This window comes from Antechinus flavipes, chromosome 1 (assembly GCF_016432865.1).
Source record: "Antechinus flavipes isolate AdamAnt ecotype Samford, QLD, Australia chromosome 1, AdamAnt_v2, whole genome shotgun sequence".
Classification (NCBI taxonomy): Eukaryota; Metazoa; Chordata; class Mammalia; order Dasyuromorphia; family Dasyuridae; genus Antechinus; species Antechinus flavipes.
Window position 1 is genome coordinate 252,408,110 of NC_067398.1, and position 907,920 is coordinate 253,316,029.

The 907,920-nt window shown below is 35.9% G+C and overlaps 1 protein-coding gene and 1 long non-coding RNA gene across 3 annotated transcripts; one reads left to right on the plus strand and one right to left on the minus strand.

The window, feature by feature from the left end:
• Positions 1 to 20,172: 20,172 nt before the first annotated feature.
• MAD1L1 (mitotic arrest deficient 1 like 1) lies at positions 20,173 to 892,984 on the plus strand. Of its 2 annotated transcripts, none has more exons than XM_052000199.1 (18): positions 20,173 to 20,268; positions 27,298 to 27,437; positions 35,368 to 35,508; positions 37,454 to 37,633; positions 38,531 to 38,655; positions 48,109 to 48,190; positions 48,871 to 49,001; positions 52,171 to 52,285; positions 54,086 to 54,147; positions 149,117 to 149,203; positions 320,527 to 320,671; positions 409,756 to 409,890; positions 476,812 to 476,868; positions 512,743 to 512,831; positions 531,575 to 531,665; positions 600,397 to 600,604; positions 672,366 to 672,556; positions 891,880 to 892,984. In XM_052000199.1, exons 2-18 carry the CDS (start codon positions 27,312 to 27,314, stop codon positions 892,036 to 892,038), a joined length of 2,124 nt encoding a protein of 707 aa, XP_051856159.1. In that variant the 5' UTR covers positions 20,173 to 20,268; positions 27,298 to 27,311; the 3' UTR covers positions 892,039 to 892,984. The 2 variants fall into 2 exon arrangements, with proteins under 2 accessions (XP_051856159.1, XP_051856167.1); XM_052000207.1 differs by having other exon boundaries at positions 20,192 to 20,281.
• On the minus strand, positions 618,606 to 622,679 carry LOC127564031 (uncharacterized). The gene is made up of 4 exons (XR_007954172.1): positions 622,132 to 622,679; positions 621,354 to 621,543; positions 619,653 to 619,912; positions 618,606 to 619,570 (listed from the first exon to the last, which is right to left on the minus strand). It is a non-coding gene; the product is annotated as an uncharacterized LOC127564031 (long non-coding RNA).
• Positions 892,985 to 907,920: the final 14,936 nt, after the last annotated feature.

Here is a 907,920-nt window from a genome sequence, read left to right on the forward strand (position 1 = left end):
GAATAAAACAGTCACTTCTCTTTAGGAGCCTTCAATCCAATGGAGAAACAATGAGTTTATGTATAAATATATTCAGAATAAATATAAGCAATCTGTCCAGTAGTTGGTGTCATTTAGGACTTGAACTCTGGTCTTCCTAATTCTATGTCACTCTAGCTACTTCTACCATGTTACAGAAAGAGTAGTGAATTTGTAGTCAGACAGTATAGATTCAAAACCCACCCATGGCACTTACTATCTATATGAACCTGGTAACACAGCTCCACTGGTTTTTGATACTGCATATGTAAAATGAGAGAATTTATCTGATCCCCAAAATTCTTCCTAGCCTCAAATATATAATCTTAGGATTCTTTGTATAAAGTTAAGTTAGGGCAGAGGTTCATAGAAATGAGGTCATTTGAAGAATAAAAGTAACAACTTGGGGATCAGGAAGGTTTTTTTTTTTTTCTGGTTACACATGTATGTTAACTTTTTTAATAACACATTTTTAAAAAGTTTTTATTTTCAAAACATACATAGTTTTTTTCCCCTAATAATATTTATATCCTATAACAATATTTTTTTTTGTTAAACATGGTAGAAATATATGTAAATCCAATATAGGCATACATATTTAGACAATTATCTTGCACAAGAAAAATCAGATCAAAAAGGAAAAAAATGAGAAAGAAAATAAAATTCAAGGAAACAACAACAACCATAGAGTGAAAATGCTATTTTCACTCCGCACTCAGTTCCCACAGTCCTCTCTCTGAGTATAAATAGTTCTTGTCATCACAAGACCATTGGAACTGGCTTGAATCATCTCACTGTTGAGAAGAGCCATATCCATCAGAACTGATCATCACATAATCTTGCTGTTGGCGTGTACAATGATCTCCTGGATCTGCTCATTTTAGTCAGCCTCTCAGTAAGTCCAGGCCTCTCAGAAATTGTTTCTTATAGAATAATAATATTCCATATATTTATATACCATAACTTAGTCATTCTCCAACTAATGGGCATCCATTCAGTTTCCAATTTCTTGCCACTACAAAGAGGACTGCCACAAACTTTTTGCACATGTGGGTTGTTCTCCCTTTTTTATGATCTCTGGGATGCAGACTCAGTATGAACTCTCATGGTTCAAAGGATATGCACAGTTTGATAGTCTTTTGAGCATAGTTCCAAATATCTCTCCAGAATGGTTGGATCAGTTCACAGTTATAACAACAATGTGTCAGTGTCCCAGTTTTCTTATATCCCTTCCAACATTCATCATTATCTTTTGTCTTCTTAGCCAATCTGAGAGGTGTGTAGTAGTATCTCAGAGTTGTCTTAATTTACAGTTCTCTGATCAATAGTGGTTTGGAGCACCTTTTCATATGATTAGAGATGGTTTTAATTTCTTCATCTGAAAATTGTTTGTTCAAATTCTTTGAACATTTAGTTTTTTTTTTTCCATTGTCACTTTTTTTTTATTATAACTTTTTACTTATAAAACATATGCATGGGTAATTTTTCAGCATTGATAATTGCAAAACCTTCTGTTCCAACTTTTCCTCTCCTTCCCCCACCCCCTCCCGTAGATGTCAGGTAGACCAAACATAACTCTATCTCCCATCTCTGTCTTTGCATTAGCTGTTCTTCCACTCCAGCAATGTTTCCTCTCCCAGTCTTCCAGTTTCAGGCTTTCATTGTCAAGTCAAATTATGAGTTGAGGAATAAAGCTTTTTTAATTTAGATAACTGAGTAAGAAACATGCCATCCTGGTGACTGCCCCCCCTACATACTCACAATAAGAGGTTCTTATACCTTTACAAGAAAAAGGGAGGAAATTATATGAGGTATCAAGGACTGGTCATGAGAGCCTAGCTGCCGTTGGCAATCCAGGCCAGGAAAACCACTTCTTTCTTATGGTTTTGTCCTTCATGCCATGAATCCCATTGGAAGAGGACAAGGACTTAAGGAGCTGAGACTCAGCTTACACTAGGTTTCTTTATAGTGTAAAATCCCAGGGTGGAGATGAAGAGGGAACCCCAAAACTCTGAAAATCCTTAAAGGAGAAACCCATGGGTTTTAGGATTGAGCCAACCCCACTCAGATAACAAAGATGAAACTGTTTGTGCTTGGGGGTGGAGTCCCCTCACTGAGGCAGAGTTGAAGGAGATTTTCTCTTTTAAGGATTTTCAGAGTTTTGGGGTTCCCTCTTCAGGGGGACTTAGAGTATGGTTCAGCTCAACCTAATGAAGAATGAATATCTTAAGAGTAGGACTATAAAGACATTACTGAAATTCTGACATTACTGGAATCTTTTAAGGGAGTAATAAGTAACATTTGCTATTAATAATTTTCTGTCATTACCTTAATTTTCTTGTCATTTCCCACTTTAATTCTGGGAGGGTAGAGTTTTCTCATGAACCATTAACTAGTATGACAAATGTTTCATCAAAAGTTTTTAATTATGGGACTTATAATGGGAAAAATGAGGGGTAGTAAGAGAAAGAGTAACCAAACACATTGATATAACCCATTGCCCCATTGGAGGCAATCTTCTTTGGCAAGCAGACCTTACAGAAAAGAGGCACATAATGAAGAAATAAGTAGTAAAAGATAAAATTGTCCATTTCATCAGTCCATCATATGTTAAGGCACAGAGATTTTAACTCATATTTCTGAAAATGTCTCCTGAAGCAGTCCTCTCTTCCTCTAAAGATCTCTCTTTTTTAGGCATTCTGAAATGGATGCGGCTTCAGTGTAACTTCTAGTGGATTTCCTTCTGTGTTAAAATCTCTTGTAAAGATACACTTTAGCAGAATTTTTTTTAGCTGAGGCAATTGGGGTTAAGTGACTTGCCCAGGGTCACACAGCTAGGAAGTGTTAAGTGTCTGAGGTCACAATTGAACTCAGGTCCTTCTGAATTGAGGGCTTGGTACTCTATTCATTGCTGCACCTAGCTGCCCCTAAAAATACACTTTAATACAGTTTTAAGTTTACTGAGTCAATAACCAGGTTAAGTAGTGAGAACTAGCTCAAACCTAATAAAAACACCAAATTAAAAATTTCTAAACCAGACAATTTAAATTTTTCCACACTCCTTTTGTTGAGGTCTAGCTTTGGGGGAGCTAAATGAAATTAGGGTTAAGGTCTAGTGGCAGGTTGGGGTACAGATTTGGCGCAAGGGGATCTAGTAGTGGCGTGAGATCCCAATAAAAGCATTTATTGGCCCGGAGAGCTAGATTGATAAAAGAGGTTTATTATTGGATAAGCAAAGTTAAAGTATAGGCAAAGGTAGAGATAAGGAAGGCACTGGACAGAGGGTCCAGTGGACAGAGAGTCCTCACATGGTAGCCATGTTTGGAATCTCTGCAAAGAGGGGTTCCCAGCATGGCCTTTTTATAATAGGAGACTTAGCTTGAGGGGCTTTTAGGTGTAGCCCCAAAGTTGGTTCAGATCCGGGTGGGGCAGGGAACAGATCAGATCTTCTATTGGAATTCAAAGGCACCAGGATTTGTGAGTTAAAGGACAATTTACATTATTAACTAGGAGAGGGTGGGAATCTAGAAAGGAATCTTTCCCGCATCACTTTCTGCTCCATCTTATCTAAAGCAAATATTTGGACTTTGCCAACCATACACTGAAGGAAGAATCTTAAAAAAAAAAAAAAAATCCTATGACGATATGTCTTGTACAACAATTTCTTTTACTTATGAAATTAGTATTTTTAAATATAATTATATAGGCTGACTAAAAGGTATCTCTTAAATTAACAGATTCCACAATCATTTAACTTATATTGTTTATCTATTTTATTCTTCATCTCAGATTCAGGATCAAGAAAGGGAAGAAACTTTAGTTTGCCTATATTTGCCTTGTAATGTAGGTTAGCATATTGTTAAGTTGCTTTATTTAGGAAACTCAAGTATAGACTGAAAAATTAGAAAATTCTGAGCCTAATTCTTATATTTGACGTATGTAATTATCAGATCTTGTTATTTTTTTGAAAACAAAACTTCCATCAAATAAAACAAAATTTTATTTATTTTAGTTATTTACTTTTAGCTTCTCATTCTCTGCCTTCTCCCTTCTTCCTCCTCTTCCCAGGAGGATGAGAAACTAATAATACATTTTTTTATAAGAAGACAATTCATTTAAAAGTTGCCAAACTAATTGTACCAATTGTAACAAAAGATTCTGGGATGGGATATTGTGGCTTGTCTTCCTGCAGTGGGAGAGCTTGACTTTTTAAGTCTGTCCTAGGTCACAGTTTGTTGAGGCAAAAACCATTCAGTGATTAAGACTTAGTAAGAAATGAGGACTCACCTCCCACCCACCCAAAAAAAAGAGCTCTTTTATTGATTTACAAATTTTAGGAGGGAAAGACCCTCCGGGTTTCTGGCATGAACAAAAAAATTGCTATTTACCCTCTGAGCCAACAAAACCCAAATAATGTTGGACTGAGATCCATTAGTGGTCAATGTGTGACATCTATAGTGATTTGGGTTTAAGGAATAGTCAAGTAGTCCATTTAAAGTCAAATGGGCTTTATCAAATCCCGGTTTAACAAACCTTTATTTTGAGAAATTTACATTCTTTTCCAAAGAGCACTCTTATGCAGAAGTGAAGAAGGAAGGAAGGAGAAAAAGGGAGGGAAAAGAGAAAGAAGGAAAGGAAGGGAAGGAGGGAGGAAAAAAGAAAGGAAAGAAGGAAAGCAAGGAGGGAGGAAAGGAGCAAAGAAGGAAGAGAGGGAGGAAAGCAAGGAAGAAAGGAGCGAGGAAGGGAGAAAAAGAAAGATGGAGAGAGGTTGGGAAGAATGGAGAGAAGAAGGAAAGGAAGGGGCAGTATTGCCTAACTGGAACTGTCCAGTTGTGTCCTCAGTAGGGCTGCTGCTATTGTTGTTTATCCTTAGTTCTCAAAGAGCATCAATGACATCAGGAAGATGATAGCTTGACATTCAAGTGAACTGGAGTAAAGTAGGAGTGTCCAAAGTCACCAGCTATCTTTGGTGCTATCTAGCTCCTCCAAAGCTATCTAGCTACAGTGACAAGACATAGATCAATTTGATTGGAGATGGCCCTGGGATGTGATTTTTAAATACACTGAATAATCAATTTCAGAACAATGCATAGTAAATAAATTGTTTATAGTAAAACATGTTTGTAATTCAAGACATGCTCAATTATCCAGGTAGTAATTCTAAATTAAATAGTAAACCTGAAATAGCCCAGGCAATAAAATTCAAGACAGCCGCAATGAGAAAGATTTAGAATTTATTTGGTACCGAGCTTGGGATGGAATGGTCAAAATTCCGTGCCTTACAGAACACAGAACTAACTAAAACCATCCTTATAAACATTTTTTGTTCCGCTTGTTGCATTGTAATCTGTGATTAGCATTTTACAAGGGGGGGGGAGCAGATATTCTAACATAGATAGATAGTACCACCCGAGTACCACCCACCTGGAACAGATAACCTTAAGGGCATTGTTGAGCCGGTCTTTTGAAATAGAAAAGAAATCCCCAATCTAACTAAGCAAACTTTCTTTTGCTGGCCCGAGGCGGGAAGGAGGGATTTGTCCATTTCAAAACCCAAATAAAATTGACTTTTCCCATTCAGGTAATGATGAGGTATGGATATGGGGGTATCTAAATGAAATTAGGGTTCAATTGAGGTCTAGTGGCAGGTTCGGTACAGGGAGTCAAATGGAGCTCCCCTGCAACCCCATTGGATTTGGCGCAAGGATATGGCGGTAAGTGAAGTCTAGTATTTATTGGCCCAAAAAGCTAGATTGATAAAAGAGGTTTATTATTGAGTTTGGGAGCAGGATTAAAGCATAGTTATCCTGACATGCCAAGTGTAAGGCTAGCATGTTTTGGACTTCTGCAAAGAGGGAGTCCTAGCGTGGCCCTTTTATAATGGGAGATTTAGCTAGAGGGGCCTTTGGGTGTAGCCCCAAGTTGGCTCAGATCAGGACGGGGGCTGGGACAGGTCCAGATCTTTGATTGGAATTCAAAGGGACCAGGATTTGTGAATCAAAAGGTAATTTACATTAACTAGGAGGGGTGGGAATCAGAAAGGAATCTTAAAGGGACCTCATCCACGTCAGTAACAATTTATTTCATAAATTAGTCTTTTCTAAGGAAATTGATTGCACCAAAATTCTTTTTGTCAAAACATAACTGAAAAGGTTTCTGATTTAGTCTTAATAATTCATAGAATACAGTTTGCTATATGCTACTGCTGCATCATACTCAATTATTCCTACATTTTTTTGGAAAGATTTGATGATTTTATTTCACAAATACATACATACATACTATATATATGTATATGTATATGTATACATTTAGGAACAGATAGATATCAGGCCAAATACTCTTCTACTTAGATGTTTAGAATGTAGAAAAAATTAAAATTCTAGGCTAAATAACTCAAATCTTATACCTGCATCTTATTTTAATAACTCAGATGTGCTCCAGTATTAACCTATAAAGATTTCATACTGTGTTCATATTGATCATCTGCCATGATTATAGAAATTTGCCATAAAAGGAAAATTAGGGGCATAGTTATAGTAAGGGAATAATGCTTCTCTAATTTCATGTCATCTCAGACTGTTATTGTTGCTTATTCTTTATTTTCCCAGAGAACTATGTCATCAGGGAGGTGATATCACAAATTGCAAGTGTATTTAAGTAAGGGAGGGCTGTGCAATGTTACCAGCCTTATTTTCTCCTCAGGAACTATCTGGATTCAGTGGCCAAATATAGATCAGGATAACTGAAGATAGTCCTGGATGCAGAAAGAGATTTTGGCCTTTTTAAGTTAACTTTAACAGATGTCATTTTGACTGAAGCAATACCCAATCAAATGATTAAAACTGGGGTAAGAAATGAGGCAGAGAAAGGCTTCTTTTACCTAGTCAAAATAAATCAATTTGAGAGGGAAAGACCATCAGGGTTTCTGGCCCAACCAACAAAAATTACTATTTACGTTCTTTCTGAGCCAATCAGGGCCGAAACAATGACCAAGTAGAGCTTGGCCTGGGATCTATTATTGATTTTCTAGTGAGAATCAGAGTAATTTGGGTTTAAGCTTTGGGTGGATTTGATTATTAAGGATCATATATCCTATATCGATATCATATATTGACTTGTTTTAGTTTGAAAACAGTAAAAGATTCATCATTTTTTAAAATCACAACTTTCTTGACTTGGTTAGAAATATTTGCTGTTAGAGGAAAAAGCAAGGGCATGAATATCATACTTTAACACTGGTCTTAAAGGTCTATGGCCAAGGCTCAGAGTGACTATAAAAAGCCAAATATATGAAACCACATAGTATAAGAAAATGAATCAAAAGAAACCAAGAGAGCCTTCCAAACATTGTCCTCCTAACCTTATTACCAAAGACCTATCCACAGGCCTTAGATCTCAAATGTCACTCTCAATGAATTGTTGGTGTTTTTTTTTTTTGTTTGTTTGTTTTGTGTATTTGTTTATTTTTCTGAGGTGCTCATTGAGGTTTGCTTGGGAGATGACTATGAACCACTACATAGAATTCCCAATCCCTCTATTTCTCTCTGCCTGCATTTTCTATTTCCTTCACAGGTTAACTGTACACTATTTCAAAGTCTGATTCTTTTTGTACAGCAAAATAACTGTATGGACATGTATACATATATTGTATTTAACTTATACTTTAACATATTTAACATGTATTGATCAACCTGCCATCTGGGGGAAGGGGTCGGGGAAAGGAGAGGAAAAGTTGGAACAAAAGATTTTGCAATTGTTAATGCTGAAAAATTACCCATGTATATATCTTGTAAATAAAAAGCTATAATAAAAAAAAAGTTTCAGCCCTCTGCATCTCCCGCTTTCTTTTATTTTAGAACATAGGTGGTCATGCCCTCCTAACTTCTCAGGGATGTGAGAACCCCCAAAAGGAGGTGATCACATCTTCCCTGACTTATCAGGAAGAGGGGCGAAAACACCAAAAAGGAGATGATCACGTCTGCTTTGACTTCTCAGGAAGAGAGATGAAAAACACCAAAGGGAAGTGGGGAATCAAACCAGATATTGTTAGCAAGTTTCCTCTGGGCTGAAGGGTCTTACTTGAAATAGGCACACATAAACTCATCAGCATGGGGGGGTATTACAGAAGCACATAGCAATAAAGCACAGGCTAGCAGTGATGACTCTCCCCATAGCCAGTACAGGCTCAATGTGGTGTAACAAACATGAATTGTACAGGCAAGTAGTGATATAACAAACAATATGAATTAACATGGTGTTGTAAAAGATTTCCAGAAGTTCCAGAAGGAAAGTATATAAATAACAATCACACATATGCCGCCTTCAGCAGCCAAAAGATAGTCCAAAACCAATCTATTGTCCATTACTTCATGTGTAGGGAATCCAATGATTCCTGCAAGTTTTTGAAGTCCTGCAACAGTCTTATTATGTGTTAGGGAATCCAATGATTCCTATATATTTTGAAGTCTTGCAATACTTAATTGTCTTATACTAGAAATTCCTAATTATCATAAATAAGTTCCTAATCACCACTCCACTCTAGTCCAAATATAAATGTATTGCTATTCAGTTTTCTAAATTAAGCAATGCAAAAAAAAAAAAAAAGTCCAATTAAATTGTTCTTATCATAATAACCCTTAATAACAACTAATAATCTTATAATTTTCTTAATTGATAGCTAAATAAATTTAAATGAAATTTTCTCTTTACACTACGCAAGAATTTAAGAATAAACAGTTTTCCAATTTTTTTTTTTCCATTTAGTAGTTAAGCTTATAGTGCAATATACAGATTAGAAAGAAATTGTAATGCTTGCCATCTGGAGGAGGGGGTGAAGGGAAGTAGGGGAAAAGTTGGAACAGAAGTGAGTGCAAGGGATAATGTTGTAAAAAATTACCCAGACATGGGCTCTGTCAATAAAAAGTTATAATAAAAAAAAAAAAAAAAGAAAGAAGTTGTAATCCTAATCCTATATCTGGGCAGTATCATAAACAATATCATAGATTTGAAACATAAACCAAAATCCATTCCTAGTCAAATTATCCCAATTCAGTTGAATGCCTCTCTAAATTGCTTTAAACAGAAAATCATTCTGAACAAATTTCAGTGGAACTTACATAAAACTGATCTATAAATCTTCTCATTCTAATTAGATGTAGTAGGTACCTCTGTTGCTTTTAAGTTTAAGCTTTATTGAATTTATACCACATTACCACCAGAATTGAAACAAATTTATAAACATGTCAAAACATCTTATTAGAGAAAAACAACACATTTTTTCATTATTATAATAATTATAATTATTATAAAATGCTTTTTTTCTTTTTCTTTTTTTTTAATAAAATGCTTTTTATACTGAAAGTATAACATAATATAAAAATTACAAGAGAATCTATTTTTCTAACAATGTTGATGTTACCATATTGAATATATAAAGTTTTAGCATTTAAATCTGTGATCTGTGATCACTAGAATCTATGTTTAAACTGTACTGGGCTAAAATATTTCAACATTCTAGTTGGAGGTTCTTGGCTTAGGCGAAAAAAAAGACCTAAGGAGTTTGAGCTGATGTTGGCAGGATATGTTCTAATTTCCCCAGGCAGAAACATATTGAGAGTCTTCACAGAAGAGTTAATGAAATAATTGTCAACTTGAACAATATAAGGAAACATTTATGGTCCAATATAATTGCTACAGTTCACAATAACCAATTTTTTCACCATAACCAAAATTTATATGGTGTTTAGTCTATAATATAAGCTTCCTACAAATTATCCTGAAAGACAGGTGGACATGACTGTCAGATGCTTATTTAACCTTACTTGTAGGAGACAAAAAGCTACAAAAATTTTTTAGGACAAAGCGATCCAGTGGTTAGAAACTGAATAATAATAATCATCACCATGATTATTATTATTAAATCACAATCTTGAATAAGAATCTTTTCCTTTGTAATTTTTAGATTTTAGTTAAAATCAAGTCATTTTTAAAAAGTTTATTTATTTTTAATACACATTGTTTTATGAATTATGTTGGGAGAGAAAAATCAGAGCAAACAGGAAAAACCATTGGAGAGATAAAAAAAAAAAGTGAACATAGCATGTGTTGATTTACATTTGGTTTCTTAGCTCTTTCTCTAGTTGCAGATAGCATTTTCTGTCCAAAGTCTATTGGGATTCCTTTGTATCATTGAATTATTGAGAAGAACCAAGCCTTTCATAGTTAATCATCACACATTCTTGTTGTTATTGTATACAATAAATTTCTGGTTCTGCTTGTTTTGCTAAGCATCACTTCATGTAAATCTTTCCAGGTCTTTCTATTATCAGCTTGTTCCATCATTTTTTTATAGAACAATAATATTCCATTATTCATGTACCACAACTTTTTCAGCCATTCCCCAGTTGATGGGCATCTATTCCTTTTCTCATTCTTTGCTACCACAAAAAGAGATGCTACAAACATTTTTGCACATGTGGGCCCTTTTCCTTCCAAGTCATTTTACTTTAACATGAGCATGAGGTCATATCTTGAAGTCTTTTTTTTTTTTAATTTTAATTTAAAATTTCCTCAAGTTACATGCAAAAAAAAGCTTTTTTTTTTTTTTTACATATTTCCTTATGAATCATGTTGGAAGAGAAAAATCAGAATTTCCCTTTCTGGGAAATATGACAAAGGAGGAAAAAAAAAGTGAACATTGCATATGTTGATTTACATTGTCTCCATTGTTCTCCCTCTGGATGTAGATAGTGTTTACATCCAAAGTTTATTGGGATTGCCTTGGATCACTGAACTACTGAGAAGAACCAAGTCTGTCATAGTTGATCAACACACAATCTTTCTGTTGTTATGTTTTCCTTGTTCTGCTTATTTTGCTCAGCACCAGTTCATGTAAATCTTTCCAGGCCTTTCTAAAATCAGCCTGCTCATCTTTTTTTTTTTTTTTTTGTGGAACAATAATATTCCATTATGTTCACTTACATAATTTATTTAACCATTCCCCAATTGATGAGCTCATTTTCCATTTTTTTGCCACCATAGAAAAAGCTGCTACAAACATTCTTGTACATGTGTATCCTTTCCCCTCTTTTATGATTTCTTTGGGATACAGACCCAAACAGCATAATTCTAGATTGCTTTCCAGATGGGTTGGATCATTTCACAGCCCCACCAACAATGCATTAGTATACCAAGTTTCTTACACCCCTTCCAACATTTATTATCATTATCTTTTCTGTTATCTTAGCCCATCTGAGAGGCATGAGGTAGTAGCTCAAAGTCCTTGTATTTTGCATTTCTCTAATCAATAGTGATTTAGAGCATTTTTTCGTATGGCTAGAAATAGCTTTACTTTCTTCATCTGAAAATTGTTCACATGCTTTGACCATATTTATCATTTGGGGAATGAGTTGTATCCTTATAAATTTGACTCAGTTTCTTATATATTTTAGAAATGAGGTCTTTAGCAGAAATGCTGGCTATAAAATCCCCCCTTCCCCCATCTGCCTTCAGCTTTCTACTTCCCTTCTAATCTTGCCTACACTGGTTTTGTTTGTGCAAAAACTTTTTAATTAAATCAAAGCTGTCAATTTTGCATTTCATAATGTTCTCTGGTTCTTCTTTGGCCATAAATTTTTCTCCTCTTCAAATATTTGATAGGTAAACTATCCCTTGCTTTCCTAATTTGCGTATCGTATCACCTCTTCTATCTAAATCATATATCCATTTTGGCTTTCTTTTGATATGATGTGTGAAATGTAAGTCTATGTAGAGTTTCTGACATTATTTTAAAATTTTTCCTGTATCTTTGTGAAATAGTGAGTTCTTATCCCACAAACTGGGATTTTGGGGGTTTAATCAGACACTAGAGTACTACAATCATTGATTATTGTGTCATTCATATGTATCTAATCTAGTCCACTGACCTATGACTCTATTTCTTAGCCAGTACTATATGTTTTTTTAAACAGCTTTTTATTTTTCAAAATATAACACTTACTCTTGCAAAACTGTGCTCCAAATTTTTCCTCTTCCCTTTTCCCCTTCTCCCTCCATTCCTAGATAATAATGCTAGACCACTGTCCTTTACGTTTTTTAAAATATTCAATTCCCTTGATATTCTTGACCTATTGTTTTTCCAAATGAATTTTGTTATCATTTTTTCTTGCTCGATGACATAATTTTTTGGCAGTTTGAGTTGGCACTGAACAAATAGATTAATTTAGGATAAAATTGTTATTTTTATCATATTAGTTTCACTGTACCATGAGCAATGTACCCAATTGATTAGGAAAAAAAAATATGAGTATCAAAAATGAAAAGGATAAATTTACCATCAATGAAGAATAAATTAAAACAATAATCTGGAAATATTTTGTCAAATTGTATGCCAACAAATTGTAGTCTAATTGCAGGAGATGAATATTTACGAAAATATAAATTGTCTACATTAACAGAGGAGGAAATAAATTACTTAATCACATTTTAGAAAAAGAGATTGAACAAATCAGTGATGAACTATCTAAGAAATAACCTCTAAGGTCAGATGGAATTTATAAGTGAATTTTATCAAACATTTAAAGAATGATTGATTCTAATACTATATAAACTATTTGGGAAAATGGTCAAAGAAGTAGTCCTGCCAAATTCCTTCTCTGACACAAATATGGTGCTTATACCTAAATCAGAAAGAGTCAAAACAGAGAAAGAAAATTACAGATCAATGAATATTAAAGCAAAAATTTTAAATTAACAGAGATTTTAACAACTTATCATCAAAATGATACAATAATAAGTGAGATTTATATCTGGAATGCAGGGCTGATTCAATATCAGGAATATCAATATCAGTATAATTGGTCATATCAATAACTAAACTTAAAGAAATCATGTGATAATCTCAATAGATGCAGAAAAAGCTTTTGACAAAAAACACTGGAAAGCATAGAAATAAATGGACTTTGCCTTAAAATGATAAGCAGCATCTATCTAAACCTACCAGCAAGCATTATTTGTAATGGAGAGAAGCTAGACACAATTCCCAATAATATCAAAAGTGCCCATTATCACGATGGTTATTCAATATTGTACTAGAAATATTGGCATTAGCAATAAGAAAAGAAAAAATGTTAAAGGAATTAGAGTAGGCAATGAAGAGATAAAACTAATACTCTTTGTAGATGGTATGATGGTATATTTAGAGAATCATCCAAAACCTATTTGAAATAATTAACAGCTTTAGCAAATTTACAATATATAAAATAAGCCCACACAAATTAGCAGCATTTCTATGTTTCTAACAAAGTCCAGCAGCAAGAGATAAAAAGAGAAATTCCATTTAAAATAAACTATGGCCAAAATAAAATATTTGGATGTCTACCTGCCAAGACAAACCTAGAAACTATACTGTGTTTCCCCAATAATAAGACACTGTCTTATTAATTTTTTTGGACAGAAAAAAAAACCACCAGAGGCCTTATTTTCAGGGGAGGGCTTATTTTAATGAACATTGACAGCAATTTTAATAAACAGGTAAATGTGAACAAAAAAAAGTACCTTTATTCAATAATGATCATGTCATCTTCTTCAACAACATTGTCATAAGTGTCCATACCCTGAATTCCGTCCTGGATGTCTTGCACCTCTGTTTCCTTCAGAAGAAGTGGACCAAATCTGTCATGTCCAGCAATATAGTTCTCTTTAAATGAACATGTCTTGTCCAGGTAACCTGCTCGTAGTGCCTTGGCGACACAGCTGTCAGTAATTTTATCCCATGACTTCTTCGCCCAAGTCACGACTTCTTGCAGACAGGGCTTCACAAAGTTTCCACGCTGATTTCTTTCCATTCTATTTTCAATGTAGTCATTGACTTCCATGTGCAAATGGTCCTTGACTGGCTTGTTTATTGCAATATCAAGGGTCTGGAGATAGGCAGTCATTCCTGCAGGAATCATTACTTGATCTATTCTTCTCTCTGCAAGGAAGTTCTTCATTTCTTTAGCGCGGTGAGTGCTGGCTGAGTTCTTTTATCCTCCATGATGCCCCTTGAGTTCTTCTTTTATCCTTCATCATGCCCCCTCACTCCCGCTTACATATCGGGTTTTTATGTTGTCCTGCCTCAGCTCTCCTCCCCGGCACTGCTCTCAATGGCGCCAGCAAGCAAATCACTGGGGAAGAACCGGATGACGTGCTCACTGCTGCAGCTCTGATTGGATGCAGCTTGGAGCGCGGTGTGCATTTCACCAGGGCGGGGGGAGAGGGAAGAGGGGGAACGGTGCATACAGCAGGTACCATAATGTAGTATGTAGCGCAGGGGATCACTTTCACTACAGTAGCAATCTCAATAGGGCTTATTTTCGGGGGAGGGCTTATTATCGGGGAAACACGGTATTAACATAATTATAAAAACCACTTTTCACATAAAGTAAAATCTGAACAACTGGAAAAATATTAATTGCTCATGGGAAGGCTTAACTAATATAATAAAAATGACAGTTCTACCTAAATTAGATCTAAAATTCTTAAGATATTGACATTTTACTCATTTATCAATCTGCTAGTATTCAACTTTAAATCATTATCAGGTCTACTAAGATTTTATAACTCTGCCTGTCACAGATGAGGACATTTTAAAGTGTTTCTTGCTATGCCAACTTCACAGAAAAGTATTATTATTGTCTCCTATATTTTTAAAGAATTCTTTTATAACATATTTACATTAGTAAATTAAATTAAATCCATGAACTAAAAAAGTGAAGAAGAGTTTTCTTTTTTAATATTCCTAATATAATGAATTATGAAATTAATGTTAGTCATTATCTTTATACAAATAACAAATCAAATAACTGAGATTAATTGTTATCTCAAGTAACTAAGACAACAGCTTAAACTACACAATTAATACATTTTCTGGCCCATATAATAAAATAAAATTTGACTAATCAAAAGCATCTTATTGGAAGAAACACATTTAGACCATAATAAATTTAATTACACCTGGATCTATTTTCCAAATGGTATCATATAGAATCTCAATATGTAATTTCAATTATTTAATTTTTTAATACAAAATCAATTCCAAGCATTTTATATTATAAATTCATTATTTCCACCTAATCCAGTGCTAAAGATTTTTAAAGTGACTGTAATTTATTCCAATTCTTACACTTAGAAACATCTTGCTTATCAAATTTCTCTTAATCCTAGGTAACTTTGTCTATTGACTATCAAATCAAGTTATGAAATGTTCATTCTCAATCTTTCTACTTAAACAGAATCTAACTTCTTTATGCTCTCTCAGCATGTCTGAAGCCAGAAAAAAGGGCATGCAGGGTAACTGGTCAGAGACAGGAGGGGATTGGAGTGGGCTTGCTGTTGCCTGACTACTGTATACATGGTGTGTCCCACATTTGTCCCTAAACCTTATCTACCTTCCATGTTTTCTGTTCAGTCTTTATTTTTCTATTCAAATCTTCCAGACCTATCACTCAGATTACCCAACTTTCTTTTACATTTCAGCCATATCATCCATGTCACATCTATTAGGTTGGCTAAGATGACAGGAAAAAATAATGATAAATGTTGGAAGGAATGTGGGAAAACTGGGACACTAATGCATTGTTGGTAAAGTTGTGAATTGATTCAACCATTCTGGAGAGCAATTTCAGCAATTATACTGAAAGGGCAAACTGTGTATACCTTTTGTTTAGTTCTCTTTGTAGTGATAAGGAATTAGAAATTAAGTGAATGCCCATTAAATGAGGAGTGGCTAAGTTATGGTATATGAATGTGATGGAATATTGTTGTTTTATAAGAAATGATGAGCAGGCTGATTTCAGAAAAGCCTGGAAAAATTACATAAACTGATGCTGAAAGAAGTGAACAGAATCAGGAGAACATTGTACATAGTAATAGCAAGATTATGTGATCAGGAATTCCAATAGATATGGGATGGAAAATGTCATCTGCATCCAGAGAAAGAACTATGGAGATTAAATGTGGATTGAGGCACATTATTTTCAACTCTTTTTGCTTTTTTTTTTTTCTCGTGGTTTTTTCCCTTTTGGTTTGATTTTTCTTGTACAACATGACAAATATGGAAACATGTTTAAAAGTGTATATCCTATATCATATTGCTCACTGTCTTGGGGAAGGGAGAGGTAAGAGAGGGATAGAGAAAAAATTTGGAATGCAAAATCTTGTGGAATTGAATGTTGAAAACTATCTTTAAATGTTATTTGGAAAAATAAAATGCTACTGAAAAAAAAAATTTCAATCATATCTCAGACTGTACATATCATTGTTAAACCAATGTCTTTCTACAACTCTACTCTCCAAGCTGTGGAGTTAATTCAATTGAGGGGATTCTTTTCAATAGTTTGTTTATCACAGATGTGGCTCTCTTCAGCAATGAGATGATGCAAAACAGCTCCATTTGTTCAGTAATGAAGAGAATCAGCTACACCCAGAGAAATAACTATGGGTAATGAGTGTGGACCACAACATAGCATCTACTCTTTCTGTTGTTGTTTGCTTGCATTTTCACAATTATAATCTGTTGTTTGATTAGCTATAATAATTCAGGTGTTCTTTAGGAGATCAAAAGAGCTCGACCATATTGCCTAATCTTCATAGTTAATAATAATATTCTTAGTTTATTTAATAAAAATAGTCTCAAAAATAGTTTGTCAAACAGCTCCTTTTTAAAAGAGAAAACCATTAGTTTTTAGTGATTGCAATCTTTTAGAAAGTATGCAGTGGCTCATGTTCTTATTGAAATACAAGAGTGGGGTTGTGGCTAGTCATAAACCTTTTAACAGATTACAAAAGGATTGACCTTCCAAATGAAAATAGAGTTCTTTTACTTACAGGGATCAACTCAAAGCAGTTTTCCAAATTAAGTCATAGTCTCTTCTGAATTCTGTTTTCTTACGGTTCACTTTTCAGAATCTTGAAAGAATTAATACTTTGTAACTTATAAATTGAGAGCTGCAATTTTTAACTCTTATTAAAATTCACATACAAAGAGCTTTTGTAATATTCATTTTAAACATAAATTGCTGAAATTCTAAAGTGATTGCACTTAAGAACACATTAGAGAAACCTACAGGACAAAAATGTATTTTGTACTTTAAACATTTTGGTCTAAGTGGAGTGTGTAATTTGTAAGGAAAAAAATACCATCAGAGAGCAGGGAATTCCAAAATCTGACTTGGAGATCTTGTCATAATAATAATTATTAAATTAAGTGGGTTTTAAAAATGGTGGATTTTAAAGATAACATGGAAGCAGGTAGTAAACTTACCCAATAGCTTGTATGCTTATGAGTTACAACAAAATTAATTTCCAGATCCAGCTTCAGTTATTGTTATTAGTTAAATTTCTTTTGATTAACTTATCAATAGAAAGTTACATTTTCTTCCACAATAGAAACATTTTTAAAATGTTTTCATATCTCAGGCAGGGATTAACAAAATGGGTACAAATGATCCCAGCATTTCTAAGTTAGCATTTTTGCCTAGTCTATTGTAAAAATTGAGGAGGATTCTCACCCTCCTTTTGTACTGTCTCCTGAAACCTATTCTAGTTTTTTTTTGGAAACTGCACAAATATCTATACCCTCAAGTAAAAATCATCTATTCTTCTGCAAACTGCTGTAATTATCAGGATTATTGGGGTGTCATTGTGGATCTTGTAAAGGACAATTGGCGATTTACCCCTTCTGTTGAGGCTAACCTATTGGCTTGCTCTATAACTTTCTGTCTTTCACTTGAGGAGAGCAAGGTTAAAATTAAATCATTTACATATTTTTTATTTAGTAATAATCTATCACTGTATCTGTATTCTCCTGTGGCTTAGGGGCATTATTTCTCCATAGAGACACAGAGAAAGGTTTGTGTTATCTAATAAAAATTTACATTAGGCTGGTTAGACAAAGAAGTTTTAAATAAATCTTTCAATTTAAATTTAGCCAAAATTCCCTCCCAAGGGACCACATAGTTTAGGGCAGGTGGGAATCTATAGATTAATCTCATTTGAGATTTAAATTAAAAGTATGGACACAAGGTGGGGGAGTGGGATTCAACTGGAGGTCTCCTTTCTTCCTAGTTATGAAATAATAAATCTACTTACAAAAAATAGTAGGAGTCTACTAATATAATTTACAGCAAAAATTTTAAATTCCAAATACAAACTATTTCAAAAGTTACACCTAAATCAATAGCTACTTCACTTTAATTTGAAAAACTAAACAATTAAAATTTCTGACCTTTCCTTACAAGTTTATTTTTCTCTTATCAATCCAATCCTTAACTTTTATAACTCGACCAGATCATTTTCAAAGTTCAGAGCTTCTAGAGTGGTTAACAAGTATATGCACAATTAATTGACACTCTAAGAGCCAAATAGAAACAAACAAACAGGGTAAGTTAATGGACAAACAGAAAATATTCATAGATAGGTGACAGTGGCTTCAGGAAAAGGCTAGTTTGATTTTAAACAGATATGACAAAAAGAACAGAGAAGTGCTTGAGTTTAAACCTTCATTTACCTCTGTGCCAAGATGAGGTACCACAACACGACTCTGAATCATTCAGCTACATCTCAACAAGAATCAGATGAAATAAGATAACTTATATTTGTAGTAGACTCAGCTGGGAAGGCTCTGCGACTTCCTTCACTTGCATTCAGCAACACTAGGAAAAAAAAAAAAAAAAAAAAGAAGGAAGACAGCGAAAGCTGAGGCTTGGAATGTCAACATTATGACACGTCTCTTTTATTGCCCTGACTCAGTTTCTCTAGGTGTTCTGCCTCAGTTTATAATTATCCTGCAAAACCTCCCCTTTCCTCTTTATCAGAATATTTGATAAGGATAAAAGATCTTATGTTTTAGAATATCAGAACCTCTCCCCATCCCAAGCTACCCATATATCAGATACCGTCTTATCAAGATGTCTCCCTCCCCCATCTCTGGTGGCTCCCCCCACCTTGTCAGAGTCCCCTTCCGACTCCCAGCACCCTGACTCCGCCCCGCCTCAGTCTACCCCCTGTGTCTGAGCCACGTGTATATATGTCATTGAGAACTCTGATTGTTTGCTGGATTCTTGGAGACGATAGTCTCATTCAGCCCTGGGACCAAATCATGGATCCTTTTGGTCCCAGTAAATCTCTCCCTTTTAAATACTCTCTAATCTCTATCTTGCCTCAGTTTCTCCGGCAGTACCGGAAAGCAACATTATAAGGAACGTAGCTGTTAGTGACTGATTTGCTTGTGAGGGTTTTTTTTTGTTTGCTTTTGTTTTAGTTTTTAGTTTTTGTTTTTGGCTGTTATTGTTGTTTTGTTTTCACACCTTCCTTTGCATGCCCAGTTTTCTGAAAAGTTCGTAGCACAGAGTAGGTATTTAAGAAATTCTCTTTGACAGCATGACGACTATGGAAATATGTTTAGAAGAACTGCACTTGTTTAACCTACCTCAGATTGCTTGCAGTCTAAGGGAGGGAGAAGGGGGAAAGAGGGAGGAAAATCTGAGACACAAGGTTTTGCAAAGGTGAATGTTGAAAACTATCTTTGTATACATTTTGAAAACTATAAAGCTACTTTTAAAAAAGGGAAAAGTTCTCTTTGGGTATGAGCCTTCTCCGTATTATTTTGTTCTGTGTAATAAGCTTGATCGGTGTTCCAAGCATCTGAAGGCAAGAAATCATCTGGTGTTTCTTAAGCACCTACTAAGCGTCGGACTAGTAACGCTTGGAATTTAAAAGACAAAAGAAAATCCCTTAAAATACAGCCTGATCGCAAATTTGCGTGGAAGTCTTTGCCGGCTTCTAGAAACAAGTGGAATTCAAAAATTCCTGTGGCTGAGGAGGGAAACAAAACAAAAAGTCCTTACTGATTAACATTTTTTTCACAATCAACAAAAAGCAGACAAAATTGAGCTGAGCCCTTTGTCAGGTAGAGGCCTGAAAAGTGAACGATTCAAATTCTTCTTAGCCTACATCATCAATTTGTTCAAGTTCCCCGCCACTGAGGGAGGAGTTTCTCAGTCCACGTGAAGAACACGCCTTTTTCTAGACAAGTTTGGCCCTCGGAAGACGCCGTAGCACTGCATGTGTTGAAGGAAAGGGCAGTAATTGGCACCTAGATCCCATAAAGCCGAGGCTCCTCTCGCGATAGGTGGACTCGGGAGGAGAGGAGGGAGATCTGAGCGGCGTAGCAGCAGCGGCTGGCGGCAGTGGGCTCCGGTAGTGTGGGTGAGCGCCTTAGGTACAGCACAACAGGCAGGGCTTGTGAGACATTTCCACTCTGGGCTGGGCCGGGGGTTCGTGAGCTAGTTGAGGGATTATGTAGATGTGGAGGAAACAGTATCGTGCCTCTCTTCTCCTCCTTCCCGGCTTTTCAGGGATCCCGCCTCCGCTGAACCTGAACGGAGGCTTGGTCCTCCCGGGACCATGGGTTCCTTGGACGCCCTTGTACCCCCAAACCTGGGCAGGGGCTTGATTTTCCAGGCGGTCCTTATATCCCCAAGCCTGGGTAGGGGTTCGATCTTCTTGGCACAGTGGGTCCCTACATTCTCAACTCCGGACAGGGGCTCGGTCCTTCTAATTGAGGGATTCCCGTACCCCCAAATCTGGGCAGTCTTCCACCGCTGATTCCTCCGGGGATCCCCGCACCCCCAAGCCTGGGCAAGAGCTCCAACCTCCCGGAAGTCCCTGCATTCCCAAGCCTGAGTAGAGATTTGCTCTTATTGGTATCGGGGGTCTTTGCATCTCCAAGTCTGGGCAGAGTTCGGTCCCCCAGACACCTAGGGGGTCCCCGAACTCTGGGCCAAAGAGTCAGTCCTTCTGGCACCTCGGATTCCTTCAGGGGTTCCTGCCCTCTTGTCTAGGTCGTGGTCCCCGAATCTTGGTCGCGTTGAACCCTTCCTGCCTGAGCTCCTGGTCGAGATCTCGGGCTCGGTGTCAGACTATCCTATGATCTAAAGATCTGATCCCTTGACCCCAGGTAGTAGTATTTAATGGTATGGATTATATACTATCTGTTCTTTAGGCACCATGATGTAAATGGTTGTAGCCACCTGTTTTGGAGCCGGAAAGATCACAGGGTTTGAGTCTCTCAGAGACTCTGGAGCTAATTGTGACCGAGAACCCCACTTAATGTCCCTGAGTTTCAGTTTCCACATCTGTAAAACGGAGATAATAGTAGCATCTATCTCACAGAATTTTGAGTTAGCAAAAGAGTAACTCCAGCTGATGATTGGTAAATAACTTTTTACTTGCTTGTTTAGCCACTGACAAGCAGATCTTGGAGGCCATTGTATATGTGAATTATTGTTAACAAGCAAATAATCGTTCCCAGGCTGTTCAAACATTTTGCCTTTCCTTCTTCCTCCACCTCAGACTTTTCTTGTATAAAGAAATTAGCAGTTGCCTGCTCTCTTGCTTTCATTTCATTGAGTTCCTGGGCTCAAACTCAACCCTCTTTCCTTATGTTACTATCTGACTTTTGGAAAGTCTCTTCTCCACGACTTTTAATATCAAGGTTCTTAACCTTTTCCTGTGTAAGGCAGCCTTTTAACATTGTGGTACTATGAACCTCTTAGAATAATGCTTTTAAATACATACATTTAAATATATGCTTCATAAGATTAGTGTATTTCATTAATTAGATTAATTGGAAGTAGAATTACAAAGGAAACTAATTATATTGATAATGATTATGTGTGTTACACACACACAATTTTCATGGACCTCAGTTTAAGAACCTCTGACCTAATTGTTTTCTGGGCTTCTAACTCCCATACTGCCCCCTCTGTTTTGGTCAGTTTCATTATGGGAAATTTCCTTTGGATTCCTATGGTAAAATTGATCAAAAGAAAGCTACTAAAACTGCTACTCCTTTTGTTTGATAGTACAAATCTGAAATTATATCTGATTTCCTAAGGTTTACAAAAGTGTTTCCTGACAAAAATCTTGAGAAGTATCTAGTTTAATTATTGCCATATTTTACAGATCACAATAAAGCAAGTGGAAAGGACCTTTGATCGTTGTTTTCCTGATTAAAAACTTTGAGAAGTATCTAGTTTAAGTATTGTTAGCTATTATTTTATATATCATAATAAAGAATTAGACCTTTGAGATCATCATGTTCAATCATTCCTGACCAAGAATTGTTTCTTAATTGGAAGGTACTCATTCTGCCTCTGTGGATAAACCCCTACATGATGAGATAATCCAGTATTATTTATTGTGAGGTTTTTCCTTTCTGCAACTAGTAACATCTCTAGCCTGAAGTTCCAGCTTCTGGGACCAAGCAGTGAAATCAACATTTTTTTTTCCTATATGACAGTCCTTCAGATGTTGATAAACATCTGAAATGTTCTTAAATTCTCTTTTCCAATCAGTTCCTTTAACTAGTACTTACATGACTATTTCTTCAGTCCTTCTACCATTCTGCTTATTCTCTTCTAAGTCTATTTTAATTTCTCTAAGTCTTTCCTAAAAATTGGTATTCAGAATTGAAAATTGTATTCTAGGTATGATTTGATTGGGGCATCGTACACAGTGGAACTATTACCTCTTTTATTCTTTCTTTTCCTTTTCTTGGCAAGACAATTGAGGTTAAGTGGATTTATCCAAGGTCACACAGCTAGTGAGTATTAAGTCTCTGAGGCTGAATTTGAACTTAGGTCCTCCTGAATCCAGGGCTAACCCTCGATCCAATGTACCATCTAGCTGCCCTGTTTCTTATTCTTATTCTTTTCTTTTCTTTTTTTTTTTTTAAAGCTTTTCATTTTCAAAACCTTGTATTCCAATTTTTTATTCTCCCTCCCTTCCCCCTGCTCCCTCCCTTCCATCTTTTATTCTTAATGTAACCTAGGATGCCATGTCATACAGCTGACTTACTGAATTTTCAATCCACTGAAGTCTTTAGATGCTTTTTGTGGTCACTTTTGTCTAGCTATAGCTCCCTTAAATTTTTGAAGTTGATTTTTTAGCCTAAGTATAAAATTAACTATTTATTCTTATTTAATCTTATTCAGTTTAGCCCATTATTTAAGCCTGAAAAGATCTTTTTGTATCTTGATTCTTTCATATGGTCTATTAACTTTCTTTCCCAGTTCTATATCATCTGTAAATTTGACTGGCTTGCTTGAAATACAGTGGTGTAGTAGGAAGAGTGCTGGGACTTTTAAAGTCAGTGACAGCATCTTTAAACTTTACAATTTTGTAGTTCTGTGATTCTTGACAAGTCATTTGGGTATTAATTAGGATGAGAAGAATTTCTGGGCCACTGTATTGGAGATCTGCCTGCAACTTAATACCAAACAGTTCACAATTGCTTTTTTAGTTCTAATTTTTCTAGCGGTTCTTAATTCACCTCCTTGTATTCCACTCTCCATTGTGTACTCATATCTACATTTCCTCCATGTAGTGTGAGAGAAAACTGTTAAATACTTGGTTGCAAAATAAAACTGCTATATCTGTAGCATTTTCCTTATCATTATTCCTGTTGAAAAAAAATGAAGATATATTGTCTTGTTATGCTTGTTTTTTTAGTATTAACTGCTTCCCTTTTTAAATGCTTATAAAGCATTCCTTTGTTATGGTCTAGAATATTCCCAGGATTAGGGATTAAGCTTATTGATGTTTAATTTATAGACTATAATCTTTATACTTTTGCCTCATTTTGATAATTGTAAGCCAGACATTGTGCTATACACTGAACATCTAAAGGCAAAAATGGAATATTTCTTGCCCTTTAGGAACTTAAATTTCATCAGGAAAACAACATGTACATATGTAGGTATAGATATTATGTATAAAATATGTTAATTTAATTTCCTAGTTCTAATCTTCTAAATCCAATTAAGTAAACAGGCTTAGAGACATAACCTTGATTTCTTTTAGGCCATCTCTTATAAACTATCCTTTCATTTGTTTTTCTCACTCCTCTATCTTTTGTTTGTCCTGATTATAATCTCTGCTTATTTTCTTTTCTATAGTAGACTTGGTCTCTGGTTAACCAAGTTCAAGTGCATATTGTTTTGTTGTCTCTTGCCTTGTTTTCTTACCTTGCTGTAGAACTTTGCTTTTGTTGCTGAATGCTGGTGGAGGAAGTCACACAGCATTGCCAACCAAGGTTACTACAGATTTATGTTATCTAATCTCAACTGGTTCTTGCTAAGACATTGCTGACTGGTTCACAAAGCCCTATTGTGGTACCTCATCTTAGTTCACACTCTAGAAGTATGGAGAGACTAATTTTCAGTAGGCTGGCCACTTGTATTTTGTTTTGTACTTAATAGTATTTTCTCCCCAATTACATGTAAAATTAGTTTTCAACATTCATTTTTGTAAGATTTTGAGTTCTATATTTTTCTCCCTTCCTCCCTTACTTCTTCCCTCACTCCTAGAGAGCAAGCAATCCATTATAGGCTATACATATAAAATCATGTTAAACATATTTCCAGAAGAACCAGGACAAAAGGAAAAAACAACAAAGAAAAAACAAAAAATAAATTAAAAAGATGAAAATAGTATGCTTCAATCTGCATTCAGACTTCATAGTTCTTTCTCTGGGTATGAATGGCATTTATCATCACAAATTTTTTGGGATTATCTTAGATCACTCTTGTTGAGGAGACTATCCTAGTTGATCATCATATAGTGTTGCTGTTACTACATACAATATTCTCCTGGTTCTCATTTCCCTCAGCATTAGTTCAAGTAAGTCTTTCCAGGTTTTTCTGAAATCGATCTACTCATCATTTCTTGTAGAACAGTAGTATTAAACTTGTTCAGCTGAATGGCCCCTTGATGGCCACTTATTGATGAATTTTATGGCAACCAATAAAACTGAAAAATGAAAAAAAATTTGCAGGAATATGCAAAATGAAGCAGGCAGAAGAATGAGGAATGGGATAAATTATGTGAAGAATCATAGTTTTTGGATAATTTAGAAACATTAATTTAGCTATTAGCAGTCTAAATATAAGATCCTTGTCCAGGACCTGGGCATAGATTTACAGATTCACTCTTTTATAGTTGGAAGAAGAACCTTAGATGTTACTTTGTTTGGTCTCATTTTACAGATGAGAAAACAACATGTAAATTCTCTGAACACAGGCTTCTTCACCTCAGATCTGATGGTGTTTTCCTTTTACCACTTTACCCATCATAGTACTTGTATTTTGTCTAGAAGACAAATGGAGAGATGGCTTACAAGAGTGGTAACAAAAGGAATTAGCAAAGTTGGTTTTAATTTTTGGCCAACAGGAATAAGAAATTTAATTTTAGAGCATATTTTGTTTTATAGTATTTTTGGTAAACATTTGTAAAAATGCTGTCAGCCTGTTAGCAAACATTTAATAATTCATGTGCCAAGCAGTGTGCTAGGCATTGAGGATACAAAGACGAATGTAAAAATAGTTATTACTTTCAAGAATTTGTTCTTCTCCTTCACTCTATGGTCTTGTCAAATTAATATCTTCATTTTCACATGTCCTGAAACTCATCTCTGAATGAACATTATATTTATACTTAGCACAATGTGTGGCATGTAGTAGACAACAAATAATAAGTAGTAATTGATTGAGAAAACAATTAGGAGGAACTAGACATAGTGAGCACCAAACAACATTAAAAAAAAATGAAATTGGCTATATTTTAAAAGATATCAACAGACTACAAATATGGGAGTCCATTTTAAAATTTCGCAGTGCATTGTCCTTTTTTCTGCAATGGGGATTTTATATAATTACATGTGGGTGCTCAGTTCAAAGGTACATAATTTTTGTTCACTTACATTTTGGAAGATACTTTGGATTAAAAAATTAGGTTAAAAAAATTATCTGTCTATACCTTTAAACCCAAACCACTAAAACTTTCATTGAATTACCAATAATAGATCCCAGTCCAAGCCTTTCCTGCTTATTGTTTGGGTTTTGATAACTCAGAGTAAGTGTAAGTAACAAATTATTTTCTGTTCTTGGCCAGAAACTCTGAGGGTCTTCCTCTCCCAAACTGATTATTTTTGCTATGACAAACTAGGCCATTTTTTATTTCAATTCTTACTTAAGTAACAATACTTACTTTAATCATTGAATGGGCATTACCTTAGACTGAGACTTGGAAAAGACCAAGGCCTTTAATTGTTTCCCAGCTTTTTGCTTTCTTTCTAATTTTGGTTGCGTTAGTTTTGTTTATGCTAAAGCTTAAAATTTAATATAATCAAAATTATCCATTTTGCATTTTATAACATTATGTTCTCTATCTTGTTGGGCATAAATTCTTCTTTTCTCCATAGATCTGTCATATTTAATTTTGAATAGATCCCTTTTTACTTCCTTTACTCAGAAGTTCTTCCTTTAAAACAAAAATTTTAAAAAGGAAAAAAAAAGTTTAGCAAAACTGTTCTAAATATTGACATAGCTGCCCTGTTTTATATCCTTAGTCCTTCACATCTTCAATGAAGGAATAGAGCTATGTTTCTTACAGCTCTTAATCCTTAGAGTTACGTAAATTTTATTTGTAAAATTTTAGGTAACAGAGAAGAAGGTATAATTCTCTTTTTGAATAAACAGGCAAGTAGTTGGTATAGTTTCTGAGAAAAGAAGAGTTGAAAAATTTGTAGTTAATTACATAGCTTTTTTATATTATAGCACATATATATGTATGTGTGTATATATATATGTATGTATGTATGTATGTAGATATGTATCATTGAGAGGGAAGCTGAGAAATAGTATATTCAAACACAGCCAGTAACTTTTTTCAAAAACAAAATTTGAATAGAGGTGGTGAAAAGGGAGATTAATAATTTCATTATCATTTACTAATTTTATTTATTAATGTTTCTCATTTAATCCAGGTTAACCTGTTAATAACTGTTGAGAAACAGCAATTTAAAAAGGAGAAAATAAAGGATTTGCATAAATTGTCAGACAGAAAGCATGAAATCACATTAGGGTAATTAGGGTAATTTAATTGTGCTCTAAACTAAATCACTCTTTCATGTGCTCCCAAGAGACATGCATACAACCATGACGTGATGTGGAATTCCATTGCTTTCTATCATTGGGCTTCTTTCTTTAATCAGTTTCCTTCTTATTAAAGTGTCTGGATCACAGGTATATTGTGAAGAATACTGGAGTAATTTATGTAAGGAATATTGGAATATTTTGAGGCCCCCCCCAAAGGCAATGAATATTTATTCCATTTCTTATAGATCTTATGATATTTATAAAGGATGTTCTTTATTTTCCTTTTATCTTTTTATAGGCGAGACGGTGACCATGGAAAATCTTGAGGAGGAAAGTACTGCTGTCCTTTCTTGCCTGAAGACTTTGGAAAACTTTCTTTCAAAACCAGATGTGGAGGAAGGATCTAACCTGAATGTACAGTACCAGCAGAGCATGCAAGTGAGTACATGTGGGAATTGTGGTTCAATGTAGTTGAAGAATTTAACACTGCTTCAGAGTCAGCCTTTCCAAAGGCCAGTAAGAGCCAAGGCTCTTGTGTCTTGAAGTCCATAAAGTCAAGAGAGTTGGAAGAAACCTCTTGTGTCAACCTTACAGAGACCTTGTTTTAACTCTGTGGCAATACTAATTGGAAGGTATGGAGGCTGTATTCAGAAAGGGAAGAAAGCAATGCTAATACATAGTCTAGTCCTTATTGCTTCATGTATTTTAGTTTTACTTTTCTTCAATTAAAAAAATATGCTTTTTTCTCCCTCCTCTTTCCTTTCTAAAAGTTGAAAACAAAACAAAACAAAAAATCCAGCAACAAATAGGAATAGGCAAGGAAAATATAATACCTTGCCTTGGCTTTGTCTAAAAAAATGCCTTTAAAAATTTGCACCTTAGGGTTTATCATCTCTGATAGGAGAATGGATAGCATACTTTATCACCAATCCTCTGGAATCATAATAGGTCATTGCTTGCTCAAAATCTTTTAGAGTAGTTTATCTTACAGTGTTGTTGTTAACATATAAATTGTTCTGACTGCAGTTTTCTGAAACCATCCCTTGCATTATTTCTTAGAATAATAGTATATTTTAAAATACTAATAGATTTTTAATTTTCAAAATATGTGCATAGGTAGTTGTCAACATTTACTCTTGAAAAATCTTCTGTTCCAAATTTTCCTCCTTCCCTTTCCATCTCTCCCCTCCCTACATGGCAAGTAATCCAATATAGGTTATATATGAGCGATTCTAATATATTTCTAATTTACCATGCTATACAAAAAAAATCAGATCAAAAGGGGAAAAAAAGAGAAAGAAAAAAAAAAAGCAAGCAAACAGCAACAATAAAGTGTAAATACTATGTTGTGATCCACATTCAGTTCCCATAATTTTCTCTCTGGATATAGATGTTTTTCTCTATCACAAGTCTATTGGAATTGGCCTGAATTATCTCATTATTGAAAAGAGCCAACTCTATCACAATTGATCATCACATGATCTTGTTGTTGCAATAAGTACAACATGTACTTGTACAGTGTTCTACTTATTCTACTCTCTTCACCTAGCATGAATTCATTTAAGTCTCTCCAGGCCTTTCTGAAATTATCTGTATTTCTGATAATTTCTTATAGGACAATAATATTTCATTACATTCATATATCATAACTTATTCAGCCATTCCCAAACTGATGGGCATCCATTCAGTTTGCAAGAACAATAGTATTTTATTACAGTTACATACTATAATTTGGTCAGCCATTACCCATTTCATGGAACCTCCTTAGTTTTCAGTTCTTTGACACCATAAAAAGAGTTACTATAAATAGTTCTGTAGTTATGGGTCTTTTTGCTTTTTCCTTGATTTCTTTGGAATATAGGCCAGGTAATGGCATTACTAGGTCAAAGAGTATTGCTTTCAGAGTGACTTGATCAATTCATAGCTCTGCAACACACTTCATTGATAGCCTGTTTTCCTGAAATTTTCCTTTTTTTGTCAGCTTTGCCAATCTGATTGGCATGAAATAGAACTCCAGAGTTACTTAGTGATTTGGGCAATTTTTTCCTATGGCTATTTATAGTTTTGATTTCTTTCCTTAAAACTTGCTTATTTCTATTTATTGGTCATTTATCATTTGAGCAATGATTATTTTTCTTATACATTTCAAATTAGTTCCTTCTATACCTTTGAAAGAGAAACCTGGGAATTAGGAATTTGATGCAAAGATTTTTTTCCCCTCCAGTTAGCTACTTGCATTTTAATTTTAGCCTCATTGATTTTGTTAATGTGAAATCTTTTAAATTTTATATAATCAGAATTGTGTCTGTTATCTTATGTGCTTGTCTTTATCTTGTTTGTTCATGAACCATTTCCCTATTTATAAAAAGCTTATTCCTTACTGTAACAGCCTTCTAAGTGTCTGGCACTGTACTAAGTGCAGAGACACAAAGAAAGACACAAGGAAGTCCCTACTTTCAAGGACCTCACAGTCTACTTGGAGAGACATAATCCAAATAACTGTACAAAAAAGTTATAAGCCATCTAATTAAGAAATAATCAACAGAAGGAAGACACTAGAATTAAGGGGTCCTGGGAAGGGCCTTGTCTGGAAGCTGAGATTTTATCTGGGACTTAAAAGAAGCCATGGAAGCTGGGAGGTGAAGAGGAAAAGGGGCAACATTTCAGACATGGATGACAGTGAGAAGAAATACCCGGAATTGGGAGATGGAGTGTCTTATGCTGTCCTGTACGCCACTTTCAGATTGAAAATAAAGCAAAACAAAACACCAGCATTCTTTCATCATGTCACAGGAACTTCTGTCTAGAAATCCTAGTACCTATTGTTATGGGCCAGAACTCTGAACTTGAAACGGAAGGATTCTTACAAGGTACTAAGTCAGTGGAATTGATAAGAGACAATAGTTACCTAATTTAGCATGGTTCAGTATGATTGATTTAATCCTACAAGGGGATGTTATGGGCCAGAACTTGAAACAAGGTACTAAATGGAATTGAGAAGACAATGGTTAAATCTAGTTTAGCATTGATTTAATTCTACAACAAATAATGGTTTCCTAGTGATATAATGATTGGTTTGTACTCAATATGGAGCATATAAGCTAGAAGTCTCAGCCAGGGAGATTTAGAGATTCACAGACAAGTGGACAGAAGGCTGGAGCACCAACCCAAGCTCTTGGACTCAGACAGATTCATCCCATCTCACTCCAAGACACCAGAAGGCCCCCAGAAAACTAGCCGAGCCCCAAGTGAAGGAGACAAAACTTTGAAAGAGATAATAAAGGATTTGGATTTTAATACCTGGCTACACTTGTGATTACTGAATTGAAACGAAGGTTGCCTCCAAAGACCCTAAGAAAACCTCAACAGAGAACATTTTATTTTATTTTATTTTATTTATTTATTTATTTTTAATAACCTTTTTGTTGACAGAACCCATGCCAGGGTAATTTTTTACAGCATTATCCCTTGCATTCACTTCTGTTCCAATTTTTCCCTTCCCTCCCTCCACCCCCTCCCCCAGATGGCAAGCAGTCCTTTACATATTGAATAGGTTACAGTATATCCTAGATACAATATATGTGTGCAGAACCGAACAATTTTCTTGTTGCACAGGGAGAATTGAATTCAGAAGGTATAAATAGCCCGGGAAGAAAAACAAAAATGCAAGCAGTTTATATTCATTTCCCAGTGCTCTTTCTTTGGGTGTAGCTGCTTCTGTCCATCTTTGATCAATTGAAACTGTATTAGCTCTCTTTATTGAAGAGATCTACTTCCATCAGACTACATCCTCAAACAGTATCATTGTGGGGTATATAATGATCTCCTGGTTCTGCTCATTTTTCACTTAGCATCAATTCATGTAAGTCTCTCCAGGCCTCTCTGTATTCATCCTGCTGGTCATTCCTTACAGAACAATAATATTCCATAACATTCATATACCACAATTTACTCAACCATTCTCCAATTGATGGGCATCCATTCATTTTCCAGCTTCTAGCCACTACAAACAGGGCTGCCACAAACATTTTGGCACATACAGGTCCCTTTCCCTTCTTTAGTATCTCTTTGGGGTATAAGCCCAGTACAAACACTGCTGGATCAAAGGGTATGCACAGTGTGATAACTTTTTGAGCATAGTTCCAAATTGCTCTCCAGAATGGCTGGATGTGTTCACAATTCCACCAACAATGTATCAGTGTCCCTGTTTTCCCACATCCCCTCCAACATTCCACAATATCTTTCCCTGTCACTCTAGCTAATCTGACAGGTGTGTAGTGGTATCTCAGAGTTGTCTTAATTGCATTTCTCTGATTAATAATGATTTGGAGCATATTTTTATATGTCTACAAATAGTTTCAATTTCTTCGTCTGAGAATTGTCGAACATTATATTGTAGAGAAAACGCTACACCTACAGAAGCCTGTTCTTTAGGATTTTTTGTTGTCTGGCCTCCATCTTGCTTAAGCAGGTATCATTTTCTAACATGGACCTTTTCCTTTCACTAGTATAATGGTCTCACAGTCTCTAGAACATATTATGCAGGATAAATTTCCTTCAGTTGCATTAATTACCTTTCTTAGATTTCTGACCAACAGCTACTTGAGTCCTTCAATGATGATGAGGTCACCGACTTAGAAGTCAGGATGCTTTGTTGTCATCTAGCCCTGTTATTAAAAAGCTTGGCATCCCTGTAGCTCTTACCCTTTGGTCCTAGTTCCACCTTTCAGAGTGACATAAAATAAATCACATTTCCTCTTCTGCATGACAGCACTTTAGATATTGATGGTAGCTATCACACATATCTCCTTTTCTTTCTTGCCTTCTACCTTTTCTCTAGTCTGACCACTTTTAGTCTTTCATCTCTTCCACTATCTGACATGAAATGATTTTAAATCCCCTCATCTTCCTAGTCATCTTTTTCTGGCAAAATCTAAAAACCCCTGCAGATTGAATCCCTTTGAAATAGTTGAAAACATTTATTATATGGCCACTAATTCTTCTTTTTGCCAGGTTAAATATGCCTATTATTTTGTCTAGTTCTACAACTTTTTGAAAAATTTTCTCTGTCATTCTCTGAAAGATAGCATAGTGTACATCTGTAGAATTGGGGGGTATCCTTAAAGGTATTTGATCCAGCCCAGTATTTACATGTAAAGAAATAAATTCAGAAAGATGAAGTGTCTTTCTAAAGTCACACAGGTGTAATTGGCAGTGCTAGGATTCAAAACCAGACCCTTCAGCACTAAGTAAAAGTGCTTTATCCACTACTCCATGCTGTCTTTTCTGAAAGGTTTTATTCCTTTCTCTTGTGTAGAACAGAAATGGCTGAACTCTACCACCTTAATCTGCTTTGATTTAACCCTAATGAGAAGAGAGGCGATATTAGGGGATGAACAATGCCTTTTTCATAAATGAAGTGGGTTATTCTCCTTCCGCCATGGGTATCTTCTACTTTCAAGGTCTGTATAGTGAGCTTCATTGTAGTCTTTTTACTTTTGGTTATAGGAAGCACTGCTGGATTAAATGATGGGTCTGGTGAAGTGTTTCTGTTCAGGAAGACTTAAATTCAAATCCTGCCTGGGATACTTACTACTTGTGTGACTTCGGACAAGTCACTTCTGTCAGTCTCAGTTTATTCTCCTCTAAGATGGAAATAATAATAGTAACTTACCCTCCCTCTCCCCCCACCCCCACCCCCCCGAATTCCTGTGAAGATAGAATGAAATATATATATATGGCACTTTGCCTTAAACTTAAAGTACTATTATAAGGAAAATAGCTCTGGGAATATATCACCTCTCCAAGGAGAAAACTGAGAGCTGTTCTTTTATTTAGCTACAACTTCTTTTTCTTTAGTTTTCATTGTTTTACTTTGTTTTTGCTTTGTTTTAATAGTATTTTCCTCCCAATTATATGTAAACACAATTTTAAACATTCATTTTTATAAGATTTTGAGTTTGAAATTTTGCTTCCAATTCCTCCTCATTTTCCCTCTTTCTAAGATAGTGAGAAATTTGGTATGTGTGATGCCCGCGTATTTAAAATCAGCCAGAGTCAGGAATTCAGGTTAAGGGAAAAATCTTCAGTCTTTATTGAAGTGAAGAGGTGAAAAAGGATTGCGATAGCAATATGGGGCAAGAAGGATTGCAATAGCAATATGGGCAGCTGTGACAGGAAGCCAACTAGCAGAGGGGGATTGGAGATGAAAGACTGGCGCAATGGCAATGCGAGCAGCTGTGTCAAGACGCTAGCCAGCAGTCTCTCCTTCCACTTCCCTTTTCACTCCCTTGTCTCCACCCACCAAAAACATCATTTCCTATACAACACATCAGGATTTGCACAAAGAGTGGGCAGGGGCCATTCTTTCTCCAAGCATATATATTAATAGAGTATGATCCAATTACTATTTAGCCTTATGTGCTTGGGACCTCAGTGCATCAACTCAAGCCTCAGTCCATTACAGGTATGGGTTATATATATGCAATCATTTAAAACATTTCCACATAAGTTACTGTTGTGAAAAAAGAAACAGACCAAGAGGAAAAAAAACCCCAAAATTAAGGAATTGAAAAAGACTATACTTCATTCTGCATTTTCCATCCATTCTTTATCTGGATGTTGTTAGAGTTCAAATGTTGGAGTTAGTTCTTCTCAAAGGCACAGCCGGTTTAGAGGCTTGGAGCCCTTCGGATGTCTCCAAATCCAAAGGTTCTGTCCTTCAGCCTCTGCCTCTGCTTTCTTCTGCCTCCAACCAAGACAGAGATGGAAGATCTCTCTTATCTCCTTCTGGGGAGCCCAGCCACCAACTTGCCGCGGAGAGAGGGCTTCTGGCGTAGCTCCACTGAAGTCCGTCAAAAGTGTTCTCTGCACCAGAGTCGTTCCTCTCGAGTCCAGCGCGATCAGCCAGCCAAGAGGAAAAAAGTGTATTCTGGAATGGCTGTCTCGCCTTATATGTGAACCTTCTGAGAGAATGGGATTATGGGTTTTCTCCCATAGTTCTCTCTGGCCCAAAGAGCTTTAAGGTGTGGACTCTCTTGAAGTTAGAAAGTGTACTTTGTGAAGCTAGCATACTTATGGACTCCAATGAGTAAAGGTGGGAACACAAGCCTTGTCTTGATTAGTTCTACTTAGTACCTTGTTTCAGGTTCTGGCCAAAACAACTTCTTGTAAGATTAGATCAACTCTAATTACTTAGCAGTTAGTAAGGATTCCAACAGGATGTGTCTAGCATTTTCCATTGTGCGTCTTTTGTAGTTGTCTTGGATCATTGTGTTGCTGAAAAAAACTAAGTTATTCATAGTTGATTGCCACACCGTGTTGCTGTTACTTTGTATAGTGTTTTCCTGGTTCTGCTGATATTGCTTTGCAGCAGTTCAATACAAGTCTTTCCAGGTTTTCTGAAATGTGCTTTCCCATCACTTTCTTATTGCACAGTAGAATAATATCTCATTGCATTCACATAACAAAACTTGTTCAGCCATTCCCCAATTGATTCTATTTCCAATTTTTTGCCACCATGAAAAGAGCTGCTATAAACATTTTTGCACATGTAAATTTTTTTCTTTAGTAACTTTTTTTAATAATAGCTTTTTATTTTTTAAAATACATGTGAGGATATTTTTCATCATTCACCTCTAAAAACCTTATGTTCCAACTTTTTCTTTCTCTCCTCTCTTCTTCTGTCCCTTAGGCAGCTAGTAATGTAATAAGATTAAATAGCACATCTAAGTTTTAAGGGGCTGGAAGCTCATTTTGATTCAACATCAGCCTTTTCTGTTGTCCATAAAGCTAATGTCATCTTAGTCTTCATTAAGGGAGGCTGGCTCCTAGGAATAAGTGAGGTGATAGTCTCATTGTACTTTGCCCAGGTTATATGTCATCTGGAGTACTGTGTGTGATTGTTAGCATTACAGTTTAAGATAGATATTGATAAACTGAAAAGTGTTTTGAGGGGCCTAATCAAGATGGGGAAGGACTGTGAGTCCATGTGATATGAGGATTGATTGAGGGAAGTAGGGATCTTTGACCTGCAGTTGATAAAGCTTTGGAGGTTGAGGACTCTTTTCAAGAAACATAGGAATGGATGTTGAACCTTTCTAAACATCCTCTAGAGGGCAGAAACAATTGTGAAAGATGGAAGAGTTCGAGTCAAATTTAGGCTTGGTGTCAAAAAAACTTTGTAACACTTAGAGCTATCCAAAAGTGGAGTAGGAGGCCCAAAGGAGTTCCCTGCTCCTTGTATGTCTTTTGTCGGACAGGTTTGGTATAGTAAGGTTTCCTTTCATCTATGGATTGGACTAGATGGCCTCTGAGATCCCTTCCAACATTCACTTTGTGCCATTCTGTATTTCTGTGATGTCCACAGTTGGAGGAAAGAGCTGAGCAGATCCGTTCGAAATCTCACCTGATCCAGGTAGAACGGGAGAAGATACAGATGGAGTTGAGCCACAAAAGGGCTCGAGTTGAACTTGAGAAGGCAGCAACAACCAATGCCAGGAATTATGAGGTGGGTATGAGCTAACTATTTCTAGACAAGCCTCTTGAGAGAATTGGGATCTTGTATGATACCTGCCAAATAAATAAGTGCCCAGTCAGCTGAAAAATCCCATAGTGACATGACAGCATGCAGCCAGAGGAGCTTTGGGTCTGGAACACTTAGGCATTCTTCCTCAGGGCCAATTATTTAAATGGCTTAGGTAATTGGAAATGCTTCGGATCCTTGACAGTGATGAGTTGGAATGGTGACAACTCCAGCACCCACATGAGAGGAAATGAAGCCTAAATGATGACTTTGAAAGTTTTCGACTTGAATGTCCTTATGGGTTTACTGAGCTATCTTGCTTAAGTAGGCAGCTGTGTCTAGGATTTGACCTTCTGGCATTCTTCTATCCTCTGGGAAAATAACAGGAGTATTGGCAGACATAGCATGTGTAATAGAAAAGGTGGATGCCTGTAGAAGAATCCCCTCGTTCCATCCATGAACAAATGGCACAGACTAGGGTCTTGCATTCTGCCTGATTGGTGTCAGAGCCCTTCAGAAGAACCGACTGGGCTGTGATTCCTTAGCGCCTTTGAGGTGATGGGCCATAATCCTCTTTTACTATGTAAATCCCTGACTTGATTTGCTTTGATTAGCAAAGCAATTTGCTATGAGTTTTTCAATAAGTGCTAATCAATTTTAGCAGAAATGCAGCCAGGGTTGAAAGCTGAGAATTGGATTACAAAGTCTTGGGCTCTTCTGCCTCCCAATCACTTTTTTCTTTGAGGAAGTTTTTGCTGTCCTCTTTATAAGTGAATAGTCACACTTTTTCTTGCTTAGTCACTATGAAAACAGTGGAAATAATAGCAGTGTGATATTAATTTGATTTTTTTTTTTTTTAAGAACCCAGATGATGTGACTCCCTGGTAATGATTTATTATCAAGGCCCTAGCTTTCAGTTAGCTTGAATTGGCATAAACTGTGAAACCTAGACCAGGAAGTATTATGCCTTTGTATCATTCCCCTGGCTATGCCTTATTCTCTTCAAAGTTTGTGTGTTAGTGGATTTTTCTGGCACTTTGGTTCAGCTTTAGCAGTTCAGTTTCCTAGTAGAGTGGCTGCTGGGAGTACTCCTTTTTAGAGTATGGAAAATGGATTGAAGAGTTTGATAAATTTTCCTTGCAGTCTTTTTCCCATGGGGAGGAATAGAAAAGGAAATGGACTGGAAATTAAAGTGAGGTTTTTGTCTTTTTTCTCTTAACTTACTAGTTATGTGATATTTTTGAAATCATCTAATCTTATATTCTGTTTCCTCTTCTAAAAGAATGCCAGATTTTTCTATAGATAAATTTTTATTGACAAATTTTTTTATATTACCAAAATTTCTTTTCTCTTTCCTACAGAATCTTCCTATATAACAAATATTTTTTTTTTTTAAAGAAAATAAAAGTAAGGGAAAAGGAAAAATCAGCAAAACTAATAAATTCATTAAAAAAGATTGGAAATATGTGTAATAAAATGTCATATGGACATCCTACCTCTGTGAAAGGGTAGAGTGGAAATGTTTTCTCTTTTTTCTTTGAAACCATGCTTGTTCTTTGTGGTTTTTCATTATTCACTTTTGATTTTTACATTATTGTGGTGATTACATGTATTGTTTTCTTAGTTCTTACTTCTTTGCATCAGTTCATATAGATCTTTCCATGTTTCTCTCTATTCATCAAACCTGTCATTTCTTTCAGCATAACAGTATTCCATTACATTTATGCACCATAGTTTATTTGACTATTCCCTGATGGGTAGCTTCTATATTTCCACTCTTTGCCATCACAAAAAGTGCTACTGTAGTGACTTGTTTTCCTCTTTGTTGTATGGGGCATTCTGAATTGACTGTAACATAGACTTAGAAACTATTTCTCCCCTGGATTCTTTTCTATAGAATTGAATGGAAGTTATTTTTCCTCATTTATAGAGGGAGGCTGACCGTAACCAGGAACTCTTGACCCGTATCAAACAGCTCCAGGAGAGAGAGGTGGAAGCTGAGAATAAATTGAAGGAACAGAATGAAATCAATAGGTCATGTAAACAGGATCTGGACACAGTAAACAAGAAGCTCCAGGAGAAAGAGAACAAGTTAGCTGAAGCTAATCAGGTGAGTCTTTGAAAACACTGTCGATCATATTTCCAGATCATGGGAGTTAAAATTGGAAGAAAATTTAGGGATCATATAATTCATTTGACAGAAAGTTCAAACTCTCTTCCAGGAGAGGTAAATTCACTTTTTAACACAGGAGTGAGGGAGTGGAGGCTTCTATTTCCTTTTTAGCATGTGATAACTTCAGAGCACCAAGGATCCTGAAATTAGAATAGATACCATGTTGATATTTAAGTGGCTCATCAAAGACTTTGCCATTTTACAAGATTTGTTGGTTCTGAAGGGAAATGAAGGGAAAAAAAAATCAAGGAAGGGAAAAGATGATGGCAAACCATCTGTATTCCTTCTGGCTCTTTTCTTGATGGCCATTTGGATGCTGCCTAAAGGTTATTTTAGTCTTGGCATGGAAAGGAGAATATACTTAGCATTCATTTTTCAGAATGAATGCTGATGTAAGAAGAGCAAGATTGGAGCTGGGATGGGATGTTTTTTTTGTTGACTTGCTGTGAATTAATGCATACCAACTCTGCTTCTGTATTGTTACTTTCTAGATGATTCTTGCTTGTAATGTAAGTAGGCGCTCCTCTAAAACAGAACTCCTCACAATGGGAGCCAGTTCATTCTTCCACTGCATATTCTTATTGAGGAGAATGTTTTTGATCTTGCCAGTGAGAAAGAAATATGAAAACTCAAGTGATAGATTGAAAGTGATGGGTTTTCTTTGTGGCCTCCTTTTTGGGGGGGTTTCCCTATCTGCCTGGCTTTTTTGATAAGTGACTTTATCTTTGTTTATCAGTGTTTCATAACAGCACATTCTGCCTTAATAATTAGTTAATGTGATGGTCTTGGCATTTTGTTTCTTTTTTTTTTTTCCTTCTTTTCTTTTGGATCCAGACCATCAGTGAATTAAAGGGAAAAATTTCTGAGTTGCAGTGGAATATAATGAACCAGGAAATGCAAGTGAAGAACTTGGAATCCCAGAAACAGGAGCTGATTGAGCAGTTAGATGTACAGCACAAGTGAGTATAGCATAATAAGAACCCTTTTAGGAAAAAACAAACAAACAAATAACTTGTTGCCTCTTTGTAGATGCTTTGAAGGGGAATTTCTTTCATGGATTTTGCTTTCTATTGGTTAACGAAAGGCTTTTCTTTTTTCTAATTGTGTGATAAAATTCTGTAAAATTTTGGATCCTACCATTATATAGAAATAGAATTGTTTTTTATTATAACTCATACATGTACACTTGGTTCCTTCCCTATCTGTTATGAATGAGTAAAGCCCACATGATTTACTAGAATTAGGTTATGAAAATCTTATAGTACATTCATAGAAAAAGCTTAAACCTAAATTATTTTTATTTATTGTGTTAATGATAACTATCTTAAACTTAATCCTTTTGTCTTGATTATTAACTAGTTCCATAGGCTAAGATCCAATTTAATTTTATGGTATATTTAAATTGTAAAAAATTATTATTATTGTTGTTATTTTTTTGGTGAGGCAATTGAGGTTAAGTGATTTGCCCAGGGTCTTTCAGGTAGTAAATATTATGTGTCTGAGACTGGATTTGAACTCAGGTCCTCTTGACTTCAAGGCTGGTGCTCTATCCACTATGCCATCTAGCTGTTCCTCTTTTTTTCATTATTAAGATTTTACAAGTATGAGAAGTCAATAGAATTATATAATGCCAGTAAGTCATTCAAGAAGCGTTTATTAAATACTTACTATGTGTCAGGCTTAATACTAAGTGTTGAGAATGTAAAGGTAAAAAAACAAAAGTCTCTACTCTCAAGCAATGTATATTCTTTCCTTCTCCGCTTTTGTTTTTCTTTAATATTTTTTTCTCAGCTACTTGTAAATCGAATTTTTACATTTGTTTTTAAAACTTTAAGTTCCAGATTCTCTCCCTTCCTCCCTCCTTACTGCTACATTTCAGTAGAAGTCATGTTTCAAAAGAAAATATGTATCCTGCCACCCCCAAAACAACTTCCTTCTTAAAGAGTAGTTTATTTCAGTTTATATAAACAGCAGTAGAAGTACAACCAAATTAGTTTACATAGGTACAATCACCAAATAGTGATTGTAACTTCTCTTTTTATCAATGATTTTGATTAAACAACCTTTAAAATTCAGGTGCTTTGCATTATTTTATTAAGTGGAAAATTGATTTGACATCTGATTTTATGCTGTTGATAATTAAATTTAATTTAAAATTCAGTTTGTTGGAGCCCCTTTTACATTACTGTTTTTAAAAAAATTGGACAGCATCAATAAAGGGTATACTTTTGGATTACCTGGCATAGGTAGATTTGCTGCTGATTCTGCATAGTTACCAATGCTAAACAGAATTTTAACATGCCATGATCTTAGGTATGTTTGTAATCCTTTATAATTCCATCCATTCCAGAATTCAGAAGCCATTGTGGTTTTTGCAGATTTTTGCATTTGTGAATGCATTGCTTTAACATCATGTTAGAGGACCAGAGTATCAGAGTGAGTGACCTTTAAGAGATGGCTGTAATTTACTCATTAACATTTTCTTGTGGATGGTAGAACCTGAAAGGAATTGAAAAGCTTTTTTATTAGTCTGCAAAATTTAAGAACTACCTCATTTAAAGAAGATGCATTCCTATTTATTTACTTCATTAAAAAATCTGTGGTACTATGTTACAAATTTTATGGAAAAACATTTTGTTGTACTTTATTTGTCTTTACTCACCATAACTAGAATAAAAAATGTCATTAAAGAAGTGTTTGATCAATAAAGAGGGACTTGACAGATGAAGAGAACGATGGATAACCTATGTGCTTCACTGATCCTTGAGATGTGAAGAGAATAAGGAAGGCCCTGAGCACATCGTATGAATCCTCCTTGACAAGCTTATGAGAGGATAGGTATAAAAGTTGTACAGAATGGACAGGGAGAAAAAGTAGGGCTTCATTGCTGGAAGGAATATATATATATGTTACTGGGATTGCAAATTATTATATTATTTGAATATTAGTATAGTGTCATAACTTCAGACTCATGTATTTTTATTGGCAATCTCAAGCCAAAGAGAATTTCTTGTTACTTTAGATTGATTGATAAATATCATAGATAAAAGTTTTTGTCTCTTTGTTACAGTAATAGATTTCTTTTTTTGGGGGGAGGGAATACAACAGTACATTATTTTATATGTTTAAGAGCTTGCAAAGAAAACAAAATTATGATTTGGTTTGCAATGCATCATCCAACTAGGCTTTGCTAAATTTACAGTGAACATTATTTGTAAAGATCACTAACCTGTAGAACAAGAATTCTTAGCCTGGGGTCCATGAACTCATTAAAGAGTTTATCATTTTTTGATAATTGTATTTCAGTCTAAGTGGTTTCCTTTATAATCCTATGTATTTTATTTTATGTACTTAAGAACATCATTCTGAGATGAGATCTATAGATTTTACCAGATAGTAGAGGAATCCTTGATTCATTCATCATCCTGCCTTACTTTGAAATTTTGCAATAGGCACAGAGCCTATTGTGGTCAGAGCCATGTTGTATTAATAATAATAATATGATTTAATCGTTAATATTTTGTTAAGAAAATCTTTTAAACTTACTAGAATATTTTTGTCATTTAGTGAAATACCTATGGGTAGCTGGTTAAGTCCTTGTTTTTGGCTATTGGATATGTATAAAAGGGGTAACTAAAGGGAGTAGTGGATTGGCCCTGAAATCTGGAGGACTTGAGTTCAAATTCATCCTCAGACACTTAACACTTACTAGCTGTGTGACCTTGAGCAAGTCAATTGTCTTCGAAAAAAAACAAAACAATTCTTTTGATGTATGGAAGATTTCTGTATTTCAGAGTTGTATAAATTAAGAGTATAATACTTTTCAAATTTTTGGTAACTTTTGCATCTGTAATTACCCAATTCTTCATTTTTGTAGTTATAGGCCCATTGGTGGGCCTCTTCCAGTTCTTAAGTATAGCTCTAGACAGTTATTATTTTACTTTACTTTACTTCATTTATTTATTTATTTATTTTTTGCTGAGACAATTAGGGTTAAGTGACTTGCCCAGGGTCACACAGCTAGGAAGTGTTAAGTGTCTGAGACAAGATTTGAACTCAACTCCTCCTGACTTCAGGGCTGGTGCTCTATCCACTGCACCACCTAGCTGCCCCTTTATTTTACTTTAAATCCAATAAAAGATTCCATATATGAAAGAGAGAAAGTAATTAATCTAACTCTGCCTTGCCTACTTTGGAAGTTTGTGTGTGTGTGTGTGTGTGTGTGTGTGTGTGTGTGTGACAACAAAGCATCCCATTTTAGAACCTTTCCCTTTTAGCTCCTGTAGTTTGTATCCAGAAGAACCAGTCTTTATTTGATAGTTAGAAATAAATATTTTGATTTGTGGCTGTTCTTATTTTATTGTTAGTAATGGTCAATAACAGGTTGTAGATATCATATTATTTCCTTTCTTAATTACTTTATATCCATTGATGGTGCTTGAAAATAAAGGGAAAAAATAAATATCAACACAATTGGAATTGAAAACCATCAATCGCTTTCTTCTTTAATAATGGCACTGTACTTTATTGATTCCCAGATGTAGTCTATACTTATTATACTCCACTGAACATAACAATTCTCTTTTGCCACTAGAATGTAGATTACAACAGAGGATAAATTACAGAAGCATTTGGATTGCCTCATTCAGTGGTATGGTAGGAATGCATATGTTTTATCTTGGCTAGTATGTTTTCTTCAAAGAAGAAGGTAAGGATGCTTTTCTCAGGATTTGCTAATTCTGGAGAATTAAGATATATAAAAAAATTTTGCCAATGGGGAATGAGAGTATCTGAGATATGGTGTAGTTCCCTTTCTCCTGCTGAATGTGGAGACATAAGGTATCAGTATCTATTTGTAGTGTTTATATCCTTTTAAATCCTTTCTACCTAGTCATTTTTACTTTTTATGGTCCTTGTGTATTTCATTTCTTTCTAGTCCCAAGGCTTTATCATTAGACTGGCCTTAGTTTATGTTATTGTTTAAAATTGCTGGCATTTGACAAACAAATTAAGCTCTAGATAAAGTCATTTCTTTCTTTTTTTTTTTTTAAGCCTTTTATTTTCAAAACATATGGATGGATAATTTGACAGCATTGGCCCTTGCATTGCCTTGTGTTTCAGATTTTCTCCCTCTCCCCACCCCTTCCCCTAGATGGCAAGCAATCCAATATATGTTAAACATATTTATACAATTCTCTTGCTGCACAAGAAAAATCAGATCAAAAAAAAAAAAAAGAAAGTAAATGAGTAAGAAAACAATGCAAGTCAACAACAACAAAAAGAGTGAGAATGTTATGTTATGATCCACATTAATTTCCCACAGTCCTCTCCTTATCAGAATTGATCATCATATAATATTGATGTTGCCATGTTGGTTTAATAAGAGCCAGAGGGAATCTTGTCTAAACAGCCTTTACAAACATCAGTTTATTAAGGGTTAGTGGGAACTAATGCAGAACTTCCCTGGGCTCTAGAATTCCATTGGCTTGAGGTGCTCATTGTTGACTGATTCTTGCAAGCCTGCTAAATCATTTAGAGGCAATTGTGCTTTGTCTGTTGGTGCCTAAAATCTGAAAGATTTTAGTTCTCCTGTTTAAGTATATAGAAATGAATTGCCTCTGTAATTCCTTAATAATCAACAAGAAAGAGGTTGACTGATGGAAGTGGATCTCTTCGATAAAGAGAGCTAATTCAGTTTCAATTGATCAAAGATGGGCAGAAGCAGCTACACCCAAAGAAAGAACACTGGGAGACGAATATAAACTGCTTGCATTTTTGTTTTTCTTCCCAGATTATTTATACCTTCTGAATTCAAGTCTCCCTGTGCAGCAAGAAAACTGTTCGGTTCTGCACACGTATATTGTATCCAGGATATACTGTAACCTATTCAACATGTAAAGGTCTTGCCATCTGGGGGAGGGGGTGGAGGGAGGGAGGGGAAAAATCGGAACAGAAGTGAATGCAAGGTATAATGTTGTAAAAAATTACCCTGGCATGAGTTCTATCAATAAAAAATTATTAAAAAAAAAAAAAAAGAAAGAGGTTGAAATTCCTAAAAGAAATTAATTTGGTGAACTGCATCCATGTTGTTTCCAACATCCTTTTCCCTCCTCTTTATTAAAGTACATCTTTTCAGAAGCATTTATTTTTTCTTCCTTCCTACCTTCCCATCTGCAGAGGAAAAACCCTGCAAAACTTATGAAATATATACATCAAGCAAAACATCCTCACATTAGCCATGCCCCAAAAGGTGTATCTTGTTCTCTACTTTTAGTCCATCATCTTTGTCAAGATGAGATGTGGCATTTATAATAAGTCTTCTGGAATCATAGTTGTTCAATGCATTGATTTCATATTTCTTAGATTTTTTCAAAATTGTTTATTTTTGCAGTAATGATTAAATTCTTTTCTTAGGTCTGCTTACTTCACTCTGTATCAGTTCATGCAGATTTTCTGAAACTATCTATCATTTCTTATACTATAGTAATGTTTTGTTTTACTTTATACCATAATTTGTTCAGCTTTCACCAGTTAATGGACATCTCCTAAGTTTCCAATTTTTGGCCATTATAAAAAGAGCTACTACAAGCATTTTTGTACACATAGGTTCTTAGTAAAATCATTAGATCAAGGGATAGATACAGTTTAGTAACAGATGAAAAGATGTTCAAACAATAGATACTTGGAATGATTGGAGGAGATGCTTTGCCCATAGCCATATTACATAAATTGTAGGTGATACCTCCTTTCTAAGGCTTGGCTTTGGATTTGGCTTTTGAAGTAATAAGTTGAAAAGATGTTTGATAATTAGCCTTTGGAATTTGGCAACTTTTTAAATGGTATCCTGATATCTGATGTTAAGGCAGTAAATATCTTTCTGCCCCATTGAAACTTAGGACTTTCTGCAAAGTGACTCTCCTAGTTAGTTGGGCAAGCCAGCTGAGGTCCCCCTGAAACTCAGGCTGCTCTAACTGCAAGACCACTTGGGGATTGAGAGAGGGTATGTGCTCGAATTAAGTTGATTTAGCAAGGAAAGGAGGCACTGGATATTTAAGAGACTATGGAAAAAGGCAGTCAGTTTACTATCATACTGAGAGACTTTGAGTGAGTCCAGTTTTCAGCAATTGTTTCATCAGAAGACTACTTAGGGAAGGGGCATCTGCCGAGTTGGCAGTAGGATACCTGAGTCACAATTGGTGCTAACCAAGATATTGTTGGATAAATATTTTTACTACTTGAGAGTAACTATATGAGTGTTTATGGCTACTTCTGTTTTGGTAGAAACCTTTGGAAATCTTTGAAGTCATCTGAACCATCTACTTGTATTTAATCTTAAACAGTTTTGGGTGCCTAGGGGGAGGAATGTGAAACATAAGTTCTCTTGGTGATGTAGATGAAGGAAACTGGAATGCTTTGTCATACCAGGTCCCCTTAAAATAACTAGTTAGTGGCTAGTGAAGAAGGCAGATCTTACCTTTGTAATAGATTACAGGAAGGTGAATAAAGTTGCTCTATCAATTAATCACTGTGAATATGTTTCTGATAGTATAAACATGGACCAGTCACTAGTGGCTACTAAAACTGCTTCTGTTCATGATGCTAGTAATTGCCTTTCAAATATCAGTGGGTTATGATTATGCTTTGTTCTTGACCTGCCTTCAATTAACACGTTGATGATATTATCCATTTTCCTCTGTCTCAAGATAGGAGACTTTCTTTTACTCATGTAGTTGATATTTATTAAAGATATTGTCTCATGTTGCATACCAGTGAACTGTGCCAGAATCCAAGTTCTTCCAGAACATATAATTCTTTCTTATAGACCTCCTACAATGTACCTTCTGATCAGGGCACCCATTTTCTTTAGAAACCTATCAAAGATTGGACATGCTGCTAATACATTTGCTAAGTCTTCTATCTCTGGTGTCATCTTCAGGCATTTAGTATTTATTGAACACTGGGATGAAGCACTAAAGTAGTGGAAGGTGGAGTGTGGTGAAGGTATTCCCTTAGTAGAGGCTTCCAAAGGAATAGGGATTTGTTATAATTCCTCTGATCTCTGGTCTCTCAGGAAGGATGTGTTTTTCCTTGGAGGGTGGCTGATGGTACTCTATAATGAATCTCCATATCAATTTAGATCCTGGGACAGCTTGCCTCCAAGTGGCTTAGGACCTCTCTCTGCTTCATTGTTATAGATAATGTAGACCTAGGGTGCTGATTAGTGACTGTATTGGGAGTTCTTATCATTATTGCTCTAATCCTGATGTTCTCTGTGCACCTTTTTATTGTTGCTTCCTTTTCAAATGTCCCAGATAATACTTTTACTGCATGGGCTGTGGTGTTGATTTTTTTTTTTTTTTAAAGAGGATTTTGATATTGTTGCATGTTTTTTATCTTTTGTTAAAATAAAAAAAGCATTTATTAAGTGTTTACTGTGTGCAAAGCACTCTAAATGCAGGGAAAACAAAACATATAGCTCTCTCCTTTCAAATAACTCACATTTTAAGGGAGAAAATAACATAGAACGTTTCAACTCTAAGTCAGATGGAAAGGTCCCGTGGTTCTTACGGTACAGCAGTAAGCAGATGGTAGTACCTCTTCTTTAATGTCATTTACACTGATAAAATTATGTCACTTTCTGATGCTGAACTGTTTGACAATGCCAAGGACTTTGGTAGCAAAAATTTTCTGTCTACAGGGATTGAGGTTATAATACCTCCGGGAGTGATTGCTATGCTGCTTTTCTCTGGAGTTGCTTCCCAGAATGATGGTTGAGGGCACTGGACTGGAAGCATTGTTATTCCCAAGGCTCTTGGGCTCAGGGTCCTGAGCTGTCTCCATCAGGATCTGAGGGATGATGCTTGTCTACTGTGTGCCAGGAACTATAAGGGCTGGGGATTTAAAAAAAAAAAAAGAAAAGTTTTTGCTCTCAAGTTCACATTGTAATAAAATGTGATGGTGGTTGGAGTTGTCTTAATGCTTGGTACCTTCTGTCTGTTCTTTAGGAGGCCCTGCTGTTTCAGCTGGGCTTGGCCATTGGTAGGGATGGCTGACTCTACATAGAAATTGCTCTCCAGGTGATGTCTGCAAAGGCTGGCCTGTAAGCAGGACTAGTAATCTAAGAAATGTGGCCACTTTTAAGGCTCATTTATTTTTCTGCATATTGGTGACTTTTGATCAGTAATTGCTGCAAGTACTGATGAGGAAAACTGGGCTCCCTGTGTACAATGATTTTTCTTTTTGATGATGGCTGGGTTAGATGCTGGGTTAGAAGCAGATCTGGTGGCTTAGGACTTGATTGCTGCTCTTCCCAAGCATTTTGGGCTTAGGGTTTTTGACTATCTTCATCAGGATCTAAGGGGAGATAGTAAACAAGGTCATGGTGGTGGTTTGATTGCCTGTAACTTGCTGCTTCCTATCTTTATCTTGGAGTAAAACAAGGATGTCTTGCCTGTCCTATATATGTATTTCTCCTAAGTTCTTCATCCATTGAACTGTATTGGGTTTTATCCTAAGGTCAAGAGTTGTTTCATGGTCAGATCTGGAACATTTTTGGGACCAAGGGAATGGCATGTACTATGACAAGGATTTATTTTATGAATCATGGAATGGTTTTCCTTTAAGGAAGGAGCAGCTAGGTGGTGTAGTGAATAGAGTACCAGCCCTGAAGTCAGGAGGACCTGAGTTCAAATTTGGCCTCAGACACTTAACATTTCCTGGCTGTGTGATCCTGGGCAAGTCACTTAACTCCAAATGCCTCAGGGAAAAAAAAAAGAAGAAGAAGATAAGGAAACTGTCTTTAGCATTTAGTTCATATGGAAATAGAAAATTTCTACCATATGGGGACTGATATTCCTGAGATCTGATGGAATTTCTGCTAATTTGTGGTCCTGCCTTGTCAGATGTGAAAGTTTCAATAAATATATTCTTTTAAATCTTTTATTATAACTTGTCATTTTTATTATATGCTGTGATCCATGAATAACATTTCATTACATTCTCATCCCAAAGCTGAATCTTTGGACAGAGCTTAGGCCATTGCTCAGAAAATGTGGTGTTTGATAACCAGCGACAACTTTTGATAAAGACCATTTCCATTTGTTGTTTTGTTCCATGAAAGATTTCTCATTGTCCAGCTATGTTTTGAGTAATCATTGTAAAGTGTGTAAATATATATATAATGCCATAAATAGGATTTTTGGGGGCATTAAAAACATGTGCATTTATAAAATATTAAAAAATATTCTGTTTTATACTCAGTAGCTGTTGCTTGCCCTTAATCCTGGCTCTGCCAAAATCATACAAATCTTATTAATATATTTCTGTTGAATGGACTTTCATATTGGGAATGATGGTTAATTTGTGAAATGTCTTCATGTATTCAGATGGTAACTCTCTTGTCTTTTGAACAGAAAATGGCAGGAAGCCAGCCAGAGAGTCCTGGAGCTCCAAGCAAACCATTGTCTTATAGCTGACAGTGAAAAGAAAATAAAAGTGAGTAGGATATGTGTTTCCTTCTCCCTTCCAGTTAGGTCAAGGTGTTTTTATTTTGTAGACGTTACATGTGGATAGATTTGGTATTTCTGAAGGACAATTCAAAAGTATGTTTAAGGATGGGATAGGGGGGTACTTTTTAGTTAGTTCTGTGTTACACTAGGCTGTCTCAGATCTATAGTTTTAGATTAATTGCAGCTTATATAGAAATATTAATTTCTTTGCACAGACAAATATGTAATCAACAAACATATCTTTTTTGAAGGGAAACAAAATGGATGAATTTTAATTTTTTGGAATGCATGAATTTTGAGTCCGTGGCCAATGAGTTAAAGATATGATTAATGAGACCAGCTTGGCTATTGAGGCCAAATTTGTCTTTGATGGGCTAGTTATCTTTGCTTTGCTAATAATCATATATTATATCTCTAACCTTATTAAGACATCTAGAAATAATTGGATTAGGTTTTCGTAGCTGCATCAAGATAGATACAACCCTATTGTTTGAAAAATGAATCAAAGTTTTTATTCTGACTTCCAATCAGTAGCACTATGTGATTTTATGAAGTATAGTATAATTTATTGATATTGAAAAAAGGAATTTGCTAAAGTTTAGTAGCCCATCAGCAGGCCTTCAATGCTCCTATGTTTCATCTCTTTTGGGTCTCTGCTTTTCTTAGGAATTGGAACAGAAGCTATCTCTGCAGGAACAGGATGCTACCATTGTGAAAAACATGAAGTCAGAACTTGTACGATTCCCAAAGATGGAGAGGGAAGTGAAGCAATTAAGGGAGGAAAATGCCTACTTGAGGTAATGGAGGAAAAATGGTCTGTTGCTGACGGAAATTCTAGAGCCTTTTGTTTCTCAGATTATTATTTAAATTTCCTAAAATCTCAGCTAGGACCTCTGAGATCACAAACGCATCTTAACCACATCATTTAGGAGATCCTTTTCCACATCCTAGCTAAGTGTTTTAAGTGTTATCTCTGCTTGAAGATTTCCAGTAATAAAAAAACCTATTATCTCCTAACATATCCCTTTTAGACAGCTCTAATCATTAATAACTGAAATCTGCCTCTCTTAATATCCTATTCATTGATATTAATTCTGTTCTTTGGGGTCAAGAAAAACCAGTCCAATTGATATCATAGTCCTTCAAATACTTGAAGGTAGCTATCATATCCTCCCTAAGACTTTCTCCACCTTTAGGCTAAACTTTGTAATCTTTCTTGATTTTTCCGTCTCTCATCACCCAAATCTAATCAGTTAAATCTTTTAGATGATGTCTTCACAGCATCTTGGTTCTCTTTCTCTATTTTCCAGTCTACATGCTAGTTCAGGCCTTGAAACATTGTTGCCCTGGCCTATTGCAAAAGTCTTCTAATTACACTTTATATATGATAGATACTTGTTGCTTGTTGTATTGAATTAATGTCTTCTTTTTTCTAAAGTCTGTCCCCTTTATTTCATTTTCACTGCTGCAAAAATCATCTTCCTATGGCATAGGGAGGTAGAATAGAATAAAAGAGAGTCATTTCTGAAGGCATCTCACTGTCCTGCTCTGTGATAAAATTGGAAATTCTCATTCTGATATTAGAAATGCTCTACGGTATTGACTACTTTCTTATTCATTTCATATTTATTCTCTTTTTAACAAATTCTGCATTCTTACCTAAATGGTCTATTTAAAATTCCATGAATCTTGCATTAATTAATTAATTAATTAATTTGTTCGTCCATTCATTCATTCATTTATTTATTGTTACAGCTTTATTTACAAGATATATGCATGGGTAATTTTTCAGCATTGACAATTGCAAAACCTTTTGTTCTAATTTTTTCCCTCCTTCCCCCCATCCCCTTCCCCCAGATGTCTGAATGGTTGCCATCATCTTCAACTTTGCCTCTTAGAATAGCTTGTGACCTTTCAGTCTCAGCCTGGATGTCTCCTGCCGTGTGAATCCTCTGCTGCCTTCATTTCCAGTTGTCCATACTTATCTTTTCTTGTCTGTTAAATATAAGTTGTATCCTCTCCAGTAGATATAAGTTCCTTGAGGCCAAGAATGATTTGATTTTATTTTCATATCACTAGCACCTGATAAGTAGCTAGTGAGTGCTTAATGCATGTTTGTTGAATTAAAATCTTTTCCTTTATCCAAATAATGATACAAGTATGAACCAAGCAAGAACACTCCAATAAAGGAAATTATGGTGATTTTGTCTTTATTTTATGTTATGTTCCTTTTTCACTCTACTTTAGTACATACAAGTCTTTTTGTATTTCTCTTCTTTTTTTCCCCTTTCCTTATGGTTTAGTAATATTAAGTTCCATTCATATACCATTATTTATTCAACTGTGACCTAGTCACTAGGCAAACATTTTGGTGAAACTTTTTATTTTTATGAGTAATGCTCTTAACCTTTTTGCATCAAAGCCTTTTCTTTTTGTCAGTAACCTATTTGGGACTTTTGCAGATTCAGAAAGTACAAACAATTGAATAACTATATTGCATAATTCGAAATTATTTTCCTGTAGTTAAAACAATTTTCAGATCCACCATCAGTGAATTAGTATGCCTATAGCCCCTCCATCAATGAATTTGCCCTTGTTTTTGTAATTTTTATTATTTGAGTCTGAGGTAGGTCACAGGATCTATATTTGAAGATGGAAGGGACTTTAGAGGACATTTAGGTCAACTGCCCTCATCCCTGGGGATACTGAGGCCTTTAGAGGTTAAGTGGTTTACCCAGAAGTCTCTTAAGAAGTAGTAAAGTTGATCTAATTCAGTTCCAATTGATCAATGATGGACAGAATCAGCTGCACCCAGAGAAGGAACACTGAGAAATGAGCGTGAACTGTTTGCATTATTGTTTTTCTTCCCAGGTTCTGAATCCAATTGTTCTTGTGCAACAAGAGAACTGTACGGTTCTACACACATATATTGTATCTAGGATATACTATAACATATTTAACATGTATAAGACTGTTTGCCATCTAGGGGAGGGGGTGAAGGGAAGGAAAGGAAAAGTCAGAACAGGAATAATGATAATAACAGTGATAATGTTGTAAAAAATTACCCATGTATATGTTCTGTCAATAAAAAGTTAAAAAAAAAAAAAAAGAAGTAGTAAAGTTGGAGTTGTGAACTGATGCAAACACTCTGGAGAGCAATTTGGAACTATGCCCCAAGAGCTATAAAATTGTGCATATCCTTTGATCCAGCAGTGTTTCTACTGGATCTGTATCCCATAAGAGATCATAAAAAAAAGGAAAAGAACTTACATGTGCAAAAAAGTTTGTAGCATCTCTTTTTGTGATGGCAAGAAATTGGAAATTATAGGAATGCCTATCAATTGGAGAATACTGTGGTATACAAATGTAATGGAATATTATTTTATAAGAAATAATGAGGCAGATTTCAGAAAATCCTGGACAGACTGATGCTGAGTGAAGGAAGCAGAACCAGGAGAACATTGTATATATAATAACAACAAAGTTATATGATGAACAACTATGATAGACTTAGCTCTTCTAAGGCAAATATAGTGATCCAGGAGATTTTTGGTGAAAAACACTGCTTTCAAGCTTTTCCAGCAGCTCTTTTGAGTACATAGTAGCTTGACATATATTTGTTTCTGCCACTCCCAAATTAATTTTAAAGCATCATTTTTAAAGTTTTTTGAAAGAGAATTTGGGAGAACTCAGGAGGGTGTCCCTGTCCTTACTCTATGTTATGTCAACTTTGCTACCTTGAAGCATATTTGCAGGAACCAAGCTATGAATGATATGAAAGTAATCAGACCTTCCTAGAATAACAAAGATTTGATAGGCAGAATTAATTTTCTAGACTAGGATGAGACCCAAGTATCCTCCTTTAGTTTGGTAGATACTGTGAATTTGCTAATCAAGCCCAGGAGCAGGTTCAGGACAAAGGATTGGTTGCTTTATAAATGATCGTTCTCTCCCTGCTGCCACCAGAGAAATGAAAGAGAACAATGGTTTGTTGAAAGAAGAGGTAGAAGGACTTCAGAGAAAATTGGAACGTCATGAGAAGTTACAGGAAGATATGGTGACCTTGGAATTGGAGAAGGAGGTGAGGATCTTTTCTAAAGAGAGATCAACTGTCTAGTGTTTTCTTACATACCTATCTTAGTTTTCTTGAAGGATCTTAAGATTTCAAGTCTGGATTGATTTGTTTATTGAGAATGGACATTTCCTTTTTAGTTTGTTTTCCCTTAAACCTCAGCCATTATTGTAATGTCTCTTCTAGTAATAAGAAAAAGAAAATGCAAGATACTCTTTCTTTGAAAGAGGTTTTTTCCCTTCTGAGTAAGACCTTTAATAAAATACAACAGCACTTTTATCTGAGGATAGTTGAGTCTCAATTGAAGAGACCCTTATTATTGTACATCTGTATTATGTGTCCTTGAAAGATCTACCCTTAGCTCTCCATGCAGCTACAGCGTGTAATTTTTAGAAAAGACATTCATCATCTTTTATTTTTACATTTTGTTGGTAAAACTCTTTTACATAAGGTTTTTTATTAATGTCTTTTGTTTTTTATATCCTTATGGTATTCGCCACCATTTGTCCCAGATGACCCTCTCTGGGAGCCATCCTATATAACAAATAGTCTTTTTTATTACCTAAAGGTGCAACGAGGGGGAAAGGGACATCCTGCTTTAATAGTAGTTCTTTTTTCTTTTCATTCCTCTTTGATGGGTATTTCAGTCTATTAGGATTATTCACTGACATTAAGAATAGTTATGTAAAGTTTTTTGAGGTCGGGGCCTAATGCAGTTGAAGGGCATGTGCTAAATAACAATCTAACATAAATAACTAAGTCACCTATTTGATTTTTCTTTTTTGTTTGATTGTTAAAAATCTGTCTCTAGCAAGATGGGGAAGTCATTCGAATACTCCTACTTGGTAGCTGTATTGTTCCATTCTCTTCCAGTAATGGGAAGAACTTGTTTCTATTATGTTTTCTTCTATTATCTTTCTGAGAAAAAAGAAAGGCTCTGGTGGGGTGGATTTCTTTTAGGGTGGATGGGAAAGAAGGTTGTGGGGAGGCATGTTTATGATTTCATCAGTTGGATAGATCTCCTAGGGATAAACTTCTACCTTTTTTTTTTTTTTTTTCTGAGTTAATTTGGGTTAAGTGACTTGCTCAGGGTCACCCAGCTGGGAAGTGTTAAGGTTCTGAGGCCAGATTTGAACTCACATCCTTCTGATTTCAGGGCTGGTTCTCTATCCACTGTGTCAGCTAACTGCCCTGAGAAACTTCTACTAGTAGTGAGCTACACTTGCCATGTAATTTATAGAGAGGAGCATTGAAAGGTCAAGGGATTTGCCCAGAGTTACCTATATTTATTTAGATAAGCCTTGAACCTTGGTCTTTGAGATCAGTTGTCTCTTTGCTACACTCTGGTGTGGCAGCCAGCATTCATGATTCTGTATGTTTGGTTAGTTCATGGTTTTGCAGTAAGGTTCTATGACTTTTTCACATTACTTTATGCATTTGGGGATGTATATTTTCATTTATGAAGCTAGAGAAGACTGAACCAGGGAAACATACATTGAAAGTAGAGCATTTGGGGAAAAATACTAACCTAATTGTTTTTCCACAAGGGTCTTACTTATAATATTAACATTTTTCTAAACAGGTAGAAGTTATAAAAAAATTAAGGATCACTTCAATTACTCTCATATCTAGTCAGTCTTTTGATTCAAGGAGCAGTTGTGATTTGGCCCAGTATGTCATTGTGAATCAATGTCTATCATGCTCTAATCATGAGACTGAAAAAGATGTTGAGTCTTAAGGGAGATTGTTCCTGGAATTTGAGATGGAAGGAAACAGTTTTTATATATTATGATTTCTCTGACTTTTTAGAAACTGCTGGAAAAGCTGAAAAGCTGGGAGAGACTGGACCAAACCATGGGCTTAAATATCAGGTATGTAATAAATATGTGTGAAGTTATGCTGGCCTTTCTTTCAGTTTTCAAACTGTAATGGCTTAAAAACATTTTTTTGGAAATATATTTCCAAATTTCCCTGAATCAGGTTATCTAAAGAACTTATCTTTATTTTTAATAATTTGTGTTTTAGTTTGATTTGGTGAGTTAATCATGATCTTTAAAGACAAACTCAATTTGAAGCATCAGAATGTTATAACTTTGAGGACATGAAAGCCCAAGTTAAGTTTTGGTGTAGGTACTTAGATATTTTTGGTATTCAGCAGAAGTATATAACTTCCATTTTAAAGTCTTTTTCATCAGTTTGGAATTTAAGAAGAGAATTTCTTGTGATAATAGATAATAGATATTAGATGCTTAAAAACCATAGAATAAATGTATTTTGATACTTCAGTATATATTGATTGATTTTTCTCAGAATTTTTTTATTTGTCTATACTGTGCTATCTTACTATGATTTCAGAATGTGGCTTTCTCCAGTGGCACAGATCAGTGCCATACTTTCTTTTCTATGGGATGATTATCTATTTCTTCCCATAATTTCCACCCATCATGTTGTTGTTGTCTTTCTGTGGTTCTCTTGACATTGCTTCATCACAGTGAGTTTACCTCTCTTCTGTTTCAAAATGAGCATATATCCCTGATGATTTGGGGAAAATAGAAATTATTAATAATGTGGTCTAGTGGAAGTTGTGTGATACTGACATTCAGAGGATCTGATATAGATCTCAGTGTTTCCACTATTACTCAGGCAAGCAGTTTAATCTATTTGGTCTTCAGCTATTTTATCTTCAAAATTAAAGAGTTGGATTGTGTGGTGTTCTTTTTCTTCTTTTAAAATATAGTATATAGATGATTCGTAAAGATTCCAACAGGATTGGATGATTTCTTAGACTCTTTTAGCTTTTATCATCTCTGATTCTATGTTCTAAGATTCTAAAAATCTGGTCCTTTGATAAGGATCCTTAATTTAATATCTGTCTGACTTTAATCTTTTGATCATACCTTTGTTTTTATCACAGTAAGGAGCTGCTGGTAAAAAATCTTCTTCTGCTGATGTAGACCTGTAGTAATTGCTATTTACAATCTTCTAGAATTGCTTGAAATCACACAGCCTGAGTGTATGCTTTCCTGGGTGGGAAAGCTTGTACTCACATTTTCTGGAATCCAAGGCCATCTCTATCTGCTATATAGTACTGCTTCTCTTTAATAAATATTTAAAAAGAGGTTGAAGAAGTCAGAAAGAAGAAAAGCCAATTTACTGGCAAAAGGACCTAAGAAATCATTCCATTGTGACTTCCTAAGGTTGGAAAGGTTAAGTATGAGGAGAAAAGATGGGAAAGAAATTTAATGGCTGACTCTAAGGGAAAGAGAGAATTTGAGAACAATAGGTAAAGGCCCAGGGCCTCATGAACAAATTTCAGATTCCATAGCAATTCTAATCCTGGTGCACTCAAAACAATTTTTAGTGAGTGCCCCCAAAAATTCCTTGATTGACATGGAAATAGATGAGTTTCAGTTAAAAGTAACCCATATAGGTTTTAAAAATTTGAGGACCATTTATTTTATGCTCATAAATTGATCCTTCAGTTCCCTGTTTTCCACTTGGCCTGTTGTATTCTTTCCTTCTTGTTGGACTAAGAATATGCAAGGAGAAAAGTAATTTTGAGGTATTCTAGTCTTCCCTTTAGAAAGAAATAATTTGTCCCAGCATAGTTTTTGTGTCAATTGTTGGTTGAAAAGCTTTTACTTCCTGCTGTTCAGGTTTAATGAGGTAATTTCATAGTGGGGGGGAAATGGAACCAAGTGACTCTTCCTGCTGAAGTTTAATAACATCTTCATTTAAAATCAGAACATTCAGTACAAAGTATTAGCAAAATATTTGATTACATCGCATTGTGGAGTATTGTTAAAGGGTTCTTTTTACATGTGTGTGTGTGTGTGTGTGTGTGTGTGTGTGTACAGAAAAGGTAATGGCTCTCAAGAAAATAATTTCTTTTTTGTGATCATAATAAGTGAGTTGGACTGAGTTTTTAGGCCTGCTTTTATGATTTGAAGAACATTGTGTTTTTCCCCCTCCAGTCTGGGATAGAAAGATAAAAAATATAATGGGAAATTATTGACCTAATCATATCCTTGTATGAGATCTCCTTTGCCAACTTCAGCTAGCCTAATTGCCAGCTTGTAAGTAGACAGGAAGCAGGATGGGGTTACAGATTGGACGCTGATAGCACATTTTTTATCCTAGGGTCCTAGAACAGGTGTTTATCCTAGAGTCAATGTGATATGCGTTTTGCTTCTTTATAAATAAGAGGGGGTGGGAGGGCTGTAAGCAGCAACCATTAGTCTTTCTGTTACTTCTTATTTCTGTCTCCATCTTCCTGTTACCCCATGATTCTCTATGGAGGAGTTGTTCATCTTCCTCTGGTGGTTCTGCAACTATTTTCCTTCAAGCATAACCTCTTTGCCACTCAATTTCTAATTTCATAAGCCTTCATTTGAATATCTTACTGAGTGGCTTTTACCTTTTCTCTAAATTTTTCTGGAGAGACTGGACTTAACATTTTCAGTTAGTCATTCGAGTTCTAGGGAGCATAGTTGTTTAGAGGGCTTTTTGTTTTTACATACTTGTTGGGTTTTAACACAGGCAGGGATGTGGAGGCCTTTCATACTGTTCTACAAAACTTCCAAGATTGGGAATTTTCCTTAAAGAATTGTCCTTTACTTAAAGAGTAATTTAATTACGCTATCCAATTACTGGCTCTGAAATCATCTTCCATTTCAGCTACTTTTATTGGCTTTAGTTTCTTCTGCAACTTTAAAATGCTTTTTGGTGTTTTTTTTTCCTTCTGCTTTCAAAAATTATAGAGAACAAACCAGGATGCTATATGTTTTTGAACTTAATCTGAAAAACCCAAGATTTTTTTATGCAGATTCCAATAGAGCCGTAATCTTCAGAAGTCATTTTTCTTTTCCAGATTTATTAGTCCATCAGAAAGCATCTCTCCTGTGAGTCTTTGGCAAATCATAAGCACCTATGATTTCTCTAGAATAAAAGGGATCAAATGACCACTTGTATAATCAGTCAAGCCTCTACTAGAATGTACTTAGTATCTGCTAAAAGATAGATAGAATAAAACAATCAGAATACATGCAGTAAAATTGAATTTCTATCCCAAATGCAAAAATAACACATATTTATTCATTTTACATCCACAGTATGTATTCCCCAAGTCATGTTAACTTTCTTGAACTGTTCTTTCTTTATTCTGTATTCTTTTACTTGTTGATCTCATTAGTTTCCATTGGTTCATGTTGTCTTTAGGCAGACAATTCCCAGATCTGTATACCTAGGCCTAGTTTCCCTTCTCATAGCCTTGGTGATGTCCAAGGGCATTTCAGTTCATCAAATCCAAAGTTGCTCACTATCTTTCTCCCTAAAGTTTCTCCTCCTCTGAACTTCTTTATTACTTTTGAGGGTATTAATATCCTTAATAATAAGCCAAATCAGAACCTGTTTGTAAGGATCCTCAGTCTGCCCTCCCCCCCTCCCCCATTTCTGGTATGTTGCCAAATCTTGCAATTTGTTTTTGCACAACATCTTTTATATGTGGTCTTTTCTCTCCAATTCCCGTAGTTGTTTTTCTAATTCAGGCCATCATCACCTATAATTTGATTTGTTGTAGTAGCCTCTTACTTAGTTTTCCTTCTTGAGATCTCTTTGTTCCCCAATCCATTCTTTATACAATTGTCAAAGTGATTTTCCTTAAGTAAATGTGTGGCCATATTAACTTTCTCTATAACTCCATTCAGCTTCTCATAATAAACTCTAATTGATCCATTACCTATTATCCTATTTGATCCTAAATCAATCAAATGGACATCCTAATTTGATTAGCCCGTCTATTCAAATATGGTAAGATGCTTGTTGTTTGGCTTCTAAAGGTCTTCCCAACTAAGTTTTTTCATATCTTTCAAGTTTTCTTACATATTGCTCCCTTCCTTATATACTTTCATCCAGCCATACTGATCTAGATTTTTTTTTCACACACAACACTGTTTCTCATCTTTTTGTCTTTGTACCAGTGTGTTATATCCGAAGTGTTTTCCTTCTTCACCTCCTTTTTCTTTGTATAACTCATGCTTAGCATTGAACTTGGCATATAGTGATTGATAATGCTCATTGATTGATTGTTTGATTACATGCTTTTTGGCTGGCCTTGAATGGGAAATATTTTTTCCTTAATAGTATTTTATCAATTCTTTAATTAATTAATTAAATTAATTTTAAATTTATAATAGTGCTTTATTTTCCAAATACTTGTAGAGATAATTTTCAACATTCTTTTTTGTAAGATTTGAGTTCCTAATTTTTTCTCCCTGCTTCCCTTATCTCTCTTGTCCTCAAGAAAGCAAGCAGTCTGATGTAAGGTTGTACATGCACTTTTAAACATATTTCCATGTTTCTCATGTTGTGAAAGAAAAAATCAGAACAAAAAAAGGGAAAAACCCTAAGAAAGAAAAAACAAACATAAAAAGGTTAAATATAGTATGCTTTGATCTACATTTAGTCTTTCTAGATGTGTATGGCTTTTTCTAATCACATGGAAAATCCATTCCATATTGCTCTCCAGAATGGTTGAATCATTTTATGACTTCAACAACAATGTATTAGTGTCCTAGTTTTCCCACATCCCCTCCAACATTCATCATTAGCTTCCCTGTTATCTTAGACAATCTGAGAGAGGTGAGATAGTATCTCAGAGTTGTTTTAATATGCATTTCTCTAAGCAATTGGGATTTAAAACATCTTTTCATATGACTATAAATGGATTTAATTCATTTGAAAATTGTCTTTATATCCTTTGACCATTTATCATTTGGGGAATGACTTGTATTCTTATAAATTTTATCCAGTTTTCTACTTAGTTTAGAAATGAGGCCTTTATCAGAAACCCTGAGTGCCAAAATTGTTTCCCATCTTTCTGTGAGAAGTGATTTCTAAGGTCTTTTTTTTTTTTTTTTTTTTTTTTTTTGGCATTTTTCTAATCCCAGAGAAGCCAGCCTATAGAATAAGAGTAAGAATTATTCAGGTCAGTCTTGCCATTTTAGATGTGGCCCTGAATGAACAAGTATAAACTATTCAGGTCAAGTCGACAAGCATTTATTAAATACTTATTATGTGCCAGACATTTTATTAACTTCTGAGGATACAGAGAAAGACGAAAATAGTCTAGTTTTTCCTGTCCAGTGTTCTAGACAAAGTGCAAGCAATTATGTATAAACAAGACATAGAATGAATGGGAAGTAATTTCTTAGGGAAATCTGTAACATTAAGGGGAACAGGGAAAGGCCTTCTTCAGAAAGTAGAATTGAAGGAAACCAGGGAAGCTGGGAGTCAGAGACAAGGAGGGAGAGCAGGTTTAGTTATTTTATTTGTTCCTTTCTCAGTTAGCTTACTCCTAACATATGTCTAATCTTGGAGTCTGGTGAAGAACATATTCCAGAAAAGATTTGTAGGTGGAGAGGCAGAAAAAAACTTCACTACCAACATTTTGTGACAATATGGCCTCAAAAGCACTTGCCTATTTGTAGGATATTCCAATTACCCAATGAATTTGAAGACTGCCTACTTTAAAGATTTGTACTGATACCTTTTATATTGTAAAGATTTGTATTGATATCTTCATTTCTCAAAATATTCTTTCTCCTCCCTGAGAGGCATCCCTTCTATTATTTTCAATAATGGAATGAGGACTGCAGTAGTTCAATCCCTACCCAATGATATCCCTGAGAAAACATACTTGACAAATGGATATCTCATCTCTGTTTGATCCCCATGTATTTAGCTCTTCTCAGTAATACCCTGATCTAAGACAGTTCCCATAGACTTGGGATGGAAAAAGACATCCATATCCAAAGAAAGAACTATGGAGACTGAATGAGGATCAAAGCATACTGATGCCCTCCCATGTGGGAGAAATTTATCACCTCTTGAGGTAGTTCATTTCCATTTTGGATGCTTTTAAGTGCTAGTTCAAGACAGGCCTGAAGTCAGGAAAACTGATTTTGTTCAAATCTGTCCCCACACACTGAACAAATCACTTAACCCTGTTTGCCTCAATTTCCTCATCTGTAAAACCAACTGGAGAAAGAAATGACAAACCACTCTAGTATTTTTGTCAGGAAAATTCCAAGTGGGGCCAACAGAAGTCAGATATGTCTAAAAAATGCTTGAACAGCAATTGTTATTTCAAGATTTTCATTTTAACTTTTAGAATGTTGAGGTTCAAAAAAAATGCAAAAAATGTTGAGACTCATGTTGATTAAGTACAGATTATAAAAAGGAAGAGGCAATATTTGACTAGATTTTCTAACTCCAATTCCTGCTTTGTTTTCACCACTGTTTTACTTTTGTCTAATTCCTTACAATTTACAGTGTGCTTGTTTGAAGGAAATAAGGTACTTAGTGTATTAATTGGGAGTTATTAATCATATTGGTTCTAGAATATAGGTTTTTTTTTTTTTTAAAAGAGGAGTGTTTTGTGAGAATGGTTGAGACTTCCGAATAGCATGCCTAGGAGTTGGGATAAACTTTTTTGTACTTACTAGTTTTGAAATTTACTAAGGTGTGCAATAGACTTATTAAGATGATACTTAATTTTGGCTACAGGTGGCAACAGATTTCAAAGTAAGAATGCAGATGTCTCAAAGCAGGAAAAGAACCTACAGCATCTTAGTAGCTTGGGAAAATTTTTTTTTGTCAGATTTTTAAATTTCACTGCTCGCAAGTGAACCCTTACTAACAGCTTTTGCTTTGGATTCTTGCAGTTTTCTTTCTTTTCATAAAAACCAAGTCTCCCTTGTCCTCTTGGATTGCTGCAGAGGCTTCTACTTGCCACATTGAAGATGGGACATGGTGTCTTTTGGTCAGGTTATCTAATCCACCTCCTCTTCTATCCAAAGTTTGAGTAATATTTATTGGCAGCACTAGAGGTATTTAAGGAAGTAGAATGCGCGTGTGTATGTAAGTTATGTGCTAAATTTAGAGCTGAAATTAGTGAATCAACAAAAATATATTAAGGGCTTACTATGTGTTAGGTAATGTGGTAGAACTAGAAGATGATAAAAGTTAAAGTATTCCTGTTTTCAAAGAGCTTATGTTCTGGAGGAAATTGCTTTTTAGGGAAATCCTTTAGGGAAGTCTTAGTAGCTTAATAGCATAAAATGGATATAAAGGACAGAGGAATTAAAAATTTATAATCAAAGAAACTAGTTTAGGAAGCACTAAAGTAGCAGTGGGAGTGAAAAAGGAATGAATAGATTCGATGAGAATAGTTTATGAAGAGTTGTAAAAGGCATTTCTTGTTGTGATTTCTATTAACATTTATCAGTTTTCTCTATGTCCAAAGATAGCCTGCTAAGGCCGCAGGATTCACAAAATGTGTTTTGTAAAATTTTGTTCTGAATATATAATAAGTAAATTTTCACAACAGCTTTGAATTCTGTTTGGTTTTTGAATATCTTAGTTTTTATGCTGTGAAATTACCTTATGAAAACAAAACAACTCCACTTCAGTTACTTTATTTTGGGGTCTGGATGCACAATTTCAGAGTGCACTCAATTTAGCTTTATAATCCCTACCTATGATTTTGTGAAGTCAGGTCTTTCCACTAGGTGGCAGACTTCCCTTTGTCATTTTGAAATCCCAGATTTTGGGGATTTTGGATTGGTGAAGATACAGTTGCAGACCTTGAAGGGTTCTGGGCATTAGCAAACTGAAGTTGTTCATGGACTTTTTATGAGATGTGGGTGGGAGGGGATTATGTGTATTTTAATGCCAGATTCAAGAGTTCACTCCAGCACCATTACTGTTTCAGTAATGAGATCTTACACTTTGTTTCCTTTTCCTGTTCCTCTCTGGAAATGGTGTGGTTTCAGATCCACCTTCCTTAGCCTTGTCAGCCAATAGACATATTGTACCTTGTGTGATCCCTCCTTCCTCTCCTTCCCACCCCCAGCAACCCTTTCTTGGATTGTTTTTCAGATCTATTATTATTACTCTGACATTTAAATTAATTTGAGAAATCAGCACCTTTTTTGTGTAAAAGATTGCCCCCACCCAATTAATTAATTAAGCATGGACAATTCTTTAACATTATCCCTTGCAAAATCTTGCGTTCCAATTTCCCCTCCCCTTTCCCCACTTTCTCCCCTAGATGGCAAGCAAGTAGTCCTATATATATATTAAACATGGTAGAAATATATTAAATCCAATATATTCATACATACTTTTACAATTATTTTGCCACATAAGAAAAATCAAATCCAACTAGGAAAAAAAAGAGAAGCAAAATAAAATACAAGCACACAACAACAAAAAGAGTGAAAATGCTATGTTGTGAATCAAACTAAATATCCACAGTTCTTTCTCTGGGTGTAGATGGCTCTCTTCATCACTAAACAATTGGAACTGGTCTGAATCATCTCACTCTTGAAGAGAGCCATGCCCATCAAAATTGATCATCGTATAATCTTGTTGTTGCTGTGTACAATGATCTAGCATCAGTTCATGTCAGTCTCTCCAAGACTCTCTGAAGTCATCCTGCTGATTGTTTCTTATAGAACAATAATATTCCATAATATTCATATACCATAATTTATTCAGCCATTCTCCAACTGACGGGCATCCACCCAGTTTCTAGTTTCTTGCCACTACAAAAAGGACTATCACAAATATTTTGGCATGTATGGATCTAAGGAGTTGTTTTAAAGGAGTCCATTTGAGAAGTCAAATTCTTGAATTTTGGATGCCCTGTGAGAGGACATATTTCAGGATAGAGTTACAGTGTGGTGCAATGAAAAGTGTGCTTAATTTAAAAGCAGGATCTGCACTCAGATCCCAGCTGTGTCACTTAATCAGTCAATAAACGTTTGTTAAATACCTACTATGTGCCGGGCACTATGCTAAGCACTGTCCTCAAGGAATTGTACATTTGGATTGTTGTAATTGGATAATTGTAATTAGTAATGATCTAAACTTTTATCTGCATTATTGCTGATCTAAATTGATGATCATTTATGATAATCTAAACTTTTATGATCTCAGATAAATCAACTAATCTCCCTGGGTCTTAGTTTCCTCATTGATAAAATGTAAAGTTGGACTGGACGCATGACCTCCAAGGTGTCTTCTGAGGTCCAGTATGGTTTTGGCTATATTGCTGTTTAGGTTATGACAGAGAGGTTTTGACAGGCTTACTAAGAGTTGGGGATCCTAGGCCTCATCTTTATATATTTGGAAATTATTTTGTTGTTTCACTCAGGGTTTATGAAGACAAACATCCAAATTTATAGGAAACCAATGTGTATAGCAATATTCTCATTTATTAATGTACAGTGGAGAATTACCACCAAGTGCTAATTATATTATAAGATAGTCTGTTCTGATAAGTTAACTCAGGATTCCACATTAAAAAGATAGAAAGTTGCTTAGTGAGTATAGAATAATAGTTTGATGAATTGCCCTTCCTTCCTCTGGGGATATTTCTGCCTAAAGAAATGATAGTGCATCTCGAATTAGAGTACATATGTTAGTGAAGCTGTAGGTTGGTGTTTTCCTGATGAAACCCTGGGATGTGTTCTGATATCTTTAGCAACATGTTTATGAAGGACATTCTCCTTTTGATTATTTTTTTTTAACTTGCTCATCTTCATTTTATATTGATGCATTTTTGCTTCAGCTTTGGAGAGTGACAGATACAGATGCTTTGCTTTCTTTGGAAATTGTAATTTTAGCATTTTCTACACCAGGGGTCCTCAAACTATGGCTCGCAGGCCAGATGCAGCAGCTGAGGACGTTTATCCCCCTCATCCAGGGCTATGAAGTTTCTTTATTTAAAGGCCCACAAAAACAAAGTTTTGGTTTTTACTATAGTCCGGCCCTCCAACAGTTTGAGGGACAGTGAACTGGTCCCCCTGTTTAAAAAGTTTGAGGACCCCTGCTCTATGATTTCATGTACAAGTCTTTTGTTTTTGTTTTAAACTCATGGCAAAACCTGTAAAATATGAATAGATTATTAAGAAAATGATGCAAAGGAGCCATAATGTGGCTCTTAAAGACAAAAAAGCAGGTATGTCAGGTTCATTACTGAATGGCTGGAAAAATTCCAGGAGCTTTTGCAGATGTGAATCTGTGTTATTCATGATAATTTCCACATATTCCTTGGCAGCTAGATGTCTTCTCTGTGGAAAATATAGAGAAACTAATATTAGGACAACCAAGTGGTTTGTCCTTTTTTGAAGTTGGGAGGAGCACATTGAATGTACAAGATTGTTGAATATCTGCTCTTTGCCTTCTATCACTGAATCAGGCTTGTATGTTTTCTCTCCTTTTTACTTTTATCCAGTCAGACAGCTAATCTGAGAAAACAGGGTGATGCAGTAGAGAGACATGGTCCTAGTGTCAAAAGTCATTGTCTTTCTGATATCTGGGACTTGCCCAACCTGATAAATATTATTCATTTTTTGAATGTTATCATGGGGAATAGATAATAGTGCCAGACAGAAACTAGAAAACATTTGTAGGAGTCATGGCATCCTAGGCAAGAAACTGAAGATCTAGGGAAAACAGGTGATTTTTAAGACCTTCATAAAGAAAAGTAAATATGGTAAGTAAGCAACTAGTTAAAATGATGCTGTGAGAAATCAGAATTTGGATTTTGGGACCAGATATAGAAAGATTAAATTCTTTGCTATAGGTGGATTGCATCTAACAAGCACAGTGAAAAATATACATGTGCTTATATCTCTGATTTAGAAGACTTTTAGTTAAAAATGGTCAGGAAGCAGAAAACTAAGTGCCTACTTAATCTGTCTGGATACAACAGAGTAAAAATATGCAGCATGTGAAAAAAATGTCAGTGGAAAAATACAGAAATTTGTCAGAGACAATATCAGGGAAGATGTATATGATACTTATGGCCTTGGGTTTATCTTACATGATTTCTCAGACTATGTGTAATAAACTGAACTAGAGGAGAGGAATTTGGTTGCATATGTGTCACTGAGACTTATTGGGCTGTGATTTATTAGTATAATGTGGCTCTGGAAAGGGTATGACTTAATTCTAAAGGAACAGACTAGATAAAAGGAATGGTGGAATAGCATTGCATACTAAGAACTCCAGTCCTATGAAGAAATCCTTGAAGGAAGTAGAAAAGATGGTAATACAGAGAGTAAATGTACTATTGGCCGAAGGAGGAGTGAGCTTTGGAAGTTGATCGTAAAATGTACGGAGTATGATGCAGTAGTAATAGAGGAGTTGATGATTTCTTGAATTGTCTTTAGGAAACTTCATATCTTCTAAGGAAGTAATGGCCTTCCTTCTCAGAATTCACATAGCAGTCTGTTTTGTTATTCTTTTATATGTATAGGTATTTGTATTGGTGCCTTATCCCAATTTTAACTTAATATTATTAGCTTGCTCCAGATGATAGAGATAGGAGCAGTGGTTGGAATTTGCAGGTGTAATTTTTTCATTATTAAAATTGTCCAAAAAATGGTTGCCCTGGGAAGAACATTGTTATTAATGTAGAGCTTCAAGCTGAGACTGAATGAATACAGGTTGGGATATTGTAGAGGAGATTCCTGATAAGATAAGCTTTGGCCTAGATGATCTTTAAAGTCCTTTCCAGCTTTGAGATTTATGATTCTAATTGGAAACATACTGGAGTTGGTGCAGCAAGTTTGCTGTCTTGGTTAAGCTAGACCTGTCAGGGGAAATGCAGATTTGACAGGAATCTGGGCCAGTTCTGATGGACCATTTTTGCTGGCTATGAAATCTGCCAGCTGTAGGCAGCCTACACCAAACTGCTGACCTGACTCCTAGAGCCAAAGATGGAAACCTGTGACTGCTGACCTGGTTTTCTTCCTTAAAAACATCTGTGGACTGGCCAGCTGACAAGTGTTGGGAACTAGTTTCCCCTGATATGTGAGGCCAATTAAGAAGTATAGTGAAGGGAGTTGCATAATTTTTTTCTAAGAGGGATCTAATTGACCATTCTAGATGTTTTTATTATACTGGTCATCACTGTTGTAATTTATAATTAGTTAGGCATTGGAGTTGATCAGTATGGGAAGGGTGAATGTGCATTGTCAGGCGTCTTGATGTATATTTAATTAGTTGATTTTCTTTTGGAAGTATGCTACAGCATACTTTTACTTTTTGAGTTTTTGTGGTGAAACTTGGCTTCTGTAGAGGATTAATTATTTAGTGTCTTTGTTTAATACTCTCTTCATTTTCATTATTTCTTTAGAATACCTGTATGTAAAGTCATTTCTCTCAGTTGTTGGGAGTCATAGAATCATAGAATTTTGGGGCTGGTAGGGACCTGGAAAATCAGTTAGGTCAGTCCCATCATTTACAAACAAACAAAATAAAGCCTTAGGGGAGTCTAACTTTATAGCCAAACACCTAGTCTGGTGCCAGAAATGCTGGAAAACCCAGGTTTCTCAAATTCTAATAAATTAGCATTTTTGCATTACAGAAAGAATTGAGTCCCCAGCATCATTCTAGGGCCTGGTCAAATGCTATTTCTTATGCACGGCCTATTTTGATTCCCCATTTAGCACCCTCCCCCACTGAAATTCCTTGACTTTGGTTTTGTATATAGTTAGTTTGCATTGTCTCTTGTCCCTCCCTCCATCTCCAGTAGAATGTAAACACTTTATGGGCAAATACTTTTTCCATTTTTGTCTTCATAATACCACCATCTCCCCTAGTGTGCAGCTCATAGCTCATCATTCACAGTAGGTTTTCAATAAATACTCCTCCAGTGAATGAATAAGATTATATTAAATGACATTTAAATTTTGTCTGTTCTTAGATGCTGGGAGCAAATAGATGCTGTTAAATATTGCCTTAGGTTGATCTGATGTTCTAACCAAATGTTATAATATATATGCCAACATATCTGAAAGGATTTTATGACTTATGCTATAGTAGTGAATCTTTTAAAAAATTTTTTTCAGTTTTGCCCTGTCTAGGTGACCTGTATAGGTGAACTTTTATATGTGTGTGTTTTAAAATTAAGCTAGTTTTGTATTTTTACAATTAATATTTTATAGCCTACAACTGTGATATCTGGGTTGTGAGTAATTTTTAACTGTCCAGGTGCCAAAAGACTTCTCATGTAAAATAAGATGCTACTTCAGAATATGAAGCAGAAAACAAAATAGATATGAAAGCATTATGGCAATTGTTACTTTTTCATGTATATCATACTCTAGGACTTAGGAGGAAAAAGTGATCTCCACCCTCCACTCCCCTTTCTATTAAATAGATGGGAATTTCTGGAATGTTTGATAGATTTCAGAAATAAGAAATGAATTTGGTCAGTGATTAGTGAACAGAGTGGTATCATTGACAGGATATTTTATTCTCATGTTCCCAATCACAGCTGAATTCACCAGAGACAAAAACCAGACACTGGAAAGTAAATTGCATTTTTGCTCTGGGTTAGCTCAAGGCAGGTTGGTTTTCTCAGACCATTGTGTTTGTCTGGGGATGTTGCTATATGATCTTACCTTCCATTTTTTTTTGCAGCAGTCCACATGATGATTGTTTTGCAAAGTTTAGGAGAACATAAAAGAAATTTTTAGGAAGAGAGAATGTTTTACCTAAATGAAGAGCATGTATTGTGAGAATGTTAATAATGTTTTGTTAGATTTTGCTTGAGTAGACTTTTTAGATGAAATTCATTCTTGAGATACTGTTTTAAATTAAATTAAATTTCTTTCCAGTCAGTGAAAATTAACTTTTCTCTTCCCTCTTTCGTCACACTCCTTTGAGAAAGAAAGGAAAATAAAATCGATTTTGGAAACATATAGAGTCAAGCAAAACATATTTTCCACACTGGCAACACTGATGAAAACAATGACTTGTTCTCTTCTTTGTCTCTTCGTAAGAAATGCATAGTGTCTTTTATCATGAGCCTTCTGGAGTTGTGGTTGATTATTTCATTGACTAGAATTCTTAAATCTTTTGAAATTTTCATTATAATATTGTAAAAAAATTTTTTTCTGGATCTATTCACTTTATCTTATATCATTTTATATAAATCTTCCCAGCCTTCTCTCAAATCATCTAATTCATCATATCTTGGCCATTGATTTATTTATGGGGACACTCTAAGTTTCTAATTTTTTGCCATCCCCATATGAGCTGGTATAATTATTTTTGTACATTCTTAAAGTTTTTTTTATTTTTCCACTTAGGACTAATCTATTTTTTTAAAAAAATATACTCTGCCTTCCTTTCTCCTTTCTTTTCTCTCCTGTTTATTGAATAAAATGTATTTCTGTACTCAACTGTGTATGTGTTTGCGCGCGCGTGTGTGTGTCTGTGTGTGTGTGCGTGTGTGTGTGTGTGTGTGTGTGTATTTTTTCCTCCTTTGACTAGTTCAGAGGACAGTTAGATTCACTTGTTATCTGTTATCCTGGCCTTTCCCTTCTTGTTGCTATATATATCTACTAATGCTTTCTGGTTGTGTGAGTTAATTTTTCTATTCTTTTCCCCTCTCTTTCCATTCCTCCTTTAAGATCATCAAGAAATAACAGAATATTCCCAGGCATTTTGCTTAATTGAAAACATTCTCCTTCCCCTCCCCCTCCCCATAACCCATAATGATGATAGAGTTTTTGGGACAGATGTATCATTATCTCAACCTGTTAGAATGTAATCAGATTTTTTTTGTTTAATCCCTTATGATTGTTCACTTATAGTTACCTTTTTATTTTCTCTTGACTCTCTTTGCATATCACAAATTTTATCTAACTTTAGTATTTTAATCGGGAATGCCTAGAACTTCTTTGTTACATTAAAGGTCTATCCCCACCTCCCTTCACTATAATATTATATTAGGTTTGCTGGGTAAGGTATTCTTGTCTGTAAGCCTATATTTTTTGCTTTCTACAGCTTCTTATTTCAATTTCTCTCCTCACTTATGGTAGTGTTTGCTAAATCTTGGGTGACTCTGTTTGTGGGTCTTTGGCATTTGAATTCTTTCTCTGGCTGCTTCCAATATCTTTTCACTGACTTCGAAGTTGTGAATTTTGGGCTATAATGTTACTAGGAGTTTTCATTTTGTGATTTGTTTCAGTAAATGTTGTTATTGCCTTTGTTCAGTTGTTTTTCAATTGTGGCTGATTCTTCATGACCCCATTTGGGGTTTTCTTGACAAATATACTATACCTTACAGGTAAGGAAACTGAGACAAATAGGATTAAGTGACTTCCCAGGGACACATAGTTGGTAAGTGTTTGAGGCTGGATTTGAACTCAGGAAGATGAGTTTTCTGTCTCCAGGCTTGACATCTATCCACTGTGCTACTTAGCTGCCATTTAACAGATGACTATTAGATTATTTTCATTTTCCCTTTTGTTTTTGAGCAATTTTAGCAGTTTTCTTTTAAGTTTTTCCAAGTGTCTAAGTTTTTTTTTTTTTTTTTTGGTCATGACATTCAGGTAGGCTAATGATTCTTAAATTTTTTTTTGATTCATATTTCATGTAATTGAAATACCCCAATCTTTGATTTTTTTTAGTCTTTTGATTAATTTCACAAGACAATAAGAAATATTAAAAACATTGACTTCTTTCTCATTGGTTCTAATTTTCAGGAAGTGTTTCTTGGGTAGAGTTTTATACCTCTTATATCAAGCTATTAATTTACTGTCTAGTTCTTTCTTCCATAACTCTTATTTCTTTTCCAACTTATTCTTCTAGTGATCTCATTTCATTGACAAAAATATTTAAAAATTTTTCTTCTTAAACTCTTGCTTTAGATCTTCTATGAATTCATAGTTGGATTTATCTCCATGCTGCATTTTTTTTCTTTGAGACTTCTTGTCAGTGTTTTCATGTAAATCTTTATTTCTGGATTTATGTCTTTAGCAGCTTTGTCATCATAATAATTTAAAAAAAATTTTAATAGCCTTTTATTTACAGGTTGTATGTATGGGTAACTTTACAGCATTGACAATTGCTAAATCTCTTGTTCCAATTTTTTCCCTCCTTCCCCCTACCCCCTCCCCCAGATGGCAGGATGACCAGTAGATGTTAAATATATTAAAATATAAATTAGCTACACAGTAAGTATACATGACCAAGCCGTTATTTTGCTGTACAAAAAGAATTGGACTCTGAAATATTGTACAGTTAGCCTGTGAAGGAACTCAAAAATGCAGGTGGGCAAAAATATAGGGATTGGGAATTCTATGTAATGGTTTTTGGTCATCTCCCAGAGTTCTTTCGCTGGGCGTAGCTGGTTCAGTTCATTACTGCTCCATTGGAACTGATTTGGTTCATCTCATTGCTGAGAATGGCCAGGTCCATCAGAATTGATCATCATGAAATATTGTTGTTGAAGTATATAATGATCTCCTGGCTCTGCTCGTTTCACTCAGCATCAGTTCATGTAAGTCTCTCCAGGCCATTCTGAAATCATCCTGTTGGTCATTTCTTACTGAACAATAATATTCCGTAATATTCTTGTACCACAATTTATTCAGCCATTCTCCAATTGATGGGCATCCATTCATTTTCCAGCTTCTAGCCACTAAAACAGGGCTGCTACAAACATTTTGGCACATACAGGTCCCTTTCCCTTCTTTAGTATCTCTTTGGGGTATAAGCCCAGTAGTAACACTGCTGGATCAAAGGGTATGCATGGTTTGATAACTTTTTGAGCATAGTTGCTCTCCAGAATGGCTGGGTGTGTTCACAGTTCCACCAACAATGTATCAGTGTCCCTGTTTAACCACATCCCCTCCAACATTCCCCATTGTCTTTCCCTGTCATTCTAGCCAATCTGACAGGTGTGTAATGCTATCTCAGAGTTGTCTTAATTTGCATTTCTCTGATTAATAATGACTTGGAGCATCTTTTCATATGGCTAGAAATAGTTTCAATTTCTTTGTCTGAGAATTGTCTGTTCATATCCTTTGACCATTTATCATTTGGAGAATGGCTTGATTTCTTATAGATTAGAGTCAATAGCATAATAATTTTTAATAGTGAGATTCTTTTTTGTTTTGTTCATTCTGCCAACCTGGTTCCTGATTTCTGACTTGATTTTAAGATTAGGCTTTATGAACTTCTGGAGATTAAATTTGATTTGGTTTTTTTGGTGCTTTCTTGGTTATTGAATGGATTTCAGAAACAATTTAGGCTGGGAACATGCATGCTTTCAGTGATCCTAAAGTGTTCTGATTCAGAACCTTGACTTGCCCCTCTGGTGTGTAAGTTCCTATTCTGACTTTTTCTTCCAGTATACTGACAAGGGCACGCCCTGGAACACAATGTCATCTCAAGATCTGTGATCTGAAACTGGATAGTAGACAGGGAGGGAAGAGAATAAGCATTTATATAGTGCCTACTATGTACTAGGAATTGTGCTTTATTATCTCATTTGATCCTCAAAAGAATCCAAAGCAGGTGCTATTATTGTTCCCATTTTACTGTTATTGAAACTGAAGCAGCTAGGTAAGTGGCTTATCTAGGACCACACAGCTAGGAAGTATATGAAGCTGTGCCTTTTGGCACCTGTTTTTGTCAAAGATCCTGGTTTTTATCTACCCTCTTATTCTTGTGCATACCCTATCCCCTTCATTGGAATTATCTGTGGGCCCATTTCTGTCCAGACTCCTTATCCAGTGTCTATAGTCTTTATTTCAAATGATTTGCTATGACTTTGACTTGAATTTCCCATCAGAATTTGGTCAGATACATTTTTCTAGATCTGTTTGGAGGAATTTGGCTGAGGATTAGGGATTAAGAGCTTATCCTACTGTACCCTGTTTCTTTGTCATTTTAGCTTTTCCTCCCCTAGCTTAAAATATAGAAATTTATTATTGCTATATCATGGATTCTTTGGCCACTTCAGAACTTTTCCAAGAAAAATTTACCTCTGTATGTACTTCCTTCCTTCCCTTCCCCCAAAAAACTAACAAAAAATAACAAACCAATTAGATGATTCCTGACCTGATACCAACTCTCTGTTCTTGAAGAAGTCAGTTAAACTTCCATACTTTTTTTTTTTTCATCTGTGAAAGAGGGTTATTAATACTTGTCTGTCTACTTCACAGAATTGTGAGAAAAGTCCTTAAAGCACTATACACATGTGAGATTTTGCTATTATTATTCTCATTGATAAGTCAGAGATGTTGATGAGATCATTCTGCAATTCATTTTCTCACTATAAAAATTAAATCCTACTTCTCTTTTGTGGCATTATGTATTCTGAATACTATCTTTCATTAGAACTCTTGCCTTATGAATACTTTCCCTTTCATTTAATTTTTTTCTTCCTTTTCCTGTTGCTTTCCTTATGTCTCTTGTCCCCTTTCCCCCCTCCAATTTGTCTGTTCTCTTTAATTCTGGCTGTCTGGCTAGCCAATGATCATACCCAAGCCCATGTGCTCTGTCCACCTGTTTATCTGATTTCTCTTGTTACAGTATAGAAAGACTGAAGGCTCCAAGACTCCCATTTCTACAAATTTTCTTCTTCTTCTTCTATTTCTTCTTCTATTTCTTCTTCTATTTCTTCTTCTTCTTCTCCTTCTCCCTTCTCCCTTCTCCCTTCTCCCTTCTCCCTTCTCCCTTCTCCCTTCTCCCTTCTCCCTTCTCCCATCTTCTCTCTCTCTCTCTCTCTCTCTCTCTCTCTCTCTCTCTCTCTCTTTTTCTGTCCTTCTCAAGCCTGGCAGCAGTAAGGCTTAAAGTGCAGTTTTTGCTGTAACCACTCAGTGTTAAGAAGTATTGTTAAGCATTCCTGCTTAGTGCATGAACTCTGAAGAACACTGAGTGTACTGAGGATTTCTTTTTTTGAAATGAAAATATTGAAGAAATGATTATTTATTGCATCATGACATGTGCTCTCTGGTCCCTCTACTCTTGCTTTATAATAAATTGACCACATTATCTTAAGAGTAGCAAGCTGAGCAATTCTAAACAATCTCCAGGATAAATTAAAAAATGAGACTGAGTAGGATGGAAAGCAAAGGCCAACTAGGAGATAGTCAGAGTTAATGAGTAATGAAAGATTTTTTTTTTAATTAAAAAAAATTTATTAAAGCTTTTTATTTTTTAAAACATGTGTGTGGACAGTTCTTCAACATTAGCCCTTGCTAATGTGTTTCAATTTTCTTTCCTTTCCCCATGCCTTCCCCAGGATGGCAAATAGTGTGATATATATTAAACATGGTAGAAATATATGTTAAATCCAATATTTACTTACATATTTATGCAATCATTGTGCTGCACAAGAAAAATCAAATGAAACCAGTAAGGAAAAAAAAAAAAGAGATAGAGAGAGAGAAGCAAAATAAAATGCAAGCAAATAACAACAAAAAGAGTGAAAATATGCTTTGTTGTGAATCACACTCCCACAGTTCTCTCTCTCTGGGTGTAGATGGCTCTCTTCATCACTGAACAATTAGAACTGATTTGAATCATCTCATTGTTGAAGAGAGCCACGTCCATCAGAATTGATCAGTAGAAACACTACTGGGTCAAAGAATATGCATAGTTTGATAACTCTTTGAGCATAGTTCCAAACTGCTCTCCAGAATGGCTGTATCCATTCACAGTTCCACCAACAATGTAATGTATCAATGTCCCAGTTTTCCCACATCCCCTTCACCATTCGTCATTATCTTTTCCTGTCATCTTAGACAATCTGACAGGTGTGTAGTGGTATCTCAGAGTTATCTTAATTTGCATTTCTCTGATCAATAATGATTTAGGGTACCTTTTCATATGACTAGAAATGAGAGAGGTTGGGGGATCAGAGAAAATGTTTAATCTTCTACCCTACAAATGAGAGCAATAATTAAAACACTAGGGAAAAAACTTAAAAGGAAAAACATAATCTGAGAGGAAACAAATTTATTGCTTTTTTTTTTTTCAGATGATGTGATTTACTCAGAAAATCCTAGAGAGTCAACTAAAAATTAACTAAAACAATAACTTCAGAAAGCTGAACTTTTAAAAATAAATTCAGATAAGTTGTATCTTTATATTACCAATAAAATCCAACAGGAAAGATGTAGAAAGAGAAATTCTATTTAAAATAATTGCAAACTATATAAAATACTTGAGAGACATTCCCAGAGAGTTTATAAATACAATTAGAAAATACTTTTTATACAATTAAAGATCCAAGTAACTGGAGAAGGATTAGTTGCTCACGGATAGGCTGAACTAATAAAGTTGAATCTAAAAAAAAGTTTGGAAGTATATCTAGAAATTTACTCAACCTCGCAAACCCTTTGGATCCAAGGATACTACTGTTAGTTTCCTCTCTCTGTGAGTGTAGTATATACACATAACACCCTCCTCCTCCCACATGTACATTTTTTAGGATTTGTTGTTGTTGTTCATGGTGGTGGTGGCAGTGGTGAAAAAGTACTGGAAATCAGTATTAGGAGAAAAACTAGGAAAAATAAAAGTGAGGTATCAGTAGGAAGATTTTGCTTCAACATAAAGATCTTTTTAATGCTTAGAGTGATTAGTAAGGATATATTTTGTGTCATTAAGTAGTGAATACCCTGTCATTGCAGATATTCCAAGGAAACATAGTTATAATTACTTCAAGAGTATGAAAGCTTCACTGTGTAGAAAGTTGGAATAGAGGACTTCCAAATTTTCTTACAAGTATGAAAAATCTATGTTTTAAACTTTTTCCATAGTTACTATCTCTATTTTTACAGACTTTTCAAATTTCATTTTTTTAGTTTTCCTTTTTTAAAAAAAAACTTTGCTGCGACTGCTTCTTGTTATTGTTGTTGTTCTTCATTTATCAGCAGGTAATACTCACAATTATTTGTACTTTCTCACAAAAGGTTTCTCTAATTCTTTTCAAAATGGAGTTTTTATTTTTGATAATCTGAATTAGTGAGCATATTTTGCTTGGACAAGCCTAGTAGGTTTCCCTACTAGAGAATATCCATTTTTCTGTTGACCTTCTATTTTCCTTAGAGAAAGCCTTCTAAAGTAAAATTCCTGGTAAGTAGAGTTTTTAGGGCTTGGTATTGTGTGTCCTGGGCCTGTGTTGTTTCTCTATAGATGTGTTTGCTAGGAACCTCTTCATCAACTGTTGTTGCTCTTTTGCTTAAGTCATGTCTGACTCTTTGTGACTCTGTTGGGAGTAGCAAAGATGCTAGAGTGGCCTGGAGTTTCCTTCTCCTTTTAGAGACCAGGAAACTGAGGCAAATAAAGTTAAATAACTTGCCCTGAGTCACTGAGCTAGGAAATATATTAGGATAGATTTGAATTCAAGAAGATGAGTTTTCCTAATGTTTGTAATTTCTTTTAAGGGCTTAGTATAGTGACGTTACATTTAGTTCAGATTGTTCTAATATTTGTTTAAAAAAATTCAGGAAAAGAAAGAAACAAATCCCCTATTTTTTGATTCTTCAAAATCTTCAGTTATATCCTTTTTGATGTTTTACAATATAATAGAAAGGCTGAAGCAGGAATTTTGGGGGTTTCTGTTTGGTGGCATATCCCTTGTTACATGTAAATGATTCAAAGTAGAGAGCTCACTCTTGTGTGAAGCAGGCAATCTTTGAAGCATAGCCCTCTTCATAGAGCTGCATCAAGAAAAACAGGTTTGTGTTACTGGAGGAAAAGTGAAATTATCATTTAAATAGATGAAACTAATCAGTAAAGGGCTTTTAATGCAGCTGTCATTGGACTCATATGATCCCATTTTATTCAGGCTTTTATTTTCTGACATTTCTGTAATCATCCTTGTGGTTAAGTCCTGAACTTTTTGTAATCAAGAAAGACTATTTACATTTGAGTGTCTGAGAAGCAAAAATATATGTGGAGATTTCTTCTAACTTATCTAAAAGTTACATTATTGTGACTGGGATTGTTGCTGTAATGGCTTATGGACAGTTATCTTTGTAGCATTCACTGATCTTTCCTCTTCTTTTTTTAAATTAGATTTTTTTTCAGTAAGGTAAAAAATGTGCTTACTGTGGTATCTAAAACAGAAACCCTGTTATAAGCATACTATGGTCAAGCAAAACTTATTTCTACATTGTTAATGTCACAGAGAAGATGTATATATACAGGTACATGCACACACATATGTTTCACACTGCATTCTAAGGCTCTTTATCCAGTGCTAATAGCATCATTAGTCCTTTAGAATTCACCAGTTAATGAATAACTTTCTCAGATTCCTATTTTTTTGCCACTTCAAAAAGTCATAAATGTTTTTATACCTCTTTAGTTAAGAATCTGTAGAGTTTGTTTTGCTTAGGATTATTCCATCACTTAATTGTCATTCCCTCTAATTCTTTCTTTTCCCTCCTTTCTTTTTTTCTTCTTTTCCCCCATTTTAAGTGAAATGTAGTGTGTATATTCTTTCATCCTTTGACCAGTTTAGATGAGGGTAGGTTCCAGTGTTAACTACCCTCCCTATTCCTCCTTTTTTGTTTGTATAGGTATTTACTACACACATCCTGATTATGTGACATAAGTTTTTCTAACTCCATTCCCTTCCCCCTCTTCATGTATTCCTTTTGCCTTCTCTTTCTTTTATTCTGTTAAGATTTGGACATAACAGAACCAGGCTTTCTATCTAACTGTACTCTTTTTATGACCTCTAATGATGATAAGATTCATGAGACAGCTACATCATCTTCCCATATTAGAATGTAAGCCCTTACCTTTATTTAGTCATGTATAGTTCCTATGTGTTAATTCTTTAAACAATTCTTTATTATTTATTAGTTTTTAGTATAATTTTTTGTTTAAATTCTGACCATAGAAAGTTACTATACTGAGAAGGAAGATCAAAAGATACTCAGAAGATAACAAAGTCAGAGTTTCTACATCCAAGGCTTCCAAGAAAAACAAGAATTGGTTTTAGGCCTTGGAAGAATTTCAAAAGGGATTTTGAATATCAAGTGAGAGACATAGGGGAAAAATTGGGAACAGAAATGAGAGTGATAGAAAAGGAACTACAAAAAGCTGACAAGAAGAATGCTTTAAAAAGCAAAATTGGCCAGATAGAAAAGAAAATAATAAAAGCTCAGGAAAATAATTTCTCAAAAATCAAAAAAGAAACTAACTTTATGAGAAATCAAGGAACAATAAAATAATCAAAAGGATGAAAAATTGAAAACACTGTGAATGATCTCAAGGGAAAAATCACTGTCTTGGAAAATAATTCCAGGAGAAATAATTTAAAAATTACTGATCTGCTTGAAAGCCATGATCAAAAAAAGCCTAGACATCATCTTTCAAGAAGTTATCAAGGAATACTGTCCTGATATTCTAGAAGCAAGGGATAAAATAGAAATTGAAAGAATTCATTGATCACCTCCTGAAATAGATCTGACGATGAAAACTCCCAGGAATATTATAGTCAAATTCTGGAACTCCATGGGCAAAGAGAAAATGTCGCAAGCTTCCAAAAAGAAACAATTCAAATTTAGTGGAGCCACAGTCAGGTTATCACAAGACATATCATTAATGGATCAGCAGACTTAGAATATGATATTCTGGAGAGCAAAGGGTTTAAGATTATAACTAATAATCACCTGCCCTGCAAAACTGAATATAATCCTTCCTTCAGTGAAATAGACAACTTTCAAGAATTTGTGATGAAAAAAAGACCAAAGCTGAATTGAAAATTTGGCTGTCAAAATTTGACTAGTCTCAGGAGAAGCATAAGGAAAAAGGAAATCATAAGGTACTTAATGGTTATCTGTTTATATTTTTACATGGTAGGATGATAGTTATAATTCTTAAGAACTTTCTCATTAGGGAAGTTATATGTAGATATGAAACAGATATGAGTTGAATAAGAAGGAATAATACCTAAAAAAGTAAAATTATGACGTGATAGAGGAAGGTACTGGGAGAAAGGGAGAGGGAGATGTAGAATGGTATAAATTATCTACCATAAAGGCAAGAAAAAGCTTTCACCGTGGGAAGAGAAAAGGGGAAATGGAGGGGGAATGAATAAACTTTACTTTCATCAGAATTGGCTCAAAGAGGAAATAACATACCACTCAGTTTAACTATGGAAATTTACCTTATTCTGAAAGAAAGTAGGAGGGGAGGGGAATATGAGAAAGGGGGAGGGTGATAGATTTGGGGAAATGTTGGGGGAAGGGGGTGGTCAGAAGCAAAACACTTTTGAGCAGACAGGGTGAAAGGAGAAAGAGTAGACTAAATGGGGAAATAGTTAGCAATAGTAACGGTGAAAAGAATCTTGAAAAAGATTCTTTGATGAAAGTCTCATTTCTTAAACATAGGAAACTGTCAGATTTATTAAAAAATAACATGGTTTCCCAGTTGATAAGTGATGAAAAAATATGAATTGATGAAGTTATTTATAGTCATATAAAAAATACTCTAGCTCACTATTGGTTGGAGAAATACAAATTAAAATAATATTCAGATATTACCTCATACCTGTTAGATTGACTAATGGGTCAGAATAGGAAAATGAAAAAATCTGAAATGTGGAAAAAAATGAGACATTAATGCATTATTGGTGGAATTGTGAACTAATTCAATAATTCTGCAAAGTAATTTTGGAACTCTGTTCACAGGGCTATAAAATCATGCATACCTTTTGACCTAACAATACAGCTACTATGCATCCTAAAGGAGATTTTTTTTTAAAGGAAAAGGACATATGTGTACAAAAATATTTATAGCAATTCTTGGGACAAAAAAATTGGAATTTGATGACGCCCATCAATTGGGCAATAGCTGAATAAGTTATGATATGTGATTATGATGGAATTCTATTGTTCTTTGGGGAAAATTGAGTAGGATGCAATCAGAAAAACCTGGAAAATCCTCCATTGGCTCATGTAAAATGAAATGTATTATGTACAAAGCAATATCAGTGTTATGGAATGATCAGCTGTGAATGATTTTGTTATTCTCAGTAATATAGTGATCCAAGACTACTCTAAAGGACTTATGATGAAAAATGCTCTTCATATCCAAAGAAAGAATAGTTTGAATACAGATTGAAATAAAATTTATTTTTAGGTAGATTTTTTTCCTGAGGGTTTTTTTTTTTTGGCTGGGGGAACCTGTGTTTTCTCTTGCAACATGACTTTTATGGAAATATTTTACATAACTTCAAGTGTGCCTTCTCATTGAGGCTAAGGGATGGAAGAAGGATGAGAGTCTAGAACTCAAAGTTTTAGAAAACAAATGTTAAAAAATTATTTTACACATAAGTGGGAAAAAATGAAATAAAATGTGTGTGTGTGTGTGTGTGTGTAAGCACGTGCTTGAGACTTTGCTTGTAGGTGTTTTAGAGCCACTCTAGTTTTCTGGGTGATCAGATAAATCACATAGAGGATGCATTACTTGAGCTTAGCCGTGAAGGTAACTTTCACTTTTTGAGAGGTCTAGGTGAGTAGGGAATATAGTTCAGTAATTGCAAAGAATGAGAAATGGAAGATGAAATAGTGTATATGAAATAAAATGGAGACCAGTTTGGCTGGACCATAGAATGCTTCTACAATAACATTGAAGTGATAGTTTGGAACTAACTGGGGAATGAGTTTAAATCCCAAACAAAGGAGATATACTATTATATTTTTAGAGTAAAAAGGAACCAGTAGAACTGTTGTTGCTACTTAAATAAGACTTTTTAAGATGCTCTTAATTTTTTAACTTTACTTTCACTTTGCTTTCTCTTTTCCTCTTTCCTCACTACCATTTTCCCCACCCTTCCCTCTTAGTAGAATCTTCCTTTGTAATACGTTTAGTCAAATAAAGATTATAGTACATTGGCTATCTCCTAAAATGTTTGACTTGTTATGTACCTCTAAACTACCATTTCTCTTCTGAATTGGGAGTTTGTTTTGAACTCTGATTCTATAGTAGAAGCTATTTTCTATGTTCCTTTTTTAGTTCTTCCTGTATAACTCTGGACTTTCATGGGTTGAACATAGGCAAAAGTCAAAAGTCTGTAGGTGAATCCTGCTTCTTGTTTGGGTGTGCAGGGACAACTTTGCTAGGATTTCCTCACATTGACTGGCATTAGTTTTAGCAAAAAAAACAAACAAAAAAACCAAAACTAGGGAGAGCTTGGATTTGGTTTCAATTGTCATGTGATTATTTTCTTTGTAGTTAGGTATTAATTTATTTGAACAATAGTCTTTGATACTATTTTAATCTTTACTATTTTGGGTATTTTAGGGTAGCTTTCCATTGGAATGAGCTAAATTGGGAGACACATGAATCATAAAGTGCTGGTATTGAACCTAAATGGCATTTCTAGGTTTCCCATCTGATTTCAGGGTCCCTGATCATAGCAAAGAATGCAGAGATAATATGGTCATTGTTCTTTTGTACCCATACACTTAGTCCATATCTGCTTTTTATATTAGTATATTCTTAGTACTTCCCTTTCATTTATTAGAATAAAAACTCATGATGATAAGAAGTAACTAAGTAAGCCAATTTATATCATGTCACAGCAGACTTATCCTATTAGCTTATCAGGTCAGCAACTTAGATTTTGGCAGTAGATGAGCCAAAGACAATAATTTTCCAGGAGTACATATGCTCATTGACCCTTCCATTTCTTTTTCTAAATTACTTTTGAGAATTGCTACCCATGGCTGCCTGTAAAAGCTCTTATCTCTTGTGTAAATCTACATGGTAGCTTCTATCCCTTACCTCTCTTGGGTATTGTGAAATAAGAGAGGTTTAAATCCATTGCATACCATTTTTGAAAAGTTGATCATGCTCAGTTTTTATAACAGTCTTGAGGAAGCCAAGTTTAGGTTGGATGTACTATTGTACTATCTCCCCTCAGGAGCATGAAGTTGGACCCTCGAATAAAGCAGGAAGGTAGATTCTCTTTTCTTTTTAAAAAAACAATTCTTTCTCTCTTTCTGTACTACTTGCAAATATGGAAATGTCCATTTCCTTTCTGTTAAATTTAGAACAATTTTTTTGGGGAAGGGTCTGGTTCTCCCTTTTCCCCCTAGACTATAAGTGCATTAATTATTTACTGACCAGATTTTACCCTTGATCAGTAAGAAAGCTTTGACCTGGCTTTGTTCAGGTCTCCTTAGGCATACTCTCCAAATGAGTGCTAAGCTTAGTGTGCGGACACCCAAGTAGTTTAGCTCTACTTTAATTCAGAATTCCCAAATTCACATGATTCATCAATCTTAGCTTTTCTGTTAAAGGTGATAACAGGTATTATGGGTATTCTCACCAATCTGGCATTATGGACTAAATGAGGGGGAAGGGAAAGAGGAAGAATGCTCCTTGAATTGAACTGGGAGTTTTGTGTTCTTTTAATTTTTTCTTACCTCTGCCCCTATGACATTAGTAGATTTTTTTTTTCCTTAATGAATCTGATAAAGAAATAATGACTGCTATTTAAAGGAAGGTGTTTTATATCAAGTTTCTTTAATTTTTGTTGACCAGATAAAAATCTCAGTGAGTGTGTGTGTTTGTGTGTTTATCAAAATTCACAATCTTCTGGTAAGAAGGTTTTTAACCTAAAAAAGGTAGGGGAGTTTTTCAAGTTAAGTAGAATTTTAAAAAGATGATCAATTGTGGCTACAATTGGGTTTATTAGAGCTATTATGTTAACCAAAGAGTTCTAGTAATGGTAATTTAAAAAAATCTTTCAGAAACAGCTGAGCTATTTATGGTAACCTTTGAAAAATTCTACATAAAATGAACTTTTACATGCTTTTCACACTCAAAGAATCATGGGTAGAGTGGTGGTTTTAAATTTGACTTGATTCAGTTTTTGAGTAGTCATTTGCTTATTTCTGGAGGGACAATAGCCGTAAAGTTGATTTTTTTTTTTTTTTTCCTCTTCCCTATCATTTTGCTTTATGTATATTTGTACCTTCAATTTTGATAGGCTGATAGTTTTATATGTTGATAATAATATCAAGTGATTATTTTTTATGCAATTGGCTCTACAGGCTTACATCTCCAATGCACACTTGGACTATTATGATAGCCTACTGATGGGTCTCCTGTCCTGAAATCACCAGTTGCCTTTTGAACAACTCAAACTGGAGACATTTCAAATTAAGCATGTCCAAAGCAGAGGACATTGTTCCCCACAAATTGTTACTTCCCCTGAACTTGCATTATTGCTCTTTGTGGTGCCACTCTCTTCCCAATTACTAGTTTTGTAAACTTAGTGTCATGCTTAACTGCTCCTTCTTATTTATGCCTCATATTCAATTTGTTGCTAAATCTTGTCATTTCTACCTTAATGTCATCTCTCACATGCATCTCTTCTCTCCACTCATTTAGCCATCATGCTTGTTCACATCTGTATCTTCCTATATACTTTTTCAGATTTTAATTTTTAAACTTTTAAAATTTAGACACTGCCCTCTCCTCCTGAATTTTCAGTTCGTACACCTGAGTAAAGAGGATTCTGTATGAAAGAGTTAATCTCCAAAATTTAATTTGAGACTTTTTTAAAAAAAAGATGTTTGAAATAAGTTCCAAGTGTTCAGTGATGAAGAGAGCCATCTACACCCAAAGAGCGTTTTTTTGCGAACTGAGTGTGGTTTGCAATAGAGCATTTTTACTCTTTTGGTTGTTTGCTTGCATTTTATTTTGCTTCTCTCTCTCTCTCTCTCTCTCTCTCTCTCTCTCTCTCTCGCTCTCTTTTTTACTGGTTTGATTTTATTTTTCTTGTGCAGCATAATAATTGTATAAATATGTATGCATATATTGCATTTAACATATATTTCTACCATGTTTAATATATATTGGACTACTTGCCGTCTAGGGGAGGGCAAAGGGGAAGGGGAGGAAAATTGGGACACAAGGTTTTGTGCAAGGCTAATGTTGAAGAATTGTTCATGCATAGTTTTGAAAAATAAAAAGCTTTAATTTAAAAAAAAAAAGATGTTTGAAGAAGAATTTTGGGAGAATTCACCTGGGTGGCTGCTCTTTAATTGTCATCTTGGTTTTGCCTCTTAAAAGTGAGGTTTTGTAGTGGAGGGCAAGCCCCAATCAGGCTTGTGGAGCAAGGGAATCTTTGCAGATGATTATTTACTCATCTAGGCTGCATTGCCTTTGGCTGAGGATCAACCTAGTTAACATTTGGCTAGATTCTAAATGATGGGTTGACTGCACCAGCAATAACTTTATTTTTGGCCATAGCATCTGTGTTAACATCATATTCCAGAGCTGTTGATGGAGTTTCAGTTGATGGAGGGAGGAAGATTTACCTACAATGATGAAATTATAGATCCTTATTATAAAGGTGAAATAGATCAAAATGTTAAATGGGTCCTGCTTTCAAGAAGCTACTGAGGAGATTACTAGATCTACATAGAGAAACAGAAGGGAAGTTTTTCTATTTTTTATTTAGATACTTTTTCTTCATTGCAGGTTAGAAGAAGGAAATACATTGTACCCTTATTTCTACTATTGACTATGGTTTATCATTGTTTTATTTAATAGAAGCACTGAAGACTTTTTTTTTTTTTTTGTTTTGAGCATCTATAATTGCTAAAGTATGAAGGGGAAAGTTAGACTAATTGCTCTTCTTTCTGTCACTAGTTTAATAAAATGTTTTTCATTTCTGGTGTAAAGAAATAACAGTTTTGTTCCAGAAAACTTAGTTTTACAATACGGTTCAGTTCTTTCAGCCAAATGAGTCTTTCTGTGAAGAAATGTCATTATCTTTTTTTGGATCAATAATTCCATCTTTTTTATTGGTAGCATGTTTGCTCTTATTAATCATTTTTTCTGATGACTGGGCATGGAATAGTACTAATTGATGTTCATATTTTGGTCTGTCAAAGCTTAATTTTAATTTAATAAATGGTATTATCACAGCATTTTAAAAATAGCTAATAGGGTTTGACCAACATTAAAGTGATCTAGATTAGAAAAACTCCAATTGGGCAGCTAGATGGCTCAGTGGATAGAGCCCTGAAGTCGGGAGGACCTGAGTTCAAATCTGGCCTCAGGCACTTAACACTTACTAGCTGTGTGACTCTGGGCAAGTCACTTAACCCCAATTGCCTCAGCCAAAAAAAAAAAAAAAGAATAACACATATTATGTATATATAAAAAAGATGAGTGAAATTGGGGAGTTCTACTTTGTCATAATTTTTTATACCAATGTTAGCACTTGAACTTACTACTGGCTTGTCCTGTGTCTTTCTAGACCCATAAGTAATGCTTTTTCAAAAGGGGAATCCCCTCAATTCCCAGCAATCAAAGAGTTATTTGGAAAATTCTGCCTTGTAGATAACAGGACTTTGCTGTGTTTCTTTTTATGTGCAATTCATGATGAGAGGCTTATTAACTTATTCTTTTTCTGCACTTTCAAATTTGATGGAAAGATTTAGCAAATAAAGAAGAGAGTTGAATAGAGCAAGTGAGTTATTCCACTTTTTTAGGAAATAGGGTGGGGCAACACTTAGGGAATTGTGTCTGTGAAATTTTCAAGAGTTTATGTTTTGAAAGCTGGGAGAGAAGGTGAAGAAGCCTCAATGGTTTATTCGACAAACACTTGAAATCAATTAGTTTTCACTGGTGATTTTTAGAGTGTTGACCTGAGGTATTGAAATGAAGCATTTGAGGCTCCTGTTTAAATGAAAAGGGTTTTAGAGGAACCTGGTGTATATGTGAACTGAATGTTAAAAAACCCAAACTTTCTCAGCAATTGTTTGGTGTAAATCTATAAATAATCTAAATGTAGCTAAATCAGTTAGTGTAAGAAGAGTAGGAGTATCCTAGTCTCTTATATATTAAAGGTTAAGTATATTTTCATTGTCTGGTGACCTCTTATTGACTTAAACCTGCTTGGGATTATTGTTGGGAATTTTTTCTCCCTCCTCTCCCTTCCTCTCTTTCTCTACTCCTTCTTCCAGTCCAAAACGATATGAAATCTTTAAAGTAATTTGCAGTGAGTTCCATTTTTGCCTTTGCTAAAGAATAATATCATTTATTTATTTATTTTTAATAACTTTTTATTGACAGAACCCATGCCAGGGTAATTTTTTACAGCATTATCCCTTGCACTCACTTCTATTCCGATTTTTCCCCTCCCTCCCTTCACCCCCTCCCCCAGATGGCAAGCAGTCCTTCACATGTTAAATAGGTTACAGTATATCCTAGATACAATATGTACATGCAGAACCACACAATTCTCTTGTTGCACAGGGAGAATTGGATTCAGAAGGTATAAATAACCCGGGAAGAAAAACAAAAGTGCCAGCAGTTTATATTCATTTCCCAGTGTTCTTTCTTTGGGTGTAGCTGCTTTTCTCCATCCTTGATCAATTGAAACTGAATTAGCTCTATTTATCGAAGAGATCCACTTCCATCAAAATACATCCTCAAAAAGTATCGTTGTTGAGGTATATAATGATCTCTTGGTTCTGCTCATTTCACTTAGCATCAGTTCATGTAGATCTCGCTAGTCCTCTCTGTATTCATCCTGCTGGTCATTCCTTACAGAACAATAATATTCCATAATGAAAGAATAATATTATTAGTGGAAAATCTCCATTGACAGAAATTGTGGTTTCTCACATTGGAATTTGACCATTCCATTACAGCAGATGGTTGATACTCATTCTAGCCTTCAATCAGTTATGCAAATGAAGTTGAACTGTGAGATTTTTTTAACAGAGATAGGAGGTTTGACTTTGAGTTCTGGTGTTTCAGCACTTGAAGCTCTTCATAAACCTACGAGGGAAAGATCAAAAAGTTTGTTAGAGATTTTATTTCTGGAGTTAATTCCCTTTTTCTTGGTAATTTATTTATCTATTTATTCATTTTTCAAAACATGCATGGATAATTTTTCAACATTGACCCCTGCAAAACATTGTGTTCCAAATTTTTCCCCTCTTTCCCCCCACTCCTTCCCCAGATGGCAAGTAATCCAATATATGTTAAATATATATATATATATGTGTGTGTAAAATTCAATATATATATATATACATACTTATACAATTATCATGTTGGACAAGAAAAATTAGATCAAAAAGGAAAAAAATGAGAAAGAAAACAAAATGCAAACAAACAACAATAAAAAGAGTGAAAATGCTATGTTGTGATCCACACTCAGTTCCCACAGTTCTCTCTCTTCATCACAATATCATTTATCTTATTGTTGAAAAGAGCCAAGTCCATCAGAATTGATTATTGTAAATCTTGTTGCTGTGTGCAAGGATCTCCTGGTTCTGCTCATTTCACTTAGCATCAGTTCATGTAAGTCTCTCCAGACTTCTCTGAAATCATCCCGTTCATTATTTCTTATATTACAATAATATTCCATAATATTCATATACCACAATTTACCTAGCCATTCTCCACCTGATGGGCATCCACTCATTTTCCAGTTTCTTGCCACTACAAACAGGACTGCCACAGACATTTTTGCACATGTGGGTCCCTTTTCCTTCTTTAAGATCTCTTTGGAATATAAACCCAGTAGAAACATTGTTGGATGAAACACAGTTTGATAGCCCTTTGGTAGTAGTTCCAAATTGCTCTCCAGAATGATTGGATCCATTCATAATTCCACCAACAATGTATCAGTGTCCCAGTTTTCCACCATCCCCTCCCAACATTCATCTTTATTTTTTCCTGTCATCTTAGCCAATCTGAAAGGTGTGTAATAGTATCTCAAAGTTGTCTTAATTTGCATTTCTCTGATCAGTAGTAATTTAGAGCACCTTTTCATGTGGATACAAATAGTTTCAACATCTGAAAATTGTCTGTTTTTTGACTATTTATCAATTGGAGAATGGCTTACATTCTTACAAATTGGAATCATTTCTCTATATATTTTAGAAATGAGACCTTTATCAGAACCCTTGAATGTAAAAATTTTTTTTCTCTTGGTAATTTTTAAATGGGATAGACTGTGCATCTCTGTAACTTGACTTTTAGGACCAGAATTTCCCAATCTTAGACAACTCAAATACTCTCCTTCATCTTTGTTCAGTAGTTCCTTATAATGATTCAGATTTTAACACATCATTACCTACTCATACTGTGCTCTTCTCTGTGGAAGTTTACCCACTGAGTCTTTCATCAGTGTCTCTTGAACATCATAAGAGTATTATTAGAGCACTCTTGCCACCCACCTGTCTTCTTTTCTCCTTATGGTTAGTCTGTCTTTTTTGTGTCCTCTCCCAAGGTTTTGATCCAGGTCCTCTTATTTTTTTATCTCTATTCTATTTTTCTTAGTGTTCTCATCTGTTCTCATAAATTCACTTATTATCTCCAGGCATATGATTCTTTTTTTAAATTAATGGTTTTTATTTTCAAAATATATACATGAATAATTTTCAGTATTCATGCTTACAAAGTCTTGTGTTCTATTTTTTCCCCTCCCTTTTCCTCACCTCCTTCCCTAGACGACAAGTGATCCAATGTATGCTAAATGTGCAATTCTTCTATACATATTTCCACAAATGTCATGCTGTACATGAAAATTCAGATCAAAAAGGAAAAAAATGAGAAAGAAAACAAAATGCAAGTAAACAACAACAACAAAAAGTAAAAATACAATGTTGTGACCCACACTCAGTCCCTACAGTGGGGTACATCACAAGACCATTGGAACTGGCCTGAATTATTTCATTGTTGAAGAGAGCCAATGCGTATGATTCTTAGTTTGATTTTTTCTTCCCCATCCTAACCTTTTTCCTGACTCAGTTTTACATCCTCAACTGCCTATTTGACATCTTGAATGGGATGTCAGATGATGTCTTAAAGTCAGTATGTCCAAACCCGAACTCCTTATCCTTTTTCCTCAAACTGTCTCTTCTTCCAGACTTCCTCTTTCTGTTGAGAGTACCACTTTCCTCCCAGTCAGCCAGGGGCCAACCTCTGTACTCTCATTGTCCCCCTACATACAATCTGTTGCTAATACGTATGTATATGTTAATGTGCATACTTCCCTTTTTCTCCTCTACACAGCTGTTTCTCTGCTATAGGCCCCCCATCATGTTCTTGGACTGTTGTAATAGCTTTCTTGTTGCCCCAAATTTCTTTCTACTCCAGTCCTTCTATTCAACTATCCAGTTAATCTTCCTTAAATTTAGTTCTAACCCATAGTATTACCATACTCAACAAACTGCAGTGGCTCCTTGTTATCTGAAGGATCAAAAGTGAAATCCTGTTTGACATTTGAAGCCCTTCATTACTTGTTCTTCACTCCCAGCTTATGCCTTGAACCCTTATGTGTGCTCTGAGGTCATATTACGTTGACCTTCCTTCCTATTTCTTGCATATAAGATTTCATTTCTCAACTCTGGCATTTTCACTGGCTGGCATTGTTCTAAAGTCCAAGTCTCTCTCCTATCTCATCTCTGTCTTCTGGTTTCTTTGAATTCCTTTAATTCTCAGCTTCAGGAACCCCCTTGCCTTGTAGCTTTTGGATGTTAGTGCTCTTTATTGATCTTGTATTTATCATGTCTCTATTTTCTTTGTATGTGTTCATTTGCATATGAACTCTTTGAGAGTCTCGACAGGTTTTTTTGTTTCGGCCTTTCTTTGCGTTCCCAGTGCATAACATAATGCCTGGCACCTAATAAGTGCTTGACAATGGCTTATTGATTGATTGACTAATAGTGCTGCTTTTCAATTTCCTGAAAGCTACCCAGCTTTCTCTCTTCAATTTTTTTAATTCTCAGCTCAGCTCCTGTTCATCTGTAATATCTATCCCAGATGCAAATATTGTTTGATGTGCTTTGTAGGGTGTCTCTATTAATATGTGTCTTAAAATCTGTGCCCTGGATAAAAAGTGTTGCTTGCATTCAATATGCCAGCACATTTGGAAAAGACAGCAGTGACCATTGGATTGGAAAGATCATTTTACATCCCAATCTTAAAGAAGGTAAATGCTGAGGGATTTTCAAATTACTGATGAGTTGCACTCATTTCACATGTCAGCAAGAGTATGCTTAAGATTCTACAAGCGAGGCTTCAGCAGTATATGACCTGAGAATTGCCTGAAGACTAGGTTAGTTTTTGAAGAGACAGAAGAATTAGAGGTGAAATCAGTAACATTCTCTGGATTATGGAGAAAGCAAAGGAGTCCCAGAAACGTGTCCACTTCTGTTTCATTGACTACTCAAAAGCCTTTGATTGTGTGGCTCATAACAAAATGTGTCAAGTCTTCAGAGAGTTAGGATTATCAGATGATCTGACTTGTTCTCCTGAGGAACCTGTATTCTGGTCATGAAGCATTGTTAGAACTGAACATTGAACAAATGATGGGATTAAGATTTGAAAAGGAGTTTGATAAAAGTTGGAATTGAGGTTTCCAGGAGAAATATCAGCAGTTTCAGATGTTCAGATGATGCCATTCTCATGGCAGAAAGTAAAGAGGAGTTAAGAAGCCTCTTGACTAAGAAGCTTGAAGTTTAACATAAAAAACCAAAACAAAACAACACACTTAGATCTTGGCAACTGGTCTCATTACTTCCTAGCAAATAGAGGGTGAAGAAATAGAAGTAGTATCATATATGTTATATTTTTAATATAATTTTAAAAAATTTTTCCCTAATCACATGTAAAAAAAAATATTAACTTTTGTAGTAAAAGCTGAGTTCCAGATTCTCTCCTTTTCTCCCTTCCTAGTCTTTCCTCCCCCAACCCCCCACACTGAGAAGGCATAGTCATGCAGAACATTTCCATTAAAGTCATATTATGTAAGAAAACATAGGACCTCTGCCTCCAAAAAAACCCCAAACCGATGGTTTTAAGATTGGAAAAGGAGTACAACAAGGTTGTATATTGTCACCTTAGTTTTTTAACTTATGTGCAGATAATAGCATATGAAATGCTAAGCTGAATAGATGAGAAGTTGGAATTGAGGTTTCCAGTATAGGATACTGTAAGTCCTTCAGTGTTGGTCATTATCTTACAATATTGTTGTTACTTTGTCTATAGTACACTATATTTTATGTAAGCTCATGGAAGTCTTTCCAGGTTATTCTGAGAGCATCCTGCTCATCATTTCTTATAGCTCAATAGTATTCCATCATCAAATATTATATTCTTGGACTCAGAAATTACTGCAGACAGCAACTGCAGCCATGAAATTAAAAGACACTTGCCCTTGGAAGTTAAGCCATTACAGATCTGGACAGCATATTAAAAGCAGAATAACCCTTTGCTGACAAAGTTCCAGAAAAAGCTGTGGATTTTCCAGTAGCAGTGTATGGTTTTGAGAGACTATGAAGAAAGCTGAGTGCTGCAGATTCGACACTTTGAAATTGTGTTGCTGAAAAGGACTTTTGAGAGTTCTTTGGACAGCAAGGAGGTCAGATCCGTCAATACTTAAAGAAATTAATTCAGATTGTTTACTGGAAGGTCAGCTACTGAAGCTGAAGCTTAAGTACTTTGGCCAGATAATAAGAAGATGGGACACATTGGAAAAGACTGATGTTGGGAAAGATTGAAGGCAAAAGGAAAAGGGCACAGCAGAGAAAGAGATGGATACATATTGTTATGAAAGCAACAAATATGAACTTGGATAGATTATGAGAGAAAGTGGACAATAGAAGGATTTGGAGTTCTGTGTTCCATGATGTTTATGAAGAATCAGATACAATTGAACAGCAATAACAATGATGACAAATGGACAGTTATTTGAATGATTTCAAATCTCTTTTGAGAGACTCTGCAATGTATTGGAGCTTGATTAGTCAATATAATATCACTTATAAACTGTCTTGGAGTACTTTAAATTCTATTTATGTATGTGTATACATATGCATATACTTAGATATTATGGACACACACACATATATATATATATATATATATATATGTAAAATCAGTTATGTTTTGAAATTAGGCTTAGAGATGCTTAGGTTTTTAAATTGATTGTTATGTAAGACAGTTGGGGAGAATGTTTCTAGAAAAGGGGATTTGTCTCAGTGAATTCTCAAAGCAACAATTCTTTTCTTCTTTCATTTTGTCCTTCCTCTCTTCTTTCTTTCTTTTTTCAAATTTGAGTTCTGTAGATGGTCTTATTTCTTGAAAAATTAAGAGAAGCAAGTCTGAATTGTTGAGGAACAAAGTTTTATGGCCAAATAGAATCATAAGATTTAGAACTTGAAGGCACATGTCATCTAATTCAGTTTCTTACATTTTAGGAGCAAAACTGAAGCTCAGAATCTGAGTTGAGGTACTTAAAATCATACAACTCAAAATTAACAAAGTCAGGATCAGCATTTAGGTTCTCTATCTACAGAATCAGTGTTCTTCCCTTTGCACTGCCAAGTGGTTACTGGCATCAGGGTGGGTGAATTGGGTAATTATAAGCCTCATATCTGTTTATTGTGATTATGGCTAAATCACTATTCAGTTGCAGTTTTCTCATTTCCCCTTGTCTCATGGAGGAGTAACTTTTGAGAAGCATTATCTCTCATTGTTAAGCCCTAGGAAAAAATCCATCTAGTACTAGACTTGGTTACACTATTCATATGCTGCAGTATTAGATTGATGTTGGGAAAGTAGGTTTAATATTTCCTTTAGTCTCAGATTGATTGACCTTGGTTGGAGCCAGAGTGAAGATTTAGATAGGTCTACATTTTATATTCAAAGGTACTTACTGTTCCTTAGTTCTTCCCTGTTTAGAAAGGCTATTTGCATTATGGGCACAACAGAACCACCGGAGACTGATGTTTACTAGAAAGTTAGTGAGGAAATAGTCACAGAACAACTTTTTGAAAAAATTTAACATTATTTAAGTCAAGAGTTTGAGAACTCTGCTCTTACTGTTTTAGATAAAACAGATAAAACATAATAGATATTATCCTGGTTAAAAAAGGGGCTGGGAATCTTTATTCCTTTGTCAGATTGCTTAGTTGAAGCCTCTGGATAGTTTGGAAGTATGTTGTGTTCTGCCTTATGTAGCCCAGACCCATCCCGCCCGCCTAAATGTGCTGTGCAGTTGGTGTCTGTATGCCTTGGCCCCAAGTTTAGAAGGTTCTTTTAGTAAATTGCCTGTCAATTTAGTATCCACCAAGCTTAGCACATGTGCAGGCAGCATGAAACCCATCATTGGCTAGTATCTAATTTAGAAATGATGGCTCCCAGCCGAACTTTGGCAAAGATGGCAATCCTGGCCTTCTGGAAAGATGACCTGTTTGTTGTTTTTGATGGAGCACCTGTCACTTTATTGGCAGGTGCTTGGCAGTGCCCAGCACCTCATCTAGTTTCTCTGGAAGGTAGCAGAAGAGCTATAATTACTTAGAGAGAAAGCATTTAACTTCTGAGGAGAAACACAGTGCTATCTTGTTCATGGAGGTGGCTGAATTAGAAGATTAGCAATTAATTTTTTATTCTCTATAAATTATGCTTCATTTTCATGGAACCAAACATTTCTCCTATAGCTAAGGAGGAGGAAGGAGGCCTTTAACCTCTTTTGATTTTGCAAGTCAGGGCTTTTAAAATTTGGTTTGGGATCCATTGGGTTAATAGGTACATATGTGTGTGTGTGTGTGTGAAAAACAAATATGCAAATACCTTCCTGGTTCATTGTTTATTTTCCCTTCCTTGACATTTTTCTACTCTTAGTTACTACAATAACTCTCTTTTAACTCTCTCCTTTTAAAGTGGGCTTGTTGAACTTGGACTTGTATGTAATATATGTATGCTGCCATAGGTCATTTTCAAATTTTAATCACAATAAGTGAAAAGTTTTATTTTATATTGCTGTTTAAATAAAATTGCTTACCTTTTCATATGAAAAAATTCTATACTAAGTTGAGTCATGAGATTTGGGTGAGTAAGTAGTCCCATAGCTTATTTGATATTAAAAAAGTTCATTGTTTTATATGAATGCTTTACAGTAGTTTTAAGAATTTTATATAGTACTCTCCCAATTTGGAGATTTAAGAAAAAAGGAACTTTTTCTTCCATTCCTCACAAAACATTCCCTTTTGACTGAAAACTCATACCTATGAATGTGGACCCTGTGCCTACAGCTCCCCATAACTTTTGTTTTATTTTGGTTATTTTCTAGAATCTGACTGCAATATGCTTTATCAGTTAGGTGTCTCTAAAATTCAGATGTGGTACTCCTGAAAATGAAATAAGTTACAATGGAAGTCACTGCCAGAATCCCACAGTCAGTTACTTTAAAAAATGGAACCCAGGTCTTCTGGCTGAGTCTGCATTACTAGTAGCATTTGGAGAAGACTTTGGAAGTCTAGTGACTTAATTGTCACTTTTAAGTTTATTTGGTAGATGTTTCATCATAAATTTACCTTCTAGATTTTATGAGAGACACTTTACATATAATATTCTTTTCCTGATACCTGGAAAGTTCTTTCCATTTGTTTGTAACCCCTTCATTGTTGTCCCTCCCTAAGCTCAGTTTCTAGAAATGATTATTTCTCTGGCAAGTTTTAAAGGTTGTTCAGTTATGGGGGGGCAGTTTGCTTCTTTTATATAGGGTTACCCAGTTATTCTAAGCCTCATGTGCCAGGGACATATTCTGCCCATTGCTATGAAAAGGCTGTATAATTCCCTCCAATTTGAACAATAAGCTTTGTATCTGTTTGTACAGTAATGAGCTGCTTTTGTTTCCATCCGAAATGTATGCCAGTGTCTGGAGCATTTCCATTTACTGACAACCCTTGCCAAATTAATTTTATTTAATTATCTCCCAGGGCTAAGCTTGAATACATTTTGTGTTAAATTCTCCGTTTCTCCCTCTTCTGAACGAAATAGACTTAATATCCTTGTTAAAATCTGATTAAAACTAAAATTGAGTTTTTTGAAGTCTGATTATCCCATGAAATGGAATTTTTAAACCTAATTACGAATGGATTTGCATATATTTTTCAGCACCATTGAAAAGAAAGTTGAAATAAATTTATTAATGAAATCCTTTTGCGATGTCTTCTTGGGGCATGACGTAAGTGTATGGGAATGAGGAAGGGAGGAGAAGAAAACCTCTCTATACCCTCCTCTTATACTCTCACTTTCTATCTCTCTCCCCCTTCTTACCCTTTGCAGTTTTCAAGAATTGTGAGTTCAGATCATTTTCTTTCTTCTTGCTCCCATTTCCCCAGTTTGAGTACTTGACAGATTTCTCTGGGATACCCTGCTTTTTTTTTCCCCCCAGGTTAAGGAAGAAAGTTTATTATAATTGTAATGCCAATTAAAGTGGGCTAAATTCCAAAAGAAAAGAGCCAGGAGCAAGAAGATAAATTTATAGGAAAAAGATGAAGAGATCTGGTGTTTCATGTCACTGATATGCTAATTTTATGACTTAGAGGTAAAATTGAGGAATGTTCTTAGAGGTATAGTTGAGGAATGGTCTGGTATATACTTCATTATTGAACTCTGGCTTAGAGGTGAAGTTGAGGAGTGAGTGGTTACCTTTTATTATTCTTCATGTGCTCAGGTTTCTTAATCTTTGAGAACAAGTATGGAGGAGGAATTGTACTTGACGTCAGCCTTTGGTTCCCTCTATAAGGTACTATAATTGGAATTGTAATGAATGAAGCTTTTGAATTTTGGGGTAATCATAAGATTTTGTTTTTGTAGCATTTCACTCTGTATTTGGAATTAAAGAATGAGTTTTGACTCTTAGATTTCCCAAAATAGTCTGATGTTGAGCATGTCACTTAAGAGGTAGCTTCTTGGTGTAGAACAAAGCACTGCATTTGAGCCAGAGAACCTTTATTCAAATCTTGACTATGAGCTTACTAGCTTTCTGAGAGTCTTCATTTTAAAATTGAGGTTGTTAGAGTACATTAGACCTCTGATGTTTCTTCAAACTCTGAATCTGCTAATACATGGAATGTAATCTTTCTGAGACTGTTTTCTTATCTGCATAATAGAAATAAATATCTGCCTGTCTGCCTCACAGATTATTTGAGAGAAAGTATTATGTCTTATAATAAATAAAAAAGAGATGTAAGTTACTATTTTTAAAAAGTTTATTCATTTGTGGCCTCCATGAAATATGGAGAAATGGTGCTTATCCAAGAGGGCATATTTGCTGTCTGCATGCTGATTCATGTAGGCAGTGTAGTCAGCATGGGTCTTTCTGATTTCAGGCCCTCTTCTCTTTCCATTGTGCAAGTGGGCACCACATCCTATACACTGTATATACCTCCATCTTCTTACAGCTGAGACCTTTTTATATGTTGCCTCCCCTGATAAAAATGTAGGCTCCCTAAGAAGAGGGATTATTGTGCTTTTCTAATGATATTCCCCATTTGTGCATAGTGAGTACTTAATAAATATGTTTTCATAAATTCATTTCATGCAAATGATAAAATGAGTTTATCATTTGCATGAAATGAATTTCATCATTTAGGCAAAAATGTATGAAAATATAAAGACTTTTAGAAGAGAAAGCAGAAATTTATTTTGGTGTAGGTCTCTAGAAAATATTGTGAAGCTAGGTGGCACAGAGACAGGGAGGACCAAAAATTAAGCAAACCCCAAGCAATTATTAAAAGTATACTGTGTATCAGGTACATGGGTGTTCTCCCTCCCCCCCGTCCCTCCGAGGCAATTGGGGTTAAGTGACTTACCCGGGGTCACACAGCTAGGACATGTTAAGTGTCTAGGCCAGATTTGAATTCAGGTCCTCTTGACTTCAGGGCTGGTGCTTTATCCACTGTATCACCTATCTGCCCCATATAAGGTACATGTTGAGGATATAAAGACAAAAATGAAATAACATCTAGTGGGAACATACCATTAGCAAATAAGCATATACCTAGGCTTCCTAGGAAAAGATAAAAACAGGAAAATGTTTTTGTAGATGTAATTTTTCAAAGCTATAATAGTCCTTGGCCACTATGTTGTGCATATGTTTTGAGGAGACTTGAGTTTGGACATTTCCCTGGCAGAGAGCATTTTGTAAATATGAAATAGTTTTGGCTACTTATTTTTTATTTTTTGTCATTTAAAAATTTATTTTTGCAAATTTATTTTGAACATATTTAGTTTTGTGAATTTTGAATAATATGTTTATATTTTTATTTTGACGTGATGGAACATCTGATCTTTATGTACTTACTATATGTCAACAGTTTCTGGATGACACTTTCTCAGACCAATAATTCAGGCAAGAAGGTCATCTGGTTTGGCCAATTTGATTATTTGATCTATCTTTATTAGAATTGTCATCCTTGTAGCAAAACCTTATTCTTTATATGATGCTAAGGATAGGGTTATACATGCAATTCTTTCAATTACTGAGTAGAAGCTTAAAATATGATACAGTCTTAACATGGAATTGGACCACAATGGGTTATTTCTTTAATTCTGTCATTGGACTTTAAAAAATACCTAGCAACCTTGGTCTCAAATCATGGTTTGTTTGTTTTTTTAATCTCTTAAGATATAGTATAAACTTTAAACATTAATTTCCATTATTTTCATAGTTTCCTTGGTGTTCTCTTATAGAGATCGGTTCTTGAAGCTACTGTCATAGCATCATGAGGCTGCCTCATTTTCCTTTAATGAGTTACTTAGAATCAGGGTGAGAGAAAAATATCTGTCAGAGAGGAGTCCAGGGCCACTATCTATTAGGAGAGGTTGAGTATACAGATTTCCCTTTAGCAGTCTTCGGGCAAGAGTCATCATCACAGCTTTCTCCCTCGGAGTAGCTTGCTACTGAGAAAACCTTCTTTAGTACAGTTAGATCTATGTAGAGGGTCACAGTCAGTGGGGTAACTCTGGGTGAGGTATAAGACCCTTCAGCCCAGAGGAAACCTGCTGAACAATATCTGGTCCATCTCCCCATCACCCCTAAGGACTCCCGGCCTTCCTGAGAAGTCAGGGGGAGGTGACAACCTGTGTTGTGATTGAGGCAGTGATACCAGGTGGCAAACTACGTACAATAGCAAGCTGTTTATGTGGTCCTACGTGCTCAGTGTTGTTTTTGGTACATTATAAAAAGGGGAAAGTCCTTGAAATAAATGGACTCTATTTTTCCACCATCCTCGGGAATCTCGCCTCATCACTTCTCCACTAAGATGGTATATTTTTATTTACCCCAGTGTGGGGGCTGTAGAAAGCAGGTCATAACAGGTCTATATGAAAGAAAATCTTAATATTGATTTGTAAGCTCATATTTGTATGTAACTTAGTGCATTGAAGCCATTTTCCCTTTCCTTCCTTTCCTCCATTCCTTCATATTTCCTTCACTCCTTACTTCCCATCCTTCCTCCCACCCATTCTCCTTGTTTCCTTCTCTTTCTTCTGTCCTTTTTTTCCCCCTTCCCTCCCTCCTTTCTTTCCATGCTATATTTTTAGGTATATCTTCTTTCTTCTAAATTAATACATAACTGTGACTTTTTGTTTCTCTCGTTATCTAATTATCATATAATTGTACACATTATATTTCTTTTTTATTTTATTGTATTTTTTTAAAATAACTTTTTATTGACAGAACCCATGCCAGGGTAATTTTTTACATTATTCCTTGCACACACTTCTGCTCCGATTTTTCCCCTCCCTCCTTCCACCCCCTCCCCCAGATGGCAAGCAGTCCTATACATGTTAAATAGGTTACAGTATATCCTAGATACAATATAGTACACATTATATTTCAAACTAAATTCATCAAATGTAGTCTTCATCTAGGTGCAGAGCATCAGTATTAGTCCCTGAAAGGAAGGGAAGAAATGGGGAGATACTAAGATGTGCTTATTGCTCTTGCCTTCCTATCCAAAGTTGGCCTACACCTGTTTAATATTCGTTTTGCATATATCTTTATAGGTACATGTTTCCTCTGTTAAAATGTAAGCTTCCTGAAGCTAGGTATTGTTTATCTTGAGTTTTTGTATTCCTAGATGCCTGTCATGTAAGAGGAGTTTAAAGTATTTAAACTTTATTGTTTGAATGAAAAAGTGATAGTCCCTCATTTTAAAGATTTTATAATCTAATAAGAGAGGCAGCAAACACAAATAAGAATACCAATGAGAAAAAAATGGAGTGAAAAATTTTGTATTTCTGACTGGGGGAAATAAGGGAGGGCATTGTGTAGAAGGAGGCATTTGAGCTAAACAGGATGAGTAGGAATTTTAAAAAGTTTGACATTATGAATTTGGAAACATCAACAAACATGAACATCATAATATTCAAAGAACACTGATATGTTATTTATTAATATGCAAAGAACAGAAAATGAGCAATGTATATGAAAGTGAATTTGTATTATGTAGTTTCTTTTAAATTGTATATTGAATTGAATTCTAAAATAATACTACTTACCTGCTTGGCTCTATCCCCTTTTCAACTTGCTTCTACTTTCTGTGTGTGTATGTGTGTGTGTGTATATGTATTTAAATGTTTTATTGATGTTCCTTTCTTTTTCTTTATCGCTATCACTACTAGCCAGCTCTGCTTACCCACACATTCTCTTTTAGAAACCGTGTCATAACAAATAAATATAGTTAAATAAAACAATGGAAACATCTGTGATATCTAATGTGTACCTATGTATTTTCACTTTTCCTCTAAAGGATACATACTTACTATCAGTTTTATGGAATCATGATTGATCATTTCATTGATCATTGATCAGAATCAGTCTTTCAGGATTATTTTCTTTCATATTACTATAGTCATGGTATAAATTGTTCTGGTGGTTCTACTCACCCCACTTAAATTTTTTGGAATTTTCTTCTTATAATGCTGTTCCGTTATGTTTGTATGGCATTTTTTTTCAATTATTCCCCTAAAAATGGCCACTCACTTTGTTTCCAGTTTTTTGCTACCAAAAAAAGGCTGTTGCAAATATTTTTTGTGCATATATTTCTTTCCCCTTTATCTTTCATTGCGTTTGGATATTTACTTGAAGATGGTTATCATTGGGTAAAAGGGTATTCATAGTTTAGTGATTTTTTTTGGGGTATGGTTTCTGTTTGCTTTTTGATATGGGTAGACCAGTTTACAGGTCATAAAATTCTTTAGTATGACTATCTTCCTATAGATCTTCTGTTTTCCCTTTTTGTTATCTTTGCTAGTCTGATTGATATTTGTGTGAGGTAGAATCTCAGAATCTCTATGATTTGCATTTCTATTACTATAAGAAAATTGGACTACATTTAAAAATGACTTGATAATTTGTGCTTTCTTTTTTAAAAAAATCATCTTTTTATAGCATTTTGTGGATTTTAAAAATAATTTTCAATTCCCTATGTATTTTGATTATTAGAAATTTGCTATAGATATTTTCCCCAAGATTTCCTGTTTCTTTTCTTTTTAAATTGCACTGATTTTCTTTGTATAAAAATGTATAATTCCTCTGAGACTGCTTTCTAGTTTTTCCAGAAAAAAAAAATTGATTCTCCTATAGTATTGTTGAAGTGTATCAATGATCTCCTGGTTGTGCTCATTTCACTCAGCATCAGTTCATGTAAGTCTCGCCAGTCCTCTCTGTATTCATCCTGCTGGTCATTTTTTACAGAACAATAATATTCCATAACATTGATATACCACAATTTACTCAGCCATTCTCCAATGATGCCCATCAAGAGCATCCATTCAATTTCCAGTTTCTGGCCACTAAACAGGGCTGCCACAAACATTTTGGCACATACAGGTCCTTTTCCCTTCTTTAATATCTTTTTGGGATATAAGCCCAGTAGTAACACTGCTAGATCAAAGGGTATGCACAGTTTCACAACTTTTTGAGTACAACTTGAGCACAAATTGCTCTCCAGAATGGCTGGATGTATTCACAACTCCACCAACAATGCATCAGTGTCCCAGTTTTCCCACATCCCCTCCAACATTCATCATTATCTTTTCCTGTCATCTTAGCCAATCTGAGATGTATGTAGTGGTATTTCAGAGTTGTCTTAATTTGCATTTCTGTGATCAATAATGATTTGGAGCATCTTTTCATAGGAGAAGAAATAGTTTCAATTTCATCATCTGAAAATTGTCTATTCATATCCTTTGAACATGTATCAATTGGAGAATGGCTTGATTTCTTATAAATTAGAGTCAATTCTCTATATATTTTGGAAATGAGGCCTTTATCAGAACCTATAATTGTAAAGATGTTTTCCCAGTTTATTGTTTCCCTTCTAATCTTGTCTGCATTAGTTTTGTTTGTACAAAAGCTTTTTACCTTAATATAATCAAAGTTTTCTATTTTGTGATCAGTAATGATCTAGAGTTCTTCTTTGGTCACGAATTTCTTCCTCCTCCACAAGTCTGAGAGATAAACTATCCTATGTTCTTCTAATTTATTTATAATCTCATTCTTTATGCCTAGATCATGAACCCATTTTAATCTTATTTTGGTGTACAGTGTTAAGTGTGGGTCAATGCCTAGTTTCTGCCATACTAATTTCCAATTTTCCCAGTAGTTTTTGTCAAATAGTGCATTTTTATTCTAAAAGTTGGGGTCTTTGGGTTTGTCAAACACTAGATTGCTATAGTTATTGACTATTGTGTCCTGTGAACCTGACCTATTCCACTGATCAATTAGTCTATTTCTTAGCCAATACCAAATGGTTTAGGTGACTGCTGCTTTATAATGTAGTTTTAGATCAGGTACAGCTAGGCTACCTTCATTTGATTTTTTTTTTTTTTTCCCATTAGTTCCCTTGAAATTCTTGACCTTTTGTTCTTCCAGATGAATTTTGTTGTTATTTTTTCTAGGTCATTAAAATAGTTTCTTGGGAGTCTGATTGGTATAGCACTAAATAAATAGATTAGTTTAGGTAATATTGTCATTTTTATTATATTCGCTTGGCCTATCAAGGAGCACTTAATATTTTCCCAATTGTTTAGATTTGACTTTGTGTGGAAAGTGTTTTGTAGTTTTGACAGATAGATTCCCAAATATTTTATGCTATTAACAGTTATTTTGAATGGAATTTCTCTTTGTATCTCTTGCTGTTGGATCTTGTTAGTGATGTATAAAAATGCTGATGATTTATGTGGATTTATTTTGTATCCTCCAAATTTTGCTAAAGTTGTAGATTATTTCTAATAGCTTTTTAGTACAATCTCTGGGGTTCTCTAGGTATACCATCATATTATCTGTAAAGCGTGATAATTTGGTTTCCTCATTACCTACTCTAATTCCTTTTAACTCTTTTTCATCTCTCATTGCCAAAGCTAGAATTTCTAACACAATGTCGAATAGTAATGGTGATAGTGTGCAACGTTGTTTATTTCTAATATTAACTCCATTCTGGAATTTTTGTTCCTGCAGATGAATTTTATTATTTTGCTTTGATGAAATAATCCTTAAAAAATTTGATTGCTGTGCACTAAATTTGTAAATTATTTTAATATTTTTGTTTTTCTTAGTGCAGCCAATTGAGAAGTTAACATGAATCAAGTTATTTAAATATCTTTTTACTTATGTACAGAATGTTATTTACAATGATATGATTCTTAACTATATAGTAGTTAGCAAACTCAAATATTTTGTATATTCTGTAGGTTTTTTTTTTAATAAGTTACTGATAAATTTTGGTTTCATATCATTTAAGTTTTTTTCTAGATCTGTTTTTTTCCTTACAAGAGAGAAAACTCATTTATCTTTTCATATACACATACAAAGACATGGAGTTATTTTAATGGATTTTTTTCCTGTTGAATTTCTTTGTTATTGTATAGAATGACAAAATAATTTGTCATTTTCTAATACCCTGCTACTTAACTGAAATTATTATTTCAATTAATTTTTCAGTTGAATTGCTAGAGTTCTCTAGGTAAAATATAATATAAACTAATATGTGAAAAATGATAATTTTATTTCTTCTTTACTTCTGTTTTTTCTTCACTTTCTTCATGATGTCTTACTGCCATAATTGAGGCAACTAGTTGGCTCAGTGGATAGAGTGCTGAGCCGGAGTCAAAAAGATCTGAGTTCAAATTTGGCCTCAAAAGTTTACAAGCTGTGTGATCCTGGGCAAGTTGATTAAACTCTGTTTACCTTAATCCATTGTAGAAAGAAATTACATTATCTTGATCAAGAAACTACCATGGACAGTTTGTTTCATGGGGTCCCAAAGATTGGACATGACAACGATTCAGCAACAACAGTTGCTATAGCTAGCTTTTTTTGTGAGCTTATTTGATTGGCCTTTAGCATTTATTTCTCCATTCCAAATATTTGCAGCTTTTGGTTTCCCATAAATATGGTTTATCATATTAAGGAAAGGCCTTATTTCTTCTCTTTTTAAAAATGTAAGCAAAATGGGCATTATACTTTGTTAAAAGCTTTATTTTCAATATTGATATATTCTTTAATTTTTACTATTGGCTTATATGGCTTATTTATATATTTCTATAACGATTTCTGATATTTTTATCCCATTTGATCATGCTGTGTGGTCCTTTTAAAATGATGCTTTAGTCTATTTGCTAATATTAAATTATGTGTACATTATATATTGATGTTCATAGTTTGTTTTCTCCTTTATCTCTCATTGGTTTCAGTATGAAGACCTTATTTCTTCCATAGAGAATGTTTTGTAGGACACCTATTCCTCTATTATTTCAAAATGGGCAACTTTGATTCACCTCTTATCATATTGGGAATGCTTCTAGTTTATCCCCATTGTACATAATGCTTGCTGATGGTTTTATATAGATGCTATTTAAGGAAAACTCCATTTACTCCTATGGTTCTCTGATGTTTTTATTAGGAATAGGTATTGTATTTTGTCAAATGCTTTTTGCCCATCTATGGAGATAATCATGATTTTTGTTAGTTTGATTATTGATATGGTTTATTATGCTGATAGCTTTTCTGATATTGAACCAGCCCTGCATTCCTGGCATAAATTCCACTTGGTTGTAGTGTATTATCCTGGTGATAAGTTGCTGTAATCTCTTTGCTAATATTCCATTAAGATTTTTTTCATCAATATTCATTAGAGAAATTGTTCTCTAATTTTCTTTCTCTGATTTTACTCTTCTTTCCTTAGGTATTTGTGTCATAAAAGGAATTTGATAGGATTCCTTCTTTATCTATTTTTTCAAGTAGTTTATATAGTTTTGGAATTAATTGTTCTTTAAATGTTTGGTAGAATTCACTTGTAAATCCATCTGACCCTGGAGATTTTCTCTTATGGAGTTCATTGATGACTTGTTCAATTTCTTTTTCTAAAATGGGACTAATATTTTTGTAAATATTCATCTATTTCACTTAGATTATCAGATTTATTGGCATATAATTTGGCAAAATATCTACTAATCACTGCTTAACTATTTTGTTTTTTTCTTATAACGCTAACTCTTAGTTTTTTTTTTATTAATTCAATGGTTTTATCACTTTGGGTTTTATTAATCTCTCCCTTTCCTTTCATAATTTCTAATTTGACATTTAATTGGGTGTTTTAAAATTTTTTTTTAAACTTTTCTAGTTGAGTGCTCAATTCATTGATCTCCTCTTTTCTCTATTTTATTCATGTAACTATTTAGAGAGAGAAAATTTCCCCCAAGAATTGCTTTGATTTTATCCCATCAGTTTTAGGATATTGTCTCATTATTGTCATTCTCTTGGATGAAATTACTGTTTCCATGATTTCTTGTTTGGCCCTCTCAGTATTTAGAATTAGATTATTTAATTTCCAATTGGATTTTAGTTTGTCTTTCCTTGGCCCTTTTGAATGTAATTTTTATTGCAATGTTATCTGAAAAGGATGCATTTACTATCTCTTCCTTTCTACCTTTGATCATGAGGTTTCTATGCCCCAAATCATGACCAGTTTTTGTGTAGGTGCCATGTGCTGCTGAGAAAAAAGTATATTCATTTCTGTTACCATTTAATTTTCTCCAGAATTTTGTCATATCTAGTTTTTCTAAATCTTAATTCACCTTTTTAACTTCTTGTTTATTTGTTTATCAAATTTATCAAATACTGAGAGAGAAGCTGAAGTCCCACACTAGTAAAGTTTTGCTGTCTGTTTTTTTCTTGCAACTCATTTAACTTCTCTTAAGAATGTGGATGCTGTGCAACTTGGTGCAAATATGTTTAGTACTGATATTGCTTCATTATCTATAGTACCCTCTTGCAAGACATAGTTTCTTTCCTTATCTCTTTGAATTAGATTTATTTTTGCTTTTGCTTTGGTCTGAGTAGAAGTGGAAAGATTTTAAACTCGAGTATTTCTTTTACTTGTGAACCCAATTGTGTTTGATGATAATAAGTGTAAAATTCATCATAAAACATTTATGGTTCTAGATGATCAGAGGGATTTGTTATGAAAGAGGTAGCGACATGGTTGTAGAAATATCAAAATTATTTTGTCAGTTAAGCCTGCTTGAAAGTCATAATTATTGGTATGATGGAATAAAGGTCTTTATTTGATGTTAGGCAAATGTCAAAAATATCTGTTGGAATAGTCAGTTCATGCATGAGAACTATATACATTCTTATGGCCAGGCACATGATCTAAGTGGTAAGAACATTTCCACTTAAAAGGAAAATAATAGTGTGTAAACTAAATCAAGAGGATCTTGATGTAGGCTATTATGTACTCTAATGGATTAGGGTATTCAGTGCTAAAATCAAGATCTTCAATTGCATACTGTAGACACTTATAGAGTAATTTTAGTAGATGAGTGATGTCAGATTAATTGAACAGTTATATGAAGGATGGAGGTGGCATGGTGATAGAATACGGGGCCTGGAGTCTGAAATATTCATCTTTCTGAGTTAAAATCTGGCCTAAGATATTTACTAGCTGTGTGATACTGGGCAAGTTACTTCACTGTTTCAATATCCTCCTTTGTAAAATGAGCCGAAGAAGGAAATGACAAACCACTGCACTATCTTTGCCACAAAAAAAAAAAAAAAAAAAAAAAATCCTAAATCGATCAAGAGGAGTCAAAAATGACTGAAAATGATTGAAAAATAACAACAAATGAAGGAAGAAGGAAGCTTGAAAATACAGGTAGTTTGAAAAAGGTAGAAAAAACAAATTGTATTTCCGTGGATTGGCTATAGAAAGTAGAGGCAGATTGAGTTGGATGGTAGTTTCTGAGGTCCTTTCAGCTTTTGGAGAACATTTTTCTTGAGTTCATGTTATGTTAGATGTATTTTGTTAGTATATTAGTATTTTGTAATACTTATGTTAATATGAGAAAGAAAGCATGTTGCTCAGTTGTTGGTATTTCCTTTCTTAGAAGGTATTGGTGCACTTTCTTCCAAACTACTGTTTATGGCTTGTGATTTTTTTGTTTCTTTAATCTTTCCCTGCCATGTTCTGTATTGTGTGGAATATGTATATATTCTGATTTGTTTCATGTAGCTCTAGGACCTCTAGCTGAGCATCTAAATACATTTAGAGTGAAGCTCCTCATACTGTCAGGTAGTGTATTAAATGTGGGACCAGAAAATGTGAGAAACCATTTGGTTATCACATTAATCTGTTTCCTATTTAAATGTCTTTTCTCCAGTATATTTGAGTCCCTGTTTACACTTCTGCCTTTTTTTGTTTCTCCTGCTTTAGTTCTCTAATTTAGGGATAATTCTAATAGAACTGTTTACTCTATTTGTTGTTACTATACTGTTTTTTACCTTAAAGCGAAGTAATAGTCTTCTGTGGTAGGAAGCCTGAAAATTTGAAATTTCATAGGAATATGTTAATAGAACGTACTCTTCTGATTGAAATAGTAAAAACTTTTATATATGGTATATTCTAGACCAAAGTTGCTGTTTTGATCATTTGAGCTTAATGTTAGAAACATTAGCTATGACTTGGCATGCCTTTTTTTTTTTTTAAATGAATAACCTTTATCTCATATGAACAAGATAAAGATAACTCTTCAGCATCCTGTGTCAGTCTTTTGCTTAGAAGATGATTTTTAGTTCTTTGTGGAATGGCTTTAGGATAATTAGTGGTTTCATTTTCAAGTATCTGACAGTTCCTTGAATAAATGTTTTCTTTCCCTTTCCTCCTTTCTTTTATATATTATGTCTCCTTGAAGTTTTTTCAGGAATCCTCTGAATATGATGGGCTTTTCAGCTTGATCTGGAAAGAAACTGTCCTGTGATGCATACTTTCTCCAGAAAGAAGAAGGGAAAAGCCTGGTCTAAATGGAAAGCATGCCATCCAGCTAAGAGGAAATCTGGATTTGGATTATACATACTTTTCTTTGCCAATAATAAATTGTTTTAAAATCTCAACCTGGCTTAGCTACTTGGCAAAGTTTCTTGGTATATGCCATCAAAATTTAGAATCTAGAGGGATGGAACCAACCAATGAATGCAGCTGTGTCCTGATAACAGAGCCAGTCTTCCTGCTCTGGAGGTTTTTGGGACTTTGTGTTTTGGTCCTGGTGTCACAGCGAATCAAGTCTGAAAAACCAGGGGAGCTCACTAATGAGGAGATTCAGTGTTGAAATAGCCAATTTCACCTGAGTCCTAAGTTCCTGGGAGTTTAAATAATAAATCCTCAGAGTTTAGGAGGAAAGTGGGATTTTTGTTTTTAATTGAGGAGTAATACCACAAGGTCCGGATCTTTATATACAGGGAAATTTGGAAGAATTGCTTATATTTAAGGCAAAATTGCAGAATTTTTTCAGGAATCAGAAAGAAATTTTAGGTAATAGAGAACAGAAGCTGCTTCTTCTTAAAATAATAGCTTTTTGTTTTCAAACTTTATGCAAAATTAATTTTCAACATTCTCTCTTGCAAAACCTTGTGTTCCAAATTTTTCTTTCTTTTCCCTACCCCTTCCCCGAACAGAAATAATCTATTACACATGTGCAATTCTTCTATATATAGTTCCATCTTCATCCTGCCACACAAGAAAAATCAGATCAAAAGAGGAAAAAAACTTAAGAAAGAAAAAAAAGGCAAACAAGAACAAAATAAAAAAGGTGACAATAGTATGCTTTGATTCACATTCAGTCCCCACAGTCTTCTTTCTTCATGCATATGGCTGTCTCCATCACAAGTATATTAGTATTGCCCTGAAACACCTCATTGTATAATCTTCTTGTTGCTGTGTACAATGTTCCCTTGAGAACACAAACTTTTTGAGGAAAAAATATCAAAAAAAAGTGTAGTATGACTTCTGACCTCAAATACCTCAAAATGCCAAGTTATAAATGCTTGAGTATGAAAGTATCCTTTGGTAAATGTATGTGATAAAGGCACTTTAGTTGATTCTTACCAAAAGACCACATGGGACTCAGCAATTGATGGTTGAGGAGTAAGATTGAGATAAGCTGCAGCTGTCTGTCTGCAGCTAGTCCATTGCTGGACCATTGCAAGCTAGTCCAGGAATACAACCAATGTTCTTTTAACTGAGAGAAGAATCCTTTATTCTGCAATTCTCATGAGAAGCGGATCTCTTCCTGAGAGGGACACACGCCAAATGCAGAAGTGGGAACAAGCTTTATATTGTTAGTTCAGTTCTTTATCCCTCCCTTCAAGGTTCCAATTGGTTGGATTTATGATCAGAATTAGTCACAATTGGTTGGATTTATAATCTAAGTTATAATTGGTATAATAAGTTATAATAATATAAATATAATTTATAATCCAAATTACAATTCTCCTTATCTGTCCATTCCATATGTCAGAAAATGGCAGCAATTTCCCCCCTTCTTCTCTTCTTCCCTTCTCTCCCCCCCAAGGTGATCAGTTAATATGGATGAGTTACTTGCAAAAAGCTCATACCCTGTCATTGACCCTAGCTGGTTTGGGCCAATTTAGGCCTAGAACCCTTTATCAGGAACTTTGTTGTTTAGCCTGTTTCTTGACTCTCACAAGGTGATTGTTTGGAGATATCTTAAGATATTTCACCCCTCCCTTCATCCTGTTTTGACTAGATCTGTGAAAAGCTAATTTTTTGTATTTCTCATAAATTGAATAATCAAATTATTATTGTTGATTTTTCTGGTTTTACTTACTTGGACTCTGATACGAATGAGAAAATATTGCATAACTGTCCAGTTTTAATAGTTTTTACTATCAAAGTAACTTTCTTCCTTTGGCCTCTGATCTGTCTAATAGCTAAATACTTGAAGTTTCTGGAGATTTCAAACTTTATAACCCTGTAATACCTTCTAATTTGACTGGTTTTGAAAAGTAATTGAAATTTTATGTTAGCCCCACCAAAGTAGCTTATATAACAACAAGCCATTCTTTATCTTAATCCTATAGAAACCTGTGGCATAAACTCTTGAAGTTATAATTACTTCTGGTTGATCAGAACCAGGGATTTCATGAAGGTAGTGAAGCTTTTCAGGCTTTTTGGAGAACTGGCAACCAAAGGACAGTAATTGTGAAATTGTTCCCATTTATGTCTTTAATGTGATTATTATACTCCTGCACTTGTACTTTCTTTGAAAAAGTGACAGTTATCTTTTCTCTTCTTTTTTGGCTTTTGTGGTGAGTTGGGATCATCTCTTCTAAACTAAAGAAGTTTTAATGTTGTCTTCTTGTTTAGGAACTTTGATATTTATTATGCCAGTGAGGTTCCCATATCATTAGGAAGTACTTAGGGGAGTACTTAGGTTTATTAATGGTAAAAAGACCAGAAATTAAAAATGCCTTGAAGGAACAGGTTGCATCATTTGACTCTGTGCATTTAAAAAAAATCACTAAGACCAAGAAAATAGAAATGGAATAAAAGATTTCATTTCTTTTCTTTTCTTTTTTTTTTTTTAATGTGTGCAGAACCGAACAGTTTTCTTGTTGCACAAGGAGAATTGAATTCAGAAGGTATAAATAATCCGGGAAGAAAAACAAAAATGCAAGCAGTTTATATTCATCTCCCAGTGTTCTTTCTTTGGGTGTAGCTGCTTCTGCCCATCTTTGATCAATTGAAACTGAATTAGCTCTCTTTATCGGAGAGATCCACTTCCATCAGAATACATCCTCAAACAGTATCATTGTTGAGGTATATAATGATCTCCTGATTCTGCTCATTTCACTTAGCATCAGTTCATGTAAGTCTCGCCAGTCCTCTCTGTATTCATCCTGCTGTTCATAAAAGATTTAATTTCAAATTAAAATTATATAAAAAAAATTTTTTTGGCATTAGTTGAGAGACCTGGTTCTTCTAGTGTTAAGCAGATAAATAGCAATATGTAATCTCTTTATAAAAATAATGTAATTCCTTTATCAGTTGATCCCCAGATTCCTTGTAAATTTATTATTTTTGAGCTATAACCAACCCTTTTCAGTCTAGTATCTTCAAGAATATGAAATAGTTTCATCTGAACATTGTCTTTGAAATTATATCTTCTAACAGCTTATAGAACAAAAACTGGACAGAATTAATATGATTGGAAAACTTGTGAAGATTTCAACACTCATCATCAATTTTGAAACTGTTTATTTTATAGAATGTTGATTATGCAGGTGATGATACAGAAATGAATAGTTTTTGAAAGGTTAAACAGAATTAATTCTCTGGAATGTTTTGCTCTTAGAACAAGATCAGTTTGTCTTCTTTACTTTGGGCTTTTGTGAGATATAGGTATAACTGTTGTTAGATAATGATTACTATAGCAGTTTTCATTTCTCAGGGCATAAATAAAGGAATTCTGTAAGTTCTCTCTATCTTTATCCTTTGAATGAAATATTTTATAGCACCTTCTAATTGAGCTTCTCATATCTGGATCACAAGACTGTGTCTGATCTTGATCCCCATTATTTTTACAGATGAGAAAGGGAGCAGAAAGAAACTTGTTTTCTGAGTTTAGGCCACTCTGGCTAGTAGAAAATTTTCTTACCACATTTTATTTGATGAAGAGAAATGAAATAGAAACATAGGTTTTTCCATTGGACCAGTGGCCATTGTTGTTTCCTCCCTCAACCCATCTTATTTCTTAGAATTTTGGTGCAGATGTAGAAGGAGAAATGGTAAATTTAGTTGGATTTTGTTGGGGCTGTTTTGTTGTTGTTGTTATTGGTGAGGCAATTGGGGTTGCCCTGACTTGCTCAGGGTCACACAACTAGGAAGTGTTAAGTGTCTGAGGCCAGATTTGAATTCAGGTCCTCCTGACTTCAGGGCTGGTGCTCTGCCCACTGGGTCACCTAGCTGCCTCGACAAAGTTCTATTCTTGAATAAAAGACATTCTTCAAATGTTTGTTCATTGTCTTTAGAAGGTGAGCATGTGAAATGATTATTTTAGTTTATGTAGCTTTTTGTTTGTGACATGCTTCCTAATTTTCTGCTTCTAACATTCTGACTGTTCCTTTTCAATCTCCTTTGCTATATTGTCAGCAGCTTGAAGTTGTAATGCTGGATTTGTTAGGTAACCTTGAGTTTGAATCCTGCCTCAGTCAGTCACTACTGTGTGATCCTGGACAAGTCACTTAAACTGTGTTAGTCTCAGTTTACTTATCAGTAACATGACAATAATAATAATAGCACCCACTCCAGAGAGCAAATGAAATAACACATGTAAACTTACTTTGCAAATCTTAAAGTACTTTATAAATGATGTAAACTGCTGTTATAAGACTGTCCTGAACGCTTCTCTTCTTCCTCTAGATAGGTTCATCTTCATGTTGATTAGTTCCAAATCTATACAACCAGCCTTAGTTTCTTATAACTTATAACTTAGTTTCTTATAACCTCTGGTCCCATATCACCATACTGTCTTTTGGACAAAGAGTGAGTGTGTGTGTGTGTGTGTGTGTGTGTGTGTGTGTGTGTGTGTACGCGCGCGCGCGACAAACATTTTCATGTACAAAGAAGAGTAGAAATACAAAAATCTAGGTAGTAGAGTGAATAGGATCGGGGTTGGAGTAAGGAGGATCTGAGTTCAAATTCAAACTCACTAGTTGGGTGATCTTGTATGAGTCACTCAACCTCTGCCTCAATTTATTCATCTGTAAAATGGGTTAATAATCCATCTACCTTATAAAGTTGTTATGAGGATCAAATGAGGTAATATTTATAAAGCTATTAGCATTATTCCTGGCACATAGTACTATATAAAATATTAGGTATTGTTATTATTGTCCTTGTTTGCCTTTTCTGAATAGGTATTTTCTGAGATGTTTGAGTTGCCCTTGTTTTTTCCTGCTCTAGATATGCTTCTTGACTTCCCCTTCCACCCATGCACACTTTGAACATCTCTTCCTAAATTCAATATCCATTTTTTCCCCCTTAAATATAATTAATAGTTTGGGTCAGGCTTACAGATTTGTTACTTTAAGTTGCATCTTGAGTTCCTCTGCCCAATCCCACTTCCAATTTCTGGTGAGTACAAAATATTCTTCTGTTATTTTGGAAATACTTCCCTTTATATTTATAGTAAAGAATATGTATACGTATCCATTGAATACAAAAACGAATCTCACTTAACAGTGAAAAGAGAAATGACAAGGAGGCCTGAGTGAGAGTAACTTAAGGGGGAAGTTTAGTCCTATGCAAAACAAACTTTTAGTATGAATAAATATAATAAATGATTTATGTCTTTTTGGAAGTGGCACAAACTTTTTGGTCCTTGGAAAATCTTGTGTTCCAGATTTTCCCCCTTTGTCCCTACCCTTTCCCCTAGATGGCACGTAATTCAATATATGTTAAATGTGTGCAATTCTCCTATACATATTTCTACAATATACAAACAACAGAGTGAAAATGCTATGTTGTGATCCACACTCAGTCCCCACAGTCTTTTCTCTGGGTGTAGAAGGCTCTCTTCATCACAAGGCCTGAATCATCTCATTGTTGAAGAGAGCCATGTTCATCACTGATCATCATATAATCTTGTTGCTCTGTATATATAATGTTCTCTTAGTCCTGCTTGCTTCACTTAGCATTAGTTCAAATAATTCTCTCCAGGCCTCTTGTTTTAATATAGCTACTATTTATCATATTAATGAAGGTCTATTTGTTTTGTAAATATTTGTACTATAAATGGATGTTGTATTTTTACAGTAAAATCATTTTCTATTTTTATTGTATTGTATCAGTGGTTTGTATTTGATATTTTTTCCCCCTAATTTTCATGCTTTTGAAACAAACTTGCATTCCTGGTATAAATTCAACCTAGTTATTTTTTTTTTAAATTTTAATATCTTTTTATTGATAGAACACATGCCAGGGTAATTTTTTACAGCATTATCCCTTGCACTCACTTCTGTTCTGATTTTTCCCCTCCCTCCCTCCACCCTCTCTCCCAGATGGCAAGCAGTCCTTTACATGTTTTTTTTTTTTTTTAATTTTTTTATTTAATAATTACATTATATTTACACTCATTTCTGTTCCGATTTTTTTTTCCCCTCCCTCCCTCCACCCCCTCCCCTAGATGGCAAGCAGTCCTTTATATGTTGGATATGTTGCAGTATATCCTAGATACAATATATGTTTGCAGAACCGAACAGTTCTCTTGTTGCGTAGGGAGAATTGGATTCAGAAGGTATAAATAATCCGGGAAGAGAAACAAAAATGCAGATAGTTCACATTCGTTTCCCAGTGTTCTTTCTTTGGGTGTAGCTGCTTTTGTCCGTCATTTATCAATTGAAACTCAGGTCTCTTTGTCAAAGAAATCCACTTCCATCAAAATATGTCCTCATACAATATCGTTGTCGAAGTGTATAATGATCTCCTGGTTCTGCTCATTTCACTTAGCATCAGTTCATGTAGGTCTCTCCAAGCCTCTCTGTATTCATCCTGCTGGTCATTTCTTACAGAACAATAATATTCCATAACATTCATATACCACAATTTACCCAGCCATTCTCCAATTGATGGGCATCCATTCATTTTCCAGTTTCTAGCCACTACAAACAGGGCTGCTACAAACATTTTGGCACATACAGGTCCTTTCCCTTCTTTAGTATTTCTTTGGGATATAAGCCCAATAGAAACGCAGTCCTTTACATGTTGAATAGGTTACAGTATATCCTGGATACAATATATTTGTGCAGAACCGGACAGTTTTCTTGTTGCACAGGGAGAATTGAATTCAGAAGGTATAAATAACCCGGGAAGAAAAACAAAAATGCTAGCAGTTTATATTCATTTCCCAGTGTTCTTTCTCTGGGTGTAGCTGCTTCTGTCCATCTTTGATCAATTAAGGCTCTCTTTATCGAAGAGATCCACTTCCATCAGAATACATCCTCAAACAGTATCGTTGTTGAGGTATATAATGATCTCCTGGTTCTGCTCATTTCACTCAGCATCAGTTCATGTAAGTCTCGCCAGTCCTCTCTGTATTCATCCTGCTATCAACCTAGTTATTTTGTATAATTTTGTATTTTATTGTGGCTCCTTTTATAATATTTATAATATTATTTTTGCTTTAATATTCATTAAAAACATTGGTTCACTTTAACTGGTTTTGATTTCAGTGTAATATATATATTTAAGTTTTGTTGAATGACATTTTTCTATTGTTGTATATAATTAATTAAATATTAGTATTAATAACTCATTAAATCTTGATACAATTAGCTTGTTAATACATCTGAATCTGGCTTTTCTTTTCTTTTGAAGTTTTAATTGCTGGCTCTATTTTTCTAGAATTGGATTATATAAAATTTTTTTGTTAATCTGTATATTTTATTTCTTTGTACATATTCCCCTCTCATTTAAGACTTTTTTTGTTTGTATTTAATTTGGAAATATTTTAAATTGTTTTCTTTTTTACTTTTTATAGGTAAGAATTCTCCTTTTAAGTTTATATTAATAGTTTGGCTTTAATCTCTTTATTCAGATCAGTTTAACTTTATATGTTTTGGAAGAAATCATTTCATAATTTTAAAAAATCAACTTTGTTTTCAGTTTGGTTCTTCTTTTGGTTGATTTTAGAATTAATTTGTTTTTAAAAATTTTGTTGTTTTTCATTTGCACAAAAGAATCGGTCCCTTGATTGCTTCCCTAAGAGTTCATTACTGTCAAGAATACAGAGCAGAAATGGGGGTAAACACCCAGGTCACAGAAACCACAGAAGCATTACTTCTTTGTTCTTTGGTCTTACTTGAGTCTCTCTTTCCCTTATTGTCAGCTAGAAATGTCAAGAACAGTGGGGTTCTTTGGTGAGGTTCACATATGCTACTGGCGCTTGATGTCATTCCCTTGCCTCCAGATAGCCTTTATGTGGGTGTAGAACCAGCAACACTCTCTCCTACTTCCAGGTGATTTTATTTGCTCTTTTTCCTTTTTGTTGCTCATCAACATTAACTTCCATCAAGCTACAACTAGATTCATACCCTCTACCAGTTTGGGAAACTTGATTTTTGTCAGTTCATATTAAGAGGTTAATTCAGCCTTGATATTTTGGTTTATGCAAACAAAAACAGTGAGAGACTAGCATACCACTTCAACTAATTTTTGGTAAGAAAGTTAACTGCCACTTGGCTCAGAAGATTCTTATCTTGTTAGTATATTTTCATCCCCGAAGGGAAATATATCTGCCAGGATTTTAGTTTCCTATATGTAAAATGAAGGAATTGCAGGAGTTGAAGTCTAAAACCTTTACCACTTTAAGTCTGTGATCCTAGGGATGTATTTTCTTTTTAATTGCGTGTTTAATTCCTAGATTTCTTTTTTTTTCTTTTAAAGTCATGTGTGTAAGATACATGTTAATTATTTTTTATGGTGTTTTAATATATATATATTTGCTGAGACAATGTTAAGTGTCTGAGATCAGATTTGGACTTGGGTCTTCCTGACTTCAGGGCTGATACTCTATCCACTATACCAATTACCTTCCCCTTTTATAGTAATATTTTAAATTAGATTTGTCTAGGAAATTTTGAAGTCTCTTATTATTATAGTTTTGTTGTCTGTTTTCTCTGAAATTCAATTAAATTCTTACATACTATTCCTTTTGATGTATATTTATCAAAGTTTTTATATTATTTTGCTTTATATATCCTTTTAAAATATACTTTAATTTTCCTTACCTCTTTTTATTTATTTATTTATTTTATGCTGGGATCATGATTGCCGTGCTATTTTTTTTTTAACATTTGTTTGAGATGTTATAAATTATGCTCAATATTTATAACTTAATTGTGTGAGTAAATACTGATGTAAGAGTTTACTGTTATTCAACTAATAATAATTGATTTGGTAATTGTTTGCTGTAATACTCCTTTTTATTACAAAATTTTAATAACGGCATTTTATGACACCTGAATATACCTGTATTTCTCTTATAGTTATCCTTTTATGATTTGATACTTTTTAATTTAACCCTCTCATATATTTGGAATCTGTTTTTCACCTTAAATAGTGGTCTGTGAAGAATTTCTCTTTCAGAACTCAGTGAATCATACAAACAAGGCAGATTTTATCTCCTTTTAAAAAGAAATACTTGTTGGATAATCTTTACTCAGAACAACTACAAGGATAATTTTCTTCTTTCAAATCCTCCTGTAACATCTAATTCTGCTTCTCATTTCAGTACTTATTAAAAAGTAAATAGGAGAGTCACTTTACCCAAGCAGACGTTTGTTTTTATTTTTCTTCTTTGCCATTTGGGATTGGTGAAGTTAAAAAAAAAAACCATTCCATCTACTTTGACAAATTGATATGTTCTGATGTAGGTACCCATTCATGAGCAACTCTTTTCATGAAAAGTTTGTCTTTTAAAAAAAGTGAAGCTTAAAAAATGGTTGGAGGAGCATTTAAAAAAGAAATACAAAGTTCATATTTATTTTGTACTTTGATAGTTGTGAAAAAAAAGTTTTTTGATGTTGGCTCTTCTGAATTTTATTATTCCCCTGAGGGGAAATGAGAAGATTGAGCATCATGGGTTTCAGTGATTTGTCACATGTTGATTATAAGTGTGAAAAGCCAAATTTTGAATTCAGATTTTTGGATTTTCAGACACTTGCACTATGTATTCCATCCTACTGTTTAACCTTCCTTCTGTAATGAATCATCATAAGATTTGCATAAGAACAATTATACATAATAAAAAATCATGAAAATGATATTAATTATAAAATGGAGTAGACTGAGGCTAAAAATAAAGAATTCAGGAGCCAAGAATGTAGTATTTGCATTTCTTTGATCAATAATGATTTGGAACACTCTTTCATATGAGTGGAAATAGTTTCAATTTCATCCTCTGAAAATTGTCTGTTCATATCCTTTGACCATTTATCAATTGGAGAATGGCTTGATTTCTTATAAATTAGAGTCAATTCTCTATATATTTTGGAAATGAAGCCTTTATCAGAACCTTTAACTGTGAAGATGTTTTTCCAGTTTGTTGCTTCCCTTCTAATCTTGTTTGCATTAGTTTTGTTTGTATAAAGGCTTTTTAATTTGATTTAATCAAAATTTTCTATTTTGTGATCAGTAATGGTCTCTAGTTCATCTTTGGTCACAAATTTCTTCCTCCTCCACAAGTCTGAGAGATAAACTATCCTTCCTCTAATTTATTTATAATTCGTTCTTTATGCCTAAATCATGGACCCATTTTGATCTTATCTTCGTATATGGTGTTAAGTGTGGGTCCATGCCTAATGTCTGCCATACTAATTTCCAGTTATCCCAGCAGTTTTTGTCAAATAATGAATTCTTATCCCAAAAGTTAGGATCTTTGGGTTTGTCAAACACTAGATTGTTATAGTTGACTATTTTGTCGTATGAACCTAACCTTTTCCACTGATCAACTAATCTATTTCTTAGCCAATACCAAATGGTTTTGGTGACTGCTGCTGTATAATATAGTTTTAGATTAGATACAGCTAGGCCACCTTCATTTGATTTTTTTTTTCATTAATTCCCTTGAGATTCTTAATCTTTTGTTCTTCCATATGAATTTTGTTGTTATTTTTTTCTAGATCATTAAACTATTTTCTTGGAAGTCTGATTGGTACAGCACTAAATAAATAGATTAGTTTAGGGAGTATTGTCATCTTCATTATATTTGCTCGGCCTATCCAAGAGCACTTAATATTTTTCCATTTATTTAAATCTGACTTTATTTGTGTGGAAAGTTTTTTGTAATTTTGCTCATATGATTCCTGACTTTCCTTTGGTAGATAGATTCCCAAATATTTTATGCTGTCGACAGTTATTTTGAATGGAATTTCTCTTTGTATCTCTTGCTGTTGGATTTTGTTGGTGATGTATAAACATGCTGAGGGATTTATTTTGTATCCTGCTACTTTGCTAAAGTTATGAATTAGTTCTAATAGCTTTTTAGTAGAATCTCTGGGATTCTCTAAGTATACCATAATACCATCTGTAAAGAGTGATAATTTGGTTTCCTCATTGCCTACTCTGATTCCTTTTATCTCTTTCTCGACTCTTATTGCCGAGGTTAGCGTTTCTAATACAACATTGAATAATGATGGTGATAATGGGCAACATTGCTTCACTTCAGATCTTACTGGGAAAGGTTCCAGTTTTTCCCCATTGCACATGATACTTTTACTGACGTTTTAAAATATATACTCCTGACTATTTTAAGGAAAGTCCATTTATTCCTAGCCTCTCAAGTGTTTTTATTAGGAATGGGTGTTGGATTTTATCAAATGCTTTTTCTGCATCTATTGAGATGATCATATGGTTTTTGCTAGTTTGGTTATTGATATAGTCAATTATGCTAATAATTTTCTTAATATTGAACCAGTCCTGCATTCCTGGTATAAATCCTTCTTGGTCATAGTGTATTATCCTGGGGATGATTTTCTGTAATATTTTTGCTAATATTTTATTTAAGATTTTAGCATCAATATTCATTAGGGAGATTGGTTTATAATTTTCTTGCTCTGTTTTCAACCTACCTGGTTTAGATATCAGTACAATCCTTTTAATTTTAGAAGTATACTGATTTCATGTACTGGTTTAGGGGAGTGCATTTGAATTATTTTCAGACAATGTCTGGTAGAAAATCTCAACACTAAATCATTAATAATGGAAGATTAATCAAAAATGATGATAAACTCAGAAATTGCATCTCACATGACAAATCAATAGATAAACTATCTATTGAGTCATCTAAAGGATTTAATTTTTTATAATAATTTCAGAAACATAGATGTTGCTTAGAATGAGGTGCACCAGTTTTACTGTTTTGTATTAAAATTTCCATTTTAATTTATATTAGTTTTCTGAAAACCTAATTGAATTTATGCATAGGCTGATAGAAATTTTCATGTCTTGATATATGAATTTTTGGTCACTTCTGAATCTGATCCATAGGGGACTGAATAGAGTACACATCTTATTGAATTGATCTCAATGACTTCATTTGAGACAGGTACTTTGGTGTGAGTCCATAATGTAATATTCTAGTTCCTGATATGCTATGTGTTTTCTCTAGGCTTGGATTTAAAAAAAACAAACAATTTTTATTGGTTTCTTCCTTAGATTTAGATTTCCATTGAGTTACATGCCCAAGGCTGGATCTCTTTATTGAGTAAGTGTAAAACATTCCTATCTCAAATTTGTTGCATATTCTTCACAACTAGACTTTTTTGACATTAAATTTAGAGCTATTATTTGCCCTTCACTTTGAATGTTTAAAGTGATCACTTTTTCCAAAATGGAAAGTGAACATGGAGTGAAAATTATGGCATTTGTTTTAAAGGTTGTGAGAGCTTTTTTTTTTTTAGCTCAAACAGTTCAAAGAGTGCATCTTGCTAATCAGAAGAATATTCTAGCATCCCTGGGGTGGTCACATTGGTTTAATAAGAACTCAGGCTGCTTTGAAGTCCTTTTAATCCTTTCTGAGCTAAGTGAATGAGTTTGAAGGCAGCAACTGTAAATTTGACATTTCTCCATTTTATTTACATGTGTCTAGGGATCTATATTGTTAGTTTTTCTGCACGTAAGCAGAGTTCTGGGCTTTTGGATAGTTTTTTGAGAATGGAGCTTTGATTAGAAACTTAACTTTACTACTTAATACCAAAATCTGCCAAGTCAATTTTAACCAGAGGTTATGAACCATAGTACTTATTTTTAATAGCAAGAGTGTGGGAAATTAGTGGTAACTGACTTTTTTTTTTTAATAACAATATCTTTTTATTATATAGTATTGCAGTATTTTAAGAAACGTTTTCCTTTATTTCATTTATCTACCTTTATTTATTATAGATTTTTATTTACAAAACATGCATCAGTAATTTTCAAATTGACTTTGCAAAACTTTCTGTTCCAACTTTTCCCCTCTTTCCCCCCACCCCTTCCCCTTGATGGCAGGTAATCCAGTACATGTTAAGTATGTTAAAATGTGTTAAATCCAAGATACACACACACACACACACACACACACACACACACACATTATTTAGAATCAAAGTGAGAGAAATAGTATATATACTATTGAAATTGAGATAGCTGAAATATGTATTTAAGGAAGTAAACATGAAACTTGACTAAGTAGAAGAAGTGGTAGAAAATCTCAGGGAGTCATTGGATTCCCAGGGAAATAAAGTAGAAAATTTAGTAAAGTAAGCCTCTTGAAGGCACGAACTATATTTTGTTTTTATACTCTCATTATCTAGCCGAATGCTTATATATAGTAAGCACTTAATATGCTATAATTCCAAATATTTCTTTTAAAAAATCTTCAAGCGGTATTTTTAATTATTTCATTACATTTTTTAAACTTTATTTTTTCAATAGCATTTTTTAAAAATACATGAAAAAATAGTTTTCAACATTCACCTGTAAACCTTGTGTTCCAAATTTTTCCAATTCCACTTCCTCACTTCCCCCACAAGATAGTAGGCAAACTTAAACATGCAATTCTAAACTTATTTCTATATTTCGCATGTTGTAAATGAAAAATCAGATCAAAAGGAAAACACCACAAGGGGAAAAAAAACAAGCAAACAACAACAAATGAAATTCAATCTTAAAAGGTCTCTCTCTGTATACAGATGACACTTTTTTTTTCTTTTTCTTTTTTCTTTTTTTTTCTTTTTTATTATAGCTTTTTATTTACAAGATATATGCATGGGTAATTTTTCAGCATTGACAATTGCAAAACCTTTTGTTTCAACTTTTCCCCTCCTTCGCCCCCTCCCCCAGATGTCAGGTTGATCGATACATGTGTTAAATATGTTAAAGTATAAATTAAATACTATATATATATATACATACACACACACATACATACACACATGTCCATACAGTTATTTTGCTGTACAAAAAGAATCGGACTTTGAAGTAGTGTACAATTAACCTGTGAAGGAAATAAAAAATGCAGACGGACAAAAATAGAGGGATTGGGAATTCTATATAGCGGTTCATAGTCATCTCCCAGAGCTCCTTCGCTGGGTGTAGCTTGATCAGTTCATTACTGCTCTATTGAAACTGATTTAGTTCATCTCATTGTTGAAGATGGCCACATCCATCAGAATTTATCATCATACAGTATTGTTGTTGAAGTATATAATGATCTCCTGGTCCTGCTCATTTCACTCAGCCTTAGTTCATGTAAGTCTCTCCAGGCCTTTCTGAAAACAGATGACACTTTCCATCTGAAGTCTTTGGAATGCCTTGAATCACTTTATTGTCTATCACAGTTGATCATCACATAATCTTATTGTTACTATGTATAATGTTCTTATGGTCATGCTTACTTCACTGAGTATCAGTTTGTGTCTTTCCATGCTTTTCTAGAATCAGCCTGCTCATCATTTCTTATAAATCAATAATATTCCAATATATTCATATACAATAATTTATTCACTAAGGAGCATTCACTCATTTTCTAGTTCTTTGCCACTACAAAGAAGGGCTTCTACAAACATTTTTGTACATGTGGGTCCTTTTCCCTCTTATATAATATCTCTGGGATATAGGCCCAGTAGTGACAACTCATAGATTAAAGGGTAGAGTAATATTTTTTAAAATGGCATAACTAGAAAAAGACTTCTGTGGTAGGGGTAACATTTATTATGGCATTTACCAATTGGATAGGCTAGTTTTTCCAAAATTGGAAGCATGCTTTCCCCAAAACTTGTTTAGGGGACAAGTTGTGCCAATTATTGATGTAGCTTCCTAGTTACCCAAGGCAAAAAAATCCAAAGTCTAGTGGAGTTGAAATACCTCAGGCTTGATGAATAGTTCAATTCTATTCAAGCCAACATTTGACTAGACATGTCAAGGGAAGTTTCATTTATTGATTTAGTTCTATATTCTTGTTAAATATCCTTTCCATTCCATTGTTAATCATATTTCCATTTTATTAAATGTTAGATCTTCAATGAGTATTTAATTTCATTCTAATCATGAGCTTAAATGTTAGAAGTAACCCATAATCAGGTGTGTTTCATAACAATTTCATATTTTGGTAAGCAAAAAGTAACAATGGTAGAGTATTGAACTTGAACAATTTCAGAATTATTATACTTAGAGAAAAATACAAAGAAATAGAGTTTTGACTATTTTGTTTCAAGAAATTATACAAAAAAAATTCTCCAGAAAATATGATGTCAGCAGAGAAGATATCCAAATTTAACTCAGCCAATAGTACAGTCACAATTTCCACACATCGTAGTCATAGATAGACCTTGAAGATCAGATGTTAAAGGCCATTGTGTTCAACCTTTTTACTTTATAGATAAAAAAACTGAAGCTTAGTGATGAAAAAAATAAAACTAATTTAAGAATGAGGGAACTTGGATGTATTTTTAGTCAGGAGGTTATAAGAGTGCTTAAAAGTGGGCAGTAGGGTATTTATGATTGACAGACTGTTTTCATAATAGTTTTCTTAATAGTTATGCTTTGTAAAGGATTTGGTTCTAGGTGTTTCTTTTGTGGTATTTGCTGTATCAAAGCACAATGTTCAATCTTGCATCAAAATACATATAAATAATAAAAATACTTAGACAACTGTGAATTGGTTCAGCTCCAAGGAATGATTTTCTTGAGAAGCATCTTTTAGACCATGCTTTTCTCCATGGTTTGTAGGGTTTTTTTTGAGTAATCTAATACTAGCAAATAGCAGGTTCTTCCTTCATTTTTTCTTCTTATTTCTTCCTCCATGTATTCCTTTTGCAATTCCATTTTTCTTCTCTCTTACAAACAACAAAACACTCTTTGGCCTTTGGATGGGTGCCTTATTATGGGCTACCTGGGAATGTTGTCATTCCTCCCTTTCTTGGAGCTCGTTTCTTCTTCTGGGTATCTGAACTTGCTTGTTTTGATTTCTCCAAGGGCACTGAGGTACATACTCTCTGTTCAACTTAGTCTTTTCGTACAGCAGGAGTGAGGAACGGTAAGATCATGGACTATATACTATTTGTGAAATTATTTGCTAAGGCAAGCCCAGGTCATGATGAGATGAAAGCTAGGTACAACTTCTACTGCTTGAGTTCTATAAATTGGAAATTATGTATGGCTTGTAAATGATGTTACAAATAAATACCTAGATAACCCTTGGCAGAAAAAAGATTCCTCAGTGAATTCCTCAGTGAAGTCCTTAACAAGGAATTCCTCAAGCTTTACAGTGACCTTCTGGGACCTGGCTGCACTTTAAATTGATGCTTGTATCAGGTCTATGGGAGTGATCAAGACTATTATTTGGCTCTCCAGTATGTCCCCTCTTAGATTGCCTGCAAGCTCCTGAATTGTTTAGCCTGGGAGTGGATGAAAGAGTTTGTTGATATTTCCCTTTGGCCTTATTGATTCTCCATTCATTTGGTGCCCATTTAAATCTTTGGGATGCTTATCAAGAGCTGCTGCTCCCCCATCCAGGAGATTAAAAAAAAAATTAAGGAGTCCTCTGAATCTCATGTCTCTATCCCAATGAAACTGGCCCTTTTCGCTTTAGTCAAGAGAATGGCATCTACTATTAATAGCCTCAGAATAGTTGTTGCTTAGTTTGAAAGTGATTTTAATTCAAAATAAATAAATGGGTTTGATTCTTCACAAGTCCTTTTTGAATTTCTGTCAAATTCAGCTGCAGCCTGAATTTTTTTTTTTCCTTTTAAATCTATGAGTTTGAGTTAAAAGCTTTTGAAGTTCAAGCCAAATTTTTATTTTATTTTTTTAAACAATAGCCTTTTATTTGCAATATACTTGTAAAGATAGTTTTCAACATTCACCCTTGCAAAATCTTATGTTCCAAATTTTTCTCCTTCCCCTCCCCCTGACAGCTTTCCCTAGATATCAAGTAATCCACTATATGTTAAACATGTGTAATTCTTCTATACATACTTCTACATTTATCATGAAGCCAAAATTTCAGTAGCAGATGTCACAGTTTGGGCTGTAGCTAAGAGATGTCACTTTCCTGTCACTTTTGGAGTTTTAAAATGCTTCATTCTTATTTCTAAATTTTAATTTATATTGTGAAAGTTTTCTATCTTTTTTTTTTTTTTTAAATCATTTCTATCTTTGTCTTGTTTCACCTTGAGATTATAGCGGTTCTTAGCATTTCTCTCCTTATTTTTCACTTTGTTCAATAGGACTCAAAAAGCTGTAAATGCCTTCTTCATTTTAATTGGAGGCATTTAGCTTTTAATTTTTGATTTGTCATGTCATGGAAGTCTATTGCTTCTCAATCTTTACTTTCTATGCTGTATTTTTCCTATTCCATGCTTGTCTGCCTGTGGGCTCTATTCTTAAAAGGGGTACATTCTTTCGATCCGTGCAAGAGTAGGACAGTTTGAAAGTGGTATCTAGATTTTGCTTTCTGGGGAACTTGTTTCTGCTGTTCTAAAAGTGAATCATATGGTCCATCCTAACCCTTCTTCATTCCCCCTTCTCTCAATAAATAAAAATCTCATTAAAGATTAATTCATTATTTACTTTGGCTCTTAATCACAAAAGCATTTGCCACTTTTGAAAAACATGGTTTTTGCATGTGTTTTTCCTACTTGGTGAATAAGAAAAGTAGAGAAAGTAGACTACTGTTAGTTTAGATTTGAGATCTATAGTTAGAATCACCATCCTGTCCTCTTGAGAACTGTGTCATAGATTTCTTTATTATCATTACTCAGGACTAGAATCTGAACTATGAGAAACTAAGTTAAGCAGCTATATATGTGTAAAATGGCAGGATTTTCAGTGAAGGTCACTTTTTAATATTGCTTTTTATAAATATGCTTTTTAGGATTAAATTTTATCATAGGTGGATAATTATTTTTAGTTCCATTCAACAAATATTTATTAAAATTTTGAAAATGTAAGGCCTTTTAGCAAAGTCTTATTCATATTTTGTTATGAACTTGATTAAGGGTTTCAAAGTTGTGGGAATAAAATATAAACTTTTGTAGTTCTTATCAAAGTGGAAAAGTTTGTTTCTGGGCTCACTACTGACATGTATTTTTTTATATTTTATTTGAGGACTGAGTTAAGTGCATACAGAGGATGACTCATTATGAGAAATGATAAATTTCTTTTTATCTGAAGGAATTCATGATATATTCTGCTGAGTCATAAGAGCACAGGATTAAGAAATGAAATTTCAGATTCTTATAATGTTGATTTGTGTACAGAACCATGCCAGATGTTGCTTTACAAATATAAGATAACATAACTGGGATTGTAATATTCTCTCTAAAATGTAATGTTCTCTTGTTGGGGTTTTCTTGGGGTCTCTGGAGGCAGCCTTCCTTTCAGTTCAGTAATCACCCCAAATGCAGCTAGGTGTTAAAGTCCAAATCCTTTATTGTCTCCTTCCAAGTCTTGTCTCCTTTCCTGGGGCCAGGTTAGCTTTCTTATAGTCCAGATCCTTTATTATCTCCTTCCTGGGGCTGGGTAGCTTTCTGAAGAGCCTTTCATTCTGGCCTTGATTCCAAGAGCTTGAGCTCCTGCCTGCCTTCTCTGGCTTCTGAATCTCCCTAACTGAATCCTGGCTGAGGCTCCAAGAGCTTCTAGTGTGCTTGTCTTTCTGGTCCTGAGAGCTTCTTGCTTATATGCCCCGCACTGAGTACAAACCAATCATATATCACTAGGAAACCATTATTTGTTGTAGGATTAAATCAATGCTAAACTAGATTTAACCACTGTTTTCCTCAATTCCACTTAGTACCTTGGTTCAAGTTCTGGCCCATAATATTTCCTTGTAGAATTAAATCAATCATACTGAACCATACTAAATTAAATAACTATTGTCTCTATCAATTCCACTGACTTAGTACCTCGTAAGAATCTATTGTTTCAAGTTCAGAGTTCTGGCCCATAAAATGGGATGATGACCTTTTCTCAGTTTTCATCATTCTGAATTTCTCTTTTGTAGGTTTCACTGTTGACTCTTCCTTCTTGAATACTCTTTCCTCTGGATTTGCATGACACTATTCTCATCCTGCCTATCTTACTATTCCTTCTCAGTTGCTACTGCTGATTCATTTTTTTGTATTTTTGCCCATAGTTGTAAGGTGTACTCTTTAATGGATTTTTTTTTCTCTCTCCAGGCTCTTTTTTGGTGATTCCATCATCTCCCTTAATTCTAATGATCATCTTTGTGCAGATATCTCCTCTGAGCATCAATGTATCATCCCTAATATCTATTGAAAATTTTTAATTGAAAGTTCCAGAATCATCTCAAACTTAAAAATTTTGAAATCCAAGTCCAGAAAAAATATACATAATATATCTATAATAATACATATTAATGTATAATTATGATGTATAAAAATATGTAATAATATGTAATGTTATTATATATTACACATAAAATAAATAAAAAACAAATAACTAAATGATAAAACTCATTATCTTTTCCACAAATCTAATTCTCTGATGATCTTCTCTATTGCTATTAAAGGCCTCACCTTTATTCTGGTATTCCAGACTTGTAATGTTAGCATTGTTCTCAACTCCTCCATCTCTCTCATTCCACATGTGAAATCGTTGCCACATGGTGCTTTTTCCCCCTTCACAACATCCCTTGTATCTGACCTTTTCTCTCTATCCACAGAAGTATCCTCTTTCTTCAGATACTCATCACTTCTCACTTTGCTTACTTCAATGGCTTCCTAATTACTTTTTCTGCCTCAAGTTTCTACCTACCCCATTGCTGCCAAGATTGATTGATTAAAAAAAAAAAAACAAAACAACCCAAACCCAAAAAATATACATTTGAATATATGTCACCTTGCTAATGAATAGAATTCAGTTACTTCTTATTGCCTTCAGGATAAAATCTAAACTCTGTTTAGATTTTTAAGCCCCCATCTTTTAAACCTAATTGTTCATAACTTTTGCTTCTACAAAGTGGTCCATAATCCATGCCTTCCTGACCTCTTACTCATTTGTTGTTGCCTAGTTGTTGTGTCCAACCCCTTGTTACCCCATTTTCCATAGCATGCCAGTGCTATCTATGAGCGTTTCTTGGTGGGGTTAAGTGGAGTGGTGTACTATTTTCTTCTCCAGTAGCTTAAGGCAGAGGTTAAATGACTTACTCAGGGTCACACATCTAGTAAGAGTCTGAAGGCAGATTTGAATTTAGGATCACTCTGATTCCTCTTTATTGAACCACCTAATTACTCTGTTGAAGCTGCCGCTTCCTCATAGAATCTTTCTCTTCCTAAAACACCATCTTCTATGTAAAGCAATTTTACTTATTGTCAACTGCTAATACCCTCTATTATGTTTGTCTTCTTAGTATTTATTTTAAATATTTTTCATATCTTTTGTTTTTTATATCACATTATTTTCTAATGTCATTCTTTCTCTCTGTCCAAAAGAGTGAACCACCATTATAATAAATTATAAGAAGAGAGATGGAACAAAAAAGTTAAGCATATAAAACTAACATGTTGAACATCTAATGTTTTGTGCTCTGTGCCACACCTAGAGTTTCCCACCTTTGCAGAGAAGTAGGGAAAGATATCTTCTGACATGTCTCATCTTTGTGATCATGCTTGTTCATTTTGATGTCATATCATTGGTATTTGATTTTGTTATTGTGATTCTTTCCACTTATAATTTTATAATTATTATGCCTATTGTCTTCTTGATTCTGCTTACTTCACCTTATATTAGTTCAGGTAAGTCTTTTCATTCACTGTTTTCATTATAGTAATTATTTCTTACAATACAGTATGTCATTACATTCATTTAATACAATTTTATTAGCCATTTGTGAATTGATAATTATTTTGTTTCTAGTTCTTTAATACCAAAGAAAAAATTGCTATAAATATTTTCATATGTGGATCTTTTTGTTATTAACTTTCTTGGGATATATCCCTAGCTTTAGAATCAGAGGATATGGACATTTCATTCATTTTCTTTGTATAATTTCACTTTCCAGAGTGGTTAAATCAATTTATAGTTCCTTCAGTGATACATTCGTGGGTCTTGTCTTTCTATAGCTCCTTCAGCATTGATAATTGAAGGTTTTTTTGGCCATCTTTTTTACTTTTGTGAGTATGTGTTAAAGCTATAAGATTCTTTTTCTTTTTTCCTATCAGTAGTTTGTAACATTCTTTCAGATTTTTGTTAATAGGCTGTGATTCATGTTTTGAAGATGATTTGTTGATTTCCTTTGACCACTAATTTAGGATTTGATTTTGTTCTATTTGCTGTTTATACATCTCAGATATATAGTGATTTTGAGATATTTACTGCAAAGATTTTTCCCAGTTCATTTTTCTTCCAGTTGAATTTTGTTTATGTAAAAGATTTTTCATTTTTTATAATTAGAATTGTTTACTTTATCCTTTGCAGTCATTCCTATCCTTTGGTTGAGAATTTATTCCTACCCATAATTGTGAAAGAAGATTTGCTTATTCTGTTTTTTATGCTATGATATTTAATATTCATAGTGTATATATATTTTTGCATATATACACACATATTTATATGTATTATATATATTTTTGAATTTTTTGTTTAATATGGTCTAAAATGTTGATTTAAATGTAATTTCTCATATCATTTTCAAGTTCTAGTAATCCTTGTCAAATAGGGAATTCTTCCTTAGTAATTTCCACTTTTGGGGTTCATCAGACACTTGATTGTTTTAGCTTAGTTACTTATTCTTCCCTTTTCTAATTAATTCTAATGAACAATTTCCTTATTTTTTATTCTTATTTATTTATTTTTAAATTTTAATTAATTTATTTTAATAGCTTTTATGTATAGGTTATATGTATGGGTAACTTTACAGCACTGACAATTGCCAAACCTCTTGTTCCAATTTTTCCCCCTCCTTCCCGCCACCCCCTCCCCCAGATGGCAGGATGACCAGTAGATGTTAAATATATTAAAGCATAAATTAGATGCACGATAAGTAAACATGACCAAACCATTATTTTGCTGTACAAAAAGAATCGGACTCTGAAATATTGCACAGTTAGCCTGTGAAGGAACTCAAAAATGCAGGCAGGCAAAAATATAGGGATTGGGAATTCAATGTAATGGTTCTTAGTCATCTCCCAGAGTTCTTTCGCTGGGCGTAGCTGGTTCAGTTCATTATTGCTCCATTGGAACTGATTCGCTTTATCTCATTGCTGAGGATGGCCAGGTCCATCAGAATTGGTCATCATATAGTATTGTTGTTGAAGTATATAATGATCTCCTGGCCCTGCTTGTTTCACTCAGCATCAATTCATTTAAGTCTCTCCAGGCCTTTCTGAAATCATTTTGTTGGTCATTTCTTACAGAACAATAATATTCCATAACATTCATATACCACAATTTACTCATCCATTCTCCAATTGATGGGCATACACTCAGTTTCCAATTTCCGGCCACTATAAACAGGGCTGCCACAAACATTCTTGCACATACAAGTCCCTTTCCCTTCTTTAAGATCTCTTTGGGATATAAGCCCCGTAGAAATACTGCTGGATCAAAGGATATGCACAGTTTGATAACTTTTTGAGCATAATTCCAAATTGCTCTCCAGAATGGTTTTTCCTTACTTTTTAACCAGTACCAATTTGTTTTGATGATTTCTACTTTAGGAATCTGAGTTCTGGAAATGTTGTTCCCTCTTCTTTCTTGCCTTTGTGTGTGTGGTGTGTGTGTGTGTGTGTGTGTGTGTGTGTGTGTGTGTGTGTGTGATTTTCTTTTATTGTTTCAGTATTTCATTCTTTCTAAATTTTGTTCTTGTTTTGCTAAACTTTATAAAGTATTGCTTTGGTAGTTTTAGTGGCATAGCACTAAGCCTGTAAATTAGGTTAAGTTGTGTTGTCATTGTTATTATCTTAGACATGAGCACTGATCACTTCACCAATTACTTAGATTATCTTTTGTTTCTATAACTAGTGTTTTGTGTATGTAGTATGCTTTGGTATATTGACTTCCAGATATTTTGTATGTTTGGAACTTCTCTACCCATAATTGCTTTTTTCATTTTGTTAATCCTTTATAAAATACTATTGATTTTTCTGCACCTCTTTTCTAAGTTATAATTTATTGAAGCTATTAAATGTCTCAATTTATCTTCTCTTTCCTTAGGTTTTTAAACATAAAGCACTTCAGGTAGTGCCTGGCACATAATAAGCCCTATATAAATGTTACCTGCCATTATTATTATTATTATCCTCCCATGTTATGTTATCAGCAAGTTAATTTCCTTTCTGTTGTCTATCTTTATCCTTCTAATTGCTTCCCTTTGTCTTAGATTTTTTGCTAGCATTTCTACAAATCTATCAGATAACAAAGGTAAAAAGGGAACATCCTTGCTTTACTTGTAAATTTACAACAAACTTTACAAAACGACTTTTAATCTCTATAGATGTTCAGAGGAGGTAGATATGAAATTGGGAGTGGATTATATTTACTTAAAAATATAGATTTTAGAATTATAAGATAGGTGAAGAGAACTATTCCTTTATTTAGTAGATATCAGTAAGTTTCATCAAACTGAAAATAATTGAAAATTGGATCTTGCTGGCATCTCATGTCCCTTGGGATTGAGAACAATTGGGGAGGGCCAAATTGAGCTTCCTTCCTCTCTTCTATAATCCCCATGGACGGGTGGCTTTAACTTTTAGTTGTGTGGTGGCAACCTCTAAATGAAAGTCAATCTTGCCCCAAGGGGCACATGAAACATAGAAGCAGGTGCCTCAAACAATGATCCATACCCTGGAATCTCATCAGGTTGATGAAAAACTGCTCATGTTGATCATTGATTTGTATGATTATTTTCTACCCCCAGTGATTTAAGATTTATAACTCAGAAACAACATTCAAATTTAAACATCTTTTGAACATGTTATGGAATAACAAAGATCTATTAGGAAATTAATTATAATAGTTTAAGGCTTGAACTTCATTAGATATAATAGAAAAAAGTGACAAATCTAAGATTTTTGGGATAAGATTTTTTCATGAAGTTATTGTTAATTTTCTAATTTTAACAAGTACATATATGAGAAATAGCATATAAATAATCATGCCCATGTATTTTCTTTTTGAAAATAAAATTTTATTTTTTCAATTAACAAGTTTTCTCTATCCCAAAGTGGAACAAAAGTAAAACCCAAATCATTTTTTACTAATAGGAATAATTTAAAAAAATAATTATATTGGCCGTATCCAGAAATATCTCATTCATTCTATTTAGGCCATTTTCCTCTCCTTCATCATTAATCCTCTAGAAACATGTTAAATCATTTTATTGATTAGAGTTCTTATGTAAGTAAAATGTTGTTTTTAAGGTATCATTGTTTTCTTATTATTTCGACTTCAGTCTTTTCATTAGTCAGCTTTCTCACATTTTTCTGTTGCAGTTCCTTCTTATGTTACTTCCAGTATTCTATAACATTTATATGCCATACTTTGTGTACTCATTCCCCATTGGATTAATGTTTCCTCTCATTTCCAGATCCTTGCTATCACAAAAGCAACTATTATAAATATTTTTGGTGTATGACACAGTAATAATGTTTTGGTGCATTATTGCAAGGTTTTTTTTTTCCCCCTCAAATGCCTAGATCAAGATAAAAGCATCATCAGCAAGATATAAGTATCATCAATTAATATGTTTTTTCTACAGATTTGTTAACTGTTTTCTTCTTTAACATTTATCATTTTCCTTTGTTGTCAAATTTACTAATTTGTTGAGTGTGAGGTGAAAACTCAGAGTTCGTGTTTTAAAAAATATTAGTGATTTGAAGCATTTTTTTCCCATAGGGCATATATGACAGTTTCATATAGTTGAGTTCAAAGGAGACCCCAAAGGTTGGCATTTTAGACTGGTGTCATGTGGTATCTCAAAAGAATTTGCAAATGTGAACCCATCTCCAAGTCAACAGAGAAAGTTTATTATAATTGTAATGCCAACTGAAGTAGACTAAGTTCCAAAAGAATTTATTTATTTATTTATTTTTATTTTTATTTTTTAAATAACTTTTTATTGATAGAACTCATGCCAGGGTAATTTTTTACAACATTATTCCTTGCATTCATGTCTGTTCCGATTTTTCCCCTGCTTCCCTCCACCCCCTTCCCCAGATGGCAAGCAATCTTTTACATGTTGAATAGGTTACAGTATATCCTGGATACAATATACGTGTGTAGAACCGAACAGTTTTCTTGTTGCACAGGGAGATTTGAATTCATAAGGTATAAATAGTCCGGGAAGAAAAACAAAAATGCAAGCAGTTTATATTCATCTCCCAGTGTTCTTTCTTTGGGTGTAGCTGCTTCTGTCCATCTTTAATCAATTGAAACTGTATTAGCTCTCTTTATCTCTTTATGGAAGTCCACTTCCATCAGAATACATCCTAAAACAGTATCGTTGTTGAGGTATATAATGATCTCCTGGTTCTGCTCATTTCACTTAGCATCAGTTCATGTAAGTCTCGCCAGTCCTCTTTGTATTCATCCTGCTGGTCATTTCTTACAGAACAATAATATTCCATAACGTTCATATACCACAATTTACTCAACCATTCTCCAATTGATGGGCATCCATTCATTTTCCAGCTTCTAGCCACTACAAACAGGGCTGCCACAAACATTTTGGCACATACAGGTCCCTTTCCCTTCTTTAGTATCTCTTTGGGGTATAAGCCCAGTACAAACACTGCTGGATCAAAGGGTATGCACAGTTTGATAACTTTTTGAGCATAGTTCCAAATTGCTCTCCAGAATGGCTGGATGTGTTCACAATTCCACCAAGAATATATCAGTGTCCCTGTTTTCCCACATCCCCTCCAACATTCCACATTATCTTTCCCTGTCACTCTAGCCAATCTGAGAGGTGTTCTAGTGGTATCTCAGAGTTGTCTTAATTTTCATTTCTCTGATTAATAACGATTGTTCCAAAAGAATTTAGCAAATAACAACAAGCAAAGGGGAAAAAACTTAGAGACCAAAATGCTTCGTGTTACTTGCTTGCTAGTTTCATAGCTTATATGTAGGCTTGAGGGGTGTCTATTCACTATCAATTCAGGAACTTTGCTATCACTTACCAAAAGATTGTTTATCTAATAAGTCAGCAACATTTGTTGATACTGTAGTACTCCATAGGCCAGCAGACTTTTAGGATTATTGACAAATAGAATATTAGAACAAGCCCTGCTAAGATCTGTAGGCTATATCTTTCCTGAAAGCTAGGGGAAGAAATATTACTATAGTATTCTTAAAATCAAGGGACCCCAGAGTTATTGTGACATTTTCCTTAGAAGCTGTATATACTCCATCAGTATTGTATTGTATAGTATTTGGTGTGAGATGCTGATCTAAAATTAATTTTTCCACACTACTGTCCAATTTTCCCGTTGTTTTTTTCTTTTTTTAAAATATTTTTTCAATCAACAAAATTCCATTTTTAATTTTTTCTACCTTGAACTTTCTTCCTCCTAATTGAGAACAAGAGAAAAAAAGCCCCTTCTACAATCTTTCAGGTAAAAACAAATGTATGCATCAACCATCTTTTAAAAAATATTTCTTACTGCACTGAAAGTCCCTCATCTATCAGAATATAGGCAGCATGTTTCACCTTCAGTCCACTGGAAGCATGATTGTCTTATCAGAATTCTTGGGTCATTCAGTGTTGTTTACCTTTACTACATTGTTTTCATTATAAAAATTTTTTTTCCTACTTTTGTTTGCTTTACTTTACATCAGCTCATTTAGAACTTTCCAGGTTTCTCTGAAAATATCTTCCACTACAGTACTATTTCTTCATCATCATTATACACACTACACACATGCATATATGCATCCCAATTTACAGGCATTCTCATTACAGGAATTCTTCCAATTCTTTACCATCTAATAAAGAACCACAAATATTTTTGTATATATTTTGAGTTTAACCCTACTTTCCCTCTAATTCTCTCTTCTCTTTATTTCCTTTTTTCTCTTACTTCTATGTTGAATGAACTATATGTAGTATTCTTTTTTTCTTGATCAGTTAAGATGAGGTATTCCTATGTTGACTTCCTTCCCCAACATCTCCTCTTTGTACAGATATCTACTTGTTTATACAGTGATTATGTGAGATAATTTTTTCTAATGTTCTCTTATATTTCTCTTCCCTTAAGATCTTCAAGACCTAATAAAACTCTCCCCATGCCTTGACTAATTAAACGCTTTATGAGTCCTGTTGATGATAAGATTTTGGTTTTTTCATCAGAGATGTTTAAAATCCTCTGTTTCATTTAAGATCCTTTTTTTCTTGCTCTCTAGGATTATAGTGAGTTTTGCTGGGTAGTCTTGATCATCATAGTCTATCATTTCTGGAATATCATATTCTACATTCTCTACTTTAACTCATTGTAATTCCTCAGTACTACAGTTCTTTGACTTGAAGCAAGTCTTATGATTCTCATGCACTTTCCATTCTGCCCCAAGTGTAGTGTAATAAAAAGTACTTGTGTTAGTTTATCATTCTAACTTTTATCCCTTTTGTTTGCTAAGACATGCAAGTACTAACTTTTGACATTAACCCCATCTCTTTCCATTTTAAAGGCTTTCCTAAATTCTCATTGTCTCAGATGGTAAGACTATCCAGTCTTAGACCAATGTCTTGAATGTTGGTGTCTACCTTCCTCTCCTTTGGATTTTTGAAAGTTGAACTGTAGTTTATGGTAAGAATAACAAGATAGGATCCTGTGAATCTCTATTAGCCAGACTATAACTGCAGGCGTCTTAGCCCTATGAGCCTGCTCAAGGAAAAGATTAGTGCATTTCTTTTCATGCCTTAAGCATCTCCTTGAGGCAGAACAGAAGCAGAAGTAATAATTTGAAATATTTGTTGTTAAATTTCCTGTAGTTTTTAATGTAGAAGGCTTAGCTTTTGTGTGTTAAAAAAAAAATTATCTTAGGTGGGACCAAGTTCACTATGGATATTTTATACTTATTCTGAGTATAAAGTAGAAGGTGGCATGTGAAAATTATTTTATTTTAATAAGTTTCAGCTGGCCAAGTATCTTTCCACAGTCTATGTTTAATAGTATTTTAATAAGATTGAATCCTGAGAATGGAAAGGGATATCATTTTGCAGAATTACAGTATTTAGAGCTGGAAAGGTGAACCTTATTATTTAATTTTAGGATCACAGATTAACTCTGGAAGCGGCCTTAGGTATCATCTAATCTAATCTCATCATTTAAATATTTAAAGGTAGCTGCAATACAGTAGTACAATAGGTGGAGCACTGGGCCTGAAATTTGTAAGACCTGTGTTCAAGACTTATTTTAGCTATGTAGCTCTGGACAAATCACTTATGCTCTATCAGTCTCAGTTTTCTTAGTGATAAAATGGGGATAATAATACCATTAATCTTAGGATTGTTGTGAGAATTAAATACAAAAATATTTGTAAAAAATGCTTAGTAGAGTGCCTACCAAATAGTAGGTAATATAAAAATGCTTATTTTCTTCCCTTTCTTTAAATAGGAGGAAACTGAAGTATAGGGAGAGTAAAAATAATCCATTTCATTTTTTTCTTCTTAACTCTGCATTCTGATTTCTCATCTCATTATTCAATTGAAATTACTTTATTAAAGTTACCAATAATTTCTTCATTTTCAATCTAATGATCTTTTCTCAGTTCATATTCTTGGCTTCTCTGTAGCTTTTGATATTGCTCATCATCCTTATCTTGATGCTCTTTTCTCTTTAGGCTTTGATGACAATAATGTCTTTTCTCTTCCTATTTGTTTTACTGTTCCTTTGTTATTATTGGTGGTGGTGATTCTTCATTTTTTTTTTTTTTGTTAAATTCTTTTTGTTTGTTTGTTTGTTTTTATTTAATAATAACTTTATATTGACAGAATCCATGCCAGGGTAATTTTTTACAACATTATCCCTTGCACTCGCTTCTGTTCCGATTTTTCCCCTCCCTCCCTCTACCCCCTCCCCTAAATGGCAAGCAGTCCTATATATGTTAGATATGTTGCAGTATATCCTAGATACAACATATGTTTACAGAACCGAACAGTTCTCTTGTTGCACAGGAGAATTGGATTCAGAAGGTAAAAATAACCCAGGAAGAAAATCAAAAATACAAATAGTTCACATTCATTTCCCAGTGTTCTTTCTTTGGTTGTAGCTGCTTCTGTCCATCATTTATCCATTGAAACTCAGTTAGGTCTCTTTGTCAAAGAAATCCATTTCCATCAGAATACATCCTCATACAATATTGTTGTCGAAGTGTATAATGATCTCCTGGTTCTGCTCATTTCACTTAGTATCAGTTCATGTAGGTCTCTCCAAGCCTCTCTGTATTCATCCTGCTGATCATTCCTTACAGAACAATAATATTCCATAACATTCATATACCACAATTTACCCAACCATTCTCCAATTGATGGGCATCCATTCATTTTCCAGTTTCTAGCCACTACAAACAGGGCTGCCACAAATATTTTAGCACATACAGGTCCCTTTCCCTTCTTTAGTATCTCTTTGCGGCATAAGCCCAGTAGTAGCACTGCTGGATTCAAAGGGTATGCACAGTTTGATAACTTTTTGGGCATAATTCCAGATTGCTCTCCAGAATGGTTGGATTCATTCACAACTCCACCAACAATGCATCAGTGTCCCAGTTTTCCCGCATCCCCTCCAATATTCATCATTATTTTTTCCTGTCATCTTAGGCAATCTGACAGGTGTGTAGTGGTATCTCAGAGTTGTCTTAATTTGCATTTCTCTCTGATCAATAGTGATTTGGAACACTCTTTTATATGAGTGGTAATAGTTTCAATTTCATCATCTGAAAATTGTCTGTTCATATCCTTTCACCATTTATCAATTGGAGAATGGCTTGATTTCTTATAAATTTTGGCCAGTTCTCTATATATTTTGGAAATGAGGCTTTTGTGATTCTTCATTTTCGAAGAACCAATGATATAAAAATAGTGATTAGACTTGCTCATGTAGTAGATTTAAGTGAGGTAGAGTTCCTCCAGAGTGGAAATCTAGTGACAGGACAAAAAAATCAAAACAGGCAATGGCTTTGGATGCAGTGGATGACCTTGGTGTTTTTAAATTTAGGTCTTTCCCAGTCCTTAATTTGTCTTGGGATTTTTCCAGGTTGTACCTGCCAACTGTGGGTATCATCTCCTAATGATCTTTCCTGGCTCTGCTCTTCTTTCTAGATTCTTTCATTTGATGATCTTATCAGCTTCCTTGGATTTCAGTTATCATTTTGATGCAGATGATCTTCAGATCTGGGTGGTGCACTGGAAGGAGCATCAGGCCTGAAATCAAGAAGACCCAAGTTCAAATTTGGCCTTAAACATTGATTAGCCATGAGATTCTAGGCAAATAACTTAATCTCTGTTTGCCTCAGTTCCTTAACTGTGAAATAGGGATTATTATAGCACCTACCTCACAGGGCGATGTGAAGATCAAATGGGATGATATTTGTAAAACACTACAGTGTTTGGTTCATAGGACCTACATAAATGTTAGTTCTTGTTGTTATTATTATCATCTTTATTATTATTTTTTATTTATTTAATTTATTATTATTTTTTCCAACTCTAACCTCTCTTCTGTCCTGCAATATCACACTGTCCTACAGACTTCTTAAACTCTTACTTAACTTAAACTTTTTCTTATTACACTGTTATTTTTGATAGTACCACCATGTTTCCAGTCACTCATGACTCACAACCTAGGCATTATCCTCAATTCCTCATTCTCTCTTTGAATATTGGAGGGTAAAAGATAAAAGAGAGGCCTTTTGCCTGTTGCCAGGTCTTGCTTTATCATCCAGTCTGTTTCCAAATTTTTGTCATTTCTTCCTTGTGACATTTCTTGTAGAAACCCCCTCTTCTCCTCTTTTACTTCCACCATGCTGGTACATTGCATTTGTTACCTACAAAGACTATTGAAATGGCCATCTAGTTGGTCTCCCTACTTCACATCTCTCTTCTTTCCAGTCCATTCTCCTAAAGTGCTTCTGACCATGTCCAACACTGTGGTCTCCCTCTCCTACCCTTTGAATTGAGTGAACTCCAATGGCTTCCTCTTTTCTTCAGGGTCAAATTATTAAATTCTCTCTTTGGTTTACTTTCATAATCTAGTCTCTTCCTACCTTTCCATTTGCCATGTACTTTATGATTTGTTAACAGTGTTCTTGCTGTTTCTTGCATAAGTTTCTTTACCTTCTGATTGGATTTTTCAAGGCCTTCTTTTCATGCCTAAAATTCTCTCCCATCATCTTTGCTTATTACTTTCCCTGCTTATCTTTAAATCTCAGATAAGTATCCATTTCTACAAGAACATTTACAAGTCTTACTGCTTTTTTTCTGAGATCATCCCATTTGTCCTGTATATATTATTTGTATGTAGTTATGGTACATAGTTAATTGCATATTTTCTCTCCCAATCAGATTGAATTTCCTGAGAACAAGGATTGTTCTTTGCTTTTTTCTGTGTATGTCCACAGTGTTTAGTAGACTGGGGTCCAGAAGAAATGCTTATTGTTGCCTTGCATAAGGCACCATAACTACTAAGTGTCAGAAGAAGAATTTGAATTAGGTAGATAAATGGATAGAGAGAGCATTTACTTAACTGAGCACTTTGTATATTCTAGTCCTTGTCAGAAATTCCAGAGATACATGTACAGTCAAACAAGTGTCCTTGTAATGACCTCTCTTCTAGTACTTCAAATGTACTTTGTGCTTTCACATACTTATTATTTTATATTCTAGGTATTTATCTTCTATCAAAGAAAACATTCTGAGAATTAGTGGCCATATTATATCTAAACTTTGCATTCTCTAGAATGCTGACAAATTGTCTTGTTTGAAATGAATATTGAATAAACGATTGTTATATTGAATTTATATGGTGATTATATGTTTCAGGCATGCTACAAACTTGTTTTGAAAAATTTGAACCTTTTCTTAAAAATGCTTTTTATATGAACATGTGCTCACATGTCTTTGTATGTATGTAATCATCCTTATAATCTAGTATATACTTTCTTGTTCATCATTAAGTAGCTTACTGAAATGGTAAACTCCTGAGTGTCAGGGCAGTGATTGGTCTGCTAAAATAACTAGCTGTCACTTTTCTTGTAAGAAGTTGAAATTAAATAAATGAAGTAAAAATGTGTAACTTGCTTTATGTGTATTACTAAGATTTAAGGGGAGGGTGAATAGTATGTCTTGCAGCCTGTTATGGAAGCAAAGTAATTCAGATGGACAATCTATTAAATTCATTTTTCATTTCATTTGAGCAGTTTTGGATTTTTTCCCCCTTATTAAATTGTTACATTTCAAATTATCTTCACTTCAAAGGAAATTGAAGTGCTTTGGTTAACAGTAATTTTTGTCTCTTAACTGCATTATTGTAGTTTGGAGCTTTGCTGGTCTAATTTGTATCCTAGGGCAAAAACCATGTTTCTAAATTGCTTTTGAATGTGTCTGACTGTTTGGCCAATGCTCTTTGGACTCCCTCAAAGAAGAATTTGCTTGAAAGCTATTATAGTTGATATTTATTTTTTGTGAAAGAAAGTGGCTGAAAAAAATTTTTTTAAAGTTGGTTTGCGTATAGAAAATGCTTCACATTTTCAAAACTATACAGTGTGCCTATATTTGTTTTCTATTTTGCCCTTCCTATTTTTCAAAGTCTGAGTAAATACTACTATAGCATAGATGAAATAAAGATCCCGTTATGATGACATAGATTTTATTCCATGGGTCTAGATTTAAAATCGACAATCTTTAGATTCCTGCAGATATTGTTGTTTTAATTGTTTCAGTCTCGTCTGTATCTTTGTGACCCTTTTTTGAGAATTTTTGGTAAAGAAACTATAATGGTTTGCTATTTCCTTCTCTAATTCATTTTTACAGATGAGGAAATTGAGGCAAACAGAAAATTGAGGTTAAATGACCTGCCCAGGGTCACACAGATAGGAAGTAGCAAGTGTCAGAGGCTGTATTTCCAACTCTGGTCTTCCTGACTCTAGGGCCAGTACTCTATCTACTGAGTCACTTTGCTACCTGCAATATACAGAAAGAACCCTCCAGAGTGATATAGCAGGTTTACAGAGAGTTGAAGACAAATTATTTTGAACAGGAGAATGAATTGAGAAAAGTAGGGCCTCATGTCAGACAGTTTTGATTTTTTTTAATATGAAAGACATGATCCCCTATTGTGAGTTTGTGATCAACACTTGAGGAAAGAAGAGAAAGTTTTTAAGAGCTGCTGTATGGAGTTTGATAATTGAGGAAAAATTAAAGGTTTGCTTTATAGCAGGGAAGACCTAGCTGAGAGTAAATATTATTTATCCTTTGTACTTTATTTATCCTGTTGTTAGAGTCGAAGGTACAGTATGTTCAGCTTTCGCTAATCATACTAATAGAATTTGGCTCAATTAGAAATAGTCTGGCCATTTGGGATAGAGATCAGTATAGATTTGTAAATCTCATATTTCTTTTAAACTACTGTGATTCTGCTTTGTTCATAGAGCCCAAGACCTTCTTTGGTATGAACACACCATGATGGGGGAAGGGAGTATTCTGTGCCAGCATCTCTCATGATCTTCAGAATCTTATAAAAACAATTCAAGTAGAAGAAATTTTTAAAATTTGCTGATACACTGTCTGATGTGGCAGCACAGAGACCTTCAGTTTGATAGCCAGACTAATACTACTCTTTTCTCCCAACCTTTTTTTTTTTTAGAGCCTCCCAAATACTGTTCTAGTTCTTTCAGTATGTGCATCAACTTTGTCATTTGTATGTATATGTCTAGAATGTAGACTGTCAAGTGAACATATTCCAAATATTCAGAATTTCTCTATTTGCTATAACTAATGGTTCCATGTATAGATGATTCAGTTCTTGGTGGAGGAGAACCTTTGTTTTTTTTTTTTTTTGTTGTTGTTGTTTGTTTGCCCTCTTTGCCAGGGCAAAATTAGCATAAGTAGCAGAGAATTGATCCATACTCTTTTGCATTTCAGCCTCAGAGGCTTGCACAATCATCTGTTATTGTTTGTTTTTTGTTCTGGAAAAGGATCATGACATCAGGGAGGTGACATGATCACATGCAAGTGAATTGAATTTAAAGGAAAGAGGGCTGTGCAGGGTCACTTGACTCACCATACGCTCCAGAACCATCTGGATCTAGTGGCCAGATATAGATCAGGTTGAATCTCCTTCCATTTTAATCTTGGCCTGTAGTCTTGACTTTTCTTTCTTCCTTTCATTGTTTAAATTAATTTTTTAAAATAAAGCTTTTTATTTTCAAAACATATGCAAGGATAATTTGACAACATTGACTCTTTTTAAAAAAAATTATAACTTTTTATTGACAGAACATATGCATAGGTGATTTTTTTACAACATTATCCCTTGCACTCACTTCTGTTCCGACTTTCCCTTCCCTCCCTCTACTCCTTCCCCTAGATGGTAAGCAGTCCTATACATGTTAAATATGTTGTAGTATATCTTAGATACAATATATGTGTGCAGAACCGAACAGTTCTCTTGTTGCACAAGAATTGGATTCAGAAGGTATAAATAACCCGGGAAGAAAAACAAAAATGCAAGTAGTCCACATTCATTTCCCAGTGTTCCTTCTCTGGATGTAGCTGATTCTGTCAATCATTGATCAATTGGAACTAAATTGGATCTTCTCTTTGTCTAAGATATCCACTTCCATCAGAATTGATCCTCATATAGTATTGTTGTTGAAGTGTATAATGATCTCCTGGCTCTGCTCATTTCATTCAGCATCAGATCATGTAAGTCACTCCAAGCCTCTCTGTATTCATCTTGTTGGTCAGCATTGACTCTTGAATAACCTTGTGTTTCAGATTTTCTTCTCCTTCCCACACAGCCTCTCTTAGATGGCAAGCAATCCAATATATGTTAAACATGTTAAAATATATATTAAATTCTGTGTGTGTGTATGTGTGTGTGTGTGTGTGTATGTATGTGTAGATACGGATTTAAACAATTATACTATTCTCTTGCTACACAAGAGAAATCAGATAAAAAAAGAAAGTAAATGAGTAAGAAAACAAAATACAAGCAAACAACAACAAAAAGAGTGAGAATGCTATGTTGTGATCCACACTCCGTCCCCAAGACCTTTCTCTGGGTGTAGATGACATTCTTCATCACAAGATCATTGGAATTGTTGGCTTTTCAAGTTAAATAATTTACTGTCATTTTGGTAGCTGATAATGCTGTGTTCATCTTCATTGAAGGTTTCTTATACTATTGCTGAAATCAGTGCTAAAAAAGCACAGGAGCAAGCACACAGCCTTGCTTTACTGCATTGATTACTGGAAAAGCACTAGAAAATTGTTCATTGTCCAGAATACATCCATGTAAGCATCCCATCATGAAACTGGGGTCAATTCTGATGAATTTCTCTGGGCAATCAGATTTTGCCATAACCTTCCACAAACTCTTAGGACTGACGGTATCAAAAGCCTTGGTCACGTCTGTACATTGTCTATAAAATTTGTTCTGATCCTTGCATTTTACCTGGAATTGTTGGCAGCAAACAAGGGCATTAGAAGGAGATTGAGAAAGATAGAAATAAAAGGAATTCATGTTTAAAGAAAGAATTCAAATCTAGCAATTTGGAGGTCGCACATTTATGAATGATGGTGAGATCTGAAATATGAACATTCATCTTATTATAGGAGTTGTGCAGACTGATGAAGGGGAGATGAGAATGTTTGGTAATCTATCAGTGTTCATATTGAAGTTCCTGAATCATAGAGCAGGGGTTGAGATAGTGAGGAAATCTATGTTTCCAGTTTCTAAACTCTTGGAGAAAGAATGGTAAATGGCTTAAAGACTGTGAAATTACTGGAAAAAGATCCTATCCTATCTGGATAGGATAATTTTGATGGGGCAAACCTCAAAGCTAGAGCGTTATAAGAATTTTGAGGAGAGATAATAGGTTTTTTCTTGAAAGTTTTTTCATTACTGTTTTGGATTTGTTTTCCCAGTTCCTGGCAAAGTACATGGTAAATGGTACATGATCCTTCCTTCCTTCCTTCCTTCCTTCCTTCCTTCCTTCCTTCCTTCCTTCTTTCCCTCCTTCCCTCCTTCCCTCCTTCCCTCCCATATGCTTGGGTAATTTTTCAGCATTGATCCTTACAAAACCTGTTCCAACTCTTCCCCTCCTTCCCCCTACCCTCTCCCCTAGATGGCAGGTAGACCCATAACTGTGTTAAATATGTTAAAGTATATGTTAAATGCAATATATATATATACATACATACAATTATCTTGCTGCACATGGTAGTTTCTTAACTGGTTATTGGCCAGAATTAGGGTAGAGCTAGATGAGAAGCTGACAATGGGAAAGATGACTTTTTGTTTTCAGTACATATCATCTCCAAAATACAGACATAAATGAAGAAATACATGGTATTTTTGTAGTCATAGAATAGGAGAAGTACTCATTGACTGCTATTTGCCCCTATAAAGTCCTAAAATGAAGAAGAATTTTGCTCTCATTCTCAAAGACACCATGAAGCATAGTAGACAAGACAAAAGAGAAACTGGATTAGTGAATATTTAGTGAGCAGGTCCCTAGGGCCCTGGGTTAACTTGAATTTTCTACTAATTCCTCTGTCTTACCCTTAGAGAGATGGATGACAATTTACTCAAAAGATATTTATATATGGAATGTTCAGTGGTTCCCAGGAGAGCTGACATAGTGATGTTTTTCTTAGACAGTTTGGTGAAGTGTAGTGAATTAAATATTATGTCCACTATAAGAGTAGGTTTCAAGGCAAAAGAGTTCTAAATCTATTCTTGCAAAAGGAGAATTACAATTGCTACCAGCTTAATGATGGGGCAGGATAATTGTTTGTATGTTCTAATTCTTTTTTTCTAAAGACACCTAAACATACCTAGATGGTTGAAGAGGGCTGAAATGTTGTTTTCTTAAGGCAGATTTATTGACATAAGTAGAATGATTATTTCCTTTGTCTGTAAACTTAACTATATTAAATATAGTTATCATCCACTTTTCTCCCACTAGAATGACAGATCTTTATATAGGTTCTGACTTGCATGGCACAGTTACTTTGTCAGAAAAAGTTGTAGTCTGACTTTGTCTTGTTATATAGTTTTAATTATGTTGCAAATCATTGGTATCTTCTTTCTACAGGATCACTTGTTCTCTACATTGGCACTAGAGAGGAGTATCGGATAAAGGCCAAGCAAAGTCTGAGTACTGCTCAAACAAGTGGAGAGTCATAGAATTACAGTGAAAGGAGGCTTGTCTCTTAGATTTCCTTTCATTTTCTTCCTTGCCTTTCTTGAGAATGAAAATTCTCTTGGTAACAATTATTTGAAATGCCTTTTATTGCTTCCTTTCTTTTGTGAATCCAATTTCCTTATCACGTTTATATTATTGATGAGTATATTTATTAAATGGGATTGAAAATAAAAGATAAAGCATTGAACAAAAATCTCAGCAAACTGACTCAGAAGGTCTAGAAGCATTGATTTCTCAATAGTTGCAGAGATTTCTGATATGTTTTGGTCAGAACTACACTTTTTACTGGGAGTATAGAGTTGCTCTGTGGCCATTTTAGGAGATTATTCTTCCATGTCAAAGTTCTAATGTTACTCACTCAGATTCCTTTGAGGATGGCATTTACTTCCTGACAGGATTGCATTCCTGACTGTATACTTCTGACTGGTTACCCCTTTTATGGTCTGAATTTTCTTAATCTCTTTCTGATCTCTAATGTCTCTATTGTGTTTCTATATGATAAGATTCTCTTTTTACCTAATAGAGTAACAGTAATGCAAATTCGTCATCCACAATAGTCAGCAAACTTTTATTAAGTACCTGCTATCTGCTAGTGTATTGCACATTAAGGATACCAAAAAAAAAAAAAAAAAAAGACAATCCCTGTCCTGAAAAAAACTTAAAATCTAATGAGGGTAAGGGGAGAATCTACAGTGATTTGGAAGGAAGGGTTAGAGAAATACCCACAAAATACCATATCTTGAGATGAGAAATGAGAAGATATCTGAGATAATTTCCTTAAATGGAAGTTTGGAGTCCCCAACTTTGAGAGAAGGAAAAGATATTGATGAGGTAGTATACTAAGACTGATGAGATTTTTGAAGGATGATGAGATTACCACAGTAATGAACTTTCTATAGTGTATGCGAGAAGTCAGAGAGATCCTAGCACAGACCAGAAATGTGATATGTTTCATGTATTTCTTCTCCTGATTTCTTTTTAGTAAATAAAGTATCTTTCTATTTTATGTGTCCTGTTGTAGAACAACATTTTTTGACTTTAAGCATTGCCTTTACTCTAAAAGTTTCAGACAGTTCAACACAGTTCTCTTAATTTATTTCTCATTTTATCATAAATATGACATTAAATTAAGGAGGAAAATCTAAAAAACTGCCTTTTTGAAAAGATGGCTCAAGCCTGTTGTAACAATGTAATGTGACCTTTTGTATCTTTCATATTCTGGCTGAATTAGGAACAATGAAGGCGAAATATGAGTGTTTTAATGATCATTTTAATGTAATTATTTAAAGTTTATATTTCTTTGACTGAGGAATGAATATTATTATTTTTACATATATGTTTCAGTTCCATATGGATAGATTGGACAGTAAACCTCATCTATTTAAAATTTTTATTCAGTCTTTCATATAGACCCTTTATTCGCAGTCATATTTTCTTTAAAATTTTGTTTCTGCTATTTCTTAGCTATGTATTCTTGGGCAAGTCATTCATCTTGTAATGTTCAACTTTATTACAAACAAAATTCATTCCATAAATCTTAAAATACTATGTTAATGTCAGGTGCTTTTATTTTAAATCATGGGTTAGTATCACTGTCTCAATCTCTGTTTTATAATCCCTAAACACCATATAATCAGCTTAATTACTTATTTTTTCTTTTGTAGTTGTATTTAATTATTTTTCTCATATTTCTTTTTCTTGGAATGTTTTAAAGTCAAGTATTCTGCCTGCTGCCCATGTGCGTTTTTCTGCAGTTCTCAAATGTCTTTTTTTTTTGAGGGATAACAGCTATCTTTTTATTGGTGATTTGGCTCTATTTTGCAGAGCATAAAATTTTGTGTTGCATCTTGAATTCCTTTGCTTTTTTGACAGTTTTCTATTTCTTTCTATGATTTCTTATGACTGCAGAATAATCTTGAGTTAGTTGAATTTCCTTTATATTCTGTTATATTCAAAGTTCTTCTGCCATTTACAGAACTTGTTGATTTTTCATTCAAATTATTAAATTTGGTGATTGTATCAAGGAGTTTGAATTGAGCAATTTTTCCCCTGGAAGCTATCTGTAGATTCTCTGTATTAATGCTTAATTAATTAAATAGCAGTTTAATTTTGGGGTTAACTCCTTTATCTAGTTTTTAAGGCTAATCACTTTAATTTATATATAAACTATATATGTTCTTTTAATATTATTGCCTAATAATATTAATATGTGGGGGCAGCTAGGTAGACCAGTGGATAGAGCATCAGGTGAAATCAGGAGGACCAGAGTTCAAATCTGGTCTCACACACTTAATGCTTCCTAGCTGTGTGACCCTGGGCAAGTCAGTTAACTCCAATTGCCTCAGGGTAAAAAATAATATGTATATATTCTTTTAAATATAACTGCTTAATTATAATTAATACACCTTCATTGCCCATGTTTTTTCCTACATTTGTTTTCTTATATTTAAAATTTGTCATTTTCACCTTACATCATCGTTTTGGCTTCCAGCTCAGCCCTCACAGCTATTATATGGAGAAGCTCTTGTGAAGTGTGAACTAGCCATCTCTACTTTATCTACTAGTTGTTATGTAGAAGGCAAGCAAGCCAGTGTAGTTCATGTAGCAGCTGTATTGAGATGCAGAATATCATGTTTAGGCAAGTGGGACCAACACCACCATCACCACATTAACAACCATCTCCCCTCAGAATACTGATGGACATAGTGGGGGATCCTTAACACAAGAGCTTTGCAAATAGAAGTGCCTTCATCTGTGCTCTTACACATTATCTTGGAAAGCAACCCTTGAATCAGTGCCTCCTATCAACTACACCTGTGCATTTCTGAAACTACTAAAGACTAAGGAAAGTTCTTGTCACCAAAGTCCTTGTTACTATCAAATAGTTCAACATATAAAATTAATATAAATTTTATCAGTGGATATGACATAAAGAGGCATTACTATTTCATATTCCTATTCTTTGTACCCTCAAGTACATGGAACTTTTCCATCTGATTTGTAGCTTCTGTGTTTTGTCTCATTCATTAGAATATAAGTTCCATGAGAGCAAGGATGGTTATACTTTTTGTATCCAATGTGTATAATGTAATACTTTGCACAAACCAAACACTCTAAAATTATTTATTAATTTATTATTAATAATTAACTAATATATCTTAATGTCTTTTTGATTATTTGGGACAGAATGTGTACATCATAGGTGTTTTTTTTCCCCCAAATCTGTTAATTTAGTTTTTTAAAAGCTGCATTGAGACATCTAAATTCTGATTAAAAAACTGTTCTGATTAAAAACTCCTAATTTCTTGCTCAATTAATTTAATTTCTCTCTTGGATCATTCTGGAATTTCCTATTGTTGATTAATATTCTGAAAATCCATAGGATCCATTTCTTTAAAAAATAGTTTGTAATATGTAATATTTAAAAGATAACATTGTATTCTTTCTGGTGGGCTTCTCTTTGTTGATTTATCTGCTTGTGTTTTTGACTGTTATTATAAGGTTTTCTTTTGAAATCTTTGGCATTTTAAGCTTTTAAAAATATTTTCCTGTAACTTTTTTTTAACTTTTTCCCTTTTTGCTGAAATTGGGTAGCCTCCTTACATGTTTGTTCATATCACCCTCCTAGATCCTTACTTCAAGAGCTCTCTATGAGAAATGATACTAGTCACACTTGGTTTTCAGTATTTGTTTCTTCTGAACTGGAATAGCCATGCATGTCATATCTCAATCTTAATATTTGGATTGTCCTTTCTCTTCAATGAATGGGAATAATTAATTTTTGCCAATTCTTGAAGAGGGAGACAAAGGAAAAGCCTGCCACTAGTGTCTCTACGGTGGGTTGTGTGGAATGTTTCTGTCAGAATGGAGCATGTTTTCAACTCTCTTGCTTCCCTTTTTTCTAGACATGGTTGTGTGAATTGATGCCAACAGTATCTCTCTATATTCTTGGACATCCTCAAATGGCCTCCACTACCTGTTCTTGATTCAGTTGTGTTCCTAAGGATTAGATATTTTTGCTTTTGATTCATAAAAATTTTACCTTTTCAGTGTTCTTTATTTCTCTGACCTTTGAATTTAGCTATGATTTTCTATATTATCTGTGACATAATTCCACTTTTTTTTTTCTTTTTTGAGGGTTAGAGAGTTAAAGGGACTGAGTGACTAATATGCTATCTTGCTAGTTTTGTAAATCTCAGAACATACTACCATTATTTTTGCTGTAATTATTAGTATGTCATGATGTTTACTAGTAGTATATTTTTACTGAAACAATAAAGTATTTTATAAACTCTATAAACATTTAGGGAAGCATTTAAAAATATGATGAAGATTATTATCCATAAGTGTAATCACGAGTTATTGGATAAATATGTTTTTCTGTCCTTTTTTTTGTTGTTGTTTTATTCTTTGGTTTTAAAGTTGCTGCCTTCATTTACAAATGATGTAGTCATTACTTCCTGTGCCTTTTTCTGTATATATCCTGACTCCATTTATCAGATCTTCTTAAAAGGCAGAAGAATTATTGGTAAACCAAGTAATATTTCTTGTATGTGTTATCTAGTTTGGTATACCCCAATAACTATAGTTAGAAATTAAAGAGAATTATTGTTTAAAAGACAGCTTACTGTGTGACATTATTTGGAGCATAACCCTATTCCTCTATTTGAGAAATTGTTTTGAAGAATGAGCAGAATTTTGTCAGGTAAATCATATACACTTAAACCTAAAAGAGATCATAGAAATCCTTTAAACTATTTTCTTGATTTTTTTTTTTTAATGAGGAATTTCAACTTAAGAAGTTGTTTTGGCAGGGCTTACATATATAGTAAATAGAAGAGCTCTTCTATCCACACATTGTAGAGGAGAAGCAGAGGATGAGAATGGCATAAGCAAAGGCACCTGGAATGGGGGAGCACAAGGTATGCAAAGGAGAAAATCAAGTATCCCCAATGCCTGGAGTGTGGTCTTCATGGAATAGAATTGTGTGGGAAAAGACAGGAAGGACAAAGGGATGTCAGAAATCACTTCTTTATTAATATGCCCTGCTTCATTTCTGATGGATACGTCCTGTACTGGATTTTTTTCTTTCTTTTTTGCTATGACTTCCCAGTGGTCTATAGCTTTGCTGCTTTACTCAAAGCCTTGTTTTATTGTGGAATATGGCTGTAATCCTCTGCATATTTATGAAATACATGGCTTTGAAAGAACAAGACTGGAGTAGGTTCACTTAAAGATCACAAATAAATGGTTGTTTAATGTGTAAAAGTTTTTGTGTTTTCAAGAGGGTACATATTACTTTGTTTATGAATGATTTTGAAGTCACTTTATTATAAAATAAGAATTTTATAATTCTTGATACTTACAGTTGACAATGATTCCCTTGCAAATGGCATATTTGGATTAAAAAAAATTTTTTTTTTATGTTGAATTTATCCCACAGGACCCCTGATGATCTCTCCAGCTACATTGTGGCTTTGCAACAGAGGGAGGTTGAGCTGACAGAAAAGAGCACCAGTAGTACAAGCAGGTAAGGGTGCCATGAATTTCATTCTTGGTATAAATGACTCTCATTTCAGGCTATTCTTGGAGACTTTAATTGAAAGGAAGGTTGTCTTCTTTCCATTTTAGAGCTAGCCACAATTTGTGCTCTTACAGGATTATATTCTTGCTTCTACTCTATCTTTAATCAATAAGGTCAATAATATCAATAAGGTTAAAATTTAAAGAATTCAGACTGTGAATATGCTGTTTCATATCCTTTGTAAAACCCAATTTCAAGTGAAAATTGCTTCATTCTTGAAAAAGATTTGTACAACTTTCTTGATTTCTAAGTAATTTCATCCCCTCATGCTAGATGTCTGATTCCTGTAGTATGTTTGTCTTTGAGCAGTACCATTCAACTCTTTGCAGTTATAAAATTCCCCATCTCTTTTTTCCATGACATGAATATTGAAGTTCTTTATGAAAAAAATGTGTTTGTTTAAGAACTAAAGAAAGCCCAGTAATCATCTTGTCCATGATTGATCCATTGATGGTGAGGGAGAGATAATGCTGAGCCTGGGTGTGCATCATTGATTATCATGTTTCAGCTCCTATCATCCCCTGAAAAATGGCTTTTCTATGATTTATTAGTAACGAGAAGGAATTTTTTGTTGTTTTTGTGGTAGTAGTAGTTTTGCTTCTGACTGCAAAAAATAGAGATTTAGAAGCATCTGGTCACACCAAAAGTAATTCCATCCATAAACTTTTGAAATTTCAAACAATAATGATTGCTTTTGCATTTGGATGAAATTTGCATTGTCATAAGTGACCTCAGATTGTTTTGACAAATTATTCCATTGTGTATTTAAACAGACTAGATTTTAGTTAATTGTATACTTTTTTTGCATTTTTTTTTTGCATGTATCCAAATACATGCAAAAATAGTTTTCAACATTCACCTTTTCGAAATGTTGTATTCTAAATTTTTTCTCTCCCTTTTCCTGTTCTCTCTTCCCTAGACATCAAGCAGTTCAATATAGATTAAAAATGTGCAATTCTTCTAAACATGTGTCCATATTCGTCATGCTGCATAAGAAAAATCAGATCAAAAGGGGGAAAAAAATCTGAGGAAAAAATAAAACAAAACAAGCAAACAAATAGTAAAAGCAAAAAAAGGTGAAAATACTTTGCTTTGATCCACATTCAGTCTCCATAGTTCTTTCTCTGGATGTGGATAACTCTTTTCACCACAAATTTATTGGAATTGCCTTGAATCACCTCATTGTTGAAAAGAGTCAAGTCCATCACAGTTGATCATCACATAATCTTGTTGATGTGTACAATGTTACTTCACTTCACTTACTTCACTTAACATAAGTTTTTGTAAGTCGTTGTAATCTCTTCTGAAAATAGCCTTATTACTGTTCTTATAGAACAATAGACCCAGTAGAGACACCGCTGGATCAAAGGGGGTTTTTTTTTTTATAGTTTGATAGACCTTTGAGCAGTGTTCCAAATTGCTCTCCAGAATGGTTGGATCATTTCATAATCCCACTACCAGTGCATTAGTGTCCCCAGTTTTCTCAACTCCCCTCCCACATTTATCATTATCTTTTCCTGTCATCTTCAATCTGAGAGCTGTGAAATGGTACTTCAAAGTTGTCTTAATTTAAATTTCTCTAATCAACAGTGATTCAGAGCATTTTTTTAATATGACTAGAAATGGCTTTAATTTCTTTGTCTGAAAATTATCTGTTTATAAATTGGATAATTTTCTATATTTTTTCTATCAAAAGTTTTTTTTTAAATGTTGTTTCCTTTTATGATTTATTTAGACAATATGGAGTAGGAATTCAACATCCCTGAAAAGAGTGTAAGAATAAAGCAGACATTCCCCTTATCATGTTCTTCCCATATACTTTAATATCAACAATTTGATTTAAAATTCAGTTTAAAAGAACACTTGTCTTTGAGGAAATCTAGTATAGCAAAAAAAAAAAAAAAAAAAAAAAAAAGCCTTGGTATGCAAAGATTGTAAATTAGTCCACATTACTGCCACTGGTACCTTGTTTTCGGCAAGGCACTTAACATTTGGATTTTGGGGTTGCCATCTATCAAATAGAAATCAACTTACAGAGTCATAGTCATGTCAGAGTACTTTGAGTGTTTCCAAAGAAAGATATTTTCTGACTAATGCTTTATTACTTAATTGTAGTTAGTTGAAGGCAGCTTGTTAGATGCAACAGTGGATGACCTACTGTGCCTGTAGTTAGGAAACCTGAGTCACATCCAGCCCATGATACTTACTAGCCATGTGACAGTCATTAGCTGTTATTTGCTATTAAATTAGATGTTGTAGCATGAGGATATGAGCAAAAATGAACATAACTCATGCCTTCAGACTTTGTATTTGATTACTATCTATACCCACTCTACTCCCCAAAACTTATTGATAAACTGGAATGTCATTAGAAAGCTCAGATTTCCTGTAACCCTAAGGATTTATCGAGAGTGTTGGAAACCAGAATCTTTGTTTCCATGCCAGTATAATTCGGTTGCCATTGAACTCTGCTTGCCCCTTTAAATATAATCTTTCAACAGAGTTACTCATTCCTATAACTATGAAATATCCTTATTTTTATTTTATTGTTTTAACGGGACTTTTTTTTTTTTTTGGCTCAGACATTTCTTTTTGCTTTAGTATGATGACTTACAGGATATGAGTTAGTTTGCTAGTATAAACTATAAATATCCCTTTTCTGTCATATAATTGATGCCTACATTCTTTCCTTTATTTTAACAGCATTAATTTGGGTGGAACTCTTTCTTCTATCTTGCTTTTTAAAATTCAAATATTCATTTTCTTTTTGCTGAATTGAAGAAGGTATTCCTAACAAAGCTTACAATTACAGTTACAATAGGTTATTAAGAAATAAATTTTTCCTGGAAAGGTAGTAGTAGAGAGCAATTTTGTTTCATATTTTTTCTTCTCAATCCTCACCGCCTCATCTTTCTTCTTCCTCACTTCTATGAATTGTGCATTGTCATTTCTCTACACACTCCTGCTGTGGAGATGGCTAGGGGCTATCTAGTTAATGATGAGAGGGATTAGTGCTCCTAATATCATATTACTTCACTGTGGAATACATGTGCATGCAAATTCACTCTCTCTACCTTAATGTCAGTTTTGAGAATTCCTGTAGTGAGTCTTCTATATTGTGCTTTCTCTGAATATTAACAACTGTTGACTCATTGTCTGTATTTTCTTATGTATGAAGTAATAATACCAATCTCCAAAACAGTAAGCTTTTTGATTTAAAAGAAAAACAAAAACCAATAGCCTTTCAGCGTTAAAGTTAAGACTGTATTTTGGAAATTCATCAGAAGGTAAAAAAAGATGTATGCTGCTGTTCTTATTGGTAAACAGAGAGTGATAAAGACAGTGAAAAGTGTTAGGTTTTGAATTTCTTATTAAGTGGTTTAAGTCATTCTCTGTTGCTAGAACAATTTGTATATACTAGTTGAACTATTTGGATCTTTGAATATTATTAATGTCTTTTAGACAGAGGTAGAAGGGGAAGGATATGATTTCTTTCTTTCCACATGACAGAAGCAAAAAGGGAAAATGAGTAAAATCAATCACAACCTTCTGGGTAAAATAATGGAAAGTGCTATTAATAGCACATGGTGTATTGCACTGATATTTGTATTCTTTGACTACAAGTTGCATAAATGTAGTATCAAGTGGCAAGAGCAATAGGAGCCATCATTGAACCTCAGAAGCAACCAGCAAAAAATGATAATAAATATTTTGAAAAGGAAGGACAATGGAGCAATTCCTTGATGAGACAAGTAAGCAGCCCCACCTTACAGGGTGTGAGAAATTGATAATCCTTTGGAAAATTGCTGAGTATGAAATTAAGAGAGATTAATTTAATTATGAATTCTATTAAAATTACTGTTATTAGCGTCTTCTGAAGTTTCTCCCAGGATATATTCTAAAATGGTGACCTACTATCTTCTAAGATTATCACTTCCTTACCTAAATGAATTCTTTGTTTTGAGGATCTATTTTCATGACTGTGATTTTGGTTTATTAAAAAGTTTAGCTCAGAGAGCTTAAGTTACTTACCTGAAATTTCACTGTTAAACAGGCATGTGAGACAGGTGAGATCTTCTTGATTCTCTCTAGTGCTCTGTCTCTTAGGCAGACTAACCAGAGTTTGTTTTCCTGTCCATGATACCTATGTGCTACCATTAAAATCATTTTTAAAAAAAGACATATAAAACAATGACATCTAAAATGCCATTAATGTATATTCATATTAATAACCTGCCCCAAAAGGAAAGACAATTGAGGATGAGATAGCATCAAGTTAATTCCATTGAATGAATGTTAGATTTCTTTTCAGATTAAGGTTGCCTAAGGCCTTTATAACACATATGATCATGGTTTCATTTTGTTAGTTTAGGGTGGGAGTGGACGGAGTAAGACACCAAACAAAATAAAGTGGGGGAAAGTAGCTAGTATTAACTACTTTGACTAATTTCTGTACTTTTCCAGACTTTACTATGTATTCTTTCTGTAGAATAAGTCTGTTTAATCCTGGATATGCTTAATGTTTCCTCCTCAAATTGTTCTCTAAAAAAAAAAAAATCAGAACTCCCTTGCTATTAATTGTATATTTTGCTAATGGTGAGAAAGCAAAAAAAAACAAACAAAAAATCCAATTTGTAAATTCCTTAGGTGCAACAAAAATCTAGAAAAACACATTGAATTGGAGAATTTAGTGCTGAATTGAAGGCTTGCAACTTGGAAAGAAGGTCCTTCATTTGTTAGATTAGGAACATTGTGGTAGGTATGTTAAAAGATTTTTATGATATAATTGTGTGAACAAAGGTATAAATATGCAATATATTTCTGAAATAGGTTTAAGAAAGTTTATGTTTGCAGACTCTGATGGTGAGAGATCTTTATGTCATTATAACCTCTCCCTCATATTTCCAAATATTTGTCAGTATATACAGTTTTCAAACCTCCGTAGACTAATTTTTGTTCATCAAGTTGGCTAATAGCCAGAATGCTTGAAACCTTCCTAAATGAAAGCTTTTTGGCTTACTTTTGGCTATGTCCCAAGCCCATCTGTGTGATGCAGATAGAATAGTGAATTCATGTTATGTTGTGAAGATTTTTCTCCCGAAGAGCAAGATAATGCCCAACTTTCAGATAGCCTTGGTGAAAGTACAATGATCATCTTAAAATTTTCACATAAAATAATTCCTTGCATTTTCTCCCAAGCTAAATCTTTTAGTAGAGCTAAGTAGAAAATAGATTAGACTGAGTTATAGCTTTGAATAATTTTATGAATCCAGACTAAATTCAATAATCATTTATTAATAAGCACCTTTTATGTAGAAGACACTGAACTAAGCAGTTTGGGAATACAATGACAAAATGAAAAAGTGTCTGTCCTTAAGGATGTGCAGACTTTTGGGGGGAATAAAACAATTACATAGAAGTATACAGTATATACAACAATTTGAGGAAGTATTGAGTACTAATTGAGGAATTAGGAATGATTTGCCCTGGGAAATAGCATATGAATTGAGTCTTATGTAAACTTAAGACCTCTACAAGGTAATAATGAGAAAAGAGTGAGGTTCATATATATATATATATATACATATACATATATGCGCACACACACACACACACACACACACACACCATATATATACCAAAGAGAGAAGGAATGGAATGCTGAGGGCTGAATATAAGGGGCATAAATAGGCATAGGCCAATTTTTAATGAAATATAGACTGCCTAAAGAAGACTAATTTGAAATAAGTCTAGAAAAGTAAGATAGCCTAATTGTATAAAGCTCTAAGGCATCTAGGTAGTGAAGAAGGTAGGAGCCAGGAAAACTGACTAATCTTTGCGAGTATAAATCTGGCCTACCATTCTTATTAGCTGTATGAGTCGGGGCAAGTTACATAATCTTTATTTGCTCATCTGTATTATGAGGTGGAGGAGGTGAACCACTCCAGTAGATTTGCCAAGAAACTCCAGTGGACTCGGGAAGAGTCAGATATGACTGAAAAAGACCGAAAAACAATAACAACAAGGCTCAACTAAGGAATGTTTGTAGTTGGTCCTAGAAGCAATTGGGAGCCAGCCAAGTTTACTGAGCAGGGAAAGTTACCTCAGATTTGTGCTTTAGGCATTTGTGTGGAAGTTATATTGGACAGTGGAGAGATTAGAGGCTAGAAGTTCAATTAAGCTTTTGAGGTAGAAAAGGTAAAAATTAATGATAGTCTGAAGAAGAGTAATTGCCCAGAGGATAGCATAGCAGAGGATAAAAGTGGCTTGAAGGTACAAATGATAAGATTGACAGCTGACTGGATATGAGTTCTGATTGGGAGGAAAGAATCAAGGATGTTTCTGAGTTAATGAATGTGGATGAGTCGTAGGATACTGGTGTCTTCAGGTAGGTGACATAGTAGATAGTGTCTGGTGTGAAGCCAGGAAGATTTTATCTTCTTGAGTTCAAATCTGGCCTCAGAAACTTACTAGCAGTGTAATCTTGGGCAGGCCATTTCACTTTGCCTCAGTTTCCTCAATTGTAAATGAGATGAAGTAAGAAATGGCAGGCTTGCTCCAATATCTTTGACAAGAAATCCCCAAGTGGAGTCATGAGGAAACAGATAACAACTGAAAAATGACTGAGCAATAAGCAAATTTTTGTCTTTTTTATGTGTCAAGCATGTTTGTAGATGTATTCAAATAGTTTATGCATGATAATTGAGGAAGGACAATTTTAAGTACTAAGTAGATGAATCAGGAATGAATTTCCATAGCTTTATGTATTAATAGGAGTTAGAATTGAGCAATAAATGCATTAAAAGCATGGTGGGAAGAACCCATGAAAATTCACAGATATGGAGCTGAGAAACTATATATTTCAGAAACAGCAAATAACCCAATCTGGCTAAATCATGAAGTGCTTTTTGTTTTACATATTTTGGTTTTGAGATTCTTTCAGGACATCCATTTGTTGATATAAAATAGGAAACTGGTGATGAGGGACTGGAGCTAAGGAGAAAGAGATCATTATGTTAGGAAAAGTAGAACCCTGGGATGGAGGGTAGAATTTTAGAAACTTGTCTGTGCATGCAGTGTTTAGAATTTGATTGGCACTAGTATAATGATGTGCACTGCACTTTGTGTTGATACATCAAAGCAATATATAAAGACATTATGAAGGAAAACCCTCAGTTAACAAATATACTAATGTATAGCAATTGTTACCAAAAGAATACTGCAGGTTGGATTAGAAATGACAGCTCTATTATATGTTGTCTTTGTGATAGTGAGACAGACACGGTTTAAATGAGAAACTGGATGAAATTTATTATGATTTAGTTGAATCTAAAACCACAGTTGCAATCATGATTTTTAATAAGGTAAAAATCAAAATAGCAAAATGACAGAAAATCAAGAAACTGTATTACTTTTGGCGTCTCCACAGACTCCACATATTGTCTGTATTTTTTATTTATATACACACACACACACACACACACACACACACTCACACAAAGAATTCTAAGAACTTAAAGGTAAATGCAAAAAGATATAGGTGATAAGTAGACAACTTTAATGTTCTGATACAGCCTGTGTAATAGAAAGATACAGAAAAAAGGAATTATGAACTTGAACAATATGTTGGAATAACTGGATTTAGTACATAAAGATAATCAAATCAATAGCTTAAGAGTATACTTATCTTTAAAGTTTACATTGCTCATCAATAAATGTGGAAAGATAGAGTTTTCATTATAAATTTTCTGTTAATTTTCTTTTTTGGAATCACTAATTTACAAATTTCTTTATCTGTTCTTTATATTCAGCATGCTATTCCTTGTAGCAGTAACCAAAACAAAGAGGAAATTAGTTCAGCAAAACTAACCAACATGTCATCTGAGATTTGAGAGTGTATGAAATGTTACATACTGTAATTCTCCACTTCCAGGTGCAAGTATCAGAGAAATATTAAGTAGATGGATGTGGACTTTTGAATGGAATTTTGAAGGAAACAACATTCTAAATGAATAGTGATTTTAAAAAAGTTGATTTAGAACTGGAAGGACTTTTGAAGTCATCTAATAAAACTCCCTAATTTTAAATATGACTGAGGCCCAGAGATGAGTGCTACTTAGCTTTCCATTGACAAAGAAGCACTAAGTGTCAGAGCCAGGAATTAATCTAGTGTGCAGTCTTTAATTATATTACCCTAGAACTTTCTGGTGCTTATTTTTTTTTTAAATTTTATTTTATTTAATAATAACTTTGTATTGACAGAATCCATGCCAGGATAATTTTTACACGACATTATCCCTTGTAATCACTTATGTTTCGTTTTTTCCCCTCCCTCCCTCCTCCCCCCCCCCCCCCCCAAGATGGCAAGCAGTCCTATATATGTTAAATATGTTGCAGTATATCCTAGATACAATACATATTTGCTACATATTTGCAGATCTGGTGCTTATTTGTGAAATTTTAAATGGGTCATATAAATATTATAAGTAAAAAGGGGAACTAAAACTTGTTGGAATCCATACAAATTGCTAACTCATTAGAGTTGATGTTTTGGGCCAGAACCTGAAACAAGGTACTATGTAGAACTAATTGATACAATGCTTGTGTTTACACCTTTACTCATTGGAGTTCACAAGTAAGGGAGATTCACAAAGTCAACTTTGTAACTTTGTGAATTCACACCTCCCTTGAAGCTCTTAGGGCCAGAGAGCACTATGGGAGAAAACCCATAATCCCATTCTCTCAGAAGAGCCATATATAAGCCCAGTGAAAAGAGATTCATTCCAATATTTCCACTTGGCTGGCTGGTGGTGAAAGAGAGTTCAATTGGATTGGAGAAGAGCACTCTGATGCAGACACAGAGCACTTTGGGAGATTGAGAGCCAGAAGCCCTCTCTTGGAGGCAAGACAGATTCAACTTGGAGTTGGATTGGAGGCAAAGGACAAAACTGCAGGAGCTCTCAGAACCGAGCAGTTAACCTATCTAATTCCCCATTAACATATCTAAAAAACTGATACACTTATGAATGGTTTAAAGATAAAATGAAATAAGAACATTTTGAGAAGACAGTGGTAATACAGTTTATCAGACTAGATATGCTACGTTACTTAAGTAGTCTTCTCAGCAAATTTATATTTCATATCATATTAACAAGAAAATATATTAAAATTTTAAATATATACTTTTAAAAATTATCATGACTAAACCCAAAGCAATCACAGAAGTAGGAAATTTGAAAATTAAATATGAACTAAACAAATTGAAATTTTGAAAAATTGAATAAAAAAAAAGAAAATTTTAAAGAAATTAATCCAGATTTTCACAGTTTTTACTAATTTATAAGAAAAGGGCGGAAAACCACACTTCAATTTAAAAAAAATTCAGAACAAGATTGTCAGTTACTTAATGCTTCTAATATTAGTATAGAATTGAGAAAGATAGTTATTAAAAACTATTTTGCTCACTTAGTTGCTTAAACAATGAAAATTAAAGCAAAATCACTGAATATCTACCAAAATATACTCATGTAGCTGTGATCTCATTGTTTTGGATGTTCTCTATAGTAGAACCAACTACTCTGTAGTAGAACAACAATAGTTACCAACCCCATTCATTTTTGTCTGTGTCTTTCCATAAATTCAGCATCTTGGGAATCTTCACACACCTTCTTTGCTACTTCCTAATATCATGTATGTATCCAGGGAGCACTTGGACTGTTTTTACCCTTTGTCACATGACCAGCCAGCCCATTTTTTTTGTCACTCACATTCCCTTGATAGGTTTTACTTTTCTTCTCCTGAAGCTTTTCATTTGTTAAAAGTTGCCACTTATTCCCAACTACTATATGTCTCTCAATTTCTTTATTTGTGACCTTCATTTCCAGTTCTTTAGATACTGTTGTGTTCCATGTTTTCCCACCTCCTCTGCAACATTTATTATTTTTTTCCCTGTCATCTTAGCCAATCTGAGAGGTGTGAAGTAGTATCTCAGAGTTGTTTCATTTACAATAAATGCAGATTATTTTTGATTAGTTTCAAAAAGCAGATCAATAAGAGAATCCTTTTTTAATACGATAAAAAGAAATCTTCAAAAATCTAAGAGATATTTGTAATTGAAAAATGCTATAAGATAAAGAATAAAAACTAGTCCTCAAGTGATATGTAAGTACAGAAATGGCTGTTTTTAAAGGAAGAAATACACATCTGGAAATGTATACCTGTGACAGTTGCACCATATAGGAGGATTTATATGAAGTGATGTAAAGCACAAAATCAAGAATAAATCGAATATAAGCAAATAAATGTGTGCATATGCATATACTTATACATGTACTTGCATATATGTGTGTATATGCACACATTTATATCACAACATACATTTATACTATATACATTTATTTGCATATGTTCACATGTATATATGCACACAATGTAATAAATAATATATAAAAATTACATTTGTATAATCATATATCATTTTTTGATCATTTGTGGTATAGGAATTACCATTCATGTGCTCTCAATACATATCATGTGAGGACTGGCTTTTAATTAATTTATTACACCAATTTAGTTTAATTACATTCATTAGCATAATTAATTACAAATATCTCTTGGTTTCTCAAAGATTTCTATTTCTGCTTTTTAATGTTTTTAACATAAGTATTCAAACTAATAAAAAAGATACTGCATTTATTAGAAGTGAAATGTTTTTTATTTGCTAATGCAATTTATTATGCTGATAGTTTTCATAATTTCTAACCATCTTTGCATTCATGGAATAAATGTACATTGATGTTTTCAATTTATCGAATTTACTACACAAGCTATCTATGTCTTTGTAGATAGAGTTGTTTGAAATATATGGAAGTTTTTTGATTTGCTTAGAGTCAAATTGCTAGTATTGTCAGAGCTGGAATTTACATTTCATGTGTTTCTCATTCAGAGTTAAATGCTGTTTCACAGTGTAAATGAAAATAATAGTAATGGACATCTCAAGTCCAGTATAAAATGTAAGGACCAATAGCTCCAGAAACACAATAGAAAACAGCAGTGCATTGGTAATTAATTTGTATTTGGAATTAAATCAGTAGATTTTAAATGTTGGCTATAATTATTTTCTAAATGAGGGAGTTGAAATTGATGCATTTTCAGGTCTCTTCTAGCTTCTATTTGTGTTTTCCTTATCCTATTGATGATATACTCTTCCTCCTTTTTTGTGTGTGTGGAAAGGTAGTTCAGTTAGTGTCAGTGACAAGTTGTTTACTTAATTGATTTCTTTGTTATAAGCTAAATAGGTTATTGCTAATTAGAGGTGGTTTACAAAATAGAAAATATCTATAAAACATTTTTTAAGTGAACTTTTAGTAATTTAAGAAATTACATTTCACCCATCAAATTGACATATGTGATAATAGATGGAAAAATTCAGTCATCATTGGTTATTGAAAAAAGAACACATTTTTTGCAAATTATTTTGCATTAATTTGTAAAGTGGTATGGAATTATAAAATTTACAAAAAATTTTCATAACTTCTTGACCTAGAAAGTCCAACTCTAGATTTGTTTTGTCTGAAAGATAAGATGCAACACTAGAAAATATTAATTGAAACGTTGTTTATAATAGCTAAAAGTTTAAATCTGATTTTACCACATGTTTGGGAAATGTTTGTGATGTATGAATGTGTTAAACTAAGGAATGAGGAATTCTTGAAAAATTCAGATAGATATGAGGAAACTTATGCAAAGTAATGTAAAGCAATAGAAGGAGATTAAATTTTTTTTTAATTTTATTTTATTTAATAATGACTTTGTATTGACAGAATCCATGCCAGGGTAATTTTTTACAACATTATCCCTTGCATTCGCTTATGTTTCGTTTTTTTTTCCCCTCCCTCCCTCCACCCCCCCCCCCTCCCCGCCCCCCCAAGATGGCAAGCAGTCCTATATATGTTGCAGTATATCCTAGATCCAATACATATTTGCAGAACCGAACAGTTCTCCTGTTGCACAGGGAGAATTGGATTCAGAAGGTAAAAATAACTTGGGAAGAAAATCAAAAATGCAAATAGTTCACATTCGTTTCCCAGTGTTCCTTCTTTGGGTGTAGCTGTTTCTGTCCATCATTTATCCATTGAAACTCAGTTAGGTCTCTTTGTCATAGAAATCCACTTCCATCAGAATACATCCTCATACAATATTGTTGTCAAAGTGTATAATGATCTCCTGGTTCTGCTCATCTCATTTAGCATCAGTCCATGTAGGTCTCTCCAAGCCTCTCTGTATTCATCCTGCTGGTCATTCCTTACAGAACAATAATATTCCATAACGTTCATATACCACAATTTACCCAACCATTCTCCAATTGATGGGCATCCATTCACTTAACAGTTTCTAGCCACTACAAACAGGGCTGCTACAAACATTTTGGCACATACAGGTCCCTTTCCCTTTTTTAGTATCTCTTAGTCCCAATAGAAACACTTCTGGATCAAAGGGTATGCAGAGTTTGATAACTTTTTGGGCATAATTCCAGATTGCTCTCCAGAATGGTTGGATTCATTCACAACTCCACAACAATGCATCAGTGTCCCCGTTTTCCCACATCCCCTCCAACATTCATCATTATTTTTTCCTGTCATCTTAGCCAATCTGACAGGTGTGTAGTGATATCTCAGAGTTGTCTTAATTTGCATTTCTCTGATCAATAGTGATTTGGAACACTCTTTCATGTGAGTGGTAATAGTTTCAGTTTCATCATCTGAAAATTGTCTGTTCATATCCTTTGACCATTTATCAGAAGGAGATTAAAATTAACAATATACTCTGTTTTCAGTTATATAAATGAAGCCTCATTAAATGTTAACAAAGTCCAGGTTAGACACAGTGCTTTATAATGGTCCTGCAGTCAGCTGTAATGATTTTTATTTTGTTTTCTTTAAATATTGTTGCTGGGATTGTTAATTTTTAGTTTGTTTTATCTTATTAAAAACAATCAGATAAAATATAAGAATGAAAAAAAAAAGACAATCAAAGATAACAGCCTAAGTACTTCATTGATCCTTATGGAACTTTTAAAGCCCTAAAAAAACATTTTTAGTATGTTGGGACTGCCCAGTTAGTTCAGGAGAATTTATGGTAGGTCATGGATCATAAGATTTTTAGTACCTCTTGGACACAGAGCAGAGATCTTATAGAATAATATTATTCTATAAGAATAATATAGAATAAAATAATCTTATAGAATAATAATGATTAAAGCATTATTCTGTCATGTACACATCATAACCACCAACTCTGATCTTTGTATATATTGCTTTTTCTTTATCCTCCTGGGGAGAATGTAAAGAATGTAATAAGCATTTATAAAATCGCTATTAAAGATAAGTATCTGTCAAATTCTTTCTCTCAACTTTCCTTACATTTGGATAGGAAGAATAATGAAGAGACAAATATTTTGAAAAATTGTTTTATCTTATTTGACTCATAAGAGTGGTCAAGACATATTATTGATAAGGATATTTGTGAATGAGAATGTAGCAGATAAATTATAGAGTACCCTCTGTTTTGTCCAAAAACATGTTTTGAAGGGTACAACACAGACCTTTAACATATTTTCTCATTGTTGTTAAGCTTTCCTAATGAATTTAAATTTGTGACTTTTGTTTTCTAATGATGAGGAAATCATGGGGCCAGTGAGGTATCTTGTTCAGCAATAACCTTTGGACTTAACAGGGAATAAAGCACAGCCCAATGCTTTGATTCCTACCCTTTTTGGGGGGGTTATTTTGACTGTATTAGTTCTCCCAGTAAGCCACCATTCTGTTGGTTTTGGTGATTTGCCAGACTGTTTGCTAGCTGATTATGTTCTGTTAGTAAAGATAGGAAAGGAAAGAAGCATCTAGTAAGTGCCTACTATGCCAGTTATTGTGCTGAGTGCCTTACAAATTTAATCTCATTTAATCCCCATAACAGCAAAGATGAGTGTTATTATTGTCTTTGTTTTAAAGTTGAGGAAACTGAGCCAGACAGAGATTAAGCAATTTACCTGTGCACACTAAGTGAGAAAATTTTTTGAAGGTGCCTTTGAATTCAGTTCTTCCTGACTATGGGCCTAAAACTGTTGATTCTACCATCAGGTTACCTCTTAAATGATAGGAGGTAGGGAATTTATAGGCCTTGGGGAGCTGAGGAATAAATTTATATAGTATATATATAGTACCTATCATAGTCAGGTATGATGCGAAGCACTTTTTTTTTTTTTTTAACTAATGTGTTATTTGATCCTCACAATAAATATAGGAGCTACATTTATCCTCATTTTGCGGTTAAGGAAATTTAGGCAAATAGAGATTTCTCAGGGTCACAGAGCTAGTAATATCTAAAGGTAAATTTGAACTTGTTTAAATAGTGTTCTATCTACTCTGCTACCAGCTGCCTTATATCAATGATTTGACTGGTTTTTTGTTAGCAGTTGCCAATTCAATTTGATTATTTTTCCTAAATTCTTGAAATTACTGATCCTTGAAATTATCATGAAATTTATATGGCAATTTCGCAATCATTTACTAAGGACTTGTTTTGTGCTAAGCACTTTTCGACATGCTAGCAAAACAGAAGGAGGCAAAAACAGTCCCTAACCTAAAGGAGCTTATAATTTAATGAATGAGAAAACATACAAACAACTCTGACCAGACAAGACATATACTGGATCAATTCAAGATAATATTGAAGGAAAGCATTAAGGGGAACAGGAAGAGATTTTCAGAAGGTGGAAGTTTTATGAGACTTGCTGGAAATGAAGAGAAGGAAATGAAGAAGAGAATTCTAGACATGGGATCAGCCAATGAAAATACAGTCAAGAGTGTTCAAGTAACAGATAGGAAGCCAGTGTCATTTTGATCATAGAATATAATTAAGAGAATGTGTTCAAAGACTAGAAATCTATTGGGGGTCTGGCTCATAAAGTGCTTTAAAAGTCCAACAAAGGATCAATTAAGGAGCCACTTGTGTTTATTGAGTTAGAACTCTTTTGACATGGATATGTTGCTCTAAATAGATCAATTATGGTTGAGTAGAGGGTGGACTCAAATGGCAACACATTTAAGGTAGGGAAACCAAGCAAAAGGAATCTAGGGTGAGATGATGAGGGACTATAGTACAGTGGTGGCAATGTCAGAGGAGACAAGGGATTGCTTGTGAAGATAAAGTAGAGAAGATTTAGCAACAGATTGGGACTGGTAGGGTCAAGAGTTGAGAGGAAGAAAGTAAGATGTGGAGGATGACAGCTGGGATGTCTCCTCTGACATAGTAATAGGAAAGCTAGGAAGACAGAAGGGTTTTGAGGAAAAGATAATGAATTCAGGTTTGTATTTTGAATTATACATGTATGGGACATCCGTTTTGTAGCTTACTCCATTCTGCACCTGCTGCTGCTTTCAGTTCAAAAGTTCCAGTTTTTACCAGGTTAAGCATTGTCATCTCCAACATGCTCACTAAAGCCTTGATTGAGTGTATTTCCCTCACTTTCCTATCCATTCTAATTGGTGAGTAAAAGGCCAGACTCCTCCCAGTGCTTCCTTTCTTTCTGCTCTGTATCTGATAATACTAGATTATCCATTGTATATGGCAACCAGAATACGATAGCATGTTTGTTCGCTATTGGTGATAAATTATGGCTACTTAAATAATTTTCTAAACTAATCTAGGTTTATTTTAGAGGTTTTTTTTTTTTTTTTTACTATCTTACAGAATATTCTTGTATCCCTCTCTGATTACTTTACTTCTTCTAAGGCCCTAGTCCTTCAGACCAGACCACTCTGAAACAAGGCTCACTCTGCCTTGTTTCAATTCCATGGAATAAAATGCCCCCTTGTTTCGGGTACTCCTGGTCTCTCCATTACTTTCCTGCCTCCTTTTTTGTACAGAATATAAGCTCATTGAGGGATGCTCTATATTTCTTTTTTATTAATAGTTCTCTCATCACTTAGGACAGTGCCTAGAACATGGTAGGTGCTTAGTAAATGTTTATTGGATTGGATAAACAGAAGGAGTAGAAAGCCAAGGAATGAACCTTGGGGTGCACCCATTGTCTGCAAAGGGAACTGGATGTAGCTCTACCTTGTGAGACTTGGTTTTCAATGTGATTTACATCCATTACCTTGTTTTACCTTCATAACCATAGGTATGTTGAGTATTATCCTTCTTCTACAGATTTTTCCCTTATAATACTTCTGTTGTGATTGGCTCTATGAAATTAAATATTTCATCTTGTCCTGTCTCTGTGCATTGTTGCGGTACCCTCTCCAGTTGTTCTTCAACACAAATTGATATACCTGAAGCACAGGTCTTGTCAAGCTATTCCTCCGATATCAGAACTTCAGCAATTCCCTCTTGTGCCTAAAATAAAAACTCTTCTATTTGACTTTTAAGGTACTTTTACATTGGCTCTCTCCCCATCTCCAGAATGAATGTACTTTACTCTCTTTGATACATTTTTTTCTTTTCAGCTGGAATGGCTTGCTCTTTATGTGATGTGGGTTTTTTTTTAATTTAATTAATTTATTTTGCCGAGGCAATTGGGGTTAAGTGACTTGCTCAGGGTCACATAGCTAGGAAGTGCCAGAGACCAGATTTGAACTCAGGTCCTCCTGACTTCAAGGCTGGTGCTCTATCCATTGTGCTACCTAGTTGCCCATATGTGATGATTTATATTTCATTTTTCAAGGCTTTGTACATACTCTTTCCCCATGTCCTTTTATTCATTGATGCTTCTTAGAGTCACCAACTTCCTTCAAGGCCAATTGAGCTGCTCCATTTATTTCAAGAAGCACAGCCACAAAATTGTGAGAGCCCTTTCCCTTAAAATTTCTTTGTATAATTGGTTGTTCCTATGTATGTTGTTCTTCCTCCTATTCCTACCCTACCAACCCTACAACAAACTTTTGCTTCTTGAATTGCTATGTTCATAGTAGATTATTTTAGTTCAATCCTGCTTTGTCCAGTAGTTACTCAAGAAAGTGCTTTTAGATTGTATGGGCAGCCAGATTATCCATTGTATATGGCAACCAGAATGTGATAGCATGTTTGTTCACTATTGATGATATTTTGTATTTCTTCTAGGTTTCTTAGGAAAGTAATGTATATTATTACCCTTTTAGTTCCATGGATTCATGTGAAGATTTTCTATTTTATATAAATTCTTTTCCTGTTGAACTTAGATGGGCTTTACTTGACTTCCATTTGGGCTGTCTCCCACCAAGTCTCATGCTTCTCTTAACATATTTTAAATTGTAGAAAAAGTAAGGTCCCTTGGGTTTTAATGTCTGCTATGCTTATTGTACCTTTTGACATAAATATAATCGGGCAAGCTCTATCTAACAGAATCTGTGTCTAAATGGTTGTCTGCCTGAATATCTCATTGATGAATCTTCATGGCTCTCAGATTCTGTAGCCATGTCAAAGTCCATTTAGAATGAGCTTTAGGGAGTCTCTTTGCCAGCTGATGGTGGTTTCAAAATAAGAGGCTGCCAGTTTTACAAGTTGACTTTCCCTGTGTTTACCTTTGGATTATCTTTGCTAACTAATCATTAACTATGTGTATCATATCTTGATCTACAGAATTATGTTATCAGGAAGGAATTTCCTAAAATCATAGCTGCCTCATCTTTTTTCTCTATGACTTACTGAATTAAAATAATCCTAAATAAATAAGTTATTTCTGCCAGAAAATATAATCTTTAGCATTTCTTAAGAACACATTCTAGATTCTTACCATTTCTTGCTTCCCAACTTTCCTTGTAAACTTTTAAGTTCCTTATTGCCCCCCTTCCTGCTGATAAGCAACATCTATTGTAAATCTTTCAGTTAAAACTTTATTTAATTTTTTCCTCTATTCAAGTAATTGTTCAAGTTATTTGACTCATATTAATGTGTAATATAGTTTCTGCCTATAAATAGCTTATACTTCTGCGATGGGGGTTAAGATAAGTCATTATACGTTAAATTTTTAAGCTACAACATAATATTGGCATTCTGAGTTTAAAAAGCTTATATTATCTTTGGGGAATAGACAGGCCTTCATTTCATGAAGCAGATAATATTTTAGAAAGAACTGGGATGAAATGATTATAGATTTTGGAAATAAGTAAACTGTTTTGGTTAAGATACTAATCATTAGTTTGGTTTCTTGTTTTGCCCACCCTTTAGATGGTGTTTGGGATTTAAATATGTTGTCATTTGTCATGGTGAATCACATTTATATGGTGTTTTAAAGAATACAAAATGCATTATTTATCATGTAAAAGAATGTAGGAATGGAAAGGCCTTAGAGCTCCTCTTATCTAGCTCCCTCACTTTATAGACTAGTAAACAACTTGTCTGGATAGATTGAGCTTGATTAAATTCCTCAAAATCACTCAGTACGTAACAGAGCCAGGACTGCAAGCCAAATTTTTGTTGGCAAATTTAGTACTCTTTTCTACAATGTATCTCCCCTCTCTTCCCCCCTCCCCCACAAAATTATCATTTTGAAAGTATTGGTAAATTGACCCCACCTGGGATTTGCTCTTTTATTCTTAACTTGATTGGATACTGGCAGATAGTACAATTCTATGGATGTAAAGGACCTTAATCAAGAACAGTTAGATAAAGAAAGGAGGAGGTGGCATTCAAGCTAGGGTCTAGAACCTATGAGGGGTCCAGAGACTGTGAGGAACAGCAGCCCTAATAAATAGAATTGCTTTTTTTTTTCTTTTACTCTTAATGACAATTTTTCAAGCATTATACTGGGTTTACTCTGCCCTTTCCCTTACACCCCACCTTTTTGCATGGCACTTGTGGTTAAGTAACTTGTCCAGGGTCACACAGTAAGTTTCAAGTGTCTGAGGCTGGATTTGAACTTAGGTCCTCCTTACTGCCGGAGTACTACACTTAAACATATTAATTATACATTAAATATATTAATATTCATAAAAATAGAATCAATATTCATGTCGATTGATTATGATCTAAAAGAGGATAATAGATTACAGAGATCCCAACCGATTTTCACAACAGTCTTGTTAGTGTTAGCTAGGTATTATAAATATTCATATTTCATTTTATTGTTAAGGGTGCTGGGGTTTAGAGAACTCTTGACTTGCCCACAGTCCCACATTTAGCCAATCTTACAGATGGAGTTCAAACTTAGTTCTCTCTTGAATCCAAGTTTAATAGTTTTTCATCTTACCACCTTGCCTCTCTGTGACTGAACTGAGCTCCCTAGAATTGGTTGGAAGGACTCTGTTAAGTTTAAAGTACATGGAAGGGATTGAATTACTGACTTGTATGTTGGCTTTGTTTTTTTTTAATTACAAATACTCTTGAAATAAATGACGACATACTTACAATTTGCCCTCCTCATTATTCCAATATACAGTCCCTTAAATCAGTTAAACAAAAGAGCATGAAGGAAAAATTCTTTACATATTTATTAAATGCATTGTTGGGTTAGTGTTTTCTCTTGCTATTTATTAGCATTAGTTTGAGAGGCTTGTATTTTAGCTTAAGCAAGTGTCTTCCATTGCTAAGGTAGAGCAAGTGGGGGTCAATTGTAATGCAGCTTGAATAAAAGCTACACTTGCATTTCAGCCCCAGTTTATTGTTTTTGCCAGAAATGAGAAGTGCCATTATTAAAATGATTCAAGAGTCAATGCTCAGGCCTATGGTGCTTGTGCTTTTGCTCTCTTCAGTGGTAGTGATTGAGAGCAAAAGAATGGGCATCTTTGGTTTCCTGTTTGCATAATTTTTGGTGCCGTCCTCCTAGATGGGGAAGCAAGTTCCCAAAGCCATCCATAAACTGACTGGTTTTAGGCTGTTTTGAAGCTTTTAGCACAATATCTCACTAGAGAATAAACTTTTGTTCTTTGCTTCATAGTTATATGAAAACATCTAATTTCACTTCAGTTTGCAGCACCTGGGAAAGCCATGTTCACCCCGAGTTTCTTACTGTGCTTGATCTGAAACAATGGCAATAACTATCTAGTTTAACACTTAATGTGTCATATGCAGGGCAGGTAAGTAGAGGCTTTTGTAGAAATAGCTCTATTCTGCAAATTTTCTTGAGCATTAATTCTGTGACATTTAATTTATTTTTTCTCACATTTTGATGTTTGAAACAAGGCTGGCAGTTGGATTTTAGTGCTGCTTAGTCTATATCCTCAGCATACTCCCATATTTTAAGTTGTAAGTTGAGTTAAATTTCACATATTTTACTGAGACATGGGTAATTACTAGTGTTTTTGAAATTGAAATCACAGAACTCTCACTAAGTACATTCAGAATGGGATCCCAAAGTCAAAAGAACCTATCTGAAATCTATACAGCTGTGACCTGAGATAGCAAAAATGCCACAAATGAAAAGTTGTGGTGCATTAAGGTCAAAGAAGAGGTTAGTCTTTAACTGAATGTGGATCAGAATAAAAGACTGGAATGAGATAAGAGGGTTTGGATTTAAATTCAGTTCTGTCTCATTTTATTTGAATATTTTATATTGGACAAGGAAGTTTAGTATTACCCTCCATCCCTCAGCCCATACTGGCCCTAGCTTCTGGTTTCCACATTTTGAAAATGAGCTTTTTAAACATTTGACTTCTGTAGCTTTATGTCTAAATATCCTTGTTACCGAGAATAAGAAATCACATTTACATGAGCCTTTAAGGCTTACCAAGCATTTTCCTTACCATAACCATGTGGTTTAGGCACTTCAGATATTGTCCCTATTTTGAAATTGAGGAAATCAAGTCCTAGACATATTAAATAACTTGGCTCCAGTCACACGTCTGTTGGTCTTGGATTTGAACCCGAGTCTTTGGAGTTAAAATTCTGTGCTTCTTACTCCTTGGTGCCTCTTTAGTTTGCAGTGCAGACTTATTTCAAGGGGTATTGGATGAGTTGTTGGGACATGGGTTGCTGAGGTGTCAAGCTAGGGTCTAGAACCTATGAGGGGTCCAGAGACTGTGCTTTCATTTTTCTTGTATTTAATAGGATAGAAGGATTACTTCTACTACTTGGATGCCCTATCTCTGAAAGAATCATATCAGAAGTTACTGGGTACTGAGACCTTGGCTGAGCAACAGGATCAAAGATTCAATATGGTAGAGTAAAAAAAGCCAGATGTCCTTGGCTGTGATCCTCATTGTGCTGTTAGCTTACCTTGTAAATCACTTTTTGTCTTCAGAAAGCTTCAGTTGTTTGTCCTTCTCCAAGAGGACCATGACATCAAGGAGAGGATCCCATGAGATGCAAGTGAATTGGATTTCGGTGAGCGAGGGCTATGCAAGTTCACCTGCCCCAAAGCCTGGGTCCAGTGGCCAGACATAGATCAGGATGATGGGAGATGGCCCTGGATGTAGTGGGAGACCTGGGCCTTTTAAAGTTAAGGCCTTCAACTGGTTTCAGTTTGACTGAGGCCACACCCATTCAGTGATTAGGACTGAGTAGCAATTGAGGCAATGAATCTCCTCTTTTCACCTAGTCAAGAAACAAAAACAAATACACATCAAAATAAATTGGGGAGGCCAAGACTTTCAGGGTTTCAGGACAAGGCAGAAGAATTTGAGGACTGTTAAGGACCATGCCTAAGTGAAGGGCTGATCAATTCTCCCAGAGCCTCTGCAACTGTGGATCATATCACTTGAAGGAGTTGCAAAGCAGCCTTTACTAAGGCAGATGTTCTTTGTGGACTGGGAATGAGATAAATTAGAGGCAAGAGGGAAGAGGAGAGAAGTTAGACAATGCATCTGCCTTTCAGTCTCCTTGTATCATCCTCTCACATGAAGAGAGCCATTCTACAATTCTGAGTTTAAGACTTCCAGCAGCCACTGGCAGGTGTCTCCCATATCACAAGAGAGGACCCCTAAAGCTACCCTAAAACTCTCACCACATCTGTTCTATTAAATAGAAGATCCCATTTAAGTATTGTTTGAATGAAGAGGACTATAGGGAATCCTCATAAAGAAACTATTGTATTTCTTAGCACCAACCTTTCATAGAAATCCACAGTCAAACCCCTAGGAACATAACAAGTATATATATTTGTTGCTAATTCCAGTCAGGTCTATTCACAATCATAGGGAACACAAAGTTGGAGTAGTTATGAAATTTAATCAGTACCTCACTAAGAATGACTTCTGTAATGGATATGAAGAGTTGTCACCAGTCATTGATTGAATTTCTCTAGTAAAGAGGCAGGTGCTTTCACCTTTGGATAACCTTGATTTTTGAAAGTTTTTCTGGACATTAGACCTAAATCTGTTTCTCTTCTACTCTGACACATTTTTCTATTTCAGGGGCCAAGTAGATGATAGCTTTTCAGAAACTTAAAGATACTTTTTGTGGTCCATTTATATCTTTTCTTCAGATTAAATATCCCTAGTTTCTTCAACTGATCCTCAAAGGGAATAAGCTCAAGAATCTTGAATATTTTAGTTATTCTTTACACCTTCCAGTTTAAGTATTTCTTAAAATACTGTCTTTAAAACTGAACCTATGTTTCAGATGGGTTTTGATCTGACCAAGGCAGATTATAGTGAGCATGTTATTGTTGATTGAGCTCTGAGTTTCAATTTCTTCATCCATTAAATAAGAATGTTAATATTTGAATTATCATTAATATCAATACTTGAATTATCAAGCATTACAATGTATGTGAAAAACTATATGAATAAATTATAGAACCTATTAGGTTTCAATGCAGAATGTATACATATAGGATGAACTTGTAAGAATATATTTGCTTTGAAGTGGCCACCAATAAAAGTTGAACTGAATACCGAGATCCATCAAGAAAATTTTCTTGAGTTTTAGATGCTACCACCGTGCAACACAAGTATAAGAGTTTGGTTGTAGAATATTATTGATATTTTCGTGTGCCATAATTGAGTTTTGGCCATTACTGACCAATTACTGTCTCATATATTTATTTAGACATTTTGGTTCTTGATTATATTGTGGCAGTTTTTTGCTTCTTTCTCTAGTCTTTTTATTTTTAAAAAGACAAAACCACTATGCTAAAACTCAAAACAAAACAAAACAAAATCAAAACACCCCAGCATAGCATGCTGAGAAGCATCAACATATTTTTGCATCAGGGAGCCTACAAGATCTTCAGTTCTCTTCTGTCAAATAGAGAAGAGCAATGATAGTTGGAATTTTAGCAGCTGTGTTGCAGTGACCAAGTTTGGACATAAGATGGTGCCTTCAGCCTTTGAAGTCATTTCCTGCTTCTCATCCTGTGTCAGGCTCCTTTTCTAGTCCTCTCCATCTAGTGCTGTCACTAGAATTATAAATTTTGTGGCCAATTAGAGAAAATGAGAGTGAGTTGGAGAGTTGCTAATGAAAGAAAGTAACCTAACAGCTAAGAACTTCTTGAGGTGAATGGGTCTTTCTCAAATATATTTTAAGGATTTTTTTTTTTTTCTTCCTCCCTTAAACAGTTGCTGTCAGGCTTTTCAAATCTTTTGAAGCATCTCTGGCTAAAAGAAAAGAGTTTGTTCTTTGTTCTTGGCAAGACTGAAAGATTCACTGTGTTGAAAATTTAAAGCCCAGAAAGAAGGGTAGGGGTCATGGCATTTAAGTAATGTAAAGCTCTGATTTACTTGGTGAACTATATGAGTCTAGGTTTGTTTTTTCTGATCATTTGTAGAGATTCCCAGCTCTATTTTGGTTAAGGTTTATTTATTTGGATTTTCATTCTACTTTTCCCATCTTTTCACAAAAAGATAGTAATAATATATTGGAAAACATTTAGATAGAAAATCTCAGAACTAGAATGTAGACTAAGATCTAGCCCTGGAATGTTCGCTAGAGGTAATCTAATCCAAACAGTTTCATTTAATTGAAGAGGACCTTATAGAAAGGCAGCAACTGCTGGTAGTATCTGGTACAGCTGTATGTTAGGTCCAGCTCTGTTTTGTGTTCTTTCTTTTCATTTTTGAACAAATCACCTTTATCTATGCCTTTTCCTTTTCATAGGGTCGAGATTTGGCATATATTTATATATATTAAAGTTCATAAAATCAACTCCTCATAACAAAACTTGTATAGAATGTTTTTGGTACCTGCTGAGAATTGATTCAAATATCTTCAGTTCTGCTACTTTAACATGTGGTATACTGAAAAGAGGAATGTAACTAGGAATCAGAAGACCTTTAACTTAGCCCTGACTTGTCATCTTCCAGTCTTTTGCAAATCATTCTCTATCTCTGGACATTAGCTTTTATAAGTGAAATTGAAGGCGGGGTGCATTTAAGAGCTCTAATTCAGTTGAGCAAATTTTCTAATTGAATTTTCTTAAATAAGTTCATTTCATATTACCTACTATGCACCAGTAGCTAGAAGTATCGAGATAAAAACTGATTTAGTCTCTGCTATAAAGGAGATAACAAACTAATAGAAATTCTCTGACTCTCTAAAGAAGTACTTATAATAATGGAATCCTAGCCAGGCTCTTATCTTCTTTTCCCTTACCACGTGTCCAAATTTCAGATTTCCTTTACTAAGAAACAATTTGGCTTTTAAATCTTCAGAACATTGAGTGGGGAATTAAAAAAAAAAATTATGAATCTACCTTTATCTTCAAGTAGCTTTTAAATAGACTGATAAATTTATTGATTTTCACTTGTTATAAAATTCAAATGCTTTAATTTGCAAGTGAAGAAATTAAGACCCACAGGGAGTAAACAGATTTGGACCCAATTCATCTAGTCCAGCAGTCTTTTTTGCGTACACCTTTTCCTTTGTAATAAGAAAGTTTTTAAAGTGCTTCTGATGCTTAAAGATACCTCATCTGTGACAGTATTATAGTGCCATCTCCTGGTTCCTGTATGTGACCAAATACCCATTTAGAAAGATCCTGTTTATTGGTAAATAACAACCAAAAGGGGGGCATTTTTGGATGATGTGACCTTTTTGAAAATTTCAAGGGCGCCTGCTATGTCTATGTATTTGGAGGTGGGCTACGCTTAGGAGAGGCTACTTGATAACCCTCTCTTTCCTCTCATTATGTTTATTCAGTTGACATGAAGTTATCTCTGAAAAATCTCTGTAGCAGCCCTGGGAAAGAAAAGGATTTTTTAGGGCTGATTTTTTTTTTAATTGAAGCTTTTTATTTTCAAAACATATGCAAGGGTAATTTTTCAACATTGACCCTTGCAAAACCTTTTGTTCCAATTTTTACTCCCCTTCCTCCTACCCTCTCCAATATATGTTAAAAATAGTAAAAATATATGTAAATTGATTATAGACATAAATATTTATATATTTTGCTGCACAAGAAAATTTTGATCAACAAGGAAGAAAAATGAGAAGGAAAATAAAATTCAAGCAAACAACAACAAAAGAATTGAAAATGTTATGCTTAGTTTTCACAATCCTCTCTCTCTGGGTGTAGAAGGCTTGTATCACAAGATCATTAGAACTGGCTCGAATCATCCCATTGTTGAGAAGAGCCACGTTTAGGGCTGCTTTTGAAGAAGAAAGATTCCCTCCCTTTCTTGCCTTGCTGATATGAAGCGAAGTAGAATGTTAGAGTTTTGGTGAAATCCTGAAGTTTTTTTTTTTTGTTTGTTTGTTTGTTTGATTTTTTGTTTTGTTTTGTTTTAAATTTAGCTAGTAAAGTAAACTTGTATTACCTGTTTTTATAAATCACTACCCTTTTGCTACTGGTTTGGGGACCCTAGAAAACTCTTTAAAAATATCTTTTTATTTTTAAAATACATATAAAGATAATTTTTAGTATTACCTCATGCGAAAACTCTTTTTCCAAATTTTTCTCCTTCCCTTTTCCCACCTCCTCCCCTAGACAGCAGGTAATCCAATATAGGTTGAACATGTGCAATTTTTCTATTCATATTTCCACATTTATCGTGCTACACAAGAAAATAGATAACTTCTTGATTGGCTCTGTGGTTTTTTTTTTTGTTTGTTTGTTTTTTTGAGGAACTGTTATTTGAGCTTTGTTTGTCTGTGAGGATGATACATAATGTTAATGTATTACAAACTTCAAGTTAGAAAGCATTTTATGAGACCATTTAGTCTACCCCTCCCAACCTCATGTACTTTACAGTTGAAGAAACTAAGGCTCAAAATGCTTATGTGATTTGCCTAAAATCCCACATAGTAAGTAGTATAGATATGATTTTGTTTCTTTATCCTTTGATTGCAAATCCATAACTTTTTCTATTGGACCTTGCTGTTTCATTTTTGCTTTCTTTTTGGTATAATTTACCTCATTTCTCAATTGACCACAGACTTCTCTTGTTGATTGATATTTATTTCTTAAAGACATCCAAATATAGTCCTTTAAGAGAATTTTATTTTTAATTTGTAGTCCCCTAGGCTTCTCATTTCTCTAATTTTACAGATAAAAAAAAAGTCCAAATTGTTAGATGACTTGTCCAACCAGTGGTCAAAGTGGGATTTGAATCTATATCTTTTTATCTCAAGTTTGTTATACTTCATTCAGAGAAAAAGCTAGTAATTTGTTTTCAAGTTAAAACAATTTTTATATAGTGTTAGCTTTAATCTGATTTCCACCTTGTTCTGAAAGCAGTTTTAGCTTAAAATTTAATTGGGTTTTCTAGTTTTTGCACCATGTACTATTAGAGGTCCTCATTCAGTGAAAAACCTTATAACATTTTTCCTATTGGGATCACTATTATGAATGATCTCTACCCTTCTCTCCCTTCCCCACCCCTCCCCTTTCTTAATATAGCAAGAAATGGCATTTGTAATTTGGCAGATCCAAAGGAATGATCCCAGATTTCCTAGACCTCATAATTCTTTAGAGCTTGGGATCTTTTTACAACAAGATGTGATTCTGTTAATATTTTATACTCACAGTTTGCTTGCATATATTGAGTTTCCATCTTTAAGATAATATTTACATATTCATAACATTTCTAAATAAGTTTTTGTTGTTAAGGGAAATGGAAGTGAATAAAATAACAAACTCATTTTTTATTCAAGCAGTGACAAAATTCAAATTTCCAAAAGTGAAATCAACTTTCAAGTGATTGTTTATTTTCTTCTGATGCTACTACTGTTTATGAAAAAATGACCTGGAGAGTGTTTGCCTTTAGAATTTTCATTAGAACAATCTTTGGTGCCTTAGAAGTTAGTTATTTAAGATACAATACTTACTAATCTAAACAAGGATGTTTTCTCAGTTTATATAGTTATAGTGTATCTGTCATTCACGGTTCTGGATACCTTTTCTTATTTTGAGTTCTTAGTCTGACTTCAGTTTTACTGTTGGTTGAGGATTTAAATTAACATTTTTTTTTTTTTTTTTTTTTTTTTTTGCTGAGGCAATTGAGTTGCCCAGGATCACACAGCTAGGAAGTGTTTAGGTGTCTGAGACAAGATTTGAATTCAGGTCCTCTTGACTTCAGGGCTGGTTCTCTATCTATTACATCTTCCTCATCTGTTGTTTTCTTGATGCTTCATAATTGACTATATCAAAGCTTGTTTATTTAGTACAAAATTTAGTGTTTTCTGCATGTAGGCTACTATGGTAAACACTTTTTGTGATTCAAAAATGAAGTTATATTTGTCTTCTGAAAATTTATCATTCAAAAGGAAATACTATCCAATAAATCTTATCATTTAGAAAGGAAGTTGACATACTTCTAATAATACTAAATAAAATTGAGAAGTCAAAAGAGCGAGTCAAAACTAAATATATTTTTAATTATTTGCCTTGCATAGATGACATCAATTTGCATGGTGAAAATCTTATGATGTTATTTAAATTTTGTAGGAAACATTCTTCAATGATAGAAAAGTATTATTTACACCACATAAGTAAAAAATCTTAACATGCACTAAAGAAGACTAGAGACTGAAGGTTTTAAATCTGAATTTAGAGATTAAATGGAACAAATGAATGAAAGTAATAGTTACAGATGTCATGTTCTTTATTGGGCAATATACATTGTGTGTAAGGCTATCAAAGAGAAAACTGCGATTGTTAGGAGATTTACTAATAGACTGATGCCTAGACTTAATGGGAAGGGCACTTTTAGAGCAATAATAATTAACAATGCCAGTCTTAACATAAACATAGCACACACTGGAGAATTTCTCTGCCAGCTCCCATGTTCATTGGCAAACTATAACTATTGTACTCTCCTCCTCTCCTCTCTCCCACCCCCCAAGATTCAAAGGATAATTCCTGAGGAGTTAGATATACATTTCCACTGCTGATGTGAATGTGCCCGCACCATGGTGTTTCCTCCATTTGATTGTCAATTCATAGCAATTAGTCAGCTGGATTTAATTAGCTTTTAGAAATGAGTATTTACAATTAAATAACCTTTTTACTCCCTAAATCAGGAGCATATTTTTATAGAAGTACTTATAGAATTTGGGGTAATATGGGCTCAAATTAAGAGCAGAGTGAGTGACACATAGCCCATGGAGGAACTTTTGCTTTATCATTTTCTCCCTTTTGTGGGAGAAAATGTATATGTGTAGTTTAGCTTTTTACTGGTCTCCTTGGAGAGTTCTGAAGCTGCCTTTTTTTGTTGTGCTAGTTTTTTCTTGGTTGCTTGCGACCAGTTACCCTTGTTCTGAAGAATTTTTTAGTGTGCAAATATGAAGTGGAAATTCTCTAACTCTTCAACTTTAGAAGGTTTTGTTTTGCTCAAGGATGAAGAGGGGCAGACCAAAGTGATTTTCCATAGCCCCTGGAATTTTTTCTCAAAGGCCTTGTTGGAATGGTTCTCTCCTAGCTTCCAGTTATTTGAATCATCTTGAATTCTAACTGATCTGATATTTTTAGAAGATCCTTTGATAATGATTGAGTTTGTTGCCTTGATTGAGTCAGTAGAGTTTATCACATCTTATAAAGCTCTCTTAGTGAAAGTTGGGAAAGGAGAGAATCATCAAGTAGAAGTTGATTGACTTCCTCAGGGTTACACAACAAGAGCAGATTTGAACTCAGAGCTTCCTGACTGCAGGCCTAACCTTCTAACCATTGTACCAGTAGCTATATCTTGTTTCTTTAAATGGAGAGGATTGATTGTTTGATTTGACTCATTCAATTCCTACCCTTACAGTAATAGTTTTTAGAATGATAAAACAGATGAGATCTGGAAGATGTCCAAAGAAAACTTTGCTCTAAATTGACAAAATACAATACTCATCTCCATAAAGATGCTCTGGAAAGATTTCAGTTCCTTTCTAAAACATATGAAGACATTGAAGGAAATTCATAAATAGGTAAAAATTTTTAGGAATGATTTGGAGTTCTTGATTTTTGATTCTTGACTGGATAGGAAAACTGAAAGAAAATATGAAGCCAGAGGGACCTCCTCTTTTAGTCTACCCCAGAACTAAAAGTGAATATATTAACAAGCTCTGATTTAAAAATAAAGAAAAGAAAAAGAAAAAAAGTAAGAAGAGAGAAGGAACAAAAGAAAAAGAAAAAAAGTAAGAAGAGAGAAGGAACTTAATCAAAAAGGTTACTATGGGAATAGAGATGACTGGGGTTCATCTACAGAGAAGCATACTATAGTAAAAAAAAAGCCTCTTCTACTTCAAAGAGTAATGTTAAATGGTTACCTGCCTAGAAAGAATTCATAGAAGAACTCAAAAAACCCCTTTAAAATCAACTGAGATGGAGGAAAAACTTAAAAAAAAAAAACCACACACACAAAAGAGCAATCCAAGAAAAGCAAGAGATTATGAAAAGGCAGCCAACTAGAAAAGAAAATCAAAAAGTGACTCTTTGAAAATTTTGGACAAAGATCCAAAGAGCTGGACAAGGAGAATACAGTGAAGTTGTAAGGGACCAAGAAACAAAAAAGCAAAATGTAAAGAATGAAAAAAATAGCAGAGAATGTGATTCATCTCACATCTCAGAGATCAAAAAAAGAAAATATAGGAATAATTGGACTACCTGCAAACTATGACCAAAAAAAGAACCTGAATACAATAATACAAGAAGTAATTAAAGAAAAATTTTCTAAAGCAATAGAACAAGAGGGGAAAGTAAAAATAGAAAAAAAAAACCCACTGGTCATCACTTGAAAAAAAATCACACATGATGTTTTTCTTTCATTGCCATATTTTGAAAACTCCAACAATAACTCAGATATGTTGGAACTACATTGAGAATTGCACAAAACATATCAGTGGCTATAATAAAAGACTGCGCAGGTCATGGAATTCTATATATTGACTGTCAAAAGGACTGGAGTTGCAGCAGGAAATATTTTATTCAGAAAAATCAAATATAATATTGAATTAAAAAAACAATGGACATTCAGTGAACTGTTACGTTTTCAGGATTTTGTCACAAATAAGGATTTTGTCAATAGAAAATAGAAAAACAGTTCTGTCTATAATAATAATCTGACACTATAAGCTAATAGTTTATTTGTTCAATTACCTTTTTCTAAATGTTTTTATTAAAAATTTAAATACAAAATAGAAAAAAAAACATTTTCAGAATTTTGTCACAAATAAGGATTTTGTCAATAGAAAATTTAACATATAAAAACAAACGTCAAAGAGACTCAGTAGGAACAAGCTATTTATGTTTCAATTGTAAACCATATGTCTAAGTGGTTGGGGTCTTTAGTTATTGGGTATTACAAAAGAAACATTGGGGTAGAGTTGAGTATAATTTGACTCTAAAAAGCAAAACTGTGTAGGAACAGATAAAAATGCTAAGTATGCTATATGAATGAGGTGGGAGAGTAAAAATTGACACATGGGAATTTGTTGGAGGAGGAGGAGGACTGGAAGTTTTAAAATCCTACTCCCATCAGTAAATGGGTTTAAAAAGAGAACAATGTGTGTATGTGCTCGCACATGTGCATATGCATGCACACACACATATATATATATGTATATGTATATATATATATATATACATACACACACACACACACACACACACACACACACACACACACACACAACCCAAAGAAAAAAGAGTTTGAGGGAATAAGATAAGGGGTGATATAGAAGGGTATGCAGATTAGTGGGAATGGGCTTAGGATTGAGGTGGGTGAGAGCCAGTGTATAGGTTTAATAATAGCAAGGGAAGCTAATAAATAAAAGTAAAATGGAAGAGTTAATAGTAATAGGAAATAAGAGATACACACAAACACAATAATAATGATCAGGAATAGAATTTATTAGGAAAAAAAATAAATCACTTATGCCAGACAAAATCAAAGTAAAAAAATTCAATCAAAAGAGAAATTTACATTATGTGTCAGCTATATTAATATTGTTTTAGATAAATGTGTGTTTATATGTTAATGTTAGTATGCGTGTGTGTAACTATAAATAAATATGTCTGTATTTAACTGTAGCATTCTTGAGGGATGTGGGAGAAGGGAAAGGAAAAAACGTTGAAAGTGCACAGCAGAGAACAAAAGAAAACCTACAAGAAAGCGCCCCCCCCCCCCCCAATTATGGACAGTTCTGAATACAATGTCTTTTATTATATATGTTTCTTGAAATGAAAATCTGTTGTTATAGATTTTTAATCCTTATGTTCTGCTGAGCACATGACAGTTTTTTCTTTTTTTGTTTTTTTTTTCTATTTTGTATTTAAGTTTTTAATAAAAACATTTAGAAAAAGGTAATTGAACAAATAAACTATTAGCTTATAGTGTCAGATTATTATTATAGACAGAACTGTTTTCCCCAACCACTTATAATGAAATTTATCCATAAAAAGTAATGTTTTTATTAGATGTTTCCACATGTAATACTCATCTTCAAATCTTATCATGAAAATATTTCAAACTGTAGACATCTAATGCAAAAAATTCCAATCATGTGGGAATAAGATGAAGTATATATATCACTTTTATTTTGTTCACTACATCCAGAATTGATTCTATAAATGCTTTTAGTGAATGTGCAGAAAAGATGAGCATATATTTCAATTATTTTTTTCATTTCCAAAATGCTTGCTTTTTATTTACCTGATCAACAGTCTGTAGAATGTTAAATATAAAATAATAACATTATTTCTTGTTCTGAGACTACTTCTAGCTGATCTTTATCAAAAATGTTGAGACAAATCCAACCATTCTGGAGAGCAATCTGGAATTATGCCCTAAAAGTTATCAAACTGTGCATACCCTTTGATCCAGCAGTGCTACTACTGGGCTTATACCCCAAAGAGATACTAAAGAAGGGAAAGGGACCCGTATGTGCAAAAATGTTTGTGGAAGCCCTGTTTGTAATGGCTAGAAACTGGAAAATGAATGAATGCCCATCAATGGGAGAATGTTGGGTAAATTGTGGTATATGAATGTTATGGAATATTATTATTTTGTAAGAAATGACCAGCAGGATGAATACAGAGAGGCTTGGAGAGACTTAGATGAACTGATGCTGAGTGAAATGAGTAGAACCAAGAGATCATTATATACTTCAACAATGATACTATATGAGGATGTATTCTGATAGAAGTGGATTTCTTTGACAAAGAGACCTAACTCAGTTTCAATTGATCAATGATGGACAGAAGCAGCTACACCCAAAGAAAGAACACTGGGAAATGAATGTAAACTGCTTGCATTTTTGTTTTTCTTCCCGGGTTATTTCTATCTTCTGAATCCAATTCTCCCTGTGCAACAAGAGAACTGTTTGGTTCTACAGGCATATATTGTATCTAGGATATACTGCGACATATTTAACATGTATAGGACTGCTTGCCATCTGGGAGACAAGGTGGAAAGAGGGAGGGGAAAAATCAGAACAGAAGTGAGTGCAAGGGATAATGTAAAAAATTACCCTAGCTGGTGTTTTTTTTTTTTCTTTAAAATATATATAATAGTTTTCTCTGGGGGAGAGCAGGTTTCTCAGGGGAGGTTTTCTGGCGGCAGCCTTAGTTGCAGTTGAAAGTAATAATCACCTCAAAACACAGCTAGGTGATAAAAGTTCAGATATTTTATTGCCTCCAATATAGCCTGGTTAGTTGAGGCCTATCTCTCTGGTTGGTTCCAAGAGCTCCCTCCAAATGTCTCCAAATCCAAAAGTTTGTCCTTCAGCCCAGCCAGCACAAAGGTGACTCTATCTTGCCTCTGAGAGAGGGCTTCTGGCTCTCAATCTCCCAGAGTGCTCCTCTCCGACCCCAATCAGTATTCCAAAGTAAAACTCCTCACTCAGAGAGGGCTTCTGGCTGAACTCCCCTCTCAATCTAAATTCAGCTGAACTCTTCTCACTGGGCCTCTGCTTTCTTCTTCTATATCAGAGAGTGGGATTATGAGTTTTCTCCCCTAGTGCTTTCTGGCCCTAAGAGCTTCAAGGGAGGTGTGAATTCGGATATCTCATACTGAAATCTCCCAAACATATGAACTCCAATGAGTAAAGGTGTGAACACAAGCATTGTATCAATTAGTTCTACTTAGTACCTTATTTCAGGTTCTGGCCCAAAACATTTCCTTGTAAGATCAGATCAAGAACCATGCTAAATCAGGTAATTATTGTCTCTATCAACTCTAATGACTTAACAATTTGTAAAAATTCCAACATCTCCCACTTTCTTTTGTTTTACAATATAGGGTGGTTATGACCTCCCTGACTTCTCAAGGAGGTGAGAACTCCCCCCCCCCCAAAAAAAAAAAAAAAAAAAAAAAAAAGGTGATCACGTCTTCCCTGAATGCTCAAAAAAGGAGTGAAAATACCATAAAAGAAGGTGGTCACGCCCTCCCTGACATCTCAGGAAGGGAAATGAAAACACCAGAGGAAATAGGAAATCAAATCAGATTAGCAGGTTTCCGAAGGGGCTCACTTGAAAGAGGTACACATAAATCCATCAGTATGGGCCAGAACTTGAAACAGATATACATGGTATACATAAATCCATCAATATGGGAGGCATTACACATAATTTACATAAGCACATAGCAATATAACACTGGCTAGTAGTAATGTAACAAATAACATGAATCAACATGAGAATTTATACATGTCCATAAGTCCTAGAAATAGTCCAAAAGGAATCCATTGTCCATTAGTTCATGTGCCAGGAATCCAATAGTTCCTGCAAGCTTTGAAGTACTGCAGTAGTCTCACCAACAACTTTTCATCTCAAGGAATCCAATGATTCTTGCTGGTTTTTCAAGAACTAAAATAGTCTCGGCTTGTGTTAGGAAATCCAATGATTCCTGAAGATTTTAAAGTTCTTTTAACAGTCTCATTGTCAGCCATGCTTTTTCAGTGTCAGATGTTTCTTAAATCTTCTCCTTTGTTTTGAGATTTTTCTCTTTTTCTGGTTCTCTCTGATGGACAAGGTGAATACGGCTTATTGCACCCATCTGATTCCTTCTCCTCCTGTAAATATACAAGCAAACCCTCTTCCCCAAGCAGTTAACCTATCTAATTCCCTTCTATTTACCACTTTTGGGATTTCTCATCTTCATCTGGCAATTTACATTGAAGCTGTTTGTATTGGACGCTGCCCCATTGGGTTAAGAAACCTCCCCAACTATAATCTGATTGCTTTTCTGTTGGTTGATGACCTCAGAGTCCTGAATTTCTAAAGACTCTCTGGGTGTAACCTCAGCTGCTATCATATAGCTCCACCTATTTTTTGATTGATACCTTGGAGCTGGGCCCTGCCTTTCATTTCTCTGGGCCAATCTACATTCAGAGGCCCAGTGAAAGCCTCGGTTACATTTTGGACATGGGGTTTTGGGTTTTCTCTCACCCTGTCTTCTCACTCTATCTCCATATCTACAATGAGCTCTAAGATGTCCTATTTTTCCACACTGAAAACATCGATGAGTTTCTCTACAATTCCTTTGCCAAGAGGGACCCTGTCTTCCCATATTCATCGTAGTTTGGGTATAATAAGCATTTGTTCCCACTGTGGCACAACGTCTTATGATCTCCTCTAAAGGAGCATTTTTGTCTAGCCCCCATATAATTCTTTTGCAAACTTCATTGGCATTTTCCTTAGCCAGATGTCTGGTCATTATTTCTGTAGTTGCATTGTCTCCAATGGTTCTTATTACAGCTGTTTGCAAACGTCCGACAAAATCTGACAAAGGTTCATTGGGACCTTCCTCTATTTTTGTAAAAGCTTTATTTTCATCTTTCTGTCCAGGGAGAGAATTCCAAGCTTTTATTGCAGCCTTAGAAATTTGCTCACACACTGTTATGGGATAATAAATCTGTTCTGAACTCTCTGCATACTGACCTTCACCAGCTAGTTGGTCAAAAGTTATTTGTCCAATAGCTCCTGTTTGCCTGTTGTATTGGGCTTGAATCCTACATAATTCATGAAACTCCAAAAGTCACAACAAATTTTGTCCAGGTTCTAAACATATCTTTGCTATTGACTTCCAATTATTCAGGGTTAAGATTTCATAAGACAAATTATCTAATAATATTTTAACATAAGAGGATGTAGCCCGATAAAGAGTGCATCCCTTTTTCTAATCCTTAATTTTTTCCAAATTAAAAGGAGTGTATTTTCTCTCTTTTTGACCTGAAGAGTCAAGCTTTTCTTTTTTTAAAATAACTTTTTATTGATAGAACGCATGCCAGGGCAATTTTTTACAGCATTATCCCTTGCACTCACTTTTGTTCCGATTTTTTGCCTCCCTCCCTCCACCCTCTCCCCCAGATGGCAAGCAGTCCTTTACATGTTGAATAGGTTACAGTATATCCTAGATACAATATATGTGTGCAGAACTGAACAGTTTTCTTGGTGCACAGGGAGAATTGAATTCAGAAGGTATAAATAACCCAGGAAGAAAAACAAAAATACAAGCAGTTTATATTCATCTCCCAATGTTCTTTCTTTGGGTGTAGCTGCTTCTTTCCATCTTTGATCAGTTAAAGCTCTCTTTATCGAAGAGTTCCACTTCCATCAGAATACACCCTCAAACAGTATGGTTGTTGAGGTATATAATGATCTCCTGGTTCTGCTTGTTTCACTTAGCATCAGTTCATGCAAGTCTCGCCAGTCAAGAGTCAAGCTTTTCAATCACAGGATATGCATTTACAAAATCAGATATATCTTCTCCTTCATTTTTTGCTTTAATTAATGCCTTTTCTAATCTTATCAAATTCTGGTTTACAGGAGAAGCTGACTGTGTTTGTCTTTCTCACTCCCCCTAATTCCTCCTGCTGTGACGTATCACACTCAGAATTGTACTTACCTCCATTCTTTTCACCTAGTTTAGTTGGCACTTCTCCTTCCTGCTGTTTCTTCTTTTTCCTTATTTTTATACTTATATAATTTCCTAAAGCCAGTTGTATTAAATTATATGTATTAAGCATGTCTTTGGAAATTGAGTTAGGCCCATTTTTATTATAGAATTGACAAAGATTCTCTCCTACCAATTTCCACTCGTTTAGATCCAATTCCTTTTCCATAGAGAAACAAGGACATATGTGCTTTACAGTTTGTAAAAGTTCAGTGATCTGCTGTAAAATTATAATTAAACCTTGGCTTTCCATAACTTTGACAATGCTCTCAAACATTTTCCTTGAACAGAAACAGGCTGTTTTCTAACCATCTGTCCCATTTTAGCTGAAATTCTACTTTAACTCTTTTAACAAAATTTCTTTGTTGTACTCACCCTAATTTCTGGGTTGAGGAGACTTACTTTTCCACTGGATCAGGATCAGGATCAGAGGCTTTTCCACTGACATCCACTGAGGGGCCTGTCAGTCCCACGTTCAGGGCTCTAAAATGCTGGTGGTTTTTTTTTTTTTTTTCCTTTAAAATATATATAATGGTTTTCTCTGGGGGAGATCAGGTTTCTCAGGGGAGGTTTTCTGGAGCAGCTTTAGTTGCAGTTGAGGTAATAATCACCTCAAAACGCAGCCAGTGATAAAAGTTCAGCTCTTTTATTGCCTCCAATATAGCCCGGTTAGTTGAGGCCTATCTCTCCGCTTGGTTCCAAGAGCTCACTCCAAATGTCTCCAAATCTAAAGGTTTGTCCTTCAGCCTCCAGCCAGCACAAAGGTCAATCTGTCTTGCCTCTGAGAGAGGGCTTCTGACTCTTAATCTCCCAGAGTGTTCCTCCCCCACCCCAGTCAATGTTCCGAAGTAAAACTCCTCACTCAGAGAGGGCTTCTGGCTGAACTCACTTGACCCTCCCCTCCAATTCACTGGGCCTCTGCTTTCTTCTTATATATAAGAGATGGGATTATGGGTTTTTTCCCATAGTGCTCTCTGGCCCTAAGAGCTTCAAGGGAGATGTGAATTCAGATATCTCATACTAAACCCTGAAATCTCCCAAACGTGTGAACTCCAATGAGTAAAGGTGTGAACACAAGCATTGTATCAATTAGTTCTACTTAGTACCTTGTGTCAGGTTCTGGCCCAAAAGGATACTGAACCATGCTAGAGTTGTCTCATCAACTCTAATGACTTAACAGTTTGTAAAGATTCCAACACATGGGTTCTGTCAATAAAAAGTTATTAAAAAAAAAAGTTGAGACAACAATAATAATTATGTTCATGTTAACTAATGCCTCTGTAATTCTTTGGCCAATGAGTTAATATTTTCTTTTATATGGTAAAGATGAACATATTTGCACATGTATGTTGAATGAATTTGTAAAATACATACATATATGGTAAAAATAGACACATTAGTATATTGTTGATAGACCTGTGAATCAGTAAAACCCGTGTGTGTGTGTGTGTGTGTGTGTGTGTGTGTGTGTGTGTTTATTTTTCTTGATTTCTGGGATGAGATATTGGTCCAAGCTTTATTTCTTCCAAACTTCTATATGCTTTTTTTGGACAGTTTATGTCAAATTCTGTCTTTATCCTAGTAGCTTCTTTAAATTTATTTAACACTAAACTTCTAGGTTTGTTTTCTTCTGTATATTTAAGGTCAAAATTCAAAGAATTATCTTGGGAGTGTGTGTTTTTAATGATATTTCTCTTTCTAGCTCTACCTACTAGATTATGTTTGTACAATATTTAAATGCTGATGATGTGGATTTATTTTACATCCTGTAACTTTGCAGAAATTATTGTGTAACTAATTTTTGTTTAATTTTATTGTACTTTTCTGGGTTCTCTAGGCAGACCATCATGTCAACTGTAGAAAAACAATATTTTCTTTCTTCTTTTCCCATTTCTTCATTCCCTCCCTTCCCCCCGTCATATTTTGATGGCTATATTGTTATGGCTATATTTCTAGCAACGTATCCAATAGTAATGTTGACATTGTACAGTCTTGCTTTGCTCCTGATTTTATTGGGAAAGATGTTAATTTATCTTCATTACATGTAACATTGCTTTTTGGAATCAAATAGATACAACTTCCCATTGGAAACAAAGGTCTATTTCTGTGATTGGTAGTTTTTTTTTTAAAAACAAAATGAGGGATAAATTTTGCCAAAAGATTTTTTTTAGCTTCTATTTATATAATATCATTTGTACTTTCTTCTTGTTAATACTTTGTAATAACTTATAATTGTTATGCTATATTTTGTCTTATTCTATGAAACAGGCTTGTATTTCTAGAATAAATCCAAGCTGCATACTTAAAAAAAAAACATTTTGTTGCATCTTCTTTGCTCAGTTATTCTTTGCTCTTTTTGCATTAGTAGAAATTAGGGATATTTTTCTATAATCTTATTGGAGGGTTTTATGCTGATTTCCAATTCTTTGCCACTACAAAAAGATACACACACACACACACACACACACACACACACACATATCTCAATATAGTAATATTTCTGGGTCAAATGGGATACACAGTTTTATAGCCCATTGAGTGTCAGAATGATTGGACTAATTCACAGCTCCACCAATATAGTACATTAGTGTTTAAATTACTCTACACTTCTTCTAGCACTTGTCATTTTCCTCTTCTGTCATATTAGCTATTTTGATAGATGCATGGTGGTGTTTGAGTTGTTTTAATTTGCATTTATTTCTCTTAATCAGTAGTGATTTAGAGAATTTTTTCATCTGACTATAGATAGCTTTGGTTTCTTTGTCTGAAAACAGCCTGTTCATATCCTCTAACCATTTATCAACTAAGAAATGGCTCTTATTTCTATAAATTTGACTCAGTTTCCTACTATGTATTTGAGAAATAAGCTCTTTCACTTGGAAACTTACTGGCAAATCTCCCCTCCCTGTCATTCTGTCCATTTGCCCCCTGACTACTTCATTTTAATGATTACGGCTTTGTAATATAACTTGAAACCTGGAACTGCTAAGCTGTCTTCTTTATAAATTTTTTCATAGATTTTTTTGATATTCTTGACTCTTTGTCCAGGTGAATTTTGTTACTGTTTTTTCTTAATTGTATTAAAATTCTTTGGTAGTTTGATAGTTGTGCCATTGAATTAATGAATTAACTCAGTTCGTTATTTTTACTATATTGCTTTGTCTGCCCACCTATGAACAATTAATATTTCTTCAATTGTTTAATTCTGTTTTTATTTATATGGAAAGTGTTTTGTAATTGTGTTCATATATTTCTTAGCTTTGTTTTGGCAAGTAGACTCCCAAATATTTTATATTGCCTGCAGTTATTTTAAATGGAATTTCTCTTTTAATCTTTTCCTGAAGTATGTAGATTTCTGGGGATATTATATAGAAATGGTAATTATTTAAATGGATTTATTTTATATACCACAACTTTTTTGAAGTTTTTAAGTGTTCTACTTAGTTTTTGAGTCGATTCTCTATGATTTTTGATGTGTAATATATTATCTACATAGAGTGGCAGTTTTGTTTCCTCATTGCCTCTTTTTATTCTTTCAGTTTCTTTTTCTTGTCCTTTTGTTTTGGCTAGCATTTCTAGTTCAGTTTTGAATAACAGTGGTAATAAAGAAACATCCTTGCTTTACTCTTCATCTTTTTGGGATATTCCTGATCTTAATGGGAAAGTTCCTAATTCATCCCTGTTACAGATAATACCTACTCTTGCTTTTAGGTAGGTATTAATCATTTTAGGAAAGATTCCATCAATTCCTATGCATTATAGGGTTTAAATAAGAATGGGTGTTATATTTTGCCAAATGGTTTTTCTGCATTTATTGAGATAACGATGTTTTTTGTTGTTTTTGTTATTAATATGGTCAATTACGCCAATGGTTTTCGTAGTATTGAACCAGGCCTGCATTTCTGACCTAAACCCCACCTGGTCGTAATATTGCTATAATCTCTTTGCCAGTATTTTATTTACAATTTTTGTATTGATATTCAATGCAGTTCAGTGCCTTAAGGAAATTGGTCTATTTTTGCTATCCTTGGTTTAGGTGTCAAAACCATTTTTGTGTCATAAAAGGAATTTGATAAGATTTTTTTCATCTTTTCCCCCCCTCTCTCCAAATAACTTATTTGGTATTGAGATTAATTGTTATTAAACGTTTTGTTGAATTGACCTGTGAATCCACCTGATTCTTATTTTTTTTGTTTTGTTTTCTGAGGGGAATTTATTGAAGACTTCTTTCTTTTTCTTAAGAAAAGTTTATTTAAATGTTTATCTCCTTTCCTGTTGATTTGGCCAGTTTATTTTAGAGATATAAACTTTTACCTAAGTTTAAAATCTCACAAATTTTGGAATATTATCTCATTGTCTTTTCTCTCTAATGAAATTATTGATTGTTTATGTGATTTGTTTGATCCATTCATTTTTTAGGATTAGATAATTTAATTTCAATTAACTTTTGACCTGTGTTTTTACAGCTCTTTATTAAATTTAATGTTTATTATTCTGAAAAGGGCATATTTAGTATATCTTTTTTTTTTTGACATTTAATTGTAAGGTTTTTATGCTTTTAATAATACATGGTCAGTTTTCTAAGGATATTTTTTACATCTTTGCTGTTATCCTTTATCCTTTCTACTCCCATTCAATTTTCTCTAGAGGTCTAACTTTAACTTTTTAACTTTTTATCTAACTTTTCTAATATTCTACTTGTCAACCTAATTTCTTATTTATTTATGTTTAGATTATTTATCTCTGAGAGGGAAATTTGAAGCAAACCCCTCCCCCCCAACTAGTATGATTTTACTATAAATTTCCTCCTGAAATTCACTTAACTATTTCTTTAAAATTTTTGATATTATTCCATTTGGTGTGTGTGTGTGTGTGTGTGTGTGTGTGTGTGTGTGTGTATTTAATAATTATATTTCTTTATTGCTTAATGTGCCTTTTAGGAAAATTTAGCAAGTTTCCTTGCTTATCTCTTTTAAAAAGGTCTACTTTTTGGTTTTGCTTTGTCTGACAGTGTTGTTGTGTCCCCTGCTTTTTTTTTTTTTTTTAAACTTCAAGTAAATCATAATAGATTCTGCTTCAGCTCTTTATTTTAATTCTGTATGTATCTATTCCAAGTGTGTTTCTTATAAACAACATATTGTTGGGTTGTGTTTTTTAGTCCATTTTTCTATTTATGTCTATTTTGGGTTAAGATCACCCCATTTGCAATTACAGTTATGATTTTTAATGGTTTATTTCCTTCTATACTATTTCTTCTGTTTATCTTTTTTCCCCTTTTTGTTTTGCTTCTTATCACTGCCTTCTTTTATTTGCCTTCCCTTTTATCATTCTCCTACCCTTCGCCTTAATTTTTTTCCTTTCTACTTCCCTGTTGGGTAAAATCTATTTTTATTGCCAACTGAGTATGTATAAATATTTTCCCTCTGATCCAACTTAGAAATGAATTAGGTTCAAGTATTGCCTGTGGGTATCCCTTCTCACATTTTACTTTGTATTTCCTTGTATACCTATTTTATGTGAAATAATTTTCCTCATTTTTTTCTCTCTTCATCTTTTCCCTTTACTTTCTTGCCTATTTTTAAAAATATCATCTCAGCACAAGCAACTCTTTTGCCACCTTCTTTATGTAGAATCTTTCCAACTGTGCTAATGACAGTAATGTTCTTAGAGGATGTGGTATCATTTTCTCATATAGAAAGGTAAACAGTTTAACCTTATTGAGGCTCTTATGATTTCTTTTTCATGTTTCCTTTCCTATGCTTTTCTTGAGTCTTGTATTTGAAGGTTTTCTGTTCAATTCTGTTCTTTTTGCCAGAAATGCTTGAAAGTCCTCTATTTTAATGGCCATTTTTTCTCTTGAAGGACTGTATTGAGTTTTCCTGGATAGGTTATTTTTGGTTATAATCCCAGTTTTTTTGTCTTCTGAAATATCACATTCTCAGCTCCTTGTTCCTTTAATTTGCTAACTACTAAATCTTTTGTGTTCCTGTGTCCCTGAAGTATTTGAATGCATTCTTGTTGCTTTTAGTCCCTCTCAACCTAAAATATTCCTTTCTGCCCTTGAACTTTAACCCAGATGTGGATGGAGAAATGGAGTTGCCAAAAAACATTTTGCCTTGTGTTTATCATTAGCTCAGTGGTGTACTGTAATCTCTTTTTGACCAGTTTCTAGTCCCCTAACTGTCTTTGGCTGGAGAGCTCCTGAAGCTGCTGCTGTTTGTGTCTTCACCACCTAGTACTGACCAAGGTCTCTCAATGTATCCAGGGCCATTTCCAGTTTTAATGATTTATATCTTGTCCCTGGACTCAGATGGCTCTGGAGGGAAGAGTGAGGTTGGTCACTTTGCACAAGCCATCCTTACTTCAGTCCAGTTCACTTGCAATTCAAGACATTACCTTCCTGATGTCATTGTTCCCCTTTGAAAGCAAATGTTAAATATCCATAACCACCTGGTCCTGCCACTGGATTTTTTCATCCACATAGGGGCTGGGCCAGCTGCTTCACCTCTGTCATAGCTCTCTCTTTTTTGCCCTTTATTGTTGCCTTGGGTTGGAATAATATTTGATTCAAACTTTTTGTTGACTTTACCACTCCAGAATTCATTTTCAGGTATTTTTAAAAGTTATTTGAATGAGAATGTTGGGCTAGTGCTTTCTCTTCTCCATCATCTTGCCCAAAGATGTTCTTGTAAACAAGATGATGTTAGGTTCTGATTTCTTATGTTTTCTGCTATATCTTTCTACTTGGTGGTAAGAATTTATTCTTTCCACATTAATGTTTATGATTGGTTTTGTATTTACCTCCATTCAATCAATCAGGAAGCATTTATTTAGCATTTACTATACTCCAGGAGCTGTACTAAGCACTTTTAATTAAAAAAAAGTTAAAAACACAATCTCTGCTTTCAAGCAATTTACTTTCTAATTTTAAAGAAAGCATGCAAACAATTATCTGCTTTTTTGTATATAAAACTTTCTCATCTACTATCTGTATCCATCTTTTTTGTCTATGTCTATATCTGTCTAGAGAGATATAGGCATAAGTACACACACACACACACACACACATATATATATATATATATATATATAAATCTAGATATTTTATCTTTTAGAAACAATATCTACATATAAGCATTTTTATATGAATGATAGATATAGCTTTATGAGTTTATGTGTATATATACATATATAAATAGAAAATCTACATATAAATCTAAATCTACATGTAAATGAGAAGTTGTTGTTTGTCTTTCTTTTTCAAAGGAAAGGTAAATAACAGTAGGGGTGTGTTAAGACCATAAATGACCTCTTGTAGAAACAGACCCTTATTTGAACCCAGTCTTGGAGGAAATCGCTGGAATCAGGAAGCAGAGAGTTCTTTTGTAGTTTTTCCTCCTCTTTCCCCCAACACTTCTCTTTATAAAACAGAAAAAGATAGAAAAGAAGGAATTTGCTTAGTACTAGTAATTGATCATTGAAAGCTTTTTATTCTGTTGAATTCTTCTCTTTTCCTTGTTCTGTTCTTGTTTTTACCTTCTAATCTCCTCTTCTTGTGCTAACTCTTTGCCTGTTCCTATGACTATTTTTCCTCCAATATGCTTTTCTTTTTCATGAGCCCTTTCCTCACTCCCTTTTGTGTGCATCTCCTCTTTGAGGTCACTGTATTTCTCTACCAAATTCTTTTCCTCCATGTTTCTATATTCATTTATTTCGTGGATGCCTGGAATGGCAGAATGTTACATTTTCTCTCTTTCCTCTTTTTTCTCCCCCCATATATTTCTCTTTGCTCATTTCCTTCATCTCCTGGCACTATTAAACAGTAGCATTTTCACCCCTTCTCTCTCTCTCTCTCTCTCTCTCTCTCTCTTCTCTCTCTCTCTCTCTCTCTTTCTCTCTCTCTCTCTCTCAAACAATCTCTCTTACCTTTAAAGATATTTGAGCTGTGAGAGAATACTTATTTCTTCTGTAATGCTGGAGAAACTGAGCAAGAGAGAGATTAGAGAATAATTTAATAATTTATTTAAAAGGAGAGATTTACTGGGACCAAATGGATCTATGTTTGGTCCCAGGGCTAAATGAGACTATCATCTCAAAGAATCCAGCCCTGAATGTCAGATACAAGATTCTTTTATAGGATTACAAGACTGATGACATAATGGGGGAGGTACCTGGATGGGGATGACCTAATGAGGAGAGGAACCTAGGATGAGGATGACATAATAGAGGCAGGCACCTAGGATGACATAATGGGAGGTACTGGAGAGGCTCCTGGTATACTAATGATGTCTAAAATGGATAAAGACCTTTATCCCATTAAACATTAAGAGGGAATAAGAATAGCCTAAGGTCTAAGATAATAGACCTTTATCCTATCAAACTTTAAGAGGAAATGGTTATAACCTGAGGCAGAATAACTGAATAGGACAATTAGGGAAATTGTCAGGACATTAAAAGAGAACTGTGGCACAACATTTCTCTCCATTAGCATGTAAAAATTTCATGCTTACATAGTTCCTTCCAAAGGTTCAAATATCTTTACCCATCTTTGTGTGACTTGACTTTTGCATTTGCATTTTACATATCCTGCTCCTTTTTGACCTTTTTATTAAATCTTCTGTTTCATTTAGGAACCTGAGGCCGAGTTCTTTCTTAGCTTCTACATTTGTGAAGTTTGGGGCAGGTGAGGATGAGGGATTGGGTTGTATACTTTGTTTTTCTGCTTTTCTGCAAACGTAATGCTGGAAAAACTGAGGCAAGATAGAGATTAGAGAGTATTTAATAGTTTATTAAATGGAGAGATATACTCGGATCAAATTGTCTCTATGGTTTGGTCCCAGGGCTGAATGAGACTATCATCTCCAAGAATCCAGCAAACAATGACATATCTGGCTCAGACCCAGAGGGTTGACTGAGGCAGGGGTGGAGGCAGGGTACTGACTCTGACAGGGTGGGGTGAGCCACCAGAGATGGGATGACATAAGCAGGGGGAGGCACCCCAGACACAGGGAGAGGCATCTTGATGAGACAGTATCTGACATTCTAGTAGCTTGGGATGAGGAGAGGCATTCTGATATTCTAAAACACAAAATCTTTTATCCTTATCAAGTGTTCTGATAAAGAGGGAGGGGAGATTTTGCAGAACTGAGAAGCAGGGAAACTGAGGCAGGACTGAGTCAGGATAATTAGGGAAACTGAGTCAGGACAATAAAAGAGAATTGTGGTATAACACAAACTAAAACTTATTTTAAAGGATTGTAATGTCATTATATTATTTGTGCTCCAAATCCCCTACTTCAGTTTTTATATAAAACATTAAAATTTTTTTTATTTTTGTTCCACAATGGAAAAAACCTGTATTACCTGGCCGCTTGTTTTCATGAGCCAAACTATACCTTCCTCAGTCATTTTCAAGTATGCTTTCATTTGACTGCATGTGGTCTAGAATATAATCTTGTGTCCATTGAAGAAATGATTTTTGCTTCAAGTCAGTGTGAAAAGAATGCTGGGAATAGTTTGAAGATTGAAAATTTCATTCATAGAGTGAGAGAGTAGTTTCAATTCATAAGGGCATAATGAGAAAAAAAAGAACAAGAGAAATAAAATGAAAAAGTCCTTTCTCATATTATGAGGGTGTGCATTTACTGTTAAGACTGAATTTAAAGTGTTTGTATTGATTGAATTGTGGGTTGCCATAAAATGGTGAAGTTGAGGCTGCCTAAGATGTCAGCCTAGAGAAAAATCTACATACTGTTAACTTTGTTTTCAAGATATCATGAAATTTGTCTGAGTAACTCAACTTCTAGAAATTTGTCTTTGAAATTCCACACTAAGCATTACACTGTAGAGGGCCATAGATAGTGGGGGAACTCTGCAGCCCAGAGAGAACCTGCTGACAATGTCTGGTTCAGCTCCCCATCTTCCTTTGGTGTTCTTGCCCTTCTTGACACGTCAAGGAGGTGTGACTACCTGTGTTCTACTTGAAGCAAAGATGCTTACAGTAAAAGGCATTTACATATCAATAGCAAAGTACTTATAGTTAGCACTTGTACAGTGGCTGTAGTGATGTAATGGTTATATAGTTAGCACATGCTCAGTGTGCCGTAGTGATATAATCATACTACAGTATTTTGGGGCTAAGAGGACTTGAAAAAAAAATAGACTTTATCTTTGACCATCCTTGTGGGTCTCCAGCCTCCTCACTCCTCCACTAAGACCAAGGACTCAGGCTGGTCCCGAGATCCTCCAGAGAACTAGTCTGGATGGTATATTTTGGCACCCCAGGGTGGGGGCTCTAGAAAGCACATTACATTTCACCGCCTTTATTCCCTCAGTTATCTGAGAAAACTTGACTGATCACAGATGAAGTAACTGATCATGGGACTTTTCATGGCCTAACTCAGGCTTCTTCCTTGTCCCACCCATAATTTTAGAGTCACATTAATAGATTGTTAGGTAAGAATAGGGTGTAGAGGTCATTGTATCTAACTATAACAAGAAGAGAGATGTATGAGCACAAGCTAGCGGTAGGACACACAACTAATTCATGGCAAAGCCAGGAATATACTATGATATGTACCTTCTCACATAATCCTAGAATTGTTGACCCAAGCTGGAAGCATCCCCAGAGATCTAGTCCAATATACTTTTTGACCTGACAGGAAACTAAGGTGGAAGGGTGTTAGATGAGTTCTTTATGGTTATTCAGTTAGTTAATGGTAGCTATGGAGCTTGAATCCATCTCTTACTTCAAGTCCAGTACTCTTCTCATGATATTCTGTTATAGATCCTTTTATATTATTCAAGCTTATTAAGAAAGCACCCTTCTTCATTGCAATGGAGTAAAAAAATGAAAGAACACATGGCAAGTTTTCATTTTGGGTTTTTATGACAATAAGTGCGCAACTTCTCCAAATTCCCCATAATCTACAGAAATGGATGTTTTAGAAAACAATAGAAGAACATTTTAAAAATCATTTGGTAACTTAATTAGTTCAGAACAAAACAACTTCTTATTCAGCTGTGAACTGCTATAGCCTCTGGCTCAATGTAAAGAATGAGTGGAGAAAAACACACATATTGATTGCCACTGTATACAAATGGAAAGAAGAAATTGTCCACTGCTATAGTATGATCTCATTGCATTTTTTCCCCCCATGTTTAGTAAAATAGAACCACCTATCTGTCTCAGCTTCCTGTATTCCAAGGGTGCCACCAAGCCTGAGGCAGAAAAGTCAGCCAACAAATATGGTAGTCACCCCTACCTCCCTCTAACTGTTGTCTTTGACTTAAACAACAATACTGTGATAGAGTCACAAGACCATGGCAGTGGCGGCACCAGAGCTTAGAGAACTTCTATTTCTATAAAACAATAACAATGAACAAAAAGAATCAGGGAACACTGATTAGATATCATCTAGCTTGATTGCTTTTGAGCCTTTTAGAGCAGGGTGATATTATTGTCCAAAATGATAGTTTTAACTTCTGCATACTTCTACCAGAATTTGGGTGCTTTATGACTATGCATAGGAAAACCCAAGTTTAAAAAGTTGATTTGTGATATGGCATTGTCATTTTGATGTATGTCTAGACTTTATTGCAGCTTACTACTATGACTGATATCTGTAGATTGTTTCTAACTTTGTGAGGAGTAAATAGAGATGCATGAGCATTACTGATTGGTAGACGAACATCCACTATCCCTTCTATAAGCTTGGCTCTTTGTCATAGTTTTGCTTGTCAGAATATTCATTTTCCCAGTTAACAAATGTTGATTTTATTTCCAGCCAGTCCTCTCCCCACAATCCACAAAAAGAAAGGAAAGAAATGAGGGGAAAAAATCCTTTTACAAATATTCTGAGAGAAACAAAACATTTTCTCATTAGTCAGTTGACAATATGTTTTTTAAATATTATATTTTGAGTCTGTTACTCCTCTGTCAATTTGTGGATAGCATATATTCTTATTCTCTTGGAATCAAAATTGGACATTGTTAAGCCTTTTACATTTTTTACAATTGTTTGTGTCTGCAATGTTGTTACTATTTTAGAAATTATTTTGCAATTTTAGTTCTGCTTATTTGACTCATCATCCATTTATATAAATCTTCCCAATTTTCTCTGGTGCTATCTTTTTCATACCACTATAATGGTATTCCAATATAATTTTTCATTATATGTAATTTTTCATCGTTATGATATAGTTTTTCTAATCGATAGGCAATCTTTTCTAATTCTTTATTAAAATAAAATAATTAATATGAATATAAATCTATAAATAAATATATATAATATATAACTAATATATATTACAAAAATATGCAATATTTTTGTAAATAAGCATTCTTTTTCTCCTTGATCTTTTTGTTCTAATTTCTTGATCATATAATATACATAATTTAGTAACTTTTTGACCATAGTTTCATTAATCATTGTCTTCCTTAGTTTTTTTCTTAATTATAAAGTGGTGATAATATTGGTGCCTTCTCTTCAAGGATCTTGTATCAAATGTGATAGTATTTATAAAGCACTTAAAATAGTTTTCAGCACATAATTAGCCCTTAATATATACTTGTTGAGTTCCTTTTGAAAAGATAATAGATGTAGGAATGAAGAGGTGATTTCAAGTTTAGAAATGTGAATTGCAGTGATGGCAAAACAAAACAAAAAACAACCACCCAGAAACAACCCAATGGAGTTCATAAATTTATAGTAGTTCATAAAGTAGATATAGGATAAAGGTGATGAAATTTGGAGCTTATTCATAGAGATATAATATAAAGTTGAATAATATTGCCAGAAGAGTAAATATAAGTAGGTTAGCATAAGGTTTTCAGGTAAAGCCTATAAGGAGTAGGTTTATACAAAGCATGAAAGCATGGAAAGAAAGTAAAATGAGATCATACTATAGCATTAGAAAATTTCTTCTTTCCTGAGAAGAGGGTCCAATGAAGGAGTCTATAATAAGAGTAGACATGGGAGAGTCAGGTAAGTGGTAACATGATGAAGCAGGCCATGTGCTCTTGTGTGTGTGTGTGTGTGTGTGTGTGTGTGTGTGTGTGGTGTGTGAGAGAGACAGAGAGACTGAATGAGAATATAAGAATGAATGAGCACGGCTATTTATTCTAAACATCGTTCTAGAGGAAAAAATTCCTTGGGTCAGTATTTCAGAAATGGGAATCATTTGTTTCTAAATAGGAAACTGGGCTACACTTTTAGGTTTTATAATCTGGGTGAGCCATATGGTAATTCCATTTGATAGCGTCCTATTATTGAACTTGGTTTTCATTTTTTACTTTTGGTAAGCCTTTGAATGTTAGAAATTAGAGAAAATAGATTTCTCTCTATTTTGTAGAAACATTTTAAAGCACTCAATAATCAATTTTATGGCTATAGATGGTAAAAACAACAGTAGCACGCATTTATGTGGTACTTTACACTTTACAACGTACTGTACATATTCTATCATCTATTTGTTATAGTAATCTTGTGAGATAGATGGTAAATGAGGTATTCTTATTTTAAGAGGTTAAATGAGTTGCCCAGGCTCACACAGCTAGTATCTGCAGCAGGATTAAAAGTCTGATCTTTCATGACTTGTCCACGAGTCTTACCCATTGTGCCATCTTCCTTTTTTTGGTGCTTTCAATTGAACCAGATTCTGTTTCCCATTTGAGGTACAGAGAAAACTGTTACTGTTGTTAATCTTATTAGTAAGCCCACCACATAAGCTAGAAGATGGGTTGTGAGGATAAAATAAAAATCATGAGAACACTTCATTTAACTTTAGTCACACCTACTGTGCGTTTTTTGTTTAGAATAAATATATATAGTAAATTTTAAAAAAACCCAACTGTTTTAGAGTAAAAGGTTGTAAAAACACTAAGAATTTAGGGATGATTGGAAAGAAAGTTAATATCTTTGAAGCATTTAGGATTCCTAGAGATGAAGAGAGATCAACAAATTCCCAATATCTCTAAAACCAGTGGCCAAAATTTTTAGCATTGACAAGCCACAGTTGCTCCCTCCTTTCTAAAAAAGTAGAAGATAAGTGGGGTTTGACACTTCCCTCTAGTGCTTGAAATCTTAGCCTTTTGCTATGTATTTTCACTTTGAATTAATATCTAAACTATCTAAATATCCATTTACATAATTGGTACTTTTCTACAAATGAAATTTACCGTAACTTATGTAAGACTAAGATTTATTGTTTGCATTCTTGTATTCTTAATACAAAACCCATTTATTTTAAAGCTCCCTTATTTAACTTCCAAGTTGGATTCTTCCCTTTTCTTTCTCACTGTATTTCTCAGGAATGATGCTATATGTGTAGATCTATCGATTTTTAGAAGTTGATTATTCTTGTTCACTTTTTCAACATAAGATTCCTGTTTTTTTTGTCAAAGTAGAACAATATTAGGAAGTAGATGGAATATAGGGGAAACTTATTTTTTCCTCTTAAAGTTCCTTTTTTGGGGGGCAAAAAATGTGTAGAGTGTATATTGAAATATGCACTAGCTTTATTGACCAACACTATGGAAGTGGGGATGAATTTTTGCATAAATATTTCAGGCTACCATTTTGTAAGCACATTTCAGAAAATAACTTTGATGAGCTTTGGAAACAGTGCCAGACAAATGTAAGTATTTAATGTCCCTTGGGATGGTACTATGCAATGATGGAGAAATATGATACTTTGAATTTTAAATTGGCTTAAATTCCTTTCTATTTAGCAATCCTAAACTACTGCTTGTCTCTTGCTGCTGTTTTAAAATCCAGGGATATTTAGAATGCCTCCATTTTTATGCTCTGCTAATTTTATTGTAATTTCATATTTTCTTGCTAAAGATGTTATAAATTTTATTACTTTTAAACTTGTTTTAATAAAATTAGTCATAAAAAGGCAAAAAACATGAGAGACTGAATTGTAACAATGTACCTCACACCAGGATTCTTAACAGTTGTCTCTTGAAACTTCCTTGAAAACTATGGTACTTAAGATGTCCTTGGTACATAAAAATAATTAAAACACAAAATTTTATTAAGTTCCTACTGTATACAAGACACTGTGGTAAATCTTATGAGAGATAACTTAATCATTTTTAGAGCAATTAAATAACAACAATTTATTAAAGACCTACTATATGCCAGGCAGCTCCTTCGTCACTGAATACAAATAGGAAGGATGAAAGAATCTCAAAAAGTTTGGCTATAAGAAATAGTGTTTTAAAGCAATTTATATTAAGTGGCATGTGAGTGATACATTCTCATAAGTGCTCTAGTAGGTAAGGGAAGTAATTTGTCACTTTTAATTTTAGAATAGGGAAAGTTTCCTAAAGAAAATGGTATATATACAGATTTCCCACTACATGCATTTTTTTTTTTTTTAAGTTCTCCCTTTTCTTTTTCAATGTCTTTTTCAATGTCCCCTCTCTCTTAAACTTAAAGTATGGTTGTGGGCAGGTTTAAGGGACACAGTTTAAGATAATGAAAGTGATAGTTAACTTAAACTCACTAAACTTTTTATAAATGTTTGTTTTTCATTTTGCTACTTGCTGTTTTTTTTTTTTTTTTCTTCTCTGTGGTGTGTAATTGTCATTTTTTTTTTTTTTTTGGTTACACAACATATTAGGGACTATCAATCAGCAAATATTTATTAAATACCTATTATGTGCCAGTTACTATTAAATGTTTGAGTTCTTGAGTGTTTTCTTCACTGTTTCTGATAGAGAATAATTTGTTATTTTAATCTTAATGGATCTTTAAACTTTTTCATTTCTTTTCCTCACGGTTGTCATCTTTAAATTATCTTGACTATGATTTAGCTTAATCGAGCTTTCACAAAACTTTTTGTAAACATTTGTTTTACAAAATCTTCAGTACTCCTCTTCTGAAAGATAAGTTTGAATTCTAAACTAGTGTTGTCCATGGCTATCATATTTCTTCTTAGCAAGAAGATCAGTGTTTGTTTGTTCAGGCGATTCTTAAAAGAGTCTTTTAGTCTTCCCATTCTGACATTTGATTTGTAGTAATATTTTATTATTTAGAAGTTTTCATTGTCATATTTAGCTTTGATATCATCTCTTCCTTCTTCCTCTAGTAGCTCTTTCTCCCCTTCTACTGGAGGGCTACTCATTGTAAAAAAGATTACACAATTGGCAAAACCAACAATGAACTGAACTTGACAGTATATTTAATATTCTTTATCTAACTCTAGCCCCCAGTCTTTGCAAAGAAAGGGAGGTATTATACTTTTTGTTTCTTTTTTTTTTAATGTTCATCTTTGGTTATTCTAATTTATTGGTAGTGCTTTGATAGAAAACCATCATAATTTACTATGTGTTTTACCTTTTTAAAAACATCAATAACTTGTTTTAGTCACATTGGCATTTGGTCAAATTGGGGGTGTTATGCTAGCTCCTATTTTATATGGTCTTTAAAGTTTGTAGTCCTCATACAGTATCTTAATTTCATTTTTGTTCTTTAAATGTGATACTGATTTTGACCTATACTCTGACAAGTTGATGGCTTGATTGCGCAGTAAAATTTAGACAAACAGAAAGTGGCACAATGAATAGAGTGCTAGATCAGAATTCAAATCCAGCTTCAGACCCTGATCAATTGTATGACCCAGGGCAAGGCACTTACCTTCTGTTTGCTTCAATTAAATTTTCCTCAACTGTAAAATACAGTAATAGCACCCCTCTGCCAGGATTTTTGTGAGGTTAAAATAATATAATGTTTGTAAAGTGTTCAGTAAATCTTATTATGTTAGTATTCATGTTAGTATTCACGATAGCTAGTATTAATGAAAGTTGTTATTATTATTTATTCCTCATGGACAGCTGTGCTCCTTAGAAATGGGTCCTAAATAGGGAGCATGTTTTTTCCTATTTTTTAAAAAAGTCACTTTTGTGTGTGTGTTCATGTTTGATATTTGTTGTGTATAATGCTCCTTATTCCTAATTATTTTAAAAATACATCTCTCTACATTTATCATGCTGCACAAGAAAAATTATATCAAAAAGAAAGAAAATGAGAGAGAAAAGAAAAGCAAGCAAACCACACCAAAAAAGGTGAAAATACTATGTTGTGATCCACTTCCAGTTCTTATAATCCTCTTTCTGGATGCATAATGGATCCATCACAAGTTTGTTGGAATTGGCCTGAATCATCTGAGCCATATTTTGAAGCTTATTTTCCACTATACTTCCCTATGCCCATATTTTAATTGAAATATTATTGTACTGAAGTATATCTTTACTTAATTTGGAAGATCCTATCATATTTCTTGTAGCAGATGTTGGTGTGTAATATCCTTTCCCTTTGTCTACATCTTTGTTGCTCTGAATGCAAATTTAAATGTTTTGGACCTCCATGGCTATTATCTTATGTTTCTGTGACAGTTATAGCACCATGTATGTAAGATATATACTTACCACATTCCAGAATAACAAGTTGCTTTATAAGGAACTTTACTCCATATTTAAATATTATTTTTAGTGAGGTCTTCAAAGTAGAGTCATAAGTGTTTGATTAGATGGGAAAGAGAAAAAGCACAATATATGCAAGCCTGTTCTATTGTAGGATAATATAAGCTGCAAAAATCCTCTAGTCTAAGGATGGTATCCTTGGACTTACAAAGTAAGAGTGAAAGAAAAGAGAGAAAAACAATGATCCTAAATATACCAATACATTTATAGTAGCACACTTTCTTGGAGCTTAGAACTAGAATTAAAGTGAATGTTCATCAATAATGGAAAGACTGAAAACATACATGCATGAATGAGAGAAAATATGGTATTATGGAAAGAAGACAGAAGTGAATGAATATAACGGATTGTTAATGTGAGCTAAGAAATGAGTATGGGAAATCTTTTTTTTTTAAACTTTTTATTGACAGAACCCATGCCAGAGTAATTTTTTACAGCATTATCCCTTGCACTCACTTCTGTTCCGATTTTTCCCCTCCCTCGCTCCACCCCCTCCTTTATATGTTAAATAGGTTACAGTATATCCTAGATACAATATATGTGTGCAGAACCGAACAGTTCTCTTGTTGCACAGGGAGAATTGGATTCAGAAGGTATAAATAACCCAGGAAGAAAAACAGAAATGCAAGCAGTTTATATTCATTTCCCAGCATTCTTTCTTTGGGTGTAGCTGCTTCTGTCCATCCTTGATCAGTTGAAACTGAATTAGCTCTCTTTGTCGAAGAGATCCACTTCCATCAGAATACATCCTCAAACAGTATCATTGCTGAGGTATATAATGATCTCCTGGTTCTGCTCATTTCACTTAGCATCAGTTTATGTAAGTCTCGCCAGTCCTCTCTGTATTCATCCTGCTGGTCATTTCTTACAGAACAATAATGTTCCATAACATTCATATACCACAATTTACTCAACCATTCTCCAATTGATGGGCATCCATTCATTTTCCAGCTTCTAACCACTACAAACAGGGCTGCCACAAACATTTTGGCACATACAGATAAGTATGGGAAATATTAGGAAACAAGATATGAATAGGTACAAAACAAGAAAGAAGAAAGAGTTCTGAGTAATACAAAATAAAAAAAGGAATGGTTCTAGAGAACAGATAATGAAACATTTTTCATAGTAGAGAGTGAATCTTAGAACAGAATGTTGTACATATTGATAGATAAAGTCAGTAGATTGTGTTTTTCATGTAATTATTGTTTCTATGATTTATTCTTTCTAATATTCTATTTACCTTTTTAATTTCTTTCTTATTTGTTTTGTGATTTGATTTATCTAAATCTGAGAGTGCAAGATTGAGATCTCCCACTATTACAGTTTTGCTGTCTATTTTTTCTCGCAACTCTCTTAGCTTCTCTTTAAAGAAGTTAGATGCTATACCACTTGGTGCATATATGTTTAATAATGATATTGCTTCATTGTCTATAGTACCCTTAAGCAAGATATAGTTTCCTTCCTTATCTCTTTTAATTAGATCAATCTTTGCTTTTGCTTGATCTGAGATAAGGATGGCTACCCCTGCTTTTTTGACTTCACCTGAAGCATAATAAATTCTGCTCCAGCCTTTTACCTTTAGTCTGTATATATCTCCCTGTTTTAAATGTGTTTCCTGTAAACAACAGATTGTAGGGTTCTGACTTTTGATCCAGTCTGCTATCCACCTCCTCTTTATGGGAGAGTTCATCCCATTCACATTTGTGGTTAAAATAACCAATTCTGCATTTTCTGCCATCCTAATATCCCCAGATTATACTTTTCTTTTTCTTGCCCTCCTTCCCTTCTTCCCTATTGGTCCCACTAACGTCGCGCAGATCTCCCTCTTTAGTATCCTTCCCTCCTCCCTTTGAATCCCTTCCCCTTTCTTGTACCCTTCCCCTATTACTCTTTTTCCTTCTCCCTTTTCCTCTCCCACTTTTTAATGAAGTGAGAGAAGAATCTGTGTAAAACAAATATGTCAATTGTTTCCTCTTTGAGCCAACTCTGATGAGAGTAGGATTCACACAATGTTCCTCCCCCCCTCTAAGTTCCCTCATATATGATAGGTTTCCTTTGCCTCATTGTCGCATGTAATTTCCCTCTTTTTATCTCCCTTCTTCTCTTTTTCTGATGCTATCCCCTTTCCATTTCTACTTCCCTTTTTTATGTTATATTGGTAAAATCAAATTATACATATGGTTTTTATGTATATTCACAACAGAAATACAGTTCTCAAGAGTTCCTTTTACCTTTTTCTACTTCTCTTGATTCCTGTTGTTGAAGATCAAATTTTTTGTTTAAGTCTGGTTTTTTCCTTAGAAACAGATGGAATTCCTCTATTTCATTAAATGTCCATCTTCTTCCTTAGAAAAAAATACTCAGCTGGATAGTTTATTCTTGGCTGCATTCCAAGTTCTTTTGCCTTTCAAAATATCTGATTCCAGGCCCTTCGATCCTTTAATGTTGAGGCAGCCAGATCTTGCGTGACCCTTATTGTTGCATCTCGGTATTTGAACTGTTTTTTCCTGGCTGCTTGTAAACTTTTTTCTTTAGTCTGGAAATTCTGAAGTTTGGCCACAATATTCCTTGGAGTCTTTATTTTAGTGTCTTTTTCAGAAGGTGTTTGATGAATTCTTTCAACGCCTATTTTCCCTTCCAGTTCTATTACTTCTGGGCAGTTCTCTTTGATGATTTCCTGTAAAATAGTATCTAGGCTCTTTTTTTCATCATAATTTTCTGTTAGTCCGATGATCCTCAGATTATCTCTCCTAGATCTATTTTCCAGGTCTGTTGTTTTTCCAAGTAAATATTTGACATTTTTTTCCAATCTTTCATTTTTTTGGTTTTGCTTGACTGATTCTTGATGTCTCAATGAATCAGTCATTTCTATTTGTTCAGTTCTAATTTTTAGTGAGTTATTTTCTTCGTTAGCTGTTTTTACTTCTTTTTGTATTATGTCCAATTGAGATGTTTTGCTCTATGGAATTTTTTTCCATTTCACTAATTTTTTTCTTTAGTGAGTCATTTTCTTTTTCCAATTCGCAAACTCTGTTTTTTACCTTTTCCAATTCACATTTCAGGAAGTTGTTTTCTTTTTCCACTTTATCAAATTTTTCTTTTAGTGAGTTATGTGTCTTTCCCCATTTCTCTTCTAGCTCTCTTTTAAGGTTTTGAATAGTCTCTTCTAGGAGAGCCTTTTGTATTGGAGACCAACAATCGTCTGGAGACTGTCTGCTATTAGGGTTGAAAAGCTGTTCTCTTTCTGTGTAGAAACTAACAATCGTTCTTTTGATTTTTTTACTCATTTTGTTAAAGACTGTAAGGTTTGCCTTCAGAGCCAGGAGGTTACCAGCTTCCTCTGCAGAGCAGTGAAAGGTATATGGACGGGTAGCGTCCTGCCAACCGGCTACAAAAAGCAGCGAGGTACTGGAGTGCTCTGGGAAAGAGTTCCCCACCAGAAAGTAACTCAGGCCTGCAGGGCCGGGCTGGGAAAGTGCCTTTCAAAGAACCTCAGCTGTGTGAGATAATGACTGCCCTGGGGCTAGACACTGAGCAGTGAGAGTTTCACTTCCCAAGCCAAACCCTGCCCTGGGGCTGTGGGTATTAGCAGCTGAGCAGTGAGTGGATTTGCAGGGACAGGAAGTGTCTGCCTAGGGAAGCGCAGTCAGCTAGGGAGGTTCTGTTGCCCCAGGCCGAGCCCCCTACTCTGCGGATTAGAGGCTGCCCAGGCTGTGCCCCACTGTCGTGCAGATTAGTAACTGCCCCCGCAAAAGCCCCGAACTGCAGGATGTGGCCACAGGGCTACGTTAAAATCTGCCTGAGTCACTTCCGGGTTTGAGGGGTTACAGCCAGATCTCATTAGGTTCTGGCGTTTTTTAGAGGACCCTCTGTTTTAGGCTTTAACTTCTCTGCCAGTTTACTGCTTTGTAGTCAAGGCAAAGCAGTTAGCCTATAGCAGAGTGGTCCCTATAACTTCTCTAGCCACAGAGATACCCCCGCCCCTGGCCTGCTCAGGACGCTGGCCTCTCACTGCCTGTGCTAGTCTGTTCCTGGCCCCTCAGGACAAACCTTTCCTGGCGAGCTTCGGATCGGCTGGTAAATTGTAGTGCTTCTTATCTTCATGAATTTAAGCAGTGAAGAGTTATTTTTGAGGCTGGATTAAATAGTTGGTTATGAGGGTAATGAGAGGAGCTTAGAGAGTCGTGTGTGCCTGCTCCGCCATCTTGGCTCCGCCCCGGAAGTCTTATGATTTATTCTTTGAATCACTTCTTATTTTGTATTTCATTAGCCTCCATTTGTGATTGTGTCATTTATGGTCCATGAATCAAAGACCACTTTTAACATGTTATGTTGTGTAAAGATTGTGTTTTATATTTCTGTTCTTTTATATTTGTTTGCAATATCTTTGCTCTAATTCATAGTCCTTTAATTGGTAAACGTTTCGTGTAGTGTAGAGAAATATATTCTTATGTAATCCCATTTAAAAGAAACCATATGGTTTTTTGCTCATTTCTCCATTAGACTTTTAGTTCTATATTTCCATACTGTTTATCTTTCTGTTAATGTTATCCAGAACTAAAAGTAAGATGTTGAAATCACCTGTCACTATTTTATTCTTGTAGCTCAGTTAATGTTTCCTTAATGAACATGAATACAAAGTTATTTGGAGCGTTTAAGTTTAAGATTGATATCACTTTGTTGTCTATAGTTTCTTTTAGTGTAATTTAAAATCAGCTGGAGTCAGGAATTCAGGTTAAGGGGAAAATCTTCAATCTTTATTGAAGTGAAGAGGTGAATAAGGATTGCGATAGCAATATGGGCAAGAAAGATTGCAATAGCAATATGGGCAGCTGCAACAGGAAGCCAGCTAGCAGAGGGGGATCTGAGCTGAAAGGTTGTTGCAATGGCAAAAGCAAGCAGTCTCTCCTCTCCTTCCTTTTCTACTCCCTTGCCTCCACCCACCAAAATCGTCATTTCCTATACAACACATCAGGATTTGCACAAAGAGTGGGTGGGGGCCATTCTTTCTCCAAGCTTATATATTAATAGAGTATGGTCCAATTACTATTTAGCCTCATGTGCTTGGGACCTCAGTGCATCATCTCAAGCCTCAGCCCATTACAGTAATGTATCCCTTTTTTATCCTTTTTGAATTTTTGAATGGGTATTTTTGCTTTCTAAAACAACATATTTATAACATCTGCTTTCTTAAAATTTAGTTGATGCCTATAATTTTTTATTTTGATGAAGTCTCTGCTTCATTATTTTACTTTGCTAAATGGGAAGGTACAAAAATAACTATACTGCAAATGAAATCAAATATTATTTTAAAAAACAAAATGTTATTAAAGAGAAGAAATTAGATTTTAAAAAGCTCCTTTTATATGTAAAATATGTGTTTATTGACTTTATGATCCAATCTCCCCCAAATGTAAGGATTTTATAACTTTATAGAAAAGATAACTGTTGACTTACTGGAAAGAATAAATATGTATTAAAAGAGAATGAATCTGTATCATCTGTACTTCATAAGTGTAGAGTAGCCTATATATTCCAATTTATATTTTCATAATAAATTATAATAAAAATGGACACTTGATATTCTAGCGGACAAAATATTATAGGAGACCTGAAAATCTTTTCCTAAACTTGAATTCCTTAGTAAAGAATTTACTAATGATATAAAATCAAGTGATAAATATCTTTTTTTTAATTAAAGCTTTTTATTTTCAAAACATATGGACAGATAATTTTTCAACATTGACCCTTGCATAGCCTTGGTTCCAAATTATCTTGCTCCATAAGAAAAATCAGACCAAAGAAAAGAAAGTGAGTAAGAAAACAAAATGCAAGCGAACAACAACAAAAAATGAGAATGTTACCTTGTGATTCGCACTCAGTTCCCATAGACCTCTCTCTGGATATAGATGGCTCTCTTCTTCATAAGATCATTGGAATTGGCCCCAATCATCTCATCATTGAAAAGTCATGTTCATCAGAATTGATCATCAAATAATCTTCTTGTTTCTGTGTACAATGATCTCCTGGTTCTGCTCATTTCACTTAGTATCAGTTCATATAAGTCTCTCTAGGCTTCTCTAAAATCATCTAAAATCATTGTTTCTTGTAGAACAATAATATTCCATAACATTCATATACCACAACTTATTCAGCCATTCTCCAACTGATGGGCATCCATTCAGTTCCCAGTTGCTTGCCATTACAAAAAGCACAAACATTTTTATACACATAGATCCCTTTCCCTCTAAAGTGATAAATATCCAAAAACATTATCATAGAAAATAGAAGTCATGTGTTTGTAGTTTTTTAATTGTACTTTTTATAGTTTCACTTATCAGTATTTTGAGTCAAAAGCAAAGCTAGACACTATGTAAAGGCTTTTTATATATTTAAAGGATTACACAATCCTTAAAATATTTATCTGTGTCTTAAAGATCTAATTCTAAGATAATGCAGTTTCTCGTACAGCATACATATTTTAAGTATAGTCATTTTCTGTGTTTAATTTATTTTTGTAAGTTTCTTACATTTTATCCCGGTGCCAATACTGAGACAGGAAAACACCATCACTTTTGGTAACAGAAGTCAATGGAAATATGATTGGTTCTGCTTAGAAGTTTGTTTTAATTCAGCATTTCACAAATGGATTATGTTAAGTAAAAACTGTGTGTATGTTTTTAAAGTTCCATTTATGCATTACAATTTAAATAATTTGTGACTGTTGGATAGCAGTCTAACTGTAGAGTTAAACCCTCTCAAGGCCACACTAAAGTACAAATAAGGATCTCCCCAAACAAAAAATATTAGAGAGTTGACCTTTTCCTAAATTTTAATTAAGAATGCCACTGAGAAACTACAAGAGTTATAGATATTTTATTAAAGAACAGCAAAGTACAACTTTTGACCAGCCTATTAGAGCTATGTTCAAAGTTTAATCTCCATTGTTACTGTGATGAAGCATAAGGACTGTGTGATACAGTGACGAGGCTGTGGGCCTGCGAGTTCAGAGATGGGTTTTTGTCTCAGCTCTGCTCACAGAAACCATATGAACTTTGGCAATCATTCTATCTACAAACATTTATTGAATGTTTCTTATGTTCAAGGCGTTTATCTGTAGAAGGGAAAGGCTATGTAAAATGACCTTTTAAGTCCCTTGTGTTCTAATGTTCTAGATTCTGCGATTTTTTTCATTACAAGTAACTTGGTAGATTAAGATAAGTTGGTCAAGCAGCTTTTCCTTTTTATTTCCCACCATGCCACTTCACACCAAGAAACCTAGGTCTCATTTCAGTGATTGTTAATAAAAAATAATAACAATAAAAAGGAACTTAGACACATTCATCTGAGGCTGAACACTTGTCCTTGTTACATGCCTTGTTATATTAGACACTCCAGGGTAATGAACATTATATCCTTAGAACGTTGCAGCTGCCAGATTTCTCCTGCCATGATTTTTATCTCTGATACATCATTCCAGTGAAGAAAAAATTCAAGTAGATTTGGATAGGGAAATTTTCATATAGGTTGTAAGAGGGGAATAATGAGGCACATTTTTTCATTTGCCAGCTTAAGTTGATAAGGAGGAATGTGATTGAATTTTCATTTCAGTTCAAGAGATCAAAAAGTGCCTGACTCATTGAGACTTTTATCTTGTTGGGTCTGGGAGGGCTAAGGAGTAGGTGAAGTATGTACAAAATAATATCCAGAGAAAAGGTAAACATTAACAACTTGGGACATTAGTGAGGAGTCACAGGTAGGAGATGATACTTGAGCTGTGGCTTGGAAGGAAACATAGAATTCAAAGAGACAAAAATGAGAAGTTTATTCCAAACATGGGTGACTGATCACATTAGGGAAGACATGTTCGCAGGAGATAGAATATTATATATAAGGCAGAACTGGTGGGCTAGTTTGATTGTTACATAGCATTCATGAAGGGGAATAATATGAAATAAACCTGGAAATGTAGGTGGGCAAAAAGTTGGGAATGCCAGACAGAAGATGATTTTTTTTTTTTAAACCCTATACAGTACTCTTGGAGAGTAGCTTGGTCAGGCCAATGTTTCAGTTGGGATGCAAGACACAGAATGGATTAGAAAGAGGAGAAAATGGGGACAAAGAGATCAGTTAGAAGACTATTGATAAAGCTGGAGGTGAGGAGTGCTTGAATGGGGCAGGTCCCGATTTTGTGCTAAATGGTAATTCATACCAGACTTAGCTTTCTTTTCTTAAAATATCCTTGCCCCACTCACTTGTCTTAATTCAGAATCTTGAGGGAATATAATTCATAGCATAACAAAAAGAAACAGCTGATATTCATCTGCTTTGAGGTTTTGAAAAACAATTTATCTATACCATTTCTTTTAATCCTCACACCAATCTTTAGAGATATTATTTTCATTCAAGAAATGATAGTTTCAGGCTCAGCAAAGTTAACTAACTTGTCCAGCTTTAAGTAGCTAGGAAATATTTGAGGAAACATTCAAACTCAAGCCTTCTTCATTCCAATGCCAATATTCATTCTATTTTAGTGTCTCTCAAAACCATTTATGGTACTGGTGGTATGACCATGGTCACTGTATTCCTGTTGAGGAGCTCTGGTATGAGCTTTGGAACTCTTTTTGTCTTGGGTCAAAGCCTTTCCTTTGTACTAAATGGTATCCTGGCCATATCGGTGATTTTACTCAGTGACTTTAGAGCTTTCTGTCTCTCTCAATCATCCTGTGCTAGACAAATGACTCACTGTGGCTTTGTCTTGAATTTAATGTGATTTATATTCTAGATCTGTTTTAAGGAGTTTGAAGTGGGTGTGGGTAGGGACTTCATTGTGCTGCTCCTGTTGCCACATTAGCTAAATATAGCTGCTGTGTGATAATTTGTGTGTGTGTGTGTGTGTGTGTGTGTGTGTGTGTGACCTCAACACCTTTCTACATAAAGATTTTGTCTATGTCCACCTGCTTCACATTATAGTTTAGTGGAACCACGCCCTACAAATACAATTTTAAAAATAAGTATATATGATTTCTGACCCCTATATCAGTTCTGTAGTCCTCAAGAAATCAGTTAAATTTCCATACATTTTCACCTGTGAAATAAGTTATTAATACTTGTCTGTCTTCTTCACAAGGTTGTTGTGAAGAAAGTACTTAAAACACTATATAAATGTAAAATATTACTGTTACTATTATATTCATTGATGACTCAAAGATCTTGGTGAAAGCATTCTTTTTCTTAACTGACAAAAATAGAATTGATTCTCGAAATTCTACTTTTCCTTCTTTCTCTTGGTCTTTCTTTCCCTTTTTTTTTCTTTTTCTCTTTCTCGCTCTTTCTTTTTCTCTTTTTTTCTTTCTTTTGATGATATTATCTATTCTGAAAATTGTCTTTCACTAAAACTCTTGTCTTGTGAATTCTTTCCATTTCATTTAATTTGTTTTTCTTCTTTTTCCTGCTGCTATCTTCGTATTTTCTCTCTCTTCCCCTTCCTGCCACCACTCCTATTTAATTTTGGCTGTCTGGTTGTGCATACATTGGCCAGCCTTAAACTAGCCTTAATAATAAATTGAGTTTCTAACAGCTTTCCTTTCTAAATGGCACCTTCAGTATTGTCACTGAGATGATCATGTCCAAGCCCTTGTGTTATGACCTAAGAACTGCATTGCTACAAATCTAATTCCATGCTCTGTTGGGGCACTTCATGTGTATGTGTATATTACATGTTCAGTATGTTACTATTTTACTGCATCAGGACATGTGCCCTCTTTGGTCCTTCTATTCTTTATAATAAATTGACATATTAAGATTAGTAAGCTAAGGCAAAGTATAAATTGAAAAAATGAAGATTGCATAGGATGGAAAGCATAGAACAACTAAAAGAGTCAGAATTAAAGCAATCAAAAGACGTTTTTTAAATGGGCAGATGGCTTAATGATAAATTAGTTGTTCTTGCTCCTAGCCTTCCTGGGATTAAATTATTTTATGAGTTTAAATGGCCAGTTCTAGGTAGAAAAATTTATTATTTGTGCCTGAGGTTTGAACTTCAGCTTTTGGAGGTTCTATGATTATTATTACCAATTCTCTTTTATACTCTGAGATAATAGTTAGACCCACAACCCAGTGGCATCTCTTGTGCTAAGTGTCAACATAAGAGGACCCTAATGATCTCCATTATTCCAGGCCTGGACTATTCATAGAACCTATAATATAATTGACATTGCAATTACCATGGCTTAGATTCAGCCTTTTTTACTGAAATTAATTTTTTTTTCTGGTTCTCCAATAAATCACTATATCAACTACAACAATAAGACAATGCCAAAAAACATTGACCATTAAGGAACTCATGATTAAATGGTTCCCGTTAAAATGACTGGAATAATGTAAAAGTAATTTGCAGTTCTTTCTAAAATGTCTACTTTCTTGAAATAGCCTTTACATTTTTTTGCTTTTCATGAATTTGTCCTTGATGGATTGTTTATTCAAATGGAGTCTTCTTTTACTAAAATGATTGCATGATCTCTGAAGCTAAAGTTTAAAAAGTATATCTCTTAAAATTATATCTGGGCATTTGGGAATCAAAAATTACTATCTTAGCTGCCAATTTATTAGCGAAACTTCTTTTTTCCCCTGAGGCTAGTGGGGTTAAGTGACTGTACCACCTAGCTTCCCCAGTGGAACTCTTGAAAAGGTTCTTGGAGCCTGTAGATGATTTGAATCTGCAGATGACAAATGCAGTTCAGTGTACAAAAATGTAAATTAATTAGTCTGGGATCAGATAACTATAATGAATATATGTTAAGGGACAGATCAATTCTCTGAGAGCCTCTACGACTGTGCATCATAGCATCTGAAGGAGTTGCAAGGTAACCTTTGCTGACACAGGTGTTGCAGATTGGGACGTAGAGGAGGGAAAGAAGGGAGGAAAGAAGGAAGGAAGGAAGGAAAAGAAAGGAAAAGAAACAGAAGGACTTCTCAGTCAGAGAGGTCAGAGAAGAGCAACTGCCTCTTAGTTTCTTGGTATCATCCTCTCACAAGAGAAGATCCATTTTGCAGGTCTGGGTTGGATCTCTAGCAGCCATTGTCAGGTGGCTCCCGTGTATTCCAACAAATATATGCAAAACTGAACAATCATCTAGGACACCAAAAACCAAATTAATTTGAAAGTAATTTGGGAAAATGGTGTTAGCAGTCACCAGAGTTTTCTGCTGCAGAAAAAGCAAGCTAGTTCTTTTACTCCAGTTAGATATAGTATATTTCTTATGAAATGACCGGTGAATGTCTTTTATGGTTGCAATGGAAAACATGGTAAACATTGCTACATATTTGGGGTAGCTAGATTGAGTAGTGAATAGAGCCAGGGTCCTGGAGTCAGGAGGACCTGAATTCAAATCTGGCCTTATATACTTAACACTTCCTCGCTAGTGTGTGTTAGGGCAAGTTACTTAATCCCAGTTGCTTCACAAAAACAACCAACCAAACAAACAAAAAAAAAGTTTTTATATATTTGTCCCTGATGAAAGGAATATGGGATTGAAATTTAGGATGTTGGGTTGGCATTCGGAAGATATGTTAGAAAGTGTCAGAGTAGGGATCCTGTCATTATTTTTTTTTAAAGATTGTTATAAGTGACCTTAATTGACACATCCTTTTGTCCTATTTTCTTCCTAGGACATTTCTCTAGGCTTTTTATTTTTTATTTTATTTTTTGCTGCAGTAGTTAACAGGTGTAAACTTGCACAAGGATCCTTGTAGGTCTTTAGAACTTAGATTTAAGGATTAGATATGTATACAGTTAGCTATATCCAAATCTTTGCTATATTTTACATCAATAGATAATTAGAATCACTAAAAGGAAGTCTTGAGAAGATCTCTTTAGTGAGGTAGCCCTAAATGTTCCCTTCTCATTTATATGCATTCTTCCCTTGAGATGAAGTCCTTGAATGTGCTTTTTAACCAGAAGATCATTACTCAAATCGACTTCTTTATTATTTATTTTATGTTTTAATTTACAGTTGTTTGAAATACCCTATTAAATACACAATAACATAATTTATCAGCTGATTTCTCTGACAGTGTTGGTTATAATTATTTATTTTGAGATTTGTGGTTTCTAATGAAGCTAGAAACAAAATGAAGCAACTAAAGGGTTAGAATAGTTCCTTTGCCAAGGTAGATTATTCATTGTGTTGCTGATTACAAGATTTAAGAAATACTTGACTGATTATTTTGTTACTTCTTTGCAGGAGTAACTAATTAAGCCCCTTTTGTTTTAAAAATGTGTACATGTCCCATACAATTAATCAGCAAAAAGGTAGTATATAATAAAAATTTTGCCTTTCATAAAATAGTACCAGATTTTATTTTTTCACTTGAGGTACATAATATTGATCAAGAGTAACCCTTGTGGAGTCCTTGAAGTTTTAATGCATATAATCCTTCCCACGACATGCTCTGGATTGTCTTTCTGTATCAATAGAAGATTTCAGATTATTAAGCCAAGTGATAGATCAGATATTCTTTATGGTTTCTGACTTCTTTGTACCATGTTTTTGATGAGACAAAATAAAAAAGTAGTTTAGACACAAGATTTCTCAGGGTTTTGGAGTATTTTCCATAAATAACTTAAGATGCCAGGAATAAAATGTCAGATATTCTGACTCAGACCAGACTTCTGCAGTTTAGGGTTAGGTTCAATATTGGAACAAAAGGACTAATTCATTCATAGATTATCCAGTGTTTAACAAAAGGAGATTTACTTAGGCAGGGCAGTAAACGGATATTCATTATAGATATATATTATGGACATCCTAAATAGATTTTGATGAGTGCAATTTCTTTGCCCAAGTTTCCTGCTAAACATTTGAAAGTACCTGGAGCTCCTTGTGACTTCTGTATTTAGCTGGCAAGGAAATAATGTCAGTAACCTGAAACTTTAGTCCCTTGAGCCTAACTGGTTTAGAGAACAGTATCAATACTTTCCAGGGGAAAACAAACCCAACTTGCTCAAGGGTAAGGATTAGGATGTCAGTCCAATTATATAAAGATCCGTTAGTTGAATCTGTTATGTAATTGTCATTGGACTTACAAGGATGAGAAAAGCTACCAATTAATAATCTCCCAGTTGTTATTCTTCAACGTTTGTGAGAAGAAATTCTAGATATAAAAATAAAATTTTTGAAATGTTTCTAGTTTACTGAACTATTTCCATAATTTTTTTTTTTGTACTAAAAGGTTATTAAGAAGGTTTTTTGTATAGAAAAATGTTATGGGCAAGAACTCTACTTGAAACAAGGATTCCTACAAGGTATTAAGTCAGTGGAATTGATAAAGACAATGGTTATCTAGTTTAGTATGGTGATTAATAGTTCTCTAATTCAGTACATATACTTAGTACTTAATATAGTTGTACAAGATTCATACCTATGATAATGTAATTATAATAGAGCATATAAGTTGGGACAAACTCAGCCAGAGACATTCCATCTCACACCACCTTGGTGGCAGGCCTGTCCTCCTTCATTTCTCCACTGAGACTAAGGCCTGTCTGAGCTAGAGACAGACTCAGAAGGGCTCGGAGACAGACTCTTAGAAGACAGAAGACTGAAGACTGGATGGAGCACAAGCTCTCTGACTGAGACAGACTTCAAGAAAGAGACCATCCTCCTGCCTCCCCCACAGAAACCAAGACACATTCTGGAGGACCTCAAGAAAGCTAGCCCAGATCTCAGGCAAGGAAACTAGACTTTGAAGGAGACAATAAAGAATTGGGTCTTTATCCCTGGCTATTCTCGTGGTGATTATTCTTTGAAAGGAAGGCTGGACCAAGATCTCCAGAAAACCAACCAGAACACTACAGAAAAACTCAGTCATTGATGTCTTCTCTATTATATATATTCTCTATTATATATAGGTCTTATGATGAAATTCTTTTAAAAAGTGCAAGCTCACAAAAGATATTTATGAGATTCATATTGAGACATGGGATAGACCATTGTTACTAGCTTCAGAATCTTCTTATTAGAGATACCATCCCACAGGTGGTCAGTATTTCTGGGTTCTTTGTTCAGATATGGGAAAGTTAGGATAGCAATGATACCTGTTGGCTTAAGGAAACTTCTTGACTTTCATTTTCTTTCATGTATTGAAATTGGTGATTAAGATATTTATTCATAGTTAACAATAAAACTGCCAGTTCTGCTAGGATAAGTCTTAATGGTTAAGTCTTAATGGTCCCTGCAGCTCCTCACCTCAGGATCTACATTGACTGAGGATGCTTCAAAGGCCTAAAATATGTTATATGCATTACAATAGGGTGTTTTTTTTTTTTTTGTTTTTTTTTGTATAGGCTTCCATTCTAATTCCAGCAGGTGGATACTTTTAGAAATATAATTTATTTCATATCCTTACTGACAGGTTATTGACAATAAAGTACCTTATTGACAAGGTACTTTCAAGTAGTAGTGCTTTTCTCCAGCTCTCATGCTACAGGAGAACAAGAATCATAGTGGTAGATAATGAGTGATTCCCCTCTTCTTCCCTCCTCTTCCGCCATTTTTTTTTTTTTTTTGGTTAATTTAAAACTATACATAGAGTATTAATTTCCATATGGTTTCATTTTCCTATCAATCCTTTGTGTATCTGGCATAGAGCATATGCGTGTTTATTATTCTTTTTTGTTTGGGAAGAAATAATACTTTAAAATGGCAGATAATGGTATAGTGGCTAGAATGGTTGAGCCTGGAGACAGGAAGATTTTAGTTCAGATCCACGTCAGAGAGCGTATTAACCTGGACAAGTCCTTTAACATCTGAGAATAATAGGGCCTATTTCTCAAGGTCATTGTGTGAACTATAAAATTTCAGTTTATAACAAAAGTCACTTTCAGCTTGGAGTATATTCAATGTATTTGGGGTACTAGTTGGTTCAAATAAATCTTTCTTATGATTAGGGTTCCCCTCCTCTTGAGTGTTAGGTATTTTTATACTAGAAAGAGCACAAAAAATAGGAGGCTTTCCGATTTACTGATTGGTCAGTTCCAGAAGTGGGGAATCTTATGGTTGTCTAAGGAAAATATCCACCAGTAATAACCACTTTGTCAACAAACCTTTCAAAGGTCATCAACTCCAGGTCTTCTCAGAGGTCCCAGTACCCTTTCAACAATATGTTGGGGCATTTCAAAAGACATGTGATCCTAGTATTTTTCACTAACAGTATCCTAAGTTCCAAGGAAATAGAGATTTGAAGTAAAAGTCACAAGGGAATGAATTATAGAGGATCATAGTTGTTGACAAGATAAATTCTCCAGGAAATGAACCATATTTCAGAGTGGGGGAGTAGTGCAGCAACTACACTCTTATTATATTTATAACTAATATTGTGACTCTATCTGACAAGTAAAATTATCAATATGTGATTAATCATTCATAACTCTTATACTAACAGCATTAACATATATAACTAACTTAAATTTAATCCTTTTCTGCTTTATGCTCGAAAACAGTCACTGGTACTCATCAAATCATAATAAACTAAATAAATATTGATTAACTTGAGTGTGGCCATAGAATTATCATCATAACTGTAAGGATAGATGATATAATATTTTTAAAGCACTTTGCAAACCTTAAAGTACTATATAAATTCTAATTATTTGTTCTTATTAATTATTGATTACTATTAATATTGATATAGGAATCTAATTAAACTCTTTTGAAGAAATGATTAAAATTAGAACCTGTTGAATTCTGGGCATGTCTTCTATTTACTTATGTTATTACCAGGTTCTTCTCCATGTGGACTTTTCACAGAAGTCGATATAAATGAATTTTTTTTTATTCAGATGACTAGGGTTAATGAGCTTTAATTGGTATACCTGACTTGAAATTTGTAACTTGACATCTCTTAATGGTTTTTAGCAAATCAAAATTCCCTATCTTCTTTTCTATGAATACTTTATTTCTAAATATTAACAACATTGACACAATTTAGTTATCTTAATAATGGTTTTAAAGCTGAGTCTGAAACCTAGGCCTTTTTATTTTTTACAAGATGGAAGAAAAAAAATGGAACTCTTCCCTTTGTCTCCTCCCTCCCAAACAAAACCCAAACATACATCCAAGGAGAGGACATGTGACATGCTAGTATAATAAATCTTTTAAGAACTTTAAAAAAATTCATTTTTGAATCCATTATATGGGTTTCAATTGTCTACTTCTTCAGCATTGGCAGTTAACTTTTCTTTCTTTTAATATATATTTTGAAGTCGTAAGTTATTTTCTTGGAATTTCAAAGTTAAACAAATGTCAATTCATTCTTGATAATATTTCCTTTGTTTACTTAAAAAATTAGCAATAAAAAGACTCAAAGTTCTCAATAGAAATAAATTCAAGATTTCAAGCCAACATTAAAACAGTTTTTGGAGGACTTACAATACTCAGCTACTTAGCATTTTAATGTTGTTTCTCATCAATTTGGGTGAGAAGATTAGCAGTTAATCATATTCCTTGTTTGAAAACATTTGGAAATCTTGAACTGGCCTCACAACCAATAGGGAATGCCTTATTTTTGTTAGAATTTGTTGCTAAAATGAGCTAGACAAACTGGTCCCTTGGCTAAGATTTATTGCTAGTCCATAGTCAAACTTTCAATTAAAGCATTCTCCCTTCCCCTTTCTCCCTTCCCCCTTATAAATACTAGCAGAATTTTATTGAACAAATTTGAGGAGATAAAATCTGCAAACTCTTTTTATAAGGAATCTTAAATGCAAGAAAGGATTATGCTTTGTGCTACAGCTTCCTCCTAATGAAGAAATCTCTGAGCAGAATAAATGAGGGATTAATGTTGATGTTGAGAAGAACCCAGTTTTCAGGAAGGTCTGCCAGGGCAAGTGAGGGAGAGTCAAACCATGGTTGTAGCACCTAGCTCCTGGAAGGTAGTAAGTTCTATTGCTTGGAAAAATCTACTATAGTAGAAAAATCTACTAATTTCTAATCTAGAAATTAGAAGAGAGATTTAATTAATACTTTCATACAATAAAAGAAAAGTATAACACACTACTGTTTTGTTTCCACTCAATGATTTTGAGATGACCCTGGATTTTTGGAAAAATTGTCAGTGAGGTAAAAGCTCTTATAGGGCCTACCAAATTGAGGAGGTTTAGATAGAGACCCAGAGATTAGTTGTATGTTTTATGAGGAACAGCTCAGCTAAACTCACCTCAGAAAGCCTCCTAAATAACAGATTTACAAAATTGGTGTGTGTAGCATTAAGAATTCACAAATATGTCTTACAATCTGTATATTCAGTATAATAATTCAGTATAATAATTTATTATGCTTCAGCTTCCAATCGGCTGATTTTGAATCATCACTTTTGCTCATCATTTACTGCCTAATTAACAGAAAAGTTATTTTTATTTTTAAAGTACAAATTATTATTTAAAGTAATATTACATATTCAACAGTATTGTTGCCTAGAGCTGATATCACTTGATATAAGAAATATGTTATCTTATATATTGGATAACTTGCCATCTAGGGTAGGGGTTTGGAGGATGAAGGGGAAAATTTAGGCTATGCAAAGGATCAATATTGAAAAATTATCCATGCATATGTTTTGAAAATAAAAAGCTTTAATAATTAAGAAAAAAAGAGAAATGTGTTATCTTGCTTATTTACTTACTTTAGCCAGGACAAATTAAGAATTGTCTCTGGTGTCTTCTGAAATGATTTCATTTTCATTTTATCATTATTTATATTATAAATTTATATTATTAATTTTATTTTCTCTCTCTCTCTTTCACACACACACACACACACACACACACACACACCCTGAATACAATCCTGGATTGAATATATTCTCTGAAAAATATATTTTCAGTTGTTTACAAAAGGTATTTTCATGCCTTTAACTTTCGTAATATACTAAAATTGGTGATTGAATTTTACTTGAGTTTTGTTGTCATTCTATAGCAACTTTATCACTGTGATTCCTTTTTGTAGACATAGTCATTTAGGTTGATCTTCACTGTATCTTTTTATATGTCTTCCCTTATTTCTCAGAAATGTTAATATTTTTCTAAGTGCCTTTGTTGAACATATACTGCTTGTTTTATACTTTATTTGTTATTAGAGATAGAGAATTATATTTTACTTTACAAGAAGTTTTTTATGATTTTGACATATCCATCAGAGATATCTTAATGGAGATCAATTGAAAGTAATTTTGTGTTGTATGAAAATATTTTTGAAAGTATTTTTAGTAACTAATGAATGGGAAACTGTGGAGTTTACTTTTTAAATTGTTACTTTTTCAATCTTTTGTGACTCTTGGTGACCTAGAAGACTTGGTGTCCCCAAGAATAAAGATCTAAAAATGTACCAAAAGAAAATAATAAAGAATTACAGAGAATTGGCTATAACTTCCTCCATCCAAACTAGGACTATACAGAAAATCTCCTAGAATCTTACAGAAATTAGAAGCAGAAAAAATAAAGGTATGAGGCAAAGAGCAAAACAGTTTGGTCTCACAGCAGCAGACAGGATCAGACTGTATCCAGAAAAATTATACTTGATCCAGTATCCAAATAACTAGTGTCCAGGCCCATGTCCAGGAAACCTTCATCCCAAAGACAGGAAAATACAAGACCAGGAAATTCATGCAAAAGGTAGTACATAATTTTATCAGTTTAAAATAGGTAGTGGCAAACCTTTACTGAAGAATTGAATTATCTAAAAATTAGAAGAGCCTAAACAAAAGACAACATGATATAACAATAGATATTGCAACAAAATCTTTTGGTTAAAAAGCATAAGAATTGCAAAGTATAGATTAAAAAAATAATGAAAAGAGGCAAGGAAAGAAAATTTGAGGACAATCAGTGTATCTGAAAGTGATGATCAGAAACAAACAAAAAGTTTGGATGCTATCTTTTAGGAAATCAATAATAAAAATTGACCAGTACTCTTAGACCTAGAGGATAAAGGAATAGGGAGAAAAAATAAAAGGAATAATACACTAAGTAGTAACTGCCTAGATGAAAATTCTGAGGAATTTAATAGCCAAATGTCCAACTTCCTACCTTAAAGAAAAAATATTGTGCATAGTTAAAAATAAAATTTTCAAGTATCAAGGAACCACAGTGAAAATAATGCAAAACTTGGCAGGTGTAACTTTGAAGGAGAAGAGAACTTGGAATATTATCTTCCAAAAGGCAAAAGGGATAGAGTTATAATCTTTCTGGTAAAACTAGTTTTAAGGAGGAAAAAAAGAAAAAAATGGGTCTTTAATAAATAGAGGTTTTTAAAAGCATAACTGATTGAAAGACCAGAAATTAGCGGATACTTTAAAATGGAAATGGAAATATAAGAGATGAGAAAAAGGTATGTATATTTGTTTAAATGAAAAGATCTACATGAAGGTAACTTATTTAATTGCAAATAGTTATTGTTTAGTTGTTTCTGTCATTTCTTACTCTTCAGGATGCCTTAGAGGCAGAATGAAATATCTTCAGGGGTTATTTGAAAAACCAAGAGAGACAGAGAGTGTAGGAGTACTTTTGTTCTGTTTTGTTTTTGTTTCTTAAAAAAATAAAATTTGAAGCATCAGGGACTCGACTGGAGAAGAAATTCACTATTACAAAGAATAGAGCTGAATTATGTGAAACATAAGCATACATGCTATTGAGCATCCACAAACTTACTTTTATTTAAACTAGACATAGAAATGCAGTTTTTCTGTTCTTAACTCTCTTCCCATAAGATTGTTGACTTTTATTATAGTATCTAAAATCATGCAGTAATTTCTGATTAATCATATTAATTGACCTATGTCATAGTTCTGTTTTGGTTGAAATAGAGAGCTTAGAGTACTCTGTGAAGTTTATAGTTCATTCAAAAGTAGTAATGAGAGAAGAATAAGCTATCATTTTTAAAAAATGGAGGTAACCATCTAGTGCTCCTCATTCCGGATATGTGTTATACACACACTTGTGTATGGGATTTGTCCATTTAATGTTTATGCTTGTGTCAAAGGAATTAACTTGCATATGTATATCATGAATCAGTGAAAGTTTTAGGATTTTTTATTTTCTTGATTTAGTAGCTTGTCAGTGTTAATGTTATTTACCCTTAAACTGAATGAATGTGATCAAGAGTCACTGTGGTTGTTTCTCAGTTTTATTATTTGTATTTATATTTTTAGCACCTAGAATGGTGTCTGTAACATTGTAACATTAAATACTTGTTTGATTGGGGTTCTCTTTGACAGTTTTTCTGCTCATCTTCTATTTTCCATTTTGACACATGGGCACATCTCTGTTCTGTTTTTCTTTTAATGAAGGGCAACAGTTAAGGGCACTGACTTTTTCTATATAACTAAAAGCATTCACCAGGCAAGCAAAGGGGTTCTGACTAATTGGAGTTTTTATTTATTTTTGGGACTCAAATGGTAAACAGATTTGATTCCTCTGTGGCAGCAGATTGCAAGGCATTTACCTGATTGATTTGTTTCTTGCAGGGACACACAGCTTGGGGGAATCTATTGATTTGGCACCTCCTGCCAAACCCACTCTGAAGTGGTCTTAATTGCCTCAAGGCTAGCTTTGCAGCACCAACTTTCCTCAGAAATCCTTCTTTCAGAATCTTAGTTTACTGCCTATTACTTCATGGCTCTGATGCCTATACGGTGGAATAGTTTCAGAGCTATTCATAGAATGGGCAGTTTCTAACAAAAACTCCATGTATGATCTTTCATTCTATTCCTATAACCTTGAATAATTTTCCAGGAAGTTTCTGTCTTGAAAGTGCTTGCTCTTATACTGCTTTGCATTTATTTCTAGGATGCTTGGTTATATGTTGTTAAGTGTTCTCAGAATTTTTGTGAAAGAGAACTACTTGTCATTTTCCAATGACTTTAAATTCTCTTTTGGGGGGATGTGGTGTGCACTTGTGCTGACTATACCCTAATAGGGTGTAAGGTGATGTTCTGCTACTAGCTATATACTGTGTTCTATAATAGGCATCCTGTCAGATTAACAGAGAGGATGTGACATTGGCATCAGCTTGGAAATTTACAAAGTAAGGCTTCATTGTCCACCCAGAGATCTCAGTTTACCAATTATACACTGTAACAAATGGGATCACTTATGACTTTTAAAGTCCAGTGCCCTTAAAATAAGTGAGATGAATGACATTTTTCTTAATATTTCTTCCTCTTTTTAAAAAACAATTGTTTTCAGTTGTTAAGAAAAGTTATTGAAATTTACCTTTTAAAATATTCCATAGATGCAACTAACAACTATGTGTTCTTTGACCGTTTACTTCCTTTTTGTCACATGGGTCTTCTGCCTGTCACCAGTTCTAACAGGAATGGACTAGGTATCTCCTGAGGAAGCGAGATGTAAGAATACGTCGTTTACTACAAGATCATGTTCAGTCTTCAGTTTAATTTATCATTGCCAGATCTTGGAGCAAGAATGAGACATGACTGCTGCCAAGTTGCCTTCCTCTAAAATCAGACCAACTGATTTTGTTACCCATAGTGTTTCATATTCATTTGTGTTAGCACTTAGCATCCTCATCTTATGAGTGGGTTTGAGAAAGGAAATTGCTATTGATTGGACTAAACTTGAACATTGCTCTTTTGGGGAACAAGGTTTTACCCTGAGCATAGAAATGAAGTTAATTTTGATCCAAGGTAAAGGAGCAAGGGCATATATTTAGGGCAACTGTTTTTCTGTTACTAACTTTTTGCTTTTATCATCACCTTTTTTTTAAAAAATAGTTTAAGTATTGAACTCCAAATGTATAACATGACATTGATTATGATGAACTTTCTTTCTCTTTCTCATTCCCACTTTTCCCATTAATTTTGTAACCTTTCTCTCATTCTATAGCATGTAACTATTGGGAATCTTATCTTTAGCTGTCTGTTAGATAAGGATTCCATTTTCTTATTGTATGACTTCAACAAATGTTCATTCACAACAGGGGTGGGAAATCATTTTGGTCTAGTCTTGCCAAAGCAACTACAGGCAACAACAACCTCTCACTGCTTGAGTCTTTTATGTTAATAATTTTGTATGGTCTGCAAATGATGTTATAAATATCCAATTGACCCGTAACAGAAAAAAGGTTTCCTACTCTTGATTGACAAACTAATTTTGGGGATGAGGGTAAGGGAAGATATGTATATATCGATATCCATTTTTGGAGGGTGGCAATTTTCATTACTTCTATGTAAATATAAACAGTTCTCTGGAGGTTGAGTTTTACATTATATCTTTCCATTCAGTCAATCAGTATTTATTGAGTGGCTACTCTATGTCAACCATTGTGCTAATTGACTGAAGTAAATTTGGAGCTGTTAATTTTATTTTGCTTTCCTATTCTTCCCCCTTCTCTTTTTTGGTTCTTTCTTTGCTGTATAATTGGTCAGAAATGGTTGGTTTTGCTTTTGTAATTGCTTTGAGTCTTGAGTTCCAGTTACTGCTTTATGCATACCACTGTGCTTCATGGACAATCAAGTTTGGCAAAAAGACAGTTATTGGAGTGCCATAAGCTGCCATTTAATCCCTTGCCCCTTTACCCCATGTTGTGTTGATAGACATTTTCCCCAGAATAGCAAGAAGATAAATGAATTTGCTAATGAGCATCCTGCTTCGAAGAAGGAAGCTATGCCAGCTCTCACATTGAGGAAACTGAGCAGGAGGGTAACTGCTCCTTGGCACTGCTTGTAATAAATGGCGTGTGGTTTGTATACAGCTTATGTGTGCTTCCTGTAGTGCTCTTGTCAGTGCTTTGTAGAGATGTATTTTACAGTGTCTCTAAAGAATGGGGTGGTTGGGGTTACTGCATTAATATCAAGTATCCAGTCTGGGGAGAGTATGGCCCCAGGCTTAGGAGCAAATAAAGTTAAACAGTGTTTCCTCAGTTCTTCTACTTCATATTGAACGATTTATTTTTGACTACAGATCAAACTTGTATTTAATTTTAGAGCAGAGCAAGTTTAATAAATTTTAGGGAACAAATTTCGTAGGTAATTATGTTCAAAGCAGGCAGCAAAATCAAGGTTTAGTTGGTTCCCTGCTTTATCAGTTGCATTGCACTTTAGTTTGATTTCATAAACATTTATTAAATACATACTAAGTGTAAATCATTGTGCTTGGTTGTACCTTCTTCTGGGAAGATTCAAATACAAAGTTAAGTTAGAATATGATTTGTGGAGAGAACTCAAATATGGTGGAGACTAGACAAGTAAGGAACTGGAAGAGTTATTTTTACTTGAGTTCTGTGATTAGATTCAGTTATATCTGAAGTCCCTTTCAATTGGAAGATTCTCTTTTGCATAGCCCTTAAATTGGTCTAAAAGATTCATTAAAGACAAAATGATGAGACACCAGAAAAGTTATACTGAGTTTCCTGGTGAATTTGGAGATGAAATAAAAAGATATTCAGAAATATTAGAAGAAATAGTTTAAATTAATTAAGTGGCACTCAAAGAAGAAAACTATTATTATTATAAGTAATTATACAATGTATACTGCAACATATCCAACATATATAGGACTGCTTGCCATCTAGGGGAGGAGGTGGAGGGAGGGAGGGGAAAAATCGGAACAGAAACGAGTGCAAGGGATGATGTTGTAAAAAAATTACCCTGGCATGGATTCTGTCAATATAAAGTAATTATTAAATAAAAATTAAAAAAAAATAATTATACAATGGAATTTCTCCTGAATTTCCCTTATCAAATTCTATATTGTTTGGCATAGTATGATGCTCAGAACAAAAGCAGTAGAATCATATGCATTCTATTGTATCTTGTTTTTTAGTTTATTCTTCATAGGCTATGTATTTGATTATCCTGATCTTTTATTTCTGCTCAGTATGGTACTATATAATAATCTGTATTGTTCTCTTCTCTAAAATATAATGTTCTCTGGGAGCAGGTTTCTTGGGGGCTTCTGGGAGCAGCCTTCCTTTCAGTTCAGTGTAATAATCACCTCAAATGCAACCAGGAGTTAAAGTCCAAATCCTTTATTTTTTCTTTCCAAGTCTTATCTCTTTTCCTGGGGCCCAGTTAGCTTTCTTAGAGGCCTAACTCTCTCCTTGATTCCAAGAGCTCTTGCTGCTAGTCCTTTGCCTCTTCAAGCTTCAGCCTCTCTCTTCTTCCGAATCTCTCCAGCCAGCACAAAGGTGAAAGTTGGAATGAATCTGACTCCGCTTCTGAGAGTGGGCTTGTGGGCTTCTGACTTGTGAATCTCCTGGACTTGTAAATCTCCTCTACTTGTGAATCTCCCAAAGTCTCTAGTGGGCTTGTCCTTTAGTGGGCTTCTCCTTATATATAAACTCTCTTAAAGGTGTGAATTCTAATATATGAACTAATGTGTGAACTCTTTTAAAGGTGTGAACTAAGTACATAAGCATTGTCTCTATCAATTTTGTTTCAAATTCTGGCCCATAACAATAAGCTATCAAGCACAACTTGAAAGCTTCTATCATAACTAGTATGATGCTCTCATGATACTAATCACAAAATGTGTAATAAGTAACAGTACAAGCAATTAATCATAACACAGGAAATTTGAGTGTTGAAATATCTTGACTCTGGAAAGAAGATAGTTACTTTTAAATTTCTAGATCTTCTTTTGGTAATAGCTTTCCCAATTTTTTTTCAGTCACTTATTTTTATTTTGTACATGTCTTTATTTTTAAAATAGTGTTTATTTATAAGCCACAGAATGTGGAGTTTTGTTTTATTACCCATTCTCACTCTTTTTGTTCTATTGGATTGCTCAATCCATTTACCTTTAAAGTTATCAGCTAGATCCAATCATTTTAAAGAGCAATTTGGAAATATGTCCACAGAGATATAAAACTCTGCATACCTTTGATCTGGCTACTACTACTAATTCTGTATTCCAAAGAGTTCATTAAAAAAAAGAAAAGAACTCAGGTACAAAAATATTTGTAGCAGATCTTGTTGATGACAAGGAATTGGAAATTTAGGGGGTTATTGATCAATTAGGGAATAACTGAATAAATTGTGGCATATGAATGTAATGGAATGCTATTGTTGTAAAAGAAATGATATAGCAGATGGATTTCAAAAAAACCTGGAAAGACTTACATGACCTGATGCTGAATAGAACCAGGAGAGCATTATATATGGTAACAGCAAGTTTATGGATGGTCAACCATGTAGACATAGCTCTTCTCGGCATTACAAATGATCCAAAGTAGTTCCACTAGACTTAGGATGGAAAATGGCATTCATATCCAGAGAAAGAACTATGGAGATTGAATGCAAATTCACCCCCTTCTTCACCTCATCTTCTTCCCAAACTGGACAATTCATGGTTCTTCAGCCTCTTTCTTCCTTAAGTTACTTGTGGGAAGCATTAGAACTGTCTCCACCATGATGTTACTTGGTTTCGCTTATGCTTAGGGAAGTGTTACACAGCCCCATGCATGAAATTCTTTCATTTGTCTCTTGTTCTTTTTTATTCTTAAATTCAGATTTTTTTACCCTCTCATTGTGAACAGTTCTATGACAGTTTATTACTATTTTTAATAGTTAATTTACTTTAATCTGTTTTAAAGTACCCCTATTTGCGCCAGCTTTTATCCCCTAGCTATGCATCTTTTCTTTTCTTCCATACCCCTGATTTCACCTTCTGTTTATTGTTACTATTTTCTCTGGTTTTGGAATTTTACTTAAACATTCCTTTTTCTTTCTTGCTATTACCTAGTTATTCAAATCTTTCCCAATTAGCTAAGTAGTTTTAAGTACAATTTTCTCCTTTTCTTCCCTTTTATTTGCATTGTTTTTTCTTTTTTCTTTTCTTTTTTCTTTCATTCTCTCCCTTCCCTCCCCCCATGGCAGTTGGAATTAAGTGACTTGCCTAGGGTCACACAGCTAGGAAGTGTTAAGTATCTGAGTTCACATTTGAACTCAGGTTCTCCTGACTTCAGAGCTGATGCTCTATGCATTGCGCCACCTCGCTGCCCCTCTTCTTCATTATTTTTTAAAAAGTCCATTCCTGAACTTTTCTTTTAGAAAGGATTTGTTTTTACCAATTTCTTTGTCAGTTGTCTTGGTTCTATCCCAAATTTTTTGATTCATGACTATTCTACTTAGTCTTTTTTTTTTCTTTTTTCTATATTCTTCATGGAATTAACTTTTGTGGTCTGCCTTTTTGAGCTCTCTCTTCTAAACAGTTTCTCTTTTTACCTTGATCTTGGTCCTTTGCTACATTTTTTTTTTTCCCTGTTGTGCCTCACTTTTCTCTTAGAAATGCTAGATGATAGAGAGGTTATTAGTAGAATTCCTGTATTCCTAATTCCAGTTGATTCTTGATCTTTGCCTTCTGCTTGGCATTTGTTTCCTTTATTTGCCTCAAAGTCTTGTCCCTGGGCTTAGGCTCTGCTAATCTTATAGAATGTCAGATAACCTCAGCAACTCTGATTCCCCTTTTCCCAAAGCAGGATAAGTTTTCTCTTTGAGTACCAGTTCCTTGCAGATGATACCCACTGTTAGGTCCCTTTTCTATGGAGATATTCTATCCTCTGTGAAAAATGGTTTCTCTTCTCCTTGCCTCCCTTCTTTCCCTTCCTCCCTTCCTTCTTTCTTTTCTCCCTCCTTCCTTCCTTTCCCCCCTCTTCTCTCCCCTCCTTCCCTCCCTTCTCTACCCTTCCCTCTCCTCCCTTCCTCCATCCCTCTTTTTCTTCTTTTCTCTTTCCTTCCTTCCCTCCTTCCTTCTCCCTCCCATCTTCCTTCCCTTTCTCCCTTCTCTTCCTTCTCTCCTTCCCTCTCCTCCCCCCCCTACCTTATTCCCTTCTTTTGTTTACTTGCTCATTTTCCTAGCCTTTCTTCCTGAGAAATTATAGGAGTTATTTCCCCTTATTAGACTTTGATTTGTTTATTTTATATCACATATTTCTGTCTTTGTCTACTTCTCATCCTTTTTATGAGCCCTTCTATTCTGTAACTTAGTCTCAATAAAAGAAAAAGAGAAACATTGATTCATTTGTCACTAATATTATGAGTTTTATTCCATGTTGTTTCAAGCCTCTTACTGTACCATCATTTTTGTTTGGCTTCACCCATGTCTGGTACATTTTTAAAAATCCTTTAATGGTTGTTCATTGCTATTTTATTGTTGTTATCATTCTAGGTTGCTATGTTTATTTACCTTTTTATATTTTCATTGTCTTGCATGTTTGAGAAGTAAATAAGTAAAAAAAAAACTTCAGATATGGTTTCCTTTTAAAGAAAGTTTCAAATGTTTCTTTTTAATTGGAGTCATCTTCTCCCCCCCCCCCCCCTTTTTTTTTTTTTTTTTTTTTTTCTTTTAAAATTCATGGGTAGGTTCAGGGTGAAGCACCTTGAGCTCTACATGTTGAGCTCCATTGCTCTTCAGAACATTTTATTTCATTTCTGCATTTTCTGGCAGCAAAATAGTTATTTGAATTTCTTAGTCTTTCTGACTTCTTTCTCTAATTCTCAAGGTGCCTCATCTTCTTCCCAGACTGGACAATTCATGGTTCTTCAGCCTCTTTCTTCCTTAAGTTACTTGTGGGAAGCATTAGAACTGTCTCCATCACGATGTTACTTGGTTTCGCTTATGCTTAGGGAAGTGTCACACAGCCCCATGCATGTGTATTCAGTACCAATTCATTTGTTCCTCAGTTCTCTGGGCCAGCAATATGAATATAGCCTCTTTTTACCCATTTTGCCCTCCCTTTTTTCCATTGTTTCAGTACTGAACCCTATGTTACCATGCTACTATCTCAGTCTCTCCAGCACTGGGCATAGTGGTGTAGGGGGATTGGGTTAGCAGTGGTTCTCAAAGTGTGGTGCAGTGAATCCTGGAGGGTCTCTGAAATCCTTTCAGAGGATCTACAAATTCAAAATAAGTTTTTTTCTATTTATGATAAATGTCTATTATGTAACTCATATAAACAAAAAATCTTTGGACATATTCTCAATAGTTGTCAATACCATAAAGACACTGAGAAAAAGAGTTTGAGAACCACTGGTATGGAATTGAGTTATGTTGTAAGCAAGAGACTTGTACAGCCCTACTGAGGGACAGTGATTGGGCCATGAAGCAGAGGAAAACTAAAAGATTAGGGATTATTGACCTGGTGTTTATTCATTGACTTTTACCTTGATTGGGTTCTTAGTGTTTTAGATTATGTTGAGAGCCGAATTTACATTCTATCTGATGCATCTCTGTTCTGGAGAAGTTTGAGGGATGATGAGAATTTAAGAAAATATATAATTCTCTGAAAGTCTCTGTGAAATCTTTGATTTTTATGAGCAACACAATGGGCCTAAAAATTGAGGTTCTCCCCCCCCCCCATTTTCTTTGCTTAAAGTAGTTTTTGTATAATGGCTATAAAGCTTGTCTTAAAGCAAGTCCTACCCTTGACATAGCCTATCTGTAGGACTCTCAGCAACTTACTTAACTTCTCAGTGCCCTAGAGAGTCTTTTAAGAAAGTTGCAGCTTAAACGCCCATTTTCATTTTTAGAAGGACTTTGTTCACTCAGGACTTCCCTGTATTAATGAAATTATAACATCAATACTTATCCTTAAATATTTACTGTAGAAAAACTTTTGTATCTTTGTTTTTTACCATCTGTAAGAGATTAAGAAAAATAATTAATCACAGTGTTTTTGAGCATCATATATGTATTCAGTGCTATGATAAATATTATGGAGATTAAAAAACAGTCTAAGAAAAAAATTACTGCATTAAAGTTTTTTAATGGATTTAACTTGAATACACACAAATCACTTAAGGGCTAGTGTAAAACTATATATGGGCAAGTATACAAATTAATGGTACAGAAAATTATGAAGGAAACAATTATGGGTTGTTGTTTTTTTATCCCCTAATAAAAAATAATCAAAGTCCTGGACTTAGACATGGAAAACCAAAATTTCACATTTTCACTCTGTTTGATATAGGGTCATTTCTGTGATTATGGGTGTCAGTTATTTTATCTGTAATATTATGTGATCGATGGGATGGTTGCTTTTATGGCAATTCTAGTTTCCATCTTGTGCTGAGAAGTCACTTTGGAACAAGTTGTTTGGCTTATAATCACATACTTTTCTTTATTTTTCAATTTAGCAATCTTTTAAAATTATTATTATTATAATTATAGCTTTTTATTTACAAGACATATGTGTGGGTAATTTTTTCAGCATTGACTCTTGCAAAACATTCTATTCCAATTTTTCCCCTCCTTTCCCCCACCTCCTCCCCTAGATGGCAGGTATACCAAAACATGTTAAATATTTTAAAGTATATGTTAAATGCACTATTATCTTGCTGCACAAGAAAAATTAGATTTAGAAATAAGGTAAAAATAACCTGAGAAGAAAAACAAGAATGCAAGTAAATAAGGAGTGGAAATGCTGTGTTGTGGTCCACACTCATTTTCCAGTGTGTAGCTAGTTCTCTTCATCACTGAACAATTGGAATTTATTTGCTTCATCTCATTGTTGAAGAGGTCCATGTCCATCAGAATTGATCATCATAGTATTGTTGTTGAAGTGTATAATGATCTCTGGTTCTGCTCATTTCACTCAGCATCAGTTCATATAAGTCTCTCCAGGCTTTTCTGAAATCATCCTGCTGGTCATTTCTTACAGAACAATAATATTCCATAACGTTTATATACCACAATTTACCCAGCCATTCTCTAATTGATGGGCATCCATTCAATTTCCAGTTTCTAGCCACTACAAACAGGGCTGCCACAAACATTTTGGCACATACAGGTCCCTTTCCCTTCTTTAATATCTCTTTGGGAGATAAGCCCAGTAGTAACACTGCTGGATCAAAGGGTATGCACAGTCTGATAACTTTTTGAGCATAGTTCCAAACTGCTCTCCAGAATGGTTGGATGTATTCACAATTACACCAACAATGTATCAGTGTCCTAGTTTTCCCACATTCCCTCCAACATTCATCCTTATCTTTTCCTGTCATCCTATCCAATCTGAGAGGTGTGTAGTGGTATCTCAGAGTTGTCTTAATTTAGCAATCTGTTTTTAATTTTAATTTCAAAACCTGTTCTCCAGCTGCTTATTTTATTTTATTTTATTTGTTTATTGCATTTTTTTTTTTTCCATGCAGGCCTTTCATTGCCTTGCTTTAACTTGCCCTTTTCACTGTATAGCCTGCTGGGTATAAATAAAAATATGAACTCCAGGTGTGAGTAGCCAGCCATTTTGCCTGAGTAGAACATCTTTGATTTATTGTATTCTTGGTTACATCATGACTAGAGGAAGTAAGGAAGTACTATCCGCCAGACATTCAGAGGTATCCAGTATTTGTTTTTAAAATTGTTAAAAGCTATTATTTGTTTGATCAAGAATAGATTTTCATGGTATCTTTCCAGTATTGCCCTAATTAAAATAAATACTGGTATGTGGCAGCCAAATGCAAAAAATTATCTTAAAAACCATCAATCAAAACTAGTCATTAGTGCTGTCTTCTCTAAAAGGCAGCTTTTTTTAAGTTAGAGAAACAATACTGGTGTTTTAAAAGTGAATTTGTAGTCGACACCTTCTGTAAGGAACTTTAAATATTTAGACTTGTAATACGTTCAAACAGGACTTTGAAGGATTTATTAAATTAAAGAAGTGAAAGAGGAATTTGCAGAAAAATCCCATGAACCAGGTTAATAGACCTTAATTATGTAGGATAATTTTTAGGAGAAAAATGCTTGACGGTAAATTAAAGTTTCCAAAGGGGGACCTTGTACTCTCCAATCTTCCTTTGTGAAAATACTAATTAACTGGGGGGAAAATGAAACTTTTACCTGTTTTTACTTTGTATCTTTGGTGAGAGATCACTATGAATTTAAGTTTTTTTCTCTTGTCATATATTTCTGCTGAACAAGCAATCAGTTCTTTTTTGTAATTCTAGAAAACAGAAAATATGGGGTTTTTATGCTTATCCATTTCTTTATGTTTTATTTAACTGAATATAAAATGAACTTATGATGATGATTTTTTTTTTTTTTTTTTGTATTGTAGATTTTTGATAGCTAATGGGAATAGCTACATCCTGAGAGTCTGCTTATTTTTTCCCTCTATGGATTCATTTTTTTCTTTCATTTATTTACTTACATTTATTTAAAGTAATGTACATTACTTTACATTTAATAATAAATATATTATTTATAATAAATGAATTATTTTATTAGGTATTAATTATGTGTTACAGATACAACAGAAAGCTAGGTTCGTATAATAGAAAGCTAGCCTTGATTTTGGGAACACCTGAGTTCAAATACTGCCTCTGAGATTTACTAATGTATGACCTCAACAGTCAAGGCAACTCTTGACGTTAGAAGTTGTAGAGATGATGCTGACCTGTATTTACAGAGGAAGTTTTCTCACTTGACAATTTCCATTACTAATGAAGTTACAGATCTGTTCATGGTTCTGTGTGCCAGAAATTTTTCTGGGTACTAATATTACCAAAAAAACCAAATGGCCCTTCAGGATATCCCTTTAGCTGAGCTTTGAAGGAGATGGTGGTGAGGAAGAACATATTCAGTGAGGGGGACATTCTTGGCAAATACCTAAATGTGACAGATGACATCTCATGTACTTGAAAAAGAAAGTAGCCAATTTACTTGGAGCATAGGGTATATCAAGATTATTAATATACAGTAATCCTAAAAAAAATAAACTGGAACCAGATTGGGAAGGACTTTAAAAGTTACTAAAAGTGGGGTGAGGAAAATATCCTTGAAATAAGAGAAAACTATTAAAGCTTCTTGAAGGGCAGCTATATGATACAATGTATAAAGTACCAACTTTAAAGTCAGGAGGATCTAAGTTCAAATCCAGAAACTTAACACTTCCTAGCTGTGCAACCCTCGGCAAGTCACTTAACCCCAGTTGCCTCATGAAAAAAAACATGCTTACAAAAGAAATAATTTTTTTGAGCAGGAAAATTTCATGGTTAGACCTACATTTTAAGAATATCAATTTTCTGAATTCATAGATTGAAGAGGGGACAGACTGAAGTCAAAGAGACCAATTGGGAAATTGTGAAGATGATCCTAGTGAGAGATTGTAGTGATGAGTAGGGGATAGATGTGAAAGATGTTGTAGAGGTGGAATGGACAAGATTTGTAAATTGGTAACAGGTGAAGTGTTAGGAAGAGAAATTAAGAATGCCTCTAAAGTTGTTTAATCTTGGTGATTGTGATGATGCCAACAGAAATAGGAAAGCTAAGGTGAAGGCAAGATTGTGAAATCATATCATGAATTCTGTTTTGGACACATTGAGTTTGCGGTGATTAGTGAATGTGGGTTTTTGGTGTTAAATTATAAGTTTGGTCAGGTTGACCTGGACTTCAGGAAACTTGGAAGGAGAAATAAACATTTGTATTTTTACCAGTTGGCTACATTTGGGGTAATTATTGATCTGAACTGATACTAAGGCTTCCTCCAGAAAACCTCCCTGAGAAACCTGCTCTCCCCCAGAGAGAACTATTATAGTATAAAGAAGAAAAACACCAGCATTATGGCGCCCAACGTGGGGCTCGAACCCATGACCCTGAGATTAAGAGTCTCATGCTCTACCAACTGGAGTAGGATCTATGGTTCTTGAATTTGCCTATATTGAAATAAAAGTTTAATTTCTGGCAGCTGTTGTGCTTGCTGATTGCCAAGGAAATAAGTTATGTATTTCATAGCCTGTTCTGTATGAGGTACTGAAGTCTATTATATATACATATAGGCAAGTAAATACAAAGTTATTGCAAGATGTAGAGAAAACTGGTTAGTGAAGTAAGAAATAGTCATATGAAGAAGGTGGCACCTTAGTTGTGTTACAGAGGAAGATCATCTACTTGTGTTTGTATGAAGCGATAGCATTTTAGATGTGGAATATGCCATTTGTAAAATTGTGGAGATGTTTTCTAAAGGGGAATTGTAATAGATAATACTTCAAAATAAGACACAAAAAATTAAAATAGCTCACATTTTTATAGTCTTTTAGGGCTTCTAAGATGCTTTATATATTGTTATCAGATCCTCCCAACAACCTGGTGAGGAAGGTTAAATGGATCAGATGGTTACTAAGACTGAGCTATATTTTGAACTGAGGTCTTTGATTCCACAACTTCACATTGAAGTGATATTTATTTTTTCTTTCTTTTTCTTTTTTTAAATAACTTTTTATTGACAGAACCCATTCCAGGGTAACTTTTTACAACATCATCCCTTGCACTCACTTCTGTTCCGATTTTTCCCCTCCCTTCCTCCAACACCTCCCCCAGATGGCAAACAGTCTTATACATGTTAAATATGTCACAGTATAGATACAATATATGTGTACAGAACCAAACAGTTCTCTTGTTGCACAGGAAGAATTGGATTCAGAAGGTAGAAATAACCAGGGAAGAAAAATAATAATGCAAACGGTTCATTCCCCAGTGTTCTTTCTTTGGGTGTAGCTGCTTCTGTTCTTCATTGATCATTTGAAACTGAATTATATCTCTTTAACAAAGAGATCCACTTCCATCAGAATATATCCTCAAACAGTATTGTTGTTGAAGTATATAATGATCTGGGTCTGCTCAATTCACTCAGCATCAGTTCATATAACTCTTGCCAAGCCTCTCTGTATTCATCTTGCTGGTCATTTCTTAAACATTGAAGCTATATTGTATAGGATTTTAAATGCCTGGCAATTAATTTTGTTTTTAGCTAAAAACTGCAGGAGTCTCTCATGAAACAAGCAACTGACACAATCTGATTTGTGTTTTAGCAATATTATTTTGGCAGCTATTTGGAGAATGAATCAGAGAAGGGAAAGACTGGAAACAGGGAAACAGTTAGGAAGCTGTTTTTATAATTGAAGTGATGAGGTCTTTATTTGGGATCATAGCTTTCTGAGCACAGAGAATAGGACTGATGGGAAAAATAATGTAGCAACAGAAATATAACACTTTAAGCAGCAGATTAGATATGCAGGAAAGACCACTAAAGAGAGAAAAGTTAGGAAATAATATTTTACATTTGTGAGGTAACACAGGACTCTAGGAAAATAGCAGGGAGAAGGAAAGAATCATTGAACATGTAACAAAAACACAACTTTTCATCTAAAAAGAAGTACCAGATTGTGTTGTAGTTCAAAACCTACAGGAGGTCAGTAATACTAGTTAATTTTTTATTTTTGTGATGGAAAGTGATAGGAATACCAAAACTATGATAATATATACCACTCCAAAAGGAATGTCAATTTCTGAAAGGCCTGAAAAGATTCTAAAGTGCACTCATATAATTTTAGGCTTAATGTAAATGTGAACAATGATGTAAGCTGGTTTTTTTTTTTTAATCAATTGTTAGAAAAAATTTGGAAAAGTTTTCATTATTAAGGATAACGTCATTGTTTCTTTAACATATAACTTCGCCTCAACCTAACATGTTTGCAGGAGAGAATATGATCAACCCAGATATGCTTATTTTGAAATGAATCAACTCGTTCATTTTAACAATTATTTATAGAGCACCTACTATATTCAAAAGCACTGTATCTAGGCCCTGAGGTTATACAAAGATGAACCAAACAAATAAGCCTTACTTTCAAAATCCATATAAAGTCTAATAATAATAATGAAATTAGAAATATCTCTAAGAATAAGAAATTATGCAATTAAGTATAGTAGATAATAAATGAGTTTAATAATACATTAGCATCAGTTTCTGAGCATTGTTTTGTGAATAACATGTTGAAGGACTCTAAGCTTTAAATCAGCAATATATACATCAGCTCTTATTTTTATTGTTATATATTGCTAATGATTGATTTTTGAAGGGACATCACTCACAAAGTTGTGTTGATAAGGTCTTTTCCAACAGGTTGTTTCTAGTCCCACTAAACTCTTAAGGTGAATGTTCTGAGCCACAAGTAGGCCTTAAAAAGAGAGTATTAAGTGGAGTACTTTAATAAGCACAAAGTTTGGCTAAAAAACCCCACGTCAGTAGTAGAGAATATAATCTAACAGGGGTCCTCAAACTATGGCCCGTGGGCCAGATGCGGCAGCTGAGGAAGATTATCCACCTCACCCGTGAAGGGCTATGAAGTTTCTTTATTTAAAAGCCCACAAAACAAAGTTATTGTTTTTACTATAGTCCTGCCTGCCAACAATCTGAGGGACAGTGAACTGGCCTCCTATTTAAAAAGTTTGTGGACCCCTGATTTTCACTCAGGTAAATTCTGCTCATTTTTCATATTGTAATTAATTTCATATAAATTCTTTCCTTGATCATGAAATGTTTGGCTTCTAGACTGCAGAGATTGTAGCACCAAAATTGCTTGACTTGAAAGTGAATTAAATCCAACTTCTTTCACTTTTTGCTCCTCAGAACTAAATGTACTTCTCTTCACTGTGTGAACCACTAGTGGTTTCATGATGTTTTGTGTGTTGTTTTTTTTACCCAATTCCACAGACAAGAGCCTATTTTCTATTTCTCCTGTACCCTCCCTAGCATCCCTCACAGAGGAAGGCTGTGGATATTATTACAGTCAGTTCTCTAGAACTGCTGTACTTACTCTTAAGCTCATAGGACTTGTACCTGACTCTAGTGTCTGCAATCTACTTTTGAAAAGCCTAGGTCTTCATAGTTTCTATGTCATTTTTTTAGATGTTCATCAATCACCCATTTAACAATGTATTTCAAATTTTAGTTCAAATTAATCTATAGTTTATTAATTTCATTTACTTCTCCTTTTTTTTCTAACTTGGATCATTTGTCTTTTTATAATCCTGCAGCACATTGCCAAACCTTTTGCAATCTTTAGGTTTCACTCTGAAATAATACTTGCTAATTTTTCAAGTAACATGGTATACAGTTGTTCTAAGCCTGGTAACTTGATCTCTTCCGGGAAATTAAATGGTTATCTTCTTCATTGGCTTAACTCAGAGGTTCTTAATCTTCTTGTGTGTGTGATGTAAAGATCACACAGATCTTTTAGTCTGAGGAAGCCATAAGACATCTTCTAAGAATAATGAGTTTTTTTAAACACCTTGGTTTTTAAAAGACTAATTATATTAAAAATGGCTTTTCAAAAGTATATTGTCCTCATGCTCTATTAGATTTATTTCCTTTAGTCCCAACAGTATTAAAATAGTAGATAAGTAGGTAATATTGAACTTATGTTTACTTGGATTTTAGTAAATCATTTGATAAAAATCATTTTTGCTATCCTTGTAGATAAAATGAAAAGATATGAGCATGTAGAAGATGCGATTAGATGTATTCAGAATGGCCAGTTCCCAAAAGTTAGTTGTTAATGGTTCATGTCACTTGAAAGGATGATTGCTGCTTGGCCCTTTGTGGTTTTACATTTTTATCAATGACTTGAATAAAGGTGCAGATTCTATTCTTGACAGAGTAGAATATTAAGTTGAATCTAGTAAGGTGAATTTTAAAGCATAAATGTAAAGTCTTATACCTTTATCTTTGCAATAAAAGATAGGAGACGTTGTATAGATAGAAATTCTGAAAAATAAATTGAGGCTTTTCATCAGCTGCAAGATCCATATGAATTAATTGTTCTGTCATCTAAGAAAATGTGAAATCTAGACTGCATTAGCAAGTATTAATATATTACTCTATTTTGCTCAGATAGAACCATGTCTAGATACTGTTATTTTAAATGCAGCATTTAAAAAAATCTATGGACAAGTTAATGAGAAGCCATACCAAGAAAACTAGAATAATAAGTTCATGCAATATGATGATTTGTGGTAGGAATTCAGGTTATTTAAACCATAGAAGAGAAAACTTCAGAAGGACATAACTTTTGTCTTCAAGTATTTGAAAGGAGGAAGTTGTTTTGTTTTGAACCAAAGTGCAGATGTATGAGAAATTGGTAGAAAATTTGAAGAGCAAGTATTTGGCATAATTTAAGAAGGGGGCTGTATTTTTTTGCTTTGTTTTGGGTTAGACTAGATGGCTTTTGGTTCTTTGTATGCTTACATAATCTCCAAGCAAGCACAAATAGGATTGTTTTTATATAATATATATTATGTTAGTGGCTCTTACACAGAAACTATGATCTAAAAGAAGTGATTATTGTTACCAGCAACAAAATATTTGATTTGAGAAAATATCAGAATGGTGCAGAGAAATAATTATCATATTCTGTGGGATGTGAATCTTAATTCTTTAATTACATATTTAGCAGATTATCCAAAATAGTAGTTGCAATGGCAACATTCCAATAGCGAGTTAAAAAATGTATATCATTGCAACTTTCTTAGTTTTATTTAAAGAGTTCTAAATATGGAGCCATGAAAACATAGAAGCATACAAAACTATTTAGATCTACATCCATTGAGCCATATGGTAAATTTTGTTTTTAGCCAAAATTTGATTTTATAGAAATTGATTTTTCTCTAAAGCGCAAAAATTAGAAATTATACATTTCCTTTGGATTTTCCAAAGGTCTCTTTGCATACATTTTCCAAATAAATTTTTCTTTATGGCTTTCATGGTCAATAATTAAGTTTGATTTATGGATATTATATTTATAGACCCTGTTAATAGGATAATCCTTTTTCATATGTTCACATTTTTTACTGTTAAGTGAATGATCAAATAAATTAGCACACTTATGCATTTGTTATTCTAGATCTCTAAAATGACGACAGTTTCTTAGTAACAGAAAAGGAGAGAAAACCTAGAGGGGGGGAAAAAAAAACGAAAAACCAACCCAAAAACAAAACCAAAAAATCATGAAGACACGAATCCTAGATTACTTTGAAAAAACTGGCCTTCCTGGTAATCAAGTGTTTACAGAGGGAGGCTTTGTTCAAACCTTTTCTAGCGCTATGTATGTTTAAACAAAGAGCTTTTTAGACTTAAACACAGCTGTTCATTTGAAAATAAAAAATCAAATTAAGCGGAACCAGCTTTTGAAAGTTAATACCCTATAGCAACTGAAACAAAGGGAAAAAATACTGTGTTGTAAATTTCACTTAAATAACTTTTATTTTAAATAAAGTTTTAAAGTAAAAAGTGTCATTTTAAAGCAACTCATCTCCCTCTCTATCCCCAATAGAACATCTGTGCTCATTCTGATGAAGATGAATGACATGAATTAAACCAAAACCATTGAAGTGCTCTTTTTACCATAATTACACCTTGTTCCTTTTGGAGACACAATGCAGGGATGAAATACCAATTAAGCCTGGTATGTTAATGAGATTGAGGATGAATAGTGGATTAAAATGGACACAAATCCCACCGGAATTGATTTGATATAATCCCTGAAGTTTGTTCTTTTTAATAGAAATGTTATATCTCCATGCATGGTTTTTATTTTAAAATGATCCATTTTGGGAATTTTGATCATCAAGTTTTAAAATAGGTGTGTTCTGAACACCTGGTTGCTAGGAGGGGAAGTCTTCAAGATAATTGGCTGGCAGCCTTCCTTGCTTCCTTTCTTCTTTCTTTCTTTCCTTCCTTCCTCCCTCCCTGCTTGCCTGCCTCCCCTCTTTCTCACTTTCTTTCCTTTCTCTCTTTCTTCTTATTTTTGCAGGATAGGAAGTACCATTCTTAAAAGCTTTCATTTGTAGAACACTAAATGGGAGATGCCAGAAGGGGTTGGCCAAGGCCTGACATCCTGAGATCAAGTTTTAGCTCAGTCTGAAATTCACTTTGTTACCAATGACCAGTCACTTCAGCAGTTTGTGCTTTGAATACAAATAAGTGGAAAGTCGTAGCATGTTAAAACTGGAAGGGATGTGTGAGAGAAGTTCCAGTTACCCATTTTGTCTTATGAAGTACAATGATATGGAATGTTATGTAGTGATTGTTGTTGCACCCATGCTAGAAATCATTTTTGCTTATTTCTGCATCAATATTCTTTTGCTAGTGCCATTTTGGCTTCCTAATTGGAAGATATTTATGCTAGCTTGGCACAAGGATCTCAGAACTTTGCTTAAGGTACATTGGAAACAGTATAAACCTGTTATAAGATAATTTATAGTGACTTATTTGTGATATCTTTATGCTAACTCTATCACACAACCTTGTTTTGAAGTTTCAGTGAAATTAAGATTTAAATTTAGGATGTTACCAACCCTAGCTAATTATAGAATTTCCTTACATCTCATTTGAATCAATTTTATAGTTTAATGCTTTATGTTTAGAAATGTAAACTTGGTGAGAATAAGTACTTAATCCATTTGAAAAGAATTGAATTGAATCAGTTGAAGCCACCCTGGAAATATCTTTTGTTTGACCAAAAGAATCAGACTTGAAACTATGTATAAAAGCACCAAGACAGTTTGGAAACAGTTATTTAAATGTGTTCAAATTCAGAGGTACAGGACTTCTGGATGACATTTGTCCTTTCTGTCTGTCTCACCCTTGAGTACATGATGACCATGGGAACTCTGAAATATCAGAATACTTGAAGTGCCTATCAAATTGTTGGCAGCCATTGCATTTTTATCTCCAATGTATCTCCAATGAAGGAAGCTGCTTCAGGGAGGAGAGAAATTTAGGCTATGGACGCCATTTGTAAGGAAACTTAATGAGAACATTTTAAAGAGCATCACTAACTTGGTTCTTTTTGTTTGTGCCCAATTTCCGTTACCAAGAACATTGCTTGTATGTACAAAGTTAAGTTTCCAGTTTGTAGAGATTCTCTTCTCTTCTTGTAACTTGTCTCTTCTATTTCTGTAAAGGGCAGGAACACTGGAGAAATATACTTAATGCTCAGGATGATTGATTTAATCCTACAACAAGGTGTTAACTCAGGGGAATTAAATAATGATTCTCTAGTTTATATATATTTAGCATAGTTCTACAAGTTGATAGCTGTTCTACAAGATTGACACCTACTTGAAATAGAGTATTTAAACTGAGGACAAAGTCAGTCACACACATTCCATCTTTTTCTAGCCTCTGGAGGCTCTTCTGCCTCCTGCATTCCTCCACTGAAAGCAAGTCCCATTCCGGAGGGCCTCCAGAAAGCTAGCCTGACCCCAGGCGAAGGAGAAAGATTGTGAAGGAGATAATAAAGACTTTGGACTTTATTCCTGACTATTCTCATGGTGATTATTCTGCTGAGACCAAGGCTGGTCCCTACAGATAAGCTAACTGGAACATTACTGTCTTTCTTCTTTTCATTTTGTAACAACTATCCTTAGCATAGCTGATGAGTAAAACCTTTATTTGTCTCAGAATTGATGGGATGTACCTCAATGAATGTTTTACCTTAAATTTAACTAAAAAGACTATGCAATTGGCACATTGGTATTGAAAGATTTCAAGAAATTGGAAGACAGAAAACCTAAAACAAAACAAAAATCCAGGGAGGGAAAATTCTAGATAAATAGTATTCTACAAACTTTATGCTTTTCATTGTTTTCCTTACAATCCTGGATGCAGTAATTTTTTTTTCTTTCCTCACTTTATTTTCTAAAAAGTTGTTTATTTCTGGGGCAGATAGGTAGCACAGTGGATACAGCACCAGCCCTGAAGTCAGGAGAAGCTAAGTTCAATTCTGGCCTCAGTTAACACTTCCTAGCTGTGTGATCCTGGGCAAATCACTTAACTCTAATTGTCGGGAGGGGAGAGGGGGAAGTTTATTTATTTATTTTTAACATTCTTTTCATTGTAAATTTTCAGTTCCAGATTTCTACCCAGCACCTGATAAGACAAACAGTATTTCAGTTATCTGTGTGAAGTCATATAAAACATATTTCCATATTAGATGTATTGCAAAATAAAGTAAAATAAATTATATTTCAGTTTGAACTCAGTTATGTCTCTAGAGGTGGATTACATTTTTTTCATCATGATTGCTTTTTAAGTGACTTGCATCATTGTATTGATTGGTATTTCAATCAATTATCATTATAATATTGCTGTTATTGTGCACTGTGATCTACCATTTCTTCTCATTGCCTTTTGTATCAGTTCCTTATAGCTCTTTCCATGTTTTCCTTAAACAACCTCCTATTAGGAGTCCTTTTAAAATTTCTTTGAAATACAGAACTAGTTGCAGTGGTTCTCAAACTTGTTTTCAGTATCTTTATCCTATTAAAAATTATTGAGGATCTTTCCAAAGCACTTTTGTTTATCTGGATTATATTTATAGACATTTACCATATTGGAAATAAAAACTATTTTTGAATTTGTAGACCCTCTAAAAGGGTTTCAGAGATCCCTAGGATTCTCTAGACCAGAGATCCTCAAACTACGGCCCGCGGGGCCAGATGCAGCAGCTGAAGATGTTTATCCCCCTCACCCAGGGCTATGAAGTTTCTTTATATAAAGGCCCATGAAACAAAGTTTTTGTTTTTACTATAGTCCGGTCCTCCAACAGTCTGAGGGACAGTGAACTGGTGCCCTATTTTAAAAGTTTGAGGACCCCTGCTCTAGACCATATTTTGAGAACCACTGAGTTATATATTGCAAGATCCAAGATTTTACCATGATTTGATGAGGTCCTGGTTAATTGGGTGGGGTTGACAATGAGAAACTGGAGCATTGATGAAATTGTTCCTTGGGGCAATCAGAGAAAAGGTTCTATAGACATCAGTTTAGCTTAGTAGTCCCACCGTCTGTGGAGGTTCCCCTTTCCTGTGAGTGACCCCACTTTTCAATGTTCAGCTAAGAAATACAAATGTTGTCAAGCCCCTGAGGCCACCTAATTCGAGGGTTGGGGGTAGCCCAGCTATGTCCTTCAAAAATTCCAGTCGTGTTCCTCAGATTACATTTGCTATACAAATCTGCTTATGGCCTACGCCATTTCCTTAACCTCCTTTGAGTCAGGCTGTGATGACACTCTGTCTCTTGGTATTTTTCCGCTTACTCCTCCTCCATGCCATGTGGTATCTCTCCTAATCCCTCTTCTTATAGCTAAATAACTTTTAGGTTTTAGCCTCCCACATAAGGCCACATTCCTATCTCATAGCGTGTTTTCCTTCTCCTAGCTAATTACTAGGTTCCACTAGGGAACTTATATTTTTCATCATTAATTATTAAAATCCCTTTCCTTGCTATGTGTTCTTCCACTATATTTCATATTTACCACTCCTGATGTCTGTTGTATCTTTTCTTTTGTCTGTAGCGTCTTTTTCTAAGTAAAATGACCTTTTGCAAAAGACAATGGCCATTGTGAATATTTTACATGACCAAACCCCAATATTTAATGTTTCTCCTAAAGTACATCATCTGGTGCACAACACTTGCTACATCAGCCACATCAGTTTTATGGCCCTTTGGAAATAGTTTCAGATTATTTTCCAGGATGGTCAGACAAGCTCACTGCTCCATCAATTAGTTAATTTAATTAACCAATTAAATTAATTAGGCCTGTTTTTCTTACCTCCAATTTGTCATTTCTCGTAGATGTAAAGTGGTATTCAGATTTGCTTTCCTTTGACTTTTTTCTAATCAATGATTTACAGCATTTTTTCCCCATATTATTGTATGGAACTTTGATTTCCTTTTCTTAGAATTGCCTAATTGCTTCCCTTAACCATTTAATAATTGAGGAATGACTTATTTTTATAAATTTGACTCAGTTCTTTGTGTATTTGAGAAATGCTGTGAATGTTTTTGATACTACTTCATTGTCCATAGTATTTTTTTTAGCAAAATGTTTCCCTGATTATCTCTCTTAATCAGATCCATTTTTCCTTTTTGCTTTGTCTGAGGTCATGATATGGTACTCCTGTATTTTTTTTCCCCCTACTTCAGGTAAAGCCTATTAGTTTCTGTTGCAACCCTTTGTTTTTACTCTGTGTGTGTCATTCTGTTTCACATGTCTCTTGTATATAGTATATTTCTGGAATCTGGTTTCTAATCCGTTTACTTCTATTTTATGTGTATGTACATTCCATTGACGTTCATAATTATTATTACTAACTGAATATTTCCTTCTGTTCTATTTTTTTTTCTGTTTATTCTTCACTTCCCCCCCCACCCCCCCCCCCCCCCGCTCCGCTTCACTGCTCAAACATCTGTTTTGCTTTCTCATATCTCTTACCCTTATATCTTATCTTATTAACTAAGTTAAATTTCTATACCAGAGATTGTGAGAGGGGGAATGTGGGAGAGATTGACTCTGTGTGTGTGTGTGTGTGTGTGTGTGTGTGTGTGTGTGTGTGTGTGTGTTTTATGTATTCCTGCTTTGATCCAATTCTGATGAAATTTAGATTCAAACATTGCCTGCTGCAGTTTTCCCTTCTATTGTAGAAGCTTTTCCTTTTTTTTTGGTGAGAAAAATTTTCATGTAACTCTACCTTTTCCATTCTTCTAGTGCATCCCATTTTATTGTCTCTGTATTTTGTTTGGGAGATCATTTCACCACAATTAACTCATACCTGCATACCTTGTTTATGAAGACTTTTTTTGCGGGGAGGGTAACCAGGCAGTTCGGATTAAATGACTTGCCTAGTCACATATCTTGTAACCAATAAGTATCTGAGGCTGAATTCAAACTCAGGTTCTCCTGACTTCAGGTGCTGGTGTTCTACCTACTGTGTCATTTAGGTGCTCCTTGATAGACTTTTTTTGTATTATCCCACAAGAATGGAAACAGTGTAATTAACTTTATTTGAGTCCCTTATGATTATTCTTTTATGTTTACTTTTTTTATGCTTCTCTATCACTGGTTTTTCATCAGTTATGTGTGGTGTTCTCTTCTTTAATATAATGTAATGGTTCTCTCTGGGAGCAGGTTTCTTGGGGAGGTTTTCTGAAGGCAGCATTAGTTTGAGTTCAAAGTAATAATCACCCCAAATGCAGCCAGCTGATAAAATCCAAACGTTTATTTTCTCCTTCCAAATCTTGGGCCTGGTTAGCTTTCTTAGAAGCCTATCTCTCTGCTTGGTTCCAAAACCTCTTGCAAGCTTATCCTTTGCTTCTGCTTTCTTCAGCCTCCAGCCAACACAAAGGCGGAAGATGGAATGAATCTGACTCTGCCTCCGAGAGTGGGCTTGTGGGCTTCTGTATCTCCCAGAGTGTTCTTTGGCCCTGAGAGTTTCTTGCTTATATGCTGTTCACTGAGTACACATCAATCATTATATCACTGGGAAACCATTATTTGTTGTATGATTAAATCAATGCTAAACTAGATTTTAACATTGTCTCCTCAATTCCACTTAGTACCTTGTTTCAAGTTCTGTCCCATAACATCTCCTTGTAGGATCAAATCAATCATACTGAACCATGCTAAATTAGATAATTATTGTCTCTATCAGCTCTAATGAGTTACTACTTTGTACGGATTCCAATAGTTATGCCCCGAAGTTCTTTATTTCTTTAAATGTCTATTTTTTTCCCCTTTAAGATTAGAACTCAATTTGCTGGGCAGATTATGCTTGGCTGTAATCCTAATTTCTTTGCGTTCTGGAATTTTGTATTCCAAGTCCATTGTTCCTTTTTTGTGAAAGATGCTAAATTTTGGTTATCCTGACTAATATTTGAATGATTTCTTTCTGGCTGCTTACAGTGTTTCCCCCTTCACCTGAAAACTTTGGAATTTGGCTATAATATTCCAAGGAGTTTTAATTTTAGGATCTCTTTCAGCAGGTAATTGGTAGATTCTTTCCCTTTCTATTTTACTCTTCAGGTCTAAGATATCAGAACAGATTTCCTTGGTAATTTCTTTAACTATGACTTCTTGGTTCTTCTTTTTTTAATCTTGGCTTTTAGGTAGTGTTCCTATAATTCTTTTTTTTTTTTTTAATGGTATTTTTTTCCCAAATATATGCAAAGATAATTTTTAACATTCACCTTCGTAAATCTTGTGTTCCAAATTTTTCTCACTTTCCTTTCTCCCTCCCCAAGACAGCAAGCAATATGATATAAGTTAAAACCGTGCAATTCTGCTAAAATAGGTATTTCCATATTCTTCATACTAAGCCACAAAAACAAAACAAAACAAAACAAAAAACCCAAAACTAAAACCAAAAAAAGCAGATCAAAAGGTCTTAAACACACACACACACACACACCAGCAAGGGAAAAAATAACAACAACAAGCAACCACCACATCCAGTGAAAATACTATTCTTTGATCTGCATTCAGTCTTCATAGTTATCTCTGGATGTGGATCATACTTTCCTTTACAAGCCTATTTGAATTGTCTTGCATCACCTCATTGTTAAAAAGACCAAGTCCTTCACAGTTTAGTTCAATGATTTTTTTTTTCCCCTGGAGGCAATTGGGGTTAAAGTTTCTTGCCCATGGTCACACAACTAGGAAGTGTTAAGTGTCTGAGGTCCTCTTGACTTCAGGGCTGGTGCTCTATCCACTGCGCCACCTAGCTGCCCCCGAGTTCAATAATTTTAAAATTATATATCCTTGATCTATTTTTCAGGTCATTTGTTTTTCTGATGAGATACTTCATGCTTTCTTCCATGTTTTCATTTTTTTAAATTTTATTTTATTGTTTCTTTAAGTCTTATGGAGTCATTAATTCCCACTGACTCAATCCTAATTATAAAATAATAATAATAACATTTTTTAGTGAGATTTTTTTAAACTTACTTTTTCATTTGGTCAATTCTGCTTTTTAAGGAGTTCTTTTCTTCAATAAGTTTTGGTCCTTTTTTTTTTTTCCATTTGGTCAATTCTGTTTTTTAAAGTGTTAATTTTCTTTAGTATTTTGGGGGGAGGTACCTTTTTTCTTAAAAACCAAGCTGTTCTCCTTTCTATAATTTTCTCATATCACTCTCATTTTTTCTTCTATCACACTTTTTTCTTTCTTTAACACTTCCAGAAATTCTTGCTTGCATTGGGTCCAATTAGAATTTTGTTTTCAGACTTTGATGTAACTGTTATAACATTGTTGTCATCTAAGTTTATATCTTGGTCTCCCCTGTCACAGTAGGTTTTTATGTTTAATTTCTTTTTCTTTCTTTCTTTGCTTCTCCTCCTCCCTATCAGCTTTAAACCCTGTGTCAGTAAACCTCATACTGCTCTCTAGATTTTTGCTCATGCAGGTATTATAGAACTTCTATAGAACTCCAAAGATATTTAGGCTAGCAAATTATCTCCCGCAGACTTGTTTTTTTTTTTTTTTGTTTGTTTGTTTTGTTTTGTTTTGCTTTTGTTTTTTGTTTTTTTGTTTTTTTGTTTTTTTGTTTTTTTGCTCTGCCACTCCAAAATTTGAGGCATTATTTTAAAGTTGTTTGGAGGAGAGTATTGAGAGAGTGCAGCTAGGTTCCAGCCTATACTCTACCATCTTGACTCTACTTTAATAAGGTTGTGTTCATTCATCAGCCTGTTATAAATTAGAATTGGGGATGCAACCCTAAAAGGGAGAGGTATATAAAAAGATCATAAAAAGCTCAATTATATAAAAGACAAGATATTTCTAATGCCTATTTCTTCCTAGATAAAATCCCAAAACAAATATGGATCAACAATAATTATGCATTAAAGAATCTTTGGTATAGAGGATAGGTTTATAAGGAAAGAACTTAACTTTAAAAGGTCGTGGTTTTCCACTGCATCTGGGCACTGATATCTCCATTCATCCTGATCTGTATCCTGCCACTGGATCCAGATGAATTTGCAGGAGAAAATGAAACTGGTGACTTTGCACAGTCCTACTTCAATTAAATCTAATTCACTTGTGTGTCATAGGATTACCTTCCTGATGCACAGCCCTCTTTTAGAATGAAGGACAAAGAGTAGCAACAATGATATGATATACTACCTAGGCATAGCATATAGTATTTAGTTTTTTCTTTTTAGAAGTTTAATTTTGAATTAGAAATGGAAATATTGTTTTCAGACAAGGCCCATTTATAATAGCCATTTCTGTTTTCTCTTTAGCTGCACACATTCTAGTAGTGTGTGAATTGGAGTTTCCAAGCTGAAGAGGTTCTAGCAAGGAATGCTGCTATTAAAGCATTCTTTTCTTCTTTTGTTGAAAAGATTGTAATGATTACTTTGGTATCACCTTTGTTATCACCTAATCACTTAAGATGACAGCATTTTTTCCTCTATCTATGCTTTAGATTGTGATGTGGCAATCATTCCTTAGTTTTATGAGAGACTATTCCTGAAAGATAATTTTTAAACTTTGAATCTTGTAGACCTAGAAAGTCACATGATTCTCTATTGGATTATTCCTTTTTTCATTAGAGAAAAGTGTCAGAGTACCTAGGCAGTGTAGTAGCCCTGGAGTCAGGGGGACCTGAGTGTAAATTTGTACTTAGATACAGGACACTTACTAGCTGTGTGACCCTGGGAAAGTCACTTCACTTTGATTGCCTTGCCCTAAAAAAAAAAAAAAAAGAAAAGAAAAGAAAAGAAAGAAAGAAGAAAGGAAAATGGAAGGGAAAAAAAAGAGTATCTCTTTATTGGGATAGCTTTGAAAGGCAGTGTTGTTAAGGCAGCTGTACAAGCTACAAGGTGCAGTTTTCCAGTCCTGAATATGAATCATCCAAGAATCTAATCTTTGAGTTCAGATGTAACCTATATACTTTGATTTTGTTGTTCTCTCTCCCCTGTGCTGTAAAGATTGTTCATAGAACAATCATTTATCTTATTTAGAAAAATGGTCATGCTTTAGGTTGCAGCATCAGAGGAAGCATCCCAGTACTGGGATTTTAATAATATAAAGTAGCTTTCATAGTTACTGTGGATTTGGTACTTTGTGACATCTTGACCATCTATATTACTTAATGTAAATGAACTCTAAACTGAAAGCCCTGCCTGCTTGCTTGACAGCTAGCAAAAGACAGTGATGTGTAGGGATGGGAGTAATTTATATAAACTGAGCTAATAGCATTCACTTGTATAAAGATAATTAAAATGGGATTCAGAATTACTACTTTTAATATAAAAGCTATTAAGGATATCAGAATGAGACATGTAAGCATAAAACAATTTTGTTTTCCGGTTAAGAATGTAATGAAGAATATGTTCATTTAAGCCATATTTGATTTGGCTTAGAAGAGGTTCTGTGAATGTAAGCTATATAACTACAATAGACTGCATGCTTGACATTTCATTCTTTCTAATTCAGGTTGTTTACAATAAGATCAAATACTGAAGTTGAAACTTAAATAGTTTGGCCTTATAATGAAAACAGGATTCATTGGAAATTTAGTTGTTTGTTGTTGTTGTTGTTGTTTTTTAGTGTAGTCATGAATAACTTGTATACTAAGGAGCATACTACTAACTGGAGTAGTTTATCCTTAAGTACTCATTGTTTGTCAACAGAAGAGATCATTTAAAGTCGAGTCATAAATAGAGCTTAATAATATTGACATAGTCATGAAATGTTCAACTTGCTGCAGACCAGTGAAGGCACTTTTCATTTTAATTCTTTTAAGTATTCCTTTTTAATTTCCAGAATTTTCTATTCCCTATGGAACATAGACATTATTTTTTAGGGGGACGGATTTTGACAAATTGACTATCTTTTCTTTTTTTCGTAGTCATTCTCCCCTCTACAATGTAGTATTATGGTGGTTTTCTGACCTTCCTGGTCTTTTATGTCCTTTATGAACTTCTTGTTTTCTTTCTATTCCTTAAATATTGGCATCCCTCAAAGTTTGGTCTTTGCTCCATATACTTATATAATCTCTTTGGTCTTTTCTATTTCAGTGGCTTGTATACAACTAACTCCAAAACTCCAACTAACTCTAGCTAATTCCATTTTAATATTAAAGATAGCACTGCTATCTTTACTCTCTTGCTCCTCTTGGTAGTTAGAAAACATCATAACACAAACAAATTAGAGAAACAATAGCAAGGTGAATCTGAGGTGCTCAAAGGATCGTCTTAATGAAGGTAATCAGTAGGCATTTATTGTTCAATTGTGTCTTACTCTTTTTAACCCAATGGAACATAACATGTTACCACCCTCCATTATCTCTTAAAGTCTGTTCAAGTTCATGTTCATTGTTTTTATGATACTATTTACCTAACTAATTTTCTACTATGCTTTTTTTCTTTTGCCTTCAATATTTCCCAACTAAAAGGTCTTTTCCAATGAGTCCTGTCTTCATTATATGGCCAAACTATTTAAGCTTCTGCTTCAGTATTTGACCTTCCAGTGAACAACCTGAATTAATTTCTTTAAGTATTGCCTAATTTGACCTTCTTGCTGTTCAATGAATTCTTGGAAGTCTCCTCAAGTACCACAATTTGAAAGCATAAAGTCCAGAGAAGACTCTAAGGGTAGGCATTTTGAGAGAACTTGGCCTTGATATGAGACTGAGTTGATAGCAGCATCTAGGAGTCCCAGAGACAATGTACATGTAGAACCAGGTACATAAAATTGGGAGGAGGGCACAAATGAAGCCAAAAGGTTATGACAGTAGATTATAGGTAAGTAGTGGACTATAGAGAGGGGAAATTCAGGAAAAGGGAGTAGGATTGCTTGATATAAAGTTGAAATTCAAGTAGATTTGAGTTGAGCTAAATGGAGTACAACTGGAAAATATAGTTAAAGGGAGGATGTGAATATTCAGTCCATCTCAGGAATTCTGAACCCTCAGGGATTTACGAGTCCCTATTCTTGTCATGACATCAACCATATATAGTATATCCATTCAGATCTGCCAACACCTTTTTCTTTTCCTTTTGGCAGGCCTGATCCATAATTAACAGACTCACTTTTATCTTGAACTTTTTTCTTATTGATTACTTCTATCTTTTAGCCTTAATTGAGTTGTTTCTTCCTTTTGACTATGCTGTTTTCTTCACCAGTTTTTCCAATATTGGATTCCAGTTTCATGTCTTTGACCTCCATTCTTTGCCTTTTCCTGCTTCTATTGGTAGTTGTGAGGATTAGTATTTCATGTTCACCATTCCCATCTCCAAATAACTCCTTGATCATTTTACTAAGCAATCTGTTCTTCAAGATTCAAATTTGTCATGCACTGCAGATCCTTGTGGTGTAGGTATTCAACTCTCAGGGCATTCTCCTTCATTCTCTAATTATTTCAGTAGCTGGCTCCCAGTTTTTTTTCTTCTCTCCATCTTCATGTACTCCTCCATTCCACCCAAGCACCACATGTAATTTTCACATGTTACCATTAAACCATTAATGTCTACTTGTATATTTATGAACTTTAACATTTATTTCTATGATCATAAGCTTTTCTTATCCCATTGAGGGTAGAAAGTAGTATATTAAAGAGATATTTCAACATCTTTTCTAAAAATTTCTTTTTTTTTTTAAAGTTAAAAAAACATTCATTTTCTCTCTTTCTTTCTCTCTTGGGGAAAAAAAATACCCCAAATACCTTGGGGAGAAAAGCTTATATATCAAGTGTACCTAGGCAAAAAAAATCAATTCCCATGTTGTCCATTGATTTCCAAAAACATGTCTCATGTGCATTTTAAATCTGTCATTTCTGTCACAAGTTGGGGAATTTACATTTCATTGGTCTGGAATCTTGATTGGTCATTGCTTTCATCAGAGTTCTTAAATCTTTCAAAACTTTTATTGTAACAAGGACACTGTTATTCTATAACTTGTTCTCTTATTTCTGCTCATTTTATCCTGCAGTGGTTTCTTTGAAAACATCTCATGTCTCTAAATACTTTAATCAACAAAAGTAAAAGAACAGATCATGGAATTAATTGAGCATATAACTAAGAAAATGAATAAAAATAAAAATAAAATAGGTAAACATCATGATATAAATTGTAAAAATTAACAAACAGACTATAGCAAAATTGAAAGGTGAGTAAATATTTATGGAGCACATCTCTTTTGCGTGTAAGGAGTAGAGAAGATTGGTAAGGTGAAATTAGAAATACTTTAGCCTCTAAGTAATTTATATCCCATTAGAAAGGATAAAATAGTTACACTGGTAACTAAGATACCAATTGAATGTGTGGAAATTACTCATGAAAAATACAAACCAAATGTCATGGGAATTTTATATGAGATCCTAAGGACCAGGACTATGTTCTGGGAAGAGGCAATATTTAAGTTGATAATGAAGAAGAGATATAGTTTTAACAAGTGAAAATGTGGGGAGAAATCAGTCCAAATAAAGAGAACAAAAGTACCAAGGCAGTCTATTCTTGCAGTGAGTTTCAGGAAATAGTCTTCAGAGTTTGCATAGAGAATAGGCTTAGTGTGGCCATTGATAGTGGAGACATAGTAAAAAAAAAAAAGAGACTTCTTGCTTGTACTAGTCATAATCTAGGTCTCTCTTTTGAAATAACTTTGTTATGTAGAGGGGAAGCTTCAGTTTGATGTTGAACTTCTTTATTAATCTTAAATGAAGATATTTTTTAATTAATGCATTAAAATTCTATTAATTAGATGATATTTCTAGCTCCCTTATGACAGACTATTTTCCTGTTAAAGGGGAGAGTTCGAAAGGTAGGAGAGGATTTGAGAACAAATTGGCAGTTTTTCTCCCCCCTCCTTTTTCGCTTTGCTGATGGGGAAAGTGGTTAATTAGGTAATTTTTCTCTTCCTCTGACACGTGCAAATGAGGCTGTGTTAATAGCTGAGGTGTTACATAAATGATAAAAATTTAAATACAAATGGCAGCTTGTCAGGCAAGCCTCAAGAATGGAGGTAAATCCTGTGGCGGATCCAAACACAGAACCCTGAAGTGGAGGAGCCTGGAAAGATGGTCAGTGCCAGAACTCGTCTTTTTCTCAGATATCTGGTGCCGTAAATTACAATAATTTTGCTGTGGATAAAATGGTAGCAGACAGAGAAGCATTTGCTTCTTTTTCCCTATACCCTTCAGGGCCAAATTAATTATTTAAAAATTATAATAAAAACAGAATGACATCTAAAATGAAATTATAATTTGTACCTAGAGCTCTGGGCTAAGGCAAACTTAGTTTCTAAGTGGGAAGTTGTTTTTTCTTCCAGGGCAGTGTTCCCAAAAGATAGAATCATCTTTTCATGTTTATACCTGAAAAGTTGTGTGATAGGGAGAAGCGCTATGTACTTTTAAAAAATTGCTCTAGTTGTTATAGTATTTAGTACCTATTGTTTGCCCAACGTTGTGCTCATTGTCAAAAAAAAGATAAAAAGAGACACAAATTAGTTTCCTGCCTTCCTGAGGTTGGTTTTGTATAATGAAATGTATTAAAAGCTGCCTAGTGTAATAAACAAATTACAGAAGATAAGAAATAACAAACATTTGATTGTTCCTCAGTTATGTATAAGGTGAATATTGCATTTTTGTGTTCTTTGTTCACAGTTGTGCATAGTAAAATCAGACTAGTCCACTCTTTGTCTAAGGCAGAAGAGAGCAGATGTTATTACACTAGATCCCTTACATGTATACACATTGACTATGTGATCACACGCTTTGCATCAGTGATTGCTTTTTATAGTGAAAATCAGTAAGCTTCCCTAGTGCTGGTGGGAAAGTTCACCTTGAACAATGTCAGGTAGATTTTTGGAGGGAAGCAAACTGGGTCTTATTGACAGAGAGTATTGGGATTTGGACCTTTCCTAGCCATTAATGTTTAGTTCCTTTCAAGTTCCTGCCAGACCTCCTTATGATAGAATGTAAGTGCTTGGAAGATTGGTAGCTGTCACTCTTTGAAAATCTAAAATGGGATTTCATTTTTAAATAATTTAAAAAGAATCCAGTTTGAGCATTTGCAGCTGGGAGATGGAAGAGATTAGAAATCTCGGTTATCTGTAGAACACAAAAGAAAGCACAATAGAGAGGAATAAAAGTAATGTTGAATATTAATGAACAAAACCCAGAATACTCTTCTGTAGGGAAACTTTCTCTTGTTCATAAAATAAGAAATAACTGAAAGTATGTTCTACTTTTATGAAGTTCTTGAGAAAATGAGGAAAGATGAAAGAAGTCAATTTGGGATTGAGAATTACTAAATTGTCCAAAGTCACATAACTAGTAATTGTCTGAGGTTGGATTTGAACTCAAGAAAATTAGTCTTCCTATCCACTGCACCACCTATCTTTTCCATAATTTTCTTAGCCATTCTCCAAGAAAAGAATAGCTCCTAAGTTTTCAATTTTTGGCTACCTTAAAAAAAAGAACTATAAATATGAAAAAAATCTGATGTTTCCTAAGTTACAAGTGATTAAAAAAAAATTCAATTCAATTTTATTTTCAATTCTATCCTCTTTTCCCCCTTTTCTCCAGTTGAGAAATAAGAAAAATAAAACCTGTTTTATACATGAATAGTCATGCCAAATGATATTCTTATATTGGTCATACCTTTTCTTCCTTCTCCTTTTCCTCCAAATATGCCTTACTCTGCATTCTGAGTTCATTACCTCTCTATCTGGAAGTAGGTAGCATGTTTATATCATGAGATGCTGAAACTGGTTGGTCATTATGTTAATCAGTACCAAGTTTTTCATAGTTATGTTTTTACCATATTAATGCTAATCTATAATTTGTTCTCTTGTGTCTGCTCACTTCACTTTGCACAGAATCTTTAATACTTTTTTTCATCATTTCTTCAATAAATATTTTTTCATCACATTCATATAGTATAACTATTTAGCCATTCCCCATTCCTCCTCAGTTTCTAATTCTTTGATAACACAAAAGAGCCATACACATAGATCCTTTTTGTTTTTGTTTTATGTCTCTTTGGTATATAGAACTATTAGTAATATTGCTGGATCAAAGTTTATGCAAGGTTTTATAGCTCTTTTGGCATAGTTCAAATTGTTGTCCAGAATGTCTGGGCTCCTTTGTAGTGATAGTCACAATCATAATGAACCTGTTTTCCCCTTTCTCCTCCATCTCTTGAATTTTTTTCTTTTTAGCCAAGTTTTCCCAATCTGGTGGGTGTAAAATGTTATCTGAATTACTTAGTTTGCATTTCTCTAATTATTAGAGATTTAGAGAATATTTGTCATAGACTTAAATTACTTTTATTTCTTCTGAAAATTGCCTATTATTATCCTTTGGCCATTTATCATTTAAGGAATGGCTTTCATTATAAGTTTGACTCAGTTACCTATGTCTTAGAAATGAGATCTTTGCCAGGGAGACTTACAGCAAAGATTATTTTTCCAAATTTACTAGTTCTCTTCTTGAGTCAGATAAGTGAAGTGGTACAATGGATATAGCACTCAGTATGGTGTAAGCTTGGTTCAAATTTGGCCTCAGGCACTGAATAGCTGTGGGATACTGGGAAAATCAATTTACTTCTGATTTCCTCAGTTATCTTAAGATGAGGCTAATAATGGCATCAACCAGTGGGCTTATTGTGAAGTTAAAATGAGATAATATTTGTGAAGTGCTGAGCTCAGTCAGTGTCTGAAACATAGTAGGTGCTTAAGAAATACCTATTCCCTTCTTTCCCTCTCTTTTCTAATTATAGCAGAATTAGTTTTGCTTGTGCACAAATCTTTAATTATATTCATTTAAATAGCTATGTAAGCTGTCCTGTTATTAACTCTTCTCTTGTCTATAGATCTGAGAGGCAATTTCCTTGTTCTTCTAATTTGTTGATGATGATATTTTTAGGGCATTCACTGATTTGAAGATTATCTTCATATGTGGTGTGCCATGTTGTTCTATTCCTACTTTCTAACAGACCGCTTTTCAGTTTTCTCAACAGTTTTTGCATTTTCTAATAGTTGGGATCTTTGATATTATAAAAAACAAAACTACTGTATTTGCTTACTTGTATATTGTATCCCTAATATTTTCCACTGATCAATCTCTTTATTTATTACCTTGTACCCAATCACTTTGATGATTACCACTTTATAGTAAATTATAAGAGCTTGTACTTCAGACTCCTTTCCTTCCTATTTAAAAAAAAAATTGCCTTCATTTTCTTATTCCTTTGCTTTTTCATGTGATTTTGAGTTTTATTTTATTCAGATAATTGAGTATTATTTAGTTGATTTATTTAACACTTTGCTTAGTGGCCCTGAATGAATTAATCTAGGCTGTATGATTATATTTATTGGCTCAGCCTACCATATACAAGCAATTAATATTGCTTCAGTTCTTTAGATCTTTACTTGTGTAATGACAGTTTTGTAATTGTGTTCATATGGTACTTAAGTGTAAACTGGGCAGGGAGATTCCCAAATAATTTTTACTATCTTTGCCCCTCCTTCTCCCTCCCCTCCCCCACCCGCAACTGGGGTTAAGTGACTTGCCCACAGTCACACAGCTATGAAGAGTTAAGTGTCTGAAGTTACTTTTGAACTCATGTCCTGCTGACTTCAGGGATGGTGCTCTGTCCACTGTACTATCTAGCTGCCCTATCTTTGCTTATTTTAAATAACATTTTCCTATCTATGGCTTTCTGTTTATTGTTTTATTGGTGCTATACAAAGATATTGCTGATTTATGTAGATTTATTTTGTATATTGTAAATATGCTGACATTGTTAATTCTTTCAGGTTGTTTTTAGTTGATTTTAGAATTCTCTAAGTCAGCCATTACATTGTATGCAAAAATGATTCTTTTTCTTTTCCCTTGCTTATTCTCTCAATTTCTTTTTTTTTGTCTTACTGTTATAGCTAGCATTTCTAGTACAATATGAAATAGTAATGGTACTATGGAACATATTTGCCTTTCCTCTGACATTATTGGAAAGGATTCTGTAATGTCCCCATTACAGGTATACTTGTTTTTCTTTTAGTCTTATATTACTTGTCATTTTAATGAACTTAATGTTCATTCCTATGCTTTCTAGTGTCAAAATTTTTCTCTTTCTATTAATGGAATCATGATTTTGTTTTTGTTATTTATATAGTAAGTTATTTTTATAATTTTCCTAATATTTATCCAGTTCTATATTCCTGGAATAAGTTCAGTGTAGTTTTAGTGTATAATATTTATTATATCTTTGTGTTTATGATGTAGTTTTATCCTAATAATTTCTAAATAGATGTTTGCATCCATATTCATTAGGGGAAGGGAAGACAGTTAATGTTTATATAGGTCTTACTATGCTTGATACTATCCTAGGGATTTTATAAGTATCACATTTGATCCTTACAACTACCCTGTTTAATTGTTTAATTGCATATTTTATATTTGTTGTTTTTCTAGGTTTTGTTTATTGTTTGCCCATTTTGTTGATCTACTCTTTTTTGGGGAGAGGGGAACGATAAAATATTTTAATAGTTAAATTTCCTTCTCAATAATACTTTGGCTGCATTCCCAGAATTTTTGACATGATGTGTTATTGTTGTCATTATCCTTAATTAAATTGATGTTTCTTCCTTTAATTTATTATTTTACCTACCCATTGTATAGGATTTCTACTTCATTTCTAATTCATTTAAAATTTCTTCTTCAGAGATATTTCCTTAACTTGAATTCTGTTGCATTTTATTTTGTAAAACATGTTTGTTACTTTTGCTCTTTTGCATTTGTTTGAGAGAGTTTATGCTGTAATATATGGTCAGTTTTTTTAAATTGCCATGCACATCTGAAAGAATGTATACTCCATTCTAGTCTCTTACATTATTTCTCCAGAGATCGAGAGCATATAGAGTTTTCTTTTCTTTTTTTTTTAAACAATAGCACTTTATTTTTTCTAATTATATATAAAGACATTTTACCAATCATTTAAGAATTCTGAGTTTAAAATTTCTCTCTCTCTTTTCCCCAAGTAATTTGATATAGATTATATATGTTGCAGTCATATAAAATATATTTCCATATTAGTCCTGTTGTGAAAGAAAACACAGATCAAAACAAAACAAACAAAAAAAAGAAAATGAATGTTTTGATCTGCACTTAGATTCCATCAGGCCTTTCTCTGGATGTAGCAATTTTCTTCATGATACCTTTTATCTTGGATCATGTATTGCCAAGTCATTCATAGTTGATCATCATACAGTGTTGCTATGACTGTATACAGGGTTCTCCTGATTATGCTCATTTGATTTCCAGTTGTCATGGGCTGGAAAATTGTTTCACTCTGGTTCTGCCTTTCCATAATCTTTTTGAGCTGCCATTTTATAGTTGTTGGAGGTGAATTTGGAAGAGTTGCTGTGATTTCATCTTTACATCCATCTTGTCTCATGGAAGTCCAGACTTTTCTACAACTTTCTATAGCCCTTCAACTTACTTACTTTTTGGGTCTCTCCCAGTTATTGTTTTTTTGCCTATTTCTCCAAGTTAATTATTTAACTTTTTTTTTTTTTTAAGAATTTAGATGCTATTCTCTTTAACATACATATGTTTAGTATTGACATTCATTCATTTTCTATGCAATCTTTCAGCAAAATGTAGTTTATTTTATCTAATTTTAATTTTTCTTTATTGAACATTACGATTGCCACATCTGTCTTTTTAATTTCAGTTGAAACATAATACATAGCATTCAATCAAATATTTTAATTCTATGTTTAAAGTCTGTTTTTTGTAGATGACTTTGTTGGGTTCTAGTTACTAATTTATTTTCCTTTTTCTGTGTGAGTCCCTTTTACTCATCTCCACTGTTAAAATTGTTTTAAACTTCATCCTATTCTCTTTCAGTTTTTCTTCTTTTTATTTCCTATTAACTCTTTAAAAGTTTGTTTTGCATCTAATTTGTCCCTTAATCTGATACCCTTCTTATTCTTCTCTTTCCCTTAACTCCTTTTTCTTAATACCCATCTTTATATTTGTGTTTTCATGGAGTTATGTGATATACATATATACATACATACATATGCACATTCTTTTGTTTATACATTCTTCCATCTTTTCACCTTTTTGTAGAAGTGTGAGGTTCAAATTATTGCTTCTTTCCCCCTCACCTCTTTTTCAACAGAATTCTACTTGGGCACCCAGGTTATATGAGACAATTTTCATCTTCTCAGTTGCCCTGCTCCTTTCAGTGTATTTCACTTTCCCTCTTCATTCTCTTCTTTTTAAGATCTTTAGAACCTACCAGAATCTCTCTAAGCCCTTCTGTTTAATAAATTATCCTTTTGCAGCTACACCCAAAGAAAGAACACTGGGAGATGAATATAAACTGCTTGCATTTTTGTTTTTCTTTCCGGATTATTTCTACCTTCTGAATTCAATTCTCCCTGTGCAACAAGAACACTGTTCAGTTCTGCACACATATATTGTATCCAGGATATACTGTAACCTATTCAACATGTAAAGGATTGCTTGCCATCTGGGGGAGGGGGTGGAGGGAGGGAGGGGAAAAATCGGAACAGAAGTGAATGCAAGGGATAATGTTGTAAAAAATTACCCTGGCATGAGTTCTATCAATAAAAAGTTATTAAAAACAAACAAATAAATAAATAATCCTTTTGATTCTTGATGTGATAGAGTACATTTATCTTCTCCCTATATAAAAATATAAACAGTTTATACTTCTTTTGTCCCTTATGATTGTTGACATTTTATGCTTGTCTTATCTTTTGTGTTTGTCAAAGTTTCTGTTTAGCTCTGGTCCTTTTATCAAGAATGCTTGAAATTTTTTTCATTATTTTCTAGTAAATCTACCTACCCCTAAAGTATTTCTATACATAAGAGAGTGAAACAGAGGATCTTTTATAAAAAGAATACTTTTAACAAATAAATGTGGTCAAAGCGAATCTACTCAGTGGCCCTCTTCAAAAGTTTGTCTCTTTATAAAATTAAATTTTCCTGTGAGTTATCAATCACGGATTTCCCCTCCACCCCCTTCTACCTCTTCTTTAGTCCTCATTTAAGTGGTTAAAAAACGTACAGTGCCCTTTTATGAGATATGTTAGGCAAAAGAAACGGGCATATTGACCAAGCCCAGTTACTTTTGTGCCCTGAAAAAGGGCAGAAAAGTCTGGTAGCAACCTTTCAGTGAATTTGAGAAACCAAATTAACTCTACAACCAAACATATGTCTCTTTTTTGACATTTAAGTTACCTCATTTAACATTACCTCTTTTACAGGAAGTGGGTAGCATTTTTCTTTATTGGTTCCCTGGAATCATAATTGATCATGACAGCCAGTATTATAAACTGTTTATTTTTAAATTTTTAATATTTTAGTGTCAGTTATCCTCCTGATTTTGTTTACTTTACAGTATCTTAGTTCATATAACCTCACTTTGTTCATTTTTTAATATGTATTAATATAATGAGATCACCATTTTTAAATAAAAAAATTTTAATTTTAAAATTACATTTTATTTAATTTATTATTGTTTTTATTGCTATCTTTTAAAAACATAATTATAGTTATTCCTGTACAAGAGAGCCATCCCATATAATAGAGTACTTTTTTTAATAGAGGAAAAAATGAATCAGGCCCTACTGATCTGTACAAGAAAAAAAGTCCAAAATCATGTGTCATGTATCTCACTTAGTCAGATAGGTATGTTTGAGCTATTTGATTTTGATACATTTGATACATTTGAGCTACTTGATTTTGATACATTCACTTCTCTTGCTTTAAAGAGTGTATTCTTTCCATTCACATTATTAAACCTTTTATATATTTTTTCTTTGCCGCCATTGGCAGCTCTCTATCAGTTCATGTAAATTTTCCCATGCTTTTTCCGTCATTTTTTTTAAAGCATCATTCTTTCTTTATCATTTCTTAAAGTATATTCCATTAAATTCATGTACTATTACTTGTTAGCATTTCTCACTTGATGGATGTTTGCTTTGTTTCCAATTTTTAGCTATCACAAAAAGTGCTGCTGTAAATGTTTCAGTGTTTAGGGATTTAGCAATGGCTTTTTTAGGGGTAGAAACTTAGAAATGGCATTCATAGGCAACTGTTTATTTTGTCTTCCCCAATTGTCTTAGTCAATCAAAGACATTCTTTCAGATTCTATTTTCTTTCTTTCTTTTTTCCTGGCCCTTTTGATGCTCAATTTAAGGTCAAGACTTTTGTTTTACTTATAACTACTACTTTCCTGTCTTTACCCTTCTTATAGAGCATTCGGGAAGATCTGCTTCCCAATTGAGTTTCAGACATGTCCCAGCTGTGTGACTCTGGGCAAGTCACTTAAATTCAGTTTTCTGAACTGTAATATTGGGAGAATCACAACATCTACTTTTTTAGGGTTGTTGTGAGAGTCAAATGACATAATGTTTGTAAAGTTTTTAGCATGGTGCCTGGCATGTAGTAGGTGCTGGATAAATGTTTATTTTCTTCCTTTCCCTCCTTACCATCTTTTCCTCTACCTTTCTTGTTTCCCTGTCAATACTTATGCATTTCTGTACCAAATTGTGTGTGTAAGAATAAGAGATTGTACATTTTATGTAAGTGAAGTTCATCTGATGCATAGTTCTTCCATTTATTCTTCCCTGTTTTTATATATTTATTGACTCCATTGATGAGAAATTGCCTGTCTTCTGTTCTTATTCCTTTCCACATTTGTGCATTTTCCCATTCTCTCTTTTATTTCTTCTTATTAAATACTTAAGAATGGAATAGTTTTACTTCCTTCATCTCTATTTTTCTTTTTTAATTACTTAAGTACACTTTGAAGACATTGAAGTTCTGAAGGGAAACTTGTTTTTCTTCACCCTATTAGACTTTTAATCTATAGTCTCCTCTAATTGATTATTTAAATTTCTCTAGCTTTCTTTCAACTCTTGTGTTTGTATTTTATAGTTTTTAATCACCTCTACTTTTTTTCAATCAGAATTATTCGATTGGCCTATATCATATTTGCATCAAATAGAAATGAGTCTTTGAAGGACCACAAATTAATATTATGTGTGGGTTTTTAAAATTATTATTTTGTTAAACATTTCTCAATTCTGTATTTATCTAGTTCAGGCTGTTTTGGGGGGCCACAGATTTACCACCTCTACTCTATTAGACTTAAATTCCTTTTCCTTATGTTTATATTCAGCTTTACAAGGGTTTTTATTCTTGGTTATAAAGTCTGTTCCCCAATCCATTCCTCTTTTGTCATAAATTGTCTTTTATTAGTTCTCAAGCTTGATTCTAGTCTCCTGAATTTTAGAGTCTTATATTTTGCTGCCTTTACACAACTTACAATATTTCTTGATTGATTCAGTTCCATTCATCCCTTTTTAAGATTGTGTTCAAGGGTTCTCCTTTTCCCATTTTGCCAATAAGTTTAATAGTACCTGTTATAATGTACCATTTTCTGCTGAATAAAGTTTATACTGTCCTGGGGGGAGATGATATAAAGAGGTGGCATTGTAGGTTTTGAGCATTAATCTTGTCCTTCTTGAATTAGGCTAGCAAATACCTGTTTCAAACTTACCTTGAGATCAGATAATTCTAAGTACTTACTGGAAAAAAAAATTATGCTTTTAACCAGAAGGGATAGTTTTCCCATTGTACTATGGAGCAGAACCATGCATTTCTTAGCTTTTCAGTATTCTGCTTGGCTTGTAACTTGCCACATATATTTGAGTTTCTCAATTCAGTTAGGTTTTACTGAATTCCCCTTTTTGTGAATTTGGCTTTCTTTCACAATACTTCTTTAGTTGTTTCGTCCTCTAAAGATCCCTGTTTGGCATAGCCTTGGTGTTAGAAGCTATCCTGGGGGATCTTCAAGTATAATGAACCTTTTGGATTTCTCACTGTTTATATCTAATGAAAAATGGTTATCATAAAAACCTCAGGTGGAATGCTGAAAAATGCAATAAAATTTCACACTGTTTAATGCTTATCACCCCTGGGTATCTAGAAGCATTTCAACTAACTAAATATGAATATGAATTCTGTCTTAAGAAATGAATATATTTCATAAGTAAATTCTCCATTAATGTGACATAATATCCATGGAATAAAAGAAAACAGAAAAATGTCAGCCTTTTTCCTTTTAAAGTACATTTATTTGGGATTTTCTGTTCCTCTCTTTATATTTTAAAAAATATTCACTCAGGGGAAGCTAGGTGGCACAGTTGATAAGAGCACCAGCCTTGAAGTCAGGAGGACCTGAGTTCAAATCTAGTCTCAGACACTTAATATTTCCTAGCTGTGTGACCCTAGGCAAGTCACTTAACCCCAATTGCCTCATCTATCTATCTATCTATCTATCTATCTATCTATCTATCTGTACATATACATACATACACTTAGCATTTGCTTTTTCCCCATTGAAAAAAATTTAAGAAATATAAAATCTTTATAACATATATATTAAACATCAGTTAATTTCTACATTGTCCAAGTCTACAAATATAGATGTTATTCTATATCTTAAATCTATCACCTCTTTCCCAAGAGATGGATAATATTACTTCATTATGTATTCTCTGCATCACATAGTTGGTCATTTCATTGATCAGAGTCATTAAGTTTTTCAGAGTTGTTTGTCTTTATAATGTTTTTGTTGTTATGTAAATTGTACTCCTGGGTCTACTCCCTTTACTCTGCATCAGTTCATACTACCCAGGATCATAATCTAATCTTAAAACTTAATTGAACAACTCTTTAATGAATTCCCAAAGGGAAAAAAAAAAACAAATCAGGTTTCAAAAGTGAATTTTATCAAACATTCAAAGAACATTTAATTCCATTATAACACAAACTGCTTGGGAAAAAAATAGGAAAAGGAATCCTCCCATTCATTTTTTATATACCATCTTGATTCCTGAATCAGGGAGAATCAAAATGGAGAAATAAAACAGTAGATTAATATATGTAAAGATTTTTGGCCCTTAAAAAAATTCATGTCATATTACAGCAGAATATACAAAAGATAATATATTATAACTAGGAGTATAAAGTTGGTTCAATTTTAGGAAAACTATAATTATAACAGATCATATTAATCAGAATAACAGAAATCATATGTCAGTAGATGAAAGAAAAGATTTTAACTCAACACATCACTCATTTTTGTAAAAGTTTCAGAAATCATAGAAATAATTGGATGTTTTCTTAATATAGTAAATTATATATGTTCAAAATCAACAGTCAACATTCTATATAATAGAGATAAAAGTAAATAAAGGGCTATTATATTGGAACACAGTAAAAGCATGTAATTACTTTTGAATTGGAATGGATACGGCAAAAAAAACTAGCTAAAAGGGCTTTAAAACCTAAAAGAAATTGGTAGGTTGTAAGAGATGTAGCTCTCTTTTTTTAGGTTCTAGTTACCATGCCTATTTATACTACATCCTCAAGTATTATTCACCTCGATTGTCTGGTTGCTTACTCAGTCCTATATAGTTTTCCTCCTTGTTTTGTGTCATATCTAACTCTTCTCTATATCTACCGACACCATCTTCTTATAGATTTTCATTTCCAATTCCTTAACCATTGCAAAAGGCGCTTTTTGTTTTTATTTTTTACTCTTCTTTCCCCAATAGCTTGTCTTTTTAATTTTCAAGTAATAAACATTTTTCTTTTCTTCCTATCCCACCTCAATTTAAATGAGAAAAAAATCAGTCCCTTAATAAATACTCATAGTCAAGTAAAATGGAATCCCTCATTTTGCATCTTGAATTCATTATTATTCTCTCATGAGTTGGGATGGATAGATTATCTATCAGTCCTCAGGATTCTTCTCTGGTCATTGAATTGAATTATTGAGTTATTCTTTTAAAGTTGTTTGTCTCTACACTGTTATTTTTCCACAAATTGTTATCTTGCTCCATTGACTTATATAAGTTTATACCGTGTTTCCCCAATAATAAGACACTGTCTTATTAATTTCTTTTGGACAGAAAAACACCAGAGGGCTTATTTTCAGGGGAGGGCTTATTTTAATGAACATTGACAGCGATTTTAATAAACAGGTAAATGTGAACAAAAAAAGTACCTTTATTCAATAATGATCATGTCATCTTCTTCAACAACATCGTCATAAGTGTCCATACCCTGAATTCCGTCCTGGATATCTTGCACCTCTATTTCCTTCAGAAGAAGTGGACCCAATCTGTCATGTCCAGCAATATAGCTCTCTTTAAATGAACATGTCTTGTCCAGGTAACCTGCTTGTAGTGCCTTGGCGACACAGCTGTCAGTAATTTTATCTCATGACTTCTTCACCCAAGTCACGACCTCTTGCAGACAGGGCTTCACAAAGTTTCCACGCTGATTTCTTTCCATTCTATTTTCAATGTAGTCATTGATTTCCCTGCGCAAATGGTCCTTGAATGGCTTATTTATTGCAATATCAAGGGTCTGGAGATAGGCAGTCATTCGTGCAGGAATCATTACTTGATCTATTCTTCTCTCTGCAAGGAAGTTCTTCATTTCTTTAGCGCGGTGAGTGCTGGCTGAGTTCTTCTTTTATCCTCCATCATGCCCCCTGAGTTCTTCTTTTATCCTCCATCATGCCCCCTCACTCCCGCTTACATACCGGGTTTTTATGTTGTCCTGCCTCAGCTCTCCTCCGTGGCACTGCTCTCAATGGCGCCAGGAAGGAAATCACTGGGGAAGAACAGGATGACGCGCTCACTTCTGCAGCTCTGATTGGATGCAGCTCGGAGCGCGGCGTGCGTTTCATGGGGGGGGGGTGGGGGGTAAAGCTACCATAATGTAGCGTGTAGTGCAGGGGATCACCTTCACTACAGTAGCAATCTCAATAGGGCTTATTTTCGGGGGAGGGCTTATTTTAGAGGAATCTTACACAGTAAGGGGAAGGCTTATTTTCGGGATAGGTCTTATTATCGGGGATTCACGGTATAAGTCTTCTCTACAGGTGTTTCTTATGGAACAAGGTATTCTATTACATTCATATAACATAATTTATTAAACCTTTTCCAATTTCCTATTCTTTTGCTATTTCTTAAGCCCCCTCGCCTTTTTTTTTTTGGTGGCAAAGAACTGGAAATTGAGCAGATGCCCATCAGTTGGAAAATGGCTGAATAAGTTGTGATATATGAATGTAATGGAATATTATTGTTTTATAAGAAATGATGAAGCAGAATGATTGCAGAAAAACTTGGAAACTTATATGAATTGATAGTAAATGACATGAGTAGAAGAGCCTTGTACATATGTAACAACAAGGTTATATGATGATGAAATGTAATGTACTTGGCTCTTTTCAACAATGCGGTGATTCAAGGCAATTCCAATAGACTTGTAAGCAAAAGAGATTTATGGAGACTGAATTTGGATCAAAGCATAGTATTTTTTATCTTTTTTTGTTGTTGGTTTTTTGCTCAATTTTGGGTTTTTTTGCATATCTTTTCCACCCCTTTGATCTGATTTTTCTTGTGCAGCATGACAAATATGGAAATATCTTTAGAAAAATTAAACATGTTTAATCTATATTGGATTGGTTGTTGTCTAAGGGAGGGATAAAAGGGGTAGAAAAATTTGGAACATGAGGTTTTTGCAAGGGTGAATGTTGAAAACTTTGCATGTATTTTGAAAAATAAAAAGCTAATTGTTTTATCTTTTGCCGTCATTTTTGTTATCTTGTGTGTGTGTTTTTTTTTTTAACGATTGCCTTCCTTACTCATATGTCTGAAAGTTAATTTTTTTTGTTGCTTTTTTAATTTAAGATGTGACCATTTGTATACAGATTTTTTTGGGAGGGGTGTGGCAATCAGGGTTAAGTGATTTACCCAGCATCTCATAGCTAGTAAGGATCAAATGTCCAAATATGAACTCGGATCTTCCTAACTCCAGGGCCAGTACTCTATCCATTGTGTCGATTGGCTAACCCTCTTTTGTATATACATTTTTAAAACATCCATTTGGAACTGATATTATTGTGTAGTGTGAGGCCTCTCTCCCCAGGAACTGATATCTTTGACTGAACATTAGGACTGGTACTTTCCAGAAAACCCGTGTTGTATACTTAATCTATTCCATTGATCCAGTCTTCAACTATGATGCCCATTTAGTATTGTAAAAGTGAGAATGTTTCCTTCCATGACTTGAAATTCATATATTTACTGTTTGTATACTATCTTGTTAATACTGGTGGGTCTATAAAGCTGAATTGGTTTTTAGATGCTTACTTGATGTCCATGCATTCAAAGTAGAATGCTATATATATATATATATATATATATATATAGTCTTATGAAGTGTTTGTTTTTTTTATCTAGAAAGTTTTAAAGTGTGATGAAATGTGATTTAAAGAAAACAGTATTGGGCTTGTTAAGGATTCAACATAATTGTCTTCTGATAATGAACTGAGTGATTTTAAGCAAATCATTTGGGGTGTTAGGGGTAAGAGGGTTTGGGAAAGGGAAAAGAAACAAGCATATTTTAAGCACTCTGTTAAATGCTTTACAAATATTATTTAATTCAGTCCTCACAACAACTCTATGCTCCCCATTTTTTATTTAAGGAAATTGATAGACAAAGAAGTTCAGTGACATGAATGGGGTCATATATTAAATGTCTGAGGTTAAGTTTATAAAAAAAAATTTTTAACTCCAAGCCCAGTTATCCCATTTTCTTCACTGTGCTCCTAGATAGTTGTCTCATATTTTACTTATAGATTCCATAGGTTTCTTATCTTTGAAATAATGGAGTTGAACTTCACCAAATGGTATATAAAGATTATTTTCAGCTCTAAAATTCGGTCAATGTAATCATATCTCATCATTTTAATTCAACAGCTTTAATTTTTTTTTAATTTTTATAAAGGAAAACACTATTTGAAGGACTGAGTGAAATACAAAAGTAAATAAGTGTAAGTTTTGCTTTGCATTAAAAAATAGTGTGGCATAGGGTTCAGGGATCTGGCCTTCTGGTCAGGAAGACTGATCTTCAGATTATTCCCCTGACATAGGCTGATTTTGTGAATCCAAACTAGTTGGTTCAGTTCCCTGTATTTTTGAGAATACTCTGTGGCTAGTGAGTTTCAGAGAATGTACCAGGCTGCATTGGTAGAAGGAATTGATCATATTGGATTTACCTGTACCAAATTAAATCACAGAAGGGTCTGATCCCTTTATTCTGTTTTTTAGTTACTTTGGAAAACAAGATAATGATGCAAATAACTTTTGCTGCATAATAAATATGAAATGTATTACCAAAGTTATAAAGTTATACTATGGCTTTGTAGGCTTAAGGCTTTCCAAAAATGTTATTTATTCTTATTTTTAATTTTTTTATAACAAACTTTTAAAATTTTAATATTTTTATTTTTTGATGAGCCACCACCTATGCCAAAGGGACAGCTTTCTCACATTTCAATAGCCTACCCTCTTTTTACCTTGCTTTTTCCTTTCTGTGTAATTTTTTTTTTTTGGCATTAGGAGAAAATCACTTGTTTAGAATAGTGAAATGAAGTGTGTGTCCAGTCATTTATCCTTCATGCTGAATATCCATTGGAGTCCAGTTATTAACTCTTTAGGGGGCTATCCAAGAGGAGTGATGAGCCCATTACTATCTGAAAACAAGTTCTATGGAAACTCTTCCATAAGGATGAAATTAGTTCTGAGGGAGAGCCCAGAATTGGTGTACAAATCCAACAGAAATAATTTTCAATATACCAATGGTGACATCCCTTCCTATTTTGAGGAATTTACTATACTTGTTACTGATTATTCAAGGGATTATTATCCAGCTTGTGAATTTTCCAATTAGGACGTCTTATTCATTTTTCTTTTCTTTTGGAATTCCATAGTAGGATGCAAATGGGGAGTAGTCTAATTAGCTTGTTCTGAAGGTTTTGGGAAATAAACTTCTGATCAAAATTATACTCATGTTTGTTCAACAGCATTAAGTGCTAAATGCAAGGTACATTACTTGATACTACATATAAAAAGAAAAAAGTGAGCATATTAGCCCTCAAGAATTTTACATTTTACCAGAGTTTTATTAAATGTAAGTATATAAATCAAAACACTATCTAAAAGTTAATACAAAAAAAAATGAAGAAAATTTTAACAATTCTGAGAAATTCTGGTGTGTGGGAATTAGGTAAGACCATGTTGTGGAATAGATTTTGAGCTACACCAGGGAATATGCAACATAGCTTAAGTGAAAATACATTCTAGAAATGGGAATCATTTCCTTCAATTTTCAGAGATTGGAAATAGAACATTGTGTAGAGGATACAAACAACTCACAGGTCATTTTGACTCTGGATTTAATTTCTCCTTTTAAAAATAGTTTCCCCTGTGACAATTTGTGAAAATAAAGATTCCAGATCTACTTATTTCCTAGAATGGGAAGTTTGAAAAGTATTTTCCACATCTGAAATTTGGTCTAGATTCTCAGAATATCTTCTATGACATTTTTCCTTTAAAATTTGGGGATTCAATCAGATAAGCCTATTTCTTGCTGTAAACTTTCCCAAAATCTATGTATATGTACATATGTGTATACACATGTGTGCATATATCTATATATGTGTGTATGTATAAAATTATTTTTTCAGTGTCATGTATCTTACATATATATGAAGTTATTTTAAGTTTATTTTCAGTGTAAAAATGTTTTATCAACCAGAATCCTTCCTTTTTTCTTATGTAATTTTTTTATTCCTTTTAATCTTAAACACAAAATGAGAAAAGTGGTTTTAAAAAAGGGATACTTCCATGTACACAGCAGAATATAGGAGAGGATTCAGTATAAAACAATAAATTTCCTTTTTTAAAAAACTTATATAATAAACATTACATATTATTTTCAAGGTACCCAGCTTTTCTTCTAGGATTTTTGTTCTCTCTTGTACACTTTTTACTTTATTTATTTTTTCTTCTCTACCTTCCCCTGCCTAAAGAAAACTACATTTAAACGTGGAGATACACACACACACACACACACACACACACACACACACACGGTACTGAGATGCCATACATATAAATATATACTTATACACTCATAAACATATACATAAAAGTGTACTATACATACTTTTACTTGTCATTGATTTCTTTCAGGTGAATAGTATCTTCTTTCTTTGGTCCATGTTTTTCTAAACCAGCCAAGTCATCATCTCCTTCACCATTGCATTATTCCAAGACAATCACATCCTAGCTGAGAGAATATCCATGAAAGTTTTCCCCCAGTTTTCAGCATTCTTTCTATTCTTGGCTACATTAGTTTTATTTATGCAAGAAATTTTAATTTAAAATAACTGAAATTATCTATTTTACACTTCAACAATGCTCTTACCTTATAGTTTAAGGTCTGATACCTCTGAATTTCCTTTCTTCTCATCATTTTTTTTTTTTTTTATCTCTGGTTTCTTTGAACATCCTTGCCTTTTGTTGTGCCAAATGAACTTTGTTATTATTTTTCTAACTCAGTAACATAATATTTTAGTCATTTAATTAGATCTCATTGAATAAGTAGATTGATTACATAAAATTATCACTTAAAAATTATATTGGCTTTATATACCCATGAAAAGTAAATAGTACTCCATTTATTTAAACCTGACTTTATTTGCATAAAAGCATTTCATGTTTATGTTCATATACTTCTTGTGTCTGTTTTTGGAGGCATACTCCAGGTAACTTATACTGTCTAGTTTCTTTAAATAGTATAAAACAGTATTGAATAATATTGGTGACACTACATAGCTTCTCTGTTTTTCTCTTTTAATTAAATCTATTTTACTCTTAATTTTGTCTGAGATTATAATTACCACCCCTGCTTTTTTTTTTTTTTTACTTAATGAATTCTACTACAATCCTTTATTTTATCTTTGTGTGTATTTGTCATTTTTATTGTTTCCTGAAAGCAACATATTGTTGAATTCAAATTTTTAATCAGCCATCTATATCCATTTTGTGGTTATTCATCTCATTCACAGTCTAAGCTATGATTATTTGTTATATATTTCCCTCCTTTTTTCCTCTTTCCTTCTTACTCTACCCTATTTCTCCTCACTCCTCTAATTTACTTCTGTTACTTTTCTTCTTACTCCTTAGCCTAGCCATCCTCCCAGAATTCCTCTTTTATCCCCCACTCTAAGTCCTAGTTTTCTGAATTTAGAATTCTTTTTATTTCCCCCTCTCCCTATATTATTCCCTCTTTAACCCATTACTGATGAGAGTAAGATTCCATTACTTCTCACCTTTCCCTCCATTTGCTTCTTCTTTATCAGTTCTTCCTTTCATGCCTCATTTGTATGAAATAATTAACATTTTGTTATCCCTTTTATTATCATTTTTATCAATTATCATTATTATTTAGAATCATAACATCATACTCACCTCAACCCAAGCTTTTCTTTTTCAAACCAATCTAATAATTATGACAGTCATATGATAATTTGTATTTAATATTTTCCTTGTTTTTCTCCTTGGATCTCGTTAAATTTTCCACCAAATTCTACTGGTTTTGTCACAAATACCTGAAAACCTTTTAATTTCATTAAATGCCTTCTCTTCTTCCTTCTTCCCCAACACCCCTCAATTCAAAATTACACTCAGCTTTGTTGGATAAGTTACCCTTGGTCACAACCTTCTGTTTTTTTGCTCTATAGAGCAAATACAGGATTCTAAGATCTATAGTCCTTCACCATAGTAGCTTCTAGGTCTTGTGTAATCTGCATAGTAGATCTATGATATTAATTTTTTCCCCTTGTTTCTTCCAATACTTTCTACTTAACTTGGCAGCTTCAACAGTTGGCTATGAAATTCCTCTAAGTTTTCCTACTTGAATCTCTTTCAAATGGCCATTGTTGTTTTGGTTTTTTTTTGTTTGTTTGTTGTTTTTTCCTTGTATTTCTGCTTTGCCTTCTTGTTCTGCAAGTCTGGGCATTTTCCTTGATAATTTCTTGTGATATTGTATCAAGATTATTTTTTAATTGTAATTTTCATGCAATCTGACTATTCTAATATTATTTCTTTTTGATATGTTTTCCAGATCAGTTGTTTTTCTGAAGAGATATTTCACATTTGTTTTTCATTTTTTATTATTTTGATTTTGTTTTTGCCATCTCAATTAAATGACTAAAAAATTATGTTATTGAGTTAGGAAAATAATAACAAAGTTCATTTGGCACAACAAAAGGCAAGGAAACCAGAGATAAAAATTCATTTTATCTTTTGCCCAATTCTAGTTTTCAAAGAATTAGTTTCTTAAATTTGTAAGTTCATAATTATCTTGATTTTCTTGGGTTGCTTTTATTTTTTCCCTACTTTTTCCTCCATCTCTCTTATTTTATTTTTATTCCCCTTTTGAAGTTCTTCCTAGAAAAAACTCTTTTTTGGCCAGGAACCACTTGATGTTTCTCATTGAAAAGGGAATTTTTTTTTTTTTTTTTTTTTTTAGTTCATTGTCTTTAATTTAAAAAAAAAAAAATGAATATGTACCCAGATCTTCTTTATTCTTATAGTAGCTGTCAGTGTTTGGGTTCTTTCTCATTTGTTTACTCATTTTTATTTTTTAATTTTTGTTTTTATTTTGCTTTTAGTAGGTGTTACTGCCCAGTTCCCCAGATATGCAAATAATGTCTCAAGGCTCAAGTCTTTCTGTGAGGTCTCTCTCTAGTCCCAATCTTGGACTCTCTTCTTCAATCCTAAGCCATAGCTAGAGTCCCTAACTGTGTTGCTCTCTGCAACTTATGGTTGCTGTGAACTACAGCTGTTCTCTCTGCCCTGGAACTGAAACCAGGGACTCCCACAAAGTGTCCACAGATGTATGATAGTCCGTGTGACACAGGTGTGTGTCAGGTCAGCAGATCTATGCTTGTTGTCCCTTGTCTGTGGAAGTCCTCCATTCTTCTTATACTCAACCATCGTTTTCCACCTCTGTCTATGAGGTGCAAGTTCCTAAGGTTGAAGCTGCTTCCCAATCTAAGCTGACCCCAGATTTGTTGTTTCCCCAGATTTCGCCTGGAGATGTTTGTACTTTGTTCCACTCTTGGAGATAAGATCTTGGGATCTTTTCAAATTGTCTTCAAAGGACAATTGCTTTCCCTTCCCATTCCTGTTTTATTTCTGCCACTCTAAGTCTACTCTGAGGTCAAGTCCGGTCTTTTTTTGTGGAGGATATTTGGAGAGCTGAAAGTTTTCTATTATGCTCTGCGATCTTCCCAGAATTCTCTCCAACCATGATCCTTCCTAAAAGCATTTCTAATACCCAGTTTCCCACTCAGCTGTACTCTTCTATCCAACAAGATCGCATCAACCTTGGAACACCCAGCCCCTCAATACCCCATCCCTCTTGTCTACATGTCTGACTTAACTCTTGGTAAACTACCAGCCTGTCTCCCTTTCCATCAATATATATTCTTGATAGTGTCTTCTATTCCAGTCTTTAAAGTCAAAAGTAATTTCTGGTATTTGTTGCAGTATGTTTATACTCATCATGTGTTTTTCTGTTTCCTTTTTTGGCTATCTGTATCTTTAATTCTTCTGAATAATTCTTTTGAAATAATTGTTTTCCCTGTTTGTAATTATGTAGCAGTAATTGAGAGAATATTAGTGTTTAGAAGTTGAGCTTTTAAAACAGCAAGCAGCTAGAGAGCATTGGAATCATTTCACAGTTTCCCAGATTTCATCTGATCTCATCTTTTCCTATTCAACTGTGAGTTCAGATTGTTGTCCATCTGTGATTCTTGTCTAAGATTTGATCTGATGGAGTAATTCTGTATTGAAGATAAAGTTATATGTAATAATCTAGGCAATAAAATTTTCCTATGATAGTGATTTTTGTGTTTTTGGCAAGGCTGATTTCTTTGATATGTAAATGATTAAATTGGGGAAACCTGCTAGTGTTCTGGATCTTAATGCAATTGGTGTAAAAATATTATCTATTAAGTGGATCATTTAGTGAATTTCAATATTATCATTAGAGAAATCCTCTTATAAACATGATGTCCTGTCTTAATATTGATGTTCAAATGATTGAATCTTCGATGCCATTAGTTTCGTAGTGACATGACGCCTAGAAACAGAATCTTGCATGAAATTTGTATATATGTGTGATTGGAGTCTATTTTATTCTGCCTATTAAAATCTTTTTGGAATCCGAAGTTTTGATAGATGTAGCAGGATCAGCTGTTCTCTGGGTTTCTTAGTCACTTGTGTGACTGAAGAGAAAATCTGCTCTCAAAAATCATTAACAAATGTCTGACTGTTCCTTCCTTAGATTTCATCAGTGTATGCACAAATCACTTTCATATAAATTTCATATAAGTCAGTTTAGGGTTCAGTAGATGCTAATGCCTTCTTCATTCCTTCCCTGCCCTGGCACTTCCACCTCCATCCCAATCCCCTTTAATTTGGCCTGTGGGAGGATGAAATGGAGGGATTTTCATTTAGGGTCTTCTGTATTGTGTTGGAGTTTTCCCTTGTTTTGAAATATCTTGAAAATTGTTAATAGCTATTCAGATAGTTCTTTTTAAATAATCATCTTCATCATGAATATTGATTGCATATATTTTGTTAGGTCTTTTGTTGCATTTTCTTCAAGATATGTAATGTACATTATATAACAGGTAATGAAGTGTGGTTTAAATATGGTCAGCTTTCCTGTTTATTATTCTTTTGGAGACTATCGCTTGTTTAATCAAGCCAGGTTCTAGTTACTATAATTGCAGACAGTGTTGTAGTCACATCTTAATTCTTTTTCCTAATTCAACATTGATTCTGATTTCTGTTTTACCCAATTAATGATTTGACAGAACACTATACAGTTGGTTCTAAAATTACTCCTGTATTGCTAACCAGTCATTTTTGTTAAGATATGGTAATTTTATATAATTTTATTGCTTTTCAGTGTTTATCATATTCAGAGCTTTCAATCTTGACAAAAATATTTACAGCATATAAGTGTGAAGTTTCTGAGTACTTTATAAATCTTTAGTTTCTTCATTTGTTTATACTGAATTATTTTATCTTACATTTATCCTCCTTTCCCATGTCAACTTACACAATGAAAGTCCTCCACATTATTGCATATATTGACTTGTGTTTGTGCTTCTTTTGAGTTATTTAGATAATTTTACTACTTCAGGTTTTAGAACACAAGTTGGTGCACAAATGCCAATTACCTTTGTGATCATTATTTCTTTTGCTCATTCCAAACACTGTAAAACAAGATGAAATATCTCATTAAAAGAGTCATATCTAGTACAGGGCTAATGAATTTACCTCTGCAGAAAACTTCCTGAGGAGCAAGAAATAGTCAAAGCCAAAGGGAGCTTTAGTGACAGCATGATGAGAGCAAGGATAGACAGCTTGAGTAGCAGTAAGTTTGGGAACTTTTGCTATTTATCTAGCACCTGTTATTAAGGTTCCTTATATCTAGGTGTGGAAATCTTTTCCTTCTGTTCTGGTTCTCTTTTCTAAAGTTTCATCTGGGGCATGAGGGAGAAGGGAAAGTCAGGAATTAAGCTTCCTAAGGTCTGCATCTTTGTTCCTCTGGGAACAGCTAAGGGCATTTCCCTCATCCTGACTCCTGGGAATTAATTTCCTTGGTATCAGCAGTGGTGGTTTGAGTTCATGAGCAACAGGGCAAGAGAAGCAGAGGATTTGTATGTGTCTGGACCTTTTGATGTGCATGTCCCAGCTGTATCTCTGGGTTTGTCCACGCCTTTGTTCCTTCTCAAGATTGCAGATGGGCTTTTCTCCTGGTTTCACAATGTATCCCATTTGAATCCCGATTGTTTCTCAGATGTCAACTTCCAACAACCAGGTTAAAAGTTTGGTGACTGGGTGTCAGAAGATCTATCTTGTAGTCTGCTGCAACACTCACTCAGGTCCCCTGTTTCCTTCTCTGGAAAGGGGGAGGTCAAGGTAGATTGGAAAGGATTGTCTTTGAAGTTCCCTTCTAAATCTATCAGTTTATACAATTTGTTATCCATTTCATCCCATTTTCCCAATATAGAATCAGTTCTTTATGTGACATGGACAGCTCTCTTCTTCTAGAGCACTAGTTTCTTTTTCTTCTCTAAAATTATTAGATCTTGCTGTCTCTAATGCTTCCTCATTCTGCTTTCAAGGTTCAGGGGATGTAAGTTTAATTTCAAGCTCTCTTTTTAGCTACTTCTCCAAAAGCTATTGATTTGCTATAAGGTTTATACTGATGCCTCAAGCAGCAGGCTTCTTGAATCACAGATCTCAACAAACAACTTATCTTAACACCTAGTTAGTAAGAATAATTAGTTAATAAAATAGGAGTAGCTTTCTTCTTCTCTTTGGGAATGGCCTTGTGATGAGGTCTCTTCTCATCAAATCTGGAGACTAATTTTGACCATCCCCAACTGAGAGCAGATTTTATGTCATCTGCCTTGAGTATGATTTGTGGTATTTGCCCTAGGTGCCATGGTTGTCATTTTTTTTTTTCTTGTTGTTTTTTGGCATATGATGAAACTAATTCCTTTAGCTATCTTATTTATTTGTATCAGGGAAAACTAACCTATCCTTTCAGCCAGCTGAAATTGTACACAAAACGATGTCATTCTTAGCAATTTCATCATCTTTTTAAAAATTTTTTAGCCATGCTGCCACTGAGACAGAGGTTATTTATTTAAAAAGTTAGGATACCATCGTTAATAATATTGTCTAATACCCACCCTGGAGAATCTATATCCTTAGCTAAACTTGTCTTCATGATGTACATGTAGTTCGTGTAATTTGATTTTATTTTTGAGGGTTTATGAACTAGAATATACACAAATACACATATGCAAGTGACCCTCACACACAAAACATTACACATGCACACAATAACACAACTACATGTAGGTAAATATATATAATGCTGTATAATTATATATGTAATAAATACTTCTTTCTAATGGTGTCATCACCTATCTTGAAAAATAGTCATAATTTCACTAAATTATGTGTCTTTTTAATCCACTGAATTCTGTCTTCTTTTCCTTCCATTCTGTGATGTGGTTATAAACATCATTCTCAAAAATAACCTTTTTCAAATAACAGAAGAACTAAAGAGCAAACAACAAAAGCTAAGAAATTAAACAAGAAATATTTATTGAGCATCCACAATGTGTCAGGCTGTGGTTCACCCAAGTATTATAACCTTGTAGACTTCCTCCAGTCTGATACAAATCCAATTTTCTAGTCTCACTCTGTGTACTTAAACCAAACTGCATGTATGCTGGTATTTCAGTAATCTTGTGCTTTTTTATCTCTCTCTCTGACTTTTCTCACATTCCAGTGCCTGGCTCATAGTAGGCACTTAATGAACTTTTATTAATTGATTAATGCTTCCCTCACTTCCAATTTCACTTTTGAAAATTGTATCCTGCTAATTTAGATAACTTGTATCCTCTGAAATCTACCTTTATATGGCAAAGCCAGAATCCAGCCCCCTTAAAATCATCTTTATGGTACATATCAAATTATATTTTGAATCACAGCTCTACTTTTTTTGCAACCATGGAATTTTGTTCAAATTCTCTCTTTCCTGATTTGATGTGTTTTGAGATAGGAGAACCTTTGTTGAAAAATGTTCTAAAGTATTTTTACCCTTGGTATTACAGAAAAATCAAGAAATCTTAAACAAGGGGCAGAAGGAAAAGCATTAAAAAGTTTTTGAGAGACCTTATTTTGTCATATTTTTGGTATATTCCATCAGGAATCTGGTACGATTTCTTGCACTACACTGTGCTCAAAATTTTTTATTTTTACTTGGCCTATTAAACTGAGAGAATGGTTTACGGAGAGAAAAAGCATCATCACCTGGAACACAGCAAAGAAACCAAAGAATGCTTCCACTTTTATAACATAGTTATATAGATAGTCTTTAAAAATTATTTTAATTAAAGAAAAGATGTTGACAATGTCTTTTTAATTAATGACTCAAGACAGATATTTCAGTCAGAAATGAACAATGTGGGTAAAGAATGAGCAAAAGAAAGCAAGAGACTAATCCATATGACTGCACAAATGGTCTACTACTCTTTGTGAGTCCCTCTTGAATTTTGTAAATGGTATCGATCAGTGGTATTGTACTTAATTGTTATTCTCACTAGATTTAAAGAGGAAATTGCTCAAGGACCAGGTTATCTGAAAGAAAGAAAAAAGTCTGATTCTGAATAAGGTAAGTTAATAATTTGAAGTAAAGGGAAGGAGTCTTATGAAAACAAAAGACTATGAGAAAATGTAAGAAATGACAGTGGCAGGTTATTTTTTGTAACTACCTTCAGTTCAAAATACATATAATTCAGTTCCATAGACGTTATTAAATAATTACTACTATATAGAAAACAGTACAGGGTGTTAAAGGGAAACTCAGCTAAGTAATACATGCTTCCTTAAACTCAGGGAATTTTTGGTCTAAAATTAATAGTTTCTTGATCTTAGTTCTTTAGCTAAGAACTGATTCACACCTCACCTAATAAGACTATCTTCCCACAAGGATCCATCCAGTGTGGATTGTTTAAATTTATGTGGGTATCCGAGGTTCCCATGAGCTGTCCCTTGTATCATTCACTGCTTTTGCTACTTGTCCAGTCTTCCAGTTCTGGCTTTGTTGTCTATCATTTATGTTGCTTTTGATATGCATTTTTTTTTGGCAAATTGTTTTAGACTAATTAGGCCCATCACACACATTCGCTTTTGCACTTTCCACAGCCTGTAAGTAAAATTCTTCAGGGATTGTGATAGGTATTCATAATCATGTTGCATCCACAGAATTATTTTAGTGTTTAGAAGATGGACCTTTGTTTCAGAGAGATTAGGGGTCATTTGAAAACAGCAATTTTTCAAATATTGCCCAGTGAATTCTCTCTCTCACAAGTAACTTGCTCATTTATCCTTTTACATTCAATAATAAACAAGGCATAAAACAGGAAGAAAAAGTTTGCCCATATGGTTTACCACTAATACAGTTCCATTTTACTACTTAATATTCATATTAGCATTTATTTATTTTACCTATACCATAAAAGAAAGCATACACATATTCCTTCCAACACCTGGAAGAAATTTCCTTCATATCCCCTTGGACTCCATTTATATGACGGGAATTAGTCTCATAGTTTAGCTCATTTCCTTTATAAAATTAATTACCCCACGCTTCAAATTCAAAGCCATGTGGACTTGGATGAGTAGCTAGGTGAGAGAGTGGGGAGAACACTGAACCTGGAGTCAAAATAGACCACAGGTATATATAAGCTATATCATTTTACCCATCTCTGCCAGATTTCCTTATCTGAGGAATGATGATGGAGATAATAACAGGACCTACTTTCTTGAATTGTGAGTTTAAAGGCAATATTTATAAAGCATTTTGCAAATTTTAAATCACTTTTTAAATGCTCACTATTATTATTAATAATAAGAATTTCACATTCTCAGAATTGTTAAATATTTGATTTGCAAATCTAAGCATATGTTGTAATTGAGGAATTGGAGTTCATTAACTGAGTATCTCCTGAAATAATTAGCAGCAAAAGAAGTATTACAAATTAAATCTACTCGTATACTCAGATTGGGACATTATTGGTATGTTCACCTACCTTGCTATTTCTATTGAATACCAAGCTGGGCTTCCATGGTCCAAGTTGGAGAAGATGTCCTTGATCTCACTGGGTCAGTGTCTTCACTACAGTCTTTTGGTGTTTTTTGATCCTCCAAATCTGACCCCCTGAATTGTTCTAAAAATTATAATAAAACTATTTATTATCTATTATTGCCTCCAGAAAGAAAGTGCCATTCTGTTGTCTTGTAACACCAACCATCTTTGTGACTTCCCTGATTAAAATACCCTACCATGATTGCATGTGTGTATGAATTCTCTCTCTATTGTTCAGTCATTCTGTCATGTCTGATTCTATGATCTTTGGATCATACTATCCATGGGGTTTTCTGGGAAAAGGTACTGGAGTGCTTTGAAAGTCTTTTCTCATTACTTAAAAGATTCTTTAGAGCAGTGACTGCCATATTTTTTGTTTTCATTCTTTATCATAGTCCTTGAAGCTAAGTAAGTCCATTCAGCACCTGTTATGTGCTGAGAATACAAAAAAAAGGGCAAAGGACAGTTCCATCCTTGAGGAGTTAACAGTCTAATGGAGGAAAATACTGTGCAAATAAGCTCTATACAGGAAAAACAGGAAGTAACAGAAGAAAGTCACTGTAATCAAGAGGGGCTGGGAAAGGCTTCCTATAGAAGGGCAAGATTTTTATCTGAGATTTGAAGGAAGATTGGAAGACCAGGAGGTAGAGATGTGAAAGAAGAGCATTTCAGGTCTGGGAACTGTCTGTGAAAATGCCGAGTTTGGAGATGGGGCTGTCCTCACTCCAGTGAGGAGGCCAGTGTCACCAAATTGAGAAAACATAGGGGCATTTACTGAAACCTGAGGTAAATGCCTGAAGTAGAACCAGCAGTAAGTTAAACTTAATTTCAAACTTTTATTCTGAAATTATGACTCTATCAATTTTCACTTTAAAAATCCATTAAAAACTAAATCTAAATCTTTTTTTTTTTTTTTTTTTTTTTTACCTACCATATTATTAGAGCTAAGTTCATCAGATACCTTTAGCTTTGGGATAGTGGTGGGATTTGAGGATAAAGACTGGTCATTACCCAGCAGGATGAATACAGAGAGGCTTGGAGAGACTTACATGAACTGATGCTAAATGAAATGAGCAGAACCAGGAGATCATTATATACTTCAACAGTAATACTGTATGAAAATGTATTCTGATGGAAGTGGATTTCTTTGACAAAGAGACCTAACTCAGTTTCAATTGATAAATGATGGACAGAAGCAGCTACATCCAAAGAAAGAACACTGGGAAATGAATGTGAACTATTTGCATTTTTGTTTTTCTTCCCAGGTTATTTTTACCTTCTGAATCCAATTCTCCCTGTGCAACAAGAGAACTGTTCGGTTCTGCACACATATATTGTATCTAGGATATACTGCAACATATCTAACATATATAGGACTGCTTGCCTTCTAGAAGAGGGGATGGAGAGAGGGAGGGGAAAAATCAGAACAGAAGTGAGTGCAAGGGATAATGTTGTAAAAAATTACCCTGGCATGGATTCTGTCAATATAAAGTTATTATAAAATTAAAAAATAAAAAAGACTGGTCATTACAAATAAGGTCATTAAATGAGATAGATGTATGGGAGACATTTCCCGAGGTAATAATATCTTTAATTCATAGAGAACAAATAAGCAGATATATTCTAGGGGAGCAAGAGAAAAAAGTGTCTTCAGCTGATTTACATTGTGCCTGTTGTGTGTGTATCAGAGGGACTCAAAGAGCAATTTACCACCATTTGTCCAAGATTACTTAAATTCCAGCACCATGGCTGACCAATAAATAAGGAATTAAGTTATGTAGATATTTGCAGTAGGTAATTGTGCCTCTCTTTTTCTAAGAAAGTTATTAAGGCAAAGTAAAATTAACCATTGAGTAGAGAATGAGAAGGAATAGAACTAACCCTACAATAATTAAGGAAATCTGTTCTATTCTCTCCTTTTTCACTGACTGAGCCTCATTTCCTGTGTCTTAATCTGCTTTCCAGCAGATGGGCCAGTCTGAGGTATCAGCAAGGCAGCAGCACTCACTGAAATGGACACTATCACTACTCTCACTGTTATTTTTTTTGCTTGTTTAGAGAAAGAACACGTGATGGTCTGTGTGTGAGAGAGATATGTAGTGCACACAAGCATACTCATCTCTACTCTGAGAAAAAAATAAATTAGCATTTCAGAAGTACCCTTAGATAGAAAAGAAACTGTGTAAAAATGAATGGTGATTTCCTTGAGAATTAAATCTTAAGCTTTTTTCTCTTGACTGCTCTGATTCCTCACAAGGAGAACTATGCCATCTTCTTTTCTCAGTCTTTCCTCTCCATACCCACCTACCCATCTTCTCTATACAGGCTGCTTCTCCTTATAACACAAAGCCAAGTTTTGCCTAATTAGATAGTCATTGAACAGCTGATTCTTCATGTTTGTGAGCCAGTATGAATGTATTTGACATTGTCACTTCTTCCTTAGGTTTCTTTCATTTAATGAAAGTTGTGGCCTCTTTGTAATTCTGTGAGGTGCCTGTAGAAGTCTTGTCTGCCTTAGTTTTGTTTGTACAAAAGCTTTTTAGTTTGATATAATCAAAATTTTCTATTTTGTGATCAATAATGATCTCTAGTTCTTATTTGGTCACGTATTCCTTCCTCCTCCACAGGTCTGAGAAGTAAACTATCCTATATCCTTTTAATTTATTTATAATATCATTCTTTGTCTAAATCATGAACCCATTTTGACCTTATCTTGGTATATATGGTATTAAGTATGGATCAATGCCAAGTTTCTGCCATACTAATTTCCAATTTTCCTAGGTGCTTTTGTCAAATAGTGATTTCTTATCCCAAAAGCTGGGGGTTTTGGGTTTGTCAAACTATTCAGGCAATTCTTAAATTGTATAGACTGTCTATTAAAATGAAATTGTTATTTCATTCAATAAACATTTTCAAAATACTTACTCTGTACCAGACACTTTGCTAGGCACAGCAGATACAAAAACAAAGAATGAAAGAGGCCCTGCTCTCAAAAAGCTTACATTCTATATTGTATTTATGTGTATAATGTTTCCTTGTTCATACACACACATACATGTGTGTGCATATATACACACAGAAAACATAAAGTGAATATATTGTCATTGTATAATTTTTTAGTTTTGTCTGACTCTTCCTGATTTCATTTGGGATATTTTTGGTAAAGATACTAGGAGCAGTTTGCCATTTTCTTGTCTGGCTTCTTTAACAGATGGAGAAATTTAGGGAAATGGGATTAAATGACCCACAATCATACAGCAAGAAAACATCTGAGATCATATTTGAACTTGGACTTTCCTAACTGCACTTCCAGTTATACCACTTAAGCTGCCCAAAGAGAATATATACAAAATAAATATAAGGTATGGGCTCAGGTAGTTGAGAGTGGGGGGAAGATCAAGAAAAGTTTTCTATAGAATATGGTAGATTGAGCTTTGTCTAGAAACAACAGTGGCATTCTCTGAAATGGAAATTAGGAATATATTCCACATATGGGGGGGATAGCCAAAGCAAAGGTTATTTGCATGAAATAGACTGGTGTATTTGAAGGATAGAATATGAAAACTTCAATGATGGAGTAGAATTGGTGGGGCAAATTTAAAGATACCTAATGAGAATTTGTCATGGAAGAAAGCTTTGCACAGTCTGTCATCCAGCCTAGAGTTTTATAGAATATATTTTTAAAGAATTCAGAGAAAGGCTAGTTGATACTTCATGGATTGAATTTTTACAAAGGTTGTCAGCTTAGGAGAGATGAGAAGCCTTCAAGAAGGCAGTACTGAAACAACAGAGAAACACAATTTTGATTAGATAGAAAGGTGTAGTTGATAATCACCATTAGGTATACATAGAGATCATCATTCAACTTAAAATGTAAATAGACGTGTGCATTCACGAAAGCAAGCACAGACAGTGGATGTATACCAAAGCATGGCATAGCAGTTATTAATGCTCCAAAAAAAAGCTTAGTTTGGTTAAGAAAGCTAAGGAAAATGAGAAATATCTTTTTAGGTTTATTGGAAAAGAGATCAAAGGTTAAGAAAGCTCTTTGGGGTTGTTAGGATGACAAGAAATGATGGAGAGAAGGCACAGCTGCTCCCTTCTTACTTTATTTCTGTTTTCTTTACCAAAGAAAATGATTTTAGGATAAGAAAAAACTGAACAAAAGTGACTAATAGGAAGTCAAAACCAAGGATAAAGAGAAATATAGTAAGAGAGTACCTAATTGCCCTGGATGGATTCAAATCATTAAGCTCAGATGAACTATTGTTTGAGGTATTGTAATTCGGGAGCCATCTGTCAGTGGCTGCTGGAGGTTTTATTCAGATCTGTAGAATGGATCTCTTCTTGTGAGCGGATTGAGTGGATGATGATGATACAAGGAGGCTGAGAGGCAGTTGATGTTGTCTAACCTCTGTCCTCTTCCCTGCAGAATTCCCAGTTCTCCAATTCATGGAGAATTGACCTGCCCCTTCACTTAGGCATGATACTTAACAATTCTACATTTTTTCTTTTATCGATGTGTGATTATTTGTTCCCCACAGCATGGTCAGTAAGTTTATGCATTAGCTATTATCTGAGTCCACATGCTAAGGTATCTGAGTCTGCATGCTAGGGGATCCAAACAGCACTAAAACAGGTGTTGAAGCTTGTGAGATGTCATGGAGGCAAACTTTCTTTCTTTTTTTTTTATTATTATTATATATTTTATTTTATTTTATTTTATAATAACTTCATATTGACAGAATCCATGCCAGGGTAATTTTTTTTACAACATTATCCCTTGCACTTGCTTCTGTTCCGATTTTTCCCCTCTCTCCCTCCACCCTCACCCCTAGATGACAAGCAGTCCTATATATGTTAGATATGTTGCAGTATATCCTAGATACAATATATGTTTGCAGAACCGAACAGTTCTCTTGTTGCACAGGGAGAATTGGATTCAGAAGGTAAAAATAACCTGGGAAGAAAAACAAAAATGCAGATAGTTCACATTTGTTTCCCAGTGTTCTTTCTTTGGGTGTAGCTGCTTTTGTCCGTCATTTATCAATTGAAACTCAGTTAGGTCTCTTTGTCAAAGAAATCCACTTCCATCAGAATACATGCTCATACAATATCGTTGTTGAAGTGTATAATGATCCCCTGGTTCTGCTCATTTCACTTAGCATCAGTTCACGTAAGTCTCGCCAGTCCTCTCTGTATTAATCCTGCTGGTCATTTCTTACAGAACAATAATATTCCATAACATTCATATACCACAATTTACCCAGCCATTCTCCAATTGATGGGCATCCACTCAGTTTCCAGTTTCTGGCCACTACAAACAGGGCTGCTACAAACATTTTGGCACATACTGGTCCCTTTCCCTTCTTTAGTATTTCTTTGGGATATAAGCCCAATAGAAACACTGCTGGATCAAAGGGTATGCACAGTTTGATATTCCAGATTGTTCTCCAAAATGGTTGGATTCGTTCACAACTCCACCAACAATGAGGCAAACTTTCAAATGGAGAAGAGGATTAGAGTTAGAACAGACATTTTTCACAACTTTCTCATCAGTTTCCTGGCTCAGTCCATTGATACACTGGCCCATTTAATTACCCTGACTAAAAAAGTCTTACTGGGTCTCTTCTCCCTTTCCTTCCCAGAGGGTTACTGAAGGCCCTGCTGCTTCTTTGTTTCTTGTGTTTCTTGTGTTCCATTTTTAGGCTCCATATGTTGTGATATGGGAGCCACCTGCCAGTGGCTGCTGGAGATCTAACTCAGACCTGTAGAATGGCTCTCTTCATGTGAGAGGATGATGATGATGGTGATGATGATGATACAAGGAGACTGAAAGGCAGTTGACCTTTTCTCTCTTGCCTCCAGTGTATTTCATTCCAATCCACAAGCAAAATCTGCATCAGCAAAAGCCGCTTTGCTACTCCTTCATTTGTTATGATTCACAATTGTGGAAGCTCTCAAAGAACTGACCTGCCCCTTCACTTAGGCATGGTCCTTAACATTGGGGATATTAAGACAATTCATAGATATGATGGTTTTTCCACTCAGTGATCTACAACAAATTTGCTAAAGGCAAAAGAAGTAATATAAGATGAGAAAAGGGCCAAAATTTTGCTTTTCATGAAAGGAAAGAGATACTAGAGTATTTAAAATATCTGATAAAGTTCATTTCATTTCCTGCCTAAATGCCATTCAATTAATTATTAAATCTAGATCTGGTAGTGGGGATCAAAAAGAGCTAGCATGGCATGTAATAAGCTGGCATGAGATCTTACAAGAACATATATATATGTATATATATATTATTATTATTATTATTATTTTGGAAAGGGTTACTATGTCAGGAGAATGTATTTTATCAAGAATTTGGAATTTAGAGTCTTTCTCATGCTTCTGTTTTTGAATAGTTGGAGAGAAGTTGGCTAGTAAAATTGTACCATTAATTGAATTCTAAACTAATTGAATGACCAACTAATTAAGACTATAAATCAACGGTTCAGTGTTTGTTTGGTTAGAAGTTTGTAGTGGAGTGTCCCATAGCAATATGGTTGGTCTACTACTATTTAACAGTTTTCATCAATGTCTTGCCAGCATAACTGTATGCATCACATGCTTATCAAATGTGCAGAAAAAATAAGTTAGAAGGCATATCTAACATTTGAATGATAGTCAGCATCCATAGTTAACCTTTGAGAAAAAATAGGCTTTTCCTGTGTGGTACCATATTGGGTGGAAGCTGTAGGAAAGCATATTTAAGCCTTCCTAGGAAGTAGAGCTATCCAAAAAAGTAGAGTGGACTATTTCAGAAATGCATGATCATGTCTTCCCTTGGATATAGTCAGTACTTTAAGAGGTTTTTAAAAGCAAAATCACTTGTCCTGGTATTTTGTAGAAACAGGGTGGCTTCCCCTCCTCCCTCTCCCCATTGGATTGTAATCTGTAGTCTTGAATCTTCCTTCCAATTTTGCATTTCATTAATATCTCTAACATCTTTTGGTTTCTTCTTATTTCTTTTGTTAACATTTTGATTCAGACCCCAGACAGCTCAGGCTCGAGTTCCTGCAAATAGCTTTGGAACTGCTTTTCCTGATTCATTCTCTCCTCAATAGAATGTAGCCTACACACTAACACTATATGAATCTTAAAATCAACTCATTTTTACTTCCCTGCTGAGAAAACTTCAGTTGCCTATTGTTTAATTTCCAGACTCTTCAGTCTTGCACAGTCTGCTCTCTGCCTATCTTTTCATTCCTATCTCCTCTTACTTCTGAACATATATGCTCAGATTCAGCCAATCTCACTGTTTCCCTAGGCCTTTCCCCTTAGGAATCTTTGCATATATTGTCTTTTACTTTGACTGGGAAGATGTGTCCCCTCTCCTTTGACTGTTCAAACTCTACACGTTCAGCTTGTCCCACTATTCCACTCCCAATTTTACACATTCTTTCTGTGTCTGTCTTTCTGTCTGTCTCTCTCTGTCTCTTTCTCTCTCTCTCTCTCTCTCTCTCTCTCTCTCTCTCTCTCTCTCTCTGTCTCTGTCTCTTTCTCTCTCTGTCTCTCTCTCTCTCTCTCTCTCTTCTCTCTCTCTCTCTCTCTCTCTCTCTGTCTCTGTCTCTGTCTCTGTCTCTGTCTCTCTCTCTGTCTCCTCAATTCTTATACTATTTACTGTATACATATATTAAGGAAATTGCCCAGAGTCACACAACTAGTAAGTGTCTGAAACCAGATGAATCTTCCTGACTTTGGGTGAGTATGCATATACAATATATCAAATTACTTAAGGCCTTAGGGAGGAGACTGGTGAGGGAGGGAAGGAGAATGTTTGGTACATAGAATTTTTTAAAAAGAATGTTAAAAATTGTTTTTACATGTAATTGTGAAAAAAAATAAATTATTTTTTAGACGTTTTCACTGTATGTCATTTGGTACTTATTATATAATGTCTTAAGTTGTCAGTTACTTTATTTTCGAGTATTTTTTCCTTCCTAGCTAGATTGGAAACTCCTTAAGGGCAAACATTCTTTGTTTCCCATACTTCTTAGCATGGTGCCTTGCTCTGGGAGTTACTCAATTGGTATTTATAAATTAATTGTCAGAATTTAATTTTAGAATTCAATTTAAAAGACATTATAGAAGACTTGCTTCTCTGTTTCTTGAGTCAGGAAAAGTCATTGCTGGTCATTGTATTTTGAAAAATAGCTGTCCTTTAACAGTGGGTGACTTTGTTCAAGTGACATCTTCTTCTACAGGAAGCCTTTCTTGAACTCCTCACCTGCTAGTGTTTTTCCCCTAAAAATTTACCTTGTATTTGTTTTATATCAGTTTATTTACATAAATCTTATTTCTTGTCAGTGCAAGCCACCTGAAGGAAACACAGGTTTTGTTTCTGTATATGTTTTTTGTCTCCCCAGTTCCTGATGGGCTATCTAGCATATAGAAAGCTCTTAATAAGTGGCAACTGTTTGTTTAAATTTTGAGAAATCTTTTTCTATTCTAAATTTGTATTTTAGGACTTTACCGCATATAATTTATCTGTATCTCCTTATTCTAGCGTTGATAGTTAAATCTGCAGATAGTAGAACCTGAATAACTTGAACCCTCAGTGATTTTCTGCCTGTCCACCTGTTGAAAGTAGACAATAACATTGGGGAAATTTATTAGCACCTCTGCATGTTGTATAAGCAGAGAAGTACTCCCAGCAATTCATACAAGCTCTAACCCTTCCTTTTAAAGGTCACTTCTGTCTGAGTCAGTTCTTAAAGTTCAAGAGGAAATAAACTGCTTAGAGTTGGCATTTTTCAAGTCAAGTGTCAACTTTCCAAGCCCCTATGTCTTGAAGTGCCAAGGGAAAGAGATTAATAAGTGAGTTGCACTGTTGACATAGTGATTGGTGAGCAGATGCTTCCTTTTACTTTTTTTTTTTTTTCCTGAGAGTGGGGAGGTGGGAAAGGGTAAGAATGCAGACTAACTTCTTAAAGTATATTTGGTTTTTCTTTTTTTAATCTAGTTTTCTCCTTTTACTTTGCAGTATACAAGTATATACATAAGCTATTTGGAATTGTTTATTAGTTTCATGACAGCATTAAGAGAGCTTGTCAGCTTCAGTTAAGTAGGACACTCAGTGTACTTGGTAACAATCTCTACCTCCATTTCTCCTCACTTGACAGGGAGCTCTGTCACAAGGTGAGAATACAATGGAACTCTGAGAGGCAGTTGAATTCAGAGTCCCCAAGAAAGTGCCACACCTAACTGCATATTGACTTTTCCTCTTTGGGTAGAAGACAGCAAAATCAATAAGGAAATAAACAGGAGGAATGGGCTTTATTAATCAGGTACAGCACAGGCAGCTGGAAGTATTATAATGGAACACAGGTGCCGATCGAAAAGAGTGTTGAGCAAAGACAATCTACTCTTTCTTTGATGTAGTGCTATTATTGATTGTGGGCAATCTTAGGTACGGCAGTATCAGAGCTGCTAATTGGACTGTTGGGTAACTCCAAAGAGAGAGATGTGGATGAGATCATTCTAACTTATCTTTGAACTACTTGCTTTTCTTGGTATGCTATCTCAAGATAGTGCAACTGATAAAGCCACCATATTTTCTCTCTCTTTTCTTTCTTGTCTACCTATGTATCATCCACCACTTTTAAAAAAATTATTCTTAACTCAAAATAATAAGCTTCAATGATCTCTCTTTATTTTGAGGACTTATAATCCAAGTTTCTAGTTAGATTGATTTTTATCTTATAGATTAAAAAAAAAAATCAACTCATTGTCAAACATTTTAAAGTTGTTTTTCCGTGTGTACTGGTATCCACACAGATGACATCTCCTCTATCCAGACAAGCCTATCCCTTCCCTTTCATCAATTTCCTTCTTTCAATTTATTTCATCATATGTATATACCATCTACCTTCCTGTATAATATCAGCCCACTTAATCTTTTCTATTAAAGGTGTCATTTCTTCATTGAATAGGTCAGGCATTACCTACTTTTATGAAGCCATTTGTTACTAATTTAGTATGCACCAAACCTTTTTTTCCTCCAAACTTTGGTTATTGTCATAAAAAGAGCAGTGGCTGAATAGCAGTCAGGAGACTAGACTTTTCATTCCATTTTTATTACTTACCACTTATGAGATGTTGAATTAAGTCACTTAAGCTCTCTAATTCTCCCTGTAAAATTCTTGAGGCAGATGCTTTATAAATCTTAATATCATATGTTAAATAGGAAAAATCAGTTACCCTTAATCACCTTCTCTGACATTTCTTTAGCAGTTTATATTTTTCTTCCCCTAAAGCTCCCTTGAATATTTTTCCCTTGGGTTGGAAGTTAGCTCTGTCTTGGAACTTTAACCTCAATGAAAGTTCTATTTCTGTCCTACAGTTTTCCTTCATACTCCCTTTTCCTCCTGTAAGTATACATTCAACAAGCCTCTTTCATCAGTGTTCTTTCCTTTTCCCTCTATACTTTTGCCCTCAGTGTAAACACTTTCATAAATTTTGTCATCATGGCCATGGCCGAAAATGATATATCTAGCATTTCCTCTTTTGCCAACCACAGTGTAGAATTATCAGTCACGAAGTAGAAATATCCATAGTTTTCCTTTTGTTATTTCAAATCAATAACATGTAGTAAATAATCAAACAATTTTCTCCCTCCTGTTTCCATATCCAAAATGCTTTTGCCTTACTTCTTTGCTCTTTTAAAGCCATCTTTCTTTCAATTACCCAGACTTCAAAACATGGAGTTATGTTGGATTTTATTCTGCAGATTCTCCCTTCACAGTATCTCTTACGTTCATCTTTTCTTTTGGTTCAGACCATTGTTTTCATTACTGACAGATTCACCCATAATATATTTAGCTCCTCCTTGAGCATGTTCAGTACTTTCTCATTTTCTTTCTTTTATTGATATTATCTTCTCTTCCCAAAATGTTTTCTCTAAAATGTATCCTGTCAAATATTCAGTCAGCAGACATGGATTATGTATCTACCCTGTGTCTGTCAGTTTGCTAGTGACTGAGTTCTCAAGTACAAAAATGAGACAATCTTTGCCAACAAGGAGATTACAATTTATTCGAGATACAGCATGTAGTAGAGAGTGGTTATTGGGCAAAGAAACCTTGATAGGAAGTTACAGAGATTGAGTAGAGCCAAAAGGCAGTAGCTTGTTGTACCTTTTCGAGTAGCAATGGCAATACTGATTTGATTATTATTTTCTGAGGATACATAGCATACATAGCAAGATAACTTTGTAATGAAGTTCTGATGTCCTAGTGAAAAAGGTTTTGGAATTAGCATTGTCTGGGGATGTAGAGCCAGCTAGAAATAGAGAGTGAAGATGATAATGAGAGAGAGAAGGAGAGGAGGGGAGAGAAGGAGAGGGGGAAAGAGAAGAAGAGAGGAAGAGAGACAGACAGAGAAAGAGAGGAGACGAGAAGAAAAGAGAAGAGCAATCATGGATTTAGAATTGTTGGATACTTAATGTTCATTTTACAAATAAATGGTGATTAATGGCAGAGCCAGGATTTGAATTCAAATTCTTCTACTCTCAATTTAGTAGACTGTACTTTGCATGTAACCCTCTTATTATACTTAACACATTCTGCATTGTATTATTCTATGTAGACTCCTCGAATCAGAGACTTTATGTTGCTCATTTTAACTAAATTCTCATCCTCTACCAGTGGCCTTTCCCATTCTTTTTTTTTTTTTTTTTAGCTTTTACAAAATGATATTTATTGAGAAAACATACAAAAGATAATATAAAAAATATCTCTTCCAAACTTGCTTGTAAGTTCTCTTGTCCTGGGAAGAGTAGATTCAAAGAAGTAGGTACAGCATCACTCCCCCAGTATTTAGGGAACTCTCTGATCCTGAGTCTTTTTCCTCCTTCTCAGAGTTTCTGTAGAAGTTCATATCATGTATAGCATAGCTGATGGATGAGCTGCCTTGCTCAGCTGTTTTAACTTCCAGGCTCTGTACAAGGTTCTTCTATTTTTGTTTCCGGGGGAACCTTAATAATTTTAAGGAAAGTCTAATTTATCTGTCCCTCTTTCTAAAGTAGATAAACCACTTGATTATAATAGTAGACTGTTCTATTAACACATGTAACACTTCTTCTGGGTTCACTCCCTCAACTCAAATTAGTGCTGAGAGGTTTTCCCATTCTTTTTTAATTTGTAGTGCCTTTTTACTCCTTTTTACTTCCTATTTATAATCATATAGCTTTTTTGTACATAGTTCTTTGTTCTTCCTTTAGATCATATACTTTTGTTTTTTTGGAATTCCAAAAGTTTGCACAATGCCTTTTGTATTGTAAATGCTTAATGAATGTTTATTGATTTATGTTACTTTATAGTTTAAAAGAAAAAAGTAAAAGAAGTAAAAATTATGAGACTTGGGTTCTGGCCCTTAGTTTTTCTAGGTGGATCACCTCAGATTTTTAGATTTCAAACATGCCAAGTGATAGTAACTCTTATAGGGTTGTTGTAAGGATTTTTTGTTAAACTTAAAAACAACACTAAATAAATTTAAATAGTTTTTATTTGTAGGGAATTTGCCATTTTTAAAAGTAGCCTCTTCCCCCTTTTAGTAAATGTTTATTGAAAAAAGTCACAATTTTTACAGCAGGTTTCTCTGATAAAGGCCTTATTTCTCGAATATATAGAGAATGAAGCAAAAATTTTAAAACTATGTCATTTACTAATTGATAAATTGTTGAAGAATTGAACAGTTTCTGGAAAAAGAAATCAAAGCTTTTTAATCATATGAAAAAATGCTCTCACATGCAAACTAAACATTTCAGAGCTGTCGGATTCACTAATATGACAGAGAAGGAAAATGATAAATGTCAGAAGGATTATGAGAAAATTGGGATACTAATGCACTATTGGTGGAATTGTGAACTGATCAAGCCATTCTGGAGAACAATTTGGAACTATGTCCACAAAAGCTATAAAACTTTGATCCAGCAATATGTTACTAGTTGTTTTTTTTTTTTTTTAATCTCAAAGAGATGAATAAAAAGGGAAAAGGACCTATTTTTATAAAAATATTTATAGCAGCTCTTTTTTGTTGTTGTTCTGGCAAAGAATTGGAAGTAGAGGGGATGTCCATTACTTCAGTAATGATTGAACAAGTTGTGGTACATGATTTTATTAGAATATTATTGTGTGTAAAAAGTGATAAGTAGGAAGATTTCAAAAAATCCCGGAAAGACTTACATGAATAGATGTAAAGTGAAATTAGTCAAAGTAGGAGAACATAGTACACAGTAAGAGCAATATTGTATGATCAACTGTGGTTGACTTAGTTATTCTTAGCACTACATTGATTAAAGATAATTGTAAAGGACTTATGCTAAAAAATGCAGTTCTCCAGAGAAAAAACAGGTAGATATTGAAGTCAGATCTAAGCATACTATTTTTTATTTCTTCCCTCCCCCCTCATGTTTTCCCCTTCTTGGGGTTTGTATCTTCTTTCATAATTTGAAAATGTTCTTTGTAGGATTGCATATTTATAACTCTTATCAAAATGCTTATAATCTCAAGGGGAGATTATAAGGTGAGGGAGGTAAGGGAGAGAGAAAATTTGGAACTCAAAATTTTTAAAAATGAATGTTAAATATTGCTTTTACATGCAATCGGTGAAACATAAAATAAAAAAAATTCAATTGACATAGAGCATTGGAGATACAGATAATTGGCATCATTAGATTATTGCCTATCACAAGTGATTATTTATGTGCAGAAACTAGTATAAAAGCTTTCTAATGAATACATAAATTGTAGGTGAATATCTGAAAATGAAATCTTAGCAACTCATAGTAACAATAAAGGATAGAATATATTAACATCAAAAGTGCTATACTAGTCATGTTAAAAATGTCTAGAGTAACTTTTCCAGTAAATTGATTGGTCTTCTATGAAAGATTAAAGCATCATAGATTCAGAGCTTTAAGGTATACCAGTGCTTTCGCTTTACAAATAAGAAAACTGAGGCACAGTGTTATGAAATGATTTGCTGAGAATCACATTTCAGGTAAGATTTGAGATTTGAAATTAAATTTTTCTGATCCCAATGCAACATATACCATGTCATGCTGAACATTAAAAAAAAAATTGCCAGTGGTTTAAAACTAATATATTCATCTTGAGATGCATTATCCTGGAGAGTTTAGTTACAAGATTATAGATTGAGTTCAAAGAAATTCAAATATAATGAATATAATAATATATAAATATATACAAATATAATAAATATAATGAATAAAAAATAAAATGGTTTTAAACTATAGGTGTTTTAAAAAAACTTGTTTTTGTCTTTCAAAATGAGAGTCAGCTTACAGTCTCTCATGTGTTACAAATAATTTCAAAGGTCATACTATTAATGACATCTTATTATTACACTTGTCTCATGAAATAAAAAATCAACTTTCTTTTTCTTTCAGTGAAAGTTTCTCAAACTGGAATAGCAAAAAGATTAAGTATTCTTTCAAATGACTGATTTCTTTATTAAATATTCATTTGTGAGAGATTTCTTGTCACTTAGTAATGATGTTTTAAAAAATTTAGAAATGTTGTTATAGTGAGATTGATGGTCTGATGCTTTGAATTTAATCACTTTGATGGTTCTTACATATTTGAGTAGCTTATTGTATCTTATTGTTGGCATTTTCACTTGAGTTTTGAGATGAACAGTTTTGGAAGGAAGAGATGGAAAGGCTAAGTTTCGGGGATTTTGAGTCAGAAGATCTAACTGTGTTTTGATTATGACTTGCCTTTTTTTTTTTTTTTTTTAAAACCTTGATCAAGCTACTTAACTACTTTACCTCAGTCTTTTCAACTATTAAATATAGGAGTTGGACTAGCTGGTCTTATTTCCTTCTATCTCTAAATCAATGACCTTTAAACATTTGGAAACCTGACTGGTAAGAACCTTGGTAGGAATGAAACAAGGATTACAAATGCATAACTTAGCTGTCCAATGACATAATAAATACTGTTTATTCATTGTTCAACCACGTCAAACCCTCCCCGCCTTCCAACCCCTACCCCTTTTAATGAACTTCATTGGTTCCCTATTAAATCTAACATATTATATAAACATAACATTAAAGCTAACATATTAAATTCTCTGTCTTCTAAAGCTTTATTGTGGTTTCTTTTTAATTTTCCAACTTCTTATATATGATTCCCTCTAAAGACCCTACAATTCAGTAAATATTTGTCTACTTGCTATTTCTTGAGTATTTTGAATATTTTGTCTTCCAACTTGGTGTTTTTTTGGATAACTTTTTTCTATGTCTGGAATTCTCTCCTTTTTTTACCTTCAACTTCTCCAAGAAGCTTTTCACTCTTCCCCTTAATTATTTATTTATAATTTGCTCAGTTTATATGTTTGTAATTTTTGCATACTATATTCTCTATAAGGCTGTGGTTTTTTTTTCAATGCAAAGACCGTTTTTGTTGTTTTTTCTTTGTATGCCCAGCACTTAGCAACATTACCTAGTGCTTAGTATATGTTTAATAAATATTTATTGCCTTGGCCTAATTTTTTTTGTTCCTTTACTCTGTATAATTTGTTTATTTACTTATTCCAAAGACAAGTGTTAGCTACCATTGAAATCAACTTTATTTTTTAATAGCATAATGGGCTAAGAACACAAAATTCGGTAATGAAAGAGAATAAGAGGAATAAGGTTTTCCTATTTTGTTTCTATATTCTTTCATAAAAACATTATTTTTCAGAAGGAAAAAAGGTAAATTGAATTTAGTTAAGAGGAAATTGAAAATAAAAGATAGTAAGAAAAGATCTAGTGGCTCTAAATTACTTTACTTCCTCTATACCAAATAAAAAACATCTCAGTGTAATCATTGAACTGTAATGTTTGTGAAAATGTGGAGACTGAAAAGGACAAAAAAATGTTATTTTTCAATAAAAGAAAGGAAGTCGATTGTGTAAACTATAGAGTACTAAGGTCGATCTTGATCCCTGACAAAATTCCAAAATGTATTATTCATTCAGTGTCCCCGACAATCTAAGGAACTTGATTGCTAGGAACATGATTCTAGATTAAGTTTAGTATTTTTGGAAGGCATATCATATAGTGTCTTGTGGTATTTCAATAGGTGAATGAAGAAAGTATTTATTAAGCACTATTTATACCAACAGATAAGGAAGATGGGTTTGGTTTTCCAGGAGCTTACATTTTAGTGGATAAGACAACACAGAGAGTTGCTTGCAGCTGCAAGTCAGAATGAAAGATTCCATGGTCCTTAGGATTCAGTGACAATGTCATTTCTTTAATATCATTTCCTCTGATAAAATCATATATGTTGCTTATGTACAGTCTTTTTTTTTTTTTTAATAATAACAACTTTTTATTGACAGGCTTATGTACAGTCTTAAAGTTCCTTTTAGGTATAAAATTTTGCTTGTTATTGTGAGAGTTAAGTATTTATAGAAGGTGTAATATTTCTACTATATTTTAGCCTGGTCTAATCTTATCTGAATTATTGTATTTATCTCTGAGTCCTATAATATAGAAAGAATATTGACAAACTTGCAAATCCAGGGGCATGATGAGAATAGCATTAAAGTGGTGATAAGGATGTTTTTTTATTTTTTAGTCTGATGAAGAGAATAATAGAGATCTTCAAGATTTGAAAGGATATCTTGTGGAAGAGGAATTAAGATTCAGAGCTGAAATACAAAATGAGTGAGGTAGATTTTGATTCAATTTGAGGAAAAACTTGCTAATAATTAGAAAAGTCTAAAACTAAAATGATTTACATTTTAGAAAGTAGTGAGTGGGTTTTATAGCTACAGATGTCCAAGTAGATAGCTATCATGGAGAATATTCATTTTTTGGTCTGGTTGTGAAGATTTCAAGATGATCTCTGGATGTCTTTGAAATTTTGTGAATCTCAAAGCTGGGAATGGGCAAATAAATATGTGCAACTACCTCTTAGAAAAATATTGATCTGCTGGCATCCTCTTCTCTTTAAATCCCGACTTCATGACATTCAAATCTCCCCTGGTAAGGTTAGTCTTTGCATATTTCCTGAAGATACTGAAAAATGTATCCTTTTCCAACTCATTTTATAGATGAAGAAACTGAGGCAAACAGGGTTAAATGACTTGCCCAAAGTCCTACAGCTATAAGTGTCTGAAGACAAATTTGACCTTAGAATATGAATCTTTCTGACTCCAGTCCTCGTGCTCCATGCATTGTACTACCTAACTGCCCCTTTATTATTATTGCTAATAATTTAGTTGACATTTAAAAATACTAAATTTTACCCTTTCTTTTTTTGTAAATAGTATTTTACTTTTTCTAATTACATATAAATATGCTTTTTAATATTCACTTTTGTAACATTTCTAGTTCACATTTTTCTCCATTCTCCTTCCTCAAGATAGCAAGCAATTTGATAAGAGATTAAACATTCAGTCACATTTAACAAAAGAGAAAAACCATGAAAACAAACAAAAGCAAAAATAGCATGCTTCAGTTTGCATTGAGACTATGAAATTCTTTCTCTGGATGTAAATTGCAATTTCTATCATGAATCTTTAGGAATTGTCTTGGATCACTGTATTGTTCAGAAGTGGTAAGTCAATCATAATACAGTGTTGATGTTACTATATTCAGTGTTCTCCTAGTTTTGCTCACTTCACTGAGAATCAATTCATGTAAATCTTTCCAGATTTTTCTGAAATCTGCCTGCTTATTATTTCTTAGAGGACAAATGGGCTTAGCCTAGAATTTTGGTGGCCAATTAGAATCACATAGACTTTGGTTTAAGGCCTGGTCTTTAAGTAAGAAATCTAACCAGTAAATCCCAAGATATCTTGGGAAGTGCAAAAAAAAAAAAATGCTTTTAAGAGCATCTATAGATAAGAGTATAATACCCTCTGTGGACAGGGGGAAGAAAGGAGGAAAGGAAGGAAGGAACAGAGGCAAAGAGTAAGGGAGAGAGAGAGATTCGGAGAAAAGAAGGAAGGAAGGAAGCTTATGCGATAATAAAGAGCAAAAACACAATAGTAACTTAAACATATTTACTCTTAACCTCTTAACATTAACAAACAGGTTCCATGGATATCTTTGATGCTCTGGTAAAGCCTATTGATTCCTGCTCATGGTGATGCTTTTAAAATTCATAGAATTTTGTAAAAGAAATGGTTTTAAAAATTAAATCAGTACAATCAATTTCATGGATTCTTTGAAATCTGTTTGTGAACATTTGTTAACCTAAGGAATTTTCATCATTTTTAACCATGTTGAGTACAGTTATTCTGACCTCCAGCTTACCTGTGAGAAAAGTAATACTCAGAAAGATAAAGATCTTTAGCCCCAGTGAGCTAGTTATGCCAGGATGTGGACTCAACCCCAGCCTCAGCCTCCAGACTAGGCCTTTTCCACTATGCCTAAGCAATCCATTAAAGCCTTTGGAAAAGCTTATCTTGTGGTGACCAGAAAGTAAGTGGAACCATGACAATAGATAAATGGTAGGTACTAGAATATTAAAATATACCTGACCTAGATTACTTGTGAGGGAGCTTTTTGTCTAATAAAGATGGAAATAAAGCTGGAAAGTCTAGTAAAGAAAGAACTAAATACAGGCTGCTAAAGAACACAATCTTGGGGGACATGAATGGGAATTGCCTGAAACCTTATCTGGAAAACTATATAGAGAATCTAGAATCCTTTTGATGGGTTAGACAGGAGTGGAATTATGAAGAGAATTGAACTTTTAACAAAAAAAAAAATTTTATCCATGTAACCAACTCTCAATTACCTTACAAGGGAAACTTCAGGAGATTTTCTGTCTTGAGGTGATTTCTAAAGGTAGGAGAAGATGGAATCCATATGAAGCTTGAGATCAATTTGTGATTTTGTATATCTTTTGTTCCTGTTTCCATCTTGATTTAGAAGTAATAACACCATGCATTTATATATGCATTAAAGGTTTTACAAAGCACTTCCCTTACATTATCTCATTTTTTCCATAATTAGCTAAGATTTTTATTATACTCTTAAAGTTTGCAAAGTGCTTTATATTTTATCTTATTTGATCTTCTCAGTCTGGTGAAGGTGGTGCCATCAGCATCCCTGTGTTATAACAAAGGAACAGAGAGGTTAAGGGACTTGCCCAGGATTACTATAAATAAGAAACCTTTGAAGGCAGCACCTTCTGTTTTTCCTTTCTCTGTGTCTGGCATTATATCCATTTTGCCTTGCTACTTACTTCTCATTTTCATTGAGAATTGTCCATTAAGTTGCTTTTTCCTGGCTATCTCACCTGTATGTGACATTGCCCATCATCTTGTTTGGATACTACTCCATACATTGATATAGGGTTGAATACTGGTAAAACTTAGGCTTTTAATTTGTAGATTTCATAATTATATTCCTTTTTGAGGATGTTTGGTTTATAATTCAATCTTAATGCAATCTTTCCTTTCATTTCAATTTCTGTTTTTTGAGCTTCTCTGCTTCAGAAGGTGTGGATAAATTTTAGAGCAGAGCCCAGAATAAAGTGATGGTAAAAGGAGATGAAAGCTAGAATCAAGGACACCTCCCAGTTATATGAAAATCTGCTCCTCTATTGAGATTACTGGTTGGTAACTGAGCAGTTAAATTGGACTATTCATTAGAGTTGGGATTGAATTGAAATTGCTAAGGGTAATTTTCCTTTCCTCACTTCAAGGTCAGATGAGAGTATTTACTGTATTACTTCTGTTTATCTGGGAATGCAAATTGAATTTGGTGGTGCAAACTGATGAGATGTTAGAAATATATCATCAGAGGCAATATGGAGAGAAATTATTGGGTGAAACTGGACAGTGTGACTTTATCATTTTATATATTGCTCTTTCCTTTGATAATTATTTCAATCTTTGCTGTTTTCTCTTCTTGTTTATATTGTTTTGATTTTTCTTTTTAAATTTGGCATATTTTTCACAGAATTCACTTTGAGGCATTTGGAATCTGAATTGGACGGTATAAATATAAGTATTTTCACTCTGTGCTTAGAATTTTGTAGGAGTGTTTTCATGTTCCTTTACTGAAGTTTGACCAAGTTCTTTTTGAGAATTTCAGAACTTCTTTTAATGGTGAGAGAAACCCTCAAAGATAACATTAATTCTATCATTAATTTCTTAAGTAACTTCTTATGGATCCCTTGCTTTGCTTTTTGCTCTTGTAAATAACTGTAGATGTTGGGCTCAGTTCAGAGTCCACCCATTCCTTTTTTTGGGGGAAGGATAATGAGGCAATTGGAGTTAAGTAACTTGCCAGGGTCACACAGCTAGTAAGTGTCTGAGGCTTTATTTGAACTCAGGGCCCTTTTGACTCCAGGGCTGGTGCTTTATTCTCTGCACTATCCAACTGCCCTAGTATTTTTTTAAAAAAATTCTAATTGATTTAAATTATATATATGTCACTATAGTATTTCATATATTTCTTCTTCCTTGAAAGGCATATCACAGGACAGTATTTTTTGTTGTTGTTGTTTTAAAGAGAGGAAAAAATATCAGCATAACTGATCACTATATTGAGGAAGTCTGAAAACATTTAAAATATGTGATATTTGGTGGTTTTCTCATATCCCTTTATTTGCATTCCACTTGACCTTCACAGTTTATTGCATTTGATTTTTTTGTTGTGTTATTCCTTCCATTTACAATGCTTTGTGGTAGTTATTGTACATATTGTTTTCTTGGCTCTGCTTACTTCATTTCATATAATTTAAAATAGATTTTTCTGTGTTCTTCTGTGCTTATTGCACTCTTCATTTCTTATAGCACGGTAGTATTCCATTAGATTCATGCATTATAATTGGTTTAACCATTCCATACTCAGTGAGCATTTATTTTGTTTTTAATTCTTAGCTATCACAAAAAGTTTTGCTGTATTGGGAATTTGTTTCTTCCTTCGGATATATATGTAGTCTCTTGTCCTAGAATATGGGCATTTTAATAATTTTATTTGCGTATTTTCAAATTGCATTCCAAAATGTTTGAACCCTGGAACATATATAGGAAGGCCTATCTTCCCACCATCCTACTAGCCTTGACTATTGCTATTTTTGCCCATTTGCAGGATGTTGTTTTGATTTTCATTTCTTTTCTTGTTAGTTGGAGCATTTTTTCTTATGGTGATTAATACTCAGTTCTTTTTTGAAAACTTTATCTTTCATGTTTGTAGTTATTTATCTGTTCAGGAATGGCTGTTAGTCATTTCGTGTGTGTGTGTGTGTGTGTGTGTGTATAAATATATGCATACATATGCATATACATGTGTTTTGGATGTTATTATTCATGTGTTACAGTTGTATCTGACTGTTTTTGAACCCATTTGGCATTTTCTTGGCAAAGGTACCAGAGTGTTTTTCCAGTTCCTTTTCCAGGTGATAAAATTGATGCAAAGAGAGTTGAATGACTTATCCAGAGTCACATAGATGGTAAGTGTTGGAGGCTGGATTCGAACTCATTTCTTCTTAACTCCAGACTCAACACGCTATCTAGTACTACCCGTTGCCCCTTGGACACCAAATCCTTATCACAGAAATTTGATGTGAAGATTTTCTCCTCCTTTTGACTATTTCCTTTATTAGGATATAGATGCATGGATGTTGTCTGTGAAGAAGCTTTTCAATTTCAGTTTACCTGTTTTCTATATTGTAATTTCCCATATCGCTTGTTTGTTTAATATTCATTTCTTATCCAGGACTGTGAGAGCTTTCTTTGTGATCCATTTCTTCTCTGAAGTTTGATCTTTTAATATTAACATCATGTATCCATCCATCTGGAATATATTATGGAGTATGTTATAAGATGTTGCTATAAGCCTAATTTCTCCCAGGCTGCTTTTCAGTTTTGCCTGCAGTTTTTATCAAATAGGGAATTTCATTCTATATAACAAATGTTTTCTACTTTATTGAGTTCTCTTATTTCTAAATCTCTCGTTTGTTCTTTTCTCAGTGATATATTTCTTTATTTTTTAAAACAATACCAGATGGTTTTGAAGACTGCTGCTTTATAATATTGTTGGAAGTCTGGTAGTGCTATTTATTCCCACTTCCTCCTTATTTCTTTTCTTCATTTCCCTTGATAGTCTTGATCTTTTGTTTTTCCAAATGAATTTTGTTGAATTTTATCAGATTCTGTAAAATATCTGCTTAGTAATTTTATTAACATAGCATTAAAAGAATAAATTAATGTTGGTCATATTATACTTTTTCTTACATTGACATGATCTAGTCATGAATACAGACTATCATTCCAATTATTAAATTGTTCTTTGATTCTTTTAGGAGTGCTTTTAAAATTGCTGTCTATAAATCTTTTGTATGCTTTTGGTGTTTGATCCAGAGGCATTTTAGTATTTTGTTATTATTTGAAATAGATATTTTTTCTTGACATTATTGCTTCTTGTTTTTTTTTTTTTTAAATTATCATATAAAAATGATCCTTGTTTTTAAGGATTAATTTTGAAGGTTGCAACTTAGCTGAAGGTATTAATTTTTTCAATTAAAATCTTTGTTGATTCTCTGGGGTCTTCTACATTAACCCTTATATATATGGATAGTTTAACTTTGCTTATCTTTATTATTTTTTTATTACTGTTGCTAACATTTTTACTAGTAAATTAAATAATAGTGGAGAGTTTGGATATCTTTGTTTCATTCCCATATTTATTATAAAAGGTTTTAGTATATCCCCATTGTAAATGTTGCTTGCTTTTGATTTTGGTGAAATGCTTTTTATGATATTAAAAAAATCTTTCTATACTTATACTTTTTAGTGTTTTTATGATGTTTACATTTTGTCAAATACTTTGACGAAGTATTTATCTCCTTCTATTTCCTTAATGTTTGGTAGATTCTCTCTTCCTGTCCTTTACTCTAACTAGTTCTATTCATTAGTTTTTTTTTTTAAGTTTGTTTTTTTTGATGCCCTTTTTGATAAAATAATTTGTTTTAATCTCTTAATTGTACATATTTACTTTCTGTTTACTCTTTATAATACTTTTATTCTTTGCTTGATACCCCTCATCTTTTGGTCTTTCTGTTTTCTCTCTATTCTGTGTACAAAGTTTCCAGGTTATTCATTCCAGGTTCTTTTCTTCAGTATCTTTCTGCCATGTCTCCTTTTCTGTTGATAGGACACTGCCCATGGTAAGCCACCTCCCCTCCCCTTGTTCTGTACTTTTTCTTGTTGCCCTTTCCCAGTTCTCCTCCAGCTCCCCCCTAACCCCTCCCTGTAAATCTTCTTATTTCCATGTTCTCCTGTTTTGCCTGGTGCCATTGGCATTCCAACTCCTCTGCCCTTCTTTCCCATCTTCTTTTAATCACAGGAGAATTCATCTGTGGAGTTCCCTCTTTCTCGAAGGTCCTTTTTGATTTTTCTCTCTTTCCCCTCCTACTCCTCCTTCCTCTTCCCCTCTCCCTACCATAGAGATTCTTCTTTTTCTTAGAATATAGAATTCATCTTCTCCTCATTGCTACTCCTGGATTTACCTAACCCTCATGATTTCTCCTTACTTTCTACTCTTGTTCCTACCTATGTACCTTCCTATATAGCTCTACAAAAGGAGTATTCCTCAGTGGGCAAGGTATCACTAGATTTTATCCTCTGTGACCCTGTTTATCGCTTCACTGATACCCCTCTCAGATTTCTATCTTTACTCCATCTCTTTCATTGTTTAGAAAGAAGGCTCTTTCTGTTCTTTCTGTTCTCATTCTTTTGATAGTACTGATATGATCTATGATGTGGGGTTTCTCACCCAATGATGGCAGGCACCAAAAGTTGGGGGGTTCAGTCACTTGAAGAATTTACAATGGCTGTTCTCTTTGGCAAAAGATAGCTTTATATAGGGAAGATGTTACAAACAAAATAAATGGATACAATAGTGTAGCGTTCTTCTTTTCTAAAATATGGTCATTCTCTGTGAGCAGATTTCTTGGGGGGCTTCTGGAGGCAGTCTTAGTTTCAGTTCTGAGTAATAATCACCTCAAATGCAACCTGCTGTTAAAGTACAGTCCTTTATTGTCTCTTCCAAAATAGCCTGGTTAGTTTTCTTAAAGGCCTATCTCTCTCCTTAGTTCCAAGAGCTCTTGAAGCTTGTCCTTTGTCTCTTCCAGCTTCAGCTTCAGTCCCCAGATCCCTCTGAATCTCCAGTTCTCCTTTTCAGAATCCTTCTCAATCTGCCAAAAGGCTCTAGTGCTTGTCCTTTTATATGCTCTTTTAGAGGTGTGAACTCAAAGATTGACTCCTCCTCTGAGAGTGGGATTGTGGATTCTTGACTTGTGAATCTCCCGGACTTGTGAACTCTAACGTGTGAACTAATGTGTGAACTCTCAAAAGTGTAAACTTAAGTACAGAAGCATTATTTCTATCAATTCCAGTGAGTTAACATTTTGTAAGGATTCTAACATCTCCCACTTTCTTTTGATTTAGAACATAAGGTGGTCATGACCTCCCTGACTTCTCAAGGAGGTGAGAAACTCAAAAAAGACGGTGATCACCTTCCCTGACTACTCAAAAAAAAAAAAGTGAAAACACCTTAAAAAGAAGGTGGTCACACCCTCCCTGACATCTCAGGAAGGGAGGTGAAAACATCAAAGGAAATAGGAAATCCGAAATCAAATTAGATTAGCAGTTTCTGAAGGGGCTCACTCTTAAAATAGGTATACATAAATCCATCAATATAGGAGATATTACACATAATTACATATATTACACAATATAACACAGGCTAGAAGTGATGTAACATATAACATGAATCAACATGAGAATTTATACATGTCCATAAGTCCCAGAAATAGTCCAAAAGAAATCTATTGTCCAGTAATTCCTGCAAGCTTTGAAGTACTGCAATAGTCTCAACAATTTTTCATCTCAAGGAATCCAGTGATTGCTGCTGGTTTTCAAGTCCTTGAAACAGTCTCATCTTGTGTTAAGTTCTTTTAACTGTCTCATTGTTAGCCATGTTCCTTCAGTGTCAGATGTTTCTTACATCTTCTCCTTTGTTTTGAGGATTTTCTCCTTTTCTGTCTCTCTCCAGGTGCTCCTTGCCACCCATCTGTTGCCACCCATCTGTTTCCTTCTCTATCTGTAGGAACACAAGCAAATCCTCTCTCCCAGGCAGTTAACCAATCTAATCCCCTTCTGTTTACCACTTTTGGGATTTCTCCTCATCATCTGGCAATTACATTGGAGCTGTTTGCATTGGACACTGCCCTGTTGGGTTAAAAAGCCTGTATTCTCCCCAACTGTAATCTCTTTCTGCCATATGATTACTTTTAAGCTGATTGATCACATCAGAGTCCTGACCTTGTTTGCAAACGTCCCACATAATCCGCAAAAGGTTCATAGGGGCCTTGTTCTATTTTTTGTGAAGGCTTTACCTTCATCTTTCTGTATGGGGAGAGAACTCCAAGCTTTTATTGCAGCCTTAGAAATTTGCTCACACACTGTTATGGGATAATAGATCTGTTCTGAATTCTCTCCATACTGACCTTCACCAGCTAGTTGGTCAAAAGTGATTTGTATATTAACTCCTCTTTGCCTATTTCGTTGGACTTGAATCCTACATAATTCATGATACTCCAAAAGCCACAACAAGTTTTTGTCCAGATTCTAAACATGTTCTTGCTATGGATTTCCAATCTCTAGGGGTTAGGATTTCATTAGACAAATTATCTAGTAACATATTAACATAAGATGATGTAGTCCCATAAAGAGTGCAACCCTTTTTCAAATCCTTAATTTTTTCCAAATTAAAAGGAGTGTATCTTCTCCTTTTTTGACCTGAAGAGTCAAGCTTTTCAATCACAGGATATGCATTTATAAAATCAGATATATCCTTTCCTTCATTTTTTGCCTTAATTAATGCCTTTTCTAATCTTGTCACAGGCTGCTTAAATTCTGATTGCGTTACTGCCTCTCCCCCTCCTCCTTCTTCCTCCACCTATGAAGGGTTAATTGAGGGGGGAGGGTCATGAGATAAGGAATGATCTAATTTCTCCTGCTGGGAATTCTTATCTGATTCTTCATCCTTTTCACCTACTTTAGTTGACACTTCCCCCTCCTGCTCTTTCTTCTTTTTCTTTATTCTAACACTTAGATAATTTCCTAAAGCCAGTTATATTAGATTATATGTATTAAGTGTATTGTTGGAAATTGAGTTTGGATTAGAATTGTAGTATTCACCTACTTGCTCTTCTACTAATTTCCACTCTTCTAGATCCAGTTCTTTTCCCAAGGAGATGTATACTTTACAATTTCTAAAAGTTCAGTGATCTGCTCCAAAATTACAATCAAACCCTGGTTTTTCATAACCTTGACAATGCTCTCTAAACATTTTCCTTGAAGAGAAACAGAAGGCTATTTTCTAAACATCTGTCCCATTTCAGCTGAAATTTTACTTTAGCTCTTTAACAGAGTTTCTTTGTTGTACTCACCCTAATTTCTGTGTTGAGCAGACTTTTCCACTGAGATCAGGATCAGAGGCTTTTCCACTGAGATCAGGATCTGAGGCTTTTCCACTGAGATCAGGGTCCTGTCAGTCCTACGTTTGGGGGCCAAAATGTAGTGTTCTTCTTTTCTAAAATATGATCCTTCTCTGTGAGCAGATTTCTTCAGGGGCATCTGGAGGCAGCCTTAGTTTTCAATTCTGAGTAATAATCACCTCAAATGCAGCCAGCCGTTAAAGTATAGTCCTTTATTGTCTCTTCCAAAATAGCCTTCACCTCCTGTTTTTTATTATGGATGTTAAAGTATTGTGTTATATTGTCTTTTTTGTAATGCCAAAGAAACTGAGCAAGATAGAGATTAGAGGGTATTTAGTAAATGGAAGAGATGGGACCAGATTGATCCATGGTTTGGTCCCAAGGCTGAATGAGATTATCTTCTCCAAGAATCTAGCAAACAATGTATATACACATTTCTCAGATTTAGGGGGTAGCCTGAGGTGGGGTCAGAGTCAGTGCTGAGAGTGGGATAGATCTCTGACAGGATGCTGTGAGTCTCTGGAGAGGGGGATGACATAATAGGGGGAGGCATCTTGCTAAGACAGTATCTGACATTCTTAATAGGTTGGGATGCGGAGAGTCATTCTAAAACATAAGATCTTTTATCCTTATCAAATATTTTGATAAAGAAGGAGGGGAGGTTTTGCAGGACTGAGAAGCAGGGAAACTGAGTCAGGTCAGGATAATTAGAGAAACTGAGAACTGTGGCATAACATTTCCTTTATATTTGAAGGTATTTCTTCAATTGACCTGTAGAAGTTGTTGTTTTTAGTTAAATTTTTAAATTTAACCTCTATGTGTCTTGGACTTTGCAGCTTTCGTGGCTTTTATATTTATTTTTATTTTTTTATTTCCTACATTATGATGTTATGGTTGTTTATTTTGTCATTTTCTTCTTGGAGACCTATGACCCTTCAATTTTTTTTTGTGTGTACTGTTTTAGAAATCTCTATGTTTTGCTTTTCATAGTGTGTATATTTTCTTTAAATTTTTTTTTTTTTTTTTAGTCCCTTCTTTTTGATTGGGAAGTATATTTGTATTCCCAATCTATTGTTCTGACTTTGGGCTTGCCTTTGGAGATTCCAGTTTTTCTATTCTGCTATTAGTTTTTGCTTCTTGTATGATGTAGATTCTATTCTTATAATTCTCATTTCTTTTTTTCATTTCTCATGAACAGTATTGTGATTTCATGTTCTTCTCAACTTTCACAAAATCTTTTGTCTCAATAGTTGTTTAGATCATTTTTCTTTTTTCAGTGTTTATTTGTGGATACTTGAGATTGTGTGCTAGATCTGGAGATCATATTTTCCTGTTCATATATGTTTGTGTTCAAGGTCTTTGAGATTTCTTTTGTCCTGAAATTTATGGTACTTTTAGTCTATTTTCTCTCTTATCATCCCCTCCCCCCTCCCCCCGCCCCCCGCCAATCCCATTTTTCTTATTCCTCATTTTCTCCTTTCTGATTCTTTAGTATTGGATCTTAAAGCATCTTAACTTCTTCCAACACTAGAAAATTCATAGTTCAGCATCATAGATCTCTGTCCAAACTGACTTTTTGGTGGTTGGAATTAGATTTTTTTCTTGAAGGACTGTGACTGTAATGCCAGAGAAACTGAGGCAAGATAGAGATTAGAGATTTTTTAACATTTTATTTGAAAGGGAAAGATTGTGCTGGGGGCATGCTGCCCCCAGGGCTGATGTCCAACGCGTCCAGTGGCTAATATGTGCTTCCTATGAAGTATATATACATGTGGCTCAGCTACAGGTGTAGACCAAAGCAGGAGTGGAATCAGAGTACTGAGAGCAGGAATGGACTATCATTCCAGTTCTGACAGGGTGAGGGGAGGCATTGGACATTTTGATAAGATGGGATCAAGAAGACCAATGACAGGATAGGGGGTAGGACTATAAATTCTAACATACTGGGAGTTAAGGAGATGTCCAGCTTAGAGTCAGGAAGTCTGGACTTCCCCTTATATTGAGTTTATACAGTGACAATTTATAATCTTAGAGTAAGTAATCCTGAGTTATATCAGTCTTAATGAACTGGAGGGGGTGGGGGGGGGAGGGCTTGCAACTAAGGAGATTCAGGCAGAACAATTTAGGGAAACTGAGGCAGAACAATTTAGGGAAACTGAGACAGGACAATAAAAGGGAACTGTGGCACAACATGATCAACCTGATTGCTGAGATCTGAGAAAACTTCCACAACCTGGAGCTGCCATCTCTATGCCACTGGAAAGGGGAATAATGAGTCAGAGTGTAGGGATGATTTTTGATATAAGGCAATGCTACATTCTCATTATTAGTACTTTGAGATGTAGGATAGGGGTGCAGAATGAGTTCAGGGTCAGTGAATGTCAGTTTCTGGATTTTGGAGTTTTTTGTTTTTACCCTCTTTTAGATTCTTGGTGCCCTGTTACCATGGAAATAACTGAAGTTACTTTATTGTATATAATTTCTATTTTGGGTAAGTTTCAGAGCTTATGAACTTTTAAGAAAATGTCTAGTCTACCATGTTGTTGTTCATGTGACTTGGAACTCTGTCAACTCCATATTATTGATTGTGTTCATATACAAATTGTTGAAAGTCAAGACCAAGTAAAACCCTGAACCAAAAGCTGGTCTCAGTTTAGAATGAAAAGAAATAAGTCCCTTATAGTGATAAGAATTTGCCTAGCTAATTTCACATTCTTAATTTGTTACTTTAAAACTTGCTGTTTGGGTTTGGGTTTGGGGTAATATGAGATGATGAAGGGAAATAATGTTGCTTAATTATAGAAATGTATACATGAGTTTTACCTGGATCCATTAATAAAAATATATCTAGTGTACGATAACCTGAAAATGAATCCAGGATGAAAATTAAACTGAAGTCATAATACTTGGGTTTATGTGTATAGGCTCTATAAAGTACTTAGATAAAGTTAAGTTAGCCCCAAGTTATTCCATAATCTGAAGGTCATCATGTGTTGGGTGGGTAAGAACATAGTCTATAATTGAATAGTTAAAGGATCTCTATCAAATGACTAATGATGAATTACTTTCTTTGCTTTGTTCTCAGTGAATGTTATATGTCTGTTAATATAGTCTATTATATCATATTTGTTATAGCTAATATTTATATTTAACATTTGTTTTCAAATATTAATTTGAGAATAAAGTAAACTGAGTATTTGATAGAAAGGGTCATTGAATGAGAGATACAGTTTTATTAGTTTTGTTTAATCAGCGTTGTCATAGTATATTTTAAATTTCTTTTTAAAGATAGCCATAGATTTCCAGGAAGCTATTTGTTGTTGTTGTTGTTTTAAAACATCTTTTAATATGTTTAATAATATAAATAAGATTAAGTTAACCAGTCTAAGACTCGATGAGTCTGCTGTAAAGGTCTGCAAATAAGCTTGGTTTTGAGCAACGTGATCTTTTACTACTTTATTTAATCAAATATACTCCATGTGGTGCACAGCTTCCTGAAGTTTTCTACCATTTTCTCTCTATCATACCATTTTAAATACTGATTCATGTGTTGGAATGCCAATCCCTTTCAATTTTATTCATCTGCAATTGATTACATTAATCAGATATGATTGTTCTGTCCTATGATTTTCTATAACTCTTTATTTACATCAGTCCTAAAATCTTGAAATTGGTAAGGTAAATATTAACAGAAATAACTCACATAAAAGCTTTTTGGGGAGTCTTTGATATTTTCTTAAGAATGTAAAGGTTCTTGACATGAAAAAGTTTGAGAATATGCTTATTCAGATTTTTTTAATTTTACATTTCAGACTATTATAAATAATAAAGTTTGAAAATAACAAAAACTGCATTTAAGTACCTTCCACTTTGCAAAGGTGGGATTGTCTTCTCATTAACTTTTTGGTGCCATTCTAGTTCTTTGTAATTTTACAGCTTTCATTTTTTATTATTTTGTGACTCTTTTCATTTATTTTGCTATAGTTATTATGTATAATGTTGGCTTTACTTTTCATTCATGAATTTATGTTTGTTTTTTTTGTTGTTGTTGTTATTGTTGTTTTAAGAATTGTAATAATGTTCCTTTCTATTAACTTACCACAATTTGGCCGTTCTTCAATGGATACATATATATTTTGTTTTTAGTGTTTTCCTCCCACAAAAATTGCTGAACAATGTGATTTGGCATATTTGGGGATTTTCCCTTTCTTCATGACTATCTTGGATTATATACCAAGTAATGGACTCACTGGATCTAAACACTTTAGTCACTTTATTTTCATAATGTCAAATTGTTTTCCGAATGATACTATCAGTTCATAGCTCTACTCACAATACCTTAATAAGTCTTTTTTCCTATAATCCCTCCAACTGTGGTGATTCCTATAATTTTTCATTTTTGTCTATTTCCAGTATGTGAGCTAGAACTTCAGAATTATTTAGATTTACATTTCTCTTATAATTCTTTCATGTGTTTGTTAATAGATTATGATTCTTTTTTTTGAGTACTGTTTCTTCTTTGATTACTTTTATCTATTGGAGAGTAGTGCTCTTTTTTCCTACTCAGTTTGCTATCATTTTACTTCAGGCCTTAATTACCTCTTACCTGGATTATTGCTCATTTTGCTTATCCCTAATCCACATAGCTTCCAAAGGGTTTTTCTTGAGGTAGAGTTCTATCCATTTGATTCTCCTATTTACTAAACTTTGTTTGTATAGTCTGTAGGATCAAATAAAAGTTTTTCACTTAAAGCTCTTTACAATGACTTTCTAGGCCTATATGTTATTCTTCTACCTGCCATATTGTGATACAGCCAAGTCAATCTTCTAGTTTCTCAAACATTTTTCTCCATCTTCCAAATCATCTTCTACCAACCTCTTAAATGCAGAATGCACTGCATGTTTTCCCCCTAACCTAAGGTAAACACAGTTTCTTATTTTATTTTTTAGACAACGTAACTTGATATATTTCCTTTCTTATTTTAGTTTGAGTTTGAAAATAAATACAACATGCATTCCTTAGGTTAGAGGTTGTGGGGCAAAACAATTTCACTTAATATATAATGACATTGTTTTCCTCCTGTGATAGAATATAATTGGTTAGTGTGTTATCAGTAGATAATATGGTTTTTTTTCCTCCTTTACTTTCCTGGTAAAGTAATGCATTGAAACTACAATATATCTGTGCCTAAGGAATGAAATATTGACTTCTCCATTTTTATTCATTATTCTTTCCTTTAACACCCCCCTCCTCTCCCCCCCCTCCCCCCCCCCCCCCCCCCCCCCCCCCCCCCAGTTAAAGTATTTTTGGAATAGGGCCAAATAAATTGCATGCTAAGATTTCTTACACAATGGAGGTTTGAGTAGGTTCTACTCTAGTTGTTTTTTTGTGTGTGTATGTGTGGGGGAGAACCTTTGGCTTTTTGGCAAAGAGATATACAATATAGCTAAAAACTTTTAAAAATATAGTTCTATACGAGTCATTCTGGGATAGAAATATCAGAACAAAATGAAAAAAACCATGAGGGGGAAAAAAAAAACAGAAGAAAAAGTGGTAAAAAATAGTATGCTTTGATCTGCATTTAGTTTTTTCTTGATGTAAAAGGTATTTTCTATCCAAAGAGATCACAACATTCTAGTGGAATGGCATAATATGAATGTTTCTCTTTTTGCTTTAGGTATTGTATGACACAGACTTCCTCTCTTTTACCTTGTATAGTAACTAGTATAATACCAAATGGGGGTTTGGCTAGAATTTTATTCTAGTTATAACTCCTGTTTCACCTCCATAGAATACATGCCATAATGTCTCTTCTTCATGATTGATATTTAATATTGGTCAGATAGCCTGCTAGGTTTTATTGCAATTTATTTCTAAGTCTCTCATTCCATTTTATCTACAGATTCTCCATCTTTTTCTTTCCTTATCCACTTTGTTGCACTGGTGTTTTTTCTTTTTCCTCATTCATTTTTCTTGGTTTTTATTTCTCTTAGTGTTATATGCAGGGCAGAGGATTTGAGAATTGTGAGGAATCACAAAAAAGAAAAGAGAAACTTTGGTTCATGTAAAGGAAGAGTATAATGCAACAGTTCATCCCAGGATGTCATTAAAATGTTTCCTACAGCCTTTGAATTCATTGTCTCCTTTCATTTTTCCTTTAAAGAAGAATCTTAGAAACAAAGTTTTCTCATGAAGATTACATTAAAGTGGACTTCGAAGTACAAAGATGGATTCTCAAAAGCTCAGACCTTCCTCCATTCAGTATATGGTAGCTCAGAAAAGTCCTTGATCAATAAATATACTCAGCCTTTTCTTTAAGAACTAAGATTTATTTTTGAACTCTTAAAGGTTCATGGAAATGTCACTGACCGTAGAGTTGAACTTAAGCATGGAAAAGGGGATTTAATTTTTTATGAGTTTGTTTTTTCTCTTTTCTCATTGTAACAAAAGTTTGATTTGATTGGTGACTACATGCTCAACTCAGTGAAATCTTGGCTAGTGACACAATAGATACATATTCTGAGATTTGGTTGTTAGGATTTCTTTAAATGGCAAAGAAATTTAACATGAATGTTCATCCTTGTGGTACTACAGGACTATCTTAGAATTAACAGAATATGTTGCCATATTTATGTGAAATTCCTGAGTGGAAGAGAGCTAGTTATTGATAGGAGGTTTAAAATTAAGGATTCATTCACTCAGGAGGATTGCTGAGAAAGACAGGATTAGAACAGGTATCATCAACAAGTATATACTAAATAATCATTGTCCTACAATACATTCTTTTTCTATACTTAGGTTAAACTTTCCTTCTTTGTGAGAGCTTCCATTTAGTCTAAAGTGTGTGCACATACGTGTGCACTTGCATGCATCCTAGTGAATGTGTATGTAGGATAAAATTATCAAACTCATATATGTTTTTTACTGCATAATAAACATCATGGATCAATGGATATTGAAGACTGTCTGGTCCCAAGGTGGCCAACATTTGCTTCAGAATTAGATAGGAAAAAAGGCCCTGCCACATGTAGGATACTATTGGAGATTCCTAGATCCTTAGACTATTTGCCTGAATTTGCAGTTATATTTTGCCTTGTTTCACTCTTTTTTTGCTTTTTGTTCTGCTTCAGATTCACATCTTAAGAGTCCAGCCCCAGTGTGATCACTTGACTAGCTTTCCTTATTGTTGCCTTTGAGTTTGATAGTGTTACTTTGTTTTCCTAACCTATGACTGTATTCTCTCTCAGATTGTTCTGCCTGTAGTAACGCCAAAAGAAATAACATCAACTTTTTTTTTTAATAGGATCTTAGAAGTATGCATTCTTTAGTACTTCCCTAATGTGACTTGTAACTGTGCTACACAAGTGAAAGGCAATTTATGTAGCAAAATTCAAAATTTTTAAAGTGTATTTAGTTATGCAAATTAGGTTGTATGCTAGCTAAGAAAAGAAGTGAAATGATAAAGAATTTGTTTTCTTTATGTAATGGCACATAATAGTGGTCATGGTCTAACTTTTTTTAAAAGTGAAAATAGTATAATTTGATCTGTATTAAGACTGTATCATTATTTCTTTATCTGGTTGTGGATATCATTTTCCATCATGAGTTTTTTCTAATTATTTTGAATTGTAGTATTGTAGAAAAGAGTTAAAGTTTGCAGTTGATCATCACACAATGTTGCTGTTACTGTAGACGATGTTCTGCTTCTGCTTATTTTATTTAGCATCATCAGCTCATATATCTTTCCAAGTTTTTATGAAATCTCTCTGCTCATCAATTATTATTTCACAATGGTATTCCATTATATTCATATAACACAACTTTTTTTTTATCCATTTCTCTCTTCAATTTCTAAAGAACTGCTATAAATGTGTGTGTGTGTGTGTGTGTGTGTGTGTGTGTCTGTGTGTGTCTGTGTATCTGTGTGTATATGTATGGAATCTTTTCAATTTTTTATGATCTCTTTGGGATAGTAGTAGGACTAGGAGTAGTATTGCTGGATCAAAAGATATGTACAATCTGGTTGCGCTTTGATCAAAGTTCTAAATTGATCTCCAGAATGGTTGGATCGGTTCACAACTCCATCAACAGTGTATCAGTGTCCTAATTTTGCCGTGTCTTCTCCAATACTTATGAGTTTCATTTTTTTGTCATATTAGCCAGTCTGATAGGTGTGAGGTGGTACCTCCCTCATAGTTGTTTCAATGTGTATTTCTCTAATCAAGTTATTTAGAACACTTCTTTATATGACTATAGATAGTTTTAATTTTTCATCTGAAAACTGCCTGTTCATATCATCTAACCATTTATCCTTTGGGGAATTGGCTTGTATTCTTAGAATTTTGCCTAAGTTCTCTATATATTTGAGAAATGAAGATTTTATCAGAGACACATACGGAGATTGTTTTCACATTTTCTGTTTTCATTCTAATCTTGGTTCAATTGATTTTGTTTGTGCAAAACCTTTCTAATATAATAATATAATCAAAATTATCTACCGTGTTTCCCCGATAATAAGACACTGTCTTATTGGGTTTTTGGACAGAAAAACACCAGAGGGCTTATTTTCAGGGGAGGGCTTATTTTAATGAACATTGACAGAATTTTAATAATCAGGTAAATGTGAACAAAAAAAAGTACCTTTATTCAATAATGATCATGTCATCTTCTTCAATAACATCGTCATAAGTGTGCATACCCTGAATTCCATCCTGGATGTCTTGCGCCTCTAATTCCTTCAGAAGAAGTGGACCCAGTCTGTCTCATGTCCAGCAATATAACTCTCTTTAAATGAACATGTCTTGTCCAGGTAACCTGCTCGTAGTGCCTTGGCGACACAGCTGTCAGTAATTTTATCCCATGACTTCTTCGCCCAAGTCACGACCTCTTGCAGACAGGGCTTCACAAAGTTTCCACGCTGATTTCTTTCCATTCTATTTTCACTGTAGTCATTGACTTCCCTGCGCAAATGGTCCTTGAATGGCTTGTTTATTGCAATATCAAGGGTCTGGAGATAGGCAGACATTCGTGCAGGAATCATTACTTGATCTATTCTTCTCTCTGCAAGGAAGTTCTTCATTTCTTTAGCGCAGTGAGTGCTGGCTGAGTTCTTCTTTTATCCTCCATCATGCCCCCTGAGTTCTTCTTTTATCCTCCATCATGCCCCCTGAGTTCTTCTTTTATCCTCCATCATGCCCCCTGAGTTCTTCTTTTATCCTCCATCATGCCCCCTCACTCCCGCTTACATACCAGGTTTTTATGTTGTCCTGCCTCAGCTCTCCTCCACGGCACTGCTCTCAATGGCGCCAGCAAGCAAATCACTGGGGAAGAACAGGATGCTTTGATCCAGGAGTGTTTCTACTGGGCTTATACCCCAAAGAGATACTAAAGAAGGGAAAGGGGCCTGTATGTGCCAAAATGTTTGTGGCAGCTCGGTTTGTAGTGGCGAGAAGCTGGAAAATGAATGGATGCCCATCAATTGGAGGATGGTTGAGTAAATTGTGGTATATGAACGTTATGGAATATTATTGTTCAATAAGGAATGACCAGTGGGATGAATACAGAGAGGACTGGCGAGACTTACATGAACTGATGCTGAGTGAAATGAGCAGAACCAGGAGATCATTATATACCTCAACAATGATACTGTTTGAGGATGTGTTCTGATGGAAGTGGATCTCTTTGATAAAGAGACCTTACTGAGTTTCAATAGATCAAAGATAGACAGAAGCAACTACACCCAAAGAAAGAACACTGGGAAAGGAATATAAACTGCTTGCATTTCTGTTTTTCTTCCCGGGTTATTTATACCTTCTGAATTCAATTCTCCCTGTGCAACAAGAGAACTGTTCGGTTCTGCACACATATATTGTATCTAGGATATACTGTAACCTATTCACCATGTAAAGGACTGCTTGCCATCTGGGGGAGGGGGTGGAGGGAGGGAGGGGAAAAATCGGAACAGAAGTGAATGCAAGGGATAATGCTGTAAAAAATTACTCTGGTATGGGTTCTATCAATAAAAAGTTTTAAAAAAAAAAAAAGGAAGAATAGGATGATGTGTTCATTGCTGCAGCTCTGATTGGATGCAGCTCGGAACTCGGCGTGTGTTTCACGGGGGGAGGTGGGGGTGGGGGAAAGGGGAAGAGGGAAAGACCGGGGGGCGATGCATACAGAGGGTATCATAATGTAGCATGTAGCGCAGGGGATCACCTTCACTACAGTAGCAATCTCAATAGAGCTTATTTTCTGAGGAGGGCTAATTTTAGAGGAATCTTACACAGTAGGGGGAGGACTTATTTTCGCGATAGGTCTTATTATCGGGGAAACACGGGTATTTAAAATTTCATGATGTTCTCTCTTGTTTGTTCATAAATTCTTCCCTTCTCCATAGATCTGAGAAGATAAACTATTCCTTCTACTTCTAATTTGCTTATGGTTTGACCCTTTATGTCTGAATTATCTATTTTGACCATGTCTTTGTATATAGTGTAAGATGTTAGTTTATATCTAGTTTGCCTCATAGTGTTTTCTAATATCCCCAGTAGGTTTTTAAGATGGGCCTTTTATAGTAATGAAGCTGGTCATGATGCCATATGGATTCCATGTTTGAATGTGGTACTTTATTGAATAGGAGTTTTCTTTAGCTCTGTATATATTCTTATAATTATATAGTAACCATAGAGGCTCATTAGATTATCCTGTTTATTTTATAAGAAAGTCAAACAATTAGGATCCAGAAAGATAATTGCCCAACTTGCCAAAGTCCTAATCCAGTGCTGTTGCTTAATGATTCTATAGGCCTTTTTAACTTCTGGGTTCTACTGCATGAGATTATCTAGTATTTCTAGGTTTTGCATATAGAAAGCCCTTTTTAAAAAAAAATGAACAAAGCCTAATACTATCATCACCATTGTTTCATTTGTTTTGTTTGAAAGTCTATAGAGATATTTGTGTTTGTCTGTGTATGTGTATGTGTGTGTGTATATTTTCCCCCCTTTGTAGTAACTTAAATTAGTTCCCATTTGTTCCTTTCATCATTGTGTAAGACTTGGTTTGGGTCAGAGGATGGTTATGTAGTTTGTGAGAAACTAATTGTGCTTTTCAATATCCTACCACTGCTAATAATGTAATGGGTCACACAATAGTCTTTTTATATGTAAGTAATGAAAAGACATCCAGGGAATTGGTGTCATTTTTCTAATTAAATTACCCATTTTTGAACAGTCATTTAAAGCTTTTGTGAACTTTCCCACCTGAATTCAGTGATGAAAAGAGCTGATTTCACAGTTCTTGATTATTAAATTGGTCCATGAATAGTTTAAAGTTGAACTGGAACTCAAAATATCCTTTTCTGTTTCAAATGAATATTTGTGTATACATTTTAGATTTTATGTATTTGTCTGAGAATGACAGAAATAGAACAAATACCTGGAACTGATAAAGGAGTTAGCTGAGTAGGCATTTTATAATTTAGTTTCAATGTTTGGCTTCCCAAGAGAAATAAATCGAAGATAACATACTGATACATGGAATCCAAGTTATCACGTAGCTATCTGGGATTTTGAGTCTCCATTAATGCTGGTCTGAAGAATATTCATAAAAGTATGTCTTAGAAAAAATGTGTATTTGTTTAGAAATGGATGTTAAATACACAGACATGAATACACACACACACATATTCGTATGTATATGTGTAGTAAATATGCATGCACATATATGTATGTATATATGTATACACACATATATATGGAGAGAGAGTATAATACAGTATTTGGCTTATCTAAGCCTTTTCCCTCCACTTTGGTTTTTTCATTTGAGTAACTTAATGTCTTGTGTATTTTTTTAGTTTTTTATGGCAGAGCAACACATGGGAATTTTATGCCTAAAGAAGAGATATTAAACTTTATTGACATATATTTAACAGCATTATATTAGCATAAACATCTTTCTTGTTGGGCTTTCTATAAAGTATCATTCAATTTTATTTGGTGTAAATGAATGGACCCAATTTGGCGTTTTCCTCTTTAACAACCTTTCCCATTTGGCGGTTCTTAAGTTATTTGCAACTCACTCATCTCTTTCCATAGTTTTTTCCTAATTGTAGACATCATTCAGCTATACCATTTTTTTTTTTTAGCTCCAAAAGCTTTTCTTTTATTTTAGAATGCATAGGATGTTTAGAATACAGGAACTATGTGGATGGTAGCGTTAAATTACTGCCATCCAAAACTGCACATCTGGGGCTATCTGTGATTCAAGTATGAAACATTTTGTTTGGTAATTTAGCTTATTCATCTCTCCTTTTTGCATCATTTGATTTTTTTTTCTTTCCTTGCATACTTGTGATGTGAAAATCCCCTTCATATTTTCTAGGATTGGACAGGGTGTTGTTTGAATGCATAGTTTGAAATTGAGAAACTCCTGAAAGGAGTTAAGTAGCTATTCATAAGTAAGTAAATTGAATGAAAAAATATGCATATGCAAATCTATTTTGGGGTATGGCTATGGAATATGCTGTTTCTAAACCAAGAAAGTTCCCTTTTCATCCTTTGCATGGTATCTCTAGAACTATTGCTGACATCACTCAGATATTTCATACCTTGACCTGAATCAACTTCTTCCAAATTCTTATTTTCATGTTGGCAGTTTTGGGAAATATGAGACAAAGGTAATCATTTTCATTTTAAATTTTTAAAAAAATATACTCTGGTTTTCTTATAGTGCTCGGATATTGGAAAAAATGCGTCAGCAACTATTAGAAGATTTACTTAAGGTCCAGAGTGAACTTTTGGAAGAGAGGAAGAAGCGGGAATATAATGAAGACCTGGTCCGACGTCTTCAGAAGCGTGTTTTTCTTTTGACAAAGGTACTAATTTAAGTTGGTCATTGAATGATTTTTTTTTTTAATAGCCCTTTCTTCCTTCTCTTTTGATATACTAACTGGAACTGTATAATGCCTTACCATTTCTCCATTCGAAAGGACCTAAGAGTTTATTTAGTTTGTTTCTGACCAATTGGAATCCGTCATACTACATCCTTGCCAAATGTTCAACCAGTTTCATTCACATTCCAGTCATCATGAGCTCACTACATCTTAATGTATTCAATTCCATTTTTGGACAGCTCTTAATTTTTTTGTTTTTCTTTATATTGAATTACAAAAAAATCCCAGCATTTCTGAAACTGCCACCCATTCTTCTTCCTTATACTTTATAGTGATAAGCAAAATAAATCTAATTATTCCTCTTTATACGCTTCTGATTCTTGAAAGCTGTTATGTTTCATTTTGTCTCTTCTTTTTAAAAAATGTTTAATTTAAAACACTAAAAGGAAAGTATTTTTATACTACAGCTTTTTATTTACAAGATATATGCATTGACCCTTGCAAAATCCTCTTTTTCAACTTTTCCTCTCTTTCCCCCCACCCCCTTCCCAAGATGGCAGGCAGACCCATACAGTTAAATATGTTAAAGTATATGTTAAATAGAATATATGTATACATATCCATATAGTTATTTTGTTGCACAAGAAAAATTGGACTTAGAAATTAGGTAAAAATAACCTGAGAAGGAAATCAAAAATGCAAGTGGACAGAAACAGAGGGAGTGGATATGCTATGTTGTGGTTCATATTCATTTCCCATAGTTCTTTCACTGGGTGTAGCTGGTTCTCTTCATTATTGAACAAATGGAACTGATTTGGTTCATCTCATTGCTGAGGATGGCCATATCCATCAGAATTGATCATCATATGGTATTGTTGTTGAAGTGTACAATGATCTCCTGGTCCTGCTCATTTCACTTAGCATTAGTTCTTGTAAGTCTTGCCAGTCCTCTCTGTATTCATCCTGCTGGTCATTTCTTACAGAACAATAATATTCCAAAACATTCATATACCACAATTTATTCAGCCATTCTCCAATTGATGGGCATCCATTCATTTTCCAGTTTCTGGCCACTACAAATAGGGCTGCCATGAACATTTTTGCACATACAGATCCCTTTCTCTTCTTTATGATCTCTTTGGGATATAAGCCCAGTAGTAACACTGCTGGATCAAAGGCATGCCATTTGATAACTTTTTGAGCATAGTTCCAAATTATTCCCCAGAATGGTTGGATTCATTCACAACTCCACCAACAATGTATCTATCAGTGTCCCAGTTTTCCCGCATCCCCTCCAACATTCAGCATTATCTTTTCCTGTCATCTTCACCAATCTGAGAGGTGTGTAGTGATATCTCAGAATTTTCTTAATTTGCATTTCTCTGATCAATAGTGACTTGGAACACCTTTTCATATGAGTAGAAATAGTTTCAATTTCATCATCCGAAAATTGTTCATATCTGTAGTGTTCTTCTTTTTCTAAAATATAATCGTTCTCTGGGTGCAGGTTTCTTGGGGAGGTTTTCTGGAAGCAGCCTTAGTTTCAGTTGAGATCAATAATCCTCTCAAATGCAGCCAGCTGATAAAATCCAAATGTTTATTTTCTCCTTCCAAGTCTTATCTCTTTCCTTGGGCCTGGTTAGCTTTCTTAGAGGCCTCTCTCTCTCCTTGGTTCCAAGAGCTCTTGCAGCTCGTCTGCCAGCTTCTAGCTTGTCAATCTCCTTAACTGAACTCACTTGAGCTTTTTTTGGTTCAGAGAGCTCTCTTTGCTAATCTTTTGCCTCTAGCAGCTTCTGCTTCTAGCTCATCTCTGACTCTTAGCAATATTCCGAACTGAACTAACTTCACTGACTCAGCTCCTTTTTATGCTCTTTTAGAGGTATGAACTCAAAGGTTGACTCCTCCTCCAAGAGTGGGATTATGGGAGGTGTGAAGTTAACTGTGTATCTCCTGTACTTGTGAACTCCAATGTGTGAGCCAATAAGCATTGTATCAATTTTATTGAGTTAAGACTAGGATTATAACACATCTCCTTTGACCATATATCAATTGGAGAATGGCTTGATTTCTTATAAATTAGAGTCAATTCTCTATATATTTTGAAAATGAGGCCTTTATCAGAGCCTTTGACTGTAAAAATGTTTTTCCAGTTTATTGCTTCCCTTGTAGTCTTGTCTGCATTAGTTTTGTTTGTACAAAAGCTTTTTAGTTTGATATCAAAATTTTCTATTTTGATATCAATGATGATCTCTAATTCTTCTTTGGTCACAAATTCCTTTCTCTTCCACAGTTCTGAGAGGTAAAATACCCTATTTTCTTCTAATTTATTTATAATCCCATTCAAAAGGAGGATTCTTTATGTAACCATAACTCTCCATACTACTTCTTTGAAAATGTATATTCCACGTGTTAATTTCAAATTTTTCTTCTTGTCCTTTCTTCTAAAATTTTTTCTAATATGGATTTATAAAAGCATAATAATGTCTCCCCCATTTTTGACTTCACTAATGTTCCTTTTTTGTAGCCTTCCCCAACCCTCTGAGAAAGAAAGATATAAAAAACTTCTTGTAATAAATAAGCATTCATAAGAAAAATACATCCCTATGTCAATCATGTTAAAAAATGTACATCCGTTTCTGCACTTTGTGTTCAGTGGCACAGTGGACAAAACTCTGGCCTAGGAATCAGCATCTGGCTGTAGACAATTTTTAACTGTGTTACTTTTTGTAAGTCACTTAACTTGTCTGCCTAATTTCCTTACCTGTAAAATGGGGATAATTTTAGTATTTAATGGACACGGTTGTTATGAGGATCAAGTAAGATGATATTTGTAAAGTGCTTAGCTCATTATTTGTCTTCCAGTAGGCATTTCCTAAGTATCTTTCCCTTCCCTTCACTGTCAGGGAATAGGTAACATGCTTTATTGTAGGTCATCTAAAGATAAGATTGGTGATTGCCTTGATTGGAGTACTCAGATTTTCCCAAAGTGTATTTTTTAACATTGTTACTATTCTTGAATAAATTATTCTGCTGGTTCTGGTTATTTCTTTTGTATTTATATTACCTAGATCGTCTAAAAATAAAAATGATATCTCTTGGCATGTGGCACTTGTATTGCAATGCTCTCCCTACTCATCTCTGCCTTTTGGCTTCTTTCAACCTTCAGCTAAAATCCCTATTTTCTACAGTAAACTTTTCCCCATCCCTTCTGTTGATTTATTTCATTTTTATTCTATATGTGTATATTTATTTATTTGTTTGTTTGTTTATTTTGAATTTTTTGAGGGCAGGGTCTTTGTTTTGCTTTTCTTCACATCCTTTGTAATTAGAATATTACTTGGAACATAGTATGTGTTTAATAAGTGTTTATTGACAATGATTTTTTTCGTTCTTTCTCATAACACAATAATATTCCATGACATACTATGTTTTGTTTTGTTGGTCCTCATTTGTCCTAAAGGTGATAGAAGGCACCCCCTTAGATTCTATTTTTCTTTCCTCTTAATCTCCCCCTTTAGGAATAAGATTTTTTTTTGGGGGGGGGTGACATCATCTATCTTAAACTTCTCCCCTCACCTCTGCTTGTTTTTCTATTGATTTTGATGTGGTTTTACATTGAATTCTTAGTATGTTCATCCTTTTCCCAATCCTTTCCTCAAGAACCTTTCTTTTTTTTATCTTTGGCTTTATATATTTTGATTATACATTTGGTCCTGGTAGAAAAGTCTTTCTTTTCCCCTTTAGTGTCTCTTCATTTATTTGTTTCTGAGTAGGCTTATTTGGGTAGGGTGAGCTTTAGATTTTCAGTAATTGTTGATGCTTATTAGTATTTTTGGTTTTTGTTTTACTGATCACTAGTTTAGATTATAGAATTAAAACTTGATGCCAGGATTTGGCTTTACTCCTGGTTGTCTTACTGGGTCGGCAGTATTTTGGTTGGCAGTTTTCTTGGTCTCCCTATTTCTTCCCTAGATTTCCATCTCCCAGCATTTGGATCCCTTTGATATGTAAGTCATTGGGGCACTTTAAGAGAAAGTATTAGGACAGGGTTCATTAGTATTTTTCTTGAAATAGGTGTTCTTGTGTCTGTCTAAATATTCTCTGTCTTATTTAATCTTTTTTGTTGAAACTTCTTCCACATCACACCCACTAATTTTGGATATTCCCCAAAGCTTCTGAACTTAGCTTTCTTCTCCTCTTCCTTTCTTCTGTTTTCATTATCTTTTCAGCTTCTATTGGCTCACTTATCTTTATGATTTGTATTCTCAGATCACTTTATTCAGCCATGACTTTTTTCTTGACTTCCAGGCATGTATCATCAACTTCCTATTATACATGTCATATTGTAAACATTTCAGATTCCTCTTGTTCAAAAGAGAACTCAGTGTCTTTCACCCCTGCCTTCCTTCTTTTTCAATTTTCCTATTATGGTCTAGCATGTTTCTATTGTTTTATTGTTATCTTCTCTCATAGCTGTCCCACCTAACCAAGGTATTGTTAAATCCTTTGTTCTTTTCTGGCTTTTCTTGGATATGTCTCTTTTTCTCTATTTACATCATTGTCATTGTGATGCAGACTCTCCTGGAGAATTGTACTAGATGTTTCATTGATCTCTTAGCTCAGGTGTCTTTCTACTTGATTCCTCTTTGATCCAGCACTTTGGTGGTCTTGTTCCTTGAACACTTCCACTTCATTATCTTTTCACTGGCTCTCTCCCTTACCTGAAGTACTTTTCTCATTTTTTTTTGCTTCCTACATTTCCTTCAAGATTCAACTCAAGTCAGATACCATCTTCTATAAGAAACTTTTTCTAGTTTCTCCTTCTTTTCTGCCTTTTTAATTGTCTTTCTTCTGAAATAGGGGGCATGCAGTGAAGACTTAATAAATCTTTGATAAAGGACTTATTTCTCCTTTGCTTTCTACACTTTTCTTATTTGCATCATAGTTCTCTGTATATGTGTTTTACATTTCTATCTTCTGAATTTGATCCTTAAGCTTAGGTCATTTATAATTTTTATTTTTGTTTTTTTAGCATCTAGCGCATTGGGTTTTACATAGGAATCTTTATTGTATTTCTTATTTTACTGGAAGCACATTTTGTCTATGTACTCCAGGACTTTCTGTGTAACTTGTTGCTTTGAAGAGTTGCCTAAATTCTTTTTTTTTTTTTTTTCCTTTAGGCAATAGGTGTTAAATGACTTGCCCAGGGTCACACAGCCAGGAAGTGTTAAGTGTCTGAGACCAGATTTGAACTCGAGTCCTACTGACTTCAGGGCTGGTGCTCTATCCACCTTGCCACCTAGCTTCCCTGAATTGTCTAGATTCTTGAGAAAATAGAGAAAAAATTCTTAGGTAATTTGCTTGGGTCACAGAGTCAGTATGTGCCAAAAATGGGACTTGAACTGAGGTTTTCCTGGCTTTTAGGCTGGCTCTGTTCTGTTTAGTAGCTTCTCATTTCTTTCACATAATAATAGCCTAAAGTCCTGATGTGAGAGAGAGAGTGTGTGTGTGTGTGTGTGTGTGTGTGTGTGTGTGTGTGAGAGTGTATGTATGTTCTTCTTGGTTAGATAACTAAATACTCTTACCAACATGTTACATATTTTGGGTTCAACCTTTCTCTTAGTCATTTTTCCTTTATTTTTCCCACTATAAAGACTACTCTCTTTTCATAAGAAAATTCAAGCAAAATTGTTGTTAAATAATTCTTTCTTCTATTGCAGTTATACTTGTGGAACATTCTTTTTCTTTTCTTTTCTTTTCTTTTTTTTCTTTTCTTTTTTTTCTTTTCTTTTCTTTTCTTTTCTTTTCTTTTCTTTTCTTTTCTTTTCTTTTCTTTTCTTTTCTTTTCTTTTCTTTTCTTTTCTTTTCCTTTCTTTTCTTGTCTCTTAAATAAAAGTTTGGAACTTAATATTTGTTGCAAACTTAATTTTTGGTCCACATATTTCTTGACATTTTTATGGGACCATAATATTTTTGTTTTTGTCTTGTTTTCTTATGTTTTTTGTATTTCCTTTATATTATAAGCCAGAACTGTGAACTTGAAACAAGGATTCTTACAAGGTGTTTAAATCAGTGGAATTGACAAGACAATGGTTATCTAGTTTAGCATGGTGTTTAATAGTTCTCTAGTTGAGTACGCACTTAATATAGTTCCACAAAATTCACACCTATCATAATGGAGTATATAACAGCTAGTAAGGATTGGAAGAGATTCATTCCATCTTTGATCAGCTTCCTGATGGCTCTCCTGCATTTTCTCCACTGAAATTTAAGTCCCCTCAGAAGGCCAAGAGAAAGCTAGCTGAATACCGAGGAAGGAGACTATAAAGACTTTGGGACTTTAACACCTGCCTATTCTTATGGTGATTATTTGACTAAAATGAAGGCTGCTTCAAGACCTCCAGACAACCAAACTAAGAACATGACACCTCTACATTCAAAAACAAACTGATAAGTTTGCTGAGTTTCCAGTTATCCACATTGGTTTCTTTAGACATTCCTTACTTTTCACTTTTTGGAAGTAATTATATTTATATCATAAGCATTCCATTTTTGGAAGCTTCTTATCTTTTTATTTTTTATATCTATGTTTTTATCTTATTTTATAATATATGATATATATTTATAATAAACAATCTATATTTCTATTTTGTTGAATATTTACCAATTACATATAAACCTTTTTTAGCTCTCAGTTTTATAATTTTGAATTCCAAATTCTCTCCCTTTCTAGAATAGTTTGGCAGTTTGATTAGTCTGGAGCGAAATACGTAAATTAACTAAGTAGAATTTCTTTATATTTTCCTCTAATCAACCTCCCCTTTTTAACACGAATTCATAGTATTCTGCCTCTCTTTTCTCTGGTCTCTTTGAAGTCTACTATTTCAAAAACAATTCTGTGATATCTTAGTAAATTCTTCTCAGTGTTTTTGATATTTCTTTTAGTCACCATTCCTTCAGAATGAATTTAAAGATAATTTTTCCTCTTATTTCTTCCTTTACCATATAAAAGATGAAAATACATTGAGGTCAGATCAAAAATTTATCAGTTTCTTTGCTATTGTCTTAGAATATTCATTGATCTTTCCTCAAATTCTAGGTTTTAGTTGTAGAATTGTTACAGGATTATTAATCAGTACCATTAGACCTTGAATTCTATGTACCTTAATTTTCTTATGGATGGAATTGTTCTTCCTTTTAGTATGCATTGGGTAGAACCATTATTACTCAATAAGTTCAGATTAAATTTGAGTATGCCTCAGGCCTTGGTAACAGACATGGAAAGTATAACTTATGTCAAGATACTTTGGGGAATTCATTTTTCACTCAAAGGGCAAAATATTTTCCTACTTCTGGCTGCATTTGTGGGAGTTGTCTACAGCATCTTGATTTGCTTCAATTGTTTTGTATCCAGTTCTGTAATTTTGGGTCTCTGCTGAATTGAAGAGGTTCTGATGTCAGATATGATAAAGCAGGATTTTCTGGAGTGTAAATTAGTGTTTTGTGAGAGGTTGTTATTTAAAATGTTGCTTGGACTCCGTTCATAATATAAGATAGAAAGTAAGCCAAAAGCTGGTACCTATAAGACAAGACCTTCAGATGGTTGAGTTGAAACTGCTTTGGTTCTATCAGTCTTGGCCTGCTCTTTGGGCTTTTGGCAAGACATGAATTGTTACTGATAAACATTTATCTTTTTTTCAAGTATTGAAAACAGAAGTGAGGTGCCTATTGGTAAAAATATATTCTGAATGCTAATGATTTTGCATAAAATCACATCTCATTAAGTGAAGTGTCTGCTTTTCCTTATATTTTCAGTTTAGACAGGGCCCTCCAAAATAGTAACTGCTGGTTTTAGATCCATGAATAGGAAGCTCTCAATGAAATCTTTTCAAAGAATTGCACTTTACCTTGGATCATAACCAAAGACCACACTGATTTTTTTTTTTAAAGTTTAAATCATAAATTTGATTGTTCATACATACACACACATTCACATGTATATATGTATCACATGTCAGTGGTTTATTAAACTGTAACTCCCGTTTTGCTAAGTCTTTACAGAAAAGCTGATTTTGACTTGGGTGAAGGAAATATTTTGGAGGTTTTATGTAAAATTCAGAAATGACACGACTTTCCACTTTAGCAGAATTCATAATAATTTGAAACAACCATGTATTCTAAAGCAAGGTTGAGTGAGCATATATGTGAGAAAATCATTCCTTGTGACCCCCTTCAATAAAATGACTATTATCTCATCATTACCTTCTATCATGTAAACTTTTTTAGTAGATAAGAAAAAATCAGAAATGAGATTCTTTGCTTTTCTCCCTTAACAAGAAATGAAACTCTTGGAGGATTGAATTAGCTTAGTTTCTCTCTTAGTTTTGTTGTTGTTATTCTTTTTAATAGTGAATTTGAAGGGTCTTTTTTGTTATTGTTGTTGTTTTTTAATCACACTTTGGGGAAAGCTAGATAATACAGTGGATAGAACATGGGCCTCAGAATTAGGAGGACCTGAATTCAAATATGACTTCAGACACTTAACACTTATTAGCAATATGACTGCAGGCAAGTCACTTAATCTCAATTTCCTCACCAAAAAAAAGGGGAGGAATTATAACTTTTCTCTCTTCTCTTTCTTTATTTCTTTTTTCCTTTTTTCTATCCTTTTCCCTCTCCCGTTTTTTCTTCTCCTTTCTCTTCCTCTTTCTTTCCCTCTCTTTTTCCCTCTCTTTTTCTCTCTCCCTCTTTTTCCTTCCTTCTCGACATCCAGAGATTAAAGTTATTCTTAGGAAGTTTGTTCCATGTGAGTGACTACTATTTTTTTTTTTTTTTTTGGTTAGATTCTGGTACCCTGAATTTCAATCCAGGATTTTCCCCTCTAAACTATGGAGTGTGCTTGCACAATTCAAACTTGGTTTTAGTAGATTTCTTATGAGATCATGGAATAGTAGATTTATAGTGTGTGGGAAAAGGTGAAGAACTTACAGATTCTAAAGTAGATCAAGCCTTATAGACCTCAGTTCTGCTTTTTCGAAGTCACGTGATTTTAGATAAGGCCTGGACTACATTCCATTGTCCAAGGAAGAAGCTGTATATCATCTTGTCTACTACATTCCACTGACCAGCTAACCTGGCCGCCGTTGGGCGCCAAAATGTTGTGAGCTTTTTCTTCTCAAAACACAGCCAGGTGATAAGAGTTTATCTCCAATATATCCCGGTTAGCTTAGAGGTCTATCTCTCTGCTTGGTTCCAAGAGCTCCCTCCGAATGTCTCCAAATCCAAAGCCTCTGCCTCTGCTTTCTTCAGACTCCAGCCAGCTCCACTCTTCATGTCATTCCAGTGAAATCTCTCAAAGTGCTCTGTTTCTGCACCAGAGTGCTCCTCTCCAATCTATCGGAACTCTCTTCCACAACCAACCAACCAAGTGGAAAATATATTCTGGAATAGCTCTCTCTTCACTGGCCTTATATGTGAATCTTCTGAGAGAATGGGATTATGGGTTTTCTCCCATAGTGCTCTCTGGCCCAAAGAGCTTCAAGGGAGGTGTGAACTCACAAAGTTACAAAGTTTACTTTGTGAAGCTGGCATACTTGTGAACTCCAATGAATAAAGGTGCAAACACAAGCATTGTACTAATTAGTTCTACTTAGTACCTTGTTTCAGGTTCTGCCCAAAACATCTTCTTGTAAGAATAGATCAACTCTAATTAGTTAGCAGTTTGTAAGGATTCTAACACTTCCTTGTCCTGGATTTAGTAGATTCCAGTGCTTTCCACCATGCTTTTTAGCTGAGTGGAATGGGGATTTCATCAAAAAGTTTTATAATAGATTTGTATTCATGCATACAGTTGCACAGTGGTAGATTTAGAATATATTATCCTCCATAACAAACTCTTCCTTTATTAATCTTGTCCTGGACACCCCAAACATAAATCCAATAACTAATTGAAAAAAGTTATATGGCTACTGAGATCCCTTTCTGTGGTTTTATGATTCTCTGAATTTGGTTTTGCTAATAGTTGAATGACTTGATCTTCCTAATGTAGTAGGAAGTAGGAAGTAGTACAAGTATTAGAAAACTGTTTTTACTACCAAATGAAATGCAGTCTGCAACTAATTAGAATTCTTTTGTGGGCTTGAAGGAAAGTTCTAGTTTTTGTCATTTCTGTTGTGGCTTGAATTATTAATGATTTATTAATTGGTCCACTTATCTTTAATTCCTGCTAGAAGAATTTCTGCCCTAGTTCTCTACTATGAATTCTAAAGTCAGAAAATTTCCCTTCTTCTTTTCCTAACCCTAACCCTAAGTTCCTTAGTTCAGGTCAACTGATGATTATAGTTTTTGGTTTAAATCTTGCTTCATTCAGACATGGACTTTATTTTGTGAGTATTGGTTTGAGTTAAAGATTAAATCAGTATTGATTAGCTAGCACTGGTTGATTATTTATTCAGATTGTCCCTAGAAGGCATATTTGAGAAAGATCAATACCAATCGTAGCAGCAACTCCTGAGGCTCAGAATTGCTGGGATCCATCAAATAGAGTGGTGTGATTAAACTGTTCATTAAGCATAGTAGATTGAGAATGCATGGATTGATTTGCTTCCTGATTGTTTGGTACATGTGTCAGTTTCCCAACAAAGGCCTCTAAATTAATATAGCCACCTTCTTTTGGCATAAGGGACAATGTAGAGCTTTTGGTGCAATTCCATAGTGATGGATCCTGAATTTCCCATGCTAGACTCTTTCCTCACCTCCTTAATTTAGAAAAACTTGAAAGTTTGGTGTCTTCAGAACTTGAGAATTTAATTACTACTTGTCATGTCTCCCACTGCACTGAAGCAGACAGTGATCCTTTCCACAATGTGGCAATCAAAGTTCCACCCAGTGTGCTTTAGAGTCTCACTGTGCCTGATATAGTGCCTGAATAACTTATGCTGATTTGTACTCCCTCGAACAGTATATTCATCTTAAGATGAATCTTATTTGCATGCTTGACATTTAAATATACTGTGTTTGGAATGTGCAATTTTTATTTTGAGACCTTTATTAAGTAGCTCCAATCTAAGGGTTTAATTGTTACTGATAGCTAAGAGTATAATTACCTTGGTAAAATATCATGACTATATTAAGCAAATGGAAATTGGCTTCTGGAATTGGGTGAACACAAACCATTTTCTTATTTGATCTAAGCTATTTCAAGACTGCTACTAATATTCAGCAATACAATTGCAGAATTCTGTTATTATTTATAGAAAAATGTTTAAAAACTAACTTCCACTGAAAAATATTTTTTATTATGCAAACAAAAAACTTAAAATTCACTTTCATTTGAAACGTTCATGAACAGAATCATTTCTGATATGATCAAACCCATTTTATCAGGGGCAATTCCAATGTCAAAATAATCTGACTGCAATGGTACCTTATTTGTATAAATTAGTAGGGTAGAAATAAATTAAACATTGTGCTTATTCATATTGTTAGTATTTTATTTTAACTTGAAGCAACTTAATGCAATAAACATGATTGATAAATTACCATGACCTGAATAGACACATTTAGAAGGGAGAAAATTGTCTAAAAAATCTATGAAGTTCCCATACTTGGAATTAATTGATAGACTGGGCCTTTAGATGGTGCTATAAATAATTATAGAAAACATTACATGGTAAGTGATGGAATCTAACATTAGCTAGTGTTATTGGGTAATGATAGCTATTTAAGAAACAACCAGAGAGCTGGGGAAATGGGTAGAATTAGTAGATTAAATGAATTAATTCTCCTAACATGCCATAATATTGGTTCAAGCCCTCACTATTTCTCATCTGAATTACTGTATTAATCTCATAATTGATTAATTTTACCTATGATCTTTCTTCATGCTGTCTATCTTATACCTATTCATATTCATATTCATGTTTCAAAAGCATAAATGATCTAATTATGATATTTTTTTACTCAAAATCCTTCATGTCCCATCTTTACTAAAATTTAAAATTCTCATCTTCTTCATTTAATGGCACTTACCTTTCTTTTCAGCCATATTTCTTAGTTTTTCTCTTGGTATTCCATATTTTATCAACATTGTGTTCCTCTCTGTTATTCAGATTTGTCCTCTCCTCCATTTTTTGTACCCATGCTTTTGTTTCTGCTAATCCTTTCCCCTTTAACATACTCTCACATACAAAGGAGAGATATTCAAGCAAGTGGTCCAGCTGATCACTTCTCAGCAGTCTTGTACAGGTTATTCTTTTTTAAGTATAGCTTAAATTTGATGGTCTCTGATGTTCCTTTCAGCTCTAGTTCTGCCACTCTATCAGATCTGTTTGTCACTTTTCTATTTCTGTCTGTTGTAGTTAATCTTATAATTGAATGGTCAGTGCAAGGGTGAGTTTATCTATTAATCCTTCCCTTGATTCTCCTTTAGAATTTGGTTAAAATATTCCCTTATATTAAAATTTGTATTTTGGATATTTGCATATTTGCCTTTTATCTTCTTTTAAACTAAAGCCTACTCTTATTCTTTGTATCTGTAGTTATCACCTAAGGTCATTATGCATAGAATGCATTTATTAAGACAGTAAATATTTATTAGGAAAAACAGTCTGAAGAAAATTTTTAGAAAGAGATGTAGTTGCATCACCAATAAAAAGTCTACCAACTTTAACAGCTTATATAATCTCTTCTAAAGAGTTTAGTGGTTTATTTAACTTTCATTTAAAGAAGTGAAAAGGACTCCAAAATATTACAGGTGATTTAATTGTTTATGATTAAGTGTTCAAGGAATTTACTTAAGAGAAGTCTAAGTCATTGAGTTTAAAGAATAATCTCATATTAAGATCTTTCCTACATGATTAAAAGTCTTCAATGGAAATAGAGACAATTGCAAATAAAGGATTTTATAAACTAGTGACACAAGATTCTACTGGAGTTCTTTTAACAATGATAATTAGTTTTCTTAGTTTTCATATCTATTTATTCTATATAAGGAACCATGCGTCATTGAATTAATAGTACACATTGACCATACCCTTTTAATAGCCATTCTACTTTATTAATTTTTTTTAAAGAATTAGTTTTGATTATTGAGCAGAATGTGATGTTCAAACATGGATTCCCAACCCTTGTTTTTGCAGTTTCTCAACTTTAAGTAATATGAAATGGAAGATCTATCATTTATTAAGTTCTATTAAATACTTATATAGCAGACTCTGGAACAAAAATGAGACTGTTCTTCCTCAAAGAGCATATATTTTATTGTGACAAACAATATCTATGTCCATATAAAGTAAGTTATTAAAAATATTTACCAAGTAAAAATAAGGTCATTTCAGAATTGTGAAAAGTACCAAACCCCACAAGATTCTGGAGATGCCTTATGAAAGTGGAGGAGGCATGTTTACTGGGCTTTGGAGTGAGGTAAGGATTCAAAGAGTTGGAACTGAGGAAGGACTGAATTGCAGTCATGGTGAGAGTTCAGAAACAAAACAAAGGGGGGGAAAACACTTTAAAAAGTCTGTTCACCCCAAAATAAATCAGAAAACCATGTGCCATGTAATCAATCAATCAGTAAACATTTATTAAGTGCCTGCTATATGCTAGGTGCTGGTGCTAAGCACTAGGAATACAAATAAAGGCAAAAAACAGTTCCAGTGGTTGGGAATAAACATCATATCTCACATTTGTATATCTTGTATATCTTATGGAACACTTTCTTCATAATTTCTTTGTGAGTTTAAATTTTGTTTAAATATTGTTAATCCTTTGTTACAGCTTAACACAATGGGGTTCAGAGAAGTTTGGACTTGGTCAAGGGCATAAAACCAGTGATAGAACTAGCAATGGAACCAAAATCTTTTCCTGATTTTTTGTCTAAGATTCTTCACATTACATTTTGTTGAAATCAATTCTATCACTGTTGTAGAGTATAATACATTACAAAAATATATAGTGTTATGTGCTTGGTTCAGACACTCTTAGTTAAGTTCAGCTGTAGCTGATTTTATAGATACAGAGAAAATGGATTTTTTCCTCTTTATCTCTTCTAAAAAAGATTTGATGGAGTTTTTTCATTCATTTGTTCAAATTGTTAACTGTTAACAAAGTTTTTTGAAATTGGGGGAAGAAAACCCAGATGGATTGCAGTCTAACACTAGATCCTTATTCTTTGGTTTGGGAGCCAAATGAAATGTTCATTATTTAATCTAGACAGTTTGATCAGATCTCTCTCAGAATATGCCATTTATTAAGTGTGATGATAAAATTAAGAAAGTGGTGGTTGAAAGGACTAGAGAGGCAACCAGGAGGATAGGAACTATTACCTTTTATGACACAAGACGATGTAATGTTTATGAAGTATATATCAGCTATGTTTGCTAGCTGCTTAAAATTAAATTGGCTTTGAAAAATTGCCTTAATATCTGCAGTTCTATTTAATGGGTCGAAAGTACCATAATATCTCAAAAGAGGATTCGTTAAACAAAATATCAGTGGCAGAGTAATTGGAAATTTGATCCAGGTGGTTTTCTTGTAAACAGTGAAGCTTAAAATTGCAATTTGATCTGTTAATGAAATCAAATGCTGGGTTATCATTCTTTCTGGTGACTTAATATGGGCTTCTACCTTTGGCAGAAGAAGTTGGGGGTATTTTTTTAGTTGCCTTTTTGGGGAACTAACTATTCCTTCTGTTAGTAGAAACAGTTGTTACACAGATGTTCTATTAAAAATTTATTTAGCAGTTATTGTTTAAAAATTATTATTGAAGGGATTGCAATAATAAAGATGATAATGCAGTGGGAAAAAGCCTTGAGAGTGATCTAAACACAACTTTAATATCAAAATAAGTGTCTCAAAACATGAGCAAAATGCTACAGTGTTCTAAGGATGGAGAAATGGTTTCCAATTTGGGTGAATAAGGTGGCATGTTTCCCCAGTCACTGGATTACTGAGACCCTAAGTGATTGACTTTTGTGCCAGCCAGCAGTGTTTGGATTGTTGCTGTTTATTGTTCATTCTCTAAGAGGACCCTTCCACTAGGAAGGTGAGGCTCCTAGGACATGCAGGCAAGTTTGAGTTGAGGGAGAATCACCAGAGTCCAATGGCAAGTGTTGGAATTAGTGCCTATTAGAGGAAATGAGGGAAGGGGGAAGAAGAGGAGTGTGTGACACCACTCCCATTTCACCCCCAAGAATCTCAAGCTAATCACTTAACCTCCCTAGGTGTTGGGCTTGGACTAGATGGCCTCTGAGGTTCCTTCCAGGTCTAGATCTCTGAGGATTATTGTTCTTTGTTGTTTGATCTTTCTTGACTAAGGAAACTGATTTCTTGACTTGCATTTGAATTGGATCTAGGTGCGGCTGGAATGTACACACTTGTTTGGGGTTATCTGAGTCTGGTGGCAAGTCATAGGCCAGGATAGTTTGTAGATATAGTGAGAGACTTTGGCCTATTTAAACTAAGGTCTTTCGCAAATTTCAGTTTGTCTGATCATAAGGAAGAAGAAGAAGGTGGTTATGGCGCCCCAGAGCTAGAAGACTTCTCTGATTTTGGCTGACACACATTAAGGGACCTCTTCCTTTCTCTCTTTCTAACTCTGGCACACAATCACAGACTTTTCTCACTCTCTTTGGGAAGAAGGCTGTAGAGGGGACTTTTTAGGGAATCAAAAGTGCTAATTTTAAGGTGGTCTTCTCCTAGTAACTGTCCCTTGGAAGATCACTGAATATTTTGCAAAGCATAAACCTCATTTATGTGATTTTTAAAAATCTCATGTAACATTCAGTGTTATAAGTGTTTTCATTAGTGTCGAATAGAGCAGTATCATATATTTTCTTCCAAATGATTACATTTTTTTAGCATCTTCATTTAAAAGGACAGCAGTCTAATTTGCTATATTTTTTTACAACACAATCTTGTAAACTTGTTCAGAATTTTTACATTTTATGTAATATTTATAAATATTTTTATATTTATTTTTACATTTGTCATGTACATATAACTTCAGGTTGGTCATGGTCTTTTTCTTCTCAAAACTTCTGATTTTAAGTCTCCTTTCTCTAGAAAACTTTGTAAAGCTTCCCTTTGAAATGGGGCACTCAAAAGTAAAGATGGTACTTCAAATGTGATCTGGCCAATGATATGCTTTATACATTACAATCAATTGCGTTTATAATTATTTTCTTCAGTGTACCATTATTCTCTGCTGTCTCATTACTTTGAGGGATCAAGATGCTCCAGTCAGGTAAGGAGTTTGATAACAAGCTATTGAACTTCTAATAGATCTCTTTCATTGAGTGTTATTTCTTTTAAATGTGCTCATGTGTAGACATCAGAGATTATATGACTTAGGAAAAACAGGAAATACTTAATTCTTCTCTAAATCATTTCTTAGAGTCTTCTAGTTTTGATAATATTCTGCTTTGAAATAAAATTGTTTCTTAGGCTTTTTCTTCATGGTCATAAATTTTTTAGAATTCTTCTTTTTTTTTTTTTTTTTGCTAATGTAAAGCCTGTTGAATATAATATAGAAAATTAAAGTGGAATTCTTGCATTTGAGCAGTTAATATAGCAAAGGTAGATTTTTATTTATTATAGTGAAAGAATATAACTTAGCAAACATTTAAACAGCACATAATAGATTCAAGGTATTGTGCAAGATGCTGGGGATTCTTTGAGGAGGGAGGAAGGGGGATTATAGTCTAAATATTAGATTTCATTGGTGATGTCAAGTCCCTGTCCTGTTGAGAAAACTTCTTAAGTTAGAAAGCAGTATGAGGGTAATGAGGGCACAATTACTTTGTGTATGGTCACATAGCTACTAATGTGTTGGAGACAGGACCTGAATAAAGATTTGGATTTCAAGACCAGCTTTTTCTACACTATACTAAGCCAGAGTTTCAAAGCCAAAATTTGTTACAAGTTAAGTCCTTAATTTAATATCTTCTTTTGACTAGCTCTCCTTCTCTCACCAAATGAGGGAGTGTCAACTTTATTAGCTAAAATGTGATATGAAATCCAGTTTAATGTTTTATAAATGCTAACTGGCTTAAATTACAATAAGATTGTTATAAGAACTTAGAAGAATTTTTAGGTATCTCCCCCCCCCCCCCCAAAAAAAAAAAAAAAAAAAAAAAAGCAATTGGGATTAAGTGATTCACACACAGCTGTGAACTATTAAGTGTCTGAGGTCAGATTTGAATTTGGGTCCTTCTAACTTCAGGGCAGCTCCACTGGGCCACCTAGTTGCCCCAAGGCATCCTCTTTTAAAAGAAAATAGATTATCTCTATGTTCCAATCTCACTGCCATTTAATATCTTCCTAGTTTACATACTACATCTTTTGTAATTTTATTTTTTTCTTTCCATGTGGAAAATTATTTGATTCCATTGTACATGTGAACATATATTTTGAACAAATCCCTAACTGTTCAGTCCTACAGATAAGCTACTTGGTCTGCAAGTAGGCTTTACGTTTGAGCATGATTTTCTTTAAAGAACTAAAGTTCTCTTTAGTATATATTGAATTAAAGAGATCACATAACTCTTCAAAATAATTGAGATTTAAAATATTTTAATCCAATAATATAATTTTACTGTTTATCAAATATTTATCTAGGAGAGTAAGAGTATTGAATCCTATTGATTGAATTGAAACTATTCACTTTATACCTAGTTTGATAATAATCTTGCTTTTCTATATTACTATGTGCTTCCTTTCTCAAGTGTTCTCATTTGATTAAAGTGGCTGTTGACAAAATTGTGATTTATTTCCTTTTTAAGTTAAAGAAGAATCAGATTTGAGCATTAACACATTCCTTTGGTTATACCAGTTATGCCAGGCTTCTGGCAATCCCATGCTTCTGATTAGGATCCTGCAATTCAGATACTGTCTCCATAGATTTATATAATTTGTAAGTTTTTTCACTTACCTAAGTATATTGTTGGCTCATGTATAAGGTCTTGCAATTCTTGACGTGTGTGTGTGCGCATGCCTGTATGTGTATGTAGCCTCTTCAAGGTGCCTCATTTGAGGTATAAACTAAATTTAATGAAACACTAAAAAATACCTGTAATGTTTAACCTGTATGTAGAAGAATTTTTCCCTGAGGCCAAAATTAAGGTGAAAATTGACTGGATTTTTATCATTCTGATAGAGTACTTCAAGGGATATCTCCATTTATTTTTGAATACTGACTAAGGTAGAAGGTAATTTTTGAACCCCAAAACAAAGTAAGGTCTGCCTCACAATCACATTAGTTTTATACTCCTCTTTTGCATATAGTTGCCTGAGATCATGATAGACCGGCTCATTGATTTAGAATTCACTCCTTCTCCCCCTCTCCCCACTACTTTACAGATGGGGACTTAAACATTGTGTTAAGTGAATTGCCTATGTTACATATCTAATAAATAACAGTAGAAGAACTTAACAACAATAGCTCTCTAATACTCTTTTTAGTATGGAAAGCAGACTTAAGCTTGGGTTTGGAAGTTGTTCAGGATAACAGAGTTAAAATTTTTGCAGCTATCTCATTGACCTGATGGCAGGTGAAATGATTGCTGTTTGTATCACAATAACTTAGTACCTTCAGAAATTCTTCAACTCTGACCCAAAGAATATACTGTATTTCCAAGAATGACCTCCAAGTGACCTCTGTGGGCTTAGACCTATTCATACCTCTTTTGAGAATGATCGGTGACAATGTATAGTACTGAGCATCAAGTTTGGAGAGAGATCTGGGTCTTGGACTTGCCTATTTTAGTTCATTGTCAAGTCTCCTCTTATCTCTGCTCCAGAGTTTCCTTGGTTGTAAAACTGAGAGTATAATATGTATTTGTTTTACCTCCTTGTTGTCAAGTTCAAATAATGTAATATATGTAAAGCTGTATAAAAATGTGTGCTATTTTTAGCAATTGTATTGGTAGTAGTAATAGTAATACAGAAAGTCAACTCTGATCATCCCTAAGCCAATGAGAGGGGTCTATTTGTGCTTAATAAATGCTGGTACATTAGGGAGTGAGTGTGTATGTGTATGTGTGTTTTTAGCTTTTTGCATAGTTTTACTGATAATTTTAGAAATAATACAGTATTGTGTATCTTGAATCCAAAGAGGGTGATAATCTCACCAAATGCAACATATGTGACAACCACTTGATTGATTCTTCAGTTAATCTATGACCTCATCAACATAAGTATTCTCCTTAAAGAGTCAATCCCAGATTGACATGTCTTTAAAGATGTCAATAGCCATGCTTTCACATATCATGTAATTGTTATTAGTGTGCTGTCAATTCTCTATTTTGGGGAAATTCTATGTGGCATTGTTTGGAAATTAATTTCACTCTTACATGTGCCATCAATTACTCATTGGTCTTGATAGCTGACTAGCCTATCTTCTCCCACCCCCCACTCCCCACCCCCCAATCATTACACATCCTTGATGATGTCTTTTATGCTGTTTTTCTTACATAATACTTGATATGTACTGAGTTCCAACCTGCTTATTATGCCCACTAGGAATTTTTTCTTTGTTTCTTGGGTGACCTATACTCTCATTTCTTTGAAAATTGATATTTGAAGTCCCATAAGGCACATAGAACCACCAGAGGTATATAATTGTTAAAGACATTGGCCTTTTTCTTCCCCTGCCCCTCCCGTCCCCCCCCCCCCCCCAAAAAAAAAAAAGACTTGGGGTCATTAAAAGAACTTCATAATTTCCCTGGAGCAATCTAGTTTACTCTCTTTATGCTTAGTTCTTGGCTCTGCTTATTGTTCTTATGGAATATCTGCTGAAGAGATATACATAAAAATACAATAATGAATATATAGCATGAGATTTTTCCTCAATTGCCTATAATAATCTAGACAATAGGTATTTTTTATTTATTTGTTGTATATAGACCAAGCTCTTTTGAGTAATTGAGTATTCAATTTGAGTAAAATTGAGAAATTTCAATTAGAGGCTCTGCAAGTGTTCTTGGTCTTGTTGCCCTCAGCACTATTTTATTTACAAATGGAAACACCTGGGGAACCCTTAACAGACATCTCACTTTGCTTTGGACACAGACCTGCATTTCTTGCATCTTGGTAGCAAGCAACCTTGGTGAGATTTTATTCTTCCTTTTATATTAACAATCAGAGATCATGGAATAAGATCCCTAATATTATGTCTTTGATGTATGCATTCATTCTTTCATGTAGGAAATACATATTATAGCTACTACTTTGTATCATGCACTGTGTGTCAAGGAATCTGATAAGGATTGTACCAGGGATTTCCTTGGTATGGGAAACTCTGTGTTAAGTAAACTCCTTCCACCAGAATACTTTCTCTTCACATTATAGTCTTTGAGAAATTCCTAGAGAATGAAAAGTGACCTTCCCAGAACCATATAACTAGGATGTGGCAGAGGCAGGATTTGGACTAAGAACTTCCTGGCTTTGAGGTCGGTTCTTCATTCACTGCAATATGATGCTTCTAGGGCATTGGGGGTAACATAGACAAAAATGAAAAAATCCATACCCTCCCAGAACTTCCCTATAATAAATTTAACATATGTATAGGAAAAACTCCTTATTGAAAAAGTATCTTTAAGGCAATATTTTTGTCCACCAAATTAAGATTTAAAAACAGGCTTCTGATGCAAAGGCGGCCAGGCCCCTTACTTCTAAAAGAACCCTTCTCACTTAATGTTTCCCCTATGGCTCCCTCTTCTCAGCAGGGGCTTATTGACGTGTGTGTGTGTGTGTGTGTGTGTGTGTGTGTGTGTAAGATGGTGTTTATTTTCAGAATTCTAAGTCTGCAACAGGTTAGTCATGGGAAATTATAAGTTCCAAAGGATTTGCTATAGGTAAGCACTTTTCACAGTATTCAAAGTGATATTGAACACCTTGACTAGTAAGGGACATAAAAATGACCCAAACAAAATCCAAACAGCTTCAGCTTTCTAAAACCACTTCTTTCTTTCCATTTATTTTGTTTTTTCCCAATTACATGTAAAGATATTTTTCAGCATTCACTTTGTGGATTTTTTTTGGGGGGTGGTGGTGAAGCAATTGGGATTAAATGACTTGCCCAGGGTTACACAGATAAGACATGTTAAGTGTCTGAGGTCATTTTTGAACTCAGGTCCTCCTGACTTCAGGGCTGCTGCTCTATCCACTACACCACCTAGTCACCCCTTCAACATTCACTTTTGAAAGATTTTGAATTTCCTTTCCTTCGTTCTCCCTTCCTCAAGATGCAAAGCTATCTAATACAAGTTATAAATATACAATTTTTAAACATATTTCCATGTTAGTTATGTTGTGAAAGAAAAATCAAACAAAAGAAAAACTATGAGAAAGAAAAAACAAAAAATGTTGAAAACAATATGCTTTGATCCATATTCAGATTCTGTAGTTCTTTCTCTAGAAATAGGTGATATTTTTCCAGTCTAACTCAATTGGAATTGTCTTGGTTCACCATATGGCTGAGAAGAGTTCTGTCATAGTTGATTGTCACACAATCTTGCTGTTAACTGTGTACAGTATTCTGGTTTACTCACTTCACTCAGCATCAGTTCATATAAATCTTTCTAAGCTTTTCTGAAATCAGCCTGCTCATCATTTCTTATAGAATAAATAGTATTTCATGTTATTCAATTACCATATCTTATTCCGCCATTCCTCTGTTGATATCTAATCAAGTTCCAGTTCTTTGCCAAAACACAGTTGCTACAAACATTTTTGCCCATGTAGATTCTTTCCCCTCTTTTATGATCTCTTTGGGATATAGAATCAGTAATAGCACTGCTATATCAAAGCGTATGTATTTGTCTAGAACCACTTCTCATACAGGCCTTCACACATCTCAGTAAACTCTGTGTGTCAAGTACTGATCAATATCATAGCTGGGGACAGTGCTGAGTTTGACTAGAACCTCTTCAATGATGATTTAGGAAGAAAATTGCCAATTTTTGGTAGGTAATATAATGCATAGTATATTGGATGTGGAGTGAGAAAAGATCTATTTTTAAGTGCATGCTTTTATGCATATAAGACGTGTGGCCTAGAGGGAAAGTCACTTAAATTTTTAGCCTCAATTTCCTCACTTGTAAAATGGCAATATTAGCAATTTTCCTACTTCATATGTTGTGAGATTCAACTCAGACAAAAATTTACTGATGATTTGTATGTAAGATTCAACTCCCTGGATAATCTAGTTTTCTTTTCTTACTTTCGTGCACAATTATGTGCAGTTGCATAATTGTAGCTTCATTCTTAAGAGATGGTATTTTTGCTTCTATGTGATCCTTGAAATGTAGGTGTTACACATCCTAAATCTATCAGATGCCTATATTCTTCTATTTTTCCATATCACACACACACACACACACACACTCTGTGTGTGTGTTATTTTTAACTAACCAAATACTTGGTGTGTGTCCCATTTATTTCACATTAATATTTCCCTGATCCTAATATTCCTTTAAAAAAACAGTACTTCAAAATGGACTGCTCTTTCAGGTACTGTTAAGAACCATTGCTAGTGGAAGTGACTTTGTAGGAGCTTGTTCAGCTCATGATTTCTAATATAACATTTGCTCTACTTAGTAAGATTGCCTTCTTTCTTTCACAGATAAGCAAGGATCCTTTCAGCTTTAAAATTTAATTTTCAGGTGTTAATATATCGTCTTTTCAGGCTATCTTTCTGGGCTGACATTTCTATTATATCCATTTAAGAAAAAACTCCACCTGTTTTGTTATTGGAAAATGCCATTTGCAAAGTTATTAGAAAACTAACCTTGTCAAAAATATTATTGCATTATCCCTTTTCTAAGACAGATGGAACTGGTTCGTGGCAGGAAAAAAAATCCAGAGAGAAAAGCAATTTCAGGAAATATAATGAAATCAAAACAAAATGCCTTTTATCCCTCTCCAATGTGAAGATGTTGATTAAGATGGGATTTGTGGGATTTTGGAAGAGAGAGGCTTGTGGGCTGCCTCTGGCTGTGGTTTAAAAAAAAAAAAAAAGAAGAAGAAAAGTAGGAAGGGAGAAAGGTGACCCAAAGAAGAAGCATGTACATGTTGTTACCTTTGTGCTTATGAAGCATGAATAGGGGTTACTAAAATGTTTGTGGCAGCCCTGTTTGTAGTGGCCAGAAGCTGGAAAATGAATGGATGCCCATCAATTGGAGAATGGCTGGGTAAATTGTGGTATACGAACATTATGGAATATTATTGTTCTGTAAGGAATGACCAGCGGGATGAATACAGAGAGGACTGGCGAGACTTACATGAACTGATGCTAAGTGAAATGAGCAGAACCAGGAGATCATTTTATAACTCAACAATGATACTGTTTGAGGATGTATTCTGATGGTAGTGGATCTCTTCGATAAAGAGAGCTAATACAGTTTCAATTGATCAAAGATGGACAGAAGCAGCTACACCCAGAGAAAGAACACTGGGAAATGAATATAAACTGCTTGCATTTTTGTTTTTCTTCCTGGGTTATTTATACCTTCTGAATTCAATTCTCCCTGTGCAACAAGAAAACTGTTCGGTTCTGCAAACATATATTGTATCTAGGATATACTGTAACCTATTCAACATGTAAAGGACTGCTTGCCATCTGGGGGAGGGGGTGGAGGGAGGGAGGGGAAAAATCGGAACAGAAGTGAGTACAAGGGATAATGCTGTAAAAAATTACCCTGGCATGGGTTCTATCAACAAAAAGTTATTAAAAATAAAAAAAAAATAGGGGTTACTTTTACTAACCAAATTCTTGGTGTGTCCTATTTATTTCACCTTTTTCAAATTATCCAATTTCCCATTGGCCCCTTCTTTGTAAAAGTCCTGTTTTTAGTAAAAGCTTTGTTACTTGTTAATCCTTTTACATTAAAAGCTCAACAACTTTTTTTTTTTTTAAACTTGTGAACTACTGATTCTTAGAGTAGAATTTTTCTAGTGTGTTCTTTCTGACCATCCACAGAACAATCTCTTGGATTTTTGTTATATGTGAAATTTAGTCTGGCTGGAAGTATTTCATAATAGCTTTGGAAGAATATTGGTAACTGTCAGTATCTGGTGGAAAGAGTGCATGGCATATTGGATGCATTTAATCAATGCTTATTGATTGATTGACTTAGACTTAAGACAGATCTATTTTTCAAATCTTTCTCTGAAACTGACTAGTTTTATGACCATGTGTAAATAATTTAACCTTTCTAAGTTTCCTCAGCTATAACATGACTATTGTGAGGATCATATAGGATTTTATGTGTGTGTGTGTGTGTGTGTGTGTGTGTGTAATAGTACACATATACACACTTTTTAGGAAGGAAAAGATAAAATATTACATGCTTACTATGTTCCAGGCATTATGTTAAGTATTTTATAAATATTCATAGTATGAAAGGTGCATCCAAATTCTCAGTTGCAGTGGAAAATGTGGGAATGGTTTGCATGCTTCTCAGGGACAAAAATAAGTATTATTGGAACCTTAATGTTGTTAAGGGTCATGTAGAAAAAGGTGAATAAGATGAAAGTCCTAAAAATGGTTTTGTTTTGTTTTGTTTCGATGGTCTTTGTAAAAGCCCAAAATGAGAAAGATAGAAGACTTTCCTAGATTGGGATCAGGAAGGGAGAAAATAACTGTGATGTTAATAATAGTAATTATTATAATAATGATGAAAACCAACATTTATAAACCACATACCACATGCCAGGTATTGTGCTAAATACTTTACTATTGTTGGGAGGTAGGAGTTATTATTATTCCCATTTTACAGTTGAAGAAACTGATGCAAGCAGATGTAGATGATTTATCCATGTTCACAGAGCTAAGAAGGATATAATACCAAATTGAATTGAATTCTATCAAGTTGGTAACTTTTCCAGTGCACCATCTAGCTTCCCCTGCCCCTTTTCCCCGAGGTACAGAAGATAAAGAATATGTGGACATGATAGAAAAGGTGAGCCAAATAGGCATCTCTAAATTTCAATTTTAATATGAATAGGGTATAAGAAGGTGGTATCCAGTTGTAAATACCTATCCATATACATGATATATAAGATATTAAGAAATTTATTATACTCAGCAGGGAAATAGTGACTAAGAGATGAACTGTTGAGTGTGAGAGAGCAGAAAAAGTTATAGTCATAAACAAAAGAAAATGTCAACAAAATTGAGTGTGTAAGAGAAAAAGAAGAAAAACTAGAAATTTTTGAATTTAGATGATGCTAGGGGAAGAGATGAGGGCTAGTGGAGTAGAAATAACTTCATATATACATCAGAAGTGTTAAGTAAAATCCCCCTCGTCACATTTTTTTTGGAGGGGAGGAAGAAGTGTTGAGAAAAGAGAGGAGAAAAATATATATATATATGAACAGGATGGAGGTAAACACACAATTAACAATCATAATCTTAAATGTGAATGGGGTGAAATCACCCATAAAATGGGATAGATTAAATCTCATAATTGATTAAAATACTAAATCTAAGAGTGAGAGTAAGCATAGTAAACTTTACATGAAAGCACTATATAAACATTGTTTATCATTGTTATTATTATATTTCCATTTATCTTTCTTCATACCCAAGCGTTCTCAGAAAAGAGATCAAATACTAATCTTTTAAAAACTCAATATAGTATTATCTAAAAATATCAATTCCAGGGGCAATGCCAGATAGAAGCATATCTCTTCTTCCTAGCCAAAATTACATATATTTTGAACTCGAGACAGGAAATGGTAAAATGATAGGAAAATATTTTTGAGATGTACTTTTGTCAAAAATTCATTTGCCCTGGTAGAAAATGTAATTTCACTAATATTCTAAAAATAGTATCCTAATCATTGAAAATACATGCAATAAGTTGATTGATAAAGATAATGGTTTTTTTTTTTTACAGGAAGATAAAATTTATAACTTCAATATCTTAATTACTTTCATCTACTAGTGCCTTAGCCCAAAGAAAGTTAAAAGCATAATATATTTTGTGAACAAGCATGAATCTTGGAGAGAAAACTAATCCTAGTAAATAGACTTTCATAGAGGTGGAATTTATGGCACTCCAGTAGACTGTTAACTTTTATAATAATGTTTATAGACTGGAGAGTTTCTGTGCTCACCTCTTTTTAGATAATAAGAAATACGTTCTAGAGAGAGGAAGTGACTTACCCAAGCTAGAGAGAATCTTTTTTCTTTCACACTGGAGCAGAGAATGCCCATCTTATGCAGCATAATTTTTTCGAGTGCTGAGAGTCCTGCTGGTGAAAACACTTAAACAAATGGTTTTATTATTGCCTAAATTACCTTTTTTCCTTTTGCCCCATAAATATTTTGCTATTCTTAAATCCAGGACATAATTCCTTCTTGGCCTCTCCCCTCATAACACACTGTCTTATTCCCAGATTGAAAAAGTAGATTCTCTATACTTAGTCAAGGCCTGTCCTCTTGTGATATAAACTTCTAGGAAATTCAGATCTCTGAATAACCTTGGTCCTGAAGGAAGGAAAGGAGGCTTCAGGTGAAAATTGATGGTCACATTCAATGAAACAGTTTTCTATAAAAACAGCCTCTAGAATTTTGGTGCTAAAAATAACTTCAGAGTTTTGTTTTTTTGATTTTTCTCCAACCCATTTAGAGTGCTTTTTTCCCAATGTATGTAAAAGATATAGAACTAGCCTCCTTTTAGATGTTTCTAACTGATCCCATCTGTTCTGTGAAATGGTAAAAAAGATTTAGCTGTATGAACTCTTGAAGTACTAAAATGACATTTTTAAATTTGATTTGATTTCTTCCTTCTAATTATTTCAGTTCACTTTAACTTTGGTCCTGTTATTCCTTATAGAATCTTGGAGTCAAAAACAGTCTTGGAGTCAAAAACAGCCTTGGAGAGAACATCTTGCTCCAACTATGAGATTTGATCAGGATTATTGGATCATAGGATCTTAGATTTAGAGTTGGGTCATAAGATTAAATTCCAATGAATTATAATTCAGCTTTTCAGATTCTTAGTCCAAAATTCTTTCCACATCCACTCCTGAATTAATGAGTTATGTTATTTTAATTTTTTTCCTATCAAAATTAGAACCAATATATCCTAGATTCATAGAAGCTTTTTGTTATATAAAGCTACTCCTCCATTTTTTTTTTTTTTTTTTTGAAATCCACAGTACCTGAACACTATCTGGACTTAATTGTTTGGACTTAATTAATACCCAATTGTAATACCCAATTAATACTCAATAATCTGGACTTAATTAAGACCCAATACTTTCTGAATGACCTTGGTCAGGTATAGTTTGGATAATCAACTATACCTGACCAAGGTCATTCAGAAAGTATTGGTTATGGATATTTAGGGTCTGTCTACTACCATAACATCTGTGGTCTGTGCACTCAAATTTGTTCTTCTCTAGGCCCTTGATATACTAGTGTAAATAAAAAAATGAAAGGAATTGAGTAGTGCCAAAAGAATGTTGCTTGCTTCAGAAAGGAAGTTGGATCAGACACATATCTATCATGCTACTTGAAGTAGCTGCTTTATAATTTCCTGTCTTCTGCTTGCCTCTGTAGCATTCTTAGTTAGCTTTGCTTTGACTCTGTTGGACAATTTGGTTTATTATATTTTGGACCACATGAATTTTCCTCAGACCTGATTGATTGTCCTCAATGACCCCCCTCCCTTTTATGTCCCATTCCCCACTATGTCCCTTGTTCCTTTTGTCCTCAATTCAAAAGGTCTGTGATGTTGACATCATTTTGGCAGGAGATGAAAATAGTGTTGAATAAAGTCCAGGAAACACTTTTAATCTCTTCCACAATATTAACTTAAAAAAAAATGTTTAACAAAAAACACTCCAAAGAACATTATTTCTTTGCCATAATGGATTGAGTTTTGTAACTGTAGCTTGCTTACTAATTATCATGATTTATGAGCTTTTCTGTTAATTTGGTAGCTTATGACTGTGGTAGAATTGGGTTGCATGGTAGTTGATTGTGCAACTGTACAGTGGATTTTGGTGTCTGGAATGCAATTTACTTGTCTAAAGTCATAGGACCATTGATTTAGAGAAAGACTTGACCCTAGAAGTCATTAAGTCCATCACCCTCATTTTACAAATGAGGAAACTTAGAGCTTAAGTGAGTTCCCCTGGGATCACACAGCCAATGAAGTGGGATTCAATTTCATTTCTTCCTGATTTCAAGTCTGGCATTCTGTTCCTATTCACCCTACAGTTATCCCTCATTAGTTAGGATCATTGCACCTCTGGAACTGGAAAATCAGAGTAAAATTTTTTGTTCCTCCCTTTGTACCAAAAAAAAGTCTGATTTTTTTTTCTTTGTTTTATGTGGATGTTTTCTGTGTCTTATTGTAAAATTTAGGCCTATTTATAGTATTAAAAGATAAAATATGAGGATAGCTAGGTGACACCTGCCCTGAAGTCAGGAGGACCTGAATTCAAATTTGGCCTCAAATACTTAACAATTCCTGGCTGTGTGACCCTGGGCAAGTCCCTCAGCCCCCCCCCCCAAAAAAAAAAAAAAAAAAAGCTAAAATATGTCATACAATGCTATGCACAATGTTTTATGCATTTCTGAGTTTCTGAACTTTTTCTGTGTTATCTGTTGACCTTTGCATGCCATCCACAGATCTTACAAAACTCCCCCCTCACTCCAAGATTCCCATTTATTTTCTTACCTTGATTGACAGTATATTAAAACTGTGGTAGCAGTTTTGGAAGGTATCACTTCTTAAAGAGAAACATATCTGAATAGGGTTAAAGGAATATTATGTAGTGGAAAGAATGTTGGCCTTGGAGCCAAGGAGAAACCTGGATTTGAATTCAGCATTTGATGCTTGTTAGTTGTATCTCTCTTGGCAAGGCATTTTATATCTTAGTGCCTCTCTTTTCTCACTTAGAAATAATTCCCATAGTACATATGCCATAGGTTATTATAACAATTAAAATATAACCATACAGTTTAAAACTGCACTGTTTTGAAAAACCCTCCACAAATTACATTTCAAAACTGAACATGCCATATAAATCTATGGTTATTTTAAAGAATTAAATAAAATAATATTTGTAAAATACCATGTAGTCCTTAAAGTTTTAAATAAATATAAGTTGCTTATTATTTTTGTGAGTAAAGGCTGGATCTTTCAGTACCAGTCTTTTCTTTTCCTTTCTTTCCTTTTAAACAGAAAACAAAACACAGATGAAGCTTTATCTGAAGCCTGAAGGAGGTTGAAAAGAAATAGATTAAGTCCTACCTCATGTAATTTCATAAAAATTTCCTGGGAATCTGTGTTTGGCTGCAGGTCCTTGTATTCCCAATTCCCTAAATTCATTCATATGGGGAAGAGTGGGTAGGTTTGTTGTAAGGCCTGAGGAGAAGGGATTTGATACACTGGCAGGTCCTCTAGATTTGGCAACATTTTCAGCATGCTTAACTGTTTTGGAGGTGCTGTAAACTTTTGAGTTTCTCCTTAAGGCTTTCCTAATCTGTTGACACCCTTTATTTATGTTCCTATTTGCTCAGTTAGCATTTTGGAATTGAAGGGTGTGGTGTAAGTGCTTGTGAGGGTTACAGAAAGCTGGTTGTTTTATATAGTTTTAGTTTAACCATTTTTCTTATGAAATCCTCATGGAACATTAAATCCAGTAGAAGAGTAGCAACACTAGCAATTGTAATAGTTATTAAGTAGCTATAAAATGTAGGTTTATATATTTACAGACTCGATGTGAACACAAAATGGAAGATATTAAATGTCATCTGTCATCAGGTGGAAACAGTAAAATATAAGCCTTTTTTTTTAAAGAGTTAAGTCTTTTTGTTAACTGATCATATAAAGATATAAGCAACCACCACTAAAACTCCCAAGTGAGAGAATAAATGCCACCAAGCCAAAACAATAATGCAGTACATGTAGAAGTAAGCTAGTCTACCTTTCTCTTAAGGGATCAACTCATAGTATGCTTAATTATGGGGATACAGTCAAAAGGAAGGGAAAAACAACAAACCATTTTGTAACTTTCTTATATTTTTCCTTGTGTTAAAGGCTTAGCGTAGGAATGAGAAAGTCAATTTCTCTACTTGGCATGTGCCTTTATGTTATCAGGAAGACCATTAAGGCAGCTAATTCCTGTCAATTTCTTCTGTCTACAAAAGTGATTCTCAAGAGGACCTTTGGGCTTGGACAAGTTGTAAATTGTAGGACAAGGAAGAAACATAATGTCATACTTTTTTTCTCCCCGAGATTTGGAATCGCAAAATTGTAACCTTTGTATTTTGGTCTTTTCATTTCTAATTTAAGTTGGAAGACATCATGTAGTAGAACAACAGTAGTCCTCTAAGAGGGAACCTTGCTTAGTGTATCATCAGTTCTGTCACTTCCTAGCTGTGAGACCTTGACAAATCACTAGCTCCCATCTGTAAAATTTAAGGGGCGGTCTAGTTGAAATTTAATATTCCTTCTGGATCCCAAACAGATTATATGTATACATAGTAAATAGAGTAAAGTAAGTGAAAGTAGTCTTGAAATGCATCTTTTTTATCTAGTTCATTATAATGACCAATCTTAGCAGGGGAACTGTCTGCTTTTGAAGGAATAGTGGGAAGCTAGGTAGAATTTGATAAATTCTGTTTGAATTTGTTTCTATATTGGTTAATTTGGCTTACTGCTTTTTTTGTCTTTATAGCAGGATTTAGTGATGCGAGGGGGAGTATGTCTAGAACTACAGGGGGAAATTGCAACTTTAAAAGAAAAATACTGTGATCCCTGACTAACTTTTTTATATTTCCAAAAAATTTGGGCAACTGAGGCAGATTATACATATTTGCTGTGGATGATATTCCAGGCACAGTGTTCAAAGTATTTTAATGAGCTTTTTTCTGCCATTCTATCTAACATTAGGTACTTTGTTTAATTCCTACATTGCCTGTTTTACTAAGCTAACATTGCTGCGTGGATTTAAGGAAAACATTAATTTGCATTTTTATTTTGTTTCTGGCTGGCATTTGTTGTATATTTTTAAGACTCTTCCCTCCTCCTTTCCCCCTCTCCTAACTCTGCACCAACAAAGAGAACTCCCCAAACAAAAGTATTGTTATCCTATTGATTATGTTATGTGTAAGTTCTCCCTTTCCTTCTCCTCCCCCTATTCTCTTTCCTGCTTTTCCCTTCCTTCTTCTCTTTTTCATTTATTCATTTAAGTTCTACCTTGACCTTTTTTTGCACTAAAGTAACCTGAAAATAATACAGTAGTAGTTCAAAGTGACTTTTATTCAGATTATTTTTTCCTCCTATTTCTTTCACTCATCCCTGTTTAATTCAGCCTCAGATGGATTCATTTTTTTTTTTCTCTTAACCATTCCTGCATAATTAGTGGACATCTTAATTGGACTGTTTGTTGTTGTTATGTCTCTGATAATTGTTAGCTGTGTGACCCTGGTTACAATTCAAAGACTCAAAAGATCATACTTAGAGCATTAAGGACACCATAGAGATTAATTGGATCAACCTTCTCATTGAGACCTGAAAGTTTAAATGATTTGTAAAACTGGAATTCAGGTTCTCTGACTTCAGAGTCAATGTTTTCTCTACTGTTCTGTGTGGCCTAACAAGTTGTAAAACTTTCTTTAATTCCTCATAGCTTAAGTGGGAATAATAATACCTATCTGCCTCTTTGGGGTGTTGCAAAGATCAAATGTGATAATGTATATGCAAAATAGAATTGGAAGTCTTAACATGATTTACAAATATTAGCTATCATCATAGTTTACTCATTTTATGAAGTTCTAATATATTTTCTTAGACCATTCTCAATAACTAACACCTTTTTTTTTTTTTTTTTTTTTTTTTACCTGAAGAGTGATATATTAGGAAAGGAAAAAAATTAGGAAGGAATAAAATTATATATTTCTTTCCAAGAGAAATTTCCAGCGTCTCTTCCCTCCCCTTTTGGAAAATCTCCAGGTGCCTTTAACCTTCTTGAATGGGATGTCCTCTAGATATCTTAAACTCTACATGTTCAAAATTGAACTTCTCTTTTCTCCAAACCCTGCATACTTTGTTATCAGTGTTGAGAGTAGCACCATCAGCTTGATCACACCTAACACCACATACGGTCAAAATGGGTTCATGATTTAGTCATAGTGATATTATAAGCAAATTAGAAGCCTATACTCTCTGTATTTGTTCTTTGGCTTTCTCTAAATTACCCAATTCAGAATTTAGACAAACCTCTTTTCTATTGGTTAGCAGGGCTCCTTAATAGGCTTTTACGTAGAACTTTATCCAAAGCTTTTTGAAAGCCTCTAAATAAATGATATGTACTAGTTAGCCTTCATTGGTGATTTTTATTAACCCTCAATGTGACGATCGCGCTAGCATCCAGGACACCCCAGAATCAGCTGGAGTCAGGATAAACAAAAGTCCTCAGTCTTTATTCTTGGTCTTAGATGCAGGATTGAACAGGGTGGAAGCAGAATCTCCGCAACCGCCTTCTCTCTCATCCACTGCCAGAGTGACTCTGGCTAGTCTTACTCCACCCCCTAGTCCCTCCTACAATCCTCTGTATACACCAATCACCGAGCCAGCACAGATAGTGGGAAGGGCCATTTTCCAAGCATATGCCCGTAGAGTGTCTTCCTATCGGTAGTTAGCCTCAAGTGCTTGGCAGGCCTTACCTCAGTGCAGCGACTCAATAGTTTCAGCCCTCTACAACCCTCTTTTATAGAAATATAGCTAGTTCCAGAAGAAAGGTTTAACCTTGTATAAGCTAGCCTTATTTATCCTCCTGTAAGCTCCTTAGAGGAATAGTCCTTTATAAATGGAAAATACTCTAGTAATAATGAGAAGCATATATAAAGAAGATACTCTGTGGTATACAGGGCGATTGATCTGTCTTTCATGGTATTTATTTTTTCTTCCTTCCTTTCACCTCACCCTCCCCATATTAAAGGGAAAAAAATTTCTTACTCAGATCCTCATAGCATAATTATCAAGATCCATGGCATGCTTTTTAAAAAACTGACCGCAGGAAAGCTGGAAAACAATTTTTACAGCCAGCATTTCTGATAAAGGCCTAAAATATATTTTCTAAAATATATAGAGAGCCTAGTTAAATTTGTAAGGATACAAGTAATTTCCCAAATGAAAAATGGTCAGAGGATACAAACAGACAATTTTTAGCTGAAGAAATTAAAGCCACTTATAGTCATATGACAAAATGCTTTAAATCACTATTGATTAGAAAAATGCAAATTAAGACAATTCCGAGTTCCACTTCATACTTCTCAGATTGGATAAGATGACAGGAAAAGATAATGACAAATGGTGAAGGAATTGGGAAAACTGGGACACTAATGTATTGTTGGTGGAGTTATGAAATGATCTAACCATTCTGGAGAGCAATTTGTAACTATGCCCAAAGCAGTTTAAAACTGTGCATATCCTTAGATCCAGCAGTGTCACTACTGGGTCTGTATCCCAAAGAGATCATAAAAGAGGGAAAAGGACCCACAAGTACAAAAATGTTTGTGGCAGCCCTTTTTGTAGCAACAAGAAACTGAAAACTGAATCCATCAATTGAGGAATGGCTGAATCAGTTATGATATTTTAATGTAATGGAATAATATTCTTCCATAAGAAATGATAAGCAGGCTGATTTCAGAAAAGTCTGGAAAGATTTATGTGAACTGAAGCTAAGTGAAGTGAGCAGAACCAAAACTTTGAGAGACTTACCTCTTCTCAGCCATATAGTGGTGATTCATGGTAATTCTATAGAATTGAAATGGAAAATGTCATCTGCATCCAGAGAGAGATTGTGAAGACAGACTGAATGTGGGTTGAAACAAAGTATTTTTTGCCATTTTTTATTTTTTTGTTTGTTTTCTTTCTTTCTCTTTCTCTTTCTCTCTCTCTCTCTCTCTCTCTCTCTCTCTCCTTTTTGGTCTGATTTTTCTTATACAACATGAAAAATATGGAAATATGTTAAAAAATATAGCCCATGTTTAGCCTATATCAGCCCTCTGGGAAAGAGTGGCTCCTAATGTAAAGAGCTCTGCCTGTTAGAGATGATTGATAGATGTAGCTACCTTACTCTAATGAAATGGAGTTTAAAAAGGACCAGGAACGTCTTTAAAATTTTTTTTAAAATAGCACGTGTTGCTTTGATTGATCTAGGATCTAGAAACATGATCTTTAGTAATAACATTTAAAGGTAATACTTTTTCAGCTACAGGATGCCTCATTCTCTCTCACCCCCACACTATTCCCATTTTTTTTTAGATAGTACTTTAGAATTTCCTTCTTCTGTAGTTTCCATTTAAGGGAGTCTTATAACTCTTTCATCTCTTTTCCCTCAACCCTTTGATCCTTTGATTTGGGATTAGGGAGCAGTCTGTTAAAACAAGGTATTGATGGAACTGAATGGGATTTCCCTCTCTGGCTTTCCTTAAATCCCCATTCAAATTTGATCTAATGACAACTTTGATAATACTAGGTTAACAGTCACAAAGGTAACATTAAATATCAACACATGTCCAAATATTGTTTCCTAAGACACCTTATTTCATCTCTTTCCTCTGTTCTGCTCTAATGAAGATCCATAGTCAGTGTTGAGGGACCTCCTAAGAAGATCCAGTGTAGGAAACTGTCAGACCAGATTGCTGTATGGATTTGCAGAGGATTACAGTTAATTAAAGTACTCTTCCTTGCTTTCATTTCCTTGTATCTGCCAGCTATTTACATGCTAATGTAGGGCCTGCCACAGAGAATAAGAAAGGTGTCAGCAGCAGGCATATTATCATATCAGGAAACAGTTGAAAAATGAGATGACTATTATTTTATATATTTATATTGCATCTATGTATATGAAAAAGTGTCTGATTTTTAAAAAAATTTGAAAGTTCAGTAAATTTTTTTTCATATTTCCTGAAGTGTATGATATGACTGAATAGAATTTTCTCCATTAAGGTTACATCTTACACTGCATAATTTAATGCATTATACATGGTAATATATCTTAGCATAAGCAATTTATAAATAAAGAGAATGAAGAGGATAGAAAAAACACTTTCTAAATGAAAGATTTTCTTTAGGAGATAGGAAAATTGTCATTTTTGGAAGAAAATTTTAGTTTGACCGAGTTAGATAGATATAGATACTTCTTTTTGGAGCTACTGCTTTATACTATCTCAAGAAGAGTAATAATTGGCTTTATATTCAATTCACTTATACAAATATGTATTGCTCACCTTTGTCATTGCATTGTGCTGGGGATACAAAAATGAGTCACTATGTAGTCTTCCTTTAAAGAATTAAAAAATCTAATGGGGTCTTACTGTAAAATGAAACAGAAAATTGTAATTGAAGTTTTCAATACATGAGTTCTAACCAAAGTTGTTTGAGAATTTAGGAGAAAAATAAAAATTTTGATCTGAAGAGAATCTCAGAAGACTATAAGAGTGTGGTGAACATCTGAGCTGTAGAATCCTAGACAGGGAAGATACCTTAGATATTATTTAACCTCTTCACTTTTTGTTGTTAATTCATTCACTCTTGCTTGACTCTTCAAGACCTCGTAGATTTGTAAGATGTCTGTCTTTTCTACTCTCTACTATTTTGTCTCTCGGAATCTGTACAAGTTTGTGTTCATTGTTTCCAAGACACTATTTACCCATCTCATCCCTTGCCATCCCCTTCTCCTTTTACCTTCATTTTTTTTCCCAGAATGAGGAACTTTTCCAGTGAGTTTTATCTTCTCATTATGTTTTTTCCAGTATTTTTCTTTCCAATAAGTGGTCTGACTTAATTTCTTTTTATTCAGTATTCAGTATTATAGTATTAAAATATTTATTAAGTACTGATTGATTTCATTTTCTTGCTGTCCAGGGAACTCTAAAAACTTTTCTCTAGGACCATAATTCAAAAATGTTGATTCTGGGGCGCTAAGTTTTCTGAGCTATCAAATTCCTATGTTGCTGTTGGGAATACTATCACTTTGATCTTTATATGGACCTTTATGTAGACCTTTGTTGGCAAGGTGATGATTTTGCTTTTTACTATGCTGTCCAGATTGGCCATAGTTTTTCTTCCAGGAAACAAGTGTCTTTTAATTTCATGGCTGCAGTTATCATCTGCCCCAAAATATAAAACTTGACATTGCTACCATCATTTTCTTCCTCTATTTGCCAGGAAGTGATGAGACAAGTTTCCATGATTTTAATTGTTTTGGTTTTTTGAATAGTATGTTTTAGCCCAACTTTTACACTCTTTTTTTCACCCTCATCAACAGTCTTCTTAATTCTTCTTTATTTTTGCCATCAAAGTGATATCATCTGTACATCTGAGATCATTGATATTTCTCATAGCAATCTTAAATTCTTTTGTTTACAAATGATGAAACTAAGTCTCACTGAGATAGAGTTCCTTATCCATTAGAAAATTGGATCAATAAAGTAGACATCTTGAGAACTAAGCTAGTGAATATTTTTCCTATTGTAACATGTTGTGTCTAAATATATGCTCCAGAGTTTCCAAAAAGCTTTTCAGAACTATGCAAAGTCTCTTTTCAAAAGAGGAACAGAGATATCTAAAGATTTTTTAAGTACAACTTTTTCATCCAAAATTAGAGGCTAGTAGAGTTTCTGAGACCACAGTTCCCATTCATTGAATTTTGTCACAATAGGATATTACTTAATTGATCTCATCTTTATTTGTTTACCATTAGAACATATCATTGAGGAACAAGAGTAAATGAGATTATCTTACCAATTCTTTGACAACTTAAATTTCTGGTTACCTCAATTATAAAAGGGGGAGGATAATAGCATCTAACTTATAGTGTTGCTATGAGTATCAAAATGAGATAATATTTATAAAGTACTTGGAACAGAGACTCCATATAAATAAATGTTTTTTATTATTATATTAGTTTTTTAATTGGTGATTGCAAAACACAGATACATTAAACAAGGCCTTCTTTTTATTCTGAATACTTAAAGTGGATTGGTTAGATATTGAATATAAAAGTTTGATGGCAGGAAGTTTAGGTTTAATGTAGAAAACAAATTTTTCTCATGAATTAATAAAATGATTTAATTTATGAATATTTAAGATATTCCTTCTTTCACTTGATACAACTGCCAACTTATGTGACTTGTATATGACTGTTTTTGAAAATCTTTTTCAAGCATATACTTTTAAAAAAAAACTCCCTAACCAACTGAAATAGGATTTATCCTATTCTAGTTAGCCAGAAAGCTTTCCAGACCTCTAGCTTCCTCAAATGCAAGTTAAATCCTTCTTTTTCAATGTTGTAGTCTCTAATATTCTTACACATAGTCTCTGTCTTTCTTATAGAAAATTCCATAAACTTGAAGAATTTCATATCAGATGAGCAAGCTATTCACAGAAATTGTGAGCATCAGGATGGGGTCATACATTAATGAAGGAGTCTTCTGAAATTTCAAACCAATTGTGCTTTTTCAGGGGTGGAAAGTCTTTTTTTTCTTTTCTAATTATTGTCACTGAAGTTGCTCTAAGGATTGAACTTTGGAAATAAAAGTGAATCTAGTCATTGTGATTACTGCTTGAATAAGGAATATTTTTCTAATGACAGTCTGACCTTTTGGGGAATTTAATAACATTTGATTTATGGGAATTTTGTGTTTAGAGAGGAAGAAAGCATAAACATTTTCATAGTTGAATGAATTATCCTCAGTAGACCAAGACTTTTTACAGAGAAGCCCAGTGCTAGTTAAGAATTTGGGTGGCTTTTCAGTTCTAGTTTAATCTTGTAAGAAGGACATGCTTAACTTCATGCTTGATAAAAGCCTTTTGTCTAAGAATGCAATTTTATCTTTCATTCATTATCTTTGTCATTACTCAGTAGTACTATAATAAAATTGTTTCAGGCAGTAATGAACTGAACTAGCTACATCCAGGGAAAGAACTCTGGGAGATGACTATGAACCACTACATAGAATTCCCAATCCCTCTATTTTTGTCCGCCGGTATTTTTGATTTCCTTCACACTAGAAGATTGAGAAGCCACGAGTCAGAGTTGACCTAGAGGCAGAAGCTGGAAGAGCTAAAAGACAAGATGCAAGAGCTCTTGGAACCAAGGAAAATGTGGTGTTCTTCTTTTGTATAATATTTTGGTTCTCTGTGAGAGTAGGTTTCTTGGGGAGGTTTTCTGGAGGCAGCTTTAGTTTCAGTTCAGATTAATAATCACTCCAAATACAGCCAGCTGATAAAATCCAAAGTTTATTTTCTCCTTCCAAGTCTTGTCTCTTTCCTTGGGCCCGATTAGCTTTAATAGAGACCTATTTCTCTGCTTGGTTCCAAGAGCTCCCTCTGAATGTCTCCAAATCCAAAGGTTTGTCCTTCAGCCTCCAGCCAGCAAAAAGATGCAAAATGGAATGAATCTAACTCTGCCTCCGAGAGTGGGTTTCTGTATCTCCCAGAGTGCTCTTTGGCCCTGAGAGCTTCTTGCTTATATGCTGTACACTGAGTACACACCAATCATTATATCACTGGGAAACGATTATTTGTTGTAGGATGAAATCAATGCTAAACTACATTTAAACATTGTCTCCTCAATTCCACTTAGTACCTTGTTTCAAGTTCTGGCCCATAACATCTCCTCTTAGGATCAGATCAATCATACTGAACCATGTTAAATTAGATAATTATTGTCTCTATCAATTCTAATGACTTAACACTTTGTAAGGATTCCAACAATTGTATACTACTTCAAAGTCCAACTCTCTTTATACAGCAAAATAACTGTTTGGACATGTATACATATATTGTATTTAACTTATACTTTAACGTATTTAACATGTATTGGTCAACCTGCCATCTTGGGGGAAGGGGTGGGGGTAAGGAGGGAAAAAACTGGAACAAAAGGATTTGCAACTGTCAATGCTGAAAAATTACCTATGCATATATTTGTAAATAAAAAGCTATAAAAAAATAAAAAAAAATAAAATTGTTTCCAGGATAAATGGGAATTACATTTCCCTTTTGGGTGGAAGTCTCCTTTTATCTTGTCAGATTTATTGGTCTATCATTTTTAGTCTCATGGAACAAGAGTTAAAAATATTTAGCTATTGTGAGAATAAAGTCATAATTTGGACAAGGATCACTAAAATATAGTTTTCATGATATAATATTCTCAAGATGTGTTGACAACACAAGATGATATAGAATATTTTATGTGTTCAGGTTAATCTCATTTGATCAGATATAGAAATTATATAGAACTTTAGCTTTTTTATTGCTATCTTGCAATTTAGGCCTTTATTGGCTCTCATTTGGATTATTCCCATTATTATCTAGTTAGTTTGCCTATCTGTCACAAGTCTCTTCCCACTTCCATCCACCCTACGTGGTTATCAAAGCGATCTTCCTAAAAGTCTGATCCCTATCTCCTCTGCTAACTCCTACTCAGTAAACTAGTGATTCCTGTCACCTCTAGTCTCAAATATAAAATGCTCATTTTGGCTTTTCATCCCTTTATTTCCTGAACCCTTCCTATCTGTCTTATTATTAGCCTTCTTTCACTTAACTTTCCTTTATGTAATGCAATCTTCTTGCTCTCCAAAAATATAAGTCACTCCTCTCTTAACTGTGTAAATGGCTGTCCTTTGACTGGATATCCATCATTCCTGAAATTTTCTCTCTTCTCACCTCAATCTCCTGAATTCTTTGAAAAGTCAGCTCAAATCCCATCTTTTGAAAGAGACTTCTCTCCTTATTTCCTTGAATACAAATACCTTCCTTCTGTTGATTATCACCAAATCTATGTTAGTTGCCTAAAAGAATGTAAAAATCTTTTTTGACCTTTCTGTAATAGTACTTGGGTGGATAACCACCATTTAATAAATGTTTGTTTTTTTGACTGAATTCTGCAAATGCTTATGCTGGACAGAGTCTCTGAAACAAATTTTCACGGACTCATTTCAGAATCACTTTCCATAAGAAATAACTTTTTTGAAACTGGTGCTGTTGTAGTCTGTTTCCCTCAGTCTTCCAACTTAAAGAATGGCCAAATATAGAGTTTGAAGGTTCTTTAGGGAACATCTACTTGAATCCCCTTAGTTTTATAAAAGTAAATAGATGTGGAGTGGTGGAATGACCTGCCTTACCTATTACCGGAAGTAAGCAGCAGAGCTGGAGCTCAGCCCATATGATTGCAGACCAAGACTCCAGAGACCTCTATATTATATTTGTCATCCTGTTCCATGTTTGTTTGTAGTGCTTTTTGGAGGATCCTTTAGGGAAGCTCCTTAGTTGTAGAAGTTTAGTTTCTTCCCTGTCTCATTTTTCATGCTTAACATTTAGCATTTCTGTTGTACTATGTGACATCCTTGTTGTGCTTACTATCTATTAGTTTGCTCATTCCTATTTTTTTGGTGGAGAAAAAAAGATAATTTCTATCAGCTGGCCTAAGTCCTGAAGCAGGTGTGTTGTAGAAGCAATCATGGTTATTCACTGCTTTGAGGTTTTCAATATGCTAGCTATCTATAGCTGTATGAAACGTGGAAATTAACAGTCCCCTAAGAATTGAAAAAAGATGATGAGCTGGTAATGTGACAAGGTTGATGGAGAAAGACAGATTGTCCAACTAACCAAAGGCATCTTGGGAGAAATTTAGGAGGATCTCCAGCATATTGGATGTTATCCCAATGTGGAATTATCAGAAAACATAGATAAGAGTCACACAAGATAAATAGGTTCCAATCTATAACCATTAGACTGTTTTTTAGTCTTTTTTTGTTTGTGCTGTAAGCACAGAATACCAGATGTGGCATATGGGAGTTACTTAATAAATACTTATGTATTGATAGCATAGTTGTGAGGAACATTCAAATTGATAGAATTATAAATCTTCTTTGAAAGCAATACTATATCAAAATCAATTACAATCAATGCCTTCTCTAAGGAATGAAGAAAAATGGGGCTTTATGTGATAAAATTTATTAATAATATAATTGATAAATCAACATTTTCTAAGTCATTTTAACAGATGCAAATCAGTTGCAACCTTGAGATCAAAAGATCTTAGTAAACATTTGATCTCACCAAGCTACTTTCTTTTAAATTTCTGCAGAAGTATGCTTTGTTCCTTGGATTGCATTTAAAGATTGCACTCTGGCCATCCATGTGTTCATTTTCTAACAGGCTTCACTCCTCTTAAGAGTTTTCAATTTTGAACTATACCAGATACCTTTTTTTTTTTCTTATACAGTTCCCATATTCTCACCTCTTCCACCTTCCTTTTCTTTTTTATACATTATCTTTCCCATCTTTAATATTTTTGCTTATGGAATTTAGCCAAGGGTGTGACCAACATTTAATAGGACTTGATTGTAATCAGCTGATCTTCTTGTTTTTCTGAGAGTTATGACTATTAAGAACACACAAGTTTAAAATATTATGATGGGATATCAGAAGAGACTCAGAGCACCATTATCTCACTAAATCATGAAAAACCCTATTAAAACATTAGAAAGCATAGGAATAAATGGAACGTTTTTAAAAATGATTAATAGTAGCTATCTAAAATCAAGATCAAACATTATTTGTAAAGTGGATAAACTTGAAGCCTTTTCAGTAAAATCAGGGGTGAAGTAAAGATGTCCTATTATCATTGGCAATATTCAGTATTGCACTAGAATTGCTAACTATAACAGTAAGAGAATTTTAAAAAGTTGAAGGAAAAAATATAGGCTATGAGGAAACAAAACTATCACTCTTTTCAGATAATATGATAAACTTAGAGAACCCTAGAGAAGCAACTAAAAAACCAATTGAAACAACTAACTTCAGCAAAATTGAAGGATATTAAACAAACCACATAATTCATCAGCATTTCTAAATATTACCAAGAGAACCCAACAGAAAGACATAGAGAAATTCTATTTAAAGTAACTGCAGGCAGAATAAAATTCTCGGGAACTTATCTGGCAAGACACAGGGGAAATGTATGAATAGAATTATAAAACATTTCTCACATCAAAACACAACCAAAGCATGGAGATATATAATAAAAATAACAATACTACCTAACATTTACATTTCTAATACGTTAGTAATCAAATAATCCAAGAACTATTTTATAGTACTAGGGAAAAAAATAAAATTCATCTGGTGGAACAAGAGTTCAAGAATATCAAAGAAATCAATGGAAAAAAAAAGTAAAGGAAAAATGACCATACCACTTGTTATTGTGGTAGTAAGAACTCATTATTCAATAAAAATTGTTGTGAAAATATTGGAAATCAGTTTGACAGAAACCAGGCATAGATGAACATGTCACATCATACACCAAAATAAGATCAAAATGGGTACATGATTTAGATACTAACGGTGATAACATAAGAAAATTAGTGGGGTGTGTGGAAAAATTACCTGTCAGATCTATGGAAAAAAGAATTTTATCTATGGATAGGGGAAGAGTTTATGTCTAAAAAAAAGAAAGAGAAGATCACAGGAAGTGAAATGGATAATTTTGATTATATGCAATCACAAAGGTTGTGTACAGATGAAATTAAAGCATCTAAATTTAGAAGAAAAGTAGGAAATGAGGGAAACGTATGTCTCTGTATATCTGTGTATATATAAAATAATATTCCCTGTTTATGTTCTCATTTCTCAAACATATAGAGAACTGAGCGAAATTTATAAAAATAATTTTCCAGTAGATTCTTCATTTATTATATTGTCAGGCAATTTTTATTGAAGCCATCACACTCACATGAAAAAAATAGTATAAAAAAGCTACTGATGAAAAAGATGCAAATTAAAATAATTCTAAGATATCACGTCATACCTATTAGCTTGGCTAACATGTCAGATAAGGAAAAATAATAAATGTTGGAAGAGATATGTAAAAATTGGGATACTAATGCACTATTGGTGGAGTTGTATACCAGTTTCACTATATTGAAGGAAAATTTGGAACACCCAAAATACACCCAAAGGGCTATAAAATTGTGTGTTCCATTTGACTCAGCACTAGCATCCAAAGAGCTGTACCCCAAAGATATCAAAGAAAAGGGAAAAGGACATATTTTATCAAAGTATTTATAGTAGCACTTTTTTGATTGCAAACAAAACTTTGAAAATTGAGGAAATGACTAGCAGTGGGGGAAGTACTTTAACAAATTGTATATGATTATGATGGATTATGTGCTAGAAAAAATGACTAGCAAGAAAAACCCAAGAAGACTTATCTGAACTTACACAAAATAAAGCAAACAAGGCGGAAAACTAGAATAACTATAACAGACATTGTTGATAGAAAAGAAAAAGCCTAAGTCATTTTGACTTCCTTCCCTTCCCCCTTCTCTCCTGGACTCTGAATAGGAAATTGTGGGGGAGGAAATAATGAGTTGCTTGCTAATTGGGCCTACTTCAATAAAGATGAAGTAAGTGATAGGAAATTCTCAGTTTTCCTTAAGAAAAAAACAAATCTGTGGGACCTGATGTTTTTTTCTTTTATTGGATGTACAGGAAATCTCAGGAATAAGAAGGAAAGAAATATTTATAATGTCCTTTTCAAGATGTGTATCTTTTTCTTAAACTATCTGTAAATTGGTTTCTGTTTCTTCTTCATGTTTCAATCCAGTTTAGTCATACACTTGAAGCCTGATTTGGGATTGTTTATGATCTTCTTCATGTTTCAATCCAGTTTAGTCATACACTTGAAGCCTGATTTGGGATTGTTTATGAAAATGATTCAGCCTGTTCACATTTATCAGCAATGAGAGATATTACAAAGCAGGTGGGAGAATTACCTTGCCTCATGCCACTATCATTGCCCAGAGATATGTTGATCAGCTTGGGACACCTAGTAACAGATAAGTCTTGTTTGTGTTGGTGCTGCCATCTTTCCCATCATTCATATTGCCAAGGGTGCTGCAAGTAAGGTGAAGTATTCATTGATTCTACTGTTGAGTATACTAACTTCTTCCATTGTTCTAGATTATAGATAAGTAATCCTTTCATTTTCTTAATTAAGGACCTGGGGTAAATAAAAATTAGATAAACTGCCTAAGTCACAGTCACTGGTTTTGCACCTTTCAGTTTATTGTTTCAGCTACCTTCACCCTCTTAAATGGAAAATTAACTTGAAATTTAACAGTTTCTCAATTATTATGTTACAATATTCCATTCCATTTCTTCTCAAGTCATCCTTATGTGGAATGACAGGCAGTTGAACTAGGCAGTTTTTTCTGCTTTACCTTTTAATCAGTGTGAAAAGTTAAATACTCTCCTAAAGATATTTAACATTATTTAATCATTAATTAACATGTCCTCTAAAGAAAAAGGGAATTTTATTTTCTCCTAGATTATATTTTTATCCTTTTTACTTGATCTATATTCCATGCTTCCTTGAATACTTTCATTGGCCTTTCCTTTGGTGCTGTGTATGAATCCCCATCAGATACCTGATAATAGGTTTCCCAGAACATTTGATTGGCAAGCAGGCAGAACCATGGCAGGAATGTTGAATTTATATAATTTATTTATACACACACACACACACACACACACACACACACACACACACACACACACACACACAAACTCAAATTGATTCCAAAAGACTTGACCAAGTTGAATCAGGTTCATTTCTTTATTCTATCCTGGTTTTATTCTGTAAGCATGTATCTTGTCAGTTTTATATGCCTTAAGTCCTTCCATCAATCCATTAATGGAATAATTCTGATATTCTGCTTGTTGACTTCTCTCATCTATGGACGTCATCTTTTTAATATTTAGCTTTGGAAAAATTGTTCTCTTAATCATCTCTTTAGGAGTGGGAATAAACCTTCTCTTCCTTCCCCCAATACAAACATGTAATAATAGAAATAAATGTTTAGGTCTCTGTTTCCTGCTATTTAATTCCTTCCTTTTAGTGGATTTTGAGGATGCCATTCCAAAGTCCTTTATGATGTTACTGATTTCTAATAGCAGATCAGAAAAATTTTGATATTGATGAATTGTGTAATATATTGGTAAAACTTTAAATTTCTGTATTATTTCAGTGCTTGCTAAGCCATTTCTTTATAAAAGCTGTAAGTTAGTATAAATGTTATTATAAATTTTAGAAGTGCCCAATAACTATAAGCATTTCCATGAGTAAAGAACAGTAAAAGGAAATGAACATAATATTGCACATCTTTATTATCCAATTATTATTACCCCTCCCCACCTTAATCTGTGTCCTCTGCAATTGGTACCATGTTTAGCATTGTAGTGAGTGTTTATTTAATAAGGGGTCTTCCTTGTTTCTCTTCAGGGAATCTGATGATTCTTAAATAGCTTCTCCTCTGTTTTGTCAGATTAGTAATTTATGTTAGGAATTATATTATGTTTTCTTTTTTGAAAATTAAAATTACCCTTTCATTTTACAAGAAACTTGGGGAAAAACCAAAACTGTTTTAACAGATATGCATAATCAAGCCAAACAAAATCCTACAATGGCTATGTCCAAAATGAATGTGTCATTCTGCATTTTGTATCATTACCTCTGTCTAGAACTATGTATCATACTTTCTAATCATTCCTCTGGAATCATAATTGAGAAGTGTGTAGATCAGAGCTCTTAAGTTTTTAAAGTTGTCTGTACAGTGTGGTTCTTAATGTGTAAGTTGTTCTTTTGGTTTTACTCTCTTCACTCTCTGTTATTTATATGAGTCTCCTAAAATTTCTCTAAAAAATCCTTTTTATCATTTCTTATAGCATAATAGTATTCCATTACATTCGTATAGCATTCTTTGTTCACCCATTCCCATAAAGGGATTTGTACATCCCTTTAGTCTCTAGTTCTTTGCCACTACCAAAAGAGCTGCTATAAATATTTCTGTACATATTGGTTCTTTTCATCTTTTGTTGATGTCTTTGGAGTCTAGGCCTAGTGGTAATATTGTTGATTCAAAGGTTTGTACATATTAGTAAGTTGTGAAGTCTGATTCCAAATACTTTCCAGGATGGATATATCCCTTCATAACTCAACTAATGTTGTATGTGTACTTTGTTACAGCAGATCTCTCATTTTCTTTTTTGTCAGCTTTTGTCAACTTTGCCAGTTTGATGATTATGAGGTAGAATTTGGGAATTAATTTAGTTTGATTTGAAACATTTTTTCTTATGGCTATTTATGATTTGAATTTTTTCTCTATGAAAAGTGTTCATATCATTTGGGGATTGGATTTTAATTTAAAAGTTTTTATCAGTTCTGTTTATGTTTTAGATAGATACTACTTATATTAAGAAAAGATCTATTTGTTCTTGCATTATATTTTTTCAAACAAAAATATGTGTTTTGTGTCAAAAATTATTCTCTTATTGATTATATCATGTGATATTTATTTTTTAAAAATTATTTTCTATTATGTTTATAGTTTTCCTAATATTATAAGTAGCCATGCATTCCTGGAATAAATTGTATCTAGTCATAGTATATGATCTTTTTGATATATTTTGTAATATTTTATTTTAAGATTTTTTTTATCTTTTTTTATCTTTATTCATTAGGAATATTAGTCTGGTTTTCTTTCTCTATTTTGATTCTTTCTGGCTTGGAATCAAAATCATATTTATAGCAGAGAAGGAATTTGGTAGGACTCGTGTGTGTGTGTGTGTGTGTGTGTGTGTGTGTGTGTGTGTGTATGTATGTACATATATATTAGAATTTATTATTGTTTGAATATTTGAGTTAATTTGCTTGTAAATCCATCTGTTTTGTCATCAAAATATTTTGTCATTTGAATCATTTGTGATTTGTTTGATTTTTTTTCCTAAGAATTTTTTATTTCTTTTCACTTTCGTATTTCATGTATATCTAAATAGTGTTCATTTTATTTAAATTGTTGGTTTTAATGGCAGATGGGTGGATAACATTTTCTAGTTATTTTCTTTAATTCTCATTTGTATTTATTTCCTATTTTTTCAATTTTGACATTGGTAACAGTTTTCCTCATTTCTTCCCCTCTTCCTAATCAAATTAGCTAATTTTTCAAACTCATAGTTTTATTTATTCACTTCTTATTTTTCTTTCAAATTAATTAACCTCTTCTTCAATTTTCAGAACGTTTGTTTTTGGGGTTAATTGGGATTTTTAATTGCATGCCCAGCTTATTGATTTGTTCTATTGTTGATTAAAGTGTTTAGTAATATATTTTTTCCCCCACTTTCTTCCCCTTTGACCCGGATGTATTTCTCTATATATGTACACATGTACCTTTTATTCTTCTTTGACCAATTTAGATGATATCTTATCCCCCTCTCCCCCCAAAACCTTAATTTTTAGTTTTCTCTTTGCCTCCCACATTTATTTGAGATTAAAGGCCCTTCTCTTCTCAACAATGAGATGATTCAGGCCAATTCCAATGGTCTTGTGATGAAGAGAGCCAACTACACCCAGAGAAAGGACTGTGGGAACTGAGTGTGGATCACAACATAGTATTTTCGCTCTTTTTCTTGTGGTTTGTTTGCATTTTATTTTCTTTCTCCTTTTTGATCTGATTTTTCTTGTGCAACATAACTGTGAAAATATGTATACAAGAATTGCACATGGTTAACATTGGATTACTTGCTATCTAGGGAAGGGGACAAGGGGAAGGGAGGAAAAAAATTTGGAACACAAAATTTCACAAAGATGAATGTTGAAAATTATCTATATTTGTTTTGAAAATAAAAAGCTTTAAGAAAAATAAAAAAAAAAAATAGAGAGATTAAAGGCCCTTTCCCTTCCTCTCTTTTCTTCAACAGAGTATTTTTTGCCATCCCTTTCTTTTTACATTATCAAAACACAATAAATCTACTTTTAGCGGGGAGGGATGTCTTCATGATAAAAGTGTCTCATCAGAACTTATAAAGGCCTGCATCTATGCACATATCTTAAACTCTTTTCTATCTATTGTTCAGAGAAAACCTCCTGCTTAAAATAGTTTTAGCTAAAGCAGTGTCCTGAGTATCAAGTTTTTTTTTTTTTTTTTAAATATTTCAATAAAATCTAAGAAATTATGTCTGACCTTGCTTCCACCTCTTTCCCCTGACTTCTCTATTGAAATCTCCTCTTTTTCTTTGGAAAGTTGTAATAATAGGGTTTTTGTTTTTGTTTTTATGTTTTGTTTTGTTTTGTTTTTAGGGATAAGTGGAGGAGGAAAGATACATCTATAAGTGTATTTTCTTTAAAATTTTTTTATTTTGAAATTAAGTACCAAAAGAGTACTTTGCTATCTATATAAGACAAAACCCACAGAGATGATTGTATTTGAAACTGTGAATCTCTATTTCATGCCACTTTTTAAAAAACATATGAGTTAAAGATTTTAAAAATTGTCCTGTTGAGGAGGGTGGAGCCAAGGTGGCCAAAAAATGGTGAAGACTCCCTTGAGTTCTCCCAGATTCCCATTGAAACAATTGCAAAAAATATGCCCCAGAATAAATTCTCAAATGGCGGAGTCTGCAAAAGGAGGGTAAAACAATTTTCAAATCCAAGACAGTTTAGAAGATTGACAGAAAAAGTTTTTTGTGCCAATGCGAGAGACTAGCACAGGCAGTTCTCTAGTAAGCCAGGAGCAAGCCATATCAGGGCAAGCCAGCAGCAGTCCTTGGAGACAATTAAATTGCCCTCAGTCCACAGACAATAAGGGAGTCAGAAACCGGGCAGAAGGAGATTACAAGAGTCTTTTTGCAGACATTGGGTACATGACTCTGTTTCATTGCCCTTGTAGGGATCCAGGTCTCAGTCCCAGGGTGAGGAGGAGCATTGCCATACCAGAGTTTGTGGCCATAGTCAAGTTGGGACATTGCTCACAATTCTTGGGAGGAAAACAAAGAGTGCAGAGCATATGACAGGAGAGTAGTAAATATCTTTCTCCTTTGATAATATCACTTTGGAAGAATTGAAAACTTATAGATACCTGGAACTAACTCTGAAAACAGGTGCAACAAAAAACCCCTGAAGTTTGAGACAATGCCCTTCTACTCAGGGACTAGAGCCCAATGTTAATATATAAATTAAAAATCAAGAAATGAATTGGAAAAGTGAGCAAACAGCAAAAAGAGCCTGACCAAAGAAAGTTACTACATTGATAAAGAATATCAAAACACAAACTCAGAAGAAAACAAAATCAATACTGCTATATCCAAAGCCAGCCCCTTCTCTCCCCTAAAGAAAAGTATTGGTCTCAAGCCTAAAAAGAATTCCCAGAAGAGCTCAAAAAAAGAGTTTCAAAATCAGATTTGAGAGGTAGAGCAAAAATTAGGAAAAGAAATGAATGTGATACAAGAAAAAAATGAAAAAGTAGTTAATAGTTTGGTAAAGGAGGTACACAAAAAAGTCATGAAAAATAAGATCTTATAATGGGGAATGTTGGAGGGGATGTGGGAAAACTGGGACACTTATACATTGTTGGTGGAATTGTGAATACATCCAGCCATTCTGGAGAGCAATTTGGAACTATGCTCAAAAAGTTATCAAACTGTGCATACCCTTTGATCCAGCAGTGTTTCTACTGGGCTTATACCCCAAAGAGATACTAAAGAAAGGAAAGGGACCTGTATGTGCCAAAATGTTTGTGGCAGCCCTGTTTGTAGTGGCTAGAAGCTGGAAAATGAAAGGATGTCCATCCATTGGAGAATGGTTGAGTAAATTGTGGTATATGAATGTTATGGAATATTATTGTTCTGTAAGGAATGACCAGCAGAATGAATACAGAGAGGACTGGCGAGACTTACATGAACTGATGCTGAGTGAAATGAGCAGAAGCAGGAGATCATTATATACCTCAACAACGATACTGTTTGAGGATGTAGTCTGATGGAAGTGTATCTCTTCGATAAAGAGAGCCTTAATTGATCAAAGATGGACAGAAGCAGCTACACCCAGAGAAAGAACACTGGGAAATGAATATAAACTGCTTGCATTTTTGTTTTTCTTCCCTGGTTATTTATACCTTCTGAATTCAATTCTCCCTGTGCAACAAGAGAACTGTTCGGTTCTGCACACATATATTGTATCTAGGATATACTGCAACCCAGTCAACATGTGAAGGACTCTTGCCATCTGGGGGAAGGGTTGGAGGGAGGGAGGGGAAAAATCAGAACAGAAGTGAATGCAAGGGATAATGCTGTAAAAAATTACCCTGGCATGCGTTCTATCAATAAAAAGTTATTAAAAAAAAAAAAAAGAAAAATAAGATCTTAAAAAAGAATAAGCAAAATGATTTAAAAAAATTTTTTTAAAGGTACAAAAATCTAGTTAATAAAGTAGCACTTTGGGGCAGCTAGGTGGCACAGTGGATAGAGTACCGGCCTTGCAGTTAGGAGGATCTGAGTTCAAATCTGGCCTCACACTTAATACTTCCTAGCTGTGTGACCCTGGGTAAGTCACTTAATCCCAATTGCCTCAGCCAAAAAAAAAATAATAACACTTTGAAAATGGCCAAATGAAAAAAGGTATACAGAAATTCATTGAACAGAAGGACTCCTTCAAAAGCAGCATTGGCCAGTTGGAAAACGAATTCAAAAGCTCACTAAAGAAAATAATTCTATTAAGATCAGAATTAGGCAGATAGAACTTAATGACTTTATAGGACATCAAGAAATAATAAAATAAAATGAAAAGAAAGGAAAAAAAAAGAAAAGGTGAAATATTTCATTGGAAAAATCAGTTATATTCCCTGAAAACCATAATTTTAAAAAAAAAAAGAGCCTAGATATCATCTTTCAAGAAATTATCAAGGAAAACTGGCCCAATGTTCTAGAATTAGAAGGTGAAGTAGAAATTGAAAGAATTTCCTAGTCATTTCCTGAAATATATCCCCAAATGAAAACTCCCAGGGTTTATAGCCAAATTCTAAGCTCCCAAACTAAAGAGAATGTAGTAGAATCAAACAGAAAGAAACCATTCAAATATTATGGAGTCATAGTCAGGATTACACAAGATTTGTCAGTTTTCTACATTAAAAGATCAGAGGGCTTAGAATATGATATTACAGAGGACAAAATAGATTTACAACCAAGAATTACAATCAACTATTATCATAATTGACCATATCAATAAGAAAAACAATAGAAGTCATATGATAATCTCAGTAGATGCAGAAAAAGCTTTTGACAAAATATAGCATCCATTCCTATCAAAACCACTAGAGAGCATAAAGATAAAGGGAGCTTTCCTTAAAATAATAAGCGGTATGTATCTAAAATCTACAGTAAACATTATTTGTAATGGAGAGATGCTGGATGCATTCCCAATAAGATCTGCGGTGAAACAAGGATGCTCGTCATCACCACTCTTATTCAACATTGTATTTGAAATGTTGGCTTTAGCAATAAGATAAAAAACATAACAAAGGAATTAGAATAGGCAATGAGGAAATAAAACTGACACTCTTTGTAGATGATTTGATGATATACTTAGAGAATCCTAGATAATCATCCAAAAACCTACTGGAAACAGTTTGTAGCTTTAGCAAAGTTGCAGGATATAAAATAAACCCACACAAATCATTAGCATTTCTATATATTACTGAAAAAGCCAGCTCAACAGCAAGAGATAGAAATTATTGTAGACAAAATAAAGTACTTGGGAAATCTACCTGCCAAGACAAAACCAAAAACTATGTGTGTTCATATACTTTTTTACACAAATAAAGTCAAATATAAATAATTTGGAATTATCAATTTTTCATGGCTAGGCTGACTTAATATGATAAAAATGACAATTCTGCCTAAATTGGTCTACTTGTTCAGTGCCATGCCAGTCAAACTGCCAAAATATGGTTTCATAGAACTAGAAAACATAACAAATTTCATCTGGAATTACAACCAAGAATTATCTACCCAGCAAAACTCAGTATAATCCTTAAGGGGGAAAATGGATATTCAGTGAAATAGAAGACTTTTAAGCATTCCTGATGAAAAGATCAGAACTGAATAGAAAATTTGATTTTTAAATTCCAGACTGGAGAAGTATAACAAAGATAGATGGACAAGAAAAATCACAAGGGATTCAGTAAGGTTAAATTGGTTATATTCCTGTATAGGAATTAAGTTCCTAGATATTCATAAGTATTGTTTTCTATCAACTCCTAGGAACTTAAATCATTAGAACAGTTAGAAGTTTCACATAGACAGAGGTCATGGGTGTGAGTTGAGTGTGATTGGATATATTTTTAAAAAGCAAAATTTAAGGGTCTGAGAAAGTAATGAATTGGGAGACAGATGGAATAGGATAAATTATTTCACATAAAAGAAGTATGAAAATCCTTTTAGGGGAGGGGATTATGAGGGTTGAGGGGGCCTACTATATGAATATTTTTCTCATCAGATTTGACTCAGAGAGGGAAAACACTCAATTGGGTATAAAAATCTATCTTGGCCTCTAAGAAAACAGAGGAAGAGGATAAGAGAAGCAGGATGAAGAGAGAGGTTGCTGACAGAATGATGGATTGGTGGAGATGATAATCAGAAGCAAACAACTTTTGAGGATGGAGAGAATGAAAAAAGAAAACAATAGGTAAATAGGTAGGGAAAGATGGAGGAAATACACAGTAATCATAAATATGAAAATTTTTTCAGCAAGTTTCTTTGATGAAGGCTACATTTCTCAGATATATACAGAACTATGTCAGATTTGTAAGAATAAAAATAATTTCCCATTTGATAAATAGTCAAAGAACTTGAACAAGCAGTTTTCAGATGAAGCAATCAAAACTCTATAGACATATGAAAAAGTACTCTAGTGATTATAGGAATGCAAATTAAAACAATTCTGAGGTATCACTTCACAGCTATCAGATTGACTAATATGTCATAAAAGAGAAATAACATATGTTAGAGGGAATGTAGCAAAATTGAGATACTACTGCAGTTTGAACTGAAACTATGAACAAAGGACTATAAAACCACGTAGACCCTTTGACTCAGCAAAAATACCATTGCAAGATCTGTGTCCCAAAGATATTTTTTAAAATATAGAGGAAAAGGATGTATATGAATAAAAATATTTATAGTAACTTTTTTGTGTGACCAAGATTGAAAATTGAGGGGGTGCCCTTCAATTTGAAAATGGCTAAACAAGTTATTGTTTAAGATTGTAATGAAATAATTATTGTGTTATAAGAAATGACAAGCACAGAATAATTTCAGAAAATACCTACATGGAAATACTTAAATGAACTGATACAAAAGAACATTGTACACAGTAACAGTTATATTGTGTGGTGCTATTTTCAGCAATAAAAAAGTCAAACACTTCTGAAGCACTTAGGATGAAAAAGATTGTTCACCTCTTTCTTGCTTGCTTGCTTGTTTTCTTGCTTCTTGCTTTCTTCTTTCATTAAGTGACTTGCCCAGGGTCACACAGCCAGGAAATGTCTGAGGTCAGATTTGAACTCATGTCCTCCTGACTTAAGAGCTGGTGCATATTTAGTGCTGAATTATTTAAAGTATGACATATGTAAAAAAAATCACTATATAGACCTGGAAGTCTTGTATAAATGTAAATTATTATTATTCATAGATTTAATAATAAAGATAAGATATTGCAGTAAGATGACCACCTACTTAGAAAGTGAGAGATCATTTCTTCAAAATGTTTGCATAGTGAGAGAGAGATTTTCCTTTGGGGATTTTTTTGGAAATAGAATAACTTGAAAGTGAAACAGGTTATTTTATGGGAATCCATTTCTACCTGGGAGAGCATTACATCTTTACTTTGGGTAATGTTCATCATCTCTCTTCTTTCTCATTGCATTCAGAGGCTGGGAAGAATTCAAGTAAGGATAATTTTTGAACATTTTAAAAGATACAGTAGTTTTCCTCCCATTCCTTGCTTTCATAACCAATTCAATAAGCTCACTTAAATTTCTCATCACCCGCAGAAATTCCATTTCCTTTCACTTTGTACATGAAGGTTTAAGTTCTATCTCCCTTCCTCCTTTTTCTACTTAGCCACTATGTGACACAACTTTTATTTAAATGAAAAGTTTATGTTGAATGGTAATGGTGAAAATGGGCTGGGATAGGAATGCTGCTGCTGTCCAAGGGAACTTTGCATTTCTTATTTTTCTTGAAGCTCCATTTATGAACCTTATTCTAGGAGCCTTTCAGCTGAAAGGGAAAAAAAAATCTTTCCTCTTCACAATATCTTTAAGAGTATTTGTTTCTTTAAACATGCTTCTCAGACTATATGTAATAGATTATTTTTAATGTAAAATTAGAGAGTAGGGAACTGCTTAGATCTTTGAGTTTCATGGAGTGTTGAATGATTTGTAGCATAGTAGTAAGTAGTAAGAATCCTTGGGTAGATTTCATTTCCTTCCTTCTCTTCCTCTCCCCCTTCCTTCTTTTCCTCCCTCCTTCTTTCCCTCCCTCCCTCTCTTTTTCACAAGGAATGTCTTCGGCATTGTTCATGTGTGTGTGTAGTGATTTATTCTGGAAATGAAGTGACATAAAAACAAGAGATAATCATAAGAAAGCTAAAAATGATTGAATTGAACAAATATTAATAATTCCCTCCCTCCTCCCCCCCTTCCTTCCTCCCTTTCTATCTCCCTCCCTTCCCTTTTTAATATGAGGCATTTGGGATTAAGTGATTTGCCTAGGGTCACACAGCAGGAAGTGTTACGTTTCTAAAGCTACATTTGAACTCAGATCCTTCTGATTTAAAGGCTGTATTCTGTTCACAGCCCCATCTACTTTTTTGAAGTATAATTATATTGAGCTTCTCTTGTTCAGCTCAATGCCTGGGCCTATATTTAAGAAGCAATACTATGAATTTATGAAATAAAACAGCCTGATTTTCATGGACTGCTACTACCTGCAGGATCTGATGGCTTCCTCTTTGCTCTTGATTAATTGTAGAACAGATGAGGAAAAGATTTCCTTAGCTCTCAGGTGAAGTTATTAATTATGTCTATGATTTGCTGTTTCACCCAATCATTCTTTAGTATGAGATTATTTAGTTTCCAATTATTTTTTGGTCTACTTCCCCTGGCTTTTTGTTGAATGTAATTTTCATTGCATCGTGGTCTGAAAAGGATGCATTTACTATTTCTGCCTTACTGCATTTGAGTTTGAGGTTTTTATGTCCTAATATATGGTTAATTTTTGTATAGGTTCCATGAACCACTGAAAAGAAAGTGTATTCCTTTCTGTCTCCATTACATTTTCTCCAGAGATCTATCATATCTAACTTTTCTAGTATTCTATTTACCTCTTTGACTTCTTTCTTATTTATTTTGTGGTTTGATTTATCTAATTCTGAGAGTGCAAGGTTAAGATCTCCCACTATTATAGTTTTACTGTCTATTTCTTCTTGCAGCTCTCTTAATTTCTCTTTTAAGAATTTAGATGCTACACCACTTGGTGCATATATGTTTAATATAGATAGTGCTTCATTATCCATGCTACCCTTTAGCAAGATATAGTGCCCTTCCTTATCTCTTTTAATTAGATCGATTTTTGCTTTAGCTTGATCTGAGATCAGGATGGCTACCCCTGCTTTTTTGACTTCACCTGAAGCATAGTAGATTTTGCTCCAACCTTTTACCTTTAACCTGCATGTATCTCCCCGCTTCAGGTGTGTTTCCTGTAAACAACATATTGTAGGATTCTGACTTTTAACCCATTCTGCTAACCGCTTCCTCTTTATGGGGGAGTTTACCCCGTTCACATTTATGGTTAGAATGACCAATTCTGTATTACTTGCCATCTTGTTAACCCCGGTTTATGCTTTTCTCCCTTCTTTCCCCCTTACCCCCCTTCCCAGTATTAAGCTTGTGAACACCACTTGCTTCTCACAGCCCTCCCTTTTTAGTATCCCTCCCCCTGCCTTAGAGTTCCTCCCCCTATCTTATCCCTTTTCCTTCCCGTTTCTATATTCCCTTCCACTTAGCTTATTCCTTCCCTTTTCACTTTTCCCTTCTCACTTTTCAATGAGGTGGGAGAAGTTTCACCATAGATTGAATATGTCTAAAATTTTTCTCTTAAAGCCAATTCTGAAGGCAGTAAGATACCCACTATATTCATCCCCCTCCATTCTTTCTCTCAGATATAATAGGTTTCTTTTGCCTCTTCATGAGATGTAGTACTCCCACTTTACCCTTTTTCTGGTACAATGTCCTTTCCACATCTAGTTTCTAGAACAAGGTATACATGTATTCTTTATACATCTTTATAGCCAAAATATAGTCCCCAAGATTAATCTTTACCTTTTTAGATTTCTCTTGAGTTCTACATTTGTAGATCATACTTTTTGTTAAGTTCTGGCTTTTTCATCAAAAATAGATGAAATTCGCTTACTTCGTTGAATGTTCATCTTCTTCCCTGGAAAAAGATGCTCATTCTCGCTGGGTAAGTTATTTTTGGTTGCATACCAAGTTCCTTAGCCTTTCGGAATATCATATTCCAGGCCCTTCGATCTTTTAATGTGGATGCTGCCAGATCCTGGGTGATCCTTATTGTGGCTCCTTGATACTTGAATTGGGTTTTTTAGCCGCTTGCAATATTTTTTCCTTCGTCTGAGGGTTCTGGCATTTGGCCACTATATTCCTTGGTGTTTTGATTTTAGGATCCCTTTCAGTGGGTGATCGATGAATTCTTTCAATGTCTATTTTATCCTCTGTTCCTATGACTTCTGGGCAGTTCTCTTTGATAATTTCCTGGAAAATAGTGTCCAGGCTCTTTTTTTCATCATGCTTTTCTGGGAGTCCAATGATTCTCAGATTGTCTCTCCTGGATCTGTTTTCCAGGTCTTTTGTCTTCCCCAGAAGGTATTTCACATTCTTTTCCATTGTTTGATTTTTTTGGATTTACTTGACTGATTCTTCTTGTCTCCTCGAGTCATTCAATTCCAATTGTTCAATTCTGATTTTCAATGAAGTATTTTCTTCACTCACTTTTTAAAAATCTTTTTCAAATTGACTCAGATTTATAAGAAATCAAGCCATTCTCCAATTGATAAATGGTCAAAGGATATGAACAGACAATTTTCAGATGATGAAATTGAAACTATTACCACTCATATGAAAGAGTGTTCCAAATCATTATTGATCAGAGAAATGCAAATTAAGACAACTCTGAGATACCACTACACACCTATCAGATTGGCTAGAATGACAGGGAAAGATAATGATGAATGTTGGAGGGGATGTGGGAAAACAGGGGCACTGATACATTGTTGGTGGAATTGTGAATACATCCAGCCATTCTGGAGAGCAATCTGGAACTATGCTCAAAAAGTTGTCAAACTGTGCATACCCTTTGATCCAGCAGTGTTTCTACTGGGCTTATATCCCAAAGAGATCTTAAAGAAGGGAAAGGGACCTGTATGTGCCAAAATGTTTGTGGCAGCCCTGTTTGTAGTGGCTAGAAGCTGGAAAATGAATGGATGCCCATCAATTGGAGAATGGCTGGGTTAATTGTGGTATATAAATTTAACCCTAGTTTGTCTCTCACAGATTCTAGTATTTTTTAAAAATTATTTTAAAGATGAGGAATCTTAGGGTAATAGATGTTAATGATCTTGCCCAGGTTCACACAGTTAAGAAATGTGTGAAGGCAGACCTTAAGTCCAGCTTTCTTTCTCCTGGATCATCTAGCTTCCTGTAATACATGCTGCAAAATGGAGAAAAGAGCACAGAGAAGAAATTTCTAGTAATGTCCTGGGAAAATGAGTTCATAAACCAAATATTTAAAATCCTATACTGTATTTTATAGAATAATACTTAGGAATTCATTGAAGAAGTCAGAAGTCAAGAAAATATCAATGGAAATATATGGGAATAAAAGGAAAATGGTTTTTAGGGAAGAAAGAAAAAAAATTAGACACATTTATAGTGCTTCTTTTAAGCGCCAGCAGTTGTAATGTTCTCCATTCTCAACCTTATTAAAAAGCTTTTTAGAATTGAGCTTGACACTCAGACTCCATTAAACAAAGCGTAATTAAAATTATACACTTATTAAACTCTTCTCACTCACTCCTACTTCCTCCCATTAATGTAGTTTAGAGATCTGTGTCTTTGGGATCCACTCTGACATCTCACGACAAAGTTAGGGTCCTAAGTTCCTTTGGGCCAGGACTTTCACATTCTGAGTGTTTCTGTGCTGCTCCTCGCCATTCCTTGTAGTCTTCTAAGACTTCTACCTTATGGCTTAATGAAAACTTCTGCTTTCACAAGGGATTCTCTTGAGGGCTGGGGGCTCTGGGTATTTCTGGCCTGCTTCTACTGAGAGGTTGAACTGTTTTTTGTTGAGCTGATTAGCATTGATGGCATGCCCCTTCCTCCTTACTGGGGTTCTAACCCATTTTTTGCATATGTTGCTTAGGTAGATAAAGCGACTTATTATAGTTTCTCTCTCTCTTTTTTTAATTTTCACTGGCATTTTATTTTTTCAGAAACATGTAGTTTTCAACATTTGTTTTTGTAAGACTTTCTATTCCAAAGTTTTCTCCATCCTTCTTTTATCTTCCCTCTCCCTAATTAGGACAGCAAACAATCTGATATAGGTTAAAACGTGCAATTCTTTCCATATTTGTCATCTCATTAGATTTCACAATAAACATTCTGATGTGAATTTCAGGTTTTTGTTGGATTAGGTAAATAAGATCTGGGCTGTTTGCTTCTGAGTTTAGTCAGCTATCTTAGCCAGAAGTCTCTTAGTTATAGTTTTTGGTGACAAGCAGAACATGCAGAAATTCCCCATCAAGTGACAACCCTTTGCATTTTTGATGTTTCCCCCATCATCTCTTCTTCACAATAATGTATACCATCCTTTATGTGACATGTGTAAAGGTCCTGCCTATTCCTGAATATTCTTTTCTAACACAGTCTGAACCAGGGAGAGGATAAAGGAGAAAGAAATTGTTGCTTCCTTACTTGCTTCTAGGAAGTAAAAATAGAATAAATATTTATTGAATAAATTAAAGGTTCTTACGTTCTCTTATGTTCCTATATGTCAATAGCAATTCCATTCCCTTGCTATATCTAATGCAAATCCTATCAGCAATCAAGTGAAATTCATCAAGTATGATGTATTTATATAATAGTTCTTTCAAGAAATATTTGTGCAGACACACACACATACACACATACATACACTTTTGTAGGAGTTGACATTTATGTCCATTTCTGGAGACCTTTTCAGAAGGGGAATATTGTGACTAGCAACTTATTTATTACTGTTGTTCAGTATGGTCTCCAGGAATGTTGTCCAGCTAATGGAGCATCTATAGTATTAGCCAAAGAGATAGGAGCTTCTGATATTAGGATGGTTAACGCTGCTTTAGAAGGGACACTGCAGAAGTGCATAATACAAGTAAAATAAATGAAATGGAATTTGTAATAGAGCAGCATGAAATCTAAGTAATGTTGCTTCAGGAAATTTCAATTGATTCTCACTCCTTTTTTACAATAGGGGTTGTACAGTTTTTATCAGGAAGTTGAAATTGCATGAACATAACTTGCCTGGTGAGAAATATAGAACAGCATGTTCATTCTGGCTCTGCATTCTTTCTACCCCCTCTAGCTAAAATGTACAGGTGGGACCACTGCCGAGAGAACAGTCATATCCTAGGCATTAGAGCAGCGAATCAGTGGGAAACTGATCAGTCTGGAAACATGAGAATAGATACATTTTTCTACAGCTGGTAGTAAGGGAAAGGGCAAAAGGTCTGTTGAATCAAACAGTATGAAGAGAGCAGAAATTTCCTCCCATTTACTTCCATCATCTTTGTGAAGAAGGGTTTTTCTGGGAGGGAATGCTATGAATGAGATTAAGGCAGAAGAGTTTCTGAAAAGCATACCATAAAGGAAATTAGAAGAAGATTATTTCCTTAAGAGACTAAGCTTTTTAACCAGGAAAACATCTTATTTATCCAATGTGTTCCAACCATTGAAAAATTAATGATGGTAATTATAATATTAATATGCATTTACATAGCACCTACTATGTGTCAAGCACTGGTGCTGAAAGCTTCACTAGCTCATTACTAGCTTTTACTCATCCCAAGGATAGATTCCTTAAGAAGGCTATGGATAAGTACCCCCACTTCTTTCTCTTCCTAACTCTTTACAATCAAATTTTTGACCACCTCTTCTTTCAGCTTGAAAGTACTCATTCCAATTAGCATTGATTTTAATTGCCAATCCTAGTGGCCTTTTCTCAATCCACATTCTTCTTTATTTCTCTGCAGCCTTAGAAAGTGTTGACCACCTTCTTGATAGACTCCCTAGGTTCTCTCTTGGTTTCCCATCTGTCTTATCTCTCCTCCCTTAACTTTGCTGGATCCTCATTCAGCTTTGCCCCTGGCCCTTTTCTCTTTTTATGCTATTTTACTTGGTAATCTCTACTATGAACTCCTTTAGATTTAATTATCTCCATGATGAGGGTTTTCTGAGGTATTGATTTCACTTTTCCAACATCTCTTGAATGTTCCTTCCTGTCCGTGATACTTGCAGATGCCAATGTTACCTCATGCGTAAGACTAACAGCCTGTGTTAGTCAGCATGTCCCAAGTCCCTCACCACTCCAGGACATCCTTTATTCAGCTGCCAAAGTGATTTTCTTAAAGCTCAGGTCCAATGATGTCTTTCTCTTACTAAGGTTCAATGATTGCCTTTCATCTCTAGGATCAATTACAAAATCCTCTGTATGATATTCAGAGCCCTTCAATAACCGTCATAATCTCTCCCTTTTCAAGTCTTCCATAGGAAGTCTTTCCTGAGTAATCTTAATTCCAATGTTTTCTCTCTCTGAGTTATTTCCTAAGTATCTTGAATATATATATTTTTTGTACATAGTTGTTTGTATGTTGTCAACTCTGTTAGACTATTAGTTTATTGAAGGCAGGAACTGCCATTTCTTTCTAACTTCAGCACTTAGCAGGATTCTTGGCAATTGTAGGTGCTTCATAAATGTTTATTGACAGGTTTTTACAAATCTCATCTCATTTAGTCCTCCAAATTGCCCTGGAAAATAGACTTTATGACTATCCCAGTTTTATAATTGAAGAAAACTGAGGCAAACAGATAACTGACGTGGCTTAGGCCTCCAAGATGGAATTTGAATTTAGATCTTACTGACTCCAGAACTGACACTTTTCCTACTGCACAGTCTAAAATTAAAATGCTAAAGTATGGCTTAAAGTAAAAGAACAATTGAAAAGAACAGATAAAGGATGAAGACAATAAGTTGCTTTGGTCATATTTAAATAAGAGTTGACATGTGTGCTGCTGTTTTTACTTTACACTTTTGATGTGTCTCTTTTGAGACACACTTAACAATTCTGGGAAGTCAGAACTACAGGTTTTATTAGTCCATTTTACACTTGCAGTTAACTAAATTATTCATAATCACATAGCTTAGTAATTGTCAAAAGGTAGAATTTGAACTCATATCTTTGGATTGTAAATCTGCTATCCTTTCTCCTTCTCAGGGGCCATGTTCTTCTCTTCACTTCTTTCCCTCAAGAGAATGTGCAAACTTTGAGGCCATTGACCCTATGACTTTGCCTCTTTATCTCTTCCATTCTTATCAAAATGCCTGCCAATGGAGCAAATACTTAATAAATAGCTACTGACTGACAGATTCATTCTTTTCTTTGTTATTCATCATGATTTTGAATTTTTTTTAATCAATTGAGGCTAAGTGACTTTGCCCAAGGTCATATAGCTAACTAACTAGGTTAGTGTCTGAGACTAGATTTAAACTCTTTCTGACTTCAGGCCCAGTGCTCTATCCATTGTGCCACCTAGCTGCCCCTATTTTTTTTTTTTTTTTAATGAGCTTGTACAGTTAACTTCATGGTACTTTGTAAAAATGTGAAAAATTAGAAGGTCTGGATTCAGTGTCCAGTTTTCCTACCTGTTGATCTTGAGAAGTACCAATAGTTTTGAGTAACAAATTAGATAATGAATGTCAAGTCCTTTATGTCCTTTATCACTATTTAAATATCAGTTGTTATTATTAAATGAATTAAGACACAAGATAGTAGAAAGCAGAAAGAGACATCTGATAGCACTATCCATTGGTAGTGTGTAGGAAAAAAAACCCAAGATGATGGGAGTGGTAGTGGAAAATAGTGATGAATGTTAAGAAAGACAAAAAAATATTATGATAGCCTCATGGACTGGAGAGGATGGTAACCTTCCATGTTTTGATAGATATTCTTACATCTGCATTGGCATAATTTTCTTAGGGTAAGATGCTAGTTTATGTTTATGATGATGAGTCTTATTCCTCAAGAATGGTTAAATTAGGATGGATATATATATATATATATATATATATCCATCCTAATTTAACCATTCTTGAGGAATAAGACTGGTGTGTGTGTGTGTGTGTGTGTGTGTGTGTGTGTGTGTATGTGTATTAATATGTGTGTATCTCTCTCAGAGAGAGAGAGAGGAGAGAGTGAGTGTCTCTTCCTCTCCCTCAAGGATTACTCTACTCAAGTACATTAACACACACACACACACACACACACACACACACACACACACAGATACTTTAATCTATGTTCAAGTAAAATGAATGTTTTATCTTTCATTTCTTAAGAAAATATCTGGAACATATATAAATATCTAACTCATTTTGCTGTACTATAAAGTTGGCTATAGGCACCTAATTAGAGAAGGCAGCCAGATGGCTCAGTGTATTTCTTTGGGATACAGACCCAGTAGTGGCACTACTGGATCAAAGGGTGTGCACAGTTTGGGCATAGTTCCCAATTGAAGCCAATAATGGGTGACTTTTTTATTTGTTCAGCAGAGATGACTAAGCAAGTTCTCATTATGCATCAGAACCATCTCTTGGCTGTTACTGAATTTACTTAACTCTATTTAATAAGGTTTTCTTTTCACATTATTTTAATTCTGTCTTTTCATCAGTTAATATAGATTGCCCTATCTTCTAATTAGTCAAAAATAAAGAGGTTTGAGCACCCAGAAAATTGCTGATTCTTAGAGGGCAAAGAGGTTTCAATTGATATCTGGGGAAGTTTTTTTTTTTTTTTCAGACTTTTATTTAAAATTTTTTTTTGATGTTTAAAGTGTGTTGTGTGATCAAGAATTATTTTCTTATGTATAATAGAAACTGACTGGTAAGCTTTATTTCCTCAAGGTTTTGGGGGTTTCATTTGTAATTGGATGGGGTGGGGAGTGGTAAAAGGAGGGCAGGAGAAAATATAATGAGTTACTCTTTTAGAGCTTGAACAAAAGAGAAAGTTGCAAAGGTTTCAAAACCTGCCTTGAAATGTGACTCAAATAAAACTTGAAAGGTTTCCATTTAGATTGAGCTGGAGTGTTCTGGAATCCATAGTTCTGAAGTCAGCCCCAAGTAGCCTTCCATAAGGAGCTGTTTGCACATTAAGTTATGCAGGCAAGTTTCAATGCAAAGTTCAAACTGATACCATATCTGCCATGATGATAGTCATATTCCTAAGAAAATGAATTCATTTAAGATTTTTGGAAAAGGAATTCTATCTTTCATGTTTAGTGTCAAAATTGGACCTGTTTAAATATTATCTGTAGGTTTTGAGAATTTTCTTCTTTTTTAATGGCTATTTTTATTTGTCATTTCTAGTCTTTATCCAGCTATCTTGCTTATTACTGCCAGTTTAATCTTTCTAAAATTCTTCTTTGTTTTTGTCATTACTCCTACATATGTGTTTCTGAAAGAAGAGAAAATCCAACAACTTCTAACTGGGTCTGGATTTTACATCCTTCTCTTCTTGCCAATTGTGTGTGCTGAACTTAATCTGTATATTCTTTACTCTATACAATACCATATCTAGAACTGATTTCACCCTTTGCTGGGACTTGGTCATATTCTAATTATATATTAGAGATTATACTGATTTTTGGGTTCCTTCAAGGTCCTTTGGACATGATTTCCCTGTACTATCATTCCTTCTACTAATTCCCTAATGGCATGTGCTTTATTAGTCCCCTTGCATTGTTGATTGCTTTGATGACACTTTCCTAGGGAGATGACAACCAGTATAAGCACTGATCATTAGTTTTTCAAACCAGTTGACTGTGGCCCATTGGAAGTACAGTGGAGGATGGAACCATGTCATTGTACTTCAACTCTGAGCCATATCAAGAGAAAGGCCAACTTAGTGACTCGGAGTAAGTTTCAAAGATTTTTCTAAAAGGCCTCAAACTCATAAGATCAGCAATAACTGACTAGGAACTTGCAGGGTATTAGTGAGCTTCAGATTTTATGGACATGATTTGGCTTCATCCTTGCTTGGCTTGTCCCCTCTTAGGCACCTGCCAGCTATAAGCTATTTATTGAAGTGAGTGCTGTCTTCTCTCTCCCTATTTGACCCTGTAATCTCATACAACTCTCTGGGAAAGAAGGGAAAAGCTATTGCTGTTTCTTTGCAATCTTTTTCATGTCTTTTTTTGATTGTTGCTGGTTTAGAACTTTGTTGGAACATATGTGGGAGAGCTGGATTTCTCTGCATCCATTTTTCTTATGGGCACCAGTGATTTTTGTATGTCGTAAAAAGGTATTTGTGCAGGAAGGTAGAATGCCACTCTAAAAGCTGCCTTTTAAATAGCTCTCTCTCTCTCTCTCTCTCTCTCTCTTTCTCTCTCACACACACATACACACACACACACAAAATTAAAGATAGAACAGAGAGCTGTGTTTAGCTATTTTTAGGTGATTAAAACCTGAAACTAAATGCTTGCCAATTGTGTATTCTGCCATCATCTAACAGATCCATTACAGAATCTCAAGAGAACAAAGATTTGTTCTAGGAGCTATATTGTTCTAGGTCCTTTTCCTTGTGCATGCCATGCTTTTTACATTCATGCCTTGGAACATTGCAGAGCTTCCTGGCAGAGATCCCTAACCACTAAAAACAGAGTGATCTAACTATCTACATAGAAAAAGCCAATGAAAAAAGGATGCCTTTTATCTTGTTAGTGATATGAGGTTGGATCTCAACCAACTGATAGAGCTCATTCATTGGCATATTTATACACCTTGTATACATAGTGCTAATAGATATTGGTTTGTGGCCAAAATTAATTTGGAGGAGAATAGTATAATTTACTCCTCTGACAGAAATAATAGAGTCATTTTAATGACCCTAAACTTTTCCCAGAAACATGTCATGGTTTTATTATTTGTCAGTATTTCAGTCAATAAGCATTTATTAAGTACCTCCATTATGTCAGTCATTATGCTTGATAGTTCTTTTCTTTCAAAGAACTTATGTTTTTATTGACCACAAAATAGAAAATTTTGATTATATCAAATTGAAAAGTTTTTGTACAAATAAAACAAATGCAGATAAGATTAGAAGGGAAACAATAAACTGGGAAAACAGTTTTACAGTCAAAGGTTCTGATAAACGCCTCATTTCCAAAATATATAGAGAACTGACTCTATAAGTCAGTATTTCTTTATAAGAAATCAAGCCATTCTCCAATTGATAAATGGTCAAAGAATATGAACAGACAATTCTCAGACGAAGAAATTAAAACTATTTATAGCCATATGAAAATATGCTCTAAATCATTATTAATCAGAGAAATGCAAATTAAGACAACTCTGAGATACCACTACACACCTGTCAGATTGGCTAGAGTGACAGGGAAAGATAATGGGGAATGTTGGAGGGGATGTGGGAAAACAGCGACACTGATACATTGTTGGTGGAAATGTGAACACATCCAGCCATTCTGGAGAGCAATCTGGAACTATGCTCACAAAGTTATCCAACTGTGCATACCCTTTGATCCAGCAGTGTTTCTACTGGGCTTATACCCCAAAGAGATACTAAAGAAGGGAAAGGGACCTGTATGTGCCAAAATTTTTTTGGCAGCCCTGTTTGTAGTGGCTAGAAGCTGGAAAATGAATGGATGCCCATCATTGGAGAATGGTTGAGTAAATTGTGGTATGTGAATGTTATGTAATATTATTGTTCTGTAAGGAATGACCAGCAGGATGAATACAGAGAGGCTTGGAGAGACTTACATGAACTGATGCTAAGTGAAATGAGTAGAACCAGGAGATCATTATATACCTCAATAACAATACTGTTTGAGGATGTATTCTGATGGAAGTGGATCTCTTTGATAAAGAGAAGATCTAACTCAGTTTCAATTGATCAAAGATGGACAGAAGCAGCTACACCCAAAGAAAGAACACTGGGAAATGAATATAAACTGCTTGCATTTTTTTTTTTTCTTCCTGGGTTATTTATACCTTCTGAATCCAATTCTCCCTGTGCAACAAGAAAACTGTTCAGTTCTGCACACATATATTGTATCTAGGATATACTGCAACCCATTTAACATGTAAAAGACTGCTTGCCATCTGGGGGAAGGGGCAGAGGGAGGGAGGGGAAAAATTGGAACAGAAGCGAGTGCAAGGGATAATGCTGTAAAAAAATTTACTCTGGCATGGGTTTTGTCAATAAAAAGTTATTTAAAAAATTAAGATAAAAAACAAAGAACTTATATTTTGTCAGAAAATATAGCACATATATAGTTAAATGTATAATATATAAGTACAGTGTAATTTAGGAAAAATATATTGTAGTTTTGAGCAGGAGTCTACTTATAACCAATGAACCACTTCAGAGAACAAGAAGAGTGAAAGATGTCAAGAAATAGTGTGATAGGGAAAGAAAATGGGCCAGTTATATATTGAGAGCCAAGGAGAATTGTAAGGTAGAGTACCCCACTGATGACTTTATAATGTTTGGAAAGAATGAGAAAGGTCTCTGGGAGTATGTTAACATTGTGGGATGAAATTTTTGTAGGACATAGATGACAACTTCACAGATGTCAATGGGATGTAATGTACATCACTGCCAAACCTCCCAAATTGATGAGATTACAGATCTACTTGGATCTTCGGCATGAATAGTAGCAATTGAGTGACTTGTAAATCACTTGTAAATGTGATCCTTGTTATTAGTTTAGAAAGATAGAAGGAATTCTATGTCATGTGGATGAGGATGTAAGTAGTCCAGGTATGTGAACAGATAGGATAAAAGCACAGCGACTGAAGTTGGAGAATCATATATAACGAACAACAAGAAAGTCAGTTTTAATTCGAATAGACTTAAGATGAAAAAATGCCATCCACATCCACAGAGAGAATTAAGGAGCTTGAATTTGGATTCAAGCATAGTGTTTTCACCTTTGTTTGCTTTTTCTTTCTTATGGTTTTCTCATTTTTGGTCTGATATTTCTTGTGCAACATGACGAATATAGAAATATGTTTAAAAGAATTGCACATATTTAACATGGATTGCTTGCTGTCTTGCGAAGGAGTGAGGTAAATGAGAGAAGCAGAAAAATTTAGAACATTAAATCTTTAAAAAATGAATATTGAAAACTATCTGTTTTCTTGGTTCTGGATTCCTGTTTTCTGTTCCTTGTTCTGTTTCTTATTCCTCTCATACAGGTTTAAAATTATCCATGAGGTTTTTCTCCTTTCCTATAGCTTTTGTCTTTTTCTATTCTGAATTTCTATGATACGTATAAAAGACAGAATGTAGTACTTAACATAATTCCTTTCTTATATTATAGTGTAATTGTTTTATGTGTATCTTGCCTCTCCAAAAATTATGTAAACTCTTAAAGAGATGAGGCATATCTCATATTTCTTTAGTATCTTCTATGATATCTAAAATAATGCTGGACATGAATTAGCTAAGTAATCAATTTTCACTATGTATAGTGGTACTTTCATGATTCATGGCAAGTAAATCAGCATAGGAAAATTTGGGGGCAAAGATATTTTCCAAGAAATATTTCTATCTGATGTCAGTCTTCACTTTTTAAAAAGTAACTGCAAGAGCTAATTACATAAAGTGATTTGACGATTTGATGATTTGTGTGTATCTTATTCAACTTGTGAGTCTGGAGAATTTGTCATTGTAGGAAATGAGATTATCAACCAAGATGCTTATATATTGATTTATTTCAGAATCAACATAAAGATATTAAATTTTGACAGTTGCTAATATTAACTTTAACAAATTTGAAGAAAATATGCCCACTATAAAAAATGAACCAAACAATATAGTTTAAAACCAGTTATTATTTTTTGGATTATCTACTTTTATGGATTATAGACTTTGAACTAGTATGGTTTATTTGTTCTTGACTTTCCCACTGTCTATGTCTTTTTTTCTTTTTTTTTTTAAACTGATCTGTGATTTCATTGGTATTTGGTAGTCCTTGTGAAAAAACTCTTGTCCATTTCAGGTCAGCACCTCTTTTTCAATCGGATGTCTTAGCTTTTTAGAGCAGTTGAGCAATTAAATGGCTTAACCAGGACCATGCAGGCATTCTTCCTGAAGGCAGGGCTTAAAGACAAGTCTTCCTCACTTTAAAATCAGCTCTGTCCATAATAGCATGTACCATAGAGAGGATGAGAAGACAGAGTTTGTATTTTGAAGTGCTGAAGGGAGTACTCACACCAATAAAGTTATGGTTCTTTTTGATTATCTAATGGTATTATTGTCAGTTGAATAAATGTAGATATAAATATGTTATTTAAAACGAGAATAATGATTCTTTGTTACTTGTGCATAATTTTGAAAAAATATATATACTGGACTGATTTTGAACCTGTGCTTTATTGTTCATTACATTTAACTTCTATTTAAATAGTAGTCTCCTCAACAAATTATCTTTCCTTTCACATGTGAATTGAATCTTGATTTTTTTCAAAAAACATTCTACATTAAAGAAAAGGAAATTGGACTGTAAGTGAGAATTGGCAGAAAGAAGAGACCACTGGACTGATAATATATGAGGAGATGAAACAGGCTATTTTTAGTGAGATGGGAGAAGATTCTATAGCTCTTATGGAAGGAACTAAAAAGTCTTCATTTCTATTAAGTCTAATTTCCTCTTTACTATATTTCTATTCCTTCTCCTACTTCTTTTTTCATTCCAAACTTCCTCTTCTACATGAAAACCTTCATTTTTGAAGATAGATATCATGTCTCCCAAATTTTCTTTTCTGTAGGTTACATCTCAGTTTCTTCATTTACTTCCCTAGGTACATCTTCAGACTCTTTTCAAACATTTAGTTATTTTCTCTAGATGTTTCTGCTTGTCAGTATGTTTCCTAAAGTGTGATAATCAGAACTAATCATGATTTATTACCAGTTGTCCAACTAAGGTATTATACAGTCACCTGTCTTTTTTTTGGGGGGGTGGGGAGGGAAGTGCAGCAGGAATGAAGAATATAAGTTAATTGTGATCGCACACTTAAAGTTGCCAAAGAGGCTGAGGCTGTGTGTCTTTTGATTTGAGAAGCTCTGAGCTTAATGGACTAAGGTGATCCACACTAAATCTGGTGTTACCTTAGCCCAGTTTGAGAAAATTCTCCTGATAATTATACTAGTAAGATTGGCCTATGGAGATAAAGAGTCAGACACACTCACACACACAGAAAAAGACAGAGAGGGGGGGAGAGAATACGTTTGAGTTTAATGAGGAAATTAATGTTTAAGGGTCAAACAGTATATGGGAGGGATAATAAATACACAGGCGCTTTTAAGGCTTAATATCTGTCCAGAACACTTAAAAGATGAAGTTGTATTAGAACATGATCCCCCTGACCCCGAGAGAAAGGTTTGTTTATCCAAGGACACTTAAATGGACAGGCCATTCTTTATGAAGATTGATATTCTCTTGGAAATAATTCTAGTTCAGGAAAGTTGTCATCAGAGTGCCATTTCATTGTAAACTTCGGTCGCCTGTCAGAGTTCAGTAGCATAAACCTTCAGTTAACTGTCACAGAGACTTTTTTCCCCCATCAGCCTCATGCTCTGTTTTCATATTGCCTGAAATACCTCAGTGAGAAGCTCAGTTGCAAAATTTCTGAAGCCAGTGGGATTTCATAGTAGAATAATGAACTTTTGGTAGAGTGTTATGAGAGAGAAATAATATATTACTCTGAAATGTAAAAGAATGGGGGAGTATAAAAGGTTAAAGTGAAAAGTAGAGTTCAAGGGTTTTAGAAGTTCTTTTAGACCTCTTATTTTATAGATAAAATTAGGTTAAAAAATGGAGGTGGAAAGGAGAAATTCAGACATGATAGCTTTGAGAGAAGTAAAGCCCTCAAATAGACTGATCTCCCTTTTCTAAAGAAGTATGCAGACTTTTATGAAAAAGTTTTCCAATTTTGGGGTTCTATGTCTGGTAAGCCTTAGAGATGTTGTCTGTGTTGAATACAAGAAGTCGTTATTCCAAACTAGTATACTAACATACATGTTTGTGATCTTTTTTTTAAAAAAAACTGGGAACTTATATTTCTTTATCCAGACACTTGGATAAAAATTTCTCCTCTCTGTGCCTCAATATCTTTAAAAAAAAAATCATGGATTTAGATTAGATTATTTATATCTAAGACCCTTTTCAGCCATTCAAAACATTACATATATATATATACATACAATTCATACATAAACACAAATAGCTGCTCCTACATTACCACATTACTCCTCCTTTGGAGTCTGTCCACTTTAACATTCTTGCTGTTTTTCTCATGACTTTTCATCTCCTCTCTGTTGAAGAGAGAGGGGAGCTACCTCATGTCTCATATGCACTTTTCCCCCTCATTTCTACTGCATAAAATCTCTGATTTTCCTTTAGCTTTGTCAACTAGGTACATCATGGACCAGAATGGAAAGAGACTTGTGGCAAGGAGACCAGTCCATATTTGAGATTTGAGAGGTTGTGAAGATGGAAGAAAAAAAATGTAGTTCTTCATCTAGTAGGTTATATTACCTGGAAGTTAGGTCTTCTCTGCATATTAAAAATAAAAATTTCAATGACCTTTTTCTTCTTTTTTTCTCCTTAAAAAATAAACAAACAAATCAGTAACTCTGTTATCATTCCAACCTTTACCTTAATAGAAAGTGTAATAACTCAGTTGCTGTACAAAATAATCATAGTTGTATTTGCCAAGAACAGAAGTATATTTTTAGTTTTGCATGTTGAGTTCCTTACTCTTCATCTGTCCTTTGTCATCATGGTTGATTATTACCTTTAACACAGGTCTTAAGGGTATTATAGTTATTTTACTTTAAATTGTTTTTATTATAGAAATTGTTCTCGTTTAATTCTATATTAGTTCATACAGATTTTTCCAGAGAAACTGGAAACTGTCCCTTTTATCATTTCTTATGATACAATAATATTATATTATATTTATTTACCATAGCAATTAATAGATACCCATTTTGTTTCCAGGTCTTTTTCATAGCAAAATGTGCTATTGTAAATATTTTTTTTTCATGGGTCCTTTTCCTCCTTTAATTTCTTTGGAGGATAGGCCTAAGAATACTATCACCAGGTTAAAGCTGGATGGCACAGTGGATAGTTGTTGAGCCTGAGTGAGAAAGACTCAATTTGCTGAGTTCAGGTGTGGTCTCAGGTACATACTAGTTGTGTGACCCTAGGCAAGTCACTTACCCCTTTTGCCTCATTTTCCTCATTTGTAAAATGGGCTGGAGAAGGAAATGGCAAGTCACTTTGCCAAGAAAACTCCAAATGAGGTCATAAAGAATAAGATACAATTGAAAAATGATTGAAAAAACAAAAGGAGTTTAGTATCATATTTTGAGATTGTTTTCCAGATTGACTAGATAAATACAGGGCTCTACCAATATTATCTTAGTATGATTCTCTTTCCACGACTTCTCCAGCTATTTTGATTTTCTTTTAATGTCATCTTTGCTAGTGGGATAAATTTAAGATTATATCTTCAGAAAGTTTTGATTTAATAAAACTACAAATATTTCCTGGGCAAAATAACTCCTAATTATTTCTCTAAAGTTCTCCCTTTTCATTTTTGAGACTAACAATTTGATTTTCCTTTTTCCTTTTTCTAATTAAATTAACTAAAGGTTTATCTATTTTGTTGTTTTTTTCCCCCATAAAACCAACTCTTATTTTTATTTATTAATTCAATAGTTTTTTACTTTTAGTTTTATTAATCTCTCCTTTTATTTTTAGAATTTCAAGTTTGTTTTTTGATTGGGGGTTTTTAATTTATTATTTTTCTAGCTTTTTCCATGCTTCTCTAATTTGTTGATGATGTAACTTTATATCTTGGTTATTTTCTTCACTTGGAACTAATTGTGGCATATAGTGTCAGAACTTGTCCTAAACATAATTTCTGCCACTTGTTCACAGAAGTGATTTGAATAGTGACTCCTGACTTAAGTATTTGAAGTCTCTCTCTTTGTTACTGATGTGTTTATTTGCTTTTGAATGATAACAGTTATATTCTTACTAGCCTTTGTTAGATCTATTCCATTTTTGGTCAGGGACTTATCACCCCTTTATTTTTAAGCTGTTGTCCAAAAATCTAAATTTTGTTCTCAATCATCATTTTCATAGCCATCTCCTCTCTTCTCAAATTAATACTTTTCTTCTGTGTGCCTTGCTTTAATGGGCTAGAGTAAGGAAAATGGTTTTCGTTTTCTTTAAGATGCCATATTCATTGACAATTACTTTTAGATTTCTTCTGATTCTTTGCTTTTTGCCCATTTGGATTTTTGATAATTCTTGAGAGATTCTCTAATATATCTTGAGTATGTATCCTGGGAAGAGAACAGTTCAACAAATAGCTACCTTAATTTCTGTTGACAGGAAATCACCAAGTAGTACTACTCTTCTTCCTGTCAACTTTATTGAATGATCTCTCAACTGATAACTTATATAGCTTTACTTTATCACTCTTTGGGAGACAAGCAGCTTCTTTCTCTTCCTGAAAAGCCTTCAAATTATTTTAAGCTTTTAATTGTATAGTTCCCCCTCTCTCCCTTTATCTTCTTTTTCTTCTCTGTAACACTTGCTCTCTCCAGAATCCTAAAAATGGGTTAAATTTCTTTCTTCCAGTTGGGACCTCTCTACCCTTTCTTCCCTCTCCCTCTTTTGTTTACTATAAGAATACTTGGAGTGTGGAAAGGAATGAAGCACTTCCAGACTGAGCTAATTCCTCATTCCTAATGATTCAAATAAAAATGCTTCCTTGATTTGTCTTAAGTGCCAAACTTCAGACTTGTTCATAGAGAAAGACAACATTTAATCTCTTTCAATTACTTTATTTGTTATAAATGCCTTAACTCACATAAATACAATCATAAGTAATGAACTTTTTTTTAAAGTGCCATTTATCATTTTGTTGTTGATTTTTGGGGGGCAGAGGACAATAATGGAGGCAAGTCACTATGGTTTAGGATGCTTAGAGTTTGCCCAGCACATTTTCTGCTATTCACCTGTAACATGGTAGTTTCAGATTAAATGGAGCTTGACATTTTATTTTCCTTTTATTTAGTGGTTGTTGCATCATATCAATTTATGTCATGACTATTTAGATGAAAGAATGTTTTCTTGTTCTTTTCAAGCAGCATAGGCTGACATGAGAGGAAAAATTCTGGTGATTGGCTCATTGATGCTTTTGGAAGTGCTTCTGGTTTGGTTATTGACAAAAGGTAGTTTTAATACAATCAATTTTCAGTTTTATCTGATGAAGGTTTTTTCATCACTCAACCGTAATGTATTGAACATTTGCTTTGTGCCTAGTCTCATGTCAGTTTGAGAAGTCGAAGACATGATTCCTACCTTATACTCTCCTTAGGTTAGACCTGCACGTATGATACAGAGAACTGACTGGTTTTTGGCTTTGTGAAAAGACTTTGAAAAGTTTGTAGAAATGTTAGATGAGCTTTATAGAAATGTATAGAAATAGAAATAGAAAAATATTATTATTCTCATAATTATTATTGCAATTATAGTTGCCTTGACCATATGTTTTAGACATTTTATGTTTTGTTCTCTGAGAGTACAAACACATTTTCTTAAAGATATGATTAGGAAGGCAAACGTGCTGGCCAAAGCAAAAAATAACATTGTGTACGCCAACATGTTTTATCATTTTAGATAATATAAAGTTCCTTGAATTTGTATAGAAGTATTTCTTGACCATAAATTGTTTATTAAGAAATTTGGTTTGAATTGTGTAAATTCTATTTTGTATATTGTATCAATACATGTATATTTAAACATGATCTTCAACTATATTTATTAATGAGGAGAATGAATGAAATTCTTGGGACAATAAGAGCAGATCTTTATTCTTTAGTAACTTTTCTTGCTTGCAACACTCACCTTATGAAAATGGATAATTCTCTGCTTTTATAGTTTTGTATGGTTTATATTGTTTTATAGAAGCACCCACTCTAGTCTGAAGCATTAATTTCACTTATTGGCTCAGTTGATTGGCTGTTAGGAATGCTTGTATCACAAAATGATTTTAAGAGAATCTCCTCTGGAGAAGGGTTCCCAGTATAGTTCAACTTAGAAATTCCCTTTATTTTTAAAATAACACAATGGCATTTCTTATTGATTCCAATAATGAGTTGTATGGCTGTTTTGCAGTGAAGGAGGAAGATTCTTGTTTTCTGCAAGTAAATATATAAAAATTATTATTTTTATTATTTGAAGATTCAGCTTTGCTGTCAAATCTGTCACTAGCTTACAGTTTTCACTCAACCTTGATTTTGCATTTGGGTAATGAATACATGTGGAAAAACTTAAAAGATTATAGGCATTGAGTGTAGGAGTTAAAGTAGGTACTAAGGAGACTCTTCTTTTCAGATTGTTTGCTCTTTGCAAAATATCCTTGAAAATAATGGACAGATGGTGCCATCTCTGTGTGGTTTTCAGTAGCCTTTATGCTAGAATTCAGATTCTAACATACTTAAGGGAGAAGTAAATTTTAAGCAGTTAGCCTAGTAGTAGCAGGAGCAGTAGTAATTAAAGTCAGCAAGCATTTAAGAAATATTTATTATGTTCTTGCTAAAGAAAGATAGATAGTCCTTCCCTCAGAGAAATTGGATTCTAAAAGAAGAAAAAAAAAAGGAGTTTAAAAAGGCAAGGAGAGAGAAATGGGAAACAAGAGAAAAGGTATATTTGGGCAAGTCTAGAGTCACTGGTCTGGGGTCAACTCTCAATATAGGCTTTGGGAAGAGCTGGGCAGTAACAGAAAGGGGCCACTGAGACAGTAAGCAAGTGGAAGTAGCAGCATAGTGCCAGAGGCTAGAGAGTGAAATAAAAGAAGGCAGTTGTAATAATATTACAAGCACTTTATTTTAATATTTTAAAGCACTTTAATATTTGCAGAACTTCTCCCTCATTGGATTGGGAGTTCCTTGAAATCAGGAACTACTTGGCAGCTCTTTGTATCATCAGTGCTTAGCAAGAATGCCCGACTCATAGGAAATGCTTAGGAATGCTCTGTGACTGAAAGCATTTGACAGGATTTCACAGCAAACCTGAAAGGGAGAAAACTTTTGCTCTAATTGTCCCCATTTTGTAGGTAAGGGAACTGAGGCTCAGAAAAGTTTGGGCCAGACACTTGCTTTTTTGTCATAGTTAATGTTAAAGAATATTTGAAACCAAATCTTCTTGACTCCAGGTTCAGTATTCTGCTCACTCTGCTGTAGTGCTTATTGTTCAGTTACACGATTGAATTCAACTCTGTCTCCCTTGGATGATATATCTGTGGGGTTTTCTTGGCAAGGATACTGGAGTGCTTTGTTGTTTTGTTTTCTAGTTTCGTTTGTTTTTTCATTCAGGCAAGGTAAAATGACTAGTACAGAACTAGTACCTATGAGATCTTATTGAACTCTGGTGTTTCTGACTCAGGCTCAGCATTCTACCCATTGTGTACCTACTTGCATGGGCACCTGCTGAATACATTTGGAGGTTATTATTAATTATTTATTAATAGCTTTTATTTTATATTCCCTATATTTTACTTGCTATAGAGACATCAATTATAAGGATGAACAAAAAGGAGAAAAATTAAATAATTCAGCAAAACTAACCAATGTATCAATTCTACCATATTGGGCACTCCTAATCCTCTCCCTTAGCAAAGAAGAGATAGAGATGTGATCTCATGGTTCTTCTTTGGGCTCTTTCTTTGTAAATGTATGTTAGTGTCCCTGTTTTTCCACAGATATGTGATAAATTATTTTGCAGAATGAATCTTTATCTATAAACCAAAGAACTAAACTATTCATGAAGCCTGTTTGTATATCTTGGCTTTATTCAGTGTGGGCTAAAGTATATGCAAAGCAGTTGCCTTTCAACAGTATTAAAGGAGTCAAGAGTTCTTAGTCTCTAATTGCAGCATTATTTATATCCATGAGAACCTAGCTACAAAAGTGGCTTTTCTGAGTTTCAGGTTCTTGAGTGACAATAATCTCTGCCTGCCTCACGGACTTGTGAAGATTAAGGGAAATAATGTGTGGTAAAAGGCTTTGAAAAAATATATAAAGCACTATGCAAACATAAGGTCAGAGTGTTATTTTGCTTTGAAAAAGAGGTCCTAGACAGAATTGGTATGGGAGAGATTCCATTGTACTTAATTGAATGCTTTATAACCAATACCATAAATATTGTTTCTAGGCAAGCATTAGGAACCTAGTATTCATGTATAGTTGATTTTTTATATGTATGCCCCAGAGATAGCAGTCTTGTAGGTTTTTGGTTTTTCTTTTTTGGTTCATCAGTGTAGTACACTCCATCCACCAATGGCATCTCCTCTGTAAGTTGCTTAATGTACTGGGGGACTTACACACTTGAACCTGGGTTTTTGACTTAAGCAGAAAGCTAGATCTTTGTTTAATAAACGATACTGTGATCCATAGTGTGATATCACTAGTGAAATTATGCAGTGGGATCATTTTGTGTGTGTGTGTGTGTGTGTTGTGTGTGTGTGTGTGTGTTCTTCCTTGGGCTCTTCCTTGGACTAAACCAGGAAAAACCATCTGTTCAGTTCTCCTTTCCCATGTTCCCATTTACAGTTGAGAAAACTGAAAATTTGCTTATGATCTCATGATCAGTAGTGGGGCCAGGACTGGAGACAAGCTTTTCTCTATCTAGAAGTTGTTTGAGTTATTTCTATGCAATTAAGTGAAGTAGATATTTGATTGATATGCGTTTAGCATAGGGACATTGATATGCCAATGTTAGTTTATCTTTTCAAAGAACTATATAATCCACTACATGACAGGGGAAGAATGGTCTTATTCTCTGAGGAGGGCTATTTCTGTGGTCAGGTCCCTTAATCCAAGTACTTCATAAGATATTGTCCTGACAATCTGTGTTCTCTCAGTAGCTAAGGCTAAGCTGAACTGCTTGTTTATTCCTCCCTTTTGTTCTCATCAAGAATCAATGCTGTAGTACCACTAGGATAGATGAGGAGCCAGAGAGAAAGCTGGAGAAGCAAGCACAAGTCATTTCAAAAGCAATTTAACTTCCTGCGCAGGGATACAAAGCTGCCTCATTCATCTGACTCACCACTGCCCTCTTAACTCTCTCTTTTCAGAATCCAAGCACAGTGAGTGATAAAAACCTGCTCACCAATCTTGCTACTAGCACTCATCCCAAAAATCTGCTCTTGCTGCTAAATGGGATTCATTGTGATCAGTCTCTTGGATCTGTCCTGTTATTTTCTCTAGGCAACACCTAAAATGGTTTAAGTGTATTAAAATGAAATTAGTCCTAGTTTATCTCTTTTAGAATCTTGAAATGTGTTACACAATAGGTCCTCATTAATATGGTGTAGTGGATAGAGGCCTGGGCTTGGGCTTAGAAAAAATTTAGGTTTGAATCCTAACTCTAATACAAAACACTAGAAGGACCTGAATTTAAAAATACTTCAAAAAACCAATTTTCAATTGACAGTTTTTTTTTTTAAGATAAAGAAGATGGAGAAAGTAGAATGAACATTTTTGTTTCAAAGTAAAATAATAATAGTATTTTAACTAAGTTTTAATTATACAATTATAATTTTAAAACTTATAATTCATTAATAAAATTATGGTAATAACTATGATGTGATATAGTTGTGATTACTTCTTTTTAAAGTGCATTTGTACAGATAAAGAGAAATATTTAGTACCATATATATTTTTTGGTAATAACTTATTTAGGAAATTACATTTTGTATGCTTTTTGTGAAGTACTTGCCACAACAGGGTTTTGTTTTGTTCCTGTCTGCCTACCACAAATGCAACATATTTCCATGATTCCATTCTGACACTTTATGGTGTCACAAGTGTGATGAAATGTGACGGCAGGAGGAATGTCTGTGTCTTTAACCTTGGCAGTTGTGACTTCTGATTTGCCTCTTACACAACCTCCACTACGTTTCACTTGAACTTTTACCAAAGCCCTCAGTTCTTTTTTGAGATGAGGGGGAAAAAATTTAGGTATTTGTGATGCTAAGGTATAGTCAAAGGAAGAGAGGAAAGAAGGAAAGAGACATGGAGACAAGATAAGAAATTAAGAATTTTTGTAAATAAATGAATGATAGCTACTGCCATATAGTCTTGCCTTTTTTGAGTTAAAGCAGATTTTTTTAAAACCTTCAGTAGCAGTGTATTCATTAGCTTCTCACTATTTGAAAAGAATTGGTTTTGATTATAATAAAGAGACAATAGCACCAGCTTTCTATCGTTCAATCTGTGTGTTATAAAATCCTGAGTCCCACAGTTATAGGTACTATAAAGAGACCACTGTACCTCTGTCATGGCCTTTCTGTGGTTACTGTAATGTCTCTCTCCTTGACTTAGCAAGAAGATATGCACAAAGTTAACACTAGGAGGTATCAGTTTTTGCTTTTGCAAGTTTTCATCGAAGTTTGAATAATAACCTTATTTTCTTTTACTTTCTATTTACATTCACTGGTTAAAAACAAAGAAAATAAAATTTTCTTTACAAGTATAGGGCAGCAACTCACCATTAAGGTTTGTGAAGGGAATGCTATCAACTTACTATCACAAGGGCATGCCATCTGAGTTGTGTTTCTAGTATTGAGAATAGATTTTCATGAAAAAATCCATGTTCTTTTTTCCTCCTATTTGCCTTGTAAAATATCTGTCTGGGATAAAAAGTTGTCACTTATGCTACAGAGTTAAAATAATTGATCCAGAGACAGTTATAATCTATGATCTCAGTTTTTCAGATTTTCTAACCAGCCATATATTTATTCTTATCGATGTCATAGGTTCCCCTTATCAATAGATTGAAAAGATCATCATATTGTTCAGAAGAAAAATCCTGAAGCAAGCCATAAATGTAATAGTATCGTGAGCTTCTATAAGGAAAAAAAGGATGAGAATTTATTATTTTAAACTTTCCACCTGTATGGTATTGTTTCTTCTAAGTGTTCAACTCTATAAAGAGATATGCTAGAAAAAAAATACTGTAATTATTTGTGTTTACAAAACTAAACTTCCTTCTTTCCTTCCTTCTCATTCTTTTTCCACAATATTTCTGAAAATTATAATATGAATATAAATTTATGGATTGAATAATAGTTGTGAATGGAGATTACCTAGACTTGGTGAAATGGATTGTGAAAAAGCAGTGGAATGATTGGATTAGAAAGTGACAGAGAGACTGAAGGTAAAGCTCATCTCAAGCTGAGCTTCCCAGCTGTAGAGTGAGACATATTTATTGTGAGTCCTTTTTTAAAAGGAGCTTGGTTTGAGTGGATTTAAAGGAGAGAATAAATCAGATATCTCAGCTCAAATGGAGTGGAGGAAGAGAGGTGGGAGTTTATTAGAATGAAAACAAAATAGATCTTATTCTAATTTTCAGGATAGAGAAGAAGAAATGCTTATCTACTCTTAGTCTTTACAGCTCTTTTTGGAGCTTAATGAAGATAGAGGATCTCAGCATTTACAATTAAATGCTAGCAACTCTTCTGTTTATGACACCAGGTATGCTTACTGGGGTTGCTCCTTTTGAATATCCTAATTAAGCATGTTTCTTAATAGTCATGTTTTCCATTGCTTCACCTTCCACTGTACTCAGAATTGGTCAGCTCTCTCTCTCTGGAGATGGATAGCATTTTTTATCTTAAGTCCTTTAGAATTTTCATGATCTGAGTAGTTAACTCTTTCACAGTTAATCATGCTACAATATATAACTAATGTTGTATAAAGTATTCTCCTGGTGCTACTCATTTCACTTTGCCTTAGTTCATATAAGTCTTCCTAAGTTTTTCTGAGGTCATCTCCTTCATCATCTTACCAGCACAATGATATTCAGTCACAATCATATCCCATAATTTCTTCATACATTCTTCAATTGATGGGCATCTTCTCAGCTTCCAGTTCTTTGTATGAGCAATTAATCAGGTTAGTATGTACATGGTGCTTATGCTGTTTAAAATCTAGTGGTTCATCATGGATGATTCTCAAATAATATTCATTTGTTGTTTCTAGGGTGGTTGTATTTGGTATTGGATAGATATCTGTTTGGGCTTCTCATGGTATAGATACATCATATACAGAATGCATTAAGTAGTAATTAACTCTCTTCTTTCTGTGTGCTGCCTTTTAGTGTACAGGAATGTTTATTGCTATATTTCATGTAGATTTATGGTGCTATTAAATATTGATTCCTCAGAGAAACACTTGGATGAGAAGCCTCCACTAATACATATAACCTCTTTACTCTTCCTCTCTGACTCAGACCTATCACTTATCTGGAGACTTATCATACTTCTCACTCCAGAACAGTTTTCTCTTTCTTCAAGTTTGCTTATTAATATAGAATCCTAGAATCCTAGAACTGGAAGGGCCCTTCAGACTGGCCTTTCCTTCAATATCCATTGAAAACTATGCTAACCTAAGCCCTTCTGCCTAGAGGGTAACATTTCTGACGTTACCTGTCTAGGTTTTTTTCTCTCCCCACACCGACCTTTTTATTTGAATCCCTGTTCTTATATTATTTTGAGAGATACTACTTTGTAATTCCAAAATTCTTAAGTCTCTAAGCCTTCTTTTGCCAATTTATATCACATGTACACTAAACCTCTTTGAAAGCAGTTGAGTAGAATTTTGTACACCAAAATGTCAGAATTGTAAGAAACTTAAGAAATTGTTCATTCCTATTCTCTCATTTTACAGCGGAGAAAATTGACACCAGAGAGTTATGAGTGAGAGGAGTGTCTTACTATCAGAAAGAGAGATGACATAACTAATATCTTATAATTTGTACCAGGCCCCTTACTCAGTGCTTTTCAGATGTGGAATTGGCTATTGAGACTGAGATTCAAAGTAGTAGTCATAGCTTACAGTTGTATGATGTGCTATGGTATATAAAACATTCTTTCTAATAACTGTAATATTGATGTAAGTAGTGCAAATAATAAAGTTCTCATTTTACAGAGGAAGACACTGAGATTCTGCATACACACATGTCTTGCCAAACTCACAGGGCTGTAGGACTAGAATGGCAGTCTCATTGACTCCAAGTCTTTTTGTCCTTACTACATCATGTGGCCATTCATGAGCAAAACTATCTCTGGTTTCTGGAATCTTTAAGCACTTGCTGGTGTCTGTACTTTGCACACAACAGGTTCTGAATTTATGCTGATGAAGATTAGAACTTGCCAAATAGCAAGTTATATAGTCAATTCTTGTTTCAAGGATGGATTATCAAGTCCTCTTTTTTTGTATCCATCTTTAGCTATTTATGACTCATTGGCACTTTTAGATAGGGATGGGACGCAAATGGGAGAGCAAGGGCAAATAAGACAAATGATGCTTAAGTATATTGATTTCATGCATGATGTACTATAAAGACAGTGGACTGGGCACATTCGGAGACCTGCTGTGTGACCTCAGGTAAATCCTTTCCTCTCTTTGGATGTTAGTTTCCTAATCTTGCATGTGAAGTATTGGGTTGAATGATCTTAAAAGCCTATTTTTCTACCTCTTATAGTATATGTTTATATTCCGAATTTCATATTGCATGATTTTTGTTTATGGAAAATAAGAATGGATTTTTAACATTAAAAATCAGAGCAGTTAAATACTTATAAGAGCAGTATCACACTGTAAAGAGTATTTTGAGACTTAAAAAAAAAAGGCACAATCTTTCCTGATTTCCTTGTCAGATCTTGAGTGAAATTACATAGATTCTTATGAGGAAGGAAATTAATTCTGAGCAAAGATAGTTGTTTTTTCATCTTTAAATTTTTTATTCATTCATTCATTTATTTATTTGTATTTATCATAGAACTAGATAGCAAATTTTTGATCTCTATTTTTTTTTTTTTTAAGTCTGGTCAAAATCTATGTCATGTGTGTGCATGCACCAACATATTTGTTACACTTTTATAGATTTATCTTTTAAGACATTCTTAAATTGAAGTCATTCTAGAAGTGCTTTAGGGAGACTACTAGTACCTGAGGGAGGACTAGTGGAATGCTAGGTATGAATTATATATACTTCATAGACTTGGGAAGAATGAAAAGAACATGGGATTGGAGGTAGGGTTTCCATTATGAGAAGAGAGCTCTGTTCCAGGCAGATTTTCTCTATATGTGATTCAGGGACTGTAGTATATAAATATAGAACCTGAGGCTAAGAAGACTTGAATTTGTATCAGGCCTTAGGCACTTACTGCTTGTGTGATCTTGGGCAGGTGATCTCTGGATCTTAGTTTCCTCATTTCTTCCAGTTATAAATCTTTAATAAATGTAATACATGCCTATATGTAATCTAAAAGAATAATTAGAGAAAGATGTGGTTTTGGTTATTTTATATGATGATTGCATGTGGACCTCACTGGAATTAGGCCCATCTTAAGATAGGAGCTCTTTCAATGGCATTGACTTGGCTATATGTTTTTTTAACAATTTGCCCCATTTTGGAACAGAATATCATACCAAATACAAGGATGATACCATCTTGCAATCTAAGCCTTTTTTATTAAGTATCTTCTTCCCATATATTTTTCTGCCTTGACTTTATTTTTTCCATTCTCTTTACTAATTAGAATAGTTTAATTCTGATGCATACCCTCACACAATTCTTGGGTTGACTTCCTTATAAGTAACACAATCTATTAACATTCTCTCTTTCAGTCACTGGTAATTAAGCAAGAGGAGAGTTTTACCTTCAGGAATAGGGTTGCTTCTATGCCACCGAAAAAGCATGGAATGGAAAATATCATTATGATGTGTACTTTCCCAAGCAAATCTTAGGTTTTGCTCTGAGCAGGAGCGAAGAAAATGCAAGTGAGGCCTTGCATGTTTGTTTTTAGATTAATAGTTGAAGTTTGTTCATGTGGAAATAGAAGAAATTTCATTGTGACTAGAATCTGTCATTAAAAAGCCATTATCAAAGTCGTCCTGCAGACTTTGGTCTTTTATTGTTAATGACAAAACAATCTCTTAAAAAGAAAAAAGAGAAGAGAAATTTTATTTTTATTTCTCTTTAGTATTTTTCTACTTTGAAAACCATGTAGTGCTGAAGACTTAACAGAATAGAACTTTAGTGAAGTGAGGCAGTTTAGAGATTTATTGATCAATAAAAGAGACAATTACAGCTTGTTTATGAAAGGAAAAACCCCTTTGGCCCTTTGAGCTACATAGAGACTCTAATAATGATAACTCTGGTAACCAGCATGAAACTATAAAAGTCAATAGGAAGATATAGGAATTCAATAAAATTATGACACTAGATAAACCTTACTTGAGGAACAAATTTTCCATATATAGGTGACTTGTTTCAGTTAGATTTGTAACTTTAATTTCTCACTTACTGTTTTTTTTTTGTCATCAACTAATTATAAAGTCTATGGTAAAGTGACAATCCCTTATCTACTCATAAGGGAGCAAGTCACATGAATCAAATTTGAAACCAGTGATTCTCAAATCTGGTTTTCTTAGGATAATTCCATGAATTTTACCAACCAGAAGAATTTGTTTCACTTAGATGTAAGAAATATATGCTCATGGATGGCCTTTTCTTCTTTTTTAAAAAAAAAAATTATTAATTTTTTTTAAAAAGAAGGGTATAGGGAGAAAGACATAGATCACAAAAAAAAAATAAAGTCCTCAAAACTTGGGAATCATTATTCTAAGATGGCTGAATAGTTGAACAATTTTTTTTTTCCTAACACCTTAGGATTATGACCATGTTCCTCCCTTTTCTTAGAATAAAAATTTTAGAGACTAAAAAGAGTCTTTAGAAAGTACTTAGAGACTATCTAATCTGTTCATTTTACAGTTAAGGAAACTGTGTCTTGGAGATATGAAATGAAGGCTGGGTCAGCCTTTTCTTATCTTTTTTTTCTAGAAAACTTTTTGAGAGTAGGAACTGTTTGCTCATAGAAATGGAATATAGATTTTATCATCATTCCCTCAACTCATTGCAAAGCCTCTTCTCTTCATACCGTCCTTGCTAATATTCTTAAGATTTTGGCAGTTGTGACAACAAAGCTCGGGACTTTACCTAACTTATTTCTCAGTTGAAGCTGAGAGTAGAGTTTGAAATATTAAGTTGCTATGTTAAGATTTAGCATATTGAGCATTAGATTTATTAAGTTTGTGATAGAGATAACTAGTCATTTGAATTGTCCACTTAATCTTGTTACCTGAAACCTATTACATTATGGGCATGTTTTGAATCAGAGAGTCTAAGGATAGTCTAAGACAATTGGAAACCATTTTCCTTGCAGACCTTGCCCTCAAGAGAAGTTAGAGAAGTGAGCAAAAATACCATGTCCTAGACAGAGAAATGTGCATTTATTCTTTGAGGCCCCATTGAAAACAGGTGACCTCCACATGGTTTCATGAAGACATGAAGTTGTATTACAGCTCAATATTGTTTCCGCACCATCCCCTTACAGTAGATTTGATTTATATGAAGAAGCCTAGAAACACTAATGTTAATCAAGAAACATTTATTAAGCAAATACTATGGTTCAGGCATTATGCTAGCTTCATGGAGTATGAAGACAAAGAATAAAGCAATCTAAATTCTCAAAAAGCAAATATATGTGTGAGAGAGTGTGTGTGTGTGTGTGTGTGTGTGTGTGTGTGTGTGTGTGTGTGTGTGTAAATATATATAGAATAAATATAAGGAGATGGGACAAAAGGTAGTTTGATAAGTTTTGATGAGATTACTAACAGTTGGGAGGATGAGGAAAGGCTATGTGTTGAAAGAGGTAGAGAGCCTTTTTTTCTGTTAAGGGCCCATCATTCTTGGGCCATACAAAATTATTAATTGATAGAACTCAAACAGTGAGAAATTGTACCTGGCTTTCAGTTCAGCATCACCTTGTAAACTCAGTTGGAAGAATGATTGATCAAAACCTGTTAAACAGGGCTGGTAGTGGGATAATGATTTTGTTATACAACACCCCCACTCCTCTCTTTCTAATCCCCAACTTTCCTGCATAGAGCCCTTTTTCCTTGAGAGAGAGATTGCTTGTGGATTAATAAATTTGCTATTGCTAAAGATCTGACAAAAACATTGTTCTTCTTAGGATAACTTGCTCTAAAATGAAGGATGCTAGTAAACCAGAAGACTCTTTTAATTTTATAATTTGTCACTTTATTTGTGAACATTTGTGAGCCTTCCAAGTGCATGTTTATATATGAACTGTACAGTTTTGAACTCACTTTGTTCTTTGATAGATTTGCTGTAATCTGCTTTCTTGTAGTCATTTCTGTTTTTAATCAACAGAAGGTGGCCAAGAATAAAATTTTTGTTTAATTAGTTCATTGTGAGGATCTTTAGGATGTTTGCTCTTTTCTTTAAACAACAAGCTAGCATTACCTAATGAGGATTTTAATTTGGGAAGAGTGAGGAGGAGGAGGAGGAGGAATATATTCAGAGATCCTAGAGATGATGCTTCTTAGCTTAGAAGCAAGTAGTGGTAGTATTAGTAGTAGCCTGAACTACACTGAAGCGTTTCATTAAGGAGGTATGTTTCATGCACAGTGGGAGTTTTTGCTGGGACTACTGATTTTTATTTTTACCATGTTCCTCTGGAACCAGTTTTCTGAACTTTGTATATTTGTTTGGGAGACACAACTCTTTCCCCTCTCTCCTCCTCCCTCCCTCCCTCCCCCCCTCCCCCCATTCTATATCCTGAGAATAGCAGAACTCTTTTTAAGAATTGAGAAAGGGGAGAAACTGAACCACATCCATGATACTGTTTTTATTTGTAATACTTGAAATTTATTTTTTTAATATTATTTTGATAGTAAATGCTATTTATTTATTTAATGTGTATGATGGTGCCAGGTGTATGAGAGTGAGAGAGAGATGTGTTTGGGTTGGGAGCGTTTTTCCTAAACTTGTGATTTTGTCTTTAATAATCACCTGGGATAAACTCTGCTAGCTTGTAAACAGGGTATGCCTTTCAGAAATTTGTATATTTTGCAGTTGCTAGACAAATAAAATATCTTGTTAAGGTAAAAAAAAAAAATCCATTTGTAAGCCTTTCTAGAATTTGAAGACGTGATGCTTTTTCATGATATTCCATGTCCTTTCTCATGTTGCAACTTTCTTTGTGCATTTTGTTTTTTTGGTGCAGCAAGATGATATATAAATCTTTTTCCTTTATTCCAGTTTTCTTTTTAAAAAATTATAACTTTCTTTTTTCTTTTTTTTTTTTATTTAATAATTACTTTATATTGACACTCGTTTCTGTTCCGATTTTTTTTTCCCTCCCTCCCTCCACCCCCTCCCCTAGATGGCAAGCAGTCCTTTATGTGTTGGATATGTTGCAGTATATCTTAGATACAATATATGTTTGCAGAACCGAACAGTTCTCTTGTTGCATAGGGAGAATTGGATTCAGAAGGTATAAATAACCCGGGAAGAAAAACAAAAATGCAGATAGTTCACATTCGTTTCCCAGTGTTCTTTTTTTGGGCGTAGCTGCTTTTGTCCGTCATTTATCAATTGAAACTCATGTCTCTTTGTCAAAGAAATCCACTTCCATCAAAATATGTCCTCATACAATATCATTGTCGAAGTGTATACTGATCTCCTGGTTCTGCTCATTTCACTTAGCATCAGTTCATGTAAGTCTCGCCAGTCCTCTCTGTATTCATCCTGCTGGTCAAAAAATTATAACTTTCTTTTAAATTTTCTTATAAAAATTATAACTTAAAACCTCCACTCTTATCTGAAAATGGTGCAACAGTTTGATATCTTCATTTATTCTTTCAGTTCCAGATTGTTTGTTAACTTAATCTCATTTCAAATGAATGAAGAATTTAAGTGCTTACTGTGGACTAAGCACTGAATTCACAAATACAAAAGCAAAATGTTAACTCTTCATTAGGAACTTAAATTTCTACAAGGCCATATAAGAAATAGAGGGGAGAGTGTTATCCATTGAAAGTGAGTGTAACAATGTAGCAATTCATTGGAACATCCTTTTTTAAAGGCAATAGTAGTGTTAATATTATTATATTTCACAGAAAGTTGAAAAGGGGAGGAAATTGATTTCATAATTGCAGAGGCAGGGTAGTAAATAACCCTGGTAAATATGAGGGGATTTGGTCTTAGGAAGGTCAGAACTGACTGACTTTACTCCTTCTGGTCCTGCACTGGTGATGGTATTTATTGCAACTTTACCACAACATTAATAATAGAATGGAAGATGGAAAATGATTGGAGTGAATATGTTGGCACTTGGTTTGAGAAAGTATCAATAAATTATTCTTTTGCTCCCAAACTTTTATTGGACACAGTTCTGCACCCATGTTTTAAAGTTATTGATTTCTCCTCTTTTTTGACTGCTGATTCACTGGCTCAGTGACTTTGGGATAATGATTATCCTCTTTTAAAATCATTATTTTGGCTCTTCATTAATAACAATTAACACTCTTAGAAATGGAAGGAAAAGGATAGTGACTTTAGAAAATCAAAGAAGATTTGGTATTGACTCTAATTTTTTTCAGATACCTTTGCTTTTAATGATGGATATAAAAAAGGCTGGTAAGGTTTGAAAGGATTTCTTTAATCTCTTTGAAAGACAAGCACTATAAACTAAAATCACTTTGAGGTTACCACCCACACCTCTCAGATTGGCTAAGATGACAAGAAAAAGATTATGATAAATGTTGGAGGGAATGTGGGAAAACTGGCACACTGATACATTGTTGGTGGAGTTGTGAACTGATCCAACCATTCTGGAGAGCAGTATAGAACTATGCCCAAAGGACTATCAAACACTGTGCATACTCAGCAGTGTCTCTACTGGGTCTGTATCCCAAAAAGATCATAAAGGAAGAGAAAGAATCCAGGTGTGCAAAAATTATTTTTGTGTTGGCAAAAAAAAATGAAATTAGAAAATGAGTGGGTGCCCATCAGTTGGGGAATGGCTGAATAACTTGTGGTATGTGAATGTAATGGAATATCATTGAGATGAGTAGCCTGATTTTAGAAAAGCCTGGAAAGACATACAGGAAATGATGCAGAGTAAGGTGAGCAGAACCTGGAGAACATTGTATACAGTAACTATAACATTATGTGATGATTAACTATGATAGACTTGGTTCTTCTCAGAAATCAGTAATCCAAGGCAATTCCAAAAACTTTGGATGGAAATTGCCATTCACAACCAGAGAGAGAAATGTGGAGACTGAATGCAGATCAAAGTATACAATTTTCACCTTTTTTTTTTTTTTTTTCTGTTGTTTTCTTTGTCATGACTTTTCCCTTTTGTTCCGATTTTTCTTCCCCAACATTACTCATGAAAATATTTTAAAAATGAATATTTATATATAAATTAAAGAAAAAATTCATTCATAAACACACACACAAGTACTAGATAGAGTATACCTTCTTATTGTCAGTACTACTCACCTAAATTGATATTTTCACTTTTACATGTTTTCCAACTCTACTTCCTTTAGGAGCATTTCCTTTCATTCCTGCCCAAATCTTCTTCCTAGCAGTTGCTACATTGTCCTTTCTATCTTCTCCAACTATTTTATCTTTCTCCATTCAAATTACTTTTTCCAGAGGGTTTCTTAAAGGGGGAATTATTTAATCAAGGTCATCTTTACTCCATTTCTAGCACATTATCCAACATATCAGCTTATCTTTTATAGTTTCACAATAGCCTTTTAATAATGACAATAATTGAACTCAATTCCACTGTTTTTGTTTATTTTGCTTACAGGAGCGAGATGTAATGAGATCTGTCTTGGACTCCTTTGAAAATGATATGTCCCCAGTAGAGAATTCTCCCCAGTTGGCCCTCCAAGTCCATGAGGATATGATACAGAATTTGCATGCTAATTATGCTGAAATGGAGGTAAGTGAACCTTAGTTCACTAACAGGGCAGTTATTTGGTGTGGTGGATCAGCCCTGGTCTCGGACACTTAACACTTCCTGTCTGTGTAACCCTGGCAAGTCACTTAATCCCAATTGCCTCAGCAAAAAATCAGTCTACTCTCTGAAAATGGGCCTTTAATGAAAAAGGATGAATGTACCCATTTATGCTGGGTTTTTATGTAGTTGACACTTAACTACCACTGAGTATCCTGAAATGCCCAAAATATTTTTTTTATATTATGACCTGGAAAGGATAATTTAGCCAGTGAGTGAATCCTGCATCAAATCCAGTCAGGAATACCAGACGTTTCTTTTTGGTGTCTAGATTTTGGAAAAAAGTAAATTGAGCATGAGACTTTGGGAAGTCATTTCATTCTAAGAATATTCAACCCTGTTTTGAAAAATACCCCTATCTATATATGTTTGAAATATCTTTTACCACCCCTTTTTACTGTAAGGGTCAGATTTGCCATTTGAAAAAAAAATCTTTATTTTTTTTCTTTTGCATTTTAATAAAACTGAAGAAGTTGGAGTTTTAAAATTTTATTCTAGGAAAAACTCAACTGATTTGTTTAGTGTTGAAGAAACTTAACTGCTTTCAGTATACAATTCTATATTAATAATACACAATTTCAATATGCAGTTGATTGACTGTTTTGTATACTTGTTTTCAGTTTTCACTTTGACAAATAAGCACTGTAATTAAAGTTATTAGGTTAAAATCTATTAAATTATTAAAATTAAAGCTATTAGAATAAAAAACACTTGACTGAATCAAAATTCATAAATTTATATCTCTTTGTCATATAATGTCTTATCCATACTTTTAATCAGAACTGAAAATACTTCATATCTTCTCACTTCTCCCAGTATTCACCTAAATTTTGCTCAAAGTATTGACTTTATCAAAGTAAAATGATAGAGAAATCAGACGAACAGGGAGTCAAATTCTCTATGAGATCTTTTGTCAGATGTTGGAGCTGGATTGCCAATGTGTAATAGATAGCCAGATTCTTTCCAGTGCCTTCCTTTATAGAGGGCAGAAACTGAACTTTTCTACTCACTTCATTTCAGTATCTGCTGCTCTGCTTGTTTTCAGCTCCATGAAGAAGATACCATCTGTGCTGAATATCTTCTCATCTTCTGTTTCTCCCACTGCTTTGTAAATTTCAATAGCTTTTCTTTTGGCTAGAAACCCTGAGGGTCTTCTTCTCCCAGATTGTTGTGTATATATACACAGATACACACACACACACACACACACACACACACACACACACACACGCATGCACGCACGCACACACACACACATTTTTTTTTTTTTTTTTGACTTGGATTAAAGAGCGCATTTTCTCCCTCATTTCTTATCTAAAGTATTGACAGTTAGGATAAGAGATGGTTTTATTTTATTTCAATCTAATTCAGTGAAATTAAAAAAAAATTATCTAAGTGCCTACTATGTTCAAGGTATATGAACAAATATGGGAACCACTGGTGACACAAGATGTCATAATTCCGTCCTAGGGTTCCAGTAATAAGTTATGTACATAAATAATTATAATGTAACGTATATTAAATGTAAAAGAAAGAGACTGTGAGAGTATTTTTCAATTGAGAAATTGCAAATTATTTCTGAGTAATGAGATCAGATAAGCCATTAATTAGACCTTGAAGATGAGATGATATTTCAGTAGTCAGAAATGGGAATGGAAAGATAGGAGTAGAATCCATCCTTGGCATAGGCAGTGGTAGAGAAAAAAGTATAGAGTTGGGAGAGACTATCATGAAAATAGGAGATATGAAATAATCTAATTGGATTGAATGTGGAGTATGGGAAAGAGTAATATGAGCTCAATCTTAGTAGGTTAGAACAATGCTTTGAAGGAGAAAATCTTGAATGTTATAACAATTTTGAGTTTTGAGTTTTAAGGAATATTTTCAGTTAGAAGCAGAAACTTAAAGCAGTGACAACTTAAACAAAACTAACAGTAATAAATGATTTTTCTGAATTAGAATGGTAGAAATGAGAGTAATAAGGAAGGGATATCTTTAACAACTGGCAATACAATCAATAGGACTTGGAAATGAAAATGAAAGAAAAAAAGACCTTTTGAAATTGGATGTTCAGCAGAAATAGGAAAGTTGGAAGGAAGGCAGAATTGATTGGGGAGGGAAAAGAAATGGAAGATAATACATTCAGTTTTGGACTTGTAATGGGATCTGTGAGAGTAAGATTATCTTGAATTTAAGATTAGCATATTTAGGGGCAGCTAGGTGGTGCAGTAGATATAATACCAGCCCTGAAGTCAAGAGGACCTGAGTTCAAATGTGACCTCAGACACTTTACACTTTCTAGCTAGGTGACTCTGGGCAAGTCAGTTAACCCCAATTGCCTCAGCAAAAAACAAACAAACAAAAAATTGCCATATTTAAATGAATTGGGGAGAATGGGGTCTGAATTCTGGGAAATATATCCCGTTTGTATATATATAAATTTGATTGTCAATAGTAATTAGTTATTAAAATCTGGACGATGCAATTGCAAAAGAAGAGAGAGTAAGAAGAGCACAGATGTTTAAGGGAAATGTCTTTCAGTTACATTCAGTATATAATGGGGAAGAAAGATGGAGAACCAACAATGGAGAGAGAAGACACTTGGAGAACTCTTGAGTTCAGTGTCACAGAAGTCAAGGGAAAAGAATATTAAGAAGGAAGAGGTGGTCCACACAGTGTAATCCTTCAGGAAACTCAAGAATAATAACTACTGAAAAAGGTCTTCAGAGATCAGTAGTGGTCTTAAGAAAAGCAATTTTAGTAGAGTGGTTAGCTCAAAAAGGCCCTTTACAAGGGGCTGGGGAATCCATGAAAATAGATATCATTATTCTGTTTAAATGTTTGATGGAAAAACGTTGGAGAGTGAAAAATATTTTATATGTATATTTTTTTAATGTGAGAGAAACCTGAGTATGTTTTCAACATAAATATTAAGAGAATAAAGATTTTCTTTTGAGGTAAATAGGGAAAAGGATGGATAGGAAGTTCCCAGTTGTGAACTAATCAAATAATGGTTCCTTTCAGTCTTTGGATCTTGCCTTTTCTTTCCTCTGTCTTCCTTTTAACTAGAAATGATTCTGTTAATTATTTGGAATAATATGTAGAGTTAGTCTTTCAGTGTTTTTCTTCTTCTGCCATCCTACTGTATGAATTAGCTCCATTCTTCGCCAGGAGGATAGTTTGTAGATCCTGATATGTAGGATATTTGATGATAGAAAGCCAGTTTCAGTGTTTCAAGGACTTAAGAGAAGAGTACTTCTACTGCACCTTGCTGCCTCCCAGATATGGGCTTCTTTTTTCATGATACATGTGTCAAAGGCAAGTGAAATTGCTTGTGATTTTGAGAGATGTGTTTTTGTCTGCTGCAAAAGTGATGCTTAATTATCAGCCTTACCTTAAAAAGGAACAGAAGGAATCATGAACAGTTTTCTGCACATAATAGATACTTAATAAATGTTGGATTTTTAAAAATGCCTCAGTTTTTCAACTAAAGGGAAATTGGGGGCTTGTTGAGGATTGATAACACAGACAGCAGTCTTATGCTGATGCAGTGAGTTACTGGGCTTGTTAATGTTCCATCAGAGGTGTTTGTTCTTCATACTTAATAGCTTTATGTGCATTTGTTATTGGTTAATTCTGTAGAAGGATGAGACTGAGTAATCATTACTGGTTTTTTCCCTTCTCTTCATCTTTCACTTCTCCTTATGTTTTTCCTACTCTTCTCTCTTTGCTTCTGCTTCCTACCATTTAATATATATATGGGTTTATGAACATATTGATATAATTACATTCATTTCACTGTCATTCTTTTTTCATCTTGCTTCTCTGAATCTTGATTCACCCAAACCTTGGAATGAAATAACTCTTGGTTAAAGACCTTTGAAACTCTTTTTTTAAAGGAGAATTTTGCTTAGCTCCCATTATTCTAATTCCAATGGCCTTTTTGCTGCAGTACTCTAAAACCCCACAAGATACCATATGTATCTTTATGCATTAAGTATTTGTTGTTACATTATCTGTCTACTCAACTCAACAAAATGTATTATATTTTTTAAATTGTATAAAACTGACTACATATATTCATTCACATGTATTTCCTCATCCTCTGAAGAGTTGTGATGTTGTACAATCCATACAACATTGTTATGAGGTTTGTGATATCTCAATGCTGCACACTTACTCAAAGTGACTCCTGACACAGGGCTACTTTTAACTGGGCTAAATTCTGACTGGAGTGTGCTCAAAGGAGGACCATGATTTCATCATTGCCTCAACCCCTTGTCATTATTCAACTCTTGTCTTATTGCAAACTTTTTGTCAGCCTTTTCATTTTCAGTTTTGTTTCAATAGGAGAGAGAACTAGGCCAAGTACATGATGAAACTAGGTGAACTAGATCACGTCAAAAGCTGTGATCCTGTAAGTCAGCTTCTGATTTTCATTTTGGCAAAAGAATGTTTGTTATCAGCCTTGTGGATAATGTGCTGAACTACTTTGATAATTTTCTTCAATATCCTTGTCGAGGGAGGAAGGGGACCCCAGATAGAAACCCCAGACTCAGAAACAGCTGATGCAACTGTAATTACTGAGTACCAACTTTAAATTTAGGATTTGAAAGGTTAATTCCTACTTTCAAAGTAAAATCATCATAAATACAAGTACATTAATAGCCATTTTATTACAACACATTTGGCTCCACATGAAACATTAATAAAGAGACTCACACTGACACCTTCAATAGTCTCCAGCATTTTTTTACATTGAGAGATTTATACTGTCGGTACTTACCATATGTACGCTTATTAATTATGAGGCCAACAGTTTTGGCACATTAAATGCCATATGTTCTGATTTTTTGGGAGGGAGGATATATCAGATTAATTAGGGTATCTTATCAGTGACCTCAGAACTCACTGGCCAAATATTATCATCTTATCAATATCTGTAAGAGTTGCCCACCTGCTGCTTCCAAAGCACCAAACCTGCCGAGGGGAGCTTTGTGCAGTGAGGTACTTAGCTGTCACTTTCTGTATTTAATACATTTAAAATTTACATGCAAAGGTAATTAAAATGTTTATCCAGGTGGCGCATTGCTTATCTTCTCTGCCTCTTTTGGCCATTCTCTTCTATCATCTTTGCATCTTTATATCTTCCTCTCTCGAGGCACTGTCACCATTCCTTCTTCCTTTGTCATTTTTTTCTTTAACATTTCTCCCACCCTGCCACTTTCATTTCTCATCCGTCCTTTATTTTATCTCATATAAAAAGGAGCCTTATTCATAGTTACAGAGATATTTAGCATGTCATAGGACTGAGATATTAACATGAAAATGATATTTAAATTAAACTTCTCTCAAAACGATTTTTCAAATTATATACTGATTTTTTTCAATTTGGTCTACTGGTGACAACGTCTATTTTTTTTTTTGTTTGCTTTTTGTTTTTTTGTTTTTGCCATGAGTATAGATTGCCATGGATTGGGTTTTTAAAATTTATTCCTCATTTTATAGATGAAATGAATCTTGAGTCTGAGAGGAAAAGTGACTTGAATGAGATTGTACTGAGATCCTGGGGCTAGAAACCATGTGTCTTGGTCCATTTCTTAGATAGGACAAGTTTTTGGTGACATGAGTAGGAACCTTGGCGTTTCAGTGATTGTTCTTCCACAAAGATCTCTTATACTCATAGTTTTCCTCTTATCTCAGAATATTTCTCTATCATTTTCTTTTCCCTCTACTGCTCGTTACAATAAAATATCTGCTGAGACTAGAGGCAAGAGGCCCTATTGTCATCTCTAAAGGTAGCACAGGTATACTTAATGCATCAGCTGCTCACTCACTGAAGCAATCAGAGAATTCATTGTTTCCTCTTGAGAGAGCAGATATGTTACACATACACCTTGCCTCTTCTGTACTACACAGTACTTTGGCAATTTTGAGTTCCCTCAGTGCTGTATCATTGCTCACCGCCACCCCTCCCCAAATTCTTTGTCTCCAATGCCAAGGTGACATTTAACATAGTTTCTGTAGGAGAATGACTTGGCTTTTGACCTATTTTTGTGGTTCTTGAATTTCTTCATACTTGCAGAATGATGGCAGTACAGTGTCTTGAGTCATCAATAAAATTGCTGTGATTTGAAATTGGGGCATTTTTCTAAAATGATATGGAAATCATAGATAGCATGAGTCTCGCCAGACTTTGCATTCTGTCACCTTGCCAGTTTTATTATGGAGTGTTTTGTATTATCATTATTCTCATTCTTCCATCCTGTGCATTTTCTGCTAATCGTAAAGCAAGTAGCACAACTTTTCACTGGGACAGAATAGCCAAATAAATAACAAACTTCTCCTTCTGATTCTTGTACCTACTAACACTTCTCAGGCAACTCAGCATCTTTAGCATTACAACTTGAATACCCATCCCAACTACAGCTTCCAGGAACTCATGCCTCATAGTCAATTTTCTTCTAGGTCCTAATCTACCATTTCACTTTTCATCCAAAGTTGCCATCTGCCATCTGCTTAGATTGTCTTTAACTTCTAGGACTTCTTCCTTCTCCAAAGAAGGGTCATTGATTTTTCAATAGACTGCCGATTTGGCAACAGATATGACAGGTTAACACTTCTTTAATGCTTTTGTTAGTCGGGCCCAAGGACACAGAAAAGGTGGACTTGGTAACCCCTTTAGAGGAAATTCCCCTAGACTCTTTCTGATTTTTAGGTCTACGTCTACTACTACTACTACTACTACTACTACTACTACTACTACTACTACTACTACTACTACTATTACCACCACTACTAGTATTTTACTTTAAATTCCCATAATTCCTGAGGCATTTGGTACAGGGACCATACAAATTACCAAGGAGCTTCCAAGCTGGCTTATTGGAATACTTGGTCTCACTGTAGAAGGTATCTAGGGAAGGAAGAATAATAATGGATGACATTTAATGTGTGTTTCTGTCTCTAACCTTAGGCCTTTGCCTTCATTATACGAAGAATTTTATAACTTTAAAAAAAAAAGATGTTCATGATAATTCTAGCCACCTACACACTTCATTTCACAGATGAGTAAACTGAGGAAAGGTAAGGCAGGTCCACTTAGTTATTTGAGTCTTAGTTATTTGAGTCAATGCTCCATGTGGGAAACCAGGTCTCTTGAGGCTCTCTTTCCTGACATTATACTAAGATAGGCAAAGATTCTTCCTCAAGCCACCCTTAACTGGATTTATATCTTGTGTTTCTAATGGTTTCCTCTAAAAATCCCCAACTGGCCAAAGATTTCACTTTGTGCAGTAGGAATTAACCTTTTAAATCCTACACCTGCCCTGGTGTAGCCTCTGAGTCATCAGCTTTCACAACATCTTGGGAGGGTGGGGGATGGCAGAGAACGTTAGAGGCACGATCATGTGCTTGCGCAAGTTGGTCCTCAAGACACAGCCACAAGGTACTCATACTTGTTCGGAAAGGACTGGGGGGGACCATGCCTTTGAATGGAGTTCTTTCATTGGGTTCGTAGTAGGGAGTTCTTCAGTCATGTCTGACTCTTCAGCAGCCTGTGGACCAAAACATGCCAATATTACCCAAGGGCTTCCTTGGCAAAGATACTTGCTAAAGTGGTTGCTATTTCCTTCTTCAGGGGTTTTGAAGCAAATAGGTTAAGTGACCTTGCCAGGGTTACAGAGCTAATAAGGTCTGAATCTGGATTTGAACTCAGGTCTTCTTGTCTCCAGGCCTAGCTGCCTCCTAGACAGAAGTTAAGGACTTGCCCAAGGTTACATGTCTTATTAGTGGCTGAGGCCTCATTTGGGGACTTCCCAATTCCAGGGCCAGCGTGTATGGACTGAGCCATCTGGCTGCTCTTTAATAGTAGTAGTAAGGGTTGCTGTCCTAGCACTAAGAAAATGTGTTTTTACATCAGCCTGGCTAAAACAAGCATTGGTTCATGTATTTCACTCGAATTCTTTTGTCTTTTAATGTTTTCTTAATTTATTTTATTGCCGGAGTTGTGTATGTTCTTTTGATTTTGCCCTTTCCTCCCTACTCTTCTTTCATGCCTACCCATAGGGATTCTGTATTCTGTGTTTGTTGTTTCTTATGGCACAGTACTATTCTATTATATTCATAAACTAGTTTGTTCAGCCTTTCCTTATTTGTTATGGCCCCTTTTTTGTCCTGCATTCTCACAATTGCATTTCTTCCACAACCTATTTCCTATTCAAATCCTAATTTGATGCTTTAATGTTTATTTTATGTAGTACCTTTTAAGACATTGTTACAAAGAGTTAAAAATTGTCATTTCACAAGCAGTTACTCCAAAGTAACAAATAGCTCAATGCCTTTGGGGAGCCTTGATGGGCTCTTGAACACTACCTGCCTTGGTTTGGAAAATGCAGGAAGTAGAAGATGAATTGGCCCTGACTTTCTTTAGAGAATTTAAAATTGGGTTATTTTCTGTACCGCGTTTGGGAAGAAGAGATAACTAATGTGTGTTTACAGTTCATTTCCGTTTACCACAATAGGACAGAAAATTCCACGTGGGCCTGATTCTTTTAATGTAGAAGGGTCTACCTGTGTCTGGAGATAGGGCATTCCAGAATTGTCTTCCCCAGAAGGTTGGGTTGGGGGGGCGGCAGGGGAAGGCTTGGTCACCAGCGTCGCAGTATTCCTACTGTCCACCAGATGGCATGATCTGTTCTTCCTTATCATCTATGTGACACAATGTATCAAGACTCTCACCTGCGAGAATTCTGGAGTAGGGTGGGAGGTGGGGGTGGTATTGTACCCCGCAGAAAGAAGAAGTCCGTATTGTTGTGTTGCTACAGGGATTACAGATATTTACAAATGAAAACCCGGATGAGCTTCTAATCTTAACCCTCCTGTGAGCCAGAAAGGCATTGGGACACTTTTTATTTTGTAGTTTTCCCTTTTCTTTGTATAGTGGGGGAATCAGGGAACTTAGGAACTGGGTAGTCAAAACCCATCATTTTACAAGAGGGGTTGGGATGTCTCCAAAGGGGAAATGACTTTCTGAGGTCACATATGGTGTAGTCAGTGACGAGAGACAAGATTAAATGCAGACTTTTCCTCTTGTGGGTCCTTTTCCTTAGGAATTTCCTATGAGAAGCCTCTACTTCTTTTTTTTTTTTTTTAATTTTTTTTTACCCTCAAGGAATTTATTTTCTTTTTTTTTTTAAATAACTTTTTATTGATAGAACTCATGCAGGGTAATTTTTTACAACATTATCCCTTGCATTCACTTCTGTTCCAATTTTTCCCCTCCCACCCTCCATCCCCTCCCCTGGATGGCAAGCAGTCCTTTACATGTTGAATAGGTTACAGTATATCCTGGATACAATATACGTGTGCAGAACCGAACAGTTTTCTTGTTGCACAGGGAGAATTGAATTTAGGAGGTATAAATAGCCCGGGAAGAAAAACAAAAATGCAAGCAGTTTATATTCATTTCCCAGTGTTCTTTCTTTGGGTGTAGCTGCTTCTGCCCATCTTTGGTCAATTGAAACTGAATTAGCTCTCTTTATCGAAGAGATCCACTTCCATCAGAATACGTCCTCAAACAGTATTATTGTTGAGGTATATAATGATCTGGTTCTGCTCATTTCACTCAGCATCAGTTCATGTAAGTCTCGCCATCCTCTCTGTATTCATCCTGCTGGTCATTCCTTAAAGAACAATAATATTCCATAACGTTCATATACCACAATTTACTCAACCATTCTCCAATTGATAGGCATCCATTCATTTTCCAGCTTCTAGCCACTACAAACAGGGCTGCCACAAACATTTTGAAGCCTCTACTTCTTGTTTAGATTTAGGGCTTCTTAAATTTTTCCCAGTTGTGATAATCTCTTTTTGCCTGAGAAATTTTTACATGCCACCAGTTTATTATATAGATCTGTAGAATAGATATATAAATCAAGTACTTACTGATAATAAATCATAATTGAACAACTTCTACATTGTTACGTGTGGATCATGACCCACAGTTTAAGAAGCTTGGTCTAGATCTCTGATGGGGTTGACTAGAGCTTTTGTGGAAGAAAGAAAATTGTTTGTCTTTCCTTTTCCCCTGCCCCCTCCCCCCCTTTTAATATTAGAAATCTTTTTATTGTAGGTGAAGCAAGCTAACTGGATGCAGTTTATATGATTCTAGTTTTGCTGGTAGTATCCAAAGCATTGTAATCTGGCATAAGTTGAACATAGGACTTCTGTCAAACTGAATCATCATGTTGACTTTGGTCACATTAATTTTGTTAGCACCCACTTAATCTGATGCTTGTTGGCCTTGACATCCACAATGAAGATGACAAGGGTGTTGTTATATTTTCTTTTCCATAGAAGACTTTGGTCAAGATGAAATTTGATGGTGTAGTCATCAAGCTCTTTTCTTCTAGTGGTACTTTTATTTAGGTCTTTTGAAATCTTAGCATCTTGGGTCATTGGAAGGTGGGGGACATTTAGATCTTCTTTTTGTGGCTCTTCATTTTGTGGCCCTTCAATACCACCTTCCTTGCCTTCAAGGCCTTGGACTTTACTTCTGTCTTGGGATGCAAGGACAATTGCTTCCTTCTTTTTCTTGGTACCATCTTGGAGGAAAGACCTTAGCTTTTCAAAAGAACATTTATTAAGAATATTTATAAAGCTATCAAACTGTGCATACCCTTTGATCCAGCAGTGCTACTACGGGGCTTATATCCCAAAGAGATCTTAAAGAAGGGAAAGGGACCTGTATGTGCCAAAATGTTTGTGGCAGCCCTGTTTGTAGTGGCTAGAAACTGGACATTGAATAGAAGCCCATCATTTGGAGAATGGCTGAATAAATTGTGGCATATGAATATTATGGAACATTATTGTTCTGTAAGAAATGACCAACAGGATGATTTCAGAAAGGCCTGGGGAGACTTACACGAACTGATGCTGAGTGAAACAAGCAGGGCCAGGAGATCATTATATACTTCAACAACAGTACTATATGATGATCAATTCTGATGGACCTGGCCATCTTCAGCAATGAGATGAACCAAATCAGTTCCAAAAGAGCAGTAATGAACTAAACCAGCTACACCCTGAGAAACTCTAGGAGATGACTATGAACCACTACATAGCATTCCTAATCTCTCTATTTTTGTCCGCCTGCATTTTTGATTTCCTTCACAGGCTAATTGTACACTGTTTCAAAGTCCAATTCTTTTTGTACAGCAAAATAACTATATGGACATGTATACATATATTGTATTTGACTTATACATTGACCTATTTAACATGTATTGGTCAACCTGCAATCTGGGGGAAGGGGCAGGGGGAAGGAGGAGAAAAGTTGGAACAAAAGGTTTTGCAATTGTCAATGCTGAAAAATTATCCATGCATATATCTTGTAAATAAAAAAGTATAATAAAAAAAGAGAATATTTTATATGCAGAGTACTTAATGATATAAAGGAAATTGACTTTTTATTTTTGTGGAATTTAAAAGCTAATTGGGATATTTGGCAGAGACATGTATACAAAAAAAGTATTCAGGATAGAAAAAAAAAAGTGTAAAAAATTCTATGAGAGGAAAAAGGGAAAGAAGAACATTTCCAATTGGAGATATTTATTGGCAATCCTTTGTGGAAGTGATCCACAAGTTTTATGGAATAAGTATGTAATTGATATTGAGTTAAAGTTTGAAGGGATCAGTAAGATTCTAATAGCTAGAGACTAGGACAAGTTGGCAGTGGAACATTCTATATTCATTCTTTGAACAAGGCATGAAGTGATTAAATGAATTCCTATTGTGTGTCTAACATTATGATGTGGTAGGAACCTAAGGGGAAGCATTGAATTTGGATCCCAACTTTTATAATACTTAAAAAAAAATATGCACCTCATTTAACTTTGCAACTTTGATTTCTTTACTTTTGAGAAGAGATCATAATATTAACATTATTTTAAGTATTAATTAACAAAATTAAAAAATGAGCAAAACTAACCAATATTTTGACCAAAACTTTGACGGTAAATTGTTTTACTTGTGGAAAGAAAGGAGGAAAATAGAATTTTCTTATCTTTTTTTTTTTTTTTTCAGGAAATGCTTATACAGTATTCAGTTTCAGGTTTTTAAAAAATTTATATGGTTGTGATCGTGGTTGTTGTTTTTACCAGTTATCTTTTCTATAGTTCCTATGTCTTCCTTTCCTTCTTTCAAGAACATTTTGTATTCATAATTTCTTATGGTATAATATAATATTCTATTTCAATTATTCTCAGCGTGTGGGTCAGAGAATCTTAGAGGTCTGTGAAACCCTTTCACAGGGTCTACAAATTTAAAATTAGTTTCTATTTCTAATATGGTAAATATCTATAAATATAACCCACATAAATCAAAACTCTTTAAAAAGATCAATAATTTTTAATAGTAGAAAGATACTGAGAACAAAAGTTTGAGAACTTCTATCCTTACATTCATATGCCACCATTTATTTAGCCATTTTCAATCAATAGGAAATCTCCTTTATTTCTGCTTCATTGCTTCCACAAAAAGTAGCATTATAAATATTTTCATAGATATATGAAAATTGTTTCTTTTTTGTCTTTGACCTCCTTTTGATTATGCCTAGTATGAAAGGTTTAAATATTTTAGTGACTTTTTAAAAAGTCAAATTTCCCAATTGATTTACGGAATGGCTAATTTAATTCATAGCTTCACCAGTAGTGGATTAATGTGCATCCTTTTCCATGGCTCCTGCAGCGTTGATGTGCTCATTGTTTAAAATCTTTGCCATTTTGCTGGGTCTGAGGTGATGCCTTAGAATTATTGAAATTGCATTTTAAAAAATTATTATTAGTTATTTAGAGGAGTCTTTCATGTGGTTATTATTCATTTTCTTTCTTTTCCTTTTTTCTCCTTTGCTTCTTAGTTTTTTGTTTGTTTTTGAACACTTTATATTTTTTAACCACTTATCTATTGGGGAATGGCTTTTGATTTTATATATGTATGTTAGGTACCTATATCTTGGATAGCAAATCATTATCAGAGATATTTGATACAAACTTTTTTCTCCATAAAGAACAGCTTGCATTCCTTTTTTTTTAGTCTGTACAAAAGACTTTCAGTTTTGAGTCATCAGAATCATTATTTTATCTGTTCTTATAGCCTCTATCCCTTGGTTTAAAAAAAAAATAACAAAAAATAGTTATGAAAATGTGTTGTTAGCCTCTTTTTAAATGATATATCCATTAGTATGCTGATCCCATATGCATTTTTAAATTTTGATCTCAAACTATACTAAGATATAGAATAAGAGTTTTGTTCTAAGTCTATAATGTTTGCCAAACTTCTTCACAATTTAATTTTCCCCCCATATTGATTTGATTTTTGTTGCACTTTATTTTTTATTCTGAACTTGAGTACCAAATTAAATGAGCATTTTCATATAGAAAATAGATCAAAATAAAATAATCATGTGAAAATCTATTATATATACATTGTTTTTCCTTTTAAATATAACATTTTAACTTAATATTCAAAAATGTGTAACTTCTCTTTTATTCCTTCTGTTTCTCTCTCGCTCTCTGAAATTCTTTCCATTTGAAAAATAAAAACAAAATCTTTACTTCAAAAATGCATAGTGAAGTAAAACAAATCCCATCATTGACTGTGTCAGAATGTACATACTTCATTCTGTACCTTGTATCTATCTCCTCTTTTTACAGACAAGGATAGCATGTGGAGAGTCAGATGGGTGGCAGATGGGAGAGTCAGGAAAATCTTAATTCACATTCTACCCTAGACATTTGTTATCCATATGACAAATCATTTAACCTTTCTCTATCTCAGTTTCCACCTTTGTATAATAGGGATAATGGTATCTCTAAAAATTGTTTTGAGAATAAAATGAAAAAGTATGTGTAAATTGGTTTGGAAAATTTAAAGTGCTGTTTAAATTCTAGCTGTTATTCATCATCAGTACTTTTGGAGTCATGGTTATTCATTGCATGGGTTAGTAATCTTCAGTCTTAAATTGTTCCCCTGTTTCTGGGTACCTCACTTTGTTTCAGTTCATATGCACCTTTCCAGATTTCTGTGAAATCATACATTTGTCATGAAGGTGGCCTAGCTGTACCTGATCTAAAATTTATTATAAAGCAGCAGTCACCAAAACCATTTGGTATTGGCTAAGAAATAGATTAGTGGATCAGTGGAAAAGGTTAAGTTCACAAGACAGAATAGTCAACTATAGCAATCTAGTGTTTGACAAACCCAAAGCCCCTAACTTCTGGGAAAAGAATTCATTATTTGATAAAAATGCTGGGATAATTGGAAATTAGTATGGCAGAAATTAGGCATGGACCCACACTTAACACCATATACCAAGATAAGATCAAAATGGGTCCATGACCTAGGCATAAAGAACGAGATTATAAATAAATTAGAGGAACATAGAATAGTTTATTTCTCAGACTTGTGGAGGAGAAAGAAATTTGTGACCAAAGATGAACTAGAGACCATTACTGATCACAAAATAGAAAATTTTGATTACATCAAATTAAAAAGCCTTTGTACAAACAAAACTAATGCAAACAAGATTAGAAGGGAAACAACAAACTAGGAAAACATCTTCACAGTTAAAGGTTCTGATAAAGGCCTCATTTCCAAAATATATAGAGAACTGACTCAAATTTATAAGAAATGAAGCCATTCTCCAATTGATAAATGGTCAAAGGATACGAACAGACAATTTTCAGAGGATGAAATTGAAACTATTACCACTCATATGAAAGAGTGTTCCAAATCATTATTGATCAGAGAAATGCAAATTAAGACAACTCTGAGATACCACTACACACCTGTCAGATTGGCTAAGATGACAGGGAAAAAATAATGATGAATGTTGGAGGGGATGTGGGAAACCTGGGACACTAATGCATTGTTGGTGGAGTTGTGAACGAATCCAACCATTCTGGAGAGCAATCTGGAATTATGCCCAAAAAGTTATCAAACTGTGCATACCCTTTGATCCAGCAGTGTTTCTATTGGGCTTATATCCCAAAGAAATACTAAAGAAGGGAAAGGGACCTGTATGTGCCAAAATGTTTGTAGCAGCCCTATTTGTAGTGGCTAGAAACTGGAAAATGAATAGATGCCCATCAATTGGAGAATGGCTGGGTAAATTGTGGTATATGAATGTTATGGAATATTATTGTTCTGTAAGAAATGACCAGCAGGATGAATACAGAGAGGACTGGCGAGACTTACATGAACTGATGCTGAGTGAAATGAGCAGGACCAGGAGATCATTATACACTTCAACAATGATAATGTATGAGGACATATTTTGATGGAAGTGGATTTCTTTGACAAAGAGACCTAACTCAGTTTCAATTGATAAATGATGGACAAAAGCAGCTACACCCAAAGAAAGAACACTGGGAAACGAATGTGAACTATTTGCATTTTTGTTTTTCTTCCCGGGTTATTTATACCTTCTGAATCCAATTCTCCCTATGCAACAAGAGAACTGTTCGGTTCTGCAAACATATATTGTATCTAAGATATACTGCAACATATCCAACATATAAAGGACTGCTTGCCATCTAGGGGAGGGGGTGGAGGGAGGGAGGGGAAAAAATTGGAACAGAAATGAGTGCAAAGGATAATGTTGTAAAAAAAAAAAATTACCCTGGCATGGATTCTGTCAATATAAAGTAATTATTAAATAAAAATTAAAAAAAAAAGAAATCATACATTTGTCATAGTATAATAATCCATGAAATTCATAAAATACAATTTGTTTAACCAATCCAATTGATGGACACTTTTTGCTTTCCACATCTTATTAGGTCAAAAAAAAATACAGTATAAACATTTTTATTCATATTATTCTTCCTTTTCTCTTTAGGTCTTGTTCAGGTAAAAAATAGTATTGGTGTTATATATGGGCTAAAAGATATGTATAGTTTAATAACTGTGAAGGTATATATGTCCAAATTGCTTTCCAATTTTTTCTAGCAATTCTCAGATAGGGAGTTTTTCTCTTAAGTAATTTATCTTCTTGTATTTATTAAAAATGGATTATTGAATTTGGTTATAAATGACTTTTTATCATTTCACTCAAAATTTTATTTCACTCATCTCCTGATTTTTTTTTAATTGAAAAGACATTTATTAAATATTTACTGTGAATACTGTATTGAATGCTGGGATACAAGCAAGCAAAATAGTTCTTGCCCTCAAAAAGCTTACGTTGCGTAAGAGAAGACAATATAGATGGAAGCTGGTGGAAGAGTGGTGAGGTTGAAGGTTAAAGTTGAAGTATATATAGCAGCATCAATTGGAAATGTCTTGGAGGTGACAGTAAGACTTGATTCCAGGCAAGGTAAGGCAAAAAGTCACCTACTAAAGCCCATGGTTCTGAAGCAGAGGGAAGAGATTGAAAGAATGAACAGAATTCAAAGGGCTTGGTTTAGATATGAGAAGGGACAGTTCTTCATTTTCACTGCTGAGAATACCTTCTTTCCTTCAATGTTCTTCTCAGTTGTCAACTTATAGAAAAAGCCTTTTCTGGTCTCTCTTGTTGTTTGTGTTATCTTTTTCCTTAAATTATATTTATCTGTATGTTATGTTTCCCTTGTTCAATGTAAGTCATTTGATAATTGAGACTTTTTTTTCCCATTTTTGTCTTTATATAAGACTTTATATAAGTAAAATGGAATGTCTTGGAATTTAGTTTGTTTTCCTTCCCTAAAGAATTTTTGGAAAAGATCAAGTGATTACTTACTTTTTTTTAAACTATACAGAACAATTTTGATACTTATTTTTTCATAGTGTAATTTGAAGTTTAGAAATACTGTTCTTCTGTTCCTAATTCTTTTGAGATTCTAAACCTTCTGTTTCTCCATATCTATTACATTTTGTTAATAATTTCATCTAGCTTTATGAAATATGCACTCAATTATTTAATAGGTTTATCATTAAATCTCTAATTTTACTTGGGTAATATCATAATTATTTTTCTATAAGTCAGCTATCAGCAGTGAATATCCTCTTAATTATTTGACTTGCCTTCTATTTCATTGAAATGTTTTGTTAATCATGTTTATATGTGTTAAGTAAGTTTTGATTGAATCTTCAGATTTTTTTTGTAATTTATTGTCTTTTTAAAAATGAGGTTTTTCTGCATTATTTTCTCCTGGATTTTTATATAGCTATAAAACTATCTTTCATTACTGTCATTTAAAGTACTAATTGTCTTAGTTTATTTGCTAGTTCTCTGTGGTTTTCTAAGTAATTCATCATTGCTGTTTCTAGGTAGAGACACACACATTTGTGTCCTTTTTATTAATGTCTGTGCCTTTGTTTTCCTTATTACAAATACTTTTAGTTTTAGAGTTGTCAAATAACAGTGGTGAAAAGGAATATCCTTGCTTTGTTCTTATATTCATTTGAAAATTTTCTCCTGTTTCCTCTTTATAAATAAAGCCAGTTTTTGATTTTAGATCCATACATTTTATCATACTAAAAAGGATCCCATTTATACCTATGTGTTTTATTTACTTTAGATGTATTTTATACTTTTACAAAGGTTTTTTGGGGGCATATATATATAGTTTGGTGTCTTTGTAGGTTTTAAAAATATAATTGTTTCTTTTTCTAGCATAGAGCTATTTTTAGGTCCAAGAAAGTAAATATAATTGATCATTATGAATATTTTTTTTAAAGCTACTGCTATGGAGATTTTTGTGTCGTTAGGATTTTGTTTAAAATTTCCAAATCAATATTTATCAGTAATATCGATCTGTTTTTTTCTTTCCATAATCCTTCACAATTTTACTTTTTAATATTTTATTTGTTTCATAAAAGGAATTTAGAAATGTTTTCTTAATTTTTATATGTGTTCATTCTTCTTTAAATATTTGGCAGCATTCATTCTGTAAATAAATCTGGACTATGTCCCCTCCCCTCCCCCCCGCACCCTTCCCACCCCCCACCCCCCCTTTGGTATCTCCTTTCATTTAATTTAATTTTTTTGAGATTGGATGTGTTGTGATCTCTATTTAAGATTCCATTAATATGGTATATGATTTTTCAAGAATGATGTAAGATAGCCAAACACATTTTGATATGCATACAGAAATGACTATTTCATATAATTTACATAACAAAACTATACCAGTTTTACAAAGATGTTTTAAAAATACATATAGTAAATGCCTATCTTTTTGTTTCTTTGTAGGGATCAAGAAAAAGTATAGTATTAAAGGGAAAATAATAAATTGAAGAAACAAAATTGCTTATTGTTTATTACTTATTGATGTCAGATATCAATTTATTGTGCTGAAGTACAGTAAAATATATTAGAAGGGCTGAATAAAGGAGTCACTATGGACTTTCTTCATCTTGAGTAATCTGAAAATCCTTCTAGAACATAGTTTTAGCTCTCCACTAAGTATTAGTTTGGGCATTGGCCTAGAAAAGCATCTCTAAATATATTAAAAATTAAACATCTTGTATAAAGAAATTTGTTCTTGGGCTTACTTTTTTAGGCATCCAGGCATCTATGAGCAAATATTGCTAATTTCTAAAAGTGTCTGCAATTAAAGGAAATATTGCTCATGTTTGGGTAATTTTTATACAAAAACATAGCAGTGAATGTAGAGAATAGATTGTGAGCTTAAGAAAATGTAATGTGTGTCAATATATCCAAAGAGTTACGTGAAAGTATAGGATATTAGAGTTCCAAGAATTAGTAAGGATCTTATGAAAGATGTTTGATTTAAGCTGTTTGAGAAAATTCTCAGAGTATCAGTCATCTGAAAATTTCTTGTGCTCATTATTGACATGATGAAGACTGGGAAAGGTTTTTGCAGATTAGTGTGTATTTGGTTAATTGAAGTTTCCAGAGGTTCACCTATTGTTTGGTTAAGTTAATTAACATGGAACCAAGGTTCTAGGTAGAAATAGAAAAATGAATGAATGAATAGGATAAATGAATGAATTTAGCCTAAAAGTTCATACCTGTGGAGCTAGAAAAAGGTATACCAGAATAAAAGAGATTAATGTTTATTCCAAGCAATCAAAGGAAGCTTTCAGTGATGATGATTTCGGTGACTGGTAGATATAACCTTTTTCAGGTGCCATTATGTTGGAACAATGCACCAGCATCAAGATGAAGCAATAACTAGCACTTTTTTTTTTGCATGTTTTCCTTCCCTAATGAAAGGATGGTTATGGATTGGGGAAATAATGTAAAAGTCAAGACCAGAGTCAAAAAATGGAAGGAAAGTGGTAATGGTTAGATAGCAATCTAACCTTGGATTCAAGGCCTAGCATGCCATCTTTTGTTATATGGTCCCAGTATTGTCAATTAAATATTTTTAAGCAAATTCTTTGTACCTGGCATTGCGAGAGATATAAAAACAATAAGAAATTGCCTCTGCCCTCGGCTTAGTTTATATCTTAGTTGTTAAAGAGGTTAGATACATGCCTTTGAAGACCAGATAATTTCAGAGACTATTTTTCATATCAGTGATTCAGAAAGTAAGTGCAGATGAGAGGAAAAGACACTACAGAGAAAAATATCGTCATTCAGTAATGACAGAAAATACAGATCCTTGAACCAGACTTTGAAGGATGTGTCAAATCTGACTGTCATGGACCCAATCAGGTCAGTTGTGTGATTTCCTTCACCAATGTTCAGCATGGGTGTAGGTGTGAATGTGATGAATGGTGATAGATCCAAGGCTGAGGCTTGTCTGGGTATAATCAGTGATGCAGTAAGGGGTCTGGGGATTCAGAAAAGGATAAGCATTCTGAAAGGCTTATGACAAGGGACTAAATCCAAAAGCATTTTTAGAAACTAAGTGTTCTGTTTTATTTTTACCAGTAACTAGGGTTTTGAGTCAAATCCATCAAAACCCTGCTCAACAACTACCCTCCCTTTTCTAGAAGACCAAGTATCATTACAAGTCTGTACCCTAGTCTAGTTTCTCTTTCTTCATTTTAAAGTTATTTTTATTTCATAAAGTTAAAAAAGAACACTCAGTTAAACTCTGCAGGAGGCCTTTCCTCTTCTGAGTTTACCTTACTTTTTTGTATATGTATCTATTCTATATCTAGTGATAGACATGTTGTCTTTTCCATTAGAATGTGAGCTTCTTGAAGGCAGAGACTATTTTTGCCTTTTTTTAAATATGCCCAGGGCTCTTAGCAAATCCCAGGCACATAGTCATGCTTATTAAATATTTGCTGACTGACTAGTTTTTTGAAAAATGAAAGTTAGCCATTATCAAAGAATACCACTTTGAAGAATAATAACCAGTGGATGGTGAAGTGCATGGCCTTGTATTAATTACATCAAATTTATGAGATTGGGCTAATCCACCATGCAGGCAAAGCAAAGTTTTTTAAGATGATCTGATATCTAGATTATGACATTCAGTTGGATTGACAATTTAGAGACCTCATCAATCATCTCTCTTTGTCTCTGGCTCTGTCTCTCTCTCTTTCCCACACATATCACATACCTTGGGCAAGCTATGTAAATGGAACATGAGTGGGCAACAGGATTTTTTAAAAATTTGGTTGCATTAACTATGGGGAAATTACAAAATTCCTTTAGTCATCCCAAATTCCTCCCAGACACAAAGGCCTACCTACTCTTTGAATACTAGAATTCTCCTAGTGGTATTGTAGACTACTAATAATGGAACATTACAACTTTAAAAGAATAGAAAATGAGTGTCACTCAGTTGACAGTGGAAAGGCACATGGTGAGCATGAACAGGATATAAAGCATAATGTATGAGAAGCAAGAAATAAGAACCTGGAATAAAGGGTCAAATTGTTGTGGGATCTAAAAAGATAATGGACTGGTCACATAGGAGAAGTAAAAGATGATCAGTGGACTTTCCATGTGCTCTATTAGTATTCTCATGATGTCAGAAAAAAACATGGCAGGCCCTTTGCACAGTAAGTAGATCTCATATGGTGATTATATGGTAGGACTTGGAAAAGGGTCATCACTGATAGGCTGGTGTGCCTGAATTGTGATCTGAATCATTAAAAAGGGAATTGTCTATATCTGTGAAGTTACAGATCCATTTGAGGATTTGAGTAAGTTCTATTGCTTTCTTTACTTAATTAAAAATGGTTTATTGATTCTTTGTATTTGAAATTTTTGTCATTAAAATGTGTTATTGATGCTTTCTGTTTTTATGCCACAATTATTTCTGAAGAAGGAGTGGGAGCCCCTACCTGTCTTCTCTGCCAATTGAATCCACCCTTGTGACAAAGAAAATAAATAATTAAAACTTTTTGTTATAGTAACTGAATCTGACAATGCTCAGTTCTCCCAAACACCATTTCTGATGGCTGTTTTTGTCAGAGACAGTGTGAGAAGAGATGCCTAGAGTTGTTTGTCAGAGGTAACCATTTTACAACTCTCACATTATCTGCCCTCCATTCCCTGCACTTCGTGCTTCAGTTATTCAGGCCTCTATTTACTGATCTTTTCATTTATGCTCTTGTAATCATTGTCTAAATCAGAGGTGTTCAGCAAGGCTGGACATATTCCCACAAGTGGCTGGAGTGAGAGGTATAATTGTATGTATAATTATAATATTTAAGAAAATAAATAAAAATACAACAAAACATAAATAATATTACATTTTAAAATTCAATCACTATGCTTCCCACAGGTCTCCTTATGTAAAATAGACAAGTAGCCTCAATTTCTTTTTTTTTTTTTTTAATTGTAGCAAGTTTATTTTTTAATTCACAATGCTTTATAAATCATGTTGGAAGAGAAAAATCAGAGCAAAAGGGAAAAATCATGTAAGAGATTGAAAAAAAATAGAAAAAAGAAATGAATATAGCATGTATTGATTTACATCCAGTCTCCTTACTTCTTTTCCTGGATGCAGATGTCATTTTCTGTCCAAATTCTATTGGGATTGTCTTGGATCACTGAACCACTGAGAAGAACCAACCCTTTCATAGTTGATCATTGTACATTCTTGCTGTTGTGTGCAATGTATTCCTGGTTTTACTTGTTTTGCTCAGCATCAGTTTGTGTAAATCTTTCCAGGCCTTTCTATAATCAGCTTGTTCATTTTTTATAGAACAATAATATTCCATTACTTTAATGTATCACAATTTTTTCAGCCATTCCCTTATTAATAGGCATCCATTACTTTTCCAATTCTTTTATACCACAAAAAATTATTACATTTTTGCACAGGTGGGTTCTTTTCCCTCCTTTATAATTTCCTTGGGATATAGATCCAGTAATGGCACTGCTGGGTAAATGCAGTTGTATAACCCTTTGGGCATAGTGCCAGATTGCTCTCCAGAATGGTTGAATCAGTTCACAAATCTACCAAAAGTGCATTAGTGTCTCCATTTATCCACATCCCTTGCAACATTTATCATTATATTTTCCTGTCATCTTTGTCAATCTGAGGTGTGCGGTGTTACCTCAAAGTTGTTTTAATTTGAATTTCTCTAATCAAAAGTGATTTAGAACATTTTTTATATGGATGGCCTTAATATCATTATATGAAAATTGTTCATATCCTTTGACCATTTATCAATTGGGGAACAACTTCTATTCTTATAAATTTGACATAATTCTTCTATGTATTGGAAATTAGACCTTTATCAGAAATATTGACTGTAAAAAATTTTTTTCTTATAAACACTGTCTGTAAAGATTTTTTTTACCCAGATTTGTATTTCTTTTTAATCTTGTTTCTGTTGGTTTTGTTTGTGCAAAACTTTTTAATTGAATATAATCAAAGTTGTCCATTTTGCCTTTCATAATGTTCTCTAATTCTTCTTTGGTCATAAATTCCCTCCTTCTCCAAAGGTCTAATAGGTAAATTATCCCTTGTTCTCCTCATTTGTTTATGATATCATTCTTTATCCCCAAATCAGGTATCCAGTTTGACCTTATTTTGGTAATGAGGTATGAGATGTAGGTTTATGCCAAATTTCTAACATATTATTTCCCAGCTTTCCCAGAAATTTTTGTCAAATAGTGAATTCTTATTCCAGATGCTGTAATTTGGGGGCTTACTAAATGTTATTGCTATAGGCCTTGATTATTGTGTCATGTGTATCTACTCTATTCCATTGATATACCACTACTTCTTAGCCAGTACCAAATGGTTTTGATGACTTCTGCTTTATAATATAGTTTAAGTTTGGTATAGCTAAACTTCCATCCTTTGTATTTTTTTCATTAATTTCCTTGTTATTCTTGACCTTTTGTTCTTCCAGAAGAATTTTGTTATTATTCTTTCTAATTCTGTAAAATAATGTTTTGGTAGTTTGATTGTCATGGCACTGAACAAGTAGGCCAATTTAGGCAAAATTGTCATTTTTATTATATTAGCTTGGCCTAGCCATGAACAATTGAAATTTTTCTACTATATATATTTCCACACATATGCTGCACAAGAAAAATCAGATCAAAAAGAGAAAAAATGAGAAAGAAGGAAAAAAAAAAGCAAACAGCAGCAACAAAGGTGAAAATATTATGTTGTGATTCACATTCAGTTCTCACAATCCCCTCTCTGGGTGCAGATGGCACTCTCCATCACAAGACCTTTGGAACTGGTCTGAATCATCTCATTGTTGAAGAGAACCAAGTCCATCAGAATTGATCATTGTTTATTCTTGCTCTTTTGTGTACATTGTTCTTTTGGTTCTACTCACTTCACTTAATATCAGTTCATGTAAGTCTCTCCAAGCCTTGCTAAAAAGATCCTGCTGATCCTTTTTAATAGAATAATAATTAGTAATAGGTTTTCTTAAAATATATGTTCATTTAATATGGAAGTAATCAAAATTTTCTGTTTGTCCAAGTCTTCTTCTGAAAATCTTTTTTTCCCTTAGTACTGTGGAAAGTGTCCTGCTTCTGGAATCAGAGAGCCTGGATTTTGAATCCTGTTTCTTAACATTACCTGTTTGAACTTGGCCAGATATTGCAACTTTCCTAGGCCTCTGTTCATTTTCTGTAAAATGAGTAATTTGGACTAGATAGCCATTTAGGTTCCTTCCACTTCTAGATCTATTTGCCTAAGATCCTACATATTCTATTGATTTTTCCTTCTCTTCCCTTCCCTTTCCTTCCTCCTTCCCTTCCTTTTCCCCTTCCATTCCCCCTTCTCCCTTCCCTTTCCTTTTTTTCCTTCCCTTCCCCCTTCTCTTCCTTTTTCTCCCTTCCCTTCTCTTCCCTCTCATTTCCTGTTAATTCCTTCCCCTCTTAGATTACAAATAAGTATAAAGAAAGAAAGTAATTCACATATTTGTGAATCGGTCTCATTCTTCACTTTTAGTCCCTCCTTTTTCTGCCAAGAGGTGGATGGTTTATCCAGTGCTTTTTTTTTTTTTTTTTTTTTAACTATATCAGGCTTCCTGTCTAAGTGTAAGACTAAGCACCATGGGCTCCTGATACCTTATGTATATGCAAAACCTTATGAGATGCAGGTTTTACATGGGGCTTGCCAGAGAGGCAAATTCATAGCCATAGTTATCTTTTGGGTTTTAAAACTATAGCTTTGCATTGTTTTGCTTTCGGGTATGGGCATTCCTGTTTACCTTCTTTGCCTAGATCACTCTTTCTGGTGATCCAAGTCAGTTCACATCTTTTTTGTTTGCATGCTGTTGTTTACATGTAGCTATTTTCCCTAGCAAAAGTGCCAAAGGTTTGTCATATCCCAAAGTAATACATAGTGAATAATAGCACCCATAACCAGAAGTCATTCTCATCCCATTTGAAAAATTCTTGGGCCCGCTACTTTTTCTGACCACTGCTCTCATTTCTGGCCTTGCCCCTTCCTTTTCTTTCCCTTAGCACTCAGCTGCTGTTGTGGAGGCTGCTATAGAACAATGGGATCATGGGGGAGGTGCAATAGCAAGTCTCTGTCCACCAGATTCATTTAGAAATGCATATATACTTCATTTCTCACTGTCCCCATCCCTATTGGAGAATGGGTAAGAAGACACTAGGCTGAATTGGGGACAACTGAGCTTAGCAGCCTTTTAAGTTAGTCCTGATTTCTTAATTAGTACACCAGGGAGTAAAACAGCATGCAATCACAGACCATTCACCCCCACACCATAGGGCTTGATCAAAGCAAGCAAATACCATAACAGCTCTTTGGACAGATGTATTTTGAGTGTTTGAAGCTGAAAATTTAAAACTGAGGAATTCTAGGGACTTTCTGTGTCATGTGATGTGCCTTTTAAATCATTGGAAAGAGGGTATTCTTTCCTGAGAAGCATTTTATTTTGGTTTCTGTTTCTAATGATATCATCCATGTATTTCCTTCTAGATAAAACTTGGCGTGATTGTGACGTGGTTAGTTCCTTTTTGTGTTTTAGTAAAAATGTTTTCTGTTTTGTGATGAACATTTTAGGTATCAAAATTATCAGATACTCAGAGAATTTTTAAAGCTTCTAAAAGCAGCCTCTTAGAACTTTATTAGTTGAGCACCATTTTTTTTTTTTTTTTGTGGGGGGAGACACACAGTAAAAATATATGTAACTTTATATAATTCATTCTTTAAAGCCTTCCAGACAATTGACCTGTCATTTACCACTGAAAAGCAGATGCTATTTGGGGAGGGAGCAGAGCTGCATTGAATATTGGTACAAAACCAATAACTAATTTCTGAGTACCTTACAAGTCACTTACTCTGTTCCATTATTTAATGGACAGTTTGTTTCAAGGGTTTAAAGTGAAAGGGAGATTTGTTTGTTTTCTACCTTTGGTTAAAAACAAACTAGCCAAAAACCCAACTCTTGTATATAGCCCCAGCAGATTCAGATTATTGAGATGGATTAAATTTCAAGTAATTTGAATTAATATCCCCTTCTACCCTTCCTACTTTCCCTTAACAGGGATCTGGTCCAGAAAGCTCATCCAAGACAAGCTGAGAAGTAAAATATATCATTTTCCAAGTTTGAATTCAAACATAGTGTGGGTTGATTGGTAGGAAGGTTATTTTTTCTTCTTCTTTGCTCTTCTCCCACATCTTACAACTGTAACTTTTATAAAAAGTTTCTTAAGAACACTAAATACCTTATGACACCTTTAGTGACTTAATGTCTGTTCCCTAATGCATTCATCATCCATCCATTAATAGCCCCCAAAGTCACAAGCTCCTAAATCAAGCATCAGAATATAAGTTAACTATTTACTACTTACACAGGAGGTGCTGACCAGGGTTGCTCATAAGATAAACCAGCTATTGGCTTTGGGAGTCATCTCTGCAGGTGTAGCAGAGTGTACTTTGTTAATTTGGACTAGTTTATTCTCTATAGAGAAAGAAAGAATGGAAGGAGTGAAAAAAAGCTGCCTCTGATTCTTGGTTTGGAGCAGAAGTGGAAGGGATATTGCAGGTGGCAGATTAAGATATCCTGCTTTAGCAAACCTGGTCGGCATGGTGAATTATAAAGATCTATTCAATTCTTTCAAAGCCATTACATTTTATCCATTTTGTTTAATCAGTCAATTCTAATGTGAAACATGCTTTGATTTTAGCAAAGGCTTTTCAGGAAAAACAAAATGGAAATGTTTTGATTGGGAGAATCCCAGTAGTCTTTCCATAGTGAAGTTTTTACAATTTTGCTCTGATTTTATTTATTCCATTTAATAAATCTGGCTGGAGAACTTAGGAGCATTTGTGTCATGAATCCTACTTTGTGTCATTGACATAAATATTCAATGTATGCCACATTGATTCAACATATCATACTGATTTGTTTTTTCAATTTATATAATTAAAACAGATTATGACTGTGTTAGCTGTCTAAAGCCATGGTGGCAAATCCTAATTTGAGATTTGAGTAGTTCCAAAATAATTTGACTGGAAAATTTTTTTAAATTAAAAAAATATTTTAATTTACTTTTCTTTCTTCTATTACTATGTGAGGACTCTAACAATATTACCTGTATTATTTCATTGAATCTGTAAGTTTTACTTTTGGATGTATAGGTGATAAAAGATAAGATAATTGAATTGTTCACAGTTTTGGAATTAAGATGCCATTTCCATTTCAAAATTTGGATGTGTTTTGCAGAATGCTCAAGATGCTTAAAATTTCTTGTTCCGCATCTCATTGAAAGACAAAATTCTCTTATATAGGTCACATATTCTCCTTTAATTTCGTGTGACATACTTTCTCTGGAATATCTCCACCTCTCCAATTAATGAATCTAAAGCCTCCATTTTGTGGAGGAATCAGGATGGACCTACCTTCATTTTTCTACTGCCCCTGGCTTTTTGGATTTCAAAATTATGCCCCCATGCCAGGATTTTTAAATTGCCTCTTACACCCCACCACACACATCTCCACAGACACCTTTTAAAATTTCCTTTTACATGGCTTTCCTTCCTTAATAAAATGTAAGCTCCTTAAAGGAAGGGGGATTTCTTTCTTTCTGCCTGTGTTTGTATTCCCTTTTACTTAGCGTGGTGCCTAGCACATAGTGAGAACTTAATAAATCCTCCCTCCCTCCCTTGCTCCCTTCCTCTAGCTCTCCTCTTCTCCATTCCAAGTTATATATAAAACATTGTTCTAGGTTCTGAAAGAGATGGACAGTTTAATAAGACAGTCTCTGATTTCAAAGTGATTACTGAACAGAAATGCCACATATCCACATTAGTTTAACACCTCATACCTCTGTCACCAGTAGTGACTCCCTACCATTTCTAGGATCACCCTATCAACTTCCCTCCCTCCCTTCCTCCCTTCTACCTCTCTTCCTTTTTTCCTTCCTTCTCTTTCTACTAATTTGCAGTTTTTTCCTACCTAAAACTACTTTCCTCATCTTCTTTTGAGAACTATTTATTCATAACTTTGGATTATTTCTCTTTTGGAGCATGACTGTTGGTTATATACATTCTATCAATTGTTTATATATCCTCCTAGAGTGTCTTATGGTATTTTGTGTTTGGGGCATGAAAATGTGTTGAATGAGTGTTGCTGAAGAAATACTATTATTTCCTTAGTTCTTTCAAAAATTTGAAAGTTAATGAGAAGATAAAGCAAATATAAAGTAGAATGAATATTGTTTCTAAAACTGGATTTATAACTTGGAATTGCATTTGTTTATACCTAGATGTTTAATGTCTGTCCATGTACTTATGTATATGCAATAGAAAGTGGAAAATAAGTTGAGGTCTGATTGTTCTGAAGCTTATATGGAGTTAGACAAGATTGTCACAGTCTTCCATCTCCTTAAAGAACAGAAAACAGTGAAATAGTCTATTTGTAGCAAGAGGCGAGGTTGTTGGTGCTTTTGACAGAAATAAAAAATTTAGAGAGAGAGGTAATAAGTTAAAATTTGGATATTTGAACTTGAAATATTTGTATCTTTTCACAGAAGAATGGTTTTATATTTGAGTCAAAGAATTACCTGTTTTATCAAATATGTTTAATTTTAGAAAAGTGAGAAATACTTTATTGGGTTGGAAACACCCTTCCCAATCCTGAAGAAAAAAGGCAACATGAAAAAAATGGAAATAGTTTTGGCTTTTAAGTCAGTACAGGCCTCAAATTGAATTCTACTTCTGATATTCAGTACTTAATTTTTCTGCGCTTCATCTATGAAATGGGGATACTGATCTTTTAGTATCTAACAAAGTTGTTGTGAGGCTCAAGCAGTATAATAGCTCAATATATAACACATATAATGTCAGCTACTAATATATCAAAGTAACTAAATCCAATAACCATTCAGTCCATTTCTCATTTACTTAGCTGTGGTCTCAGGTGGAGAAATTGTGGTAACCATTCAGACTGTTTTGGAGACTTAAGGTTCTAGATTCCTGTTTATTTTGGTAGACGGATAAAAGACTACATCCTTTTTTTTACATCTCTGGTGGTGTTTTCTTGGCCATAATTTAAGAGAGTTCTGATTGATGAAAAATGGATAGTTCTTATGTTGTTCTTGTTTTCCTGATGAAAGATTTGTTGGGTTTTCTATTCCACAAAAGGAAACTTGAGTTCTCCCTGCTTTTGATTTTTATCTGATTAATCAGAATTGTCCTATTACTACCAAACCCTTTTCTTACCTCTGCCTAAATAAAATAATACAACTTACTTGCTGGTCAGGGAGCAGAATTTTAGGCCCAAGGGTTGTTGTCTGACTTTGGACAAATTATTTCACATCTCTGAGCATCAGAGGATATGAAAGGATAGACTTTGTGATTTTCAAAGTCGTTTCCATGGCCAGCATTATGTAGTTCTACCAAAAGTCTCACCAGCTGACTCGAAGGACTATAATATATATGTAGTCATCCTCAGTTTGTGCCTGGCCTCTAGATTTTTTCCACTTGTATCCCTCAAGATGCTGTTAGTTAGCAGGGGTGTTATATCATCAGGTATTAACTTCTTCACTTTAGGATAAAAATAGCAAGACTGAGTTTTGAGCCCACTGTCTGTGTGGTGTGAATTTCAGATAAACTGGGGGCTTAGTATCTAAGTGCACATGTGGTCTGTTTTCTGATTTCTTTAAGGTAGAAAACAAATGGTCCCTGAACAATAAAAGCTGTTAAGTGTATTGTGCAAAAGTAAAGCCCCTGTGTAAGATTGGAGATGTTTTATTTTCATTCCTTCCTATGCTTATTTTAAGGGGGGGGGGGAGTCTTTTCTAGCAGGAATAATTTTTGGGGATCCATAGGAAAATTGGATAAAGGTAACATTCTGGAGTCAGCACCTTCTATACAAATTGTTTGCTTCTGTTGGTTATTAAAAAACATTCTGATTTAAATATTAAAACAAATAGGAGGCCATTGATGATGTTTCAGTAGTATCTGGAAAAAGAATTTGAATTATTTAGTCAGTGGGTTACCTTTCCTTTTCCAACTTGTATGTTAAAATTCATCAGTAATCTCCTAATTGCCAAGTCTAATGTATCCTTCATTTGTGACTAATCTGCAATATTTTAAATTCTCTCTTCCCTTGATTTAAGTGATACTACCCTATTTTCATTTCTTTCTTTATTCTACAACTACTCCTCCATCCTATCCTAGTTCTTCAGTTTGTATTCTCTTTACCTCGGAGAAATATGGCTTCGGCTAGCCTCCCATGTATATGTATGATGTGCCAGGCATTGAGATGAGCAATGTATGTACAAATATTTCATTTGTTCCTCACAACAAACCTGGAAGTAGATTTTATTGATATCACTGTTTTATAGTTGAAACAAACTGGTCAAGTGACTTGCCCGAATTCACACAGTTAGTGTGTGTTTGAAGCTAGATTTGGGATCAGTTCTTCCTGATTCCAGGTCCAGTCCTCTATTGGGCTACCAAGGACTTAGATATTATACTGCTGCCCTTGAACTGCACACATCTAGAAATAATTTCAACCTTCGATATCAGTGTCCTCTCTTGACCTCCCTATTTCTGTTACTGTTACTAATAATCATTTCTTTCACCAAGGCTTAAAATCTAGAAAGTATCTTTTGACTTATTTCACTTCTCTGAATCCTGTGGCCAGTTTTTTCTTAATTCTTAGGATTCTTCTTTCTTTTAAATTATCTCTTCCATTTAGCTTTCCATTTTCATTTTCATTTTTATTACCAACCTAGTTCAGGCCCTCATTTCTCAGACCAATATTATCACAGTCACTTACTGTTTCTCAGTCTTCCACAATGATGCCATGTTAATCTTTTTTTAAATTGTCATAACTCTGCACAAAAATATTAAAATCACTCCTTGTTGCGTGTAGGAAAAAATCTTAACTCTTTGGCTTTATATTCAAATCCTTACCTTATATTGTCCAGTGTGCATTTCTCCCTCCATAGATTTGCTATTCTCCATGCTTAGAATATTCTCTATCCTTACTTCCTGAGTTCTACCATTAACTAAACTTTGTGGTGAACTGTTAAGCCTTCCCTGGCTACTCTAACCTGCACTGATCTCTACCTCTGTGGAACTCACTGTTTCTGCTACTTTGTATGAATTACTCCATGGCAGTGCCATATAAATTTTAACTAGTTTAACTATCGCATTATGCTTTAAAATTAAAAAAAAAAAACTCATATATTTTGTTTTCTGATCAGTTAACTTAGGGAAGATAAAGTTCTTTCTCCTACTCTTGGGTCTTGTAAAGTGGTGGGCACACAGTTGCTCACCTTTAGCTTGAGCCAAATAAATCAAAGAGTAAAACTTGTATAATTGTTGCTATACAGACTAGACGAGCTGATAGTGTGCTATCATGGAAGAACCACTGGACTTGAAATCTGGTGATCCAGGTCTAAGCTTTTGTCCATAATTTAATAACTGTGAAATTGGGTAAATCCCTTAAATTCTCTGAACTTGTTTTCTCATTTGTAAAAAGAGCATGATAATTACTTACCTCTCTCACAATGTTGTCCTAATAACCAAATGAACTAATAGATATTAAGGACTTTAACTGTCCTAATTTTAACTAAATTAGGTCACTGTACTCCATGACTCCTATTTTAACCATTAGATATGGGGAAGGAATTGCTTGTTGTCTCTATGCTTCTGTGCTTGGATGACTGATTCCCCCTCCCTCCATTTTTCACCCCCTGCTGCCAGCCACACCCACCTTCTACCCTGTTGCCCTGGGATAAATTGTTTTGTTATTTGTCCTTCCTTTGGAAAGAGAATCATGACATTAGGAAGATGATGTCATGATATGTAAGTGACTTGGATTTAAGTGAGGGAAGGCTGTGCAAGGTCATCACCCTCACTTTCTCCTCCATAGTGATCTGGTTCAATGGCTAAATATAGATCAGGATAACTGGAGATGACCATGCATGAAGTGTGATATCTTTTTAAACTAAGGCCTTCAATAGGTCTCAGTCTACTACAATAGTCTATGAGGCAATTAAAGTTAGTATCCAGATGGTGGCAGAAGGAAGTAATGAGGGTACAGAAGAGATATAGCAAAAATAAAATTGATAAGGTATGTCAACAGATGGGAAATGGGAGGAAAGGTAAAGAGAATGAATATTGAAGAATGATACCTAAGTTGCATGCCTGGGTGATTATTAGGATGATGATACCCTCAACAATAATAAGAAAATTAGGAAGGGGAAAGTCCCTAAAGGAAAAATATAGTGAGTTCAGTTGCCCAGAAATAAGTAGTCAAATCAAAATTACCATCAGCATTGTAAAAAGGGTAGAGTTTCTATTATCTAATGATTCCACTCAAAATCTTTGTGATTCTGAATCATGGGCTATAAATGCCAGAGTTCCGATCCCTGACTACTATGTTTACTTCTATTTTAGTCCTATTTGTACCATGTCCCAGTAATATTCTACCCTTTCATTGTTTCAGAAATTACTGTGCATAGGTTTTCTATTTAATTTTCTTTGAGTGGTTCTCTTTTCCAACCCCTTTCTTTCTAGCTAATAGCTTTTTGAAGTTTTGTTTGTTTTTTGTATTTGTATCTAGCATTTAGTATAGTGCATGGTCTGGATTTAGTGTTTAATAAATCACGATAAATTGGATTGAAATATGAATTATAATTATTATTAGAACTTGCTTTATGTGAAGTACTTTTCTTAGGAGGAACCATTTAGCCAATTTTTTTGTCCTTTGTGAAAAGATGCAAAGAGCTTCCCAGAAATACCCAAAGCATCAACATCCAGAGCACTTCTAAGGTCCAAGGGTAATTTTTACAAAGTTACCTTTGTGTGTGTGTGTGGTGTGTGTGTGTGTGTGTGTGTGTGTACACCTCTACATATATATGTATATATATTTGCATATTTTTTCTTCACTCACTGTAAATCATTCCAAACAATGGGCTCTCCTGCTCATAGCTTCTTTTAACACAATTTCTAGACCACCTGGCTTATAGTTTCTTTACACTTTAGAACTTTCTACAATTATCCGTGATGTAAGCTGTGATGTACAATGCAAGCCCCACTCTCACATTTACTATGTGCTTTTTCATTATGACAGTCTCCATGCTTCTTGGAATAACAACATGTAACAAAAAGAGTGCTGATTGATTTCTGGTTCAGATATTGCCATTAATTAATTTGCTTTGGGGTTTCTTTGAATGAGCAGTTGATTTATCTTGAATTCACTTTTCATCATCTGTGAAAATGAGAAGATTGCATTAAATTATCTTAGATTTTTGCACTAAAGTCTATTTTTCTATTCCCTTACTTAAATACTTCACATGGAAAGATATTGTCATAGAAGAAAAATACATTTGTAACATAAGTGAACATTTGTTTAAGGAACCCTTAAAGGATTTTTAGCATGAACCTTTTGGACAATGATCACGAATCCTCAAGGGTTTCCCACTAAATGGGAACCACTGTATTACATTCATATATCATAAATTTATTAAGTCTTATGTGAATTTTTAGACTTCTTGTTTCCAGTTTTCTGCTGATAGAAAAGGAGCTATTATAATTATTTCTTAACCTGTGGATTCATTTTCTTTTTATTTTGTCTCCTTAAGGGTAAATCTATTTGTAGGCTTGAAGTATTAACACATATGCACAATTTAGTGATTTGGGGGGCTTAGTTACTAATTATTTTTCAGATTGGGTTGAATCAATCCACAGCTTCACCAGTAGTGTATTAGTGTATCTCTCCCAATCAATAGTCTCTCCAACAATTGACATTTTCCCTTTTTTCTTATCTTTGCCGATGTGAAGAGTCTGAAGTAAAACTTTTACTCAGAGTCACTTTAATTTTCATTTCTCTAATTATTCGTGAATTGAAGTATTTTTATGTGGTTTTAACAACTCTAGTTTCTGTTTGAAAATTCCTTCTTCATATCCTTTGACCTTTTATCCTTTGGGGATTTGTATAGCCTTTTTAACTTATATTACAAACTTGGGCCATCACTTCATAACTGTATCTTAAAACAAGTGTCTTTCTCCTTGGAAATCACAAATAAGCATCTTATTAGATCTATATTAAATATACTTGTATTTTTAAACCTTGAGTATTTTCCCAGGGATCTTCTTTCAGCTCTTAGACTGAGAAACATTATCAGTTCAGAATATGGAATTTCACATTTCTTCCCATTGTTTTCTGTCAGAATCTTTAGGCTAACCCAAAAGCTGAATGAGCCATATTTTCATATGATCTCACTAATGTGTTTGGTAATGGAAGTTTTTATATTAACATATAATACAAGTAAGAGAAAATTAGTGGCTAATCTCTTGACTGACTGTCATTGGGTCATCTCTGACATAATCCCATTGGGTGGTTAACATCATTCTTCTCTTTACCAATTTAAAAGTTTTCTGCCCTTCAGAATCTAACACTAGACTGACTTTCTCTGTGATGCCATTCCTTGATGAGTTCTTTTCTTCCTTTAGGACAAGGTGCCATTAAAAGAATTCCTTAGGTATTCTTATCTAATTGCTATATGTCAGCTAGGTATGTTGTTCTATGTTCTGTCTCTTATATTAGAGCATAAGTCCCTTTGAAGCCGATATTATACTAGCTTTTGTAAGTGCTCTAGTGCTGGAGTGCCCAGGAATTTAATAAATGCAAAACAGGTCTGTGGTTTTATCCATGTAAGAGATAGGATTGGGAAAGATCTGGAATTTCATGTGGATCCCCTCAGTACCAAAGAACCATTTGTTAAACCAGAAGTTCTTGTATCTTTATATCTTTTAGCTCTTTTTCATGTCACTTTCTTGGGTATTTGTATATTAATCATCCTGTAGAACTCAAGGCCAGCAGAAAGAGGACCCTGTTGCATTTGACACCCAATTTCCTCTTTAGTGTCCATTGTATCTTTTGAATGATTCAAGTGGAGTCACCATTTTTTATGGAAGAACTGTGCTGCTAGTGGGCAGTGCTGAACTATCTACTTTTTTGCTTAGCAGGCAGCACCAATTTGAATGAACATCCAAGAAAAAATCAGGGATAAATCAGGTGCCTTGTCAGCTTTTTTTTTCTGATATCACTTCAGAGTTTAGCAAGAAAGAAACTTAAACAAATGCTTTCTCTAGTTATGAATAGCTCTTACAAATCATTGGCTTTCCATTAACAGATGAAAATACAACTGCAAACTTTGCTTCTGCCTCTGCCTGATAGATATAATTCTCCACTCCTGGGCCAAGGATACCTGTCTCAATTCAAGGATTTTTGTTTCAGCCTGGGATCTCTTGAACTTAGCTTTCCGAAAGTAAAGTTTCTCTTTCCCTAAGCCCAATGAGCATGCCTATTGGTGTGTTATAGAATCATTATGGTGGCTTTCTTTTTTACATCAAACAAAGTGGCGGAAAAGAACAACATATTAAGTTCTCACTATGTGCCAGACCCTGCAATATTTTCTTATCATGAAGTTGTAAATTTATATCAGTCTATTATCTGGGTTTAAGCAAAGTAGTATCTCAAATTTGGGAGCTGTCTTCCATGGACACTGGGTAAATTATTAGCACATATCATAGATATCCAGAATGTTAATGTGGAAAGAGATGTGCGAGATCCTTTATTGGGACCTCTTCATTTTACAAAAGAGAAGACTTATCTGTGATCTGATGGCATTTTTCCCCAACCATCCACTTGTCCTGACTCTCAGTCTAATCTTCTTTTCATCATACCATCCAGCATCATCCTATTTGCACCACTAATTTTGTTATAATCTTGATCATTATCTTGATTTTATTTTGCCTATTCAGGATAGGTATTTTTTATCTTTTTTTTTTTTTTTTTTCTTTCTCTATATCTTCTAACATGGTGCCTGGCACGTATACGCTTAATGATTGGCTGACTGAGTCTAGTCTAGATTTGAAGATTTCCCAGAGTGAAATCTGTGTGGGTGTAGTGACAAGCTAAAGAAACATTATGTTTTTGCATCAATCCTGACAATCAAACTTATTCCACATCAGCCCAGAGCAAAAGACAGGGGTTATGGGTTATATTGTTACTTTGTCAGTAATTTTTATTTACGCATGTATTTGTTGTGTACAGAGCAGGCATTGTTTCATTTTTGTCTTTGCATCCCCAGTGCCTAATACAGTGCTTTCCATATGGTAGACTCTAAATAGCCCTTATTGAATTAAATTTTATGCTTTCATTATCAAATAAGTAGCCTTAGTTTTAAAGATGAGGAAACACTATAGCTACTACCCTCTTAAGAGCTTAGCTTAAGAGCAAATTTTTAAAAAGATAAAAAATCCTCCCATACAAATGTTTATTCAAATATTAGATACATATGTAATATTTATATTAGTATGATTTCTAAAATCAATGTATATATTGTGTGAATTTCATGAAAGATCATGGTAGATCAAAGGAATCAAAGAAAGATTTCTGAAGAATATATCTTTGATCATTCTTTGATATATTCTACAGTTGCTATTATCATTAAAAAATACTTTCCTGTTGCACTTGGTTTTACCTACTGTTCTTATCTCCTTCATTACTTCTTTGTCCCCTTTGCTTCTTTTCAAAGATATGTAAATAATGTTATTGGTGAACCTGATAGAATTGCTTTTGTTTGGTTTGTAATTACTGTTAAGATTATCCTGGGAAAAAAGTCATCCTTGAACCTCCATACTGATTGGCTTATGTGGTAGTGAAAACAATAGAATTAGATATCTCCAAATGGTCCAGTCTCTGATGAACAAGTGCTTTACAGCCCTAAATGGTGTTGTTTATATCAAACCCTGTTTCAGGTATTTATTTGCATGATACCTATGACTTCATTTTATACCTTTCTGGGCTGTTAGTTCAGGTGATGAAATCACTTATCAACCTAGTTATGATTTTGACATTAAGTAGTAGTGTAGAGAAAAATGTTGGGATTTTTTTTTTTTAGTGGTTATCAGCTACATCTGAATGTCTGTCTATATGTTTCATAAATCCATCTACTGGATATCTAGTTAAATCATCAAACCTTCAGTAAGTGTTAGTTTGTACATGGCTTTATGCAAAGAGTTGGGGTAGGGGTGCTATGTATCATATATGCAAATAAATGTAACAAGAAACATTAAGGAAAGAGAAAACTAACTGGAATGATCAGGGAAGGCTTCATAGAGGAGATGTCACTTGAAATAAGTCTTGAAAAAAGATAAAGTTTCTAAGTGGGTAGATTTGAGGAAGGAGTGAACTCCTCTTGTGGATAATGGAGGTGACAGATGAAGTATAGAATTTAGATTTAATAATTTAGTTTGGCTAGGTTGTAGAGTATGTGAAGGTGGATGATATTAAAAGAAATTAAAAAGAACTAGAATGTTGAGGGCTTTGAATGACAGGCTAATTTTTTGTTTGTTTTATACTGTAGGCAAAAGGAAATCACTAATGATTTTTGAGTAGATTTGATATAACAGATCTATGCCTTAGGAGGTTTTTTTTCCAGAAGGTATATGGACAATGAATCTCAGAAAAGAAAGTGGAGGCAGAGAACCTTCTATCAGAGTCCTGATAATGGTCCCTGAGGGTCTGAATGAGGATGATGGGATTGTGATAAAAGATTAGAGAGATGGAATGGGAGTATAATTGACCAGGTGTGGCTAGATTGGTTGTGAAGGATAAGGGAGAGATAAGAGTCAAGCCAAACTATATATTTAGTATTCTAAGTGCTTAGGATGATGTGGATATACTCCACAGAAATAGGAAAGTTACGTTCAGTTTAATTAAAATAAGGTTTTGAGAAGGAATAGTGGAAGGAGGGGGAGAAATACTCTATTTTAAATGTGTTCAGTTTGGTATGCTTATGAGATATCCAGGAAGAAATAGCCATTAGGCAGCTGACAGTGTTGTATTGTTATAATTCAAGAAAAATTAGAAGTGAGTATATAGATTTTGGAGTAAGCTACATGAGAATAATTATTGAACTTCAGAGAATAATAAATGCCGATTGATTGATGAGAATTCCAAGAGACAGTGTAGAGGGAAAAAAGAGGAGAGCCCAAATCAGATTCCATAGAAATATCTGTGCCAAAGAAGCAGGAGATAGTTGATGATACAGAAAGGAGAACGAGAATAATAAAATAAGTAGGAGATGAACCAAGAGATAGTAATGCCTTAGAAACCTTCAGGAAAAAAGGGAATTCAGAGTATAGGATTATTAGCAGTGCCAAAAAGCCACTGAAGTAGGAAGATGGGTGTGTACAGAGAGTAGTTTCCTTCAAGTGATAGGATGTGCAGACCAATTGCAAAAAACCGAGAACTAGCTATTGGTAAGGGATTAGAAGGGAAGAGCATGGGTAGTTCTTCCTAAAAGTTCAGTAGTGAAAGGCAAGAGAGATATAAACTGAAAGAACTGCATGATCAAATGAAAGGTATTTTTAAAGAATGGAATGGGGAATTTTTGACTATAATAGAAACCAGGAGAGGGAGGGTGTGAAGGAAGAAATTAAGAAGGGAGAAGGGTAAGAGAAGAAGGGCATAATTTGGAGGGGAGACTGAAAGGCCATGATGATTATGATCTAGGCTGGAGGTTTGATTGGGCATGAATGACAAAAGAACCTTTTTTTTTTTTATTATCCTTTGTTCCATTTTTAGTCCTTTGTTCTAGGAATTCAAGGATTAATGCTACTATATGACTGAAAGAGTCATTTAAAGGGCCAAAACACTATCCGGGACAAAATGAGCCATAGTAATGAATTAGGAGAAGACTGAGGTATGGAGGGACTAGAGATTTTGCATTGAAGAAGAATAGATTTGTAAGAGAAATGAGGCAAAAATGAAAAAGGGAATATGGATAGGTGATTTTTAACCGAAAGGGAAATTTCAGAGTTCAGAATACTGGGGATCGTATAGTTATGGATGATGGTGAGAGCTGATCATCGTGATCATGTCCTATGAGTAGCTGTGGTGGAGTTTCAGGGTGGAACTAAATACAGGGGCCAAGATATAATAGGTATGGAAGGTTCAAGTCTATCAGTCTGGCTCCTCATCTGCAACCTCCTTCCCAATGCCTGGAATCCCTCTTTACTTTGACTTTTGGAATCACTAGTTCTGATGAGGTTAGTGGCAGTCAGAGAGTTGTTAAAATCCCCTTTTGCTTGGTGCAGAGGTTCTTCATGAAAGAATTCATGAAACCCCGAATTATTAATTGGCAAAAATTGTAATGACCGCCTATTTAAAATCAGCCAGAGTCAGGAATTCAGGTTAAGGGAAAAATCTTCAATCTTTATTGAAGTGAAGTGGTGGAAAAAGATTGCGATAGCAATATGGGGCAAGAAGGATTGCAATAGCAATATGGGCAGCTGCGACAGGAAGCCAGCTAGCAGAGAGAGACCTGAGCTGAAGAGCCTTAGCAGTGGTAATGCGAGCAGTCTCTCCTTCCCCTTCCTTTTCCACTCCCCTGCCTCCACCCACCAAAATCGTCATTTCCTATACAACACATCAAGACTTGAACAAAGAGTGAGCAGGAGCCATTCTTTCTCCAAGCTTATACATTAATAGAGTATGGTCCAATTACTATTTAGCCTCATGTGCTTGGGACCTCAGTGCATCAACTCAAGCCTCAGCCCATTACATCTCCCGCTTTCTTTTGTTTTAGAACACAGGTGATCATGCCATCCCTGATTCTTCAGGGAGGTCAGAGCCCCCAAGGGGAGGTGATCACACCCTCCCTGACTTCTCAGGAAAGGAGGTGAAGCACCGAAAAGGAGGTGATCACGACGCCCCTGACTTCTCAGGAAGGGAGGTGAAAGCACTAAAAAGGAGATAATCACACCCTCCCTGACATCTCAGGAAGGGAGATGAAAAGCACCAAAGGGAAGTGGGGGTTGCTAGCGGGTTTCTGGGCTGAAGGGTCTTATTATGCACAAACCCATCAGCATGGGCGGTATTACACAAGTACATAGCAATAACGCAGAGGCTATTAGTGATGACTCTCCCCACAGTCAGTGCAGGCTTGATGTGATGTAACAAACATGAATTGTACACCCAAGTAACGGTATAACAAACAGTATAAATCAACATGGTGTTGTAAAAGATTGCCAGAAATCCTAGAAGGGGAGTATGTAAACAGCAGTCACACATACACCTTCTAAAGCAGCCAAGAGTTAGTCCAAAACCAATCTATTGTCCATTGCTTCACATGTCAGAGAATCCAATGATCCCCCCAAGTTTTTGAAGTCCTGCAAAAGTCTTTTTATGTATTAGGGAATCCAATGATTCCAGCAGATTTTGAAGTCCTGTCTTCATTTCTCAGAAAATCCAATGATTCCTGAGGGCTTTCAAGTCTTATATCTTAAAGGATCCAATGATTCCTGAGGGTTTTCAAGTCCTACAACAATCTTATCATGTCTCAGAGAATCCAATAATTCCTGAAGGTTTTGAAGTCCAACAATTTTCTATGTCCATGAGTCAAACTCCATAACTGCCACGCACTTTCAATGGTGAGCACAATCAGCAACAGAACTACCCCATATTTCTTGGGTCTTCTCCTTCGTTTCAAGGGTCTACTCCATCTCTCTGCAATGGACAAGGTGAATACGGCTTGTTGGCACCCATCTGATTCCTTCTCTACCTGTAGAGATACAAACAAACCCTCTCCCCCAAGCAGTTAGCCTATCTGGTCCCTTCCATTCACCACTTTCTGGGTCTCTACATATCAGCTGGCGATTATCTAAAGATAGTGGAGCTGCTCGCACTGGACACTGCCCTTCCAGTGGGTTATAAAACCTGTCTGCCGGAGCCAGTGCATCTTTGTCAAAAATCAAGAAGTTAATAGTATAAAGTGCTAGATTTAGAAGCTCTCTAGGGTTACCTGTGGCTCCCCCTTTCTTTTGTTTTTGGAGCAGCGTCTTAATATCTCTGTTTTTCCTCTCTACTATTGCCTGTCCTTGAGGATTAAAGGGTATGCCAGTGGTGTGTAAAGTCTTATACTGTGCACAAAAGTGTGCAAAATGTTTGGAGGTGTATGCAGGACCATTGTCTGTTTTTATTGCTTGTGGCACATCCATAATGGCAAATGCTTGTGTGAGGAATTCAGTGACCATTTGGGCTGTCTCTTTTGCTGCTGGTATTGCAAAAGTGAATCCTGAAAAAGTGTCTACCACAACATGGATAAAAGACAGACAACCGAGATTTATAATGGGTCACATCCATTTGCCAGACTTCATTGGGTCTCAAACCACGAGGGTTCTTCCCTGGAGGCAGTGTAGGAGCGTGGAAAGGAAGGCAAGCTGTACAGCTTTTTACTATGCTCCTAGCTTCCTCTTTTGTTATCCCAAATTGTAAATGCAAAGCTTGAGCAGCCTGATGGTATTTAGAATGGGATTCCTGGCCTCCTGAAATAAAGGCATACTGGCTAACATAGTTAAAAGGCTATCTGCCTTTGAATTCCCATCAAAAATAGGACCTGAAAGTCCACTATGTGAGTGGACATGCAAGATATAAATCTTCCCTGGATGCTTTCTCACTTGCTCCTGAAGTTCCTTAAAGAGCTGATATATATTAGAAGCCGCAAATTTTATTTGGGCTATGACAATTCTTTGTACCACACCTACTGAATAGGCTGAATCAGATATTATATTTATGTCTCCTGGGTAATAAGTGAGAGCTAGCATGATCGCATATAATTCATTCTGCTGAGTGGACTGAAAAGGAGTTCTGACTACTCTCTTTATAGTTAAGACACAAGAGTATACAGCACAAATATTGTGTTTGGATGCATCTGTGAAGATAGTTGATCCTTTAAGAGGAACTTTAGAAACTTTTTCTTCAAGAATCCATCACCAATTATGTAAAAGTCTGGTTATCTTTAATGGAGACCCATGTGTAAAATTTGGAGCCATGGCTAATAAAATTTGCCACTCTTGGATGATCTCACAGCACACATTAATTTGTGTATTGGTGTAAAAGGTGTATATCTTATCAGGTCTCATCAGGTGTATATCTATATCTAGATAATTGTACTGCTCGCTTAATGGCCTTTAATAAAATTCTAGCCATAAGCACTGGATAAGGAGTAAGGCTTTGTTCTGGTTGTGCCGGGAGGTTCACCCACTCTATCACACTGTCTCCTTGATGAAGGACTGCTGTGGGTGCCTCTTGTGTGGCGAAAACTGATATTTCCAAGGGTTTTTGAGTGACTCTTTCAACCACATTGGATAAAGCCAGTTCTACTTTTCTTAAAGCCTCTGGAGCTTCTTTTGTAAGCTGGCGTGGTGAATTTAAAGCACTGTCTCCCCTTAAAATGTCATATAATGGTTGTAACTGATAGGTAGTCAAGCCTAACACTGGTCGCATCCATTGGATATCTCCTATCAATTTCTGAAAATCATTTAAGGTGTTTAGCTTCTCTGTTCTTAAGGACAGTTTTTGTACTGTAAGCACCTTAGTGTATACTTCATATCCTAAATATTGAAAAGGAGCATGTTTTGAATTTTCTCTTCAGCTATGTATAATTTGTAGTATCTTAGTGTTTCTATGGTCTTTTGCAGACAGGTTTCTAGCATTTGTTCTTCAGGTGCACATCCCAATATATCATCCATATAATGTAATAGCATAACTTTTGGAAATGCTTTTCTTACTGGAGCAAGAGCAGCAGCAATATACATTTGACACATAGTGGGGCTGTTTTTCATTCCCTGTGGCAAAACTGTCCATTCATATCTTTTATAAGGCTCAGCTAAGTTAACGCTGGGCACTGAAAAGGCAAATCTTTTCATATCCTCCTTATCCAGAGGGATAGAATAGAAACAGTCCTTAATATCTATGACCCAAAGAGGCCACTCCCTAGGCAATTGAGTAGGAGATGGAAGTCCAGGCTGAGGAGTTCCCATAGTTTCCATCTGTTCATTCACTTTTCTTAAATCAGTGAGCATCCTCCATTTTCCCGATTTCTTTTTTACAACGAACACTGGGGAATTCCAAGGACTTAGAGAAGGTTGTAAATGCCCTTGTTCAAGCTGCTCCTGTATTATATCTAATAAGGCCTGAATTTTATCGCTACCTAAGGACCACTGTTCTATCCACACTGGTGTATCAGTTTTCCATTGGATAGGAACAGGTGAAAGTGTTGCCAGGCCTTCAACAGCAGCCCTGTCTAAAAAACCGAAGCACTCATTTTTAATCCTAATTGCTGTAAAACATCTCTTCCTTACAGATTGATGGGTATTTTTTCAACTATAAAAGGAGTAAAAACTCCTGTTTTGCCTTCAAAAGTCCATCTCATAGGGGCAGCACTAACTTCAGCTGCTATTGATCCTCCTACTCCAGACATATAGGTCTCTGCTTTAATCTTTGGCCAGTGACTGGGCCAATTGGCACCTCCAATGACTGTATGATCTGCACCTGTGTCTACCAATCCTTCCAATGGTAGGCCATTTATATAGATCGTGAGCATAGGTCGGTCAGCTGTTACAGCTGCTGTCCAGTATATTCCTGGATTTTGTGGTCTGGAGTCAGAACCTGGGTGACTATCACGAGGCTGCTTATTAGGATTCTGTATGAGTAAACCTGATGCTACTACGTCTCCTGGGTGATAAGTCACACATTGTCTACCTGTATTAGTGACTGGGATATTATCTGCACATTCCCCAGTTTCCCACATCAGTGTGTGGATGGACACTGTTTTGTACGTACAAAAAGGAGGTGAAATGGTCAAGCCTACTGTGCCTGGAGGTAAGGAATCCATAGGCTGGAGAGGAACAGATTTCACCTCTCCAGGGCATATCTCAGTTGTCCCAGCTGCATACAGCTCTATTCTCCCCAATTGTAATTCCCTTCTGCCATCAGGTTGCTTCCTGGCTGGTTGACTGTGTAATCCCCTTCTCCCATCATATGGCTTTCTGGCTGATTGGTCATGTCTGGGTACTGGACTTCTAGGCACTCTCTGGGTGCACCATTGGCTGCCATCATGCCCCAAGTGTTTTTTGCCTTGGGCCCTGGGGCTGGGCCCCTCATCCCGTTTCCCTGAATCTGTCTGCATTCTGAGGCCCAATGGAAGCCTCTGTTGCATTTTGGACATGAGGTATTGGGTCTTGTTCTCCCACCTTGTCTTCCCATTCTATCTCTATACCAACATTGAGCTTTCAGATGTCCTACTTTTCCACACTGAAAGCATCTACGAGTCTCTCTGGAAGTCCCTTGCCAAGAGGGACTCTGTCTTCCCATGTTTGGATTTTGGGAAGTCTGCATCATAGCCTGGCTATAAAAGGCACCTGTGCCCACTGTGGCACAGCGTCTTATGAGCTCCTCTAAAGGAGCATCCTTGCGCAGTCCTAGTATAATTCTTCTGCAAACCTCATTAGCATTTTCCTTAGCAAGTTGCCTTATCAAAATGTCTGTTATTGCATTTTCTCCATTTGTTCTTGTGACAGCTGTCACAAAGTCAGCAAAGGGTTCATTTGGCCCTTGTGTTATTTTTGTGAAGGCCCCGCCCTTTTCATCTTAATTGTGGAGAGAAGCCTACGCTTTGATAGCATTAGCAGCAATTTGCTCATATGCTGCTATGGGATAATTAATTTGTACTTCAAGTCTGCATAGGAACCTACACCTGTTAGTAGGTCATAGGTCATAGGTTAGTAGGTTACAGGTGATTGCAGCATGAACTCCACTTTGACTATTTTGTTGGGCTTGTATCCTACAGAGCTCACTATATTCAGAAAGCCACAAGTGGTTTTGTCCAGGTTCTAGGTATATCCTTGCTATAGATTTCCAGTCATTAGGGGTCAAGATTTCAAAAGACAAATTTTGTAATAGCATCTTAACATAAGCTGATGTAGCCCCATAAAGAGTGCAAGCCTTTTTCAGGTCTTTGAGGATTTCTATATCAAAAGGAGAGTATCTTCTACTTTCTTGACCTGAAGAATTAAACTGTTGAATTACAGGAAAAATGTGGTGTTGAAATTCTGATACATTTTTTCTTTCTTTGGCCTTAATTTGTCCCTTTTGCAATCTAGTCATAGGAGAGGCTGGATGCTGGGGGGGAGGTGCTGGATGCTGGGGGGGAGGTGCTGGTGCTATCACTGCTCCCCCCCCCCCAACTATCCCCCCTCCCCCCATCCCGGAGGGTGGAGTTGATGGAGGAGAGTCAATTACCTGCTCCTCAGGTGGGGCTGAAGCTGCCTCAGATTCACCCCGCCCTTGAGCCTCACTTAAGTCTCCATGCCCTGTGGGGGTATGGCCATTAATCTGTTCTTGTCTTCTCCCTTTATCTCAGGCTTCCCCATTTGGCTATTCCTAGAGTTTTTTCCTTTTCTCCTAGAACTTATACGATTATCTTAAGGCCAGCTGTATCATATTGTATAAATAGAATACCTCGATGGAAACTGAATGAGGACCGTTTTCATTGTTATATGCGGAGAGCTGTTGACCAACCAATGCCCAGTTATCTAGAGAGATTTGCTCTTCCTCTAAGAACCAAGGGGAGGTGCGTTTTAATGTACCCAGAAGTCTAGCTGCCTGTTCCCAAGTTACAAGTAGCCCTTGATCTTCTATCAGCTTAAGCAGGCTTTCTATAGCGCCATTCCTGGATGGGGCTGGGGTTGGGGAGGGGTGGGGGATGGAGAATCTTTAGCTAGCATCTGTCCCATTTCAGCCAAAAAGTTACTAGTTTAGTCTTTAAGAAAGAAAATAAGTTCCCTGTTTGTCTTATACTCACCTAAGTTCCTGGGCACTGGAGACTTCTTCAGTGAAAGTAGGGTCCTTGGTTCCCATGCTTGGGCGCCAATTGTAATGACCGCGTATTTAAAATCAGCAGAGTCAGGAATTTAGGTTAAGGGGGAAATCTTCAGTCTTTATTGAAGTGAAGAGGTGAAAAAAGATTGCGATAGCAATATGGACAAGAAGGATTGCGATAGCAATATGGGCAGCTGCGACAGGAAGCCAGCTAGCAGAGAGAGAGCTGAGGTGAAGAGCCGTTGCAATGGCAAATGCGAGCAGTCTCTCCTCCCCTTCCCTTTCCACTCCCCTGCCTCCACCCACCAAAATCGCCATTTCCTATACAACACATCAGGACTTGCACAAAGAGTGGGCGGGGGCCATTCTTTCTCCAAACTTATATATTAATAGAGTATGGTCCAATTACTATTTAGCCTCGTGCTTGGGACCTCAGTGCATCAACTCGAGCCTCAGTCCATTACAAAAAATAAAAGTTTATTGTTGGACAGGAAGCCAGTTATGCTAAGAGACCGACTTCTATAGTGGCAAAGTCCTATTACGGAAATGGAGTCTAGCACTGACAAGAGAATGCCTTCTCAGCAGGCAGAGGGTCCTCACAGGCAGTTATGCCAAGGAAAGGACCCTTGGCCTGGGATGATCCTGCTTTGGCCCTCTGCAAGGAGTGAATACAGAAAGTGCCCTTTAAAAGGAGTCTTGAGGCTTCAGGAAGCCAAGGTTCCCACCCTAGATGCTTATCAGTATCCGGTTGTGTTATGTCCTCTCTAAAATGTAATATTCTCTTTTTGGGGTTTTCTTGGGGTTCTCTGGAGGCAGCCTTCCTTTCAGTTCAGCAATCACTACACGAGTAGCCAGGGATTAAAGTCCAAATCTTTTATTGTCTCCTTCCAAATCTTGTCTCCTTTCTTGAGGCCCGATTAGCTTTCTTATAGTCCAGATCCTTTATTATCTCCTTCTTGGGGCTTTGCTAGTTTTCTGGAGGCCTTCTGCAGTTTTGTTTCAGTGGAGAACCGAACGACAGCCTGCCACCACTTCTCTGGTCTTCCCTCATTCTGATGCTGGCTGAGTTTGTCCAAGCTTATATGCTCTCTTATCAAAGGTGTGAATCTTGTAGAACTATAATAAGTACTAAGCACATGTACTGAACTACAGAACTGTTAAGCACAATGCTAAATAACCATTGTCTCTATCAATTCCACTGATTTAGCTCCTTGTTTCAAGTTCTGGCCCATAACAAGGTCCAGATCTCCTATTGGAATTAACAACTCTTCAAAGGGATGCTTTTTGATCAGGGTTTTTATTTGAATCAAAGGCTCTGGCATCCCGGAAAGATAACTTATTGGGGGGATATGTCTCAGCCAGGAGAGGCTGAGATTCCAAAAGAGATCACAGATCAAAAGGAAATATAATTTCAGAGTGATAATCTTAAAGGGAACACAGTTTCAATATAGGGGACAGTTTCCTTCCCACTTCAGTTCCATTCAAGATTCAGCTCAAGTGTCACTTCCTGGATAAATGAAACCTTACATGTGGCCCTACATTCCAATTGGTAGCATTTCCCCTCCTTCTTCCCCCCAACAACACTTTAAAAAATATTTTGTGTATTTATTGCTTTCCTTCAGGAGAATTTAAACTTTCTAAGCATAAAGACTTTTTGTTTTTGTGCCTCCAGCACCAAAACTAGTGTCTGATACATAAAAGGAGCTTAATCAATATTTGGTGAATTGAATTTAGTAGACCAAGAGAATTTTATAAGTTGGAACTGCTGAATTTAGCTCTTGTTTGAATATTTCTGTCAGTCATGAACTCACAATCTATGATTCCATTTGTCCATTTGGATAGTGGGCAAATAAATAATTCTTCCTTATATTGAATGGAAAATTTCACATCTATAGCTTCTGTCCATTGACTATAATTCTGTTCTCTAGTATCAAGAAGAATAGGAGCAAAGGGATTAGAATTGGCAGGGACTTTAGAGAGCATCTAAATCAGCTCTCCTCATTTAATGATGACTAGTGCTTTCTAATATACCATACTCTCTTCTAAAGAAGAAACAATTCAAATTAGTCCTCATCAACTTTCCCCTAATTTCCCCTAATTCCCCCATCCATGTGTATCATTTTTTTCCTTCTTCCTCCCTTTTCCACTTCTATCTTCTTCATTCCCTATGCTCTCATCTTTCCACCTTCTTTTTATCTGTTATCTTTCAATATTAAAATATGAATTTTTTGAGTCAGGATATTTTTATTTGTGTCAGTCCTCAGTATAGTACTTGGCACATAATAAATGCTCTATTATAGTTTGGTGTGATTATCCTGTTATGACACAGTTTCAGCTCAAGCTATTTTCCCTTGCATATAACACCCTCCCTCCTCTACATTAATCTAAATTTTACTTATATTTTGAGCTCTAATTCAAGTCCTTTTCTCCTCTGTAAAGTTATCCCTGATTAATCTAGGCTTTCTCTGAACTTTGTAGTTAGTACTAAACAGTTTAATATTTTTTGTTTCATTTATATTAATTTATGAAAGTTTACAAGTTCAAGTTCTATAAATCATTTATTAAACTTTTATTAAGGTACAAGTCTTTGAGCTAGGCTAGCGGTACACAGAGTGTCATGGAAAGGTTGGATTTGTATAGAAAGCAACATGGCAGTATCCTCCCTGCAAAGGATTTTAAATTCAGTAGGAAAAATGAGACAAATTCACAAGTAAGTACACTAAAACATAGAGAGAATGTTGTGTATAAGAATAATTCTGTACAATGTGCCAGGAAGTTGAGAATCTCTCCTACTTTAAAAATGGATGTACCTATCAAAAGTTTGTTGATTGATGAAAAAATTTTAACTTTCCTCTCTTTTCTATTTGTATTTGGAGGGGAGAGGGAAAAGGAACCTCTATGAATCTTCCTTTCACATACTTTACCCTTTGTTTGAAGAGTAGTGTAGCTGAGGGAGAGGCATACTTTAAATAGTTTTTTTTTTTTTTTTTTTTTTTTTTTTTGGTTATAAGGAACTACTCAAGGCAGTTGCTGTGTTGGCAAATAACATTATTGTAAATATGCTATGTCAAGTCTTTGAAATTTCCTACTTTGCAAATCTGTCACTAAATAAAATAGAATAAAAATGATGATTCATTCATTCATTAACCATCTATTACATCTTTATAATGTACTAGGAATTGGGTAAGGTGCTGGGGATATAAAGACAAAGCAAATAATCCTGCCCTCAAAGGAATTTTCTATTCTATTTAGGGAAAAGTAAATGTGAAATTAATGCCAAGTAGATACAAAGGTATTTCCAAGGGAGTATACTAGTGACTAAGTCAATCAGAATAGAAAGATAGATCTTGTGTGTGGGTAGATGGGCAGCATAATTGAACATTGAATCCATGTGAGCTGATGAGTTGTCACGAGTATAAGACAGAAAAGAGAAAAAGACCCAAGTCAGAAGCTTAAGATGCATCTCTACTTTAGTGGATTTGACAGAGATGAAGTTCCAGCAAGGGATACTGAAAGGAAGACAGGAAGAGAACAGAGCTTAGAGAGCAAAGTCTTTAGGAGGAGAAGGTAGCAAACATTGCACAATGCTTCAGAAAGGTAAAAGAAAAAGAAAGAACTAAAGATTGATAAAAGGCCATTATTAGATCTGGTGGTTAGAGATCTAACTTTACTTTGGAGAGAGCACTTTCAGTTGAATAAATTTTTAAAGCCAGATTGTTAGACACAAGTTTTCGAAAGCAAGTAAATAAGGAAACTGAGAGTAGTTTTTTTTTTTTTTTTAGGTGAGAAAGATAGGATATTGTCTATTGGGCATGGTATGATCTAGTGAAAAAATTTAAGGATATTGAAAATGCTATGTTCAGGGTAGCAAGTCATAGTTCCAAATGATGTATTTGGAATTCATCAAATATTGGAGTTCATTCATGTGAAGAATTCAAAGTGGCCTTTCTCTTTGGCAAAATTTATTTATTATATTATTTATGAGAAGAGGTTACAGACAAAATGAAGAAATAAAATAGACACCAGGAGTAGTAAGAATGAAGTAGAGTTGGGAGAGCAATAGGATTATCAAGGAAAGTGGTTTTAACGATTAACAATGGAAAAGACAAGATATAGAAGATTATAGAACTCACAGTTAACTAGAGTAATTCATGAAGTGGGGGGTAGAAGGAGGATGAGAGGAAAGATAAGATGGGAGGTGAGGAGAAAAACACTATAAGGCAGAACACTATGATGGGCTTAATCCAAGAGGGATTCAGGAAAGAAAAAGTGAGCCGTGAACTGATTCATAAGAGAAATTTAACTTCTGGATTTGATATAACTTGACATTCTGACTAGAAACATCAAAATGGGACTACTCAAGACCTTCACAGGTTGAACTGATCCCCATTAGTGCTCTTTCCTGTTTGACTTAGGCAATAATCTTATCAGTCCTTTAGGTTTTCTCTGCCAACTCCACCTGGGAACAATCATCAGAAACTTGACTTTGTAAACTATGTGAAAAGGGATAAAATAAAAAAATTATCCTGAATGACTCCAAAGTTGATAGTTTCTTTATTTTCTTCCTTCTAACTTTTTATAGATCCATTGATTTCTGATCTATCTTGTATTTTACCTGTATCTCTCCTCCCTTTTGGAGCCAAACTTTGACTCCCAAGTGATCTATTGTAGATATCTTCACTTCCTTTCCACTCTCTTCTTAACTTTACAATCTGGCTTTTGAAATGAAATCCGAATTACTGATGTTCTTCCCCCCCCCCCCCCCCCCCCCCCTCCAGAATTGGGGTTAAGTGGCCTGCTCAGGGTCACACAGCTAGGACATGCTAAGTTTCTGAGGCATATTTGAACTCAAGTCCTCCTGGTGCACTCTCCACTGAGCCACCTAGCTGCCCTTACTAATGTTTTCTTAATTGCCAAATCCAATGGCATTTTCTGAATTCTTTTCCTTCATTACCTCTCTGAAATCTTGGACATTGTTAATGACTCTTACTTCCTTTCTAGGTTTTTGTGACATTTGTTCTTCTTATCTGTCTGACCGTTCTTTCTTAGTCTCCTTTGATGCATTTTCATCCATGACGAAGCTGTGTCCTGGGCCCTTGTTCTCTTCCCTCTTCCTCCTTTCTTCTCTCTTCCTCTATACTTTTCCATTTGGTGATCTCAGATTGCATGGATGCAAATATTATCTCTGTGCTAATGATTCACAAATCTTACCTATCTTTAAGCTTAAGTGCTGATTTTTAGTCTTATATGTCAACGTGCTTGTTGCACATCTTGAATTGGATGTTCCATAGATGTCTTAAATCCAATAGGTCCAAAAACTCAACTCAAATTTCCCCTCAAATTCTTCCCTATTGTTATTTTCCCTATTGTAGTAGATGACACTACTGTCCTTCCAGATACCATTACCTAGGTATGATTCTCTTTCCCTACCATATATTCAATTTATTGCTAAGGCCTATCCATTTGACTTTCTTAACACCTCTCTAATATGCCCTCTGACACTGCCTTCTTCCTGGTGCAGACCTCATACCTGCTGGTTGGCTTTCCTTTTCCAAATTCTACACTACTCCAGTCTGTCCTCTACTTTGCTGTCAAAGTGATTTTCCTAAAGAATTGATCATATTGCTCCACTTCTCAAAAATCTCCAGTGGCTCCCTATTACCTATAGGATCAAATACAGAATCCTATGTTCCATAGTCCTTTACAGCTGGCTTTCCCACTCTACTTTTTCAGTCTTTTTATGCTTTTTAACCTTCTGCCTCATGCCTCAAATATACATATCCTCTGCTCCTTAGTTTCTCTGCTCTCCTTACTGTTTCTTGAACAATACACTTCAGTTCTCCACTCTGGGAATTTTCAGTACTTATTTCCAATGTGTGGAATGCTCTTCCTCCTCATCTCTATCTCCTAGCTTGCCTGGCTTTCTTCAAGTCTCATTTAAAAGCCCACTTTATATAGGACACTTTTCTAGTGCCTTTTACTCTGTTGATTCCTTCTAATCTATTCTGTGTATAGCTTTCTTGTGAATCCTTGATATAATTATTATCTCTGTTAAATTGTGAGCTCCTTGAGGGCTGGGAACTGTCTTTTACCTTTCTTTGTATCCTCCATGCTTAGCACATTGTCTGCTGGACATTGGCACTTAATAAATCTTTTTGGCTGATTGACTTTTAGAACAGTGTTATTGAGAGATAACGAACGGATAGCTGTTGCCCCAGAGATCTTGGTTAGTGATTTTATCAAGGAAATTCAAACCTTGCTTTGGTTTATTATTATCCTTCTTCCACCTTAGTTCCCTTTCTTCATTTTAGTTTTTGTTTTTCTTTCCCACTTCTTCCTTATTCTTCCTTCTACTTCATCTTTTCTTCTTCTCTTCCATCCTCTACTTTTCCTTCTCCTTTCTTCAGTTCTCATATTTCCTCTTTTACTAATCTCATCTTTCCTTCTTCCTTCCTACAACTTACTTTTTTGCTCCCCCTTACCTTTTTTCTCAGTTCCCTTTTCCCTTCCTTTTCTTTCCTATGCTCTTCCTTCATCATTTCTTTCTGATATGTTCCTCTCTGCTCTTTCTCCTCACCCTCATCTTTTCTGTTTCCCTCTCTTACTCCTTTCTATTTCATTCACTTTCTTCCTCTCTCTTCTTCATTCCTCTCCCTTTTTCCTTTTCATTCTGCTTTAAACTCTTTTCCTAAATTGACATGAGTCTGTAACTCACAGATGTTTTCTCTGCATCATCAGTGATTAAAACTATGATTCCCAGCATCTCAGTTGCTATTCTTTAAGTATCAGAACATGTATTTAATATCTGAGATCTCCTGTATTACTCAAATCCCTTTCACCCCCTTAGTTTAACAGCTGCCTGTATATCTCACATTTGGAAGTGGCATTTTGTTACTACATTTAAAATGCAACAGGCATTTGCTTATCTTGAAATTAGCATCCTTGCTTCCTTATACTCCTACTTGCATCTGAAATTTATATAACTTTCATTTGAAATTTAACCCCATTTCTGTCTGGTCCTATTTGACTTAAAGCATTGTCTGTATTAATTTTTTTTTTTTTGATTCTTTAGTTTTCTCACAATCTGATCATAATAAACTTGGAGATCACTTTACGCAGCAATTTTCTCATTGGGCCATCATAATATTGAAAATATTTAAGTTGCCAGTTGTTCCAGGTGTTACATATTTACAGTAGTTGAAGAATTTGCTATAGTACCAAAGTCCTTAAAACTTTCAACAGGACCTGGACTTCCTGCTGGATTTGAGCTTGAAAATTAATAGGGAATGATTAATACCCTGGTAGGTGGTGATTGTTACAAAGCTAATCCCAGGAAAGCTAGATTATTAGTGGATGTACTCATTGTGTCTTGGATGCTCCTGGACAGATTACTACATTTATGGAGATTATTTCAAAGATTGACAGACAGAAGTGTGTTGCTTTGTATTAATCTGAATGTGAATTGATGAGGAAATGATTCTTTTTTTCAGATGACATTTTCCACAATTACTTGAAAAAACTTGAAAAAAAGGGTTAGAGATAGTATAAAACAGACAGTGATTCTAATCAATAAGCAAACATTTGTTGGATATCTTCTTGATGCATGGAACCATGGAGGATATCAGAGTTAAGTGATCAGGGTTAAGACACATGGTTCTTCATCTAAAAAAAAAATTTCACGGTTCAGTTGTGAAGATGACATATTAGCAACAGAAAAAGAAGGATGTGATGAACAGTTTGGAGAGGCAAATCATATAAGTTGGATTGGTTAAATAAATTTTCTGTAGGAATTGGGATTTGGACTAAAACTTGATGTATAAAAATTAAATACAGAGCATAGGCCATTGCTGGTGGAGTGAAGGATGTGAAAAAGGCAGGAATTGGCATTGGCATTGGCATTGAATTAATCAATTCTGATTGACTATAACAAAAAATTCACAAAGAAGGGTATAGTGTGTCTGTCATTCTTCCCCCTCCTCCCATTTTTAAGTCAGCTCTAATTGTTAGAAAATTTACGTATTGAGCAAAAGTCTGCTTCCTCCTTATTCATACCATGAGTCCCAGGTCATTCTGGAGCAATTTTTAAAAAGTCTGCATCCTTTTCTTTAAATATTAAAAGATCATCCATTAGCGTGTCTATTTTCCGGGCTAAACTCACAAACTCCTTAAATAGATTTTTGTATGACATAGTTTCTAAAATCCTTAACATTCTCATGAGCCTTTTCTGGAATATTCTAGTTTGTTAGTCTTAAAACATGAAGTCTAGATTAGAAGATAGTCTTATATGTTTTCTAACTGCTATACAGTCTCACTTTTGTTTCTTCAATAGACTATACGTTTATTAATGTGGCCTGATTGTACTTGCATTTTTAACAACCACATCATATTGTTGTTGATTCATTCCAAACTCATACTTTTTGCCAGCATGAATTGATGCTTTTTCCTATTTTGACTTAGTTGATTTTCTCAAGCTAAGTCTGAATGTAGGAATTTAAATTTATCCCTGTTAAGTTTCACCTTTCTGATTTTAGTCTAGTGTGTTAGCACATGGAGGTAATTTAAATCTATAATAATTGATTCCTTTATTTTTGTGACATTTAAAATATTTGATAATATAACCCTTCTGTGTCTTCTGATATTTACCAATATGACATAGCTAAGTGGTCACAGAATTGTTAGCCTGATTTTGTTATCATTCAGTGTTAATAACAAAGCGTATAGTACATAATAATTTTAAAGAGTCCTAGATTTACAGAATTATGAAAAATACAAAGTAAGCTGTAATAAGAACTTAGTAAAGACTGAAAAGTAAACCTGGGGAATCTGTAATATTTCTTAATACTGGAATGATAGTGGTAGCAGCTTTACAAATATATGTATTACATACAACTATATCAGATGCCTATAGAAACTTCCTTCTGAATACCTATCATGGAATCTTTTCAATAGAACCATTGGTAACCAACAAGGTACAACAGTATTCATCCTTTGTGAATTAAGTTATTTTGTAAAATAAACATAGTACATAGTAGAACTATCATAAACTTGATGTATGCATTGTAAAACATCATTTTGCAATAAAAAATGAACTATTTTCTCCATGAGCATTCCTTTAGTTCTTGACTTTTACATAGGTTTTGGTTTTTTATAATATATTTCATTTTTGGCACAAATGTCTTACTTTTGTTTCTGTGTTTTTCCATTGTTAATATTAAGATACTTGCTTGTAAGAAAGAGGCTATCTTGAATAGACAGCCTCAGAGTTCAAATGGGGATTTTCTAGAACTTTTGTACTTGGACCAAGGTTTGGATATTACAAGTTATTTTAGGAAACTCCTTAAACTATATTTTTAGTTCAGCAACTTTTCAAGGACCCTATATTTGTTTCATATTATGACTTTCCCTAGAAAGATAGTAAACTTACTGAGGTTTTACAACCCTGTGCTTCCCTATCACTCCTGACTACTATCCTCATGCTTAGAGTATCAGATGCGTTTCTTGAATGGTGCCATGTTGGAATCTTTACAAACTGCTAACTAATTAGAGTTAATCTAATCTTACAAGGAGATGTTTTGGGCAGAACCTGAAACAAAGTACTAAGTAGAACTAATTAATACAAGGCTTGTGTTCACACCTTTACTCATTGGAGTTCACAAGTATGGGAGTTTCACAAAGTAAACTTTCTAACTTCAAGGGAGTCCACACCTCCCTTAAAGCTCTTTGGGCCAGAGAGCACTATGGGAGAAAACCCATAATCCCATTCTCTCAGAAGATTCACATATAAGGCGAGAGAGCTATTCCAGAATACATTTTCCTCTTGGCTGGCTGGTCGCAGAGGAGAGTTCAGCTGGACTCGAGAGGAGCGACTCTGGTGCAAAGAGCACTTTGACGGATTTCAGCGGAATTACGCCAGAAGCCCTCTTTCTGAGGCAAGGCAGAATATATTCCACTTGGCTGGCTGGTGGCAGACGAAGAGTTTTCAGAGGATAAAGCTACGAGTGGAGAGTTCAGTGGACAACCAGATTCATCTTCATCTCACACCACTGTAGCTGGTGGCTGGGCTCCTGCACGCCCCCCACTGAGACCAAGCTGGTCTGAAAGACTCACCAGAAAGCTAGCCGAGCCCCAAGTGAAGGAGACAAGAGATTCATTCCATCTCTGTGCTGGTTGGAGGCTAAAGAAAGCAGAGACAGAGGCTGAAGGACAGAACCTTTGGATTTGGAGACATCCGGAGGGCACTAAGCTAAACCGGCTGTGTTTTGAGAAGAACAAGAACTCCAACATTTGAACTCACAACAGTGCCAGACCTGTTTTTGTGCTTACTGCAGCTCCCTCTTCTCTGTGACTAGAAGTATAGGAGAGAGAGCCTTATACCCAGAGCCATCTTGTCAGCTCATGCAGGTCTTGCCTAGAGGCAAGTAGAAGAAGCCTAAGTATCTATCTGAGCTGTCCGTGAAACTTCCCTTTGGCTTTTTGAATATAGAATATGAAAAGTAAGGGGCTGCTCCAGATGATGGTAGAAATGTCTATGCAATATAGTGATAGAAGTATGTTCTAACCTTTAAGGCCATCAGGATCCTATCTCTTACTTCTTTGGCTAAGGATAAGTAGGGTGGCAACCCCTGTTATCTATTTACTTGTTGGGTGGCAATTGCAGTGATTAAAATGATTTTTCTTAAATGAATTGGATTTGTCTCAAAATATCCAGTCATGACAAATTAGAGAAAGTTTATGACAGATATTTAATTAAGCTTGATCATCTAAACAAAGGCAAAACAACAACAAAACTTAATATCTTATTTGGACATCTTCGCTAATTGAAACAAGAACACAATGTTTAGATCTATGTTTTTTGGTATGTGGACACACAATGGATGAATTATGGATTTCTGGAATCCTTAAGAATGGCATTTGAGCACATATGTTTAATATTTTATCTTCAGATGTGATCCATTATTGACATCAATTTTGCTCATCAAAGCTGTTTGTAGAAAGTAATGGACGTTAGAATGGGTTCTTTGAGTGAGCCAGCTGAAACGTTTGCCACAAGAGAAAGTAATGGATGTTGGGATGGGTTCTTTGAGTGAGCCAGCTGAAAAGTTTGCTACAAGACCTTAGCCATTTTTGAGATTCATCTTGTTCCAGTTTCCATATTTCCTTTATTGATGAGAAGGTTTCCTCCTGGGCTTCTATCCTAAGAAGTCTTTTCAAATTCATTTGACCTCTGCTGGGAGTGATTACCACATTTATGATGTGAATTGATGGAAATAAGGAGTGAAGATTAGAAACTATATGTGTAACTAGTGGTTTTTGTTCTTTTAGCAATGAGAATTTTATGCTTATCAGTAGAATTGTGTCTTTTTAAACTTTGCAGTCAATAGATCTTAACGTTAAGTTGAAATGGAATAGAATCAGAGGGACTAAGATGGATACATCTTGTTTTAATAGTGCAGTCTGAAGTGTGTTTTGATATGATTCTTTTTTTGAACAACAAAGGTTGTTCCACTCCACAATGAAGTGGAAGAAGAAGAGTGGGGGGAAAATGTTAGAAGAGGGTAAGGGGAAGAGAAGGAGCAAGAGAAGGCAGAGATAGGAAAATTGCAGGCTGCAGTGTCATAGGTAGGAGTCATAGATACTGATTTTCCAATGGTGGTTTGAGTTTGAGCAAGGTCCTTTGGAAGTTGAGCCCTCAATGGACATGTTTTATGTCAGTCCTGGCAAAAGGAATGTTTTGAGCCAGGGGTCTTAAGAGATCTTCAGTGCTTCTTAGAATCTGTAGAATTAATTTTCCACCTTGTCAGATTTCTGTCTGATCAGACTGAGTTGTGGAATGGATGGAAATAATAGGCAGTCTTTCAATATCTCTAAATTCTATGTAATATGTCTCTGGCAACACCAATAGAAAGACCACACCTTCTTTGCTAAAAAATTCAGTGGGTTCTTCATGCTGGAAAATATTATGTTCCAGAATAATGCTGGCCAGCTTTGGCCTCAATCTGTGTTTGGAGAGTCTTTTCAGGTGGAAGTAGAGTTGGAGATAAAGGAGAGAAGGAGAAAGTTGAAATGGAATAGAATCAGAGGGACTAAGTTTTTATTTTTTTGAAAAATATTTTGCCTCTGGCTCTCTGATATTTGTGCTTGGACCCTCAGGAGATAAACAGACTCTGGGCAACTCTGGCTACAACATCTAGGAGAATTCAAAATTAACCCATGGCATAGATGGGCCAATTTGAGCCATCTCTACCCAGTTAACTCTCCTGGACCTCCTGGTTCTTTAAATCTTCCACTTGTTTCCTTTTCCAAGCTACATAGTAGAAGCCAAATGTCATAGTATCTAAAGTGTTTAGAAAATCCCAGTTTGAATCACATAGTTAATAGCTCTGAGACGTCAGGCAAGTCATCTAAATTCTTGAAGCTTCAGGTTTTCTTAATTGTAAAATGTGGACAGTGGCTTCCTCTTTATTTGTTAAAGTGAAGATCAAATGAGATACTGTTTTTAAAGCATTGAGCATTTTAAGGACTATGTAGAAATAGCAGCTATTGCTCGATTGCAATTGATGAAGTGAGCTTGTCCATCAGATTTGATTGTTCTCTGGAGAAGAACATAATGTCTCTGACCTTTCCTTAGCATTTTCTTCCTTCTATCTGGTAATGGTAGTGTGGACGTAGTCGAACTATTTCGGCACCAAAATATGTGATTCACAATGGCTATTCCCTTTGGTTTATTTAGAAGAGATTACAGACAAAATGAAGAAATACAATAGACACCAGGAATAGTAAATATGAAATAGAGTTGGGAGAGCACATAGCTAAGAAAGTGGTTTTAACAATTAATAATGGAAAAGACAAGTTCTCTAGTAGAACTCACCTTTAACCAGGAGAAAGGAAATACTCCATGAAGTGGCAAGCTAAATCCATAGAGGAGTCAGTAGCCTGAAAGAGTGAGTCAGCTATAAGAAGGCATCGTGGGTGAATGAGAGAAGAGACAATTTGAGGCATGGTGAGGGATGAAAAGAAAGACACCATGAGGCAGAAGGCTGTGGCAGGCTAAACCCAAAGGGGATTCAGCCATGATTGTGTGAACCGTGGATTTCTAGAGGGAATTTAACCGTGGGAGTTTGCTATAACTTGGATTTCTGACTGGACACAGTAAAGTGGTGGGACTTTAAGGTTAAACCCCCATCAGTGCCCTTCCCTTTGCCAACCTCATTTAGTTATTCAGGATTTCATCATTCAACAGTAGAGTCAGCACTGAATTATAGTTAGGGGACCTATATTCAAATCCTAATAGACTTTACTCTATAACATTGAGTTAGGCCACATCACCTTTTTAGGCCTCAGTTTTCTCATTTATAAGATGAGTATCTTCCAAGTCTATGATTCTGTAATTCAATTCTCTACAATGAGAGAAAATTGCTTTCCTTTTCTTTCCCTAACATCTGATTTTTAAAAATTAGCATTATTTTACTTATAGTTTAACAGAATTAGAGCTCTAGAACAGAAAGAGACCATGAAAACCATTTAGTCCTTGTCCTTCTTATTTCATAGATGAAGAAACTCAGCCCTAAGGAGGTACAGTGATTAGCCTAAAGTTATATGAATAGTAATTGTCAGAGGTTTGACTAAACCCGGCTCTTTTGACTCTAGAGCAATTACATGTTAGTTTGGAAAATAGTTACAGATGTCTCAAAATGACCATGAATAGATACAGTGATGTTTTAATTTGTCATTCTGTCTTGTAAAATAGACCACTTCTTTTTTCCTTTTGGATTAATGCTTTTATTGTGATTCTATTGCCATCTACCTTTTTTTCATGAATCTTAGCCAGCACAAAAGTAATGATTAGAATCAGGTTTGAAAATGTCCACCATCTTCACTTTCTTTTCCTCAGATGTGTATATGTGTAGATAATATGTGCAGAAAATATGCCCCTGATTTTCCACTTCCATACTTTTATTCATGTTGCAGCATCAGTCTGGAATGTCATCTTCTTCTCTCCTTCATTCCTATCCAAATCCTAGAGTGTCCAAATACTTTAACTGAAATCCTTCTTTCTTTGTAAAGTCTTCCTTTCCTGACCTTTCTAAAGTGATAAATAAATCACAGAACCAAAGACCTTGAAGGATGATTAAATGCTATCTATTCAATCTTCTGTCCATTTCAGAAATTTTCCCATAATATCCCTGGCATATGGCCATTTAACCTTGTTTAAACAGGTGAGGGAATTTGGAAGTTACCATTTTATAAATTTTATAAACTTTATAAATAGTTTACTGTTGAACATTATTAATAATTTTTTTCTTTGAATTGGTAACCTACTTACATGATACAGATTATATACAATATGATAATGGTATACAAAATTATATATAATATGATATAAATGTAATTTCTCTGTAATTTTTATCTAATGCTGCCTTTTACTATTCCTTTTTCATCATGATAGGCCTTCCTTCAAATTAGATGAAAATGGATATCCAACCTAAAGGTTTTTTCTTCTACAATTTCAACATCTTCAATTTGTTTATACATGATTTTGTTAGTCTTAATTGTAGATTTTTCTTATTCCATTTATTAGTCAACATTCATTTAGTACCATTGTTTTAACTAATGTGAATTCAGCACATTTTTACTCATCTTATTCACAAGGAATAACAAGAAAATATGTTTAGTTTCTTGCCAAAATCAAAGTTTACTCAGTCTGCAGTAGCCTTCCTAATCTAATAATTTTATGATCTTGTCTCAAAAGGATTTGCATGTTTGGCATGACTTTTCTTAGCTTCCCGTGCTAGAATTTAGTGATTTCTTCTTTATTTTCTAAGTGCTCATTTATTCATTCAGTAAATATTGAGTTCCTATGAGGTTTGAGGCATTGTGCTAGGCAACATGTAATAATTCAATCTGAAATTTTCTTCAAGATTGCTTGTATTCATATATCAACATTTAAACAACTATTACCTTATGGTGGGAAAAATGCAGGGTGTTTTGGGAGATTAAAAAAAAAATTCCCTGCTTTTGTAGAACTTAAGATAAAGTGGTTTGGGATGAAGGCAGTGACTGGTGTTTAGAAACATATTGTGACTATGATACAGGAAACACTGTGATTCCAAAAAAGGAGCAAAGTGCTTTAAGATCTGAGGACGAGATCCATGGTTTTTTATTGGCAACTCCTAACTGTTACTGTTCGTATGTTCTTGAGTTTTAACAATTACATGACTTTTGTGCCATCTCTTTTCTTGTTTCTTTGAATTGTTGATTATGTCATTTATTTTTGTTAATTTTTCAGCTTTGCATGTTCTCTCTCACTAAATTGTAAGGTCATCGAGGGCATTGTCTTTTACTCCTTTGTGTTCCCCACAACAACAGCGTAACCTTTTGTACATAGTGGGTACTCAATAATGATCTATTTGCTGAATTTGAAAGAAGGAGCATTTCATAGGAAATAAGTATGGTACTCCTTAATTTTGTAATAATGATTAAAAAAAGAATTCTCTTTCAAATGAAGGAAAAGAAAAAGACCATACCAGGAAATTAAATGGAGACTGTTTTGGTAAAGTAACATTTAAATTCTCCAATTTAAATGTGCTTTACTCATTTTGCATTACTAGTTAGGTTATTAAATTCGATTCCTCCAGTGCCTGGAATGTGAGTGAATAGAGTTGCTATGGGAACGGCAACTTTCTGTATACAGTGACTTTTGTAAGTTGTGCTTAAAAAGCAAAAGTCATTCATCAGGCTTGCTAATGGAGTGTTGTCACTGGGCGGAAATCTCTACTATGCCCCGATTCTCTGTTCTAGAGGTAGAACAGGTGGATTCACCTTTCTAATATGTACAGGTGTATGATTTTAAAAAACATATGGTATTTTGGTGGATTCACTGTTTGTGTGTATAATTATTCAATTCCACTGCTCCAAGCTGTTGACATTGAGTTTTAATTGCACACCTATTTTGTGACCATGCCTGAATATGGAGCAGTGAATTGAATTACTGTAGGTTCAGCAGGGTGCACTTAGATCTGTTCATTATAGACTGAAGGGGAGAGAAGGTTAGAAAGATATTGTTCACTAGGGGTAGCGGAACTTAATTATTCCCTGTGAGTGACTCTCTCCTTTGAATAACTTGTTCATCATATAAATCCATTGGCTGCCATTCCCTTTTTGGAGGTTTGGGGTTGTTCATATGAAAAATTTAGCCTCGTTTTGTAAAGAACAGATTGTAATGGATTGATTCATTAAGCTCCTGTGCCTTAATAATCCTTCCTGACCAGACTCTGGTCTCTAAGTCAGAGCTTCTTGTCCGTGTGACTGCAACCCACATACCACTTAGCTGGCAGCAGTATTCCTGATCTTTGTGATTCACACCACAATATCAGTTACTGTCTCTCTCCTCTCTACTCCCCCCTCCATGTTTGCTTTTGAGGGTTTGAAATATTCCCCAGTCAATCACAAGAATTGTGTTGAGAAAATGTTTAAGGAAAAGCTTTACCTGAAAGGGCACAAGGAAGAAAGCTGAATAACTCAGAAATGTTTTTCTTGTTTTTTTTATTATTTGTCATGATTACAGCCATTTAGTTGACTCTCTTCCTATCTTAACAACTTTGAAGAGATGTGACCAAGACTGCTAATGGGCTTCTTAACTATGTTAACTTTTACCACTTGTGGGTGATGGAGGTAATTTTTGTTTTTACATATCCCCCCAAAAAAGTATACTTGGTATATAGAGATCAGATTTTGGCTGTTGACCCATTCTCCAGTTTATCCCTTTTTCGGGGTCCTTACACCATAGTGTTTTCTACTATGTCTTACTTCTGGTCACCACTTCCATAATTCCTGGGTTAGTGACAGGCTTGGTATATTTTTAGTCTCTGAACTACTTTAATAAAAAGATCATGCTCAAGTCTTGCTGATATTTAATTAAAAAGTTCATTAGAGATGCCATTTCACTGTGTGCAGGGAGAATGAAAGCAAAAAAGCAGAAACTAAACTAGAAACTTTTTGGAAGCAAGAATAGTTCTTTCTGCACACTCTGTCCCCCTTGCCCACCCCAACTCTTTCAGTGAATAGTTTTACGAATGTTTTGCTAATGTTCCTCTTCTTTTGGTTCATTATGTTTGTTACATTGGTCACTTGAGCGTAGATCTAAAGATTTTGTAGGGTGGAAGATGAGTGGGATCAGCCTCTCATTTTCAATGAGTTTCTATCCTGTGATGTGACTACTAATTCACATGAAAAAAAAAAAGAGTGGAATTGTATGTGATTTACATACATTGGTAAAGAGTGATGGGTGGATTTTTTGTTGTTTTTGTTTTTTAAATACTAAAAGGAAACTTTCCTTTATTGTTGTAAAAAGGAAGTCCTTTGAATCTGAGAAACTGAGCTCTGGCATCGTGATATCTGTACACCTTTTTCTCTCACCTGAATATTTCCTTGAATTCTGTGCTAGCTGGCAGGCTTTCAGAAGCATTCTGATTAAGTGAGATGTTCAAAGCCTAATTTCTCCATACTAATTAAAAACGTGTGTCTGTCATGCTGTTGATTAATTTACATTTTCTTGCAGTCTAGCTGGAATACTGCTGTCAACTCTCTTGACTGGTAGCATCTTGCTACTGAACAAGTTAGGAGTCTAGAATTCAGAATTATATTAAGAGTAAGGAGGACTAGGACAAGGTAATCCCAGATGGGGTTTCTGTAGGATCACAATTTACCTTTTGAGTCTATTCAAGAAGATAGTGCTACTAGTTATTCTGAATCTTTACTAAATTCACTTTCAGGAGATGTGATTACGTTTAAATTTGATTTTTACCCTCCTTCTCCCCTTATTCTATATGTGTATGTATGAGTATGTTTTTATATGCAATTTTAGAATTAAACAGTTTACTGTGTGTGTCTGAAATTATGAGATAGCATTTCTTTTGTGTTGTAAAAACTAACTCCGGAGGCTGGTAGAAATGGAGACCACTTCAAATCTTTTGAAAGAATGTCAGTCACTTAAAAAAACATGTATATGAGCGTGAGAGAGAGAGTTTGAGTTTGTGTGTGTGTGTCTGTTTCTGTCTCTTTGACTCACATTCATTCTCATTCTCATTCTCTCTCTCTCTTTCTCTCTCTCTCTCTGTCTCTCTCTCTCTCTTTATATTGCCTGGGAGAAAACTGGATGCAGGCACTAGATACAGCCTAAGTTCAGAGTTTGGGTGTCTAGCTGTTTGGCACTTGCTTATTAATGAATCTGTAAATACTTCAGTAGGATTAAACACTATTGGCTTATGCCTTGCAGTGACATTACCTAGTCCTATAAAACATTAGAAAATGAAGTGTTAGAGTGATTATATTCTTTTGCTGCTAGCACAAGAAATTACAGGTTCAAAAACCTCTTCATGTAGTGATAAGCCTTGTGGACGTACTTAAGGACATATTCCAACACATTAGTTTTCTTCTAGTCCACCATAGAAAAAACTATTTCTTACCCTAAAGGAAATCTTTTGCAAACACACTTGCCAGAAATATGCTTTGTATTACCTTTCTGTTTATTTTTTCCCCTGGCTGCCTTGGATTGATATAATTCTCCCTGATTAAATATTTGTGCAAAATTTTCTCTCAGGAACCAGTGAATTTACAGACAGTCCTCTTGGTGCTCTAGCATCAAATCTTGTGGAAATGTTAATTTTGCTTTGTTCTCGAATCTTTCTTCTCTTGCTCTCATCTCACTTTTCTGTGCAGATCCAACATCTTTAAGTGTGTTTACTGAAAATATTTAATTTCTTACACTCGGTTCTAGGTTTATGCTAAAACACATCTATCTTGTCAGAGCTCAAAATATTTTAATAACATATTATTGTTATAGCTTTTTCACAGCCAAGACCAACTTTCTTGGTGTTTCTGCTGAGAGTTGAGGCTGAAGCCATTGAGACTGTGTATAATTGCAATGTTTGCTTGGAGTATTTCAGTCTTGTATTCACCAAACTACATGTTGAAGTCTTAGATGGGTAGTTTGGGGTTTGTTTATTTGTTTGTTTTATTTGGTATTATTTCAGTGAGATTTCCTTTTGCAGCTAATATTTATCTTTTTTATTGCTCTACATGGTCAACAGTTCATATCTGCTTTTACTTAGTGTTTAGAAAACCTAGTTCATGCATTTCAGAGATATAACTGTGAAATTTTAATGAATATCCAAGCATAGCAAGACTATTTATTTGTATGAGAGGAACATTCCACTTGAATTTTGTTTTTAGTTAATCTTTTCAAAGGTTATGTGAAGTAATTTATTTAAGCCAAATAACTCCACACTGTATTTATGTAGATTCTGAGATGGATAAAGCAGTGTCTTAGTCTTCATGCGCTCACAGTCTAGTAAGATGATAAGGCATATTCAAAAATAACTATGTTACAAAGTAGATATCTTAATAAGTATTACCAAAAGTGTAGAAAACAAAAGGCCCATGAAGTTCAAGGCACACTACAATGGTACAAAAAAACGAATAGGGATAATCTATTATGCCATTTTTCATAGGCTTTGTTTCAGTCAATTAAACAGAAGTCTTTATTAAGTGTACATTATGGACCTAAATTTCTCCTTATTTCTATTTCCCCCTTTCATTAAACATTATTCTACCTGGATCCCATCCCTGATAGTAAAGCACCATCTTTCTTTCTTTCATAATCTCTGAGATCGCCTATTTGTGTCCATTTCCTCCCCATGATATACTATAAGAGTCTTATTGATACCCATCAGTTGATAGTGTCATTCTCTTAAAGAATTTCTTTTCTTTTGGGGAGATTTGCTTTTTTTCCGTTTGATAAATGAAAACTTTCTCTTCAGGAATACACGATGGTTTACACTGCTAGTTTTTTCAAATGGTCACTTGGATGTATTTGAGGCTTAGGCAGTGGTCCTAGCTTTTGACAGCTTATATCATGTGAACAATAGATAGCTCAGGGATGTGACCCTGTTTATCTCCTTCCTTTTTAAGCTAAACAACTGTTACATTTCTCTTAATCATTCCTTAGCCCTTTACATTTTGGATTCCAGCCTCATCACTCAACTGAAATTGTTCCCTTCAACACTATCAGTGATGTTTTAATTACAAAATCTAATGGTCCATTTTCAGGCTTCAGCCTCTATGACCTCTCTGCTACCTTGGACATGATTTACCACTTTCTCCTGCAGATACTGTCTCTTCTCTGGTTTTCACGTCTTCTTCCCTGGTTCTTCTACTTGTCTTTATACTACTTCTCAATCTTCTTTGCTCTTTCACAGTGCATATTCTATTCCAAACTGTAGCTGAACTCCAAGACTACCATTCTCTGCCCTTCTTTTTAAAACCTCATCGGGTCCCATGGGCTTAGTTATCACCTGTATCATCAGCTATCAACTGACTAGCTCAGAGATAGTTCCACACTACAGGTCTAAAACTGAACTCATTATCTTTCCCTCCCCATTCTACCCCTTTTTCATACTTACCTTTCTCTCTCTCTTTTTTTTTAAAATAACTTTTTATTGACAGAACCCATGCCAGGGTAATTTTTTACAGCATTATCCCTTGCACTCACTTCTGTTCCGATTTTTCCCTTCCCTCCTTCCCTCCACCCCCTCCCCCAGATGGCAAGCAGTCCTTTACATGTTGAATATTACCTTTTTCTGTTGAGTGTAGTGCCTTTCTTCCAGTCTCTCAGGATGGTAACTTTGACACCCAGACATCCCGTCAGTTGCCAAATGCTGGCATTTCTATTACATCTCTGGCACCTGACTTCTCTTTACTCACACAGCTACCACTTACTTCAGGCTTTTCTCACCTCTCACTTGAACAATCACAGTGATCTCCTAATTGGTTCCCCCATTCAGTTTATCTTTTATGTAGCTTCCAGAGTGGTTTTCCTTAGCTGAAGATCTCATGTCATTTCTATTCAGAAAACTCCAGCAGCTTCCTTTTGCCTTTAGGATAAAATATAATTCCTGTATTTTGCTTTTAAAGATCTTTCCATGGAAATATTATTATCCCCACTTGACTGATGAGAGAGTTAAGACTTTACAAAAGTAGTGACTTGGCCAATGTCAAATGTGAGAACTAGGACTTGAAGGCTAATATCTTTTATTTTGCCTCAATTAAACCACCCTATTATATGTGTTACAATACAATTATAATTAAATGGTACCACTTTAATTCATCAGGAACTCTAAATGTCTTGAAGCTAAAAGTTGTGAGAAAGTTTCATCAATAAGTAAAAGGACTTTTAGTAAATTACAAATACTGGATGACTTTCTTTAACTCTGTAATCTTCTTTTCTTAAAGGTTCAACTATCTCAAACCCTAGAAGAATTGGGAAATCAGAAAGAAAGAGCTGAAATGGTAAGTTTGTATGTACTTCTACCAGGTACTCTCATGATAACTTTTGTTTCCCATCATATCAATTCTATCTGCTTAGTGATTTTTGCTATTTAAGAAAGAATTGCCTTTCCCAAATAGGTCAAAAGATTTGTTTACCTACTCCACTCTCTTCTTTGTCAACAAAAGATTTTTAACTTGATAAGATTATTTTTGCCGTTTTTTTCATCCAGCTCAAGATGGGGAATATATGGCCCATGGACCCATGAAATAATTTGGTCTGGCCCTATCAATGCAACCACAGGCAATAATGATTGAAAACTAGACACAACAACCCCCCATTGCTTGAATTTTTAAGATGATAATTTTGTATGGTCCAGCAATGATGTTGTAAATACCAGGTGATCCTTGGCAGAAAAAGGTTCCCCATCCCTGACCCAGAACCTTTGTTCATTTTGTTAGTCTGAAAAGGTAAATGAGAACAGCAGATTTCCTTCATAATATGACTTCTTACTTTACTTGCTCTTCTTCTTCTTTTTTTTTTTTTAGTAAGTAATATTTTATTTTTTCCAATTATATATAAAGCTAGTTTTCAACATTCATTTTAAATAAGATTTTGAGTTCTTCCTCAAGGTGGAAAGCAACCTGATATAGGTTATGTATATACAATCAATTTAAACATATTTCCACATTAGTCATGTTGTAAAAGGAGAATCAGAACAAAAGGGGAAAATCATAAGAGAATAAAACAAAAGAAAAAGTGTAAAATAGTTTGCTTTGATTTGCATTTGACTCCATAATTTTTTCTCTGGATGTGGGTAGCATTTTCCATCATGAATGAATCTTTTAGAATCCTCATTGCTGAGAATTGCAAAGTAAATCATAATTGATGATTGCACAGTGTTGCTGTTACTGTGTACATTGTTCTTTCTTGATTTTGCTCACTTCATCCAGCATCAATTCATGTAAGTCTTTCCAGGTTTTTCTGTAATCTGCCTGCTCATCATTTCTTACAGTACAAAAATATCCCATCACATTCATATACCATAACTTATTCAGCCATTCTCCTATTCATTGACATCTTTTCAGTTTCAAATTCTTTGCCACCACAAAAAAAAAAAGAAAAACACCCTATATGTTTTTGTACATGTAGCTCCTTTCCCCTTTTGTATGATCATATAGGTGCTAAATAAAATGCTAAATCAAAGGATTTGGTTGACCTTTGAACATAGTTCCAAATTGATCTTCAGAATGTTTGGATCCTTTCACAACTCTGTCAACAAAACATTAATGTCCCAATTTTCCCACATCATCTTCAACATTTATCATTTTTCTTTTCTGTCATATTAGCCAATCTTATAGATGTGAGGTGGTGGTATCTTAGAATTGTTTTAATTTGCATTTCTCTAGTCAATTGTGATTTAGAGCATTTTTTCATAAGACTGTAAAATAGCTTAATTTTCTTTATCTGAAATCTGCCTGTTCATATCCTTTGACCATTTATCAACTGGAGAATGATTTAGATTCTTAGAAGTTTGATTCAGTTCTCTATATATTTGAAAAAATGAGGCCTTTATCAGAAATACTTGCTGTATAATTTTTTCCCTCAATTTTTTACTTTTTTTCTAGTCTTGATTGCATTGGTTTGCTTGTGCAAAAACTTTTGAATTTAATGTAATAAAGACTATCTATTTTGCATTTCCTAGTGTCCTGTTTGATCAAAAATTCTTCTTTCCTGTAGCTCTGATTGATAAATTATTCTTTGCTCCCCTGCTTAATTTATGGTATCACCCATTATGTCTAAATCATATATGCATTTTGACCTTTATTTTGATATACAATGTGAGATGTTGGTCTACTCCTAATTTCTGCTATACTGTTTTCCATTTTCCCAGTAGTCTTTGTCAAATAGTAACTTATCCCAGAAGCTAGAATCTTTGGATTTATCAAACAAATTTCTAAATTACTATAATCATTTACTATTCCTTATATACCAAATCTATTCCACTGATCCACCACCCTATTTCATAGCCAATTCACTTGCTCTCTTAATGTAAAATTAAGATATCTTAAGAGACTTCAAGTAAACTTAGAGGTATAACTTTATTAGTCTGGTTCAATTTGTCTTTTCAGATATCTGAGCTATATTAAGTGTTTGGTCCTGATGCTCACATTTTCTTGGGAAAAATACCTTGAACTTGTTTCATTTACTCTATTATAATCTGTCAGTTCTGGATGCAATTCTGGTTTTAATGATGCTTCGTTTTTCTTAACAATAAGTGAAATGACCACAGTTACCAAGTTCCAGAATGATTGGAAGTGAATACATGAATCTGTCAGTGAACTTTGAATACTTGTTTCCATCTCTTTCTCCATTCTCTACCTTATGTTATAAACTGCTGGGAAGTGGAAGGTTTGTGAAAGTATGTTCATAGGTCTTATCAGAATGTATCTATTCCTATATTTTAAAACTAACTTTAGATGATTATTGAGTTAATTCTGATCCCAAACTGGCTATCCCTTTGCTTTCCTTGTTTTCTGTAGTTAGTTGAGGTTTAAGTATTTGATAGAATTTTGGAGTAACAACAGTTTGAAACAGAGAGCCAGTTCATGTCTCAGCTGGGATTCTGTCCTGTGACTTTCTCATTCCTAGATTCTGGGAATCTGTGTCAGTAATTCATACTTTAGCAGGTTGGGAGGTCTCATGAGTGAAGAGTTTATTTTCTGTTGACTTTAAAGAAGCTGGAAAGGAATGTGTATTTTTGAAGACTGCTGCATCCATTGGGGTGGGGGATGGGGGGGACCCTGGGGAGAATCTTGATGTTGTGTATGTCAACGTGTATCTCTTCCTGAATGTTGACCTGAATTGAAACATGCTCAAGGGTCTTGTTTCCTGTAATGTGTACAAGGCCAAGAAGAATTAGAAATGAATTTGTCCTAACCACATGAGAAGGATGTGGAGTGTGGCTAGAAACATTTCAGAAACTGCCCCTAAAGATGTCCTTAAATCTGGAATTCCCAGCTGCCTAAAGAAGACTTACATGGTATTCAATTAGCTTGACTGCTTCAAGTTTTAGAGAAAAAGAAACCAACTTTTTTGATGCTATTTCTTTGGGCAGAGGGTTAAGAGATAGAGGGCAAAGGCTGCTGGCATTATGCCTTGTCTTTTTTGGATGCTACACACCACAGATCAACAAACCACCAGTGCCTCATTGGGTAGCCACGTTCATGTGATTTGAAGAGGCCCTTGACTAGACAGAGGTCTTATTGGATTGCAGATTAAACTGTAATCAGTTGGATGTGTTGAGGTGCGTGCACGATTATTAGGACACATTTTTCAGTCTAGTGGAATCAGCTTGCATCACTCTGTGACTCACCTGTATAATTGCTGTCCCATCCAGATCCCGCCTGCCCCCTCATTACTTGGCCTGATAGTATGATCTAGTAGCTTCTGACATATTTTGGTATGCTATACTAGAAGCTAAATATAAAGTGAGTGGAGAGGGACGATTCTGCTAACCGAGTTCCTCATTATAGCTGGAGAGAAATTGTTGAATATAAAGAGATAAAGTTATCTTGCCAGGGTTAAATGGTAAGTTAGGTGACAGAACCAGTTTAGGACTTAGATTTGGTTCTTGCTACAGTTTTTCTTCCCTTTTCCCTATTCTCTTTCCCATGTATACCTTTAGTGGTGTAGATCTGGTGAAATAATACAGTACAATAGGATGCAATACAATGTATCCCAATAGTATTTAGTAAGTGCATACTTTTGTGCAGAGTGGTCTCCTGGAAACCAGGAGAAATGAAAAGCTAAATTAAGTACCATGAAGGTTACAGGCTAGTAGAGGTCAGATAAGACGCCAACACAGGTTAACTCTGGAAGCCAACGTTATGTGAAAAGTGCATTAGATATTCCTCCCCCAGGCCACCTCTTTGGAAGCCCTTAATGTGTGATTGCAGGATATGGCCTCCGTCCCTTCCTCCTTTCACTCTGTGGCTGCTCTCCCTCTCCTTGATTTCCATCTTCAGCCTGAGATTTCAGATCTCAAAGCCATGTTCCACCTGCTGTACTGATGGGGTTTCTGCTTTATTCCCTCGAATTTTTGGTCTCCCCTTCTTTAACACTCTGATGCCAAGATGGGGTGTCTGAGGAGACTCAGGCCGCTCCTGTCCTGCTCTAACTGACGGAGAGAGAGTGCTGGGCAGTGGCTTCGCCTGTGAAGGGACATTTCTCTGTGTGCATAAGTGAGAGGATGAGCACCTGCTGGGTACGATCCGGCAGGCTCCGGCGCTCTCTGGAGGGCACCTGGCAACTCTGCACGGTTCTGCCCCGCCTTCCCAGGAGCACGACTGAGAAGACTTGGGGCAGCTAGGGGGTGCCGCGGATAGAGCGCAGGCCCAGTCCAGGGTGAGCTGGTCTTTACCCTCCAATGGGAAATACTGAAAAGGGAGGGAGTGGGGGGGCGAGAGTTTCAAAGTTGGTTCTGTGGTGCAGAATGGTGAGCTTCTGGAGATCATGAAGTGCAGGAAAACAGCTAATTGGGAAATGATAACAATTCACAGTAGTCTATAGTAATCCATATGTTACTTTATGAGTTTGTGTGTTTCTATGTTTCTCAGACATCCTTAGCTAAATTTTCTTCTCAGGGGTGAACTATGCACTTCATTTCTGTTATCTCTCCCCTTGGTATCCCCTTGGAGTATGTTGCAAATGGGTTGTTCAGTGAATGTAGACTCAGGGTGTTAAACTGGAAGAGCTGCAGAGATGATCTAATCCAACTGGTTTACTTTAACAGAGTAGTTAATGAAGCTGTTCTAGAATTGCTTAATTATACATTAGTGGTAGAGCTGGGATGCTACCTCCCTCCTACCTAGAATGCTTCCTTTCCTTTTCTCTACTTCTTGCAGTACTTGGCTGAAATTCTACCTTCTACAGAAGGTCTTTTCCAGTGCCCTTCCTTGTATCCTTCCTCCTCCCCAGCTGCTAGTGCCTTCCATCTGACATTACCTTCCACCTTCTCCTCCCTCCCCACCCCCTTATATATTCATACCTCTATATGCATACATGTGTCTACATGCAGATATCTTTTGCATGCAGTTTTTGTGGGCGTTTTGCATGTTGCCTCCTTTAAGGGAAGAGACCTTAGAATAGCCCTTTTTCTAAATGCTCTTCACTTATTTGTACAATATCTGACATAGTAAAACGCTTAATAGGTTTCCCCCCTTATTGCTTTCCTGAACTTCATGGACTCTGGAAACTCATCCTGCTGCCAAATGAAATCCATTCTGAATCAGTAAATGTTATCTTCCTCTATTAGATTGTGAGCTCCTTGAATGCAGAGACTGTCTTAAGCCTTTCTTTGTGTTCTTTTTACTTAGCATGATACCTAGCAATAGGAAATACTTATTAAGTGTTTATTGATTCAGACTCTAATTATTTGCTGATTGACTAAAACCTAGGTCTTGTGATTTCTAGTTCATTTAGTTCATTTAGAACAAAGGCAAAGAGTTTGGAGAAAATGGTAGCAGCTCATATTTTCCATTGTTGAATTACTGACAAGAAAGGACATGATAAAAGAATACCTTAACTGACTCATTCTTGGTAATTCAGAGGTTTTACTTTGGGAGAACTGGTCTTTAAATGCGATTAACCAGTTCCTTGGGCAACTAATCATTCTCTACCTTTTATAGGGACCATTCATTTTAGAGCTTTTCACTAGAAAGTCCATCTTATGACCCTCAGAAAGACTCAGTCTCTCTATTAAACAAATGATGAATAAATGAAAAAAAAGTTATTAAACTTTGTGCTAAGTTCTGAGCTTTTCTAAAGGGAAAAGTAAGATAGGCACATTTGGATGCTTTTCTAAAGTGACCTCTTACCATGAGGAGTTGACCAAGATTATCTGTGCTAGATACTCCCAGTGCCAAGTTGAATACATTTATGATAAAGCATAGGGAGCTGGGAGATCCTGATTGAGAAGTATTATCTAGCTGAGATGGTGACTTAGATGGGACATGACCAGGATGATGAAAAAATGACCCTTCCCTTCTACTTTCCTATGTCTTTGTACCTTTAGCCCAGGTTCCCAGGGTGGTAGCTGTATCAAATGTTGGAAGTCAAAATTCTGGGAAGAAGGGTCTATCATTATTTACTTAATCACGTTGCTTCCTTGTTAAATACCCAAGGTCCACTAGGTTGTTGTTGTGATTCTCTAGTTCTCTGTGTGGGGCAAATTTTCTTGATCCCAAGTTCATTTATTTTTCCCTTCTCAGAAGATCATATATACTTTTCTCCCCATGCTGTGCATTTCAGTAGAATGGAAACTTGGTCAGGATATTGACAATTTTTTTTTTTTGGGGGGGGGGTTGTGGTTGTTGTTTTTTTTTTTTTTTTTTTTTTTTTTTTTTTTTTTTGCTTTATTTTGTTTTGTTTTTGTCTTTGTGTTTCAAGCATCCAGAATGGTGCCTTGTACATAGTAGGTACTTATTCAACGTTTGTTGAGGTAAACATCTGCTTACCTTGCTCTGGTAAATTATGTCATTACTTCTATTTCATGATTCAGTTATTATTTTCCTGGCCAAAAAAAAAAAGTCAGTTTACTGCTTGGGGGGAAAAGTAGAAATTTAAACAGCTTTAGCTAATTACAGTCGACAAGACAAAGGCAGTTTGACTTTCCAGTATTAATTAGCAAACCCATACTAATTAGCTTGTATAAACGTAATTCATGCTTCTTTTCTTAAATGCAGTTCATATCACAACTGAAGATGTCGCTAGGCTTTGTGGCTGTATCATTAACATACTTCACCCTAATTAGATATGGCCAGTAGTGGCTGAAGAAATGAGTTTGTGATTACAACCATAAAAAAAAAATCTTCTAATATTTTGCATCCTTTAGGGAGGGTGAACTTAGAATTTATTTTCTAATTTAAGAGAAATTATATCCATCATGATACTGTGTAATTAGAATAGTACAATTCTTATTCTTCTTTCTCCTTCTTCAACCTATTTATTTGTTTGTTTAATTGATTTCCTTTACTTGCTGCCATTGAGACACATGATATTGGTCTGAACAGACTAAGGAATCAGAGTTATAATTGGGAAGTTGAGCTATGCTTGAAATTGTGACCTACTATGAAATGTGCATTTTACACTAAAATGTGCATTTTGGACCTTTAAGGTTTGTAAAATATGTTACTCTGAGATACATAGTGCAACTATTGCAACTATTCTTCTTTCTTTCTTTCTTTCTACAAGACAGTGCCACCAAGGTATTAGTAACACACAAACACATGTGCACACAGGTAGCTATCTATCTGCATGGAGCTGAGTACATATGTGTTACCTCAAATAAAATTGGTCTTACCATTGTCTGATTGCATGGAGTCCTTAGCTAACAACAATAACAGGAACAATAAACAATATTTATATAGTGCTTGAAAGTTAGCTAATTCCTTTCCTAATAACTCTCTAAGATGGGTACATTTAAAAACAAAACCAAAAAAACTTGTAAAAATCTTCTGGTCTTTTAATTAATATTTACAAAGTACTTTACATATATTATTTCATCTAATCTTCACAACAAACTGTGATTTGTGCTACTATTATCTCTGCTTTTCAAATGAGAAAGTGAGGCTCACAGATTAAGTGGTTTTTATAGGATCACACAGATAATGTCAGTGGCAGAATTAAAATCCATTTCTTCCTGACCAAATGAAGTCCAACACCATGTCCACTACATCATGTTGCTATCCAAGTATATCATAGAAGTTTACTCAAATCCAAGATTTTTTTTTTTTTTAGTGATAGATAAATGCTAGCATTTATTATAAGTAAAATTTGATAGACATTACTTGATATTTTGGGGTTTTATTCTTCAATCTCAATACTTGTATACATCTGCATTCTCATCAACGTGATTATTCATTTAAATTGATGGGTTTTTTTTGTTTGGTTTTTTTTTTTAATTTAAATTTAATTTTATTTAATAATAACTTTGTATTGACAGAATCCATGCCAGGGTAATTTTTTACAACATTATCCCTTGCACTCGCTTATGTTTCGTTTTTTCCTCCCTCTCCCTCCACCCCACCCTCCCCCCAAGATGGCAAGCAGTCCTATATATGTTAAATATGTTGCAGTATATCCTAGATACAATATATGTTTGCAGAACCGAACAGTTCTCCTGTTGCACAGGGAGAATTGGATTCAGAAGATAAAAATAACTCGGGAAGAAAATCAAAAATGCAAATAGTTCACATTTGTTTCCCAGTGTTCCTTCTTTGGGTGTAGCTGTTTCTGTCCATCATTTATCCATTGAAACTCAGTTAGGTCTCTTTGTCATAGAAATCCACTTCCATCAGAATACATCTTCATACAATATCGTTGTCGAAGTGTATAATGATCTCCTGGTTCTGCTCATCTCACTTAGCATCAGTCCATGTAGGTCTCTCCAAGCCTCTCTGTATTCATCCTGCTGGTCATTCCTTACAGAGCAATAATATTCCATAACATTCATATACCACAATTTACCCAGCCATTCTCCAGTTGATGGGCATCCATTCACTTTCCAGTTTCTAGCCACTACAAACAGGGCTGCTACAAACATCAAATCCAAGATTTTGCATAGTACTCAGAGGAAGCAGATGAGTGAAGGGCTGACAGACCAAATGAAAATGTAAAACCAAAATCAGTGGAAGATTTTCCCAAGATCACAATGAAATGAACTAGAAATTGCAAAGCTCAGTTGCATAATTCAGAATTTCTTTGAGTGCATGTAAGATCTTTTTAAAACAAATCAAGGATTTGTACTCTTGGATCTTGGATGTACTGAATTATATGTACTTAAATTTTATAAGAACTTATTTGGGACAACTAGTTGATGCAATGGATAAAGCTCTGAGCTTGGAGTCAGGAAGACTACTTTTTCCTGAGTTCAAATATGTCTTCATACACTCACTAGCTGTGTGACCCTAGGCAAGTCACTTAACTCTGCCTCAGTTCCTTCATCTGTTAAATGAACTGGAGGAGGAAATGGTAAACCACTCCAGTATTGTTGCCAAGAAAATTCCAAATGGTGTCATTTTCAGTCATAACTGAAATTACTGAATAAAAACAAAACCAAAAAAACTTATAAACCATTTGCTCATTTTTTTCAAAGATTTTCCTTTAGAATTTCTTTTCCAGCTTTATTCTTTTTTTTTTAGAAAAATAAGTAAAATGAGACATTGCTACTAGCATTCTTTGACATCAAAGCAAAATGAAACCTAAGCATTTAATGATTTTTTTCAGTTCACCCAAAAGAAAACTTTGATGATGCTAGGATTGAATCCCTGGACTGGATCCCTGGTGCCTAAGTTTCATGTGTAACTTTCTTTTTATTAGACTATAATACTTTTCCTTAGTCAGATACTTCCAAAAGCTAAAGATAGTCATCGTGTGGGAGTATCATTCTCTGTGTAGCTTATCTTTCTAGGAAAATGATCCCAATGTAAAAAGGGGATAGAAAAAAAGATATTTGTTTTCTTTACTGAGCCTTTGTTATTGCCCTATAATTACTTAGGTGCATCTGGCCATGAAAGGATTTTCCTTATTTTGGTGCAGAATCCCAAGTTGAATCACATTAATTTCTGCCCCTGAGAAGTTTAGTTCAAGTGGAACAATGTTATTGACAACATTAAAAGTAGCTTTGCAAGGGTGAAACCAAAGGCCAGTATTTGCAATGGAAGGAAAAGTGGTTTCTTGAACCACTTTTGTCAGGCAGCTAGCCTCAGTTCCTGAAGTATGGATGTTTTTGCATAGTTCTGTGTATAGGTTTATTAGAGATTTTTAGTGTCAACAGTCAAATATACCTTGCCTACTACTTCCCTGTTTCTACTTCCTTATTATCTGATTTTCTCTGGTATGAAATTCAGCGCAATTACTCTGATTTGGTAGGGAGCCTGCAGATGGAGAAGAAGTTTTGTTCTCAGACTATAGGTAGTGAGAAGAAAGTTGTTTTGTTTTTTAAATAACTCTTAAGGATTTTAGTTTAATAACAGCTTCTTGGTTATTTTCCCTTCTCTTCCTACAAATCATATTGAAAGATCTGCTTTAAATGATGGGTTGAATTAATATTAACTCACCTTTTATAGTACTTTAAATTTTTCTGAGTATTCACAACAACTACATTATGAGATACTACAAATGGTGATATTCCCATTTTACAGATGAGGAAATTGAGATTGAGAGCTTTAGACACTTGTCCAAAGACACATAAATAAAAGTATTTGATCCTAATTACTTTTTTTCCATGTCATATATTCTTTTCACTGTGTTGCAAGTGACTAAAAAGTACCAAAAAAGAATCAACATTAGCTCAATATATAACTCCTTTGAATATAGATGAGAACAAAATCTTGGTGTTGATTAGATTACCAGAAAACTCCATGGGGGGGAAAAATTCAATATTTAGAAGCTAAAGGGACTGAATAGTTTTTTATGTATGTCTAATAATACTTTGTGTCTCCTTGAATTTAGCCTCTAAGGACTATTCATTTCAAACCACAGATTCCTCTACAAGACACTGGGCAATGAGACAAAACTTCAGAAACATTTTGTAAAGCACAGGGTTGGTCTATAGAACTGACAATTTCTGTCTATTGTCTGTCTTTTGACATGTCCATTCCTAAGTGACTGAGGGAAGTCCAAACCATGAAGTACCTGTCAATCCACAGAAGCAGAATCATAGTGGCTTATTAAAATAGGAAGTAATCAATAATAAATTCATTGCCACAAACCATACCCTTGGAGTACCTGAGTTGGCTACATTGCCTACCTATAGGTGACAGAGCGACACTGTTCTGTCTTTTTGCCTGCCGTGTTCTTGAATACAGGAGAGAAAGATGGCATTTATTTCATCCTGTTCCTTCTATGTATATCCTGACCTGGCCTATTCTTGCCCATTTAGATGAAGAGAAATGCTATTTCATCATGTTCCTTTTACAAGTCTCTTGGCCTGGCCTGCTTATAGGGAAAGCAGAGAGTGACCTAAAACACTGAGAGGACTTCAATCCGAGGCCAAACCCATAGGCACATTGATAGCCAACCTGAGCTCATTGGGCCATGATTAAACAACTTCTCACCCAGTTACACACTCCTCATGCTATTGATTCTGAATCACTGACTCTCATATATTCAAAGCCATTCTCTGGCCCCCACTATCAGCTTCCTTATTTTTATCTCATTCAACCTTGACCTGCCCAGCAATATCCCACTCTAGAGCCACTGCCTCCTTCCACACTTTGACATCCTTGCCCCATCGGTAAAAACCTTGCTTCCATTTTCAGTCATCTTTTTCTTTACCATGCTTATCTTCGGCTCTCACTGAGACTTGATTCCCTTCTGTGAAATGGTTTCCGTTGCCAGCAGTTTTCCAGCACTGACTGCACTTTGACTTTTTCCTCTCACTTACTAGTTGAGGTAGAATGTCCCTGGCTTTTCATTACCACTGCCAAATTTACTTTCTACTACCATTAATCAGTTATCTCTTCATTGACCTATATTCAATCTGTATCTGCAATTTCAGCAAAATTCTGGTGGTTGTTGTCTATAGACCTCTTAAGACATGTCCTTTATTTCCACCATAAACTCAATGCCTGGATCACTCTATTTCTCTTCTCCTTCACTCCTGCCTTCATGATAGGAGATTTTAATATTTTTTTCTCCCTCTTCTTAACATTTTGGCAAAACAATTCAAATTTATACTATTCTCCTAAGTCCATTGTCTTATTCTATCACTAATTTTACCCTCTGATGAAATTTCAGCCTTAGATTACTGCTATCGTCTACTGCCTTTGCTCATATTCATATACTATTAAACACAACTAGGGAAAATTGCATAACCAGTGCTGACTGGATCTACTACAAATTTATGTTATACAATCACAATTGGGCCTTCAGTGCAGGAAGAAAATAATTCAATAAACACTTATTAAATGCCTACTATATGCTAGATATTGTGTTAAATATTAGAGCTGATGAAATCACAAAATGAGATAAAATAGAGAAGGAAACATGTATCTTAGGAAGAATACTGGGATGCAATCATGATTAGTGGGCATGATCTGATTGAAGACTCAGCAGAGAAGACTGAAGAGCATCAAATAAGCAGGGGGAGAACCAAGAAAGAGTAATGTCAGAAGCAAGAGAATAAAAATTCAGAGAATAAAAATTTTTAAAGAGGAGATGGTGAACTACATTGTCAAAGAATTTACATTGAGAAAAATCCTTAGTTTTCATAATTAAATGATGTTGGGGAAATTAGTAAAATCCTTTTATACCTCCCAGATTGATGTACTATTTCACTAAACATAGTAGCTTTTCCAAAATTTTTTATCCCTACTAAAACATCCCATGACTTCTTTCCCTTCCCTTTTCTCTTCCCTTTCCCCTTCCCCTTCCCCTTCTTTCAAAAAATAAAAATCAAAAGTAAATATGACAAAATTATAATGATCAAGCAAGGCTTGTATAAAAAGATATGAAAAAATACTTCCAATCCACCTCTTCATGGAGATGGGAGGTTCATAGATGTTACCTATTGCAAGCATTTATGGATTTTTTCAGTGCATTGATTAATCATGCTAATTTTTTCCCCCCTCTCTTAACCCCCCTCCCTTTTTTTCTTTTGCTGAGGCAATTGGGGTTAAGTGACTTGCCCAGGGTCACACAGTTAGGAAGTGTTAAGTGTCTGAGGCCAGATTTGAACTGGGGTCCTCTGACTTCTTTTTTTTCCCTTTTTAAAAAAAATAATATTTGTTATATCACATGACTATTAGAAATGAGGATGAATGCTTGGGATAGTTATGATTATGTAATTAAAGTTTAATTTAAAAAAATTTTTCTGTGTCCAGTAATTTAGGGGATACCAAAAAAGTATATGACCTTATTACTGACCAATGAAAAAATAGAAGTTTGCTTTAAAAAAAAAAAAAAAAGTATGAGGCAGAAGAAACAAACAAAAAATATTTCTAAAATTTGTATTAATATCTTTTGTTTTTAGAATATTAATTCTAATTGAAATGCTAACTGTAATTTCTAATTGTATCATTAGCAGAGTTATAGAACATGAAATAAACCCACAGAAATTTATTAGCACTTTTGTATACTACCAGTGCAAACTAGCAGAAAAAGATATAAAGTTAAATTCCACTTAATTATAGGCACATAATTATCAAACAGAACAATTTTATGAATATAGCTGCTAGTTTCTCTTTGTGAAAATAAAGATAGATGTTAATAATTGGAGAAATATTAACTACACCTGGGCAAGCTGAACCATTATAATAAAAAAAGATAATGTTATAAACATTAATATATTCAACATCTTATCAATTAAACTACCAAAGGTCTACCTTTTAGAACTAGAAATACAATAATTAAATTAATCTTTTGGAAAGAAAAAAAGAATTTTAATGTAAGTAAAGAAGAATATGAGAAAGGGGTTACCTAGTAGTAGAACCTGATCTCAAGTTATACTACAACGTAGTGATCATCAAAATGATTTGTAATAGATTAAAAATTATAAAGTGCTACAGTATAGGAACATCACATACAGGAGCAAATGAACTTTTAGTAGCCTAGTGTTTGATAAATCCAAAGACCCCAGCTACTATCGTAAGGGTCTAATACTTGGTAAAAACTACTAGAAAAATGTATTTATTAAAAGATGGCATCTATATGTCCTCTATATTTGTCTTGTTGCCTATATACCTTGGATATATAATTATTAGTGATATTTGATACAAAATTTTCTCATTCTAGTTGTATTTGTTCATCTGAAGTATAGCATTTGACCCTGGGCAAACCATTTAAACCTTTTGTGCCTCAGTTTCCTCATTTATAAAAGGAGGATAATAGGACCTAACTCAAAGAATTGTTGTGAGGATTCAATGACATGTACAGTGCTTTGTAAACCATAAACACTATATAAATGCTACCTACTATAGCACTAAATCTTCAAGTTAATTTAGTTAATTTCATTTTTATTACATTGGCATTCCCTGCCCACGAGAACAAAATATTCTTCCAAGGCACTGAGTATCATAGTTCTACGCAGAGCTCAGTTACTTTCTGTTATTTGGGAATAAAAATCCCCCTCTATGAAGTAGCTGTAACTTCAGGAAGTTTTTCTTTCCATCAAACATTCTGTAGAGTGCCACAGTACTTTTTTCTTGGTTCCATTCTTTTCAAAAAAAAATTTTTTTTTATTAGGAATTGGATGAATTCATAGATCACAAACCTGTCATATTTGAAAATGTTATGAAGCTGGGAATGTAAGGAAAGATAAGATTTGGACCTATGTTTTTCTTAGTATAGGGAACACTGCAGATCAATACCTCTTCTGTAATTTAGAGGTTTAGAAAGTTGAATCAGGCATTTAGAGATGAAATGATTTGCCTAAGGTTGATGACCTTGATGTATCAGGGGGACAAGTCTTTTTGGTTCTATATGCATGATGCCTTGCTGATTCTTTGAATCTAGAGGATTGAATGACCAACTTTTGATTTAACACTGTATTCTAGTTAACAGTAATTGAAAAAAGTTCAGTAGGATAGATTCAGAATTAACTTGGTACAATAAGCACATATAATTACATGTTATAACAAAACTTTTGCTGAAGCTATTATAATAATTGCTAAGTGGAGATGAGGGTAATACTTTGCAGTTTTTTTATCTAGGGAATTTAAAAAATATTTTCTCATTTATTATAAAGTATTTGACAGATGTCAATAAACATGAATGCTTCCTTATACAAAGAATAGAAAAAGAGAATTATATATGGCACTGTAATTTTGTATTATGTACAGCTTCTTTATAAAAAAGTATGTTAATTTAATACAGTTCCACTGTGTGACCTTGTCAACATTTACTCTTTTTGTGAAATCTTAATGCTTTATTAAGTTTCTCTCTCTCTCTCTCTCTCTTTCTCTCTCTCTCTCTCTCTCTCTTTCTCTCTCTCTCTCTCTCTCTCTCTCTCTCGACTATCACTTCCTACTTCTCTATTTGCCATTATAAATCACTTTCCAATAAAATATTCCCTATTAGTAAATAAGTTAAGAAAAAGCAAATTTCAGTATCTTGGCAATGTCTGAAAATGTATGTTTTGTTTTATGACTTTAAATTCATTTTCTTAATATAAAATGGGAAGCATGATTTATCATGTCAAAAATAAATTATTCATTTGCCTTCTGGAGTTGTAGTTGGTCATTAATTGACTGTATTTCTTCTGTCTTCCATAGTTTTTCTTTAACATATTATAATCATCATATGAATTGTTCTCTGTTAGAATCTTTACAAACTGCTAACTCATTAGAGTTGATAGATTATTGGAGGTGTTTTGGGCCAGAACCTGAAACAAGGTACTAAGTACAAGCTTGTTTGCTTGTGTTTGCACCTTTACTCATTGGAGTTCACACGTTTGGGAAATTTCAGGGTTTAGTATGAGATATCTGAATTCACACCTCCCTTGAAGCTCTTAGGGCCAGAGAGCACTATGGGAGAAAACCCATAATCCCATTGTCTCAGAAGATTCCTATATAAGCCCAGTGAAGAGAGATTCTTTAGAATATTTTCCTCTTGGCTGGCTGGTGGCAGAAGAAGAGTTTTCAGAGGAAGAAGCTACGAGTCGGAGCTGAGCTGAAGATTGAGAAGGCTCTCTCAAAGGCACAACCAGATTCATCTTCATCTCACACCACTGTGGTGGCTGGGCTCCTGCGCCTCCCCCATTGAGACCAAGCTGGTCTGAAAGACTCACCAGGAAGCTAGCTGAGCCCCAAGTGAAGGAGACAAGAGATTCATTCCATCTTTGTGCTGGCTGGAGGCTGAAGAAAGCAGAGGCAGGGACTGAAGGACAAAACCTTTGGATTTGGAGACATTCGGAGGAAGCTCTTGGAACCAAACAGAGAGATAGGCCTCTCAATCAACTGGGCTATTTTGGAAGGAGGAAATAAACATTTGTATTTTTACCAGCTGGCTGCATTTGGGGTAATTATTGATCTGAACTGACTGCTCCCAGAAAACCTCCCTCAAGAGACCTGCACCTCTCCCCCAGAGAGAACTATTTTACTTATTTTAAAAGAAGAAGATCACCACAGTTCTCCTGGTGGCTATATTCATATCATTGAATCAATTCATGTAAGTCCTTCAGGTTTATATGAAGGCCATTTTTCATAATTTCTTACATAAAAATTATATTCCATTAATGTCATGTGCCATAGTTTGTTGAGCTGTTCCCAGCTGAGGCACTGATTTTCTCCCTCTGATATCTAACAATGAAATAAAGTGATAACTACAAATATTTTTATTTATATAGTTATTTTTTAAATTACCTCTTTGATGTGTTAGTGATGTTATTGCTGAGTCAAAGAGTATTTTAATATTTGTGGCGTAGTGCAGAATAACTTTCCTAAATGTTTAGATTGGTTACTGATACACTACTCTTATTATTGTACTCTTCTCCTAGATAATATTTAATCTCTAGGTCCTGATATACCCTTTCCCAGGCCTCTCCTGCTTATTTGACCATTCTTTCTCAGTCTTCTTTGCTAGATCTTCATCCAGGTCATATCCACTCATCATGGAGTCACCTAGGATTCTCTGTTGGGTCTGTTACTTTTCTTTCTCCATTTTATCTCATTTAGCAGTCTTATCAGTTTCAAGCCATTCAGTTATCAATTCTGTGCTAATGTTTCCCATATCTGTCTATTTAGCCCTCATCTTTCAGCTGAGTTCTAGTCTCACATCATTAATTGCCTTTTGGATGTTCTAAACAGCATTTCCCATAGACACTGAAATTTTGATATGCCTAAAACAGAGCTCGTTTTCTTCTGCCCACATGCTTTCCCCTCTTCCTGACTTTACTATTAATGTCAAGAGCCCGGGCTAACCTTGGTGTCATCCTCCAGTCCTCTTCCCCCTCACCCCATAGATCCAGCATGCTGCCGAGTCTTATTGTCTCTACCTTCACAGTTGTCTTTCATTTATGTCCATTTCTCTCTACTAGTATAGTGGCTGCTCCATTGCAGGCCCTTAGTGCTGTTTATTTGGACTATTTTAATAGCCTTTTGTCTGTCTCAAATCTTATTCTGGTCCTATCCACCCTCTGCTCACCTGCCAGTGTTTTTGTCCAAAGGATGAATCTCATCCTGTCATTCCCTTCTCAATTAAAAAAACAAACCTCAAAGATCAAATGCAAATCCAAATCCTTTGGAATTTAAGACACTTCACAATTTGATCCGTTCTTATCTTGCTAGTCTTCTTAACACTTTACTGTTCTTTATGTATCCAATCCAGAACCTCTGACTTTATGTTTTTCATACTGAAGCTCCTTTTCCTGACTATATATATACATGTACATACATATCTATGTATATATTCTATCATTATGTATTTATCCTGTCTTTGTCTTTGTCTGTCTCTCTTTCTCTGTCTCTCTCTCCTTCCCACCCCCTCCACTCTCTCTTCTTTCTCTCTTTCCTTCTCTCCTCTTTCTCTTTGCAGCTCTGAGGCTTGCCTTATGTTTAGTATCTTGCTCAAAGTGTTGAGGGTAGCTAGACCTAGTCCCCTGTTTCCTGGACTGACAGTTTGCCTTCTGCACTGGAATTAAAGGCTGTTTCACACTCTTCTTGCTGAGCTAGCTCAGAGGGTCTTAGTTGCCGATCAGTACTTTGATTAAGATCCTTCTATTGCCTTTTCTAGACACTGTCTGCACAGGGTTGTGTTTCCCCCAAGTGAGACTGAAGCCCTTCCAAGAATCTGGAAAATTGTTTCATTCTGTCTTTTTGTAGGTTCTGTTGTTCCAGAATCTGTTCAAAGCTTTGGTTTCATGTTGTTTACAAGGAAAACCAAGAGAGCTCAGGCAACTTCCTGGCTTCTTTCCTTCATTTTGGTTTCACCTTAATGTCCTTTTTTTTTTTTTTTTTTTTTCTTAAAGTCCAATGAGTTCATTCCATTTACATTTGTGATTAAATTGATTAATTTTATATTACCCTCTTTTATATAATTTTTACATACACAGATGCATACATACATACATGCATATATACTCTGCACTCTCCCATTTCCAAAGAATGAGCTTTGTAGAAAGAAAATTAATCTGATTGACATTTATTTCATATAATTGAAGTAATCTATTCCTGCTCATTTCTTCTCTTACTCTCTTGACCAAATTCTGACTTTGATCTCCAGACTTTATACTATGTTAAATAATTTCTAATTGATCCACCCTCTTAAGTTGACATTTTTATATTTGTTAGCTTTCCCACTTCTCTTACTCTCCTCTGTTCATTTGCTTGTTTTTTTTAACTCCCTTTAACTGTTTCCTTTTTTTTTTTTAATTTTTATTTAATAATAATTATATTGACAGAATCCATGCCACGGTAATTTTTTTTTAATTTAAATTTTATTTTATGTAATAATAACTTTGTATTGACAGAATCCATGCCAGGGTAATTTTTTACAACATTATCCCTTGCACTCGTTTATGTTTCGTTTTTTACCCTCCCTCCCTTCACCCCCCCTCCCAAGATGGCAAGCAGTCCTATATATGTTAAATATGTTGCAGTATATCCTAGATACAATATATGTTTGCAGAACCGAACAGTTCTCCCGCTGCACAGGGAGAATTGGATTCAGAAGGTAAAAATAACCCGGGAAGAAAATCAAAAATGCAAATAGTTCACATTCGTTTCCCAGTGTTCCTTCTTTGGGTGTAGCTGTTTCTGTCCATCATTTATCCATTGAAACTCAGTTAGGTTTCTTTGTCATAGAAATCCACTTCCATCAGAATACATCCTCATACAATATCGTTGAAGTGTATAATGATCTCCTGGTTCTGCTCATCTCACTTAGCATCAGTTCATGTAAGTCTCGCCAGTCCTCTCTGTATTCATCCTGCTGGTCATTTCTTACAGAACAATAATATTCCATAACATTCATATACCACAATTTACCCAGCCATTCTCCAATTGATGGGCATCCATTCAATTTCCAGCTTCTAGCCACTACAAACAGGGCTGCCACAAACATTTTGGCACATACAAGTCCCTTTCCCTTCCTTAGTATCTCTTTGGGGTATAAGCCCAGTAGTAGCACTGCTGGATCAAAGGGTATGCACAATTTGATAACTTTTTGGGCATAATTCCAGATTGCTCTCCAGAATGGTTGGATTCGTTCACAACTCCACTAACAATGCATTAGTGTCCCACCTTTAACTGTTTCCTTGTTGAATTTAATGTGTTTATGCATTAGTATAAACTCTTAGTACAAACTCTTAGTACTCTTAGTATCTCTGGTTGTGTGTGTGTGTGAATTCAAGCTTTTTTTTTTTTTTCTTTTTGCTGAGGCAATTGGAGTTAAGTGACTTACCCAGGGTCATATGGCTAGGAAGTGTTAAGTGTCTGAGGCCACCTAGCTGCCCCCATGTGGACTTTCTTTGTATTTTTTAAATAAGAGAGGATCAAAAAATTACTGATCCTTATTCTGCTTCTCAGAATAGCATTTTGAAATATTTGAAGGAGGGGCAGCTGGATGGTATAGTGGGTAGAGTACCAGCCCTGAAGTCAGGAGGACCTGAGTTGAAATCTGATCAAATCTTAACACTTCTAGCTGTGTGACCCTGGGCAAGTCACTTAATCCCAGTTTCCTCAACAACAACAAAATGTGTTTGTGTGTGTGTGTGTGTGTGAGATATGAAGGAAATGTGAAATTTTAGTTAGAGATGAGGAAAAATAAATATAATATTTCCTCCCATCCAAGTTCATGGAAAAAATCTATTTATGGACAAGAAACTCTTTACCTGAAAGTCCTTTTCATTATGGAAAGCTCCAGTTAATTTCTGTATTCTCTTTTTTGTGAGCCAGCACAAAACTGATGGTGGACATATTGCTTCTATGGCTTCTCAACTAACAACCTACCTTCTACAGGAAATTTTCCCCAACCCCTTTCTTTCTTATATAATAGCTTTTTATTTTAGGAATATATGCAAAGATAGTTTTCAACATTCATCCTTGCAAAATCTTGTATTCCAAATTTTTTCTCCCTCCCTTCTTCCACTTATCTCCCCTAGACAGCAAGTAATCCAATATAGGTTAAACATGTGCAATTTTTAAAAATTATTTTTATTTTTAAATAACTTTTTAATGACAGAACCTATGCCAGGGTAATTTTTTTTACATTATCCCTTGCACTCACTTCTGTTTCGATTTTTCCCCTTCCTCCCTCCTCCCCCTCCCCCAGATGGCAAGCAGTCCTATACCTGTTAAATAGGTTACAGTATATCCTAGATACAATATATGTCTGCAGAACCGAACAGTTTTCTTGTTGCGCAGGGAGAATTGGATTCACAAGGTATAAATAACCTGGGAAGAAAAACAAAAATGCAAACAGCTTATATTCATTTCCCAGTGCTCTTTCTTTGGGTGTAGCTGCTTCTGTCCATCCTTGATCAACTGAAACTGAATTAGATCCCTTTGTGGAAGAAATCCACTTCCATCAGTATCATTGTTGAGGTATATAATGATCTCCTGGTCCTGGTCATTTCACTCAGCATCCGTTCATGTAAGTCTCTCCAAGCCTCTCTGTATTCATCCTGCTGGTCATTCCTTACAGAGCAATAATATTCCATAACATTCATATACCACAATTTACCCAGCCATTCTCCAATTGATGGGCATCCATTCATTTTCCAGCTTCTAGCCACTACAAACAGGGCTGCCACAAACATTTTGAACATATGCAATCTTTTAAAACATATTTTCACATTATCATGCTGCACAAAAATTAGATCAAAAGGGGAAAAAGTGACAAAGAAATAAAAACTAAGCAAACAAACAACAATAGAAAAGGTGAAAATACTTTGTTGTGGTCCATACTCAATTCCCATAGTTCTTTTTCTGGATGCAGATGGCTCTCTCCAGCACAAGTCTATAAGAATTGCCCTGAATTATCTTGTTTCTGAAAAGAGGCAAGTCTATCACAGTTGATCATCACATAATCTTCTTGTTGCTGTGTACAATGTTCTCTTTGGTAATATTCACTTCACTTAGTATCAGTTCACTTCAAGTCTCTCCAGATCTTTCTGAAATCATTCTACTGAATGTTTTTAATAGAATAATTTGCCATTAATTCATATACCATGACTTATTCAGTCATTCCCCTACTGATGAGCATCCACTCAGTTTCCAGTTCTTCACTACTACAAAAAGGGCTGCTACAAACATTTTTGCACACATAGGTCTTTTCCCCTTTTTAATGATTTCTTTGGTATGCAGATTCAGTAGCAACACTGCTGCATCAAAGGATATGCAAGGTTGGATAGCTCTTTGGGCATAGTTCCAAATTGCTCTCCAGAATGGCTTAACCCTTCTAATTCTAATGCCTTTTGTCTGCAAATTATTGCTTATTTATCCTGTTTATGGCTTATTTGTTTATATATTTTTTCCATGTTGTCTCTTCCAATAGATTATTTTGAGGGCAAGGGCTGCCTTTTAAAATTTTTTTTGTATCTCTAGTGCTTAATATGATATTTGGCACATAGTGGGGTTGACCTATTGATCAATAGTTTTGTGTATTAAAGAACAATAATACTCCTCAATTTCCACTTTTACTAAGTGTCTGCAATACACAGAACACTATCTAAGGTGTTAGATAATAATTTACATTTTTCCCCCATTTATTACCCTGATTTTAAAGAGGAAAAAATGGAGGTGTCAAGAAGTGAAATGCCCTCTCCATGATCATATAGTTAATGAGTGTCAGAGGTAGACACTGCTGCTCTTCTGTTTTAGAAATCAGGCCAGAATTTGTCTATATAGTTTAATTTCCCAATTGCTAATGTATCATATCTCTGTTCCTCGTTTATAATATGTCAAAGGCAACCCATGTTGCCTGATTTCAGGTCATGTATTCTTTCCATTATATTCTGCTTCCTCACTACTGAACACACAGAGTTGATGATCTCTGACCCTTTTGAAGATCTTGGCAAGATTTAAGTGTGAACTTGGCTTGGTTAATTGGTTGGGCTTCACCAAGTGGAAAGCTTAGAAAGTGGAAATGGTGAAAATTGCCTGGAAGGGTAAGGTAGAATTGAGGTAGGTGTTATGTAGTCTGATTTATCCACAGAGACCAAAAGATCAGAAAGCAAACCTTTTTCTCTCTGACCTCTGAGTAAATAATGAATGGATTTTTCTCTTCCCTTTAGAGAGAATCACTTAATTGAGGCTGACAAGCCTTTGTTGTATTACAGGTTCTGCCTTGTCAAGAGAATTTTCCCTTCAATATGAATTTTTCATTAACCTCTAAAGACTCTTGGTATTAAATAAAGCTGCTTCTAAAACTGCAGCCAAAGGTGCTGCCTCAGATATTAAGATCAACTTTTCCTTAATCCACACCATGTTTCTCTTCCCCAGTTTTTGCATACCTATCTTCATGCCTCTTGAGACCATTATCAATTCTTCCATTTATTTTCTCTTTTATTTCCTGTGTATATTCCAGTTGTATATTTAAAATTCAGCAGCATAATCAAGTTTGGTTTAGGGCACATGGATACAAACTTAAGGTCAGATCAGAATGTTAGGCTGGGTCTCTTCTTTTTTCTTCTTCATTTAGTAAATGAGTTTAATCAAGTTAATAACATTCTTCAGTATATTTGTCTTTCAATTTTTCCTGGAGAGCCACACTTAAAATAAAGAATTTTTAAAAAGAAAGAAAGAAAAAGTCTATAAAGCTAACCAAGATACATATCAAAAAAGTCTAACATTACTTCTGATGTTTTATACTAATCTCTGTGAAATAGTTACTGAAAAACAATCTGCACAGTGTTTACATATTATAAGCAAAAAGAACAATAAAAAAGAATCCAAACTCTCAAAGACTTCATAAATATATACTGGTCCCAGAGAGCTCATAAAAAATACTTTCCTTCTTTTAACACAAAAAAGGTAAATCATAGGGGCAAAATGATGCACATATTTTTTGTCAGAAGTCATTATTGTATTGGGTTTTTCTTGACTATTTTTCCTTTGTTTTAAGAAAGAAATTTTAGGTATAGGAGTTAGGATAATATTTTAAGAAATATATATCAAACAAAATACTTTATTAAGATTTTTTTTTTTAAGTTCATCATGAGAAGAAGTGAGGAGAGGGGAAGCAAAATGAGAAGAAAAAAAAAGTCATATTTGTATATACATACAGAAGCTTGGGGAAAACCTATATGTTTGTGTCTGTACACATACAGATATACATATATGTTACTTTGGGGAATGCAGAGTATAAGTCATAACCCCAATTCCAAGGAGCTTACAGTCTAATTCACTAGAAGAGAGAAGTGTGTACATACACACACACACACACACACACACACACACACACACACACGCGCAACATAAGGCCCCATTTGTTAAATGCTAAGTGAGTTGTATAGGTAAGAACAAATTAAATATGATAATTTTTAAAAGGAAAGAAATTGCTCTGGGCTTCTTGGAGAAAATAACAATTATACTGGTTTCTTAACAGAAAAGGAGTAGGGATAGAATTCAGATTGGAGAAATAGAGTAAACAGAGGTATGGAGCTAGGAATTGCAAGGCAAATTCAGCATGAATCAATTTAAGCTGAAGCAAACATGTGAAATTCTTTTTTGTGCTATTCTGTGAGGAAGATGATCATTTATATTAACAATCCAGTGAGGTTATCACATCAAGAAATGGGTTTATTCATTTTCTGATTATTGTGTTTATCTTTCTTCCAAATCTCATCCCATCACAGATGACTGGGATAAACCTGGGAATCTAGTACTCTAAATAATTCCAGAAAACAAGAATGGAAGAGATGAGGATTGGTGCCTTACATTAGTTTCAACTTGACTCTAGCAGGAAAACATTCATTAGATATCCTCTTCCTTATCTCTACTGAAGGCTGGGATGATGTTTGTTATTAAATTTTATGGAGTTTGTTGGTTGTTTTTCCTTCCTCCCCAAAAGAAGCAGGAACAGGTCTGGGAAGAGTTCAAGATTGACATTTAGTGATAGAGAGCAGGTAAATACAGTCTATCACTCATTTCTCAGTAGCCTTGGCCTTGAGTACCACTGCTACCTGTTTGTTGATGTGTCTAGATAAATCACCATCTCTTGGGATGAAAAATTAAAGGTTTTGAAATAGGGGACTTGGTGGACAGGAAAACAGGACAGATCACAAGAGCTTTGGAAAGATAAGGATTTTGCCTTATCTTTTCTTATTTTGTTACTTAACAGCAGTGATAGGTTAATTAGTAGAAGATTAATTCCTATTTTGATAATGTTAGCAGTCCCAAATTTACTGTTCTTTTGTAAATCGGTTGTTTAGAATTTCCCCCCACAGAAACAATGTTTTACTCAATAAAAAGAAAAAAAAAGAAAGAAAGTAAAATAGTGATTAAATCCCCAGGTTAGACAACAAGTCTGTTTCACCCTTAATGTATCTAAGATAACCTATACTATTATGGAGTCTAAATATAGCATATGATAATATTATTTATGGGAAGATATATTTATACTAACGGACAATGAAACCAGAAGATAATTCTACATAATTTGATTCTCATCATTCTTTTTCTTCCAAGGGATTGCTTTTGTCACTTCCCTTTTTCATTTGACTCAGTCAGTGTGGTCCACTGAACAAAAGAAATCTTTATGATTCTCCTGTGTTTAAAGGGTATACAAAGTCCTTTTGAGTCAATAGTCAAAAAAAGTTATCAATTCATTTCTTTAACATTCATGTGGTGAGTTCCATATGTGAAAGATACAGAATATGCTATCCTAGGAGCACAGAGGAGAGACTAAGGGCTTTTGCTTTTATGCAACAAGAAGGAGATATGGCATAAAAATGTTGCCTTTCAAACCCTGTATTCTTTTTTCCTTAAAACCATATAAGGATAGAAAAAGATGCACACATGTTGTTACAATTCAAGAAATATTTAAATATTGTGTAATAATTTCTTGAAGGAATTGTTGATGTTGAGCTTTGAAAAGACTTTGAGAGACCTAACAATTAACAATCAAGTATTTGAACAGCAGTCATGGAGAAGAGATTATTTTTGTTCCATTTGGCCCCAGACAATAGTACTAGGGTGACACTTACAAAAGATCAAATTTGAGTTTCATGTAAAGAAAAGATTTCTAAATACTTAGAGGCATCTATAGGCAAAATTGAATGCTTTAAGAAATACGAAGGTCTCTCTCATAAGACTGTGAAGGAAGGCATCTTTATTAAGAGGTTATCATGTGCTAAACACTGTGCCAAGTGCTTCAGATCTAAATACAAGCAAATATCCAATCTTTACCCGCAAGGTGCTTACATTCTAATGGAGGAAAAGAATGCACAAAATGGAGCTAAAAGGGGGAGGGTAAAGTTTTCTCTAGAGGGCCCGAGAGTGAGGGTCATAAAGATACAGTGTTGTTATCTAGAAAGTGAGAAGCACAAAAGTAAAGTCTGCGGGATCACTATGGGGTATGATTTTATAGGGACTTTTTGTTACACAATTGATTAGAGTAGATAGTATCTGTGGTCTTTTCCTACTCTGAGATTTTTGTGATTAGTACCTTGTTGAAAGATACCAAGTAACCTAGCAAATGTGGATTCATCCTTGTTATTAAGAATGATGTTGTGATGTTAGGAAAAGTGAATGATTATAAATGCCTCATGCCCAAATGCTTCTTGTCAAAGGAACAAAGCACAATATAGTCCCTGTCCCTTGGGCCCATAAAAACACACATTGCTTATATTTATAAATGAATATCACTGACATGTTGATTAGTTTTACTTTATTATTTAGTTGTAAATATTATATAGTTTAACTTTATTATAATATATAAATATTATATAGTTTAACTTTATCATAAAGTTAGTTTTACTTTATTATTTTAATTCCTGCATTTTAAGTCAAATTTCTCTCTTTAAGTTTTAAGAAATTTATTCAATAAGTACATGCTTTCCTCCAAAATGTTAGTGCAATTTTAAACTAATAATAATGACAGTAATAATAATAATAATGATGATGATAATAGCTTTTCTATATTGCCTACTCTGTGCCAGGCACTTTGCTAAGCCCTTTACAATTATTTCATTTGACTCTCACAACAATTGTGAGAGGTAGATGATATTTCAATTTTACAGATGAGGCAGCTGAATTCAGTGCTTTGACCAAGATCTCATGACTAATAAATATCTAAGGTCATATGTGAACTCAGATCTTCTTGACTCTAGGTCTGGTTTTCTATCCATTGTGTCACCGAGCTTATTTTATCTGCTAATTCTACCTGGCACCTGTTAGATCAAAAGGTTTTTTTCTGAATTAAAGCTTAAAACTCCCAGAAAAATTTTGAGATATTGAGACATTGAATACACGATAGGTACAGAGACACTATACTAGGCACTGAGAGAAATTCAAAAGAAACATCAGACGTTTGTTCTCACTCTGAATCTGACCTTTTCACTTGTTGGCATCCAATTTAGTTAGTATGATGTGAAAAATATGTGCGATGGTTAAGTGAATCTAAATATTCCTGTTATTTAGTTTTTATAACACAGTTATAATGTAGTAACACATGAGGTTGGCACAGTGGATCTGCAAGTATCTTGTTGGCATTTCTATATGGTTACCTTCTTTGTACTTTTAGAATTCTGATATTACCAGTTTTCCTAGGAGTGTTCATTGTTGAAAAATCAGTTCTCACTAACACAGTCACATGAGATGGCTTATAAATCACTTTGCCAATTTATTTAGGTCATAGAGATAAATTTTTTTATAACCACCATCTAGTTCCTCCTCCTGACAATAGTCAGATTCCTAGAATAATGAGATAGATTGATGGACAGATGAAAGGGATTGGATAATCTTAAGGGATGTGACAGCTTGGTTCTATTGAACTACCTACTCTCCATAAGGATTTACACCTTACTAGAAACCAGAAAACTTATAGCAGCCACAGAGTATCTTTCTTTAGAGGCAGCTTGGTGACACAGTGGATAGAGTCCTGATCTTGGAGTCAGGAAGTCCTGAATTCAAACTCAGTCTCAGTTACTAGCTGTGTAACCTGGTTCAGTCATTTAATCTCTGTCTCAGGTTCCTCAGCTGAAAATTGGGATAATAAAAGAACCTGCATTCCTGTTGTGAGGGTCAATGGAAGCAATATCCTGGCATGTAGTAGACTCTTAATATAATAGTTGTTCTCTTCTCCCTTGAGAACTATGACCAAATTTTTATATGCCAATGCTTCTTTTCCCTACACTTCACATTTACTGCCACTCTCCAGTTTTTCTAAGATGACAGTATCATGGATTTGGAACTAGAAAGCACTTTGTCGGCCATTGTATTCAACTCTTCATTTTGCAGTTGAGGAAATGAAGCTGAGAAGGATTAAGTGGATTTGCTAGGGTCACATAAACTAGTGTCTAAAATCAAGTTTTCTTAAATCCAAACCCAGCACTCTGTCCACTCCTAGCTGTGCCCTTGATGTTGCATCACGTGTTCATCATAACATATATTTTTATACCAAGATATAGATTAAAAATTAACATTATTTTAATGACTACTTTAGGTTGGCTAATCATAAGAGGAAGGCACTTCAATCTCAACCAGGTCCCATTATAGGATAATATTTCTGTCAAGATTTCCTATATATTCTTAACTAGTAAGAGAGGCAACACAACAGTACAGTGTTGTCCAAAGAGCATTTCCTGATGGAGGGCCCCAGTTTACTAGACTATTTCCATCCAGTTAATTACAACTCAGATTGATGAACTTGTGGTTGTAATGGTTTTTTATGTGTATTCCTTTTATTTTGTCTATGTTAAAAACTTTGTTCTCTGCTAATTGGTTATCAGAGGAGTGTCTGGGGTAACAGTTTATTTATACTTTTGAATCCTCAGTCTAGGAAGTGATCTGTGATGATCTATGGGTCAAATTTAGGAACTAGCTAGGTATTTATGAAATTACAAAAGGTACCATTTGTTAATCTTGTCTCTAGGTTTCATCATCCTTCATACTGTTTAAATAAAGGAATTGGGTGCTTACCTTCATTAATATTTCGAAGTTCCTAATTGTTTTTTTCCCCCTAGAATAGCTTCTCACTAATTTTTTTCTCTTTACAATAATTTCTCCAGGGCATATTTGTAAAAATGCCTTTCTGTGGGCAGCTAGGTGGCACAGTGGATAGAGTACTGGCTCTAGGGTCAGGGAACCTGAGTTTAAATGTGGTCCCAGACACTTAATACTCCCTGGACAAGTCACTTAATCCCAATTGCCTCATGCCGTCCTTTCCAAAAATGCCTTTTCGTATTGGTAACAGAGGCTTAACTTAACAATACTTTCCATTTTTGGACACCTTAGCAAGAATCACGCTAGATTCCACTTTAGGCAACGTTGACTTTAGAGCTTCCTGCTGAACCCAGGCAACAAAGTAAATAATTCAGTCTTTCACCTCTGCAATAAGAGCTAAATCTATGATTCTCACAGAAAAAAACTAATAGAAGCCATTTCTTGGAATTTGCCTAGAATGTTAGAAGTATAGAAGAAAATAGTTTTAAAGTAATGTACAATCTTGCTGGCAGTTTTTCCTTGTCCTGTTACATTTATAATGTGCTGATTGAAATTTAAAAGGGACTCAGGAAACCAATGAGTTAGCCACTTACAGTTAAGAAATAATAAATGTCTTATTTATTACTACATTCACTATTGATGCCAAAAATAACCAGCTAGAGTTATTGTCTTCTTTGTATACAACAGATACAAATATATATTCAGTAGTTGCTTAGTTGCTGTGGGAAATAGAATCCTTCCCTATGCCAACAGTAGTGTTAAGGATGCAAATTTTGAGTATATGAATATATTATAGCTAGAGAATGGCCCTGCTATTGCTCCCTTAAATGAGGTTATGGGGGAGGGGAGGAATGCAAGTGGTAAATTTATTTTAAAATATCAATGGATAGCTTGCTGTTGGCAAGGTAGGGAGAACACCTCCAGGGATAGAAGTACTTTGTAAAAGGCCACGATAAATAAGTAGTGAACTTTGTGGAATCTGAATGAAAAGGTGGCTGCAGAGGTTGTGTTAGCCTAATCTCAAAACAATTCAGAGAACTTTTTAAATATAGAAATATTTAAATTGTTGAGAAACTCAGGCATTCTGCTTCAAAGAGAGATGTCCTTATGTGTTCTTCATGACCAGTTCTAAACACAAAATGCATAGCACTTCCCTTCAACACTCCAGACATCAGTCATACTGGTTAGAGTGGCTGCCAGCCATCACAAGGTAGAATTCTCAACAGACTTCTTTTTTCTTCCTTTCTCTTTCTCCCTTCAATAAAGGAGCCTTATTAGTCTATCATGTCAGCATTAGAGATCTTTTTCAGAAGAAAAAAAAAGACTAATTCTTTCATGGAGATAGCTTAACAACCCTTTGTAGTTCATCTGTTGTACACACTGTTGGGACACAGTGATTGGAGGCTCACAATAATCATTGATTGACTGCAGGAAACACAAAAAGCTCAAATTGTTGGTGATAGACCAACCTTTACATTGCTAGTGTTAGTTTCTACTGACCAGAAATACAGTTCAGAATCAATTTACTGTTGTTATACACATGGTTTTGTGTCCAATGCCAAAGAGATTATAAGGTCTACTAAAGGAGGTATGTCATTTTAAGTGCAGGACAGAGGCACTTATAAATGTTTTTTGATTGATTGCAGAAGGAATATATGAGAGCTAAGTCTACTAGGTTCCACAGAGTCATTCTCTTACTCAGGTCTAAGTATCTCACACTTAACCTCTCCCTCCACCAGTCCACAAATACTTCCCTTAAGCTGCTGGTGAAGACAGAAATATCATTGCTTTCAGGCAAACAGTACAAAAATTAATTTATACCTATTTTTATCCAATCCTTATTGCTATTGTCTAATACTTGATAAAAAAACAACAACAACTCTGAAACCTGTTGACAAATTCTACTTTCAGACTGTATAGAAAATAAAATAACATTTTCCTTCAGGATCCTGTTTGTTAGAAGAATATCTAATCTTTTAGCCTGTTTAAGGCTTTATGCTCTATATTTAGTAGAGACCACCTGGATTCTTGGTCGATATGATCCATTTAATTTTTTATTTAAAATATATATCACTTGATTTCAAAAAGTCCTGGAGAGACTTACACGAACTGATGCTGAATGAATTGACCAGGGCCAGGAGATCATTATATACTTGAACAACAATACTATATGATGATCAATCCTGATGGACCTGGCCATCCTCAGCAATGAGATGAACCAAATCAGTTCCAATGGATTAGTAATGAACTGAACCAGCTACGCCCAGCGAAAGAACTCTGGGAGATGACTAAAAACCATTACATTGAATTCCCAATCCCTATATTTTTGCCTGCCTGCATTTTTTATTTCCTTCACAGACTAATTGTACAATATTTCAGAGTCCGATTTTTTTATGTACAGCAAAATAGCGATTTGGCCATGTATACTTATTTTGTATTTAATTTATACTTTAATATATTTAACATGTATTGGTCATCCTGCCATCTAGGGGAGGGGTGGGAGGAAGGAGGGGAAAAATTGGAACAAAAGGTTTGGCAATTGTCAATGCTGTAAAATTACCCATGCATATAACTTGTAAATAAAAAGCTATTTTAAAAATATAAATAAAATATATATCACTGATGAGAATTTAAAAATGGGAAAACAAATTGGATCACATCTATCCAGAATCCCATACTCCATTCATAGTTAATGGTTGGTTAGTGCTATCTCTAGATCCTTTTACTAGCTAAAAACAGTTTCTTAACAAACAGGATCCTGAAGGAAATTTTTATTTATTTTTGAAGTGGGTAGCATATATCTATATCATGATCACATGCAGAAACAGTATAATATTAATTTAAATGTATATACACGCTTTACATATAACCTCTCACATTAAGCCTTTTCTTAGATACAGTTGGCTCTGTGGTCTTTTGGCTCCCGCTGCTGCTAAAGAGAGCAATTTTTCAAGTTTATACCAAATGTCGCCCTATTTCATTTCCAAATATAATCTCCTAGAGAGTAGGTTCACTCTCTCCATTTCCAATCTCTAAAGTTAATTCATGAATTTATATTCCTTTCTCCTTCTCGCTCTCCTAAATTAAGAGATGTAATTACTAGTGGCGGTTGTTACAAACGAATAAAGCACTGAGGGAGAAAAGGCTGATAATTCTGGATGCCTAAAGCAGCCTTCATTTTCCTTTTGCTTCCTTCCTCTCTAAGAAGTCTGTTTATGAAGCAGGTATTATCTCTTTAAAAAAAAATCATTTAGCAGGTCTCTTAAATGTTGGTAAGTCCTCAAACAGCTCATTCCTTCTCTTACTAGGAAAGTTGAAAGCAACAAATTACAAAATTATTTCTTTGCCTATTAATTAATAATGATCTGCAAACACCCTCAGCAATAGAGTATGAAGCTTTTTGGAAAATTCTACTTAGGCAACAATCTTATTATTATTATTCCTACTAATAAGCTTCTAAGTAAATAATTATAAGGTGTTCATAAAGAATCATTCTTCAATTGAACTGGCCCTAAGAAAGAAGGAAATGAAGGCAATGTCAATGTTTAGCATACAAGAGAGAATCCTGTAATCTTGGCCTAACTTTAAGATCTAGTGTGTTGTGTTAGACAAGATAAACATTCTTGATGAGACTGATTTCCCTACCTCAAATATATGAGCTACAAAGGCTAATAAGTTCAATATAAAGTTTGTCTAATCTTTATATCTACTCTGAAGACAAAATTGACAAAATAAATAGCTAAAAGGTGATAGTAAGTAAACATTTTCATAGAGATTTTCTTCTTCCTGAATGAGATACACAAATATTTCAGAATTATGGTCATGTGGATAGACCTGGGAAAGGTAAATGCAGAAAAGAACTAAGGCTTCTCCTTTGGCACATCCTAAATTACCTTCAGGAGTAATCTCTCCATATTCCCAAAACACAACAAATACCAAAGCATCATTTTCTGTGTGTTCAGTAAATAGCAAGATTAATTGCATAGGCATGCTTATCCTAGAGTGTCAAAGCTTAATACAGCCCTTTGCATATGGTAATCAGTTTATAAATGATTAATGTAAATGAGTTAACATAGTGTAATAGAAAGAGCAATAAACCTGGAGCCAGAAAATTTGGATTTGTACCTGGATTTTAAGCCTCAGTTTCCTTATTTATTTAAGGTGGTACTGCAATTCATAATTCCCAACACAGTATTGTTATAATGAAAAAAATTTTAATTACAAAGTGTTAATACTACAAAGATAGTTATTATTATCTATATTTTTTTTATGTTCTCTGCAGTAATAAGGTAGTAATGCCTCTATACGATTGTTGCATCAACTATCATTCAGTAAGCATTAAGTGCCTATATATGCCAGGCACAGGGAAGATTAATATATAAAGATCGTTAGTATAATAAATGACAGAACAGTTATATTGAGGGAGATGACTAAAACTGTAGCTTCTCAAACATGTAGTAGTAGCTCATGAATTAGTAGTAGAACATCTTGTTGTCTTCCTCTCTGATACAAGTTTTATCCCATCAGTCTTTCCTTGAATGGCCAAAAATAAGAGACAAAAGCTTCTTAGCTATGGGGGAAGTAATGAGTGATAAATAGTGAAGCTTGAAACCTCCAAGGGATTACCATAGGGTGATGAATTTGAGCATTAATAGCAGCATAGTTTGCTGTCTTAGGACAGTCATTGAGCCTGGTTAAAAACATTGAACATAATAATCTCAGTTATGATAACCAATATTACTTCGCCTTTGGAGTGAGTCTATAAAATAGCTAAGATCCAACTATGGAATGAAAAGGCCCAACATAAGCACTATCCACATAAACTCAAACAAAATGTTAATAAAAAAGCATCAAACAGCTGTCATGCAGATGTGTTTACAAATATACAGTGGATTGTCATTCCACCAGAATTACAGAAAGCTCATCCTTAACCCCCTCCATCCTAACTCATTTCCCTCTTTATCATTTTTAAAATAAATTTATTTTAGATCCATTCATAATCTATTTTTGCTACTACCTCATATTCCAACGAATAAAACAAAATGAAAAATAAAACTATTATTACAAACATATAACTCAACAAAACAAATTCTCATATTGATCATTTTCAAAAGTGTGTCTGCATTTTAAGTTTAAATTAATTTAATTTACATTAAATTAAATTAAATTCCTTTCTGGAAGGAGGTGAGTACTATTTTTCAGATTTAGACTTCTGGATTCCTAGTTGGTCATTGCATTAATTAGAATTTCAAAGATATTTTTCTGTATAATGTTGTCATTGAATAAGTTGTTCTTCTAGTTCTTTTCACTTTATTTGGTGTGACTTTGTAGAAATCTCCTCATTGTCCTATGAAATGATTCATTTTTGTCAATTCTTATGGCATAGTATTATTCTCTTACATCTATATAACTTTTGATTACTCCATAAAAAAGTTATTGTAAATATTATTTGTTGGGGGCCGGGCCAGGTCACAGGAAACCGGGAAACCACAATAGTGACTGCCTCTTCCAGCTTCCCCGAGCCTGACGGGGCTTCGGACATCTCCGGCCCTCCTCGTGGAGACGGGAGGAGGGAATCACCAGACAGAGAGCCGACGTTGATAGAACAGTGATGTTTATTGATGTTAGAAGTCAGCCGTGTCTCCCCGAACCGTCCCGTGCCGCTCTTTTTTATAGCTCGTTTCCTTCCTCCTTGCTGTACACCAATCGGGATAGAGAGTCCTCCCCAATCCCTCCCCGAAGGAGGAGCCCAACCTTACTGTGCCTCCCCTGTCCCCCAACCAGTCCAGGCTCCACCACGCCAGCAATGCCAGTGTGGTAGTCCAGGGATCCGGGTTAGGGTGGGCCTGACACAAAGGCATCTCAACTCACTCCAGGAGGGTCAGGTCCAGAGCCTCTTACAATTATTGGTAAGATAGATCCTTTCTTCTCTTCTTTGATTTCTCTTCTTTGTATAGGTCTACTAATGGTATAGCTGAGTCAAAGAACTTGTTTTCCAAAACGGCTGGATCAGTTCACAGTTCCATTAACATTTTCCCAATGTTCTTGTTTTTCTCACAATCCCACTAATAATTGTTATTTTCTTATTCTTTTTTTTTTTTTTTCCGGCACCTCTTCTGTTAGTCTGATGGATAGAGCCTCAAAGTTGTTTTAATTTGCAATTTTCTAATTATGAATTATTTATAAGAGGTATTTTTTCACATGGCTGTTGAGAGCTTGGATTTCTTCCTTTAAAAAAAAAACAACTTCCTATCATTTGACCATTTATCTATTGTGGAATGATTCTTAGTTTTATGAATTTGAATCAATTCTTTATCTTCTATGTAACACCCTTATTCGTGAAATTTATTGGTAAGTCCCCCATTTTTCTTTTTTCTTTTTAATTTTAACTACATTAGATTTTTTTTAGTGCATAAATTTTAAAAGTTTTACTTAACCAAAATCTTTCATTTTATCTTGTGCAATCTATTCTATTGTTTGTTTAGTCATGAATTCTTCTATCTATAGGAGGGTAATTGAAAGGAACTAAAAGGTAATTATTTTCCTTGTTCTTCTAATCTTCTAATTCTTCTAAATCTTCTAATCTGTTTTGGATGTGACTTTTTATATCTAGGTAACTTGGAATTTATCTTGATGTTTTATGAAGTTTTAGTCTCAATCTCAATTCTGTCATTTTTCCTAGCAGTTATTGTTAATTAATAGCTCAGAGCACTGTTGGATTACAGAAACATACTACCTACTAAATACATAGAAAAATAATTTTCCATATCAAGAATTACACACCTGAAGCTCTGTTTATAAACCAAGAGATCAGATATCTCCATATTTACAAATACAAATCTCAAAATCTCTTTGAGAATTCAATAAATAATTCATACCAGAACTAGAGCATCATTACAAACAAACCTTTTCCCCTACAGTTGCCTAGATATGTTGTCAGATATGACACTGACCATTAAAATTCAAGAACAGTTTTTCTATTTGTTGTTATGCTAAATATTCATAAACTCCAAACTACTTATAATGAAAAGTTCTCAAAATATAGAGACCTCATATAATAATCAAAGCTACATGGGGACAAGACGAAGAACTTCCTGTTGTTAATTTATCTCAATGATGTTGTTAGTCAGACTATAGGAAATAAGCTTACATTTCACAATTTCTTTTCAGTTAAAAGTTACCCCCTTATCCACCTAACCAATTGTACATGAAATATCAAATATAAAAGAACAGTAGAGTAGTGACTCTCAGTCCTTCTTAGTCTGACTTCCATTGAGTACAATATGAGAAGAATAATAAACAGTAGCTCATATTTTTATGACATTCTTATGACACAGTTGCTTAACTCAAAATGTGACTATATTAAATGATAAGATTGACATAATTTTTCTTCCAGTCTAGTTGTAATGTGAATACTAAAGTTAGTCTTCCTTAGTCTTCCCTAATCTTCCAAGAGTTGTTTACATATGAAAGTGTAAGTCCTGGTAGCTACATAAAAAAAGGAATTAATTTTGTCACTGGCATTTTAAAGAAGGAGAAGACCTCAGATTTGTCATGTCAGATTTGAGATCTCCTAGTTTTTAGAATCTTTGTTTTCCTATATATAGCCATGTAATTTCTTGCTCATCCCAAGAAAGGTGAGTTAAATCTTTTCTTCAGGATTCCATAGTTCAGAATTCAGGATATTTATCCAGAACTCTTACAGAACTTGGCACTTTTTAACTAGAGTGTGGGCTAAAGTAATCAGCAGCATCTTAACTTATCTTCCTTCGTTGGTATTTTCTCTTTTAGCTGGACATAGAGCTGAAAATCCTGAAGTCTCAGACTGGTACAGTGGATCAGAGCTTCTTTGTGTCCAATGATGAGTTGAATGCCCTCAGGTGAGTATCAGAAAGTCCCCATGAGGACTAGAGGAAATGTTCCTACACTAATTGTGCCTGAGCATTAACATGTGCTTCATTCTAGGAAAATTGTTCCTCCCTCCTTCTTTGTGCTTATAAACCCTCATCCCTAAACTTAAGACCCTTCAGTTTTTCCACAAACACTTATTTCCCCTAGCTTTACTCTTCTATTTATGTAATTTAGTTTACCATTAACACTTAAAACCTACATAATTCTTTTCCTTTCCCTTATTTGATTAACATCTATCATCATTCCACCTCTCTCTATACGTTATAATCCTGCCTTTCGATCAAGTCTCTAACTGTCCCTGCTGTAATGTACAGAACCTTGCACTTGGAGTCAGGAAGATCTAAATTCTAATCTGGCCTCAGTCATTGACTAGCTGTGCAACTCTGGCCAAGTCACTCCTCCTCTGTTTGCCTCAATTTTCTAAACTATAAAATGGGGATAATAATAGCACTTACCTCCCAGGATTGCTGTGAGGAGCACAATTTAATAAATGCTTGTTTCCTTTCTTTGACATTGCTGATTATTCTGTTGTCATGAATAATCTCTTTTCTAGATTTCATGGTTCCCTTCTTACCTTTATGATTTTTCCCTCTTAGTCACTTTTGTTGGATATTCTTCTAGATCATGTCTAACAAATATCGATCTCTCTTCTCTTTTCTCTTTTTTTTTTTACTAGCATACTTAGTGATCTTATCAACTTCCATGGATTAAGTTATCTCTATGAAGATGATTTCCCAGAAAGATTTATCCAATCTTAACTTCTTATGTCCTAGAGTCTTACCTAATAAACATTTCAAACTATATATCTTGTAGGCATCTTTTATATCTTGGTTAATATAGCCAAAGTATTTTTTCTGTACAGAAGTTTCCATCTCTTTTTTTCATGTCCAAGATTCGTTACTTGGTATTTATTTCCATTGAGCAGCATTTACTGCCTATTAGCTATTGCAGAAGGAGCTGAATTTCTTTGTTTTCCAAGACTGCATGTTTGTGTGCACATAAGGGCTCAACAGGAAATCTGTTTTAGCAAGAGTGCTTGGAATTCTTTCATTAAAGATCTGTTTTTCTCCTTATAAAATTATATATCATCTTGCAGGGAAATTTTTTCTTGTAATTAAGCCTCCATTTTTTGGAATATCATATTCCAAGGTTTTCTTTCCTTTAAAGTTTTTGCTATAAATTCTTGGGTAATCTTGACACTGTTTTTTCTTGGTACTTTCCTTTCTTGTTGTTTATACTATTTTTCTCTTCTAACTGGAAGTTAAGATTTTGTTCTGTGATATTCCTGGGAATTTTTATTTTGTGGTTCATTTCAGGAGATCACCATTAGATTTATTCTACTTTCACTTTGCCCCTTGTATGCTAGTAAATCTGGGCAGCTTTTATTTATGCTTTTTTAAAATAAGTTGGGAGCTAGCTGGCACAATAAATAGTGCTGGTACGGAGTCAAGATGATGCATCTTTCTTTGTGAATTCAATCTTACCTCAGACTCGTACTAACTGTGTGGCACTAGGGCACTAGGGACCACATTTAAAATGTTTTGCCTCAGTTTTCTCATCTGTAAAATGTACTAGAGAAGGAAATGGCACTCATTTTAGTATTTTTGCCAAAAAAAACAAAGATGGGACACGTTGGGCACAAATGAGTAATAACACAAGAACTATGAATGGCCTTTTTTCCCCCCTTAGCAAATCTTAGTTTATCTTTCATCTGTTTTTAAGACATTGTTTTGTATAACAGATACTTTACATTCACTTCCCTTCCCTTTCTTTTGTTCTAATATTTCTTATTGTCTCGTGAAATGATTGATTTTTTTTTTTTTTTACCTTTTTAAAAAAACTTCTTTTTTCTCCTTCCAGTTCTTTCTTCCAGAGCTATCATTTCACTTATTTCATTTTTTTAGATTTATTGTATTGTTGCTTCCAGGCACTCTTTCAAATTTTGTGACCCAAGTTTTTTTTCCCCTCATTTTTACTTGAAGGCTTATTTTATTTAGTGTCTCTTCCTTCTAATTTCATAATTCTTGATTTGCTACTTTGTGCTACATCCTAGCTCAGCCTCCTGATTTGCTCTTCATTGGTATAGTCAGATCCTCCTTGAGCCTTATCTTGATTTCCTTTCATCTTACCATTCATTCCTACCTCTACTTATATATCTATGCTTATTTGTGCTGGCAGGTTTCAGAGTCTCTTTTCATAATCTGTAGTCATAGGAGAATGATTGCTTCTTCCTTTGACTAAGTCCTGCCTCCAGCTTCCACCCTCCTTGGGACGTCCTAATCAAGCCATTTCTGTCAGATTTCACTTTCTGACCCCCATCTGAGGTCCATCTCTGGGTCCACCCTAATCAGGGTGTTGTTTTAGACCTGTTTACCAGAGGTCTTGTTGGCTTTCCTGGTGAAACCTGACTTCTTGTGCTTCCAGCATTGTCCCAGGATGGTTTTTTGTGCAGTTCTACTTTAGATAAAGTTGCTTAATGATATTTCTCCTGGGATTTCTTGTTTCTTATTCAATCTGGTGCCTTCTTTAGGTTATTGCTGGAATATATGTGGGAAAGCTGGCTTCCTCTACAACAATTCATACACTCATCCTAACCTGACATCAAGGACCTTCTTATTATTGACTTCCTTATTGTGTGTGTGTGTATACACAATACACATACATATATATGCATATAATATTCATACATATGTATATATAGACACATATATATACATATATAAATATAGTATGTATTTTTATCTATAAAATTATCAGTGGGATTTCTGAGGGTGTAGTATTTGGATATATTAATCACTTTTTTAGCATGATTCCAAATTGGTTTCTGTAATGGATGGACCTTTTCACAAAGCATTAGTGCTGCTCTCTTTTTAGAGCCCCCTTATAGTGACTAGTCTCACCTTTTGTCATTTTTGCCAATTTGCTAGATGTGAGATGAAATCTCAAAGGTGTTTTCATTTTCATTTATCTCATTGTTAATGATTGGCAGTCTCTCAGAATATTTTTAATAGTTATTTTTTGAGAGCTATTAATCACCTTTGCTTATTAATTAGGGAATGGCTTTTTGCGTTATTAAATCATAGATTTTGAGATTAAAAGGGGCATTAGATGTTACCTAGTCCAATCTCATTTTACAAATAAGAAAACTGAGGCCTGCAGGAGCAAAGTAACTTGTTTAAGGTCACAGATCAAATTATTTTTAAAGATGAAACTAAAACATAGGTTCTTTTTTCCTCCCCGGCCTGACTGCCTCGAAATAGCCAAGGTCTTAGAAATAATTTCTTGAAATGTTGAAATGAAAGGGAGAAAGAGAGGGACAGATAGATGAGAGGCATCTATTCTCTAGCAGTTCAAGTAAGAGAATATTGTATGTAGGGTAGAAAGGAAGTAGCTTTCTTGATATAGAAACAGTTCAGTATTTGAATGAGCTGTACTTTTTATCCTCCTTCTCTTCCTTTTCCTTTATACCATCATCTCGCTCAAAAGTAAACCTATCCCACTCATTGTTCCTTTCACATTTCCTTCATTTTCTGCTTTATTTTTGTGGAAGAGAAGGATATAGTCTAGTCTTCACCAAATATCAATTTCATTCTTCTTTGGCTTATCTTTTCTGTAGAAGCTGTTGGGTAGTGCAGTGGATAAAACATTAGACTTAGAGTCAAGAGTTCAGATTCTGCCTCTGATACTCGCTAGCTATGCAAACCTCAGCTAATCACCTGAGCTTTCAGTATCTGTTGCTTGGGAGGTTCTTGTGTAGATCTAATAAGTTAATAATAACAATAATAGTGTTTTAAGTTTGCATAGTTTTCATATAGTTTATATACTATTTAAAGTACTCTACAGATGTTATCTCAATTTCCACTCCCCCCCCCCCCCCCATAAACAAACACCAAAACAAAATGGGGGGAGGAGATGGTGTGGGGAAAGAATATGTTTCTATTTTACATGAGTGTGAAGCTAAGAGATTAAGAGACTTGCCAGTGGTCATACAGTTAGGAAGCATCTGAGGCAGATTTGGGGATCAAAGCTTTTACATTCTGTGTCCAAAATGTCTCTGACCTTTCTCAGCCCCTCACAAAGTATTACTAAAAATGCTATTATAATTATTGTGGATACTCTTATAGCTTTTTACTGCAATGGAATTAGAAGCCTTAAAATCAACTTCTCTAAATACTGAATAATCTCTTGTTTCCTACCTAAGCAGATAAAGGGTTGAAGAAGAAATGCTGGTAAATTTAGCACATGGTAATGAAATACATTAACTTGACCTTAACAGCATGATGCAAACTCTTGTTCTTATATAGCTCTTTCAGTTACAGAGATTGTACTTGTGCTTTGCAAATGGTACTTAAAATAAGACTTTTTCTTTTTAAATTTTCTGTCATGGATTTATTTCAACAAGATTCCAACCTTGTTTTCCTTCTCTTCTTTCTATGTGGAAGTTTTACATGACTTTTTAAAAAGCCTTCATATAAGTTCCCCTTAGACAAATCTTTGGGCAACATAGCCAAGTTAGAAATACAGATCTTCTCTTTTCAATTATTAATACCTGATTACCAGCAAAATAATTACAATTTAGTTTGATTTATTCTTCAACAAGTATTAGCCCAGTAAGGCCAAATAGTTCTTAACAAGTAGTTGTTTAGAGTAACAAATTTTTTAATGCTTAAATATACTCATCTATTACAGATAGAAATGTATATTCATATGTATTTGGATTCAGAAATATACATATGTATATTTAAAAGTTTTGTTAAAACTTTTTCAAAGGACTCAAAGCCACAGCTGTGGAAGAAGAATCTTAATGTTTAATTAATAGAAATTCAGGTCAACATTTGTTTAACTTGTTTTGCTGAGAAAATGCTGGTGTGTCATCTCTAGGCAATATCAGCATTTCCGCTTTGGCAGCTGGTCAGAGAAGGGGGCACAAGAAAAATGCTGAATGTGTTAACATGAGTTGTGGTTAGGCAGAAAATAGAAATTATTCAATCTGTTTCATTGGAACTTAAGTTGATTCCTGCTAAAATCCAGATGGAATCTTGCCTTTAGAATTCAGCATTGTTCTCTTGAACCCTCTTATTATTTCCTCCCTTCTCTGTAGCTGAAGTTCATAAAACTGGAGCAAATCACAAAATTGAGCTTACTGCATATATTACAAACTTATGTTATGTAATCTCTGGGCTCTCACTATAGGAAGGTGATTGTTTTACACCTCATTAATTCACTTTCTCACTTAGCACAGCAGCCCATTTCATGTCTCCTCACCTATCATCACTCCCACCCTGTTAGCATAAAATCAAGCCAAATTGAGGTTGTTCTGAGAGCTTGCTCTGGTACCTTGCCTCTTCTTGTCTCACATCACCTTGATGCCTTCTGCCACCTTCTCATTTCATCCCTCTCTCTTATGAAGAGGTGACTCTTCTCCTTACCAAGGCTAACTAACCTTTACATGTACACAAGTATCCCATTCCACCCTTTCTTCTCCAGTAAAGATTCCACTTCAGCATCCTTACCCTCTCCTTTTCTCCTAGCTACTTACAAACATGCCTATATTTCTCTTATCTTGGGAAAAAAATCCTCACTTGATCTATCCATCCTTATTAGTTATTGTCCTATATCTCTTCCCTCTTTTGTGTATCAGAGGCCTTATTAAAACTCTCTATTATAGGTTCTTTTTCTATCACTCTCCTTTTAACTCTCTACACTTTTACTTCATCATTCAACTGAAATCTCTCCTTAAACATTATCAGTTATCTTTTGTCAAATGTAAAAAAAACCAGTCTTTTTTAATCCTCTGGGGTTTTTTTTGAGTTCTCTGTAGTCTTTGACAGTTGATCATCCATTTTTCGATAGTGTCTTCTCTCTAGGTAACATTCTAACAGTCATTAGAATGCTGGAACTGGAATCAGAAGAACTGTATTCAGATTTGCTCTCACTTACTAGCTTGTGACCCAGGACATACGACTTAACCCTGTTTGCATCAGTTTCCTCATCTATAAAATGACCTGGAGATGAAAATGGCAAACCGCTCCAGTATCTTTCCCAAGAAAACTTGCAAGGAGTCACAAAGTCAGATATGACTGAAATAATTGAATAACATTTTTTTCCCATTCTCCCTCTACTCACTGTAAATATCTTCCTTGGTTTCCTTTGCTGGATCTTCACCTCGATCAAAGAGTCTATCTGTGAGTGTCCCTCAAGGAGTTTTTTCTTCTCTCTATATACTTTTTCACTTGGTGATTTCATCAGCTCCTATGGGTTCAATTATTATCTCTATACTGATAATTCTCAAATCAGCTTATTCATTGGGATAATAACCTTTCTGCAGACTTCTTTTCACACATCTTCAACTACTCAAAATGTGTATTCCATAGTCATGTCAAATTCAATATGTATAAAACAGAGCTCATTGACTTTCAAACGTCAAACACTTCCCATTCATGAACTTCTCTATTACTGTTGAGAACGCCATCATCCTGCCAGGCAACCAAGCTTCATGCATGGCATTCTTTTTTAATGTTTTCTGAATTGAATTAAACTAAGCTTCAGTGTCATCCTTGATTCTCATTTTTCCTTATCACAATCTTCCCATTCTCTCGTGTTTAATCTGTTGGCAAAGCCCATCAGTTTTACCTCTATAGTATCTCCCATATATATCCCCTTTCTCTTCTGATAGCACAACCATTTTGGTTCAGACCCTCATATCGCCCCAGACTATACGCCTATCCTGCTAGTTGATCTCCTTGTCTAGATTCTCTCTGCCCTCCAGTTTATCTTCCACCCAGTTGTCAAAATTAATCTTCCTATGGAACAATATACACCATCTTTACTCCCAGTCAGTAAACTCCTGTGGCTCCTTATCACATCCATCTGTTCACAACTTGGCTTCCTGCTTTTCTAGTCTTTTACATCTTACCCTCTCTGCTCCAGACCTCTATATATATTCTTCAAAACAGACACTGGCCTCCTAGCCATTCCTTGAAGAATGTACTCTTATCTCCAGATTCCAGGGATTTTCACTAATTGCTCCCCATACCTGATATACTCTATTAGTTTCTGCCTCATGACTTCATTCAGGTTCCAGCCAAATTTCCATTTTCTATCAGAAGCCTTTCTTGATCTTCCTTAATGTGAATTTCTACTCTGTGATGATCATTTCCAATATATCCTGTATAGAGCTTGGTTGAATATATTATTTGCATATTATTCTCCCTATTAGGAGTGAACTTCTCAAGATTAGGGATGATCTTTTGTCTTTCTTTGTATTTCTTACAATCATTACAGTCACTGGCACTTGGTATAGATGCTTAGATAATTCTTATTGACTGAGCATAGTTGGTTGGTGGTTGGTTAGTTGTTGGCCTTTGTGTTTGAAAAAGACCAAAATGACAATACTATATTCATGTCAAGGTACAGTATAATTGACTATGGCTAATTAATCAATATAAGCCCTCAAGGTCTACCACAGGTTGGGCACAAATGGTCCACTAAATATTTGGAGTGGAGATGTCTCTAAATGTGCACTTCTCATTTCTTTTGAAAATTGCTGAATTACTTTTGCAAGTTAGTGAAATTCTGCTATGCTTATGGAGTACATTACCTTCTTTGATGGGAGGTGTGCTTTGCTGAGATTGTCCTATGCCATTGCTTCAAGGTTTAACAATCAATTCAAAGAAACCTTGAGAATCTCCTTGTATCCCTTCTTCTGACCTGACTACAGTAGTCTATGCTCACTATAGCTTTGGTCAGTATCTTGAAGTTTAGGGGCTAAGATAATTTGTTAGACCAGATCATACATTCTCAACATGAAAAAATACATTTAAATTCCCAAATAACTAAAAGAAATACTTCTATCTAAAATTCTTCAGATAAAACAACAATGGTATAATGGCTTTATGTAGTTTATAAGTTTTCTTTTACGTGGTAAATTAGAGATAAGAGTTATGTGACCACCTTGCTATTATTTCCTTATCTACTATTGAAAATGTTTTGTCTGGAAAAATTGGGCCCAGAAAATGAAGGGATGAAAGAATTCTTCAGAATTCCACATCCTTGAATTTGAATGTTTAAAAATGCCATATATGAATTGTTGATTAGTTGCTAATCAATCCCTAGGAAAAAATGCATTGCTCTTTTCCCATCCTGTTTTATCTTGTTACATTAGTATTGTAGAATCATTTTAACTATGGGCTTCTCATACAAATTTCCTTAGCTTTTCTTTATATTATGCATTTCTAAATGGTTCGTGCCATTGTTCTAGAGTATTACAATTGCATTCAGTATGACTTTTCTTTTCACAGTTTCTATCAGGAACTATGATAGATACATTTCAGTCTAACCCTTCCAGTTAGCTCACATTTCACAATTATGAGGTAGAATTGGCTATCCCAGATATATTAGGTGGTACAAAATATCCTTTGATCTTCGTGGTTCAGTTGAAGATTGATCTGCCATTAAGGATCAGATATTTTAGGAAGCCTCTTTAGACATCAGACTATTTTTTAGGGGGGATGTTATTTTTGCTTTTTGTTTAACTTTTGTATTTTATGTTCCTGTTTCAAGCTCATTTCTAAAACCATACCAGGATACAAACATATGCTAGTCACTACAAAAATCTAAGCTATCCATTTTAATTCCCTCTAATCAGGATTCATATTCTGAGAGGAAAACAAAGACAGAAAACAAAGAAGAGAGACCCATCCATCTATATGTGCCCTTTTATTCCCTATACCCCCTTTTTCTGATCAATCCCATTTTCTCTCTTCATTCGTTGTGCTTTGTTGCTACCTATAGGAATTAGAGACTTTTAAAACACCATAATGATAATGTCAAAGTATTTCTTTATAACAGATAAATAAGTTTTCAGAGGCAAAAAACTTTACTAAAAACTTAAGTGGCAGCAACTGAAGGGCCTTCTCAACTGGAACAAATCTGAACTCTTTCATTTCTCCTGTCAAGTAGCAACTCCAGTAAATCCTAAATGTTGTCTGTGGATTTAGCGAATGGCTAGAGTTACAGTAATTCAAAAAAAAAATGCATCTCCTTGCCAATGCCTATTAGTCACACTTGTTGGAAATCTCCCCGTTCAGCTCAGAACATAGTTATGCTGCCATCTGGATCCTTTCATGGATCTCTTTTCCCTTCCTATTGAGGAGTACCCCCACAATGCCATCTTTCTTCCAGATTTGGGTGAGGTGGGAAAAGGGGATAAGGACAGTAGGACTTTATGCCTGCCAGGGGAGATAAAGATGCTTCTAGCTCTAGAGGCCCATCATGCTTTGCAGATGCCACACCTGTTTGGAACACCTGCACTTCTGCCAATGTGTGATAATAAACAGCCCAAGTATAAAAAGACAAATTTCCAACCAGGAAGGACAAATTGATGTGGCTCAGTGAAGGAATAAAAGAACGAGCCTTATTTAAGAAATAGGAAAGGATCTTTATATGTTAAACCTGCTATCCAGGACTTTCTCTGGGTCATTTTAACTTCTGGCTAGGTAGAAAATACTCTACACTGTTCTCAGGGATATTGTCAAGATTTTTGAGTTTTCAGTCCTTTGTTTAAAAAAATGTATTCTGTTTCAAAATCATCTTATCTGTCTTCAACAGTAGTAATGGATTGACTTATCCATATAAACGATAATTCTTTTTCATTACAACCTTCATTAACCCAGTCTTGATTCTCCAATATCATGTCATAACCCCCATTACATTTAGCAATGATCAGAAAGGAATGACTAGCTGAAGATGAGAAGTAGGAGAGAAGTGCTTCTTCTAATGGGCCAAAAGTTTATTTCTTCATGGATAGTGCTTGTGGACCAACAAAACCTGGCTTGGTGATAATCCCATTTGCTGTCACAAGATAGTCCTTTAGCTCTTCATTGTTATTTCTGGTCAGCCCTTATTGTTCCCTGTAGAGAAAAGTGAAGAGATGGGTGGGAACATTGACATCATCCAAGTGAAAGGAATGATTCAAGAGTAGACAATTATAGAAACAGCAATAATAAGATGATGATAGCTATTTATCCAGCATTTTATTGTTTGCTAAAGCACAAAGAAACTAAAGCTCAGAGACCACAAGGCTTGTATGTGTTAGAGCCCGGCTCAGAGAGTAGACCTTTGATGACAAGGCTTGTGCCATGACTTATTACTATACCATACTCCTCAAGCAAAAGGACACGAAAAAGTCAGGTCCCTAACACTTGGTGCCAGAATAGTCATATCACCTCTCTGTCCTAGGCTGTCATCTGGATGAGGATGTAGCCAGTGGGAACTACTAGTAGGATATTGGCAGTAGTGAATGGGGGTGGGCAAAAGGTTCTTATTAAAGTACATTATGGGGCAGTAGGTGGCACAATGGATAGAGCATTAGCCTTAGAGTCAGGAGGATCTGAGTTCAAATCCAGCATCATACACTTGACACTAGCTTGGACAAGTCACTTAAACATAATTGTCTCACACACAAAAAAAATTTTTTTAATTTTTAAAAAATCATCCCTGATCAAAAAAAGTTCACAATCTAATGAGCAAGATAAGTAAATGAGTGAATGAACAAACAAATGAATAAATATATAAGCAAAGTACATTGTATATAATAGGTACTAAATAAAAATTTTTGAATAATAAATAAATCACATATAGCCTTTCTGTTGTTGATATAGAATTTATAAGGTTCAAACAATAGTGAATTTGACAAGGATCTTGAGAGATGATCTGGGTTATTTTCCCAAGATTTGGTCAAGACTACATATACTCCAATAATCTCTTAGTAATAACTCTCTCTTCTTTTTCCTTTTCTCTTTTCTCCCTGTTTCATCGTTTCTTTCCCTTCTCACCTTATATGTATGTATATGTTGAAATTCATATTTTCTCTTTTTAATTTTTTTTTTGGAACTTAGATTTCATGGACTTTCCTAAAATTCATCCTACCTGTTTGTCTTTTTTTCTCCCTAGACTAAATGTATATCCAAACTTCCTATTCAATGAATCTTTCAATGACATAAATAAATCTCAATGCTTTTATCCCTGTTCTGAAAAAGAGAATTCACCACCACTACCATCCCTTTTTTTTTAATTATTGGAACAGTGATCATCTTGCCCATTTTCCTCAGCGATTAGGAAACTAGGATCCAGAAAGGTTGTTACATAACTAGTTATCATTCATCCTTCATTCTAGTTAGTAATATAACCAGGATTATCACCTTTCTAATTATATCTGATTGATTTTTTTTTGAAACAAAATGACATATACTAAGCCTCTCTTAATCAAAGTAAATGAACAACAAAGTTTGAGACATCTTTCAGAGAAGATCCCTAAAAGTTTTTCTAGGCATCTATACACATCATGCATCAGAGACTAAAACAAACAAACTATTCAGGGAAAATATTTCTCTCTTTTCCTGTCATAGTAGAGATGAAACATCAGGCTTGGCAAAGCAAAGATATCAGATTGTTTTTGTTTTGTTTTTTAAAATCTGTAAACCTTAAAAATGCCAAGACTAGTATTCTGTTTTCAGCCCCTTGTGGGTTGGGCTGAAGGCCTTGGTTACTGGTACAGAGCAATGCGAAGTTGCCATAAGCGAGCCAAGCATCAAACGCTTTGGCTCGTAGGGAGCTGAAGCTGTCAAGGTTTTGCTTTCTTGTTCAGGATATAGACCCAAGGGATGTGAGCCCCAGGGAGTTTCCCAGTGAGTACTAGGCATTTCACATTTGATGGAAGAGTTTGCAGCCACGCTGTTGACATCTCTTTCACTAACATTGCTAATCTTTTGAGATCTTTACATGGAGCTGAATAAAAAGGTAAGCCAAGGTTTGTTCTTATCAACTACATAAGTTAAATTGGGTCCTACCTGAACTTTACTTGAAAGCACTCTTAATTTCAGCAAATAAGACAGAAGTGTTTGCCTAATTATATCTTCACACGATGACTTCCCAGGTAATTGGAATGTGCCGTAGCTGGTTATAATTGGTGTTGGCCCACTATCCAATTCCCAGTTAAGTACAGTGGATTTTCAGAGCTTGTGGAAAGCATAACCAGGAGGAAGCCAGGCCAAACAATAGGCACAAGTGGCAACATTCTTGAGATGTCAGAGAATCCTGAAGTAGTGATTAATCAAGTACCCCAACACATCTGTGCTTTTCATGTGTATTGCTACCAACAGAGAAGGAAAAACCATAGAACCTTTTTGATAATATCCAAACCAGCTATCATGGTGCCCTAATTCTAACCCTTTCTTTCTTTTTATTCCTTCACTGTCCTAGAATGATTCCTTTCAGATTTATTGACAAGTATTACTTAAGTGGATTGAGGAATCCATTCTTTTCACCCATTTTAAATTTGTAGATTTGTGTTTGTATTAACATTTTCCTCATGTAGCTTAAGACTTCCTATGGTTATTCTTTGAATTACTTTAAATCTCAGGCAGTTGAACAGAGCTTTTAAAATTAATTCCTCCCCTCCCCAATTTGTCCATTTTCTTTCAAAATATTTATAATGCACTTGATTGATGATAAATTTATCTAACAGCTATTTATTTTATTTGGGTTTCCTTTTTCTCTTTAGTTCCCTCTTCCATTAAAGACCTTGCATAACCTATAAAAAAACTTCTAAGTTAATTTTAGTTTGTGATATCTACAGGATTTATTTACAGTAAAAATAACAAAACAGAATTTGTTATTTAAAACCAAACTATAGACATGAGGTTTTCATACACACATGTATACTCACCCATACATGCACACATCCCATATATCACTAAAGTGATAAATGGTCAAAAAAAAAGAAAGGAAAACTTGTTTTTTTTAAAAAAAAAATTGCTCTTGGAATGAAGAAGAATGAATACGAGGAATTTGGAGAAAATTGAGAAGCCTTGCATGAACTGACACAAAGTAAAATGAGAATAGATAATTTAAAAGTTAGTGGATTATCCAAAATCCATTATTTTTTCAAAAAAATCTAGACATCATATTTCCAGAACTTATAAAGGAAAATTGTCTTGATATCTTAGAATGATTGGGCATGTAGAAACTGAAAGAATTCCCCTCCTGAAAGAAATCCCAAAATGAAAACTTGTGAGTATACTATTGCCAAAATTCAGAGCTCCCTGATCAAGGGGGAAAAAATATTGCCAGCAGTCAGAAAGACAGCATTCAAATACCATAGAGTCAGGATCACACAAGATTTGGGAGCTACTACTTTAAAGAAGTAAAGAATTTTGAATAATTTATTCAGAAGGGCAAAGGAGCTTAGATTATAACCAAGAATATTCTACCCAGCAAAATTGAGTATAGTTCTTTGGAGGGGTGTGGTGGAGGGGGGGAGTAGATACTGAGGCATTTAAGCATTCCTGATGAAAAGGTAGAGCTGAATGGACAATTTGGCATTCAACACAAGACTTGAGAAGCAAATAAAGATAAATATGAATAAGAAATAGTAAGAGACTTAACAAGGACAAACTATTTACATTTCACATGGGAAGATGAACTTTTTCATTAGCAGGATAATTAGAAAGAGACTTTTTGAGGGCAGTAGTGTGTTTACTATGTTGGGATGATCTACAGAGAAGAATGAAAAGAATAAGATAAAGAGATATACTGGGGGAAGAGAGCAGTGGAGTAAATCTTCTCACATAAATGAGACAGGCAAGGAAGAATTTATATAACGAAGGGGAAAATATGGAGGACAATGCTTGAACTTTATTCTCATCTTTACTGGTTCAAGGATGGCAAAATATACATACAAACAGAGTTAGGTACAAAATTTCATTTTACTAAAGGATATTGGTATTTAGAAGCAAACACTTTGAGGAAGGGGGATAGCATAAAGAAGAGAGGGATAAATATAAGAGTTATGGGACCTATCGAGAGGGAGTACAGAGGCCACTTTGACCTTTGGTGCACAATAAGTTTTCTGCCACATTGCAGAAACGCTCTTGTTGAAGTAAAGAGCAATGATTTGTGATCATGAGAATGAGTAAGCTGAAGATCATAGCTAGTTGCTTATGAGCAGGGATCCCTTGACAAGGCCTCTCCCCTGTGAGGGGGATTGGCTCTCTTCCCATTGGTAGATACCATGCATAAGCAAAACCCACAAGCTGCTTCTCTGAATGGTGACTGGGGACTATCTACTATTCACGCACTGATTACACTTGCAAAAATGTATATCAACAAGGCTGTATGACATAATAAACTGGAGTTCTTTTCACACTCTATGAGCTTCCTGCCTCATTCATCTTGCCTCTGAGATCAAAGGGCTCATGTGTCATGAGTTCTTAAAAGATGACCGCAACAATTAGGATGGAAGGAAATAGTCCAACACTTGAAACAGAAAGATACATACATTGTAACACACATAACGTTCTGGAGCAGAATCTACTATACTTCAGCTGAAGAGAACAGAAAGGTAGTAATCATGATTTCAAAGTAAAAGCAAATTAGATTAAAAGAGATAATTAGAAAACTACATTATGCTAAAAACTTAGCATTGAATTAATATCAATATTTAACATATATACAACAAGCGGTGTAGCATCCAAAATCTTGAAGAAAAAGTTAAATGAGTTATGAGGAAATAAAAATTATACTAGTAATGGATCTCAATTTACTCTTGTCTGACCCAGATTAATATAATCATAAAGTAAACAGACATTAAAGAAACTATTGCAATTTTTAAAAGGTTTGCTGTGATAAGACTTCTGGAGAATACTGATTGGGAGTAAAAAGGAATATACATTTTTTTCAGTTGTTCATGATACCGTCATAACAAATGACCATATTTTAGGGCTTAAAATCCTACAAACAAATGAATTATTTATTAATGATGTTCATAATTTTAAACACACATACAATCCCTGGAAATCATTTAAGGAAAATTAGATTTAGGATACTCATCTACACAGAATAAAATAAAATAGGCTTAAACTGAATATGTAACCTAAATATAAAAGATGATGTTATTAAAAACTATTAGATGAGAATGAAATCAGTTATTTTTTACAACTGTGTCTAGAGGACAGATTTTTTTTTAGCCAACTCAAGTATAGATAATGTAATTATATGACAGTAACATCATCAATAATAATATTTACATTGTACTTTAAAGTTTGTAAAATACTTTCTAAAAATTATCTCATTTTATCTTCATAAAAACCCAGGGGGTAGACATTATTAATTATCCTTATTTTTTGTGTGAATAAACTAAGGCAGACAGATTTAAGTGAGTTTCCTAGGGTCATATGGCTAGTTACTATGTTTTTGAAATTGGATTTGAATTTGGGGGTTTCTGACTTCTCTGTGCTCTATCAAATATGTTGCTTAGCTGCTTCATAAAGTAGTTTTAATTACATAAAATTGAAAAGTGTTTTTTTATAAACATTGTTAGGAAATTCATATTTTGCATCAAACATCATTGATAACAGACATCAACAATTGCCTAAAACATATAAATAACTAATACAAATGTATAACACCAAGGCATTCTTCAGTGAATATGGTAAAAGAATATAGTATGAACAAAATAGTTTTCAAAAGAATTAATAATAGCGTATCAAAAAATGTTATCCCTACTAAGAGAAATACAAATAAAAACAGCTGTAAGGTTATACTTCATACCAGGAAACTAGCAAAAATAACAAAGACTAGAATGCTTATTTTGTGAGATTTGTGAATTGATCCAACTGATCTGAAAAATTATAAAATTATGCTAATAAAGTCACTCAAATATCTAGTTCCTCCCTGAGAGAGTCTGCTACTATACATATAACTCAAAGAAGTCAAAGATGGAGTGATAAGTCTTATACACACCAAAATATATTCACTACAGTATATATATATATATTTTTTGGTAGTATCAAATAACTAGGGAAGAAAGCAGAACCTCATTGGTTGGGGATAGATAAACTGTGTTACACAAATTTAATGGAATATTATTGTATCCTGATCAATTTGGAGAAAGACATATGTGATTGGAATTGAAGTGAACTAAAGCATATTCAGGACCAAAGTTTACTTTTTATGATATTTACAATAATTATAAGTTAAAAAAATAAATAATTGAATTTTTTAAAAACTATTTTAAATAACTATTCTTAGACCCAAAAAAGACTTGAGAAAATAACATTTTCTTCTTCCATTACAAAAATGAGGAATTAATGTGCACTATTGTATATAAAGTTGGACATAGATGATATGTTGGTTAGTTTTGTTGAACTGTTTTTTTTTTAAATAATTTATGTAACGTTACAAAGGATGGATTGTTCAGTTTCTATTCAGAAGTAGTAAATTTGGAAATGTGATAGAAAAACAAAAACTATACTTAAGCCTACTTATTCTAATTGACATTTACAGCAGATTTAGAGCTAAGCAAATCTATCTGCTTTTCTTCATGATAAACTTGTGTGTGAATGAAAATTGTTTTAATGTTTTTCTTTAATCTATACATTTTGCCTTAAACATAAGCAGATCTTTATAGAGATGGTTTTCCAACCCTTTGCTATCTGGTTTCCCTCTCCTATACACCAAACATTTTCTTTTCCTAGCATATAGTTTCTTTTCTTTGTTTCTTTCTTTTTTTCTTTTTTTCTTTCTTTTTTTCTTTAAGGGGAAGCAATGTATCTTCTTTTTATTTTATTTTAATTTTTTAATTAAAACTTTTTTTTCCAAAACATATGCTTAGATAATTTTTAACATTCACTCTTTTTTAAAAAATATATATTTTATTTTATTTTATAATAACTTTATATTGACAGAATCCATGCCAGGGTAATTTTTTTTACAACATTATCCCTTGCACTCGCTTCTGTTCCGATTTTTCCCCTCCCTCCCTCCATCCCCTCCCCTAGATGGCAAGCAGTCCTATATATGTTAGATATGTTGCAGTATATCCTAGATACAATATATGTTTGCAGAACCGAACAATTCTCTTGTTGCACAGGGAGAATTGGATCCAGAAGGTAAAAATAACCCGGGAAGAAAAACAAAAATGCAAATAGTTCACATTCGTTTCCCAGTGTTTTTTCTTTGGATGTAGCTGCTTCTGTCCATCATTTATCCATTGAAACTCAGTTAGGTCTCTTTGTCAAAGAAATCCACTTCCATCAGAATACATCCTCATACAATATCGTTGTCGAAGTGTATAATGATCTCCTGGTTCTGCTCATTTCACTCAGCATCAGTTCATGTAAGTCTCGCCAGTCCTCTCTGTATTCATCCTGCTGGTCATTTCTTACAGAACAATAATATTCCATAACATTCATATGCCACAATTTACCCAGCCATTCTCCAATTGATGGGCATCCATTCATTTTCCAGTTTCTAGCCACTACAAAGAGAGCTGCTACAAACATTTTGGCACAAACAGGTCCCTTTCCCTTCTTTAGTATTTCTTTGGGATATAAGCCCAGAAGTAACACTGCTGGATCAAAGGGTATGCACAGTTTGATAACTTTTTGGGCATAATTCCAGATTGCTCTCCAGAATGGTTGGATTCATTCACAACTCCACCAACAATGCATCAGTGTCCCAGTTTTCCCGCATCCCCTCCAACATTCATCATTATTTTTTCCTGTCATCTTAGCCAATCTGACAGGTGTGTAGTGGTATCTCAGAGTTGTCTTAATTTGCATTTCTCTGATCAATAGTGATTTGGAACACTCTTTCATATGAGTGGTAATAGTTTCAATTTCATCATCTGAAAATTGTCTGTTCATATCCTTTGACCATTTATCAGTTGGACAATGGATTGATTTCTTATAAATTTGAGTCCTCTATATATTTTGGAAATGAGGCCTTTATCAGAACCTTTAACTGTGAAGATGTTTTCCCAGTTTGTTGCTTCCCTTCTAATCTTGTTTGCATTAGTTTTGTTTGTACAAAGACTTTTTAATTTGATATAATCAAAACTTTCTATTTTGTGATCAGTAATGGTCTCTAGTTCATCTTTGGTCACAAATTTATTTCTTCTCCACAAGTCTGAGAGATAAACTATCCTAAAACATTCACTCTTGCAAAACTATGTGTTTCAAATTTTTTCCTCTCCCTTTCTCCTACCTCCACCCCTTGACAGGAAGTAATCCACTATATGACAAAAACATGACGTTCTTTCACATATTTCCATAATCATCACCTAGCATATAGTTTCCAAAAAAAAAAAAAAAAGCAGTTTCATGTATTTCTATGATTCTTCTAAGTATTAAAAAATTTTATAAATAAATTAAAATTTTATTTTATGATACTAGTCAACTTAGATATCCTACTTTATCCTACTATTATCCTTAGATATCCTCTTTCCAACACCAGCCATCACTTCAATCTTTTATATGTAAAACGTTGTAAATCCATTTTTTTTTTTTTTAACAAAATTGCAGTTGCTAATTATTCACTTAACTATTCTTTGTCTTTAAATCCTAGAGAAAGTTCTTTTGTGCTCCTTTGGAAGATTGGGAATATTGCACTGTGATTGGGATTTAGAAGGATGTGTTGTGTGTGTGTGTGTGTGTGTGTGTGTGTGTGTGTATGTGTATGTGTGTATGTGTATGTGTGTGGTGTGATATTAGAATATAAGCTGTTATATTTTTCTATTAGTATTTCTACTGCTTAGCATAGTATTTGGAACATGATAAGTGTTTAATAAATGGTTTTTTAATTTATTCATTCATTTGAACTTTCCCAGTACTTTACTTGTCTAATTTTATGTCCACTATTATTTCACCCCCAGATTAAAGGTTGAGGAGCTGGTGATGGAAAGAAGTCAATTAGAAGAAGAGAAAAAAAATCTTGAGATGCAGCTTGAGAAATTGACTCTTCAGGTGAGAAGTTCACAGTCCTAATCAGGCTTGAAATTTGATCTTGTGTTAGCACTCTTTCCTACTTAGTGCTCCTTTCTGTTTTTTTCCCATCTTTAAATATTCACGGTCCTGAGATCTATTTCATAGGCTATATTTAAGCTTATTTTACTTTCCACAGAGGCCTTTCTTCAAATATCTCTTGAACTGTGAACTTCTATTATAGTCTGGTGTGTCATGTGACCATTAGTTTAATTATGTATGAGGGGTAATTTGCTGGTACTTTCCCTGAGTGGGAGCCAAGCAGGAAAATGCTTCTCCATCTCTAAAACAAACTTACCCTGTGGACGCAACAATCTTCTCTCCCTTCATTTAAGGGATTTTTCTTTTCTTATCTCCCTCTTGCTAATGGCTAAAGACGTTGCTCTATGACCAGTGACACTGTATACCTGGAAGCTCCTTTTATAATAGAAAACCCTGGGTAAAAATTAATTAGGTGAATATTTTGTGCATGGTTTTTGATTTGTTTTTAATCAAACACTCCTGTTGCCACTGTTCAAAATGGAGAACTCAGGATCACTAGCTATTCACATTGTTTTCATTTTTCTTTCTTTTTCATTTTCCCTTTTGCATGAATTACTTCATGGCAGAAATCCTGCAGGTTTGAAATTACCCAGATTTCAGACAGGCCATTGATTTTTATCTTGACACCTATTAGAGGCAAATCAAATCTCTTTTTTATTACCAATTCTTAGAGATGGGAAAAGTGACAACTTTGATAAAGCAGGAGGCCGAGAGCTGCTGAATGCGTCAGCTGTGCCATATTTAGCACAAGGGCCTGTCATCCTGCTCTCTTTTAATTGGGCTGCAGTCATAAAAAGCTTGGGGTTTGGCGAGTAGATTTGCTGGCCTCTAGTACATACCATTTCCAAATGGTAACTGTTTAATATCCATCTGGGGGACAGTAGTCAAATCCCAACTGAAATAATTGTGTGGTAGCCTTTGATTCTTTCCTACAGGGATATTAAAGAGAGGACCACACCGACATAGCATTCAGTTCTATTTATCACTTTGAAAAGACCCTCCATGAGTATCAGCCCTGCTAAATATATTCCCCATCCACAAATTCAAGATGGATGTCCTTCTGAGTTCTTTTCATGCCAGGACTCTCTCAAGAATCTTCTGTTTTTGTTTTAGTATTCATCTTGTTTCATCTATGGAGGATAAATTATTTCTTTGGTGTTGGGAATTCCTTTGTTATGGATTGAATAGTCCCAATGATGTAAAATGTTGAATCTTCCTATAAACCAGGTGAATTGACATTTGAAACAATATTAAAATTTCAGAATTTATCATTGCTATTTAAGAGTAGAATGAGTTCTTCTGTTTAATTATAAACTATTTAAACCTTAATATAAGGTCTAACTTTCACATGTTGCCATACTTAATTCATTTGGAGAGATTCCTAGCTTGTCATGGTTCCAAATCAGTGTTTAAGCGCAACTAAAGAAGGAACCTGAAAAACCATAGTTTGAATAATTATTAAAGTGAATCAAGGTTGCTAGTGACAAGGACAGAGTTAGTCCTGATGATATGCAGCACCCTGGACTTGGGCATGAGGTGGAGTGTGGGGGTAAAAAAAAATTTGGAATCAGAGGATATGAATTTAGATGCTTAATATGAACAAGTCATCTTCCCTGTTTCTGCCTTCTGCTTCTCAGTCCTGTGATTCAGTGCCCTGGATCTTATTTAGAATACATGAAATATAGACATTATTGTTTCAGGGTGCATATTCCCTAATCAAATGCACAATATATTGAAGACATACTCCTAAATAAGTACATTTTCCTTCCCAAATATTCCTGGAGTACTTTGCTTGGTTCTCTTTGTCCCTTCCAAATCCCACCATATATTGTACTCTTCTATGTTTGTGTCAAACACCCCCGACCCTCATTTTTCTCCCCAGTAGAATTTGAGTTACTTGAGAGTAAGAGACCATTTTGTTTTTGTCTTTATATCTCCAAAGCTAGGATTATAGTAGATACTTGTTGTCTGTCCTTTGTTCTAGCAGTAGGTACTTAAATGAATGTCTGTTGAGTTTCGTTACAGTTGGGTATCCATTTCATCCATTAAACTGTATTTATATAAAAAGTAGACATAAGCCCAATTATAAAGTAATGTCTTAGAGAATCAGCATGCTATAAGTGGGCTTTAGTAGACATGAAGTCATCTGAGTTCAGCACCTGATGGTCCCAGTGACTGCCTGTTGAGACCTTTGATAAATCAGTAATCTACTTAAACTTCAGTTTCTTCAAATGTAAAATGAATATAATAAAAGTTGGGTTTTCTTCCTTTAGAAGATTATCAAGGTTAGTAAAATAAGATACAGTATCTAATTTGTGAATAACCAGGTAGTATATAAATGTTAATTATCATCATCTTCATTAGTAAATAAACAAATATGTTAGTAGCTAGGCTATGAGATTTTTCTGGGGATCAAATGAAATCATGGTTATAAAAGTACTTTATACTTTATAAATGTGAAGTGTTACATAAAAACAATCTTCTTTTATAAATAGTTTTATTTTAATGTCAATAGTATTTAGAGAAAACATGACAAAGTAGTCAGACCTGGATTTGATTTCCACCTCTGTACACACTGGCTTTGTTTCCGTAACCCCCTTAAAAAGAAAATTGGAAATGTGGTTCTACTTCAGGAGTTTAATTTTTAAAAAGTCCAAACTTGGGGAAATTTTTTTTTAATTTGTTAAATAGGTACTTGCTTATAGAACTGTGCTAGACACAGAGGAAATCTGGATTTGGAGCTCAGAAACCTGAATTCCATTCCTGCCTCTCACAGTTAGTAGTTGAGGCTCTCTGAGACTCAGTTCCTGTCAGCTAATTGGGGAGAATGTAAGTCATTCCCATGGGAAATCAGAGCAAGGAGCGGCAATTTTATTTTTCTCTTGTCTTATGATCAAACTAAATTGTGCCTGTGGATATTACTGAAAGTCCTGAGGCACAAGAAAAGAAAAAAAAAGGAAGCAAAAAAAGTATGCATTTCAGCCTGAAATAAGGAAAAAGAAAAGTGGCAGAGTGGGGAAAGATTTTTATGTTTATAGAATGCCTTCAGCAAAAATTAATATCTGTCCCCACCCCATTTGAATTTATTTTGTAAACTATATATTTTCATTTTTTTTTCACAAGGGAGGATTTTTATTTTGTGGGGGAGTAGTATGTGAGGGAGAGTAGGTTTGTAATGATAGAGATGCAGAAAAAAGAATGAAAGAAAAAGAAAAGACCATCAATGAAACATTAAAATAATACACAAAAGAGAGCAGAAGGAAATTCCAAAGGAGGCAGAAAAGCAAGACTATATTTTTACTGTAATGTGAAATTTAATATACATGTTAAACTATAATGGAAATTCATATTTTCATATGTAGTCCTAGTCCTGTTTTTTAATATCAAAATATTCATGTTTATTAAGTTTTAAAAAATAGAAGTTTAAAAGATCAAATAATTAAATATTCAAAAAAGTGAGAAACTATGGTGAGCCTTACCATGATTGGAGCTAAGGTTACTTGAGAAGATTCCTATGTAATTAGGAGTTGAATTGGATGACCTTTAATGTCTTTTCTGTTTCTATCTTTCTGTAACCCAATGCTGCCATCTACATTATTCTTAAGGGAAAAGAGAGAGGATGTCCTAGCACCTGTATATTTATTTGACCATTATCAGAGTTGTATATAAAGGGATGGTGTCTTTTCTGTATGAAGCACAAAGAAGGAGGACAGACCCTAGAGGTATTCCAGGAGTCTATAGACTTGATGATGAGTTAGTCATATTTTGGCTTGCAGTGTATCCAAACAGAATAGTTTGTCATGAGTTCATAACAAAGGATCATACCTTTTAAGATAATTATCTAATCACTCCTTCCCTGGGATATGTTCTAGAGAAGCCTTAGGAACTTGATAGGAGCTTAAAGATAAAGCTATTTCTACCTGTGTAACAAGTGATGAATAATATAATTCTCAGATTGCATTATGAAGAACTCCAAATTTTCCGAAATGGAAGGCAATCTCATGTTTGTATTTCTCTTAGCAAAGGTGAATGGGAGTGAAAAATTTTCACTCTTGTGATTCAGTATGGCAGTGGTTTCCATTAGGTTCCTACAGAAATTTATTCATTCTGAAACAAAAGGAAGAAACATTCTTTAAATAAAACTTATGCTATCATTGGTCTCTGTTTTAATAAAAGAAATGTAACTAATTTTTCAATATGGCAGTATTTTCCATTAAATTTCCAAAGACTTTATTCATTTTGAAGCAAAAAAAAGGGAAGAAACATTCTTTAAATACACTATCATTGGTCTCCATATTAATCTTTTTAAAAATTAACTAATTGAAGTTAAAATTTGCATCCTTACAAAGCAACTTGAGGTAGCAAATATTTTTCCACTTTTGATTTGTTAAAAATTGTTAGAGAGTATAGCTTACATATTATTTGTTTTTTGCCTTAACCAATGCCTTTTCTTTTCTTTTTCTTTTTTTTTCTTTTATTATAGCTTTTTATTTACAAATTATATATGCATGGGTAATTTTACAGCATTGACAAGTGCCAAACCTTTTGTTCCAATTTTTCCCCTCCTTCCTCTCACCCCCTTCCCTAGATGACAGGATGACTAGTACATGTTAAATATATTAAAGTATAAATTAAATACAAAATAAGTTTACAGCTTACATATCATTTTAAAGCTGATTGACTAGAGACATTTAAACATGCCTTTTTCCCCATTTTGACTGGATAAAAATCAATGCATCTAGCTTCCAAAAGAGATAACAAAGTATCTCCTTTATAAAAGTGGGAGGTTTACAAGTTTACATACTCCTTTACAGAGGTAGGAGGTTTACACGTTTGGAACATTGTCAAGTTTTTTGATGTGTTGATCAGTCCTGCTCATTTGTTCTCTTCTTCCTCTTTTTTTTTCCCTTAAAAAAATGAATTTAATATATGTAATGGCTCCATGAGGGGAAGGATACAGATAGAAATTTAGGCAATGTGATAACAAAGGATATCAATTAAATTCTATTTTTAAAAATCAGGGCCTCAAGAAACTGAAAATTGAGTGAATGCCCATCAGTTGGGAAATAACTGAATAAGTTTTGGTATATGAATGTAATGGAACATTATTGCTTTATAAGATATACTGAGCAGGCTGATTTCAAAAAGTCTAGAAAGACTTAGAACTTATGCTAAATGAAGTGAGCAGAAGCAAGAGAACAATGTATTTAGCAATAACAAGATTATGTGATGATCAGCTGTGAGGAACTTGATTCTTTTCAACAATGAGGTGTGATTCAAAGCAATTCCAATAGACTTGTGATAAAAAGAATCATCTGCATCCAGAGAGAACTATGGAGACAATGTGGATCAGAGCATAGTATTTTCACCTTTTTCGATGTTGTTTGTTTGCTTATTTTTTTTCCCTTCCTTTCTCGTATTATTTTCCATTTGATTTGATTTTTTTTTTTTTTTTTTGGTGTAGCATGACAGATGGAAATAGGTTTAGAAGAATTGTACATATTTAACATATTAGACTGCTGTTTTGTGGAGGGAGAAAAATTTGGAACACAAGGTTTTGCAAAGGTAAATGTTGAAAACTATCTTTGCATGTATTTGGAAAAATAAAATACCATTTAAATAAAATAAATAAATTAAAGTCAGGGCCTCATAGTTAGGCAGAATAGAAAGAGGAGAATTTGATAAATGAATGAAAGCTGTTGTCACAAAAAACCTCTATTAAAATGTATGCTACACTTTTCCCTTGCATGTACATAGTCCCTAGAGAAAGTACTTAAAGTACAAAATCCGGGAGATACACATGTAGAGATCCTCCCATTTTGTGGCCTGGAAAGTCTTTGATCCACTCCTTTATAAAATCCTCATAAAGTTCTCCTTAAATTTTGCTTTGATTTGGCCTCCAAATGTCAGTGTTGATTGAAGGATACTCTGCTGTCTTGGACCTCAAGTTCAATTGTGCTGATCATAAGGTCTCAGCCTGGGGCTGCAGGTTAGAAGGAACTCACACTTGCCCTGTGCAAGTGGTAGCAGAGGGGTGAGGACCCTGCTGCCTGTGGGCACTTGCAGGAGAGTAGAATCCCTGGTTTTGGTACCAGAGCAAGAGAGGAGAGCCACAGGAGCAGTGACGGGAAACAAAGGAAATTTCTTTTGTGGGACAGTGTGACTGAGGGGGCCTAGCCATGGAGGGACCGACATTGCAGGCCCCTCTCCCCATTTTAAAAAATAACAGCAAGAAGGCTCAGACCTGGGGCCTTACCCACACCTCAGGACTAGAACCTGATTACAATAATAAAGCAGCTAAAAATAAAACTAAACTAAACTAAAACTAGAAATGAGAAAGAACCTTATCATAATTATTGTGGGGATAGAGAAGATCCAGATTCATCTTCAGAGGAAGATAGTAAAGTTAAAATTTTTAAAAGCCACTCTTAACCCAAAGAGAAACATCAAATGATCACAAGCCCAAAAAAGAAATCTTGGAAGAATTTCAAAAGAATTTCCAAAACCAAATAATAGTGATTGAGACAAAATTGGGGCCGGGGGGTGGGAGTATGGGTGGGGGAAGAGAAGATAAGAGAGAGTCAACAGATTGAAAAAAGATTCTGGAACTTAAGGAAGAATATGATTCCTTGCAAACTAGAATTGTGCAGGAAGAAGTGAATGACATTTTAAGACACCAAGAAATTACAAAATCAAAAGAATGAAAAAATATGAAACATCAGAAAAAAACTGATTTGGAGAACAGATCAAGGAGAGACCATATGATAACTGTTGGGTTACCTGAAAGTTATAATCAAAAAAAAGATTTGATACAATAATTAGCAAAAGAGTTGAGGTTGTGACCAAAAATAGCTTATCCAGCAAAGTTGAGTATAATCCTGAATTAGAGGAGGGAGGATACTTAACAAACTGAAAGCCTTTTTAGGTATTTGTGACAAAAAGATTATACCTCAATAGAAAATTCTACATGTAAGATCCAGGAGAAATATTAAAAATGAATTAGAAGGGAACTCAATAAGGTTAAACTGCTGCGAAAATAAAAGCATCCCAAGTACAGTATGGAATAGCTTTGGGAGAATATAGTAGTAACCATGGCAAGACAGCTATTAAGAATAACAGAGATTTGTTATTTATTTACATGAAATAACACACAGACTCAAAACAAATACAGCCAGGCAAAGCAGTCATACTGAGTGTGCAACTTGCTTTTGGGGGACATGACTTTTAAAGTCTCAGAGAAAGGAGGTGGAAATAAAGGCAGAATCTAGGGAGTGATAGGTTATATAGCAAGATGTTGAGACCGTCTTAAATTCAGTCTGTGAAAACTTAGTTCCCATCATGGCTGTCTCAAATATTCTAATCAAGACAAATCTCAGAGGTTGAAGACAAGATAGATGGATTAGTCCTGGACTGAGCTTCACATCATTTTATGGAAAAGGACCATTTGGGAAAATTGACCTGATTATATGATTAATAGGAAAATTCCTGAGAATAAGCTGATTTGTAGTTCACATCAAAACTGTTTACTTATTATGTATAAAAAATATTATAGGTACACTTAAGCCTGTTTAAGAGGGAACAACATATACATGTAGAAGGTTATAAAGTCTTCTAAATGTATATAAAAGCAAGAGGGTTAGGGGACAGGATAAGGAAGGGATTTTTAGAAGGGTGTATAGATTAAAATCTAAGCGAGTGAGGGGAGAAGATAAAGGGTGGACAGAATAAGGACAGAATAAGAAAAGAGGAAAAGGATATGGATTAGGAAGGTAATCGTTGAAAAAGAGAAGCTGAGGACAATAGGAAAAATAGGACAGAAGGAAATGCACAAATAGTAATTGTGACCTTGAAAGTGAATATGATGAATTCACCCATAAAATGGAAGTGGATAGCAAAAGGGATTAAAAATCAGACTCCAACAATATGTTGTTTACAAAAAACACATTTTAAAAAGAGAGATAGAGAGTTAAAATAAAGAGCTTGATCAGAATTTATTATGCTTCAGCTCATGTAAAAAAAAGATTAACATCATGATTTCAAAGTTAAAACTAAAATAAATTTAAAAGAGACAAAGAAGGAAACTAGATTATAATAAAAACTACTGTAGATAATGAAGTAATAGCAATACTAAACTCATATGTACCAAATGCTATAACATCTATATTTTTAAAAGTTAAATAAATTACAGATAGAAATAGACAGTAGTAATATAATAGTAAAGAACTTTAATCTTCTCAAAATTACATAAACCTAACCAAAAAATGAATAAATAAATCAAGGAAGTGAATGTAATAATAATAATAATAATAAAATAAGCAATAATAAAAATGTAAATAATAAATATAAATAAAATAATATATATTTATATAAAAGTTATATAAAATATATTTATAATATGTAAATATATGAAATAAAAGTTAATATAAATCTAAATATAATACATAATAATAATAAAAATAGATAAGCTAGATATGATGGCTATCTGGAGAGAACTGAATAGGAATTAAAAAGGAATTTTTTTTTTTTTGTTCAAATGTTCATGCTATCTCTACAAAGATTGACTATGTATTAGGACATAAAATTTTTTTGTAGTTAAAAGCAGAAAAATGCATGTTTTTCAGATTACAATATAAAAAATTATTTAATAAGGGACCATATAAACATGGAACAAAATGGTAATTGGAGACTAAACACCCTAATCTTTTCTTTTTAATTTATGGGATAAAACAAGCATTTCTATAACATAGTATAGTAAGGAGGGAGGGGGGAAGATTATAGCATTTGAAACTGCAAGTCTACTATGTACAATTAGCTATTCCTTTGAATAAATATATAATTATTATGTAATTTTTTCCTTCCCGGCTCTCTCCAGAGATTAATCTTAAAGAATGAGTGGATTAAAAAACAAATAATAGAAACAATCAATAATTTTGTTAAAGAAAATAATAATGAAATAAATCAAAACTTATGGATACAGCAGTAATCTGATGAAAATTTATATCTCTAAATGTTTACATCAGAAAATTAGAGAAAGAGCAAAGTAGTAAACTGAGTATGAAAGTTAAAAAAAGAAAAAGAACAAAATAAAAATCCCCAATTCAATACTAAACTGGAAATTCTAAAATTTAAAGATGAGATTAGTAAAATTGAGGGTAAAAAAACTATTGCATTACTAAAACTAGTAGTTGGTTTAATGAAAAAGAAACCAATAAAACATGATTTTTAAAAAGAGAAGAAAAACAAATCACTTGTATTAAAAATGAAAAAGGTGAATATACCACTAATACAGATGATTCAAAACAAAAATAAGGAAATGTTTTGCCTAATTACATGGCAATAAATTTAACAGTTTAATGAAATGGAAGACTATTTATAAAATATAAAGTATCTACATTAGCAGAACAGGAAATAGAATATCTAAATAGACCTATTTCAGAAAAAAATAAATTGAACATACCTAAGAGTTTTCTAAGAAAAAAGCACCAAGATTAGATGGATTTACAAGTTGAATTCAACAAAACATTAAAAGACCGACTAATTCCAATATTAAATAAGTATTTGGAATAATAGACAAAGAAGAGATTTTATCAAACTCCTTTTATGAAATAAATAGGACATTGCTACCTAAATCAAAAAGAGTAAAAACAGAGAAAGAAAATTATAGACCAATTTCATTAAATTAAATGTTCAATTAAATTTCAAAAATGAGTGCAAAAGTCCTAAATAAAATTTTATTTAGGCCATTACAACAATACAGTACAAAGGTTTTGTGACCAAGCAGAATTTAAATCAAGAATGCAGGGATAATTTAATATAAGGAAAACTTAATATAATTAATTATAGCAAAAGTAACAAAAATCATGATTGTATCAAGAGATGGGAAAAAAAAAGGCTTTTGATAAAATACAATGATCATTTCTATTTAAAAAAAAAACTCTTGAAAGTATAGCTATAAATAGCTTTATTTGTAATGGGGATAAGCTAGACTCCTTCTCTGTTTAAAATCGGGTGTGAAACAAGAATGCTCATTGTTCACCAATATTATTCAAATTTGTATAGAAATTTTAATAGAAGCATTAAGAGAAGAAAAATTCAGGGTAATAAAACTGTCTATTTTTGAAAACCATATGATATATTTGGAAAATCCTAGAGATTTGACTCAGAAGTTAATAGAAATAATTAACAATTTTAGCAAAGTAGCAGGATATAAAGAGGACCCACAAAAAACATCAACATTTCTATATATCACTAATAAACTGCGTAAGAAGAGATAGTAAGAGATATCCCATTTAAAAATCACTCTGGACATTATAAAATAGCCTGTAAGCACATCTGCCAAAACAAACCCAGAAGCTATATAAACAAAATTACAAAAAAAGAAAAAAACAAACAAACAAAAAACCTTTTTTATGCAACTCAGTTTTAAATAATTAAAGAAATATTAGTTGTTCATGTGTAGTCAGAGCCAATATAATAAAAGTAACACAGTTTTACCTAAATCTATGTATCCCAATTAAATTAGCAAAAAAATTTTTTTTACCAAGTTAGAAAAAAAATAACAATTTATTTGAAAGAGCTAAACAAGAATATCAAAGAAACTGAAAACAATATAAAGGAAAGAGATTTAGTAGTACCAGATCTTAAGCTGTATTATATAGCAGTAATTATTGAAATGATCTGATACTCCTAAGAAATAGAAAGATCAGTGGAGCAAGAGAGTCCAATGTACAGCACCAAATAACTACAGTAACCTTGTGTTCCCAGTGTTAAAACTTAAGTTTTGGGGATAAGAATTTCTTAGTAAAAAATTGTTGGGAAAGCTGAAAACATTTTAGCAGAAATTAAGTACAGAGCAATACTCTTATACTATTTACCAAGATAAGATAAAAATGGATACATGACCTAGAAAAAAAGGAAATATTATTAAGAAAAATTGAAGAATATAAAACATATTACTTATCATACTTATGAACAAAATTTATGATTAAAGAAGAGATACTAAGTATTATGAGGTATAAAATTGATAATTTCATTTACTTTATATTTAAGAGGTATTATACAAATAATACCAATGTTGCAAAGGAAAGGAAAGTAGAAAATTAGGGAGAGGACCAGATTTTATAGACAATTCCTCAGATAAAAGTCTCGTATCTCAAGTATATAAAGAATTATGTGAAATATAAGTCATTCTTTCACTGATGAAATGGTCAAAGTGAACTGGCAGTTTGCTGATGAAGAAATCAAAACAATTTATAGTCATGAAAAAAATACTTAAACTCATCGTAATTAGAGAAATGCAAATTAAAACAGCCTTGAGACACCATTTTATGCCTATCAGATGGGCTAAAATGATAGAATGGGAAAATGAATTGTTAAAATGTATAGGAAAAAATTAGTTCAAAAATCTACCACTGTTGGTAGAACTGTGAACTCACTCAACCATTTTGTAAAGCAATCTGGAATTATGTGCCCCCTATGTTATTAAACTGCATTTATCCTTTGACCTAAGAATACCACTATTAGATCATTTCTCCAAATAATTAAGGAAAAAGGAAAAAAAAAAAAAACCTATGTTCTAAAATATATACAGCAGCTATATTTGTGCTAGCAAAGAACTAGAAATTGAGGAGATGCCCATCGATTGGGGAATGGCTAAACAAGTTGTGGCACGTGATCATAATAGATTACTACTATACTATAAGAAATGATGAACTCAGTGACTTTAGGGAAAAATGGAAAGATTAATGAAGTAATGAAGAGCTAAATGAGCAAAACAAAGAGAACATTGTATATAGTAACTACAATATTGTTTTAAGAAGAACTGTGAGTGACTTAAGTCATTGACTATTATAAATACCCAAATTAACTACAACAGACCTATGAAGAAAGATGGTGTCTTTATAGAGAATGAACTGATAAATAGAAGTGTATATATAGTATAGTTTTTCACACACATATATGCATGGATATGTTTATAATATACATATATATATATGTGTATATATACATATATATGTATATATACACACACATAATATGTCTCCTCTTGGGCAGGAGAAGGGGAAAAATATGAGAAATAAAGTTACATGATAACTTTGTCATATATTTAAAAGGAAAGTTGTACATAAGATTTGCAGTTTCATGTGCATTCCTTTTTTAAATACTACTTTGTTATGGAAATGCTTGTTTTGTTTCCTAAAGTCAGAATTTAAAAAAAAAAAAAAAAAAGTCACGCTCTTTGAAGCCACGGCCATCCTTGGGTGACTATCTTTCCACATCTGTCTGCAGGCACTTCCTCTGTCCTCGGTCACAACTGCTCCGATGGCCACTGCTACTGCTTCTGGTGGATTCTACTACTGATCGCTGTTGCTGTAGGATCTCTGATGGGGCCTCTGGACCTCCCAAGTGCTCCCTAAGCACTCCCTTCTTGGAACACTCATTCACCTAATATGAAAGAATAAATTCAAAAGAAACAGAGGCATCACGTGCTCATGATAGCCAGGAGGGGAAATACATACAGCTTTTCTTCCCCCACCCCTATACTTACCAGCAAGGAGAAGACCTGAAAGGTGGACAAGATTGCACTTTTTATATTCATACTCAGTTTCTATTCAACATCTAAGTCATCAATTCTTTCAGTCATGAATGGCTAGAATTGCTGCCTCTCCATACAGGATTGGTATTCACTGGGAATATTTGAGCATGCTCTGTATAACTCACCAGCAAGCACAAGTCTAAGCACGCTCTCTTTGTAAACATTAAGGACATGAATAGCGTGAGAGGACTAAAAAGAATACAAACATCTGAATGCTGGTGTCCACTGCTTTCTTTCTCCTGTTGTAGTTCAGGTCCCCCTTGTCCCAATAAGATTAGTATTTGGATTAGTAATGAACCATCAAGAAAAAAAGAAATGTAATCAGTTATCTTTTAAAATGTTTAAACTTTTAAGAAGTGTGTGGTAGTCAGGCGGCCAAAACCATTTCACCATTAATAAAAAGGTGGCAGAAAATCACCTTCTGAATGGTTAAGACTTCAGACTCTAGAAAGCATAATTCAAATCAACATCATTTGGGTGAATGGTGGATTTATGTACAGTATGTTCAGATGGAATAAATTCTTGACTTTCAATGTGGAAAGTTCCCCCAAATCCTCTTATTCCCTATTCTGACCCTTAGTTCAAAACCCAGGAATGTTTTTTTGAGAGAGAATCATAATTAAGCAGCATGGTATAATGAAAAGTGCACTGCATTAAGACTCTGGGACTCTATATTCTACTCTTCTACCAGTTCACACAAACATACTTATAAATTGTGTAACTTGGCACCTAAGCACACATTTAATAAATATTTGTTGCACTGTATTGTATTAGCTTTGAGATTATACTTGAATTCTGCGGATTCCATTCCTTCAGTTGTAAAAGAAGATAATAAATTGAGTATCTAGTGAGAATCTTGAGATTATCTTCTACTTCTAAGAGCTTTTGAAGCAAAAAGGGAAGGGAGGAGTTTGAAGAATAGGAACATGAAGCCAAATATTGTTATATGAGAGTAGGTATTAACAAGAAAAACATTTTAAAACTATTAAATAAAATGAGATTTATAGAGCAACAATGTAGAGAAATATAATGTAGAGAAAAAAGATAAAATCTGACAGAAGGTACTTCTGAAATATCTAATCCAACCAGTATTTGAAATAGTTATTTACTCTTCAACATCATCAGCAATCCAGCCTTTGTTTCAAGATTTATCAAGATGGAAAACTAGTCATTTCTCTAAGCATCCCATCTTGTTTTACAGAAATTGCTCTTTCTACCAATTAAACACCCATCTCTTGAGCCAGTCTTTGATTGATTTGGTTTTGAATCCTTTCACCACAGCCTTCCTTGGAGTATCATGCTTTTCATCTCTAGGATTGTCTTGGAGCCTAATCAGCCTAAAGTCCTTGACTTTAATAGCCTTTTATTTAGAAGTAGAAGTACTGTATTTGCAAGTAGGTGGGTTCTCAGAGAAACCCAACCCTTATGTGTATAATGTTTGTTCAATTGAATTAATGGTTAATTAAATCCTCTCTTGAGGTTGACATGTTTGGATATATGCCTGGTCTAATTTGTGGGGGGTATACAGTCAAAATATTGAAATTTTACTTCTTCTCTTCCCTCCCTACTCACTCCTGTTCTCGATGCACAGCCTATGGTCTCCTAGTTAATTCCCAGCAGGCCTAGTCAATTACCAGCAAATAACCAGTCCACATCAGAGAAGAACGATGGTAGTGAGCAGAATTGGGTGAGCTGTGGGAGTTTAAGGCTTCTTATTGGCTAGATAACCAATCTTGGTTTAACACCCTTTTGGATTACTCCTGTGATTTATATTTCTTGAATGTAATATTAACACTTGAAGATGTGGAGGTATTGATGCTTTTTCCAGATGCCTACTGCACAACTAAATTCCTTTGTCTGTCTCTCTCTCTCTCTCTCTTTTTTTTTTTTTACACGGCTATCCTCCAAAAAAAGGAAGTCTCAGGGCTGTTTTCTATGTTCTGTTCTGCTTCTCTTTGTCTTCTAGAAACCTTCCTTTTTCTTAATTCCCTTCATCACCACCCCTTCATCTTCCTTCATATCCTTTTTGCCTTGACTGTTGATATCAAGTTGCAAGAAGCTGCATTGATTTTCCTTCTGGCATAAAGGCCAAAGTTTGGATATTACTGCTTACAGCTTAACTGCTCATATAAAGTCATGCATATAAAGAGAACCTTAAATCCTGCCTTGTGATGAGGAGATCCCCGAGAACCTATATTGCACACTGCCCTACCTCTCCCCTCAACACACAGTGATATAGCTTTTGATGTCCTCCTCAATAAATATCTTTTACCTTTAAACAAAGTAGGCACTCAGTAGTTCTTAATTGAAACAGCAAGCCATTCTATTCAACTAAGTAGATGGTAGAGAGATTTTAAATATGGGATGAAGGTATAAGAATTTATTTCCTAGATGGATCCTGCTTTCCTGGTTTAATGAACAATTGTCCTCATAACTCATGCAATGACTCCTATTAGAAAAGTTCTTTCTTTCTTATTTTTATCTTCACCTTAATCTGTCAAGGTAATTTTAGCTCAGATTTGCAGATAGATTACAAATATGCTTTTTGTATTTTTTATAGGCATTTTAGTTCTACTCATTCAGACTTTTTATAGTAGAATCCTTGTATAAGCGATTTCTAGGGATAGGATTGACGTGGACGCTATATCCCATAGGACCTTATGTTTAAGGGGTACTAATTTTGGTCAGTGGTGAATCTGAATCCACATAATAATGTTAAATATTGTTCCTGGCATTTCAGGCACTAGGAAACTAAAGAAACACAATGCCAGGAATGGGTCATTCCCACTGTATTCAGGTTAAAAGTTTTTGTTCTTCCACTTTGTGACTACTTTAGGCTCAGCTCTAATTTCCATTAGGCTCTAATGATTGCCATGCTGGTTTTGGCTCATTATGTTGGTTGAAACTTCCTTATTTATTTCTTCTTTCTCCTTCAAAGCCCGCCCAGCTCTTTTTGTGAAAACTGCACAAGTCCAAACCTAAGACAAAGGAGGTTGATCAAATCAGTGTTGCTTACTTACTGTTCAGATAAAGCTGGAGGAAGGACTTCTGAAGAGCGCTCAATTAGCATTTATTACGGTCAGGAGCTGTGTGTTTACAGGCAACCAGAGCGGATGGTGAAGTGTTCCTTATGCAAATACCCTCTTCTGCTTTTCCTCTTCTCCTCAGCTCTTCGAGTTGAAGGAGAAGAGATTCTTCAACTTTGGCTGCTTCAAGGAAGATTGATTAAAATCAGCTGCAGTTTGACTTAATTGGCAACATATGCTTGGAGAGGGAGCTTGACTAGTTAGAACTTTTTGTAATTAGTTCACAGCTGGTTGGTGAGGAAAACAAAACCTCAGTTAAAGTTTAGAACTTGTGTTTGTATTTGAGTTGGTAAGGGAGAAGGGAAAGAGAGGGACAGGACTTTTTTCCTTTTAATTTATAAAATAAAAAGATACTCCTGTAACTGCACCAAGAGTTGCAAGTTTGCTTAATTTGGATGAGAAACGTGTGCTGTGCCAATCAGGCTCTAAACCGGACCTAGAAAATAGTTGAGTATTTGCATATTCAAAGTAGTTTTAGCTCAGACTGGCAGATAGATTACAGATGTACTAGGGGACATAGTGTCTTGTGATGAGGCGATCCCTGAGATGTACAGTGTGTGATAAAGAGGCTAAAATGCTAATTTTGTTTTTGCCTGTTCATAGCTAAAGGATGACAACAGTTATAGCCTTAGCTACTGGTGACCAATATAGAGACTAGAGGGGAGTTCAGTTCCCTCCTCACCATTTTGCTTTAAGCTGATCTGTCCAGAGAGAGAGAGAGAATCCCAGTTCTGCTATTCAGCTCTATTGTGTCTACTCTAGGGGTTGGATAAAATAATAGGGTCCAGAAAAGATAAGGTTCTTACTCTCAAGAACTTTATAATTTAGATGTTTTCTAGTTCCATTTATGAAGTATGGTTTGCCAATATGATGCTTTTCTTTAAAAAAAATTCAAATAGGAAACTGGAAGAGTAAAATTCTTCTGTACAGCTTATCTGGAATAGAATCTCTTAGAATAAAGTGATGAGTAATTACAGTGGTCCATGAAGTCGAATTTTTTTTTTCTAATCCAGAATCCCATTTTTGACAGTGTATCTTGTTTTCATCCTCTTTCTGACTTAATGGGCTTTCTCTGAATGGAACCTTACAAGGTAATGGTTCCCTTCTTTGTAAATTACTTTCTATTACCTTTCCTATTGACTGGCTTTTGGGGAAGTATTTCTGGCAAGAAGACTTGAAAACTGACCTTGATTTCTTACAGTAGGTATTGAAGTAGCTTCTATTTAGCATGCCTTCCATGTAGGAGGCCTTTGGTGAACAAGCAGTAAATGGAAAAGAGAGCTAAGATAAGACTGTAGGTACTTAAACTCTCTTAGGAATAATAAATGAAGTTTTTACACTCATATTAAATTAAGAGATGTCGTCAACCTTTCTAACCCCTGAAATGTGTGGCACTAACACCACAGGCCATTCTTCAGCTCTCTTTGTGTCCATTTTCTCCCTCCCATCACTACCCACATATTAAATGTGCCCTTTTTCTTTTCCTTCTTTCTCTATACTTTTCTCCTTATTCCTTCTCCATTTTTTACAAATGGAATTAAATAGAACATTTCTGAGTTTTTGAGTTCAAATTTTACAACTCTGAGATTTGCTCTCCCTTATTCTCCCCCCATTCTCTGTAATGCCCCCCATCACCCCATCTCTAATTTATGAGTGTTCCAGTCATAGAGATACATTGAAGTTGTAACCAGAAACCTTAATACTCCATGGGCAAGCTTTTGGGAAGTTAGTATCTCTCTCCTAGCCCTGACATATTAAAGATAATTGTATTGCTATTGCTGTCCTCCCTTCTCACCATCATTGACCTCTCTGTTCTTATATCTTTATATTATTATCTTCATCATCTTAACTTCTCCTAAGTAATGTTTATCAGTCTGTCTTCATATATCAAGAAAACAACTGAAGAATAGATTCCAAGAATATAGCCTATTCAACCATTTTTTAAAGTCCTTTCCTTATAATGTCCTTTGTCATTATGGAACTTGTTGCTTTCTTAACCTTCTTCTCTCGGCTGATTTCCCTGGGAGCTTCTCTCCTCTGAGTAACAAATTCTGCGGTCCCTAATTTCTTGTTGGTACCACTCACAGGCTGCTTTCTGACTTGGCCATCAGCCTTTGGTCCTAGGAATTGGAGCTGAATTTTGAACACTAGAACTGGCAGAATACCAAGGGAATATATCCCTTGGATAATAGAATAACTGCTAAGTCACTTAATAAGAATTTATTTGTGACCCACAATTTGAGCAAAGTCCAGTATGGTCTACCATGTTCAGAGCCCAGTTCTAGTTAGTCACTAGAAGGATAGGAAGACTATCAATGAGTAAGGTGAAGGCAAATGCACTCTTAAGACATTTGCCCTAGGGGGAAAAATCAAAGTAAGGACAAAATGAATGAAATATCAGACGGGAAGATGGTAAGCAGGGGATCCAGTATGGCTGAAGTATGGAAGACATGGGGAAGATAGCGTGAAGCAAGACTGCATCATGGGACTTTGAAGGAAGTTGTATCTTAAGAATTGTTCAGCTGTATCTGTCTCTTTGTGTGACTCCATTTGGAGTTTTTTGGGCAAAGATACTGGAGTGGTTTGGCATTTCCTTCTCTAGCTCATTTTACAGATGGGGGAAACTAAGGCAAATAGGATGAAGTGACTTGCCCAGGATCACACAGCTACTAAGTGTCTGAGGCTGGATTTGAGCTCAGAAAAGGAGTCTTCTTGGCTCCAGGTCTGATGCTGCTCTTGTCTGGTACATAGTAGGTACTTAATAAATGCTTCTTCTGTTCTTAGGAAGTGTCTGAGGCCAAATTTTAACTCAGGAAGATAAGTCTTCCTGACTCAGGCCTAGCACTCTGTTCACCACGCCACTAGCTGCCCCAAGACCCTGCAAAGTAGAACAATTGCGCCTTCTTTCACCAAGCTCCAGATTACCAAGTTATTGAGGGATCATCTTCCTTTTCATTGGAAGGTAGATAATGAGAAATCTTGTAAAGGGAAACCCTTAACCTTTTTGCTAGAACACCCAACTATTTCTGTCATTCTTTCTTTTAGCGGTTTCCTGTCCTTTATCCTGAAACACATATACAGCAAAAACAAAAGAAGCCATGTTTTGCCCACAGATAGGAGCCTGGTTTTCTTGCTTCACAGTTTCCCTTTGGAAATGTCTGTGTAGCCACATGCCAGGCCTTGCCCTGCTGACATTGTCACAACAGCATTACAGATTATTTTGTAGGAAAATGAGCTTTTTTTTTTTTTTTTTTCAATGTACAGTCCAGCTTGGAAAACTGCTTATGAAAGAGATGAAAATATTCGACATTTCTTAAATGCACCTTTTTTGGAAAGAGAGTGGGTAGAAAATTGCTGGATTCCCTAAGAAATGAAAATCTACAGTGCCCATGATGATTGCCTTAGCTGCCATCCTTCTATGTCACTAAGCTGGCATTATCTTCTAATCTTAGAATGTTAGGGTTATAGAGCAGATATTGAGAAGCCTTAGTCTAGTTCCTCCTCCCAGGACTTCATTTAATATTTTGTGGATGTTCTCAGAGGTGTGGTCCTTAACTAAAGGGTACAGAATCCTATAGAATGTAAAAGAAACTTTCCCTCAGGATTTTATACTGTGAGAAAGTCTGTCCAACTGAGTGTACATACCAAAGATCCCCACTGATTTGGTAACAGCTTGTTAACTTTCTCTACTCTGCCTTATACTTGTCTTTTTAATACTGCCAAGAGAGGCAAGCATTTTACCCAACTGGAATCGATTGTTCCCTCATCACCCCCCAGTTAACTTAGAATCAATCTGTATTGGTCATCCCAAGCTGCAGAGACACACTTATCTCAGGTGTTCTGATGAAAGCAGCTATGGTTTTGCCATTGGTAGTGACCTACAGAAATAATTGATCATGCTCCCAATCTCAGAAAGCACCTAGAGAAAAAGAACCATGTCTTTTAATGGCCTTGGAGATAATACCATGAGAAAATATATTGAAGTAGCTCCTGAATAACACCACTCTATAAAGTGAATTTACTTTCTTGATAATCCTCCATTCCTCATCTTTAGTCTTTATTAAATATACTGCCTATTTGCTTGCTCCCTACAAGCATTCTTAGGCAGTCTTCGTAGATGATTTTGGCAGTCTTCTATCTTCTATCACTTCTCCATTTCATAGCCAAGATGATGAGCAAAAGCCATCTATGGTCATTTCTTCCACTTCCTTATCTTCCAGCTCACTTTTCAGTCTCTTTCAAAGTAGCTTTAACCCCCTCCACTAAAGATGTTTTCTTCAGTTATGAGTGGACTTTTAATTGCTAAATCTATTGACTGTCTTCTAAACAACCATTCTTCTGCATTTGCAGTTTTCGATAAAGTTGACCACCCTTCTTTCTCATATACTTTTTCCTCCTTTGACTTTGTTTTTTCTTTCTTTCTTTTTCTTTTTTTGCCGAGGCAATTGGGGTTAAGTGACTTGCCCAGGGTCACATGGTTAGGAAGTGTTAAGTGTCTGAGACCGGATTTGAACTCAGGTTCTCCTGACTTCAGGGCTGGTGCTCTATCTACTGCACCACCTTCCTGCCCCATCCCTTGACTTTCATGAAGTTGTTCTCTCCTGGGTTTTCCTCTTTCCCATCTGATCGTTCTTAACCATCCTAATTGCATCACTCTCCTTGTCCCACTTCCAACCATATATTTCTATAAAGCCCTGATCTATGTCTTCTCTTTCTGTAAGAGATCCATCCTGCATGTTAGAACATGGTTTGCTTATTAACTGTCTCCCCTCTGTCTTGCATTTATGTTTGTAATATTACCTGAAGTGGATATGTATTTTGCCAAGCTTTATAGGCCATAAACTTTGCACTGTTGCCTCCTGGAATGGAGCTCAGTTCCTCTTCCTCAAGGTCACCATCAGATAAGAGACATAACTGTGTCTTATCATTTTATAAGCATTCAATGATTTCTCTCTATTCAGATTTCTCCCCAGTCTAAATATTCACCTCTTGTTTTTCACATGACCTCCCATCCCACCTCACCAGTTACTTGCTAGAAAACTTCACCTGGATGATCAATTATTAGTCCAGGTTCACAATTTCAGAGTTGTCCTTCACTGTTTCCTCTTTCTCATTACCACTTTCCAATTAGTTACTCACAAGTTCTACCCTGCATAGCATCATTTCTCACATATATCTCCTTTTCTCCAATTACATTTGTTTTGCTTCTTGACAACTTTTGGTTCTTGACAAGACTCTTTGAATAATCTATTAGTAAATCTCCTTGTTTTTATTCTCTCCCTCTCCAGTCTGTAGCCTACAGAACTCCTTTACTTGAGGCCCATTTAATTACCTCATACTCTGGGGAAATGTAAGGTTTTTTGGTATATTAGGATACTTTCCAAGCCCTATATCCTGAGCTCCCAGAGATACATTTTACTTTTTAAGGTTTAACTATTGAATATAGAATATAGTATATTCCCTATGAAGACATTTTAATCAAATAGCAATATAAACAGATCAGCAATAGAAAATTTTCTCATAAACCTTGAACTTACTATTCTACTCTTCTCAGTAGGAAAAGGAGACTTTTGTAGGAATCTTATGTGGCCTGTTCACACATGGAAAACCTATGTGACCAGGGCACTTGCATGAAGGGATGCATGCAGAGGGAGCGTGAGTGAACGGAATACATGCACAGAAGGGTAGCTCATACATGAGGCTGTCAGACTGCTCATGGTTTTGACCAGCGTCATCATACTGCTCTCCACCTGCTCTCTGCCAGACATTTCTCTCTGCTGCACCCTGCCAGTCTTAGTTTCCCACTGCATCTGGTTATCAATTCTAGCTGTTTTCAGGGTCACCCTATATCCCGAAACAGATTCACTAGAGATCCTATGGTTCCTTTTTTCTAGCTCTCTTTAGCTGCCTCCACCATTTTTTAGAAAGTAGCTGTAGTTACTTAACTTGCTTTGAAACTCTGCTGGCCTATTTCCTCATTGCTTGCTGAGATTCCATCAGTTACCTATGCCCATTGCCTGTGTGAGTGAGCCATGGTGCTACGGCATCCTCACAGCAACCGAGAAGTGACTATATTCTTCTTTGGCCATCGTTCTCAGACATTTGTTCCAAGGAAATCAGCAGTCTGTGAGACAAGATGCACTTTCTCAGCTTCTGGACTCTGTTCAGCTCTAACTCTTAACTGCAATGCATCACTGGCCCCTGGACCTCCCCATCCTAGTGTCACCTGACATGTGCTCCAAAATCATTTAAGAGTTAATCATATATGTATACATATATTGTATTTAACATATACTTTAACATATTTAACATGTATGGGATTACCTGCCATCTAGGAGAGGGGGTAGAGGAAAGGAGGGGAAAAGTTGAAAAAGAGTGTTTTGCAAGGGTCAATGTTGAAAAATTACCCATGTATATATCTTGTAAATAAAAAGCTATAACAAAATAAGTAAATGAAAATTTATCCTATCCTTGTCCAAGTACATTTTCTCCCCCCCCTATGTCCCAAGCCAAGCTTCTTTATTTTTTTGTGTATCACTAGCATCTTTAATAGTATGGTGAAGTCCATGGACTCCTCAGAATATTTTTTAATTCACCAATTATATTGAAATAAAATGTGTATATCTATGTGTACATGCATGTATATATAATATACACGTGTGTGTATGTACAAATATATTTGTGTCTATGTACACACACATATATATTTCTTTTTATAATAGCTTTTTATATTTCAAAATACATGCATTGATAGTTTTCAGCATTCATCTCTGCAAAACCTTGCGTTCCAAATTTTTCTCTCTCTCCTAGACAACAAGCAATCCAATACAGGTTAAACGTGTAATTTTTTATTTGTGTGTGTGTGTATATATACCATGGACAGACAAGCAAGATGTGCTCTGTATGTGTGAAAGATAATGACTGTCTACATGTAATTTATTATTAATGTAACCAAATCTTTAAAAAGTTTTTGCTGTGTTTATGATTTTTAAAAAAAAGAAGAGTTCATTATACCTTGATTCAAGTGAAACTTCTCAGACCTCAAAGGGCAGAAAAGATTGAGATACAGAGTGACCCAGAATTGTCTTACTGTCACCCCAGGGACTCCCTCTCTTGAGCAGGACAGTCACCTCCATGATGACTAGAGAGTTTAGAAAGTCTCTTCCATGCACACAATAACTATCATGCTCACTCTGTGATGAGGAGGGATGCTTTCTCTCCCTTTCCCAGCAACACATCATGGCATGGTCTCTTTCTCTGATCCCTTACAAATCTGTTCTCTGCTAAAATAATCTTAGAACACATGCCTAATCTGTTCCTCTTGTATTCAAGAAGCCTCAGTGACTCCCAAAGGCTTCTAGGATTTCCTTTCTCCCTTCACATACTTCAATTTGAGTTCTTCTCTGAACTTGGCTTCTCAGTCCCATCCTTTATACTTTGCACCAACTGTTCCTTCTTCCTAGCATTTATTTCCTCCTCGCCTCTACCTCTCAGAACCCTCAGCTTCTTTCCATACCAGGTCCTATGAAAACCATTCCTGATGCCATCCACCTGTCAGGAAGGCTTTCCTCCTTAGACTTGTTGGTCATTACTCATTTGTCTACATTTTGTCTTTATTTTCACTGTGTAAGCCCCTTGTTTTGGGCTATTTTTCACACATCTCTTTTAGCCCTGGTATCTAGCACAATGCCTTTTACCTAGCAGGGATTTAATAAAAGCTTTTAGAATTGAACCAGAGCTATTTTAATCTAAAAAAGAAAAGATATAGAGGAGATCTGATAGTTATTCAAATATTTCTAAACAGGGTGAATGTAGAAAAAGGGATCAGACTTATTCCACTTAGTCCTACCCTTGTGAATGGGGCAAAATTCGGAAGAAGAGGGTCAAAGTGTCTATCAGTTTTCAGTTTGATGGGAAGGAGCACTTCCTGACCACTGGATCTCTTCAAGTACATTAGCTCATCCTGCAAGATTTGTGTACCTCTCACTAGAAGTCTTTGTACAAAGGGTGGACCACTGCTCTCAGGGTTGCTGTGGAGAAAATTCTTATGTAGGTATAGGTTGGAGTAGATACCTTCTAATATTTCTTGCAGCTCTTAAATTCTTTGATAGCCTTCAAGTCTTATTACATGGTCTGTGGTAAAATTGTTTCAAAACTAGTTTGGAAGCAATTCTTCAAAGGGTGAAGCTCTCCTCTCTACAAGTCCCTCTGGGTGGCTAAGAGAATTAGAATCTTAGAGTTGGATTTCATCCCCAACTTAGTGCCAAGAAACAATATTTTGAGTGAGTTCCTTCACCTTTGCTACTGAGGATCCTTTTCTTAGCTAAATTCACTCTTTAGGAAGGTGAACTCAGTAGGTCCTTGTATTTATATTATAACTTACAACTAGGAAATAAGGGAGAATGTCTCAGTAGGAAGAAAGGGTGCTATATTTCTGTCTTCAGTAAATTAAATGGGAAGCGCTCATTGAGGAGAGAAAGATTAGCATAGCTTAAGTTTGAGATGCATTTCATACCTCAGAATGACCAGAATGTTGCTAATCATTCTTTCATTCCTTAGCAACTATTGAGTAAATGAATTGATGACCATATAATTCATTGACATAAAGAAAGTTATTGTTCAGTTGGTTCTTACTCTTTATGACCCCATTGAAGTTTACTTGACAAACATACTAGAGTGGTTTGCCATTTCCTTCTCCTGCTCATTTTATAGATGAGGAAATCAAGGCAAAAGTGACTTGTCCAAGATTATATGGCTGGTAAGTGTGTGAAGCTAGATTTGAACTCAGAAAGATGAGTTTCCGGTCTCCAGACCCAGCATTCTAACTGCTGTGCCACCTAGCTGCATTCATCTAATAAATCTCCAGGCTTCACAACCTTATATTTGCTGTGTAACAGCAAATTAAATCCCTCCTAGTCTTTCAGTTCCCTCATTTATACAGTGGTAGTGTTTCACTCTAACTCTGTCGGTGCCAAAATTCTAATTGTGACTAGATCTTCTAGCCAGTTGCCATTATCTTGGTCCATCTTCCTGCCAATTTCTCCATCAGATTTCTGGGGGAGAAAGACACTGGTAATCATGCATCTCCTCAGACACTGTCAGTGTGTGATTCCCCTCTTGGTAATGTATTTCATATTTTTGTCAGCATCTCACTGCTCCCCAACCTTGGCGTGAAGTGATCCCATGTGTTTGAGAAAATGAAAGATGGCATTGTAATGACTTACAGGAGGACTCACCCCACCCCCAATCCCATCACATTATTGAAAAGAAGGCTCTAAACGTCCTTCGTTCTCTTAGGCAAGGAGAAATGGGACTTGGAGTATCATCAGGTATACGAATTGAGAGGAAATAAGGTGGTCAAAGCCTTGCTGTTGTAAGGCCTGTGCTGGGTTTTTTTTTTTTTTTTTTAAAGGCCAGAAGAGGTGGAATACATTTGGACTTGTATCTGCTCTGTTGAATGTTATATATAAAATAAAAGCTTAATGACAAAAGGAAAAAAAAAATAACAAAACCCATCCAAGGTGTTGCTCAGGCTGCTCATGTTTATTAACACCAGGACTAAAAAAAGAACAGTGATGCACATTTATATAGCAAAATTTCCAGAGGCACTGATTTTATTTCATATGAAAAGGATGATGTACATTGAATATTAAACTCGTGAGTCTCCTAGGGCTGCTGTTCAAGACCCAACCCTGCATTCCAACTCGCACACTGTGACTCTTCAGAAACTTCCAAATGAGTGTCTTCTTGGTAGTGATAATACCCAGGGATTTGTGTCGTTCTCACAAGCACCATGATTGGCACTTGCTATGCTTCCACTGGGACCTTTCCAGTCTCTGAGAGAGCCTCTCCATCAGTCCCTTGGTTGACTAACCCAGTGTAGAAATAGACCTCCCCATAACCTTCCTATGTCCTTTGCACCCTGACATATTTGATTCTTAGGAAATCACACCACAATAGCAAAGTCAGTCTACTAACAGTATAGTAAGTAGCATGGTATCTAGTAAAATTGTGAAATAGACATTTTTGGGATCCCAGCATCTCATTTTTAGGTATTTTCCTCACTTGCACTATCGTTTCCCTTTTCCCCTCTGGTTCATTGTTCCTTCTAACTATCAGGGTCTGCAAAGATCCGTCCTCTCAAGTACTGACCAGATCTTGCATGTCTTTCTACCTCACCATTAAATCTTATCTCCTCAGTACCTCACTGGTATCACAGTAAGTACAGCTGTATTGTGGGTGGTGATCAAGGAATAGTTTCCTTCAGTAGTTCTGAGAATAACATTGCCTCTCCTCGCCTCTTAACAAATAGCAAATAATAGCAAGAAATAGAACCTCTGCTAGTACTAAGGCAGGTTCTTTTCACTAGTGTAGAAGATTCTGTTGAAGAAAGGGTAAAATAATAGGCCATCTAAACTCTTATTTGTTGAAGCCAAAAAGTTTCCTAGATTGATTATTTCTGGATGTACTTGTGTGTCCCCCGTTCACCTGTATATTTTATGTATAACTATGGCTGTCTTGTGGGCTGAGCCTTTTTGTGCTCTTTATTGGAACTTTTGGATCTTTATTGTGGTAGGAAAGGTGACTACAGCTACAAACCACTATTAACAGAAATAACAACAGACTTTATTGAAAAAGTCTTATTTGCACATGGGTAGGACAAGTCCATATAATAAAAATGACAATACAAAATTAAGTTATTTGGTCAATGTCACATCACTCAATATACCTAAAGATTTTGTTATAGGTCCAGAAAAAAATATTACATTTGGAAGTGAAAATGATCAAGAGTCTCAAGGGATATATTGTGGAAATGAAGAGATCCTAGTAGTGTCAGATTTTAAATTATACTATAAAAGAGTAATTCTCAAATCTGATCTTGGTTAAGAAATAGGTCAATGGAATAGATTTGTCTGTCAGTCAATAAATATTTATTAAACTCCTTGGCCTAGGCCCTATTAAGATCATCATCACCAACTACAACACAATTAAACTCTTTGTGCCAGATATTGTGCAAAGTCCTGGAGATACAAAACAAAAACAAAAAACAAAATCCAAAAGTCCATGCCCCAAGGTGTTTACATTTGAATAGGAGAGATAAACATGCAAATAAGTATGTACAACTCCCCCCCCCCCCAATAAAAAAAAAAAAACAAAACAGTAAATATAATTAAAAGAAGGAAGGCATTAAAATTAATGAGACTGGTAAAAGTTTCTTGTAGAAGATAAAATTTTAACTAGGACCAAAAGGAAACAAGAGGAAAGAGTAGCCAAGGAGGGGGAGAATTATAGCAATGGGGGACAACCAGAGAAAATGCCGGGAAACTAGAGAACTCTTTTTGTGGAACAGCAGGAGGCCTGTTTCACTATATCATAGAGTATATAGCAGGGAGCAAGACATAAGAAGATGGGAAAGGTGGTGATGGGGGATAGAACTTTGAATGCGAAGATGATAGGGAATCACTAGAGTTTATTGAATGTAGGGTAACATGATTAAACCACACTGAAAAATCACTTTGTGCTTGAATGGTGAATATATTAGAGTGAGGAGGGAGACCCAGCTGTGTCTTGTAAGAATTGAAGCATGAGGTAATGAAAGCCTACCTCAAGGTAGAGTATAATAGGAGAAAAGGGTTTAATAATTGAGAAATCTTTCAGAGGAAGAATCACTGGGCCTTGGTAATAGATTGGATTTGGAAGTATGTGAGCAATAGTAAGGAGTCAAGGATGATATTTAGGTTGTGGGGCAGGGAGAATGATGTTACCTTTGACAAATCCAAGGGAAGTTGCAATGGGGATGGGGAAAGGGCTGTGGTTAGTCAGAAAAGATAAAGCATTCTATTTTAGACATGTTGAGTTTAATATGTATCCTGGACATCCAGTTCGGGATATCTTGCAAGATAGAGATACAAGATTACAGGTCAGCAGAGAGTTATGACAGGAAAGGAACTTTGAGAATTATTAGCATATTGTGGTTAATTAAATTCATGGGAACCAATGGGATCAAGGAAAGTAGTATAGAAGGATTAGGGAAGAAGGCCAAGCACAGAATCCTTTGGGACATCTTTGGTTAGAAAGTATTATCCTGGATGAGGATTCAGCAAAAGAGACTGAGAGGGAACCATGTGAGAGGTAGAAAGTTAACCAGGAAAGAGCAGAAGAACATTGAGGAGAAAAGGTCAGAGGCTGCAGTAAAATCAAGCACCCTGCTCTAGACAGCAGGTAATCCAATATAGGTTAAACATGTACAATTCTTCTAAATATATATTTTCACATTTGTTATGCTACACAAGAAAAATCAGACCAAAAGGGGGAAAAATGACAAAAAAAAAAAAAAAAAAAACCCAAGAAAGCCAACAACAACAAATACTGTGTTATGATCCACATTCAATCCCGTAGCCCTCTCTTTGGATGCAAATGCCAGTTTTGGTGGAATGGAGATGTCAACAGCTGAATTGAAAGAAATTAGGATATGAATGAGAAGAAGAAAGTGAAGGTACCTTTGGGCAACAACCTTTTCAAGGCTTTTCCACAAAAAGCAGAAGAGATAGAGAACTGCAGAGATGATAGAAGAATCAAATGAAGAGGTGTTTTGGGCTGTTTTGCTCCATAGGATAGAGATGTTTGTGTATTGTGCAAATTACTTAATTTTACTGTACTTTGCTTTGTACATATCATTTTTTCCCCAGTAGTATTATTACATGTTTCCAAATATATATAAAATTAGTTTTCAACATTCATTTTTGTAAGATTTTGTTTCTCCCTTATCTTCCCTCTTCCCCAAGACAGCAAGTAATCTGAGATGGGTTATACAAATATAATATTGGAGATAGTATTTTTCAACGAATCAAAGTTTTGTGGCAACCCTGCATTGAACAAGTCCGTTGGCATCATTTTCCCAACAGAATGTGTTCACTTTGTCTCTGTGCCACATTTTGGCATTCTTGCAATATTTCAAACTTTTTCATTATTATTATATCTCTTAGGGTGATCTCTGCTCAGTGATCTTTGATGTTATAGTTGTAGTTATTTAAGGATAACATGAATCACACTTGTATATGACAGTGAACTTAAATATTTTGTGTGTTCTGCATCTTCCATGGACTGGCCATTCCCCGTATTTCTCCCTCTCCTCATGTCTTCCCATTCCCTGAGACATAACAATATTGAAATTAGGTCAATTAATAACTCCACAATAGCTTCTAAGTGTTCAAGTGAAAGGAAGACTCATTTCATGAGGCAAAAATCATCATTGTCTTATTTTAAGAAACTGCCACAGCCACCCCAGCCTTCAGCAACTACCATAATCACTTGGTAACCATCAACATCAAAATAAGACCTTTCACCAACACAGATTGCGATTTGCTGAAGGCTTATGTAATAGTTAGCATTTTTTAGCAATAATGTATTTTTAAATTAAACTATGTCCATTTTTAAAACATAATAGTATTGCTCATTCAATAAACTACAATATAGTATTAACATAACATATATATTGGGAAACCAAAACGTTCATGCAGCTCTTTTTATTGTGATATTCACTTTATTTTGATAGTCTGGAACCAAACCCACAATATCTCTGAAGTATGCCTGTGAAGATATAGTCAAGTAGACAGGGAGAGATTGAAAATAAATGATAGTGGGGATGATGGAGAGGAAAGTCTTTTGGAGGAGACAGGATGGAATGGAATCTGGAATTTGTAGTACAGGAAACCTAGGTAAGGAATAAGGAAATCTACCTCTGTGTGTGAGACAGATGGAGTCAAAAATGCAGAAAGTATAGTGATAGGAGATAAGGAAGAAGGGAAAAGAAGGAGTTTAGGGTGAATGGCCCCAATTTTTTTTCCCATATAGTATGAAGCAAAGTTCTCAGCTGAGAGAGTAAAAAAGAGGGGGAGCTTTGAGGAGGGAAGAAAAGGTTTAAAATTACTGTAGTGACTGGGATAGTGAGATGACAGTGGAAATATAGAAGGATTACCTACCATAATGAAGGTCCAGTTAAAGTTGTTTAACATCAGTATATATAGTGGACCCAGATCAAATGATTGTGTGATTTTCTCCACTTAATGTTCAGTAGCACATGTTTATAAGTGAAGATAGTAGATGGTGAAAGTAATTCAAGACAGAGATTTGATAGAGCACAACATCCATATGATAAAGGGTTAGAAGAGGACAGCAAATTTTAGTGGGTTCACAAAGGGGTCAGTATAGGGGAAAGAAGAGAGAGTGACTAGTGAAGGGGAGAAGGCTTGGGAGAAAAATGAGGTTCCAAAGGACTGAATGTTGCAGTATGAAGAGTAGGATTTTGGAAAGGGAGAGAGTAAAGTAATATATTGTGGTCAGGTGAGGGAATTTTAGATTTCTTGAATATGGATTGATGGATTTGTGGTTAATGATAAGATCAAGTGTATAACCATCTGTGGAGGCTGAAGTAAGATAGAAGTCAGGGGAAGTGAGTAGATTGAGAAACTGAGCAGTTAACATATTTGAGGGAGAGTGGGTGTTATGTTAAAATCCTGTAGTACTGGGGTTGTCAGGAAGGAGAGAGAAATTGTGAGCCATATACCAAGTTCATTGAAGAAAGAAGACGTGACCTGGAAGTCTGTAGACAACAGGCTACCAGAATTTGATCAGGTGGTAGATAGGAATAAAGAACTCAAAAGAATAAAGGTTACTTACTGATGGAAGCAAGGGGGAAAACTTGAAGAGGCAGTGGTGAGCAAGGAGTATTTTGACTTCCCTGTACCCACCAATGAGCCAGTGCTAGAAGTAGTGATGAGGAGATGGTGTCATCAGAGAGAAGCCAGATTTCAGTGATTGCAAGTAGATAGCAGTGGGAGAGTATTTTACTTTAGGAGATTTAGGATGGAGAGAAGTTTGTTGTCTACAGAGCAGACATTTGAGAGGACAAAGCAGAAGGGAGTGGATGGTATTTAATTGGAACTTAGGAGTAGAAAGGTTGAAAGGGATGGGAGTAAGGAATTGGTAAATAGGGGATGAGGAATGGGTTTGATAATGGGTTCAGAATTACTTGGATTTGTGAGGTATGACCAGGTATTAGAATAAGCATCACTGAGGAAAAGACTGCACCCCATAGAGAAGCAAATGTATTTTGTATGCTAATGTTTCTTATACCCAAAGACATCAGGTACCAGGTTAAATACTCAATATTTGACAAAAACTACTGGGAAAATTAGAAAATAGTATGGCAGAAATTCGAACTAGATCAACATCTCTTACTTCATATCAAGATAAACTCCAAATGGATACATGATCTGGGTAAAAAGTTATACCATAAACAAATTAGAGAAAAGAGTGTGTGTGTGTGTGTGTGTGTGTGTGTGTGTGTGTGTGTGTGTGAAATACCTAAACAGATCCACAGATCTATGGATAGGAGGAAAGTTAATGACCAAAAAAGATATGGAGAAAGTAAAAAAATGAATCATTTTTATTTCATAAAATTTAAAAGGGTTTTGTATATCACATACACGCATACACAAATACAATAAAATGAAGATTAAAAAGAAAACAAATAACTGGGGAAATCTTTGCAATAAGTTTCTTCAATAAAAGAAGGTCTCATTTCTAAGACATATAAAGAATTCATTCAAATATGAGTAACATTTATTCTCCATTTGATAAAAGGTCTAAGGATGTGAACAGGCAGTTCTCGATGAAAGAAACTCAGGTTATCTATCAGCTATATGAAAAAATGCTCCCAAACATTAATAATTTGAGAAATGCAAGTTGAAGCAATTCTGAGGTTCTACTTCATATAAATTAGATGGGCAAAGATAACAACAAAAAAATTATAAATGTTGGGGGGACATAGAAAATGGGCACACTGATGCACTGTTGATGGATCTGTGGGTAAGAACAATTATCCTGTAAAGCAAGGAGAAAAAGTAAATGATTTTTCCAGAATTGTATTGTCAGTATTTGTCAGAGCAGAACTTATATCCAGGTCTTACTGGCTTCCTGACCAGCTTTGTATACACTATGCTATGCTATTTCTCATTAATAAAACTAGAGGAATTGTGTTCAAGAAGCTAAATGTCATCAATAAGAGATTTGTAACCAGAAAGGAAATGGTACATTTGTAACATGAGAGCCAGTAACAAGAAAGGATCTATATACAACTTTGGTACTTACATAATATTGAGACTTGGAGAAGGGCGTTGAGGGTAGTGAGGGTAAGTCTCCTCTTTAAGACTGGTGGGAAGATAAGATCAGTAGTCTAATACAATGAGAAACCACTGACATCTTCTACTTGGTAACCTTGGAGAGCATTTACCTACATTGATGAGATCCCAAATTCACTGAAATATTTATATTATTTATAGATCTGTAAGACCAGTGTTCAAATCTCATTTCAGTCACTTACTACTTCATGTAACACTGGATAATTTAACTTCTCTGGGCCCCATTTTCTTCACATATAGAATAAAGGGATTGTACTAGATAGCTTCTAATTCCCTTACAGTTATAAATCTTGGATGCAGTGTTTTGACAAATATAGCCACTCAGGAATTTTGTGTCTTTTCTATTGCAGTGGAGTGTTTGCACTTAAAGTTTTATGTTTCTTATGTTTGTCTTGCTTTATGATTTAGTCATCTATGCCCCATATGCTTCTTCAATAAAGTGAAGTCTTGTGAAAACCGAAAATATATTACAGGAAGTCTGGGTCCTATATTATGCCAGTGTCCATAATCATGGATTTTGGTACATGGGGATGTGATGGCTAGTTATTTCTGATTATGATAGAAAGATAGTATGTATTGGGCAAGTCTTGTTCTTTTTACCATATCCTGTCCTTGGAATAAAATAAGACAGCATTTGAACCCAAGGTATAGTATTAAACAGGAATTAACAGTTTCTACCCAGATCTTTTTAATTTTTTGGTAGTTTTTTAAAAAGAATTATTTAATGTTTAAAAGAATTGCACATTTAACCTATATTGAATTACTTGCTGTCCAGGGAAGGGGAAAGATGAGGAGAGAGGAACACAAGGTTTTGCAAGGGTGAATGTTGAAAACTATCCTTAAATATATTTTGAAAAATTAAAAGCTATTATTAAAAAAGAATTATTTAGTATTTTATTTTTCTCACATTAAAAACAATTTTTAACAATTGTTTTTAAAGCTTTGAGTTCCAAATTCTCTCCCTTTCTCTCTCCCCACTTCCTACTCCCATTGAGAAAGCAATTAATTTGATATAGGTTATACATGTATAATCATATAATATTGTGAAAGAAGACATAGATGCTCCTCCCCCCCCCCAAAAAAAAAACTTAATGAAAATAAAGTGTGTTTTTTTTTTTTTAGGAATGCTTTAATCTCCATTCATACTCCACCAGTTCTTTCTCTGGGTATGGATAGTATTTTTCTTCATAAGTCCTTTAGAGTTGTCTTGGATCATTGTACTGTGATGATGCGAAGTTTTGAAGTAGATCCTCTGGGTGTTGTATTACTCTCTCATTTGAAGTAGTTCTCCCTTTGCTGTAGGCATTCTCTGGTTTCGATGATTCTTCCTTACATTTCCTTTGAATTGCTATTTTAACAAAAGCACCTTATTCCCTGCTTCACTCTCATACAAAACATTGGCTTTCCTCTTTCATAAAGGGAGCATCCGTAGTGAATTCTCTTTGCCTTGGCAAAATGAGACAATTGAACTTAGAGTATGAAGTAAGGGGAGAGAGAAGACTTTCCATTCTGTTTTCTTAAGCAATGCAAAATTAAAGCTTTACTTTTGGATTTCTGGCACCTACTGGCAAATAATTGAATTCATGGATGAGTAGGTGGCAGGGGGTAGAGGAAGGGGACTTTTTAAAAACAGTATGCCCTTCATTTCCCAACTTTGCAAGAGTGAGAAATATAAGACTGTTTCTGTATGCATGATACAGAGGGATTTCTGTTAGAAATATAGGTGGGAGGCTAATTAAAATGTCACAATGTCCATGACAGTGAGGAGATAGAAAGGGCCAATTCTTTTCTTGGTTCAAAGGGCTTGTCTGTGCCTCTACAAACTGTATAATCTGTTGCAGTTGGGAATTTGTACTTCAGGGTTAGAAGTAAGACACTTAAGGCAAACACAGATTTCTCATCAGAACAACAGAAAAGTGATTAGAGTTGATTCTTCTCTTGAACTCTGGCTGATAGAACTGCTTAGCATCCCTAGGTCAAGGGCAAGAGCCTTCCTGCACATTGTTCTCTTTGGACATTTTTTGCTGTCGGAAGCAGACAATGATTAGATGGTCTTTGGACAATGTGAGACAACCATGTGACACAATGAAAGCGTAGGTGTGTATAGCCACGGTGGAAGATGAATGACAGGATCTGCTTGTGCTAAAAACAACACCTTTCTTTTGGCACAGCTAATTACAAAGAACCAGACATGTGGAAAAATGTTCTTTAGGAGATCCAAAGAGTCATCACCGAATGTAATACAATAAAATGATTTTCTAAATTGAGCTGCACACTGGAGGAAACTTCCTGATAAGCAAGTGGCAGAGAATCTGCTAAATTTATAGGATGTGGTAATTGTGCCATTGGTGGTCTTAGAAAACATATTGTAAGATCAACACTATTACAGATTCCAAGAATGAAATTGAAATGATTTTGATTAGGACTTCAGTACCTGTTCTCTACTGTTGGGTAAATTTGCAGTACACTAAGGATGGCTTCCTCTGTGTCCTTTTTTCCCCCTGATTGCAGTGGGCTAATAAATTTCCATCTAGAGAGGCCGAATGCCAACTGGCCTGAGAAATGACTAAATATTTCATATTCTCAGCAACTTTCGCAACTCACTTAACCATTTTTTGGATTAAGCAAGGGCAGCGAAGAGTACTCTAGATCTTTTTTCTTTTAGTAGTCTTATTTTTTCCAATTACATGTAAAGATAATTTTCAACATTTACTTTTATAAGATTTTAAGTTCCATATTTTCCCCTACCCCAAATAATAAGCAGTCTGATAGCGGTTATACATATACAATCATATTAAACATATTTCCACATTAGCCATGTCATGAAAGAAGAATCAGAGCAAAAGGAAAAAATCATGAGAAATAAAAGATAAAAACAAAATGAAGATAGACTGCTTTGATTTACAGTCTGACTTCATATTCTTTCTCTAGATATGGATAGTATTGTATTGCTGATGAATGCCAAGTCTATCAAAATTGATCATCGCCCAATATTACCCCTACCATGTACAGTGTTCTCCTGGTCCTGATCGTTTTTCTCAGCCTCAGTTCATGTAAGTTTTTGCAAGGTTTTCTGAAATATGCTCAACATTTCTTGTAGTACAATAGTATTCCATTATATTCACATACCACAGCTCATTGAGCCATTCCCCAATTGATGGATATCCCTTCAGTTTCCAATTCTTTGCCAGCACAAAAAAAAATTGATGCTACATATATATTTGCACATGTAGGTCCTTTCCTCTTTTTTATTATCTCCTAGGGATACAGGCCAAGTAGCGGCTGGATCAAAGGATATATACAGTTTGATTGCCCTTTGGACATAGACGAAGTCTAGATCTTAACATCAACTGAGACTCATCTTGCAAATATTTGAACTTCCATCTTTAAAGAGGAACAGATTGATCCATTTTTGATAGGAGATATATTCTGTCAATGAAAAACATTGAGCTGCTGAGGCTTCTCTCTCTAACCCACCCTGAGCTTGGTGTTTCTAAACTGGGTTGGATTTTTCCAGGTACAATAAGAAGTTAAGAAGCTTGCCATCTTACTGTCAACCTGATGATGGAATAAGGAAGGGACTCCAGATATAGGTTGATAACTGAAATAACCTGAGGCCCTTCCCTGACCTTTGGTATCTGATCATCATGAGTTCAATTTTCTCATTAGGCCACAGCATTCCTTTCTTAGTATGCTATAATTCCATTTCTAGTCCTAAGCTTGTCTTAAGCAATTAAACAAATTAGACAATTTGTCTTTTTTTTCCCTCCTAGAATGGGAAGGCTATTCAGTGTACATTCCTCTTGTATGTGATGTCCAAATGTAATAACAGATCTGAGCGCCAGGCCATTCATTAGTCAGGAAGAATGGATGAGCTTGTTAAGACTGTTTCTCTTCTCTAGATTGTTTCTGGCAGAGGCCTGGCCAATCTGCTGAGATTCACCGCCTTCCTGGTCCTTCCTTCACCTTGGGGGATTTAGGCTGCCGCATGCTGTTTGCTCTCTGTCTTGAACGGGACTTAGTGTTAAGTTACTGCAAGCAGCTTACCTTTCCATGGCTATTGCCCAACCACTGGGTGCTACGGTACTACTGGGAGACCTGATTGACAGTTCCTGGTGGCAGAGCAGATTGTATTTGCTGAGTGACTAGGAGAAAGGGAAGGGAGCTAAAATGGTCTCCAGAATCAGTTTGACTGCCTGTGTATTTGTATATGTGTGTGTTTTTTTTTTCTTCCTTCTTCCAAGCAAACATCAATTTATCTTTTTTTCCCCCCTCCCAGAGGTGGAAAGTGCTGTTTAGTATGGATCCTCTTTGTATGTGATGTCCAAATGTAATAACACATCAGAGTCAGACCATCCGTTAGCCAGGATAAATAGATGAGCTTGTTATCAAAGAATTGTGCTTATGCAGCTATGCAATGAATCCATAAAGATTTTCAATGTGGCTTGTAATTCTTATATTCTTTGCTCTTCCCTTGTCCGCACCTTACCTCCCATCTCCTTCCCCTTCCTCCCCAGTTCTGACGAAAGCTCATGCACTTCAGCCGCTCCCTTGGGCTGGGTAATCAGCAGATGCAATCTAGGTCTGAGCAGCATAGCATAGGCCTAGCATGCAAAGCAGCCCGATGGCATTGAGATGAGCAGGGGACTGCACAAATAATAGGGGGGAGGCGGGGAGTGCTCATGAGAGAAAATAAAGCAGCAGGGGAAATACACTGGAATGAGATTTAGTAGAGATCAGATTCTGTATTATTAAAATGGGCCTGTCAATGATGAGAGGTCGTCTTTCTGTTTTAATGACTATGATTTAGTCCTTTCTAAGCTATCAAAAAAAGAAGTTAAATGAAATGTATGGCAACCATCTTTCCCTGAACTGTTTATGAGCCTTCTCTTTTCCACAAATCACCTCCTGAAGGACTCTGAATGTGATTCAGCTTGACTAATTATTAAAGCCCATGTAATAGGCTGCACGTCCTCTATGTGCTGATTAAAACTTAAGGTCCAATGTGCATTAATGGCTGGGCTTGAGCAGCACCTGATGGACATTGGGTTTGGATTCAGTCAGTTTCAGAAATTCAGGGATTGTAATGCCTGCTTTAGTAAATTAAGGTAACTTGAGGATGATTAAAGACTGGCAGAGAGGTCCAGGCTCAGTTTCTTAGGCTTTCCTCTCTTTAGGTCTTCTTTATGTATAGCAGTCCATTGTATCAATGCCCCATCTTTTTCCTTTTTAAAACATTTGGTAAATATTTTGGGGCTGCTCTTTTCTAATGTTTCATCAGTGGATCCCTTTCTAGTGACAAAGTGAGCCTTAAATGGGAAAAGAAGAAGAATCATAATAGAGCAACGCTGCAGCCTGGGATGGGAGAAGAGGTCTATTGGTTTATTTCATTTAATGCCAGCTGATTGAACTGTACTTCTGTCCCTCATGCATATAACCCTAAACTCACTCTCCATCTTGCTGGTCCCTACAGGAAACCTGTCAAAGTGATGGTGAGATGGCAGTGTTGCAGGGTGATGTCACAGATTCGTTCTTCCATAGAGGTAGCTAAATTGAAATATATCTATCGAATCATAAAATGAGATGATTTTTCCCTTCTCCCTGACACCTGGCCACTTCTGTTTCAGTTACTTCAGACCAATTACTATATTCACTTTGCAGCTGAAGCCTACTGGTGAGTTTAGGCTGTCTTTTCAGGACACATTTGTAAATGAGAGATATTAATTTCCGTCCTCTGTTCATTATGCAAATTTGAACAATAGCATCAATATCAAACAGGTGCTCTCTTGTCTTCCATTCCCTATTTCCTCTTCATTTCCTCAGTAGGTGGCCCCATCTTCCCTTTACCACACTGCCAAGGTTGGAAATATTCTGAAAGGCAGAAGAAAGTTGAGAAATGGGGGAAAGCTATTGACAGTGGTCTTCTTTCAGTTATTCTTAGCTGATTCTGCTTAAGGAGAGGAGAGCAAGAGAGTGATACTGATTAAGAACATTCATACTTCTTACTAGGCACCTGACTTGAAAGGGAAGTAAAGTCCAAGTTTGATAGGGAAAAGACTTGGATTGAGAGAAAGTTCTGTTATAACGTAATGTCACTGTATGGTTCTTACACACTGAATCTTTCTAAAATAGAGTTGCAGTGTCTTATTATAGGATAAGTATTGCAGATTTATTTTACTGTTTCTTTTTTTAAAAAAAATTCATACTATTTAATTTTTCCAGATACATGTAGATAGTTTTCAACATTCACCTTTGCAAAACTTTGTGTTCCAAATTTGTCTCCCTCTTCTCCCCTCCCCAGCACTTTCCCAAGACAGTAAGCAATCTGATATAGGGTACAATACTTTTAAAGATATTTCCATATTCATCATCTTGAGCAAAAAGGAGGAAAAAAACTAAGCAGATAACAACAGCAACAACAAAATACTATGCTAATAGTTCTCTCTCTTTAATGGTTTCTTATGGAAGCAACATGGCATAGTAAAAAGTGCATTGAATTTTGGATCCAAAGACCTAGGTTTGAATATCAGTTTTGCTTCTCAATGCCTATCTGACTTTTAGCCAGGCCCATTTATTTCTTTGAACTGCCATTCCTTTTGAATGAGGAGGCTGATCTAGATGATCTAAGATCTAGGTCTGAGTCCTGCCAGTAATTCTTTTGATGTCTTAACTACAAGACTACAATGTATAGTAAAAACCTTTTGATAATGTTGATGTTGGAAAATGAGCCTCACTTTCCCTCTTCCGTTCTTTTTGTCCCTTCCCTAAGATGTCTACATTGTTCTATGACTCTTGCCCTGTTATTTTTCCTTTTGAAATCTCCTTTACCCACAACTAGGATGCCCTGGGATTTCTCTAGGAATCTGATATGCCTCATCTTCCAAAGAGAGAAGTATAAAGATATTCCACCAGCAGATCCTTTGGCTCTAGTTTCCCAGATTGGGTTTTTGATAATACATAAAATAGGAAAGAAAATGGAACTCAAGGTGTTTTATGAATTGCTACCTTAGTATCCAGCCTCTTGGTGATGAATTTCTCCATACTTAGCTGCATTGCCTCTTGGGCATCAGACTCATTCTTTTGCCAAGACCATATTAGAAACTTTTCCATTTTGTTGGAACCTGCCAGAGTTTTTATTTTGCTTGTAAAGCTGTTAGGAGCCCAGGGTCACCTCCATACCAGGATGAGGCATCAGAGGAAAATTCTTTTAAAGTGATAAATGTGTTTTTTAAATTCTAAAAATAAGTAAGAATATAAGATCTAAGTTTGCCATTTTGAACTCATACCAAAAAAAGAAACTAAAAAGGTAGAGAAATCTGTAAACAACAAGAAAACAAGAAGAAAAGCATAAGTGATGTAAGGGTAAAAGTAGTGTAAAATCAGAGAATCCTACAGAAGATTCATGTTCTCTTTGACCTTTCACACATTTTTTCCTGCCTTTTCTTACCCTTTTTAAAGTTGGGGCTAAATTTCACATTATCCATAAAAAGTTTAGCCTATATGATCTTTAAGTTCCCTTCTAGCTCTAATTTTTAAGGACTTTATTAAGGGGTAAATGAGCTGGATCATTTTCTTTCTGCTTTCTGGGTGAGGAATGGGAGGAGCTTAAAAAGAAAGGGTGAGTACGAAGAAATAGAACTAAAAGATATTTCTTCATTGTGAAGACCTCTTTGACCTACTGTCTCATGCCACACTCTCCATCATGCAGTGTTAGTCAACCCCAAACTCTGCTCTATCACCACTGAGTACTCGGGTAGGTTTGGTCTGCTGCTCTGGTCTCAACACTATCTGCTCCTTTTGCCACCAGTGATACTGGGTGTGGGGAGCTCCAGACCTGGCTCCTCTTCAGGACTGAGGTTGGAAGCTTCCGTGCACTGAGGATGGATGCAGTAACTTAACTACTTTGTATTAAACCATCAGAAAAAAAACAATGGTTTAACTCTCTATCACCCAATGCCCTATTTCTCTCTCTCTCTCTTCATTGTTAAACTCTTTGAAAAAAGTCATCTCTGCTTTATTGTTTTCACTCCTTTACTTCCTGCTTACTTACTACTCAGTCTCTCCAAGTTTGGTCTTCCTACCTTACTAAAACCATTCTTTCCATATTTACCAAGAACCTTTTAATCATTAAATCCAGTAGCTTCTTGGCATATCTGTGTCTTTTGGAACGTCTGGCCATCCACTCCTTCCTCCTAGACACTCTCTTCTCCCTTCTTTTAGTGATACTTCTCCTTCCTTATTGTTCTCCTATCTTTCTTACCCCTCCTCAGTTTTCTGTGATGGATAATTATCTGTTTCCCAACCCCTAATCATAGATATCCCCCCAAGCCTTCACCTTCATTCCTCTTTTCTCTGTATTTCATCTTCCTTGGTGATTTTATCAGTTCCCATGTGGAGTTCAGCTTCATCTATATGCATCGACTCCCAAATCTATATTCCAGAATCCTTCTCCTGAATGCCAGTCACATTCCTGCCAATTTGCTGATAGATCTCTATGCCTGCAAGTCCTGTTGGCATCTCAAACTCAGCATATTTAAATCAGAACTCATCATCTAAACCAATTCCTTCTCTAAATTTCTCTGGTTTTTTTGGGCACCCTATCATCTTTTCTAGCAGCCAGGTTCAAGCCTTGGGGCTATCTTTGATTATTCCCTTTTTCTTATACCCTATGTCCAATTAGTCGCCATATCTTTTTTGCCTCCACATGTTTTGTGTCCACCCTTCCATCTCTATTCATGCAGTCAGTCCTTGCTAAGGTCCTTATCTCTTTTTTCTTTGATTATATTAATAGTTTGCTAATAGACCTCTCTACTTCTTTTCTCTCTCCTTCTCCAATTCATCTTCACGTAGCTATCAAAAGAATCTTTCTAAGACAGAAATCTGACTATAATCTTTTCTTCCTCAAATTTTTTTCAATGGCTCCCTCTTGCTGAGGATAAACTACAAATGCCTCCATCAGACTTAACTTCATATTGTTCCCCTTCTCTATTTCACCTAAATTGAACTGCTTGCACTTTGCAAACTTTGGAGTTTCATCTCCTATCCCCAGTTTGCCCACTCTGTCACCCATTCCTGGTATAAACTCCCCCTGATCTCTGCCTCTTGGAATCTTGAGTTTCTTAAGTTTCAACTTGATTCTACATTTTTAGAAAGGCTTCCCTAATCTCTCCCTTCCCCTTTTCCCAATCTCCCTAGATAGGATTTAAGCCATACCTTCTCAAATTATTGTATCTTTTTATTGTGAACACATATTCCCTTAGGAGAATGTAATATTTTTCAGGCCTAAAAACATTTGGTTTTTATCTTTGTAGCCCCAGAACCAAGCATAGTGCCATGTATGTTGCAAATAATTAATTGCTTATTGAATTTAATTGGCTTATGCTTAGTTGTTGACCTCTCCTAGAAGCTAGGTGGTGCAGAGGATAGAACTTTGAATCAGGAAGACTCATGTTCATGAGTTCAAATTCAGTCTTAGACACTTACTAGCTGTGGGACCCTGGGCAAGTCATTTAATTTGATTTGCCTTAGTTCCTCATCTGTAAAATAAAATGAAGAAGGAAATGGCAAATCTCCCCAATATATTTGCCAAGAAAACCTCGAAATGAGGTCACAGAGACTCAGATATAACTCAAAACAACTGGATAAGAACTCCCCTCCACTAGTCATCTTCATGATCAGTTTTCTGACCTGGAACACCATGAAGATATATTATCTTAGGGAAGTGCCAGTGGTGTTTAAATGTAGGACTTATTTGGTTTGAATTTATGGTTTATAATTCTTAGCATAACTGTAAGTCTGAATGTTCTATAACTTGAACCACTCACTAAGGTACTTCATCCAGTTAAACAGTGGAAAAATACACCATTGTCAAGACTAAGGGCAGTGTTCTTCATAAGAAGTTCATTCTGCCCTGCTTCTTTGATATTCAGTGTTTTTCCTTTATTCTCCCTTTGCTCTTTTGAAAACTTCATACATCCATAGGCAGAACCTTCTGACCCTGGCCAAGTGACAGATAAAAGAACAGAGGCAGGAGATAGAGATTAAAAGCCAAAATGTTCACTGTTTGGGGCATTTCCTGCAGTCATTCACTCTGTGTTCCGTTTGAGGTGTCCGTGAGTACAGTGGAAAGTGGAGCAGCTGGTCTAGATTAGAATTTGGCAGTGCCATAGTTCTTGTCATCCCAGACCTTTCCCCTAGGAGAACAGGGTGGGGAAAGATTTAGTCAAGTCAAACTAACAGCTTCTAGAGAAAATAAAAAGATTTGAATCTGGGATCACAGAGAGAAATTCAGAAAGTCTTATTGTCATCTTTACAAATCCCATTTTGATGTCTTTAGATGCATGTACTTGATCCTGGGTCCTTGATAGATATGTCACTGAGATTCAGATGGTTGTTCCTTCCAAAGTATGAAAGCAGTAACAAAAATTGCATGTTGAGCATGGAAGAATCAGATCATTGTCTGAAAGTCAGCCATAAAGTAATTCAGTATCAGATCCATAGCATTTCATGAAGGTAGAGTTATAATATGCATTATAATGTCCAATGATGCAATTAGTCTTAAAGAAACATTTTTCCCCCCTGCAAAAACCTGGTGAGTAATTCCCTTCCTTATTCTCAGGTTTACCAGGTTTCCTGGGAGTAGTGAGTTTTTATTTGGAACTATAATGGAGGTTAAATAGATTTTCCCAGTCCCTGGTTCTTCTGGGTAAAAGTCACCAAATTTACAATGTCTTCCACCAAAAGGAAATTCCCCTGGTTTCACCAGGCTGTATGCCTGGGGATTGGCTGGTCGGCTATCTCTTTAAGTGCCTCCTGAGTTTGCTGCATGTGCTTATAGTGAGCTATGAGATAGGAGCATAATAAATCATTTATTAAAGCTCTGACAGCTAAATGGGAGATTGTGGACTGTGCATGCAGAGTGTTTATTTTGCCAAGAGAGCTTTGGACAGAAGGAATGAAAAGTTACCCGGGCATTCAAATGAAGAGAAACCTCTGTCAATGGAGATAAATGAAAATTGAAACTAGGGATCCCCCACCCACTGCCCCATTTGCTTTTACCGTTGTGTGTTTAGCCTGATTTGTGATCAGCATTCCTTCACCTTGGCATCTCTCTCTTAACCCTCAGGAAGACCAGAATAGAATTTCTCCTAAGGATCTTTCAAGAACTATAAAGACAGTTTTAGGGAGTACCTAAATTAAATGTGTGTGAGTATTGTAAGAGGCTGAAGAAAGCCTGCTTGAGCAGCTGGCAGTAGTATCTCTGACTAGTACATTTACCAGAGTTCCTTGAGACAACTACTACAGGCTGGCCACCCAGCTTCCCCATAGGTTATATTTCACCTTCAGATCAATAGCATGGCCTTCATGTCAATGCTCAGAAGAGTTTTTAAACAGTTTTGATCAGTTGACTAATTCTAAGCCCTTCTCCCCAAGTACACATTCTGATCTCATGATCTTGTAGTTTTAAAGATCATTGCTGTCTTCAGGTTCACAGTGTGACAACAGACTCAAGGCAGATAGACATGAAATGAATGAATAGTATATACGATTAAACTTGTCTCAGTCTTGAGTAGCAGATATTTATTTAGTACCTATTTTGCTAATCCTATGACAATACTTCTGTGAGATACTTAAAGAAACCTTCTCTCTGTCACCTCGATCAGCTACAAATCCTATCTATTTTTCCCAATCTCTCTCAAATCTGGTACTTCCTTGCTACTTCCATAATGTTGTATGTCCTTCGGTCTTGAAGAGGACCATGACATGGGGAAGTGACAGCATACCATGCAAGTGAGTTGGATTTAAGTGAGGGAGACTGTGCAAGGGCTGTCTCACTTTCCCCTCCAGAGCCATTTGGATCCAATGGCAAGACATAGATCAAAACGACTGGAGATGGCCCTGGATGCAATGTGAGACCTTGGCCTTTTAAACAAAGGTCTTCAACAGGTCTCAGTTTGACTGAGGCAACTGGCCATTCAACGATTAAGTGTCCTATCACCTGCATAAGAGATTGGCCTGTAGTCTTTCCCCTTCTGCAATTCATCTTTTTGGAGTTGCTCAGACACCTTTTTAATGTATGTTTATAATTACATCATGGAAGAAGCTTCAGTAGATCCCTTGTGTGTCACAAATAAGATCCCTTTCTCTTTAGACTGGTTCTCAAAACCTCCACTGTTTGACTCCATCCTTATTTCATACTGACCTCTTTCACCTCTTTCCTGAAGTGTTTACCATTCTAGGGTATTCTGCCTGGAGGCCTTTGCAAATCCCATCTCTCATTCTTAGAAGGATCTCCATCTTTACCTATGGAAAACCTTCCCTCCCTGGGTTTAGATGTCAGAAAGGAAGCTTCTTAATTTTCCCAAATAAAAATGTTTATTTTTTCTCTTTGTTTCTGGAGATCTCCTGTATATTTACAGTTTTGTAATTTGTATTATCAAGGTTTGCCAGAAATGATACGGGGTTCCAAGTTTAGAAGAAAAGGTGGGCTTATGTTGTAATGCCGGAGAAACTGAGGCAGGAGAGAGATTAGAGAATTTTTAATATTTTATTAATGGGAGAGTAAGATTGACTGGACAGTCAAATTCTCGTCTCAAATTATCCAGTCAGACAGAGATAAAGATATACTGGGACCAAGGAATCCATGTTGGTCCCAGGGCTAGAGGAGACTGTTATCTCAAAGAATCCAGCATCCAGAATCCAGCATCCAGCCTCCAGCAATGAATGGAGGAACCCCAACTTCTTAAATACCTTTTCTCTAAACAAAGGAAGGGGTGAGAAACGCGGGAAAACTGTCAGGATGGGGGAGGCCATAAATCCTAAAAACCCAGAGACAGGATGTCTGAATACAAAGAAGTAAAGATGTCAGTGAGGTATCTTGGAATATTTTAGAGGGATATTGTAAATTCTTGAGGACAGAAAAGAGTCAGGAGGTCTACTCTCTTGTTTATCTTGCTAACAATTTATAACCTTAGAGCAAATGGTCCTCAGTCTTAATGGGCCAGAGAGGGAGTTTTACAGCTTAGGGGATTGAGACAGAATAGTTAAGGAAACTGAGACAAGGGAAACTCGTACAGGGAAACTGAGTCAGAACAGTTAAAGAGAACTGTGGCATAACATGGTGAGTTTGGACAAGTCGCTTCTTCTCAGGATCTTTACCTAAAATACTAAGAATTTGTTCTATATAGTTCTAAGGTCTCTTTCAATTCTCTATTTCTGGTCTGGTGCATTGAATTGAAATAACTGAATTTTGTGTATATCATCTCTTCCTTTTTCATCCCTAATTTCTTTTACAACTCAGTTCAAACCCTATTTCAAAATGAGAGCTTTCATGATGCATTACCCCTTTCTAAAATATGCTAGCATTTCCCCCTACAGCTACCTTGTGTTTTGGGGGTATTTTTTGAATAAACTTCTATTTATAGATTTTTTTCTCTGAATCCAATAGAATATAAGTTTCTTAAAGGTAAGGATTGTTTTATTTCTATCTTTGTGTCCCCAGAGTCTAGCATAGTGCCTGGCACTTAGTAAATGCTCACTTATTTAATCAGAAGATGTGTGGATATAAGAGAACAATATTTGTGACCCATGCTAAATGCCAAATGGATGGTACAGAGGGTCCATGCTCTCAGAGTTTATAGATTAGAGGCATCTTTGTGTCCCCAAGGAAGTGGGATTTGAAAACTATGTAGTATTCAGTAGGCAAAGAGGAATTACTGGAGGTTGAGTTGGGGGTGGAAATGGGGTTCTCTTTCCATCTTTTGCTTAAAGCAACCTCAGGATGGTGCTGTATTCAGTAGGATTTTCTGGGAGCTCCATAGGAAACTCAGTGGGTATGTTGAAATCAGCTTGTATTGCCTTTTCCTCTCTCCAAGCTATACTTTTCTCCCAGAGGAGGAGTATTGATTTAGTTTTGATGCTGGGTGATTTATAAATATGCATGAGGATTTGAGGTTATTTAACTGTGCTTTTTAATTCGCCTTGCATTGCTGATTCTCTCTAGTGAGGGCTTTTTTTTTTTCTTTCTTTCTTTCTTTCTTTTTTTTTTTTGTATGCAGGGCAGGCACCAGAGTGGCAGCCCTCTCCTTGCTCAGTGGGACCTTTCCAGTGTCTGTTAATCCCAAGTCTGCAGCAACTTCACTGACAGAGGAAAAGAGAGGAAGGAGCCAAAGCCCTTCATTTTCCCTTATGTGAAGTCATAGCTCTTGGGAAGATAAAGGAAAGCGTCACTGGGTGGCAGGGGTAGAGGAAATTGAAATTTCATCTTATTGAGCAAAGGAGAAATATGGTCAGCCATTTGAGCTTACCTAGAAACTAAATGAAGCAGAAAATCCAAGAAAAGGAGAAGCGCCGTATCTCTACTCCACCCTTCTCCTAAGAACTGAGAGAAGGAGGCCTCAGTATTTTTCTATTGAGAGAAATTAAGTTCTTAAACTATCTCAGCTAGGAGGTTGTGTTTAAGTCTCCTCATCATTAAGATCTGCTACTCATTCTTTGCAATCAAAACTTTGCCTCAGTGATTGCCCACACTCAGGATCCCTACAAGGAACACCACTTCATTACAGATGTTGCCCTGGAGAACTCCTTGCTCATGTCCCCGGCACCTATCTCATCTCTCCCATTAAATGCAACCTCCCTCTCCCCATCGAAATATGGAACCATGTTTTGGTGCTACCTAATTGTATTCAATTGAATAGGCATTTACTGAGCAGGCATTTGCTAAAAGTTGAATTGACTAACATACTTACGTGCCAAACACTGTACGAAGCCTTGGAGATACTAAGACTCCCTGGCCTCCAGAAGCTTTCTTGTTACTCCTAAGAGCTGATCCACTTGGGCTATCTTGTCAGAAAGCTTGAAGGCATTTCCTCTTTTGCCTCCCCTAGAGGACAGACAGGATACAGGAGGCAAACTCTCCATTCTTTAGAGTATCTGTTTTAGAATTGCTTAACAATCTAACATGCAGCCTAAGTGTTTCATCTGCCAACTGAGACTGCCCAATCACCAGGGAGAAATTTCTCCATAAATTTCATGGGCCTCGTGATTTCTGCCCCTCATTTCTTCCTCCCAGCTCTTACCTAGTTTTACTTACTACTTATCACATTTTCTATACTCCTTAAAGCATGCTGACTAAATTTCCTTGTGTTGAACAGCGTTCATTAAAAGAAAATGTCAGGTATTTTACTCCCTTGGAGAGTGAAATATTTTTGTTTAGTCAATAATTGCACTAGAGCATCAAAGCAATGTTTGAAACAGGGTCTGAGTTTTAAAAAAAAATTTTTTTTTTTAAGATTCTTGCCAGTGTCTCAACAATTCCTTCAGCTGTGAATCAAACAAGGCAACAAATTTTTAGCAGAAGATTATAGCCATTTTTCCCCTTTCTTCCTCAAAGCTGTCATCCTCCAACAGATTTCAGCAAAGTTATAATACAGTCAGTCCCATCTGCTAGCCCTTTAATGGGATCCACTCCCTCTGGGTAGCTTTCCTTCATGTTAGCTGATGGTCCATTTCCCTGCTCCTTCTCTAATGCCTTAATCTCCTTCCTATCCAAAGGTAGGGGCTTGAATCTCTCTTAAGAATTTTGGATTCTTTTTCTCCTTTCTGTCCTGTATTACGGGTATGTGATTCTCCATGTTCTCAGGATGTGCATAGGATTTCAGAACTAGAGGTTATCTTGGGCTACCGTCCTCATTTTGTAGATAAAGAAGTCAAGGGACAGAAGAGTGTCATTTCTCAATCCTCAGTCTCTTTGACCAGAGTCTCTGCAGCCTTTGACACTCTTTGTCATTCTCTCCTCCTTGGTACTCTCTTCCATCTACGTTTTTGGAATCACCACACTGTCTTGGTTCTCCTATCTATCTTGCTATTCCTCTGTCTCCTTTCCTGGATCCTCATCCAGATCATGCCCTATAATCTTAGGTGTCCCTCAGGGATGTGGCCTGGACTCTCCTCTCCTTTTATACTATTTCACTTGGTGATCTTATCAGCTGCCATGGATTTAATTTTTATCTTTATGTTGATGAATCTCAGATCAACTTTTCCTGCCAAAATCTCTCTGCTGATCTTTACTCTGGTCTCCAAGTGCTTTTTGGATATCTCAGATTGTATCTTAAACTCAATATGTCCAAAGCAAAATTCATGATTATCCCTGATCTACCTTCCCTATTGCTATAAAGCACAATACCTGGTCTTTCAGGCTCACTACCAAGAGTTATCCTGAATTCCTCCATATCTCTTAACCCAACCCTCCACTTCCATGTCCAAGTTGTTGCCAAGACCTGTCAGTTTCACCAATATGCCTCCTTTTCTCCTCTGACACTGTTCCTCCTGTGTAGTACAAGCCCCCATCGTCTCAAGCCTAGATTATTTTAATAGTCCACTGATGGGTCTTCCTACCTCAAGAATCCCCTCTATTCCATTTCATCCTCCAACAACACTAAAGTGAGTTTTCTAAAACCCAGGACTGATCATGTCTCTCCTCTTCCTCTCCCCACTTAGGCCTCCACTCAGTAAATTCCATTGGCTTCTTCTTCCACCAGGAACAAATACCAAATGCCTTTTGGGCATTTTTGGCATTGCCTCTCAGTGTATGTCTCTTTCTCTCTGCCTTTTTTCTCCATTTCTTCTCTCTCCTCCTTTCCCTCTCCCCCACAAAGAACATTCAGGTCAGCACTACTCCTGGGATGGATATGGTAATAAATTGCTTATGACTCCAGGCAGCATTCCCTCTGACTTCTCTATCCCAAACTCTCCTGCTAACCATTATTTCCTTATGGTGTTGTTTTCATTATTAAATTTTAAACTCCTTGAATTCAGGGATTTGTCTTTCTTTTATTTGTATACCTCACACTACTTAGTAGTGTTTTATCAATATTAATCCATTCACTTATATCCCTGAAAACAATTTTTGCAAAGAATGAACTTTTCTACTGTCTTTTATCTATCATTCCCCTTGAGTTCCTCATATAAAACAGTTCATTTTAATAACTTTAAATTTTACAAAGCATTTTCCTCTTGGCCTAAGGTACTTGATGAGATAAATAAAGCCTAGTCCTCCTGTCCATATAGCACTCTGTTTTTTAAGTCTTATACCTTTGTAGGGGGGAGATAGGTCATACACAAAAATAAATCCCACCTCTATCACTTACTACTTGTGTGACACTGGACATCACTTAAGCTCGCTGGTCTTCAGTTTTTCATCTGTAAATTTGTGACCTGTGGATCTCATAATTTGTAAACTAAAAACAAAAACTCATTATTGTTATTGTTGGTCCTTCTTTCTCAAAAAGAACCAATGACAACACAAGGATGATGTCTTGCCTCACACATTGGATTTAAGTGAGGCAAACTGAGAAGAAAATTGAAGAGGCTTATGGGTAGTCTATTTTGAAAAGCAAATATATGTCACTCCCTCCTCTTCCCATCATCCCCCCCAACTCAGCATCTTTTAATTCTCACTTTACACACAGTTTTAAGAAGCTTAGATAGTTGGTTTTCCAAACCATAGCAAATTTAGAAGTCTATTAAAATAAGGATTTTATAGGCAGGTCCATCAGTAGCAATGAGAGAAGAGACAGCCAAAGTAGTGTTTCTACTCTACTCCCATAGAGGTGCACGTAAGGCAAAGATCAATCACTTAGACAGCATGGCTTGAAAATGATGACTATATTGACTAAATACCTCCTTACAACCTGGTCAGCAGACCTTTCCTCTTTTCTGGATGTTCAAATGTTTTGATTTCTTCCTCTTTCTTTGTGAGAGGCATTGAGCCTTTAGTATGCCAGATCTACTTCAGATTCATGGAAAACTTAGTCTCTTACCTGCTTAACATTTCTTTTTATCCTTGTATGTTGATCTGAGGGTAGCACTTTCTAGGGTATATTTAATTTAAACGTTAAACATGTGGTTTAATGATTGCAAGTTGATTGCACATTTAAATATAGAGCACTGTTATTTCTCTTCATCTGTGGAAAATCATATAATGCCTCAGGCCTTCTAACCACCACCAATCTCCACCTCTCTGCCCCCCCCCCCCCAGACTCCCCAAGGGTAATGCCCTTGTTGTTTGTGCATTGTTCTTGTTGGAGCTAAGATTATACTTCTAGTTCAAACATTTATATGTAAATAGAAAGAAAGAAAAAGAAGAGATTTACTACAGTGTTCAGTACATTTCTCAACATGACAACAGCATTTCTTCCTCTAGTTTTTTGTTTTGATTCCTGAGCATGCTCCTGGCAGAGGTTAGTATGAACAGGTGCACTATGATTGTCTCTCAGTATATTGCCTCTGTTTTGTTTTGGCAAGACCTTTTGGTAAATGACATTCCCCTTAGTGAGAAGAGGGTCCCTTGGCTCCATTTATTTAACATGAAAATGGAAGTTAGATTTGGTGTTTATACTGTCTATATCTTAAGGGATCTGTTTGGGGTGGTCTTTGATTTTGGTTCTGTTTTCTTTTCTCTTCCTTCATTTGGCTCTTATTAGTGGTTCTACAAAACTTTAGAGGGCACATATTTTCACTAATTGAGTGACTAAATAAAGAGCAAGTAAGAGAAATAGAGTCTTCTCTATTTTTCCTCTAATTGAGGAAATATCCCTGAAGCCATTTTGTTAGCTAAACTTTGGCCAGGCTTTCTCTATGGATTTCTTTACCTTTAATACAGCCCTAAGAGACTTTGCAGATCAGTCCCTAAGGAAAAACATGAGGCATCATGGTCAACCATTTAATATTAGACCATTTTCATAACTAAGAAAAGAATTTGTTAAAAAGTATTGGAATTGGTTGTGTTTTCCCTTTGAAAGTTTACCTTATCTTCAGTGATATAGTTTCTACTAACCCCAGTATGTCTCATTTTCCCATTAACAAGCCAGTGGGAAAATAACTTGAGCCTGGGGTGAATAAGTATATATGGAACTTTATTGCTACTAGTGTGCAGTTAGGAAAATGGACTACTCAGTTCAGAGCTCAACAGAATCTAACAAGCCAGTGCTACCTTCAGTATTTATTTAATCACATTCAAGAGAGCAATCAGCCATTTGACTGCAGGAAGACTGACTGGTTTTCATAAATTTAAACATTTTTCATAATGTCTTTGGATCAGAAAAGCAAAGATTTCTCATCACAAAAATAGTTTATAAATTTAGGATGCTAATCTATAAATTTATATCTAGTTATCAGTATTTCAAGATGGCATCAGCAATTATCAATATCTCAAGATGGTATTAGCAGTCCATTTAGAATTCTGGCCTGATTCTTCCGTTGCGAGGAATTCTTAAAAATGTATTGTGACCACCTGTATGCAGTTTCATTTTGAATCTCTCCTAGGCTGGCCTACTCAAGAAGCTTAATCTGGGAAAGGGGTATGGGGAAGAGGCCAGAAAATTTAAGAACTGGTATCTCATGCCTGGTGGGAAAAAAGGAGGTATAAACCCCAGGGCACTTACATTGTATAAAATTGAGAGACAGTATGTTTTCCCGGGGGTGAGGCCATTGGAGAGGGAAGAGGATTTATAAACTCATGCTTAAGTCTTTTGTGGTTTTTATCAAGTTAAATAAAATGATCCAAAGAGAAATTTGTGAAATCATTCAATTGTGAGTACTTACTAATTGGCTATTGCCTGACTGAAAGTCATCCCCCAAATTAAATCTAATTCATGTAAACCCAGAACCTCCAGGGCTCTCAGACTAGGGCTCTCTGAGCCAATGATCTCCAGTACTTTTATGTTAGTATATTTTGTTAGACTATGAATCACTTAATCAACAAATATTTATTAAGCCCCTAGTATGTATCTGGTACTGTGCTTAAGTGCTGGGGAAACAAAACATGATAAAAGAAAGTCCCTGCTCTCCAAGAGCCTACAATCTAATGGAAGAGGCAACATGCAAATAAATATATACAAAACAAGCTGAGGATGAATAGAAAATAATTAAGAGAAAAAGCATTGAAATTTAGAGGGGTTGGGAAAAGGCTCCAGGTTCTCTTGGTTAATAATGATTGCAAATGAGCTCCATATTCATGGAAACATGAATACTACTTTCACCACTATTATTGTCACAGAGCTGAACAGGATCATCAATATTGTCCTTGAGATATCTGATGGAATTCGAGAGTGAGGAGGGGAGTGCACACTATTCTTTTCCTTGAAGATTCTGGCTGAAAGCTGATGAGCTGCTCATCAAAGCCTTTTGTTCTTGGTGTTTTGTCCATGAACTTAGCTGATGCAGCACACCAATTGTTTAGTTTTCCTTGGCACATTTTCATTTCTACTCCTATAGATGAGCCCTGATAGCTTGGAAAAAAAGGTACTCAGCTTGCTTCTTAGTATCTTTTTGCTACTTTTAGCTCCAGGTTCTTTAGTCAGCATCCTTCTTTTTCGGAGTGAATCCTACTCTTTATTTTGTTGAGCAGTAGCTACACCTGGTAGCAATCAGTCAAACCTTAGAGCATTTCAGACTTTCTAAGTATCTGAACTATTAGAATTTCAAGGTCAGCAGAGTTCCTATGAGAAAGAACCTCAGAAAGTCATGTTGAAGGTCAACTTCACTGCCTTCTTCCTCCCCTTCAGATACTGAAGTCTTAACTACAATATTTTCTTAAGGCCCTATTTCTGGTTCTAGCAGAATTTCCCACAGCTGTGGAGACTGTAGGTTTCAATAGTGTTTTCAGTACAGAAACTTTAGTACCATCTCTCCTTTAGATGAAATTGTATCTTCATGACAGATACACTGGCTAGATAAAATGGTGTATTTTCATTTGTAGGAAATTTTATCTGGGTGTTTCTCTCCCTTGGTATAGTGGGAAGCAATTGAACCAAAAATTAGAAGATTGAGATTGTTTTTTCTCTCTTTTTAATGTATTTATTTATGTGAAGCAAATATAAAATAGGGGGAAAAGAAAATGGGAGAAAAACAAAAAAAATAAGAGAAGATTCAAAATTTCTAACAATAAATTTCCATTTCAAGAAAGTGTACATAATAATAGAATACATCGTATTTAGAGTAGTCCATCTTTTCTTTGATTCCTTGAAGGTTTTCTGTGTTTTTTGACTCTACACTTTTTATTTTATTCTTTTTTGCCCTTTTTTTCCTCCCTCCTACCTCTCCCAAGCGGGTTATACTTTAGCACAGATATATATTTTATGTGTGTGTATATGTATGTGCACACACATATACATACACACATATACATAGAGACCTATCATACAAATATATACACATTCATATACATTTATGTAAAGTTATACTATGCTTGTTTGATATCTGTTTCTCTGAAAGTGGATAATTTTGTCCTTTATATGTCCAAATCTTTCCATGTTTTTCTAACTTTGCCAACTCATCATTTTCTATGGCAGAGCAATATTCCGATCTTATATAATCCATTTGTTTTGAATAGTCTAAAACAACATTAAGATGGTGGAAAGTCAATAGATTGTGCTCAGAGAAGGGAATTTCAGAATTCTTTTTTTTTTTTTTTTTTACATTTAATATTTTTATTTTCCCAATTACATGTAAAACAATTTTTTTATATTTTTTTAAACTTGTGGATTATTTCTAACAGCTTTTTTTATGATAGCTTTTTATTTACAAGATATATGCATGGGTAATTTTTCAGCATTGACAGTTGCAAAACCTTTTATTCCAATTTTTCCCCTCCTTCTCCCCATCCCTCCCTCAGATGGCAGGTTGACCAATATATTTACATTTGTTTTTAAAACTTTTAGTTCCAGGTTCTCTCCAGTTCTCCCCTTTAAGAAGGCACATGTGCAATTATGTAAAATATTTTCATAAAAGTCATACTGTAAAAGAAAACAAAATCTCCCTCCCCCCAAAAAAAAACCTTCAAGAAAAATAGTTATTAAAAAAAAAAAAACAATATTAAGATGGCTGACCTATAGTTTCCTTAGTTTTTCTTTTTTTATTGACTCTAGTTTAATTTAACTTTGTCTGAAATCAATGAGTACTCCTTTTTTTCCTAATAAATTCTACTCCTGATCATTATTATGCTTGCATATATTTCTTATTTCCTATCCTTGCTGATGCTTATTATATTGCTATCATTTAACTTCCTTTTCCCCCTTCCCTTATTTTCTCTCTCCACTTTTCCTGTTCCTCTTTTCCTATTTTCTTTTAATCTGCATACCCTTCTATATCCTGCCTTTTCTTATTTCCTCCCCTCTTGTTTCTTTATAAATTTTGAAGAGTTTCATACTTCTCCAGATATCTATCTGTCTATCTGTCTGTATATATGTATCGTTCCCTCTTTAAACTGTTCCCAGTGTGAGCAGAATTTCAGAACTACCAGCCATCCTCTCCCATCTAACTCCTCTGTGTCAGTTTTTACTATTCTACCTCATTTATATGATTATTATTACTGTTTTTGCCTTTTCCTACACTGTATTGCTTTTTAGAGTCACATTATACTCAGCTCTACTTTTGAATCACCTAATTACTAATGACAAACTTAGACATATGGTTTACATTTCTACATATAAAACATTAACAGCTTGTCCTTATTGAGTCCCTTGAAATTAGTCTGATGTTTATGTTTCTTATATATCAAATTTTCTATTAAGTTTGGGTTTTTGGTAACAAATTCCCGAAAATCTGGCAATTTGTTGGATATTGTTTTGTTGTTATTGTTATTCAGGATTATGGTTAATTTTGCTAGATATGATATTTTCAGCCTCAGTCCTATTTCTTCTGATCTTCGATATATAGTATTTGACCTGTGAGCTTTTGTTATGTCTGTTGTAAGATCTTGTGTGATTATAATTGCTGTTCCAGCATATTTGAATTGTTTTCTGTTATTGCTTATAAAATTCTCTCTTCTGTCTAGGGTTTTCAAAATTTAGCAGTCTAGGTTTTCCTTTCTGGAGGCAGCCTTAGTTTCAGTTCAAAGTAACAATCACCTCAAATACAGTCAGCTGATAAAATCCAAACGTTTATTTTCTCCTTCCAGGTCTTATCTCTTTCCTTGGGCCCGGTTAGCTTTCTTAGAGGCCTCTCTCCCTCCTTGGTTCTAAGAGCTCTTGCAGCTTGTCTTTTAGCTCCTCCAGCTTCTGCCGCTAGCTCAACTCCGATTCGTGACTTCTCAATCTCCAACTGACGCTACCCTCCCAATCTTTTTCAACTGAATTCTTCTGACTGAGCTCAGCTGTTTTTATGCTCTTTTAGAGGTATTTCAGCTGGTGGATCTCTTTCAGCTGGTGATTGGTCGATTTTTTTTTTTTTTATACTTTAGGACAATTTTTAAAAATTATTTCTTGTTTTATTATATCAAGATTCCTTTTTTTTTTCTTGATCATAGCTTTCAGGTGGTCCAATTAGTCTTAAAGTTTCTTTTCTTTATCTGTTCTCCAGATTGGTTGTTTTTCTTTTGAGATCTCACATTCTCTCCTATTTTTTTCATATTAAAATTTTTGTTTTATTATTTTTTGGTCTCTTGAGTTAGCTTCCTCTTGTCCAATTCTAATTTTCAAAGTCTCATTTTTTTTCTCCTTAAGACTTTGGATCTCCTTTTTTAGTTAATTGACTTTCCTTTCATAATCTTTTTTCTTTTTTCTTAAGTTTTTGTTTTTTAATGTGAAGTTTTCCCTCAGTCTCTCTCATTTCATTTTTAAAGTCTTTTTTGAGTTCATATATTAATTCATTTTTGAGTAGGTCACTGTTAGAATCCTAGTGTTAACTCAGTGGAATTGATACAATGCTTATTGGTTCACACATTAGAGCAAATCCTTACAAGGTGTTAAGTCACTAGTATAGATAGAAACAATGCTTAAGTTAAACACCTTTGAGAGTTCATACATTAGCTCACACATTAGTTCACATGTTTGGGAGATTTCAGGGTTCAATATGAGATATCCAAATTCACACCTCCTATAATCCCACTCTCAGAGGAGGAGTCAACCTTTGATTTTACATCTCTTGGTTTATGCCTTGGGTTACAAGGCTCTTAACTGGTTTCTTTCTTTTTTCTTTTTCTTCTTCTTTTTTTTTTTTAAATAACTTTTTATTGACAGAACCCATGCCAGGGTAATTTTTTACACCATTATCCCTTGCACTCACTTCTGTTCCGATTTTCCCCCTCCCTCCTTCTACCTCCCTCCCCCAGATGGCAAGCAGTCCTTTACATGTTGAATAGGTTACAGTATATCCCAGATACAATATATGTGTGCAGAACCGAACAGTTCTCTTGTTGCACAGGGAGAATTGGATTCAGAAGGTAGAAGTAACCCGGGAAGAAAAACAGAAATGCAAGCAGTTTATATTCATTTCCCAGTGTTCTTTCTTTGGGTGTAGCTGCTTCTGTCCATCTTTGATCAATTGAAACTGAATTAGCGCTTCAAAGAGATCCACTTCCATCAGAATACATCCTCAAACAGTACCATTGTTGAGGTATATAATGATCTCCTGGTTCTGCTCATTTCACTTAGTATCAGTTCATGTAAGTCTCGCCAATCCTCTCTGTATTCATCCTGCTGGTCATTCCTTACAGAACAATAATATTCCATAACGTTCATATACCACAATTTATTCAACTATTCTCCAATTGATGGGCATCCATTCATTTTCCAGTTTCTGGCCACTACAAACAGGGCTTCCACAAACATTCATGCACTTACAGGTCCCTTTCCCTTCTTTAGTATTTCTTTGGGGTATAAGTCCAGTAGAAACACTGCTGGATCAAAGGGTATGCACAGTTTGATAACTTTTTGAGCATAGATCCAAATTTCTCTCCAGAATGGCTGGATGTGTTCACATTTCCACCAACAATGTATCAGTGTCCCCGTTTTCCCACATCCCCTCCAACATTCCGCATTATCTTTCCCTGTCATTCTAGCCAATCTGACAGGTGTGTAGTGGTATCTCAGAGTTGTCTTAATTTGCATTTCTCTGATTAATAATGATTTGGAGCATATTTTCATATGTCTATAAATAGTTTCAATTTCTTTGTCTGAGAATTGTCTATTCATATCCTTTGACCATTTATCAATTGGAGAATGGTTTGATTTCTTATAAATTAGAGTCAATTTGCTATATATTTTGGAAATGGGGCCTTTATCAGAACCTTTGATTGTAAAAATTCTTAACTGGTTTCATGGAAACCAGTTTGAGAGGTACTTGTACGTCACACAGGCCAAATCTCCTTCCTGGTATCTTTCTTCAGATCTCTTATTGTCCCAGGAGGACTGCTGCTCTGCCCAAACTCCTATTTGTTTTTTGTTGCTCAGTGTTCACCCTGCATTGCAGTTTTGTCTTGTTTGTGGGGGAAATCTAGAGAGCTTAGAATTTTTTTTACCTACTCTAGTATCGTCCCAGAATTCTCTCTAAGGTTGTTTACTTATTGGCTAGAAATGATAGACTGGAAAAAGAAATGGATTTAGAGTTTTAAGGGATACATGTGTTTAAATCTTGTTTCTACCAGTCATTACCCCTATGATCCAGACTTGTCTGGACGTCTGTTCCCTCATCTGTAAGAGGAAGGAATTAGGCTGGCCATGTCAAAGTTCTCCATTTCTAAATCATACAATCCTTTGATTAATTGCTGATGGCAGCATTGGGATTCAATGGCAACATCATAGACTCAGAAATCTTTTAGATGGTTGTTACCCAAGGTGAGTAATGACATAGGACTAAATGCTAATAAAAGATGTTAATCTCACGTATTTGTTCTGTGATTCCACCTATTTGTGTTTCCTAGAGGAGACTAGGCTGTTTAAAGAAAGTATCACAAGACTCTAAAATTTAGTCTTTACTTGCCAACTTCTTCAATAAGCACTTTATTCCTCTCTAGGGTAATATAAAACATGGTTAAATCTCACTGCTAATTAGGCCAAGGTTGAAGGTTTGATCCTTTTATAGTCAAGTTAACTTTGCTCTTTGTGGGAGTGAAGGGATGGGGGACTGTTTCACAACAATAGAATATACCCTTCTATATTTATAAATGGTTATAAGAGGGACCCATCACAAATACTGTAGAAAACTTCTCCAGACATGGGCCTTTCTGATAATTTATTCATAGTCTCATCTTTGTATTTGCAAAACAGCATACATACAGGTAATTGCTGGTATACAAAAAAGCAACATCTTTGCCAATTCTAGATACTATTTAGTTACACTCATATTGCGACTCCTAAATTTTATATATTTCCCCATTCTTCTTATGAGATATGACTTTTTTCCTGCCTTTTTATATCTGTTCACTAATATTTAAAATAGCTTTCACTCTGTCATCCAGGAGAGTCCAAGGGAATTCAGAGCTTGCTGAATGAAAAAAAAACCCCAACAAATAGCTCATCAGAAATGTGGATCAGTTACTAGCATAAGCCAATAATAATAAAATAGCAGGCATTCAACAAGAATTTATTAAGCCCTATTATGTGATGGGCCTTAGAATCCCAAAATAAAACCGATCCATTCCACAAATTGCTTGTGACCTTGTGACCTTTCCCTTTTGGGGAACATTTGTGTAGTGTTTTAAGAATTACAAAGCCATTTTTCATTTTCTCACTCAATGTCTACAGTTGTTCTCTGAGATAAAAATACTGTTTTACAGATGAGAAAAGTGAAGTCCAAAGAAGTGCAAGGTTATTCAAATGGTTGATGTTAGAATTTAAACCAAGTTCATGAATCTGAGACAGGAGCCTTTGAGTTTTTTCACATTCTGAACCACTCTCCTTGAACTTAGTGCTTCATCAGCTTCTCCACTGGAAATGACCAAGCAGAAGTTGGTTCCCTATCTAACTATATATACTCTTCAAGGAATTTTTGCAACTGGTTTGAATGTTGCACAAACCAGTTATCTCAATCTCAGCTACTTTATCCTTTTAGTAGCTTATATTATAGCAGTTCTTTTGTTCAAGTAAACATATAATCCAATTGATCGTACTAATAAATTAGTGATATAGACTTAAAACATACATGAAATTTGAGTTTCAGATCCCTGGACTAGATGAGGTCTCTTGAAACTGATAAGTGCTTTATTTTCCATTAAAAGGCTCCCCCAATGCCTTATTTTGGCCTAGACCTGATCCTGAGTTCTTGAAGGCTATGCTAGTCACATACCAATTTTGCTGGATCATCCCAAGAATCAAAAGTTTCAGATGTGGGCTTGCAGTGATAGCCAAAGATCATCTGAGCCATGTATGGAGAGAAAAATTCCCCCTCTCCCCCCCAGCTGTTGCTACTCACAAAGTAAGTCTATTGAAGCATGTATGAATTTTAAAGTACTATGATCAGGCACACTGAAGAAGTAATAAATTCCCTCAGTACTGATTTGTTGTCGAGTCATTTTCAGTCTTCTCCTGTTCTTTGGGACCTCATTTGGGGTTTTCTTTACAAAGATACTGGAATGGTTTGCCATTTCCTTTTCCAGCTCATTTTACAGATGAAGAAACTGTGGCAAACAGGATTAAATGATTTGTCTAAGATCACACAGCTAGTAAGTGGTCACACTTTAACTTAGGTTTTCCTGACTTCAGGCTCGGTGCTCTATCTTCTGTGCCACCTAACTGCTCTCTCAGTATTTATAGGACATTCTTCGAAGAATGATGCCATAACAATTTTGAAATGATTTAAATCAACAGTTAAGTGTTAGTGGATGAGGGCAGCCTCCTTGTTTGTCCCTGCCCTCTGCCCCAAGAGGACTTGTGCCAGTGGAGTGGTTGGTATTTCATAGGATTGGTGGATGTTTGCAGCAATATCAAGAAGATCTAGGATGGGAAAGAAGTTCTCATGGAATGAATGAGGCCTGAAGATTGGTGATCTGGATCAGAAAAAAGTATATGTGAATGACAGGGGACCAATACTGTACAGCTGAGTAGGCCTAGGAAGAATAAGTAGCTCCTAGCCTAAAGAAAAAAAGATGATGCTTTTTCCTATTTAAGATGGAAAAGGAGACTTTATTGGCCCTTGTTAGTGTACTCTCTCATGGGTCGAAAGGATCATTACAGTTTTTCCTGCATTGCCAGGAAGAAGGTACCCAATATTATTCTTGTTTAATGTCAGAGCTGTAAGTGATCTAAGAAATAGTCTGGTGGTGCTTCTTCCTGTGGAACTGAATTCCAGGTTCTAGGAATCAAGATGGACCTTTTCTTAGTCACTGCCAAACTAGTGTCTATCATTTTTGAGTCCCAATTCAAGGTCTTATTTAAATACTTATTATTTCAAAAAATAGAGTTTAAACATTAAGCCTATCTTTCCCCAAACTCTAAATATTGACTCATTGTTTCTTTTATGCCATCTAATAGCAGAGATAAATAAGGATTTCTAGAGTTTAATGGAGTTTCCCCTTCTCCCCCCCTAGGTTTTTAAAACCAGGTGGATTTGATTAGGTTCATATGATTTCTCTTCATCCTATTGGATTTTTTTCAGAGGTTTCTGGCAAGCCACAGAGATACAAGTGAATCCCCATACACTATCACCAACCTTGCATTTAAAAGCAGGCAATGGAAAGGATATGCTTTAGAAGAGAAAATACAGGAAAGAGTCAGAGGACATAGCTTTCTCTCTGAGCCCAGTGGTTTTAATTTTTTTCCAAGTGACATGAATTAGAAAGAAAAATGGGAATGAACAAAATGATGTTTGCAGATCAAATTGATCTAAAAAGAGGAAAGCATCTCTCATCTCTAACAGTGCACATTTATCTTTAAAGTGAGAACAAGTGCTCTCTTCTACTTCTGCCTGCTCTGTACGGGAACCCTGACTCACTGCAGTTTGAATGTATAAAGTAAATGCCATCAGGATGTAGATTGAATTTTGGGCAGGTTGGACTTGAGGGCTGTCTGATCATCTCTATGTCAGTCTTTTAAAATATAATTAAGAAGCACTGAAGTACCTTGGGCTGCAATGGGGATGACTTACAAAGACATCTCTTAGCAAGACCGCCTCCCCCCCATCTTGATGCCTCTCTTTTCTTCCTTATGATTTTGAAACAAAACATAGAATAGGTGCTTTAAGCCCAGGTCACGCAGCTGCTATGTAAAACTGAAATGCGGAGAGCTTTCCCAAGCTTACAGTATGTTCCTGGGCCTCAGTTTCTTTAGTAACAAGATGAAAGCGTCCATTTTAGCTCTGGTTCTGGTACCAAAGCCAACAGGCTCGTGCTGTTTCTACTAATGTATCATTCAGCTTTACAGTGAGAGGGCTCACTCCTTGCAGTAAGCACTCTGTAAGGGGATCCAAAGAGCATCTGTCACTTCTACAGTCTCATTCTTTTTCAGATAGGAGATGTATGTGAACATTAGTCACAACTGTGAAGTGAACTAACTTGTAAAGGAGAGAGAAAGAAAGAAAGCTCCTAGCAGTGTTATAGCTAAACGATCCCTCCCAACATTCTCTCTCTGTCTGTTCTCATCCCCACATTTTACAGAGGAGGACACTAAGTCTCAGAGAGGTTCACATCAATTTGCCTGGGACACAACTGCAGAGTGCCAGAGCTGGAACAGTAATCTCATATCGATTACCATTTAGTGCTGAGTACTACATAGTGCTCTTTGAGGGAAAGGAGAAAGAGTAGAAAAGAATAAAAAATGAAAGAGCACGTACATAAGCATATTAAATTCTGCTCATTATGTTGGGATCATTTCTCCTGACTGTTCCAGACAAATGGATGAAAAGGGATATTGTAGTTGTTGCATTTACTGACTATCCGGAGCTCTATTTTTGAAAGAGTTTCCCCCCTTATAACTCAATACAGTGATTTTTAAACCTAATCTGAACACCACTAGAGGGCACAAAATAGTCACAAGGCCTTTAACCTTTATCTTTTTCTTTTTCTTTCTATGAAGAATTGTTAGAAAGAAGGGAAAAGTGAAGGGGGTGGGTGGGAGGACTGGAAAAAGAGATATATGCAGAAGTGAGACATTTCCTCTGCCTTTGGGAGACTAAAAAGCAAACAGTGGAGAGGTTTTGAAAATGCTGTCACCAATTCCCTTGAATGTCTCTCAGGCCTTCTTGGTTGGTATGGAGTTACCTGGGACTGTGTTTGTGTAGCCTTCCCCAGTAAATCAGAGCCAAGAGGCCAAGAAGCTGTGGTCAGCAGGCCTGTTGCTGTCTAGCCAGCAGACTGGCAGTGTTACATGCTAGCAGTGTCACTCTATACACACACAGTGTTTAGTCTCTTTCCAATAGTGCAGACAAATTCTGTTTTCATATTTATAAAGTAAGAGGCTCTGTTTTCTTCTAGAAAGAGCTCTGAGTCCACGTTAACTGGCTGTGTGACTTTGGACTAGTCACCTTCTCTCTCCTCATCCTCCCCATCTGGAACTTGGGATTAATTTCACTTCTGCCCACCTCATGGATCTGCAGTGAGGATAAGATGTTCCTCTTGGTTTTCCTCTTCCTTTTTATTAGAGAATTGTAACATTCGCTGAGATACTGAACCTCCAAACTTCAGCAGTAGCATTTTTAACTCTGCCTTTTCTCCACAACTAGCTGTTATGAAATCCTATCAGGTCCACTTCCATGTTCTCTCCCCTATTTTTCTCCCTCTTTCTACCTTCACTGCTACCACCCTAGGTCAAGCCCTCCTTAGCTCTTACCTGGACTATTATTAGTAGCTTTCTAACTGTTTCCCCAGCTTCCAGTCTTAGCTTCCCCAAAATTAATCCTCTCCACACACATCCATCCACCCAACTAACCCCCCACATCTTCCTAAATGCAAAGGTCAGATCATAATTATTATCATCAACATTATTATCATTTATCTGTTTTACAACCTTCAGTGGCTCTTCACAGCTTGCTTGCCAAATAAAAGAGATCCTTCACAATTGGAATCCAACTTTTCTCAAACTTATTCCATTCTGCACAACTAGGCTGGACACCACATGATGCCCTTTGATCTTGGCTTGCCGTAGGGCCTGTGTTTATAAAGTTCTCTCTGGAATCATTTCCTCAATCTTTGCTTGTTGAAATCTTTCCCTTCATTCAAGGCTCACTTCAGATGTTACCTCATTTCCTGAAATCTTCCTTGATCTCCCCCACCCACAGGGATTCTCTTCCTTGACCTTCTCTCTGTTTGAACCTTTTCCATGCACTTCCCATATAGCGTCTCATTGTAATTTGTTCGTTCTCCCTCTTGCCAAATTTCAAGCTCCTTAAATCACTGTGTACTTATTTTGATCATTGCTTATATTTAGTTATCTAATGAACGTGTTGTTAGCCCCTCATTCCTCTACCCTAAATAAAATGTAGGTTTTTTTGAAGGCAAGGGCTGTCTCAGTTTTGTTTTTATATTACCTGTATTTAGCATGATACCTGGCATATATAGTAAGTGCTTCTTGATTGATTGCTATTGATTGAATAGAAGAAATATAAGTTGTTATCTGTACTGACTCAGAGGACAATTGGATGATGGTGGATGATTTGACTTTTTAGGGCTTTGGGTAAGTTTGGTTTGATAATACTTTGGATAGTCAAAGTCTATAGTCTGAGCAAGGGTCTGAGCTAGCATTTTCATGACTTATAAATAAATTTTATAAATTACAGAACTAGAATATGGTAAGAAATAGCATCCCCTTCCTCTGCCCATGTTTCATCGGTTCATTTTACCATGCCAGGATTTTCAGCTTTCAAAGCAACCTAAGTTGCTTATAAGTTCATATCATTTTTATTGAGCATGAACAAAATTCAATATACCCTAGCATTTGGTTAGATGCAGGCTCTCTCTAAAATGTCTAGACAGTTATTCGTGTCCCAAAGCATCTTTTTTTATAGCAACTATTTGAGAAGAGAGCCAGACTTTAGAGTTTGGTAGTCATAATTCTACAACTATGTCTACACACAGAGTAAATTTGTATCCTCCTTAACCTATTGACAGCCCCATGGCTAATGCCATCCTTGAGCTTCTGTTTTTGAAGGAAGTTGCTTATGTCTGGGGAACTGGCATATTCCAAGAAGTATGTGCAGGTCATAGGGGCTGAACAAAAGGCCTGGGAGCAAATGCAGGACCATGACAGACAAGGGTGGTGTTTTCTGTCTTTGAGGGCAATAATAATCAGGCACGTCGGGATTTGCCTGACTGGTTTTGTGTTCTGTGTACAAACTGCCTCCTCGAGAAAAATGTTCCAACTGAATTTGTGCTTCAGGGAAGTGTCCAGTCTAGCTCACCAATGACCCCCATGACTGGTATCATTCTGGCTTCCTAAGCCTGTAGGAATAAATTAATTCTGCCACATGGCATCCATTTTTGAAAGGATGGACTGCACATGAATTTATCATAAAGTGCTGAGCCATTTAGAACTCATTCTCTAGCATTTCACTGCTTACCATCTGAGGCTGGGACTCATTTGATTTTATTTACAGGTGACTTTTTTCAAACTGAGAATTTATCTAGCACTCCATTTTCCAGAAGACTAACTTCCGACAATCAATATTACTCAACAAATTTTTATTGAACAACTACTATGTAAAAGGAGGAAATAACAACAAAAAATTAATTTGTAGTTAATATTCTTAAGGAGCTTATATATAGTAGAAGAAAGAGAACCCTTACATAAAAAGTTAATATATAGCACAGGACATAAACTACAACTTGATAGGGTGAAATAAGAGTTGTTACAGGCAGTCAGTTAAAAAGCAATAATAAACCACAGCCAGGAACTGTGCTAAGTCCTGTTCTCAAGGATGTTGCAGTCTAATGAGGAGACAAAACCACTATATGCAGAAAAGATTTATTCAAGGTAATGTAGTAATATCAAGAGAGGGCAGGGATTAGATTTCAGAGGGATTGGGAAAGACTTCTTGCAGAAGGCTTCTTTAGCCAAGATCAGAAGGACACCAAGGAAGCCAGGAAGTACAGATGAAGAGAGAAGTAGTGTTAAACCCTTAATGGAATTATCAGTGAAAGTACTGAGGCAGAAGATGGAGTGTGTGAGAAAAAGCAAGGAGGCCAGTGTTGCTGGATTACTAGAGTATGTGGAAGGGTGTAAATCATAAGAATACTGGAAAGATAGAAAGGGACCAGGTCACGAAGGGCTTTGAATACGAAACAGGGGATTTTATATTTGATCCTGGAAGTGATAAGGAAGCACTGGATTTTATTGAATTAGATAGGGTGGGGAGACAGGAAGACATTCTCAGGCTTGAATTTTAAGAAGATAACTTTGGCTGCTGAGTGAAGAGAAAATCAAGTTAGGTAGGATCCTCTAGCAGGTTGTTTCAATGGTTCAGGTACGAGGCAAGTGGGGGCCTGCGTTAGCACAGTGGTAGTGTAAGAAGAGGGAAATAGGCTTATACAAGAAATATTAAAAAGTTAGAAAGGACAAGACTTGGTAATTGATTGAATATGGAAAATAACAGAGTGAAGAGTCATAAATGACACTTGGATTGCAAACCTGGGTGACTGGGAGGATGGTGATACCCTTTACTGTGTTAGGGAAATCAGAAAATGGAGAACATTTGAGGGAAAGGATAATGACTTGAGTTTTGGACACTGAATTTGACATCTATGAGATATCTAGGATGGAGGTCAGAAAAAAAGATTAAGACTTGAAAAATAAATCTGAAATTATCTGCACAAAGATGAGAGTTGAATTATGGATTCACCAAATCCATATAAAAAATATAAAAAGAGAATAGACAAGAGTCCAGGACTGAGCTTTGAGCAATGGTTAATGAAAGTGATCTGGATGAAGATTCAGCAAAGAAGTCGAAAAAAGAAGGATCAGACAAGGAAGAGGAAAATAATGTCACAAAAATCCTGATAGGAGAGATCATCAAAGAGGCTGATTACCAATATTGAGGGCTTGCTTTGATAAGAGGAAGGGCTACTTATTCACATGAAACAGAAATGAAGGAAGAGAAAATGAAAGAAGTTATCTTACTGATATGAAATGAGAAAGAGAGAACTCTTACTGATAGCCTTGTTTTTTTCAATGAAATATGAGCCAAGGTTCTCAGCTGAAAGTGAATAGAAAATGAAGGAGTTATGGGAAGTTTGAGGAGGAATGAAAAGGCTTGGCAATGCTGCTGTGATAGGTGGGTTAGTGAGTCAATTACAGAAGTGTAAAAGCATTATTTGGCACAGTAAGGGCCAGCTGAGATTAAGCTGCATGTTTATGATACATGAAGGAAGAAGCTGAGGAAGTGAGAAATCTTCATTTTTTTTAGTGGACCCAGTCAACACGGTTTTTCATGACATTCTCCAGGTTTGCTCTGGAACATTTGAGTAGGCACTGAAGCAGTAGATGGTGAAGTCATCCAGAACTGAGGCTTTCAGGGCAAGATCTTGAAGAGAACCAGGGAGCTGAGAAAAGAGAACAATATAGATTTCAAATGTTTTCCCAAGGCTTCATGATCTTAAAGGGAGGAGAATGTAGCCAGAGCAGGGTCACAGATTTCAGGGGTGGAAAGACTCGGGGCAGAGGATTGTAAGGGTGAAAAACAGATTTGGACTTTGGAAGACAAATGGGGAGGCTCAATGACAAAAGATTGTGATCAGATAAAAGAATTTCAAAAATCATGTACATAGAAATTAATTGTGCACAGTAGGTGGTAACAATTATATAGTGAGGTGAAGTTGAGGAATAGCTAGTGGGGTTACTAATAAGCTGAACTATGAGATTGTGGGGCCTGCATGTTTATGAGACATGAAGGAAGAAGCTGAGGAAGTGAGAAAGATTGTGAACCAGACCCTGAACTCACTGAGGAAAGGAGCAGAATGTTTTGGGAGATCAGTAAACAACAGGTACCAGAATCTTGATTGGGGAATAAATATGAATTGTATAAATATCAAAAGAAAAGAGTTTACTTTGTGATGGTGGTAGAGGAATAGGTTAAAAGTGGCAATGGAGAACAAGGAAGTAGAGAAGGGATGATGGAAGTATTATCAGTGCTAGAAAGGCTGGAAAGAGGGCAGGCTCATTAAGTGAAGACAGTAAGAACAGAAAAGGAATAGGTAATTGGGTAGTAAGTGAATAATACAGAAAATAAGTACTCTAGAAAATAATAAGATGGTGAGATCACTACATGTGGCAAGTGTGCTGGATAGGATTTGCAGGGGTAGAGACATTTGGATTGAATCTTAAACAAAATGATTAGTATTTAAATAGGCAAAGAAAAGAAAGGAGTTTCAGTTATCCAGAATACTGACTCTCAGTATTATCTAGACAATTTCTGAGGTTTCTTTCAGGTCTAATTCTTTGATCTTATGATCATACAGAATACAGCTAAGAAGTCAAGTAGCAGGCAAAAATTCAGGGAAAATGGAAGTCACAAAAGCTATAATTTTTACTCAGTGTGAGGGGATGCCCAAGAGCCATACTGACTCAGAGTTGTGGGTAAAATTAAAATTTCAATTTAACAAGCTTGGTTATTTCTCAGCTAGTACATATTGGAAGGGAAAGAAGTAGATTTGCTAGAGTAACTTACAGCCCTGGGGTTTTACCTGATTCTGAATTCCCCTTGTCTTTTGCTATAATAAAATATGCTCCAGAGATTGTCAGGATTACCCCCAACATTAAATAGTCTCCAAATCCATTGCTTTTATAGTTCTTGTGTTTATTTTTTATACTTGTTCTTTCTCTATTCTCTAGTGAGGAAGTATTTAATATCTTTAAGAAATATTTTGATCAAAATAATTAATATAAAAATGTTTTAGTGCTTTATATATAGTTCTAGTTATCTTGACAGTTCATTTATACAGAAGATTATATTCTTTAATGATGATTCTCCTAATTTGTCTAGATAAATAAGGTAATGGCAGAGCCTAAATAAATGTATCCCAACCAAGATCTTTTTGTAATATACTATTAAAACTTTATAACCAAATTGTTGCAAAATTCTAATTTGATGTTTCAGCCATTGTTTTCTTCTTCCTGTTCTACTCAGATTAACTCCAAGTCCTGATCCCTTGTAGGACATCAGACCTAAGATCACTTTAGTCATCCTACTCAATTCATCATGGCCTACCCATATCCTTTGATCACCTAAAGTTTCCTTTGCCTACACTACTACTAACTCATGCTTCTGACTACATTGAATTCCTGTCCTTTGTGACTCCTTTGGGCAGCCAAGAAATCAGGGGCAACTACATTTTGTTTATAGTTTCTTCTTTTGCCTCTGACCTTGTTTATATTGCAATTCCCATTCTGGCGACAACCTTCCTTTCTGCTAAAATAGCAGATAGCCCTGTGTATTAGGGCAGGGTACCAGAAATAACCTGAAGAAGAGTTTTCCCTCTTATTAGGCCCTAGTAACCAATTTTGTCCAACACCACTTCTCCTGTTCCTGTACTGCAAGCCCCCAGTCATAAGCTCTGTCCAATCATGAGGTCCCCCATACTCAACTCACCTTCTGCCTAAATTGAAACCTGTATGAGCTTTTTCAGTTTGTTCCTTTGGGGAGTGCCTGTTCTTGTGGATGGGGCTCCCTTGCTGGCAAACTCAATAAACTCTTCTTGGTTTGGTTTTGGTTCTGGTTTTTCCCCATACTCCCTACTGCTCAGCACTCTATCTCAGTGTGCTTAATACTTTTCCAGCTCTGCTGACTCCCTTTCAAAGCATCTTTTCTTTCTTTCTTTTCTCTTCCTTCTCCTACCTCTCATTCAAATTCTTGCTGACTATTCTACTTCTTTCCAAGAAAAAAGTCCCCATTTACAATACTATTACTGTAAAATATTACCTTTTTTAACATTGTTCCAACTGTTATGTTTTTGTGGAGCTAATTGATGAATTTAGACTGGATATGTTAGTTTGACATCTGTTGGTTCTTTTTAAAAATTTTGTAACTTTAAGCTTTAGGTTTATGAGTCGTCTCTGGCGATATCTACAATATCTCTGCTTTTCTTACAGGGTCACTATGACCAAAGCAAAACAAAAGTACTTCATTTGAGTATGAACCCAACCAGCCTTGCTAAGGAACGACTCAAGATGGAGCAGCAGCAACTGCAGGAGGAATGCCAGCAACTCCAGGAGATGGTTCGGGTCCTAGAAGGTGGTGGCTCCATTACCAACAAATCAGAAGTGGCTGGATGCCTGCAACCCTCACAGGAGATTTCAGGTACATCCCTCCGCAATATCTCTCTGCTGACTTTATGGCACCAAAATCATTTGGTCTTTGATCTAAGAGAAGGGTCGAGAAAGTGTCAAGACCTCAGGGATGCTGCGTCAGGGGTATTGTAGATAGCAGTCTTGAAAGGTCTGGGATCTGTGGTGAAGAACACTGTAATGAAATTTGCTGGCAAATACTTTTTCCTAAATTATAAAGAACACATATTGGTCTAAAAGGAGTTATGATTGACCATATAGTGTTAACAACAACTTGAACAAAGTGACATTTTCCTCATGGAGTTTAGTCATTGAGGTCTAGCAGATAGGAATAATTCAGGCAACCAGTGGAGAAACAATTGGCTGAAATCTTTTCAGACCCCCTTAAAACAAATTAATATCGTTTATCAGTTTATATGTACCCCATTAATCATGCTAAATCCAATACTCCAGGAAAATAGAGAACATATTTCATTTGATCGAGTACATTTTACAGAATCTAGGAGACTCCTTTGCACTTGAATATGTTGATTATTTAGGAACAAAAAAGGGGAAGAAAGAGTTATCTTTTTAATACAATAACAGAGAGGTCATTGCCTCTCATGCACACTCTACAATTCTGTGAATCAAAGTAACAATCTCTAGGATGTGTGACTTGTCACCTCACACACAGAGAGCTGACCAGCTAGAGTTGATTCACACTCCCTAAACCCAGGAGATTTTTACAATTGCAAGTTCTGCCCTGAAAACATCCAGTTAGCAGCTGTAGAGAAAAACAGATCAATCAACAGGAAAGAAGGAAAGGGCTCCGGGAATCAGACTGTCCCTATGCCAACATGTACAGCCAGTGCCTTTGGTGGAGGGCACTTTGGAACACTACTTGCTCCAGGTTCTGGCATTGCTTCTAACTGACTCTCAGCTGCACCCTGGGGGAACCCAGTGAGGAGCCTCATGATGTGAAAGAAGAGCTCTATAGAAACATCAAGAGTGTTCTGAAATGAGAAGAATGATTTGTCTTAAGAGCTTTGGGTAATATTTTATTTCTAGTCATTTTCTTTCCTTTTTCTACCCCGCTTTCCCCATTGTAAGAGGGGGTAAATAGAAGACGAGGGGTTCTTTGGAGAAATGTATGTTGGGTTCTCCTCTCTCTCTCTATCCCTCCCCCAATAATACCTTTTGCTTTGAATGGAACCTTATATTTTGCAAAGTAATTTCACATCTATTTAACTCATTTAATCTTCATAATGCATATCCAAATTTGGTCGTGATTATAGAGCTGAATAGAGGCTGAAGAACTAGAAGAAACTTTAATGATCATCTCATTCTACTCCAAGCTTCCACTTAATTCCGGGATCTCTTCTACTGTATTCATGATGGCCTCAATTGGGATATGTCAAACAACTGAAGACTCACTTTTTTGCTTTTCTATAGCATCTGCTATGTGCTAAGTAACAATTATTATCTCATCTGACCCTCCTATCTGACCTCTGAGAGGTAGCTGCTATTATAAGCCCCATTTTATAATTGAGGAAATTGAGGCAAATAGCATTTAAGTGCCTTGTCCAGTCACACAACTAGATCTGAGGCTAGATTTGAACTTGGGTCTTCTGCCTGCAGACCCAGTGCTGTAACTGCTGCGCTTTGGAATGATGATCTGTTATTGCATTCGTCAGAATTCTTAAGTCTTTCATAATTGTTCATTTTTACAATGTTGTTATTGTAACTGTTTTCGTGGTTCTAAGCACTTTACTCTGCATCAGTTCTAACAGGTTTTTCTGAAACTGTCCCTTTCACCATTTCTTAGGGCACAATAGTATTCCATTAGGTTCATATAGCCTCATTTATTCAAGCATTTCTCACATTGATGAGCACACCCTTAGTTTCCAGTTCCTTGCTACCACTTTTTGGACCTATATTCAAAAAATTACTGTACTGTGGATATTATTATCTTTAACTTATTTACCTATCATTTTGACCTTGAACAATACACATTGACATTCCTTTCTACATAATACCTCTTCACATTTTTGAAAACAGTAATCTTATCCCCTACAAAGTGTTCTTTTTTATAAGCTAATAAATGTTCCTAATTTGCCCAACCTTTATTAGATGCCTTCAATTCCAAGCCATAGACTATCCTGGACACTCTGTGGTTCGTCAGTGTGTCTCTTAAAAGCATGATGCCTAAAACTGATTTTAAATTTATGAATCCTGATCAGCGACTTTTCCTATTCTTTATCCTTCTTTTAAAGTTAGGGTTAAGTGATTTGTCCTGTAAGTGTTAAGTTTCTGAGGCTGGCTTTGAACTCAGTTCCTCCTGCCTCCAGATCTGGTGCTTTATCCACTGAAACCATCTAGCTGTTCCACTATATGCTTCTTAATGCAACTTTTCTTTTTCTCACAAATACATTACAGTTGGCCCATTTTGAGTTTGTGTTTAATTAAGATTCTTGGCTTTCCCATCTCCCTATCTTTTTCATATAAGCCTCAACCCAAGTTATGTTGTCTCTCTTTTGTTCTTTTATAACTGATTTTCCTCTAGTTATGTCCCAGACATTTCTGCCTCAAGATATTTCCTGTGCCTGGTTTGTCTTCCTTTCCCTCACTCTTTAGAAATAATTCTCTGTGTAAATCTTTCCTATCCTTTCAGACTCAGGTTAGATACCACCTTTCCCATGAAGCCTCCTAACCTATTAATGCTCTCCCCTCCCCAACTTTACATAGTACTTATTTGCACCTATCTTATCCTAATATTATCTTTGCATTATAATTATTTATGTTTGTGACATCTTCATACTAGAAATAGCCTCTTTGAAATCAAGGAAAATGTAATGTTTAATTTTTTTGTGTCATTACCAGTACCTAGCACAGTGTGTTATGCATAAGAATGCCGATTTACATTGAATACAATCTGGTGAAAGATTTCTTACCTTTAGGCTTTTAATATAATGCCCAGGTTTCAAGGAATGTCAAAGAGTCACAAATATGCAGACAAATAGATATCTGTGGTGATTATGTCATTTCTCTGGGGAGAATTTATTCAGTTATTTTTGCCTTGTAGATATATGCATTTACTATACTGAATCATGATTCAGCAAACTTCCTTCAGGGTTCTTGTCTTCTTATGTTTCTTCTCTGTCCCATTAAAAGGAACAAAAAATAAAAAACAATTGTTTCTGAGAGGTAGCAAGACTTAATGGATAAAAAACTGGCCTTGGATTCAGAAAAACCCAAGTTTGAGGCCTGCTTTTTGTACATGATAACTGTGTGAACCTGAACAAGTCACTTAACTTTTTGGATCTTTCAGAAGCCTTCTAGGACTTTAAAGTGCAGAGAATGAAATAATATTCATTGACAAAAGAAATCCCTCACCAAGAGTTGCCTATATTGATAAAAATCACAGGTTCAGTTTTTTTTTTTTTTAATGAATTCTCTGATTCTAAATCATGCCTATCTTTATATCCCCACTCCTCAGATCCAATGCCCAAGAGACTGACAATTCCATTTTCTGATGTCTTCCCAGGATAACAAGATAAATTGTTAATTTTGGATCATTTTTCCTGTCTTGTGTCTCTGGGTCTCATTAAAAAAACAGAAGATTTAGAGTTGAAAGAAACCTTAACTACCATCTAAAATCACTTACTCATTTTACAATTAAGAAAAACTTGGCCCAGAGATCACAAGTGTCAATATCTTTATAAAAATAGTGACCTTTGTATAAGATGACCTTAGAACACAAACAATATAGCCTGAATCAATCTTTCCCATTTCCTAGCTTTGAAAAAATGGACAAGTCATAAAACTTGAGATTTGAAAGAGACAAAGTCATTTAGTCCAATCTTTTTTTTTTTTTTAATAGCTTTTTATTTACAAGATATATGCATGGGTAATTTTTCAGCATTGACAATTGCAAAACCTTTTATTCCAATTTTTTTTCCTCCTTTTCCCCCACCTCCTCCCCTAGATGGCAGGTTGACCAATACATGTTAAACATGTTAAAGCATAGGTTAAATACAATACATGTATACATGTTCATACAGTTATTTTGCTATACAAAAAGAATTGGACATTGAAATAGTGCACAATTAGCCTTTGAAGGAAATCAAAAATGCAGGCGGACAAAAATAGAGGGATTGGGAATTCTATGTAGTGGTTCACACTCATTTCCCAGAGTTCTCTCACTGGGTGTAGCTAGTTCAATTCATTACTTCTCTATTGGAACTGATTTGGTTCCATTTAATTCAATATTTAATAGGATTCTCCTCTATAGCACATGTGACAAATTGGGAACTCCATTTGGAATACTTCTAGTCAAGGGAAGCCACTGATTCTTTTGGACAATTGTCATTTTTAGAGAGTTTTTTCTTCCATCAAGTCTCAGTTTATGTCTTAAAAGTGTGTGGAAGGCAGTAAGGTGATATAAAGCTGAAGATGTAAGTTGGAGTCAAACTATGGAGGAATATAAATATAAAGACTCTGGAATTAATATTTTATGCTAGAGGCAAAAGGGAACCACTAAAAGTGTTTAAGTAGGGAAATGATGTTATCATACTTATAACATAGAAATTATACTTTGGCAGCTATGTGTTGAAGGGATTAAAGAGGGTACAGCCTGGCTGATGGTGAGGAGACCAATTAGAATGCTATTACAGATATCCTGGCTAAGAGCAGAGTGAAAGGTCATAAAAGAACCCTTCTCTCCTACATACACTCATCCAATTTTCTTAAAAGGGCACCATTTTGATTAATAATAAAGTAATCCAAAGAGCCCAGGACTACACAAAAGACATCCAGATGCTATGGGTAAGAAATACAGTACCCTGATACAGATTCCCCAAAGGGATCAAAAGGCTGCAATATGAGAAATGGAGATGCCATCATGATGAGGCTTAGGTTTTGGGGTTCCCTTCTGTTAAGGGACCAAATGATGAGGTCTAGATTTAGGGAACCAAAATGAGATTAGGGTTCCTGATGGTCAGGGAGTTAAATGATGAGGTCTAGTGGCAGTTTGGGGTTCAGGGAACCAAATGGAGAGGTTAGGCTCCCCTACATTCCCTTGGGATTCGGTGCAAAGGTAGGGCATTTTGGGGACTCCCCTTATGGCGATGCAGAGATTCTCTGTAAAGGAATTTACAGATCTGAAAAGGCTAGACTGATAAAAGAGATTTATTATAGGAATTGGGAAGTCAGCCTTTACTATGCAAGAATAGAAAGACTGAATTCCTCAGTGCAGGAGTTCTGTCAGAGAGGCATAAAGTCTCCTTAGAGAAATAGGTGAGGATAAAGAGAGAGTAGCACTGGAAGAGAATATTATTCCAGTGGGCAGAGGCTTGCTATGCCAGGAAGAGAGATTCCTTGGCATATTAGGTCCTCTGCAAGGATTGAGTCCCAAGTTGCCTCTTTTTATAATAGAAGTCTTTGGCTACAAGGGAGGCCTGCTTCCCCTCCCAATGAGGCTGGTGGGTGGAGTTAGAATTGAATAGAAAATCTTCAATTGTTTCTCCAATTCACTAGGATTGGTATCTCCAGCTCTTACCTCAAGCAGTCCCACCTAAGTTACATAATGAAGCTGTTTGTCCTGGGCGGAGTCCCACAGACACAGGGTTCAAGGAGAATCTCTCCTTCAGTTTAGAATTTTGGGATCCCTTCTTCACTCATAGGCCAGGAGACTACAGCACACAGACTACATATGCCATCAAGATACTAGAAGATGGCAGAGCTCCTCCAGGGGCTTGGAAGCCTGCCAGACCTCTGAGCATATTTATACTGTGGAAAGTAGAAGCCAGGAGATTAGGGAGAGTATCAAACAGTAAATAAGAGTAGATGGGACATAATCCTTTCCAGAAGTCTCAAACCAAGAGCCAATACTGGAAAGTAGAATAAAGTAGAAGAAAACACTGAATACAATAAAGAAAAACTAATGATCAAGAAATTGTCCGAGAGTAAAAACATGGAAAAGAAGAACTTTATAAGTACAAATGGAATATTTAAAAAATAATAATAATTTGATCGCAAGAACTCCCAAAGTAAGAAATAAAGAAGGGAATTTAAAAAATGAAATTATATGTGAAGTAAATTACTTGAGGGGAAAATTGGAAGATGACTAGCTTAGAAAAGAAAATAGAAAATATTATACAAGTAGCAAATTCTCTGAGTTTCTAATGTGGCAAATAGAAGTTAATGACTCCAAGAGATAAATGTTAAAATGAAATAAAATGACTTTTAAAATCAAGGAAACTATAAGCAAACATCTCAAAAGTATGTTAAGTAGGAATAATTTAGGAATCACAAGACTTCCAGGAAAACATGACTAGTCAAAAAAAAATTTTAGATAACATTTTAATTCATATTAAAGAAACTTTCAGATTAAGACACCCGAGAACAAAATGAAAATAGAAGAAAAGTAATCTCACAAATCCTCTCCCAAAAGAAATCTCAAGCTGAAAACATTAGGAATGCCATAGCTAAAATCTAGAGCTTTCAAGTCAAAGAAAAAGTTACTTGTAAGCAGCCAGAAAAAAGGACTTAAAGTAGCAAGAATTTATAGCTAAGATTACAAAAGACTACACTAATCTACTAAGAAGGGAAAAAATTCTTTGTGATGGTCTAAATTAAAGGTTTCGCAATCAAGAATAAATTAAAATGCAAAAATGTAATCCTTTTGGGGAAAAGGGGTAGGAAATCATTGGTTAATTGAATAGTGGACTTTCAAGCATTTTCAAGGAATAAACCAGATTTGAGTAGGAACTTTGAAACACCAATAGTGGAGTCCAAGAGAAACTTTAAAATGTTTTTTATTTGAGCATTTGGAAGGAGTAAAATAATAATGGACTACTTACATTCTAATGAGAGGATCAAGACAAGTTCTCTTTAGAATTCTAACCTCTTCAAGGGTCACAGAGGGAGCTAAATGAGGCAGACTATTATTTGGTTGAGGTTTTGTTTTGTTAATTTTTACACAAACACACACACACAAAAAGAATACATTAAGGATGAAATGTAAAAGCAAATAAACTGTTTTGTATAAATATGGCAGACAGGTCAGCCTGGCTAAATTAGAAAGGTTCACTAAAGAAGAGCCAAGAGTCCAGGTAAACTAAACTATCACCCTTGACTACCATGTTCTCTCAGATCCTGAACTGAAAAGCCTTAGAAATAACTACTTTTAGCTCAGTGCCCTTGGTTACCATCTTCATTGGGAATCCTTATAGAAATGGAGGTGTTACATTGATAACTACTGAAAACTCTTAAAAGAAAGCTCTTGCAACCAAAATCTTTGATGCTATCAAACAAATCAATATCAGAAACTAACAGAATTTTATCATTGGAAATGACATTAAACAGGAGGCAATGTCATCTGCTTTGTCACTGCCCCCTAAGGACCATGAGAGTTTTCCATGTGACTTAAAACTGGAAGAGGCCATAAATGTTGTCTTCCCCATTGGAATATGAATTCCTTGAGAGTAGGAACTGTTAGTTTTCTGTTTGTATCCCCAGTCCTTGGCACAATGCTTTGCATATAGTAAGTGCTTAATAAATACTTCGTTCTTTTATTCATTCATAAACAGATTGCAGAAGGGTATACAAACAGGAATGGGAAGGAGCTGCAGGAAGGGAGTAACAAGCTAATGATCATACTTTATCTAAGTTAGATGAAAACCAAAAGATATGTGAGCAAAAAAAAAAAAAAAAAAAAGATAAAAAGATATATGAGCATACACAGAGATTTTGATATAGAAATACATTAAACTCAGGAGGAATATAAATAGGGACCAGAAAGGGAGTGAAATTCAATGGAGAGTAGATTTGGAGAGAGTTTAACCAAGCTTTAGTTTCAGAGTATTGATCCTAAGGATCCATTAAACCAAAGTATAAGACTCAGAAACTGGGTTCTGTGCTTGATGAAGAGTTGAGGAACACAGGAGTAGATATAATCAGAATTTGAAAGTTAGAAAGAACTTCAAAAATGTCCATCTAGTTCATCTCATACAGATGACATACCCCCAAATTAAGCTCTACTTAAAAAACACCAAAAAAGAGGAACTTAATTCTTTTCAGGAAAGACCATTCTCCTTCTAGACAGCTCAAATTGTTACATAGTTTTTTACTAAAATCAAACCCAAAATGTCCTCTTTGTAACTCCTCTCCATTATTCTTTCCTCTTTATTCTGCTTTCTGGGACCAAACTAAATTCAATTTCACCTTCAATTGACATTCTTTCAGATATTTGAAGATAACTATCATATGACCTTAAGTCTTTTCTCCAGGTTGAACATTCTCTATTCCTTCATCCAATTCTCATATGTTATAAAACTAAAGACCTTCAAAATCCTTGTTGTTTTCTTCTGGATATTCTCTAATTTATCAATTTTCTTCTTAAACTATGATACTTTCAACAAAACATAATCCTCTTAATGTAATCTAACAAAGGCAGAGTACAATGGGTCTATCACCTCCTTATTATAATCACTATAAATATAAAACATTGTGTTGGTAAGGTTTCTTCGCTTTCTCTAACTCCTCCTTTGAAAAGGACATGGGGAGAAGAAAAAGTATAAAAACTTATGTTGAAGGAAAATACACAGCTAGCAGTGATAATATTGCGTATAAATGGGATGAACTTACCCATAAAATGGATAGGAACAAAATATATTAGAAAACAAAGTCTACCAATATGCTATATTTACAAAGAAACTCACTTCAATATAAAAACTCACACAAGTTTAAAAAGGCATTAGAATTTATTATGTTTCTGGTGATTTTTTTTATTATAGCTTTTTTCAGCATTGACAATTGCAAAACCTTTTGTTACAATTTCTGGCGATTTTTTTAAAAGGACAAAGCAATCATGATCTTAGAAAAGACAACAGAAAAAATACACTTGGTTAAAGTGTATTAGAAAGTATATAATCAAGGAAATTATATATAATACAAAGAAATTATAATAATACTTCACCAGATAGCATCATATCTAGATATTTGAAAGAAAAGCTCATCAAATTACCAAATAGTCAACAAAACTATAATAGTTGAGAAATCTTGTCATTTCACTTAGACCAATATACTAAAAAGATAGTTAAGAAAGAATAGAATTTTAGAAGTTAGATATGATAGATTTCTAGCAATGACTGATAGTAAATAAGAACATACATTATGTGGATCTACATATGTGTGCCTGCATGCACACATGTGTGCGTGTGTATATATGTGTGTGTCCATTCTGTATGATATTTTTACAAAAATTGAGCATGTGCATGGACATAAAAACCTCATGAACATATGTAGAAAATCAGAAATATTAAACATGCATTATTTACTACAAACAATAAAAATCACAGTCAGTATACAGGGACGTTAAAGAAAGGATTCAAACTTAAATGTAAACTAATTTAGAAGAAGTAGTGAGTCAAAGAACGAATCAAAGAAACAACAATAATTACAATGAGATAACATACCAAAACTTTGGTCTACTGCCAAAGCCTTCCTGAGAGGAAAAGTTATATTTCTAAACATTTTCAAAAACAAAAGAGAGAAGAATTCAATAAATTGGGAATGTACTTTATTTAAAAAAGACTTTTACCAAAGACAAAAATAAAAGTTCAGAAAATTGAAGAAGAAATAAACAAAAAACTAATTGTTTAAAACCAGTCAAACTTTAAAACCAAGAGCTTGATTTTTAAGAGAGAGAAAAAAATCTGAATTAAAAAATTGAGAGGGAACTCAAAATATCTGTTTGAAAAATATAAAAGGAGAATTCACAAGAAAAAAAGAGGAAATATTAGCAATTATTTTGTCAACTATGTCAGTAAAACTGATATCTTAAATGAAATGAATGAATGTTTGCAAAAATATAAAATACCCAGATTAACAAAAAAAAATTAAGAATTTAAACTGGATAAAACACAAAGGAACTTTTTTGGTATGAGTAGGGGCAGGGGGAGGGAATTAAGACCAGAGGGATTTACAAGTGAATTATATAAAACCTTCAAATAACAACTCTAATATTACATAAATTGTTTGCAAAAATAAGAAAAGATTGTATAGTTGTTTATTATGTAATGAAATGAGAAAAAGTAGAGTAAGTAAGTATATGCAAAAAGGAAACAGAATTGTTGCTTTTTACAGAATAGTAGTTTATTTAGAAAACCCCAGAGAGTCAAGTAAAATTAATTGAAACAATAACTTCAGTAAGGTAGCAGGATATTAAATAAACCCATAAAATCATCTGCCTTTCAACATTATCAACAAAATCCAGGAGGAAGTGTTAAGGAAAAACATCCCATTAAAATAGCTAGAAAATATACAAAATATCTGGGAGTCCTACTACCAAGATACACACAAAACATATTATGAATATGACCATAAAACACTCTTTACTGAAATATAGTTCTAAGTAACTGGGGAGATATTCATTGCTTATGGTTGTGCTGTATCAATATAATTAAAGGGATAGTCTTACTTGAATTAATAATGGATTCAGTGCCATTTCAGTAAATTGCCAAGAACTTGCTTTTACTGAATATGGGAAAAAGAATATTCATCTGGAATCAATTAGACGTCAAGACGCTAAAGTGAAATAATGAAAACAAAAGTGGGAAGAAAAGCAGCTTAAGTTATATTAAGTGGCATATGCCTGTAATTCCCAACTTCTGAGAAGACTGAATCTTGATTGCCTTAAGCTTAAGTGGTGTGGGCTACAGTGTGCTAAGCCAGTTGGTTGTCTGTACTAAATCCAGCACCATTATGGTGAGCCCCCAAAAGCAGATGGCCACCAGGATGTCTAAGGAGAGCTGAATATGCCTTAATCAAAAATAACATTAGTTAAAACTCCCATGCCAGTCAGGAGTGAGTTTTGTCTTATGGGCAGTCATTATACTTTTAGTCTGGATGAAATGGAGAGATCTTGAGCAAAACAAGGAGGGGAAAGAAAGCCAGCTTAGCAGAACAAAATCTTAAAATACACCATAAAGCAGTAATCTATTAAAACTATTTCATACTGGTAAAAAAAAAAAAAAAATTGGAAAAGCTGATCACTAGAACAGATTTAGATTCACAAGATCCACAAGCAAATAAAGCATAATGCTTGATGAACCTAGGATTTCAATTACTGAAAAAAGGGACTCACTCTTGAACAAAAAATTTGAAATCAGTCTGACAGAAATTAGACTTAGACCAACATTCACTCCACCACAATAATTTTCTTTTTCCTTTATGAGTTTTTAAAAATTGAATGTATTTGGAAAAATAAAACACTTAAGGTAGTTTTTCAACATTTCTCTTTGCAAAACCTTGTGTTCCAAATTTTTCTCCCTCTCTCCTTTTCTTCTCCCTTCCCAAGACAGCAAACAATCCAGTATAGGTTAAACATGTGCAATTCTGCTAAACATATTTCCCTATTCATTATGCTGCACATGAAAAATCAGATGAAAAGGTAGGGAAAAAAAAGAGAATGAAAAAAAAAAGAGAAAAACCAGCCACAACAAAGGTGAAAATACTATGCTTCAATCCATATTTAGTCTCCATAATTCTCCCTCTCAGTGCAGATGGCACTTTCCATCCCAAGTCTACTGGAATTGTCTTGAATTACCTCATTGAAAAGAGCCAAGTCTTTAACTGTTGGAATCTTTACAAACTATTAAGTCATTAGAGTTGATAGAGACAATAATTATCTAATTTAGCATGGTTCTGATCTTACAAGGAGATGTTTTGGGCCAGAAGAAACAAGGTACTAAGTAGAACTAATTGATACAATGCTTGTGTTCACACCTTTAGAGAGCTCATATAAGCAAGAAGTACTTAAGTACTCATTGGAATTCATAAGTATGGGAGATTTCAGGGTTTAGCATGAGATAGCCAAATTCACACCTCCCTTGAAGCTCTTAGGGCCAGAGGGCATGCTGGGAGATATCCCACAATCCCACACTCTCTCTCTCTCTCTCTCTCTCTCTCTCTCTCTCGAAGGAGCATAAATAGAACTTCAGTGAGCCCAGTCAGGGGAGTTCAGCAGTATTAGATTGGAGAGAAGCACTCTGGGACAGACACAGAGCACACTGGGAAATTGAGAGCCAGAAGCCCTCTCTTGGAGGCAAGACAGATTCCCCTTGGTGTTGACTAGAGGCTGAAGAAAGCAGAGCCAGAAGCAAAGGACAAAACTGCAAAAGCTCTTAGAACCAAGCAGAGAGATAGGCCTCAACTAACCGGGCTATTTTGGAAGGAGAAAGTAAACGTTTGCATTTTTACACCTGGCTGCATTTTGGGATTATTTACTTTTAACTGATACTAAGGCTGTCTCCAGAAAATCTCCCCAAGAAACCTGCTCCCAGAGAGAACTATGTGTATAATATTCTCTTGGTTCTAGTCACTTCACTTAGCAATAGTTCACATAAATCTTTCCAGACCTTTCTGAAATCATCCTGCTGATCATTTCTTATAGAACAATAGTTTTCCATAATATTCATATACCATAAGTTATTCAGCCATTCTCCAATTGATGGGCATCCAATCAATCAATTTCCAGTTTCTGGCCACTACAAAATTTTTGCTATACATATTTTTGCCATGTGGGTCCTTTCCCCTTTTTTGTGATCTTTTTGGGATACAGATTCAGTAGAGATATTGCTGTCTCAAAAGGGTATGCACAGTTTGATATCCCTTTGGGCATACTTCCAAATTGCCCTCCAGAATGGTTCAATCATATTACAACTTTACCAACAATGCATTTGTGTCTGAATTTTTTTACATCCCCTGTAACATTTATCATTATCTTCTCCTGTCATCTTAGCCAATCTGAGAAGTATGAAGTAATACCTCAAGATTTGTCTTACTTTAAATTTTTCAAATCAATAGTGATTCAAAATATTTTTTCATTTGACTAGAAATAGCTTTAATTTCTTAATCTGGAAATTGTTTATATCCTTTAACCATTTATCAGTTATAGAAGCTTTGTTTCCCTTCTAATCTTGGCTGTATTGGTTTTGTTTGTGCAAAGTCTTTTTAATTTTATGTAATTAAAATTATCCACTTTGCATTTTATAAAATTCTCTAATTCTTCTTTGGTCATAAATTCCTCCCTTCTTCACAGATCTGAGAGGTAGACACCACAGTAATTTTCAAATAAATACAAAGTCTATATATTAAAAAAAAAATGCCACTAATTAATTCTTGGAGCAAGGAAGGAAATACTTTTTACAACTATGAATGGAAGAGTTCTTGGAGAAACATGAGATGGAGAAGACTGAAAAAATAAAACGTACAAACAAAATTGATGTAGTTTAAATTATAAAGGAAATAATTATCTGGTACAGGAAATTGGGGGGAGGGAATCCATATAGTACATTTCTCTATTCAGCAAATTTTTGATAGCTAAGAGATATAGGGAATTGATAAATGCCTAAGAATAGCTATCCTCCAAAAGCTAAATGATCAAAAGAGAGGAACAAGATGTTTTCAGAAAAGCAATCTATTAACAGTAATGTGAAAAAAGTTCCAAGTCACTAATAATAAAATAAATATGAACTTTTAGAATTTCAAGGTTTCCCCTCTCACATCCGTTAGATTTGAAAAGATGATGAGAGAGAGAGAGAGAAAGAGAGAGAACAGCTGCTTGAAAGCTTGAATGACAACAAGCATAATCCCACACTCTTGGTAGATCTGAAAATCATTTTGGTACTGTACACAAAAAGTCCCTATATTGTACCCTGTCTTTGCTCTGTCAGTACCGCTACCAGGCTTGTAAGATCAGAAAAGAAGGGAAATGTACATTAAATTGTACATGTATGGATAATTTTAAAGTATCTACTTTTGTTGTAGTAAAGAATTGGAAATACAGTGGGTGCCTATCAGTTTGGGAAGGGCTCAACAAATTATGGTACCATGAATCAATATAGAGAATATTATTGTTCCATAAGAAATGGCTGAAGAGACAGATTTCAAAGAAATCTGGAAGAATTTGTACAGACTGATTCAGAGTGAAGTGTGGAGAGCCAAGAATATAATTTATACAGTGATTATAACCATGTAAAGAAAAACAACTTTGAAAAGTTTCAGAACTATTATTAATGCTGTGACGAATTTACCAGAAAACTGACGAGTAATCATATTTCTTGCTTCTAGGTACGGAATGAAGCTTGCACGTTTAGCCTTGACCAATGTATAGATTGTTTTTCATGATTATACTTATTACAGTGTAGGGTTTTTTTTTTTTTTTTTTAGGAGATAGTGATAATGACACTAAAAAAGAAAAGAACAGGCATGAATTTATTTTTTTTTAAGTAAAGAGAAGATAGTTAAAGGGAATTGGGAAGGAAACACATGTTATAGCTATTGATTTAAGCTATTAAAAAAGCAAAGTATACATAACAGGAAAAAATACTACATTTAGTAAGCTCATAATAACAATGAACATTTGTAGTTTTTAAAGATAACTGTAATCCAAATGAAAGATTAGATTTTTTTTTTGTGAGCAGGAGTTAAGAGGATAGCTATAGGAAATGTTGAAGTGTCATGTATCTTTTTTGTCCTCTCTGCCTAAATCCCACCGTGTGTATGTGTGTGTGTGTGATTGAATGCTTTTATTATTATTATTATTACAGTGTGATGTTCTCTTCTTTTTCTAAAATATGATCATTCTCTGGGAGCAGGTTTCTTGGGGAGATTCTAGAGGCAGCCTTAGTTTCAGTTCAGAGTAATAATTACCTCAAATGCAGCCAGTCCTTTATTGTCTCTTCTAAAATAGCCTGCTTAGTTTTCTTGGAGGCCTATCTCTCTGCTTGGTTCCAAGAGCTCTTATAGTTTGCCCTTTGTCTCTGCTAGCTTCAGCTTCAGCCTCCAGCTCTTTCTGAACTGCCAGTTCTGCCCGACTGCAGTCTCTAGCTTCTCAGTTTCCTCAATTGACTAACTTCACTGACTCCTCCACTAAATCCTCTGACTTGTAAATCTCCCGAAGTCTCTGACTGAGGCTCTGAGAGCTTCTTATATATGATCTCTTCAAGGTGTGAACTCAAAGGTTGACTCCTCTGAGAGAGTGGGATTGTGGGTTTCTGACTTGTGAACTCTAATGTGTGAGCTCTCAAAGGTGTAAACTTAAGCATTATTTCTATCAATTCCAGTGAGTTATCACCTTGTTTCAAGTTCTGGCTCATAACATTATAGTTTTTTTATTTACAGAACATATGCATGGGTAATTTTTCAGCATTGACAATTGCAAAACCTTCTGTTCCCACTTTTCCCCTCCTTCCCCCCACCTCCTCCCCTAAATGACAGATAGTCCAATATATGTTAAATATGTTAAAGTATATGTTAAATACAATATATGTATACATATTTATACAGTTATTTTGCTGCATAAGAGAAATCAGATCTAGAAAGAAGATAAAAAAAACCTGAAAAGGAAAACAAAAATGCAAGCAAATAATAACAGAAAGTGAAAATGCTATATTGTGGTCCACACTCATTTCTCATAGTTCTCTCTCCGGGTGTAGCTGAATCTCTTCATTACTAAACAATTGGAACTGATTTGAATCATCTCATTGTTGAAGGGGGCCACGTCCATCAGAATTGATCATCGTATAGTCTTGTTGTTGAAGTATATAATGATCTCCTGGTCCTGCTTATTTCACTCAGTATCAGTTCATGTAAGTCTCTCCAGGCTTTTCTGAAATCATCCTGCTGGTCATTTTTTTACAGAACAATAATATTCCATAAATTCATATACTACAATTTATCCAACCATTCTCCAATTGATGGGCATCCATTCAGTTTCCAGTTTTTGGCCACTACAAAGAGACCTGCCACAAACATTTTGGCACATGCAGGTCCCTTTCCCTTCTTTAAGATTTCTTTGGGATATAAATCCAATAGCAACACTGCTGTATCAAAGGATGCACAGTTTGATAACTCTTTGGTCATAGTTCCAAATTGCTCTCCAGAATGGTTAGATCCATTCCCAGTTCCACCAACAATGCATCAGTGTCCCAGTTTTCCCACATCCCCTCCAACATTCATTATTATCTTTTCTTGTCATTTTAGCCAATCTGACAGGGGTGTAGTGTTGCCTCAGAGTTGTCTTAATTTGCATTTCTCTGATCAATAATGATTTGGAACACTCTTTCATATGATTAGAAATACTTTCAATGTCTTCATCTGAAAATTGTCTGTTCACATCCTTTGACCATTTATCAAGTGGAGAATCTCATCCTAACCTGTCCTTACCTCTACCCCTTTACCACATGATTTCTTATAAATTTGAGTCAATTCTCTATATATTTTAGAAATGAGGCCTTTATCAGAACCTTTGACTGTAAAAATGTTTTCCCAGTTTATTGCTTCCCTTCTAATCTTGTCTGCATTAGTTCTGTTTGTACAAAAACTTTTTAACTTAATATAATCAAAATTTTCCATTTTGTGATCAATAATGATCTCCAGTTCTTCTTTGGTCACAATTCCTTTCTTCTCCACAGATCTGAGAGGCAAACTATCCTGTGTTCTTCTAATTTATTTATAATCTCATTCTTTATGTCTAGATCATGAACCTTTTGGCCTTATCTTGGTGTGTGGTGTTAAGTGTGGATCAATGCCTAGTTTCTGTCATACTAGTTTCCAATTTTCCCAAGTAGTGAATTCTTATCCCCAAAACTGGAGTCTAAATTTGATCCCCACCATTATTGAAGTTCTGGTTCAAGTTTCATATTCACCTTGGAAGTCTTCTCTGATTACCCAATACATTATGAAAGTGTTTTCATATACTTGACAGTTGAAAGAATTGTACATGTGGTAAAGGGGTAGGGGTGAGGACAGGATAGGATGAGATTGTTTTTATTGTAGAAAAGTTATGGGGGGTATCATATCTGACTTCAAACATATGGAAAGTTGCCATGTAGAAGAAATTTTGGTGACTCCAGAAAACAACCCCAGTGAGTGTAAGTTACTGGAAGGAAGCTCTTGGTTCACTATAAAAAGAGCAATTACACCTACCTAGAAGTAAAATTAGATTGTCTTATGAGGTAAGGAATTCTTCCTCACTGAAAATATTGCAGCAGTCTCTGCAGAGTAACATGTTACTTATGTTGTAAATGGGATTCATGCATGAAGGAGGAGACTAGCCTAAATTACTTCTGAGGTCCCTTCTGGGCTATCTGCTATAAATTATCTTTTCATATGCATGCATGCTTCCTTCTTCTAAACTGACTATAACCTCCTTGAGGTCAGAATAATAATAACAACGATAATAGCTGATAGTTATTTAATACTTTAAAATTTGCAAAATACCTTCTGAGATAAGTAGTAATAATTATACCATATAGATGAACAAAAGCATAGAAATGATTTGTTCAGGATCACATAACTAAGAGGTAGCAAATTGTGATTCACAAGTCTGACCTTAAACTTTCCCTTAAGTGTTTGGTCCTCTATCTTAAATTTATAATCCCCAGAGTGCCTAACACATTGCTTTGCACATAGATGTTTGATAAGTATGTTGATCAATCGATCTACCTGTCCTGATCCTGTAATTAAAAAAGGAGTCTCTCAAGAAATAAGTAGATGGTGACTATGACAGGTCAAGATTAAATCTAGAAGCAGATAGTTTTTCCCTCTGGTAAATGTAATCCATGAACTTGCATTGCTCTAGTCCCACAGGGACACTAGAGCAAAGCTATGGAGTATGGGAGCCCTTTTAGCCTCAGAATTGTTCCTTTATTACAGCTGCCTAATGGGAGCTTCAGTCATGGGTGGGTTCTGAGGATAATAATTATACCAAGCAGGAAAGACTTTAAGGACAGTGATGTTGATGATGCTGATAATAATGTGTTGGCCATTACTGAAGGCTTTTGTCTATCTAGCCTCCAGCACATTCCCTCTGACCATGGCTCTGAGTACTGGGGAGGTAATAAGGAAATTATTATTGTGGACACTAAAGCTCATTAAGTGTGACTCTATTAAAAATCAAGGTTAAGCTGGACTTTAAATCTCTGAGCAGAACCACTGGCGGCTACAGTGTGTGCTGGCAAGTTGCCATGGAGTTCAGTGGCCCTTTTCGTCATTTATGTGATAATCATCTCTATTAAAAGCAGTAACGCGGCTCCATCAAAGGAAGCATTCTGGCAGCTTGTGCGGTGACCAGTTGCCCCCTCTTCTGTAGTCTAAAGATGGCAGATGGGACAGTATGGTATTGATGGGACAGATTATTGCCAGACCTATTATTAGAAAGAACCAGATCTTTATGACTTAGTTTTTCTTTTTCTCATGACAACTCAGGTCTGGATTTTGTCAGCAGGGCTCGTAGAGCAAGGTCAGGCAGCTACCCCTGGGAACACATTAAATCTTTTTGTCCATGAATCTTGCAGGGACAGGAGAACAGAACAGAGCAAACTGAAGGAGGCTTGTGTTCAAGCACCAAGTGCCCTCCTTACCTATCCCGTTGCTCTTCTTTTTTTTTTTTTTTTTGGTTTTCTTTCACAACCTCAACTTAATTATTTCCCCCTTTTGCATTTACAAGTGGAGTTTTTGATTCTCCACTCTCTTCATCCTCTACCATTTTCCTCTTTCCTTGCATATGTTCCTCTTGGAAGAGCCTTTTTTCTATTTTTCTCCAGTATTCAGTTCTTTTCTCTGGGGGATTTGCTGCAGTAATATTTAGTCTGAATGATGGTTTTTGTTGATTTGCTTCTGACTGGAAAAGGTGGAGAGGGGCTGGATAGCTTGACCTCTTCATGTGGAGTCACTATCAATCTGTCTCTGCTTCCTAGTGGATGGCAAGTGCTCTTTCTCATTCCTGGGAAGCCAGGCCAAAAGAAATAAATATCCTTTCTCTGGCCAATTATTGGGATTCATCTTGAGAATGGAGCCATGGCTTTATCCAGGGCCATCTATTAACAGAAGCAGAAGAACTGACATTTCTAGGTAGCCCTGCTTTATACACAACTGGAGAGTTGAGTTCTTTGGAAATATGCCATCTTCAGCATCTTCATCTCAGTTTCTTCACCTATGAAATGAAGATTTGAGGCTATTATTATTTCTCAGAGTCTTTCCCATTCCCAGCCCTATGATCCTTTGATTCTAATTACCAACAACTTCCTGGATCACTGAACATGAAGTTGGCCTTCTTTAGAGATGAAGTATTTATGGCATCAAAGGAGGAATTCTTTCAGTGGTCTTGGAGAACTAAGAGTCTGAGAGATAATAGAAAGACCATCGAAATGTGCAGTCAAGAGATCCAAGATTTATTTCTTATCAACCCATCTCTAGAACTTGGACAAGTTACAATACTTTGTTTCTTGTTCTTCTATCAGAAGGATATCACCCTCTTATGTAATATAGAATGATCCTGCATAAAACACAGGAAAGAAAAATAAATGGTTGTTCATGGGCTGTGGGGAAGAGGACATTCTAGTCTCCATAGACAGGTTATCTGATAACTCAAGGTAATCATCACCCATGATAAAAAGTATCTCTCCTTTGCTGAAGGATTTCAGGCTGCAGGAGTAGGGGGCAGAATTGCCTTTCTTGCTCCTAGCCCCATGACCATTACCATTGAGCAAAGAAACCTTTGCTTCTCTACAACATCCCTTTCAGACAGCTTGCTAAGGGGTCTGCTAATTGGATAGACCATCTTGCTAAATGTGATGAGAGACTACAGTTTTAGATTATCTCTATTCTCCAAGAGAATCTAACACAGCCATCTAACTTACAGGAAACTTGAGGAGGGGCAAATAAGGGTGGAGCGTTTCCTTTTTGCCTGGCCTTCTCATGATTGTACTCTGAAGGATTAGCAGGAAATCATTGTTTGGTCATTTTTCTTTTCCCTTTTTAAAACACTCTGGACCAAAAAAAGTCCTTTGGCTTGCAAAAAAATCTGAATTTTTTTGTTTCCCCTCATGAATTCTTGGACTAAGTCAGACTTTCTGAGAAGATTCTTCTTCCCTTCTCCCCCACCCCCCAGTGGTTGAACTGAGCAATGGAAACTATTAATTGGCATTTAATTAGACAATTGATTAATATTAAAGTAACACAATCTTGTCAGAGTGGCAAGGTGGAGGTGATCAGGTTTTGTAATGCTGGAGAAACTGAGGCAAGATAGAGATTAGAGAGTATTTAATATTTTATTTGAAAGGGAGAGATTTACTGGGACCAAATTGGATTCATGGTTTGGTCGCAGGGCTGAATGAGACTATTGTCTCCAAGAATCCAGCAAACAATCAGAGTTCTCAATGACATATATACATGTGGCTCAGACACAGGGGGTCGACTGAGGCAGGGGCGGAGTCAGGGTGCCGATAGTGGGTATGGGACTCTGACAGGGTGGGGCAAGCCTCCAGAAATGGGGAGAGACATCTTGATAAGATGGTATCTGACGTTCCTGTAATTTGGAATGGGGAGAGGCATTCTGATATTCTAAAACATAAGATATTTTATCCTTATCAAGGATTCTGATAAAGAGGGAAGGGAGGTTTTGCCAGACTGAGCTTTGAGCTGATAATTATAAACTGAAACAGAACAGTTAGAGAAACTGAGTCAGGACTGGGTCAGGATGATTAGGGAAACTGAGTCAGGACAATAAAAGAGAACTGTGTCATAACAGTTTGAAGTGATCAGGTTTGCCACACTGTCAAGTCAGGTTTTCTCCAGGGGTATAGCTCAGATGAGATATGAAGGTGAAGTTTGCTTCTTGCTTTCTGTGCCTCTTGTGCTCCAAGGATAAACATTATCCACCAAGGTGGAAGATAGATGCCTGGATGCGAGGGTCAAGTCAGTATCTTAAGTCCTACCTGCTTGAGCTGGATCTTGGAAACAGTGCCAAGGATGCAGTTGTTTAGCCTCTGAGTACTGCCTCGGGCTCAATCCTGGACCCTGCCAGTCCTGCTCCATGGGCCCCTCCAGCTGTCCTGAAGAAGTAGGTAGGCAGTAGGTGCTCCCACTGTCCATCCTCTTCTCCCACTGAGCCGTGATTTAAGCTGCCTGTTCAAATAGTTTACATCACAGAGTAGCCTTTGATTAGAAATGATGTGCCATAAGGCCCTAGTTGTACACAATTGAAAATGCTCTTTCATTCATCAACAGGAAGGAGAAGAAAGGCTTGTGCTGATGTCTCCAATTCGGGCAGACAGAAATTCTCTGACACTTAAAAAAAAAAAAAAGAAAGAAACCCAGCATGCCATTTGCAATGGAACACTTTGTCAGGGGGAAAGTCTCAGATCTCAGCTTCCCGTGTTGTCATTGCATTGTTCCTTCTGAAAATCAAAGCTTGGAATCTTTGTGAGCAGCTGAGCCCCAAGAATCCATTTACTTTCCGTAGAGTGATATATGGTCTCTACTCTGCATTACTCATAGTGGCTGAAGATCCATTTCCTGAAAGATAACTGGGATTTCAGCAATATGTTAAAATGGGGTAGATCAGGAGTGCCTTGTAGATGTAATCAAGAAGCAGAAAAAAATCCAGTGTTGCCATATCCCAATAAGAGGGAAGGTGGCAGCTTCAAGAAAGGAGTATCTTTTGTAATCTGGGGGTGGTGGGCAGGAGCTGGGATTCCCAGTGTGAAGACTTACCTTGCAGATGACAGGTTATCATGGTGTCAGAAAGGAGAGCTTGGTTCAGTGGTCTCTGAAAGGAGGCAAAAGGTCACAAACATGTATTATCTGGACCTTTCTTTCCTTCTTCACTTCCTTTCAAATCTGGGCAGTTCCACACTTGCATTTTATACTGTCCTCCAGGTAGTGAAAGACAATAAAACTTTGTGAATTCTTGGTGTACTTTCTGGAAGATTCTAGTAGAAAATTTCCCTGAGGGTCAGAAATTTGGGTCATTTGTGGATTTCACTTATCCATGCTAACCTAACAGTCATCAACACAAGATGACTTTCAGTGGAGCTCTCAAACTTGAACTTGTAATGGAGTTCAAAAAAAAAAAACACAAGTGTGAGGGCCTGGCTCCTAAACCAGTTCCATTTTCTAGGTTCTCCATTTCCTTCATGTGCCAGAACCACCTTTTAGGAGTTGATATAAAAGCTGGCCCACTTTCTGGAGTCACTATCCTTGTCTCTGCTCTGTGTCTCTCTTCTATGGACTTGTGTGTGTTCATGTATGGTTCTCCCCCACCCCCAATATAAGTACCCTGAGGGCCAGGAAGGTTTCATTTTTGTCTAAAGCCAGTGCTTAAAATCCAGCAAAGGATTTGTAAACGTTGGCCGAATGCATAAATGAGGGGTCCCTGACTAGCCAAGAGAAATGTCTATGCCTGACATTTTACTTTTTAAAAAATCATCTTTGCTATTCTGAGCAGGGACTAGTAGAGTTCAATAAAACATTACCATGCCTCCTGTGCCTGGTCAAATATTCCTAAGCTTCTGCTTAGGGACTTGATAAGTTTGTGTTTAAAGAGGAACCACACATTGATGACATTGCACATTGTGACTCTCCTGTGCAGATCTGACACCAACTGGGTCCTCAGGATGACAGGTGGCCTGTCCAAAGCCCAGACTGACATACTGAAGCACGAGGCCTTTCAGCCACATTTATGCAGGGCTGAGATTGTTCTCTTTGAATTGTCTTACTTGGGTGCGGCGTCCTACTGCCCAGGCTTCCACCGAGCCTTCGGCAGCCACAAAGTGCTGTCCGTCAGCGACACGAGCTCGCTGCTCTGAATATTTATGTTCAAAGAAGATTTCATTTCTGCCAAAAACTCCACTGATTCCTCAGAGTAAGGAAGTGATGAGGAAGCTTGCACAGGCAGCCCCTGCACTTTCAAGCCAGTTATTCCTGGAAGTCTCATGGCAGGTCATTGGAAAATGAAAAGTCCTGGTTGTCTTTTCAGTCATGTTCAGTCTAAACATGAGGTGAGTAGAAATCACTGAATGGTAAGAATCATTATAACTTGTACTTTTAAATTTCTGGCTGTTTTCTTCATAACAGCCCTATGAAGTAAGTGATGTAATTATTAGGTCCGTTTCATAAATGAAGCATCTGAAAGTCACAGAGGTAAAATGACCTGAATGAGGCCACATTTCATCATCATCACTGTCTTCATAGCTAACATTTACATATACTGGATTCTGTGCTAAGCACTTTACAATTATTATCTCATTTGAGCCTTACAAGATCTCTGGGAGGTATTATCCCCATTTTACATATGGGAAAACAGAGGCAGTCAGGGATTAAGTGACTTGCCTAGGATCACACAGCTAGTAACATGTCTGAGGCTGAATTTGAACTCCGTTCTTTCATATTTCAGGTCTAACATTCTATACTACCCCACCTAGCAAAACCAGAATTCAAATCCAGATCTCTTGACTCCAAACCTAAGGGGACAATTTTTATTATACATGATTGAGTTGGAAATGAAATGAAACAGTTGCTTTTTAAGCAGTAGAAAACAAGAACAGTATGAAGTAACAGACTGCTTTATTGATAGGATTTTGCCATCTAAGTTACATCAGAGTTACACTTTGATTCCTATGCATATAAGCACTGTCCTAGTTTAGGGCCCTTTTAGATTTCATCTGCAATATTGCAATCTTTTCCTAACTAATTTCTGTTACTTCCAATCTCTGCCTCTTCTCTAAGCCATCCTATTTATCTCTTTGCTTAATAATTTCACTCCACTGGTCAAAAACCTTGACAGGCTCCCAATTGTCCACAAAAAATCCAGGCTTTTTAACCTGACATTAAAAGATCTCCTTGATCTAGCTGCAACCTCTCTTTACAGCCTCATACACCCCTACTGACCTTCTTGTATTTTATATTTGATTTAATTATTCTCCATTCCTTGAATCTGATTTATATTTTTTAACTCTTTTGTTGTTCACAACTTCAGCCTACCTCCCATTCTTCTTCTTCATATTCCTTATATATCAGCCAAACATTATTCTTCAAATATTTTCTTTACTTATTTTTCTCATGTGTTCTCTAGAATGTGAATCCCCAGATCCCTATTTCCTCCCATGAAAATCCTATACTACATTAAAGCTTATCTCTCCATTTCAAATCACACTCCTTTTTATGAAACGCTCTTTAAGCCCTACAATTGGAAGTCATAATTGTAGTAACAACTCTTATTACTTAGCACTTCCTTTTTAAAAGAATTTAGTTTTTATCCTGAATTTAATAAATACAAAACAAAATAAGCATTTCCATATGTGTATGTGTGTGTTTGTGTGTATAGAGAGAATGAGAGAGACAGAGAAGGACAGAGCCAGACAAGAGAAAAAGAAGAAAGGAGAAAGAGACAGATAGATAGTGACACACAGAGAAAGAGAGAGATGCAGGAAAGGGACAGAAACAGAGAGACAAGGAATGAGAAAGAAGGAGAGAGAGAAGAGAGACAGAGGAAGGAAGGGAGGGAGGAAAAAAGAGAAGAGAGAGGGAGAGAATGTTACATGTAACTGCAGATACATAATATATGACAACTTACTTTTACAGGTATGCAATAAGTTTTCCAAGCTTTCCTGCTTATCTATCCTTCTTCATGGATTTCCTTCTTTTCTTTTGCCAGAATTTTTTTTTTAAGATGCCTTAATGGCCAACTTTTCTTTCTCTCCCTCCTTTCTTCCTTCTTTCAGACTTTCCTTCATCTTTCTCCCTTTCTTTACTTTTTTCTTTTTTCCTTCCTTCTTTCCTTTCTCCTTGTCTTTATCTTTCTTTCCCTCTCTTCTTCTGCCTTTCTTTCTTCCTTTCCTTCCCTATCCTCTTATTTTCACAAAACCCTTTCTCTATCTCTTTGGAAAGAAAGGAAAAGAAAAATTTATACCTCTATAACAAATAAGTGTTATCAAATAAAAATTTCACATTGATTGTGTTCAAAAATATATTGCATAGCACTTTCCTCACACCCATCCAATGTAATATGTAATGATGGTATCATTTGGTGGCACAAGGTGAACCTGGAATCAGGAAGCCTTGAGATCGAATGTGATTTAGACACTTTCTAGCTGTATGATCTGGGCAAGTCACTTACCCTCTGTTCCCCAGTTTCCTAAATTATAAAATGGAGAGAATAGAAGCACCTACTTCTCAGGATGGTTGTGAGGATCAAATGAGAGAATATCTGTAAAACAGCAGCGCTTAGTATATAGTAGGTGCTAATATAAATGTTTATTTCTTTCCCTAATGTAAATATTGCCCCTCCTCTATTTTATTTATGAGAAAACAGGCTCAATCAGGTTAAGCAAATTGCCTAAAATCACACACTTTGTGTGTGTGTCAGCCGGTTAATGATAGAACAAGAACAAGTCCTGTATCCAAGTAGATTGTTCTCTTTGATCCATCTTGTTGTCTTAGAATCTCATGATTGAGAGACTCATGAGATAATCTAGTTCAATCCCCCTTTATTTCCTGCAGGGGTCATTCAGACTTTGTTTTAACTTGCTTTAGAGATTTGCCAATTCAACATACTTTTTAAATAGCTCAAACTTTTGGGAAAGCCTTTGTCATATTGAGCCAAAGTCTTTTTCCTGGTTATTTTATTGGCGCTTCACAAAAGAATTTGTTTTTTCACGGACTCAGTGTTTATCTATTCGGAGAGAATAATCTTGTCTTAGTCAATTCAGTCAACTATATGACCCTTTACCCTAAGTCTTCTCTTTCCCTAAACCAAACCCCTCTAGTTCTTTCAGCTGATCCACACATTATTTGTCTTTTGATCCATTTGGTTCACTTTCGTCTGGATGCCCTCATATTTGTCAGTACTCTGGTTCTTTAAACATTTATGATTTTGTCATTGTGAATACTCCCCCTGAGATGTAGCTTGCAACTTTAGACATTCTGTAAGAACTGTCATGGCTGCATTCATCCCTGCAGCTTCTTCAGCCAAGCCTTAGTGTGTATATACATACATACACACACAGACTATGGCTATACTATATATATAGATAGGCCTATACTTTGGATCCTTTCTTATTTGGCAAGATCTGTTAGACCTTATGCACTATTGATCTTGCCTTTGAAAGCCTTTCCTTTAAACCCTTAATAAAGCTTAGAAGAGAAATTTAGTGAAAGCTTTTTTCAGTACCTCTCCTAAAATTTTCTGTCAAGTTCTACTCTCTCTAAAACTGGGCATAATGCCCTTGGTGAGAACAGTATCAACCACTTTTGAGAAACATAGCTTTTCATGAAAGTTAAAGATGGACCTGAAGTGTTGAACTGGATGGTACAATGCTCTGCCTTGTAGCTAACATTCCTTATCTCCATCTGTAACGATTTTGTTATTTTCTTACCTAGACAATTTTAAAATCCATTTTATGTCATAATTTTTCATAAGCATGAAGTCATTCCAGGTTTAAATCTAATAAGTGCTCCATACATTTACATGTATTCTTGCTTCTTTACCTTCACATTTATCTTTTGAACATATCTTTTGTCATAACTAAGATATCTGAGAGCTTTCTATGTAGCCACATCGGTTTCTCTATTTGCCTCTTCTTTTCTTCTTAATAAAGGGAATTCTCACTTCTATTGTCAACATTTTAAGTCCCCTATCCTTTTGAGGCATATTTCTCTTTGTGATCAGAGGGTTATTGGACTCAGAAAGATTGAAGGCACTTTAGATATAATCTAGTCCACCACCCCCTTTTTCTTTATTATAGATGAGAAAACTGAAACCTAGAAAAATTGAAACTTTTTCTGAGTTTTTTATGTAAATATCACGATCATTTAAATTATTTTGCAAATTCTTTGGTAGAAGAGATTATTTTTCCTATATTGATATCTCCATTACATGGCATAGTGCCTTGAACATAATTGTTGCTTAGTATTTATTGAATTTAACAAATGAATAATTATGAATAACACAAAATAATGATAAATTTCTATCATGTGGCACATGGATAAAGTGCCAAGATACATCTTCCTGAGTTCAAATCTAGTCACAATTGAAAAAAAAACTCAGCACTGAAACAATAAAATTTCTATGTAGTTTTCAAGGTGCTCCATAATATGTTAAATCATCTAATTTTTACAACTATGCTTTGAAATTCATTGAACAGTTTTTTTGTTACTGTTCACTCATTTTCAACTGTGTATAACTCTCCTTGATTCCATTTGGGGTTTTCTTGATTGAGATACTGGAATGGTTTGCCTTTTCCTTCTCCAGCTCATTCTAGAGATAAGGAAATTGAGGTAAACAAGGTTAGGTCACTTGTCCAGGGTCACATATCTGGGAAGTGGATTGAGGCCAGAGTTAAACTTAGGAAGATGAGTATCTTCAGGAAAACAGGTCCAGCACTCTATGTACTACAGTACCACTTAGCTCCTTAACAGCCTTAGCTCCTAAAATCCTAGAGAAGGAACGGCTTTTAGAAATTATCTAGTTCAGTGTATCAAATTCAGTTATAGACAGGGGTCACTAATTCATACCCAAGGATCCTTCTGCCCACATATTGACTTAGATTAAAAATTTGATATCGTCACCTGTGTTTTATTGTAGTTTTATTTATTTTTGCTAACTGTTTCTCAAGGAGGTTTTAATCTGCTTTGGGCTACACTAGGGATGTTGTGGATTACATGTAGCCCACAAACTGCATGCAAAGACATTTGATCTAAATCAGGGATTCTTAATCTTTTTTGTGTGTGTCATGGATTCCTATGGCCATCTGGTAAAGCCTATGTATTCCCCTTCTCAGAATTTTTTAAGTTATTAAAGGAACTGATAAATTTAATTTAGAGGTTAGTGAAAATAGTGATATGTGTATGTGTGTTTTTCCCTATTGAAGTTCATAGATCTAAAATCTGTTCCCGTGAGACTCAGACTACAGTTACTATATATCTCTCTATTTTTAAGGTAAGAAAATTGAGATATAGAAAGATTGTGATTTTCTTTGGGTCATATAGCTTGTCATTAGCATAACCAAAATTAGCACCCTGGTTGCCTGACTTCTAATCCAATGCTCTTTTCCTTTCACTATCCTGAAGAAATGTACTAATTTAGCAATAATTTTACATGAGTATATTTTTTCAATCTAAAATGAATGTCTCATTATACATTGAGATAGACACACTGACACTTCTCAGAATATAGCTGTCCTGTTAGATCATCTTATCATCTATGTCTTTTTAAAATTAAGACAATGCTGTTGCAAGGAGAGATGGGCCAAATGAAACATCTACTTAGGAGTTGCCAGTATATGATGATGAGGAATGTACCAAAATGAAGTTATTTTATTGGCTGTCTCGAGTACTTTTCACTTTAGAAACAGTTCAAAGGACCATTGCTTCTCATCATCACTCATAATTATAGCCTTGGCCTATCTTGCCCATTTGGATGTGTATAAAAATCTGGTTGCCTTCCCATCATTATAGAATCCAGTTTGTAGTGGTAGATTTCTTTGTTGGATTTTCAACTCCAAAGGAAAAGGCTTCTTCAATAAATGAAGGAAGAGTTTTTAGTTCTTTCTAATTAGAATCTCTCCATTTCCTTGATGCTTCTGGGCAAAATGGATTGGTTTTCACAGGTCAGATCCAGTGACCAGAATAGCAATGCTCTATCTTGAGAGTATTCTCATTATTGTATAAAAATCCAGGTCTGTGGAGTTTTACTATAAACTCCACGAAGTCTGGGAGCTGAGTTATGTTTAAACTTTAAATCCCTTCCAGTTCTCAGTATAGTGTTCTCTGCATAGAGGAAGCAGGCAGTGGTTGTAGAATAAAACTTAATATAAAAATTCTGGCAGAAGTAAAAAGTTGCTCCAGAGAAATGTGTCTGTATCTAGTGCAATCATCATCCCAGCTAATGAGCCACATTCACATCCACTATCCCTGAGTTTCAAATACTTCTCCTGTTCATTGAACAAGGGACAGAAGCAAACATGTGGTGTATTTCTTTCTTTGTACCTTTGTATAGAACCCTCTACTGGGCACTTAAAAAGGACATGGTCCTCAAAGTTGGCAGACTAATGGGAACATAAGCCTAGTTCTTGCTTAGCTATTTCTAAAGTAGGAAACAAATGGAGAGAAAAAAAAATTATAACTTGCCACAAACAGATTGGACTTAGGGCTTTGAAGAATCTATTTCTCTTAAACTTGGGGTTCTCTGAGTGGGATGATAGGAAAGATCTCAATATATTAGAAGACCACTGAGAGATTGAATTTGGTTCCAGACCAAATAATAGCTTCTTTATCATCATTATATTAAGAAAAAGGGCCTGCTCTTTTCTTAGCCCATTCCTATGTCCAGCCATCAAGTGTTAGCTTGAAATCCTTTTTTTAGGAAATTTATTCTGCTCATCTCCAGAAAGAGGAAGTTCTTCTATGGACAACATCTCCAGGTGAATAAAAGTAACTAAAGTAAAAAGTGTGTGTGTGTGTGTGTGTGTGTGTGTGTGTGTGTGTGTGTGTGTGTGTGTGTTGGGGCGGGGGAAGAGAGTAAAGTGCTTCTTTCTTGATGCTTACAATAGGTTAAAACTGGTTGGCAGCTTAATTACTGCATGTCCTTGGCTATTCTCTTTCCACATTGTTTATTCTGTGTCAGGTAATAAAGGGTAATATCATCAATTAGGTGTTTAATTGGAGTTGTACAGAAGTCATGTAATTTAATAATTTGGTTTAGCAGGTATAGTCAGAGAGCATGAGAGATAGGCTAGAGAGGGTTATTATCTCCTTGGCTTTTAAGGGAGCTGGATCCTACAAAATGGGCCACTGCCACTTTTAGACTTTTTCAAGATCTAGAAGTGGCCTTCTGTTGTTACTTTGGGGAAGGTTCCTCTCCATTGCTGGACTCCCTTAAAATATAGTCAAGTACTCACTTTAAAGCATGAAGGATGAGTGTTCAGTGGTTTGCCCCTTGCTGGAAACTCACTTCTACCCTGATATCATTGAAAGATGGATATTATTCTAACTGTTATTGTGTTATTTTCCCCACTTTTGCTGTTTAGAGCTTTTGAGGACTAAATCCTGGTGTTAATAATTTCCCTGAATGAAAAAATAGGTATTTGAATATTTTGCCTCTAATAAATATGAATATCATCTTGCAAATTTGAATGAGTTGGCCAGTCACAGCATCTTGATGGATTATAGATTTGGAATTGTAACATGATAGTGTGAGAAAGGTTTGGGACATTCTTGTAGAAATTTAGCATATCTTGAGGGCCAAAATAATGTCTACTTAAAACAAACCATTCATTATAGGGCTAAAGTAGTAGTCCCTTGCATGATTCAGCTTCTTTGATGGAACCCAACAAAAAAAAAAGCTGCATTGTTCCTCCCTTTTCTTGGAGAAATTTGGAGAAAGCTTAATTCTTTGGATTCTATCAAATTTTGTCTTCCACTGTCAAATTTCCCTTTTCCTTTTGGTAGATTATCTTGAACATATAATCATTATGTTGTCCTGTGATTCTTTTCCACATATGGATTCTGATGATCTGCTTTTACATTCTAGGATGCTTTTTTCCTCCTCCTCTTTCTCAGATTTAGCCTTTCAGCATTTGGTCCCTATAGACCTTTTTGTAAATCTTCATGCTGTTTGTCTATTTCCACATTGCTCCATTCACTTTCTTGTTTACCTTCATAAACCTCTTGCTTCTTAGCTTCAAACCACAATGCCTGATGTTCTTCTCCTTCCTCCTGCTGTTCCCTTGGAGCTGTTGAGATTAATTTTTCCTCTGAGCTCTACTTTTGTTTTGTTTTTGTTTTTTTCTTAAAATTTAATCCCTGTCTGCTGAGGTTAGAGCCCTGCTTTCTTCTTGCCCATGTGATGCTGTACTTTGTTCTCTGTTTTTGTAAAGTGTACAACATTCCTGGCCTAAAGACTGTTAATTAGCACATCTGTGTTTGTCTCATTGAAACAGCTGAAATGCATATCCTTATAAACTGTGATTCACTCTTTCCCCTTTCTTTTACTTTCCAATGTGTCTGTAAACTCCAATGGATAACTAAAGTCAAGTGCCCAATTAGAGGATTTCTTTACAATTCCAATTAAACCATTAATTGATGTTGGTGTTCTGTAGTACCTGACACTTAGGACAAGCAAATAACAAGAAGGGAACTATATAGCACAAAGCCTTAAAAAACACAACAGCCATTTTTATTGGTAATTGACTCGAGTTTGGGGGACAAACTGTGAATACAGTATTATCTAGATAATCAGATAGCAGTTTGGTACAGCAACCTGCTGGAGCATTCAAAGATATCCTTATTGATGCAAATAAAGTGAAGGCATTCCCAATTGTTGAAAGAAAAAGATGGGATCCTAGATTTCAGATATTGATCAGAACCATTATTGGCAAAGAAGAGAGAAACCCACCAAAATCTTTATTCCATGTAGTGGTGGAAAATTAAGATACATTGGTACTCTTTTCCCTCCAAACAAGATTCTGGAAAATACAAAGCATCATGGGATCTGAATAGGAAGAAATAATTCTTTATCTTGAGAATGTACAACTAGATAGTTATATTTAAGGAGCTAGTTTAGAACAATGAATTCAGTTTGAAATGGATCGCTGTAGGCTACACATATATTAGAAAACCACAAGTTAATGTTATCCATGTTGTATTTTATTTTTGTTTAAAATTTCCCAATTACATTTTAATCTGCTTCAGCTGGAACTCTGGAGTTTTGTGGGTGGCTTATAGCCCAAACAGGTAGTGAGTTTGATACCATTGGTTTAGAAGCCTCCATTATTTAATTAATTGAAAGGTTCCAATAGGGAGAGAAAGCAGAAAGAACTGAAGAACTGGAACTAGGTCATCTAGTCTAACTGGAGAAAATAGGCTTACTATTGTCCAGATGAATTATTGACTGCCCAACTAGAGTATGAATAGAGGAATTCAGACATGGATAACAAATGAAAGACAAACCTACTATGGTCAAAGTCGTCTCTACCTTTCTTTCCCTTGTGAAACACATATACTCTACTTTCTTTGTTTCCTAAAGGTGTATTGTGCTTCTTGTTTTATTAAGAATAAAGGTGAAAGCTAATAAAGAAGACTACTTAAAAAAACATTTTCTGTTAGTCACTTGGGACAACCAACATTTCCTAAAAGGGATTTTAAATTGTGTGGTAGACCTTCCATGTTGTCAGATTCTACAGGGTTTCCAAGGCTGTGTTTAAATCCATCTAGTTAGGGGAACTTACTATTTTATAAGACATCCTATTTAATTGTTGGAAAGTTAGATTATTTTTCAGGAAAATCTTTTTCTCTATATAAGTTCTCCCTTTTTGGTTATAGTACTGCCATCTGAAGCCCCACAGAATGCCCATGATTTCTTGGCCCCCTGCAACATTCACATATACACACATCCCTAAATCTTCTATTTTCCATTGGATGGTCTCAGTACACCAATCTTTAGGGATCAGCTCAGGGCCAGTTTTTCCCTCTATCTTCATTTTTCAAACTTTGGCACAGCTTTGATGACATTCTGCTTCAAAGGGAGGGTTGTACTTTTACTGTAGACTGTGATTATGGCATGATTACAGAGGCAAGATTTAGATACCTCTATGTTGTTCCATTAAATTAACAGACATTTTAAAGGATGTCATGTGCAAGGGCACTATACTAAGCACTAAAGATACAAAAACAGTTTTTTTAAAAAACCTACTAGGAGCAGCGAGGTAGCTGTGAGGTAGTTGGAGAGAGCACTGGCCCTGGAGTCAGGAGGATCTGAGTTCAAATGTGGCTTCAGACACTTTCTAGTTATGTGATCCTGCACAAGTCACTTAATCTTGCTTACTTCACCAAAGAAATAAACAAACAAATAAACAAAAACCCATTCCTGCCCTCAGGAAGTTCACAATCTAATGGGGGAGATAAAATACAAATAAGATATACAATATATATTACATATATATATATATATAATATAGCTTATGTGTAATGTATTATATATATATTATATATATCTTAAAATGCACGCGCGCGCGCGCACACACACACACACACACACACACACATACACACATTCTAAAATTCTCTTTCTCCCTCTTCCCCTCACCTTTCTTTCATTCTCTGTCTCTCTTCCTGTCCTGGCAGACCTATTTGACTCCAGTAAATGAATAAATCTGGTTCCAAAGAAACAAATCTATTGATTTCTTGAAGGGAGATTTTCCTTTCAGGGTCAAGTGAAGATTACATAATAAAATCTTTCTAAAAATCCTGTTTTAAAATTCCTCTGAGACCTGCATTATTATGGAGAAAACTTCATTTGGAATGTTCATATTTGGACTTTGAAAGCCTTAAACTTAATTTGGGAACCAAAGAACCTTAGAAGCAGCATGTACATAATGACTTTAGGATGTTCAGGCTTTCATTCGTATAGATACTCTGCTGATGCTGAACACAATATCTTATGGATGTAGATGATCCTTAAGAATTTTTTTTGTCCAAAAAATTCATGCCCAATCTCTTTGAACTTAGGTCAGTCTTTCCTCTCCAGGCCCATTCAAGTAACTACTCTAGAGACTGTATTTTATCAGTAATGTCTCTGAAAACTCAGCGTCACATCTGTGCCATGATAAGGCATCAAAGGAGTATTTAAATGCAGAAATTATACTTTAGATATTTATGTCTGTCTTGTTTCTCAATGATATCTTGGGCTTTTCCACAATTACCTTTGCCAGAGAACTCTGTTTTGCACTCAAGGGAGCTGTACTTTTATTTAATCCATCTGGCAGTGTCATGGTAAGATGACACTCTCTCCTGTTTTTATCTCTGTTCATTTGCTTAGATTAATTGATCAATTCTTCTTAAAATAATAATAATTATGTAGCAACCCTAGAAGGTAAGTGCTGTTTTATCCCCATTTTACAGTTGAAACTGAAGTAGATAAAGGTTAAGTAACTTGTGTTGCCCATATGGTTAATAAGTGTCTGAGACAGAGTTTTCCCCTTAGCCACTACTAATTTCTATTATGCTCATTTGATTTGTTGTTACATATCACATATGTATCAAAAGCATCATAACTCAGATGATTTCTTTTTGGTAATTTTACAGTGTGAGCTATAAGTGTTGTGCAAATGACTCCTGACCAATACAAGATCTTCCTTTGAATTGCAATCTGAACCTTTCCCCCCAGTGTATTTGTACATATATATATATATATATATATATAGAGAGAGAGAGAGAGAGAGAGAGAGAGAGAGAGAGAGAGAGAGAGATACACACACACACATCTCAAATAACAAGTTATTTTGTCAGTGAGTCAGCTTCAAGAATTCAGGGAATACTTATTACATTAACGGAGGGAGCTACCTTGCCTTATGCTTAAATAAATTAATTCTGGATGGACCATTTTATGAGCTAAGTAGATGGACCGGGGCTTTGTTCTTTGTCCAGGTGGGTGGTACTGGGTTTATTGGGAGCTGCAGTTTTATACCATTAGATTGTAACTCCAAACATCACTGAAATACTGGAAAGATAGCCCAAATGGACCACGATGATTACAGTCAGGGCAAGTTTAAGAAAAGGAGAAGACACTGGTAGTGTTTCAAATCTCCCTTATTCCATATAGGAAAGATCCCTAGCATCATATTCCCTATTTTTCTAACATTTCCTTCATCACCAATGACTCCTAAGAATCTTAGCCTTTTAACCTGTGAATGTAAACAGATTATGTTGTAGTGGGCAAAAATACATGAAAACAGTTAGAAGGCTCTTGTTCTTGTTATATAGTTTTGTGATCCTAGGCAGGTCCTTTATTCTCTCTGAACCTAAATTTGCTTATTTTTCAAATGGGAATAATGAATCCTATTCTATCTGTTTCTGGCTTGTGGCTTGAAGGGAAAGAATTGCTTGTCCAGAATTATGGAAAAGAGAGAATAAACAAGATATGATGACAAATAAAGATTTTACAGTTTTTCTTAAAGAAAAAAAGAAGAAGAATACAAATTGTGAAGTTGAGCTCTCAGCAAAATGTTGGAATGTATAAACACGAAAAAGATCTGAGAGAAACTGACTTGGAAGAATAAAATAGGAGAAGTAGAAAATAAAAGGGAAGAGTCACAGTTTAACTTTATTGGGATTATAAAGAACTATTATGAAGTTGAATATTTATGGACATTTTTAACCAAAGGGAAAATAAGTTAAAATCTTATATGCATGCTTTTAAATATCTTTTATAATTAAAAAGAAATGGGAATCAAATGAGATAATATATATGAAAGCTTTGAAAACATTTTAAAGGACGTCATAAATGCCAGATAAGGACAGCTAGGTGGTGCAATGGATAGAGAGCCGTAGGCTGAGAATTAGAAGAACTCTTCATTCTGAGTTCAGATGTGGCCTTAGACACTTACTAGCTGTGTGACCCTGGGCAAATCACATAACTTCTGTTTACTTCAATTTCCTCATCTATAAAATGAGCTGGAGAAAGAAATGGCAAACCATTGTAGTTTATCTCCCAAGAAAACCAAAAATGGGGTCACAAAGAGTAGGACTTCACTGAAAAAATGACTCAACAACAACTATGAATAAATATGAGATATTTTCATCTCCTCTCTAAGGAATATTTTTTCCTACCCTGTAGTTCCCCAATATCCACAAGATTTCACTGTGATCTTGAAGTCCTTCAATAGTGCTGAATCCCCTTTGACTTCATAAGTCCCCATAAGTGAATCTGATTATCAAAGAAAAGATTTCATAGGAAGTGAGGATAAAAACTGATAAGTTTTAAGAAATGACTAATTTGATTAATGTTGTCAGAGTACTCCTAGGTGGGTCATAAGATCATAAATTTAAAGCCAGAACAAATTTTAGAAATTGTCCAGGGCCAGGTATCCTTAACCTGGGGTCTATGAACTTGTTTAAAAAATAAAAATTTAAATGACTATATTTCAATATGATTGTTTCCTTTGTAATTCTAAGTATTTTCTTTTATACATTTAAAAACATAATTCTGAGGAAGATCCAATAGAATGTTAAAAACAAATCATGACAGACAAAAGATTCACTTCTCCTTCCCCTCAATCTCAGCTAATTCCTCTTGTAGCTGAAGAAAATAAAGCCTCAAAAGGGGAGATGACAGCATCCTAACTCCAAATCAAGTACTCTGCTACTCTGTGTCTCTACCTTGGTAGTCAGGGTATACAATCTTGTGGAGAAGTGGTTAAAACCTTATTGCTGAAAGAAACTGACTGTGTAGAAGAATAAATCTTCAGTCTCAATTGATGGAAGCAAACTCTAAGAAGCTTTTACATCCTCTCATCAGCACAGCTGTGGGAAGCATGTGAGGACAGCCTGTAGCATCTATTCATTCGCCCCTATTGTATAAGAAGCAGTCCTTGAAGAAGTCTTCCGTTACTTTCCTGTCTGCGTCTGAGCATCCCCAACCTGATTATCACCTCACTGAAATTGAGTTCCTAGTGCTAAATTGGTTGAATAAAAGTTGCCAGGTTCTTTCTAAAGCAGTTATTCCCATCAGACACACAGGCCGCCATCAATGACAGACAACTACTGTTATTTCCTTTTGTAATGACAGAAGTGACAAAAGCAGCCTGGGAGTCAGCAGACTTGGGTTCTTGTACCATCCTGGCCACAAATGGGTATGGCTATGTGACCTTAGGTAGCTGTTTATCCTCTCTGGGTCTCTATTTTCTCATCTGAAAAAGTGAAAAAAAGTTTAATTAAATTATCTCTAAGGCCTGTACCAGCCAGAATTTCACTGATTCCACCTAAATTCTTATTAATATCCACTACTATCCTAAAATATAATTAATATCATCCAAATGGAATGAAGAAAGTATTAATGATGCCATCCTAATCCTGAAACTCATTTATTTATATTTTTGTGCCCTTTAGCACAGTGCCTTGCACATACTAGGTACTTTATTTTTGTAGAAAACTGGTAGGCATTTATGAAGATATTATACATTTTGGGCATTTAGACAAGTTGAACAGATGTTTTTTTCAACAACCTCACCTTTCCTGTTCACCTATTCAGACAATATTGAAATTCTGAAGCATTTCCAATGTTTTTCTCAGTGAAGAATTCCAGGGAGGAAGGAACCAAAATGGTAGAGTGAGAGATAGCTCCCTAATACATCTCTTCCACAACAATCTCACAGGTACTCCAGAACAAATTCTGAAAGAGAAAGCCAAAACACAATCACAGGGAGTCATTTTTCTAGCCCAGTACCGGTTAGGAAGACAAAGAGAGATGGAAATGTTGGGTAGGAGCTGATCAATAGAGGAGTAGTGGCAGCAAACATTCCAGTGCCTAGAGATGGGATGGGGCTGAGACAGAACATCAGAGCATAAAGACAACTTAAGGGACCCTGAGAGCAAGAAGGAGGGCCATCGGGCAAGCTCTATTGCCCATTACTCAGTTCTTTGTCATAGGTCCAGGGCAGAAGGGAGTGGGGCTAGCTGGAATTTGAACTTAGAACAAATTCCATAAACTTCTTTGTGAGCACTGAGCCAGCTCAGTTTGACCTTTAGCCTCACACATAGTTTACAGTGGAATAACCAGGGCAGCAAAAGAGGACCCAAAAGGAGCCAGCAGTTCATTCACTCTGAACCTATAGGACCATCAGTCTACTGAGAACTTGACTCTACACCAGCCAGCAGGCTCAACTCAGAGAGCTCGGATCAGGATGGCTCTGGAAAGACAGCCCTCAGGATCACACCACATTAGATGTACCTTGGAGATATTGCGGGCCCTATTTCAGACTGCCACAATAAAATGAATATCGCAGTGGAGCAAGTCACAATTTTTGTTAATTGCAAAAAAAAAAAAAAAAAAAAAAATGCTAACCATCATCTAAGCCTTCAGTAAGTCGTAATCTTTCGGCTGGTGAAGGGTCTTGCCTTGATGTTTGTGGTTGTTGACTAATCAAGATGGTTGTGGTAATTTCTTAAAATAGGACAGCCATGAAGTTAGCCACATCAATTAGCTCTTCCTTTAACTTAGAGACCACTGTAGGGTTATTAACTGGCCCAATTTCAATGTTGCTGTATCTCAGGAAAAAGACAGATCTAGAAGAGTTTAAAAAAGAGCTTTTTAAAAACTAGTTAAGAGCAGTAGAAGAATAGGGGAAAAAAGCAAGTGCTTGTTTTAATGCTAGTTCTCAGTATTCATGACATCTTTATCCAACAATGTTAGTCACATCAAGGCTGAGGCCCAGTGTTATTCATGTGTCAGGCTTTCCTAGTTGTATGAGTACAGTTTCATTAGCATTCTAGATTTCAGTGTCCTGATAGAGTTAAAGGCAAAAACCTTGATTCTAGTTCTGACTCTGACTCTGAGAAGGTTTTCACTCAGTTTTTCAAGTCTTTAACAAGGGGAGAATACTATCTGTCCTATCCACTGCAAAGGTCTGTTTCTGGCTAGTTGATAAGCATTTTTATTTGTTAATCTGATTATTTATTAAATTAATCATTGTTATAAAATTACATTAATATTATAAATAAAAAAACAATATCTTATCATAATATTATTAATCAATTAATAATATAAATAAGTAATAAATTGTTTATTGGATGCTTAGCACGTTCGAGGCACTATGCTAATCCTTGGTAACACAGCTACAAGACAGTCCATAAAGAACTTGCATTGTGACAAAGGAGAAAGAAGAGAGAAAAGGAGTAAAGAAAATAAGCATTTATATAGTACCTATTATGTACTAGGCACTATGCTTTTATTTTACAAATATTTTACAAATATTATCTCATTTAATTCTCATAGCAACCCTATTAATAGCCCTATTTTACAATTGAGAAAATTGAGGTAGACTTAGGCCTAAGTGATTTGCCTAAAGTCACTTAAGTATCTGAATCCAGTTTTGAACTCAGGTCTTTTTGAGATCAGGCTCAGTGCTCTATCCCCTACACCATTAGTTGTCTCTGAGAGAAGACAATTCAAAGAAGGAAGAGATGAAGTAGGAAGAGATGAGGGCAAGGTTGAAGGCACAAAGATTGAGAAGTCTAGAGTATAGCCTGATAAGAAATGAAGAGATGGCTAGCCTGGGTGTCCTCCTTAAATAGGGAATTGAGAACAATCCCTTCAATCAAAGGAAAGAACACAGGAACAGAAGCCATTTCCAAGTTGTGGATTCAAGGATTAAAGTGATCTCTAAAGACATTTCTGGGATATATTGGGAAATCCTGAGTGCAGTCCATTAAGAATTGAAGAGGTGACTGTCCTAACCCCTGCATGTAAAAGTACTTTGAAAATTAGAAAATGCTCTACTATTATAAATTTTTGTGATAATTGGCTATTTGTGTGGCCTTTATGTTTGAAGCCATTTTAGCCAATTTGTTTGTTCCCTTTTAAGAAGAAACACATTTGTATTTAGTGTTTAGCCCTGAATGAACCATTCCATAATAAGTACTATATGAACTATATGGTAGCTTTGCCATCTCAGTGTTTTGATTAGGAAATGTAGCTGGAAAACAGGTCAGAGAAAGGATAGAGGGAAAAGCTTCTGAATACTTCTGGGCCCCTTTCCCAAGGGCAGGAAAGCCAGCTGAGCCACCTGAAGGTATATAATATGCCAAAGCTCTATGTTTACTTTGATGCCACAAGGGATAGCACATTTGTAGATTTGTTTCTTTAAAATATCTCTAATTCAACCCCTTCTTCTCTGAAAGGCCTATCAGTGATATTCAGTTTTAGATCGATTGTTTCTTCCTTTCAAATTGCTAGGTGGTTCATTCATTCTCATTAAGCACCGTGTATATGACTCTATTCTTGGTGGCTGGAGGTAGAACAGGGTTGCAGAGAACTGCAATCCAGTTAACTATTGATTACAAAAACTGTGATGGCTTGTGTCTGATTAAGTTAGATAGATTTCTTTTTCTTTTGAGAATTAGGAGCAGTGGCCTGAAATAGGATTGAGTGGGATCTCTAGTTTTGCTGTGATGAATTCATCATAAGGCCAAAGGACTTGCTTTGTTGAAGAAGTCTCCTGGATGTACTGTGTTCTGCTAAGTTACTCAGAATCTCCTAAGGCAATAAAATAGAATCCTAACTGAACTATTTGCCATACATTCATTCAGTAGTTTAAAATGTACTTGTTCCTTTGGGATTTTACATCATCACAATAAGGAGTGCTGAGCTCAGGTAAGTCTCTGCAATATCAAGAAATCAACATTATGTAGGTAATCATACTTACAATGTATGACTTGAAGAGGTTTAGAAGATCTGCAATTTCATGAAATTTTCCACTCTCCATTTATTGATGAAATCATTCTCTTTAGGAATTAATCAGCATTAAAATGTAAAATGTAACAGTTTAAAATTTGTCAATCATACATGACAAAGTATTTCTGATCAGAATTTGGTAAATGACTGAGGTGTAGAGAGAACATATCAGAGCATTGGATTTTTGAGGGGCAAGGAAAAAAGGGCACAACAGAGGTCAAGATATGAAAGAGAAAGAGCTAACCAGTATAGTGAAAAAAGCAAACCACCATAATGGAAAGAGTATTGGGTTTAATTCTATTCTTCACATCTGTATCCTTGGGCCAGTAAACCTTTTTTGGAGCTAAGTTGCATCTATAAAATTAGGGATTTAGACTAGCTGAACTCTGGGTTGCTTTCTGATTCTCTGTTTATAATGCTTAACCAGGGAAGCCTCCTAGACAAATATTAATTTCTTCACAATTTTATCATTAGTTTTCTTTTATGCTGTTTTTCAGTTTTTGGCTCTGGCATTATGAATCCACAATATTTGTTGACCTTTGTTTAGTAGTAGAAATATGATTTTAGTTCAAGCATTGGAGGAGAAGGGTTCTGTTTGTTTATTCTAGAGTAATCAAAGCAAGTGATCACCATGTGGAAGCAGTGAGTAGGAGAAGGAGAAGACTATCTTTCTTCATTAGCATAGCAGTGGAATGGGAGAACTTTAAGGTGGTCCAAATACCACACACACAGGGAACTTTCTCAACATGTCTCAGAAAATTAAGTTTCAAACATTACTGGTAGGATGCATATTGCTTTATGGGCCTTCAGCTGAGACTATTTTAATTGAACAGTACACTTGGGGAAATGTGAAACAGAGTCCATTTTAATCCATTTTCACTATGTGTATGCAATGTATAATTTTGAAAAATGTATTCAAGAATCCTCTTCAAACTTGCATTTTAGTATTTGCTACAAGGAAACCTTTCCATATCCGCACATTTTAATTTGCATAATGGCAGACCAACTTTTTCTCTACTATTGAACATACATTGTCCCAAAGATGTTCATGAGCCTGCAGAGACTTGAAAGCATAGGTGGCAGGCTAATGGCCAGGCCAAATCACTGTCTTTTTCTACTTCCTCCCATTTAGAAGGAATGTGATGACCCAGAGAAGGGGCCTCATTGGAGGCAGATGACCTAGCGGATAAGATGGACATTATTACTGTTCATCTCTAGGATGTAAAACATTTGATATATTCCAACAAATAGAAAGAAACTCACTTTTTGTAGAGTCCCTAGGGGTATAACAGCAGCAAGGAGGAGTTTGATTAAAATGTTCTTTATGCAGAGTTGAACTGGGTGTGCAGAGAATTGAAATGCAATACTTATTTTTCCCCCTTCTACTGATACTCCTAACATGAGTCTTTTTTCCTTCCAGAGCCCAGAGATTTGGGGATTTGGATTACCACCTCATCCACCTCATTCCAGTTAATGTGCTTGCTAATATTTATTCTGTGGCTAGTACTGGGCTAGGTTCCATAAGATAAGAGAGAGGAAGTAGAAGATGTACTCTTGTCCTCAAGTGGCCTGTGGTACAGGTGGTGAGACAAGAGTGAATGGTGTAAGACTATATAAACATAATTAGCTGTGTAGCTAGAGTGACTAGAAGTCTGATTTTTAGGTATAAAAGTGTACTTTTGATAAATCCTTGGTCAGATTTAGTCTTCTCATTTTTGGTTCAGAAAATATGATCATTGTAGGTATATGTATATAAATGATATAGGAATTCATAGAAGAGAGAAATTGGTCAAAAATGGGGATTGTTGTCAGAGGCTTCCTAAAAGAGCAGAAGTCTTGAAGGATGCATACGAATTCAGTAAAAAGACAAGAAGAAGGGGAGTGATGGGGAATAACATAAGCTAAGACTTAAGGCCAAAATGATGGTGACCTACTTATGAGACAGTGGCAAGACCCTCTTGATGACAGCAGAAGTGCATATTAAGGGATAATTTTTAAAAGTAAGTTTGAATAGGTAGGTAAGGTCTGAAAAGCCAGATGAAGAAGTTTGGATCTGAGTTTATAAAAGTGTCTGAAAGCTTCTGGGGGCATTTCTGTGTGATTTCCTCTTCTCTACATACAGTGTGACCTTCTTAAAAGATAACAATTCTCATCTTAAAGAATGTGTACAAGCCTGAAGTTAGGAAAATTGCTTTATGGCTTTCATTGGGAATTATTACTTGGGAAATAGCATGATATTAATATCAGGCTGAACTGCGTTGGACTCCAGAGTCTTTCAAGCAGTCAGTGACCTGCAGTGGTAACATTAGCTCCCAAGTCACATCTCGAGAGTGGGAAGGTTTTGAATTTATCCTGTCCCTAATAAAGAATCCTCCATCTGTCTCCAAGAAATGATCCCCTATAGCACACAGTACATCAAGAAAAATGGATCTTTGAGTCTTTCTTCTGGTGGATTGCGAGAAGAACCCCTTGCTGCTGAAGCAGTCCATTCCATCTCTCATTAGTTCTACTTGTCAGGATGTTTTCCCTTACATCAAACCATTGGCAACTTCTGTCCTCTGGGGCCAACCAAGACCAGTCTAATCCTTCCACGTGGCAGTCCTTCAAAAGACAGGATCAAAGAGTTTAGGCTTCATTAGGAGAAGTCTTATGTCTAGAATGAGGAAGACATAGTCAGGCCATGTTTATGGTATTGGGGATAATCCTGGGTACCACATTTGGGGTATATCTGGAAAAAAAGGAACCAAAATAAAAAGAAAACCAGTCCCCCTCCCATATAGTTTTGTTGATGATATTGCAGAGGGGATTCATGTCTCACATATAGATTAGGACCAAAAAGGTCCAACAGGATGGAAAGAGGGCTGAAGCATATACCTACCATATGTGGACTGAGCAAAATGACTGGGAGTGTTTAACCTAGAGAAAAGCAGGCTTTGAACACAAACATACTTCCTTCAAGTATTTGAAGGAAGGGCTGGCTCAGGGGAAAGGGATCAGACTTTATCTAACCCCAGCCTTAGGCTTGTTATAGGAAAAGGTTTCTTCACTGTTAAAGCTTTCCAAAAATTAAATGGGCTGTATTAAAAGTTATAGGACCCTTCTTCATGGAGGCTCTAGGAGAGTCAAGCTTGTTTGAGATGTTGAAAAGGGATACATGTCTTGGCCCTGGTTGCTTTAAATCAGAGGAGTCAGACATATAATCCACAAAATGCAAGCACAAGTGCAGCCCAAATTAGATTAAAATGTAATTAGGAAATATTTAACAAAATAAGCAAAATACCACAAAACATAAATAACATTTTAAAACTAAATCAGTATGACACCATTGCTTAGATATCCTTTGAGGTTTCTCTCAATTCATAGAGGTTAAAAATTAGATGAAGACTGTTGTCGATTTATCCTCTACTGCTTTGTTTCTTTGGGTCTCACATCCCTAGTTTCTTAACTCAGTTAACATACAGCATGTGCTATCCTGGTCATTCCCTTATAGAAAGAAAAACCTCAGTCTGTAAATGGAAACCTCTATAACAACTTTCAATAAAAGGTCATCCGTCAATAAATGGAGCACTAAAGCCATAAGGTGCAAGTAAGCTCATAGGCAGGACCTGCTGTTCTCAACCAGAGAACAAGGATTATCTCCCTCTAACCTTAACGGTGATAAATCACTGACAAAAACTGGGAACCCCTTGTAAGCTGATTTGGTAGCTTAAATATCTTGATTCCTCTCTCCTACTCAGGATGTATTTCATTAAGCAGCAGGGCTTTGATAGAACCATCTCAGACGCTGACATTTTACTGCTTAGAGTCTTGATAGAAATATTCAATAAAATTCTGTAGGGATTAAAAGGACAGTGTTTGGAACTCCAGTGTGGAAACAGGGACCTTGGCTGGAAAGACAGAATTGCCTAAGAGAAGGAGGCAAGCAACCAGCCTGCCTGTAGTATTGGACTAGTTAATCTTGGTAGGGTGATGGTAGGCCCCTAGGGAATGAAAAGAGCATGGGGTTAAATATTTTACTACTGGGAAAATGTAAAGCTTTCAACATGCATCATTTACAGTTATGCATGACAAGTTTGGCAGATTCAAACAAAGCAGTGGCCAGAAGCCCAAGTGGAAAGGTTAGTGCCCAGTTCATTTCACAGAATAAAATAAACGTCCACGTGAGGCAGTTACAGAAGCTCATAGAGTTCAAGTCCAACCCCACTACTGGAGCCATGAATTCCCCCCTAAACCATCTCTCCAATGTGGTCATTTGTGGGAAGACTTCAATTAATGGGGAGCTCACTTTCTAAAGTAGCTTTCTTCACTTTGGAATAATTCACATTGGTAGGATGTTTTCCCTTATATTTGGAGATGATCAAAATAAGTTTACTACCTAGTTAATGTATTAATAACTGTATCCCATTCCTCCTGGGCTTTTCCTTTGTCATGCTAAGCATTCCTAGGTTCTTGTACTGATTTTTGTATAATATGCTTCACATTCCCTTACAAAGTATCCTTGGAACACAGGATTTTTACATTTAGAGCTGGAAAGGACCTTAGAGGTCATCTGGTCCAATCCCTTCATTTTACAGATGAGGGAAATACCCCCAAGATAACAATGATTTACCTAAAGCCTACAGGTAATGATTGAGGTAGAATTCAAACCTAGAACTTGCAGTTCCAAAATCAGTGCTCTTTCCATTGTACCAGATATTTCAGTTTGTCATTGTTTTTCCTAAATATGTGGTGCCCCGTACTCCATATACAATTTGATCCGGGCAGAATACCTTTCCTCTCTTTTTTACTTCCCTTCCTCAAAGCACTATTTTTTTTTTTAAAGACCTCCTGTCACATTTTTGACACATATTGAGCTGAGTTCTCTAAAACTCCCAGATCTTTGACTAATGGCAATAGTTATGGACTACCAGCTAATACCTTTAAAGCCCTTTAGATCTATTTAGTTGTCTTTCTTCCTGGTATATTTTCCTAAGTTTTAAAAGGGACTTCATCCAATTCAAACTGTGAGAACCTACCCAGGACCCTTTCCTGTTAGATATTAAAGCCACATTTTCAAGTGTGAATTGAAATTGTTCTGTGGGTTTGGTGTCCACAGGAAGTTTCATGGGGTCAGTTTCCAGCGTTTCTGGGTTAGATTTCTCACAGATGCCACTATTGTCTCTTTCATTAGAAATTTTAATTCTCTTGAGTTATAAACACTTTCAAGATAAAGGTGCTGGTATCTGCAACACTGAGAGATAGGTAATAATTCAGGGTTGTCTTCTGGGCATATGCCTATTTTATTTAAGTTGTTTACAGATGAATTATGAAGAAAGTGTTATTTAGATGTTATCTCTGTTGGCCCTCTACTCCCTCACTTACCCTCCAAAGCCAGAATTCTACTAGTGTTCTCATAGTATGATAAGATAGCAAAACTGTGCCTCCAGGACTTGGGTAGCTGCTTTAGATACTGAGACAGATTCTTTTATATAGATGGAGCTAATCTGCTTTTAATTTATTCACTTTTCACCTCTGGGACTTCCTCTTCCTAGGAGAGATTTTCCCAGGCTTGATTCATTTATTCTCTTTGTCTGACTGTGCCTGGGGCAAGCCTAAAGATTCCCTAGCACTTACAGTTCTTGCTCTTTAGTTCCTTCTGTTACTGCCAAGATTTTCTTCTTGGTTCCCAAAACAGTTAACTTTTGTCTATTCTCTTCCCACCCCCATCCCCTTTCTCTCATTCCTTCACTTCTCCTCCACTAGGGAGCATTCTCTCTCTAGGCCATTCAGGTTGTTGAACTATTTCTATCTTCTTCTTTCCTAATCTGCTCCTATCTGAAGAATTCATTACATTTCAAATCCAAGGCCTTGCTGCATATATTAGCAGGTTTTAATAGACTGCCACAACTCAAAAAGGAGAAAAAGAGAGAGAAGATTTAAAACTCTTGTCTTGCCGAAAGCAGACAGATTGACTCAAAAATGATTCAGTCAATAAAAGATGAGTTTTGAAAAGGCTTCCCTCTACTCAAAGGGAGCTCTTATTCCAGGGAATTTGGTTTTTCTAAGTCCACTGTTAGAAATTAATAATACATAGAGCATGTAAAATGGATTTAGCTCTCTACAGCCTTACACAAACATATCTTTGACTTGCTAAATGTGATGTGACTACTAGGATTTTCCAGCCCTCCTCCCAATCATTTGTCATTCCTCCCAATAATGTGACCCCTGTGGAATTTTTCAACACGTGAAAAAAATTTCTGGATAAAGTGTGCTGCCCTGCCTGTTGGCATTTCATCCTCTATCGTCTCACATAACAAACATCCTAATTAGGATAGGTCCTGTATGTTTGTTTAGCTAGAAGTAACCTAATGTTCAGGTTCAGCAACATTAAACAGCTCACGTTTCCTTTAATATTTCATGGCCCATGTTTGTCCTTTAATAGCCAGATCTTTCTGACTGTGAAAGGTTGGAGAAATGTTCATTTTCCAAAGCCTGAACCTCTACAAAGCTAAATAATACTTACTGTCACTCCTTCCTTCTCATATCCTTAAAAGTCATGATGTGGAAGGACTTCTGGTCAAGATGGATGCTAGAACAGAGGCAGGCTGCCCTACTCCCTATAATGACTCTATCAAAACCCTGAAATTCTCACCAGACTAAATAAAGGTTCATAAATAAAGGGACTTATTAGGACAGGATAAAGAACACAGAATATTATATTCCTCACAAATGGCATGTGTGAAAAGAATATTCAAATGTAAAGGAAGACTGGAAAGGTTGGGAGTTTTATTCAAAACAGACAAAGGATAGGGTTGGGGCAGAGGTGTTAGTAGTAGGGAGGAAATAATCTTTAGCAAAAAACTTTCTGATCCTAAAATAGAGATTAAAAGGGGGAAACAAAGGAAAATAATAGACTATATAGGCATGTCTGTCAGTTGAGTAATAGCTGAATAAGTTGTGATTTAACGAATTTGATGGAATACTATTGACCTGTAAGAAATGCTAAAAGAGATGATTGTAGGGAATACTGATGAGTGTGAATATATAGAGAGTGAAGTGAGCCCAATGAGGTGAGCAATGGATGCAAGAATAATAATGCTAAATCAAAACAATTTTGAAGATTTCACTCTTGTACATCCAAGGATCAACCATGTCTCCAAAGGACTTGAAATGAAGCATGTTATCCACTTCCTAACAAAGATGATGAAGGTGATAAACTGAAGATCCTGCTTTCTTTTTAACTTGGCCATTGTATCAAATTCTTTTGCTTGACTATATTATGAATTTTTTCTTTCTGCTTTTTAATTGGGGAGGGGAAAGGACAAGTAAGGTTATCAATATTGATGCCAAAATAAAACAAAAGAGAGAGCCACTGGAAAAAAATTTTTTTAATTCATTGTAGAGAACAGAAGGAAGTTGAGAAGAAAGCAAAGAGAAGCAGGCCAGATTTGGATGCCATGTGTAGATTTTACTATATACTTTTAAAAAGTGGTTTAAAATAGAGATTCAGTTTCCTATATAATTCTCATTTAGTATATGTATCTTTTAAAATTATATATTTTTTTCAGTTGGCAAGCATTTGTTGTCATTCCCTCTTAACCTTCTTTACTGCTGGGGGAAAAAAAAGGTCAGCTATCTATAGCACATGTACATAATCGAGCAAAACAAATGGTTACAATAGTTGTGTCCAGAAATGTATATCTTATCCTGCATTATCCAGTTCATCTTTCTCAGGAGGTGATGGCACCCTTCACAAGTGATCCTGTGGAATTGGTCATTGCATCAGTTAGGATCTTTAAATCTAAATTCTTCCCTTTTACAATGTGGTTGTTATTATTACTCTCACTTCACTCTGTGTCAGGATACATAAGTCTTCCCAGGTTTCTTTGAAAACATATTGTCATTTTGTAGAACATAATGGTATTCCATTGCATTCGTATACCACAATTTGTTTAGCCATTCCCCAATTGAGAGGTATCCCCTTAGTTTCTCTCTCTCTCTCTCTCTCTCTTTCTTTCACAAACACACACATATACACAAAGGTGCAATAAATATTTTTTATATATAACTTTCTTTCTTTAATTGTCTTCATAGTAGAGACCTAGTTAGTGGTATCACTGTGTCAGTAAAGGGCACGCACAGTTTTTATTAAACATTTTAGACATCCTAAATTGCTTTCCAGAATGGATGTACAACTTCACACCTTTGCCAGCACTTAAGGTGCTGCCACAATATCACCACTTTTCTTTTTGTCATCTTCATCAATCTCTTGGATGTAAAGCAAAATGGGCTGACTGGGCAGGGGAGATTTATTAAGCACTTACTTTGGGCCTGGTTCTCTGCTAAATTTTGGGGGTACAAGAAGAAATAGAAAAAATGGCCTCAAGGAGCTTATGGTTTTGGAGGAATTGGGGGTAGGGATGGGGAACATACAAAAAGGAGCTGGAAAGGTTGGGAAAATGAAGCGGCCTCAGTGCTTGGAATGGAGGTACCCGGCTTAGAGCCATGGTTATGAACTCTAGAAGTCAAGAACAGATGGAAAGAGAATGAAAGTAGCCTTGGTGCCCTCCACAAAGGAAGGGTCCAAGAGGAACTTACTAGTGGAAGAAGAGTGTGAAGTCTTATGGAGGGATATTTCTAGATTGAGAAGGTTGCAGGAATGGTTAGATGTTCCAGGGCAAGGCTTGCCCTTACTTCGCTAAGTATCTTTTAGGTAGGGCCCAAGGCATTTACTTGGTGGTGAGGGGAGGAAATGAATATTGAAAACAGGCCAGAGTTGCTAGGATATTCAAGTCCTAAAGACATCTTTGTGAAAGTGTGTTTTTTGGGGGAGGGAGAGAATATTTGTGTTGAAAAGACTTTTTAACTCTCGCTGCTATGCCTTCCAAATATAATACATATTACCCAGAGAGAAGTATTAGCCCTGCTTCCTGTCTGATATGGTTTCTAGTGCTCCATATGTGTTTAACAGGCATCAGGGGATCATGAGACTGTCTTAGTGAAATGCTCACATAGACTGAGGGCTATTCAACCTTCTTTCTGATCTTTTTATTGCATGAAGATCCACCAGATAACAACTACAAGTTTTGCTACTTCCCTATTTGAAACTTTAACAGCTTTGCCAATAATAACAATAATAACTTCCACTCATATGTTGTTTTATATGTTGCTTTAGAGATTACTTAGCTCCCTTCCTATGAAAGCAGAGCCATAACTAGGATGAATGATCTGGACCTTGCCTGTATTCAACAAATTTAGATGGCACTGACAGCATTTTCAGGCCTCCATCATTATAGAAATAATAAGAGCTAGTTAGCAAGAATAATTAGTCACAAAAGCAAACCACCAGATGGTGAGAATGAGCTGTTCCTCTTTCCCACCCTGCTTTTTCTCCAGTAGTCTCCCTCTCTCCCCTCCATCTTATCTGGCAGACGTTCTAGCAGCAGTCTTGTACTAGTGCCCAAGATTTCTTTTTCTCCCCATTTAGCAGTCTCTTGCCTCTCTCCTCCCCCATCCCGTTAGAGTGAACCTATTGTCACTAGCATGGGATACAAAAATGACTAGTGTTTTCTCTGATAAAGTCAGGCAACTCTGATTTTGTTTTCAGTGTTATCTGTGTGTATGTGTGTGCTTTGTGAGAGAAGGACAAATTACAATTGATAAATTAAATGTTGCCAGTTTAGTTTGGGGGATTTCCTTTCAATGCTGTTTTATATGACCTAGCTAAGCTTTTATCACAATTTCCAGTCTCAAATCTAGGGGTAGCTCAAGTGGCTTCTGAGTGGGTACATTAAGTGACAGTCTGAGTTCTGCTCTCCTGTTAGTTCCCATTAATTAGACCAGCTAGCGCTGGGGGCCAGTACTCTATGGTGGCCTTCTTGAAGGCAACTTTCTAGACATGATGGCCCTTGAAGATGGGATGCCCTATAGGTCATTAGTTTTCTGAGTCCTCTAGGAGCCATTTGATGAAAGAGTATTGTTTTTCTCATCCTAAAGATATCATTGAGGAGCTTTTTTCAAGAGCATGCAGATTGCTGGTTTTTAGCAGCTTGTCAAAATCTTCTCCTAACTTGGAGGATAGGGACAGTTGAGACTACCAGATATCAGAAACATTTCCAAGGAATTTGAAGTGGTACCCTCTCTTTTCCCAGTTCATTCCTCAACTGCACTGATTTCCTCCTTTTTTCAGGGTGCCACATGTTTTCCCTAAAAGATCCATCTCTTTTTCCAGAGTCTTCTACCTTGTGTGGCTTTTGTTATTGTTATTGGTGTTGTTTTAATGGAGTTTCATCTATTAATTAATTTATCTATCTGTTTATTTGTTCATTTATTTATTTGTGCATTTTTGATGGGATGGGAATGATGAGCAACCATTTGGAATTTAACTCATTCCACATTTTCCTTTGGTTGGAAGGAGTTTTCCCAGTGAATATTATGTCACATTAGCCCCTGGCTGTTGCACTGGGATACTTCCACCCACTAATCTGGTGGGGTATAATTGCTGGTGTCTTTTCAAATCATTTTTGTAAAAGGTGACAAACTGCTTGTTGGAGTGAGACGTTAATAACACAGAGATGCCCCTTGTTTGAAAGCCGGCACTGAGCTCACCCAATGCGGTTGTCTGAGAGTCAGAATTGTAATGGGAAGATGGGAAGACCGGAGCTATTCATTTGCATATAATTCCAGGGCTTGTGTGTCATCTTTTGTGTAAACCATACAATTTCCGGCGCAGCAGGGTAACATGGGCTCATAATAGAGAGAGACAGGAACATAGGACCTCCTGTACCAGTCAGGGTTAAAGAGGTGTCAAATGCTAAGGAGTGACTGAAGGTTTGGGTAAGAGTGGTACAGAACCACCACTGCCTTGTTAGATTGGTAGGGAAACTGAGTCTCCTGTGACCCCTTCTCTTTGAAAACCTTACCTGCATGCTGCAAAGAGGAAAAGCAAGGGAGCAGGAGTCTTAATGCCATTCCTACTTGGCAGTAGCATCTCCTCAGGCAACCATCCTCACCCCCTTGGGAACAGGCTGCACAATCTTGCCCATTGAAATGAAGGGCAGTGGTTCTTAAAGAAAAGACCATCCGTGCTTCTGTCTGATCCCTTTAAAATTAGCCAAGAAGAACTCTACATGGTCAAGTAGGACCAAGTTCCAACTCCTTATCAGCTTATGGTTTAGAGAGGGGTTAGTACTCTATGGATGGTCATGACTTTTGGCATCAATCCACTGAGTTCTCCCTTTTTATTTCTTTCTCTTTAAAAAACTAGACATGGCATTTCTGAATAGCCAGTCAGGACCTAGTGATAAACTTAACAATTAGAGTTGCAATGCCCAGCTTCCACAATTTCTAATAAAATTGCATAAATATTTAATGCCTATTTATTAAATATTTAAAAATGTAAAACTGAAATAGTTTAGAAGTTAGCAGGTCATGAATAATTCAAACATTGAAAACATGGTTTTGGCCCTTGAGCTGAGCAAAACTGATGCAATGCATTGCCCAGTCATGGGTCTGGGTGCTGTCAAGTCTAGGAAGGCTTGGTAAGAGTTCCAAAGAAAACATGCTTGCCAAGAGCTAGCCTGTCTGTATGGCCAGGTAGAAGCAGATATTGGTTGGGGAAAACTGCACATTCCTTTGACTAGGGCTTTTTTTGACAGAGGTGATCGTCTCTCTCTCCCCAAAGTGTTCCTGGAAGTGGAGAACCAAAATGGGGTGGTGGAATTAGGCCTTCTATTTTTAGTTATTTCCAACACTCTTATCCAGTGAACTGGAATCATTTTAAAGTGCTCTTGATTATAATTTAATCTTTGAATACATTATAAATTCCTCTGCCTCTGAGGACAATTCTTCATTAGTTTAAAACTTTGGCTGTACCTTACGGCAGAGACCTCACCAGCTATTCATTTTTTGCCTGCCCAGGGACATTCTGGCTAGCATTTGTTCTCCCTTAATCTTGCTCCCACCTGCTTATGCTCATAATCATAATGAAGTCAAAATAAATAAATTATCTTTTTTTAAAAAGAAGGGAAATATGGATCTTAACCTGAATGTGCTTTCCCCATGATAACTCATCCACAAATACACTGTGCATTGCTTGAAATTCCACTTAGTTCAGTTAGGTAAGTTCTTGTATTTCTTCCCTCCCTGAAAGCTCTGTTCATACTTTGGGGTCTGGTTCCTACTTGTGGATTTTGGAGGATGTTTATGTGTATTTATGATTTGAGGACTGTTATAGATGCTGTAAATAAACACAGTTGGTATAAAAGATTGGGAAGGATTTTGCCTCCTTCTAGCTACTGCTAATTCATCATTCCATGTTGAGCATTATTATAGTTATTATTATTAGCTTTAAAATGAAAAGCCAAAATAGTCTTTAGGTGTGTGACAGAAGGACAGTATAGAAGTAAGGATATTCTGATAGATGTTTAAGAACCATCTGTCTGAAGAAAAAAATGTATACATGACACACTTTTGAACTTAATCTGTATTAACATTTCCCCCATCACTTTCATAAATTTAGACAATCAACAAAACAATAAATCAATCTCTGATTTTCAGTGTTTGCCAGTTTCCAAGATGTTAATGCTAAAATTTAACATTTGGCTCTCTGAACAAGTACAAACTGTTTCCAGCATACCCCTGGATAGAAAGGCAAAATTGTGATTATGTGGAGTTATCTAATAACTAAAATTAGGTATTTTCTGATAGCATATGGGAAGAGGTTCATTTATTCTGCTGTTATGAAGACATGGAACCCCTTCTGATTCAAAACATTGACGATCTAGGACATAGATACAATCAAGGATTATTGGGCTTTAGATGAGGAGGAAGAATAGAGCTCTTTAGGAGCCAAAAGCTTTTCTATTTGAAATATTGATATTTCTGAAGAAATACTGTTGATAAAGATCATCAATGGAATTCTGACCCTTTTTGATCTAGTCTTGATTTATGTCTGAGAAATGCTGTCTTTCAAAAGCTACTTTTTCATCATTAGCAACCTTGGATCTACTGAGCTCATTGTGGATAAGCCTTTGGGTTTGGAACTTGAGTCTAGAAATGTCAGACTGTTTACTATTTTAATCTTTAGTGGTATTGAGAGAATCATACCTTTGTCTTAGTCTTCATGACTTGAGCATTGCTAAAGAGAGGATGTAATTTAGGCCTGGCTAGTTCTGTAATACAAGAGACATAAAACAGAAATTATTTCTTGAACACTTATTTGTCAATTTAACTAAAATTCATCAATTTAGTTAAACAGGTATCCATTAAGCTACTAGTTAAATGCAAGACATAATATATAGAACATGCAAAGATAAGAATGCTCCATTTCCTATCATCAAGAACCCTACTTACAGTCTTTTGACAGGTTATTACACATACACAAGGTAGGGAATGATGGAAAAAAAGGAGAACACCTTCCAAAGAGCTCTAGGAACATTTAAGGAATAATTGGAGAAGGAAGGGGGAAAAGGATGGGAAGAGGAAAGGTGATATGCAATACACGACATCTGAATCAAGCCTTGAAAGAAGGGGATTTTGAAAGACAGAGGCGATGAGACAATACTTTCCAGGAATGTGTTATTGCTCATGCAACTATATGGAAGGAAAAGGGCATGCTGAATTTGAGGAAATAGTCCAATTTGATTGGAATATCAATTATATGAAGAAGGGCAACATGAAATAAAGCTGAACAGGTAGATTGGAACAGACATGGGGCAACAGTTTATGATATCTGTGGTTTTTTTTCCTAGACATAGGAGGCTGTCGAAGGGTTTTGAGCAAGGGAATGACATGGCTAGTCTGCTCCTAATTAAGAATTGTGATTTTGGGAACTTGGACAGAACAGAAAAACAAAAACCTGAAGACAGAAAGGCCAACGGAAAGACTATTGTAATAATCCAGCAGAGAGGTAACGAGGGCTGAACTAGTTGAGGTAAAGAGACAGTTGTGAGAACTGTTTTGAAGGTAGAATTAACAAGACCTGGCAAGTGATTGAATGGAGATGATGGGGGAAGAGATGAGGATGACTGGAATTGACTTAGCAGTATAGTGATTCTTTCAACAGAATAGAGAACTTTGTCAAAGGAATGGGTTGACCCCACATCTATCAGATTAGCTAATATGAAAGAAAAGGAAAATGGCAAAAGTTGGAGGATACGTGGGCAAATTAAAACTAATTAAAACTAAAACACTGCTGGTAAAGTTATAACAATTTAGAACAATGCTCAAAGGATTATAAAATCATGTAGAACCTTTAACCAAGCAATACCACTATTAGGTTTTTATCCCACAGCATTAAAGAGCAAAAAGAAAAGGGATCTGTATATACAAAAGTACTTATGGCAACTCTTTTACTGGTGGCAAAAATTGGCAATTAAGGCTGTATTCATGAATTGGGGCATGGCTGAACAAGTTGTACATTGTTGTCATGGAATACTATTGTGCTATAAGAAATGATGAGCTGGATGCTCTCAGAAAAACCTGGAAAGACCTACATGACCTGAGGCAAAGTAAAACAAGCAGAACCAGGAGGACATTGTACACCATAACAACAATAGTGTATGATGATCTACTATGAATATCTTAGCAATTCTTAGCAATTCAATGAGCTAAGAAAATTCTGAAAACTGTATGATGAAAGGTACTTATCTCCAGAAAAATAACTTGGAGAGCCTGAATGCAGATCAGACACTTTTTTTGGGGGGGGGGGGACTATGTAATGAGGAGTGGAGATTCATGTCCTGTAACTTCTGTAACATTCAATTAATGCAGAATTGGGGGAGGGATTCTGTGCTTCAGGAGAGGAAATAAAATGCTAGCCTTTGGAGTTTCAAAGGTGTGTCTATTCACCAATTCTTGCAAGAATGTAAAATTAATCTTTCCTGTATTCAAAAACAAAATTTTTTTCTTTATATTTTTTGGGATTCTTTTTTTTTTTTTTTTTTGGTCTATGTTTTTATCTTACAACATAACTTACATGGAAATGTGTTTTGCATAATTTCACATGTATAACCTATGCCTTCTCAGTGAGGGGGTAAGGAGAGGAAGGGAGAGAATTTGAAAGTCAGAATTTGAGAAAAAAAAAGAATGTTAAAATTGTTTTTATGTGTAATTAGGAAAAAATAGTAAATTTTTTAAAAGGAACGAGTTGTAAGTAGGGAGATGTTAAATTCGGTTTTTGACATAATTGATTTGAAATGCTCATTAGACTTTCAGGAAGGAGATATCCATCAAGTGGTTGGCAATGCAAGATTGGAAAGAGGTTAGGACAAGATATATAGATTTTGAAATCTTTAATGAAGAGATAACAGAACCCATTGCAACAGAAGAGGTCACCAAGGGGGAGAGAGGGTCAAGATATAAGAGAAGAAAATCTGAGACAGTGCCTTGGGGAACACACAAACTTAATAAAAGGAAATGGATGAGCTGGCGACAGATATTGAAAAAAACAGTCTTATAGATAGGAGGAGACTCACGAAAGGTCATAGTCATGGAGTCATGGAAAAAATGAGTTCCCAAAGGGAAAGGGTGGCTAGTAGAGTGGAAAGGTCAAGTTGAGAAACAGCAATTGATTTAACAGCTAAGAAATGATTGGCAGCCTTTTAGAGATGAGTAGTTTCAGTTAAGTGGTGGGGTTCAAAACCAGTTTGTTAGGGTTTGAGAAAGTGGAAGTAATAAATATAGATTGCCCTTTCTAAATATAGATTGTGGCAGTGAAGGTGAGGAGAAATATAGGATTATTACAAGGGTTAAGAGCATTTGTTAAGAATGGAGAAGACCTTAGTTTATTTGTAGGTAGTTAAAAAGGAAACAAGCAAATAGAGATGGAAGATGAGAGAGGAGTAGATGGGACAGGAAGGAAGGCAGCGATCACTGGAGCAAGTTTCCAAAGGAGATTGGAACAGATAGGGAAAGGGAGGGAGAAATTAGAATAACATATAGAAAGAACATCCAAGGAAATAAGAGCTCTTTCGATTTCCAAGATTAGAGTAAAAGCAAAGAGATAAGGAGGCTTCAGATTTTGGAGCAAGGGATCTGAGAGAGCTTATAGCAAATAGCCTTGATTTCCTCAGTAGAGTAGGAAGAGAATTCTCTTGAAGCAGAAGTGAGGATGGTATTAAGAGTTTGAGAATGAACTTGGAATAACCACTACAAATAGTGTGGTAGAATTAGTCCAAGAGGAATAAAAGGATTGCCTTGCGGTAGTGAAGGCACATTTGAGGTCTAACATACTAAATGATGTAGGAGATAAAAGAAAAATAGACTGCATGGATCTGCCTTCAGGATCCCTACTACCTAGCTAGAGAAGCAAGCTGAATTAGTATTAGTTTAGTATTTAAGGAGAAAAAGAAGCCGTTGTGAAGTGCCACATTATATGATACAGACAAATAAAGTCAACAAGCACTTATTAACTATTTACTATGTGCAAGGAACTGTGCCAAATGCTGGGAAGACAAAAACAAGCTGAAAGAAAGACAATCCCTTGTTCTCAAGGAACTTATATTCTGGCAGGGAGCATAAAAAGTGATCACATAAAAAAGTGATCTGAAAAGTTGTGAGGGGTAGAGTGGATAAAGATGAGATGGTGGTAGAGAAAGCCTTTCAATAATCAAGAATGTACCATCTGGAGAAAAATGAAATATAGCTGTCCAGAGCCACCTCCTTGAAATAGAGGTTCTAAGAGGAGCAAACCAGTCAGAGAGAGAAAGTGCAGTGTTAGAGGGTACTTTCATTGTGAGTGGACTAAGTTGGAGTGAATTTCCAGGGTGAAATGATTTCTGACAAACAGCATCTACTTTGCTGAGCTGTTTGGAGGATCAAATGATATAAGATTTGTAAAAAGTACTTCTCATGGTAACTGGCAAATATCAGTGATCATCTCCTCCCCATGATGGAATCTTGTGGAGAGTCAGTAGTGCAGCCTGGAAAGAAAATAAGGAATTCAGTGAAAAATAGTCATGTTTGTGATGGAAAGAGCTATCCAGAGAAAGAACTATGGAGACTGAATGTGGATCAAAGCATAATCTTTTCACTTTTGGGGAGAAGGGATGTTGTAGTTTGCTTATTTTCTCTCTCTCTTTTTTTTTTCTCCCTTTTGATTTGATTTTTCATCTTCAGTGTGACAAACATGGAAATAATGTTTAGAAGAATCGCACATGTTTTAACCCATATTGATTTGCTTATTATCTGGGGGAGGGGGAAGGAAGGAGAGAGAAAATTTTGGAACACAAGATTTTGCAAAGGTGAATGAATGTTGAAAACTATTTTTGCTTGTATTTGGAAAAATAAAAAGCTAGTATTTTTTTTAAAAAAAAGAAAGAAAGATAAAGTCATGGATTGTCTAAGAATGGTCACCCAAAGAAATAGGACATTCATAACACATGGGTTAAATAAGGGAGAATGCTGTTGAATTGCATTTTGCAGTTGAATTGAGACATCCATGTTCAAGAGTCAAAATGTCTGTTCTTGCTACATGAGTTTAAAAGAATACTCAGGATGATTTTAGAGAGGCTAAGAGAGAGACTTACGTGAAATGAGCAGAACCAGGAGATCACTGTACATGGCAACATCAGTATTCTATGATAATCAATTCTGATGGATGTGACTCTTTCCAGCAATGAGATGATTGATAACAGTTACAATGATCTTGTGATAAAGAGAGCCATCTACACAGAGAGAGGTCTATGGGAACTGAATGTGGATCACAACATTATATTCTCACTCTTTTTGTTGTTGTTCATTTGCATTTTGTTTTCTTACTCATTTTCTTTCCTTTTGATCTGATCTTGTGCTGCAAAATAATCGTGCAAATATGTTTACATATATTGGATTTAACATACATTTTAACATGTATAACATATATTGGATTACTTGCCATCTAGGGGAGAAGTTGGGGGAAGGAGGAGAAAATTTGGAACACAAGGCTATGAAAGGATCAGTGTTGAAAAATTATCCATGCATGTGTTTTGAAAATAAAAAAGCTTTAACAATAATAATAATAATAAAAGAATCCTTAGCTCCTATGAAAACAGAAGGATCAAATGAACTAAATTTAGGCCTTCCCTGTATTGTGTCTATTGTGGTTTGATAGTTCTGGTGCTATTTGGTTTAGAAGCAGGATGGCCTATTCATGCTGAATGTATCAGTTTCAAGCATTCTTAATTTCTTTCAAAACCCAGATTCTTTTAAACTGGTCAGTTTGCTTCTTATTGAAGATTATGAGTGTGCCAAGTTGGAAAACAAAGCTGATTGTGATTCATGCTAAGGAGTAAAGTAGTTTTGTTTTGTTTTGTTTTTGTTTTTTAGTATAGTGAAATATTGATCCTTGAGGGAGGAAAAAGCTTACAAATAACAACATTAGTTTAGTGTATTTTGTTCATTTTCAGAAAGAAAAATGAGTCTGTCCTGAGTCCCCAAAGGAAAATTTCAAAGATTGCTTCAGACTACTAAAAGGAGAGAAGAGATAAGGGCTTAGACTGACAACCTCTCTAATGGTTTGACCATTCAATTTTTGGACAGATTCATTTTCTTTCTCTCTTTCTCTGTCTCTCTCTCTCTCCTCCTTCTCTCTCTTCCTCTTTCTCCATCTCTCTCTCTCCATCCCTCTCTTTCTCTCTCTCTTCTTTCTCTCTCCTCCTTCTCTCTCTCTCTCTCTCCTCTCTCTCTCTCTCATCTCTCTCTTTCCTCTCTCTCCTCCTCCTTCTCTTTCTCCTCTTTCTCCATCTCTCTCTCTCCATCTCTCTCTCTCTCTCTCTCTCTCTCTCTCTCTCCATCTCTCTCTCCATCCCTCTCTTTTTCTCTCTCTTCTTTCTCTCTCCTCCTTTTTCTCCCTCTCTCTCTCTCTCTCTCTCTCTCTCTCTCTCCTCTCTCTCCATCTCTCTCTTTCCTCTCTCTCCTCCTTCTCTTTCTCCCTCTTTCTCCGTCTCTCTCTCTCTCTCTCTCTCTCTCTCTCTCTCTCTCTCTCTCTCATCTCTCTCTCCATCTCTCTCTCCATCTCTCTCTCTCTCTCTCTCTCTCTCTCTCTCTCTCTCTTTTCTGGGTCTTCCTTTTTTACTCCCTCTGTTCTCCCTTCAATCTCTTTGCTTCTCCAATTATATCTACTTGTCTAGTTTAGCTTAATGCTAGTCTAAATGAAGCGATAGAACAATCCCCTTTTTTATTTTTGCTGAATGTCACTGCCAGTATTGCTGCAATGTCCTTATTTCATCAGTTAACCACTATTTGTTTTCGGACAAATTGCATTTATTTCAAAGTTCCAGCCAGTCCAACATATGTTTCTGTAGCACCTTTTATCAACTATAGCAAGAATAGGCATGGGTAGGAGAAAAGGACATTGGGAAATTTGTCCCCAACTAGGGATGTTTCCATTCTATATGTTCTCCTGTAAAGCTGAAGTTTTATATTATTCCCAATTCACTATTCCTTCATTTTTAGGCCCAGATGAAATCATGCACCTTTCCACCTTTTATTATGCATTTAAAGCCAATTACCTTTTGCAACATAGATCCTTGTATCAAAATGATGGAAAGCTGCATTATAAGCTGCCCTTTCAAGACAGATTTTAGTCTTTAAATACATATCTGTTTTTTGTATTGTCTATATGAGCTCAGCACTAAAGAATAAAATGTTTTTTTTTTTTGGAAGGGAGAGAGTGGAGGACAGAGAAATGTCCTTATTTCCTCCTTCCTTCTCTTTTTTTCCTTTATCTCTTAGAGGAACCAGAAGTGGGAACCACTATTTCAAAGTGTCCATTAATAGTCACATTGTTCGATTAAAAAATGGTGGAACTGTGGTCATGCTTTTAGTGAGTTGCTAGGCACTGGGGGCCTGCTGTCCCCAGTGTGAGTGACTTCATTTTAAAATGAATTAGAAAAATGGAGATGGAAAGACCTTTTCTACCCTCTGACTTTCCTCCTGCCCTCTTGACAGAGAACTGATAAGAAGGAAATTGATGCATTGGAATAGCTGAAGAACATGCAATTTTTGTAAAATGAAGGCACAGTTTGGGACTGCTGACCAATCAGGCTTCATTCTGTAAGTTATGAGTAGAATAAAGTTGGGGTTGAGAAAGCTTTGTTCATCTCTCTCTTTCTCTCTCTGTCTCTCATTTTCTCTTCTGTCTCACTATCTCTCTGTCTCTGTCTCTGTATCTCTCTGTCTTTCTGAGAGAGAGGTTCTCTGTATGTGTGTGTGTGTTCATCTCTCTTTGTCTCTCAGACATTCCATGTTTGCTTCCAGTATAAAACTATTCTATAAATTTCAACTTACGAATTGTATCTCTAGAGATCTATGGTCATAAATGCTCCTTTATCATGATGTCTTTTTTCTCAGGGGTAAAACTGCCCTCTTCTCCCACAAGCCTTTATCTAATACAACACAATTTTAAAAAAAAATACTTTATCTGTTTAAAAGAAAGAAGAGGAGACAGGATGAGTCAGCCAATCAATAGATATTCATTAAGTGCCTACTGTGTGCTAGCTACTGGGCAATGAGAATTGCACAGTTGTACTGGGAATGCATACAAAAATCTGTGCTCTCAAGAAGTTCACAATCTAATAGGCTTGACAACATGTAAACTAGTTATATACAGAATCAGTTGGAAACAGTCAACAAAGAAAAGCCTTAGAATTCAGAAGGGCTGAGAGAAGCTTCCTATAGACATGGGAGATTTTATCTGGAACTTGAAGGAAGCCAAAAGGTAAAGATGAGGAAAGCAAGCATTACAGGGAGGAGGGATAGTCAGGAAAAATTCCCAGAGTTGGAACATGCTGTATCCTGTTTGAACAGTGGCAAAGCGGTCAATGTGATGGAATCAGAGATTATGCAGTGGGTTATAAGGAAGGTTGGGTGGGAGTGGGACAGATGTCAGGTGAAGATATATTCTGAAGTCTGAGAAGAAACAGCTCAGAGATAACTAAGAATCCTGTCTTTGATACATGGTCAAGTGAAAGCAGGTTGGATGTTGGAAACAGAGAAAGACAAACAGATGGCAATATTTATCAGGAATCAGAAACACAGTGTGGTGGGTATTTCAACTCAAGTCAAGAAGCATTTAGTAAGCATCTGTTGTTTGCCAGGCACTGGCACTAGAATCTCTAGCTTTTTTCAAGCCTGAAAAAATTAGAGTTGTTAAGGAAAGTGTATGGAATTAAAGCATTATAGATGCTAATAAGGTCACAGATGGGGGTTTTTTAGACTAATTCCCAAATCTCAACGCGTGCTTTTAAAAAAATTTTCAATGGTATTTCATTTTTTCCAAATATATGTGAAGATAGTTTTCATCATTCATTTAATTTTTTTTAATTTTGAAAACATATGTATAGATAATTTTCAACATTCACCCTTGCAAAATCTTGTATTCCAATTTTTTCCCTCCCTTCTTCCCACCCCCTCCCTTAGAGGCAAATATTTCAATATATGTTAAACATACAAGTCTTCTATACACATTTCCCCAATTATCATGCTGCACAACAAAAATCAGATCTAAAAAGAACAAAATGAGAAAAAAAATGCAGGCAAACAACAATAAAAAGAATAAGAATACTATGTTGTGATCTACACTCAGTCCCCACAATCCTCTCTCTGGATGCAGATGAATCTCTTCATCACAAGACCATTGGAACTGGCCTAAATCATCTCATTTCAATATTCATTTTTTGTAAGATTTTGTGTTCCAAATTTTTCTCCTTCCCTTTTTTACCTTCCCCTTCCCCGAGACAGCAAATAAGTTGATAAAGGTTAAATATATACAGTTCTTTAAAACATATTTGTCATGTTCTGCAAGAAAAATCAGACAAAAAGGGAAAAAATCATGAAAAAGAAAAAAAAAACCAAAACAAACAAAAAAGGTACTATGCTTCCTCATAATCCTCTAGATGCAAATGGCTTTTTCCATTACAAGTCTATTGGAATGGTCTTCCCAAGTCTCATTGTAACCAAAAGATTCAAACCCTTTCCCTTCCATTTGCCAAATTCCCAGCCCCAAAAGTCTGATAGTCATGCTGACACAATCATTTTTTATTTCTAACAAAATCCTACTGAGGGAGTAGACTAACAGAAGTGATGAATTTGGAGTCAGGAAACAGTGATTTTGGTCCCACCTCTGCAATCACTAGCCAGGTGATCCAGGGCAAGTCAGGTAAGCTTCCTAGTAAATTAGATGGTTCCTGAAGTCCCTTCTGACCCTCAACAAATTCTAATATGCTAATTAGCAGTATAATTACCAAAATTAAAGCAGCCAAAAGGAACTTACCCTGCTCTCCCCAGATATGGTTCCTGTAATACAAAGAGTAGATGGTCAGATTCTGAACCTTAAATCTGTGGTATCTGGGCTGTAATTAGGTATGTCCCAGTTTTGTTAAGCTGAGCATTAGCTCAGAATTCTGTGCTCCTGTTTTTATGCCCTTGATCACTTTTCTTTTAATTTCTATCATTATTTATAAACATTAATATGACTTATGACTTTTGAAGTACTTGATACTAAAAATAATTTTTTGAATTAATGCTCTGATTCTTCTTTTCTATTGGCTCTCCTTTTTATTTCTCACCTTCCACTTAGAATCATAGAGGTATGAGGACTTTTGATAGCTCATCTAGCTCAACCCCCTCATATTGTAGATGAAATTTGAGACCTAGAAAAACTGTCTAGGACCTAGCAGAAGTGGGATAAGAGTCCCGAGGTCCTTTTAGCTAGTTCTCTAGGGCTGGCTTCCATCAAGTTACCCTTCATAGAAGAACACTTTTCTGGGGTTACTGAGAAGTCTAGTTGTCCTTGATACTGATCTCAGAAACCTTTTTTTTTTTTAATGGTATTTTATTCTTCCAATACATACAAAGATAGTTTTCAATATTCACCTTTATAAAACCTTGTGTTCCTAATTTTTCTTCCTCTCCTGCCCCTCCCTCCACTTTCCAAGACAACAAGTAATCTGATATAGGTTAAACATATGCAATATTTCTAAACATAATCCCATAATCATCCTGCTGTGAGACCAAAAAAAAAAAAAAAAATCAGGTCAAGAGAAAAAAACATGAGAAAAGAAAAAATAAACAACAAAACAAAGAACAACAAAAAGGTGAAAAAAAAAAAGCTTTGATCCACATTCAGTCTTCATAGTTCTCTCTGGATAAAAATGGCATTTTCCATCCTAAGTCTATTGAAATTGTCTTAAATCACCTCATTATTGAAAAGAGCGAAGTTCATCAGAATTGATCATCACATAATCTTCTTGTTACTGTGTAAATGGTTCTCCTGGTTCTGCTCACTTCACTTCACATCTGTTTATGTAAGTCTTTCCAGGCTTTTCTGAAATCAACCTAGTTCATTTTACATAGGAGGAAACTGAGACAACAGGATTAAGTGACTTGCCCAGGATCACACAGTTTGTAAGTGTCAGGGCCTAGGTTTGAATTCAGTTCTTTCTAGCTCCAGCCCCAACATTCTATCCACTGTGCCCCTTAGGTCTATCCAAATGAGTGAGTTCTTTATCATTCTAGGTCTTTCAATGCAAGTTGAGGGATGTTGAAAAGGGAGTTCTTGCTCAGATAAAGGTTGGACTGGATGTAACCTCTGATGTTTTTTGTTATGGAGGAAGCTTTGAGTCAACTGTGGCATAGACTTAAAACCTCCTGAGATCTATCCAACCAAAATCTCCACAAACAAGAAAGATCCCATGATCTCTACTGTAACTTAAAACCTTATGCTATATGCACTATCTCAGAATTTAGAGCACAATATCCTCATTGATCTTTTTTTTTAAATTATACTATATTAAGCATCCATTGCCAAGCTTTCCGGATTTAACTATCTTGCTCTGCCATGTTGATAGATCTAATTTACAGGCTTAAATATTCAGGGCTCTGCTAGTAAGAAGACCACTTATTGCTTGTGGTTTTTCAACTCAACAAGCATTTATTAAGCCCTTCTGTGGTTCTAGTCTTGATACTTAATGTCAAGAATAAAAAGATGAAAATGAAACCATTTTTCTTTTTGGGAAATTTAGTCTTGCAAAGGGAGTATGAACTGATATTTCATAGATAGCCTGTGTATCTTTGTTATTGCCTCCCATGCTACTTCCCCAAGTGCTTTAAAATCAAACCTGATTCTGAATGTCCATTTGGGCAAAGAAAGCCCATTAAGACATTCTTTGTTACTGTTTCTTAAAGGAGATTGACATAAGACTGTGTTTTGACTATACAAATACGTACATTTATACCTATATATGACAAATGCTTAACATATGAACACTTCATATGTTTGGACACTGATAGAAACAATTATATGAATAGATAAAAGTAAAGTTGTTTGTTTTGTTTTTGGCAGCATTGAATGAAGGACACAATAAGAAATGGGAAGCACCTTTATTGCAAATAGGGGAAACCAGTTTTCTATTCTCCTTAACCTGGGGTCATGCTAATACGGCAGTAGCTAGGCAATATTTCCCAATGCCTTGGTTCGTTATGCTCAGTTTGGTCTAACATCCAAGAGGGACTTTGTAAATGTTTTTGGATTAACTGACATCTAGGAGACTCGCCATGAATAGGCTGTCCCATTCAATTTCTGGCTTTAGATCTGTATTTCTCACCCAGGAGTTCAGCCACGCCCACGCCTCTACATCCTTTTAATTTCCTGATTCAAGCAGAAAGACAACCCTGGCCCTTCTAGCATCAGGTTCCCACCTCCTCTGAAACTCTGGCTGCTTGAAAGCAACCAAGTGGAAAGCAGTGACATTTTAAATGTGCAAAAACCCATCTTTTATTTATTTAATTCAAACCAACATGTAAATTATTCATTAAAGTTTATGTAAGTGATTGAAATACAAGAAATTTGAAATGGGAAGCATAATATCTTAACAAGGAAGTCGATAATTCAAAAGCATTGACTTTTTTTCTATCCCATATTAAAGTGATTTTTTCCCCCCATAGATTTGCTTCTTCAGCCATTTTCATTAAATGCTGGCTAGTTTTAATATATGTTAGCCCAATGCCTTATCCTCCTGTCTATCCAAATATCTTTTCTCTAGCTTTTATTTTTCCCTTTTGATTTTGACAGACAGGTGGTTCACAAAAGGAATATAATGGTCATCTAGCCCTGGACTTGCATTTTAGTGGCTTCTTTGCCTAATGCTGTTTAAAACATAGTGATCTTGTTGAGGTTCAAAAGAAGACACCCAAAAGTTGGGATCACAGACCGATGGTGTGAGGTGTTTCAAAAGAATTTGCAGGTTTGAACCCATCTTCAAGTCAAGGGACAAAGTTTATTATAATTGTAATGCCAGTCGAAGCAGGCTAAATTCCAAAAGGATTTAGCAAAGAACTAGGAGCAAGAAGACAAATTTATAGGAAGACAGAGAGATCTGATTCTTCATGTCACTGAGCATATATTTTATGGCTTAGTGGTAAAACTGAGGAGTATCTCTCAGAAACCCTGTTATCAGAGAACAACATGTTATCTATCAGTCAGTAAAATTTTTAGGATTATACTATAATATTCTCAAAACCAGGAGACTTTAGGATCATTGACCAACAAATTGTTAGAACAATAGCACTTCTAAAGTCTGGGGGCCTCAGTATTACGGCTATATTTCTCTTAGAAGCTGTACCTCCTTCAATCTCCTTTCAAGATCTGGAATTCATATTCCCTAGCCTTCATAATCTAGCCCTCCTCTACCTTTCCTTTCACCTTAGAGCCTTCATGTACTCTTTGATCTAAAGACACTGGCTTCTTTTCCAGTCTAGGAACAAAACATTCCATCTCTTGGTTCTGGCCATATTCATAAATGCCTCCAGGCATTTCCCCTATGCCTGGAACACTGCTTCTTCTTCTCCACCTCTCAGTTTTCCTGGCTTCCTTTAAGTCCCAACTAAAATCTCACCTTCTACAATGTGCCTTTTCCCATCTTTCTAGATTCTAGTGCCTTTCCTCTTAACTGTTTTCTATTTCTCCTTCATAGAGCTTATTTGTACATATTTGTTTGCTTATTTTCTTCCTCATTCGATTGTGAGCTCCTTGAAGGCAGGGATTATCTTTTACCTTTCTTTGTATTGCCAGTATTTAGCAGAGTATTTGGCCCATAGTAGTTGTTTAATAAATGCTTATTAACTGCCTGGCTGATCTCTCCAATCCTGGACCAAAGGCTCCTATCTACCTTTAAGTGATAAGTCAATAGAGCTTAAATTCAAGACTTGGATTCTTTCAGTCTTCTTTTGGCATTGCTTCTTCTCCCTGTCTCTACTTTCTATAGACAAAATATGTTCATTTAAAATTGGATAGTCTCCACACAGCAGGCCGGAGAAATTCCCAATAAATTCATCTTCTAAAATGGCTTCTAGGATTAACAAGTTCCTCCCATACCTTGCTTCTTTGTTCTTTTACCAAAATGATTTATATGGATATTCCCTCAGTAGTCCATACTCATGTAGTCTAGAATTCATAGAATATCAGTTATGATCCTAACAAATACCATCCTTACTAACATCTTAATCTCCCCCACTTCCTTTAAACTTCGAGGTATTGCTTTAATATAAGAAAATTCATGTATCTTAGTAAAGGAGAATGGACATTGCCTTAGAACAAGCAGTTTCCCATTCTAATGTGGCCATAGAATACTTTTGATTTTGGAATACATGGATAAAATCCATAAATTCTGGCTACTGTGGATAAATGGATATGATATGAAAGTTTCACCATAGAGATAAGAAGATAATCTGGAAGAAGTCAGCTGAGGAGGAAGAGAAAGGCTTATAGCATGAGAAGAGTAAGAAAATCTTGCCATTCTTAGGCCTAGGAGGACAGAGGGGACATATGCTTCCTGTAAATAATATTTGGACTCCTAAGGACGTACAGCACTCCTAAGAACAATCTAAACCAGGTTAAAATTTAATTAGGAAGTATTTAACAAAATAAATCAAAATATAGTGGAACATAGGTAATTTTAAATATGGTTTTCTAAATCAATATGTAATTGTTGGGATCTCCATTTCTATTTGTGTTTAATACCACTGGACTCTATCCCATTCTATTCCATTCTCATTGGGGCATTATGAAGCTTCACTCATCTCTGCATTTCTAGGTCCTTCACATTTATATTTCCTTCCATTGACTTGTTCTGACCAACCCCCTCTCAGGGATAATGCTTTGTTTTGCCTGAGATATCTGTGACCTATCAAAGTTTGTCACAGAAGTTCCTTTTTTTTTTTTTTTTTTTAAATCATTCGGTAAAAACAATTTGACAGCAAAATACTGCATTAGGGAGACAGTAGGAATACTGGCCTAGGAATCTGGAGACAATGGCTCTTATTCCACTTCTACCACAGACTTGCCCTGTGATCTTGATCAAGGGTCACCTCCCCTCTTGATTTCTCATCTTCCTCATCTTTAATGGATTTAATGATACAACTCTGAGACTTTATAATTCTGTGATATGATTTTAGCAGTAAAAAGACCTAATGCCGCTGTCAGGTTGACACTAATTCTCATACAACTTTTTCCTAAGAAAGACATGGCATTATTGTGCCTATTCATGGTGTTGTGTCATAAGTTCCTTGGCTTAGGAACAAAAACCTCAAAAATGTACATTTGTCTCATTATCTTAGAATAGGATGCTCTGCTTTTAGGGTCAGGGCACAGTGAGGAGCAGTGACTTGCTTCCCCTGAAAACCCTGACGAGTGATGAAATAGTAACATCAGAATTTGCGTGGTCTCTCTTACAGAAGTTGTTCTTGCCTATCTTTTAGTGTCCTTTCCACATGCAGAAACTAAAGTGCCATCCTAGTTCTGGTCTGCTAAGAAACTAGCTGGGAGATTCAATTTCTATACAGACATTGAACCAGTTCATAAACTTGGGCCCCATCTACTTGAAGAGTTTATGAAATGCATAAATGATAGCATTTTTATATCCATGGGAAAAGGGGGATATTTACTTTTCCAAGGTCAGACTGCATTTATTACCAAAATTTAATTTTTCCCCCATTGGACATCTGAGATATATTAAAGGCAATGCAATCTCTGACAGTGGTGAAATATTACCTCTGAGATGTGGTCAGTGAATTTTTACTTTTGCACATAGGTTTTTATCCTTTTAACAGTTCCATCTTAGGACTGCATGGCTGAGAGAAGCCAGGAAGAATATTGGGGTCAGAGCTGCCAATTAACCTTTTGATTTTGTAGTCTGATTACTCGATTAATCAAGGGCCCTGAGCCAGAGGCCATGATGGAGAGGCATTTTGGCCGCAGAATAACAATGTCTAGAAAGACTTTTTGGGAACCAATGTGATGATTGGGGAGGCCAAGAAGAGGAGGGCAGGTGGTCAGGTAGGCAGGTGGTACACAAATGTCTGCTCTTCTCACACAAGTGAAGGAAACTTGAGCAGTGAGACTCTCAAGGCCAACGAATGAGGTTTTAGAGAGTATCATTTATCTTCTCACAGCACTGTTTGACATAACATGTGATTCCATGGGTATCAGGGAAGAAGAAAAACTCATAGTCCTGTATAATCTCATTCATTCCACCTTCACTAATTCAGAATTTCTGCTTATTCTGCCTGGGATATGGGTTCTCTCTGTAGTAGCTCTGAAGAACAAGTTTGGGATGCAAATTGAAAATGAAGATGAAACTACAAGGGATAGCTTTAATCTACTTAAATAATTACATTTTTAAAGACTCCTATATATGACTTCAAGTATTTATGATTTTACAGGTATAGGAGTTCTTTCTAGTGACACAGATGACACCATCCTCCATACATTAGTAAATAATTTAATATATTATACTCAAAAAAATTTTATTACTTAGTGGCCAGTATTCTGGGTCAAGCTTTTCTAGTTTTACCTTGTATAGTCCTTAAATCAAACACTGAAATATACTAAAGCCTAGAGAAGCTTTTAAGGTAACCCTCAGAAATCCAGGGTCACTTCTGTGCTAAAACAAGGTAGCAGAGTGGGACTTGAGTTGAAATCTAATACATTATATTCATGTAAACAATGCTTCTAATTACAAATGAATTTTATTTCCCTGAAATGCTTTCTCATTCATCAAAATATGCATGATTTTCAAAGCCCAATACTGACTACATCAATTCACATTGATATTTCTCTTTCCTGATACAAGATATAAATTTTGTTATCCGGTCTAGTGTATATTATATGCACTGTCTTATGCTGTTATGTAATTATGTGTGTGTGTGTGTGTGTATATATATATATATAGATATATAGATAGATAGATAGATAGATATAGGATGGTTCTCAGGAGCTGATTTTATATCTTAAAAACCTCTGTAACCCAAGATCACATAGCTAATAAGTATCTGAAACCAGATTTGACCTTTAGGTGTTCCTGACTATCCACTCTCTATCCTCCTAAATGACCTCTAAATGAAATTTAGTATTCCCTTCAATTATTTGAAGACTTTATTCTGAAAAAGGATTATCTATAGGTTTTACCTGTCTATCAGAAGGGTCTAAAATACTCAGAAAGGTTAAGAATTTCCACAAGAGAGCTCATCACTGAACTAGACAGGAGTGTAAGTAAAGGACTTTTAATAAGTGATAGACCCACAAACACAGAACTGGAAGAGCCCTTACAAACTATCCCAACTTCCTCATTTTGTAAGGCTGAGAAAGTTGAAAGACATAGGCAAGAAGTGCCAAAGATGAGATTTGAATACAGAGCCTTTGACTTCAAGTCTAGGATTCTTCCCACTTCAGCACATAAGCATTTATCCCTCCCCTCCTGAGCCCACAGGACTGTTGAAAGGATTAGGTAGTTGATATGAAACATTTCAAAAACTTGCAAAATTGATGTGTTTATGTAGCATCATGATGTCATAGCATCGTAGCTTTAGGACTGGGTGGACCTGAAATGTCACCTAGTGCAGTCACCTCACTCTATAGATGGAGAAACTGAGACCAAGAGGCTATGATGCAAAGAGATAGAGATGGATGTACCCAATCCGTCCTCTGGATAACGGCCCATAGTGGTGACCCTATATATCCTCTGGCCTCCTCTCTTATCAAGGCTGTGGATAATAGGACCTCGCCAGCTGTGTTGACCAGAATGTGCCCTGTGCTTAGAGCAGCTTTAGGGACACTAAGATGTAATATTTTGAGGACTGTATTCATCTTATTCTCATAGAGTATATCCTGCACCTTGGCTGATACTTATATATAGCCTTCCATGGCAACGGACTTCCAAATAGGAAATCCCAGCTGCCACGAGGAAGGGACACTCCGGTGTGATTGAACATGAGATAGCAGTTTGGCAGTCCTGGACAGTGCTGTTGATAAAGCAGGTTGATTTGGGAGGCATCTTCAGTGTGTTTAAGTAAATCCAGTTGCGCTAATTAATGGGGGGATAAATCGAGGTTTAATTACTTGGAAGGCACCTTGGGTGAAAGATTCATGGTAATTGTTGTGTATCCTCTTGATGGATTCCTGCAGCTGGCAGCTCCCTTCACAGCAATAAAACATGCTGAGTGTGCCTGGTGTATCAGTGTCTCTCTTTTAGACCCGGACCCTTCAATAGAGAAAGAGACTACTGCAATCTGAGTAGTCCTTACTTTCTCTGGGGTAGCTTTCAGATCTCCTCTCACTATTTCCATCCCAGTGAGGCTTTCCCCACATGTAGCTATAAAATCAGATGGCTTGTTGGCAGAAAGAATTCCTTGTAGAATATTTCTCCAGACTAGGAACAACCCATATGTGTGTAATACCTATTATTTATAAAGCATATACATTATCAACAATGCATACAAAAAACTCCATTCTTATACTTCTAAACTTTCCAAAATAATAGGATGCTTTGCCTATATAATATACTGCCTCACTCCACTTATAAACGTTAGTTAGGCTGACACCTTGTTACCATTGATTTCATTGATAATGGAAAAAACTGGATCAAAAGGACAATCCAAATTTCATACTTAACATTTTTTCAAAGACCTGTGTGTATGCATTATCTTATTTAATCTTTACAACCATATAAGATCAGTAACAAAATTATTACTATTCTCACTCTAGGAGGAATAGGAGGAATAGGAATAGGAAGAAACTAAAGACTGAAAAGTTTAATTCCAAAAACATTTAGCCAAGTTCCAGAGCCAGATGTTTCAGCTTTAATTCAAGTCAGTCTCTTCTCTTTTGGCTTGCCTTCTTGAAATCTGCTGCCCAGTATGTGTTGGAATCCATGCTTGCCTACCCTACTTTCATGTGTTAATTCAGCAAGATGGCTTTTGACTGAGATCAGTCTGCAGTAACCACAAAATCATCCCCTTTGATGATACTAGCAGAAATCAGAGAAGCAGCTCTAGGTCAGGCTGACATCTAGTCTCTAAGTCTGATATGTATTTTTAAAAGTAGAAATTTTAGCATGAAATTAGCTCGAACTTGGAATTCCTCTCTTGCTAATGAGAATTGAATCCTTCCTTCATAGGTTAGCAGTCCTGAACAGTACTGTTGATATATTAGGATGACACACAAAGCATCTTTGCTGGGCCTAAGTTAAACTGTCAGTGACAGTCATTCACTTACATCCTTACCCAATATAAAATTTTATAATTTTAAACTTTAAAGATGAGAAAACCAAAGCTTAAAGGGATAAAATGACCTCAGAACAAGTGATTGATAATCCCAGGCCTGGAACCCAGGCTTCCCGCCTCCTGGCCTAGAGCTGTCTGGAGAAACCAAACCGTTCTCAGCCATAAACCTTCTTGATCCAGTCCTGTCTCATACGTTCTAAATTTGTAGATCTGAAGAAGAAGTTGGAAAGTTCTGAACTGAGAAATCAACGCTTAAAGGAAGTTTTCCAGACCAAGATCCAAGAATTCCGTAAGGTCTGCTATACCCTGACAGGCTACCGGATAGATTTCACCACAGAGAACCAGTACCGCCTTACCTCTGTGTATGCAGAGCACAAATCAGACTGTCTCATCTTTAAGGTAAGTTTCTATTTCTATTTCAAAACCTCCCCACTTCTCTGCTGTTAATCTTTGATAAAGCTGATGACATGTGCTTTCCATTCTAATTGGTAGGTGAAATCAAATCATTAGCCCTTGATAAATGAGTACCTTTCTGCTGAGGATGTCCCCAGGTTCTGAATACAGAGTGCTACCAAGTAAATAAATAAATTAGAAAGTGCCTGCCTTTTCCACCTAGCCAAGTATACTCATTTTATCTATGCACCAGTACCCAAAGGACCCCTGTTCATGCTCCTCTCGCTTCTCTTAGTTTCTTGTCTAGTGGAATATCTTCACTCAGTTTCCTCCCATTTCTTAGCAGGCAATTGATTCTCCTCCAGGGTGATATATGTTCTGCCTGCCCAGTATCCATATCCACTGTTGCTTTTGCTTATCTTTTCTACATAGGCCCACTCAAGTGATGATAGCTGATAACTGTAATCTAGTGACCTGGTCACCTGGTGAGTTCTGAACACTGAAATTAGCTTAAAATGCTATTACTTGACCAAAAAGTTTGGAAGGATTGTAAAAGTTACCCAGAAAAAGAAAAGGTTGATATTCATTCAGCAATAAACTATCCAAAGGATTATTCTGTTACTCCTTAAAAAAAATTCCCAAGAACATTATTTGGTTTTCTTTTGGTGAAGATATTTTTTAACCTAATGGAATTGTGCATATTTAGATGCTTGGTTTGGATACTCTGGTTTCTGGGCAGAGATTATTTTAGGGGAATGAAGCATTTCAGGAGTTGAATATGGTTCCAATAGTATGGCTAGAGAGTCTTTTAAATCAGCAATATAGTTGAAAGTTGTTCTCCCCCCCATCCCCCCTTAGACTATGATATCTATCTTGAGTATCACATTGGGAATTGGGATTGGGAATGGACTTTGTGACTCCAGGGAGTGGCTATCCCTAGCTCTGGTGAGCTGCTGTGTTAAAGAGTTGGTGCTACAGAGCATTGGAGTAAATTAAAAGCATACAGAAAGCACTTTGGTACTGAAGGGATTGGTCATTTATTTGGCATACTTGCTCCCTAGACTGATGCAGGTCACATCTCCTCCTTTACTTCATGAGTAGTTTTTAAGTGTGTCTGCTTCTAAAAAATTCTTCAGCCCACAGTTAACCATATGATGAATTTGTCTGATCTTAGTTAGGCAGGTGCTAGCCTAGGCAGGTCTCCCATCTGAGTCTATCCTGGAAACTTGTATAGCTTTCAAGAACTGAGGTCACTGTCATGTCATAATTATTCATAGGAATCAGACTTTTAATCGAAGGTAGATGAGAACTCCCAGCTTCAACTCGGTTCAATTCAGTCCAATAAATATTTATTAAACACATTCTGTATAGAAAGCAATGTAAAGTATTCTTGGAGAGATGCAAAGTTTAGATATGTTTCCTAACTCATGGAGTTTACATTCTATTGGGTATATGTGATACTTCACTAAAGCCCTTATTTATTTTAGTACTTGAAGTACTGAGATTTCATTTGCACAGACACTCCATCCACTGACAGATCACAACTGTTCCATGCTGTATAGTTAGTTTGTTCTTTCTCAGAAACTATATTACTCTTATAGTATGTCCACCTTCTGTCAAGTAGCATCTCCAAAGCAGTAGATACCACCAGGCTAGTATTTCTAGCTCCAAATCACATAAGTACAAAATGGTACATGAGAAGCTCATTTAAGAAGTACAAGGATATAGCCTTTTTGAGGTCCAAGAAAGGCTAAATTACTGATGGGTGGAATCAGGGGGAGGATTCACCAACAAGGTAGCATTTGAAATGATTAGAGACAAGAGAAGAATTGGTTTGGTAGTAAGGACTGTGAAAGTTTGGAGTGGGTTATTGTGAGGAAGTATGTGAGTAGGATCTTTTGAAATCTATATTGCATCTCAGCTTCTGTATGTGGTTGAATTATTTGATATATTCTCTATACAAAAATCAAGCTTTGGCTTGTATCACTTGGCACTGTTCAAGTTGAAGTTCCGGGTTGCCAAGCCCTTTCTGCCCATCACAGCCAGACTTAGGGCTTCTGAATTCCCTCTCTTGTTCAGATCAAAATCATAACAAGACATCATTAAAAATGTATTACTCCAGGCCAGCTAAACTAGAGGACTATGCTAGTGCTGGGCCAATGATCTGCACCCAGATGCCCTAGCCAATGCTCCCTACCATTTAAAGTATAAGTGGGAGTTCTTTTCTTCTTCATCTCAACAATGCAACTAGCCCTTGAATTATCCAAGCTTTGGTACGAGACTTTCTTGTATACCAAGGAGCCTACCTACCATACCATGGCAGCAGGGTGTGAAGGGGCTAAAGAGCAACTCAAGGTTAAGAAGTTCCTATTTTATTTCCCTCTCTTTCCAGTGATGAGCTGAATGAGGGCAGGGGCCAATGAATAATACTAATGATTAGGAAGCTAAGCTCTCTTCTTTGATGTTATAGGCCTCTCTGGTACTTCAGGCCCAGGATTGAAATGAAATGAAATGAAATGAGATACTTTTAGGTACTCTAATAGTTTTCCAAAAAAAAAGGTTTACTTTGATATAGCATGGAAAAGATACTCAGAGAAGATATAACATTGCTTGAGCTGGATGCAAGCCCCCTTTGTCTCTGTTTAGAAATGCATCTGGTCATTCAGCTTTGTTGAGTATGGTGACTCCCAAGAAAGGGGAATATCTGCCAATTCTAAAGAACATGACCTCTTGGTGGAGGCTTGCTAACCTTTTGTGTCCTCGACCAATGATGTCAAACTTTAAAAGATATATAGATCCTTGTGGGCCACTCATTAACATTATCTGTTATATTTTTATTTAGTTAAACATTTCCCAGTTATATTTTAATGTGATTCAGCTTCATATGGGAGTTTCTTGGGCCAGTAGCCCATAGGTTATGAGTTTGATAACTGCTTCCTGCACAACTAGGCAGCTTGAGGCGTCTCCTCCTCAATCAGTCAAGTTTTAGGAACAAAACTAGTCTGCCTTGGATTGTAGATATTGCTCTTATAGCATTCAGCATCTGGCAAGAACAGAACATGTGATAGCATGTCAGTTGCTTTCTCCTTACCCTGATGTCCCAATCTTGCTAAGTGCTTGCCCCTAGGAACTTACACCTGCCCACAATCCTGAGCAGCATTCACATTGAGAACTATTGTGGCCTTCCTTTTCTTAGCTAACTGCTCTTGGCTTGACTTCTGCTGACTCAGAATGTCCCCCAACTCCTTCATTCTAGCTGGACATCTGCTCTTTGCGTCTCCAAATTTCTGAACTTGCTGCCTAACTCTAGAGTTAACAAAAACATTTTTGAGAGATTATGGGTGTGAATAGGTTAGTACCAACAGGTGAATAATAGGGACCTTTCCTTTTGGGACACGTTCAAAGACTCAGAGAGGGAAAGACACTTTGTTAATATAGACATGAGGTAGTGAAACAGCACTATGCCTGAAAATACAGAACACTTCTAGGATAATACCTAAATAAGAAACTTGCTTAGAATGTGGGGAAACCAGGCTGGAGATTTAAGAGGAAGTTAAAGAGAAGAGAGAGATAGCTTAAGATATGTTTCTTCCTGAGTCTGGTATCACCAAGATCATTATAATTAGTATACTTTTTATAGCATTTTACTCTTTGTAGACTTCTTCATATCAGTTCTATGAGAGGATAGTATTAAGCTTACTATCTCTATCTTACAGTCAAGGAAACTGAGGTCCAGAAAGTTGAAATGACATCTTAGGAGTCACAAAGCCAGTAAGTTATCTTATCTGATTTACCTCAATTCTCCAGACCCCAAGCTCAGTCTCTTTTGCTACAGTAGCTGGATCCCACATTATACATTTCATTCTCAGATGATTCCCTTAGTCTTCTAAGCAAAAAAGAACTCTTTTTGTCTTGTATAGGAGGAAATAATATAGGTGAGATGGCAATAAAGCATCAAGCCCCTCATTTGCAATAGCTAAAGCACATTCCATGGAGAATCTGTACCCTGACCAGTTCCATGGAAAATTGTGTTCAACTCTAAAGCCCCTGGGTCCTTAAGATGATGCTGCAAACTCTTGTTTCTCAGCCCACTCCATGACAGAGCTTTGTCCCACATGATTCTATCTAAGTGATCAGGGTAGAGGCTTAGCACTTAATGGGATATACTCTGGCTAGTTTATCCTGGCTGACCTGTGCTATACTACCCTCTTCCTCCTATTAAAAAAAAAACAAAACAAAACACCTTTTGTTTCTATTCCACTATTTTCTAATGAAACTCTTAGACCATTTTTCACAAACATTATCTGGTTGATTCTGACAGCAATTCTTTGAACATATAAAAGATTGGGATTCTTTTCCAAATTACCCAAGGTCACATATAGATATTATCCCTCTTTTCCAAAACCCTAAAATTCCCCACATCTATTGATTTTTCAATATTCAAGAATTTTCTATATCACACCATAAAATGAGAAAGAGTCTAGAGCTTAAATTCCAAATCCTGGCCCCCTGAGTTTCCACATCCCTCTTTTCCAGAGCTGGGAAAATCAGGTAGACTATGCATTGTCAGAATTATTTGGGGTCCAGAAACAGAATATGAGCTTAGTAAAATGAATGGGACTCATAGAGTCCCAAGATTACACCCATACCTAACTCAGTTGCTGTATAATAAGTCACTAATTCTTTTCCTAATAGATTCTTATTATTGCCACCTCTTGACTAGAAAGAAATTTTAAGTTGATGACAGGGGAGAGAGGCACATGGTAACAATAATCTGATTGGTGGATGTTGTTGTTTGTCCTTTTTTTCTTTCTTTCTTTCTTTCTTTCTTTCTTTCTTTCTTTCTTTCTTTCTTTCTTTCTTTCTTTCTTTCTTTCTTTCTTTCTTTCTTCCTTCCTTCCTTCCTTCCTTCCTTCCTTCCTTCCTTCCTTCCTTCCTTCCTTCCTTCCTTCCTTCCTTCCTTCCTTTCTTCCTTTCTTCCTTTCTTCCTTTTCTTCCTTCCTTCCTTCCTTTCCTTCCTTCCTTCCTTTCCTTCCTTCCTTCCTTTCCTTCCTTCCTTCCTTCCTTCCTTCCTTCCTTCCTTCCTTCCTTCCTTCCTTCCTTCCTTCCTTCCTTCCTTCCTTCCTTCCTTCCTTCCTTCCTTCCTTCCTTCCTTTCCTTCCTTCCTTCCTTTCCTTCCTTCCTTTCTTCCTTCCTTCCTTTCCTTCCTTCCTTTCTTCCTTCCTTCCTTCCTTCCTTCCTTCCTTCCTTCCTTCCTTCCTTCCTTCCTTCCTTCCTTCCTTCCTTCCTTCCTTCTTCCTTCCTTCTTCCTTCCTTCTTTCTTCCTTCCTTCTCTTTCTTTCTTTCTTTCTTTCTTTCTTTCTTTCTTTCTTTCTTTCTTTCTTTCTTTCTTTCTTTCTTTCTTTCTTTCTTTCTTTCTTGCAATTGGGGTAAGGTGACTTGCCCAGGGTCACACAGCTAGGAAGTGTTAAGTGAATGAGATTAGATTTGAACTCAGGTCCTCCTGACTTCAAGGCTGGTGCTCTATCCATTGTCCTTTGTTTTTGAAGAGGCCCATCACATCAGGGAGTTGATGCCATGATATGCAAATGAATTGGATTGAAGTGAGGGAGGCTTTGTACAGTCACCTGCCTCACTTGCCACCACCCCCTTCCTCACCCCCCCCCCCCCCCCCTGAGCCATTTGGGTCCAGTGGCCAGATAAAGATCAGGGTAACTGGAGATGGCCCTGGATGCAGTGGGAGACCTGGGCCTTTTTAAGTTAAGGTCTTCAACAGATTTGACTGAGAGCACACCCATTCAGTGATTAAAGCTAGGTAATAATTGAGGCAAAGAATCTCCTTTTTCACCTAGTCAGAAACAAAATAAAACAAAGCAAAAGAGTTTCTGGTCAAAGTAGAAATGATTGTATTTACATTCAAAATATGACCCAATGGTACTTAGCCTAGGACCTCTTGGTGTCAATCAATGATATAACCAGTACAGAGCCAGAGCATCTGTGGGTGAATCAGGATTATTCTGGGATCATTGGACTAAAGACAACATTCTTCACACTGTATCACATTTCCTTATCTTCAGAGGAACACAATTCAACCTGAGAAAAAGAAAGCCTGAGTTATTGGCCATATTTTTTCAGGGAACTTTTTGGAGCAGCTTAGAACACTTGCTAATATTAGCTTGTGTTTTGTTGATTCCCACCAGTCATTACAGTCCCAAGCTCCAGATTGGACCTGCCCATAGAGTGTAAGCCCCCTGAAGATAAGGACTGCTGCATCTTTGTTTCTGCACCTAGAATAGTACCCATTCTTAGTTTTAATAAACGCTTGTTGAAAAATTGACAGAAACATTATCTTAAAAGGGGAGAATAAGTCACTGACAAGTTTGTTTTGGCTTTCAAATCTGTAGGTGTTTAGATTTAGTTGCACCTGTGTGTAAGCCTTTTTCTGCCCTCCTTTCCCCATCCCTCGAGGGTTATTCATAACAAAAGAGAAATATTCTCCCCCCAGATAAAGACCCTGGAGCCAAACCCTAAACTCCTTTCTAGTGGGAATAAAACTCCCAATAAAAGCCCCTTGAATCTTATTTCCGCATTATCATTTGCTTTCTTATCCACCGCTTCTCCTAAGCCTGAGGCCAATGAAGCTTGTCATTCAAAATACCTGCTGGAAGAGTGCAGCTCCTTCTCCCCTTGCTAAATGCCAAACTGCTGCCAAGTCTTAGCGCTAGATGCTGGCTTCATGCTGGGGTTATGTGTTTATTCAGAAATCTCGAGAAGCAAGTGACTGGGAGGATGTGGGCGCATTTCATTAACCTGAAGAGGTCAGAAAGCAGGGAGGCTATTTATGTTTATTTCCCTCTCAAATTTATAGAACTGGCTTCATATAATTAGGCCAGAAGAATCTACTAGCTGCTGCCAAGCCTTTCTAGCATGTTCAGAAGTTAGGTATGGATGAAGAAATCTTAAGGCCACAAAAACCAGAATCTGCACAATCATGCTCGGCAAACCCAGTGCCGAGGTGCAGGAAGTGATTGCTAAATATCTACATGAGACTGTTCTTTGATATAGAAGAAAGAAAACTGGATTTAAAGTAAAATCTGCCTTTTTGATTGAGGGACTGCTCTCTGAGCTTCATTTTCCTCCTGTATAAAATGAAAGGGTTGGATTCCTTAGATCTCAAAAGTCTCTTCAACCTCTAAATTTACAATCCTGGGATAGGGTTTGGTTCCAGTGATCTCGATGTGACCCACAGGTGAGTCTTATTAATAAATCTGTGAATACATGTTGATCTCATAGGGAAGCACAAAAGATGAAGATCTGAGCACTGTTTGGACACAACAAATGCCATCATCACAATAAAACCACATATGGATAGTGGCTTGAGATTGTGGTGTGCCCTGACCTAGCAATGCCACCTGTCTCCCTCCATAATTTTCTTTTGATCTGAAGTTAGCATTCAGCTAAGATTGTTTATTGATGGCCAGTCAAGAGGGCGTTCATGGAGTCTTCAAAGCTGCAAAATTAACAGAAGTTTTAAAAACTCTTTCAAGCACATATCTACAATACATGCATATCTATATCATTTTTAAGATAAGATGTTAGGTAGTCGTAACTGAAATGTTAAAATTCAAGACAAGATGCAGAGTTGCTGTGTCAAAGTTTAATCTTTTACATGTTTCTCATTGTGGGTCATGGCAGAAGTAATTTGTCTTGAGGGTTCATTAGCCTCAAAGGAGAACCTGGGAAGGGAAACCACCAACGGTATCAGTTATCTGGGTTAATCAAAGAATTAAACCAACAGCAATAGCAGTCAAGTCTGACCACTACAGCTCTGGAAGAGGGAACCCCATTGGCCTGCAGCAAACTATACTCTTTTCTTTCGTGGCTCTGGCTTGAATGTACATATCTTTATTCCTCTTGGGTATTTTTAGTCTATTTTGATTAAAGGCAATAGCCCTTCTTCTTCAATACAGACTATCCAGCATCTTTGGGTGTGGCTGCAAAGTAACAATGAGGAGACATAGCCAGGATATTTAATTATGTATAAGCTGCCAGAATATCTGTGTCATCCCTCAACACATTTCCTTTTTTTTTAGTAATAATTTTTTATTTTCAAAATCTATGCAAAGGTAGTTTTCAACATTCACCTTTGCAAAATCCTGTTTTCCAAATTTTTCTCCCTTCCTTTTCCTACCTCCTCCCCTAAAAAGCAAGGAATCCAACATGTTAAAACATGTGCAGTTCTTCTATATGTATTTCCACATTTATAATACTGCACAAGAAAAGTCAAATCAAAAAGGAAAAAAATGAAAGGAAAGAAAAAACAAGCAAACAACAACAAAAAGATGAAAATGCTGTGTTGTGATCCACACTCAGTCCCCACAGCCCTCTCTCTGGATGTAGATGGTTCTCTCTACCACGATTCTATTGAAATTGGCCTGAATCACCTCGTTGTTGAAAAGATCCACATCCATCAGAGTTGATCATCACATAATCTTGTTGTTGCTACCTCAATACATTTCTAAATTTATTAGAACAAAACTGAAACATAAGACAAGGTAAACTTGTAGCCAAATCAAAACTTTCCTTCGGTTGTGTCTTTTTTCTTCTCTGTATTTGACTACCTTTATTTTCCTCTTTTTTCCTCTTCCTACAATCTTCAGAGAAAGTCACAATACCTCAGCAAGAGTGCTTTACTTTCTGAAGATACCTTGGATGCACACGCCCACACATGCACGCAGAATCAGAAACCACAGTGGATCTCATCAGTAGATCAGGCAGAGCAGTGAGCTGCCAGAGAGAGATGACTGGCCTCCATTGTCTCCTCCAGCTTGTTAATTAGCCGTGGTTTTGTTTTTATAGTTCATTGTACATTTTTTGGTGCAGCATTCTGGGATTTCATCTCTGCCCAGCTCTGGGAGATACAGCTGTCTGTGTCTTAACATGACATTGCCTATCAAATAGGATGAATTTAGAATTGCAAAAATGGCCAAGGAACCCTTTTTCTTTTCCCTTAGTGTTATATTCAAGGACTCTGGAACTGGAACCTGTCAACCAGTCTATTGGGGTTACTCAGACTAGGGAGTCCACTGATGGGGAGAGTCTCTTTGCAGGCTTTGCCTGTCTCTTTTGCTTTCATAATGTTTCTCCTAATACTACAATCCAATGACAGGTAGGCATCCTACATGCTCCAGCTATCTCCTCTTCCCTTCCCTCCTCCCCCTTTTTTTCATTCAATTGAATTTATTCTTGTAACTATCTTAATCAGTTTGTGTTAGGTCTTTTTTTTTTTTTTTTTTAAATCTTTTTAAGATGAGAGAAAAACAATATTTAACAAACAAACAAAAAAATTTCTTCTCTATAGAACCCTCCTAAACTGCATTTCTGGGTATGATAGGGTCATACCCCCTAATGTTTTAAATTTGCAAATAAGGGAAATTGTATTACACTAAGCCCCCAACTCCTAGTTTTCAGTACAATAATGATCATCCCGTTGAGTTACATTTGACTACCATCTCCCCAATATAGGGACAGATTTTCATTGACCTAAAGTATTTCAATAGCTTCTTGATTCGTCTCTATTTCCCAATACAGGATATCTTGATGCTGCTGCTAAGTGCTCAGAAATCTTCAGTGGATCCCTATTACTTACCAAGCAAAGCTCAAATTCAAGGCCCTCCATAATCAAAGATCATTTTGCCTTTCTAGTCTTGTCTTTTTATTACTTGCTACCTCCTTGCCTTTGCTAATGATATTCCCTTTTCTTGAAATCTGTCCTTTCTTCACTTTTTCACTTGTGAATTTTTAATTGTCCTTCAAAGCACAGTTTATATGCCATTTGATCCATGAAGCCTTATTAATAACAACTTTTTCCTTAAACCTCACAAAGCTCCTTGTTTTACACTTCTCAGAGCTACTTATGGACATATGTTTATTGGGCCTTTCCTCATAAGCCTAGTGTAGTTACTTGAACTCAAGAAGTAGTTTAGTTAAACAATTAGTAAGCATTGTTAAATGCTTCCAATATGCCTGACACTATTCTAGTTGCTTAGTAAAAAACTAACAAAAACAATTTATAAGGATCTTACATTCTCTCAAGGGAGATAAGTGGTACGTAAACGTATACAAAATTATTTCATGTAATTGGGAGCAGAGAGGAAAAGGGAAGGAAGGAAGGAAGGGAGGGAGGGAGGGAAGAGGGAAGGAGGGAGAATTTGATCACAGAGGGAAAAGGGAGCCAGTAGAATTTATTGAGCAGGAGAGTGATTTCTGTACTTTAGAAGCATCATTTTGGCATCTTTGTTAAGGATGGATTTTTCAATGTTGAGATTTGTGATTGGAAGACCCATTAGAAGGCTAGTGTGAACTCAGGCACAGCCAAAAATGAAACAGAAAATGAAACCTATAAACTAATTTCCCTAATGAATATTGATGCAAAATTTTTAAATAAAATACTAGCAAGGAGATTACAACAATATATCACAAAAATCATGCAATATGACCATTTTAAATTTATACCAGCAATGTAGGTCCATTTAGAATAATTGACCATATCAATAATAAAAAGTACAAAACTCATGTGATTATTTCAATAGACACAGAAAAGGCTTTTGACAAAATATAACCCATTATTTAAAAAAAGTAAAACAACAAACCCTAGAAAATTAGGAACAAATAGAACGTTTTAAAAAATGATAAGTAGTATCTAAAAACAAGAACAAACATTAATTGTAATGGGAATAAACTGTAGAAGCCTTAACAATAAGATCGGGGGTGAAGAAAGGATGTTGTTCATTAACTACTGTTATTTTTCAATATTGTACTAAAAATGCTAGTTACCACAATAAAATAAGAAAAAAAACCTGAAGAATATGCATAGTCAATGAGGAAACAAAATATTCTTGTTCTGCATAAAATATGATTTACTTAAAGAACCCTAGAAAGTCAACTAAAAAACTAGTCAAAACAATTAATAACTTTAGCAAAGATGCAGAATATAAAATAAACTCATACAGATCATTAGCATTTCAATATATTACCAGCAAGATCCAGTAGGAAGAGATAAAAAAAGAAATTCCAATTAAAATATAAACAACATAGGGTAGTTAGGAGTCTAGCTGACATACACACATATGTATATGAAGACAAACATAAAACATGCTTCAGAGAAATAAAAGCCTATCTAAATAATTGGAAAAATATTCATTTCTCATGCATAGGCAGGATGATTAATATAATAAATTAGGATATAATATCATGTAATCATATGCAACATGTAAATATGTTAGTAAATATGTAGTTATATAATATGATTATCACTATCACTATAATTCTATAGATAATATAATTATTATATAATCATACAATATAATTATGTGATTAACATAATAAAGTGATTGTAACTACCTAATTTAATTGACTTATTAATTGTTATGTCAATAGAATTACCAAAGCATTATTTTATAGACTAGGAAAAATAAACACAATTCTTCTGGAGGAACAAAAGGTCAAGAATATTAAAAGAATCAATGGAAACAATGGAAAATAAAGATGATTAGTAGTAAGAGATCTCAAACTATACTACAAAGCTGTAGTCCTTAAAACAATTAGGTTTTGGATAAAGAAATAGAGTGGTTAAGTTCCAGAAATCTTGTGATGAAGAGAGTCCCAAAGGGACTGTGGGAACTGAATGTGAACCACAACATAGCATTTTCACTTTTTGTTGTTGTTTGCTTGCATTTTGTTTTCTTTCTTATTTTTTTCCCTTTTTGATCTGATTTTTCTTGTGAGCAGGATAATTGTAAAATAAACAAATATATATATATATATATATATATATATATATATATATATTGGATTTAACATATTTTAACATGTTTAACATGTATTAGATTACTTGTCATCTAGGGGAAGGGATGAGGGGAAGAAGGAGAAAATTTGGAACACAAGATTTTGCAAGGGTCAGTGTTGAAAAATTATCCATGTCATAGGTTTTGAAAATAAAAAAAACTTTAATAAAATTTTTTTAAAATCATAAAATTCTAGGAAGGCAAAATAACTCTAGATAAAATTCTGATTTCTCTGGAATTGTGACAATTTTTTTGAAGTCATCTCTATTTAATAATTTTTTTAAAAGCTAAAGGCTAAAAAAAAAAAAGAAAAAGAAAAAGAAAAAAGAAAGAAAAGAAATAGAGTGGTTAGTCAGTATGATGAGATTCGGCACAGGACAGAGAGTTGTGGGAACCCCCTTCTGATCGGTGCAGGTCCTTTGTAAATGAATTTACAAACCCGAAAAGTTAGACTGGCAAAAAGAAGTTTATTGGCACTTGGCATTGGAAAGTTAGTCTTGCTAAGAAGACTGACTTCCAAGTGGCAAGGTCCCAGCAGAGAGATAAAGGTCTAGCAGAGAAGTCCCAACAGAAAGGTAAAGAGGGGTATAGTGCTATTAGAGAAATGTGTAAGAAAAACAAAGAGAGGTTAATGCTGAAAAAGAGAATGTCTTTTCAGCGGGCAGAGAGTCCCTTGCAGGCAGCTATGCCAAGGAAGGACCTTAGCCTATCATGATTCCTGCTTTTAGGTCCTCTGCAAGGAATGAGCTGAAAGAAGCTTGTTGTATGAATAGCTCTTGGTGGGGCTGGGAGCAGTTTTGAGTTGAAATCAGAATAGAGAATTTTTGAATTGAATGATGTTTCTGGGCTCAATAGAGTAGGATAGAAATCTAGATCTCCAGCTCTAGCTAAGTAGGAGCAGTCCTAGACTCAACTAGTCTCACCAGATAACAGAATGAAACCACTTTATCTTGATTTCCTGGGGCAGGTCTCTCAGGGGAGAGCTTCTCTGAGGGAGTTTCTCAAGCGTTCCCCCCAAAGTCTGAGAGAGAGAGTGAGAGAGAGTTTAGGGCTTCCCTCGTCAAGTGGACAGATTAGGCACATACTATATAGGCAGCAAATAAGCACAGTGACCTAGTGTTTAATGGTCCAAGACTTCACTATTTGAAAAAATTGCTAGAAAATAATCTGGTAGAAACTAGGCATAGACCAGCATCTCACACTGTCTACCAAGATAAGCTCAAAAGAAATACATGGTTTAGACATGAAAAGTAGGTGATATAGGCAGATTAGTCTGCACAGAAGAGAGTGCATTTCAGGTCAATAGGTAAGAGAAGAGTTTACAACCAAAGAAAAAATAGAGAGGTTCACAGGAGGCAGAATGGATAATTTTGATTTCATAAAGTTGAAAACTTTTCTTACAAACAAAACCAATACAGATACAATTAGAAGAAAAGCAAGAAACTGAGAAAAATATTTGTACCAAATTTCTCTGATAAAAATGTTATTTGTCAGATAATGTAAAGTCTGGGCTAGCTCCCTGGAGGCCTTAGGTTCAGCCAGAGTCAGGATAAGTAAAAGTCCTTGGTCTTTAGGGGGAGAAGAAGGCAAACTACCAGGAGTTTTGCCAAAGATCTCTTTTCGATTCTCAAGTTCAGAATCTCCACCTCTCTCCTCCTCATCCTGCAGCCTAGTGAGCTCTGGCCTCTGTCACCCCACCCTCTAAGCCTTGCCTACGATTATCTTAACTCCAAACATTGAGCCAGCACCAATGGTGAGAAGAGCCATTTATCCAAACATATGCTAATAGGTAATTAGCCTTAAGTGCTCTGTTGTCTGATTCAAGTGCACCTTTTAAGCGTTTCAACCCTTTACAAGATAATATAGAGAGAACTAAGAACAATATGCCAGTCCTCTAATGATATATGTTCAAGCATTATGTTCTAATTCATTAAAAAACAAAGAAATGCATATTAAAATAATTTTGCAATATCACCTCACACCCATCAGATTGGCTAACATGACAAATGCTAGAGGGAATGCTGGGGGAAATAACCACACTAATGTACTGTTAGTGGAACTGTGAACTAGTTCAGCCATTCTGGAAAGCAATTTGAAACTATACCTAAAAAGGTATTAAAGTCAGCAATACTGCTAGTAGGCCTGTACCCCAAAAAGATCAAAGAAAAAAGATCTCTATACGTATATCTACATCCTGATCTATCAATCTATCTCAGTTCTTTTTGTGGTTACAAAGAATTGGAAAGTGAGGGAACATCCATCCCTTGAGGAATGGCCAAACTTGTAATATATGATTGTGATGGATATTATTGTGCTAAAAAAAATGATGAAGGGGATGGTTTCCCCAAAATTCGGGAAGACTTATATGAACTGATGCAAAATGAAATGAGTAGAATCAGTAAAGTATTATACACCAGCAGAACCAGTAACAACAATATTGTAACAGTGATGAATAGTGAAAGACTTAGCTACTCTGTTGAACACAAAAGTTCCCAAAGACCCATGATGAAGCATGCTGTCTACCTCCACAGAGAACAAATAGGCTCAGAGTGTAGGTAGAAGCATACATACATACATACATACACACATAATATATATGTAAACATTTTTTTCTCTCTTTTTCTTGACTTTTTTCCCTTAGAACATGGCTAATACAGAAATTTGTTTTGAATGATTTCATATTTGTATTAGATTTTGTATTTTTTGTCTTCTCAATGGTTATAGATTGCATAGGGGGAAGGAAAGAATCAGGAACTGAAAATTAATTAAAACTTAATTAGAAATAAAATAAATTGGCATAGTGATATAAAATAAGCATATACCTGTAGACTAAGTGTTGTAACAATCATATTCATTACCTCTCCAAGGGGGAAAAAATATCTTTGATCCAGTAATATGACAATATCCCTGTATATACTCAGAAAATAAATAAGTGTAACTTCATTAAAGGGTGATAATCCAAGTGAGAGGTGATGAAGTTCTAAGTTAAGGTAGTAGTGGCCATGTGAGTGGAGAGAAATTTAGTACATGTTTATTGAATTTAATTATTGCCATTCCTCATTCTGTGGCCTAATAAAAGAAAGATATACACAATTAATAAGGAAATATAGAAGGGACTAATCATGCAGAGAACTAACTCAATTTTCCACTGCTTTCCCTTTGCTCACTCAACTTCTTTGTTCAATATGTGTAACTTGAAACTGATTTGTACTGCTAGATATCTGACTGGAGCCAGAGTCTGTAGTGTTCTGACTGAAATACAGCATGGAATTAACATTAAACTTAATTAAAACAAATTTGATTTAAATGCCCCCAGAAAGGGCAAAAAAAGTACATTGAACTGGGTGATCTTATCATCTGAGATGTTTCATGAATAATAAGAATTCCTTTAATGTTAATATTTGAGCCCCAGAAAAATACAACAGCATTACATAATCTCAGAGTGGGAAGAGACTTCTGGTGCTATCTAATACATACTTATATTTAACTAAGAATCCTTTCTTCAAAATCCCCCTGACTCCAGAAATGGGCAGCAAGCTTTTAAAGAGAGAAACCTTACCTCCTAAAGCAACTTCTTTTACTCTGGTACAATTCAAATTAGTATTAAGGCCTTCCTTTCTCCCCTACATCTGCTTCTGTGCAACATCTACCTAATTTTGCCCTGAAAGCCAAACAGAACATGCTTAAATTCAGCTTCTGAATAATAGCTCTTCAGATAGCAAACAAACACTCCCAACTCTAGTCTCTTTGTCCTCATTGCCTCTTAAAGTTAAGGGAAGCATTTTTCCAGCTTTCTTTGCTTCCATTTCCCACAACTTTGGTCCTTTATATAACCCTGTTGATTCTAATGAAGGCTCCAGGGATGTTAATCTTCTCAGACTCCTACGTGGAAACAGTAGCTGTTACCTTATTAACTCCAAAAGAATGATGACAAGCAAGGGGTAGTATGGGAGGGATTGTTTTCTAAAATCATGATGTAAGGGCAGTCTCAGAGTAGCAAGGAGACCTGAGATCTAATTCTAGCCATTGCCTAACTAGCCATGTAACCAGCTTTCCTCATCTATCAAATGTAAATAAAATACCTTCCTTACCTAACTTGTAAGCCTTTTGGAAAGAATTCAGTTCAGTATATTTTCCTCTGTACTATAAAGCACTCTATAAATCTTAAGTATGTGATTATCATTATTCTTGTTTTAATTATCTTTTGCTAATACTCATTGAGGAAATAAAATGATCAGGATTGTCCTTTGTGATGATAAGAAAGGAAGATCTTCAGATCCCAAGGAAATGCTACTCTCTATTTTTAAGTGGAGAAAATCTTGAAACACTGGCTATTAGGCATTATGAACTTGTCTCATTATTGAGTCACTGTCTGCAAATTATTTACCACTTAGGCTCTTTAACTTGATGTAAGGGTCCCTTGACTGTTGTGGTACATCTCCAAGCTTGTTCCCAGTTAGTAGGTTGTAGATGACTGAGAATGTTTGGCTTTATGGTCCTCCAGCAAAAGACATTTGTTTGTCCTAGGCTTAGGAGAAGACGGCTGGCTTTCTTGTGTTGGTCCGTCCTTTTTTAAAAAAAAAATTTATTTCTCTCTCTCTCTCTCTCTCTCTCTCTCTCTCTCTCTCTCTCTATTTTATTGAAACAGTGGTATAGTGTGTTGGAAAGAACACTAGATTGGTTCTTGTCCTGAGTTTGAGATTCAATACATGACCCTGGATGATTTCATTCAATAGACATTTATTGTTCTATTGTTCTAGAACATCATGTTAGGCAATGGAGGAAATAAAACATTTAGATAAAACATTGGCCCTGGCCTTGGAATTTATGACCTAGTAGAAGGCTAAGAATTTCTCTCTCTGATCTTTATTATCTCCATCTCTAAAATAATAGGGGTAAGGCTAGGTGATCTACAAGTCTCTTTAGCCTTTATGGTCAGTACTTCTCCAGAGGTCCCTGCTTCCCTCCCCCTGCTATCGATATATCCGTGTTCCTTTTCTGCATCTCATCTATCATACTTCCTCCTTTCTTATGCTCTTGGTGCCTCTGAGAAACTCTGCCTCCCCTACCTCCCTGAGGCAGGTAGGGCCTAAAGCAGGAGGCGGTTTCATGCTGGCTCATTGCTCTCTGTGTCCAAGCCCTGCCCAATCTCGCGAGCCCCAGCTGGCGACTTTGAGGCTGGCCTCCTCACCAAGAGCATCCAGCATGGACATCTGCAGCCAAATGAAAGCCTTCTGCCTCTCCTGGGCCTGTCTCTTTCAGTCTTGCCATAACAATAATTAACCTAATTACCAACACGTCCTGCTTGGCCCAATGGTGGTTGAGAACATGCTGCGTACGTGTGCGGTCTGGGCTTACAGAAAGTGTTCTCTTCTGGGGTCAGAGGCCCAGCTTCTTCTCTATAGCGGCTGGCTCCATAGAAGAGTAAAGGACTAGATTCAAACCCTGACCTGGCTATTTATCCTACGGCTGGTCACTTCACTTGGCCGAGTCTCAGTTTTCTTCTCTGTAAAATGAAAAAGGGTGGACGAGTTAACCTCTTAATTTTCATCTGTTCCATAAATTAGTGTCTGAGGTGATTTTAGTGACAGCAGCTGGATTTGAGAGAGGCGTCTGTCAGAATCTTGCATAGGAGGAGGTGATAACTGAGCTCTCTGAGATCCAGGACACAGCAGGGCCCAACAGTCCTACTTGGTTACTCCCCCTGCCAGAGGTGCCAGGGGGCATGCTGCCTGAGTAATTGCCTGTTGGCGACTACCTCAGCTTTCTCCTCTCCCTGTCTGTTCTTACACTTTCAAGGAAAAGGATGAAGGAAGACTTGGTATATCACTTCAGAAAGATTACTGATCCTTTCTTTAATTGATGTGCCAGCAGCCAGAGTGGTCTTCTTGTGTTAAGGAAGTTGAATAAAGCCAATAGTATTCCTAGCTTTTTCTTTTTTTAATGATCATCGTTCTTTTCCTCCTAGACATTTTAAATTAAAAAAAAATCTCACGCTCTATTTTGTGATATTCATTCCTTCAGCATCCCTTACCTATAGTTCAAAGATTATATTGCCAGTATAATAGCTCAGTAATTTAGTCCCATTTCACAGATGTGAAATAAGAGACCTGTAGAGTTAAATGGCATGAAGCAAGCAGGATGGAGCCAGAATAAAGTTTGAAACAGAAACAAAAACTAATGAGTTTTGAATCCCTTTCTTCATTTCTAAATTGACTACTCCCCCTTTTTTTTGTTTGTTTCCATCATTTCCCCATATGATGGGGAAACCAGATTCTTAAAAGCAAAAGGCTTTTAAGTAGTATCTCCACCAGATTTTACATGATCCAGTCATCTGAAGACAGCTCTCAGAGCCACATCTCTAGCACTGTTCTCCATCAAAAGCAGGAACTTAAGGTCTGAGAATTTTTTTGAATATTGTGATAATGACTTTTCAACGTAATTGGATTTCTTTGTAATCCTGTACATTTTATTTTGTTCATTTTAAAACATTCTTCTAAGTTATGCATGGGTTTTGTCAGATTGCCCAAGGGGTTCAAGCAAATATTCATATAGAACTGAATAAACTCAGATGGTTCAACATCAATATCTGATAACATAACATTTAATATCTAAATAGATACTCAGGTAAGAGTCTCGAATATTTTGCTGAAGTTGTGCACGTACCTCAATTCTGGAATTTATAAAGATCTTAGAAAGAATATGGTCCAAATCCCTCATTTTTTAGACAAGCAAATTGAGGCCCCTGTTTGGGGAAGTGGCTTGCCCAAGGTAACCCAGCTAATTAATAGCAGGCTTATGACCAATCCCCACTTCTCATAATTCTTTGTAAGTGATGTTTCCATTGTTGTATGTTGGTTATCATGAATCATGATTTCACCTCCTCATTATTGACAATCACAGTGTCCTTTTTTACTGATCTTGCATAGTAACACAAGAGGTGTGCAAGTTTCAATGCCAGATGGAAACTGTTAGTGCCAGAAAGGAACCAGGTATAGATAGCAGAGTTAGAAATCAGTTCCTGCCTTATGCTCAGGCACCTGCTTCTCTCAGCCTGGGAGGTACAAGGAAGATTTCATTATGGAATGTGGTTAGAGGTTGGCTGAAGTTGTTTTATGACTACTGATGAGGACTATTTGAAAATTGCTCCATATGTCTCTGTTGTGAATGCAGTAAATAAATACTGGTCTCATCCCCCACCTGAAACCGGAGAGGCAGAATCGGTATTAACACATAGCCTTGTGGGGAGATGTGAAGTGCCTTTTGGTGTCAATCTTCTGTTATACTTTTGTTAAACAATATAAATCCCAACATTAAAAACATTTCACTGAGTATTTCTCCATCTTCTTGAGTCAGTTCACTATCAGTGTCCTATTCCATCTAGGCATTTCTCCCATCCCTGGAGAAATTGTGATGCATTCTCCTCTGCCCCATAGAGAGGACAGTTCAGTTAGTTGAGGCAAGTTACATCTTACTTCTAGGAAGTAAGTAATAGGAAAAATCTGGAAGCAAGTTCTATAGAACTTCCTTCCTATCATTGAGTTTGTCTTCAATTATAGGCTTCTAACGACTTAGTATTAGGTTTTATTTGTTTAGTGCAAATGTGATAATGATTCTCTACTGGTAATAAATGCCCTCTTTACATCTACTCATTGATTAGTCAGTTACACATTCCTTGAGGACCTACTAGGTGCCCAGCATCATGAGAGGCACTGCATTGAAAATCCTAATACCCTGTCCTCTAGAAATTTTTGATCCAGTTGGAGAGACAAAAAAACAGCTGGAACAGTAGGAAACAATGTGAGACAATGTAATCATTTTGTTAATTTGTGTGATACAAATTGTAAGTGATGTAGAAATTCAAGTAAAGGAAACTTTCAGCATTAGGTAGTGTGATCCAGGAAAGCTTTGTGGAGAAAGTGGGATTTGGCATATGTGTTAAAGAATGGAGAGGTTATTGTTAAGTGAACAAGAGATCCTGTTTATGAAACTATTTGGCAGCAGTGAGGGATGAGTCATAATTCATGGCAACAATAGAAAGACATTATTTCCTAAGAGGTATGAATTAAATAAAAGGGGAAGGGGCAAGTGACATTATGTCATGTGCTACATATGTATTATGTGTCACAAAGAGTATTTATATAAGGAAATCATGAACGAGGAGGGATAAACATGGTAGAGAACATTTGGATGAAGATAAGAGGAAAGAAATAGAATTGGTATTGTGGTAAGCATCTATCAGTCAGTCAGTTAGTGTTTATTAAGTGCTTATTATGTTCTGAGGTGACTATGTTTTCTGGAGTCAGAAAGAGTCATCTTTCTTAGTTGGAATCTGGCCTCTGGCCTCAAACACTTTCCAGCTATGTGATTCTGGACAAGTTATTTCACCTTATTTGTCTCAGTTTCCTCATCTGTACAGTGAGCTGGAGAAAGAAATGGCAAGCCACTCCAAGATCTCTTCCAAGAAAACTTCAAATGGAGTTACCAAGAGTCAGACAGGAGTTGAAATGAGGGAACAATAACACATTATGTTCTAGGTCAGAGATTTTTCAGAGTTTTGTCTGTGGATCTCTGGGGAACCCCAAAACTCTTTCAGAAGAAGGTCTACAAGGTCAAAACTGTTTTCATAATAATATTAAGACATTATATGCTTATGAAAATATTCCCTTTCCAACTTTACCTAGAACAACGTATCACAGCAAATTGAATGCAGAAGCAGAAATAAGAATCCAACTTTTATTAAACCAGACATCAAAAAGGTTTGAAAAAATATATGGAACAATGCCACTTTTCTCACTTGGGGGAAGATAAAGTTATTTTCATAAAATATGATTTTATATTAACATAATGTGTTTATTGTTATTTTATGGTTATTTTCATAAAATATTCTTTTACATTAGCATATAATGGGTTTATTATAATTATTTTAAATGAATTAAGAACTACATATTTTAAATTTCTAATAAAGTAAATATTGATGGGTATAATATGTGAGTGTATATGTGTGTGTGTGTGTATATATATATATATATATATAGAGAGAGAGAGAGAGAGAGAGAGAGAGAGAGAAATACACATACACATATATATGTGTGTGTGTGTGTGTGTGTGTATATATATCACTGGGGGTTCTCAAAAATATTTAAGAATATAAAGGAGTCCTGAGACAAAAAGGTTTACAAATTGCTCTAGTAGATCCTCTGTTAGATTCTAGAGAGATTTTTTTTAAATGACAATCCTTATTGTCAAGGAGATTACATTCTACTGGAAAAGGAGTAGGATAGTAAGACTTAATCATATACCAGCAAAGAGCAAGATATTCATGATGTCAATATACAACAACAGGAAAAATATCTGACCAAGCATCAAGAAATATGTGTATTTGTCCCAGCTCTCACTAACCAACCAGCTTTGTGATCTTGGCTAAGTCAGTTCCCCAATCTGGGCCTCAGTTTACAATTTTTAAAAAAAGGAAGTTGGGCTAGGTTTTTTTTTTTTCTCTAATCACAGACTTCTGTGATTTTTGTAATTTTTACCTCCTCTTTCTCCCTTGAAGATTTGAGAGAGAGACACACTCACATAATTTCAGCAAAGCATTTAAAAGAGGTTCTCCCCTAGGGAGGAAAAGTATATTCATATATTACTATATACAAAATATAGTAAACATAAATAAGGTAATTTGATGATGGAAAGATCCTAGCCGCAAGGTGATTGAAGAAGATTTTGTGTTGAAGGTGGTGTTTGAGCTGAAGTTTGAAAGTGGGTTTGGGAATAAACATAATGAATTTGTTTGGCACATGTTGATTCTGAGGTGTTTGTGAACTCTTTAGTTTGGAATAACCACTTAGTAGTAGATGATGTGGGACAGGAACTCAGGATAGAGAACAGCTGGATTTCCAGAGCTTGGAGTAATCCGAATAGAGCAGTTGAAATAACCCAGTAAGAGAATGTCCAGACAAAAGGAAAGTCTCAGGACAGAAGCATGAGCTAAACATACAATTAAGGTCCATGACATGGTTTTGAGCTAGCAAAGGAGATTGTGAACAAGCAGTCAGACAAGTAGGAGAAGAACAAAAAGACTGTAACAATATGAAAACCTAACAGGAGATTGTGGAAGTGATGCTTTTTTTAAGCGTTTAACTTAGAAAAGAGGAAGGGAATTAGGCCAGTTGCTTGAAGAGGTAGCAGGGTATAGTGAGGATTTGGTTTATTTTTGTTTTTTAGGATGAGGGGAGATGGGTATTTTTGTAGGTGGTAAAATTAAAAAGACAAGAAGCCAGTAAATAGAGCTAGTGGATAATTGTGGGGCCAATCTGAGGAGGGGGTGGGATCAGGGTGAATGTAAAGGGGCTAACCTTGGTGAGAAGAAGTACCATCCTTTCATCAGAGAATAAAGGAGGAAAAAATTGGGGACAATGTCAAGGGATTTTAAAATGGAGAGCAAGAGAAAAGGGAGTTATTCTTAGATGATCCAGCCAGAAAGAAAATGGGGTCAGACAGCTGACATAAAAGCAAGATCTCATAGTGTTGGGGAAATATAAACCAATTATACATGTGCTGGAACTCTGTACTAAAAACAGTAGTTCAAGAAAAAATAATATGATGAAGATGGAGAAGCATGGGTGTCAGAAAATCAGAGTGGGAGAGTTAGAAATACCTTGGTAGCCATCTTGTCCAACTAGTACATGGAAAAAAAGGAATATGTATTGATGCAAAGGGAAGCAAGCAGAAGGAGTAAGGCAATATATACATACATATATATATATACACACACACATATAATACACATGTATTTATTACATAATAAATACATGTATAATAAACGTACATGGAGAGCACAATTGAATGCTGCAAAATTATTTTTAATTTTTTCTGAAGTTTACACAAAAAAACCCAAGCATTTCTTAATATTATATAGAACAGATGAATATTATACATTTTGCGGGGCAATATTATTGCTAGCCCTATCTCCCTTCCAACTCCCCATCCTCAATTTTTAAAAACAGGAAAAAGAAAACTCTTTTTTAACAAATATACACACAAGCAAAACTTATCTGCATATTGACTGTGTCTGAAAATATGTCTCATTCTGCACTCTGAAGCCATCTGTCTGGAGGTAGGTAAACATGCTCTGTCACTCAATCCCTGGAGTTGTGGTAGCTCATTTCATTGATCAAATTTCTTAAGTCTTTAAAAGTTGCTTTTTGCTACATCATTACTATTGTATATAGTTTTCATTCTGCTTATTTCATTCTACATAAGTTCATACAAGTCTTCCAAGAGCTCTGTAAAACTGATCTTTTTGTCATTTCTTATGGCTTTGTGTTTGTGTAACATAATTTATTTAGCTGCTCCTCAATTGGTAGTTACTCTGCTTAACGTTCATTTTCTATAACAAACTGAGTACAGATCAGCTGCTTTTTCATAAATATTGTTTGTAAATAATTATATTTTTCTTCTTTCTTTAGTCTCTTCAAAGTAGAGACCTAACAGTATCATCATTTTGTCAAGAAGTATGATAGGTTAGCAACTTTTTGTCACTAAATTTGTTCCAAATTGTTTTCCAGTTTGGGTAGACCAATTCACAGCTCTACTAGCAGTGAAGTAGTATGCCTGTTTTCCTGCAACCCCTTCAGTAATTATCATTTTCCATTGTTGTCAACTTTCCCAAAATGATGAATATAAAATAGAGCTTTAGAGTTGTCTTAATTTGCATTTTCCTAAATATTAGAGCTTTGGAGCATTTTCTCATAGCTATTGATGACTTAAATTTCTTCCTTTGAAAATTTCCTCTTCATATCCTTTGACTATCTTTTGAAGAATGTTTCCTATTCTTATAAATTTCTATCAGTTTCCTAAGTATCTGGCTTATCCAACCTTCTTCAGAGAAATGTGCTGCAAAATAATAAAGCAAAGTTATAATGACCAAACTTGACCTTGAAGAAGAGATATAAGAAGCCATTTTCTCCCACTTGTTGATAGAAAGTGGGGTATTATGGATATAGAATACTGCATTCAACTTTAGACTTTTTTTGATATGTTGTTTAGTTTTGCTGAACTGTTTTGTTTTTAACCTTTTTTATTCTTTAAAATAAAGGATGATGGTTTGCTCAGGACAGGGAGAAAAGGATCCATTGGGAAATGTAGGTAATGTAAAACTAAATGATATCAGTAAAAAACAAATTTTAAAATAGTAGCTTACAAACTTGATTTATCTCAGTGATCTTTTACTTTTTTAAAAGCTAAAAGAAGTTGGGAAACTGATTTCTAGACCTGATTTGGACTGACAAAAAAAGAATAAGTTACCAAAGTAGAAAGAGCAGAAATTTTGGCACAAATTTAAGAAAGATGAGGAAATAAAATTTAAGCATATTATGACATTTGCTAGTTTAGAGAAAACAAATTTCAGTGAGTTGAGAGAAAAAAAATTAGTAGCGTCTCATGGTTCTGATTTCCCTTAGAGGTCAGTAAAAATTAAGACATAATTTTTCCCTCATCCAAATTCATAGATTCTCTCAAATTTATTTACAGATCCCATGATAGTCCATGGCCCTAGATTAAGAACACCTGCTATAGGAGAAGTTGATTGAAGATGGATAGGATGATCCTAAGAAAGATTTGATGATATAAATCAGTCTGATGAGGGAACAGTGAGGAAAACTATGTAAAGAAACAGTTATAACTCTATAGAGAACTCAGTGTCCACCAGTATTTTCTCTCTGTTTCTGTGTCTCTGTCTCTCTCTATCTCTGTCTTTCTCTCTCTGTCTCTCTCTTTTCTGTCTCTCTCTGTCTCTCTCTCTTCTGTGTCTTTCTCTGTTTCTCTTTTTCTCTCTGTGTCTCTTCCCATCCCCCAAAATATTTCACTAAGACTGTGCAATACATTTTGTGTGTGTGTGTGTGTGTGTGTGTGTGTGTGTGTATGTAGAGAGAGAGAGACAGAAACAGAATGAAAAAAAATTACATATATTATCAGAATATATACAGAATAAAGCAGAAAAATTCAGAACAAAGCACAAGAAGAAGGGCAGTTCTATTACTATTGGGTCAAACTTTGCCTATATTTTTAAAACACACCAGATGCATCAGAAGCTCACTATTTCTTATAAATGCCTCTTCCCTATATCTTTATGTTAAAATGCTTGTGTTTCTTGACATTTAACTTTGAGGGAGAAATTGACAGCAAGGCCAAGGAACTGAGGATAAACACCAACAGTTGCCCTGTAAGAGTATCAAAGAACATCACAGTCTTCTGAGGCTTGTCTGGCAATGCTCAGCATAGTCAAAAGAACTTTTAAATTCTGTTTCCACTAGAGAGGAGTGAGAAGAGCATTTGCAGAGCTTCGAGTAGATACAATGATGATAACAGGTGACAGAGAGAAGGCAGAACTACTCAGTACTTGCTCTTAATCTGTTTTCTAAGGAAAAAAATCTTACTGGGAAGCATAGGAAAGATGTTTGCTGTGAAATTGAAACCCAGGATAAATGGGAAGACTAAATTCAAGTTGTTCAGAGTATTAAAAAAAGTTATGCAGATATATTTGCTGACCTGTTATTTGTGCTTTTTAGAAAATTGTGAAGATTGGAAGAAATGCTACTAGATTAGTGCTGGGCAAATTTCCCAGAAAGGAAAAAAATATTTTTTCCATAAACTTTGTGGCCTTTAATTCTATTCCTAATAAAATTCTAAAACATTTTTTAAAGAATAATTTGCAAGAACCTGGGGAAATGATGAGCTGCATGAGCCAATAAGGATTCATGAAAGCAATTTGTACCAAAAACAATGCTGTTTTCTTTTTGGACAGGGTTAGTCGACTAGAATGCTATAGACATAGAATCCAGTTTTTTAAAAATAGTATAATAATGTAGCACTTTAAAATTTACAAAGCACTTTACAAATATTAGTTCATTTTATAACCATCCCAGTACTTGGAAGTAGGTGCTCTTATTCCCCCCCCCCCATTTTATAAATGAAGAAATTGAGGTAGAGAAAGATTTTTAAGTGAATTGCCCAGGATCACACAGCTAGGAAGGATCTGAGTTCTTCTGGTACTTTATTATCTTTATCATTTAGTTGTTTATCTTTTTAAGGACAGACTGAAGATCCTAGGATGGATAATAATAGTGCAGGGTGTAGTCAGAATTGGTTGAATTTAGAAGTTCAATCAAATTTTCTTCAAATATTTTAAAGGTGTCAAATGGAATATATATTAAACTTGTTTTACTTTAACTGGAGGGCAAAACTAAGAACAACCAGATGAAAATTACAGAAAGAAGTTTCTGCCTCTTAGAAGGAAAACCCTCTAACAGTTAGTTATCCCTTAGTGCACCAAGCTTCCTCTAGCTGGAGTTGGTTCCCCATCATGGCAATTTTTCAAGAAGAGGCTCGAGGTGCCTTGTTGTAATGGCTGCAAAAGACTATTTCAGCCTTCTGCTTCAACACAGTTCTGTTGGACTTAGCTTTTTTCATTTTCCAAGTTATTAATGCTTTCTCCCTTCCAAATTATCATTATTTACTTGTCATCACTCTCTCATTCCCATCATCCCTGTAGAACATTAACTCCTTGAAAACAAAGACTCTTTTTTTGTCCTAGAATAGCATCATGTACGTGGAAGATACTTAAAATGCTTGTTGGGATTGGATTGAATTGGATTAGAGTGGATGATTTTGGAGATAATTGATATCTGAGATTACAAATCATGCTGCAAACTGCCTCTTCTCTAGCTCCAGGACCAAATCCCTGCCTAACTGTTTTTTGTAAGCAGGTAATGGCCACACCTTCTTCCTTTCTTGCCATTTGGCGTTTGATCCCAATTCAATGATATCTGTACAGGAATGGGGACTCATCAAAAAACAGGTCCCTTTTGGCTTGAAAACCAATGAAGCTTTTCTCCCCATACTCCCCTTAGAATGATAGTTTCATTCTGGCGGAGGCCTACCACTATTTATGAAGCCCAGCTGGGCAGGATGGAAGCTGCAACAAGCAGGATAATAACCAGGCTCTGATGGATTGAGAATCTCAGTAAATTCCCAGAGAGTGACCTTTCAGCCCGATCCTATTTATCTGCAAAGCACAAAATAGTAAATTAATTCGGGGATAGTTTTTAGGATGGCAGCATCCCAGAAATAAACTCCCAGTATACCGGAGAATGACTCTACTGGGTAGTTTGTTCCAAAATTCTCATCTCCTAATTTGTCTGGGTCTCAGTCTTAGTTATATCTTATTGTGCTCTTGTACAGATGATGAGGTTCTGATGTAGTATCTCTCAATGAGCAAGGAGAAATGGGGCAGGAACCTTTTCTTTACTTTTTTTTATTAAAGCTTTTTATTTTCAAAACATATACATGGAAATTTTTCAACATTCACCCTTGCAACCTCCCACCTCTCCCTTAGATGCCAGGTAATTCAATATATATTAAATGTGTACAATCCTTCTATACATATTTCTACAAATATGCACAAGAAAAATCAGATCAAAAATTAAAAAATGAGAAAGAAAACAAAATGCAAGCAAACAACAATAAAAAGAATGAGAATGCTATGTTGTGATCTTCTCTCTGGGTGTAGATGGCTCTCTTCATCACAAGATCATTGGAACTGGTATCAATCAATCATGAAGAGAGCCATGAGAAACCTTTTCTAAGGAAGAAATAGTCATGCTGCCATCACAGAGGACACTAGTCACCCATTTGTCCAGGAAGCCCTCCATCTGAAAAGTGATAAACATCTTTCATTGCCTCAAGTTATTTCTCCTTTAAGAGAGTGGTGGTCATTTCCCAGTTTTTCCCCTAGAATACTGAAGTAGAGCCCCTTCTAGTTCTTACTCCTGAGCTTGGGCAAGTCACTTTACCTTTATGAATTCAGTTTGCTTATATACAAGATCACTTACAATGATCCATTTGTCACTTTTCTTTGAGATCTTTAACATCTACACCTCATATATTGCCAATAGAATAAAATCTAATCACCCTCTTCAGGGATTCAAACCTACTTCTCAGACTTTTTTCCCCAGTCTATCTTCTAGTTAACCAGTTTTACCCAAACTGGTATGCTTTATGTTCCCACACTTTGCCTTTACATTTTCCTGCTCTCATTCTTTGCTCATGATGCATAGGATGATTTTCTTTTCTCTGCTTATTTATATTCTCTCTTTCCATGAAAGCCTAAATTAAGTTCCACTTAATAACATTATAGACTCCGTTTGAAAGAAGCCATTTAGTCTAATATCTTAGCCATTATTGTACTCCCTGTTAACTTGAGAAGTGGTCATCCAGACTTCAGTGAGCAATAAAGTTCTTACTTCTTTTGAACTTAAATCTTCCCTCAGTATCTTTCACCATTCATCTGATTTTTGCCCACTGGAGGTACTCAAACATGAATTTTCCTGGAAGGGATCTTTATGAGAGCATTTTTAATATTTGAAGACAACTGTCATCACCTCTTCACCTACCCCATGTCTTCCCTAGGGGACAGTTCTCTAATTCCTTAAAGTATTCTTCCTATGAGGTAGTTTTCCAATGCCTCAGGTTATTGGTCGCTTCTCTTGAACTCCCTCTATTTTGTTTGTATCTGTCTTAGAACGAGATACCCCAAATTGGACTATTTCATATAAATTTGTTTGTGAAAATAATGAGATGAAATTACATGTCTGTCCCCTGGACTCTTATATTACTTTGTTACATATCTCACACATCTTTTCTTTTAATACATTGAAGTAGTAATTCAGCAACCATGTATTTACTGTCTACTATGTACAAGACACTGTGTTAGTCACTGGAGGAACTATAAAGATGGTGGGGGGGAAACAGTTTGCATTCTTGTAGGGAAGAGAAAATACAGAAGAAAAGTAGGTAGGACTACTGCACCAATACCTTTGGTAGCTACTGTGAGGACATTTTTGTACACTTATATAGATCTCAGGTCTGTCACCCAGCCAAAGATAAGGAAAATCAAAATTCTAAAAGAGATTCTAAAAAATTTCTAAAAGGGAGATGGAAAAGTCCTTTGCAGGTAGGAACCAGGATTATGAGTTGCATACTCCTTTTATGGCCTTCAATATTTTCTTTAGATCTTGACTTCTTTGCCTGAGATCTAGAGATGCTGTTTTTTAAATTATTATTATTATAGCTTTTTATTGACAAAGTATATGCATGGGTAATTTTTCAACATTAACCCTTGCAAAAACTTCTGTTCCAACTTTTCTCCTCCTTCCCTCCCCATCTCCTCCCCAAATGGCAGGCAGTCCCATACATGTTAAACATGTTAAAGTATATGTTAAATACCACACACACACACACACACACACACATTTATACAGAAAGAAAGAAAAATCAGATTTAGAAAGATAAAAATAACTTGGGAAGAAAAACAAAAATGTAAGCAAACAGTAACAGAAAGAGTGTTAATGCTATGTTGTGGTCCACACTCATTTCCCAGAGTTCTTTGGCTGGATGTAGCTGGTTCTGTTCATTACTGATCAATTGGAACTGATTTGGATCCTCTCATTGTTGAAGAGGGCCACTTCCATCAGAATTGATCCTCATATAGTATTGCTGAAATGATACTGTTTTTTTAAAAAATATTATATTTAGTATAATTGATTTCCTTTATATTCCTATGTGTTTCATTTTATGCATTTAAAATGTTATTCATTAATCTGAAAATAGATTAATAATTCTTCACCAGACTATCAAAGAGGGTCCATTGTATACATCAAAAAGTTAAGAACCACTGTTTTAGAGAAAGACTTATAAGTTTTTTCCGTTGGTTTGAAGATGGTTTGGGGAGTTTATTTTGTTTTAAAAATATGTTTGTGCTATCTATCTAGCAAGTCATTACATGATTCCAGGTCAGACTATATCACCTGTCAACACACAAGCCTTGAATTTGCCCATACACATCCCTAGTGCCATTCCATGCCAGACTAGGCCTGCAGTCTGAATGGAGACTTACCCCCAAGAGAGGGCTTCATCTGTCAACCTTAGTGTGAAGTTTTCTCTTAGACAGGATATAGCATTGTCAGAAGTGTCAAGAATAAGAATGTGTGTGTGTGTGTGTGTGTGTGTTGTGTGTGTGTGTGTGTGTGTTATGGTTTTGTTTGTTTTTTGTTTTGGATGTAATAGGTTATTCTCCTTTGATAATAAAGGCCACCCTTTTTGGCCAGCATCTTGTTTCTCTTCAAGCCAGTGAAGACTTTGTATTCTCCCTTCTCCTGACCATTATCATATATTAGACTTTCTACATTTGATTTCTATTGTACCCCATACCTCCCCAAACCTCTTTGGGAAAAAAAATTAAAAGCAACAAAGTTATACAATCTGCCTACTATTATAAGAGAAGGAAATTTTGTTCAGTTTAATGTAGCCTTAAGAAAGATTACTCAAGAAATAATTGGCCGTTGAGGGATATATGAAAAGAAAATTTCATATCTATTTTGTCTCTTCTGGCACTGAACCTTTATTTTGTAATCTAAATGAGTTTCTTCCTCTGATTATCATTGTAATTACCTAATTGAAAGCTCTGGGTTACAAACATTTTGAAATCTTGAGATCTTTTTATGTTTCATCAATTCAACAAAGATTTAATAAATGCCTGCTATATCCAAGGCACTTTACAAAGACCAAAACAAACTACATTCCTTCATGGAGCTTACATTTCTTTTCTTTTCTTTTTTTTATTATAGCTTTTTATTGACAAAACATATGCATGGGTAATTTTTCAACATTGACCCTTGCAAAAACTTCTGTTCCAGCTTTTCCCCTCCTTCCCTCCACCACCTCCCCCAGATGGCAGGTAGTCCCATACATGCTAAATATGTTAAAAGTATATGTTAAATACAATATATGTATACATATTTATATAGTTATCTTGCTGCACAAGACAAATCAGATTTAGAAAGAAGATAAAAATAACCTGGGAAGAAAAACAAAAATGCAAGCAAATAATAACAGAAAGAGTGAGAATGCTATGTGGTGGTCCACACTCATTTCCCAATGTTCTTTCGCTGGATGTAGCTAGTTCTGTTTATCACTGATCAATTGGAACTGATTTGGTTCCTCTCATTGTTGAAGAGAGCCACTTCCATAAGAATTGATCCTCATATAGTATTGTTGACGTGTATAATGATCTCTTGGTTCTGCTCATTTCACTTACTATCAGTTCCTGTAAGTCTCTCCAAGCCTCTCTGTATTCGTCCTGCTGGTCGTTTCTTACAGAACAATAATATTCCATAACATTCATATACCATAACTTACTCAGCCATTCTCCAATTGATGGGCATCCATTCAATTTCCAGCTTCTAGCCACTACAAAGAGGGCTGCCACAAACATTTGTGCACATACAGGTCCCTTTCCCTTCTTTAGTATCTCTTTGAGGTATAAGCCCAGTAGTAGCACTGCTGGATCAAAGGGTATGCACAGTTCGACAACTTTTTGAGCATAATTCCAGATTGCTTGGAGCTTACATTTCATTGGGTGATCATATTGTGCATAGATCATACAAGATCATTTGAGAGAAGAGAGAATAGAAGTGATATCTTCTCTTTGTGTACAAAGTCATACATGATTACACTGTGAAGAAAAGATAAGGATCTACCTGTCAAGACAAAGACAGGAATTATATGAACACTATTACACACAATATTTACACACAGATAAATTTAGATCTAAACAATTGGAAGAATATCAAGTACTCATGGGTAGGCTGAGTTAATATAATAAAAATGACAATTCTACCTAAATTAATCTACTTATTCAGTCCCATACCAATCAAACTGCCAAGAAATTACAGAGCTAGAAAAAAATAATAACAGAATTCATCTGGAAGAATGCAAGGTCAAAAATTTCAAGGGAATTAATGAAAAAAAATATACAAAGGAAAGTGGCCTACCTGTAACAGATTTAAAATGATATTATAAAGAAGTGATCATCAAAACCATTTAGTACTAGCTAAGAAATAGAATAGTTGCTTAATGGAATAGGTTATATTCCCATAGTCAATAAACACAGTAATCTAGTGTTTGATATTCCCAAAGACCTCAGCTTCTGAGATAAGAACTCACTATTTGTGGCTAGAAACTGGAAAATGAATGGATGCCCATCAATTGGAGAATGGCTGGGTAAATTGTGGTATATGAATGTTATGGAATATTATTGTTCTGTAAGAAATGACCAGCAGGATGAATACAGAGAGGACTGGCGAGACTTACATGAACTGATGCTAAGTGAAATGAGCAGAACCAGGAGATCATTATACACTTCGACAACGATATTGTATGAGGACATATTTTGATGGAAGTGGATTTCTTTGACAAAGAGACCTGAGTTTCAATTGATAAATGACGGACAAAAGCAGCTACACCCAAAGAAATAACACTGGGAAACGAATGTGAACTATCTGCATTTTTGTTTTTCTTCCCGGGTTATTTATACCTTCTGAATCCAATTCTCCCTATGCAACAAGAGAACTGTTCAGTTCTGCAAACATATATTGTGTCTAGGATATACTGCAACATATCCAACATATAAAGGACTGCTTGCCATCTAGGGGAGGGGGCGGAGAGAGGGAGGGAGGGAAAAAAAAATCGGAACAGAAACTAGTGTCAATATAAAGTAATTATTAAATAAAAATTAAATTTAAAAAAAATAAAGTATTGACTAAAATGAAAAAAAAAAAAAAGAACTCACTATTTGACAAAAATTGCTGGGAAAACTAGAAAATAGTATGGCAGAAACTAGGCATTGACCAGCATCTAAACCACCCTATACCAAGATAAGGTTGAAATGGGTTCATGATTTAGACATAAAGATTGATGCTATATAAGCAAATTAGGAGAACAAAGGATAGCCTATCTCTCAGATCTGTGGAGAAGCAAGGGATTTTTGGCCACAGAAAAACTTAGAGAACATTATGAAATGCAAAATAGATACTTTTGATTATAATAAATTAAAAGGTTTTTGTACAAACAAAATCATTGCAGACAAGATTAGAAAGGAAGCAAAAAACTGGGAAAAAATTTTAATCCAAGGGTTCTGATAAAGGCCTCATTTCTAAAATATGTAGAGAATTGACTCAAATTTATAAAAATAAAAGCCATTCTCCAATTGACAAATGATCAAAGGATACGAATAGACAATTTTCAGACGATGAAATTAAAACCATAGCTAGTCATATGAAAATCTCTATCACTCTAAATCACTATTGGTCAGAGAAATGTAAATTAAGGCAACTCTGAGGTACCACTTCACCTCTCAGATTGTCTCAGATGACAAATGTTGGAGAGAAAACTGGGACACTGATACATGTTGATAGAGTTGTGAACTGATCCAAGCATTCTGGAGATCAATTTGGAAACATGCCCAAATGGCTATCAGATGGTTCATATCCTCTAAACCAGCAGTATTTCTGCTGAGCTTATATCCCAAAGAGATCTTAAAGGAGCAAAAGGGATCCACATGTGCAAAAATGTTTGTGGCAGTTCTTTTTGTAGTTGCAAGAAACTGGAAACTGAGTGGATGCTCATCAATTGGAGAATGGTTGGGTAAATTATGGTATATGAATGCTATGGGATATTATTGTTCTTTAAGAAACAATCAGCAGGATGATTTCAGAGAGGCCTGGAGAGACTTACATGAACTGATGCTGAGTGAAGTGAGTAGAATCAAGAGAACATTGTATACAACAAGATTATATGATGATCAATTCTGATAAATATGACTTTTTTCAACACGAGGTAATTAAAGCCAATTCCAATAGACTTGTGATGGAGAGAGCCATCTCCATCCAGAAAGAGTACTGTGAGAATGAAAGTGGATCACAACATAGTAATTTCACCTTTTTGTTATTGTTTGCTTGCTTTTTGTGTTTTTTTTCCTATTTTTTTCCCTTTTTGATCTGATTTTTCTTGTGAAGTATGATAAATATGGAAATATGTATAGAAGAATTACACATCTTAACATATTTTGGATTACTTGCAGTCTAGGGGAAGGGATGGGGAAAAGGGAAGGAGAAAAATTTGGAGCATAGGATTTTACAAGAGTGTATGTTGAAAACTATCTTTGCATATATTTTGAAAATAAAAAGCTATTATTTTTTTTTAAAAAAGAAAAAAGACAAGGACTTTGGGAGAACTAGGTAAGAGGGAGGTATATATTTAAGGCATGGCTCAGAGATGGAAGATAGAATTCTGAGTTAAGAAAGTAATTAGCAGATCAGTTCGACTATAATTTGTATAAGTAAATGGGGAAATAAGTCTAGAATGGTAGATGGGGAGTCAGATTATAGGAAGTTTGTCCTTATGGCAAAAGAAGCCACTAAAATTTTTGATCTGGGAAAATGATATGCTATAATTTTGTAATTAAAATATTGTTTTGGCAGCTGAATGGAGAATGGAGAGAGAAGAAAGACTGGAACCATAGACACTAACTGAAAATATCACAGAAAAGTAATTAGAGGGACTTCTATTGTGGCAGATCATTCAGAAGGGCCAAACAGAGGTGTTGGCTGTATGTGTGAAAAGGAGACAGATGCTCAAGATATTATGGAAGTCAAAGGGACAAAATAGGGCAGATAGTTGGGTATGGGAGAGGGCATGAAGAAAAGGGAAAAAAATCAATGACTGAATGATTGATGAAAAATGAAAATGACTAAGGTTGTGAATCTAAGTAATTGGAAGCATGATGACCTTCATAGAAATGAGGAAATTTGGTGGAGGTAGGGAAACATTTTTCCTTTTGGCAAATTGAGTCTGAGATACTGACAAGACAAACAGGTGAAAATGTTCATTAGACAGCTGGGTATATAAAACAAGTTCAGAAAAGAAATTATATCTAGATTCATAGGAAGCTGAGTTAGTTGAATCATTGAAAGTATAAAGGTGGGAAAGAAGAGGGCTTAGGACAAATTGTGAAGAGACACATATGACAGAGTACAACAGATGATGATGTAGCAAGTGAGGGATTGTTTCTAGCAAAGGAGATTGAATAGAAATGCTCAGAAAGGGAGGAAAAGAACTAGAAAAAAAAAAAAGAACAGTGTGGGGAGAATCAGAAGACAAGACTGCAAACATACTTTAGTAGTTTGCCATTTCCTTCTCTGGCTCCTTTTACAGATGAGGAAATTGAGACATACTAGGGTAAGTGTCACACTTTTCCAGAGTCACACTTCTAATGTCTATGGATTTGAACTCAGGTCCTTTTGATTCCAGGTCCCAGTACTCTATCCATTGATATCTAGCTGCTCCTAAGAGAAAGTATAGGGCGCAATAAAATAAACTATATTATTTGGATCCTGTTCCTCTTCTTTCAGTACTCTAAGTCTTTGTCATTAATTAGTCATCAGTGCAGGAGTACTCTCAGGAATTGTTCCATTCATTTCATTTAAAGGACTAATCATAATTAGAGGAACATCTGATGTTCATCAGATGAGCCAATGTACCACTTTTCCCTAACCTCCCCTTTCCCAAATAGCATTCCCCAGAGAAATACTAACAAACTTAAAGAATGATGATTTTCATTTTCTCGTTTCCAAATAGAATTTGCAGAGGAATGGGGAAGGGAGAGGTCTGTAAATAGAAAACAATTCTCCCAACTTCCCCAAGACACCCCAAGATTGTTAAGGAAAGCCAATGCCTGTCCGAACTCCTTCCATCTCAAGAGGGACTGAAATTTTAATCATTGCATTAATTTTTCAGGAACCATTGTGCAAATTTGTAGCACCATCTGGTATCAATTATGAATACAGGAAAGGGAATTGCTGGCAGATTCAGGCTGGGAAACTTGTATTTTGAGGCACTTCATGTCAGGTTTCCTAATTGTAAGATGCTAGTTCTTTCAAACTCAGCAACTTTCCCCATTATTATGCTACCTCAAGATCTTGTTAATCTACTCTGTCCCAGCAAAAATTATGTACAGAGACTCTGACATAGGTTTTAGATTTTGGTTTTCCTGTCAATTGTATCTCATTTCCTTTGTTGCTTGTGTTGGAGGTGGTGTCTCAATGAAAATGGGCCGGTGAGGCTACCTAGAGTTTCTCTCATCAAATAGCCATAGCCTTCAGGCCTTCATCACTCCTCCTCTCCAACTTCAAGGTTCTTCCCACTCCAAGTCATTCTTTAATCAAATACCAAGGTGACATCCTAAAGTGCAGATCTATCTGATCATGTCACACCCTGCCTCACTCTGATTCAGGGAGCTGGAGAAGCTTCTCATTACCTGTGGCATCAAAGATAAAGTCCTTGGTTTATATATAAAGCCGGTTTATATATAAATCCGGCTCCTTCCTGTCTTTTCCTACTTACATCTTCCTTCCCTTTATTCATCCAGTTTACCAGTTATACTAGCCTACTAGCAATTTCTCCAACACAGCATTCCATCTACTATTCCCTGTGCCTGGAATGAACCTGCACCTCTTAGTTTTGCAAAGCCAGATTCTGCAAGAGACCTTTCCAAGATCCTCCAGTTCCTAATGCCTTCCTTCTTCCATCTACTCTTAATTTATTGTATTTGTACCTAGATATTCATCCTGGTAGAAGGTGAGCTCTTTGCTGGCAGGGACTAAAAGTACTACATACTCAACACTTAACAAGGTGGCTGACATATATTAAGCACTTAATAAATGCTAGTTGACTGACTAACTGTCCCTGTCTTAAGTCCCTCGAGCAGCTATCAAAATGGCACTGACTCCTGAGAGGTCTCTGACTCCTGCCTTGCATCAGGTAGACAAGCTGCCCTTCGTGACCAGCGATAAAGCGCAGACCGCTGGCCGCCTTGTTCCACTGCACATTCTTCCTGAGAGGAAGGCCTGAAACCTAGCCAAGTTGCTTTTCTGTTCTGGTTCTGGCCTCCTTTCTCTGATGCAGGCTGGGGGGGAGGGGGTATACCTCAAACTAATTCTATTGATGACAGAAGCAGGTGCTTTCTTTGCCTGTTGAAGGAGCAGCAGCTGCTGAGGGGCATTTTGACCTGTTCACTTTCAGTTTAGCAATAACCAGTATCCAAAGACATTTTCAGAAATCATCTTTATAACAGTCTGCATATTATTCAGTCTCACTGCAGCTCTTTTATTATCCCTTCCAGCCAAGGGTTTCTTCAGAGAACTCTGATGTGGGAATGGGCTTAGAAAATGTGCATGAAGTGTTGAATACCAAATTCCCCAGCACTCCATCTGCCTTTTTCCATGTTGATTCCCCAAGCTCAGACATCTGAGATGGTGAAGAAACCTGGATGGACAAGTGATTCGGGCTTTTTGTACAGGTGCCAGGATTTGGTTTGGGGTTTTGAGGGAGAAACAGACTCCCATTTCATTATTTTGCCACACACATTTGTAAACTTAGACTAATTCTGTCAAAGGTTTCCAAAAGCAAGAAACCACTTTTAGAGTGGACAATGAATTGGTCTGAGAGTTCAGATAGGATAACCTAAATTCTTACTCTGATCCTGCTACCAACACTGAATGACCCCGAACAAGTTAGTGTTATAATTTTCCTGAGTCTCCTCTACAAAATAGGGAAGTTGGAGTAGGTCATCTCCAGGGCCATTTCTGGATCTAACCTTTTGATTCTACTATTATTTTTATAGGATGACAGAATCTTTGCATCCAAATGGAGAAATTGCCATGCTCCCCTTTGTTTCTAAATGCTCAAGTTCTTCTTTTCTCTTTCACTCTCCATCTCAGAAGTATGAAAAACTATAGATTTTTCTCAACAAGTCACAGACAAGTCATTAGAGCAGAATGTAATGGAAAGACCTTAGTTAAATCCATTCCCACCATTTCATTTTAGAAATGAAAAAAGAAAATAAGACCAAGAGAAAGGAAGTGATTTAATTCTCTCTCTAGTTTTAGGCCCAACATATTAAGTTTACAAATAGAGATTTTCACAGGGCCGTCTCTTGTGTCTAATGCAAACAGGCATCAAGTGGTCAGATATTCTGCACCTATGGAGACTTCTGAATTTCCCATGCCTTCTTCACTAGGGGTACAATCAGTGATGCATATTTTCAGTTGACATTGACTTAAAATAGTTTTAACTTTGTGATGGTAGACTGATAATAAAAACCTCAACTCACCTAAGGCCAACAGTGGATAACAACACCTCTTCCCACCATCACTCCCACACATTATCTTTAAATAATCAAACATACTTGGACAGATCTGAATTGCCATAAGATTGAAGCCTGGGGCTATGTCATTCTTTGAGGACTGATCAAATAGTCTTTTTTTTTTCTTTTGTTGGAAGATCACAAAGCAAGAGATAGAAGAGGCCTTATAGATACATTACTGCCCTACACAAATTATATTCCAGTCAACTTGCATGGATGCTGTTTCCTGAATTCAGCACTCTATTTCTAGGCTCTGTACCTTGATATGCACTGTCTCCCATGCCTAGAATATATATATATTCCTTCCTTACCTCTTCGAATCCTTCACTTCCTTTAAGGCTCAGATTATATGCTTTCTCCTACAGGAAGCCTCTTCTAATTCCTTAGTTGGGAATGTTCCCATCTCCTCAAAGTATCAGCATATACTTTTTTTTTTTTTAATAAAACAAGTTATTTCCTGCATGTAAAAGTAATTAGTTCTTTGAATTCAGGTATTGCTATTTGAATTCAGGGATTGCTATTCATGTTGTCTTTTTATCCCCAGTGCCTAGAACAGGAATTTGCATTTAATAAATGTTCATTGTGTTGAATTGGTTATATCTAATTCAACTCTTTTATTTTGTAGTTGAGGAAACTGAGATTCCGAGATGTTAAGTGAGTTAACTGCGTTTATATATAAGCATTGATGTATTTGAAGCCAAGTTCTCCTAAATTACAAATTTAGAACTCTTTCACCATCTTGTTGCTCCTCTGTGACCCTACATGAAGGTTCTACTGATTATCTGTATCTGAGCCCTGGGAACAGAGGGGACAGTGATGTACTTGGTACTCAATATTTCTCCCAGTTTGTTTATTATATTACCTTCTTTTATATCCCGGGCACTGAGGCCTTTGTGTTCTTTTAATGGTTCAAATTATCTAGACAGCAGTAAGAGCTAGGCATTTTTGTTTATATTCATATGAAAAAGTTGTTTGTTCTTTGTACCAGATTAGTCAGTTAAAAGGTCTTTATTTAGAACTCATTATGGGTCCAGTGCAGTGAGAGATATACAGAGGATTCTTGCAAAGAAGACATGATCCCTGCCTCCAAGGAACCTACAATATGGTTATAGAATTAAGGACATATTAAACTATAAGAGAACAATACCAAAAAGTATAGTTGGTTGCTAAGTAGTGGGGTATATTGGGTGAAGAATGGAAGCTGAAACAAAAGTAGAACAAAAAGATAAAATTACTTGCTGTAATGAGAATTTTATCTTTTGAAAGGTAGAAAAACCAAAGATTATTCCTTTTCTGGCCCTGCTTCTCCCCAGGAGGGAGGTATTGATTCCTGGTGGTGAGGAAAATGAGAATTTTGAGGGAAGGTGACCATTTCGTGTTAAAATGTATAATGGAGGAGAAGGAAGATGAGCATGGTAAAGTGGGTTTCAGAAGATTTTGAGAAAGAATAGGTAGATCTCATTGCATCATATTCTACTTGGGAATTCTGTAATAGGGATGTGATAGGAATAGGATAATTAGTAAGAATGGATTTCTAAAGTACCCAAGGGGAAACCAGTTTGCAAAAGGGAAATTGCCTAAAAATTGCTCTTTCAAAATATGTTCTCTTAGAACCTAGAAATGGCATTTGATTCACTGATAAACATTGATTTTAATTTTTTTTTTATTAAAAAACATTTATTTTCTTTCCCTCCCACATTTGGTGAGGGGGAAGGGGACACCCTGTAATAAATGTGATTAGCAAAGCAAAACCACTTAGATTTAAAAAAATACATAAATAAGGTGCAAGCAAAGGTGGATAAGAGAAACAAAGGCAAAAGCATGGTATGACTCTGGGAGAAGAATGACAATAATGTTAAAAGTCAAAATTGACTGAGACTCAAGGACAGCTGGGAACAACCAAAAAGATTGCTGTTTTTAAAAATAAATAAATAAATATACACCTGTTATCAAAGAAGGGATTGGACAATTGGAGAGAGGACAATAGACAATGGAGAGAAGGCAGAGCTACTCAAAACTCACTTTACATCTTTTTTCTCTGCCAAGAGGACTGATCTTTGGCCTGGAAAATGAAGAAAAATGCTCATAGAGATTGATATTTAAGATAAGTAAGAAGAAAATAAAATAGTATCTTGCTATTCTTTGTAAAGTCAAGTCCCCAGATCCAGAGGAACTATATCTGAGAGTGCTAAAAGAACTAGCTGGTGAGACTACTGAACCCTTATCACTGATTTTTGAAAGATCATAGAGTTCTAAGAGAATCATTAAAGAAACAGAGATAATTAATCACTTCAGTAAAGCATCAGGATACAAAATAAATCCACAAAAACCATCCACTTGTCTATATAATAATAATAAAATCCAAGAGGAAATAATAGGGAAATTCCATTCAAAATAATTACAAAAATGAATCCAACCATTCTGGAGAGCAATCTGGAATTATGCCCAAGAAGTTATCAAACTGTGCATACCCTTTGATCCAGCAGTGTTTCTATTGGGCTTATACCCCAAAGAGATACTAAAAAAAGGGAAAGGGACCTGTATGTGCCAAAATGTTTGTAGCAGCCCTGTTTGTAGCGGCTAGAAACTGGAAAATGAATGGATGCCCATCAATTGGAGAATGGCTGGGTAAATTGTGGTATATGAATGTTATGGAATATTATTGCTCTGTAAGGAATGACCAACAGGATGAATAGAGAGAGGCTTGGAGAGACCTACATGGACTGATGCTAAGTGAGATGAGCAGAACCAGGAGATCATTATACACTTCGACATTGATATTATATGAGGATGTATTCTGATGGAAGTGGATTTCTATGACAAAGAGACCTAACTGAGTTTCAATGGATAAATGATGGACAGAAACAGCTACACCCAAAGAAGGAACACTGGGAAACGAATGTGAACTATTTGCATTTTTGATTTTCTTCCCGAGTTATTTTTACCTTCTGAATCCAATTCTCCCTGTGCAACAAGAGAACTGTTCGGTTCTGCAAACATATATTGTAACTAGGATATACTGCAACATATTTAACATATATAGGACTGCTTGCCATCTTGGGGGGGTGGTGGAGGGAGGGAGGGGAAAAAACAAAACATAAGCGAGTGCAAGGGATAATGTTGTAAAAAATTACCCTGGCATGGATTCTGTCAATACAAAGTTATTATTAAATAAAATTAAATTAAAAAAAAAAGACAAAATAATTACAAAATACATTTAAAAAATTGTCTGAGAATCAAGCTCTAACACACTCAAGACTTAGAAAAAAACAATTAATTTGTAAAAAAAAAGAGAGAGAAAATGACTTAATTAAGATAGTCATTGTTCATAATTGGGTTAAATACTAGAATAATATTAGTGATGGCACTACTGAAATTAATTTACAGATTTAGTGCTATATCATTTGTACTACCAAGGGACTACTTAGCTGGACTAAACCAAAAATAATAGCAAAATTGTCTTGGGGAAGAAAAAGTATAGAATTTCAGGAGATAAATAGAAGAGGGGTTGGGGAAATGGGTAGAAGTGAAGAGTGAATAGCACATCCAGACCTAAAATTGTACTAGGAAGAATCAAAAAAAGCATTTAACATTAATAAAAAATGATGATGATGATGATGAGAAAGTAGGTCAATAGAACAAACTAGATAAGCAAGGAAATGTTAGGTGAAGGAATGTTAGCCTGAAAAAAGAGAAGACTTATAGGGGACTTTCTTCAGGTATTTTAAGGATAGTCATGTGGAAGAGGAATCAGAATCATTCTGCCCACATGACAAAACTAGGGGTAAAAGCTACAAAGAAGAAGTTTTAGGTTTAAGGTAGGGAGAAAATTTTCAAATAAATCAGAACTATCCCAAAGTGGGATTGCCTGTCCCGGAAAGTAGTGGGTTCTCCTGTGCTGCAGGTGTTCAAGCCAGGGTTATCAGCCATGTTATTTATTACAAATACACATTTATAAAAGTTGGCTCCTGGAGGTCTCTTACAGTGTGTCATATCACAGACTATAAAAGCAAAGATTGTTTAATAAACACTGAGAGATCATTATGAACTATCAGCAAAAACTGCTTATTTGAAGTCCGTTCTGAGCAGAAAGGACACCATGTGTCCTGTGTAGAGGGCAGGGAGGAGACTGGCCAGGATTGGATAGTAGTAGCTTATAGGTTTGGTTAGGTCAGATTATGAAAAACTGTAAGCGCCTAATTAGAATATCCATCATTTTCATTAGCCACAAACAGCAGCGTAGCCAGTCTGTAGCATTGCCCATATGCAGGTGACATGGCGGTATCTTACTGCAGTGACAGTGTGGGCCAGCACAGAGAGATTTACATGGTGGTGGTTAAATTTGGCTCGAGGAGAAAAACAGAATGAACAGCAAACTCCTGGTGACTTTTTTTTGTCTTCAAAAATGATTTTTCAGACAGGAAGGGGGTTGAAGGCAGGGTTAGAAATAGCTGTGTGCCTGTTTCCAGTTGAGCAGGTTTTGCAGATGTGCACTGGGATAATTGAAGGTTTGCTGCTCAGTCCTACATAGCTTTGCTGGAGGAGAAAACATGGTCTGCTTGTCCCAGCTATGGACAAAATCTTTTGTTGCTAGCGTGGGAGGAAAAAGCTACCTGGCTGAAGACACTGCCAGTTGTGTGTATGTGTGTGGGGAGGAGGGCGAGTGAAGGTAAAAAATATTGCTTCCAGATTATCCCAGAGGGGCAGCACTTATGTCGTGAGGTTGGCGTGTGTCCCTTCCCACCTCCAGAGCCATTAGAACTTTGGGAAGGATTCCCATCTTGTTCCACATCCCTGACTAAGTGAAACCTGTTGTTGAGTTGTGCAGGTGGAAGGGATTTTGCAGAGGCTCTATGTGGGCCTAAGTATATATTCATAGCTCTTGTTTTCTTTTTGGACTTTATGTGGCATCATCTCTCACTGTACTTTTAGCATCCCATGAGTACTTTCTCCCACCTCTTTCTTTCATTTTTATAGCATCTCAGAGAAGAAAAACATTTGATTCCAAAAAGGAGATTTTAAGGTTCAAAGGAAACAAACAGTTCCATAGCAAATGCGTCACTGATCTTGAATTAGAACTTTCAAACTTTGGATTTCCTGTGCAATGCAGGAGACTTTGTTGTAACTTTCTTTGCTCACCTCCTTGAGACCCTTTTATTCCTCACTCTGCTTCATATTGATCTAATAAGGATAGATCCACTAGTCAGAGACAACTCAGTGGGCAAAGGAGAGGGGTTCAAAGTAGTGACTTTCCTCATCAGATTTCCCCAGGGAACTAAGAAAACAGAGCTACCTCAACAGCCTCAGGGTCTCAGGAGCAAGGTCCAGCCAACCATATATTCTTCTGTTTTCCAAGTAAGCAGGGATTTTGAACTGCCAAAGCTATGAGTCTGCATCAGGGCACCTGGAGTGACTGGAAAAGTCTTGCTGAGCTAACGTATCTACAAGGGCAGCCTGCAGGTACGATGTTAGCAGTACACTCATTTTTAATTAGCCCAGATAGCCCCTCATTTTTTCCTCTTTTTTTTCCCCTCCATAATGTAAAACTACCTTCCAACAGGGCCTCACTTTTACCTATATAAATTGTAAAAAGCATCTCTCTGGGGTTGGGGATTTTAGAGCCAAATATATAGCATATGTACTAAAGAAAAATAGAGATCAGTTAAGAGACCAGATATAGAATAAAGTGTTTTTTGAAAAATATGACTAAAAAACCTTCAAAGATCTAAAGATTTACAAAAGTACCTTTCCTTAAGCAAAGGAGAGACTGCTGCAGTGAGTATGTATGTATTTATGTCAGCTACGTAGTGCAGTGAATAGAGCTCCTGGCTTAATGTCAGAAACACTCATTTTTCTGACTTCAGATCTGATTCACTCACATACTTATTAGCTATGTGACTTTAGGCAAGTCATTTAACCCTGTTTGCTTCAGTTTCCTCATCTGTAAAATGAGATGGAGGAGGAAAAGGCAAATCACAATCTCAGCATATATGTATACAAAAATAAATGATAAGGGAATAAATAGATAAGGAGAGAGAGTGAAACAGAAAGAGAGAGAGACAGAGTGAGAGAAAAACAGAGAGAGAGAGAGAGAGAGAGAGAGAGAGAGAGAGAGAGAGAGAGAGAGAGAAGAAGGAGGGAGAATGAGAAGTTGGACCAACTTTAGAACACCAAAAGAAAAGAAATGAGGATGGGGGTGGAAAGGAAATGAAAATTTGAAAAATGAAGCTGCTGAAAGGGACAAAGGACCTGACTCAGCATCTTGGTTAGTGAACTGTATCTTTATTCATGCTTCTAAGCTTGTTTTATTTTAGTTGGCTGGAACACAGCTCCTGTCTCCTCAAATGGGGGGTTGAGCAAGACCCAAAATGTTTTGGTTAACAATGTTCCAAGGTAGATGACCATTAGGTGTACTCTCATCCTCATAAAAAGAACACCTATATTTTCAAATCAGATAAATGACCAAGTGACTCACACTAGAATTACATTAAAAAACAAGCATTCCTTTCAAAAGCAGATGTGAGTTGCTTTTGAAAAACTCAATATCCAACCAGATTTTCATGAATATAAGACAGCTTTTAGAATAGAATTAGGTATGAATCTGACCATTTTAAATTGTTTCTATATTAAGGGCTTAATAAGTGTGTATGAACTAACTGACCAAAGGAATCTAATCTTTTTTCCTTTAAAATGCTCATTGACATGGATCTGAAGGGTAGCATTGTTAAATACATCTAGTCAATAAATATTTATTGTACAAAGAGTTAGAAGGACTACAAACAATATAAGAATGGAATCCTATCCTTAAAGATCTTACAGTCTAATTGAAGAGACAGACCATAAACATTTCTTTGTTGTTGTTGTTGAGTCATTTCTGACTTTGTGATCCCATTTGGGCTTTTCTTGGCAAAAATACTGTAATGGTTTGCCATTTCCTCCTCCAGCTCATTTTACAGATGAGGAAACTGAGACAAACAGTGTTGAGGCACTTGCACAGAATCACATAGCTAGTAAATGTCTGAGGCCAAATTTGAATTCAGGAAGATGAGTCTTCTTAGCTTTAGGCCTGGTGCTCTAACTACTGTACCACCTAGAGGCCTTTTATTTAACAACAGTGTTTAATAACAGCCTAAAAGCTATCACAAGGCAGTGTATAATAAGGTTGAAATTAGTGAGTACAGACTACAAATATATGTTTTAAGGGACGGTGAAATCAATGTGAATTAAAAAGATATCATGGAAGAGATGAGAGCTGAGCTGGATCGTAAAGGATAGCAGGATATGACTAAGTAGAGAGGAAAGATGGGTACCATTTTGGGGGGAACAAAATAATTGTCCCTACATGTCAGTTTTACTGTCAAAGTTTCTTGGAATTTTATCAAGGATTCTTAACCTATTAACTTTAAAAAGATATTTTGGTAATTGTATTTCAATATCATTGATTTCCTTTGTAATCTTATATATTTTATGCATTACAAGAAAGGGATTCATAAGTTTTTACCAGACTGTCAGAGCATTCCATAACACACCAAAAAATTATTAATTCCTGCTTTCATCCCTAAATTACCACCACCACTATCCTTTCTGTTTTCTGTCTCCCTTTGTTTTTCTCCATATTTCTGTGTATGTCTCTCTCCTACATTCACACACACATATACACACCCACACGCAGCTGCTGGTGTGCTTTACTCTACCTTTCTAATTCCCCATTTCATTTTCAGTATTTCCAAATCTTTAGCCCCTTACTTTGAAGACTAGCCTCATCTATCAGCTTTGTGTGTAGTTCCATCTAGAAATGCAGCAGAGCCTCTTGAACAACGCTGGAGGTCAGAAGACTCTTTCATTGAGAAATAGTCTATTTTCCCAACAATCTTTGGGTTAACGTCATTTTTAAAGCCCTTCCTAAGATGATAAAGAGTACTAGCCATGACCTGTATTGAAAAATTTACTTCTATGATTGAATATTTGATAATGTATAAGTTTACTAAGGAAATTAATGATATTGAAATATAATTAATTCACATATACAATCTTTGAAAATTTATGTCATTAGAATTGAGGATGAGGGTGAGATGCAAAAGGAAATAAAATTATAGTGGCCAATTGGGAAAGGGGGAAGATGTCATTTCTATAGCTAAATAAATAGGAATAACTTTTTAGATAGTTATAAGATTATCTCAGTCTCTTTATTAGTAATAAAAATATTTTATTAATGTTTTCATGGTACTTTACATATATTTTCTCATTTACTCTTCACAATAACCTTTTGAGTTATATTCTTTAACTCTTATTGCTACCATTTTGCAGATGAAGAAACTGATTCTGTTTCTTTTTTTTTTAATTTTTATTTTTTATTTAATGATTACTTTATATTGACAACATTATTCCTTGCACTCGTTTCTTTTCCGATTTTTTTCCCCCTCCCTCCCTCCACCCCCTCCCCTAGATGGCAAGCAGTCCTTTATATGTTGGATATGTTGCAGTATATCCTAGATACAATATATGTTTGCAGAACTGAACAGTTCTCTTGTTGCATAGGGAGAATTGGATTCAGAAGGTATAAATAACCCGGGAAGAAAAACTAAAATGCAGATAGTTCACATTCGTTTCCCAGTGTTCGTTCTTTGGGTGTAGCTGCTTATGTCCGTCATTTATCAATTGAAACTTAGTTAGGTCTCTTTGTCAAAGAAATCCACTTCCATCAGAATACATCCTCATACAATATCGTTGTCAAAGTGTATAATGATCTCCTGGTTCTGCTCATTTCACTTAGCATCAGTTCATGTAAGTCTCGCCAGTCCTCTCTGTATTCATCCTGCTGGTCATTCCTTACAGAGCAATAATATTCCATAACATTCATATACCACAATTTACCCAGCCATTCTCCAATTGATGGGCATCCATTCATTTTCCAGTTTCTAGCCACTACAAACAGGGCTGCTACAAACATTTTGGCACATACAGGTCCCTTTCCCTTCTTTAGTATTTCTTTGGGATATAAGCCCAATAGAAACACTGCTGGATCAAAGGGTATGCACAATTTGATAATTTTTTGGGCATAATTCCAGATTGCTCTCCAGAATGGTTGGATTCATTCACAACTCCACCAACAATGCAATAGTGTCCCAGTTTTCCCGCATCCCCTCCAACATTCATCATTATTTTTTCCTGTCATCTTAGCCAATCTGACAGGTGTGTAGTGGTATCTCAGAGTTGTCTTAATTTGCATTTCTCTGATCAATAATGATTTGGAACACTCTTTCATATGAGTGGTAATAGTTTCAATTTCATCCTCTGAAAATTGTCTGTTCATATCCTTTGACCATTTATCAATTGGAGAATGGCTTGATTTCTTATAAATTTGAGTCAGTTCTCTATATATTTTAGAAATGAGGCCTTTATCAGAACCTTTAACTGTGAAGATGTTTTCCCAGTTTGTTGCTTCCCTTCTAATCTTGTTTGCATTAATTTTATTTGTACAAAGGCTTTTTAATTTGATGTAATCAAAATTTTCTATTTTGTGATCAGTAATGGTCTCTAGTTCATCTTTGGTCACAAATTTCTTTCTCCTCCACAAGTCTGAGAGATAAACTATTCTATGTTCCTCTAATTTATTTATAATCTCGTTCTTTATGCCTAGGTCATAGACCCATTTTGATCTTATCTTGGTATATGGTGTTAAGTGTGGGTCCATGCCTAATTTCTGCCATACTAATTTCCAGTTATCCCAGCAGTTTTTATCAAATAATGAATTCTTTTCCCAGAAGTTAGGGGCTTTGGGAAGAAACTGATTCTCAAAATGATTATTGCTTTGTCCATGGTTATATAATTAGTTACTGTGTGAAGCAAGAGTCAAATCCAAGTTTTGGTTCCCTAATATGCTTTTCATCATGTCACACTGCTGCTCTTATTAAAAATCAGAGTTACACCAAAGAAATGTTGATTAATCTTCTAATTATTTATTTCTTTTTAATTTCTTCCCACCATCTTCTCATTTTAGCTTAATTTGCTTAGTGTTACAGATGTGTCATTTCATAGGACCACATTCATTAGAACATAAGACCTCAGAAACTGCACCTACTCCATAGATAAGAAAACTGTGGTCCATATAGAAGGAATGACCCCTCAGGTCATATAACTAATGGCAGAGCTGTAGGCAAGACACAGATCTCCTGACTTCCAGGTCTACCAAGTCAATAGAACTTATCCCTGTTCTAACTTGACAATGGAGAAATCAATGTCATTATTGCCACACACTCTCCCAGTGAGGGAGAATCCTAGTTTAATTATTAGCTATTAAAAATGCTTAGTGAGGCTCTGCCTAAATAGTCTTGAGTATAGGGTTCTGTCTATTAGCTTCCCTGGCCTTGCCAATACCTTTCTACAGTAAAAGCTCATCACATTTATCTCCATTCACTCCTCTGGAGCCATTATCTCCTTTTCATCTCCTCAACAGGTAAATCCCATGGTAAACCCTGTACTTGCTACACATTTCATAGAGCAACTTCTTCTTTTTTCTTTTTTTTTATTATAGCTTTTTGTTGACAGAACCCATGCCAGGGTAATTTTTTACAACATTGTCCCTTGCACTCACTTCTGTTCCAACTTTTCCCTTCCTTCCCTCCACTCCCTCCCCTAGATGGCAGGCAGTCTCATACATGTTAAACATGTTAAAGTATACCTTAAATACAACATATGTGTGCACATCCAAACAGTTCTCTTGTTGCACAGGGAGAATTGGATTTAGAAAGATAAAAATAACCTGGGAAGAAAAACAAAAATGCAAGCAGCCCACACTCGTTTCCCAGTGTTCTTTCTTTGAGCAACTTCTAATTCATTTCAACAAACGTTTACTGAACACCTTCAATTTGTGAGTCACCCTACTAGCACTGCAAATAGGCAGAGGAAAAATGAGGTCCACTTGTGATTCCATGGTCTCAAGGATTTGGAATCTAATGGAGAGAAGGAATACAGATCCAAAAATAGAATGTACTAATGCAAAAGTGAGGTCCCGAGTCATGTTCTCACTAAATCTTAAGATTGTGAGTTCATTTTTAAGTAGAGGAGCATGGGAAAGGGAGGAGGGATCAGAGGTCAAAGTAGAGATCATAGAAGGAAGCAGGGGAAGAGGAAGATTTGAATGGATGAGAATGATGATGATAATGAAGATCAAGATGAAAATAAATGAATAACACGCACAGTATAGTCTGAATGAAGGCACCGGGGCGGAAAAGAGCAGGGCAAGAAGAAGCCTCTCAACCTGGAATTTTCTCACTTCCAATATGTAAATTAAGGTAGCCAGAGAGCTAGAAGCTAGTGTCATACAGTGGAACTTTATGGGCTCAACCTCAGAGGGCTCAAATCTTTGTTGGGCCTTTTACGATTTGTGCAGCCTAGGCTGGGTCACCAATTCCCATTCGCCTTTCAGTCTGTGACTCTCTGATCATCTTTTTTTGTTTTGTTTTAATAATGTGTTTTGCTATATCACAAACATTTATAGGATATTTCCACTCCATAAGAGGCTTCTTGTAACAAAAGTAAAATATTAAGTAAAGTAAATTACAGCTGAATGGTACAGTATACAAGAGTGTCAAGCCTGGAGTCAGGAAGACCCATCTTCCTGAGTTCAAATCTGATCTCAGATATCTCCTAGCTGTGTGACTGGGCAAGTCACTTAACCTTGTGGCCTCAGTTTCCTCATCTATAAAATGAATTGGAGAAAGAAAGGGCAAACCACTTCAGTATCTTTGTCAAGAAAATCCCAAATGGAATCACAAAGAATAGGATTTAGTTAAAATGATTCAACAACAACAGAAACAAATAATACAATGACCAACCATACTTGAAAATGCAATCAACATTTCACATTGGTATTAGCAAATAGCTCTCCCTTCTATGTCTTATACCATTTGAAGGAGAGAGAAAAGAACACATTCCTTTTAACAAATATGTATAGTCAAGCAAAACAAATTCCCTCTTCTATGCTTGTCTTAGATTTCCACTGTTCCTCAATTGGCTCTACTTTCTTCTTGAAGCCTGTTGTCAGGCTTCTACAAGAGTTCTTATTCATCTTCTTACCTTCTTGACTCAGAGCTTTCCCTTTGGGGAAATCATAGGTCTTGGCTTCTCATCTCAAATGCCACTATTTGTATGAATTTACATAATTGTTCTTTTTACACACATATACACACACACACACACACACACACACACACAGAGTGACTTTGTTATGTTGGACCCTGAACATTAAGATCACGTCTTCCCAGGTCAACATATAACATATTGGGCCGACAGTATGTATTTCCTTAGAATAAAGAAACAGAATGAATCATTCAGTGGAAAAAGCTATCAGTGCATTCCTGGGACATGGTTCTGGGAAGACTAATCAGGGAACAAGTTCCACCAGCTCATAGCACTCTTCTGGGTCTGGTCAACAATCCATTGAACAAACACTGAGGTGAGTGATGAGGGTTTCATTTAAGGAATGTTTCTCCTCCCTTTAGCACGTTTCATCCCTTTTGTATTCCTGTTCCCTGATCGACATGTAATCTTCTTCATTACTGTGTGGCCATAATGTCCTCCTTCTTGTCTGCACAGCTGGGCAGGAGAGAACTAGCTGCCAATTTGTGTCCAGAATAAAGGTTCTGACCCTCTTGGTTTTCTTTGGCTCGAATTGGCTTCTCTGCACTAGAGGAAATAGACCAGAAATTATGAAAGGAACTGGAAAGGAATTTAAGACCCAAAATTGCCTGCCTAGATGAGTTTGTTTGATTTCTTTGTACACTCTTTATGATCATGTAGTCAGCAAGTGCAGGAAAAGGAGGCCCGCTAAATCCACTGGGGGCATGTTGCTTGGAGAAGGCCAGGCAATTTTGAAGTTGACTCAATATCAAGCTCTCGGATATGACTTTCAGACACTTCGCAAAGGTCAAAATAGTTAAGAAGATAGAACACTGCTTTAAACAGCCATTTGGAGATTAGAGATGGAGAGTTCATTTAAACATATATTCATTCAATCAAATCTGTTTTAAGCATTTACTGATTGCAGAGAATTCTGAAGTGCTGCAGAGAATACGACTTCTCAGTCCATGACACCTAGGAGCTTATCTTTTAAGGAACATATAGTACAACTTTAGAAATAACTATAAAACAAAATGAAATCTGTAAGTTAGGTGCCACTGTGGTGAAAGAGCAGAAGAATGAAATTTAGTCAGATTTCTGATAGGATAAGAAAGTGGTAGACTGACCAAAAAGGCATAAAGGGAGATAGGTCTGGAAGTATACGTAAGACTTCAATAAATAGAGAGAGAAGAAGGCATTCCAGGAATGGGAATAATAGAAGCAGGTTGGGAAGACAGAGGAACTGTTTAAGAAGTGGTAAATGATCCAGTTCAGCTTTGGGATTTAGATTGAATTTCCTTCTGTAATAGATTCATTAAATCTTTTCTCTCTCCTTACTTGCCTCAAGTCTTATACCATCCTTGTGTCCCATCCTTGCAACTTTGCCCTATAGCAAACTCTGTATGTAGAAAGCAGCTTTTCTATCCAATTCCCAGCCCCTCCTAACATCTGCCTTTTGGATTCTGTCTCTCCCTTTGCTCCATTTTCCTTCTGTCTGCATTAGTATGTCCCCTACAGGCCCCACAAGTCTTCAGCCCACTGAAAACAAAAAGAATACAAATAGTCTCATAGTCTCAGTGAGTAGGATTTGTCCTTCCTTCCTTTGGGAGGAAGAGATAAATCTAGACATTTAAAGATCCACTGGCCCCATCATTTATTATGATGCAAAAATATAGAAATAGAAAGCAGTTGATGTGATTCCTTCACACATACTTCCCCCCCCCACACACACACACACACATCCCCTACCTTTGTCAAATGATAAGAAGATTTCCTTTATTTTCTTTCTAATTTACTCTAATTGAAAAGCAGCCCCATCCTATAGTCCATTCTCTTTTCTCTTGGAGTGTTAATTTTCCTCACATCTTCTTTGATTCTTTGATCATTTAAAGGAACTAGGCTGCCTCTGTTATGACAGCAGACAGCTCAGAAACTCCATTTCTCACCCAAATATTTCCCAAGGTGGGGAACATATGTGAGAAAATCTCATGATATAAATATTTCTTTGAATCAACCCTTGGGATATTTCCCCCAACCAGGGAAGAAGGGAATGGGGCAGCAGAATAGCACAGATGTCACCTGTGGATTTTCTTTTTACCTAGTCCTGTCAGGATACAATGAAGGTTACTAGCTTTTATTCAAGGAAAACAAGGAGGCCCCATTTCTTTAGCATATACAGGAAGGTAAGAAAGGTCAAGTGAAATTTAGTGCAGATTGATGGTCCCTCTTTCTCGGCCTCCTACCTCCACTCCAATATACTTTTAGTGGTATAGCATATGCTTTCTGTTTTCCAGATATGGTATAAAGCAGCATGCTTAGAATTAGTGAATTTCTGAGAGTCCTTACCCCAACCTCTCTATCCACATCTACTCTACAGATCTTTTCAATTTCTTTCATAAAGCAATTTCCTGTTGAGTTCCCATTCTCCTTCACTTACTTTCCCCAGAGCTAGAGTTGTTTGATAGTCTTCAGCTATTGAAAGGAAAATGCAAAATCATGAACTTAGAACTTGAATTTTAGCTGTGGGCCATGTTGACACTCTCTGGGATTTGCACAAGATTTATAACTCTTAGATTAGATTTCTGAACTACCTCTGCTGCCCTTGGGCATAGACATGACCTTCAAGTCTTTTTTTTTTTTTTTTCCTTTATTCTTAAACCAGTCTTGCAAATAAGTATAGGGCATTTGCCAGCCTGCTCATGCTCCACAAAGTATACAAATAGTGAATTAAATAAAATCAGGTTCTAATGAAGGAATTCCATCCTCATTCAGCATGGGATATGACTTGATTAGGGTGAGAGGCTATTTTAAGGCTATTTAAGTATTTCCCTGCTACCTCTTTCTATTAAATAACTTGATCACAATAATTTCAGCATTTCATTTCAACAATCATTTTCCTTTGGCTCACTATATGAGTATAGTTACAAATCAGTCAACCATAATGAGGTTGTGGAGCAGAATTAGAAGCAGAAAATGGATAAGGATGAAAAGGGGAAAAACAAAGAAATGGAAATTAAGGATAATAGATAAAAAGATGGAAGAGAAGAAGAAAACAGGATTGAAATTCTGTTGTGTTCAACTTTCTAAATAGTTTTTGACTTGAGCTTAACTTGGATTAGGCTGACTCATGTTGACAGGTAAGATTGAATTCCTAGGGCTAAAAAAGTTGTGTGAAAAAGTCTAATCAGGTAGGCATTAATATCTACTGCTCCCCATTATGTTCCATGTAAAGGAAATGCTGGCACTTATTCTTTTCTAACCTCTCACCTCCATCTTTGAATTTAGGATTCTAATCAACTTGACCTTGACCATACTCTCTTTGATTATAACTTGGACCATGCTGTCTCTCTTCAGGAGAATTTTTCCCTTAGGTTTTCTGGATTACTCTGTTCCCAGATATAGGTTAGTTTCATCTTCCCCCTTATCCTTACTTCAGGGACATGCATTTGGTGAGAAGAGTGCCTTTTGTAACAGAACTTCCTTTTCAGAGCCACCTCTATTGATTACTTTCCCCAAATCACTGACCATTTTAAAATTTCTATAATTCATGGACTTATTTTTGTTGATGTTCACTTGTTTCAGTCAGGTCCAACTCTTCATGACTTCATTTGGGATTTCTTGGCAAAGATACTCCAGAGGCTTGCTACCTCACTACCTTTTCTAGTTTATTTTACAAATGAGGAAACCGAGGAAAACAAGGTTAAGTGCCCCGCAAAGTCACATAACTAGTAAGTATCTGAGGTCATATTTGAACTCAGGTCTTCCTAACTCCAGACATTCTATCCACTGAGCCCCTAGACTGCCCCTACTTATTTTAGTGTAGTGAAAAGAGCACTAGATTTGTAGTAGAAAGAGGTGGTTTTGAATTTTATTTGTGCTACCTACTAAGCTGTATTACTTTGGTGAGTCTCTTAATCTCTGGCCCTCCATAAATTAGTCATTTGAACTATAGGACTTCTAAGGTCCTTCGTAATTTTAAACATGTGATTGACTGCTCCTGTGATCTTGTGGTGCTGGTTTAGAAGGAGGAAAGCAGGAACCTTATTGCTTTGTGACCTCAGACAAGTCCCTTAACCTCATTCCCTTCATCTGTAAAATGAGAGAGTTAGATTAGAGGGTCTTTGAGCTCCCTTCTGGTATCTCTGAATCCATGATCTCGTGATCCTAAATCCTTTGAGGCGGAAGGTGCTCCATAGATGTAGTGGAGAGAGCTCTCTAACAGTCAGAACACCTAAGCTTATGTCCTGCTTTGGGCTCTGGTACCTCAAGCAAGGCATAGGATGATTTTTGTTCTTTGGTTACCTACACATATGCATGCAAATGCAAATATATACATACTTAATACATACACACACATACACATACCCACACATATACAAACCCATACATTACACACATGTACACACACAACACTTCTCTCCTCACAAAGTTCTTTGGAAGCTCAAATGGAATAAACTACTTTGTAACTGTAAAGCATCACCTATATGTAAATAATTTTCACTGTCATTCTTGACCTGCCTTTTCCCTCCTTTCTTCCATTGATAGTTTTTGAGTTCTTATGTTCCCAGGGAGCTCTTTGTCTCATAACTCATTCCTTCTTGACATTGAACAGATGGCTTCCCTGTCAATTAACCTTGTCACTTTTCCTTGCTTTACCTAGGCCCTTCTCTGAATGTTCTGAGCTTCCAAACTCTGTTTTATTAGAAAATTTAAATGAAGTTAAACTGTGATTGAAGTGTACTGCTGAGCAGGAAGAGATAATTAAACATGAACATCAGGTAGGCAGGTGTGATCTCCCAGGGAAATGGACTAGTGAATACTCAATGATACCTCCCCCAAATAAGGCAGATTATTGGGTAATGGCATGGCAATCCCAGAAGTACATTGACTGCACAAAGAATTCCAAGAATACCTTAGTAAGAGCACCTAAATGTAAAGAGCAGCTGCTGGCGCTCCTTCTTTCTCCCTAGCCCTCTAGCCAGTTGTAGAGTACAAATGGACCGATAATAAGATCTTCTCCTCTCCTGGGTCTGTCTGCCTTGCGGCAGTAGTAAATATTCTCACTCAAGCAAAAGCCCTTAGCAGATCAGGTTGACTGATAAATACAATTGTACTGGTTGGATTCTAGCCACCTAAAACAGCTGGTATATCTTGGGGATGGTGGGAAGCTTGTGGATTCAGCTCTCCTATTCTCAAATTGAGTTCCTCTTGAGTGAGTTTCTCATATCTAATATTTGTTGCCCAGCCATCCTAAATCTCTAAAATACCTCTTTATAACATCTTCATTTCGGATAGTATGTCAGGATTATGCAAGTATGATCAAAGTTCAAGTGGAAAATAGAAATACATATCATAAAATCTTAGAAGTAGAAGATAATCTGATCTTGGCTATAATTGAAGGATCCCTTCTGATCTTCAGTAAGTTGTCCAACTTCTTGAAGACTTCCAGGGATAAAAAAAAGTCATTAATTTTGGTAAAACCCATTCAATTTGAGACAACTCTTCTTTATGTGGAGTCATAATATATTTTTCCATAATTTTGGTCCAGATTCTAACTTTTGGGGGCAAGGCTGCTCTTTTTGTGTTGTCCATGATAATATCATAAGTGGCTTTGTCATATTCCTTGCAGAAATTCCAGTTAGACTATTTCTTTCCTTAATTTATCAATTTGCCACCTCCTCAAAATCATTGAAAGTGAATCAGCAATTGAATGTGCAATTTCCTTCTCAATATCTTGCCAATATTACTCCCTTATTTGAGAACCTTTTAGTGGCTCCTTATTGTCTCTAGAATAAAAAAACCAAACTCATCAGCCTGGTATATAAAACCCTTCTAACTTGGTTCCCTTAACATGCTTTCCATTCCAAGTAAACCGGTCTGTTTACTGCTCTCTGAACTCCATGCTGCATTTCTGGTTTCTAAACCCTTGCAGACAATGTCTGTAACGTTCTCTATATTCAACTCTGCATCTTGGAATCCCATTTTCCTTTAAGTCTCAAATCATGTCTGGTTCCTCCGATGTGAAACATTTCCTTATTCCTTTACTTGTTCTTTCTCCTTCTTACTCAAAATCCCGTGTACATAATTATTCAACAGGTATTCAGCTGACATTTAATAAGTACCAGTTATGTGCAAGGCACAAACTGGTTTTCATTTTATCTGTATGTCTAGAACCTAGCAGAACCTTGCATACAGGATTATTATTAGATGACATCAGATGTGTGTGATTAATCTTGAACAGATGACTAGAATTCATTTAGGAGAGTAAGCTTTTCTTATTCTATAGTCTTAATTTATCCTGGGTTTTGATTACCTCTTGATTATTTTTATTCCTTTTACCAATCTGAAAAACATTTGTTTTAGAAGAACAAAAAAAGGCAAAATAGGAATTTGAGTAGTTCTACTTTCTCGCTTCAATTATGATCAAACAATAGGTTCATAGTATATTTCTTGTTTTTCTTCATGTCTTCAATGTAACTTATGTATTTTTGAAAAGCATTTTCTACCATTTTTAATGGTAACAAGCCATAGATTGTATTGAAATTTAGTCTTCTTAACACTATTCTTAAAGATCTATACTCATTAACATCTTTTAAACATTACCTATGTTTAACTTAAGCCCAGCAAAGAGTTAGCTGTGCAGCTCTATCAGTCTCTTTGGTCAGCTTCCCCTTTTCTTTGTCATCATTGTTATTTACAATTGCATCTTTGCAATCTCTGGCAGAAGAAATAAACATATGGGTCTCGGCTCACATACCAAAATGGAAAAAAAACAAAAACCAAGCACCTGATCTTATATTTTGGTTCACCTAATTTTGGGGACCAATATGACAGTAGTTGGCTTCTAGTTCAGCCATTTTATTAAGATTCTATTGTAATTTTTCTTTCTCTAGAGATTATGGAATGAGGGAGATGGGTTATACCTAGCTTTGTCATTTGGGCTAGTCACTAACACCTAGGCTTTACCACCCTCATCTTTGAAGTGAAGACATAGCCTAGGTTGCTGATGTTTAAGGTTTCTTCTTTGTTTAAATGCCTGGGACAAGCCTGATCTTCCTTCCCTTTTCTCTTTAGGATTCTTTGGGGGGGAAAAAAAAAAGATTGATAGAGCTATCCAGAATTCTTAGTGCTGACCAAAGAGACTAAGAGTTTATCAAGCCACTATGGACCTATCCTTTGGGTGGCAGCAAATGAACAGCAGAGATGATTTCTCTTAAAAGCAGGAACTTTTCATTGACCTTTTAAAATAAATCAGGTCTCAGGGAATTCAGCCAACTTTGCTATTTTAGTAGAATGTACTGATATCTCAAGTCATTTGTGGTCTAGAGTTTAGTGGTTTTACTCAAGGCTGCTGACCATTAGAGTAAGCTCTTGAATGGGACACAGCATTCTTGTGTCCTTTGTCCCAACAGTGACTTCTGCTATAAAAGCTCAACTATCATATGCTCATTCACTCAGAATAATGTCTAATTCAAAATAAAGCCTTCCCTCAAATAAGCTGAAAGGATTTTCCTATAAGTTTTATAGGATTACTTTAAAAGTGTGCCTCTTAATATATTAAGTGTGCAAACTCAGTTCCCACAATAATTTATTACTAAAATTGGGTAATTCAGATGATATTTTATTTTAAATAAATGGCTAGTTTGAGCTTATTCTTATTTGTAAATTGGAGGAGACTAGAGAAAGTGAGACCAAATATAAGAAAATCTTGTTACTCTTTTTCTCTCTCTCTCCCCCTTTGACATGTAATCAGGACCATTCACAACACTTTGTCTGAAGAAGCAGGCTGGTTAAGTACTTCAGTCTCCTGCTGCAACAATGAGATCTCAGATAGCCAGGACCACTTTAATTTGAATTTGCCTTTTTTAGGTCCCCTGAATTTCAAATGAAGGAGTTTTGAATATATGCTGACTTAAAAGACTCTCATTTCTTCAGCAGAGGCAGATGGAGTTTCACAGGCATTGAAATTTGAATGATTCACAATGTATACTCAAATTTTTGAAAGCATGTTGCATCTCTTCTTCCAATGCAGAGGTGGGGGTTAAGAGTGTGTGTTATTGCACATACAGTAATATGATGGATGTGTTTGTTGGTTTTACTGGGCTGCATTTTCATCTTTTTAAAAAAATCTATGTTAAAAGGAATAGTTTCATGAATAGAGAGATATATCTAGAAATGAATATAATATAAAAACAAATGGCCTATTTTTAATCCCCCGAAAGTGAGGGGAAAAAGAAGAATGTTATAAATACATATAGATACATATACCTATTCTTTTCTCTTCTGAAAAATTGAATATAAGGATTGGATAGAGAAATAGAAAAATTGGAGTTTAGCAATTAGAATACCCTTAAATTCACCATATCATATATAGAAGGATGCCTGACTAGAATAGCACTTTGTCTGATAAAAGGTCTTGTAGTTTTCATAGACTGAAAACTCAGTAAGAGCAGAGTGATGTGATACAATTTGGCCACACCCTGCTCAAAGTCAGAACAAACTCCTCTCCCCACTGAGTGTTCTAAACTGGTCTGAAGGAGCAGTTAGAGCCAGACACTTGTTGGCTGGCAAGCAGGGCAGAGAAAAAGTGTTTCCTTATGTGATGGAGCTTGCTTGACTCTAGACCTGCCAGAAGGTATGGGTAAGTAGGACAAACCACTTCTCACTGTCTCTTAGCCATGTCACTACTAGACTCACATGAAATCATGTCTAGGAGGGCAGCTAGGGGGTGCAGTGCATAGAGCACCGACCCTGAAGTTAGGAGGACCTGAGTTCAAATTTGGTCTCAGACACTTACCACTCCCTGGCTGTGTGACCCTGGGCCAGTCACTTAACCCCAATTGCCTCAGGGGGAAAAAAAGAAAAAAGAAGAGAAAAGGAAAGAAATCATGCCTAGGACACCACCAGGACACTGTGCAAAAAAAAAAAATCAACTTCCATTCATACCCGCCATAGAGAATTTCAGTTGCCTTGCTTATTTTAGTAACATGGCAGGTCAGGCATTTGAATACTAGACCAACATCATGAGGATCAGCCTTAATTAGAAGTAATCACTTATAGCAGAGAATCGCATTGCTATGTTGGCTGGGCTCATTCACAGATAGTTAGCATACTCCTACTACCTCCTCTTATAATGTCTCTGATACTAAACAATCCCAAGCCCTATTTCTACTATTGGCGCCTTCATTTCCAGCCCCCTGCATCTTCCCTCTTACCCAGCAACATCCCACTCCACACCTGCCATCCTCTCCTCATTCCTGCTCCGTAATTAGCCAGCTTGTGCTCTTATTACGCCGCTGCTTCTCTTCCTCTTTCTGTCTTGTGGTACGGAGACCTGGATCACTCTTGACCACATGCATTCCGAGTCACATTTCCCAGTGTCAGTTTAACTTTTAATTCATGCTTCCTCCAAGTCACTAGTTGGGGGGGAGAATTGGAGGTGGAGGTGGCTTATTTTTAAATAACCTGATGCAGGCAGACTTGAAAAGAGGAGAGTGATTTAGATTAAAATCATTAAAGCACTATTCAGTTAGTATTTACATTGAATATGTTAAGAGCTACAGGAGATTACCCCCAACAATTTCCATATGGTATCAGGGCAAGTATTTATTTCTTTTCCTTAAAGTACTCAGGTAAGTGTGTGTGTGTGTGTGTGTGTGTGTGTGTGTGTGTGTGTGTGTGTGTGTGTGTGTGTGTTTGAAGCAACTTGTGAGCCTGTGCAAGGAAAATAGTCATTCTTTACCTTGAATGTAGGGGCTGGGTAGTTTTCCCTTCTCCATTATATTTTAGTGATTAAGATATGGTGTATGAAAAAAGACTTTGGATTAAGACAGGAAGCCTGGGTTCTACTTGTATACTAGTTCCAACATCAAGTTGAATTATCTCAAATAAATCCTTCATTTTGCTTCTTTGAACTTGTTTCCTTATTTAGAAACCAAGAAAAATAGTACTTGCCCTAGCTCTCTCACACACCTATTAAAAGAATCAAGTGAGAATATCTGTGAATATTTTCAAAAATTTAGGAAATGTTCATATAAATGCAAGATAAATTTTACCAGATCTAGTTTTTCCCAGGAGGTACTGAAATATAAAACTTACTGAAATTAATTAGCATTCTTTCCTACTCATCCACACCCGCATCTCTAAAGTAAGTGGGTGAGAGGCTATTTACCAGACTATTAGTGAGCTATTACCATATTGACCATGTAGTACTCCCTAAGCCATATCCTGTAGGCAGTGTATTCTATGTTTTTTAAAAATATTTTTTTCCAATTAGGTGTAAAAACAATTTTAACAATTTTTTAAAAAAGTTTTGAGTTCCAAATTTTTCTCTCATCTTCCTCTGTTCCTTCGTTGAGAAGGCAAGCAATTTGATATAGGATATACATGGGCAATAATGTAAAACATACTTCTGTATTAGTCATATTGTAAAAGAAAACAGACCAAAAAAAAAAAAAAACCAAGAAAAAAATGTAAAAATTTAAAGTGTGCTTTGATTTCACGTTCAGATTTCATCAATTCTTTCTCTGGAATTGGATAGCATTTTACATCATAAAATTTTCAGAATTGTCTTGAAAGATTGCATTGCTGAGAATAGCTAAGTCATCACAGTTGACCATTATACAATATGGCTATAACTATGCATAGGATTCTCCTGAGTCTGCTCACTTCACTTTGCATCAGTTCATATAAGTCTCTTTAGGCTTAGACCCACCCTGATATTGTTACAGACTGCCCCCCCCATCCCCTTCTCTCCCCCCACACCCCTTCCCCCACTGTAGGCCTTTCAAGTTATATTAGGCTGGATAAATGTTTTCCTGACCTTTTATTGGCTATTCCATTCCAAAATTTTATTTGAGAAAGTTTTTTTTTTGGCAATTTCTTTAGCTTTTTTTTTTTTTTTTTAACATTTTTTTGAAGCTTTTTATTTTCAAAATACATGCAAGAATAATTTTTCACCATTAACTCTTGCAAAATCTTGTGTTCCAATTTTTTCCCCTTTCCCCCCACCCCCTTCCCTAGATGGCAAGTAATCTAATATATGTTAAACATGGTGAAAATTTATGTAAATCCAATATAGGCATATAGATTTATATAATTATCTTGCTGCACAAGAAAAATCAGATAAAAAAGAAAAAATGAGAAAGAAAATAAAATTCACGCAAACAACAATGAAAGAAGTGAAAATGCTATGTTGTGATCCACACTCAGTTCCCACAGTCCTCTCTCTGGGTGTAGATGGCTCTCTTCATCATAAGATCATTGGAACTGGACTCAGTCATCTTATTGTTGAGAACAATCACAATCATTAGAACTGATCATCATAATCTTGCTGTTGTCATATATCATAACCTCCTGGTCCTGCTCATTTCACTCAGCATCAGTTCATGTAAGTCTTTCCAAGCCTTTCTGAAATCATCCTGCTGATCATTTCTTATAGAAAAAGAATATTCCATAACATTCATATACCATAATTTATTCAGTCATTCCCCAGCTGATGGGCATCCAGTCAGTTTCCAGTTTCTTGCCACTACAAAAAGGGCTGCCACAAACACTTTTGCACATGTGGGCCCCTTTCCTTGAGGAAGTATTTTAAAGTTGTTTGGGGGAAAATTGTTGGGAGATTTCAGCTAGGTCCTATCCTGTACTCTACTATCTTGGCTTTGCCTCCCCCTATCTTTTTAAAAACAATTACTATCTACCCATGAATCTCTACATGACTGTTGGTATGTGAGTTTGAGTCCAAAGAACAGAGGGGATTTTGTTCACTTGCCAAATTTTACAAGTCTTGATGTTCGACCCTTAAGACTTTAGAGTTTGGTAAACAGAACAAAAGATTTGACATGAGAAAGACAACAGGTGACTGAACATTTGGATCTAATTCAGGCAGTAACCCTTAGAGGACCTCATCTTTTCTAAGAACAGTAAGGTTGCATGGAGTTTATTTTGAACAGAGATGCAAAGAATTCAGTGACTAAAGTAAAGTTTTTATAGAACATTGTCCAATTAAGTGTTTGAAATTATCTACCTTTATTCCATTAGCCACATTGGACTTATTTTGAATTTATTTAAATTATTAAAGTCTGTGTGAAGGAGAAAGAAATTTGTGACCAAAGATGAACTAGAGGCCATTACTGAACACAAAATAGAAAATTTTGATTATATCAAATTAAAAGTCTTTGTACAAACAAAACTAATGCAAACAAGAGTAGAAGGGAAGCAACAAACTGGGAAAACATCTTCACAGTTAAAGGTTCTGATAAAGGCCTTATTTCCAAAATATATAGAGAATTGACTCAAATTTATAAGAAATCAAGCCATTCTCCAATTGATAAATGGTTAAAGGATATGAACAGACAATTTTCAGAGGATGAAATTGAAACTATTATCACTCATATGAAAGAGTGTTCCAAATCATTATTGATCAGAGAAATGCAAATTGAGACAACTCTGAGATACCACTACACACCTGTCAGATTGGCTGAGATGACAGGAAAAAATAATGATGAATGTTGGAGGGGATGCAGGAAAACTGGGACACTGATGCATTGTTGGTGGAGTTGTGAACGAATCCAACCATTCTGGAGAGCAATCTGGAATTATGCCCAAAAAGTTATCAAACTGTGCATACCCTTTGATCCAGCAGTGCTGCTACTGGGCTTATATCCCAAAGAGATACTAAAGAAGGGAAAGGGACCTGTATGTGCCAAAATGTTTGTGGCAGCCCTGTTTCCAGCCAGAAGCTGGAAAATGAATGGATGCCCATCAATTGGAGAATGGCTGGGTAAATTGTGGTATATGAACGTTATGGAATATTATTGTTCTGTAAGAAATGACCAGCAGGATGAATACAGAGAGGACTGGCGAGACTTACATGAACTGATGCTAAGTGAAATGAGCAGAACCAGGAGATCATTATACACTTTGACAATGATATTGTATGAGGATGTATTCTGATGGAAGTGGATCTCTTTGACAAAGAGACCTAACTGAATTTCAATTGATAAATGATGGACAGAAACAGCTACACCCAAAGAAAGAACACTGGGAAACGAATGTGAACTATTTGCATTTTTGTTTTTCTTCCCAGACTATTTTCACCTTCTGAATCCAATTCTCTCTGTGCAACAAGAGAACTATTTGGTTCTGCACACATATATTGTATCTAGGATATACTGCAACATATCTAACATATATAGGACTGCTTGCCATGAAGGGGTGGAGAGGGGGAGGGGGTGGAGAGAAGGAGGGGAAAAATCGAAACAGAAGTGAGTGCAAGGGATAATGTTGTAAAAAATTACCCTGGCATGGATTCTGTCAATATAAAGTTATTATAAAATATAAAAAAGAAAGAAAGAAATGAATACAGAGAGGCTTGGAGAGACTTACATGAACTGATGCTAAGTGAAATGAGCAGAACCAGGAGATCATTATACACTTCAACAACGATGTTGTATGAGGATGTATGCTGATGGAAGTGGATTTCTTTGACGAAGAAATCTAACTCAGTTTCAATTGATCAATCATCATTGACAGAAGCAGCTACACCCAAAGAAAGAACACTGGGAAATGAATGTAAATTGTTTGCATTTTTGTTTTTCTTCCCAGGTTATTTTTACCTTCTGAATCCAATTCTTCCTATGCAACAAGAGAACTGTTTGGTTCTGCACACATATATTGTATCTAGGATATACTGTAACCTATTTAACATGTATAGGACTGCTTACCATCTAGGGAGGGGGTGGAGGGAGGGAGGGGAAAAATCGGAACAGAAGCGAGTGCAAGGGATAATGTTGTAAAACATTACCCTGGCATGGGTTCTGTCAATAAAAAGTTATTATAAAAAAATTATTAAAGTCTGAGTGTCAGGGTAGAAGTAATAGATGGAATCAGCTACTTCTACTCTAGCAGAGAACTTATAGGACCTGGCAGCCTCCCTGCTTAGTGCAAAGCCAAATAAATACAGAACTTATAGTGTGGCTATTTTTGACATTATCTTTTGAAAGAGATTAGGGCAACATTCTTTTCATATTATAAGAAAGGACTTGGGATAGTACTAAAAAAAAAAATGACAGTGAACAGTATCATTTCCACATCTTGTCATTTCTACATGCATCTTGCTTCTTTGACGTCAATCACACGATTGTTTTTGTTTCAAAAGAATTGAGTTGGATTGCATTTGGGAAATTACATAGTGCTTTTAATTATCCCAGGTTTCTACAGGGCACAAAGTTCCTTTTTTTGATGTACATACTCTTTAGGTAATGCTATAGGATTATGATTCTCAGAATGTCACAGTTTATAAGAAGTTAAAGTTATATGTGACTAAAAGACAATGGAAAGATACTTGGTTGAGTAAAACATATTGCTCATAATGATTTGTGTACAAGTAATCAAAAATATATCCAGGAAATGAAAAAAGAAGGATATTCCAATCATATAGCAAAAATTGTGGGTTAGCAAATGTAAAGGGCTGAAACGCTGAGTTGATGCACTGAGGTTGGACAACCAAGCACTTAAGGCTAATTACCGATTGGACAATACTCTATTAGCATAATGCTTGGAAAATGGCCCTTCCCACTATTCTGTGCTGGTTCAATCTTTTGGTGAATACAGAGAATTGTGGGAGGGATTTGGGGGCAGCTAAGTGGAGCAGTGGATAGAGCACCAGTCCTGAAGTTGTCTGGAGGACCTGAGTTCAAATCTGATCTCAGACACTTCACACTTACTAGCTGTGTGACCCTGGGCAAGTCACTTTACCCCAATTGCCTCAGCAAAAAAAAAAAAAAAAAAAAAGGTAGATGAAGAGAAAGAAGGTCGTAGAGATCCTGCATCCATCCTGTTCACTTCTACTCCTAAAGACCAAGAATTAAGACCAAGGACTTTTGCTTATTCTGACTTCAGCTGATTCTAAGGCATCCAGGGTGCTAAGTAGGTCTTCACAAGCAAATGGACACTCAACAGTGCAATGGTACCTATATTATAAAGACTTAAAGGGAGACCTTTACAATACTAATGAGATTCTGAAAGATTTTAATGAAGATTTGGATAATTTCATAGGATGAGGAGGAACTGATGGATTGTCACAAAATCTTTGGAAGTAGCAATGTACTTCGAATGTCCTGTGACCATTGGAGGTATCATTCTTGTGGAAGTACCCACATTGCTGAGATCATCGTGCATTTACTGAAGAATTAAATACTATTTAGATTCTAAATCTTGTTAAGAAAAAACCTTTTGAGGGAATAGAAATGCCTATTAAATAGAAATCACTTTATATTCTGATCCAAGCCTAATTAACAAGAAGTATACATTTTGAGGAGTTGGGGAGTAACAATTAAGCAAGGGAGATTATTTTTACTGTATAAAATCATAAATGAAAACTAATTTCAGCACAGTAGAATTTGGATAAACAAGATGAAAGTTCATTTAAAATTAAAGGGGGACGCTTTGGTTTTTCTGTTAGCTCCAAACTTTACTTAAAGTAGTAATAAGTAATGAAATATTGTAGCTTCTTTATAATATCTGTATAGGATGAAAAGATAGTAGATTGACTAAAGCAGAATGACTTATCTTTCTGGACAATTATAAGATTTCCTTCACAACCAGTGCCTTGGAGAGAGCAGAGATGGGCAGATATGTTTGTCTGACACTCAAGAATTGTTGTTGTTCAGTCGTTTTTCAATCATGTCCAACTCTTTGTGACCCCATTTGGGATTTTCTTGGCAAAGGTACTGAAATGATTTGCCATTTCTTTCTTCAGTTCATTTTACAGATGAGAAAATTGAGGCAACAGTGTTAGAGAACTTGCTCAAGATCATATCTCTAGTAAGTGTCTGAGAATGGATTTGAACTCATGAAGATAAATCTTTCTGATTCCCAGCCTCATGCTCTACCCACTGTACCTCCTAACTGTCTCTCTCAAAACTTTTCCAGGTACTATTCACTGTTCTTAGACTTCATGTACCACTTTTCCCTCTTGGAACATGGATTTGGGGTGACAGCAGAGAGTCTGATGTTTCCCAGAATAGGATCAGAAGTTACTTTTTTTTTTTTTCTTCTTGGGTTGATGATTTGATGAAACCATTGATAGATGCAAGAGTAGAGAATAAGAGGTTTGGCTCACATGGAGATGGAACATAATTACAATAGATGAAGAGCACTTTCAACAAGTCTCCAAGATCCCTGAGATTAGACTGTAATCATTGTTTGTAAGCAGATGGGAATGAAGGGTAATCAACCAGGCAGCCTTTTTATATTATTATTCTAAGAATTAATATCATGTTGCAGAAGAAGCCCAGTAACTTGGGTTTTGTGCTCTTTGAGTCTCTTAGAACCTTGTCTTCCTGAAAATGAGACTCCCATAAGAACTGATGATTAAATCAGACTACTTCAGTCTAATAGATATTTATTAAACATCCACTGTGTCATAAGCACCATACTAGGTACTTGGTAAGCAAAAATAAAAAATAATTTCATACTCATCATCTTCAAGGAACTTAGAGCCTAATTAAGAATAGGCAGCAAAGGAGAGTTCCAAGCAATTGCTAGGAGAAATTTGACAGCAAGAGGGTAGAATAGGACTTGAGCTATTCTAGATTAGGTTTCGTCGGTGAATGTTGCTCTACAAAAGAATGTTAGAATCCCAGAAACTAAGAATTTTGCTAGAAAAAAATATAGGAAGTCTAACTTTTAGTTCAATTCAGTTCAATAAAACAAGCATTTTTAAATGCCTGTAGTATTCAAATCATTATGCTAGGGCCTAAGGATTTTATTGATTGAAAGCTAGGTGGTGCAGTAAATAGTGTCCAACCTGGAGTCAAGAAGACTTATCTTCAAACGTAGCCATAGATACTTACTAGGTATATGAACCTGGGCAAGTCATTTAACTTTGCCTCAGTTCATCGGTAAAATGAGAAGGAAATGGCAAACCACTCCAGTATCTTTGTCAAGGAAACCCCAAATGGAGTCACAAAAAGTCAGACATAAATGAAATAACTAAAGAACTAGGGTTACAAACAAAAATGTCCCTGCCTTGGACTGTTCTCTTAGAATAAGTATATGTGTAAATACAAAGAGATACAGACCCATTTAAAGGAACAGGAACATTACAAACTGGACAGATTAAGAAAGGTTACTTCTAGGACCTAGAGTGAGCTTGGTCCATCCCTATTATGAAGCAATCAGAGAGGAATTCTCATTCCAGGCATTTAAGCCTTGTGCACATCCCAGCTTGTTCATTTAACAGTTTATGAATTTCTTCTATATGCTCGCCATTTTGCAAGGTTCTATAGGGAGCAGAAAGGAGTATAAGACAAGTTGTTTATCCTCAAGTAGCTCACAATCTATATGGATAACTAATAAAAGGACTTGGTGCTGTGTTCCAGAGGAATAGTATAAACACTTAAATGCTGTCATAGTTTAGGGAATGGAGAGATCACTTTGATCTAGGTGCAGCAGGGAAAGCTAGAGAGAATGAGGGAGACAAACCTGGACCAGTGGAGCAAGATAAAGATGGAAAGGGAGGAAAGAACAAGATTTTCTATTGTAGTATTAAGTTCATTTAAATGGGCTATAAGGTTAGAAAGGTGAGTTTGTGGAGCAAGTCTAGAGGGCTGTAAATACTAGGAATGTATTCTTTATCCTTTTATCAGTGTGAAGCCATTAAAAGATTTTGAACAGTGGAATGACATGATCCAAGAGAGTGGGCTTTTAGGAAAGGGAGATGAGATTTTCTATCATTCAGGGTACCCACATCAATAAGTTGAAACTATTCTTTCCTTCTCCATAGTACTTCTTTTCATGAAAGAATCTTTTCCTTTTAAGTGGTTTCGTGTTTTTTCCCTTTTGAGACTATGACACTGACATGTCCAGGCAAGAAAAAGTGAGGCCCATCATTCAGACCAAGGAATATCTTCTCCTTAGTTTATAACAGTATTTTCTCCATGATTTGGATCCTCCTTGAAATCCTATTCCTAATTATAAACTCAATTGGTATCTGTGAGCACAGCAAGAACATTCAGTACAGACACAAAGCTAGCACCAGGCAGCAAGTGCCTTGATGTTTCTCTGATGTGAAATGAGAAGAGGAAGGAATGAAAGATCCATGAAACCAGGCTGGCCAAATTCAGAAGGGTGAAAGGAGGGGCTTCTCTCAAGGGAAAAGGGAAAGATAAGAAATAAGGCTGCTCAGATAAGAGGCTTGTATTCAGCCAAGTCGATAAGAAATCTTGGATCATTATATGGTTCAGAAATGTAGGTTTAGCCACTTTGCCAAGGCATAAAAGGTGGCAACGCTGTGATATTGATGAACACCTAAAAAACCTCTTTTGCACATCACCAATTTACTCAAGAATGGCATATTGTTAATACTCTTTTAAAAACTCATCTTCTGTGTTATGTATAATAAAGGCAGCTGTGTTTTGAACCTAAGACACTGGAAATTCTCTGTGGCAAGAGTTCCAGTGTATAATGCATAGGATAAGGTAGCATCTGGAATCTTGTGCTCAATGCTGAGCACCAGACTTTAAGAGAGATATTGACAATCAGGAGTAACTTAAGAAGTGGATAACAGGGATAGTGAAAAGGCTTATGGTTATCCAGGAAAAGAGAAGACTTAGGGGTGATACAATTGCTTTTTTCAAATATTTGAACAGCTGTTGTATAGAAGAGACATTCAAACATATTATGTCGCTTCAAAGTACAGAGGTAGGACCCTTGCTTAGAAGTTACAGGGAAGATTTTGGTTTCTATATAAGACAGAGTTTTATAATGATAGCATGTTAAAAAAAAAAGGGGGGGGGTGGAGGAGGGGCAGAGACAAGCTGTCCTGGGAGATAATAATCACTTATTTATGCTCTGCTTTTTCTACTTTTCCCCTACAACTATTCTGGAAGACAACTAATACAAATATTAATGTTGTTCAATCATTTTTCAATGATATCTGCCTCTTCCTGGACTCCATGGACCACACTTTCCTTATCTGTAAAATTAGTAAAATCCAGAGCTGGATGATGACTAACATTCCTTCCAGCACAAATATTTTATAAACCTATATTTCTAACTTTCTTAGAATGAGACAAAATAATGCCTATGTAAGATCCACAGGAGTGAAGGTTGTCACTAAAGTCCTAGGAAAGCCTTTAGGGTAGAAATGGCATTAGATGGGTTTAAAAATTTCAAGCAGTGATTCATTCAGTAAGTAAAGAGAAGGTGGTTTTGACATTTCAGGCATAAGGGAACTTGGTGAGAAAGAGTAGAACAATTCCTTTGTTTTATAGGGAATTCTTTCTATTCCTAAGGTCATAAAAGGTCCTTAAAGGCTCCCATTTTACAGATGAGAAAACTAAGGCCTAGAGGCATTAGATAACTTACCCAACGTCACACAAGTAATACATGAGAAATGTAGTCTTGAACCTCAGTCCTCGAAATCCAAAGCCAGTAATATGTATATGTTTCCACCACCATTCTAGTTTGGCTGGAATATAGAATCTGTATTGAGGGAGAGCATGACAGAGAAAGGAAAAAAAGGTGGCACCAAATTATGGAGGCCCTTGAACATGAAGCAGAAGAATTTGAACTTGACTTCATAGACCATAGAGAACTAATAGAGATTTTTGATCAGATGAGTAAAATGACAATATCCAAGTAACGTCAGTGTAGCAGTAGTATCAAGCTCAAACACAAAGGGATCCCTATGAACCTGATACTGACTTAGACAATCACAAATTAACATTATCTGTATTTATTTATTTATTTTATTTTGTTAAATATTTCCAAACTATATTTTAATCTGGTTTAGAACCTACCTGGTAGCCTGACATAAGTTTGACACCCCTGGTGTGAAGGTTGGGTTAAGAGAGAAATTGGAGGTACAAAACCTGTGAGTATACTGTTACTGTCCAAGCCGGTGGTATCCTATACAGTGATGGTGGCAATGAGAAGAGAGAAGGAACTGAGAGGAGACATGAGAAGCTGGCCTTTTCATTGCCTTTCAGCTCTGATTCCATCCAAAAACTTCCTTGTTTACATTTGGGAGAGAAAAGGGAGGGAGGGGGCTTCCAGACCATCTTCCAAGATTAGGAAATTATAGATAATTTTGTGTAGAAACTGCAGTACTAGAAACATCAGTAATAGGAATTGTATTGGTCTTTTGAGTCAGGAGACCTGGGTTTAGATTCTAGCTCTTCCAGTTACTACCTGTATGACTCTCAGCAAGACTTCGAACTGCCCTATTCTCAGTTTCCTCATCTATAAAATGAGCGTGTTAACATCTGCTCCCCCTACCTAAGAGGATTTTGTGGAGAATGAGCCTTCTGAACCTCCAAGGGCCACATAAATAGGTTTTCCTCATTAGGCAACAACATCTAAGAAGGACAGTATGGTAATCCTCCAACCTGCCCCAGATTGTAGTTCCTCCCAGATGTGCGGGCTGCTGCTGTGCAGTGCATGCCTAATTATCCCTCTGCCCAGGTTAATGTGAGCTGCCAGGAAAGTGCTGCTCCGGTGGGTTCTCCCCTAGCTTTGGTGCCAGGCTTACAAATACATTGGGGACAGGGCTCAATTCCTCCTCATCCAGAGCCCAGTCAGAATACTTTTTAGCCTGTTCTTTTTGCTTAGGAGTACTTTGACAAGGATTTGTCTTCATCTGACATCCCCATCTGCTAATCAACTCTATTTACTATTTATGCTTTCGAGTTGAGATGTAGAGGTGAACATATTGACAGGGAGAAGGTTAAGGCCACATCATCTCCTACTGAATAGGTAGCAGGTGGCTCACTATACAAGGCAATCTTATAAGCAACCTGATTATTTCTTAGTGATGCTAATGTTTTAAAGCTTTAAAATAGTTATCCCTGTATTTTTTCCTATTACTTGTATATACTCCAAATAGTTCCATTAGGCAGTTGGTCCCTTCGCTAGAGAAGGTTACATTATTCTAAAGTATGTGGAATATTCCTGGTCAAGTCTGGCTCTGGATTTAATTATGATATTGACAAAACTTCTCATTAATATCCTCTGCCTTTCCTTTCTGTTTTCTTCCTTTGTCACCCCATAGATCATTCCTCCATCTCCTCATTTCTTTCCCAGTATGCTTTCACTTCAGACTCCGTAACAAAACCTGCCCCTCAAGAAAGTATCTGACAGGAGTCATTCATGCCAGAAGTATCAAACATACTAACTTACAATGATCTCAAGGTGACCTAAACTAGATTAAATTGTAATTGGGGAAATATTTAACAAAATAAAAGTACAATGGAACATAAATAATTGTAATATATAGTTTTCTGAGTCATTATGTAACCAGCAGGAATCCTTATGTATGGCTTTGTCCCATCTCCCATTCTGCCCCAGCTCCTTTTCTATTCTATTTGAGTTTGACCTCACTGATTTATACCATACTTTGAATGTAGGTTCATATATTTCCTCAGCAAAGAGAATTTGCGTTAGTAAAGACTGTGTGTGTGTGTGTGTGTGTGTGTGTGTGTGTGTGTGTGTTTATCTTACATATATAGCTATATCTATATCTATCTCTTGCCAGGAGTAGAAAGTTTTTCTTTTGTTTTTTTAAATAAGGGTCCCTTCTAGGTAGCCCTGAAATCACATGTATTCCATGCATTCCTAGGACCAATCCCATAAACAGTCCATAAACAAAACAGCCTGTGAGTTTTTGTACTAACATCAGCCATCTTTAAGGCCCTGTGTTTTGGGCTCATATACCCTTTATTATGGAGGGATTCAATCTTTTAGGTATTATTGAGGTTGTTAGGTCTCTCTTCTTTAGCACCAAAACTGTGTCATCAGTTAAATCATTTAAATCCATCTCTTTCTCTTTTTTCCTCCTTCTTTTCCTTTCCCTCCCTCCCTTCTTCCCTCTCTCTTTCTGTCTGTCTCTCTCTCTCTCTCTCTCTCTCTCTCTCTCTCTCTCTCTCTCTCTCTCTTTCTCTCTCTCTCTCACACATACACACACACACACCACACGCACACGCACCTGCACATATACATTTTTACTAAAGAAGGCCTCCAAGCTCTGACCATCTCATAGGCTAGAAGAGTCAATAAAAATCATGTCATTCAATGACCTCATTTTACAGATGAGCAAATGAAGACTCAAAGAGTGACTACTCAAAGTCATACAGAAAATTAGTAAAGCATATTCTACTTGTGCCTTCTGTCTGTCAGCTGAATGCTTGCCCTCCATTCCTTCATTGACTGCTTGCCATACCCTGGAACAGCCCTGAAAAGCAGAATTGACTCCTTAGTCAAATATGGGAAGCAAAAGTCAGATAACAGGGACAGAGCAACCTCTTGCTGCTTCTGCTATACCTATATTATTTTCGTTTTATTTTAGAAAACTATACCAATAGTTCCTAATCTTTTTTAATGAGGACCCACATTTGGCATCAGAAAAATTTGTAGATCTCCCCCACACATACTCACTCAGTAGTAGTTAGATTATTAATATGTGTTTATTAAGAAAATATGTAATGATAAAAAGGACTGAATTTAGTAATGGTTTTCAATGAATTTTTATTTTATTTATTTGCATATTCTTAATTTTTGATATATTTTGTTTTTATGTCACCTTCAGTTCCAAATTTATTTCTCTCTCCTCTATTCCCCAACCCAAATAACAGCAGTAAAAAGTAGGGAGTAGAATAGCTTATCAAAATTAAATCAAAATTTTGACTAAGTTCAGTATACACACATCATACACACACACACACACACACACATCACACACACACAGATTTACACTAATAATCCTGCACAATATCAGCAAAAAAAAAAAAAATGGTGAGTGGTTCATTTTCTCATCTTCTTCTGGAACTGGCTTGATCATTATGAATTTGTATTTTATTAATCACAGAAGCATCCACATTCAATAGAAAAATTGTCATATGTAGATAACACATTCAATCTACAGAAGATGAATTTGCTTATTTATTATACTAACACTACATATTTTCTTGAAGTAACATAAAGATCAAAGTGACAATACTTAGTGTACATCAAGATTCATGATTACTTTGCAGAAGTAACATCATGAGTTCTCATCCCAGATCCTCAGCCCCCAGGTTAGAACCATCTATTCTGATTTAGAATACTTATTTATAGTTGGAGCATATATAGAGAGAATATATTATAGAGAAAGTGGTGCACATAAAGAACAATGAGGGGTAGGTCAAGAGGTATCGTCTGAATTTATTAGAGAGAAAGCTGGTCAAGTTCTAATCCTTGTTTTCTCCCTTCCCTACAACATGAGCAAAGGCTTCAGCTCTTACTGACTCCTTTGTTACTCTTGAGGTTGTTGATTCTATTCTAGACACCACTTTCAGCCTCCAACTCTTTAATACCATAACCTGTTCTTGAGTTACCAGCATTGACTTTCTCCAATGATGATTCTATCCCTACTAAGGAATAGTGGGAATTTTCAAGGTGCCAACCCACCATGGCCCCTTCAGAACGAAAGCATGAAGACTGAAGAGGCAGCCTTGCCCAGTGGCTGACTCAAGAGTCAGTTATGTTGCTTCCCACTTCTAGAAATAACCATTCCTATGATATTTACCTTCCCCAGACCTCAGTTTCCCCATCTATCAAATAAGATGGCCTCTGAGTCCTTTGTAGTTTTAAATCTGAGACTTTGTGATCTTTGCTGAAGTTGCCCACTATAAACCTGGAGTAAAGCTAGGGGATGAGGAGAATGACACTGTGATAAGTCACATTTTCCAACGACTAATGATAAAAGGATGTAGAGCTAGAAGACATTTAGAGATCATCTGAATAAACTGGTCATGTTATCACCTTTCTCTCCTTCTCCACAGTCATTATTTTTACAACTTGTGGTGCCATTGTAAAAAATTTCCTGAAAGTTTTCTGTCATTCTGACATTCTTTTCTGATTAGCTTTCCTTTCTGTTAGATTTTACATACGTCCTCAAACCTGAGAGCCTATATGATAATCTAATCCAACCAACATGACATGTGAGTCGTGATGCTTCGTGCACTAGGAGACACAACAATGCAATCCAGATCCTTCAGAAGTTCACTTGCTGTTGATATGAGCAGTGATGTTCCCCTCCCCTTTGGGGCACTCCCTGTACAAGTAAAGATTTTCCTTCTCCAAACCACCAAGAAGCACCTGAAAAGTGAAGGATTTCTTCTGAGTCAATTCAGGAGCTGCTTGCTCTATCTTTCACCTGTTTGTTGTCCTTTATGGATTAGATCCAAGGAGCCAGTAGAGTTTTTTCCCTTTTCTTCCTCAGCCAAACTGGTCTCTGTACCACTGAAAGTTAGACATTACTGATGTTTATCAATGGCTTATGTTACTTCCCACTTATAGGAATAACCATTCCTAGCCTTGCACATACTGGGCATTTAATAAACAAAAGATGTTGGATTGAGTTGAATTTAAATATTTTAGGCATTTTGTTGACATTATTATATTCTTTCTTATTTGAGTAAAACCAATAGAGAAGGTAGAAGGAAAGGTAGTTTAAGGCCCAGATTCAGATTCAATTGTCAGGAAAGACCATTGAAACAGAAAACCCATTGAAAATGTAAGTCAGCAAACTTCCATCAGCATGGAAAATCTAAAGTTGCCTTTGTCCTATAGGCAGTAAATGCAACAGAAGAGTAATTTACATAAAGGCAAAGAGGAAAAAATGGAAAATATTGGCTTAGAAATTATAATTTCTAAATCCAAAGCATTTTGACTTTGTTGTAACTTTAGTCTTAACTACCATTCCTATATCCTCCTTTACCTCAAATAAAATGAATGTTATTTTATAATCTTAGTTATTTTGTAATCAGTTTCCTGACCCCTTCTCAGCAAACTAGACTGTAGAGCATCGGGGTATTTGTTATGGGGTCATTGCTAACCTTTTCCAAGGTCACCTCATGCTGTATTTGTCAGCTCCATTTAAAATTACTTGTCCTTCCCAAGATCTGCTGGATATATGTGCCAAATTCCAATTGAAGCCAAGCATTGAAACAAAATTTGGTGGAAAGTAGATTTTATCCAAATAATCTGTTAGGGAATGCCAGACCAAGGTCAGAGGTCCTGCTTTATGAGGGATACAAGGGACATGAGAATGGGGTTATTCATGGAGTTTAAGAAACAGTAATGAGGACCTCACAGAAAGATTCCAACTAAATTCTAAGAGAAATGAGGAAAAAACAAAACCATGGACTCATTAGAAATGATTTTCTAAAAAATGATTCAACTTGATTCTGACCTGTCTGACCAATCCTGTCAGACTCCCACAGCATGGACAAGAATGTATGAGGAGGGGCTGGTAGCCTAGAAAGCTCAGAAATCTATCGCTTTCATGATAATGCCTGTAAATATGGGCTCTGGCTAATGCTTTAGAAGGAACTATAATAAAGCCCAGAATGCACTTATTCGTGGTAGGACATTTCTTCCTGATCCCAGCTGGCAATCAGTTTATGCTCTGAAACTTGGGCCTTGATAGCTGTTATCATTTTTCTCCTTGATAGTAAGTGCAGTAGCCCCTCTGCTGACAGTCTTATAGCCATCCCTAAGCACAAAACTCTCTTTGGAATCTCACTGAATTATTTGCCTTTATAATAGACTGTGACATTGGAGTCTACTGGTAAATTCTATGTCTGAGAAAAGGAAATGCATGTTTATCCAGGGGCAAGATGGAAGGTAGAGGGCTGGACTACACAAGAAAGTCACCTGGCCTGAAGACCATCATAAAACACTCTGAAATTGCCCAACAATAGTTAAAATATAAGATGAGATCTTTAGTGTGACATATCTTAAATCTACCCTCTGATAAAAAGCAAATAATAATGTATTCTGCACACAGTGGGAGCATCATATATGCTGGCTAAAGTAGGAGTATCTGAATGATCTTTATGAGAGTCATTATTCACTGGGATATGGGATGTTCAGGAGGACTAGCACTTCTGGTGTGAGGACTTGCTGGGCCATTTTCAGGGCTGCTCCTCTACCTTTAGTGCTCAGCTGACACTCAGCTCTCACTTGTGACTCCAAGAAGCTGTAGCCTATGTAGTAGCCACATTCCAGTAGAACCATCTCAGCAGGTCTGCTAAATCAGCTTGAGGGCTACCAGTGGATGAATTACAGGGATGTCTCCCCCAAGCATGTGCTTCCCCCAACAAGAATAGGCATTTTCCGGTGACCATGAGGGTAGCTAAAGCCAGCACTCTGGAGGACTGAGAGCTTGGTAAGAGATCAAAGTGTCAAGATCATCTACCGCATCCCAGGCCACCACCAGTCATCCTGATTTTTGTCTCAGCAATGGATTTGATAACTGGAAGGGTGAGGCTGATGACTTTGTGGAACTGTACCTCACTTAAATCCAATCCACACTCAAGTCAAGATCGTGATGTCATAGGTCCCCTTTGAAAACGAAGAATGGACAACAATAAAACAATGTTAATTACTGATTTCTCTTTTTTATCTTGCTTCAAAACAAATCATCCATGTGTCTTAATTTTTTTTTTTTTACTTTGAAATACTTTCCTACATTATACAGCTGGAAAATTATTTAACTCTTACCTGAAGAAAAAAGATTTGAACATGATGCTTATGGTAAAACTACTATCAGTTTGGGTAATTGAGTATTTTTAAGAGCATTCTTTCCCTTTCTAGAGTCAGCTGGGTGAGTTTCACTTTAAGTATTCAAGCAATGACTAGATGTGAAAGATGGTTACTGTGGGAGAGAGACTCCTCAGGAAGAGGGACTTGATGTCCATAATGCATGCTAATTCTTACTGTGTGAAACATCCCCCTAAAAGATAATAATCTTATTACTATCTATGGTTTTAGGAAAGGCCTTTAGCCACGAAAGCCCCAAACCAATCCTACCTCCTCTGTGGAACTTTTCTCATTCATTCAAATCCATAGTGATCTCTCCCTCTGGTAGAATATTATAGAAATTCTTTCCTGTTCTACTTATCTGTACTTAGCATAGATTGACTTGTACTTTAGTTATTTCTGCACATATCTCATCTCCCTTACCATAACATACACTGCTTAAGGAGAGGGACTGAATTTTATGGGTTTTTTGGTATCTCTCCATAGTGCTTAGCTTTGGGTCTACATTAAGTATTCAAATAGTGAGCAAACTGTTATCTCTCTATTTTACTCAAAGCCTGAAAAATCTTTTAAATTCTATTTATGTGCCAGTTGATTAAATGAGCATAATTTGTATTAGCCTCTCCTTGCTATGGTTGAATTTTTTTCCCATTAACTGTGTCTTCCTATCATAAGAAAGTGGTACATAATAATAAATAGATTACTGAACTTGCAGTTTGTAAGACTTGCATTCAGATCTTACTGCATATATTTTTTTACTAGCTGTATAACCCAAGTTAAGTGAGCAAATCATTTAACATCTCTGAGACTCAGTTCTTATCTATAAAATGGAAATAATAACTTCTGTGCTACCTTCTTCACTGAGTTGTTGTGAAGTTCAAGTGAGATAATATATTGTCATGATTTTACTTTGATTGGGGTGCATAGAGCACCTGGCCTAGAATTCTGAAGACCTGAGTTTAAATATGGCCTCAGACCCTTAGTAGCTCTCTAATTCTGAGCAAGGAATTTAACTTCTGTCTCAGTTTTCTCCTCTGAAAAATGAGGGTTATAATAGCACCTACCTTTCGGGGATTGTTGTAAGAATCAAAAGAGATGATGATGTTAAAAACATTTAATGCAGTGCCTGACTTTTAGTAGGCTCTGTGTAAATATTAGCTGTCATCATCGTTATCATCATCATCATCAGTATTCTATAAATGCCAATTGTCATTTAGGTCCCTAAGATTGGCCCTCTTTGCTTAGAATGTCTCTCTCTGCAGTCTTTTTAAACTTGAAATCCTCACCTTCAACCAAATAAGCTGTATAGCAGCAGCCACCTCTGCCCCTTCACTTGATGTTCTGTAACTTCTCCAAGATACTCTGTAACTTTGGTCCAAAGCACCATGTTATGTTGACCTCTTTGAATTTTGAGAAAATCTTTTATTTCTATTCATTTTCTCTGTAACATTTTTAAAATCTTTTGCAAGACTTTCCCTGTCAACTTGTGGTTACCAAGCTTCCCTAATAGCCTCTTGAGGAATGTTTTTCAAAGCAATTTGAAAAATTCAAATAAATTCCATCCATTGATTTGCTCCTAGCCACTGTTAAAAAAGAAAAAAAAGGAAAGAAAAGAAAACCTTATGGCACTAACAGCAGCCTCACCAAACTAAAAAGACATAGTTTTCTTTTATTGGAGTCTTGCTGATTTGTCCCTATTCCTAGTACTCCTTACTTGGTGCATTTTTTTTTTTTTTTGCAAGTTCTTTAATCATTTGACTGTGATGTTTTGTGAACACTAAGTGTAGATCTCCTCAACATAGATCAAAGAGACCAGTTTCTTAAAGATGAACACAATCTGACCACATTCAGCCCTTCAGCACTGCAGGAAGCCTTGATAGCCAGCTGAACTTTTCCCTATGAGCTGCATCCTCTGGAATTTTCTGATAGCCATTGGGCTAGAGTTTCCCAAAATGATTTCATTGTGCCCATTGTTCCTTGCCCTTGCTGACTTATTCATTCAACAATGACTAGAAAAGTTGACTCAGGCAGTTCTGAGACAGAGCCCTGAGTAGTATTAATATAGTACCTTATCTTTGTACGACTAGCAGCATGTTGTAGTAGAAAGACAAAGTTAGGAGATCTGGCGCCGACACTTACTGTCTGACTTTGAGCAGCTCCCCCAAGGTTTGTTGAAAGAAGGGTGCTTTCTAAACATAAAGTAATTTACAAATGTGATTTATTACTCTGTTATCTCATTTCATCCTCATAGGCTTTTCAAGCCCTTCACAGCCTGAATCCTTCTTACCTTTCCAGTTTTCATATGCCTTATTTCCTTCTGCATTCTCTATGATCCAGCAACACACTAACACAGCTGCTGTTCCTCTAGCCAGTTATAACGCTTCTCTCCTGACTATCTGTCTTATTTCTGGCTGCCCCTCATGCTTGGAGTGTTTTTACTGGCATCCCTGGCTTCCTTCAAGACAAACCTTAAAACCTCCTTCTAGAGGCCCTTCCCAGTTTCCCCCCACTGTTAGTAATTTCCTCATGAGATTACCTCTCATTTAACTCTCCGTTTATCTTGTCTGTACATGGTTGCCGCATGTTGTTTCCTCTATTCAGATATCAGTTCCTTGAGTGGGGATCTCATTTTTGCCTGTCATTGAATCCCTAGTATTTAGCATATACAGTGCTAGACACATATCAAGTATTTAATAAATGTGTGTTGTTGTTACGATGACGGTAATCTTCTGAAATGGGGATGAAATGTAAAATCTCTACTTCCTCATTTTATTCTTAGAACCATAGATCATAAGTAAACTGAGGCCCAGTAAGTTCAAGTACTCAAGATCATATAGATGACATATTGAAGAGCTAGTATTGAAAACCAGATCACATTAATTTGATAATAGAAAAATAACAATGCTTTTGAAATAAAAGGGGAAAAAACAGATTAACTCAAATCATTCCCATTTTGTCTCTGAACTCCATACAAAGCTTTCTTACCAGCTTTATGGTAGGATGAAATATGAGAGCTGACTAGGTTGGCCTATATGACTATTTCCTGATTAATCACTAACTCTTTACTTTATTGGTACTCTTCATCATAAGTGCTAACATCTGTGAATACTAAAGGCATAATCACCATCCCACTTAGGGCCTTTCACTGGCGGCTCAACTGGTAGCAGTCTCCCCTAGGGTATAGAGAGCCCTCTGCCCTGATCAGTCACCTCTATGTTTTGTGCCTCAAAGGACTCTGTGAGGAAGGAAGCTAAATATGCCATAGGAACCCTAAAATTCCTTTAACAAGAATGCCCCTTTGGATCCAAGCAAGAGTGGGACAAGCTGGGAAATAGGAGTGGAGGAGTAGGGATTGAGCTATTCTTTCAAAAAAAAAAAAATCACCCTTTAACAAAGAACATCCAGACAACTTAGCCTTCTTTGAGACCTACTTTACTTTGGTCGTCAATGAAGAACTTAATATATCATTCTCCCATTTATCTGATGACTTTGTGATTGTGCTATTATCCACTTCTCCCTTTGTCCACTCACCCTGTATACCTAGCAATATTTCTTTTGACCTATTTGCTCAGCATCCTAGGAACTCCCCCTACTTCCTACTTATACACAGTCTTTCCCCACCCATTCCACCTTTATTTTAACCTTTGGCTACTAAAATAGTCATTCACCCAAGCCCTAACGTTTTCAACTTCATCACACCTACCTTGTAGGGATGTCTCACCAATTCTCTCTGGTTAATGCACAATCTATTCACATCTAGAGTAATTAGATTTATCAGGAAGACTTTTCCATTGACTAATAGATATCTTATTTAAATCTGATTTGGATACTAGCATAGATATTCAAAAGCCTGACCTACAAGGTATAATCACACGATAATTCTATATCCCCAAGCTCACTAATGGGGGCGAAGGTGCGGGGGAGGGAATGGGCAGGAGAGATTTGCAAAGATGGTAATTGTGATTACCAAGATCAACGATGCCAGTTTTCCCAGCTCCCCTTGGCTCATGTTAGAAGCAATGGTGCTAATTGATGATTGTAATTCATTACAAATACACCCTAATTAAATTACCCACCGGTGGCAGTGAGATTAATGATGTAACCTAGGTTAGAGCATGATTAAATTTAGTCTTGTCAGATTGTTCAGTTATTGGGGGGAAATGGTGTATGCAGTGGAGAAGGGAAAAACTATTAACGTAGGCATGAGGAGGTCAGGAACTTCTGAAACTAATTTTGGAATGATCACCTTTTAGACTATATATCAATAATTATTTATTGAATATTGCTCTAGCATACCCAATCTGGATTAGATACTCTAGGGGATATAATATTTGTTTGTAATATTGTTAATTAACTTCTCATGCGTTTTTGTCCTTAAATAACTGGTCAGCTTCCTGGCAGCAGGTACTATGTTAAAAGTTAAATTATGTGTTAGTGACTTTTTATCTTATGAGATTCTTAGTTTCCTGTCTCTATGTTCTCTCAGAAATCTTCCACAAGAAAAGTGAACTGATATAACACCTCAATGTTGGAGAAGAAAATGGCAAACAATTCCAGTGCCTTTGCCAGGAAAAACTCAAATGGAGTCAGGAAGAGTAAAACATGACTGAAACAAGTGAACAACAACAAACAGCTCAATATAATAACAAGTGTCTCAAGATGACCCACATCTTGATTTTTTAATAGTATTTTATTTTTCCAAATACATGCATAGATAGTTTTTGCAAAAGCTTGTGTTCCAAATTTTTCTCCCTCTCCAAGACAGCAAGCAATCCAATGTAGGTTAAACATGTGTAATTCTTCTAAACATATTTCCATATTTATCATGCTGTGCAAGAAAAATCAGATCAAAGGGGAAAAAATGAGAGGAAAAAAAACAAGCAACAATAACAACCAAAAAGATGAAAATTACCGTGCTTTGATCCATATTCAATCTCGATAGTTCTCTCTCTGGATTAGAATGGCACTTTCCATCTCAAATCTATTAGAATTGCCTTGGAGCACCTCATTATTGAAAAGAGCCAAATCCATCACAGTTGATCATCACATAATCTGATTGTTATTGTATACAATGTTTTCTTGGTTCTACTCACTTCACTTAGCATCAGTTTGTGTAAGTCTTTCCATGTTTTTCTGAAATCAGCCTGCTCATTGTTTTATAGAACAATAATGTTCTGTTACATTCTTATACCATAACTTACTCAACCATTCCCCTGCTGATGGGCAACCATTCAATTTCCATTTCCTTGCCACTATAAAAAGAGCTGCTACAAACATTTTTGCATATGTGGGTCTTTCCCCCTCTTTCATGATCTCTTTGGGATACAGACCCAATGTTGACAGTACTGGATCAAAGGGTATGCACAGTTTTATAGCACTCTAAGCACAAGACAACAGAAATTATTATAGTTTGCCTAGAATGTAGGTTCAGGAAGGGGAATAATCCATCTGGGAAGGCAGACTAGAGCTAGATTGTAAAGTATTTAAAATGCCGAACAGTGGAGTTTTCTTTTTAATCCTCAAATTCTTAGTCCCTGAAGTTTTTTGAGTAGAGGGCGATATGATCAGATCTGTGCTCCAGGAATATTGCTTTTGGTGACTGAATGGAGGATGGGCTAGAGGAAAAAGAGATGAGGTCCAGGAGTCTAATCAGAAAGCTCTTGTAATAGTCCAGTTGAGAAATGATGACTGCCTTAACTGGAATGGTTGAGAGGAGAGGAGTCAGATATGAGACATGCTGCAGAGATAGAATGGACAAAACTTGGTAACTAGTTAGGTAGCAGACAGGGAGAAGTGAGAAGAGTCAAGGATAACTTCAAGATAGTGAATTTGGATGATCATTAGGATTGTGCTGCCCTAAACAGAAATCAGGAAGTTTTAAGGAAAAATAACTTTGGGGGAAAGACAACCAATTCCATTTTTGACACATTTGAGATGCCTATGGAGCATCCAATTTAAGATACCTATGCAATATCTAAATGGAGATGTCTTGTTGAGGAGACAGTTTGGTGCTATAGATATTCTACCCAGTATGCATAGAGAAGATAATGCCTTGAACCCAAGGGAGCCCTACATGAAAGGATATAGATCTAGAAGAGGGCCCAAGACAGAATCTTAGGGGACACTCATAGTTAGGAGACATAATTAATTAGGGCACACTCATAGTTAGGGGATATAATTAGGTTAGATAATAATCTGGTAAAGTAGCTTGAAGAATAATAGCATGTAGATAGATGGAGAATCAAGAGAGAACAAAATTATAAAAATCCAGGAAAGAGAATATGCAGGAGAAAGAGATGATCTATTAGCAGTATTACATATTACAAAGAGATTGGGGGGGGGGGGAAATGAGAGTAGACCATTGGACTTAAAAATTAAGAGATTATTAGTGGCCTTGGAAAGAGCAATTTCAGTTCAGTGTAAAGTCAGAAGCCAAAATAGGAGAAGTGAAGAAACAAACAATACCTCTATTTTTTTTTTCAGTAAAATATGAGTTGAAACTCTCTGTCAATGGAGTGATATAAGAAGGTTGAAGTATAATGAGAAAGGTTAGAGCAACCCCTGTGGGGAGTACTATAGAAAATCAATTAAGAAAGAACAAAAGATTACAGTGACATAACGGGAATTCATTTCAGATTAGGTAGCATAAATATATAAAGAACCCTGGTTATGTCACTCTTTCAAAACTATTCATCAGCACATATCCAGAAGTAGAAATGGCAGATTGTGGAAGTGACAAAATGGCAGATAAATGGTGGGCTTGGGACTTGGCAAACAATAATCAGTAACAGGGCGAAAGAATCAGGAGATTGAGGACGGCGGTTGAAATAGGTAACTTTATAGGGTCCAAATTATAAAGAAAGGAAATTGAGGAGACATACAGACTTCTATTCTGGACTTCTGAAGAGATAGAATTTGTTATGGGCTAGTCTGGTCAGGGAAAACTTACTAAAGAAGCAACTGTAGCTTGACCTGAAGAATGAGTAAACCTTGCATAGACAGAGAAGAAGGAAAGGAGAGGAAAAGTTATTAGAGCAAGATGAACTAAAGCAGGGAGGCAAGGAAAAGTCACTAGTCCTTTGGCATCTTCCTTCTTGCTTTTGTTTATGAATGACAATATGAAAATTATTTCCAAATTAATTCTGGAAGGGAAGGTGTTCTAAAAGAGAGGAGGGATCTCTAAACCATAACCCTACACACCCACTATGGATACCTATGAGAGCTGGGGTAAAAGCCTTGACATTGGATGGCCCTCAAGTCATAGATATTATAGGAAATATGCAGACTAGTCACCAATTCATAGTATTTATACAAATTTCCATTTAAAGTGTTTGCAAAATGTAGAAATCAGCCCTTCCCATAAATTATTTCTGAAATGATACTGCATGGTAGAAAACACTGCAATTACTGTAGAGCATAAACATAATTGACAGTTGCTTCTTGTTGCTCCCAGTGGGTCAGAAAGAGGCCCTAGTAGTTGAATGCAGCAATGTGGTGAACAATATTATTCTCAGATCACTATGCAAAATTGATGAGGTCAGGCTTCCTTTTTCTTCCCTTCTACCCAATAGTAACAATGGTAGCATAAAGTGCCATATTCAGGACTCTGCAGAAGCCTTAGGCCCAACTGATCTACTTATCCCATCTCCCTATCCCCCTACTCCAATAATTTGGAGTTGATAGAAAAATAGTTACATTTTCATTATCTTATATTAAGTCAAAAGTGAATTATTGTCTTAATTTTAGAATTTTTTGTGGCTATATCAAAGCCTTCTTTAGGTCAGGAAACCCCAGAAAGGAACAGAAATGTAAAATTTACCCATCTAGTTAAGTATTCTGCAAATATTGCAGTGAAAGGAACACCAGCAGTGTAAAAGATAGAAAAGAAGAAAAATAGTTTTTTGGCTTTTTTATTACAAAAGGTAGTATGGGAAGCAAGTAAAGACAATGTTTTAATTATGTGATTTTTATCTGGGCAGAGACTCTCTTAAATGTGTTGTAATCTATTTTTAATAAGTTCTTCTGACAGGCTTTGCTTTGAATAACCTCCAAAGCTGATAACCATGGCCTGCCTCTCACAAACACTACACACAGTCCCTTCAGTAAGTGTGAGTCTTTTGGTATGGCTGTCCTTCACTTCCCCTTCTTACATGAAAAATTCCCTGATGTTTCTGCAGAAACCTCATTTCAAAGGGTAGAAAACAATGGACTCAGTTAACATTCTGTACCATGGGGACAAAGTCTATTGAGTTGCACAGAATGAGAATTGGGCCTGAAGTGGTTTGTTGAATTGAAATTTTGGCTCCATATTTTACCACTGTCCCATTTTAGAGATGTCATATTCCCAAATTTCCATTTGTACTGCAATTCTGACTTGCTTACCTGATGAACATGCTTACTGCTTTCAACATACTATCTTTTCTTACTGTTAAAATGAGTATTTCCTATATTTTGTTGATTGACTGACTGGAATTAGGAATTCATTTTAAGAAATATTTACCACGCACATTCTATTCACTACTATGAGATACAAGAGAGAAACAGAAGAAGAAATTCTTCTTTTTGAGTATTTTAAAATTATTTTTTAGTTTTTTTCAAGTCTAAATTTTCTCCCTCTCATATTTCCTTTTTCCCCCAATTGAAAAAGCAAGACAAAACCCATTATGAATATTCAAGCAAAATGGATTCCCACATTGGCCATGTTAAATAATAATAAGCCTCAGTCTGTAAGCTTTACTTCTCTATTTGAATGAGACGTGTGAAATTATGGCTGATTATGATGTTAGCCAGAATTTCTAAGTCTTTCAAAGTTATTTGTTTTTACAACACTGTTTTTATTGTATAAATTACTCTTCTCCTGGTTCTGTTCAATTCACTTTACATCCCAACAAGTCTTCCAAAGTTTCTCTGAAACTATTTCCATCATTTCTTACAGAAGAATAGAAACAAGGGACACTAAATAGAACAAAAGGATCCCCATTGGCTGGCTTCATATTGACTTGGAAAAACCACATTACATATTACATATGTTCTGTTGTATTTTTATTTTGTTAAATATTTTCCAATTACATTTTAATCTGTTTGAATTTCATTTGGAAATATTACTGGCTACAGTGTGGCCATGTTTGTTTGATACATCTATATTACAGCACAATAGTATTATATCATCTTCGTATGTTCCTTGTTCATCTTATTCCTTTGTTGATGGGCTCTCTCTGAGTTTACAATTTTTTGCCCCCATGAAAATATGTGCTATAGATATTTTTGTATATATGGGTTCCTTTCCTCCTCTCTTTGTGAGTATAGACCAACAGTATCACTAGTCATCACTTAGATTATTTTGCAGATTTTGAACATGGTTTAGATTACTTTTCAGAAAAAGTTAGGTCAGTTCACAATTCTACTAACCATGAATTGTACCTGTTTTCCCACAATTCCTCCAGTATTTATCATTTTCCTCATTTTTGCCAATCTAATAGGTATGTTACCCAACATTGCTTTCAATTTGCATTTCTCTCTACTTGGTGATGCAGAGCATTTTTATATCACTATTGAAAACTTTATTTATTCCTCTGAAATCTATTTATTCCTAACCCTTGACCATTCATCAATTGGAAAATAGCTAGAAGAGGAAATTCCCACTCAGGTACAGGTTGGACTAGGGGACCTTTAAGAGTCTGTCATTTTGTTGCATGACAATGTATGCCTGCCTATAAGAAGCATACATATTGATGGTGATTAAGATTATTAGAATCACAGGCCAATTGAGGAAACAAAGGCCTCTTAAAATCAAATGACTTGCTGAAGACCATTCAGCTAGTTAGTGGAAGATTGAAGATCAGAACCTTGGTATCGCAACTCCCAGTGAAGTATTTTTCTACTATCCACAACATCTTTGCTCCCACAAAATCATCATGGACTACTTCAAGATCCAGAAAAGAAAAAGTTCAATTAAAGAGTCTCACTGTTTAGTGTAGAGGAGTGCTGTGGAGGGTTAAAGAAAAAAGAGTGATATTGGTTGTGTAATGGTATTGGAAGAAGCAGACTTTGAACTGTGCCTTGAAAAAATGGGTAGGATTTAGATAGACATGTCTAATAGCACAAAAGAGCTTTAGTTAGTAGGAGGAATGGGACAGGCAGGTAGGATACCAGCTGGCCATAGAGGTGAAAGGAAATTTAGAGACTGTCTGATTCAATCATCTTGTTTAACAGATCTGCAAACTGAGGCTCAATGAGTTTATCTGCCCAAGGTCACAAAAGTAGGGTATTAACTGGCAGAGATAAGACCCATATTATTACTCTGAATGTGGAATCTGAAGAAGGAAGTAAAGGGAGTGGGAAATACAACTTTGTCCTGAAAACTACAGACATTACCAAATTGTCAACCAAATTGAGCAGAAAAAGAAATGGGATTTACCTGTAGACAGGAATGCTGAATTATTTAGGGGAATGCTGTATGTACTAGGCATGTCTATATATCTGGAAGTTAAGAAATATTGCTTATTGCAGTTTACTGTTAAGATACATGTCTATAGTGGTCATTGACCTAAAGCCTTGGGAATATTTGGTCCACCATGTCTTGGCCATCTTTGCCTTTACCTGGGGCTTCTTTCAGGGCAGTTTCATGACAAGTGAGGTCCTGACCTTATTTGAGAAAGTCAGCAATATCTTTCTTACAATAAGAATGCTGATGAAATTTTTCAACAATCAGAATAACATTTTCTGCCCAGTCAATAAGTATATCAACTTGGTCATGTATTTCCTCTCTCGCCTGGCCCCCCATACCTGCCTCAAAAGTTTTTTTCTTCAGTACCTGGCAGAGAGGACACAGGGTTCCTTTCTGTTCATCATACTGTTGATGGTGGATTTTACAATTTTCATCTATTTCTCCCACCTCATTTACTCAGATTTCCTCCCATAGATTCCCTTCAGCCTTTCAAAGTGATGTTTCTGATAGAATGGGTCCAGTTCATTCTTTGATAACTTTAGGGACTTATTTTCCAAGTGGTTTTAGCACTTCTCCTGCACAGGAACCTCTTTCTTTATCTACTTAGATGTACAATCTATCCATGGAATCTTTGCCAGCAAAAAGCATTTGGAATTTACACTGACTCCTGGGCTCTGAACCAGTTCAACTTTCCCTCTTCACTTATTATTTTTGGTTTATTTTTAGAAAAAGTATTTGCCAGCCTGAACTGGGGATGGGCAGTTGTTTGTGGAAGTTGGTCTCTGTGTACATACAGATGGTTCTTAGAGCCCCTTGCATTGAGTAGCTCCTAAATGATGCTAATCATACCAGGAGACAGATCCCAAATCCTAGAAAACCAAATCATTAAAGCTGATGCCTGGGCTTTGAATGGTACATTCTCCTCAGTGCAGCCACACACCCCTGCATGCACACACTGTGCCAGGTTAGACAGGGTTCCTTTCCTCTCCCCTTTCCTATGTGATTCTCTCTTTCTTGTTTCAACTGCACCAACATAGAGAAAGAATGTGAATCCCTGCATGAGGTGGAGGTGGGGAGAAGGGAGGGGAGGTAGTCCTGAAGTGGTGGACAAGTGTTACCACAGTTGACTGAAGATAAAGAGAGCAATTGCCTCATATTTCACAACAGCCTGTCTTTAGATTTTCAAATTTTGAATCTCCAAGGCAGCCAGTCCTGATTAACTGTGCAAACTTAATTAGTTCACATCAAAGTTTGTGGAAGGCATTTCTCCTGGGAGCCTGTGTGAACAGTCTATGGTTACCAAGAGGACTAAATTCTACACTGAGGTGATGATATTAATATTGAATATTCACATCCCAGGGTTTTCAATTCCATACTGTGCTGTAAAAAACGCATATTCCAGGTTTAGCTGATGATTGTTGGCAAAGTTGTTGTAAATAATATTGAAGCAATTTTTCCCAAGGAGAAAAAAGAGAATGTGGTGGAGTGGGGTGCTTGCAGCTCCAAATCCTATACTGAAGGTATCTCTTATTGCCGTGGGTTTCGATGCTTGTGCTAGCCAAAACTGAAATAAACAGGCCAATCATAAGAATTCATATTGGTAGGATTAGTGGAGTTGGAAAGGAAAGGATGATGAGTTTTGGAGAGATTTCCTCGTTAGTGTCAGTTATCAGTATATACATATACTGTTTCATGATCATAGCACTTTACTTACATTTTGACCTTTGAACCTCATTTCCACCCCAAATCTTCAGATAGGAGTGATGTGTCCTGTGATGGAAAAGACAACTGTTCCCTCCCTTTCCTTTGCTGCTTCTCTCCTCTCCAAGCTTATACCCTAGTTACACTGTTTCTGATTAAAAATGTTTTGAGGGGCACAGTAATATTAGGTTTTTTTCTAATAGTATTTTATTTTCCAAATACACGTAAAGATAGTTTTCAGCACTCATTTTTGTAAGACTTTGTGTTCCAAATTTTTCTCCCTCCTTCCCTTATCTCCCCTCTCTCCAAGAAAGTGAGCAATCTGATGTACATTAAATAGGTGCAATTCTTTTAAACAGATTTTCATGTTTGTCATGTTGACACAATAGTATTGTTTAAAAAACTTGGATTCAGGCTCAAGTATCAGCTCTATCGTTATCTATGTATCAAGACTGGGATCTTAAAGTCTCTTAGAGCCACACTTTCCTAATCTAAAATGGGAATAATAATGCTAATGCCCCCTATCTTGGGATCACCTTTCAATTGTCCCATTCACTTCATCACTGAACAGCCCTGATGATGGAAAGAAAGCACATTTAAGACAGTCATACTGCATTTCCCTCTAACACTAGCTATAGAGCTAGATCTGGGGTCTTTTCTCAACCTGTTGCTCACTAGCTGTGTTAACTTGGAAAATGACTTATCATGGAACAAAAGGACTGAAAGAGCCATTTTAGAGATGGGGAAACTTAGACCAACTACTTCTCTTGGTCAGTTTTTTCATCTCTAAAAGTAACTTGCTTACACAACACAGCAAATCCATAATTCTAGGAGTTTTCTGATGACTTGGCCTTTAGAATCCTCAATATTCTTATCCTTTTTTTCTTTTCTCCCTCATAGAAATGTCATGAGATCTGATGAGATCATATAAATGTAGTCTCTTTGCAAAATGGTTTATAAATAAAAGGGAGAAATCAGGGAAAACAGAATGAATTGGTGTATTGATCATGGTCCATATCCTGTAAGAAGAAGCAGCTGCTCCTTCCATTATGTCTACTTGTGGAAAAAATTTTCATTTAATGCTTAATATTTATTCCAATCCTCCCAACCATCATACTTTCCCCAGGTTAATAGCCCATCCATGGCTTCAATTTACACTCTTCCCAATTCAACAGTTCAACTTGACACCATCCTCTGCTCTCCAATCTTTTGGCCCCCTTGACCTGTTGTTGATTACATTGCTAATACATTGCTAAACATGACCTGGATTACTCCCACCATCTGTCTCCTCTGGTCATATTCACAAGCTGCTGGCCAAAGTGAGAGAAAGTTGCTGAGCCTCACTAACTGGGTTCACTACAAACTTCTGTTATCTAATCTCAGTTTGACCCTCATTTCAGCAAGACAATCAGCCCTTTTACTCTTCCTTCACAGATATTGTCTCACTCCCTACAACAGCTTTTCCAAATCTTTTCTCTCCCCATAGTTCAACACCAACCCCGCACCCCTCCTCCCCCCTCCTCCCTTTCTCCACTTCTCCTTCCCCCTCCTCCCCTCCCCTCACACCCATCCTCCCTGTGAAAGACCTCACCTAAGAGTTTACTGAGAAAATGAAAACCACTGGCCAGGAGCTCTCTATTTTTCTCTTTCTTTATGCTTTAAATCCACTTTAATATCAATCTCTCAGTTCTCTCCTCTTTTACTCCAGTCTCTGTGGAGAAGGGTCTTGATCCTATCCTTCCCATTGTAACCCATAGATTGCCCCACAACCTTCCTCTCTCTTTCTTATTTTCAGTTTCTCCTTATCTGCTAGCTATTTTCCTGCTGTCTACAAATATGCTCAAGTTTTCTCTATCTGTAAAACACAACCTTAACTTAATCCACCATCCCTAATAACACTTACCTTATTTTTCTCATTTCTTAGTCAGCCAAACTGCTTGAATAAAATGTCTACGTTCAGTGCATGCTCTTTCTTTCTGCTCACTCAGTTCTTAGTCCTTTACAATCCTGCTAAGATTCAAGGGGGATCCCAAAAACTTGGGATTCCACAATGATGTTTTGGGGTATCTCAAAAGAATTAGTAGGCTTGGACCCATCTCCAAGTCACAGGGCAAAGCTTATTATAATTGTAATGCCAATTAGAGCGGGCTAAATTCTAAAAGAAGTTAGCAAAGAACCAGGAGCAAGAAAGTAAATTTAGGGGAAAAGTTAGAGAGATCAGGTCACTGATGTACTGATTTTTACAGCTTAAAGCTAGAATTGAGGAATGGTCTTGTTTTGACTATGTGCACAGATGCAATACCCATAGTTCTCTGGATAGAGTTTATGGCAAGGGTGAGATGGGGAGGGAATCTTTTGGAGGTGTGTTTTTAGGCCTGAAACATCTCTAGGTCAAGTGACAGGCACCCAATTTTGTTCTGCGCCTGCGTTAACTTTAAGTACCTCATTATTGTTGCTCATTAGAGAGAAACTCTGTTATCACTCACCAACATGGTGATATCTGACAGCCAGCCATATTTGTGGGTTCAGCATTCTGGTCATAGCATAAACTGGGGCAGGTTATGTCATTTCCAACTACATCATTCCCAAGGCCAGGTAGCCTTAGGGTCATTGCTACATCCTCCCCAAGGGATGCACCATATCAGTGTGGTGCCCAACTTTATTGTTCCTCCGCCACTACTCTTTCTGTAGGTAATAATGGTCTCATTTAATTTCCAAACCTGATGGATTTTTCTTACATCCTCTTGACCTTTCTGCAGCCTTTGATACTGTTGACTACTAACTCTTCCTGTATTTTATCTCTTCTTTGGGTTTTTATAATACTCTTTTCTCTTGCTTCTCCTTTCTATCCAACTAAAGTCTTTGCTGCATCATCATCCATGTCTTGAACCTTCTTTAGTTATCATCTCTGTGAAGATGACTCCTAGATATCTATATCTATCTATATTCATATCTGTCTTTCTATATATATGTATGTATGTGTTTGTTTTTCTCTACTGAGCTCCCATTCTACATCACCAACTATCTATTGGACACTTCACACTGGATGTCTACTAGGTATCTCAAATGTAACATGATCAAAACAGAGCTCATTCTTTCTTCCAAAACCCACTCCACTTCCAGATTTCTCTATTTCTAACACAGAACTACTACCCTCCTTCATCCAAGTATGTTTGATATTTCAGTCAATCTTGACATTTTATTCTCTCCCATCATTTTTAATATTTAATGAGTTGTCAAGTCATATTGAACTTATGTCCATAACATCTCACATCTGTCCCCTTCTCTCTACCTATATAGTCACCATCCAGTTCAGTCCCCTTGATCTTTTGCATGAATGATTGCAATAGTCTCTGGATTTTAAAGCCCCTTTACACCAAGTCTCTCCCCTTCTCTATTCTATCCTCTACAGTGATACCAAGTAAGCTTACTTTGTCAGTTTTCTCTTCAGGAAACTCCAAGTAAGTCCCTATTACCTTTAGAATCAAATATAAATTCCATTGCTGGCCCCAATCTCTTTCCAGCTCTTATTATCCGTGAGTCTTCTTCACATACTTCATGATCCAGCCAAACTGACCTTCCCACCTGAGACTCCATTTCTTCTTCTTCTGTGCTTGCTTTAGCTGTCCCTCTTTCCTCAGGTACATTCTTGTCTCTTTGTCTTTCACAACCCAAAGTTTTCTTGGAAACTCAGTTCAAGCACTACCTTTTACATGGTTTGGAATCTTTATCATTGGGGAGGAGTACCCACATTGATTTCAGATCCAGTAAAGTATAAAGTCAGTCAGCCAATCAATGAACAAGTATTTATTACATGCCCATTATGTAGCAGACACCGTACTAAACCCTGAAGATACAAAAACAAAAATGACATAATCTTTTTCCCCAAGGAGCTTTTCTTTTACTAGGGAAAACAACTTGAACAAAGACAGACAGGCACACACACACACACACACACACACACACACACACATGCACACACACACAACTTTGTTCAAGTTGTCTTCCCTATTAAAAGAAAAGCCATTACTAAGGCTTCCATGTGGGGGAATGGTAGTTCATGTATGTAGAGCAGCAATTAGGTTAATATGGATGGATTATAGGTGTATGAGGTAGAGTGCTAAATAAGAAGACTGGAAAGATAAGAAAGAGTCAATTTATAAAGAGGTTTAAATGTTACAGGAATTTATATGTGATCCTAAAGGGAATAGGGAGCCACTGAAATTTATTGAAGGGAAGGAATATGATATGATCAAAGCTGTGCTTAAGAAAAATCACACTTTGGTGTGAAGAATGGATTAGAGTAGGGAGAGACTTTGAGATAAGGAGATCGAATAGAAACCTGTTGTAGTCCAGACATGAAGCCATATAAAGGTTTAAATTAATGTGGTTTTTGTATGAGTGAAAAATAAGAGGACAACTATAAGGATGTTGTAGAGAAAAGAAGTTTTGTAAATTTTAATGAAATATGTAGGCTGGCTGCCCATCAGTTATTCCATACTCTTGTTCTATGTAATTTCATAATTTTCAAAACTCACCTAATAGAAACTGAAAAGGTATCTTGGCATAATAGCAGTCAACAAGCATTTCTTAAGGGGATATAACATGCCAGGCACTATGATATATATAAATATAAGTGCCTTCAAAGAGCTTACTTAATAATAGAGAAAGACAGTACTTATAAAAGGAACCTAGAAAAATCAGGGAGGAAATGAAGGTACCTGGCTGAGACACTGGAGACAAAGTCAAGCGTACAACTTGAAGAGAAGTGAAAACATGGATGGCCTGGGCTTACGCCTTAAAATGGAGGTTCTGAGAAGAATCAGCCAATCAGAGGAAGGGGCTGCAGGGACAGCAGTTACTTAGTCCAGAGGTAAGGTGAATTTCCAGAGCAGAGTCAGAAGGCATAGTGAAGAGAGAAGACTTAAGGAATAGTAGGGAGAATCACACAAATTCATTACTGTTAGAGACCTCTGAGAACATCTAGTTCAGTTAGTACTGGAATAAGACTTTACAGCATCCTCAGTGGTCTCTAGCCTTCAAGTGAAGACTTCAAGTGATGGAAAACCTACTACCTCCTGACACAGCCCCCTCTACTGTTAGAGTGCTCAATTGTGAGGAAGTTTTCCCTCCCATCAAGCTAAAATCTCTGCATGTTTCATTCATTGATTCTGCTTCCCAGGATCAAGAGAGCAAGCCTATATGGGAGTCCTTCAAATACTCAAATACACCTATCATTCCTCCCTAATTTCCCCTTCCTCACTAGCCCAAGTCTTTTCTTCTCCAGGCTAAGTGTGTCAGCATCTCTATTTCCTTCAAATAATTCTCTTATACCATGATTCTCAAACCCTTTACCATCTTGATTTCCCTCCCTTAGACATTTTCAGTTGTGAATTTTAGCTAGTTAGGTATGTTTGTTACCTCTTGTGGCAAATAAGGGGGAAAGTATATAAATGGAAGTCCCTGTTCCAAGGGGATGGCTTTTTATCACTACACATCTCCCTGCATTAGAGGAATCGATTTGGGGACTTAATAGCTACTGTCTACTTCCTGTTGCCCAGCCATAGGGTTTGCAGATAGACTCAGAAGTTAGAAGAAGTATCTGTCGGTAGTGGTTCACAGCACATGCTAGTCTACCTGGATTCTCTTATCCAATATTCCTATACCCTCTTTCACAAATGCCTTACACAAAAGGAGCCATCACTGAGAATTTTTCAGTCCTCTTCAATTTGATCTTGCTACCACCATATTTGACAGTGTTGATTCATCCTGCCCTTGAAACTCATTCAATGCTACCTTGATGTTCCTTATACTCCACTTTCTCTGCCTCCTTTCCTGGCTCTTCTCTCATTTCTATCCTCCTCACTCCTAATGCCTACAACATGCTTTTCTAAATGTGGAAAATTTCCCATGCTTCTACCCTCTTCTTTCCCTCATTCCACACCTTCTCCCTCAAGAGTTAATTCATCTCTACTCATGGTTTCAACTTTCTATGCAGATGATACTCAACTCTGTATCTCTGACTTTCACTTCTTGCCCCATATCTCTAAATGAATACTGGATATTTCCCATTGAATGTCCTGCTTTTCTTGAGTTGATCCTGCCTTTTCTGCTTTAAACAATGATATCTTCATTTTTCTAGATTTTCTATATCTTGCCTCCCTACCTCTATACACTTCGATCACTGTCCATATCCAATTACTTTGATCTAAGGTGCTTTTAATTTATTTTCTGTACTTTGTTTCTTTGACAACGTCATAGGGCCTTGCACATAATTAATGCTCAATGAATATCTGTTTACTATATGGAAAACATCTGTTTCATAGAAAATATGCTAAGGAGTACACAAGTAGATGTCCTAAAGTGGTGATAATCAGACAATAGTTCTCAAGACTTCTTATGTCTTTTTTCAAATATTATATGTTATCAAACCTTACAAGGCATGCCATCATGTCAAATAAATAATTGAAAATCGTATTCTGAAGTCATATGTCTATGAGCATCATTCCTCTAGATCCTTCATAGGTTTTAATCTTGTATCATCAGTAGCCTCACCATACAGCTTTCTTCACCTAACATCTTCACTTATCTCTTAAGAGAGAGAGAAACTAGAAGCCAGCTCCATGCATCTGTCGCTTCCCCTTTCCTATAATCACATTTATAAAAGCACCTGCTACATAATAATTGGTGCTCCTGCAAACAGGATTTCTCCTGTACAAAGTGCTTCTACATAGTCAATCAGCAAACAATTATCAAGGGCTTACTAAGTGCCAGCCACCATGCTCAGTGCCAAGGATACAGAAAGCAGGAAAAGACAGAATAGCATCTGTATGGATGTTAAGATTCATAGGAAAGGCCTTTGTGTTAGATTGATCCAACTTGGAAAAATTATTGGCTGTTATCTTCTTAGATATGTAGTCTTGATTAACATACTGACCTGACCTTTTTTGTCTTTCCTTGTTACTTTACTCCAACCTACTGCTCAATACCCTTTAGCAATGCTCCAACACATTTCCCACTGCCAAGGGGCATAGAGAGGCAAGACTCCATTCATTCATCCAGCAGACATTTATTGAGTGTCTTTATGTTTTAGAAACTGTTGGGATTACAAAGATGAATGATATGGTTCTAACCTTGAGAAGTTTACAATCTAGTAGCAAACATATGGCATAGAATCTCAGAATCTCATAACTGGAAGGGGTCCCAGAAGTCTTCTAGTCTGGAAGGAAGGAAGGAAGGAAGGAAGGAAGGGAGGAAGGAAGGGAGGAAGGGAAAGAGGGAGGGAGGGAGAGAGGGAGGGAGGGAAAGACACCTGAGTAAGAATACCATTGGCCCCACCCCTAACCAATCATTTTGCCTTTACCTAAAAACTGCCACTAATGGTAACCTCAGTACCTCCTGGGCATCCCTTTTACTTCTGAGAAGCTCTAATTGTTAAGAAGTTGTTTACAGGTTTGCCTCCTCTCAACTGATGTACACTCTTCTTGCTTCTGCCCTGTGAAGCCAACTAGGAGGAGATTAATCCTTCTTCCCCATGACAACTTCAAGATGTTTTTCATATCTATTCTAAATCTTCTCCCAGCTAGACCTCCCAAGTTATCCTGATGTGGCATGGTGTCTGTGATGACACAGTCCTATTCACTCTTTTCTGGACATATTCTATTAATACACTTCTTAATATATTCCAATGAAAAGTGAACACAGTACGGCAGATTTGACCTGACATATAGCACACACACACACATACACACACGTAATTGTAATACAAGACAAAATAGATTAAGTGATAAGAGAAATATACTGAATATGCCATAGGATTTCAGATTTTAAAAGCATATTTTGCTGCAGGAGATTCAAAAAGGTTTTATTAAGACAATCACTTTTAAACTTGAAGGGCCAAAGAAACATAGATCAAGACTGGTAGGGAACTCATAGGCCATTTTGGTACAACCTCTACATTTTACAGATGAGGAAACTGAGGCTCAAAGAACATTAGTGATATGCCCAAGATCACACTGGCAGGAAGTCTTAAAGTTTTGAACGGAGGTCTTCTGACTCCAAAGCCAGTGTACTTTTTCCTATATCATACTGCTTCCCAAAGGATAAAGAGAATTTAAACAGACTTGGGAATCATCCCCAAAGACATGAACAAGGGCAAAAGAGTGGGAAAGCAGGGATAAGAGAACTCATGAATGACAGGGTGAGTTTCAGTTTAATTTGGTGAGCGACAGGGAACTACTAGAGATTTGAGTAGGGGAGTTATGTGCTCAGATATGTGTTTTAGAAGAAGACCTTTTTCCATCTCAGACTGAGCCTGTTTCTTTTTCAATGACAGTAAGTGATCTGTGATCATTTGGGGGCAATAGCTCACGACTGAGCTCAATCAGAAACCTGGCACACTGAGGTAATTGACAGTGTCCTAAAACACATTTGTACTTCAAAAATTACAGGGTACTAGGCAATATTTATGGGTTTCCCCTTCCTAACTCGTTGCCTGAAACTGGATTTTCTCCTATCACTCTGATCTGTAATAGGTTTGGAGATATTTCTGGGGATTTTCATCTTAAGTGGATAGCATGTTTTTTCTTTCTTATTCCCCCACCCCCACTCTGTCACTCAGCTGCTCTTGATGTTATGTCCCAGTCTCCCCAAAGCCAGAAAGGCAACCTATTTATTACTCCCTTTGGTTTTATTTCTTTAATCTTCTGCTTAGATTAAAGTAGAGTGAGAGTTAATCCCTTGCTGTAGAGGTTGTATGCCTTTCTTCTTTGAAAGGTTTTTCATTGATACCAGCTATAGCACCTTTTGGGATGTTAGATAATTGGTAATGATTTAACACATGAGTTGTTTGATTCATTTATCATTCTACAAAAAGGCTCATCCTAATCCCAAAGTTGAAACTACCATGATCAGACAGGTTCCAAAGTCATGGAGAATGGATGTTGGGATAAACTGAGTCTTGTGGAGAAGGATGTATCCTTCTAAGAGATAGCTTGCCTCTCGGATTGTGATCCCTCTTTCTTCCTCCCAATTCCTTATTCAAAATGCAAAGGCAAGGGTTTGTATGTAGAATGGCTTTTCCTTTGCTGTACATCTTCTCATAGTCATCATCATTGTCATCATATCATTAACATTTAAATACATGTGCAAAGTACTTTACAATCCCTTCTTTCATCTGATTGTTATCTTTCCCATTCTTCATTCAAGCCTTGAAGGTAATCACTCTAGTTTATACCAATCCCTCTGTTCCATAGTAATCTTTTTGTCCCTTAGGCATTCACTGTACACTTCCCATATCCTAGGTACTTATCTCTTTGCTTGGGACTTTCTGCATGTTTCTTGTCTTGACTTCCTCTTGAGATTCTAGGTTAAGGCACTATCCCTCATGATTGGCATAGTGTCTTATACATAGTAACTGTTCAATAAACATTTATGAATCACTGGGATGATAGATCATTCCAATATATCGAATACTGGCCTCACTGAATTCCAATTATAGTAAATGATGAATGGCATAATTCACTTATGAAAACCAATGTCTTGAATGATTTGGGTAGGGGAAAAAGATATATTCATCACGAGTTTCTTAAAGTTTTGTTTTAAAAGAACTGAGATGTACCATGTTGGTTTTCCTTTTTATTCAGCAAACTTAAACATTCTGGGAATATGCTTCTTAATTAGGAAAAAAAGATAACCTAGATAACATTTTATGTATAATACTGATTCATCTAGGAGAAGTAATTTATTGGTATGGAGACTGACCCAATCCAAGACTGTCCCTCAATTTATTTACTAACAGACCTCATACTGGAGATTTTTCCATGTTCATATTTATTAGGAACTTGCCTAGATACACTTAGGGGGTCAAAAATTTCTCTGTGAGTCAACTCAAAATATGCTTCTGCTTGATGCAGGTAATGGATTTCCTATAATAGTGGTGTCAAACTCAAATAGAAATGGAAAGTGGGCACCAAACTATATATCTATAGATCCCTGCGGGTCCATATTGACTTAGAAAACCACATATTAATGTTCTCTATATTCTATTGTGTTTTTATTTATTTCATTAAATATTTCCCAATTATACTTGGAAACGTGATAACTGGGTACTTGACACCTCTGTCCTAGAATGTTATTGAGCTGTTTTTTAGTCATTTCTGACTCTTCATGACCACCATTTGGGGTGTGCTTGGCAGGCATTTTGGATTGTTTTGCCATTTCCTTCTGTAGCTCATTTTTCCAGATGAGGAAACTGAGGCAAATGGGGTTAAAAGACTTGCCCAGGGTCACACAGCTAGTAAGTGTCTGAGGCCAGAACTAAGGAAGAGGAGCCTGACTCCAGGGCCAGCACTCTATCTACCCTGTCGCCTCGCTTTCCCGTCCTGGAACAAGATTAGGTATTTTCTCAGCCTCAACAAAGGCTCTTTGTTTATTAGTTTCTTTCACTGATATCCTTCCTCCATTTTTTGTTTCTGTTTTGTTATACTTGTCCAGAGTCTGTCTTTTCTTGCTCCAATTTCTATTGGGAGGTTTGGTTTAAATGGTCAAGATATCTTGGGCAATTTGAATTGTTGTTTATTTCAAAACCATTCACATGGCAAATGAATTGTGCCTGATGCAAAGTTAAGCTAAATTGGAAAACTCTAGAACTCTTTGAATATTAGGAGAATAGCTGTCCCAGTAGCAGGCAAAGGAATTGCCATTGCTTTTGCTTCCTTTTTAGCATCTAGATGGCCCGGAGCCAGGAAGAGCTGAGTTCAAATCCATCCTCAGACACTAGCTATGGGATATCACTTCCCCAAGGCATTTAATCTGCTTGTCTCCATCTCCTCATTTAATGAGGAGTATAACAGCACCTGTCTTACAAAGTGCCTGATCCGTGATAGACACTAAACAAATGTTTATTCCCTTCCTCTTTCCCGCTTTTTCGGCACAACATGTTTTTGCTTTTTAAGACTGGCTGTCATCTTCCCAAAGGTTCTAAGATAGCTCTAGAGGGCACAAGCTGTCAGATATATAATGGAATTCCCATTTCTTTTCTGCCCCTACAAGGGAACGCTTTGGCTAACACGTTATAAGGCTGAAAGGTCACGTATCAGCTGAGCCAGAAATAAAGTTACTTTATTTGTTGTATAATACTCATATTGTAGAAATGTTGGTCATACAGTGTTATCTGGTTCCTGGTTTCAATCTGTAAGCAAAATCTGAGATCTTCTATTTCGGTCTCTTCCAAGGCAGGCAGTTTCTCCACTGATTTGAAGAAGGGTTTTCTTCAGTGACAGGTGGTTATGAGAGGAGGGGGGGAGTATTTTGAAGAGAGTTTTATGCCTCTGGATTGGGTTAGGGAATGGAGGGGTGGGGGTAGGGAGATACTAAGCCGAGAAAGCTGAAAACTGCCCAGTGTCAGCAGGCTTATTAATACAGACAAGGAAGATCCTGTGAAAAGGCGAGATCCTTTCATTCCATACGAAATATATAAGAAATTATATCAATTAGCACCCTAAAAAAGCATCAAAGAAATGTATCCTTTACCTTACAAAATCCCCAGCTTCCAATGTGTCTCATGGATCGTTCAAATTACCCATCTAATATTTTGCCTACTGGGATAGACTAAGAAGCCAGAAACAATTTAGATAATGACACTTCACACTCTCTGCTTGACCTAGTCAAAGAGAATAGCTGGGTCTTTGATATCACAGGTTCCATCCATACTGTGCTGGTAAAAGGAGTTGAAGACCAAGGGCTTTGAATGGGAAGTAAAAATCTGAACTCTTTTAAAGCCATCTTTTCTGTATACTAGAATATGGTTCAGGGACCCCATCTTGAATATGTTTGTGTGTGTGTGTGTGTGTGTGTGTGTGTGTGTGTGTGTGTATGCACAATTAGAACCCTGCTGAACTTACCCTGATGTGATTATTTACTGGAATTGTTGAGCTTTCTCAGCCCACTGTTTTCAGAGGATGCCAGCTTTTAGGAGCCAAGTGATGATTTTAAATAAACTACAGTTGGAGCAGACTCTCTTGTTTTAAGCATCTCTGCATATTAATATATGAGGAAAAATGGACCCTTTGCAATCATTTTATTCGCCCTATAGGTGCCAGGGGACCTTTAGTTTAATCAATACATCTGGTCTTTGCCAGAGGAAAAAATAATTTAAGCAGATGCAATGATCTGGATTTCTCCTGGGTTTTCTAGGTTATTTTCTATGAAGGTTTCTCCCACCTAAAGTATTTCTTTCTAGGGTTTCCTTTTGGTGTTCATTTAAACATACACACATGCAAAAACAAATTAAACAAGTTCAAAATTAGATCCTTGGGTGATAGAGGGAGGAAGTAGACTTTTTTTTTTTTTAATTCAGTAGCTTTGCCTGAACCCAGGAGAAAGCTCTAAGATGCATCCGAGTCTTTTTCAGTTAAACTCGTTATTATTTTTCTGCTCAGCTGGGTTTGGTATTAAATATGTTTTCCTAACTCTTTTTGAGAATTGAAGGGAGCATAAACTGGCATTATTGACAGTGCCTCAGAATTTTCTCTCTAGCTACCTAGATCAGAGGCCCTCAACCTTTTAATGGAGGTACTGATAGGAAATCCACATGCATATTATGAGGTAGAGGGAGGGAAAAGCTATCCAGGAGCAACAGAGAGCAGGGTATACTGAGAATCTCCAGCCCTGCCTCCATTCTGCATGTTAAGGAGAAATACCAACATGTTAAGGAGAGAAGAGCCAAGCCATTAGGTTCCAATGACCTTCCTACTTTTCTAGAAATGATGCCTCATTTTCTTTGACCAAACTGGGGCCACTGTGCAAGGGGACAATGCTTTATTTCACATGTAAATAGTGCATAAATTTGCTAAGGTCAACCAAAATTTGTTCTAACTTGTCCTTTTTGGGGATAGTTATTCTTCCTTGAAAGTAGTCAAATATCAGGTTCTTCTAATAGCTATTTATTGCATTCAAGTCATTTTCAGTCATGTGTGACTCTTCATGACCCAGTTTAGGTTTTTCTTGGCACAGCACTGGAACGGATTGTCATTTTTTTTTCCTCCAGCTCATTTTACAGATGAGGAAACTGAGGAAAACAGGGTTAAGTGACTTGCAGAGGGTCACACAGCTAGTGAGTGTCTGAGGTCAGAATTAAACTCAGGTTTTCCTGACTTCAGGCTCATATCTGGTTGCCCCTAGTAGCCATAGATCAAAAAGAGAATAAAGATAAAAGGCTGTGAAAGTTAAATTTATTTAAAGCATTCTACTTGGGATCCTTTGAGAATGTCCTCCTCTTCCTCCTCCTTCTCCTCTTCTTCTTCCTCCTTTTTCTCCTCTTTCTTCTCCTTCTTTTCCTCCTCCTCTTCTTTCTCCTCTTTCTCCTCCTTTTTCTCCTCCTTCTCTTCCTTCTCCTCTTCCTTCTCTCTCCCCTCCTAATTTATGTCCTGAGTTCTGTTACTCCTTACTTTGTCTTTGCCTCTGGTATCTGCTACCAGATGAGTAGTGCATAAAGGGACAGAAATGTAAACTTTCTTTGGATGTAGAAAAAAAATAAAAACTAAGAAAAACCACATTCTTTATTGTTCTAAATAACTTTCTCTATGAAAACAATGACAAATGTATGAAGAGCCATACTACATCACACTTGCAGTATATTTTATTTTATTTTAATTTTTTATAAAGCTTTTTATTTCTTTTTTTTAAATAATCTGTTTATTTATTTACAAAGCATATGCATGGGTAATTTTTCAACATTGACCCTTGCAAAACCCTTTGTTCCAAATTTTCCTCACCTTTCCCCCACCCCCTTCCCCTAGCTGGCAGGTAGTCCAATACGTGTTACATATGTTGAAATACATGTTAGATCCAATATACGTTTACATTTTATACGGTTATCTTGCTGCACAAGAAAAAGCAGATCAAGAAGGAAGGAAAAGAAAAACTGAGAAAGAAAACAATATGCAAGCAAATAATAACAGAGAGAATGAGAAGGCTATGTTGTGTTCCACACTCAGTCCCCACAGGCCTCTCTTTGGGTGTAGCTGATTCTCTTCATCACTGAACAATTGGAATTGGTTTGACTTATCTCATTGTTGAAGAGAGCCATGTCTATCAAAATTGATCATCATATAATCTTGCTGTTGCCATGCATAATGACCTCCTGCTCCTGCTCATTTCACTCAGAATCATTTTATGTAGGTCTCTCCAGACCTCTCTGTATTCGTCCTGCTGGTCATTTCTTACAGAACAATAATATTCCATAACATTCATATACCACAATTTATTCAGCCATTCTCCAATTGATGGGCATCCACTCAGTTTCCAGTTTGTGGCCCCTACAAAGAGGGCTGCCACAAACATTCTTGCACATACAGGCCCCTTTCCCTCCTTTAAGATCTGTTTGGGATATAAGCCCAGTAGTAACACTGCTGGGTCAAAGGGTATGCACAGTTTGATAACTTTTGAACATGGTTCCAAACTTGCAGTATATTTTTAAAAATATATTCTTTATTTAGATACAAGTGAGCTAAATGCATTTTTGAGCATAACATCTAAAGGGAAAATAGCAGAGAGAACTCCTCTGTAGAAAGTATATAATGATCATTTGACTTTGACAATGTTCATGTTCTAATAGCTGACTTTATTCTTTCTTGGCCTATACCCAGATTAATGTAGGCTTTTCCTTCACACTCAGATATCCCAGTTTATTCTTCACTGATAAGTGGTCAAAATTTTCCTTAAACTTTCCTATTATATCACATTTACATTGTTTTAATAGTAACATTAGTTCATCCATTAAATTCACTTTAATGTTTTCTAGAATACTTGGTTTTTAAGCTTATCTATACTTTTTTCAATCTTTTAAAGAAATTGATAATTTGACTAGAGCTTCTTCTATTACTGAAGGCATCATGTCTGTCTTAACTCTTCTTAATTCCCTGACATACATTTGATTAACTGATTTGGCATGACTGAGCATGTAATAACCTTTCTTTAAAAAAAAATTGGATCCCTTGCCTTTAATTCCTTTTATTTTAATCTTTAATGTGTTTATAATCTTTCTTTATCAGTAATTCTATCTTACATCCAGTTGAACCCCCCCCCCCAAAAAAAAAAAACCTGTCATAAGCATGCATAGTCCAATAAAATAAGTTCTCACATGGGTTATAATAAAAAAGTATCTCTCTCTGCATTTTAAGTTAAGTTTTTGACAGGAGAGGTATGTTGATGGCTGTCCTAGGTTTATGATTTATCATTTTGCTGAACAGAATTCTTTTTCAAAGTTGTTTTCTCTATAGTGTTGTTATTATATAAAATGTTTTTTTTAGTTCTGCTCACTTTGCTCTGCATCAGTTCAAAGAGATCTTCCCAATTTCCTCTGAAAGTATCCATTTCATTTCTTTTGGAACAAAAATGTTCGAATATATTCATATACCATTATTTGCAGAACCATTTGTTGATTAGCCCATTAGCTTTCAATTTTGGTCAACTATAAAAGGAACTCCTATAAATATTTTTGTACATATAAGATCCCCTTTCTCTTTCTTTGAACTCTTTGAAGTACAGGCTTAGTAGGGGCATAGCTGGGCCTAAGTTTAACAGATTTTTGAGCATAATTCCAAATTGTTTCCAGAATAGTTGGGCCAATCCACAGTTCTGCTAACAACATATTAGCGTGCCTGTTTTCCCACAGATTCTCTAACATTTGATATTTTTCTCTTTTGCCATTTTTGCAATTCTGTTGAGTATGAGATGAAACCTCATCATTTCTTTACTTTGCATTTCTCTAATTATGAGTGATTTATAGCATTTTTTTCATCTTTTAATAATAGCTTGGATATCAGATCCCTTTCCAGTAAATTAAACAAATGTTTATAAAGCTAAAATCCATAGGAATAAGGCAAATTAAGTTGACTACCTTTTCAATATGTGTGTGTATGTGTGTTTTTGTTTCTTTTTTTGGCCATGATTCTTTAACTTTTTGATTAAAATAACTTGTATTATTAATTATTCTCTCTGTATTTTCCAGTTATTTTGAAGCTTGGAATCTAGTTCCCAAAATGTAACACTTTAGAGAATAGGATTGACCCCAATGATTTGCCAAATTGTATCATTTTTAAATAATAAATAATAAAAGCTTCAAAAAACTTATTTTCTTGTTTTGTAATTTTCAGATACTCAGATACCACATGCATGATCAGACACTTTCCCATAAAATTGGAAAAACTATTTTTAGAGCTTGCCACAGCACCTAAAATTGTCCACATTCCCTCTAAACACATATACCTTAAGATACATTGCCAAAATACTAATCACAAATTACCAAATATAATATACACAAAATATAATGGAAATGATCATGGACTTTGAGATCTAAGCATCATGATGCGTTTTTATATGACAATATATAATTATAATTACTTTAGCTAGCCATTGTATGTTCAAAATATGCTATTGAGTTTTTATATGTGTGTATGTGCTAATTTGGTATTTGAAGTTTCAATTCCCCCAAAATAACATCTTTTTAAATGTTAGGACTAGGGATCTAATGGTCAGCTAAGTTGTACCATGTTTCCAGTTAATCAATATTTGTTCAATTTTGATTGATAAATGCATACAACACAAATTCTGAATGCATGCTTATCTTTACTTAGTGACCACCCCCTAGGCCAAGATCAGTGCTATCTGGAGTACAGTTTCCATTGTTACCCAAAGCTTTTTGGGTACAAGTTAGACCAGACTTTCAATACAGCTATTGTAATGCTGGAGAAACTGAAGCAAGATAGAGATTACAGAGTTTTTAATATTTTATTTGGATTTCTGAGAGGGAGAGATTTTCTGGGACCAAAAGAATCCATTTTTGGTCTCAGGGCTGAATCAGACTTTCATCTCAAAGAATCCAGCCGCTAATGTGAGTTTCCCATGAAATATATACACATGTGGCTCTAATTGATGGGGTTAGACCAAGGCAAGGGATGGAGTCCTAGCACTGAGAGCAGAATGGACCATCAGTTCAGTTCTGACAGAGTGAGGATTATATATTCAGATAAACTGGGAGGATTTAGGTGCCAGAAAGTCTGAACTCCCCCTTATCTTGAGTTTACAATTTATAACCTTAGAATAACCAGCCCTAAGTTATATCAGTCCTAATGATCAGGAGGGGGGGGGGTTGTTGCAACCAGAGGGATTGAGGCAGAACAATTCAAGGAACTGAGGCAGAACAATTTAGGGAAACTGAGGCAGGACAATAAAAGGGAACTGTGGCATAGCACTATTACATTCTTTTCTTGCACAAAACAACTTTAGTATAAGATAAATGACTGTACTGAAAGTGAAGAATCTGGATTTTCATCATCTTTTGGCCTTTGAAGATTTGTTTTGTTTTCCTAACAATGAAATGTGGATAGTGTTGTCACATGGCATGATAAACACTAAAAGGATAGAATAGTTTCCATTTAACTGCATTGTACAACTAGGACTATAGTCATTTTAGTTCTTCCAACCAATTGAATTTCTTTCATTTCCTATACCATGTCTGAGAAAAGATTTATGCTTTTAAGGATGAATTTGGAAGCCAAAGTCTGCATCGCCATACTTAAACAGTTATTATTGGGATAGCCTCTAGTCACCTAATAGCCTTTTCTCTTTTCATTCAGTAACATATTGCTAGAATAGTAGAGAGAAAAACTCAGACTTGACAGAGTTGGGAAGGTAAAATTTTGTTTTCTATCCTCCTCTCCTCTCAAGTTATTTAAAAGGGTTAAATGCTGTGTGGTACATGGGCCAACTCAAGAATAAGCTCTCCAGTTTGGGTGATGGAACTGTCCACCCTGTTTTAGCCTTTGTGACAAAGGTTACTTGGCTTTGTGTGGCTTGCATGCCCCTTTGTTTCTTGTGTGTCTTCCAGTAGAGACTTCCTTGTTCAGATGAAAGTCCTAGCTCTTCCTTGCTATCTCTTCCCTAAAAAAAAGACAGGCTGGTAAAGTAAAATCATTTAATTCCACATTGTCAACAAGTATTTTGTGCCTAGACTGTTCCAAGCACTGGTTTCAATGCTGCGGAAACTGCAGATTCAGGTATCCTAGGTCTGTGGAGATATAGGAGGGAGGGAATCCAAAGGGAAAGGGGCCCTCTTCTATAGGAAAGAAGTCTTAAATAGGACCTTCCTCCACATAAGTAAGTGGAATAAATTATCTCTGAGTAATTCACATTCTGAGGCTGTGAATTACAGGTACTTTTCCTCTAGCCTATGCAACAAGTTAATTCTATGAATTCTTTATGAGCAAGGATAGACTCATCCTTTAAATATGTGTCCCTAATGCCTAGCAGAAAGCCTGGCCCATAACTGGTGTTTAACACTTCCTGCTTGATTGATTGTGACCCAACTTCTTTGGGGGATGGACATCAAAAAGCCATATTCTTCTAGTGTTTTGGGTTTTGTAAGAAATGGGTTAACTGTATTTTTTCCTCCCTCTCTCATTTCTTCTCTCCTTCCCTTCCTACTTCCTTCCTCTTTTCCTTTCTTCCTCCCTCCTCCTTCACCCTTCCCCCTTTCTTCCCTCTCCTTTCCTTCCTTCCTTCCTCTCTCCCTCCCTTCCTCCTTCTCTCCCTTCCTCCTTCCCTCCCTCCCTCCCTTCCTGTCTTCCTTCCTCCCTCTCTCCCTCCCTTTCTTCTTTCCTTCCTTCCTTCCTTTTTTTCTGGATTTCTTTATTTTTCCCAACTCCCTTTCTTCATTTTTCCGCTCGAATACTAACTCACCTGTAAGATGCAAAGAAATGTTGATCAGATCAAGGTAAACAATCCTTTTCTTCCCAGCAAGAAAGAAATGACCTTGAAGGTAGAGTTTTATACTGAGGAAATCAGATTATCACTTATAGCTTCTAAAACTGACAGAACAGTGTTACTGCTATTACCTTCATAACTGGGAAGAATTTAGAAATTTCTAGATGTCATTCACCAACATAGAGAAGTACTTAAATGGAATTAGAACTATAACATTTCTAGTGAAGGACTTCTTCCCTTCATGAGGAGTCCAATATCATCTATAAAATATCAACTAGCTTTGGTTTTAATTCATTAAGTGAATAAACATACCCAAGGTGTATCATCACAGCTCCCAATTTTTAACTAGTAATTGGCATGAAAGTGGAAAAGGAGACTTTTGTCGGCCAATTCTTCATTCAACATTAGCTTGCTTTTGTTTTTGTTGATTTATAATAGGTTCTCAGTGGACACTTGAATGGCATTTAACTAGATCTCTGATTCCAATTATTCCTTCTCTAATTTTCCTAGCCTTATTAGCAGTGCCAATTATTTATTTGTCCCTGAGCTCTGCTGAAACAGTTTTCTAGAGGATGTGGGAAGCGTGTCTGATTTAATTTGATTGCAGTCTGTTGTCTCTTTTGCTCATCTCTGTGTACTATGTGGATGAAAACTTTGCACTATGAGATTTCAAGGAAGAGTTCATTCAGGTCTTCAGGAACTAGCAACCCACTTTGGTGTCCCTTCTGTCTTCCTTTCCTTGAATGACAAGTTCAGGACTTTTTTTTTTCATTCCTCCCTGCTCCCCCCCCCCAAAAAAAAATTTAAAACCTACACTGGATAGCAAAACATGAGTACTAAGGACATATTTCATGTTGAATTTTAGAAAACTGAACATAGCAACAACATCCCATTTGTGTTTATGGTTAACTCACAGATACCTGAAGGATCAATGATTTATGTAAATTTAAGTAATTGTAAAGCTGTAATCTATCCATATCTTAACTGATAAATCCTAGAGAATGGCTTCAGGCACAAAGAAGTTCAATTAACCATCCATTCTACTCCTACTGTATTCTGAGAACTATGCTGGTCTCTGGGGACACAAAGAAAAAAAAAGCAGACCCTTCCCTCAAAAGCTTATATTCTATAGGGGAAGACAATAAATAAGTATCTAAAAAATAAATTTTAGATAATTTTGTGGAAGATACAGCTAAGCAAATCAAGAAAGGTTTCATTAAAGATGTGGTGTTTGATATGAGCTTTGAAGGAAACCTGGAACAGTAGAAGCAAAGGTGAGGAACAGAAAGATACAGAGTATGTGAAGAACAGGTAGACATCCATTTTGGTTGGACCAATGAATGTGTACAAAGAGGTAATGGCTAATAATGTCTGGAAAACTAATTGGATCCAGGTTTTAAAAGACATTAAATGACAAACTTAGGAGTTAGCATTTGATTGTAGAGGTAATAAGGAGTAACAGGAGTTTGTTGAGTATGGTAGTAACATGGTCATATCTTTGGCAACTAAGTAAAGAATGTATTACAATTGGAAAAGAGTTGAGGCAGGGAGATTATTTAGGAAGTTATTGCCATAAATTTCCCAGATGAGAAATTTTAAGGACCTAAACCAGGGACTTGGCTGTATAAATGGCAAGAAAGAGACAGATGGAGGGAAGATGGACAAGCTTTATCACTTTTTTTTAAAAAGAAATATGAGGTAAGTATAAGGAATCAAGGAAACTTGGGATTATGAATCTAAATGATTGTGAAATTGATATCCTTGAAGGGGAGAAATCTTGAAGTGCAGTAGATTTTTAGGGGAAAGTTCTGGTTTGAAGTTGAGTTCGAATCATTTATAGGGCATCCATCTTTGTACACTTTGGAACTCAAGAGAGAGGCTAAGGCTGGGTATGTAAATCTAAGAATCATCTACATAAAAATGATAATTGAATCTTTGAGAACTGAAGAATTTAGATGACACTTTTCCAGGGTGATAGTGCTAACACAAAGAGAATTTAAAAACTCCAGTTTGCCTGACTCCACAACCAGCATTCAATCTACTATATCATGTTGCCTGATCAACATCATCCTTAACATTTCACAATTCTTTAGGTTTTTGTTAAATGGAAAATAGCATTTAGACAATCTTTCTAAGTTCCCCTCCCCTAGTTTTGTTGTGTGTGCTCAAATGATTTGTGTAATATTCTAATTTTCCAAGTCCAACCCAGGAATGTATCCCATATTTCATGTGATAGGAAGCCATCAGTCTATGATGTTTTGTGCATATCCACCTAGAAACAGAAAGATGGACTTCTGGAGACCTCACCCAACATTTTCAGTGACTTTTCTTTTAGAGAACCTCTCATCAAGACATAGCCTTCTAAAACCCTGGCACGGTTTCTCTAAAGCAAGGTTAAGGAGAACACTTAACTTCTTTTCTATGTACAAAGTTGAACATCCTTGTTTGACCTCAATTTTCAGTCTGAAACATAGGCTGTGAAAGCCAAAATCCTTCTGACTTTGGGGAATTTAATACAGCAGGTGGTAGCAAGTTGCCACAAGGATAACTGGCAAGTAACAGCCAAGTTTCCATAGTGACTGTGCTTTTTGATCCTTCATTGTTGGCTCCTGCTACCCAGAAGCAGAAGTGGAGTTGTGGGATATACAGAACACCCAGCTGAGGTATGATCTGATAAAGCAAGCATCCCAGACAAGTGAATAGACTAGTGGTTGAGGAACCAGTTATAATTTGACAGATTAAGGAAGCCTCCTATACCATAGGAAACTGTTGGAGTTAACCAGAGAAAAAAAGCATCATGAAGTGGCTAGTGGAAAGCTGCAGTCAGGCTGGACAGATGCTATAACAGTGCTTCTGAGGGAGATTTGTGGGGTTCCTGGTGTGTAAATGAGCCACTTGGGTCTTGGGAACCACAAAACAAACCATGTAGATGAGTTTTTAAATAGGATTTTTTCCTTAGGCCATAGCCAGTGGGAGAACATGGAAAAACACTGGGGATTTCAAGGAGAAGTTGTCTGTCATAGGTCTTTTCAGGGGAAAGGGTAGGAGGGGCAATGTCATATTGCTGTAACTCGGAAAAGATTTATTTCTTAGCCATGTTGGAAAAGAATTTGATCAAGAGTCTCTCATGGAGTGCTGAATGGCAACAAGGAGATTAGAAGGTTTATAAACCATCTCTATTGCTAAAGAGAGGCAGGCTGGGCCGGCAGCGAGAAAAGCCTAGTTTTAAATCCTGCTTCTGACATTTACTAGTTTTATGACGTTGGATGAGCATGTCACAGAACCTTTTGGAGTCTGTTTCCTGATCTGTAAATTAGAAATAATAATGCCTGTAGTATCTACCTCACAGGATGGTATTGAGATTTAAATGAAGCAATGTATATAAAGTGCTTTGCAACTCTTAAAATGCTCTAAAAATGCCAGCCATTATTATTGTCCTCATTCTGAAAGCCCCCTGGGGAGTAAAGGACAAGGTGTGAGGAGAAAAAACAAAGGAAAATAAAACACTACCTTTAGAGTTAGAGAAGCTGGGTTCAGATTCTGACTGCTGTTTATTACCCATATAAATCATTCAATCCCTCCAGTCCTCAGTTTTCCCATCTACAAAACAAGCATTTGGAAGTGATTTTTACCTCCCTTTTAGCTCTAAGTGCCATGATTTGGTGGTTCTGTTTATTCTTAGTTTATCCAACTAAGAATTCATCTTTGAAAAATTTGGCTTAAGTACGAAAATGTTGCACGGCTTCATGTGTATAATTGATAACATGTTGTTTACCTTCTCATGGGTTAAGGGAAGGGAAGGGTGGGAGAGAGAGAGAGACAGAGACAAAGACAGAATTTAGAACTCAATTTTTAAAATTGTTTAAAAATTTTTCCCATGTGATTTTTCTCAGAGAAATGATTATTTAAAGAACCATTTTTTAAAAAATCTAGCAAGGGCAAGAATCTAACTGTTCCTTCAAACCTTATCTTTTCCATTCAACCAGTTTCATCTCTGTCCTCCAAATGAACCCCACATTTTCCTGCCTTCACATCTTTGTTCATGCCATTTTCTGCACCTTGCTTCTTTGCCCTTTGTGATTCTGCCCAGCCTTCCAGAGATGGCCTACAACAGTGCTCTTCATTTTCCTGCCCATTTGTGTCTCCACTAAGGAAAAGTTTCAAGATGGTCAAGGCCAAGGGAAGAGATGAATCCAAAGTCAAGGGAAGTAACGAAAAGCAGCAGAGGAAGAAGGATCAGGTGTTGTGTAGGAATCTGGCCACTTAATATCGAGAGACAGATCCGGAATCCTCATTTCTATAACAGCCTTGTTTCATGACATGATTTTCATTGGCTATTAATGAAGTTTGAGCACAGTCCTCCTCTCCCCACCATCGTCTGGGAACAGATGACTGCTTGTGTGTGCTTTGTTCCCTGTGTATATGTGGATGTTTTAATAGCCCAAGGGAATATCAAATAAGCTTAGACTCCAATCAGGCTGAGACTCCAGGATTCACTGTCACTGTCCCCGTTCCGCTGCTCTGGTCTGTGTGAACAAGAGGCATCTTTAGGGAACAGTCCATCTCACTCTGGTTGCTATGGTAAAGCCTCTACTGGTGCCTGTTTGGAAGACTGTAATTGCTATTCAACAGCTGTTTCCTCTCACCCTCTCCTGAACGTTGCACAACTTAGGGCTGTGCAGTACAGCACCATTCTCTTTGCCTCGATGGGCTATGGTCAGCAATAAGTGTACCCTTCCTCTTCAAAATTCAGGAACGATTCAACTGGCTTGAGAGACTAATTTTGCCAGTGTTAAAACTTGGCGGGGAAGGGGCTTACGGGAAGCTGGTAACTTTGAAATCAATATTGCAAATGCAATGCAAAAGAATACAATTAACATGTTTTGCAGGGCCTATTAATTCCTTCAAAAAGCTGTTTATTAGGCAGAAGAACTCCAGAGCCCATCCTTGGATTAAACAGGTTCTGTAATGAAATGTAAATGGTGTAATTGGGCTTGTTCTGAAAGTATTTATTCTTCACCTGCGACCCGCCTGATTGCGGTTTGACAACACGAAGGAGTGTGCATCTCTTGGTTAATGACAGCTAATTCCCCCAAGCTAATGGAGTGGGACGCCCAGGCGCCTGGTTCCTGGGATGACAGGTCATGGCTAGAGCTTGGCAGTGATTGGCACCAATCCGAACACAATGTAACTTTAATTACAGTAATTCCAAATCCAAAGCCAGCATTTAGCTGCCGGAGAGAGACTCTTAATTTTGCAAATAGATGTCATCTAATGGGCTGAACTTTCATTAGCCAAAAATGGGCTGAGGCAGTCCCCATGTCCTCCTCGCTCCACCCTCCAACAGGTAGAGCTCCCATCCCCATCAGCTCAATGGAGGCACCAAGAGTGCTGCTTTGCTGCCAGGTGAAGCATATGCATTTGCTCACAAGTGTGGCCCACGGCTGCCACAAGGGAGATGTGGTGCCATGTAATATTTAAACATGGCGTTTGCAGTGAGGTGTGAAATCCCTTCTCTGAGAACTCATGTAAGGAAGATGAGTTTGCTGCTGTGAAGGGTCGGCTCTGGTTCCCCTTCCTCCCTCCCCTTTCCTCCTTCAGCAAAGTTCTTCTTTCAAGATGAAAGATTCTGGATGTCTCATATGCATTTCCTCTTCCTACAGAAAAGCACCAAGTTGAAAATAATAAAGTGACAGAAGCTTTAGCTCTATTACAGACTCCTTCTGAGCTGGAATCCACAGAGACGAGGAAATGTTGTCTAGACACACTGCTGCTTTATCTGATTTGGCTCTGGCTTTTCTGGGCCTTTGCATGATACCTGAAATAATCAGTTTCTTTGAGCTGAGCATTATATATGTATGTCTTGGAATCACAGAATTTTTGTCCTGGAAAGGCAGTCAGTCACTAAGCATTTATCGAGCACTTACACTGTTCCAGAAACCCCGCTAAACCCTGGAGGTACAAAGAGTGCACTATGTAAATAACCTGGTGCTTCTGAGCTCTTTGTAGAGTAAGTGGAAGGTACTCTCAGGTGGGTAGGAGGGTCTGTGAGATGGGAGCAGTCAGTTCTTTAGAATCCACTTCCCTCATTTTATAAAAGAAGGAGCTAAAAATTAGAAAGATGGAAAGAGTTGTCGTGGCAGCCTGGAACTGGAACTCGGATCTCCTGAGTCCGAGGCCAGTGCTTTTTCTAAACCAGCACACTGATAATTTATGAAACCGTGTTGTTCACACAACCATTTTTTATAATTAATAGTGTTCAAAGAAGACTTGAAGATAAGTACAAGGGATTTAGCAGTCCACAAATGTTATTTACTATGCCACCCATTCCTTTTAGAAGATACACAGGGAAACAACAGAAATCAATATTCATTACATCTCACCTAGCACAGGTCATTTACTCTCATTGAGCATGCAGGTGAATGAGTGGCTGTTGAGATGAGTGGTTGAAGCTGCATCCTCACATTTAGCTAAGAGGCCTTGGCTTCTAGAAGAAATGAAAAGAGGTGTCATGTTCCCAAAACTCTCAGATGAAACAGGAAAGATAATGGTAGCCTTGCCATTGCCCAGTGTTTGCTATTTAGATACACAATAGATTTAATTTCATCAAATTCCAGGTCTTTTCTGGTTTGGGTTCTTTGTTTTGAATTTATCTTGATGCTTGTCATTTTTATTTGCTCCTTCCCCTTTACAAACTTCCATGATAACAAAGCAAAGCAAAAACACCCAGGAGAGAGACCAGCTCTGACTAGGAATATGGTATTCTAAGATATCTATAGTCCAACACCTCAAGAAGGAAGAATTCTTCATCATCTGACCTCTGAAACCAAGTTTGGTCCTTGACTTTAATCTGAATTCTGATGTCTTTTAGTACTCTGGTCATTGTGTATATTGCTCTTACTCTGTATTGATTCTATAAGTCTTCCCATATTTCTAGATTCTTTATATTTATCATTTCTTATGGAAAAGTAATATTCTTTCCAGCACCATAATTTGGCTATTATCCAGTCAGTGGGCTTTGGGTTTGGTTTTCTTTGAGGGAAAAACACACAGGGACAGGGAAAGGTTTTTTGATTTGTTTTTCTGTTTTACTTTAAGTGCTGCTAAGACTATTTTGGCATAAACAGGACCTTTCTTCTTGTCATTGACCTCCTTGGGGTATAACCAGTGACAGGCTCTTTACAAGATTGCATTGAGATCCCGAGAGAAGATGTAATCAGTAAGAAAGAGGAAACACTGGGGAATAGCCCCAGATAACCAAATCAAAAATGCAGCATCAGTTCAACACAAACTCACTCTGGCCAAGCCCCAGGGAAGCCATAACTGAGAGATGTGTTGCACCAGCTGCCCAGATGAGTGATGTGTTGACTCGTTGGATGCAAAGCTGTCTGGTTATCTAAAGAAAGTCATCCGGACTGTGGTGATGAGTATCTGTCCTGCCACAAAGGGCATCCCTGTAGGGCCGAATGGCAGTATCAAAAGCTGATTGACATTAGGATCCCTGCCTCCCCTCTCTCCCCCTAACCCAGTGGATGCTTCTAGAGATGGGCCAGGTCTCAGCTCTGGTGCAGCTCATGTGGAGGAAGCAGGGCTCAGATGCCTCATCAGAGTTGAGCCGCCTAAGTCAGCTAATGATATTCAGCAGTCAGAAACTGTTTGGGTGACATGAGCAAGACCATGACGCTGTGGGCAAACAGGCTCCTGCACTGAAGTCTACTAAATGAGATGCTGAGCCCAAGCAAGGACTTGCACTAGAAATGAGGGAAAGGAAGCCGTGGCTAGGCAGATAGGAGGAGACTGAGGATACCCCTCTTTCCCTCTTAACGTTTCCCCTTGGAAACATGTCAAGAAGGAAGAGTTCTGTTCTGTCATTTAGCTAGAGACTTCATTTTTCCTAAAAAGATCCCTTCACCCTTCAGGGCTTTTTCCTTAGCAACCCAGAAAGGAAACACACAGCTCCCTCCCCCTAAAGAGTACAGACAGAAAGCTCACTTTGGGTAATCAACATTTGCAAGGAAGTCTCCTAACTACATGGCCTGGGCAAAATATGCCATTCCCTCCTGGCCTGAGCCTACTGTTACTAAATTTCCCACATTGTCATGGCAGAGATGTTCCAACCATGATGAATGAAGAGAATGAGCATGGGTGGGACAAAGATGGTGGGACAAGGTAGGAGTCCATAGACCTGGCTTCTGTGCGAGGGTCTTCTTGGGACCCCCCCAGGCCCTCTCAACTTCCATTCCTCTCTCTTTGGATAAAGATAAAGGCAGTGTGGTACAGTGGGAAGAGTCTTGGGTTTAAATGCTATTTCAACTGTGAACTGCATGATGCTGGACAAATCATTTCATTTCTTCAGTCTCCAGATTCCTCATCTGTGAAATGAGGGAATTGGACAGGAGAATCTACATTGCTCCTTTTAGCTCCAAATATAGACTCCTGTGTATCTATGTCATGCTGGGAAGTTCTAGTGATAGGAGAAAGTTGACAGTATTTTTTTAAAAAAGGATTAAGTTAATTCAAAGTAAAATTAAATGGTGGGGACCAGAAGACAACTACTTCATTTAATGAACTCATTGCCTTTCAAAGGTTCAATGATCATTTCTATGCAGATGATTTTCTATATCCTGCCCTAGTTACTCTCCCAGATCATCATCTTATAGCACCAACTGCCTTTTGGACATATTGAACTGAACATCCAGTAGGCATCTCAAAACTAATATGTCCAAAAGAGAATTCATTAACCTGTACCCCCCAGCCTTCAGCCTTCCCCCTTCTGAATTTCCCTGCTTACTTTCAAGAGCATTACCATTTTTCCAGATATCCAGGCTGGAAACCTCAGATCTCTTGCTCTCCATACATGTCAAATTCATTATCAAATCTTGTCATTTCTAACTTGACAGTGTCTCTCATCTATATCTCCTGTCCACTCACACAGGTTCATGTCCTCTTTCCTCTGCACTGGTGCACTAACCAACCTTCTCACTGGTCTCCCTGCCTCAAGTCCGTCCCACTCCATCTGTCCTCTACTTAGCTGCCAAATAGATTTTTTGAAGCATATGTTTAACCACGTTGCCTCCACAGTCAGTGAATTCCAGTGGTTCTCTGCCACCTCCAGGATCAAATATAAATTAACTCTGTTTGACGTTTAAAGCTCTTTATCCCCTACCTACTTTCTCCTCTTTGACCCAACTAGACTAACCCACTTGCTATTCCTTGCACACAAATTCTAGCTCCCTTGTCTCTCTGCATTTGCACTGACTTGTCTTCCCAGACCTGGAATGGTCTCCCTCCTGCCTTTTGAAGTTGATTTTTGCCAGTGTCCTCCAATTGTTAGTGCCTTCCTCATCCTTGAGAGTGCTTTCTATCTACTCTGTATGGAACTGTACCTAGTTATTTCCATGCTGCTTCTCCATTAGAATGGGAACTGCATGAAGGCAGGGATTTAATCATACTTTTATTTGTATCCCCACCCCTTGTAGTGGGGTGTAGTGCCTGCCTGTAGTAAGTGCTTAGGAAATATTAGTTCACTGACTGACTCCCATTTCCAGGGACATCTGACTTTTTCAACTGCTATTTTCCAGATACTTTAATTTAATTTAACAAACCTATATAAAGTTCCTGCTTTGTACAGAGCACTTTAAGGGAGGCTGGGAATGGAAAATCAAAAGAGTTTCTGATTCCCTTCTAGAATAGTGACATGGGGATGGTAGGTGGGTGGGTGGAGGAGGGGAATGTACCACATATGCCTAGAAAGTAAATAACCAATCATAAAAAAGGGGAAAGGCCTCACATGTGCAAAAATGTTTGTAGCAGAACTTTTTGTGGTGGCATGGATGCCCACCAATTGGGGGAATAGCTGATTAAGTTATGGTACATGACTCTAATGGAATATTATTGTTCTATAAGAAATGATGAGCAAGCTGATTTCAGAAAAGCCTGGAAAGACTTAGATGAACTGATGCTGAGTAAAGTGAGCAAAAACAGGAGAATATTGTACAGAGTAACAGCAACACTGTGTGATGATCAACTTTGAAACACTTAGCTCTTCTCAGCAATGTGGTGATCCAAGATAATTCCAATAGGTTTGGGATGGAAAATGCCATCCCCATCCAGAGAGGGAATTATGGAGACTAAATGTGGATCAAAGCATAGTATTTTTACCTTTTGTGTTTGTTTGTTTGTTTGTTTCTTTTGTTTTTTTCCCTTTTGGTATAATTTTTTTTGTACAACATGACAAATATGGAAATCTGTTTAAAAGAATTGCACATATTCAATCTATATTATTAGATTATTTGCTGTCTTGGGGGCAAGGAGGTAAGGGAGGCAGGGAGAAAAATTTGGAACACAAAATCTTACAAAAATTAATGTTGAAAACTACAAAAGAAAGAAAGAAAATAAATACAAGCATATAACAATCATTTCAGGATGGAGAAAGCTATAGCAGCTGTCTGGGAGGCTGGGGAGAGGGAGGGAGGTGGGGGTGAAGAAGGAGAAGAACCAGGAAAGGACTCAGGATGTGCTGACGAGAGAAGTCCAAGAGCTGCTGTCATGTGGCTGTCATCAAAGCTACTGCAAATTTAAGCTGCATTAATAAAATGATAATGCATCTATCCACGATTGTACCTCATATAGATTTCTCTGGTCAGATCACATCTGCAGCATTATATTCAGTTAGCTCTGAACCATGCAAAGACAGTGTTAAAAACTGGATTGTATTGTGGTGACCAAAATATTGAGAGTATCTGAAACCATGACATAAGAAGAGTGATTGAAGAAATTGATGCCTTTGAACTTTAGGGAGAATTATCATCATTGTTATGATAGCTTACATTATATAATACCTGCTGTGTTCTTGGCACTGTGCTAAATGCTTTATAATTTTTACCTTGTTGGATCCTGATAACAACCTTGGGAAGCAAGTGCTATTATGATCATATTTTACAAGTGAATCAACTGAGGTAAATAGATATTAATTGTCTTGCCTAAGGCCATATGGCTACTAAGTGTCCAAGGCTGGACTGGGCTTTCTGACTTCTATGCACGGCTCCCCGTTCAGTAGCTGCATTCAGATGCACCAAAGACCAGCTCACGGAGGAGAGCATAGGCATTCAGTGGAGTGCATCTATGAGATGGGTGGATATTATAGGGAGGTACGTTTTGTCCCAGTATGAAGAGTTTCCTTACAATTAGAGTTATTTAACCAGGAAATGGGATGATTCCCTATGAAGGGAACTCCCTATCACTAAAAATACTTAAGGCTGGATGATCAAGGATAGTATTGATGGGATTCTTACATTGGATAATGGTGACTACTACTGCTAGTACTTTTAACTACTACTACTACCACTACCTATCATTTATTTAGAGCTTTTCAAATATCGTTTCATTTTTATCTTCACAACAAACCTGGGAGCCAAGGGCTATTATTATCCCCATTTTACAGATGAGGAAACTGAACCTCAAAGAGGTTAAGTGAATTGTCCAGAGTTGCACTGAGGTCACATTTGACTTGGTTTCATGTCTAATGCTCTGTCTATTGAGCCCCGCAGCTGCCACATAACCAGATAACCTCTAATGGGCACTTAAGATTTTGTAATTCTGTGTGGGTTTGTATTCTTTTTGTACTAGATTAGAAGTACCCAAACAGTGGGGGCCAAATTATCTTGGTTCCTTTTTTAAAAATTTTAAGTTCTGCTCAGTGCTTAACACAGTCATAAAACATGAAATTCCAGGTCCTCATTCTGAGATATAAGAAAGCTATTAGGAAGGACTGGGCTAAAATAAGAGAAAATTTACTGTGTTCCCTCTTTTTCTATTTGGAGAATTTCTTGGATAACTAATGGGCAAGTCCATGGTCTCCTGTTTTCTCTGTCCCTGTATCTTCTTTCACCTCCCTTCACTCCACCCCCCGCCCTTAACCAGCTTCCCCTTTGTCCATTCTGTTGCCAGCATATTGATCTTGTCCTTGCCTTTGCTAGTCAGCAGAGGTTTCAGTCCTGACTTAGCAATCAGCTTGCTAAAAGCCATCCCAAGTTGATTTCTAACAGGGAGACTTACATTAGGGGCAATGCCAGCTGGGCTTGGTATGACTTGTAATACTGTCGTTGAACCAAAAATAGCAGCAGTCCAGAATGTTGGCATGGAGAGCAGGCTGCTTTCACCTTCCACCTGGGACTGTCTAGCCATCTTGTAGCTTCTGACTGGGCAGACTGAGGGATGTATGATCTGCTGCACATGTTGAACACCAGCTCTTCAGAGACACAGAGGTTGTCAGGGATCGGAGAGGTTTTTGGTGTGATAGGAGGGAGGAGGGAGAAAAGAAGAAGGCAGGCTTCTCCTTTTCCCTCGAGGAAAAAAAAATGATGCCTTCCTATATGTAATTGTAGTGATTTTACATAATTCTACTATCATTCTATGTAGTTCTAGTGATTAACTAATTTCCCAGATTAATCTCGAATATAGAAGATGATTGAACAGTTTATGAGTTATCCAGATTTATTTCTGTCTCCGAGTATTTACTTTGGAACCCATCTACCACCAGTAGTTTTCCTTCTCAAAGAAGAGGGGAAGAAGAAGTTGAAACCCTAATCATTTGATTATGTGACTTACCCATGGATTTGGTTTAAAAAAAAAAAAAAAACTTGGTAGCAAGGACATGATTTTAGTACTACCAACTGCAGTCAGCTTTCTCGGTTACAATACTTTGCCTGGCGTCTTTATGCCATGCCATTGCCATATCTAGACTACAGTAGTTCATAGAACTCAGAGCTGACAGAAGCCCTCGATTGCATCCATCCCACACCCCAAATTTTATAGAAAGTGAGACCCAGGGAGGGGAAATGAACTGAAGTAGGTCACATAACTAATGAGTAGCAGAAGCCTGGGACCCTGGACTCTTACCTTCCTGTTCTGTTTCCACAATCAAGCATTGCCCCGAGGCATTATGGTATTATACTGGCAGAAATCCCAGCCAGTGAGACCAAAATGGACTAGGCTAGAACTAGCTGGGGTCTAGTGTAGTGTATTGTTGTTCTTTAGTCATGGCCAACTCTTTGTGACCCCATCCCAAATGGGATTTTCTCGGCAAAGATACTGGTGATACAAATGAGGAAACTGAGGCCGACAGGGTAAAGTAACTTGCCCAGAATTACCTAGCTAGTAAGTGTCCAAGGTCATATTTGGACACATGAAGATATCTTCCTGATCCCAAGCCCAATATCCCTATCCACTTAGCTGTCCCCTCTTTTGTGTATGTGTGGGGAGACATAAAAAGGAACTCTTCACTCAAAAGCCTTTCAAATGACTGCTTTCTGTCTTACTGGCTGGCAGGAGAGCTCCAGGGATTTGTGTGGGAGTGGCTCTGTACTTCTACCTGTTGTCCATTTGCTAACCCCTCCTTTCCCTGCAACCTAGTAGCACTTAATCATTATCTTTGTTTTAGCCCAGATTCCCTGGGAAGCTTTAGGTCTACTAGTCATTGCTCGTATTTTTGGTGAGCCTCTGAGGCTCTGAGAGCCCTGAACCTGTGTTTTGCCCTGATGAATAAATTAGACTCCCGGTTTCTTTTTCAGAGCAAGCAGATGGCTGTGTAAAACAGGCTGGAGGTGGCAGGTAGCATCCAGTCATTAATCTGGCTCTCTTGATCTTGCTAGTCTGATCTCATTCCCTCACCATGTGACACCCATTACAGACTGACAGCAGTTTAGAAGCCTCCTACAGCATTTTCCTGAACTAAGAACTCTACCAGGAGCAGTTAAAGAGTAAAAAGTGATGGCCCAGTGGGTTATGGGACCAGCATGACTCCCTAATCCAACCAAATCTGTGTCTGGAAAGGCGAGCGCTAGAAAGGCTCTGTGACTGTTCTGTCCCTCCTTCCATCCCAGCACTGTTGTGGCCGGGGAGGCTTTATCAGGGCGTAGACTCCATCTCCAGGCCTTCTCCTGTCAGCCCCTGCTGGGCTGGCTCATTATCTCCCCTTACCCTGCCTCTGTAAAACTGCATTGCCTTTTGGGATTTGGTTTATGTGCACCATCAGGAGCACATACATCTGTTGAGCAAATATGGTCCCTGCCCTCATGGAGCTTTTGTACAAAAGCAGATGGCATCAGTGCAAATGTACAGATTGTCACACCATGGTCATGGCTGGAAGCAGAGCGGGCCTTAAGGAGTCTATAGTTAGTGGATGTCAGGAGCAGACTAGGATCGAGATTCAGGGAGCAAGGTAAGCAGTAGCAGTCAGGAACAACCATTAAGAATATAGAGAAATGGAGCAGCGAAGTCAGGGAATGGTAGAAATATACCTGCACTGGGCAACAGAAGACCAAGTCACATAATCCCTCTAGCCTCCACATCTCCAAGAGATAAATAATAATAATAGCAATAAAAATCTCATAGTTCTGTGGAAATATGAGCTATTTTGTTTGTAAGCATAATGAAAATAGCTCACATTTATGTAGTGCTTTACCATTTACAGAGCAATTTTCTCAAAATGATTCTTTGAAGTATATAATGTAAATATTGTGATTCTCATTTTACAAATGAAGAAACTAAGACAGTAAAATTTTATGGATGACAGCCTGTCAATCAACAAGTCTTAAGTGCTTACTGTGTGCTAGGTATTGGGCTATACTGGCAAAAACTCAACACATTTCTTGCCCTTGAGAATCTTCCAGTATAATGAAGGAAGGTGACACATAAGAGGAAGGTTAGAGCACTGGGCTGAAGCTAATAAGGTGAAATTCAGTAGGAATAAATAGGAACAAATTCAATAGGAATAAATGTCAAGTATTGCATTAGGGTAAAACAAAATAAACTTCACAAGTATAAGACAGGAGAATCATGGTTAAAAAGCACTTTGGGAAAAGATCTGGAGGTTTTAATGGACTGCAGGTTCGTTAAGAGTCCGAGCTGTGATGTAGCAACCAAAAATGTTATAATTCAGCCCTGGGCCACATTAAGAGAAGCATGTTGTTATCATTCAGCCTTTTTTTAGTCATGTCTGACTCTCCAGGACCCCATTTGGAGTTTTCTTGGCAAAGGTACTAGAGTGGTTTGCCATTTCTTTCTCCAGCTCTTTTTACAGATGAGGAACTGAGACAGACAGGGTGAGGTGATTTGCACAGGGTCACACAGATAGTAAGTGTCTGAAATCAAATTTGAATTCAGGTCTTCTTAATTTCAGGCCTAGTGTGGTAACACTGTGAGGTAACTGATGCAAAGATTATTAGCAAAGGCCTCTATCACTGAAGTAGGGAGCATCTGGGCTAAACATACCTTGTGTTCTTGCTGAAGCAGGAATGGATGTCCTGGGCTGGATGGACCCAGACTGAAAAGAACAAATCAGTGATAGCAAGAACTGGGGTGCAAGTAGATTCCGGCATGGTGATGACTCCCCAGATCAGCAAATTGAGGATATATAGCTCGGAGTTGAAAACAGAGAATGAATGAATAAGCATTTAGTAAGAGCTTTGTTTGTTGTAAGTGTGAGAATACGAATAGTAAAGTAAGAGCCTACCTGGTTTCAAGAAGCTTGTACTCCTTAATTAGAGGTGCAAACACATGAGGGAGTTTGGCTGCAGGCTGGATGAAGAGGTCCCGAGTCAGTCAAAGGGTGCACCACTGCCAGTCCATCTGCATGGCAGCTCCCGAGGGTCTGCAGAGAACAGTGATAAGGCAGATAACGTATCCCCAGAGGACCTAAAGATGCTATGGTCTGACAGAAGAGAGAACTTGGAAAACCTTCACCTAATTAGAAGGATTGTAGTGGGCACCCCCCCCCCCCACCTCATTCATATAGCATGAAACGGTCCTGGGGTTATGTGTGTGGAGGCAGGGGGTTCCTGCGGGTGATGTGCCCACCCGCTGAAATTTGGATTTCCCTACCAGAGGTGTAAGAATCGGGGAGGAGAGGTGAAGGAGCATGCTCTGGGATATCTGCCTCTGATAAATGGTTTCCAGGCCTCCTGGGTGATGGAGGAGCCTGGGAGGAGTTTCCCTAGTGGGACAACTCCTGCTTAACCCCCCCATGTAGGTCTTTCTGGGTGTTTTAGTGTTATTACATAGGACCGTATGATCTTACTCTGACAGATAACAATGGGTAGTGTGTCTGAGTCTTTGTCAACTTTTTAAGACAAGATATATCTACTAAAGTAGAGAAAACCTGTATCCTGCTTGAGCAGGGGGAGTTCCTCCACCATGAAATCACAGATTTTGTATTTCTCTATGATGACTGAGAGGGGAGATAGAATGAAGGTAGGCACCCACTTCCCCGTATGGTTGTGAAGGATCAGGATTTTTAGTAAGGAAGTGTGACGGCCGCTAGCACCCAGGACACCCCAGAATCAGCCAGAGTCAGGATAAGCAAAAGGCCGGGTAGAAGCGAAGGGGATAGAAGCAGAATCTAGGCAACCACCTTCTTCCTTGTCCATGGCCAAAGTGACTCTGGCTAGTCTTACTCCACCCCTAGTCCCTCCTACAATCCTCTGTATACTCCAATCACCGAGCCAGCACAGGATAGTGGGAAGGGCCATTCCCCAAGCATATGCCCATAGAGTGTCTTCCTATCGGTAGTTAGCCCCAAGTGCTCGGCTGCCCTGACCTCAGTGCAGCCACTCTACAAGGAAGGAAGATGCTTAGAAGTAGACTCCAAAGCTGAGAGTGCTTAGCAACGAAACAGAACCTGAGAGAAGGTTGATGAGTCCAATCCCCATATTATAGAGATGTTCTAAGTTCAGGTTTAAACCTTCAAGCTCAACTTTGCAAGGGGAGTCGCCCCAGGGGCCTTTGCCATGTTGCTCAGAAGAGGGGAGAGCTTCAGGGACACGGCCTTCGGTATTTTAGCGGCCCGTGGCTGGGAGTGGTTGCTGTAGCTGTCCCATGGGGACACTCCAGGCAGAAGTAGCAGCATGATCCAAGGAGGGCAGAGATCAAAGAACGTTCAGTGTGTGAGGGGAGTAAGAAACAGGAGAACAGGTAACGAAGCAGAGAATATCTAACCAGGAGTTGGAATTGAATACTCTGGAATGTGGTCTTTCTGTAGAAACAAGTAAGAAAGCTAAAATCTTGCCAGGTGATGTGTTTGAAAGTACATGTGGAGGAAAATGGATTTGTTCTCTTTTCTTGGGAAGTCACTTACCCATAGCCAACTTTCCACCATTTCTCAGGTCTTTGTCTTAGGAGGCAATGAGGCAGCTTTGGCACCTTGGATAGAACATTGGACCTGAGTTCAAATCTAGCCTCAGCATCTTGCTAGCTGTGTGACCTTGGACCTAATTGTTTCAGTTTTCTCAGCTGTAAGATGGGAATAATAAAATCACTCACCTTGTAGGGTTGTTTAAGGATAAAATGAATTAATATTTGTAAAGTACTTAACTAGCACCTGGCATGTAATAGATTCTACATAGATGCTTATTCTCTTCCCCCTTCCTAAAGGACTACAAGGTTCTAAGATCCAACCCCAAAACACTTTCGATTCTGTTCAACCATTTTTCTTTCTTTTTTTACTTTAATAATATTTTATTTTTCCCAATTATATATAAAATTAATTTTAATATTTATTTTTATTTTTCAAAACATATGCATGGATAATTTTTCAACACAATTTTTCATGTAAAACCTCATGTTCCAATTTTCCCTCCCCTTTTCTCGCGCCCTCCCCTTTCTAGCAAGTAATCCAATATATATTAAACATGGTAGAAATATACTAACATTCATTTTTTAGAAATTTTGAATTCCAAAATCTCTTCCTCTCTTCCTTTCTCCCCTATTTGAGATCATAAAATATATATGGTACAGGTTTTATATTTATATTTATATATATATATATATATATATGCAGTCTAAAACATTTCCATATTAATCATGCTGTGAAAGAAGACACCGACCAAAACCAACCCATACAAAAAAACTTACAGAAAAAACAAAGTGAAAAACATCTATTTTGTTCTACATTTAAACTCCATCGGTACTTTCTCTGTAGGTAGATGGCATTTTTCATCATGAGTTTTTTGGAATTGTCTTAGATCATTGTATTGTTGAGAATACAGAACAATATTATTTCTGTGTACAGTGTATTCCTGCTTCTGCTCACTTCACATGCAAGTTTTTCCAGGTTTTTCTGAAAGCATCCTGCTTGTCATTTCTTATAGCACAATAGTATTCCATCACAATCATATACTACAACTTGTTTAGCAGTTCCCCAATTGATGGGCATTCCCTTAATTTCCAATTCTTTGCTACCACAAAAAGAGCTACTATAAATAGCTCTTTTTTTTTTTTTTGTACAAATGAATCCTTTTCTTTTTCTTTTCTTTTTTTTTTTTTAAGTCTTTTGGATAGAGACCAATGGTGGTATTTCTGGGTCAAAGAGTATGCAGTTTTATAGTCCTTTAAGCATAAAATGCTCTTCATCATAATTGAATCAGTTCACAATTCCACCAACAATTCTGTGTCAGTGTATCTCAATTTTCCCATATCCCCTGTAACATTTATCATTTTTCTTTTCTTTCATATTAGCCAATCTGATATGTGTGAGACAGTACCTAGAGCTGTTTTAATTTGCATTTCTCTAATCAGTAGTAATTCGGAGCATTTTTTCATATGCCTACCAATAGCTTTGATTTCTTCATCTGAACACTGCCTGTTTATAGCCTTTAATCATTTATCCATTGAAAAATGACTTGTATTCTTATACAAATGACTTAGTTCTTTATATATTTAAAAAATGAGGCTTTTTAAAAAGACACTTTCCATAAAAAATTTTTTTTCCCTGACATTCTGCTCTCCTTCTAATTTTGGTTGTATTGGTTCGATTTGTGTAAAACCTTTTTAATGTAATGTGATCAAAATTGCCAGTTTATCATCTCATAATGCTCTCTATCTCGTTTGGTCACAAATTATTTTCTTCTCTATTAAAATATTCCTTGTTCTCTTAATTTGCTTATGGTATCATCCTGTTCTCTCATTTTTCATGTGATTCAGATGTGTATAGTTGTTGTTTTTTGCATGTCTGCTTAGTTTAAGTCCTAAAATGAGGGTTAGAATTTTCATTTTAAGTTTTTTAAAAAATCAATTATTGAAATAATGTTTAAAAGAATTGCAAAATTTAATGTATGTCAGATTACTTGCTGTCCTGGGGAGGGTGGCAGTAAGGGAGGGAGGGAGAAAAATTTGGGACACAAAGTTTCACAAAGGTGAATATTGAAAATTATCTTTATATGTATTTGGAAAGATAAAATACCATTTTAAGAAAGTCATTTGAAAAAGTACAAGATAAGAAAGACCTGGCCTTACTGTACAGTTCATGTGAAAAATACTTAGGAATTTTAAACAAGTGTGTTTAAACAAGCCAAGGTCACCACATCAATAGAAGTATAGTGTCCATTATATCACGTACTAGTCAGAACATTTCAGGAGTATTGTTTCTGGCTCTGGGCACCACATTTTAAAAGGATTATTGACAAGCTCAAGTTTACAAGCACAACAATCCTCAGGAGGTGGGTAGGGCAAATACTATATCTTATTTTATACAGAAAGAAACAGGCCCAGGGAGGTTATTACTTCCATGGTCACACAATCACCAAATGTCAGTGCTGGATCTGAACCCAGGTCTCCTGAGTCTCATGTTCAATAGTTTTTCAATTCTGCCCACTGCCTACCTTGATACAGTAGTCTGAAAGCCAGATCCATTTGAGCTTGCTGAGGAGACACCAGCCTTAAGGTCAAACCACTTTGTTGTCCTCCAAATTCCACTTTGGTACAGAGTTCAAAGAACTCTGCAGGGGAGTTATTCATTGATTCATTAAGATTAAGGCCTTGAGTTTTCCCAACTTCCTATTCAGCTCAGTTACATCAGAGGAAAATGCTTTTTGCTATTTTCTTTCAGTCTTTACAGGAGGAGAGCTGAATGTACTGAGATTTCTGTTCTGTCATGGCTGTGAGTAGGCAATCTGTGTAGGTGGGTGGGATTTTATGCCCACAAGTACACATTAGTACACACACGCACACCCCATCCCAACCCCTTATAATTCATTGGCCTTAGCAGAATTCTAATTATAAAGAACATCAGACTGATATTTGCAAAAGATACATATCTTGGTTACACAAGATTACATGATAAGAGAAACTAATAATTTGTCTTTTATCTTCACAAATGTATTCTCACTACCCCATTTCTTTCTCTTTCTTTGCATTCCTAAATGGATGATATTCTATCTTTAATAAGCACTTTTTTCCACATTAAAGGAATAATTTTTTGCCCATCCCATAAGTTTGATCTACAAGTTTTGCCTACCATCCCAGAACGTTAGAATTGAAAGTGTGGTCTCACCCTTTTATTTTGTAGATGGACCATTCAGTTCTCAGAGTTGTACAGCTAGTTGATTGCCACAGCACTAGCTCACTTAACTCACAGGCTCTCCATCATATCAAACAACCTCCTTCTCTTTTCCTTATTAGTTAGCTTATTTGTTTCTCTGAAGGCTTAAAGTCCAGCACCTTTGCTTTTCAGCTGGGAAAAAAAAAAAGCCATTATTCATCTGACACTTGCTGCCTTTGTTAATTATCATCACCCCTTGATTTGAATTTATGGATTTGTTTCTTTGGTTGTCTGGCAGGCACTTCCCTAGCTCAATGCCTGCTTTGGGACAGCTCTCCCCTTGTCTCTGTGCTGTCATAACTGGAAAACAACTGTACAGAAATGACACAGACATAATTGCAGTCATTTTTGATGTCTGGAGCTACCATTACCACTCAATTTAGCAGGAATCAAAATATGCCTACAACTGCGTTTGGTTGCTAGAATGAACAGAGATGATTAATAAGTGAAGCTTCCTAGAGCCTGGCCTGAGTATAGAAGTATTGGCTTCCTGAATGAGCCCAAGGATCTCTGTGTTTGGGAAGAGTTGTATTGCAAGGGAATGAATAAGAGCTTAGTGCCAGTCCCTTCTAGCTCCTGCCCAGGCCTCCATTTTCATCCCGGAAGCAGCTCTCCAGTTTCAGCGTGATTCAAGAAGGAAGGGGCCAGGAGAGGGAGCAGGCAAGCCCCCAGCTCAGAAAAGGATCGCCCAGAACTCTGGCAGAGCTCGGGAGCAGAGGCGAAGCTTAGGATGAGAGGCAAACTTAGATGCACTTCAACATAAAGTGATGAAGTAAGTACCTATTTCCAATGTGCCCTGAATCCTTCAAACCAGTGACTGGTTTGGATCTGCCTCTGTCCCAGAGTTACTGCTTCAGACACATGTCAGAGCAGGTAGAAGGGCAGGGAAAATCAGGGAAATGTCAAAGGGACTCTGGCCTGGTCTAATCCTCAGTTCCTTGCCAGCTCCAGGACCGCTTCCCTGGAGACTGAGGTCAACCCTAAAGCAAAGCCAGGTGACGACCTTAGAAGCTTGAGTCTCAGGTTGGTCTCCGAGACTCACTTCTCTCCCTCCAGGTGTTCACTCCCTGTGCATATAACAGCTCACCCCAGAGAATGCTGGGAGACTGTAGTGGTCTCCTAATCCAAACCTCTCAGTACAGGGCCCAGAGTCAGAAGGAGCAGGGTTCAAATCTGGTTTCAGACTCTTACTAGCTATATGACCCTGCACAAGTCACTTCACCTTGTTTGCCTCAGTTTCCTCATCTGTGGCAAACTACTCCAGTGTCTTTGCTGAGAGAACTCCAAATGGGATCATGAAGAGTTGAAAGTGACTGAAAAATGCCTGAACGACAACAAACAAAAGAGAGCATGATAGAGGAATGTTGAACAGAAAGAGAAGAGGGATCCAAAGCCATGTAGTTTTACAATGATATCAGCTTTGGGAAGAGAAATGAGAATTCTGAATCAGCATTGGTGCAAGGGGAGGGTAGAATGGCTGCCAAATTGAAGATAGCAATAGTTGATTAAAAGAGAGAGTAGTTGAAGAGGAGAGAACAGTTGCCAAAAGAAAATGAACAGAATAAAGGAATTCAGCAAGAAAAAAGGAAAAGGGGATATAAAGAGGTGTATACTTTGGTGAATGAGAGGCTTTGGCCTATGGATTACCTACTCTTGCACTCCAGGGTCTTCTGAAGTCTAAAGTTAAGTGGCAGAGGTTTTATAAATGGAAAAAACAAAGGCCCACAGAAGAGAAATAATTTGTCCAGGTTTATACAGCTAAGATGGTGGCAGAACCAGAACTAGAACCATGTTCTTCTGTTTCTGAGTTCATCTTCCCAGTTGAAACTATTGTCCCTCATCTGTTTCTCAGTGAGACATAAGCAGGAAAATCATGGGAGTCGTCACATTCAGCTGGCAAATTCTGTTCTGATGAGAATGGTCCAACTGCTCCACATGCTTCTGGGAACATCTGATTTGAAGGGAGAGAGACAAGCTGCAGTGACAAAATCACAGCCTTATGGCACCTCTCTTCCCTTTAGTTGAGGAAAATAGCATTATTTTTCCCACTGCAAATATTGCTCAAAGTGAAAATTAGGAAGAGGCAAAACATATTCTGTTGCCAGCAATGCCTCGATGCTGTGCCGAAATGTTGCCTTTTCCTCCAAGGACAGCATAAGTGAGTGCTTTGGGACTCCTGTAGTTAATGATGGGAACTCTGGTAATGAGTTCTCTTATTCTCAGTCTGACCCCGTGGTGAGGAAAATCAAGTTGAAATTAAATCAAATTTCAAATGTTAAACCAACCAATTAAAAAAAAAGCAATCACATAGAAACATGCATTTTTCAAAACATCATTGTTTACTCTGTCATAATTAATTTATTCAGTGAGGAAAGTTTGGTTTGTTTAGAAAGGATTGTTAGGAGCAACCAACAGGGCTGGAGGCCCAGGCCTAATTTCACATTTCCAGATGTAGGGGCAGGATCTCCCTTAGTGTGGAAACTGGAAGAAACAACTAGACAATAAATTCACCCTCAGGCAACAAGAAAGAGGACCGCTGGACATTGTTGCTTTTTACCTATTGGTCCTGTTGGAATATATTTGTTCAGCATCCCTTTGAAATCAGCCACCTTCCCCAAGGACTATAGAGAAAATAGTGGCGCTGTCTAGACCATCAGAGTCCAGAGATCTCTACTTTGATCAGAATTAGTCAGTGACAAAGCCTAGACCAGAGGCCTGTTAGAAAGAAAAGTGAGAAAATGGGGTTTCCTGTGTATGTGGACATGTTTTACCTCCCTTATTAGACTTATAAGCTCCTTCCAGGCCTACAGTGTATCTTCCACTGAAACTAGCTCTACATTAAACACATATCTGATGTTAAATACATGTTGTTGAGTAGAACTGTATTAAATTAAACTGAACTGAATGGAATTGCCTGGTATGCTAGCAATCAATGACTTCTGAGAGTAGAGAAAGTCCCAGGTCTGTGCTGAGAGGATCACTCAGTGACACCTGAGACAATTTTTGGTGTTCTTCTACTAGTACTGCGGCTATTGTTACTGAGGAGTATCCGAAGAGTTGGGTGGGGAATTTGGTGGCTTTTAGTATGTTATTATTAACTTTATTAATGGAAGTAGTTTGATTTATGCTATCTGGTGAAGTTGAGGTTATTATAACTATTGAATTATTTGATTCGTTAGGTAATTATTGTGTGGGCCATCATTGAAATGGGGTATCGTTATTGTATGGTTGTAGGGGGTGAGCAATGGTATTGCTGGATTGAACTTTATTACTATTTTAGTAGTTTTAGAAGTTATTCGAAGTCTTTAATATATGATTAGTAGAATTAGTGCTATAGAGACTATAAAGGATAAGAAGTAAGATTTAATAAGCCCCTTTTGGGTAGAAGTAGTAGTTGATGCTGTGGTACTATGAAAACTGGCTTGACTTTTTGGTCCTGTTTTCTCGTATCAACATATCAATGAGTATGGTAGCAATGTGTTGGCCTATTTGAAGACTTGCTAGTGGGTTTAGTTGGTGGATGATATGTGTAAAATGCCCTAGTATGTTTGAGAAGTTATGTGTATGGGTTAAGGGTTTGATTGGTATTTTGTTTGTTAATATGTTAAGTTCTAAGGTGATTAGAATTCCTAATACGGTTACGATTAGGGCTGAGAGTTTTGTTAAGGTAGGTTATATGTTTGTTACATGTGTTAACATATATGTTAAGGTAGGATATATGATACCTATGTCATATGTATATTATTATATGATAGAGGACTATAAATGTATGCTCTGTATACATAAATATTTATAATTATATTATATGTAAATTACATGCTTATATAATAGGGGAATATATATGAATGTCCTATGTATAATTATGTCTTGTAACATAAATATTATGTAATAAGTTTCTTTTTTTTTAATTTTTATTTAATAATTACTTTATATTGACACTCGTTTCTGTTCCGATTTTTTTTTCCCTCCCTCCCTCCACCCCCTCCCCTAGATGGCAAGCAGTCCTTTATATGTTGGATATGTTGCAGTATATCCTAGATACAATATATGTTTGCAGAACCGAACAGTTCTCTTGTTGCATAGGGAGAATTAGATTCAGAAGGTATAAATAACCCGGGAAGAAAAACAAAAATGCAGATAGTTCACATTTGTTTCCCAGTGTTCGTTCTTTGGGTGTAGCTGCTTTTGTCCGTCATTTATCAATTGAAACTCAGGTCTCTTTGTCAAAGAAATCCACTTCCATCAAAATATGTCCTCATACAATATCGTTGTCGAAGTGTATAATGATCTCCTGGTTCTGCTCATTTCACTCAGCATCAGTTCATGTAAGTCTCGCCAGTCCTCTCTGTATTCATCCTGCTGGTCATTTCTTACAGAACAATAATATTCCATAACATTCATATACCACAATTTACCCAGCCATTCTCCAATTGATGGGCATCCATTCATTTTCCAGTTTCTAGCCACTACAAACAGGGCTGCCACAAACATTTTGGCACATACAGGTCCCTTTCCCTTCTTTAGTAATAAATTTTAATACTGAGATAGTATATAAATTGAGTTTTGCAAATTAAAAAGAAAGATTTTTTTTTTGATGTGCAGGAAGTAATTTAAAAAGAATATCGGCTTTGGGTGTTGATGGTGGGGCATAGTGCCTTCTTCCTGATGGGACCTAGGAAAGAGTTTTACCTTCATAGCTGACTTACAAGGCCAGTGTTTTGGTTAAATTATTTCCCTCTGACCTATGACTTTTTCCTATTTTCCTGTTTTCATTTCCTTTCTCTCCCTCTGCCTTATTGGTTCTTATGCATTCTTCTCTCCTACATTTTGGGTAGAAGATGTTTAGACATGCTCAACCAAGGCAGTTTCCTTGTTGTTCTACTGTACTTGAAATTTTGTGCCCTAATAGGCTTTTAGGCAGCCTAAGAACTCATTTGATAAGGATTTCAAGGAAAAAAATAAAAGGAGGGGAAAGGCTTTTCTGCTAAATATCAAGACAGTGTACATTAGAAGAGGTATTTTCTGATTTATTTTGATATTTATTTAATGTCAAAAGCTTTCTCCTCCTTCACCAGCTCCTAAGTGATGATGTTCTTTTCCTACGTCTTGGATTTTATTTAAATCATTGATTTCTTTTTCTTCTTTTATTTACTTAATCAATTTACTTAATTGAATTGAAAAAAAATTAATTTAGTTCTTTTGTCCCACTTCCCACTCACTTAACCGGGTTAGCATAAAATCTCCCTCTCTCCTTTTCTTCAAATTCTTATTTTTATTAATTTTCTTTTCTCTCACCTCTTTCCAAGAGGTTTTTCTTTGCTTTGTTCTCTTAATTATTTGGGAGATGGTGAAGTGAAACCACCCTATTGAGCCTTAGTTACCAGAAAAATAAATTCTAAAAAGGTTTCACATTTCCATTTTAACTGTATAATTCTGCCTGTCTTGCTTTTCCTTTTTCTCCTTTTCTTCAACATCATCACCACTGAATATATATGCATGTGCACATGTGCATTCATGGTGCACATGTACACACCCATCCACACACACACACACACACACAGACATATAGTATGAAAGCCTATTTCAAAATCCTAAAAAAAGGATCATTATTTATGTTCTTTAATTTATATTTAAAGGGAATTTTGGTCCTTTGTCATCATTCATTCTTTCTGGACATTTCTCTCACTGTAGTAGGTAATATTTGACTTATGTATGTATTTATTCTTTGTGTATTCAATCTTTGTTTGCTTATTGAGTTAGTTTATCACAAATTTTTTGCTGATGGTGTCCAAATGGGAACCCAAGGCAAAATTAAAACTTGAAAAGGAATAGAAATTGTTAGCCAATATCCTTATTTCAACTCCATCATAGCTGTATTTTCAGATTCTTGCTGATCTTATATCCTTGAAAAAAGAAGGAAAAGGGCTTTGTTTGATGTAGTTGAATGGCAGGGTGTTTAGAGAACTGAACTGATTTTTTTTTTCCCCTGAGGCAATTAGAGTTAAGTGACTTGCCCAGGGTCACACAGCCAGGAAGTGTTAAGTGTCTGAGTTCCGATTTGAACTCAGGTCCTTCTGACTTCAGGGCTGGTGCTCTATCCACTACACCAATTAGCTGCCCCAACTGAACAGGATTTTAAGAGACCTAGGCCAATTTTTGTCACTAATTTGACATGTAACATGGTTAAGTGACCTCATCTCTCTGACTTTTAATTTCCTCATCTATAAACTAAGAGAGTTGATTATCCAGAATCTTTTTTAACTCCATTATTCAGTGATTCCAAATAAAGAGTTTTTAGGATTCCTGACCTTGGCCCTTCCAAGCCCCCAAACTAAACGCGGAAAAAATTGTTGCTTGCTTCCTCCTTTCCCCTATCACCCTGTTTAGGACTGCAGCCCTTCTCCATGGGGAGTACTGGCTTTGGGAATTAGTCCTCATTGCCTATAGTACATAAATTAAAATTCTTTAATCTTGGGATTGAAGCTCATCTAGTAATGTGACCTCACCTTTGCTATCTAGTTTAATTCCCCAACCGTTTCCCCAACCCTTAACTTTCTGCTACAGCTAAGTTGACCTGCTTTGGTATCCTTAAAATGTTTTGCTCACTCCACTTAGGCATCTGTACTCATGTTTTGCAACCTGGCTTCTACCTATCCAAATCATAATCATCTTTTAAGTCCCCAGTTCAAGCCTGCCTCCTCTGGTCATTCCAGTCCACATTGATCTCTTCCTCTTAAGAACTTTTATCATAGACTGTCTTCTACTTTATTTAATTCTATGTTGTTAGTCTCATTGGCTTTACTAGGCTGTAAATATTTTAAAAGGAGAGACCATGCTTTAGAAGTCTTTATATTGCCCATGGTGCGTGATACAAGTATTAAATACCTAGTAGTTCGCCATGAATAAATTTGTTGGTAACCCAGAATCTTTGTGATCTGCAGTCCTTAAAATGATAAGATCAAGGTTAAAGAATTCACTGAATTTATGGAATATAAGAAATGGAAACTATAACATATACAAAAACATGAAAGCCTATTAGAATATTTCCTATGGGCAAAGTTGAGCTGTATCATAGAGCAAGAATTGGGTTTTAAGGTTTTTCTGAGGATCATTCATTCTCTTACCTCTCTGGTTAGACATTTGCTGAGAAATGTGTGAGGGCCCCAGGCAGCAGCCATCAAGTGCTTCTTTCCTGAACTTTTCTTTATTAATGAATCTTATCTCTATTCACACAGTGCTCTGTTTACTGCAGACAGTGGGTAATAAACAGAGATCAAGCAGACAGAGATGATAAATTATCTGTTCAATAATTAACAAATTAGCCCCAACAGATGGAATCAAAACAAAATCCTGCATGGCCCCAAGTGCCTACGCAATATTTAATATTTCTTTCCCCTTTTAAGCAGATAAAGATAGAGAAAGCATTTATTAAGGGCCTACTATGTGCTAGACATTGTGTTTCAAACCAGACAACAACGTACCTCCTTCCTCCTGTTAAAATATGAATAACATCTAACTAATGGATTCTACCTCTCCATTTTTGAGGAAATTCTTGCTTGGTGAAATGCTAACAGATCTAGCTTAACTAGTCCCAATATCTAGTCATTTTTGAGAGATGATTAAGTGAATCAGTAGTGGGAAACAGAAGCAAAGATAGTAAAAGTAAAGGATAGGAAGTAGATGAAGGGAAACTAATGCCATGGGGATAGAGAAAGAATAAGACAGATTGAAAGTTTCTTGAATCAATCTTAAGTTGAACAACTATGTTGACTTAGCAGTAAGGGGTCATCTGAGAGTCACTGTAAATTTTTTTTATAAAGAGGATACCCATATTTAGTCCGGTATACCAAATCCCAGCCAAAAATTGTAAGAAACCATAGCTTTATATTTATAGGACCTTGGGGCAGCTACATGGCGTGTTTTTACTGAGTTCAAATCAGATACTTCCTAGCTGTGACTCTGGGCAAGTCACTTGCCTGTTGCCTCAGTTTCCTCATCTGTAAAATGAGCTGGAGAAGAAAATGACAAACTACTCCACTATCTTTGTCAAGAAAACTCAAATGAGGTCACAAAGAATATGATTAAAATAACTGAACAACAGCAATAAAATTATAGTAACCACCAAATGATCAGTTTAAAGTATAGGATGCTTTTGCCATTTGAAGTTATCCTGTAGGAAATCTGAGGGAATTTGTTAAGAGAAATACTTGATGAATGGTCACAAATTTGGCTTGGCTTCAATTCTGTGATGATTTTGTTAGCAAAACAATTGTTCCAGAATGATCAACCTAATCTTATTTGGAAACACAGAAGCCAAAATACTTGGAAGTACTGACTTGGAAGATAGTGTAATGCAGCCACGTGGCTCTGACCAGAGATTAGGTGACCTTGGTTCCTATGGAAGGAACCCCTCACTGGCTGGGTCTCCTTGGCAAAGATACTTCCCTTCATGATGCCCTAGGCTCTCATATATGCACTGACAAGATTGAATTTGATAATCCCATAAGGCCTTCTGAGTTCTGACATTCAATGCCTGTGCATGAGGGATCTAGAGTCCCTACCCACTAGGTTAACAGTGCCAGAGAAGCGATAGGTTAGTGCTCCTTCTCCCAAGGTGTTCCGTCAGTCAGCCTTCATCTGAGTGGCTTTGAGCATCCTGTTTTATGACAAAAAGAGCCAAGGCCAATGACTGAATCTAGAGCCCTATCCAATGACAGATCGAGGACTGAACCTCACACAAGAGTTGTACTTAATAGATGTGCGAGGAGTAAAAGGCCGATTCTTTTTGAGACAACTGCTGTACAGTAGTTTTTCTTGCCATACATCCATGCATAGTCGGCCTGCTTTTCTGTTGCCAGTGACTTCATGGTCTCTGTTCATTCTTTTGGAAATCTCTCCCATGTTTCATCTTCTCCGTGTGGCCAAATCCCTGGAGCAGGACTCGGGGGGAATGTCTGCGTGCTCATTCTGTGATTGACACTCTCCATCCCTAAAACGGAGATTTAAGAGAGTCTCTCTTGTCTTTTCCTTCTTTCTTGGCACAGGCCTAAGGAGCACTTTAGGAGGTGCTTTCCTGCCGGGCAGCCCTGTCAGAAGGAGCCTGCTGATGACTGATGCTGGTTTCAGTCAGAGAGTATATAGAGTGGATAAATGTGCCTGACGCTTTGTGATAGAGCTGGTAATTACATTTCACAATGAGTGATATTAATAGTGAAAGGAGACTTCGGCATGCTAAATGAGAATTGGTATGAATAAAGGCTGTTGGAAGGAGTCGTTTATTAACCTGATAAATTAGGGAAAGATGGACTTTTCACTGGATTCCCTGAGGAGTTCTCCTGGATCTACTGCTAGGTGAGGCACCTGTGTGCTCAAATGTCCAACCTGTCAGAGAGCCATAAGCATAAACTCCTGTTCCTCTGATGAGAATAGGAACCAGGAAAATGTAGTTCCATCCCCAATGCCTCCACTGTGAATGGAGAAGCAAATTGGGAGATCAAAATGAGCCTCAAATAGGGTTGGAAATCATTGAAAAGGAAAAGTAGAAAGACAGAAGTTTATCACTAGCCTAGGCTTCCTACTCCATCTGATCCTATCCCATTCTCCCTGAAGTCATAGTAATTCTATACATGCTATCTCTTATGGATACCAGAACACTATTTTTATAGAAATACATGGCAATGAGTACTATATTTGTTAGGGTTTTTTGTGCTTACAAAACTTACAAGTTTTCATTTCTAGGGCAGCCCAACAACCAGAGGAATGCCTTTTCCTTTGCAATTCTTATCTTCTTGGTTTGCTAAAATGACCAATAAGGTACAAAAGTTGGGACTCACTCTGAAGAGCTTTCAGGACAAAAGAGCAAACTGCCTTGGTGAAAGTAAAAGAAAAAATGTTCTGTGTGGGGACTGTTGTGTTCTATTCAAAACCTTCACCATTCTACTGATCTAAAATTGTTCATACAACATTTCTTGTTTTTTGTCATCTAGTGTACATAAACACTTCAGACTTGGTGCTGAATGCAGTACCTACTATATTGAACATCTAGGTCCTCTGAAACCTTCCAGTCTGAAATGGACACCACTGACATTGAGAAATAATGATCATTCATTTTGATAATGGGCTAACTGTATATACAGAATTATAACTGAGCTTGGATGATTAGCAGCCCAGAATCACATATAAATTGGAAGCAATTAGCAAAGGTACCAGGGCCAGCACTCTAATCCTCAGAACTTTACCTTGGAGCTGCTTCTCTTCAAGATATCTTCCCCTATTCCTGGAAACTATTATAGATCCTGTTGAAGAAGGGAGCAAAACAATAGAATGGAACTGAGGCCAGCTAGACTAGACCCAAGGCTGATATTATTGGAAGGTGCTCTCCAGAAGCAGAATGATTTAATGGCATGATTACTTCTTAATACAACACTTCACAAGGTTTTTTATTAGATTTTTTTCTCCCCTCTCCTTCCAAATGCTGTAGAAACATGCTTTTTTGAAATAAGCACCTGAGGCTGTTATACTTTATACCACTCAGTTTAATTAACTTTTAAATCACATAATGTTGCACAGACACCTCTCAAATGCCATCTTCCTCTGAGCAGAGTGGGATGGGGAAGCACAAATTGGGAGGAGTTCAGTTCTACTCAGGATGGTTTAGCCCCAGAGATTTTAGAATCTTGAAATTGGAAGGGACCATAAAAGTAATATAAGTGAAACACTTAATCTAATGGAGGAATTCTCTTGACAATGTCTTAGATGAGACTTGTCTTCTGTGGAGGAGATTACCATCATTCCCTCATTAGTTCATGATTGGTCTAGTGGGTTAAAACATAATTTCTGTTGGGTCACAGGTTCAGTGTAGACATGGAACACTTTGCTTTTCTCTCTTCCATGGCCAGAAACTATATGCCTAACCTCAAGCCAGATCTCATAAAAGTATGCTTAAAAAGAAACTGGGGAGAAGAGTAGAGATGACTTTGTGAAAGCCCATTATCAATATATTTTTGTTAAAATTCAAACTTTGCTTTCTAATGGGATTCATATGATATCATATATGAAAGAGTAAACAGTTGATAAATATAGAGCAACTGATATTTCACAATGCATCCTACTCTCTTCCCTTCTTTCAATTATTTTCCTTAGCCAAAAAAGTCTTTCAGGTTTTACAGCTCTTATTGTTGTTGATCCTTCATTTTTGAAAAGACAGTGCAACTCTTATTTGGATATTTAAATAGTGACATTCTTATCTAGCATTCTCAATGGACATAAAAGCAAAAATCCCTGCCTAATTCTAAATATGGGGCAGAAGAACTTTCCCCCACAAAAACAAACAAACAAACAAACAAACAAACAAAACTACCTCCAGTCTCTCTTAGGAAAGATTTGGTGACCCTATTCTGATTTTCTCCAGGTATTTCCCATTTTGAGTTGTCTGTTCCCCTCTTCTCTACTTCAAGAAGCCAGGTCAATGGCAGTGAATATGTGAAAGTGAAGGCATAGTTACAAATCCATGATGACCTCATCATCATCAGGCTAGAAAACCATCTGAGAACAAATTGTTCCATGTGCATAGATGTGTACAACTTACACACATATATAATGCATAATCTTTCTGCACATACATGTGTGGATTTCCTTACTGACCCATTACTTTGAAAATAACCCATGGGAAAGCCTCACTGATATCCAGTTTACTAAGGAGCTAAGGATGGATGTAGAATGTCTCCACATCCCAGGATGTGGCTGATTTTATGACTTGCTCAATACATAGCAAATCAGCATTTGTATTTTTCTCAGTTACAATTATCCTTTGTGTTGTTAATCTCCTTATGGGAGCTAGAAGGGAAATGGAGTGGGGAGGTTTGGCATTTTCTTGTTTTCTGGGTTGTTTTTTGTTGTTGTTGTTTGTTTTAAATCCACTCTTTCCTGTTGGCTCAGAAAGACTAGAAGACTTTCCTTCTCTCCTTATGAACTATAAGCAGTAGTCACTTGAATGTTTTCATGGGGATAATGCATGTCACACAGATGCATAATGAAGCATAGAATTGATCCTTAAATTATGGTCTAAGAAGAAGGTATATGGTTGGATTTAACTATGGCATAAGGCCCATTATGAGCTTAGACAAATGATGAAGGTTGCCTGAACAGTAGTCATGTGCTTTTGGGTACTCTGTTCCCAGCTCAATTGCACTTACCCACGAATGCCAACTAGAGGAAAAAGGGCATGACTGATGGCTGACACCTGTATAAAATACCGTTGTCTTGCGTGGCTGTGCCTCTGGCTCTTTCCCAAGAAAAGGAACTGAAAGTCCTTATGCTTATATAAAGCAGAACAGGAGATCTTAAGTGTAAGGGGAAGTGGAGAATGACCTCCTCCGGGCCATTAGAGTGATTTGGAAAACCTACCAACCCATGACAGTTATCACAGCATTCAAAAATCTAATTGTTTATTGAAGACCTCATCAGTGAGCCAGGCACTAACTACATGGTATACAAAAGGGGGTGACAGTGGTTCTCCACTCTATAGAAGCTTGCTGTCCATCGAGGTGAGAAAACTTCAAAACGGTCCAAAATTAAATGCCAAGTTTTAAATAACAGTTTGAGAAAGAGGTCAAAAATTATTATGTGATAACTTTCAAATTGATTATAATAATGTCTGTAGGAGTTCAGAGAAGGAAGAACTGTGTTAGTTTGAGAAAACTTTATGGGGGTGGTGGAGCTTGGGTTCTGGGGCTTACAGATCTGGCAGATTGGGAGAGACCCAGAAAGTGGGCCAGGGTGTTCCAGCAGGATGCAGGGTAAGAACAGCATGAGGAAGAGGCCCCAAGGGGAAGGCACAGGTGTGCTGGAAAGGATGTTGACCTGGGACACAGAGACCCTGGATTCAGATGGCAATTCTGCCATCTTGAACAAGGCACAACTATTCTGGGACTCAATTCCCTCATAGTGATATGAAAGATTGAACAAGGTGGTTTCTTAGGTGTCTTCCAAAGCTAAATCCGCCACTCCTTAAGAAAAGGAAAGGGAACAGGTGTTTATACTGTACCTACTATGTGTCGGGCACTGGGCAAAGCAAGTAATAGTGTGTTTGACCTTCACAACAACCCGGGGGCAGGGGGAGCTGTCTGTGACTTGCCCAGGGTCACGTAGCTACTGAGCTCTGGGGCCCTATCTGAACTCAAGGTTTTTTGACTCCAGGACTAGTTCTTTTGTCTCTTTGAAGGTCTTTGAAGGGCACAGGAAGCTACATGGCCAGAAGAGAAAAGAAGGGAAATGATTAAAGATAAAATTGGAGCGGAAGTTTGAATTAGATTCTGGATGGCTTGGGTAAGACCAGACCAGCCTTCGGCCGTGTGACCCTTTGGATAGACAGTGATAGTTGGATGGACTGGCTGACCTCTGAGATTCTTTCCCATTCCGAGATTCTGTGAGCCTGCAAAGGAGAACTGTTAACAGTTTTAGGTAGAACCACCTCAGCGCATCGTAGACTCAAAGCTAGCAGACTCTGGAGAGTTCATAGAGCACAACTCCAGTATTTTACAGATGAGGAAACAGAACCTCAGGCAGAAGAAGTGACTTTCCTAAGATCACACAAGATAGTAAGTAGCAGAACCTCCAACTCCAAATGCAGCGCTTTTTCCTGTTGCAGAGTCCTTGTCTCCTCAGCAATCTAGCTGTCCATATGGAACTGAAAGAAACATTGCCAGTATGGTAGGCCATAGTTGCTGACAATCTAGAAAATTATTTTAGATCTTTGCACTTTTTCAAGATGGAGAAGGAAATGATCAGTCCTTCTTTTCCCCATGAAAAAAATATGCCAAGCAGGAATTTGCCGGCATTACAGAAATCTGCTTGAACTGCTTTGTGAGGCTTTTCTACCCTGATTATGCTTTTAATTTCATTATTATTATCCCAAACTTGCTTTCTTTTAGAGTTTGCTTTATTTCTTTTAGATTCTTTATTTGGAGCCTCTGTTAATTTGCTTATTTAAAAGATGAATTAAATAAATTTTAAAAGATTTAATCAATTAGAATTAATTTATAAGATTAAATAGAACATAAATTGTCTTTCATATGTAAAAAAGACTCATTGTCAATAGAAAATAAACAGAGTACTTTTTCTGGTAATAGTGATGGATTATATCATTCCATCTGCACACAATCTTTTGGAGTTTTTTATTTTGTAATATAGATTAGAAAATCAAGAGTGAGCATTTGCATACAAGAAGGTTAGAAAAAGAAGGTTTTTTTTATAAAATTAAAAATCCATTAAATATAATTATATATGTATATAAAACATGTTAAATTATATATGTTACATATAATTTAACATGGTTTTATATAAAGTATACGTTATATGTAATCATATACATAAATTATATGTGTATATATTTAACATACACAGTGTTTACTAACATTGTCCAGTTTGTGTTACTGTCTGATCTTTCTTCTCCTATCTTCTGTGAGTATACACTATCCTATCTTTAATGATTAAAGTGTATAACTAGGAAACCCAGTGGCCATCTAAAAGATTTTTCTGTATACAACTCAACCATATAGAAGTACCTCTTTAACTTTGGCTGCCTAATTTCAAAGTGTAAAACAGCAGGCTAACTGGAGATAATTATGAGATTAAACATGAAACTAGTTGCTTTATCAAATCTGATTTCACCCCCTGACCATATCTGAATTCCATTCTTTGTATATTTGTTTTTTTCATTGATTGAACTGAAGGCTTCTGGGTATATACAATAAGATCATGCTTCAATTTAAGAAGATGCAGCAATTGTTTCCTCGGTATTCTATTGATGTTGTGCTGCTTAATCAGAGCTGATAACCGAATTACCTACCTTAAAATCCCCAAATCTGTACTCTAGAGAATTTGTATGAATTATTATATTCAAGAGGCTTGATTCTTAGTGTGACTAGAGTAGTACAATGGAATCACCAGAAATTGTTGTCAAAGAGAAATCCTAGGTAAAGGATTTTTTTATCCAAAGATCCAGTTGGATTTCTAACTCCTCCAGAATAAGGCCTGAGGAAAGAGAGGGATGATGGTGTTGCCTCAGATAAATTAGCTTACAAGAATTATATAAATAATTTATTTGCCACACTGTTGAGGTATAGACATCATTATATTAGAAATATGAATATTAAAAGGGGCCATCCTACTTCTGACCTGGAGATTTCTGATTTATCATACTACAAACTCCCACCATAAAATTGTGTATTGGAAGATCATATAATAATCATGTCAACAAACATGTTAAGGCAGTTAAATATTTGTTTTTTAAAAATATTTGCTTCTTAACTGGAATAAATGTAAAATTTTATACTTAGGTTCAAAACATAAGCTGCAGAAGTACATCTGCTAGCTAGATGGGGGAGGCTTGGGTTTATATCATGATGTTCATGGGACAGAGATGTCTGGATTTTAGCAGACCCAGATTCAATAAAACAACAGGTGGCAAAAAATTAGCATATTCCAATGCATTAATAAAGACATGACAAGAAGAATGGGGAAAGTGATAATGTTGGTAGATTCTGTTACAATCAGACCACATCTATGCGTTCAGTTCTGAACATATTTTAAGAAGGATGTTTACAAGAGTATGTGCAGAAGAAGGGGAAACATGCCATACATTTAACTTGGAGATGACTTAGTGGAATGTAATCAGTCTTCAAGTATATGTGGCACATGGAAGAAAGAATAGCCTTTTTTTTTTTCCTGAATGAATGAATGAAATCAGATTTAGAAGCTGTGGGTAAAAGTTGCAAAGGCAAGTTTTGATTGATAAGGAAAACCTTCCAAAGGATTAAAGCTATTGGCAAGTCAAATGGGTGTATCAAGACAAGGAGTTCCCTGGAAATCTTTAATTGGAGACTGGATAACTACTTCTTAAGAGAATTTCTGCCCAGATAGAGGTTAAATAGATAATTCTTAAATTCTTTTCCAAATTTGAGATTTTGAAATAATGTGAATGAATGCCCAAGATATTTTTGCAAGCTATGGGCCCAAATATTGAAGGAGCCCCAAGACAAATCTAGATGCCATAGAAGTAGTTCTGTGGTAGGTATAATCTACAATTTTCATATTCTTGCTAAAGCAATAGATATTTCTAGCATGTTGTCTTTCAGCTCTCTCTTTCCATGGCTCCCACCTACCTCTCTTACCCCTCTCAACCTCCTAGCCCATACTAAATGCCATGTAAACATGGCATTTAGGTCCATTATTCCTCTTTCTCAGCCTGGCTCTTCAGCTAAATCTTCTAAATGCAGCAAAAACCACTCCTTGGTATACATCAGACATTCAGTTATTTTGATAATGTTGAACATTATAAAACTAGGGAAATAGTAAATGAAGGTTGACAACTGATGTTCAATAGGGCAGGGGGAGCTTAAATCAAAAACTAGGACTCAAATCCCAGCTCAGCCATTTACCAAGCTATACCTAGTCAACTCTCACCATCTCTCTGAGCTTATATAAAATGAAAGAGACAGAATATATGTTTTTTGAGTTGCCTTTCAACTCCAACATTCTATGACTCCTCTTATTCTCAAGTCTAATTTTCAGGAGAAAGTGCAGAAGGCAAAAAGGAACAACTTAAAATCAGAGCAAGTAAGATAGTCCTTCCTTCCATTCTATCTCTCTTCATTCTCCAGAAAATATGTATCACTTTCTCTCCCTCATTACTCCCCAACTAGTCTTTGAGTTGTTGGGAACCTGAAGACCTGCTTATGTTTCATGTAATTAAGGGGCAAAAGGGTCCTTTCTGACAGTTTTTTCCTTTGAGAACCTCTATTACTGTGTGGGAATATACTATTTTTTTTTCTTCCAATAGGTGAAAATTCTTGATTCTGTTAAACTGAACTCTCTTGACTAACTTGTTTTTCTGTGTTTTTCCTCACTGCCTCAAAAAGGCAATGGGGCCAAAATAATTCTTTCTTTCTTTATAGAGTTAAAATGCAGACATCCATGTTGAGGAAGGCCAGAATTAAACCACGGAAATAGTGGAATATATTGTTTAACTTGGGGAACAGAGGGCAAGTTAACATCAGGTCTTTGGTCAATAAGAATTTAGTATGGGCTAGGGGGTTGAGAGGGGTAAGAGAGGTAGGTGGGAGCCATGGAAAGTGAGAGCTGAAAGATGATGGGGCTGTGCCTTGATAAAAGCAATTGTGGAGTGATTAAGTCAGCAGAATTGGATGCCTCAGCATCGGTCACCTTTTCAAATTCTGAGCAGGTTCTACTGCGTTTGCAGCGGGACTTGAGAGCAAACACTGCATGCAGCTGTGAATACCAAAATTCAAGTCAGGGGCAGGGAGTTTAACCAGTTTAACTTGCCCAGGTAGGCAGTGATGTGGTAAGCAGGGTGGCATGGTAAGCCTTGATTTTTTTTTATGAATATGCATTGCATTAGGGTTTCATAGGATAACATGAAGGTGGAGGAGCAAGAATTACGTTTGAAGATGGGAGGAGAATGCATGATTGGTTATGGCAGTGGCTTTCTAACTGAGCTATTTTGAGGAATGAGGGTACAATCTAAGAGGAGCCAAACCCAGCTCATTCAATGTGTTTTTTAGAGGGTAGATTTAGGGCCAGTGGGTGGAAGTTACAGGGAAGTAGAGATTGAATATAAGGATGAATATTTCAACTAAAATTTTTGTTGTTAAACAACAAATGAAATAAGTAGATAATAAACTCCTTATCACCATACCTAAAAAACAAAAACAAAAACACAACAATGGAAGGTCCCTAAAAAGTGGCAAGATAACCAAGAATTTTCTAGAAGAGATTGCCCCTATTGGTATGTTGGGCTAGTTAGCCTCTCCAGTACCCTCAGACCCTCAAGATTCTCTGTTGCCCTAAAATAACAGTATCAGCCATCCTGGAAGCAGCCTGGAAGAATAGACAGTATTCTATTCTAATCAGATGATAAGATGGTGTCTTATCCTGACATCAGCAAAGGCCTCATGTAGGAAAAAAAGATGAAATGGGGGCCTTTGTGGAGCAGGAGTCTGTGTAGTTTGAGAAGGATCAGCAAGTTGTCTGGTGATGAGTATCCAGAATGTATTTCTTTTAAGAAGGGAATGAACTATCCTGTTCTCACTGGTTAGTGATATATGGATACTTATCCTGTGAATTAAAGAAATAAAGCATGGTTATAGGTGTTTCAAGAGACTGTGCCCTGAGATTTGATAGGAGAAGGTATAGCTTGAAAATATCTGGGAAATCTAACCAAAGTTGTGCCTTCTCAGTGCTTATATGGAATATGTCTTTATAAATACTGTGTGTGGCAGAGGTGCCAGATCTCTTTTAGCTGAATGGCATTTGCATTATAGTTAATGTTAAGTAGGAGACATTAGAGCTAATACTAAGAAATTTCCAAATGTGCTTTGGAATAGCCTATTACTTTCTTAGCTTATTCATAACTGAATAGGGCTTATGAGTGTTCCCATGAGAATTTTTTTTTTTACCCATTCTACTGATTTTTCCCAGCAGGGTGTCTACTGTAACCACTCAGGTTAAGGAAAAGAAAAAGCATAAAAGAACAAATGCCTTACACAGTTATTCAGGAAATTAGATTTTTTTTTTCTCCCTTAAGGTCATACACTTCACTGTAAAATTAACCAATATTTTCATAATCAAAATTTGAATGTTTCCTTCACTTGGGGAGACAGGTCGTGGATCTTGAGCTTTGTCATTCATCCTGGCAAGTTGACAACTCCCTAAGTATTCTTTTTTTATTAAATAATTTTCTTTATTTACAATTTACTTTTTCTTAGTCTTTGGTCCCAGTGACTAGACCAGCATGGAAGAGGGAAAAAATTCTCTAGCTCAGTTAACAAGCCAGATAAGATTTACCACACTGTTGAGAGTGACTATTAAGAAGAGTACAGGATTTCTACTACATTGGCAACCCACCAAAATTTACCTCCACAACAAAGAAGAACAGAAAAAAGGGGAAAGGAGGAGGATCATCTTTTTAGATGGGACCTCCTCTATTGCAGCTGGAGTGAACTAATTCCCCAACTATCAGGACCCATTTTACCCCCATCCATCCTTTTCCTTGAAACATTACATCACCCTGTGATATCACTTGTGTAACTGTTCTGGGTTATTCTGCTCATGTTATTATTTAGAGGAGTAGATTTGTATAGTGAAAAAATACTACTTCTTGGAGTCAGAAAGACCTGTGTCCACAGCCCACCCATGACGTAGACTAGCTCTGTGTCCTTAGTGCCAGATGCTAAGTTGCAGAAAAGGGGCTGAACTACATTGGTGGAAGGAGTTTCTTCACCTGGGAGTCCCTATACCAAACGAAATCCCACGGTGAGCCCCAACCCTATTACTTTTTCACTTTTCATGTAAATAACCTGGCCAGTGGGAAGATCTGGGCTAAGGAGTCAGCATGCCTGGATCCTGCATCCTAACCAATCCCTTCCCCTCCCCTCGGGCCTCCCCTCTAAGCAGTGATAAAATGCACTCACTTGTGACTTCCCAACTTAACTATAAAGTCCTTGAGGCCACAGATTGAGTCTTATGATGGTGCACAGTAGGCCATCTTTGTCTCCCATGTGGTGTCCAGCCCGGAGCTTGTACTTACTTGGTTCTCAATACATATTTGTTTGAACGAATGGGTGACCATAATAGGAAAAATATTCCCATCATTCTCAAGATTGAAAATTAAGAACAGTCGTATTCAGGGCAAATCTGCCGTCTCCATGAGAGGCGTTCTTGGAAAACAAGAGAAAGAGGCGGTTCCTCCTCCTCTCCCATGCTCCAGAAAGGGCAGTGCCCTCTCACGAGTGATAGATACTGTTGGCAGTACTCCTGGGCTTACCCTCACTTCTCGGATTCCCTTTGAATCTCAACGTCTGTGCTATTTCTGGCCTGTTTGATCATCATCCTTTTTGTTAGTCATGTCAGGTCCTTGATGGGCATCTTGGCTTCCAACTAGATAGTAAGCCCTCTGGGGGCATGGACCGCGGCTCATCCCAGCACCAACCACAGCGCCTTTGAGACCCCAGGAGCTCACTAACTCTGAGCAAAGTGGAAGGGTCAGGTAGCCTTTAGCAAGGCGTCTCACGCTGTTATTAAGTAGCTTCTCAGTCATGTCCAACTCTTCATGACCCTATTTGGAGTTTTCTTGGCAGAGATATTGGAGTAGTTTTGCCATTTCCTCCTCCAGCTCATTTTACAGATGAGAAAACTGAGGCCCACAGGGTAAACTGGCTTGCCCTAGGATGTATCACATGCCATTGTTGAATTGATATGTATTTTTAGACTGGAGAAGGAACTGAGCTTTGACCAACTCAAGTTGTTTCACAGCATGGATAGTACTTGCCTGAACTTCTTAGCAATTCTTTATTTTCAAGGAGGTTTAAAGGGATCCATGAAAAAAATGATTGCTGTGATACAGCTAGAATCTTCTATGAAGTCCTCTGACATGCTGCAGGGCCAGCCTATGTGAAATCTACATGCCCACTTGTCCCTGGAAATCACGCCCGGACTGTTGGGTAACCACCTCGGACCCAGATTTGGGGTGCGACGTCATGCACTAGGATATCGGCCCCTGATATTCCCCATTTAATTAGTGACTCTGATACAGTGAGGTCATCACCAAGACTATTGCATGTGTCTTGTTGACATGGAGTTGGGAAAAAGATCACTTGTAGAGTTAAGTGATCCTCACAGAACAAATTAGATAAATTGTCAGGTTAGTGGGGACTTTTGGAGACCCAGATTTCTGTACCTGAGCAGAAATGCCCTTTAGAGCATATTCAACAAATGGTCTTTTGGCTTCCTCTTGGAGATCTCCAGAACCATAAAACTCAAAAAAATACAAAAACTTTCAGCTTCCCCTGCAAGCCACTGAGCACATGCCCATTTGCCTTCTGGGGAAGTTCTCTCCTCAATCATGTGCCTGATTCAGAAGCATCACTGCCTGATCTCATGAGTCAGGTGGCTGGACTTCACTAGAAGAGGTTACTGCTCAAAAATCTGAAAGACCACCCTCCCAGATCGAGGCTGCTTCTTTGAGTTAATCACAAATTAGGGCACCTTTACCCTCCATCACCTCATTATACGTTACCATTCACTGGAGAAACTATTCTACAGAGTTTATTGAAAAATGCCCTCTCCAGAAAAGCAACACTCTTTCCACCACGCCAAGCTGTTATCATCTCTCCTTGTAAGCACACAATTCACAAAGCTCAAAGAAAAGTTTTACTGAGGGTCTGAGAAAAAATAGAATTTAGAACTGAGTTCATGACTGATTGACACCTTCCACTTATCAGCCATTCCACAAAGACTTCTGCAGCTCCTCAGTCATATACTGGGTAGGATTAGCAGCAGGGAGAGCCTCTCCCAGTTCCTCACTGGCTGGCTCCTCCTGTTGTTCTGAATAGGTCCCAGCAGGTAATGTAGGAGAAGGTGCCAAGCATCAGCCTCCTGCTATTTGGCTGGGTATCTCTGATTTACTTATCACCAGCCCCTTGCCAAAGAAGGCTCTTTTTAAAATGTCCTGAATCCTACTCAACCCAAAAGAAGAGTGGGGATTACATCAGAGCTTCCCTCTTTTGGCCAACTTGTATGAACTGATGCAGAATAAAACCTATTTTTCTCTCCCCTCCCACCATTCAAATATTTTAGGCCATTTGAACAAAACAGAATGAATTTAAAATTAAGTGACACAATAATTTCCTCACCTGAAAAGCTTTATTCTTAAAACAAAACAAAAGTGTCTACCCGGAAACTTTGTATCCTTTTGATCCCTTCAGGTTTACTTTTCTAGCTCTATAATAATCTTCTTGTGAATTTTATGGTCATAATCGCCCAAGTGGCACATACATTTTTGCCACACCCACGCTGCTTGGAAGGGAAGAAGGGGATTATAGGCTATTGGGTTACCCAACTCTGCTACTATATGGATTGTGTACTTACTAGGGGAATGGAGCAAGAATTCCACTTGTACCTCAAGTCCATTTTAGGCTTCACCTGTTCTGTTTACTCAGAAAGGGAAAAATCCTCTAACAAAATTCATTTACTAAGAAGGTTTTGAAAATCTCAGAGGTGACTCAGAGGTCATTTTCAGGCATGTCTAACTATTCATGACCCCAATTGGGCTTTTCTTAATAGAGATATTTGAGGGGTTCTCCACTATCCAAGTCATTTTACACATGAGGAAACCGAGGTAAATAAGGTTAAGTGATTTTCCCAAGTCACAGAGCTAAGAAGTTGTCTGAGACTAGATTTAAACTCAGGAAGATGACTCTTCCTGACTCCAGGCCCAGTTCTCTATTCACTGTTCCACTTATCTGCTCCAAGAAAGAATCTCAGTGTCCATTTAATGTAACCCATAACTGAATAGGAATCCCTTCAAAATGAGTAATAAGTCTCTGATTTAGGACATCTAGTAAATGGGAGGAGATTTCTCCCTACCAAGCGAGCCCATTCCACTTTTAGATAGCTCTTCCAAGATTTTCTTTTTTCAAGTCTGAAATCTACCCCTCAGCCATTTCCACCCATTCATCCCAATTCTCCTCCCAGCTCAAGCAAAAGAAATAAAATCCCTCACCTCCCCCCACCTTTTTTTTTTAATAGACTTAGCAGTCCTTCAAATATTAAAATTTATCTTATGGTTCTCTTCTCCCTCAACTTAAGTCATATAGACACAGGTCTTCTCCAGGCTAAATATTGCCATTTCCTGTAATTAAGCTTCATTTAGCATGGCCTCTACTCCTCTCACCATTCAGACCTCCTTGGTCTGAATGTGCTCCAGTTTGTCAGTGCCCCAACCTGAACATCATACGCTATATATGGTTTAACTCTAGCAGGAAAGAGGGAAACTATGACTTCCCACATTGTGGATATTATGCCTCCTTTCATGTACCATAAAATTACATTATCATTTTTGAATAACATGTAATATTCTTTACTCATGTTGAACTTACACCCGTCAAACTCCCAGACTCTGTTTTGTTTGTTCACCTAAACCATTATCAAGTTATGCCTCAAGTCAGGCCACTTGACCTCCAAATGAGCAGAATAATGATACCTTTAGTATCCCTTAAGACTCCTTTCCCACTTCTAATCCCACTTTGGTATACCTGCTATCCAAGCTTCTCTCTTAATCTATTCTTCTCTCATTTAGCTGCCCCAGTCTGACTGTACTCATTCTGCAATAAGAAAATTTACATCAACTGAAAAAATCATTTGATTTCAATATTCTAAGCCTTGGGTCTCATGAAATGATGCTATCTTACTTTGTTAGGAGCCTTCTGTCCTTTAAATCCTGCCAGAATCATGAAAACAAAAGCTAAAAATAAACAAAAACATGTGTAGCCCAGAGCTTTGAGCAGCCTGTGGCACCATGTGGAAGCATAAGTACATAGTAGTCACTCAGTTAACACTGGTTGATATGAGTTGATTTGAAGTGATTCCAAAATGCCTGAATTCAAGCATTTTTGATGTTTTGCTGTGTTCTTCCATTGTTTAGCTTTGGTCTGTCTTATTATCCCCAGTATCCTGGGGAATACTTTAAGCTCCTTAAGGTCAGAGATTGCATCTTACTCAGTTTTGTATCCTCCTTCCCACCCACCCTCCACATTCTGTCATCTAGCATAGTACTTTGCATAGGATAGGCATTTAATAAATACTTATTATCTTGAAATGAATTGAATCGAATCACAAACTATTGTTTTTACAGGATCTATTCAAAACAGGCCCGTGGATAGTCAAAGGTCTTGTCTGTACAGCTACCACAGTGGTAGCAACTCTGCCATGATGTAAACACAATAATCTATATTAATGACCAACATATTTGGATGTATCCATGATTGAAAATCAGTAGGTAGGAAATGGAAAAAGACAAATTTAGTTCAAAATGAAATGTTATTTTCAAAATACTTTTGAAAGAGAAGAGGAAAATTACTCTTCCTAGAACAGATATGAACTGTTAGTTCTTTAAAAATCATTTCCAAAATAAAATCACAGGAAGATACATGCCAGATGTGAGGAGATTATTTGTATTCCATTCTAAGGGCCAAGGAGCAAATCAAGTGCAGAATATGTTTTGAAATTTCCTTTTTAAATGAATATGGTCAATGAAAATGCAGTGCTATCAGCAGGACATGAAATCTCCTATTGCAAGATGAGGAAAATCCCATAATATAATTCAAGCCTCATGAAATGGCATTGAAAGGGAATAGCAGATTCATACAGGTATAGGATGCTGATGAAATGGAAAATGCACTTAACACATTTTGCACACACAAATTGCATCAGACTGGAGTATTTTTTGCAAAGAAGGGAACATTTTCTCTCCTTTCAGCTTTTGTTGTATTAGTTGCATTAAGGTGGGGAAGGGAGGAGGGAAGAGAGGGAACAAGGCTGAAGAATGTGGGTCCATGTGCAATTTGCCATTTCTGACACTTATCTCTCTAAGGCTTAGAGTGTGGTTTGCTTAAGTTTATTAAATGATTTTAGCCCTTATACAGTCACAGTTCTCCAGAGGATCTTGAAATTCTAAGGAATGTTTTTTCGTTCAGTTTGTGAGAAAGTGCCATGCCTTTAATTAGGCCCTTTTGTTCTTGGGAAACTCTTGGTTTGGGGTAGCCTCACACCTCCCTACCAAAGCACTCACAAAGCCTAGGATCTTTGAGCTGGAAGGACCTTAGAGGTTGCCAGATTTGACCTTCTTTACCCACTGAGGGAGAGACCTGCTTCTACAATAGCCAATCTCTGCCAAATAGCCACTGAGGTCCTGCTTACCCTCCTACCCCCCAAGAGAGGAAACTCAATATTTTATAGGGTAACCTACCATTTTGATATAATAAAGTATCATTATTCAGCTATTTCACTTTGAATCTGCTACGGAGGGATTAACCTTCCTGAATGTTGATAGACAGGTTCTATGGGACTCTAGTTCTAGCCAGTGTCTTGCTCCCTAGGAATTCCGAGAGACATTCATTTGGCTTGATGAATGTAGAGCTGACCAAAGGTTTCAGATTTTGGTTCAAACTCTGTCATCAGAGGAGATCATGAGAATTATTTAAAAACACACTTCTAAAGCATTTAACATTTCCAAAGTTATTTCTTCACAACAGCCCAATGAGGTAGGAAGAAACTGAAGCTCAGTGAGACCAGGGCTCACTGGCATGATCAGTGGCAAAACTATTATGTGTAGGAGCCAGGATTCACACCAAGGACTTCTGATCCCATTCCAACTCTTTTTTCCCCGTAGATTACATTTCTTCTTGGGAGTATTCCAGCCTAGAAGAAAGTGAAAGTTCTCAGTGTATCCAGTCAGTCATTCAGCTGATTTTCACTTGTCCTACCCCTATTACTATGACTTAGTTTATTAGTATTATTTATTTCTTAGATTTATGATGTGGGAATAATCCTTGATTCTTGTCATGGATGGACTTCCTTGAGCAGTTCATGTATATTTTCTCCCCAAATTATTCATCATTTAAAAGTCTCTTGCCCAACTGCCCTATTTATGATACTTCTTTATACCAGGTGATCTGTGATGTTGTTAACTATACAGGTATATTCCTGTACAAATTTCTTCCTATCCATGCTTTCTTGTCATATATGATTGTAGTTCATTTTTTGCCATAGATCCTCCACAGAAGGTCCACCTAACATGCCAGGGGGCATGTTCCTTTGAGTATTTGTCTACATTTAGTGATACCGGAACATCATGGAATCCTTCACTTTTAATGCCTGCTACGTGACTAGAACCCTAGCTTTTTTCCTTTTATGATTCCCTTCCCCAGAGAAATATACTTACTGAAGAGCATTATTCATTATTAGACATATACCATGCATGCATAATAATAGCTTGCATTCACATAGCATTTATAGGATCCTGGGATCATAATATTAGTCAACCAACAAGTGTTTGTTAAATATCTACTCTGTGCTAGGCACTTCACCAGTAGGTATTGGCAATTCAGATACAAGGAATGAAACAATTCCTACTTGCAGCAAGCTTATATTTCAATGGAAGAGACAAAAATACAAATATACATTTATATAGTATAAATATGTTCAAAGTAATTAAATACAAATTACTTTAAAAAGAAAGGAATTAGCAATGGGATGGACTGAAGACTTTGTATGGATAATAGTCCTTGAGCTGTGGTTTAAAGGGAGATACGAACTCTCTGAGTTGGCATTAAAGGGGAGGGGGGTGGGCAGCCCAAGCATGCTGAACACCAGGCAATGGCACATAAACAAGAGAAGACGTATAATGAGTGAGAAATAGAGAGAAGGACAATTTGGCTGAAGGATGATGTTTAAGCTAAGTTTGGGCCAGGTTGTAGAGGAGTTTAAAAGACAAGCAGAGGAGTCTGCATTTTATTCTTAGAGGGAACACAAAGGGGATTCACATATTCAGATCTGTACTTAAGGAAAATAATTTTATCAGTTGTATGTAGGATGGACTAGAGCAATGAGAAATTTTAGGTTGGGAAACCAGTAAGAAAGATGGTGTGATAATTAAGGTAAAAGATGCTGAGAGCCTGAACTAAAGAGATAGCCATGTGGGTGGGAGAGAAGGGGTCAGATGCAAGAGATGTTGTAAGGTAGAAATAATATTTGGCAACTGACTATATATGTGGAATGAGGGTGAGTGAGGACTCCAGAATAATGCCAAGATGATGGACCTAGAGGACTAGAAGAATGATGGTGCTTTTGACAAAAATAAGAAAGCTTGGAAGAAGAAAAGGCTTGGAATAATAGTAACAGTTCAGTTTTACACATGTAAAGTTTAAGATGTCACTGATACATGCATTTTTTATGAAATAGTCTTTTATTTTTCCAAATAGATGCAAAAATAGTTTTTAACATTCACCTTTGCAAAGTATTGGGTTCCAAATTTTTCTCTCTCTCCTTCCCCTCTCCCCAAGACATCAAACAATCCAATATAGGCTAAGCATGTACAGTTCTTCTAAACGTATTTCATATTCGTCATGCTGACAATAAAAATCAGATCAAAAGAGGGAAAAAACTTTAGAGAGAAAAAAAGCGAACAACAAAATAAAAAGGGTGAAAATACTATGCTCTGACCCACATTCAGTCTCCATAGTTCTGTCTTTGGATGTGGATGGCACTTTTCATCCCAAGTCTATAGGAATTGCCTTGAATCACTTCATTGTTGAAGAGAGCCAAGTGCATCACAATTGATCATCACATAATCTTGTTGCTGTGGAAAATGTTCTCTTGGTTGTGTTCACTTCACTCAGCATCAATTCATGTAAGACTCTTCAGGCTTTTCTGAAATCATCCTGCTTGTGAGACATCCCTTTTTGAAATGTCCAGTAGGGTATTGGTGATATGGGACTGAAGTTTAGGTGACAGCTTAGATACAGAAATCTGGGGGTCATCTGCCCACCCATGAAAGCTGATGTGGAAAGAGAGACAGAGACAGAGAGGAAGATTATAGAGTGAGAAAATAAAAGCACCAATGACAGAAACTTGGGAAATACTCATGGTTAAGAAATGTAAAATGGATGATGAGCCAGTCAGAAGGAATATTCAGGTAGGAGATAAAGCAGGAGAGGGGAGTGTCAGGAAAACATAGAGAAGGAAAGAATATCTCAGGGTGTTCAACAGGATCCAATGCAACAAGTAGATTGAGAAGGGTCTAGCCTTTAGGTTTGACAATTAAGAAATCAACTCAGAACTCAAAAATGTAACAACAAAATGAATAAATAAGAAATCATTGCTAACTTTGGAGAGAGAAGTTTTAGTTTTAGTTGAGTAAGGTTGAAAACCAGATGCAAAAAGTTGAGGAATATGAAGAAAAGTGGGAGGAGATAGGTTTTCAAAGAATTTGTCCAAGGAAGGGAGAAGAGATTGAACACAATAGCATGCAGGATGGTAGATTCTGGTGAAGGCTTTTGTTTTGAAGATGGGAACAACTTGGACATGTTAATAGTGAAGGTTAAAGACTCTAGGCCCAGGAGGTTGGGGATGACTAAGCATACCACCTGCTGCAGTATATGAGAGGAGTTGGGATTAAGTGTATATGATGGGGTTTGTAAGGAGAGAGGCCATTTCTTTGGCAGAGACTGGGAAAGGAAGAGAGAGTAGGAGATGATGTTAAAAGTTTTTGAGATGAAGAGAATGGAGAAAGAGAAGCTCATTCTTTTCTGTAAAGTAAGAAGCTAGATCTTCAACTAAGGGAAGAGGACATTTTGAAGAGCTTTTGTGCACCATGAGATAGGTTTTAATTAAGGAAGAATGAAAGGACAGCTTTGCTGCATTGAAGATCCAGTTGTAGTTGGATGGCATGAATCTGCAGTATGCTCCAGCACAGCTATGAGATTTCTTCTAGTTTCATTCTGTGCCTAATGAGTAGACATAGAGGAGGCAGAAGATGGAAATCATTCAGGGTTGAAATATTTCAGGAGAATGCAGAGTGGTGATAGTACAAAGGCAAAGGATCCAAGAGCACAGGGAAGAATAAGTTTGAAGTGGTTAACAAATAAATTGATGCTAAAAGAGATGGGAAGTCATATCAGAGCAGAAACAATAGCCTAAAATAGTACTGAGTTGTGGAAGGATTAGAAGCCCTATGAAGTCAAAAAGAAGGAGGGATAAGTAGGATGGTAGGAAGTTTGGGGCAGACAGGGAATCCCAGTGATTTTTACCTAGAGAAATGGAATGCTTGTGTTTGAATGTCCATTTATGCATGATCAAAGTGGTGTGAAAATAGAAGTCATAGGACTTGAGTAGGTTGAAGAAATGGGAAGTTAAGAAGTTTGAGGGAGGGTTTGTATGCATATTAAATTCCCCTAGTATTATGTCAGGAGTTGGAGAGCTAGAAGGTATCTCAAAAACATCTTTTTTGTCAAGATGTCAAGTTAATTTACCCAGGGCAACAGAGTAAAGGCCTGAGACAGGATTTTAAGTCAGCTCTTTCAGACTCCAAACGAGTGCCCACCATTGCTCTCTGGGTCAGTTATAATTTCAGAACTGTGGTATTCCAAGATGTATAATAATTAAGCATCTCAAGGGGGACATTTGTGTGTGTGGTGGGGATGGAATGGTTTGGGTTTTTTTATTGTGGTGTAATTAAATTAGGATCATTAAAATCCTTGCAAATATAACCCTACTATAACTTGCTTGGTCAGTTCTGAAATATATGTGATAATGGACCAGTTCAACAGATTATCCATCCCAACTCTGTCATACTCGGGGTAATAGGTATTTTTCATCTATTTAGTTTTTTCTGTATGGATTATTAGACTGCTGTCTTTTAAATAAAGTAATTCTCTTAGATAAATCCCTCTAATATTCTAAAACTCCCTGCAAACTGGTGTATCTACAATGTCCTACCATCTGTTAAAAAAAAAAAAAATCTTCATTCCACTTAAACTCTTTGTTGGACATTCCCCAAAACAGTGGAAACAACTTTGGTGAGCCTCTATTTTCATGTTCTCTGTCTTATATAACATTAACAATCAACAAGTATTTGCTAAGTATCTGCTAGGTGCAGGGACTATTGTAGGCACCAGGGAAATAAATCCAAAATAAGACAGTCCTTACCTTCAAATATCTAGTATTCTCCTAATCAAAGGGCCACTATGGTTGCATTTTTCAAGCAGCCTTATATACTTTTTTTTCTTCAGGGGTGGGATGAGGTAATCAGATAAAGTGATTTCTCCAATCTGAGATCAGATTTGAACTCAGATTCTCTTGACTCGGACAGTGTTCTATCTACTGTGCCACCTAGCTTTCCCCTTTTATACTCTTAATATGTGAAAGAGAATCCTTGTTGGATGAATATCTTTAAAGCTGTATTTTGGTTTACAATCATACTTTTTAAAAAGTGTATATCTTTATCTACATATACATACACATATATCTATATATTATCAAACAAAATATAAAAATATCATATATTCTTTTCATCTTTCAGTCAATTGTATGAGTGTAGAAATGTGGTCTGATGATCTTACTATATATATAGATCATTCTTCATAAAGATTACATAACAACGAGAATGGGTTGATAGTTATTGATGTTTTCTCTGTCGCTATTTGGGGCAGAAATTTGCTGTGTGATTTTTTCCCCCATTCATTTCTACAAAGAACTTAATAAAATCCTCCAACCTAAGTTAGCACATAACTATGAAAATGGTTGGCTTCAGTTCAAAGGAGATTGCAGAATGAATATTTACCCTCCCCTCAAAAAAAAGTATATTGCAAAATGTGTCTTAGGTCAAGAAATGATTATTCAGAAGCTTTCCATCTTTATGTAACAATTGCTTTCTGAAGAGGTCTGCAAGATACTGAATATAACAAATACCAAATAAAATCACAAAAAATGAAATTATTATATCTTATTAGACAGAAAACAACCAATTACTGAAGTAGGAGTTGTAGCTAATCAACTGTCTTTGAGCATTCAAATAATCAATGAGATTAGAGGAAATATTGGAGAGAGTACTAGATTTAAGGTCAGAAGACCTGAGTTCAAATCCTGACTTTTTTTTTTTTTTTTTTTTTTTTTTTTTTTGCTTCCTATCTCTGTGACTTTGGGCAAGTCACTTTTCCTCATTGGGTCTTTCTTTATCTGTAAAATCAGGGCTTGGATGATTGTTAGGGTTTCTTATTTATTTATGAGACTCAGTTCAAAATTAGCACCAAATTAGAGTAAAAGATATGAATGAAAAGCTATTGCAAAAAATTGCAATAGCTTCATTCCTATTTTTAAAATAAGTAGTCATAATTTGACCCTAATTTTTACCATTTCATGCAATAACCTAATTGATTTTTTATGAGGCAGTAGTTATCACAACAAGGAGACCAAAAGAGCTCTGAAACACTTTAATCAGTGAACAGTTTATCTCTTTGCCAAGTCAAGACATGTTAACCAAGAGCATATCAAACCTCATTAACATCAACCCAGTAGTCAATCATTTCAACTCTACACTGTCTTCTACAATGAATCCCCTGCCTTATTGTCTTACCACTAGTTTTCTTCTTCCAAAAATCTCATTAAAAAAAAATAGCAACAGAAAATGATAGTATCACCTTATGAAACCACATAACCAGTGGAAATGAAAACAAATTATAAAATTTGATAGAAGATCCAACGGAGGAACCATTATTTTTGATTTCCCATTAAAGCTCCATCTATTGAACAAGTTGAACATGAGTTATTATTCTGACACTTTTTTAAAAGTGATGATCCTGGGCAAGTCACTTAACCCAATTGCCTCAGCCAAAAAAAAAAAAAAAGGTGAATAGTTACTTGCTCTGTTTTAGTCCTTCTTTGCTTTTTTCTTAGTAGTCATGAGGAGAAATGAAAGTAGCATAAGATAGTGATTTAAAATATCTTAAAAATATTGACCTCCTGATTGGGGTGGGGGTTTTCTCTTGGGATCTGCTTTCAGTTGAGGTAATGGCTCATCCTAGTTGTTGCCATTGCATAGTTCCATAAGCATGATAACAATTCATTGCTGGATGGGAATCTCAATGATACTGGTTTGGGATGTGCCTGAAATTACTGGCATTTTTCCCTAGTTAATTGCCTTTTTAATCATAGTGAAATTGCTCTTATTTGCATGAATATTACAGCAGCCAAGATCAGCTTGCTGCTGTCTCAGGGCTTCACTCTGTAGCTTAATGGGCACACTCAAATCTTTTAGAGAGATTCAAACTTGTCCATTGCCCATTTATACACAAAAGAGCATCTTCAATTCTGGTCCTGTTGCTGAGTATCTAAGAAATGGGCAGAAGCAAAACAGCAGAATGCATTTTAAAAGACCCTGACTACACTGAATATTGGTGCTAACTCTTCGGATACCCTGGCATTAACATAGTCTCCTCTATGGTACATTAAAAACATTTTTAGAGAAAAAGCTTGGCCATCATATGTTATGCGAACATAGTTTCTTTCTCATAAAATCTTATTTCCTTGATTTTTTTCTCTAAGAAATGCAAAGTTGGGATAAGACTTGCCATTGAAGAAATGAGTTGGGCACAGTTTCTCCTTTGCTTGTCTCCTGATTTGATTCTTTTGCATTAGCCAAGAACTCCTGATAGAAATGATGCACTTTTGGCAATGAGATAGTGTTTTAAAAGTACATCTTAAAATAGAATTGCAATAAAGAACATTAAAGTGTGACTAACGAATTGTATTACAAGAAAGACCTTAACATAATCAGAGACCAGCAAACTATTAAAATCTGCATTCAAATGTTTCAGGACCTTATTCTGCCATATTCCATTGTATCTAGATCTCATCATGGAAAATATCACTGAAGAACTTAGTATATTTTGTCACTTTAAACTTAGCCCATCACCTTCTCAATCTTCATGCATCAGCTTCACAATGGCCAATTTATAAAGCAACTTTTATTGTATACTATTGTGACCCACTCTTAGTGGCTTGGGTCAGCATCCTGAGATCATTTAGTACAGATTCTCAATTGGTCTAGAAGAGATCAATTTTCATCCATCAAAGCAGTTAAGAGCTGATCAAAGGAAATATCTATGTCTTGAGTAAACAACTAAAAGAAGACAAAAACATCCCTCAGGAACATAAAAAGTAAGAAGCATTATAAGATGGGTTTGACCAATAAAAGTGGCCAAGACAGTCTGAAAATGATCTTATTCTGATCAGTTAAGACTGAGGGCCATACAGTAACTACCTTGAAATAGAACAAGGATTACCATGAAAACAGGCAAGGAGATTTTATTCTAGAAAGCAAATTTAATGCCACTGGATAGATGATGCAGAAAAGCAGATTTTAACCCAGTATCAGAATTTTCTGTGTAATGCAGCACTTCACAAAGGGTTGAGTATTCTCTCTCTCAGAACATTTCAAGCTAAGTCTGGATTACCATTAGTTTGGGATACAAATAACAGAATATTATTATATTAGGTAGTCTGTAGGACCCTATCCATCTCTTCTAGCTCTAAGATTCTTTGACTTGAAACCAGACAACCAAGGCAACATTCCCATGACAGTTGGGAGTTTCCAATGACTGATCAGAGAGCTCTATGTGATGAAGAGCATGAATGGGAGGGAGCCTCTTTTTGGAATGTGAAATTTGCTACTGCTTACTCTCTTGCTTAATTACAGGCATGGCAGTTGCAAAGTTGAAATGCAGCTTAAAAAGCCTTTGTGAGTAATTAGTGTCAAAAATACAAGATCTACAAAGCTATAAACTCACAGCTTGGTTATATTACCAAGTACTAATTAAAAAAGAAAAAAGAAAATTCCCTTTCATGATCAGATTTCCAACACAGTCAAAGATTAAAAAGGAGGCAGTTTACAGATGATACAGAAGCAAAAAAGTGATTTTGGAATAGTAGGTACAAAGATGGCAGAGGAACTGGGAAGAAGCAAGATGGAAACAAGAAACAAAATCAGAAGGAAGCAGTAACATGGCAAATCTTGTTTGGCACACTCACAACAGGGGAAGAAGCTGCGTCTCACAGTTGAGAATGAAAATCCTAATTTATTTGGTTTAGGATTTAGAAACAACAAACACATACACAGCCAAAGTCATATGATAAGAAAGTAATGATGTAATCCATTCTCCTTGTTTGATGATGTGGGATCATATTTAGAATTCTACAAAACTAAAACAACTCACCTTTCTCTAGAGATTAAAAATTACAAAGCACTTTTTATAAGTCAGTAATATATCAGCACTTCATTTTACAGATGAGAAAATTGGCTCGGAGAGAAGTGACTTGTTCACAGTCTCAAAATATCACAGACACTCCCTTATAATTAAAAATACAACCAAAGCCTCAAAAAAAGTTAAAGAAAGACAGTAAAATTAATGAAAAAATTCCAAATTTGAGTTCATATTCTAAATTCTGTCCTCATCAAAAATGGCATAACTATATTTGATGGGCAAGCTGCTTTTAATTCAGCAACATGTATAGTAAGGCCTAGGGATTAAAAGAAATTAGTATCAGACTCACAGCAGTTAGATTATAAGTAGAATTTTAATACTTCAGTACCAAAGGTGGTATGATTTTGTCAATATAACTCTTCTTTCTTTAGTGCAGTTTGCAACATTTCTAAACCTTAATAGGCAATTTTTGTAAGTTTTTGCTCTTGTTGAGTCATTCATTTGTCCATGACCCTGTGGGCCATACTGTCCATCGAGTTTTCTTGGCAGAGATACTGGAGTGCTTTGCCATTTCCTTCTCCAGTGGATTAAGCCATACAGAGGTTAAGTGACTACTTACTGAATTTCAACTCAGATCTTCCTGACTCCAAGCCCAATGCTCTATCCAGTGAACTGACTGACTCTTTCTGTAAGTTATTGTGACCTAAAAAGCTTTATTTGAGAGCCAAAGCACTGTGGGTTCTGTCCTACCTTAGCTTGGCTGGTCCTTAGATTGCAAACACAGTGCATCACCAGGCTGGGATTTGAAGCTTTTCTAGCTCTGTTAAAACCTGCCAGAAATTATATTCTACCAGCATAGACTTCAAAGCCTGAGGGTCACCTCAGTGACAGGAGGGGCCATTTAAGGAGGATAGTAATTGAAGAAGAAAGAACAGGAAAGAAAATCTGTTTTAAAGCACCAGAGCCATATGTGTCTTCAGTTTTCCTATGCCCGCAGCCAACCTCTAGAGGCTTTTAAATTGGGAATGGGCGATGGCGATTATGTGACGAGGCTACGTTAGATTTACAATTTCCTTGTGTTTGATATCTCTGGATTCAGCACAAAAGAGGAAAGTTTGTGTACTCTGTTACAAACTCTAGAAGACTTTTTGGTCCATCTTAGTTAGTTTGGATGTCAGAGGTTTCCATCCTCACTCCGATCTGCTTCCATGTTAAGCTCTTCCATTTTCTCATCAGCAAGATGGATAAAAGTCAGAGCCATAAGTAGAGCTTGTCTTCCCCTTTCCTTAGCACTGGAGTGACTGAAGAGAGATTTAAGTCTCTAAAATTCCATGTCATTCACCAAGATATTTTTACCATGAGAACAGCATAATGCACCTTTCAGCCTGCAGTGCACTCGGAGGCAGCCAGCCGCCTCTGACAGACAGGCAGACAGTCACATTGCACCTTCTGATCCACAAGGATCCACAAGTACTCCGCTAGCTATATATAGAAAGCGTTCTGCTCCTCTGTGAAGTGCATCCACTTCTGCTTGGGAGAAGCTTGGCAAAAGCACAGCAATCACGCCCAGGTTTTCCGCCCAGAGACGAGAGACCAAGCTCACCTGGGCAACTGCGGCTTGGGAGGAGGGAAGGCCCTTGGATGGACACCACCAAGCTCCAGGATTGGGAGAGCCTGTCAGACTGGTATTGGAGTTCACAGTCTTAATCCTCCTCAGAGCGTCCCTGAAAATGAGTCATTGCAAGGATGAGATGAATCTGCCTCTTTTCTTTAAAAGGTAGCTAGGAATCAGTACATAGTGACCGGCCTGAGTCATTAGCAATACTGTCTTAAGCCACAACTGTTCCGATCGTATTCTGTCTCTGATAGAAATGCCAAAGGAAAAGTAGCAGCAATAATCACAGTCTCTTTTTAACCACTCTCCCCAACATGGATTATGGGTTGAACTTTGAAGGGATAATAACGACTAGCATTTAGAATACTTAAAGTCTTAAAAGTGCTTCATTCACACCAACCTGGTGATAGTATTTTATTATTCTATTCCCATTATACAGTTGAAGAAATTAAGCTTGGGAAGGTAAGCTTAGCACCAGCCTTCTTACAGTATAGCCCCTTGCCTCTGCTTGGTGGGAGAACGTGGCTGTTCTCCAAGACCTGAGCTTGTAAAGGCTAGCTTGGGGACCCGCTCAGTCCCTACTAGTTTTCAATTCCAGTGCTGGGTGTGGCCAGGTTATAGGGTGTCTTTCAGAACTTTGGAAGAGGTGGAATCTTTCCCATTGCTGAAATCCAGGGAGTGCCCCAGTGGCCTGAGCTAGCCACTGTGGAGAACACAAAGGAAGTGTGGTGACTGCCCTTCTTGAATTCACAGTCTGGCTGAGGAGGCAAGCTTCACATGTGTACAGGGCAGCAACAGCAGCAAAGAGATAAGACAATTTAATCAAGGGCCTAGACTGAGTTCAAATTCAGGTTCTACTCCTAGTGCCCAGGTGACCAAAGGAAAGCCTTTATTTTCTCCTGATCCTGCTTCAGTCTTCCCTATTTCTGTTAAAGGTACCGCCATCTTCCAGTCACCCATGTCCAATTACCTATAAAGGCTTGTTGATTTATAGTCCTTACAGCAACTCTTGCATCTGACCTTCTTTCTGTTCACACAACCATCACTTAGTATAGGTCCACATCACCTGGATCACATAATAACCTTCTCATTAGCCTTCCTACTCCCACTCTGTGCCTTCTCTAATATACCTTCCTCACAACTACCAAAATAATTTTCCTAAGGCACAAGACAAATTGTCACCTCCTTTCTCAAAAATCTTTATTGTTCTTCAGTCGTGTTCCACTCTTCCTGACCCCATTTGGGGTTTTCTTGGCAGAGATACCGGATGATTTGCCATTTCCTTCTCTAGTTCATTTTACAGATAAGCAAACTGAGGCAAACAGGGTAAAGTGACTTGCGCAGGGCCAATAAAATGGCTGAAGCCAGAGTTGAACTCGGGAAAATAAATCTTCCTAACTGCAGGTCAGGAGGTCTATTCACTGTGCTGCCTACGTGCCAAAACTCATTGCCCATAGAATAAAACATAAATTTAGCCTAGCATTCAAAGGTACCACACATTTAAAGAACATGCACTACTTCACCTTCTAGCCTTATTTCTTGACTCTCTCTTTTATGAATTCTACATTCCAGCCAAACTAACCTTCTAGCTTTTCCCTAAACACAACCTTCTGTCTCTCACCTCTGTGTATTTGTACATCTCATCCCCCATTTTTTTATTGTCATATTTGAGTTATTGGCAGAGGTAGTTCAGATTTAAATTTTTTACCAATTTACTTTTAACTTATTAAAACTTATTTTCAAAACATATGCATACAGTTGTAATGATCTTGTTGTGAAGAGAGCCATCCATACCCAGAAAGAGGACTGTAGGAACTGAATGTGGATCACAACATAACATTCTCACTTTTTGTTGTTGTTTGTTTGCATTTTATTTCCTTACACATTTACTTTCTTTTTTTAAAATCTGATTTCTCTTGTGCAACAAGAGAATTGTATAAATATGTTTATACATACTGGACTTAACATATATTTTAACTGTTTAACATATATTGAATTGCTGGCTATCTAGGGGAGGTGATGGAGGAAAGGAGGGGAAAATCTGAAAAACAAGGCTTTGCAAGGGTCAATGTTGTCAAATTACCCATGTGTAGCTTTTGAAAATAAAAAGCTTTATTTAAAAAAACAAAAACATACGCATAGATAATTTTTTAACATATCCCTCATCCTTGTATCTCCTTATCTCTACCCTCAGAAACTTTATCTTTCCTTCAAGACTATAATCAGCTTCTCTGTCCTATAGGAAGCCTTGTCTGATCCCCTCATCCTTTACTCCTTATGATTAGTGTTTTCTTCTTCTTAATATCATACTTATCTCTGTGTGTTTGTCCTCTCTCCCCTCCCCCAATAGAACAAAAGCTTCCTAAAGGCAGGGATGAATTAATTTTTATCTTCTTAACTTCATCACAATGCCTTGAACATAGTAGAGACAATGAATAATTATTTCTCAGATTGAATTGTCACATCTCCTCTCCCTGGTAAAATTCATCCTGTTGGGGCAGCTAGGTGGTACAGTGGATAGAACACCAGCCCTCAAGTCAGGAGGACCCAAGTTCAAATCTGACACTTAACACTTCCTAGCCATGTAACCCTGGCCAAGTCACTTAAACCCAATTGTCTCAGCAAAAAAAATATTCATTCTCATTTGTAAAATGAGAAGTCTGGACCAAATGTTTCCTAAGGCATCCTCTTCCTGTAACATCTGTGATCCTGGGACTCTCTCAGGGGTAGAATGGTCATAAAGAGTTTTTATGCAAAAGAAATCAGCCTTGAAGGCGGGATAGATTTGGATGGGACAGAAGGGGAAGGCCATTCAGTACCAAAGGTACAGTATGGCCCTTTGTATCTAGCCCAGCATCTTTTACCCCCAGTAGATCTATAATCTCATCAATGTGTTTATCCCCTCCAGTGACACAGATTGCAACCCATCCATGCTTGTTCGACTCTCCTCTATGTCCTCCCTTGATTGATGACAAGTTCTCTCGATATCCTCAGGGCCTTCTCCAATTCTCTTCATGCTGCATATGTACCAATAGAGTGCACAGATGGGTCATCCCTGGCTCTTGCCACGTAATTAGTCTATCCTTTTTTGTGTGATCATACATTTCACTGACGACCCACACCATTATCCATTTTGGACAATTGAATCGGTAAATTCAGAGAAGGGGCTAGCATTTGTTTTCCCCATCCTCTTCTAAATGTATAGTGCTAAATGCTTTGTTTCCTGTCTTCCTAGCCCCTTTTCTAAACTCAAATGCTATTAAGTGGAGTCACCAGTCACTTGCTAGAGAGTGATACTTATGGCTTGAGAAGTGTGCTTTATGTGTTCTTTGTTTTCCCTGCCTCAGCAGGTTAGACCCCCTGCTCTGAATTCCAATGTGTACTGGCCCTTTCACCTTGCCAGTGGACTCAAGGGGACCATTAATATGGGTGTCAAGTCAGCAAGAGAGAAAGCCTTCCTGCCACTCAACAGGCTGGCCCTGCCTGACCTTGAAGGTGCATTAAGTTTCAAATGGTTTTCAGCTCATCAGCCTCCCAGCCAAGAGACCTCCCCAGAGCCCGAGGAATCTCCATACATCCTCTGAAAAGAACCTTCTGAATAGTTGCTGGCATATGGCACAGGGACATGACTCTCTCCTTTCTACATCCTCAGCATTTCACTGAGATCCAACAGATATTTTCACCCTTTCACCCAAAATCCCCTCTTGGAATCTAAGACAGCCTGCCCTCGTGGATCCCCTATAGCCCTTTGCAAGGAATTTGGACAAAGAAAGAGGTCTTAGATAGTGAGAACCAATTTTTCTCCAAGTCCTCTGAGGACCAACTAGAGACTTAAAGGGAAATAAGAGGTGCAGATCTGGACATATAGTAGTCCCTGGAAAAATTCAGCGATTGATTGAAATGAAGTGTTCTAAAGCACCCAGAGCTTTGAATCCAATATGGTGAGACCCAAAGCAAAGCTTCCTGAGTCTAAATATGCCTCGGCCCAGATTGTTGGACGGGATGTTGAGTCAAGAACATCTGAAGCATGAGGGGCTTTGGGGGTGGTCTAGGTCAAAGACTTCATTTTACAGAAGGGAAAATCGAAGCCTCCAAAGAAGTGACTAGCATGGAGTCATAATGGTAGTAAATGATAATGCTGTCAGTTGACTCCAGATCATCCAACTCCCCCAAGCCAGGGGCCTTTCCTCTATACCAAGAGGCTTGTTTTCTGCTAATCAGAAGACAGAGATATAAGATGCATCCTTGAGGTCCCTCTTGTCCTAGCGGTCCAGGTTTGGCACAGCTCTTGATCTGAAAGGAGTGTTAGGAATAGGAGTAGAGAAGGCCCATCAAAATGGAAGTTACTTCATTTTCTCCTTGTTACCTACTTCTAGAGGAGATGAGGTTTGGATTCAATTCTCACATATTTACATGTGCATTTACACCAAAAAATATTAACCTCAGAATGCTTTGTCACCTGTCTCTTTGATCGGGGTCGAGTTCTTCTATCCACAAGCAGACACTTTATGTGCCAGTTTATTTTAATAGTCATTATAGAACATAGGTGTCCTAGGCTTGCCCTATAGTAGTGCTGTCACATATACCCAAATCAGGTAGAATCTGGTATGATGGAATCAGCCTTAGATGGTCAGTTACTTAGGGGGCCTGAGTTCTAGTGCTGACTTCCCATGAATTCATTCATTCATTTGTTTATTCATTCACTCCCCATTCTGGCTCTCATTTCCATTTTCTGTAAACTGTGTGGGTTGGGTCAGATAAGCCCCAGGTTCTCTTCTACGACCTTCTGGCTGGGGGAAATTATCTGTATCAGAGCTTTCCCTGCCTTTGTGCACATGAGCTTAGTTGGCCACCTTTGATTAACTCAACTCATTTGTAGTCTGTGGAGTCCATCAACAGGGCTTAGGTGAAGAGGGGAGAGAAGAATTTTACACCGACTTCAGAGGCCTCAGGAGAGCTGCTGCAGGCACGTGGACTGGTTTCTGTGAACATCAGGTGCATCCTTCAGTGGGAAATTGGCTGCCTTTCCCAAGGTCGTCTCCACTGCTGCAGCTCTTTCCTGTCATCTCTACTGTCTTTCCCTTCAAGACTCCCTCCCCTCTCTCTGTCTGTCTCTCTCCTCCTCCTTCCCTTCTTCTTGCTCTGTTCTCTCTGTCTCTTTCTCTTCTCTCTAATCTCTCCTTTCCTTTCTCTCTTCTCACCTCTTTTCTCTCTAGTTCTGTCTCTTCTCATCTTTTCTCTTTTTTCCCTCTCTGTGTCTCAGTCTTTGTTTCTTTCTCCTCTCTCTGTCCTCTCTCTTCCTTTTTTTTGAATGTCTACATTCACTGTCTCTTCTTTTTTCTTTCCTCTCTTTCTCCCCCCACCTCTTTCTCCCTTCTTCCCTTTTTCTCTCTCTCCTTATCTCTCCTCTATTTCTCTTTTTCCCTGCTCTCTCTTTTTTCGTCTCTGTCTCTCCTTCTTTGTCTCTGCCTCTCTATCTGCCTGTGCATGTGTGTGTGTGTGCGTGCATGTGCATGTGTGTGCGTGAGTGTGTGTGTGTATGTGTGTGTGTATGTGTGCGTGCGCGCGCCTCTCTCTGTCCCTCTCTCTCCCTCCTGAATGGAAGATGTTCATTTGTAACCCCAGTAGAGGTTCTGCTCAAATGCACATGGCTCCTGGGAAGCAGGCTTTTGTCTGGTTGTCTTTGTTCCTGATGTATTACATGGCTGCATGGCCCAGCCGGGACAGACTTCCCCTTTTCTTTTTGTCAACAGCGCCCACCTGGGCAGGTGGTTTATTAGTTTGTTGTCAGACAGGAGCACTGAACTCATTAGGGGGACAGCCTCCACAGTACCCATGCAGCCCAGAGTTGCACCTCACATCCCAGGCCCTCTGTCCTCCACGAGGGTTGCCCAGTCAGCAGAGAGTGCCACTGGGTGTAGACAAAAGGGGAGCGAGGCCCAGTGGGTTTCTCGGGAGCACTTCTCCAAAATCCAAGGCTGGAGGAAATTTATATACACCAGTGGTCTCATTTGCCAACCTCTCCCAGCCATCCTGCCTCCTCGCTACTGACAAGGGAATCCCCCTGGCCATTTTAGAAACTGTAATAGACTCATTTTCATTGGTAAATGCTTCTTGGCAATGATGAAAGGTGAATTTTTTAACAAGGAAATGAGCATTTTTAACAGCCATAAATGTGGTCAGGGGAATTCCTTCCTCTGAGGGGACACTTGGATGTGTCTGTGATGTGCTGATGATAGAGGCCAGAAAGTTCCCAGGCCTCCTGTTAAGTATTATTAATAGCAGTGGTGGGACCAGCTCCTTTCCCTGGGCTTCCCTCTCCTGCTCTGCTCTGTGTAGCTCACGAGTGCTGAATCATCCTTCCTGCTCCATGGCCAGGCCTGTAGGAAGCGACAGGCTCCTCACAGGGAGGTCAGGGAGGGAGCATCGTGGGCTCTGTTAGCGCCCATGTCTGCAACCAGACCTAGGCCATGGCCTTGAGCTTCAAAGAGCAACCTCATTCAATCAACAAGTATCTATTGACTGCTCAGACGCTATGGAAGATAGAGTGAAGAGTAAGACATAGCACCTGCCCTCAGAGAGCTTCCTGTCTACCAGGAGGGAACACAGAGGGCCACAAAGCCTGCGGAAGTGCCCTGCACTGCTAACACGATACAGTGGTGATAGCGAACATTAATAGCACTTTACAATTATTACCTCATTCAGCCCTCAGGACAACCTTGTGAAGTAAGGTACTAGGAGTATCCCTATTTTACTGATGAAGAAACCAAGCCAAAACACAGATTAAATGAGTTGCTCAGAGTCATGCAGCTAATAAGTATCTGAGGTCAAACTGTAATTCAGATCTTCCTAACTCCAGGTCCAGCACTCTATCCTGTACTACCTAGCTGCCCCTAAAAATTAATTAACATTAATTGGTTCTAGAAAAAAAAACAACATTTTGTGAAATAATATTGCCAGGGTTAGCTACTTCTGAAGGAGCCAGTACCATCAATAAGCAATCATGAGCAAACAGCTTCTGCAGTGGCATTTCATAAAGTTCTTTCAGGGTCTTATTATAATAAGACTGGCTTTATTATTAATAATCATAAAATATCACAGTTGTTTAGTACTTAAGACATTTTTCTCACAATAACCCTATGATATTTGTAGCACAAGTAATATTATATCCATTTTACAAATGAGGAAACTGAGGCAAAATGCAACTACTTACCCTTTGTCACATGCCCAACAAGTGATTAAGAGAATCAAACCCACATGTCTCTGATTCAAGTCTAACTCTTCTTCTGCTACACCCTACTTCAAGTGAGATTTTACTCTATGTGGTCAGAGCAATGAAGGAGGTTCATACAAAGAGCATTCTGATCAAGGAGAGATCACTTTGTCCTAGAGTATCAGATAATTGTTAAAGTTTGGGTAGTCCCAGGAGGTTTATGAATCTAGCATATCCACCATTAGCACTTTGGGCAACCTTGGCAGAGAGCTTCAGTTTTCTTCCCATAGAGAGGAATTTCAGTACACAACTGCACTCAAAACTTCTATAAGAATAGTTCACATTTCTCTAAAACTTTGGATTTGTGAAATACTTTACTCATTTGATTCTCACAACAGCCTAGTTAAGTAGGTGCTATTATGATCCTGCTTTTACAGATGAGAAAAACGAAGTTGTCCCCATTTTATCGATTAGGAAATCAAGGCTAATCCATGATCACATGGATAATAGCTCTTTCAAGTGGAATTCAAATCCAGGTAGTCCTAGCTCCAAAGTCCATAGCTTTAGTCACTACACTCTAACCTGTGAGGAAGGGAGAAGACAGAGATACTCTGGGTCCTTCCAGTTTTCCAAGACAGAAATAGAACTCAGATCTACTGATTCTTAATTCCAAAGGCTCAATATTAAAAATCCTACTGCTTCCTGTCATTGTGTCACCTTGTGTTTAAAAATATATACATTCTTAGAAATTTGCTCTTTTATGTGTTCTCAAGATTTCAAGGTTGAACTTCTTCCCACAGTACAAATACACCTGAGTTTCCAAACATGATTCCCTGGAGTGTGGGTGGGGCTTCCTAGAAATTTATCTTCCTAAGACCCTCCAGCACAGCAGGAATCATATGCTTTCTATCTTCCTTTAAAGATGGTTTTTGAAGTTCTGTGTCTTTATACTTGGAAGGTTGTCATGTCACTACCAATTTGGAGGGCAGATCATCCCTGTCCATTAGGATCCATATTTATCAAATCTATCCTTTCCCTCAACAACATAGACCATTAGATTCATAGCCTTGTTCTGAAGCAAGAGTCCCATTTTTTTAAAATAGCAAACTGAGTACTTGCTGTATACAAAGCCCTGCCCTGAGCAGATTGCAAAGATGAATTAAATAGTGCTTGAGAGTACAAGGGGAAGCTAATTCTGTGGACAAGGGAGATTAGGGAAGGCTGGTGCTAATTAGGAAACTAATGCTTCTTTCTTAGAGAAAATAGCATTTGAGCCAGGCCTTGAAGGAAGCATTTTCTCAGGATGTCAACAATTGGAGTTATTTTTGGAAGGTAAAAAATGTGGGGATAGAAAAACTTAAAACATGTTTTCAGGACCCTGAGTAGTCCTGTTTGACTGAAATGTAAAGTACACAGCAGGGAATAACATAAGCTGAAGCTAAAAAGCATGTGCCTGCTGACATAGCTTCTGATCCATTCAGGGGCACTAGCCTTCAGCCCCCCAGCTCTGGTTGCAGATAAGATCAGCAATCTAATTCCAGACCTTCCCACCCTGCCCTACCACATCACTGCCTTTGACTCAAGCAGCAGGTGGATCGATTGCAGCAGAGGCCCAATATAGCAGATATTGGCAGAAGCTTGCTAGTATGAGAGCTCCAGGAGGGAGAACACAGTGGCCAGGCAGTAAATATCACAAGAAAAGAGAGAAGGCACTCAGCCAAGAAATGCAAGACCCACCCCCAACTTGTTCCCCTAACTGCTCTGCCCAGAGCATGCCCACTGACCTGATGCTAATGTTGACAATTCATAGTGGGTGGCATTTTCTTTAAACAAGCATCGGAGCCGAGGATACTAGAAAGTAGAAAGGTCTGCAAAACAAATTTGCAGGTTCAGGGAAAGATTTCAGGAATAACCCGCTCCCTGATGAAGCTGGCATGAGTGGCCCATGGAGACTGTGCTTTGAGACTTTTTTTATAGATCTTTTGAGACATTCTCCACTACAGGAGAACTTATTGGAATAAAGGACTCCTTTCTGCAAGAGAGCCCCTATTGGCATTGCAAAAAATGGCAAATCTTGTCCCTGCCCTCTGGAACTCTCAGTGCCATACAGAAGAGAAACATGTGTAGAGATCGTGGTAATTTGTAGAAGGCTTGTAAAAGACGTGCCATGAGAGTATCTTGAGTCAGAGAAAGGAGGCTGCTTTCAGCTGGGCCAGAGCAGGTGACCAACAAGACATCTCCAGAAACAAAAAGTCATTGAGTTTAACTACCACTTCTGCTGTAATTTCACTCTATAATATAGCATCCTTTCTCTGTGCTTCCACTTTCTCTTCCCCTTCAGAAACAGGGATGACCATGCCATATTGCAAAGCAGGACGACAGGACAAGACATTTGGGCATCTCAAGCAAGGTTTGAAATCTCTGCCTCTTTTGGGGTTCAGACTGTCCCCATGAGGCTTGGAGCCTTTGCTGTAAAATTAGAAACTAACTACCACAAAATACATAACTACTGGCATAAAAAGTGGGATTTTAGAGTTTCAAATATGTGTATTTATAAAAAGGAATACGTTCGAATGCCCCTTAGTGTGTTTCTCTCTCTCTCCCATTTATTGCACCCTAGGTAGCTGGCCTTCCTTTCTTACCTCTAAATCTAGTTCTATTTAATTGACTCCAATCCACATAAAGTAATGTGTACATGTGGTCTATTGAGCAGTCCTAAGGCACCTCTGAGTGATGAGGTCTCATCCTTTTGCTATTGCCTGTCAGTGCCCAGTGGGGGGCACTCAGTAGGTGTTCAGTAAGTACCTGAGTCCTAGTCTTGCCCAATTAATAAAGGCCTTGTAGACCTGGACTTGGAGAAATAGACCATACCTAAATGGTAATAGATTGTGGGCACGTAAGATTTTGGAAGGCCCTTAAGCAGAGACTGAGCTGTTCTACCTGACTTAGGTGTCAGATTTCATATATGCTACCCGTCATCTAAAGTGAGCATAGCAAAACCCTTCAACTGGAGAACTGCTGGCTATAAGAGAAGAAGGGGAAGCACCTTATTTACTCTGAGCCCTTTACAAATAGCTCAACAGCCTTGCAAAACAGATTCTGTTATTATCCTCCTTTACAGTTGAGGAAACTGAGGCACAGAGGTTAACTTGAGAAGTCTCTCGTGGGTAGTGTCTGAGGGTGAATTTGGACTTGGATCTTCCTGATTCTAGATGTAGTGCTCCATCCATCTCCTGGCTTTCCTGAAATAAAAATGATTCTTACTGTAGGACTCGGCAACTAATTCTCAATGTGAGATTCTACCAATGTTTGGAAGTTATGATGCTAAGTATTTGGAAAGTATTTGAGAATACAATGACCTATGACTATTGTGAAGGATTTAGGATGAAAAATCCTATCCATACCCAGAGAAAGAATTGATTGGGTCTGAAAGCAGATTGAAGCATTCTCTCTTGTTTGCTTTTTTTTTTTTAATTTTCTTGAGGGTTTTTTTTGGTGGGGGAGGGGTTATGTTTTCTTTCACAACATGACTTTCATGGAAGTTTTTTGCATGACTTCACATTTGCTTTCTTAATGGGAGATGGGGATAGGGATAAGGGAGAGAATCTGGAACTCAAAGTTTTAAAAACAAATGTTAAAAAAAAAGACTCATAGAACATGCCCATTTTAAAAGTTTCAAAAAAAGAAAGTGTCTGAGGAAGGAGTGACTATCTCGTTGTATTTGAGATGAGATGCACAGGATGATCCACTCTCCTGAAAGGTGCTGTTGGCAGCTGTCTCCCTGTGATATTTCTTACACGGGCCTGGCTTTGTTCTCTGCTGCGGTCGCAAATGATGAGGTACCAAGTTCTTCATTTGGCATAGATGCTCTTAGATGACAATACCCGTGAGCCTGTGCCAAGAGTGTGGCTAGCAGTTTTAGTGTGATTAAAGCATTAGTCTCTGGGATTAAGACGCAGCCAGATCCTGGCCAAGTTGAGGAGCTGACAATGTTTCTGGCATCCTTTCTGAGTCCCTCTTCCACCTTGTGGTACTCTTCTCAGCCTCATTGTGAGTCCCCTCCCCTAGGCCCACATGGAAAGTAGCTTGGAACTGTGAGGCAGGTAAGAGAACAGAATCCAGCTAAAGGCCCCAAAGAAAACTGAATTGCTTCATGTTTTTATTAGGTAAGGAAAGGCAAGAACATTTTGAGAAGGGTTAGTGCCAAACCTCCCTTCCTTTCCCTCTAGGCTCTCCAGTCCCAACCCGAGCCACAGCAGGGAGTACCAGGAGAGCCTGGGCCTTAGCCAGGAAACTGCCCGTCTGCCTAGTTTGCTTCCCATTGTGACAAGTTGGCAGTTTAGATTCCGTAGTCAGATCAGTCTGTTCTTGCTCCCTCCTGTGAGTCTTCCTTCCTTGTCCAATTCTCCCATTCTTTTGTTTGTTCTCATAATTCATATCATCTTTCTGGGCCTCTCAGGGGCATTCTATGCTCTATTAACATTCTGATTATAAAATAACAAAGACTGTAGCATGTACTGCCTCCCTCTTGGCCTCTTCTTCCCCCTGGGCCTGAGTTTTCTTTTTTATAAAATAGAAAGGGGGTTAAAGAATAGGGGTGATGTTGATGATCCCTAAGATCCTTTCTTGATAGCATCCTGTGATTTTGTGATTGCTTCCTGCCCCCCATTTCCATCCCCCAGCTAGGTCAGGTTTTGGCTTTTCTGAAGAGAAAATTATTTGGTGATGTCTTAATAAACCCTCCCCCCAAAAAATGCTTTCCCTGAAACAAACACCTCGATGGGCTACAGGCGCTTTAAGAACAGAGATTTTTTTTTTTTTTTTTTTTTTGCTTTGTCCCAATACCGATAATGGTCCCTGCACATAATAAATACTTAGTAAATGCTTACTGGATTGGATTGGGTTGGATTTTTAACATTGATATCCTTTCAGTCACGCTTTATGGCTACAAATAATGGAATATCATAGGCTCCAAAGAACTGAGCTGTGGAGAGGTCTATGAAAAGTGAATAGGCTGCAATGTACTTCTAATGAAGAATTACATAGAAGAAGTATAAGGATATCAACAGAGAGCTGTATGACCAGAAGAGTATGTGGACCAGTCATAAAGGAGGACTAAGGATTAATTTCTATCCCTCAGTCAATTAACAAACATTTAATAAGTCCCTCTTGTGTACACAAAGGGACACAATGACAAAAGTAAAAATAATCCCTGTCTTCAAAAAGCTTACAGTCTACCTGGGGGAGACATGTTCCTATATGGACATCTATATAAAACAGATAAAAGGTAATTTTGAGGGGAAGGCATCAGCAGTCAAAAGCAACACAAAAGGCCTCATGCAGAAGGTGGTGCTTGAGTTTCCTTGTAATGTCAAGAAATTTAAAGGAAGGGCCCCAGTACATTAGGAGGACATGGAAAAGAGTCCCCTGAAATAAGATGTGTGTTCATTCTGATCTATAAAGTTGGAGGGAGTGCTCACCTAGAGAACTGAATTCTACTTATGTCTCCAAGTACCAGAAAGTTCTAGCTCCTCACCACATTATTCCTTCCACAGGTGACAGGTGCTGACTGATCAGTCAGGGAGATACTCCATCTTCTGGGCAGCCTTTCATCCACTCTCATCCCCTCCTTACAGAGCTTTTTTTTGTCTCAAGGATAGGTGTTATGCTTCTGGAGAATTACAGTTTATTAATTTCCAGTCTCTGCCATCAGCTTTTTGTGGGGCCTTTGGCAAGTGACTTAAACACTCTAAACCTTGGGTTCTCCATCTGTAGAAGATGTTGACTGTCATTTTCCTTCTGAGTCAGGAGATTTTAAAAAATGAGGAAAAAATGAGAAAGCATTTTTCTATGCTGTGAGCACTTAAGAAGAAATATGATTACCATCATCATATGATAATAGCTTACTTTTATACAGTACATTACAGTTAGCAAATCATAGAACTTGCCTTATCTTATTTGATCTTCACAAAAGATCTGTGTGGAAGACAATGCATGGTTTATTTTCACACTTATCAGTTTATTTTACAGATGGGGAAACTGAGGGTCAGAGAGGGTGATTTGTTCATGATCACTTTGCTCAATGAATATCAGAAGTGGTATTCAAATCAGCATCCCTCCTGACACTAAATCCAGGCCTCTCTTCACTACCTCATGAGTATTCCCTTTACTACTGATCAGGGAAATTGGACGAAAATATATATTTTTAAACTTTTTCTGCTTGCCTCATTAGTCAGGCTTTTAGGTATTATGCTGGAAGGGTTATCACATAAATCTCATGTATAATTCTAAGGAGGAATCTAATGTTAGAGTAAGAAATGTCCTTGTTCTTTGATGGCAATCCTTTCATCTCTCTGTGACCTTATCCCTTATTTGCTGATGAAGTGTTTTGTTCCTTTCATTTACCACTTCCTCCTTAAATATTTTGTCTTTTTCTCTCGTCTGATGTTTTTTCTTTTACCTTCAGACATCATCTCGACTATCCTAAAGAAAATCTTCATGTGACCTTCCTGCACTTTTTATTACCTGTTGTGTAAGTCTTGTATTCTCCATCAGACTTCTCTAACAAGTGGTCTATACTTGTTACTTTAAAAACTCTACTCATTTCTTCTCAACTCCACCCATAATAATAATAATAATCCACTCACCCTGTCAAATTATTCAGTATCAGAAACAGATAAGTTTTTATCAGTGGAGAAGACACGAAAGAGAATGCCTTACCATCAGTTTTGGTACTAAGCCCTAAGGCCCATTGGGCCTTTCCATCTGACTTGTAGTGAAATGTCCTATATGTATCGGCCCTTCATTAGTATGTAAGCTCCCTGAGAGCATGGAATGTATTGCTTTTCTATTTGTATCACTAGCACAATGCTTTGTACATAATAAATGCTTTTTCTTCCTTCCCTCCTCTCTCCCTCTTTCCCTTTCTCTCTTCTTTTCTCCCTCCCTCCTTCTCTCCATTTCTCCCCTCCTCCCTTCCTCTCTTCCTTTCTTCCTTCCTTAACTCAGAGCATAATTAAAATCAGGAGACCTAAGTCCTTACCCAGGCTTAGTCACTAACTCATTTACAACTATTTCCCATTTCTAGGATTCTGTTTCCTCCTCTAGAAAATGAAATTAGGACTAGGTGATGTCTAGCTATCTTCCAGCTCTAAAATCCTATGATTCTATGATTCTTTATCTTTGTCTTTCCTCAGTCCCTTCATTTCTCCCACCATTTGGTCTTCCCCCACCCCCAGGCCAGCAGGAACAGCTGCAAGTGGATTTGAAATGGAACGACAGTGTTAAAGATGGAGAGCTGTATAAATAGAATAATAATAATGCTGGGTTTGGAATTTATCCACACTTGATGGGGGTGTCTTGCCTTGCATTCCCCACTCATCACTCATGAGTGAAAAGGTCACCCCTAGCCTAGGAAGATAAATTCCAATAACGTTGGTATAATTAGAACATGCAGTATTTAGATATTTTTTTCTTCAGTACAATTAAGCAGGGATAATTTGGTGAGCTATTTTCCCCTATGCTGGACATGGCTCTCGCTTGCATCCGTTCTTTTGAATTACTTGACGAGACCATCATCCTCTGGGGCTCTTTTTACACTCCCTTGGCCCAGTTGTTACTTATACAGAATGGTTCACGTCGCCCTCTCAAGGTAGTATCCTATGCTCTTAAATTATCCCTTCTTTAAAAGCTCCCTTTGCCTCATTGTCCTGCCCTTAGCTGCATGTTAGAGAAGACAATGACTGTTCAAATAACCAGCTTTAGTGTGGGAGTGACGAGTAACCTTAATGTGTGACCTCTTCCCTGTACTATTTGTATTTTGTATTGCAAAAGAAGAATCCCCATCAAGAATGTCCTAACCTAAGGGTCCAATAAGATGTATTCATGAAGCCTTCGCTTAGAGAACTTCAGACTAGTTATCCCCACTACAATTCTCTATCCTTTTCTCTCCATCATAAGCTCCTCCATACCAGTGGATCCTGTGGCATGCCTCCCCTAAGAGCATTACGTTTATTTTTCTGTCTCAAAGACCCACTGCTGTCTCACTCCATCACATGGCATCTTCTCTGCTATAGACTTTGGCGGGAGGAGGCTTTTTCGATTCCAAAAGGGGAAAGAGAAGAACAATTAGCAAAAATGTCCCCTCCTCTGCTCTGGGATTTTTACTATTACATCCCACTGATTTTCTCCCCATCCCCAACTCTGTACAACCTCAGGACTTTAGGGAAATGAAAGATGAAGTTTCCTGCTCAAACCCGAAGAAACATTTCTCTAATGGTAAGAATTTCAGGCAACATGTGAAGTTAGTGGAAAAAAAGATGATTGGGGGAATAGCTTTTTATGATCCCACTATGGAGACAATCTCTCTCAGGTAATGTTGCTCCTGCTGCTTGCTGTTCAAATAGTATTTCCCTCTGATTTTCCATTTGGGCCTCATTTTCCTTAAGATGAAAGTTCAGGACCAAACCTTCACAACAGGGTAAAGCTCCCTCAGGGATTTCTGTAGGAGCCTGAGACATTGCTCTGAATAATAGTTCTGTTCCTCATCCGCCACTCTGCCTAACATCTCACTCACCTCATTTTTTTTTCTTTGACCTCTGCCACAGAATGAGCAGCCATCTTCATTAAGTTGTCCAGGGCGATGTCTAAATCTTTCTTCCTGAGAAGTTACAACTATTTCAGAACCCATCATTGTGGGAGAGAAGTTGAAATTGTTCATTCCAATATGCTTCACCTTGTGCTTTTCTGCACTGAGTTTCCGTGGCAGCTGTCTTGCCTTGCCTTGTGATTTGGTCCAATTGTAGTGCCCTATAGCTGCTCATCCTCTCCTCCTGCCCTTACCCAGATTTGCCTACCCCTTGTAGTCTGGCATTTCAGCTGCTATGCCATGTACTTCCTCTCCTAGGTTGCCATTAAGCAGATTGAGCCAAATTCAGTCCGGTGCTGATCGTTGAGCACCCCTGCTATTGACCCCTCTCTTCTAGAGAATTGGCTGCCTGTTTTTTCCCTTATGTTCCCTGTCACTTAACTAGATTTTTTTATGCCAGGGCAAACTTTTCTCCCCAGGGTTACTAAGCTTCCTTAATGGCCCTTCATGAAGGACTTTATCCAAACCCTTTGGAGCCGTGGTTACTAGCTGGACTTTCTTCAGATGCTGTTTTTCCTAACTCTTTCAGGAAATATGACTCTCAGGGGTTTTGTTCTCTTTCTCTTTCCATTTATTTCTGCTCTGGCCCAATTTGTCCCTCTCTTATAAACATCTGCCTGTTACAAACTGATATTTTCCTTGGCTCATTTTTTATTTTAATTGTGGGGCAAACTGACGAATCACATGGCATCCAAGGAAGAAGAGAAATACACCCTAGCAACCAAGATGACAACATGGCAACAGCAGCTGTTATAAAGAAGAGAGAAAAATCTCTTTCTGACAAACTTATTTCCCCATTTGGCTTTTATAGCTTGGCTGAGGGTGTGGAGAAATAAGTGGAGTGAGAGTAAAGACAGTCGTAGCTGGTGATCCTCCTTGCCTTTTCTGAAGTGATGCTTTCTTGGGGCTCCTCGGTGGTGGCCAGTGCCACGGAGATGTTGGAAGTTCACGGCAGCATCCCACCTCCCCTTGAGTTCCATATTTGATCAAATCCATCAACTGGCGATTGTGCCCATTCCTAAGCCTCCATAATGATCCCTCATATAGATTCCTTAGCTGCGCTGGATTTTGGTAGCTATGTGTTTGCTCCATTCCTGATCTTTTTGCCCCCTATCTCTCTATTCTAGGATTCCGGGATGTTTCCATCCTGGCCCTGCTGTCTCTCTGTGTTGTGGAATTGGGTTCTTTATTGAATCAGTTCCACATTTGTTGAATGCCCAGCATGTGGAAAGGATGTAGTGGGATCGCTGCCTTCAAGAAGCTTGTTTATAGTCTAGCTGGGGAGACGAGACCAGTGAGCTTGTGTTTTTGTAGGTCCTGGCAGAATGTTTCCTGACCACTTCTCAGTGGTGGTTTTGCTTGTGCTTGAGGGCAGGTCAAATGTACTTTGCACACTGACCTCAAAAAAGTTATGCATCAGCTTTTTAAATGAATCTCATTTAAAATACAGCAAAGGATCATGACAGCTAAGGGCACCCTCCTCCTGCTGGTCACTCAGGTTTCAGCCGCCTTGGCGATATCCTCAACTCCCCATTCTCCCTCCTTCCCACACACATCCAGTCAGTGGATGTCTTGTTCTTTCTGCCTCTGCAATAACTCTCGCATCCATCCCTATCCTCTCTATTCACATGACCAGCTTTCTACTTCAGGTCCTCATTTTCTCTCACCTCATAACCTCCTGTTTGGTCTTAATGCTTCAAATCTCACCTCACTCTGATCCAAAGCTGCTAAAGTCATTTTCCTAAAGCAAGAATCTGACCATCTCTCTCCCTACTCACTGAACTCCAGTCACTCTCTACTGCCTTCAGGATCCGACTTAAAATACTCCCTTTTTAAAGCCTTCCACCATCTGGTCTCACCTGGTTTCAGCCTGGCCATACCCAATGCCTGTTCCTATACTCTGCTGGATAGTCAGCCTGGCCATGTTGCTATTCCCCACCCACAACAAACACTCTCTGCCATCTCCATGCCTTTGCTCTAGCTATCCACCATGCTTGTCTCACTTCCATCTCTTTGTTTCCTTCTGTCCCAAATGCTTCTTTCTAAATGAAATTGTTCCTGCTCATCCATGGAGGAACTAGTTGGTTCTTTCCAATTCTGGGTATTTTAATATTTTGTATGTTTTCTCTGGATGTCCTATTATTCTTTGCTGTTATTACGTGATAAGCTTTTCTCCCTTTTTTGGTCATATGTATTGTGATGATCATTTCTTGCATACCATCTCTTACTGACAGGATGCTGTAGCCTGCTTGTTACTACTATATAGCTTTCCTTTGAGTCACCTACAATTTGGAGTCTTCTAAGCTTATGATGCTCCTTAACTTATAGCCCTATTATACCCTGATGCTGTGAATAAAAAGCGGAGGGTGGGGGAGGTGTTAAGGAGAAGTTTGGGATTAATAAAAATACAGTGCATATGTCCAACTGTTACTCATTGTCTGAGGTGTCATCTGAGATGTATGTATTGATGGATTGATTTGATGTGACACGATATATGCCATAATTTGGGTGGCATGCATTCTACATCCACTTGGTTTTTCCTGAACATTTCACTAAGTCTTTTTTTCAGTAGTTATAAATTTCATTGAAAAGGTCATATAGTATTCTAGTGTACACTATAATCAGAACCATACCATCCCCATCCATTGGAAACTCTTCCTCCATTGGACTGCATGAAGAACATAGTACATGGCAAAGGCAAAAATAATTTTTTAAGCCTTGGTTTATAGTGATAACTAAAACATCATTGAATGTTTTCTCTGGTTGGGGATATTGAGGAATCATGTATGATCTTAATATGTTTAGAGGACATACTTTGTTGAAGGAGAGTACATAAACCAATATTCTGGTTTCTCTTCAACTGCTTTCTCTTCATTTGCAACTGGTACACCCAGTGCAATTTTAGATTCTCTTTGTACTAAACCATTGTGGGACCAAAAATGTTGACTGCTATGGAGAATTGTCAGTGGAAGTTTCCCTTTCCTTTTGCATATTTTCTTCAAAAATACCCTTGATACATGCATAGGATATTTTCATAAAGATTTTGTAAACGATTAAGTAGGCAGATAGCTTTGTAGCTACTGATATCTTTTTAGTTATTTTTCTTTTCTGTTTGGGATGTTTTGAAAATGAGTTCCTAGGCATCTTTGCAATTCATTTGCCTCATCTACAGATTTCCACTTTGATTCCACATTTGATTAGATCCATCTATTCTTCTTGAAAGAATTGTCTTTAATCACCATTCCCACATCCTCATCCATTTCAATAAGTTCACTTATTATCTTTTTGCAGATAAATATATATATTTACTGCCTTCAGGTTCCGACTTAAAATACTCCCTTTTTAAAGCCTTCCACCATCTGGTCTCACCTGGTTTCAGCCTGGCCATACCCAATGCCTGTTCCTATACTCTGCTGTATAGTCAGCCTGGCCATGTTGCTATTCCCCACCCACAACAAACACTCTCTGCCATCTCCATGCCTTTGCTCTAGCTATCCACCATGCTTGTCTCACCTCCATCTCTTTGTTTCCTTCTGTCCCAAATGCTTCTTTCTAAATGAAATTGTTCCTGCTCATCCATGGAGGAACTAGTTGGTTCTTTCCAATTCTGGGTATTTTAATATTTTGTATGTTTTCTCTGGATGTCATATATATATGTGTGTGTATATATATACATACATACATACATACACACACACACACACACACACACACACACACATATATATCCAATCATAATCTGTCTCCTGAACTTCAGTTTCATATTGCCACATGATTTGGATATCTCCTATTCATCAGTACCTTAGCTTCAACATGTCTAAAACAGAACTAACCTGCCTTTCTTCCTAAACCCACTCTTCTGTTTAAGTGTACCACCATCTTTCTGTTAATCCATGTTCTCAACTTGAGAGTATTCTCTGAGTCCCGCATTCCCTCAACATCTTCAATATAATTTTTTTCCTCAATAGTATTTTATTTTTTCAGTTACATTCATTTTTGTAAGATTTTGAGTTTCAAATTTTTTCTCCCTCCTTCCCTTATCTCCCTCCTCCCCAGGATAGCAAGAATCAGAAATCTGATATGGGTTATACATATATAATCCTTTTAAACATATTTTCAAATTTGTGATTTGTGAAAGAAAAGTAGAACAAAAGAAGAAAGTATACTTTAATCTGCATTCAGTCTCCATAGTTCTCTCTGGATGTAAATAGCATTTTCCCTTTCAATTCTATTAGAATTGTCTTAGATATTTGCATTTCTGAAAAGAACAAAGTCTGTCGTAGTTGATCATCAGATAATCTTGCTGATATTTTATACAGTGTCTCCTGGTTCTGCTCATTTCACTCAGTATTAGTTCATGTAAGTCTTTCCAGGCTTTTCTGAAATTACCCTCCTCCTTATTTCTTATAGAACAATAATATTCCATTACCTTCAGATACCATAACTTTTTTAGCCATTCCCCAAATGATGGGCATCCCCTTAATTTCCATAAATTTTCAAGTCTTGTATTCACTATTTATTTTCTTTCCACAGTGTCACTCACATTCATGGGCATCACCTCTTGTCTAAATATTGCAATAGACCTCTTATTGATCTTCCTGAGAACATCTTCTCAGCCCTGCAATCCATTATCTACACAGCTTCCAAAATAATTTTGCTAAAGCACAGGTTTGACCATGTTGCTTTTCACTTTAAAATTCTGCAGTGACTCCCTTTTGCCTCTAGAATAAAATACAAAATCCTCAGCCTAGCATTTAAAGTCTTGCACATTTTAACTCCATTTTGCCTTTCCAAATTTATTTTACATCTCTTCCCTTAAAACACTCAAAATTTTCAGCCAAATTATCAACTTTGATGTTATCCAAATTTGGCATGTTAGTGTCCTTCATGCCAAAAATACAGAACTTCTTTACCTCTACTACTTAAGAGTCCTTAGCTTCCTTTAACACTCAGCCTAGGTATCATTTCTTATCAAAAGCTTTTCCTGGACTCTTCCCAAATTGTATGGAGTAGAGAATATAAGTTTTCTGAAGGCATGAACTTTTCCTTTTTTCCCCCTTCTACACTGTACATCTAACACAGAGTTCTGCACATAGTAGGCACTTAATAAAGGTCTGTTACATATGTTCTTAAGTATAATACATTGTACTGAAATATTGGAGTCAAGATATGGTAGACTACCATTGATGGTAATGAATGATGGAATTTTTCCATTTTTTTCTCCCATTTGTTGTCTCCCTGTTTCATCTATAAATGTTCTGAAGATGATCTATCTAAGTTGGATCTGATGCCAAGTTTTCTGCAGGCTCATTTTCAACTCCATAGCTTTTTGATGTTATGTGAGGCAATGCTACATGTCATCTTCTGTCATCTTCCATAATGTTTTGCAAATGAGTTTATATTTTAAACTAGAGTTACCCTTGGCTATGCCTTCTGACTTGGCAAGGAGATCAAAAGTTTACTGGTTGAGGTGGTTTCTAGGTTTTTTGGTCTACTTATCATGGCAGTTGTACAAATTGAAGGCTTACCCTAGAGGCCATTGAGACACCGAAAGATTTTAGATTGGTAAATCCTGGATAATGTGAAATACTATAGAGATAAGCATTCAGTCCAAGCAGTTCAGTAATGGAGAATTTGGATAAGAGAAGTCATCTCTTCCTCTTGAACTGGACCAAAAAACCAAAACCAAATCAAACCACTGTACATCTTATTTTGCATTCAGTATGAAGTAGCGATTAGCCTGATGGACCTGGATATGGGAGAGACTTGAGTATAAATTCTAGTTCTGATACTTATTGGCTGTATGATATGTGTATGCCCGTTAGTTTCTCTGAGCCTACTTTTCTTCATCTATAAAATGGGAATAACAATACTTAACCAAGGTTGTTATGAGGAAACCACTATTCAATTTAACTCAATTAGACATTTATTAAATACCTACTAAGTAAAAGGCATTATGTTCAATCCAGCTTTAAAATTTTTTAAATTTTAAAATTTTAAAGCACTTTACATAAATTATCACATTTAATACTCATGACAACCCTTTGACATTTATATTACTATGATTCCCATTTTACACTTCAGTCTCAGAAAGGTTAAAATGATTTACCTACTGTCTTATAGCTGATAAGGAACTGAAGTAGAATTCAGACCCAAGTCTTCCCAGTTCCAAATCTATTACTGAAAAGTAGGTGATGGGTAGCTGTTTGGCACAGTGGACAGAACATTGACCCTGCAGTCAGGAAGACATAGAGACAGAGTGAGAGAAAGCAAAGATGGAGGCAGACATATTGTAGAAGTTTTGGTAACAGGCTGAATGATTCTGTAGTTTATCCTAGAAAGAATAGGGAGCTGGGAAGGAGCATGGTCATGTCTGTATTAAAAGTGTCAATGTGGTAGTTTTGTAGAAAATGAATTATGGAGCTGAGAGGATAAAAGCATAGAAACCAATTAGAAGGCTATTGCAGTAATCTAGGCAAGAGATGATGAATAGAGAATGGATAGAATATTTTTTATTAAAGCTTTTTATTTTCAAAACATATGCATGAATAATTTTCAACATTCACCCTTGCAAAGCCTTACATTCCAAATTTTTTCCCTTTCCTAGATGGCAGGTAATCCAATATATGTTAAACATGTGCAGCTCTTCTATACATATTTCCATGCTGCACAAGAAATATCAGATCAAAAAGAGGGGAAAATAAGAAAAAAACAAAATGCAAGCAAACAACACAAAAAGAGTGAAAATATTATGTTGTGATCCACATTCAGTTCCCTTAGTCCTGTCTCTGGATGCAGATGGATCTCTTCATCATAAGATCATTGGAACTGGCCTTAATTGTTGAGAAGAGCCATGTCCATCAGAATTGATCATCTTATAATCTTGTTGTTTCCATGTATAATGATCTCCTGGTTCTGCTCATTTCACTTAGCATTAGTTTATGTAATTCTCTCCAGGCCTTTCTGAAATCATCCTGTTGGTCATTTCTTACAGAACAATAATATTCCATAACATTCATATACCATAATTCACTCAGCCATTCTCCAATTGATGAGCATCCATTCAGTTTCCAGTTTCTTTCCACTACAAAAATGGCTGCCACAAATGTTTTTGCACACATGGATTCCTTTCCCTCCTTTAAGATCTCTAGATAGAAGCCCAGTAGAAACACTGCTGAATCAAAGGGTATGAACAGTTTGGTAGGTCTTTGAGCTAGTGAATGGATAGACTTTTGAGAGATCTAATCAATTCTTGTAAAATGGATGTGGATGTGGATGGATTTCTAGCAGCTAACTCATATTCTCCAACAAGCCCCTCCTGAAAGCTAATTAAACATAATGGATATAATTGTTGATTTTACTTTTGCTCATTTGAACAAGACCAATATATATGCTAGATGATAATTCATGCCAGATTTACTTCCTTTTACTCAGACATCCTTGTCCCAGATACCCTAGCTCTAGGTGTAATCTTAAAGAAAGATAATTCATAGTACTAAAAAATATATTTGGTAATCTCAACATCATTTACAATAACAAGAAGTCATATCTCTAAAGCATTTTGGCGTTGACAACATGCTTTTCTCTGAGCACTTTGTCAATCTTAAAGTGCTATATTAATATCACTTATCATTAGTGCTTTTCTCTAAGCATTTTGTCATAATTTGTTATTTGTTATGTTTATATTATATACTTATACACATGTCATATCCCTGACTAGACCAATTCCATGAGTGGAGAGTATCTTAGGTAAAATATTTATATCCCCAACCCTAGTAGTGTATTTTGTATACAACAGGCACTTAATAAGTGTTTATTGAACTAAAGAGTTTATACTGGCAACCACAGGAATGCAAAAACTTCTTTTAGGCAAGGAAAGCTGCAATAAGAATGCTCACTGGCAAACTATCCTTAAATCAGACGAGAAAAAAATACAAATATGAATTCTTTGTTTTTCAATATAAAGAGGTTTTGATTTGATTTTTGTTGGAATTTGTTATACCATAGGTATTTCAGACTATTCTTTGCACAGAATCTTCCTAGATCCTATTGCTCTCTGGATAACCTTTGGCTTCCCCTATCCACCCGGCTTTCACAGAGATAGGCAAGAGATAATAGTGACAGAAGAAAGACAGTCCAGAATCAGGTATTCAGAAAAACAGGCACAGGATAGTCCAAGAAGTAAAAATGGCATGTTTCCAGCCACAGGCTGTCAGGAAACTGGGGCCTTTGCTTGTCCAGGGATACCTGGTGAGTACATGTTACTAACATTGCCTAACATTGCTCGGCTAAAATTAAGTTCAGTGCTGTTATCAATGACTCGGATTTGGCCCCTTGTCTTGGATCATTTGGGCTCACATTTGCTCTTCTATGTGACTTTAAAGTATGTTGAAGCTTGTTCTGAAGCATCGTTCTGACATGATAGAAAAGACAACTCAGTTAGAAATCTGTGAGCAGGCCATACTTTCTCTTCAGGATGGAACATTTGGGGCCTTGCCAGCTGGCGGGAAGTATTGCTTTGGTCTGTGTCTGACTTCTGTCACTTTCAAAATGGGAAGCCTCAGGCTCAGGATACCTTGAAGGAGATGGGGAAGGTAGCATTTTTATTGACTTTTAGTACAAAGGCCCTTTCACCACTTTGAATACCTGCCATGTTGTGGCCTGTCAAAAGTGTATTTCTCAGTTTTCTCAATCAAAATAGCTTTATTAGAGCCCAGGCGTCATCTTGAAAAGCTGCCATTAGGTATAGTTGGATGAATGGATTGCAAGATGGCATCTTTGTAAGATATTTTCCAAATCTATGCCTTTCTTTTAAGACTGAAAACCAGTCCATATATAGACAGACCAACAGACGGTGTGGGTATGTATGTGTATATACATGTTTTGTATCTGTATATATATATATATATATATATTTATATTTGTATATAAATATGTGTGTGATTATTTATGTGTATATATGCAACATGTGTTAATGGCTAAAATCAGATAACTGTAGGAAAGAATAAATGGCAAGTTCATGATTGTTATTTTCTTTATATTTCCATTTGGAAGAGTATTTGATGATTTAGCAAAGCATTTTGCCATGATTAAGGCTGAAAATACACGAATATATTTGGTAAACCTGGCTTTTGGGCATAAAGTAATCAATTTCTAACATTCAAGCACCTTAGGAAAATACAAATACATTTAATTTTTTAATAATCAATCAAGACAAAAGCTATTATTTGGTTAAACTTGGGAAGATGAGTATAAACAAATGCCCAATTTATAAACTGGGCTCATTCTTCCCAGACTCACATATTCGGATGCTAGTCAAATTAAGTAAGTCTCTTTACTTTTCTGGGACTGTCTTAGTAGCTTAGGCTAGTGGTAATGAGGTAATGAGTGAACCGTGATGGCGTATGAGTTGAGAAGAATCACTGATCGATATAACAAGCTCCTAGATTTAGTATGATCACTGGTCAATAATATGATAAGCTGATAGATTAATTATGCAAGTATTAGGGTTAGTTGTGGCTAAAAGAGGGACAGGAATAAAAGAAGAGAGGATGAATATAGGTGTAGAGAAAATTTTGAGGTGTGGAATAATGAAGAAGAGAGAGCTTGCAGTGGATGGCCTCTCTTCTCAGTGAATAGTAGTGGAGATCATTTGCTGAGTTACTGAGGACTTGAGGAGAGAAGAGGTTTGGAAGGGCAGCTAGCTGCAGGGAATGGGATACAGGGCCAATTCAGGAAGAATAGAAATTTTGCCACATAGCGCTGAGGGTCCAGTTAAGATGTCTAGTTAAAATCACATGAATTTGTGGATGCAGTTGACATGGTATACAACTTCCTCCCATTGTATTCAACCAATGATAAGTGAGCTTATAGAAGGTAATTTGCAAGATGAATGTGGCAATAAAGTCAGAGAGCAAAGAAGTAATAATATGTCATTCTGTTCGTCAGTTATAGGGTTGTCTGAAGAAAATAAAGCAAGACCAGAGTGGGGATACTGGACTAGTCTTATGGGGAGGAGTAGAGAAACTAGATGTCACAACAAGGTGCAGAGCAGGGGGATGGAGAAAGGAAGGAGAGAAAAAAAATACCATCAAAGAGGAGAATTTCAGAATCCACACTCATGAATGAAGCTGTTGTGGATGATGGTAATTGTCCCTGAACTTCAGCTGAGGAAATGAAGTTGTAGGTTGTGGAAGGTGAGGAGCCTGATGAACTAGGAGATTAGAATGTCTGAAGTGCCATCGCTATATGTATGCCGGGACACATACTTGGGGCTGTATGAGGGTAGGGAATGAAGTGGAGGGAGAGACTGTAAGCCACTTATTAAACTCTTTGAGATTGGAGAAAAAGTGGGAGAGCCACAGCAAGAAAGACTCAAACTAAATGAATCAGATAGATGGAAAGGGATTGCTGCGTGGTGATGGTGTCAGAAAAAGTGTCTACAAGTGTCAAGGGAGAGCAGGGGTTATACACACTTCCTCTTCTTTGTCCATTGTGTTGGAGAATGCAGCTGGCACTGGGAAGGATGGCCAGGGATTTTGTGAATCCCAGAAAGATTCAGGTTTCTCTGTGTGCTAGAAAATGTCATGGGGTGGGGGAAGGAAATTTTTGGAGAATAAACAGATTAATGATGAAATGGAAGTTACCAATAATAATGGACACAATGGAAAGAGAAGGCACAGGAGGATGGAAAGGAGTAAGAATGATGAAATGGATGGAGATAAGAGTATAGGAAGAAGAAACAGAAGAAGGGAGTTTTGACCCTGAGAAATGGCAACTCATAATTACTGGAATCAGGGCCACTGGAGATAAAAATTTGTCAGCTGTGTAAATAGTTGACTTGAACCTCTACCTTGCAGGATCTTATTATGATAGAAAGCAGAATTAGTGTGGAACTCCCTCTCTAAACATTGGAGAGCTCAGAAAGTAGTAGCAAAGAGTTCAGGTTAAAGGTCTGAGCTCCCAGAGAATTGGTATTAACCTATCTATGGCACCAACTTAGTAGTCCCAAGATGGGACATGGCACATCCCAAAGAGATATTTATGTAAAAAATTACACAAAGGAAGGGGGAGGAAGAGTGAAGCTGACCACTTTGTGCAATCTTTCCTCTCTTATATCTGATTCACTTGTAAATCAGGACATCACCCCATGATGTCATTGGTCCTCTTTAAAATGAAGGATGAAGAACAGACACCTATACATTCATACACACCCATATATGAGGGGTCCATTTAAACTCACATTAGGTGGATCAGGGCCTGTTTTGAACAGGACCTTCTCATAGTGTAGTGTACTAAAAGCATAGGAGCAATTGCTGCCTTCTTTACAAATGGAGCACTCATTTCCTAGCATTGCCCCATAATGGAGCTATTCATCTTTCCCATAATGCACCTAACCAGCAAAATAAAGAGGGCCACTAAAGAACCAGTGTGCTTAAGATGCCAAACATTTGCAAAATAGTCTGTTTTTCTGCTCCTGATGTGTTATTATGTGCTGTGGAAAGAGATAATCTATGGGAAGCTAAGTGGTGGAGTGGATAAAGCACCAGCTCTGAAGTCAGGAGGATCTGAGTTCAAATGTGATCTCAGACACTTCCTAGCTGTGTGACCCTTGGACAAGTCACTTAATCCTAATTGCCTCAGCAAAAAAACAAAGAAAGAGGTAGTCTAGAATTACTTTGGAGAAAATTAGGAATCTGATCTAGAACAGAGAACTCTGAAACAGTCTTTATCGACCATAGGCAGTAGGAAGAACTATTTCCTTATATTTGGAATGTGACATTGAATTATTTGAAGAGATCTCATCATTAAGTAAATAATGGAATATACCTACAAAATTATGAGTCTTTTTTTTTCTTTTTTTATATTAAATGTCTAATTAAAAACTTAACATTAAGCATGAATACAAACAATCACAAGTTGCTTAGAATTATTTATACTTCATTTTAATCCAAGAGTATCATAATATTTTTTTAGGCTCTTCCTATAAATCCTCCTCTGAATCCTTCTTCAGTTATAGGTGTTTGGGAGTTACTTCTCTTTTGAGTTTGTATCTTGGGGATTCCTGGAATCATAATGGCTCTCTTTATCTCATTCTCCCAGCCTTACATCCCAGATTGGGATGTTGTGTTAGGGCTGGGTTCTGTGTACTTCTGATGAGACTGTTGCGACTGTTGCGGTTTTCTGTGGTCTTAGCCTGTTTTATCTGGTATCCTACCTCCATGTTCTACAGATGTTGCCTGCTTTGTTCTTTACAAATGACAGGAGCAGCTTGGTTTAGGGAGTTACAAACTTTGAATGGATCCCCATATATGCTAATCAAGGGTATGATCTGATCACTGTTTTCTAGAACATTTCCATTCAGTACAGTTACTGAATTGTCCTTGCCCAGAGACCCAGTAGGTAGTTAATTGCTGGTTCTGACCCATCAGCTTATTAAATGGATGGTTTGCTGATTCAGAAGGCTGTTTACTCTTGTACTTCCCTTTCTAGTGTCTCAAGATCTGGCTGCATTTCCCCTCTCCTAGGATAAAATAACAGTGCCAGAGGCTCTGCACTCAGGGCTTGAGGCTGAGATTCCAGTCTTCTCTCTGGAATCATAGTAATAACACTGATTTGGTTTTATTCTCAAGATCTTTGATCCTGTTCCACAGTTCCTATCCTTGTCACTTGCTCACAGATCCATGATTTTGTTCTAGAAATATGATGGATCCACCACAGTTTCTCTTTAGACTTTAGACCACTGCTTTGTCTGGCCCGTCCTCTAAGATCTGTGTGGGACTTGTAATCAGGAGAACAAGATTAATGCTTCTTATTATACTACCATCTTGATTGGTATCCTTTTTTAGAAATAGCTTTTAAGTTCTCATCATTTTAGATTTTCCATCATTATTTTACCAAAGGGGCTTCATATTAGTAAATATTTAGTTTGCTTTTGTGCTCAGTACTGTATTAGTCATCTTCATATTTATAATATAGGTAGGGAGTTGTATATTAGCTCTTACTTGGGTTTCCAAATTCAAAGTAAGATATGCACTCACCTCTGAATCACTAAAGTATTTATTGAAGAATTGAAATATAAATGTATTTGTGTTATATGTATATGTGTGTGTATGTAGGTACAGATGAGTGTGTATAAATGTTTGCAATAGGGGGATGTGTATGTATGTATATATGTAATAGGGATGTGTGTGATAGGGATATCTTCTGGTAATAAGCTAGAAGGAGTACCTAAAGATATACCTAAGACCACCACACTATCCTCTATTGTCTCATCTCCTTGATGATTTTCTCCAGTTTCAAAAGCAGTCTAGCTGAAGTATATCAAAAATTATCCTCCAAAAATTTTTCTAGGTAGCTCAAGTTCCCATTTCCCAACTACCCTAAATCACTGGAATTGGTAATTCACTGTTAATGTCCATGTAATTTATTAACAGCATAAATAACTTGAAATTCAAATAAACATTTAAAAGAATAATTCTCCCAATTACAGTGCTTCAATAGCATTGTAGCCAAGGAAGCCAAGGAAGATTGTTTTCTCTCTACTTTTCCAGCAAATCTAAAAGAAACTGGAATTTAAAACCTAGATGGAAATATCGCCAATACTGGCCTCTGTGTAATTAAATTACTGGGTAAATTAAATTAAGCTAAAGACTGGTTTTTACTCAGTCTCACCTGCCCTCTGTATTTGCTGTCTTGTTCCACTCTTCTCTCAGTTGCTCACATCTTCTCTCTCTCTCTCTCTCTCTCTCTCTCTGTCTCTCTCTCTCTCTCTCTCTCACATACATCTTCTCTCTCTCTCTCTCATACATCTCCTCTCTCTCTCTCATACATCTTCTCTCTCTCTCTCTCTCTCTCTCTCTCTCTCTCTCTCTCTCTCTCTCTCTCTCTCTTTACTGAGGCAATTAGGGTTAAGTGACTTGCCCAGGATCACATAGCTAGTTAAGTGTCTGAAGCCAGATTTGAACCAGGTCCTCCTGACTTCAGGACTGGTGCTCGATCCACTGCTCCTCCTAGCTTCCCTGATCTACTCTCTTCTTAAGCAGATTTACCTTCTTGCTTCCATTCATTGGGAAGAGATTTCCGTCCCCACTTTACATTCCCTTGCTTTCAGTCACAGCATTCAGGAGAAACATGAAACTGAAGACATCTATTTGCTCATGTCACTGCCAGTGTTCCCACTGAACAGAAGTTTCCCCCCAAGATCAAAGCTTCAAAAAACCAGAAAAACTGTGCTCACGCTAGTTCCAGTTCACCAAGTCTTTATGCCTTTTGGCCTAACAGAGTCTCTATGATTGCAGAGAGATCCTACAAAATCAGAGTACAGAATCTCTCTCTCTCTCCTTCTACCTCCTTCTTCCCTCTCAGGTGCGCATACACACACACACACACACACACACACACACACCCCATACACACACACACACCTTGCTTACTTATATCTGGGGAACTACACTGTGGTAAGGATGAGCTTATAATAAAACCACAAGAAAACTGTTCACATGGCATTAGAAGGATGCCCTGGTGTCCAGCATTGTAAAATCATGTTCTCATGCATGTTTAAACTGGCTGTGCTTTGCATGATCCTTAGTTGGGTAACCAATCTGCCCAATTTTCCCATTTCCTGAGGTACAGTTAGTTTTGGAAGGCCTGGTACCCCCAGGCTGAGCCTGATGATTTAGAGACTTTGCCTGGCTTAGGTAAAACTAAGTTCTTACCCTATTTCTGGGGACTCAAGTAGCCTTTTCAAGCATTGCACTTTACCCCTTTGCATTCTATTCCATGCATATGATAGTTCCTTATTAAAAAATACACTGTGTGAGCTTCCAGCAGCAACCCTGGTCAGTGAATGAAAGTGGAAGGGCATGGAGGCATGAAAGATGGTGGCTATCTGGTTGTGGAATTCCCTTACTGGCTCTTCTGAATATTTGAGTATTCAAAACACAGCAGGTAGCAGTAAAACAAAACAAAACAAAAGTATCAAGTGTGAGTTTGGAGAGTTCCATGACAGGAAAGGCTCAGAATTCTGATTGCATAAATTTAGTTGGTAAGAAAATCCACGATTATGAGAAAAATCTAATGAAAGGAGTTCACACATAAATATGATCACATTCAAGGATGCTCATACAATTACATAATTGTTTCTTCCTTTCTACTTCACTATGAAGCAAGAACAGTCCAAGGAAACACAGCAAGGGACTTCCATCTGGCCAGAAAGTAAGGAAGGCTATGGCTGTCACTCTCATTAACTCTACTAGCCTAAACAGAATGATGAGGAGAAGATTCTAGAAATACACTCAGCAAGTGAGAGGCTCACACTATGAAAGCCACATGGGAACTGAGAGCAACAGATGGAATGGCATATTCACATCTCCCTGCTCATGCTCATTCATGGGGTACACGCTTATTGAAAGAAATAGCAAGTGGAATCACCCACACTATTTAAATGACTGTTTTTCTCTCTCTTTTTCCCCAGCAAGTATAGTTATGTTTGCTGAGTACAGTTCCATGCCTATTAGTTAAATGTGCTGTAAAGTGACTTCATTGTATTTAGAACTAACAGTGATGTAAAAACAAAAGATATCAAAAGAAACTTTAAAAGTCACAAATACTTCTATTTATAACACTGTGATGGTGAAATACCAAAGAAGTTTAGATGTTATCTTAGCCCTTAAACAGCACAATCTTGTTAGTTATTACAGTGATGAAAGACATGGGAAATTTTGGGAATCATTGACCCCTCTGATCCTGAAGAAATATTTCATTAACACTTTCTTTTGTTTTCCCTTTCTTTCTTTTCTTTCCTTTCTTTCTTTCTTTCTTTCTTTCTTTCTTTCTTTCTTTCTTTCTTTCTTTCTTTCTTTCTTTCTTTTGCAAGGCATTTGGGGTAAAATGACTTGCTCAGGGTCACACAGCTAGGAAGTATTAAGTATCTGAGACTGCATTTGAACTCAGATCCTCTTGATTTCAGGTCACTGTATCCACTGCACTCTATCCACTGTACCATCTAGCTGCCTCTCATTAACATTTTTTTTTTTGTGGGAAATTTTGCTGTTTGAAGAACATAAACTGCCTGAGGGTGGAGGTTGGGAGGAAGGCATAAGTTTCTTTTTTGTTTTTGTAGCATTAGCCCTTAACACAATGCCTGATTTATAAGAAGTGCTTATATTGAAAATAATTACATGTTGAAAAGATCAAGGACCTTGATTCTAGGTCCTGCCCCATCAATAACTCACCCATAGGGCTACAGGGGGTCTGGGTCTCAAGTTAATGAATTCTACCTTGCCTGTGTGACAGGATTATGATAACAATCAATAGAGGAGAAAATATGTGAAAGTGCTTCCAAGAGTTCCAAACTGCATATTAGATTTTCATTGCCTTCCTCTTTTAAAAAAAAAAAATAAGAGAAGACCATATGGGCAGTCTGTTTGCACTCTGCCAAAAAAGATAAGACCATAGATATAGGGCTGGAAGGCCCTTTAGAGGCCTGGAATGCCCCGTAGAGACTTCCCATCAAGACTCCTCATTGAATAGAGGAGAAATTTGAGTTTCAAAAGCATTAAATCACTTGAATAAAGTCACGTAGCAAAGAGAGAAAGATAGTATTTGAATCCAAGTCCAGATTTGTGATCTGGACAGTTAAGTGACACAGTGAATAAGAATGCCAGGCTTGGAGTCAGGAACACTCCTCTTCCGGAGTCCAAATTTGATCCTAGATACTGTGCAGCTGTATGATCCTGGGCAAGTCACTTAATTCTGTTTGCCTCAGTTTCCTCATCTGTAAAATGAGCTGGAGAAGGAAATGACAGAGCCCTTCAGTCTTTTGCCCAGAATCCCCAAAGGCATCACAGAAAGTCAGACATGAGTGAAAAACAACTGAACAACCAGCAGCAGTAGAGTGATATAGTGAAAAGATTCCTAACTTAGTTGTCAGGAGACTTAGATTCCAGTCCTGCCTTCATCACCAATATGCTCTGTCCTTGAGACAATCTCTTTTACCCTGCTGGGCCATATTCCCTTAATCTCCAAATAAGTGAGTTAGACTAGATCACTCCTAAGAGAGCCCTTTCATTTGCAGCTCTCTAAGAGTCTAAGTTGTTTAAGACTTGAACTTGAGATTCTCACGCATCCACTTCCCCCAGATTGGATGCCCACGGCTAAAGATGCTCCTTTTCCAAAGGCAGTAAGCTACAGGAGCTGGGGCAGAGAAAAGGACTGGCCCTGAAAAAGAGCATATTTTTAAGAGCTCCAAGTGCTGGTGCAATTGTCATTTGAATGGAACGGGGTTGCCTCAAGCTCCTGCCTAATTAGTTGCATGTTGCCCAAAGATCCGAACATTAAATTTTCATGCTGCTATGAAAACAGCCACCAATCACCCTGTCTTGCCTTCGTTCCTGGCTGCTGCCTGCTTTCCGGCAGCATCTGGAGCTGAGAGAAGGCTCACACCAGGGGAGACAAGCTAGGGATCTTCAAGTGTGTCTGAGAACACTGAGGCAGGGCCAGAGCCCAGATGAGCAGAATGAGAACATGCCAGCTGGTGCCAACCCTCGCATGCAAGCCTGCCGGCAAAACCCATCCATTCGCACAGCATCTGGGCAGAGGTTCTCCTGTTTCTCATAACTACTGCAAAGGGGCTGCATAAATCTTCCTCTCTTCTCCTCCCCTCTCCTCCTCTTGCCTGCGGATTCATTCATACTTCCAGCAATAGGAGTCCCGCATGGCATACTAACAGCTAGAGAAACACTGCCCTGTAACTCATCAGCCACCAAGGCCTCTAATAGAGTGAAGATTTTACCTGAGGCCAAAAACTCAGAGTATTAAGTTGTTTTTCCTGCCCCATCCCTGTTCCTACCAAGAGTGGGTTTCGTGGATCTCATTAAGTTCCCACATTTAAACAATAACAACTTGGTGATGCAGTGTACAGAGTGCTGGGCCTAGAGTCAGGAATTCTTATTGCCATGAAGTTCCAGGCCAGCCTCAGACACTCCCTAGCTGTGTGGCCCTGGGCAAGTCACTTCGCCCTGTGTGCCTCAGTTTCTGCATCTGTAAATGGCAAACTACCTCAGTATTTTTGCCAAGAAAACACCAAATGCAAAGAGTTGAACAGATCCAAAGATGACTGAACCACAACAGCATATCTTGGATTGAGGCAGTCTTAATTTATCTGGCCACCACGGGAGCTGAGGCCCAGGCCTGAGCAGGCTCAGGATAGCGGTGATATCTTCAAAATTGTTTGGGAAACAGAAACACCACAGCTCTTGCCTGACTGTCCTCCCCCATAGAAAGCTCTGCCAGTGTTGGAACAGCTTAATTGGGCCAGCAGACAGTTTTCACAACTTCTCAAAGCAGAGTCTAAAAAGGAACTGCCAGGAAATCAAGCCTGGGGAGGGAGCCCTGGACAGATTCAAGAACCAGACATAGGACAGTTTTTCCAATCTAATCTGTGACCCAGTAGGGCCTTCCTAGGTAGTAGCCATATCTCCCTTTGCCTCCCTGAAGTACATCCGCCATGCCATGGCATCTTACAGAAAGAACCCTCAGAAATTGTCCAGTCTATCTTCCTACCCTATTTAGGAGTCTACTTTACCACATCCCAGACCCACAAAGGACATCCAGCCCTTGCTTGAATACACTGGTGGCGAGGAACTTAGTACCTCACAAGGCAGTAAGCAGAACTTATTACCTTTTCCCATTGCTGGACAGCTCTTTTTGCTAGAAGTTCTTCATATTGAGACAAAATCTCTTTCCTAATAACTTTGCAGTCATAGATATACATATAAAAATATATGTGTGTATATGTATAGGTACATATGGGGGATAGGTATGTATGTGTGTTTTTATATATACACACAGAGGCTTAAGTCATATATTTACATAGAAAGAAAACAAATACAAAATATCAAGTGGCTTTTAATTACAGAAATGACCCAACACACTATATTTTTCAACTAAATTGTGGCTTTTGCTTCACTAAATACATAGAAGCACAAAATCTAGTGCTGGAAAAGAACCCCAGACAGTATCTGGGCCAACCTGCTCATTTTTAGAATGAGGAAACTGAGATGTAAGTGACTTGTAAGGTTGCACAATGTAGGTAGAATTTGAATCTGAGTTATCTGACTCTAAATCCATTTCACCGCACTGCCCCCAGCACACTCACAGCTTCTGTCTCTCCTTCCCTCTCCTCTTCCCATTCTCTCATTTCTCTTCAACGTCACTTCTACCTCCTGCAATAAAAGTAAACAGAGACAAATAAGAAAACTCAAAACCTGAGAACATACCAAAGATGTCTTCGTGATATTCCAAAATGCCCATTGTCCTCCGTCAAACAAACAGACAAAAAAGCTAATTCTGACACACCAGGGGATATCTGAGTTCTCCGGGTCTGAGCAAGAGGAGAAAAAGCTTTATTTCTCAGCTTTCCTTCTTTTGCCTTAAAGCATACTTCCATTTGATGTTCACATTGTTGTAGATATATCACTTGTGACTCAGAGACTACATTTGGCCTTGGTATGAGACTCAATTTGCCAGGCTGGTTATTTCAACCTGTCATTAGAATCATAGGGTCATAGGTTTTAGAGCTGAAAGAGACTGCACAGGCCATCTAGACTGAATGCCTCATTTTACTGAGAAAGCAAGTGACAGCTGGAAAGGTTTAGCCATTTACTAAAGATCACACAGCTTGTGAGTAGAAAGGATGGGAAAGGGCAGCGAACCCAGGTCTTCTGGGCCCAAGTCCAGTGCTCTCCCTCTCACAACACATGACCCATTCTAAGTGCCAAAGTGCTAAGTCATCATCATAACACCTCCAATCTTACATTTGACAGAAGGAGATGGGTTTCCCATTATGGTCACTGACATCAGAATGGACTCGGTTAGGAGATTGTGATGCTCATTTGACCCAATGTGGTAGCCACAAACAAGGAAAGGGTATTAAATGATCCAGAGTTGGTTGGGAAGCTCAGACCCATCTCCTACACTGCCTAGACAAATAATCTTTCCTTGAGTCAAGCAGTGAGAAAGTACTCAGTCCATGGGCTTCTCCTGTGACCTTTGGGATGTCAGTAGTAGGAAGAGCTCCCCAGCCATGTCTAAACTTCTTTATATACTCATCTTTGCCTAGAAGGTTCAAGGTCAGAACTAGAATAAAAACAACAATAATAATAACAACTAGTATTGACGTAGTACTTTAAGATTTGTAAAATGTTATTTTATAGCTAATAAACCATGTATGATCTCATTCTCATAACAACCCTCCTTCCATTTATATATGAGGAAACTGAGACAGAGGGAAGTTAAGTGGTTTGCCCAGAGACACACAATATTACTTTGAGGTAATATTTGACCTCAGGTCTATCTTAACCTCAGTCCAATACTTTTCCATTAAGCAGTTAGAGCAAAGAACATATCCTCCCCTTAGACTCTTGAAAGAGGAGTCCCTAGAAAAGATAGTGGTGGAGGTCTGACCACTCCAAGTAAGTGGAGCCTTTGTCTACTGATCCACAACCGAGGCCCCTCCTCAGCATGGAAGCTCATTTTGCTTTCCCTTAGAGTGCCAGAAGCTGGCAGGCTCACTAATTCCTTCTACATAAGAATAGGCAGACAGAATAAAGCAAAAGAATGATTATTAAATAAGTTTCATAAATATTTCTTACCATAATCAACATGTCTTATTGGGCAATTTGTTTTTTTAAAAATTCCCCCTCTAATTTTAAGTGAACAGCCCCTAATTATAGTGATTTACTAGCTACCTGGGGACCTGGTGATATTTGAACATGGCATAATGCTAAGGAGAGATTGATTGGGGCAGCATAATTCAATTGGAGGATTTTGATAAGAATTTATAGAAGCAGCACCCTGGTGTTTCAGAAAGAACACAGGCCTTGGAATCAGAAGACTTGCATATGACTCCTGATTCTGCCCTTTACTAATTGTGTGACCTTGGGAAAAGCACTTTTTTTCCATCTCAGTTTCTTAGTATGTAAATAAGAGGATTAGAGTACATGATTTCTAAGATTCCTTTCAATTCTGATATTCTATTATTCTGTGGCAGAATGAATTGAACTAATATTTCTGCTTACAGCTCCAGGTTATCAAATATAATTTGGGAGTAGGAAAATCCCCTTTCTTCCTCTACTTTCACTTGCTTCATATGGTTTGTGGATAAAGTTTTTCAGTTCAATGACTAGATTCTATAAACACAAGTAGTTGCCTACTACTCTGAGATTTGAAAAATTGCAATGAAATCTGCTTGCAAATTTTCCATATTGACCAGTCTGCTATGAAGAAGAGTTTGCTTTCTAGCCCAGATGGACAGGATCTGAAATGCCATCATTCTAGGCAAAATGAAATCACAGCTATGCTTAACTTAGAACACAAGACTGACCAAAAACCAAGGCACCATCTAAACAAGGCAGAAAGACCAAGATCTGTAAGCCAACCAGTACTGAGTATAAACATTTTGGGAAGTGAGCTAAAGGAGCATAATAAAGGAAGAATTTTTTTTTTTTTATCCCTAACCCACTGAAATGCCAACTTTCTTCCAAACCACAGGAATGCCAACTTTTTAAGCAAACACGTGCAGCCAAAGACCATAGCTGATAATGCAATTAACTGGCTAACAATACTGATACCAGCTTTGGTTTGGACTTCAGCCTAGGCTCTGCACATATGCAAATCTGACCTGGTTCAGTTCCCAGTGGAGGCTGTCGGCTGTGCCTTTGTCCCTCCCTTCTCAGTGCCTTTGCCCCGAGGCTCCCCTGCCTCCTCCTCATCCCTCCCTCCCTGACAGCTGCACAAGGACTGGCCCTTTCTGACATTTAGAAAAAAATCTCAGAACCAAGTGCAAGAGGCAGAAATGAAAGGATTTTCTTGTTAAAAGGTCAAAGCAGTTTCTTTTATTTTTGTTTAAAAATCAGTTTGTGTTGAACTATGACAAGGCTAAATGTATTAATGGGTTATATGAACACAAGAAGCTGACTGGAGAAAGACCAAAGAATTGCTAGGAATGAGAAAAACAGATAAAGGTACATGGAACCTACCTAGCAAGTGACAGCAGCAAAGATATAGGTGAGATGCTTGGGAAACTTTACTTTGTCAGGTGAGGGAGTACAACCATTTAAATATCTTATTAAGGAAGTTTGTGAACTCTTTCTCTGGAGGATTTTAAAAATAGGAAGTTCTCCATTTAACTTGGATGATTTGGAAGTAAGCCCTGTTTGGGTAACTCAGTGATTCCTCAGGGTTTAGCCATCTGATCCTTGGAATGGTGAAATTTAGCTGGAGGAAAATAGAATGATAGAAGGGTCTTGGCCAGGAGGTAATGGGGGCACTGGACAGAAAATAAATATACAAGATGTATAAAATGGACTGGTTGATCGGCATGTGATTATGGAGAGATACACAGATAAATAAGGATGATCTCTGTTCTTAAAGAACATCTGATCTAGTTAAAGGAAGAAGATATAATTGTGGGGGGTGGTGGAAGATAATAATATTGAACCATATATGCCCAGACCCAAGTGAGTAATATAGACAGAAAGTTCTCTGAGAGTCTTATGGAGAGTAAGAGGACTTTAAGCTGGAATGATTCGAGAAGAATTCCCTTAGGAGGCAGGAAATAAGTGAGCTGAGCTAAGCCTTAAGGATGGGTCAGAGTTGGACAGATCCAGAAGAGGGGAGATATTATTCCAAAGGTAAAAACAAGAAAGTACAAGGAGAGCTTGGGTGATGATGAAGAGATCAGTTCAGTTGGCTCCAAACCAACTTAAACTGCTTTCTCCAATGATCCAGTGATCTTTTCTTACTTCGTATCCTGCTTATTTATTCTTGTCCTCTTTGCTTTTCACATTTGATCCATTTCAGCATTTCATACTGATGGGGTTCTAGTAGCAGTCAGAGAATTGTGGGAATCCCCTTTTGGTTGGTGCAATTCCTTCATGAAAGAATTCATGAACCAGAAGAGTTTTAAGTGGCAAGTTTATTGTTGGATGAGAAATCAACTTTGCTAGAAAAACTAACTTCTTCAGTGGCAAAGTCCTATTAGGGAAATGGAGGCTGACACTGAGAAGAGACTGTCTTCTCAGTAGACAGGAATCCTGGCAGCTATGCCAAAGAGGCAAAGCATGCTACTTTGGACATTATGCAAAGAAATGAGAGAGCAGAAACCTATTTTATGAGCAGATCTTTGTGGGGGCTGGGGACAGTTTGAGCTGATCAGACCAGGATCTACCAATTGAAATTACTTTGAAGGCTTTTTTAGCCTGAATTTAAATGGAGATACGGCTATCAATGGAGGTGATTTGCCTTAGAAATGGCCCAGCTTGAGAAGCTCTCTAACAGACTTCATGGAGCCTGGGAGACCAGGAATCAAAGAGGAGTGTTAGTTTTCAGAGTGTTTCAGAGTGTTAATTTTACAGATCAAAATTGAAATGTAGTTTCACATCCCCATCATCACTGTTGACCATCCCTGCCTCCAGGTACTCTCTCCTCCCCTCCCACAGACCACTTCCTAACCTTCTTTGCACAAATATTATCTTTGGCTTACCACTAGATAATATCCCAGGGTTCTGTTTTAGGAACTCTCTCTCTCTTTCTCCATCTCCTTCCCTCTCTCTCCCTCCTTGTCATCATCTCTCATGATTATGCAAATGTAGATTGGCTGCTTTTATAGTATGGAGTTAACATAGGAAGAATGCATACTTAGGGAATAGTGTGATGTGGCAGAATGTGTGGATTTAGGGTCACAAATTTAGATTTAAATTCTAGCTCTATCACATAGTACTCAAGTGATAGTGGCTAACTCGTATCAGTGGGCATCAGTTTTCTTCTCTATAAAATTTAAAACTAGATGACCTATATTAAAGGTTCCTTCCAGATATAAATGTATGTTCCAATGGATCTGTGCAGTCCACATCATTAGCTGCTTATTGGATATTTCCAATTTGACAGCCTCCAGATATATCAAATTTGACAAATTCAAAACAGAACTCATTATCTTTCTTTTTTTCATTATAAACTTAATAAATATAAATTTTGTACATACAAAAAAGAATAGGGAAAAGATCTATAAGTAAACCCTCAAATTTTTAAGATAACAGCTTGATTTTTAAAGTATATTCACATTTGAAAATACCAATATTGTCCTGCTTGTCTGGGTTCCATTCTGAATTTTCTTCTGTTCTTTTTCGGTGTATTTTTTTTTTTTTAATTTTCCCAGCAGTTTTTGTCAAATAGTGAGTTCTTATACCAAAAGCTGGGGTCTTTGGAATTGTGAAACACTAGATCACTATAGTCATTGACTATTTTGTCCTGTGAACTTAGCCTATTCAATTGATCAACTACACTATTTCTTAGTCAATACCAAATGGTTTTGATGACCACTGCTTTATAATATAGTTTTAGGTCTGGTATAGCTAGGCCACCTTCATTTGCATTTTGTTTAATTCCCTTAAATTCTTGACCTTCTGTTTTTCCAGATGAATTTTGTTATTATTTTTCCTAGCTCTGTGAAGTAATTTCTTGGGAGTTTGATTGGTATGGCACTCAATAAGTAGATTAATTTAGGTAGTATTGTCATTTTTATTATATTAGCTTGACCTACCCATGAGCACTTGATATTTTTCCCAAGAGCTCAGACTTGACTTTATTTGTGTGGAAAGTATTTTGTAATTATGTTCATATAGTTCTTGACTTTGCTTTGGCAGGTACACTCCCAGATATTTTATATTATCTACAGTTATTTTAAATGGAATTTCTCTTTGTATCACTTGCTGCTGGATTTTGTTGGTAAGGTATAAAAATGCTGATGATTTATGTGAATTTATTTTGCTAAAGTTATGAATTGTTTCTAGTAGTTTTTTAGTTAATTCTCTAGGATTCTCTAAGTATTTGGTATGTTTTTTTTTTAATATTTCATTGGTGCTTTTTCCTTAGAGGTAGAAGCATGCCATGTCATCATTCTTCTGCAGTCACAATAAATCATTGCTTTGTTTAAAGTCCTTAAGTCTTTCAAAATTATATTTCTTTATATTGTTTTAGTCCCAATATGAACTGTTCTTCTTGTTCTACTTACTTCACTCTTCATTAGTTCATACATGCCTTTCCAGGTTTCTTTGAGATTATCCCTTTTATCATTTATGATGAAATAACATCATGCTGCATTATATATAATTTTCTTAGGTACTGCTCAATTAATGGACACTCAATTTGAGTCCAAAAAATATACCAAATACTTAGAGAATTCTAGACCCTTGGTTTCTAGTTCTTTGCTACAACAAATAATGTGTTTGTTTTTGGAAGTATGGGTCTTTTCCTTTTATCTTTCATTTCTTTAGGGCATATGCCTGGTATCTATATTGCTGAGTCAAAGCATATATAGAGTTTAATGACTTCAGGGTTATAGTTCTAAATTGCTTTCTGGAATGATTGGACCAATTTACAACTTCAGTAGTGCATTTAGTGTGCCCAATCTCACATGCTCCCCTCAATAAGTATCATATTCTTTTTTGTCATCTTTAACAATCTGATGGGTTTTTTTGGTGGAAACTTATAGTTGTTCAAATTGGTATTTTCCTTATTGTTAGTTATTTAGAATGTTTTTAAATGGTGGTTGATTTGCGTGTGTTTCTTCTTTTGAAAACTGCCTGTTAGGGGTAGCTATGTGGTGCAGTGGAGCACCAGCCCTGAAGTCAGGAGGATCTGAGTTCAAATCTGTTCTCAGACACTTAGCATGTCCTAGCTGTATGACCCTGTGCAAGTCACTTAACCCCAATTGTCTCCGAAAAAAAAGAAAGAAAGAAAACTGCCTGCTTTCATAGCAGTTGACCATTTATTACTGGATAGCTAGGTGGGGTGTACAGTGGTTAGTGCCAGGTCTAGGTTCAGGAGGACCTGAATTCAAAAGTGGCCCAGATACTTACTAGTTGTATGACCCGGGACAAGTCACTTCATTCTGCCTCGTTTCCTCATCTGTAAAATGAGCCAGAGAAGGAAATGGTAAACCACTCTATCTTTGCCAAAAAAAACAAAAACAAACATGAGGTCATGAAGGGTCAGACATGGCTGAAAAATTACTGAACAACAACAGCTTAATTTGGCGGGGGGAGGAGAATGGCTAACTCATTATTTTTCCCCAGCCCTTCCCTTTTCTGAACTTTGAGGATACCATCATCTTTCCAGTCCCCCAAGTTTAAAACTTCAGAGTCATCCTTTGTTCTTACCTTTGTCTTGCCCCTAGAATTAGTTAGTTCCCAAGTCTTATCAATATTCCTGCCACAAGATATGTCATATCTGTTTCCTTCATTACATGCACAAGCCTACCCACCCTTATTCAGGTTCTTGTCATTGCTTATCTGGAGTATTTTGGTAGCCTCCTATTTGAAGTCCCTTCATCTAGCCTCTCTAGTTTCTAGCCCATTTTCCTATACTTACCACATTGATATTCCTGAAATACAATCTGATTATGATTGTTCTTGGCTCTAAAACAGGTAGTTCTTAAGTTGGGGTCCATGAATATGTTGTTTAAACATTTTAATAACTGTCTTCCACTTGGCTCTTTTCAACAGTGTGGTTATTCAAGATAATTCCAATAGACTTGTGATGGAAAGTGACATCCATACTCAGAGAGAGAAGTATGTAGATTGAATGTGGATCAAAACGTAGTATTTTCACCTTTTTAAAAATTGTTGTTTATTTGCTTGGGGTTTTTTTCTTGTGTTTTTTTTTCCCCTTTTGATTGATTTTTCTTGTGCAGCATGACAAATATGGAAATATGTTTAGAAGAATTGCACATGCTTGCTCTCTTGGGGAAGGAGAAAGGGGAGAAAAGGGAAGAAAAAGTTGGAGCACAAGGTTTTGCAAAGATGAATGTTAAAAATTATCTTTGTATGTATAAGGAAATAAAAAAGGAGATTTTTAGGACTGTCGAAAAAACAAACAATTGTTATCCAGCATAATTGTAATATTATTACAAATGTAATATTACAATATCTTTGTAAATCTATGGTGTTTTATCTTAGACATTTAAAAATATTCTGATATTCTGAACAGGGCTTTACAAACTTACCAAAAAGCTCCATGGTGCAAAAAAAATTAAGAATCCTCATTTTAGGATAAATGCAAACTCTTTTGTTTTGATTTTTAAACCCATTTCATAGTCTAGCAGCTGCATTTCAGGCATGCGTGCTATATCCCAATAAACCTTGCCAGCTTACTTTTTCTTGTCCACCAGAGTTTCTTAAATTTTTCCACTCATGACTCCTTTTCACCTGAGAAATTTTTACATGACCTCCAGATGTATAGGTGTATAAAATAGGTACACAATCAAACACTTAATGATAATTAATCATAATTTTGTAGCCCCCATATTAAATTATAATATCCCTTATGAGGTCATGACCACAATTTAAGAAGCTGGACTGTATGTGACATTCATTCCTCTATTATTGAGTGACATGTCACACATTCTGGAAGGAATTCTCCTTACATTTCACCTCTTAGACTTTCCAGCTTCATTCACAGATCATCTTACATGTCATCTATAGTAATCATATCCTTATCCCTCTAGTTATTAGTACTCTCTCCCCAGAATTTACTTATTTTCTATTTTCTGTTTAATTTGCTGTGTCCATGATGTTTCCCTCTAACAGAATATAAATTCCTTGAAGCCAAAGACGATTTTGTTTTTATTTTTATAACCTTAGCATCTGACACATAGTAGGTATTCAATAAATGTTAACGAATTGAATTGAAGAAATAAAAAAATAAGGTTAGAAAGGTAGGTTGGAACTGATTATCCAGCCCCCTGGATGCCTGGCTAAGAAAGTAGGAATCTATCATATAGGCAATCAGAAGTCATTGAAGGTTTATGAGCAAAAGAGTGGACAGTTATCCTTGCAGAAGTTAGAATCTTGTACTCCTAACATGCAAAACACTAGGCTTGCTTTGGAGAAATGGGAAAGTCTCCTGCCTTCTTCCCCCAACCTTCAAACACTATGAAGACTCTAATGAAATCAGTCTATTTCATTACTGGATAACACTAATTGCTAGAAAATTCTTCTTTGAATTAAATGAAATCTTATTCCCTGTAGTTTCTAGAATATCACCTGCTTCTTCTTCAAGATAGCCCATCACATTCAAGGCAATTTCTGTAAACTTATAATGAAAAGAGCCATCTGCATATTAAAAGAGATTGAATATGGATCAAAGTATAGTATTTTCACTTTTGTTGTTGTTTGTTTGCTTGCTTTTTTCTTTGTGTTTTTTCTTTCACCTTTTGATCTGATTTTTCTTGTGCAGCATGATAAATATAAAAACATGTTTAGAAAAATTTCACATGTTTAACCTATTTTGGATTGCTTGCTGTTTATGGAAGGGGCTGGGAAGTAGGGCAAGAAATTTAGAACACAAAACTTGTGCAAAGATGAATGTTGAAAACTATCTTTGCATCTACTCAGAAAAATAAAAAACTAAAAAGATATATAAAAGAAAGGGAGATAGATCTTATTGTAAAGTAGTTTGCAAGATTATTGATTAATAAGCATTTTACATTTCACATCAGTGGTTGACTTCTCTGATTCAGAAAAGCTTCCTTACCACTAATCAGCCCCACTCATTAGACTCAAAGCCTCTCAGACTTGGAAAGTTGCTTCCAAATCCACCTCCCTTGAAAATGAGTAACTTACTCATTTTCAGCATTTTCAGCAGAAAAAGCAACCAATGCAAACTCACATCTGTGTTAGTTTAGAGGTGAGATAGAGAGGAAAAAAACATGGCCCATTCTCTCTCCCCCTTGCTCCCAAATCTCCCTCTCAGGAAGTCTTAGAGACAGAGCACATATAGGAGAACTGAAGCAAGAAACTGAGCTTGAAACTAACTCTTCGTTTAGCTGTCACAGCACACTGATTGTCTACCATTGTCATGAAGGGAATGGAGAGGGACAGAGGAAATGACAGACTACTTAGGGTTTTCTATATCATACCAAAACAGAGAGCCATTTCAGTCTTGGGTCGCCAGAGAACCAGAGTGGCTTCCCCAGCGTGCCCAGAATCTGAGATGCACAGGTGGTCAGTAGGGAACATCTTCTCCTGCACTGTATAACCCATGTTACGTTAGCACATAGTCAGGGCTTTCAGAGTGCTGGCAGATTTAGAGTGAGAAGAGTATTGTTTTATCCTAACTGATGTATAGAAATGTGGACCTTGAAGGGAAAGGGCTAATAAGTAACTCTAAGAAGTTTCATGAAAAGTGTTAAAAAGGAAAGAAAGTTATTAAGTCTCCTTTGTTCTAGAGCTCTGGCTCCTGCCCTGTTGGTTCCATGAGTGCTGTGGCCTTGCATATGAATCCATGTGTTTCTCAGCTCTGCTTCAGGAGCAGATGCAGGGGTGATACATGTCTTGTAAAAAGAGTAAAACCCAAAGGAATCCTACTCTCAGGCCTGGGTGAGAGCAAGCTACGTCTCAGTGTCACTCCAGTGCCTGGTAGATGTGCCCATTTCAAACCTGTGATGGCAGTTAGGCTTGAAAAGCATCTGTTGTTTTGGGGATGCCATTGAAGCACAGTTCGGTGGTTTTGTTCAAATATTCCGGCTTTCCTGCCTCCCTGGGGAGAAGCCGCCACTGCTGATGTGCTGATCCATCCTAAAATGGGCTTAACCCTTTGGATGGGAACAGTTGCTCCCATGGTTTGCTCAAAGAACTTTTTAGCTAGAGATGTTTCATTTGGCTGGTTCTCTGTAGCCTGTATCTGTAACAATGAGGCAGAAAAAGAAAAGGCGCATATCTGGGAGCTGTGTCACTAGCTGTCTGAGCCAACCCTGAACATAGCATTTCTCTGGAGGCCTCATGTCTCCAGGCCGTTCACCCATTTCTAGTATTCTGCTGTCTGAGTATTCGACTCACATGTTCTCCAGGAGAGAAGCTTTACAATAACTTAGCATTTTTGGAAGCAGAAATAATATCTCTCAAGATGTGGAAAATGAAGGGGTTGAACTAGATCTTCTTTAAGGACTCTTATAGAACTAAATCCTAAAGACTAATAGGGCTATCTTCAAAATCTTATTCTGAAAGACCCTCTTATATAGATTGCCCTCCTCCCCTTGCCCCACTGCCAGCCTCACTGAAATCAAGTCAAGTGAAATTTCAAAGTCAAAATTTTTCCATCATGTCCATCTAAATCCCTCATCCTTCACTTTAAGTCCATTTTCTTCCATTCAAAGATCATATAGAATAGCAGAATTCTGCTACAATTGGGCCTCTGCCTGGCTAATCTTTTATAGACTCAAGGATATTAATTGTTGTCTCTTTAGGCTTCTCTTGCAACAGATCTTGCCCTTGAATTTCCTCTGACATCCTCCCAATTTTCATGGGATCTTTTGCAAGTTCCCTTCAAAATGGGCATAAACAAATCAGGGTAGGAAACACTGCTCGCTTGGGGGAAAAAAAAAGAACACTAGGAGCTCATGAGATTTTTAGTTGTTTGCTCTAGCTTTAGTCACAACATTTCAAAAAAGTAAATAGGAAGTCCACAACTGTAATTTTGCTACTAAATATTTCCCTATTCTCTCATTTTCAAACCAACTTCTTATCCCACTGCTGCTCTGTTCTCCCACCCCCATCCCCAACTCTTTGAGACTGAGTAAAGCACTTGGCTGCAGTCAGCATCAGCAAATTGGGACTCAATGGATAGAAACTTTATCCTTCTGTGTAGAAAAAGCCAACAGCTCAATGACTGAGCTGTACACAGCTCTTCCCAGCATTCACTTGCCACTATTAACTTCAGATCCCACTCAGACCTGCCTCTCCTGCACAGATAGATAAATAGGGTGGAACAAATAGAAAGGGTAGACCAATTCCACGTTACCTGCCTCTCTTAAAAGGGCTGAATGCTGACACACAGCTTTATCTGTAATGCAGGTCTCTGCTTTCCAAAACATAGATATAAGAGAAAGAAAGCCTTGAATAATTTACCAATTTCCAGGGTCAAAAGGAAGGCTTAGAATGTTGTCTTTCCCCTTGGGGGCAGCTAATCCCAGCCTAGCCCCTTGGAAGAGATTCAATTGTCTACCCACATTTCTTTTCTCCAAAGAGGGTCAGTCAGGGATTCTGTGCTACCCCAGGCACCCCTCTTATCTCATTCCCTTTTCCCTCACCCCGAGCATCCTCTGCCTATACATAAAGAATCAGGCAACTGTGTCTGATCTGACCACCAACTGAGCTAGATAACCGGACCACTTCAGACCTAGCATGGGGTGGGAGCTGCCTCTTTCACCCTCTGTGTTCTGTAGAGAGCCTTGGCAATGAAAAGAACCTGCAGGGCATCATTTAGTTGGTCAGTCTTCAGGCTGATACAGGTTACAGATAAAAAGAAATTCCCAAATAGGCTCTGGCATATTGCAGGGCATAGACTAAAGGGTTGCTATGTGTTCCTTCCCTCCAGGGAATGCCTTAGAATCAATCAGAGAAAGGATAGTGGAATGTCCATGGGAAAAACCCCATGCAATTTCTACTATCTTGTGCACACACTGTAAGTAGAAGCCTAGATTGGGATATTTGGGGATGTCCAAGGAAATTGTTAAATTTGCTCATTGAGTAGGGTGGGTACTGTATCAAGGTTTATTCAAAGAACTTTGCTGAAAGAGCAGGACTCCTACTGTCATCCTGACCTTACATAGATTTTGAAAGGTTACAGTTATGTTACAAAAAAGCACTGAGCAAGTTATCACGACACTTGTATTCTAGTCCTCATCCTACTGTAAATTAGCTATGTAATCTGTAAGTCACTTTCCCTTATTGAGCCTCAGCTACCTCATCTGTCAAATGGGAGGGACTGGATTCTATGATTTCTAAAGTCCCTTTCAGGACTTACATTCTCTGATTCTATGGTCTGCTCTTAGAATATGAGATCCTGTAAACCTTCCTGACTCTTCCCCATGTGCCAAGCCCATCTTGGGCGGTGTTACACTTTTTGCCATCAGAAGTGACATTTACAAAAGGAGATTATAAAGAGGATGAGTTCAGAATCCAAAATTATGGAACCGAAAACACGTCAATCCCTTAGAATCTCTGAGCTCATCTAGCTCCCAGCAAATCCATCCCTACACCTAGCCTAGCCAATCACCCTTCTTGCTTTTCCCTCATCTGTTTATACCTTTGATTTCTACAACCATCTTGCAACAGTTTATAAGGTGTCAGTACCAGAAAGGGCCTCAGACTATCTTGTCCAATTCCCTTGCTTTCCAGAAAAGGCAGCACATTCCGTGAGGTGAATTAACTTCTTAAAGGGGACACAGGATAGTCATAATCTTAAAGCCAATGAGTCCAACCCTTTCAGTTTATAGATGTGGAATTGAATTTTAGAGAGGTTGACTATTAAGTGTTAGTGGTGACTTTAAATCCAGCACTTTGTCATCTATGTCACAGCACTTATCAGTTAATGCTAGGACTAGAACCTAGATCTCTAATCTGCTGCCATGTTAGAATGCTCTACTTACCCCCATCTATCAACTCATTTATCTCCCAAGCTCAAGATCTTACTAAAATTTCACCTTTAGGAAGTCTTCCCTGGTTCATCAGATCTGTATTCATTCACATTTATATATTTGCCTTTCTCACCCTCAATTTCCTCATCTGTAAAATGGGAATAATAATAACTACTTCACAGAGTAGTTGGGAAGACAAAATAAGTTAATAATATAAAGTATTTTGAAAACCTTAAGGTAATATGTAAATGTTAACTTTAATGATAATAATTCAGCAAAAAATGATTAAATACCTATTACATACAAGTCAGAATGCTAGTTACTGAGAATACAAAGATTATGTATGAAATACATTTTGTCTATGGAGCTTACAATTTAATAGGGAAGAAGATATATATTTAAATAACCATTTGTAAGACTATGTAAAGAGCTATGAGAAATTGAAGAAGGGAAAGATCATTGTCACCTGGAGGGAAAGGGAAGTGAGGTGACGGAGAAACATCAGGAAAGTATTTCTGAAGGAGGTGACATCTGAGCTGAGCCTTAAAGTAAGAAAGGACCTTCAAAAGAAGAGGCAGAAGAAGTCCATTCTACAGGTAAAAGGAACTATGGTAAAATTCATGGAGATGGGAGAGAATAGGGCAAGAGTAGTCCAATTTGAATGGAATAGAGAGAATGGAGACATACAAGATGAAGCTAGACAATGTAGTTTGAAACCAGATTGTGAAGGATCTCAGATGATACCGGATCAGGAGCTGATACTATATTTGGTAATCAGAGATGAGTTGAATGAAGAAGGAGGTGATAAGAATGGCTGGGGGAGAGGAAGAAGGGAGGTAGAAAATTTGGAGCTCAAGAAATTCTTGAATGAATGTTATTCATATAAAATGATTTGAGGAAAAAATAAAAACTTTTTTTCCCTCAGTAGTATTTTCTTTTTTCCAAATACATGCAAAGTATAGTTTCAGTATTCATTTCTGTAAGTCTTTGTGTTTTCAGATTTTTCTCCCTTCCTTCCTATCCTCTCCCCTCCCTAAGACAGCAAGCAATCTAATGTAATCCTTTTAAATATATTTTCATATCTGTCAAAAACATTTAAACTTTGAAAAAATACCTGATGAAAACATATATTAGATTACTTGGGCAGCAGTATAAAGGATGGATCAAAGAAGAGAAGGAGCAGAGGCAAAAATATCAATTAGGAGACAATGAATGGCAATAGTCTTGTTGAGAAGAGATGAGCCTGAACAAGTTTGGTGGCAATGGGGTTGCAAAGGAGGGTAGAGATATAGGACAGAACTTGACATTTGATTAAATGAGAGGGAAGAAACAAAGTTAATTCATTCCAAGATCATGGCCCGTGGTTATAAGTGGAAAGAGTGGTGTCATCAGTGAAAGTAGAAAGTAGAAAGGATGTGTTTTGGAGGGGAAATGATGTGTTTGGTTTTACAGGTACTGACTTAGAGGTGCTGACAGGCCATCCAGGTAAGGATGTCCAACAGGCAGCTGGCACATAATATTTTAGCATATCACTAGCCAACTTTGCAGCTACTGCATATTGCCTCCTCTCCCCAGGGTTGTGTTTACGTGTAGATGTACTTCTGAATATAGCCAGCTTAATTTGTAATAGCTCCACTTATGTCATGTCTAATACCCTAAGAAAGTGGAAGGCAGAAGGAATACTTTTATCAAAGTGCAGTGAGGGGAGAAGTAGAGAAATTCAATTCAATTTCAGTTCTGCTAACACTAAATGCTTATTACTAAAGAGAGTTTGGAAAAGACTGGAATGCAGCCTGAAGTTTCTGTTCAAGGTCAGAGACTGATTAGGACAATAAAATAGGAGCAAGCAATTGCCAGTGGGTGACTTTTCTCCTCATCCCACTCTTATATGCATGTAGGAGGAAAGGTGTAAAACTGGCTAAGAGACATTTTGGGAAAGTTAATATTCTAAGAGGAGTGAAGGTCTAGAAATTAGGGAATCCCTTGACTTCATTACTTGGCTTCTCAAAGTTTGGCGTGTTTGTTTCGTGTCCATGACCTCATGTGGCATTTTCTTAACAAAGATACTAGAATGATTTGTCATTTCCTCTTCAACTCATTTTCCAGATGAGGAAACTGAGGCAAACAGGGTTTAGTGATTTGCCCAGGGTCACACAACTGGGTAGCGTCTAAAGCTACATTTGAATTTGTGTCTTTCTGTCTCTGGGCCCAGCACTTTATCTATTGCCTCATATAACTTCCTCAGAATTTGATCTGGGGAAGGGCAGCATAGGTCCCCTGGCAATCAAACTAGAACAGTGTTGGGACCCAGATCAGATACTCACTACAATGATGGGAAGCTCTGTAATTGCCTATTGTTCTTACTATGATTCTTTCTCTCTTGAGACTTATTGTATGGAGACACATACACACACAAACACACACACACACACACACACACACACACACACACACACGCTGCTTTATCCTAAGCCCCATGAGGTTTTTCCATCTGATTTGCAGCTTAAACTTTCCTGTGAATTCTCTCTCCCATTATAGAGTGTGAGCTCCTTGAGAGGAGGGACTTTTCTATTTGTCTCACCATTGCTTAGCACAAGTACTTTAAATATAGTAAATACTTAGAATTTTATTCACTGATTTATTCAATCTGTATTAAGTTTGTGATACACATAAGACAATGTAATAAACGCTGGGGACAGGGAAAGGAAGAGCAAAAATATGAATGAAATAAATTCCTTCCCTCAAAGAGCCCACAATTTTGTATTGAAGATAAAAAAGTAAATAAATTTGGCCTGCTTTAATTCATTAAAAATTAAAGTGTCACTAGGTCCACCACACTGATAATCAAGATAGGAGAAAGTGCTAGTTTGCACCCTCAAGGAGGCTACAGTCTAGTTGCTAGGTAGAACATGAAAGCATAATAAGGTTAGGTCACTGGAGAAAGAAAATTTGACAAAGAAGATCAAGTAAGACTTCTTGGGAGAGAAATGGTATGAATCAATCATTAAAGGTCAGATAAGAATTGAATAGACTCAACTGGGAAGCTTAATCCTAGGCATCTATTTTAGTAAATTTTGCTATTCCTAATCGGGGAATTCATTATCATTCCCCACTTAATCATTAAGAGTCTCCTGGACTCCCCAATAGTCTCCAGACTTTCAGGCCAATTTCCATTTATTGTTGGCCCTCCAGGGAGTGACTTCTGTATAAGGTCACTGTGCCACCTTGTGGCCGGGCCGAAGAACTGCAGTTACCCCCCGATAGCCTGAAGTCCCGGGAGTTTTAGGGACCCTGCCCCTCATCCACAAAAACGTCTCCCAGAGCTGGAAGTCACAGAGTGGGCAGGCTGGGCCTTCATTTGTATATGCTGATGGAGCATCCGCGGCGGGACTCCCAGCGCCACCCTGAGTCACCCTGTGGCCCCCTGCACAAGCCGTTTCGTTTCTTTGCTCTAAAATGGATCTGCACTGAGCCGCCACGAGCAGAGCGCTGGAAACCTGGCCTGCGCCCCTTTGCCAAGGCTCCATAATTCCCCGCCCCCTCCCCCAGGCTTGTCTCAGTCACCCGTCCCCGGAAGCCAATGGGAAGGCGGAGTCAGGGTGACCACGCTAGTGAGTGCCTCCCGGGCAGCGCCGCGAAGGCTGCTAGAGACGCGGGTGTCCGCGGGGCCCTGAGGAGGTCCCGCCTGCGAGCCTCAGCTCCCTAGTCTGGGCAGTGGGGGGGACCTGCCCCCGCCGGGCCCCTCTGGCGCCGAGCCCCGGGGAGAGCGGAGGGGACCTGAGGGGACTCGTCCTCGGTGTGGGAGCAAAGATGACACTGTTTCCCACTGCAGCAAGGGGGGAGCCTAGCACTTGGGCTCTAAGTCTGCCTCTGTTGCGTGCTCCCAGATGGCCATAGTCAAGTACCCAAGGCCCTTGAATGCCAGCGTCCTGCTCGGCAATATAAGCACCTAGGTCATCAGCAGGGTCCGCTCCGGTTCTCAATCCGTCATCCTGCGGCTCCTCTCAAGGAACCTTGTGTCAGAGTTTGGTCAGACGAGATTACAGTGTATGAAGAAGGATTTGGGAAACGGGGTGTCTGTCACTGTGAATCCATAAAAACACAATCTGCCTGGAACTTGTTGAGTCTTACCCCGTCCAAAGACTAAAACAAGTACAAAAATAGAAGAAAGAGGAAAAGGTAAGACTGCAAGTGAAATAACTAAATTTTGACAATTTATTTAAACAGTTTACTAATTTAATTAATTAAATAATGAGAAATGAGCAGAAAAAGTGACATCAGCACCCATTAAAATAAGTTTGTACAAGACTTTAATCGGTATAACTTTTATAACAAGGTGACCAAAAGATCCTAAAAAGCTACTGAGAGTTGACATCCTTGCCAGCCAGAGAGAGGGACACCAAGAACAATAGCAGTTTAGAACATTAAATTATTGTAAAATCTTAAGAAGAAAGGTAATGGATGAGTATGAGCAATATTGTCTCCTAAAACACAGAGAAGTAGAATGGAAAGTTAATTTAAGAAAGTTTAGCAAGATACTCAACTAGGTGGTCATCCCTAGAATATTTAAGGATGAAAATGGGAGGAGGACCACAAACAAGAAAAAAATAGAAAAGATCTGCAAATATTTTTATAAGTTTCCAGAATTAAGGAGAACAGAGCTACCATATTTGGATTCTGAAATCATAGCTCCAAATATATTTGTAGAGGTGGCAGAAACAAGACTGAAGAAAATAAAAATGGGGGAATCATCTGAATTAGATCAAGTGGCATAAAGGCGATTTATGCTGGAGTTGACACAATTGTGAAGACATCAAGGGGTCAGTTCACTAGGTATCTGAAATACGAAAGCTATGGAGAAACTACACCATGTTAATGCCACCAAAAAAGGCCACCAACAGAACACTAGCCACTGTCATAGATACACTTCCTTTCAAAGATATACAAAAATTTCATGAGTACCGTCTGTAGTTTGTCCTTAGTTCTTGAAGAGGACTGTGACATGCAAGTGAATTGGAATTAAGTGAGAGAGGGCTGTGCAAGGTCACCTTCTCCTCCAGAACCATCTGGATCCAGCAGCCAGACCTAGATCAGGATGCCTGGAGGTGGTCCATGCAATGGGAAACTTTGGGCTTTTTAAGCCAAGATCTTCAACAAGTTTCAGTTTGACTGAGGCACCCATTCAGTGATTAAGGCTCTACTAAGGCATCTACAATGAGGGTATTAAAGGAAAACAGACTTTGTAAAAACAAGCAATGTACCATTATGCAAAATAATAATAAAAAAAAAAAGTCTTAGAAAATAAAAGATTGTACTGTGCTTTATTGGTTGCTGATTGCTGAAAAAGTATTTGATTAGGTAGAGCAAAATATTATCCGGAACGTTCTCTTCCAACAAAGTGCCTCACTTCCGTACATCAAAATCATTCAGTATTCCCTGAAAAAATATAACAAAGGTGACCTATAATTTCTCTGATCACAAGCATCATAAAAGACTTAAGTTAGGGAGACCTAAATATATTCACCACTATGATGGAAATAATCCAATGTACATTCTAAGTTAAATAGGGATTCTCTATGGAAGATGTGATCCCCTAGATACTCATCTTTGCAGATGGCATTACTCTGGATATGTCAAGTTTTGGAATGTGTCAGAATCTCCTAGAACAAATTTGTAAACACTCAAAAGAATTTATTCTAACCATCACACAGGAAAGACCAAGTAGATAAAAGTATCTGTTAGCCCAGATTATGGCATGAAGTTGGATTGACAGCCTGTATGTCCATATAATTGTATATCTGTGTGTGTTATATTTGATCATATGGAATAGACAATAGAAATGGTGATTTAGACCTAGAATTTATCAGCAGAGTGAACTAGATCAGGAAATTGCCTAGTACTTTTAATAACCCAAAACTTCTCTCAGAAAATATAACATCTTTTCAGATATTTTATCAGTAGTATTATATATGACTCTGAGATATGAAACATAGAAGTTTTGAAAGAATTAAAAATGAGTGTCACAGAGAGCACTGAAAAGATATTTGGCGGATATGAGCGAGCTGCTGTGTAACAAATGAGGCGCTACAAAGAATAAAAGATTTTATAAGATAAAAAGAAAATGGATTTGTCATATGCCAAGGTGGACAGCCTGAGTGCTCTGTGGGCATCCTTGTGGTGTTAGAGCACGAGGAAGCTTTCCAAGAAGTTGGCTGAACCACCTGTGAGCAATTCATGTGAACAAGAACCAGGCAATCTGAGCATGTAATCAGCATTGTTGGAGAGAACATCAAATTGATAGGATATAAGATCTATTTTAGTATGGTGCCTGTCTTCAAAGAGTTTCCTGTCAGACGTGGATCATCCAATAACTAGAATGCAATAAGTGGGCAAGAAATAGAAGGACATATCTTTAGTACAATAGTATTTGAAGGGGAAAAGTGAAAGAAATCTAGAAAGATAAGTATGGGTTAGATTGTGGAGAACCTGAGGGCCAGGCTGAGGAATTTGGGCTTTATCTAGGGAAGAGACACCGGGGCATTGGAAATTTTATTGGGACTCATTTCTATGAAAGAGAGGAAAATATTTGCTGTTTTATGTCTTGGGACATAAATGTTCATGCCTCTGGTGATGAGAGCTGTGGAGCTTATCTTCTTCCCCTTATGTCTGCCTTTAGGCATCCTAGAACATCCTAGGGCATCCTGGGATATAGTTATCTTCATTCAGATCTGTGGAGTTGCTAACAGTCCTAGGTTTTGGCAAGGAGTGAGTGTTTAGAGAAGGTGTGTTAAAGGAAAATGGAGGGGCCTAGGAGTCGGGAATCCTGAAGTCTGGTTCTGGCTCAACCACCAATCACAGCTGTATGACCTTGGGCTAGATGCATTCCCTTTGCAAGCCCAGGCTTCCTCCTCTGACAACTGAAGAGATTGGGCAAGGTGATCCTGCAAGGTCCCTTCCACTGCCAATAGATTGAATCGAAATGAATTTCATTTCCTTTGGCTGAGCTCAGCTTCCCAGAGAAGCAACCTCCCCAGAGCAGCCCAGATTTGTGTTTCTTGCCTGGATTGGCATGTGTTAATGTTTTAGCCCTTGGAAGCTGCAATTTCCCTTTTTGAGGCAGTTTAGATGCCCTTCCTGCTACTAGGCAACTCATTATACAGGCAAGGTTCACCCAGGGGGAGGATTGTTTAGAGATCCTGGAAATGCAGAAGTTTAATAATAATAGTCCAGTTAGACTCCATGTTGCACACCTGCTTGGCAGTGGTTACTGCTACCTTGATTAGGCTGTGATCTACACAAATGATGACTCTGTGGTGAGGGAAGGGCAGGGTTCCATCACAACTGAGAGGAAGGAAAGATATTACCAGCATTCTAATATGCTTTTCTTCTCTCCTCTCTCCTCCTCCGCACACCAACCTCTCTCCTTATTATTCATGTTTTCTTATCCTCTTCCCTTTCCTCCCCTTCCTTTTTTGTGGCTCTGGGGCTCCTTTCTCCCTTACCTCTTCTCCATCCTCTCTACTTGTTCTTCCTCTTATCTCCTTTCCTATTCTCCTTCCTTTTCTTTCCTATATCTCACTTCTCTTTTCCATCCCTTCTCTTCTCCCTCTTCTCCTTCTTTTCTTTCTCTTCTCTTCTGCTTGCCCAAACTCTACTTCCTTTCTTCCTATTTTCCCTCCTCCCCTCACCTATCTCCTCTCTTTACCTCTTAATTTTTTATTCATGTCTTCTCCCATCTCACCTTTCTGCCAACCTCCTCACCTACCCTTCCCTCTCCCTTCTCTTCCTCTTTCTTTTCTTATTTTCTCTCCCCTTTCTGAGCAGGCCTCTAACACTTCAAGAACCAAGATGCAACTTCTGGAGACGGAGTTTTCCCATACTGTCCGTGAGCTCATTGACCTCCATCTGCTGCAGCAGGACAGCATTCCCGTGTTCCTCAGCTCCGTCACTCTCGACCTCTTCAGTCGTCAGACAATCACCTAAGCCAGCCTCCCTTGTTGGAATTCCAGTGTCTGAAGCAACCCAGAAGTCACAAGAGATTTAGCCTGCTACCCCCTGGATACCCTCCCCATTTTACCCACTTCAAAGGTTTAAAATACCCCATTTTAAAAGTGATTTTAAGAGAATAAGGATAGAACAAATGGCCTTGCTTTTTTCAGATTCCATTTGTCTCCTCCCCCACTAATGTCCCAAATATCCTTTCTTGTCCAGCTTGACCTTATCCTGTCACCCTAGTTTTTGATATATATACATCACCATCTGTCGCTTCCCCAGATATTACTGCAGAGCAGAGCACACAGCTATCTCCAGGGCCTCCTCTCTTCCTCCGTCCTCCTTCCTGGGTTATTTCCTTGGCCCCAACAGATGGCAATAGCCCCAGAGGCTAATTGATGGCATCTATGAACCCATTCCTTAGGGAACACCACATTGGAGGCAGTAGCCTCAGCACACCTGCAGCCCCTCAACAGCTAAGGCATCTCAGGAACAGATCCAGCACCAGCAAGCTACTCTCCAAGGCCTTTACTTCAGGCTCCTCATTGAGGTGACACCTTATCCAGATCCAGCAAATGATTGCCTTAAATTGAATAAGTCCTTCTGGCTAGCCAGGTCTCTTCCTCTCATTTCAGTGTGCCTTATAGATGATGCTTAGGTCTCCCTTGAGTTTTTATCTCTCTGACCTGCAGTCCAGATTCTTGGAAGGGGAAGAAGAGATTTGAGAGCTTGAGCAACCGCCAAGGGACGTATGGACTCATTTCCTTTGCCTTTATGCCACCCCCTCCCTCCCTCCTCTCCCCCCCCCCCCCCCCCCCGCCCCATGATCTTCCTCTTCTTCCAGCACAGGCCCTCTTGGTGATCTGAGAAACATCGTGCTACAACGAAGCTTTTGTTTGTCATCGAATATCAATAAAGTTTTCTTACACCTCCCGCATTGCCTAGGTGCATGTGTGTGTTTATCTTGGGTTTCTGCTTCCCCTTCCCTAGGCAGTATTTGGAACATAGCAGCTAATGGAGGCCAGAGAGAGGGGATAGGGAAGGGTAGCTGTTCTAACTAGCCAAAGCTTAACTAAGGCAAATGTAGTTGGGGGTGAACACCATTTTGCTCAAAGCAGGCAGCCTATTGCCCACACTCCACCCCAAGTTTCCCAGGGGCACTTGCTCCAGTGCTTCCCAAGGATGGTAAGTTGAGGCACTGGCAAAATAAATCCCTTTAAAAAAAGGAAATATTCTCCCATGAAGAAGGAAGCATGCCCTATGTCAGCACCCTCAAGAAAAAAATCCCATTTTCCCCATGCTAAGTAATGACTCTAGAGAGCAGTCACAACCATACAATGGGTCTAGCACAGGTTTCTCACTTGCTCAAATGCCTTCTGTCATCACACCAAGATTATTTTTTAATCTAGCTGCTTCCTCATAAGCCATATTTCACTGTGACATGAGAACACATAGCTCTTCTGTCCCCAGCAGAATCTGCAGGAGTCATTGGAGGGGAGTGCCCAGCTGCCACTGGGATCCACTCTGCCCAACCCTGATCCTGTCTCCCCTACCCCTTCCTGAAAGTCATGAAAAGCATCAGCCTAGGGAGAAGCATGTCTTTTTCTCTGAACCCAAGTTTGGGTCGACTTAAGCAAGGATGAAGTAGCAAAGTGGAACCACCCCCATCCATGCATCCAGATTGGATTGTTTTTGAATTAGGGTTGGCAGTCTCCATGCAGTAGATCAGAAAACTTCCCAGGATGGCAGGCTACTATTATCCCTCCACTGCTTTCCCCAGGGTCTACCTACTGCTACTCCTTTTCCAAAGCATCCATTCCTGCCCTAGGTTATTTTGCATTTTTCTCGTTGCTCCCCAGGAGTAGTCTCACCCTAGTGTTAAAGGCTGTATATCTCATTTTGGTTATGGACAACAGTCAGGCAGCAGGAGGGGAGTGGATTCCAAGTGCCTCGTAGCCCCACTGTAAACTGGAGAGATTTGAATGAAGGGGCAGTTCTGGCTAACCCAAACCCCTAGTCTTTGGCCAGTAAAGAATGGAGTTTCCTAGGAAATACAGCCAGCAAGCAAGCAAAGTTAGATTTGCCATTTACAGAAGTCCAAGCTAAAGATGGATTACCTGGCATTTGATGCCAGGGGAACATTGCCTGATTTATATGCACAGTGTGGTACTCTGGGCCGCCATCGCCAGTCATGGAGAAAATGAGTCGTAACGTCAGACACACGCGATTTCTTTGCCAGCACAATAACGAGGCAGAGACAGGGGCTCTGTCTCCTAACTCCTCACAAGAGAGCTCAAGTAATTAATTAATATGTTTACCCTAAGCCCACTATCTTACCAGGACAGGGGTGGGAGGGAGGCATATACAACTACTGGGAGCTGACAAGAGATGAATACTGAAATATCCATTTATCAGGTGGTCTCTCCAGAGCACTCAGAGAAGGCAGCCCCTGGGAACACTCCAGATCTATCGGGGAGCAGTTGACTAATGGGGAGACATTTGGAGAAAGAATTAAATCATGGTTGTATGCCTGAGCTGACCAGGTCCCACCTTATCTCCTCTCGGAGATGCTCACTGATGTTCTTTGCAGAATATTGTGCGCCTTTTGCTTCTGCCACTCGGGGAAGCAAGCATGGCATCCTGCCCAAGCTCTCTATCAGTATCATGTCGATCTACACTTGGAATCCTGGACTCAGACTTCAAGCCACTTCAACCCTATTAGGCAATTGAGTAGATGTCTTTTCCTTTCGTCCAACTTAAATCTCTTGTTGCACTCATTGTCTTCTCCTCTTCTCAGCTGAGATGGACAACCATTGGCTACCACTCTGCCACATCAGTTATGGAAGCAGCAGCCTTTAAGTACTGCTTTAAGTACTTAAAGTACTCTTTAAGGCTTCACCACTATTCATACTGTGCTTGCCTTTCTGCTGAGCTCCTGGTAGCTCGGTGGCAAGAGGTAAGCGGGGAATGAGCACTGAGGAGGGCAGTCGGAATTCACAAGGCAAGGTTGCTTTTTCCAGTCTCCCACTCTCTGGTTAGGTGACCTCCATTTCCAGGATTCAGATGCTACGGAGAAAACCCCAGGTGCATAATTCATAATTTCATATTTCTGTTGTTAAAGCTCCCCTCCACTAGCTTGGATAATGGAGAGTTGTTGGTAGATAAAGAAGCATGCCCACGGGACTCGCAGTTGACAGGATATAATGGACAAGTATAATAGAAGCATGGTGATAGGCTGGATGATTGGTCAAGATACCTCACAAGCTCGTAATTCTGACATTGCTCAGTTTTGACAGCATGTGCAATTTTTTTTAATCTCATGATTAGTATGTAACGAGTATTTCTGGAAACTGCCACATTCAATGCAAGCCCATATCTCCCATCATTTATGTACCATATGCCTTTGAAACGTGTTGCAGTTGACCAAAGACACGCCTATTTGAAAACATTCTGGCCACCGTTTTGTTTCAGGAGAACAGACTGTACCCTACTCCGATCGAGGGAATGTCTCCATACCCTTTAGTAAGGGACCAGATTTTTTTTTATCAAAATCAATCACTTCTTTTGAAAATATTGTGGGAAGATCCATAGGCATAGCATTGAATAAAAGAATTAAACAGTCAGCTTGGAAAAGGAACCTTCCTTCTGTCTGTTGATAATTGTTAGCAATGATAAATCTGCTGAATTCTCAACAGATGTGCAGATTCAAAACAGCTGTGCAAAGTAGTCAAGATAAAACACACCTACTACACTCCGCTTCAGGGATTAATTTGACTATGTAGCCAGCAGAGATATTTATGGCCATTCGAAGAGTTTTTCTTACTCTTGAGGCAAGTATTCAAAGTATTCATTCAGTAAGTATTTATTAAGCACCTGTTATGTTCTGGGCACATTTTCAGGTGCTTGTGATACAAAACTCCTAAACTCAAGGAACTTACATTCTCACAATATTCACAATACAAAATATATCCATAATGTAAAGGGATAACTTGTTATTCCCTAAATATGATATTCAGTCTCCTCCTTTGTATTTTTTGCAGACTTGGAATGCTTTCCCTTTCTTCCTCTTATGATAAGATCATAGACTGAGAGCTAAATCGAGGAAACTTCACGTCCATCACACTCAATCTTTTAATGTTTTACAGTTAAGGAAATGAGTGACAGAGTAGTTAAGTGACTTTTCTGAATCAAATACTCTAGTGAATTTGGGTTTTTCTGACTCCAAGTTCAGCATGATGTACCTAGCTTCATTCAAGGTTCAGCTCAAGTGAGTCATCCCTTTCTTGATCTCTCTAGTTGTTCCTGCTCCCTTACCATCACCCACCCCCATAGAAATAAGGACTTTGTTTTACATTTGCTTACCTGAAAGCATATTGTTTCCTTTCTCTTATCCTCCAATAGAATGTAAGCACTTTGAAAGTTGCAGAATTTTTCTTCCCTGTCTTTGTCTCCCCGTGCTCGAATGGATGAATGGAGAATGGATGACAGCTAATAGGTTCCTGCTGTCACAGAAGCCATTTGGGCATTTACTGGGGGTACTCTGCAAATTTTACATTTTCCAGAGTGAAAAGGGAGCTACAGTTAGAGCCATTCACCATACACATACAGATGTCCCGCTCTGATAGGTTCAGTTGCCACTTGAAAGCTAGACTGTTAGTGCCTCAGCAGAGTTCCCAACACCCTAGGAAGGTCTAGACTAAAGTCTCTTTCAGAGGACATCTGTTACATCACCTTTATCTGTGTGATTAATGTCAGACTGTCATCCATCCAAAACGTCAAGTCCCAAATCTTAATGATCTCAAGATCACAAACTTTGACTTAACACTTTTTAGTCCAATCCTTTCTTTTGACTATGAGGAAATAGGCCCAGAGAGGCTAATTGATTTGCCCAAAGTCACTCAGTAATAAATGGCAGAGCCAAGCTTTCACTATGCTATCTTTATACACAAGGAACCCAAGTCAGCCTGTCCACATACTCTGATGCCAAAGCACCAGGGAAAATCTCCATATGCCCTATCCTGGGAAGATTCCCAGCCCTTAATTCATGCAGAGATTTGCCTCTGGAAAAGAGGGAACTCCTTTATTTGATTTATTTTGTAAATTTAAAATTTTATTTTAAATTAAAATAAAAACAAGAAAAGGGAAAAAAACAAAACATTGCCACATAGATAGCAAAACATGAGAGAACTCAGTAAAGAACAATATATTTCTATGTCAGGAAAATCTATATAATAAATACCATACATTGTTTTCAAAGCTGTCCAGCTTTGCTTCCTTGTAAGTTTTCTTTTGTTCTCTGCTGTGCATTTTTTACTTTACTTTTTCCTTTCTCTTCCCCATCATAAATATATATATATATATGTTCATATATATACTTATACAAGTATATGTAAAACTGTGCTATGCTTATTTCTACCTGTCATCTGTTTCCTTGAAGGTGGCTAGCATCTTCCTTCATAAGTCCAAGTCATTCCATATTTTTCTAAATCAAACAGTTCATCATTTCCTATACCACAGCAATGTTTCAACCCAATCACATCCTATCTGAGAAAGTGCCTATGAAATTTTTTTTTTAAATTCTCTGAATTCCTTCTATTCTTGGCTACATATTTATACAAGAAAATTTAAATTTAAAATAATCAACATTATCCATTTTATACTTCAACAATGCTTTCACTTTTTAAGATAGTTTTAAAGTCTAATTCTGCTGAATCTACTTCCTTTACATCTTTTTCCCCTAGTTTCTTTGAAGTTTCTGAAACTTTGTTCTTTTAAAATAGTTTATTATTTTTTACTTCAGTAAAATATTTTTTTAAAAATTTATTTAGGATGACATTGGATAAATAGATTAGTAGGTAAAATTGTCATTTTTTAAATTATTTGACTTTATCTACTCATGAACAATAAATATTACTCCAGTTATTTAGATCTGACTGTATAAAAAGTATTTTATGTTTTTGTTCATATAGTTCCTGTGTCTTTTTTGGCAGTTACACAATCGGGTATTTTATACTATCTAGTTATTATAAATGGTCTAAAGCAATTTTGAATAATGTTATTGACACATGGTATATTTTCTCTATTTTTCTCTTTTGATTAAATTTATTTTAACTTTAATTTTTCTGCGATCATGATTACTATCTCTGTTTTTTATATAACAAATTCTTCTACTGCCTTTTATTTTTTTGTGTCTTTCATTTTTATAGTGTTTCCTGAAATCAACATATTGTTGAATTCAAATTTTTAATCTGCTATTTCAATTTTATGGGCAAATTCATTCCATTCACATTCTAATCCACAATTACTTTTGTATTTTCCTCCTTTTGACTTTTTTTCACTGTTCATTTCATCTTAATTTTACCTTATTCCTCCTCACTCCTCTCCTTTACTTCTATCTACTACTTTGCCCTCCTATTCCTTACCTTACACTTTCTTTTTTTTTTTTTTTTGTAGAATTTTTTTTATTGTAACTTTTTATTGACAGAACATATGCCTGGATAATTTTTTTTACAACATTGCACTCACTTCTGTTCCGACTTTTCTCTTCCTTCCCCAACCCCCTCCCCTAGATAGCAGTCTTATACGTGTTAAATATGTCACAGTATATCCTAGATATACTATATGTGTGCAGAACTGAACAATTCTCGTATTGCACAGGAAGAATTGGATTCAGAAGGTAAAAATAATCTGGGAAGAAAAACAAAAATGCAAGCAGTTTATATTCATTTCCCAGTGTTCTTTCTTTGGGTGTAGCTGCTTCTGTCCATCATTGATCAACTGGAACTGAATTAGATCTTCTCTTTGTCAAAGAAATCCACTTCCATCAGAATACATCCTCATACAGTATCGTTGTTGAAGTGTATAATGATCTCCTGGTTCTGCTCATTTCACTTAGCATCAGTTCATGTAAGTCTGTCCAAGCCTCTCTGTATTCATCCTGCTCTTACCCTACACTTCCAAGAGTTCATCCTTTATTTTCTAACCCTACCCTCTTATTTCCTTCTGAATTTTGAAGACTTTTATGCCCTCCTGGATATACATGTTGTTCTCTCTTTAACCTATTGCTGGTGAGAGTAAGGTTCCAGTACTACCTCTCCCCATTAGCTTCTTCTATATCAATCTATATCTCTTATGCCTCATTTTTTTCTGCTCTCTCTATACAATTTCATTTTTTAGAATCATCTCCTCATACTCAGCTCAGTCTAAGTTTTTCTTTCAAATTATCCAAATAATGATTACAGTCATAGGAGTTCTGCTAATATTTATACATATAAGAAGTAAATAATCTGATTTTATCGAGTCCTTTATACTTGATCTTTAATTTATTTTATATTTCTCCTGGATATTATATGTCAATTTTTTCTTAAGTTCTGGTGTTTTTGTCACAGAAACCTAAAACTCTTTAAATGTCCTTTTTTTCCCATTTAAAATTCTACTTTACTTTTCTGGGTAGGTTACCCTAGCTCTTTTACTTTATGAAATATAGGATTCCAAGCTCCATAGTCCAATAATGAAATAGCTGCTAGGTTTTGTGTAATTCTTATTGTAGTTCCATGATTTTTAAATTTTTTTTTCTTGTTGCTTCCAATATCTTCTTAACCTGGGAAGTTTGTGTTGTGTCCTGCTTTCTAGAGCCTCCAAGTTGAGGTGACAAAATATACCATTGCTTTCTAGAACTCCCACATTGGGGTGATTAAGATATACCATCCTAGTGGAGAAGTGATGAGGCGGGACTCCTGAGGATAGTGGAAAAATGGAGTCTGTTTATTTCGAGGACTTTCTCCTTTTCATAACGTAACAAAAACAACACTGCCCATGTGGGACCATATAAGCAACTTGCTATTGTATATAGTTTGCCACCTGGTATCACTCTTTCATTTGGTATCCCTCTGCTTCAATCTCTGCACAGGTTGTCACCGCCCCCTGACTTCTCAGAAAGGCTGAGAGCCCTTAGGGGAGATGGGGAGCAGAATCAGACATTGTCAGTAGGTTCCCTCTGGGCTGAAGGGTTTTATACCTCACCCAGAGTTTCCCCCACTATCTGTGACCCTCTACATCTCGCCCTTTCTTTTGTTTTAATTGAAGCAGGTATACCCCAGTGGTTAAATCCGTTACCATGGGAGGAATCACACAGGCAAGTTGTAATATCATGCAAGCAAGCAGTAACATAACAAACAATATGAATAAACAAAATACTATAGAAGATTTCCATGAGTCTCAGAAGGAAGGTGTAAAAAATAGCTATCAATTCACAACCACACATACACCTCCTTCAGCAGCCAAGGATAGTCCAAAATCAATCTATTGTCCATCACTTTGTGTGTTAGGGAATCCAATGATTCCTGCAGGTTTTGAATTCTTGCATCAGTCTTGAGAATTATTTTTGATGTTCTTAAGTTAAATGCCATAACAAAGATTAACTGCCATGCTCTTTCAGTGGTGGACATAGTCAGCAATGGAACTATCTGATGTTTCTTGGGTCTTTTCCTTTATTTCAAGGGTCTTCTCTTTTTCTGGCTCTCTCTGATGGACAAGGCGAATATGGCTTGTTGGCCCCCATCTGATTCCTTCTTCATCTGTACAGATACAAGAAAATCTTCTCCCCCAAGCAATTAACCTATCTGGTCCCTTCCATTCATCACTTTCTGGATCTCTCCACATCACCTGGTGATTATCTAAAGAAAGTGGGGTTGCTCACACCAGACACTGCCCCTTCCACCTGTCTGCTGGAGCCAGTGCATCTCCAGGAAAAATCAAAAAGTTTTTAATCCATAGTTAAATTTAGAAGTTCTCTAGGGTTACCTGTGGCTCCCCCCTCTTTTATTTTTGGAGGAGCATCAAAATCTGGATAAATGTCACCAAATTGCTTTTCAGAAGTGTGTTATCAGGAGGCTTGATACTACTACTTCTCCTGAGTGATAGATCACACATTGTTTACCTATATTAGTGACTGGGATATTAGCCACATATTCCCCAGTTTCCCAAATCAATGTATGGATAGATACTGTTTTGTAAGCACTCTCAGGAGGTGAAATGTTCAATGACTGTGTGTAAAGGCAAGAGACAAGGCAGGGCAGGGACATATTTCACCTCTCTAAGGGATATCTCAGTAGTCCTAGCTGCATATAACTCTATTCTCCCTGATGGCAATCCCTTTCCCCCATCAGGTTGCTTCTCGGTTGACTGGTCATGTTGGAGTACTGAACTTTTAAAAACTCTCTGGGTATAACATCAGCTGCCATCATGCCTCAAGTGTTTTTTGCCTGGGGCCCTGGAGCCGAGCCTGCTTCTCATTTCCCTGAGTCACTCTACACTCCGACACCCAGTGGGAGCCCTTATTGCATTTCAGACATGGGATTTGGGGTCTTGTTCTCTCACCCTGTTCTTTCACTTTACCTTTTTGCCAATAATGAGCTTTCAGATACCCTACATTACTACATTGAAAGCACTGATGAGTCTCTTTGCAAGTCCCTTCCCAAGAAGGACCCTGTCTTCCCATATTCTCCATCATAGCCTGGGTATAAAAGACATCTCCTTTTCAGTTAAAAAACAAAAGTCACTAGATTTTAGTCCTTACCAATTCTTCCCGCGTGCCTATTTTTATACTTACCCTTCCAGGTCATGGGGATTTCTCCACTGAACTCGCAGATAGTGTCAGTCGAGTTGATGCGACTAGGACCTCATCTAGAGCCCCTCGTTTGGTCATCAAATGTTGTGTCCAGCTTTCTAAAGCCCCCAAGTTGGGGTGTGAAGACATACCATTGCTTTCTAGAGCCCCCATGCTGGGGTGATTAAAATATACTTTACTAGTGGAGAAGTGTTGAGGCGGGACTCCTGGATGGTGGGAAAATGGAGTCCGTTTATTTCAAGGACTTTCCCCTTTTTATAATGTAACAAAAATAACACTGTGCACATGGGACCACATAAACAGCTTGCTATTGTATGCAGTTTGCCACCTGGTATCACTCTGCTTCAATCACAACACAGGTTGTCACCACCCTCTGACTTCTCAGGAAGGCTGAGAGCCCTTAGGGTAGATGGGGAGCTGAACCAGACAATTTTGAAACTTGCCTATGCTATTCCCATAAGTTTTCTTCCAGAGATCTCTTTCAGGTAGTGATTGGTGATTTTTTTCTATTTCTGCTTTGTCTTCTTTTATTCTATTCATTTATTTATATTCTATTCATTATTACTTATTATTTACTTATTATATCACCTGGAAATTAGGAGTGAGTTTTGTTGTTGTTGTTGTTACACATTAATGTCTTGCCAATCAATCTCCCCTTGTAGAATTGACTTCAGAATCTTCCCAGAGTTCTAGGATCCTGTAGAGTTCTTGCATTTCAGTTTTTTGCTTTCATGGTGGTAGGAGTAGCTTTACTTATATGGATGGGTCATTTATAAGTCTCATACCATATGTATCTCCTAGAAGGAGCCCTATTAGAGCTTTCCTAACCCCACAGATAGGATTCCTGTGGAACCATTATGGTGTAGTGGAGAGACCCCAGGTCAAGTCCTTCCTCTGGCACTCATCTGTTCCTTGTTTGTAGAATGAGGAATTTCCATTCTCTGTCCTTTAAAGACTCTTCCAGCCTTAAATCTATAATCTGTCTTCCTATCTTCCTCTCCATGGCTGTTTCCAGAGGGAAACAGAGGCTGAGCTTGACAGCATCTACTCTTATTATTTGTCTTTGTTGTTCCCGGGGGTGTTTCTTTCCCCCTGCCTCGCCTCCTCATAGGTTACTGAGTTGGGTTTGTCAGTCTGGGCTTTGTTTGTGAATTAGGCAGTCAACTGAGACAGGAACCCCAGAGCAGAAAGGTGCCTCCAAAGAAATGAAATGTTCAAGTAAGAACTTGACACAAAATCATTGGTTCATAAAAATTTATTGCAAGACACCTTTTGGTGTCTGCATGTGCGACACTCAGGAGAATTAATTCAATTGCTGGTGGAGAATGTGGGAAAAAGTGAGGACTGAGGAGGGAAAGGTACAAGCAGGCTGTGTAGGAAAAAAAGAGGAGGGGTAGAACAGGGTCAATAACTAAACTAAAAAATAAAAACATAACTGGTGATTTTCAATTAAAGAAGGTGATAAAGAAAAATCTTAAACCAGAATATCACAGGTTTTCAACTTCGGGAAGGGGAGAGTCAGAAACGCTTCTAGAAACAAGGAATTAGAAATATGGCCAAAGGACTATAAAAGTGTGCGTAGCCTTTGACCCAGAAAAAACCCTACTAGATCTGAATCCCAAAGAGATAAAAAGCAAAAACGAAAAGAACTCACATGTTCAAAAATAATTTTAGCAGATCTTTGTGGTGGAAATTTGAGGGGATATCCATCAATTGGGGAATGGCTAAACAAGTTATGATACAGGATTGTATTGAAATATAATTATGCTATAAGAAATGAAGAGCAAGATAGTTTCAGAAAAACCTGGAAAGACTTATCTGAACTGATCAAAGTGAAATGAGCAGAACCAAGAGAACATTGTACACAGTAACAATAATATGATACAGTGGTCAATTATCAATGATTTAGCTCTTTTCAGCAATTCAGTAATCCACCACAATTCCAAAGGACTTGACTCCAGAGAAAGATCTGATGGAGTTTGAATGCAGATCAAAGAATGCTTTTTTAACTTTATTTTTCGTGTGTGTGTGTGTGTGTGTGTGTGTGTGTGTGTGTGTGTGTGTGTTTTGCCTGCATTTTCTTTTACAATATAGCTAATATGAAAATCTTTTACATGGTTGCACATGTATAATCTATATCTAATTGTAACTTTGGGGAGTAGAATTTGGGACTCAAAAATTTAAAAAGTTAAAGTTAAAAAATTTTACATGTAATTTGAAAAAAAAAACTTTTTTTATATAAAAAGAAACTTAGAAAACTGTTATCAAACGTTCCCATCCAACAAGAACCCACATAGGGACAGTGTCATTACTCATTTTGCTCCACAGGGGCTTGTAGGGGATGTAGTTCTTAACCAGTAGATAATAAACTCCTTGAGGTCAGGAAATGTTTCATTTATGTCTTTGTATCACCAGCCCCCAGCACAGTGTTAGGAATATAACTGATACTTGATAAATATCTATGAACAGGGAGAGAAGAAGGAAAGGGGAAAAGAAAAACTATATGCTCCCCCTTGCCACATCTGCTCAGACTTAGCCCTTTCAATTTTCTTAATGTTTCAACTCAACATCCCTTTGAAGTTTCATTAACTGAGCAAATTTGATTTTGTATTCAGTGACTTGTAAGTGCACAGAGGCAAAGGCAAATGAGATGACATTTGGAAAGATATGCTCTTCAAATGATCTACAGAGACAGGCTTGCCACAAAAGTCACTAGAATGGCTTGAGCCTTGAGCTTTCTTGAAAATTGATAACTCCTATCCTGAGTTGGGGAGGATGAAAAGGAAATGCTAGTGTATCAGTCCTCTCTCTTTTCTTCATCTTGATGAAGAACCCAGGGACTTTGAAACAAAGTGAGACTGAAGTCTATGTGAATCGTAGTCTAGCCTCCACTCTTTTGCTCACCTCTCCTCATGCTTTCTAAAATAGTTCTCTGAAGAAAAAAACAATACTGGACTTGACTAGCCTTCAGGCCTAGTTCTAACTTTACCAATATCTCAAATCAAGCATTCTCTCCAGCACTCCCCAGGAATTAGTTTATTCCTCTGTTAATGATTGTTGACAATATCTGTACCAATTGGCATCCTTCATTTAACAATTTTTCATTAAGTAACTATTCAGACATGATGAATCTGATATCAATGTTGAGCTATTCAGGTGCAAGCGTCCAGCAATTAGTTGGAGAAGCTTAGGGCTAGAGGGATCCTGGAATTAAGATCAGAAGTGGAGATAGACATCATCAGAATCAAATGTAAGACCACATGAATTGCTCTAAAAGAACAAGGTGTCATTAATACTCTAGCAATACCATGGATTTCTCTTCAGTGGGCCCTCCCTTCCTAGTACAGATCACAAATCACCCACCTTAATCTGTGCAATTGCTATGGAGGCCCTCAATTCAATTCAACAAATATTCATTAAGTACCCAGTATGGAATTTCCCTTTTTATTTCTTACTGCTAATTCCAAGTGATAGGCATCCGTGCAATTCCCAGTTCCTTGCCACCACAAAAAGGGCTGCTACAAACATTTTTGCACATGTGATTTCTTTTCCCATATGTGTGTGTGTGTGTGTGTGTGTGTGTGTGTATATATATATATATATATATATATATAGAGAGAGAGAGAGAGAGAGAGAGAGATGCTAATGATTTATGTGGGTTTTTTTAATATCCTGCAACTTTGTTAAAGTGGTTAATCATTTCAAATAGTTTCTACTTGATTGAACAATATTTTTTAAGTATGCCATCATATCATCTGCAAAGTGATAGTTTTCTTTCCTTGTTACCTACTCTAATTCCTTTATTTTTTTCTTATAACTAAAGTTAACATTTCTAGTACATTAATGAATAATAGTGGTGATAGTGAACATCCTTATTTCACCCCTGATCTTATCTGAAATGTTTATTGCTTATCTCCATTATATATAATGCTTTAAGTACCTAGTATGAACGAGACATTGTGCTAGATGCCATAACTTTTAATTTTTTTGATATAAATCATTTTTATTGGAAATACGCAAATTAAAACAACCTTGAAATGACATTTTATGCCTATTAGATTGGCTAAAATGATTAAAAGGGAAGCAACAAATGTTAGAGGGAATGTAGAAACACTAGGACGCTAATTCATTCTTGGTAGAATTGTGAACTTAGGTATTTAGCCACAACAACAATTAAATTAAACATAAATAATATTACATTTTAAAACTAAATCCAATCTATAGAGATCCTCATGTATATATCAATGGCTCTTATTTTTGTTTCTGTTTGACATCACTGTTCTAGCACAACTCATACCAATAAATCTGTTAGATAATCTTCTAGTATCTGCTTGAAGACCTTCCAAGAAAGAGGAACTTCCTAAGCAGACTGTTTCACTTTTGGAAAGGTCTATTTATTAGGAAATATTTATGATAGAAAGACCATGCATCTCTTTGCATATTCCACTTACTGTTGCAGTCTTTGGGGCCATGGAGAGCAAGTTCAATCCCTTTTCCATAGAACAATTGTAGAGGACTGAAACTCCAAAAAGGTATGCTTGAATCAGACAATTTAAGGCACTTAAGGCTAATTACCTATTCCATGTGAGACAATGACTCTATTAGCATATATTTGGATAAATGGCTCTTCTCCTTGTTGGTGCTTGCTGAATGTTTGGTGTTAAGATAATCATAGACAAGGATTGGAGAGGATAGGGGAGAGAGGCCAGAGGTACCTGCAAGATGAGAAAGAGAGAGGCTGGAGACTCTGGACTCCAGAATCTGGGATTTTGCTTGCCTGCCTCCTTCACTTCTCCCCCTAAACATCAAGGACTTTAATTTATCCTGATTCTGGCTGACCCCGAGGCCCTCCAGGGAGCAAGCCCACACTCAAAAAACACCTTAAAATACCTTATATATGTCCCATAGGTCTTCTTTTCTCCAATTTCCTTCAACTTCCTATGATATTGGCTCAAAGAACTTCACCATTTTGATTTTCCCATTTCGAATAAATGACCTCATTCTTATTTTGTGGAACCCAGAACTGAACACAATGTAGATATGGCCTGACCAAAGTCCAATATAAAGGGACCATTGTCCCTTGTTACAGAAATTCTCTCTCTCTTAATGTAGTCCAATATTGTCTTTTTTTGGAGGGGGAGGGAGGTGTCTTACTTTTTATGTAGCAAAGAACTGAGAATATCAAAGAGACATATTCTTTGTGGAATGATGCCATAGCTTTTAAAAAAATTTCAATGGTATTTTATTTCCCAAATACATATAAAGGTAGTTTTCAACACTCATTTTTGTAAGCCATTGTGTTCCAAATTTTTCTCTCTCTCTCACCTCCTCCCTCCCCAAGACAGCAAGCAATTTAATATAGGTTAAATATTTCTTTTAAACATATTTGTCATGTTGTGCGAGAAAAACCAGACCAAAAGGGAAAAAATTATCAAAAAGAAAAATATGCCCCTGAGAAAGTGAAAATATATGCTTTGATCCATATTCAATCTCCACAGTCCTCTCTCTGGGTGCAGATGGCTCTCTCCATCACAAGTCTTTTAGAATTGCCTTGAATCACTTCATTGTTGAGAAGAGCCAGATACATTACAGTTGATCATAACATAAATTTGCTACTACTATGTACAGTGTTCTCCTGGTTCTGCTCACTTCACTCAGCATTGATTCATGTAAGTCTTCCCAGGCTTTTCTGAAACCAGTCTGTTCATCATTTCTTATAAAACAATAATATTCCATTACATTCATAGATCGTAACTTATTCAGCCATTCCCCAACTGAAGGGCATCTGCTTAATTTCCAGTTCCTTGCTACTGCAAAAAGGGCTGCTACAATTGCACATGTAGATCCTTTTCCTTCGTTTATGATTTCTTTGGGATATAGACCCAATAGTGGTCCTGGTCGATCAAAGGATATACACAGTTTTAACCCTTTGGACATAGTTCCAAATTGCTCTCTAAAATAGTTAGATCATTTCACAACTCCATCAACAGTTTTCCTACATCTCACATTCCTTCCAACATTTATTATTATCTTTTCCTGTCATCATAGCCAAAGATGTCATAGTTTTAAAGACAAAAAGAAGCAGTCCCTGTCCTCAAGGAACATACATTCAATTCACTAATTTAATTCAATAGACATTTATTGAGTCATCTATGAATCAAACATTGCACTATATTGCTTTAGAGATAAAAATCAAAAAAGGATCTCCTGGAAGAGCTATCATTTGTACAAAGATAAGTAAATAT

Coding starts and splice junctions, on each gene's coding strand:
- MAD1L1 (XM_052000199.1), top strand. CDS start 27,312: ATGGAAAATCTTGAGGAGGAAAGTACTGCTGTCCTTTCTTGCCTGAAG. Junction 512,832..531,574: donor GATGAGTTGAATGCCCTCAG/GTGAGTATCAGA, acceptor TTTCACCCCCAG/ATTAAAGGTTGAGGAGCTGG. Junction 672,557..891,879: donor CAGACTGTCTCATCTTTAAG/GTAAGTTTCTAT, acceptor CTTTCTGAGCAG/GCCTCTAACACTTCAAGAAC.